General features: G+C 38.4%; 4 protein-coding genes, 2 long non-coding RNA genes and 3 pseudogenes across 21 annotated transcripts; 6 read left to right on the top strand and 3 right to left on the bottom strand.

Moving 5' to 3' along the window:
- Positions 1–80,317: 80,317 nt before the first annotated feature.
- Positions 80,318–194,678, bottom strand: SSPN (sarcospan). 4 transcript variants are annotated; one of them, XM_059185823.1, is made up of 4 exons: positions 194,539–194,678; positions 188,162–188,261; positions 90,648–90,734; positions 80,318–84,723 (listed from the first exon to the last, which is right to left on the bottom strand). In XM_059185823.1, exons 2-4 carry the CDS (start codon positions 188,174–188,176, stop codon positions 84,358–84,360), a joined length of 468 nt encoding a protein of 155 aa, XP_059041806.1. In that variant the 5' UTR covers positions 188,177–188,261; positions 194,539–194,678; the 3' UTR covers positions 80,318–84,357. The 4 variants fall into 4 exon arrangements, with proteins under 4 accessions (XP_059041806.1, XP_059041807.1, XP_059041808.1 ...); XM_059185824.1 differs by lacking the exon at positions 194,539–194,678 and adding an exon at positions 189,822–190,039; XM_059185825.1 differs by lacking the exon at positions 188,162–188,261 and having other exon boundaries at positions 194,539–194,624.
- On the top strand, positions 88,030–97,457 carry LOC131838935 (uncharacterized). Its single transcript, XR_009356749.1, has 3 exons — positions 88,030–88,314; positions 95,620–95,739; positions 96,717–97,457. It is a non-coding gene; the product is annotated as an uncharacterized LOC131838935 (long non-coding RNA).
- On the top strand, positions 97,578–99,275 carry LOC131838199 (chromobox protein homolog 8-like; annotated as a pseudogene).
- On the top strand, positions 190,255–196,557 carry BHLHE41 (basic helix-loop-helix family member e41). Its single transcript, XM_059185820.1, has 5 exons — positions 190,255–191,962; positions 192,104–192,167; positions 192,492–192,599; positions 192,925–193,036; positions 193,508–196,557. Exons 1-5 carry the CDS (start codon positions 191,574–191,576, stop codon positions 194,623–194,625), a joined length of 1,791 nt encoding a protein of 596 aa, XP_059041803.1. The 5' UTR covers positions 190,255–191,573; the 3' UTR covers positions 194,626–196,557.
- A 37,981-nt stretch (positions 196,558–234,538) lies between these two features.
- On the bottom strand, positions 234,539–376,950 carry RASSF8 (Ras association domain family member 8). 6 transcript variants are annotated; one of them, XM_059185815.1, is made up of 7 exons: positions 376,821–376,944; positions 326,670–326,767; positions 305,213–305,264; positions 260,648–260,854; positions 241,627–242,516; positions 239,245–239,389; positions 234,539–238,640 (listed from the first exon to the last, which is right to left on the bottom strand). In XM_059185815.1, the coding sequence occupies exons 4-7, from the start codon at positions 260,748–260,750 to the stop codon at positions 238,519–238,521; spliced, it is 1,260 nt and encodes a 419-aa protein (XP_059041798.1). In that variant the 5' UTR covers positions 260,751–260,854; positions 305,213–305,264; positions 326,670–326,767; positions 376,821–376,944; the 3' UTR covers positions 234,539–238,518. The 6 variants fall into 6 exon arrangements, with proteins under 6 accessions (XP_059041798.1, XP_059041797.1, XP_059041799.1 ...); XM_059185814.1 differs by lacking the exon at positions 305,213–305,264; XM_059185816.1 differs by lacking the exons at positions 305,213–305,264; positions 376,821–376,944 and adding an exon at positions 328,761–328,892.
- A 670-nt stretch (positions 376,951–377,620) lies between these two features.
- Positions 377,621–888,321, top strand: LMNTD1 (lamin tail domain containing 1). 8 transcript variants are annotated; one of them, XM_059185811.1, is made up of 11 exons: positions 699,503–699,600; positions 826,615–826,733; positions 835,701–835,930; positions 838,786–838,984; positions 859,448–859,634; positions 860,386–860,505; positions 862,499–862,713; positions 863,298–863,469; positions 863,640–863,711; positions 881,760–881,830; positions 886,422–888,321. In XM_059185811.1, exons 2-9 carry the CDS (start codon positions 826,645–826,647, stop codon positions 863,661–863,663), a joined length of 1,236 nt encoding a protein of 411 aa, XP_059041794.1. In that variant the 5' UTR covers positions 699,503–699,600; positions 826,615–826,644; the 3' UTR covers positions 863,664–863,711; positions 881,760–881,830; positions 886,422–888,321. The 8 variants fall into 8 exon arrangements, 7 of the variants coding, with proteins under 7 accessions (XP_059041794.1, XP_059041790.1, XP_059041793.1 ...); XM_059185807.1 differs by having other exon boundaries at positions 835,668–835,930; XM_059185810.1 differs by lacking the exon at positions 699,503–699,600 and adding an exon at positions 826,371–826,520.
- On the top strand, positions 571,124–571,191 carry LOC131839962 (U4 spliceosomal RNA; annotated as a pseudogene).
- On the top strand, positions 655,055–656,614 carry LOC131838196 (protein kinase C-binding protein NELL1-like; annotated as a pseudogene).
- On the bottom strand, positions 714,918–723,910 carry LOC131838932 (uncharacterized). Its single transcript, XR_009356748.1, has 3 exons — positions 723,817–723,910; positions 718,374–718,430; positions 714,918–715,858 (listed from the first exon to the last, which is right to left on the bottom strand). It is a non-coding gene; the product is annotated as an uncharacterized LOC131838932 (long non-coding RNA).
- Positions 888,322–1,006,588: the final 118,267 nt, after the last annotated feature.

Below are 1,006,588 nucleotides of genomic sequence, written 5' to 3'. Positions count from 1 at the left end.
CTGGAATCATCTATAAAATTATCAGGCCGCTACTTCTCATATCATCACCAGTAGACTTTTTTCCCCCTGCAGTCGAGTATTACTATATTTGCCTCAAATAATATGATTCCAATAGAATATGTCAAGACCAGATAAGCATAATTTATAAATTATGAATAAAATGGGATTGGTATAACTTTTTTGCGTGTGATACTTTAAGTGCCTTTTTCCTCACTTACCATGTTTCTACATAATCTGTCCATCGGTACGGAAGCCCTTATTATTGCTATTTTACATAGCGAGACATGAAGGACAAAAAAATTGGGTGGCTTGAACCTCATTGCACTAATCCAAACAGAACATTGTGCCCAGCATTTATTGGGAACTGGCTAAATCCCCAATTGTCCAACACTGGCAAATCTATATCCTGTCTGGTGCCCAGCATGGGCTCAGTGGGCACAGGCCTCTTGGTCATCTAGCACTTCCTGGTTCTTAACACGCAGTGCTTCAAGATGGTAGTTCCCCTCCAAAGACAATCAAGCTTGCAACAGCTGAAATCAAAATGAGTGGCATGAATCACATGCAAACCAGGAATAGAATTCTTTGCTCATGTGGGCATTTTCCAGTATGCCACAATTCCTTGAAGCAGTGTGGCAAGAATTGTTTTGTTTTGCTTGGAATCGGAGGAAAGGTTGAGGGAGGGAAATTGGACAATGAGTTCCTCTTCCAGTAAGAATAATTGGCGTGAAGGGCAGGAGTTTTCCTGTGGAGGGGAGCAGGATGGATGTCTGCAAGTCACCCTGCCTTTGACTGGTCAGCAGTGTGTTTTGCAAAATCTCAGGAAAGCCTTTAGCTTCATAGCAAGCCAGAAATCTGTGCACTTGAGCATGTCCCGTGTCTTTCTGCAATAGCAGAGCTGCTAATACCTTCCATGGAGTCGGGCACATACCAAACAGAGAAACACAGAAACCAGACTTGATGCAGGTAGAAGACCTATAAGAACAGATTAGTTGGGGCACCTGGGTGACTCAGTGGGTTAAAGCCTCTGCCTTTGGCTCAGGTCATGGTCCCAGGGTCCTGGGATCGAGCCCCACATCGGGCTCTCTGCTCAGTAGGGAACTGCTTCCTTCTCTCTCTCTCTGACTACCTGTGATCTCTATCTGTTAAATAAATTTTAAAAATCTTAAAAAAAAAAAAAAAGAACAGATTAGTCATTGAACTTATTTGAATCCATTTAACGGAAAATCCTGGTTTTTACACTTCAATGTGAATTTCCCCTAGGTTAGCCCATTCACTTTTAACACTGGTTCTTGGATTAAAAATCACCTCCTCGAAGAATTACCTCCCCACAGCAATGGAAATGTGGATACAGGTGCGGATTTCTTCTGAAATCCCCTGCGACACATCCCTTCAAAGTCCCCCTCACCCCTGCTCAGTCACATGTGTTGGCACAGGGAAAGTTTTCTGAGGCTGCTGCCTGTTCTAGTAACTGCTTTTAGTTTTGATGTTACAATTGTCTTCACTTTGGACAATTGTATCTGCTTGTCTGCCTGGCGTAACCTCTACCTTCTTTTTCGACATGGATAAAATGTTTCTTTGTGATCCTGGTCTGCTTGGCAGTAGAGTCAAATAATTTTGTGTGCACAATAGCTTAAAATTAGACTCTGCTCTGTTAAAAAAATAATATTAATGCATTTTATATCAATTAGGTTTTATCAGGAAGCCAAATCATGATGACTTAGATTTATTTTAGGAGTTTGACGTGATATAGTGGTGGTGAAGAGCTCTGTGGAAGGCTGGTGCTTCTGCGTCTGGCTGTGGGTCTGAAGTCACTAAGTCAGGGGGGCTGGCCGTCAGGAAGAAAAGCTGGGTGTGAAGCAGGAAAAAAACAAGGACAGACTGGGACCCATGGGGACACAGAAATTTGCATCTAGCTCTCACCACCGCCAAACTCCGTAGCCCATGTGACTGAAAAATGAAGCTGGCGTTCTTCACCTTGAGGCTGCAGCTGTGTGTGAACCAGGACTCGGAGAAGCTGAAGGAGATCTATGGGCACTGGGGAGTGTGAGCTGGCCGCTGCCCTGCACCCACAAGGTGTGCCAGGAGATCAGGCTGTGAGGCTCCTGGGTGTCTGTTGCCTACTCTATCTGAACTTGAGGGTTGTTGCTTCACTTGCATCTACCACATCTTGTGAAAGTATCTCCTGTGTTCAAAATTAACCGGTAATCCTATGAAGAAGGGGATTCTGGAAAATTATAGCTCCAGCTAAGCTTGATTGACGTAGTACCTAGCCACCCCACTGGAGTAGACCTTAATGCTTACCGAGAATGATGTTCCTTTTCTAGTGGACGCATACTAGACACGTTTCCCAGCACCTACCGCAGTTGAGTGGAAAAAGGCATGACTAGTTCTGACGAATGGATTGTGAGTGATTGACAAACTGAGACAGGAAAAAAGTCCCTCCACAATGTCCAGGTCTCCTCACCACCTTGATTATGGAAACCAAGATGGGACCAGTCTGAATCCCCAAGTCCCTTCTTTGAAGGGAACTACGCTGAAGAGCTTGATAGGTACAGAAGAATTGCTATGACAAGAAAAACTTTCATGTGCTAAGGCATTAAAATTAAAGAAGTTTTGGTTGTTGGTAAATGAGATTGGGGTATGTGTAATTGTTACCGGAGCATAACCCAGCCTTCCTGACTAGTACAGATATGCGTATTAGACACTAGAAAATTAACCCAAATACACTGTTTCTGGGATGTAGCCAAGAAAAATAGAAAGTAAAGAAAAACCTACATATGAAAAATATCCATCATATCATCATTTACAATTCAAAAATTGAATACAGTCCAAAGTCCAGTAATTTTGGTGTGTTTAAAATTTATACTTTACTCATAGAATGGAATGTGATGAAATCTATGAGAACTATGCAAACTGAGGCAACATTGGAAAACAGGTAGGATGAACTTTAAAAATAGCTAGAATTATATGTTCACCATTAACTGCATAAAAGCATGTTTCTCAAAAAGACATGAACAAAAACTATAATGATACTTGTTTTAAAATAGCTAGGATGATACATTATTTTCCTTTTTCTCTATTTTCTCTATTTTTAATATTTCTTCTATGGTTTAATAAAATTTTTTTAAAAGTAAGTAAAAGTGATACTAAGTCCAGCAAATATTTCCTGAGAACAAGTTTTCCCAAACTCATTTACATTTTTATATGATAATGGGAATTGTAGATGAAGTGAATACCATAGCCACAATTTATATTGATTTCAACAAGACATTTAAGAAAAGTTGCATGATATTCCTATAGACAAGATGCAAAAATTGGTCCTGGATCAGAGTGGAGCTCTACAAATCTGTATGCAAGTGAATACTTTTATTTAATGTGAGGTTAGAGTAAAATATCCTTGGCCTATTGTTAGATGTCAGTCCTTGGCCTTCTCTTTACCAACATTAATTTCAATGTCTGGAATAAAGAAATAGATGGCAAAATTACAAAAAGTGGAGATGACATAAAGTTGGGGAATAGACTGAGCATGACGGATGACAGTAACAATAATGTCAGAAAACTGGAACAATGAACAAGTCTATTCTGATGAGTTTTTACTGGCAATATATAAAATTTAGCTCCAAAAAGCTCGGTTGCATAAATATATGACAGGGCAAACAACCATTCATGTAAAAACCAAATAAACCATGAAACTTTGAATACAATCTAGCTCCATTTTGATATATTAATTTATTTTAACATCTTTATTTAGTGCTTACTATATTTAAGGACTACTTACTATATTTAACGACTACTACCAGGCAAGATATGATAAGGGTTTTATCTTAAAGAGTAAGCACTGGGGATAGAAAGAGAGGTTTGCAAGAAATATTCAAAAGGGAAAATCTATGGAATTTTGGTGCTCAGTTGGGTGAAGACTTAGAAAAAAATGAGGAATCCAGAATGACTTCTGGGCTTTGGGCTTGATGAATGGGAAAATAGTGTTGTTGTCCATTGAAATAGGGAATACGGGAGGAGTAGAATGTAGGGGGGAAGTATGAGATGAATTTATTATTGGTCATACTATGGTTTAGTTTTTTGAGACATCAGGAAGAAATATCTGCTAGATAGTTGAAGATAAAAGTTTAGACTCCATGAAAGAAATCAAGGTTAAAGAGAAAAGATTTAAAAGTCATCCAGACATACGTGGCAATAAAAAAAAAAAAAAAAGAAAATAAGAAAAAAAATGACATACATGGCAGTGAGAGAAAGGAATAAGGAATAAATGAATGCTCAAAGACAGTGTGGACATTAAGAAGAGAAGATTATAGACGAGCCCACAGAAAATTTAGCAAGTGAAGCTAAGGAAGAAAAAAAAAAAGGTGAGTAAGAAAAGTCAGAGAACCAGTGTGAGAACAAAAAGAAATGAGGTTTCAGAAGTCAAGAGAGGATTTTTCAAAAAGTATGAGACTTCCTATCAAATATGCTCATATCCTCTCAGATTCGCATATATCCCTCCTAACTTTCTATTCATAAACATATAAAAAGTCTAAGCATTACCACACCTAATAATATAATATAAAAACAAAAGAGTAAAATCAAACATAAACTAGGTAGCTTGATCCCCTTACTAAAGCTAAAGGAAGTTTAGTAAGTTTTTCTAAATGTATCTGGGCCACGTGCTAGGCATTCCAATCTCAGAATCAGTTTGTGGACAACTTAAGATAAGAAACTAGGAGAAAATTTTTATATAGTCTCACAATTTATCTCTAATTCCTTGACATGGACCACCCTCATCTGAGGAAGAGGTGGCCATCAACTTTTATCGGAGAACTATGGTCTGAGTCAGTCAGTTCTTCTATCAACCTTCTTTATCTCTCTTCTGTTCTCACCAAATCTTCTTATTCTACCTCTAAAGGTGAACTTCCTGTTTACGACACTGCAGGAAGTCGAATGGATGGCCAAGAAGCAAGGGAAAGCGGTATAAGGCTGGACAGGAAGGTTTCTAGCATTGGGATCTTCCACATAGAGTGAATTAAAAAAACAATGCACTGCGTCTGACTCTAGACTCAACGTAGAAGGAAAGCTTTTCTGCTTCTTCAAGGATTGCTTTTTGGGCAATGCAATTTGGGCTGCCAGCAGTGCCTGTCAGCCTGCTCGAGGAAGAGAAGTGGAATGGGAATGAAGAGAATGACCTTCTACCTAAAGAAATTCATATTCTCCTCCCAACAGCATTGTTGACAAAGGGCAGCTGGAAAGATAGCACAGAATCAGTTTGGGTAGCACAGATCCCCCAGGAACCAAGTCCCCACACTTTCAAGTCAACCTTTTAAGTCCACCTTCCCATTGTCCAGATACACCCGAATGCCGAACTGAAAAGGATGGACCAGAGGAGGCTTCTCTGCATCTGAACTTTTAAATTTAGTTCCATGAAGAATTACAGAGAAGTATAAAGTCAGGAGATTCTAAATGAGAGGCGTATTGCCATCATCTGTTCAAACTTGCTTTGTGATTATAGGCTTGAATGATCTGCATAACAATTAACCTGTGGGTTTTTTTTTTAATGGATTTGGTATTGTTCTATTGATTAGACATGTACATTGTGGTATGCCCCTTTTCTTGGTTTAAAATAAAACATCAGTATTGTGTGTGGATGCACATATAGATAAACACAGATAATAAGTGTGTTATACTATGAAGTGTTGAGTCTGCCTTTGTACCCTGCACAATCTTTTTAGTGTAAGGTCACCTTTAAAGACCCTGGTTGGCTCAGCGAATAAGCTATGTGGGCAGCAGCCCCAACAGCACGATGGCCGAGTCAGTGAGGGCCATGCCTACCCCTGAGTGGCCAGACTGCACTGTCTCTGTATTAGAAGCATCTGTTACTCAGTAATCACATCTTTAAATTAAAAATAATTGTGCTGTGTGTGGAGGATGGAGGAATGAAGTAGACAACAGATTTCAGAACATATTCTGTAAAAAAGCCCTGATTCTCGGAGAAAAACGACCATGGCATTCTAGCATTTTCCCATCTTTTTGGCTAAAGGTCAGTGATATAGATGCCTAAGTGAATGAATTCTTTGAATGCCAACTTTGTGCCCTATGTTATATTCTAGGTGGAGAGCAGCAGGCAGGGAACGAAGAAGTAAAAATAAAAAGACATGAGATGTCTTAAAAGAACTCAGCAGTTACTCAGAGATAATGATACAGAGACAATTGCAAAGCCAGGTGGTAAGTATGATAAGAGAGGTAGGTTGTGGAGGCCAGAAGAAGGATCATGGAGGAGAAACCAGAGCATTCCCCTCTGAACTAATACAAGTAGCAGCGAACATTTGAGTGTGCACTAAAAGTCACCAAAAGCTGCACATGTTTTAAATCATTAATCCTCATTCAACCCTATGAAATAAAGATTAGATTCACTTCTGGATTCAAAAGGAAACCAAAGCACAGGGGAGGTAAGCAATTTGCCGAAAGTTCCGCAGTGTATAAGATCTGGACCTAGGCAGTCTGCTTCTCAGATCCATACTCTTAACCCACACGCTACCACTTGCACTGAGGAAACAACTACAAGATCTAGGACAAGTAAAGTTCCAGGAGAGATGGGGAGGTAGTGCTGCCATTTAATAATTAAAGAAAGGTCGACGCAGGAGAAGGAGAGGAGGGAGGAACACTGGGGAGCTCTCAGAAGATGAAGATCCATGGCACTGGCTTGAGGGACAGGAGCAACTCCTCTTCATATGTTTATTGATGCATCAGACATCTTCCAGGGTTACACACGGGGCTACGGGACTAGGCCCTGGAGATACAAGAAATAAAACACCAACACTGTTCTTGCAGAGCTCATGCTTCAGGAGCAAGATAGTCCAGAATGTATTTGAGTACAATGCAGCTCATGCTATGGTCCAAGGGCAGGGGGTGCCATGGGAGCTCAAAAGAAGAAGAGGTCCAAAGTGCTATGTCCAAAGTGTTGAGATGACCCAGAGAATGTGACACCAGGACAATTAAATGGTAAGTTAGAAGCAGTCAAGAAAGTAATCAGGGAGAAGGGTCATTCTAAGTTCCAGGCAGAGTGAAGGCAAGCAGAGAAAGAGAAGAAAATGAATTGTGTTCATGGAATGGCCAAAGTCACAATAGCTGGTATGTCTTGGAAGAGTGGTAAGAGTCAGGCTATGAAATTGTTCCATGTTATTAATCTAAGGAAAAATGGGGGCAGGGGAGAGGGTAGCAGAAGCTTTTAGAGGAAGCAGAACATGATCATGTTTAGTTTTAGGAATATAACTAGAGGGAGAGTGAGGGATGGCTTGGAGAAGAAGAAGCTGGAGACAGGAAGGTCAGTTTGGTTAAGAGGTTCTTGCAAAGATCCACCTGGGGGAACAGAAGGGCTGTAGCAGGGCCGTGGTCATCTGACAAAGAAATATGGACAGACCCGAGAGACACACATGAGGTAGAGGTCCAGGATTTTAGAACAATAGATGGAGAATTGTTGAGGATTACCTTGAGGTTCCAATCTGAGAAAGAGGGTCAATGTCCATTAGCAGAGATAGAAAATTCCTAACGGGGTAGTTTGCGATCTGCTGAGTTTGAAGAATCGACAAGGCATCCAGATGAATATTATAGTAGAATCTATAATTGCTGAGGCAAAATAACATCATTGATATGATCTTCTAACACCTTGTTTTGGGTGTCAGGTAGCTTCACTGTAAAGACACTAGCAATGGATAGTAAATATTCAGCAACTGAATCTGTTTCCTGAACATTATAAAGGAAGTTGCAATCATCTCCACGTACTTTGATTTCAGTTAAAAAGAAACAAGATTTGTATGAAGTTTTACAGTGCTTTGACATATGTTATTCTTACTCAGCCCCAACAATCCTAAAGGTAGGCATTTAATATTGCTCCAAGATAAGATTTAAGATCCTTCCAATTTTACAGATGAGGAATCCAAGTCCAATGTCTTAATTACCACGCAGAGAGTAGCAGAGCTAGGACTGGACAACCTTCTTCTACCATTTCCTGTAGAAAATCATCTTCTTGAGATTGCAAAACCACCGAAGACAGAACTGGTCTCTTTAGTTCTTGTGATCTTGATATTTTATCACAACGCCCAGTGTGAATCACTGGATTTATTCATTTGTAGATGGGTTCTACACATCTACCTTCCAAAATTCTCTACTCTGTTAAATAACGTGACCGTGTCCCTGAGTCAATATTTTAATGGAAATGAAAAAATAAAGGTATTAGTTAGGCGGGTGTTACCTCATGTGGAAGAGCTTGGGAGAGTGGGTAGATTCCATTAGCTAAAATCACACATATGGGAGAGTTCACATTTTAGAGAGAATATATACAAAGAGATATTTCCATGCAAAACCTAATTAATTTCCACAACTGCTGGCAGGAAGTCCCTTTCCTGAACCCCACCTGAACAAGTGTCTTCTGAGCTTACTTCCCAAGGGTGTGTCTCCACACCTGCTTTCCTTGCCTTCTCTGCCTGCCTCTCTCTATTTTATTATGTGACATTTTCATTGAGCTATTGAAATTGGATGTGTCAGACACATTAAAAGCAATGGCAGTTGTGGCAAGTTATTTGATATATTTTAAAATAAACCAAGAGGGCCATGTAGATGTCAGGGGAATAAATTGCTCTGTTTAGCAACAAGTGATTTATTTAACCACTGTGGACAGGGTCCAGGGGATGCCAAGCTGCATACATTTTGGGAAAAGCTGAGCTATTTTCTCAGAAATCTCTCATGTGGGACCAAAATAAAAGCAGGAGAAGTTTATGAGAAAATTAATTAAAATCTTGATTTGGGAATGACCCTAAGGAATGGATTTTATTTCCCATGCACAACAAGATTGACCTCGTAACATTTCTGAAGGTGAGACACGTTCTGGAAGCCTCAGGTATGAGCACCGACCCAGACGCCCTGGGCTTCCCTCAGACTGCAGCGGCAGCATTTCTCCTTGGAGGGGGGTGGTTCCCACCAAAAGCCCGGTAAGCGGAAAGGCACAACATCTGGAATCTCACTCTTCCTTACTCTCACCACGTGACCTTGGTTGGTGACTAATGGCTACAAGGGAATCCATCTCCAGGAACTGATCGGAATCTCAAGTTTCAGAAGAGTCTCTGGCCTTTCTGTACCTCATTTTTTTCTCCTCCATGGATGAAGATGGTAACAGTACCAACCACATACCATTGATGTGAAGTTCATGAGTTACTACAAGGGCAAGAGGGCCCGCTGCCGTTATTCCTTCTCTTATCTATCTCACCATCGATCATTCCCTCTGACGGGTTCATTCCCCTCAGCGCACACACCAACTATCCTAGCTCCCTTGACCGAGAATCCTTGATCCTACATCCTCCGCCCAGTTTTGACCTTATTCATTTTCTCCCATGTACATCAAACTCCTGGAAAAACGTGTGCCTTTGCCCTTTGATCCACCCCAGCCGGACTTTTGTCTCTGTTATTCCAGCTCAACTGTTCATCAAAATCACCAATGACCTCCATTTTGTCTAATCTAAAGGTCAGTTCTGAAGGTCCTCTCGTGGGACACAACTTTTCAGCAGCTTTAGACCTATTCCCGACTCCTTCATTCTGAAACACAGCTCTTTCTTGGTTCTCTTTCTTGCATGGGCCACTCTTTCTTGGGCTCCTTTTGTAAGCACTTCTTCACTGGAGGGCCCTGAGGGTCAGCCTCTGGCTCTTCTCTCCTTTTTCCACACTACCGAGATGATTTCATCCAGTCTCACACCAACCGCAGCTACAAATCGAGATACACTCCCTAACCAACACCTCCGGCCCCAAATTGTCCCCTGGAATCCCCCAAACTGCAACTCATTTTTCATATTTCTACTTTGATGGAGAACAGGCCTCTCCTAACATCAGCAACCCTCATTATTGCTGGATTCCATATTTGCAGATTGGCCTCTTTGCAAACATTGATATGTGACCCTAAAATCAACATCCCTGCTGCTTTCACAGTCATTTGCAGACATGTGCAGAGCTCCGAAAAATGTGAGACACTCAACATGCACATTCCAGCTGAGGCTGAACATGACAACGCCCTCCTTTCTTGTTTCAACGCTCATAATAAAAATAAGCATCCTTTTGTGATCTATTTAATGCTACGTTCTTTGCATTTTTGCGCTTTTTGTTGGTGTTTTGACTGTTTAAAATGGTTCCAAAGCATTATCTCAAAGTGCTGTCTAGTGTTTCTCAGTGCAAGAAGGCTGTGAGGCGCCTTATGGAGAAAATATGTGTGTAGGTAAGCTTCCTGGAGGCATGAATTGTAATGCTGTTAGCCATGAGTTCAAGGGCAAGGAGAGAGCAATATATATTAAAGAAGGTGTCTTTAAAGCACACATAATGTAGAGGTTCCTGGGTGGCTCTGTCAGTTAAATGTCTCACTCGCGGTTTTGGCTCAGGTCATGATCTCATGGTTGTGAGACAGAACCCTGCATGGGGCTCCATGCCCAGTGTGGAGACTGCTTCAGATTTTCTCTCCCTCTCCTTCCCCCTTTTTCCCCCTCCTACCCACCCCTCTCCACACACTTACTATCTCTCTTTCTAAAAATAAAAAAAAAAAAATCCTTTAAAAAATAAAGTATACATAAAGCAGATCATGTATTGATCACTTGACAAAAACATTTGTCACCAGGGGCTCACAGGAAGCTAACCCTGGGACACCTATGTGGCTCAGTCCGTTAAGAACCTGCCTTCAGGGGCGCCTGGGTGGCTCAGGGAGTTAGGCCTCTGCCTTTGGCTCAGATCATGATCTCAGGGTCCTGGGATCGAGCCTCGCATTGTGCTCTCTGCTCAGCAGGGAGCCTGCTTCCTCCTCTCTCTCTGCCTGCCTTTCTGCCTACTTGTGATCTTTGTCTGTCAAATAAATAAATAAAATCTTTTTAAAAAATCTTAAAAAAAAGAAAAGAAAAGAAAAGCTAATCCTGTACTTCCCCAGGAACAATTCAGGATTGATTCATTCAGTGTTCATGGTGACATTATAGAATACATTATTGTGAATAATGAGGACTGATGGCATACCTAAAACTTGACTGTGAATTCCTCTCACCCAATTCTTTTCTCAGAAAATAGCTTCATTCTTCGAGTTGCTTAGGCCCATTCCCCTTGTTATCTTTTCCCCCACCTCCCACATGCCATGTATCAGCCAATCTGCTTGTATCTTTTTTTGAAATTGCTCTACTTCTTACACCTACGTTGTTTCAAACCAGGTCCAAACCATGATCACTTTGACAGTGACCGTAGTGACCTCATTGACTACCCTGATCCCATCCAGGCTCACTCCCACCCACAAACACACAGCTGAGTCCTGTCATGTCACTCACCTGAGAATCCTCCAATGGCTTCTCGACTTATTCACAGCAATAGTCAAAATCCTCACCATGGCCTTGAGCCGTACTGTTTTCTTCACTGACCCTCTAACACATCATGATGGGCCTCAGCTGAAGGCCTTGCACTTGCTCTCTTCTCTGCTTGAGGCATTTATCCTGCAAGAATTCACATGGCTCACTTCCCCACTGCCTCTGTGCCTCTCTTCATGAATCTCCCAGAGGAACTCCTTATAAAATTACATATCCCTTTTTCTCTATCTCCTTATCCTGCCTTATTTTTCTTTATATGAGTCATTACCTGCTATACTATAGATCTGCTTGTTCCCTCTCAATAGAATGTAAATTTTTTGAGGGTAAGGACATTGTCTGTTATATTCACTGCCATTTCCCCAGGGCCTGAAACAAAGTAGATGCTAAATAAAATATATCAGTAATCTGAGAGGTTTTTTTTTTATTTCTTTTACATGAAATGGAGATAAATATTACCCCAATTTCACACTGTGATGTGTCTGTAACAATGTTAAAATATACTTTAGACTGCCTTTCCTTCCTTCCTTCCTTCCTTCCTCCCATGCCTCTGGGCCATCTTCAACAAGTCTCAGGGAAGGCATATGCTTACTGTTGACCCACGCAAGGCAATAATACACACTCCATCCCAAAGCCAGATATCAGGAATGTTGAAATTATCTGCTGCCCCTGCCTCTTGGCTTTGGTAAGGGGGAGTAAGAATGACTGAATTGCTTTAGAAAATATCATCTTGAAAGCTGTATAGGTGATGAGCTCTGTCTCATAAATTACCTGTTTTCTTTCCAGTATGCATTATGGAGGAGACAACTTCCTTCTCAACAGAGGTGTGCCATTTGAAAATTTTTGTTGCCGTGCAGGGTGCATCACAGTGAGAACACTATCCAGCCAACCGTGGTAATGTGACTCAGGAAATTCACATACACTGAATGCTTGAAAAAGTTAACTGCATGATTCCCAGGTATTAGGACCTTTACCAAGGTTGTTTGCTTAACTTTGGGGTTTTCTTGTTTGTTTTTTGGTGTTTTTTTTTTTTTTTTTTTTTTTGAGAGAAAGCAAGAGCAGGGGTGGGGAAGATCAGAGAGAGAAGGAAAGAGAGAGTCATAAGCAGACTCCATGCCCAGCATGGAGCCCAACAGGGGGCTCAATTCATGACCCTGAGATCATAACCTGAGCCAAAATCAAGAGTTGGATGCTTAACTGACTGAGCCACCCACCCTGGCGCCCCATTTGTTTAGCTTTGAAAGAAATGTTTCCTTTGGAACAGACTTCCTGGTGAACAGGATAACTTGTTGCTTAATATATATTAAACAGATACAGAATAAACCATGGGCTTATTTAGGGGAATTAGCTGCTTCGGCAAACTCACTCTTCAGTCTTAACCAGCAAGCCAGAATTTGGGGGCAGTCAGGGCTGGAACCCACATGCACTGAGGATCTGAGAAACCACCCACAGAGGCATCATTCTTCCAGGCTCAGTCTCCTCAAACAAAAATCCCACTCTGTTCCCAGGCCAACGAGCCTCTAGGGTTGGAATTGCTCAAGCTGTGGTTCACAGCCCTGTCACTGTGTTCATCTGCTCCATAGGTACACATGTAGGTTGGCCCCCATACCATGGTCCAAGTGAACAGAGACATAGGGAATTGATATTTATGGCAAAATAAACACACAGTCATTATGAAAATTTTGGAGCATACAGCAAGAATCATGAATCAGAAAGGGACTCATAATTCTCGAACTCAGAGATGAAGTACTGTTAACAATTTAGTATATGTCCTTCTAGTCATTTCTCTGTATGTGTGGAGGTATGTGCAGTATTAAATAAGTCAGATCATTCTCACAATGTTGTTTGATAATTCTTTCTACTTGCGGGTTTACTGTGGGCATTTTACCAGGTCATTAATTTTTTTGCCACAGTGACCTCTTTTCAGTGGTTGTCTAGCATTCCAACAAATGAATGTACCATATTTTATTTAATAACACTTTACTGTTAAACACTTAGCTATTTCCCAGTTTTTCCCTGTTAAAGATAACAGTGAGATGCACATTGTTGAACATAAATACTGGTGTGTATCTGAGAATCAAGTCACTCAAGTGAAATCATCCAGTCACAAGGTATAAATGTTTTTCAGTCTTCAGAAATTTTTGCCAATTTTAATTCTATTCATGTAGGGTGAGTGGGTCTCTTTTCCACAGGTGGCTTTTAGAGAGGCTATTCTGGGAGTCTCTCTTAGGGTACCCTTGCCTCTGATAGAGTTGACCTGTGACCCCGGACGCTACCCCCCGAGGCAGCTGTGTGCAGAGGCTGTCTCTGCCCCTCAGGGCCTTCCGGGCCACGTTTACTCATTTCTCCAGCTGGGCCAGCTGAAGCACGTGGAGGTCAGGTGATGTGTACGGGGTCATGCAGCCAGGCGGTGACTCAGCCAAAACCGCTCTGGCTCCTAAACCTCGCTCAGATCACAAGGCTGAAAGCATTCACTTCCCTGAGGCCCATTATACCCAAATAATTAAAAGAGGCCCCATGCCCTTGAGTTTGTGGATATTAAGTTTTGGAAGGACTGGCTCAGCCCCATGACTTTGCTAATCGGTGACACTAAATGCTATATAATCCTGCCATCTTTTCACTTTGGGGGGATTAATCAGGTAATGATTGGTAGAGTTTCCCTTCACAACACAATTTGCAATGAAACTGTGTCATGGGTGTATCCACGTGTCCATCTGAGACTCTCAGACTCAGAGACGTGACTGCTGAACTGGATCAGAACACAAATCTTGATTCATTATGACTCATATGTAAGGTCCAAGCTATTTGGTAAGGTGCACCCTCACCATAAACAAACAAACAAAACCCAGGTGATACAGAAGAAGGTTTCTTGTTTACACCACCTATTATTCCACAAACTGAATTAAATTCAAGTGACCCAGTGTCAGCCAACCTAATAATTAAGTCTCTGCCGGTGGTTGGGCCAATATGGGGAATGACTATAGCGGGTCTGTTGGGTCTGTGCTTCTAGTGGATTACCATCCCTGGATTCCTCCATGGAAGAGTGCCTATAAATTCAGGGTCCTCCTTGGACACGGCTCTGTTCTGACCCTTAGCCATACGTAGTAGGAATTGAAGTTAAATCCCCCTTAGATGCCAGTCCCCCTTGTGCAAAGGGTAAGAGAAAGTGGTAGAGCACTGACCCATCCCCACAGGTGACTCCCGGCTCTTTTTCTAGGAGGGTAGATCAGTTACAACCTTTGCATTAACAGATGAACCTGCTGTATTATTATCTATATAATGTATTAAAGCAAAATAAACCCACTAAAGCTGTAGCATAACTGTCAAGATTATTTAGCTGGATGTATAAATACAAAAACACACACCCCAGCTGATCCCAAACTGGAAGACAGGGGGTTGTTTCTAAAACCATGGACTAGGAATTCCTTTCAGTACCTACTTGCATGAGGTTGAGTTTCAGGAAGGCTTTTGGTTTTTCCTTAAAGGATGGTGATGGCATTTGGCGAGGAGTCCCTGAGACAGCCAGCAAGTTGGGAGGGATGAAGGCAAAGGAGGGATAGCAGGGCATTTGGTTCCTGTAGGAGCCTTGAGACTACTTTCGAGCCCCGAAGGAAAGAGTGATTCCAACCACTTCCACTCAGCACTGTTCTGAGGTCAGCAGATTTGGAACCTTGGGAGTGTGCTCTGAGCATGGACCCTGAGGATGTATGACAAATCCTTCCAGCAATGGTATGAGTGAGGTACCTTCAAAGGGTGTTGAGAATGGAGGATACTAAAGAGAAGGAGGGGGAACGAGAAAAAGAGTAGGGCAAACAAAACCCACATGTGATTGTATCAACAGACTGACTCCAGCTCCTGCGCAAGATCTTTGGGGACTCACAGAAATCCTTGGGTCAGAGAGAATTTACACAATCCTGGAGGGCAGGTTAGGGCCAGAAACAGGAGCTTAATTGTTGTTGCTAATCTATCCATCACAAAAGTCCTCCTCTGTTTTAACACATCCATCCTTTACTGCTTGGTATTTAGGTAGTTTCCAGTTTTACATCATTAAAAATAACACTGTGATGAACATCCTTAAATATAAATATTTTTCATAATTTTTATTCATTAAAGCATTTATTCATAAAGCAGTTTTAGATTCATGGCAAAACTGAGAGGAAGCACAGAGAGTTTCCATCTACATCCCTATACCCACACATACATAGCCACCCCCATTATGAACATCCCCCACCAGAGTGGTACATTTGTTACAAGCAGTTGTTCAACAGTGACACATCATTATCACTCAAAGCCCATGGTTTACCTTAGGGTTCACTCTTGGTGTGGTACATTCTATGGATTTGGACACATTTTTTTTTAAGAGCACAAATCCACCATTGAAACAACATCCAGAGACGTTTCACTGCCTTAAAAAAAACTTCTGCACTCTGCATAGTCACCTCTTCTCCATCCCTACCCTTGGCAACCACTAGTATCTTTACCATTTCCATAGTTTTGCCTGTAGGAGTCAGGTTTCTACATAGGAACAGAAGCAGTATTATATATATATACAGATAATGATTTATTATGAGGAATTCACTCACATGATTATGGAGGCTTAGAAGTCCCACGACTTCCCATCTGCAAGCTGGAGACCCACGAAAGCTCATGGTGTAATTGGTCTGAGTCCAAAGGCCTGAGAACCAGGACAACTGATAGTGTACCTCCCAGTCCAAGGGCCAGGGAATATGAGATGAGGCATCCCGGTTCAATAGGCAGAAGCAAAAATGGGGGAATTCTTCCTTCCTGTAACTTTCATTCTATTCAGACCCTTGGATTGGATAATGCTTACGCACAATCTACTTTACTGAGTTTCCCACATCAAAGCATCTTCACAGATCCACCCAGAAATAATGTTTAATATGGGCGTCCTGTGGCCGGTCAAGTTGACACATAAAATCAATTATCACATGTTGTTTTCAAAATGTCACATACTTGGAATCATACAACAAGTAGATTTTCAGATTGGCTTCCTTCACTTAGCAATATGCATTTATTCCCACAATGACTTCTTCTTCTTTTTTTTTTTTTAAAGATTTTGTTTATTTATTTGACAGAGAGAGATCACAAGTAGGCAGAGAGGCAGGCAGAGAGAGAGAGAGGGAAGCAGGCTCCCCGCCAAGCAGAGAGCCCGATGCGGGGCTCGATCCCTGGACCCTGGGATCATGACCTGAGCCGAAAGCAGAGGCTTTAACCCACTGAGCCACCCAGGTGCCATCCACAATGTCTTTTTGAGGCTTGATGCCTCATTTCTTTTTAGTGCTAAATAATATTCTATTGTCTGGGTGTGGCATAGTCTATCCATTCACCTACTGAAGGACATCTTGGTTGCTTCCAAGTTTGGGCAACTATAAGTAAAATTGCTACAAACATCTACACGCAGGTTTTTGTGTGGATATAAACCTTCTTGTGTATGTACCAAGAAGTGCAATTTCTGGATTGTATATTAAGAATATGTTTAGTTTTTGGGTGCCTGTGTGGCTCAGTTGGTTAAGCATCTGCCTTCTGCTCAGGTCACGATCACAGAGTCCTGGGATCGAGTCCTGCATCAGGTTCCCTGCTCAGTGGGGAGTCTTCTTTTCCCTTCCCCTTCTCCTTCTCTCACTATCTCTGTCTCTCTCTCACTCACGCTCTCTCAAATCAAAGTCTTTAAAAAATAATATTTTTTCATTTTGTAAGAAATGGCCAAATTGTCTTCCAAAGTAGCTGTCTCATTTAACAGTCCCACCAGCAATGAATGAGAGTTCTTGGGGCTCTACACCCTTATCAATATTTGGTGGTGTCAATTTTTAGGATTTTGGTCATTCTAAGAGATGTGTAGTGGTGTCTCATTGTTTTAATTTATAATTCCCTTAAGGCATGAGTTGTGAAGGATATCTCCATATGCTTATTTGCCAACTGTATATCTTCTTCGATGAGGTGTCTGTTCACAACTTTGTCCCATTTTTTAATCTAGTTGTTTGTTTACTTATTGTTGCATTTTAACAGTTCTTAATACATTTTGAATAACAGCTTTTTGTCAAATAGGTACTTTGCAAACACTTTCTCCAAGTTTCTGGTCTATGTTTTCATTCTTTTTACAATGCTTTTTGCAGAGCATATTTTAAAACATTTTAATGAATTTGTTTATCATTTTTTTCTTTCTTTTGCTTTTGGTGTTATATCTAAGAAAAAAATCCAAATCCAAATTATATAGATTTTCTAGTATATTATATTCTAGGAGTTTTACAGTGTGTGCTTTACATTTAAGTCTGTGATCCATTTTGAGTTAGTTTTTTTGAGACTTCTAAGGATTTTCTCTAGATTCATTTTTGCATGTGAATGTCCAGTTGTTCCAGCACCGTTTGGTGAAAAGACCATCATTTCACCACTTCATTGTCTGCTCCTTTGTCAAAGATCAGTTGACTATATGCATGTGGATCTGTCCTCTAGGCTACTTATTCTGTCCCATTGATCCATTTGTCTGTTCTTTTACAATTACCACACAGTTTTGTTTTTTGTTTGTTTGTTTGTTTGTTTTTATTAATTTTTTATTTTTTATAAACATATATTTTTATCCCCAGGGGTACAGGTCTGTGAATCACCAGGTTTACACACTTCACAGCACTCACCAAAGCACATACCCTCCCCAATGTCCATAATTCCACCCCCTTCTCCCAAACCCCCTCCCCCCAGCAACCCTCAGTTTGTTTTGTGAGATTAAGAGTCGCTTATGGTTTGTCTCCCTCCCAATCCCATCTTGTTTCATTGATTCTTCTCCTACCCACTTAAGCCCCCATGTTGCATCACCACTTCCTCATATCAGGGAGATCATATGATAGTTGTCTTTCTCTGCTTGACTTATTTCGCTAAGCATGATACGCTCTAGTTCCATCCATGTTGTCGCAAATGGCAAGATTTCATTTCTTTTGATGGCTGCATAGTATTCCATTGTGTATATATACCACATCTTCTTGATCCATTCATCTGTTGATGGACATCTAAGTTCTTTCCATAGTTTGGCTATTGTGGACATTGCTGCTATAAACATTCAGGTGCACGTGCCCCTTTGGATCACTACGTTTGTATCTTTAGGGTAAATACCCAGTAGTGCAATTGCTGGGTCATAGGGCAGTTCTGTTTTCAACATTTTGAGGAACCTCCATGCTGTTTTTCAGAGTGGCTGCACCAGCTTGCATTCCCACCAACAGTGTAGGAGGGTTCCCCTTTCTCCGTATCCTCGTCAGCATCTGTCATTTCCTGACTTGTTGATTTTAGCCATTCTGACTGGTGTGAGGTGATATCTTATTGTGGTTTTGATTTTATTTCCCTGATGCCGAGTGATATGGAACACTTTTTCATGTGTCTGTTGGCCATCTGGATGTCTTCTTTGCAGAAATGTCTGTTCATGTCCTCTGCCCATTTCGTGATTGGATTATTTGTTCTTTGGGTGTTGAGTTTGCTAAGTTCTTTATAGATTCTGGACACTAGTCCTTTATCTGATATGTCGTTTGCAAATATCTTCTCCCATTCTGTCAGTTGTCTTTTGATTTTGTTAACTGTTTCCTTTGCTGTGCAAAAGCTTTTGATCTTGATGAAATCCCAATAGTTCATTTTTGCCCTAGCTTCCCTTGCCTTTGGCGTTGTTCCTAGGAAGATGTTGCTGTGGCTGAGGTCGAAGAGGTTGCTGCCTGTGTTCTCCTCAAGGATTTTGATGGATTCCTTTCGCACATTGAGGTCCTTCATCCATTTTGAGTCTATTTTCGTGTGTGGTGTAAGGAAATGGTCCAATTTCATTTTTCTGCATGTGGCTGTCCAATTTTCCCAGCACCATTTATTGAAGAGGCTGTCTTTTTTCCATTGGACATTCTTTCCTGCTTTGTCGAAGATTAGTTGACTGTAGAGTTGAGGGTCTATTTCTGGGCTCTCTATTCTGTTCCATTGATCTATGTGTCTGTTTTTGTGCCAGTACCATGCTGTCTTGATGATGACAGCTTTGTAATAGAGCTTGAAATCGGGAATTGTGATGCCACCAACTTTGGCTTTCTTTTTCAATATCCCTTTGGCTATTCAAGGTCTTTTCTGGTTCCATATAAATTTTAGAATTATTTGTTCCATTTGTTTGAAAAAGATGGATGGTACTTTGATAGGAATTGCATTAAATGTGTAGATTGCTTTAGGTAGCATAGACATTTTCACAATATTTATTCTTCCAATCCAGGAGCATGGAACATTTTTCCATTTCTCTGTGTCTTCCTCAATTTCTTTCATGAGTACTTTATAGTTTTCTGAGTATAGATTCTGTGCCTCTTTGGTTAGGTTTATTCCTAGGTATCTTATGGTTTTGGGTGCAATTGTAAATGGGATTGACTCCTTAATTTCTCTTTCTTCTGTCTTGTTGTTGGTGTAGAGAAATGCAACTAATTTCTGTGCATTGATTTTATATCCTGACACTTTACTGAATTCCTGTATAAGTTCTAGCAGTTTTGGAGTGGAGTCTTTTGGGTTTTCCACATATAGTATCATATCATCTGCGAAGAGTGATAATTTGACTTCTTCTTTGCCGATTTGGATGCCTTTGATTTCCTTTTGTTGTCTGATTGCTGAGGCTAGGACTTCTAGTACTATGTTGAATAGCAGTGGTGATAATGGACATCCCTGCCATGTTCCTGACCTTAGCGGAAAAGCTTTGAGTTTTTCTCCATTGAGAATGATATTTGCAGTGGGTTTTTCATAGATGGCTTTAATGATATTGAGGTATGTGCCCTCTCTTCCTACACTTTGAAGAGTTTTGATCAAGAAGGGATGCTGTACTTTGTCAAATGCTTTTTCAGCATCTATTGAGAGTATCATATGGTTCTTGTTCTTTCTTTTATTGATGTGTTGTATCACATTGACTGATTTGCAGATGTTGAACCAACCTTGCAGCCCTGGAATAAATCCCACTTGGTTGTGGTGAATAATCCTTTTAATGTACTATTGAATCCTATTGGCTAGTATTTTGTTGAGTATTTTCGCATCTGTGTTCATCAAGGATATTGGTCTATAGCTCTCTTTTTTGAAGGGATCCTTGTCTGGTTTTGGGATCAAGGTGATGCTGGTCCTATAAAATGAGTTTGGAAGTTTTCCTTCCATTTCTATTTTTTGGAACAGTTTCAGGAGAATAGGAATTAGTTCTTCTTTAAATGTTTGGTAGAATTTCCCCGGGAAGCCATCTGGCCCTGGGCTTTTGTTTGTTTGGAGATTTTTAATGACTGTTTCAATCTCCTTACTGGTTATGGGTCTGTTCAGGCTTTCTATTTCTTCCTGGTTCAGTTGTGGTAGTTTATATGTTTCTAGGAATGCATCCATTTCTTCCAGATTGTCAAATTTGTTGGTGTAGAGTTGCTCATAGTATGTTCTTATAATAGTTTGTATTTCTTTGGTGTTAGTTGTGATCTCTCCTCTTTCATTCATGATTTTATTTATTTGGGTCCTTTCTCTTTTCTTTTTGATAAGTCGGGCCAGGGGTTTATCAATTTTATTAATTCTTTCAAAGAACCAGCTCCTAGTTTCGTTGATTTGTTCTATTGTGTTTTTTTGTTTGTTTGTTTGTTTCTACTTCATTGATTTCTGCTCTGATCTTTATGATTTCTCTTCTCCTGCTGGGCTTAGGGTTTCTTTCTTGTTCCTTCTCCAGCTCCTTTAGGTGTAGGGTTAGGTTGTGTACCTGAGACCTTTCTTGTTTCTTGAGAAAGGCTTGTACCGCTATATATTTTCCTCTCAAGACTGCCTTTGTTGTGTCCCACAGATTTTGAACCGTTGTATTTTCATTATCATTTGTTTCCATAATTTTTTTCAATTATTCTTTAATTTCCCAGTTGACCCATTCATTATTTAGAAGGATGCTGTTTAGTCTCCATGTATTTGGGTTCTTTCCAAACTTCCTTTTGTGGTTGAGTTCTAGCTTTAGAGCATTGTGGTCTGAAAATATGCAGGGAATGATCCCAATCTTTTGATACCGGTTGAGTCCTGATTTAGGACCGAGGATGTGATCTATTCTGGAGAATGTTCCATGTGCACTAAAGAAGAATGTGTATTCTGTTGCTTTGGGATGAAAAGTTCTGAATATATCTGTGATGTCCATCTGGTCCAATGTGTCATTTAAGGCCTTTATTTCCTTGCTGATCTTTTGCTTGGATGATCTGTCCATTTCAGTGAGGGGAGTGTTAAAGTCCCCTACTATTATTGTATTATTGTTTATGTGTTTCTTTGATTTTGTTATTAATTGGTTTATATAGTTGGCTGCTCCCACGTTGGGGGCATAGATATTTAAAATTGTTAAATCTTCTTGTTGGACAGACCCTTTCAGTATGATATAGTGTCCTTCCTCATCTTTTATTATAGTCTTTGGCTTAAAATCTAATTGATCTGATATAAGGATTGCCACTCCTGCTTTCTTCTGATGTCCATTAGCATGGTAAATTCTTTTCCACCCCCTCACTTTAAATCTGGAGGTGTCTTCGGGCTTAAAATGAGTTTCTTGGAGGCAACATATAGATGGGTTTTGTTTTTTTATCCATTCTGATACCCTGTGTCTTTTGACAGGGGCATTTAGCCCATTAACATTCAGGGTAACTATTGAGAGATATGAATTTAGTGCCATTGTATTGCCTGTAAGGTGACTATTACTGTATATGGTCTCTGTTCCTTTCTGATCTACCACTTGTAGGCTCTCTCTTTGCTTAGAGGACCCCTTTAAATATTTCCTGTAGAGCTGGTTTGATGTTTGCAAATTCTTTCAGTTTTTGTTTGTCCTAGAAGCTTTTAATCTCTCCTTCTATTTTCAATGATAGCCTAGCTGGATATAGTATTCTTGGCTGCATGTTTTTCTCGTTTAGTGCTCTGAAAATATCATGCCAGCTTTTTCTGGCCTGCCAGGTCTCTGTGGATAAGTCAGCTGCCAATCTAATATTTTTACCATTGTATGTTACAGACTTCTTTTCCCTGGCTGCTTTCAGGATTTTCTCTTTGTCACTGAGACTTGTAAATTTTACTATTAGGTGACGGGGTGTGGGCCTATTCTTATTGATTTTGAGGGGCGTTCTCTGAACCTCCTGAATTTTGATGCTCGTTCACTTTGCCATATTGGAGTACCACACTGTTTTGATTAGTGTAGCTTTATAGTAAATCTTGAAGTTGACTAGTATCATTCCTCAAACTTTGCTCCTCAATATGGTGTTAGCTATCTTGATTCCTTTGCCTCTCCATATACACTTTAGAGTAAATTTGCCAATATCCACAGAATAACTTGCTGAGATTTTGATTCGTATTGCATTTAATCTATTGATCAAGCTGGGACCATTTTAACAATATTAAGTATTCTTACCCATGAACATAAAATCTCTCTTCATTTTTTGGTTCTTCTTTGATCTCTTTCATCAGAGTTTATAGTTTTGCTCATATAAGTTTGTACATATTTTGTTAAATCAATACCTATGTGTTTAATTTTAGGGGGTTGCTAATATAAATGGTATTGGCTTTTTTTCTTTAAGTTTTTACCTAAATTCCAGTTTGTTAACATATATTGTTAATATTAGTTACAGGTGTGGGATTTAGTGATTCATCATTCATCTACAACACCTAGTGCTCATCACAAGTGCCCTCCTTAATATCAATCACCCACCTAACACATTCCCCCATTCACCTCCCTTCCAGTAACCCTCAGTCTGTTTTAAGAGTCTGTTTCCTGGTTAACCTCTCTTTTTTTTCCCTCCTATGTTCATCTGTTTTGTTTCTTAAATTGCAAATATGAGTGGAATCATGTGGTATTTGTCTTTCTCTGACTGACTTATTTCACTTAACATACTACTCTCTAGCTACATCCACATCATTGTAAATGGCAAGATTTCATTCTTTTTAATGGCCGAGTAATATTCCACTGTAAACGAACAGCCATTTCTCCAAAGAAGACATAGAGATGGCAACAGACTTATGAAAAGATGCTCAACTTCACTCATCATCAGGGAAATACAAATCAAAAGTACAATGAGATATCACCTCACACTTGTCAGAATGACTAAAATTAGCAATACAGGAAATAACAGATAATGGTGAAGATGCAGAGAAAGGGAAAGCCTCTTACACTGTTGCTGGGAATGCAAATTGGTGCAGCCACTCTGGAAAACAGTATGAAGATTTCACAAAAAGTTAAAAATAGAAATGTGCTACAGTGCAGCAATTGTATTACTAGGTATTTACCAAAGGATACAAAAATACTGACTCAAAGGGATACATGTACTCCCATGTTTATAGCAGCATTAGCAACAATGGCCAAATTATGGAAAGAGCCCCAAAGTCCATCAGCTGATTAATGGATAAAGAAGATGTGGTATATATGCACCATGAAATTGTGTTTTTAATTTCAAACTCCATTTGTTTATTGCAAGTATATTGGAAAGCAATCAGCCTTTCTATGAGACTTTAAGCATTATATTTTTTAAGGAGATGCATTTATTCATTTGATAGACACAGCAAAAGAGGGAACACAAGCAGGAGGTAGGGGAGAGAGAGAAGCAGGCTTCGGGTGGAGCAGGGAACCCGATGCGGGTCTCGACCTGAGCTGAAGTCGCTAAGCAGATGCTTAGCGATTGAGCCACCCAGATGTCGCAATCAACCTTTCTTTATTAAGATTGTATCAAGCAAGCTACCTTGTTGTAATTGTTTCTTAGTTCTAAGAGGTTGCTTTTTCTTCCTTCCTTCCTTCCTTCCTTACTTTTTTGTTTGTTTCTTTCTTTCCTTTTTTTACTTCTCTCAATTCTTTTGGATTTTCTATGTAGACAATAATGTAATCTCTGAACAAAGACAGTTTTATTTCTTCTTTCCCAATATGCATATCTTATGCTTCCTTTTCTTCAATTATTGCATTAGCTAGGACTTCCAGGACAATGTTGAAAAGAAGTAGTGAGAGTGGACTTACTTGTCTCGTTTCTGATCTTAAGGGGAAGCTTCAAGTTTCTTACCATTAAGTAGGATGTTAGCTGTAGGTTTTTTGTAGATATATTTTATCAAGTTGAGGAAGTCCCCTCTATTCCAAGTTTACTAAGAGTTTTACTATGAATAGGTGTAGAATTTTGTCAAATGCTTTTTCTATTGATGTGATCATGTGAGTTTTCTTTTTCAGCCTGTTGTTAAAAAGGATCATATTAATTGATTTTCAAATGTTAAACCGGCTTTGTATGTCTGGATAAATCCCATTTTCTCATGTTGTATAATTCTTTTCTTTTAATACATTGTTGGATTTAATATGCTAATATTTTCCGAAAGATTTTGCATCTGTGTTTATGAAAGATACTGGTTTGTAGTTTTCTTTTCTTAATAATGTTTCCAGGGGCACCTGGGTGGCTCAGTGGGTTAAAGCCTCTGCCTTCAGCTCAGGTCATGATCCCAGGGTCCTGGGATTGAGCCCCGCATCGGGCTCTCTGCTCAGCAGGGAGCCTGCTTCCTCCTCTCTCTCTGCCTGCCTCTCCACCTACTTGTGATCTCTGTCTGTCAAATAAAATATTTGAAAAAAAAATAATGTTTCCATCTGCTTTCATAGTAGAGTAATGCTGACTACATAGAACAAATTAGGAAATATTCCCTCTGCTTTTATCTTCTTAAATTTTTTGGTAAATTTACCAGTGAATTTATCTGGACCTGGCACTTTCTGTCTTGAAATGTTTTTTTATTTCTTTGATAGAGATAGTCCTATTCAGATTTTCCATTTCTGTTTGTGTGCATTTTGGCAGGTTGTGCCTTTCAAGGAATTGATCCCTTTCATTTAGGTCATCATATTTTTGGCCATAAAGTTATTTATGTCATTCCTTTATTAGCCTTTTAATGTCCATAGGATCTGTGGTGATGTCCCTTTTTTGTTTGTGGTATTAGTAATTAGTGTACTCCCTCTTTTTTTCTTCATTAGCCTGTCTACAGGGGGTATTGGTTTTATTGATCTTTTCTAAGAACCAGCTTTTGGTTCTATTGTTTTCTTCTATTGATTTCCTTTTTTCAATTTAATTGAGTCTTGCAGATCAGTTGAAAGTGCACATTTGAAGAAGACAAATCACATAAGATTTTGAGTCTTAATTCCACACTCTCAGATTGCCAAGAGCAGGTCCAAGAAACATAGTGGTTGAGATCAGGGCTTGAGATTGGCATGATGAACACAGCAAAATGGCAAATGGATAGAGGTGCCTAGAAAGATGGGGGCAATGTTATAATAGCTGACCATGGAGCCTAAGTTGAATGAAGCATCAAGAGGAGTTAGAAGGGTTCTCATGTGCTGTTGTGGTCGGAAGAATGATAAGTAATAAAAGCTAGTATAAGGGTAGAAGAGGACTTTTAGTTCTTATGAGTGAATGTAAGAGACAATAGATGAGGAAGTTGCAGTAAAAAGATGAAAGGACCAATTTGAGATCTTCATTGGGAAATGTGCAAAGACAGCCAAGATATAGCTGTGTGGATGGGAACCTTGTATAGCCTAGAGACAAAGGCCAGTAAAGTCATATAAGGCAAATGGACACAAAATCAGTGAGTCATCATCGTTGTCATTAATAAGCTTTTAGCAAAAGCTGGAACGATCAGATTTGAATTTCAGCAGTTGCACAGAGCAGCGTGATAGATGCCATATCTGACCACTAGAAATTTATCATCTGAAACCCCTGGGAAGAAATGAAAACCAATTTCCCCTTTCCTAGAGAAAATACTTCACTTGCTTTTTCTAAATTGAGAGGAACCCGGAGAATGTTTTGGTGACAAGTATTGTCTAAAATTATTAAATATGTTGAAATCTACTTTGGTGAACTGATGGTCAGAATACATTTTTAAGAAACAGACATTGAATGGCTTCTTCTTTCACTTTCTACCACAGTGTCTGCTAGGCAAGGAAAATGACTCATTAATAAATTTAGCACCAGAGGCCTGACTCATTCAGAAACCTCTTAACAACCACCTCACCCAATCTTACTATACTTTAGCTAATGATATTCTCCAGCTTAGGGTGTCAGAATTATGCCTCATACATGGGTAATGGGTTTTATAGATTGTACTAGAAGTAGACCAGTAGTATTAATTCCCATTTTAGTGATGTAGGAGCTGAGCTAAGTGAATCACCTTAAGCTAGACATTGAATAGCGGGTAAAACCATACTTCTTTTTACCATAAAAGTCAGCAAAGTGTCCATAGCAAAACACTTAGTCCTAGAGCAGCCACTCCAGGTGATGATTTGAGGTCTAAACCCAGTAATCATGAAGAAATGGCTTCTATCAAATTTGAAATAGTGATAACATATCTACTAATGGGGCGCCTGGGTGGCTCAGTAGGTTAAAGCCTCTGCCTTCAGCTCAGGTCATGATCTCAGGGTCCTGGTTTTGAACCCCGCATCAGGCTCTCTGCTCAGCAGGGAGCCTGCTTCCTCCTCTCTCCCTCTGCCTGCCTGTCTGCCTACTTGAGATCTCTGTCTGCCAAATAAATAAAATCTTAAAAAAATATATCTACTACTGAGTAACTTCAGGGAGGGAATAATTTCTTATCCCACTTTATATTTTCTGTACCTATACAGAGATTGGTAGTAAGCATTCAAAGGTGTGTTTGTTAAATGAATGAATGAATAAATGAATAAATGCATGAAACATCTCAAATGTCAGTTTTTGTGATCACTGTCTTTCATGAGAGGAATATAATAAAATGCATGCTTTGTAGTTATGGCAAATGTTGTAGTTCTCAGCAGTGAAGTGTAATCAAATGCAAGTATCAAGGTTAAAAAGATCGATGGCATTACAGAATTTTTAGTATCCTTGGTCTTATTTCTCAATTAGGGTTTGATGATAATATCCATGAGGTTCTGTAGCCAGAGGTAGGGAAGAAGTACAAGGTAATTCTTTTCTGGACTTAGGGTCCCCAAAACTTTGTATTTTTGTGCTTATCATCAGAAGTTTGGAAACTTCAATTGCATCCACTATAGTGCTAGTAAGATAGAGAATGTAGGTGAATCTCAGAGAAGTCAAATGCAATCAATAAATAATTACCAACAGCTACATCTATAATAATACTGACACATTTGGGGGTTACAAAATGTAAGATATAAGTTTTCTTTCAAAGTGTTTGCAATATACTTTGGGAAAAAAGATATAAGAAGTATGAAAAGGTGGCAATAAAAAGCACAAATAGCAGTTCAAGATAAGAAACACTTGTCATAGGGCAACTTAATAACTATGCAGCATTTATCTCTCTTCTTCTTGATTCTTATCAGAAGCCCAACTTTATTCAAGTATCCATTCCTCCCAGTAGTTGGGGGGAGAAGATGACTCTCTCGAGACCAGGTGATAGTCCTAATTAGTAAGGACCATTAACATGTGACGTTCTCTGTATTACTGTTACTGGTTCAGAGGTAGGCATATGACCAATGCTGGCTCAAGCCAACTAAGAGAAACAGACAGCCACTGCTCAGGGAAAGGGTTCCCACTCTCTGCTGCTAGATGTAAACAAAGAAGAGTGTGGTCCTAGCTGCTTTCGAAAGCCCTCTTATGACCATGAAGAAACCAGATATGGGATGACAAAGTGGAGAAAACTTGGGTCTCCAATGATGTATTTAGTCCCTGAATCAACCTTGGAGCCTGTCCTAACTCAGAGCTTCCTGCTACATGAGATAATTAATTTCTTTATTGCTTAAGTTGGCTTGGTGGGGATTTGTTTCCAAAAGAATCTCAAGGAGACAATGACCAATTGCCAAATGTGTGGGCAGATAATAATGACTGTGAGAGTTCAGAATGGGGAGAGTTCACATCAGGCTAGAATGGTCAGGACAACATTCAGAGAAGCAGAGTCTTTAAAAATGAATAGAATTCATACAGAAGGAGAGGCTGGAGAAAGGCATTCCAGGCAAAAACCAGAAGATGAAAGGAATTTGAGGAACAATAAAGAAATAGAGAGAGCAAAATGAGGAAGGAAAGGTCAAATCATATTTTAGAAGACCTTGAAGAGCAAGTTCAAGTACCTGGGACTCTGTTATTTAGGCACTAAGGCTTCAATAAAGAGTTTTGAACAAGCAAATTATCTGTTCCTGCCTGAGCATTTGAAGTCAGTTCCATCCAGGACACATTATACTCCTGCTGGTCTATAACAACAAGTTTCAAACATTATTGGGTATTTTAAGCAAATAGCCCATACCACTGCCCTTTCCCCATGACCTACCTCCACTTTGATCTTTGATCTCATCTCTCTGGCTCCACACTCATGTCTCTGGGATCCTAACTTGGATCCTGTGTCTTTGGCTTCTTCAGATTAGTCTCTCATCGCGCTCACCCCACCAACTAGTCTTTGTTTCTTCTGTCATGAACTATGGGGTAACATGTCTGCAGTGGAACCCCACTATGTTCTTGTTGGGTGCTTTACTTCCTCATAGGTCAATCTCCATCCAAGGTACTCAGGAGACAAGAATAGAGGGAAAGATTCAGATAGAAATGACAGTGCAGAAGTGAGCCAAACGTGGTCATGTTCATGGTTTGGACCAAGTCTGTGTTAAGTCATGTAAGGAGTTAATAATGCAAAGAGTGCTTGGGAGTTGACAAGAGAAATACAAACCACCCATTCGAAAAACGAGTAAAAGACAACCACCATGAAAAAACCCTCAAATTCCTTAAAATTATGGGAATGCAAATTAAAGAAACAATGAAATATCACTTTACCAATACCTGTTACTCTGGCAAAAGTTACAAAGAGCTGAACTACCTATCGTTGGTGGGAATGTAAAGAAAAATGTACTTTTATACATTATTGTGGGGAAATATGAAGATTTACAGTCTTATTGGTGAGAGTTGAATGACAACATCTCTTAAAATTAGAAATACATCCAGCCTTCAATCCAGCAATCCACCCCTGTTTTACTCTCACAGACATAAAAACAGCGATACAAAAGACATAGGTACACGTATATATTGCAGTGCTATTTGTATGAGTGGGAAAGCCAGAAAAAAGAGAATACTCATCAAAAAAAGAGGGACTGGATAAATTATGGCATATTCTGTAGCCATTATAGTCGATTAGTGCTGTGCTACTTGACATAGAAAGATTTACATGGAAAATAATAAAGGCTCAGATCTATCTAGTGCTTATTGAATGCTAGGTGCAGTTTTGAGCGATTCATGTGTATTAACTTACTGATCCTCATAATAATCCTTTGAACTAGGTATTATTACAGAAAAGTTAAGTAACTTGTCCAACGATGTAGTTAATAAGTGGCAAAGCTGGGATTTGAACCCACAAGGGTGTAGAGCTGCTAAAATCAGTGGGTTGTGGAAGCTAAGAGAGGAAATCCATTTTTTTAAGAGAAAAATCATCAGACTTTACTTGTTAAATAAACCAGGTATGACATAATAGCACTTATGTATTATAAAACTAGATAGTTGTGTGTATAAAGAACTTGGTCTTTTAAAAATGAGAAGTCATGGAATCATAGAATCTTAGAGTTGGAAGAGAATATAAGTCATGTAACACAATCACCCATCTGAGGCTTGAGGTGCCTCCATAACTTTCCAGCAGTTAGAAAACATACCAGGAGGAGAAACTTAATATTTTTCATTAATTAATTAACTTTTCAGGTAGCCCCTACTTTATTTGGATCTCTGGCCTTTATCCATTAGTTCTTGTTCCATCATTCAGTTTTCATACAGAATGAGCCTATTCTGTCTTTTATGAAGGGCTTGTCAAATATTTTAAGAAAGGTATCATATTCCATCTAGCTATTCCTTTCTCTAAATGCCTAGTTTCTTCTATGAGCCTTCAACTTGATTTCAAGTTTCTGTTAAATCGGTCATTTCTTTACAAATATCTGGTTTGTTTATATCTCTTTTCAAGCATGGTGCTCACAATGGGACACAGTACTGTCTAGGTGGCTGGGACACAAGGTGGTCACTCAAGATTCTGACCCCACATTGTGGCAAACTAAGATAATGTTAGTTTCTGTAATGACCAAACCATGCCGTCTAAATGGGCTTACTGCCAGCCAGAACCACTGTCGTCTTCACCACAAAGTTTTCTTACATACATTTCACATCAAGAATTGTTTTTCAGATGCGAGTGACTGTAGAATGATCTTTAGAGAGATATTGACCTGGTTTGGATCTTGGCTCCGTCGTATCCTGTGACACTTCAGGAAAGTCAAATGCTTTGTCTAACCTCAGTTTCCTCAACTGTAAGGTAAGTATAAAAATTCAACTTACAGCGTTGTTTTAAGGATTAGAAATAAAGTGTATAAGTGCTAATCCATATAGGTACATAATACAAAAATAGTTTTGTTTTGTTTTGTTTTAACAAATTACTGTCATAGGTAGATTTAACTTGCCACACCAAAATTTGGTGATTGGGATAGGTTCTTTCTGTTAACCCTTCACTCCTGCTTCCTGTCAACTCTTTTCAGAAACATCTTCTGACTGATTAATCTTCATCCATTGGGTAAAGTCAGCAACTGTTTATCTTTCCCTCTGATTATCCTTTTCTCTGGTAGTCCTTGGGCTATTTTGCGGAGAAAGAAGGTACCTTCTTTCTTGAAGTCAGAACTTTTATCTATTGTTGATATTACTTGATTTTTTTTCACAATTCTACAACATTTACCAGTAGTGGGTTCAGTGATCTCATGAACCAGGAGAATTAGGAGAATTATGTTCATTTAAGGGAACCAGACCATTTTCCTTTAAAATTCCCATCAATTTCATTTTCACCAAGACATTCTTCCTTATTAAACTAGAAGCTCCCCCATCTCTTACCTCCATTAGTGATTGATAATTCTGTCAGCTAAGGAAAACAAGAATTTGTCAGATGCTCCAGTTTTAGCCAAATGAGACTCCCTGTAGATGCCCTCCTGGTTGGAGTAGGCTTCTCAGCTGTGTTACGATCTGGGTCAGGAAAGTATCCTGTTTGCCAGCTGGCCCCAAGTGTGTTCTCCTTAAATATGATATGCCTATCTTGTGTTCTCATCCTCAGATCTCTACATTTCTACACAGGGATACAGCTTCTTGACATGCAGCTAAACTGCATCCCCTCTTACAGGGCTAGATCTTTTTCAAGCTACTGAACCTAGAAATTTTTCATTATTCATTATCCTCCTTCATGTCCCTACTTGCCTGCTTAGTCAGCTTAAATTCCATCATTAGAAAAACTCACACGCATCTCAAATATCTTGCTCTTTTTTTCCCCTCCATCATGCTTACTGGGTTAAGTGCTGGTCCTGATTACATCCTATATTGGGCCTACCTCCTTCCATCTTAACATCACTGGAAAAAAATCACAGAACTATACTGAGTAGTCTCACTTTAAATTTATGACCACAAACTTCAAAGAGGCTCACAGCACTGCTCAGCACGACCCCTTCATTTCTCTGGTAGTTGGTTTGCCTCTCCTAGCTGTAGTTGTCATATGCCTCCTCACTCGCTGAATACTCAACAACTCCTTGTCTTTCCTGCTGACCTTCTTTGTGCTACTGCTCTTTCCGTTCCTTTGTGTTTGCTGTTGTTTCTACCTTGAATGTTCTCTTGCACCCTACCTTCTTAACTTCATGATTTGCTCCTTCATTTCATCTATATTTTGTTAGGATTTCTAGGCCTTTTCTAAATACCTTAGCTAGGAGGTCACCCTCCATCACCAACTCTCTTTTTCCCTTCATATTACTTATTTCTACCTGAGTTGTTATTATATACATATGTTATATATATATATAACATAATGTGTTATATTTGTATATGTACATGTACACATATACATATATGTATACTCACATATATGTATATATTTAATAATATATATGTTATATGTATAACATACGTGTGTGTGCATATGTTATATGTATACATACACATATATGGTAGGTATTTGCCTCTGGTAGATTTAACTCACTGTACCAATATTTGGGGACCAGAGTTATAGGGACAAGAAGTACATACATATGTGTGAATGTATACCCAAGCACGCACACTGATATATTACCTGATTGTAAGAATACAGTTATAACACATATAACATACAAAAAATAAGTTAACCAACAATTTATGTTAATCATTAGGCATCTGGTCAACAGTAAGTTATTAGTAGTGAGGTTTTAAGGAAGCCAAAAGTTGTATGTGTATTTTTGACTGAACAGGGTGTTGGTGTTCTTACCTCCGGAATTGTTCAAGGTCAACTGTATGTGTAAGTCTATATATACTACTCTTTATCCATATCTATTTTGTTCTTTTTTAAAATTTTCATTTTCCTGATTTCCATATGCATAGTCTTGGTTTTTTGCAGATGTTCCATCACATAACCATCCATAATATCTACCCTATAGAATTTGGATACCTGTCTCCTAAGCTCCCCATCCCGCTGTTCCAAACTGTACATGGTACTTTTCAATTTAGGTTGTGTAATGATTATCCTAAGTCTTCTCTCCACCTTTCTCCTGAGTTAAACCTACTCTGTTCTAGATAATATGTTTTGTTCTTTCTTGGTTTACTTCTTCTTAGTGCTGGAGCACATCTTCTGGGAACTAGGATTTCCAGACTCACAGAGTCCAGAGTTATAGGAACAAGAAGCCTAAATTTCCCAAATGGGTCACTGAGAGTGATGATAATAATTACCATTTCAGGCCGTGAAATGTGTAAGACTGATGATTTACAGACCTGTACCACTTGGGCAAATAATACATTATATGTTAATGAAAAAAATAAATTAAATAAAAAAATAAAAAATGAATTACCACTCCACATACATATACAATGGAATATTATGCATGAAATACATAATATGCAAAATGAAATCTTGCCATTTGCAACAACTTGCATGGAACTAGAGGGTATTATGCTAAATGAAATAAGTCGATCAGAGAAAGACAATTATCATATGATCTCACTGATAGATGGGATTTAAGAAACAAGGCAGAAGATCATAGGGGAAGAGAGGAAAAAATGAAACAAGAAAAAACCAGAGGGAGACAAATAGTAAGAGACTCCTAATCTTAGGAAACAAACTGAAAGTTGCTGGAGTAGAGGGGCTGGGGGGATGAGGTTACTTGGTGATGGACATTGGGGAGGGTATGTGTTGTAATGAGCACTGGGTAATATATAAGACTGGTGAATTACTGACTTGTACCCCTGAAACAAATAATACATTATATGTTAACAAATTGAATTTACATTTTAAAATAAATAAATACATACTAAATTAGAAAAAAAAAGAATTATCTCTCCTATTTTCCCCCTTGTTTCCTAGACCCATTTATTCCTCCATTGGAGGCACAACACCTTAAATGGTCATTGATATAGCAACTATTCTTAATAAGAATTCTCCATGATCATTAAGCTCTACTGCCCTAGTATATCTGTTACATATAATGAATTAACTTTCTTCCTAAGAGTCTAAAATGGTACCAGCTATGTACTATCCTTGGGAAAATTAAAAAAATAGTCACTTAACTTTTGGTGTGGTTTAAATCTCTCGTGGAATTCTGATTGAGAAAGACTAAGGTATGCCATATACCCTAGTGGATGACATCTATACAAGGTAGTTATGTCCACACACTGTATTTTCAAAATACCACTTTGTCACTCTATCAGGCTAGCAGCTTCTTGGTAACACAGTACATGATAAGACCATTAGATATTGTGGTCATATGCCCAACCCACATCTTTTTTTTTTTTTTTTTTTTTTTTTGCATTCATGTACATAAGAATCATTTAGAGAAGTTGTTAAAACACATATTTCTGGTCCTTACCTCAGTCTCATCTCTAATAAGTTCCCAGGTAATAATAGTACGGATCTAGGGACCATACTTTTGAGAGCTACTGTTATAAAGTGAATTCCTTGGTCCAATGTATTGTTATACAAGATCCCAAGTCAATGGATCCCTCTATAAGCATTTGGATGGCAGTGCAGGCTGAAGGCCTAGGAAAGACAAACTTCATAGCCAAAGTATGTATGTGCCATTTCTATTTCTAGGTGGAAGGGGCCCAATGTAATCAACTTGCCATCAAGTGGCAAGTCAGGGACTTAGCATTGGTTTCTCTTGATGGCATATTCGACATTAGACAGCGGAAGTATCTAGATCAGGCTTGGTGAGTGAGAGGAGTGAGAGCCCATGCTGTTGAGCCCATGAATAGCCTTCAACCATGTTACTGTTGTATTCCATTCATACTCTTATTGTGTCAGCACTAACGTGGCTAATGGCAGAGGTTGCTGGAGTCAACTAGCTAAGTGATTCTACTTAATATTTTAGTGCTTTGTGGCTGATGCCATTTGATATGTAGATAATATGTGATACAAAGATTTTTTACAGTTTGTGTTCAACTCCCATAAGTACATCCATATCTTAAATTTGTTGAGACTTGATTCTCTGTTATACAATGGCCTTCATTTTTCTCATGATAAAGGGTCAATTCATTAAGATACGACAATTGTAAATACTCATGCATCCAACATTGGAGCACCTAAATAAATAAAACAAATACTAATAGAACTGAAAGGATAAATAAACAGCAATACAATAAATAAACAGTGACTTTAATACCTCATTCTCAACAATGGATAGATCATCCAAACAGAGAATCAATAAGGAATCATTGGATTTGAACAACACTAAAGACCAAATATACTTAACGTATAGACAGAACATTCCATCTAATAGCAGCAGAACATACATTCTTCCCAAACACACATAGAATATTTTCTAGGATACATCATATGTTAGGCTACAAAACAAGTCTCAGTTGTCTCTTAAAATGTAATTTGGTATGTGTAAGTATAACTATCCCTGTTTTCTTTTGGTTATCTTTAGCTTGAAATATCTTTTTTCCATTCCTTCACTTTTAGTCCTTGTGTGCCCTTAAAACTAAATTGTAAGCAGCACATTATTGGCTCTTGTTTTTGTTTGCTTGTTTGTTTTTTGTTTTTAAGATTTATTTATTGGGACACCAGAGTGGGTCAGTCACGTAAGTATCTGCTTACAGTTCAGGTCATGATACCAAGGTCCTGGGATTGAGTCCCACATTGGGCTCCCTACTCAGCAGGGAGTCTGCTTCTCCTTCTGCCCCTTCCCCCACTTGTGCTCTCTCTGTCTCCCTCTCTCACTCTATCTCAAATAAACAAATAAAATCTTCAAAAAAATAAATAAAGATTTATTTATTTATTTCAGGGTAGGGAAAGGTAGAGGGAGAAGGAGAGAGAGACTTAAGCAGACTCTGTTGAATGTGAAGCTGGACATGGGGATCAATTCACAACCCTGAAATCACCACCTGAGATGAAACTGAGAGTCAGTCGCTTAACCTAGTGCACTACTCAGGCACCCCAGATCTTTTCTTTTTTAATCCATTCAATCATTACTTTTGATTATGGAATTTAACCCATTTGCATTTAAAGCAATTATTTATAGGTGAATTTTACTATTGCCATTTTATTGTTTTGACAGTTTTGTAGTTCTTTTGTTACTTTCTTCTCTTCTTGCTGTCTTCTTTTGGGATTTGATGATTTCTTGTGGTGGTATGTTTTGATTCCCTTATCATAATCTTTTCTCTGTGTGCTACAGCTTTTTCCTTTGGATTGCTATGAGATTTAGATAAAAATCTTTTAGTTACAACATCTTATTTTAAGCTAACAACTTAACTTTGATAGCATACAGAAAGTCCACACTTTAACTTCTCCCCCTTCCTCACATTTTAGGTTACTGGTGTTACAATTTATATCTTTTTTTATATTGTATATCCACTAACAAATAGTTATAGCTATAGTTATTTTTGATATGTTTGTTTTTTTAACTTTTAAACTAGATTGTGAGTTACACATCACCATCACAATATTAGAGAATCTGATATTGACTATATATTTACCTTTACTGGTGAATTGTACAAATTCATATGTTTTTGTATTGTTAATTAGCATCTTTTAAACTTGAAGAAGGCAGGTCTAGTGGTGATGAACTCTCTCAGCATTTGTGAATTTGGGGAAGTCTTTATCTTCCCTTCATTTTTTAAGGACAGGCTTGCTAGGTATAGTATTCTTGGTTGGGAGGATTTTTTTCTTTCAATATTTTGAATATACCACCCCACTCTCCTCTGGTCTGAAACTTTCCTTAAAAAATTTTTTTTATTTATATGACAGACAGGGAGAGAATAAGCAGGGTGGAAGGGCAGAGGGAAAGAGAGAGAGAGAGAAGCAGACTCCCCTCTGAGCAGGGAGCCCAACACAGGGCTCAATCTCAGGACTCAGATATCATGACCTGAGCTGAAGGCAGATGCTTAACCAACTAAGTCACCCAGGAATCCTTGACCTGAAAACTGTCTGCTGAGAAACCCACTGATATTCTTTTTTTTTTTTTTAAGATTTTGTTTATTTATTGACAGACAGAGATCACAAATAGGCAGAGAACCAGGCAGAGAGAGAGAGGAAGGGAAGCAGACTCCCTGCTGAGCAGTGAGCCCGATGCAGGGCTCAATCTCAGGACCCTGGGATCACGACCTGAGCAGAAGGCAGAGGCTTTAACCCACTGATCCACACAGGCGCCCCCTCCCCCCACTGATATTCTTATCGGGGCTCATTGGTTTCTTACTGCACTTAAAAAGAAATCAAAATTCCTTACCATTACTCTCAAAAAACTACCTGATCAAGCCCCCCAAACTACTTTTACTACCTCCCTTCTTCCCACTTTCTCCCCACTTACTATCTTCCAGATACTTTGGCTTATTTCCTTTCTGAGGGGTAGAGTTCTTCCTCAGGGCCCTTGCAGATGTGATGCCCTCTGCTTGGATAATTCTGTCCCCATTTCTCCACATTGTGGATCCCTCTTTCAGGACTTTATTCACATGATACATTTTCAGAGTGCCCACTCTCACTACTTCCCCATCCAAAGTTAATTGTTCACCTCACTACATCCCCATTGTCAGCCTCTCAACCTTATTACCTTTTGGTCATAGTAAATTTCACTATATGAAATATCCTTATTTATTTAATTGCTATCCTGTTTATATTTTGTCTCTCACCCTTTGTTAGTAAACTCCATCATTAAAAGTTTCTTGTCTCTCTCATTCAGTGTTTTATCTTCAGCACCTCAATAAAGTAGGCACTCAATTTATATTTGTTGAATAAGTAAATGACTCAGTAAGAAACTTTACCTGATTCTTGAGTCTTGTTCTACCTCCGTTTACTAGTATATATAAAAGCAAGCCCAATGATGTATTTATGGCCCAACTGTAGGCCTATCAAGTCATCCTTCACTCATCTTCTCCCAAACACATACATTAGCCAGTTTCAGTAACCCTTGGCAACCTAGAGAAGAGCATAGCCTACTTCTTGAACCCAGTCACTACAAACTACTTCAAATTCACAATCAGTTCCTGTATCTCTGCATCCTGGCGTCTTGCTCCATCCCACTCTGAAAACTTTAAGACATATCCACAGCTATGCTGTACTCTTGTTCTAAAGTTTCTTTGGGCCCCAGTGACAGAAAACCAGATACCTGCACCATCATCTCAGCTCCACTGTGAATTTCCTATGGTCTGTGCACTGAAATTGAAGACTACTCACCATTCCACTTGTGACTCACCATGCCCTTTCCCATTCTGATTTTTCTTTACCTGTTTCTACCTGCCATCTTCCATGGTAACTGTTTTCCCAGATTTACCTGACTATTTTTCTCCCTCTCCCACTATACTGACTTTAAAGCCTTCTGGTTCTGTCAGTCTAGCCTCTAGGCAGACACACTCTTTTTGTGCATATGAAATGTGAACCACCCATGGCCAAGAATCTAGTATTCCAGCATCGTAAGCCAACGGGCACCAAATCCAAATCCAGTTCATCACCACTATCTGGACAGACAGTCACTGATCTCTTAGCTCTTTCTCTTTCATCTCAAATCTATAGTCTCAGTAGAATTAAGTGATAAAAAGAGCACCTGTGCCCCCAAGTAATTCTGTTGTTGTTTGAGAGTTTGTATTCTCTAAAGACTCTTTCCTAACACCCTCTGATTTTCTCTGTTTTGAGACTCAGATGCTGCCTCTATTTTGTCTTTGCCATAGCCAGGTTTCCTGTGAACAGGTCTGGGCTTTGAGCATCTCCTTACAATCAATGCTGACGTATACCAATAATTTCTTTGTCCCCATACTTCCATATACCTCAAAGATCTTTCCATCAGATATTACAGAAGGATTCATGGTTTAAAATGTAGTTCTTTATGGAGCTGAAATCCCCAGAGTCGGGAGATCTGCATACCCCACATCTAGGAGAATGAGCATATGCGGGGGCTGGGGTGGGGGGTGGGGAGATGACACAGAAGAATGAATCCAGTTCCTAGGCAAGAATTATAATGCTCATGGCCTATCTGGGAACTTTAAAGATCGCCGAATGGAAACAGAGGGATCAATGTGTTCATCTCATGTTGTACTTTTTTGCTTTATATGGCATCCATAAACTTTGCAGAGTAATCTGCCTCTGAATCAAAACTTTTGTTGGACTATCTCCCACACTTTAGTTATAGATACAATATTAAACAATAGTAACTACTGGGAAATGTGAACATCAGCCTCTTTTTTGAATTGATCGGTTTATTTTGTATTAGTCTGTTTACTAATGTAACTATGAATGCAGTTAATGTTTCACACCACAAAGCTATTGCATAAAGAACTGGAAGAAACAAATGGTTCAAAACAGCCACCACCAAGAGACTAGAAACCACCAGGACCATGGGGTTTAGAATCAGATCTAGGTTCAAACGTCAATTCAATCAGCTGAGTCCATAACATTAAATCTCCTTGAATTTTCCTAAATTCATATATAAAAATAGAAGTGAAGACTTTCTGCTGAGTTGTTCTGAAAACTTTAAAGACATATCCACAGGAAAGGAGCAGCACAGCGCTTGATACCTGACCCTTCAATGTTTGCTTACTCTTCTTCCTATCAGATGATCATTCCAAACTCTGAGATTTTAGACCACATACAAATTTTAGACATTCAGAGCAATGTCCCTTTAAAAAGTAGAAGGAAATAGCTTTGTTCTGCCTCCGTCAAGGCCATTGGTTAAAACAACCCCCTTCTATACCTACTTGACAGTGTTTAGAAAGGAAAAATCTAAAGTTTTTTCTTCTAGGTGATATTTAATGTTGGAATACAGGGAGTTTCATGATATCTATTTTTCAGCCTGGTGGGAATTTCAATTCAGACTTCAAACCAGAAAAATCTTAATCCGATCAAAAACATATGTACATGGAGAGGGAGCAAGAGAAGTGGATGGATCAAAATTTGATGAGAGAAGAAAAAGGAGGTCTACGGAGAGATGGTGTTCATTTGTTTAGTGATGAAGGCCTAGACTTTCCCAGTCAATCTCTCCTCAATGTCTTTAATTTGCATTAGACAATTTTGTTTACATTCACATAGAGTAAAATGTAAAACTGTGACCTTCATGTCATATTACAGGCTCACTTTCAACAAAGCATTTTGCTATCTTTGTAAATTTAAAGGAATCTTTAAATGAAGCAAAACCTTGGGAAGAATAAAACCACGGCCATGGCCAATGCGCCTTGTTTCCCCTCCTGTTCCCATGGCAGACATCACACCATGGCACTCATTCCCACTGACCTTGGATGGCTTAGAATTTCAGCCAAGATTGTGGAGTCCAGGACAGCTAAAGGTAGGCAGGCAGCTCTGATCACAAGTCTTCTGTTCTGTCTAACCATACTGTGTCCCCTGTGGGCCACGAGCAGGGTTCCTTTCACAAGGATGAGGAGAAACATACTCTATCCAATGATGCCAATACTGATTGACTCCAAAGAACTCGTTCTTTTTTGCTACTCACTTGGTTTGGACTTTTGACCTCAACTCCTTGGCTATCACTGGCTTTGTTCCTGCGATCCCACACACCCTATGTGGCACACAGCTCTGCTTCCTCCCTGGCACATGCTCAGCTCCAGACCGCACTTCAGATGCTCCGTTGCTGATGCTCTTGCTCGCAATGAATGTTGGTCTCCAGGACTTCCCCAACAACCAACTGCTTTCTGCTAGTCCTCCTGGGCAGAGCCTGCTGTGGCCTTAGCGGGCAGCCACTCACGGTTGTCCTCACCTAGTCTGATTAACCTAGTTCTGGGAAGCTGCTCTGTGGGGTCCATTCTTGCCTTCCCTAGCCTTGTCCAGCCTTGGCACCGGAGGGGTCTTCACAACCCACATCTTTCCTCAAGGGACAGCCTGTACCTGAGTCAGCCCCGCAAAAAAGGCAGCCTCCTCTTCCTTTTCTGGATCTGTGGTTCGCTCATTATTCCTCAACCCTACCACAGCTGCCTTGGCAGCAACACACCCTAGGGCCTGCTGGGAAAATTCCACACTCTGATTTGGCACCTGCTCCTGGTAGCAGACAGGCCCAAACGGCTGGAAGAACACAGGCATGATGAATTAGATACTGAACCGATTGGAGCAACAGTGGCGTCCCTTTGCCTCAAAGTGGCCTGCAAAGCAGAGTTAAGAAAAGGACTTCTTTTCTTTCTTCTGTTAGCAATAAATCCCTGCACCCCAGGACAGCCTCCTCTTGGCAGGCTGACACCCAGATGATTTCTGATGGCCTACGTGCCGACTGCAAGGCAGGCTTCAGCACTGCCAATTCAGCCCCCACAGAGAATCCCTTCTCTGGGGATGAGAGGTGCTGTTCCAAACCCCGGCGTGCTGGAATGTGTCCACTCCTACCCCTTGCATGGAGCTCCAGTGAACAGTGGTCAGCTGGACCGGGGGAGCCGAGGCATGGCCTGTCTGTGCAGGAAATGTCAGTTGTTGCTCTGAAATCTGAAACATGAAGAGAGATGTGGCCATGGAAGAGCTGTAGTTCCAAAACTGATAAAAATATTCCCAAACCTTGCTCTATCATATGCTTGATGACACCGATCCTCAGGATGGCAAATGAGCGTCTATCTTAATTATAGCTTGGGAAAGGATGCATAGACAGTTCTTTGACTTCTGTCTTACTCGGTCTATCCATTCCAAATTGCTGCTTCCAAGAGGAGGAAAGAAGAAGAGACATAAATAACACTCCATGGACTGTCTCATTTGCTCTGGAAAATCTCCTAAAAGGTTAATATTGCTCCTCATGCTTCTGGGCATGTGTGGGTCACATGCTGGGAGCCGGGAAGTGCCTCCAGGCTCCTGCTGTGGTGATGTCCAACCAGGCAGATAGGAAAGGACACCAGGCAGCACAGACATAAGCTTTGGCAAAGCGGGGTTGACCTCAGGGTTATGTCTGTGACTAGCAATCACATGAGGAGAGAACTCCCAGTTTCCTTCCTTGGGAGAAGCATGGTCTAAGAGAGGGAAGGGCAGAGGGAACCCCTCAGACAATGGACAAACGGAAGGACTGTCGGCCTCGGTGATGCTGGAAGTATCGGGATTCCCAAGGAAAAGGGGGCACCTTGATTCCTAGTTGGCACATGACGATTTCCAGGGCCAAATATTCTGACCAAGGCATTTTGTGGCAAAGAGAAAGGAGATAAATAAATGGGTCAAACTCCACTGGAGACTGTCTCGTGGGAAAAAGCCAAATAGCTGAGTTACTCTGTTTCTCTGGAGTCTGAGAATCTTCACACTACAAGGCAGGGAGCCCGTGCCCCACACAACGGCATAGGCAATCAGGTGCCAGAAAACCTGGCCGAGGAGTGCTGCATTGCTGTGGGGAGAGAGTGGCTACATCCTGCCAGAAAGTATGGGGATCCTGTCGGTGAGGATATTGGTAGAAGAGACATAGAACTCAGCCCCACGAGACAGAGAGGTGGGATGCTTGTGACAGAGAGGTAGGAACGTAGCTGGAGCAGCCTGAAGGCAAACGTAGCTGCAGATGCAGCTGCCCTCAGCAGGCTAATGGAGGAACGAACCAAAGCCTCTGAGGGCAAATGAAGCAAGAAGGTATGTGCGGGGCTGGCACCAGGATGGCCTGGGCTTTGAGAACAGCTCCCCTCCCTGCCACTTCCCTGCCCCCTCCTAGCCTCATGCGGTTCTCATGCGCCAACCGAGGCTCTTGGATCTGTGTGAAATCTGCTCCCACTGGCGTTGGAGGTGGGCCGTGTGCCCGGATGCCCTATGAATCACCTGCAGCGGGAGGAGATCATCTCTCTCCCATCTGCTGTCCCTGCTCTCAGCCTCCAAATAGAGCCGGCAGCTGGGAATCAGGCAGAGGACCTCAGCCTTCTCCCCCTTTCCTGCCCTGCCCACCGGAAGTGAGTGAGCTTGGGCTGCTCACCTTCATGCTCTCTGGCTGTCCCTGGTGGGACCATCCTCGCTGTTAAAGACCCCAACAAGGCCAGTTGCTTGTGAGTGACACTGCAATGGGTCCATCGGAATCAAGAAGTGTGCCATCTGTCTGGGAACTCTGGGACAAGCACTTTATGCCTCGAGAAGCTTCATCTTTTCTTCCACTCTGCTGGGAATGCGGCAGGGGCCTGCTATCTGAAGGAGGCCTGTTATCTCTTCCTGTTTTAGTTGTTTGGGAGGGAGAGACCAAGAGGTAAATTCCTGTTGTGCTTTTGCGGCTCTTAATATTCTTCAACCTGAGCACATTTTTTTAAGAGAATGGTATAACCCGAAAGGTACCAGGGACCCCAGGTGGTCTTCTGGTTCGGTCTCTCGCCTCCAGGAAGCTCTGTAACATGAACTCATTCAAGACAGAAAAGAAATAATTTTTGCAGGAAAGGTTTGCCCTCCCCACTACCTCTAGCATCTGCCAGATGCCCTGAATATTTCTCAAATGAAAGTTACTTTATTAAAAAGACGCATGTATTCAAACTAGACAGAATTGATAGTGGAGACTAGGATTAATTTCTTAAAACAAAACAAAACACAACAAAAACATATTGATTGCTTAGTATATGCCACTCAACAATGAAACGGAGGCCTAGGGAGACTTATTGACCTCACTGTAGACATAGCTAGTAAGTAGGAGTATCGGAGTTGGAATCCATATCTTCTCAAGTCCCGACCCAGTGCTCCGGGTTTCAAGGAAATATATTTCTGACTTCGCAAAAAAAAAAAAAAAAAAAAAAAAACACAAAACTTCTCCAGTAAAATTCATAGGATCCCTATACCCTATATAATATAATCTAAAACTTAAAGCAACATTTTTCCACAGACAGGGTGAACATGGTCCTGATAATTTGGTCTTCTGACATGGTGCTTAGCAAAACCCTTTCTCTTGTCCATTCCCATCTTAATGACTACAAAGCCAACAAAGTGGGGCCCCACGCAAGGACACAGCCCAGAGAACGAGGCTTGTGGCCTCTCCTATGATGAGGTAGGCTTGCAATATGGCAAGCCTCTCCTATGATGAGGTAGGCTTGCCATATGGCCACCTGATCCACAGACAAATGTCCTTCAAATATCAGAGAGCACTTAGAGTTTCCACCGTTGCACCTTTTGAAGAGATGCGATCAAAAGCCAGTTGGCAGTTGTGTCCTTCTCAGCATGTCTCCTACCTCAGAACTGGCACTCTTGGGGAAGGTAAGCTGGGACTCAGCCATCCTTCACCCTTGACAGTCGTAGCTAATCTGGCATGGCACTCTTTCCCACTGACCTTCGGTGTGGCTCAGAATTCTCAACACAACACTGAAGACATCAGTTCAACAGAATGAATTAACGTGTAAACTGACATGCAGTCACCAACATGGTTTTTACCTGCTCCTTTTGACTCAGAAGGATGCTGGCATCTCCCACCATTTTCTTCAGTTTGCTCCTTATTTTCATTTAGCCGTGGCAAGGTCACATGTCATTGTACATGGAGATCCCTGGATAAAATACAGTTTCATAGGGGCGCCTGTGTGGCTCAGTGAGTTAAGCATCTGCCTCGGCTCAGGTCATGATCCCAGGATCAAGTCCCACATCAGGTTCCCGCTCCCTCTGCCCTGCCCCCTGCTCATGCTTACACACACACTCTCTCTCTCAAATAAATAAATAAAATCTTTTAAGAAAAATAGAGTTTCTTATTATGCTATGGCTGGCTTTGTTCCCCTCATTAGACGATGGGGAACGGACAAGGAAAGGTTCTGCACTTCAAACCAGCGTGCCTCAAAATTTTATGTCCACATGAGTGAATCCCTAGTGATCTGGTTAAAATGAAGATTCTGATTCATTAGGTCTGAAGCGGGTTCTTGAGTTATGTATGTCTAATGAGCTGAAGCTGTTGATTTGGGGCCCACATTTTGAGTTGTAAGGCTTTCAGACATGACAATAAACTTAGTCTGGTATTATCATTTAAATAGTCTCCTTATGTAATTTTGTAGTCTCTCTTACATAAAATATTTATTCCTTTGGAGTTCTGCCTCCTCCCCCTGTTTCTCCCAGGGATAGCATCTGAGTATATGGGGAAGAGATATGGCTTCAGTGACTTCATGGGGGAGAGGGAAATGGTATCTCTGAGCCTGCATGGAACCTTCTGGATCGTACTCCTAGCCTCTACTGTGGAGTGGCTGGTCCGGACTGCTCTCTGGACTGGTGGCCACCAAGGTTTAACTGGTCTCCTCTCTGGGCCTGACTGATTGTGCTCAGAAGCTAATCTGATAAACTGATCTTGCAAAGATATTATGCATGACATTGACTTCCTGAGTCTCCTGCATCAGAGAATCTGTGAGCATCTAGAGCATTGGAAGCAACTGAATTTTGGGAGCAGGGGGTTCAATGCCTCCCAAATTACAGGTGGCTACCTAGGGATAAGACCACACTAAAATGCACAATGTCTCCAAGCCTTAGTTTCTCTTTCTGTAAATCATACCCATAGCACAGGGATTTTGTCCTACACAGACAAAACTTTTTAGTGCCCTCCACAGCTACAGGGAAGCATAGTGAGTCTGCTTTTGGCTTCATGTCGATCTCAGTGAAACCTGAACTCTGTTGAAGTAGGAAGACAGAAGTTAACACGAAGTTGCCTGGGGATCCTAAATCTCATGTCTGGAGGGTTCCAGAGCCAGGTCAAAACGTAATGACAGGTATCTGTTTCACTAACTATAATTTTTTCATCTCTTCACCCATTTATCTCACCAGAAATACTTGTTAAGCATTTAAATGTGTCACCTGCAGAACGCTGGACTAGGTGGGAGTCAAACACAGAGAGTTCAAGGCCACAATTCAAAAACACAAATTTTCTGTTGCCTTAATTTGAAAAAGGAATATAGCATAATCTCGTTCCCACGTGAAACTTGCTTCGGAGTGGTCTTGACTTACGTTTTGTTGAAAGCCCCTTTAAGAAACACTGTGTTGTTGTTGTTGTTTTTAATATTTTATTTATTTATTTGACAGAGATCACAAGCAGGCAGAGAGGCAGGCAGAGAGAGGGGTAAGCAGGCTCCCCTCTGAGCAGAGAGCCCAATGCAGGGCTCCATCCCAGGACCCTGGGATCATGACCTGAGCCCAAGGCAGAGGCTTTAACCCTCTGAGCCACCCTGGTGCCCCTTTAAGAAACACTCTGAAGAGTCCCTGACATTTTCTCGGGATGCTGCAAACCAGAACCAAACGTGGCTTTTAGAATGTTCTACAGATTGCTGCTGAGAGCTCCCATTAACTTGCAAATCCACTTGACTATCAAAAGTGAAATGAGGATAGGAGCCAGAGTCTTGTAAATAGAAAGAGGTCATTATTGCACAGGATGGAACCAAGTTGCTCAAACCTTTCCACCAAACTAATGAATCCTCCCAGCCCCTTTCCACTTTGGAAAGAAAGAGCAGACAGACTGGGTGACTTGCCTGAGGCCACAATATGGGCTACTGCTGGGGTTTGTAAGGAGACACATCATCCCCTCTCAGGACCTTTCCTTCAGAGTCCTACCTCTATTTCGCCATGGGTTTTATTACGAAGACAAAAAGAAATGAACATTTGGTTACATTATTTTTCTAGCCCTGTGATATGTGGCATCTGCCCCTTCAGAATTCGCTCAGTAGACAAGGGCAGCTAAGGATGTCGTGACTCAGACAGAGAATAAGGCCTGGTCACCAGTCCTGAAATGGATGGGAAGCCTGCCGGCCCTTGAGTCTTTGGAGAGGGAATGCTAATGGGCCTTGCCATGGCCTTGCCTTAGTTTGAGCGAATCACGAATCACGTGAGACAGCTGAGCTCTCTCCATGGGGCAGGAAATTAACTCATGACGACATTAGTGTCCGCATGGGAAGAGTGAGTATGTGAGTGAGCAAGCGTGTCCGGACCACTACCTCTCCCAAAATGTTGATCTACTTTACAAAATGAAAATGAGTTGTCTTGCCTAGCACCCTCATAACTCACTAAGAAGGGGGAATAGTCTTAAGCCTCAAATTTCTTAGCTGCCTCTTGCTAACTCCCAGCCCTTCGGGCCAAAGGGCCCTGCATGGATCCTACTTTTCAGCCACTCAGCACCTGGCTGTATCTGGGCCTAGAACAAGTGGTCCCACAGAAGCCATGGTGCTTTTCGCCTCCCTGCACATCACTCAGGGTCTGGAACTCCCCTTTGTGAACACAGCCAGAGACATGGCCTCCACAAGCACTTAAGTGAACCATACTGAATGTTCCAACCCCTTAAATGCCCATGGGGCCCTGTGCATCAGGGCCAGGACTAAGTTAGCTGTGGTTTGCCTCTGCAGGTAGGTTGCTTCTCTTTCACCCAAGCCCTCAACTTTGCTTTCTTATCCTGCCCACCAGGGTCAGTTTCGGCAAGTGTAGAAAGGTGCCTGTTCCCATTATGGCAAGGCCAACAAAGACCAAGTGCAGGTCTATGTTGCAGACCAGGTCCTGGAATTCCTGTCCAAACAGTTCAATGTCCGTATTGAGGACCCAGACGGGGGTGTTTCCCCCAAGTTCATCCCTGACTGGTGGACAATGAGTGCTATGTATGGGCGTGGGTGGAGGACATTGGAGGTTGTGTACAAGTGGGCTGGGGGTTCCACACATACACCCATGAGTCCCCTCCTGATATGACTTAGTGCCTCTGCGAGTACTCAGGGCCAGGGGCCCATACAGGCCAGAGCACGAGAAATCCCCAAACAGTCCTTTCTGGAACACTTTTCTACTTTCCATCTGCTAGGGCAGCTCATCAATTCTCATGGGTTCAAATACCAGCTTCTTTATGCTAATGACATCTTAATTTATACTTTTCTCCACTGAGCTCTAGAATAGCTACTTGATATTCCTGCTGGGATCAATCAGGTATCTTAGACTTAACGTGGTTAAAACGGGTTTCTTTATTTCCGCCCGAGACATTGTGCTCCCATCTCCAGGCTTCCTCATCGTGGTAAATGGTGTCACTCTCCACTCAGCTGCTCAAGCTGAAGGACCTAGGAACACCATCCAGGAGATCCTGGAAGGATCTCCCCCTATCACTCCGCATCAAATCTACTAGCAAATTCAGTTGGTTCTCCCTTAAATCTCTTCCTTCTCTCTCCTTCCACTGTTGTCCTGTTGGCTAAGGCCACCATCATCTCTTGCTGGACAACTGAAGTAACTTCCTAACTGGTTTTTCTACTTCCACTCTTGCCTCCAACAGTCTGTTCTCCCTAGAGTGACAGAAGTGCTCTTCTGTCCATATAAATGAGATCTTTCCTGTTCACTATGTAAAAAGTGGAAATGGCTTTACTCAGCCTAACAGATACGGCCCTTGCCCGCCTTTCCAATCTTATCTCATGCCTCGCTCCTTCTCTTTCACCATCTAATCAGGCTGGTCCTTCAGTTCCTTCAGGCCCTAGGCTTTTCTACACCTTGCATGGCCAGCAACATCTCATCATAAGGTCTCAGCTTAAATGTCTCCTCCTCAGAGAGCCTTTCCGGAGTGGTCTAGCTAAAAATGGTCCTGATCTGCCCACCTCCACATTAAAGCCCCTAACTTCTCTTTGCATAGCACTTACTATACTTGAAATTAGTATTTTTAAGTATTTTTCAATCTATCCCACCAGAAAATAAGACCTTTAAAGGCAGGATGATGTCTGTCCCCTGTACCCAAGGCAGCGCAAGGCACACAGTGAGCACCGGGGAAACATTGACTGTATGTGTAATGAAGTCTGGAGCAAGATGGGTGGGTGTGGCAGACACATAAGTAAGAATAGCATTTATGTCCCTCAGGGACCCAGACCTAGTCATTTTTCCACACTCCAAAGAATCAACCGCCAATGTTTCAAGTTCCCTTTTCTCCTGATCACTCATGTTGGTTTCTAGATCCTCTGTACGCGCCCTCAGAGGGCCCCTTCTAATCTGTTTCTATAGAAAGAATTTAAGACCCTGGCTAAAGCCTAAGCTAAGAAGCTCCACTGGGCCTCAGCTTTTGAGAGAAACCAGTACCCTGAGAGTGACAGGTTAGGCCTCCGCTCACGGGGGCAGCCCCGTCCTCAGAGAGCCCCGTGGGGTTCCTTGGGCACAGAGATTACAGAGAGCCTCTCTGTTTGGGGTGGGTTTTCTCTGCTTTGTTTTCTTGTGTGCTCAGTGGCTTGTTCCTAACTGGCAGCCAATCACTGCACTGCCAGATGGTGCGAAAGATTTACCGGAATTTCATTTTCAAATAAACCACAAGCTTGGATGAGCTAATGTTGTTCCACATAAAAAAGCCACAAAACTGGACAAATTAGCGTTGTTTCAAGAAAAGAAACTTGTCCAAGCCATCAGCTCTGCCCTTCTCAAAGGGCTCTGATAGCTGCATGAAGGCACGGGGGGCTGGGGTCATTCTCGTGTGAGGCCACCACACCAAAGGATGGGTGGGAAGAGAGCACCCCTCCCCTTCCCGCTGACTCCACAGAATAACTTGGCAGTGAGTAGAGAATTGCATTCTCCCGTGGAACTGAATTGTCTCTGTCAAGTTCGTCTCAGTTACGCCAAGAGCTGGAGGATGGCAAGGGCCTCCTCCCGCCTGTTGGCAACGGCTGCCGTCTCTCCTCAAACACAGACGGCCTGTGAGCTTTCCTGGACAGCGGGTCATCTCATGGCTCCTGAGCAGGGGCATGAAGGCAGACGACATATACACTGCAACTGCGGGGGCTTTTCCAGCGAGGCCCACCCTCAGCAGTAACAGCAACAGAGCCTGGTCAACCCAGTACTTCCCCAGATTCTAACCCCAGCTGTACCACATACAGCTGTGGGATCATGGGCATGTTGCAAGCCTCTGAAGAACACTGTTTTCTCATCTTAGGTTAGAGAAAATGATATTAAGCCAACAGGGCCATCTTAAGTATGAAATTGAGACAAATGTCCTTGGCACTGGACCTGACCCATAGACTAAGTGCCCTCTAAATGTGGAGGCTCTATGGGGTGATGATGAGGAGGGTGATGTCAGTCGTGTGGCTGCTCTCCTCAGCTTCTACCTCTCAGAGCTGGTCTCTGAGGAGGAATGTCATCTGCTTCCTGTGGTCAGCCAAAGTCAACAAAATACCATGGAGTAAATCAAGCCAGAAAATCAATCAATATAACCGAGGCCAAAAGAGCCCTTCTTAAAGAATCTAAAGAATTGCTTTATCTTTTAGCATTTCTTTTCTCAACCAAACACCAGAGGAGGACCCTTGTGACCTTTGGGTTGAGTTATAATTCTAGAAACTCACCTCCCTGTGGAAAGTTTATGTCATAAATAAATGTAGAAATATTTTAAAGGGGTGTTTGTGATGGGGGGGTGGAATTTCATCTTACCATGTGGGATAAAGAAATCTGAAATGTGTTTGAGCAAAGATTCCATTTTATGGGCTAGAAAATATAATAACCAAAATAGCTACTGTTTATTGCACTTCACTATAAATTTTTAGTATTTCCCTATTTTTCAGATGAAAATGCTAAAGAAATTTTTACCAGTTGTATAAAGGTCATATCTGCTTGACCTTAAAAACTGCTCCTGCTATTCTATTTCACTAACATGTTTTGGGGTAGAAATCACTAGAGATGAAAATTATGCTAACATTAGATAATGATGATAATGGTAATGATACTGATAAAATCAGTAATGAAGGTTTAAAAAAAACATCAGAATGCTTTGTGAGCTTTCCCTCAGAGCTTGTACCCGCCCCTGGCGAGGTAGAGATTCTCAGAGCCTCCATTTTACAGATGAAGGAATCAAGGAGAGAAGCTAATTGTATGTCAAAGTCACGGAGCTGGTGGTAGGTAGCCAAACTGGGATTCAAAGCCAGGCAGTCTGACCTTGACCTCTAGATGCTGCTTCTCATAAGCAGAGCCCTCAGCCTCCTGAGGCTCTGTACACTGAAGAAAATGTTCCCTCCGCGGCTGGTCAAGCAAGCTGCTTTGACGTTCTTGCAGTACCCTTTACCGCAACATCAGGCAGAACCACCAGCTCTGTAAGAGACCCCTGCATTCTCACACAGACTTGTTTGGGTGGTGACTTGCTAAAGAGGGACAATGGTGGCTGTGACTTTTTGCCACACATGTTGAAAAGCATCACGGGGCGGGGTGGGGGGTGGGAAGGAAGTTACAAGAAATTATTTGCTGATGTGAAAAGTCTGTAAACTTTGACTGGATTTCTTAGGAGAGGGACAAATAATTCTCTCCTTGTGAAGAGGGACCAATCATTTCTGGTCCATTTTCACGCAGGGCTTAATTTTGTTTTCTTGGGACTTTGTTTAGCTCAGAATGTGATGAAAAATAGAATATTTTAATTTTTGTTTCTGGCTGAAACCGAACCTTTTAGCTTCTCAGTTGATATAACTATGTGCTGCCTCCCTAGCCGCCCCCCCCCACCACCTCCTGCCACTTCTCAGACTCTTTTCATTTCTGAGAATTAAAATGAGGTCTGGAGGAAGCTCTGGTCATTCTGAAGCTCCCGTCTTTACCCCGGCACTCCCAGATCCTGACTGGGGCCTGGAAAAAGGCTGCAACTGCCCAAGATAGGAAAATCCCTGTCAGGTCAGCCATGGGCCTCAGTAAACAGTGAATCTCCTCAGAGTTTGCCCAGCAAAGCTTCGAGTGCCCCTCAAGTCCTCTTCAGCAGCTCAACACGTGAGCGCTCTGGGGGCCTGTATTTCAGAGGTGCTTTCCCTTCCCAGGCCAGCCCCCACCCCCACGCCGGGCACTGACTCAGTGCTTATCACTCTTTACTAGAAGTTCCGGATGAAGCAATGCAGGGGAGAAATTCACTGTTTCTACTCCCTAAATCTGACCATGACTCATTATTCAGCAAACACCAAATGGTTCCACATCCTCCTGCCAGGGAGGCACAGAGCCCGTTACATAAGCAGCAGCCTACAGCTGCTCTTGGGTAATTGAAAGCGAAGCCTTTCTGACTGGAAATCGTGCTGGGAGTGACATGACTCTTTCTTCACCCCACGATACCAATCTTTACGAGGGGAGAAGCCTCTCCGAGAGAGGGCCCCCAAAGCCTGGGTGTGCTGCAGGGATTGTTTCTTGCACAGTAGGCCTGAGGTTTGGAGTAGCTTGTATTTTCTGCCTTGTTAAAACACGGCCCTTCTTCGGTGTTTCTGATCTTATCTCTTTTTTTTTTTTTTTTTTTTAAGATTTTTTTTAATTTATTTATTTGACAGAGAGAGATCACAAGCAGGCAGAGAGGCAGGCAGAGAGAGAGGAGGAAGCAGGCTCCCTGCTGAGCAGAGAGCCCGATGCGGGCCTCGATCCCAGGACCCTGAGATCATGACCTGAGCCGAAGGCAGCGACTTAACCCACTGAGCCACCCAGGCGCCCTGATCTTATCTCTTGACGAGCTGGAGCTGAGCTTCCGGAGGCTGACTCTCCCCTGGCACGCCAAGCAGCAGAGGAAACATGGCACGGGGCTTGGGTGCCCAGGGACCCACCCAAGAAGGACCACCCAGGAATCATCGTCTTAGGGAGAGGGAGGATTCGCAAAAGCTGTTTTGTGTAATAAGCTCAGCACTGTGATCACAGAAAATAGAGTTGAATTGCAGAGCCCAGAGGAAAGGAGACATTTGTTTATCTGGTTCCGGGAGAGAAGTGATTTTTAAAATTGCTCTTCGAAAGAAACAGAGGGGTTAGGCGAGATCATCTGTGGGCTCGGTAATCCTGTCTTCTTTCCTAGCCTGCCTTGCCAGGGAATTACTTTTGAGTAATGGTAGGAAGCAAAACAAATTCTGAAAATCCATTTCTGGGATCTGCTTCACACAGAGAAGGCCTGCTTATAAACACCACAGGAAGCACAAGCTGATGAGGAGAAGGCTATCTTTTTTAATGCCACCCTTGGGGGATTTGCGGTGTGTGTTTACCTGGATCCTTAGGCAAGAACACAGCCCTCCTTCATGGGGCCTTGCTGTCCATCTAGGCTAAGTTGGGAGGGGCTTGTAGAGGAGGATGGGGGTGGGGCAGAGCATATCGGCCACCAGCGTGGCAATGCTGTGGTCCTCATGAGGAACATTCTAGGCAATATCCCCGACATCACTGAGACATTAGATACTGAGGAGACTGCCCTAAGGAGCTTAGGAAGGCCAGTAAATTTGGGGCATTTGGGTAAGAAATGGAAATGGAATGATGTCATTGAGTTATCTAAATGTGATACACTGCCATGAATGGGGAATTTCCTTGACGTTCTCAGCCGTCTCAGTCAGAGACATGGTATTATAGGTTGAATTATGTCCCCCTCCAAAATTTGTGTGTTGCAGTCCTAGCCTCTAGTATCACAGAACGTGACTATGCTTGGTGAGAGAGTCTTTAAAGAGAAAATTAAGTTAAATCAAGGTCATAAATTGAGCCCTAATCCAATATGACTTGTCTCCTTGCAAGAACGAATCATTAGGACACAGACACAGGCAGAAGGAAGACCAAGTGAAACACAGGGAAATGACAGAGATCTGTAGGCCAAGGAGAGAGGCCTCAGAAGAAACCAACACCACTGACACCCTGATCTTGGACTTCCAGCCTACAGACCCGGGAGATAATACATTTCTGTTGTTTAAGCCATCCAGCCTGTGGCAGTTCGTTGTGGTAGCCTAGCAGACTGCCATGTAGTGACCCTGCAAACCCCCTAAAGGTGGAGACTTTGACTTTTCTGAGCAGCTCAAAGCCTGACCTTTCCTACATAGTTCTCAGAAGACAAGCTAGGACGTGCAGAGAAAGACGTCTCCCTTTCCCCATTATAGCCCTTGAGTGTGAATGGAGCTATGGAGACCAGCTTCCTGGGATCTTTGAGAAAAATACCAAGGCTCATAGCCCAGATGAGGAGAAGCAAAAGAGTCTTCCAAGGCCCTGCTAAGTAAATATAGTTACGTGGGCTTTCTAGGCCAAGACATTTTAACCGGCACTGTCTGAACAGACTGTGCTCAACCTACAGGGCATTTCCCCTGAGCTCCAGTTTACAACCCCATTTACCTGGAGCCTGGCCAAGCCTCTGGAAGCCCCTGCTCAGTTAAGAAACTGCCAAAGGAGGGGTTTATCCATATACCTCAAGTATATCAAGGGAAACTAATTTGAGGTTTTGACTGAGAAGATCGCAGTGGATCCTTGAGGAAGGAAACCTGCCTCAGACACAAGACTAGATAGTTGGCTGTTAGCTTTGGTAGAACTTGGTTTCATGTTCTGTGTCCTGTGTGAGGCAAGTATGGACACCGGCATCGACAGGGTAATACCCCTAAATAAATCAGGACCGCATTGCACCACCCCCACTCCCACTGTATTAATTGCTTCCATTTTATCTTTTCTAACCTTCCAGAGATCTGACATTTTAGCTGAACCATCTAGTTTTGCCTTCTTTCTTTCTTCCTTTCTTTTGTAAAAGTCTATTTTAATTAAATGTTCTTTGGTTCCTGGCAAAGCTAACCTCAACTGCTAACGTTCCTGGTGTGGGCAGGCAAGTTGGAGTTTGAGCTGTCCTTTAAAGTTGCACCAGTTCCTTGTCCCTTCTAGAACACCCACATGAAGAAGAGGACAATAGGGCACTGTGAGCCAGTGACTCAGGACAGGTCCTGGGAGCTACTTGTCCTCATGCTACTCGCAAGGCTGTCAGGCATGGGTGGGGTCTGACAGAAGCTTTGTCTCACCTGAGACAAAATCTAGAGTGGCCTCAAGAAGAAAACAGAGCAGGAAGAACATCTTAGCATGTTCTGCAGTTCAGAGATGAAGTGTATTTTAGAGAAAAAAATTAAACCCTAAACCCATAGGTAACCACTAAATCCTAACATACATGCCTCATAAACTTGGAACTTCCAGCACGGCCCTGAGAATGCCGCTCTCTCCCACGCGCTGACGGCAAGCCTGGCCCTCTGCCAGGGAGTTCAGTTGCAAAGCTGGAAACTCCCTGACTTAAAACAATGTCTGGGTGTTTTCTGCTTCATAGGACTTCTTAAGGAGAGTAAAATTTTAATAAATTTGTTGTTTAAATCGACTTCTGTTTTCTGTGCCTCTGTGTTTCACCTGCCTTCATTGTCATGCCTGCTGTGAACAGGCCAGCCGTAGACGGCAGGAGTATAAAGAACCTGCCGAACCAAATGAAAGGATGGTCACTGAGGAGCAGTGTGCAGGGGTACTGTTGAGGACAAGCCCCTCTCCAAAAAAATAGGATAGAGTCCCTGCTTGGCAGGAGTTCATAGGTCAAGGAGGTCTGGATAGAAGATTAATCATCCCACTAGCTACATATTTCTAGAACTCATCTCCTTTTATTCTTCACCTTCTTCTCTCCTTTCACACTCTCTCCCCTTCATCCATTCTTTTTTTTTTTTTTTTTAAGATTTTATTTATTTATTTGACAGAGAGAGATAACAAGCAGGCAGAGAGAGAGGAAGAAGCAGGCTCCCTGCTGAGCGGAGAGCCCCATGCGAGGCTCGATCCCAGGACCCTGAGATCATGACCCGAGCCGAAGGCAGTGGCTTAACCCACTGAGCGACCCAGGCGCCCTCCCTTCATCCATTCTTTACCCTCTTCCTCCTCCTTGACTGGCCGCAGGTAAGAGCCCGTCGCTAATCTTTTATTGCTTCCAAGGTCAAGGAAAAAGGAAGTGAGTCGGAGTTGTCTTTGAAGTAATCATCCCTACCCAACCCAATTACTCTTTTTCAAAGCTTTTGGGAGTGAAATCTGAACAAGGAAAAGAAGTGGACGGAGGAACACGTCATGAAATAGTATTTGCTGTCGGGGAAGCACGTCGTGAATGCACAAGCTGTAAATCACAGAATTTAGAGAGGAAAGAGGGATATGGGCACATGTGAATTGACTCTCTTACCTTTAAGATAAGGAACAGAAGACCCAGGAAGGTTGGAGACGTGTTTAAGGACAGAGGGTAAATATCAAAGGGTCTAAGACTTGTGTTTTTCTATTTCTAAGTCCGTTCTCTTTCCCTAGGCAGAGGAAATCTGGTGATTGGGGAGGCCATCTAAGGGCCTAATACCACCCCATCGTTGTCCTTTCCCTCACCTGCAAGCTCTTTCCTCCTCACCCATCCCATTCGGTGAAACTGCCCAGGGATGTCACTTTAAGCTGTTATCTGTCAATGCCTCCATGTGAATGAGTGACGAGAGGATGGTGGGATGAGGCATCAGATCAGGAGCCATGAACACTGACTTGCCTCCACTGCTTGGGTGGCCTTGAACAATGCATTTAGCAGGATGATCTAGACCAACGTTGTCCAATAGAATTAGAATGTGAGCCAGTTGTATAATTTTGAATTTTCTAGTGGTCGTATTATAAAGGTGAAGTGAAACCGGTGGGATTCATTTTAATGATATATTTCATTGAAACTAGACTAAGATATTATCATTTCAACCCGCCATCAATAAAAAACTGTATTAGTGAGATACTTTACATGCTTTTTTTTTTTTTTTTAATACCAAGTCTTTGGAATTTTGTGCGTATTTTGTCCTTACAGCCCACTTTAGTTGAGACTAGCTATTTCAAATGCTCCCTGACCACCTGCGACTAGCGGTGACCATATTGGACAGGGCAGATTTAGACCCATTTTGTGATCTACAAAATGAAAGGATAAGACTATCAAACTGACTTTGCTTGGACAGCTAGGAATTCTTCAGAGATATTTCAAGGAGAGTGTGTGTGTTATAGATTTGGGAGGGGTACATAGATTTGACCAGCTTTAGATCATCTACTTTCTACTTCATGCCAAATGCTTCCAGAGCTAACTGGAAGGATTTAAATATTGGACTTTGGTGTGAGATTTTGACAGGAGAAGAAGAGTCTCCCTGGCTAAATAAAGACATGGAAAACCCTTGCACAGCATAACCTGTGAGTTGCACCAAGAGCCCTGGCCCAGCTTCTGGAGATCTGGAACGAAGCGTAAGCAGTCGCCGGCCAAGAAAGAGAAGGGCAAGGTGACAAGCATGGGAGTGGCCCCCATGCCGCAGCTGGTTGCACAAGACATATGGCCCCATGGCTGCCGCCTGTAAATCAAGAACAGACTTGACTCCTTTCCACCTGGTTAAGTTAATGGTTAACAATCCCAGTTATCAGCTGGGACTTTGGTAGGGCTGCTCTGGAGCCCTAATCTTTCCCATCCACTAGTGTGTCTGGAATCTGGGCTGATTGATACACAGCGGTCACAGAAGGACAGGATTTTGGCAGAACACAGAACTCTGGCTCTCTGGCTCCCTAAGCACTTGGGGAGTGTGTGTGTGTGACCCCCACAATTCTTCCTGCTCTCATCATTTTCAACTGTAACATAGAAGAAGATACACACCAACAGCAAAACAGTTGCAAGATTCGAGTAGCTATATCAGCAAAGGATGCAGTGTTGGAGGGTATTGTTAAATCCAGCTTCCAGCCTGATACCCAGCATACCCATTCACTGTCCAGGCCCAAACCAGGATGAGAAGGAACTCATGGTGGCAGTGCTCTGAAACCCACTTGCTTAGGAAATTCTCACAGTTTTGTTAGGTTGACTTCAGTAGGCCCACGGAGTTCAGTCTCTATTTAGTGGCATTCAGGTCTTTGGGTTGAGAATGAACAGAAATCCTGAGAGAGAGCTCTGGATGTTTCTTCAGGTACAAGGGAAGATCCTGCATAAGTGTCTAGCAACATACATATCATAATGAATCTTTCGATGAGCCAGACGCTGTGCTGCACATTTACTGTGATACGTTACTTCATTTAATTTTACAACAACCTTCGTTCATGCCCCATATTTATAGAAAAATAAACTGTCCTAGTGAGGATCAGATACTTTCCCAGGATCACAAAGTTGAGGTGTGACAGAACTAGGATTCTAACTCAAGCTTAGGGTCTATGTACCTTACAGATAGCATTCTCTTGCCACCCTATGGGTGGTCCAATGCATTTTTTGAAAAAAGAAAATTCTATAGAAATTCATTGGCCTTAATAGTAGAAGAGAGAACAAGTGAGTATGTTCCTGTTCAGTAGTTATTAATTTAAAAGGGGATATTCATTAAACAACATATAATTAGATTTGATAGACACAGAGAAGGTCCCCATAATTGTAACACTTATTGGCCTAGAACAATTCCTTATCTCCTATAGGAAGCCCCTTTCCCCCCTTCTAAGAAAGAATGTCTCTCCTCACCCTACCTCCTTGACTCTTGCCAAAGGCCTGGACTTATGTCTTATTTCTATAGGGAAAAAATTGGACAAGTGGTTTGATGAATTATTTTTCTAATGTGAATCTAATGATATTAAGTCTTGCAAAACTTTTCAAAGGAATTACACGCATTTTTCATTTAACAATGTTCTTTTATTGAAAAAAATAAAATGAAGTGAAATTTAGATTTCCCAGGAAAAATAGAATATAAGCATCATGATCTGAGAAATCTCACTCTCCACCAATTGACAACTCAGACATCTTCTGATACAAATGCGTTATTATCCAAGAAAAGCAGCTGAAGAGCACTCGGGTTTCTAAGTATTTGCCCTTAAAAAAAAAAAAAAAGTTATTTATTTATTTTAGAAAGAGAGAGAGCATGAGAGGGAGGGGCGGAAGGAGAGAGAATCTCAAGCTGACTCCGCACTGAGTGTGGAGACCCACGCAGGCCTACGGCTTGATCTCATGACCCTGAGATCAGGACCTGAGCGGAAACCAAGAGTTGAGTGCTCAGAGGACTGCACCAGCCAGGTCCCTCAGTGTTTGCATTTTAATAGGGGCCTCCTGAAGACCAAACTTTTCTAAACCCAAATAAAGAAATTGTGATGATAGAAGGTCCTGTGGGTGGCTGTTATGGATCATAGTCCTCATTTCCCTCAAAATCCTCAAAACTCCTGTACTTTTTCTGAGCTTCTTTTTTGGCACATGACCTTTTCCCCACATCACTGCAAAAAACATAAGCAATCAGAAGAGAACATCCAGAAATGCCGACCACATCCGCCACATAACCGTGTGGATCCCCACAGATCCTGCCTTTTCTCCATTGCTAAGGATGAACTGTCTGTGCTTCTAAGTCCAAGCCCTGTATGTTATCATCCACTCTTAACAGCTCATTAACATCATTTCCTCTTTCCTATAGCACCATTGTTTTTTCCTTTTCTACTGGACTATTTCCCCCAGCATACAAATACGCTGTTATTTCTCCCATATTTAAAACAAAGCAAAATAAATAAAACAAGAGTCCCACTCTTGACCCCATACTCTTCCCTGACTGCTGCCACATTTCCCCATGACTCTTTATAGGAAATGGCATGGTATAGTTCTCTTTATTTACCAACTCTTATTCTCCTCCTCCAGCTTTCTCTTGAACCCATGGCATTCAAACTTTCATTTCTACCACATAAGGAAACAGCTCTTTTCAAAATAACCGATAAATTCTCAGTTCTCTCTTACTTGACCCATCTGCAGTATTTAACCCAGCTGCTTTCTCCCTTCTCCTTCCAATACTTCCTTTACTTGGCTGCCAGGATCCCAAGCTCTTTGGTCATTCTTCTGTCTTCTCTGATAGTCTGTCTTTGTGTCCTCATACATAAATGCTGGATGGCTCCCAGCCTGGTCCTTGGTCTTCTTCTCTTCTACATCTACACTCCCTTAGAGATCTCCTCCTATTTCATGGTTTTAAACTATCTTTACACAGATGTCCACTCTCCTTAACTCCAGACTTGTATAACCAACCACCTGCTTGACACCACACAGTTGTTTCAGTCCTGTCAACCTTAACCCATCAACTTGAACCTGCTCTTCACATGGTCTTCCCTATTTCTGTAAATGACAGCTCCATCCATCCAGCTTCTCAGAGCAAGAACCTTGAAGTCAGGAAGTGAGAACAAAAATAGTAGCTATCTCATAGGGTTATTGCAAAGAGTAAATGAGTCAATATTTGTCAAATTTTGGAACAGTCCCTGGCATTTTAATTAGTATTACATAAACTTTTGTTAAATGATCAAAATTAATATTTATCTTTGGCTCCTCTCATTCTCTCATACCTTGTATCTCATCATTGGCTAATCTTGTTGCCTCTTCCTTGCAAAATATGGTCACTTCACATCGCCTCCATTGCTAACCCTGATCTAAACCATCCTTACCTCTTGCCTGGATTATTAGAATAACATCCTAACTGGTCTACCAGCTTCTGTCTCTGTCCTACTATATGGTCACTTCACATCGCCTCCATTGCTAACCCTGATCTAAACCATCCTTACCTCTTGCCTGGATTATTAGAATAACATCCTAACTGGTCTACCAGCTTCTGTCTCTGTCCTACTATATGGTCACTTCACATCGCCTCCATTGCTAACCCTGATCTAAACCATCCTTACCTCTTGCCTGGATTATTAGAATAACATCCTAACTGGTCTACCAGCTTCTGTCTCTGTCCTACTATATGGTCACTTCACATCGCCTCCATTGCTAACCCTGATCTAAACCATCCTTACCTCTTGCCTGGATTATTAGAATAACATCCTAGCTGGTCTACCAGCTTCTGTCTCTGTCCTACTATATGGTCACTTCACATCGCCTCCATTGCTAACCCTGATCTAAACCATCCTTACCTCTTGCCTGGATTATTAGAATAACATCCTAGCTTGTCTACCAGCTTCTGTCTCTGTCCTACTATAATACATCTCAACATAGCAGCTAAAGTAAGCCCTTTACAGCAGAAGTCAGATTGTGTCACTTCTTTGCTCAACACCCTTCAGAGGCTTCAATTTCACTCAGAGTAAAATCAAAAGGCCTTAAGATGCCCTGCACGTCCCTTCATGCGCTGCAAGCCCAATCACGTCTACTTCTCCAAGCTTATCTCTACCACATAACCCCGTCCACGCTGTGCTACAACCAAACACTTGCCCTTCTTGCTCTTACATTAACATACAAGAAGGCCCCTGCTTATAATCTTTTGTATATTGGGTTTTCTCTCTGCCTTCATTGCTTTCTCCCAGGTTAGCTGAGTGATTCCCTCCTTCATTTCCTTCAGATGTGCTAAATGTCATCTTGTTAGAAAAGCTTTGGCTGTCCCTTCCACCTACAACGGTAACTGCCATTTCAGCATTTCCCTGTACCCCTTTCCTGCTTTTCAGGGCCCTGCAAAGTCCCTACATACTAAACGTCAGCAGCTATTTGTTCATTTGCTTTCTTCCTCAACTACAGCATGAGCGCCATGAGGGCAGGAACTGTACTTCCAGTAACTAGAATGTTTGGCACGGAGGAGACACTCAGTAAAAGTCGATTGAAGAATTAATGAGTGAAGCCCTAAATTAGCCCAAGAAACCGCATTTTGGAAAAATTCTGATACATGAGGTCCTTCATATTCAATTTTTGCTGAGGAAAAGAAAAAGATTACTTCTATGACTGTGAGTTAAAGTTGTCCAATTATAACTGGCAGAGAGCCTCGGCTTATGACTACTCGAGTGAGAAATGGCTTGTTTACGTGATGTGTCTCCCTCTTTGAAATCACCCTGACATCTGTCCTTGTAGGAACAAAGCTACAAGAGCCCAAAGTACCACCTAGTGGATGAAGGGCACAGCATGAGCAAAGACACAGACATGAAAAAGTGGGTCTAAAAGCTGCTTTGATGGAAACAGAGTAGATAAAAGAGAATAAATTGCAGCAAGAACATGCAGCAACTTGAATGCCAGGCTATAGATTATACAGTCCATGGAACATGTTTCACTTTCTAAAGCTCAATAGAATAAATTACTAAAAATTGATTGAGTGATCTTGAGGAGTTGTGTTCTAAAGAGAACATAATAAAGATACTCTTCTTCCCTATAGTAACTTCTATTGATAGAATTAAACACCTTAGACATTTTCAATTTTCTATGATATTTATATTGAGGTAAAGTTTATATACAGTAAAATTTACCTACTGTGGGGATGCCCAGCTGACTCAGTCAGAGGAGCGTGTGACTCTTGATCTCAGGGACATGAGTTTGAGCCCCCCATTGGGTGTAGAGATTACTTAAATAAGTAAATAAACTTTAAAACAAATTTATCTATTGTAAATTCACTAGCCCCCCAATTAAATTTTTTGTAATTTTTTTGTAGTAAATTTTGTAATTTGTTTGTAGTAAATTTAGAGACATAAGCAAACACCACATCCACAGATTGAAGAAGTTCTCTTTGTTCTTAGTTCGTTGAGAGTTTTTAATAACGAATGGATAATCGGTTTTGTCAAATGTTTTTTTCTGTATCTGTTGAGATGATCAAGGGATGTCCTTTATATTTTAGGCTTATCTCTGGGTCTTAAACCGACTTTGCATTCTTAGGATAAATCCTACTTTATCTTAATTTTATATATTGCTGGATTCAATTTGCTAAAATAGTATTAATGATCATTGCATTTGTGTTTATGAAGGTTATTATTGGTCTGAGTTCTTTTATGTCTTTGACTTTGGTACCAGGGTGATCATAGTAATAATCATAAAATGAACTGGGGGTATTCTCTCTTCTACTTTTTATAAGATTTTGTGAAGGACTGCTATTATTTCTGTACATTGTAGCCAAAATTCACCAGTAAATTCTCTGGGTCTAGGCTTATCTGTGTGGGAAGATTTTTAATTACTAATACCATTTCTTTATTTGTTATAGATCTATTCCAATTTTCTACTTCTTCCTGAGTCTATTTTTGTAATTTGTGACATTCTATGAATTTGTTTATCTCATCTAAGTTGTCTAAGTTACTGTCATACAGTTGTTCATAATATTCCCTTATAATCCTTCTTAGTTTCTGGAGGGTTAGTAGTCATACTTTCCATTTCATTCCTGATTCCTTTCCTGATTCTTCTCTCTTTTTATCCTGGTCAATCTACACAAAGATTGACTTTGAATTTTCTTAATCATTAAAAAAAATTTTTCTTAATCATTAACAAAAAATTGGTTCCACTGATAATCTCTATTTTCCTTGTGTTTTTTATTTCATAGACTTCTGCCCTAATAGTTATTATTTACATTTGTCTATTTATTTGGGGTTTGCTTGCTTTTCTTTTCCTAATTTCTTAGTGAAACTTAGGTTATTGACTTGAAGGCTTTCTTCTTTTCTAATACAGATATTTAAAACTAAATTTCCTTCAAAGCACTACTTTAGCTGCATCTCTTAGATTTTGCTATGTTATACTTTAGTTTCATTAAGTTAAAATATTTTCTGATTTTCATTGTGATTTCTCCTTTGAGCCGTGGATTATTTAGAATTGTATTTTTAAATTTCCCAATACTTGGGAAGTTTCCAGATTTCTTTCTGTTGTTGATTTCTAGTTCTGTTGTGACTGGAAAGTGTACTTTGTAAGATCCTTACATTCTTAATCCTCTCAAATGTATTGAGACTTGTTTTAGGACCCAACATATGGATGTTCCTGGTCTAACCACATGTGTTTGAAAGGATGTATATTCTGTGATTTTTGGGTAGAATATCTCCATATGTCAGTGAGGGTGAGTTGGTTGATAGTGTTGTCAAGTCTCCTATATTCTTGCTTATCTTTTGTCTCATATTTCTATCAGTTATTGAGAATGAGGTATTGAAAACTCCAACCATAATTGTTGAGTTTTTCAATTTTATTAGATTTTATTTCATGCAACTTGAGACTCTATTGTTAGATGCATTTACATTTATAAGTATTATATTTTCCTAATGAAGTCACATAAAAGTCTCACCATTTTCTGTGTTTAAGATTATGTTGTCCTGACTCTGAGCTGTTGCTTCAATTTCCTTACAAGTCAAATAGAGTTACTAATACCTATTAGATTGTTGTAACAATTAGTAAGTACAATAGAGAATCTCTAGCACATTGCTAGGCAGGTAGCAAGAACTCAATGAATATCAAGCCCCTATCCATTTTTCCTTCTCTTCGTGTTATGGGAATGAGTAGAGTTGGCTTTGAAAATAATTCTAAAAAGGGCAACTGCTAGTATTACTTTTGTTTCTGTAAATATGGTTATACTCAATAGGAAAGTGGAACAAAGGGCATTAGGCAAGCTGATCACTGGGAACATGGCTTTATTTTTCATCACTGCAAGATGCTGGAGAGTAAATAGTATACTACTTTATTAGTTTCTGTACAGTTTCTGTGCACTATATCTCTCGATAAATATGAAATCAATCCACCAAACTTTCTTGGGCAACTTAGAAGTTATCTCAGTCTTGCTAGAGGCACCTCTCTTTAGGTGGTAAAGCTAGAAGAACAACGTGGGGAAGCATCTACCATATGAATTAAGACAATCAAAAATTAAAATTAAATACCAGTTATCCTTACAGTAGAGGAAAGTCTTTCTGAAGGAGAACTCAATGGGGAAAGGAGAGTGAGGGCTTTTGGATGCTGGCAATGCATTTTTTTTTTTTAAATCTGTGTTTGTTATCTGAGCAACATTTTTCTGTTCATGATTAAACTGGACATTTACATTTTAGGTGTCTTTTATTATGTGTTTTATATTCCAGATTTTAAAAGTTAAAAATAAATAATTTTCTTCAAATGAGTTAAGTGCTACGGGGGTGACTAGCTGCAGTTCTTGACTAGTAATGATTATAGTTCCCATTTAGTAAAAGCCTACCACGTAATGGGTATCACGCAGGGAGTTTCCTACTCGTTATGTTGTTTAATCTGCCATGTACAGAATTATCAGCCATGTACTGTTACCCTCCGTCCAAAGATGAGGACATGGGGGATCTGAAAAGTTCATCCTTTGCCTAAACTCCCATAAAGAAGAAGTGCTATAGGTAGGATTAGATTTCAGGATTGTCTGATTTCAAAGCTGGCCCTCTGCCTTCTGGGAGCCCGCTAGCAGTTTGTGATTATCATACTGACAGAATTTCCCAGGAAAATGCACTTTATGTACTATTTTTGGTTTCTTTTTACTGACAAATTGAAAAAAAAGTGTTCCAGTATTGACCATAAAATCGCAGGTTGACTGCTATTTCACCACTTTAAGAAGTAGTCCAGATTGGAGCTAAGAAATACCCTTGAAGAGAAAAGAGATGTTAGCAAATTTTGACTTAATAAAATACCTCAGTTTGAGGTATTATCAACAAAATTTCTTTTCAAGAAGACAAAAAAAAAAAAACCCTAGAAAGTTATTGTCCAATACAAAGTAAACAAAATATGACAAATTTTTGAGAGACTGATGACATACATATATAAGAAGAAAAGTATCCATTTGACCTTGACACTAGGAACATTCTCCTTCGAATAGTCCGGAAGTTATGACACTGGACCTGCAGATAAGCCTATTCATACTAACACATAATTTGGCACTTCTGTGAAAAGCACTTAGTCCTATTTATGTAAATGTAATTTGTTGGCTTTTAATTTTTAGAACAAATATATTCAAATCACAAAAATATAGACATAGTAACAAAGATAGCAATACTTACTGAACACTGATGATGATGATGGCAATGATGATGATGATGATAATTGATGGGCTAGTCTATCTTGTAAGCCCTTTTCATGCATTGACTGACTTATTTCTCACAAAATCACTATAACATAGCATATACTTTCCTGCCTTGATAATACAGATAAGGAAACAGCTACAGAAAATTTACTTTGCTTACCCAAATTTAATATGCTCGTGTTGGGGCTCCTGGGTGGCTCAGTTGGTTAAGTGTCCTACTCTTGGTTTCAGCTCAGGTCATGATCTCAGGGTCCTGGGATGGAGCCCCGTACTGGGCTCTGCCCTTAGCAGGGAGTCTGCTTGAGATTATTCTCCTTCTGCCCCTACCCCCACTCAGTGCTCGCTCTTTTTCTGTCTCTCTAAAATAAATATATATTTTTTAAATATGCCTATGTTAGGTGAAACTAGGTTCAAATGTAGCCAATCTGATACAGATCCTCTTCTCATGCTACAACACTATTACTGTTGTAGAACAATATATAAACATTATTAACCTTGAAAATGTGAAAGTAAATGCACGGTTGATAGAAACTGGGATTTGGGAAACAGAGAGGTGGTACCAAGGAAATCATAAGGGTGACTATATCCTCATCTTGCTTGGTTAGTATATTAGTTTTCCACTGCTGAATTACCACAGAGTTAGTGACTGAAAACAATACCCATTCATTACCTCATACTTCTTGTAGGTCAGAAGTCTTGGCATGGATTAACTGGGTTTTCTGCTCAGAGTCTCAACAGGCTGATATCAAGGAGTCAGTCTGTGATCTTATTGTAGGCTGGGGTCCTCTGCCCCTCACAGCTATTTTTATTTCATATAAGATGTCAGTGAGTATTAATTCAGACTAACTTTTTGTGTTAGTTTCTACGGCTGCAGTAAAAAATTACCAGAAGTGGGGTAGCTTAAAACAACAGAGACATGATCTCTCACAATTTACAGATCTGGAAGTCTGAAATCTGTTTCACCACACCAAAACCAAGGTGTCAGTGGGGTTGCATCCCCCAGAGGCTCTAGGGAGGAACCTACTTCTGGCCTCTTGAAGCTCTATTGGCTGTTGGCATTTGTTGGCTTGTGGGCCCACCATACCATTCTCTGGCACACTGTTTTTTAGTCTTCTGTGTCAAGTTATCTCTCTTCCTTATGAGAATGTATATGATTACATTAGGTTCCACTCAGATAAGGCAGAATAATCTCCCCAGCTCAAAATTCTTAATTTGATCACATCTATAAAGTCTTTTCTTTTTTTTTAACCGTATAAAGTAACATTCATAGGGTCAAGGGACTATCTTTGGGGGTCAATATTCAATCTTCCATATTTTCGTTCGTGAGATGTTTAATCATTGAGCTAAGTTTCTACTGTCTATTCAAAAGAAGCAACTATCTCTGAGGTAAAAATAAGGTGTTCAAATCTAACTTTTTTAGGGCTCTGGAATCACTATGAAAGTAAAATATAGGATGGCAGAAACTATCCACATTTTCCAGTGCTAGGTAGTTTGCTTAATTATGGTAGCTTCTTTTACTATTTTATGTATACTCTCCCTACCTTATTTAGTATTTGACATCTGCCTTTTTACTCTTTTTAAAATATTTTGTCTTCCGTTATATCTTTAAGTTGATGGGAGATAAATATGATGAGCTGAAAAAAAAAAAAACGTATCTACAAAGTAACATGTTTTCATTTATTTTTTGTTAAGAGCTACTCTGCTGAAGTCCTTCAATTTTCTTCAGACATTAATTTTTTTTTAAAGGGACTTTTTTGACTTTTAAACATATTTTGTGGGTATGCAGTCTCTGTTTACTTGTAGTCTGAAGAATGCCTCTAATCACCAGGTGTTTAAAACTCTATCCTTCTACAAAAATAATATTATGTCATATTAGCCAAGTTAGACATAATCCCACAGAATTCATAATAAAAATCATGTCCCCTTTCTCTCATATTTGTCTTGCCTTTTCTTAAAATTTGTGAAAGAAAAGGAAGAGAGAAAGAGAGAAAAAGTAAGCCACATAGAAAAGGAATATTTGGAGGAGTTTCACAGGTCAACACCCCAAAACATCTATTTGCCCAAGCTCTGCCACTGACTGGGTCTTCCAAGGTGGTGCCAATGTCCCGGAGCAGAGAGAGACCACTGTGGTTAAGCAAGTGGCTAAAACTGAAGGTTCTCGTCTGGATCTCAGAGGGAGACCTGGTACTCTGTGCAAATATGGATGAATCCTGCCACTTGTGAATCACTGATTATTGGTTTCCTCAACCAAGTCTTGCCTCGTCTTAATAAATACGTAAGTTCTAGGGACTCAATGAGAAAGATACTGTTTTCTCTCTCCTGTTGTGTGTCTGTTCTAATCAATTCAAAATATCTTAAGAGTTGGTTGACTCTGACAGATTAATGTCCAGCATGACTTGCATGTGGAGGGTGTTGTTCCCTCTCAGGTGTTAGTTTTACAAAAGGGCTTCGAAAAAACACTTGCCTGATTTTCCAACCTATCCCTTCCTTTGCAGCGCTGAGAAACTGTTCATCCTTCTAAATATTAAATCTGAAGTGACATTCAATTATAAAAACATGATATATTTTCATATCCTTAACTTGGTTTCTACCCTAACCACGTGTCTTCCCTGTGTTTGTGTGTGTGTCTATGCATCTGCCCCAGAGGGGAAGGAGGAATGGGAAATGGGATAAACATAGGTCACATCACTGCTTGCACACACTCTGGTGGCTCCCAAGCTCCTCCTGTGGTCTACAAGCCCCTCTGTGATCTGACCCCAGCTTCCTCCTCTTTCAGATCGAATAGCAGCCTGTTCCTCCAACACTGTGATCAAGCTCTTCTCTTAGTTCTCCTGATGGCCTAACTTTACCCCTGGGCATTAATCCTTACTGTTGCTTCTACCTGGAATGCTTTTTCTACCCATTGCATGGCTCACCCTTTCTTTTTACTGAGGTCCCAGATCACATGGTATGTCCCCAAAGAGGACTTCCCTTCTCACCCAGTATTACCCCGACCCTTAACTCTCTCCCGTAAGAATATTCTCAGGAATACTCAGCACTCTCTAAAATGTTCAATTTATTTGCTTATATTTTCATTTTCTGTTTCTTCCACATGAATGTAAGCTTTATTGATCCCTATACACCTGGATCCTGGAATGAAGACTATTATGAAGTATGTATTGCATAAGCACATATTGGAGACTTGAGTCTTTTATATTTCCTTCCCTTCTTGCTTTGTTTTTTAATTTTGTGACCAAGAGGTACAGGAGTTCTGGAGAAGCTCAGAGCATTCCAAGTATGGATCCAGGTATAATAAAAGGTGCCTTCGGGCGGAAGATCAGGGAAGCACTTGGAGTGCTAGGATCTTGAACACTTGGGGATTTGGAGGTGAATCCTGCCCCTCCACCCACCACTTTCCCATCCAACCACACCAACCTCAGCTGGCCTAGCCTGGCCAAGAAACATCTTTCTGGTCACCTCTTCCCCCCAAAGACACTTGCAATATGGAGCACATACATCATTTAATCATCTGGGTGCTCTTGGCCACTTCCAATAGATGTACTTCGGAACAGCATGTGTAAGCAAGCTGGAAAGATAGCACAGGCTTCTACAGGCGGGCAATGCACACCCCTGCCCTGTTCCAGCCCTGGAAGGGGCTGCTTTGCTGAGTCACTCTGGTAAGGCCAGGCCGAGGAGACAGCTGCAGGGACAGCCTCCTTTCTGGAGCTGTTTTCCTGGCCTTAGAGGAGGAGAGCCAAAATGGAAACTTCTAGCTAAATAGAACTGAAAGGTGGGGAGCAAGGACAGTGGTGGTCCTGGCTTTCTGCCCTCGGTTAAATTACTTTTATTATTGCTCAATTCGAGTTAGGTTAAAAGCAGATAGATTGTCTTTTTCCTCTTTTTGCTCCTTCCAGTAGGTATCCAAAAGTCTAAAAATTGATATAATTTAAAGTTAATGAAAAGAAAGTTCAGCAGCTGCATCAGATTTCATGCCATTCTTTCCCTCTCTTCAGTCTGGCCTCCCCCAGCCCCTGCAGCCTTCTGTTGTGTGGCCAAGGGCACCGCACTGAGCAGAGCCCATTCTGAGGCATGGCAGGCTTCCCCGTGGCTCAGTCCACAGTAGCAACTCACTGCGCAGAAGGCAAGTGGGAGTCCTGTGCTTTGCTCAAGTTGAGTAGGTGAAGAATATTTCTAATTGTTCTGAAGGCACAACCTATGATGGTGCTCATTCCTGTTTTACATACTGTTTCCAAAGTGCACTGTTTTGGGTTGTAATTTGCATATTTGATTCCTTCCTCCTGTGCAGTGGGGACGGGTAAGTTCTGATGGCTTTGCAAGGAGCTTGCACAATTTACCGGATTCTCCAGTCATTGCAGGCATTGCATGTTGGTGTTAATGGTTGTACACAAGACATAGATTAAAAAATCAGAAGCGGTGGAAGGTTTTCCTGAAGCATGTAATTATGTGATACCTTCCGAGTGGTCCACTGCAACCCTACGAAAGGCAACAGGACTGACACAACACTGGAAAGATGGATGATCTGACGATGAAGAAAAATGGTTCATTATTTGCACACTGAACCTTTCATGCAGCGAGAAGGGCTGGCTCTGAAATCCTCATACTCCTTAGAGTATGTATGTTCTGGTATGTATCTCCCCAGAATCTGAGTCCAGCTTTGAAAGGGATATCACCAAAGGCAAAGGAACGTGACTGGGAAGGATTCCCCAATGCCAACTGGCAACTGAAGCATTTGGAAGAGAGTCTATAAGTGAATCCACATTTGAAGACATGGGGTTTTGTGGGACGTGCTTCCCTGCTGCAGATCTGGAGCTACAGTGAGGAGACTTGGTTCATACTAACCATAGAGATGCTGATTAGATCAACCCAAAACCTGACTCTAATCTAAAAGTCTTAAGTCTACTGGAGAGGTTTCTAAGAAAGCACATTCTGGAAACTGTTCTCTATTTTGAATGCATACATTAATGGTTAAAAAAAATTATACATAGATATAGGAAAAAGGATTTTCCAGTGTCAAGTCAGGCCATGACTGTGTTGATTTCCTAAGTACCTGGTCAAATATAATAAAACAATTCCCCTCCTCTTCCATCTTTGGCCCAGATTTTCAGATCAGCTGGGAAACAGGGTTGATAATAGGTAATGATAATGCTAAGCATAGATTATGCCCTTAGAATGTTCCGGCACTCTTTCCAGCACATTATAAATATGAAGTCATGTAACTGTCACAACAACCCTGTGGTAGGTTGCTTTTATTACTCTCATTTTATGAATTAAGGAAATTAGGGATAGAGGAATTAAGGAATTTGTCCAAGAGTCTAGAGCTAGTAAATGGTAGCAAAACCTAGACATGGACCCCAGGCAATCTGACCATTTCTGGGGTCTGTTTTTAACCAAGGTAAACAGGAAGCTCCCTTGGGGATTCCAGTCACCAATGTCATATAATCACCACCATATGCAGGCTCTCAAAGAAAGAGGCTGCTTTGGCCACCCCCTCAGTATTCCTACTAACATTTATAGCTACTCTTCTTCAAACTCTTGGGTTACCATGAGTCACCTTTTTCATTTCATTATTTCCATTCCTTCAGGGTCACTGAGGTTGAGATCGGATAAGTAAATTTTATTTTATTCTTTAAAAAAAATGCATAGGAGAAATGTCCCGGAATACACTGGCAACATGAATGTGGAGTTTTCACCCTGTCCCTGGCCGTGCCTAGCCTCCATAAGAATACCAAGCAGGGGTTTGCAACTTGTCAAAATAAGAGTGTGTAATTGCAGACCCCAATCAAACGGTGAAATATTTTAAAATAATTTGGCAAAGAATAAAGAAAAACATCGGGAAGGAAATTTGTGCCAGTTTTGAGTCAAATGTTTACATTAAAAAGGTAAGAGAGAGAGAGAGAGAGAGAGAGAGACATTGAGTCACATGACCTTGAGCAAGTCGCTTCCTCTCATCTGGGCTTCAGTTTGTTCTTCTATGAAATGAGTGAGTTGGACAACAAGGATTTTTTCCAGCTCTAATACAATGATTTTAAGATAAGACATAAATATTAAGGGAAAGGTTTGGGAGTAAACAAAGAGATTCATAAAACATTTTTTCCCCTTTTTATATTTTCCTTTTTTTGGTAAAACAGTAATACATAACTTTTGACTGTAAATAATCAGATTCAAAATTTACATCTTAAGAGCAGAAAAACATTTCTCCCTTTTGCCTTATGTCAAGGGCCATGACTGCCCTGGGAGAGAAAAGCACAAATATTTAGTGTGATTGGAAGTATAATCCGGGGGTGGAAGAGAAATATTATTCCTGAAAAACATTTAAAAATTGGATAATTTCATTTAAAAACCCATCTGAAGCCTAATTGCTCTTACAAAAGAGTATAGGAATCTTCAGTAAATCTTAGGCTCCCATACAACACTGGTGCCTATCTTAGAGTCACTCTGACCTTCCAACTCTTCTTCATCCAGAACCACTTTTGTGTCATAGGAGGAAAGAGTACAAAAAGCTACAGGCAGATGTCCAAAGGCTCTTATGCTAATGTCTCTTTGGTCCATTCCCACTGGTGGTGGTGTTTCTTCCTCAGCACGAAAGAAAAGCAGAGGAAGAGAATAAACTTGGAGCAAAAGGGGAGGTAGTTTGAAGTCAAGTGCAGTGTAGACCATGTCTCCTTTTTGATATCAGAGTTCTACTACTGTCAAAGCAATGGGTGTGGCTTGGAGTGTCTGCTTGTGGTCAGATGAGATCCTATTACATTTCTTCTTAAGGCAAGAAAGTCACCTCTCCTCCAACAGGATGGTTTGCTCATGTCTGTATTTCGTTTCTATTTTTAATTCACAGGCATGCTGTGAATCTGAATCTTGTCTATCTTAGCTCTTCAGAGTACCCAAGATGTCAATTTAAAGAACTCTGCATTTAGGTCTGGACTAAGGAAGCTTGCATTTTGGGCCCACTTCAGGGACCAGCCCCAGGGGCCTCTGGCACAGGCAATGTGCCACTGAAGACAGCTTTGGACAAGTCTTCTGCTGGTTTTATCTCTTGGATTCCAGTACTGACCTTGGCTATTTGAACATGGATCCATCAAATGCAAGGATCCCAATTTGCTCCAAACCATTCTATTTTCACATAAAGGTCCCTACCAGGATGTTCCTCAAATCCTGCCCCTATAGGGAGCCTGAGGTCCTGCTGCTGGGCAGGGTTCAACTAGGGGATGGTATGAAGAAATGACTCTGCCAGCTAGCTTTGAGGTCAGATCTATCTGTGCAAACACTTAATTCATAAGCCTGCCAGTGTCTCCAAAGCAGAAAGGTTGGGTTTGCCCTTCCCAGTATGCCTGGGCTACTACTAAATCTCTTTGTTACCTTTTTACTCCCTTAAAGTCTACATGAGGCATTTGGTATAGGCCTGTAGTCTCCTGTATCTGTGGGAGTAGGGAAGAAGCCCACAGGATAACTCTGGGCCCTAAAATTCTTATGCTGGCCCTTGCATGTCACTCCCCCCGGTCAGTGAGCCTCAGGGCTCCCAGATGCCAGGACTCTGAAGCTCCAGTTTACCCACTGAGTAGAGATCATGGCTGGGGAACAAATACAAGAGAATTATCTACATTATACTTCCCATGCTTACAAGAGGTAGGGGGATGACTGTTCTGTACATCGGCTGTTAAAGATAGAGACTACTAATTTGTGTGTTTCTTCAAAGTTCTTTGCTCTAGAAATTTGAGGTTACCAGTTTTCCTGGTTTCCTAATGAATTTCAATTTGTTGACAGTTCATACTCAACATCAAACACTTACATAGTATTACTCACAAGCACTCTTTCTGAACCTATTACAGATAATCATCCCTTCACTCATTCATTCACTCTTCACAAATACCCAATGATTATCTTTCAAAAAAACTGAGGCAGGGAGGTACAGAGAGAGTTGGTGGTTTGCTCCTGGCCAGGTATGCCCAAGAATCAAGTATGATTCCGAAACTCTACTCTTAATGGCCATAATATACGGACTCTCAAACATACATGGACACTGAATTCAAAGCGTTCTTAAAAAATCATTCTGAGATTTTCCAAGCCCAGTTAAAGAGGACCATGGTGTTGAATGTTATTTGTATGTACGTGCTTAAAATATGTAGTCTATATTGAAAGAATTTTTAACTTTAATTTTTTTTTTTACTATTTTATTTATTTATTTGACACACAGAGAGAGGGAAACAGCAAGCACAAGCAGAGGGAGAGGGCGGTAGGGGAGAAGCAGACTCCCTGCTGAGTGAGGAGCCTAATGTGGGACTTGATTCCAGGAGCCCGAGATGACCCAAGCCGAAGGCAGAGGCTTAACCAACACCCGCCCAGATGCCCCTTAGTTTGTATTTTTGTTGCTAACTTGAAGTGATAATTTATTGATACTTTAATTCTACTTTCTAGGGCTGGCCCCTTAACTTCTCTTTTTTTGATTCTGTCTCCAAAATTCCTAAGCCAGAAGTATTTTTAGACATAGAAGAGGCCGAGGGACATGTAAGAAAGGATGATAACACAATTAGAAGTCTGTTGGCTTGGTAAATTCCCAGGAATTCCAGTTGAAAGAACTGTTTTTCTTAGGGCTTTTAGGTAAGGTTTGAAAAAAAAAATTCTAAGAGATTTGTGTACCTTTTTATTAATAACTCTTAGATAAAGTTATTTAATATTCTATAGAGATAGGGATTCTACAAGTTCCATTGGTAATCGCTTCCATACTTTACACATTTGTGGTTAGGAATTTCTTCCTAATGTCTCTTCTAAATCCTTCCTACATAGCAAATTAGCATTTTAAAAAATTTATTATTATTATTTATTTATTACTTGGTTTTTTTTTTAAGAGAGACAGGGAGAGAGAGAATCTTAAGCAGGCTCCATACCCAGCAGGAAGCCCAACACATGCTTGATCTCACCACCTTGAGATCATGACCTGAACAGAAATCAAGAGTCAGACTTGCTTAACAAACTGAGCCCCCCATTCCCCCCAAGTTCCCCCAACACCACCACCACCACCACTCCTCCCCACCCCTGCCCCGCACCCTATCCTGTTAGCATTTAAAAGGAAAACAGAGCTCACTGCCTTCTGAACTATTCTTATATGAGTTCCCATCCATTTTTTAATGCATTCCAATAAAAGGGCAACTACCCAGTTTTTTCACTTGAGGTCCACTTGAACTCCACCTTGTCTCCTGGAAATAGGAAACCAAAGAGGATTTATTCTTATTCCTATTCTTTCTTATTCTTATTCTTATTCTCGTTCTTATTATTTCAAAGCTGCTGTTTCCAGCTTATGGGTCTTACAACTCTGCCGTGTCATGTAGGGAAGCAGCTTCTGCAAGCCGCTTGAGCTTCAGAGATCCTTGTGGAAATCGCTCTTGGAAACCCAGAAGGGAAGCTCCTTTGTACTCTCAGCTTTTTCCAGCTCAGTGAGCCCAACAGGACGAGACGTGAGCCACATGAGTCCCAGAACTCAGCAGGGCGACATTTCACCCATGCTCAGTCTGGCTGCTGCGGTCCAGAGATCCAGGCGTGGAACTTGGTGGATCGGTCCGTGACGCTGAAGTGTTGAGGGAAGTGGGACGGGCAGCTGTCGCCAGCTGTCACCTTTTCCCTCTGTGCTTCCTGGGTAAGCTTCCCAAGATGGTTGGAAATGGCTGCACTTCACCAAGTTCTGGGGCCCCTTTTTGAGAGCTTCGGGGAAGACTTGCAGGCCACGGAGCAGGGGAAGAAATGTGCTTCCAACTGGAGCTAATCACGTAGCTGGTCCCCGATGAGAAAATGTCTGCTGCTGCAGAAAGCAATCAGGAAGGGTCTTCGGGGACCCTTGAAAGACTATGAGATCCACCGGGAAGAGAGCGGGCTGGAGGAGGCTGGCCCCATCTCTGCAGCTCCTCTCCCCAGGGCTGCTCTGGCGGCCGAGCTAGATGAAAATGTCACCTAAGCAGACTGTTTTTTTTTTTTTTTTTTTTTTTCCAATCCTGGTATATACCACTGCCTTAGACAGTGAAAACTCCTTGGCAACACCAGGCAGACGGAGCTTCTTTTCATTTTTAATTGAATCCTAAGAGGTATGTTTTTTTTTTTTTTTTCCTAGAGGTGCCAGCTTAAAGTAATTACTAGAATTCCCAACTGGGCTAATCAGAGATTCATAGAAAATAAGGTGGAAGAGAAGACCCGTGGGTCTCTCTCATTCTGCTTGGAAGGCTCTCACAGTCCAGGGCAGTGGTCATCGTTCTTGGCACTGTGGACCCTTAACAAGAGCTTCGAGATAAATCCCTGCCCTGGGAGGGAAGAGAAACTGATTTCCCTCCCTGGGAATCTCTCCTCTGATGACCAGACACCTTCCATTTTCATCAGCTGTTTATCAAAATCAGATTAGGAAAAGAATCATCTGATCAGCACTGTGTATGCCTGTCTCAAGCCCAAGTTACAGATGACTCTCCCACGGGCTGCTCAAGCAGAGTACCGTGACCCACAGATAAACCAGGCTTTGCATTTCCGGCAACTTGTCCTGAACTTATGATTCTCCCCAAAAAGACAACCATCATTAAAGTCTCATTGTTATTATTGATCTGAGTCAGATAGGTGATTAGCCCCATGGGAGCTGTGGCTCTGTGGTAAGAGATTGTATATTTCTGATAAGTCAGAAGTCACTAACGGGTTATTTTGAGCTCTCCCAAGTGGAAGACAATGGAGCATTTAGTAGGTTGTGCAGTTACGTAAGACATCTCTTTCCAAACAAAGAGGGGGCAGGATACCCAGCCAAAGGCTTGAGCACAGGAGGCTGTGTGGTCTGGTAGTTCCAAGGAGAGACGTGGGGCCAGGCCTTCCTGGGTTCAGCTACCAGCCGAGACTCTGACTCAGGGGGAGCAGAGCCAAGTCTCTTGGCTTGAGGCGGATAGACTATAAAACCCAGGAGAGAGAAAACCGCAGGTCTGTGCTCAAGGACTCTGGGGGAAAAGCACATTTTGGAAATTAAAAAAAAAAAAAAAAAAAAAAAAGATTGCTCTGTTAAGTTACAATTTGGGAATTTTTCAATAAGAAATGAGCATTTTTCTTGCTTATGGCCTGACACGTCCTCTTCTGGGCAGCAGTGTGAAGCCAAACCAGTGTCTGAGGGTGTTCTGTGTGGGATGAATAGAGAACCCCGGGGGTCTGAGCAAAGTTAGTCAACCTTGGTGAGTTCTCACAAGTAATGCTCAGGGAGCCCGGCATTACCCTCAGGGGCAGAGAGGTTCTGCATGAATTCTTCTACCCCCTCTCCCCACTTTTTTTTTTTTTTTTTTTAAACACACTCATTCTGCCTTCCACATTAAAATGCCCTCTGAAATCACAGGAGGAAAACCCCTTCCCTTAGACGTCTGGATGCTTCCCTTCAGCCAGTCTGAGCTGAGATTTGCTCAGCTGTAACCAGCAGCCTGTTCAGCTGCAGACCCACACAGGTTCCCAAGCCACAGCCAGAGCTGGGGCTACTGGGAAATGTTCTCCGAGTCTCCCCAGCTCCGTGACGGTGACTCTTCTGGTCAGACAGAGTAGGTGGCTACCTACATGACTGAGTTTGAAGGACTACAGGGCAAGTTCCCCCACCTCCCCCCACACCCCCCACATGCCTCATTTTTCTGGACCTGAAAAGCTTTCTCATCTTTAGGAAAATCCTACTACGATGAAAAGAATATTTATGGGGCTCTCCCTCCTTAAGGTTTTAACCCCCAGCATTTGAGTTAACAATACTTGAGCTGATTGTAAAAGAAATGGGATAGGGGATGGGAGATGGGCAGATTCTGCTGTGGGACAAGGTAGGGAGGGGCAGCGGTCTCTTCGCTGGAAAGGTAGAGAGAGCCCAGGAGAGGAGAGACATATAAATCCCAGAAATGGAGGTGGCCTTCTTGGTCGCTTTATCCAGAACTGTCCAAAGCAATATTAAAATCTGGTGGTGGGTGGGTGTGAGGGTCACGCCGGCATGGTTGCTCTCACTTCAACCCAAACTAGGTCAAATGGAATCCAGGTTTTCACTTGTGGCTCCCTCATGCGGACCCCAAATATGTTGATGTCATTCCTCCCTGCATTTGCCTGACTGCGTGTTCCCAGCCATTGGTTAAATGGCCATGTTGGGCGTCCCAGGTCCCAAGCTTCTGTATATTAAAATACTGTCAGCTCTCTCTCTCTCTCTCTCTCTTTTTTTAAAGATTTTATTTATTTATTTGACAGAGAGATCACAAATAGGCAGAGAGACAGACAGAGAGTCTCTCTCTCTTTTCAACTGTAATCTAGAAAAAAATAATAAAAACTTAACAATTGACTCTTGCCCAAAAGGTATCTGAGGAGTCCTTGTTTATTTTGTGAGAGTACATGAATTCTATCCTGAGTGAAAGAGAACTAAAAATAATCCACTGAGGGGTGCCTGGGTGGCTCAGTCAGTGAAGCATCTGACTTGATTTTGGCTCAGGTCCTGATCTCAGGGTCATCGGATTAAGCCTGTGTCAGGCTCCACGCTCAGCACAGAGTCTGCTTGAGAGATTCTCTCCCTCTGCCTTTGCCTCTCTCTCCACTCTCCGTCTCTCTCTAACAGCAATCAATCAATCAATCACTCAATCTTAAAAAAAAAATCCACTGAGGCTAGTGACAACTTTAATCACAGAGTTTTCAGATTCTATTTCTTCTGTCTCAGATTCACTGGGGCCAGCACTCCACTTTCAGACCTTCTCTGGGGCGCCTGCCTAGAAAGATACAGAGAGACCCGCTGGGAGTGGATTGCATGAGACGACAGGCATCTTCTTTGCTCAGAAGTGCACCGGCCCCCGCTGGTCCTTCCGAGTCAGCCCCTTGCTCCCCATAGTCATAACTGCTCAGTCAAGGACAACACAGGGGGGCTGAACAGAAAGCCTAAGAAGCAGAGCACCCTGCCCAGAGAGAGGTGTCGGTCTCAGTCTCCAGGTTCAGAGACCCGGGAACTGCCCATGGACATCTCACTGTTCAGCTCCCTCACTGGGCATTAATCAAGGCACCTCCACAATTCCCAGAAGCGGCAGGTAGGGCCAGGCCACCTCTTGGAAGCTTCTGTCTCCTTCTCTAGCGGGGGTCTGCGTGCAAGAGGCGAGGCTAGCCCAGCACAGGGGCCACAGATGAAGCTCCAGGCCTCCGCATCCCCCCTGAGCCAGCCTAAGAGCCTTGTTAAATACCAAGACTTAATATCTCAGCTGAAATCTGTGCATTTTGGATTATGGCCTTAATATCTGCTTCTCCCCAAGAATAACAGATGACTCTATGTCCCACATCTCTTGGATGGTCATCTTTCTGATGACCTTCCCAAGCAAACAAAAACAAAAAAGGAGGGGTTGTACATCACAATCTAAATACACAATCTAAAATACAGACAGCTGATAATGTATGAAAGCCCAACAAAAAAGACTTCCTCTAAGAACACATGCTTTGGAAGGGATCAATAAACATATATAAATATATGTTGGAAAGAAATAAAGAATAAGTGGCTGTCTTCATGCGGGCATCCCTACACGTGAGTTTCATTTTTTACTTGCCTACGATCTGCATTTTAAAAAGTAAAATAGGGGTGCCTGGGTGGCTCCATGGGTTAAAGCCTCTGCCTTCGGCTCAGGTCATGATCTCAGGTCCAGGGATAGAGCCCTGCATCGGGATCTCTGCTCCGCAGGGAGCCTGCTTCCCCCTCTCTCTCTGCCTGCCTCTCTGCCTACTTGTGATTTTTCTCTGTCAAATAAATAAATAAAATAATTATAAAAAAATAAAAAGTAAAATAGCCAATACTGGTCCTGTACTTCAGAAAGACTAACTTATAGAGGATGAATCTGTCAAATGAAAAAAATAATTTATAACAATTTATTATAAATTACAAAGAGAGATAGACTCTATCAAGGGAGAAAGTAGATTTCTGACTGTATGATTTCAAAAACTTGCCACAAATTTATAAACATTCATATGAGTGTTCTCATATCCAACCTGGAGAATAAAGCTCTAGGTGGTATTTGCTGACTATGCTGAAAAATAGACCTTTTAATAATTCTTGAATGAGAATCAGTGACCCACAGGGTCAAGCATACCAAAGGTGGTTGGTAGTTGGTTTTTTAAAATAAATCAGGGGTTGTACATCACAATCTAAAATACAGACAGTTGATAATGTATGAAAGCCCAATAAAGTTTCATTGTAAAATGTTGGGGTTAAGCATGCTTCTATCAAACTAAATTCAAAGTGACATGAAAATCAAGAGAAATGTCTCAGTTTCTTCTTCTCCCTGAGAGAAGAACCGAGAAAAGATGGCCACATTTGGGAAACATCCAGCTGTGCAAACCAACAAATAGGGATCCAGCCAGCACATAATTCTGTGCACTATCACCAATAAGAGCTGACACTATCTTATTTTAAAGCAGAATTTCTGTTGGCAGCCCCTTTGATAATGTTCCTGGATTATAAAAAGGGAGTCACAGAAGGGGATAGCAAAGCAGAGCTATGTTTCTAGTTGGATGTGGGGACAGGAGAAGTGGCATAGGGCTATGCAGAACTTAGCTAAGGATGAAATCAACCAGATGTTTTTTAAGCTCTCTCTGAGCCAGTCACTTTGCTAAGTGCTATTTCATTTAACTTTCCCCGTGTTATGTTTTTCTCCACTCTGCAAATGGGGAAGCTAAACATGAAATGGTTTGTCAAAAATTATGCAGCCAGAAAACAGCCGTCAGATTTCCACCCCAGGACCTGCAGCCCTAACACTAAGGATGGGAAACCCAGCTCAGAGAGTGTATCCTGAGTCGTAATAACAGTCTCTTCCCATTCTACAAGCTTTTCTAACTCAAATAAACAGAAAGAACTACTGCATTGTATGGTATCATCAACTATTTAAATTGCCTCAGAGTTTGTAAGAAGCAGTCTTTACATTCAGATTTGAAATGGAATTAGGCTGTCCATTTTTCTGTATAATTAAATGTAGGATATGACTGAACATGTGGCACTCAAACTTGTATTCCATTCTCTAGGCCAAGCTTTACTTGACATTAACAGACATAAATTAAGAATCAGCATTCTGAGTATTTTCTGCAAGATGTTTTTCAGCTCTGGCTCTCTCCAGCCCCAGGGAGCATTTATAACCTTGACTTCCACGGTGGGTGCCATGTACCAAAACAGAGACAGCCATTGGAACAACGAAGTCAAAATGAATACTAGTTCTCATCCACCCCAACACCAAATTTTTGAAGCAAACACTCAACTGAGAGATTTTATGTATGCAAGTTCACATGTAACACCCTTCAAAACACATCCAAACAAGGTGCTTGCAGAGATTATGAAAATTTTATTAATAAAGAAAATCTGCATATGTGCAACCCCTTGAAAAACGACCACCTCAAACCTGTGGAAAGCACTATGTTTTCTAGTCACTGTTTCATCAATGCCAGAAAAATGCAATCACAAAAGCAGAAGGCAGACCAATATTCTTGAAGGGGATAATCATTCAAGATAATAAAATACTAGAAACCAGAAGAGAAGAATCAAGGTATCCATTTCACAGGCTGAAACACTGAGCCTTCAGCTGAACAAATGTTCCCATTGGGAGACAATATATTTGGCAGCAGCTCTTTTTAACGCTGCCCTGAAGACTCTGAATCCATTCAGAAACATGACAGAGTTCTTGGAGTCTGGTAAAAACCGATAGCCAGCACAACTGACGGAAGTTAATAGCGACCCAGCAATCGTTCACGGCAGTCACGAGAAAATGGAAAGGTGGGCTTTGTGACAGGATAGCACCGGTTTTTCAGGGCAACTTTGAAGTTTGCTCCTAATTCAATGACTGCCGCACCTTGTCCTCCAGAACCTTCCTTGGATACCCTCTACCCCACCGTTTACTAACAATCTATAAACATATTCCAGATACAACGCATGCAAGAAGGGAAGTACAAGAGTATTTAGAGATTCTAATGTCCCAGCTGTGAATAGAGAACACACATAGCACTGGTCCTTGCTCTTGGAACCCGCTGCCCTTGCAGCTGGAAACCCCTCCAAAGAGATCATATAGATGTTTAATTCAAAGAGGGGGGCACAAAGTCAGGCCTGTTACTTGACTACAGTTTCTAGGGCCCCGCATAGCTATATTTTTAGGCTTGGCTCCAAGGAGCTGCCTCCACAGATTTGGACAGAGCGAGGGAGGCACAGATGGCGGTCACGTGAAGGCACAGACCGATCGAGTGGGCTCGGTTACAAAGTCTGTACATTTAGGCTGCTGTATTCCTCCTATTTCAAGTACTGCCAAGTCCCGGCAGTTTCCCCTCTTTCCAAAGTCTTGATTCATTTAATTCTCCTGAAGGAGGTGGAAGAAGAGGAGGATTGCGCAAATCTTACTGTTTTATGGTTTAGAAGAGACAGTCACCATCTTGGCTCCTTGTCAGATTTCAAATGTAACATTTTGCTAAGTGTAAAGCTGTGTATCTGTTCCCTTTCTGTTGCCGTTATTATAACTTCAATATTTGCAAAACACAACCTCAAAATACTTTAAATCCAGCGCAAAGCAGTTTGTTATTCATGTAACACATTTCTTACACATATCAATACTCAGTTCACAGCAGGGGACTCCTTTCTTGTTTTATTTTTTTCCTGTTTTGTTTATTTGTTCCTTCTTTCAGTTATGATGATTTTTTCCCTCTTTTAGGGATTTAAGAATGATTTAACTACGTAATAGCAAAATTTAACTACATAATAGCAAAAATACATATATATATGTACTGGGGATTTTAATATATCCTGATTATTAGATTATTACATTATATATGTATGTATACACACATATATATAATGTAATAATCTAATAATCAGGATATTATCAAACTTATGTCAATCCTGCCTGGTATACACATATATATAATGTAATTATGTAATAATCAGGATATATATATCCTGATTATTATCAAACTTATGTCGATCCTGCCTGGTGGCATCATTTAGAAAAAGAAAGAACATAAGCTAAAGTTATTCTACTCTTTGAAATACCCTGTGAATCGTGTGTAAAGCACCGAGCACCTTGGTGAAGAACTTTAATTTTTCCAATATAAGACCTGTAGTGTTTGCTACAAAAAGTTGTTGAAAGAAGTCAGGGTGTGATTCCAGTGGTGCCCTATTCATAGTGATCAGCATTAAATCACAAGTTTATCACTCTACAGGACAGTTATAATATTTCAGATAAGCAGCCATTTTCTTCCTTATGTAGGAAACTGTCCAGATCAGAATGCATTCAGTTTTTGGTATTGTTTTTTTAACAGCACAGAGTATTTTTCAGGTCGTCATCAGGATGCTGTAGTTTTTGTGTGTGATCAAACCTCTGCCCCAGAGTCTTATCCACTAAGCCCTCCAATGTGAATTCTTGGCCTGAGCTCTTGTGTAGGAAGGCCATTTTTAAAGTGAGTCAATACATAAAAAAGGTTTTCACATCTGTTAATCAGGTGTTTTATCTGGAGAACGTAAAAGCTATTTACAATCCTCCAACTGACTTAACGTTTTTCTCTTTACTTGGATATTTATATTGTGCAGAAATTGACACTACTGTCGCAATCAATGGGATTGTTCGACTATCTTCTAAGGCAAACAAGAAAATGCTTTTCTTTTAGGTTTGAATTTCATGACTAGTGGAGTCTATCAGTAGGCAATGTGGAGAGGCAAATTCATCTCCATTATTATCTTGAATCTCTGATTTCACTACAGCATGCTAGTAGAGAAAGATCTTGATAACATTTATGCTGCATGAATTTGCATTCTGAGCTCTGTCCTTAAAACATGGATATTGTTCAGAACTTGATAATAAGAGAGAAAAGATTCCCACCATAGGGCACTTGTGCTTTTTTTTTTTTTTTTTTTTAAAGTCGTGGTAACTTAGAAACAGAACAAAATAAAAACTACCTTCCAAGTCAACGGGCAGATGCTTAAATCAGGACTTCAAAACAGGAGTTGAAGTCTCCGGGAGAACTGTGCTTACAAGTCAATAGTAGGATTACAAATCAGATACACTTTTATGAATGGAACGCATGGCCATTCCCAGTCTTCTTCAAAAGGACTTAGCTGCCAAGAGAGATACTCCACAACATATCACAAATGTGCTATTTGTACAAACATCGCCCATTACAAATGCTCTTGCTTTTGTTTAAATGAGTATTTTTAACCTGAGCTATTAATAAAAAAAAATTTCTCTTCTCCCTTGTCAAGCTTGGCTTTCATAAGAAAGAATCTTTAAGCCTCCTCTCTTATGAGAGTAATTTCTCTGATGGTGCTACTACGTAAGAACAGCCAGGGCTCATTAAGTAGGCTTTGGAGCTTAATTATAATTAACAATTAGGTAGAAATTAGTTTTAATGATTTGTTTTAGATGATAGAATAGAAGCATAATGTAATTATTTTTGAGCCTTCTACATCATTAAGAGACAACTACCACCAACTTTCAATTATTGAGAAGCAGACAATCATCCAAAGCGTTTAGCAAGGGATCCATTCATGGAGCCAAACTCAGGGAGCTGAGGAGAAAAGGGCCTCCGCCCCAGCCCAGGTGTTTATAATTATCGCGCCTTTGCGAAGTCTCTTCTTCCTCTTCTCTGCTCCTTCAAGCTGTTTCATGCCTTGAAGACATCTCCACCAGCGAAAATAGAGAGGCTCAACCTGGCTGTTCAGCTCTCCTCCCCCACCCCTGCCTTTCTCCGAGACTTAGGGCAGATCATGGAGGGAGGTGGGAGGTTCTGGAAAAGACGGCAAAATTTACGACGTGGGCCTGGAATGCCAACGCGCACTATAAACTGAGCTTGCAGGAAAGAAGATTAGACAAATGAGGAATAAAATGAGGACAGGTTTTCCCCACTCTCCGAAACTATCTAGATGAGCATCCATTTCTGCTAACTGAAAGAAAGCTGAAGATTTTTTTGCTTCTACAGAACAGCCTCTCCCTTTACACCATTTCGGTTTACAAAAGTTTTCATGGGGCTGCTCAGCTTTCAGGAAGCGGGGGACAGCCCTAGGAGGGCTAAACTCCACGCGGCAAAGATAGACATGCTGTTCTTTCCCCGTTCTGTGTTCTTTTAATGTCCCAAAGTTAGTCTGGATGTTAATTTCCCTGTAAGAGTTTTTTAAAATATTATAGAAACCTGAAGAGATGTGTTTATTTCCTAAAAAATACAAAAATATTCATTTAGAACAGTGACTATTAGTTACTGTCAAAAGTTTTTTTTTTTTTTCTGTTTTTTTTTTTTTTTTCCTCCTCTCTCTTTCTTTCTTCCTTCCCTTTCTCTTTTTTGACCTCAGCTCGGCAGTGGGCTGCTTCGTCTCCCACCCGTGAGCAAGAACGTTAGACCTTTTGCTGCTGACCTTCAGAAGCCCTGAGGGAGCACATTCTGACCCCCACGTAAAAAACCTGGTACCTGTGTTTCCACATCACAAAGCACGCCAGCAAGCACACAAGGCCACAGAGCAAGTTAAGAATCATCTGGATGAGCAAAAACAGTTTGAAAGTGCCTGTGATGCTGGTGCAGTCCGTCACATCCCTGTACACAAAGGTCCTGCTGAGGGGCTCCTCGGAGGGCACCTTGCAGTGGCAGGCGTCGAGAGCCGTTCCGCAGGAAAACCGGGCGAGCTGTGAGTAGTGGTGGGCAGCAAAGGCCACGGCCAGCACGCAGACTGTCAGGCCCACGGCACTCAGCAGAAAGTACAATAGCTGTGAGAAAGCAGAACAGAACCTTCCAGTTACCAAAGAACACGGGACAACTCGTGACAAAGCTAATGCATCAAAGCTGGGCTTTCTCTTCTCTCATCAGGAAGGTCCTGAGGGAGGGGCTGTTTTCGCCTCAGAAACGGAGTCCCCAAGGCAGAAGGGGAATTTGATTTGATTGTGAGCAGTCCTTAACCCCTGATCCTATGTTGATTTGCCCTACGGATGTTGGGTGCTTTTCATAGATTGAGCCAACAATGTTAGCTTGATTGTGGGATGTTTCTGGATGTAGCAGCCTGTTTAGATGACTCCCAAACCTGAGAGCTGTCCCTGAAAGGCAGGCTGTGACTGTTTCTGGACCTCAAAAACTGCTCACCTGAAGACTGCAAAAAGACTGGGAAGTAAAGAACACGTATGCAACGGATGCAACAGAAACACTGTGCTGGCCAGAAGTGGCTGTGATTGACCAAATGGCAATACGGGTTAATAAAAACAGCGGTGTTCAATATAGTGATTGCCAACCTGTGTCCAGGAATGTCAGGATCCCCAGTAAGAGGTTGCTGGAAAAAAAATTATGGTTCCAGAAGGTAGATGACTGAATGTCAGCTTCATCACCTATAACCATGGAGTTCCTGAGCATAAAAATAAACCCCAAATGGCCCTTTATAGCTGCCAAGAGATTCTGAACACCATTGGCCTATGTGACAGCCTTGTGATGGAAAAGTCTGGTTCAAGAGCTAAACTCTGCTGCTAAAGAACCATGGAATCCCTGAAGAGGACATTTAGCTTACACCTGAAATGCGTTGATCAAAAATTGAGAGTGCTTGTTGACACAGTCACCATATAAAGCATTTTATAAAAACAAGAAATATTCCTGGGATTGCACTGACCTACTGGAAAGGTTTCTCTTCATGGTCCCACCTGCTGAGGGTCTAGATAAGGAACAGATTCCCCAGCTGTTGGGACTGGTGCACTTGAGCCTGGTTCTTTGTGTGAGATTTGCATTCCATAGTTAAAAGCTGCTCATAGAGCAGTTCTGGTGAAGGCGAACTCCTCAGAGTAAGATTAATTCTACTCATGTCCAGGTTCAGATTAAAGTAGCTCTGAAAAGATTATGCACTCTCTCCACTTCCAGCGATCTGTCATTTAAAATAAAAACACATAACTCAGATTATAAAACATGGGCTCAAAAGTCCTCCGAGTGATTCTCCACATGCTGACAATTCCAAGTGCTTTCAAGTCTTAAACCCAGAATATTTAAAAATGTATTTTTTTTCTTTCTTGTGTGTGTGCATGTGTGCTGATGCCCTAATCATGAGTCTGGTTTGCCTGAAAGCTTGACTGAGGGCACGGGAGGGGAGTGGAACCCACTGGCTAAACCATCTTGCCTTCGCACGGCTGCACAACCAAGGAGAAGCCCAGCTTCTCTGGATTTTTCTCATCAAATACATCGTAAACACACACACTACCCTTCCTCTTCAATCACTTGAAGAATCGTCAGTTGGAACCCACTTGTTTCATCTGTGAAACAGTTTATTGCAACATCTTCTATCTCAGGGACACAACAAGGAGAACTTCTATGCAACATGTCTAGTCTCCCTTGGAGAAAGGGAAGCAGATAAATACTAATGGGAACCATTAAAATTTAAAAAGGAAAGATTGAATATGTGCTATTGAACTCATCCTCTCCCTAAATTTTCAGTGGCCATGCTTTCTGCAAACACGATAGTGCTCAGGCTAAAGAGTATGAGTTTATTTTTGTGGGACTATCGGGGCAGAATATATGAAATATTCTAGGTGGTTCTGAAATCTTTGGGTCTGACGGTTGACTTCCAACTCCTGAAACCAAGAGCCAGATTGAAGTGTGCCCACCGGAGCCGTGTTTCCAGTGCAGGCAGCATGGAACTGGAAACTATTTGCTTTGGGGATGTGGATACATTGGTGCCTTTACCAGCAGGGAAGGCCCAAATTAAAGGGATAATATCCCACTTGAGAGTCATCTGCTTAGTAGAATGGCCCCAACTGGAGTTTTTTCTGCACATTTTCTTGCCATCAATGGATGGAACTGAGGAGGTCTTGCAATAACCTTCCTACCTCCAACACACACATACATCCTCAGTAGATTTCTGTAACATTCAGTGGGATCATATCTTGAAGCAATGACAAGAGTCCCTCTTCTCAATCTGCAAATAATTTGGGTGGTTGCAAAAAGAGGATTTGCTTGTAATCACAGAAATCCATTTGCTGAAGTGAGAATTTTGCCTATTTTTAAAAGATCACCTTTTGGTTTAGATATTAAAAGATTTGCCTGAGACATTTACCAAGTGCGCAGCAGAGCGATGGCCGGGAGCACAAACAGGGGAGCCAGACCCACACTGGAATCCTGATTCTCCCCTTCTCAGCAAACTACTCAATCCCATGTGTACCTACATTACTTCACCTTTAAGCTTGGGATGATGATCACCTTTAAGCCTTGGTTATTATAGGCACCCAAAGAGCTGATATCTGTCAAGGGTTTAGAGCTGCGTCTAGTACAAACTAGCACTACTTAAGCATTTGTGAAATCCATAAACAAATTACTAGAGATGGAGAGAGCTGCCAGTTCTACAGACTCTTAGGATATCAACTCTATTGGCTTTGTCTTATTCTCTGTCATGTGGGAGTAACAGGCATACTTGGCTCACAGAAAGGATGTAAACACTCTCACATACACACACACACACACACACACACACGCACACGCATGGCTTGCTCAATCTTAATTGAGCATCTTTAAGATGCTAGAAGCCAGCGAGAGCACAAACAAAAACCAAGCCACTCAGCCCTTGGAAGGTGAATGCACTTCCATCGGGGTGTCTCTCACCTGCTGCGGCTCTGCTTCTCCCACCCTGTGAAAGCATCCGGCCCCGTCAACAGGCCGGAGCCACAGAATCAAATTTCTTATCCGTGTAAGACACGAATACATATTTGATCGCCCCCAAGCCTGGGGGCTATCTCTGCCTGAGCTACAGCTACCATTGGTTTGACTTCAGCTGACAGCAACAAGCTTCTGGGTGAGAATCTGTAATTTAAAATCGAGTGGCTTGTTTTACCTACACGGCACGAATAAACTACCCATGAAAGTGTGGGCGATGACCTTGGGAATGCGAGCCCATACATCCTGACAGAAGCGGGGCCGGGACGCATCTGTCTTGCCCGCGTCGGCCCGCGCGTCTGGCGCCCGAACCCGGGGGTGAGGGTGGGGGGTCCGCGGGGTGGGGGGGGGGGGTGCGGAGGCCCCGGGTGTGGGGGTGGGGGTGCGGAGGCCCCGGCGCTTATGTAACAGCGGCGCCCGGCGCGCCCCGCTCGCTCGCGGCCTCTGATGGGTACCCGGCCAGCCTCAGCGCTCCGAGACTCGGGGAGCAGGGCGGCGCGGCTTGGATTTAATGAACCTCCCCAGCGGCCGGAGCCGGGAAGCCGCAGCCGCGGGAGCGGCGGCAGCCCGGGGGCCTTCCGCGCGGGGGCACGCGGCGACCGCGCCTCAAAAGTTCTCGCGGGGAATGAGCCCGGGAGGGCCGCCAAGCACGAGACCCGCACCCGTTTCTGAAAGTCGGCCAGGTGAGCCCCGAGAAGACGGGGCCATGAGGAAAGGCAGGAGGCCCAAGCCCAGGCCCCGAGGGGCCCGCCAAGGCCGCCGGCAGGGCCCGGGGAGAGGGAAGGAGCGCGCCAGCGGCGTCGCCGGGAGGCCAGCGGTCGCCGGAGATGGAACAAGTCCCGAGGCTGTTGCCTCCGAGAGGGAGGGAGCGGTGTCTGCGTGCGCGCGTGCTCAGGCTGCACAGAGCCGCGGTGATCCCGCTGAGCGACCGCCCGGGGCCATCTGGGTCTCTAACAACAGCGGGGGGCGGGGGGGGGAGGGAAATCTGCAACAAAGCTCAGGCCAGGCCGTCAACAGGCAGGCACGAAAATGCGGTTATGCTAGTGAGAAGCATCTCACCAAGATGCATTTCGTAACCCCCCCCCGCCCCCCGCCCCTTGCAATGATGTGGAGGCACAAGGAAAGTCGGCTGTAACTTGTTGTGCCTTTGGAAACCCTGGAGATTGACTGAAGCTCCTTTTAGACCTGAAGATAATATAGCGGGCACCTTAGAGAGCTGGCAGCAAGCATCATTAAAGGTCACATTCAGGAGAAGGGAAAAGTGCCTCCGTATTTGTCAATGTCTGTCACAGGTGGGGGGAAAAAAGGTAGCTAATGAGATCTTCCTAGTGGGGAATTCTCAACCTGGCTGACATTGGCACTGACTTCTTTATTTTATTTTATTTTTGTCCTTGCTCCTTATTTTAAGTGCAGGTGTGGAGGTGGCTTCCGGGGTGTCCCTGAAGCTGATGCGGGTGCTTCTGCTGGGTCATCTGGAGGGGAAATGAGGGCATTTCACATAAGCTGATGAACCTAGCAAAGAACACTTTTTACCCTAGTGGAAGAGGTTCCTGTAATTTAACAGGGCACTTCTTCCTAGACTTTCTGGCTTTTTTTTTTTTTTTTTTTTATCATCACTAAACTTCACTGTGTTTAGTCAGACCTTTACAAAAAAAGTAAACATGGACTGATGTCTGCTCTATCTGGCCTTCTTTTAAGAAACACCCTCAGAAAAAGTAAAATTTCCAAATGTAGGCATATCCATGAAATTCTATCAGTTTTTAAAAAATAGAACCCCTTATTTTTTTTAATTGGAAAAGTTAGATCTAACTATTGGAGAACATTACAAAATTGGAGCAAAAGACTACAAACTGCAGTTGTCTTCCCACCACTCAAAGATAACTATTTTTTTCTCTGCACTAAGAGCTATTTTTTTTTTTTTATTCTGTAGGATGATACGTACATTTTGTGGAGCCAGCTTATTTTGGCTGTTTAAAATAATGTGAACATTTTCATTCCATTAATTACTCTTTTACAACACGATTTAAATACACATATATATAAGCATTTTGCTTTTTTATGTCAACCGCTTCAATTATACTGGAATACAAAATATCTTTTCTGCATCTTCTTAATTTCTAAATAAGAGCTGACTTACTCTTATGTGCTGTTTTCTTGCTTGAACAAAGAAGTATCCAGTTATGTGTTTTCTTACAAAAGAAAAGTAAACAGTGTGAATGGACACACACACAAGCACACACACATACATAAAAGCCCTCAACAAACTAACAGTACAGAAACCGTTTTGTTCTCTGCTACAAACAGTTGAAAGAAAATGTAGGAATTTGATTTCTACTAGCTCTGATTGCTGAGTTGGGTGTTTATCTCCCTAAACTCTAAAAGGGTGTGTCTCTGTTTCCCTCAGGAGCAGATTTTACTGTGTAGTGAAATGCTGTGTACTTGAATTGGTTCCAATCAAATGCACCATCTTTAATGGAAGAAAAAAAAGTACATGCATGGGAAAGACACACACTTGTTAAACCATGCAAATCCCATCCTCTCCCCCACCCTTTACCCTCAGATTCTTGGCACAGATCATTTGGATGCACCCAATGTACTTTTTCTGTCTCAGTGATCCCACCTACAAGAGGAAATACACTCAGACTGCCTCATTATTAAAATATTCTAAAAAACCCCCAAGATATGGAAGTGGGAACTCATAGAGACACCTTTTCCCTGGCCAAGTATTTTTGCTGAACTGATGAATTTTCAATATTCCTTGTAAGGGCACTGAAGGACAGATTTCATATGCTCTGGGCCAACCTAGTGCATGGAAATTAAGACTTAAAAAAAAAAAAAATCAGCATTACCTTTGGGGTCTGGAGGAATGCGCTCCTGAAACATTTTTTTGGCCTGTGTAAAAATGCAATTTCTAGAATAATCTGATATGCAACCCCTTAAAAAGCATTCTTTTATTTTGTACTTGTCGGGGTTTTTTCTATGTGATGATAAAAGAGAAAGAACAATGACAACTTACTTTCATAGCAAACTGGATCCATGTCCTTTCATCAACTTGATATGAGACACAAAGCATAAACAAACCAAGATAGGCCACTAAGCAGACCTGCAAGGGAGGACAGGGACGAAAGGGTGTTATCAGGACAGTCCTGCATCCTCATGACATCAATCTTAGTGTCTTTCCCCGGTAACAGCCTTGTTATCGAGGTGCTCATTTCATTTACTTATCTGTCTGTGTTCTTCCTTTCTCAGCTTGAGGAACAGCCTTTTTAAAATAGTAAAATCAATTTCTTTCAATTGACCTGGTATTTATTAAGGCCTTTTGATGCACCAGGTGCTGTCCGAGGTCCTTTAGAGTACACAATGATTCTCAGCAAGGGTAGAGTCCAATCGAGGCCGAGATAAGTGCAGGCACTATTCTAAGGCAGGGCTATATATGGAGAATGCCATTCAGAGAAGTACAAAATGGGGGGAAAATAACATTGAGTCGGGCAATTTAAAAAGACTTCACTAAAGAGGTGGATTTGAAATGGTCCTTGAAAGGGATGATGATAATCATGATAATGATCGCGGACCTTTACTGACTACTGACTTTGTGCTGGTGATCTTCGAAGGGCTTTGTATGGATTTCCTCGTGCAATCATCACAAAACCCGAGGAAGTAGGTACTTATGATCCTCATATTAGAAATGAGGAAACAGAAGCACAAAGCTAGTAAATAATGAAACCAGCGCTCATACGCGGTAGTTTGGGTGAACAGTCCAAGCCATCGCACAGAGCTAGGCTGGTGCCAATTGTGGGGGAAGAGTAGCCAATATATAACTGTAGTTGAAATAACAAAATATAGAGCAGAACGGTCAGTTAAAAATCGGGGGAGGGGGGGTGCGGCGCCTGGGTGGTTCAGTTGGTTAAGCAACTGCCTCTAGCTCCGGTCATGATCCTGGAGTCCTGGGATAGAGCCCCATATTGGGCTCTCAGCTCCAGGAGGAGTCTGCTTCTCCTTCTGACCTCCCCACCTCTCATGCTCTCTCTCACTGTCTCTCTCTCAAATAAATAAATAAAAACTTTTTAAAACATAGTTAAAAAAATCCAGGGATGTAGGATTAATTTAGGGAGTAATGGGACTTCCTTAAAATTCTTTGACCAGACAAATGACATAATTCGAGACACGTTTCAGAAAGATGAGCACTGGTATTGGGTGGGTTGGGGGTGAGAATGCCAGGATATCATTTTACTAATCAAAGCAAAATTAATCTTTCAGATGGGCCAGCGCTGAGATGATGCAGGCAAAGTCAGAGAAAGAGGCAGAAGGAAAGGTATAGTCCAGTAGAATCTGCACATCGTGGCTACAGCATGACTGACAGGAGGACAGTGGCCAGGGAGAGAAAGGAAGTGATCCCCCCATGTCGGAACACCCACAAAGGGAAGGAGAAGACTGGGAGAAGGAATGACAACTTTGAGAGAAAAAGATACTCAACTGTTTTGTCAAACCAGATTTTTCTCCTTTTTTTACTGCATTAGAGTTTTGTAAATGTGATTTAGAGTTTTCTAATCAAATGTATCTATTCACACTTAATTTTGGAAAGATCAAAATGTTGCTAAGTTCTACTTCAGGACAGAAACCAAAAGCAACAGAATTATATTTTCTGATAAGCACAAGTTTCCTAGAGACAGATGTTGGAAGTGTAGCTGAGTGTCACCTAGCAGGTCAGTAAATGACTGGTTTGGTGATCATTTCTACCTCTAGGGCTAGCTTTACACCCCAGGGGAGGAGAGCTGTTTATTTACCATGCCAGCATAGCATTTGAAGGTAATGCTTCTATCCTATTTGCCCCTGAACATAATCAATAAGTTGCTTGTGGCCTCATAGGTTCTCAAATTGAGAGCTGTTTGGGTTTCTACTGGGCTGTGAAGCCAAAAGCCAAGCCTCCTTTTAGTACAGGCTTTTCTATCATTAGGACAGCTGATAACTTAACAGTGACATTCCCAGGGGAGAGATGCAGCATGAAAATGCATGAGTATGGCCCAGGTTGGAGAGAGCTGGGTGGAAAACAGAGTAGGTAGGACCCAGGGAGGCAGTTTTTCAGGCAAAGCACTAGCAGGTGCAGAAGTAATGACCCTGAAGTTACGTGTGCAGCCCACAACATGGTGGACATTCCCAGTCAGGGATGGATTTCCTTCTCAAAACTTATTTTTAAAAATGATCTAATTGAGGTATACGTTTGATCAGGCCTGGAGGGGCTTATTATGTATTTTCACATTAAGAATTTATAGCACTGAAACAATAGAAAAAATACCTCCTTTTTTGTTTGTTTGTTTGCTTATTGGCAACAAACCAGATGGAGTTTTCTCAACTTGCTTCTCTGCAGAGTGTTAAGTCCCTAAGCATGTGCCCATACACTCCTGGTCGTCTGTCTGCAGGTGCCCGGGGTCCAGCTCTCTCCCATATAACTGTCTTTGGCCCCAGAGGCTGCTGTGAAGTTGGCACTTGGCAAGACTCTCCTCTTTGCCTTCATGAAAGACACATCCCAATCATCAGGCCTAACTGACCCACATCTTAAAATCTGATTCTGTTTGTCTTGCTTGAACGAAATTTTTCCCCTACAGTAGTATCCACTTCTTTGGAGCCTTAATTTAGGCCAGGTTCCAGCAAGAAGGTGCAAAGGAACATATAACCTCATTCTTGGGCATTTCTCTTAGTCGACCGATAAAACTCTTTTGAGGACATACACTAGCCAGACCCTGGGCACGGCTCTGGGAATTGACAGCGGAGAAGACATAGCCTCAGACTTCAGAGAGCTCTCTGCCAGTGCAGTGGGGAAAGAGACGACAATGAACTTAGACTACCACTAAGTACTAGGACCTCGTCTGCTGTAAGACCCAAGAAGGGTGATCAACCCAAAGGCACCTTGGGGACACTTCCTGAAGGGTGATGGGTTTTGAAGGCTAGGCAGTAACCAGTTGGGAGAGGGATGTGAGGAAGAGTAGAGGACATACTAGTAGGAACAAAAGCATGGAGAAAGGCAGAGTAAACATTCGAGGACTCCCATAGCCCCAGTGCAGAAGACGAGAGAAGAAACAGTGAAAAGATGTGTTTACAGAGATGGCCGGGAGGTGGGTCACAAACGACTTTTGTTTCCATCGAGGACGTTTGGTGCCGTGGAATGGTACGACCTGCCCTGTGTTTTAGAATGGTCCTTCTGGCTGTGAAGGCGGATTGGGAAGGGAAGAGCAGCCAAGAAGGCCTGAGGCATCCGTGGAGGAAAGTGACTGCCTGAGCTCAGCTAGCACAGCTAGCAGAGGGAGAGACTGTGGGTCTGCTGAAGCCACAGGAGGGAAACCAAATCCTTAGGCTCCGAGATGAAGGCTGTAGGGGTGGGAGGGGCCAGGAAGGTGCTTCACAGCAATGTGACTTGAGCTGCCAGGGCGATGGCGCTGACATTTAGGGAGACACAAGAGGAAGAGCAGAATGGGAGTGGAAAATGATGCTGTCCCCAGGGATTCAAGGCTCAGCCACATGGGCCTCAAGCTCAGGAAGGAGGTCTGAGTGGGAGTCGAGCACTGGTTAGTCATCAGTATACACGTGAAGTCAGAAGCCATCAGAAATGTGAGACCATCCAGAGAGAGTCTAGTGAAAACAGAAAAGAGCCAAAGAAGTGGCCCAGTTAATGAAAAACTTCTGATTCTTTTGAGCAGAAATCATCTCATACCGACTTCTTACACTTTTCATGGTATATCAAAACATGTCTAAGTATTATGAAACTGATAAGCCTTTTGGAGTTGGGGATTTTGCTTTTAGGCCCTGGTCTAGGGTCTTTGTTATAAAACCTGAATACAATCAACACACTTTCATTTCTTAGACTTCTGCCAGGGCTCAGGAGGCTCCGGGAGGGGAGACCTTGTTTTTCTCACCTATAGATTTACGTGGTAGAGCAATACTTCTTTATCAGACAGTTTATTGGTATTTAGCACCTTTGAGAAGACTAGTATTTATTGAAACTTAAAACTGAAGGCTTTATGGCCATGGGGAGGAATCCAGACTTCTCATGCCAGACGAAGGGTCTCGTTTCCTGAGCTGGCAGGCCACAGACACCCCAGGAAGACAGGGTGTTCTGACTTCCCAGGCAGGGAGGAGGAGCTCATGTTAATGAGCAGCGAGACCCACCAGGTCTCTCTGGACAACATTCCTGGATTCTGGGCCAGAGCTTCCATTAGATTCAGTGAGGTGAGGCCCATGGAAGAGGAAAAAAAGCAGTTATGTAAGGTTTTCAAGAAGGCTTTCGTTGGACCAGACGCTCAGGTCTGGGGTGGACAGGTGGTGTCACTGCACACATAGCCAAACAAGAACGGAGTGGCACTAGGGAAAGGACAGGTGGGCTTTAAGAGCCTGGGAAGATTTAGTTCATGTACAGACGGATAACACAAGCTTGGGATGGTTTGCTGTTGTTGTTGTTGTTGTTTTTTAATGGGAAAAAAGATGACTACTATCATCTTCAATCAATTTTTAGATGCATGCTTCTACAGTTTATTAGCATCAAAATAAAACCCAAGTCCTACATTCCACCTTCTGTCTAAAGACATTCTTTGTCTGCTCAGAGTGAAGGCTGCATTCTCTCTGGTGAGTTAGAGTTCGACAGGGATGAAATGTTCTCTGAGTGTTAGATCCATTTCTAGCTGTAGGAGTCTTGAGTCTTGTCACACATTGTCTTTGTTTCCATCAGTTGGCCCTGATGTGCCTGCCGTGGTGTTTTGAAGGGTCGGTATTATGCATCAAAGGTGAATGCCAGACCAAAGTCTGGGAGATTCTACCTGCGTATTACTTTTTTTTCCCTTTTCATTCTCGCATAGCTAGAAGATACCAGCCTAAAACACCTTGTGAGAATGTGAATCACTGATATTTACTTCACTCCATGTCCTACGGATTTATATTCTGGTCTTGTGACATTCACACAACCTACAATTTATTTGTTTTCTTCTTTTTGTTGTCGACAGAGCTGCTTGACAGGCCTACCTGGGGAATACGACCTTCCCCTGTCAAATGCCTTTCAAAGTCTCTCTCCTCCTTCCACCCCAGCCCTTTCATTTGTGTACCTGAAACGTGACTCTCTTTCTGTAAGTTAATCAACTTTCACCTTTATATTCAGTCAGTATAGTAACAAGACAAACTCTCTTCTCATGTTTGCACAGAGAATTGATCAATGAGAGACATAACAGAACTGTTAAGTATTTCTCTGGATGTTTCTTAAGAAAATTTCTGTGGATTTTCATCTGTTTAATAGGATTTAAGGTAGGGTGCCTGGGTGGCTCAGTGGGTTAAGCCACTGACTTCGGCTCAGGTCATGATCCCAGGGTCCTGGGATGGAGCCCCGCATTGGGCTCTCTGCTCAGCAGGGAGCCTGCTTCCTCCTCTCTCTCTGCCTGCCTCTCTGCCTGCTTGTGATCTCTCTCTGTCAAGTAAATAAATAAAATATTTTAAAAAAATAGGATTTAAGGTAGAATATTAGAAATATTTTCAACAAATGATAAAGACAGCACTCTGTTGACTGAACGCAGTCTCACTCTGGAAAATTGTTGATTAACACATAGTATATCAGAGATTTAAATAATATATTAAATAAATTTCATGAGTATCTATTAAGAAATGTTTATTGAATCAAGATTTCAGAAGGATGGGAGAGGCTATTTTGGCATAACTTCAGCATTTTTACCAGATTCTCATTGCCAAGGCCTTATGGTAAGACAAAGTCCAAGCCAGTGTGTCAGAAATGCTTGGTATTGGACATGGTAAAAACTGGCATCCCCAGACTTTCTGATCCAATTGGGCTGGGGTGGAGACCAAAAATTTGCATTTTTATCAAATTACTGGGCAACACTGCTAGTTCCAAAACAACACTTTGAGAACCACTAGCTTAAGCTAAAAACAGTCTTGTATATGCCAACCCCTGATATCGGGTTTATCTGAAAGACTGGGATCTGGAGTTAGACGCTGACAAGTGGAGTTTCCTACAAAACACTTGTTTATTATAAGTAATAATGAGACATAATAACAATAGTTTCCTCATAAAGAAATTTAGTCTTTCCTACTGCAGGAACCCTTAAAACTAGAGGAAAAAAAAATCCTTCACCGCTATCAACGTGAAGTCACTGAGCACGCAGTTGGAAAGAGATGTGCACAGCCCGCTGTCACAAGCCCCGGAGCACACCCCTGTACCTCGACCCCACTCTGCCTCCTTTGAGTCTCTTCTCTTACAGCAGCATCTGGTAACCAAGTGGGATTAGTCAGCAACTAAAGAGGAAAGCTCGGCGCATTACTACGTCTTAGTTCTTTGGAATCCCGGAAACCAGCCTGCGGCATCAAATATAAAGATGCAAGGGAGAGACCTGGAGAGAAAGCCCAATAGTCATCTCCCAGTTTGCAGAAATGGAGTCAGAACTGGTAGGATGTCATCTTTCAGGTCTTGCTCTTCACTGTCACCCTCATCTTGGCATTACTTCCCACTGCGTTTAGCTCAACAACCTTTACTGAGGTAGATACTGGGACTAGAAAGAAGAGCAAGATACCCTCTTTGCCCTTTGGAAATTCATAGTTTAATCCCTGCTTTGTTGAAGGACTGAGGCACAGGAAAATTAATTGCCGTGGGTAACACCGTTTGATCCGTCTGGGCTGAGAGGGAAAATGAACAGTCAATAGCAGCTCACACAAACCCCTCCTTACTGTTCACTCATCAAAACCCCTTATCCTTCCTAAACGTAAGGGGTAGTGAATCAGCTGTGGGTTTTTTCCCTCCCGTGTATGTTTTTTTTAGACAATAAAGTTTTTTGGTGTTAAATGGGACTTAAATTTGCTAGAGTCATGAGGTTATCATCATCATTATTATTATTAGTTATTATTTTAAATTACATTTTTGGGTAAAAGCAAGATAAAAGGACTCAAAAATACTCTTAATCAGATGAGGAAAGAAAGGTGAAAATAACTCTCAAAAGCATGAAACATCAATTAACAGTTCATTCAACAAGTGGTAACTGTTCTTTAGTTGTGTTAAAATCAAGTAGGAAACTATAATTAAGTGCTGCACAGGGGGGAACCTGTAGGCTACAGTTGATGCTTGACTCTATTATTTTTCTAACTAATGATCTTGGATAAACTTATTTACTCTTCTTAGCCTCAGTTTCCTTAACTATGAAATAAGGGCAATAATGCCTTCTTTTGGTGGTTTATTCAAAGAGCAAAGCTAATGTAAATAAGGTACCTACAATCATGCATAAGAAATACCTGGAGAATAATTGTAGTAATTATTAATCATTATTGCAAGTCACTTATATGTTTATTAGAGTAGGCCAAACTTCGAGCATACTGAGGGGCTCACAGATGTATTACCAAGTTAACCATGTTTAAAATTGATAACAAAGGGACGCCTGGGTGGCTTAGTCGGTTAAGTGGCTGCCTTCAGCCCAGGTCCATGATCCCAGCATCCTGGGATCAAGTCCCCACATCCGGCTCCTTGCTCGGCGGGGAGCCTGTTTCTGCCTCTGCCTCTGTCTGCCACTCTGCCTGCCTGTGCTCTCTCTCTCTGACAAATAAATAAAATCTGAAAAAAAATTGATAATATGTGTACTGTCTCGTGACAAACTACACACAGTCTACTTTGTATTAGAAGATAGAGGGGATATTTGCCATGATCTTTATATTTACATAAGAAAAACGAATTATCCCGAAGTGACTCAGCCCGAGGCATCCGGATCCCCTACCCTGGACGCGCCCCCCAGGACCTGGCCTCTACTTCTCGAGCTCATGAGGGCCTTCGGAACATGGGTCTGTCCCCACCAGGAAGCAGCAGCAGCCCTAGCAGCACCTGCCGAGTGGAGCACCCTCGGGACCGGGACCGGGACCGAGAGCGGGAGCGGGGACGAGAGAGGGAGCGCGAGCGCGAGTGGGGTGCCAGCCGCACGGAAGACAAACCCAGCTCACCGGGAGACAGCTCCAAGAAGCGAGGCCCCAAGCCCCGGAAGGAGCTCCTGGACCCCTCGCAGAGGCCCTTGGGAAAAGCCAGTGATGGCCTCGGAGATTACCTCAAGGGCAGGAAGCTGGACGAGGCCCCTTCTGGGGCAGGAAAGTTCCCAGCTGGCCACAGCGTGATCCAGCTGGCCCGGAGGCAGGACTCGGACCTGGCCCAGTGCGGTGTGGCCAACCCCAGCCCGGCAGAGGCCACGGGCAAGCTGGCTGTGGACACCTTTCCAGCCAGGGTCATAAAGCACAGGGCCACCTTCCTGGAGGCCAGAGACCAGGGCACCATGGACCCAGGTGGCCCCCGGGTCCGGCATGGCTCAGGCACCCCCGGCTCTGTGGGGGGCTTGTATGGGGACATGGGGGCCCGGGGGGAAAGCCCTCCCTCATCGCCAGGATCCCAGTGGCCAGAATCCTGGGGGACCCAGAGGAGGAGTCCTGGAGTCCCTCTCTGACCAACCTGGAGAAGGTGGTGGTCACCAACGTGACCTCAAACTTTTTGACCATCACCATTAAGGAAAGTAACACGGACCAAGGCTTTTTTAAAGAGAAAAGATGAATTGCTGGGTGGGTGATCCCAGGACAAGAGAGCAGGAGAGAGAGTGGGAGCGCAAACTTGGCATAACGCTTTTTGTTTCTGGGTGGGAGGTGCCTTCTGGCTGGTCCCGTCCCTAACTTCACACGCCCTGCCTTTTCCGTTCCTCCTCCCTCCCTTCAGTTTTGGTTGGAAAGATTATCTCTAGAGTTATATTTTCTATTAGATGTAAATATGTTATTTAAGAAAAAATATCTAAATATATATATTTCAACTCTTAAAAAAAAAAAAAGAAAGAAAGAAAAATGAATTATCAAGTCTAGGTGTTTAGACATTTTAAGGCCAATTTTCAGGACTTTTATGTGCCAGGCATTAAAATTAAGCATTCTAGGTAAATTATCCCATTGGATCTTCATGAAAACCTATCAAGTAGACACTATTATTAGCCCCATTTCATAGATAAGGCAACTCAGCTTCAGAAAGCTTTTATGCTCAAGGTCACAGAGCAAATACAGAGCTGAGAGTGGCACCAAGAGTCCAGAGTGTGGCTCTTAACCATCCCACAGCCTGGCCACCTCCAAGGAAGAATCTGGACTTCACTGTGAGTGAAATGGAAGCTGCAGAGATCTGGAGAACATTTCCGCCTCTGCTCCTCTCCTGTGCTGAAAGGCATCCAGCACCACTCCTGAGGCATGGTGTGCACAACAGTCTTTGAGTGGCAAATGACTGTCCAGGCTAGGGGAAGGCGATGTCATCTTTAAGACTCAGCCTCTTCATGTGCAACAGAGAGAAAATAAGACTTTATCATTTGTGTTTGGGATCATAAATAACGCACCTGCAATTGGAGTAGGTTTTATTTTTTTTTTCCCATCTCATAGGACCTCAAACTGCGCCAGTATAACTCTCTCTTCAATTTGAGCTAAAATGAATAATACATATAAATGTAGCCCTCTATCATTCTGTTCATTTAACAAGTATTCATTTGTACCTACTACTCACCAGGTACTCTTTGAGGGTCTGGAGATACCTCAGTAAAGAGAAGAGACAAAAAGTACTCCCCGATGCTTCAAAGTGGACAGGCAGACCACAGACGAATAAACTGAGAGACCCGGGTCTATGTCATTTGTTAAGAAGAGCCATGGAGAACATAGGATTTCACATCATTGCTTCTTTTTCCGACAAACATGAGCGAAATACAAACAATAAATCCTCAAGGCGATACGTTCCCCCCTCAAACACTGAACTGGTAATGCCCAGCAACCCCTTTAAAAAGATGGTGGACTCACAGTTGTTTCTTAGGAGAGCCTTGCTGTTTCTGTTATTTCAACAACACGGACGCACTATAAGTTATCTGAGACCTAACAGATTCCATAAAAGATAACACACACATGCCCCAGATAAGAGTCAACACAGGGTAACTAAATAAAGTTTTACAGCAAAATGGGCTGCATGCATACGACAGAGATGGAGGCAATATATCTTAGCTATGGAGCTGACAGATTGGGGTTCAAAACCCACCTCTGCCACATTCTAGCTTTTTGTCTTGGACAAGTTATCCTCTTCAAGCCTCAGTTCCATCATCTGTGAGAGGACCAACAATTCCTACTTCAAAAATGTCTGTAAGGACTATAGGAGACAGAATATATAAAGGATGTCACAGAGTACCCAGCACATATGTCAAATGAATAAATGAATCCACTCATTTAATGACTTGGGCTACTTTTGCTTTCATAGCAAGGGCTCACTTCTCAAAAATCTTCCCAGTATTGCTGACATAAATAGTTTGCAAACACCTAAGAGTTATACAATTCTTTCTTTGCTTCTTTTTGTTTCTGCTTCAAACTATTTATTCTCTACTACCCAGGAAATGCCAATCTTGGTAACTATGCAAGCTGTATGTTTCTCTGATGACACTATTATGGTTCTATAAGGATGAGTATTTAATTTCTGAAAAAAAAAAATGCTGTTCAGCTACAAATATTTTCTGTCCAGAGCAAATAGATCAAAGATTAATATTACTTTTTAAAAATATATAATTGTTTTAGCCAAACATAGTGCACAGGTATTAATGGGAAATTCCAAAAGCAACGGCATATAACTTTTTAAGAGTCAAAATCAACTGAAGAGCTTATGACAGAATTGAACAGCGAGATGCAAGACAAAACTGTAACTGTTTCTAAATGCTACAAATATTAATGCACAGGCATTAAAGCCCAGATCATTAATTACAAATTTGAAAAAAAAAAAAAGGAAACATTTTTCTTGGTTTCTATTAAACCCAAAGCAAAGTAGTAGCTTCTTTTCCACTATAAACAAAACTATAGCAACTAAACAACTTTTATGTCTAGCAACTTTTGCTAAAGAGAGTTTCATTTGTCTTATCACATTATCAGGAAGAGATTCAGAGCCTTTTCTTTTCTTTTTTTTTAAGATTTTATTTATTTATTTGACACAGAGAGACAGAGAGAGGGAACACAAGCAGTGGGAGTGGGAGAGGGAGAAGCAGACTTCCCACCAATCAGGGAGCTGAAGTGGGGCTCGATCCCAGGACCCTGGAATCATGTCCTGAGCCACAGGCAGATGCTTATTGCCTGAGCCACCCGGGCACCCTGATTCAGAGCCTTTTCATTTGCCTTAGGAATCTACAACCCCAGAGCTTTACTGTTTTACTCTTCTTACTTTTGTTTTTTCCTTAGAGTAAAAATTGCCAATGGACAGTATTAGTGCAGGAAAATTCTCTTCATTCAAGGACATTACTTGGCCTGGGAGGAGTTGGGTTTAGAGCACATTTCCTCATCTATACATTTTCCCAGCCTCCTATGGGGGCTGGGAGGACAATTTATAATATCTGCTTTGCAAAGACAAGACAAGAGATTATTTTTAAAAGAAGCTGGTTGAGATTGAGGTTAAAATCTCTCCATGAAAAGGCAATTCTGGATAATCAATTTTATCACAGAAAATGATTTCTTTTCAGAGTCTAAAGAGAAATGACACTTGCTTGGTCACACCTGAGTTTAGACCGTCTATCATATCCTCTCAGTCTTTTTCTCCCCTTCATTATCATGATTATCCTTTTGACTGAGGAGTTGATCCCTGACAGATCCATGTCTGAATTACTGTAAATGTATGGACTTTCCAAATGTGGTATGCAAAATAAATAATTTAATGTGATAATGAATTAAGTTGAAACACAAAGAAGGTCTATCACCTAGAACTTGGCTCAATCCAGATTTCTTTGGAAAATACATTGTAAAAACAAGATTTCTAAGAAGTGATAAGGCAATTCTAGGGACATTATTGCTCATGTAATCATCAACAATGAAATAGAGTCACCTGTTCTGTTGGGATTAAAACTCTGATTGGTTGGTAAAGAAGTAAGGAGTAATGAGGCACCTCGCTGGCTCAGTCGGTTGTGCCTGACACTTGACTTCTCCTCAGGTCATGATCTCAGCATTTTGGGGCCCTGGGGTCAAGCCCCGCCTGGAGCCCACCTCAGGGTCTGCATTCATTGGGGTGTCTGCTGGAGATTCTCTCTCTCCCTCTGCCCCATTCCCCTGTGTGCTCTCTCTCTCTCATAAATAAATAAAAATTTAAAGAAAGGGAGGGGGAAGGGTGGAGGAGGGAATATAAAGGAGCACTTACATACCAGGCTGAAAGCTTTTCCCATGGTAGGTTATGTCCTTTCTAATTCAAAGTGTTGGCTTTTATCATGATTTCAAACAATCTGATAACCAGAAGTATATATATATTTACATGTATTATATATCTTTGCATACCTTTGTATTACATACACTTTTAATTTTAATTTTCTCGGCCAATGTTACATTGTAATTTCATCACTGTGTGGTTCAGCCAGATCTGTTGTACCAGCACAGAAAGAGTGGGAAGGAAATGTGCTTGTCAAGTGACTGCCTTATTTCTCAGCACACATTGTGCTTTGCAGATGTTCACTTGTACCTCATTTTTGTTTTAAAAGATCATAGAAAACTACCCTGATGGAACTGTTGAAAAGGAGTTGGAATTTGTGACCAGCAGCTGGATGAAGGGAGCCTGAATCCCCCAAATCCTATGGATATAGTGTGCTTTTCTTGATGTCCCTGCCAAAGCAAGGCTGGAAAGCTAGGGAGACCTTTGAGAGATGTGCCAGCACGAAGTTGCTGCAATTCATAAGTTCCAAAAACCTTGCCTAAAGATTACTGCAAATAGCTCATTTGAAACCAATGAATCTCACAACTGAGCATTGTATCAACTCAGAAAACAGAAGAAAAATCCAACAACTATCCTAATACATGACTTATCATGGAGACATTCAAGTAGAATCCTTTTGGTTTCTACTTATTTTAATCCTCCTTATTTTCTGGTTTCTTATTATTATTCTGGTTTCTTATTCTTCTGGTTTCTACTTATTTTAATCCTCCTTATTTTAACATTATAACAGATCTGTGTGTCTATATTAAGATTCACATTTGATAGTAACTACTGGGAATTTTTGCCATTACATCCTCAAAAAAACCGAACGAACACAAGCAATAGAACTGTGAAGCCATAAAGTTGGTTGTGGATGAAAATTGAGCTTAGGACATGAATTGTGTCTTTTACCTAAAACATCATTTACTTTTTTATCCTCCTGGTATAGTACTCCCCCTTCAACTATTTTGAATCAGCATTATTCATTCTTCAAACCCTGCTCAAGAATCTCCTCTACCCAGAAAGTGTACCTTTTGTGCATCACCTGCTTTGCAAATATTAAGCTCATTTATTTCTGAAACAATGCCAAAAGCAAAAAATATTACTCCATCTTATAGAAAATTGTGACTCAGAGAGGTAAAGAAACCTGCAAGTTGATCCAAAGAAGATTTTTTAAAACATCGAGAGGTTTTAGTTCTGCATAATAGTAAGGACTAACTGTTATGAAACCCTTCTAGCTATAAAATACTTGAATATGCTCTGAGCTTCTATTGGCTAAGAGATGGAGCTAAGATCATGGCATAAAGCTAGGCCCCGCAAATGGCTACACCCTTATACAGCTGGAACCCACTAGCGCTGGAATTCATCAAGACAAGTGTTCTGTCTTAGTTGATGGGGGTGTGTGGAGGTGGTTTTGAGAAAGTAGTCCTAAAAACAAAAACAGAAACGAAACAAAACAAAAACAAAACCCCAAACCTTGATTTTTTTTTTCAACAAAAAAATTGTGAAGAGGAGAGAAAGAGGAAGGGGGGGGGGGCAAAGGAGGGAGGGAGAGAAAGAGTGGGAGACAGAGTGTGCTTTGATAGAAAGGAGAGAGAAAGGGTAAATCTTTGAGTAAAGGAAACATAAGAAATATATGAACTCAAGTATAGATCTTATTGGGATCTGATTCTGACAAACTGTGAAGAAACATCCATGAGTTAATCCAGGATATTTGAACACTGATTTGATCCTATTAAGAAATTGTTAACTTGTTAGGGATGATTAGTATTTTGATTAATTTTTAGTATGTGCACACACATATGCACACACTCTCCAAGAATTAAAGCTTGTGAATTTCAAATAATGGAACTAAAGAATAGAGCCTCTTAAAAAACAAATTCGAAATAATTGAAGCCATGAAAGAAGAAATAGAAAATATGAATAAAAAACAGGGTACTTTAAAAAGCAGTAGGGATATTTAAAAAAAAAAAAACAGTAAACATAGAAGTTCTAGAAAGAAAAAAACACTGGAATGAAATACTCTATGCAATAGAAAGGTTCAACTCAACTGAAATCGGGAACAATGAACTAGAAGATAGAACTGAGGAAATAATTCAAAATAATAGATATGACACAGTGGAGAGGGTGAGAAACAGGGAAGATGAAATAAGGAGGTCCATGCCTGTGACAGTAGCTTCAGAAGCAGAGAAACTGAAGAAAGAGATGGTATTTGAAAAACTAAATAAATAAAAAATAAATTTTTTCAAATATTTAAAATGTTCTGAAATTTTTTCAGAATTGGTAAAAACACAAAAATCTTTAGATTCAGGAGACATAACAAGTCCCCAGTAGGAAAAGTGAAAGCAAATCTACATTTGGACACCTTATAGCTAAACTGTAGAGCATCAGGTAAATGAAGAGAGAGTCTTTGCTCATGTATATAAAGTATAAATTAAATAAAAATACCAAAAGTACTTTTCTTAAGACCTCAAAAGCCAGTTCTAAAATATAGACAAAAGAGAACATGGCTAAGTCTTACGAAGGCAATTTGGAAAAAGAACAAGATGGGAGTGGGGAAGGGTGGAGGAGAGCTTCTATGCTGCCATCTTCATCACAAGGAGCATTTCGGTGCTGTTCATTGAAATACTATGGTATCAGCACAGTGAAGGATACATAAAATGATGAAACTAACGAGATTCACAGACGCAATCCTCAAATCCAATATGGAAAGCTGATAGATGATAAATGGAAGTAGCTGTTAAGTATAGAAAGGACCAATTATTCATTACATAGTACTAAAACAATAATTTGTATGAGAAAAATGAGACACTACTTCACCTCATACACAAAAAGTTAGAATACATAGATTAAAGGTAAAAATAAAAAAACAAACCTTCAGCATTTTGGGAACACAGTCTAGAAAACTATCTTTATGACTTGGTGTAGGAAGAGATTTCTTTAAAATCTATCAAAGCACCCACCATAAAAAAGATTGTTAAATATAAATATGTTAAAATTAAATCCTATTTGCAACAAAGGCTCCATGAGTAAGGATGAAAGGCATGGTACTAACTATTTGAGCAGTAGCTCAAATCACAAATCAAAGTAGCTTAAATAACAAAGATAAGAAATCCTATAAATCAATGAGTAAGAGACAAACAACTCATAGAAAATATTTGTAAATAAATGTTAGAAAACAAATAAAATGGCCAGTAAACATTAAAACATGTTCAATTCCTCTAGTGATCAGAAAAACATAAAACATGCTAAACAAGATGGGCAAAAATGTAAATTGCCTGACAGTAACTAATGCTGACAAGTTGTAGATTGGTGGAAATTCTAATTTGCTGCTGGTGGGAGTATAAATTCATACAACTGTGGCTTTGTGGTCCTGACTTGGCAATAGCTAGCAAGTTGAAGATGCCTATATCTTATGATCCAATAATTCCAATTTCTAGGAATGTGCCATAAAGTGCCTTTGAAATACGTGTATGGGGAGCCATGAGAAATAATGTCCTTTGCAACACTTTGTAATTGCAAAAGAAAAAAAAAAAATCAGTTTTGAAAATAACCTAAATTTTCATCTACAGGAGAATAAATAAATTGTTATGTATTTCTGTAAGGAAATACAGTATAACAAAAGTGAATGAATGGTATCCATGTACTATTATAAATGAATCCCAAAAACAATGTTGAGCAAAAATGATGTTATGCTGCCATTTATATAAAATTTGAAATATAAAACACAAGTAATTATTGTTTATGGTTATATACATATAAGAAAGCATAAAAACACTCAAAGGTGTGGTAAGTGCCAGATTCAGGAGAGTGAGTAACAGAAGGAGGGTGGGGTAGGTGAATAGGACTAAGAAAGAAACAAGTATTGTAATATTTTCTTTCTTAAAAAAATAAAACACTTCTGACAAAATATTAAAATGACAAACCTGGGTATAAGTAGGTGGTTGTCTTCTTATTCTCTACATCTTATTATATATTTGGAAGTTTTCATAATTTAAAAATAATCATAGAATTGCCTAGGGCTGCTTGTACTTATTCAAGCCCCCACAAAAATGACAATAAGGAGCAAAACCAAAGGTTTTTGGAAATGGCTACAGATTGATAGAACTAGGATTCTACCCACACTTGTTTCATCCCAAAGCTGATGCCTGTCCTGTGATTTCAGAACCCCCTCACCTTGCCTTTTCTGATCCTCCCTGAATGGGGTTAATCACGGACTCCATTGTGCTATCTTCTTCAGGGCAGGACCTTAGTACCTGTTTTTTTTTTTTTTTCTTTTTTTCTTTTTTTTAAGATTTTATTTATTTATTTGTCAGAGAGAGAGAGCAAGAGTGAGCACAGGCAGAGTGGCAGGCAGAGTCAGAGGGAGAAGCAGGCTCCCTGCGGAGCAAGGAGCCCGATGTGGGACTCAATTCCAGGATGCTGGGATCATGACCTGAGCCGAAGGCAGCTGCTTAACCAACTGAGCCACCCAGGTGTCCCAGTACCTGGTTTTTTAAACTGTACGGTAGTTGGCTGTCTGTGTGTCCTCTCCCAGACACTCAGCTCCTGGGGCCACTGTACCTAGCATATGGAAAGACCAATGGAGACAGGAAAAGATGTGGAAACTCTACGGGCATCTGGGTGGCTCAGTTGGTTAGGAATCCAACTCTTAGCTTCAGCTCAGGTCATGATCTTGGGGGTGGTGAGATGGAGGCCCTACGCCCACTCGATGCTCAGTGGGGAGTCTGCTTCAGATTCTCTCTCTCTCCCTCTCCCTCTGCCCCTCCCCACTGCCTCTATCAACGCAAATTTTTTAAAAGTCTTAAGTATTCTTTCTCATATAGGCTTCTGTTTCTGTTCTTAATCAAGCACCTCACTCACTCTCGTAGTGATTAATCAGAGACTAATTGCCAATGAATTCAATAAATACCTACATTTGCAAAATTATCCATTTTCAAAGAAGGTAAAAGAAACAAAAATTGTGTTCTAGCATTTCCCACAAGTCAACAGGAGGGATAGAATTGCTACATATTTGTGGGGAAAATAAACAACCTGTACTTCATTTGTTTCACTTTGGGATTTTTCAAGTCCTCAGAAGGGAAAGGAATCCTGTAAATGTGGATTTTTGCCTCGTCCTGTAGTATAGTTATTAGTTATAGGCTGGATCTTATTACTCAGGCATAATTAAGCAGGTTCTCAAATTAGGTCTCACTTTATAATAATTGCAGAGATAATTCTACATGAATAACCTGGATTCATGTATCTGAAATAGTGCAATAAGTAAACATTTGTGAAATAGTACAGCACATAGAAATTATACAGTAAATCAATATAAATTCAATTATATAACACAGGAACGAGAGTGTAAATGAGAGAACCATCCTGTTCAACCGTTGAAAAATATTATCAAGTGGCTTTTCTAATTGAGAGCACTTTTTAAAAGAAAAAAAATACCAGGCTATAATGTAACATTAAGTAATACATAGTAATATTACTTCTCCTTTGAAAAGTGTTTTGTCCTTTTCAAAATGAAGAGGTCAGTGTCCCCAAGCAGCCTGCAGCCTCTCTAACATTTCTCCTGTTCCCTTCCATGGCAACATGGGTTAGCGAGACACTGAGCTTTTTGTGATGTGTGTGAGGACAGGGAGAAGGGGAGCGAGGCCTCAGGGAGGTCTCGAGGTGGAAAAATTTGTGACGCACTAGAGTCAGTCACTGAATGCAAATAATTTATCGAGGCTTCTATAACACAATAGTTACGGTTCCCCTGGGTTCATTTTTAAACATTCTATTTGGTCTCAGAGCCCTTAACTCAGATCGAAACGCTTTAACAGGCATCCCAAACTACTTGTTCACGAGAAGATTATGAGGCGAAGCCAACCTGTGTGGGTTTGCTCCTTCTGCCTCAGAATCTGACGAGCTGACTGCATGCGAGAAACGCCTCACCCTCCTGAACATGTAACATGTGAACTGAAACGGCTGGGTTCTGCAGCTCCACGCGGTCCTGGAGGCATTACTTATCACTGATTATACTGTCTTCACCTCACAGGGACCTGGTTTGCTCGCTAGCCCTAGCGGCCTTGGACTCCCGCCTTTCCCTGAGGTAGAGGTGGCCGTCCTCCATTCTCCCTCAGGGAGCAGCGCACTCCGCCCTCGAGCAGAAAGGACGAGCCCTGAAATGCTATTATTTCCTTATCTCGGAAAAGGCCTCCTCACTTCCTAGCCTTCCCTGCACAGCTAAAGTGAGATAAGACTCAGCCTGAGCCTAATGGCCTGATACGTGAGCCACACCTGATCCTTTAGAAGGAAGCTTCGAGGTTACTTTGTTTCCCTAGTTGAAAAGCCAAAATTCTTCCCCTAGTCAGGGTATAGTTAACACAGTAGCAGGTCCCCCTCTTTCCTTGTCACCTATCATTGTCTTCCACACAAGAGAGGGCTTCTTTGGTAATAACCTATCTTAAAGGGTTTTTTAATGGCTCATTATAATGAATGCTGAATCAAACACTTCCAAAGCAACAGCTGAGTGGGATGCCAGGCAAACAACATCCTAGATGTTTCTTGTGGCCTCTCCCAGTCAGGGTGGAGCATTGCTCCTTTCTGCAAGGACAGAAGCAGGCTCCGACAGAACTTCAACAGCAGTACCTGAGTATGGGGTCTGTGAGCAAACCCTTTGCTTTCTGGTGTCCACTCACGGACTGGCCTTTTGCTGGCACCCAGGAAACACAGCGACACTGAAACACACTCCAGGATGTCAGGCAGGGGTCATCTCTGGAGTACCCACTTTAACTATGCTCAAAGATCAGCCCGGAGACACTGCGGGGTGTCCCCGGAACAAGGGCCATACCCTGCATGTGCTCCTCATTCCAGGCCTCGGACTGGATCGGTGGTTCTAGCCTCCTCTCCTCTTTCTCTCTGGGATAGTCTGGGCTGTGTGGCCCTTGATAAAGGAAAGCAGAGCCCCATTCGGATGTCTACTTGGACAAACAGGATCTTATAGGAAGGCGTGCTGAAGCGGGGAGATCCACCAAGGAGACGCAGGCTCCCAGGCTGTTACATCATGAGACCCAGGTGGGAACACCTCCAGAGTTTCATTCTCACCCATTCTGTAGAACGACAATGGGTCATCTGGTCACTTTCAGAACCATCGTCAAAAATGAGAACAACAGCCGCACAGTATAAAGACCTGAGAGGTGACTTCCCTTGAGTTCTAGAAACACCAAAGCCTGAGTTCACTGCCCATCAGAGGCCGGTGGCCACCGCACAGCTGACCACCCTCACCTCCTTGCCTCAGAAGCCAAGGTATCATTTAGCTAGATGCTGACAGCAAGTCACTCCCAGCACAGAAAAGAAAGGCAGAGATTTGCTGAACAGTGGTTCCTAAGCCTTAAAGAGCTAAGATAGCAAAGAAATGCCCAAACTAGCCGAAGAATTGTAGTCACTAGCTGAATCTACTACACTTGATTTTGACAGAAATCTGACAGAAGCAGCACTCTGTAAATGCAGTAAAAACCACCTCCTCCATGCATCTCGCTACTGGCTTGAGCACAGAGCCCTACCACCCAGCGGCACCATCGTGTATCAGTTCACTTGTTACAAACATTCAGACAGGGGCAGCCAGGGTGGCTCAGTGGGTGAAGCATCAGCCTTTGGCCCAGGTCATGATCTCAGGGTCCTGGGATCAAGTCCTATATCAGGCTCCCTGCTCAGTGGAGAGTCTGCTTCTTCCTCTCCCTCTGCCCTTCCCCCTCTACTCATGCTCTGTCTTTTGCTTTCTCACTCAAATAAATAAATAAATAATATCTTGAAAGAAAGAAAGAAAGAAAGGGAACATGCAGACTTCCGACTGTTCCAGGAACAATGGAAGCCATAGGGACTTCAGGAATAAACTGCGAAAGGAGATTAAGAGGTGGTTGTACCAACTTATATCCCTCACTGAAAGGGCTATGGACGGAGCTGCGTCCTCCCTGAATTCCTAGGTTTAAGCTCTAACCCCCAAGATGACTAAATTTGGAGACAGGGCTTCTCGGAAGTAATTATGGTTAAGTGAGGTCAGAAGAGTGAGGTCCTTATCTGACAGGACTGGTGGTCTTATAAGGGGGAAGAGAGACCCTACTCTGTCTCCAAGCAAGGCAAAGAAGGAAGCCCATGGCAGCACAGGGTAAGAGAGCAGCTGTCTGCAAGCCAGGAAGAGAGACCAGAACAGAACTTGCTAGAGCAGACTAAGACTCAAAGGAAAATGCATTTTCGTTATTGTCATACACGTAGGTGTACACAAAGGAATTTTAAAATTAACCAGGGGGATCCACTGAGCTACCTCACTGGGGCATCTGACAGATACTCTTGCCAAGTTTTCTCTCAGTACACTGAGATGTGAGGCGGCATCCGAAGAATCTCAGAGGATAAGCCTCTAAAATAGGCTTTTACACAGTTTAAGCTATAAACACTGTTACCAACATCCACTTTTCAAAAACAAAATTCACGTTCGCCTTGCGAACTCGTTGTCATAAACCTGCACCTGGATATTCATGGCAAGAAACAACCAGAGTTAAACTATGACATCATGAGGTCCCATCCAGCTCTAGACTGATGGGCCCTTTCTGATCAGCATTTCTCTAGTTTGCAGTGAAATGATAACTAATTAAAGTTTAATGACGAGATTCCATTCCTGCCCTACAGCAACACAGAAATACACACACTGGGCTCCTCACGGGGCCTCCTGTGGATCCTTTCACGTGGATGCTAACTCTTCGGGGGTGAGGAGAGGGTAGAGAACACCAGTAAAGGACCCAGGTTAAAGAATGCCCTTAATACAAATGTCACAGACAAGGCTAACGGCAAGAAAAGGACTAGAAAACAGCCATATCATCAGAACAAATTCGAAGTGGATATCATATTGGCAAACTATGAAACTCTTATGCTAAATTAGGAAATCTATACCATTGCTTCCTTTGTAGAAGGAAGACGTTGGCATTCAGCCTCGTCAATTTATTCTACTTAGACATATGCGAAATAAGTCAAATGACTTCTTTTTCCTTTTTTTTTTTTTTAACCTGTAGTCATTTTAGAAGAGGAAATATAACATCTCAGTAATGCTACATTAGTGTATTCTGGATATTTCTGGAACCCCAGAGCCCGAAATGAGGTGATAACACATTCTTTATTATTCCCTAGTAGTTCTTTAAAATGTTATCAATAAACTTAAATCTGTCTGTATTGCAAAACGCAACTATAGGTCATTCCTTAAATGATAGTTTAAAAAATGGGTTTTCTCAGGGTGCCTGGGTGGTTCAGTCGGTTAAGTGTCTGCCTTCAGCTCAGGTCATGATCCCAGGCTCCTGGGATCCAGCCCTGCATTGAGCCCCACAAGCAGGGAGGCTGCTCCTCCCTCTCCCATTGTCCACCACACACCCCTGCTTGCATGTACGTGTGTGCTCTCTCTCTGTCAAATAAATAAATAAAATCTTTTTTAAAAATGGGGTTTCGTAAGTTCAAACAGAAGCAAAGATAATGGGAAGTATGGAATAGATGGGATTCAACTCAAAGCTGATCAGGCACCCATCATGTGTCGGGGGATACACAAGAGTTCCTTGGACATACAGTGTACTTAAAGAGAATAAATAGCTTTCTGTTTCATTTGATTACCCCCAAATTCTATGCACTAGTATTTCTACCATAAAAAAATAAAACCAAATGATGATTGATATCTCAAAAGTTTCCAGAGATTAACTTTCTGCGTTGAATATATTCTCATGACAGAACTGAAAAATATTAGGACCCAGCATGTTTCCTCCTTATTTTAAAAAGAGAAAGAAGATCCAGGGATAATTTCCACATTAAACAAGCCCTTCCTTGGCCCTTAGCAAGTGTGGCTTAGTATCGGGCTAGCAGCAGAGGTGAAAATACATTTCTCCTAATGAGACTGTCCAATCTTAAGCTTTCTTATTCTTTATTCTAATATTCTTTCAGGAAACAAATCACCAAATTCTCAAATAATCCCCTTTATTTTCATACACTGATTATAATTAATCTCTTTTGCCAAATTAATTCAGTTATATTCCATTTTTACACTTACTCGGAGAAATTCATGTACCAAAAGATAATTTTCCTACCATTATTTATCTTATATACTCAGTGGGGACTGAGTTAGGCCATATAATTACCACTCCTCAGTTTCTAAAAACTTGTGACAGTTGCTATAATAAAAATTATTTCCCAGTAGTGCCAGAGATATAATATTAGGTTTTGGAAGCACATCAAAATCCCAATATGAAAAATAATGTGTTACTATGTAATGTATTCCTAAAAACATAATTTGAAGTTAACTTTTTCAAATATCAATACATCTATATGGAAAACTGACACCGCTTTGGCTTCTTGACTTTTTTATTCAAAGTCCAAATGCCAAACCTTCCTCACTTCGAGCTTCTCCTATAACCATGATCAAATCTTGTACCCAAATCATCATGTCTTACTTAGTTTTTCTAGTTATAAATAGTGGATGATAATATCTGTTCCTTACTTGCTACATGTCATATATCTCCTTGTGCATTTCAGGATATAGTCTGTTTTAAAATAAATAACCACCCAATTTTCCCTTCCATTAAGCCAAGGTTAAAAATAGATTTTAAAATCTGAATACACCTGCATTTTGAATTCCTTAGAGTAAGTTAACATACGAAAACTGTTATTGAAATTCTTGACAAGACTCTTAATCATTACAGATTCATACGATGAATTTTATGAATGACATTAAGGAAAGCAAATATTCTTCCTTTCCTTTGAAGCCCTTTCCTTAAACTTTCTAATGTGATTAATGTGGTGTACATCTCAGGGTTTTTATTCTCGTTGAGTGCGATATGGGAGCAATGGAGAAACTTATGAGGAAAGCTGAAAACCACAATAAGGCAAATTTCTGCTTTCCATGGGAATATTCCCTACCAGGGCCAAGAGACTAGCATGCATCCCCATCAGGGATGAGAAGCAAGAGTTTGCTCTGAAATTGACTTCAGAGTAGAGATGCCAAAGAAAATAAATCACTGTAGGTGAAATACTTTGAAAGGTAATGGGTTTTAAAAATATTTGTGCAGGTTAAATTTTTTAATTGGAAGTATTCATTACTGTCAGATGTGATGAGGGCACATGCCCATCAGGATCTCTAGAGATCTCCTTCTCCTGGTATAAGACTCATTATTTTTAGACCAATCCCTAGAACAGCAGACACCCCCAACAAATGTTAGTACATGAAGAAAAATAAGCCAAAGTTCAAACATGTTACACTTTACCTAAGCCAAGACTGTATTCTATAGAGCAAGAATTATGTAAAAGCCTCAATGTTCTTAGATTCCTTCAGTCCATACACGTTTTTCATCAGTAAGAATTATGATGAGCAAACTTATTTGCCTATTTGACCCAAGTACTCAAACCATGAATAGAATAAAATGCAAAACAGACTTTTATTTCCTAGGCTGCCCTGCCCTGAGCCAAGTTCATCCTCAAAGACTCTGTTTCACTTTGTATTGCCATTGTGGTGTGACCTACAACCCTCAAACCATTTATAAAGAATTCTGAGAGAAGAATGGCACTTTTACAGGTTACCAAGTCTCTACAGTGACTCCATTCCATTTTTTTTCTTTCCTTTACAGGAATCTTTTGTAACTGAAGTAAAAAGCCTTCAGTCATCTCTCTGATGGAGGATGAGGGAAATCACATCTATGGATAGACAGGAAATAACCTATTTGTTTTCCTAAAATTCCACTAGACATAAATCTCTGATCATAGATGATCAAGGACTTCTCCAGTTTGTAACCAGAAATTCACTGAATAGTCATCAAGTCACCCAGACATTGGTCAGTAAGTCACCTAAGTGGCTTTGTCCACCTACCCAGATTCTATGATGAGAACAGTGATTTCCAAATCCCAAAGTAATGGGATAATAACCTTTGTAAAGTGAAGGAAGTACTATATGTTAAGAGGCAACCAGTACAAAAAGAAAGAGAAGAGTGAAGCATTAAACATGTTGATGGACTGGGGGCACAGTCTGGGACCTCTGCTTATTCAAATTCAGCCTAAATGACTTAAGTGGATTTTGACTTTGTCTCAGCCCCTGGGACTGACCTGTACTGCTTTGATATAGCAGATCTAAACAGGGCAAATATTTCAGTATTCTCTAGAGAATATCCCAGACCACAGTCACTCCATATCCCTGAGGGAAATGACCCTGAGGAGGTCCCTTTCCTCCAAGTTCATTGTTGTAAGTCTCCAGAGAGGTCCAGAAAGTACTGGACTAATCGAATACCGTTAAGACTGCTAAGAGTAATTTGGCTATGAACAGAGAAAGTTGAGACGTTGAACTGGTATCACCTTCAGAGTTCAACTAGTCTAGGACATGTAAGTGAGTCTGAAATAACTATTCCACAAGATTAGAGATAAAATAGAGCTGCCTCTAATTTGAAGAGTGATTTCCACTCCCAGTGATTGCTACTCTGCTAATAAAAAGAGCTAATTCACTGAATGCTCTAAGCCAGCACTGCTCTAAGTATGAGAACATGTATTGATTTGTTTAATTTTCACGACACCCTAAGAGGTAGGACTTATTACCATTCTGATTTCATCAACGAAGAAATGGAAACTTAGGTTATAAGTAACCTGCCCAAAGTTATTCAGCAAATAATGTCTAGCCTGTGGCTCAGTACCAGGCTTCCGTATATTCTCGTCCAGCTGCCCTGTCTCTTACTTCCCTGAAAGTCTGGAAGAGTGCCTGTGACCAAACACAGAAGGCGAGATGCAGACGACAAGCACGGGGTCTGTGGCCCAGCTGGGAGGAGAGATTTCCTCGCCCAGCTTGAGATCCTTCTCACCAGTCTCCACTAACTGCTTTTTTTCTCCAGAAAGTCTCTGTTGAAAGAAAAACAGATTTACAGATAGCATGAGGGCCACACAGCACAGGCAAGCTTCAGATGGATCCTAGTTTATAAACTGGGTTTTCAAAACTGGAAAGAACAGACAGCTGGCTGTCTACAATGCTCTTTGCATCACACCCAGGGAGCTTCCAAGGCAATTAGGAGCACGTGATGCTCCCAACAGGCGCTTGTGAAATTTCAGAATCGCTCAGTTTGTGAAATTTCAGAGTGGCACGATCCGCTCTGTATGTGGATGTGGATCCACTCTGTATGTATGGGACTTAGACATCAAGATGCATTTTTCCTATCAAAAAAGTGCTTTTCTGGTCCCGGACTTTTTAAAGTTGACATAAGGAAAGGATAGAAGACACACCTGTAAGTGATATTCAAAACCACTGAACGAAGGACTCTTATTCCTTTGTTTCAACTTGCCTGGTCTTACAGAAAGACTCCCCCCACCGCCCCCTCCACCGTTGAGTATCTTGACAGTCATTTAGGTGACTAAAATACCCAGTATATCTTAGTGAAAAGCTATTTTTAAAATTACTTGATTTAGAAAACTCCAATCATGATAATTTCATGGGAATTCTTAGTACACAAATTAAAAGTTTTAAATTACTCCGCAAGAATTTGTGAGTTCAAATAATCTTAATGAGAAAATACCTGCATCGATGCATATTTATCAGGTGCTTTTAACATCTGTCCCTGATACAAAATTATTTTGAGGGTAGTTTTATGAGTTATACCTCCTGTGGTCAGTAACAGCAGTCATGACACAGTCATGACACAGGAGCCATAAGTAGCCATTCTAGTGTCCCCTCGGCTCTGCCACTTTTAATGTCAGGCCTTGAGAATGTCATTGAATTTCTCCTAGCCTGCTCCCTCTCCCCCCACCGTGCCAAGAGGGTCCCAGTTCCCACCTCCAAGCGTAGTTTCACGGATCAAATAAAATAAAAAATTGTGAACTAAATGCACATGAAAGAGACTGTAGTCAGCCTTAAGGCACTAAAACAGACTTAAAATTACAAACTGAATGGGGACGGCAGTGCGGCTCGGTGAGGCAGACGCAGGTGTAGTTTGCTGCAAGAAGGAATCCGTTTGGCTGATTGGTCAACTTGGTCAGTTCACGACCCTGGACGAGTCCGCTCTCAGTTTTCTCTTCTGAGAAATGAAACAATACTAACCAGCCCCTAAGGATGATGTGGGGATTAGAAATAATAAATGTAAGGCCTCTATCAGGACAGGCAACATGAGGTGTCCAGTAAATGGCACCCATTTCACATCAAAGAAGCCATTTAATGAAGCCAAGTACGCTGTGTGTTTCAACACTCACAACAGCTGACCAGTGTTCGCCTAGAACAGAACATCCATTAGCAGAGCCCCAAATACCCTCCTGCCATAGCCAGCCCCTGCCTTCATGCCACTTCAGACTCCAGCAGATTAAGGCTGTGCTTGCTGTAGTCACATTTCCTGCTTTAAAACATTATAAAACTTACTAATGAAATTTCAAATGTAAAAAAATCAAATTAACACCACCCAACGTGGCAACCCCAAACGCAGGCTTTTTCCTAACCTTGTACTCCGTGAACTTCCTTCACTGTTTGTTACTGATCTGGAGACAAGGGTGGGGTCCGGGGACCAGGGTAAGGACAAAGACAAAGTGAATCCGCTGCTGTTACCCAGAACGTTGAATTTGACCACAATAAGCCGCGTCTGGCTCGCCTCTCCAGCTCCAGAGCGCTAGAGGCAGGCCCGTGAGAGGCGCGGAGAGCTACAAGCTGGAGAGGGGCTGGAGTCCCCCCGCGCCCAGCCCTGCCCCCGGGCCGGCACCGTCACCAAGCAGAGCGCGAGTTAGAGGAGTGGAGCTGGGGAAGGGCGCATGCAGTTGGGTTAGTCTGGACTCGACCATGCGGCCGTGCGTTCCTGCTTGGCACACGCGCTTAGGCAAAACAGACTTGATGCTTACAATGATCCCAGCCCAAAATGGAGTGTCTCTGACTAGCAGGGAGGAGCTGATGCTCGCCATGAGAAAGCCCACCACGGTCACGGCGATGCCCAGGGCCAGCTGCAGCAGCGCGAGCAGCAGCGGGAACCGGCAGCCGCAGCACGTCCGGGCCTCCTCCTCCCCGCACTGCTTGGGGGCCCCTTTGCCCGTCTTCGGCCCCATGTCGTCGGGCCCGGCGGCGTCCGCGGCCGGCCCCCCCTGCCTGTGCTGGCCGCGGGGCTGCTTGTCCTTGCCCATGGCCGCTGCGTGGGTGGGTGGGTGGATGCGTGTGCCGCGCGCTGGGCCCCGGAGCGCGGCGCTGGGCGGGCTGAGCCTGCCCTGGTATTCGAATTACGGAGGCTGAACAAATATGGAAAACATTTGGAGCCGACTCGCCGGGCCTCCAAAGGCCACAGGGAGCCCGCAGCAGAGGGGGAGTCGAGGGGGGTCGCCAACTGCCAACGCGCCGGGACGCAGCGCCCGCTGGGCCCACCGCAGGGTTTGCTGACCCCAGCGGGAGTCAGCGCGGCGGCCTTGGCCTTCTAAATCCTGTGGGCCTTATGGACTTTAGACAGGCTACGTGTGTGTTTGTGTGTGTGTGTGTTTTCTTCACTCAAAGCCCCAGGGTTTTTTGTTTGTTTGTTTGTTTTGTTTTTGTTTTCTAAGAGGTGCAATGCAAGGTGATGAATGTTTAATCATTTGAGTTTAATTAACAGACAGTTTAGTCCAAAATAGGCATTGCTGGGTTCCAAGCTGCGAAGTCATTTCCAGAAGTTAAATTGTTCTTATTTTCCGACAAAGGAATAGGCTCTTCTTTATGAATTCTGCAATCCAGCTGACAAATAAAGGCACTTTTCCCATGGAGGTATCTGCTTTTGAAAGCACTGTTTATGAAGATGTTGGGCTAATACACTCTTCCCAGTGCACGTGTTTTTAAAAGTTCTTTCAGTTGTTTATCTGGACTTCCCAACCAGTCTTCAGTAATCTCCACATCAGTGCTGAGGGGCCTTGTAATAGCCCTTGGACATGGACAATTTAATGCAGTCCACATCAGAGAGATTTTTAAAGCACCTACCATGTGCTACAATGGGAGTTCAAGATAGATTCGGTCCCAGCCCAAAGTCACAGAACGAGTCAATAAAACCAATGATTCTTATTCCCACATATCTGTGCTCAGTAGCACTTAGGGCTCATTTCAGGAAACCACTAAGAAATGATCCCATCATTTTGGAGTATTTTATATCTACTTTGGTATGGTCACTGTAACATTCAGAAAGACATGTTTAAAAAATAAATGATGTTGTTGCCACGATGCTGGGATAAATAAAGCCTGCTCTTAGACTGCTCACTATCGCTAATTTAAAGAAAGTCTCATTCCCTGCTCTGTTTTCTTAGAATTATAAACTAATCATCATCAACTCTTTTTGCAAACTACCAGATATTAGAAAAGGCACCTTTAAAGTTATAAAATATAATATTAAGTTATAAACTTCAGTGTTTTCTTATATGTTCCTTCTGGATCAGTAAGAAAAATATAGTCCACGGAATAAACTCAGTAGCTCGAAAGCAGAATTCAAACCACACAGGCCAGGGATCCCCCTGGAAGCAGCAGCAGCAAGGCTCTCTCACAAGAGCAGCACAGGGGCTGAGGTAAGGTCATTGTCAGCTGTGGGGCAGCCATACCGCTAGGATTTCTAGTGAGAACAGACAAATAAAAGCGGCTGTTAACACCAAGGTACCTGCCCAACTTGGGCCTGACTGAGAACAACCCAAATGACCAAACTGTACATGGGTTTTCTACATAAACATGGAAAGCATCTTTAGGAAGCTGATTACACAGAAATAATTCTTTGTTGTTATGAATAATGTAGAGATCAATAACTGAGTATCTACTCTGTATCAAGTATATGCTAGGTGCTTCACACACTTGACTGTCACACCTTATAATTATAGTTTACGCTTTTAAAGATGAAAAATTAAGTGCCAGAATTATTAAGGAACCAGATTATTAGGCTACCCACCTAATTAAGATGGGGGTGAAGGGAACCAAATGTGAACTGTGGTGGATTACCTATTTTAATAATTACTTCCTATAGGCAAGTGGATTGTGTAAATTATTTGTGATTTTAAACAATTTAACAATCATAGGTGGTATTTTATCCATCAGAGAATTGGCTATTAGCCTTGCACCTAAGACTATCTGAGAACTTTACACGAATATCTTGATTCACCACCGTGATGTATATACAACAGTGGATGAAGAGCATTATTTCCATTACTCATTTTTAACTAGACACGGGCTTTATCTGCTGACCATACAATGAAACCAGTAGCAGTGGACAGGCGAATTGTAATCCTCTAGTCTGATTACAACCACCAACTTCAATTTTCAGTTTCCAGTGAAGGAAGCAGCAGTGATACAAGGAGCCTTACACATGCTCCAATTCCCAGCTGCTTGGTTGAATCTGTGCTTGAGTGGGCCTGGTCTGTAACCAGGAGGTGATGGTGATGAGAAGATGAGATGTCAACTGACATGGGGAAGTGGAAGCAAAGAAGAGGGTGAGAAAAGTTGTCAGGAGGTTAGTAATAAAGAACAATAGAGGCTAAAATGGAAGGGGAGGGTTGTTAAGATACAACAAGGAAAGCTTTTCCTTTATTTTTAAAAAGATTTTATTTATTTATTTGACAGAGATCACATATACGCAGAGAGGCAGGCAGAGAGAGAGGGGGAAGCAGGCTCCCTAGCAGAGAGCCCGATGCGGGCCTTGATCCCAGGACCCTGAGATCATGACCTGAGCCGAAGGCAGAGGCTTTAATCCACTGAGCCAACCAGGTGCCCCACTTTTCCTTTATTTAACATGTCCTTTCCACTGAGAAAAATCAGCATTTACAGCTCATCACATAGTTGAACAAAAATGAGCAGGGTTTTTTTAGTTGTTCATAAATTATAATGTCACTGTTTTATAGGTTAAGCAATAATCTCTTCAGATATTTACACTACCAGGATAAAAGGCAAAGTAGAAACCAAGTGTTTTCAGATATTCTTCTGGCTGCTCTCATAACTCAAAACTAACAAAGGGAAGAAAAAAAAAACAAAACTAACAAAGGCTATAAATTAGAATTTGAAGGAGAGTAGTTAATGTATTGAGATTATTTTGATCTTCTGAGGAAAATAACAAAATTAAGCTTAGTATCTACCTCTGCTGTGTCCCCAGTTCCACATTATTGGGAAGTATTTACACTTCAGAAGTTCAGAACTGGGAAGATGATAACTCTTTTTATAACCAGTGTCATTAACAAAAATGTCCTTAGGAGACCCCACTAGAAATAATCTTTGAACCAATGTTTTTCTGAACCCATGATCTTACGTTCGCCAAGAACAAAAAAGATTTCATAGAAAAATTATTACAGTTCCAAGGACTGTATCAAGTGTCTTTAATATGTAATTAAATATATCAAGGAGGTCAATTAGATTTGATTTAAAGAAGTATCACATACTCTACAGAGAACACTTGAAAACTCATTCGTGATACGCAGCAACACTGCCCATACGTAAAATGACTTTACAGGTATTGCTGATATTTGTGTCTGTGTGCAGGTGTGTATAAGAAATTTTTAAAACTCTCATTTTTTTTCTATTTTCCTTTTTTTCTATGTCATTAATTTTCCATGTGTCTTTGGTTCATTTTCTTGTTCATTTTCCAGAACTGACCCATTTGTGGGTTTTTTTCATGACAGTTTATATTTTTCAGGTTAAGTGTTATATGGGAAGTGTACTCTTTATGGTCAAGAGAGGGCTTATAGACGCGCCTAAGTGGCTCAGTGGGTAAAGCCTCTGCCTTTGGCTCAGGTCATGATCTCAGGGTCCTGGGATCCAGGCCCACATCGGGCTCTCTGCTCAGCAGGGAGCCTGCTTCCCCCTCTCTCTGCCTGCCTCTCTGCCTACTTGTGATCTCTCTCTCCCTCTGTGTCAAATAAATAAATAAAATCTTAAAACAAGAAAAAAAGAGAGAGGGCTTATAACTTTCTCATTCTACAGAGAATGTACAAAGATGTTAACTACCAGTCATTTCCTAATGCATTCATGTTATTTATAATGATATCAAATTTTTCCACATATAATTTTGTTCATGTAGTTTTGTCATGTAATTTTGATGTTTTCATTGTGTATGATGAAATAACTAAATTAATTTTAAATAAGAATACTGGGAGAAAAATGCATAAAAAAGCTGTGGTATATCCATACAACAGAATACTACCTGCCAATAAGAAGGAATGTATCATTCACTGTATGTTAATTATACTTCAATTAAATTTTTTTAAAAAGGATTAACTATTGATATAAGCAATCATCTGAATGAATCTCACTAACAGTGTGCTAAGAGAAAGAAAACAGACATTTATCAGTTATCTAGGTTATCTAGATAACTGTTATCTAGGTCCTACTCACATCTGTCACCATACAAAGTTATTGCAATAGTATTGACCATATTCCCTATGCCATACTTTTAATCTCTATGACTTATTTTATAACTGGAAGTTTATACCACCAATCCCCTGCACCTTTTTCACCTACTCCTCCACCCACCTCTCTTCTGGTAACCACTGTACTCAAGACTTTGTTTGTTTTGTTTTTTTTAGATTCTACATGTAAGTAAAATCATAGGGTTTTGTCTTTTCCTGACTTATAACACTTAACAGTATACCCTCTGTGTCTATCCTTGTTGTGCCAAATGGCAAGATTTTCACTCTTTTTGTTATGGTTGTTCCAAATGGCAAGCTTTCATTCTTTTTTCCACTATTATGGAGAATAAAACATACACACACACACACACATATATATGATTTTTTTTCATATATCACATCTTCTTTATCCATTCATGTATGCATGGACACTTGGGCTGCTTCCATATCTTGGCTGTTGAAAATAATGCTGCAATGAACAGGAGTTCATATATCTTTTTGAATTAGTGTTTTTGTTTTCTTGGGTAAGTATCCAATAGTGGAATTACTGGACTATATAGTATTTCTTTCTTTAATTTTTTGAGAAACTATACTGTTTTCTATTGTAGTTGCACCAATTTACATTCCCACCAAGAGCACACAAGGACTCCTTTCTCTCCACATCCTTGCCAACACTCATTTTTTGTCTTTTTGAGAACAGTCATCCTAACAGGTATAAGGTGATTCCTCATTATGGTTTTGGTATGCCTTTCCCTGATGATTAGTGATGTTGGGCATCTTTTACGGGTCTGTTGGCTATCTCTGTGTCTTCCTTGGGAAAATGTCTGTTCAGATCTTCTGCCCATTTTAAAATCAGGGTTGTTTTTTTTTTTTTTTCATATTGAGTTGTATAAGTTCTTTATATATTTTGGATAATAGAGAGTTGGATTTTTCAGTTATCTTACCAAACTCCCTTAATTTTCTCCTACCTTTCTGGCTCCTCTGTATTAATCATCTATTGCTACATAATAAATCACCCCAAAACTTAGTGGTTTGAAACAACAATAATTATCTGTTATTTCACAGTTGCTGTGGGTCTCATATTCCAGTGGGGCACAGCAGGGATGGTTTGTTTCTTCACATTATCTGGGGTCTCACTTGGAAGCCTTGAAGACTGGGGTCTGGAATCATCTCAAGTTTTGGCTGAAGCAGATGGCTCTGCTATCAAGGTGACTTACACCTCCAGCTAGCAAATTTAGTCCTCTCCATATGACCTCTCCACTCACTGGCTCTCCACTGGGCTGTTTCAGTATCCTGACAACATGGTGGACTGCTTCAACCAGAAAAAGAGAGTCCGAGATGGAGGGAATAAGGTAGAAGCTATCCTTTTCGTGACATGGCCTCAGAAGTCTGAGTAACTTAGTAACTCTTATTCACATTCTTTAGGAGAAAGTCACTAAGTCCAGCCTACACTCAAGGGAAGAAGAATTTAGATCCTTCTATTGAAAGGAAAAGTATCAAAGACATATTTTAAAAACCACGACCCTCTCCTTCTCAGCTTTCTTCATCGTACATTTCCTTCGCCAAACTCCTAGATGTTGGTGTTCTTTGTCTTCTGTCTTCTTACACTACACATTCCATGACTTCACTGCAGATCCCCAACTCTAAGAAGCCCAGACTTCTGTCCTCAGTTCTAGGTCCTACTCACATCTTCATTTGAATGTCCCAAATGTATCGCAAACTCACTCCCTCCTTGAACTCCACAGAGAATCAAGGAAGGGAAACATAAAATGTCCAGAGGCTTTAGTGGCAAGATGGCCACTGATGGCTTTTGCCAAAAGCAGCCCCGTATAGTCGTTTTAAGATTTCAGTGAGTTTAAGAGTGAATGGGAAGGGACAAAGGGGAAGAACGTGTGTAAAGAAATCCATGGGAAAGCTTCGTGGAGAAAGGAAGAGGGAAAGAAAAGCTGTAGTTAAAGGGATAATACAAAATTGAGGAAAATTTTGCCTCCTTTTTTTTTTTTTTTTTTGATAATTGATCAGATAAGTTCCTTGAGGCAGAAGAATTAGTCAGATGGAAATTCCCTGCATAGGCTGAGATAGGAGGAAAGAATGCAAGACAATAGAATGCAGTTAAGTTTCCAGGGTTGGAAAGAAGACAGCTGAGAGAATTCAGATCTTTAACCTTTTCTACAATATGTATATAATGAAGGTAGCATCAAATATTTTTCTTCTAAATGGTGTAGATTTTAGATATAGAGCCTTTTTACTCCCAGATCCTATCTCACAGCACATTTTATCACTATATCTAACTGTAGATACATTTTCATAAAACCACATCATTTTCTGAAAATTTTCTCTAAAAGAACAAAAACCTAATTGTCTGTGAATTACAAAAATAATTATGTCTGGAATTTGTATATATATTTTTATAGGTTACAAAGTTCTCTCACATATTATATATTTAAATCTAACCAAAACTCTATGAAGTCAGAGTTTCTTCAGAGTGGTTAAATGATTTGCTCAAGGCTTTGATTTTCCTTCTTACTCTAAGACCAGTGTCCTTTCAATATGTATTTTAGCTGAATGACTTGGATTTTGTTAGATTTACTGATACACAAAAAATTTGTACAAGTTTAATGTATATCTTGAGTTGAATTTTTTATTGCATACAGAAACTGCATTAGCACATTTATGTTAACATGTATGTTTGACATGTTAACATATATGTTTGACATGTTAGCATACATGTTAAGGGCTCTGCTCCCAATTCCAGTCTGTGGGTTTCTTCCTTGATACCACCAAGCAGTTCTCCAACACTGGGTATTCTACATTTCAATTCAGTTCTGACTCTATTGACCTGGAGACAGCCTTGACTCCATAGGTTAAGAGCTCAGTCCCTCTTAGACTAAGATGAGCCCAACTTTGTACCTGGGATTTTTCCAGAGTGATCCCTAGAGAAATCCCTAGAGAAAGATAATTCAGCCCACTCTCTTCTATTGCTTTAGAGCTCCTTCCACCTGAACTTTGACCCCACCCGCTGCTTCAGGGTAGTGACTGTCCGCAATGCTGTCTGACACCCCAACCGATTATAAAAGGTGCTGCTGTTTTATTTATAATCTTGTGCTATGCACCCCGTGAAGGTAACATCAAATTAAGACAGAAATTCACACTTGACTTCCCCAGTTGATTTCAAATTACTTCCCCGAAGTTACTAAATTGCCAGCACTTCAAAAACAATGTCTTGGTAATCCAATATTAAGCTAGCTTAGTTAAATTATAACAGAAAAAGTTTCCATTTCTCAAATGTTATACCCCCTAAAAGATTACACGTGATATGACGGATGACACTGTTTTTGATGGCCTACAATCCCTTTAGTGTTGAAGGATGACCCTTCACCCACCTCAACATGGTCTTGGGAGACTGCTGCCCACACCATGACCAGAGAAATTGCCCTTTGGCCTGGGTCTGGCCACTCACAGGATCCCTGGTCCTACCCTGGGTTTAAGGGTCGGGTACATGAAGGAGAAGCCAAGGCAGAATGAGTAAGAATCCTTCCATGAAGCATGAGGTAAGGATGCTGGAATAGGATGCAATCCTCTCTCTCTCTCTCTCTTTTTTTTTTTTTTTTTTTTTTTTTGAAATGAAGTCTGCCAATTGTAAGGTTTCTTTCCCATAACTTGGAGAGAGTCTTTCTACAGCAGGTGAGAATACGCTCAAGGAGCAGAGAGAAACAGAGGTGAGAGAGAGAGTCTGACAACATTATTTCAGCCTCAGAAAACAGCTCTGCCTGAAGCAAGCTCCTTGAGTTTTCAAGTCAGCACCATACCATCATTCTTGGCACACACAAGGTGCTCAATCAAAATTTGCTGAATGGTTAAATAAATGAACAAGTCAAAAGATATTCCTTTTAAGTGAGTTATTTCTATCCCCTGAAACTGGAAGCTACCATAACTAATGTGTCCCTAGGTGAATCTCAGCACTGCCCACAAGCACCCCCATCTCTGCAGCAACAGACCAGCAGTCGCAGAAGAAAAACAGAGAGAAATGACAAGTGTGGGGTGAGTTCATTTCCAGAAAGACAGGAATGTTAAAATAACACGTTTCTTTTTTCTGTCAAACTGTGTAGAAAAATACGAAGCCATTATAGGGTAGGAGAGACGTTTTAGAAGGTGTCTATTTACAACACTTTAGCAATACGGCACGTGGGGAAATGCCAATTGCTATTTTATAATCTACACCACCACTCACTCAGGTGTATTTGTATGAATAAAGCATCGTGCTCAATTAGTTAATTATACCTGAAACTTTTGTTGCTCTTTTATGAGCCTAAATCATAAAATTAAGTAGTTAACAGACACTTGCCCTGAGCCAAGAATGTAGGTCAGAATCACCCACCGAGTATTTAAGATGTGTTATTGTTTTTTTCCCTACATGCCTGATTTCATTATATTTGGGATGCAGTCTAGGCATTGAGTACATCTCGGATGTACCCTCCTGCTTAAGTCTCGCTCTACACACCTGCCCAGGACACACCCCAGCCAAGCTCAACACTCTGGCCATCTCCTAATGCAATTCCCTTCCCAAAGTCTAACTGTTTAACTATACTGTTTTCATTCTTCTTGGTGCCTCTTTCTCAGTCACGAGCTGCCTTTACAACATTCCTTCCTGCATTCATTCACTAAACATATACTGAGTGCTTAGTATTGCTATATAACCCAGGGGGCACAGATGGTTAAAAGGCGGGTTCCCACCCTCAAGGAGCTCACATTCAACTGGAGGGAGCCACCTCCCAGGAAAGCGTCATAAAGTGTGACATGACTGAGAACAGGATTGCGTGTAAAGTCCAGCAAGGCACAAAGGGCCAAGTGACTCTACTACCGTGTGTCACAATCTGAGGTACACAGATTAGGTAGTTGGGAAATGTGTGGCCCAGCAGAGTGATCATTCATGCCTTGGGGTTATTTATCTATGAAGTGACTCTGGAATGTATCAGGTCGGACCTGCTGGTTCATGAACTCCTGTCACTTAGCCAATAGCTCCTTCCTTATGCCTAGTTCTTAGAGACTTTCCTTCCCAGTTTCATTTTGTTGCTCCTCTGCTCCCAGGGTGGTAAGGGTATAAGATCAGGTCAAAGTATGGTGGCAGGGGGGTGACTCACTAAACACCCAACTCTATGGTTGGGCCCTGGGGGAAAAGCCCTCTCGGAGCTCCCCTGAATACTGAAGATCCAGTTTTAGCTAGAATTCATAAACCCCATGCCTCTCAATCACCTGCAGCTTTCTTCAACATCTATCTTTTAGTCATATTTTTTGTCCAAAAGCCATCTTCAATAAACATTTAACACATCATGTAAGTGGTCAGAAAGAGCATTTTTTTTCCTTTTTATTTTTGCATTTTTTTCAGTATCAGGTATGATTCTAAAACTCATGCATAATTTTAAGTTTGGTCCCTAAAAGCCTAAACAGTCCATATTTTAAATGAAAATAATTTTATCCTCTTACACATCCTCTTTAGAGAGTGTAGGGGAAGCAACACAAGGGAATGAAAGGGAGGAGATGTGAAACATTAATCCAAGAGAGTTACTTGGGTTTTAATAACAAAACGGCCCCTAGAAAACAACTCAATCAAAATGTTAAAAGCAATCGCTTGTGGGGCAGTGGGACATGGATGATATTTTCCCCTACTTCCTACTTTTCTATTGTCCTCTAATGGACACACTACATTATAATATAACCAACCAACCAAGAAAAACAAATTAAAAAACAAAACAAAACACAAAGCCCCCTTAGTTTTCAAAAGAAACTCACTTCTGTTGTTGCACAGTCTGCCTTTCATTTTTGCTCTCTTTCTCTTTATGAGAGAAGATATTTCCATTTTACTTATTAGTATTTATAAGTCTTTCCTCTGTGGATGCCCATCTAGGAGAAAAATGAACTACACCATTAAATGTTCTACCTATTGACCACTGATGGTCTTTGGTAAGATCTACAGTTTCTACTCACTTTCAAAGTCCCAGCCATCTAGTCACTATTCTACAACATCCAAAGGCAGAGTTCACAGCCCCTGGTCACAGGTCAGATGTTCGTTCTGTAAATACCAGGTTGACTCTGTGGAAAGACCTATCTCAAGCCCACCCTCTCTTTGAAGACTTTCCTCACTCTCCATGCCGTTGAACTATTTCTTTTTTGAACTTCTAGAGCATTGTATGTATGATGTAAGTTATTATTTATATGATCCTACAGTCTGTATTTGCTTTATAGGATAACCTTCACTTGTAAAGTATCATTGTTTACCTACTGTTTGCTAGAAACTGTGTTAGCTCTAATGAATAAACAGGATGGGGGCACCTGGGTGGCTCAGTCAGCTCAGCGTCTGCCTTCAGCTGGGGTCATGATCTCAGGGTCCTGGGATCGAGCCCCACATCAGGCTCTCTGCTCAGTGAGTTGCTTCCCCCTCTCCCTCTGCCCTTCTCTCCCCTCCTCCCTGCTAGTGTTCTCTCTCAAATAAATAAATAGAATCTTAAAAAAAAAAAAGCATGAATGGGATGGATTACAGAATAGAGTATAATAAATAACAGCAATTTGTAAATATGCACAGTGCTTTGCAAATCCAGAGAGTACCTTACTCTTTGCCCATCCAGATAATTTTTTGCAGGCTCTGGAGCTGCAATCTTCCCATGTTCCACCCTCTGCCTTGACCACCACCCCCAGGAAGCTGTTACGGGCTTGTTAGAATCCAGTGCTTCCACGGGCATAGTGGTTGCCGGCAGGACAAGCTTGCTTGCTCCTCCTTTCTTCCAGTTTTCATTCATAAGTGAATGAGACAAGCCAAGTTGGGAACTGTTTCTTTGGGAAGCTCATGGCCCCCTGGTACTCTTATTTGAGGACCAGTTCCTTTATTCCAGGTGCTTCCTTCCATGTGGTCATCTTGAATATAGTACAATTTGGGATGCTGACCAGAAGCTGTGACAAGGGCCAGGATGCTAGGCCCTGCTTCGAGATCCAGCTCAGAACCACACCGCAGACTACAATGCTGTCTGGATCCAAAGTCCAGCCAGCAGCTTAACCACATTCTCTACACAGTCATATCCCTTGGGAAACTCCTGAGGAAGGGAGGCTGTGGTTTGGAGTAGATCTAAGTATTCTGAGGACCCATTTCATAATACTATCGACAACCTCCCTAACTTCTAACATGGGCCATTGGGGGTAGAGATTGGATCTTAAAATTTTTTAATAGTTATCTAAACAACAATTAGATACATAGAGGATGCTCAATTAAAAAAAAAAATCACAACTTAGTAGGATGGAGAAATTCTCTCTGGACCAGATGTTCATATATTAATTGAATGTAGTTTTAATTATAAGATGCTGCTAAGATAATACTTTTAAAAGAAAGTTCTATGATAAAAGAGATAGCTATAATATACTACGATAAAGGTAATGATTTCTGAAAGCATAAGGGTTCGAATCAGCCAGTGGTTCTGATTCCTGACTGTGTATCAGAATCACCCTCAACATTCTTTTTAAATGTCTGCGACCTAGACTTTCTTTAGAGATTCTAATTCAGGACGTGGATTATGCATATAGCATTTGTACTTTCCAAAGACTCTATAGATGATCTTGATACATGGCTAGGATTATAAACCACTGTCTCAAATTTAAAAAAAGAAAACAAAGTCCAGATACCAATTAATGCATCTGAAACAGCTCTGGTCCCTCACCTTTGTCAAAAAAAAGTTAAGCTTTTACTTAATAAACCTATAGTTCCTACAACATTTGGAACTTTTCTTGGAAGTTTCATCAGAGATGATTTAAAAACTGTTACTTAATCACTGTGTAAATCTAGCCTGTTGTTTTTATTTTGTTAAAGACTGATCACCAACTTAGGACAGAAATTTAGAGTCAGAGGTCATCAACCCATCCCTCCACTTTTGTATTGAGTTTCCCACAGTGAATGCTCAATAAACCCCTCCTTCTTGAATGAATGAATCAATGAGTGAGTGAATGATTCCACTTCCTCATTTTAACAAATGAGCCTCAGATTAGTTGTGTCACTGCCTACGCTCTCACTAAGCATTGATGGACATGTTGGGACTTAGAATCAGGTTAGCTCACTCTTCATACTCAACTCCTTCCATCCTGCCACATGCTTTCCTTTCCTTCTAAATGGCTGTCAATTGAAGAGAATGCTATTAGCTGCCTTGCAGAGTATTAAAAATAATGTACCACACCAAGTTTAAGAACAATTCTCAGAAAATAATTAACAAAAATACTTGTTGCAACAGGAACTATGTGAGTGGAAAGCCTTCCAAAGCAACTGTTTTGAAAGGGACACACTTATTTCTACATAGAGGTTCTGGCTTCTTAAAACTCAGATTCTGATTCTGTATTTCTGAATTGCACAATGTTATGCTCTACTTATAGGTGTTCCAATGAGAAGAACAAATGTGTCAAGTTTAGTTTACTTTGTATTGTCTTTCAGGCCATTATCTCACTGGACAGTTTGGCTCTGATCATCCTACAAAGCAAAAAGCAAAAACAACAAACAAACAAAAAAACAAAACCCCAAACCAAAACAAACAAAGAAAAACTAAATCTTTAATTGGTGTCTCTCTAGCTACAATCATACATTTTTATGTAAGGCTGCTAGATTACCTCCTTAACAGCCTTTTGTAAACCATCCTGTAGAACCATGAGAAATTGTGGTTTTTAGAACACATTCTGACCACACATCCTTTTTTTTCCCTAAATTTTTTATTTATATTTTTTAATTTTTCAGTGTTCCAGAATTCATTGTTTATGCACCACACCCAGTGCTCCATGCAATACGTGCCCTCCATAATACCCACCACCAGACTCACCCAATCTCCCACCTCCCTCCCCTCCAAAACCCTCAGTTTGTTTCCTCAGAGTCCGCAGTCTCTCATGGTTTGTCTCCCCCTCCAATTTCCCCCAACTCACTTCTCTTCATCTCCCCATGTCCTCCATGTCACTCCTTATGCTCCACAAGTAAGTGAAACCATATGATAATTGACTCTCTCTGATTGACTTATTTCACTCAGCATAATCTCTTCCAGTCCTGTCCATGTTGATACAAAAGTTGGGTATTCCTCCTTTCTGATGGAGGCATAGTACTCCATAGTATATATATGGACCACATGTTTATCCATTTGTCCTTTGAAGGGCATCTTGGTTCTTTCCACAGTTTGGCGACCGTGGCCATTGCTGCTATGAACATTGGGATACAAATGGTCATTCTTTTCACTACATCTGTATCTTTGGGGTAAATACCCCATAGTGCAATTGCAGGGTCATAGGGTAGCTCTATTTTTAATTTCTTAAGGAGTCTCTGAACTGTTTTCCAAAGTGGCTGCACCAACTTGCATTCCCACCAACAGAGTAAGAGGGTTCCCCTTTCTCCACATCCTCTCCAACACATGTTGTTTACTGTCTTGTTGATTTTGTCCATTCTAACTGGTATAAGGTGGTATCTCCCAGACCCCCTTTTTAAGTCACCACTGAGAAAACAATTACAACAATAAGACAGAGGAAGGTGGCTACCATTGTCACCAATCTCCTTCCAACAGTCCGAATGTCAGAGTAGGACTTTGGTCCTAAATAATTTTGTTTTACAATGTAATTTTTGCTGCTATCTTGTCTTTCAATAGAAGATCGTACAGCATTCATCCAGGTAAACAAAGAAGTGGATAAAATGAAAGTTTCCCCAACTCTATTGACAACGGTTTCTTTGGGTAAAAGGGGAAAAAAAAAAAGAGTAATAAACGCTAAGAAGAGAAAAAGATTTTCACAGAGATCACAGTCTGTGGCTGATATGACCAAAGCGATAAATAGACCTCTTCAAACAAAAGTAAAACTTGTGTGAGATTCTGTGCAGTGTAAGAAAATCATTCTGCATTCTGTGAAGCCTGTTCCTTGTCCTGTCTCTTCCCTGGGAGCACAGCCAAACTGGTGAGCATTACTGTGGCACACCTAAATGGACTGGTAGATAGTAAGGGGTTGTTTCCCCTGGGAGATGCTTGATGCTTCCCTTCCTGAGCTATACATTCTGCTACATCACTCCCACATTTATTCTTACCCTCAGTATGCTCTATTCCTGCAAACAACACCTGATCCATGTTTTAGACTGGAGCGAACTCAACTGTTGTTGAGTCCCACACCGTGTTCAGGACGCCATATGATTACAAGATGCTGCCTGATTATTGAGAAGATGAAAAGATAAAATCCCGACATCCTCTCCATGCCTCTCCAAAGATCTCAAGCACCTTTCGAGTTTTTGTGTCTCTTAAAATAATGTTTCTTTCACCCCGGAATAGATCTGACTAAAAATGCTTAGTTATTAAACTGTGAACATTAAAGCTAAATACCAGCTTGGGGGAGGGGGGTATGCTGTGCACCCAGAAAGCCCAGGGGACAGTTAAGTGAGAAAAATCAAGTTTCTTAAGTTTAGTGGCTTAGTTTTGATGTTTTTGTAGGAGGAGATTATGTGTGTGTGATGTACAACGGTGGGGCTTTTGGGGCTGGTGTGGGAGGTGAAGCAAAAAATCCCTTCCCTTGCTGTCGCCTCTGACGAGGTTCTGCAGGCACCCTAGTGTCTCAAGGTGTCGGGACACTCTGTTCGTCATGTCAAGAAAAGAAATCTCGCTGCTCCGCACACAACCGCGCGAATGAATATTCAGCACCTCCAACTCAGATCCACGGCTAATGATCCCGATTCTGTATCTTCCAGGGCCAATTGTGTGGCCGCCCTCTTGCACACTGCCTTTCTTTTTTAGCAGTTTCATTATTTGTTCACACCTCCAGGAGAAGAACTGGAGAAAGAAGATGAAGCATAAATTCACCAACTTTTTTCAACTTACATCCTTGCCAAGTTCTCTGGTTCCAACAGGGCCGTGGGAGAGCCGGGAGCTCCTGGCAGGGGAAGGCTTCTGAGGCACCATCACAAACCTACCACCCAGCACACACCCTCACCCTGGGACAAACAGACTAACGGGCATCCTCTCCATACAAAAGGACAGCAAGCAGCCTAAGCAAATATTTTACTACGGAACTGCCAAAAAAAAAAAAAAAAAAAGCCAGCAAACAAGTAATAAAAGTCTGGCTAAATTCAGGATCCAACCCTGTGAAGGTTTCAGTCACCCAAGAGTAGAACATGAGCAGAGAGGGCAACACCCAATGTGTGTGTGTGTGTGTGTGTGTGTGTGTGTGTGAGTGTGGGTGTGGGTGTGTGAGGGTAGTGGAGAACCCACAGAGGGGCGCCCCTCTGCTGGGTCCATTGCCTTCTTCAACAGGCAGCCTTACACTGAGAAAGATGAAGTTTAGTTTGCTTGTTTTTGATGGCTTTCACAGAATTTGTGGGCACCGCGTTGTAGGGTCTCTTACAAGGCATTTGGCACTTCACATGCACCGTAGAGCCAGCATTTCTGACACTGGATGGGTGCAGTCGTGAGAAATTGAAAAACAAGCCCAGGCACAACTTCTGTTTCCTGGGGAGGGTTCGAGGAACACAGCAACACTGTGAAATGTGAAATGGAGGAGGTTTCTCTGGACATGGGACCCCCTCGTTTTTGAATCTTCCCGTCTTGATGGTACCGTGTCACTTGCCTCCACTCCCCACACCACAGCACCTTGCTCCTGTCCCCAGAAAAGCAGGAGAGGGCAACCCATTGGCATGAGCGAAATCCAGTCCACGTGGTCCAAGCTTAACTGCTTCCACCCCTTCCCACTGCCCTCAGTACAGAAAGTACAAACCTCTCAGCATGACTCCTGCCTGGCCCCTCCCTGCTTACCCTCTCCTCTCTGTCCAGTCTCCAGCCACACAAGGGTACTGTCCTTCCCCAAACACTGCTCCCTTCTGGCAGAAAGGCTTTGGAATGTTCTACTCTCCCTGACTGGAACACTTTCCCCCATGCTCCTGCTAGCTCCCAGGAAGCCTGCCTTGACTCTGTGGCCTTAATTAGCTCAGCCCTTCAAGTCCTTTCCTAGAGCTCCATGCAGCTCCTATCCGAGGTCTCTGTGTCAGCGCTGGCTCTTCATGGGATGCTGTGTGCCCGCCCTAGCCAGAAGTCTGTGTGTCTCTGAGCTCTTAACACAGACATATTTATTGTTGCCCAGCACAGAGCCTGGCCAACAGCAAAGGCCAACACTCAGAATGTCACAGTAGGACTTTGGTCCTAAATAATAACTTTGTTTTACAACGTAAGTTTTTGCTGCTGTCTCTCTTTTTTTTTTTTTTTTTTTTTTAAAGATCTGATTTATTTATTTGTCAGAGAGAGAGCACAAGCAGGGAGAGCAGCAGGGAGAGGGAGAAGCAGACTTCCGGCTAAGCAAGGAGCCCAACGTGGGGCTCGACCCCAGGACCCTGGGACCATCTTGCCTTCAAATGACCAAATGATTCAGCGAATTAATCTAGCCCAGATATCGATACTAATACATCTTTAGAGAATCTAATATCTATATCTAGTATCTTTAAACTCTTAAGAAGGCTTTTGGGCTTTTACCCTAAGCCGGCTGCTCCTACCAGGAGCCAGAGGCCACACATGGTGAGGAAGAGACCATGGAAGATTGCTCGGGGCACATCTAAGCTTCTGTGTTCAAGCAGCCGAGACATCTGCCTGCATCTGAGCCAGATGACTCTGTTCCACGTTTCTCTCCTCGCTCCCTAACCCCTTCCTTATTTCAGTCCCCAAAATTTCAACGGAGGAATTCAGAATCCATTTTTACTGGGTTCATTCATTTGCTTTCCTTCCCACTTCTCCATCTTAAGCTGAGTTTCACCCTGTATCTGGGCAATTACTCCACCAGCCAAGCAAAGGCAGCCCTTCTTCATTTGCCCCTTCTGTACTTCGGACTTGCATCCTGACAATGACTGTTAATATTTAGACAGCACTGAGCCTATATGAAGCATACATGTGCTTGCGCGCACACACACACACACACACGCGCACACACATTTAATCCTTACGTCAACATTAGGAAGGTACTATTATTTCTATTGTCTAGATGAGGATACTGAGGCACAGGGAAGTAACGTTACTTGCCCAAAGTTACCAGCTAGAGACAGGGTTTAAACCCAGGGGGTCTCGCTCCACGGTCCGTGCTCTTAACTACCACCCCTTCTTGTTTCTCATGCATTGGGGATGTCTATTACATCATTTCCTGCAGTTCTCAATCCCAGCGCCTACTGAGCGAGCATCAAAGCACATGACCTTGCATTTTCTGGCCTCAAAAGACTAGACAACTGCTAAATTGCTGACCTAGGAGATTTGATGCATAGGTCAGCCAGTGTACTGAGATTTGAGGCCTTTTTCAAATCATAATTTAGACCAATCAGATCTTCTCCTGAAAGTCTGGAAATGTAAAATGAGAGATGAGACCTGCCTTTGGCGTATGTCAGAGATGACCTGCCCTGATACACAGGATAGATACAGAACTGGATGGCACCGCACTGGGTCTTGTGCTAGATGAGTAAGTAGAAAGCTTGTTGAAGCAGAAGAGCACAGCAGACAGTCAGAAGATGAGAGAGAAAGCATGTGGCACTTAAGATTTGGAGAGATTCCTTCCAGTTCTTGATTTTTCTAGTTCCCAGTTTTCAGGATTTCTGTTCCTTACAACCCAAAGATGAACAATGAGAGCCCTCTGGTCCCTAAGGGCCTGATTCAGCTTTCCCAAGTGAGAAGAGGAGAAGAAAACAAGGAACCCCTTGATGAGAAGGGAACCTACAAGTGGTGCAGAGTGGGGTTAAGTTGTATGTGAAGTCCTATAGGAAATTTCTATCACCTTCACAGCCCCTTCCTCCAGGATGATCCCAACCGTCCACTGGGCACCATGACTGCTCAAGGCTGAGCACCTGTAAGGATTGAGGATGGAGACAAAGGGGTCCAACAGTACAGCATTTATCTGCTTTTCTAGAGCCAACCCCATAGGCTGCGGCTTCATAAACACAGGCTGGAAGAGCAAGCCATTAAAAGTAAAATTCTCAGAGATTTGTGAGAAACAGGTACAATGCTAACATGATAATGACATTAAAATAATGTTTTATGCTTCACAAAGCCCTTTTACTTAAATTGCCTCCCTGGTTCCTTACTACAACCCTATATCCATTCAGTCACTGAGCTTTGCTGGTTTTATATTCTGAACTTTTTTTTTTTTTTTTTAATTTTATCTTCCCCTGTTCTTGTATTCTGTTTTTTTAAGGATAAAATTCAACATGAATAGCTTTGCAAAATCACACTAAAAAACTTGGACTTTACTCTTAAGGTAACAAAAAGCTGCAGTCATGATTTGAGCAGGAATAAAGTGTAATTCGGCCTGGCTACTGTGTGGGTAACAGACTGATGGAGAGAAAGCATAGGGGCAGGGACATGAGGAGGATGGCTGCTATAAGAACCCAGCAGGGAGACGATGGTGGCTTGAGCAAGGCAGTAAAATTGGGGATGAGGACAGGAAGAAAATTCGCCCAAGTGTCCGACTTAACTAACTCAGGGGAAGTTGTTTCCATGACCGAGGAGAACGCGGCTACTTCCACAGAATATCTAGATCATTCAACTTCAACTGTTCGGGGGGAATATCTGCTTTTAATCTTCACAAGCACCGGGGAATACAAGAAGAGAATAAATAAAGATGTTTGGTAATGAAGGTACTGAATGAAGGTCCAGCGATGCTCAGCTTCCAACCTGCATGCAAAGGGGCATGACTAAATCCAGGATCCTGGCTTTAAATATACTGCTTGGACATCCATATCTAGAGTTTGTCTTCATTGCATGACTAGATTTAGTAGAACTCTGATACAAATATGAGAGGTATAGAACCATTATTCATAGTGTCCCTTTCATTTATTACTAAATGTGATTCATATTACCCAATATTCTATGAGCGATCTAATGATTATGCTTCTTCTGCCTATAAAAAGCTTTAAAGAGAGACTAAATAAATTAGTTCATTAACATATCTGAATGAAGAGAGAGAAACAAAAAAACTAAAAGAATTTCTACATCTGAAATATATTTTATAATTTAAGAAATTTAAAATATACTTTTACTCAGAATATGATTCACAAAAAAATGAAATAACAGCTTTTGTAATTTTTTAGTTTTAAGAAATAAGCTCTGTGAATTACATAGAACTGTTTTCCCATAATAACTAATGGTTCAAGTAAACTGCCTCTTTAAATGTATGTTTAAAAGTCTGAGGCATCACCTCAGCCTTTCTATGTAGTTCTCTAAGACAACGGAACTGGATATACTACTCATAAATATGATTGTCATTAGTCCTTAAAAAAAATAAAATTCCCACAGAGACCACAAAAAATAAAATTCTCTAGATGGTAAGAGAATGAAAAGATGTGCCACAGGCTGGGAGAAAATATCTACAAATCATGTACTGATAAAAGATCTGTGCCCAGAATTTATAAAGAATTCTCAAAGTCAAAAATAAGGATAAAAGTTAACCCAATAAAAAGTGGGTCAAAGATTTGAAGATGAAGGCATAGGGATGGCAAATAAGCACCTACAAATACAATAAATATAATATGTAAGTAAGTATAATATCATTAGTCATTAAGGAAATAAATCAACTAAATAAGGAATTGGAGTCAATTAACTAACTAAAATTAACCTTATTAATTTAAATGAGTTAATTAAAACAACAATGAGCTATACTACTACATACCCATTAGAATGGCTAAAATTAAAGAAATTGAGCCTTCCAAGTGATGGTGAGAATGTGGAGGAACTGGAACTCTCCCACACTACTTGTAGGCAGGCAAAACAGCAGAAGCACAAAATAGTATAAATTTCTTAAAAAGTTAAATATAAACCCGCCATATGACCTACCCCGAAAGAAATGAAAGCCTACATCCACACAAAGACATGCATGCAAATGCTCGCAGCAACTTTATTTGTAAGAGGAAATTACCACACAACAGAACTGCAAAATAGTTATTCTGTGAGAAAAAAGCCAGACAGAAAAAGCATGTATCATGCTTTGAAATCCTAGAAAATGCAAACTATTCTACTGTGGCAGAAAGCAGAACAGTAGTTTTCTGGAGATGGTGGGAGAGATGGGGAGAGGCAGAAGGAATGGGTTACCAAGGGACGGAAGAAAATTTTGAAGGGTGGTGGGAATGTTCGTTATCTTAATTGTGGTGATGATATCATGTGTATATACTTAAGTCAGAACTTATTAAATTGTACATTTTAAACATGTGAAATTTATTATATGTTGATCAGACCTCAACAAAGCTGTTAGAAAATGGAAAAAATAGGTACGTGGTCAGTATTTGTAGTTTAAGTGGAGCCTGAAGAACAATCAATATTTAACCAGGAGGTATTTAAAGATCAGATGTGTATAAGGCAGTGATGATGCCTGAAAGCATGAATTCGACCTTCAAATAATGTCTAACATTTTTCCTGGCTACTGCAAGGAAGTTCCCTGATTTATTTTTACTTCATCTCTAGTAGGTTGTTAACAAGGTGTATTTATTTTCTCGGTGACCAAAGAAACCCTGACCATTTCCTCCCTACGATGCTTTCCATGTCCTAGAATGTTCCACTAAAAGAAATCTGTGAACTTAATACAGAAATCACAGGTATCACATATTTCATTTAAGTGTTTGAGATGCTGCAAATGAATTTTTCCTTCTCTACCACTTTTACAAATCTTCAATTCTTCACTCATCCTTGAAGACACTATTTAAGTTTAATCATCACCGTACATGAGCCACAGTCAACAAAATCACACACACACAAAAAAAAAAAAATTAAGGAAAATAATCAGGGCAATATATCTTAACGTACTGGGATTACACTTTCGAATTTCTTGAGACCTAAAATCTGAAGATACGACAAGTCCATCAATTCTTAAAAGTTTATTGTTGTTTTGTTTAAGAGAAACACCATGTGCTTCTGACATAATGATTGAGCATATGTATTTCCCACCCTCCTTCCCAAGACCCTACTGAAATGGTCATAAGGAAATAAAAAGGGAAGAAAAAAAAAAAAAAAAAAAAAGCCTGTAAGTTTAAAGAACAATAAGGGAAGGGGATTATGTAAAAGATCAACAATCATCTGAACATGGGGAAGAGGAAGGAAGCACTCTTTTTTTTTTTTTTTTTTAAGATTTCACCTATTTATTTGACACAGAGAAAGAGAGACAGTGAGAGAGGGAATACAAGCAGAGGGAGTGGCAGAGGGAGAAGCAGGCTTCCCGCTGAGCAGGGAGCCCAATGCAGGGCTCAATCCCAGCTGGGATCATGTCCTGAGCCAAAGGCAGACGAGGCCTGACAACCAGCCACCCAGGCACCCCTGGAAGGAAGCATTCTGACTGGTGAAGCAGTCGTGATTGTCCCCCAGAAAGAGGATTCCAGAGTTGGCATTCCAAGCAGAGCGCTAGGAAGGGCGAAGAGAAAAGTTCAGAGGCGACCTGAAAACGGGGGACTTGACAAGAGCTCTCCTCACATGGTCCCCATCTCTCTGTGCTCTCCGCAGTGCAGACCAGCCTGACGACAGGCCCACCTGACATCTAGCCCCGAGCTCTAAAGAGATGAAACAGACGGAGATTCCTGTGTCGGGAGGTCATGCTCCAGAGGAACATCTCCCCAATTCTGGAAGCTGGACATCACCCAGAAGCCTGGCACTCATTATATCCTGTCCCACTGTCTAAATACGAACAGGCAATCAAGGATTGGAATGTATCAGTAAAATAAAAAATGCATTTGTCCTTGAGGCTGGAAGCCTTCTCCTTCCAGTGGCCCAAGGATCTCGCCTGGCTTTGAGTCTACAGAGAAAAACGTGCAGCGAACAGTATTTACAAACCCACAGCAGTGCAAGTGCTGTTCACTGATAGTTCGGTCCACACAAAGACAATATACAGGAAAAATAAGTTGATACAGGATAAAATTTATAGGGTACGTTGTCAGAAATAGGGAGGCAGAAGAGAAGGAGTAAAGATGGAGGAAAGGTGAACAAAGTCACATCCTCTTGTTTTATAGGGTAGGTCAAGAGACTGTTTAAAAAAGTAATAGAGTAATAACAAAGGAAAAAATGTAGTAGGGTAGCAAGTCAAGGCCTAATTATCTTATTTAATTATTTATTTATGTTACATCAGTCACCACACAATACATCATTAGTTGGTTTTTTTTTTTAGACTTTATTTATTTATTTGACAGACAGAGATCACAAGTAGGCAGAGAGGCAGGCAGAGAGAAAGAGAAGCAGGCTCCCTGCTGAGCAGAGAGCCCGATGCGGGCCTCGATCCCAGGACCCTGAGATCATGACCTGAGCCGAAGGCAGCGGCTTAACCCACTGAGCCACCCAGGTGCCCCACATCATTAGTTTTTGATGTTGTGTTGCATGATTCATTGTGTGCCTGTAACACCCACTGCTCATTATAACCCGCCCCCACCTTAATACCCATCACCCTGCTACCCCATCTCCCCAAACCCCCTCCCCTCTAAAACCCTCAGTTTGATTCCTGGAGTCCATAGTCTCTCATGGTTCATCTCCCCCTCTAATGTCCCTCCCTTCATTTTTCCCTTCCTTCTCCTAATGTCTTCTATGCTATTCCTTACGTACCACAAATAAGTGAAGCCTTATGCTAATTATCTTATCTATATTTAAAATGATATATGAGCATCTAGCTAGGGATAATATGAATAAGCTGTATCTCCATCTTTCACAGCACAGATCTTTCAGACACTCTCTAAAATTGCTAATCAAGAAATGGAGAAGTAAGCCTATTACTTCCAGTAGTGATGGTCACTACCGAGAAAAGTGAAAGCAGCAAGGAACAGGATAGATATTTACTTCTGGGGAGTGGAAAAGATGAATTAAAGGCCAGAAGACTTTTTTTTGCCATAAGAAATCCTTCTTGGAATTTTTGGATTTTTTACCATATCCTTGAACTATTTTCATACACATTTTAAAAATTCTAAGGTGAATGTATAGACTTCACAACAAAATAAATACCAAATATTATGAGTGACTCTCATGACTTGGGCAATTTTGTATATTTTATCTCATTTGAGCTACACCTAGGGAGTGGGTAGACAGGGCCATCCTTTTACTTCAGGGAGAAACCAAGACTAGGTGTGTTTTGATGGCTCCCCCGAACACACAGGCAGAGTGGTGGAGGTGAGACCAGAGCTGGGGTCTTCTGATGCCAACTCTAATATTCATTCCTCTGGGCTGGCAATTCTCAGTAGTCTGGCTTTAGCATTTCTTTATACTCCTACAAATTGGGAAGTCCAAAGACATTGTGTTTATATAGATCGTATCTATGGATGTTTACTGGATTCAAAGTTAAAACTGAGATCTTTAAAAATAATTATTTATTAATCCATTGAAAAACAAAACAAGGGACGCCTGGGTGGCTCAGTGGGTTAAGCCTCTGCCTTCAGCTCAGGTCATGATCTCAGGGTCCTGGGATCGAGCACCGCATCGGGCTCTCTGCTCAGTGGGGAGACTGCTTCCCCCCACCTCTCTCTACCTGCCTCTGCCTACATGTGATCTCTCTCTCTCTCTCTGTCAAATAAATAAATAAAATCTTAAAAAAAGAAAAACAAAACAAAAAACCCGTAAGATTACATAAATATTTTAAGAAATAAAACTACAGTTTCTGAAACAAAAAAGTAGTGAAAACATGGACATTATTTTAAATATTTGTAAATTTCTGGGTTGACAGTAGGCAGTGGGATTTTCGTAACTGTGCCTGCACTGTGTTGGGACAGCACCCACCAGTAGCCCCTGGGGAGGTTCCCCTGCCCATGTAAAAAGGGCAAAGAATATCTTAGTATAATTAAGAAAAGAGTTTTGACTTTGTAAGGTCTGTGAACGGGTTTCAGGGACCTCCAGTGGTCTCCAGACTATACTTTGGATTCCACTCCTTTAGGAAGCTTTCCTTGATCTCCCCAGAAAGAACTGTCACCTTCACTGTGTTGCCACAGCTCACTCACTGAATGTCAGGTTAATCCTAACTTTATTGTTTGCTTACCACTTGTTAATAAACCAATGCCCTCTACTAACCCGAAAACTTACCCTGTTCCAGCCTGTTCCAGTCCCCACCTAGCACCTTCCACAGTAGCATATACCTAGGAAATACTCGATAAATATGGAATAAATAAATAAAGGAAGTCCAGATTTGTGCCACAGCAACTAAGGAGCAACAGAACAGTCTACAGGGACCAGCTAGAGAAGCAGAACCATCAAACTAGAATACAGTGACATTGCTAAGAAAAGGAGCTTGTAAATTAAGCTAAATGCATCTGAATCTCATCTCTGCCACTCGCTCCCTGTAGGACATTTTTTAGCTGAAGGATTTTTGACAAGATACCTAATGTATCTACATCTCAGTTTCCTCATCTGTAAAATAAGGTTAAAAATAATACAGAGTTACCGCGATGACAAAATGTGATTTCTATAAATTGCATGCAATGCTGGACAAATGATGGGCACTTGTGTTTATTATTCTATCATCGAATGGGCAAAACTATCACTCTGTCAGTGTCCACCATTTGACTAACAGTGGGGCTAAAACACAGGGGAAAATACCTACCTCCAAAGAGGAACTTGTTCAATAAGCACTTATTTATTCAATGAATTCTGAAACATAAAATCGCAGATCCTGAATTAAAGCAGGTTTTCTCTCGCCTACTTGGAATTAGCAAATCACAGACCACAGGGAAAAATTAGAGTAATAACAATAGATGATTAAAGAACAGGAGGTGAATGAAGCCTACGCTTCAGGGATATTTGTGGAGACTTTTTTTTACAGTGCTTTGTTACTTTGAAAGAATTTCAAGAGTGGTAATCAATCCAATTGTTTGGATCCTAGTAAATACATGAAGACTCTTAAAATAGCACTATATTCTGAAATCGGCTTTAACGCCATTGGAGGAAGATGGTCTAATAATAGTTTAGGACAGTTCTTACTTCCATCAGTCAGAAATAAATGCCATACATTTCCAAGATAAGTTTCCCAGTTCAGTTTTATCCTGTATCCACTGAGTGACACCAAGAGTAATTTATTGCAGTCAATCCTCATTTAACTACTAATTTTAATGATGTCTATAAGTACTGAATATTCACTGACATTGTATACACCTAGTTGTACAAACGCAGCTTCCTTATTTTATAACTTTTCAGATTTCCTCCTAAGTCCCCACATTTGAGGGGAATTGGAGAACGTAGAGGTTGGCCAGTGGGTACATATTTTGTTTATTCTGCAGATGTTAATCCCGACCCACCACCTGTATTGTCTCCAGATAATCCATCTTCTGCTTGGATGACTTCAGGTAAGGGCTCAGGCATTCAGAAGTTGGCTCCCTCATCTGTTTCCCTCTGATAGCTTCTGAGTACAGGAAAGGAGGTTGAGGTTTCTGCATCCTCACAGAAGCTTAGAGAAAAAGCAGGGGGGTTGCTCTTTGGATTACTGACTGCTGAAGTGTGGCAGGTTCTCTCTGACCTTTGAAGATGGAAACTTAGTTCCCAGCCTTGGAGTGTCTGTGGTGCTAATCATTTGCCTCTCATTCTTCACAGACTTTCGCCTCGCTTCTCTTTCCCTAAACCTCTGCTGGCCTACAAAATCTTCTGCACGCTTGAGATGCCTCACAGAGCATCCCCTTTTAGATCACTTATGTGGGTAGGAGGAACCGGTTGCTCATTCTTGAGCCACATCGTGCTGCTACCTCACGCTGCTAGCTTCCTTGCTCCATCTTGGATATGCGACGAGCCAGAAGCTGGAACTCTTGGGGGGATCCACAGCCTCTTCCACGTTATCAGAAAAGTTAAGGCATTAGTGCAAATGGTCTTCAGCTTCCACACACGTAACTGGATGTTTCTAAAACCTTACTTACGGAACTTTCAACCTCACATAGGAGATAGCTTGAGAATTTCATATTTGACCTCCTCAAACTCCTGTCATTCTTTGCTTGAGCCAGAAGGGTCAGGCTTTAACCTTTCTATTTCCTCTACATTATATCCTCTTGTCTCCTCTATCAGCCATCCTTGTAGTTTAGCCGCCTTGAGGGGAAGGGTGATGCACCATGCACTATGGAAGAAAATCTAAGATTTAAATTTTCATGACTTAGTCTTGACAGTTAAAGAAATTTAGCAAACTCTTTCCAGGTAAAATTAATCATCACTGCTTTTTTGAAAATCCTATTTTGATGCCAGAGGCCAAATACTATAGTTACTAACCTTTGGTGTTTATTTTTCTTTGTTTTTATTTCCTTTTTCCTTAATTACTATTTCTTTAGTTGTGTGTGTGTTTAAGTAAGCTCTACACACAACATGGGGCTTGAACTCATGACCCCAAGATCAAGAGCAGCACGCTCTATGGACTGGGCCAATTAGGTGCCCCCTAAATTCTAACACTTCCCAGTCCTTCTATAACATTCCTAAATCCTGTCAAGGCAAATGGATGCTTCCAGAAGAAAAAAGAAAATGCATGAGAAAAATCTCAATATATTCAAAAATAACCCCCATTATGACTGATTATCATTACTCCAAATTCAGGCAATTTTAATAGACAACATTCATTTGCATATTAATTGAAAGCCTTCCAACTGCTTTTGAAAGGTTGAAACAAAGAATGAAATTGGTTAGTAGAAAGCAGAATCAATTCTTTAGGAGTTTCAAAACTAAAGACTTGTTTGCTGAATATAGGAATACTTGTTAAGAATCCCCCTAAAATTCCATAATTTCAATCAGCTAACTAGATAGTTGATGTTGGATGACCCACCGTTACCTTAAATTGTTTTTTTAAAACCTAGGCTCATAATCTTTCTTTAAAAAAAAAAAATCTGGCTTTCTTTATCTTTTAATCTTGATAATGATACTACATTTCTCCCAGCATCATAGTCATCTTCAAAAATTTCATTCGAAGCACATTTGCAACATGAACGGCAGGTGCTGTGTTAGCCCTCTGTAGCATGTCTGGGGCCCAAATTCTGCCCTCAGGGAAATTTCTGTATAGTGCCCCCTATCTAATCTGTCACTGAGTCACATAAATTCATATTTTGAAAATGTGCCCCTGCTACCCAGAACACAACACTGTCCTCAGTCATTTCTTGATCCCAATGTTGTTGTGCTCAAGAAATACTTATTAGATTTAATTCACTTTTCCAGTACCTACATAGAAGTCTCTGATCAGCCTAAGAACTGTCTCCAAAGGTAAGGAAAGAAGACAATCTCAAATGTTGACGTTATTTCATTCATGCAGAATGACCATCAGTTGTTGTCTGCTACTCCCACTGGGTCATCATCGCCATGACAGCCTCAGACCGACCACTGGGCTGGGTGGATCATTCTTTGGATCATTCTGGGTTTTTTTTTTGTTGTTGTTGTTTTGTTTTGTTTTGCTTTTTAAGATTTATTGTATTTATTTGAGACAGAGAGAACATGAGAGGGGAGGGTCAGAGGGAGAAGTGGGCTTCCCACTGAGCAGGGAGCCCAATGTGGGACTCGATCCTGGGACTCCAGGATCATGACCTGAGCTGAAGGCAGTTGCTTAACCAACTGAGCCACCCAGGCACCCTGCATTCTGGTATTTTTCAAACTCCTTTATCTTTCTATGGATGCCTTCTGCACATAATAATTTTTTTTTAAATATTTTATTTATTTATTTGACAGAGAGAGATCACAAGCAGACAGAGGCAGGCAGAGAGAGAGAGAGAGAAGCAGGCTCCTGCTGAGCAGAGAGCCCGATGTGGGCCTCGATCTCAGGACCCTGAGATCATGACCTGAGCCGAAGGCAGAGGCTTAACCCACTGAGCCACCCAGGCGCCCATAATTTTTTAATGCCCTTCAGTGTTTCGTGCTAGTCACATTTTTAATCTTACTAATATGTAGCCTTTGCTACTAATTTCATTCTTATATATCTTGAAATATTGAAAAAGCAATATTAAGAAATGATTATGCTGTATTACCCCTGACTAGGGGGAGGGAGGAAAAAACAGGGTATTCAGTATCCAGTCTTGGACTAATTCCAGTCCAGAAAGACTCTCACTTCAATCTCACTCTGGTGTGAGTTCATAGGTCACTGTGAAGGACACAGAAATACCAATTATATCTTTTTTTTTTTTTCCAATTATATCTCTTCAGGGAAAGAGCTGGGGTTAACTCAGATGGCACAACAGATCGTAAATATGTTTGTTTTATATTGATTGGATGGAGAGACCGTCTTTCATACCTCCTAGAAAGCAGGAAAGTTTTTAAAGGGAGGCCTGCTCTTTTCTTTTATAAAGAGAAATGTGGAAGAAGAGGAGATACAAGCAGGAATTGCTGGAGCAGAACAAGCCACAGTCCCTAGGGTCAGGGGTCCTCTGCACGCCCCAGCGGGCTGTGTCAGTCTTGTGGAGAGCTGTTTTTTAACCTCTCCTGCACTCTGAGGATTTCCCTTATCTTTTCTGAGAAGGTTTTTAATATGTAAGTAAAATAAACATCATACAGAAATAAACAGAAATGGAGATGAGAAAAATAATTGGCAAAGTTGATCACTTTTACCAACTCACTGTAAACACTTTTGAGGTGGTTTTTCCCCTCTCATGTGTATGATATATGCCTCAGTAATACTCTAAACCCTGGTGAGGTGGGGCCTGAGTGGCTCAGTCGGTTGGGCAACTCTTGGTTTTGGCTCCAGTCATGATCTCAGGGCCGTGAGATGGGGTCCCGCATCCTCAGCGGGGAGTCGGCTTCCCCTCTCCCTCTGCTCCTACCCCCAACCTGTCCCCCAACCCCTGATCGTACCCTCTAAAAAGAAATAGATAAATCTTTTAAAAAATGTATTCTAGCCTCCAATAAATGTTTATTAGCTAACTTAATTAATGAACTAATTAAAGGCTAGAATCATACAGGTTTGTGCTCTGATTTTTTTCCACTTTAACATAAGTATTTTAATTTTTGATATTGGTAGATAGTCATTGCCTTTATTTTTAATGGTTTTGAAAAGTTTCATTGAGTAGATATGCCACAATTTACTTAATAACACCTGAACAGTTGGGGAATATTTACACTTCTCACAATTTTCCTATTAGAGATAACACTGTGATGATAAGCTTATTCCACATTTTGTGGATCACTTTTTGGATAGATTCTCTAGATCAGGGTAGGCAAACTTTCCCTGCAAAGGGCCAGATGGCAAATATTTTTAACTCTGCAGGTCACATGGTCTTTGTCTCAGCCACTCAGCTTTGCTGGTATAGTACAAAAGCAGTTACAAAAAACATATAAACAAACGAACATGTCTATGTTCGAAGAAAACTTGATACATGTACAATCAAACTCACATTTATTTCATGTTTAATGGGTCATGTAATGGTATCTTTTTTTATTGTGTTCCAGTCATGTAACACATGTAAAATCATCCTTAGCTCACAAGTTATACAAAAATAGGCAGCAGCCTAGACATGGCCAGTTGGCCTAGAGTTGGCTTCAGATTCTAGGGATTCCTGGTCAAAGGATACACCGTCAAGGGCACGGGGGTGGCTCAGTCAATTATGCATCTGCCTTTGGCTCAAGTCATGATTCCAAAATCCTGGGATGGAGCCCCATGTCAGGTTCTCTGCTCCATGAGGAGCCTGCTTCTCCCTCTCCCTCTCCCTGCTGCTCTCCCTGCTTGTGCTCTCCCCACCTGCCCCCTCTGTCAAATAAATAAATAAAACTTAAAAAAAAAAAAAAAAAAAAGACACACCATCAGCCAGCCTTCTGCTGGTCATTTGGATGGTTACCTTCAACCCTATTTCTCGGTTGGTAAATTTCTGGGTTCAGCCATTTAAATAGTCAGTGTCTTCCTCCTGCATCACATCATTCTTGAGAGACTACACAGAAGAACTACTTTCTGTAGTTTATTATCCAGACAGTAACCATTTTCTTTTAAAATTGATTTAGGGTGACAAGACCGTATGAGAGGTCACCTGCCTCGAGTCGCCTGAAGCAAGAGAAGCTCTAGTTTAGAAGGGGTCAAGAAGGGGCACGCCAAGATTTCATCATCTCCTCTTAATCTGGCCATTCAAACCCATTTCATTCTAATTCTTCAGCTGAGCCTGAGAACACCTGGCCAGCAGCCACCTTCAAACACAAAGACAATTATTAAGTTAATCCCTCTGCATTTCTTTCTCTATCCTGGGTTGATAATGAGGAACAAGAACTATTTCCTTTTGTGGATTGTGAAACTGAAGAATAAAAGTGCCTTTTCTCTGATTGGACAGTAACTCAGAAAAAAAAGGAAACCATGTTCCCTGCCTCTAGGGCTAACTGTCATGATCATAAATTAATATTTATTAAGCATCTTCTGGTTGCATTCCACTGTGGGAGGCACAATGGCAATTAGTCCCATTCATTACTGTACATTTTTAAATTTTTTTCAATTTATTAAATTGTATCCTGGATGATTAGATTGCTTCAGGCCGTAAGTGCAAAATTGAAAATAGTCAATTAGGATACATACAACAAAGCAGCCAGTTAAAACACGGTGCATTAAAATATCAGCTTTACAGTTCCTGTTCTCCAAATCTAGAGGGGGCAGATTTACAAGATGTTCTGAAGGCCAGAGGGCTTACAAGAAGGGCAGTGAACTCTTTACAAAGAGGAAGCCCTTTCTCCAGCTCTCCATAGATGGAAATTGGGGCCCAAGATTTGTGGCAGTTTATCTCATCTGCCAGAGCTTTTCTAAATTGCTCCTTAATTTTAAGATATGGAGAAGGTACATCTCCTGTTTTTATTCCAACTGAAAGTTAAGAATCTTTCAAATAAAATTACTCATTTCAGAACTCCTCTTTATATTCTCTCCTATGCTCTAAATACTTTGTAGGGGATTTTTAATATAAACCAGGCAATACACTTGATCTTAGCCAAGGGGCCAAGAAGCGATTAAACCAGGCAATAAACTAAACACAAAGAAAACAGTCATTTTTCTTTATGAGAATGTCAAAAGAGTTAAGGCCAAAGTTACTCATGGCTAAGGGCGACTAATGGACACGGTGGTATTCCAAAGAAATCTGCTCAAGGAGGAGAGTTACAAGGGGGTTTGCTTGTCTTTTTTTTTCCCTTAAATATTTTATTTATTTATTTGTCAGAGAGAGAGCACAAGCAGGGGGAATGGCAGGCAGAGAGAGAAGCAGGTTCCCTGCTGAGCAGGGAGCCTGATGCAGGACTCCATCCCAGGACCCTGAGATCATGACCCGAGCCAAAGGTAGACGCTTAACCAACTGAACCACCCAGACGTCCCCTCTTTTTTTTTTTTTTTTAAAGATTTTATTTATTTGTCAGAGAGAGAGTACAATCATCTTTACAAATGAAAGAAGAAACCAAATGTGAGCTTAGTAAGTATGTGATTGGTCTAAATCACAAAGGACTGTTGTTAAAGACTGCAAAGGGGGGTGCCTGGGTGGCTCAGTCATTAAGTCTCTGCCTTAGGCTCAGGTCATGATCCTTTGTCCTGGGATGGAGCCCCGCATTGGGCTCTCTGCTCAGCGGGAAGCCTGCTTCTCCCTCTTTCACTTCCCCTGCTTCTGTTCTCCCTCTCTCTGTGCTTCTCTCTTTCAAATAAATAAATAAAATCTTTTAAAATTTTTTAAAAAATAAATAAATACTGCAGAGAAAAGGGGTCAATTCAAAATAGTTTGACTATTAAAAAATCTATAGGTTTTGGGGCACCTGGGTGGCTCAGTGGGTTAAGCCTCTGCCTTTGGCTCAGGTCATGATCTCAGGGTCCTGGGATCAAGCCCTGCATTGGGCTCTCTGCTCAGTGGGGAGCCTGCTTCCCCCACTCTCTCTCTGCCTACCTCTCTGCCTACTTGTGATCGCTCTCTGTCAAATAAATAAATAAAATCTTAAAAAAAAATCTATAGGTTTTTTAATAGTCAAAAGTTAGAAATTCAATAGGGACACTTAATAGGATGAAATTTAAATAGTGACAAATAACTCTGGAAAACACTGTGGAGTTCCCCAAAAAGTTGAAAATAGAGCTCCCCTATGGCCCAGCAATTGCACTGTTGGATATTTACCCCAAAGATATAAATGTAGTAACCTGAGCTGCATGTGCACCCCAATGTTTATAGCAGCAATGTCCATAATAGCTAAACTATGGAAAGAGCCCAGATGTCCATCGACAGATGAATGGTTGAAGAAGATGTGGTGTATATATACTATGGACTATTATGCAGCCATCAAAAAATAAAATCTTGCCATTTGCAACAACATGGATAGAATTAAAGGACACTATGCTAAGTGAAATAAGTCAATCAGAGAAAGACAATTATATGATCTCATTGATACGTGGAAATTAAGAAGTAAAAACAGAGGATCATAGGGGAAGAGAGGAAAAAATAAAACAAGATGAAACTAGGGAGGGAGACAAACCATAAGAGACTCTTAACCACAGGAAGGAAACTGAGGGTTGCTGGAGGGGAGGCTGATGGAGGGATGGGGTAACTGGGTGCTGGGCATTAAGGAGGGCATGTGATGTAATGAACACTGGGTATTAGAAAAGACTGGCGAATCACTAATGTCTACTTCTGAAACCAACAATACATTATATGTTAATTAAGTTAATTTTAATTTTAAATGTTTTAAATAAGTTAAATAGGGATGACTATAAAAGAACATACCTAGAGGAAAAAGACAAGTCAAGAATACAAATGCAACAAAGTAAAGAACTGATTAGGCCTCAGTACAACAGAAGGGAACCTGGGTTAACATTTGACAATGAACTGAATTAAATCAATAATGGAGCGTTACTGGACGATAGGTCAATATAAATTTAGGACATTTTGATGTTTGTTATCCTGTCATAGGTTCAGGTGTGTAAAAAATCATTCTGTGTTAAACCCAAAAAGCATGATTCTGAAAAAATGCCTTCGAACCACTTAGAGATGATTTAAAACTAAGACTCCAGCACTCATCTCTGCAAATATGATAGTACGTTCTTGAGAAGAATCTCAAGCATTGGTGTTTTAAACAAGCTCGTGTCATGATTCACATGCAGGCTGGTCTCAGGGCCACACTTGGAGGAACACTCTACTCCAGGGCGTGACTGATTCTTTTCAGGCACAAGGTCTGCTGTTCAGGTACCAACTCTTGGTAAGGGACGCCGCCAGGACTTCCAGCAGAAGGACCTGATCACTGGGCTTTGTACAGACCCGAGAATTCAGAGTAGCTCCATTCATGGGCAGGCCACCCATTCCTGTTTTTTATTTCTCCAAAAATAAAACCTTTTACTAAATAACTGCTCAAACAATATATGCTATGATTTGAATATTTCTCTGTCCTCTAAGCTTCTTGAAAACAGAGACTGGTTTTTATTCACCCTGGTAGCTGTATTTAAAGAAATATAAATCCCTGATGAGATACGCTCTTACAGTAAAGCATTATCACAAAGAATGGAAAAGCTTTTTCTCTTATTCTTGTACTTGGTATTCACCCAATTATACCTACTCTGAGGGCTTTCAAGCCATTGCAAATGACCCTAACACTTGGTTACAATCTGCCATAGGGAGGATATTAATTGCCTTCTTAAGATCAACACTGTGTGTCACTCTCCTCCCCACACTTGCTTTCTACTAAGACTTCTTTCAATGTCTCCACACCTTGATGCTATGACCATATTTACATTCTAAGTTCCAAAGGTCCCAAGCCACAGGCTTTCCTGTTCTCTTGGTTAGCAGTCTCTCTGTCTCTATCTCTCTCGGTCTCTCTCTCACTCACACACACATACACACACACACACACACCCAAGCAGATAGTATTTGATTCTGTCTAATCCTCTTCTTCTAATCCCTTTTTCCCCACTCTAGCTAAACATCCTCCTACTCATTTAACTTAGTTTGGCTGTTTTATTCCGATAACATTAACTCTGTCTTCCCAAGGTTTCAGATCCTTTTTGTAGGATCTTCATGGGATTTCTCCTTCTGTGGTTGAAACCAAGCAGAACTCTGTTAAACCAAGTTATACAGTGGTTGCCTCATAAGGCAATCCTTGTCCACCACTTCAAACTCGAGCTGTAGGGAACTGTTGCATTCAGTAGAATCTGTGTCACCTTTTTAAACCTATTTGCTAAATTAACATGCTTTTGGAAAAAAAAAAAAATCAAAAACTGTTCCTTAGGAAGATTAATGGTATTAAGGCTGTCTCATCTCTAGACTGAAATGCTGGGGACCAGCTTTACTTTCTTCAGCTCCATGGAGAGCTTTTGGGAAAGAGGTGTCTGGTTACTAGTTACTCCTGTCTGGAGAGAATAAATAAGAAACTCAGGGCTTAGGTTAAAGCAAGAGAGTCACAAGTTTTCCAGCAGAAGGAACTCAGCAGCAACAGTCCACTGGGGATGAGAAGAGCAAGCAGGCTGGAAACTCTGGATTTTCTATTTGCATAAAAGCAGAGCCTGGCTGAGAGGCTTTCCTGAAGCTGTGTTCAACCAGATCAATCATAAAAAGAAAGAACAACTATAGGGATGAATATGGACGCAATTTTCCTCAAGTTAGCAAAAAAAAAAAAAAAAAAAAAAAAAAGAGTCTTTGATGTCGGCCTACAAGATAATCAAAGGAGATAGCACCTTGAGGAGGTGCTTAAGGAACAGATGAAGTGAGGAACGAAAGGACTGGCCAGTGGTCTGTCACACAGAAGGATGACAGAAGTTTGTGTAAACCAATATACACTGAATCCATGCACTTGCTCACTCACTCATTCCACAGCATGTACTGCGCACCCACCACGAGCCAATGCTGTTCCAGAACTTGCTAGAACAAGTACTTGTAGTACTTGCAGTCTAGTTCTTGTAGTCTAGTTCTTACAAAAGAACAAAACAGAAACCCCCTCCCCGTGTAGCTGCCATGCTACTAGTGGAACACTCACAACAAATGACAACTAGAATAAATAAGTAAATCCTAAAGTAAGTTCAGAAGTGATAAGCGAAGAGAAAGACAGACTGTGGATGAAGAGAGACCAGGAGCGCAGGGGTCAGTGCTAAGATGCAGAATTAGAGTGGTCAGGACAGGACTCGCAGAGAAGAAAGATCCAAGCACAGACTTTCAGGGGAGAGGGACTGAGCCCAGAGGCTGTTACTTGGGGGGAGGGTGGTGTCTGTTCTAGGCCAAGAGAAAGCAAAGGCCCTAACGCACAAGACACTTGCTGGGTTCAAGGACAAGCATGGAGGCCATGTAATCAGAAGGGAGTGAGGCAAGGGAAACAGGAGAGGGGGCTGGAGGGCAGAGGGGTACAAATGGGTCATGAAGGGCTTGGTCAATACTTGGAATTTTACTGTGAGAAAACAGGAGCCATGGCAAGGTTTCAAGCAGAGGAGCGACGGGAGATGACTTCTTTCAGAATGCTCACTCGGGCTGCTGTGTTGGAAATAGGCTGAAGAAGGGAAGGGCAGGGGCAGACAGATCTCCATGAGGTGCTGCAGTAAGGCAAGAGAGGAGCGGGGCTCGGACCAGGGAGCCAGCAGTGGAGGGAGTGAGAGCGGACCAGGTGATAGCAGGTTCTAAATAAGGAGGGAAAACAGCTCAAGGGCTGCCACAAGTTGTGCCTATCAAGGAAACCTCGCACCTTCCTTTTTTCATCAAGGAAACAAAATAAACTGCTGTGTGTTTGTATTGTTTATACTGAATGGTGCTGCTTGCAGAATTTCTCAAAGTGACTGACAGCATCTGATGTAATGATGAGTTTGCTCTGGCAACTATTATAAAATAGCAGATAATTTCTCTTACAAACTAATACGCTGATGTTATGTGTGCGTTTCGACAGCAGTGATTACTAGAGTCAACAAACAAGTAAATTGACTTAAAGGATAAAGTTACAAGTCCTTTTACTTGGGTGTTGGCCTACACCTTACGTATAATATACCGTTTGTGTCTTCCAAAAATTAAAAATTTTTAAAAAAAAAGTGGAAGCTCATTTGAAGGAAGTTCATTTGAACGTGAAAGACCATTTGGGGGGCAAAGGCAAATGAAGAATAGAAGACACGTGTCCATTTATACACAAAATCATTTTTTCTATTTTCTTTAGCCTGATCAAATATTAAACATCATGGACTGTCCGTGACCAAGATATACTATACTGTTGGGTTCTCTCTTTCAAAATGGAATTCCACCTATCCTCTACCACCTGGGTCATCCACCACCATGTCTGCTCTAAGCCGGGGGTGGGGAGGACCTAGTTTCAGCTTCCCACCCCTTCTGCATGCCTGAAACTTCCGTAGCTTTCCTGGTAGTGCTGCAGGGAAGGGGTCCACTCAGATCACAGGATCACCTACACACATTCATCAGGGGACAGGTAGCAGGCCAATCCTCTTCAACACTCAGACCCTCTCCTAGGGGATCTCTTCTCTAACAAGCAATCCTAAGCAAGGGCAGTCCATTCGATGAATGGAACTGTCTTCCAGGCACCAAGCGGGGTTCTGAGCATACCACTTAGGGAGCATTTATGGCTGCTGGCAGGTTAGCAAAGGTGTTTCTCTCATTCAACTGACTGTCTCTTTGTAAAATTTGCCTCCATCTGGGATTCTGTCCGCCACACAGGAATACTCAAAGACTGTGTCTAGTCCTATGTCCACAGATCGGCCCCTTCTATTTGTAGACATGCTTATCCTCATGAAGGGGGACAGAATGGACCCTGCTTCTTGAAACTTGAACCATGCTGGAACAGCTCCTATAACCACCCAGAAAGATGGAACCAAAGGTGGCACAGCTGGGCCTTAGCCCTCACACTGCTCTACCTCCCTGACTAAAGGCTCACATCCATCTTGACCCCTGGGACACCATACCCCCCACCCCCAATCTTCCTCTGGTGGCCAATCTCTAGCCTGGTCATGTTGCCTAGACTTCTGTGCCGCCGATGCCCATTTCCTCATTTGAACTACCCATCGTTTAAGGTATTAGCAACACTCCTGCCTGAGTGACTCAGTGAAATCTTTGGACAGTGTTAGCTTTGGGACCTCTCTGCTGTCCTGTAATACCCCTGCTCCCAGCCAGGGCATGTCCCAGCAGGGTCAGACCTCTCAGCCCCACTGTCCTCTGTCAGTCTGTATGTCACACCACAAGGACGGGTTCTGCCCTCTAGATAGCTAGTACCACCTCCCTTCCCTATCCAGCATGACCTGGCCCAGGGCAGCGAGAGCAGTGCAGCCCTCAGCTGTGCCTTCCCTGACTCCAGAGCTGGTCACAGGGCTGCTCTGCCCATGAGGGACCTTAATTAAAGGCTGTAGGAGCGGTCCTGCCTGCTGGGATTCCTCACCTTTGTTTAGTTAGCTACCCTCTGTGCACCTCCCCTCGCCAGGATCCTAGCTGCCTGTCTGGTTACAAAGGGAACTGCCAGTGCCTTTCCGACTCAAGGAGCAGTTAGAGGGACTCCCTGCAGAGCCCGCAGGGCAGGCGGTGAGAAGCCTCTGCCACCCCCAGCCTCAAGCTGCTCTGAGCAAGCTGCTTCCGGGCTGTCAGATGTGGCCAGGAAGGTTATGCATCTGTTTACAGAACCCGGGCAGAGGGCTCACACAGGGTCAGGTCCCAGGAAGATAAGACCCAGAGCAGGAGGGAGATGTGCAAACACAGGAGAATTTAAAAAGGAGGAAGACAGAAAAAGGGAGGGAAGAGAACGAGAAGGAAAGAAAAGAAAGAAGGGAGGGAGGAAGGTGTGAAGAGGGGAGGAAAGAGGGGAATACGGCAAGATTGGGGAAGATTCTCGAGATCTTCTCCCACATCAAGCTCTAATTAATACCCTACTTGTGTCTTTTGTTATATTAAAACAAACATGTTTTCTGCCTTCTAAAACAAAACCTATTCTCCATTTCTTGTTGCTCTGGATTTGACATTTTGAGCAAAGAGAAAAGATAAACTCCCCCTTACCAATGACCTTATCACAGATCAGAAGGTAGATAATGAGATTCTTGTGCTTTTTCTTATAAAAATACTTTGAATTCTGAATAAAATGCATTAAAAGCAGAAATAAGCACATTGCCCATCTGTACACAGGAAACAGTGATTTCTTCATGAAGAGCCGAGATAGTGGGCAAGGCACTGATTTTTGTCCCTTGATTTGGGGTTGCCATACTGCTATTGAGCCATTTAATCTTATCAATAATTGGGGGAATATTTATCTTATCCAACTGTAAGGAAGCAGAGGTATAAAATGTAACCACAGAGTATCTAGAGACATTCAACAGTGAACTTCAAAGTCACATTGACCATGATTTCTAGTGTCTTCTATTTATCTTACTACAGAAATCTGGGGGTGGGAGGTGGTATTCTCCAGATTTCCTTAAAGGAAAAGAAAAATGAGGCATCTGAACAGCTCAAGCATGTCAGCATGGCCATAGTTGTGAATATATCCAATGTGAATTTTTGTGGGCCAAAATAAGTCGCTTCCGTTCAGAACCGGCCACAGTTCATTCACTCCACTCTGCTCAGACATGCGTAAGTGTGACACAAGGAATCCAGGGGCCTGGGGGTGAGGCTGGACCTCACCATAGTCATCTCATGCCCATGAATGACATTGAGCTGGTCATCAAAGAACTGTTTTCCAGAGGATCATTGTATCCTGGACAGCAGCAAACAAAAGGATTCTCTGTGAAATCCCAGGTCACTTTGTGGAGTCAGCAGCCACCTTTGTTAATGATCAGCCAACACAAGGTGAAGGCTTTGTAGAAAGCGGCACCTGGAAAACACTAGCACCATCCAACCTGCACGAGCAGGACTGAGCTGAGTGGCAGGCTCTTCCGGAAAGTAGGGTGGTCTTATTAAAAGCCAGAGAATTTTTCAAGGGAGCTCCCTGCAGAGCACAAAGTAGAGAGCCCTGCTCAAAAATATTTCTCCCGTTACCTGATACCCCAAGTTCACCAGTAGAAGTCTATCTCTTTATATGAAAATGACACAGTGGTAACTGCTCTACATTTAGAGGCCGGCACCAAGATTTTAAAAGTCAGGCACCACGGGCAAGTCCTCAGACTCGATGGGCCGTGGTTTCCTTATAAGCAAAGCAGTGATAATAAAACCTCCTCTACCAGCTTCAGCGGGTTGTTTTTCATACCCATCTATGTCTCTCTCTCTCTCTCCCGCATCGTAACCGTACTTCCTGCCAACCGCCGCTCGAGCATCTTCCTGGCTCCTCTGTATTTAGACCTTTTGAAAATTACTGTTTTCTATGAAACATCTGTTGCAGCCAGCAGTGGGCCAATTGTCTGGAATCTCTTTCTTGTCCCGGTTTGGGGTTTCTCCAAATCACATGCCTCAACATCTCTGAGCAGTTCGTGGGACAGCCGAGGGCAGCGTCTCTGTTGGTCTTTCTGAGCCGAGTGGCTGCTTTGTTTTTCACTCAGAGCCTTTCAGACTTCTGTGGCCCGAAGAAAAACAGGTGGTGTGAGCCTCAGCATTGCCCTGTGGTCCTCCCTTTCTCATTTCCTTTTTTTGGCTTTCTAGTCATGCTTTATTTGCATTTCTAGGCCACCATTCGAAGGAGATGCCATTTCTGCGCTCTCACACCCAGTCTCTGCACTTCCTTTCCCAAGGCAGCTGCTTGAATGGAAATACTGTGGGCTTTCTAGTGCTGCCCAGAGCGGTTCTAATCCTGGCTCTGGTATTTACCAACGAAGTGATTAACGGTGACTTGTCTGCATTTCTAGCCCCTCATCTGTGTAAACGGAAATCATGCCTATCTATTTTGAGGAGCTCTTGGGTGATAAGAGATGATCTGTATGCAGCTGAGTCTTCCACATGATCAATAAACATTAATTTTCTAACTCCTCTGTAAATGCTTTCTTCTTTTTATTTCTTGCTGTGTCTTACTTTCATTCTAAAATTCTTTAACATCCCTTCCTCAGCCCTTTGGGCACTGTTGCTCAATGGTTCAATACTTGAGCTTTTGTCTCCGAGAGCCCTAGGTGCAAAGATGCACACCTCAACCCCCCTTCCTCCCAGCCCCATCACCGCGAAGTCACCCACTTACTCTGTGAAATGGGGCTGACCACAGGGCTCCTCTCAAAGGTTGTGACTCCGTGGGATGGTGGACAGTATGGGTGGCACATAGTCACTAATGTTAGCTTCAATCTTTGTCCCCCTGAGTCACTATTAAATCTTGCTCTTTCCTTTGCATCCATCATGAATGATTTGCCTTCATGTTCTTCTAACCTCAAATTTCCTCTTTCAGATGAACTATTCGCCCTTCTGCCAAATTGCTCCCTTGCCTACGCACACATATTACAAAATGTGTAAGGGGCATCAGTCTGTTATTGTGCCAGAGGACACTTTCTTAAATGGAATTTTATTCCTTTTGAGGTCTTAAAGTTGTATGCTCTAGCCATGTAAGGACAAAGCCTGGCTCATTTTCACTGTTGAAGGCTTATCTCTCATTTTTTATCTCTGCCCACAACACAATATCCTCCCCTCTATTTCAGATACCTGCTTCCATTCCTTCCATCGATGGTCCTCTCTTTCATGCTCACGATTACTTCTTCTTTAGTTTTCACCCCTTTATCTAAAGGGTCACCTTTCCCTGATCAATCCAGACCAGTAACACTACCTCATGATTGACTCTAATACGTGATCTACCCAATATGAGAAGAAACAGATGTTACCCAGTGGCCTTGCTTTATACCATGAATACACTAGTCTTCAGTTTAAAATCAGCCAGCTGCCAAGTTCTTCTAATTCAATGGTCTTAGAACATGGTTTTGCCTTTTTTTTTTCCTTCTCTAAAAAGGAGATGTTTAGTGACGAAAAGAGATTCTCTGGTAGTCTGATAGAAATCCAGGTATAGCTCCCCCCAAAATTTCTCATCTATCCCAGGTTCCGCAAGTCTTTTCTCTGTTGTCATACTGTCATGCCCAATTTCCTGACTGCCTACCTAACACCACGGTGCCCCAGCTTCTGGGCCCAGCTCTACTTCTTGCTAATACAGTTCTGGCCCATGACCAGCAATGAATCTGTTCCCAGATCCAATCCTACTCTCCTGTAGACACACCTCTGCCCCTGAATCTGCTTGCTGATAATATGCAAACAAAGAGCCTCTACATGATTCAGGTCTATAGCTTCCAGTAATTTAACTCATAGTTGGTACCATGTTCTGAGCTAACATTACACACCCTGTCTCAATTAATCCTCCCAGGCATCATTTTTAATTTCTATTTTACAGCTGGAAACCCCAGAGAGCTTAAGTAGCTACCTCAAGGTCATTTAACTAGTCATTTAACTTGTGTCAGGACCCAAAGCCAAGGGTGTCAGATTTCAAAGCCTGACCTCTTCTTGTTCAGTGTCTCCTTAGGAAGAGTTGTGAAGAACGAAAGGGAGATTATTCAGAATTTCTAGCCTCTAGAACCCGTGGAACTCCACCAAGGCCCTGCTCTCTAAGATTTCAGACATCTAATTTGATATTTTTCTGAACATGAGAATCCTTCTTTCATCTGTAGGTATTACTCATTGCTAGGCCTATGTAAATACTCACTATGCAATGCTAAGACAGACAGGGAGTCTGTCCTCTGAGAGCCCACAGCAGAGAGAAAGAGTTGATTTTCCGTATAAACAGAGGGTGAGCTGCAGCAAATCTTCATGAACCCTTCACCTTTTGACATATCAGGGATTTAAATGAAAAATGAAACATGGGAATGGGCCTTTCTAAATCACCTTCTTGAACAACTGCTCAGGTTGGGTGAGCCAAGATAAGGTCTTGCCACAGATGATGTATCTAGATGCTCTTAATACAGCCACTAAAAGAGCGAAGGTGATAAGTCTTCCCAGGACTACTCTAAGTTCTTCCACTAAAGGTAATCGTTGAGGAGCAAAGATGTCCCAAGGCGTTGGACTCCCAAGCATCAGGCTGCTTCAGAAATCCCCAAGCTCATCGTTCTGTGTCTGGGCTCATTCTTCATGATGAATATAAACCACCAGTTCTCACAACTTAGACTTCACTGTGGAAGCTGAGTTTAGCCAGAGTATTCCTGACAATCAAGACCACTGGGCCATCAGCGACTTGGCATGTGGGAAGGACCAGTATTCAGTATGTTGCAGGAGGAAAGGAATTCTCCCACCCACATGAAAGACTGTTTTTCCAATCATGCCAATGATAAGCCTCTTGGATATTTTTTTCTGAAACTAAACCAAGGCTCAGAATGTTGTCACTAACAGTTCTTGTGTTTATGCACTTATAAACATGTTCATTCAAAAAATAAGTTCATTCAAACTTATTCTAGGTGATGGGAGATGGCAATGTGCAAGGCGTTCAAGTTCATGGCTCTCCCGTGCAGGAATCAGAAAACAGATACATACATAAATAAATGCACAAAGTACTTTCAGGCAGTGATGGGCACTTTAACTGCTTCGATAATAATATCAACAGTGGCAATAATATCAGCAGTAAACTTATGTAGTGTCTAATATAATCCAGGTAATGTTCAAAATAGTTTACTTACATTAACCCTTTTGATTTTTGCAACCATATGAGGACATTATTACAGCTGTTTCCACTTAACAAATGATGAAACCAAGGCATAACAAAGCTAAGTGATTTACCTGACTTTGTGAAATAAAGTAATGTGACAGAGTGGTGATGTGGGGAGCTACTTTCGATTAAAAAAAAAAAAAATTTTAAATGAAAGAAAAGCCAGGGAAGACTCTCCTAGAACATTGTACTAGTCAGAGTTCTCCAAAGAAACAGAACCAATAGGGAAAATGACAGATGATAAATGGATAGACAGATACATAGAGACAGACGGAAGATAGTGGGTAAAGAAAGGTTTACGGTAAGGTATTAGCTCATGCCGCTGTGAAGGCTGAGGAATTTCATGATCTGCCATCCGTGAGCCAGAGACCCCAAAAAGCCAGTGGTGTATCTCAAAGACCTGTGAGCCAGAGAGCTAGCCCAAGTCTGAAGGCCTGAGAACCAAAAGCCAAAAACAGGAGAATAATTGATGTCCCAGCTCCAGCAGTCAGGCAAAGATGCAATTCCTCTGGCTTTCTGTCCCATTCAGGTCCTGACAGGATTGGATGATGCCCACTCACATGGGGGAGGGCCATCTGCTTCATTCAGTCAACCAGTTCAAATGGGAATGTATTTTAGAAACACCATCATAGACACACCCAGAAATAATGTCTAACTACTTTATCTGGGCATCCCAAGGCCCAGTCAACTTGACACATAAAATTAACTATCACAAGTGCACTTCTTGTCAACCTGGCAGCATATACATCTCCTTAAATAGTACTTAATTTGCAAATAAAGAAAATATGGAACAGCGGAGTGGCTCGGTCGGTTAAGCATCTGCCTTCAGCTCAGGTCAGGATCCTAGTGTCCTGGGATCCAGGCCAGCATCCCAACCGCTTTCTGCTCAGCAGGGAGTCTGCTTCTCTCTTTCTCTCTGCTCCTCCCCCTCCACACAAGCACCCACGCTCTCTCTCCAAAACAAACAAACAAACAAACAAAAAACCCTTAAAAATAATAGTAAGTTATAATTCCACCAAACATGATATAACTATTCAGCCCCTAACTGAAAATGTTTTAATCTCTTTCCCAGAGGAGGAGGTAAAGTCCTTGAGTGATGTTATTCTTCTCCTTGATATCTTGTAAGCTTCAATACTACAATGTAAAACTACTACAATACTTAAATATTATCATATAATATCAATACACCTTTGTTACATGATAAGGGAATAAGAGGAAAGAAAAAAAGATATTTGACACACACACATAAGTATTCATAAGAAATTAAGGAGGAAATGCTCGTTATAATAACATCCTTCATTTCTGTGACTGGTCACATGGTTGTGGCTGGTAATATTCCATCCATGGCATTCCTCAAGGGAACTCAGCCTCCCCTTCATGCAAGGGTTTTGGCTCAAGTCTGGGAATTGATTAAGGGGCCATGACTCTGTTTTTATGGTTCGGGTAAGATTCTGGTTCACTTGACCTAGAACTTTTTTGCTTATAGAGATCAAGTAAGCATTCATCAGGTCTTCTCTCTCTTTGATTTCGAGGAATACTATGATCTACTCGTCACCTCTTAGGCCTGCATGAGTCAGACGACTGATTGCTGCTCTCATTCTCCTACTGTCCATTATAGTAACCGCTCACTTTGCCATCGCTGTTGAGTGCCGCCACCTGGCCCCCACCTCCATTCCCCACACAGGCATCCAATTACTCCCATCGTATTTAGGTTTCCCAGTTCAGTGGCTGCAGCTCCCACTGTGAGGTCTGACCTACAGGGAACAATTAAGAGCTCTCGAAGGATGTCAGAGCCCCCCTCACACATGTATTTCTCCCAGTCCTGGGGAAAAGCAGGTCTTCCGGACCTTCCCAATGTGAGGAAGGAGGTCTTAAATGACAAATCCACTCTAACATTCCCACCTCCCTAAGTCTTTCTGTCCCTTCCTCTACATCAAACCGAGGCAGGTCGGGCAGTTTCAATTCATTCACCGTGGGCCACCTTTTGAACTAACCACTGTTAGAGCCCTTTCTAAATCCCTGGGCTACAGCATGAAATGCAGGATCTCTGTTCGTGAGCCCACATCAATAAATCCAGCTTGATCCAACCTTAGTTTCCCTTTTCCACGATGCCACACTCTTAGTATCTATTCACACAGATGGTCCCGGATTTATGTCTGTATAAATTAGAAAACTCAAGATCTTTTGGACTTTTTTATAGGTCTCACTTTGAACCTCACCTTTACAACCCTGCTGGGCCTTGAGGTGGTATTAGGTCTAGAAACAAAGAGGACTGGTGAGGGTGTGTCCTGAGGAGAAGCAGCACGGTCTGGCATGACAACTGATTCAGGCATTACACAGTGAATCCCCTCAGCTGGAAGGGGAAAGGCCAGTATCACTGAAGGACGCTGTCTACTTGAGGAGAAGCCGCTATTTCTGCAGGGAGCAAGAAAGTTACTTCCAGTGGGGTGGGGAGACCACTTCCACGCATGGAGATCTCTTAAACTAGCAGAGAGGACGTGTCAGAATTTAGGGGCTCAATGTCTCCAACTTCATCAGGGTCATCTCACATGTGGAAACTTACAGGATCTGGTTATTTCCCAATCCATACCCTCATTTTTACAGTGGACACCTTGCAAAGGTGAGAGTTCAACATACATTGTGTGCAACTGTATGAGCCAGTCACCGGCAAAGATTCTGCACTGGATTTTCAGCAATCTCAGCCCTGCATCTACTGGAGAAAAAGGTCTCCTTCAGGGAGAAGCCTGAAGAAGAAGCCTTCAGCTCATTTATACAGTGCTTGAGCTGGGAATTCAAATCTCTGAGCTCATCCTCTTCTTTTACTACTTTGTTCAGAGACATTAGGAGCTGCCCACCAAGTCATTATATTCATTCGTTTTCCAAAAATGTTAAAAAGTAGCACATATGCAGTCATTCAACTGCTTACTTCTTACATGTGGTTGATTGGGAGTATCCAATGCAGGTATTTTGCATATCTCTATTATAAGTTCACTCCATGAACTATCAATGCTCTCTTTACTACCAGAAACAAAGTCATTAGTGTCATTCAATCCAAACAGATTAGAAAGCCAGTTCAACAGTCTTTGTCTCTTTGGTTCATTTAGACCCACAATGGACTAGATGATGCCTCCTTATATTGGGGAGGGCAATCTGCCTTACCCAGTCAACAATTCAAAAGCCAATCTCTTTGGAAACAATGCCCCCCGCAACACACACACACTCAAATAATATTTAACCAAACATCTGGGCATCCTATGGTCCAGTCAAGTTGACACATACAATAACCATCATAAGACGATTTTACTGAAACCTAACGGGAAGGAGCCAGCCCTGGAATGTTGTGAGGGAAGAGCATTCCTAGAAAATGGAATAAATGCCGATACCCTGAGATTGCTACAACATAGATATGTTTTAGGAAAAGCAAGCAAGCCAGTGTGGCTGGAATGTGGTGCTTGAGTGGGACAATGGGTAAGCTGAAGCTGGAAGGAGGCTATAAGCAGATGATACAGGGCCTTATTGGGCATGATCAAAGCTTGAGTTTTCTTCAGAGAACAATGGGAAAATGTTGAAGACTTTAAGATGAGAACTTTAATATGGGAAGAGTTTAAGATGGGATGCGAGGCACACTTTAAAAATATGAGGATGCCTGGGTGGCTCAGTCGGCTAAGTGTCTGCCTCTGGCAAGGGTCATGATCTCTAGGTCCTGTGATGGAGCCCCACATTGGGCTCCCTGCTCAGCAGGGAGTCTGCTTCTCCCTCTCCCACTGCCTCTCTCCCTGCTTATACTCTCACTCTCTTTCTCTCAAATGAATAAATAGAATCTTTAAAAAAAAAAAAAAATAGGACTCTGGCTTCTGTACGAGAACAGACCATAGAAACAGCAGTAGTGGAGGTGGAGGGAACAGTTAGGTGGACATTGCAGGAACACAGAAGAGAGGCAATGCAATGAGAAGTCAGAGGCTAGTAGACAGGTGAAGGTTTCAAGATCTGTTTTGGAGGCAGAGTCAACACAATTTGCTGTTGGACTGAATGGAGAGTGATAAGGGAATGAAGAGACCATTTATGATTACTACAGTTTTGGTCTGACATAGTGACTTACAAGAGTCGATCACTAAATTTTTAGGAAACTTGCAAGCCAGTTGTCAAACACAGCCATTATGAACAAATTATGTAAATTTCTAATTAAATAAGTTATATTTTTTAAAAAGGTAATCAGTACTCAAAACTCATCACTTCCTAGTTATTTTACTATACGTTTAACTATTATTTACAATCTGGAAGTTACTTATGGCTGTGTCTCCATTTGCTGGAAATACTCCATAGTGGGCAGCTGCCACACATCTTTCCTGCATCCAGTGACATCACTCTGGCACCATGGTCTAAGTATTCACACCATGGAGACTGCAAATGCTATCGTCAGGGCTTGATTTATTGTTTGGTTGACTGTCTAGACTTAGGAAAATGATGGCAGAAATGTTAATAATGCAGATTAGATTTAAATGTGTGTTGTGTCTGTAGATGCTGAATTATGAATAGCACAGAATACTGAGAAAATAGTCTCCCAGCATTCAAAAGTCTTATCTGGTGTAGCACTTCTTCCCCATCCCTCTTTATTTTAGTCTAGAAACTAAACTTTACCCAAAAGCAATGGTTCAAGGGCTACACTGGATGAGGGAAAAAAATAGTCTAGCTTTTCCTTTGTTTTATTTTCGTTTTTCACCAGGCAGGGACACGTAAGGAGAAAATGTTTAAAAAATATGTGCTTTCTGTATATATGAGTGTATTATGTTAGTTGGATTTGCAGCCATACTACAAGCGACTTGTAATAGAGGCCCTTGGACCAGAGGGACCCGTTAGGCATGCAGCAGGCTGGCTCCCGTCATGCACAGACAAGTCAGTGGCTCGGTGGGAGCTGAACTGCAAACCCTAAGAGGGCAAGAAGCCTTGTCTGCTTGTTCGCTGATGAGCCCTGAGCACTTTTAACACTGCCCGCCACACACTAAGCATGAATAAGCATGTGCTGAATAAATAAATGCTTTAAAATTGGATAGTGAAGCATTTACATGAAAAAGTGCCTCCAAACAGAAGCATGGAGACCCAGTGGAGGATTTTAAGAGGCAGTCATGCTGGGTAACAGCAAGAGAAAAACGGAGTGTATGTGGCTATTTTTTTAAGATTGAGAAGAGATTGAAAAGGGAAATAATATCAATACTCATCTAGATATTCCAGAATGAAATTTATTCCCTCACTTCTCCTCCCTGCTCTCTTCTAGCATCTCCAAACAGATTTAGTAATGTTTGATGCTTTTCCTTGGGTATTTTAACAAAGGCTGATCTCATACTGGCATTATAGCATGATTATTTTTCCAAGACACCTGTTCAAAAGACTAAGCGGGCACTTCAGAGTTCTCCGAAAGAAAGAACCGTCATGGAGATTTTAAAAATATGCACTAACTCCTTTATTTCTAAGTCCCTACCTGAAAACCCCACCAAGATATGCCCTTCTAGTGCCTAAAAAGCAGTGTAGAAGTTTTTGTGTGCCTTAAAAAAAATTCTGGAAATGACTGTTACAACACGTCATTTCTCAACCGTTGTTCACACTGGCCAATGAACAGCAATCTTGGGTTCTCTAGTGAGCAGAGCCAAACAGGTGACATCAGACTTCAAAATCCCAGGAGTGATTCTGGCCTGGCTCTGACCTTCCCAGAGGCAAAATTATCCTCGTGCAGAATACATCACAAATCCCAATGATAACTGTCTGTTCCTAGGTTTTTAAGAAGGGTATAAAAAAAACAAAGGCCTTATGTCTCCTTCCAAAACCCCTCACAGCATTGGGCTTTATGCTCATATATTACAAAGTATTCTCAACTCTGGGGTCTTAATGCATTTTTTAGTAGGTAGGTAGATTATAGTGATGCAGATGACCCTCCATATTAAAAATGCACAAGGATTTGCACAAAAAGGAAAAAAAATAGGACCTCACACTTGGCTTTTATTTTTGAAAGGACACTTGTAGGCAAGCTTTTCTGAAGCATATAAGTATATGGATAGGATATGGGATGCCTGGATGGCTCAGTTGGTTAAGCAGCTGCCTTCAGCTCAGGTCATGATCCCAGGGTTCTGGGTTTGAGTCCTGTATTGGGCTCCTTGCTCAGCTGGGAGCCTGCTTCTCCCTATGCCTCTGCTGCCACTCTGCATGCTTGTGCTCTCTCTCTCTCTCTCTGACAAGTAAATAAATAAAATCTTTTAAAAAGAAGTATATGGATAAGATAAAGAAACAACTTAGTCATTCCTGAGAAAATCCTTACCTTAAGTGAAAAAAATAATAAACAGGTTTTATTACCTTAGGGTGTAAAACTAACTGATGCATTAACCAACTCTAATCTATTAAATGGGAGGATGCCATTCTGGGGAGAGTCACACAGACATTACTGAAAGCGCTCCCTGAAATGTGCTGTGGAGCGCTGAAATGCTGAGCTGTGTGATGTTGCTGCGGCACTCGGAAGAAGCGTGATGTGTGAGTTGGGCAGGCAAAACCAAATGCCCCTGTGCTGCCCCAGAGTCAAAGCCAGTTTTGCTCTCTTCAAAGTGCTTTCTCTCTGATGGCTAATACAAGTCTGGCCTTGTGCCCTTCCTGACACAATCAAGAGACAGCTATAAACCATGGGTGCCTAAGGTTAAGACGGCGTTCAGTCAGCTGGAATGGTCTTCCAGCTTGAGATGATGCACCATATAACATAGTTATGTGCCCATGTTTCTTCCTGCACTTGAGAAGATGTGAGAAGTACTGACCTTGAGAATCTATGTATCCAAATATAGGAGGAAGGATTTAAATTCTAAGATCTCTTTTTAAAAACTTCAGTTGCAGTACGTATGGACTTGTGTGTGTGCGCACACATCTACGCATGACTGCAGCTACTATCTTTCTAATAGAAGGTACAGTCATTGACTAATGCGTTATCACACTATTTGGCTAAAAAGATCACAACAGGAGACGCCTGGGCGCCTCAGTCCATTAAACATCTGACTTTGGCTCAGGTCATGATCTTGGGGTCCTGGGATCCAGCACTGCCTTGGCCCTGCACGCAGCAGGGAGTCTGCTTCTCCCTCTCTCTCCCCCTCCATCTCTCTCTCTCCCCCTCTGCCCCTTTCCCTCCCCATGCTCATGCATGTGCATGGTCACTCTCAAATAAACAAATTAAGTCTTTAAAAAAAAAAGATTACAATATATGTCCCACATAGGATAATATTTCCAAAGTATTATTATTGTTATCATTGCTGTTGTTGACCCGTTGCAGATGATGGAAAGAGACAAATCGTCAAGAGTAATTTATGTGCCAGAGGATTACTTTTACTGACTTGTTTAATTCTCACGTGAAACTTACAAGCTGTATGTCATTATCAATGAAAAAGAGATGAGGAAAATGTGGCTACCAGTGGTGAAGAAACTTGCTCAAGGTTAGAGGGAGACAAAGGTGAGGCTGGGCTTCGAGTCTGGTGTCTGGCCTCTGTGCAGACTGTTTTTTATGCTAAAAGAAAATGAGTTAAATATTGAAGTCATTAGGGACAAAACTTGATCTTTCTTTGATGATTTAAAAAATAATGCCTATTGTCACAGTACAATCACCAATTTGTTTACTAATTAAAGGTAGATGGGTAAAAAATCCAAAGCACTGAGATTTCCAATCATGAGAATTACGAATGAGCAGAATTTTTTTTTAAATAATTTTATATTCACCTGAAAGAGAGTGAGAGCAAGAATGTGCACACAAGCAGGGGCAGCTGTAGAGGGCTCCCCACTGAGCAGGAAGCCTAATGCAGGACCTGATCCCAGGACCCTGGGGTCATTCCCTGAGTGGAAGGCAGATGCTTAACTGACCGAGCCACCCAGGCACCCTGAATGAGTAAATTTCTTTTTTAAAGATTATATTTATTTATTTGACAGAGGGAACATAGCAGGAGGAGTGGGAGAGGGAGAAGCAGGCTCCCCACCGAGCAGGAAGCCCAATGTGGGGCTCAATCTCAGGACCCTAGTATCCTGACCTGAGCCAAAGGCAGATGCTTAATGACTGAGCCATCCAGGTGCCCCTTGAATGAGTAAAGTTTTATTGGATGTTTATAAATGCAGATACACTAGCAAATGGACATAGGTCTTTTGAGGTGGGATTTATAAGCTGCATCACATCTATAGCCAATTTGAAAATAGTTTTTACACATCAAGAGAGTAGGCCTGTAATCCTCAATTTATATTAAGTACTTCTCTATGTAAGATAAATGTTCCAGAAGAAAAATCTACCATTACTTTAAAACCCAAGATGGTTTGAAGTTTTTCTTATTACAAACCTTAAATAGGAGTAATGCTTGATGAAGAACAGAGAATTTCTTTTTTTTTTTTTAAGATTTTATTTATTTATTTGACAGAGAGAGATCACAAGTAGGCAGAGAGGCAGGCAGAGAGAGGGAGAGAGAGAGAGAGAGGAAAGCAGGCTCTCCGCTGAGCAGAGAGCCCGATGCGGGACTCGATCCCAGGACCCTGAGACCATGACCCGAGCCGAAGGCAGTGGCTCAACCCACTGAGCCACCCAGGCACCCGAGAATTTCTGATTTAAATAAATATCTGGGCATTTGCATGGGACACCCAGCAGGTCTAAATGTGTAACAGTGAGATGAGATCAATGTAATTGCACCAAGATTAGCCAGTAACGATGGGGAAGACATAGCATTTTGTCCACTGTGATTCCTGTAAAATTCTCATTTATTTCAAGGCATTTCTGAGTAGAAATGCCACATAGCACAACTGAGAGAGTCTCATAATGACAAAGAAAGCTTTTTTCAAAAAGAAAAATTCACAATGTTACAAGCCTTTGAGTTCATGTTTTCACTTGATGTAGACATGGTTTTAGAAAACCATGCTTGAAACAAGGTAGAATTGAGTTAAATATTCTAGAATGCAAGATGCCAAAATGTAAAACCTTAAGCAGAGAAACTATAGGTTTCCCCACCCCTGAATTTTTCACATACGTCTAGTCTATAAAGTAGCATATCACATTGGTCAGTTTTTTATAAACACACAAGCCCACAGTATTCATGTTTACCTCGCAACATCAGTTCGGAAACATTCAACAGGATTATTCGTTGTCTAGATTTCATTCAGATCAATTTAGGATCTCCTCCCCATCAGTCCTCAGAATAAAAACACAAGCTAGGCAGCATCTCAACCTTACTCACTCCCCGGCAGCACAAACCCAGGCCATTCCACTGAATTATAATCTGAGGAAGAAGCCAGGGGACTCCAAACTAGCCTCGAGGTAAGGCTGAGGTACGTTAAACCACCACAGACAAACGCTGACTCTTAGGGTTTGAGTAGGGAAGAGAGTGGTCGGGGGATGGGAAAATAACCAAGGCCAGGTCACACGGATCCATAAGGGCACAGCGTTCATTCACAGGCTGGGAGCCACATATAAATCTGCCGGAGTCCCTCCCTTGACAGAAATCCACATAACAGAATTTCAAACCATTAAATACATATTCCACATATCTTATAATTCCTTGGCCATTTACATTTTGTGAAATGAAGAATTTGTTTCATTATATAAATATTCAGGTGAATTCTAAAGCTCCAAAAAGTTCTCTCAGATACAATGGAAAACTTAACCTGATGATGGAAAGGGACAAATCATGGAGAAGCAGGCACTCGCTGCCTTAAAAGCCTTCCACCATCAGGCTTGCTGAGAAAGATGCGGGGAGAAAAAGAAGTACTCCACCACTTACAGTTGTTTTGGTCATGAAGAAGTTTATGATGTTGCATTAAGTAGTATCTGAATCGTACCTCCAAGCCTTTTTATCATGTATAGATATTACTGCTTTTTTCATATCTACCTACATTATTTATTGCTTTATTACATATATTACAGGATGTCTTGGCTGAGCTAAGGCTCAGATATAGATAGTTCCAGAAAATGCAATTATATAAAACCCTTACCTCCACCTACCCAGTTGTATTTTCTAGTTTTTTAACATGTTGATGACTTTCTCGGAAAGAAAGTTGAATACTACCAACCTAAGATATTTGTTCAGATATATTAATCCTTGCTATCGCTCCCTTAATAGAAATTGGATAAACTTGCACTACACGTTGAAGTTTTATTCTTGTGGATTATTTAGACTCATAAACTTCAGGGTTTATGAGTAGAAATATGTATTTTATTTTTTCAAGGCAGGGAGGGACAGAGGGAGAAAGAGAGAGAATCTTCAGTAGGCTCTACATCCGGCATGTAGCCCAACGTGAGGCTCGATCTCAAGACCCTGAAATCATGACCTGAGCTGAAATCAAGAGTCAGACACTTAACTGATTGAGCCACCCAGGTGCCTCAGAAGGATGTATTTTTAAATACTACTTTTTAGGTTGAACCAATGGAGTCTTAAAAATTGGAAATTTATTGAGCTTATTGCCAGTAAAGAGAGGTCATGACTTCACATGCCTCACTTTTGACATTTACCATGTCTTCTGCTAAAACATCCCTTATATTGTGGACACATTGGGACCCTCATACATTTCTGGCAGGAATGCAAAATGGTACAGCCACTTTGGAAAGCGGTCTAGCAGTTCAATTACCATATGAATCAGCCATTCACCTCCTAGGCATATAATCAAAAGAACTGAAAACATGTGTCTATACAAACATCTACCCACGAATGCTCACAACAGCATTATTCATCATAATAGCCAAAGTGGAAATAGCTCAGATGTCCTTCAACTGATGAACAGATAAACAAAATGTGGTCTATCCATACAATGGAATATTATTCAGCCATAAAACCGAATGAAGTACAGATACATGCTACCACATTATGTTTCCATAATGAAAACATTATGCTCAGTAGAAGAAGGCAGACACAAAGGACAAAATATTGAATGATTCGATTTTTTTTTAAGATTTTATTTATTTACTTGACAGACAGAGATCACAAGTAGGCAGAGAGGCAGGCAGAGAGAGAGGAAGGGAAGCAGGCTCCCCACCGTGCAGAGAGCGCAATGTGGGGCTTGATCCCAGGACCCTGAGATCATGACCTGAGCCGAAGGCAGAGGCTTTAACCCACTGAGCCACCCAGGCGCCCCTGAATGATTCCATTTCTATGAGGTGTCCAGAACAGGCAAATCCCCGGGGACAGAGAGAGGATACGTGGTTGTCTAGGGCTGGGGAGAGGGGAGTAGAGGACAGTAAGGAATGACTGATAATAGTTACTTTTTTGAGTGATGAAAATGAGTTAAATCTGATTGTGGTGATGGTTGCACAACTCTGGGAATATACTAAAAGCTAATTACACACTGTAAACTAAGTGTACACTGATTATATAGTATGCAAATCACATCTAAATAAAACTGTTATTTGTTAAACTTACAAACAGAAAATCTGCCCTAACTCTGCATGGTTTTAAACATTAATAATTGTGTTTAGGGAGGGTGGGTGTCCTATTTAGTACAAAGTTAAGGTGACTCTGCCTTTTGAGGAATTGTGCAGATGATTAAATCAACTGATATCAAAGAATCACTCCTGGGTGATAGCAGCATAAATGTCTGAAAGGTCAAACTGAGACTGAGGAGCTCCAGAAACTCACGAAGTTAGAGCTAACACACTAAGAGCACAGGTAACTAGTGCAATCCTATATCTGCACACACAATGAAAAGGACACCGAAATCCATCCCACCCCAATGTCTCTACCAAGGTAGCACACGCACCCCGGAGAAGCAGTAGTTAGAAGGAGCTCACTCCAGCAAGAGCGAAAATTGCAGGCTCCTGGCAGAGGGGCACAGGGCGGCAGGTTAGTTTCATCCTTCTTGGAATGCGTACTCATCTCCACCAGTACCGAGTCCAGGACTGTGGTGGTGGCGCTGTCCTGCCTTTTGTGCATATTTTCATGAACATGCCCATGAAATATTGTGAGACACCAACAACTGAAATCCATATTCAAGGGATCCACAGGAGGGAGTGAAAGCCAAGACCAAGTCTTGGATACTTTTCTAGGCATCCTGAGAATTCCCAGAATTCTCAGTGCACAGAGAATTGTCACATTACAAAAATGTAGATGTGACAAGAATGTGACAGACTCCCTGCTATTTGCTACGTGACAGCTCCTAGCCACTACGGAGTCAATGCCAACGTCATGAGTGCGGTGGACACCACTGTTATTCACCTGCTCTCTGATACACAGATCACATCTCATCGTCAACCATAAGAGTAGAGCTGCTACTGAGACTCGTGGGTCAGAGCGGCTCACCAGCCCTTGTAGAACAGAGAAACTAATCAAGTCCCCAAAGGGGCCACTCAGAGTTCTTTCCCAGCCTTTCTTGAACTGGAATGGGAAGGATTAACCTTCTTGTCTCCTTGTTACAAATCTGAAGATATGCCTTAAAGCTTCAGCAGCCACCCCACCACCTCCACACTCCATAAACACCTGAGTTTTAGCCTTGAGCAAGAAATCAGTTGAGGAGAATAAAGCTAATTTGCAGAGAGCATTTGAGAGATGGAGAGAAGGAGAGATGGAAAGGAGATCTAATGACGGTCAAATCCGTCCTTCTGTCACCTAGCCCTCCCCTTGGTTGCATACACAAACCAATAATCCCCTTCACTGTTTCAGCTAATTTGAATTTGGTTTTTGTCACTTGCAACGGGGTGAGTCCTGAATAATACAGCAGTGTTATCTGGTTGGTGAAGTCTGAGATATTCTGATTACAAATGTAGATGTGACAAGAATGTGACAGACATGTCAATTCTAGTTTTCCTTAATAAACTGGAAAAAAAAAGACTATGTACAATTCCTTGAATATGGATTTCAGTTGTTGGTGTCTCACAATATTAGAAATATATTTTTCTCTAATAACACCATAAGATAGTCAATCATTTAAATTTGCTCTCTCATTCAATTAATGGAAATATTAGTTAAAAATATACCAATATGGTGCTATTGAAGTGATTATATACTAGTAAATTTATCATTATGTTTAATAATCTGAAAAAGTGAGCTGAAAAATGAGTAGCCTGTTATACTGCTTTAGCACAGAAGGGACCACATAATTTTTAATAGGAATTAAGACTATGAATAATATAATCACAGACCTTACAAATGGAAAGACTTAGTAAGTAATCAATTTCACCTGTCAGACAATGGCCCCCATTCTATGAAACCATTCTTTCAAGAAATATTTACTAAGCTCAGAATCTCCCTTAAAGGCCAGTGGTAAACAAAAACAAGCCCCTACCTTCTGGAGCTTGTATCTGTCCCCTTGCAGTAATTGCTACAAGTTGTATCCTGTTCACTGCCTATGCTTCTTTTGTATTTGCCATAGAATAATGGGAAAAGTGAACTCTGTTCCTGATAGGCTTACAGTCCAACAGAGATGCAATTTATCTGGTGTATGTTACAATTTTAACAGGCCAATGAGAACTAAGGCCATTCCCCACCTTGTTGTTAAACGATAAAGAATCAGGAGGAATCAGGTATTACTACTAGAACTGCAGTAAAGATATCTCTTAAAGCTCGCCTACTTTGGGCACTAAAACCTCTTTTAGGTCTTTTACTCCATTAAATTCATTTTGTTTTTGCCTTAAATCATAGTGGCCAATATCTGGTTTTTGTGCTATGGTATCCTACAGCAAAGCTCTGCATTTCTAAATCTCTTATTGAATGAATTGATCTTTGGTATTTGTTTAAATCAGCAAGTCTTTGTTTTAAGGCAAATCATAAAAATGCAACTTTTTGTTTCCCCATGAAAATATGTCTCAGGGTGCCTGGGTGGCTCAGTGGGTTAAGCCTCTGCCTTCAGCTCAGGTCATGATCTCAGGGTCGTGGGATCTAGCCCTGCATGGGTCTCTCTGCTCATCAGGGAGCCTGCTTCCCCTCTCTCTCTCTGCCTGCCTCTGCCTACTTGTGATCTCTGCTTGTCAAATAAATAAATAAATAATAAAATCTTAAAAAGAAAATATGTCTCATATTTATTTCTAACCATGCAAAATGCATCCCTGATTAGGAGCACTTAAGTTATTAAAGCCCTTTTCACAAGTTTCTGAAGTTCCTTCCTGCCCCGGACTTGCCTTGACACAGAGTTTTCTGTATGTTGTCACCTGAACGGCATGAGCTCTAGAGACAGTCTGCCCAGCTTTAAATTTTAGCCCTTTAGTGACTGTGTGATTTGGGGAAGGATATTCAGCTTCTCTGAAATTCCTATTCTCCATCTGTGAAATGGGAATAATAATAATGCCATGCCCACAGGCTACTGTAAAGATTACATGAAATCATATATAGAAAGAACTTGACAGACTGGAACATAGTAAGCACCCAATAAATAATTCTCTATTATGACTACATAGGAATTCACAACGATCAAATGTATCAAGATGATACACTGTTATCTTGAAGTATTCTGCTGTTTAGAATCACCTGTATTTATTCAAATGATTACTGTTTTCTTTAAAATATAAATAAGTAATTCTTACTTTCCAAATAGTATTTGCTGGATTCAGTGGTCATATTAATTCGTCATAAAAGTAATATAGGGGCACCTGGGTGGCTCAGTTGGTTAAGCAACTGCCTTCGGCTCAGGTCATGATCCTGGAGTCCCAGGATCAAGTCCCACATCAGGCCCTCTGCTCATCAGGGAGCTGGCTTCTCCCTCTTCCCCTTGCCCCTTTCATGCTCTCTCTCTCAAATAAATAAAAACTTAAAAAAAAAAAGTAATATATGCAGGATATTCTCCTGAGAGTTCCAAAGAATGAAAAGTACGTGAATCATAATCTCTGCAAAAAAAAAAAAAAAAAAAAAAGGTTCCATGTGGAAAGCACCCTTCATCTGCATCCATTGGAGAGGACTTCAAAGAGGTCAGATTTAAGATGGGCACTAAATTGTAGGTGCAGAGGAAGGCCAGAGGTATCTCTTTTTCTTCCTCCCGACTTCTTCCTGGTCCTATTCTTGGACTAAACTTCTTCTACCCAATGTATAAAAATTGAGGTTCCTTAGCATTCCACCCTCAACCTTCTAATCTCTATGTCATTGGAACTGTCCCAACCACTCAATCACATATGCCACTGACTCTCAATTCTAAATTTCTAGTCTTGGTCTTTCCTCTAAACTTCAGATCCAATTATCTAAGTGCTTCAGAGATAGCTCCTTTACCCACAGCACCTCAAACATGTCAGAGTGAAATCTGCCTCATATCCTCCTCCTGTACTGCCTAGTCTTACTGCTGGTAGCACCCTCTGCCCAGTCACTCGAGTCAGAACCCAGGCAGTCATCCCTAATCCTTCTTCTCCCTCACTCCACATGATAAATTGCTTACGACTCCCACAGAATCTCTAAAACAGTCCTCAGATCTCCCCCATCATTCTCCATCTTCACTGCCACTGCCCTTGGGTCTTTGATAACGGCCATGTCCTGCCAGTTGGTGTTCTGCTCCAGCATCCCTCCCCTTCAATCTGTTCTCAATAGTATTATCAGAATACATTTTCTACAATGCAAAACTGACACTGCTTATAATCCTTTAAGGCCCCCTAACTGCCATCTACACAAATTAAAAATCTCTTGGTAGGTCATGTCAAGTTTTCTGTGGTAACGCATTTTCTTGCCTTTCACTTCAGGCTCCCAAGGTAACTGAACCACCTGTAGTTCCCATAATGCCTTTCCTCTCACACCTTTGTGCCCTTGCCCCTCCGTCATGCTCTGCCTGACAGTCCACCTGCTCCTTTTCTACTGGCTTTTGCTTTCCCAGTTTCTCCTCAGGATTCTTCCCAGTTGTCATTCCTCTGGAAAGCCTACCAAAGTGCTTTTCTCATGGGGGCCCAAAACATCCCAGAGGAACTGCATTCATAGCCTCTATTACTGTTCTATCATCATTGCTTTTTCCATCGTCTCTCCCACTGGATGTGTGTATGCTGAAGCAAGGCGCCATGTTTTCACTCATTTTTTTAAGCAAATAGTCACTGAGTGCTTACTAAGTGAACATGACAGACTAGGTGTCTGATTTCATGAAGTTTATATTTTGATGGTTCATGTCTGGTAAGAAGGGGAGATACAGAGACAATAAGCAGGTAATTAAGACAATTTCAGATCCTAATAAAAGCCATACAGAAAATAAAACACAGATTAAAAAGTGACTAGGGGATGGTGCATTTTTGAAGAGGTTTTAGAAATCCCAATGATGAAGAGCCAACTATGTGAAGACCTTGGGAAGACAGTCACAGGCAAGGCATAGTGGGAACAAAAGCCCAAGGGAAGGACCCACCTTGCTATGCAGACAAAACAACTGTGTAGATGGCCAGAGAATGGTGAACAAGCAGGAGAATGACAGGCAACGAGATCCGAGAGACAGACAGAGACCAATCTTGGAGGGCTTTGCAGACTACTGCATTCATTTCCTATTGTGACTGTAACAAATTGTCACAAATTTGGAGGTTCCAACAACCAAATTTATTATCTTACAGTTCTGTAAGTCGGAAGTCTGACAGGGGTCTCACTGGGCTACAACATGGTGTTGGCAGGGCTGTGTTCCTTTCCAGAGGCTCTAGAGAAGAAGCTACCCCCTTGCCTTTCCCAGCGTCCACAGGCCACCCTCATTCCTTGGCTTTTGCCGCACTTCCTCAGTCTTCAAAGACAGCATTGTGGCATCTCTCCGATCTTTCTGTAGTCACAACCACCTCTAACTCTCTTCAACCTCCTCTTCCTCTTCTAAGAACTCTAGTGATTACATTGGGACCATGTGGACAACCTCCCTGTCTGAAGGGCCTTCGTCACATCCTCGAAGTTCCTTTTGCCATGTAAGGAAATATGCATTCACGGGTTCCAGGGATTAGGAATGGGGACATCTTTGGGGGCCCATTATTCCACCTACCATAGACAAGGCAAGACATTTGGACTTTATTCTAATTGTAGTAAGCAATCCCTGGAGAGATTTCAAACAAAAAAGTTTGTTTAAAACTGCGTTTCAAAAAAAGAGGTTTGTTTGAGCTGGGTTATATTTTTAAGAGTTTTTTGTATTGTGTGTGAGGTCTGTATGAGGAAAAGGAAAGACAATGAGAGCAAGTAGGAGTCTCTCTACAGTCCCAATGAGAGAGTGGATTTGACAAGAATGGTAGCACTTAAGGTGCTGAAAACTGTCCAGATTCAGGCAAGATTTTGGTACAGGAGAGACAGAAGTTGTTGATGGATTGGGTGCAGAAAATATGAAAGAAGGACCAAGGATGAGACTTAAATTTGGGTTCAGTTCAGTGGTGTACAGTGGTGTCGTTGACAGAGTATGGTGAAGAATCGAGGAAGAGTGGATAGATCTGGGGCAGAAGGGGGACATTAAGATGTGTCAGTTGGAATGGTCGTGTCAAGTTTAGAATAACCATAAGATATCCAAGAGAAGTCATCGAGTAGGCTGTTGGAATTAGGAGTCTGAAGCTTGCAGCAGAAAAGAGAGGTGGAAACATAAATTCAGGGGCCCTCAGCATAACAAGGAAAGCAAAGCCATGAACCTACATGAGATCATCCAGAGGGAAAATGCTGATACAGAAGAGGGCATGAGCACATCTTGGAAGGCACACATAGTGACAGGCCGGATTCATATTTATAGCCTAGCACTAAGTCCTGGCACAGAGTGGCCCCTCAATAAACTGTTGATGGCCACAGGACTGATCCTAGGACTAGCCATTATTAGACATTAAGTTCTATAAACTTATCACTAAGTAGATATTAAAAACAAAGGCGATGAATATACAAAACTCAGCACTTTCTAATTACTTTATTACATTTCATTATTATCTATGCCCTTGAGGTTGGTTATGTCCCCTGTAGCTTACCATGGACTTCTCGTGCTGCTGTATTGCCAGCCTATGGTTGGTCCTGGTCAGAGTAGTTATGCCATGAAAAGGAGCAAATGCTACAAATTAGAGCTTGATTTATGATTCTGTCAATTGTTAGATCAAGAAAGTCATGGAGAAAATGTTAATCACGTAGATTGGATTTAAAAGTGTGCCACGTCTATCTATATAGTTGTTATGCTGGGAATTACACAGAAAAATGAGGAAATCTTTTTCCGGTATGTGAAAAGTATTATCTGATTTAGTGAGGACACTTCCTCTCATATCATTGGTGAAGGAGTGGGGCTCTAACAATGGTCTTTGTTTCAATTTCACCTACCCCAACATTCCTGTCAGAATTATACCTGTGAATTCACTGCAACCGTAGGTTAGAAAGAGGTAAAAGAATCTGGCAAAAATCAGTAAATAAAAGCAATAAAATAAAAATCAACAAATAAAAACACTCAGAATCAATTGGCTATATGGAATTCACAGGAGTAATGTATATTTTATCATTATGTTTGAACAGGTGCTGGGCCTCACATCCTTTATATAGTAAAGTGTATAATAAACTACACATACATACGCACACATTTTTCCAAGAGGACCCGCTCAACATTTACCAGTACACTATGGCTTATTTCTGAACCTGATAGGCATAGGATATGATGCAGGATTAAAATTATTATATGACTATCTATTATAGGAACTCATTAAATACCCATAGCAAATTCATGATCAATATTTTAAAATGTGGATAAGTGATGTCATTTGGATTCCCGTAAAACTAAAATGGATCTCTCAAATATCATAAAACCCAGCGAAGTTGATGGCTATAGTTTTTCTTTATTTGCTTGAATTTATGCTTGATAATTGATTATTTTTTTCTTCGTACAAAGATGCTAAGCATCATAGACACCTTAGGAGAAGAACAAACTAAAAATCTGTCTTGACTTTCTTAAAAGAATTATCTGCTGATCAGCTAGTATTTGGACAAGATTAAAAAGCTAGGCTTTCACTGTGCAATATGACCACCACTAGCCATTTGTGTGTCTTTAAACTTAAACTAGTTAAGCTTAAATAAAATGAGAAATTTAGTGCCTTAATTAAACTAACCACATTTTAAGTGCTCAGTATCCATACATGGCTGGTGGTTACCATATTAGATGGCACCGATGATAGAACTTTTCCATCATCACAGAAAGTTCTGTTGGATAGCCCCAACAGAAAATGCCGTCTACATAGAAAATGATTGACAATTATTGACTGAGTGATCAAAATTCACCCTATTCTTCCAAAGTGAAAAGTTAAAGAAATCAAGAAGGAATTTTTCAGGAGAAAAGAAACCATCAAAAATTGCATACTTGGGTATATTTAGGTATGTGGTAGTATTCAAGGAGGGCACTAACATTTCTTGGGTATCTCCTACGTGTCAGACAAACAATTAGTCGCCCTCACAACAGATGTATAATTTCCTCACTAAACGGATGAGGAGGACCCTGAGGTTCGCAGAAGTTCAATACCCCGCCCTTCTCAATTCAGTCTGGCAAATAGTCGGTGGCAAAGCTTCACCTTGCGGTCAGGGTTTCAGATGTTCCTTCTGCACTATGAACCCTCTCTTCTCTAAATGAAATCATTGATGGTGAACGGAAAAGTTCCACTTGTCTCTGGATATTGGGGAAGCCACTGAGGAGAGGCAAGAAATGCCAGATGGGGGTCATCTGCTCTGTAGTCACGGCGCCTGCCTGGAATCCTGGCTCCGCCACTTCCTAGCTGTGTGGCACAGACAGATTACTTCCTCTTGTGCCTCCCTTCCCTCCTTTCATGAAGGGCATTATCATAGTACCTATCTTAAAGCATTTGGGGGCAAGAAAGGAGTGAATATTTGTAAAACACTAAAACAGAGCAGAGGGTGGCACAGAGTAACTGCAGCCAAAGTGCTTGCTGAGCGACTAGACGGCATAGGGAGGAACTAAGTCAATGTTATCTCCCACGGCCAGATACCAAAATTTGAGACTTAATTCATCCACATCATTCACTGAAAACCTGAATAAGGCTTCAACTTATGACAAAACATGGGCAGACAGCATTTCCTCCCACGTGCACAAATGTGGAACTGTAACTTCTCAGAAGGGCTGTCTGAAGAGTATGATTTAAAATCAGATAGTTGTGGCTGGTATTGCCTATTTCCAATTACCACATGAAACAAGACCGTATCTTGTTAATGGAAAATGACATTGACTGGTCTGCCCTCTCTATTTTATTATTATTCATCTATTAGTAAAGGATAATTGAAAGCAAAAGGTATACCTCTCAAACTTATAATATATTACTTAACCTCTCAATTATTTTCCAACTATATTCCATGATACCCACAACTTTGGCCAGACACCTCATATCAGGAAAACAATAGTTTCCACGGGTGGCAAGGCTCACCCACTATGCCTCAGGTGCCCCCCATGCATTGCCCCCAACCCGTACAACACCCAGTCAGAAGGAGACGCTACTATCTCTATGTTATATTTGCAAAAATCGACTCATTAATAACTTGCCAAAGGTCACATGGCTTTTGAGGGAAAAACAGTATTTGAACCCAGGTCTTCTTAATTTAAAGCCAGGGCCCACAGCACTCTGCCACTACAAGCAGGACCATGTAATATGAGAGGCGACAGAAATGTAAGATGTGTCTATTTCATGACTTTCAGTACATCTAAAGGAGAATTTCAAAAATATAATAAAAAACACAGGTTCCAGAAAAATTACTAGCACAGCTATCCAAAAATCACAACAGACTCAGAATTTCATCTGCAGGGTCACCCCTGGCAAGGCAGGACGCCTGAGCAGGTGTGAATCAGACCAAGGCCCGCTGATGGCTTGCTATCACCAGAGCTATGTTCCGGAAGTGCAGTCTGATTGTGCAACCCCATGATAGGGAAAATCAATGCTGCCTGTCTGGAGACATGGTTAGAAAAATGGAACCTCTGTTTTTGCAAGTATTAAGTGCCAAGAGTACATGCAAAGTTGATTTGCAGATGAGGATCGAAGTGGTCCTGCCCATATTTCTAGTCCATCCAGGGCACAACTGACCAACCCAAAGAGAATCCCAACCCCCACCAGCAGGCTCTCCTCACAACCTGGTGTCTGCCTCCCTGCTCTTGCTCCGTCTCTCTTTTGTCTCTCCTGACCTCTCACTCCTTTCTCCTCTGTGCCTACCAGCTTGGCATTCTGATGGATTGGCTTTGCTGGCTCTCAACCCTCCTACTTTGTTCCGCAGTCTGAGGCTTGACTCCTACATCCTGGCACAGGGCTTGTTTCTTTCTGCACTCCTGGTAACCAAGCTCTTTGGCACTGCCCCAGGACCCCCTCCTGTGATCCACTCAGCTCAGCAGACCTGTAAATACAGCTTGTCATGCTGAACTCTGTAGCCCCTCCCCTCTTCCGATCTCGGAGAGCCATGCCCCCGATGTCCCCTCAACGGTGCATGGTCTCTGGAGCACCTGTGGAATTCAGCTGGCCCAGCTCCAGCCCCTGCACTCTCTCTGCCCTGCTGATGCCCACTGTGAAAGGAAGTCCAATTCTGAGACTGAGAAACACCGGCGTCCCACGGCCATTAGGGAGCACACCGGCAGAGTTCGCCTACCACCTTCCCGGCACAGAACACGTCCACCCTGGCACAGTGAGCAACAGCGATGCCAGAGGTCTACCCCACTAGAGACCCTGCCAGGCTCCTGGGTTTTCTGCTGCAACAGGAGCACTTTCTGACCCTTTGTGTGCTCTACTTCTGAGTCTTCACATGCCCAGTGAGGCCAAGAAAGAACTTCACCACGCCCCAAACGGAGGGAGGGTGCTCAGGCCCACAAGAGCCACATTAATACAGGGAAGTCCTAGTGGGGGGAAGGGACACAGGTGCCAACACTAGATCCCCACCTGCAACCGGCATGAGGACTCCTCCAGGTCTCTGTGGCTGGGTTAGGACTTGTCAGCAAGCCTTTCCCTGGAACAAGCCTTCAGGCCTTAGATGATTTGGCGACGCACCTGCAGAAGTCACTCAAGAAACAGCTGAGCACCTGCTCTGTGCTTCACGCTGTGCTGGGCACTGGAGACACAGCAGCCCCAACCTGGGGCCTGTCCCCAGGGGGCTCACAGACTCATGGGGAATACAGTCACTGAAACATCTTATGAGTCTTTCCAACAATATAAATGTTAAGAACGAGAAGTAGAAGGTACAAAGGAGCTTACACAAGGAGACAAACCTGCTCTAGGAACTCAGAGGAAGCTTCCTGGAGAAAGTGATACTTCTGATGGCATGGGAAGGACTGGCAGGTGAAAGAGAGCCGAATGATTGGAGAAGTTGGGGGGAAAGCATTCCAGTCAGCTGGAAGAAGGGCATGAGGGAAGAGCCTGAAAGAGTGGAGCACGCTGAAGAAAGACAAAACTGAAAGGAGGCTGGTACTCTGGGTTACCGAAAGAGAGAAAGAGAAACAAGAGGTGAGACTGAAGAGGCAGGAGGGGGCTGTCTCTCAGGCTGCTGAGAAGTTTTTGTTTTTATTTAGCCTCCTGAGAATGGGAACCAAAGGGTTTTGGTCAAGAGCATGAGACGGACAGCAATATGGCTCTGGTCCTAACCCAAGAGCGAACATAGGTGTGGTGGAGGGAGAAGGCGGGTGTACACGGCGGGTGTGGAGTGTGAGATGCCTGCTGTCTACTCCTGGCTCTCATCCCAGGGGGGGAACTTAGAAAGGACACTTTCCCCTAGCCCCTGCCTGCAGGGTTCCCGCTTAGACTGTGCCCATAAGAGGCCCTCGTGCAAAATGTGGAAAGTGGAAAAGACCCACCATATTCCTGCGGTGGCCGCTGTGTGCCAATGTGAGGTTTACAGAAGCTTCCGGACAAGCTCCTGCAAGTCAGCCTCTCCAGCGAGGCAGGCAGCTGAGCTCCATGGCACCAAGCTTCCCCTGAAACTTCTGTCAACGTTTCTTGGAGGTCAACAGCAGGTTTTTGTGCACTCTTGATTATCCCAGCTTTTTTATCCAAAGGTTATGCCGGCTTCTAATCTCCCCTGTTAAGTCCCTCGTACCTTAGCTATGTAAGGCAGTTTCTGTTTCCCTTTCTAAACCCCAACTGGTAGGCAGTTAAGTTCTCACAGTATTTGGGTGTGAGATGGGGGGAGGGGGGCCTTGGTCTAGAGTGTAGGAACTGAGGATGGGGGATAAAGGATGGATTCAATGTATATTTAGGAAGTAGAATGTATAGGACATGGTTATTAACTAAATGGGGGGAGTGAGGGAGATGAAGGGATCAAAAATGTCCACGAAGCTTTTGTTTCTAAGGTCAGGCAGTCCTGCTAAGTTTGCCATCTGTTCCGTACAGCTGAAAGGGATGTGGACATCGGGCTGCCCCAAACAGCCAGCCCAGCCTGGCCCCTTTCCAGATTGAAGAGCCAAGGCCAAGAAGTGAACTAAGGAAGTGGACAGCATGATGGTGAAGAGGACGTGCCCTTTTATTCTGGAGGTTATGAGCCGCTGTAATGAGTTATCACCATCTTTAAACTGCTCTAGCCTACTCTGGAGCAGACGAAACCAGTTAAGCCAAGTTGTGTCCAAATTTCAATCTGGGGCAATGAGCAAGCAACTGGGGTCAGGGGTGAGGGCTGAGGGGCTGGGATGGAGCAGGAGCTTCCTACCAGAGCCTCCAGAGGCTGTGGAGTGCCAAGAAGGGAAACCAAATGTTAATCCACACTCAAAGTTTAGATTCATTTACCAAAGAGAGCAAGTTCAAAAGCTAAGCCACACAGAGAGAAGGTCACAGGATGGGTCATGCACGCTGACAGAATCACAGACAACAGCTCAAGGCCATGACGTGAAGGTGTACATCCTTGCAGATGGTGGTGCTGAAGAGCATTCCCACCAGGGAGGCACACCAAATCGGGGGAGGGTCAGGATGCAGGCACAGCTTATGGGGGCCGGGCAGACAGCATTTTCCCTGCCTGTCTCTCCATCCATGAAGTGTTTTGATTATAGAAAGAGGCTTACCCATGGGCTGAGGTCACTGACTATACTTTCTGGAATGATTTCTAAAGTGCATTACGAGAGAAGCATAGCTACACGTGTATCTCACGCACCACCACGGAGGTTTCTGAGTACTGCCTCTGGGACATGCAATGGCTTGAGAGTAACTACTCAGCTTTCCTAGGGATCTCACCTCTTTAACAAATTATGATCTATTAGATCGTAAGGTCACTGAAGACAAGATTCAATACGGAATCCCTAACGCCCATCCCAGTGCAGTCTCTAACAGCACCATAAACATTCCAGCAGACGAACCACAATCCTCATCCATGTGTCCGTCTGTACGGAGATCCACCCAAAATTCCAAGTCAGATGTCATGACGCCAATGCACAGGCTCAAGAATGCCTCATCCCACCATCTTCCTCATCTCTCAACCACCCTAACCGGCCTCCGGCAATGGCTCCCATGACCTGGAGGGGCTTCACCAAGGAAGGTAGAGGCTGGGGTGAGGGGATCCCCTCCAGGGTTGAGAGGCCATTAGAATCTTGAACTCTGAGGACAAGGCCCAGCAGCACACCTCAGGCCTCAGGTTCTCTGTTGCCTGACTTCACTATTGACTACACGGCAATGACAAGTTACCTAAAGTCTCTGAACTTGAGTTTTTCTATCTACAAAGTGGAGTTGATGGAGCCTAGATCCAGGAGTTGAGAGAACTAAATAAGGTTTGCAGGACAACTGCCTAGATACCAGTGCACACTAACGTGCCCCAGAGACACCTTCTCTTACAGGGTTCACTTCTCCATCCAGCCTCAGAGACTGGCCCCCACCTCCCATCCCGCGGCTCTCCCCTCCCTCTCCTCTCCTCCCTCATCGATTTAAGAACCCAAGTCACTCACAATCTTCTGACCTAAAGTCGTTGTGGCCTCTGCCGGTGTTGCTGGAAGTGGATGATGTAGATGAGGGGCAAAGTCTTAGCTACAGGCAGGTGAACCCTACCAGAGAGAGCTTTCTGCAGGAGGTTGCTTCCTTTAACCCAGATGCCAGGGGCGGAAGGCAGAGCGAAGCAGACGGAACAACCAGGGAACAGATGCCGCTACATAAAAAGGAAGACAATCATTTCCCAGAAAACATGCAGCTGCAGTTTGCATTCTGCAGGAAAAGCAAACCCTGGTAAATCCCCTCCTTACACAGATTTCTGTAATTATTAGCACTTAAGAATACAGATGTTAAAAAGCATGTGCTTAAGGGGCTAGTTAAGTTTGGGCAACTGCAGATGGAAAGACTGAACATTTTCTGAAATTGGTATTAAATACCCTCAAACAATAAAGGGACAACGCCAACACGTATGGCATAGAAGAGAAAAAAGGCCCACTGGCGAAAAAAAGAAGAGGACCTGAACAAGCCATTTCCTTTAGTCGGACCACCACAGAGATGGCTCACGCTGACCCAATACCCATTCTCTGCTCCCTGTGTACTAAAAGAACCCCTACATTATTGGAGACCCTCATCTAGAAAACTGTACTTCTAGCACTCCTGTAATAGGACAGAACGTCCACGGAAGCAGAAGTTATTGGGTAGAAATTACAAGGAATGCTCAAACGCAGATCTTAACTGATACATCGAGTCTAGATTTCCATCCGTTTCCTTGTCAAGGATGATTATAAGTTAATATCAGAACCATATTCCCTTTTTGGATAATTAGATACGAATTTAAGTTGCTTTAAGTTAACTGTCGAATACATATTACTGACAGTTCTAAGTGTAGATTAAATCCTCCCTAGCAAGGCTTTTTGTTGCCCTTATAAAGTACCAGACTCTGAGCAGACCAGACGGCTCTCTGCGCTGGGCAGACACCATCTGAAATCAGTATTCAAGGAACATCCCTGTAACAGGCAGGTGAGATAAATGGGCGTCTAGTACATCTTATTCATTCCCAGTTGGGTTTCACAATGCATAAGCATGTATCTCTTTGAAAACTTTCTGCAGATTTTCATCAGCTGTAACAAGGGTGAAGGGAAAGGTGTCCAAAGACTCCATTTTCGTGCCGCTTCTCTAGATTCCACCATCCGGCTAGTCCAGGAGAATCCAGAGAAATGCAGGGATCGCTTTTCGGAAATCCTTATGGGCTTGTCACGTGCTCCTCATTCTACCTTTCTGGGTTCAATTAGAATCTTAAGCACGTGGGCCCCCAGAGAGACCAGACAAATACTTGAGGAAAGGAGAACCAGGGAGATCCCCCTTGTAGTTGTCTCTCCTGGTTGGCTTTTGCATGTGATCCCTTTAGGAATTTAGGAATTTAGGGATTTAGGAATTTAGGAATTTAGGAATTTATTTTAAATTCAGGACAACCTGCACAAGTGTTTGTGATTAATCACATAATTACAAAACACAAGGTTTCAGCACTGATAAAATTCATTTCTTCTACTTCCTATTACCTGCTCCTTGGTGCTATGTAAAGACGAGTAAGTGTATAAACTTCTGGAGCAATGTTAACATAAATATAAAATGTGATTCATGAGTATGTTTATAACCACAGACACATTAATTGGTAGTCTCCAGAAAGACTTAAGTTCTTTTACAAATTAAACAGAGACACTTGTGCTGTTCTTGCTAATTTGCTGAGTATGGAACTGCAAAACCCAACCTTCTATTCTGGGATTTTAAATCTGGTAGCTTCACAAAATAGCATTATCAATATTTAAAAGCTATATTTGGCTCCTGGTGAGTAGCACTGGGGTTTCCCTCCCTTCTAAGATCCTTTTGTGAGGTGCCCTTCTTTCTGTGTTGTGCCTGACCACACTAACTTTTCTCCACTGAGAGCAGTGTGAGTGCCCAGAGAAAGAGTTCCAGGGGAAGCTTTTACTTACCCCTAATCTATCATCTCACTCGGCCCTACCCCCTACCTTCATTTTAGCATTAATCAAAAACTTTTTACTTCAGATTTTTATGAACTCTGCTTCATGGGATGCATTTCTCTTTTTGATGTAAAACGATATAGAGCGACTGTAAGTTTTCTGTCCACCACCCAAAACAGAGGTGATTAAGAAAGACATCTGCCCCACTAATGGGGTATTTTCACAGCAGTAGGGGCAGATCTGAGGTCTTTAAGGCTATTAAAGATGTCCGCTAAGTTTGAATCAGACTGGGAATCCCAAAACACCCCAGTCACCTCCCTGGAGACTGGTAGGGCTTGCAGAACCCTAGAGGCAGAAAACTTCTCTACAGAAACTTTAATCCTCTCAGGAGAGTTCAGTTTCTGCTGGAAATCCAAGACTTTGCGAGCAAACATGATAAGACCTTCCAAAGTCACAAGGTGAATATAATGAGCATAGAGCTCAGAATACTTACGTGGGGTGGGGGGAGGGGGTGGGAACTGGGATAAGTGTTCCCTTTCATTAGCGTTTCTATAGGTAGTGATTTCCCTACTTAAGCAAAGAAAAGCAATGGAAGCAGCTCCCCCCTCACCTATTAAAAGGAGAAAGATGGGTATCTTTAATTGAAAGCAAGCCATCACAAAATTCTCTAATTATAGGCTCAAAGGGGTTTCAAGCTCATGTTGTATCTCCGTAGCTTTCAGCAGGACAGCATTAAATCTTCCTCAAAAAATACGACTCAACCTATTTTTAAACATACCCAAAGAGGGCATTCTAGTCTTCTGTTCCTTTGTTAGGTGATTTTTTTCCCCTTTCTAACCTCACCACAGGTGAACTTTTGCTATTACTAACCTGCAGTCTTCGCATTAGAGTTCGGCTTGGTTTGCTCGGTGGGAATGTTGAACAGCTGGCCAACGTTAGCCTTTTCTACACTGTACTTCCATGTGTCCATCTGTATGAAATTATAACAATTAATTAGAAGATTTGGGTTTAAATCAATAAATTTGGAGCTAGATGCCAATGGAATCAATTACTCATTGACAAAAGACGGCTATCCTTCTTTCTCTCATATTTTTATTTCTCTGCCATCTATTCCGGTGCTAACATCTCTCCTTTCCAACCTCTCTTCCAACAATGCCCCCCCCTCCACACACACACACACACACACACACACACACACACACACACACTACAACAAATGACCACACTCACTGACACTGGTAAATTGCTTAAAACACAGCTACTTAACATTCAGACCTTGGCCCTATAACCCCCACCAAGGGGTAATAATCATTAAAAGCAGAGACTCTGGAGCCCACTGTCTGTGCTTAAATCCTGCTCTGGGAGCATAGGCACATTTTTTCCTATCTCCCTACTTATCTACTACATCATCTGTAAAATGGAGGCAATAATGGGATCTACTTTATAGGGTTGTGGAAAAGATTAATGAGTTATACACAAAAAGCCCCTAGAGTGGTTTTCAGGTTCTCTAATTGTAAATGCCATTATTAGTTATTAGCTATTATTACCTATTAGCTATTATTATACTCTTAGTTATTAGCTATTGTCATACCTTGCAGCAAAAGGACATTAGAAAGCATTAAACTATGCCTTATAGGAAGTGGAGAAGCAAGAAGAGTTATCCAGGTGAACAATGAAAGAAAAAAGACAAAAAGAAAAGAGATAAAAGAAAAAACGGTAGAGTAAGAACAAAAGCAGACCTTCCATGGGGAAAAGGTAGGAAGAGGAAAACATAAGGGAAAAGAAGAAAAGGAGAAATGAGTAAAAAGGTGGGCATGGAAAGGAAAGACAGAAGAAAAGGAGGACTGAGAACCACAAAGGAAACAAAAAAACTCGAAATGATTCCATCCTCAGTTTGGGCTGGGCATCTGAAAAAGAAAGGAGTGGAAGAGAAAACAAAAATATTGGGCATGGTGAGAAAGCTTGGGACAGGATGATGAGATCCAAGTAGTAACACAAAAAGGATTAATTTGCAGCAATAGGCCTCTCTGTCTCCCAATGACGGTAAGTGTACATCCAATAACACACCCATGATTCACTAGTCTTCTTTGCCTTTAGAGTCCGCGCCAGAATCAGGCCCCACGGCTGGCCCTAGTCTGTCTGCCTTGTGTCTTGTCTGCTCTACCGACAAGGCCAAGATGAAGTGATCCAGACCTTATTTTCACTAAATATTCTATCTAGCCCTTTCTTACTTCGAAATTCACAAACCTGTAAAGGGAGGTTTCACCTTAAAGGTATCCTCCTCCCCTCCCCCCTTTTTGGGTCAATTTAGAACAAGCGGACAGTACTGCAGGCATATGCCGCTAGGAGGGCATCAAATTGCCCTCCCCACTAAAGAGAATTAACCACCCTATGACTCGGAAACAAGAGAGAGGTTGAATCGAGGTTAAAATAAAACCAGTATTTAAAAATCACTTCTTCTAAGTATTATCCTTATTAAACTGCCTGTTTGGTGCAAACTCCGTCCCCATATTTGAGGAAGTCGAGAGACCTTCAAGGACCCTCTCCCAAGACGAAGTGGACGGACCGCGAGCGTCTCCTCTTGCCCGGGTGAGCTTGGGCCGCCGCCGCCGCCGCCGCGGCGGGAGTCACGAAGCCAGACGCGGCGCGTCTCCGCCCAGGACTCGGGAGACTGCAGCAGCGCGCGCCGCCACCGCGGCCGGGCGGCTCCTGGAGGCTAGGAGGAGACGCGACTCCCGCAGACACGTGACCTCCTCCCAGCCGCCGCTTCCCGCGACCCAGATCCGTCCCCGGAACCCGTGCTTTGCGGGGAGGGCCGGTGGGGGAGAGGGGCGGTACGGGGGGGTATGCGTAGTGACCGTCCCAGCCCCCGCTGCGCCCCTGTGCGCGTTCATTCTCCCCTTGGTTCTTGCGCCGCTGGCAATCATGAAGGTTTCGGGGATAACCCAGGAGAATGTGAACCTTACTCTTGCTGCAGGATGGAAAGAACTGCGATTTTTATATCTATCTACTTATATAAGAGGAATCAACATATATTCTCTCCTTTCCGCCCCCAGCAGAGCCGAGTAGCGGCAGCAGCGGGGCGGGAGCCCGGGGAGTCCCGCAGGACGAGCTTTCCCCCGGCCTCCAAGGCCCCTAATCGCCCGCTGCGCCGGGCGGCGTGGGCAGTGCGCATCTCCGGGCACCTCTTGTAACTCTCGCTAGCAGTGAGTCATGCTCCCGGGATGGCTCTGGGGAGAGGTAACCCGGCTCGTGCTGGCTTGTGCTTCCCCGCGCCGGGCGCCGCGGCCACAGGGCGAGCGAGCGCGCGCGCGCACGGGTTCCCCGCGCAGTGATGTGGCAGCAGCGGCAGGTCGGATCACGTTGCTGGCCCTGTGCTGGTACCCGTTGGAGACAGGATTAAGGAGGGAGGCTTTGGAGGTGCCAGCGGTAGTAAACGTGGGCTCTGCACACTCCGGCGTCGCTTATCACACGGCGGGAGGGGTACGTGGTGGGGGTGGGAGACCACGCAGCACCACCCGAGGCGATGAGGGGCGACGGAGTTTAGCCGGCGAATGATAATGCTGCATTGCTTTTCCGCGGTAGCCCCTCTTGTGCCCCCCCCACCTCCCTCCTCCCTCCCGCCGCGTTCCTCTGGGAGCACCAGAGGCCCCAAACGTCGTCATCTGCTTCTGTGATTAGTGGCACCGCAATTCCGGCTGCTGCGGGAAGTTTGGGTGGCCCAGGGACACCGTGTCGCCGAAAGACACTTGGATTGCGACGTTCTAACTCAGTGACTACATTTTCATTTATTTTAAATCTTTCAGGGAACGGATTTCAAGTTGCCCCATTAGGGGGCAACCTCCAACCAGGGCCAAGAGGTCCCCCCAGGCCACTGAGCGGTGAGCAAACAAGTCTCCAAATTTTCTTTTGGGACTGAAGTTTACCCACCGTGAATTTTCTTTCTTTTATCTGGTCCAAACCACCAGTGCAGTCGGTGGCGAAGCAAAAAGCCACGTTCACGTTCCTGCACCGTAATGACGGACGAACTGAGGGAGTAGCATTTCCGAGCGGAGGAAGCCCTGGCTGCCCCGCACCCCCCCGGCGCCTCCACCCCCTCCCCCAGCTGACTGCAACGCCTTTGGGAAGATGAATAGCTTGGCCGAAGTTGTTTTTCCTTTCCGGTGGCCCTGATCAGGTGTCCCCGCCCCCTCCTGCCTCTCGCCTTCCCTCGTAGCCTGCTCCCGACACCCACTCCTGGCCCGGCCCCTCCTCCCCCGCCCCCCTCCGGGCTGGACCGCGGATGGTACGTTCCGCACGTGAGCTGGGTGCTGGTCTGGCCGGCGACGCGCGTGCCCTGTGGCCAAACACTGCCCGGAGTGAGAGCAAACTACCAGCGCAGTGGGGACGGCGCGAGTGTGCGTGCCTGTGTGTGCGTGTGTGCCAGAGAGCGAGCGCGGTGGGAGGGGGGGGGAACCAACTGCTTCACACTTTCAACACTGCACTGAAGAAGGGAGAGAGAGAGACTGGAGACGCACAGATCCCCCCAAGATCTCCCAAAGCTATCGTCCCACAGATTATAGAACAGAACCCCAAAAATCGAAACAGAGGAAGCGGACAGCGGTTGAACATGGACGAAGGAATTCCTCATTTGCAAGAGAGACAGTTACTGGAACATAGAGATTTTATAGGGTAAGGTGCACGCACCCCCTTGCGTATATCTGTCTAGGCTTCAGTTTGATTTTTTTTTTTCTTCTCCAGAAAGTGGTATGGATCGGGCAAGGACAGTGCCCCTCCCCGAATGGGTGCCTGATGCTGATTTCTGTTTTGCAGACTGGACTATTCCTCTTTGTATATGTGTAAGCCCAAAAGAAGCATGAAGCGAGACGATAGCAAGGTAAGTGTAAGTTTCCGATGTTCCCCATAACCTGCCTGGATAGTTAATTAGGGCCATTGATTTCACAGCGAAGCTCTGCCCGCAAATATATTCCAGCCCTTGAGGTTCCCCAACTGTGAATTTTAAGTGGTTTGCTGGATACTCTCAGGGGGAGATTAAACATCACACCTGAATTCAAATTGCATTTCAGAACAGTCCAGAGCAAAGGGTTTCTTGGGCATAGTTGATCACATAATATGGGGGGGTGTTGGGGGGGGCTTATTGTCTTATCCAATAAATGTGTAGCTTATTGTTGTCTTTCTTCCATGATTGTCGTATATTAAGGATACCTACAAATTACCGCACAGATTAATAGAAAAGAAAAGAAGAGATCGAATTAATGAATGCATTGCTCAGCTGAAAGATTTACTGCCTGAACATCTGAAGTTGACAGTAAGATGCACATTTTCATTCTTTGCTGCTCTCCAAGGGTGTGTTAATAGCTTGGTACTACTCCCAGAGATATAAGAATAAATGTAAATATCATAAGCCTTACTACTTGCGCTGTAGTGTAGAGTTTCCCACAAACTCAAGAGTAGGTGCTCACTACTGAAGGCAAGAAGTCATGTATAACCCGTCTTCTGGAAAGCTCAAGAAGTATAGGAATAGTACTTCTTTCCGAGTCTTTGCTTAAGTTGCTGTGCTGAGCGGAGAACCAATCAAGCCAAATATGTGTTTTTAGTAACAAAGTGCCCCCTTCTCTTTTGCACCATTGCAGACTCTGGGGCATCTGGAGAAAGCGGTAGTCTTGGAATTAACTTTAAAACACTTAAAAGCTTTAACAGCCTTAACCGAACAGCAGCATCAGAAGATAATTGCTTTACAGAATGGTAAGTCAGTTCAGGGAGGCCAGCTCCCCCTGATGAACCCGGGCAGCCCACAGAGGGGCAGTGTTTAGGACTCTGCCCCCCCCCCACCTCCTTCCTCGGGCCCACGGGCTCACTCTCATTTGTTAAATTGCTTATACTTTCCCTTCGTTGGAAAGTGCCCATTTCCCGAAGCATCCTGGAGGCTTTCAGCAGAACTCAGAGGAATCAGATTTTTATTTAAAGTGGCGGTTGCGCTCTCCACTTTGGCTTTTCAGTTGGGAGTAGAGCGCCCCCCTGCTTCCCACCCCCGCCACCCCACAGCCCCCCCCCCGCCCCTCGGCAACCGGTGGATTATATCACCCGAATCCAGAGGAAAAACCGAGATCACTTTAGTCAATGTAGGGCCCACGTGATAAGCAGATGTTTTAACGTCGGTATTTTTCTTGTTGCCTCCATTCCTCTGCCCCACCCCCACCCCCTTCCTCGTCCTAGGGGAGCGATCTCTGAAATCGCCCATTCAGTCCGACTTGGATGCGTTCCACTCGGGATTTCAAACATGCGCCAAAGAAGTCTTGCAATACCTCTCCCGGTTTGAGAGCTGGACGCCTAGGGAGCAGCGGTGTGTCCAGCTGATCAACCACTTGCACGCCGTGGCCACCCAGTTCTTGCCCACCCCCCAGCTGTTGACTCAACAGGTTCCTCTGAGCAAAGGCGCCGGCGCGCCCTCGGTCGCCGCCCCCGCAGGGTCCGCGGCCGCCCCCTGCCTGGAGCGTGGGGGGCAGAAGCTTGAGCCCCTCGCCCACTGCGTGCCGGTCATCCAGCGGACTCAGCCCAGCGCCGAGCTCGCCGCCGAGAACGACACGGACACCGACAGCGGCTACGGCGGCGAGGCCGAGGCGAGGCCGGACCGCGAGAAGGGCAAGGGCTCCGGGGCGGGCCGCGTCACCATCAAGCAGGAGCCCCCCGGAGAGGACTCCCCGGCGCCCAAAAGGATGAAGCTGGATTCTCGCGGCGGCGGCGGCGGCGGCGGCCTGGGGGGCGGCGCGGCGGCAGCGGCGGCCGCTCTCCTGGGGCCCGACCCGGCCGCCGCCGCAGCACTGCTGAGACCCGACGCCGCCCTGCTCAGCTCGCTGGTGGCGTTCGGCGGAGGCGGGGGCGCGCCCTTCGCGCAGCCCGCCGCCGCCGCGGCCGCCGCGGCACCCTTCTGCCTGCCCTTCTACTTCCTCTCGCCTTCCGCGGCGGCCGCCTACGTGCAGCCCTTCCTGGACAAGAGTGGCCTGGAGAAGTACCTGTACCCGGCGGCGGCCGCCGCCCCGTTCCCACTGCTGTACCCCGGCATCCCCGCGCCCGCGGCCGCCGCCGCCGCAGCCGCCGCCGCCGCCGCCGCCGCCGCCTTCCCCTGCCTGTCCTCGGTGTTGTCGCCCCCTCCGGAGAAGGCCGGCGCCGCCGCCGCGACCCTCTTACCGCACGAGGTGGCGCCCCCTGGGGCGCTGCACCCCCCGCACCCGCACGGCCGCACCCACCTGTCCTTCGCCGGCGCCCGCGAGCCCGGGAACCCGGAGAGCTCCGCTCAGGAAGATCCCTCGCAGCCAGGAAAGGAAACCCACTGAATCCTCGCCCCCTTTCTTAGACAGGACGAGGGTTGTCGCGGAATAATAATATTAATAAGTAAAACACCCTTAACGTTTGTAAGGGAGGAAGTGTAATAGATGCACGACAGGCTTTTAAAACAACAACACAGGTGTTTTGTGTACATTCGGAGTTCCTGTTTTGCTCATCCCTCACCACCCCACCGTCCGCACACTAACGGCCCTTTCTTCCCTCACCAGCTATAAAAGAACCTCTGCAATATTGATACTTTCTTTAAAGAATTCGCCCAAATCAGTTTTGCCTTTCTTTAGGCCATGTTCCATTATCTTTTTAAAATGCAGAACCTATTTCCAGAGGGAGAAGGATCTGCTCCGTGGGGGGAGCTGACTGAACCAGGGTAGGGGAACTGTGGCCCAGGAGTTGACCTCCAAAAGCCAGTGGGTAGTTCCTATCTGCCCACACGCATAACTCTCCCACCTGCTTCAGGAGGCGTTCCACAGGCAGAATGAGGATCTTTTAGAATTGAATTTACTCTTCAGTATTTTATAATGTTCAGCTTTTTAAAAGGCATATATTTTTCAAAGAGGAAGAAGTGAGGATCCAGTCACTTACGTTGCAACCTCTTCTGAAGTGGTTTGAATGGTATCCCTTAGTAACTTGCTCTTGTTTAAAGAGACTCAGAGTTGGGCCGTAGTCAGAACTGAGTCAGGGAAGGAGATGGATGAGGAAGGCCAGAATCATTCCTGGTACATTTACTAGCACTTTATGGAGAAAGTAACCGTGAATTAATTGACGTGTCTTAATTTCATTATTTCATATATATACATATACATATATGTATATATATAGTGCATCTATTCCCACCTTGTCATTATTTAATTCACCATGTTTTAAGTTGTTATAATCTTGCTGTAAAGAAAAAAAAAAGGAATGTGCACTGAACTTAAAAACAAATCCAAAATGATTTCTCCTATTTTCTGTTAAATAACAAAAATGGAGGAAAGCATTAAACTGGTCAGTTTTGATTGGAAATGCTGTAAAGATGTGGAATGAAGCCTTGGGAGGCCTTCCTATCTCCAAGTCTATGTATTTTCTGGAGACCAAACCAGATACCAGATAATCACAAAGAAAGCTTTTTTAATAAGGCTTAAACCAAGACCTTGTCTAGATATTTTTAGTTTGTTGCCAAGGTAGCACTGTGAGAAATCTCACTTGAATGTTATGTAAGGGGTGAGACACAACAGTCTGACTATAAGTGAAGAAAATATCTGGGTCTTTTAGTCAGTTTGGTGCATTTGCTGCTGCTGTTGCTACTGTTTGCCTCAAACGCTGTGTTTAAACAACGTTAAACTCTTAGCCTACAAGGTGGCTCTTATGTACATAGTTGTTAATACATCCAATTAATGATGTCTGACATGCTATTTTTGTAGGGAGAAACTATGTGCTAATGATATTTTGAGTTAAAATATCTTTTGGGGAGGATTTGCTGAAAAGTTGCACTTTTGTTACAATGCTTATGCTTGGTACAAGCTTATGCTGTCTTAAATTATTAAAAAAAAATAAATACCGTCTGCAAGAAACCAGCTGGTTTAGAAAATTTTAGTATGTGAAGATAAACTAGAAATTATCTTTATATTCTAGTATTTTCAGCACTCCGTAAATTCTATTACCTAAATATTGCCACACTATTTTGTGATTTTAAAATTCTTACTAAGGAATAAAAACTTTAATATACGATACGGGATTGTCTAATAATTAAAAAGGTATAATGCTCCATTAGTTTTAAGGTATCTATAAATTTAGGGATGAAAGTTATTAACGTTCTCAGATATACAACTTTGTCATTGGCTTGATAGCCCACGTTTCCAGTTTCTTACAAGCCTTCAGGCTCTGGCTGTGTCTGCCTACTTGCTTCCAATGTATCTCAATGAAAAGTGCAAAAGAAAAACCTACCAATCCCTTGCGTGGTCTGTTTATGTTAGACCCAATTTGCTCATGATTTTGATTGATTAATTTTTGACTTCTCACCTTAATTCCAGATAGACTTTTGGATGCTCTGGCGTTTCTCCTTCACTGGGTCCAGAATAAATACACTGCCACTTTGGGGTGCTTAACTTTCTTCTTATATTTTTAGCTCCTTAACCTTTATAAAAGAATTCTCTTGAGGGATTTAATCATGGAATTCAAGGAAAAGAAATAAATTAGTTGTAGGCTTTTCTCAGATTCATGGCCAAATTCGTGATTTGATATGGGAAGGATTGTCAATTTTTCATTTAAATAACCTTCACAAACCCCTTGATTTTTGAAAGGTGTTGAAATAATAGTCAAAATTTATAAGATGTAGAAAAAGTGCTCCCTCTGCTGACTTCCGGCAACCAAACCACCAAGTCCTAGAATGTGGAGCCAAAGGAACCTCAGAGATGAATTTGTCAAGCCCCCTGCATTTTACAATATGAAGTCCAGAGCTATTCTATACCCTCCTAGGATCAGACAAATAGCTACCTGTAGCTAGCAAAAGAGGCCAAGATGTACCGCATCCCCGAGTTGGTAAACTACCTACCACCACAGCATCTTCAACGCATAAACTGAATTTGATTGGACAGCATTCATGAAACGTCATAAATAAACCACAAGAACAAAGGAAGTAAAAATTACCATTAGAAAACTATGTAGGATTTTGGAGCATTGTAATCTACTGAACTTAGAAAAATATTGTCTAACTCAGAATAATTGGAAAAAGTCATATTTTAAGTATTTTGAGCTACATCTTAATGTCCTACTGTAATAATATTAGTTTCATAACCAAAAAAGATTCAAATTTAATTGGAGAACAATAGATGTTTTAGCAATTGTATAATTTCGGTATGATAAAGTAAAAGTTAGGGTTGGACCAGATTTTATAGGCCAGTTATTTAGTCCAAATGCCCATGTACTTACATGGTAATAAGATAAAGTTAGATTTTCAGAACTGAAAAATAATACTGTCTACATGGCATCTGAAATGTGTTATTTTGGTAATTGATTATTTTATGAATTAAAACACTGGAGTAATGACTCCAGGAATGATTCACAAGGATGGTCCTATACCTGCAGTGGTGAACTTTAAGAAAAAATGTGTTGTAATATATGTGATTTTTCAACCTAAGACAAATACCAATCGTGGGTTAGTGCTGCTTGTATACATATAATATACCTATAGTATTATGCCATTTGATTTTAAAGCATACATATATTTCTCAGCAAACATTATTCTGAATTGATAAGTGGCTTTTTCCCCATAAAGAGCGAAGGCACTAGAAACTACATTTTAATAACTATTTCAAGTTTGACTGGGGTTTTAGTTCCTATCATTGTGAAAAGTTTTTTTTTTTTTTTTTTCCATTTAGTTCTCTGTTATTGGCCATGCAGGCCCTAAGTTTTGTTCAAAAGTAGGTAAAGGAAGCCTCAGCCTATTTCTGAATGTGTCACAGGTCAGTTCTGAACCTCTCCATGGAAGGTGATTGCCAATCTGAGATCCTTAGAAGACAAGGCTGGGCAAACATACTAAGGCCTTTAGACGAAAATGTACAGAGCCTTCATGAACCAATGAAGGCCATTATAATGCTAAAAGCTGGCTGTACTATGGTGATAATTGTCTTTTACTTCAGATGGCAATCTGGTGTTTTCCATTAAACAAAAATTCGTAACCTACTGGACCCTCACATCAATACCCATTGTTCTGTGTTGCTTTACATCAGCTCAAAATGGGTATACTGTGTAGGCTTAAATACAGTGTTAAGTTCTTGTTTTCATAGAATTTAATAGAAGATTTACACAGAAAATTATCACATATTTCCTGTGAGATTTATACTAAAAAACATGTTCAGCATGTACTTTAAAAATAGGCTACTAGAAGGGAGTTGGACATTTGTCTTATAATTGGGCTGCTCACACTAGTTCAGTGATTCCGTACTGGAAACTCCAAACAAATGTCAAACTGTACCTTTTTAAAAGTTGATATTTTAAAATTCTGAATCCAGTGATGTCCGAGTTATCTGGCCTCAGGGAACGATAAGTGACCCCATGAAACAATGATTCAGAAAACTGAAGCTTCTATGTTCAAGTGCCATATTGTTTATCTTTTCTTTTATTTCCTTACTTTTTTTTTTTAGCGGAAAGCTTACTCCAATGTTACATGTGTCCTCTAAAGTGTCTAAATATGTCTTAGAAAGAAGTACCCTTTCCGTAGTTATCCATTCTCAATAAATCAGGGTCACCATGATAAACATCACTTTTGCACAATGCATGTCATCTGGGAGTACTGGGATCTGTGCTAAATTCTTTTTGAGTTCTTATATCTGCTTTTTATAGGTTTTTCAGTCTCTTTACTCATGATCAGGCTGCCAACTGTCACTTCTTGATGCGTCAGAGTGCCTGCCTCCAACTTATCTAATTTGCTATCTCAGACTTACTGTGGCCTGGGAAACCAGTTAACCAAAACCACACCCATTTGAAATGTGTCTAAAATTAGAATAAATAGGCTCTACCAGAAGTATTTGAGGGGCACTTTTCTAAATTGTGTGAGCATGTACAATCAGTAACATGTTTCTCCCACAATCTTTTTTACCCCTTCGTTTCTTTTGTTTTGCACATTCTCAGTAATATTCCCTATCAGAACACTTATGCAAAAGCCCTCAGATATTTTATATATTTTTGATCATCAGTACATAAAAAAGCAGCTTGCTAATGGCATTCTTCCACAACTAACCACAAAATACGGACATTTACACAACTGAAACAAATTATTTTATTTTGTCAAAACTTCTTTCTCTCTGATTGATAGGAATAGGGGACCAAGGGGTATTAGTGAAAACTGATTCAGCACTTTGATTCACGGATGACGCTGGCCCTGCTTTATTTCCTCCACCTCTGAGTTTTGGGAATTTGGGGTGGCAGGTCCAGCAAAAGCATTCTGCAGAACTGGGATGGAGGTTTTGAGGCCCACATGCTGACTCTGAATTTAGACACACCCGTCAGAGAGCTTCTGGTCAGAGGTTTCAGACTCCCTACTGATGGCAACACACTCCTTTTCTCCCTGCGCCTCTAAAATCAATAAACAGTGAGTATGGGGATACAGGCATTTGTTTTGCTCCTACTATATGTGAGGTGCTGTGATAGTGCTGGAGAACCAAAGATTAATAATCTCGGGAGATCTCAAAGTCTAGTAGGAGAGACAGACCCATACCAAAATAGATCACAATGCAACCTACTGAGTGCTATAGAAAGGTGAACACAATACTAGGGGTGAGGGGGGACTACCTTCATCTGCGTGGGTCAGAGGCCTAGAGTTGTAGCTGGATTTCACAGAATGAACAGGTGAACGAGTCCATGGGGCCATCACCAAGGGAAAGGTTCTGATATACTTGGGTCCTGTGCTGAGCATCAGGAGTTTAATTGGCTCTATTTGACTAAGTTCCTAGCACTGATTTCCTAATTCCCCAGTCTCTTTAGAATTGACTGCTGTACTGACTCTCACCATCATTTCCACCTGAGAACCTGAACCATGAGCTGGGTCTGAGGGGGCCATGGTGTTTCCTACTGCAAAGGACAGCATTTATAGCATGATAATTTCTAATGCAGAAGGTGGGGAGAAGGGGCTAGTACCTCACAAGCAGCTTGGTCTCACCTCAACCATCTGTCTTACAGAAGAAATTAAGGGTGATTTCTTTCCCTTCAAGTAAAGGTATGATGACCCTGTTCTTCATTCAATACCTGAAGGGAAAATGAGAGAGATAAAGAGAGCGTGCACACATGCACAATTCTAGAGGGAAACAAAGAATCCTAACTTTAAAACCTCCAGGAGGAAGCTGAAGCAAGCAGATAGTCCAAGGTCACATAACTCAGTAAGCAGCAGAATCAGAATCAAATCAGGACCCAGATTTTTTTGGTTCTGAGTCCACTGCTCTTTGTGTTATTACCCTATAGCAATAGCAAGGAGGAGGGGGCAGTCTGAGCTTTGCTCATGACATGAGTTGAGCTGGTCCATGTGAGATCCTAAGAAGCAGAGTATGTGTTGGTGGAGAAAGGAAAGATGGCTAGCTAATTAATGCCTTTCTAAAACATGGCATAGAGCAAGCAATAATTGGAGATACAGAAGATCTTGGAGACACAATATTCAAGGTCCCCTACAAAGAACCCTACAATTCCGCTGTGTACTCCATTTGGAGACACCCAGAAATGTGCCCTCTTTTGTTTGCAAGTCTCCCCAAGATCTGGTGAGCTCTACTCCTCTGCCTCTACCCCTCCTACCTGTGTGCCTCTGGTTGAGCTCTAAATTTAGATTCTCCATGAAAGAAGAGATCAAAGCAAACTATGAATCTGGACAGAAGGAACATTTAGAAATTGAGGAAGTAGGAAAGAGGGTGATTTGCTAAAGTTTTTATATCGGATATTTTTAGGGTGTTGTAAACTTTTGCTACAGGTTCAATTTGAAGCCCTTTACATACTGGTATACACATTTGTACACCTAGAATATAAAATGTTTCACAACTTAAGTATTGAGTATCCACCAAATAGCCCTGTAATAAACTTTGCTTCCATTATGCAGCTCTGCAGGTTCGGATCATGTGTAGAAAATTAGTTTTCCCAGGGGAACTTGAACCTGGCTCCAATTCCTGTAGACCTCAGTGACTTAAGAATGGTCAGAAAAAATTCTGTAATACATTTTAAAGACGTGGTCTCTTCTCGGATACCTTAAGCAGGGCTGGGTTTTCGCGTATATATTATGTTGAACAAGGCTCATCCGCATAGCTATACTGTAGCTAGCTGGGGGATCCTTATGTGACCGAACAGGTGAAGAAACGTGATGGTATGCCCGCACTCCTGCAGAGCTCCGCAGACCCAAGTAGGCGCGATGGAGCATCTTATTTCTGAGCTCTGGGTTTGAAACGTACTCATTTAAAAACTGGTAGACCAATTCTAGCGCCTTGAATCGCCACGCGAGCGCTGCTGGGTGGAGAATTAAAGCGGGGTGTGTGGGGGGTGGATAATGTCATCAGCCTTGAGATCTTCAAGGAGTTCTAGGATTGGAAAGAGAGAAGCATTCTTAGGTTGCCTAGCGATAAATCTGCGGATGATATCATTCTCCCCGAGGCCGGCCTCCCCCTCCGGACCCCTCCCGTCCCGCTTTCCTCCCCGTCCCCCCTCCCACGCCGGGGTTCAAAGTACTGCCGCGCGGGGTGAAGGAGCCGGAGCCGGACGCGCGCTGTCACGTGCGCCCGCACATGCCCCGGCGCACGCTGCGCGGCACGTGAGAGGGGGCGGGGCGGGGGCGAGGAGGCGCCCGCTTGCGGCCTTCCGCGCGTGCGCACTAGCCCCCACGCCCGCGGGCGGGGGGGCCTCCAGACTCCGGCGGGCGGAGGGGCGGACTGGCGGCCGGCGGGCTGGGGTTGGGGTGGGGGGAACGGAGGGGCGGAATGGAGGGCCGAGGGCGGGGCCGCCGGGTGGGGTTGAGGACGCGCTCTCCCAACAGCTGCGACACCGTCTTCTCTCCTGAGTTTTAGCGGGCCGGGCCTAGGTAGTCATTCCTCCCAAATTAAAGCTGGCTCGGACTCCGGGCTCCTCGAACCATTCTGACACAGCAGTTTCCGAGCTGCCCTCCTGGGCGCGGGTTAGAGGAAGGTCGACAGCCGCCCGGGGAGGGCCTCGGGGCGGGGACTTCAAGCCCGGGCTGGCTGCGGCTGGGGAAGTGACGGGCCAGGCGCGGGGGCGGGGGTTGTGGGGAAGGAAGGTGGCTGACACACCCGGCCGCGCCGGGACTAGGGCCAGACCGCGTCCTGCCCTGGTCCCTGGGCCACGTCTCGCTGGAGAAACCCCGGGCGGTCGGTGGACTGGGAAGAGTGCTAGACCAAGGGTCTGGGCAAACCAGGCTAGTGGAGGCATTGCGTCTTTCATTGGTCTCCGCTTTGCAAATTAAATTCCCACTCATTAAGCACTAGGGGACTTAGTTAATCGTGATAGAATACTCTGGGACTTTCCGTGCAGGATATACGGAAAAAGAAGTGATTTTGTGGCACCAGTGGATTCTGCATGGTGCAGTAAGGTGAACAAGTTAATGTAGTCAGGGGCTGAAGGAGGGCTTTTTTTATGTTATATTCGAAAAGATTACTCACAAATCCCTTAGAAAAAATGATCAAATCCCACTTTAACTTTTCGAAGTGTTTACGTGGATTTTGTAAAACTTCTAGAAACACGCATGTTCATAAATGACCTAAAATGAGTAGTGTGGAGGAGTTTGGTCTTCATGATGCCCTTTAGATAACCCAGAATACCCAGAAGTGTAACAAAAGTAGAGAAACACCACTGCCTCCTGCAAATACGGTTTTGGTCTTGTGATGGAAAGTGATCTCCGGCGTTGCGAGTAATATTTGGACAGGTCAGGTGCCAGTATTTGCAGAGACATCATAGAGTGGTTGTGTACTGTCCAGTGTAAAGGGCACAGCAAGTACCACCCTGGAGACAGGCTGCTAGAAGCTAACAGACGTTCACAAAGCACAAGACGAATTCATTGTTTGTTGTTTGCCTTTTAATGATAGGTGTGCATAATGTCTGAGACAGCCTAGTTATTAATAATATCCTGAAAGTTGAAAAAGCAAAGATAGACTTCAAAGATGCGCTCAACAAATTTCTACTGAGCTCTTACTATGTGCCAGACATCGGGGATCCGGCAGCGATCCATACTGATAAATTCATCCCCCATTCTGGTGCTCACAACTTGTGATAAAACCTCCCAAGTTCCCAGGCACTTGCCAAGCAATTACTATTATGACAACTAGTGATCAGTATATCTCTGCACTGGATTATTTTCACTTGGCACTTAATGAAAAATGCCAGGTGAAAGGAATAAATCTCTAGTCCCATCAATGCACACACCCTCTCTCCTCTTCCCTTTTCTCCTTCCCTCACCCCCTGCATCCACACTTGTCTGGTCTTCCAAGAGAGCAAGCTTCATCGTTACCCAGAATACTTGCGCTTCCTCCTCCATCTGCCTGCAACACTCAGCCCTAGATTCTTGGAGGCTGATTCCAAATCCCCCAGTCCCCACCTTTTTAGAGGTGTCTGCTAAATGCTGCTTTTTCAGAAAGGCCCTCCCTGAGCATCCCAAAGGCCATATATAAAATACCAGTTCCCCCAGCATTCTTTATTTTTACTCTATTTTTTTTCACAGCATATATCACTGCTCACACAGTGTGTGTATACTGGTGTACATGTATACACACACACACACATAATTTGCTTACTGCTTGTCTGACTCATTAGGATGAACAGGGACTTTGTTCTGTTTGTCCAGTGCCAAGAATGGCACCTGGCTGTAAATAAGTAAATATTTATTTGTCTTTTATAAAAAAAATGTATCAATTCTCAATCAATATTTGCTGGATGAATGGATGAACATCTCTGGCAACACTTTAGCTTGGTCATCTCACCAAAGACCACAGCACAGGCCCTCTCAAAGTGTCCTTTTCCATATTACGAATCCATTTCCTCAACACTTACTCAGCAGCTGCTCTATTCCAGGCACTGCGTGACGAGGAGACGTCAGCAAGTGGTGAGGAGTCAGAGGCAGTTAGCATCCCATACTAGCAAATGGGAAAAGACTTAGAGTGGTTTGATTGAATTTTATTGTCACAATAAAATTATAAGACATGGTATCAAAGCTTTAATTGAGTTCCCCTAATAAGAGAGTTAACATCAATTTCCTCTTATTCTGAATGATTGCCACTTATTACGTTAAAAACATTGTTTACTTAAATATCTTCTTTGAAATTAAAAAATACTCAGATTATTTCTCCATCCCCTGAGTTAAAGAGAACAAGCCACACTAGCTCTGTAGAAGGAGCAAGTTTCAAAACAGGTATGTCAGCTTTCAGCTGGCCCCTAACCCTGTGTAGGACTGAGTGAGACCCTCTGAGTTCCTCCCGGGATGGAACACCCAACAAGTGTGCCCAGGGCTTGCAACTCGCAAATGCTCCAGCTCTTCACGGGCTCTGTCAGGTGTGGTAACCTTGTCCCCTGGTGAATGAGCTTCTTCCAGGCAAGAGCCAGCTTCATCTATTTACCAGTGTGTGCTCAGCACCCAGCACTATACCTGGCACACAGTAAGCACTCAATAAATGGCTGTCGAAATCCAAACTGTCCTCTCCATTCCCACAGCCGTTGTCCTAGTTTCAAGCTTTATCACCTCTCACCTGCATTATTGCAAGAATTGGCTCAGTGGCCTTGGCCCAGTCTTCCTTTCCCCAAACACCAGCCACACAGCCAGCACAATCATATATGAAAAGCATCTCCAGGGACTTCCTATGACAGGAAACAGACATGAAGGCTTACACGCTCCCTTTTCCCCTCCACTTCTATTCTATCTCATCTCCTATTTCCCCCATCCAGGAATGGGCATCCAATGCCCCAGCTGCCCTGAACTATCACAGGTCCCTGAATGTGCTCTGTACTCTCAAATGTTCATCTTTGAAGAGCCTTTATTTGGAAGCCTCCTACTCATGCTTCAAAACTCAGCTCCAATTAAATCTCTGCTTCCAAGACGATCTTAGTCAAAACTTAACCTCACCCACTCCTTTGCTTTGTGTTCTTTTAGTCCTTTCCTTAAATCTCCATTTGAGTGTTTAAAATCTTATTCCACAAACACGAATGTGCAAGAAGTGGTGTGTGTTCCTGTTTTCTGTCAGTAATTGTAACTTCTAGCCACCTCCCCCAAGGCTGATGGAAAATTGTCACTGTGAGCTCTCCTACTCCTACTGGCTTTAGGATTTCACAAGGACCTGGGATACCATGCTTATAGAGGAAGAACCCCTTTATTCTAAGATTGTCCTAGATAACTGTCAGTGTCCAAGCCTGCTACTCGGTATGCCTAGCTCTTCTGCTTCTTTCTGGGTAGGAGTTTTTGCCAAGGCTTGATGATCTAGAATTTCAGGGCATTGGGTCCCCATTCTCCTCTGTGTCTTTGCCATACCAAGGAAATGCAGACCTGGGAGCCCACAGGCCTTATTGCTTCTGCTTCTAATTCTTCCTCCTAACACACCTCCAACCCGAGAGAGGGGTCTAGGTACGGGCAGTTAACCTACCTGAGTTGTGATGGTTAAGTGGAAGACCACAGGGAATGGTAGGGACCAAGGAAACAGTGGGGATGGGGTTGTAACCCCTAACAAGAGGCAGACATTACTTGCCCCAACTAATTGTGGTAAGATGAAAATGCAGCCCAGGATCACCAGGCTGTCCAGTTTTTCCAGGAGAGGCTAAAATCTACATTTTAAGGTAAAAATCTACTTTCAAATGTTGCCAACCATTTCTAACAGCTTCAAAACATTATTCGTTCCAAATGAAGTACACCTGCAAATGTCTTAGCCCAGAGAAGGTCACTTCAAGACCTCTGCTTTAGAAGAGGCCTGGCGGGAGGTTTTCTTCATCCACTTAAGCCCAAACCTCCCCAACACAGATAGCCCTGAAGTCATTCTTGAAAACAGGTGGAGGGGAAGATACAACAAGAGCAGACACAGGTTAATGTCTCAGTAAATTACCTTGTCACACTGAGACTTTTCACATTGTATTGTGATTAATCGTGTCTGTCTCCCACACGTGGTGGCCCAAACCGGGCCACTCGGGCACCAGCTCCAGCCTCCGCTTAGCGCTCGGCCCTCGCTCGCTGCTGTGTGTCAGACTGTTTACTTGTTCTTAGCTCCTTCTCCAGTTTCTTTTATGACCCTCCCAGACCTTTCTCTCCCACTTACCTCAAGGTCTCTGCTTCCCTCCAGACCGGTGACTCGTTGCCAACCCCTGCTTCCTCAAGCGAATTGAACCCATTGCACGCAATACCCCCAAACCCTCAACTCCTCCTGCCCACCTCCTCCCACACCGTCATTTCCCTTCCTACCACAGCAAGAAGAAAGGTGGCCCTTCTGCTCAGAGCCGACCCTTTCCTGTGCATCATCCACGGTGCAGCAGAACTATCTAGGGACACGTGGGGGGCTGGGTCTGGTGAAGTGGCCAGCTCTTGATTTCAGCTCAGTTCTGGATCTCAGGGTCCTGGGATGGAGCCTCTGTCAGGCTCCACACTCAGGGAGGAGTCGGCTTCGGAATTCTTCCTTCCCCCCTTTTGCCCCCGCCCCCATCAAATAAATAAATCTTAAAAAACAAAACAAAAACACTATCTGTTAAAACTGCTCTATCCTTTCCATGCAGTGAGTCTAGATCTCTGTTAAGGAATTGTGTTACTACCTCATGAAGGTCTTCCTGGAGACCCACACACACCTAGGGACAGGGAAGATGCCCCATAAACATGTATTAAATAAATGCCTTTTTTTATCGGGGGGCTATACCACAGTTCCTAAAAAATTGTCTAGAGGCATAAGACAACTGCTGACACCTGATGCTTTGTAGGTTATTAATCTAGAGAAAGTAGTTTCCCCTGACTCTGAACGTGGGCTAAATTTGGAGGAGATAATCCAGGAGGGAATGTAGCTGGCAGGCTAGGGAGTTTCTCCTGGGTCAGGTTGGTGCCATCCAGCTGTGAGTTTGCTGTATTAATACCTCCTATCTGTCTTCTCTGATTACTGCTGGTGAGGCTGGCCTTTGGCACCTGCTAAGGGGAGCAAGGGGGAAGCCTCCATGACCAAGGTGTCACATTGCTCTCTGTCCCCTCAGGTTCCACCCAAACACACCACTACTTCATTAGCAGATTACCTCGGGGGAAAGACAATAAGCACCAAGCCTTCTTACTCCTTGTTATTTATGTTTCAAAACATTTTTCCTCTTTTTCCTCTTTCCCTTTCCCTTTCCTCCTTTTTTTTAATATTCTGATGTAACTTTAAATCTATATAAATCATCTAATTATATTTATCTTTAATCCTACTCTCATGTTTTAAACAAATATCTCATATCCTATTTTATAACTTCCTTGTTACCCTGCAGGCTTTCAACCTTTTCTTATTTTTGAATTTTTATCTATTTAAAATTATTTTATAACTGACTTCATTTTGATTTCAATTTTAACAAGTTACTTTAACCTTCTGGTTTCTTTCTGAATTTTATTTTCTTACTCTAATCTTCCTTCAACTAATTTTATAGCCCATGTTGTACTTATTAATTTTTATAGTCCTCCTGGTTTAAACTCTTGCCTAACTATGTCTTTAAGATTTTCTTATTTCTCAGTTTTCAGCTTTTAACTGCTTATAAATTTTCCAGAAGCCTTTAGCATCACATTTTAATCTTTAGTCTCTCTTCCCTTTCTTTTTTGGCAATGTAGCATTCTTACCCTTTCTCTTATTTATTATCTGTCAGCTGATCTAACTTAAATAATGACTTGTAAGAGACACACTGAAATTAGGAAAACTTCTCTGCCCCTCCCCACTTCCTGCCAACTTTTACTGTAAGGACATTTTTTTTTTTTCTTTTTGCATTCATGTTACTTTTTGACATAGCATTCTAGGCAATCTTTATTTTTATTTGTGTATTTTCAAATCTATGGTTTCTCATTGTTTTAATAAATTTCTTTTGGTTGCGAGGAACAAACTTGCAGTTACCTCAACTGAAGGGCATTCCAGTTACCTCAACTGAAGGGCATTTTATTGTAGGAATGAATGTGTGAACAGGGCAGCAGAAATCTCAGGCACTGTGTAGACTGGGCATCATGCCAGTCCTACATGGTGTCCCCAGGAAGAGCTGGAACCAATGCAGATTTGGGTCCCACAGTCACTAGAACAACAACAACAAAAATCTGAAAGCCAATGCAGTATCAGTGAGGGAATCTTCATTTTATACTTTGCTTCTACATGTAACCTAACTAAATCCGAATTTCTAAGATTAAAAAGAGAATCATATGGACACCCAGGAAGAAGAGTCAATTCACCCAAAAGGCAAAAAAAGGGTCAAGTTCAGGTAGCTTCAGATTCCTCCCTAGCAATATTCCCTATGGAAGACAGGAGTAAGGCTTATACTGGTATCACTTGGGATCGTCTCAGAAACCCAGGAGCTCTGTTGCCAGTTGCCGTTAGCTGTTCCATATCAGCTGAATCTGAATCTGCATGTGACCAAATTTGGAGGTGATTCCTATGCATATGAAATTCTGAGGGAACAAAAACGTGATGCAGGTTTTAAAAGCCCTCCCAAGGAGTCTCTAGTATAGAGACAAAAAGTTCTCAAATCTGAAAGAATGAGGCAGCGATTCTCAACCCAGGCTGCTTCTTTGACCCTTGCTTACAACTTCCCTTGGATTTTTTTTTCCTCCTAAGAGAGCCTGTTTGTGTAATTTCTCTGAGACTGGAGATATTGACTTGTCTGCACATTAGGGCCATTTGAGAATTTTTAAAAATACTGTTGCATGGGTCATACTCTCAAGAGAACTTGATTGAACTAGTCTGGATAATAACCCGATGTCACTGGATTTTCCAGAAGCTCTCAGGTCATTACAATAGGTGTCCAAGGTTGCGAATCCTTGACTTAAGGGAAAACAAACCCGTAAACCCTCCTGGAAAGAACTACTGAAAGACGGACCCCGACAACAAAGAAATGAGTCAAAATAAAGAGCTCAGGAATGAAGAAGCTGTGGTGAGAGGTAATTATTTAATTAATTTAAGAATCATTTAAACAATTAAATAACTTGGAATTTTGGGACGGCTCAGGTCATGATCCTGGAGTCCTGGACGGGTTCCATATCAGGATCCTTGCTCAGTGGGAAGTCTGCTTCTCCCTCTGCTCTTTACCCCACTTGCGCTATCTCTCTCACTCTTGCTCTCTCTCTCAAATAAATAAAATCTTTTTCTAAAGATTTTATTTGTTTATTTGACAAACAGAGATCACAAGTAGGCAGAGAGGCAGGCAGAGAGAGAGGAGGGGAAGCAGGCTCCCCACCTAGCAGAGAGCCCAAAGCGGGGCTCGATCCCAGGACCCTGGGATCATGACCTGAGCCGAAGGCAGAGGCTTTAACTCACTGAGCTACCCAGGCGCCCCTCAAATAAATAAAATATTAAAAATAAATAAATAACTTGAAATTTTAGTTAGAGAATATCATGATTGGTGCTTTAGGAGGCAAATCTGGTATTGCCTAGCCCCTAAATTTCTATTTGCACTTGGTACACTGTCTTACCAAATCATTATTTCCTAGGTTTCAACATTGGTTCTCAAGGTTTCACACAAGTGATTGTGGCTCCACATCCCTCCTTTTGCACACCTGGCTCTAAGCAAACTTTTCGCCAGGTAGGAGGCTTGATAGTGACAATGGTGACTTATGTCTGCTCTCTAACTGGGTCTCTAAAAGAAAGCCAGAGATCTGGAGAAGAAAGAGACTAGGGAAAGCCTAATGATGGGGGATTAGAATTAGAAGTAGCAGCCTAAACTCATGATTCTGTTATAGAAACTAAACAGCCCCTGCCTCTCTGGGACCTTGCCTTGCAGATTCCAGCGTCTCAGCTGTCCCAAACTCTGGTCTTTCCTCTTCAGCTCAGGGGTACTGCCCTTCTCCGCTTGGATTCCAGATGACTATGCTGCAATCAGGGAAAATTTCCCCAGGCAGGGAGCCAGGTTTCTCATGAGGCTCACCTCTAATGTTTCTCTGCCTTTGGGGATGGATTGCAGGCTTGCATTGCCTACTCGGCCTGGTGTTGCTTGTTCTCTAGTTTCTGTAGATACTTGCTTTACATATTGTGTCTAATGTTAGAACTACGTCAAGAGAGCTAGTACCAGATACTCCATCACAGACAAAAGCAGAAGTGCTGGGCCATGTACTCAATAATAGTATTTCATTAATGTTCAATCTCCCTAAAATTGATCATTAAGTCAATGGTGAAAGAATCCCTTGATTATGCGTTATGTAGGAGTTCCTTGTTTTTAGAATATGCATATTAAAATACACGGATAGAGGATTACGTTGTCAGAAGATAATAATTTGAATAACAATATATGTATCTGCAGAGGGAGCAAGACAAAGAAACTGATGAAGTGAATGGGGAAGATGGTATCAGTGATGAATCTAGATGAACTGTGTGTGGGGACTTCTCACGCTGCTGTTCTTTCTCAGAAGTTTGATATGTTTTCAGAATAGAGTGTAAACAAACCGCTCTTTGCATGATGACTGGACTTAGTGATTCACACCCTGAGTTAGCGCATGGAAAGAAAAAAAGAGTAATTTTGCAGAGAAGAAAGCTGGCAAACACCACCTTAATCAAGTGATTAAGGCTCATGTCATGTAGATATCATGTGCCCACTGATACATGATGAAAAGGTTTTCTCAATCAAAATTTATAACCTGATTTAAGAATTCATGGGTTTCCTTAAATATCTTTTTAAATTGGGTAAATATTGGCCTTTTCATTTTCTGTCTACCTAGCTTGAGTAGAATCCATCTGTAGAGATATTACAATGGGTATTCATTGATCAATTTCATGCAAATTTTATAGTCTAGAGATATTTATGATATTTGTATAAAATAGTGGCTTTTCTTTTTAAGTGTAGTTCTCTTTTAATCCAAATGCCAAGATTACTGAATTAATTAATTCATGCCATTTGAATGACATTTAGGATATCTTTATTTAAAACCATATTTATAAGATTATTGCATTTACATACATACATACATACTTTCTGTCATTAAGAAAGGAAGGGAGAAGGAATTTTTCATTAAAAAAATATATATTTGACTTCCCTGGAATCATTCCTTCCCAGGTAGAAGGCAATAATAGGACTGTGAGATTACTTAGGACTTTGGAGATTAACTATCTGGGTTCATCTTTTGGATTTAATAAGAGTATCTTCTTCATAAGGTATTGTGAATATCAACATGCATGTCTGTATTACATTTGGAGCAAACTGTGCTCACAAAGTAGAGGTCAATATGGAGCTATACAACAACAAACTTTGGAAAATATTGGCTATATCATTGTCCATTATTTTTAGATCTTGTTTGCTCAAATCAAAGAATCACTGGACTATTGCCCTTTGGGTAAAGTGTCTTCCCTACTCCAATCAGCTGTGACTATGAGAAAAGGTCACATACCCAGCATAGTTGCCCTTGTCATCAATTGCTGGGATCAGGGAAATTTTCATGAGAGGCCTTGGGCTGAGGAAGGATGGTCAGGGACACATATAATACCTTGAGGTGCACATTGCATTGGGTTTCAAGCAAACTCTGATCATAGGAGAGGGTGGATAATCCTGAATTGGGTTTTTAAATAATGTTATTTGTTCTTCTCCTGAGTAACTGGGCTAAATGGTCATGGTTTTGAATATGTTTAATGTTCCCCCGAAGATATTCATGCCCTAATCCCTGAATCCCATGAGTAGGTTCCCTTGCATTGCAAATGAAGCTTTGCAGATGTGATAGGGTGAGATGATCCTGGATAATCGAGGTAGGCCCTATCTAATCACATAAAATATCAAAAGTGGAGAATCTGTCCTGGTTCAGTGAGAGCGATGAGGAGAAAGAAGAAAAACAATAGCCTTGAAGTGGGAGAGGTGTTTAACCTGTCATTGCTGGCTTTGAGGATGGAGATAGAGGGCCATGCTGAGGACTGCAGGAACCCTCTAGAGGTGGAAAATGGCCTTCAGCTGAAAGCCAGCAAGGAAACAGACACTTCAGTCCTACAATTACAATGACTAAATTCTGTCAACAACCCAAATGAGTAGGAAATGGATCCTCCCCTAGAATAAGGGAATGCAGGCTACCAACACCTTGATTTTAGTGAACTTCCCTTCAATAGAACTGTAAGATAATAACTTTGTGTTGTTTTAAATCATTCTGTTTTTGGTAATTTGTAATGGCAGCAAAGTCAAAGGAATACAGCTGGTCTCACTGAGAAAGTAAAATTTCAGCAGAGACTTAAAGGGAGTGAGAGAGGGAGCCATGAGGAAATCTGGAGGAAGAGAATTCCGGGTAGAGAGAACAGCAAGTGCAAGGGTCCTGAATGAGAAGCACATGCGGCTTGTCCAAGGACCAGCAAGGAGGCCAGTGAGCCAAGTGGAGCGTGAGCAAGGAGGAGGGTCACAGGAGATAACACCAGATCAGGAGGGCTTGCCGTCTCTGCTGTTACTGACTGTACTTCCTATCCAAGTTTAGAGAAAAATAACCACCATGACCTTTTTCTGACCGAGAAGTTAGGCACCGGCCTCTCCAAACTGCCCAGTTCCACTTGTCTGCATAGTCATTTGGAGCACCCTCTTTGTTTGGTGGTTTCCTGTTGGTGAAGACCCACTCTTGTGTAGTTGACCTGGCTAGGAACCCCCAAGATGGCCCTATTTCAAGGAACTGGCTATGTTAGGGTTGATGAGTTGGCTTGCCATGGTTGTGGCCACTTTGCCAGTCAGTGCGGCTCTATCCCTCGATAACCAGTAAACTCTGATGCCTGCCACATGAGCCTAGGCTTCCTTTCCTTCGGAGCTGGCTGTGGGAAGAATGCCGATGCGCTGGTGTAAGTCGCAGGTAGCATCAGTCTGCAAGGCAGCTCAAATTTTTAATACTTAACTCCCCTCCTCACATTCATGGCTTCAGTCATTTTATCTTTCTGGCTGGTAGGGAATATATATTTTGGCAGAGGTAAAGGTGAGTCGCTCATCTTTACATCTGTCAAGCTCCAAAGCACTGTTATCAGGCACCCAAGGCCATGTTTCAGGAATCTTTTTCCTTCAGTTTTGACCTAGGTCTACAATAAATTGTATGTGATCTCTCTTAACATTAACAGTCTCTGTCCAAGGCACGTGGGGATGGTTTGGAGTGCACGACACCCCTCTCCTCTCACAGGGGCAGATTATGTGCTCTCCAGCTCACACAGACAGGCAAAGCAATAAAACCAGAATACGGCAAAAAAAAGCCTTCTAATTTATATTTTTGAATTTCCTCCCAAAGTTTCCATTTACCCTACTTCTGATATATTTACATTTCTTCTTTCTTTCTTTTTTTGTTTTAGCATGATCTCTGCCCCCCCGACATGGGACTCAAATTCATGACCCTGAGATCAAGGGTTGTGTACTCTACCAACTGAGTCAGCCTGGTACCCCGGACTTTTATTTCTTAATCTTGATCATGAAATTATATTGATTATATTGATACCCAGGGTAGATTTTCGGGTTTTATTTAGCTATTAATTTGGGTATTCCTAGTAGCTACACCATGTCTGGCATTCAGTAAATAATTTAAAAATTCATTCATTAATTCAGTCACCCTTCAAAACCCTTTCTGTTTCTACTATTGGAAATAGGTAAAATTTGGTAATGCTGACAGCTTATTATGTAGTTGAGGAAAAATATGCATTACCTTTTATTTCATGCATTGAAAATATGTTTGAGGAAGTTTTATCTCATGACAACAGTATCCTCTACTTTCTTTATAAATTGACAACAAATTAACTAGAGAAAGTTAAATTTTACAATTGAACCTAAAGGGTTTAACTGATTAAATATTTTGTCATATTTTGTATCTGAAAAAAAAAAAAAAACCCAAACCAGTTCTCTAGATGAACAGATCCAGTACCTCTGTAGTGGAGAAAATGTGGTAAAATGAGTGTGAGGTAAATGACCCCAGGAACTCTCTTCTCTCTTAGGTCACAAGGCCTCCTCTGAATAATTGCAGGAATCACAGAACTCACAGAACTTGCTCATGATGCCTGCCAGTGTTTGAGAGCCTACAGCCCAGTGACTCAAGACTGGATCAGGGGAGTAAACTTTGACAGAGATCTATGCGGGTTATTTTGTTTCTCACACAGAGCAATGTCCTATTGATTCTGCTACTGTCCCTTCACTAGACCTTCTGAAATCCATAATAAGTAACAGTTCATTAGATAAAAGTAATGGAGTAAGCCTGAAAATGGCATTTTCTCCCAAATTCAGAGATGTTGGTCCTCCCGAGGGATGGAAGTTTCTCATCTTGTGGTGTCCTTCTTGCTCTTGGCATCCTGGACCATTGGTATTTGCTTGTTAACCCTACGGGGGTTTTCCGTGGGCTCTAGACATGTTACTTTAAGAATATTACTTAAAGGGGCGCCTGGGTGGCTCAGTGGGTTAAGCCGCTGCCTTCGGCTCAGGTCATGATCTCAGGGTCCTGGGATCGAGTCTCGCATCGGACTCTCTGCTCAGCAGGGAGCCTGCTTCCCTGTCTCTCTCTCTGCCTGCCTCTCCATCTACTTGTGATTTCTCTCTGTCAAATAAATAAATAAAATCTTTAAAAAAAAAAAGAATATTACTTAAAGCTGAAAGTGCTCTCTCGAATTTTCATCTTCAACAGAGAAGACCTTTCCAGATTATACAAATCCTACATACCATCTAGAAAAAGGGAGTAGAGATCGAGTGTACAGTAATCAGGATGCAGGTTGATTATGAGCTAATCCCATTCATGTAAAAACATTGTCCGGGGAGACAGCAAAGACCAAAATAGGCTAAGGTCCTGATCTCAGAATCTTTTCCCTCCCCCCAGGGTGCTCAGCGTAGCTCACCCCATTCTTTCTGAGCACTCCTATTGTAAATTCTACTTAGATTTAAAAGACTGGGGGGCAAATCCTGCCTCCACTAATTGTATAAATTTGGGGAAATGCCTTGCACATCGTTTTGTCTGTTTACTTATCTTCATAATGGAGAGGATGGTGGTATAAGGTCCAGGAGGGTTTGGAGCTTTCTGAGTGTTCGGACACTAAGCAAACATTCATTGTAACTGGTTCCAAGGAGGCAGTCTGGCAGAGAGATCGGGGACATGGGATTTGGAGTGAGGCAGACTGGTGTGAGGCTCACTTATCAACTTTGTGACCTCAAGTGTTAGTTCTCGGAATCTAGGTTTCCCTTGCCTGTAAAGAGAATGGTTTTAATGAGAAAGGATAGTTTTAAGCATTAAATGACATAGTCTAAAACCTCCTTTGCATTTCTTTCTGGGCAAGTTCAGCGGTTGCGCAACATTGTGGAAATACTAGAAGGAAGGAAGACAAATGGGCCTTCCATTTGGTGTCATGGGCCGTGGGCCACAGCTGCATGAGGTCCTCTCTGGGACCGCAGAGCTGCACAAAGGTCCAGAGCCCGTTCCCATGCAGCTACACGGATGGCCCCTGGTGAGATGCAGTGGCCCTGCTTTTCCTGCTCCCCCACACAATGTGACCAATCACCTGTCTGATAGGTTGTAAAACTAGTTTTCCTGGTGTCTTTCTGCCCAATCATTTCTTACCTGAAGTCCCCCCATCCACCCCCGGAGTCAAAGGATCATGAGTTCTTGGGTTCACTGTGGTCAGAGTCAATAGCCACTATCGAGAAGCTGCTTCACTCATGAGCTAATTCAGAATTTCTTCAGGAACGTCAATCTGTTGCTGAGTAACAAACTCCAATACCTAAATCCACAAAAATCTTCCATTTTCCTAACTTGAATGACTGAATACAGCTTCTTCAGGAATGCCCTAGGGCTACAAGGCTGTCAAACCCTCTTAATTATGTTGTGATTTTTTGGCATCTCTCACATCTGGAGCCATGAAGTACCAAGCAAGTCATGTGACTGCCTAGTTGGGTCAAGACAGCCCTCCCTAAGTTGGGCAATTGTTCCCACCAGCAGCCTGCATGTTTCTGGTTTGGAAAAGAGATATGTTAACACTGTTCGCTATGTGCCTCTGACTATAAATACTGGGCCCCATTCTGAACACATAATACAAACTGATTCATTTAATATGATGCTACCATATAAGGAAATCCAGGCACTGAGAAGTCAGGCGACCTGCTCCTAGTCACATCGCCACCCTTCCCTAGCCTGTTTTGCCTTTGGCTATTCCATACTTGATTTTAGCAACCAGCCAAAGGAAAGGAAAACAAACCCACAGCAACATTTGTTTCTAATAAGTGCAGAGGACTATTTCTTTCTATTACTAAATTTACAGTAAAGAGTTTGATTCTAGCCATACAAAAGACCTTTAAAAAGTACACTAATTTCACAGTCATGTAATCCTGATTCTTTAAAAAAAATGTGTATTTGGGTGAAATATAATGAAAGTCTCTCACCATTTCATTTATCATATTTTAATTTTTTCTTAAAAGTTGCTTTATCTCTCATAATGTGATTTTTAAAAAAGATTTAGCATTTTTTTCTTTTGCATATCTATGCTGATTTGGCTTATTGGGACCGAACCTAACCTGTCTATAATGGATGGATACAAATTAAATGCTTCCAAAATATCTGGTTGAGAATTTCACCCAGTCAGTTGCTTTGTCACCTTTTGTAATATCCTTGTTAAATCCCTGTTCGTTGGTTTATTTCCAGAAAGATTTTCTTTAGGGTAGCAATGATTTTGGTTCTATTTAGACACTCTCTGTTTACTAATACCTCACTACTTGGTAATACGTAATGAATGAAATAATTAATAAGTACTTTTGACATTGCTGTATTTATATCCATATCATTTAAGAATATTCAACGCACAACTATCTACTTAAAACTTATTAGTCAGAAAAAAGTTGCTGATCGAAATAATCCTAGGAGACCTGAAGCCCGTTTTACGACACATACATATAATGCCTTAACTGCCATATGAAGGAGAAATGAGAGGAAAGCAACAGACACTGAAGTATAGGAACGCACAGTTATGGATATGTTGAGAAGCACGATGAAGTCGTCAGATGCCCACAATGATTATGAATATGCTGGAATTTAAGAGAGACGGGAAGCCCTTCAACTTGATTCTTCTTTTTATAGTTAACATTTTGAATAAAGACTAAAACGGTATATTTAAACGTACACTTAGAACCACCAGGAATCAAGAGCTATAAGCACAGACTCTTCTCGGTGTGTTCTGTTGGTGACTTGGCCCACCAGCTGCTGGTGGTGACACACTCCTCAGAGGCGATCACAAGTCTTGGTAAAGTTCTGAATGAAATAAAGCTTGACCTTCCCTGGACCTACCTGGTAGTTATATTCCTGGAACACTGAATTTTACGAAAACCAGGCTGCAATTAATCTGTGCTTATTATGTAAAAGAGACTTAGTTTCTAAGAAACAAAGTTTTTCACCTGTAAATTTAAGGCAGGGCATTAAAAGTTGTGAGAGACATTTGAGATTACTTTTCCAATTTGGGGGGATGCCCTATGCATTGTAGGAGTTAATGTCCCTGGCTCTCCACCATATTAAATGAAAGTAGTGCCTCTAATCACTGGGACCACCAGAAACACCCCTGTAAATGTCCAAATGCCTCTAGTGGATAGAACTGCCTCTTTTGAGAAGCACCATCCTAGAGGTTTGTAATAAGCTGGGATAAAAGTTACATTTTCTTAATCCTTTCCAGAGAGTCAAATTCATAACAGTGGTTTAACATATTGCTTCATAGAACTTTCTTTCTTTTTGTTTTAAAGATTTTATTTATTTATTTGACAGACAGAGATCACAAGTAGGCAGAGAGGCAGGCAGAGGGAGAGGAGATAGCAGGGTCCATACTGAGCAGAGAGCCTGATGCAGGGCTTGATCCCAAGACCCTGAGATCATGACCTGAGCTGAAGGCAGTGGCTTAACCCACTAAGCCACTCAGGCACCCTGTTTCATAGAACTTTTGCTCCACTTTTTACAAAATTTTTATTTGGGAAATCTTGTAGGAGCAACTGAATATAATATTGCAAGCTATGTTTGAGCCAACTCATCTGTAGGGCATTGCTAGTCTCACCTTCATGCTGACTCAATAGCTTTCCATATCTTGGTAAATGTGGTGATCTTTGCAAATTATCTCCTTTAAAATATGAACCTCTAGATTCTTGTTCTGTTCAGCACATTTTGATTCTTCGACAATTCCAGCCAAGTTGAGTGACTGAGTGTGGATTTTGTAAATGGTTTTCTAATCCTTTGACTTGGCAGTTTTCCTCTGAAATCTGCACACTTTTCATGATTTACAAAATTGGTATCAACTTGACAGCTGCTAAGCAGCCTCGGTGAAATGAATTGTTCCTTTCGATCAAATCCGAAGGAGATAAAGATGACCAACGGCTACTAGGTTGTTCAGGGAAACCAAGTTTAAAATGACCTTTCAGGGATGCCTGGGTGGCTCAGTTGGTTAAGCGTCTGCCTTTGGCTCAGGTCCTGATCCCTGGGTCCTGGGATGGAGCCCCACTCTCAGCTCAGTGGGGCATCTGCTTCTCCCTCTGACTCTTCTCCTGGCTTGTGCTCTCTCTCACAAATAAGTCAATAAAATATAAAACCTTTGAACAATAATATGATCTTTTAGACCATGGCTTTTTTTTTTAGACTATATTTTTAAAGATTTTATTTATTTATTTGAGAGAGAGAGAGAATGAGTGGGGGAAGGGGCAGAGAGAGAGAGAGGAAGAAGCAGACTCCCTGCTCAACAGAGATCCCAACATGAGCCTCTATGCCAGGACCCAGAGATCATGACCTGAGCTGAAGGATGCTCAGCCGACTGAGCCACCAAAGCGCTTCTGTATGGTGACTAACATAACATTAAAAAAAAAAAAAAAAAAAAGAAAGAAATGTGTCCTAGAGGGTGAGCAGAAAACTCATTCACTGCTACTTCATTTTTGACAAATAGCTCAAGTCCTTGGAGTAGGCAACCCATCGTCTTTCTGGAACAATGCAGCAGAGCAAATGAATATAAACAGCAGACTTCTTAGGTAGTCAGTATCTTTTCATTTCCTCAGGGTTTGTTAAATAAGGAATCTCTGTGATCCTAGGTTTTAGAGCCCCAGAGGGCTGATGGATGGTAGCTGCTGCCCCCTAGTGTACCGTTCCTTGTTACTGCAGACACTAGGTTGACTAACGCCTCAGAAATAAAGATGCTTTGTTTAAATGATGCAGATAACTGAGAGATTTTTAGTATATCATTCTCTTGGAATTAATAGTTTAACACTCTTTTTTATTTTAAAAGATTTTATTTATTTAACAGACAGAGATCACAAGGAGGCAGAGAGGCAGGCAGAGAGGAGGGGAAGCAGGCTCCCCGCGGAGCAGAGAGCCTGATGCGGGGCTGGATCCCAGGACCCTGACTGAGATCATGACCTGAGCTGAAGGCAGAGGCTTAACCCACTGAGCCCCCCAGGCGCCCCAACACTCTTTCCTTATAATTACCTGAAGAAATAGTCATTTAAATGATTTCCTGTCACTGCTTCAAGTTTTACTTTCTCATCATCATTTTCTGCTTTTCCTACCTCACAGCTTGGTACATAAGATGCTGTGCTCATGCTAAACCAAAATGTGGGATCCCTGGTTTAAAAATCAGGGAAAGGGTGCTACTAAAGGTACTAAAGTACTTTCTCGTTTCTTCAACTTCTCTCTTGACTTGTTATGGTGTTTTTTAAATTTACTATTGTCATTCTAAAGTAAAGAAAAATTTAAAATTTTAATTACTAGAATGGATTTTATCATTCATCTTTATATTCTGCAATGCAAATTGTAACTGCAACTATAAGAACAAATATAATTATATTAAGTGCAAGTATAACTTGTATAACTTGTACTGAAATTATACAATGTAAATTTTGTACCTGACATATGCCTGTGTATTTTGTTCTTCCCAGAGCAGTGGAAATACTGAACTTTAGCTGTTTTGATTTCACTTTCCGATTCATGCACATTCAACCAACCCACTCTGCCTTTGGCTTACTGATGAGTAAATAAGGACTGAAAGAAAGAGGGACTATGGGTTGTCCCATCTTTCCTTTTTCTTCTATGCCAAATATGCCCAGTAAGTGGTTGGCTGAGTAACATGAGGAAGAAAGGATATAGTAGGTTTTCTTGGCATTTGTGTTTCTTAGAACATCGTTGCCTTCTATCTGCAGGCGAAAAAGTTATGATAAAAGAAAAGGATGACCTCTCAAGGACAATCTGGTTTTTTTTGTTTGTTTGTTTGGACTTCCATCAGTTCTGCATGGGAAGGCATAATTTAGACTATGGAAGAATGTGGAGGGGACTTTCCTTAGTACACAGCCACTGGCTAACAGGTACTTGTGTAAGGGACAGCTAAGATGGGATCGAGCCAGGTGCCAGGGCAGTGGCCTCTGGAGCGCTGTGATTTGCACTCAGGTTTGCACTCAGAGCCATAGTTCCAAAGTGAGGATGAAAATTACTAATGGAGGAATCATGAGAGAATGCACACTACATCTGAGAGACAAGAAGGATATTTGCCCTAAAGCAATCAGAAAGAGGCTTCCCGACTCCTCAGCATAAACATGGGACAAGCAAAATTAAGTTCACTTTTAAAACTTCATAGTCTTGGGGTACCTGGGTGGCTCAGTGGGTTAAGCCTCTGCCTTTGGCTCAGGTCATGATCTCAGGGTCCTGGGGTCCCTCTGCTCAGTGGGGATCCTGCTTACCCCCGACTTCTCTGCCTGCCTCTCTGCCTACTTGTGATCTCTCTCTGTCAAATAAATAAATAAAATCTTTTAAAAAAAAAAAAAAACCCTCATAGTATTGAAAGATAGACAAGTGCTAGGGTTTTTCAGCTTAAGCTTTCAAAACGGGTAGCTAAATCTGCCTGGCAGAAGGACTGAATTTTGGTGGAAAATCTAGAAATGACTATATCAACAATTCAATCAAATGCATGTGTTGCGTGAGGACTGTGCTTAGAGCATGTATCCTGGGCAAACAGAAGAGGGCACCCAGAGAGAGAAGGCAGAGTTTCTGCCAACCTGAGCCCAACAGTAGCCATGAAACGATCAGAAAATGGCATAAGGTCCAATTTAAAAAAATTTTATTAGTCTAGTAATGAAATTATATTTTACTCCATTTAGACAAAATTCTCTCATAGACCTATCTCCTGTTTCTTGCCTTCTTACAGGGTATCTTGAATTTGATTTTTTTTTTCTTGGTGACCAACACAAATTGACATTAACTTATTAGAATTTTAAATTTTAAATTTTATTAGAATTTTAAAATTATTCCTTCTTCTCCCCTGTTTCTCCCCCTCCTTCGATAAATTTTCTTTTTCTTGTTTTCTTCTCTGGGTGTAGGGTTATCAGCTGAATTCCTTTGCTGAATGCTGTGTGTATCTGTTTCCACCAGACCTTCTACTCTCCATTTCTTCATTTGCTGCCTCTGGTCTGGTAGAGACTGGAATATCAGCTAATGAAATTTGTATCCACGGAAAGCTCTTTATTCCTTTGTGGAGATCCACATTTCCAACTCGTATCATTCTCTTTCTGCCCAAAAGACTTCCTTGAACATTTCTTACAGGGCAGGCCTTCTGGTGAAGAATACTTTCAACTCTGTTTATTTCCCCTTTGCTTTGAAAGATAATAATGATCTTCACAATCAGCCAGATGTGAGATTTATTTTTGAGTATAGATGCCCTGTGTTAAAGTGAGTTTTTATTCCGTTAATCTTGTAGGCTGATCAATTAGTCCACCACCATAGATAAATAGATTTGGCTAGACATGTATTTAGTTTTCCTACACTGCATGCTTTCCTACAATGGAAGTTTTCTTACAATGGAAGATTCTATGGATTTTACTTCATTTCTGCTAGTCTTTATGAAGAAGTACAGTCCCAAGTCTTCATTATTGAAATCACTGTATAATTGAACTTTAAATAGAAACCACAGACCTGTAAAAGTCAGAATGAATCTTAGAATCAAGCAGCCCAACCCCTGTCCCAAGTCCATAAACAAAATATTTTTATTTTATAGATAAGGAAGCTGAGGCAATTTGTAAGAATTAAGTTCATTTGCTACAAGTACACAACAGAAGCCATATTTCATGTGTGAAGATCATGTTCCTCTGCTGTAGATGATTTGTCCACATAAGTAGATTTTCCGTATGATATCCTGGAAGTCAGTTTCGGGACACAGCAGGAACAGTGAGGGGGTAGGCAGCAACATGTTAACTTCCAGGCGTGTAGGAATATTTTCTCTTAGTCTCAGTTTAGAAGGTCCAGGGTTTGTCTGTATATTTGTAGCACATAGGGGAATGCCTGACTCATGGTAGGCACTCAATAAACGTTTTTATTGGTGGGTGATAAAGATCATTAACTATTATCCCTGGTGAAAAGACTGACACTGGAAACTGAAGAATCTGCAGAGTGAAGAAACATCTAAATAAAAATAATTTGGTCTTAAAAAAATAATTTGAGGGACGCCTGGGTGGTTCAGTTGGTTAAGCAGCTGCCTTCGGCTCGGGTCATGATCCCAGCGTCCTGGGATCGAATCCCACATCGGGCTCCTTGCTCAGCAGGGAGCCTGCTTCTCCCTCTGCCTCTGCCTGCCATTCTGTCTGCCTGTGCTCGCTCTCTTCCCCCCCCCCTCTGATAAATAAATAAAATTAAAAAAATAATAATTTGAAAAAAAATTTGGAAAGGGAAGAGTAAAAGAAAACAATCTGTTTTTAAAATATAAAAACATTGGGGCGCCTGGGTAGCTCAGAGGGTTAAGCCTCTGCCTTTAGCTCAGGTCATGATCCCAGGGTCCTGGGATCGAGCCCCACATCAGGCTCTCTGCTAAGCAGGGAGCCTGCATCTCCCTCTCTCTCTGCCTACTGCTCTGCCTACTTGTGATCTCTGTCTGCAAATAAGTAAATAAAATCTTAAAATATATGTATATATATAAACATGGCCACAATGACCATGTCATTGTTTTTCTTGAAAAATATGTATGTAAAATCATCCGTGTCTGTTTAAAAGAATATAGCTAATGCAACAGAGCCATAAATATGGTCATTAAAAGGCATAAGAGATAAAGTAGGAAATAAAAGCGATAAGTATTAGCACAGAAGGGTGACCCAGGTATAAGCACAAGGTGACAAATTTTCAGAGCTGGAAGAAATCCTGGAAATCATCCTGCTCAGCCATTTAATTTTACAAAGGAGAACACTAAAACCCAGAGGAATGAATTGGCTTTTCAAGGCCACACAGTAAAATAATAGTAAATTAGGCCTAGAACCTCATTCTTTTCTACCTACAAACTCTGCTCTTCAGCTCAGCCTGCTCCAAATGTTATTATTACTGCATTATGAAGTATCACTCAAAATACAGACTAAAAAGTATAAGGTAAAGACCCAGAACAAAGGAAAACTCAAAAGGTAATTAGTTTTATATGCCACTTTTGAAGTAAATTAAAATCAGAACGTTAATGTCTGTATCAGAACTCAACCCTGCTTCCCCAGTTTGAAATTCCCCCAACCACCTGAGTTTCTCAATGTAGGTAGAATTTTTTTTTAAAGTGAAATTCAGTTGTATGAAAACACGCCTCCAACTTTAAACAGATGGGAATTTGTGGGGGTAATTACAGGTAATAGGCACAGCGTCCCCAAACCAAAAAACTCCGGCTTTGTAAGGACTTTAGAAGGCACTCCGGAGACAACAGAGCCAGAGCCAAGTCCTCCTGCAGAGGGCACCGGAGGACCAGGCAGGAAGAAGGCGCCGCGGTGGCGCAGTGCGTCACCCTGGAAGGGGAGCACCTTCTCTGTCAGGTTTTGAGAGAAAACCCAAGAACGCCTGGTGGTGAGGTTTCAGGCTGAGCGCCCCAGGCTGGCAAACTTTGATTCCACACACATCCTCTGCTCTGCAGGCTGGTTTGGGGAAAGTTTGTTACCTGTCTTTCATCAAACAACTGTCAACAGAGGCTGAGAATGTATTTTCTCTGAGTTGTGATAAACGGAACAAACAAGCAAAAGACTCATTAGAAAGTACTTTGAGCCATTCAGATTTTGAAGAATTTGCTTTGATGGCATTCTAAGGTGAAGAAAGGCAGTTAAGCTAATTTTCTCTGTAGCCAGAATGTGTTTCTTCTGCTTATCTTAAACTAGAAGTATTATCGCCTCATGGAGTTTGAGGAAGTAATTCAGGGAGAGGGAGCTGTGGGTCTGGAAGAGAGATGGGGTGGTAGGCAGATCCAGCAGATGGAGTGGACATGTTGCGGAGTGTAGCTCTGGGCAAGAGAGAGGAATGGAACAAAGGACACCTGGGCTCTGGAAATGGACCTACAGCTTGGCATGGTGGATGGAGGGCTGACCTCAGCTTATGTCACCCAGGTATCTGGGCCAGAGAGAAAACTGCTGCGTTAGGAATGAGAAGTGATCCCAAATCAAGTGTACTGAAGAAATACAATACCATGTTTTTCCAACTTGGACTCCGTGATGTAGATGAAGGTGAATGAGACGTGAGAGGTCATGGTTCTGGATATCTCATTAGGCTCCCCCAAGTGAGGGTGGGGGTGTATGCTGAGTCCTTCAGCAAGCGGGCAGATTTTCTTCAGGTGGGTGCTGAGTTCATGTTCATCAAGTGTCTCCTGAGCACTGGCAAGCCCTCTGAGAAAGGGCAAGTGATGGGGGAGCAGGTGGACGGCAACATACCCTCAGCTGTGTACCTGCTTCTCCCGAATCACTTCCTCCCGCACCTGTGCCTCTGCCCGGAGACCACAGTCCAGGAGAGGAATGAGGACGCCCTCCTGAGTGGAGGACAAGGTTGCCGAGGAGCTGGGGAGAAAAGATCGATGTTTGTGTTATCGCTCTTTTTAGTGATTTGACTTGGCCAATGAGATTCGGTCTTCTTATATGCAAGATGAAATCCATTCATTCACCTTTTCATTCATTTAATACTTATTGAATGCCTATCATGTGCCAGGACCTATAGCAGGTGCTGGAAATGGGGGAGGGGGGACAAAACGGACAGGGTCCCTGTCCTGTGGGGCTTACAGTATAGTAAAGGTGACATTAAATAATCAGACAAACCACTCTTTCTATCACTGCTGTGATAGAAAACAAAAGATGCTGGAGCACCTGAGTGGCTCGGTTGGTTAAGCATCTGACTCTGGCTTTTGGATCAGGTCAGAATCTTGGGGTCCTGGGATCGAGCCCATGTCAGGCTCTGAACTCAGCCTGGACTCTTCCTCTCGCTCTCTCTCCTTCTGGTCCTCCCCCTACCCGTACCCACTCTCTCATAAATAAATAAAATCTTTTTTTAAAAAGTAAGTAAAGGATGTTATTAGTATATAACAGGTGAGCCTAAGGAGTGGGGTGGGGGGAGGAAAGGGGAAATGTTAGGTCAAGTGTTTAGCTAAACCCAGTAGGGCAGATGTGAGGACGGTAACACAAGAGACTCTTCATGCAGAATCAATCTTTAAGAGCAACAGGCAACCTGACATACGAGGAGGACAGTCTGTGGTGAGGGTGTGGGAGCAGACTCTTTTCAGTCTAATTACTTAATAATTCTGTCTTCCCTGGCGGTCCATATGGTGGACAATGTTCAGTGACAAACTTCAAAAAGATTAAATTGACTTGACAAGTTTAGTTGCTGCTGTATTCGTGATTCATGTTCCTTTAGAAAACATGAATCACGAATACAGCAGCAACTAAACTTGTCAAGTCAAATTGGTGGGAATGCAAGCTGGTGCAGCCACTCTGGAAAACAGCATGGAGGTTCCTCAAAATGTTGAAAATAGAACTGCCCTATGACCCAGCAATTGCACTACTGGGTATTTACCCTAAAGATACAAATGTAGTGATCCAGAGGGGCACATGCACCCGAATGTTTATAGCAGCAATGTCCACAATAGCCAAACTATGGAAAGAACCTAGATGTCCATCAACAGATGAATGGATCAAGAAGATGTGGTATATATACACAATGGAATACTATGCAGCCATCAAAAGAAATGAAATCTTGCCATTTGCGACAACATGGATGGAACTAGAGCGTATCATGCTTAGCGAAATAAGTCAAGCAGAGAAAGACAACTATCATATGATCTCCCTGATATGAGGAAGTGGTGATGCAACATGGGGGCTGAAGTGGGTAGGAGAAGAATAAATGAAACAAGATGGGATTGGGAGGGAGACAAACCATAAGTGACTCTTAATCTCACAAAACAAACTGAGGGTTGCTGGGGGGAGGGGGGTTGGGAGAAGGGGGGGTGGGGTTATGGACATTGGGGAGGGTATGTGCTTTGGTGAGTGCTGTGAAGTGTGTAAACCTGGCGATTCACAGACCTGTACCCCTGGGGATAAAAATATATGTTTATAAAAAATAAAAAATTAATTAAAAATATTTTATTTTATTTATGGATTTGACAGAGAAAGAGAGAGAGAGAGCATAAGCAGGGGGAACAGCAAGCAGAGGCAGAGGGAGAAGCAGAGGGAGCCTGACGAGGGGCTCGATCCCAGAACCCTGGGATCATGACCTGAGCCGAAGGCAGCTGCTTAACCAACTGAACCATCCAGGTCCCCCTCATGTTATTAATTTTTGTGACTTTCAGGCTTTTCTACATTTATTCTTTGTTACATGTCATTGATTGTGGGGGTTAGAGCTGAAGAGAGTTAGAAATCATCTCTTCTAAGCTCTTCATTTTACAGTGAGGCCCAGAGAGAGTCACATGCCTTGACCAAGGTCATATGGCTATTATGAGACAGAGATGATGTTCAGTCCCAGGAAATCTCATCTCCAGCTGTTGGGTTACTCCCCTATTCAACCCTCGCTCCTCAGGTCCAAGCCCGCCTACTCGGTTGGCTGTACTATTATTGTTAAACCATAAAGATTGTTTGTGGGATGACTGACTCCCACCTCAAAATTCTCTTCACTTAGCTGAAATCACCCAAATACAAAAAGCAATTTGCCATCCTAAGAGCTAAGAAGAGCCCAGATGTGTGGATACTTAATGGCTGTTTCTCCTTTTGGAGCATGGAGTTCAGAGGAGCAGTTAATACTCTCTAGAAAATCTGGAGTTCCTAAAAACAAAAACAAAAACACTAAAAACTGGGGCATCTGGGTGGCTCAGTGGGTTAAAGCCTCTGTCCTCCGCTCAGGTCATGATCCCAGGGTCCCACATTGGGCTCTCTGCTCAGCAGGGAGCCTGCTTCCTCCTCTCTCTCTCTGCCTGCCTCTCTGCCTGCTTGTGCTGTCAAATAAATAAATAAATAAAAGTAAAAAAAAAAAAAACCCAAAAACACTGAAAACTAAAAGACATGGGTCACTTTCATTCTCTTATCGCCCCATTTCGTAACCTAAGTGGAACTCTGTTTAGAGGAGCGTTCCATCCACCTGCGTGTTGACAAGGGCCCTTCTGACATCTTCGGCTTCTAATTCCTCGTGGCCTCCTTCCCCCTCTGGGCTCCTGGCTGTTGGCCTCCCCCCTGCAGTCCTCTTGGAGGACTCCAGCCCTTCTCCGGTTGAATGTGCCTGTGAAAACTGCAGCATCTCGCCAATTCCAACTCCCTAAACCCAGAGTGGGGGCAGAGACTGTACACTTGTAACCGGCCCCTGGGGACACTGAGCCTGCTGCACGTCTGACTGTGCTGAGTACCAGATGTCAATCCTTCTGAGAACACTTGTCTCTTCGTCATGTAAAAATACATCCATATGTACTTAAGGGGGCTTTCTCCTGCACTGTAAACCATTGCCTGAGTGAAGACAGTTTCTCTCTGTTCATCTTCGGCTTTGTTTCCTACTCAAGCTTCAGACCTGCATATTCAAATACCTCTTGGGTGTCTCAGTGTGGATCCTACCGGCTTCTTGGCAGGACAAGGGCAACACTTTACTCACTGTCCTCTAAGTAGCCCCTTCCTGGCGGATCACTTGCAGAAAGATATCACGAAGAGGTAGAATTTCAGTTCAATGTCCACCAGCTCCCCAGTGCCCTAAATGCACCCCTAAAACATGCTGAATGTTTGTTGATTTGGCAAAATTGAGGCTATCACTTTGAGGCCATTGCAAATGGAAAAAAGCAAAAATCTGGCTTGGAAGCATTCTCTCACATTTGCTTGTATCATAAAAGGAACTGTCAAGGCAGCGAGCTGCTTATGGTTAGACAGGAACTGGTTCCTATAAAACAGATTTTCAAGAACTTACCTTCCATTTGGTGGCTTCCATTTGGTGGCTCCATTTAAAGTTCCATTAAGCACATCAAAGAGGGAAGCCATCCATGAGTGTTTGTTCAGAGAGGACCCCGTAAAGAGTTGATCTTCTGTTTTCTCTGAAGCTCATAAGTTTATTTGGTGTCAGAGTTCTTGGCAAGAGGGATGTGGTCAGATAGCAGTTCCAGGAGTTTACTTGAGTCTCCTACTGGAGCGTTTGTATACGGTTGTATTCAGTAAGAAAGGTTTTCATTTGGCTGATATTGTATATATTAGAATACTGGATATGTAACAAGGCACATATTTATATACATACATATACCTATATGTAGATAGATAGATAGATATACACTCATATATATGTACATACATCTGTGATGGTTGATTTTTATGTATCAGCCTGACTGGACCTTAAACCAGATGACAGGCTTTGGAATTTTTTCTGTGCCACTTTTTTTTTTTTTTTTTTTAAATTAGTATGGTAGAACATAGTGATTCATCAGTTGCGTATAACACTCAATGCTCATTCTATCATGTGCCTTCCTTAATACCCTTCACCCAATTACCCCACCTCTCCCATCCCCTCCCCTCCAGCAGCCCTCAATTTGTTTCTTTTTGTTTCTTTTTTTTTTAAGATTTTATTTATTTATTTGACAGAGAGAGATCACAAGTAGGCAGAGAGAGATGGGGGAGATGCAGGCTCCCTGCTGAGCAGAGAGCCCGATGTGGGGCTCGATCCCAGGACCCTGAGATCATGACCTGAGCTGAAGGCAGAGGCCCAACCCACTGAGCCACCCAGGTGCCCGCTCAGTTTGTTTCTTAGAGTTGAGAGTCTCTTCTTATCGTTTGCCCCTTTCTCTGTTTTCATTTTATTTTATTTTCCTTTCCTTTCCCCTATGTTCTTCTGCTTTGTTTTCTAAATTCCACATGAGTGAAATCATGTGGTATTTGTCTTTCTCTGACAGACCTAGTCATTCAGCCTAATACCCTCTAGATCCATCCACGTCGTTGCAAATTGCTGTGCCATTATTTCAGTAATCTCTCCATATCTGTTCTTGTATGGCAGAGTCTAGGAATTATCCATTTAGGTCGACCTAGGCTTTTCATGGGCTATGCTAGACATGTGTTCAGGGCCAAATGATGACATAAGGCGAAGAGTTGTCATTGCTACTTATTAAAGGAGAATTTGGAGGGGATGGAAGATGAGGACGGTGTTCATAGATGTTAACATTGATGCAGATCTATCACAGCTGCCTTGCAGGGTGTCCTCAGTACCCATCTCTTCCCACAGCAGCGCAATCACTGCAACATTGTCACAGAGAGCTTTCTAAAAATCAAGTCTAAGACTCCTTTGAATTCATTTGGCTTTCGACTACCTACCTGATGAAATTCAAAGTTCTTCACAGCATGGCCCCTCTCCTATCACTTGCTCCTCACCTTACCTTCTACTCAGTGCACATTCTACTTGTCTACAACTCCCCAAATGTCTATATTAGGAGTCTCTATACGATGTGCCTCCAAAACCTTTCCTAGGATTTGTCCCTGGACCTCAATTTACAGATCCTTTTCATAAACATAGATTATTATACTTATTGACATATGATAAAGAACCCCAAAATGGCTGGTTTTTGTTTAATATCTTGAACTGAAAAACATATTTTTAGGTTAGAAAGCTGCATTAAATTTGAGAGGGATGTCTAATAAAATAAATCATCTTTATATATAAAAGTATTCCTTTAATCGCTATTTCAGAAAAGAGAGTAGATCAATTGTAAAGTCTATTCATAGAAGGACGTTTTACCTATGAATTTAAATTTGGAAAGGATTAAGAGTAATTAAATTCAGATTTTAAACATTTTTTTTTTCCCATGCTGGGCATGGAGTGTAATGCGGGGCTTGAACTCATGACCCTGAGATCAAGACCTGAGCTGAGATCAAGAGCTGGACATTTAATCGACTGAGCCACCCAGGTGTCCCTAAATATTTTTAAATTATATATATATATTTAAAAGATTTTATTTATTTGACAGAGAGAGAGAGATAGAGACAGCACAAGTAGGGGAGTAGGAGAGGAAGAAGCAGGCTTCCCACTGAGCAGGGAGCCCCATGCCGGGCTCAATCCCAGGACCCTGGAATCATGACCTGAGCAGAAGGCGGATGCTTAATGACTGAGCCACCCAGGTGCCCCATTATTTTTTAATATCTTTAAAATATCTCTCCGTTCTCTTACTTAGACTTGAGAGGATTGATTAAATGAGTAATTGGGAGAAAGATTTACTGGCTTACAGCCAGTAAAAGGCTGACACATTCCAAATCTGTTGCTGGGAAACAGAAAGCTAGACACCACAGGCTTCTTGGGCAATCCTATCCGTTCCTTTCTCATGAAGCCCAACATGGGCTATGAGGTTCAGATATCTTGTCTTTATTTCTGCAGGTGCTGGGACTACCTTTAGGTCTTTACTCCAACACCCCCTTTAAGGGAGGCCTCAGGCAACTTATATAAAATTGCAATTTTTCTCCAACTTCTGATACTTCCTATTGCTCTCCCCTGTTTTATTATTTTTCTCTCTAGCTCTTACCCCAATCAAAAATACTACACATTTTACTTCTCTATTCCTCTATCTTTTGCTCTAGAATATAAGTTCCAAGTGAGCAGGGATAGGGTCTTTTTGGTTCACTGCTGAATGTTTAGTGTCTACCACACAGTAGGCATGCAATAAATACGATGAGTGAAAGCCTATTTACTCTTCAAGAGTTCACTCAGGAGCCTAAACCTCTTCAGTGGTTCTTTTTCCTGATTTTCCCACTCACCTCCCGTATGTTCCTGTAGAACTTTGTCCTCCACCAGAGTAACGTCGTTATTGCTCTGACATTAAGGCTCACGTCTTCCTTTTGGAATTTATTAACTTCCAAGTGTTCAGAGATGACAGAGATGACATTTATTAACTTCCAGTGTTCAGAGATGATACACACATACAGGTTAGGAAAGATTTCACTGACAGCAAAAGTGTGAAAAAGATAGGATTTTAGTGAACTCTTAATCAGTTCAATGATTTAATAGGGACCTGAGGTTCACAAAAACCAACCAGTAAAACAAATCACCCCGTTTGGTTTTAGACTGCATAAAGACAAGTCAAGTTCCTACATGTTGACCTGGTCAAATCACCAATGGAATTTTGTGAATAGTTCGGGCTGCCACATTCAAGAGTGTCTGCAACACATTCAAGAGAGAGGAGACTGGAAATTATACTATTTGAAAGAACTGGGCATTGGGAAAGAGAACCATAGGAGACGTAATAGATGCCTTCAATATCTGACCTGTCATATGGATGAGAAACTCTTCTTCTGTAGGGTCTTAAGGATAGTCGGAAATCTATTTTGGCCTAATAAAGGGGAGAAATTTTTAGCCTATTGGGGTGACCCAGGGTGTTATGTCCTTGAAGATTCTGATGCAGGCTGGGTTTAGTAGGGAAGTTATGGAAGTAGATCATAGCTTAGTGACAGCCACGACTGTCACTCTGGACTGAGTGGGAGGCTCCTGGTGAACGTTCTTTCTGCTCTTTCCAGCCTCCATTTCCATGCTGTTGGCACATGGCATTTTAGTTCACTGTGTTCTTTGTTTAAAGTGTCTATAATTTTTTTTTTTTTTTTTTTGAGAGAGAGAAAGAGTGTTTGTGCCTGTGTGCACGCATGGCGGGGAGGGGCAGAGGGAAAAGGAGAGACCGTTAAGCAGGTTCCACGCCCAGGGCAGAGCATCTGCTGTGGGCTCCACCTCACTACCATGAGATCATGACCTGAGCCGAAATCAAGTCAGACGCTTAACCAACTGAGCCACCCAGGTGTCCCTATTTTGCACTTCAGTATTCTGATCATTCATTTGATTTTCACAGTGCTAGCAGTTGCAGAAAATTTGTAAATACTGGCTTGGTGCAGAGATGACTTTGTATTGTCGACCCTCTCCACTGCCTTTCATTCTGGTTCTAACATCTTGGACACATCCTCATGGCAGATGAATTAAGTGGCCTATAGAGAACAAAAAGCCAAATACAATGCTGGGAAAACAGGATTCTGACATTCCAGATGAAGAGACTGATGGTTAAATCTGGCGCTGCAGAGAGCTTTTGCCCAAATCCACACCTTCCTTGCAGAAAAGACTGCAGGGACTCTATACAAGGGGGAGGCCCATGCGAAGGCCTACTCCCAAATATGTATTCTTTAGGTCTTTGTTCTCTCTTCCCTTCTTCCTCTCCCAATCTTTTGCCCTCAGCACACAGAACAGAGTATCTGTGACTACTCATCATTAAGAAGCAGCACCATCACTATCAGCCATTTGGGGCTGTGGATAGTTGTCAAACACCTGGAGATTCTTGGATTCTTTTATTCTGTCTCCACCATTTAAACAGGATATTCTTTTGCTACTGTTTACCTAGGATGTCTATACCCTGGTTTAGACTCTTCTGGCACAAGGTAGGTGCTCAATAAACATTCATTACTGAATAAATGCCAGCTACTTACTTTCTTAGTTCCAGTTACTATTATCTCTGGCCTAGATTCCTGCAGACCTCTTCGGTGGTCTTTCTTGTAGTCTTGACCCTTCTCCAGTCAGTTCACCACGAAGGCAGCAAGAAAGATCTTAAGATGCTAGTCTGATCATTTCATTTCCATGTGGAAATTTCATTTCATTTCATTTCATTTCATTTCCTTGTGGCATGGAAACTCCTCTGTAGCTCTATGGATAAACTCCTTACTTACCATAGTAACAAGAGCCCTCCACAATGCCTACCTTCTCTTTGAGCCTTCCTGACCTTTTCACTGTCTGGTCACAGGCCCACAGGCTTCACAACTTGCCATCTTTTAGTCTGTGCCAGTTATCCCTCCCCAGTTTCCATTCCCTTCTCCAGAGTTTGCCAACACTCTGGATTGGGGTGAAGCTCTTCTGGTGTGTTTCCATGGCCCTCTCTCCTGTTCCTATAAGGGTGATCATCAGACCGTAACCTTCCTGAGCTGCAATGCAAATCATGTTAATTTCAGCACAATGTCTGGCCAACAGTAAAGGCTCACTGAATGTCTACAGAAAGCAGTGAACGTTTCCTGCAAGTTTGTGCCTGTTTTATAGGACTCTGCTGGCCCTTCTTAAAGGCCTTAGGGAGGCCCTTCCTAAGACACAGCACAAATATGTGACGTGGGTGGCAGGTGAAGAGTCAAGTGAACAGAAGTTTATTTCTTGCTCTACCATTAAGAAAAAATGCTTTAGAGGAGGACAGGATAATTAAAATTTTAAAAGTCCCCCCTAACTTGGACAAAGAATAACTTATATTTTGCCTAATTTTGTTAATAATTTATCATTGTTTTTATGACATACTGTCATTCATATGTATGATTTCCTGATCAAGATCTAACTTGCACAAAATATGAAAATGATAATTTATGTACTTTCACATTACTTCCACATTAAAAACAGAAACTAGGCGTTGTAAAGCTTATGCCGTTTATCATGGAATATCGGTAAGTATTTCGTATCTGGAAGATCTATATTCAAGGGCTCTGTAAGCTACTTATTAGTTGTATGATTTGGAAGAAGTTCCCTAGATAGGTGAGTGTATCTCCCATTGTACCTGGCACTTAGTAGGACCTGAATCGTTCCCCCTCACTTGTGGTTTTAAAGAAACCTGAGAATATAGAGGTTCATGAGGACACAATGTTTCCTTCTGCTTTTGAAATAAAAGGGAGGCATTGATTTCTTGATTCCGTTTCACTTGGATAAAACAGCTTCTTTTTAAAAAAATATTTATTTGAGAAAGAAAGTGAGAGAGGTGTGCGGTGTGTGCGGTGGGGGGAAGGGGAAAGGAGTGGGAGAGCGAGAATCTAAAGCAAGCCCACACCCAGCACAGAGCCTGAGAGGCTGGGCTCCATCTCATGACCCTGAGATCATGACCTGAGTGGAAATCAAGTCGGACGCTTAACTGACCAAGCCAACCAGGTGCCCCCAAACAGCCACCTTTTTTCTTAGCAATAGATAATTCTTAAGTTATAATAATTACCATTACTTTTAAAGAAATGTAATTTTATGTCACTGATATGCAGACCTTTCCTCTTTGGCATCTTTTAAAGAAAAAAAAGGATTTTTAAAATATTAAACACATAAAACACAAACCAGTAACTACAAAGTCCCAATGAATCCTGAAAATTTATTACTTGGGAGAATATCAGAGATCAATCCTTTGTTTTACAGCTCATGATAATAATCAGAAAATATACATTTTGAAATGAAAGTTGAAAAAAGAATAATTACATATAATACATATTACAGATATTTTATTGGTACATAAGCAAAGCAGTACTAAAAGCATATTTATGTGTCCACAGTAGTGAATGTGGCAATTTTCTGTTTAAAGCTGCAGCAACTCAAATCCTCCTTGGGTCAATAAAGAAAGACAGATTGGAAATATATTTAGGGCTATCACCATGTCTGGCTGTAAACCTATTTTTTAATCTTTCCCTCCCCCCCATATATATATGTATATACTTTATTGCCTTTATATTTCTGCTGGTTTAATATAATTAGTATACTAAATAGTTATCTGCATTTATTTGGTTTCTAAAAATATATAAAATGCATTGGAATAGAGCTCCTGCAGCTTTCAAGCAGTCAAGTGTCTGGGCATCGAAAGCTTATTCTGGAAATGTAAAGCAGCAATACTGAATAAATAGTGATTGTTTTGTCTCCTCCACACAGCTGATGGCCTTCACCCAAAACTTAAAAATACTGTAGCAAATAGTATAAACATGCAAAAAAATGGACATAATATAAAAGTAACACTTATGAGCTAAATTTTAATACAATAGAGATTAATAAAGACAACTTTAGGTAGAAGAGGGATGGGAACACAGCATTGTTATCTACATATAAATTAAGGCCCAATTTTTCAAAGGCAATGCACACAGGGAAATGCCCATCTGCCCACATCCTTTGCACACCTGAAATCAAGAGTTTTTGTCTTTTCCATAAAATTTCCACAATCCGTTATTATAGTTCTAACTTGGAGAGATGTTCACAGAAATGGCTTTAAAGGTAGTTTCTTTACTCGAAAGACCATTTTTCTCTTATTCACAAAGAAAATGTCCTTTTAATGCAGATACAAAATTTATTTATGCTCTGGAAGCAAGTTCTTTATTTGTTTTTCTTAAACACTATGAATAATCACATTTCACACCATAAATTCTGTATTTTTGCTGTTTTAGCTCAATTTTGTGATTAATTTGAACTATGGGAATTGATGATTACTTCAGGAATGACTGAGGGACTTAAATGGGTAATTTCTATTAATACCAACCGAAGTCCCACATATAAATTCCCTGTGCATCAGGACAAAAATCATGCTAATAAATCAAAACACTCATTGAAAAAAAAAAAAAAGCTCATAGAAAAAAACAAACAAACTGAGGAAGCCCACTATGGATCATTCTCTGAGGATGCTAGACACAATGCTATTTCAAATCATTCCTTGGTAAGAAAAAAAAAATTCTCTTCTAATGTAGTTAATACTTAAAGGAAATTATAATGAAACAACTTGCAGAATAATAATAATAATAACAACAATTAAAAAACCCTTTAATCTAGTTTAGTATTTAGAACCTGAATATTCCCCCAGATGCAAAATTTTATATTTGGTATTTTTATATATCATTGCCCACTGTTCTTGCCCTGCCCCCCCAGCCCTGAAATGTATCCAAAAGATGTGGCATTTACTCTAACTCCTCTGTGTTCACAATAGGAATAGACTATATTATTTTTAAGATGTTCTAAGGGAAATGAGTTTTCTTTCTTCTATTTTAAAAAGACTTAGAAAATATTTCTTAGAGATGTTCTTTCAGAAGTAATGTGACTGATTAAAAAGTATAGCTGCTCAATATATTTATCAAATTCACATTTGTATATTCTTCGCCTCTAGGAAATAGTATTTCTATCTGTAATTAGGTCCATAAAGATTATTTGGCATTTGGAAATTCAGAGGAAGTTGTCACAACGCTGCCAGTCTTAAAGTTATTAGATTAATGTTGATAATAATTTACAACAATTAAGTTGGACATTGACTTTGTGTTTTTGATGGCATGCCAAGGCATCTTTGCAATTAAAAACTGCAATGTTTAATATATCTTCAGTTTAACATTTTGATTTAAATAGAATGTGATTGATTTATAAAAATGTTTTTCTTTGTGAATAAGATCTTAATTTCTCTGAATAACAATAACAAAATGACTCTTGGTATAGGATGGAACCCTTTAAAAATAAGGCATATATTGGGCATACATAAATCATGACCATCACAAAATCTATAAAGTATCTTATTTTTAATTCTAATTTTTAAATATATATAGATATGAAATAACTATTATAAATTGAGAACAAATCTGTATAAGTTGTAGTTATGTAGGTTATTCCTCAAGTTATTTGCAAAATAGTATCATGGCAAGGTCAATTTGATAACTCCAAGAACCCAAAGAAAATACTATCTTTAGTTGAGGTCTGCCATTTAGCTGGACTAGAAAAGGCAACTCTGCATTATTACCTTCAGTTTTCTAGAAGCTTCTATATATTTTCATAGCCATTCTTAAAATTTTTCATTGGAAACCTAAATGCAGCATTCTCAGCATTCACTTAAATAAGTCAAATGTGTTAAAACATCCAAAGTTGCCCTCATGCATAAGATATGACTTACATCTTTTTATTGTTACCATGGCATTAATATACTAATCCACTTTTACTTTGTTGCATGAAAGTAATACAGAGAATACAGTTTCCTCAGAATTAAAAACTACTTTAAATTTCAGGTTAAGGTCTTACTTATGTTGTACCAAATTTTGATCAGAGGGAAAGTAAAAATGGCAAAATGGTATCTGACCACATCCATCCAGATACTACTTGTGAATCTCAGTTAAGTCCCTATTCATGGGAGAGGTGTCGACTCATTTTTGGTTTTATAAATAAATAAGAAAATAGAGGTACAATTGGGAGACTCATATCCTGTAAAAGCCAAGCTCAGAAATGAAAAAAAAAAAAATTTAACTTTATTTCCTTTGTAAAAAATACCTAACTCCAATGTACTTTCTATCTAAGTGATTGGAGAAATGGCGACAATCTATAAAGTACAGAGGAAATTATGTGTAAGCGGGAACTTACCCATGGGTGCTTACATCAACAGACTATACATACCTAAGTGGGTTAGTTTAAAGATCTATCACTTAAAGTAACCTTTCTGAAGCAGATCAACTAGATATCTCTTACTTACGTATCATGGCGACTCTGAGGATCCATGAGATTAAAACGATTAAGGCAGGGCAGGAACAAAACACATAATTTATTAGGAAACCCCATGCCTGTTTGGACAGATGATCTACCAACTACACTTCTGTTTAAAGTGTCTGAAGTACCGCAAATCTTTTAAATCTACAATTTACTCTTTTGGGTATGTGGTCATTCATATGCTGGAAATACTGTAAAGAAAAGATCCAAGTCCAGATGAAAACTAAAACCTGAATTATTTTGTCTAATGAGGCAATGGCTAAGAGACGTACACAAGCTAAACACAAGTGGGTTCCTCTGGAGTTAGGGCAGACGCTGGAGCTCCCTATGGCACTCGCAGAGCTGTAGGCCAGCAGGTACGGATGGACACTGGTGGCGTGCACACAGTCATAGTCACACAATTCAGAATGTAACTCAGTCACAGGATAAGTAGTAACAAAAAATATGAAAACAACAACATTCACCCACTAATCGGTTATATGGAATAAATTAAACTAAGTCAGTCACATATTTCTCTTCGCTCTTAAGTCATGGTTTTATTTACGTATACGCACAGCAGAATACTTTCCTAACTCTCTCAAAATGCTACAAATAAAAATGAAGGCTTTGCATTACAGCTGCTGGACAAACACGTCAACACTGTCGATGTGTGTGAAAACACAGTTTCTTTGTTCTTTAGCATCAGTGCACAGGGTATGGCTCCGAGTGGTATGCAATTTAGGACAGAAAAAAGAGACGGTGGCTTGTGAAATAGATCCTCTGTTCATCATTGGCACAAATCAAAGAAGGAATTCTTACTGTCCTTGGTACCTTTATCGGGTCTCTCCCCTAAAGACAGATAATGTTATACGTAGATGCCCTCAGGATTGAAACCAGACGAGATAGGATTCTGCAGAATACGAAGATTACTGGGGAGCTGCCGAGATGGACCAGGTCGCTTCAGGGACCCGGACTGGAAGGGTGCTTCTACACAGAAAACAAAGAAAACCATTTGGTGTACTCAGCAACCTGAAGTAGACAGCAACACGAAAAACTAGAACTTTTCCTGCTCTCAAGAGCCAAAGAGCAAACTGTAGAACTTGCTCCCCATGAGGTCTGGGATAAGAGGAGAAGACTCTTCTTGACCCTCTCTGTTGACAAAAATAGTTTTCAGTGATTTCAACACCTTTTTAAAAAGGTGAGCATTCTCTTTCTCTTTCTTGGTTGTTCAGATGATACACATCTTTTAAATATCAGCACAGATTAATAATAAAGACTTCTAGGAGAGGAAGAAGGGGCATAAGGAACAGAAGCTAATAAAACTCAACAGACAATAGCTCATACATCTGGAAAAGGTTTCTTAAAGAAGCAGTTAAAACAATGACGTAAGATCTGGGGATTACATGCCCACCTATGTAAATCAACAACCTAGATATTATTGATTTTTCCCAGAAGCATGAAGCATGCCATTTTTTCTTTTAAGTGGCCTAGGCTTTGAACAGTAGGCTCACATTTTAACTGAATACAAGTAGTTCCTTCAAAGCTAACCAGTGGGAATAAAGTAAAGAGAGCAGAATTCTCAACACCTTACCCCTTTCTATGTCTGCGTGTGAGGCATCTACTTCAATGGGCTCCGCGGGCAAAACAGTAACTTTTGTCCCCGTCTGTTGGATAAACTGCTGGAGGTTGACTTGCCGTAGCTCTTTAGTCAACTGCTCCAGTTCTTGTTCTTTGTCCTAGATGGAAGTTAAAATTTGTCTTTTTATTTGAAGAGTCACTCTTGGCCCTCTAAAGACATCCCGGTGATAGTCCATCTGCTTTAGGGGCTGGATGTGTGATCGTGCTTTCCCAAGAACACCGTTAGCAAACCCAGTCAATGTTGCCACAGTGGGCTAAAAAGAGGTCATTTCTGCTTTGGGGCACAGGCCAAAAAATAAGCAAATAAAGGACACAGCGTCTTTAGTCTGTCCTCTTTAAGGTGATGCTTTCCTCTGTTAGGAATACACTATGCACCTGATGAAATAAATCTATCTGTAAACTTTAATCAGTAAAATACTAGTTTTCGTCCATCCCAGTGTTTACGGCAATCTTGCTTTAAGTGTTCACAATTAAATTTCCTTAATGAGTTCATAGATGGCTGCAAAAATTAATAGTCATTTGGTCCATGAGATTCAGAGAAGTTTTTGTTTTTGGTAAACTGTTTTAACTTTTCATGGGATTCATCACTGAGATACATATTAGAGCATGAGGAAAGCAAGAGTCCCACAAGATTTTCGGTGTGAGGTTCTTAAGTCCTTGGCAAGGACAGGTATGAGAACTGAAAATCCTTAAAGAAAGGAGATCAAATTTGGACAGCTAGAAAGCTCAAAAAGCACAGAGAGGCATCCTGTGATTTGAATGGATGTTCTTTTTCCCTTTACTGCACCAGAGGAAAAAGTGGCAAGGCCTCACCCAGGCTGAGTGTATCTGAAGACTGGTAGGGGTAGGAAGAGATACCAGAAGTGAGTGGTTGTTTCCTCCACTTACTTTGAGTGTAGGGGGCACTAGAGATATGTTAGTTTGATTATGAGATACTTCCCAACGAGAATTACTAGCAATGACTATCATAAATTACTGTTTCCTGTAAATAATATCAAAGGCAACACAACTTCCAACTGTATCCTTTTTAAGGGTCAGAATGGATCCAAATAGTATAATACTGAAAAATCAGAGGTTAATAACCTTCTACTTTTATGGAATGAGAAATTCTTGATTTTCAAAATTTTGGTGGTAATTTTACCTCTTGACTATTGTTAGTGGCATAGAATAGAAATCATGTAAGTTCTTGAAACCTCAGCTTTCTCTGCTTATAGAACTGTTCACATTCTAAAGTAGCTCTGCTCAAGCTTCCATGTACACTGGTACTATCTGGAAATACTTTCACAACAGAGATTCTGAATTTTTAACAAGCGTGCCCTGAACTACATGCTTTGAAGAGCAAGCCTCTAAGCAGCACTGGCCAATACAGCAACTACCAACGAGCACTTGAGATGTGGCCAAATGTAACCAAACCCCAAAATTTAAATTTAGTATTTAAAAATTTATTTAATATTAATATTTATTATGTTAAATATTATTTATATGTAGTATATTAAATATCCTCTTTGCAACTCCCCTAACATCACCATATTTTCAAGAATGGGTATCTGAGAAATACAAGTTGAGTGATGAGGATCTAATGGCAAAATATAAATGTTCTTGTATGTGAATCAGGAAGAGGGGAAAATCAGAGAGAAACTTTTGTGCCCCTCTCCTTAGGAAGGTAAGTAATATGGAGAAGAGAAGGGGTCTATTTACATCTTGGGAAAGATGGGGTGAACCACAATGGAGAAGTAATAGATAAGCAGTCAACTAGCCGCCCAATCCTTGGTAAACCAATCTGCAGTAATCTCTTTTGGCTTTGATTTCCTTATCTCTAGGATGAGAGAAGGTCAGATTCATTATCTCATCATTAGTGTCCATTCCAGCTCTGAGATTCTATTCTCTGTATCCCATTACCTAATGTTACAACTGCCAGAGTAAGAGACCTCTTTCTGTGGAGCAAGAATCAGTTGTGGCTTTAGTGCTCCTGTTTGTTGTGGTCTCACATCTTAGCTTTGTCATAAGTCACAGAAATTCTATGAAACTTATACATCAAAGTAGGTTTCTAACTTTTTAATTTATTTGACAGACAGGACCACAAGTAGGCTGAGAAGCAGGCAGAAAGAGAGGAGGAAGCAGGCTCCCCGCTGAGCAGAGAGCTCGATGGGAGGTTCAATCCCAGGACCCTGGGATCATGACCTAAGCCTAAGGCAGAGGCTTTAACCCACTGAGCCACCTAGGTGCCCCAGTTTCTAACTTTAAATGTAAGAGAAAATGGACAATATTCAAGAAAATGCCAAGAATATATTAATTCTTTTAAACAGATGAAACCTTTCTATAGAAATGTTCTTACCTGTAATCGTTTGGTGGCTTGTCCAAGAGATCTTTCTACAGCTTTAATGCCATTTTCTAACCTCAGACTCTGTTGGCCTTGAATGTCGATTTCTCCCTTGACCTTACCAATCTTTCCTTTAACCTCTTCTTCATTGACTTGTGCCTCCTGAACTTCCCGTTGGAATTTTTCTGCTTCAAGACCACTTTCCATAGTCTGGATCTGAGCCAAATAGTCCTTTAATTTGCTCTCACATTCTGTTATTTTCTGTCTTATTTCTTGAAGTTGATCCTTCAGCTGTTTTTCATTTTCCTGTTCAATCTGCAATTCATTTTCCCAAAATTCTTCCTCTTCAATTTCGACATCATTTCTTTTGATCTTTTGTTCCAGGCGGACAATTTCCTCTTCAAGGTTAGAATTATATTTTTGCTCCCAAAATTGTATTTCAATTTCATTTGATTCTAGCTCTTTCTCAATGGATTGAAGCTTCTCTGTCTGCAATCGGATCAGCTTCTTTAATTCATCTGCTGTTGTCTTGCAGTTGTTCAGCACCTTTTGCTTAAATTCAGTTTCTTTACCCTTTCCAAAAATGTCCATTAATCCTTTGGCACCTCCTGTAAATGTTAATGATTTCCTTTTAGGTTCTCTCCTTTTGATTGATTTGTCAATCTGAGGCCTCAGTTTAGCCAGTGGGGGCAAACTCTGCCTATATAAAGTTCTCTCCGGAATTCGAGCCACACTGTCTGAAGTGGGTCGCTCACTAAGAGATGGCCCCGTCCGACGTAAAATCAGCTGTACATCACTAGCATACTGCCCCCATTTGTTTAAGGATATGATAGGATTTTCATGAGGTGCTAAGTGTCTTTCAGTATCTCTCCATTTTTCTATAAGAGTGTACCTTCCTGTTCGACCTAGATAAAAAAGACAAGAATAAATTGTCAAAGTGGAATATGTGATAGCCAAAATGATGCAACAGAGGACACTATTTGATAACTGTGTCTTCTTGATTAGAAGCCAAGTCCAGTCCATGCTGCCTTTTAAACTTCTCTTGAAGACAAAAAAAAAAAACAACCCCTAAAAAACAAAAAACCCAAAACCAAACCAAAAGCAACAAAACAAAACAACAACCACCACCAACTTCTCTTGAAGATATGTTAACAGTATAAAACTATGGCATGTGAATTACATATATCCATCTGATTTGCTTAGAAATTGAACTTTATACTTTAAACCTCCATGAGACTCTTACATTCTTATCAAATGCCCGATTGCCTAGACCTTCTTGTTTGGGGCAAGACCTCCAGCTGAAACAAAGGACGACACCAGAATGCCCCACTGGAAGCCATGAGGGCCTGGTCCCAGGAGCTAGGTAGAACTTCAAAACTTAATTTCCACTTCGTGAATCCCTTTGGTTTCTCTGCATATTAAAACTCAGGGAGGTTGGAAGCCCCATTTTACTCCTGAAGGGAAGTATGGAGCCAATGGATAACTCAGCTCACAGGGGTCTGTACAGGTCTTTCCTCTGTCTTTGCATGAAGGCTTGGCCAACTCATAGCTCACACAGCTGGTATCTTTCTGAATACCTGTGGTAAATAAAAATCACCTCAGTGAAAATGATCCTTGAAAATAATTTTGTATAAAAATAGGGGCCCAAAGAGAAGTCTTCTACAGTTTTGGTAGTTGTTAACTTCAAAGATTCTTGTTTAAAAAAATAAAAAAATGCAAAACTAATAAAAAACAAAAATAATAAAATCATATTTAAGTAGAAGTTATACTAAACCTAACTGGTAATTACAGAAGATCAAGTTTCAGAAGACAGTATGGTATCATTAACTTGAACACACTTCTTAAATATTTCACATTTAAAGTGGGTGGGTCAGATGGATTACATTTTGTTAAAAGTATCTGCTGGACACCTAAAAGTAAATAATTGTTACTTGTCTATTATATCTCAATAAAAAAGTCTCCATTACTACTTATCATTATTACAAGGAAGAAAATACTGATGCTGTCATCTTGCAATTACAACACTGATATATACAGCTATTGATTTATCCTCTTTTTAAATTTCATGAGCTTCTGAACCAATAGTAGTTATTTTCTCAGTTATCAGGTCAATAAATGCAGGTCTAGATACATATATATGCGAATATCTGTGTATGTAATTCAGAAGTAGTACATTAAGAGTGATATGGCTCTACATGAATGCATATGTTCTCATTTACAGAAACTGAATCTTGGGTACAGCTGACAAGTTGCAGCTTGTGAAGCAAACAGATCGGAGTTTTAATCCAGGGTTTTAATTACCTATTGGATAAACAGCCCAAGTTCCCTTCTAAAGTGGAGATACCACCAGTATCTCACAGGCTCTGAGAGCAAGAGTCAGGCATCATAAGGTCTATCACCATTGCCTGGCCCATGGTAGGTATTCAATCAATACACAGTAGCCATTATTAATTTAAAGCACTGTTATTCAAGTAACAAGATGGCTGACCAGAAACCTCTCATAACTATAAGCTGACTTAAAAAAAAATCCTCAAGCAACTTTTAGCAACTCCCAACAATATAACACTGGAAAGAACAGCTCTGCAGTTGGAAGGCCTGTGTTCAAGTCTGGCTCTGCCAGCTAAGTAAATGACTTGCACAACTTATTAAATTTCCTTTGGCTTCCATTTTCTCATCTATAGGGTGAAAATAGTATTTTCTTACTGACAATGTTGTTGTGAGAGTCAAGTGAGATATAAAATATAAAATTATTTTCTAAAATTGAGCACTTCTATACAAATGTTAGTTGTTACTACTGTCAAAATATGTGGGCAGGGGCGCCTGGGTGGCTCAGTGGGTTAAAGCCTCTGCCTTCAGCTCAGGTCATGATCCCAGGTCCTGGGATCAGGCCCCACATCGGGCTCTCTGCTCAGCAGGGAGCCTGCTTCCTCCTCTCTCTCTGCCTGCTTCTCTGCCTACTTGTGATCTCTGTCTGTCAAATAAATACATAAAATCTTTAAAAAAAAATATGTGGGCAAACAAGGGGGAATGAAGAAGAAACCCTACATATAGTAGATTGACTTCTTGGAATAAAAAATATTTCTAGTTGATTTTTCAGGTTAAAAATTACTGTAACTACTCCAAGAAAAAACACATGACAAATCTGCAAGGTTAAAACTGTTCCATGTGTACACACTGCTTCAAAGAACACAGCACTTTGTGTTCTTGGCTTTGCTGCCTATCAACTACTTTTAGAATCTCTTCTCTGGAGCTCTGTGTCCTCATCGGTAATGTGAGGGGTTAGAATAGAACAACAGAGCCTTCTCTTAATTCTCTACGAGGCCAATGGAGCATCTTGAAAAAGAAAATGGAATCATTACATTAGATGAGTTATATTAACAATTTAAAAAACCCCAATTTAGCCATAATTAAATGTGAAGCTGATTTTTCCAATGCTTAATGGTACTGCTGCCCTAGGAAAGTATCTTAGTAGAAGATTATTTAGAATTGCTTCTACTGCCAGTTTTCCCTTTTTGTTAAATAACACATATTTAGTGCAATTAGGCAAAAAGAAAAAAAAAATCCTATCCAGCAATATAAAAAAGCTTTTATAAAACATAAATGAATTAATAGCTTTGATTTTATTATAAAAATTAGGTTTTAGATAGGTTATGTAAAAGCTAAATCCCATAATCATTATTCTTAATACTATGCTTGGCAAGGCCCTAAAGATCCTATTTCATTTGGAGAGATTCAAATTCCTCCGGCAAAACTCCTTTTCAATGCATTTTATTAAATGGATACATGTAGTTATACCTGGCACACTATCTTGATAGACCCCTAAGAATAACAAAAAGGAGTATCTATCCATACCCACCTATCTACATATCTGCAGCATTTGTACTTAAGGCTATTTGCACTACCTAGAAATGTATGCCATGTAAGTAATGGTACAAATATAAAATACTGACTGTACTTTTGAATAGTTGAAGCAATTGTGTGATCTCAAGGATCATTAACCTCATATAATAAGGAAAATCACATAAAGAGACTTTAACACATTAGTGGAATCTTACTGGATGACTGACAAAAGGAAATAGGGTAACAGATTACTCTGACTCAATTTAAAGAAGAATAGTATGTGTAACTGGAGTATTATGAAGTTTTTGAAAATATACACCAAAACTCAAATACGGGTCACCCAAAAACATTACGCCCTTATTTCAACCACTCTTTCAATAGGGCAAACTTTTTTAAAAAATAATTTTGGGAAATTTCTTAGAGCCATAGAACAAAATCATGATTTAAAAGTCACATCTTGTTATTTATTCAATAAATCTATACTGAACACCAAATATCTGTCAGAAATAATGTTAGGCCCTGGGGGTTCTATTAATCATCAACCCTCTTGATAAGATTTAGTTTTAACTTACATTTGTTTTTTTCTTCAGCTTCAAATACTTATTACCCAAAGATGAATACTGTACATTATTCAAAAGAATATGACAATATGACAGAGAGTTTGCATTAATCTCTTATGAATTTATGCTAACATATCCTCCTGTTTCTGGACATATTAGAAGTAGTAACAGGTCATTCTTAATCATGAAAAATCTATCTAAGCACACTGAGCTTTTCTGATAACAGATACTTTGCTCCTTGAGCTATATAAACATTTTGGATTCTTATATAGACTCCAGTAAACATAACTAATCCTTCTCACTTGATCTTAGCCAAAAGGCTGAGAAGCGATATAACTAATCCTTCTCATAAAGACTTAGAATTATTACAAGGAATTTTGATCACTGTAAAAGAAATTACATTGTATCATTTTATAGTCTGTTAAACGGTTTTGATGCTTACACATATATATGTATGTAAAAATAAAAAATATATTAAAAATAAAAATATATAATATATATGTAATCCTAATTGGTTTTATGAGATAGGCAGTATAGCTTTATGATCCTCAACTCACTAGTGAAGAAATCAAAGCTTAAAGAATTTAAAGCAATCTTCCAAACACATCCAACTATCCTGCAAATTTATCAATGAATTTTCTAGAAGTCCTGAATGTAGCAATTAAGATCACTTTTAACCACGGAATGTTCATTTCATGATGACAGTGTCAGAATGTAAATATCTCTGAGTATAACCTATCAGCCAGCTGTGTACAACTCTTAGCTAAATCATTTACAGTTTATTTTCCCAGTGTGTTGATGAGTCACAGAATTATAATGTAGTCACAGAATTACTGCATATTATTTTAGGAACTATGTAAGATTATATGATAAGTTTACTACTATTAAAAAATAATGAAAACATAAAATTTATTGATTTCATAATGATTATTATTTACTTTGCCTATATTTGCTAGGCACTATGCTACTTACTTTGCATAAATAATATTAACCAAAATAACAGCTAGCACTTATCACTATAGACCAGTAAGATTTGGAGGATATTTTGTTAATATAGAATAATCTAACCCATCCTGTCTGATGCATGCTATGAATTACATGTTTTCACATTAATTAATGTTTTATGTAGAAAATCCAAAAGGTATTTAAAATTATGAATGATTACATTATTGTTATAAATATCAAAACTGTAAAACATGATCTTGGCTATAAAAAAGCAGTATATCTTACTATTAAGTGTTTTTATTTCTTATTTCAATATAATTCAATCAATAACTATATTTCTTAACAGATGTCCACTGAGATTAGAGGGGGTATAACCAACAGAGTATAATAGTAGTTAAGAGCAGGGTTCTTGAGTCAGACTATTGGTTTGGATCCCAGTACCCTCCTTACTAGCTACAGGAGCTTGTGCAGGTTTATCTGATATCTGTGCCTTAGCCTGATCATCTCTAAAGTAGAGATAATAACAGTGCTTTCCTCATAAGACTGTTATGAGGATTAAATGGTGTGGACCATTTAATTTACAATCCAGTAAATACAAAATGATGCTTTGAAACTATCAAGAATTACGGAGAGTAAAATCTTTTTTTAAAAGCTCATCTAGAGGTATATACAAAGTGCTGCTCATAGTGATTACTCTTAGGAGATAGGGTCATTTTTTTCTGCTTTACTCAAAACAGTCTACAATGAATAGTATTATTTTGTAAACAGATACAGTATCAATACATTTGTAAATTTCTAAAATTGATAATTTATGCATAAATTAAGAGTTAAATGTGGCAATAAAAATATTATTTTCCTTATCTTCTAAAGGATCATATAATTCTAGAGATGGATGAAACATTAGGTGGTCACTCAGCTCAGTCTGTAATTTATAGGAAAAAAAACTTCAAAAAATTCATTTATTTATGCACAAATATGTAGTGAATGTCTGTTACTTAGGCATGGTTTTAAACTATGAGAATAGATAGTAACAAAACAGTAGTAAGCAATATACAACACACAAAAAGTAAATGTAGGTCTACTGTCCATTATGCAACAGTTTTAAGGCCAGATATGCTAAAAATTCAGAACTTTCTGGATTTTAGAAAGGCAACATAGTGCTATCCTATATGTCTGTAATCAAACATATTAAAAGGTATAAAGTAAAATGTATCAATGTTCACATCAAATGGAATAAATATAAATTAAAAACAGCCTCATATCAAAGCAGAGCAGTTTTTACTACCAAATGAGTTCAAGACATTCCAGTCACAGCTAACTTCAAATGAAGTATGATAAACTTCAGGCTTTCAGAAATGTTTAGATTTGAAAATGCATATATTATATGTAATGTCAGGAATGACAGGTGCTTTAGAGAACACTAGAGTATGGCAGATAAAGAGTATATGAGTGTATAAGCATGTGTGTGTGCATGTGTATATGTACATGTGGTCAGGGACATTTTTTGTGAGAAGATGAGATTTAAACAGAGATCCAAGGGAATGAATTATGAAAAGACCTGGGTGCAGAGTATTCTCAGCAGAGAAAAGAGATGAAAAGACTGAGGCAGAGATGTCTTTGGTGTGTATAAGAAGGGACAGTCAAAAGTAAGTGGTACGAGATAAGGTCAGACTGGTAAGGAGATGAAGTATGGATTCATGAGAGCCCTGAAGACCATTATACATATGGACTTTGGAATTTTCTAATATGAAACCACTGTGGATGGGAGGAGGTTTGAGCAGAGGAGTGATATGACTCATATTTTAAAAGTATTACTTTAAAGATAGATACATACAAGATAGATACATCTGCCTTTAAAGGCAGATACACACACACAATGGAATATTACTCAGCCATAAACAAGAATGAAATCTTGCTGTTTGCAATGACATGGATGGAACTAAAGAGAATTATGATGTGAAGTTTGCCAGAGAAAGACAAATGCCATATGATTTCACTCATGTGGAATTTAAGAAATAAAACAAATGAGCGTAGGGTGGAAAAAAGAGAGAGGCAAACCAAGAAACACACTCTTAACTACAGAGAACAAACTGCTGGTTACCGGAGGGGAGGGAGGTGGGGGATGGGGAATAGATGATAGGGTTTAAGGAGTGCACCTGAGTACCAGCTGTTGCATGTAAATGATGAATCACTGAGTTGTATATCTGAAACTAATATTATACTGTATGTTAACTAACTGAAATTTAAGTAAAAACTTTTTAAAAGTATTAACTTTGAAGGAAAACTGTAGAGAATAGGCTGGGGGGGACCAAGATGATGCAGGGAGATGAGCTGAAGGCCACTGCAAAAATCTACATGAGAACGGATGGTGGCTTACATCAACGTGTTAACAGGGGCTGTGATGAGAAACAAGATTTTGCATATATACTGAAGGTAGTACAGATAGGATTTGTTGATGGAATGGTTGTGAGATATTAGAACAAGAAAAGAAATGAAGATCACACAAAAGTTTTAATTAAAAGAAAAGAATTTTCATTTGCTGAGATAAGGAGAAGGAAGAAATTTGAGGGTAGGCAATAGTTGAGATACAGACACTGGAAGTCTGAGATAGCAATTAGTTATCTTCTAGAACTGTTTACAATATCGATTAACCACTAGCCACATGTAAATTTTACGTAAAAATTCATTTCCTCAGTCATACGAGCCACATTTTCAAGTACTCAGTAGCTGCATGCGGCTGGTGGTTACCCCACTGGACAGCACAGATGGAGACCACTACCATCCTTGCAGAAAGTTCTACTGGACAACACTGCTTTAGAAACTACGTTTTACTGATTACTTACTTTAGGCAAAGCAATGGTGTAAGATGGATAAGAAGCAGGACCCCTATGTCAGAGGGACTTCCAGAGAAAAGAAGTAAGTATTAAATAGTTAAACTAGAATTAAGTATAAAATGTGCTTGTTTGAAAACTGATTTTTAGGGCGCCTGGGTGTCTCAGTTGGTCAAGCGTCTGCCTTCAGCACAGGTCATGATCCCAGGGTCCTGGGATAGAAGCCCCATGTTGGGCTTTCTGCTCAGCAGGGAGTCTGCTACTCCCTCTGCCTGCCACTACCCCTGCTTGTGCTCTCTCTCTCTCTGTCAAATAAATAAAGTCTTTAAAAAAAAAATAGAAAACTTACTTTCTTAGGGCCACTCATATGAAACATGGCTTTTAAGGAACAGTCCACTTCACCTTGGACCCCAGCCCCAACCAATTGTTTCTATTAAATGCTAACTCTGATCCCAGGACAAGGAGATACGGGAACAAGATCACAAGAAGTGAGAACAGAGAAAAATTCTGAAACTTCGTACTTTAAATGGTACCAGGCAAAAAAGGAGTATGAATCAGAAAACCTTCCCCTCAGTCTCCTTGATTTCTTCCTCCTCTTTTCCTCTCTAATCTTTTGTTAGCCATACTCTACTTAAGTTCTAAGCTACTTGAGGGCAGAAATACATTCTTTTCATATTTGGGGAATATTGTAAAAGCAAATGCATTTTCTGGACTATAACTTGAAACAGATGAACAGTCAAAGGCTTTCTGTTTCACATACAGATTTGAGAAGCAGTTTGAACTGTGAAATAATGGCATTTCTGGGATAGTCTATGGGAGAAACAAGACAAAATACTAGAAAGTGGGAATGTGTCAAAAGCCCAGCATATATAGTGACCAAACACACAGTGCATGGCAGGGTGGTTTAGCTACTTCATGCCACTTAAAGGGTTTCAATTATGTTTTTATTTTGTTATTCTGTCTCATAATTTGCATGTGTTCTATTTCTACCACCTAAATATAACCTGTCAAGGTAGTCAAAGATGAGAGTAGAAAGGATTTCTTTCCATATTATTGGATTAGATACTAGATACTAGATATAGATACATTCAGCTGTTACCAAATTATGTTCTGTCTTTAGCTGTTTTCTAATTCGATTCCATTGATTAACAGCACTGAGTCAAAAAATGTTCACTGCCATATATATTTGCAGATTGTTAACTTATGTAAATATTTTTACATCTTGGTAGTTTCCTTAGAGAAATTTTAGCTTTCCAGGAAAATCCCTCACAATCCCTAATCAAGAGTATATCTTTGATGCTTTCACCCCATGCACCAAAAGTGTGGATTTAAACCCACAAAGGTATTCTACAAGTTGCTTCATTATAAATTTTTTAGAAACATCTGCAGCTTGGTCAGTCAGTCAATACTCTGCTAATAGGATAAACTTTTATTGTGTTCAGCCACAGAAATTCTGGGGTTGGATGTCACAGCATTAATTTTTCCTAACAGCCCCCTTATTATTTCTCACAGAGGAAATAAGGTCAACATGCTATAAAACTCTCATTTAATGTTTAAACTTTGAATACCAATAACTCACATTACAAGATAGAGAAATATATAAGTACACATCAGGAGCATATTACATTTGATGCTGAGAAAGTCTGACGGCACCAGAAAAGCAAGAGTCAACCATCCTCAGCTGGCTGCCAGCTGAGCCATCTCTCAGATGAATTCTGAATTCCATCAAGTATTTATGATACAGAAAAAGAGTTGTTTAGCCAAGTTTGGAGATATACCATAAAAGCTCTGTATTCAAGTTGTCAATTTTTCAAAAACAGGTCTGGACTGAGTTAACAGACAGCAAAAATTGAAGTAGATTCAGTTAAAACTTTTAGCTTGTTCACAAGCAAGTACAGAATACTATTTAGTCCAAATGGACAAACACACACCTTGTACATCTGGACACTTTCCCCTTGAAATTATGTGCAGAAAATGTGGAGGCCAGATGGACAGATGAAGCTAGGTGCACCCCTCAGCTTCCCTGTATAATACATTTATGTTCTTTTAAACCACTGCCCTTGGTTTGAGTCTCAAATATAACAAAGAAAGTTAGATTTGACAATTGCTAATTTTAGAGTTTTTACTAAGCAGAAAGAACCCAAAGATGAGTATTTTTTTTTAAGATTTTATTTATTTATTTGACCGAGAGAGATCACAAGTAGGCAGAGAGGCAGGCAGAGGGAGAGGGGGGAAGCAGGCTCCCCAATGAGCAGAGAGCCCAATGCGGCGCTCGATCCCAGGACCCTGAGATCCTAACCTGAGCCAAAAGCAGAGACTTAACCCACTGAGCCACCCAGGCACCCCCAAAGATGAATATTTTTATTTAAATAAATTATGTGGGGCTTTCCCCCCCTGATTTGTTGATTCTTCTCAGCAGTCACTGAAGTATATTTAAAAATCTCCCCTGAGAGTGTTAGTTTCTCTTTCTAGTTCCATTGGTTTTACTTTAATATATATGTATATTTAAAGATTTTATTTATTTATTTGACAGAGAGAGGGAGAGAGAGAATATGCACAGAGGTAGAAGCAGACTCCCTACTGAGCAGAGAGTCCATCCCAGGACCTTGAGATCATGACCAGAGCCAAAGGCAGACACTTAACTGACTGAGCCACCCAGGTGCCTGATTACATTTAAGGGAATTAACTTGTTGTATATAAGTTTACAATCTTTTATCTTCCTTTGAATTAAGCCTTATGTATGCTAATATAGTAGTCTCTTCTTTGTATTGCCCTCTGTCTTAAAGCTATTTTTAAAATAGTAATACGCCTAAATGACTTTATTTTGGTTAGTATTTAATTGGGTCTTGAGACAAAATACCTCTCAGTTCTTATGTTTTACCTTTTTTTTTCTTTAATTTTTTAATTTTTATTATGAAGTACGGCTGGTATACAATGTTTTATCAGTTTCAGTCAACACAGTGATTTGATTCTGTGTATTATTCCCTGCTCACCACAGTTAAGTATAGTTACCATCTGTCACTGTACAATGTACTTAAAATATTATTGACTATCTTGATTATCTACTTTTCATCACTGTGACTTATTTTACAACTGGAATTTTCTACCTCTTAATCCCCTTTACCTACTTGGCCAATCCCCACAACACCTTCTCTCTGACAACCACCAGTTTTTCTCTGTATTTGAAAGTCTGTTTTTGTGTTTTGCTTTGTTTTTCAGATTCTATGTATCAGTGAAATCATTTGGTATTTGTCTTTACTGTTTGACTTATTTCATTAATACCTTCTAGGTCTATCCATGTTGTTGCAAATGACAAGATCTTATTCTTTTTTGTGGCTGAGTAATATCTTGTTACACACACAGACACACACTCTGTTCTCCATTTATATACATCTGTATACACACACGTATATGTACACACACACACACACACACACACACACACACACTACTTTATCCACTCATGTACTGGTGGTCACTTAGGTTGCTCCTGTGTTCTGGCTATTATAAATAATCCTACAACAAACATAGGGTACATTCATCTTTTCAAATTAGTGGTTTCATTTCTTCGATAAATACCCAGAAGTGGAATTACTGAATCATGATATTTCTACTTTTAATTTTTTGAGGAAACTCCATGCTGTTTTCCACAGTGGCTGTACCAATTTACATTCCCACAAACAGTGCACAAGGAGTCCTCTTTTTTGCCACATCCGCGTTATTTCTTGTCTTTTTGATACTAACTATTCTGACTGGTGTAAAGTGATATCTCATTGTAGTTCTGACTTGCATTTCCCTGATGATTAGTGATGTTGAATGTCTTTTTATGTGTCTGTTGGCCATCTGTGTTACCTTCTTTGGAGAAATGTCTATTCAGGTTCTCTGCCCATTTTTAAGAAGATTTTCTTTTGGTGGTGAGTTGTATGTATTCTTAATATATTTTGTATATTAACCCCTTATCAAATGCATCAGTTGCAAATATCTTCTCCCATTCAGTAGGTTGTCTATTCATTTTGTTGATGGTTTCCTTTGCTGTGGAAAAGCTTATTTTGGTGTAATGTGTGTGTGTGTGTGTGTGTGTGTCCTTTATTTCTCTTGCCTGAGGAGAATACCCATAAATATGTTACTAAGGTCAATGTCCAGTGTTGTCTAAGAAAATGGCCCATTTTAATTTCCTTGCATATAGTTGTCCAGTTTTTTCAACACTATTGAAGATACTACCTTTCCTCATTGTATATTCTTGCCTCCCTATCATAGATTAATCGACTATGTAACTGTGGGTTTATTTCTGGGCTCTCTATCTTGTTGCGATGATCTCTAATAGTACCATACTGTTTTAATTATTATGAACTCTGTAATGTATCTTGAAATCTGGGATTGTAAAACCTCCAGCTTTATTGTTCTTTCTCAAGACTGCTTTAGCTATTCAAGATCTCTTGTGCTTCCATACAAATTTTAGACTTACTTGTTCTAGTTCTGAGAAAAGTACTATTTGTATTTTGATAGTGATTGTACTGAATCTATAAATTGCTTTGGACCATATGGACATTTTAACAATATCAACTCTTCCAATCCATGATTATGGTCCATCTTTACATTTATTTGTATTTCCTTCAATTTTTTTGATCAAAGTCTTAGAGTTTTAAGAGTATAGGTCTTTCACCTCCTTTAATTTATTCTTATTTTATTCTTTTTGGTGCTACTATAAATGGGATTATCTTAATTTCTCTTCCTGCTACTTCATTATTAATGTATAGAAAGATAGCAGTTTTCTATACATTAATTCTGCATTCTGCAACCATACTGAATTCACTTGTTAGTTCTAACGGATTTTTAGTGGAGTCTTTAGGGTTTTCTATATGTAGTTACGATATGATCTGCAAATAGTGAGTTCTACTTCTTCCTTATGAATGTGGATGCCTTTTGTTCCTTTTTCTTTTCTGATTGCTGTGGCTAGGACTTCTAGTACTATGTTGAATAGAAGTGGTGAGAGTAAACATGTCTTATGTCTAATATTAGAAGAAAAGCTTTCAATTTTTCACCACTGAGCATGATGTTAGCTATGGGTTTTTCATATATGGCCTATTTTTAAAAAGGATTTTATTTATTTATTTGATAGAGAGTGAGAGAGAGAATGACAGGGAAGAGGGTCAGAGGGAGAAGCAGACTCCCCATGGAGCCAGGAGCCCGATGCGGGACTCGATCCCAGGGTTCCGGGATCATGACCTGAGCCGAAGGCAGTCACCTAACCAACTGAGCCACCCAGGTGCCCCCATATATGGCCTTTATTATGTTGAGGTATGCTCCCTTTAAGCCCTCTACTGAGAGTTTTTTATCATAGACAGATGTATTTTGTCAAGTGTTTTTTCTGCATCTATTGACACACTTATATGATTTTTTTTATCCTCCCTCTTGTTAATACGAGGTATCACATTGATTCATTTGTGAATAATGAACCATCCTTACATTCCTGAAATAAATCCCACTTGGTGGTGTTGAATGACCCTCTTAATGTATTGCTGAATTCAGTTTGCTAATGCTCTGTTGAGGATTTTTACATCTATGTTCATCAGGGATACTGGCTTGTAGTTTTCTTTTCTTTGTAGTGTTTGTCTGGTTTTGCTACTAAGGTAATAAAGGCTGGCCTTGTTGAATGAATTTGAAAGCTTTTCTTCCTCTTCTTTTTTTCAGAATAGTTTGAGAAGAACAGGTATTAGCTCTTTAAATGTTTGGTAGAATTCACTGATGAAGACAACTGGTCCTGGACTTTCATTTGTTGGGAATTTTTTTTTTATTACCAGTTCAATTTTCTTCAGGTTTTCTATTTCAATTTTCTTCAGGTTTTCTATTTCTTTCTGATTCAATTTTGAAAGATTTTATGTTTCTAAAGATTTATCCCCATTTCTTCTAGGTTGTCCAATTTGTTGCCATCTAATTTTTCACTGTATTCTCATAATCTTTTGTATTTCTGTGGTGTCAGTTATTATTTCTCCTCTTTCATTTCAGACTTTTATTTATAAATACATACATACATACATACATACATAATTTTATTTACTTTCTCTCATTTTTTTTTTTTTCCAGAATCTGGCTAATGATTTGACTATTTGATCTTTTCAAAGAACCAGCTCTTATTCTCATTAATTTTTTTTTGGTCTCTATTTCACTTATTGCCACACTAATTTTTATTACTTCATTCCTTCTACTAACTTTGAGCTTTGTTTGTTTATTTGTTTTCCTAGGTCCTTTAGTTGTAAGTTAGATTGAGATTTTTCTTATTTCTTGAGGTAGGCCTATATTAGTATAAATATCCCTCTTAGAACTGCTTTTGCTGTGTCCCAAAGATAATGAACAGTTGTGTTTCCATTTTCATTTGTCTCCATGAATTTTTTTTTTTTAATTTCCTCTTCAATTCTTTACTGACCCACTGGTTGTGTAGTCCCCATGTGTTTGTGTTTGGGTTTTTCCAGTTTTTTTTTTTCCTTGTAATTAATTTCTAGTTTCATACTGTTATATTCAGAAAAGATGCTTAATATGATCTTGATCTTGTTAAATTTATTGAGATTTGTTTTGTGACCTAACGTGATCTATCCTAGAGAATATTTCATGCTCATTTGAAAAGAATGTGTATTCTACTGTTTTTGGGTGGTATATTCTGTATATATTTGTGAAGTCCATCTGGCTGAATGTATGGTTCAAAGCCAGTTTTCTTATTTTCTGTCTGGGTGGTCTATACATTGATATAAATGAGGTGTTAAAGTCCCCTATGGTTATTGTATTACTGCCAATTTCTCCCTTTAAATGTGTTAATACTTGCTTTTGGATTGAACCCTTTTAATCATTATATAATGACTTTATCTTTTTTTTAAATTATTATTTTTAAAATTAATTTGTTTTAGCATAACAGTATTCATTATTTTTTCACCACACCCAGTGCTCCATGCAATCCATGCCCTCTATAATACATACCACCTGGTACCCCAACCTCCCACCCCCCTGCCACTTCAAACCCCTCAGAATGTTTTTCAGAGTCCATAGTCTCTCATGATTCACCTCCCCTTCCAATTTCCCCCAACTCCCTTCTCCTCTCTAACTCCCCATGTCCTCCATGCTATTTGTTATGCTCCACAAATAAGTGAAACCATATGACAATTGACTCTCTCTGCATGACTTATTTCATTCAGCATAATCTCTTCGAGTCCCGTCCATGTTGCTACAAAAGTTGGGTATTCATCATTTCTGATGGAGGCATAGTACTCCATAGTGTATATGGACCACATCTTCCTTATCCATTCGTCCGTTGAAGGGCATCTTGGCTCTTTCCATAGTTTGGCGACCGTGGCCATTGCTGCTATAAACATTGGGGTACAGATGGCCCTTCTTTTCATGACATCTGTATCTTTGGGGTAAATACCCAGGAGTGCAATTGCAGGGTCATAGGGAAGTTCTATTTTTAATTTCTTGAGGAATCTCCACACTGTTCTCCAAAGAGGCTGCACCAACTTGCATTCCCACCAACAGCGTAAGAGAGTTCCCCTTTCTCCACATCCCCTCCAACACATGTTGTTTCCTATCTTGTTAACTTTGGTCATGTTCATCATCACTAGCCCTCAGGGAGATTCAAATTAAAGCCACATTGAGATATCATCACCTTACACCAGTTAGAATGGCCTTTGTCTTTTATTACAGTCATTGTTTTAATATCTATTTTGTCTGATGTAAGTATTGCCTCTAAACCTTTTCTTTTTCCACCTCCATTTCCATGGATTATCTTTTTCTATCCTTCACTTTCAGTCTATAAGTGTCTTCTGTCATGAATTTTTCTCTTATAGGCAAGATGGGTCTCGTTTGTTTATTCTTTTTAAATCCATTTTTTTGGGCACCTGGGTGGCTCAGTGGGTTAAGCCTCTGTCTTCGGCTCAGGTCATGATCTCAGGGTCCTGGGATCGAGTCTCGCACTGGGTTCTCTGCTTGGCAGGGAGCCTGCTTCTTCCTCTCTCTCTCTCCCTGCCTGCCTCTCTGCCTACTTGTGATCTCTCTCTGTCAAATAAATAAATAAAAACTTTAAAAAAAAAATTTTGTTGCTACAAAAGTTGGGTCATTTTGTCAGCCTATGTTTTTTGCTTAGAGCATTTAGTCCATTTATATTTAAAGTAAATATTATAAAGTGATGTAAATAAAATTAAAATATATTTAAAGTAATTATTAAAGTATATTTAAAGCAATTAAAAATAAATTATTAAATTTATATTTAAAAGTAATTATTAAAGTAATGATAAAGTAATTATAAATATATACTTATTGCCATTTTGCTAATTTTCTGGTTGTTTTTATAGTTCTTCTCTATTCCTTTCTTCTTCTGTTCTCTTCCTTTGTGGTTTGATTACTTTCCTTAGTGTTATGCTTGGATTTCTTTCTCTTTATTTTTTTGTGTATCTGCTATGGAATTTTTGATTTGTGGTTACTATGGGATTCATATTTAACACCCTACGTATTTAGCAGTCTATGTTAAGCTGATAATCCCTTAAGTCCAAACATATTCTAAAACACTAAATTTTTATTCCCCATCCATATTTTATGTATATGAAATCATATTTTACTTCTTGTGTATTCTTTGGCTAATTTTTATAGATATGATTGGCTTTTACTATTTTTGTGTTTAACCATCATATTGGCTTCATACATAGTTGATTACTACTTTTATCAGTGAATTTTTTCCTTTCATAATTTTCTCATTTCCAATTATGGTCTTTTCTTTCCATGTAAAGAATTCCCTTTAACATTTCTTATTAAGTCTGGTTTAGTGGTGATAAATTCCTTTGTTTGTCTGGGAAATTATCTCCCCTTCAATTCTGAATCATAACCTTGCTGGGTCGTAGGCTTTTTCCTTTTAGCTGTTTCAATGTATCGTGCCCCTATCTTCTGCCCTGAAAAGTTTCTGCTGAAAAGTCAGCTGATAGCCTTATGGGGTTTCCTTTATATGAGTTCACTTTTCTCTTGTGGCTTTTAATATTCTCTCTTAAGGTTTTGCTATTTTAATTATGTGTTTTTGTGTGGACCTCCTAGGGTTTATTTTGTTTGGGGCACTCTGATTCCTGGACCTGGATATCTGTTTCCACCCCCAGATTAAGGAAGTTTTCAGCTATTATTTTTTCAAATAAGTTTTCTGTCCCCTTCTCTCTTTTCTTTTTCTGGGGTTACTATAATGTGAATGTTATTCTGCTTAATGATATCACTGAGTTCCCTTAACCTATTCTTATTTGTTATTATCATTCTTTCTTTTTGCTGTTAAGGTTGGTTATCTTCCATTTTCCTGTCTTCCAAATTATTGGTCCATTCTTCTGCATCCTCTAATATGCTGCTGATTCCCTCTAGTGTATTTTTCCTTTCAATTAGTGTACTCTTTAATTCTAACTGCTTATTTTTTATAGTTTCTATCTTTTTGTTGAAGTTCTCATTGTGTTCATCCACTTTTTTTTCAAATCCAGTGAGTACCTTTATGATCATTACTTTGAATTCTTTATCGGGCTTGTAAAAGGGATAATTAACTAAATAAGTTGGTTGCAAAGAATATGAAATAAAATTAAATGCCTTTATTTTCCCTTCTTTAAATATTAAACTTAAGTCCAGAAATATAATTAGGCCAAAATGCAAGAAAATTTCATTGACTAGGAATTTTATCATTGTTTTAATATGTGTACTACACAGTATTTAAGAAAAATCAAAAGATGTCAGTATTAAAAAGAAAGTCTCTATCTTTGCACAGGGCACTGTCAATTTCTTAACTGCCAGAAATGCCTCCACAAAATGCTAAGGTGTCACGGTACAGGGTGACTTTTCTCTATCATGAACAAATGCAACATGTTTCCAGTATACACTAGCATAACATAAAGTAAACTTGACTAGTCACTCAAGACAAAGAAGCACTAAGCACCTAACATGGTGCTGAAAACAATTTCTTTTTAATACATGTTTGCTAAATGATGGACTTATGATGCAAATATAAGCTATAGCTCACAGTATTGGCTTTTGCAATGTTTATACCCTCATCATATTCCAAAAGGGTTAAGGCAACTAAAAAACATGAATAAAAATGATAAAGATAAACACACTGAGAAGAAAAGTTGCAACTTTTCTTCTTAGTAGGTGAACAAGATGGAGCTAGTAAGCATGTACTTGATAACTTCATCTGCACTGTAAGGTAAGATTTAAAAATGAACATATTATCTTTCTGTTGAAGCACCATGTTATTTACTGCATTTTTCTTTTCTAAAAGTAGTCAGAATAAACAGAAAATGGGATTTTTCCTAATCAGGGGTCTGGGAACTAGGAATCCATGTTTTAGCTCAAGAAAACATTTTAGGGGCGCCTGGGTGGCTTAGTGGGTTAAAGCCTCTGCCTTTGGCTCAAGTCATGATTCCAGGGTTGGGATCAAACCCTGCATCAGGCTCTCTGCCCAGTGGGGAGCCTGCTTCTCCCTCTCTCTCTCTGCCTGCCTCTGCCTACTTGTGATCTCTCTCTGTCAAATAAATAAATAAAAATCTTAAAAAAAAAAAAAAAAGAAAAAAAAGAAAACATTTTAGTTCCACAAATCATTGTTTAGGATAAACAACAGTAGAAAAGAAGGCAGTGCAGACTCTAGTCTGAAGGTCAGTAAAATCTGGGGGGAGACAGAGAATAAGTGTGTTTATAGATTTTATTTAAGCACGGGGGAATAGTAATAAGTAAAAGTGTACCTGCAAGCTGTATTATGGAACCAAATAAACAAAAAAATAGAAATCTATATTTAATACAAACAACCATAAACCACAAGAGGAAGTATAAACCACTTTATCGCAGATTCCCAGAAAGTCCACTTACCTATTGCTTGAGCTAAGGCTATTACAACCTCCTGGCAAGTTGTAACTTCGGTGACCCCACAAACAATCCTCTGAACTCCATCCACCCATACTTTAAGTTCCATGGTGTAGCAGCCAGTCACCTAAGGGCCCTGAGACTGGTCATCAAGGTGTCAGGTCATGTCGCTGGCTATGGAAATATGGGGAAGGCAGAGTCTTGTGTAGTCAGCTAAAAAGAAGAAAAAACATTTTTAATAAAACGAGTCTTTAAATTTCTTTTACTAAGTATTATGTGAAATAAATTCTAATATCTCATAATCCTACCACCATTAATGACCATGTACATACTTACTTTACTTTATAGAACTGTATTTGGTAGCATGAATACAACTATAGTCACCTATTCATGATAGTGACTCATATTATTATAATTTTCATAATTATAATTTTCATCATAAAGTAACTCTAAGAAATCAAAAAGTAACTCTAAGAAATCTTACTTACTTGACTAAGCCCTACTGCTCAACATATAAGCTATTCCTTTCTTTAAAAAAAAAAAAAAACTCATTAGGATCATTTGTAAGGTTAAAAAACAGTTTTTGTCATTTTTTGAAAAATAAACCAGTTGAACCAGTTTCCATAGCCTTGTGAGCATCTGTAAATGTATCTTCAGGACTCCACTGCATTCCTTGGTTTCATGTGTCCCTTGCCTCCCTCCCTTCCCCGAAGGACTGAGAGTGCGGTCTTCAACACTCAAACTCCAACACCAACCACAGCATAAGGCACAAGTGTGCAGAAAGCAGATGATGGAAATTAATTTCTTTATTGGCTGACAACTTCCCCATGAATGAACTGCTTGTCCTTTTCTCATTTATTTAACTGGGGTTTGACAGTATTCTTAAATTACAAGAGTTATTCTAATAATATAAACCTCAACTTTTTGTTACACTTGCTGTTTCCCCATTGTTTGATTTTTTTCTTTAAAGCTGCATTATATATATGTCTTTCACATTCTCACACAATCAAACCAAATGCCTTGATTTCTTGTATTGATTAGAATGTTATTATTAACTGGTTAAAAATCAATTGTACACAATTCTTTTTCCTGTAGGTTTTTAAAATCTCAGCTCTTCCTGTGTTAAAACTAATCAATCAATGATTTGTCTACTGTCTTATGATTCTATTTTCTTATTGGTTTTGAAAAGAATGCTAAAGTTTATGAGATGCAATAAACATTGATTTAATTAAAATGATTTAAATTTATTTAAAGGTTGATGATGGAACTGGTGTTTCAGGATCAATGACTTATTGAAAAGCTTATTTTAAAAACACTAAAAACATGTCTAGTAAAAGAGTATAATATAGTCCTTGTGCATTTTCTTAAAAGACCTAAGATAGTTCTAGGCCACCCGTCACCTGGGTATATAAGTCAGAACACACATGAGTGAAGGAGAATAAACCTATTGCTCTCTCTAGAGAAGGTACAAAAATACTTTTTTTCATGCTGAAAACAAGGGAAAGGATGGACCATTTCCCAGTGTGTTGATTTGGCTCCTTCTGCCTCCACACTGAAGTGCCAAGGTGGTTTCATAAACCCCCTGTATGCCCAGAAGAAGAGCCACTTGCCTCTGACACGCTAATTTCCACAACTGTGTTCCTCAGTTATGAAATCTCACAAGAGGCTAAAGTTTCTGGGGTGTGAGGGCGGGGGGGGGGGAGGGGATGCTCCAACTTTATTTGTAAGAAATCTTGCAAATAAAGTTAAACAAGTTTTCTTTCTACAGTTATAGTACTCTGAGCATTTAATAGGCACACTTGAAATTCCAAATGAGAGGTTTATATATGCTACTGTCCTCAATCCATTTAAAGACCATTTAAGGAAAGGAAACAGTCAGAATCTGACTCCTCAGATTCCTGCTGGAAATGCTCCTCTCTTAAAATAAGAGATTTTTCCTTCTCCACCAGGTGCTCTATTTACTAAAAATAGAATATGTATTATTCTTTTTGGAATAAAATTAAGATTAAAAAATGGTCACACATTAATATATTGTATTAAATTAATATGTTAAAATTAAATTATTTTATTAAATAAAAAACTTAGCTGAGTTTAAAAAAAACTAAGCTGAATTAAAATCTATTTAATACCTAGTCCATTGTTTTTCATTAAAAGATCTTAAACTTGGGAAACCTAGCAAGAAAGATCTCATTAAAGGCCTCCTCCCCCAAAAGAAACCTATCATTTAAAAGAAACTTATGAGGTCCATTTTTAAGTTCTATAAAGATTTTAGTACACCACCTCTTATTTTCTTATCTTGAATTATCATTGTTTTACCTCAAACTTTTAACCATTAAGTGAATACAAATGAACATAAAGCACATGCATATCTGTTAAATATTACAGAGTATAATAACGTTGTGGGAGAACATTGAGCATAAATAATATTGCTTAGTTGATATAAACTTGCAAGGTGTTTATCCTCTTTATCAGAGACTTCCTACCACGGCTCATCACAGAGAAGACCAGCATCTGCATTTTTCTTCTAACACCATTAATACTTTCAAACTGAAATCCTTAAGGAAAGTAAAAAAGATGCCTTAACAGATCAGATCAATGAACCACATGGTCCAAAATTTTATTTCTAGCAGAGCCCCTGTTTTCCAAATATGGCTTCTGTCAAGTTTGGGGCTGTACTAACAATCATCCCCCTAGCTTCCCTCAAAATCGTGGTGTTATTCATGAAAGTCATTTGAAGAATCTGTCTTCTCGGTGGAAGCCCCTACTACTCCCTTCTGTGCTGTGGTCCAGAGCCCAACTCCCACGATTTGCTCCCAGCCCCAGAACTAGACTAGAGGGAAAACGGAAGTCCTACACTGTAGGTGCGTATGGTGGACTGCTCATCATTGGGACTAAGGACTCAAGAAGCTAAGGGGCTTTGACATCTCAGTTGGAATTTGGAATAAATTTTTCCATGGAAACAATAATGTAGGTAGAAGTAAGGTTCTATTGCAAGGGTATTATTATAGTTGTTGTTTTTACCATAAGGTTTCTATATTCAAATCATTATTATTTTAACTATTATAATGAAAAATTAGGTTTATTCAGTAACATGTTACTGGGAACAAGTGTTCTTTAGTTAAAAACTATTTATTATCTTGAAAGCATATTGGAATTAAGCATCTACATTTGTGGAGACACACTCCCCCAAGAACAGTGCTTTAATGAAACAATTTTAGTCAATCCTCATTATTCATGGGTTCCTTATTTGTGAATTCACACACTCACTAAAATTTATTTGTAACTCCAAAATCAATATTTATGGCACTTTCAGAGTCATTCAAAGACATGTATACAGCTGTGAAAAATCTGAGTGGTCTGACCTACACATTCCCAGCTGAGGTCATAAAGAAGCATTATTCTGCCTTCTTGTTTCAGCTCTCATACTGTTGACAAGTTACCTCTTCCCAGTGTATTTCGTGCCATGTTTTGGCATTCTTGTAGTTTTTGTTGGTGATTTCACTGTTGAAAATGGCTCCCAAGCATAGTGCTGACATAAGTATAAGAAGGCTGTGATGTGACTTATGGAGAAAAGTATGTGTTGTTAGGTATGAATTATAGAGCTACTGGCTGTGAGTTTAATGTTAATGAATCAACGACATGTGTCAAATAAGGTATTTTTTTACAGAAAAACACAGAAAACAAAGTGATGTATTGATCAGCCGATGAAACTGTTGTGACCAAGGGCTCTCACAAAAAACAAGAATTGACTGAAAGCTTTAAAATGATCTAACTTCCTTGTGATGCTACCATCAGGCTACTGCTAAGCAAACTGCATTACCCCCTGGACCCTAGACACAAACATACAGGTGGTTTAGTGCCAATTTTAACATTTCTTTCATGTCCAGTTTTGCTCAATATCTATGGTTATTGCATATTAAAGCATTCTTTATAGAAAGAGCCTACAGATAAAATGTGTTATAATAAAATCTTCACAATCAAACTAGCTATTTTAAATAAAACATTGATGCTAGCCACTAGTTCTTCTGGCACCGTACAGAGATTATGCACAATGAACACTGTATATTATGAAGAGTACTTACTAGAACTAATAATCAGATACCCCAATTCTCTTTTGTACAGAAAGCTAGTTAAAAAATAAAATCTATGAGGCCAGCATCACCTTGATCCCAAAACCAGACAAGGATCCCACCAAAAAAGAGAGCTATAGACCGATATCCTTGATGAACACAGATGCGAAAATACTCAACAAAATACTAGCCAATAGGATTCAACAGTACATTAAAAAGATTATTCACCACGACCAAGTGGGATTTATTCCAGGGCTGCAAGGTTGGTTCAACATCCGCAAATCAGTCAATGTGATACAACACATCAATAAAAGAAAGAACAAGAACCATATGATACTCTCAATAGATGCTGAAAAAGCATTTGACAAAGTACAACATCCCTTCCTGATCAAAACTCTTCAAAGTGTAGGGATAGAGGGCACATACCTCAATATCATCAAAGCCATCTATGAAAAACCCACCGCAAATATCATTCTCAATGGAGAAAAACTGAAAGCTTTTCCGCTAAGGTCAGGAACACGGCAGGGATGTCCATTATCACCACTGCTATTCAACATCGTACTAGAGGTCCTAGCCTCAGCAATCAGACAACAAAAGGAAATTAAAGGCATCCAAATCGGCAAAGAAGAAGTCAAATTATCACTCTTCGCAGATGATATGATACTATATGTGGAAAACCCAAAAGACTCCACTCCAAAACTGCTAGAACTTATACAGGAATTCAGTAAAGTGTCAGGATATAAAATCAATGCACAGAAATCAGTTGCATTTCTCTACACCAACAGCAAGACAGAAGAAAGAGATATTAAGGAGTCAATCCCATTTACAATTGCATCCAAAACCATAAGATACCTAGGAATAAACCTAACCAAAGAGACACAGAATCTATACTCAGAAAACTATAAAGTACTCATGAAAGAAATTGAGGAAGACACAAAGAAATGGAAAAATGTTCCATGCTCCTGGATTGGAAGAATAAATATTGTGAAAATGTCTATGCTACCTAAAGCAATCTACACATTTAATGCAATTCCTATCAAAGTACCATCCATCTTTTTCAAAGAAATGGAACAAATAATGCTAAAATTTATATGGAACCAGAAAAGACCTCGAATAGCCAAAGGGATATTGAAAAAGAAAGCCAACGTTGGTGGCATCACAATTCCGGACTTCAAGCTCTATTACAAAGCTGTCATCATCAAGACAGCATGGTACTGGCACAAAAACAGACACATAGATCAATGGAACAGAATAGAGAGCCCAGAAATAGACCCTCAAATCTATGGTCAACTAATCTTCGACAAAGCAGGAAAGAATGTCCAATGGAAAAAAGACAGCCTTTTCAATAAATGGTGCTGGGAAAATTGGACAGCCACATGCAGAAAAATGAAATTGGACCATTTCCTTACACCACACACAAAAATAGACTCAAAATGGATGAAGGATCTCAATGTACGAAAGGAATCCATCAAAATCCTTGAGGAGAACACGGGCAGCAACCTCTTCGACCTCTGCCGCAGCAACATCTTCCTAGGAACAACGCAAAAGGCAAGGGAAGCAAGGGAAAAAATGAACTACTGGGATTTCATCAAGATCAAAAGCTTTTGCACAGCAAAGGAAACAGTTAACAAAATCAAAAGACAACTGACAGAATGGGAGAAGATATTTGCAAACGACATATCAGATAAAGGATTAGTGTCCAGAATCTATAAAGAACTTAGCAAACTCAACACCCAAAGAACAAATAATCCAATCAAGAAATGGGCAGAAGACATGAACAGACATTTCTGCAAAGAAGGTATCCAGATGGCGAACAGACACATGAAAAAGTGCTCCATATCACTCGGCATCAGGGAAATACAAATCAAAACCACAATGAGATATCACCTCACACCAGTCAGAATGGCTAAAATCAACAAGTCAGGAAATGACAGATGCTGGCGAGGATGCGGAGAAAGGGGAACCCTCCTACACTGTTGGTGGGAATGCAAGCTGGTGCAGCCACTCTGGAAAACAGCATGGAGGTTCCTCAAAATGTTGAAAATAGAACTGCCCTATGACCCAGCAATTGCACTATTGGGTATTTACCCTAAAGATACAAATGTAGTGATCCAAAGGGGCACATGCACCCGAATGTTTATAGCAGCAATGTCCACAATAGCCAAACTATGGAAAGAACCTAGATGTCCATCAACAGATGAATGGATCAAGAAGATGTGGTATATATACACAATGGAATACTATGCAGCCATCAAAAGAAATGAAATCTTGCCATTTGCAACAACATGGATGGAACTAGAGCGTATCATGCTTAGCGAAATAAGTCAAGCAGAGAAAGACAACTATCATATGATCTCCCTGATATGAGGAAGTGGTGATACAACATGGAGGCTTAAGTGGGTAGAAGAAGAATAAATGAAACAAGATGGGATTGGGAGGGAGACAAACCATAAGTGACTCTTAATCTCACGAAACAAACTGAGGGTTGCCGGGGGGAGGGGGTTTGGGAGAAGGGGGTGGGATTATGGACATTGGGGAGGGTATGTGATTTGGTGAGTGCTGTGAAGTGTGTAAACCTGGTGATTCACAGACCTGTACCCCTGGGGATAAAAATATATGTTTATAAAAAAATATATATATATATACAGTGGAAAAACAAAAAAACAAAAAAACAAAAAAAAAAAAAAGAAGTGAAGGGGTAGGAAGCCTAGACAAGAAGCTTAGAGGAAGAACTACTCAATTTAAAGCAAAAAACAAGAACCAGAGGTACCTGGTTTTCTCAGTCAAGAGGGTGTGGGACTCTTGATCTTGGGGCCATGAGTTTGAGCCCCACACGAGGTGTGGAGATTACTAAAAAATATAAATTAATTAAATAAAACCTTAAAAACAAAACAGGGGCTCCTGGCTGGCTCAGTTGGTGGAGCATGCGACTCTTGATCTCAGGATTGAGTCCCACGTTGGGTGTAGAGATTCCTTAAAAACAATAACATCTTAAAAAAAAAAAAAAGACTAAATAAAACAAACAAAACAAAAACTGAAAAAAAAAATAAAATAAAATAAAATCTAGGGGTGCCCAGGTGGCTCAGTCAGTTGGGTGACAGACTCTTGGTTTTGCTCAGGTCATGATCTCGGGAGGTCATGGGATAGAGCCCTGTGCTGGGCTCGGTGCTCAGCGGGAAGTCTGCTTCTTTTTTCCCTTCACCCCTCCCCCTACCTGCATATATGCACTCTCTTTCTCCAATAAATTAATCTTTAAAGAAAAAAAACTAGAGGGAGTTTAGATTACCTCATTCTAAAACTAATTTTATGTGAGAAATGAAGTTATAGAGAACAACTATTATGAAGTAAAAAAGTATTAACTTTTTAATAATCAAATGGTGACTGAGGTAAGGAAAAAAATGGTACCTCTTGCCTGTGGGAGATGGAAAAGTAACCAAACATAAAAACAAATAACAACAACAGGAAAAAAACAACCTGGAGAACATGACAAGATGAAGCACAATGAGAGAGAAGGAGAGGGAGGGTGAAAACACATTAAGAAAGGAAAAAAGTGGGTAAGAAAACAGATTTCGTCTAGACAAATAACAGTTTCTGGAAAACTGCCTCAGATGCCAGTCATGGGTTGCTTGCTCCTCAACTGCAGTATTCAGCTGATGCATGTTTACAACACTCTGGTTCTGTATTTTGGAAACCCAGTTAAATGTTTGGTTGCTTGTAGCAAACCCATTATTTTGCTATAATACAGTCCTGTAAACTCTGTCACAGAAAGTAGGTTGTCATAAAAGGCACACAATGTTCAAAAGTGGACACTAAGGCAGAGGACTTCAGCGATATCAATCAAAGCCTCCCAAAATGAGATATTAAGAACAATAGTCCTGTGACATGCACCAAGGAAATAAGGCTCCCCAGTCTAACAATTCTGGGAAACATTTTTCAAAACACGTTGGCTCTGGGAGACCATGTGCAGCAGATACCTCACAGCAGAGAAACTGGTTAAACTCTGTTAAACTAGGACTCAGTGACATAGCACAGAGGATGAGATAGTGGCAAAGAGCCACAATGCGTACAACTACAGGATACAAATGACCAAATTCTGAAGACATGCTATATATAAAACAAGATTTCAGCTAGCCCTTTAATGTATTTTGCGACACCCACGAGTGGTGATAGAGACACTGTGTGAAGCTCACTTGTGGGAACAGTAGAGTACAAATGAGAACGTTTAATAGCTTTTCTCTTTTTCTTATATCAAGTCTTAATTGCCACAATTAAGCTATGCCTTCTAAAGATGGGTTTTGTATTTTTCTTATTAGTCATAGAATTTTTTGATAGTATGTTTTTAAAAGTTCACAATGCTAAGCAATATTTGCACATTAATTATTAAATCCAGTAAACCCATGCTCTTTCCTTTACTATTCATCATCCTCAGGTCACAGCATTTAAACATATGCAGTGAAACATTTCCCAAATTTAACATGTTCAAGTGACGATTCTGCAATTATGGCAATGAAAGGCATGAATACTTACTCTCTGCTAAGCATGGAGTATTGTATCTCACTTATTCCTCACGATACAATTCAGTGGGTTAGGTATCATTAGCCTTATTTTAAAGAGAAAAGTGACTCTCAGTTTAAATAACTCTCACAAGGTCAGAAACCTAGGAATTTAGGGGCATATATTCTAAATTGGGATGAGTAAAGAAATTAAAGCATGAATAAGGCACACTTCTCTAAAAGGAGTCAATGTACCCAAATAAATGTTTTTAAAATGCTCTAAGTTACACTAAGAAATCTCACCTACCATCACTTGAAAATTTACTTTTATTAATAACCAATGATCAGACAACATGTATAAATTTTCCATTCTAGAAGAAAGAAAAGAGTAAACCAACTAAATCATGTTGAGAAACTACAGTTTTAATTCAGAGAACCTATAATAAATAACTGCACATGTCAGCAAAATGAGTGTCTCATGATCAGGTTCATTTTCAGTACTAACAAACTATTCCTCCAGTTTTTGAAAATTACATCCAGATTTATTTTTACAGAGTCTAAAATAAATATGTCTGCATATTTATGATAATTTTTAACTCTTGACTTAAATACAAACCAAAGCTTCTAAGAGATTTCTGGCATTTTATTTAAGTTTATACCATTAAAAACTACTTTTTGGAAAGAGCCATTTTTTCAAGGTAACACTGAGTAGTGGAAACAGAATGTACCAAGGTTCAAATCCTGAGTCTATTACTTACTGTATGACTTAAGTCAAGACACAGAACTTTTCAAGAGGCATTTGTGAGAAATGAAATATCTTTTAAAAATGTATTTAGTGCAGGGCTTAGCACAATATATGAATTCAACAAAAGTTAATTCTGTGAATGGAAATAAAAATTGTAACCTTCAAAATTAGAAACTTCTTTATCATATGAAAAATCAACACAAAAACAAAATTTCAGGAATACTATTTTAATAAGAGCATCTTAAAATAAAGTCATTTTAGTTTATTACAGCATGTACCTTAAGAGCAGCCAACATTCTAGAAGTTTTTAAATCAAGACTAGAAATGATAATTGGGATTAGCATCCATATTAAGAAATTTCAAATGCATCTGGTATAAATATGACACAAATCAAGCTAAAGTTACTGGTATAAAAATACTGATCCTGCTATTAAGACCTAGCTTTCTATCCTTAAAAATGTAAAACTTTACAATGAATATAGGTAGTAATTTTAGTTTTTTATTTAGCACCAAATTTGGTGCTATAAGAGCCATTGCCCTCAGCTGAGTTTCTTATTCTAAGCCCCCCTCCAGATAGCTTATTGACAATATTTTTCTAAATCATAAGGTTAAACCCGTAACTATGACTTTGAAATGGAAACTTCTCCCATACACAGAGGTGTTAACCAAATGCTCATAAATGAGTATCAAAAATCTTTTGGGAGTACAGTACTTCACCAGACTGATTTCTGAACTAATAATTTAGGTAAAATTTGATCTATTAATTAAAGCTCCCAGTAGGAATACAGCATTTCTATGTAAGTATAATTTTAAGAGGAAGCAAAATCTGTACAACTGCCCATTTTAGAGAACAAAGCGATGTGTTTCCAGTAACCAAGGATAGTGTCAAAAGCAAACTCTGCTTCTAAATAATTCCTTCTACCAGTCTAATATACAACACTATCAATAAGTAATTTCTTGCTCAGAATGGTTACCATTCGTACATTCTAATATCCCATGGACACAAGGCCATGTTTATTAGACTGAATTCTTCTTTGACTTCTTGTTGACAGAACATTACTAAATCAAGTATTCTGCTTGGGAATTTAACTTGGAACATCATACCCTGAAAAGGATCACAGGAGAAGAAGATACAGAGAGGACAGGGAGCCATGAAACAATGGCTTTCCATTGTCTCCATAAAAGTGATGGAAATGAATGAAGGCCAACACACAGAAACATACAATTTGATATAGGTCAAGTCCTCTGATGGCCCCTATGGCCATCATTGTAAGCCAATTCCTTGTGGTCACAGTTTCTCTAGTGGTAGTAGCCCCGAGTCAACTTTAACTTCCACACAAGTACCCATTAGATCCCAGCACATGCCTCTTTTATTCCTTCCTTTCTACCATTCCATCCTTACCATATTCTTCTTCCCAAGGTAAAAGCCAATCAACAGTATGGAGGTTCCTATAAAAGTTGAAAATAGAGCTACCCTATGACCCAGCAATCACACTACTAGGTATTTACCCTAAAGATACAAATGTAGTGATCCAAGGGGTACATGCACCTGAATGTTTATAGCAGCCATGTCCACAATAGTTAAACTATGGAAAGAACCTAGATGTCTATGAACAGATGAATGGATAAAGAAGATGTGGTGTATATATACAATGAAATACTATGCAGCCATCAAAAACCCCTGAAATCTTGCCATTTTCAATGACACGGATGGAACTAGAGGGTATTATGCTAAGTGAAATAAGTCAATCAGAGAAAGACAATTATCATATGATCTCTCTGATATGAGGAGTTTGAGAGGCAGGCAGACAAACCATAACAGACTCTTTATCTCAGGAAACAAATTGAGGGTTGCTGGGGGGTGGGGTGGGAAGGGAAAAGGTGGTGGGTTATGAACACTGGGGAGGGTGTGTTGTGAACTGTATAAGACTGATGATTCACAGACCTGTACCTGTGAAGCAAATAATACATAATATGTTAATAATAAAAAGCCAACCAACAACACACCAAAATATACTTGGCTCTACCTGGCAAAAGTTGTAGCAAGGAAGTTGTGGATTCCTCGTACTGGAGAAACTGGAGGGACAGGCACAAGATGGCATTTTCGCTCTAGGTAAAGGTCAATCATTTCATAGAATTCACCAAAACCAAATGGATAAGATATCTTGCCTTTCAGAGCTAGCAACTCATTGGCTATCAACTTGTATAATCATTTTACTTAACATAGAAGACTGAGGCCTGGTCAAATTGCATCATTTGATCAAGATCACATGGATACAAGTTAGCCAATATTTGGAATAATACCAGATAATTCTGAAAACAGATATTAAATATATTTACAAATATTGAAATAAATTAAGTGTCCAATATAGAAGCTGTTGAAGGACTTGTTCCTATAAAGAATTCTAGCTAAAATAGACCATAAAATGGGGGTTACCACTGATATAAGAGGAGTATGAAAAAACCATGTGTTGCTGTTCTTGCTAATTTTGTTACATGTTTATGGAAGACAGAACAGTGGGGGACCTTACAAACTTAGTTTTATTGGCACAAAATCTCTTAAGAAATATAAAAATAATATACCAGTGGGTTCCATTTCTTGTAGTATTATAAAAAAGGAAAATAAAAAGCCATCTGCTTTGCACTTATATCTTCTGTTAGGGTCCCAGTCTACTTTGTGGCCAGTTAGAGGCAGTTGGAGGCATGTGTATGGTGCCAAGATCTGAGAGAGCTTAACTCCTATTAGAGCTCTAAGGCCTGGCATGAGGGATCCCATTCTCAAAGTCTTTTTTTTTCCCCCATTCTCAAAGTCTTAATGCAAAAAAACCCTGAACTATGGCCTTAAGCAAATTTGTGGCTTTCACTATAGTGCTATTTCAAGGTTCTCATCCATAATCATTAGAAAACTGGCAGGGAGCAATGTTATAATGTACTTTAAAATATTACTGAACACTTGGTTACATTTTAAATGATAGACGTAAGTGCAAACACATGTGATATTTCTCCTTGAGCAGATGCACTTTAGTATTTTCATTGTAAACCAACCCTTCAAACAAAAACACACTTTGTTATTTGTGAAACAATAAGAATAAATAGCTAATATAGACTGAGCTCTTACTTTGCAATAGATGAAATGTTAACTATTATATTTAATCCATTCAATACCCATCTATATCTCTATGTGACATGAATTATTTTGATACAAATGAGGAAATGGGGGTATAGAGAAATTAGTAACTCGCCCAGAATCACTCAGCCAGCAAGTGGTAGATCTAACTCTGATAATGCTCATAATTACTGAAAAGTTACTTATATTTATGAAATAGAGTTATTAGTAAAGTTTGCCAGGACTCTGTAATCACCATTCCTGGCTCAGGACAGAAAGTAATCAAGTAGATGTGACCATAGGACACAGAAATTCTAGTACTACTAAGCTGAATGATATATTCAGTCTAATTATTGCCACAGAGCTGAGAAGCAAGGAGCTGGTGTTCAATAATCACATCAAACTTAGGAAGGAAAACATGACTCCAGATTCCTGCTGGAAATGCTCCTCCTGCCTCTCCCTTGTGTAGGTGGAGCAGGAATAGAGCTAGGGTCTAAATCCAAGTGTTATCAGACCCCCAAAGCACAAGTTCTTTATTAAAACAAAGGATCTGCAGGGCATAATCGTTTTCTTCTTCACATCTGAATAGATGTGGGCATTTCATGAGTGAGTGTTATCCTTCTGAGTGACAGCAAATTATGTTGTGACCTTATGATCATCATTCAGGTATAATGAACCTATTTTCTGAATTTAGTATTTATGACCTCCTGTGATGAAACCCACTGTTTTACTTAATATGGGATAAAAATAAATTTATTTTTTATTCATGAAATCAAGATCACTACAGACTTATTCATATTTTTATAAATACTGAGCCCATCAAGTATGACAAAGAAACTCATTTTTATATTTGTAATGAAATAAGTGTAAACTTTTCAACAATTTTAACTTATGGTTATAATGGTAACTTTAAATAGCCAAACTTTCTATGTCAAAACACATTTTTTTGAAGGTATAGGAAATTAGTATTTCTAAGCTAAATTAGTATATAAACACTTGAAAGCCAAAATAAAAGAATTTGGGGAATAAATGTTACTGAAATTAATATATGCAGTTTAAAAAAAGAAAATTTGAGTGCCTGACTCCTGGGTCAAAGTAGTTGCCAGACTATTAAACTTGTACTAACTTCAATGTGAAGATTTAAATAACACAGTATATAAAGTGGAACGGTTCAAATATTTCCCCAAATTTCATTACTATACTTACTCAGCTGGTAAAGTACTAAATGCTTTCAGGGCATGGGAACCAGAAATTATATTTGGCAAAACTAAACATGTATGATCCCTAAGTATCTTTGTTAAAGTAGAATTACTTCAATTCAAAGAAGATTTAAAAAGTATGAACAACTGTGAAAAGGCATTTTCCTATAATCCTTGAGTTAAGAAGAACTTTGCTAATTCTATTTATTTCCTTAAGAAAAATCTAATTTAATTAAATAATTAAATTCTTAGATAATCTGCAAAAATAGGAACATCTTTTGGTGATATTTTCAAGTGACAGATATTTTCCACTGCAGAAAAATTTTATTTTTTTTTTTTAAAGATTTTATTTATTTATTTGACAGAGAGATCACAAGTAGGCAGAGAGGCAGGCAGAGAGAGAGGGAAGCCGACTCCCTGCTGGGCAGAGAGCCCAGGGGCTCGATCCCAGGACCCTGAGATCATGACCTGAGCCGAAGGCAGAGGCTTTAACCCACTGAGCCACCCAGGCGCCCCACTGCAGCAAAACTTTAATAGAGAGGTTAATTATTCAGTGTAATGTAACATATAATGCTATTGTTCCAAATTGCCACAGTTTATTCCTCATAATATCTTCAGATGCCATTCTCTTTAAAGGATACAATGTGCTGCTCTGCATTTAGGTGGGGGGCGAGTTTTGGACTTCAAATAATCTAGGAAGTGTTGTACTGTTTTGCGGTCATTCAGCATTATTGGAGAAGATAGCTGCTAAGTTTGAGATGTGTGCTGTGACATTTCGGGGCAAAAGGCATGGTACTTATTGTAAATATTAACAGTGATGCTGACTGAAGTGGTATTCTACTTACAATATTCTATTTAGAGTACTGGGCTTAGGCCGAGTCCCTGCCCTTTACTGAAACCAGCAGAGCCAGGGGAAGATGGCTGTGACCTGTCAGTCAGGAGACCGACTGAGTGAGGAAAGCTCTAACCTAGAGCACATGAATGTGTATAACCTAGAGAGATGAAAATATAAATGGCACAACTGTAAGGCATAGCAACTCAAGCAACTAACTTAAAAATCCTAATATACTTGCCAAATTAAATTGTTTGCTTCAGGGGAAAAAAGAAACCCTTAGTTTTTGTTATGTTTAAATACATTTACTTACATTTCATTAGTATGTCTGACTTCCACAATGTGTTTACATCTCATCAAGCTTTACATTTTCAGAGTAAAAAGCAAAGCTCAACTACTGCTAATCTAGCAGTTATCTTGGCAAAGCTGCCTATAGAACTATCTGCTTGTAGAACTATCATTGAATGAAATGGGTAAAAAAAAATAGGCCAAGGATTATTCCAGTGGTCCCCCAAACCTACCCCTGCCTCAACGAGTTGAAAAGTGGGAGCAAAGCAGCAGCAAGACAATAAATGTGTCACTGTTTAGATAGAACGGGGCTTTCTAGGGAACGGGAATCAAACAGTGTACACACTTTGCAGTTAAGAAAACTGGATTTTTCGAGAAACATTTAATTGAAATTGAACATTTCTGAAATTTTAAGTCTGATAAATTTTCACAAAGCAAATACATCTGTCTAATCACTTTTTAAGACCAGAAAGAACCCCTCTCTTCATCCTGACCCCTTCCTAAAAGGAAGCCATTACTCTGCCCTCCATCATCAGACTAGTTTCACCTGCTCTGCATTTGGTATGAACGGACGACATCACATGAAGTGGTGGCTGCTTTCTTCACATACTGTATGTTTGCTGAGCTTCGCCCATGCTGCTGTGCATAGCTCATTCTTGCTCACTGCAGTAGAGATTTCCATTGCATAAAGAAACCACAATTTGGGTCACCTGGGTGGCCACCAGTGTGGTTAAGCCTCTGCCTTCAGCTTAGGTCATGGTCTCAGGGTCCTGGGATCGAGTCTCGAATCCGGCTCCCTGCTCAGCAGGGAGCCTGCTTTCCCCCCTCTCTGCCTACTTGTGATCTCTCTCTCTGTCAAATAAATAAACAAAATATTTTTTAAAAAAACACCAAAACATAATTTATTTATTTGTCTAGGGTTGACAGACATGGGGGCTCTTCTCAGTTTTGTACACTCGTAGCTTGCAGCGGAACTACTGCACTCTGTGACTACCTGCCAGTGATTCTTCTGCCTTCCTATCTTACCTCTTCCCTTGCATATCCATTTTGTACATTATAGCTGAGAAATCTATCTTTCTTTCTTTCTTTTTAAGATTTTTATTTATTTATTTGACAGAGAAATAGAGCACAAGCAGGGAGAACAGCAGGGGGAGAGGGAGAAGCAGGCTCCCCACGGAACAAGGAGCCTGATCTGGGGCTCAATCCTGGAACCCTGGGATCATGACCAGAGCCTAATGAAGGCAGATGCTTAAGCCACTGAGCCACCCAGGCACCCCAGAAATCTTTTTAAATACACATTTGATTTCCCACTCCTGCTCAGAATCTTCCAAAGGCTCTCTACTGCCTTCAAATAAAAAAACATCTGACAAATCTATAATATTTAAGGTCCTCAAGAGTCACTGATACTCCTTCTTGATCCTCCTGCAACTCTCCCAGCTGCCCTCCCATTATGCTAGGACGTTGTGGTTCACTGAATATCTCATTCTCTCAAGCATCTTTGCACTGTATATGCTATTCTTCCTCCTTAGACAATACTTCTCTGACTTTAGACTCCCTCTAAGCATCTTTCCCCAATCTCTCGGCTCCTCTTCTGATCTGAAGGAGGCCATGCTCTGTGCCTCCAAAAGCATTCTGTTTTTGTTTCATCACAAGACCTCTCACAGAGCTTATCTGCTTACTCTTCTGATTCCTGTTCTACCTCTTGAACCCTTCAGCACCGTGGCTGATACCTGGTGGGTGCACCATATATGTTTGCTGAATAACACAGGTGCTAACTGAACAGGACAGAAACTGACAGTTTACATTTACCGGTGGAAAAAGAGCACAGTACTAATGAGAAAATGTCAGTGTGAATCCAAAGGTGACAAAATCGACATTGAGGTATTTTAAGCCCAGTAAAGCCCTGATTGAAACTCTTAGAATAAATGACACATCTTACCATTAACAATACTACTGTATTATACTGCACTGCGAAAGTCTGTGCTTTTTTTTGTTTTGTTTTTAAGATTTATTTATTTGATCACAGAGAGAGCGAGCATAAGGAGCAGGGGGAGCAGCAGGCAGAGGGAGAAGCAGGCTCCCCATGGAGCAGGGAGCCCCATGTGGAACTCCATCCCAGGGCCCTGAGATCATGACCTGAGTCAAAGGCAGATGCTTGACTGACTGAGCCCCCAGGCATCTCTGCACTGTAGAATTCTTAAATATTATATATCCCAAGGTAATGTCTACAAAAGGAATACTATTGTTTTAATCTACAATTTGTAGCTTCCATGTAATCTTAAAAAAAATTTAGCTGAAATAACTTTTATAGATATTCATTTTTAAATGCTCAGTGCAAGTAATCATACTTATTAAAGAGTAGATAGTAAAATAACTGTGAAAATAATGGTTAATGTTTAGAAATGGAAAAAAAATCAGTGCAGTATAAAATTCTGCTGATACTGCTCTTTAACACCATATCACTTTAAGCAAAGCTCTTCCCTCCCTAAAAACAAATTAATCAAAATAGGCCAAATGTCACCAGTTTAAAAAAAAAAAGACATGCTCCACCCTACACACTCAGAGAGTTTTAATAAAAAGAATGTACGGAATTTAATGAAATCATAACAAAGGAATTGATAGAATAAACAGCACAGACTTCTCAAGCCATTTTCAGATTCTTGTTTATAAATTACCTATCTAAATAACTTATCTAAGATTATGAAGACAAACAGACCCACAGAGAGACCTGTGGCTAATATTCTTTTCCATTTCAAAGCTTGGGAATACACAGAGTGAACACAAATATGCCCTTTTCCAAACTCTTCCTTCAAATATGTTGTTTTCTCTGTAAACACGTTCTGAAATTGCTATGTTTAGCTCACTTAGGTGGGGAAAAGATAAACTGACCTTTTTGATTTGTAAGTATATTATTTCAGAAAAAAGTTAAATAAACATGTACCTCATTTTATTTTTAAAACTAAATCCTAAGAGTTCCAAAACATTTACAATAACTAGCAATTTGTATTCTCAATGATTCTGTCATAAACAAGAAGTTATTAAGTCTTAGATATTTTGAATTTGTAAGAACAGTATTTCTGTAGAGCTATTGAACAAAATTAGAAATCTGCACCTAGAGCTGAGAAGACAGATCCAACACATCATAGGATCAGAGAGGTGACTTAAAGCTATAGAACTCATTCCAGTTTACACTGTGTCCTTAAATAGTATCTCCTTAGCAAAAAAAAAAAAAAAAAAAAAAAAAAAAAAAAAAAAAAAAAAAAAAAATTTTTTTTTTAAGATTTTATTTATTTAAGATACAGAGAGAGAAGAGAGAGAGAGAGAGAGTGAGTCTGGTTGTAGGGAAGGGGCAGAGGGAGAGGGAGAAGCACACTCCCTACTGAGCAGGGAGCCCACACAAGGCTCAATCCAGGACCCTGAGATCATGACCAGGGAAGAAGGAAGGCACTTAACTGACTGAGCCATCCAAGCACCCTTCCTCAGCATTATTGTACAAATTTGTATCAGGCTGTCCTGTGCTTCCATTGTAAGACTGATCAAGACATGCAATTTAGTATTTTAATATACTAAATATGTGTATGTGTATGTGTATGTGTATTTATACACACATGTGTGTGTGTGTGTGTGTGTGTGCATGCCCAAAGACACAGACACATAATGCTTCTCTCTCTCTCTCCTTCCTTTAACTATAATTTAAACTAGAAATCAAAGTTCCTTTCCTTTATAATTGCTAATCTGGTGAATAAAGAGCATGCTCTTTTATATTAGTAATACCTTCAAGTTATATAACTATGCAATGTCAAAGCCAGGAGATCAATGCATTTCTGATTGTCTAAATTTCCACAAATCCGTACAGATATTCATCTAACTAAGCTTCCAAAGAAGTAAAAAAGTATAGACCTCCGAGGAACAAACTAAACAATGAAATACTCTAAAAGCTGTATATATCAAAACTAATGTAAGGAATCTCAAAAAACTCACGGCTTATGTTTTAATGTGATGGACAGCAACATATTTAGGGGAAAAGATAGATTTTAAATAAATTATTAAATTTTAGACTGTGAAAAAAATCACAGAGAATAAAACCTGTATATAAAAATATTAATATATTAAATTCATCTTCATTCTATATAAAAGTAGTCAGTGCTCAGAAAACAATAGAGAGTCTCAGTCCAAATAAAGAGTCAGCAGCTACCTTACTAATAAAATGGGAATCAAGAATTCAAGGCCTAACAAATTTACTCTTTAAAAGCCAGTAGATTTAATATCCAAAAGCTGAAAAGGTTGGGAGGAGGAGGATGGAAGGGAGTGAAGAGGAGCATACAGGAGGTTTCAGCACAGTCGCAGGAGATAAAAGTTTTTACAGTCAAGAGGTATCGATCTATAATCAGTTCACTGAAACACTAGTAGAAGCATAACTTTAACTTTGCGGAAGTTTTTCCACTGCTCGAAATTTACCTAGAAGTGACAGAATGACCAAGAGAATGAAGTTGTTAATTTTTAAAATTCAAATCCAGGCAACCAATTATTTGTACTTAGCTACTGAAGCAGAAATCCTATGTTAAGGAAATAAACGATGTCCTAATTTCCTTTTTTAAAAATCAAGAACACTAATATAATTAAAGTTATGAGTCAATAACAACTACAAAAGCCAAAAATCAAAACAAAATCAAAACAAAAAATCAACTGTTCAAATGAATCTAATACTCAAATTTGTGGAGATCCTATCCAATTCAAGAAAATGAAACAATGATTTTATTTTAAATACATAATGTATCGATGAGGGTTGGATAATTTATAAAGTTAGCTAAGCAGTTATCACTATCATTTTGTGATAGTGATATCCCACTCCCACTTCCAAAAACAAAAAACAAAACAAAACACCAAACAGTTGAGGCTATCAGGTTCAAGAGGGTTCAAAAGTTAAGGTAAAAGAGTTAGGTAAAGACTAATCTTTAGTCCTCTAACATCCAGCCTCAATAGGAGTCTAGATTGAAATTGAAATTAAGACTACCCACTCAGACCCCTATCAGCCTCCCAGATTTATCACAAGGGATCTATAAGGAGCAGATAAACCAAGAGGACACTTTCTACCGGCCTAACAAAAAACAAGGAATGGAGTTCGCCTTATCTACTTCAGAAAACTAATTCTTCTGGGGATTCTTTTGCAGATGTAGTGAAAGTCACCTTAAGAATTCGCCTTCTGAGCCTGCCCCTGAGCAGTATGTTAAATTTCAAGAGAGGAGGCATTTCATAGAAACTCACAGCTTTGGGTCAGTTCCCTGCCCAATCATGAGGAACACCCATGATATTCCTTCCAGTTGTGATTCTAAGCTTTCACATTGTGAGTGCCATTAGAGTAGTTAAAAAAAAAAAAGAGAGAGATAACTCAAAAACAAACGAAGAATATAAACATTTTCTAGGAAAATAAGAAAAAGTCCTATGATTATGTAGGAAGAATAAACATCTGTGACTGTTCCACAAAGCTCTAAGTAGAAAGAACTGACACAGACCTGAGTGACAGGAAGGATTTGTCTTTGAAAACAAAGGAGTAATTTATCAGGCCAATAAATTCATTGTGAAAACACTAAAGTCAAATTAAATAAAACCAACAAGAGACAAAGCAATGTTCTAGTTTTGTGCATTGGGAGCTGAGGCTTCACTAAGCACTAATTATATCTGGTTGGAAATGAGGCAAATTAAATATGTTCCCTTTTTAAATGGTGGGGTTTTTTTAAAACAAGAATTTTAAAGAATAAAGTACTTTGAATTATTTTCCCAATTTAATCTTGGGAGTTAAAGAGTAGGCTATACAAGAAAAAACAATTTTTTTTTTAAAGATTTTATTTATTTATTTGACAGACAGAGATCACAAGTAGGCAGAGAGGCAGGCAGAGAGAGAGGGGGAAGCAGGCTCCCTGCTGAGCAGAGAGCCCGATGCAGGGTGGACCCTGGGACCATGACCTGAGCCGAAGGCAGAGGCTTTAACCTACTGAGCCACCCAGGTGTCCCAAGAAAATTTTTTCTAATGTACTCTGGGTAACAATGATGAAGGTGTACATGGTAAAAGCTAAATAGTTAATTCTTTATTTTGGGGCTTTCTAACATGCCTCAGAAGCTGGGATTCTAAGCACAAAGTATAAAACGAGTAAGTATATAGGATCTGGGGTGCCCAAAAATGATTGAGAAGGTAAAATGCTTTCAGGAAACTACCAAAACCACATATTTCAGCTTATTTGTCTTTGTGGGCTTTACTGATATATCTATATATCTATATCTATATCTATATCTATATCTATATATTTATTTATTTTAACTTCCAGTCAGTTCTATTTCCAAAGCAGCTGACAATGTACTCCTTTGAGACTTTCATCTTGAAACAAACCTTCACTCTAAGAAAAAGGTATAAAACAGCAGAGAAAACATCATGAAGAGAACAAACTATCACGGTGGCACTAGTTCACCCAAAGCATACATTCCCTGTACAACCTGTGTGCCAAATCCAGAGGTTTACAGACAATTCACAACTTGATAAAATTGAAGGAGGAGGCATGTACAAGGTAGAACTAAGACAATACACTAAAAAGGAGATGAGATCTTAAGCATACACATGTCACTGGCACTCAAGCTCAATCCCAGAACTGAATTTAAATTGTATTTGCTTACCTGTCTCTCTTTTAAGAAAACAAAATAAAAAACAAAACAAAACAAACAACAAAACAAAAGCCTTTAAATTGTTTCACACTCATTATTTTCCTTTAGACTCTGATTCTTGGGAAACAAACATGTTGTGGTGACCTTTAGGGATAGCTCTTGATTTCAGAACACTGCCACTCCTCTGAAGCTCTTTCCCCTGTAACCCATTCATACGTGTGTGTGTGTATAAAAATGGTGCAGCCCCCCCATATAGAGAGGCCCATTGAAGTAGTCATGGCCGTCCATCAGCTATGAAAAGGCTGTCCATGCTATGAAATACATTTGCTTTTTATAGCAGTCACCTAAATTTACTGTGTTAATCTTATTTCAAGTGCCAATCTTAATAAACTAAAAGTGTTAAGTGTCTAAGAAAACTTTCAGTCCTAAAAGTCTAATAAAGACAAATAAGAAAATTACTAATAAAATACAATTTGGTCATAAAACTTTTAAAAACTGGATGAAAATTTTGACAAAAGACAGAATAAAATGGGATACCAGTAGTAAAAATATTAATCTCTACCTTATTTCTAAAAATGCCGCCAAAAAGTACAAAACACAAAACCTATATAAAATAACATGAAATTTTAAATTTATTTGTAAAGAGTTTGCTTTTGTAAGAGCATACCAAAGAGAGTAAGAAATGGGCATTGGCAGTGATCCACTGAGGCGAGGAAGAGTATTTTACCACTGATATTGTTGAATTTGAGAGGATGAAATGGCTTCCTGTCTTTGTTTCCTTCCAATTTCTCTTTAAGGCCTAGTAAAAGGAGGTAATTTAACAAACTGTGAGGAGAATAGTGCTAGGCTACGTTGAATTCTGTTTCTCACAACTGGTCTGTTTGGTTTGCTGTACTTCAAAGCTATGTTTGTAACTCCCTGAAATATAGATGCTGTATCACCAGGCTCAACTGTTTCTCCCCTTTTTGTTTTAGTATAAATTTTCCATCTACTTTCTCATTACTTCTTTAGTAGCACTTGCACACATTTGAAAAGATATAGACGCATAGCCCTTGAAGGGATCTATAGATCATCTAGGTCAGGGATTCTTCATTCATTTTACAGTCTGAATACCAGAGGGACAGGACACACATCTTTTGTGAACACAGTGGTCAACTGGGATAGAGCAATGGTTGGGGTAGGGGGTGAGAGAAAATCCATCAACATCCCTGAGTCCACAGGGGTAGGGTGAAATACCGTCATGCCCTATCTAGGATTTTTATCATTCTTAACTACTTCTGAAATTAAAATTCTTTTTTAAAAGTGGAAATGATCAAGCAAATAAGCTTCTTAGAAAAAAAAACTCATTTTTTTTTCCTGGCAGGCTAAGTAACTCTTAGTCCTTGTCCTCCAGCATTTACTGTCCATATTTCAAGTTAGAGAACACTGTAAAACTTCCTGCTTCCTGCTTCTTACTAAAAATGCCAGGCTGAAGAGGGAGAAAATCAAACAAGGGTGGGATAAGTTCCAAATTATTTATTATATCTTTTCCACATCATCTATTAAAATCTGTGGTACTAATTCTTCATTATTTTAAAGCTCATCTAACAACAAAAAGTACCATATTGCAGATTCACAAGTTATAGTGTTCTTCCAATTGGTTTGCTGCAGATTGCTTTTACCTTTCTGGACATTTTCTTTTTATTGCAATACTTTGGTTTTAATTTCTATGTGCATTAGTTGCTATGAACCGTATCCTATTTTTGAGATTTATGAAGATTACTCCAGTATTTCCCTATAAACTTCAATGGAAATTTTCCCAATTGTCCAATACCATTGTTACAAATTAACTCCTAGAGGTAAGGGTAATAAAGGTAAGGCTGTACCAAGGCACTGACCCTTCTTCTGTGGGCGTTACTATTTAGCTAGTTTTACTCCTGGGTAATTAAGTTGTATGGTCTAATGACAGATAGTCCCTATCCTCACAGCTGGCAAGAATAATTATAACTTGGACTAGAACTTACTCATACACTTAAAACTTGTTTTTGAAGAAATCCACAACCATCCACAACCTCGTTCCTCTAACCACAGGGGCTCAGACGCAGTCTAAACTGCAGCTATTGTGACAACCTCTTCATCTTAGCTTCTTCCCTCAGCTCAAATCCATCCCAAAGCAACTTAGTTCATTTCCCCAATCATTTATCCACTCACTAGTAGTATATATCTGGGCTTCTCCTGCTTAAATCCGTGAATGCTCCTAATTGACTTTAGGGTAAAATTCCTATCATTGCCCACCTCACTCCAGCCCCTCCTCAATTACACTTCCCCTTGTAAGGTAGCCACGTCTCTCTGCCCCCATGGGGTTCTGGTTTCTCAACGTGCCCCTCCTTCCTGCCCACTTGTGCTGGCCTGCCCCCAGTTATCAACTGGCCTCTGCTTGGTGGTGGGAAAGGCCCACCAGCAGATGCCAAGAGGTTCTTCTATGCCAGACACATACACTAACTCAACCCACTGAGAAAATGTTATCATCATCCCCATGTTACAAATGAGGATGTAGATGCTTTGAAAGGTTAATTAACCAGACACAATACAGCTAATACAACATGGAGCAGAGATTTGAACTCACTCTGACTCCAGTCCTTGCTCTTAATCTTTACCAGAGGGTGGGAAAACCCACAGGGGCCAGGCAGGTTTGCATATTAAATAAAAAGAAACAGTTTTTATATCTACAAAGAAATGCACTTAAAAAAAAATACCTGGCCCTTTAAGTACATTTCTTTCCATGAAGATTATTTTCTTTAGTTTCATCTTATGTCTGTCATTAAAAAAAAAAAAAAAATCAATGGATAGCCTTCCATGTTCTTAATTTCCCAAGAAACCTTGAATAATTATATTAATGTCATTTTTACAGACAAATCATTTTACTCTTGAAAAATTTAATGTGCTTTAGGATGAAAGAGTGAGACAGTACCAAGCATGAAGGAGGCATATAGTGGAAAATTTAAAAAGATATGGAAAAGTTCAGTATTTATGTCATTTTCTATTGTGAAAGCAAAAAAAAAAATGCTATGAACAATTTGGTATTTCTGTTCTGAAAGATTGTAAAGTTTTATTTAGAACTTCAATATTTACATGAGAAGATATCAAATTCTTTTGATCAAAGGAGCTCCAACAAATTCTATAATGGCTCGAGAGCTAAGCCACACAATTTTGGTAAGAATTTGATCTCCAAAAGATCTAAGTCTTATCATAGAGAATCTGGAATCAGGCTGAACTCTTCAGCAACATTTACTCTGTCCCTACTTTTTTTAAAAGTATATGTGCTGCTGAAAAGAGCACAACACTGTCCTTACTTTTTGCCTTAGAGGAAAAGTCACATTTCAGGGATGGCTGAAGTATCTGATACATGTATTTAGTTCCTAACCCATGTGTGCTTTAAAATAAGTCATACATATAAATTGTTCTCTGTAGTATATCTGTGGGTAAGAAGCTCCTTTCACTGATTATGTAAGAGTTTAGGTAGTAAAAGATCCCAGATGTTTACTCTAACAGCTTTTGTAGACCCATGGGATTAAGGTTAGACACATAATCACTGGTTTTGGAACAGGGCCAAAGTGTGTACATATGCTGTTTAATTATGTTGGCACCCCAGGCATTTCAAACATCAACAGAATTTCTCAGTTGATATTCTCATTACTAACCTTATTTTAAATAACTATAGAAGGGTAAAGAAAACTAGGCATTTTACATGTTAATGAAATCTAATGCCTTTGACTTTTAATAGATCTGGAGGCTTTATGAATTAAAAATATCTTAGGTTATAAAGAACAGGTAAGTAAGGTACAAAAATTGCCGGAAAAAATTTTCTTCAAAATTCTTTGCTTCACACTAGGTAGCAATTTCCAAATCCTTTTTCGTTATTGTTCTCCCTTCTAAAAATTCATGTGTCCCAAGAGAACGTTTGACTAAGCCATGAAAGTTTCCCATGAGACCCAGAACTTGACTTTGGGATGTACTTCTCTGTACGAAACAGTGTTAGAAGTTTGTTTTGAATACACATTCCAAAGTTCCTTACCTAGATGATGTGGAGAAACCTGCTGTGAATCTAACAGCATACACAGAACTGCTTTTTATATTAATTACTTGAATTATCCTACTTCCTTTTAGGAAAAACAAAGCAACAACATACATAGTTCCATAAATTTCCCAAGACAGTTAAAAGTTTTACATGTGAAAATAAATGAATAAATCATCGCAAAAATGGATGAGCTGGGCCAGTAAACACTACAGGCTATTAGGAAGGATCTTTTCAAGTGAAGCACGCTCAATGGAAAAATTCCTAAAGCCAGAAGTTTTCCAGACATAAAATTTCCAAACTTCTCAAGACCATATGCTAGTTACTAGCTCTGCTGGGATACAGGAAGTTTCCTTCTTATCCTGCAGAGGCTGCTGGTATCATGCACATAAATTTCAATTAAACACACAGAAACATACATTTCACTAAACAAGTATGTGATGATGGGAAACAAGGTATTTTGGTAAATTTATTTGGAACCCATTTATAAATAAAACATATAGGTCATATCAAACCACTGAAGCATCTTTTCAGACTTCTTGAATTTCTCTGAATAAGAAATATTTTCAATAATGACAGGAATAGCTGTGGTTTTACATGTATAGTTGATACTGAAATCTCTATTAAACCCTTTCTCTCAAGCTCTCCCACCCCCATTCTGATCACTTAGACTCCACTAAAAAGCCACCTTCAGAAGCAGACACTCATTTTTCTAGTCCTCTATTCAAAAATATCTCAATCAACTATTTGCCATTTTTACTGCCAAAGTTCAAAACCCTATTACAGAGAATACTTGTATTTTACATGATGATTTCCATGGTATCAATATTGTACAAAAACATCTTTGTGATTTTTCAGTAATTAGTACATTATTTCTATAACAAACAACAGGATATTTATATTGCCTTATTACTATAGGACACTGAAATATTATGTTCCTAAAGGAAATAATATACTAAAATAATATAATTTATGAAATTAAGACATCTTAGATTATCAAAAGAATAGTGGGTAATCTAAGAAATGTAACAATTAAGCACAGTCTGGCCTTTGTTAGTATTGTTTTCTTTGTGCCATAGTTTGGATATATTCTGTGATACACAATTAACCGTGAAAACTTAGTCTTCTCTGTACAGTGTGTGTGAAAAAGTGCTCTTTGAGTCCGCATTTTCAGGTGTTCATCTGGGGCTGCTTATTAGTTAAATTTAATCAGGGAAAACACAGAAGTTCAAAGACACCTACTTGGTTTGCAAAATAAGTTAAGTATTATTTATTAGAATAATACACTTTTCTACTACATGTAGAGTAACACAGGAATTTTTGTTTCATACCAAACACCTCAGCAATAATGCCTATGGCATTAGGAACAGTTCTGCAGAACATCAGGCGCTATAAAAATAATTCTGTGTATGACAGACAAAAACTCAATACTGGATTACAAAAGAAGATAATCCACCTTATCTAGATAAGTGTTTTTAAAAAGTCATTCTACTGAACCTCATAGAAAGTTCTTTGAAAACAAGTACAATTCTGTGCAATAGATCCATTTCTGCTTCATTTACTCTCCTATTCAGGATTCTAAAACATAAAACATGAGAATGTGGGGTTTTAAACTGCTACAGAAAGAATTTTTTCTTTTCTCAATAAAGCATTCCTTAGATCATGGGGCAAAATTCCTAAGAATTATTTTATTATTAAGCTTAACACATTTATCAAGTACAATGTTAGACAAAAAAATATGGATTAAAATAAATTGAAAAAATTTAGACATTCTATAGTGTAAACTGAGCCAAGATACTTTATCTCTTTGCTTCATTTTTATTTTAAAATTTATTTTTACCATTTTTATAGTATGCCTTGTTGTAAGTTGTTCTAAATCCTTTTTAAACAAAGTGGGACGCAAATTAAAACCAGTGAAGATTATTAACAATTTAGTGACAGACTAAACAAGGTAAGGACAAGTATCTCTGAGGAAGCAACCCAATTAAATATTGGTTAGAGGGTTGATTCGAAGATAAATCGTAGCACAGAGTATAAAACAGCAAAGTTTGAGACTGACAACTTCTTTAACCAGCAGATAACACTATTTTTCTAATTAGAATTATCACTAATAACAATATCAATTTAAACTAATAAAACTGTTTTAAGTTTTAGGGGCGCCTGGGTGGCTCAGTGGGTTAAGCCTCTGCCTTAGGCTCAGGTCATGATCCCAGGGGCCTGGGATCGAGTCCCGCACTGGGCTCTCTGCTCAGCAGGGAGCCTGCTTCTCCTCATCTCTCTCTCTGTCTGTCTCTCTGCCTATTTGTCATCTCTCTCTCTGTCAAATAAATAAATAAAATCTTTAAAAAAAAAAAAAAAAAAAAAAAAACTGTTTTAAGTTTTAATGAGTACCAAGGAAACAGTCTTGTTAAGAAAATATAATTAAATTAATATATTAATTAATGTTAATTAAGTTATAACTATGTTATATCTTAGGCTATGTATCTATAATTATTGTTAATATAACAATTACATAAGTATATAATTTTAATACAAATATAGTTATATTAATAATTACAATTAACATACTTTACTAAGAAAATATTTTAGATCTCAAATTAAGGCCAATTATGAATCCAGAAGGCACAGCCCATGCGTAACAAAAGATGCAGGATTTAAACATGGTGGCAAAATATACTTATTTACTTGGAATGAGTACATGGAACATTACAAAAAGTGACAGAACATGAACATATGCACGCAATTTGAGCAGAGATGAAATAAAGCTTTAGGTCTCTTGAATTTGGGGCTTTTTGTTTTAGCCACCAGAGGTCACTCTTCCCCAGAGAGATGAAAAACAGGGTTTGTGAAGCATTTTACACTTCTTGTATATTTGTAATAAGGACATTAAAAAACACCAAAACCCACACAAGGACTGTATTTACAATATTATTTCCCCACCCAGACCCTATCTGAGCATGAACACCCCCATCACCTTTACCCTTAGTGCTGAATACAGGTAATGGAGGAATAGGAAAACGAAACAGTTGAAGAGGCTAAAATGATCTGTGTAACAGTTAACTCGAGCAGTGAGGGAGGAGTGAAGGGGATGCGGTTTCCTGGGAGAGATTTGTGAACAGGTATCATGTTAGTAAGAGATAATGGAGAAAACTGGATGAAATTTCAGATTCAAGAATTTTTATAAATATAATCATCTCTGGACATTTTTCAGCTAAAGACTGTAATAAAGATTTATACTGCTTTTTAAATTAGTTTTAAGTTTGGTCTACCAAATGTGGCTTCAAGGAAAAAGTAAATTAGCTAGGACTCCTTCAGGGTTCAACATATATACTTACAATCAAATTAGAGAGACCCTTAATTCATCACAGTGTCTTGCATAAAATATGTGGTCAGTAAAACACTATTCCCCAGTCACCCCACCTCTCATATAATACAAAAAGGAGCAGACAACCAAAAGTTTCAATCTCTTTCATCGCAATTCCGTTAGGAAAGGTAGGGCCCAAGTGTCTTCATTTACTGCCAGTCTACCACTGTAAGCCACAGGTAGAAGCAAAATTCAAGGGTTAGGGGAGGCTTTTATAATGTATGTGGATTACAGCAGCCAGTTCAGCACAGACCCTTATTTACCAAGGGATTTAGAACCTTCTAAAACAGTCTTTCTGGGACGCCTGGGTGGCTCAGTTGGTTAAGCAGCTGCCTTCGGCTCAGGTCATGATCCCAGCGTCCTGGGATCGAGTCCCACATCGGGCTCCTTGCTCCGCAGGGAGCCTGCTTCTCCCTCTGCCTCTGCCTTCCACTCTGTCTGTCTGTGCTCGCTCTCACTCTCTCTCTCTCTCTGACAAATAAATAAATAAAATCTTTAAAAAAAAAATAAAATAAAATAAAACAGTCTTTCTTATTCCCTGTAGCATCAAAGAAAATCCCAAAGAACAGGGTAGTAAAACTCCTTAGTAGTCTGCAAAATACTTGTTTAAAAAAAACATGGTTTTGTATTTCAACATATTAGCAAATAAGGCTACTGTACATCATTGTATCTTTTGCATATATAACTGGATACATCGAAATGTAGTCAGTATAGTCTTTTCTAACTACAAAGCTAAAATATGTTAATTATAGAATATTCAGTAAATGGGCAAAGGCTCTAGGAAAATAAAATCACCTATAATCCCACAGAATATGGGGGAAGAGAATAAAGTTCTGAGTGAAGCTTATTTTTAAGCTCTTAAAAAATTTACACATGGTTTCAAATTCTTACAATTAATTTCCATTCACCTCACAAACTCCACTGTCATATATCCTCCCTTTACCTGAAATACTTCCAAGTTCACAAAGATCTCACCCTTGGAGGGCCATATCTTTATACTATATACTCAGTTTACTCTTTCTTTCTAACTTCTTTGATGTCTCTATAGCATTGGCACTGCTGGCCATTCCCTTGCAAACACTCTCCTGTCCTGATTTACATCCTATTCTCCATTGTTTCTCCTATTCATCTGGTTACTCTCTAAAAGTCATCACTATGGGCTATTCTTTCTCATGTTAACATTAACTACGAATTTTCTGGCTCTGTCCTCTATGTCACTTCTTTATACCTTTTCCCTAAGTGACCAGAGTCATTCTTATGGTATCAATTACTAGCTATGTGTTAATAGGCAATAACACAAAATAGAGGCTTAATAAATGCTTAATTTTATTAATGACTTAATGACTTTCAAATCTAATCTTCAAGAGGTTCTTAGCTCGGCACACCTGGGTGGCTTAGTAGGTTAAGGATCTGCCTTCCGTTCAGGTCATGATCCCAGGGTCCTAGGAGGTCTGCACTGGGCTCACTGTTCAGCGGGGAGGAGCCTGCTTCTCCCTCTGCCTGTTGCTCCCCCTGCTAGTGCTCTCTTTCTTTCTCTCTGACAAATAAATACATAAAATCTTCAAAAAAAAAAAGAATAAAAATTAAAAAAAAAAAAAAGAATAAGTTCTTAGCCCAAGGCCAGAAACACCCAGCAGAAGTCTCTCATCTACTACAGCTAGAATAGTAATTGGCTGGTTAATAACAGTAAAAGTGGGTTAAGCACTGAATCATACAAACACATTTAATGTTAATCAAATAAATGTCCAATCGTTTGCCAATATTTTTAGAGTCAAGAGCACTAAGGAAGACATAATAATTATACATGTGCTCAAAATCATAGCATCTAAACATATGAAGCAATCACTGACAGAAATGAAGGTAGAAATAGCAATACAATAATAACAGGGAAATGCAACACCCTACTTTCAACCACGGATAGATTATTTAGAGTAGATCAATAAAGAAACAGAACTTGAACAACACTATAAACCAAAAGGACCTAAAAGACATATTCAGAACATTCTATGCAACAGCAGCAGAAAGTATATTCTTCTCAAGCACACATGAAACATTGTCCACGATAGATCACATGTTAAATCACATAAAATTTAGCAAATTTAAGATGGAAATCATAGTAAGTATCTTCTCTAACTACAATGGAATGACACTAGATATTCATAGCAGAAGAAAAACTGGAAAATACACAAATTTATGGAAACTAAATAGATTACTCTTGAACAACCAGTGGGTCAAAAAGCAAAAAAGAAATGAGAAAATATATTGAGACAAATGAAAACACAATATATCAAAATTTATGGATACAGCAAAAGCAGTATGAAGAGGGTACAGCAATGAACACCTACATTAAAAAATGATCTCAAATAAACAGCTTAACTTTACGTGTCAAGGAAGGAAATAATAAACATTAAAGCATAAATAAAAGAAATAGAGAACAGAAATTTAAAAATATTTTTAAAGATTAACAAAATTGACAAATTTTGTTGGACTAAGCAAAAAAGAGATTAGTCAAGTAAACAGATATTTAATATGTAACAGATACTAAAGAGGACACATTACAACTGATACCAATGAAATACAAAGGATGAAAGACAACTATAAATAATTACAGACTAACAAACTGTATAATTTAGAAGAAATAGATAAATTCCTAGAAACATAGAACCTAACAGGACTGAATTATGAAGAAACAGAAAATCCAAACAGACCAATCATGAGTAAAGAGATTAAATCAGATATCAAAAATCTCCCAACAAGAAAACCCAAGGACCAGATGGTTTGATTGGTGTAATTCTACCAAGTACTTAAAAAAGAAGAATTAGTGCCAATTCTTCTCAAATCTTTTCAAAAAACTGAAGAGGGAATATATCTAAACTCATTTTATGAGGACAGCATTACCATGATACCAAAATGAGACAAAATCAGTACAAGAAAAGAAAATTATGTCCAATAACCCTTAATGAACACAGACGCAAATATCCTCAACAACATGCTAGCAAATCAAATTCAAAAGCACATTAAAAGGATCATACACCATGACCAAGTGAGATTTATCCCTGGGATGCAATATGGTTCATAATACAAGAATCAATTAATATGACATCCTACAGATCAATAGAGTGAAGGATAAAAATCATGTGATCATCTCAAAAGATGTAAAAAAGCATTTGACAAAATCCAACACTATATAAAAATTCTCACCATAGGGATGTAAGGAAATTACCTCAACTTATAAAGGCCATAAATGAAAAGCCACATCATCCTCAACTGTAAAAAGTTGAAAGCTTATCCTCTAAAATCAGGAACAAGGCAAGGACTCTTACTCTTGCCACTTCTATTCAACATAGTCTTAAAACGGTCTAGCTAAGCTAGACCAATTGGCAAGAAAAAGAAAAAAAAAGGCATCCAAATTGGAAAGGGAGAAGTAAAATTATGTTTGCAGATGATACAATCTTATGTGTGGAAAACCCTAAAGAATCCATACATATTCACATAAGAATTGTTAGAACTAACAAATGAATTCATAAAATTTCAGGACACAAAACTAACATATAAAAATCAGTGTGTCTTTATAGACTAACAAACTATCTGAAAAAGAAATTAAGAAAATAATCCCACTTGCAATAAGCATCAAAAATAATAAAATACTTAGGAATAAACCAAACAAGGGGGTGAAAGGCTTGTACACTGAAAACAACAAAGCACTGATGAAAGAAATTAAAGCTTATACAAACAAATGGAAAGATATCCCATATTCATGTACTGGTAGGCTTAGAATTGTTAAAATGTCCACAACTATCAAAAGTGATCTACAAATTCAATGCATTCCCTATCAACGTCCCAATGACAGTTTTTACAGAAACAGAGAAAACAATCCTAAAATTCACACGGAACCACAATAGCATACCACAATAGCAAAAACAAAAACAAAAAACTTAAGTACAAAGCTGAAGTCATTACACTTGGTGATTTCAAAATACACTGCAATAGGTCTACAAGAAAATAAATGAAATTGGATCCTTGTCTTATACCATACACAATAATCAACTCAAAATGAATTAAATATATAAATATAAGAACTAAAACTGTCACAACTCCTAGAAGATAACCCAAGGAAGAAGTCTGACATCGGGCATGGAGATAATTTCTTGGATATGACATCAAAATTGCAGGCAACAAAAGCAAAATTAGACACACAGCAAGTACATCAAACTAAAAATATACTGCACAATAAAAGAAAACATCAACAGGGTAAAAGGCAACCTACAGAATGGGAGCAAATATCAGCAAACCATATATATGATAAGGGTTTAGTATCCAAAATATATGAGATCTTAGAACTCAGGAGAAAAAAAAGCCAGAAAAAGAAAGAAACAAAAACAACCCAATTTAAAAATGGGCAAAAGAGGGGTGCCTGGGTGGCTCAGTTGGTTAAGTGTTCGACTCTCAATTTTGGCTCAGGTCATAATCCCAGAGTCTTGAGATTAAGCCCCATGTCCAGCTCTGCACTCAGGATGGAATCCACTTGAGATTCTCTCCCTCTGCTCTTTTCCCTGCTTGTGCACATGCTCTCTCTCTCTCAAAAAAGACCCCAATAGGTATTTTTCTAAAGGTAACATAAAAGTGGCCAACAGGTATATAACCAATGCCCCACATCACTAGTCATCATGGAAACACATATCAAAACTATAATGAGCTATCACCTCACACCTGTAAGGATGGCCATTACATAAAACAAACAACAGAAAATAAGTGTTGGTGAGATGTGGAGAAATTGGAACCCTTGTGCACTGCTGGTGGGTATACTATTGTAAATAAAAACAGCATAGAGTTTCCTCCAAAAATTAAAAATAGGGGCGCCTGGGTGACTCAGTGGGTTAAGCCTCTGCCTTTGGCTCAGGTCATGATCTCAGGGTCCTGGGATCGAGCCCCGCATGGGGCTCTCTGTTCAGCGGGGAGCCTGCTTCCTCCTCCCTCTCTGCCTGCCTCTCTGCCTACTTGTGATCTCTGTCAAATAAAAATCTTTAAAAAAATTAAAAACAGAATGACTGTATGATCCAGCAATTCCATTTTAGGTATTTATCCCGAATAACCAAAATCAGGATCCCAAAGAGATATCTGTACTTCCATGCCCATTGCAGCATTATTCACACTTAGCCAAGACTTGGAAATAACTTAAATGTCAGGAATGGATGAATGCTTAAAGAAAATGGAGTATATACATGCAACTGACCATTGTTGTACCATAAAAAAGAAAGAAAAGTCCTGTCATACTACAACATGGGTGAATTCTGAGGACATTATGTTAAGTAAAATCACCAGGGAATGCTAGTGTCCTGTTAGCAAAACTTTGTCTCTTTTTCTTGTCAGCCCAGATCTTTGGCTCAACTAATTGCTGGCTGATTGCTCTACTGTTTTAAACAGTGCGTTGGGGCATAAGTTCTTTCACAGTCTGGTCCAGTTAAACCTGGGATTTGGTAGGTTTTCAGCTAGTCTCTGAGGTTGTTCTGACTTCTTCCTTCTTAGCTCTTTCCCTGGTTCTGAGAACTAGCTGACTGTTGGGTTAGCTTTTACTCTTAATGAAGAGGATCTATCAGCCTGCTCTTAATTTGCTTATTCTCAAGATCTCCATTGTTTTTGAGAGCATCCTTAGACTTGATTTTCCAGAATTCCATTTCAAGTAAAATTAGTTCCTCTGGGGAGAGCTTTGGTATCCTCTGTTCTTATGGACTACCTCTTCCCGAGCCAGAATCTTAGAGCCACTGCTACACGGGCTGAGTGGGGGTAGCAGCATCTGGTCTTCTTGGCTTGCCTCTCTCACTGTGAAACTATTGCTTTTTAAGGAAGGTAGAGTGAGGACAACTGGGGCCTTAGTATTCTAAGTCTGCTACATCTGGAGTAGAGTCTCCATTCTATCAGTATGGGGTGGGTGGAGGATGGGAGCCTTTGACATCTCGGCTGCACTCACCAGGAATGTAGCCTCTATAACTTAAAGTTGGCGAGGATGAGACATGCTGGTAGCCTGCCCTCCTCATAAGACACAGTGTCCTTTGGGGCACCAGGGTGGCTCAGTTGGTTAAGCATTTGACTCTTGATGGCTCAAATCATGATCTCAGGGTCATGAGATGGATCCCCCCTTTGGGCTCTGCACTGGGCATGGAGCCTGCTTAAGATTCTCTCTCCCTCTGCCCCTCCCCTACCTTGTATGCTCACTCTATTAAAAAAATTAAAAAATGAAGATACAGTATCCTTTCACCGAGAGATGAAAGACAGAGCACCCATCTTCTTAGCCTCACCTGTTAAGAGTGGAGCTATTCTAACATTGAGCTGTGGGGAATAGTGAAGGGTAGGGGCTGGCCATGACTTAATTGCCAAATGGCTGTTCTTATCAAGTACTAGAAGATTTTCCTGGATAAATGTTTCTTCAGTTGGTGTATACCTATAGGATGATATCCAGTGACTTTAATTTTTTAAAAATAATTTCCACCAGTTATGCTTATTTTGGTGTAGAGATCACAAAGATTCTCACACTGCCATTTTGGAAGTGGAGCCTCTCTTCATATCTATATTTTAAGTGCAGGAAGAATAAAATGAGTTTTGAAGTAATCAGATGAACAGTTTCCTTAGATTTTGAAAATTTTATTCCAATATATGTTTTTAAAAAGGACAAAAAATTGGGGCGCCTGGGTGGCTCAGTGGATTAGGCCGCTGCCTTCGGCTCAGGTCATGATCTCGGTGTCCTGGGATCGAGCCCCGCATCGGGCTCTTTGCTCAGCGGGAGCCTGCTTCCTCCTCTCTCTCTGCCTGACTCTCCACCTACTTGTGATCTTTCTCTCTGTCAAATAAATTAATAAAATCTTTAAAAAAAAAAAAAAAAAAAAAAAAAAAAAAAAAAAAAAAAAAGGACAAAAAATTAAGTAATATACATTGCATGCCTGGAATATGCTAGGCATCATTTTGAGTGGTTAAAAAATATTAACACATTTAGTCCTCTATAAGGTGCATAGCTATTTTATTTTCCTCACTTTATTGATGTGAACAGAGGCCCCCAAAGCTTCAGTAATTTGCCCAAGGTCATAGAGTTAAGAAGTAGAAAAGCAGGGATTAAAGAAAAGTAAATTCGCTCAGCAGATGGTATTTTTTAATTTCACTTTTCTTTTTCTATAAACAGATAATACATACTAAAATTTAGTTCACAACATAAATAAATTTATTTTGTTTTAAAGATTTATTTATCTGAGAGAAAAAGAGAAAGAGAGAACATAAGTGGGAGGGGCAGAGGGAGAGGAAGAGAGAATCTCAAGCAGACTCTGTACTGAGCACTGAGCCCATTCAGGGCTTGATCTCATGACTACAAGATCATGACCTGAGCTGAAACCAAGAGTAGGACACTTAACTGACTTTGCCATTCAGGTGCCCCATAATGTAAATAAATGATAAATCCTGTTTTTACTTAGTATTATATCATAGTCACATTTTTGCCTTACATATTCTTTGAAATTATTTCTAATGGCTCCATAATTTTGCTCTACCTTGCCAAATTTCCTTCACTTTCTCAGTAGCATATGATAGTAGTATCTGTCTTATGAAGTCACCATCACTAAATACAATATTTTCTTTTAAAATATAGTTGTTAATCTCTGTAAAGTTGATTCATCTTATATTTACAATTTATTTTTGCAATTGTTTCATTTCTAGGTGTCTTACTCGGTTTGGGCTGTCACAACACAATAGATGACTGGATGATTTAGAAAACATTTATTTTTCATAGTTATGGAGTCTGGGACGTCCAAGATCAAGCAGCCAGCAGATCTGGTATCCAATGAAGACCCACTTCCTGGTTTGGAGACAGCCACCTGGTCTCTCCTTAGGAGGACAATAATCCTATTGCATGGGCTCTACCCTCATGACTTCATCCAAACCTAATTATCTTCCAAAGGTCCTACCTCCAAATACCATCACTTTGGATTTTGTAATTAATTTAAGATAATGAATTTTAGGGAGAAACAAAGATTCAATCAGTCCATGTACTAAGTAAGTGAATTAGTTTCCCAGACCTGCTATAACCACAAACTGCTTGATGTAAAACAACAAAATTAGTTCTCTCATAATTCTGGGGCCAGAAATCCAAAAGTCAGTTTTGATTATGGGCCAAAATCAAAGAATCAATAGGGCCATGCATTCATCAATGGCTCTAATTACAAAGTTCCTTCTTTGCTCCTTCAAGCTTCCGGTGGCTCCAGGCATTCCTTGGTTTGTGACCACATCACTCCCATCTCTGCCTCCATGGTCCCATTTCCTCATCATCTTCTCTCTCAAAAAAAACCCAACCAAACAAAAAACCTCCCTCTGCCTTTCTCTTATAAGGATAGGTATAATTGCATTAAGGCCTTCCCAGATAATCCAGTTTAAGGATTTAAAATCTTTATTTATTTTGCTATATAAGGTAATATTCACTCTATGTAAGGTTACAAATGAGATTCTTATGTTCATTATCTTCCTGTTACATCTTAGACAAATGCTATAAAGCTGCAAATTTTAAGTTTCAGCCCTGAGGTACTTCCAGAGACACAACTCAAAAAAAAAAAAAAAATAAAAAAAAAAAAAAAATATAAAAAAAAAAAAAAAAAAAAAAAAAAAAAAAAAAAAAACATTATCAAGTAAGGGATATCAAGAAAATTAAATTCCCTCTTATAAGAGAATTATCTAAAACATCAAAGTAACTCATTGCCCCTCTGCAAAATGACAAATCTCTTCCTACATTCAGGAATATTTTTATAATTTCAATTATCCTTTAAACTCAACTTAGTCACACACACACACACAGACACACACACACTCTTTCTTCTACATAAGCCTTTGTATGCATGAAGAATATTTATATTATTTAGTCTGCTCTAGGAGTTAAAAGTTCGGATTTTGCTGCACCAAAGCTATTACTAAGAGTTATGAGTACAAAGTAATGAAACTACATTTTTCTTTAATATGTAATTTCATACTTTACATGTAGATAGGTGCTGTGCCCATTAGGGTAGGCAATTTGGGAAATATATACTTACTCATAATTTGCAACTTCTCAAACTACATTTATAATTCTTCTTTTAGAAATTTCTTCTCTATCAATTTATTATACACCAAAAGACTTATTTTTAATGGTCATACTTTTTTTTAAAAGTATCAGTTTAGTATTCTTAAACTCACTCATAATTATTAGTCACCAAACTTGAGATAGTTATCTTTTATTTTTAAAAAGCAAGCTTACCCCATGTGGCATTTTTTAATATTATTAAGATTCTTTTAAAAGAATAAAGGTGGTACACTGTAATCTGTAACCAATTTTGCCAAGCAGATTTGTTGGTCAAGCTGGAGACACTCACCAATGGACAGTTATGACCACCACAATCCAGCTCTCTAGTCCCCTTTGTACAGTCCATCCCCATGCCACCTAGGCCCAAAAGACTATCTATAAATGTTTAGTTGATTCAAGGACAGCATACTACTTCACACTATGGCCAAACCAAACCAGGAGAAATCAATAGTCTCCCTTTCCATGATGCAAGAGAGCTTCAGGTTCACCAGAATTGAGTTCAACTCTTGAGAGAAGGCTTATTGAGAAAATTTGGAGATACCCACTGAAGCCACACATGAACTAGTTATTCTAAATAACTGACTACAAAGGGACTAACATGAGTCATCAGGTCTGGGGCTAGATCAAAATTTCCAAATGCAGTGAAAGTCTCTTCTGATAGGTAGATCAGTATCCTTGATTTAACCCAGTATCTAATCAACATCCCTTTCCCCTGGAAGTGGGATGGGGTACAACCAGGGAAACACAGGTTTGCCACCAGATACTTTCTACTAGTTCTCCCATGGGACCTACATAATTTCTGGTCAGTAATTTCAAGTTTTAATAATTTTAAGTATTTAGTTTGCATACATCTAAGATACTAAAACCATGTTGTCCATTTGGCTACTAATGCTGGGATTCATACCTGGTTTTATAAACTTGTTCGTTTTTTTCTCTTTAAGTTTTGTTTTTAGTAATCTCTACACTTAATCTCTACACCTAATGTGGAGCTTGAACTCATAACCCCGAGACCTAGAGTCTCATGCTCCTCCAACAGAGATAGCCAGGAGCCCCCTTTTCTTGTTTTTAATCTAGACTTTTTTAGCTCATGAATTTTGTCATTAAGAAATATTAAAGCAGAATGTCATAAAATTTCAATTTAGTTAGGTAACATCAAGAATTTTAAAATTAAAAAATGTATCTTCTAAGCAAATAATAAGCTTCTAGAGCTATTTTCAAATAGAATTTAAAGCAAGAATAAGTTCTTCGTAGGTGGCTGCCAATGGCTTATTAACATTTAAATGGATGTTTACAGTCTAAAGAATATAGGTAAGAAGCAGGATGAAATGAAGCAACTTTTTAAAAAAATACTAAAACTTAGCTTTTATAGTAACACAGATTCTTAAGGATTCATCAAGAGAATAGATATATATGAACTGCAAAGTATTAATACATTTCATTAGAAGTTAAATAAACTGATATGCCTAACAATTCATTCAGTAGACACTTCAGTAGAAATGCAATCAGGCTATCTCACAGACTATCACAGTCCATGGGAAAGGAAAAATGTTTTTTGTCATGAATGATCTTGCAGAGTTGTGGTGGTTATTAACTATTCTCTTCCACTCCAAATTCACCCTTTTGCTCTGAAAATGGATCTAGGTCTTTCAATAGGTTTTCTTTGACAAATGCAGCATATGAAGGTTTGTCAAAAGAGGGCACTGGAGAGACAGACACACAGGAGAGGGCAAGAGGAAGCAGTTTTGTTCCCTCCTGGTTCCCCCAGTGCCCAGCTCCTGTAAGTGTAGAGAGGTCAGCTGACCCTGCAGCTGCCCCAGCAGTGGCTTGGGTGACTGTGTAGTAGGAGTACCTCCGGTAAGAGGCATCTGCAGCAAGTTCCCAGGGGGTGGATTTGGGGTAAGTTCCAACAAAAATGCACCACACTGACTTTTCTGCAGTGACCCACAGCCAGGTCCTCTGCAATAAACTCTGGAAGTCTCAAGGGGTCATTTCTTGGGGTACTCTATCTCAGTCATCATATTACACCTGCTATTCCTGTATTCTACTGTCATACTTACAGTCCTTTATATTAAGCTTTCCCTGTTCCAGTGATCATGTGGTTCCTCTCTCCTGACTGGACCTAGATTTATGCAGCAACAGAAAGCACCGTTTTCCAATTTTTTCTTTACATACCTCAGAATAAATATGCTTATTAACAATTATCAATACTGATATAATAAGAAGACAAAATAATCAGAAAAAAGCTTTTCTGTTAAAAATATTTTACTTACCTAATCCTATAGGGATTTTCATTCCCTAAGAAAAACCAGAGAACAATAAGAAAGAATGTTTCCTCACTATTATTCATCTACAGGGGGAAAATTCCAGTTGAAAGTACTAAAAATGTGAAGCCAAAGCTTTCATGAAAAAAGGAAACTTGTCTGGTTTGTGCATAGCAGAGAAAAGAAGATCAAATCAATTTTACAAATCACTAGAAATGAAAAGAAAAAGGAAAGGTCTCAACGAATGAATGAACTTCAATTCATTATCTATCCTGTCTTGTTAATGTAAGTAAAAAATACAAATGAACATTCCTGTAATACGACAAAACAAATCAGATAGCATGAAGAAAAAGGGGAAGAAGAAAATACTATCACAAATTTTAAATGGACATAGACAACTGCCAGGAAACAACTTTATAAGCAACTTAAATTCTGAAAAAAAAAATAATTTCTATATTTTATCTTTATAACTTCCTAAAAACAACTTTCTCATTCAGCATAAGAACTGTACAGAACTTAAAAGTTATAAATCTCTTTTTCATATACCCTTATATAGAGATAATAACAACATCAATAAAAAGATCCCTCCTATAATGAACTATCAGAAAGAGAATTAAGAAAACAATCTACAATTGAGTCAAGAAGAATACCTAGGAATAAATTTAACCAAGCAGATGAAATATCTGTATATTGAAAATTATAAAGCACTGATGAAAGAAATTGAAGATACAAATTAGAAGAATATTGTTAAAATGTCCATACCACCCAAAGTGATCTGCTGATTCAATGTAATCCCTATCAAAATATCAATGGCATTTTTCACAGAAATAGAACAATCCTAAAATTTGTATGAAACCAAAAAGACCCTGAAGAGCCAAAGCAATGTTGAGAAAGAACAAAGCTGGATATACCATGCTCCCTGATTTCAAACTGTATTACAGAGCTATGGTAATCAGAATAGTATAGGACTGGCATAAAAACAGATGAATAGATCAATGGAACAGAATGGAGAGCCCAGAAATAAACCCATGCATATATGGTCAATTCATTAATGACAAAGGAGCCAAGACTGTACAATGGGAAAAGACAGTCTCTTCAATAAATGCTGTTGGGAAAACTGGACAGCCACATGCAAAAGGATATCTTACATTATACATAAAAAATACCTCAAAATGGATTAAAAACTTGAATGGATGACTTGAAACATAAAACTCCTAGAAGAAAACATAGGCTATAAGATCTCTGACATTGGTCTTAGAGATGATTTTTTGGATCTGGCTCTGAAAACAAAGGCAAAAACAGCAAAAATAAACAAGTGGACTAGCTCAAACTAAAATGTTTCTGCAAAGCAAACTGTCAATAAAATGAAAAGGCAACCTACTGAATAGGAAATAATACCTGTAAATCATTTATCTGTTAAGCAGTTAATATCTAAAATAGATAAAGAACTCCTATAATTCAATGGTAAAACCACAAACAATCTGATTAAAAAATGGGCAGAGAATCTGAGAAGATATTTTTCCAAAGAGGACATACAGATGGCCAGCGGGTACACGAAAAAAGATGCTCAACAACAGGGAAATACAAATCAAAACCACAATGAGATATCTATCACCTCATACACGTTAGAATGGCTATTGTCCAAAGACAAGAAATAACAAGTATTAGCAAAGATGTAGAGAAAAGGGAACCCCTGTGCACCGAAGGTAGGAATGTAAATTCATGCAGCCACTACGGGAAATGGTGTAAGTGTTCCTCAAAAAATTAAAATGGCATTACCATATGATTCAGTCATACCGTTTCTGGGTATTTATCTAAGGAAAACAAAAATACTGACTAAAAAAGATAAATGCACCTCCATGTTCACTGCAGTATTATTTATAAATAGCCAAGACATGGAAACAACCTAACTGCTCTCCCTCAATGGACAAATGGATTAAAAAAATGTGACACACATACACACATATATAATGTGATACATATATATATAATATATATATATATATAACAGAATACTGTTCAGTCATAAGAAAGAATAAAATCTTGCTATTTGTGACAAAATGGATGGACCCTGAGGGCACTAAACTAAGAGAAATAACTAGAGAAAGATAAATACCATAGGACTTCACTCATACATGGAATTTAAAACAATAGCAACAAGAAAAAAACCAAGCTCACAGATACACAGAAAAGATGGGTAGCTGCCAGAGGCAGGAGGTAGGGTGTAGGTAGGTGAAAATGGCTAAAGGAGTCAAAAGGTACAAACTTCCAGTTATAAAATGTTATGGGGATGTAATATACAGCATAGTGCCTAGAGTTACTAATATTGGATTACATATTTGAAAGTGGCCAAGACAGGGATGCCTGGGTAGCTCAGTGGGCTTAAGCCTCTGCCTTAGGCTCAGGTCATGGTCTAAGGGTCCTGGGATAGAGCCCCGAATCGGTCTCTCTGCTCGGCAGGGAGCCTGTCTCCCCCAATTCCTCTCTGCCTGCCTCTCTGCCTCCTTGTGATCTCTGTCAAATAAATAAATAAAATCTTAAAAAAAAAAAAAGTGGCCAAAATAGCAGATCTTAAGAGTTTCTCATTGCAAGAAAAAAAAAATGTTTAACTATGTTATGGGAACAGATATTAATCAGACTTATTGTAGTAATCATTCCATAATACACGCAAATACAGAAACATATAAATATTAATACATAAATGTAATAAAATATTAATACATAAAAACCCCCATCCTTCTTCCCAGATCTAGAAAACTGAGTTTTCTAGAACAAACAGCAATAATATAACAGATTAAGGTAACATTACAACAAAAATCCAGGCCATGGGAGCTATGGTCTAAGATTGTCGGGAGATCTTAAAATCTTAGGTTTGGGAGAAGCTAATTCTTAATCTAAAGAAGCAGTATAAATGAAACAACAAAAAGGCACTAGTTAGATTTTAGAAACTGGGAGAGTCATTAGATAATCCAAAAACAAAACCTCCAATCAACCAATCGAGCAAACAAACAAACAAAAAAACCTCTTAAGCAACCCTAAATAACTTCCAGATTTTAAGTTTAAAACAAATGAACAAGAGTGAATTCCCCAAATGTTTCAAGGAAAAATAGGCCCTTCCTGCCTTTAAACAAACTCTTTAGTTGAAGGTTCTGACTCTCCAGTTTTGGAGAATATGACTGCTTGACAGGCAAAATACAGGATGAAAATAAAGATAATAGTAATTTGGTAACAAATTATAAACTTCAACTGGCCACCAGCACTTCAAAGTAACCATTAATCAGAGTTAAAGGGTCTGTGGTCACAGTGTTATAGAGAAGTACTGTCTTCTGTTTATATAGTATGAATAACTAGGACCTTATCAATAAAGAAAAACCAGAAATGGTATTATTGAGAACAAGTAGAGTTACTAAAGAAAAACTATTGAGTTATTTCCCTTAATTTTATTTATTTTTTGAAAAAAAAAAAAAAAGCACATTCAAGTCAGCATTTCTTAAAACAAAATAGTACATTGTCTTATTTTCAGTATTACATACTTTTCTTCTCCTAACAACATCGCTAATGAAAAATAAGGAAAATTTTCATTTCTTTACAAATGGAGATAAGTTAACAAAGTATAATGTTACTTAACTTTAAAGATACACACAGAAGATAAAGGATTTTCCATGGCCTCACATATTAATTTAGACTAAATTATACCTCAGTCTCTTTGCTGGTGAGGTAGACTACCTATGGAAATATATTTTGATATCAGTTATTTTCTATTTTTCAGTTTTGTGTCAGATTTCAGAGGATATTAATGAAGAGCACATTTTCTAGAAATCTGAATGCTAAAGCAGCAGACAGGAATGATCATTTATTATAGTATTACTAGTCTCTGGTTTAAACATGTCATCCCTAAATCCTATGCTAAGATGCTCTTCAATAATACTGTGGTGAGGAGTCTCTTATACCAAGGGGTCAAGAGACACAGTGGAATGTCTGCCTGACTGTATGTGACATTTAAAAAAGAATACTATATTCAGTTCAAGTAGTAGTAAGGTCTGAAGGGAAAAAGGACCATAAGTAAATAAGTAAGCAAGTTAAGTAAATAAAGCTGTATTCCTAACAAGTTTTTATTTCTACAACTACAGCTATAACACAGTTTTAAATTCAATTGTTAGAGGATTAGTATTTTGATCTATGATTAAAATCTAATGAATTTTAAATTCATTTTCTGCCAATTATATAAAAAAATCTAATTTCATTGTAACAAACTCTGAGCACTATCAAAATTTGTTTTTTATTTCAAATATCCATTCAGGAAATTTTCAAAAAACAAATATTATAAATCAGTAAAATCAACTTGCCTTAAAATTTTCTGTCATGGAGAGGACTTTTATATGCTATTTAAAATGGAATTTATCCTGAATTCAATTACCTGTCCACACCAATGAAGACTTCCATAGACAAATATTGCATGTTTGTTCTTCCTATAAAACAAAGCGATAATTTACCTTATTATTTATTTATTTAGGTTTTTATTTTTGTTTGTTTGTTTGTTTGTTTTTAATTTTTTATTTTTTATAAACATATATTTTTATCCCCAGGGGTACAGGTCTGTGAATCACCAGGTTTACACACTTCACAGCACTCACCAAAGCACATACCCTCCCCAATGTCCATAATCCCACCCCCTTCTCCCAAACCCCCTCCCCCGAGTAACCCTCAGTTTGTTTTGTGAGATTAAGAGTCACTTATGGTTTGTCTCCCTCCCAATCCCATCTGGTTTCATTGATTCTTCTCCTACCCACTTAAGCCCCCATGTTGCATCACCACTTCCTCATATCAGGGAGATCATATGATAGTTGTCTTTCTCCGCTTGACTTATTTCGCTAAGCATGATACGCTCTAGTTCCATCCATGTTGTCGCAAATGGCAAGATTTCATTTTTTTTGATGGCTGCATAGTATTCCATTGTGTATATATACCACATCTTCTTGATCCATTCATCTGTTGATGGACATCAACAGATGTCCATAGTTTGGCTATTGTGGACATTGCTGCTATAAACATTCGGGTGCACGTGCCCCTTTGGATCACTACGTTTGTATCTTTAGGGTAAATACCCAATAGTGCAATTGCTGGTTCATAGGGCAGTTCTATTTTCAACATTTTCAGGAACCTCCATGCTGTTTTCCAGAGTGGCTGCACCAGCTTGCATTCCCACCAACAGTGTAGGAGGGTTCCCCTTTCTCTGCATCCTCGCCAGCATCTGTCATTTCCTGACTTGTTGATTTTAGCCATTCTGACTGGTGTGAGGTGATCAAAACTCTTCAAAGTGTAGGGATAGAGGGCACATACCTCAATATCATCAAAGCCATCTATGAAAAACCCACCGCAAATATCATTCTCAATGGAGAAAAACTGAAAGCTTTTCCGCTAAGGTCAGGAACACGGCAGGGATGTCCATTATCACCACTGCTATTCAACATAGTACTAGAGGTCCTAGCCTCAGCAATCAGACAACAAAAGGAAATTAAAGGCATCCAAATCGGCAAAGAAGAAGTCAAATTATCACTCTTTGCAGATGATGTGATACTATATGTGGAAAACCCAAAAGACTCCACCCAAAACTGCTGGAACTTATACAGGAATTCAGTAAAGTGTCAGGATATAAAATCAATGCACAGAAATCAGTTGCATTTCTCTACACCAACAGCAAGACAGAAGAAAGAGAAATTAAGGAGTCAATCCCATTTACAATTGTATCCAAAACCATAAGATACCTAGGAATAAACCTAACCAAAGAGACACAGAATCTATACTCAGAAAACTATAAAGTACTCATGAAAGAAATTGAGGAAGACACAAAGAAATGGAAAAATGTTCCATGCTCCTGGATTGGAAGAATAAATATTGTGAAAATATCTATGCTACCTAAAGCAATCTATACATTTAATGCAATTCCTATCAAAGTACCATCCATCTTTTTCAAAGAAATGGAACAAATAATGCTAAAATTTATATGGAACCAGAAAAGACCTCGAATAGCCAAAGGGATATTGAAAAAGAAAGCCAACGTTGGTGGCATCACAATTCCGGACTTCAAGCTCTATTACAAAGCTGTCATCATCAAGACAGCATGGTACTGGCACAAAAACAGACACATAGATCAATGGAACAGAATAGAGAGCCCAGAAATAGATCCTCAACTCTATGGTCAACTAATCTTCGACAAAGCAGGAAAGAATGTCCAATGGAAAAAAGACAGCCTCTTCAATAAATGGTGCTGGGAAAATTGGACAGCCACATGCAGAAAAATGAAATTGGACCATTTCCTTACACCACACACAAAAATAGACTCAAAATGGATGAGGGACCTCAATGTGAGAAAGGAATCCATCAAAATCCTTGAGGAGAACACAGGCAGCAACCTCTTCGACCTCTGCCGCAGCAACATCTTCCTAGGAACTTCGCCAAAGGCAAGGGAAGCAAGGGCAAAAGTGAACTATTGGGATTTCATCAAGATCAAAAGCTTTTGCACAGCAAAGGAAACAGTTAACAAAATCAAAAGACAACTGACAGAATGGGAGAAGATATTTGCAAACGACATATCAGATAAAGGACTAGTGTCCAGAATCTATAAAGAACTTAGGAAACTCAACACCCAAAGAACAAATAATCCAATCAAGAAATGGGCAGAGGACATGAACAGACATTTCTGCAAAGAAGACATCCAGATGGCCAACAGACACATGAAAAAGTGCTCCATATCACTCGGCATCAGGGAAATACAAATCAAAACCACAATTTACTTTATTATTCCCAAAAGCAAACTGGCCCAATTTCAACAAACCACTGAAATTTCAGAGGAAGTTAATAGAGACATATTTAGAGTATATTTTACCTTGCCTGTTAAAAGTCTGATTGTTTGACTACAGATGCCAAGAATGTAATATAAGAAAGGATTATCAGCTCAGCCGGAACACATACCATGAGCAATTAATTATGCCTGCTATGGGCACAGGTATACACACATGACGTATTTCATCATCCTTCATGTGGAAGTTGCTGGTTAAGAACACGTTTTAGTGGTCAGCCCTGAATTCACATCCTGACCCCACCACTTCTTGTCTCTACAACTTTAAACAAATTACTAATTTCCTTGGCTCTAAAGTGGGAATGATCATCCTTAAATTTGTCAAAGCTATATAACAATGAACATGAAGACTTAAATACAATCTGGCATGCGGTAATTGCTTAATAAAAAATAGCTACTACTATTACTACAGGAGTTCGGGTCTTTCAGAACTCATTAGTGGCTCATCACTGAACGTGATCTTGAGATAGGCAGTTCTCTGCCAAAGGCCTGCTTCTGCAGTGAGGGAGCTTTCCCTTAGCGAGTCACTGGACATAACGGCACTGGCCTCTGTGGCTGTATCTGTGGCACTGGCAGCTCAGGCCGGGCACATGAACACAACTCTGTGAGGCTACATAGGTCCACACTCTCATATTCTCCAAACCAATGCTACAGGTCTGAGGTTTTTCCCTGCAATATAGAAATGTGTCATTTACTCAGAATGAGGCTTAGAAAAATAATGGTTACAAAAATAGAACCATTTTATTCTTCCTGAGATCACTCACCTACCTACCAAGTGCAGGATAAGAACTGGTAATTATACTCTTCTAAGAATTTCAGAGTCAATCTAGGCCTACTCAACACTAGCCACACTGAAAGAAAAAAGACTTCTATCAACATAAAATCTACTTTCATGATAAAGTATACATGTAATGAAAAAAATTCTTTGAAAATTTAAAGTTAGTTAGAAAATGCTTAGGTTATATTACCAGGAAAAATGAACAATATATCTAAAGAGAAAGTAGGGCCTTTTATTATAAAAAGTAAACTTTTCAATAGTTAAATATGGTATCAAATCTTATGCTATTTGAAATTCTAATTCTGTGATTATGATTTCTAATGAATAGTCTTGGCTACTATTTCAGGTCCTATTATATTTTACTGAGCCTGAGGGATTCTGATGAGAAAGCAATAAAATGAGAAGGACATGGGATTTAAGTAGTCAGCAGACCTGGGTTCACTGTGTATTTCAATTGTATAACCTTGAACTCCCTTAAACTCATGCCGGCTCATTTTTTTCAGCTGTAGAATACTGATAAGAATATTTTTCTCATTAGCCTGCTGTGAGCATCACCCTAAATTCACCTATTTAAAATGAGTAGGTGTTCACCAGTATGAACAGCAAAGTGCTGTCCCATCAGGTGGTTATCAGTAGAGAAGCCACATTTTCCCACGTGTTTATACAACTGGATTACTGGAAGTAGGAGAGAAGCTGGGAGGGAAGTCCTATGGGCACTGCATATGAAGAGAACTCTGTCACCTTTATGACTATGCGCCTATTAGCAACAAAGAAACCTGTGGATAACATGTTGCTGCCTACATGGAAATCTCATCATTGTTTTATTTTGGGAGGTACACTTTCCTTTATTTTGATTCTGTTAATTTAGGTGGAGGGACAGAGCATGAAAATGGAACAAATCCACCACTCCAAACACATGGAAAGAAACATCATGGACAAAGAATACCCCCCAATACTAATCAGAGTCCCCACAAATTTGTAAAAACTCAACTCACTTACATGATTAGCAAAAATGTGAATAATATATAAACACAGTGTCAAGAGTGTGTCAAGAGTGATATAATGATATGAGGCCAGATAGGAGGAAGATGACTTCTATTCCTCCATCTTCAGAAACACAGGAAGCTAAAAAAGGCTTATCTAAAATTCACACAACCAACACTCAGTATTCATTGCTAGTTACAGTGCTATTTGGGGGAAAAAAGCAGAGATTTGGTTTTCTCACTTTTTAAATATTAAATGCCTGACAGCTTTTGTTAAAGTCATTTGTAATATTTATTAAGTACCTCTCATATGCCAGGAACTGTTTTAAGTGCCTTGAGTATATCAATTTATTTGGTCCTCAAAATAATCTTAAAAGGTAGGTACTATTATTTACCCTACTTTTTATAAGAAGAAACCATGGCACAGCCAAGTTACAAAACTTGCCCAAGATCACATAACTTCTTAGGAGTAAGGCCAGCATCTGAATCTAGGCCATCTGCAACCAGACCTCAAATCATGAACTAATAAACTCTACCATCTAATAAAAGAAGTAATTAAGCAAAATGTACATTATACTCAATGGTTTCAAAAAAGCATTTACTACTAAAGGTCTACTATTTGCCACACATATAATAACAAAAGATGTAAAGATACTAGATTTAAAATGAAGTTCATGGGTGAGTCTCCATTTCTCAGTTAATTATGTCCTCACTTTTACTTGACTCCACTATTTGTGGTACTACAGGTAAAGAGGAAGCAAGGACCTAGAAAAGTAACTACTACTAACAAAAATAATACTGTTTATGAAAAAGAAGAAAGCTCCTCTCGGAAATACTTGACTAATTTTTTGGAAAATAAGTTCTGGGAAATTCTCAAAGTACAGAATAAAGTCAAATATCTACTATTTTCAGTAAGGACTTCCTTCCATGAGCATATGACTGTGGACTCTGAGATGTGGAAAAACAAACTAAAGCAGCATCAGCTCTCATCCCAAAAGAAACTGCAATAAAAACTTGTCGTCTGATAGTACTATTCCCAGATTGATTCATATGTGGCTGCAATATATAAAGGTTTAACTTTTGCAGTGAAATACCTCCAGATCTAAAAAAAAAAAAAATAGGATCATTAGTCAGTTACCTTTTATTTCATTCATGATTAGTCATGCACTTCTTTGCCATTCCATGAGCCACTTTAAAATGAAGAAAACTTTTGTTACTTTTAAGTTCAGTGGGCTTTTCCTTAGTCCTATAATCAACAAATTCCCAATTATAAGAGAATCACTGACCATATCTCTAACCACGTCCACCCTTTCTCTTCCAAGTGTGTCTGCTGCCTGCCCCTCTAGACACTTCCTCCTGATGGAAGCTCCGCACAGCCATCTATGTCTCTCTCTGCCCACTATTCCTTCAGCTGACTCTCATTTTGCACACAAGCACATCTGCACCACCTCTACATATTTGGTGCTAAATGTTCCTCATTTGAGAATCTGTCAACTCAGATAGTATAATCAAGATGGCCTGTGATTCTCTATTATACTTTTATCACTAGGGCTTCCTCAGAGCCTATAAGCACAAGACCACCTGACAATATTCTCCAGGACACAAAGTCTTGAGAATCCTCTAGGTTCTACAGATATTGCTGTAAGGTTTCCTTCAGTTTCTGAGGTACAAAGGTGGATAATTCTTCAGATGACCTCACAAAATCTTTCTCAGATCTGCACTGGGCAGAACAAGAAACTCAATTCTTAGGGCCAAAAAGGTAAGTGAACACCTCCTATCACCCTTGGATTCCACAGATGGAAAGACAAAATGGTACCAAGGCCCTTAAAACTCTTAAAAAAATGACAAATGTACTAAGCTAGAGAGGGACAGTTTCTATTTTAGTCTACGTAAACAAAACTGATTGATCCTAACCAGTCTCCCTTCTAGCCCCCGGTTGCCTCTCTCCAGTCTCTTAGGTATCCAAAATTTCATGTTCCTAGCCAAAAGGCCCCAACCAATCATTCCCTACTCTGCCTCATCACTAGCAATAGAATTTTTCAGCCCAGAAGCATTTCTTTTCTTCTTTACCAAGTCTTCCTCATGTTTGTTTGTCACCAAAGTCGACCAGATATGGAAGAAGAAGAGGAGTATCAGACTGACTAAAGCACATTAATCACCAATTGGTAATATGAGAAGAGATAATTAGGGAGAGAGTTTTCTATTGTTCCTTAAATCACAGTGCCCATTCTCAGGACCAGGGGAATTGGGGGGTGTGTAGCAAGCAAGGTGCCTAGGGTACAAAAGGATGCAAGGAGGCATCATTCTCAAGTGTCAACATCGTATCTGCATGACTCTAAAAGTGAGTGCCTCCTTATATTTTTTGCCCTTGTAGGTGCTTCACTTTCCTTATTCTAAAGGCCCTGTGACAGTCTGCCTACAAGTCAAAATGGTTAAGATGGTTCCAAGTGGACAAGAAGGACACACTTTAGCTGTTCTCAGACAGTTGCCTACGAAGAAGGAATTGGTTCTGCCTTCCCTTCTAATTTCCCACTAATTTCTAATTTAGTATCTGGCTAGAACCTAAACCCTTGGCTAGTGCCTGATCAACTTTCCTAAACAAAAGAGGAAGAAACACTGGCAAGTGAGACAGCCTTCTGCTCCCAGGGTCTCAAAGTCTATTACGTATCAGTTTGGCCATTCCAGGGCTGTGGCATACCAGATGCTTGGAAAACCAGTAGTGCAGTCACAGGCCCACCAAGGCTAACCAGGATGCCAGTCTCCTTATATCAGCTCCAGCATCATCACAATCTACTTTGATTTTTATAGTGGATTAGATAATAAATAAGTAGCTATACCTCCCATCATAAAACAAAAACAACTTCCTTCTGAACCACTCCCCCCACCAGCTATCTTCCATATCTTACTCCCTTTTCATATTCTCACCTTCCATTCTCCACTGAGTTCTTTCCTGTTAGGCTCGCACCCCCATTGCTCCATCCAAATCAAGCTTATCCATCATGTTTAGCTCATTGTTAAATCTAAGAGTCAACTTATCATTCTCTTTCTTCATTTGGCTTCCAGAATACCTGTACTCTCTTCTTGCTTCTCCTCTAATCCCACTGATGTTCTTTCTTAATCTCTTCTCTAGAAGCTTTATTTGAGAATCTCAAATCTCAATCATAGGTCCTTTACTCTCGTTCATTTATATTCACTCCTTTGGTGATTTCATTCAACTTGATCATTTCTTGAAATGCCACATACTTGACAATTCCCATGTATTTCGAGCTCAGACCCCTCCCTGAACTTCAGCCTCACATTCAGATGCCCAGTCAACATTGCCACTCTGATGTCCAGTAGACATCTCAAACTCAACGTGTCTGAAAAGAACTCTTACACTTACCCTCCACCCCTTATCTGTGGCACCCACACTCTTTCATCTCAGTTCAAAGCAACTAGAATACATCCTTTCAGTTGCTTAGGCCCAAATGCCTACAGTTATCCTTGACTTCTTTCTCTCATAACCCATATCTAATCTGTCAGGAAATCCTGTTAGCTCTGTCTCTACCTACCCTACTGTAACTGCCAACCCGAATAACTGCACCAGCCTCCTAAGCAGTCTTCCTGCTTCTGCCTGGGGCTTCCTCCATCCTCAAACAGGCTATTCTCAACAAGGACACCAGAAAGAAACAAAAGAAAAATATTTTATAACAGAGAGACAGGAACTTAAATATGTAAATGATAAGACATAATGAAGCAGCTAGACCCTTGTGCCTTTCTAGGCACACCTCGTCATATTGTGTTTATTAGCTTTATTGCACTTGCAGATCCCATGATTTTTTTTATTTTTTTACAAACTCAAAGTTTGTGGCAACCCAGCAACAAACAAGTCTCTTCATACCTTTTTTTTTTTTTTTTTTTTTAACAGCATCTGCTCACTTTGTGTCTCATATTTTGGTAATTTTCACAACATTTTAAACTTTTTCATTATTATTAGTTACAGTGATTTGTGATCAGTGATTATTTCTGAGGTATGCCTATACCATAAATGCAACAGTCGCAAGTACAGATATGTAAACGCAGGTCTGTTGATGGGAAATTCAAATACTACAAGAGAGACTGCTGTTTGTGACATGGTTATTAGGTTGGGAACAATTCTTTTCAAATTCTGAATTAAACATGATTTTCTCTTAATTTCTGTAATAGTTGCAATCCTGGAAAATTCATTAGATGTTAAGACAATGCAAAAATGCTTTGTGTATACATGTAAAAAGTTATGCTTAGCTGTGGCTTTTCCATAGGAAAACAGAGTGGGCCATTTTAATAGCACTGTGTGGAACTGTCCTGTGTACCACAGGATGCCCGGCATCTCTGTGACCCATTCACTAAAGGCCAGTAGCATTCTTCCAATCACTGTGATAACCAATAACACCCTCACAAACTTCCCAAACACCCCTGAGGGTGGAACTACCCCTGCTTAGAAATACTATTCTAGAAACAGTCTCTGATCCAACAGACTCTCTTGACTCTGTAGTTTAATCAAAACACGCATGAACAACATATTGAAAAGGACAAAGCCCCATCCATCTTGAATATGGAAATTATATTTATTCAGGAACATTCTGGTATATCCACTGGTCCTCAGCCCAGATAATCTCCTTGTCCTAACATGCTGGTGAGCTTGGCTTTCTTGTGAGATGGGGATGGGATTATGATAACCAGCAACTATGCATTACACATAATTTGAAACTGAGGGCTTCCATTTTGCAGTAGAAAAACAGATGGGGAAGTATAAGTATACAGGGAAGAACATGGACTGATTAAGAATCAAAAAGATACTGGTTTTAAGAGATGTACCCTCCTATTTGATAGATTTTTATCTACTGGCTAGGCACTGGGACCACAAATAGGTGTAGAAGAGTTTCTGTCCTAGAGAAGATGTCCAAAGGGAACAAATCAGTCTCCAGCTGGGACTTGGTTTCTTCTAGCTCAAATGTGAATGTTCAAAGTGCTTTCCAAGTAAAAAATATTTTATGTATATGTTATAGTGTAGCACAGGGAAAATACAAAATGAAGCAGGCAAGATAGTACTAGAACTAAGGTAGTCACCCATATGACATTTTATTTTTCACATGATATAAATATTACTATATGAAATTACTATTTTGGTTTTTTGTTTTGGTTTTTTGACAGCGAGAGACACAGCAAGAGAGGGAACACAAGCAGGGGGAGTAGAGGAGGTGCACTGAGCAGGGAGCCTGATGAGGGACTTGATCCCACGACCATGAGATCATGACTGAGCAACCCAGGCGCCCCTGAAATCACTATTTTGTTAACGGTAAAAATCATTATTTATATTTCTACTTCTTGATATATATAAAGATGGAGTGTATACATTCAAACAATTCTTGGGAGCAAAATGGAAGAGCAATGGCAGTTAATATCAGCATGATTTTTCTGAAAGTGTTATTTGTTGTACAAAAAAAAGCAATTTTTAATCATTTCATCCCTTATACAATTCACATTTTGACAAGGCAAAATTTGCAAAGAATCTGCACAGTAAAATTGTCTGGTGGCTATAGAGCAGCTCACAGGAGAAAATGTTAACAAAATGAATGGAAAACAGCATGGAGGTTCCTCAAAATGTTGAAAATAGAACTGCCCTATGAACCAGCAATTGCACTACTGGGTATTTACCCTAAAGATACAAATGTAGTGATCCAAAGGGGCACATGCACCCGAATGTTTATAGCAGCAATGTCCACAATAGCCAAACTATGGAAAGAACCTAGATGTCCATCAACAGATGAATGGATCAAGAAGATGTGGTATATATACACAATGGAATACTATGCAGCCATCAAAAGAAATGAAATCTTGCCATTTGCGACAACATGGATGGAACTAGAGCGTATCATGCTTAGCGAAATAAGTCAGGCAGAGAAAGACAACTATCATATGATCTCCCTGATATGAGGAAGTGGTGATGCAACATGGGGGCTTAAGTGGGTAGGAGAAGAATCAATGAAACCAGATGGGATTGGGAGGGAGACAAACCATAAGTGACTCTTAATCTCACAAAACAAACTGAGGGTTACTCGGGGGAGGGGGTTTGGGAGAAGGGGGTGGGATTATGGACATTGGGGAGGGTATGTGCTTTGGTGAGTGCTGTGAAGTGTGTAAACCTGGTGATTCACAGACCTGTACCCCTGGGGATAAAAATATATGTTTATAAAAAATACAAAAATTAAAAAAAAATAAAAGAAATGCACTAAAAGCATAAAACAGTAAGAACTGACCTAAAAGAGGAATTGAATTATTTACCAATATCTCAATATTATGCTAGAGTTTTTTTTTTTAAAAAGGCCACTTGCAATAAATAAACAATGCTTGCCAAAAAAAAAGAATGGAATGTTAAATTAACTGGTTGGAAACAATATAGCTTTTAATGTTATCTATTTATATTTAATTTTTTAAGTGGGAACATTTTATAGCAGCAATATCCTTTTGAAGAATGAGGGTATGTTAAATATTTAATTTCTTGAGATTATGGAGAAACTATCAAGAACAAAGAAAGTAAGTAATCTTTCTCCTTACAGAGATTTCTGAAGTTTAGGTTGCTCCAAATCTTTAACATGTCTATTCTTCTCCAAATAGAACTTTATCTACTTATTATTTTGATCCTTTCAATACAAAGTCCAGAGCCCCAGAAAAGGTTGTTTGAACCAATGAGAGTAAGAATCTCATTTTTTAAATTAGTCCTCTCCTTCTCATCCACATTCATAGTCACACTTAGCTGTACTTGTTAAGCCTCAAAACATCACGCTTCTTATGTGCCTTTCTAGGCTTTGCATATGCTATTTCTTAGGCTGTTTTCAAAGGCTTTCTCCCTACCTCCTAAAGACCTACTCACCTTTAAACACTTAACTTAAATGGTATCCACAAACAGACTTCCTTAACCTTTGCACAAATTTCTTGTTATACTCTCATCACACCTTCTTCATTCCATAATTACATAATTTATGACATGACTAAAATCATCTACTACCTGTAAGCCTGAAGACTGGGCAATCCAGGACTGAATACAGATTTGCTAATGAAGAGAACTATGGAAGATAACAGGGAAAATGCTGTGGTCATTTTGCAAAAGACCCAAACCTTGAGATCTATTACTTCCTCCAGTTTTGTGTTATTAAAATTTATTTATAAATTCTAAGAAAATAAAATTTGGTATATGTATTCCAACTGTTGTATTAATGTTCAAGGTTTCAGATATATTTTTTCCCAAGAAACAAATACATCTCCATGTTGATGTGCAAAACAAGTGCCTTTAATTCATATGAAGTCTACTGAATGCATAAACATTCATATTTGAAATATTTAAGGAAAAAAATCCTACTTACACTATGAATCATCCAAAATATAGAAAAAACACAAAGGGAAAAAAAAAAAGTGCCACAGAGAATTTACAGGGAAAGCAGGTGTGGTTTCTGAACACTACAATTCATGCCTTTCAATGTTAAGAAGTGCATAACTATTTGATTTTTTCCTTCCCTACCCTCCAAATTTCCCTGCGTCTCAAATTTCTCATCTCAGAGAGATCATATGATAGTTGTCTTTCTCTGATTGACTTATTTCACTCAGCATAATACCCTCTAGTCCCATCCATGTCGTTGCAAATGGCAAGATTTCATTTCTTTTGATGGCTGCATAGTATTCCATTATATACATATACCACATCTTCGTAATCCATCCATCTGTTGATGGACATCTAAGTTGTTTCCATAGTCAGGGGGGAGACAAACCTAAGAGATGCTTAATTTCACAAAACAAACTGAGGGTTGCTGGGGCGGGGCGGGTAGGGAGAGGATGGTTGGGTTATGGACATTGGGGAGGGTATATGCTATGATAAGTGCTGTAAAATGTGTAAGACTAACGATTCACAGACCTGTACGCCTGGGGCTAATAATACAGTATAAGTTAATAAAATAATTTTTAAAATGTGCTTAACTGAAGAAATACAGACCCAGCTCTCAGTGTAAACTGAGGAACCACAGGTGCAGTTGGTTGTGACTACCACCTCCCATGGCCAGTCAAATGAACTATAAAGATACATTAAGGAGGTGTGAGAAGTACGTACGTAAAATAGCTATAATCAAAACTTACTCATCAGTACAGCTAAGGTAATTTGCAGAGATGGAGAGGGGAATCAGCAGGTGTCTAATTTCAACATATATACTCTGTTTTATAAGATAACAATTTAATTTAATCTTTACAGCCACCCTGTGAGCTAGTTATTGTTAACCTCAATTTAATAAGTAAGGAACTAAAGCTCAGAAAGATGAATGTGACCTCACTTGTCCTATATCCTCACTGTCTTACTCAACAACAATGACCTGTGTTCTCTGAGCACGAGCTACAAATCAGGCACTATGGGTAAACCCTGAGGGACCACCTATTCTTGTGTGCCTAGAACATCAATGGTTTACATTTTCACCCCAGCATAATTATCTATAGTGCCATGTTTCACTTTCTAAAGTGCCTGGTTTGAACAGTTACATAGTTTCTGTAAGTACCTTAGAGTGAAAGTCTGCTTTTATAAAAATATATCTAGCCTAGGTCTGAAACAAGATTGAAGCATTTGGGGAAAACATCATTCCATTAATAAAAATGGTGATAATTATCATACACTGAATTTTGTACTTGCTAAGACCTTCACATATACAATTGACTCCCACAGGTTTGAACTGTGTGGATCCACCTTTTATGCATATTTTTTCAATAAATACAGTACAGTACTGTAAATGTATTCTCTCTTCCTCATGACTGTAACATTTTCTTTTTTCTAGCTTATGTACTATATGAATATAGTATCTAATACATATAACGTCCAAAATACTTGTTAATTTTTTATGTTATTAATAAGGCTTCCATCAACAGTAGGTCTTTAGTAAAGTTTTTGGGGTGTCAGAAGTTGTAAGTGGATTTTCAGCTGCATGGGGGTGGGCATCCTAAACCACAGTACAGTAAGGGTTAACTGTATAATTTAATCTTACCTAACATCTGAGTAAGAAAACTGGAGTTTAGAGACTAAGCAGTCAAGGCCACACAATAAATAACAGGATAGGCTGACCTGTACCCAGACTGATGAGTCGAGATGACACGTGGCAGTTTTTGACAGCTTCTTGAGACATCCTGGAAGTGAGGGATAAGGATGAAGCCAGAATCCAGGAAGATTTATCAAGGTTGCCCTTCTTGCAGTGTGAGTCTCTTTCCTCTAAGTCTCAGAAGTTGGGTAGCTTCTCCTAAGTGGTGTTAGTGTATGTGTATGTGTGTGTTGTGTTATGTTGTGCTCTCACAGAAACTATTAAAAGAGAAAGGCTTAACCCTGGGCAAAATGAAGACTATCCATCGAGGCAAGTCAAAGACCAATGTGGGGAAGCTTGCTGGAGACACAAAGACTCTAGACTTAGTAAGATCATGGGGAGACTTTCCTAAGCTTTGAAAGTGGAGGTTTAAGACAAGTTTCCTTAAATTCCTAAGGAACCAAGTATACTCTGGTTGAAATGTAGAGAAAGGAAGAGTGAAAGAGGGAAAGAGAGAGAGCACAAGTTCAAGAGTTTATCACCTGGCAATAACTATGTTTCCCATCTGGTGTGTGAACCTTCTTAACGTGGAGACTTTATATTCCTTAAGGGCAGAAAATATGAACGCCATCCTATTTTTACTTCTATAACTTCCATGAGGTCCACTCTAAATAAAATAAATTGCCTTTTTATAATTAGAAGGAATGTTATGGCATCATTACTATCTTAATATTATCTAAGTAGTATGTAAGAACAAAAATTGATTTTGTATTTTGGCCCTGTTTAATATTTATGTTCTCCCTAGGTAGGTAAAGGCACCCTTTCAATTTACAGGGACAGAAACTAGGTCACAGAAAATGAAAGTCATTGGTGCAATCAGGAGTAGACTCAATGATAGTCTCATGTATATTAAGTAATTACATACTATCCTTATTTTTATATATAAACTCAGCCAAATGGAAGAATGAAAACCAACAATAAATATTCATTGAACCTCCACCAATTCAACACTCTAAGTCATATCTACTGTTAAGATTATTCTGGTAATTAAAGGAGTCAGCCTGTAAAGAATCACACATACATACACTACACACAAACTATTAATGTAAGTTTAAAAAGGCATAAACACATGTCATAAGTACACATTTTCTGCAAAGATACCAAAGAAACTATTAACAGTGGTTACCTTTAAGTAGAGCAAATACAAAAAGGAAGAAGGTAATCCTGTTTTTTTTATTTATACCTTTATATAAATTTTAAACTTAACTGTATTATTTTTTTAAATGAGCAATTATTTTAAAAATACAAGGACTAATGCTTTGCTCAAAACCTCTTTTCTAGAATTTCAGAAAATAGAAGGTATCAGACATGGCTTTTTTAGAATCAAGCACTGTCTTAGGAGAAAATTAAACAAACAAACCAGAAAACTATCTTGACAATGTAAAATCAAATTTTATTTAAACTTAAAAGTGGTTCATCTGTCATTAACTGTGAAGTTTAAAGAGCAGGCTTCCTGTGGTGGGAAGCACCTCAGGGATATGAGCCCTGTGATGAGACAGGTTCAAGGCTGTGCCAGGACCTTTTCAGGGTCTTACATGCCAGAGAGACCAAACTTCTTCCTTAGTCACAAAGGAGTGGTGGTACCTGCAAATCTATAATTACTAGACAAAACAAGTCCACTGTTAAAAGCTGTGTTCAGGAAGAATAGCACAAAAAAAGTTAACAAAGTTAACACTTAAGACTTCAGAGGCACAGAATCCCACACTGGGTACATTTCCTAAAAATTATTTCCTAAAAATTATTAAGTTTCTTGACCAGGTATAATTGCTGTAAACAGAACAGGAGAGTCAATGGGAAAGGGGAGAGAAAGGTAAATAATAAAAACGGTTGCAGAATTAAAGTAAGTGCACTAATTCTCCCACTTAATCCATAAAGACTTTAGTAAATTTGCTTCAATGTCATTGACAATCAATATTTGAACATTTAAACTGCTGTGGCACTTGATACATAGGCATGGGGGAAAGGGCTCAAATTTAAACATAGGAACATATTGTTCTTTATCATTTTCAGGGATTTTGTTGGGACCCACACTCCCAGGAGGCATAATTACCAGATGCATAGGTATATACCAAAGTCAAATATGAATGGTAGCTGGGGAGTGCAGTCTGTTCAGCCCTAATCAGAGACTCTGATGATCCCCCCGTTAATTAATTCTGTATATAATCCATCTTAATAAATAGGTTTTTACAATAATTTTTTTCAAGAGATAATGAAATCTTAGGCATTTGTCCAACCTTAGAGTTTTTAGAAAACTGAATCTATTTTCAAATTTCTGATTATAAATATATTTTTAGAGAATCTTTAATAATAATTTGATAATAGTGAGTTATTATTTTCTTATAGTTCTATCACTTGCAGATAATCATCAATAACACTTTGTATATTGTCTTGTTTATTTTCTTTGCAAGCACATTTAAAAATACAAGGTTATAGGGGCGCCTGGGTGGCTCAGTGGGTTAAAGCCTCTGTCTTCAGGCTCAGGTCATGATCCCAGGGTCCACCCTGCATCCAGCTCTCTGCTCAGCAGGGAGCCTGCTTCCCCCTCTCTCTCTGCCTGCCTCTCTGCCTACTTGTGATCTCTGTCAAATAAATAAATAAATAAAATCTTTAAAAAAAGAATACAAGGTTATAATTTATATTGTGTCCTGACATTGTTACTTTTTAGGTTACTCTCATTTTCCATTTCATTAAATAGTAAAAAAAATTATCTATAAATAAACAGATATATAGATAGATAGGTAGGTAGGGAGGTAGACAGATTCCATTACCGGCTGCCCTGTAGTTGCATTATATGAGCATTCTGATCTATCTTCTCCCACAGCCAACATAGGAATTACTTTAGTCTACGTCATCTTTAATATAATATGATACCACTCATATATGTCTCATGTACATGTTTTTGAATCTTTAATGATTTGACATACCAAATATGATATTCCTTTGTTAAGTACTAAGACTGAACAAGTCTTTAGGTCTGTATGAAGTTTAATAGTTTCCTGCCCAAGGGTCATTCACATTTCTTACAGACTTTAATCTTCAGCATAAATTTTTATTGCTACTATTAAAGGTATTTTTTTCCCTATTTTTGAACTGATTACTACTGATATACAAATCATGATATTTACATCACAGTGAATTTTATTTTATTAGTTTGGGTATCTTGGACATTTTTTATTATCTACAAATATTTTTGTATTTTCCAATGTTCTATCTTTCTGTTCTTAAAGCATTGGCTAGATATTTCAGAGTTACTTAAGTAGTGATGACAGCAGGTATGCTGCTAATTCTAATAGGAGATAAAACTCTAGTGTTTCACCATTATTAGTATTTTGGCTATTTGACAGCTTGATTCCTAATTTGTTTAAAAAATTGCAGATACTTCCCATAAAATATTTATTGTATCTCTAAACCGTGAGATAATAGGTGATTACATTTTTCTTCACAGTTCCCCAGTAAATGTACTATCTAGGTTTTCTACATTTACCTTGTACTTTTTAAAATTCAAAAAATTTTTTAAATTATCCATTTAAGATTCTCAAATACATGTGGAAAAGTTTTGACAAGAATTTTACCATTTTTATCTACAGATAGCTATAGTTATATCCAGTAACTGCTAATTTTGTATATTATTTTTCTTAGACTAGTCACAAACCCTTCCAATTTACTTTTCAAGTTTCCTAAAAATGAAAGGACACACACACCTTTATCTTCTGATTTCTCCTAATGTTCCTTGCTGAAGGAGAATATTTTGAACTCCAAATTCCCTTGATTAGTAATTAGTATCCTGCAAAAAGCAAGAGTGAAGCAAACCCTAAAATAACTTTGTCTTTAGAAACAACATTCTATTGTCCTCTGTGAAAGAGAGCATATCTAAAAAATTCCTGGATACAAATTCCTCAAAATACACTTATTCTGCTAATAAAAATGATACCTCACCCTTTTTAAATATATTCATGCTTAAGTACAAAGTGTTATAAAATAAATACATTAACAATCTGATATTGGGAAAATCCTAACATTCCCAGATCAGAGTTCCAGAAAAACCAGATTCCAATATTTTTAATATTAAAACTTACAAGCTAACAAATATATGTGGCAATGTCTTCAAATCATTATCAAATTCTATTTTTTTTCATATTTTAATAAGTAATCTTTATAGTGAACCTATCTTGTCATCTGAAATAGTTTGAGATACATTATCAGAAAATGCCAAGTTCAAATATAAACAGCTAACTTTTCATTTTTATTCTGCCAGGGAAATTGCAAAGTGCCAAAAAAATGCAAGCTGCTACTCATCTTCTAAAAACAGAAATGAGGGCGCCTGGGTGGCTCAGTGGGTTAAGCCGCTGCCTTCGGCTCAGGTCATGATCTCAGGGTCCTGGGATCGAGTCCCGCATCGGGCTCTCTGCTCGGCAGGGAGCCTGCTTCCCTCTCTCTCTGCCTGCCTCTCCATCTACTTGTGATTTCTCTCTGTCAAATAAATAAATAAATAAATCTTTATTAAAAAAAAAAAAAAATTATAAAAACAGAAATGAAATAATTAGATCACAATTGATGGCTCCTTTCTCAGAGGAGGAAAAAAAGATGAATGCCACTGGAATGTTTATTGTCACTGAAATTCTTCAGGCCTGGATTCCAAGTATGAGTTTGATGCAGGTTACTATGACAACTTAAATTACAGAAAATGTCCCCCCTTCTTCTATGAAGTTTTTCTGCCAAAAGATCATTTTGAGCCTCCTAAAATCTGTGTGCATGAATTACCTGTAACAACAATAAAAATCTCTTTACAAGGTTTATTCAGAAATACCCCATCTAAACCATTAAAACCAAGCATAAGCATATAAAAAATAAATTCCACTAAATCTACATGGGGCAGAAAACCTAACCTGAAAACTCAAATACACACACACACGCACACACACACACAGCTTAAAATATAAAACGTTGAGAGTATTTTGAAACTACTCCCCACTACCAGAAGCACAATATACTACCATCATAAGCTTCATTACAGAAACTAAGGGAAATTACTTACAAGGCAGTTTTGAAAGAAGATTATAGGGCTAAGTCCTGTTTATCATTCTTTTCCCTCTATTAATGCCTTCTACAGAAAGGTACCAGAAAAGGGGGATGGGAGAAAAATGCAGTCCTATTTCAAACAGAGAGAGAAGCAAATAAAATAAATAATCTGCAAAATCTTATATTGTTTTATGTAATCTGTTTTTTTAATGTAAAATAGGAGGTTTAAACTTTGTTCTCACACAGCCTCAAATTTACAAACCAAGAAAAAGATGCCTTGTGATAAATAATATGTGACTTATTCACTATCATTCCTTAAAAGAATAATGGTTTAGGAAAAACTGCATCATTGTAGAGAAAATGTGATTTAGTAGAAATATTCTGATTGTAGTACATTAAAAATTTAAAGCTGCTACATTAAAAAAAGAAGTTAGGGTGGTTTTACAGTGTAGCAATAGCGAGAATTCAAAGCTGGTTTTGTTGGTATCAAAGTCAACACAACTGAAATTAGAGGCTTCATTCAAAAAGGTTTAGGGAACTCACACATCCTCTTTCAATGAGTAAACTGGATCACTTTGGTAGTCAGCAAGAGCAAACCAGTTTTATGTACAGCTCTACCACATTCAGGAACCATTCATTTATTTAAAACAGACAAAACTCCATTTAAAAAAAGAAAGCAAGGCAGTATGCTAAGGGAGTCTCTATGCACTTGAAGAATCAAAGGCTGTTAATTTTTAGCATACGAAAACATTTGGGAAGAAAGAGCCAAAATATTAACTCTTTAGCAGCAAACTTGAAGCAACTCCTACATCTCCAACCTGTATGAGGGGTAACTAACAATGTTATAAAAGAAACAAAATAACTGAAACATTCAAACCCAAGTATACACAATCTCTAAATATTAAATCTGAATCACAGTTTCTCTTGGTGTAACCTTTACATAAACCCTCCCAAATAGAAAATAATTAATGTAAAGAAAAGAAAGATTTACAGAATAGCTTTATCAGTGATAAAAGCTAAATCTAAAATTTAGGCGATGACACAATTATGGAGAGACTGTAGTAAGTGGGACTACATAATACATTTTGTTCCTTATACTTTTCTTCTTTAGACTATATAACAAATAGCAGGGCTTAACTAGCATTATTCAGCTCTTACATGGATATAACAAAACCGCTCTATTAGAATCAGACTATCTTTTCTTCAACACTTGGGGTCTTCTAGTAATGGATTTTGCTAATGCCACAAGCAATTCAACAGAGTCTACAGGAAGAAAACAACCAGTAAGGATAAGGACTTGGGGTTTTATGAATATATTTCCCTCCATATAGTTTAGCAATTACTACATGGCTCTAAGGTTATACTCTTTATTTCAGAGGGGAGTTAATTAATGTTAAGACCTTCAAAAATCATCACTGAAGCAAAAAATGCAAGCACATAACTTTTTTGCAAATGAGGGACTAAGGAATTTACGAGACGGCATGCTGGTTGGTGCCCTTAAAGAGCTTATTCACCTGTAAAATGTGAACAGTTTATTCACAAGTGATTCACATACTACAAACAAGATCAAATTATTTTCCCTTCTGAGACCAATGAGTCACTTTAATGTTCAAGAGAGGATACACATCAAGCATACAAAAAGCAAGTGAAAATGAATTTAGTTGTATATTCCCATCTCAAGAGACTTTGTGACCCCCTTTACTTAATGAAGCCAATTACACTACTTGCAGGACCGAAGCTCAAACTATAAGCTATTTCAGACTTATAAAGACCTTCTAACCTTCACTGTTAGAAATATTTTTCTGCTTTAAAAGAGGCTGCTATCCATCAACTGATCTATCCAAAGAAGATGTGGAGTGTGTGTGTATATCTGAATATAAGAGAATATTATTCAGCCATAAAAAAAAAATGAAATCTTGCTATTTGCAACAGTGTAGATGGAGCTAGTGAGTATAATGCTAAGTGAGTAAGTCAGAGAAAGATAAATACCATCTGATTTCACTTGTATGTGGAATTTAAGAAACAAAACAAGCAAAAGGAAAAATACAAGAGAGAGAGAGGGACAAAGCAAGAAACAGACTCTTAACTACAGAGAACAAACTTATGGTTACCAAAGGGGAGAGGGGCGGAGATGGGTTGAGTGGGTGATAGGGATTAAGGAGTACCTTGTTTTGAAGAGCACAGGGTAATGTATGGGAGTGATGAATTACTATACTGTACCCCAGAAACTAATATAAGACTGTATGCTAACAAGCTGAAATTAAAATAAAAACTTGGGGCGCCTGGGTGGCTCAGTGGGTTAAAGCCGCTGCCTTCGGCTCAGGTCATGATCCCAAGGTCCTGGGTTCGAGCCCCGCATCGGGTTCTCTGCTCAGCGGGGAGTCTGCTTCCTCCTCTCTCTCTGCCTGCCTCTCTGCCTGCTTGTGATCTCTCTCTGTCAAATAAAATAAATAAATAAATAAATAAATAATAAATAAAAACTTAATCAATCAATCAATTAATAAAAAAAGAGGCTGCCAATTTATTTTATTTTATTTTTTTTTTAGGTTTTTAGTTTTTTAATTTTTTTTTTAAAAGATTTTACTTATTTATTTGACAGACAGATCAGAAGAAGTAGGCAGAGAGGCAGGAGAAGGGAGGAAGCAGGCTCCCTGCAGGGAGCCTGATGCGGGGCTCGATCCCAGGACCCTGAGATCATGACCTGAGCCGAAGGCAGAGGCTTTAACCCACTGAGCCACCCAGGTGCCCCGAGGCTGCCAATTTAAAGCATGAGTAGAATAATGCTCAGGAAACCTAAGAGTGGTGACATACTAATCTGCAAAACTTTGCTTCAGACTTCAAACTTGAAATCTAAAGAGCATGTTTCATAATGCTATTAGTGTCAACCCAAATCTGAATCTAGGGCTTATATTATACTGGCAAAAGACATTATTGCTAATTAAACTTTATACTTATCTAAATATAGGGCTTACAAATGATGATTCTTGAGAGTTCACCAGTGAACATAACCTCCGAAAGTCTCCCCAAATTTTGAACAGTTGTTTTTAAATCGTCACTTTAAACAATACTCTCCTAGGATATACGCAAGGAGTACAACTTTGTAGACTCACCTTACGGCGCTGGAGTCCCCAAGTGGGAGGAGTGCTGAGGTAGTCTTGAGGAAGAGGAGAGCACCAGACAGGTATTCTAGGATGAGGTACACAGGCACCTGAAAAGGTACACAGTGTTCTTACAGTCCTGGCTGATTTTTATCTTAAAAATGCTAAACCACCCATTTTAACTCATAAACATCAAAGATCAAATAAATAAGCTTTAGCTTCAAAAGTTTTCCCAAGAAGAATTTTTCATCCCCTCTCTGACCTTTACTCCTCTGGACTACAATACTTGTGGGGTGAGTTTGTTTTCTGTTTTGTTTCAATCAGCATTTTTCCCGCCACTGAAAAGAGAATCTCAGTTGTATCTGAAAAAGGTCATTTGACGGGCCCATGGTGCTCTAGGAAAGACTGTGTGCTGCCTTTTTCTCCTGACCAAAGCTTCCGGTAATACCACAATAATTTCTTGAAAGCAGTTTAGCAATTAGACATTTGGAAAACTGCCTAAAGCTGGGGCCGAAAAGTGACGTTGAAGGAGACATCTCAGGTTTTCAGTCTTCAAAAATAAAAACAAAAAAATGCCACATTTTTCTTTGGTGAGTATAAATTATTACCACTAGCTAACCCAAGAAAGAGAGTAACTTGGCATCAGTTCTCTTGACCATTCTATTGCCTAATGCTGTGAGAATGTGAAACTCTGCCATTAGTTATAAAGAAAGCCTAAGAAAGACATCTTGGCCACAAGGCGGGAATTGACGCAATTCAGATGTCTGCCACATTCAGACTATGCCCTTAACAGATGTTTCTGCATTTATTTATAGAAAGGTTTACTTTAGTAACAAGACCATCTTCTATCAACTATTTTTTTGCACACTCAGACACTAAACTACTTTTATGAATAGAAAGTTACAGAAAGTTAAAGAAAGTTACAATCCTTAAAATCTTAGTTATGAAATAATAAAAAGTATCAAATTAGAAATAATGTAGAGAGAAAGAACCCAAATGTGATGCAAGCTATCAGAAAATATCTAAATTTCAAACACAGCTGAGGATGGGGTAAGTTACTCCAAAATTTCCTTTCGTAGCTGGGCTCTCTCTGCACGGCTACTAGAATCCTGAATGGAGACACTGTCACTCAGTCTGATTATTAGACTAACATTTCATGTAACTTAATAGGTATATAAAACTACTATCCATTTCTAGATTATTTTTTACATAGTGTTATGGCTGCAGTGCAAAGGTGCATTAGCGCATGCTTCCAAGTTTTAAAAGAAAAAGAGGACAGCACTCACATTAACATTCTTTCTCATGAAAACAAGTAAGCTTTAAGTGAACTAGGTACCACAGCATTCCTATTTCATCATTTTATGTCAGATGGGTTAGAGCCTTCTGGCTTCAACTAGACCTACCTATCTCCTAAAGAAACTAAAGAAAGACACATATTTGAGGCTTATGTGTTTTGGTAAAAGAGCCTGTCCATGGAGCATGTCATCCAAAAAGCAATGAAGAGGGGCGCCTGGGTGGCTCAGTGGGTTAAAGCCTCTGCCTTCAGCTCGGGTCATAATCCCAAGGTCCTGGGATTGAGCCCCCCATCAGGCCCTCTGCTCAGCAGGGAGCCTGTTTTTTCCTCTCTCTCTGCCTGCTTCTCTGCTTACTTGTGATCTCTCTGTCAAATAAACAAAATCTTAAAAAAAAAAATAAAAAAAGCAATAAAGAGTCAGCCCCGCTCAGGGAGAGTATTGGAAGGTGAATTAAAAACCACGTGAGAAAGGCTATATATATAAACAAAGCACCCTAATTTCTACCCTTGGGGCCGAGAAGCCACCTGGAATCCAGCTCTCTCTGGCAAATGGATTCTTAATTATCTAAATCAAAAATCCCATTTTTAATCTGTCTTTTCTTCTTTAAAGCCTCATCTTTCTTTTCAGTTTTGTTTAAAAAAAAAAATCTTTTGAACATGGGAAGTGGGCAGTTGAGAAGGAGTGTCTAAAATTGACATAATCATTATCTTCTTATCCATAAAATAAGGTTATTAATACTAAAGCCAGACATTTAAAGGCCAAGATTACTGTGCTTATTTTCCCATGCATAATTTAAAATGATACTTACATATAAGCTAACATTAAAATCTCTCCTTTTTAGATTTTTATAATTACAAAATTCTGGATAAGTCAAGGTTCTCTGGAATAGGATGGTAAGTGTTCTAGTCTTGTCAGGGTCCTGGAAACATGCTTCGGATGCCTGTGGGAAATGCCAGAACAGACAAGAAGCAAAGGTCTCAGGCTCTTGTATACTTGTACTCACCTCTCTAGCCTCCTGTGAGGCTTCAGTCCTCTCCCTACTGATTACTATAACCACCCTAACTATTCAACCCACTGCCCAAAGCACTTAAAAAAACAATATACACACAAAAAAAGAGCAAATCCTATCATTCTATGGTTTTTAAAAGAAAAAAAAAAGTCCAAACTTCTTTTGTTTTGCCTGTAACTGTAGTGACAATATTTTCCTAACCACAAATATGGATATAAGATCTAGCAGTTGTGAGGGTGGTCATGAAGACAGTAAGAAATTTGTGATTTAAACTGAGATCATCTCAGAAAATTTACAAGGTCCTGGGGCTCTACCTGAGACTCTTCCCCATCCTTGCATACCACTGTCTAAACTTCTTTCTCGTCATTCCCTTGAAGCTATCACATGACATGCCCCAGCCTCAACCCCACTGCTCAGCTCCTCAGCCTCTAGCGCTACTTCATGCTGGCATCTCATGCTCAGGTTCCACCAACTTTCTGTACTGACCAAACTCCAACTTACCCTTCAAGAGATGACTCAAATGTCTCACATTCCCTGGAAACCTTCCCTCATCCAAACTGATTCATTCCAGGAAATCTCAAGTGGCTGGCTAAAAGTACTCTTGGGTACTGTTTCCTAAATCCCCACAACCCTAGGAGGAAGGTAGGCTATAAAAAGGGAATAATCAGAATAAAGACTAGAAAGGTAAAATAAATGGTCATATAGCTAATAAATAAAGGAGCCAGAAATTGAACTGAGGCAAACTGACTTCAGAGCTCATGTTCTTCAACAACTGACCTCATCATCTTCAGTATGTACCCCTGTTGTAATACTTGGTATAATTACAATGAAATATTTGCCCTTCCTTGAGGACAGAGACACTTTGCACTGCTATCTATATGCAACTGAAATTGACCAAGAACCAATGTATGTTAACACGTGCAATTTGGGATAAAAGATGTAAAAATGAAAAATCTCTATACTCCAATAATTGTATTACTTTTGATAAAATTAAAATTTAGGTTATCTGAACATTCACTGGACACTTGCACATATTAGATTACACATTCTAGTTTGGTAGCGAGCCTTCAAGATAGCCCCCAAAGATCCTTAACTCCTGATCTTTGTACCCTAGTATATTCTCCTCCCACTATGAGCAGTTAACTTGTACAGCCAGCAGGATTATCAGGGAAATGATGTGTGACTTCCACCCTAAGTCATAAATGAAAATGCAGCTTCTATCCTGCTCTCTGATCATTTGCTCACATTACAGATGGTCAATTGGCCCTATGGAGAGGTCCACATGGTAAGAAACAGGCCTCCTAGGGCGCCTGGGTGGCTCAGTGGGTTAAGCCACTGCCTTCGGCTCAGGTCATGATCCCAGGGTCCTGGGATCGAGTCCCGCATCGGGCTCTCTGCTCAGCGGGGAGCCTGCTTCCTCCTCTCACTCTCTGACTGCCTCTCTGCCTACTTGTGATCTCTCTCTGTCAAATAAATAAATAAATTCTAAAAAAAAAAAAAAATGTTTAAAAAAGAAAAACTTTAAAAAAAAAAAAAAAAAAAGAAACAGGCCTCCTGCCAACAACCAGTTCAAATTTGCCAGGCATGTGAGCAAACTACCTTGGAAGTGGATCTTTCAGTCCTAGTCAAACCTTCACAGAGACTACTTATAACATGGGATGACATGTGGACTTTAATTTTTTTTAAAAGATTTTATTTATTTATTTGTCAGAGACAGAGGGAGAGAGAGTGAGCGAGCACAGGCAGACAGAGTGGCAGGCAGAGGCAGAGCGAGAAGCAGGCTCCCCGCTGAGCAAGGAGCCCCATGTGGGACTTGATCCCAGGACGCTGGGATCATGATCTGAGCCAAAGGCAGCTGCTTAACCAACTGAGCCACCCAGGCATTCCTGGACTTCAATTTTATGTAAGATTCTGAGCAATAGCCACCCATCTAGGACATTCCTGGATTCCCGATCCAAAGACATTAAGTGAGATAAAACAAAACAAAACATGTATTGTTTTAAGTCCCTAGGTTCAGGGTAATTTGTTATGCAGTAATAGATAACTAATATATATCTATTGCCACATACACAGCCTTTATTTATATTAGTTTATAAGAATGCAAATAGAAGCTATTGATAGAAATGAACACAGTATCAGGATACTGCAATTCCTATACACAGAACCAAATCAAAACAGATTAAGAACTAAAGAGCAAAATAAATTCCAGTTTTCAAGAGATATTGCCCTTTTCCTTTCCTTTTTTTTCTTTTTTCCCCAAATAAACGAAATAAAGCATGCAAGCCCTTCATTTGCTTATAGGTATCTCTTCATGACTGCTGATTAATTCTTTGGTATATTCCCTTTCTCTAAACTAGGCCTATAAGCTGGATAATCAATGGACAACAGTGGCATTTTTATTACCATAGAAATCAGAAAAGAGCTTATTGCTCTAGTTATTCAAGTCTTATAGGTCATATAAGAAAAATTCTAAAGGTTTGGAGGAATTACTCTTTCCTCTGTGACTTCTAGATGCCTGAAAAGTTAAAAGAGCACATTTCTTTTTTATCAGAAAGAGAAAATCCCTCTAAATATTCAACTATAAATAAATATTCAACTATAAATAGAATGCAACAGCAGATTTTCATAAGGGATATCTCTTTGTATACACAAAATAAATTAAGACCATAAATATTATGCAAATTTGAAATTCTCCTGATTTTTAGTTTTTCTAATAAAAGGTAGGAACATTCAAAGTTGGTTTTCTTTGGTTTTTTTTTTTTTTTTGGCACCAAAACTCACAGCCATCCTACATCTGTGAATATGATTCAGTTGTACTAAATATACAATGCTAGTAAAAAAGGTATCTTAGGTTTTACATATTCCACATAAAATGTTAAAACAATAAAATGTTTACAGAAATAATAAAGGTAGAAATAAATCCATTATGATGCTATTAGCCGTTATTAGTTTGAAAAGCTGAGGGCAATGATAATAACAAAAAATAATTATTTATATAATAACCATTTACCAAATCCTTAATATATTTAAAATATAGTAGGAATTATAAATGTGAATAAGATATGGATTTCTTTCCAGTAATTCTGCAATATTTATGTGACATAACTAATGTGTAGTTATAGTAATACCAAGTGAATATTTTGGAAGCACCAAAAAGATCTGAAAAAAAAGCTACAGTAGAGTTCATATTCTGGTGGATATTCAGGAGGCCTTTGTGAAATAAGCTATTATACCTCCATATAACCGCAAATTTTTTGAGCCTTTTCATGTTAATATGTTGAAATTCCCATTATACAGATGACAAACCTGAGGCTTATAAAGATTAGGTGACCTGATCTGAACCAAGTTCTTGCCTTTTAAAGAAGTTATATTAGATACCTGGAAAGTAAGTGCCAGGCAACACCCTACGCATCATTAGAAGCTATCCACTACTCTGTGAAGGTAAATCCTGACAGTCCCCATTTTGCAGATGAAGACACTAAGATCTCAGAAAGATTCAGTACCTTTCCAGGATCACATGGTTAGTAAAAGGTACAGCCCTGATTTGAACTCAGGAGTAACTGATTCAAAAGATCTTGCTTTTTTCTACCAGACTTCCATCCCAGGTTAGTTCACATAACCCATGCTGCCTCTCTTAAGTGTTCACATTCTTGACTGCACCTCCCCCTTCTGGCCTAATCACTTGATCTATAGCAATTGACAGCAATTCTGCTGCCAGAACTGAAATGCATCCTTATTAGTCTGATTTGTTATTAAATGCCACACAGGCAATCAGAAGAGTAACAAAGGAGAAGGATAAGACAAAGGATATGATCAATTATTTTTTAAGTAGCCAAACAGTCATCTTTATTTAGACAAGTTTGAAAAACGCATTCCATAAGCTTTGCTAGACAAGTTATCCAAGGGTTCCTTGGATAGGGTCTTCTTCCCCTAGCTAACACTTAACCCACACATCAGAGTTGTTTTCAGGGCAACTGCAGAGTTTGGTAAGCATTCATTAAATAATTTAGGTATTTTTATAGAAGTTCTATCACTCCAATTTGAGCTGCCCCCAAAAACCATGATTAAATGCATATAGGTTAAAGAACAAACATAACCGTGTTAATAGACACTATGTTTCCCTGTAGAACACAGCTCAGACAAATATGACACTGGGACATATTAAACGGTTACATTAAGCAAGCACTTAGAAAGAAACAGCATGATTGTGGCGTGGTCCAGTGATTAGGCCAGCACACATGGCCCAGCGTTTAAGAGAAAACATAAAACTGATGAAAATGTTAAAAGGGAAAAAGACTTGAAGAACAGAAGAGGAAGTGAGCTCCTTCCACAAAGCTGTCTTTACTGTTGCTTAGAAAGTACAAGGCTCTTTTGGAGGCATAGTGATTTTTTTCAGAAGAATTTAGGTGGGGCAGGTATACCCATTAAAGAGCTGCTTTCTAAGACCAGCAAAAATTCAAATACAGTTAACTGGTCTTTGATTTAAATAAACTAAAGGTTAATGACACCGGTGAAGCTGTGGCCAGTCCTTCAGCAGAAAGTTCCTCTAAACATACTGAAAGGAATAGAGATTTCCAGAATGTTTTGTGTTATTTGTTAGATCCACTCCCCCACAGCTCCATGGAAGCCTGTCTCATTTCTTCTTTATACTCCCAGCACCTCGCACAGAATCTGGCACACTCACTGAATGAGGAGGGGCTTGATAAAGCAGGAATTTGACATACTATTTCCTGAGGGGGCATGCAGACAGCCAGCTGATACAAATTTCTCTTTTCCTTCTATACCTACAAGGATGGATTTGTTGAGAGGTAGGAGGACTATTTTTTAAATGAAAGAAAAAAAAATTAATTAAAAAGCAAACTTGTGGCTTTGTTTTTTGTATTAACACAAATGAAATACCAAATATTGATTTTAGTCACCACTCCCACCACTCCTGAAAATTTTTTTGAATACCATAGATCTCTCTAGTTAACCTCTCATCTTATCAGATTTGATCATCCAGCTTTTTTTTTTTTTTTTTTTTTCCTTAAGATTTTACTTGTTTATTTGACAGAGGGAGAGAGAGATCACAAGTGGGCAGAGTCAGGGGGAGTTGGCGGGGGGCGGGGGGCGAACAGGCTCCCTGCTAAGCAGAGAGCCAGATGCAGGGCTGGATCGCAAGACCCTGAGATCATGACCTGAACTGAAGGCGGAGGCTTAGCCCGCTGAGCCACATAGACGTGCCAATCATCCAGCTTTATTTCTGTCAATTTACCATCTGCTCAATACTGCTACCAGACAACAAGAAAAATCCCAAGATTGCTTTTAAAGACCTCACAGTTCTGATCAAAAGGTTATCCACAGAGATGTTTTAAACTTTCTCCTGTTTTTCTTCTGTTGGTCCTAGAACTCATTTTTAAAAACCCTACCATAAAGAAGGGTATTTTCAAATGTGATGGATTCATTTTAAAATTAACACTAATTAATTTGAAGTGACAATGATTTTCATTCTTCTTTTAAAATAGTTGATAGAAAATTTTTAGCATATTTTAAAAAACAAAGACAAAACACAGAGAGTGTAAAGAATACCCTGCTATTGAAATTGACAATTACTGGGGCACCTGGGTGACTCAGTGGGTTAAAGCCTCTGCCTTTGGCTCAGGTCATTATCCCGGGGTCCTGGGATCAAGCCCCACATCGGGCTCGTTCTCAGCAGGGAGCCTGCTTCCTCCTCTCTCTGCCTGCCTCTCTGCCTATGTGTGATCTCTGTCAAATAAATAAATAAATAAAATCTAAAAAAAAAAAAAAAAAGAAAAAGAAAAAGAAATTGACAATTACTATGTAACATTTCAGCATGCTCAAGTATGTTTTAAACAACTATCAAATTTCATAAATTGAACTATTTCATAATGTATGTTAATTTTGAATAAATGTTTTCACTTCAGTTCCAAGAAGAGCATAAGCAATAAGGCTGCCTTAAGTTGAAGAAAAGAGTATCTTTATGTTTAAACGCTACTTAAGCCAGGCACTCATTAATTATTTACCTATTTCTGAGACCTTATCATTTCCTGCCTTAGTGCCTTAAGGAAGGGAAGTCCTTGGATCATTTCTGGAGTTGTAGTCTCCACAGGTTTGGTATCTTCTTTTCCCTTGCTGAGACATTATAATACTGACTGTAGTGCTCAATTTGGCTCCAAGTTAATCAAAACTAAGTTACAAGGCAAGACTGCATGACATAGTTGCCGTAAGGTATCAGATTTCGGTCAGCTCATACCACATTCCCGTCCATACTAGTCACGGTCTAGCAATGACTCTAAAAATCAAGAGTCTGCTCCAGACCTAAGACACAGGAAAAACAGCAGGAACATATAAGAGCCAGTGTGTAAGGATAAATAAAGGAGAAAACAGGATAAAAAAGGGAAAATGACTAAGCAAACAGAAGTGCCAGAAGAGGAGGGGGGAGAAATAAATAAATAGGAACTTGGTCAGGGTTGTGAAAAGCCAATAACTAAGGGAAATGATAGGTCAGATGTGAGGGAAACACACGGAGGAAGTGAATGGAAGTCTAATGCCTGCATGATTCAGAGACAAACTGGGTTAAGAGGAGCAGTCAGCAGATGTGCTAACAGAAGAGGCAAGCAATGCTGACATGATCTAGAAGCTAGCAACAGCCTACACATCACAGGCTCCCAAAGGCACTTAGAACCCATAGTCTCAATAGTCCAGCCAACCCACTAAAATGTGAGGTCATCCACACTGAAGTCAAGGCTCCAAGGAGAAAAGTGACCTTGCGCTCCACATGTTCTGGAGGTAGTGCAGCAAACACCCTAAGCTGAGCTCTGCTATGATGTGCATTTGGGACACTCATAACCTCCCTGGAGCCTCAATTCCTTATCTGCACAGCAAAGCTCATGGGAATAAGTGTACCTGCTATATCCTGTAATAAATGCCTCATAATCAACATCTCTATGCTCCGGAAGATGAAGAATCCTAGAAGATAATGAACTGATGAATGTAAATCCTCAAGACCACTGCACGTCTGTGCGGGGCAGAACCCAACTTAGGATGCTGGGGAAACCAGAGTGGACATAACCATCTCATCTCTTTAAGATTGAGGGCAAGTGAGGTGCCCGGCTGGCTCAGTGGATTAAACCTCTGCCTTTGGTTCAGGTCATGATCCCAGGGTCCTGGAATTGCGCCCCGCTTCGGGCTCTCTGCTCAGCAGGGAGCCTGCTTCCCCCTCTCTCTCTGCCTGCCTCTCTGCCTATTTATGATCTCTCTCTCTCTCTGTCAAATAAATAAATAAATCTTAAAAAAAAAAACAAAAAAGAAACTACCCTTTGGGGTGCCTGGGTGGCTCAGTGGGTCAAAGTCTTTGTCTTCGGATCAGGTTATGATCCCAAGTCCTGGGATCAAGCCTCGCATTGGGATCTCAGCTTAGCAGGGAGCCTGCCTCCCTCCTCTCTCTGCCTGCCTCTCTGCCTACGTGTGATCTCTGTCTGTCAAATAAATAAATAAAATCTTAAAAAAAAAAAAAAAGTCTGAGGGCAGGCTCTGCTACAGGGTCAAAGAGACCAGGAGAATTGCTTGCTATACCTACATTCAGGGAAAAAAATTCTCTAAACACTTCATTTTATACCACCTTCTACGTGCCAAGCCACTGTTTTAAATACTTCATGCATATTAATTCATTACTGCTCATAACAATCCCACGAAATAAGAATTTCCTCCTTTCCTGATAAGGCAAATAGCTTACAATCCAGCTCACCCTGCTAGCAAATGGCAGATTCTGTATATGAATCTGGCCCTGTTTACTGGAGCCTAGGCTCTTACACACTCCATAACACTGTCTCTGGCCAGGACTCTGCACCTTGTTCTCCTGACAGGATGGCCTTCTCTCCTTCAAATACTGATTTCAGCCACCTTTCTCTGAGTTTCACATCTATAAGATGGAGATAAGACCACTTCTTTCCCAATGGGATAGAATATTCTTATATCATGATGCCTAATAAAACCATAAAAAAGATGCTCTATATCATATATCAGTAGGGAAATGCAAATTAAAATGAGATACCACCACACACCTATTAGAATACCCCAAATCTGTAACACTGAGTATATCAAATGGAACAGGAACTCTCATTCACTGCAAGTGAAAATGCAAAATGATACAGTCACTTCAGAAGACAGTATGGTGTGCAATAAACATAACGCCTTCCATAGGATCCAGTGATTGTACACACTGATATTTATCCAAAGGAGCTGAGAACTTATGTTCATAGAAACTTGCACATGGATGTCTACAGCAACTTTATTTATAACTCCCCAAACTTGGAACCAAATAAGAAGCCCTTCTGTAGGTGAATATATGAACTGCGGTACATCCAGACAATGGAGTATTATTCAGAGCTAAAAATGAGCTATCAACCATGAAAAGACATGGAGGAAAGATGAATGTACATGACTAAATGAAAGAGAAGCCAATCTGAAGAGGCTACATACTGTATGATTCCAACCATATGACATTCATTCAAGAAAAGGCAAAACTATGGAGACAGTAAGTGGTTGCCATGGGTTGAAAGAGAGGAAGGCATGAATAGGCAGAACATGGAGAATCTATACTCTAATGGTGGGTACATATCATTGTACATTTACCCAAACACATAGAATGTACAACACCAAAAGTTAATGATAGTGTAAATATGGACTGGGTGATAATGATATTTCAATGTAGGTTCATTAATTGTAACAAATGTACCACTCTGGTGGAAAATGCTAATAATGGGGAAGGCTATGCACGTGTGGGGTATATGGAAAATCTCAATAACTTCCTCTTCGTTTTGTGGCAAACCTAAGACTGCTCTAAAGAGATGAAGTCTTAAAAAAAAAATGCCCAACAATAGCTGGCACATTGCAGATCCTCAGTAATTGCTAATTTATACCTTTACCTCAAGTGATCATTACCTAGATAAAGGCTACCATCTGTCCAGCCTTTCATGTCTATGTCTGACTAAGGCCCTGGTCAGACAAAATGGCTCCCTGCACAGCCAAAGACAGAGCAATGCTAGGACTGAATCTGCCTTTCCTCCAAAAGGCACCAAACAAAATTACCCGGATGTATCTCCCTTCGATGGATATGACCAAATTTAAAGATGTCTTCATGAGCTATGAAAAGCATAGGGCTTGTTTGAACCCGGCAATGAAAAGAGCCCATTCCTGAGCTGTTATCTGGTATAATACGAGAGGTAACACGAGGCCTAGCATTATAATGCTATAACTTATAAGTTACAGCATTTGATGAAAAAAAAAAAAAAAAACATTTAGCAAACTACACAACAACTGTAGCAATTCTTTAGGACTCATTTCTGCATGGTGCAACATTAGTGCAGCCCTAAGACTTAACAGAGCGGAGTTCACTTCCCACATATACTAGCCAATAGGCCTGGGAAACCAAAACTGCCCCATGCTCAAAATCCACATGCTCTGCATCTGAAAAACTAAAGGCTCAAGATCAGGGTCATATCATCACCCTGGACATTTTCCTCTGGGCATATTCCAATTTGTTAATGTCCATGAAATTTGGCACCCAAAACTAAAAATGACTTTCTAAAGATGGTCTGATCAGCTTTAAAGATTTATTACCTGTGTTGATTCTGCCCTGGCTTTTTTTTTTTTTTTAATATTAAATTATTTCCATTAAATGCTGAAGAGATATAAAGGATAAAGAATTACAAAAGAATTCTAGTTGTGCCACAGCTAGTTTTATGGAAAAAAAATTACTAGTATCTCTGAAGCTCCTTTTGACTCTTCCTAACCCACTCCCCCTCATGCCCCACTTAGAAGTTAAAACTCCCCTAAATTCTGTGCTTACTCTTGCCTTTAGAAAAGTAATCATTTATACTGAAATGATATACTATTTGGTTTGCCCAAATTTCTGAACTTGATATAAATGGAATCATACCACATATAATCTTTTTCTATTCAATATTGTATTGCTGCTTGGATGGGTGATCTATTCATTTTCAAAGCTGCAGAAAGAGTTCCCATGCACAGGTATGGGCTCAGGCTGGCTGTCTCCAGGCAGCACGCACTTTGATGGAATGGTGCCTATGATGTATTTACTGGTGGTTCATCATGTTCAGTCATCATCTTAGTGCTACAGTAAGCCACTGTATGAAGCACACCATGGTTATGTTTTCTACAACTGATGTTTTTTTTCCAGGGTTTATGGGGTGGGCCACATAAAGTACTCTCAACACTGGTGGATATATGCTGGGTTGTAGGGTATGTGTATTTTCAACTGTATTAAATGAAATCAGTTTTCTTCAAAATTGTGCTCATGACCTACTATGGTTTATAAAATTTCCTGGGTTGGATTCAACTTTTGTTTTTAAATGAAAAAGAGCAAATCAGAAAGGAAAAATTATAGAGAATATTACACTTAGGAGGATACAATCAATTTCCTAAAAGTCTGGCTTAAATTATATACAGCTATCATATGTATACACACATCAATAAATGAGTTTTTTACTGTAGGTCAGTCAGAAAGCTCAGTGTCTTCCAGTTCAAGAATTCTTTCTTTGGCTAGGTCTAATTTACCATTTAGCCTGCATACTGATTTTTTTTTAAGATTTTATTTATTTATTTGTCAGAGAGATAGACAGTACAGGCAGGCAGAGTGACAAGCAAAGAAAGAGGGAGAAGCAGGCTCCCCGCAGAGCAAGGAGCCTGATATGGGACTCGATCCCAGGATGCTGGGGTCATGACTGAGCCGAAGGCAGTCACTTAACTGACTAGGCCACCCAGGCATCCCCGTGCTGATTTTTAAAATCCAATTATACATTTATTTTCTCAAAGCTTTGTTTTTTTCAGACCTCCTTTGTCATTTTTATATTCGCTTGCTATTCACTCACATTTTTTTTTTAAAGATTTTATTTATTTATTTGACAGACAGAGATCACAAGTAGGCAGAGAGGCAGGCAGAGAGAGAGGAGGAAACAGGCTCCCCGCTGAGCAGAGAGCCCCATGTGGGGCTCGATCCCAGGACCATGGGATCATGACCTGAGCTGAAGGCAGAGGCTTTAACCCACTGAGCCACCCAGGTGCCCCTATTCACTCACATTTTTAACATTCCCATTTCTTCAAAACAAAGTTACTTTACATTCTCTGTCTGATAACTGTATTTGAGATCACTCCATGTCTAATTCTGTTATCTAGTCATGATGTTCTGTTTACTTGTCTGTTTTATAATTTTGACCATAAGTTAAAATTTCTGGCAACTATATTTTTCAAACTCTTTTGAGGCCTGGGTTTCTGAAGAAAGATTTCCCCAGAAGGAATCTGCACTTGGTTCTGCCTTGAGCTACTATGCAAAAACCACTTTACAACTATATATTGTCTTTTTGAACCACCTAGGTAAGTAAATTAGGACTGCAAACCTCCATGAATGCTAGTTATTGGGTATAGAATATTAGATAGTTTTCCTTACAGTTTCTGGGGATTGGGAGGAGATCCAGGAAAAAATTAGTTCTAGTTCAATACTACACTATGGAAGTAACCTTTAGGGGATCCCAGACTGAAGTGGAAACATCTATTAAACTATTTTTTCCCCTAACACGGGCTCTGGGCTTTGGAGAGAGCAACAAGAGACGAAGTAAATCAAAGCTGGTACTTACTGGATTCAACAAGTGCTCTCATATTGTCCATCTCACTCATCTCACTAAGGTCTTGCTTTCATTTTACGGCCCATGTTTCCCTCTCATCATTTTTAAAGGCACATATATAATTTATCTAGCGTTTTTATTTCAGTTTGTGGTAGAAGAGTACTTTAATGTATCTAGTCTCACACCCACCAGAAATGAAAGGTCGCATTAACCTTTTAAGAGGCCATTACTTCCTGTTCTTTTCATATGAGCTATGTTGAGATGTTTCCTCATTCCTGTACTTGTGTAACTGCTATTATTTTCAATCTAAATGTGGAAATTCATATTCTGACCCATTAAATTTAGTCTTTTTATGGTTCACCCATTGTTTGAAGCCATAAAAATCATTCTGAATTTTCAGTCTGTCATTTTTAGATTTAACCTGTATCTTCAAACTTTTTCATTCACAAACTTGATTAACGTGCCGTCTATATTTTTATTCCAAGTTGAAAAATATGTGGAACATGATATCCCTCATATATATTAATTACTAAAATATGATTTCTGAAAAAAAAAAAAACTGATGCATCAGGAAAGTAGCACCCAGTATGTTCAATTTCAATAAATTTCAAGTATGTTCAATAAAAAATATTTGCCTGGAAATGTGCTTTTATAAAATCAAGGTTTTATTACCTTTACCTAAGTGTCATTTAAGAATGATTATGGATAATTTTTAGTATAGACCCTTGAAATGGGGATTGCTATGCCCCCCTCACATACCACAAATTAAATTTGATACAGATATAAGAGTAGGTTAAAGTTAACAAAAAGGATGGCTTCAAAAATGATGATACAGAAATAATCAGTCATGGTTTAAATGTTGCTGACAAGTAAAACCATGACAGCAAAAGCAAAGATCCTTCAGGGAGGGCTGAGAGTGTCACGTAAGGTGAAGACCGGTTTAGCCTTTGCTTTGGCGATTAATTTTACAAGAAGTAACAAGGTCATTCAGCATACCTGGTCTATTCCACCTCTATAAGAAAGGGATCAGCAACTAAAAAACATATTAACATTATATAAGGTAACCATATAATTTATTATCGTGGACAAAAGGTCCTTTTGTTATGCCAGAACAACAGGACTGATCTAGTAAACTGGGACATATGTCACCCTAGCAATGTAACTCTTCTTTCTTTTAATAAAGCAACTGCCTCAGTATCTCCTTAAACTGCTCATAAAAAGTGCACATCCACTGCCAATTTTCTACTGGGCAAGATTTAAATTTATGGGATAATATACTAACAAGATCCTTCAAAGCCTCCCTCCCAAATGCTATGTTTAATATACTGATTGTTAAAACAGTCAGTTTGATATTCTTAATTCTTAAAATGAAAGTTTTAAAGGAATTTAAGTTATCTAAAAAATTCACTGAACTGTAATATCTTGTTCCATGAATTTTTTTAAAAATTAGCTTAAATTTAAATTCCTGAAATGAGATTATCTCAACAATCTGACATCTACATCCCCTATGATGAAAAAGTTAAAATTAGAGCATTTCTAACTACTGTCCTTGCCTCAGCTAGGCCTGCTCAGGTAGCCAAAATCTTTCTCACAGGCCCAAGAACTTAGTGCTACCCCTACCCAACTCTCATCAACTAGCAAGAAGACATAATACAATTTACAGCACAAATCCACCTTCCACTATATGTCCTATTGCGCCAACATGGTGTTTTGATATCTTGAACAGGCTGGAAATCACCCCCAAATATCTAAATATAAGGCTTCTCTGAAAAAACCTGATAAGCCAAACCCTGGTCCATCCACATTTCCTAAAGACAGTAATCAGGTAGATCTGAGTGGGGACCACCCCATTTAGGTGGGGTACATACACACACATACACACACATACACACACACACACACACACACACACACTAGCTTGTCACAGTTGCAACCACATCCTTTCTACCAAACCTACCTCACCTCTTAATGCCAACTGCCTGACTACTGTAATGAGTTTGCAAACCCTGCCATAAAGCATGTAAAGAAAGAGATAACCCACATACACAGAAGGCTAACATACTCAAGACAAGCGCATTATATACCCAAGCCTCAGGGGTTGTAGAACAAGAATGTGCAATACCCCAGTGGGTCGGTCTGCTGACTGATTCATCTGTCTAATTTTTTTTTTTTTTTTTTTTTTGCTCACTTCCATGCCATTATCTCATCTTTGCTTTTTCTCCTTCCATTGGCCTCATTCTTCTTAGATGAGGTCTTCCCACTACATGCTCAGTTAAATTTCTGCAAACGTATTTTCTCATTGGTAAAATGAGCAAATTTACCTTGCAGAATTGGAAGATTAAACAAGTATGTGGGTAAAGGACGGAGCACAGCCCTGTACCTATAATATTCACTCAGTTCATGAATCTTTTCTTTTTTTTTTTCTGTAGTATTTATTTTTATTAACATATAATGTATTATTTGCCCCAGGGGTACAGGTCCATGAATAATCAGGCTTACACATTTCACAGCACTCACCACAGCACATATCCTCCCTTATATCCATAACCCAATCATCCTCTCCCTACCCCCTGACCCTCCCAGCAACTCTCAGTTTGTTTTGTGAGATTGAGTCTCTTATGGTTTGTCTTCTTCCTGATCCCATCTTGTTTCATTTTTTCCTTCCCTACCCCCAAAACCCCCTGTCCTGCCTCTCAAATTCTTCATATCAGAGATCATACAATAACAGTCTCTCTGATTGACTTATTTCGCTCAGCATAATATCCTCTAGTTCCACCCACATCATTGCAAATGACAAGATTTCATTTCTTTTGATGGCTGCATAGCATTCCATTGTATATATATACTACTTCTTCTTTATCCATTCATCTTATTGATGCACATCTAGGTTCTTTCCATAGTTTGGCTATTTTGGACATTGCTGCTATAAACATCTGGTGCACGTGCCCCTTCGGATCCCTACATTTCCAACTTTAGGGTAAATACCCAGTACTGCGATTGCTGAGTCAAAGGGTAGCTCTATTTTCAACTTTTTGAGGAAAATCTATGCTGTTTTCCAGAGCAGCTGTACCAGCGTCCATTCCCACCAACAGTGAAAAAGGGTTCCCCTTTCTCCGCATCCTCGCCAACATTGGCCTTCTCCTGACTGGTTAATTTTGGCCATTCTGACTGGTGTGAGGTGGTATCTCATTGTGGTTTTGATTTGTATTTCCCTGATGGTGAGTGATGTTGAGCACTTCATCTGTCTGTTGGCCATCCGGATGTCTTCTTTGCAGAAATGTCTGTTCATGTCTTCTGCTCATTTCTTTTTTTTCCTTTAAAAAAATTGTATTTATTTATTTGACAGAGAGAGAGAGAGAGCGAGCAAGAGAGAGAGAACATGAGCAGGAGGAGTGGAAGAGAGAGAAGCAGGTTTCCTGCTGAGCAGAGAGCCCAACATGGGGCTCAATCCCAGGAACCTGGGATCATGACCTGAGTTGAAGGCAGACACTTAACTGACTGAGCCACCCAGGTGCCCCCATTTCTTGATTGGATAATTTGTTCTGTGGGTGTTGAGTTTGCTAACTTCTTTATAGATTTTGGATACTAGGCCTTTATCTGATATGGCATTTGCAAATATCTTCTCCCATTCTGTCAGTTGTCTTTTGGTTTTGTTGACTGTTTCCTTTGCTGTGCAAAAGCTTTTGATCTTGATGAAGTCCTAACAGTTCATTTTTGCCTTTGCTTCCCTTGCCTTTGGCAGTGTTTCTAGGAAAAAGTTCTAAGGCTGAGGTCAAGGGGGTTGCTGCCTATATGCGCCTTAAGGATTTTGATGGGTTCCTTTCTCACATTGTGGTCTTTCAACCATTTTGAGTCTATTTGTGTGTGGTGTAAGGAAATGGTCCAGTTTCATTCTACTGCATGTGGCTGTCCCAATTTTCCCAACACCATTTGTTGAAGAGACTGTTTTTTCTTGTTTGTTTGTTTTTTTCCCCCATTGGACATTCTTTCCTGCTTTGTCAAAGACTAGTTGACCATAGAGTTGAGGGTCTATTTCTGGGCCCTCTATTCTGATCCATTGATCTATGTGTCTGTTTTTGTGCCAATACCACACTGTCCTGATGATTACAGCTTTGTAATAGAGCTTGAAGTCTGGAATTTGATGCCACCAACTTTGGCTTTCTTTCTCAACATTCCTCTCTTTGGGGTCTTTTCTGGTACCATATGAATTTTACAATTATTTTTTCCATTTCTTTGAAAGAAATTGATTATTTTGATAGGGATTGCATTAAACATGTAGATTGCTTTAGCTACCATAGACATTTTCACAATATTTGTTCTTCCAATCCATGAGCATAGAACGTTTTTCCATTTCTTTATATCTTCCTCAATTTCATTCATGAGTACTTTATAGTTTTCTGAGTATAGATTTTTTGCATCTTTGTTTAGGTTTATTCCTAGGAATCTTATGGCTTTGGGAGCAACTGTAAATGGGATTGACTCCTGAATTTCTCTTTCTTCTTTCTTGCTGTTGGTGTACAGAAATGCAACTGATTTCTGTGCATTGTTTTAATATCCTGACACTTTACTGAATTCCTGTATGAGTTCTAGCAGTTTTGGAGTGGAGTCCTTTGGATTTTCCACATAAAGTATCATATCATATGCAATGAGTGAGAGTTTGACTTCTACTTTGCCAATTCAGATGCATTTTATTTCTTTTTGTTGACTGATTGCTGAGGCTAGGACTTCTAGTACTACGTTGAATAGCAGTGGTGATAGTGGATATCCCTGCTGTGTTCCTGACCTTAGGGACAGTTTTTCCCCACTGAGAATGATTTTCGCTGTGGGTTTTTCATAGATTGGCTTTGATGATACTGAGGTATGTACCCTCTATCCCTACATTTTGAAGAGTTTTGATCAAGAAAGGATGCTGTACTTTGTCAAATGCTTTTTCAGCATCTATTGAGAGTAACATGTGGTTTTTGTTCTTTTACTAATGTATTGTATGACACTGATGGATTTGCAGATGTTGAACCAAACTTGTAGCCCAGGAATAAATCCCACCTGGTTGTGGTGAATAATCCTTTTACTGTACTATGGGATCCTATTGGCTAGCATTTCGGTGAGAATTTTTGCATCCATGTTCATCAAGGATATTGGTCTGTAATTCTCCTTTTAGATGGGGTCTTTGTCTGGTATGGGGATCAAGGTACTGCTGGCCTCATAAAATGAGTTTGGAAGTTTTCCTTCCATTTCTATTTTTTGGAACAGTTTCAGGAGAACAAGTATTAATTCTTCTTTAAATGTTTGGAAGAACTCCCCTGAGAAGCCGTCTGGCCCTGGGCTCTTGTTTGTTGGGAGATTTTTAATGAGTGCTTCAATCTCCTTCCTGGTTATGGGTCTCTTCAGGTTTTCTACGTTGTTCTGGCTCAGTTTTGGTAGTTTATATGTCTCTAGGAACGGATCCATTTCTTCCAGGTTGTAAAATTTGCCAGCATATAGTTGCTCATAATATGTTCTTATAATTGTTTGTATTTCTTTGATGTTGGTTGTGATCTCTCCTCTTTCATTCATGATTTTATTTATTTGGGTCCTTTCTCTTTTCATTTTGATAAGTCTGGCCAGGGGTTTATCAATCTTATTAATTCTTTCAATGAAGCAGCTCCTAGTTTCGCTGATTAGTTCTACTGTTCTACGGTTTCTATTTCACTGATTTCTTGACTGTTTCCTTTGTTCTTCAAAAACTTTTGATTTTGATGAAATGCTCTGATCTTTATGACTTCTCTTCTGCTGGGTTTAGGCTTTCTTTGCTGTTCTTTCTCCAGCTACTTTAGGTGTAGGGCTAGGTTGTGTACTTGAGACCTTTCTTATTTCTTGAGAAAGGCTTGTATCACTATACACTTTCTTCTTAGGACCACCTTTGCCATGTCCCCAAAATTTTGAACAGAGGGTGTTTTCATTTTCATGTTTCCAAGAACTTTTTCAATTCTTCTTTAATTTCCTGGTTGACCCATTCATTCTTTAGTAGGATGCTCTTTAGCCTCCATGTATTTGAGTTCTTTACAACTTTCCTCTTGTGACTGGGTTCTAGGTTCAGAGCATTGTGGTCTGAAAATAAGCAGAGAATGATCTCAATCTTTTGGTTCCAGTTGAGACCTGATTTGTGACCCAGGATATGATCTATTCTATGTTCTATGTGCACTAAAGAAGAATGTGTATTCTATTGCTTTGGGATAGAATATTCTGAATATATCTGTGATGTCCATCTGGTCCACTGTGTTCATTTAAAGCTTTTATTTACTTGTTGATCTTTGCTTGGATGATTTGTCCATTTCAGTGAGGGGGGTGTTAAAGTCCCCTACTATTACTGTATTATTATCGATGTGTTTCTTTGATTGTGTTATTAATTGATTTATATAGTTGGCTGCTCCCATATTAAGGTCATAGATATTTAAAACTGTTAGATCTTCTTGTTGGACAGATGCTCTGAGTATGATAAGTGTCCTTCCTCATGTTTTATTATAGTCTTTAGCATAAAGTCTATCTTATCTGATATACGGATTGCCACCTCACCTTTCTTTGGATGTCCATTAGCATAGTAAATTGTTTTCCCCTCCCTCACTTTAAATCTAGAGGTGACTTTGCATCTAAAATGAGTTTTTTAGACAGAAGATCGATGGATCTTGTTTTTTAATCCATTCTGATACTCTGTGTTTTTTGATTGGGGCACTTAGCCCATTTACATTCAGCGTAACTCTTGACAGATATGAATTTAGTGCCATTGTATTGCTTGTAAGGTAACTGTTACTGTATGTTGTCTCTGTTCCTTTCTGGTCTACTACTTTTAGGCTCTTTCTTTGCTTAGAGGACCCCTTTTAATATTTCCTGTAGGGCTGTTTTGGTATTTGCAAATTCTTTTAATTTTTGTTTGTCCTGGAAGATTTTTATCTCTCCTTCTATTTTCAATGACAGCCTAGCTCGATATAGTATTCTTGGGTGCATGTTTTTCCTCATTTAGTGCTCTGAATATATTATGCCAGTTCTTTCTGGCCTGCCAGGTCTCTGTAAGTCTGCTGCCAATCTAATATTTCTACCACTATATATTATGGACTTCTTGTCCTGAGCTGCTTTGAGGATTTTCTCTTTGTCACTAAGACTTGCAAGTTTTACCATTAGAAGACGGGGTGTGGACCTATTTTTATTGATTTTGAGGGGGGTTCTCTTTGCCATATTAGGGAAATTCTCTACTATAATTGGCTTCAATAGACCTTCCACCACTCTCTCTCTACCTTCTCTGGGATCCCAATTATTGTAATATTGTTTTGTCTTCTGGTAGAACTTCTCTCTTGAATTCTCCGCTCATAGTCCAGTAGTTGTCTCTCTTTTGCTCAGCTTCTTTATTCTCTCACTTGGTCTTCCATATCACTAATTTTCTCTTCTGCACCATTTATTCCAGCAGTAATAGCCTCCATTTTTTATTGCACCTCATTCATTGCTTTTTTGATTTCAACTTGGTTAGACTTTAGTTCTTTTATTTCTCCAGAAAGGGATTTTATTTCTCCAGAAAGGGTTTCTCTAATAACTTTCATGCCGTTTTTGAGCCCAGCTAGCACCTTTATAATCATTGTTCTGAACTCTAGTTCTGACATATTGCCAATGTCCATATTGATTAGGTCCCCTAGCCATCAGTACTGCCTCTTGTTCTTTTTCTTATGGTGAGTTTTTCCGTTTTGTCATTTTATCCAGGTAAGAATATATGAATGAGAGAATAAAATACTACAAGGGTGGCAAAGACCCCAGAAAAATATATGCTAACAAAATCAGAAGAGACCCAAAACTGGGGGAGAGGAAAGGAAGGGAGAATATATATATATATATATCTTATTGGTGAATAGAACAGACACCCACTTGATTTGGAGTGTATTCTGGTCTCTTAGAAGAAATTACTTCCCAAAATTTTAAAGAAAGGAAAAACTCATATATATACACACAAAAATAAGGGTAAACATAATGAAGGGATGGAATATGAGTATAGAGATGAAAATTTTAAAAAGATTCTAAAAAAGGAATTGGTAAGTTGGTTGTAAATAGAAAAAAAAATAAACAAAAGAGGAGAGAATGTGATCAGAGTAGAGAGCAGAACAAAGCAAGTGCTTTATTTAGGGTATATTTTGATCTATTAGAAGTAATTGTATCTCAAAATTTTAAAGAAAGAAACCTATATGTATACCCAAAATAAGGTTAAATACAATGAAGGGATAAAATATGACTGTAACAATGAAAATTTAAAAAGATTTTTTAAAAAAAGGTATTGTTAAGATAAAATAGTTAAAAAATGTTAAAAGAGGAAAGAGGAAAAGTTAAAAAAATACAACAAGAAAAAATAAAATTAAAAAAATTTCACTTTGTAAGACTAAAGGATCATGGGGAAAAAAAGCCATGAATTCTATGTGTTGCTTTCCCCTAGCTCTGGAGTTCACAGTTTTCATTGATTGGTGAACTCGGTCTTGGCTGGATGTTGCTGCTGATCTTCTGGGGGAAGGGACTGTTGTAGTGATTCCTAAATGTCTTTGCCCAAGGTGGAATTACACCACCCTTGCCAGGGGCCAGGCTAAGCAATCTGCTTGGTTTGCTCTCGGGAGCATTTGTTCCCTGAATGCTTTCCGTACTGCTCTGGAGAATGGGAGTGAAAATAGTGGCCTCCCAATCTCCGGCCCCATAGGAGCTGAGAACTCGGGGCCCCACGCCTAATTGCACCCTCAGAGTAAAGCAATCAATGTCTCCCATCTCCCTGGTCTCCCGCTGCACTCTCAGCTCACCCAGCCTGTGACCATGCATTTCTGTCTCTGGCACACAGCCCCGTTTGTAGTTTCCAAACCCAGAAGATTCCTGCAGCACGCTCCTGCGCCACTCCTCCTGGAGGAGGAAAAAGGGGGTCTCTCCGAATCTGCCACTTGTGGGGTTCCTACTTGGAAGGGCAGTGACCTGACTGTGCCTTGGATCACAGCTTAAGGTAATCCCGAGCTGAGAGCCCTCTCCTCATCTCAAACTCCTTCTCTGCAGCTGGGTTCCCTGCTCCAATATCTGGGAGCTCTTCCACACTCAGACGCCCCCAGTCTTTCTGCGACCCCACGGGTCCCAAGACCACACTGTCCCCACGAGGGCTCCACCTCCTGTTTAGTCTCTGAAGTGACATCCCTAACTGGAGCAAACTTCTAGAAATTCTGATTTTGTGCTCCGCAGTTCTACTGCTTGCTGGGAGCTGGCCCCACTCCCTGCAGTCTATCTTCCCATTGCTTGAGTTTTACTTCTCTGCATGCCCTACCTTCCAGAAAGTGGTTGATTTTCTGTTCCTAGAATCGCTGTTCTTCTTCTCTTCAATCTCCTGTTGAGTTTGTAGGTGTTCCGAATGGTTTGATCACTATTTAGCTGAACTTCTGGGACCTAATGCTCTTTCAGTCTGCTACTCCTCCGCCATCTTGCCTCAGTTCATGATTCTTAACTATTATTTTGGGCAACAAACCCCAAAACAAAACCAGTAGTGAGCCAATGCAATAAAACAACTTGTTTAATGGAATTGGAGTTTAAAAAAAATTAAAATTTGCTTGCTTTTAAAAAATGGTAACAAATCTATACTTAAATAAGCAATAATAAATTCAGTGACATCATGTAATCACTTAATGGAAAGAGGGCACCTAAGTAAAGTTACTCAGAAATATTCTGTAAGATTTCCAGAACTCCTTCTTTGCTGATTTCCATGTCCTCATTTAGGCAACATTTTCAATTCTTCCAAGGTGCTTTTAATGAAAGTGCAGAAATGATTATGTAAGAAAGGTCTTTCCCACCCCAGACAGAAAGCACAGCAGTTACTACATTTATTTTTTTTTCCATTGAACAGTGTCTTTAAATCAAAGATGTTGTGTATATTTTTGTTATGTATATGTGTGTGCTTTTTTAAATTCTTAAAATAGAATATGTGAGGGAACTCTTTTCTTTCTCTAAAGAGAATGCTCCATATAATTATATTATGAGTATATTACAGCATAATGACCCACCCAGCCAAAACAAATAACAACAAAACATTGACATTTGAGAGTTAAATGTCGTTAGGACTAGTCCTCTGCAGACTTTTAAAGATAGGGCATATTTGCTTAAATCAGTTTTTAGCCAGAGGGGAAGAGTACTTAGAAAATTTGATGAAAACAAAGAAGTGGACCTAAGGATGAAATCCAGCGTCTTGCACTTAAATTTTTTAAACCACCACTCTAAATTCTATCATTGTGAACCTAAGTTTAAGAGTCACCTTCTCCAAGAGACCCTTTCTGATTCCTCCCCTCTCCTTCTTCCAACAATTAAAGACTGGCCACATCATCTTGTGTCCCGACTGTACCTACTACACACTTCTGCCACAGAAATGAAAACACTGCATGGGTTGCTAATCCAGCTTCACTACTACTCCTGTAAAAGTTCCTCATGGGAGCGGGGTGCCTGGGTGGCTCAGCCATTAAGCATCTGTCTTTGGCTCTGGTCATGATTCCAGAGTCCTGGGATCGAGCCCCATACTGGGCTCCTTGCTCAGTGGGAAGCCTGTTTCTCCTTCTCATGCTCCCCTTGCTTCTGCTCCCTCTCTTGCTGTGTCTCTCTCTGTAAAATAAATAAATAAAATCTTAAAAAATAAATTTTTAAAAAAGTTCCTCAAGGATAGGAACTATCTCTGTGTCTCTATCACCCAATACAGGACAAAAAACACAAAAGGACCCAAACTCTCCTCTATGGCAAAGCTTCAGCATAGGATGGAATTTATTTAAAATAAATAGTGGTGGGGCCACCTTAGGGTTAGAATTATAGCTCTGGCCCACTCTCCCTACCCATGGAAGTTTGGGTAAATTATTCTGTGCCTCAGTTTTTACACAGGTAAAATGGGGAATAAAAAAGTAAAGACTCCATGAGGTGCTTGTGAGATTTACATGAGTTAATACTAGTAAAGTGCTTAGCACTTTATAAGCATTCGGACATTATAAATAAAATTACTATGATTATTTAAAAATCAGCCTATATTTCCTCACATTCTTTAATTCAATGCTTACTTCACTTTTCTTGAGATCATCCAGGATCTCCTCCTTATTGCCAGAAGTCAAGTCTTTATCCTACTTGATTTCCCTCTTCAGCTTCAATACTGCTGGCTATCTCTGTTTTTGAGACTTTTTCCTTTTGCTTTTAGGGAGGACAATGCTCTCACTTCTCTCTGGTTTCTCTTCCTGCCTAGGCCAGCTGTTGTAGCTTCTCACTCTTTGACTTTTACTCTACACTCTTACTCTGCTAGACAAGCTTGTCTATTAATTGGTCTTCAACTACTACCACATGTGGGAAAGCAGAGGGTAAAATAAATTTATTTATTTATTTATTTATTTATTTATTTTAAGATTTTATTGATTTTATTTATTCATTTGACAGACAGAGATCACAAATAGGCAGAGAGGCAGGCAGAGAGGCAGGCAGAGAGAGAGGGAAGCAGGCTCCCTGCTGAGCAGAGAGCCCGATGCGGGGCTCGATCCCAGGACCCTGGGATCATGACCTGAGCTGAAGGCAGAAGCTTTAACCCACTGAGCCACCCAGGAGCCCCCAGAGGGTAAAATTTAATATGCTTTTATCTTTGGGGGATAGTTATAAACCACAGAGAGGTTAAATTTAAATTAAAATTAGGGAAAAAAATACATGTATGCCTCTTCCTCACATTTATTCCATAGGTAATATATCTCCAACCTATCCAAAAAACTACATATATTAAGTTTAACTATCAAACTTCATCTACCACATGCTTGAGTGTGTAAATATTTACACACAGCAGTCACCAGACTATATCTTATTTATGTATGTATGGGTGGGTGTCAAAACCTTAGTCTTACCTCAGTATTAGAAATCTTTACATTTTTAGCTCTCAATTCTTCTCAGAAAACTATACTCAAGGGGCACCTGGGTGGCTCAGTCAGTTGAGCATCTGACTCTTGGTCTCAACTCAGTTCATGATCTCAGGGTCATGAGACACGAACTGGCCTGGGGCTCTGCAGTTTGTGCAGTCAGCTTGAGATTGTCTTCCTCTCCCTCTGTCCCTACCCCTGCTAGCGCTCTCTCTTTCTCTCTCTAAAATAAACAAACAGATCTTAACAACGAACAAACAAAACTACACCTGAGAGTCACTGAGCTACATAAAGATCACACACACACACACACAGTCACTAATCAGATACAATGCACACATGCCCTATTCATGCTGCATTAATATGGGCAAAAATAACATCACCACAAACTTACTTCCCACATTTTCTCAAGACTTCTACAGTCAAGTTAATATGCCTGCTAATAGGCACACTTCCTTATTTTATTGAAGACAAAATATAAATTATAGTGTAACCTGCCTAGATATTAAAACAGGCTAAGTGTGTTTCAATATCTGCAATTTATTTTTGAGCCATTTCAGCATAAAGCCTGTGATCTCTGACACAGTTTAGATTAAGCAATAACAGTAACGTTGATAGTAGTGGGAATGCACTATCCAGGGTGGAGCTGGTGGTCTCCAATCAGGAAGCCCATACATCAGGGTGGTTACAAGAGACAAATGTTTTGGGGACTTTGCTCATTACCTACTGGATGGATTTTCTTTGGTGTAATCACCAGCTTGTTAATTATAATTAGCCTGATGAATATCAGGCTAAAGGATTCAAATCTGTGTGGCTTGTTACAATGTTTTAGAGATACTTCCACCCTTAAGTAAACAAACTGTAAGAATCTGTTGATGCCTGGAACCCCTCATGACTAGTAAAAGACCAAGAATCTCTCCTCTGTTATGCTGTTGTCTATGTTCCTTAAAGGTGTATTAGAACACCTAAAAATACAAAGATAAGAGCCTTCACCAAGCTTACAAGCTAGGCTGTTTCAACAATTCAATGTTATTTGCCAATAGATGTTTATTTAAACATTATCTGTATGTGTAGTTTAATCAAAATGTGCTTTCATTATAAACTGGTAGTGAGGCCAAGTAATCCTCACCTGCTTCAAGCTTCTTGGTGGATACCTCTATCAATCTAATCCCCCAAATACGACACCTAAAAGGTTTGGCAGGACCAAACTGACTGTGGAAGAATGGTGTAAATATTTGTTACATTAGACAATGTAGTCTACGACCTCACTTTGAATGGACAATGTGAATGATGCTTAGCATTCCTTTCTTACAGATTTGCTGTAGCAATTACATGATTTAAAAGAGGTGAATATGATCTGAAAACTATAAGGCACCATAATCATGTGCAATATTATTGCCACCTTTTGACTATACTTTGAACTTAAAGAATGTTGGTTTTGTTGTCCTTCCTCTTTCCTGAATATTAGTTTTATCTACGTGCCTGTGCTATAAGGCCCTTACTCCATTGCTCTGGAATTCCTCCCCACCAAATACATGTACACACACACAGGTTTTTGTCTGAAATCTAAAACATTTTGGACTGGAAATAAGATAAGCAATATTTATTATTTATTAACAATATTATTAATATAATCATAGGTAGTACATATATAATATAGCATTAAGTAAGAAATAATGAAGACGTAAGTGAGAGAACACAGAGTTTTTGTGACTGCCACTGTACATGCTCTTATTAGACAGGTGAGGTTGGCCAGTCTGGCTTTGGATACATAAGAGTATTATATTTAGGCCAGTGCCAGTTATTTAGGAGCTTAAAAATAACTTGATTTGACCTCAGAATTGAACAAAGTGTTCCAGATCAGCTCTATCAGAAGCTCAGCAGCCTCTGCATATTCAACTAGAATCAACTGTATTTTTTTTTTTTAATAGAATGTAAGAGTTCCATGTTCATTTCTGAGATAGGTCTGAAATTTACTGTCATTCCTACAATGCCATTGAATTACATTCACTCAGTGCTGATAAGCAAGTCCTTATTTTTGTCCGATTTGGGAAAAGACTCCACACTTCCTCGGAAGACCAAAAGACTAGGCTGAGGAGTTTAAGCCTGATCCTACCGACAACAGGGATCCTAGCAGGAGTGTCTCAAGACCTAGTCCCACCATCCGACTATTAACTAAGTGACCTTCCATAGCTATTCTTCTGAATATGGTATGACCTCCCAGTGTCACCACCTACTGGAATTCTATAGGTTTAGTATTTGATGTCATTGGTCCTTAACTATAAAAACTACAATCTTTGCCAATACTATATCTTTGCCTTACCACCTAGATAACCTCAACTGTGACTTTTAAAAGGCCAACAACTCTGTTGCTCTTGGCAAAAATCAAAGAGAACTGTAAAGCAAGATCCCTAATTCCTTTTGTTTTACAAATATTTTAAGTTGTGTACTTAACTTCTTAAGTCATACTGCTTAAAAATGATTCACAAACAGTATACACTTAACTGTTATCTTGCTGAATATCTGAAGAATGGAAAACAATTTTCCTGCTAAGTATATGAAATTAAGAATAAAAACTCCAATGATTCAACTAATCAGAATGAGAGGTACCTGGGTGGTTCATTAAGTGTCTGCCTTCAGCTAAGGTCATGATCTCCTGGGTCCTGAGATGGAGCCTACCCAGTCCGTGGGCTGTAAGGCTCCCTGCTCAGCAAAATGTCTATTTCTCCCTCTCCCTTTGCTTCCCACTCCCAACTCCATTCAGGCTGTCTCTTGCGTGCGTGTTTTCTCTCTCCCTCACATCTAAAGGTATAGATGTACCTATAATCTCAGCCATTTCAAAATATCCCACCCAACAAGGATGAATCCATGCAAACATCTCTCGGATGCCATAACAAAACAGCTGGCATACATTCACTGGTAGTCAGAATCACTAAAAGTGATTAGTGAAAGGCTATGGCATAATGACTTCATGGAAGGAATCCTGGACCGAACAGGGTCATAAAGTCAGTTTCTAATTTCATCTTGAACTCTCACTACTGAATGATCTTGGGCTATTCATTTAGGTTTTTTGAGCTGATTTCTCTAGCTATAAGCTGTCTGATCAGATTATTTCCAAGAACAAAAATCAAATTATATAGTGGGCACAAAAATAGTTCAGAAAAACTGAATGGTGTACTGCAAAAATCTAAAATAAGGAGAACCAACACCAAAGGATTGGGCTGCTATGAAAACATCCTAAAATTCTAGGCTAAAATCACAATTTCCTTGCTAATCTATACAAAACCAAAAGAATCCCTGTCACATGATATCAAGACTAGGTATATTACACTAGGTTTGTTCTGAACTTAGCAAATGGGAGGGAGAACTAGAGACAGTAGCAGACTGAGTTTGAGAGGAAGACCAGTAGAAGACTTGCTCTTGAAAGCTTACTGCCTTGGAATAAAGTTCAAATTCCGTAGTGTAGCATGTAAGACCCCAACACCTGGTCCCAGTCATATATTCAGCCTCATTTCTCTCTACTCCCAGCAATATACTCCAGATTCAGGGACTCTACACACTGTATTACCTCCCAACCATGGTTCTCCAGCTGGAGTGGCCTCTTTCTTTTTCCCCAATCACCTTGTCCTACCTTTACACCACTGTCCACCAGTCATATTTCTTTTGGTCTTTCAGTCCTTGATTAGATCACACAGTCTTCTAAACAGACTTCTCTGCTCCTCATAGCTCTAAGTAACAAGTTCATCCTCTTTCCTTTTGCTATCACCTTTATATCCATAATAGGGCTTTTGAAAGTTCAAATTTTCCTTTGCTAACTAGACTATAAGCTTCTTGAAAGACAGGGCCATTTCTAATCCTCAAAATACCATCCACAACAAATATAATTCCTTCTATATAACATGTGCTTCATCAATGTTTGTGAAGTGAATATAAACAAGGTGATCTGAATACATTATATTAGAAGACACTGAGCAGTAGTACTCTATCTAAGTCCCAGTTAATTCTAAAGCAATCTCAAAATTTCCTCCTAGTGTAAAATCTAAATAAATAGAAATCTTAACTCAGGACAGAAATAGAAAACTGTGTTTCTCATAAACAGTCATGCTATAAACAGAAACCTAAACAAACTTTAGGACAATGTGATATCCTACCCCAGACCCTGGGGCGGGGTGGGGCAGGGTGGTGGTGGCAATTTCCTAATGGTTTCCCAAAGGGTGTCTACCATTTGATCTGTATGGAGTATCCTCCCAGATAATGCCTTTCATCCTTAAGTCTTAGTTCAAGAGTGAATTTTCCTCTTAAACCTTCGCTGATTTCATCAAGCAGTCTTAGAAACATCTTTCCAGAAACACTTCCAATCCCACCCCAAGAATCCACATCTCCATCTTATCCATGATTACATTCCAAAAATGATTTCTTTAAATACCTGGCCCAGATACAAACTATCTGGAAGATAAGACTGGTTTTCTTTGTTTTTGCAAATCCAGCCTGTAGGCGACTTAATGGATACTGCATGAATGGATCAAAGATGAGTAAAGGCACTGCCCAATATACCAACATCATTTATCTGCAAATAGCTAACTTCCCAGTACTGGGTTCAGAACCTAGTGCTTAGACAAACTCAGAGTACATTCCCAGAAATTTTCACTGCACCTGAGTATTACTCTCACAGAAACAATACCATCCATGAATACAGTTCCAGGCTGACATATCAAGCACTCTTCTATCTGAAGGATCTAAAATAGTTAAAATTGCTAGGAATTTTAGGAGTCCCAGAGCTAGAAAATATAATATTAGTAAAATTTCTCTGTTTTGTAGAGCTTTGTGGGCTAGATTAAAATCTTAATCTCCCTTTTAGTGTAAATACCCTTGGAAAAAGATAGAAACAAAAGGAGTACTAATAAATTATTGAGAGTGAGGAAAAATATTTTCCCTTTTTTTCCTTTTACATATGGAATGAAGACTGGGAAGAACCTTAAAGGGCAAAGGACAAATGGAGCAGAGGGTGAAAAAGGCTAACCTATGCCTATTATAACCCAGCAGTAATAATCAACCAGAACAGAGAAGACATATTTTTAGAAGTTTTTCCATTTTGAATGTACAACAGGATGAACAGTGCTAAAGGTGGAAACTTGGCCCAATGTTAGTTCAGGAGGCCAGGAAATTGTTCTAGAACAGAAAGGGTGAACACAGCCAGACTGAGCCCAGAGGCTCCTATAATTCCAGAGGTAAGGAGGAAAGTTGGATTCCAAGGGTTACTAAGGGGCTCCCCAGAGCTCCAAAGAGACCATGAAGGAGCCATTTGCCACAAGAGATTTTTAAGGTAGACAAAGCTGCTCCACTTTAGATAAAGATGCCCCACTGAACATCCAGCAGCAAGGGCATAACTGGTTACAAAGCTTCAAAGAACCAACTTACACTCCTTGAACTGCACTGGGGGACTGCAAGCTTAAAGTCTTCTTCGTCACTTTGAACCTATGAACAAATGAGCTTAAGAAGAGCCTCTCAAAAGCTCATCTGTTTGAAAGAGAGAGCTTCTGAACTTACAATGCAAAGAAAGAGAAACAGGCATGCATATGGTATATAAAGAAAGTAAGACAGCCTTCTAAGGGAGTGAGCACCTCCTTCGGAAAGAAAGGATAGCTAGGCTGGGTTTTAAAGCTATCAAATATGGGTAAGAGAGAGGTCGAACCATTTTTTCATGGGATCAAATAGCATATTTAGATGTTGCAGCATCAATGCATAAAACAGCTTACTACTTTAATCCTGCTATAGGCTAGCATGGAAGGACAGGTGAGGGAGGAGAGCTGGAGGGCAGCCAAGCAGGGAGGCCGGACAGCCAGCTGGCCAGTCCAGGACAAGGGACTAGAACCAGATTTCACAGGTCTGGTATGCTATAACAAGAATCTGAATTCAACCCTGCAGGCATTGACAGAGCTTAGTTGTTAAGCAAGTTAGTGACACAGTGAGATTTCTGTGTCCAAGCACTCATCTGCTGACATGTGGATACTGGCTTTCAGGTGGAAAGACCTAAATGAGAGATGCTCAATTAGAGTAGTGAATGAAGGAGAAATGGGAAAAATTTCCTCAGCTGTCCAGGAGGTAAAATCAGGAGAACTAGATGAATTAATCAAGGTGAGGTGGCACAGGAAAGGCAAGATTAAGAACAAAGTGGATGATGGTGCCACAAACCCAGGTGGGAAATACAGGAAGAAGTTAGGAGACATGTTGATCTCAAGGGATTGCTGCATGGTTCAGCAGAGAAGGGTCTAGAAGTCATAGCACAGAACACTATAGGAACGATTTGTAAGTCCATCACTACATAGGCCAGAATAAAAACAATAAAAGTGGGTGAGACCATTCAGACAAGAGTTCTTACATTCTTGAGATATGAACCCTTTTAAGAACCTGATGAAAATTCTCACCTCCCCCCCAACCAAAATGTACACTAACATTTTGGAAAAAACACCAGGCAGTTTACAGGTCCCTTGCTACCAACGGAGGACCATAGGTCATGAAATGCTAGGCCTGGGGACTAGGGGAAGAAGACGGGAAGAAGGTCTAAAGCAGCATTTCTCAACAATGATGCTACCAGCAAATTGCACAGGACATGTCTCCACCATGCAGAATGTGAGCATCCAGGCCCAGCCCTGCCCACTGACACAAGAAATACCCACAGCCTAGGCTCTGTGGACAGCCGAAAAAGGCCCCCACATATTTCCAAATACTACCACCCTGTTTGAGAACTCCTGGTCAAAAGGGAGAGAAGGAAACAGCAAAGAAGACTGAGCAAGAAAGATCAGAGATGGGAAGAAAAGTGGATCTACCCCTCAGCCAATAAGTCATTCTCATTTCCAAAATATACCCATGATGTGACCCTTTTCCTACCTCTACCACTAGAGCACCTCAACTAAGCCACACCTTGAGTGAAGTCCTGTAATCATCTCCTAACTGGTCTCCCCACTTCTTTTCTTCTTTCTTTCTTTCTATTAAGTCACCATGGCATATTACACCAGGCATATTACATTGCCTGGTGTATGTGCCTTGTACGCACAAGTTTGTACCTCTTGACCCCCTTCACCCATTTCAACACCCCCACTCGCCACCTTTGGCAACTACCAATCTGTTCTCTGTACCTATGAGTTGGGTGTTTTGTATACGGGATCATACAGTATTTGCCTTTGTATGTTTATTTCACTTGTTCAAGATCTGCCCGTGTTGTCACAAATGGCAAGGTTTCCTCTCTTCTGGCTGAATCATATTCCATTGCATGTATATGCTACATTTTCTTTATTCATTCATCGACTGATGGACACTCAGGTTGTTTCCAGGTCTTGGTTTTCCACTTCTGTTCTTAATTCCTCTTGAAAAGTCCCTTCCCCATGGCAACAAAGCGATCTTCTTCATTTCACTAATTGTATTTCATAAGTATTTTTATAATACTATTTGCCACGCTATTTTTTACAAATATTAATTCATTTCATCCTTATAACAACATTGTGAGATGGATATCATTCCTATTCCCACTTTACCACCAAGGCACAGAGATGTTAGGAACTACTACAAGGTGACAGAGCCAGTAACTGTAGGGCTAGGATTTTAATTTAGGCCACCGGCTCCACAGTTCATGCTCTTGCCTACCACTCTATGCTACCCTCCAACTCATTCATTCCTCTGTTCAAGATCCTCAACTGTCTTCTCACTCAAGAGTAAAAACCAAGTTCCTTATCATAGCCCGTAAGTGCCTGGTGTATGGGCCCCCCACCTCCTCTACCTTGTCTCCTGCTCCTATCCCCTCCTCCCCCTATTCCCAGCCTCACTGGTCCGGCAGCTATGATATGTGTATTTACCTGTATGCACTCTCTCCTCTGAGTGTTCTTCCTCCAGCTAGCTGCAGAGTTTATTTCCTTCACTTTATTAAATTCTCTACTCCAATGTGTTCTCATTAGTAAGGTCTTGCTGCCCATCTAATATCAAACAACACCTCTACTCCCATCCCCATCATTTTCAATTTCTCCAACTTGTTACATTTTCCCCCCTCTGATTCATGTATCATCCTATAAAGCATGTAAAATTACTCATTCACTTTTTAACTTCCTCCAATAGAATGTACTTTCTAGGAGGGCAGTTTTCTGTGTTTCGTTCTCTGTTAGAGCTCACTGCATGGAAGGTCACGCAGTTCATTTCTGAATGAATGAATGAACAACAACAAGAAAGAGTGTTCACAAGGAAGCCAAGAAGTCTGAAGACAGAGGGAGATGGCTCAACAGTGAAAACATACTACAAACAGCTTTTGTTCTATTAGAGGTAACAAGTTTTCATTGATTTTGGCAATTAAGAAATTGGTGCCTTTGGCAAGAAATGTTTCCAAGAAATGGTGCCTGCCTGGGGAGTGAGTTGGTAGGTAATGCAGTAGAAGTATTAAACACAGACAATTCCTGTAAGAAGTCAGCTAAGAAAGGAGACAGCTAGAAGGAGTAGAAATGTCAAGAGAGACCTGAGCATATCCTTTCCAGGTTGAGAGTGAGGAAAGAAGGGAAGAGGAGACTGAAATTCAATAGAGAGAAAGGAGTACTAATGGTGAACGTCCTAGCAGATAGAAACTCCAGACTGTGAGGAATGAGGACCATCATCCATGTTAACTAGCAAAGGCTCTTCTCCCACACTTAGATGATCTACAGTGACCACATTCTCTTCAGAGACCATCAGCCTAGACAGACTGCAGAGCATGTGTCCTCTCCAAAGAGCACTGGGGCCTCTTCAGACTCCTAGTTCAGACAGAAGGAGCTTACTGGAGTCGGTAAGGGGAAAGGCACTAACCCCTCACTGAGACATTTCACATGCATTCACTTCCATATATGGACATCTACAAACATCACTTTTATTCCAAAACAGCCCTTAATGATTAATTAGTAACCCCATTTAAAGGAAACGTGAGAAGGGGTAAGCTTTATAACTATGCCAAGGCTACCCAGGTCCAGCCAGGCTTTACTGAACTGGGCACTCTTTCCAATATATACCACATGTCATCACTCACTATTAGGAGAAGAGACAGATCATCAAAACTAGAAAAATTAAAATGGAAGATGTGATCTAGTATGGGACACTTTCAAAGAGAGAAAACATAAATAATTTCACTAACAGTAAAGATAATTAAAATTTAAAGGGGTAAGTTATGCATGTACGCCAACCACCAGACGTTACTACTATGATACATAGCAAATTACAAAAAGCAAAAGGGAGAAGGAGAAATGCTTGAGTAGAAAAGGTTTACATAAAGGCTACAGTAAGGAAACTAGAAATTTGATTAAACATAACAAAAACATTCATTATCACGTATATGATTTAGCTGCTTTTCCTTTAGTTTGTGTTATCCAGCTGTGAATGTCAACTGATAAAATATAAAGAGATACAACAGACAACCCATTTTCCACAATGATGCAAAGGCAATTCAGTAGTTAAAGAATAGTCTTTTTAAAAATTAGATTTCCATATGCAGAAAATGAACTTCAGTTCAAAACTTACTCAATACAAAATATTAAATCAATAAGCCAAACACCTTAACAGACACCTTGCCAAAGATGTAGGGCAAATAAGCATATGAAAAGATGCCCCACATCATATGTCATCAGGGAAATATAAGTTAAAACAACAAGATATCACTACATACCTTTTAGATCAGTCAAAACACAAAACACTGACAACACCAAATGTCAAGGAAAAGGAACTCTCATTCATTGCTGGTGGGAATGAAAAATGGTACTCTTTGGAAAAGTCCTTTGGAAGACAATGTGGCGACTTCTTATAAAACTAAATATACTCTTACCATATGACCCTGCACCTAGCTCTTTTGTATTTATCCAAAGGAGTTGAATACTTATGTCCACACTAAAACCTGCGCATGGATGATTATTGCAGCTTTATTCATAATTGCCAAAACTTGGAAACAGACATGTCCTTCAGTATGTGAATGGACAAACTGTGGTATATCCAAACAGCGGCATATTATTCAGACCTAAAATGAGCTATCAAGCTATGAAAAGACATGGAGGAAACATAAATGCATATTAGTAAGTAAAGAGCTAATCTGAAAAGGCTATATACCATATGATTCCAACTCTATGACATTTGGAAAAGGAAACACTACAGAGATAGTAAAATCATTAATGGTTGCCTGGCGTTAGCTGGGGAGGAGAGATGAACAGGCAGAGCACAGAGGATTTTTTAGGGCAGTGCAAATACTCTATGATGCCATGATGGATATGTGTCATTATACATTTCCCCAGACATATAGTACTTAGAACACCAAGAGTGAGCCCTAAGGTAAACCATGGACTTTGGGTGATAATGATGTGTCAAAGTAGGTTCAACTGCAACAAATGTACCATTCTGGTGGGGAATGTTGATAACGGAGGAGGGGATACACATACAGAGGAGGGGAGTCAGGAAGCATAGGGGAAATCTCTGTACCTTCCGCTCAGTTTTGCTTCGAACCTAAAATTGCTCTAAAAAATAAAATCTATTTTAAAAACACAACTTAAAGTAGATCATAGACTCCAACATAAAAGCTAACACTATAAAATTTCTAGAAGAAAACCAGAAAATTTCTAGAAGGAAATTTCTTTGACCTTAGCTTAGGCAAAGGTTTTCTTAAAAAGGACACCAAAACCATAATGTATAAGAGAAGAAAATCATAAGCTGGAATTCATCAAAATCAAAAAACTCCTACTTCAAAGTCATTGTGAAAATGAAAGGACAAGCCACAGACAGGAAAAAAATCTTTACAAAGCATATATCTGAAAAATGACTTGTCCAAAATATATAAAGAACTCTCAAAATTCAATAATAAGAAAACCATTAACCTAATAAAAATGTGAGCAAAAGACTGGAACAGAACACCAAAGAAGATATGAAGATAGCAAAAAATACATCAAAAGATGCTCAACACCATTGGTCATTAAGGAAATGCAAATTAAAATCAAAATGAAATACTGTTAATGACTACAATTAAAAAGTCTAATAAAAAATGGAAAAAAAAGACTAATAATACTAAGTGTTGGTAAGAATGTGAAGGAATTAGCATGCTTATAAACTGCTGGTAGGAGAGTAAAATGAAATAATCACTTTGGAAGCAGCTTGGCAGTTTCTGAAAAAGCTACACATACATCTACCAGGATCCTGCCATTCTACTCCTAGGTTCTTACCCAAGACTAATGGAGGCACATGTCCACACAAGGATGATATACAAATGTTCACAGCAGCTTTTAAGAGACAAAAATTAGAAACAACCCAAATGTCCATCAACAGGTACATACATACATAAATCGTTATATATCCATACAGTGGAACGCTATTCAGCAATGAGAAGAAATGAACTATTGCTGGATTTATCAACATGAATGCATCTCCAAATAATTATTCTGAGTGAAAGAAGCCAGACTAAAAAAAGACTATATACTACATGATTCCATTCATTTAAATTCTAGAAAATGCAAACTACCCTGCAGAAAGCAAAGCTTCTGAGGGGAGAGGATAATGGACAGGCAAGGGATTGCAAATGGGAACGGAGAAACTTGGTGGGGGGGATATTCACTATCTTGTCTGTGGTGATGATTTCATATTTATATATGTAGGTTGGAAGCTTATCCAACTGTACACTTAAATATGTACAGTTCATTGCATGTCAGTAGCTGTTTACCTCAGTTCTTTTCAGTAGAGATAAAAAAAAAAAAAGGAAATAGCAAAGGAGGAAATCATTATATACAAAAAGAAAGAAAAATACTGCGCAAGTAAACTATTTAAGGTTTCCTGACATCTAATGGCATCAAGTATTAGAATGTGCTTCAGAGGGGCGCCTGGGTGGCTCAGTCGATTAAGCAACAGCCTTCAGCTCAGGTCATGCTCCCAGATCGAGTCCCCTTTCAGGCTCCCAGCTCCGCGAGGAGTCTGCTTCTCTCTCTGACCTTCTACCCTCTCATGCTCTCTCTTACTTGCTCTCTCTCTCTCAAATAAATAAAATCTTAAAAAAAAAAAAAAAAAAAAAAGAACTTGCTTCAGAAATGACCAAATTTTGCATCAAACACTGCGAATTATTCCCAACCTATCTTTCTTTCTTTCTTTTTTTTTTTTTTTTTTTTTTTTTTTTTTTTTTTTTTTTTTAGGGGTTGAGGGAAATCTTGATTAAATTTTGGGTCCATGTGTGACATGGGCAATTTTTTTTTTTTTTATTTATTTTTTTTTTTATTTTTTATTTTTTATAAACATATATTTTTTATATACATATATTTTTATCCCCAGGTCTGTGAATCACCAGGTTTACACACTTCACAGCACTCACCAAATCACATACCCTCCCCAATGTCCATAATCCCACCCCCTTCTCCCCAACCCCCTCCCCCCGGCAACCCTCAGTTTGTTTTGTGAGATTAAGAGTCACTTATGGTTTGTCTCCCTCCCAATCCCATCTTGTTTCATTTATTCTTCTACCCACTTAAGCCTCCATGTTGCATCACCACTTCCTCATATCAGGGAGATCATATGATAGTTGTCTTTCTCTGCTTGACTTATTTCGCTAAGCATGATACGCTCTAGTTCCATCCATGTTGTTGCAAATGGCAAGATTTCATTTCTTTTGATGGCTGCATAGTATTCCATTGTGTATATATACCACATCTTCTTGATCCATTCATCTGTTGATGGACATCTAGGTTCTTTCCATAGTTTGGCTATTGTGGACATTGCTGCTATAAACATTCGGGTGCATGTGTCCCTTTGGATCACTACATTTGTATCTTTAGGGTAAATACCCAATAGTGCAATTGCTGGGTCATAGGGCAGTTCTATTTTCAACATTTTGAGGAACCTCCATGCTGTTTTCCAGAGTGGCTGCACCAGCTTGCATTCCCACCAACAGTGTAGGAGGGTTCCCCTTTCTCCGCATCCTCGCCAGCATCTGTCATTTCCTGACTTGTTGATTTTAGCCATTCTGACTGGTGTGAGGTGATATCTCATTGTGGTTTTGATTTGTATTTCCCTGATGCCAAGTGATATGGAGCACTTTTTCATGTGTCTGTTGGCCATCTGGATGTCTTCTTTGCAGAAATGTCTGTTCATGTCTTCTGCCCATTTCTTGATTGGATTATTTGTTCTTTGGGTGTTGAGTTTGCTAAGTTCTTTATAGATTCTGGACACTAGTCCTTTATCTGATATGTCGTTTGCAAATATCTTCTCCCATTCTGTCAGTTGTCTTTTGATTTTGTTAACTGTTTCCTTTGCTGTGCAAAAGCTTTTGATCTTGATGAAATCCCAGTAGTTCATTTTTTCCCTTGCTTCCCTTGCCTTTTGCGTTGTTCCTAGGAAGATGTTGCTGCGGCAGAGGTCGAAGAGGTTGCTGCCCGTGTTCTCCTCAAGGATTTTGATGGATTCCTTTCGTACATTGAGGTCCTTCATCCATTTTGAGTCTATTTTTGTGTGTGGTGTAAGGAAATGGTCCAATTTCATTTTTCTGCATGTGGCTGTCCAATTTTCCCAGCACCATTTATTGAAAAGGCTGTCTTTTTTCCATTGGACATTCTTTCCTGCTTTGTCGAAGATTAGTTGACCATAGAGTTGAGGGTCTATTTCTGGGCTCTCTATTCTGTTCCATTGATCTATGTGTCTGTTTTTGTGCCAGTACCATGCTGTCTTGAGGATGACAGCTTTGTAATAGAGCTTGAAGTCCGGAATTGTGATGCCACCAACGTTGGCTTTCTTTTTCAATATCCCTTTGGCTATTCGAGGTCTTTTCTGGTTCCATATAAATTTTAGAATTATTTGTTCCATTTCTTTGAAAAAGATGGATGGTACTTTGATAGGAATTGCATTAAATGTGTAGATTGCTTTAGGTAGCATAGACATTTTCACAATATTTATTCTTCCAATCCAGGAGCATGGAACATTTTTCCATTTCTTTGTGTCTTCCTCAATTTCTTTCATGAGTACTTTATAGTTTTCTGAGTATAGATTCTGTGTCTCTTTGGTTAGGTTTATTCCTAGGTATCTTATGGTTTTGGATGCAATTGTAAATGGGATTGACTCCTTAATATCTCTTTCTTCTGTCTTGCTGTTGGTGTAGAGAAATGCAACTGATTTCTGTGCATTGATTTTATATCCTGACACTTTACTGAATTCCTGTATAAGTTCTAGCAGTTTTGGAGTGGAGTCTTTTGGGTTTTCCACATATAGTATCATATCATCTGCGAAGAGTGATAATTTGACTTCTTCTTTGCCGATTTGGATGCCTTTAATTTCCTTTTGTTGTCTGATTGCTGAGGCTAGGACCTCTAGTACGATGTTGAATAGCAGTGGTGATAATGGACATCCCTGCCGTGTTCCTGACTTTAGCGGAAAAGCTTTCAGTTTTTCTCCATTGAGAATGATATTTGCGGTGGGTTTTTCATAGATGGCTTTGATGATATTGAGGTATGTGCCCTCTATCCCTACACTTTGAAGAGTTTTGATCAGGAAGGGATGTTGTACTTTGTCAAATGCTTTTTCAGCATCTATTGAGAGTATCATATGGTTCTTGTTCTTACTTTTATTGATGTGTTGTATCACATTGACTGATTTGCGGATGTTGAACCAACCTTGCAGCCCTGGAATAAATCCCACTTGGTCGTGGTGAATAATCTTTTTAATGTACTGTTGAATCCGATTGGCTAGTATTTTGTTGAGTATTTTCGCATCTGTGTTCATCAAGGATATCGGTCTATAGCTCTCTTTTTTGGTGGGATCCTTGTCTGGTTTTGGGATCAAGGTGATGCTGGCCTCATAAAATGAGTTTGGAAGTTTTCCTTCCATTTCTATTTTTTGGAACAGTTTCAGGAGAATAGGAATTAGTTCTTCTTTAAATGTTTGGTAGAATTCCCCCGGGAAGCCGTCTGGCCCTGGGCTTTTGTTTGTTTGGAGATTTTTAATGACTGTTTCAATCTCCTTACTGGTTATGGGTCTGTTCAGGCTTTCTATTTCTTCATGGTTCAGTTGTGGTAGTTTATATGTTTCTAGGAATGCATCCATTTCTTCCAGATTGTCAAATTTATTGCCGTAGAGTTGCTCATAGTATGTTCTTATAATAGTTTGTATTTCCTTGGTGTTAGTTGTGATCTCTCCTCTTTCATTCATGATTTTATTTATTTGGGTCCTTTCTCTTTTCTTTTTGATAAGTCGGGCCAGGGGTTTATCAATTTTATTAATTCTTTCAAAGAACCAGCTCCTAGTTTCGTTGATTTGTTCTATTGTTTTTTTGGTTTCTATTTCATTGATTTCTGCTCTGATCTTTATGATTTCTCTTCTCCTGCTGGGCTTAGGGTTTCTTTCTTGTTCCTTCTCCAGCTCCTTTAGGTGTAGGGTTAGGTTGTGTACCTGAGACCTTTCTTGTTTCTTGAGAAAGGCTTGTACCGCTATATATTTTCCTCTCAGGACTGCCTTTGTTGTGTCCCACAGATTTTGAACCGTTGTATTTTCATTATCATTTGTTTCCATGATTTTTTTCAATTCTTCTTTAATTTCCCGGTTGACCCATTCATTCTTTAGAAGGATACTCTTTAGTCTCCATGTATTTGGGTTCTTTCCAAACTTCCTTTTGTGGTTGAGTTCTAGCTTTAGAGCATTGTGGTCTGAAAATATGCAGGGAATGATCCCAATCTTTTGATACCGGTTGAGTCCTGATTTAGGACCGAGGATGTGATCTATTCTGGAGAATGTACCATGTGCACTAGAGAAGAATGTGTATTCTGTTGCTTTGGGATGAAATATTCTGAATATATCTGTGATGTCCATCTGGTCCAGTGTGTCATTTAAGGCCTTTATTTCCTTGCTGATCTTTTGCTTGGATGACCTGTCCATTTCAGTGAGGGGAATATTAAAGTCCCCTACTATTATTGTATTGTTGTTTATGTGTTTCTTTGATTTTGTTATTAATTGGTTTATATAGTTGGCTGCTCCCACGTTGGGGGCATAGATATTTAAAATTGTTAAATCTTCTTGTTGGACAGACCCTTTGAGTATGATATAGTGTCCTTCCTCATCTCTTATTACAGTCTTTGGCTTAAAATCTAATTGATCTGATATAAGGATTGCCACTCCTGCTTTCTTCTGATGTCCATTAGCATGGTAAATTCTTTTCCACCCCCTCACTTTAAATCTGGAGGTGTCTTCGGGCTTAAAATGTGTTTCTTGGAGGCAACATATAGATGGGTTTTGTTTTTTTATCCATTCTGATACCCTGTGTCTTTTGACAGGGGCATTTAGCCCATTCACATTCAGGGTAACTATTGAGAGATATGAATTTAGTGCCATTGTATTGCCTGTAAGGTGACTGTTACTGTATATGGTCTCTGTTCCTTTCTGATCTACCACTTGTAGGCTCTCTCTTTGCTTAGAGGACCCCTTTCAATATTTCCTGTAGAGCTGGTTTGGTATTTGCAAATTCTTTCAGTTGTTGTTTGTCCTGGAAGCTTTTAATCTCTCCTTCTATTTTCAATGATAGCCTAGCTGGATATAGTATTCTTGGCTGCATGTTTTTCTCGTTTAGTGCTCTGAAAATATCATGCCAGCTCTTTCTGGCCTGCCAGGTCTCTGTGGATAAGTCAGCTGCCAATCTAATATTTTTACCATTGTATGTTACAGACTTCTTTTCCCGGGCTGCTTTCAGGATTTTCTCTTTGTCATTGAGACTTGTAAATTTTACTATTATGTGACGGGGTGTGGGCCTATTCTTATTTATTTTGAGGGGCATTCTCTGAACCTCCTGAATTTTGATGCTTGTTCCCTTTGCCATATTGGGGAAATTCTCCCCAATAATTCTCTCCAGTATACCTTCTGCTCCCCTCTCACTTTCTTCTTCTTCTGGAATCCCAATTATTCTAATGTTGTTTCGTCTTATGGTGTCACTTATTTCTCGAATTCTCCCCTCGTGGTCCAGTAGCTGTTTGTCCCTCTTTTGATCAGCTTCTTTATTCTCTGTCATTTGGTCTTCTATATCACTAATTCTTTCTTCTGCCTCATTTATCCTAGCAGTGAGAGCCTCCATTTTTGATTGCACCTCATTAATAGCTTTTTTGATTTCAACTTGGTTAGATTTTAGTTCTTTTATTTCTCCAGAAAGGGCTTTTATATCTCTCGAGAGGGTTTCTCTAATATCTTCCATGCCTTTTTCGAGCCCGGCTAGAACCTTGAGAATTGTCATTCTGAACTCTAGATCTGACATATTACTGATGTCTGTATTGATTAGGTCCCTAGCCTTCGGTACTGCCTCTTGTTCTTTTTTTTGTGGTGAATTTTTACGTCTTGTCATTTTGTCCAGATAAGAGTAAATGAAGGGGCAAGTAAAATACTAAAAGGGTGGCAACAACCCCAGGAAAATATGCTTTAGCCAAATTAGAAGAGATCCAAAATCGTGAGTGGGGAGAAAGGGGATAAAAAGAGGTTCAAAAAGGAAGAAAGAAAAAAGAAAAAAAAAAAAAAAAAAAAAAAAAAAAAAGAAAAGAATTTTTTTTTAAAAAAGAAAACACCTAAGAAAAATGTAAAAAAAAATATATATATATTAGATAAACTAGTAAAAGATCGTTAAAAAAGAAAAAGGTAACAGTTAAAAAAAAAAAATTTTACCCGAAGGCGAGAAAAAAAAAAAAAATGAAAAAGAAAAAATTAAATTAACTGCAAGACTAAAAAAAATCACAGGAAAAAAGCCATGAGTTCCGTGCTTGGCTTTCTCCTCCTCTGGAATTCTGCTGCTCTCCTTGGTATTGAAACCGCACTCCTTGGTAGGTGAGCTTGGTCTCGGCTGGATTTCTTGTTGATCTTCTGGGGGAGGGGCCTGTTGTAGTGATTTTCAAGTGTCTTTGCCCCAGGCGGAATTACACCGCCCTTACCCGGGGCCGGGGTGAGTAATCCGCTCGGGTTTGCTTTCAGGAGCTTTTGTTCCCTGAGCGCTTTCCGTAGAGTTCCAGAGGACGGGAATACAAATGGCGGCCTCCTGGTCTCCGGCCCGGAGGAGCCGAGAGCCCAGGGCCCCACTCCTCAGTGCGCCCTCAGAGAACAGCGCCCAGTTACTCCCGTCTGCCTGACCTCCGGCCGCGCTCCGAGCTCACCGAGCCTGCGACCGGTTCAAGGTAACACGGAGCTGCGAGCTTACTGTCGGCTCTGTCTCTGTAGCCGGCTTTCCCGTTCCAATACCCGCAAGCTCTGCGACACTCAGACACCCCCGATCCTTCTGTGACCCTGCGGGACCTGAGGCCACGCTGACCCCGCGTGGGCTTCGCTCCGGTTTAGCCTCTGGAGCGATGTCCCTCCGCGGAACAGACTTTTAAAAGTCCTGATTTTGTGCGCGGTTGCTCCGCCGCTTGCCGGGAGCCGGCCCCTCCCCCCGGGGTCTATCTTCCCGTCGCTTTGGATTCACTTCTCCGCCGGTCCTACCTTTCAGAAAGTGGTTGTTTTTCTGTTTCCAGAATTGCTGTTCTTCTTCTCTTCGATCTGCCGATGGATTTTCAGGTGTTTGCAATCTTTAGATAAGCTATCTAGCTGATCTCCGGCTAGCTGAAGCAGTCTCAGCTTGCTACTTCTCCACCATCTTGACTCCTCCCCCACCAACCTATCTTTCAATAGTACTTCTATAAGGGTTTCAGAGATCACAAATCTATTCAAGTATCTTAAGCAAAAATTACAGTGATATTTTGCTTTTCTGCCCATTACCTATCTAGTAAGAAATCTATAATTTTTTCAACATATGTGCTTCTTTCTGAAGAATAACTTAATTTTAAGTGATTTTCCAATAAAATTACTATAATTAAAGACAAACATGATTTAGCTAGGGGCCAATGACAGTTAACAAGTGACAAAATATATCACCCACATAAATAAAACCTGATAGAAAATCATCACAATTCTCCTGTTACAACCTGTACTTATATCTGATATCTTATCAAAACAAAGAGTTAAAACACATGCTACTGAGTCAGAAAATATTTTTCTTGATGCATAAAACTTGGACAGCATTGGAGTTAATTATAATGAGCTTTGGGATATATTTGAATGTGGCAAAAAAAAAATTGCTAAAAATAAGACTTCTAAATTCTATAGCAAGGCTGTGAAATAAATAGGTAATAGATATTATTGGTGCTATAAAGCCCCAGGCAACTTGTTCAAGGTCACGGAAAGTAACCAAGTAAGCATGTATACATGAGAGAAAAAATAACAGGTTTTAAACAATAACTTTTTTCTCCTCCACAGTGGTAGCTACTCAGGGTACCAATGTCCTGGGGCAAAGAGACCTACCTCAAAGACAAATCAAAGGTCATGCCCTTCCCTGGCCCCACTGCCAATATTTTTATACAAGTAAAATCAGGTCTAAACAAATAAAAAGCTAAGGTAATGGGATGGGCTAGGGAGGGCTTCTCTGTCTTGGCATACCTTCCCAACTAGAAAATAAAGGATGAGTAAACAGGGGAACAACAAGAACCATTTCCTTAAGTAAAGCAAACACATGAAAAGCTGAAGGTTCCTTTTTATGATTTTCATCAGGTGAACTACTCATTCTTCTCTTGTCAAAGCACTTAGCCCAGTGCTTGGCACATAATAAGGACTTAAAAATGCTTTTTTAATCTTCCCTGCTCTCCAAACCCAAGGGCATCCAGCTTTTCGCTGACAAAAACTCAAGAGTACAGACCACTTATGAGGCATAACGTTCAGGAGAAACCCAGAGGTTAAGTGCAAACAAATAAATCATGAAAGAATTAGAACTGGCTCCTAAATTCTCTGTATACCTTATTACATACAAAATACAAAACTAGAAAGGAACTGGAATTATACTCTAAGGGTAAAAGGGAAAATTCTAAAAGGAAACTCAAGCCCTAAGAAACAAGTCAAAAGAAAACGTGGGTGATTATGTAAGAATTAGAGACTAGAAATAAGAAGAACATAAACAGTTCAGGGCTATAGTGCATCAAATTAATAATTTGTAAAGACTAACCACATGACAAAACACTCAAACAAGGTTTAAGCCTTCCTTGGCCTTGGAAAGTCATGAGACTTTTTTGGCTAAAAGAAGGAATGCTTCAGTTAAAGAAGGAAAAAGAATTTCCAGGCCTCTAGGTGGCTCCAATTTTTAAACAACCACTCTGCTACCTTAACTAAGTGTTCAAATGATACCTAGTTATTTATGCAAGTCACATCAACAACTGGACAGTACTAAACATCCTTAGAAATATAATGCTCATTTCTCTACTAGTTTTCTCTACCTTCCTTTGAAGTGTGGCACTGAGTGATCAACAGCTGATGACTAATGTATTATCATATGACACATGTAAAATAATATGACATAGTAAGAATTTCTTCTTTCAGTAATCCTGTGCTGATGAAAAAACACCCATAATTACTTTAATGATGTACTCAGAAAAAGGATTATCTACAAAAGAAAATCACAAGGGTAACACTAGTTAAAAGGTGTCTCAATTTATTATCTGAATGTTCCACAGAGCCCAAATACATTAATTTTACCTGGTATCTGCAAAGGCTATTTCATATTATACATAACACCAGCAAGGAGGAAAAATAGGAGAGTGTCATTCTGGCTTTTGTTAGGAAAAGCAGATTGAACAATGGCAATCAAGATATAAAGACAAAACTATCGTTATTATCTTATTCATTATACGAATAGCCATTTATTGAGCACCTACTAAATGCACTAGGCACTGAGTATAGACTAGCAAATACACCAGGCATTATTTCTGCCCTAGAGGGCAAGAGAGAAACATTAAGTAGTTGAATAATATATAGTTATAACTTATGGCAAACATTAAAAAGGAAAGGTGATTGCTCTATGAGGGCGAAGATAAAGGGATTCTAAGTTACACAATGATAGGGGTGATAAGACATTTGTAAAGATGATACATGAATTTATACCCAAGGATAACAAATTAGTCAAGGAGATGGTCCTAAAATAGAGACCAATAGCATGAGCAAGAGCCCTGCTGGAGAACTGGACAATGTGGTGGGCAAAGGATGAAGATGGGGGGCAGGGCGGTGCACTGGTCAAATCATGCAGGACCTTACAGATATGTTGAAAATTTCATATTTTATCTGGAGAAATAAATGTCTTTCCTAAGAGCTTTGAAAACTTTAAACATTAAGTGACTTGTTTTCTTTTTAGGTTGCTGGAGGGAAAAGGAACTGGAAGGGGTACATTATATGTGCAGAAGGCAATGGGGAAAGATAACGATGGCTTCAAGCAGAATGGAAGCATAGTGGAGACTGAAAATCACACAGATTTGAAAGAGATTTTTCCATAAGAGTAGAAAAGGATTTTTTGACAAACTGGTGGGGGGGGGCAGTGAAAGAGCAGAAGAGAGAATGAAGGATAAACTCCAGCCTTCTGGCCTGAGCCACCTGTTAGATGGATGAGATGGAAAACAGAGGAGGAACTGTTCGAAAGGTTGGGTAATCAAGAGCTCAGTTTTGAAGAAGTGTGAGACAATGCCATTTATTGGCTATGGTACCAGACATTATATTAGATATTCTACTTGTCACAGCATTCCTTTTAGTAGCAGTATCCCCATTTTACAGAAAGCAAACTGTAGATCATGATGTTGAGGTAGCATGTTGAACTCATCCAGTTCAAAGTGACAAAGTCACATTTCCCACCCAAGTCTGGTTGGCTGGTTGTGAGGTAAGCTTTCTTTCCACTATACCCAGTTCATGGGAACTACTTCTACACTTTGCATCTTGAAATCTATTTAGGGTTGGAGCAAGCTAGCGCCCAAGAAGAGTAAATAGGTGATACATTATTTTTTAAATCCAAATTCTCAGATTTATAATGTATAATGTTTTCCTATACCACTCCCAATCCCAATCCACTTCTATCTGCCCAGTTTTACAATGTTTTGAACACTAGCAAGATATCCCTGATCTCAATGATTTACAGTAAAGGAGCAAAGCCACCATGTCCAGAATGAACCATAATGAAAAAGTAGCAATACCCAGCAGCAAACAACATTTCTACTCTCAAGCCATACATATATCAACATAAGATAGATCAACTGAGCAATAAATTCTGAACAACTACTTCTCAAAAACAGCTAAGGCGTTCAAGTCAAGAATTAATGTAAGCCAGTATGGAAGGCTACAAAAGCTAAGAACTGATATTCCCCTTAAAAAATCAAAATCTTGGGGCGCCTGGGTGGCTCAGTCGTTAAGCTTCTGCCTTCGGCTCAAGTCATGATCCCAGAGTCCTGGGATCGAGTCCTGCCTCGGGCTCCCTGCTCAGCGGGAAGCCTGCTTCTCCCTCTCTTACTCCCCTTGCTTGTGTTCCCTCTCTCACTGTCTCTCTCTCTCTCTCTGTTAAATAAAATCTTTTTTTTTTTTAAATCAAAATTTTAAAAGAACAAAATGTTAGGCAAAAAAGAAATTATACCACCATTGTGTAGAATTTAATATCTGCAATTCCCAAATATCTCCACCAAATGCCAAATTCAGCAAACACGCATGCTAAAAACAACCTAAACATCCTTTTCTTTTTAAAAGCTTTTCCCTGTAGCACAATGACACTTTAGCAAACTGAAATGCCTTTCCTATCTGCAGAGTCTCATGATTTTCTCACTCTCTGGGCTGATATCCCTCTCAGCTACTGAAGCCCAGAAATTAGGCTTGATTAATGAACCTAGAAAGAACTCAATGTATTACTAACAATTGTGTCTATTACTGAAAGTACCAGCTTGAGGCTCTTAAAAGGGAGGAAAATGAGGAAAGCGGAGATTTTTGAAAGGTTTCATCACCTACATTACAAATTATATTTTGGTGGGTCTGATCCTTCAATATAATCATCAGATTACATTCAGGCTTCTTAAAGTGGGATATAGGGAGCTTTCATGGTTTGGGGAGAGTTTGTCATGGAGATAAAATTTTAAAAGTAGCATTAGTATGCCCACTGAAACATAAACACACACACACACACACCACCCTCCAAAATGATAGTACTACTGTGTCCTTCCTTCTGATTCTTGTGCCCACCTGGCACCTCTCCCTGCAGAGGTCTAGCTGGTATTCCCTACTGCCTCACCCAGTCAAAGGACAGGTTGCTTAAAATCCATTAAGAAAGCTTCCCATTTTCTATTCCTTCATAACAGGATGGCCAACTCCTGGCAACCCAAAGATGAAAGACTTTTTTTTTAAAAGGGGGCGGGGGATCTACCTGAGGCCTTCTACCAGAATGAGGGAGGTTAATCCAATAGGCAAAAAAGCAGGGCTCTATACATATTTAAAGGTCCTTTCTGGCGACACAACAGATTTAATGAGGAATTGCTGAGCCACATCATACTGGAAAATCCGTATATGTTCCTCCTCGCTGTTACCAGGGTGGAAGATTTTTTTGTTGTTGCTTTAATGCAAGGCTTTGATGTACTGACACAGCTAGCCTGATGGGTTTAAGTCAGCTAGGAAATGTGCCCTGCATCTATTTCCCTTCTAAATCCCTGAAGATCAGGGGCAATACTGACCCGTAATTACATTCAACGCTTGCACTGCTCAAGATGCCATCTGATGCTGAAAAAGTAGTGGTTTAGCAACACCAGGCGGCTCTACGATGCTAAAATAACAACGCAACACTCGATTACGAACCCAGGTACTCGGCTTGTAGGCTCCAGTGCCGCACAAGGACCCACATTCAAAGCTCACGTCGCTTCAGGTTGAAGCTTATTAAGCTTTCCGCGATGTACCCTCGCAAAGTTTCTAGTCTGCAAAACGGAATTACTTTCAAAGTCCCCTGTTTTGGAATCCCCTCCCCAGACGGGTTGGCGGCAAGGGGAAACAGGGACCGAGGATGATAGTTAAGCGTTCACCCAATTTTAAAACCTAAAAACCAATCGTGTTTTCAGAGGAGAAAGTAAGCGTTCACCAAACCACCACCCGGGCAGCGAGCATCCGATTTCCATTGGAGAGAAAAATGCTAAAGAAGCCATACATACGTTTCCCTGGCCAACAAAAGTGGCCTCTAAACTCCCCTGCCAAGGACACGGGGAGGAAACCGAGAAGCAGGGCACAAGCCTGCACTTCTCAATCCGAAGCGCGTGTGTGCGGCGGGGAGAACGCGCAAAGGCGAACACAACAGGGAGAAAGGTGAACCGGAGGAACAGGGAGCCCGCGGCCGCAGGGCAGACCCGGCGAAGAAACCCAAGGTGTAGACAGAGGGGCGAGGGGGCGGGGAAGGGGGAGCCCGCAGGCTCCAGGAGGAGGAGGGAGGGGTCGCAGGCGCTGCCCAGAAATCGCGGCGGCCGAGTAAAGTTAATACTTACTCAGTTTCGCAACTGCGCCGCCCCCGCAGGCCGCCCGGCGGGGCCGGCCGGGGCGCTGGGGACGGGCCGGCGTCCGGAGCTCCGCGGCCGCCCAGCGCCTGTCCTGGCCGCACCGCCCGGCGCGCCTGCCTCCGCCGCACTCGGCGGGCCCCGCGCCCCGCACTGGCGGGAGGCCCTGGCTCCCGGCGCGCCCTCTCCGCGCACCTCCCGGCCGGCGCTAGGTGAGTGTGGCCGCCCCCCGGTGGGGCTGCCGCGGGGTGCTAGCGCGCGGGCAGGAGCCGCGCCGCCCGCAGGAGCCGCCCCCAGCGCCGCCGCCGCTTGCCGCGGGCGGTCCAGCGAGGCTCAGCGAGGAGTGCGGCGGCGGGCGCTGCGCCGGACGGCGGAGTTCGCGGCCGGCTCGCTCCCGCGGCCGGTGCCTCTGGGCTGGGGGCCGGACTGGGGGGCCGGGCCGGGCTCGGGCGGCCGGGCGGCTCCGCCCCTTCGCCGGGCCGCGGGCAGAGCGCGCGAGAGGAGCGGCGCGGGGGCGCCCCCCTCGGCCGGGCGCTCGGGTTACAGCCGCGGCTCCCCGGCTTCCCCGCCCGCGCCTCGCCGGTTCGCCGGCGCCCTGAGAGACATTGTAACGGAACTGGGACGCCAGCGCTGCATTGTGGGAGCTTTTAAAGCGGCGGGGAACGGGCCGGGCCGCTCGGGCCCACGGGGTCGGGCTCCCCCCGGAGCCCCTAGCACGGCCCCGCCGCCGCGCGTTCCGGCACACGCCCCAGACCGCCGAGGCCTGTGGACCGGAAAGCCCGAAACGGGGAGGTGACCGGTGCCTCCCGACTGACTCTCCCCGGAGCCCAGTCTTCCATAGCCCGGGGTGAGACTTGTAAAACTGCCCTCTCCGGTCATCCCGGAAAGTAGGCGGCTTTTTTCTGCAGACGCTTAAGAAAGGAAAAGAAGGAAAGAAAAATAAGCCCTTCCATCCCCCAAGAACTGGGTTTGAATTGCTTTTCATCTGGCGTGGCAGTGATTCAGCGACCCCCTTCTCAGCAGCAGGCAGTGACAGAGACAGGAGAGGAAACACACAGCGAATGAATCAGACGTGAGTAACCAAGTTTAGAAAGAAATGGGCTCAGATTCAGAAAATTGTCCTCCCCTCCCCCCCATTAAATACAGCGAGCGGTCGAGGAAGAAAACCAGGGCTTTTATCCGAAAATGCAGATATGTATGTTGTTCTCCCTATTCCACCTTTTTTTTTTTTAAATGGAACGCAATGACTCTAGCCACTGGACAAAATTGGTTTTTTGGTCCGGGCTTGTGCTCACACACAGCAACAGCTATTAATTTGGGGGGGGATGGAGTGAAGATAATGGATGAGATACAAAAAAAAAAAAAAAAAAAAAAGCAAAAACAAAAACGAAAAAACACACACAAAAAACCCCGTTATAAAATACCCCTTTTAATTCTCCAGACAGTTTTTGTTGTTGTTGTTGTTGTTTTTTAAAATCAAAACAGGGATAGTAAATTTGAAGCACAACTTGTTACAGCTCAGCTTACTGAGGGCCTGATTTGTTTTGACTTGAGTTTGTGTTTGTGGGCCCTTTGTTTCTTCGTCTTGTTTTTTGACCTTTAGTTATTGCACAGCTCATTAGTTCCTTTAAGTTCGAGGTGAACTGAGGAGAGAGAGTGGAATAGTAGGACTCAAAGGTGGCTGATTAAGGTTTGGAGGATTTGGGGACGAGAAGAGTTCTCTATGATTCAAATACAAAACCTGAGGGGAATTTTATTTAAGGTGATTCTGTAGGGTATGGATCCCTCTTCTCAGAGGACTTTTCCAGCCTTAATGTTAACATTGCCTAAGCGCTCATTCCCTTGTCAACCTTTCACTCCACTGAACAACATCAGTCACCCACCTAATTGCCAAATCTAATGGAAAAATTTAATCCCCATTTTGTCATGCCCTTTGTGGCATTTGCCAATTTTGACCTCCCCTTCCTTCTTAGAACTTTCCTCCCTTTTTTTGTTGTTGTTGCTGTTGTTGTTGATAGTCATCCCCCTTCTGTGGAGGTCTTGAAATAGGGACCCTCAAACAGGTCTTGAGTGATGGCTGGCAGGAGTGTGGCTATTGTTAAACTAGGATTCGGGATCTTATGGAAGAACATATCCTTTAACTTTCTGAGGAAACAGTGGGAAGAGGAAGAACCTCAATCTACTAGATTCAGTTCGTCACCACTAGGGAGGTTCTTGACCTCAGTTTTATCGTGTGTCCAGAGGTGAACAGTGGACTGACATATGGCAACCAGTTTTCATGACTAGAATTTAAATCAGGATGAAATTTACTATGATAGTATACCCATGACCTCTGTTTAGGATAAGCACTTACTAGGATCCAGGTACCTGGTAAGGTATCCCCACCTCCAAACCAGAATGTGTCTTCCTGATGGCTGCCAAAGTCAGTGAATTTACCTCTGTCCAGTCCTGAATAAACCCAGAAAAATCTCTTCTCTGCCTCAACCCCCCGTGGTTAATGCATTCTTTCTCCAGTGTATAGTGCAATTTGTTTTCAACTTTCTTAGCTGTAATCACATCTCTGTTAAGCCTTCCTGAGATCACACCAAATGTCCTTGACAGGATTTGTAAACAACCCTTATTTCTGGTTTCTAATTATATTCTCAGAAGTAGCCTAACTAGAATTAGTGAGTATTCATGTATTTCAAGCCCTGTGACATAATCGGATTTGATATTCAGGAAAACTGTTTGAGAAGATAGATTGAGAAGAGGAGAATCCCAAGAGAGTCTTAATATAGAGAGCTGTGGGAATGAGGGGGTAGAGGAATAGGAGGTATATTACTATCAGTATTACTTTCCCACTGCTAACTGTAAAAAGTTAACACAGCCTTGGTAGCTAGAACTAAGAATGTGTGATTTTACAGTTCTGGAAGTCAGAAATTCTAAAATCAAAGTGTGGGCTGTGTCCCATCTGGAGCCTCTGGGGGAGAATCCACCTCTGCTTTTTCTATCTTCTATGCTACATGCTTTCCTTGGCTTGTGGCCTCTTCCTCCATCTTTAAGGCCGATAGCATATCATCTTCAGATCTCTCTTCTTGTGATCTCCGCTTCATGGTTAGGGCCTATCTTTTTCTCCAACGTAGGCAAAGAAAATTGAAATTGATGTAGGTGCATTTCTAGCTGTATATGTATATGTTACAAACTGAACTGAGTTGGATTACTTCTGGGAAGAGATGACAGTGTCTTAATTACTAGTCAAATCGTCATAGGGACAACTTATTTGACTGCAAGATTACTGAAGTGGTGTGCTGTTAGTTCCACTAAACCTATACCCATCTGGTGACTCATAGAACTGAAATCCAAGGTGTTAATACACTAAGAAGACCAGGTTCACATGTGCAGTTTCTGGGGATCAGCCTCTTTTTCTGGAAATCCCCAGCAACTCTTTTTTATGGTGTCCAGTGGAGTCATATTGCCAAGTTTGAGAAATACATGTCTAGACCAAAATTTCCCAAACTGGTCCACCAGGGAACGTCCTGTAAGAAGGGATGCTGGGAAGACAGTTTCTTCATGCTTGGAGAAGGTCCATGGAACACAGTTGTAACTACAGTTCAGGCCAGCCAAGAAGCTTATCAATGGGATAGATTTATCAAGAGCAAAGTGTTGGGAAATTCTTTCATGAGGAAGTCTAAGGGAGAAACAAACATTTTCTCACAAGAAATAGGTATGTGTATTGGCAGGGATAAATTACAGACTTATGACTATAACATACCTAACCCTCTATCTTTCCTTCTTTTTCTCTACTTCCTTCACTACTCTATGCTCACCCAGACTACTTACAACTTCATTACCTCTCAAACAGTGTCTCAGGACCACTTCTCATTCTCTTACCCCGTAACCTTGAAATTGCCTGTTACTTTTAGAGCCATCCCCATCCTCCTCTAACCTTACCTCCACCTGCTTCATAAAGCCAGGGACTATGTTATGTTTATCACTGTAAGTATCACTGCTTGATAGAAGACCTGGCTCAGACTGAGAGCTCAATTAATATTAGTTGAAATAATAATTAAGTGAATGAATGACAATATAAATGGAACAAACTAATGCCACTTACTCACCTGTCATACTTGTCTTTGATCTAGTCTTTAATAAACATTAAAAAAAAAACCAATAAACTATGGTATTGTGCTAGGTTCTGGGATTACAAAAATTAATATGACATAATTTCAGCCTTCTATGGCTTCATAATTCATCTGAGGAAACATATGCTAAAAAAGAAAATGAGGCAGATAATGCTAGTTGCCTGTCCTATTTCCTTTCTTCCCTTCTCTCTTAGTAATAGAAATCTGATTTCGTGCCTAGCGAAAAATTTCATTTCATAACCTTCCTTGCATATGGGGGTTACTAAGTATAGGCCACAGTATGTAGTTGAGAGGTGTTGTATAGGATTCCTTATTTGTGTATCTGGTGGTAGGGTGTTAGCAGGGCTGACCCAAGCCGTATTATTGCCTGGAATATAGCTGTGATAGATGGAGTCACAGCTGCAATCTTGTGACATCAAGACTACCAGATGGGGGACGCCTGGGTGGCTCAGTGGGTTAAGCTGCTGCCTTCGGCTCAGGTCATGATCTCAGGGTCCTGGGATCGAGTCTCCCATGGGGCTGTCTGCTCAGCAGGGAGCCTGCTTCCTCCTCTCTCTCTCTGCCTGCCTCTCTGCCTACTTGTGATCTCTCTCTGTCAAATAAATAAATAAAATCTTTAAAAAAAAAAAAAAAGACTACCAGATGGGTAGTACAGATGGGGTCATTTATTCAGCCTTCATTTAGTTACTGTTACTGATAAATTTGAAAGGAAAAGGAAAAAAGTCATGTCTTCAGTAGATGTATGTGGAAAGCAAATAAATAAGGTATTCTTTTTCATTCCTAATGAATATCTTGTATGCATACTGAAACAAGATAAAGATCTATAAATATTGTGATTTATTTGACAAATATAAAAGGACTTTTTAGAAACAGAGCACAGTTCTCAGATCTTCAGGAATTTTTAATGTCATGATGGTTTCTTCTTAAAAAAAAAAAAATTGGTTACCAAGTCATAAACTACTCCTTAAAAGACCCTCCAACAGTTTGATGGGGTAAGAGGGTGATATATTTTGTTAACCAAAGTACAGTATGGAATGAAAATACAGCATAAACTGTAAATGGGAACTGCAACAGGCTCTCAAAAGGAATACCCGCAAATATATTCAGAAACAGAATTTAAAGATGATTGGGTCCTGTTTAGGTAGAAACAGGACCTCTTTTTTGAGAGGATAATCCCATGAAAATGATAAAGTCTTTATTTTTTTTATTACAGACTGGAAGAATGGATTTAATCAGCTCAGATTAATTATAGGGGGCTCTCTATAAGAGGCTATACTAGGATCAGTATATTGGGGGAAAACAGAGAATGTGGTACCTCTTGTTACAAAGTTGCATTTTTGTAAATACAGGAAGTAAAATTTGGTCCGTCTGGCATTCTTCCAACCTGAATGCTATTTACCAATCTCCCTATATTTCTGCAATACTATAATTGAGGCTTATAGGGATGACCCTGAAATGACTTCTAAATCATAGCAGAAAGATTAAATTATCTTTTGCTTTCCCTTCATACATTTAACTATATGTTTATTAATTGCAAGCTGGAAATTTGATCTGTTTTATAACGCTGCTGGATTAATGAGAACATGCTTATCAGGGACATAGTCATTCACAATCACAGAATTTATAGTTCACGGGAGGAAAAAAACCCCCAGAAAGTGATTAAAAATGTAAGATTTATATGATCATAGGAAGAATAATTATTACAAAATAATTTAGAATCAAACAGCCACATTTTAAAAATTGCAACAAATGTATTGGTTAATGGTACATAATGATACATAGCTAATTTTTAAAGTAAGTATATTAACTCATGTTCTGTGGTAAGAAGAGTATGAATAAGTCTTCATTTTGGATTTTTAAAAATGTAGTTTGTTAGTGTCTGCAAGAGAGCAGGGTTAGATATAGGCCTAGGAGTCTTATAAATCAAAGTGGGTTATGTGTCTAAATTTGGTTTAGGGTCCTGTTAAGTTGCTCCTTGTTTCATTTTTGGTAGATGTATTACTCTAGTGACTGTAAAGGACCTCTAATGAACATGTGGAATGAATAGAAGTCTGAGGTAAGTTTCCCTCAGACTTAAAGTGGAGCCTGATTCAGGGATTCTGGTGCAGGTGACTTATTGGGAGCATGCCTCAGGAGAAGGTGAAGGGAGGTAGCATTTAGAGGGAATAAAGCTAAGTAATGACAGCATCTCAGCAGGAGAGCAGCTTCAGCCTGATTCTGTGGGCAATTCTAAAGCAGAAATTGCACTGCCCAATTGGTCCCTTGGGTCAAGGAGGCTGGCCTTTTGCATTTCCATTGTCAGTCACTCATTGGGTGAGGGTTGGTGGTAACCCTCAAGGCAAGACACCTTCTGTTCCCCCAAAGGCAAAGGTAATCTCTGAGAGGAGGACAGCTGCAGTTTTCAACCAACTGTCATGGCAGATAGAGATGCAGGCACCAGTCCAAGAAGGGGATCTGGAGAGGGTACCCACAACATCCACTGCACATCATATATAGGTTAGAGACCCAGCAAGACCCTTAGTAACAACTGAAGCATACTACTAACAGCACTACAGAGGCCAAACCTTGTATGTATGACCTGTTTCTAAAGGAAAAACTTTCAGAGTACAAGTAGGGATGGAAGGAACATATCTCCTTTTCTCTCCTCTCACCTACCCTTTGTGCCAGGCAGTGGTAGCTGGTGATGGCTTCAGGGACTGAAGCAAGGTGCCCAGCAGGGAAGGAACTAAGGATGTTAAGAAAATTTAGGATCGATCCCGAGAGCCTGGAATGGCACTAGGGTCCTCTTGGGTTAAGGCTTATACCTGAGGCCAACTTGCTTGTCTTGCCCTTTCTTTTCTTCAGCTCATCCTAGAAACATACTTGCCTGCTTATCGTTCCTCTGTCAGTCCCGTTGCTGCTCGCCAGGATTTCTGTCTCCCTGGGCCTTCTCCAGAGCCCTACTTGTCTTTCTTCAAACAACTTTTCTACCATTCTTTATATAAAAACATTCAACTTTAGCTTTTCTGACCTTTTTTAATAGTTTGACAGCTTAATATGATGATGGGTGTGGGAAGAGGGAATAGAGCAAAAAAAAAAAAAAAAAATCCTTCCCATGCTCTTCCCTTTCCTAGATTTAGCCCAATAAGCCAAGCACAACATGGGTACTATGGGTGGGTCTTCGGGAAAAATAGGCCATGTAGCTGAATCACTTGCATTTTGGGGGAGCACCCAGAGGCTCTTCTGGGAGGTTCTCAGTGAAGGCTCTGGGATGCAGTGCAGGAGTAAAGAAGGTGGACAGCTCCAGAGGAGACATAGGAGTGGGCATGTGCTACAGGAGCAGGGACAAGGCAGTGTGTACTGTTCCTCTAGCAAACTCAAGGACTTTCCTTCTCTTCCCTCTTCTGGCCGTTCATCCCCAGACCTTCCGAGGAAGATACCATTTAAGACAACTGAAGAAATGTTGACAACTGTGAATAGGTGGTTTGGGGCAGGAGTGGCAAGATACTGGTTACTACAGGCTCTGAAGGAAGAGAGGAAATATATATATATATATATATATATATATTTTTCCCCTCATCTGGAAAGGAAGAGATGTTCGCTATACCCTAAAGCTGGAGTAGAAATAAATGATTTCAGAAACTTCTGATATTGGAATTGAAAATACTACCACTTTGACTTGAATCAAAACAATATTCCCTAATATTGTACTCAAATAAGCAATGGATTAGGGGTGGCTTCTGACAGTATAGTCCACATGAGTGCTGTGTGGTATAGTGGAAGTGGTATAGGGTATAGGCTCAGACACTGATAGTATCCTCATCTCATGTCTGACAATGCCTTTCCTTCCCTGTGGAGATCCCAGTCTTCCTGACCTGTATGGGAGGTAAGTCAACCTACTTATAAAAAAATTTTAGAACTCTAAGGCCCTTTTCTCAGAGATTTGGAAAGATGCTAAGACAGATATTGGTTCAAGTCCTGATTCTGCTTTTTACTACCTGTGTGACCATGGGCACATTATTCAAGATCTCAGACTTTAGTTTTCTTATTTCAAAACAAATAAGAGGTGAGAGAGGAGAGGGTAATAGTAGTAGCACAAGAAGAGTTATTATTTAGAATAGCATGTTGTTATTATCTGCAGGCTGTTAGGTGAGAAGATACTTAGGGCAAATCCAATAATTATAATTTTCCGTTTCAATATACCCTGTGCCAGGCATTGTTCTAAGTGCTTCTCATACATTAACTTTTTTAATATAAGAAGTTTATCAGGTAGACACTATTATTTGACCCGTTTTACAGATTAGGAAGTCAAAGCAGAGAGGGAGATTAAGTATATTCCCCAAGATTTCGTTATTAGATAGTAGCAGAGCTGGGATTCAAACCCAGTAAGTGGGGCTCCAAAAATCTGTGGTCTCCACCCATACGGTATATAGTTACAGAGTAGGGCAAGAACCAAAAATAGCTGAGAGAGTGAAGTGTAGAATTGGTACAAGTTCAAAGTGAAAAGATCACAAAGTGAGGTCTGGGTTAAGCAAGTTCCTCTCATCTGTGCTGAGGATGATGGTTGGGGAGGTGAGGAGTGGGCAGGCCCAACAGTATCAAAGACTCCTCATCATAGATGGTTCATCTAGCAAAAGAAGTTCATCTCTTTTTTAGAAGGATTAATAAGCTTCCAGGTCAATAAATAAATTGGGAAAGTAACACACAGATGACCATGACTAAAGTAACTATGTGCATTTTAAAGGACATTCCTGGTCGTGTGTATCTTTTACTGGGTAAAGGACCATCCTAGGAAATGACCCAGTGAGTGCTCATTGTTGCTGCTTAAATCAGCTTTGTGACCCTAGAAAGTCCTTTTGCTTTCCAGGATCTCTATAAAATGGAAGTATGATCTGCCAGTGATTTTTTGGAACCCCATGATTGACTGATAGATCTGGCTGCCTAGTGGGAGTACCCTTTCCCTCTTCTGTTCCCTGTGCATCCCCCATGTGTATTTCTTACAAGAGGGCTGCATTTCCAGGTGGGATTGCGTTCTTATACCAAGGGCTTACAAAATTACCTCCAATGTCACATGTAGATCTAGCATTCTGAATATATGAATCATAAATAACTGATGCCATTGAAAGAGAGGGGATATGGCAGAATAGGCTTGCTTCTGTTTCTAATAATGACCCAAATAGCAGTTCAAAATCCAACTAAAAAAATCCAGAAAAAAATTTTAGGTAAGGCTTTAAAATAGTTTTGTACCAGGAATGTAATAGCAAGTGAATATAATTCTATTTTATATTTTTTATGTTATTCTGTGACTTCACTCAGCATTCAATTTATATATTAATTTGTGAGTATTGGTTTTCAAAAAAGTCAGTATTCTATGAGGTCTATGAACTAATAGAGCTTTATAACAAATAAATGAACAGAGAGTGGATACTCTAAGAAGAAATAGCCTCATGTTACTTGTTGCCTTGAAAACTGGGAAGTCTGTGTACTAATAGGGGTCATGACAGCGTGTCAAACTGAAGAAAAACTGCACAATACTCTAGTGATTCTTGACGGAAGTAGATAATCAATTCAGATTTGGGTAGTTTCAGAGAGTAAATCAGGAAAAGGAAATCTTTTTCTTCTCCTCAGGGCAGAGATATTTTTTGTGTGCTTTAATTTTAGTACTTTATATTCCCTAAGGAAGTATTGGTTATAACAAAAACTATGTACTAGAATACAAGTGTCAGAAATTAATCAAAGGTGGAGTAGCATGTCAGTCTCCATTCTCATGTATAAAAGAATAATCATGATTGTACTGTGGGGGTCTTTGTAGGTAAGGGCTCCTAGTCCTGCCTGGTCATTTTATACAAGAGCAAATGAGAGGTTATTAGAAAAAAATAAAGGAAAAAAAGCAAGACAAAATGAAGTATGGGAGTTAAAATTCCAGACCTTGGCAATCAACACCCATATCAGGATGCTGTGTAGAAAAAGGAAACCAAGGGTGACCTTGGTTTAAGGACCTTAGGGACTAATGACGATGATATTGTCATTAAAGGCAGATGATTTTAATTACTGTCTTTCTAGTAGGCTGAAGTTGGGAAAGGATGAAGTGGTAATTTGGAGGAAGAAGTATTTTCACATAATTATTTTCCAATGAGTGCTCAAGGACATCCTTAGGTTATATTTTAAAGATAGTGCAGAATTCACATGAATGATTAAAATTCAAATTTCTAAGATTGAGAGAAAGTAGTTCTTAACCTCCAGATGGGTGAATATTAGAAAGAAAAGTTTTTTTCCTATACTCGTTTGCTTGGTTTTTGGTCCATTCTGCTGATTAAACATCCTCACTCAGAACTTGCTACTGCCCATGAAAATACTGGAAAACCAGACCTCTGAAATAGCTTTTCTTTTTAAAAATAAGTCTTTTACTTAAAATCTGAGCCCAGACTTGACATTATTATTGTGAATGAGAATTCTGTGTGCCAAGGCAGGGACTGAGCAGGAGAAGGCTTTTCTTGATGTTGACTGTGAATGCCTGTTTTTTTTTTGCTTTGTAAAGTTGGCTTTGGATAGCCAGGTTGTATAGGGAAATCTTAAGAGTCACGTGGCAGCTTTAAAACTCTTTAGAGCTGGACACAGAACTTCACAGTTTCACCCCATACAAGCAGCCTCCAGCAGGAGGAAGCCCAGCAGCTGTGAGGCGTCTGTTCAGAGCAGTATTGCGTAGGCTTGAAGCAGTATGCTCTGTCTTTAAGTAATTCAAGACTGCCACTAAAGTTCCCTGTCATGGCACAACTGAAGCTGAAAAAACCTGAATTATAGTCTGTCGAGCTGGAAGGGATTTTAGGGCTCATCTCATCCAATCCCTTCAATTTCCAGTTGAGGAACCAAATCCAGAGATGTCTAGGGACCTGTTCAAGATAATGCAACTAATTAGGCTCAAAGTTAAGACTCCAGACAGAATACAAACAAACATTTGTATTGAAACCTCACATCATTTCTATCCCTTGTTTCATCAACTTTTATCTCTCTGTAAAGTAGTTAACACAGCAACAAGCTAGAATAAGAAATTTGTAAGCAAAATTGTGCCAACATGTTTAGGATTATATTAGTATTCTCTGAAACCCCCCAAAACATTTGATTAAATAGTTTGCAGCCAATTTGAGAATTTGTTTTTCTTCAAAGGGTGCTTTCATTTTCAGAAGTTAAAGAAATCTTTGTACCGTGTTCAGGCTTTAAAGGCTGGGCTCTTGATGCCCATGGCGATGGTTCATTGTTGCTGGTGCCACTGTGAGACCAAATAGTGCTTCAAAAGTAATTCAAGGCTTGGGCTTTTTAAAGGAGCCCAAAGTCATGTCTTTCTGATTATAGTACGTGCAGTTGTCAAGTGAGAGAAACCAGTTTCTCTTGGTGAGTTCTGCAATCAATGGGCTATGAGCAGTCACACTCACAGAGAACAGTCCTCCATTGCATTTGAGATACAGGACTGACCCCCCAGATCAAGCTGCCTGAAATTGCCTTTTTACTTAACATCAAGCATCTTCAGAGGTCATGTTAGAAGCAGTAGGGGAACTATTAAGTTGTACTGGAATAGAAGAGCTAGAAAAAACAAATGTGTACCCGAAAGGTGGAAAGAGGCTTACACTGGCTGTATTTGTAGGGACCCTGTTCAGATGTGTCTTTTCTGCCATGAAGATTCTTCTAACTTGCATTTTGATAGGTTTTCATTTTCTTAATTTTAAATCATGAACTTTCCTTGTGCTGATTAAAGAAAAATAAAACAGAAGTCAGTTACTTCCTAAATTCCTCTCAGCCTATTAACATTCTTTCTTCACGCATTGTTGCTTGTTCGCTGCCTCTCAACTCTTCTCTGCAGTAAGTAAATTCCTAGTGGTACAAAGAAAACTCAATCCCCAGTTGTTCTCATTCTTCCCCCGAGAGATCCTGCATATGTCTGTCTTATTCCTTTTCCCAACCTCAACTTTGTCTTTTCCTCTGCTTATCTTTCTTGATATATCCTTGTAGATGTAGAGATGAGCACGAGACTTTTCCTCCCTTCCCTGACTTCCCTGAGAATTTTCCCCTCTCTCCCTACACTTGTGTTTAGTACTTTCTCTCTTCCATTTTGTTCCAGAAATCTAGCTGTAAAGCATGGCTGATAAGCACATTCATTTTGTTTGCAATAAACCTTGAAGGAGGAAAAATCAACCTAAAGAGCCACTGCCAGAATACTATTGTGAAAGTTCACTTTGGCTTTACATGAAAGGATTCATTTCCCATTTCCCATTCTCTACCACATCCTTTTATACTTAAACTTAATTTCCTTATTAAAAATATTTAAAAAATTATTTCTAGCTAATAGTTCCATTTTGAATGCTGCAGGACAGTATTGTCTTCTACTACTTTTCATTGCACATAGACCACAGGAGGTAAATGAGCCCTTTTGAAATAATTTTGGAACCTGGCCATTTATAAAACATTGTTTCTATGAGAAAATGAATTCCCAGCTTTTAGAACATGACTTATTTTAGCTTGGGTATTTCCTCTGTGTGTTTGATAACAAAAAATCTTTTTGATGTGTTAACATAAAATCAAAGAGACTTGCCTTGGTTTTTTACCTTGTTGAATATTCTCATAATAGAAAAAAATAACGTGTTATATTCTTTTGTATTTGTATAACATTCTGGGAACCTTGCAGTGTACATTACTTGTGTTTTATAATTTTTAACAATCAGTATATGGAGACTGCAGTTGCCTGCTGCTTCTGTTCTTCCTTCGTCTGGGTACATGGAGAGACCATATTTCCCAATCTCCCTTGCAACACCTGTGGCTATGGAACTGAATACTTGAGGATGGAATAGGAGTACAAGATACGTAAGGAACTTCTACCTTATCTGCTTAAGAGGATATCCCTGGCTGGAGACTCCCTTGCTTTCCTATTTAGCCAGCTGGGATGGCGACAACCAGAACCCTACAAGCCAACAGTTGATGGCAGAGCTGCTGCCAGCCTGGGCCTCCAGCAGTTGACTGGAGCAGAGTTGCCCACCAAGCCAGAATGCTTATCTTGTGCTGTTAACTGGGAGACAAATAAACTTCATTGTTCTTGGAACTACTGAATTTGGGGGTTTTCTTTCTTACAGCAGCTTTAGCCTACTCTATAATACTACTACAGAAAGTATTTTACAAGATGTTTTTTGTAAAGTATTTTCCCTCAGTATAGACAATAATCAAATTATATAAGCAAGAAGTAATTTTCTTCAGAAAACAAAGCTCTAGATATTTTCAGTTGTTTTCCTTTGATTCTGATAGTGAGTTTCTCTATACATTAAATTAACAAGGCTAATTTAATCTTCCAATCAGAAATAAAATCTGTTTACCAAAGGCAGATATATTTTCCAGAGAATATTCATTTGAAAGGGGTAATGCATTCTGGGCTTCATTATATCTACTAAAGGAAGATAAGTAAAAGAGTACCCATTTCAGAAGCACATTTCTTTGATATAGTATCCTGTGGTAATCCTGTGGTAATTTTTCATAGTATCCTGTGATAACTTGGGCCAATTTCAGCTTATGATCAAACGTACTCCTAAGAAACAAGGTTCTTCAGGGGTCACTCTATAATATCATAATGAAAAAAAGGAATAAAGCAAGGTTAACATCATCAAATTTCCAAAAAAAAAAAAAAAAAAGAAGAAGAAAGAATCGGACTGAGGGTAGAATCACACATGCCTGTTCATGGTTTATTTTTTTATACCCATAATTGGTATTATACCTAATGGTGCTTCTTTGCTAAATATTTTTGTTTGTATATTTGTTGATTTGCCCTGTTTTCCTCCCAAAGCAAAAATCACATTTATAATTTAGGTTTGCTTTTTGTAAAGTTCTTCCATCAGCATAGATATTAACAAGATAATAGAAAATATAAAAGTGCCAAACTGGCCTATGGCTAAAAAAACAAGTATGTGGCCTCTAAGTGATGTTAAAGGTGAATTCATTTCTTTCAATCCTAAAATTGAAGAGGTAGATTCTTCTTACAGAAGAATCTACAATCTCATGAAACTTGTAAAAACTTAGTAAATATTATAATATTCTTAGTAGATATCAGAATCCCAAGTGAGTTCTGGGAAAATACATGGAAGAGGATAAAATAGGCATTAGCCATAGGAACATCATCTTTTCTCTGTTCCTAATAATAGCAAATGCATCTTGGGGTTTTTTGTTTTGTTTTGTTTTGTTTTTTAATACAATACTGAGCTTTAACTCTTTCTGCTGGTACCAAAATAATGTTAGTTGTTATCTAGATCTTCACTTACGAAGTTTTCTACTTCAACTTACACTGACATTGGTGGAATATTGCTTAGTAAACATTTTTGTCCCTCTTCTAACCAGTTCCTGCCTGACTCAGCTGGGTAGAAGCACCATAATGAGCCATCAGAATGACCAAAAAAAAAAAAAAAAAGAAAAAGAAAAAGAAAGAACATGCTTATGGAGGAGGAGCAGGGTGTAATATAGTATGGATTAGAGATCTGAAAAGAACCTTGAGAAGTTTTCTATTTCTTTCTGTATTGAAAGATATAAGCCACACATTATAGGCGATTGACTGCTATGTGACAATTTATGTAGAGGTGTGGTCCAAAATGTCTGGAGAATTGAGTTCTGATGGTGGTTTTAGTACTACTTAACTCAATGACAATCCAAGCTGGGCCTCAACTTCCTTTTCTGAAATAAGAATGCTGTATCCATGCTTGTTCTCCTGAAGGGAGTCTGTACCTAAAGGATATTACATGGCATTCAACTCTTTATTTTCAAATAAAAGTAAAGACGAGCTTAAAGAGAAAACACCATCGTAATGGGAAGGAGTAGTAAATGACTGAGGATTATGTGCCTAGGAATATGTGACTAGATGGGAATACATCTAAAACAGAGGTCACCGGGGCGCCTGGGTGGCTCAGTGGGTTAAGGCCTCTGCCTTCAGCTCAGGTCATGATCCCAGGGTCCTGGGATCGAGCCCCACATCAGGCTCTCTGCTGGGCAGGGAGCCTGCTTCCCTTCCTCTCTCTGCCTACTTGTGATCTCTCTCCTCTCTCTCTGTCAAATAAATAAAATCTTTAAAAAAAAAAAAAAAAAAGAGTTTGGTGAAACTACAGCCAGAGGGCCAAATCCAGCCTACTGCCTGTCTTTTTAAGAGTGGAGAATGACTTTTCCATTTTTAATTTTTTTAAAACCAAAGACTAACATTTTTTAAAACATCAAATTATATGAAATTCAAATATCAGTGTCCATAAACAGTTTTATTGAAACAGAGTCATATTCATTTATGTGTTGTGGATGCTTTCATATTACAACAGCAGAGTTTAGTAGTCATAACAGAGACCAAATGGCCTGCAGAGACTGACATATTTACTATCTAACCTTATTGGAAATAGTTTTCAATCCTATGTCTAAAAGATCCAAGGTAGAAATGTCCAGTGGCAGTTGGAATTTAGATTTTGGGAACGATCCAGAAGAAGCAATAGTTTAAAATGTGGAAGTTGATGAAGTCAAGGAAGAGATTAAAGAGGCCTAGAGAAAGCACCTGGTGGAAGATCACTTTTGACCATTTGGGAGAGGAAGGAATCAGAATCCTTGACAGAAGCAAGGAAGGCACAGTTAGTGCATGGTATGCCTCCTGGAAGCCAAGCAATGGAGTGAGTTCAATATGAGCTGGTAAGAATAGATATGTCCGAAAGAATAAGTAAACTGAGAAGATCTTGGAGTACTGAAAATAAGAACATCTGGCCGTTGTGAGTACTGTGGGGATCTCAGAAGAAATCTGAAGATGGAACTCTAGGAATGTCTGCTACCTAGGAAGGCCCTTGTTCCTTATGAAGGTTTCTTGTTCCATGGGTACATCTCAGGGCCCTCCAAGGAAGGTGATCAGAGAACAGACAAGTGATGTCTAAGCTGTTGCCAATGGGACTAGATCACAAAGAAAATCCCTAGCCACAGAATCTTAACTTGAACCTGGGGTTGAAACAGAGTAGTCCTTTGGAATGGAGCTGAACAATGACTTAACTCATTGACTTTGGATCCGTGGGCTCTTTCCCTCCCTCCTAGGGAAACCGAGATTGAATGAATAATAGCTGTGAAATACTCCCTTGAGAAAAGCCTCCTACACACTAATAAATACTAAATGCTTTTCATTACAGTTTAAGTGAATGACTTGCTTCCCCCAGAATGTCTCATAATGAATGGCAGGAGAATGACATTTCCTCAAAATGTTACACATTAGTACTAATTTATTATAAAAATCATGCATGTCCACAGATTTTGTTGAGTGAAAACTAATTGCATTAGCATTTGGGACTGCTGGGAGGGAAATTAATAATTACCTGAACCAATCAATTACTTGAAGGACCTAAGCATTAGGTTAAATTTGCGAAAGGATAATTTCAAAGTATATTTAACAAATAATGATATTTGGGGTTATTTGAAATGAAAAACACCTTTTTTGTCAGCTCCCATTTTACCTCTTCCCTTTCCCCCTGGTCCCTACCCTTCCCCCATCTCTGCTGCCCCTAAATATTCTTTCAGAGATTCAGCAAAAATAGGAAGGAAAAGACTCACATATTCCAAAAAGCAGATAATTTCCTGGTCTTCATGAAGTAAGAATACTAGCTCTCCCACAGAGAAACAAATTGGATGGCAATTTTAGGATAATTGAATTGCTTCATGCTTTTCACATTGTTGGGAAACCAGTAATGTGAAAACCAATTTTTTTTTCAGTGCTACCTGTAGTTTCCTGTGATACAAGATTTTTCTGTTTACCTATTAAAGACAAAACACAGAGCAAAGATTTACAGATTTGTGAGTGGGTTTATGTTATACAATGGCTGTGAAAATGAACACCTGGTAAACTAAATTAAAACATACTGAGTTGCCTGGCTTTTCAAAAAATCAGATATAATAATTAGGAATGAACAAAAAATATGTGTAAGAGACTTGTAGGTACTTCTTTTAAATCATTTAAGGACAATCATTAACTTCTGTTTCCCTTTTTGGATGGTGATGGGGGCTTTCAGGTATGAAACAATTGATAATGATAATCAAACAAAATGGTTAGTTGGTAATTGCAAAGGAGATTAAAGCAAAAAAGAGAAGTAACCAGACAGAGACAAGCCATGGAACTGAGCAGAAATGGAGTAATATCTGGTTCTTAAACTTGAATGTGCCTCAGAATCATCTGGAGAGCTTGTTAAATAAAGCACAACTTGCTGGGCCCCACCCCCAGAGTTTCTGATTCAGTTAAGTTTGAGATGGGGCCTGGGAGTTTCCATGTCCAAGAAAATTCCAGAAGATGTTGATGGGGCTGGTCCTGGGATTTTAAGAACAAAATTCAGGTTGATTTAGGGTGACAGAAAGGTTTAATAAGAAATTGTTGAAGACTGAGGAGAGATAGAAGATAATTTATGGGAGAAAGTTAAAGGGAAGATAGAATCTTAAAAATGAGGGATGATTAACTCAAAATAATAGCAAGGGAAGGCAAACTTTAATTGAATGCAAAGCTTTGCACTAGGCACTTTACATTCACAGTCCTGCCAGGTTAATAAAATAATGATAACATCCAAAGAGGAACCAGAAGATACTAAAAGAACTTGACAAATATGAATGGATAATGACAAGTATAGCTAAATAATTTTCTAGGTCAACATAGTTAAAAAGTAGTTCTGAGTTGTAAGCCACTTATAAGATAGACAAGGAATAGGACAGATGGAGATCAGAATACCATACTTCTTACTGATTAAGGCTAGAAGGGATAATGTGGCTTAGCAGCACAGCAACTGTGGGTTTCCTAACAATGCAGCTCAGAAATAGGCAGACTTATCCATCAGTCCAGGCCAGATGGACACATCTCCTCTGTGGGGCCTCCCCTTATAAAACTTCCAGCATGGAAGAGAAGACATAAGTATGTGCAAGGAAGGAGAGACTGGCTACGGTTGAGCTCTGCAAACCCTACTAACTCTTCTGAAATCTACCAGTCAAATAATTTGCTCCTCATCCCCTGAGTCAGAGTGGTAAAGGGGTGAAGAGGCCAGGAGTGTTGTATCAGCTGAGGTCTCTCTAAATAAAAGAAAACATCAGAATCCAGACAGAGCCTCCTCCTTAAGGGTGAGAGAACCTAGGTTAAAAGCAGACTGTTGGGCGCCTGGGTGGCTCAGTGGGTTAAGCCGCTGCCTTTGGCTCAGGTCATGATCTCAGGGTCCTGGGATTGAGTCCCGCATTGAGCTTTCTGTTCAGCAGGGAGCCTGCTTCCCTCTCTCTCTCTGCCTGCCTCTCTGTCTACTGTGATCTCTATTTGTCAAATAAACAAATAAAATCTTTTAAAAAAAAAAAAAAGTAGACTGTTTAACTCTACAGCCTGCTTCCTGCCAATGATTCCATTGCTTCTAGAAAGAAAAACACAACAAAGACTGGGTATAGGGAATGTTATTCTTTCCTAAGAATCCCAACAAGATGTAAGATGATGGAACCACATACGTATTTCTGTAACATGGGAACTTGAATCGCTGGTGCTCAACAACTGGTCATTGCCTGCAAAACTAAAAAATTGGAGTTGGGCCTGGCTAGTGGCTGGGTCTCAAGGAGAAGCTGGTTGACCTTGATTTTTTACATGGCTTCCCAGTCTGCTCCTCTTTGATGATTGACCTTTTTGTAGCCAGAGGGCATAATTGCTAGTTTATCTTTTCTATATATCTATGTCTGTTAGTTTGTCCCTTGGGTAAATGGCTCAAATGGACATTCAGAAAGGAAATAAGAAACTAAAAAGCAGGATCATTCTACTCAAACAGACTGTGTAGTCAGGCTGATATTTCCAGTAGTCCAGTCTTCTATGAGTCCCCACTTATTGCATCATCCAAGGCTTGCACTCCATTTCCCACAGAGGTGGAGAGCCTCACTAGTCCTGCCCCTGCCCTGTCTCAACAATGTTCTATCGCACTCCGAGCTCTGTCGTTGGTACACACTTCATCTACCGGGTGTCCCTCATGGAGGGCCCTCCATTTGGGCTCAGTAGAGCACCTCCTTGGCACAGTGAAATTTCTTTAACTCTGACTTTGTTGAAATGCCATTGGAGGCACATTTTAATTAAAGCTGATACTTTATATCCATTAACAACTGCTGCTTCTGTGTATTTAAATTGAGTGCCTTCTATTCAGTTCTGAGGCCTCAAGGATTTTATGCCAACAGGTGAAGTTTTATGTGTGCCTTGAGTTTTTGTTGTTGCTGTTTAAGGGAAAATGTTTGAATTCTGACATTCCTTGCTGAGAATACAGAGGAAGAACCAGCAGATGCCCAGGAACTCAACAAATATGAGTGGATGAAGATGAATATTCAAAGACCAGCAGGAAAACAGTATCTGAGCTGACTGAAGTATAGATCAGAAAATTTAAGCTGAACTCAAACCTATAGTTGGTCAAAATTTTTAGCTGGAAACAGAAGAGAAATACTTAATATATCTTCTCGAAGTTCTAAATACACATATAAAAGTCTTGCCACTTGGAAAAATTTTGTAACTTTTTAAGTATTAATTACCATAAATGTATCATGCTAATTATTTTCTTAATATTAGTAAAATGACTTCAGAATTTTTATTGTCTTAAGTATTTACTGTGCTTAATGAGTGTTCAGTCTATATAAATGCTCATTTAAGTTCAGAAATTTAAATTCAGAGATAGGAAGAATGTGAAGAGATGACGCTTCTAATTTATATTCTGGCATAAACCAGTGGTATAATCTTTGGGCAAGCTGGTTTTCTTATATGTGAGATACCAGTTGTAGAGCATTTGGAGATATATCATAAAGGTAAAATGAGATCATGTATACAAAGCTCTGAGAAAAGTCTAAGGTGTTACATGACTTTTAAGTAATATTATCAACATTTTTTATGGTCAAATAGCATAAACTAAAAATGTTTAGCTTAGGGACAGTGAGGCAGAAGTGGCAAATCAAAAGTGTCCTTTGTTATTTGAAGGGTTGCTCTGTTGATCTGGAGGACAGACTTTAAAAGATGGTAGGAATTACAGTCCAGGAGTTTTCAGTGTTATATTAAAAAGCACCATCTCCAACAGTGGAGCAAATGGACTTGTGAGAGAGTGACCCAACTGTCCGTCATGGTGTACCAGCCCAGTTCCTATACGGGTGATCAGAGGTGACTTTTATGACATTAGTTGCTCTAATTTATTACTGTACTAAGAAGAGATTTTTAAAAATCTCTCCAACTTTCAGAGCCTTTGTGTCTATGTTCCTGCAACAAACTAATCAATGAACTTTCATTCCATTGACTATGTTTACATGGCATGACATAATCAATTGGAAAAAACATATTCACTTAAATGTAACTTAGCAGAATGTGTTCTTCCTAGAGCACAGGAAGGCTGGATGCTTGGTGAACTTACCTTAGCCCTTCTAGGGTGTTCTGAGCCTTCTGAGCAATACGTTAGTGTCATATGCCATTGACAGTCATTTGATAGTAGCAATAGAAATCCAATTGAAGATAACCTATACTATATTATAGTATGTATCATTCATTTCTTCACATGAGAAATATTCTTTAAATTTTAAATCAAAGAGATCCTTTTCAGAGAAACTAGGATATTTCTTTATTCCAGTAACAAAGCTTCATGTGCGCTCATTGTCCTGGCTGCCAGGATGCTCAATGCGGGTTTGAAACTACCACAGCAACTCTGACAGTGCTCAGAGTTGGCATGTTTAATTTACATCATTTCCTTTTCCAACTTGGTCTGAACTTTCTTTTATCTCTTATAATGTTTTGAGCTGTGTCAGAATTAAAAGATTTGGTGAGTGCTGTGAAGTGTGTAAACCTGGTGATTCACAGACCTGGGGATAAAAATATATGTTTATAAAAAATATATGTTTATAAAAAATAAAAAATTAAAAAAAAAAAGAATTAAAAGGTAATCATATTTTTTAAATAGTCACTGTAGATACCTTCAGCTGATTTCAACAAAAGGCTTTCATGCTGTTCTGTCTACAGGCAATCTTACTATTTTCCACACACACACGCATTTTTTATACACCTATGTCTATTAGTCTTTCCTTAGGCAAATGGCTCAAATCAACATTTGGATAACCTCAGAAAGGAAAAAAGAAACGAAAGAGTAGGATTGGTCTATTCAAACTTTCACCTCATGCCCCCATGGCCACACACAAACATGCACACACACACACACACACACACACACACACAATGTCGTATCTCCTCTTCAATACATGCAGCAAACGTACTGTAAAGAACACAGTAAATTATTTGCAACTCTGAAAGCCTTGATAATCAAATAAGTCTGAAGATTATGTTTTTGTGGCAGATGATGTCATGTTTACCAAAAGATCAGAATGACTTGTTGCTTGGTCCTCTAAGTGTTAGGGAACCTGTGAAATAAATTTCTTCAGTCTTTATGAAGGGTTTCCGTGAAGGCCAAAAAGTTTTGGACAGTGAAGGATTTGGGATTCTTTTGATCCTAAAGGTGAATGTTAATTTGAAGTTCAAAGATTTCTAGTCTCTGCCAGTTTTTCTTCCCAGCTTATTTATTCAAATTTTATTCCCGCACTCCTACCTGCAATCCTTATGATAGCACTTAACCCTTTCATTAAGAAGCTTTTGTCCTTTTAAGCTCCTTTGGAGTCAACTACTAGATTTTTGGTTTTCAATTCTATGAATATTTTTTTGCTTTTTTAGAAAACCCTGGAAAGCAGGCAACTTCCTCTTCACAGCCAAACTTGCCACAGATCTAACATGGAAAATCTTTATATTCCATTTTGAATAGTCTGTGTGTCCTCAGTTGTAAGCAACTCAAATCTTTTGAAAAGAGGCTATCTTAAAACAATTAGACAGAAAAATCAATTAATAAGTTCACTGAGCCTCTTATTTTCAATTGTATAGCAATTGGCATATAATTGGCTTTAAAATTTGGGGGCTTGAAATCACAGTAGCTTGATGATAACCAGTATTATTTACCTAGTTTCAAAGTACCTCCATATATTACTTGTGAAGAGGAAGATTTCTTTAGTTTAGAAGAGTAATTTAATAGCTTTGCAATTGAAAAAAATTATCACAATAAACTGAATTTTACCCACTGGTTTTATTGTCCATTGATAATTTTTTTACCTCCATCATATTTTTCCATATGTGTTAATTTGCATTCTACTATAAGGAAGTATGTATATATATATGTTTTTATTTAGTTGGAATGGATATGGACTCATGGATTCTTATTCAATAGGTTATAATCCATTGCTATCATCATTTTATCCTAGATTTGGCTACTGGGAGCCCCAGTGATTCTTTGGTGTCATTTTGATATAGCCCATCATTTTTATAGCAATCCTTTACTTTCTTGTAAAATAAGCTGTTCCGGGCTCATCCTGTACTTTTTCTGCCCTAGCCCTCAATTTAGCCATTTCTCTAAGCAATCCTATTTCCTTTTAATGGAGAAGGTATGTTTATTGATACTGGTATATCATTGTTTCCTGGTCCTGTCAGAGAAGAAAAAAATAAGGCTCAATAGACAAGTTCACATATTAGAATATAATAGCTCCAATTCCAGTCCAGCACCACAAGCTACAATATATTTCAGCACTGCCCAGTAGATACAAATATGAGCCACATATAACCACAAACTTTCTAGTTGCTGTGTTATAAAAGTAAAAAGAAACAGCTAAAGTTGATTTTAATAAATGTACTATTTAAACCAATATATCAACAAATTTTACCATATCGACATATAATCAACATAAAAAGTTATTAATAAGGTATTTTACATTTTTTGTACTAACTTCCTAATCTAGGGTGCATTTAATGTTGACAGCACATCCTTAATTTGGGCTAGCCTTTTTTTTTTTTTTTATAATTTTTTTATTTTATATAAACATATATTTTTATCCCCAGGGGTACAGGTCTGTGAATCACCAGGTTTACACACTTCACAGCACTCACCAAATCACATGCCCTCCCCAATGTCCATAATCCCAACCCCTTCTCCCAAACCCCCTCCCCTCGGCAACCCTCAGTTTGTTTTGTGAGATTAAGAGTCACTTATGGTTTCTCTCCCTCCCAATCCCATCTTGTTTCATTTATTCTTCTTCTACCCACTTAAGCCTCCATGTTGCATCACCACTTCCTCATATCAGGGAGATCATATGATAGTTGTCTTTCTCTGCTTGACTTATTTCGCTAAGCATGATACGCTCTAGTTCCATCCATGTTGTTGCAAATGGCAAGATTTCATTTCTTTTGATGGCTGCATAGTATTCCATTGTGTATATATACCACATCTTCTTGATCCATTCATCTGTTGATGGGCATCTAGGATCTTTCCATAGTTTGGCTATTGTGGACATTGCTGCTATAAACATTCGGGTGCATGTGCCCCTTTGGATCACTACGTTTGTATCTTTAGGGTAAATACCCAATAGTGCAATTGCTGGGTCATAAGGCAGTTCTATTTTCAACATTTTGAGGAACCTCCATGCTGTTTTCCAGAGTGGCTGCACCAGCTTGCATTCCCACCAACAGTGTAGGAGGGTTCCCCTTTCTCCGCATCCTCGCCAGCATCTGTCATTTCCTGACTTGTTGATTTTAGCCATTCTGACTGGTGTGAGGTGATATCGCATTGTGGTTTTGATTTGTATTTCCCTGATGCCGAGTGATATGGAGCACTTTTTCATGTGTCTGTTGGCCATCTGGATGTCTTCTTTGCAGAAATGTCTGTTCATGTCCTCTGCCCATTTCTTGATTGGATTATTTGTTCTTTGGGTGTTGAGTTTGCTAAGTTCTTTATAGATTCTGGACACTAGTCCTTTATCTGATATGTCGTTTGCAAATATCTTCTCCCATTCTGTCAGTTGTCTTTTGATTTTGTTAACTGTTTCCTTTGCTGTGCAAAAGCTTTTGATCTTGATGAAATCCCAGTAGTTCATTTTTTCCCTTGCTTCCCTTGCCTTTTGCGTTGTTCCTAGGAAGATGTTGCTGCGGCAGAGGTCGAAGAGGTTGCTGCCCGTGTTCTCCTCAAGGATTTTGATGGATTCCTTTCGTACATTGAGGTCCTTCATCCATTTTGAGTCTATTTTTGTGTGTGGTGTAAGGAAATGGTCCAATTTCATTTTTCTGCATGTGGCTGTCCAATTTTCCCAGCACCATTTATTGAAAAGGCTGTCTTTTTTCCATTGGACATTCTTTCCTGCTTTGTCGAAGATTAGTTGACCATAGATTTGAGGGTCTATTTCTGGGCTCTCTATTCTGTTCCATTGATCTATGTGTCTGTTTTTGTGCCAGTACCATGCTGTCTTGATGATGACAGCTTTGTAATAGAGCCTGAAGTCCGGAATTGTGATGCCACCAACGTTGGCTTTCTTTTTCAATATCCCTTTGGCTATTCGAGGTCTTTTCTGGTTCCATATAAATTTTAGCATTATTTGTTCCATTTCTTTGAAAAAGATGGATGGTACTTTGATAGGAATTGCATTAAATGTGTAAATTGCTTTAGGTAGCATAGACATTTTCACAATATTTATTCTTCCAATCCAGGAGCATGGAACATTTTTCCATTTCTTTGTGTCTTCCTCAATTTCTTTCATGAGTACTTTATAGTTTTCTGAGTATAGATTCTGTGTCTCTTTGGTTAGGTTTATTCCTAGGTATCTTATGGTTTTGGATGCAATTGTAAATGGGATTGACTCCTTAATATCTCTTTCTTCTGTCTTGCTGTTGGTGTAGAGAAATGCAACTAATTTCTGTGCATTGATTTTATATCCTGACACTTTACTGAATTCCTGTATAAGTTCTAGCAGTTTTGGAGTGGAGTCTTTTGGGTTTTCCACATATAGTATCATATCATCTGCGAAGAGTGATAATTTGACTTCTTCTTTGCCGATTTGGATGCCTTTAATTTCCTTTTGTTGTCTGATTGCTGAGGCTAGGACCTCTAGTACGATGTTGAATAGCAGTGGTGATAATGGACATCCCTGCCGTGTTCCTGACCTTAGCGGAAAAGCTTTCAGTTTTTCTCCATTGAGAATGATATTTGCGGTGGGTTTTTCATAGATGGCTTTGATGATATTGAGGTATGTGCCCTCTATCCCTACACTTTGAAGAGTTTTGATCAGGAAGGGATGTTGTACTTTGTCAAATGCTTTTTCAGCATCTATTGAGAGTATCATATGGTTCTTGTTCTTTCTTTTATTGATGTGTTGTATCACATTGACTGATTTGCGGATGTTGAACCAACCTTGCAGCCTTGGAATAAATCCCACTTGGTCGTGGTGAATAATCCTTTTAATGTACTGTTGAATCCTATTGGCTAGTATTTTGTTGAGTATTTTCGCATCTGTGTTCATCAAGGATATCGGTCTATAGCTCTCTTTTTTGGTGGGATCCTTGTCTGGTTTTGGGATCAAGGTGATGCTGGCCTCATAAAATGAGTTTGGAAGTTTTCCTTCCATTTCTATTTTTTGGAACAGTTTCAGGAGAATAGGAATTAGTTCTTCTTTAAATGTTTGGTAGAATTCCCCCGGGAAGCCGTCTGGCCCTGGGCTTTTGTTTGTTTGGAGATTTTTAATGACTGTTTCAATCTCCTTACTGGTTATGGGTCTGTTCAGGCTTTCTATTTCTTCCTGGCTCAGTTGTGGTAGTTTATATGTTTCTAGGAATGCATCCATTTCTTCCAGATTGTCAAATTTATTGCCGTAGAGTTGCTCATAGTATGTTCTTATAATAGTTTGTATTTCTTTGGTGTTAGTTGTGATCTCTCCTCTTTCATTCATGATTTTATTTATTTAGGTCCTTTCTCTTTTCTTTTTGATAAGTCGGGCCAGGGGTTTATCAATTTTATTAATTCTTTCAAAGAACCAGCTCCTAGTTTCGTTGATTTGTTCTATTGTTTTTTTGGTTTCTATTTCATTGATTTCTGCTCTGATCTTTATGATTTCTCTTCTCCTGCTGGGCTTAGGGTTTCTTTCTTGTTCTTTCTCCAGCTCCTTTAGGTGTAGGGTTAGGTTGTGTACCTGAGACCTTTCTTGTTTCTTGAGAAAGGCTTGTACCGCTATATATTTTCCTCTCAGGACTGCCTTTGTTGTGTCCCACAGATTTTGAACCGTTGTATTTTCATTATCATTTGTTTCCATGATTTTTTTCAATTCTTCTTTAATTTCCCGTTTGACCCATTCATTCTTTAGAAGGATACTGTTTAGTCTCCATGTATTTGGGTTCTTTCCAAACTTCCTTTTGTGGTTGAGTTCTAGCTTTAGAGCATTGTGGTCTGAAAATATGCAGGGAATGATCCCAATCTTTTGATACCGGTTGAGTCCTGATATAGGACCGAGGATGTGATCTATTCTGGAGAATGTTCCATGTGCACTAGAGAAGAATGTGTATTCTGTTGCTTTGGGATGAAATGTTCTGAATATATCTGTGATGTCCATCTGGTCCAGTGTGTCGTTTAAGGCCTTTATTTCCTTGCTGATCTTTTGCTTGGATGACCTGTCCATTTCAGTGAGGGGAGTGTTAAAGTCCCCTACTATTATTGTATTATTGTTGATGTGTTTCTTTGATTTTGTTATTAATTGGTTTATATAGTTGGCTGCTCCCACATTGGGGGCATAGATATTTAAAATTGTTAAATCTTCTTGTTGGACAAACCCTTTGAGTATGATATAGTGTCCTTCCTCATCTCTTATTATAGTCTTTGGCTTAAAATCTAATTGATCTGATATAAGGATTGCCACTCCTGCTTTCTTCTGATGTCCATTAGCATGGTAAATTCTTTTCCACCCCCTCACTTTAAATCTGGAGGTGTCTTCGGGCTTAAAATGTGTTTCTTGGAGGCAACATATAGATGGGCTTTGTTTTTTTATCCATTCTGATACCCTGTGTCTTTTGACAGGGGAATTTAGCCCATTCACATTCAGGGTAATTATTGAGAGATATGAATTTAGTGCCATTGTATTGCCTGTAAGGTGACTGTTACTGTATATGGTCTCTGTTCCTTTCTGATCTACCACTTGTAGGCTCTCTCTTTGCTTAGAGGACCCCTTTCAATATTTCCTGTAGAGCTGGTTTGGTATTTGCACATTCTTTCAGTTGTTGTTTGTCCTGGAAGCTTTTAATCTCTCCTTCTATTTTCAATGATAGCCTAGCTCGATATAGTATTCTTGGCTGCATGTTTTTCTCGTTTAGTGCTCTGAAAATATCATGCCAGCACTTTCTGGCCTGCCAGGTCTCTGTGGATAAGTCAGCTGCCAATCTAATATTTTTACCATTGTATGTTACAGACTTCTTTTCCCGGGCTGCTTTCAGGATTTTCTCTTTGTCATTGAGACTTGTAAATTTTACTATTAGGTGACAGGGTGTGGGCCTATTCTTATTGATTTTGAGGGGCGTTCTCTGAACCTCCTGAATTTTGATGCTCGTTCCCTTTGCCATATTGGGGAAATTCTCCCCAATAATTCTCTCCAGTATACCTTCTGCTCCCCTCTCACTTTCTTCTTCTTCTGGAATCCCAATTATTCTAATGTTGTTTCGTCTTATGGTGTCACTTATCTCTCGAATTCTCCCCTCGTGGTCCAGTAGCTGTTTGTCCCTCTTTTGCTCACCTTCTTTATTCTCTGTCATTTGGTCTTCTATATCACTAATTCTTTCTTCTGCCTCATTTATCCTAGCAGTTAGAGCCTCCATTTTTGATTGCACCTCATTAATAGCTTTTTTGATTTCACCTTGGTTAGATTTTAGTTCTTTTATTTCTCCAGAAAGGGCTTTTATATCTCTTGAGAGGGTTTCTCTAATATCTTCCATGCCTTTTTCGAGCCCGGCTAGAACCTTGAGAATTGTCATTCTGAACTCTAGATCTGACATATTACCGATGTCTGTATTGATTAGGTCCCTAGCCTTCGGTACTGCCTCTTGTTCTTTTTTTTGTGTTGAATTTTTATGTCTTGTCATTTTGTCCAGATAAGAGTAAATGAAGGGGCAAGTAAAATACTAAAAGGGTGGCAACAACCCCAGGAAAATATGCTTTAACCAAATTAGAAGAGATCCAAAATCGTGAGTGGGGAGAAAGGGGATAAAAAGAGGTTCAAAAAGGAAGAAAGAAAAAAAAAAAAAACAAAAAGAAAAGAAAAAAAAAAAAAAGAAAAGAAAAGAATTTTTAAAAAAAGAAAACACCTAAGAAAAATGTAAAAAAGAAAAAATATATATATTAGATAAACTAGTAAAAAATCGTTAAAAAAGAAAAAGGTAGCAGTTAAAAAAAAAAAAATTTTACCCGAAGGCGAGAAAAAAAAAAAATGAAAAAGAAAAAATCAAATTAACTGCAAGACTAAAAAAAATCCCAGGAAAAAAGCCATGAGTTCCGTGTTTGGCTTTCTCCTCCTCTGGAATTCTGCTGCTCTCCTTGGTATTGAAACCGCACTCCTTGGTAGGTGAACTTGGTCTCGGCTGGATTTCTTGTTGATCTTCTGGGGGAGGGGCATGGTGTAGTGATTCTCAAGTGTCTTTGCCCCAGGCGGAATTACACCGCCCTTACCCGGGGCCGGGGTGAGTAATCCGCTCGGGTTTGCTTTCAGGAGCTTTTGTTACCTGAGCGCTTTCCGTAGAGTTCCAGAGGACGGGAATACAAATGGCGGCCTCCTGGTCTCCGGCCCGGAGGAGCCGAGAGCCCAGGGCCCCACTCCTCAGTGCGCCCTCAGAGAACAGCGCCCAGTTACTCCCGTCTGCCTGACCTCCGGCCGCGCTCCGAGCTCACCGAGCCTGCGACCGGTTCAAGGTAACACGGAGCTGCGAGCTTACTGTCGGCTCTGTCTCTGTAGCCGGCTTTCCCGTTCCAATACCCGCAAGCTCTGCGACACTCAGACACCCCCGATCCTTCTGTGACCCTGCGGGACCTGAGGCCACGCTGACCCCGCGTGGGTTTCGCCCTGGTTTAGCCTCTGGAGCTATGTCTCTCAGCGGAACAGACTTTTAAAAGTCCTGATTTTGTGCACGGTTGCTCCGCTGCTTGCCGGGAGCCGGCCCCTCCCCCCGGGGTCTATCTTCCCGTCGTTTTGGATTCACTTCTCCGCCGGTCCTACCTTTCAGAAAGTGGTTGTTTTTCTGTTTCCAGAATTGCTGTTCTTCTTCTCTTCGATCTGCCGATGGATTTTCAGGTGTTTGCAATCTTTAGATAAGCTATCTAGCTGATCTCCGGCTAGCTGAAGCAGTCTCAGCTTGCTACTTCTCCGCCATCTTGACTCCTCCCCTATAACAGCTATTTCATAAGCAAATTCTTGGGCACTCAATCACTACAGGGCGGGGGCGCCGACTCCTCGGGTCCGGGAGAAGGGGACCGGGCGCACGCATTTCTGGGAGCGGTGGCCTCTCTGGGCTAGCCATTTTTAAGTGTTCAAAAGCCACATGTAACTAATACCTACCATATTGGATAGCACAGTTATAGTTTTCTTTCTTTCTGTATTACCCAGTCCTTAACAGTGAGAAACCTGGCTCCTGTTATTTTCAAAACCCTAGAATTTTGCTGAAGCCTAGAACATAGGAAGTAGCCTCAGAATGACTAACTTATACTGCTGGGGGGAAAAAACAAACCAAAAAAACCCAAACTTACTATTAAAGTTTATGCTGGTTTTCAGTTTTTAAATAAAAAATATGGAATGAAAGCCACAAATCTTGAGGGTGCAATTCAATGAATTTTGGTTTGTTGCTTATTCTTTTTAAAAAAGTTTTTATTTTAATTCCAGGTAGTTAACATATAGTCTTATAATAGCTTCAGCTGTACGATATAGTGATTCAACAATTCCATACATCACCTGTCTCATCAAGACAGAAGCCCTCCTTAATTCCCATCACCTAATTCCCCTACAGACTTCCCTTCCTTTAGCCATTAGTTCGTTCTCTGTAATTAAGAGTCTGTTTCTTGGTTTGTCTCTCTCTTTCTCTCTCTCTCTTTTTTTTTTTTTTCTCTATGCTCATTTGTTTTGTTTTTTAAATTCCACATGTGAGTGAAACATATGGTATTTGTCTGTCTTTGACTGACTTATTCCTCTAGGTCCATCCACATCCTTAGACATGGAAAGATTTCATTCTTTTTTATGGCTGAGTAATATTCTATTATATATATAATATGTATTATATATATATATTATAAAGTGTATATATATACACTTTATCCATTCATCAGTTGAGGGACATGTAATCTGCTTCCATATCTTGACTATTGTAAATACTGTTGCCATAAATATCAGGGTGTATCTGGTTTTTGTATCCTTTGGGTAAATACCCAATAGTGCAATTGCTGGATCTTAGAGTAGTTCTATTTTTAACTTTGAGGAACCTCCATACTGTTTTTCCACAGTGACTGTACCAGTTTGCATTCTTACCAATTTAGTGCATGAGGGTTGCTTTTTCTCCACATCCTCACCAACACCTGCTGTTTCTTTATACTATAGATTTTAGCCATGTTGACAAGTGTGAGATGATATGGCATTATAGTTTTGGCTTGCATTTCCCTAATGGTAAATGATCATGATTCTTTTGGCCAGTTTTATTTGTTTGTTGGCCATCTGGATGTGTTTTTGGAGAACTGTTTGTTGATGTCTTCTGCCCATCTTTTTAATTGGATTATTATTTTGGGGGTATTGAGTTTTATAAGTTCTATATATTTTGGATACTAACCTTTATTGGATATGTCATTTGCAGGTATTGTCTCCTATTCCATAAGTTGTCTTTTAGTTCTACCAATTGTTTTATTTGCTATGCAAGAACTTTTTATTTTGATTTAGTCCCAATAGTTTATTTTTGCTTTTGTTTTTCTTGCCTTGGGACCTATCTAGAAAAAAGTTGCTATGGCGCATATCAGAGAAGTTACTGCCTGTGCTCTTTTGTAGGATTTTGATGGTTTCAGTTCTCATATTTAGGTATTTAATCCATTTTGAGCTTATTTTTTTGTATGGCATAAGAAATGTCCAGTTTCTTCTGCATATTGCTATCCAGTTTTGTGAACACCATTTGTTGAAGACACTGTCTTTTTCCTGTTGAATATTCTTTCTTGCTTTTTCAAAGATTAATTGACCACATAGTTTTGGGTTTTTTTTTTTCTGGATTTTCTATTCTGTTCTATTTATCTGTGTGTTTATTTTCATACCAGTACCATACTAATTTGATGACTGCATCTTTGTAATATAACTTGACATCCAGAATTGTGATGCTTCCAGCTCTGCTTTTCTTTTTCAGGGTTGCTCTGGCTATTCAGTCTTTTGTGGTTCCATATAAATTTTTGGATTATTTGTTCTTGTTCTGTGAAAAATACTATTGGTATTTTGATAGGGATTGCATTAAATGTGTAGATTGCTTTGGATTGTATAGACATTTTAATAATACTGTTTTTCCAGTTCATGAGCATAGAATGTTTTTCCATTTCTTTGTGTTGTCTTCAATTTCTTTCCTCAGTATTTTACAGTTTTCAAAATATAGTTCTTTCACTTGTTTGGTTTAAGTTTATTCCTAGGTATCTGATAATTTTTGGTATAGTTGTAAAGAGATCATTTTCTTAATTTGTCTTTCTGCTGCTTCATTATTAGTGTATAGAAAAGCGACAGATTTCTGCACATTGATTTTGTATCCTTTCTCTGTCTCCTCATTGAATTCATTTATCAATTCTAGGGCGTTTTTGTTTGTTTGTTTTTTGGTGGAGTTCTTTCAGGTTTTCTATATAGAATATCATGTCATCTGCAAATAGTGAAACTTTTACTTCTTCCCCGCTGATTGGGATGCCTTTTGCTTTGTTGTTGTTTGTTGTTGTTGTTGTTGTTTCATTGCTGTGGCTAGGACTTCCAGTACTGTGTTGAATAAAAGCAATGAGAGTGGAAATCCTTGTCTTGTTCCTGACCTTAGGGGGAAAGTTCTGATTTTTGCCCCTTATGGATGATGTTAGCTGTGAATTTTTCATATATAGCCTTTACTATGTTGAGGCATATTCCCTCTAAACCTACTTTGTTGAAGTTTTTTTTTTTTTTTTTTTTTTAACATGAATGGATGTTGTAATTTATCAAATGCTTTTTCTGTGTCTATTGAAATGATCATATGGTTCTTATCTTTTTTCTTATTGATGTGATGTATCATGTTGATTGATTTGCAAATATTGAACCACCCTTTCAAATCAGGAATAAATCATACTTATTATAGTGAATTATTTTTAAATGTATTATTGGATTTGGTCTACTAGTATATTGTTGAGGATTTTTGCATCTGTGTTCATCAGAAAAATTGGCTGCAATTCTCTCTTTTGTGGTATCTTTATCTGGTTTCGGTATCAGGGTTATCCTGGCCTCTAGAATGAGTTTGGATATTTTCCTTTCTTTTCTATATTTTGAAATAGTTTGAGAAGAATAAGTATTAACTTTTCTTTAAATGTTTTGTAGAATTTGCCTGTGAAGCCATCTGGTCCTGAGCTTTTGTTTGTTGGGACTTTTTTGATTGCCAATTCAATTTCTTTGCTGGTAATCAGACTTTTCAAAATTTCTATTTCTTCCTCTTTCTGCCTTGGTAGGTTATATGTTTCTAGGAATTTATCCATTTCTTCTAGGTTGTTCAATCTTTTGGCATAAAGTTTTTCATAATGTTCTCATAATTGTATTTCTGTGGTGTTGTTTATTATTCCTTCTTTTAGATTTTGTTTATATGGTAAATCTGGCTAGAGGTTTATCAAATTTAGTGCTCCTTTCAGAGAACCAGTTCCAGATTTCATTGATCTGTTCTATTGTTTTTTAGTTTCTACATCATTTATTTCTGCTCTAACCTTTATTATTTTCTTCCTTCTACTGACTTTAGGCTTCATTTTTTCTTTTTCTAGTTCCTTTAAATGTAAGGTTAGGTTGTTTATTTGAGATACTTCTTGCTCCTTGAGGTAGGACTGTATTGCTGTAAACTTTCCTTGTAGAACTGCTTTTTCTGCATCCCAAATGTTTTGGACCATTGTGTTTTCATTTTCATTTGTTTCCATGTATTTTTTTAATTTCTTGTTTTATTTCCTGGTTAAGCCATTCATTGTCTAGTAGCATGCTATTTAACCTCCACGTATTTCTGGTCTTTCTGGATTCTTTCCTCTGGTTGACTTCTAATTTCAAACATTTTTGGTCAGAAAAGATGCATGGTATGCCTTCGGTCTTCTGAATTTGTTGAGGCTTGTTTTGTGGCCTAAAAGGTAATCTATTTTGGAGAATGTCCCATGTGCACTTGCAAAACAATGTGTATTCTGCGGCTTTAGGATGGAATGTTCTGAATATATGTATTAAATCCATCAGATCCAGTGTGTCATTCAAACCTGCTATTACTTGTTGATTTTCTATTTAGATGATGTTTCTGTGGATGTACCTGGAGTGTTAAAGTCCCCTACTATTTTTGTATTATTATCACTTAGTTCCTTTATGTTAGTTATTAACTGTCTTGTGTATTTAAGTGTTCCCATGTTGGGTGCATAAATATTTACAATTATTACATCTTCTTGTTGGATTTTCACTTTTATGATTATATAGTGTCCTTCTTTGTCTTGTTATAGTCTTTGTTTTAAAACTTATTTAGCCCAATATTAAGTATTATGACTCTGGCTTTCTTTTGACATCCATTTGTATGATGTTTCTCTATCCCCTTACTTCAATCTTCAGGTGTCTTTTGGTCTATAATGAGTCTTCTGTGGGAAGTCTATAGATAGGTGTTTTGGGTTTTTTTTAATCCATTCTGTCACACTATGTCTTTTTATTGGAGGATTTAATACATTTACATTCAAAGTAATTATTGATAGCTATGTATTTATTGCCATTTTGTTACCTATTTTGTGATTGTCTCTGAAGATTTTCTCTGACATTTTCTTTCTTTCACGGTTTGCTGTTTTTCTTTAGTATATTTGGATTCCTTTCTCTTTATTTTTTACATATTTATTAGTGGTTTTGATTTGTGATTACCTTTAGATTTGTATATAACATCTTCTACATATGGCACTCTATTTAAAATTGATGTTCACTTAAGTTCAAGCCCATTCTTTATTCTTCTCCCCACCTATTAGGTATATGGGTTCATATTTTACATCCTATGATTTTGTGAGTTCCTTGACTGATATTTTGCAAAAGCACTCGTTTTTTTTTTTTTTTTAAGATTTTATTTATTCATTTGACAGATAGAGATCACAAGTAGGCAGAGAGGCAGGCAGAGAGAGAGAGGAGGAAGCAGGCTCCCTGCTGAGCAGAGAGCCTGATGGAGGGCTCGATCCCAGGATCCCGGGATCATGACCTGAGCCGAAGGCAGAGGCTTTAACCCACTGAGCCACCCAGGTGCCCCCAAAAGCACTCGTTTTTACTGCTTTTGTGTTTACTACCTCATACTGTCACTTTTGGTCTTTCCTTTCCACTCAGAGTCCCCTTCAATATTTCTTGCTGGTCTTGTTTAATGATCATAACTCCTTTAGGTTTTGTTTGTCTGGAAAACTCTGTATCTCTTCTATTCTGAATGATCGTCTTTTTAATTTTTTTAAAGATTTTATTTATTTATTTATTTGACACAGAGAGAGAGATCACAAGTAAGCAGAGAGGCAGGCAGAGGGAGAGGGGGAAGCAGGCTCCCTGCTGAGCAGAGAGCCTGATGTGGGACTTGATCCCAGGACCCTGAGACCATGACCTGAGCCCAAGGCAGAGGCTTAACCCACTGAATCACCCAGGTGTCCCCTGAATGATAGTCTTGCTGGATAGAGTACTCTTGGTTGCAGATTTTTCCCATTCAGCACTTTGAATCTATCATGCCACTCTGTTCTGGCCTGACAAGTTTCTGCCAAAAAATATCTCCTGACAACCTTATGGGGTTTCCCTTGCTTATCTGTAACTGTCTTCCTCTACCTTGCTGCTTTTAAAAGTTTTTCTTTATGACTATATTTTGCCATTTTAATTGTAATATGCCTTGGTGTGGGTCTGCTTTTATTGATTTTATTGGGGATTCTCTGTGCCTACTGGATCTGGATATCTGTTTCTGTTCCCAGATCAGGGAAGTTTTCAGCTATTACTTCTTCAAGTAAATTTTCTGCTCCCCCTTCTCTCTCCTTCTTCTGAGACTCCTATAATATTAATGTTATTACATTTGATGGAGTCACTAAGTTCCTTAAGTGTGTATTCTCATTTTGCATAATTCTTTTTTCTTTCTTTTATTCATCTTTATTACTTTCCATTACTCAGTCTTCTAGGTCATTAAATCATTCCTCTTCTTCTTCCAGCCAACTTTTCATTGCATCAGATGTGCTTCTAATCTCATGTAATGTACTCTTCATCTCTGATTGGTTCTTTTTTATCATTGTAGTAAGGGTCTCACTGATGTCTTCCACTCTTTTCTCAAGTCCAGTGAGTATCCTTATAATCATTGCTTTAAATACTCCATCAGGTATGTTACTGTTTTGCTTAGATCTCTGGCTGTGGCCTTGTCCTTTTTTTCATTTGGGACAAATTGCTCTGTCTTCTCATTTTGTCTAAGTCTCTGTGCTTGTTTCTCTATGTTAGGAAAGTCAACTACATCTTCTGTTCTCAAGGGTAAGGGCCATATGAAATAGAGGTCCTGTAGTGTTCCCTATTTTGCAGGGCTTAGCACTTCAGGGAGTGTTTTCAATGTGTGCTTCATATGCTCTGCTATTTCATCTTGGCCACTTTATCCTTCAACCTGGTCATCTGCAAGGACGCTCTTTGCCTGTTGTGGGCAGTGTTTAGTTTGACCTGAATGTGGCACATTTAACTAGGTGTGCTCTGGTCTGCTTGTGAAGTGAGATCTGTTGTTGCTGCTGCTGGAACTGTGGCCCTACAAAATTCCTGGGTCATGAGATGCAGTGTTGAAAGGGGTCATCTTTAGTGGGTAGGCACTCACTATGATTGGACTGAAGCAAGTGCGACTGGGAAGGGCAGTTTTTTTTTTTTTTTTTTAAGATTTTTTCTTTATTTATCTGACAGAGATCACAAGTAGGCAGAGAGGCAGGCAGAGAGAGAGGAGGAAGCAGGCTCCCTGCAGCGCAGAGAGCCCGATGTGGAGCTCGATTCCAGGACCCTGGGATCATGACCTGAGCGGAAGGCAGAGGCTTAACCCACTGAGCCACCCAGGTGCCCTGGGAAGGGCAGTTTTGCTGGAGTTGGGGGAGAGAGTAGTGTAAGCAAGTTGAGTAGCGAGTGTCAGTGCTGAGCTGGTTGCCACAGGTGGCCCTGTGCTTATGCTAGTGGCAGGAGAGGGAAATGGCGCCTTCTAATTCCTTTGTTCCCAGAGCAGTCTCTCAGTGATTGTTGCCTCTCTGAGACATGCTCTGAAGAGAGTAAAATAAGCTTCCCACTGTGCCTTAGGTGCTATTCAGATTGCTGTTTCCACACTGTATGGCTGTACATCTGTGGGCTGCTTGCTCTGCCTTCTCTCCAGGAATAGTGCAATACCCTCAGGGCTCTATCTCAGCCAAGCCTGCTGACCCTTAAAACTCTAGGGTTTAAGCCCCACTTGCTCCTTGCAAGAAGTTGTAAAATTAGGCCCCTCTTGCTTTCCCAGCCAATTGCTATGTGGACCTGTCTTCCCCACACACTCCACCATGTGCCAGCCCATCCCTTGCCCCTCTCTGTGATCTTGGCTTCTTCCCCCACCCCAGGGACCACGATCTGTCTCTCTTCCAAACCACATGTCTGCAATTGCCACTTTCCTCAGTGTGACTTCTCAATCTTCAGTTGTGAAGCCTGTTCTGCCAGTCTCCTGGTTAACTTCTGAAGCACTTAGGATGATTTGACTGCCATCAGTAGCATTTGTGGGATGAGGTGAGCACAGGGTCCTCTCATTCTTTCGCCACCCCTCATTGAAAGGGAAACTGCAATTTAATGAGTTTTAATCAGTGAATATACCTATGTAAGCCACATCTCTATTCTTTTCTTTTCTTTTTTTTTTTTTTTAAGATTTTTATTTATTTATTTGACAGAGAGATAGCAAGAGAGGGAATACAAGCAGGGGGAGTGAGAAAGGGAGAAGCAGGCTTCCTGCTGAACAGGAAGCCCAGTGCGGGGCTCAATCCCAGGATCCTGGGATCATGACTTGAGGTGAATCACACAAGCACCCCTACATCTCTGTTATTTTCAGCACTCCAGAAATTTCCCCTGTACTCCTTCCTAGTTAGTCACTTAACCCTTCAAGAGGCAAAAACTTATCCAATCTTTTTCACCATAGAGATTTTTTTCTAGAATTTCATGTAAATGTAATCACGGTATTGTCTTTTGTGTATTATTTTTTGTGTGTGTCTGAATTTCTCTCAGTATAGTGTCTGAGATTCATTTATGTTGTTGCCTGTATCAATAGTTTGTTTTTATCACTGAATAGTATTGCATTGTGTAATTATAAACAATTTGTTTATCCGTTTCACTGTTAATAGGCATTTGAGTTATTTCCAGTTTGAGCTAATATGAATAAAGTTGCTAATTTTCTGTTGGACATAGGTTTTCATTTGTCTTATGTAAGTACCTAGGAGTGGAATTACTAGGTCATAGGTGAGATAATTTTCTTTTCTATGTTTAAATAATGTTGACATTTAATGTTATTAACTATTCTATGCTGAATTCATTGACATACTTTTATCTACAGTTTGGCTTTAAGAGCTGAGTAATGACATTTATAATATCTTGACAATTTTTCATGGTGGGTCAAAGAGCATGCCAGGATAATATTTTCTTCTTTTTAGGGCCATTAACATTGCACTCTTTCCACCTTTTGCACTCCCCATCTCCCCTTCTTCCTTCTTGGATTGGCTGTCTCCTACTCATCCATCAGGCCTCACCTTAGACTCTTTTCCTCCTAGAAGTCTACCCTGACCTTCCCAGTCTAGGTGAGATGACCCTCTAAGAACTCCTTCATTTTCTTCTGTCATGATTTGTGTCATCCAGCTTTGTGAACATTGGTTTATATGTCCCTCTTCACTTTTCTATTGTGAGCTCTTAGAGAACAAAAATTATTTACTATTTTTCTTTGCATATCTGTTCTCTAAGCATGTTTGACTTAATAGTTCCTCAGCAAATGTTGGTCGATTGAATAATTAAAAGTGATGTAATTTACTCAAGGTCCATAGTGAGTTAAAGGTAGAACAAAAATTTGAAGTTTTGCTTTTTATTTTTATTTTTTTAATTTTTAAAAGATTTTTATTTTTATTTATTTGAGAGAGAGAGGGGGATCACAAGTAGGCAGAGAGGCAGGCAGAGAGAGGGGGGAAGCAGGCTTCCTGCCGAGCAGAGAGCCCGATGTGGGGCTCAATCCCAGGACCCCAAGACCATGACCTGAGCTGAAGGCAGAGGCCCAACCCACTGGGCCACACAGGTGTCCCGAATTTTGCTTTTTAAATTAATTTTTTTCCTCCTAATTTTTTGGGTTAAGAATTTTTTAAAGCTGAAATAAAATAAAATATTTTCCAGAATTATTTTAGATAAAGAGAGACACTAGTAAATCCCTAGATATCAGATGTTAAGTATTCCAGAGACAAATAGTTGGGACCAGTGGTGATATCATTTTCTATGCAAGTGGACAGCAGAACCTGTGAGTTCAGAACCTCAATAGAGCTTGTGGAGTGAAGGCAGGTAAAAGGTGAGAGTAGGACCCATGGGGATGAGGATCACTGGGGACATTGAGCCCCTTCCCAAGGGCTGCTCTTCCTAATGAGAACAGAGCACTGGCATCAATTACAGTAATAGATAACACGATTTTACTCACAATCTACATTTAGGTCACTTTGCCAGATTCTTCAGTATCCATGGTATCAAGTTGACCAACTAATTTCATACCTAGATAATACTTAGGGAGAAGTAGCTGCAAAATGTACAGTCGTGTTTATAGACAGACATGTGTAGGCAATAATACTATTGTCAGTCACTGTCAAACAAAACAAACTTTCTTATTGTTTTCTTCCCCAGCCATTGTTCTAAGGGATATTTCAGCTATATTATAAAAGCTGGGATGGTACTATGTTCATTATTCTTTAATTCCTGTTGAGATTGAAATGGAATTCTAGCTGTTAAGAATTGCAGAGTGGGACCAAACAAAACAAAACGACAACAAAGACCCAAAAATGTTAAGTCTGATGTTGAAGCTTCTGATCAATTCAAACTCCATCATCTGACTTTTATTTATCATATTTTTCTAGACGGCAGAAAGGTTGACTAAAGCACATTAGTGAGGTTGTTAATAATAGTAAATCCAGTTTTCCTGGGTTCAACCAGGATGTATTTATTTTTACTTAGAACAGCAGTAGTACCAGTGAAGCAAATTTTTTTTTTTATATTCAATCTCTCTGCTATGTTTATAATAAATAATCACAAGTCTTGATTATTGGACTGGTTTTTAATCTTTTCTCAGAGTTAAAACCTTCCCCTCTAGCCTTCCATTTGTTTTCTTTTTCCCTGCTGCTTGCCTGTCTTTTTTTGGATTCAGCCAAGTTCCCTAAGTCATGTTGATTATAGATTGGAATCTGATTGCATGTGTAGGATATATTTATGATTATAAAACATTTTAAAAATCTGATACCCAAAGACTTTTAGCAAAATTTAGTCAATCCTCTTTCAATTAGTGATTCCAGAAAGTGTCACAGAATTAATCCAAAAAAGCAAATTGCATGCTTTAAGTTTTTACAAGACAAATATTTTTCATTTCCCAAAGTGACAAGTAACTTAAAACAGTAGGAAAATTGATTGGTCACCTTTAGCAGCATCACAAATTAGTTTGCTGATTAAAAAAAAATCAATTACCGTAAAAATATTGATGATAATACTTGGCATCTTTGTACTACTTTCCACCAAATTTTGCAGGCATGAACTATGCTACTTCAAACCCTATAAATTCGGTTAGTACTATATCTATATTAATAAATACACAGTATTAAAAATAAATATTACTTTCAAAAATGAGTAAGGATCCTGTTCTTTCCAAGTAGAGAGATAAAATTGAGCTAGGAAGCTACATTTTTTGTTTGTACATGTAATATAACCTGATTTATTAGTCAGAGCTGTTCTATTTTTCTCTTCTTCCAGACTATCTTGGAAGGGGAATTATGAGTTAGGAAGCAAAGAGGGGGCCAACCTAAGGTAAGCTCCAGCTTTGCCTGTAATCAGATTAAGTAACATCCTCATGTTTTAATTGCCTCTTTAAGCATCTCCCTTGATTGTTGGTAAATTGCTCCATGCCATCAAGAGAATATATTTTATAGGGTCTGGCTTCCATGAATATCAGTCATGACTTTCTTCAAATTAAGAGAGGTGTTTATGAATTGGTTTTTTGGCACATCATTATGTGAGATATCTGTCTAAAGACTTTATATGAAAGGGATATAGACATTAGATCCTATATATTTCAGTTGTTTTTCTTCATGTACTCTTCATTTGAGATTTTTTTCTAGTATATTCTTTTTTCAATAAAGAAGTAATTACACTTATATTTTTAACATTAATGACATGAATTTAAGTTTTGAAATGTTGGGAAATAGATTGGTCTATATTGTAACCAATATTAGAGGAATTTCCAGTGACAGATATAATGATAGTCATTGATGAAGAATAGGGGTTACACCTCTATTGAACCTGAAAATATTCTCTGTTGTGACTCATATCAAATAGAATATTTAATTCACATAATCATTTGATATCTGTACTGAGAAGCCAAAGGAAATAAATGGGAAGATAATTTGGAAAGAATTGTGGGGTCATTTCAAAGAAGGGTCTTACTAACAATTGAGAGTCCTTTATACCTTGATCTTACCAGTCCTGTTAATTCTCAAGTTTGAGTAAAACCCCATTATACATATCCAGTGTCCTATTCCTTGGTTACTATTTCTGGAGTTCACTCTCTCTGTAATGCTAATCTAAATTCTGTCAAACTTTTAATGTACTTTGGTAGATTTTTAATTGATCTGTAGTTGTTTTCCTATCAGTAAATCTGATAGTAAAACTCTCTATCACATCAGGTAGAAGATAGAGTCAGACATATCCAGATGAGTCCCATGAGTACCACCAAAGGGCAAAAGCATTGTATATGAAGCTGGAGGGCACATTTCAGGGATCAGTCCTAGTGGGGACCCAAATCATAGCCCAGACAGTGAGATCAAAGTCACAACTTCAAACACAGTACCAGATAGAGAGTGGAAATTGAACAATAAATCAGTAAAAAATTGTCTGGAAAATCCCCACATATTTGGAATTTAAACAACACATTCTAAATAATTTATGGGTGAAAGAAGAAATCACAAGAAAAATTGGAATATATTTTGAACTGAGTGAAAATGAACATACAGCACAAAAACTTGTTGGATGAAACCGAAGCAATGCTTATAGACAAATTTATAACATTATAGCTTATATTAGATGAGAAGAAAGGTCTCAAGTCAGTGATTTTAAAAAACCTGAAAAAGAAGAGCAAATTTAGCTCAAGATAAGCAGAAGGAAGGAAATAATGAAGATAAGACCAGAAATGACTGAAAGAGTAAACAGAAAAACAACAGAGAAAAATCAGTGAAATTAAAACGGTTTCTTTTGAAAGATTAAAAATACTGATAAGACTTTATCCAGATTGAGCAAGGAAAAAGAAAGGGAGAAAACACTGATAACCAATATTACAAATGAAAAAGGGAACCTAATTACAGATCCAACAGATTAGATTATGTGTTTTACACATTCAATGAGCCTATCCTTAATTTGGTTTCCATTAGCACTGGCATATAAAGGATAATAAAGGTATATTATGAGGAATTTATATGAAATTGACAAACTCCTAAAGAGACCCAAACCACCAAAGCTCACTGAAGAAGAAATAGAATACATAAATAGCCCAATATCTATAAAAGTAATTAAATTTGTATTCATTTAGCTGGGTCCAAACTAGATTCAAAGCTATTGTGCAATAAGATGCTCAAGGCTGTTGAACAAAAACTCTCCTACTGTTCTACCTATTCATTTTAAAATGTCTCTTTGAACTCATCCAACCAGTTTTCTGTCCCTCTGGACTTTGAGGAAAAGTATTCCCAGTCACTGATTCTCAAATATACTTGGTTTTATTCATGCAAGCAAGATGATAGGAATAAAGTGAATCATAGAAAACTTCACAAAGGAAATAAAATTTGATTTGGTTACTAAAGGATAAGGAGAAAAGGTTTTACAGCAGTGGTAGTGCTATACTAGAACATTCTTGATAGATGTCCATAATGGCTTCCATCCAGCGGAAGGGCTTCAAAAATGGAAACTATAGCCTAGAGTGCTGCATTCCTATATCTGGAGAGCTGTTGGAAACCAAGATTAATAGAGATTCAGTAAATACCCAGAAAGATAATTTACTGTGGAAAGGTTTGTTTTCTTGTAAGGATAATTTGGTCAGATCAAGATTTTGAGGAAGATTCTTAAAAAGTTATCAGGGGAATGAACAACAAATTCTAACATAGATAAATGACTAGCTTGGGACCTCAAATAAAAGAAGAATAAGTAAGTATTTTCTAAATAATATAGAAGTGCAAGTAGTGGGATTACCTGGGATCAGTACCAGAATTGGACTTATTTAAAATTTTTATAGATGAGTGAAAACTTCAAATTTATGAATGATACATTTTTTTCTAGATGGAAGGATGCCAGGTACACGGAAAATCTGAGGCAGTGTCTCAGAGGCAGAGAGTTAAAGGACAGGAAAGTGTCAAATGAGCTTCTTTCTGACAAACTTAAGTTATTACACATTTATGTAAAAATAATTCAAGTTGTGTTCATAAAATGATGAGTTTCAGTAACACTTCCAAGAAAGAATTCAGAAGTCAGTGTAGACTATTCCTATTCTCCTGTTTCTAAAAAGAATATTAAATACCTAGAAAAAGAAGATAAAATATATTTTTGCGTGCGCTTGTGAATTTATTTTAACATCATTTGCAAGGTTCCTCAAGTTCCCACAAGTGTCACCAGGTACCATAAATTGCCTAGAAATGACACAGTATTACATTATTCCTAAGATTCCATTAAATTAGGGAAATAAGGAGTCATCATTTTAAGAAATCCAACAAAGAGTATCTTTGAGTAGATGGCAGTGATGAAACACAAGTTGTAATTTGTAATTACATCTATGAGTATAGTCACATATTTACGTCTTGATTTTAGTCAGCATGAAATAATTATGTGTTCCAGATTGGAGTGCATTCAAAGTTCTGTTTAAAAAGTTCATGCAGATTTCCCACTTTGCTCTAAGAAAAATCTGCTCCTAATATTATGTTCCCCTCTGGCATGCCATAAATGGACACCCTAGAGATCAGAATAGCTAATAAGTAGAACAACTTAAGAATAGCTTCTCACAAATCAAACTGGAACAAATGTGAGATCCACATAGCAGCAACCAAGTATATGCTTCCCCAAATCATACATCACACATTTAAGCTTTGAGTATATCCTATTAACAAATTCAGGTTTGATCCTCTCTGTGGGCTTTACTAGTAAGTTTAAGAAATGAAAATGGCTTTACAAGATCAAGAAAACTAAGTAGAATATTAATCAAAGAACATTTAACCCACACTTTCCTCATAGAATAGGAGAGCCATAATTTTTCTTTGGCTTAGGTCTCATACACCTGGAGGCAGCATTTAGGTAAGCATAAGAAGATTTTCTAGATTTTCTTTCATCTTTTTTCAGCAGCTTGTAGATTTATGATTTTACATTAAAAAATTCAGACTTGAAAATTGCTTTCATGGCTACTTCTTCAGATAGATCCATGCTTATGTCAGGCAGTAAAAATAGTGAATATTCATGTGACAGGGTGGGACACAAGGAGATTGAATTCATGATGACAATTACAGGTGATAAAATTCTTGTTTTCCCAATGAATCTTGGAATACTATATCAAAAACTAATGATGTATTGTACGGTAACTAACATAACACAATAAAAAAATGGAAATAAGGAACTCTTAGAAGCACACCACATATTTTATGCATATGTTCACATATCATACATATATATGTGTGTGTATATATATATTCATTATTCACTATTTAATGATATTTCTGGTATTTCCAATGGCTGGAATTCCAAAATAAAGACAGAAAATTTATTTTAGCATATTAAATTTAAATGTCTTTGCCATTTTTCAAAATAAGTCTGTATCATAAAATTAAAAAACAAAACAAAACACAATTCTTGTTTTCCTGCTCAGAATTCTAGGGGGTTCACTATTCAGTTGCCCCACCCCTTACTTCAAATTCCTTCACCTTCATATACTAAGAGGTATGTGTACTTCTTAGAAGTTCTTGAGGAAGGAACTTGGTCTCAGAGTAGTTTGGGTCCCATAGGAAATAAGCTGAATTTATTAAGTATAAGAGCACAAACATTCTATAGGTTTCACTAAAATGCCTTCTAGTTCAGTGGATTAACTCAGGTAATCTCTAAAGAATCTCAGATATGGTCTTTCGTGCACACCCATAAAAAATCTCTGACAGTGACTGGGCTTGTTCTGAGTGGGAGAAATAATAAATAGATCTGTGTGAAGTAAGTGATTCATGTTTCTGACTTCACTTCTTTTATTACATACTCAATGATCTATGATGACATAGCTCAGCAGAGAGTATTAAACTTAAGTGCTATTGGAGATGAGCATCGTTGGGTAAGGAAATGTGCCCAGGACTCGGAGTGACCACTGCATGTGAGTCCTGGCTTTGGCATGTGCCCTGGAAAAGTTCTCTGAACCAATCTAAGTCCCCTCATTTGCAGATAGGAGTAATATCCACAATAACAACATTTCTACTCCTCTGTTGGTTTTCCATCATGAAGACGGAAAATGCTATTTGAAAATACTTTGTAATCTGTAAAGCACTCTCTAATGTTCATTATTGATATTGTCCCTTGTATTTGATAACAACACTCATGCTGCTGCTATTTCCCAGGCCAGTGTTCTGCTTGCCTTGGGATGGATTATGAATTGAAGTGGACAATGACTGGCATTTTATCATACCCTTCTGCTTTCTATGCACATGTTGTCTAGAAGTACACAGTGTAAAAATGCTTGGCAAGGATCCAATCATTTTTTCAAGAGCTGGGGCCAAGTTTCTCTTTCACATCCTGCAGCACTAATGTAAGCTCAGATTCCCCTCTACATATATATTCTACATATATGTAGAGAATATCTCTATGTATCTCTCTATAGATATGTAGAATATCTCTACATATATCTCTACAGTCCTGCCTTCAATCTATTTTAATCCTTTTGTGAATATGTTATATTAACAAAAAAGAGTTGATATCTTCCAGATCATCATAGCTGCAAGTACCAAATATGCAAAATAACTTTGTCTCCATAATACATCTTTTTTTTCCTTTTTAAAGATTTATTTTGATATAGTGTTCCATGAGTCATTGTTTGCATATAAAACCCAGTGTCATGGAACACTACATCAAAAACTAATGATGTACTGTAGATGACCATTATAACACAATAATAAAGAAAAAAAAAGATGGTGCAGATAATTAAATTGACTTGTCCATTTAAAAAATAACCTACAAAACAAGAAAAAAATTATTTATTTGAGGGAAAGAAAAAGAGAGAAAATGTGAATGGGGAGAAGGGGCAGAAGGAGAGGGAGAGAAATCCTCAAGCAAACTCCCCATTGAGTGCAAAGCCTGACTCTGGGCTTGATCCCAGGACCCTGAGATCATGACCTGAGCTAAAATCAAGAGTTGGACACTCAACTGACTGAGCCACCCAGGCACCCCTCCATAGTATATAGTATATCTTTATATATGAGCCAGTGCTATTCAGGCCAAGACCTAGGCCCTGTCCTCTATGTGTTCCTTTATTTGCCAGAGAAGCTTTCTCAAAGTAAGGGATCAGAGCCCAAGGGAAAAGTGCAGATCAGTGGAGAACACAATGGAGAGCTCAATGTTCCTGTCCTTTCTAGCTCCTCTTTGTAGGGCCATTACATCTCTGATTATCTCTATGTGGTATCCTTGCACAGACAGAGTTTTAGAGAGGCAACTTGACAGAAACTCATACTCTATGTAAACACATGGCATTTACATATATGTAGATATATATAAATGAATGAATTGTGGATTAGTATTTATTTAATCATTAAGTACATTACCTTTGCCCTTGAGGAATTTACTGTCTTAAAGAGTGGAGATAAAAATATGCAATGGAGGAATGCCTGGCTGGCTCAGTGAGAAGAGCGTATAACTCTTGATCCTGGAGTCAGGAGTTTGAGCCCCATGTTAGGTATAGAAATGACATTAATAAATAAAACTTTAAAAATATGCAATGGATGCAAATGCTTTGATAATCTGGATGTTCCTAAATACAGATACACACATGGATTATCCAAATGTTTCATGTTTTATGTTTTACTGAGTGTATACCATGTGCCAGGACTAATTTAAGCTCCTCACACATGTTGATGCAGTTAATCTTCCCAACACTTTCATTAAGTAGGTACCTTTTATATATACAGAAATGACAGGTACTACAATATATTCAACTTATAAAGGAGGACAGATGCTAAATTACACAGAGGTTAAGGACTTTGTCTAAGGTCATATAACCATCAAGGGGCAAAGAGGTGACATTCCACCTGAGCAATTGACTTGAGAACCCAGGTGTTTAATTCCTCTACCAGGCTGCCTCTATGATAAATGTAGTCTCCAATAGGCCTTTAGAGAGTAGATACTCCCAGCATGCCCCCTCCCTGAAAGCTTTACAGATGATTAGTAGACCGTCATGAATTTTGCCAGCAGCATAGTTCTACCAGATTCTGCCATTATTGTTGAAGGCCACTATTGTAGACTGAGTTTCACTGACACCAGCTTTGAGACAGAGATTTTCCTGTAGCAAGTTAATTGGGGAGAGCTCTCAGGAGCACCTATTAGGGATTGAGGGAAATAGAGAAGAGCCAGCATCCACTCAGAGGAGACAGAAGACGACTTGCCTCATGATGCAGCTTCAACAGAGGTCTCAGCCGACCCCTTGCAAAGTTCAGAGTTGGAACGGCCCTTATTCAGTTGCGGCAAGCATCCAGGGTGTTTGTATCCCCATATCAACTAGTCACTGGATATGGGCTGCCATAGGAGAACAACACAGCTCTCTCTGAGAGCAATTCCTGGGTAAAGAGTCAGCTGTGAGAGCTGTCAGCAGGCAGTTCTTCCAGCAGCAGAGAGGATGAGAGGATAGCCTGCTGGGGAATCTGGGCAGCTCACCATGTACCCATTCTGAGTCATGGTGAAATGACAGGCACTGAAGATAGTATTGTAAGAAAGGAGGTCCCTGCTTTGTCTCTCTACCTTGGAAAGGCAGATGTTTTTATGGAAAATGATATTACACACACACACACACACACACACACACACACCCCACATACACAGAGGAGTGGGAAGCAGGAAAAAGGAAAGAAGTTTTACACACTCCCTCCCTTTCTCCCTATCCCACTCCTTTCCATGGCTGAATTACCAATATTCTTGCAGAAATTTGCAGGGGTGGCTCATCCAGATAGATCAGATTGGTCAGCCTCTCAGGGAGGATACGGCGGATGGGCAATCTTTCCCTTTCCCTCTCCCTTCAAGAAAATTGCCCATTCTCTGGGAAATTAAAGTAATACATTTCTCTGAATGGAAGCTGGCTCTTGATATAAAACCTATAGCTCAGGTGAGGTTTATATTGTTCCTAGATATGTGACGGTGAAATGATCAAGTAATTAAAACATATTTCTTTTTGTTTTTTTAAAGATTTTTTATTTTATTTATTTGACAGAGAGACATCACAAGTAGGCAGAGAGGCAGGCAGAGAGAGAGAGAGAGAGGAGGAAGCAGGCTCCCTGCCCAGCAGAGAGCCCTATGCGGGACTCGATCCCAGGACCCCGAGACCACGACCCAAGCCGAAGGCAGCGGCCTAACCCACTGAGCCACCCAGGTGCCCTTAAAACATATTTCTATAGGCCTCCTCGTTCTCAACAATGTAGAATCATTGCCCCCCTTTCTCCACCCTCTTCTCTTCTCCCCCTTATCCCCTCAACCCCACTGTGCATGTGTGCACACTTGTGTGTGTTTTGGGAAAAACATGGATATTTGTTATGTTTATAGCAATATTTGCCAAGCCTTCTATGTGCTAGCTACTCTATATATGTTATTGCTAAATATGCCAATAATCCCACATTGTAGGTTTTATTCATACTGTCTGACAGAATGGGAAATTGTTGCTCAAAGAGTTTATGTGAATTGCTCATGGTTCACAGCCAGTAAGTGATAGAGCAAGTATCTGAAGCTTTCTGTCTAGATCCCCGATCCACACTGCCTCTCTGTGAAAAGGGGCTTGAAGTATCCTGCATCTCATCTGGGGTGTCTTGGGAGGGATGTTTCCCTGAAAGGCAGGAAAATGAATTTAGGTATGGATAAATAAAGCTCTGCTCTACCCCTACCCACACTGCTCCTACAATCCACTTTATGTATCTTGTGTGTGATGGCAGGAGCTAATTGCTTATACACCCAATAACACAAAGTCTTTATTTAACTAGAAAACATTAATAACTGGTTTTTGCCTTGTTAGAAACAACCTCTAATCTTCCTGGTAAAAAGAGGAGAATTTTCTCTCACAGCTGGTATGGGCTTCCATTGCAGCAGAATAAACTTTTCATTTGTTTTAAGATCTGAATAGAAATATGCAGTGTACAATTACATAATGCGATAGTTTAAAGTCAAAAAGGTTTGCCTTTTAAGTATCATTTATAGGATTTTTCCTTTATACTTAACATTGAAGCTAATAAACTTATTTGTGGACTTAAGAACCTTCAAGCTGGTTTTTTTTTTTTAAGATTTTATTTATTTATTTAAGAGAGAATGAGTGAGAGAGAGCGTGAGAGAGGAGAAGGTCAGAGGGAGAAGTGGACTTCCCAAGGAGCTGGGAGCCCGATACAGGACGAGATCCTGGAAATCCGGGATCATGACCGGAGCTGACGGCAGTCGCTCAGTCAACTGAGCCACCCAGGCGCCCCATGCTGGCTTTTAATAGGGGCCATTTGAAGAGACCACCATTGTGTAAATGATAGTTCTCATGATGAAAATGTTTGGCTTTAGTGCCTTCCAGTTAAAGAAGGATCCTGATGTTTGCCATCCACTCCCAGGTCTGGAGCAGAAACAAAGTAAGTGTGAGGGTATCAGTCCTCATCTTGGAGCAGAAATGGATAAAGATCTGTTCTCTTCCAGCTCCCAAAGGCCTTTTCCCCCACTGGCTGTTTAAGTTTGGTCTCTGACATGCCCAGAAGACAGCTTGTGACATTTTTTTCTTAAACAGTACCATGCTTTAGAAAATGAAGTCAGGTTGTCAAAATAAAAACAGGTTAAGAGTGTTTGTGCAGTTTAAGGCTTTTAGTCAAGGCATTGAGTTACTGAAAGATTAGCTTTATGCTGAAATACTAAATGGCTATAGAAGAAATTTGAGAAACACCATTTAATATTATTAAAGACTCAAAGAAACAGGAACTGAGTCATGAGAAAAGAAAGTACTGAAGAAAAGGGTCAGTTAACTGGAGGCTTACAGGCAAGTTAGGATCCGTACTGGGGAGAAAAGGGAGAAATAGAAATGTATTGGCTCTTACTACAGTCAGTGATTCTCTTTCTCACATCAGTGGTACACAGATGGTTAAATATTGCCTAAGGGTAACTTCAGTGACTAAATAGCCAGTGTAGCTTTCTGAACTGGGATCACAGGAACAGGAGTGTATTTTGGTTTTGACATTGTTTGATAAAAGATTACAACAAAACCTTTACTGACTACATTAGCCAATATAGCACAACAGGACAAAAACAGTAAGGCACACTCACTGAGCAGAAGGAAGCCACAGGCAGCTCCCACTATGTCAGGGAGGACCTGATAAAATACCCTGTGAAAAGTGATTTCATTCTGCACAAACATTGTAGGCTTTGGCTAACAATTTAAGACATGAACAAAGGCTATGAAATATTAATCCCACATAATTTGTTATTCTTATAACCTTATGAGGAAAGGTCAGTATTCTATAGTCATAAAACTCCTCTGCCACTGACAGTGCTTAACCAACAATTGTTCAACCAACAATCTCCAAGCATGCTATAAATGTGCTATTTTTCGAAGGAGGGAGAAAGCTCAGAAGAGAGAGAGAAGCTGATTGCCTTACCTACAGGCTCACAACAAAATCAGTCCAGTGAGCCACTGGTCCTTAGTACTTCCTGAGCTTGTGTTTTTATTTTCTTTTCTAATCCACTACTCATGATTTTTCTCATAGCATGAGGAGAAATGCTTTAACCCTACCCCCTCCTTTATTTTTTCTTTCAAGTTCAACTCAAGCCTCATCACCTTTCTCAATCACTACAACACAAAGATTACCTGCGTATTATACTGAGTTCTTGGATGTTTGTGATCTTGGATGTCATTTGGGCATCTCAGGATCAAATCCATTATATTTCATAAACTCTAGAGTATTGTTATAGGCTCTATGTTTCAGTTCATTCTAATGACATCTGTCCAGCCATCAATTCAGAAATCTGGAATGATCTTCTACTGTTCCTTTCCTTCCACCTCCCCATCAGTATATTCTATGAATTCATATTCTATGAATTCTATTATTTTCTTTCAAATCTGTTTTTCCTTTTCATTCCCATCCTTGCTGTGTCCCTCATCATAAATGACAGTGATCTCATAACTGGTCTTCCTAATTCCTCAGTTGCTTCCTCCAAACCACCCTCTTCTCTCTTACCAGCATATAAAACAGTTTTTCATATCACTTGGTATACTTAAAACTCTTCAGTAAGCTCCTCCATTACTTCATAGAAAAAGCTTAACTCTCGAATGAAGAAAACAAAGCCCTTTGTGATTTCAACTGTCCTAACCTTTCTAGCATTATCTTTTGCTTCCACCAGTCTCCTGCATTCAGTCACAACAAGCATTCACTTCAATGAATGTGACTGTCTTTTACACTCCTTCATGCTGTTCCAGAGATGTTCAGTTTTCTGGCAATCATTTGTTGATCTTCTGCTAATTCACTTATTCCCTTAACTCTAAGCAAAGTCAGGGCCTTTCTCCTCTTCCTGGGATTCTTTGATCATACTGCTGTTCCACTCATCACATTTTCCTCTGGTTGTTTGTATTTCTATTTTGGGTGTTCATTATGAGACCCTTGAAGGTAGGGACCAGATCTCAGCATTTCTGTCTCCCTAGCATCTGACATATATTAGCTGTCTATGGATTTTTTTTTTTTTTTAAGAGTAATGGCCCCCTGATACTGGCTCCCCATTTTGTGTTCATTTCCTTTCAGTCTTATTGGAATGAATTCTCTCTACCCTTTTACTTCCCATTTACCTTGCCAACTCAGGGTAATAGGATTCCTACCTTCGTCACTTCCAAGAGGCACTCTTGGCAAGGTCAGCAATGACTTGCACATTGCCAAACTCCAATAACACTTTCCAGCACTGGAATTATCTGATTTATCCCATGCCTTTGACACTAAGGACTACTCTTTTATTGTAAAGCTCTTGTAAGGCACTCTCTCTCTTTCCCTCTCTGACATTGGAATGTTCTTCTGTTTTTAGCTCTTTGTCCTCCTTTATAAACTCTTTTCTTCTTGTCCTTCCCTAAGGTTTAATACCCAGGCTATTGCTCGTATTTTCAACACTCAATGTAGCAAACTTCCATAATGGCACTTCAACTCTATGGTTTTAACTATGACTCACATTCTAATCAGTCTCCAAACTACATCCAGTCTTCACCTTTCATCTGCATTCAGATTCAAATAGCCAATTGCCCAATGGACATTTATGTTCCATTATCCCTTTAAATACAGTGTAAACCTGAATTAAATATCTACCCTCTGGCCTTTTCCTTATCACAGTCTGCCCTACCCTCTCCCCATCAAAGTTTCCTGTTGAATTTCTTGCATCAGTTGGCCACGTCGCCAAAGACCCAGTCAGCTGCCAGCCATCCTAGTATCTTCTCTAATCCTTGTTCCTCTACAAATAAGTTATCTACCCTCAGCATGGCACTGCACCCTAAATCCTCCACCAAGTAGAGAGAACTTTTCAAGCACAAATTCTACTTTCTTCTTCCTTATTTTAAATCCTTGAGTGGCTTTCCATCCTCCAGCCTTAAGGGGACATTCTTTGGAATGGCATACAGGCTCCCTGTGACCTAGCCCTATCTCCATCTCTAGTTCACCTCCCACCACTCCCTGCTTTGCACTTTTATGCTCCAGTAACCTTGTGCTACTTGTGGTTCTGCCTCACTTCTTTGTTTTGTCAGTGGTAGCTCTCTGCCTAGACTGCGATTTATCCCTCATTCACCTTGGTAATCCTGATCATCACCCAATCTGCTCTCCATACCACATCCTTCAAGATGTTTTCTCCAACTCTCCAGACCTGGTGGTTAGGGGCTCCCGCTCTGGAGTCATTCTGTTGGGGTCCACACACAGCTCTAAATCATATTAGTTGAGTGGCCTTGGAAAAATTACTAAACCCCACCATTCACAAGTCATCCCACCTGAAAAATGGGGATCAAAATACAATTTCATTTACAAGGTTGTTAGAGATTTAAGTGAGATTCACAGAACTGGAATGTAGTAAAAGCTCAATAAATATTTTATAACATGACTGTTCTTCTGCATTATGCCTTATCCATTTCTGTATCACCAGAGCTAAGCAGTGCTTTGCATAGTGTAGGTACTCAATGCATCATTGTTGGATTGAACCAAATTGAAAGAATGAATGAATGAGCTAGAGAATATTTGTGCATGATGGCATACCAAGAATGTAGAAATGAACCAAACAGAAGAGTCCCAGTTAGGTGATTTATCCTGTTAAGTGCCAACCACTGTTGTAGAAGGAGGTTGGTATATTTAGTATGTGAGACCCTGTGGAGCACTGCTCAGATCTGCTCTTCAGGATGGGAGCACTGACTCCTCCAGCTGCTGGGAGTTTATGGCAGACTTTTCACAGCCGGGTATCCCTTTTCTGATGACTGTGCTAGGCTGGAAAGAACCATGTTTCCTAATGTGCTGCCCCTGCCTGCATCTAATGACTTTGGAGACTGTTGTCTGACCTTGCTCCAACTTGGGACAGTTTTGCAGAGTCCTTCTAGCTGCAGAAGTCACCACAGGATGGGTGAGGCCCTGGTGGGGCTCCAGGGCAGACCAGTTGCTTCCTCTACTCAATCTGACTTCCTTCACATCTGTATAGATGTCGACCCCCCCACCCCCACCCCAGAATACATCCTCTAATGTCCTGTGTGCAAACTTCAATTTTAGAATATTTCCTGGTAATCCTACCTGTAGCATTTCTCAAAAGGGTGAGAGTCAAGTGAATTACGTTTTAGATACAGTTTATATGAGATATATATGAAATGACCAGGAGTGAGGCCGGCACTAAAACAGAAGACATCATGATGATTATTTTTGAGGGGTGACAGGATTTAGAAGGGTGTACCAAGATAGAAGCCTCTGCTTACAGCAACTTTAATTCCTGGCTCACCCTCTACCTCAAATATTGTGAATTATGGGTCCATATACATATATTTTCTGTCACTTATGTCCTGCTGGGAAATGCAAACATAGAAAGTGAAAGAAATTCCTGAGGCTCCTGCCTATAGGGTTTTGGGGAAATTGGTAAACCCTATACTGTGATGATGTATCCCCTAGCAGGCAGTGGCTGCATTTTTATTAATAAAAAATGGGCAGCAACATTAGAAACAATGTATTGCCTGCCCATAATACATTAGGATTTCACTTTAAAATAATTTTTTCTAGAGAAAAAAATCCACAAAATAATTAAAGCTAGTAAGTTTTTTAGTTATTACACTTGTCACAAGGGTTTAGCCCAGGATAAATTAATTCTTACTATGGATGGCCAGGATAGGTTTGTTTTTGTTTTTGTCTCTTTAAACTCCAGGGTATATCATAGTTTCTATTTATGAATTTTGAAGAAAAGATACATACATTTTATTGCATAAAGTACATGCACATAAAAAATAAACAATACAGAATTACACACATTAAAAAGTGGAAGTCTCCCACCATTTCTCTCCCCACAATGTCAATTCTCAGAAATAGTCACCATGAAGAATTTGGTATATATCTAGGGGAATACATCTCACCTATATTTATATTTATAATAAATCTGTGGAAATATTAATAATTTTAAAAAACTTGGCTAGTGAATTGGTTAAATTTCTTAAACTAATATAGACAGACATGAAACCCTTTGTTCTCTCACTCATGCTTCTGTTCAGTCGAATCTCCTGCATATATAACACAGACACCTCAGTTATTGCTAGAATATTGATGGTTATCTTTTTCTTTCTTTCCCAACACAACTTCCTGTGAAAACACCAGAGGGATTGTGTATTTTTTCTTGAAGTTCAACTTCTTTTGAAAATGGTGATATATCATCATATTACAACCTTGGCAGAAGACTTATTTTCCCCTTTGTATGTTTTAAATCCCCATGTTCATGTCACACCTAGATTTGCTGCTTTCATTAGTTTATATCACTTTCAATTTAATGACAACAGAGAATTAGAAAGTTTCTGTTTCTTAAGACATTGCTAGTATTTCTCTTTCGATTTTTTGTACCTGTCTCAACTTGTACTCTCTCAGGTCCCAATACCAACTATATTTCCCAAGTAAATGACAGCAAAAGACCCCAGTCATTACTGTAGACATGATTAAGAAAGAAATTTCTAGGCTAATAAACCATAAAATAGACTACCATTGCAAATGATAGCCATTCCCTTGGAGAATTCAACAACATTGAAAGTTTGAACATAAAAGACTAGAAGTCATCCAATCTCATTTTATTGAAGATAAATTTTTTAAAAGATTTATTTATTTATTTATTTATTTGGAGAGAGAGAGAGAGACCTCAAGCAGACTCCCCACTGATCAGGAACACCCTCCACCCCTAGGGCTCTATCCTAGGGCCCCGAGATAATGACCTGAGCCAAAATCAAGAGTTGGTTGCTCAACAAACTGAGCCATGCAGACACCTCTAAAGATGGATTTTTAACAGCTCAGCAGAATAATCTAATACGCAAACATAAAATATGTCAGAACGATGAGTGGCTAATTTTCCAATGCATTTAGAGGCAAGAATCTAGGCAGATAAATCTGGATAAATAGTTTTGATGATTTGATAACAAGACCTGGATGGAGTCCTTTGCATTAAGAAAGCAAATGTTATTGCTGCTTTTGAACATTTCTAGCAAACTGGACAGAAAAGAGCCAATCTTATATCATACCAGTTGTGAAGACATTTTTTTCAAAGGATGAGCAATAGCTAGAAATTTTTATTTAAGAGTTATTAGTTTCAATTTTTCAGGTCTGAATCAAGACATATGGTTCTTAATTTTAGACAGCTACTATTTTTCTTATATTAAACAAAGAGCTAATTTATATTTATATTTTCTTGTCATAAGAAATAGAAATAATCACCAGATTATTTTATCTGGGGCATGGGCTATAAATAGAATATTTTTTCTAGTCTCTATAGGTCATTTACAAGTCTTGAAGTCCTTGTTGGAATTAGCATCATCATTAGCCCTCTCCTCCCTGCCCCCTCTTAGAATGAGTGGGACCCCACTTTTTCAGCACTCTCAGGAGTGCTGAAATGCATGTACTTCTTAACTGCACTGGAGTAAATGCTTTGTCATGCAAACCAACAACTCAAAGATGCAACCATGATAGGGAAGCAAAACTGTGAATAACATCAACATGCTGAAAAGCTAATGTACAATATGCTAGAACTCTTTTAAAAGGAAAAATTAAAAAAACAAAAACAAAAACAAACTGTGATGAGTCAGAAAGTTAGTGTCTCTAAGATGGTAGAATTGATAAACACCCATAAAAACAACTTTTCTTATCATACGTCATATAGACCCAGAGCTTTAACTTGAAAGTGGTCATCGTTCTTAGAACAAAGAAGATGGTAGTCAGGGAAATAGGTTGTGATCTGCACTATAGGCTATAGATTTTATAATTACCACCATGCTTGTGTAAACGGATACCATCTGAATATTTAAAAATCTATTAGAATAAGCATTCTTGAGTCAGTCAAGCACAGACTTACATACAATAGATGTTTTGAACAAGTGGCTAGTCTACCTTGCCTGTTATTTACTTATATAACTAATGCAATAGACCATGCCCAGTTAAATGGAGAAGCTTCCCTGATGTAACTATCAGCACAGCTGCTGCCCAGGACAACCCACAACAAAACTGGCTGTAGCTGCCCCAGGAATCCCAACCTAAAAGAATGGTGATTCTACACTGATATTCTGCCAAAACTTCCTGGCAGCTATGAGGTTAAAATCTCAGAACATCTAGGAAGAAAAAAGTAAGTACTTTTAAAACATTGCTGGAGAGGAGCTAATAAATTCTTAGGATTAACACCAAAGTCTGATGCAAATGAATTTAATCCCCTTGATATTCCAGGAGAAATTAAAGCTAATGAATTAAATATGCAAGTCTCCTTTTGTTGCAATTCTCTTTTGCAAATATTGCAATAATCTTGCATTGTCAACATTATTGGAAAGCTACTTTCTAGCTATTTTGAACATATTTCCCTACTGGGCATCTGTATGCTTAGAATTTTAAGTGCATTGATTAGCTTTCAAAATCCTGAGTTTTTTCATTCATAAAAGTTTTATTTTAGGAAATAGACAAAACCATTTTACATATATGTATGTGCCACTACCAATATCTTTTGAAATAGATAATAAACTTATTTTTGCCATAAGCTTATTTAAAGTTTTTTCCTGCTGTCTTAAAAAAGATATGCTAACCATAGGATTTTTATAAGAAAGCTAAAGAGATTAGGCTTTTTTAGACTTTCTATCTAATATCAAAGTAATAATAAAGATAACAAATATGTTCTCATAGTAAATATATCTGTTATTTTTCTTTTCTTAATTTATTTGACAGAGAGAGAGAGATCACAAGTAGGCAGAGAGGCAGGCAGAGAGAGGGAGAAGCAGGCTCTCTGCTAAGCAGAGAGCCCGATGTGGGCACTTGATTCCAGGACCCTGAGATCATGACCTGAGCCGAAGACAGAGGCTTAACCCACGGAGCCACCCAAGCGCCTTATGTGTTATTTTTCATAGCCAAATCCTGGAATCACTCCCACTTACATGAAGTCCAAATATATATTTCTCAAGTTACTAATTCATTAACATATTGGTGGATTATATATTAGGCGGTTTGATGCTTTTCACTTTCCACTGTTAGTAAGCAAAGGATTCAGAAAAAGACAAGCTAGTTTTTTTTAAAGGGTTGTCCTGATGCAATATGAATTTATACTTAGTCTAGGACTCTGCCTTTGGATTAGGGAGGGGGCATATTTTTTATTTTGTAATATAGCTTGAGGTGAAGGTAGACCATGTCCCTTTTCTAATTAAATTTCTTTTTCTTTTTCTTTTTCTTTTTTTTTAAAAAGCTTTTATTTACTTATCTGACAGAAAGAGAGATCACAAGTAGGCAGAGAACCAGGCAGAGGGGAAGAGGGAAGCAGACTCCCCACTGAGCAGAGATGTGGGGCTCAATTCCAGAACCTGGGATCACGATCTGAGCGGAAGGCAGAGGCTTAACCCACTGAGCCACTTGGTGCCCCTCAGATTAAATTTCTTAATCTAGGTTCAGAGGGACCATAGATTGCATTATCTGGAAAGGTCAATGGGAAGCTGTGAGAAAAGAGTTTTCCCTAAGTGTGTGTAAATACTACACCCAATAAAATATTCAAGGATATTTTAACCAGGTTTCATTAGACATAGAACCCCTTGGTTGGGTATATGGCATAGCGCTCAGTCTACCGACTGCATTGTGGACATTGTGGATGGGTTCATTTGAGTTTGCAAGGATTATCTGGAGCCTCAACATACCAATGCTAGCTTCTAGATAACAAACTGCATTGCCTGTAATTATTTTATGTGCATCAGTAAGACCATATAAAGGAACTTCTAAAAACTGGGTGTGCTAATAATGGTCTCTTCTCCTCCCACCCTTCTTTTTCTTTTCTGTTCTTCCTCATTTTCAAAAGCATAAATCCTTCCCGAGGATAATCAAGGGAATGGTAAGCAGTCTCCACCATTGATTAACTTCTTAAGTGCTACTAACAGTGGATTTGAGGATGTTTAAAAGGCCTGATGGCAGAGCTCTCTGTGTGCTTTCTAAAGATGGACTTCTTACCACACATTTTATAGGAGATGGTCCTGAAAAATCTGATGATGACATTCACACTACCTCCTCCATCAATGTGACACATTGTCCCACCCAGTTAACTAAAGATTAGAAAATATTCCCTCTAGAGCTGATAATTCAGTGCCCTAATCAGGGGTTTTCCCCAGGAGTCAGAGTACTCAGGCAGTGCTAAATCTCTTCCCATGGCCCATATTCTCTGGCACTATTCAGTACAATCCTTAAGTGTTTAGTGTTAAAGAATTAGGCTGCTTTCCTTTCAGTTACTTATATCAGGAATCACATGACTAATCCAATATGGTTTGGAGAATAAAACTAGATTTGGAGAAATATCAAACCTCTGTAGAACATTTTACTAAATTCTTACCTCCTCTGGAAGGACTTAACTCTTAATAAGTCATATTCTAAAAGGGAAAATAGCATTTAAAAAGGAGCAGGAAAGCAATTTCCCCAGTTTAAGAATACAAATGAAAAGGATTAGTTTTTTCTCCAAGTGAGAATTAAGGGCATTAGAGTTAATAAAATCGATTCAGTTTATTTCAGTTCTTATCAGTTCAGCAAGTATTTACTGAGCATCCGTAGATGCCAGAGTCAAATGAGGTGCTGAGGAGACCAAGATGGAGAAGATACTGTCTCTTTATTCATGTAACTCAGGTCCTGATTGTGAGAACGTGCACAAATGCATGCTTTAAAAAAACATGGCAAGGACTATGATTGAGCTGTTCTCTGGTGCTCTGGGAACCCACAAGAAGGGATCTGAATTTAGCATATGGATGGATGGGTTCATGCTCTTGGATGGGGATAAGGTCTGAACTGTGTTTATGGTATGAAAAGAATGTTGCAGTCTAAGAAAGTCTGAAGTAGGAAAGGGGAAAAGAAGTGTGTTTGGGGACATTAGAAGGCAGTTCTAATTAGATTAGAAGGCAGAAGAGACGAAGTGAAAAAGATAGGAAAATACAGAATTGGAAGTGCTAATTGGGGAGCTACAATCAGATTGGACCATGAGTAACTATTATGAGGGGAATGGTAGAAAATTGGGCTAGAGGAATAGGTCCACTGAGGTCACTGAATGTTACGGCACTCGGACTTCAGTGTAGGAAAGGCTGAGTAGCAGACTGTGAAGGGTCTGAGATCTTAATCACTTTGCAAGCTAACTAGTTAACTAGTTTGGCTGCTAGAGTTTCATAAATGGTTGAACATAATACTCCTTGGTCAGAGACAAAGGATTCTGTTATTCATGGCACAACAGGCAACACGAGGTTCAGATTCCTATGGACTTTTCTTCTGTGGGGGCAATAGGAAGGTGGGCCTAGGTGGATGTTGTACATAGAGTGGGTTTCCATCACAGCCAAGAAACCCCGAGCTCAGAATTCCCCAATATTTTATAAGGGAGATGCATGCAAACCTGCTCAATATTTGCTGTGAAGGGAGATGTTATCTTTGTTGTATGGCAAACAAATGTGCTCTCTCCTGAAGGGAGACACTGTATTTTCTAAGGCTGTTTGCTATATAAATATTCTTGAAAAGACAATCTGAAGTAAAAGCTGCCGATGCTTCTCCTCACAAACAAGATGCACAGAAATGTTGAAGATCTGTGAAGAACTTTCTACAACAATATAACAATCAGATGTGCTTTTAGGTATTTCACTCTACTGGTAGGTGAGGAATGGCGTTGGGAGGTTGTTGCACTAGTACAGGTAAGAGAGAGTCTAAGTCTGAGAGGTGGTAGGAATGAATTTGAGAAATAAATAGGAGGAAAAATAGGCATTCTTGCCTTCTGAGAGAGAAGGGATCATCTAAAATTAGGGCCCATCAAACACAGGGCCAGATAGCAAAAATTTAGGTTCTGTGGCCCTATGGCCTCTAATGCGTTCAACTCTGCCGTTACAGTAGAAGAGCGGTCATCGACAATACAGAAGTGAATGGAGGTTGCTCTGCTCCAGGAAGACTGTAGCTATGGAAACAGATCCATGGGCTATAATTTTCCAACACCAGGTCTAGAATAAACCCTAGGTTTATGTCTTTTATGACTACATAGATGGAAATGGTAAAAATTTCTCTCAATTATTTAGCCAGTTTTGTTGGTATGTGTTAGAGAGTGAGGAGCTGAGTTTTTAAAGTTTTGAATTTAGGAAACTAGGCAGACGGATATATGCATTTGAGGTTTCAGACAAGATCAGTGTTAGATTTAATGATTTAGAAGTTTTAAGCATATAGATGGAAGTTGAAACTGTGGAAATGAGTATCATCATTCAATGAGAACTAAAGAGTAAGTACAGAGTTGGGCCAAAGACAAAACCCTGGGAAGCACCAATCTCTAAGGGTCAGGCTTACATTAGGAGGTACTCTGAAATTTCTTCAGATGTAATGTCTTATTTGTGTATACGTGTGTGTGTGTGTGTGTGTGTGTGTGTGTAAACAAGGGATTAGAGAATGTATTTCAGTGATAAAACAATCCTCCCTAAGACTGTCAACTCCAAAACCTCCCATGCTGTAGAAGTCATTTATTACTTCATCAGAATAATAAAGAGCTTCAAAGAAATTTAAGAGGCACACTCTGTTCATTCAATTTGTGATTTTGAGAGTAAAGTTAACTGAGAAGGACCTTGGTTAGTCATACTGAAATCCAAACTACTTCCATTAGAATCCAGTTTTTCATTTCATCTGGGAAAGACATAGAGGTGGTTTGTTCCACTCTTCTCTTCTGAATGGAAGTATGACTGCAGTTATTAGTTCTTCATTTATTTGGTCAGTCACTTGACAAATAATGAGCATCTACAATGTGCATAGCGATGTGCTGTGGAAGATAGAAAGCTGAACAAGAGGGCGCCTGGGTGGCTCATTCAGTTGAGTGTCTGCTTTCAGCTTAGGTCATGATCCTGGGGTCTTGGGATTGAGTCCCACAGGAAGTCTGCTTCTACCTCTGTGCCTCTCCCCAGTTGTTCTGTCAATCTCTCGCTTTCTCTCTCTCTGTCTTTCTTTCAAATAAATAAATAAATCAAATCTTACAAAAAGGAGAAAGAAAGGAAGGAAGGAAGGAAGGAAGGAAGGAAGGAAGGAAGAAAGAAAGGAAGAAAGAACAAGATACAACCTGCCTAGATTTAAACCCAATAATGGTAACATCAAGCAGAATGTGATCATTGGCTCAAGAAATGGTCACTAAAACCATAGTACAGTTATTGGTGTGTTTTCTCTGCTATTCTTTGTAATTATGCTTAGAAACTTCCAGAAATAACATGAACCCATACTTTAAAGTCATAAGTGATGTATGGGGAAACTGCAAATAAGGAAGGGAAAAATGTAAATAAAACCACATGCTTCCATATTCTTTGTCAGAGGAATTCAGAGGGATGAAATTCTGTCAGTGCTATTGCCATCTATTTGAGCTGTAAGCTTTATTTGGTAGCTTGTTAAATATACTCAGATTATAAGGGTAGAAAATGCCTACTTTAAAAAAAAAATAAAAAATCATGCAATGAGACAATGATTATGTTTACACACACAAATGAGTTTGACTAGTTCAAACAACTATTTTTTAATCTATATGACAACAATTTAAAATCTTTAAATATATTTTTAAAGTTAAAAAGTCTTTTGAAGGGGTGCCTGGGTGGCTCAGTGGGTTAAGCTGCTGCCTTCGGCTCAGGTCGTGATCTCAGGGTCCTGGGATCGAGTCCCACATCCGGCTCTCTGATCAGCAGGGAACCTGCTTCCCTCTTTCTCTCTCTGCCTGCCTCTCTACCTACTTGTGATCTATCTCTTTCAAATAAATAAATAAAATCTTAAAAAAAAAAGTCTTTTGAAGTGATTTAGGGTTATGTAAAGTGAAAACAAACAAAAAGCAAACATTTTTATTGCTTGCTTTGGCTCCAAAATGGAAAAATCTAATATTTAGAGGATGGGGTAAGTTATATTGGCACAGGGGTTTCCTATTCATTATCAGTGCAAAACAAAACAATAATCAATTTCAAGTCACAAACATATTTCTACATTTGAATGCTGAACAAATTAATGTATTTTCTTGAGTTACTACTTTTGGGGTCTGATACAATGTCTCATTTATAGAACCAAATGAAAATTTGTTTGCTATGAGTACATTCTTTGGTGGTTTATTGTTAACTCTGTGGAAAGCCCTGTAATTTTTAATCTTCAATCTTTATTTTAATTCAAGTAATTAAAGAAGCCCCTTGATTATTAAAAGCTATTACATGCTCAGTCAGAGGGTCTATTAATTCATCCTTTCTAACATTCATTATGGAAATAGGTAGTGTTAAATCACAGCTGAGTGCAGCACTTGCATCTGTAAATAATGGTGGTTGTGAAAAATGCCTGTTTGTGTTCATCACAGTAAATTTCCTTGACCCATTCATTGGATAACAGATCTGACAAGGCCTTTGGTGAGCGAGTTCTCTCAAGAATCAAAAGATGGACATCCCTGCCGTGTTCCTGATCTTAGCGGAAAAGCTTTCAGTTTTTCTCCATTGAGAATGATATTTGCAGTGGGTTTTTCATAGATGGCTTTGATGATATTGAGGTATGTGCCCTCTATCCCTACACTTTGAAGAGTTTTGATCAGGAAGGGATGTTGTACTTTGTCAAATGCTTTTTCAGCATCTATTGAGAGTATCATATGGTTCTTGTTCTTTCTTTTATTGATGTGTTGTATCACATTGACTGATTTGCGGATGTTGAACCAACCTTGCAGCCTTGGAATAAATCCCACTTGGTCGTGGTGAATAATCCTTTTAATGTACTGTTGAATCCTATTGGCTAGTATTTTGTTGAGTATTTTCACATCTGTGTTCATCAAGGATATCGGTCTATAGCTCTCTTTTTTGGTGGGATCCTTGTCTGGTTTTGGGATCAAGGTGATGCTGGCCTCATAAAATGAGTTTGGAAGTTTTCCTTCCATTTCTATTTTTTGGAACAGTTTCAGGAGAATAGGAATTAGTTCTTCTTTAAATGTTTGGTAGAATTCCCCCGGGAAGCCGTCTGGCCCTGGGCTTTTGTTTGTTTGGAGATTTTTAATGACTGTTTCAATCTCCTTACTGGTTATGGGTCTGTTCAGGCTTTCTATTTCTTCCTGGCTCAGTTGTGGTAGTTTATATGTTTCTAGGAATGCATCCATTTCTTCCAGATTGTCAAATTTATTGCCGTAGAGTTGCTCATAGTATGTTCTTATAATAGTTTGTATTTCTTTGGTGTTAGTTGTGATCTCTCCTCTTTCATTCATGATTTTATTTATTTAGGTCCTTTCTCTTTTCTTTTTGATAAGTCGGGCCAGGGGTTTATCAATTTTATTAATTCTTTCAAAGAACCAGCTCCTAGTTTCGTTGATTTGTTCTATTGTTTTTTTGGTTTCTATTTCATTGATTTCTGCTCTGATCTTTATGATTTCTCTTCTCCTGCTGGGCTTAGGGTTTCTTTCTTGTTCTTTCTCCAGCTCCTTTAGGTGTAGGGTTAGGTTGTGTACCTGAGACCTTTCTTGTTTCTTGAGAAAGGCTTGTACCGCTATATATTTTCCTCTCAGGACTGCCTTTGTTGTGTCCCACAGATTTTGAACCGTTGTATTTTCATTATCATTTGTTTCCATGATTTTTTTCAATTCTTCTTTAATTTCCCGGTTGACCCATTCATTCTTTAGAAGGATACTGTTTAGTCTCCATGTATTTGGGTTCTTTCCAAACTTCCTTTTGTGGTTGAGTTCTAGCTTTAGAGCATTGTGGTCTGAAAATATGCAGGGAATGATCCCAATCTTTTGATACTGGTTGAGTCCTGATTTAGGACCAAGGATGTGATCTATTCTGGAGAATGTTCCATGTGCACTAGAGAAGAATGTGTATTCTGTTGCTTTGGGATGAAATGTTCTGAATATATCTGTGATGTCCATCTGGTCCAGTGTGTCGTTTAAGGCCTTTATTTCCTTGCTGATCTTTTGCTTGGATGACCTGTCCATTTCAGTGAGGGGAGTGTTAAAGTCCCCTACTATTATTGTATTATTGTTGATGTGTTTCTTTGATTTTGTTATTAATTGGTTTATATAGTTGGCTGCTCCCACATTGGGGGCATAGATATTTAAAATTGTTAAATCTTCTTGTTGGACAGACCCTTTGAGTATGATATAGTGTCCTTCCTCATCTCTTATTATAGTCTTTGGCTTAAAATCTAATTGATCTGATATAAGGATTGCCACTCCTGCTTTCTTCTGATGTCCATTAGCATGGTAAATTCTTTTCCATCCCCTCACTTTAAATCTGGAGGTGTCTTCGGGCTTAAAATGTGTTTCTTGGAGGCAACATATAGATGGGCTTTGTTTTTTTATCCATTCTGATACCCTGTGTCTTTTGACAGGGGCATTTAGCCCATTCACATTCAGGGTAACTATTGAGAGATATGAATTTAGTGCCATTGTATTGCCTGTAAGGTGACTGTTACTGTATATGGTCTCTGTTCCTTTCTGATCTACCACTTGTAGGCTCTCTCTTTGCTTAGAGGACCCCTTTCAATATTTCCTGTAGAGCTGGTTTGGTATTTGCAAATTCTTTCAGTTGTTGTTTGTCCTGGAAGCTTTTAATCTCTCCTTCTATTTTCAATGATAGCCTAGCTGGATATAGTATTCTTGGCTGCATGTTTTTCTCGTTTAGTGCTCTGAAAATATCATGCCAGCTCTTTCTGGCCTGCCAGGTCTCTGTGGATAAGTCAGCTGCCAATCTAATATTTTTACCATTGTATGTTACAGACTTCTTTTCCCGGGCTGCTTTCAGGATTTTCTCTTTGTCATTGAGACTTGTAAATTTTACTATTATGTGACGGGGTGTGGGCCTATTCTTATTGATTTTGAGGGGCATTCTCTGAACCTCCTGAATTTTGATGCTCGTTCCCTTTGCCATATTGGGGAAATTCTCCCCAATAATTCTCTCCAGTATACCTTCTGCTCCCCTCTCACTTTCTTCTTCTTCTGGAATCCCAATTATTCTAATGTTGTTTCGTCTTATGGTGTCACTTATCTCTCGAATTCTCCCCTCGTGCACCACTGCTTTTCAACATCGTACTAGAGGTCCTAGCCTCAGCAATCAGACAACAAAAGGAAATTAAAGGCATCCAAATCGGCAAAGAAGAAGTCAAATTATCACTCTTCGCAGATGATATGATACTATATGTGGAAAACCCAAAAGACTCCACTCCAAAACTGCTAGAACTTATACAGGAATTCAGTAAAGTGTCAGGATATAAAATCAATGCACAGAAATCAGTTGCATTTCTCTACACCAACAGCAAGACAGAAGAAAGAGATATTAAGGAGTCAATCCCATTTACAATTGCATCCAAAACCATAAGATACCTAGGAATAAACCTAACCAAAGAGACACAGAATCTATACTCAGAAAACTATAAAGTACTCAGGAAAGAAATTGAGGAAGACACCAAGAAATGGAAAAATGTTCCATGCTCCTGGATTGGAAGAATAAATATTGTGAAAATGTCTATGCTACCTAAAGCAATCTACACATTTAATGCAATTCCTATCAAAGTACCATCCATCTTTTTCAAAGAAATGGAACAAATAATGCTAAAATTTATATGGAACCAGAAAAGACCTCGAATAGCCAAAGGGATATTGAAAAAGAAAGCCAACGTTGGTGGCATCACAATTCCGGACTTCAGGCTCTATTACAAAGCTGTCATCCTCAAGACAGCATGGTACTGGCACAAAAACAGACACATAGATCAATGGAACAGAATAGAGAGCCCAGAAATAGACCCTCAAATCTATGGTCAACTAATCTTCGACAAAGCAGGAAAGAATGTCCAATGGAAAAAAGACAGCCTTTTCAATAAATGGTGCTGGGAAAATTGGACAGCCACATGCAGAAAAATGAAATTGGACCATTTCCTTACACCACACACAAAAATAGACTCAAAATGGATGAAGGACCTCAATGTACAAAAGGAATCCATCAAAATCCTTGAGGAGAACACGGGCAGCAACCTCTTCGACCTCTGCCGCAGCAACATCTTCCTAGGAACAACGCCAAAGGCAAGGGAAGCAAGGGCAAAAATGAACTACTGGGATTTCATCAAGATCAAAAGCTTTTGCACAGCAAAGGAAACAGTTAACAAAATCAAAAGACAACTGACAGAATGGGAGAAGATATTTGCAAACGACATATCAGATAAAGGACTAGTGTCCAGAATCTATAAAGAACTTAGCAAACTCAACACCCAAAGAACAAATAATCCAATCAAGAAATGGGCAGAGGACATGAACAGACATTTCTGCAAAGAAGACATCCAGATGGCCAACAGACACATGAAAAAGTGCTCCATATCACTCGGCATCAGGGAAATACAAATCAAAACCACAATGAGATATCACCTCACACCAGTCAGAATGGCTAAAATCAACAAGTCAGGAAATGACAGATGCTGGCGAGGATGCGGAGAAAGGGGAACCCTCCTCCACTGTTGGTGGGAATGCAAGCTGGTGCAGCCACTCTGGAAAACAGCATGGAGGTTCCTCAAAATGTTGAAAATAGAACTGCCCTATGACCCCGCAATTGCACTATTGGGTATTTACCCTAAAGATACAAATGTAGTGATCCAAAGGGGCACATGCACCCGAATGTTTATAGCAGCAATGTCCACAATAGCCAAACTATGGAAAGAACCTAGATGCCCATCAACAGATGAATGGATCAAGAAGATGTGGTATATATACACAATGGAATACTATGCAGCCATCAAAAGAAATGAAATCTTGCCATTTGCAACAACATGGATGGAACTAGAGCGTATCATGCTTAGCGAAATAAGTCAAGCAGAGAAAGACAACTATCATATGATCTCCCTGATATGAGGAAGTGGTGATACAACATGGAGGCTTAAGTGGGTAGAAGAAGAATAAATGAAACAAGATGGGATTGGGAGGGAGACAAACCATAAGTGACTCTTAATCTCACAAAACAAACTGAGGGTTGCCGGGGGGAGGGGGTTTGGGAGAAGGGGGTGGGATTATGGACATTGGGGAGGGTATGTGATTTGGTGAGTGCTGTGAAGTGTGTAAACCTGGTGATTCACAGACCTGTAACCCTGGGGATAAAAATATATGTTTATAAAAAAAAAAAAAAAAAAAAAGAATCAAAAGATGTTGGCTTGATGGACCACTCACCCTCTATTATTTTTGAAAGCCTTTTTGGAAATTGTAGGCAAACTTCATAGTGAAATAACCTGGTCCCTCATGATCAGAATCTCATATTTCTTGTCTACTCACATCTAATCCTTAAAGAAGAGGGTGAATCTGTCTTACCTTGCATGGATCAGAATAAAAGAGGGTTGTAAATGAATAAAGATATATTTGGAAGATTCTCCCATCAGTTTTGGTGCAACCCTTAATGAACAGTATTACCTAAACTTAGTCCTCACATGTATTCAATTCTAATGTTGCCTCATGTGCTTTGTGTGAAGTAATTTCTGCCTTCCTTCAGATCTTCTGTAGGAAGTGTTTGAATAATTGCAAGTGCATCTTCAGTATAACTCTTAAGTTCATGGCTGAAGTTAATTTTGCCTTCAGTAGGCTGTAAGTTTCTCTGGGTGGGAGCTGCTTCTGCTGTTTCCTTTACAGCTCTCCTGATAGCAAGGCAGGTGTCCATGACTGGGACTCAGTGGGCATTACTACTTGTTTGCCATCAAAACCTCAAGGTTTATTAATAAGAAGCCAAGAGCTGAGAAATAAGATTAGCTGGAAGCATGGGTTGGAGCCAAATCATTGTGGCCTTATCTGCCAGACAGATTTGGACTTTATGATTTTTGATAGCAGAAAGTGTGATCGTAGTTGTGCTAAAGAAAGCGCAAGGACTTGGAAGGTGGAGAGAGGGTAGTGGAAGTTAGGGAGACGCACCAGGCAGTACACAACTGCTTAAATTTAGGCAGGAAAAATCAAAAGCCATAAGTACAGATGACAAACATCACAGTGAAGGAAAGCACTAATCAATGAAGTCTGAAGGGAGAGGTTTGATTCAGAGTGCAGAGAAAATAATTGAGCAAAAAGAGAAAGACAGAACATTCTAATTTGCTAGAAACATTAATGGAATTTCAGTTACTGAAGTATTTTTTGACAAAAAGGGCATGTCTTTCTCACCACCCTGAATAGTTGATTTTTCTCTCCTTCCCTCCTCCCCTCCTCCCCTCCTCCCTCCTCCCCTCTTCCCTCCTCCCCTCCTCCCTCCTCCCCTCTTCCCTCCTCCCCTCTTCCCTCCTCCCCTTTTCCCTCCTCCCCTCCTCCCTCCTCCCTCCTCCCTCCCTCCGTCCCTCCCTTCCCTCCTTCTTCCCTTTTCCCTTTCCTCTTTCTCCTCTTCGTCAGTCCTTTAACAAAGGCTGCCAACAAATCCTAAATTTTACTCCCTCTGGTTTCATTTATTTCACATTCTTCCCCTCCTTGGTGTCTTAGTTTGATTTTGCTGATTCGAAATTGCCTTCTTGTGGACTATTCCTTCTACAAAATATGTTACTGGACCTTCAAGTGAGTGACACAGAGTCGTTGAATTGCTAAGAATTTCTTCCTTAGCAATTTTTTCTGAGATAAACATGTACTATGATTTCCCTGCACTCCCTCCTCAAGGGTGAGGAAATGCTCTCAGATTCTTCTCTCTAATATTATGCCTCCTAAATAATGCTTAAGTCTCTATGAATGTTACCTGAAAAGGTATTGCTAGAGAGAAGTATGTGTTGCCTGTGTCCATTAGCATAGCCTGCCTACTGTTGTCAGATCCTTCCATGCTGTGTGTGTGTGTGTGTGTGTGTGTGTGTGTGTGTGTGTGTGTGAATATGGTTTGATGAAAGTGGGGTCCAGGGAGCCCAGTGGTGGGAGGCAAGGGAGGTGTCACATACCAAAAGTGTTAGCACATTGGGCCAAAGGACAGATTCTGTTGGTGCTAGAGTCTAAATTGAGTTACCAAGCAAAAGAGAGAAAGAGTTCGATAAGAACAAAAAAAAAATAAAGGCGGAAGATGGTGTCAGAAAAGCAGAGCTTGAGAAGTTCTGGAATTGTAATGCAGATATTGAAGTCAGTCTTCAGGAGGGACTAGTGTGACTCAGCAAGGAGGCTAAGTTTACTTAAGAGATTGAAATGGGTGGAATTACGTTTTCAGTCCCATATCACCAAAGTTTTGAGCCTTAGGAAAAGCATCTCTCCAAAATACCTCATTTTTTATTTGCAAAAAAGGGAAAGACAGTACTCCTTGTTTATATTCAGTATAACTCATCAACTTACTTAAATCTTTAATCAACCTAATTCCAGAAAGGAGAGAAGTGATTGAAATGTGTGATTTTCAAAGACAACATGTTCTTGGCAAATTGAAGATATATAGCTTTGTGGTTTAAAGTTCAGTCTCTGGAATCAACGAAACCTTGGCTTGAATCTTTGTTATTTATAAGCTATGCAAACTTGGGCAAGGTCCTTAAACTCTTCAAACCTCTATTTCATTATCTGTAAAAAGGGGATAAGAATAATACTTATCTTTTAGGATTTGGAGTATAATTAATGAAATAGTAAATCATGTGGAATGTGAGACACAGAGTAAATGCTCAATAATGTTACTGTTACCATTATGATTATTTTTGATCTAATTTTTTCTTTTCTCAGATTACTTTGATATCTAATTACCTCAACTATATCTTTAGTATAAAGAATGAAGTTGGTTGAAAGATCATCTATACATCCAAATAATTTCTTTTCTTTCAATCTAACACTGGGTGTAAATTGTAAAAATGAAAACAGTTGGAATTAAACACAATAGAGCAAATATTTCTGGATTATTTCCAGACTCCTTGTCACAGAGATGGAAATGCTATTCTTTAATGTCTCTATTGAGTCCTATCTCTAAAATTTTAATATACTGGAGTCAGCTGTCTAATAAGTTAACAATGCTTTTTGTTATTCACTAGGTATAAATGAATTTTTAACAGGTTCTGTGTGAGAAATGAGAAAGAAATGCAATATTGAGTTTTGGTCATGGGGCTCTTATTGCCAAGTTAAGGAGATAGAAGATAAATACACAGAAAAATAGAAGAAAATGTGCAAAAGAATAATTTAATAGAAAAACAAGTGAAAATAAGAAAATCTGAAAATAAGCGCAGTATAATTTACATGTAGTTGAACATGTGTGGATAAATTATTTTGCTTTCAGCTTTTTTCCCTAATACTATCACATAATAATTTACCTACATCATTAAAAATTTTTGTTCTTAGTTTCTAATGACTTTTTAACAACTTTTTTGTGACACACGATACAGCTTGGCCATTGGAAGTAGATAATTCAGTGGTTTTTAGTATATTCACAACTGAAAAACCATCATCACAATTAATTTTAGAACATTTTCATCACCCCAGATAGAAACTTCATACCTATGAACAAGCAGTCCTTTCGTTCTGTCTCTACCCAACCCTTCCTCAGGTTTCCAGCCCTGGGCAAACATTAATTGACTTTCTGTCTATGGATTTACCTCTTCTGGATGTTTAATATAATGGAATCATAAAATACTTGGTCTTTTATGACTGGCTTCTTTTTTTTTAATTTTTTAAAGATTGTATTATTTATTTATTTGTTTGTTTGTTTATCTGAGATTGAGAATAAGTGGGGCGAAGGGCAGAGGAAGAAGCAGATTCCCTGCAGAGCAGGGAGCCAGATATAGAACTCAGTCCCAGGACTGAACATGACCTGAGCCAAAGGCAGATACTTAACCCACTGAGCCATAGAGGTGCCACATGACTGGTTTCTCTTACTTGCATGTTTTCAAAGCTTATTTATGTGTGGAATGTATCCATACATCATTTCTTTTAATTGTTAAATAATACTCTATTGTAGGGAAATAACCGCACTTTATTTCTCCATAGATCAGTTGATGGGTATTTGGATTATTTGCATTTATGGGTATATGAGTAGTGCTGCTATGAACATTTGTGTACAAGTTTTTGTGGAGATAAATGTTTACATTTCTCTTGGGTATATACCTTGGAGTGAAATTTCTGGATCATATGGTAATTCTATGTTTAACATTTTGAGGAACTGCCAAACTCTTTTCCTAATTGACTGCACACCATTTTACATAAACCCCAACAATGTAAGAAGGTTCCAATTTCTCTATCCTTGCCAATATTTGTTATTTTTTATTCTTTTAAAAAATTAAAATCATTCTAGTAAGCTGGTTTTGATTTGCATTTCCCTAAATACTAGTGGTATTGAACTTTTTTTTTTTCCTGAGAGTGAAAGGTGGATGGAGGGACAGAGGGAGAGAGAATCTTAAATGGACTTCACACCAAGTGTGGAGCCTGACTTCACAACCCTGAGATCATGACCTGAGCTGAAACCAAGAGTTGCCACTTAACTGACTGAGCCACCCAGGCATCGTGAACATTTTAAAAAATGTCTAGTTTTTTAAGTTGTTTTGTTCCTGAATTTATGGGGAAGTGTTATCTTACACTTTTAAGTAAGATGTTGGTTGTGGGTTTTTCTTAGATTCGTTTGATTAAGTTCCCTTCTATTCCTGCTGTGTTTCTTTTCATCAAAAAAGGGTGTAGAGTTTTGTCAGATGTTTTTATGCACATGTTGAAATAATAACATGGTTTTTTATTCTTTTAATATGTTTATCTTTTGCTAGGTTTGGCTTACTAATATTTTGCTGAGGATTTTGTTTCTATATTTGTGAGAGATACTGGTTTCCAGTTTTCTTGTAATACCTTGGTCTAGTTCTGCTAATGGGGTACTATTGGCCTCATAGAATGAGTTCTGCCTATTCTTTTACTTGCAGGCATTTTACATTTTTTTGTTTTCCAAATCAGTGTCATCATTTAAGCTTCAATAGTCAACCACAATTTAGAAAAATCAGGGAAAAATGTCTATTATATTTACTCATAGTTTTACTCTTTTGTTGCTCTTCCTTTCTTCTTGATGTCCCAAGAGTCCTTCCTTTGTTATTTATTTTCTGATTCAGGAACTTCCTTTAGTCATTTTTTTAGAGTAAGTCTGTTGGTAATAAATTCTTTTTGTTTTGCTACCTCTTATAATATCTTGATTTCTTCATTCCTGAAGGATATTTTTGCCAGATATAAAATTCTAGATCAACAGTCCTTTAATTTCAGTACTTGAAAAATGTTATGCCACTTCTACAGGCCCTTGTGGTTTGGGATGAAAAATTCCTTGTCATTTGGATGTTTTTCCTCTATAGGTAAGATGCCATTTGTCTCTCGCTGCTGTTAAGAATTTTTCTTTGCCTTTGGCTTTCAGAAGTTTGACTATGACATATCTTACTGTGGAATTCTTTGAGTTTCTATTTGGAGTTTGCTCAGTTTCTTGAAAAATGTCTGTGTTTTACCAAATTGGGGAAATTTTCAGCAGTTGTCTAAAAAATGCTTTTTCTGCCCCCTTCTTTTTCTTCTCCTTCTGGGACTTTAATGACATGGGTGCTAAGTCCTTTGTTATAGTCCCACATTGCCTTGAGGCTCTGTTCATTTTCTTTTCAGTCCATTTTTTCTCTGTTGTTCAAATTGGCTTATTTCTTTTGTTCTGTCTTCAAGTTTACTGTTTATTTTCTCTGTATTCTCCATTCTTCTGTTGAGCTTATCTATTGAATTTTTCTTTTCTTTTTCTTTAATATTTTTTATTTTTCAATTCTGAAATTTCCATTTGGTTCTAATTTATAGCATCAATTTTTTCTATTTTTTATTTATTTCATGCATGTTCAAATTGTTGAAGTATTTTTATGATGAATGCCATAAAATCCTTGTCAGATAAATCCAACATCTGTGTTATCTCAATGTTGGCATCTGTTGCTTTTTTCTCATTCAAGTTGAGATTTTCCTGCTTTTTGGTATGACAAGTGACTTATGATTTTATCTTAGATGTTTAGAGTATTTTGTTTTGAGACTCTGGATGTTCTTTAAATCTTCTGGTTCAGAAGACTTTATTTGACACGATTGCTGAGAGGAAGTAGGTGAGAAACCACTTCCTTACTGTCAGGTAGTAGTGGAAATCTAGATTCTTCCCTTGGCCTCTGTTGACATGCAGGAGGGCTGGAGGAGAGTCCTATAACTGAGATAGGTGGGCAAAGGAGTCAGCCTCCCCACTAGGCTACCAGTGATGTCACCCTGGCCTGAGGGAATGCAGGCCTCAATACTGTTCCCTACTTGGTCTCCACCAACACTACTGTGGGGAGGGGTGCCTTATTACCACTAAGTAGGAGTAACAGCCCACATGGCATCAACAGGTACCATTCTAATTGGAAGGTGAAGGGACACCTTTTTACCATCAGGTGGGGATTAAAGTCCAAGCTCCCCTGTGATCTTTATGGACACTGTAAGGGAGAAGGGCTTATAACTCTTAGGCAAAGATGAAAGTACTGGTTCTACTAGGAAAAAAGATGTTCCTAGTTACAGATCAGTAAGATCCATAATCCCCACTCAACCTTTGCTGATGGCATTGGAAGTGGAGGTACACATTTTTCTACCACCATTGGGGTGGTGTCAGTAGAGGCTAGGTGGACTGCCACCCCACATAGTGGTATTGTTGGAGGCCAGGTAGAAAGAAGTAAAGAACCACCCCTCTCCCTCAGGAGAGGTGGTGGTTTGGTAGGGGTGGTTATTGTCCAAATGTTTTCTCTTTCACTACACCGTTCTTTTCCTTTTCCTTTTGTTAGAGAGAAGTGGCTCTTCCTTCGGACTTCTTTGTTTGCTTGCACCTGTTGGCACTTATAAATTACTATTTCTCCAGGAAAAAAAAGAAAGAAAAAAAATAAAATAAACCCAGGGAACTCACTGTCATGTCTTTTTTCAGGTCCTGAGCCATAAAGTCTTCTTATGTTTATTTTAGATATAATGTCTAGAGTTTTAGCTGTACTTCTTTTGTGCCAATCTTTGAGCCATAATTCGTAACTAGTGAATGTATAAACTGATTCTGACTTTTGGTATTACATATAATTCTTCAGTGAACATCTTTATAACTAAAACCATAGCATAAATAATTAGGAAGGAAACACTGACCTAAAGAATGTGTACATTTTTAAGGTTTTTGACATGTTTTGCTAAATGGCTTTTCAGGAAGAACGTACCCACATATACTTTCACCGGCAGTATGTAAAAATACTCATTTCAAAAGGTACCCTAGCCAATTGGACTTTATATTTTTTCCCAATTTTTTAAGTGCATGTTGGTATGAGAACCAAATTTTTACCATGGGTTTGAAAGATATGAAGGATTACCATCATTTATTGTAAAATAATTCACCCAAGGAAAGACATAACATAATAACATCACTTTTTTAATGCTTAGAAGTGTCAGGCACTCTGCTGAACATTTAACATTTTATTTTCATAATAGTTTATGAGTTGAGTATTATTATCTCCATTTTTATGGGACTTGGAGAACTGAGGTAATTTGTCTAGGTCACATAATTAATAAGTGGTAGAATTGAGATGTAATCAGTTTTCCAGTTTTCTTTAGCTCCAAATCCCTTGCATGGATTCACAATGGGCCGCAATATTGATCTGATTTGCTTAAATGATTAATGGGCTCCTATTGTAATAAATGAAGAGCAGAATTAGAACATTTCCTCTATCAATATCAGCAGATGGCATATAGTAAAAAACCATTCTATCTAGTAATCCCAATTTTAATATACAGCTATTAATAATTGGTATTGGAGAAAACCACCAAACATGTCATATTTTTACCTTATTGCAGACTTTTAAAAAATTTAAAAATAAGGGCACCTGGGTGGCTCAGTCAGTTAAGCATCTGATTCTTGGTTTCAGCTCAGGTCATCACATCATGGGCCCTGAGATCAAGCTCTATGACCAAGGCTCTGTGCTCAGGGGGGACTCTGCTTCTTTCCTTTTCCTTTTCCCCCTGCTTGTGCTATCTCTGTCTCTTGGATAAACAAACAAACAAACAAATACATAAATAAATCATTAAAAATCTTTCAAATTAGTATCTAGTTTTAAAATTGGTGAATGACTTTTTTTTATAACTGCGTTCTAGAAATAATGATCAAATCTGGCAGAAAATGAACTGAGTTCTATCATACTGGGGTTTGGGTGGGATTGGCTGTGACTGGCTAATGCTTTATTAGTCTAGGGATTGATAAAAGATCTTGTGCTTTTTAAAATTTTTCACTGAAGGCTTTTAAAGATGGACATGATTACCATTAGAGCTCCTGCTATGATGACAGTGCTTTGAAATATTCAGAGGAATGAGACAGCAAGAAATTGCCTTTCCAATTTTATACAACAGTTTTATACAACAGTTACAGTTTCTCATTTTATACAACACTTACAACTTGAATCTGAGTCAAGGGAATTATCACAATTGCATAGGGTCAAATAGCAGGAAAACCAAGTTTTGTTCCTCACACCTAGACTGTCATGAGTGAACACCTGTGCAGAGTCTTAAGAATATGAAGAATATTATAAATTAGTGCAGGGGATCTTTATGTAAAGTGGACAGGTATGTGGAATTTCTATAAAAGAAATATTAGCTAATAATTTGGAAGTCTGGTTTGAGAATGTGTTGGTACATATACAAAGACAAATTGAACAAGCCTGAAAGTTTAAGGTCAGCTAATTTACCAGTTTATTAAGTTGATCCTAAATAGGGAGAGATCAGTTGTTTCCAGTTGCTGTTCTATGGTATTATTTAAATAGCCCAGATTTTGCCTTTTTGTTACCTGTTAAAAGGTGTGGAAATGATGAAGACTTGTTACGTATAATCAGGTTATAATGAAAATGATGAAATCCAATTTTAATGCCTGTTGTTAGTTATAATGGGATTTTGATAAAACACAAAGACTATTATATCTAAAGGATGAATATCATATTATTAATCAGAATTCTTGCTGCTGTTAATTTCTATTTTTATATTTAATTTTTGTTAATTAACGAACAGTGTATTTATTCAGAGAAAAGATAATACCTCACTAAATCACTTTTTCATACAAACAATAGAGAAAGAATATTTGACAATCAACTGTGGCAAATAGCACATATTCATTTGAGAGAATGTTTCAGGGAATTCTTTTGCCCACAGAATACTGAATCAAGTGTTTGCATATGTGTACATAATGTACATATTTATATATAAATATAATGTACTTATATATGAATTGTTTGTTCTCTGTCCTTCTGGAAATCATTAAACCTTTTCTCCAGTGTGGAAGACTATTATCTCCATTTCTTCATAAAATTATTTAAAAAAATTATATGAGTAACATTTCAGGTATCAGTTGCATGCTAGTATGACAGACACTGCAATCCATGTTGACTTTGGGATTAAGGTTAACTCAACCTTGATGAAATTTGTTGGAGATGAAGTTAGGAGATGTAGTCAAAGTATGAAAAATGCAAAAGAATCAGATTAAGTTTTGCTTCCTCAAAGAGATGAGATTTTATGTGTAAGAGCTAGAGTGATTTTCAATACATATTTGTTGTTGCACTCAAAATTGTAAATAAAATATTTATTATTGAAAAATAATGAATTAATGTAAAGTTTGGAGAAATTATATATACAATTAAAAGAATTTATAGCATATTTAGTTGGCAGATCATATCTGTCTATAGTTCATAATACTTATGTATGGTTAGGATACAAATATATTTTAACTTTGGAAAATAAGAAAATTTGACAGTAGACTTCAAGTTACATGTATTTTAACTACATTTGGGGAATAAAAATATTGGTGGGTATAGCTGTGCAATTAGCACATTTGCTTTTTATGCTATTGGGAAAATAGGGGAAATACTTGGAGAAAGTATTTACAACTTATATATTAGAATATGAACAGATTTATAAAAGAATATGAACAGATTTATAAGAGAAAAAACAATCTCATTGAAAATGGGGAAAAGATAGAATATGGAAAACAATTTAACCTTAATTGTAATCAATGAAACATAAATTCTAATAAGAATGAGATAGGCTATTTTATCCATTGAAATGGCCAAAAAAATGTATACTATCCAGAGGTGGTTGATAAGGTATGGGAACATAGGTACTGTTGATGGAAGTAGAAAATGGCATAGCTTTTTATTTTTATTTATTTATTTTTAAAATATTTTTATTTATTTATTTGACAGACAGAGATCACACATAGGCAGAGAGGCAGGCAGAGAGAGAGGAAGGGGGGCAGGCTCCCCGCTGAGCAGAGAGTCTGACTTGATCCCAGGACCCGGAGATCATCACCTGAGCCGAAGGCAGAGGCTTAACCCACTGAACCACCCAGGTGCCCTCGTATAGCTTTTTAGAAAATAATTTGACAGTATATAAAAATTGTAAATATATATATCATTCAACATCACAAGGGCTTACAGAATTTATCCAAATATACATACACATGCACAAAGATATATGTATATGGATGTTCACTGCAGCCGTATTCATAAAACCAAAGAAGGTGATATCTAAATGTTCATTTATAGGGTAATGATGACAAAAATTATGGTTTATATGCTACTATGAATTCATTAATGAGGTAGCTTTATATTAGGGGACCGCATAATATACTGTTAAAACTAGGCTACTTTTTATAGTTAAAGAGAACACTTTAAATAATAACCCAAGAAAATAGGGTAAGTCTAGATATATAACTGCTGAGCTCAGTATGTACTGATGTGGAAGAAAGTTTAAAACACACTGCTATGTAAAGAAAGCACTTTCCAAAAAGTTACATATGTATATGTATGTATGTGTGTGTGAATATATATATTATAGTAATATATATCTATATTTTATCTATCTATCTATTCTTCCAAAACTAAAGCCCTGGGTGTGTATATTTGTGTAAATACATAGAAAAAACATAGAAAAATATGTATCAAACTACTAATATTTGTTACTTCTATGGAGGAGGATAGAACTGGGAGAAGGATGAAAGTAAACTTACTCTTTTAAATTCTATACTAATTTTTTTTTACAAAGAGCAATCATTTACAGATCTACAAAATCAAATAATAAAAACCTTCCAAAAATTAAGACTATTAAAAAATGTCTTTGGATGCCTCACCCAATAATTTAGTTTTGTTAATTATGATGATTGTTTCAGCTGATATGGTCACCTTCGAGTGAGGACCCTAAAATGTCTAATCACAAAGCTGAAGGCAATAGAGTTACTCTCAACAAAAAGTTTTCTCAATGGTAATGAACAATGAGCATTTTGTTCTTACCAGATAGAATAGAAAGCTGCAGTTATGAATAAGCACCGCTTTTATACTATGCTAAAGAATTTAACACAGCTTTAGAGTCATTGTCAAAGAGTGGTTATAAATTAATTATTATGAACCAAGTTCTAATTATGGTGTCTTATGTAAAATTCTGTGTTCATGGAAACAGTTCAGATTATATCTGACTTTGCTAATGGTTTCCTGATGGAAAAGACAATAACTCATTGCAGGGTTCTTTCCATGGTACTGATTTTGCTGGTCAGTCCATTAGGTCTTTGGAATAAACACTATGATTGACAGTTATGTTGAATCAACAGTTTATTCTACAATTTATTTGTTTCTACAATGCTCCTGGCATTGTTCTAGGCACTAGAGATGAAGAAAAACATTAAACATCCCTGCCCTCATGGAACTTACTTTCTAGTTGTGGAATAGTAGCAGATAGACATTACACAAGATAAGTAAAATATGAAGTCTATTAGATTGTGTTGAGTATTATGGAAAAATAAAAATAGCGAAAGAATGCTGAGTGAGAGAGATATTTTATTTTTAAATAAAGTGATAAGGTAAGTAAAAGACCCCAAGGAGGTGAGGGTGCAAGCCAGAAAGATAAGTGGGAAACAAGAGGAGCAAGTGCTCAATGCCCCAACCACATCTGCAGTCTTTGAGGAACAGCAAGAAGTTCAACATGGCTACCTCATAATGAGGGAGGGGGAAGAGTTGTACACTTGAACTGAAGTCAGAGAGTCATGCTTCTGCTCTTGTAGAGTCTTGTGGATTAGTAAAAATCAGCAAAAAGTCAGTAAAGGACTGACTTTTATTGACAGCAAGATGGAAAGACATTGAAGGGTTCTGAGTAGGAGTGAAATGGTTTAACTTACATTTTAACGGGATCATTCTTCAAGCTCTTTCTTCTACCAAATGCTTTCATCCATTTAAGAAGCTGGATTACTAGGATTCTGGCTGATTATTAAATTCTTTTATAGCATGTACTTCCAGGTGAGAATTGGTAAAAAGTCTGTTATAAATGTACTTATATTTAGATATTAATCTCAAATACCTGCAAATGAAAATAACATAGACAATTTTTATCCAGTCCATGGAACAAGAAAGTCAATAGGTTTCAATCACATATACTTAAGTTCTAAGAAGAAATACCAAACAAATACCAAACAAATACCAAACAAAATACCATGTTGTATAGAAATTGAGAGAGAGAGAGAAAATCTCTTAGATTCATTTCCTTTTTTCCCCATCTCTACTGCCCCAGCCTTGTTTTAGAACATCATTTCTTTCCTGGAGTATTGTGGTAATCTCCTCCCAACTGGTTAGAGTGCTTTCAGCTAAACTTCCCTTCCATCAATACCATAGTTCAGATGTCATTTCTTTTCTAAAATACTACAATAGCTTCCCCTAAACTGTTTTTCTGCCTGCATTCTTGTTCTGCCTTCAGTATATTTTCAATTGTGTTATCAGAGGACCTTTTCTATCATGGATATGATATTCTAACTAAATGTTTCAATGGCTATGTAGAAGGTTTAGGTTAAAGTCAAACTCCTAGGATGGCATGGAGACTTAGTGATCTTATCTAGTCCTGCCTACTTCTGTCACTTCTGTTTAGTCTGCTGACCTCATCTTACAATACCTATGTTCATCTTTAAAAGAACTACTTAAGTCTTGAATGTGCTGTGGTTCCCCTTGATTCCAGGCTATTTTGCAGATGCTACCTCTTTGCTTCACTTCTACTTGTTATTCAAGATTCAGTCCATGTGCTACCTCTTTGTGGGAAGTCAGAATTATCTGCCTTTTCTACTTGCAATCACAGTACATTTTGCAATTATTATGACCGTTGATTTACTCTATAGGTTTATAAACTGTTTGAGAGTGGAGTCTGAGCATTATTTGCCTTTGTGTCTCTAATAACATATAGCATGTGATAAATAATTGATCTCTGAAGGAGATAAGGACAGTACGATGAAGGACAAAGTAAGGAGAGAAGATTGGTGTGTAATATAAACATGATCTCTGTCTTGGATCTTAGAGAAATGGAATAGAGATGCCAGTAATTGACTGATATTGGTGAGGCAAAAGAAACTGGGTCAGCATTCTCCCTTGCCTGGAGTTTATTAGTTACTAAAAAAAATTTTTTTTAGTAATTTTTTAGTATTTTGAAGTAGAACTTGAATGTTATAGTTCCTTTTAATAACATTGTCACTACTGTTTTTATTTTTTTATTTTTTAAAATTTTTTTATTTTTAAAGATTTTTATTTATTTATTGGACAGAGAGATCACAAGTAGGCAGAGAGGCAGGCAGAGAGAGAGGAGAAAGCAGGCTCCCCGCTGAGCAGAGAGCCCGATGTGGGGCTCGATCCCAGGACCCTGGGATCATGACCTGAGCCGAAGGCAGAGGCCCAACCCACTGAGCCACCCAGGCGCCCCTGTTTTTATTTTTTATCTATTTATTTTTAAAAAATTATTTTTAATTAGCATATGATATATGATTTGCCCCAGGGGCACCATTCTGTGAATCATCAGGCTTACACATTTCATAGCACTTACCATAAAACATAACTTCCCCAATGTCCATAACCCAACCACTCTCTCCCTACCCCTTCACTGGCCAGCAACCCTCAGTTTGTTTTGTAAGATTAATAGTCTCTTATGGATTTTCTCCCTCCCAATCCCATATTGTTTCATTTTTTCCTTCCCTAACCCATGACCCCCACCCTGCCTCTCAAATTCCTCATATCAGAGAGATATGATAATTGTCTCTCTCTGACTGACTTATTTCACTCAGCATAATACCCTCTAGGTCCATCCACATCATTGCAAATGGCAAGATTTCATTTCTTTTGATGGCTGCAGAGTATCCTATTGTGTGTGTGTGTGTGTGTGTGTGTGTGTGTGTGTGTGTGTGTTTGTACACCACCTCTTCTTTATCCATTCATCTGTTGATAGACATATAGGTTCTTTCCATAGTTTGGCTATTGTGAACATGGCTGCTATAAACATTCAGGTGTACATGCCCCTTCAGATCACTACATTTGTATCTTCAGGGTAAATACCTCGTACTGCTATTGCTGTGTCATAGGGTAGCTTTATTTTCAACTTTTTGAGGAACATCCATGCTATTTTCTAGAGTGGCTGCACCAGCTTGCATTCCCACTAACAGTGTAGGAGGGTCCCCCTTTCTCTGCATCCTCGCCAACATCTGTCATTTCCTGACTGGTTAATTTTAGCCATTCTGACTGGTGTGAGGTGGCATCTCACTGTGGTTTTGATATGTATTTCCCTGATACTGAGTTATGTTGAACATTCTTTATGTGTCTGTTAGCCATCTGGATGTCTTCTTTGCAGAACTGTCTGTTCATGTCCTCTGCCCATTTCTTGATTGGATTCTTTGTTCTTTGGGAGTTGAGTTTGATAAGTTCTTTATAGATTTTGGATACTAGCCCTTTATCTGATATGTCATTTGCAAATATCTTCTCCCATTCTGTCAGTTGTCTTTTGGTTTTGTTGACTGTTTCCTTTGCTATGCAAAAGCTTTTGATCTTGATGAAATCCCAATAATTCATTTTTGCCCTTGCTTCCCTTACCTTTGGCTATTTGTCTAGGAAGAAGTTGCTGTGGCTGAGGTTGAACAGGTTGCTGCCTATGTGCTCCTCAAGGATTTTGATGGATTCCTGTTTCACATTGCGGTCTTTCATCCATTTTTAGCCTATTTTTGTGTGTGATATAAGGAAATGGTCCAGTTTCATTCTTCTGCATGTGGCTGTCCAATTTTCCCAACACCATTTGTTGAAGAAACTGTCATTTTTCCTTTGGACATTCTTTCCTACTTTGTCAAAGATTAGTTGACCATAAAGTTGAGTGTCTGTTTCTGGGCTCTCTATTCTGTCGTGAGCTATGTGTCTGCTTTTGTGCCAGTACCATACCGTCCTGATGATTACAACTTTGTAATAGAGCTTGAAGTCTGGAATTGTGATGCCACCAACTTTGGCTTTCTTTTTCAACATTCCTCTGGCTATTTGGGGTCTTTTCCAGTTCCATATAAATTTTAGGATTATTTGTTCCATTTCTTTGAATAAAGTCAATGGTATTTTGATAGGGATTGCATTAAATATGTAGATTGCTTTAGGTAGCATAGACATTTTTATAATATTTTTTCTTCCAATCCATGAGCATGGAATGTTTTTCCATTTCTTTGTGTCTTCCTCAATTTCTTTCATGAGTACTTTATAGTTCTCTGAGTACAGATTCTTTGCCCCTTTGGTTAGGTTTATTCCTAGGTATCTTTTGGTTTTGGTTGCAATTGTAAATGGGATCAACTCCATAATTTCTCTTTCTTCTGTCTTGTTGTTGGTGTATAGAAATGCAACTGATTTCTGTGCATTGATTTTATATCCTGACACTCTACTGAATTCCTGTATGAGTCCTAGGAGTTTTGGAGGGGAGTCTTTTGGGTTTTCCACATAAAGTATCATATCATCTTCAAAGAGTGAGAGTTTGACATCTTTGCTGATTTGGATGCCTTTAATTCCTTTTTGTTGTCTGACTGCCAAGGCTAGGACTTCTAGTACTATATTGAATAGCAGTGGTGATAGTGCACATCCCTGCTGTGTTCTTGACCTTAGGGGAAAAGCTCTCATTTTTTTCCCCATTGAGAATGATATTTGCTGTGGGTTTTTCATAGATGGCTTTGATGATGTTGAGGTATATTCCCTCTATCCCTACACTTTGAAGAGTTTTGATCAAGAAAGGTTGCTGTGCTTTTACAAATGCTTTTTAGCATCTATTGAGAGTATCATATGGTTCTTGTTCTTTCTTTTATTAATGTACTGCATCACATTGATTGATTTGGGAATGTTGAAACAACCTTGCAACCCAGGAATAAATCTCACTTGGTCGTGGTGAATAATCCTTTTAATGTACTGTTGGATCCTTTTGGCTAGTATTTTGGTGAGAATTTTCACATCTGTGTTCATCAAGGATATTAGTCTGTAATTCTCCTTTTAGATGGGGTCTTTGTCTGGTTTTGGGACCAAGGTACTGCTGGCCTCATAAAATGAGTTTGGAAGTTTTCCTTCCATTTTTATTTTTTGGAACAGTTTGAGGATAGGCATTAATTTTTCTTTAAATGTTTGGAAGAATTCCCCTGGGAACCTGTCTGGCCCTGGGCTTTTGTTTGTTGGTTATGGGTCTCTTCAGGTCTTCTATGTCATTCTGGTTCAGTTTTGGTAATTTATATGTCTCTAGGAATGCATTCATTTCTTCCAGATTGTCGAACTCACTCGCATATAGTTTCTCATAATATGTTCTTATAATTGTTTGTATTTCTTTGGTGTTGTTTGTTGGTTGTGATCTTTCTTCTTTCATTCATGGTTTTTTGTTTGTTTGTTTGTTTGGGTCCTTTCTCTTTTCTTTTTGTTAAGTCTGGCCAGGGGTTTTTCAATCTTGTTAATTCTTTCAAAGAACCAGCTGACAGTTTTGTTGATTTGTTCTACTCTTCTTTTGGTTTCTATTTCATTGATTTCTGCTCTGATATTTATGATTTCTCTTCTCCTGCTGGGTTTAGGCTTTCTTTGCTATTCTTTCTCCAGTTCCTTTATGTGTAGGCTTAGGTTTTGTACTTGAGACCTTTTTAGTTTCTTGAGAAAGGCTTATATTGCTATATTCTGTCCTCTCAGGACTGCCTTTGCTGTGTCCCCAAGATTTTGAAGAGTTGTGTTTTCATTTTCATGTGTTTCCAAGAATTTTTTCAATTCTTCTTTAATTTCTTGGTTGATTCATTCATTCTCTTTAGGGTGCTCTTTAGCTTCCATGTATTTCAGTTCTTTCCAGCTTTCCTCTTGTGATTGAGTTCTAGCTTCATAGCATTGTGGTCTGAAAATATGCAGGAATAATCCCAATCTTTTGGTACCAGTTTAGACCTAATTTGTGACCCAGGCTGTGATCTATTCTGGAGAATGTTCCATGTACACTAGAGAAGAATGTATATTCCGTTGCTTTGAGATGGAATGTTCTGAATATATCTGTGATGTCCATCTCATCCAGTATGTCATTTAAAGTCTTTATTTCCTTGTTGATCTTTTGCTTGGATGATTTGTCAATTTCAGTGAGGGGTTGTTAAATCCCCTTCTATTATTGTATTATTGTCGATGTGTTTCTTTGATTGTGTCATTAATTGGTTTATGTAGTTGGCTGCTCCCATATTAGGGTCATAAATATTTAAAATTATTAGATCTTCTTGTTGGACAGACACTTTGAGTATGATACAGTGTCCTTCCTCATGTCTTATTATAGTCTTTAGTGTAAAATCTATCTTACCGGCTATATGGAGTGCCACCCCACCTTTCTTTGGATGTCCATTAGCATAGTGAATTGTTTTCCCCTCCCTCACTTTAAATCTAGAGGTGTCTTTGTATCTAAAATGAGTTTTTTGTAGACAGCAAATCGATGGGTCTTGTTTTTTTTAATCCATTCTTATACTCTGTGTCTTTTGATTGGAGCACTTAGCCATTTACATTCAAGGTAACTCTTGACAGATATGAATTTAGTGCCATTGTATTGCTTGTAAGGTAACTGTTACTGTACATTGTCTCTATTCCTTTCTGGTCTACTACTTTTAGGCTCTCTCTTTGCTTAGAGGACCCCTTTCAATATTTCCTGTAGGGCTGGTTTGGTGTTTGCAAATTCTTTTAATTTCTGCTTGTCCTGGAAGCTTTTTATCTCTCCTTCTATTTTCAGTGATAGCCTAGCTGGATATAATATTCTTGGCTGCATGTTTTTCTCATTTAGTGCTTTGGATATATCATGCCAGTTCTTTCTGGCCTGCCAGGTCTCTGTGGATAAGTCTGCTGCCAATCTAATATTTCTAGCATTGTATGTTACAGAGTTCATGTCCCAAGCTGCTTTCAGGATTTTCTCTTTGTCACTAAGATGTGTATGTTTTACTATTAGAAGACAGAGTGTGGACCTATTCTTATTGATTTTGAGGGGGTTTCTCTGTGCCTCCTGGATTTTGATGCTTGTTCCCTTTGCCATATTAGGGAACTTCTCTACTATAATTTGCTCCAATATACCTTCTGCCCCCTCTTATTTTTTTCTTTGAGATCCCATTTATTCTAATATTGTTTCATTTTATGGTATCACTTATTTCTTGAATTCTTCCCTCATGGTCCAGTAGTCTCTCTTTTGTTCAGCTTCTTTATTCCCCAACATTTGGTCTTCTGTATCACTAATTCTCTGTTATTCCTCATTTATCCTAGCAGTAAGAGCCTCCATTTTTTATTGTACCTTATTAATAGCTTTTTTTATTTTGACTCGGTTAGATTTAAGTTCTTTTATTTCTCGAGAAAGGGATTCTCAAATATCTTCCATGCTTTTTTTGAGCCCAGCTAGCACCTTAATAGTCATCATTCTGAACTCTAGTTCTGACATTTCACCAGTGTTTTTATTGATTAGGTCCCTAGCCATCATTACTGGCTCCTGTTTTTTTTTTTTTTTTTTTTTTTTTTTTGTGGTGAGTTTTTCTGCCTGTCATTTTATCCAGAAAAAAATATATGAATGAGAGAATAAAATGCTAAAAGTGTGGCAGAGACCCCAGAAAAATATACACAAACCAAATTAGAAGAGACCCGAAACTGGGAGGTAGGGGGTGGGGTGGAGGGGTTTGATGGGAAAAAATTAAAAAAAAAAAAATATATATATATATATATATATTAGACTGGTGAATAGAACAGAGCCACCCACTTGATTTTGGGTGTATTCTGGTCTCTTAGAAGGAACTACCTTCCAAAATTTTAAAGAAAGAAAAACTTATATATGTACAAAAATAATGATAAAAATGATAAAGGGATGGAATATGACTGTAAAGATGAAAATTAAAAATTGATTCCAAAAGAGGCATTGATAAGATAAATTGGTTAGAAGAAAACAAAAAGGGGAGAGAATGTGATCAGGCTGGAGACTAGAACAAAGCCATGTGCTATATTTAGGGTATATTTTGATCTATTAGAAGAAATTGTATCCCAAAATTTTAAAGAAAAAAAACTATATGTATACAAAACATAAGGTTAAGTAAAATTAAGGGATAAAATATTACTATAACAATGATAATTTAAAAATACTTTTTAAAACAGGTATTGTTAAGATAAAATTGTTAAATAATATTAAAAGTGGAAAGAGGAAAAGTTAAAAAAATACAATCAGAAAAAAAATAAAATTAAAAAATTTAACTTTTCTTGTCTAAAGGATCATGGGAAAAAAGTCATGAATTTTATGTTTTGCTTTCCCCTATCTCTGGAGTTCCGTAGTTCTTCTTGATTGGTGAACTTGGTCTTGGCTGGATGTTCTTGCTGATCTTCTGGGGGAGGGTCCTGTTGCAGTGATTTTCAAATGTCTTTGCCTGATGGGGAATTGCACTGCCCTTGTCATGGGCCAGGCTAGACAATCTGCTTGGGTTTGCTCTGGAGAGCTTTTGTTCCTGAATGCATTCCGTAGAGCTCTGGAGGACGAGAATGAAAATGGTGGTCTCTCAATCCAACCTGTCAGAGCCAAGAGCTAGGGGCCCGCTCTTCAGTGCGCCCTCAGAGAAAAGCAGTCAATTCCTCCAATCCCCCTGTTCTCGGCCACACTCTGTGCTCACCTGGCTTGTGACTGAGCATTTCTATCTCTGGCACATGGCCCCATTTGGAGTCTCCAAACCCAGCAGATTCCTGCAGTGTGCTCCCCCACTACTCCTCCCAGAGGAGGAAAGGGGGGGGGGATGTCTCTCCAGATCTGCAACTTGTGGAGTCGCTGCTGGAAGAGCAGTGGCCTGACTATGCCTTGGATAATGGTTTAAGGTAACCCCGGGCTGAGAGCCCAGTCTTCGGCTCTCTCTGTAGCCAGCTTCCCTGCTTTGACACCTGGGAACTCTGCTACACTCAGACATTCCTGGTGTTTCTGTGGGTCCTGAGACCACACTGTCCTCATGAGAGCTCCATCCCCACTTAGCCTCTGGAGCAATGTCCCTCAGGGGAGCAGACTTTTAAAAGGTCTGATTTTGTACTGTGCAGCTCCACTGCTTGTCAGGACCCAGCCCCTCCCACCATGGTCTATCTTCCCATCACTTCGGATTCACTTCTTTCACACTTACCTTCCAGAAAGTAGTCTATTTTCTGTTCCTAGAATTGCTGCTCTTCTTCTCTTCGATCTCCTGTTGAGTTTGTAGGTGTTTGGAATGATTTGATAACTATCTAGCTGAACTCCTGGGACCTAATGATATTTCAGTCTGCTACTTCTCTGCCATCTTGCTTCCTCCATCACTAGTGTTTTAAATAAAGATTTCTAAAACACAGACACAAATCTGTTAAATCTACATTTTTATGTTTTTCCCCCTTTTAATTCTAAAGTATATAAGGCATTGTAGTAGCCTATTCATAGGTTAGACTAAAGGAAGAATTGATAATCTAATAGCTATTGCTACTACAATGAAGATCTTTTAGTCTCCCTAATATTCCATTGTAGGCTTGCAAAGGATACATGGGAAATTACTTAGTTAAATTTGTGATAGTTATGGAAAAGGGCATAGATTAAAAAATGCATTTATTTAATTTAACAAATATTTTACCAACTGCATGGACCAGGAGCTAATAATCTAGGTACTGGATACAATTTTAAATTAAAGTTGCAGCCCTAATCTAATTTGAATTAGAATGTCTTCAGTTTCCATTCTATAATGGAGCAGGTGGTAGAAATGATGTTAGACTAAAAAGATTAAACAGATTTGGTTTGCCCTTGAAAATGGCAGGGAAGTGAAAGAAATCTGAAAGCTTAGCTTTCTACCACATCCCTGGAAATATTCCTGTAGTCTGACCTGCAGGAAAGTTTAGCCCAGGTTCTCCCCTGTGGGTGTGCTTCCCTCATGAAATAGAGACCTATTTACTTTCAACACAACATTTTGCAATTATGCTTTGCCTAAGTTCCTTCTCTCATGGATAGTTTTTATGTCTCTGTGTTGGAATTTTCAGAAAGGCTTACCTTTTTTTTTTCACCTTTATGAATTATGCCACTTTATAGTTACAACAAAAATTTGAAAAAATAGTGAAACCACTCCCAGGTAATACAGTGGCATATTGAGGACATATTAAACTTCCTTCATTTATGTTGAATTCATTGAGAAACTTAAACCCCGAAATAGCCAATAACTTTTGCAAAAAAATTACAGGGTTAATTGAATTATCTGTTAATAGCAAAAAGGATTTTTTTTAAAATTTTTTATTTTTTATAAACATATATTTTTATCCCCAGGGGTACAGGTCTGTGAATCACCAGGTTTACACACTTCACAGCACTCACCAAAGCACATACCCTCCCCAATGTCCATAATACCACCCCCTTCTCCCAAACCCCCTCCCCCGAGTAACCCTCAGTTTGTTTTGTGAGATTAAGAGTCACTTATGGTTTGTCTCCCTCCCAATCCCATCTTGTTTCATTTATTCTTCTTTTACCCACTTAAGCCCCCATGTTGCATCACCACTTCCTCATATCAAGGAGATCATATGATAGTTGTCTTTCTCTTCTTGACTTATTTCGCTAAGCATGATACGCTCTAGTTCCATCCATGTTGTCGCAAATGGCAAGATTTCATTTCTTTTGATGGCTGCATAGTATTCCATTGTGTATATATACCACATCTTCTTGATCCATTCATCTGTTGATGGACATCTAGGTTCTTTCCATAGTTTGGCTATTGTGGACATTGCTGCTATAAACATTCGGGTGCACGTGCCCCTTTGGATCACTACGTTTGTATCTTTAGGGTAAATGCCCAATAGTGCAATTGCTGGGTCATAGGGCAGTTCTATTTTCAACATTTTGAGGAACCTCCATGCTGTTTTCCAGAGTGGCTGCACCAGCTTGCATTCCCACCACCAGTGTAGGAGGGTTCCCCTTTCTCCGCATCCTCGCCAGCATCTGTCATTTCCTGACTTGTTGATTTTAGCCATTCTGACTGGTGTGAGGTGATATCTCATTGTGGTTTTGATTTGTATTTCCCTGATGCCGAGTGATATGGAGCACTTTTTCATGTGTCTGTTGGCCATCTGGATACCTTCTTTGCAGAAATGTCTGTTCATGTCCTCTGCCCATTTCTTGATTGGATTATTTGTTCTTTGGGTGTTGAGTTTGCTAAGTTCTTTATAGATTCTGGACACTAGTCCTTTATCTGATATATCGTTTGCAAATATCTTCTCCCATTCTGTCAGTTGTCTTTTGATTTTGTTAACTGTTTCCTTTGCTGTGCAAAAGCTTTTGATCTTGATGAAATCCCAATAGTTCACTTTTGCCCTTGCTTCCCTTGCCTTTGGCGTTGTTCCTAGGAAGATGTTGCTGCAGCTGAGGTCGAAGAGGTTGCTGCCTGTGTTCTCCTCAAGGATTTTGATGGATTCCTTTCTCACATTGAGGTCCTTCATCCATTTTGAGTCTATTTTTGTGTGTGGTGTAAGGAAATGGTCCAATTTCATTTTTCTGCATGTGGCTGTCCAATTTTCCCAGCACCATTTATTGAAGAGGCTGTCTTTTTTCCATTGGACATTCTTTCCTGCTTTGTTGAAGATTAGTTGACTGTAGAGTTGAGGGTCTTTTTCTGGGCTCTCTATTCTGTTCCATTGATCTATGTGTCTGTTTTTGTGCCAGTACCATGCTGCCTTGATGATGACAGCTTTGTAATAGAGCTTGAAGTCCGGAATTGTGATGCCACCAACGTTGGCTTTCTTTTTCAATATCCCTTTGGCTATTTGAGGTCTTTTCTGGTTCCATATAAATTTTAGAATTATTTATTCCATTTCTTTGTAAAAGATGGATGGTACTTTGATAGGAATTGCGTTAAATGTGTAGATTGCTTTAGGTAGCATAGACATTTTCACAATATTTATTCTTCCAATCCAGGAGCATGGAACATTTTTCCATTTCTTTGTGTCTTCCTCAATTTCTTTCATGAGTACTTTATAGTTTTCTGAGTATAGATTCTGTGCCTCTTTGGTTAGGTTTATTCCTAGGTATCTTATGATTTTGGGTACAATTGTAAATGGGATTGACTCCTTAATTTCTCTTTCTTCTATCTTACTGTTGGTGTAGAGAAATGCAACTGATTTCTGTGTATTGATTTTATATCCTGACACTTTACTGAATTCCTGTATAAGTTCTAGCAGTTTTAGGGTGGAGTCTTTTGGGTTTTCCACATATAGTATCATATCATCTGAAAAGAGTGATAATTTGACTTCTTCTTTGCCAATTTGGATGCCTTTAATTTCCTTTTGTTGTCTGATTGCTGAGGCTAGGACCTCTAGTACTATGTTGAATAGCAGTGGTGATAATGGACATCCCTGCCGTGTTCCTGACCTTAGCGGAAAAGCTTTCAGTTTTTCTCCCTTGAGAATGATATTTGCGGTGGGTTTTTCATAGATGGCTTTGATGATATTGAGGTATGTGCCCTCTACCCCTACACTTTGAAGAGTTTTGATCAGGAAGGGATGCTGTACTTTGTCAAATGCTTTTTCAGCATCTATTGAGAGTATCATATGGTTCTTGTTCTTTCTTTTATTGATGTGTTGTATCACATTGACTGATTTGCGGATGTTGAACCAACCTTGCAGCCCTGGAATAAATCCCACTTGGTCGTGGTGAATAATCCTTTTAATGTACTGTTGAATCCTATTGGCTAGTATTTTGTTGAGTATTTTCACATCTGTTTTCATCAAGGATATTGGTTTATAGCTCTCTTTTTTGATGGCATCCTTGTCTGGTTTGGGGATCATGGTGATGCTGGCCTCATAAAATGAGTTTGGAAGTTTTCCTTCCATTTCTATTTTTAGGAACAGTTTCAGGAGAATAGGAATTAATTCTTCTTTAAATGTTTGGTAGAATTCCCCCGGGAAGCCGTCTGGCCCTGGGCTTTTGTTTGTTTGGAGATTTTTAATGACTGTTTCAATCTCCTTACTGGTTATGGGTCTGTTCAGGCTTTCTATTTCTTCCTGGTTCAGTTGTGGTAGTTTATATGTTTCTAGGAATGCATCCATTTCTTCCAGATTGTCAAATTTTTTGGCATAGAGTTGCTCATAGTATGTTCTTATAATAGTTTGTATTTCTTTGGTGTTAGTTGTGATCTCTCCTCTTTCATTCATGATTTTATTTTTTTGGGTCCTTTCTCTTTTCTTTTTGATAAGTCCGGCCAGGGGTTTATCAATTTTATTAATTCTTTCAAAGAATCAGCTCCTAGTTTCGTTGATTTGCTCTATCTATTGTCTTTTTGGTTTCTATTTCATTGATTTCTGCTCTGATCTTTATGATTTCTCTTCTCCTGCTTGACTTAGGGTTTCTTTCTTGTTCTTTCTCCAGCTCCTTTAGGTGTAGGGTTAGGTTGTGTACCTGAGACCTTTCTTGTTTCTTGAGAAAGGCTTGTACCGCTATGTATTTTTCTCTCAGGACTGCCTTTGTTGTGTCCCACAGATTTTGAACTGTTGTATTTTCATTATCATTTGTTTCCATGATTTTTTTCAATTCTTCTTTAATTTCCCGTTTGACCCATCCATTCTTTAGAAGGATGCTGTTTAGTCTCCATGTATTTGGGTTCTTTTCAAACTTCCTTTTGTGGTTGAGTTCTAGCTTTAGAGCATTGTGGTCTGAAAATATGCAGGGAATGATCCCAATCTTTTGATACCAGTTGAGTCCTGATTTAGGGCCGAGGATGTGATCTATTCTGGAGAATGTTCCATGTGCACTAGAGAAGAATGTGTATTCTGTTGCTTTGGGATGAAATGTTCTGAATATATCTGTGATGTCCATCTGGTCCAGTGTGTCGTTTAAGGCCTTTATTTCCTTGCTGATCTTTTGCTTGGATGATCTGTCCATTTCAGTGAGGAGAGTGTTAAAGTCCCCTACTATTATTGTATTATTGTTGATGTGTTTCTTTGATTTTGTTATTAATTGGTTTATATAGTTGGCTGCTCCCACGTTGGGGGCATAGATATTTAAAATTGTTAAATCTTCTTGTTGGACAGACCCTTTCAGTATGATATAGTGTCCTTCCTTATCTCTTATTATAGTCTTTGGCTTAAAATCTAATTGATCTGATATAAGGATTGCCACTCCTGCTTTCTTCTGATGTCCATTAGCATGGTAAATTCCTTTCCACCCCCTCACTTTAAATCTGGAGGTGTCTTTGGTCTTAAAATGCGTTTCTTGGAGGCAACATATAGATGGGTTTTGTTTTTTTATCCATTCTGATACCCTGTGTCTTTTGACAGGGGCATTTAGCCCATTAACATTCAGGGTAACTATTGAGAGATATGAATTTAGTGCCATTGTAAGCAATAAGGAATTTTTTGACACATTTGGCCCATTCCTCCTTTGGCATTCATAAATATCTAGAAGCATCCAGTTGCTAGGTCATCACCATAGCAGTAACTGGAAGTTACAGACTAAGTGTTAAATTAATAAATGGCTAATGTCAATTCAGTTGGAGGGATCTGAAGTGACTTATTGATTTTAGTCTTTGTCTAATTTTCAGGAAGGATCTGGTGTGATATTACAAAAAAAAAAGTTGAAAAGAATGATTCAGGATCATAAATAGCAAAGTGTGCTAGAGCTGATGTTCTTGGCCCTAAGGACAACATTATATTGTATTATGACATATTTTTTTCTACTACTATTTTCTCTGACTCTTTCTATCATTTATTTTATTTTAAAAATTTTAATTTCAGTGTAGTTAATATAAAGTATTATATTAGTTTCAGGGGTATAATATAGTGATTCAACAATACCATATATCACCCAGTGTTTATCATGACAAGTGTACTCCTTAATCCCCATCAACTATTTCACTCATCCTTCCACCCATCTCCCCTCTTGTAACTCTCAGTTCATTCTCTATCTTAAGAGGATGTTTCTTGGTTTGTTTGTTTCTTTCTCTCTCTCTTTTTTTCCCCTTTGCTCATTCATTTTGTTTCTTAAATTCCACATATGAGTGAAATCATATGGTATTTGTCTTTCTCTGACTCTCTAATTTTGCTTAGCATTATACTCTCCAGCTCAGTCCATGTCTTTACAAATGGCAAGATTTCATTTGTTTTTTTGGCTGAATTACATATATATTTTTCTTTCTTTCTTTTTTAACCATTCATCTATCAGTGGACACTTGGGCTGCTTCTGTATCTTGGCTACTATAAATAATTCCACTATAAACATAGGAGTGCCTGTATCTCTTTGAATTAGTGTTTTTGTATTCTTTGTATTCTTTGGTATTGGTAAATACCCAGTAGTGAGTTACTGAATTATAGTGTAGTTTTATTTTTAACGTTTTGAGAAATTTTCCACAGAGGCTGCACCAGTTTACATTCCCATCAACATTGCATGAGTGTTCTTTTTTTCTCCACATCACACCAACACTTGTTTCTTATGTTTTTTTATTTTAGCCATCTGACAGGTATGAGGTGATATCTCATCATAGTTTTGATTTGTATTTCTCTGATGATGAGTGATGTTGAACATCTTTTCTTATGTCTGTAGGCTATCTGTATGTCTATGGAGAAATGTCTGTTCATGTCTTCTGCCCATTTTTAAACTGAATTATTTGTGGGTTTTTTTTTGTTTGTTTGTGTGTGTGTGTGTGTTGAGTTTTATAAGTTCTTTATATATTTTGGCTACTAACCCTTTAGCAGCTATGTCATTTGTATGTATCTTCTCCCATTCCATAGGTTTTCTTTTAGTTTTGTTGTTTGTTTCTTTCACTGTGCAGAAGACTTTTATTTTGATATTGTCTTAATGATTTATTTTTGCTTTTATTTCCCTTACCTCAGGAGACATATCTAGAAAAATGTTGCTATTGCTGATGTCAAAGACATTGCTGCCTGTGTTCTCTTCTAGAATTTTTATGGTTTCAGGTCTCACACTTAGGTATTTAACACATTTTGGGTTTATTTTTGTGTATGGTGCAAGAAAGTGGTCCATTTAAATTTTTCGCATGTACCTGTCCAGTTTTCCCAAAATGATTTTTTTTAAGATTTTATTTATTTATTTGACAGACAGAGAGTACAAGTAGGTAGAGAGGCAGGCAGAGATGCAGGCAGAGAGAGAGGAAGGGAAGCAGTCTTCCTGCTGAGCAGAGAGCCTGATGTGGGACTTGATCCCAGAAACCTGAGATCATAACCTGAGCCGAAGGCAACAGCTTAATCCACTGACCCACCCAGGCGTCCCCCAAAATGATTTGTTGAAGGGACAGTTTTTTCTTTTCTGCTTTCTTACAGATTGATTGACCATATAATTATGAGTTTAATTCTGGATTTTCTATTCTGTTCTATTGATATATGAGTCTGTTATTGTGTCAGTACCATACTGTTTTGATTACTACAGCTTTGCAGTATAACTTGACATGTGGAATTGTGATGCCTCTAGCTTTGCTTTTCTTTTTCAAGATTGCCTTGGTTATTTTTGGTATTTTGTGGTTCCGTATAAAATGGGAAATTTTGGAAAAATGCTTTTGGTATTTTGATAAGGATTGCATTAAATGTATGGATTGCTTTGGGTAGTATAGACATTTTAACAATATTTATTCTTCCAATCCATGAGCATGGGATTTCTTTCTTTATTTATTTTTTTATGTCATCTTCAATTTCTTTCATCTATTTTTTTTATATGCATCAGTGTTTTATGGTTTTCAGAATATGGGTATGTCTCCTCCATTCCCAGGTATTTTACTCTTTTGGGTGCAATTGTAAATGGGATCATTTTCTTAATTTCTCTCTCTGCTTCTTCATTATTAGTGTATAGAAATGCAACAGATTTCTCCACATTGATTTTTATATTCTGTGACTTCACTGAATTCATGTATCAGTTCTAACAGTTTTTTGGTGGAGACTTTCAGGTTTTCTATACAAAGTATCATATCATCTGCAAATAGTGAAGCTTTACTTATTCCTTGCTGATTTCGATTCCTTTTAATGCTTTTTGTTGTCTGAATACTGTGGCTAGGACTTTTGGTGCTATGTTGAATAAAAGTGGTGGGAGTGGACATTCTTATTTTGTTCCTGACCTTAGGGGGGAGAGCTCTGTTTTTCCCGTTGAGTATGATGTTCACTGTGGGTTTCTTATACATAGCCCTTTTTATGTTGAAGCATGTTCCCTCTAAACCTTCTTTGATGAGGGCTTTTGTCATAAATGGATATTGTACTTTGTCAAAAGCTTTTCTGCATCTATTGGATTTTATTTTATCTTTTCTCTTATACATAAGATGTATCACACTGACTTGCAAATCATATTGTGGTGAATGGTTTTTTAACGTATTGTTAGATTCAGTTTGCTAGTACTTTGTTGAGGATTTTTGCATCTATGTTCATCCGAAATACTGGCTTATAGGACTCTTTTTTTGTGGTGTCTATCTGGTTTTGTTATCGGGTGATACTGGCCTAACGGAATGAATTTGGAACTTTTCCTTCCCCTATTTTATTGAGTAGTTTGGGAAGAATAGGTATTAACTCTTCTTTAAATGTCTGGTAGAGTTTTCTTGTGAAGCCATCTGGTCCTGGACTTTTGTTTGTAGGGAATTTTTTGATTACTGATTCAATCTCCTTGCTGGTAATCAGTCTGTTCAAATTTTCTATTTCCTCCTGCTTCAGTATTGGTAAGTTACGTTTCTAGGAATTTATCCACTTCTTCCAGGTTGTTCAACTTGCTGGCATACGTTTTTCATAATATCTTTTATAATTGTATTTCTGAGATGTTGGTTGTTTTATCTCCCCTTTCATTTGTTATTTTATCCGAGTGTACTCTTTCTTTTTGATGAGTGTTAGTAGAAGTTTATCAATTTTGTTGACCTTTTCAGAGAAGCAGCTCCTGGTTTCATTGACTTGTTCTGTTTTTATTAGTTTCTCTATCATTTATTTCTGCTCTAATCTTTATTATTTCCTTCCTTTTACTGGTTTTGGATTTTGTTGGTTGTTCTTTTTCTAGCTCATTTACAATTAAGGTTAAGTTGTTTATATGAGATTTTCCTTGCTTATTGAGGCAGGCCTCTATTGTTATATATACACTTCCCTTGTAGAACTGCTTTTGCTGTATTCCAAAGATTTTGGACTGTTGTGTTTTCATTTTCATTTGTTTCCATATACTTAAAATTTTTTTTTTAAAAGATTTTATTTATTTATTTGTCAGAGAGAGAGAGAGAGAGAAAGAGAAAGAGATAGCATAAGCAGGGGGAGGGGCAGAGGGAGAAGGAGAAGCAGCCTCCCCACTGAGCAAGGAGCCCAATGTGGGACTCAATCCCAGGCCCCTGGGTTTATGACCTGGGCCAAAGGCAGATGCTTAACCAACTGAGCCATCCAGGCATCCCTGTTTCTATATACCTTTTGATTTCATCTTTGATTTCTTGGTTGATCCATTTGTTGTTTATTAACATGTTATTTAAGCTCTATGTATTTCCGGATTTTTTCTTGTCTTGACTTCTAATTTTGTAGAGATTTGGTCAGAAAAGATGCATGGTATGACTTTGGTCTTCTTGAATTCTTGGAGGCTTGTTTTGTGACCTGATATGTGATCTGTTCTGGACAATGTTCTATGTGCACTTGAAAAGAATATGTATTCTGCTGTTTTAGGATGCAAAGTTCTGAAAATATCTGTTAAATCTATCCTGTCCATTGTGTCATTCAAAGCCACTCTTTCCCTGTTGCTATTTTGTTTGGATGATTTAACCATTGACATACATGGAGTGTTAAAGTCCCCTCCTATTATTGTATTATCATCGATTAGTTCCTTTATGTTTCTTATTAACAGTCTTATGTATTTAGATGCTCCCATGTTGGGTGCATAAATATTTATAATTATTATATCTTCTTGTTGGATTGTCCCCTTTATGATTATATAATGTCCTTCTCTGTCTCTTGCTACAGTCTTTGTTTTAAAGCTTATTTTGCTCAGTATTAAGTATTGCTATTCTGGCTTTCTTTTGACATCCATTTGTATGGTGTTTCTCTATCCCCTCACTTTCAATCTTCAGTTGTCTTTTGGTCTAAAATGATTCTCTTATAGGCAACATATAGATGAGTCTTGTCTTTTCATCCATTCTGTAACCGTATGTCTTTTGACTGGAACATTTAGTCCATTTACATTCAAAGTAATTTTTTTTTAATTTTAAATTTCTATTTAACGTATTATTAGCCCCAGGGGTACAGGTCTGTTAATCGCCAGGTTTCAAAGTAATTATTGATAGCTATGTGTTTATTGTCATTTTTTACTTGTTTTGTGATTGTTGCTATAGTTTTTCTCTGATCCTTTCTTACCTTTCTCTCTTTCATGGTTTGTGGTTTTTCTTTAGTGATATACTTGGATTTCTTCTCTTTATTTTTTGCATATTTATAAGTGGTTTTTGATTTGTGGTTACCATTAGGCTTGTATATAATATCTTCTCCATATAGTAGTCTATATTAAGTTGATGGTTACTTGAGTTTGAGCCCCATGTTTTGGATACATACATAAATACTTATTTCAATGCTTTTGTATTATATACTTTTTATACTGTCACTTTTGGTCTTTCCTTTCTACGCAAAGTGTCTCCTTTACTATTTCTTGAAGGGTTCATTTATTGGTCACGAACACTTTTAGTTTTTGATTGTCTGAGGAATCCTTTATCTCTGATTCTGTTCTGAATGACAGCCTTGCTGTGTAGAATATTCTTAGCTGAAGAGTTTTCCCTTTCAACAGTTTGAATATATCATGCCACTCCTTCTGGCCTGCAATGTTTCTGCTGAAAAACCTGCTGATAGCCTTATGAGGTTTCCCTTGGGAATCTATCTTCTTTTTTCTTGATGCTTTTCTTTCTTTTTTTTTTTTCTTTATCACCATTTTTTTGCCATTTTGATTACTATGTGTCTTGGTGTGGAACTCCTTTGGTTGATTTTGTTGGGGCAATCTCTGTGTCTCCTGGATCTGTATATCAATTTCCTTCCTCAGGTAGGGAAATTCCAAGCTTTTATTTCTTCAAATAAATTATCTTCCCCCCTTTCTCTCTCTTCTCCTTCTGGGATCCTTACAATGAGAATATTATTATGCTTGATGGCATCACTGTGTTTCCTAAGTGTGTTCTTATTTTGCACAATTCTGTGTTTTTTTTTTCATTTTCTCAGCTTAATTACTTTCCATACTGTGTCTTCTAGTTCATTATTTTATTCCTCTGATTTTCCCAGCCTGCTATTTATTCCATCAAGTGTATTCTTAACTTCATTTATTGTATTCTTCATCTCTGATTGGTTCTTTTTTTATCTCTGTCTTAAAGATCTTCCATTCTTTTCTCAAGTCCAGTGCCTATCTTTATGATCATTATTTTAAATTTTCCAACAGACATGCTATTTATATCTGTTTTGCTTAGGTCTCTTGCTCTGGTTTTGTCCTGTTCTTTATTTTGTGACATATTCTTTTATGACATTCTGCCAAAATCTCTGTGTCTGTTTTCTCTGTTTTAGGAATGTCAGTTTTATCTCTTTCTCTTGAAAGTAGTGGGCAGGAGGTGCACTTTTAACTAAATGGCACTGGTCCTCCTCCACTGGGACAGGCAGCTGCTGTGGAGATGAGGCAGGCAAGGGGCTGTTCCACAGAGCTTGCTGGCAGGTGTACAGTTTTAGCATAGTGTTGTGCATGCTTTGAGGAAGGCAAGAAACAGAGGGTAAGGTTTGCATAGGTATTCTGTGGGAGGGAGGGGATCCACAACACTGGGGCTGAGGCAAGTCTGGCTGGGGGTGGGGACTGGGTGTGGTGTAAGCAAGTTATGTTGTGAGTGCTAACTCTGCACTGGTTCCTGCAAGTGGCTGTGTGTTTCAAATGAGGGGTGCCTGGGTGGCTCAGTGGGTTAAGCCTCTGCTTTCTGCTCCAGTCATGATCCCGGTGGGATCGAGCCCTGCATTGGGCTCTCTGCTTGGTGGGGAGCCTCCTTCCCCCTCTCTCTCTGCCAGGCTCTCTGCCTACTTGTGATATCTCTCTCTCTGTCAAATAAATGGATGGAATATATATATATATATATATATATATATATATATATATACACACACACACACACACACACAAATAAAATGAGGGGCAAGGGAGGGAAATGGTACCTGCCAGTTCCTTTGTTTCCAGAGAAGCCGCTCAGTGAACTCTGAGATTAGGAACTAATTATTTTCTCCTATAAGCCTCTGGTCTTTCAAACTGCTTCTTCTAAGCTCTATCTCTGAGGGCTCTTTGCTGTGCAGTCTCTTTAAGGACAGGGACTCAGCTTCCTATTGCTGTTGGGCCCTCACAGAGCAGAACCTGCTAATTTTGAGAGTTTCAGGCTTTAAGCATTGGTTGTAAGCACTCACAAAATTCAGACCATTTGATTTTCAAAGACGAATGCTTGTGGAATTTTGCTTCCCTTTGCATGCTCCCCAATGTGATAGTCTGTTTCTCATGATAGTCTGTTTCTCTCCCTTCTTTGTGTCCATAGCTTCCATCCTTCAGTGTTCAGACCCACAACGTTTAGTTTCTATGGAGTCCTTACCCTTTCTACCGTCTTCTATGTGGTCTCTTCCCTATATTTAGTTGTGGATTTTTTTTGGCCCATCTTTGGTCCTCTTCTGTGTTGTTTGCTCTGATGAGAGTGTTATCTATTTGTATCTGTGGGATGAGGTGAGTTTAGGGCCCTCCTACTCCATCATCTTCCCTGGAAGTTATGTGGTTTTTCTATTACTATTCTATTTCTATTACTAATGTTTTCTATTACTATATATTTTTCCTTTATTAGCCTGCTAAGACATAAATGGATTAAAAATTGTTCCAAATTTTATCTATTATTTGAAAGAGTATTTAAGAGAAGATGCCCTGCTTGTTTACTTCTAATTAACTTCTCAATCCATATCAAACTTTGCTTTAACAATTTCCCATGCTTAAGTTTCATTCATCTTCACTTTGGGGCTCAGACTGATAGTTCTCATAGCTTAGGAGGGCTCCCCTGCTTGAATAGCTTATAGCTACCTCAAAATCTATATGTATACAGTTGAGTTCATTCTCATCAGTCTAACACCCAAACCTGTTCCCATTTCATGCTCCCTCATTCCAGACTTCACCATCTATCAGTCTACCCCTTATCAAACTTAGTCATTCTGGAATCCTACCTTTCTCTGATTCCTCATATCCTAATGGTCAGAAAACCTTATAAACTCTAACTCTAGACTATCTCCCTATTCTTTATTCACCTGTTCATTACTACTGATGTTTCTTTAGTTTAGGTTTTACATGTGTATTCATACCTCTGTGCTTTTACACAAAATCCTCTGCCTGCCTGTATGCACGTTTTTGCCTTACCTGCCTGACATATTCCTACTTACTTCTAGAATTCCAGATTTTCTCTTTTCTAAAGCCTTCCTACTTGCTTCTACTACTTGGCTACCTACCAGATTTAGTTACTTTGTCCTCACTGATCCTATCTTTTGTAACATGCTCTTATGTAATACTAACCAGTTTAAATTATAGACATTATTGCTATACAATAATAAGTTACTATAAAATTTAATAATTTTTAATAACTCCAGCCCTTGGCACTAAATAAATATTTGTTAGATAAAGTAATGGATTAATTAACAAATCTGGCAAATTAACAAATTGTTCATTTTTGAACAGAAAAAAGACACTAACAAAAGATTAGGAAAGTATCTTTAGGGACTCTGAAATTTTAAGCAGGAAACTGGTGGACTATAGGTCATGTTTCCATGGTTTCTTTTTCATTGGAGTAGAACATTTGGGAGATAGGGGAATCTCTGGGAAGGGAACTACTAACAATTCAGTTAGTGTTAGTGAAATGGCTTAGATACCTGGACCATGACTTAATATCCTGGAATGATAGGCTCTTGGGTGACTTGAGTATTCCAAATGGGGAAGAACAAATGTGTTTTTCCAGAGGTCAGCTGACTTGTTCAAGAGGGCTCTACACTGAAAATGTAAAGAAAGCAAAGCAAACTCCAAGATAAAGTCATGATGCTGATTTCACTGGAGAAAAACAGGACATGAAATGAAAAATAAGACTGAAGGAACTTCTCAGTGACTCATGTGAGAAAATAATTAGAAGACACTGGAAGTATTGCTTAAAATTCAAAACACCACAACAAATGTAAAACACGGCTTGTAAATAAAATGAATGGACATTGCAACATGTATGTAGACATATAAGCTGCAGGGAAATGCCTAGACTTGTTAGAAGTATTTTCATGAAATAGCTTATCTCGTGCACCAAATAAATAAGTAATAACTAAAAATCTAATAAGAGGAAAGATTTAACAATACTGTATATCAAGAAGATACACCTCTAAGGAAATCCACCAAATATATACCTTAGAAATGAATAAATGAGAAAGAAATGTGTTGAACTGAACTGACCTTAGAGAGGAAACAGATGATGTCTTCTTGATATATTTTACAAAACTGGCACAGAATCAAGATATAGTAGTAATGGGGACATAATCTGGCCATCTGCTGGAAGCCTTAGTCAGCAAAACACAGAGCATTTGACAAGTTCTTGATCTGCTTGATGAATATTCTGTCTCCCATGAGGGAGAAGGAAAATTTCAAAACATCCTAGAAATGACAAAATTAGTATGCTAACATTTTGTATTTTTATAAAAGGAAAAAAAAGAATGTATATGATTATGTGTTTGATGTGTTTTTATATTCATTTAAAAAAATTATTCAAGGACACAGAAAGAACTGGTAACATTGGTTGCCTCTGGGAAAAAAGGGCTGGCAGCTAGGGAGCAGGGTTAGCAAAGATACTTTTCACTGATTTACCTTAAAAATTCTGGAGTATAGAATTATATTGCTGTTCCAAAAGATAAATTGAAATAAAGGTAAAAGACCAAGAAGGAGGAGGAGGAGGAGTGTTAGGATTAGGAGAGGAAGGGGAGGAGGAGGAAGACAGAATGCGGAGGAGGAAGAGGAAGAAGAAGAGGAGGGAGAAGAAGAAATCTGTCCAAAACAACATTCCTGCTGGATAATGGGGAAGGATCCTTTTAAGATATACAACATTTTGCATAAGCCTTTATTAAAGTATTTATATTGTATTGCAATAATATAATATGGAGTAGATCTCTTAAGCACCCTTGCCAGATTAACCAGAGCATTCCCTGCTGTCTGAGGGATGTCTCTGAGATGTAGTGATAGATATCCAAGGTGCACTAACTGCTCCCAGCTGAAAGGTCTCCATTTCTTGTTTGCATCTCTTTGCTTCCCTCCCCTGGGGTGCACTTAGCAAGAGTCTCAAACCTGATTATGTTAATTATACTTCATATTTTAAAACAAGTAATTTAATTAAACAAACTGATGAAATATTGCGTGTAGAATGAAAGATGGGTTTTGTTTTTTTTGTTTTTTTGTTTTTTTGGAAAAGATTTTTTTTTTACCCTTTGGAAAGACTATAAAAATGAAATGCTAAAACAAGTGCTATCAGAATAAGTATGAGCAAGACTGGGAAAAAAATCACAAAAATCTCAATGGTTTGGTACAGATACTTCTATAGTGTTGTAACATTCTTACTCTGTTTAAGCAAATTGAACTAGAAATTATAGATGATGTGTTGTGGCTCTGCAAGAAAGGGCATGCAAAATTTCAATAAGCAATGGAAGAAAAGACCTTGACCCTATAACTAAAATTTCGTGAGTTAGTAAATATTTAAAGGTTTAAAGTGAAAATTATACACTTTAGTTATTTATGTTATGATTCTCCACTTTAATAGTATTTTTTATTTGTTTGTTTAACCAACTGGCCTTATCTTGTGTTAAGCATGTGTAAACTTCCATAGAAGATGGGCCATATCTTGTTCATCTTTGTAACACCTGTGCAACATATGGATCTTAGAACATAGCAGATGGTCAGTAAATATTTGTTGAATAACTAGTATATAAACAGAGCTGGAAGTAGCATATATATTTGCCAAGTCCCGATAATGTGGAGCCTCTAGGGTAGATTAAAAATGGTGCTGGCCAGACTGAATTCAAGTGCTAGGTGAAAAGAAAAGAATATCCAGATTAATATAAGGAGATGGAAAATCTTATCTTTGGTCAGTATAAGAACTAGAATATGAAGAAAATTTAGAATCAAAGCCAACAGAAAATGACAAAGAAAAGGAGGAAAATAATCAATGTATTGGGAGTTCCAAGCAAGAGTAAGTTCATTTGAAATGTTACAGCATACCTCTTTCAACATTTCTCTCCTGCGCTTTAAGACAAAATAGTCAGAGTGAGATTTCAACAGAAGAAATTCTGGAAACTTAAGCTAGACCTAATTCTATAGGATTTTGTTGGTAAGAGGGAAGTGAAAGATTTCTTGGGATTAAATAAGTAAGTCATTTTAGAGTTGGTGATAACCAGGGAGAGGGAATTTCCAAAGTGTGTTATATGGAATACGAGATCGTGACTATTACATTCTCTGTACTACATACAGTACATTTCCATGTTTACTTATTTGTCCTTTATTTTGTCTCTCCTTCTGAAGAGCAATCTCCATGACAGAACTGGATCTTCTGGCATGTCTTGCACATATTAGGTGCCTCTGAAATATTTGTTAAATGAAGGTCTGGTGAACAATGTGGAGAGGCAGGAACCTGACAGCTCTGAAAACAGCAGGGGAAGTGTTCTCAGACAGAATTACAGATTAAAAAATCACTGTAAAACAGGAGGAGGCATCGAGTACCTAAACCACCACCACCAAATACGGTGTTTTTATTTGTAAACTGAAAATGAAATGAGCTCTATTTAACTCACTACAAGGCACTGTGGTAGAGAAGGAAGAGTCAAGTCTGGATGCCTGGGAGAGTAGTGGTGACATTATTAGGAACAGAAGACCTCTCTCTATGGAAGGTGAAAAATGGTTATTACTTTTATAGAAATTTGTGTCTAATTTGGTTTATAGGAAAAAAAGTTCACTAGCTGGTGAACAGTTTCAATAATATTAAAATAGGATTTATGAGACCATTTTATAGTAACTGTAGGAGTTACTAAATCATTGCTCTCCAAATCACTCAAAAGACAGAATCATTATGCAATCATCTACCTATTCTTAATCAAAGAGATCGTGTTCATATTATAATCTTTCTTAAAAATGACTAGATTGTGAAACTAAGGAACAAAAGAAAGAGAAAGGGGTATTTGGTGCCTTTGCATACATAATTCCGCAAAGAGCAATGGCTCTCAATTTGCTAGGATCACTCTGAGAATTTTAAGGAACAAAGTGATGACAATCCACACCCCAGGCCAATTAACTTGAATCTCTGGGAGTGGGGCCCTAGCATCAGAAGGTTTTAAATGCTTCCCAGGTGAGTCTAATGGATGGGACAGCTGAGGACAATGAAACCAAGGCATATTTTGGAGGGGAGAGAGGAGACTAGTCTCTTGTGAGAGTCAGACTAAACTGTAGTGAGAAGCTGGAACTGAAATTCACACCCGTGGTTTCAAATCAGAATGCTCTAAATATGACATTGTATGTGGAATTCTAACAAAATATTATACTTTTTTTTCCATTAAGGACTCAATGTACTAATCTGGAAATTGGTTAAAGGAAGTAAACCCTTTAGAAAGAATAAGAATTGGCCATTAGAGACAGAATGTCATTATGCATTAGAAATGATTATTGTATACCCAGGCAACATTTTTTTCAATCTTTCTGAAGTAAAGATTGTGAGCTGCTGAAATAGTTTGTCAGGTGAGGTTGTGAAAATTATTTCCCTACAGATTTTGAAATTAAAGTCGTGTTACATTTTTTTTTAATATAATTTTTTATTTTTTATAAACATTTTTTTTGTGATGTTTAAATGGAGTTCTGTCTACGGGAAGGGAAACAGACTAGAGGACATAGAGAAATTATTTTCAAACCAGAGGGTTTATTTATTTTACTTTTAATCTATGATTAACCTTTGCTGAAGGACTCTTGAAGTCAGTTTGATAGTGTCTTGCACTGCAACCACACGTTCCATTTTTAGAAGGATGGCCAACTGGCTACGGGGCCGCCCAGTGTGGGTGTGGACAGATGCCCATTCCCTGCCTGCTGTGACAGTGTGGCTGACTTCATTAAAGGGACACTCTGTTTTCTTATTCAGCTCTTCTCCCTTGTCAGTCAGCTTTCACAACACCATCACCAGTCTCTGGGCCACTATTTTACCCCTACTTTAGAGTGGATACTTTATTTTGTGCCAGGAACTCATAATACTCCTACACTATAGATAGTATTAGTATGTTCACTTTCTGGATAAGGAAAGAGGGTGATGGAAATGCAAGACAGTTTTCCCCAGTCACTCAGCTCATGAGTGGTAAAGGTACTTGGACCTTAGGTCAATTTAATTAAGAAGTCCAGGCTCTTAAGCACTATATTTGCTCCTTCATCCTTTTACTGTGGATGAATACCTAGGTAATACTTTGGGCTACTGCCCACTAGAGTCAGATCCTGTTTACCGGATCTCTAAAACAGAACACTTCCGTGTTTTCTTACTCCTTACTACATGGATCACTTCTCATGACCACGGATAATACACCCAGGATATGTGGCATCTAGGGAAATTTCACCAAAGGGAAAAATGGGATAAGTGTGAAAATCAAGCATGGCCTGGTGCCCATATCCTTTGGCTTTGCTCTAAGGGCCTTTCCAATGGTGCATTGGTCTCTCTCAGCAATAATCTCTGCTTATTGCTTGGAAAGGAAGGTAGGGTCACCTTCTGATTCTCATTAGGCTTTCCTTCATGGAATGGAGCTGAACACTTGTGTAAAGATTTTTCCCATATTATAAAAGACTGATGAATCACAGAACTTTACCCCTGAAACAAATAATAAAAAAAAATTAAAAAACAAAAGATTTTTTTCCATAACAAAGCCCTGAGAGCCTTATCCATAATCAGATCAGGTCTTCCTACAATTTTTATAACCAAATATTAAATATATATATATATATACACATACATATATATTTAAAGGCATAAATATATATATATACATATGTATATATACATACATATATATTTAAAGGCAAGCAATGGCTATTACTTCTGTAAAAGTGTTACAGTTCCATGAAAAGGAAGCAGTTGGCTTTTATCCAGCATTACAAATATTTCAAATTAGAGTCATTGATATATTGAATGTCTTTACATAATATGTCTGAAGAAGCAAAAGGTCACCTACTCAGAACCTGGTTAAACTGCCAGGAGAAATAAATGTCATGTTTCTTGAAAGAAAGAAAGAGAGAGAGAGAGAGAGAGGAAGGAAGGAAGGAAGGAAGGAAGGAAGGAAGGAAGAAAAGGAAAAGAAACAAAGAAAGGAAGGAAGGAAGGGAGGGAGGAAGGGAGGAAGGAAAAAGTGCTCCTTGTTCTTTAGGCTGACTAACCTGGTAAATTGGTTCCCTAATTGCCTAAAGGTAGCCAGTGGTGCTTGATTCCTATGTAAGACTGTTTGGAGGAGCAAGATATGTGGCTCTGTGAGTCACATTACGCTCCAGTCTACTCAATTTGCACCTGAAATGATACTTCACTTCAAACACAGTAGACCTTGTTTGAGAAGGCTTACTTAAGTGAAGAATTCTCCAAAGAGTTTATTACCTGATAGGAAATATATTTTGGACCAATGAAGATGATTAATTTTATACAATTAAAATGCTGGGGGAAGTACAAGTAAGACTTTTGGAGTCAAAGTGCTGAATTTATTTTTATTATTGATAATTTTAAATATTTATTAAAGAAAACTACTTGAAAGTTTCAATTGCCTAAAATTTATTTTTTTAGAAGTGATAAGCATGTTAGAATCTAGTTGCTAACTCTTGTGTGTCTATCTTGGATCTTATATCAGGGTCTTATTTGATAAAATAAGATTTTACTCTGAGTAGATAGATGCTGTAAGTGGATTTAATAAAGCAAGTGTACTAAACAATGTTATGTATTTTGAACAATTGTTATCTAATTGTTTTGTATTCATTATCATATTAAATTATAAATTAGATAATACATAGGAAAGTTGAAAATATAAAAAAACTAATTGAAAAATACTGATAAAAGACATTTCCATATGAGACTGGAATATATTTTATACTTATTTTTAAAAAATGTTTCATCACTGCATGTAAGATACTAGATTCTGGAAAATATCAAGTCAATGTCATAAACATTTTGCACTCAACTACATTAACAACAGCTGCACAAATAGATTGGATGGTAGAGTATACTGTTTAGGGACTCCGGTTGATGGAATGCTGTTGCAAGTTGGCACGGTGGGTAGTCCTATGTTCCTTCTCATTAAACGTGGTGCACCTAATTTTGTGGGGGAATAATTCCTCCATATGAGTCCACACAGGTCCAATCTGAGTGACTTTAGTGAATAAAACAGTTGATGTCAGGGGTGGTGTGTGAAATCCAGGTCTGGCCAATGAGCATACATATCCTCTTGGCCACTGGAATTAGTTCAAATTTGGCTACATGAGGCATGTCAGGCCAAACAGAGTTCGTCCTAGGGCTTTAGAGCTATCAGGAAAAATGTGCACTTTTGTAGCAATTTCATTGCCTGAATTCATTGGATGTAAAGACAAATGAAGCTAATGGCAGTCATTTTTATGCTATCCATAAAAAATATGCCTGGAAATAAACCCAAACCAAAGTAGACATGGAGACATCCAAATGCCTGACAACATTTGACCACTTGGATTATGCTTGCTCCACCCAAAGCTCATAAGCCCTTGAATCTCCCAGATACATGAACCATCATTTTTGTTTTTGCTTACAGTAACGTGATAATATGCTTCCATGCCTTGCAAATAGGTATCTTTCCAAGACATCTAATTCAAATCGTGCTAATAATAAGTAGTTACTCTGTAATAGTGGCTGAGAAATGTAATTAGGTAGAAATTTTATTTATTTTTTATTTGTTTAAGGGTTTTATTTATTTGTTCATGGGAGACAGAGAGAGAGAGGCAGAGGGAGAAGCAGGCTCTCACTGAGCAGGGAGCCAGATGTGGGACTCGATCCCAGGATCTCAAGATCATGATCTGAGCTGAAGGCAGACATTCAACCATCTGAGCCTCCCAGGCACCGTAGGCAGAAATTTTAAAAGAAAAAAATTATGCCCATCAAATAACATGAAGCAAGAATATATTTTTTTCATTTTATATGTATTTATTTAATTATTTTTTAAATTAGTTTTTTATTTTTTATAAACATATATTTTTATCCCCAGGGGTACAGGTCTGTGAATCGCCAGGTTTACACACTTCACAGCACTCACCAAAGCACATACCCTCCCCAATGTCCATAATCCCACCCCCTTCTCCTAAACTCCCTCCCCCCAGCAACCCTCAGTTTGTTTTGTGAGATTAAGAGTCACTTATGGTTTGTCTCCCTCCCAATCCCATCTTGTTTCATTTATTCTTCTCCTACCCACTTAAGCCCCCATGTTGCATCACCACTTCCTCATATCAGGGAGATCATATGATAGTTGTCTTTCTCTGCTTGACTTATTTCGCTAAGCATGATACGCTCTAGTTCCATCCATGTTGTCGCAAATGGCAAGATTTCATTTCTTTTGATGGCTGCATAGTATTCCATTGTGTATATATACCACATCTTCTTGATCCATTCATCTGTTGATGGACATCTAGGTTCTTAGACCATTTCAAAATTCAGATAGAATTGTAGAATTTTGGAATGATAGAGATTTTTTTCTTTTAACTTTCTAATTTTACATTTGTTTATAAATAGGTTAATGGAGGTCTGGAAAGAAACATCTAAAATATTCAATAGAGATTATTGACAAATGCTTCCATGTAATTAAAGTAATGGAAACAAACAGTGGACTGCTGAAGGAATTTGAGAGATTTAAATTTCTCAAGGCTAACTAACTGTATTAGGAACCAAATTAATATTTTTCATGCAACTCAATCCAGCCAAAAAAAGAACCACATGACTGAAATAGGATGGTCTACTAATTTAAAAATAGTTAATCTCTTTTCCTCAAAAGTTAGTTCACTCTTTGTTCAAGTAGGAAATGTAGATAAAATTTATAAACAGGTATGAATCCAAAAACATGAACCAGTTTATCCCATATTAAAATATTAATTTAGCTTATTTACTCTCTAAAGGAATAAATAAGCACCTGTCCTATTGAAATGGAACTTTGGTTCAAATTATAAATTGACATCACCTTAAGTTTAATTTCTAAGCAAGTATCAGTATTTTCATGTTACCAAAGTTAATCAAGTCATTAGGAAAAATGGTCAAATCCATTGTTTGGCATAAGGAAGCCCAAACAGCTGGCTGAATTAGATAAAGGTTTCACTCTTCCATAAACTGACTTGTGACATGCTGGTATCACAGCAGATTTGGGAACCCTGTGTTTGCTTTTAAAATTACACTTGGGAAAAATAAAAACCAGGTAATCTGTATTTTGAAATATGTTTTGTTTATTTCAGCCATTTGCTAATTTATAATTGTGAATATGGATGGGGGAATTATGGGTAGAATATTTTATGGATGGGTTTGGAAGGTTTTAAAACAGAGAAGGAAGCTATTAGACCTGTCTTTGAAAAACAACAAAACACAATGAAAACATTTCACACCATATGGAGGTAATATAAAAATAGCAAGAAGATTGCGTCAGTTTATTATTAGTATAAAACAGGGCACACTTAGCTTCTTGGGGGAGGTGATATTTGAACAGAGACCTAAGTAAAGCAAGAACAAAGACCATTTGACTTACCTTACTCACTGGTATCCCTGGGTCCTAGACTGGTGCCTGGCACAGAAAAGGGGCTCAATAAATATTTGTGAAATGAACAAATGAAGGGATAATTAAACGCATGGAAGAGAATGGAAAAAAAAAACAGGGCACACTTTCTACTCTTTACCTTTTGTATGCATAATGAAATAAAAAGTATGCATAATGAAATAAAGCTAAGCCAATTGTTAGTTTTAATTACTAAAGGTGACTATGTTACAACAAAATATGCTCTCCTGAAAAACTAAGGTTATCAAATCACATTTAAAGAACCATGTAAATAGCAGTGGTGATAATGGACATCCCTGCCGTGTTCCTGACCTTAGCGGAAAAGCTTTCAGTTTTTCTCCATTGAGAATGATATTTGCGGTGGGTTTTTCATAGATGGCTTTGATGATATTGAGGTATGTGCCCTCTATCCCTACACTTTGAAGAGTTTTGATCAGGAAGGGATGTTGTACTTTGTCAAATGCTTTTTCAGCATCTATTGAGAGTATCATATGGTTCTTGTTCTTTCTTTTATTGATGTGTTGTATCACATTGACTGATTTGCGGATGTTGAACCAACCTTGCAGCCCTGGAATAAATCCCACTTGGTCGTGGTGAATAATCTTTTTAATGTACTGTTGAATCCTATTGGCTAGTATTTTGTTGAGTATTTTCGCATCTGTGTTCATCAAGGGTATCGGTCTATAGCTCTCTTTTTTGGTGAGATCCTTGTCTGGTTTTGGGATCAAGGTGATGCTGGCCTCATAAAATGAGTTTGGAAGTTTTCCTTCCATTTCTATTTTTTGGAACAGTTTCAGGAGAATAGGAATTAGTTCTTCTTTAAATGTTTGGTAGAATTCCCCCGGGAAGCCGTCTGGCCCTGGGCTTTTGTTTGTTTGGAGATTTTTAATGACTGTTTCAATCTCCTTACTGGTTATGGGTCTGTTCAGGCTTTCTATTTCTTCCTGGTTCAGTTGTGGTAGTTTATATGTTTCTAGGAATGCATCCATTTCTTCCAGATTGTCAAATTTATTGCCGTAGAATTGCTCATAGTATGTTCTTATAATAGTTTGTATTTCTTTGGTGTTAGTTGTGATCTCTCCTCTTTCATTCATGATTTTATTTATTTGGGTCCTTTCTCTTTTCTTTTTGATAAGTCGGGCCAGGGGTTTATCAATTTTATTAATTCTTTCAAAGAACCAGCTCCTAGTTTCGTTGATTTGTTCTATTGTTTTTTTGGTTTCTATTTCATTGATTTCTGCTCTGATCTTTATGATTTCTCTTCTCCTGCTGGGCTTAGGGTTTCTTTCTTGTTCTTTCTCCAGCTCCTTTAGGTGTAGGGTTAGGTTGTGTACCTGAGACCTTTCTTGTTTCTTGAGAAAGGCTTGTACCGCTATATATTTTCCTCTCAGGACTGCCTTTGTTGTGTCCCACAGATTTTGAACCGTTGTATTTTCATTATCATTTGTTTCCATGATTTTTTTCAATTCTTCTTTAATTTCCCGGTTGACCCATTCATTCTTTAGAAGGATACTGTTTAGTCTCCATGTATTTGGGTTCTAGCCTCAGCAATCAGACAACAAAAGGAAATTAAAGGCATCCAAATCGGCAAAGAAGAAGTCAAATTATCACTCTTCGCAGATGATATGATACTATATGTGGAAAACCCAAAAGACTCCACTCCAAAACTGCTAGAACTTATACAGGAATTCAGTAAAGTGTCAGGATATAAAATCAATGCACAGAAATCAGTTGCATTTCTCTACACCAACAGCAAGACAGAAGAAAGAGATATTAAGGAGTCAATCCCATTTACAATTGCATCCAAAACCATAAGATACCTAGGAATAAACCTAACCAAAGAGACACAGAATCTATACTCAGAAAACTATAAAGTACTCATGAAAGAAATTGAGGAAGACACAAAGAAATGGAAAAATGTTCCATGCTCCTGGATTGGAAGAATAAATATTGTGAAAATGTCTATGCTACCTAAAGCAATCTACACATTTAATGCAATTCCTATCAAAGTACCATCCATCTTTTTCAAAGAAATGGAACAAATAATGCTAAAATTTATATGGAACCAGAAAAGACCTCGAATAGCCAAAGGGATATTGAAAAAGAAAGCCAACGTTGGTGGCATCACAATTCCGGACTTCAAGCTCTATTACAAAGCTGTCATCATCAAGACAGCATGGTACTGGCACAAAAACAGACACATAGATCAATGGAACAGAATAGAGAGCCCAGAAATAGACCCTCAAATCTATGGTCAACTAATCTTCGACAAAGCAGGAAAGAATGTCCAATGGAAAAAAGACAGCCTTTTCAATAAATGGTGCTGGGAAAATTGGACAGCCACATGCAGAAAAATGAAATTGGACCATTTCCTTACACCACACACAAAAATAGACTCAAAATGGATGAAGGACCTCAATGTACGAAAGGAATCCATCAAAATCCTTGAGGAGAACACGGGCAGCAACCTCTTCGACCTCTGCCGCAGCAACATCTTCCTAGGAACAACGCAAAAGGCAAGGGAAGCAAGGGAAAAAATGAACTACTGGGATTTCATCAAGATCAAAAGCTTTTGCACAGCAAAGGAAACAGTTAACAAAATCAAAAGACAACTGACAGAATGGGAGAAGATATTTGCAAACGACATATCAGATAAAGGACTAGTGTCCAGAATCTATAAAGAACTTAGCAAACTCAACACCCAAAGAACAAATAATCCAATCAAGAAATGGGCAGAGGACATGAACAGACATTTCTGCAAAGAAGACATCCAGATGGCCAACAGACACATGAAAAAGTGCTCCATATCACTCGGCATCAGGGAAATACAGATCAAAACCACAATGAGATATCACCTCACACCAGTCAGAATGGCTAAAATCAACAAGTCAGGAAATGACAGATGCTGGCGAGGATGCGGAGAAAGGGGAACCCTCCTACACTGTTGGTGGGAATGCAAGCTGGTGCAGCCACTCTGGAAAACAGCATGGAGGTTCCTCAAAATGTTGAAAATAGAACTGCCCTATGACCCAGCAATTGCACTATTGGGTATTTACCCTAAAGATACAAATGTAGTGATCCAAAGGGGCACATGCACCCGAATGTTTATAGCAGCAATGTCCACAATAGCCAAACTATGGAAAGAACCTAGATGTCCATCAACAGATGAATGGATCAAGAAGATGTGGTATATATACACAATGGAATACTATGCAGCCATCAAAAGAAATGAAATCTTGCCATTTGCAACAACATGGATGGAACTAGAGCGTATCATGCTTAGCGAAATAAGTCAAGCAGAGAAAGACAACTATCATATGATCTCCCTGATATGAGGAAGTGGTGATGCAACATGGAGGCTTAAGTGGGTAGAAGAAGAATAAATGAAACAAGATGGGATTGGGAGGGAGACAAACCATAAGTGACTCTTAATCTCACAAAACAAACTGAGGGTTGCCGGGGGCAGGGGGTTTGGGAGAAGGGGTTGGGATTATGGACATTGGGGAGGGCATGTGATTTGGTGAGTGCTGTGAAGTGTGTAAACCTGGTGATTCACAGACCTGTACCCCTGGGGATAAAAATATATGTTTATAAAAAATAAAAAAAATAAAATAAAATAAAATTTATTAATGCTCTCTTAGTCCAAAAAAAAAAAGAACCATGTAAAGCTCAAAACTTGGAAAAACAAAACAACAAAGGGAATGAATTTTGATCAGAAAGAAAGATAAATAGCCTGAATGAAAAAGAAGGAAGTTACTCATATTCATGTAGAGATTCCACGGTCAGCAGAGTATCTATTGATACATAGACGAGTGACTTCAGCTAATGTAATTATTTGGCAAATGACCCCTTTCTGTGCTGTTAAAGAGTCATTAAAGTTTTGCTCAGTCGATTACATGGTAATTATACAGAAACTGACCCTGGAAGAGCTTTTACTAATAAGCATTGAGAACATTAAAAAATACAGTTAGAAACAAGTATGATCATTCATACATTCAGTGTTGATAGTATTTCCTCTGTCAGAGGATTGGAGAATTAATAAAATAAATGAAAATTCTGAAAAATTATGTGGAAGTGAACAGGAAAGCCTGCTCAAATATTAACGTGCTGTTGCACTGTAAGGGGCCCCAGGCTAAGGAAAGTCTTTTACTGCTGTGTGGTAGCCATTTGTCCCTTGGATACATTCCTCATTAAACAATTTGTTTCAATCTTTCCTTAAAAAAAAAAAATCAAATAAACATATAAGTAAAAAGGGTTAAAATGAAAATATTCCTTTACTCATGTATGGTTCTTCTCAAGGATTTTTCAAGGCCCTCATCAAGGCCAGGACTCTGGTACAGTGAGTGAGGCATCTAGTATGTAAAATTAAAGAGGCTTTGAGAGTGAGCACCTTACATTTTGTGCTCTAAGCACCTCACTTACTTCCCCCTAGTCCTGGTCCTGAAACATATGCAAATGTATGTATGTAGTTTATACAAATTTACATATATTTTAAAATCAAAATGGAATCATCCTCTACATGTGTAACTTGCTTAATTCACTGAACAATATATGGCAAGCATTTTTCCTTATTATGTATGGATATATGTCATTCTTTCAAATATCTCCATGGTATGTTACATTATGAATGGACTATAATTTATTAAATCCCACTCTGGTGATGGGTACTTACACGACTTCCAGTTTTTGAATACTGCTAATAATACTGCAATTTTATACACACATCTTTGTGTACTTGTGTATTTCAGTAGATTATTACCAGTAGTGAGCCAAGGAATTGAATTATAATTTTATTTCATTTCAAATATAAATTTTTCAGTTGATTATCTTTGATTTTCATTGCTTATGGCCACTGGCTAGGGCCTCCTTAAAAATACTGAATAATACCTGTAAATAAGCAGATTTTCTTGTTCTGAGCTTCAATCAGAATACTTTTGAGTGTTTCATCATATGTTTGACATTTGTTGTTGGTTTCTGATAGACTGTCTATCAAGGACTGTTGTTCGTGGGCTGACCCAAAAGCCTTTCTGTGGCCTCTCATTATGGATGCTGGAGAGTCTGTTACTTCTCTTAGAGAAGTCTGCTAGTGTTTTGAGAGAGAGATAACTTGAATCCTTTTAGGGGATAGGTGTCAGTTTATATGTGAGTACAGAACTTGTTGGCAATTCTTTTTTCCCTACATCTAATCTTGATGTGTGCAGTGGTGGCAGCCCTTCTAATCATAAGCAGCCAGCATGAGAATGAAGAGCTGACAGCTAAGCATGGTCAGAACACAAAGCTGGAATGAGCCAGAGTCTTGTGTGATATTTTTGGCTCACTGACCCAGTTCTGAGACTCTGCTTCTGAAATTATTCTAAAATAAACACAAAATGTTTTTGTAGCTTAAACCACCATTCATGGAGTTTTCTGTTATTTTCCACCAGAAACATTCTTAACTGATACCTTAAATTAAGAATTTTTTTTTCTATTTCTGGTTTTATGAGTATTATTAAAACCAGAAGTGAGGGGTGCCTGGGTGGTTCAGTTCTTAAGCATCTGCTTTCGGCTCATGATCCCAGGGTTCTGGGATCGAGCCTGCTTCTGGCTCCCTACAGAAAGCCTGCTTCTTCCTCTACCACTCCCCCTGTTTATGATCCCTCTCTCACTGTCTCTCTCTCTCTGTCAAATAAAAAAATAAAATCTTTAAACAACAACAACAACAACAACAAAAACAAACCCAGAAGTGAATGTCATAATTAGTCACATAATTTTTTCAAAAATAGCTTTCAAATAACAGCAGATACTTAAATAGTGCCTAATATATGGGAGGGACTTTTTCTGAATTTTTATATTTATTAAGTAATTTAATTTCTATAACAACTCTATGGGGGTAGATACTATTATTATCCATATTTAAACATGAGGAAATTGAGACACAGAGTGGTTAGATAAATTACCTATGGTTGCACATTTAATAAGTGACAGAGTTGGGATTTGAACCTATACAAATTGGCTCCAGAATCCTGGAATCTATTTGACCTCTAGTATTGAAAAATGATGCATGGGCCACAATACATCTTTCTCAGTTCTATCGTTATTATTAGTCTTTATTGTAATAGTGGCCAGCAGCCATTTAACTAAATCAATGTTAAATGAATATGAATTAAGTATTTTAATGTGTCCCATAATTCACGGTAAAAAGAGCACCAATAAAATTCAATTGATTAAGCATCAAAGCAAATCCTAGCTTTTCTTATTCAGTTTATTTTCTTAAATTAAGTTCGACTTCACAAATTCATTTGTTGGATTTCTTTTTTCTTTCTGGGATTCAAAAGAACAATATGCTTTTCTTATTCTTCCTGAAGCTAGAATTATAATAGATGAATTAAGGAATTTTTTGGCCATTTCTTTGACATGTTCTGACTTTAGACACATTTTCTTCTTTTTCCTACGCTCCTTCCTTGATCAAGAACAGTGTTGCTTTTATTCTCTGTCATCCAGAAAAGTAGCATAGAAACAAATAAACAAACAAATTGAGCAAGAATTTAATGCTCACTCCTACTCCTGGGTTTTTATGCTTCGTCTCATTTGTTCTATCTAGACTGAGTGTGACTCAACATATAGGGACAATGTCTTAAAATCCTGTTGCCGTGAATAGTAAATGGTAATAACAGAGCCTCCTTACAGCAGCAGTTATGTAAGTAAATGTGAACCTGGATTATCTATGATATAGAGTACAATGAGAATTACTTTTCAGCTTTCTGGAAGTTTTTAATAGAAAAGTATTGGTAGTTGATAATATTTTAAGGCACTTTTTCTATTTTTTTTAATCTTTTGTATTCTTTATATATTCACTGACATCTGGCAATGCCTTTGGAAATACATAAAATTCAAAATCACTAAGTAGGATTTGTGCAAGAGACAATACTAGTGGCATGATTACAGTCAACCACCACCGTAGGCTTATTCATTTTAGGCTTATTTACCATGACTTAGGGAGGATAGGGTTTTTTTGTGTGTATACAAGGATAATAATATTTAGTTCATAGATTTATCATCATTATTGCCATCTTTATTATTTCTATCGAGGTGATAAATTATCAGTCATAATTATCACTATTACAGGAGATTTTTGTTTATTTACCATTTAATATAATTCATTTTCTAATGATTCTTTTAAAAAATCATTGCGAGATGTGTAATTAAATGTCAAAGAATCTATATAATTAATATATACTCTGGAATAAAATGATAATCTCAACTACAAATAAATTCATGAATTAACAAACATATTTTTGCTTCTCTTTGGCAAATATATACACAAGAGATTATATAGGTATTATCTATTATGTAAATGTGGGGTTTATTTTAGTGATGCCAGACAGAAAGTGAGAAAAATAAAGATGATATAGGCAGAGGATTTATAACATTCACAGGGACAGGAGCAGGGGTATTCATAATGTTCACAGCCACAGAAGAAAATGGAAATAGTAAGATGGGCCATAAAAAATGAAAATAGTAGAATAGAGTGAGAAGAAATCGAATAAAGGCAATGAGATTTAGAGATTTGAAAGGGAGGCTGGGAACTATAGCTTTTATGTAGAATGCACTGGAACAAAATAAAGAATAAAATAAAAATAAGGAGGTTGAAAAAGGAGACATTCTAGAGAATTCATATAGGAAATTTAGATTTGTTTGGCATAGAGGTGTCTTCTTTCAATTTCATGCTTATAGAATCACAGATGGGAAATTTAAGAAGAAAAAGGCAGGGCTTTTAGTAGGGGTTTTAAGGGTGTTATGTTATTGTTATTATTCCTGAAAGAGTACCAACTTTCCATGCTCTTTAGTTTTTCTTTTGTTTCATAATGGAATTTAGGCAAATTTCCTGTGTAACACCCTCATACACATATCAAATTTTTGGAAAAAATAATATTTTCTTCTTCTCTATGTCATAGTTTCATGGTGGAACAAGCATGGTTTCTCTGTGTGTTTGTCCTGCACAGATTCTTATGTGAAGTCTAAAATTAACTCTAGAGTTAAAATTTGAAGCAGTGTTCAAATCCTGGTTCTGCTGCTAGCAGTATCATAGGTTCTGTAAGCTTTTGTTTCCTCATCTACAAAATTGGGAAAACAGTTGCAAAAATTGTAAGATAGGAGATAAGCGTTGTGAATGGAACATAGCAAATATTCAGCAGTTGATATTATTTCTTTAATACAAACCATCTAATAGCCATTAACTCAGTCATTATCCACCTGATGAGTATTGTACTGATGGGAAAGATCACTCTGCCTAACCAAATGTTATTGTTTTGTGTTGTTTTCTGGCCATGAAGGGGTATCTGTCTGGTTTACTGGTTTAGAAAGGAAGTACGTTCATTCATATTTGTGATAATATTAAAATTGCTATGAATCAAGAAAAACTATATATTAAATGGCACCTATTGTTTGGAACTGCATAGAACTGACCAGTTTGACCTTGTGACTCCCACAGAATGAGATTTGAAGCATTATGTCATTGTGAGGTTGCAGAATTCAGGGAGATAGAGCAGGCAAAGGCAGAAAATATTCCTCTGGGACCCTTCTGGGCGTGACTGACTCCTATTCTAATATTTTAAAATAGGGGGAGCACAGTGAAGAAATGGGCAATTTACAATGCTGTGTGCACATTGGCCGGCGCTGACAGCTTAATGGAGTCATCATCCCTTCCTCATTCTTGAGATCATCAATTAGGTAAAGCAAATGCAGACTGACATGACTTCTGTGGTTTCTACCACTTGATGTGAAAGACATTTGTTAAGATAGTTGTTCGGGGAAAGAAAGAGCAAGACATAATTTCTAAAGGTTAGGACCGTCTTTCTCTCTAACATGGATTGTGAATCACAGTCTTTTACAATTAAAATAGCTTTTTACTCAATGAAAAAATGAAACTTTCTTAAAAAATTGATTTATTAAATTGCTTAGATTTACTTTTGTTTTTAAAGTTACAACAATTCATTATATTTAATTATAAGGGAACTTCAAACTCATGCTTTTAATCTATCTAATCTCCTCTTGACTACAGATCCAATGTGTACAACCTTCATGTGTGGTCTCTTGTAGTTCAGAATCAACATATATTAATTCCACTGTATTCTTTTGAACATTTCATGGCATGGACATCAAAATAGAATATATATTTGTCACACCAAATTTTCTCTTTTCATCTTAGATATATTAAATAAAAACAACCAAAGAAAGGCAGTAATCAAATCACTAATGCCTACTGTTTATTTTTTTAGCAGAAATATTTACAATAAAATAAGAATCAGAACATAGATTTACCACCTAGAAATACATACTGACTGGTGCGAGGTGGTATCTCATTGTGTTGTTGTTGTTGTTGTTGTTTTTTAAGATTTTATTTATTTATTTGACAGGCAGAGATCACAAGTAGGCAGGCGGGCAGAGAGAGAGAGGAAGGGAAGCAGGCTCCCTGCTGAACAGAGAACCCAATGCGGGGCTCAATCCCAGGACCCTGGGATCATGACCTGAGCCGAAGGCAGAGGCCTTAACCTACTGAGCCACCCAGGCTTCCCTGTCATTGTGGTTTTGATTTGTATTTCCCTGATGCTGAGTGATGTTGAGCAAATGTCTGTTGGCCATTTGGATGTCTTCTTTGGATAAATGTCTGTTCATGTCTTCTTCCCATTTCTTAACAGATTATTTGTTTTTTGGGTGTTGAGTTTGATAAGTTCTTTATAGGTTTTAGATACTAGCCCTTTACCTGATAAGGCATTTGCAAATACCTTCTCCCATTCTGTCAGTTGTCTCTTAATTTTGTCCACTAGTTCCTTTGCTGTGCAAAAGCTTTTTTATCTTGATGAAGTCCCAATACTTCCTTTTTGCCTTTATTTCCCTTGCCTTTGAGATATGTCTAGCAAGAATTTGCTACACCTGAGATCATGGAGGTTACTGCCTGTGTTTTCCTCTAGGATTTTGATGGATTTCTCTTTATTGTTCCATTGCTGAGGCTAGGACTTCTCGTATTATGTTGAATAGCCATGGTTTTAGTAGACATCCCTGCTGTGTTCCTAACTTTAGGGGAAAGCTCTCAGTTTTTCCCCACTGAGAATGATATTCACTGGGTTTTTCATAGATGGCTTTTATGGCATTGAGGTATGTACCTTCTATCCCTATACTTCGAAGAGTTTTGATCAAGAAAAGATGCTGTACTTTAACAGATGCTGCATCTATTATAGATGCAGAGAACTGCATCTATTGATAGTATCATATGGTTCTTGTCCTTTCTTTTATTAATGTATTGTATCACTTTGATTGATTTGTGCATATTGAAGTGCCCTTGCAGCCCTGGAATAAATCCTACTTGATCATGGTGAATAATCCTTTTAATGTATTGTTGGATCCTATTGGCTAGTATTTTGTGAGATTTTTGCATAATGCATAAATGTTCATCAGGGACATTGGTCTGTAATTATCCTTTTTGGTGGGGTCTTTGATTTTTGGGATCAAGGTAACTCTGGCCTCATTGAAAGAATTTAGAAGTTCTTCTTCCATTTTTTAAAACAGCTTCAGAAGAATAGGTATTAATTCTTTTTTAAATGTTTGAAAGAATTCCCCAGGGAAGCCACCTGGCACTGGACTATTGTTTGTTGGAAGATTTTTGATTACTGATTCAATTTCCTTGCTGATTATAGGTCCGTTCAGGTTTTCTCTTTCTTTCAGGTTAATTTTTGATAGTTTATATGTCTCTAGGAATGCATCCATTATTTCCAGATTGCCTAATTTGTTGGCATATAGTTGCTTATAGTATGTTCTTATAATTGTTTGTATTTCTTTTATGTTCATTATGATCTCTCCTCTTTCATTCATGATTTTATTAATTTGGGTCCTTTTTCTTTTCTTTTTGATATGTCTGGCAAGAGGCTTACTGATCTTTTTAATTTTTCCAAAGAACCAGATTTTAGTTTCGTTGATCTGTTCTATTTTTCTTTTGGTTTCTATTTTATTTATTTCTGCTCTAATCTTTATTAATTCTCTTCATCTGACAGTTTCAGGCTTTATTTGCTTTTTTTCTTCAGGTCTTTTAAGTGTAAAGTTAGGTTGTGTATTCGAGACCTTTCTTGTTTCTTGAGGAAGGCTTGTATTGCTATGTATTTCTCTCTTATGGCTGCCTTTGCTGCATCCCAAAGATTTTGAACAGTTGTGTTTTCATTTTCATTTGTTTCCACTTTTTTTTTCTTTAATTTTTAAATTTCCTGGTTGACCCATTCATTCAGGTCTTTAACCTCCAGATGTTTGAATTCTTTCCAAATTTTCTCTTGTGAGTGAGTTCAAATTTCTAAGTGTTGTGGTCTGAGGATATGCACGGGATCATCCCAATCTTTGGTACTAGTTGAGACCTGACTTGCAATACAGTATGTGATCTATTCTGTACAGTTTTCCATGTTCACTCAAGAAGAATGTGTATTCTGTTGCTTTAGGATGGAATGCTCTGAATATATCTGTGAAGTCCATCTGTTCCAGTGTGTCATTCAAAGCCCTTGTTCCCTGGTTAATCCTCTGCTTAGATGATCTGTTCATTTCAGTGAGTGGGTGTTAAAGCCCCTTACTATTATTGTATTATTATCGATGTGTTTCTTTAATTTAGCTATGAATTTGTTTATATGATTGGCTGCTCCCATGTTAAGGGCATACATATTTAAAATTGTTAGATCTTCTTTATGGAAAGACCTTTTTTTTTTTTTTTTTTTTTTTAAAGATTTTTATTTATTTATTTGTTAGAGAGAGAGAGCACGAGCACAGGCAGACAGAGTGGTAGGCAGAGGGAGAAGCAGGCTCCCCACCGAGCAAGGAGCCTGATGTGGGACTCGATCCCAGGATGCTGGGATCATGACCTGAGCTGAAGGCAGCTGCTTAACCAACTGAGCCACCCAGGCGCCCCTGGAAAGACCTTTTAATGATGATACAATGTCCTATTTCATCTCTTATTACAGTCTTTGGTTTAAAATCTAAGTTGTCTAATGTAAGAATTGCCATCCCAGATTTCTTTTGATGACCATTAGCATGGTAAATTGTTTTTCCACCCCCTCACATTCAATCTCGAAGTGTCTTTGAGTATAAAATGAGTCTCTTGGTGTCAGCATATCAATTTGTCTTGTTTTTTAATCCAGTCTCATACTCTGTGTTTTTTGATTGGGGCATTTAGCCCATTTACATTCAGAGTAACTGTTGAAAGAGATGGATTTAGTACCATTGTATTATCTGTAAAGTCACTGTTTCTGTATATTGTCTCTGTGTCCTTTTGTCTATGTTACGTTTGGGCTGTCTTTCCTTAAAGGATGCCTTTTAATATTTCTTGCAGGGTTGGTTTAGTGATCACAAATTCTTTTAGTTTCTCTTTGTCCTGGAATCTTTTTACTTTTCCTTGTATTTTGAATAACATCCTGGGTGGATAAAGTATTCTTGGCTGCATATTTTTCTCCTTTAGCACCCTGACTATATCACGCTGCCCTTTCTGGCCTGCCAGGTCTCTGTGGGTAGATCTGCTGCTAGTCTAATATTTCCACCTTTGCAGGTTACACACTTTTTGTCCTGACCTGCTTTTATGATTTACTTTTTGTCCCTGACATCTGCAGTATTCATTATATGTCAGGGTGTCGATCAATTTTTATTGATTTTGGAGGGGATTCTCTCTGACTCCTGGACTTGAATTCCTGTTTCCTCCCCCCAATTAAGTTAAGGAAGTTCTCGGTTATAATTTGCTCCAATATACCTTTTGCCCCTTTTTTCTAGGATCTAGGATCCCAACTATTCTAATGTTTTGATTTATGGTGTTAGTTATCTCTTGAATTCTCCCCTTGTGATCCAGTAGTTGTTTATCCCTCTTTTTCCCAGCTTCTTCATTCTTCATCATTTTGTCTTCTGTATTGTTGATTCTCTCTTTTGCCTCATTTATCCTAGCAGTTAGAGCCTTCATTTTTTTATTGCATCTCATTAGTAGCCTTTTTTATTTTGACTTGGTTAGATTTTAGTTTTTTTATTTCTCCAAAAAGGGATTCTCTAGTGTCTTCTATGCTTTTCTCAAGTCCAACTAGTATCTTTGTAATCATCATTCTGAGCTCTAGTTATGACATCTTACTTATGTCCATACTGATTAGGTCCCTGGCAGTCAGTACTGCCTCTTATTCTCCTTTTTGAGTTGAGTTTTTCCATCTTTTCATTCTTGCAGAAAATGGTCACTTTTCTATTTGTAAAGCTGCAGCTATTCTTTTCCTAGCTCTCCAGTTGAGTTCACAGCTGTTCAGAATGATTTGATAGCAGTCTAGCTGACCTCCAGGGACCAGACAAAACTAAGGTCTCCTACTTCTATTCCACCTTGGACTTCCACCAGCTTTTCAGTTTCTTACTAGAGAAAATAACTAAGCAAGAACAGTTCTGGAATAAGAGTCTGTCCCAGATGAAAAACACTTTAGAATTTTTTTTTCATTATTGTCTATGAATTAAATGTCATAGCCTTGCCCTTTGGAGAGAGTCACATACTATAACCCATACTGGAGATGAGATTTGTGTATTTAAATTCAGCTTTGGCTGATAAAATCTAGTGTTTTTATTTTCTCTGGATAAGTACTCAGAAGTGGTATTGATTATATGGTAGTTCTCTTCTTAATTTTTTTGAGGAAATTTTGTACTGTTTTCCATAGTGGTGGCACCAATTTACATTCTAACCAGCAGTGAAGAAAGGATCTCTTTTCTCCACTTTATTCCCAACACTTGTTATTTCTTTTATTTTTGATAATAGCCATTCATTCTGAAGTGATATCTCATTATGATTTTGATTGGCATTTCCCTGATTATTAGTGATATGAACATCTTTTCATGTACCTATTGGCCACCTGTGGATGTCTTTGGAAAAATGTCTTTTCAGATTATTTGCCCATTTAAAAAATCAGACTTTTTGTTGTTGTTGTTGTTATTGAGTTCTCTATGCATTTTGAATATTAGCTCCTTACCTCATATATGATTTGCAAATATCTTCTTGCATTCAGAATTTTGCCTTTCTATTTTATTGATGGTTTCCCTCACTATACAGAAAGAAGCTTTTTAGTTTGATGTAGTCCCTTTGTTTTTTGTTTTGTTTGCCTTTGTTATCTTTGCCTAAGAAGCCAGATTTTAAAAATATATATATTCCTAAGATTAATGTCAAAGAGTTTACTTGAAAATATTTTTTCCTTTTATGGTTTCAGGTTTTACATTTAGGTTTTTTTTTTATTTTTTTTTATATAAACATATATTTTTATCCCCAGGGGTACAGGTCTGTGAATCACCAGGTTTACACACTTCACAGCACTCACCAAAGCACATACCCTCCCCAATGTCCATAATCCCACCCTCTTCTCCCAAACCCCCTCCCCCCAGCAACCCTCAGTTTGTTTTGTGAGATTAAGAGTCACTTATGGTTTGTCTCCCTCCCAATCCCATCTTGGGTCTTTAATACATTTTTAGTTTATTTTGTGTATGGTGTAAAATAGGAGTCCTCTTTCAATTTTTTGCTTGTGGCTGTCCAGTATTCCCAACACCATTTATTGAAAAGACTGCCCTTCCCCCCTTGTATATTTTTGCCTCCTTTGTCATAGATTCATTGACTATTTATGTGTGGTTTTTTCCCTGAATTTTCTTTTCCATTCCATTGATCTATGCATTGGTTTTAATGTCAATACCATATTGTTTTGATTATTATAGCTTTTTAGTGTAGTTGTAAATCTGGGAGCACTACACCTCCAGTTTTATTCTTCTTCCTCAGATTGCTTTGGCTATTTGGGGTCTTTTTTGTTCCATACAAATTTTAGAATTATATGTTTTAGTACTGTGAAAAAATGCCATGGGAATTTTGATAGAGATTGCATTAAATTTGTTGATTACTTTGGTAATATGAACATCTTAACAATATTAATTCTTCAATTTATTAGCACAAAATATACTTGCATGCATTTGTATCTTTAATTTCTTTTATTATTGTCTTATAGTTTTCAGTGTACAGGTGTTTCACCTCCTTGGTTAAATTTCTTCCTAATTATTGTATTCCTTTTGATGCCATTCAAAATGGAATAGTTTTTAAAGTTTCTCTTCCTGATAAATTTCTATTATTAGTATGTAGCAACACAACCAATTTTAATTTACTAATTTTGTGTCCTGCAACTTCACGGAATTTATTTATTAGTTCTAATTGTTATTTGTGGAATCCTTAGGGTTTTGTATATACGGAATGATGTCATCTGCAAATAGTGACAGTTTTACTTCTTTCTTTCCTATTTGGATGATTTTTGTTTCTTTTTCTTAACTAATTGCCCTGGGAACAGCTTCCAATATGATGTTGAATAAAAGTGGTGAAAGTGGGCATCCTTGTCTTGTTTCTGATTTTAGACAAAAAGCTTTCAGCTTCCCACTGTTAAGAATGATGTTTGCTGTGGGTTTGTCATATATCACCTTTATTATGTTGAGGTAGATTCCCTCTAGCCTCACTTCATTGGAAGTTTTTATCATAAGTGAGTGTTGAATTTTGTCAGATGCTTTTTCTGCATCTATTAAGATAATGATGTGATTTTTATCCTTCATGTTGTTATTGTGATGTGTTGTGATTGATTTGCAGATGTTGAATCATGCTTGCATTGTGGAATAAGTCCCTCTTGATCATGATGTGTGATCCTTTTAATGCATTGTTGAATTCAGTTTGCTAATATTTTGTTGAGGATTTTTGTTTACATCTACATTCATCAGAGATATTAGCCTGTAATTTTCTTTTTTTGTTGTGTCCTTGTCTGGTTTTGGTATCAGGGTAATGCTGGCCTTGTAAGGTGAATTTGGAAGCTTTCCCTCCTTTCCAATTTTTAGGAAGAGATTGAGAAGGATAGGTATTAAATTTTCTTTAGAAGTTTGCTGGAATTACCCAGTGAAGCTGTCTGGTCCTGGACTTTTGTTTTTTGGGAGGTTTCTTTTATTATTGATTCAATTGCCTTACTAGTAATCAGTCCATCCAGACTGTTTCTTCATTTTTATTTCTTCTTTTTTAAATTTAATTTTATTTTTCAGTGTCCCAAGATTTATTGTTTATGAACCATATCCAGTGCTCCATGCAATATATGCCCTCCTTAATACCCACCATCAAGCTCACCCAACCCTCGAACCCCCTCCCTCCAAAACCCTTAGTTTGTTTCCCAGAATCCACAGTCTCTCATGGGTTATATATTTCTAGGAATTTATTCATTTTTTCTATGTTGTACAGTTGTTGGCATATAATTATTCATGGTAAGCCTCTTATGATCTTTTGTATTTCTGTAGTATCTTTGTAACTTCTCTTTTATTTCTAATTTTACTTATTTGAGACTTCTCTCTTTTTGTCTTGGGAAATCCAGCTGAACATTTGTCCATCTTGCTCATCCTTTCAAAAGAAGCAGCTCTTAGATTTATTGATCTTTTCTGTTGTTTTTTAATTCTCTATTTCATTTATTTCTACTCTAATCTTTATTACGTCCTTTCTTCTACTACCCTTGGACTTTACCTGTTCTTTTTTATCTAATTAGATTGTTTATTTGAGCTTTTTCTTGTTTCTTGATGTAGGGCTGTATTGGTCCCAACTTCCCTCATAGAACTATTTTTGATGTATCCATAGATTCTGGGTTATTGTATTTCCATTTTCTTTTATCTCGAAGTATTTGTTAAATTTCCCCTTTGATTTCTTCATTGACCCATTGGTTGTTGAGTACCACATTGTTTAATCTTCACATACTTGTGAATCTTTCAGTTTTCTTATTGTACTTGATTTCTAGTTTTATACCATGTGATCAAAAAAGATATTTGAAAAGATTTCAATCTTCTTAAGTTTATTGAGATATGTTTTGTGGTCTAAAATGTCATCTATCCTGGAGAAAGCTCTTCATGTGCAGTTGCAAAGAATATGTATTTTGCTGCTTTTGGATGGAATGATCTGCATTTTTTATTAAGTCCATATGATCTAATGTTTTTAAGGCTGATATTTCCTTATTAATTATTGTCTGGATTATTTATCCCTCAATATAAGTGGGGTATTATAATCCCCTACTATCATTGTATTGCTGTTAATTTTTCCCTTTAGATCTATTAATATTTGGTTTAAGTATTTAGGTGCTCCTAGGTTTGGTATGTAAATATTTACAAATGTTGTGTTCTTTTATTGGATTTGCACCTTTGTCATTAAGTAATGCCTTCCTTTGTCTTTTATTACAGTCTTTGTTTTAAAGTATTTTGTCTGATATAAGTATGGCTTTCTTTTTATTTCCAGTTGCATGGAAACTTTTTCCATCCCTTCATTTTCATTGTATATGTGTCTTTAGATCTGATGTGAGTCAGATCCAATGGGTTTTTATAATGGGTTTTTGTTTTGTCTTGTTTTTGTTTTTGTTATCCATTCAAGAACTCCTTATCTTTGATTAGAGAATTTAGTCCATTTATATTTTAAGTAATTATTGAATAGGTATGTACTTGTTGCCATTTTGTTCATTGTTTTCTAGAGATTTTGTAGTTCCTCTCTGTCCCTTTCTTCTTTTCTTTCTTGCTTTCTTTGTGGTTTTATGATTTTTAGTGTTATTTCAGATTCCTATCTCATTATCTTTTGTGTATCTACTGTAGGTTTTTGCTTTGTGATTATTGTGAGTTTCATATAGAACAGTCCATTTTAAGTTGGTGGTAACTTAAGCATTCTTACATAAAGTCTACTTTTTTACTGCCTATCCCTGCATATTTTATGTTTTCAATGTCATATTTTACATTTTTTATTTTGTATATCCCTTAGCTGATTATTGTAGTTACAATTGATTTTATTATTTTGTTTTTTAACCTTCATACTAGCATTATAAGTGATCATTACTTTCTATATTTTCTTGTTATTAGTGCTGTTTCTTTTTAGCTTAAAGAAGATCCTTTAACATTTCTCATATGGCTAGTTTAGTGTTGATGAACTCCCTTACCTCTTGCTTTCCTGGAAAATCTTTAATCTTTCTTTCAGTTTTGAATGCTAGCCTTGCCAGGTATAGTATTCTTGGTTGGAAGTTCTTTCTTTTCAGCACTTTAAATATATGATGCCACTCTCTTCTGGCCTGCAGTGTTTCTGCTAAAAATTCAGCAGGTAGTCTTATTTATTTATTTATTCAAAAGATTTTATTTATTATTTGAGAGAGACAGAGCACACGAGCAGTGGGGAGAGGCAGAGGGAGGGGGAGAAGTAGGCTCCCTGGTGATCCAGTCAGGAGCCGGATGTGGGGCTCCATCCCAGGACCTGGAGATCATGACCTGAGCAGAAGGCAGACACTGAAACATCTGAATCACCCAGGCGCCCCTCAGTGGGTAGTCTTATGGGGGTTTTCTCATATGTAACAGGCTGTTCTTCTCTTGTTCCTTTTAAGATTCTTTATCTTTAACTTTAGACATTTTAATTACAATGTGTCTTGGTATGGATTTCTTTGGGTGTATCTTTTTTAGAATTCTCTGAGCTTCCTGGACCTGTAGGTCTGTTTCCTTCCCCAGCTAAGGGAAATTTTCAGCTTTTATATTGTCAAGTATGTTTTCTTCCCCTTTCTTTCTCTTTTTAACTCCTGAGACCCCAGTGATGCAAATGTCATTCTGCTTAATATTGTTTCATAGGCCTTTTAAATTATCTTCACTTTTTGAATTCCTTTTTGTTGTTGCTGTTGCTCTATTTGGGTAAGTTCCACAGTGCTGTCTTCTAGGTCATTGATCCCTTTTTCTCCATCACCTAATCTGCTTGCTGTTGAACACCTCTCTAGTGAATTTTTTTTTTTAGTTCAGCTATTGCATTCTTCAGCTCTGTGACTTCTGTTTGGTACTTTCTCATTTTTCTATCTCTTGTTGAAGTTCTTATGATATTTATTCTTTCTTCTCTTGAATTTGGTCAGCATTTTTTGACCATTACTTTAGAGTCTTTATAAAGTAGACTATTTATCCCTATTTCATTAAAGTCTTTTTCCAATGTTTATTGCTCTTTCATTTGGAACATATTTCTGAGTTTTTCATTTTGCTTGACTCTCTATGTTTGTTTCTATATATTAGGTGAAACAGCTACCTCTCCTCCTGGAAGGAGTGTCCTTGTGTAGTAGATGAACCTTATCTTTTAACCTTCCCCTGGCTCTTGGTTGTCCGCCAAACCTTTGTGATTATCTCAGTAGCCTAATTTGTTCTTTATAGGTATTAGTTATTGAAGGTGTGCCAACAGTGTTCCAAAGGGAGTTATTTCAGTCAGTACCTAGATGCAGGCTGATTAGAAGCCAGATCCTCAGGAAACAATATTTATTTATTTATTTAAGGTTTTATTTATTTATTTGGTCACAAGTAGGCAGAGATCACAAGTAGGCAGATAGAGAGAGAGAGAGGAGGGAACAGGCTCCCTGCTGAGTAGAGAGACTGATGTGGGGCTCAGGGCTCAATCCCAGGACGCTGGGATCATGACCTGAGCTAAAGGCAGAGGCTTTATCCCACTGAACCACACAGGTGCACCAGGAAACAACTTTTAAAGTGTGCAAATATATATAGTCTTGTGGGAACAGAATCATAGATCCTGCTGAACCTAAACAGGATCTGGAGGTGTTCCTTGAAAAACATTTGCAAGAACTGGGGCTTCAGAAAAGTGTTTAAGCATCTTTCTGGGAGCTCTGGTGAGGTCAAGGGAGAGTGCACAGATGGTATGTCCTTACCTATATTCCCTAAGAACAGCTCTGTAGCCTTAAATGTGTGACAAATTTGAATCCTGTCCCTCAGGTTGAAACTCCAGGACATTTAAGTGGGACTTTTTCATGTGCAGCCTGGGGGTGTTGTTTCAGTGTGCTGTCTACTGCCAAGAATTGTCTTTCTGATTGTTACAGACCCTGGGGTCCAGAAGTACAAGTCCCTTTGACCACCAGAGCCAGATAACCAAGAGGCCTTCTCTGTGTGGATTGTACTCCCCACCAGCTTCAGTGATGCTGTAGTTGCCTGTGGCTTTATTCAGTCCAGGAGAGAGCGTTGGGTGCAGTCTGCCTACAGCTTTAGTGATGCCAGAGAAGAGCTCTAGGAGTACAGCATGCTGATGTCTTTAGTGAGGACTGGGATGTGCTCCTTGGGGGCAAGGCAAGTCTGTGGCTTTATTAAGTTATGTCCATGAGTGCCTGCCTGTGTTGCGTTAGCAAGGCAGAGAGGGAGTGCAAAAAATGTCACTCTCCAGTGCCTTTGCCCCCAATGAAAATCCCAACTAATTAATGCACCTTTGGCAGATGCTTTTAAAAATAGCGGCTGACTCACCCTCACAAATAATCCAGTCCCCTCTCAAACTTCTGCCTTTGTCCTGATTCTTGGAATGAGTGAGTTTACACAGGAGCCCCTCAAAAGGAGTATCTCAGATTCCCACAACTCCTTGGATGTGAGCCCCATTGATTTTGAAATCCAGACATTTTTCATGCCTCCTCTCTGGTGCAGGTTCCAAGGGTTAGGGTGCCCAGTGTCGGGTATAAACCCTTCACTTTTCAGGGAGAGGTTCTGGTCTATGAGATCTCTCCCCGGTTTGTGCTGGCATGTGCAGGTTTTGGTAAGACTTTTTCCTCTCTTATACCTCCTCCTCCCTAACCCTCTCCAGTCCTTTTATCCCTGTTGTAGAGGAACTGTTCAGCTAGTTTTCTTGTTATCAAGTGGGAATTAATCCATATGTCTTTGTAGATTTGGTGTGTTCATAGGACTAAGTAAGTTCAGGGTCTTTTTATGTTATCATCTTTTTATGTTATCATCCTTTTATGATATCATCTTGGACCACATTTTCTATTTCTAACATATCTTAAGGAATCGGAAGAATTTCTTACCTTAACCAATTTGAATAAATGTGATTTGCTGGGTTTTTTGGTTGGGATTTTCTCAATGGCCTCAAGGACAATCTGACCTTTTCATTTATTCTCTTATAATAAAATGTACAGGGCATTTCACAAGTTGAGCAACAGGCTGCCCACTCAGAGGCATCACCCCACACCATAGGAAGAGAACCTAAATCAAGGATTCCAGAGATTCCAAACAACCAATAATATGAAGAAGAAGCCAGTGTGGCAGAGGTGATCTGGATCCAAGAAGAAATGGAAAATGCCTATAATAAAAAAGTAAGTCTCTAATTATAACATGTGCTCTTGTTTGTCTTTTTTGCAGAATTTAAATGCTATTATAATTCATTCAACTGCTTTCTTCCTCCAAGACCGAATCATTGCTAGTGTTTACTAAAGAAAAGTGTGTTGTATCTTGGTCTTTAGAAAGACTTTTAAGTTTTTCTTATCTCAGTGAAAAAGGTTATTATCACAGTGGAAGGGCTCAATTGCTCAAATTATATTTTGGAAATTTAATTATTTCTTGGAGTCTTACTCTTCCACTACTAGCTATTTGATCTCGGTCACTTTTTAAATTTCCATCTACCACAGTTTCCTAATCTGTAAAACTGTAAAAAATAATAGTATCCATAAGCATTTAATAATTGTTAGATACTGGCAGAATTATTGTTAAATGAATGCCTTGCAGTAGCCTTCCTATAGTCTTACCTCATGACTCTCAAGTATAAAATGTCTGGCAGATGAAGTACAGTGACATCAATAGTGGTCATTATCATTAGGCCTGTAATTGAACCAGGTGTTGAGAAAAATGAAAGCATGGTCCTAACCTTAGACATCTTAAAATTTATTTATGCGCATAAAAATATGTAGTAGCAAAGTTGTATTCTATTGTAAAAACTTATTAAGCTATATAATTTGTGTACTCTTTATGCATATATTAATCAATAAAAAGGACAAGAAATAGATAATTGCTATGACAATCCCCTAATGTGGGATAATAAAAAAAGACATTTATAGCCTAGTTGGAATTAGAAATTGGAATTAATTAATTTTTGGAACTACCACACTGATAATAAAGTAGAAATCATCATAAATCACCACTAATTTGATTACCTTTTTAGAACTAGAGTTAGTTCCCAAGCCAGATGAAAATATTTGCCTATTTACAGGACAACTAAAAGAATTGACTTGCTCTATGTCTACACTATTTGAACATGGCCTGCTAGAAAGTTGCAAGGAAGTAAGTCTAACAGAAGAGTTTGCTTAATTAATCTGGGACTTGCCAAAAAAGCAAGAAAGAATTTTTCTTCTATTTCTAGCAGAGGAGTCCTGGGACAGAATATCTACCCCTGCTTATCATAAGGCCATCCCTGAACCACTTATTGAGCCTCTGGGGATGAAGCTCTCACTGTCTAGCTTATAATATCATGGAGCATGGGAATATTGTGATTGACAGTCCCCAAAACAGCATGTTTTGGGAGATACTGTTCATTAAAGGAAAGAAGATAGGCAAGCAACTCACATTTGTTTGCAAAGCATGTCTAAACAAGTTTAGACATTCTCCTGCTTTATCAAATTTTCTAAGTGGACAGAAGGGGACCAATTTAAAGATAACTGCTGCAATCTGGGTAGGACCAATGAGGACAATGGCTATGGAGAAGAGAAGTGATAAGCAGAAAGCTGATGGATGTAGTATGTATAGAAATGATTGACTCCCTGGGTGCAGAGGGAGGAATCCAGGGTAGATCCCAGAAATTCAGTTAGGGTGACTCAGCTGAAGGTGGGGGCATACCTCTTAAAAAAGGAGACAGGAAGAGAAGTTGAGGCAGAAAGGAAATCCCAAGTTCAGCTTGGGACATGCTGAACATGGGACATGAATTGGAAAAACATTAAGTAAAACCATTCTGTAAAGATTAAAAAGATAGATTCTTTCAACAAATCTGAGATTTACATAATTCAAAACATCTACAGAAGGAAAAGAAAGAAGAAAAAGAAGAGTTCAGTGACTGAGTTTGTTCTGGCAAACCAGCTCATTGTGCACTGTGCTTTACTTGGGTCCTTAAAGCAGCCGTGGCCTTTCTTCCACTGCATTTTGTTACTACTGAGAATACCTCTTCAAAGAATATAATTTTTCTCATTTCAAAATAATTCATACCTTTTAGAGACCACTTGAAAAGACAAAATAAAACAATACATCATGTACAATAATAAATATTTTGACACAGTCTATCCTTTGTATAATGTTTCTGGTTATAAATAACATGACATTATAAAAAATAGTCTAACAATACAGAAGAAGAGTAAAGATCTCTTAAGTCTCACTACCTTGAACTAGCCCCTGTTTGTGTTTTGTTTATGTTTTCACGTATCTCAGACACATACACACCCACAAATGCACATTTACTTAGCTGGGGTCATATTACATTTGCTCTTTTTATCGTGGGACATCCATGTATTTTTAAAAACATATTATTTACTTATATTTCTTTTTTGTTTCCTTCCTTCTCTTTATTCTCTCTCCAAAAGATCTCATATTAATGATGTATATATGTATATTTTATATTTAGTAAATTACATGTTATGTAAATATGTATACAGATGTTTTATGTGGGTATGTTTAATGGATATATACAAAACTGTAGAGGAATTGGTAATTGTTTTAAAATTGTTTTTAAAAACTAGGGTCATATTATATACACTTTCCTGGCTTTCCTCCCTTTTCCCCCATTTGTGAAAATCCTACCAAATCTCTGGTTTTAGGTATCACATTAGATTGTCTCATCTGCTTGAGAGTAACTTTCCTAAGAGTAGGGCCAGTGTCATATTTGTTTTCTATAAAACAGACAGGAACATAAGAGTGAATATACTGATATTAACAATAGCTTGAAGGTAGGCTGTTGAGAATGAAAATATTTGGGCTGAATAATGCATCAAAGCTTAGTTATGCAAATCATGAAGTGACAACTCAACACCCCATGAAGTTGATAGTACGTCTTCCCGTTTCACATGAAGAAAACTAGGTGCAAGGACTTAAAACAACTTTTCCAAGAACACAAAGCCTGCACATTGTAAATTCTCTATCTACCAGCCTCACAGATGCCAACTGAATATGTCATCCCTCATGTTTTGTGCAATAAATCGAAGCCATAATAAAATCAGTATGCCCCACGTAGATAAGAGAGTAATTGAGTCTTGAGGACTCACACAGTGTTCTTTGCCTGGAGCTTTTCATGGTCCTCCCATGGTCCGTTTTCCTCTTTAGAGGTCTTTTCAGTGAGTAGCGGACATGAATTTTCACATTCCATTGAGAAGAATGAGACACAATATGGTTTTTTTAATCAAATGACAGGCAAGAAGCCAGTAAAGGAAAAAGACAATCTAGTTTTATTGATCCTCAGGCTCTGCCTCCCAACAAAACCTGAATTCTGGAAAACCCCAATTTCTGCCTCCCAACAAAATTCTGCCTCCCAACAAAACCTGAATTCTGGAAAACCCCATTCAGCCTAAGTTTTGTTATAAAAGTAAATCTCAGCACTTGGTTAATTTATGGCTTTAAGGAGAAGAAAAGCAGGAAATGGGGTGCTTCATATGGGACATAGCTGGTAATGTGGTCAGTTTGGGTCTCTTCATGTGGGACATAGCTGGTAAAGCGGTCAGTTTGGGTCTCTCCTGAGCTAGGTGTGCTGTGCAGATGGCCTGCATCAAAATCTCCCAGAGAGTTTGTTGAAAGGCAAAGCCTAGATCCACCCACTGAAGCAGAATCTGGAGGCTGGAGCCTGGAATTTGGGTGATGGACTATGGGATACACTTTTGATAAACATGTCAGATAACTTTTATATAGACATGCGCTTGAGAACAATTGCTGTGTTCTCCAAAGGACTCTTTTGGGCATCTTGCTTGGTGGGAAATGCAGCCACATACTGTAGGCTCTTGGGGAAGTTGCTTATATTTCCTGATTCTTGGTTTCCACACCTATAAAATGGGGATAATAGCACTTGTTAACACATGAGTATGTTTAATGGATATAATTAATTATATCCATAATTAAAAGTAAAATATATAAAGACTCATAATTAAAAGTAAAATATATAAAGATTCTGGTACCCAATGATTAACTATAAATGCTTTCAAGACCAAATTAATCATAATTAGAGAGAAAGCTTGTGAGCTTTAGAAAATATGAATCTGATTAACTTGGTTCACTTTCAGTTTGGAAAAAGTCTTGAAAAAAGGAGGTTAGGAATTCAGTGATACACAGTGACTAAATTCAAATGAGTGTCAAGATTCTTAAGACTCTGTCTGAAGCACTGTCACTCCCTCATGGCATTCTTTAGGAGTAGACAGATGGGTAACAGGTAACGTCATGAGAAAGGAGACCCAGCGAAGGCATGCAACAGAGAAGGACATTTGTGAGTCCATTCAGAGGAGGTGGTGCTGCGTAGATAATGGTGGTGAAACTATGTTGACTCAGGGGCCAAATGATGAAGCAGTGATGCCAAGACAAACTGGAAAATAGCAGTACAGATACAGACCTTAGGGAAAAGATTAGGATGTGCCAAGTTAGGAAAAAAATGAAAAACAGAACAAAAAAACCTCCCAGAATCTTTGTGAATTATAACTTTGTAAATGCGTATGATGGAAAAAGTTCATACCTTTTCTCAAAAAGGGAAGCAGTTAAAAAATGAAATCTAGAACCAATTCTAGTGAGCACTGTAAGTAATTTTATCAAGGGAACCTAGACATGACTAGAAATAAGTCATAACCTCCCATAGCCTTAGAGATCTCAACAATGGGAAGAATACTAATTGTCTCTTATGGATTGTTCCAGGGGGAGCAACTTCCCATTCCCATTTTAGAATAAACAATAAAATGCTGATTTTGGTATTATTTAGTCTTAGTCCATTCTGAATTAAGAATATTAACAAAATATCATTTGCGTTAATAGGTTTCCTATATTGTACCTCTTGTTTTATGTTCTATTATGTATTGATTTTTATACAAAATCAAATTCATCAAAGAGAAGGAAGAAAATGTTAGTCACCATTTATTGGGTTCTTAGCTAAGGCTAAGATTATTATTATTATTTTTTTATGTTGAGTTGTATAAGTTTTTTATGTATCTTCAATAGTAACCCCTTATTGGATATATGATTTGCAAACATTTTCTTATTCAGTAGGTTGCCTTTTCATTTTGTTAAAGGCTTTCTTCGCTGTGCAGAAGCCTTTTAATTTGATGTCATCTCAAATGTTTATTTTTGCTTTTGTTGCCTTTGGTAAGTACTGTTCTGATGCTCATTTTACTTATGAGGAAACTGAGAAACAGGCTCAAAATCATTGACCTTGTCAGGGTCAAAGGAGGGACTGAACCCATACTATACTCTGTGCACTAATTACCATTTATTGAGAGAAGAGGGGCCTCTCATGTTAGATGAAAAGAATTTAGAAGTTCTTTATTTCATCAGCAACTGGAGAAACCCTGATGGTGTTAGATTCTGTTATAAGTCCATTTCTGTATTTGCCCCGCTTTCTATTCCTGGAATCATCCCCTCAGGGACCCAAAGGGTGACATTACAGCAATGAAATGAGCCATCTGTCACTGAATATTTTGGCTGCAAAGCTTTATTTTGGATCCAGTAGGCAGGAAAAAGACCTGACAGGGATTCTGCAGGGTGAAGTCCAGGGCAAAGGTCTAGTAATGACATTGCTGCTGAGTGAAAACCCTTCTCTCCCACCCACGAGGGCTTGCACATGGCTGCTACCCACCCAGTTTGATTGTGATCATCTGGGAAATATTATCAGGAACTGATTCCCTTATTTGTTATACTGCTTCATTTTTGTTATCTGGAATCAGGGACTACTTGCCTAATGACACAGAGGGAAAAGAAATAGAACATTTTAAATGATGTTAAAAAACAATTTTTAACCTGGGGCCAAGAATACTTAGAATATTTATATTTTTAGAAATTAATAAAATTATACTTACATTTAGATTCCCAAAATTTATTTTCAAAGCAAAGTTCTCTGCTTTGGATGAAATTTACTCATTAAAAAAAAATAGGAATTTCACAAGGCTTGCATTTTAGCTTAGGAAACCATGATAGGTCCAACACGTGTTAAATTGAATGCAGTGACTAAGGAAAAATACTTTATTTTACTTTCATGAATATATCAATTATTAATAAAAATCAAGATAAAAAAATGCATGTTTAATAGCCAGCAAAAAGATTTCTGACATTGCCTCTGAGTTTGCAGGGACCAGGGAATGTACTTAACCAGGAAACTGTATGGGAACAACTTTTGTTCCAGTTAAATAGGAAAAGGCATTTCAAAATTCTTAACTTCTATTAACCTCTCAGCTTCCAAAAGTGTGGTTGACAGTTTACCATTTATAAACCTGGGCTCATCGTAACCTTTTAGGTTACGGCATGTGGCATTTGGGTGATACATAGGTGTTAAATTGGGGATGGCTACCCAGAACATCTTAACCTCATGAACATTATCATCCCTGGGCAAATTCATCACAAAGCATTTTAACATTTGCTCATATCTTGCCGACCTGCAAGCATGCCTAATCCAAGAGTGAATATTGACCTAAATGTAAAGGAGACACAAGCCATTCTAAACAAGCAATTGAGTAAAATAAGTAATAGGTGACCTATTTTTATCATGTGTAAATGGAAGAACAAAGTGCATAAAAACAGGATGACAAACAAAAGGAATTCAAGAGTTACAAGTTTAGCCAGGAAGAACCAGTTATTCTTTGAGGATAGAGCAGGTTTCCTTGAGAGGTGATATGATGCTGGGAGAAGCAATCACAGGGGCCCTTTGGCTTGGCAGAGAGAGATGGCTCCTGACAAGTTGCTTACAGAATGGCCAGAAGCAGTACAGACCAGCTTAGGCAAGAGCTACAGCAGTTAGCTCCAGTGGAACCTGATGGGTGATAGAAGGCAATAAACAGGAATCAAGGGCTGTGCTAAGGGCTCAGGAACTGAGGGGAGCAGGTCAGGGGATGGAGGGCAGTATGACTCAAGGCTAATTTGAAGACATCAGCTGTGAATGAAGGAGAGGGTATCAAGGGATTGCTGAATTAAAGGTACATAGTCAGCAGGACAGCTATGGTTTCTTATTTTTTGTAAGGCAAGTTCAGATAGTTTAGTGTCTTCTAAAATTTTGTATTAAGGAAAATTGGTTGCTTAAAGTAATGTTGTAACTTTCTTCAAAGGACATTGACTCTTTACCATTTCAGTCTAACTTTTAAACTTTGAAACTTCCATGTCCCAAAATTTAAACATGATTCTCAATGTTATTTCTACCAGCTTCACCTATACTTACAATGTCTTGACCTTTTGAGGATAGGACAAGGCTGACAATATTTTTATTAGTTCTACTTGCTAGGTGTGGTAGGCAGAATTCTCAAATGGCCTCCCAAGAATCCATAGAACCTCTGAAAGTTGTGTATTATACGGCAGAGTTAACCTTTTAAAAGAGAGATTATCTAATCTAATCTAATCTAATCTAATCACATGGACACAAAAGCAGTAAGCTTTCTCCTGCTAGTGGCAGAAGAGAAAGATGAAGAGATTCAAGACGCAAGAAGGATTTCATGCGCTATGGTTGGCTCCAGGAACCTGAGACACTGAGAGGAGTACTGGACTGACAGCCATCAAGGAGATGGAGCCCCTGTCCCAGGGTAACAAGGAGTTGTGTTTTGCCAATTGTTTGAATGCACTTGGAAGTAGTTTCCTCTCCAGAGCATCTGCATGAGAGCTCAGCCCAGCTGATACTCTGACGTTGGCCTTGTAGGATCCAGCCAAGTCCACCAGACTTTTTGACCTATGGAACTATGAAATAATAAATGGGCACTGTTTTAAGTTGCTAGTTTGTGGCAGTTTGTCACACAGCAATAGATAAATGTTAGCTGTTACGTCTAGGCAAATGAGACTCCTGCCTGAGTAATGGAATAAACCTCATCTAGGCATTCATTCTAAATGTCCATGATCCTGTGGCTTCATCTTACATCACATTGGTTCATTAGCATACATTCTACTTTGTGGGGCACAGGAGTATGAGGAGGTCTCTGTGTGTTCCTCTCTGACAGCCTGGAATAAATGATGTTACACTTAATTGTGTATCAGCTGATGCAGGATTTAGCTCTAGGAATGCAGAAGTCATGTTCACCAGATGTCCTGTGCAGGGAAATCACCCCTGATGAGTTGAGATTTGCCTGTCACTCACTCCCTAAAATTCTTCTCATTTATGAAACAAAAGGCTTAGAATTGGGGTGTTGCAGAAGGAAAAAGAAAAAACCTTTCACTCTAACATCAGGCAGATTTTCAAAAGATTCCTAGGGAATGCAGCATTAGCTATTAATGCACTTGGACACTTGTGTTTGGGAGAACATGTGCTGCTTACATATTCATGAGGGATCTTTCAATTTGCATACATCCTAGTGTTAAGGAGAGTCAAAACAAACTAAATGTAGAAGGTTGTCCCATCTTCCCTTTAGAACTGAGACCGTGAAGGACCCCTGATCAAACCTTTCAAAAACTTGATATAGAGCAGAAAAAAATTTCTAGGGACCTGCCTTATATTTTATTTTGTTTCTTTTCTAGTCATATGTGTAAAAAGAGGCAAAAGCCCAAGCAAGATCTTTTTCTTGGGGCCTGATCAACTAATAGGTTGATGTTGCCCTTACCTCTGCTTCTCAGGGTCCAACAACCCCCATTTACTGGGTGAGCCCAACTGAAGCAATCATCAGTCCCGTCCCTGCACTTTTCTTATTAGAAAATAAGAATTTTCACATCTCTAAAATGGGGGAAAATAATTCTTACCTCATAGGGTTGCCATGAAAATTTTTGTACCTGTCAGGCAGCTCAGTGGTCCTAATTAGCCCCAGAATAGTACCTGGTATATGGGACATTTCTTCTTCTAATTACAAGACACAGACCAAAACCTCTCATTAACTAAGGTACCCCAATAACATAAAAAATATACAACAAACTAAGTGAAGGTTAAGACCTAGGAGCAGAATGTCTATTGACAGCTAAGCTCCTCTTATCATTTTCCCAAGGACATGTGCATGTATCCTAGCTCATCTCTGCCAGAAACAGCCTTCTCTGTGTACTACCAATCAGAATATTCTTGAATTATTCCACATCCTTTCCCAACCCTGAGGGAAAGAACATCCCACATTCCCTTGGGTTATGGTTACTTTCATGCTTATCTAAAAGATGTATGCTTTTCCCCAGGTGATAGAGTCTTTTTGATTTCACTGACTGTGCAATATTATCCAAATCCCACCACCTCAAAGCAGAAGTCCACTGGCAAAGTTTTAGCAGCATCATTCTAAGTTGCACCCAAGTTAAATGTGTAGAACTATCATTTTTATAAAAATCAAAATGTATATGTTAATGCAAGGTCAAACTATGGCAAATTGCAAGGCAACTGCCCAAGACTCCTGTGGTTTGGGACCAAAGAAAACAGATGCCTGTGTAGCAACTGAGATGGTATCTATAGGAGGCAAAGCAACAGCTGAGAAGTTGGTGAAAGGGAAAAAACCACAAGTGTCTTGAACACACAACTAACCTATAATTTCTAACAGTATCACCAAGGAAAAGGGATAAAATTGCCCCTTCCCTAAGACACAATCTGCAAGGAGTCCCTAAGACTTCTTTTTTGTTTTCTAGAAAACAAAATAGGTTTAGATTCTCTTCATTAAAAGAGTTTATTTCTTGCCATTCTTTTATACAGTATATGCCAAAAAAAAAAAAAAAAAAAAGGCAAGGCAATATCTGTAGTTGGTTAAACAGAGAGTGGCCACTGAGTCCCCCCCCCCACCTTAAGATTTGCTTGATTGAATGTCTTAGAGTACACATGAATGTTGATGCGTAGGAGAATGGGGGAGTGGCAGAGGGAGGTGGAGAGACTCTCAGGAGGACTCTGAGCTGAGCAGGAGCTGGTGGGTGCTTGATTCACAACCCTGAGGTCTTGACCTGAGCAGAAACCAGCAGGCTAAGCCACCCAAGCTCCCCCAAATTGTTTTATCATAAAATACACATCCACAAACTTTCTCTTTTCTTGATCAAGAAGGTTTTTATCTGCTTCCACACTTCCAAACTGGCTAAATGAAATTGTCTAGTTGCCAAAACAAGTTACCCTTAAATTGAGAATTTTATTAGAACAGTCACCATAGATGGCTGCCACACCAGTTTGAAGGGCCACAAATGCATCATTTGTAATGCTGGGAGGAACTTTGTGGAAGAATATAAATTTTACTCCCACATGATTTCGATTTTATGGGATACTGTAACTTCTGGAATGCCTAATAAAGTGGGAAAAGAGAGTTTTTTTAGTGGATGGTTTTAGAAGAAATGATTCAATGTGTTCTGCCAATATGAACTCTTAAAAGTGCAGGTGCCTCATAAATGCCCAGGCTTAGCCTATATCAAAAACGCATTTACTACTTTGATACTATGAATAACACAGACATTTACTATCTGGTATGACTCGATAGTAGAATTTACATCAGGCACACTTAGCTCACAGGATCTAAAAAAAGCCAACTTTTTTGGTACACTTGAAAAAATAAAGCAATGAGATATACTCTTGGCTGGGGATTAGTGACTCTTCATAGGAATCAGAGGTTTATCCTTTTCTCTGCTCACCACTCTGCTTAAATGAAATGGCAAAAGTCAACATTCACATGTGTGTATTTGAGTATATGTGCTGCTGATGTGAGCACATGTATATATTTGAATACACTCACACACCTAATTTTTTTCAAAGATCATAATGCTTTAAAAATACTGTCTTCTAGATTCCTTTCAGAAACTCCCCCCCCCCCACACCCCCATACATCTGTCGAGGGTGGATGCTCCAGGGGCCCGGAGATCCGTCAACCGTAGAGCTTTGCAAAATGGCGCCTGGCGATTTGCCAGAAGGTGTGTCTAGAGTGACTGATGGTAAAAAGGAAGTACTACCTATTGGCTGTTGAACTATTGCTATGCTGTGGGTACTTGATAACAAGCGTAAGATTGGTGGATGCATATCGCTGTCTATGCTGATTGGCTTAGCTCCCCTATATAAGCGATGGCCATATGAAATAAAGCGCCGCTTTTTTGAAACCCAACCGGACAGAGGGTCGTTATTATCACTGCTGGATGGCGATATACATCAATGATGGCACTTTCTCTGTTAAATAGCACCTATAATGAACACTTGCAGTGAGTAAATCCTTCAAAGGAATTTTTTTCCCTCTCTTTTCTTTTGGATGTTCTGGAAGGGTATTTATTTGCCCCCATCCAGTTTACCTGTGGAGAGACGGGACTTCCAAGGGCTGTGAAAATAATCTCAGCTCGAAATGCCAAACTTCTTTGCTCCTGTGCCTGGGAAAGGAATTTTCCTAAAAACTGTGTGCCCTTTCAGTCAGTTTTGACTTGACATCTAAATTTACTTTAATTGTAATTTCAAATAAATTCAGGTTTTTGTTACTCAGAAGTAGAAAATATTGAATGTCTTATAAAATGAAATGACTGTAATTGGATAAATATTTCATGATATGATTTGATTAAATGCGTTTTTATTATGTTACTGGATAAAGCACCCTGAATAGGAAAGAAGGCATGAGAAATTTATAGCTGTGGGATTTTCAAAGTATCTTAAGTTTTTAGGTAGTCCTGTAAAGCACTCCAGTTACAACAAAAAGAATCAGCGTTATTGATCTATATTTCCTCAATTGTTCTAAATTCAGAAAAATTTAAAAACCGGTCAAAATATTTTCATTTTTAATGCAAACTTCATCTTAACATATATTTATATATATTTATATTCATTTATAATATTTATATATTATAAAATATATAAAAGATTAATATTCTGAAATATTTTAATAAAATAAAATATGTATTTTATACATATCTGTAAAACAGGAGAAGACAGCAGGTTCTGTGTATCTAAGAAGCCTTGATTAATCATGGAAAGAGTCTTCTTCCAAACCAGTCTTTTCCTGTATGCCTTTGTTTGGGGCCTCGGAAACTTTTACACATAGTAATGCCCAGTAGTGAGATTTGGTATTTGTGTGTGTGTGTGAAGGTATACCTTTTTTTCTATAAAATGGGAGAAGGACCATGGAGAAGTAGCCTCATTCTCAGGCAAATTAGTTTTTGGAAAGAGCATATATGAAAGTTGAAGATTTGAAAATTTAATCCCCTAAAACTATTTTTATATGTAAACCCCCGAGCAAAGCTCAATGTAAAGACTACCTACTTGGACAATATCTTTTTTGATCTCCTACAATTGAGTAGAATTTTACAAGGCATTCCTTGAAGTGAATCTTGATCTATTGCCAGTCCTTGGTCTACCTATTGCAGTAACACTGACTAATTAATAGAACAGGTGAATAATGACAACATCATGATTCAGTGCTATGATGGTAAATGCTTAACAGTTGGCTCTTGGGGAAGGAAGGAAGCCTAATTTATAGTGTTTGGCCATTTCTGTGGTATAAATACCCTCACTATGACCTATTTCAAACTATTATATGAAGTAATTGGGCTTGCAAAATTCCTGAAATTAACAATCAGCTTTCAGGCTCTCATGAGCTGGTCTGAGCCAGGCCTCAGCACATCAGTGTGTCATGATTTATTAATTATGCTGTTCAGATCAGAGTCAGCTGGAGAAGCAGTGGGTTTGAAGTCTCCCAGGAGTTTTCAGTATGTACACTTACATCCTTATAAAAAACTGATACCTCTCTTCAGGTTTCCACCTGACACCTCCCTTGCCATCTCTACCATTGTTTGGCCGTGTACCTAGAATGATAACTGACGTGTCCTTACTTGTTGATACACCTTACTGTGATTTTCTTCCATGTGTGTGCAAGCCATGTTATGTTCCTGGGACCCAAATCATGAACAAATGTCTGTTTTCTTTTCTTTTCTTTTCTTTTTTTAGATATTTTATTTATTCATTTGACAGACAGAGATCACCGTTAGGCAGAGAGGCAGGCAGAGAGAGAGAAGGAAGGGAAGCAGGCTCCCCGCTGAGCAGAGAGCCCGAAGCGGGGTTCGATCCCAGGAACCTGGGATCATGACCTGAGCTGAAGGCAGAGGCTTTAACCTACTGAGCCACCCAGGCGCCCCACAAATGTCTGTTTTCTAATATGCTTTACAAAACATTATTGTTAAACTGGCCTGTCTTGTTCATTATCTTTACAGTCTTGGCTTTATTTTGGGGTATTTATAAGATACTCTTTGAACCTGAAGATATCATTGTACTTAATGGGTTGTGTCCCCTTGATTTAATCCTTGGAAGCAGACCTTGAGATAAAGATTTGCTGCAATCTAGAGTTGCAGGGAACACTAATAAGGGAGCAGGAAGGGAATACAAGGAAGGGAAGGCAGCTCATAAAATGTGCATTATTAAGCCAGCCACAATGAGTGAGTAGAGCATACTCTTGCAGCAAACACATGCCTCGGAATCACCCTGCCAAAGAGAGAGGGAGCTGGGGCATTTATACCTGAGTCCTTAAGAGATGTTGGCTGAGGGCTGCCTCTGAGATTGCTCATCCTAGCTCTTCCATTTTGTTACTTATGTAGGTCCTTTGGCCCTCAGCTTTGAGATTTACATCTCAGGCTAAAGATATAATATCAGCAGCCGGTAGAGGAGTACGGGTTTAAGGGTGGGCACTGACCAATGTCTTCTGTGTGTTAAAACTTTCACGAAACATGGGAGTGCTTCACTGGTATTACTATTTTGTCTAAAAAGCCAGTTTCTTATACAGCATGTGCAGGGTACCTAAAGAAACCAAATGCAAACCAATCACATTTTGTTTTGGCCAGGGTTTCTTACATTAGGTAGGCGTTAGAATCTCATAGGAAAACGGCTCCAAACACAAAAACCAGAGACCCCCCCCCTTTTTTTTTTTAAATATTTTATTTACTTGAGAGAGAGATAGAGAGCGGGAGCATGAGCAGGGAGGAGGGAGGAGGGCCGAAGGGACAAGTAGATTTCCTGGTGAGTGGGAGACGGACTCAGAGCTGGATCCCAGGACCCTGAGATCATGACCAGGGCAGAAGTCAGTTGCTTAACTGACAGCCACTCAGGTGCCCTGACCCCACTTATTCTTAACTATATCAAAACTTGAGCATCATTTCTTTAGAAGGTAATTCCCAAATACTGGTACACCCGAGGGATAGAGGGAAGTTTATTATGAGACAATTACCTAGGGTTATTGTATTAAAAGTAGATCCAGAGAGGCTCCCCAGTCCTTCTTCTGCAAACATGTGGCTTCAGATATATTTGTCTGTTTAAAGCATCCAAGTGATAATAGCCCACGGTCTCGTTTGAGCAAAACAGTAAGTAGAGCTCCTTGTTGCAATGGTCAGAGGGCTGAAACTACAGGAACTGGAATCAGGGATGATTTCTAAGCAAGAAACTGTAACTATGTTTTAAATATTTATGTTAGAATACCTAAGGTCATGGTGGGGTGGGGTGTGCCTTTACCCCATCTGGCAAAATTGGGATTAACAGGGAATTGCTTAATGGTCATGAAAACCCACTAGGTCAGCATTTGTGTAACCTTACCTATCTGAATGAGTGTGGATGGAGGGGCAGGCACGTCCTAGACCAGGACTGCTTGCTGCCTGCAATCTAGACCAGAACAGCAACCAAACCTAATGTCCCTTCCCAAGGTGGAAGTCTGGGTATAAATGGAGAGAAGGAAAATTAGTAGCTGTGGAAAAAGAATGAATAAATGGGTATGTAATGGAAGGAAATCCAATATTACATTAACACCTCAGAAAAGGCTCAGAGCAAGAAATGATATGTCTCTTGCTAAGGTGAAGACGTAGATTGCTGACACTGCTAGTGTTTTTTGGAACCTGACAAGATGGGATGGAAGCCTAAACACCTGAGTGGCCTCAGCTTAGGAGACATTCTCGCATGATATGATAACAATGTCCTGGATAGTTACTAATGACTGAATGAGATTCTAGTAATATACCAATATCTTTTGACTTTTATGATTATTTTGCTATTAGGGATTTATGTTTGAAGACCAGGGTTGGGGCAGTGATACTGTGATTTATAATAAATATGCACTTGCTCTAACTTCCATTTTTGGCAGGGAACTACTAAAACCCTTAAACTTTCCTTAGCAATAAGAGCGATAAAGGTGTCTCTATCAAGACACGTTTCAGCCACACCTGAGTTTATGTTATGCGTTTTTTGGATAACACCTGAAGATGAGAGCTGGTTGCCAGGAGAACCTCCTTCCACAAGAGAAGAGGGGCTAGAGATTGAGTTCAGTCACCAATGGTCAATGATTTAATTAGTCATGCCGATGTAATGAAACCTTTATAAAAACCCAAAAGAATGGGGTTTGGGGCTTCCGGGTAGGTGAACATATGAAGGTTCGAGCAGAGTGGCACACTCAGAACATGGAAGCTGTATGCCCCTTCCTATACCTTGTCCTATAAATCTCTTCCATCTGGTTATACCTGAGTTATATCCCTTTGTAATGAACTGTCAAGTATAAGCAAATGTTTCTGAGTTCTGTGAGCTGCTCTAGCAAATTAACCAAACCCAAGGAGGGAGTCTTGGGAATCTCCAATTTATAGCTGGTTGGTCAGAAACACAAATGACAACTTGGATTTGAGGTAGGTGTGTGTGTGTGTGTGTGTGTGTGTGTGTGTGTGTGTGTGTATGTGTGTGTTGGAGGGGTGGGGGGGTGCGTTTTTGTGGGACTGAGCCTTTAATCTATGGAATCTGATGCTATCTCCAGACAGATGGTATCAGAATTGAGTTAAATTGTAGGACATTCAGCCAATGTTAGAGAATTGCTTGGTGTGGAAAACACACACACACACACACAGATTGGAATTGTGTCAGAATTTTAGAAGCATATCTATGAATGTTCACCAACTTCGCTTAAGCATTTTAGAAGAAATTTCTTCCAGGGCGCCTGGGTGGCTCAGTGGGTTAAGCCACTGCCTTTGGCTCAGGTCATGATCTCAGGGTCCTGGGATCAAGTCCCGCATCAGGCTCTCTGCTCAGCAGGGAGCCTGCTTCCCTATCTCTCTCTCTCTCTGGCTGCCTCTCCCTCTACTTGTGATTTCTCTCTGTCAAATAAATAAATAATTTTAAAAAGCTTTAAAAAAAAAAAAGAAATTTCTTCCTTTTGTCTGTGACAGTTGATTTATACTTTGCCTCCTACTCACTTTCATCTTCTAATACATGCCACCCTAGAGTCTATGCCATAAATAATGAGTATTTTTTCAACTTTCTATTATACAGACTATTTTCTTTTTTAAAAAATTTATTTTTTATTTATTTTCGGCATAGCAGTATTCATTATTTTTTCACCACACCCAGTGCTCCATGCAATCCGTGCCCTCTATAATACCCACGACCTGGTACTCCAACCTCCCACCCACCCGCCAATTCAAACCCCTTAGATTGTTTTTTAGAGTCCATAGTCTCTCATGGTTCACCTCCCCTTCCAATTTCCCCCATCTCCCTTCTCCTCTCTAACTCCCCATGTCCTTCATGCTATTTGATATGCTCGACAAATAAGTGAAATATATATGGACTATTTTCTTAAAAATTAAATTATAAATTTTCTAATTACAGCAGCTCCTCTAGGAAGCCTTCCCTGACTTCATATCCCTTTGGCCTCCCATAATCCAGTAGAGGCTTTCCTCATGGCATTTGCCTCTTGCATGGAAATGATGTGTTTGTTATGTGTTGGTAGTTCCTGCAAGACTTCAGACTCCACAGCTATGAACCTGGTTTTGTTCATCTTTGTTTTCCCATCCTTGAACACAGTGTCTGGTCGATAGTGGGTCTTAATAAATACCTACTAAACAAAACCACATTGCTCTTTAGGAACATATGAAAGGAACTCAGGAAGATAAACATTGCTTGTGAAACAAAAACATTCATGAGTCCTTTTGAAAAGGGAATATTCAATCTTATAAGCTATAAAAACTGATAGACTTTCATAAACTTGCATTTGTACTTAATGCTTAAAGCGATTGATTTGGTTTGTATTCTTGAAGCAAAAATATTCCAAAGCTATCCATGACCAATCACTAATGTGTATTTGTCTGTTCCTTCGTTCTCTCTCCTTCTTTTTCCCTTATTTCTGTTAAATCACATAACAAATATGGACCTTTTTAAAGGAAATCATAGACAGCAATATTATCTATAATGATTAAAGATTATCTGAAAGACAATGTAACAATGAATTTCTTATGTCAAAATAAAGAATTTTTAGTAAGGATTACATCACTTATTAAAATACCCTAAAGGTAAGAGAAAATAAGAGGCTGAATAAAAGACAACTCATTAAAAATTTCATACTAACAACTTGTATACTGTGCAGAAAGTAAGATGTTAGTCAGGTGACCTAAGAAATTCCCTTTGTAGAATATGACCATGAAAGGAAAGGTTTTCAAGAATGATTTATGGATGAATTTTTTCCCCTATATTGTCACACCCTGTGTAGCCAAAGCTACAGAAGAATTTATTGGGAGATGTTATAAAATTTCTTTCCTTTAGGACCCTTAAGAGGGGGTTTGAAACCTCTCTCACTGATGGATTCTAAAAGTGGCCTTAGACCAGAGGACTCTTTAACTCTTCTTTTGGCCTTCAGAATAGTCCCCTGTGATAGTGGCTGGATATTTTGAGCTGGGTTAGAATAAATTTAAGAATAAATTTATCTTCATAAGGAGAGAAAAATGCTGCAATTTGGTGATAATGATACATTTATTTTGGGCTTCAAATTGATAATGGAACTGAATCATATAGAAATTATAGTATGCAAATGAAGTAGTTGAGATGCTAGTTTCCTTTTGTGATATTAAAACTAATGCTATCAGAGGATGCTGCATGTTAAGTCAGGAGAAAATATTCTCAAGTGAATGTTGGATTTCATGTTAGGACATCAAAAATCATCATTTGGTATCATGTAATTTTGATTGGGAACTTCTTGTGACAAAACAGGGTTTTCTCCCTCCCCGCAACCTATCTACCTACCTACCTTCTTTCCTTCCTCCCTTCCTTCCTTTTTTCCTTCATTCCTTCTTTTTAGAAGTTATCTTGCTAGTTCTTAATTTGGTAATATTTTTATGCTACTCCTGATAGGAGGTCATAAAAATAATGGAATTTCTGAGTCAGTAATATAATGTGGAAAGTAATATAATGTGGTTATCTCACTTTGTGTTTATGAATGAGGAGAAGCAAAAATAAGGAGGAGGAGGAGGAGGAGGAGATGAAGAAGGAGATAACAGTAGAAAAACATGAGCTTTTTAAAAATGGAGAATGATTAAAGTGCTTTTAGAAATGGCCAGATTTTAGAAATGGTACCTGGGTGGCTCAGTGGGTTAAGCCTCTGCCTTTGGTTCAGGTCATGATCTCAGGGTCCTGGGATTGAGCCCCGCATTGGGCTCTCTGCTCCATGGAGAGTCTGCTTCCCGCACCCCCCCTGCTGCCTCTCTGCCTACTTGTGATCTCTGTTTGTCAAGTAAATAAATAAAATCTTTTTAAAAAAAAAGAAGAAGAAGAAGAAGAAATGGCCAGATTTATAACCTGAAAGACTGAAGGCCCCGTTTGTTCACAGAAGAGGCACAGAGGAGTTATCTCTGCTGTAGTGACTCATGCTGCTGAGCTGGAAGGTTCTCCCACAGATGAGAGGGTAATTTAGTTTCTAGGACAGTTCAGTCTTCTTGTTCGGTTTACTCACAAAGGTGCTAATTAGGGGAAATTGTTATGGTGTTATTTTTTCACTTTAACATCTGTTCCCCATGAGCTGGACACAGAGAATTAAGTCGTTTTGTAGAAGCTGCCAGGCAAGTTGGATGGCAGTGATTCTGAGTCATTGTCATAAGAAGTTAGAGTGTAAACCAGAGGCCTGGGTATAATAGGATCAGAACCCCAAAAATCCATGGATGTCCTACATCCAGCTAAATAAACTGCCCATGCTAAGATTAGAAACCACAGTAGCTAGCCACTGCTATAAAAAACAATAGCTTTTGCACATAAGCGTTAGGGATGAGTAAAAATATATACAGTTTTACTTTTTTCTTAAAAATATGTTAATATTTGTACCTGGCATTGTTTTAACTATTGACATGTATTAACTCATTTAATCCTAATACCAACATCAGTTATAAGGTAGAAATTACCTTCATTTTACAGAGGTCAAGTAAGTACTTAATGGCAAGGAAACCAAGGCATGAAGTGGCTAAATAATAAATGATTTGTGAGTCTAAGATTCTAACTCAAACTAAAAACTAAAAATAAAATATCAATGTTGCTATCTATATGCAGAAGCAGTCAGAACATATATAGTAGAAACTTAGTACTCTTATTTATTTTTAAATTTTTAGAAAAGATTAATTTGTTGAAAAGAGAGTGCAAGATGGGGAGAGGCATAGGGAGAAAGAGACAAACAGACTCTCCACAGAGTGGAGAGCACAATGCGGGACTGGATCCCAGGTCCCTGAGATCATGACCTGAGCTGAAATCAAGAGTTGGATGTTTAACTGACTGAGCCACCCAGGCACCCCCACAGTACTCTTTTAATGAGGAGTTTACCTGAAACTAATTCAACTACCTCATTTAACTTTTGCATACCAAGAAAACATTTAAAACTTAGAATTTAAAATGTCTAGAATCCAATACTGTGATATTTTGGTACTTACTAGAGTCTCACCTACTCTAGTTGTGTTCCCAACTCCTCATCTGGCATTTTATAGGAGTTCAAGTGTGAACTCTGATTTGAAAGTCCAAACCAGGATCTAGGGAGAAACTACAATAAAAGATTAAAATGAACTCTTGCTTCCATGGTTCATTGCCTGTGGGGAGCTACTGAATACCTAAGAGAAGCTGTAAAATAATAACTACCCAGATGATCTCCTTTCCACTACTTTATATAAAGCCCATAAAGAGTTATTGTTGTTTTCTTTACCCATATTATAAAATACAGGTCATATAAAGGGACAGTGAACCTTAATTACTTGCTCATTAGCTTTGGAAAAAAGATATATAGAAAATCATTTGTGGTACAGAAAAAATGAAGATTAAAAAAATATGGGCCCCCTTTACTTATTCAACAAACTTGTAAATCTATAGAAATTGAAGATTTTAAGTACGTGATAAAAATCTCCTATAATTTATTTTCAGTTATGACTACAGGAAACTGCTTTGCTGTTTTGCTATTTGTTCATTTGCTTAGGAAAGTAAAATTTTATCATTCTGTGCTTTTTATTTGTGTCCATTTTTGGTATAAGGAAATCATTCTTTATTGGTACAATGTTATCAATGAACTAGAATCAAAAATCTCCTCATTAAACCACCAGATTACTCTTAGAAATCCTAAGCAGGCAATTTTTCAATTTATGAAAAATATGTTTCCTTTGTACTAACTGGAAGATATTTTAGATACTATTAACTTCCTGTAATACTACCATCACATTACATGATGGTTCATTCCTACCATTGCTATAGTCGATTACCTTAGGGAAGGTTAATTTTCAAGTCACAATTGTATACAATAAATACTGAATACTTTTAGCAGTTATATCAAAATTATCTTTCCAAATCTTCTTTTCAATGTAACATTTAAAAAATTATAACTTTTGGGAGGAGTCAAGATGGCGGAGAAGTAGCAGGCTGAGACTACTTCAGCTAGCAGGAGATCAGCTAGATAGCTTATCTAAAGATTGCAAACACCTGCAAATCCATCGGCAGATCGAAGAGAAGAAGAACAGCAATTCTAGGAACAGAAAAACAACCACTTTCTGAAAGGTAGGACTGGTGGAGAAGTGAATCCAAAGCGACGGGAAGATAGACCCCGGGGGGAGGGGCCAGTTCCCGGCAAGCAGCGGAGAAACGGAACACAAAATCAGGACTTTTAAAAGTCTGTTCCGCTGAGGGTCACCGCTCCAGAGGCTAAACCGGGGCGAAGCCCACACGGGGTCAGCGTGGCCTCAGGTCCCACAGGGTAACAGAAGGATGGGGGGTGTCTGAGTGTCGCAGAGCTTGCGGGTATTGGAACGGGAAAGCTGGCTACAGAGACAGAGCCCACAGTAAGATCACAGCTCGGGGTTACCTTGAACCGGTCGCAGGCTCGGTGAGCTTGGAACGCGGCCGGAGGTCAGGCAGACGGGAGTAACTGGGCACTGTTCTCTGAGGGCGCACTGAGGAGTGGGGCCCCAGGCTCTCGGCTACTCTGGACCGGAGACCAGGAGGCCGCCATTTGTATTCCTGTCCTCCAGAACTCTACGGAAAGCGCTCAGGGAACAAAAGCTCCTGAAAGCAAACCCGAGCGGATTACTCAGCCCAACCCCTGGTAAGGGCGGTGCAATTCCGCCTGGGGCAAAACACTTGAGAATCATTACACCAGGCCTCTCCCCCAGAAGATCAACAAGAAATCCAGCCAAGACCAAATTCACCTACCAAGGAGTGCGGTTTCAATACCAAGGAGAGCAGCAGAATTCCAGAAGAGGAGAAAGCAAAGCACAGAACTCATGGCTTATTCCCTGTGATTTTTTTTACTCTTGCAGTTAATTTAATTTTTTTCTTTTTCATTTTTTTTCTCTTCTTCTGCTAAATTTTTTTTAACTTTTACCCTTTTCTTTTTTTAACATTTTTAACTAGTTTATCTGATATATATATATATTCTTTTTTATATTTTTCTTTATTCATTTTCATTTTTAAATTCTTTACTTTTTTTTCTTTCTTTCTTTTTGAACCTCTTTTTATCCCCTTTCGCCCCCCTCACGATTTGGGATCTCTTCTGATTTGGTTAAAGCATATTTTCCTGGGGTTGTTGCCACCCTTTTAGTATTTTACTTGCTCCTTCATATACTCTTATCTGGACAAAATGACAAGGCGGAAAATTTCACCACAAAACAAAAAACAAGAAGCAGTACTGAAGGCTAGGGACCTAATCAATACAGACATTGGTAATATGTCAGATCTAGAGTTCAGAATGACAATTCTCAAGGTTCTAGCCGGGCTCAAAAAAGGCATGGAAGATATTAGAGAAACCCTCTCGGGAGATATAAAAGCCCTTTCTGGAGAAATAATAGAACTAAAATCTAACCAAGTTGAAATCAAAAAAGCTATTAATGAGGTGCAATCAAAAATGGAGGCTCTCACTGCTAGGATAAATGAGACAGAAGAAAGAATTAGTGATATAGAAGACCAAATGACAGAGAATAAAGAAGCTGAGCAAAAGAGGGACAAACAGCTACTGGACCACGAGGGGAGAATTCGAGAGATAAGTGACACCATAAGACGAAACAACATTAGAATAATTGGGATTCCAGAAGAAGAAAAAGAGAGAGGGGAGCAGAAGGTATACTGGAAAGAATTATTGGGGAGAATTTCTCCAATATGGCAAAGGGAACGAGCATCAAAATTCAGGAGGTTCAGAGAATGACCCTCAAAATCAATAAGAATAGGCCCACACCTCGTCACCTAATAGTAAAATTTACAAGTCTCAGTGACAAAGAGAAAATCCTGAAAGCAGCCCAGGAAAAGAAGTCTGTAACATACAATGGTAAAAATATTAGATTGGCAGCTGACTTATCCACAGAGACCTGGCAGGCCAGAGAGAGCTGGCATGATATTTTCAGAGCACTAAACGAGAAAAACATGCAGCCAAGAATACTATATTCAGCTAGGCTATCATTGAAAATAGAAGGAGAGATTAAAACCGTCCAGGACAAACAAAAACTGAAAGAATTTGCAAACACCAAACCAGCTCTACAGGAAATATTGAAAGCAGACCTCTAAGCAAAGAGAGAGCCTACAAGTGGTAGATCAGTAAGGAACAGAGACAATATACAGTAATAGTCACCTTACAGGCAATACAATGGCACTAAATTCATCTCTCTCAATAGTTATTCTAAATGTTAATGGGCTAAATGCCCCAATCAAAAAACACAGGGTATCAGAATGGAAATAAAACCAAAACCCATATATATGTTGCCTCCAAGAAACTTATTTTAAGCCCAAAGACACCTGCATATTTAAAGTGAAGGGGTGGAAAAGAATTTACCATGCTAATGGACATCAGAAGAAAGCAGGAGTAGCTTTCTTATATCAGATCAATTAGATTTTAAACCAAGGACTATAATAAGAGATGAAGAAGGACACTATATCATACTCAAAGGGTCTGTCCAACAAGAAGGTCTAACAATTTTAAATATCTATGCCCCCAACGTGGGAGCAGCCAACTATATAAACCAATTAATAACAAAATCAAAGAAACACATCAATAATAATAGAATAATAGTAGAGGACTTTAACACTCTCCTCACTGAAATGGACAGATCATCCAAGCAAAAGGTCAACAAGGAAATAAAGGCCTTAAACGACACACTGGACCAGATGGACATCACAGATATATTCAGAACATTTCATCCCAAAGCAACAGAATACACATTCTCCTCTAGTGCACATGGAACATTCTCCAGAGTAGATCACATCCTCGGTCCTAAATCAGGACTCAACTGGTATCAAAAGATTGGGATCATTCCCTGCATATTTTCAGACCACAATGCTCTGAAGCTAGAACTCAACCACAAGAGGAAGTTTGGAAAGAACCCAAATACATGGAGACTAAACAGCGTCCTTCGAAAGAATGAATGGGTCAAACAGGAAATTAAAGAAGAATTGAAAAAAATCATGGAAACAAATGATAATGAAAATACAACAGTTCAAAATCTGTGGGACACAACAAAAGCAGTCCTGAGAGGAAAATATATAGCAGTACAAGCCTTTCTCAAGAAACAAAAAAGGTCTCAGGTACACAACCTAACCCTACACCTAAAGGAGCTGGAGAAAGAGCAAGAAAGAAACCTTAAGCCAAGCAGGAGAAGAGAAATCATAAAGATCAGAGCAGAAATCAATGAAACAGAAACCAAAAAAACAATAGAGCAAATCAATGAAACTAGGAGCTGGTTCTTTAAAAGAATTAATAAAAGTGATAAACCCCTGGCCAGACTTATCAAAAAGAAAAGAGAAAGGACCCAAATAAATAAAATCATGAATGAAAGAGGAGAGATCAGAACTAACACCAAAGAAATACAAACTATTATAAGAACATACTATGAGCAACTCTACGCCAACAAATTTGACAATCTGGAAGAAATGGATGCATTCCTAGAAACATATAAACTACCACAACTGAACCATGAAGAAATAGAAAGTCTGAACAGACCCATAACCAGTAAGGAGATTGAAACAGTCATTAAAAATCTCCAAACAAACAAAAGCCCAGGGCCAGACGGCTTCCCGGGGGAATTCTACCAAACATTTAAAGAAGAACTAATTTCTATTCTCCTGAAACTGTTCCAGAAAATAGCCATGGAAGGAAAACCTCCAAACTCATTTTATGAGGCCAGCATCACCTTGATACCAAAACCAGACAAGGATCCCATCAAAAAAGAGAGCTATAGACCAATATCCTTGATGAACACAGATGCGAAAATTCTCACCAAAATACTAGCCAATAGGATACAACAGTACATTAAAAGGATTATTCACCACGACCAAGTGGGATTTATTCCAGGGCTGCAAGGTTGGTTCAAATCCGCAAATCAGTCAATGTGATACAACACATCAATAAAAGAAAGAACAAGAACCATATGATACTCTCAATAGATGCTGAAAAAGCATTTGACAAAGTACAGCATCCCTTTCTGATCAAAACTCTTCAAAGCGTAGGGATAGAGGGCACATATACCTCACTATTATCAAAGCCATCTATTAAAAACCCACCGCAAATATTCTCAGTGGAGAAAAACTGAAAGTTTTTCCGCTAAGGCCAGGAACACGGCAGGGATGTCCATTATCACCACTGCTATTCAACATAGTACTAGAGGTCCTAGCCTCAGCAATCAGAAAACAAAAGGAAATTAAAGGCATCCAAATCGGCAAAGAAGAAGTCAAATTATCACTCTTTGCAGATGATATGATACTATATGTAGAAAACCCAAAAGACTCCACTCCAAAACTGCTAGAACGTGTACAGGAATGGAATTCAGTAAAGTGTCAGGATATAAAATCAATGCACAGAAATCAGTTGCATTTCTCTACACCAACAACAAGACAGAAGAAAGAGAAATTAAGGAGTCAATCCCATTTACAATTGTAATGCAAACCATAAGTTACCTAGGAATAAACCTAACCAAAGAGGCACAGAATCTATACTCAGAAAACTATAAGGTACTCATGAAAGAAATTGAGGAAGACACAAAGAAATGTTCCATGCTCATGGATTGGAAGAATAAATATTGTGAAAATGTCTATGCTACCTAAAGCAAATCTACACATTTAATGCAATTCCTATCAAAGTACCATCCACTTTTTCAAAGAAATGGAACAAATAATTCTAAAATGTATATGGAACCAGAAAAGACCTCGAATAGCCAAAGGGATATTGAAAAAGAAAGCCAAATTTGCTGGCATCACAATTCCGGAATTCAAGCTCTATTACAAAGCTGTCATCATCAAGACAGCATGGTACTGGCACAAAAACAGACACATAGATCAATGGAACAGAATAGAGAGCCCAGAAATAGACCCTCAACTCTATGGTCAACTAATCTTCGACAAAGCAGGAAAGAATGTCCAATGGAAAAAAGACAGCCTCTTCAATATATGGTGTTGGGAAAATTGGACAGCCACATACAGAAAAATGAAATTGGACCATTTCCTTACACCACACACGAAAATAGACTCAAAATGGTTGAAGGACCTCAATGTGAGAAAGGAATCCATCAAAATCCTTGAGGAGAACACAGGCAGCAACCTCTTCGACCTCAGCCGCAGCAACATCTTCCTAGGAACATCGCCAAAGACAAGGGAAGCAAGGGCAAAAATGAACTATTGGGATTTCATCAAGATCAAAAGCTTTTGCACAGCAAAGGAAACAGTTAACAAAATCAAAAGACAACTGACAGAATGGGAGAAGATATTTGCAAACGACATATCAGATAAAGGACTAGTGTCCAGAATCTATAAAGAACTTAGCAAACTCAACACCCAAAGAACAAATAATCCAATCAAGAAATGGGCAGAGAACATGAACAGACATTTCTGCAAAGAAGACATCCAGATGGCCAGCAGACACTTGAAAAAGTGCTCCATATCACTCTGCATCAGGGAAATACAAATCCAAACCACAATGACATATCATCTCACACCAGTCAGAATGGCTAAAATCAACAAGTCAGGAAATGACAGACGCTGGCAAGGATGCGGAGAAAGGCGAACCCTCCTACACTGGTGGTGGGAATGCAAGCTGGTGCAGCCACTCTGGAAAACAGCATGGAGGTTCCTCAAAATGTTGAAAATAGAACTGCCCTATGACCCAGCAATTGCACTACTGGGTATTTACCCTAAAGATACAAACGTAGTGATCCAAAGGGGCACGTGCACCCGAATGTTTATAGCAGCAATGTCCACAATAGCCAAACTATGGAAAGAACCTAGATGTCCATCAACAGATGAATGGATCAAGAAGATGTGGTATATATACACAATGGAATACTATGCAGCCATCAAAAGAAATGAAATCTTGCCATTTGCGACAACATGGATGGAACTAGAGCGTATCATGCTTAGCGAAATAAGTCAAGCGGAGAAAGACAACTATCATATGATCTCCCTGATATGAGGAAGTGGTGATGCAACATGGGGGCTTAAGTGGGTAGGAGAAGAATCAATGGAACAAGATGGGATTGGGAAGGAGACAAACCATAAGTGACTTTTAATCTCACAAAACAAACTGAGGGTTGCTATGGAGAGGGGGTTTGGGAGAAGAGGGGTGGGATTATGGACTTTGGGGAGGGTATGTGTTTTGGTGAGTGCTGTGACGTGTGTAAACCTGGTGATTCACAGACCTGTACCCCTGGGGTTAAAAATATATGTTTATAAAAAATAAAAAATTAAAAAAATTATAACTTTTGTATTTATTTTTTCTCTTACTTATCCCACTATACACACTCAAGACTTGTCATCAGTACTTCTGTTCTGGAAGGCTTGGAGAGGCTATTTGTTTAAGGTCATTGTGTTAATATATGATGATAGGAGATGGTTTCTATTCTTATTAAAAAAAATTTAACCCTTGTCTTAGTAGACCCTAATTTTGTATAAGTATCTACTTTTCTCTAACCAGTCACAGCCCTAGCCTGAGCCAAAAGGGATGAGCCATAACCGATTTAGCTATGGACATGTGATCCAATTCTGGCCATGGAGGTAAGTGTTGTAATTCCCATTTCACAGAGCAATCAGATGGGCTAAACTGGACCCCAGGTGCCTTACCACAAGGCCAACCATTGTCTTTCTTCTACACATGGGAACACTCATGGAGAGCATGCTTATTTTATAGAGCTTTTGAATATTTATTTGCCCTCTGCATTGTCCTCTATTATTGAATAACAAGTAATCCCAAGACTTTGCTACTTGTGACAACAAATATTCATTGTCCCACCCAATTTCTGAGGGTCAGGAAACCAGGAGTGGCTTAACTGGTGTGAGGTTGCAGTCAAAGATGGCTCAGTAGGATATTTTGAAGCAGCATCCAGAAACAGATAGAGAAAATAAAAATATATATAAGGATTTGGGTTAAAAATGTTTTTCTCAGTGTTTATATTATATCAGAAATTTCCCAATCATAATCTGTCATACCTTAAGGGAAAAGAGAACAGTTATTATAGATATCTATATTTGATATTTATCACACTATATTGCAATTATTTATATAGTGTGTAGTAAATTTTATCATTATATGATAATAATGATTCTCCTTTTAGACAAGGAGTCCTCAATACTGGCCACACATTACAATAACTTGGGAGCTTTAAAAAACATACTAATACATGGACCTCACTTCCATGTAATTGAATCTGAAAACTGATTCAATTGGAAGGTATGACTTCCAATAATTAGTAGTTTTTAAAAGCTTCCTGGGAGATTCTAATATATAAGTAGGATTGAGAATGACTGTTATCTTAATTAATTTTTACCCGTGTGTTTGTTTTATATATACTTCTGGGAATCTAAGGAAAAGTATGGATCCCTCTCCCTAGATAAATGTGGTCCATACATTCATGAAGATATTTTGTGTAATTTCAAGGGATTGCACATTCCTGATTTAGACTGTGAGCTCTTCAGTGATATTAACTCTAAATTTACATTTTTGTAGATATATGTGTTTTTTGGTATGAATCTCTTTCTGCTTTACTTACCTCCACTTCAAGAAGTGAGAGTTTGAGTCCTGACATAAAGACAGACATATAGACCAACAGAATAAAACTCACAGTTTAGAAATAAACTCAAACAGCTATGGCCAATTGATTTTTTAAATTTCTTTTTAAAAATCTTTTTGAAAAAACAGTTCTATATAAGCATTACAAAATAGGAACCTGTTCCATTACACTGTACTATTGTGTCTTTAATGTAGCTTCTTCTTATAAGAAGTGTTCTTAAACTATTTGGTATAAACATTACAAAATGTATATGTGTAACACACACTGAAATCTCACCGTGCTGAACTTGTATTTAATGTAGCTCATTACTGTTTTATTTTTAATTTATTTTGGATTTTTACTGAAGTAATTAGCATCCTGTGTTATTTTAGTTGTATGTATATGATACAAAGACTCAACAATTCCTACATTCTCAGAGCTTATCAAGATAAGTGTACTCTTAATCCTTTTTATTTCTTTCACCCATCCCCCCCCCACCTTCCCTCTGGCAACCACCAGATTATTCTCTGTATTTGAGTCTTTTTATTTGTATCTTCTTTTCCTTTGTTCATTTATTTTTTAAATTCCACATGAGTGCAATCATATGCTGTTTGTCTTTCTTGACTGACTCATTTTATAGCATTATACTCTCTAAAACTATCCTTGTTGCAAATGGCAATATATCATTCTTTTTTTATGGCTGAGTAATACTTCATTATATATATAATTACATATATATCATATAATCATGTAATACATAATATAGTGTGTGTGTGTGTATCACCTATTCTTTTATCCAGTCACCTATTGATGGAAACTTGGGTTACTTCAATACCTTGGTTACTGTAAATAATGCCGCAATAAACATAGGGGTGCATGTATCTTTTTAAATTAGTGCTTTCATTTTCTTTGGGTAATACTCAGTAGAAGATTACTGGATCATATGGTGATTCTACTTTTAATTTTTTAAGGAACCTTCATACTGTTTCTCACAGTGGCTGTATCAGTTTGCATTCCCCCCAGTTTGCATTCCCATGAGGGTTTCTTTTTCTTCACATTCTTGCCAACACTTGTTATTTCTTGTGTTTTTGATTTTAGCCATTCTGACAGGTATAAGGTGATATCTCACTGTGGTTTTGATTAGCATTTCCATGATGATGAATGATGTTGAGCATTTTTTCATGTGTCTGTTGGCCAACTGTATATCTTCTTTGGAAAAATGTCTATTCAGGTCCTCTGCCCATTTTTAAATTTTGTTGTTGTTGTTGTTGTTGAGTTGTATATATTTTTTATATGTTTTGGGATATTAACCCCTTATCAGATACATCATTTGCAAATATCTTCTCCCATTTAGTAGGTTGTCTTTTGTTTTGTTGATGGTTTCCTTCACTGCGCAAGAGCTTTTTATCTTGGTGTAGTCTCAATGGTTTATTTTTGCTTTGGATTCCCTTGCCTGAGGAGACACATCTAGAAAAATGTTTCCACAGCCAATGTCACAGAAATTACTGCCAAACATAGGCCAATTGACAATTAAATCAAGGGTGCCAAGAGAATTAAGTAGGAAAAAAATGTCTCTTAACAAATGGTACTAGAGCAACCGGGTATCCACATGCAAAATGATGAAATTGTACCCCTACATCATACCATATATGAAAATTAATGTAAAATGAAATGACCTAATATATGAGTTACAACTATAAAACTCTTAGAAGCAAATGTAGGCCTAAATCTTTGTGACCTTGGATTTGGCAATGTGTTCTTAGACATGACACCAAAAGGAGAAAAGGAAAAAATAGAGAAATTGTGCTTCATCAAATTTAAAACTTTTGTTATGAAGAAAATGATGAGACAACCTACACAATGGGAGAGAATATTTACAAATATTTACAAATTATACATCTGATAAGGATGTATAATATATACAAATTATTAGAACGCAACAACAAAAAGACAAACGACCCAAGAAAAACATATACAAAGTATTTGATAGACTTTTCTCCAAAGAAGATAGACAGATAGTCAATAAACACCTGAAAAGATGTTCAGCATCATTAGGCATTAGAGAATGAAACTTAAAACCACAGAGATGGCACTTCACACTCAGTAGGATTGTTATAATTAAACATACACACTCACACATGTGCACACAAATAAAATGGGGAATAAGAAGTGTGAGTGTTGACAAGGATATGGAGAAACTGGAACTTTTGTGCAGCCCCTGTGGAAAACAGTTGGGTGATTTCCCAAAACGTTAAACATAGAATTGCCATATGATTCTGCAATTCCATTCCTGGGTATTTATCCAAAAGATTTGAGAACAGGTACTCAAATACTTGTATCTGGATGTTCATGGAAACACTATTTATCATAGCTAAAAGGTGGAAACAACTCAAATATCTGACCACTGACAATTAATAAACAAATATGGTATATACTTACAGTGGAATACTATTTAACCACAAAAAGAATACAGTGTTGACATATGCTGCAGTATTGATGAACCTCAAAAACATGCTAAGTCAAGCAAGCCAGACAGAAAAGTTCATATATTGTATGATTTTATTTATGTGGAATGTCAGAAATAGGTAAATCTATAAATACATTTTGAATGTATTAAATGCCACCAAATATGCAATCTAAAATGGTTAATTTTAAGTTATGTGAATTTCACCTCAATTTTAAAAAAATAACTGAGGCAGTCCCAAGCAAACTGGGACAAGTTGGTCATCCTATTCCTTGTAATGTGAGAAAATTTGTATGAAAAATAAATGGCTGAGTTATTTCTTGAAACTATCTAAAACATTTATTGGAACACACTAAGAGCTCAATGAATATTAGCTACTATTTAAAAAAAAAGAGTGGGGATTTGAGGCAGTTTATGAAAATACTGACTTTGTATCCTCAGCCCCTTGTAGTTTCTGACACATGGTACACATTTTCTTAATGTTTATTAAATCGGTCCACCTGGGAATTCTCTAGAAACATTCAAGAATGAGTTATATATCTCACACTTTGGATCTCTGAAGGTTGGCTCATGGATGCCTCAGAGGAGAATGAAATTTAGGCAATAGCTGTAATTGCATACACTATTTCATACAAACATTGAAAAATCAATATAATAAAACAACTGATATGGTATAAAGACTCATATTTAGCTTTCTATGAGTAATTTTATACAATTAGTAATTAGTCCTCTAGTCAAGAATTTGAAAGACCTCAATGTGAGGCAGGAATCTATCAAAATCTTGGAGGAGAACATAGGCAGTAACCTCTTTGACATTGGCCACAGCAACTTCTTTCAAGATATGTCTCCAAAGGCAAAGGAAACAAAAGCAAAAATGAACTTTTGGGACTTCATCAAAATCAAAAGCTTCTGCACAGCAAAGGAAACAGTCAACAAAACAAAGAGGCAACCCACAGAGTGGAAGAAGATATTTGCAAATGACACTACAGACAAAGGGCTGATATCCAAGATCTATAAAGAAGAACTCCTCAAACTCAACACACACAAAACAGATAATCACATCAAAAAATGGGCAGAAGACATGAACAGACACTTCTTCAAAAAAGACATACAAATGTCTAACAAACATATGAAAAAATATTAATCATCATTAGCAATTAGGGAGATTAAAATCAAAACCACATTGAGATACCACCTTACACCAGTTAGAATGGCCAAAATTAATAAGACAGTGAACAACAAGTGTTGGAGAGGATGTGGAGAAAGTGGAACCCTCTTACACTGTTGGTGGGAATGCAAGTTAGTGCAGCCACTTTGGAAAACAGTGGGGAGATTCCTTAAGAAATTAAAAATAGAGCTACCCTATGACCCTGAAATTGCACTACAGGGTATTTACCCCAAAGCTACTGATGTAGTGAAAAGAAGAGCCATGTGTACCCCAATGTTCATGGCAGCAATGGCCATAGTCACCAAACTGTGGAAAGAACCAAGATGTCCTTCAATGGATGAATGGAAAAAGAAGATATGGTCCATATATACAATGGAGTATTATGCCTCCATCAGAAAGGAATGATACCCAACTTTTGTAGCAACATGGATGGGTCTGGAAGAGATTATGCTGAGTGAATTAAGTCAAGCAGAGAGAGTCAATTATCATATCGTTTCACTTATTTGTGGAGCATATGTAATAACACGGAGGACATTGGGAGAAGGAGAGGAAAAGTGAGTTGGGAAGGGGAAACAAACCATGAGAGTCTGTGAACTCTGAGAAACAAACTGAGGGTTTTGGAGGGGAGGGAGGTGGGGGGGTTGGGTGAGCCTGGTGGTGGGTATTATGGAGGGCATGTATTGCATGGAGCACTGGGTGTGGTTCATAAACAATGAATTCTGAAACGCTGAAAAGAAATAAAATTAAAAAAAAGAATTTGAAATAGGTAAATCCCATGTATAACTTCTGGAGGTCTCCTCAACTTGAATAGCACAGAAGTCCAAGGAAAACAGGGAGAATATCCTCTCTAAATATAATGGACTCTACTTCAAATATTGCATTAGTACCTTTCCAGATTGTGAGTTTATCAAATTATTTGTTTCAAAGCTCACAGACTTAAACTAGGACAGGATACATGAAAAGGAGCAATGCCATTAGAGAAAGCATTTATGGGGGCGGAGACTGTACTAGTATTTTTAGACCTCTTATTTTTAGCTCTATGGTATCCAACAATGTATTTCTGGATACTAAATTAATGACCCTTCCACATATTACCAGTACTTTCCTCTAAGAAGCTCAAAATGTGCTGTACCCTGAGACACATAGTTCTCACATGGTTACTTGTTATACCAGGTTGAGAGGAATTACAGTATTTAGTTTTGTAATCTCATTTTATAAAGCAGACATTTCGTGGCTCAAACAGGATCAATGATGAAGTTATTTGTAAGTGAATTTCTGCTTATGGCCACTTCTGACAGAAAAAATATATAGAATCAATCCATAAAAAAAGCATTAAATAGAATTCTTGACTTTAGTCAACCAGTCCTTCCCCCAAAATCTGTTTTCCATTGTCTGTTCTTACTCTTGTCAGAGCATTCCACCCCCGGCCACCCAGATGCTCAAGACTGCAACCTGGAAGTCACTGCTGAGTCTTCCTTTCCTTGCATCGCCATACCCACTCCGTCAGCAAGCCACATCTCTTCACTCTTTCCATTTCCTTGGTCCTGTTTGGTCCTGATGGCCACGTCTCTTACCAGGACTTCTGCAACAACTCTTCCACTTTGGCTTTGACTCCTCCAGTCCATTCTCTGTAAGACAACCAGAACAATCTTTGCAGAAAGGGAATTGGTCACTGTGGGTGTTTGTTCATAATTTCTTACTGCCCTCACACTCTTTCTACCTCAGGAGCAGTTGTGTTGGTGTTTTTCCCCAGGAAATGCTTCCCCATCTCTCTATGTCCAACTCCTTATTTGGCCTTGAATATGCTGTCTAAAGCTGGTCTCCATCATCAATACACACAACGGCCATTGCTACCTTCTAGCCCTTGTTTCTTTCATAAAATTTCCAATTTTGTACTTATTATTGCCTATTTATTTGTTCACATTCCTATCTTTAGAATGACAGTTCCATGGTAGTGGAGCTGCATCTTATTGACAGTAGTGTCTTTAGTGGGTCAGTGAGCTTTATGGGTCCTTCCCACTTTCTCTTCCTCTTCTCCTACAACCCCACCCCTTGAACATCTGAATATTTGGTAAGTGCAGATAAAATAATCGATAGAGGTTAAACACTGTTTTATTTACTGCAAAGAGGATTTTCTTATGTCTTGTTAACTTTTCTTTTCCCCTGAATCTATGTGTATATGGGAAAGGCGAAGAAGGTAGGAAAGAGTTGTATGGAAGAGTTCACATAGTTTCTCTCCCAATCTGTGAGATGTGGAAATGAAAGCCTCTCAATAACCTCAGAAGAGTGGCTTCCATTTTGTATTAAGTGTGCCAGGTTGGACTTGAGATTTAAATTTATATCAGTTTATTATTTATTTTCTCTCTCATGATATTTTGTCCTCCTTTTTATTCTTTCACTTTCAGCAAATGTAGTCCATCTCTTCACTCTGAAATGTCCCTGCTGTAATTCAGCTAGTTTTTTGGATACCGTTAGTCCATGAAAAGCCGTATCTTTTAATTAATTTCCAAAAGAAACCATGTATCTGGAAAACTTCTGGACATAGCAAAGTTGGTTTAATTCTGGGGATGAATTCCCAGAAATGACAGGATCATTTCCATATGGGTTCTTTGGGGGACAGCTTTTGGAGTTGCTTTTCAGACAATTAACATGGAAAATCTCTTTGCTCATCAGTTCTCCAGGTTGCAGTAATACTTACAATGTTTATGAAGGTCAAAGGATGACCTTCAACAATTAATATTGCTTTATGATCTTACTTTCTGGTTCTAAAGTCATTTCTCTGAAAACATTTTATGGCCTGCTTACCCCATCACCACCTTTGTGTACATATTACTTCTGTACTCTTTGATTTATTGTCATTCATTATGGGTCAAAACTTCACCATAAAAAAATAGTAGAAAGAGCAGTTACAACACAGTAAACAATACATGTTTTGGAACCTAGTTAACTTAGGAAAATCAGGTAGAGTACTCTTTGGCAGAGGGTCTTTGTAATGTGATGGTGGTGCACTAATGCCCGTTAGCCAGAAGTATATGTGCCATATGGTATGTTGGCTAGATTCCATTGACTGAGAATGTACCACCTAGAGCATGGGTGGAGTGGGCTAGGAAATATATGTATGCAAACACACATACATATATTTGTGATATACACATATTTATACTTTTTAAAGGAGAGAATATCAGAGAATTACAGACATTTAGTGCAGCTTCACCATGTGCAAGTTTATCAGATTGGGTCTTTATGTATTACCCTAGATATGAATTTCCAGAAAATGCTTAAGTGAGTGCTTCCAACAAATTATAATAGGCTTAGATAATACATTTAGTGTTTAATTTCTTTCTGCAATTGAGAAGTTGGGATCTGTCATCCAATTGATTCCATTGAGCACTGTTGCCTCTCAGAATGCAGTGAAACTTAGTTATTTGTACAATGAAACAATTGTTTACAATTTTAATTTACTTTGCCATGTTGTTTCTCACAAATCATCTATGCCATCTTCTCAGTGCCATGTGGTTACATTTAATTAAATCCTAAAGAAGCAGAACCAACAAAGTGTATTATCATTATTCTTCATGGTACATTGTTGGCTAAGTCCTTTATAATAAATGTGTAACATAAATTATGCATTGTGAATATTGATGGAACTATCTCATAAAGAAACTGAGATTTTAAAAAATCTGAACAAATAATACTTCATGAGAAAAATTATCTAGCTTATAAAAGAGAAATGTATCAGATAATGTATTGTAATTATTAAGTGAATGAACTTGTTGAAACACGGATTGGCTATAAAATGTCATAAAATGTACCAGATTAAACTACTTTTTTTTGAAGTCTTGCCAGATTTTTAAAAATGGGTTTATACATTGCTTTTAACGAAGAACTCCTATAGGCAGAAAAGAAATTAGGACTTGAAAATGTCTATCATGCTTCATTCTCTGGTGGAATTTTCAGACCGTGATTGGGTTTGTTTCATAATCAGCTTTAGTGCTCAATGGCTTCTTTTATTATAAAACAGAATTCTTGCCTAATACAGCCCTACTCCCCCCTTCTTTTTCCTTGCCAGTTTCTGGAGTTACAAATGCATTTAAACAATGATTAAGTCATGCTGCAACAGGCATGAGAAATAAATGAACAACCACAACAAGAAATTGCTAAGCTTGGGTCTGAAATCCTAGCTTTAGAGGAAAAAAAACGAGATCAATAATGCTCAAAAGTGTGACTCGATGGAAAATTAGAAATAACTCCACTGGTTTTCATACCTGCTGTTTTATCCTTGCTCTTCACAGAACACATGAATGGTATTATGGAAAGAATTATAAAACTATTACTTACTCCTTTTTACTATGTAATACTTAGAAAGTGTCCAGAAGCGACTGTCAATCTTTATTACTGGGATAGTAATAATTAATAGTAATAATAATCAGAAAGATAACTGAAAGTTAAGGAATGCCATAAAACAACTATATGACTTAAAATTTGTTTTACAATCAACCCTACAAAGAGGCAGATAAACTCAAGGTGTCATTGAATCTTCAGATCCCATTGTAAATATGTCGCTATTTTTTATTTACTTCAGGACAAGAAACTTCTTAATCTTCCTCTACATATTATATTAATTTCCCCAGACTAACTCAGTGTACTTTTCTCAGCAAAGAAAACCAAGTTTTTGACTTTGGTAACTTACCCAAATGAGATACTTTTTCTTACAATCATGAACTGGCTAAAATTCACCAACAATATGAAAGTGATGTAATTATCACCAAGCATTGCTATAAACTCCTTTAATCAAATATTATTAGATAAGAAGAACAATTCTTTTTATCTAAGGATGATTGCCACTGAACTGAACACTTAAAATTGTTAAAATGGTCAATTTTGTGTTATATATAGAGTTTTTTTTTTAAGCCCCCAAAAAAGAACTAGAAAAAGTATAATTATGCAATGTTCACTTGGACACCCACCACTAAAGTTAAGAAGAAAACACTACATTTAATTTTGCTGTCAACTCACTTTTCTCTGCATAGCGTATCCCTATCCTGGCCTGAATTTTGCATTATCATTCCTGAGCTATATCACTTAGTCTCACATGTCAAAGAGTTTTGTAAGTAGAATTTTACTTCATGTATATTTCTGCAACAGCTTTTAGTTTAATCTTTAATTCCTAAGATCCATTCATATTATTCCCTGTAGCTGTACATGTATTTATTTTCACTGTTATGTAATATTCTATCACACAGCTACACCATCATCTATGTATCTACTTATTGTTGATCTGTTGATTGATATTTGCATTGCTTCTCTTTTTACCCCCCCCCCCTTTTTTTAAGTTATAAGACCAGTGTTGCTATGATCCTTTCTTTCTCTCTGTATATGTGGACAAAATTGTCCCTATGTCATATATCAATGAGTAAAACAACTTTCTAGATAATGTCAATGTGCCTTACAAAGTTGTCACATTTATCCTCCCACTAGAACTGTGTAAGTGCTCGAGTTTCTTCATATTCTCACCTGACTTGTAATATTTTCTCAGTCTCGTATATGTTACATGGCAGTTCACAGAGATTTTTTTACCTCTCTGATTTCTAATAAGACAGTATATCTTTTTTTTTTTTTTTTTTGTATTGGCCATTTGTATTTACCCTTCTGTGAAGAGCCTGTTGAATCCTGTTGTTCATTTTCTATTGGATTCTTTTTTTTTTTTCTGATTAGTTTACAGAAGTTCTTTCTGTGAGTTATGTGCATTACAAGTCTCTTCTCCCAATTTGTGACTTCTCTTTTCACCCTCTTTTTGGTGTCTGATGAACTGTTCTTTTACTTTCTATTATGGATAAAGTCATGAGGGAAGGGAAAAAAAATACTTAGTTTTCTCAATCGAGTCTATTTCTTGTCTCCTAAGTTATTCAGGGTCTGTCATCCAGCAAGTTTGAGTTCATTTTTCTATCAATTGAAGGTAGCGACTACATCTGAGCTTTCAGCTGCATCTCAGTTTTCATTAAATGATTTTGTGGTAGTGTTTTAGCTCTACCTGAAGCAAATGATGGCTTCATCTATTTCCCTATCCCACTGTACAACATGTATTCAGTAGCCACACAATCTGACAAACATAGGGATGCTGTCTTTATTTTCTAAGTCAAGACTCTCACATTAGGAGCACCACTTTGTAGTCAGACCCAGTTTCAAACTTCCTCCCTTCCCTTTCAGATGTATGAGGTTAGATAAGCTCTCCAGGCTTCAACTTCCTTATCTCTATTTTGGGACTAACAAGAACTACCTCATAGGCTTTTTGAATATATTTAATTACATTATCTATGTAGAGTACTCATCATTTAATACATGCTCAATAAATGGTAAATATTAGTGATATTATGATTACAAAATAAATCACTATACTAAGAATCACTGCATAGAGATACTTCAATTTTATTAAAGCAAAGGAATAGAAATTTAAACTCCAGGGAAGGTAAAACTTACTCTAATCAGTTCTTAGGAAGAGTAGGACAAATGAGTTGGTACTGTAGCATTAGGGCCATAACTGTAAGGTAAGACAAGTCTATGAAATGTTCTAGCCTTCTCCCCCTGCCTCCAAATCTCCATTATACTTCTAGCTTAATCTAGCTGTGGCACAAAGGAATAGTGTAATTAGGAATTTGGTGACACAGAGAACATTTTATTCCCTTAATGCGAACAGGATCTTCTTAGAGGCTAGCCTGGAATACTTTTTCATCTCTCTATCCATGTTGAGCTCACGAGCAGCACAGAGATCTTGTGATGTAGCTAGCCCTCAATCATGGATGAAAAACACATTATTGCTGCCCTTAAAGAGTTTGTAATCCAGTTGAAAAGATAGCATAACCCTTTTAAAACAACTGGAAACTAATGAAAAACAGGTAATTGTCAAATTGTGGCTTTTATTTTAATAGCTACATCTTGGAAAAAGTTAATTGATATAGTTAAATCATTATTATTGAAATTGGTTATTTGTTTTGAGATTTATCATTTATTTTTAAAAAGGCATATGTGATTTTAATTCAATATTTTGTTTCCAGTCTAAATGTCATCAGTGATGACCCAGACTGATACTGTGTCAGCTTCAAGTTAATCTGCTACATTTTCTTTGACTCTTTTCATTATTTAAAAGAGGTTCACTTGATTGACAGGAAAGGTGCATCAATTTGCGGCAGTTTAAGTGAATTAATCTAATCAAGGTTACCAACAAACAGGTAGTCATTTTCATAGACAGAGTGGAAATATTTAAACTTGTAGTTTTATACTTTCCTTCCCACTGCTTTTCCAGCTCAAGTGAAGATCTATTTTTGTCTGGGTAGTTTAAGTAAAGCATCATGTTAGTGACAGGAATGGTTCCTACAGGGAACATGAACCTTAGCTTCTCAGTGACACCCTGTGCCTGTCTTTCTCCTCCAGGATGCTTTCCTGCTTATCAGGGGAACAAAGAGAGTGAACATAGGTCCCACTGTGCTGCTGTGCCTTCGAAAATACCTGTGAGATAGAAATCAGGGTTTCCATTTCTGAAGCAAGTGCAGCAACTCTTTAGCCCAGAGGATGGGTACAGATAAATTTGCAAGTTTCGGGAGTTATTTTACATTAAGATACCCAGTAAACGAAACAGCAATCACTGAAAACAAAACGAAAACAAAACAAAACAAAACAAAACAAAAGCATCTCTTACTCCTTTGTAAAATTTAGGATATATCTCTACTTATACAACATGTTCCAAAATAAACCTATTACTTGCCTCAGGTGGCAAATATAGATATAAACACCCACCTAGCAAAATCTTCCTCTCTGAATTTATAAACTGCCTTGTTTCCAAGAATATGGTTTAGTGATGGTATCAACTGTCATACTTATGCCATCATTCACACAACAATTGAAATGATACGCTGTGTACTCAGCTAACTTAGGACAGCATGCTTATTGTCTAGCCAGGAAATGAGGCTTCTGATATCCTCTTTGGCTGTTAAAGATAAAACATTTAAATATGTTTGATAGCTCCTTGCTGAGTAAACATCTTCATGGACAGTACCCGTCTGACAATCTTTCCTGAGTTCACTAGATAATGTACACTGCCTCTGACCACAGCTGTAAAGTAAATGGGTACAGCAAGCTGCCTTCATTTCCTAAAGAAGGTGTCTGCTTTTAGAAACAAAAAGTTCTAGTGAAAATAGACACTCTAAAAAGAGATAAACCAGAGTATTGATTCCCACTCTTGTGTTGTTTTCAGTGAAGCAAATAATTCTGAAAGTAATTAGGGCATACCACGTCTTTAAGGTTTTCATATATGAAGTATTTCTCTCATGTGCTCTCAAGTGCTCCCTTCTAAAATAAAATTACTTAGTGAAGAATTAAAAACTTATTGAAATTGAATGTGAATGTGAATTTGTTTTATACTGAGAAAGGGAGGAAACACTCATACTGATAACGTCCATCATTAAAAAAAAAAAATAAGAGAAGGATTTGTTATAATTTTCCGAAAGGATCTACCTTTAGAATCACCATTGGAGTTTGTGAAGAATGGCCCAGTTTTTTTTTTTCTTACCAAGATATGATTGACATAAAACATCAGAGTTTTAGGTATATGGAATGACACAATTCTGATAAAGCCAGTTGATTAGGTTACTGGTCTTGTTTTTATTCTTTCGACTCAGGAGATGATGTCACCTTCACTGTTACTTCTCTGGCTATTTGACCCATATCCATCAGTTTTCCAGATAAAGAAACATTTCCAGAGATTATGGCTTTTGCTTATGGATGGGTATAAGTTGGTTATTAGCATCAGAATGTTGGAGAGTTGTCATCTTAGAAGCTAAGAGATTCAAGATGGCAAATGGCTGCTGGTTGAGTTTTGATGTTTTCTATGATGCTGAGCTAGAGACACAGCCATTAACCCTCCCTACTCAATTACTGGATTCTAGCTTCTTCCTCACTACTGAGAGTGTGTTGGGGGAGGGGGTGCGGCGGGGAACAATAGCAACTTTGGCATCTGGAAGTTTGTTCGAAGTGCAAAACCTCCGCTCCCATTCTAGGTCTACTGAATCAAAATCTGCACAGAATCTGCACAAGATCTCTAGCTGACTTATAGCCACATGAAAGTTTGAGAGGCACTTCTTTACTATATCAAACAGTCATTCTATTTGGTCTTTTCCAGCACCCACCCTTTGCCCTATTACTTCAAGCACTTCTAAATATTCTTCACTATTGAATTTAATTATGTAGTAGATAGGACTTAATGTTAGATTCTGACTTTTCAAGGTAGAATATGGATTAAGGAAAGACAATATAAAAACTGGATTATTCATAAATTATGTCTTTTACATTCTGAGATTGTTACCTTAAAAGTATATTCCTAATGGATTGGTCTAGTCAAAACTATTAGATAAATACAATACTTATTACATTATAATGATTACAGTAATAATGTCCATAAATGGAACAGTTGAATGAGACATTCTTTTTACCTCTGAATTTCTGTATTTTGTGTTTTTATTGGTGTCATAATTGCCATCACATTGGGAAAGAATCAGTTTGATTTAAATCTCAAGAAAATAGGTGAACAGATGTCAAAGTCTTAGGTAAACGTCCAGAGGATAATGTTTTTTTTTTTCTTTTTTTAAAGATTTTATTTATTTATTTGACAGAGAGAGATCACAGGTAGGTAGAGAGGCTGGCAGAGAGAGAGAGAGAGAGAAGGAAGCAGGCTCCCTGCCGAGCAGAGAGCCCAATGTGGGACTCCATCCCAGGACCCTGAGATCATGACCTGAGCCGAAGGCAGTGGCTTAACCCACTGAGCCACCCAGGCGCCCCAGAGGATAATGTTTTAAGCTTTGAAAAATTTTAATGAAAAATTTCCTTATTTCCCTTTGTTGAAGCCAGATAGTTGGATTCGTTATGTGTCACACACAAATCTGTGACACAAAAGGCTTGGGTTTCTTTGGGGGAATGTCATGGTTCTATTGGCTCAGACCATGTTCAGAATCCTGGGATAATCTCATTCAACAACCCTAAGATAGCACAATTGATGGTGATATCATCTCAAATCTCTGCAAGCACATTATATTTAGAAGTGCTTAATGTTTTATGGAAAGAAAACAAAAAATTACTCAATAATAAGCAAATAGGAAAATTACAGGTACTCTAACATACCACAATGAAAATTGTTTACTGTGTGCTGATCACTATTAATTACTTGACCTACACTGTCTTCAATAATGGGTGGGAGCAATTACTTGTACTTTAAAGAAATTAAGGCTCAGAGAAATATTAAAACTTTCCCAGGATTATATAAGTAATATGTGATAGAGCTCACATTCAAACTAATGAGTAATTGTCATTTCAGGCATTAGGAAAAGACAGCCACATATAGGCCACTCCTGTAATATTCCTCAGCCTTGAACACTGAACTCTTTTGTCATGTTGGCTAATAATAACAGGTTACTGAAGTTCTAGGTCATGGTGAGCCCAGGTCTCCAAAGGCCCTGCTAGTACTCTCCAAAAAGCGTTAGTGTTCAATTGGCCATTTGTTTTTATAGGTACAGTAACTTTTATCAGTGCTTCTATTATATTCTATTCCCTTAAGGTATTTTCTCTGTTATTGATCTCTCTTTTTTATATTTCTCCTCTCATTCAGTCCCCTCCTCCCCTTGTTATAGGCATACTCAAGCCTCCCATCAAACAACCAACCATCACCAAAAAAATTTTTTCCCTGATTCTGATTCTCTTTCATAGTATTGCTTCATTGTTCTATATCCCTTTGCCCTCACCTACCTTTTAAAAGAATGGCTAAGTCACTTACTGTCTGTAAATCATTATTTTTCACTCACTGTTGAACCCATTATCAGCCAGGTTTCTCTTCCATCACTCACTGAATCTAATTTAAGAGTTCTTAACAAGTTCCATTATGCTGAGGTCCAGTAACCTTCTTAATGGAGGAAAACAGAAATGGAAAGAGAATACAAACTATATGTATGGAATACCTACTGTGAGCCATCTTTACACAGTGGATTTTATGTATATTTTTTCATCTAGCCTTCATAGTAACCCTGTGGTATTTTAAATTATCAATATTATTATTTAAAACTTAGAAAACTCTTCCAGAACATTTAACTAAAAAAAGTCAAAATCTGATTCAAACCCATGTCTGTCTGACTCAAAATCTCATGCTCTTTCATTATGCAAAGAAAGAAAGAAATGGAAGGAGGAAGAAGAGAGACAGTGAGGAAAAGTGGAAAGAAGCAGAGGAAGGGACTAGAAGGAAGTAGAGGAGGAAAGCTGAAACCAGAGAAGCTTCTCTACAACAAGCAAGAGGTTCAAGCTGACCATTACCTTAATTTTAGTGCTACCTATATTTTAACTTTAATGTACAGGAATACCCATATAACATAGGACTGAAAGCAGGTCATAGAAATGGGAGGAAAAAACATTAGTAACAAATGTAGTATACCTGATTGAAAGACCTCTCATCCTTTGTTAAATAATGTGATCTTCTGAAAGGAAGGCTACCTGTGGAGTATCAACTTGCTAATACTGCCACCTTGCTCATCTTTCTGAAGTTTTTGTTAAAGCCCAAGAAACTAGGGTATGGAGCTGATAGCAAATGAATTTCCTGATCTCTGTGTGCTATTTAAATTCTCTCAGAATTATTCAAATTTCTCTGGCCTAGAAATCAGGACAGAACCTTAGGACAGATGGCTTGGTAATGAGTTTTTCACCTCTTTCAGCTGCCAAGCAATTTTGAAATTGCACTAGGCCAGGCCCCTGTCAGTTCAGTTCAGCACTTCAACTTGAAGACTAGTCTGACACCAGGAAGTTGTCACCAGCAACAGCTAATGCTTAGCAAGTGTGGCATGCCAAGTGTCATGAAAATGGAAAGAAAAAGTGTTCTGTTCTGATTGCAACTTCCTAACAAGTTTTGGGATTCAACTGAATGTCTGTGTTGAACGAGAAGTTCAACTTCTATGAACTTCTATCTCTAGTCCAGACACTCTTCTTTATTTTGGACTCACATATTTGATTATCTATTAGACATTTTTACTTAGATATCATGCAGGCACCTCAAAGCATGTACACATGCTCACAACTGAATTCTTCGTATTCTCTAAGAAAACGTCTTGCTCCTTTGCTTCCTATCTTCATGAACACTATCATCCAGCCAGCCAGGGACTCAGATCTAGACTCCTTGACTAATCCTCCCCGCCCCCCGTACCACATCCAGTCACTGCTGATCGTCTTTCTTAAATGCTTCCTGAATCTTTTCACTTCTCTCCTACCCCATTGCCATCAAGAACTTTAGGCCACCATCGGTTTTAACTCATACTGGGCATAGCTCTCTCACTGAAGTTCATCACCTTTTTTTCCCTGCCTGATCCATCTTCCCCAAGGAGCGAGTTTGGTACCCTGCTGAAAATCATTCCATGCTTTCCACTGATTGGAAAATGACGTTTGATGATCTCAGAATAACTTAGAAGGCTGTCACTTATCTTTGCAGCATCATTTCTTATCATTAGTCATTTAGTCAGCAAATACTTATTTAGTGCCTATTGTGTGCAGACCTTCTTTAGGCTCTAGAGATGTAGAATGAGAATAACAGTCCCTGTCCTTGAGAAGTTTACATACTATTGGGAACAGAAAGACAATAAACATGGAAACAAACAAATGAATAATTTTAGGTACTGAAAAATACCCAGAAGGGAGATGTTTGTGTAATGTACCTTCTTTATGCTTTTCCTGATCCCACCTAAACTTCAATGCTTCTTGACATGTACTCCTTATAAGCACTTCTATCATTAATATAGCACCCTTTATTTGATTTCTTGTTTGTCTGTGTTTATGATGGATCATTAGAGATTTAGTAAGGGCAAACTTACTTTCTAGATATTACTACCATATTCCAGTGTCTAGTTATTGCATGGCATATGTCAGATATTTAATAAATATTTGTGGAATAAATGAATGCTACTTCTTTAGTATGAATTAATTTGATAAGGTCTTATCAATTATTACCAACTTATTAGGTAAAAATAAATAGTATATAGTGAAATAAAAAATTAGGAGAAAATTTAAAAATACAGGCCTTCTAAAGTTTATAACTGTCCAGATATTGGTAGACTAAGATGAACTATATTGAACTTTCAAACATATAAATTAATTAAATTTATTTACTCTAAATCACTAAATTGCTACAGGTAATGAAATTCTATATATTAGCGATTTTTAGTTTTTCTTCTAATTTACTGAGAAAACCAAATTGAGAAAGAACTGTGGAAAACTGGAAAATGGAAAAACATTTTCTAGTTAAAACACTGCAAGGAGAAAACATAGCTTCTACGTCATTTTTAAGTGAAGAAACAGGAAAGTAGATGATAGACATAATCATTTTAGGCACTGGTGTGCAAATACCTTCTGTTTGTTCAATACATTTACCTTTTCAAGGTTTATACTTGCTAATCTTCTATATCAAATTTTAAGTCCTTGCAAGAAGTAACAGAATGGTGTTATGCCCTTCTAAAGGGAAATTGGTGACCATACTATCTTCCATCTTTAGGCTCTGTAGAGAACATTTTGTCTACTTGTGCTTACCATAAAGCAAATCACAACAAATAATATCAGTTTGAGTAAAAGTTTGGATTGGCTTTTATAACCTTTTGAAAAAAATAATAGCTTGTCCCACCCTTAAAACAAAGTATTTGGTTACAGTTTTCACTCTTACTCTGCTGTAGATGAAAGAAACTTCTGGGAGACTTTGAGTTCCAAGTTCTTTAATATTTTCTTCTTAAATTCTTTCTTACAACATTCTGTGCTTTCACTGTGGTGGTTTAGGGTGTGTATCAGAGTTTCTGTTAGAAATATTTGCTCTCAAAAAAATTTGGCACAAAAAATCTATAAGAATCGCTGTCTTATCAATTTCTCTTAAGGGTGAATAGTGCTTTTTTACTCACCATCCTTTCTTACCAAGCTCATTGCTTACAAATATTCCAGTGTACATGCTGACAGTTTGAAATCAGTTGCTGGGTTTCCAAATGGAAATGGTTGCAGACAGAATGCAGCACAGTGTTGTAAAAAAAAAAAAAAAAAAAAAAAAGGCATGGATTCTGGAATAAAAAAACCATTAAGCCAGGATATTCTCTCAGTGAAATGATACACCCCCTCCTGTTGACCCATATTTTCATCTCCTTTCAATTCCTTTTCTAGAATTTACTCCTTTTCCCTTAGTTACAAGCCAACCAAGGACTTGGTATTGGTTTCTTTGCTATTACTGGTTTAGCTAGCTTATTGTCTTTGTAAAAACTCTTACTTGTATACAAACTCAAGTATATTAACTCAACCACAAATAGAAAACCATCCACATACTTCTCAACTTCTCAAAAAAAAGGGTGTACCCCACCCTTTTATGGGTTTCAATATTATGTAGCCCAGGTCCCATTTCAGAGCTTAAAACATGAGTGAAAGATGGACTAATAAGAAGGACCTAGCTTGGAAGAATATTTGACTAATGAATTCTGTGAATCTATGAGGCAGTCAAGATTCGCAAAGGCTCTGAAGTCTCAATTGTTTTAAAAGAGAAAAGAAAAAGTACACAGATCACAACTACCAGAAGCAACACGGAAAAATCCATACAGCATGTCACTGGCAAAACTACTTAGAGAGACAGTTTCCCAAACATGGAAAATATAAAACAAAACCTTCTTTATTTATGATAAGTATTTGAATTTCTAATTCTCTGGACCTTACAGTTTTTTTTTTGTTTGTTTGTTTGTTTGTTTGTTTCAAATGAAAACCAAATTCAGTTCCCCTAAGCGTGAGAAAGAACCACATCCTATTGCGTAAAGTTATAGAATAGCAAATTTTTAAAGCCTTGTAATTTGTTCCTGGGGTAACATTATATTGTCCTCTTCTAGGTTACGTAAGTCTGCCTTGGCCTTTCAAACACAGAAAACATTTTACCCTTGACACAATTTGGAATTTGGAACTGCCTGTGAAAACATGAATGACTTCATTTTTCCATTTGAAAAGTCCCTAAACACAAATTGATAAATTCTCAAAGAACTTCAGTGCAAAGTTTCCAGGCTAGTATTTCAACTGTCAAGACCTATATTCAAAGTGTTTGAATTGCCAGAAAAAACACAGCTGTTAGTCTATATCTCAGGCAATCTTTACACCATCTTTAAGGTAGGAAAGGTTACAAAATGGACCGAAGGTTACATGCAAGTCTTAGAAGAAAAACACACTGTACTGGAAGGACACTTACCCAAAGTAAAAAACCCACATAAGTCCCAAATATTTAACACTAACTCAGGATATCAGAAGTTCTAAGTTCTTATTTATTTTAAAAGGATCCTTCCCTCCCCCAAACAATTAAAAAGTTACAGGCATCTACCAGCCAAAAGTTTTCTTCTAACCTTCAGTTCTTACTCATGATAAGTGCTCCTGTATCTTGTTTTAGCTATTATTTAAAGAATTATAATGGCCTAGAAACTGGCCCCCTAGTGTGATTTCATGGAGTCATGGACAGAGAGAGTCTCATGAAGTCAGAGCAGCTATGACAGTCTCTGACATTTTCATAAACTAAATTGAATTCTTGGCACATTCTGAGTTTGGATAACATGAGTTTCCAACCCTGCTCCCCCTTGGTTGTATCAATTCTGCTTTAATTTTTGCCCTAATGATGTGATAGAAAAAAATTAGGAATTAGTCAAAATTTAAGAATGATCTGAAATATGACAAACCGCAAGTAATAAAAGACATTTGCTACCAAAAAATGTGAAAAGCATCTTTGGATTTTCTCAGTGTCTTTTATTATTAAGGCATAAATTGTATGTCTATATCCATCCAGGAGTTAGTCCAGACTTTGACAGTCTGGCTACTGCAGATATAATATTTGGACTATGTATAATTTCCTATGTACATACTCTAATTTCCATCTTTTCCCACCACTGTTGTAATTCCCTAATTTGTTAGGATATTCTCACGAGAAACCCTGTCCTAGATATTCCAGAATTTTTAAACAAAGCCAATTGTTTACTCAGACTCCAATTCAGTGAACATTTATTGAGTGTACCTACTTTATGTCAGCTTTTTGCATATGTTTTGATTAATCGTAACAAAAATTCCTATTTTTCAGAAAAAAAGAGTCCAGAGAGTTTCAGTAACATGTCCAAGGACACATGACTAATAAGTGGCATGCCAAGATGTCAATTCGTTTTTTCTGAAGCTATCTTTAGGTACCATTAATCACTTGGAGATACCTTAAGCTGATATAGTGCATGCATATCACAATGGATACCAGGTGTCTACTGAACCCATGGGACTAAGTAATAAAATCGGCCTTGCTTTGCACTTCCTGACATGGAAATCTATGGGTGCTGATGATACAAAAATTTGATCAATAATATATCAAAGTGATCTTTCCATTTCAGAAAACATATACAACTTTCAATAAATACTAGCAACATCAAATATCAAAGGTCTTTTATTCCATAGGTCTCAAGAGAATTATAACTGGCACCTAAACATAAACATCCCCTAATTTAGAAGTTAATGATCTTCTTCCAGGCTTCTCATTACCAGCTACTTTATTAAATGTAATGAACGACTTCTCTTAGGATGATTTTTTTTTTTCCAGGACACAGGTAATATTAAAAATCTCTCTCTCTGGGAATTGTAGCTGTAATTTTAATTGGATTCATGCTACTATGATCCCAATCTCAGGGTTTCCTAATGAAAGTCATAGAACTGTTTGAGTAAGAAAAAGCAAAGAGATCAGCTAGTCCTATAGTCTTAAAGTGACAATTCCCAGGCTGCAGCTGGCCCTAACTATATGTTGTTTTTTCCTCCACAGTGATGACACATGTTGATTTCTTATAATTCTTTGAATTGGTTGCCAAAATTTTCAAGAAAATTATTTTCAAATAAAAATTTCTATGTTGGCTTTCTCTTGAAAATTTGGAATATTAGGTAATACTGAACCTGCATTCCTACATAATGAGCAGCAGGTGCTGCTTATAGATGGGTCTGGGCTTTCCAGTGTGACACCATTCTGGCATTCCTTGATGGATTGGTAATGATCTGTTGACATTGTGTTTGCAGTTTTATTTTCTTGTAGTAAATTTAGGAAGAGAGAAAAATATTTGACTTTGTCAGAAATGAGAAAACAAGGGACACCTGGGTGGCAGAGTCAGTTAAGCAGCCAACTCTTGATTTCAGCTCAGGTCAGGTCATGATCTCAGGGTTGTGAGATCGAGAGAGCCTGCTTAAGATTCTCTCTCTCCCTCTGCTTCTGTCCCTCCTCCCCATCTCTCTCTCTCTAAATAAGAAAGAGAGAAAGAAAGAAATGGGAAACCAAAATATGAGAAGGCTTGTATTTTTAAAAAAATAAAACAAGTTTCTTTGTGGAAGTGAAGAATGTGCCTTTTTAATGTGTAAGTGAAATGTTTCAACTTCACATTCATTTATTGCAGTTACTTGGCTCTGTAAGTATTTGAGAACTATGACATGGTCTTATTTTGGTGTTCTGAACACAGGGATAGAGAGCTTAAATAGCTTCCTCAGGGTTTATATTTTTAGGCCATAACTAGAGTGAGAGTTTCCTCATCTATTAGTACAGTGTTTGGCATGCATAGGATAATAAATGCTTAAATAAGTTGGTGAGCTAAAACCTAAAACAAAGTTTAATATTATGAAATGTTTTCAGAAAAAACAGGACATGGAATTAAAGAAACTCATATAAATTATAAATGGGTACGAATACTGGAGGTGCAAAGAGAAAAGAGGAAGATGGCGACAGTGTAGGACGGCCTGAGGCTCATCTCATCCCACAACACAGCTAGATAACTACCAAATCATCCTAAATACTTCAGAGATCAACCTGAAGACTGACAGAACTAACTATACAACTAAAGAGAGGGAGGAAGCCACACTGAAGAAGGTAGTGAGTGCAGAGATGTGGTTTATAGGAAAAATGGATCACAGATACTGCAGACAGGAGGGAGCTGTGGTTCTAGAGATGGGGTGGGGAAAGAGAGAGAGAGAAATGCACAAGAAGAACATTTCCCCAAAGCCATTGGCTTGGAAAATGAGAGAGGCTGAATTTCAAGAGTTCTTAAAACGAGTAGGGCTCAAAGCCTAAGTTTTAAAGGTCACCTTAGCTGGGATAGAGCATGGAGGGCACTACCTGCTCCTGGAGAGAAAGCAGGAAAATAATCTAAGAGCAGACAGTATGGAAACAGCAATCTGAAGAGTACCTGGGGCACACAGTGGGGGAGATTATTCACTCTTTTCAGAGGGTGTCCCTGAATGGCATCGTTCACATAGGTACCTCTCTGGGATCAAAGGAGCTAGCTATTACCATTTTCCTTCCAAATCCCTCAGCATAAACACAGAGCCTATTGAGGGAAGAAGCTTAACACTGACACTGATTGCCTCACTTGCTTACACAAAGTCCCACCCTCCCTGTGCCTTGGTGGGACTGGGTCTTCTCAGTCAGGCTTGCCTCAGTTCCCTCCCCTAGGTAAATCCCTCCCCTAGAAGAAGAGCATAAACCCCTGCCCATACCACATCTGACCAGAGGGTTCTGTAGGATATCACTTCTGGTAGAATTGGGGTCAGGTCTCATACACCTAGTTAAAATGTGCCACATACAGGCCAGGAACCAAACACTGCCAATTGGAGACAAGAAGAGCCTCTGCAGACCACTAGCCTAATGGATAGAGCAGCCAGAACACAATAGCAAAGTGCATGTAGCATACACCAGAAATATTCCCTGAAGTGCCAGGCCCTGGGCACTACATGATCTCTTTTTCATTCAGGAGCAGGAGACATAACCAGCTTTTCTAACACATAGAAGAAAGCTGAGACTTAGATAAAATGCCAAGGCAGAGGAATTTATTCCAAATGAAAGAAAAAGATAATGCCATGACCAGAGATATAAGTGAAATAGATATAAGTAACATGCCTGATAGAGAATTTAAAGCAACAAGCATAAGGATAATCACTGGGCTTGAGAAAAGAATGAAAGACATCAGTGAGACCCTTAATACAGAGAAAAAAGAATTAAAAAAGGAATCAGTCAGAGATGAAGAATACAATAAATGAGATTGGAAACAGGCTTGATGCAATGACCAGCAGGCTGGAAGAAACAAAGGAACAAATTAATGACCTAGAAGACAAAATGACAGAAAATAATGAAGCTGAACAAAAGAGAGAATGAAAAATTATGCAACATGAGAATAGACGTAGGGAATTCAGTGACTCCTTCAAATGTAGTAACGTTCATATTATAGGAGTTCCTGAAGAAGTAGAGAGGGAAAAGGGGACAGAAAATTTATTTTAAGAAATAATAGTATGACTATACTATATACTATACATAGTGTGTGTGTGTGTGTGTGTGTGTGTGTGTGTGTGTATATATATACACATACACATAAAATACTATAAGAAAACTTCCCTAATTTGGGGAAGGAAACAGACATCCAAATCCTGGAGGCACAGAGACTCCTATCAAAATCAACAGAAGCAGGCCAACACCAAGACATATTGTAATTAAATTTGTAAAATATAGTGATAAAAAAGAGTCTTAAATGCAGAAAGACAAAAGAAGTCTTTAACTTACAAGGGAAAACTCAAAAGGTTAACTGGGGATTTCTCAACAGAAACTTTTCAAGATAGAAGGGAGTGGCATGATAGATTCAAAGTGTTGAATGGGAAAAATCTGCAGCCAAGAATACTCTATCCAGGAAGGCTGTCATTCAGAATAGAAAGAGAGATAATGAGTTTCCCAGACAAACAAAAACTAAAGGAGTTCATGTCTACTAAACCAGCCTTTCAAGAAATATTAGAGGAGACACACTGAGGGTAAAGGAGAAAACAAAACTGAAAAAGACAAGACAAGATCAGAGAAAATCTCTAGGAAAAATGACAAAAGAAGTAATAGAATGGCAATAGGCCCTTCCGTCAGTAGTTACTTTGAATGTAAGTGAACTAACTACTCCTTCAATCAAAAGACATAGGATTATCAAAATGGGTCAAAACTTACTTGTGGAGCATAAGGAATAACATGGAGGACATTGGGAGATGGAGAGGAGAAATGAGTTGGGGGAAATTGGAGGGGGAGACAAACCACAAAAGACTGTGAACTCTGAGAAACAAACTTAGGGTTTCGGAGGGGAGGGGGATGGGGGGGTTGAGTGAGCCTGGTGGTGGGTATTATGGAGGGCACATATTTCATGGAGCCCTGGGTGTGGTGCATAAACAATGAATGCTGGAACATTGAAAATAAATAAAATAAAATAAAATGGAAAAACCCCCCAAAACAAAAAACACCAGGATCCATCAGTGTACTGCTTACAAGAGACTACTCATTTTAGATCTAAAGATTGAAAGTGAGAGTGAGAAATACTAATCATGCAAATGGATGTCAAAAGAGAGCTGGAATAGCAATATTTATATTGAACAATCAGAGGTTAAAACAAAGACTGTAAAAAGAGACAAAGAAGGACATTATACAATAATAAAGGGGACAATCCAATAAGGTAGAATTGTAAATATTTATGCACCCAACTTGGAAGCACCCAAATACATTAAAACAATAACAAACATAAAGGAACTAATGGATAATAACACGGTAATAGAGGGGACTTTAACACCCCACTTTCATCAACAGACAGATCATCTAAATAGAAAATAAACAAGGAAACATTGGCTTTGAATGACACACTGGACCAGATGGACATAAGAGATATATTCAGAACATTCCATCCTAAAAGAACAGAATACACTTCTTTTCAAGTGCACATGGAACATTCTCCAGAAAAGATCACAAATTAGGCCACAAAACAAGCCTCAACAAATTCAAGAGGATCCAAGTCATACGAGGCATCTTTTCTGACAAAAATGCTAGGAAACTAGAAGTCAACCACAAGACAAAAATCTGGAAAGATCACAAATACATGGAGTAAATAACATGCTACTAAACAATGAATGCATCAGCCAGGAAATCAAAGAGGAAATTAAAAAGAAATACATGGAAACAAATGAAAATGAAAACACAATGATCAAAAACATGTGGGATGCAGCAAAAGCAGATATAAGAACAAAGTACATAGCAATACAAGCTTACCTTGAGAAGCAAGAACCTAGCCTCAAACAACCTAGCCTTACACTTACAGAGCTAGAATAGGGACAACAAATGAAGCTTAAAAGTCAGCAGAAGGAAGGAAATAATAAACATTAGAGCAGAAATAAATGATACAGAAACTAAAAAAAATTAAATCAGGAGTTGGTTTTTTTGAAAAAATGAATTAAATTGATAACCTCCTAGCCAGACTTACCAAAAACAAAAGAGAAAGGGCCCAAATAAATAAAATCACAAATGAAAGAGGATAAATCACAGCCAACACTACAGAAATAAAATTATAAGAGAATATTATTAAAACATATATGCCAACATATTAGACAACCTAGAGGAAATTGGTAAATTCCTAGAAAGATATAAACTACCAAAACTGAAACAGGAAGAAATATAAAACTTGGACAGACTGATAACCCACAAAGAAATTTAATCTGTAATAAAAAAAAACCCTGAATAAACAAAAATCCAGGACCAGGTAGCTTCGCAGGTGAATTCTACCAAATATTTAAAGACGAGTTAATACTTATTCTTCTCAAACTATTCTAAAATGTAGACAAGAAAGAAAACTTCCAATGCTGGCTATGAGCCAGCATTACCTTGATACCAAAACCAGAAAAATAATCCATTTAAAATGAGAACTAACAGATCAGTATCTCTGATGAACATAGATGCAAAAATCCTCAATAAAATATAACAAACCAGATCTAACAGTACATTAAAAAAAAATTGTTCACCATGATCAAGTGGGATTTATTCCTGGGTGGCAAGAGAGGTTTAATATTCACAAATCAATTAATGTCATATACCACATTCATAAAAGAAAAGTTAAGAATCATGATCATTTCAGTAAATGCAGAAAAAGCATTTGACAAAGTACAACATACATTCATGATAAAGGTGGCTCATCCATTCTGCCTTACATCCCTTTCCCACTATTTGTTTAAATTTGATCCAATTACTTTACTTCTCTAAGCCTCTCTTTCTTCATATGTATTATGGGAATAACCATAATAGTAATACTTACTGTCTTAGGTTAGTTTCCAGGGAAATAGACTCAGAGAGGGGTTTGCAGGCAGGAATTTTATTGCAGATACCCTGGTATTCACAGCTATGGGAGAGTAAAAGAAACAGGATTGGACAGAGAGAAGAGTTGAACTATGATGCAGTCCCATCTGCAGCTGCATCTTGAGGAATCTGCTGATCCCTCAAAGAGCTCAACAGCTAAAATAGCCCTTTAGAGTGGCCCATTCTGAGGCAACTCTAAACTTTTGCATCAGCCCATCAAGGAAAGAAGCATGATCTTGAATGACATTACTCTTGTCAGTGAGAGTGATTCCTGGAGAGTAATGCAGTCCCCAACACCACTGGGAGCCAGAAGGGGTGTCTCTGTTTTGTAGAGAGAATTTTGACAGAATAAACCAGGTACTCACTACACTTGCCTTTTGTAGTTCCATGAGGATTAAATGAGTCTATCCATACACAGCATTTTATACACTGTCTGGCACACGGTTTACTATAAATATTGTTCATTAAGCACTTACAGGGTATTTGCTATTTGAAGATCCTAAAAAAGACACTGAAGACACTTAGAAAAAGACAAAAGTAAATAATGAATAGACCCTGCCCTAAAGAGATGACAGTTGAATGGAGAAGAGAACTGGAGGCTACAGACAGTCTAATCCTCCTGGTCATTCCATAGCCACTTTACCTTAACCTTCTGTTACCAAAAGGATACCGAATACTCTCTCTAGTATATTTCTGCCTTTAAGTATCTTATAGCCTCATTGAAAAGTTAAGGTTTATATGCATGCATGAACTTGATAACAATGTGACTTATGATTAAGTGTCAAAATATGTGGCAGGAACGAATTGGTGAGGCAGATCAAGCTTGGGAGAGATGGGCAAATGTCGGGGTGGTTTCTGGAATAGTCAGGAGAGCTTTGTGGAGGACTGGATTTAACTTGGATATTGTCACATGCCTAGATATTGGATGGATGGAGGGAATGGCAGAACTCCAGACTGAAGAGGAGAAAGAGTAAAGGGTCTGGCTAGGCCTGTGGGTGGTGAGGGAGTCAACTGCACAACTATGGAGATTTTACAAGGAGACATGCTACTAAATGGACCTCTGCTAATCAGTGGAATCAGATTGCTTTTGTGACATTAGATCTTCTGTGCCTGATCCCACCAATGCTGCAGGATTTTTAAGTAGCTTGGATGAAACTCTGTAACAGGAAGATGTGGTGATATTGAAGAAAATGAACTATAGAGGGAAATCAACATCTATGGGCAGCCTCCCAGGTAATCTCCATGCCCTCTATTATTTTTATTGACTAACTTAGTGATATTGAAACTGAGACTGGCAGTTGGGGTTGGACCCCTAGATTATCAGATGCTTAATGAGGCAATTTTAGCAGAAAGATAATTTGCATAGAGGAAAAAGCATAGGCTTTGGATCCAGACTTATAAGGTAAGAGTTCAAACCATGCTTCCACAACTTAGATGATATATACCCTTGGACAAACTTTATAATCTTCCTCTACCTTCATGTTTCTATCTGCAAAATGAAGTCAATAATTCCCACCTTACGGTGTTGTAAGGACAAAGTAACATACAAAATCTGTTGAAATTGCCTCCTAGATTTATAATAGGTGTTCAATAAATGCTATTATTGTTGTTGCCACTATCATTATTGTGACCATGTAGGAGCCTCTCCCCACCCTCTCCTCACTGAACTTATATTTTTGAATTTGTCTCTGATTGGCTGGAAATTCTCAATTAAAATACAGTGCTTAAATTCTACTCAAGTTCTAATTGTAGAGCTTTACCATCCTTTCTTTTGAAAGTGTTGGAAGGAATAAGACAGAAGGTAACTGGTACCTACTGTTGGTAGCTGGATGTGCCTTGATGAGAGGTTACTCGTAAGAGACACACCATTTAAATTTCAGGTGCATATTAATTATTCCATCTTGACAGCATTTATTTCTTCGGGTCTTAAAGTACTTTCTAGAGCAGACTATTAAACTGGCAACATCAGTAATGGGAAGTCACACCAGATATCTTTGTTCAGACTGGCTCCTCTTTTTCTCTTCACTGTCACATTGCTTTGGAAAGGAATAGAGCTTAGTGATGAGGAGAAGACCTGCACATCAGAAGCTAGAACTATCAAACTTAGATAAAGTTAGAACTATGAAAATTAGGTAAAGTTAAATAAAATTTAAAATTCACTTTCTCTGATGCAAATGACCACATTTCAAATGCTCAATAGCTACATGTGGTTAGTGGCTGCTTTATTAGACAGCACAGATAATAGAACATTTTGATCAGAAAGTTCTTTTGGACAGTGCTGCTCTAGAGCCAAATTGACTGGACTTAAATGACATCTTTGATACTGTTTGCATGGCTCTAAGCAAATGATTTAATGTTTCTGTATCTTAATTTTATCATCTATAAAATGAGGCTATGTGTCAACTTACTAGTATCATTTATCATTTATGAGAATTAGATGAATTAGTATATGTAATATATTTAGAGCAACCCCAGGCATATAGTATTTTTTCAACAGTTGTAAACAATTACTACTAACTAAAAAAATCTGATGAAATGACACCTGTTTCAGAAAGAAAACATAGAACTTACAGATGAAGGGGGTGGGTGGCTCAGAGTAGTCACACATTACCTCTGCTCCCAATCAATGTTCATAATCGCCATGGAACCACCATAATATATTGTAATTTTCTATGTCTGTGTCTGTTTTCTTTAACAGACTCCATGGGCCAAGAACTGGTGTCTTATTCCTCTTTATAGGCCTAGTACCTATGACAATGCCTTGAGCACAGATGACACTCAATAAATACTTTTATTTTCAACAGAGTTGAATTAAGTGCTTAAGTGATTAACTGACAAGTTACTTATTTATTAATATTCTAGTAGTAATAGTAGGATTAGGATTTTGCTAATTTCACCATATTTTAACCATATGGAGACAATGAATTTTAGTTAGGTTTAATGACAAATGGGGAAGAGTATTTAAAATTAAGGATGGATAAAATATCCAAAATAGATGATCACTTCACGTGTTGGAGAAAAAGAGAAAGAATAGAGAAAAGGGAAATGAAAGAAAAAAGAGAAGAAATGGAGTTGAGAAGCCCTGTGGAAGAAAGCTCAAAAACAGATTTTTTCTTACTTCAACATTTTACCACAGGCAGACCCTGAAACCCTAGATGTAATCATGTTGGCTGGAATGCCAGGGCTAGAGTAAACAGAAATCTGAGTGTGTCAACAAATTACTTAATTAAGCAGAGTAGGTGGCAGTGTGAAAGCAAAATCATAATGTGCGATAGGATAATGTGATTGAAAGTTTCAGCTGTGATGGAACGGAAAGAGTAAAACACAAGAGAAAAAATTACAGTGCGAGGGACCAGACTATGGACTCTGTTAGCCAATGGGGGGAAGAAAAACAAGAACAGGAAATAAGATTAAAAAATGGAATTGTATTATTCAAGAAAACACTTCCTGAGTATAAACATAAATTTAAAAGCAACTGATTTAAGCCATCATTTTAGATGAGCCAAGGTCAGAAGGGGGACTGCAAATGGCATTAAAAAGGGTCTCAGGATTTGTGCCATAAGCATAAAAGTGGCAGTTAACAATTAAAAGCAGAAGTGAAATGACTAAGAAATATAAAAGCTAGAAATGAACAGATGGCCAGGCATCCAGCTTGCTAGGATGCTAAAACTGGATATATTTTATATTTCATTCCAAGTTAACAAATATTAGGACATTAAAATGCATGAAACATGGTGTGTATTCCATCCTGCCATGTTTTTATTACTAAGTTAGAAAGAATTAGACTGCACAATGTATGCAAATACATCAGTATAAGCTAATGCTGAGTCAGGGCAGATCAGGAAGGTCAGCTGGATTTCTAGTTTCCAAAGAGAAGCCTGGTCAATTGCATACTAAGCATCCTTTGTGGGGTTATTCCTAAAGTGGCCACTCACTTCCAAAAAGACTGTAAAGACTAGAGTGCTAGATGACACTTTCTTTAAAGGCAGCAGTAGACAAGCCTCCCAGCCTGCTTTGTTTTTAGTACTAGCATGAGGTTTAGAAAGTGTGTAGAATATTTACTCTCTGTATGGAAGGTGTTTCCATTGGATTTTAGTATGTCAATTAGGAGCAATCATTGGTAAGAGGTAGCTGCACTAGAACCAGGAGACCATTGATAATACCAGACTATCATTATGAGACGTTTTTCACGGCTTTACCATTGACGTTGGAGCTTTCTGCATAGGTTGACTGAGGCCAGATGGAGAGAACAAGGTTTTCATCAGTTCACAAGCTTATTCGTTACGGAATATGAGTATGCTTAGACTAAGTGACCTCTCTTCAACTTCTTTGTTTAATCACAGTCCACATCTAGGGTTCTGTAACCAGATTATGACTTTGATTCTTCTCTGTCTTCACAATACATAGTGATGAGTTCCTGAAAAAAGAAGAGAAATTTCTTTTTCCCCACTTCTCATTCTTGCTTGAACCATAATGCAGCCAGTATATTCATTCAGTCAATCAGTCACTTAGTCTATATCTTTTAAGTGCATACTCTCTGCTCAGTATTGAGAAAGGAATTTGGGATAAAATAGTCTTTGCAACTTATGCTTAAAAACAGACCAACTTTCTCACACCCTGTGTTTATTAACTCTCATTCCTTTTGACATAACCTAAATGCAGTGTAGAAAACATCCAAACCTAACATTTATGGGGACTGCAGCTGCACATATAAAGAAATCCTTAAGACATTGTGTGACGTTCCCCTACTTCGAACTCCCATCTGCTCAAAGTTACCCTAGAACTACTGTACACAGAAAAGGAATGTCTGTGAATGGTGTCAAGTTCACTATCAGACTGTGAAGTTATTGGGATAATATTCAGTTTCCTCTATGCATCACTTAACATCTGGAAGGAAAACCACTTTTTGACTTAAAAGAAGGAAATAAAAATGTGTGCTGTCATATACATAATTACATACTTATTATATAAACATATCTGAAGATATAGATGTACATATAATATATATTATATTAATACATTTTATTACATATGCATAAATATGTACATGTATTTGCATATAAAAATTATACAAATTATTGTATATACTATATATTATTGTATTATGCACCCATAATAAATAGAAATGTCCTCCACATTTCCAAAGTTTCTGAGTTGACAATTAACTTTCTTTTGATGGTAGCAAATGTAAGTCACCTTCATTTATAAATATAAATTATATATCAAAAGCAATTAAAAACCCATTATATGAAATTTACTATAAAGAATGAGTGCATTTTAAAACTGATAAAGTATGTATATCATTGACAGCTATACTCAGCTGTGATTACATGATTTTTTAAAAGTTAATAATTATTTCAGTATTCACCTAAAATATTCTGATTGAATGAGGAGATAAATCTGCTACTAGAAGATGAAAGGAATATGTATATGTAAAATCACTGAAGAGCGTGCTTGAGAGAATTACACAAATGCTTGAGGAAAATTTATGTAAATATCATTTTTTAGAAACTTAAATGCAAAAAGTTCCAAAAGTGGGATGCTATTATGTCATAAATATGTATCATTCTAAAAGTAATGCTGAAGGCATTTCTCTTTGGGATAAGCACTATTTAATGAAAATAGAAAAACATTCCTAAAGTATCTTGATTGCTGAGTGTTCACATCAGTTACAACTGTTTCAGTAAAAAATAAACATAGATATTTTAGTAGAGGTGGTAACTGAAGGATGCTTTTTCTTGAAAATATATGGCTTAAGGATTGGGTGTTTCAAAGATAGAAATAGTTTTAAGGGCTTCAAAATAACACCTACAAAGTTGAAAAATAAAGTATATTTTCTAGGAGATTTTATAAATATGGTTCTTTTCACCAACTTTGCATTACTCCCTTTCTTATGATTGTGGCCCCTGGCATTAGTTAGAACATGGGGAAATGAGACCATGGACAGGAGCGTGGATGAAAAAGACACTGGGCTTCTATACCTATGAATGCTAGGAACCTGAGATAAATTTTGTAAAAATAAATAGCTAATATTGAGTGCTTACTATGTGCTAAATATTGTGAAAGATGGTTTTCATTTATTTTTAAAATTTATTCCTTCCAAAACCCTGTGAGAAGTTAGTTATCACCATGTTGCAGGTGAAGAAAAAAATTTGTAGTGATTTAAGTTAACTTGTCCAAGGTTGAGCAACTAGAAAATGGCAGACAGGACTGAACTGGAGCTTAGGAAGGTACGCATTTAACCACTGCTCTGCATGGCCAACCATATTAAACCCAATGATTAATTTTCTCTCCAGAGGTCGGAGAACCGTAATATAACCTGACCAAGGTTATTCGCAGATTAAGTGTCAGAGCAGGATTTAAACTCAATTTGACTCCAAAGCCACCTTCCACTCTGTTTTGCTGCCTTTCATTTGAGATGTTGTCAAATACTTGCACCACATACTGGCACCTGTGGTTTATTGAACTGGTGGCCTCAGATCAAGGACCCTTATAGGGCCCTAATGCATTAGTAGGAAGCTAGAGGAGGATCCCTGCCTAAAAATCTATCCAAACCGTCCAGGTGCAAGTCACAATCTGTTAACATTGTGTCATGGTGACTCCTCATGGGTCCTACACCCTATACATTATAGAACTAAACACAGTATTTCAAAATGAGTTAAATGTGTGAATAGCCGTAAATCGTGGGTGGTAAGTGAGGGTCAAAAAGTAAAACTAGACGTACTACTACTAAGAAGAAGACTATCGTATACATATTGGAGTATCTAAGAATTAAATGAACATTAAGAAATATATTTGAGGGGTGCCTGGGTGGCTCAGTGGGTTAAAGCCTCTGCCTTCGGCTCAGATCATGATCCCGGGATCCTGGGATCGAGCCCCACATGGGGCTCTCTGCTCAGCGGGGAGCCTGCTTCCCCCCCGCCCCCGCCTGTCTCTCTGCCTACTTGTGATCTCTGTCAAATAAATAAATAAAATCTTAAAAAAAAGGAAATATATCTGAGTGCATATAATCTATTATGCAACTAAAATACTGACTATTGCTTAGAACCAGATTTTTTAAATTAATGTAGCCTTATATGGATTAGTAATAATTATATTATTCATTATCGTGGATAGTAACCAAAACAAACATTATTTCTTGGAAGAATATAATGTGAATAATGTTATGTAATATATTACTGAAAAGGAATTTTTTGGCCTCAATGTCAATTATATAGATCTGTGGAAGAATTTCTTCAAAATAACTCGTAAGGATCTAGATACTTAAAATGTATGTACATGTTTCATGATTGTTTGAACGTGGGTATCCTGACAATGGAAGTAAAATCTTTGGAATTATACAAAAACACTCTCCCAAACAGATCATTTTTAGTGAGTATAGAGGCCTTTTGAACTTGGACAAAACAGGTGTTTCATGCAGAGAAGACTGCTGAGACCAAATACTAGAATTATTAAGTAGCCATTAGAGAAATTCTAGATAGAAAGAGTGTGATGGAAGGACAGAATTTGATGAAACAAATGACCTCTCAGTGTTGCTAAGGTATTCTTCTGGTGGATTTCCCCTCTTAATTCAATAGTCAGCAAATAAAGCAATAAATTTGAACATGCCCAATCACTAGGAAATCATTTCTCCTGCTAAAAGGAGTTGTAATAGGAAGCAGAACTCAGATGGTTGAGTTGATAGTGTTCCTCTCCCAGGGGGCCTATTCTTCAGTGGTGAGCTTCCCCAACAGCTCTGTGGTTGATAAACTGCTTTCCCCTGGAGTCCTGCCCCAGCCAGCTGACATTAAGTGACTGAACACTGAGCAGACCTGTCCTCCTGTATCAACCAGGCTCACTCTCCTTTCTCAGACAGCAAGGGACCCCAGAGAAGTAAATGCAGACCTAGTATGATACAGGGACTTCTGACATGCACTTCTTTTTTCCCTCCCTCTGTTGATTCCTTTAGGCCTGGAGAACTGAAAAATGTTTGTGAATAGATCTGACCTCTTTCATGCCAGGGGGTATGTGGCAAAGTAAATAAAACAAATAAATATGTAATATGTAATATTTGTGAATAGATCTGACCTATTTCATGCCCGGGGATATATGGCAAAGTAAATAAATAAATATGTAAATAAAGCCTGTCTAAAGGTTACTTTAAACCCAACATTTCTATGCACCAACTTACCACTCTCTGTAAGTTAGTGCACTGGTAAAGTGACCACCAAGTGAGCCCTCCTTAAGGATACAGTTATAGCTGGAGTCTGGGTCCTAAAAGTGTTTGTTTTGTTTTCCTTCTTACAGTAAATTCCTTGCTCTTGCATGAAAATCTGATTTGGTTAACTCGGCAGAGTTGGTTTTTTCTTTCCCCAGAATTGCCTGTTTGAGAAATACCATGATCCTGAAACATTAAGAGATATGTCCATTAAGTGATTTCAGCTAACCCTGTGACAGTCTCTGAAGAATACAAAAGGAAGCTGAACTTCAAGTGAAATTCTTGAAGGATTAATTCACTGTTAAAGCTATTACCCTAATCATTACCCAGAGAATGGCAGGTGCATAATGGGAATGCTGGGTTTTAAAGTACCCTTAGTAGGCTTTATTTATATATTTATTTTTGCCTCATAATGTTGCCAGCATTTTATTGCAAATGTTTTTGTCAGAAAAAAGAGAGTCCTAAAACAATCTAAATAACATCCACTCCTCACTGAAGAGAGAACAGTTTTTCTTATGGTGCAATGTCCCCTGGCAGGAAAGAGTTCATTCAGGTTATCAGACAAATCTTCTTTTCATTGCCTTGCTCAAGGTACAATCATGTGACTGCTTAGCTCTTTAAGTGTGCTGTTGACACAAATGAGATCTCTAACCCAAACCCTAAAAAGAAACAGTGTGATGCAATGTGTTTTCAAGGAAAACAAAAACAACAACAAAGCACCAAACAACCCTGTTTCCAGTGAGACTGATTCTTTGATCTCCTGAGAGAGGCTATCAGATCAACCAGTGGAGCTGATTTAGTCTGGAAAAGCTGAGCTTTGCGCAGTGGCAGTATCATAGCCAATGAGGTCTATCCGAGGCGCGATATTGCTAATTGGAAGAACTGGAAGATCCACCCTGGAGACCGGCAACTTGAACTAGAACCTGAGAAGGTTGGTGTCTGGTCCTGAATTTGCCAGTGATATGTTGTGTCACCTTGGGCAGTGGTACTGTAGCCCTCCGTCCAGGTTTCAGTTTTCTTGTTTATTAGGTAGGGAGGGAGAGAGCTTAATTAGATCTCTGGTAGTTGCTAGCCTGAGTGATCTTCAGTTGCACTTGAAATATCGTGACTATCAAAGTCAGATAAACTGCTTAATATTAACTGGAAATAGGGCATCTGGGTGGCTCAGTTGGTGAAGCCACTACCTTCAGCTCAGGTCATGATCCCGGAGTCCTGGGATCGAGTCCCACATCAGGCTCCATGGGGAGTCTGCTTCTCCCTCTGACCTTCTCCCCTCTCATGCTCTTCCTCTCTGTCTCTCTCTCAAATAAATAAATAAAATCCTTTAAAAAAGTTAAAAAAAAAATTAACTGGAAATACGTTTCACATTCTCATGTAATTATATTTGGGATTGTACAGTATATGTACGCATATGCTTTTTTCCCTCTGCTTTTTTCTAAATAATCATGAATTAAAGAGAGTATCAATACATTTTTAGTTCTTAGAAGGAAAATATAGTTATAGGATAGTTAGGCAAGTTCTGTATTTAAGACACAAAATCACTTTTACTAAATCCCAGCTAAAAATTCTAAGTAGAATATTATATTTCCAGGGAATTATAGAAAAGATCTCATCTGAAATTGTGAGTCCATTTCTTAAAAGAAGATTTTTCTTTTTCTTTTTTTAAAGTTTGTATGTATTTATTTATTTATTTATTTATTTGTCAGAGAGAGAGAGAGAGAGAGCGAGCACAAGCAGGCAGAGTGGCAGGCAGAGACAGAGAGAGAAGCAGGCTCCCTGCTGAGCAAGGAGTTGGTTCTGGGAATTGATTCCAGGACCCTGGGATCATGACCTGAGCCAAAGGTAGCAGCCCAACCAACTGAGCTATCCAGATGTCCCAACAATGATTTTTCTTATTTTTACTTTCTAATCAAGTAATTGGAATAAACTAACTCATTAATTCACTTCAGTGTTCCTTAGTGCCTAAGTGCAGATCATTCTCCTAGGAAGTGTGGGGATTAGTGAAATAAGTAAGACACATTTTTGCTCTCTGGGAATTTATGATCCACAAGTATAGGATTATATTTATATGCTTACAGGATTTAGACATTTGAAGAAATAATTATATCAGTTATTTACATTTTACATTTTTTTCTTTCTTCATCTAGCTTATCTCAAAGAGAAGAGAAACATATCATTTTGTAAGACTATATACTTACAGAGAAATGCTTTATCATTAGGGAGAAAGCTTTTGTGGTGCAAAGAGGAGTCTGAAGTCATCTTTTTTCTGGTGATACTAGGGTTGATACAGTGCAAACTATGCCTGTTTTGAAACACAACCTGCCCTTATCCTTAGGTATTAGGGTGTGCCTGACCTTCATGTCAACACTGCTTTTAAAGGCTGCTGTTTGGCATCACAAAGCAGCTTAAAAGAGCACTTGTATAGGTGTGGGGAGTATTGCTATCTATCTCTCCACTAACTATAATGAGAGTCTTCTTTCCATCCATACAAAAGCTGGAGGCATGAAAAATGTCAAAGGGCAGAGGGCTTGGGATGCTGCAATCCTGGACAGGAGTTATTTTACTGTACCCTTGGACTGTGGATAAAGAACCTTGATCAAGGATTTCTCTGTCCCCATATTTCAGAATTGGGCAACGATGGCCTGGAAGCTTCAGTCAGTGAAACTTGCTACAACTACACAGTGAACAAGTGAAATATATGGGGACCAAACCTGTTGTAGTGAAAGGCTTGCTTCACTGTTCATTGGTGGCAAGAATTAACTTCATGGAGTAACTTAGAGAGGAAAAGAGAAATGTAGAAAGTGAGGAATTTCCTAACAGTTAAGAGTTATATGAAGGTAGAATCACCCAACCAGTGTTCACCGGCAGACAAATCAGAAATGTGTTACCATATGTTGAAGATGAGGAAAATCAAGTAGCCACTCGGGATTTGAATTGCCCTGTTTCTGTGAGTCTACTCTTTAATTTTTTAAAAGGTCTCCACTAAGGAGACTTTGCAGTAGATAAATGTAGTACAGATTCTCCTAAATTCTGTGCCATACAATGTGAGTTCTTGGAGATTCTGTTATGCCAGTAATAAAGGAGTTCTGTGACAAAACAGCTTTGGAAAATGCTAGACACTAGATACTAGAATCCTCCATAGGAGATTTATAATGCATATTACCAGTGTATTTGACAAAGTCGGTAGTTAAAAAAAAGTGTTTAGACTTTAAGTCAGTATTTCTCCAACATATTTATTCTAGACATTATAACTTATTGTCCCATAAAATTGGTGTTCCACAATTCATAGGTTGAAAAATGATCTGTAGGAAGAAGGAACATGACTTTTTAGTCATGTCAACTTGGATGGTAAGACTGACTTACCATCAATTAACTACCACCAATTAACTGCTTGAGCTGAAAGAAGGTTCTTGCTGTGTCAAGCTTCAATGTCCTCATCTGAAAAATTGGGGAAATACCCATTCAGGGTCTTATGAGTATCAAAATAATTATTGTTAAATTCTTAATAGTGCCTGGTCAAGAGCAAGTGCTCAATAAATTGTGACTATGCCTACTAGATCTAATATCAGGATTTTTTTTTTCCACTTGGACACCTATTTCTCTTGCAGTTTAAAATGCATTTCCTTTCATTGCTGTTTGATGAAGATAGGAATAGTGTCATTAATCATTAAAATAACCCTGAATGCATGATTTGATGAAACAGCTGTGGTTTCATCACCCAATCTTTGCCCATGGGACAAAAGGCCTCAGCTGTAGCTATCCCCTACTCCTAATTTCAGGGAGCAGCTCAACTTTAATCACTCTTCCCATATAGACCCGGAACTGAGGGGCACAATATTACAATGGCATCCTGAGCAGGGTACTTGAAGGTTGAAGAACACCCACTCAAATGGTATTTCCTTCCTTCTTGGAACTTCCATGGGATTTTGTTTGAACCTGTTATGAAACTAATATTTTAGGATTGTGGTGGGTAGCGCACCTAATACATCCTCCACCCTACCCATGAAATTTATTGTCTGTATCTTGTATTCTAAGTATTAGTTGTCCTAAATGCAAAAATGGTCTGGCCAATAAATCCATTATCTGTGTCATCAGGTAAGCCTCATAACTTAAACTATGTCTCCATATTAGTCCATAAGAGCAAAATTTTAATTAAGAGAGCATTATTTCAATAATGCTTTTCTTTGCAGAACATGACTTCTTTCTGAAATGAGAGACTTAAAAGGAAAAATCTGTTACTATTATAATGAGGTCAAGAGAATGTCTCAGAGTAGATATGTGATGTACTGAGGGACTTTCAGTGGTCAGTGGTTGAGATATAAATTGAAATACATATTTTGTTTATGATTACTCAGTGCTCTTGTGACAGCACTACTGTCTGTGTCTATCTTTCTCTCTTTGCCATGGGCATTTTCTCTTGGGAAAGCATGGTGATTAAGGGCATAGACAGACCTCGTTCAAGTGGCACTGGGTGAGTTGCCTTACCTGATCTTCAGATTCTTCATCTGTAATAGGGGATAATGATTCTAGGGGATATTTTTAAAAGTAAGTATGAAAATAAATGCACATATATCTATAGTACTTGACACAAGGAAGTGCTCAATAAAAGTTAGCTGTCGTTGTCTTTTAAAGTTTATTTCTTAAAATAACCAAATGATTAGCATTATATGACTTTTTGTATGTGTCATCATGTTGGTACTGTGAAATGATTAATTAATACAAAGACTTCATTCCCACTGGACTTTACAGTCTGCTCTAAATATAATACAGACATGAGTCATTTCATCTAAATATAAGGAAGGGAAAAATATTCTTTTTTTTTTTTTTAAAGATTTTATTTATTTGTCAGAGAGAGAGAGAGTACACACAAGCAGGCAGAGTGGCAGGCAGAGGCAGTGAGAGAAGCAGGCTCCCTGCTGAGCAAGGAGCGGAGCCCAATGCGGTACCCCATTCCAGGACCCTGGGATCATGACCTGAGCCGAAGGCAGCGGCTTAACCAACTGAGCCACCCAGGCATCCCTGGAGGAAAAAAATATTCTTAATGGGCTCGTTGAATCTTCATAATATGAAGAAATCCAGAAGTCCTATATTCTAGAACATTTTTCATCAGAGGGAAATATAGACTATAATTAGAGATTTCTAGAAAGGGCTATTTAATAAACTTCATTTAAATATTATACTAAGCTTTGAAATATTTTACTCATCAGATTATATTAGTGATTCCAAAATATTATTATCCTTGGACCCCTTCTGGAAGTTCTTCTATATGGAGATCAACAAATATTTTTGAATAAAGGGATTCATGACTAAGTAAACTTTGATGATTTCTAAATGTCAATATATATGGACATTTCTCCAGAAAAAAAATTTAAATCAATAGCTTGGAGAAGGAAAAGTTGAAACAATCCAAATATAAGGTGATAAGAGATCAGCTAATAATAAAGAAAAATGGGAATGCCAGTTTATTGGAAGGAACGTAGAAGGATGAGTTTTCCTACCACCCTAGGTGCTAAACAGTGTTTTGGATTTTCATAGCTCTGAGTTTTCCACTTTGTTTGAGGGAGAATCATTTCTTATATCAACTAAAGCTTCTCATAATTTCTAAGTTTAAAAAATGAAGACAAATAATCCATAATTGTTCTAATTTTTATCTAAACCATAATATGACTCGAACTGTGAATACACCTTTGGTTTTACTGAGTACACTTGTAAATTACATTGTTTAGACCTCTGATAGAGACATTGGAAAGAACTGTGGCCTCTGAGGTTACAAATAATTAGTGGTTGAGCGTTCCTTTGACTAATACTGCCCAACTTACTTTCACCCTATACACTGAATAAAAAACTTTCACCCTATACACTGAATTCTTCCTGGGACTCATCCACCCAGTACAGGGAAATTATTTCACTCCTTGCCCATTCAAAATAAGGAAAGTGGTTTCCTCATGTTAATGAACTCCCATATCTTACAAACTAGTATTAGGACTCCTTAGCTAAAAATCATAGGTTGATTCTGACTTGCATAATAAACCAGTGATGTCACGTAAGTGATTTCTGGTACAAATAACATACATAAAGAGAAAAACCCATCTGTTTTGTGTCTTTCTCAAAGCTCTCAGAATTTCCTCAATACTTTTAGGACAAATCTAGCATATCTAGCTTTACTACAAAGAATACCCAGATTATTTATTTATTTTTTAAAGTATAAAATTTCACTGTTTCAAAATCCTTTGCTTTTCTAACTATAAGTGTACAAGAAAACTAAAAATGTCATTAAGTGCTTTAGTAAAATCCGGTGCTGGAGATTGGATGGGAAACAACTGAAACTCCCATATACTGCTGATGGGAGTGTAATTTGAGATAACTACTTCAGAAAACCATTTATCAGTATCCAATAAGGTTGAATAAATGCAGACCCTGGGTATACAAAAGATTTAAAAAATACATAGGTATGTTTATCAAAAAAGTGTATATATTTTTTAATATATGTAAAAACTTTATACCAGCACTATCATGCCTAATAGCCAGAAACTGGAAGCTATCCAAGTGTTTTTCAACATTAGAACGGGTAAGAAAATTGAAATACAGCAATTAGACCACACAAACTACAGCTACACACAACAATATGGATGAAGCTTAGAAGCATAATGCTAGGCAAAAGCAATATTTACTATATGATACCATTTATAAAAAATTTAGAAATAAAGCCAGGATAGTGATTGCTTTGGGTGCTAGTGACAAAAAGAGGACACAAAGGGCACTTCTGGGATGCTGGAAATGCTCTGTTTCTTACACTCATTGGGCTATATACTCGCAATTTGTGTACTTCTCTGAACATGTGTTATACTCTCCTATAAGGTTTTTTAATGCTCTAGGGTCAAAGTTATGATATTGAACAGATGGCATCCAAATAATACTATATAAATTCATATGAAAATTGGTTGTAAATTTTTCCAGAGAAATCTTAAAAGGTTCATCACATTTTTAACTCAAGATTCATGAGCTTCTTTCCCTCTTACACGGAACATCATCCTGGACATTTGGAAGGCCTGCCTATTTCTTTCAATGCACTGTACGTTAATCCCTTCTATGTGTTTGAAATGTAGCTCCCTGAGATCAAGGACTGTTAGTTTTTTTAACTTTTGTTTACAAGAAATACACAAAATTCATGGGAAGCATTTGCTTAGTCTTTGCAGAGGTAGGAGATAACAATGATGCTTGCATGACTCCTAACTCAGCTTTACTATAATTAGATTAAATAAGATGGTGTATGTAAAAACTGCATTGTAAACTTAGTGCAATTCAGACATTTCATGTGATGTATTTCACTATTTGAAAACATCTCTCATTAAAATATGCAACATTAAGAAATTGATAAAAAAAAAAGCAGTCAAAACTGAAATCTCCTTAAAATGAAAGTATCTACTAGAAAATAGATGTCTAGATGGTGTTGGCCCATTCACATACATGTATTGAAAGTGTTTCTTCTACCTCAGCCACAGCAACTTCTTCTGAGAAACATCACCAAAGGCAAGAGAAGCAAGAGCAAAAAGTGAACTATCAAGACTTCATCAAGAAATAAAGCTTTTGCACAGCAAAGGAAACAGTCAACAAAACCAAAAGACAAGGGACAGAAGGGGAGAAGATATTTGCAAATGACAGATCAGATAAAGAGCTAGTATTCAAAATCTATAAAGAACTTATCAAACTCGGTACTGAGTCAAGATGGCGGAGAAGTAGCAAGCTGAGACTGCTTCAGCTAGCCGGAGATCAGCTAGATAGCTTATCTAAAGATTGCAAACACCTGAAAATCCATCGGCAGATCGAAGAGAAGAAGAACAGCAATTCTGGAAACAGAAAAACAACCACTTTCTGAAAGGTGTTTTCTTTTTTTAAAAAATTCTTTTCTTTTCTTTTCTTTTTTTTTTTTCTTTTCTTTTTGTTTTTTTTTTTTTTTTCTTTCTTCCTTTTTGAACCTCTTTTTATCCCCTTTCTCCCCACTCACGATTTTGGATCTCTTCTAATTTGGTTAAAGCATATTTTCCTGGGGTTGTTGCCACCCTTTTAGCATTTTACTTGCCCCTTCATTTACTCTTATCTGGACAAAATGACAAGACATAAAAATTCAACACAAAAAAAAGAACAAGAGGCAGTACCGAAGGCTAGGGACCTAATCAATACAGACATCGGTAATATGTCAGATCTAGAGTTCAGAATGACAATTCTCAAGGTTCTAGCCGGGCTCGAAAAAGGCATGGAAGATATTAGAGAAACCCTCTCGAGAGATATAAAAGCCCTTTCTGGAGAAATAAAAGAACTAAAATCTAACCAAGGTGAAATCAAAAAAGCTATTAATGAGGTGCAATCAAAAATGGAGGCTCTAACTGCTAGGATAAATGAGGCAGAAGAAAGAATTAGTGATATAGAAGACCAAATGACAGAGAATAAAGAAGCTGAGCAAAAGAGGGACAAACAGCTACTGGACCACGAGGGGAGAATTCGAGAGATAAGTGACACCATAAGACGAAACAACATTAGAATAATTGGGATTCCAGAAGAAGAAGAAAGTGAGAGGGGAGCAGAAGGTATACTGGAGAGAATTATTGGGGAGAATTTCCCCAATATGGCAAAGGGAACGAGCATCAAAATTCAGGAGGTTCAGAGAACGCCCCTCAAAATCAATAAGAATAGGCCCACACCCCGTCACCTAATAGTAAAATTTACAAGTCTCAGTGACAAAGAGAAAATCCTGAAAGCAGCCCGGGAAAAGAAGTCTGTAACATACAATGGTAAAAATATTAGATTGGCAGCTGACTTATCCACAGAGACCTGGCAGGCCAGAAAGAGCTGGCATGATATTTTCAGAGCACTAAACGAGAAAAACATGCAGCCAAGAATACTATATCCAGCTAGGCTATCATTGAAAATAGAAGGAGAGATTAAAAGCTTCCAGGACAAACAACAACTGAAAGAATTTGCAAATACCAAACCAGCTCTACAGGAAATATTGAAAGGGGTCCTCTAAGCAAAGAGAGAGCCTACAAGTGGTAGATCAGAAAGGAACAGAGACCATATACAGTAACAGTCACCTTACAGGCAATACAATGGCACTAAATTCATATCTCTCAATACTTACCCTGAATGTGAATGGGCTAAATGCCCCTGTCAAAAGACACAGGGTATCAGAATGGATTAAAAAACAAAACCCATCTATATGTTGCCTCCAAGAAACACATTTTAAGCCCGAAGACACCTCCAGATTTAAAGTGAGGGGGTGGAAAAGAATTTACCATGCTAATGGACATCAGAAGAAAGCAGGAGTGGCAATCCTTATATCAGATCAATTAGATTTTAAGCCAAAGACTATAATAAGAGATGAGGAAGGACACTATATCATACTCAAAGGGTCTGTCCAAAAAGAAGATTTAACAATTTTAAATATCTATGCCCCCAATGTGGGAGCAGCCAACTATATAAACCAATTAATAACAAAATCAAAGAAACACATCAACAATAATACAATAATAGTAGGGGACTTTAACACTCCCCTCACTGAAATGGACAGATCATCCAAGCAAAAGATCAGCAAGGAAATAAAGGCCTTAAACGACACACTGGACCAGATGGACATCACAGATATATTCAGAGCATTTCATCCCAAAGCAACAGAATACACATTCTTCTCTAGTGCACATGGAACATTCTCCAGAATAGATCACATCCTCGGTCCTAAATCAGGACTCAACCGGTATCAAAAGATTGGGATCATTCCCTGCATATTTTCAGACCACAATGCTCTAAAGCTAGAACTCAACCACAAAAGGAAGTTTGGAAAGAACCCAAATACATGGAGACTAAACAGTATCCTTCTAAAGAATGAATGGGTCAAACGGGAAATTAAAGAAGAATTGAAAAAAATCATGGAAACAAATGATAATGAAAATACAACGGTTCAAAATCTGTGGGACACAACAAAGGCAGTCCTGAGAGGAAAATATATAGCGGTACAAGCCTTTCTCAAGAAACAAGAAAGGTCTCAGGTACACAACCTAACCCTACACCTAAAGGAGCTGGAGAAAGAACAAGAAAGAAACCCTAAGCCCAGCAGGAGAAGAGAAATCATAAAGATCAGAGCAGAAATCAATGAAATAGAAACCAAAAAAACAATAGAACAAATCAACGAAACTAGGAGCTGGTTCTTTGAAAGAATTAATAAAATTGATAAACCCCTGGCCCGACTTATCAAAAAGAAAAGAGAAAGGACCCAAATAAATAAAATCATGAATGAAAGAGGAGAGATCACAACTAACACCAAAGAAATACAAACTATTATAAGAACATACTATGAGCAACTCTATGGCAATAAATTTGACAATCTAGAAGAAATGGATGCATTCCTAGAAACATATAAACTACCACAACTGAACCAGGAAGAAATAGAAAGCCTGAACAGACCCATAACCAGTAAGGAGATTGAAACAGTCATTAAAAATCTCCAAACAAACAAAAGCCCAGGGCCAGACGGCTTCCCGGGGGAATTCTACCAAACATTTAAAGAAGAACTAATTCCTATTCTCCTGAAACTGTTCCAAAAAATAGAAATGGAAGGAAAACTTCCAAACTCATTTTATGAAGCCAGCATCACCTTGATCCCAAAACCAGACAAGGATCCCACCAAAAAAGAGAGCTATAGACCGATATCCTTGATGAACACAGATGCGAAAATACTCAACAAAATACTAGCCAATAGGATTCAACAGTACATTAAAAAGATTATTCACCACGACCAAGTGGGATTTATTCCAGGGCTGCAAGGTTGGTTCAACATCCGCAAATCAGTCAATGTGATACAACACATCAATAAAAGAAAGAACAAGAACCATATGATACTCTCAATAGATGCTGAAAAAGCATTTGACAAAGTACAACATCCCTTCCTGATCAAAACTCTTCAAAGTGTAGGGATAGAGGGCACATAGCTCAATATCATCAAAGCCATCTATGAAAAACCCACCGCAAATATCATTCTCAATGGAGAAAAACTGAAAGCTTTTCCGCTAAGGTCAGGAACACGGCAGGGATGTCCATTATCACCACTGCTATTCAACATCGTACTAGAGGTTCTAGCCTCAGCAATCAGACAACAAAAGGAAATTAAAGGCATCCAAATCGGCAAAGAAGAAGTCAAATTATCACTCTTCGCAGATGATATGATACTATATGTGGAAAACCCAAAAGACTCCACTCCAAAACTGCTAGAACTTATACAGGAATTCAGTAAAGTGTAAGGATATAAAATCAATGCACAGAAATCAGTTGCATTTCTCTACACCAACAGCAAGACAGAAGAAAGAGAAATTAAGGAGTCAATCCCATTTACAATTGCATCCAAAACCATAAGATACCTAGGAATAAACCTAACCAAAGAGGCACAGAATCTATACTCAGAAAACTATAAAGTACTCATGAAAGAAATTGAGGAAGACACAAAGAAATGGAAAAATGTTCCATGCTCCTGGATTGGAAGAATAAATATTGTGAAAATGTCTGTGCTACCTAAAGCAATCTACACATTTAATGCAATTCCTATCAAAGTACCATCCATCTTTTTCAAAGAAATGGAACAAATAATGCTAAAATTTATATGGAACCAGAAAAGACCTCGAATAGCCAAAGGGATATTGAAAAAGAAAGCCAACGTTGGTGGCATCACAATTCCGGACTTCAAGCTCTATTACAAAGCTGTCATCATCAAGACAGCATGGTACTGGCACAAAAACAGACACATAGATCAATCGAACAGAATAGAGAGCCCAGAAATAGACCCTCAAATCTATGGTCAACTAATCTTCGATAAAGCAGGAAAGAATGTCCAATGAAAAAAAGACAGCCTTTTCAATAAATGGTGCTGGGAAAATTGGACAGCCACATGCAGAAAAATGAAATTGGACCATTTCCTTACACCACACACAAAAATAGACTCAAAATGGATGAAGGACCTCAATGTACGAAAGGAATCCATCAAAATCCTTGAGGAGAACACGGGCAGCAACCTCTTCGACCTCTGCCGCAGCAACATCTTCCTAGGAACAACGCAAAAGGCAAGGGAAGCAAGGGAAAAAATGAACTACTGGGATTTCATCAAGATCAAAAGCTTTTGCACAGCAAAGGAAACAGTTAACAAAATCAAAAGACAACTGACAGAATGGGAGAAGATATTTGCAAACGACATATCAGATAAAGGACTAGTGTCCAGAATCTATAAAGAACTTAGCAAACTCAACACCCAAAGAACAAATAATCCAATCAATAAATGGGCAGAGGACATGAACAGACATTTCTGCAAAGAAGACATCCAGATGGCGAACAGACACATGAAAAAGTGCTCCATATCACTCGGCATCAGGGAAATACAAATCAAAACCACAATGAGATATCACCTCACACCAGTCAGAATGGCTAAAATCAACAAGTCAGGAAATGACAGATGCTGGCGAGGATGCGGAGAAAGGGGAACCCTCCTACACTGTTGGTGGGAATGCAAGCTGGTGCAGCCACTCTGGAAAACAGCATGGAGGTTCCTCAAAATGTTGAAAATAGAACTGCCCTATGACCCAGCAATTGCACTATTGGGTATTTACCCTAAAGATACAAATGTAGTGATCCAAAGGGACACATGCACCCGAATGTTTATAGCAGCAATGTCCACAATAGCCAAACTATGGAAAGAACCTAGATGTCCATCAACAGATGAATGGATCAAGAAGATGTGGTATATATACACAATGGAATACTATGCAGCCATCAAAAGAAATGAAATCTTGCCATTTGCAACAACATGGATGGAACTAGAGCGTATCATGCTTAGCGAAATAAGTCAAGCAGAGAAAGACAACTATCATATGATCTCCCTGATATGAGGAAGTGGTGATGCAACATGGAGGCTTAAGTGGGTAGAAGAAGAATAAATGAAACAAGATGGGATTGGGAGGGAGACAAACCATAAGTGACTCTTAATCTCACAAAACAAACTGAGGGTTGCCGGGGGGAGTGGGTTTGGGAGAAGGGGTTGGGATTATTGACATTGGGGAGGGCATGTGATTTGGTGAGTGCTGTGAAGTGTGTAAACCTGATGATTCACAGACCTGTACCCCTGGGGATAAAAATATATGTTTATAAAAAATAAAAAAATAAAATAAATAAATAAATAAATAATTAAAAAAAAAAAAAGAACTTATCAAACTCAACACCCAAGGAACAAATAATCCAATCAAGAATTGGCAGGAAAGAAAGAAAGAAAGAAAGACAGAAAAGTAAGAATGGAAAGGAAGGAAGGAAAGAAAGAAATGGGCAGAAGACATGAACAGACGTTTCGGCAAAGAAGACATCCATAAGGCCAACAGAACATGAAGAAGTGCTCCACATCACTTGGTATTGGGGAAATACAAATCAAAACCACAGTGAGATACTACCTCACACCAGTCAGAATGGCTAAAATTAACCAGTCAGGAAATGAGAAATGATGGGAAGGATGTGAAGAAAGGGGAACCCTCCTACACTTTTGCTGGGAATGCAAGCTGGTACAGCCACTCTGGAAAACTTTTTTCCTCAAAAAGTTGAAAATAAAGCTACCCTATGACCCAGCAATTGCACTACTGGGTATTTACCCTAAAGATACAATTGCAGTGATCCAAAGGGGCAAGTACACCTGAATGTTTATAGCAGCAATGTCCACAATAGCCAAACTATGGAAAGAAACTAGATGTCCATCAACGGATGAATGGATAAAGAAGAGATGGTATATATACACAATGGAATACTATGCAGCCATCAAGAGAAATGAAATCTTGCCATTTACAATGACGTGGATGGAACTAGAGGGTATTATGCTGAGTGAAATAAGTCAATCAGAGAAAGACAATTATCATATGATCTCTCTGATATGAAGAATTTTAGAGGCAGGGAGGGGGGAGTCGTGGGGGTGTAGGGGAGAAACAAGATGGGATCAGGAGGGAGACAAACCATAAGAGACTCTTAATCTCACAAAACAAATTGAGGGTTGCTGGGGGGTAGGGAGTGGGCATAGGGTATCTGGGTTATGAATATTGGGGAGGGTATGTGCTATGGTGAGTTCTGTGAAATGTGTAAGCCTGATGATTCACAGACCTGTACCCCTGGCACAAATAATACATTATATATTAATAAAAAACAAATAAATAATATTAGAAAAAGAAAGTGCTTCAACATTTTAAGTGACCATAAAAAGAAGGAAACAAAAAATTTTTAAAGATTTTTTTTTAAAGATTTTTTTATCTATTTGACAGAGAGAGATCACAAGTAGGCATAGGGGCAGGCAGAGAGAGAGGAGGAAGCAGGCTCCCCGCTGAGCAGAGTGCCCGACGCGGGACTCGATCCCAGGACCCTGAGATCACAACCTGAGCCAAAGGCAGCAGCTTAACCCACTGAGCCACCCAGGTGCCCTAAAGATTTTTTAAGTTTATTTATTTGACATAGAGAGAGAGATCACAAGTAGGCAGAGAAGCAGGCAGAGAGAGGGGCGGAAGCAGGCTCCCCGCTGAGCAGAGAGCCTGATGTGGGGTTTGATCCCAGGACCATGACCATGACCTGAGCCAAAGGCAGAGGCTTAACCCACTGAGCCTCCCGGTGCCCCACGAAATTTCTTAAGGAGAAACCACTTACCTTTTCTTATTTTTTGTACTATTGACCTAAACTATTTTAGATCAAGATTTCTCTATTTCTCTGATTATTATTCTATACACAATTAACAATTTCAGCATGATATGAAAAGAGAATACCCACTATGGTGAGGTTCCTTGAGTACCAGACATGGTTCTGTCAGGAGCTGGAAGTCCTTTGAAAGGAATTTAGAATGTTAGAAAATCAGATGTGAAAAATATTTTAGTCCCAACCTCCCATTTTGAAAATGAAGATGCTAAGACTGAGATCATAAAGTGCTTATTAGTAGTGGATCCAGAACTGGCACCCAACTTTCTAGAAACTGCTATGCCATTGTTATAATGCTTTCCCCTAAAAGAGCAGTTTTCTTAGTTTCATAACTTAAAAATAGTATAAATCAAGTCAATCTTAAGACTTACATCTGGCTTTATTTCTAAAAAGTACTAGAACTTTTAATTTTTATAGTTCATTTTCATTTGATCTTTAACAGTTGATAAACAAATATCTAAGCTTTTTATACTTTACATTAAAGCACAGTTTTCTCTTTTTTGGAATTTGAGTACTATACAGTCACATACTCTATATACAAACATAAATATAATTTTAGTTGAGAAAAACCTCTTTTCATTTCTTTTGTAGTTAGGATATACCTTATTTTTGGACTGTGATTCACTGTAGCATTGACCATTAGTACAGAGTTATGAATCATGGGGGGACAAATAGTACAAGAAAGATACATGTTTTCTTCCAGATCTCATATTCCTTATTCATATGAGTCTCATTTTAATCAAAAGTGGAAAAGCAAGTCACTATTTTATTGCTTAGCATGGGCAATGAAACTTTACTTCTCTGAAGCTGTAAGAAGTTTCGTTGCTTACCAAATTGAGAAAATAAAAGTATAATTTTTCTTTTTGGCAGCAGAGAGGAAGTAATAGGAGGAAAAGTTCAAAATTAAGGTTTTAATCTAAACTCTTGATATAGAGTCATAAGTTTATGACTACTATAGTTATAAATTTGTGGTGACTAAATGACTTGAAGGCTCAGACAAGTGAAAGTAACAATGGGGATTTGGGTTTGAGATGGCACTCCGCCCCTTTGATTTTAGGTGAGTCACTTGGTCGCTCCTTCACAGGTTTCATGTGACAATTTGACTAGATGACATTTGTGAAAGTGTCTTGGAAACAGGATATAAGTATACAATTATAAAATGGCATTATTGTTATTAACTCATTATATGTTCCTCCTAAAAGGTTGGGACCATTTTACAAGGCTGGAAAGTCCTTTCCTATTTTACACTTTCCTCTCTTCCAAATTTTCTTTAAGATTTTTTTGCAAGAATGTCATCCTGGGTAGGCCAACCTTAATACTTAGCAGGAAGAAAGAGTGGGTCCTTAGTACATTATAGAAAAAAATAACTAGTTGAAATGAGAAAATTATTGCAGTTTTAAGAGATCTCATCAAAAATGCCTTGGGTCAGAAGAAAATTCAATCTCTGAGTCACAGGTCCACTCACAGATATCACATTGTAATGCTGTTATCAAATACTGTCCTTTCCATTACTGGTGGTTTCTTGAATTGGAGCATGTAGAGAAATGTACCTTAAAGAATGTATTTTTCTATTGTTTGCTCTGTTTGAGAATGGGTGTAGGGTTGCCTGGGTGGCTCTGTCCATTAAGCCTCTGTCTTCAGCTTAGATCATGATCCCAGTGTCTTGGGATCAAGCCCCACATCAGGCTCCCTGCTCAGCAGAGAGCCTGCTTCTCTCTCTTCCTCTGTTGCTCCCCCTGCTTTGTGCTTGCTCTCCCTCCACCCATGTCAAATAAATAAATAAAATCTTTTAAAAAATAAGAATGGGGTTGGGGCGCCTGGGTGGCTCAGTGGGTTAAGCCTCTGCCTTCGGCTCAGGTCATGATCCCAGGGTCCTGGGACCAAGCCCCGCATCAGGCTCTCTGCTCAGCGGGAAGCCGGCTTCCTCCTCTCTCTCTCTGCCTGCCTCTCTGCCTACTGCCTACTTGTGATCTCTCTCTCTGTCAAATAAATAAATAAAATCTTTAAAAAAATAAAAATAAAAAAATAAAAGAATAAAAAATAAGAATGGGTGTACACTAGTTTAGAAAGAATATTTCTATTTTTTAATGCAACATATAATAGCATACTTTGTACGTACAGGACTAGATATATGAGTAATTGTCAATGATCCTAACATACCTAGAGACAAGAATAATTCAAAGAAGCTATGTTAATGTCAATGGATTCAGCTACTGATAAAGGACTAAGATGTCATATTTGCAAGTCATCCATTCATTTATTTATTAACTAATATTAAGAGCCTTGCAAAGGTATTGTATAAGGTGTTAAGACTTTGTTTAGGTGATGAAGTGCATATTATTTATTCCACATTCTTTCTTATCCTTCCTACCACATTTTCTCCATCTTATACTTGAGATTTTTATTTCTCTAATTTAGGTTGTAAACTCTGGGCAGAACTCATGTTCTATTGTATAAAAAGAAGCAAATGAAGGAAAAGAGGACCTATTGGAAAAAGTCTTAGTAGAAAAGAGGAAGGAAGGAAAGGAGGGAGTGGAGAGGGGAGAGGAAAAGAGAGGAGCGTAGAGGAGAGGAAAAAGGAGAGGAAAAGAGAAGGAAGGAAGGAGAAAAAAGGGAAGGAAAAGAAAAGGGAAGGAAGGAAGGCCCCCTCTCTTTCTCTCTTTTTTTTTTTTTTTTCTTTTTTTGAAGAGTCTGGCTAAGTCTTTATCAGTTTGTTCAGTTTTTCAAAGAACCAGCTCCTGGCTTCATTGATCTGTTCCATTGTTTTTTTTAGTTTCTATTTCATTTATTTCTACTCTAAAGTTTATTATTTCCTTGTTTCTGTTGGCTTTGGGTTTTGTTTGTTCTCCTTTTTTGTAGCATCTTTCAGTGTAACATTAAGTTGTTTATTTGAACATTTTCCTGCTTCTTGAGATAGGGCTGTGTTGTTATAAACTCCCCTCATAGAATAGCTTTTGCTGTATCTCAAAGAATTTGGACCATTGTGTTCTTAAATTCATTTGACTCCATGTATTTTTTTATTTCTTCTTTGATTTCTTGTTTGAACCATTCATTGTTTAGGAGCATGTTGTTTAGCCCCCATGGATTTCTGTTTTTTCCAGATTTTTTCTTGCATTTGATTTCTAGTTTCACACTATTGTGCCTGGAGACGATGCATATGACTTCGGTGTTTTTGAATTTCTTGAGACTTGTTTCATGGCTGAATATGTAATATATTCTGGAGAATGTTCCATGTCACTATAAGAGAATGTGTATTCTATTGTTTTAGGGTGGAATTTTTTGAATATATCTGTTAGATCCATTTGGTCTAATGTGTCATTCAGAATGCAAAAATACTTAGAATTGTTATATCTTCCTGTTGGATTGTTCTCTTTATCATTAGGTAGTATCCTTTGTTTTTTTTTTTTTTTTTTTTTGTTTTGTTTTGTTTACAGTCTTTGTTTTAAAACCCATTTTTTTTTTTGATATAAATATTGTTACCCAAAGTTTCTTTTTGTTTTCCACTTACATGATAAATATTTCTCCATCCCTTCACTTTCAATCTGTGTATGTCCCGAAGGCCAGGGCACCTATACCTGCAGGCAGCATATAGATGGATCTTGCATCTTATTCATTCAATCACCTTATGTCTTTTGATTGAAACATTTAGTCCATTTATATTCAAAGTAACTATTGATAGGAATGTACTTATTGCTATTTGTTACTTGTTTTATTGTTGTTTTTTGTTTTTTAGTTTTTCTTTTTTACTTATTCTCTTCTTCTCTTCCCTCATGGTTTGAAGGCTTTCTATAGTGATATGCTTGAATTCCTTTCTCTTCCTTTTTTTTTGGGGGGGGGTATTGATTATAGGTTTTTGATTTATAGTTACCATTAGGTTCATATATGACATCTTATGTATAATTTAGTCTTTATGAAGTTGGTGGTCACTTAAGCTTCAAACCATTCTGAAAGCTCTGAATTTTTAGTCCTTTCTGTCATGTTTTATATATATGATTTCAAATAGTTTCAGCTGGTATTTCTTCAAATAAATTTTCTGTGCCTTTTCTCTCTCTCTTCTCCTATGATCCCCATGATGCAAATGCTATTACACTTGATGATGTTGCGGAGTTCCCTTGAGCTACTCTCTTTTTATTACTCTTTTTTCCTTTTTCTGTTCAGCTTCATTGCTTTCCATCCCTCTGTCTTCCAGGTTCCTGATCCATTCTTTTGACCCTTCTAATTTGCTACTGATTTTCTCTGGTGTATTTTTAATTTTATTGAGTTATTTCTGATAGTTTTTAAAAATTTTTTCTTTTTGTTGAAAGTCTCACTGATTCTTTACCCTCTTCTCAAGTCTAGTGAGTATCTTTATGGTCATCACTTCGATTTTTTTTTTTTTTTAATCAAGCATACTGCTTATTTCTGTTTCATTTAGCTCTTTTGTTGTGTTTTTGTTTCCTGTCCTTTCATTTGGGACATATTCCTCTGTCTTCTCATTTTTCTAACTCTCTGTGCTTGTTTCTATATCTTAAGAAAGTCAATTATGTTTTTTGATCTTGAAAGAAATAGTATCTCCTCTTATGAAGAAGAGGTCCTGTAGTGCCCGTGTAGTGCAATGTCTCCTGTTCCCTAGAACCAGGTACTTTAGGGGTGTCCCTATGTGGGTTGTATGCAGCGTACTGTTGTGTCTGAGCCAAATTTGCCTTCAGCCCAGTCAGCTTCAGTGGCTCATTTTTCCTGTTGTGAGCACACTGGGCAGAGTTTTGTCCCTGTGCTGTCAGTGGTCCAGTCTGGGGCAACTGTGGGCTTGTTGTTGGATGGTGTCAGCAGTCATACCAGATGCCTGCCCTCACTTCATCTCCTGCGACTGCAGTTACATGGGGTATATGTGATTATTTTCACCCCTTCCCAGGACAGGAGTCACTTTGGAGTGGTGCTTGTCCCTGTGGGACCACCTGCAGGGTGTGTCAGAGCAGGAGCCACTTTAGAGGGACGACCCCGGAGTTTGACATATAGAATGGGGCAACTCTGCAAGAGAATATAGGGGCAGGATGCTCTGTGTTAGCAAGCTAGTGGAGAGGGTTTGCATTGGTTCTCTCAGGTGAGGGGCTATCTAGGCTGGTTTGATAGTGGGGGAGAAATGGTTCCCTCTGATTCTTTTGTTCTTGGAGAAATCTCTAAAGATCCCTGCCCTTCTAGTGCATGTTCCGAGATAGTAAATAAATATTCTTCTTGTATACCCCAGGTACTTTTCAGACTGGTACTTCTATGCTATCTCTCAGTGGGTCTGTTTGTTTAAGAGTGGGGACTCAGTTTCCTATTGCTGTCTGACTCTCCTAGAGCTAAGCCTATTTTTAAAGTACCTGGAGTTAAGCCCCACTGTTTGTACAAACTCAAGAAGTTAAACCCCACTGGTTTCAAAAGCCATATGTTATGGACACCTATCTTCCCAGTGAAGGTCCCTTGTTTCAGAATGCCTGTTATGGTGTCTGCTTCTGTCCCTTCTCTGTGCTTGTGGTCTTCTTCTCATTTGTGGTTAGTGTCCCATGAGTTTGGTTCCCAACTGCATTTCTGCCCCTCCTATACTTTTCAATACAGCCTCCTCTCTATGCTTAACTGTGGAAAGTTTGTTCTGCCAGTTTTCAGGTTATTCTCTGAGTTACCTGCCCTTATGTGGCTGTTATCTAGATCTGTCCCTGGGAGAAATGAGTTTAGAATCCTCCTATCCATCATCTTCTTAGAAATCCTCTGGCAAATAATTTTTGAAGTCTTTTAAAAATCTGCTCAAATATTTGAATTTACATGAGGATCATATTGTTTAATCATAAATTGTAATACTTATTGAGATGAGAGTTCGAAGTTCTTACTATAGCAACTCTATCTACTTTTTAAAATTTAAATTAAATTAGATTAAAATATAGTATATTGTTAGTTTCAGAGGTAGAATTTAGTGTTTCATCAGTTGCATATAACACCTAGTGCTCATACCCTCAAGTACCCACCTTAATACCTATCACCATTACCCCATCCCCCCACCCACTTCCCCTCCAGCAATCCTCAGCAACTATATCTACTGTTAAATCATCGCTATGTGTTATGCCAGCATTTTCTAAATTAATATTCTTAAGGAATGTCAATCCTACAAAATGGCTTTAGAAGAAAATTTCTATCATCAAATTAGTTAGGAAAATACTGAATCATAGTCTTCTATTGGAAATTCACAATACATATTTATGTATTAAAATCTCCCAGAAGTCTTGACCAAAATAAATCAGTTAGTGTTAATCCCAGACTTTTTCAATGATTAAACCATGGAATCCCCTTTTTAAGTAAAACCTATTAAAATCCATGGGGTGTTAATCCTGAGGGACATACTTAGAGAAGTACTACATAATGTAATTATGAAATGCTTTATTTCAAATAAATTGGATCTATTTTTTTTACAGCTGTATTGAAGTAAAATTTATATATGCTAAGATCTAAATATTTGTGTCCTTCCATGTGTTGAAATTCTGACCACCCAAAATGGCACTTGGAGGTCCCAAAGGAGGTGCTTAAGTCATGACTATGGAACCCTCATGGATAAAATTACTGCCTTATAAAAGAGGCTCCAAGAAATCCCTAGCCCCTTCTACCATGTGAGGGCACAGGGTGAAGGCACCAGCCGTGAACCAGGAAGAGGGCCTTCACCAGAATATGACCATGCTATTGCTTTGATCTTGGATTTCACAGCTTCCAGATCTATGAGAAACAAATTTTATTGTTTATGCACCAGCCAGTCTGTGGTGTTTTATTTTTTATTTTTTTAAAAGATTTTATTTGTTTATTTGATAGACAGAGATCACAAGTAGACAGAGAGGCAGGCAGAGAGAGAGAGAGAGGGAAGCAGGCTCCCTGCTGAGCAGAGAGCCTGATGTGGGGCTCAGTCTTAGGACCCTGGGATCATGACCTGAGCCAAAGGCAGTGGCTTAACCCACTGAGCCACCCAGGTGCCCTGTGGTGTTTTATTATAGCAACCTGAATGGACTAACACAATATACAATAAATCATGCAAGTTTAAAATATAAGGCCTTATTATTTATATACCTGTGAAACCATCCTCCCAGTCAAGGTAATGAACATGTCCATGAATTAAAAGATTTCCTTATATCCCTTCATAATCCTGCTCTTTTGTTCTTGCCCAGTTTCACCCCCAAGTAACCTCTGATTTGGTTTCTGGCACTATAGATTTATTTACATTTTATAGAGTTTATGTAAAGAGAGTTATATATTATGTATGAGCAGAATGTTTGTGTCCCCCTTAATTCATATTTTCAAGCCCAAATGTGATGGCATTTTTGTGTGGGGAGGTGCTTTGGGAGATAATTAGGTCATGAGGACTCCTGAGGGAATTAGTGCCTTTATAGAAGAGAGACAAGACAAGAACTTGCTACCGCTCCGCCCTGCTCTCCACAATGTGGGGTTAAAACAAGAAAACTATCCGCAAGTCAGGTAGTTGGCTCTCACCAGACACTGGATTTGCCAGCACCATAATTTGAACTTTTTAGTCTCTGATAACTGTGAGAAATAAATTTTTGCTGTTTAAGCCAGCTAGTCTATGGTAACTTGCTATAGCTGTTCAAACTGAGTAACACACAATAGGTACTCTATTTTTTTCTGGCCTCTTTTACCCAATGTAAATATTTTGAGATTATTCATGTCATTGCAGGTGTAGCTCATTCTTTCCTGTTGCTGAATATATTCAATTTTATGGAAATATTGCTATTTGTTAATCTGTTAACCTGTTAATGATTATTTGGATTATTTCTAGTGTTTGGCTCTCACAGTAAAGCTGCTATGCACATTTGTGTGCAAACTTTTGCATAGACTTATACTTTTCTTTCTCTTAAATAAATCCATAGAAATGGAATAGCTGAATTACACATTAACATACACTTATCTTTTGGACTGTTTGTCAAAGTCATTGAACCATGTTGTAGTCCCACAAGCGGGATCTAAGACTTCTAGTTTTTTGTCAATACTTGACATGCTCAGGCTTCTTAATTTTAGCCATTTTAATAGGTCTGTAATGGTGTCTTATTTTTAAAAATTTACATTCCTTAATGGCTAATGACATTGAGCATTTTTTTCATGTGCCTATTTGCCACTTACAGATCTTTGATGAATATCTAGGCAAATATTTTTCCCGTTTTTAAAACATTGGGTTGCTTGTTTCCTTACTATTGAAATATATAATATATGAAATAATGAAATTATTATATATATTATATATTATATGAAATAATAAAATTAATATATATTATATATGAAATACATAATATATGAAATATATTTATATTGAAATATAAAGAATTTCTTATATATTTGGGGTAAAAGTTCCTTATCAGATATGTGATCTGAAAATATGTCCACCCAGTCTGCAACTTATCTTTTCATTCTCTTAACAGTGTCTTTCAAAGAGTAACAGTTCTTAATTTTGATAAAATCTCTCTTTTTTTTTTTATTTAAAGATTTTATTTATTGGACCGAGAGAGAAAGATGACCAGTAGGCAGAGAGTCAGGTGGGAGCGGGGAGAAGGGGAAGCACGCTCCCCGCTGAGCAGAGAGCCTGACGCGGGACTCGATTCCAGGTATCTGGGATCATGACCTGAGCTGAAGGCAGTGGTTTAATCCACTGAGCCACCCAGGTGCCCCTGATGAAGTCTCATTTATCAACTTTCTTTCTTTTATGGACTGTGCTTTTGGTTTTTTGTATATTGTGTGAAGAATGAGCCAAAGTTTCTCTTTTGTATGTGAATATTCAATTATTCCAACATCATTTGCTTAAAAGTCTTCCCTTTATTCTTCCAATCCAGGAGCATGGAACATTTTTCCATTTCTTTGTGTCTTCCTCAATTTCTTTCATGAGTACTTTATAGTTTTCTGAGTATAGATTCTGTGCCTCTTTGGTTAGGTTTATTCCTAGGTATCTTATGGTTTTGGGTGCAATTGTAAATGGGATTGACTCCTTAATTTCTCTTTCTTCTGTCTTGCTGTTGGTGTAGAGAAATGCAACTGATTTCTGTGCATTGATTTTATATCCTGACACTTTACTGAATTCCTGTATAAGTTCTAGCAGTTTTGGAGTGGAGTCTTTTGGGTTTTCCACATATAGTATCATATCATCTGCGAAGAGTGATAATTTGACTTCTTCTTTGCCGATTTGGATGCCTTTAATTTCCTTTTGTTGTCTGATTGCTGAGGCTAGGACCTCTAGTACTATGTTGAATAGCAGTGGTGATAATGGACATCCCTGCCGTGTTCCTGACCTTAGCGGAAAAGCTTTCAGTTTTTCTCCCTTGAGAATGATATTTGCGGTGGGTTTTTCATAGATGGCTTTGATGATATTGAGGTATGTTCCCTCTATCCCTACACTTTGAAGAGTTTTGATCAAGAAGGGATGCTGTACTTTGTCAAATGCTTTTTCAGCATCTATTGAGAGTATCATATGGTTCTTGTTCTTTCTTTTATTGATGTGTTGTATCACATTGACTGATTTGCGGATGTTGAACCAACCTTGCAGCCCTGGAATAAATCCCACTTGGTCGTGGTGAATAATCTTTTTAATGTACTGTTGTATCCTATTGGCTAGTATTTTGTTGAGTATTTTTGCATCTGTGTTCATCAAGGATATTGGTCTATAGCTCTATTTTTTTTTTTTGATGGTCTATGCTACCTAAAGTAATCTACACATTTAATGCAATTCCTATCAAAGTACCATCCATCTTTTTCAAAGAAATGGAACAAATAATTCTAAAATTTATATGGAACCAAAAAGACCTCGAATAGCCAAAGGGATATTGAAAAAGAAAGCCAACGTTGGTGGCATCACAATTCCGGACTTCAAGCTCTATTACAAAGCTGTCATCATCAAGGCAGCATGGTACTGGCACAAAAACAGACACATAGATCAATGGAACAGAATAGAGAGCCCAGAAAAAGACCCTCAACTCTATGGTCAACTAATCTTCGACAAAGCAGGAAAGAATGTCCAATGGAAAAAAGACAGCCTCTTCAATAAATGGTGCTGGGAAAATTGGACAGCCACATGCAGAAAAATGAAATTGGACCATTTCCTTACACCACACACGAAAATAGACTCAAAATGGATGAAGGACCTCAATGTGCGAAAGGAATCCATCAAAATCCTTGAGGAGAACACAGGCAGCAACCTCTTCGACCTCAGCTGCAGCAACATCTTCCTAGGAACAACGCAAAAGGCAAGGGAAGCAAGGGCAAAAATGAACTATTGGGATTTCATCAAGATCAAAAGCTTTTGCACAGCAAAGGAAACAGTTAACAAAATCAAAAGACAACTGACAGAATGGGAGAAGATATTTGCAAACGACATATCAGATAAAGGACTAGTGTCCAGAATCTATAAAGAACTTAGCAAACTCAACACCCAAAGAACAAATAATCCAATCAAGAAATGGGCAGAGGACATGAACAGACATTTCTGCAAAGAAGACATCCAGATGGCCAACAGACACATGAAAAAGTGCTCCACATCACTCTGCATCAGGGAAATACAAATCAAAACCACAATGCGATATCACCTCACACCAGTCAGAATGGCTAAAATCAACAAGTCAGGAAATGACAGATGCTGGCGAGGATGCAGAGAATGGGGAACCCTCCTACACTGTTGGTGGGAATGCAAGCTGGTGCAGCCACTCTGGAAAACAGCATGGAGGTTCCTCAAAATGTTGAAAATAGAACTGCCCTATGACCCAGCAATTGCACTATTGGGCATTTACCCTAAAGATACAAACGTAGTGATCCAAAGGGGCACGTGCACCCGAATGTTTATAGCAGCAATGTCCACAATAGCCAAATTATGGAAAGAACCTAGATGTCCATCAACAGATGAATGGATCAAGAAGATGTGGTATATATACACAATGGAATACTATGCAGCCATCAAAAGAAATGAAATCTTGCCATTTGCGACAACATGGATGGAACTAGAGCATATCATGTTTAGCGAAATAAGTCAAGCAGAGAAAGACAACTATCATATGATCTCCCTGATATGAGGAAGTGGTGAAGCAACATGGGGGCTTAAGTGGGTAGGAGAAGAATAAATGAAACGAGATGGGATTGGGAGGGAGACAAACCATAAGTGACTCTCAATCTCACAAAACAAACTGAGGGTTGCTGGGGGGAGGGGGTTTGGGAGAAGGGGGTGGTATTATGGACATTGGGGAGGGTATGTGCTTTGGTGAGTGCTGTGAAGTGTGTAAACCTGGTGATTCACAGACCTGTACCCCTGGGGATGAAAATATATGTTTATAAAAAATAAAAAATTAAAATGGTAAAAAAAAAGTCTTCCCTTTATCCACTAAATTGCCTTTACACACTTGTCAAAAATCAATTAACCAGCTACCTAAGTAACTCACAAAAAAATTATTAGAGCTGATAAATATCAGACTGTAGTAGATTTATTTATTTCTCCTTGCAGAAATAACCATTTTTGCTTCACATATTTCAGAAGTCTGATATAAGGTGACTAAATGTTTCGTATTATGATGTCTTATTGATGAACTGACCCCTTTATCAAGAAATGCCTCTCTTTATTGGTGGTAATATTGTTTGCTCTGATGTTAATGTAGCCAACACAACTTTCTTTTGATTCATATTATATCATTTTCCTTTACATTTAACTTATTTGTAACTCTCATACCAAGCTATATAGCTGGGTCTATTTTATCTAATAAGATCTACCTTTAATTGGTGTGTTCAGACCCTTTACATTCCATGTGATTATTTTAATCTGTCATCTTGCTATTTATTTTCTATTTGTCTCATGTGTTCTTTATTACATTTTCCCTCTTTCATATAGTTTTGAGTTGAGTATTTTTGTATGATTCCATTTCATCTGCTTTGTTGGCATATTAACTATGACTGACTTTTTACATTAGTTTGGTTGTTCCTTTAATGTTTATGGCATACATCTTTATCAGTCTAACTTTAAGCATTAACTTCAAGAACATTATAAGATTCTTAAACTTCTCCTCTCTCAATGTTTGTGCTATTGTTGTCATACATTTTACTTCTAGATATGTTATAAACTCTATAACACATTATTAATATTTTTGCTTCAATATGTTAATTAACTTTTAAAGAGATTTAAATAATAATAAAAAAGTTCTTTATATTTCCCAAGGTAGTTACCAAGTCTGAAGTTCTTTATTCTTTTTTGCAGGTCCAAGTTTTTACCAGATATTATTTTGTTCTGATTAAATGATTTCATTTAATGTATTTATAGTTATATTGGCAGATTGTTATTATTTTCTCCTTTTATATATAGAAAGCATTTATTTCATCTTTGTTTCTGAAAGATATTTTCTTTGGGTGAAAAATTCTAGGTTGACAACTTTTTTTCCTCTCAGTACTTTAAAGATGTGGCTCCAGTACTTCCTAGTACTTCCATGGTTTCAATGGGAAATCTGCTGTTGCTTTCATTTTTGTTCGCCTGTATGTACCATACCATAAAATTCCCCTTCCCCCTCTGTGGCTTTTAAGATTTTAAAATTTTTAAGATTTTTCTCTTTAATTTATCTTTAAGGAATTTTATTATTATTATTATTATTGGTATAGCTTTCTTCTTGTTATTATGCTGGAAGTTTGTTGAGTTACTTAAATCTATACATTTATAGTTTGTATCAAATTTGGAAATATTTTAACCATTGTTTCCCAAATATTTTCCACCATTCCATTAAGGACTCTAATAATATATATATTTGGATATTTGAAATAGTTTTCATTGTGTTTCATTTTGGAGAGTCTCTATGCCTTTGAGTTCACCAAGCTTTGCTTATAAAATGTCTAATCTGCTCTTAATCTCACCCAGTATGTTTTTTTATATTAACAGAGATTTCATCTCTGAGATTTCAGTTTTTGTCTTTTTTATATGTTCCAGATCTTTATTTAATATGTTCAATTTTTCTGCTTGCTTTTTGGACATATGAAAGATAATATAATTACTGATTTAATGCCCTTTTCTACTAGTTCTATCACCTTTGTCTCAGTAGTGTGCTGGTTGTGGGTAGCTCATTGCTAGTGTGAGTTTCTCTAGGGACTCTATTTTCAGCTTTTTGATGAATCTCATTCTGTTTTCATATTTTTGCTCTATCTTGCTATTCCCACCAACAGTGTAGGAAGGTTCCCCTTTCTCCACATCCTTCCCAGCATCTCTCCTTTCCTGACTGGTTAATTTTAGCCATTCTGTCTGGTGTGAGGTGGTATCTCATTGTGGTTTTGATTTGTATTTCCCTGATACCAAGTGATGTGGAGCACTTTTTCATGTTCTGTTGGCCATCTGATGTCTCCTTTACAGAAATGTCTGTTCATTTCTTGATTGGATCATTTGTTCTTTGAGTGTTGAGTTTGATAAGTTCTTTATAGATTCTGGACACTAGCCTTTTATCTGATATGTCATTTGCAAATATCTTCTCCCCTTCTGTCCCTTGTCTATGGATTGACAATTTCCTTTGCTGTGCAAAAGCTTTTGATCTTGATCAAGTCCCAATAGTTCATTTTTGCCCTTGCTAACCTTGCTTTTGGCATGTTTCTAGGAAGAAGGTGCTGTAGCTGAGGTCAAAGAGGATGCTGCCTGTGTCCTTCTCAAGGATTTTGATGAATTCCTTTCTCACATTGAGGTCTTTCATCCATTTGGAGTCTATTTTTGTGTGCGGTGTAAGGAAATGGTCCAGTTTTATTTTTCTGCACGTGGCTGTCCAATTTCCCAACACCATTTGTTGAAGAGACTGTCATTTTTCCATTGGACTTTCTTTCCTGCTTTGTTGAAGTTTAGTTGACCATAAAGTTGAGTGTCTATTTCTGGGCTCTCTATTCTGTTCCATTGATCTATGTGTCTGTTTTTGTGCCAGTACCATACTGTCTTGATGATGGCAGCTTTATAATAGAGCTTGAAGTCCGGAATTGTGATGCCACCAACTTTGGCTTTCTTTTTCAACATTCCTCTGGCTATTCGGGGTCTTTTCTTGTTCCATATAAAGTTTAGGATTATTTGTTCCATTTCTTTGAATAAAGTTGATGGTATTTTGATAAATATTGCATTAAATGTGTAGATTGCTTTAGGTAGCATAGACATTTTCACAATATTTGGTCTTCCAATCCATGAGTATGGAATGTTTTTCCTTTGCTTTGTGTCTTCCTCAATTTCTTTCATGAGTACATTATAGTTTTCTGAGTACATATTCTTTGCCTCCTTGGTTAGGTTTATTCCTAGGTATCTTATGGTTTTGGGTGCAACTGTAATGGGATTGACTCCTTCATTTCTCTTTCTTCTGTATTGTTGTTGGTGTAGAGAAATGCAACTGATTTCTGTGCACTTATTTTATATCCTGACCATTTACTGAAATCCTATATGAGTTCTAGCAGTTTTGGAGTGGAGTCTTTTGGGTTTTCCACATAAAGTATCATATCATCTGCAAAGAGTGAGAGTTTGACTACTTCTTTGCCAATTCAGATGCCTTTTATTTCTTTTTGTTGACTGATTGCTGAGGCTAGGATTTCTAGTACTATGTTAAATAGCAGTGGTGATAGTGGACATCCCTGCCGTGTTCTGATCTTAGCAGAAAAGCTCTCAGTTTTGCCCGATTGAGAATGATATTTGCTGTGGGTTTTTCATAGATGGCTTTGATAATATTGAGGTATGTACCCTCTATCCCTACATTTTGTAGAGTTTTGGTCAAGATAGGGTGCTGTACTTTGTCAAATGATTTTTCAGCATCTATTGAGAGTATAATATGGTTCTTGTTCTTTCTTTTATTAATATATTGTATCACATTGATTGATTTGGAAATGTTGAAACAACCTTGCAACCCAGGAATAAATCTCACTTGGTCATGGTGAATAATCCTTTTAATGTACTGTTGGATACCATTGGCTAATATTTTTGTGAGAATTTTCACAGCAAGGATATCCTTGATTTGTTCATCAAGGATATTAGTCTGTAATTCTCTTTTTTGATGGGGTCTTTGTCTAGTTTTGGGATCAAGGTAATGGTGGCCTCATAAAATTAGTTTGGAAGTTTTCCTTCCATTTCTATTTTTTGGAACAGATTTTTTTTTCCTGGAGAATATGTATTAATTCTTCTTTAAATGTTTGGAAGAATTCTGGGAAGCTGTCCCTCCCTGGGCTCTTGTTTGTTGGGAGATTTTTGATGACTGCTTCAATATCCTTCCTGGTTATGGGTCTGTTCATGTCTTCTATTTCTTCCTGGTTCTTTTGTGGCAGTCTATATGTCTCTAGGAATGTACCCATTTTTTCCAGATTGTCAAATTTGCTGACATATAGTTGCCCATAATATGTTCATGTAATCGTTTGTATTTCTTTGGTGTTGGTTGTGATTTTTCCTCTTTCATTCATGATTTTATTTATTTGGGTCTTTCTCTTTTCTTTTTGACAAGTCTGGCCAGGGGTTAATCAATCTTATTTATTCTCTCAAAGAAACAGCTCCTTGTTTCATTGATTTGTTCTACTAGTGGTTTTTTTGTTTTGTTTTGTTTTTTTTGGTTTCTATTTCATTGATTTCTGCTCTGATCTTTATGATTTCTCTTCTCCTGCTAGGCTTGGGCTTTATTTGCTGTTCATTCTCCAGCTTTTTTACGTGTAGGGTTAGGTTGTGTAACTGATACCTTTCTTGTTTCTTGAGAAAGGCTTGTATCACTATATATTTTCCCCTCAGGACTGCCTTTGCTGTGTCCAACAGATTTTGAACAGTTGTGTTTTCATTATCATGTGTTTCCATGATTTTTTTTTTTTTTGATTTCCTGGTTGACCCATTCATTCTTTAGTAGGATGCTCCTTAGCCTACATGTATTTGGGTTCTTTCCAACTTTCCTCTTGTGATTGAGTTCTAGCTTCAGAGCATTGTGGTCTGAAAATATGCAGGGAATTATCCCAGTCTTTTGGTACTGACTGAGGCCTGATTGGTGACCCAGGATGTGATCTATTCTGGAGGATGTTCTGTGTGCACTATAGAAGAATGTGTATTCTGTTGCTTTGGGATGGAATATTCTGAATGTATCTGTGATGCCCTTCTGGTTCACTGTGTCATTTAAGCCTTTATTTCCTTGTTGATCTTTTGCATGGATAATCTGTCCATATCAGTGATGGCGGGTGTTAAAGTCCCCTACTTTGATCATATTATTGTTGATGTGTTTCTTTGATTGTGTTATTAATTGGTTATATAGTTGGCTCTTCCCATGTTAGGGGCATAGATATTTAAAATTGTTAGATCTTCTTGTTGGACAGACCCTTTGAGTATGATATAGTGTCCTTCCTTATCTCTTTTTGTAGTCTCTGGTGTAAAATCTAATTTATCTGATATAAGGATTGCTAGCCCAGATTTCCTTTGATGTCCATTAGCATGGTAAATTGATTTCCACTCCCTCACTTTCAATATGGACGTGTCTTTGGGTCTAAAATGCGTTTCTTATAGACAGCATATGGATGGGTTTTGTTTTTTTAATCCATTCTGATACACTGTGTCTTTTGATTGGGGCATTTAACTCATTAACATTCAGGGTAACTATTGAGAGATATGAATTTAGTGCCATTGTATTGCCTGTAAGGTGACTGTTACTGTATATTGTCTCTATTCCTTTCTGGTCTACTACTTTTAGGCTCTCTCTTTGCTTAGAAGACCCCTTTCAATATTTCGTATAGGGCTGGTTTGGTGTTTGCAAATTCTTTTAATTTCTGTTTGTCCTGGAAGCTTTTTATCTCTCCTTCTATTTTCAATGACAGCCTAACTGAATATAGTATTCTTGGCTGCATATTTTTCTCATTTAGTGTTCTGAATATATCATGCCAGTTCTTTCTGGCCTGCCAGATCTCTGTGGATATGTCTGCTGCCAATTTAATATTTATACCATTGTATATTACAGACTTCTTGTCCGGAGCTGCTTTCAGGATTTTCTCTTTGTCACTAAGTCTTGTAAGTTTTTCTATTAGATAATGGGGTGAGGACCTATTCTTATTGATTTTGAGGGGGTTTCTCTGTGCCTCCTGGATTTTGATGCTTGTTCCCTTTGCCATATTAGGGAAATTCTCTACAGTAATTTGTTCCAATATGCTTTCTGCCCCCTCTCTTTCTTCTTTTTATGGAGTCCCAATTATTCTAATATTGTTTTGTTTTATTTGGCATCATTATTTCTCCCCTCATAGTCCAATAGCTGTTTTTCTCTTTTTTGCTCAACTTCTTTATTCTCCATCATTTGGTCTTCTATATCACTAATTCTCTCTTCTGCCTCATTTATCCTAGCAGTAAGAGCCTCCATTTTTTATTGCACCTCAGTAATAGCTTTTTTTAATTTCAGCTTGGTTAGATTTTAGTTCTTTTATTTCTACAGAAAGGGATTTTATTTCTCCAGACAGGGTTTCTCTAATATCTTCCATGCCTTTTTTTGAGCCCATCTAGCACCTTGAGAATTGTCATCCTAAACTCTACATCTGACATATTACCAATGTCTATATTGATTAGGTCCCTAGCCATCAGTACTGCCACTTATTCTTTTTTTTTTTTTGTTTTGTTTTTGTGGCAAATTTTTCTGCCTTGTCATTTTATCCAGATAAGAATATATGAATAAGAGAATTAAATACTAAAAGGGTGGCAAAGACCCCAGAAAAAATGTACGCTAACCAAATCTAAAGAGATCCCAAATCAGGGGAAGAATAAAAGGGGTAAAAAGAAGTTTTAAAAAAAATTTTTTTAAATTAGAAAATATACATATATTAGACTGGTGAATAGAATAGAGCCTCCCACTTGATTTTGGGCATATTTTGGGCTCTCAGAGGAAACTACGTCCCAAAATATTAAAGAAAGAAAAACTCATATATACAAATAAGGGTTAACATGATGAAGGGATGGAATATGACTGTAAAGATGAAAATTTTTTAAAAATTCTAAGAATGGTATTGATAAGATATGTTGGTTGGGAAAAGAAAGTGGAGAGAATTTGTTCAGACTGGAGACTAGAACAAAGTCCTGTGCTAGATTTAGGGTATCTTTTGATACCCTAAAGAAGAAGTTGTATCCCAAAATTTTTTAGAAGAAAAAACCCTATATGTATACAAAAAATGAAGTTAGATATAATAAAGGATAAAATATGACTATAATAATGAAGGTTTAAAAATATTTTTTAGAAAGTTATTATTAAGATAAACTACTTAAAAAACATGGAAAGAGGAAAATTGTAAAAAATTAGAATAGGAAAAAAATTAAAAGAATTTAATTAACTTTGCAAGACCATGAATTCCGTGCTTTGCTTTCCCCTTGTCTGGAAATCTGCTGTTCTTGATCAGTGAGCTTGGTCTTGGCTGGATGTTCTTGCTGATCTTCTGAGGGAGGGGCCTGTTGTAATGGTTCTCAAATGCCTTTGCCTGAAGCGGAATTGCCTTGCCCTTGCCAGGGGCCAGGCTAAGAAATCTGCTCCAGTTCGCTCTCGGGAGCTTTTGTTCCCAGATCACTTTCCATAGAGCTCTGGAAGATGGGAATGAAAATGGTGGTCTCCTAATCTCCAGCCCAGAGGAGCCAAGTGCTTGGGGCCCCACTCCTCAGTGCACCTTTGGAGAAAAGTGCTTAATCACTCCTATCTCCCTGGTCTCTAGCCGTGCTCCCAGCTCACCTGGCCTGTGACCGAGCATTTATGTCTCTGGCGCACAGCCCTGTTTGGAGTCTCCAAACCCAGCAGATTCCTGCTGCTCTGCTCTTCCAGTGGCTCTCCCCTGATCTGCCACTTTTGGGGTCCCTGCTCAAAGAGCAGTAGGCTGATTGTGCCACTAATCATAGTTTAAGATAATCCTGAGTTGAGAGCTCACTTCTTGGCTGCTTCTCTCTAGCCTGCTTCTCTGCTCTAATACCTGCAAGCTCTGCTACACGCAGACACCTCCAATCCTTCTGTCACCCCGTGGGACCTAAGACCACACTGTCCTGACAAGGGCTTCACCTCCACTTAGCCCCTGGAGCGATGTCCCTCAGTGGAACAGACTTTTAAAAGTTCAAGTTTTGTGCTCCTTTGGTCCACCGCTTGCTGGGAGCCGCCCCGTGACCTATCTTCCCATGGTTTCGGATTCTCTTCCCCACACATCCTTTCAAAAAGTGGTCAATTTCCTGTTTCTAGAATTGCTGCTCTTCTCTTCAATCTCCCGTTGGGTTTTTAGGTGTTCAGAATGGTTTGATATCTATCTAACTGAACTCCTACAAACTGATGTCATCTCAGTCTGATACTCCTCCACCATCTTGACTCTTTCTGATCAGTTTTGATTGATTTTTCCCCTCATGCATTTTATTTTCCTCATCAGCATGCCCTATAATTTTTGGTTGTATGATAGACATTGTGTTATTTGTCTTATTGGGTGCTGGATATTTGTGTGTTTCTATGGTTATTATTGAGTTTTGCTGTGGGACATGGTTAAGTTACTTGGAAATTATCCTTTTGGACCATTCCTTTACATTTTGTTAAGATGGAGCAGAGCAATGTGTAATCTAAGGTTAATTATTTTTTCTACTGTTAAGATAAAATTGTTATTAGTATTCTAATTCATTCCCCATGAATTATAAAGTTTTCCATCTTGGCTTGGGATTAGGCACTATTCCTGTCCCTTTGTGAGTTTCAGACACTGTTCCTCTATTGATTTTTACTGGATTTTTATCCAATATGGATAGTTTCTTCATACCCATGTTTAATCAGTACTCAACTGAATATTTGATAGGGACTTTCTGTAGTTCTTCAGAATCCTGTCTGTGCAGCTCTCTCCTCTCCTGAATTATGTCCTGGGAATTGTAGCCACCTTGACTTCACCAGATTCCTAGTTCTCTCACCTTATTTCAGGGATATTGCCAGACTCTGCCTGTGTTTCCCTTATCTGTGCTGTGGCCAGGAAATATTCTTCAGAGTAGTAAGATGCAGTAATTATAGGGCTCACTTTGCTTATTTTCTTTTTCTTGAGGTCATTGTCCCTTGTCATATAAGGTCCTGCTTTTCATATATTTTGTCCATTTTCAAGGTTGTTTTAGATAGGAGGTTAAATCCATATCCTTCTCCTCTATCTTGGTTGGACATAGAAGTCAGAGTTAACTATTTTTAGAAATATTATGACAAGTAGATCTTTAGTGGAATGTGGAAACTAACACTTATTGAGGGTTTACTCTTTTGGGCTCTATGTTTAATTCACTTATCTCAACCACAATGTGAGATAAAGCCCATAAACTAAATTTATAGATATAACAGAGCCTAGAACAGTTTATATAAAAATACACAGGTAATAAATAGTACAGCTGAGATTTAAATCTCAATCTGTTAGCAGAGTCCAATTTTGTTTTCTTTTCTAAGATAATAGACTTCTGCTAATAAATTCACTTCCTTAAATATGTATTTCACAGCCTACCACAAAACAGTGTTCTGCTGGATCCTGTAAGAGGAGAGTTGGCTCATAGGAACATGTATAATTTGTGGTCTTCCTAATTAACCTAATTAACCAATATCTTACATTGGTTCCTCAGAATGGATGAATAAAAGACCATCATGTATCTCAATGTGAATAAGTAATAATAGGTCAAAACCTATTTCCTACTGATGCCAGTTTAGTACATCATCTGCACATTCAAAATCTTGTGTATATCATTTTTATGTAATGCTTGAAATTGAGAGTCATGGGTGCCTGGGTGGCTCAGTTTGTTAAGCATCTGCCTTTGGCTCAGGTCATGATTCTGGGATTGAGCCCTGCATTGGGCTCCCTGGTCAGTGGAGAGCCTGCTTCTTCTTCTCCCTCTACCCCTTCCCTTTGCTCATGCTCTCCCTTTCTCTCTCTCTCTCTCTCTCTCTCTCATATTAGGAAATAAAATCTTTAAAGAAAAAAGTCAGAGTCACATATTGGTATGTTAGAGAATTTTTGCTCTATAGCCAATGTGCATATTTTTTTTTTGTTGTTAAGAGAATTCAAAAAGTGGCATGACAAATATTTTAGCCACAGTTTATGGGTAAAAGATATCAAGATTATGATTGTTCTAAAATAATTTATGGATCCAGTGTTTCTGGATTTATGATTAGCTGGAATGTGTTCTATAAATGAATCTTTGAAACTTGCCTCTCACAGGGCAGACACAAAGTTTTGACCATCTGGAATGACCCATGAGTAAGACTGAGCCACTGAGTAATCATGAAATATATCTGTGTTATCTGTTGTACCTTAACCTTTTTCGTCAATAGAAACCAATTTTTATCAACATGCTGTGAAACATTATCAATGTCCCTGCAATCTCTCACACACCTTTCCACAAATGAGGTGTGCCTGAAGCCATATCTTCTCACTATTGGAAAGGGTGTCCTTATATTTATTTTATTTTTTTAATTAACATATAATATATTATTAGCCCCAGAGGTACAGTTCTGTGAATCTTCAGGCTTACACACTTCACAGCATGAGTCCTTACATTTAAATGTTGTCTTCATCTGCTTATCATGTGAAAGTGAGAGACATTGAGATGGGCTATTGATATCACGTGCCTATCAAATAAATTCTAGTAAATTCTTTCTAGATAAAGTCTTTCTTGAATATTTAAGTAACTGAAAGAAGATATCTTATGTGCCAATCAATTTATACCAACTTTTATACATTCTCTTATAGCTAAATGTATCTAAAAAACATGCCACTTGAGGGGAAAAGCTATTGAATATATATTGAATATAGAATTGGGGCTAAATATAATGTGGAAACATCAACATTAAAGAGGATAATTGAGAATTAATCTATTAAAGGCTAACTGTCACTCAACAGCATTCCGATGTTTTTTTTGTTTTTTAGATTTTATATATTGATTTGACAGATGGAAGAGAGAGGCAGAGAGGCAGGCAGAAAGAGATGAGGAAGCAGGTTCCCTGCTGAGCAGAGAGCCCGATGCGGGACTCGATCCCAGGACCCTGGGATCATGACCTGAGGTGAAGGCAGAGGCTTTAACCCACTGAGCCATCCAGGCGCCCCACATTCTGATGTTTTAATGCAACTTTTCACATAATTCAAACAACACATTTGCATCACATTTATAAAATCCATGGCATGAGTAAGCTCTGTAAAAGGACAGAAGCAGAAGGCAGAGTGTACAATGAGATCAAATGTTTCTTTCTTTAAAATTACAAACCCTTAGAACCACAAGGTCTTCTATACACAAAATGCTAGATAAATATTTTCTAGATTTGGATCAAATAAAGATTGATCATACCCATGAATGCATTGTTTTTGGAAAAGTTATATACAATGTGGCTGCTTGATTCTCCAGATTGGCAGCTCCTGTGATGACTCCAACTATTACTATTGTTAATACGCTCATGTCCTAGGTATTGTACTTCTGACCCTTAGAGTGAAGTTGTGTCAAAAATTAGCACATAATTAAATGCCTGGTCAATGGCAGTCAATATGCATTGTCCAATATCTGAATTATTCACATGAGTAAATATAAGACTTAAAACTTCTTTAGTGCTCCATTAGGACAGATTTAAACAGTTCAAATTGAAGTAGAAACTTCAAATTTCTTTTCAATTATATGCAATGTCATAAAAACTCCCTTACATGTAAGAAATGGGAAATAGTCTCTTATTACTATTTACCTTTTAGGAAAACGAACAGCAAGCAGAAAAGGAAATGTACTCAGTAGTTGATATCGAAACCAATACTATGTGATTACATGTATGGAGCAAGGTTTTAAACCAGTTACCAAGTCTAATTCAAGAATGTGTGACAATGAACATGGTGATTCCTAGATATTCCCAGAAGGGAGATTCTGGACATCCTATACTCAAACAAGTAGGAGTTGGAGACATTGGGATTATGAAGTTAAAATCATTAATTGATTATGTTAGATTCTTGTTCCATATCTGCATGGTCACTCCTTCAGACCTCTTTGTTTAAATGCCCCTTAGTAGAGACATCTTTATTGATCACACTTTTATCTCTCTCATTCTCTCCCATCTGTTATCTTTATTCTCTTTCCTATTGCTCTGTTTTAATTTTCTTGTTAGCACTTATACCACCTAACATAATGCATATTTACACCACTGGTGGTGGTAGGTGTTAAAGAATTATTTCTCTGTAGGTTGTGGGACCCATAAGCATAAGCACCGCTGGCCATCTGAGCTAAGTGATGCAGGGCAGCAGCCATAAACATCAGGGCAGCAGAGGGGCAGTGCAGGTGGTTAAGTGTCTGACTCTTGGTTTCATCTCAGGTCATGCAGGGTTGAGACTGACAGGTGGCGCCCCACGTGAACTGGGCTCCATGGTCAGTGCAGAGTCTACTTGAGATTCTTTCCCTCTCCCTTTGCCCCTTGCACTGCTCACACTTCTCTTTTTCTCTCTAAAATAAATACATTAATTAATAAAATCTTAAAAGAAAAATCAGGCCACCAGAGAAGGATATAATCTCCTCTCTGGAAGACACAAGTGAACTGGAGCAAGGCAGAAAGAGAGTGCAAAGATGCATCATGGCTCGGCTGGTAGGCCCTTATAAATGTGCCCAAACAGAAGCCTGCCCTTTAAGCCAAAGCGTTTGGACATGCAGACAGGCCTCTTTCTCAGAAAGACGGGGGGCGTGTTTCAGTCTGCTACCTGTGCAGGACCCTGGGAGTGATATTCTGACAAGAAGTGAATCTCTGATTGTTATAGTCCCATGGGACCCTGGAATGCAAGATTCTTGACCTGCAGGATCAGCCAATCAAAGGGTGTTCCATGAATTGCCCCCGCAAAAACTGGATCCCCAGACATGTGTGGAAGGTCCACTTGGAGAGATACTGACACTCTGGTGTGCAGCAGAAGGAGAAGGCAAAACTGGTTACCACTGGCTGGAAAGGGGCAGAGAAGGAGTGCAAAGATGGTTCCCGTGGAAAAAAGGAAAGAAAGAAAAAGTAGAATAGGAAAAACAAAGAGAAAGAAATAAAGGAACTAGAACATGAGAGTTAGGAATCTGTGAACTAGAAAAATCATCAGCACTTCTGAAGCTACCAGAATATAAAACAGTTCTTGGTAAATTATTACTTTGGTTATTTATATTAGAGAAAAGAAAATGAAAAGATTTTTATCAGATAACCACTCTGGTGGTTCTCTTACGTATTCCAAGTTAATTTAAATCCTCCTCCTACCCAGTTGTACTAGGATTTATCATCAGGAACATGACAGTGTTTTCACCACTAAATCACTGAATTTAGGAGTGAGAAGACTTGGATTGAGATTCTTGTATGCCTAGACTATAGGTATTTAATTCTTCTGAGTTTTCTCATCTTAAAAAGGAAGTTAACAATACCTCCCCTAGAGAGCTATTAAGAGTTTTAAATGAAGTAATTGAGGGGGGGGGAGCATTTTGCAGCATTCCGTGGAGCAAAAAGAGCCCAGACTTTGGAAGCAGGGAGACACTGTTTCAAATTCTCACCCACCTCTACTCATCCAGAGAACCCTGGGACCATAATTTATACATTGTGGAGCTGTTTCTTCACCTGTGGAAGGGAGTAAACTACCTTAAAAATAGGGTAAAAAGAATGTTTAAAACTTCCCATTATATATTTGGCTCCAGAAAGTTTCACTCTTTGAAACAATAAAATAATCACCTGTAGACATTATAATGGTCCAAGGAAACTCAACTTTTTTTTTAACTTTTAAAAATTAAATATTTAGTAAGAAAAGAATATTGCACGTGTGTGTAAAATATTAAGAATAACAATAAAATTGACATATGGATACTGGCCATAGACTTAAGAGATATAAATTTCTTTACAAATATCTTTGAGGTCTCCTGTGGGCTGCTGCTCAATCCCATCTCATCCCCTTCCCCCTAAAGTAGCAATAGTCCTAATTTTCGAGTTCATCTTTTTATTATACATGCAAGTATTCTCAGACATATCTTAGTTAAAATTTTTTTATGTTAATTTTTTAAAAGATTTTATTTGACAGAGAGATCACCAGTAGGCAGAGAAGCAGGCAGAGAGAGAGGGGGAAGCAGGTTCTCCGCTGAGTAAAGAGCCTGATTCGGGGCTCAATCCCAGGATCCTGAGATCATGACCTGAGCTGAAGGCAGAGGCTTAACCTATGTTAATAAATTGGTAGCTGTTAATACAATTACGGAAAAGAGGCACATTGTATAGAAGCCATTGCTAGTTCAGTGGAAATTCTGTAAGATGTGCATGTGCTATTTGATATGTTTTCTTTTGCTTTACTGCTTTTACGGCTAGCAGTACCGTAAGTGTGTGCCCGTTAGACAGTAATCTTACTTTTGGTAGTGTCATTCTAAGGCCATTAATTATTAAAGAGACAGAGCAAGTACATTCTAGATACCATCCTAAAAAACATTTCCCATATAATGAATGTTATGTGTAATTAAGTATTGCTGCTTGGTTTTCTTTTTTTTTTTTTCCTCCATTTGGGTGGGCACTGTGTTTTAAATAAAACCATTTTTGAATTGAAGCTCTATTAAAATGGAAATTTGGAGTGTTTTCCTTTTTCTGGCACTCACAATCAGGACTTAGTTTGAGGTCAAACCTGGATTCATAATTGGCAATTTTTTAAGGAGCAAGTAAGAAATGGAAGGCAGGTGAAGATATAAAACCCTAGAATGCTTAAATGTGCTGTAAAACTATTGTAGATGTCACTGGATTTTACCAAGTAATATCCTTTCTTCTTTTTTCTGTCTACTGTGGCTTTTCAGTTAAAATTTTGTTTATAAAAGGAATTTGTTAATTACAGCTCTAAAAAAAAGTTAATAAATTTTTATCATATGATTACTTTTCTGACTTTTTGACTCAAGATTGTGTTTGTAAGAGTCATTCATGTTGTTTAGCTATAGATGAGTCATTTTCAATATGTTATTTCATCATATAAATACACCACAATTTATTCATCCATTCTTCCATTAATGAATATTTGTTTTTTCCCATTGTTTTGATAGTATAAACAGTGCTGCTAAGTATATTCTTGCATATTCTTGTGATTTTTCTTTTGGATATGCTTATAGGAATGGAATTGCTTGTTTATAGTTTATATATCTTTACCTTTACTAAAAATGTCAAATTGCCTTTAAAGAAGATTATACCATTTTAGACTCCCGAAAATAGTACATAAAGAGCCTAATACAAAGCCTTATGTTCTGGGCACCAGAGCGGTTCAGTTGGTTGAGCTTCTGACTGTTGGTTTTGGTTCAGATCATGATCTCAGTGTTGTGAGACCAAGTCCAGTGTTAGTCTCCATGCTTAGTGTTAGTCTCCCACCCCTTCTGTTCCTCCCCTTGCTCATGTGAAGTCTCTCTTTCTCTCTAAAATAAATAAAGTCTTAAAAAAAAATACAAAAATCCCAATACTCAGCGAGAGCTCCAAAGATATTTATTGTGTTGAATTAGGGAGTAATATGTTTAAGTGTTAATAATCTAAGTTACTTACCATAATATGGGTTACTTTATCAGATTTTATACTGAGATTGATTTGATAGGGATGGGCAAAAAATAACAAGGGTATCTGGTGCCTTGCAGAATGGGAGATAAGGGTTACTGAGTTGGTATAGAAGCACAAAAAGCCAAAGAATAGAGATAAGTCTCTTGATTGATGATTTTTCATAAGACCAGCCTTTATTTCCTACCTTTCTTGACACATCTAACCTGACTCAGCTTTTGGCCCAAATATTCAAACAACTAAAAAAATTTTATGTACATTTGTTTACTACAAATATTTTTGTGCATTTATTCTAATTAGAGAGAGAGAAAGAGAATACCTAATTATCTTGCTCTTAATAACAACACTTCATGTGTTTGGGAACCATGTGTAAAGAAACTCTCTTTTCTTAGCTAATCAAGAGCAGTTGCTTTCCCCATCTGATGTATTATTCAATAATTGAACATGTTTATCATTTTCCTTTGGGATTGCTTCCAAACCTCCCTCTTCTTTGCAATGTGAGGCTCCAGACTGTCTCCATTATTCTAATGTGAACCTCACTCAACTCCGAATATAAGACTTAGAAGGATAACCCAATTTTGTTTTTATATTCATTTCATTACAATGTGAGCAGAATATAAAGTTTGTGATTTATCGTTAGATAATTTTATTAAGCATCTGTAGGTGTGGTTTTGCCATACTGGGCAATAAATAACAAATTAAATGGCTAAAAGCCCTCCTCCCTAAGAAACAAAAGTAAATCAGACAATGTGATGTAAAAGACCTATTAAAAGGTGAGAAATTTTAAATGGTATATGAAATAGGTTACAGAATAGCAAACCTCAAAATTAAAAAAAATATTAAGTATAATATGTAATTGGGTTTTTCTCTTTTACCTTTAACAAGCAACTTCCCCACTTAATAATATAGGGATAGTTAATATTAATAGGAATGAATAAGATTTGGAATACAGTTTCAAGACATTGGAAAATAAGGAAATTAGAGGACTATTTACTAGATGCATTTATCATAATCTTTTCTGTTTCTTTCCTAACTTATTTCACAAAGAAGACATTTCAAAAATGTGTAAGGCTTGAAATGAAATTATTATTATTGTAAATTATAGGAACAATTTCTTAAAAAATACATTAACATATTTTTCTAGCTTTATTGAGATATAATTGACATATAACATTGTATAAATAATGTTAACATACTTTAGGTTGTTATTCCTCCCTTTTAGAGGTATTAAGAGTATAGGAAGTAAAACAAAAAAATGTTTTCTTTATTCTTTAAATAGATATTTTGTTTATATTGTCACAAGGAAGAAGAAATGCTTTATCCACGGTTTCCAACATTTGTATCTCACTTAAATAAGACTTAAAATCCAAGAAAGAGAAGTTATATTATAAATAACGGCTCTGTTGGATGACTTCCTTCCAGTTTTTGAAGATCAAGATGCAGAGAGATGCTTTGTCCCCAGCAAGGATACTATACACACAAAAGGAAAATGAGGCTTATGCCCTTCACTAAATTGAAGCATAAAGATTCTGGACAGTTAATTTTGGATAAATAAAACCTATTTGTGGAAATAATGACCAACATAAAGACCATAATAAGGGCTAAGAAAATAATCCCTCTTTATTTTTCTTTCTTTTGAAAACTGGCAGCATAAGTGGCCCGTGGACTTCCATTACTGGAGGAGGCACATTTAATTCTGACGTTCATTTGTAAAGCATTTAACTTAAAAGGCAAAGGAAAATTATTCCTAGATAATTGTTTCTCAGAGCAGATTTATTGTGAATAGAACATTTGTGTTTATGTGTGTGTGTTTGGGAGTGTTGTTTTCCTGGGCACACACAGAAGACAGATTGTTGACAGTAAATGTTTAGTCAAGGGTGAGAATACTTTTGTTTTAGTTACAGATCCTTTCTACAAGCCAGATGATATTTTCTCCTTTTAATCAGTACTACAGAAGCTCTTGTGCATTATAGGAGTGCTGCTAAATATGATGGAACAGCCGCATCTTTTAATTTTAGTCCCAGTAGGAGAATAAGCTATTCTTCTTTTACTAGGCAACAGACGGGGACTTTTTATGTTACCTAAGGCTCAGCTGTGCAAAGCCTTTGAGAGATGGTGCTATCATGTTGGACTTTCTTGAATCATTTACCAGAGGCAAATGGCTATCTCTGTTTTCTGTAAAGCATTGTTTTTGAATTGGAAGGCTCTTTGGAAATGAGCCTGTACAGGCGACATGTACACTTTCAGGACATTGTTCGACTAGTCATACATTACAGGTGCAATAGGACAAAAGTAATTAGCATATCAGGAAGATTCTGGTTTAGCCTGCTCAGTTTCCTATCTTTCCCTGAATATAGAGAAAATTTTCACAAATCCCAGGCAACTCTTTGGCCTTTTATATGCAAAATTGATCCAGTGAGGATGGGATAGAAAGGCCAGAAGCAAAGCAGGTGGATTTTGTTACAGAAAAGAAGAAAGAGCACAGAAGAGAACTAGTGTCCAGGGGTCTGTATCAAGGCACATCTTTTGCTAGGGAGCTCTGTGAAGAAATTATGAACTTTGTAAAGAAAGAAATCTGCATGATAGAATGATATAGGAGCATAAACAATTCTTTTGGGAAAGGAAAGTGAGAAGTTTCCAGGGCTTTGGGGCATAATAAAATAGGAAAAGAGAGGATTTTAGTAAGTTTTGTTGTTTATGTAATATATCCTCTTTAAAGATGTTGAAATATATATGTATATATTTGGATGTCCTTTCTGGATTACGTATCTCTGAATTAAACAGCCCTCTGGGACTGAGCCAAGTGACCATGGCTTCCTTGGGATTATATCTGTATGATAGTTATGAAATTTTGTAATGGGCATTTTCTTTGGGTGCTTACTATCTCAAAACAAATTTTGGAGCCTTGGAAAATTTCCAATGATGAGACGTTTCTGTGGGAATATGAATATCTTTGAACTGACAGACGTGTTTATCTATAAGGCCACTTTAGACACCCATCAAATAATCTCTGTGTCCCTCTAAGCAGTGTATCTGCTGACAATGCTATATCATAAAATAAGATTTGTGGTACATTAAAGATATAAGATGGTGAGTGATGATGATGGAGCACAACATCTTAAGATCCTGAAGGTGAACTGGGAAAAAATTAACATCAAGTTTCAAGAGATGTATTTGCTAATGAGAATCTAAAGAAAACTTGGCAGGGTGTGTAGAAGCAAGTAAATAAACAAGTGAGCTATCAAGTTGCTTGAGTCCTAATTTTTTTCAAAATATTTCAGTTGGGTAGAACTGTAATTGATCCCTTGCCAAATGTTCTTTTGAATCTCTGAAGTTTCTCTGAGACTTTAACTTTATAGCAATAATAAAAGCTTTTCAAAGGAAAATCTAAGCATCCATCAAAAATGCCTTCCATTTCTAAACATACATCTCTGATTCTATATATCAGTTTTCTTTACAATTTTTTCTTCTGTCCACTTGCTATGGGAATCACAGGGTACTACTGATGAGTCTACCTCCACCCCCAAAGAAAGACAATGGGTTGTAATAAGTCCATTGGTTTAAGTTTTTATCAAGCATGTGCAAGCATGTTGGGGACACAGCTACACAAATCCTACAGCCCTGACTACACACCAAGGTCATGGGAACTCTGGGAAGGTTGAGAGAAACCTTCAGAGCATAGTCTTTTGAATTTCCCTAGGTCACATTTGCTCACCTCCTTGCTATTTTGTCCATTTTTATATCACCTACTTCCACCTATTTTTGTGTATAAATAGAGTGTGTTGTCAATCACAGTAAGATGCCTTACATGGAGAATCATACTTTCAATTTCAGATGAGGTCTACATTATCTTCTTGCTGTAATAAAGAATTTTGAAAAGAGAATCCTTTTCTCCTATGTTCTTTCCCTTTGCCATATTGGGGAAATTCTCCCCAATAATTCTCTCCAGTATACCTTCTGCTCCCCTCTCACTTTCTTCTTCTTCTGGAATCCCAATTATTCTAATGTTGTTTCGTCTTATGGTGTCACTTATCTCTCGAATTCTCCAAGAGCACATTTACACCAATACTTTATAGATACTTTAGTGTTTGAAGTAATCCCCGGAGGTAAGCGTATATACTGGTTCAGATAACGAATTCAAGTTGCTCTAATAAACAGACCCCCATCTCTCACTGGTTTCACACAGTAAGGCTTGCTCCAGTAAGTAGGAGTAAGCGAATAGTGCTATCTAGCAGGAGGTATTTCACAAGGTCGTTCAGATACTTGGACACATTCTAGTCTGTGGCTCTGCTGTCCCCTGGGGGAACTGAGTCCTCTGCTAAATCTTCTGTATTTATCCAGCAGTCAGGAAAGAGAGAGCATAGAGTATAACTAAGAAGATTGATATGGGCTAGATCTGAAGATGGCATCTATCACTCCTCCCTTTTCCTAACAGCCAGTATCATCTGCCTACACCAGACAATGAGAGAGGTTGGGAACTGCAGTCCAGCTCTTTAGCCAGAAGAAATAGATTTGTTGAAACACTAGGCAGTCTCTAGTGTAGTGTTATTATTATCACTTTATTGATGGGGAAATAGACAGAAAGAGGTTAAGTAATATACCAAACTCACCTAGATAGTAAGTGGTAAGCCAGAATCTAAATCCAGGAATCTGACTCCAGAACACCCTTTTAAACTATGGTACATACAGGGCTGCCTGCCTCCTAGATAATTAATGCAAAGTACTTCCCATTACTTCAAATGACTAAAATGAGGCAGAGGAAGATAACATGCCTCCTCCTAGTTCATAAATTACAACAGACACAGGATTAATATTTGCTTACTCTGTGGAATCACAGTCCCATTTGGAGTGAATGCATGACTCTGATTTCAGTGGCTTTCTTTCTGAACATCTTTGGCACATGTTCCAATCTCAGTGAATATTCTGGAGATGAGCCAACTCAAACTCTACCACTTGAGACCCTTGTTTCCAACAGCATGCCACAAAGGAAGCCAGTGACTAAATTAGGAATCATGAGGTCAAACAGGCAGTATGGCATGGGGTTAAGAGGCAGAATCTGGAAGCAGAGCTCCCAATCAATAAAATCCAACCCTGGCTCTGTGATGTACTAATTGTGTGACTTAAGTTACTTAATCTCTCTGTGCTATAGCTCACTCATTTGTAAAATGTTGAGAATGACCATATCTACCTCATAGGTTATTATGGGTATATTGTTGTTACTGTTATTTACATGCATCTGATCAAGCTAAAGATATGACACATATCTTTGCTGACACATAAAGAAAACTGTCATCCTAGTAAATGTCAACTTCATCTTTTCAGTAACTCATGCAATTGGACCCCAGCCTCCTTCATCCCCAGACTTTAATCCATTGGTAAGTTCTATGAGCTCTACCTCAGAAGTATTTATTATACTTATTCTGTCTGTCTTACCTACCCCATCCTTATTCAAACCTCTATCATCTCTTGCTTAGATCATTGCAAAACCCTTCTAAAATGTTCCCTATTTCTCTTTGTACCGTACAATCCAATCTCCACACAGAAGTCAGAGACATCTTTTAAAAATATAAATCAAGCAGTGTAATTTCCTTGATTAAACCCACTAATGACTTTGTAACTCATTTAAATAAAATCTCAAGTCCTTCCCTTGGTCTTTGTCTTAGAAAGGGATAGATAATTTCTTAATAACTCCCAAATTGTCCAAAACAGTTTTAGTTTATACTGTTGTTCTAAGGTTATTATTAATAACAGTTCTGGGGCACATGGGTGGCTCAGTCAGTTGAGTATCTGACACTTGATTTTGTTTTAGGTCATGATCTCAGGGTTGTGAGATTGCTGCCTCCCCCCTCCTCCTTGGTTCCAAGTTGGGCTCCTTGTTTAGTGGAGAGTCTGCTCGAGATTCCTTCTCTCTCTCCTTCTGCTTCTCCCCACTTCCATCTCTCTTTCTAAAATAAATAAATAAATCTTAAACAAACAAACAAAAAAACCTCCTTTGGTTCTCAGATGTGTCCTGACCTATTTGATAAATTATATGATTACCCTGCTCATGGGATCTGGAGCATCCTTACTCTAAGTAAATAATATAAATACTACATAGTAATAAAATTTTGGGGGGGTATAGGGAGTTTACCTCCTAAATTAATTAACATTCATAAGCCTTAAATAAAAAGCCTGAGGCAATTTGATTATAATACTGAAGTTTGGGGGCGCCTGGGTGGCTCAGTGGGTTAAGCCACTGCCTTCAGCTCGGGTCATGATCTCAGGGTCCTGGGATCGAGTCCCGCGTTGGGCTCTCTGCTCAGCAGGGGGCCTGCTTCCCTTCCTCTCTATCTGCCTGCTTCTCTGCCTACTTGTGATCTCTGTCTGTCAAATAAATAAATAAAATTAAAAAAAATACTGAAGTTTGAAAATAGTTTGACTGGTTTTAGCTGTGTTTTAAAAGAAGCAGTAAGGGGTGGCTGGGTGGCTCAGTGGGTTAAAGCCTCTGCCTTCAGCTCAGGTCATGGTCTCAGGGTCCTGGGATCAGGCACCGTATCAGGCTCTCTGGTCAGCGGGGAGCGTGCTTACCCATTTATCTCTCTGCCTGCCTCTCTGCATACTTGTGATCTCTGTCTGTCAAATAAATAAATGAAATCTTTTAAGAAAATAAATAAAAGAAGCAGTGAGTTACTTGTATGTAGGCAAGTCCTCCCTTGAGTGCTGCCTTCTCTGAGTCAACAGGCCACTATCTAGGCCACACTTCTGCTATTACAAGTGGACCCACTGGTAAACTATGGATCCTCTGTCTATCAGACAAGGAAAGGTCCAGTGTCTTGGAGAATCTGCAACCTTCAAAACAATTCCTTTCTGCTTGTACCTAACCTGGAGTACTGAGAAACGTTATCCTTTGATTTCCCTTTTCTTGCCTACAGAATATCCCTTTTCTTCTCCACTGAGGATTGGGAAAACAAAGTGGCATTTAACCTCCCTTGTCTAGTACTTACCCATGCCTTGTGAGGCCGTGTGCTCTATGTAAGATCCATTCACTGAGAGAAACAAGAACCTATTTCTAGTCCTTATCAGACTTTTGTGATCTGGCCTCTGCCTACCTCTTGGACTTCATTACCTTTTCCTTTTTCTCTTGGTTAGCTACACTGCCTGCCTTTTCTTCTGGAATATTTCAAGCATGATCTTGCCTTACAGCTTTTGCACTGCAGTTCCTTCTGCCTGGAATGCTGTTCCCCTGATCTGTTTGGCTCAGCTTAAATGGCACATCTGTGAGAGGCCTCCCCCAATGACCCAATGCAAAGTAACTTTCCCAATCACTTTCTCATAATCCTGTTTTATTTCCTTTACAATACTTATCAGTATCTAAAATTACTTTGCTGGTTAAATTGCTAATCTTTTCTTTCAAACTTAATAATAACAATTGATTAAATCATTTGGTACTGGTGATTGAACTCGATTTCCAGCCCCTCCCCCCTCTCCAGAAGTCAGGAAGGTGGGACTGAAAATTCCAACCTTTTAATCACATGATTGGCTCCTCTGGCAACAATCCTTAGGTACTCTTTGAAGTCACTTTTTTTTTTTTTTTAAAGATTTTATTTATTTATTTGACAGAGAGAGATCACAAGTAGGCAGAGAGGTAGGCAGAGAGAGAGGAGGAAGCAGGCTCCCTGCTGAGCAGAGAGCCCAATGCGGGACTCGATCCCAGGACCCTGAGATCATGACCTGAGCCGAAGGCAGCGGCTTAACCCACTGAGCCACCCAGGCGCTCCATGAAGTCACTTATTGATATAACCTTACTGCTCTCATCATTCAAGAAACTCCAGTGTAATCTGGACTAAAGAATGAAGCCTCCATGAAATCCCAAGAAGATAGGGTTCAGAGATCTTCTGGGTTGATGAAGAGTGGCACGCTCAGGGAGGGCATGCAAACTCTATACCTCTTCCAACATCATTGCCCCATACCTCTCTTCCATCTGACTTTTACTAAATTATATCCTTTTATAATAAACCAGTAATCTAGTAAGTAAAATGTTGCCCTAAATTCTGTGAGCCACTCTAGCACATTAATTGAATTAATTGAATTTGATAAAGGGGGTGGGTCATTGGGACCCCTAATCTACAGTTGATTAGAAGCCCAGATGACAATCTGGATTTACAGTTGACATCTGAAGTGTGGGGCAGGGTGAAGGTCAGTCTTATAGGAGTGAGCTACTAACCTGTGGAATGTGATGCTATCTCCACTTGATAGTGTCAGCTGAATTGTAGACATGCAGATGGTGTCCAAGAATTGCTTGTTAGAGGGAAACCTCCCTCTAACACATACCAGAATGGTGATCAGAACACTTTTAAACTCACACAGGATTTAGCTGTTAATGTTTGTTGAACTTGAGTGAATAAGTATTGTTATAAAACCATGACTCTGTTTTATTTTTTATAAACAGAGAAGAAAAACTCTCACTAACCTACCTAAAAGAAATTCTTACTCTAGTCTCTAGCTTCAAGAAGAACTGGAGGCAGGGGCCCTAGCAATCTGGATGAAGGGAAAATATTAAGCTGCCCCATGGCAGAACTTGCATGGAATCTTGAGAAAATTTTAAGGGTGGCTTTCCATGGGGTTTCTGAGTTAGTCATAAAATAAGCAAACTCGTACTAGGTTATTAACTCTAAAAGGAGCAAAATGCAGACATAGCAGCAATGCATCGAGTGAGCTAATAAATGCACAGAATGAATCTCCCCCACCATTAGGGATGTAGAGAAAACTAATCTGTTTTAGACTGAATCTATACTACCTGCAGCCAAGTACTAGAGAACCTCCTATCCATATAGTCTACATCTTTGCTACATCTCCTTTGGGCTTCCAAAGGAGATGTAATTTCCACAGCACTCTATACAAACCTGGATCTTTCCACTCATCATATTATTTAGAATTTCACTATTCATACCAAAGCCCTTTGGTAGTTACCATGTCTCATTCATCTTTTATATGCCATTAGCATGGTTCATAACTTAACACTTGTTAGTGTTATCTCAGTCAGTCTAGTTTGCCTTAATTTAATTCTCTGTGAGCAACAGAGAGTCACACAAATGATCTGCAAGTTGTCTTTCAGCCCCGTATGTTGTGTTGGTCAAGTGAGGGCTGTTAAATTGCTCTTGTTTTTGGATTCAGGCTGTGCTACAAAAAGATGAGTCTGTTTGTGTGCACTATAGTCTGGGTGTGTTCCAATAAGTTTTTAACTAGATGAATATGCCCTTTCAATGTCATGTTCCTGTTTGTCCTGCTATCTCTTCCCTGCACTGCTGGTTATTTATGTATTTAATATGCAAATAAAGATGCCTCAGCTCATACATCAGAGGCCTTTTCTCAGTATCCAAGGGGCTTATTAGAAGCAGATCTGTGCATCTTGACTTGACTGAGTCCTTCTGAGGCCATTCATCTAGGCTGGCTGTATTTATAAACTGGGGCCTCTCTTTTTTCTCTCTTTAGTTTCTTTGTATTACTGATGTTTGTACAACTATCACTCAGTTCTCTTTTTCTGGGCATCATTTTTCTCAACATCTGTTATGCAGCCAGTCATAAACACACATACACACAATCATACAAAACACATATGCCTAGACATAACAACAACACTTACCTTACGCCCCAGGGAATTTAGACCTATATATTTAGTTGCTGAATGTAAAAACTATGATTTATATAATTTGTATTCTAAAATTAACTGTGAATGTGTTGAAACCAAGTTCTATGATTGTCTCAATCATCAGCTTCTTTACCACTGAAAATAGTTAACAGAAACTGAACCACTGTGTTTTTTGTAGCATTAATCCTAATATCCATTAACCCTGTTTTAGTAAAAGGTATTTAGTTCCATAAGGATTTTGTGTTGGTCAGATCTTTGTTCCTTTTCCTCTATAATTCATTCATTCAACAAATATATATTGAATACATTATGTGATGGGAAAGAAAACAAAAGCCTCAATTTTGAATATTGAATCCATTTGTTAAATATGTCGTTTGACATATGCAGTTGTCTAAGTGTATTTGAATGCATTCTGTGCCTTCTGGGACTGTCTTTAGTTTTCTACTGCTTCTTTTAATGTCAGACACAAACGGCATCCTTTGCACAGAACAGAGCGTATAGAGAAGCAGCTTAATGATGTTTCTTTCTGAAAAAATTAGAGAATGTTTTGTTTTCTGACATGAGGAAGGTAAATAATAAGGAGTTTTTGAATAAAAATGAATGGATGAATTTAATTTAAATAAAATTAAAATTTGCAAGTGATACCAAATGACTGCCCACGTTACCTTTGTTACCAATCCTTCTATACCTTTGCCATCAATAGGCTCATTTTTTTTTGCCTTCTATGTGCAGAGAACCTTCTGTCTCATTTCTCTCTGGGTGCCCTTATACCATTGACCTTTGTGGCTTTCCAGGAACAATGTTCTGAAGGTTCTAGGAATAGAGAAAGTCCATGATCATGAGTTAAATTTGTGCTGATTCTCATAACACCTACAATGAAAAGGAAGTGGAAGAAAATGGGAAATCTAAGAAGAAAGGAAAGCATACATTTACTTCAACAAATATTTAATGAATATTTTACATGTATCCCTGTTTTCAATACTGAAGATAAAGAAGTATATAAGATGAAAAATATTCTTCTTCTAATGGTTGAAGAGAATAAACAAACTACTATAGAAATAGAAAAATGTCATAGTATTTTGGGGGAATTAAAATAGAATGATGGATAGAATGTGACTGCTGATCACTTCAGTTCATGAGATCAGAAAAATTCTCTTTGAGGAAGTGATTATAATATTCATGCTTTTTATTTTCTGTGTTGTATGATGTTTTGACATCTTGGGACCTTGCAAATCCTGGAGAGACTGCCCCTCCTCGGGTGAACTAATTCCAGAGACAGCAGATCTTCTTGATATGCAAACCAACAAAACCTGAGTCCATAGCCTCATCATTTCCTTTTATTAGTCTTCTGCAGTCTAGGACACTATCTGCTTGCCCTAAATCACTCAAGACCAGGTGATTTCTTCCTAGCCCGTTCTTTCTGTGACAATGACAACAAAGATTGGACACATTACTGACCTTGGTGCTTCCCTGGGTGCCATGCCTCGTGTTTTTAAGGACCCATGAATATAAAAATCCTCTTTCTTCATGGTAGTTATTTCCATGTCTATGTGTTTTGCCACTCCTGATTTTTAAAAATATTCTTTAATGAAGAGCAGCCATCATAATTTGCACAGATCACTAAGAAAGTAGAATTCCCCAGGAAGAGGTTCACAATGGTCTGGGCATTAGGGACAATCAGGTAAAGTAATTTGGGCAGAGAGGCTTTAGATAGAGATCCAAACTACGTGTGAACAAGAAGGAAGAAGGCAGATTGATATTTGCAGTATAATGAGCTCTTTCATGTTCATCTTTAAAGAGCTTAGAGAACTTTGGGTAACTGACTAAAGTCATTGCAGAAATACAAACCACAGTATTTGAAAAACAGAAGGAGCAAACTTGAGGGCAGATTTTATATTCGTCTTAAAAAAGAAAAAAGATGACCTGATTTAAATTTCAGGTACATTTTAACATAGCAATGTTTAAGCTGAGATCTGAATGACAAGAAGGGCCAGCTGCAGACTTTCCTTGAAATACTAAAGGAAGTTCTTTAGGTTGAAAGCAAGTGACCTCCCAGATAGTAATTAAATAACACATGAAAATATGATTTCACTTATATGTGGAATATAAGAAACAGGGCAGAAGACCATAGAGAAAGGGAGGGAAAAGAAAATGTGAAGTTGTCAGAGAAGGAGAAAAACCATGAGAGACTCTTAACTCTAGGAAATAAAACTGAGCATTGCTGGAGGGGTGGTAAGTGGGGGATGGGATAACTAAGTGATGGGCATTAAAGAGGGCACATAATGTGATGAGCACTGGATTTTATATGAAACTGATAAATTATTGAACAGTACATTTGGAGCTAACTTAGATATAACTTGGCTAAGTGTATTTAAATTTAAAAAATACACATGAGAAAAAGCACTAATAAAAATAGTTGTATAATTTATAAATGACAGTATAGACCTATAAATGCATATTTCTTCTTTCTTTTCTTAACTGATTTAAAAAGCAGTTATATAACAGAATATGTATATAATGTATTTGGGGGCTGATAACATATAAAAATGTAATATAATTGCCAATAATAGTATGAAAGAGATGGATATGTGTATCAGGCTTAGAAAGTGACTCCATATGGTAACTCAAGTTTACAGGAAAAAATGAAAAAAGTGAAAGAGATAAAAAAGGTTAAGATAATGAAAGCTGTGACTATATACTTGCTATTCTTTTTTTTCCTCTCAGCTTCCTCAAAAGACACAAAATTACATAAGGTGATAATTATAATAATATAGTTATGGGTTTCTGACATTTATAGTTATAATACTTATAGTAACAATACCACAAAAAGGGGATAAAGGGAATAGGACTAAATAGAAGTAATATTTCTATAACTCACTGGAATTAAGTTAGTATAAAATTGGAACTGTTTTTAATAAGGTAAGGTAAGCCCTAAAGCAACCACTAAGGAAATAACTAAAAAAATACTATAGTGAAAAAAATCTTTGGAGAAATTAAGATGCTACACTAGAAAATATTCACTAAACACAAAGAAAGCAGTGCAGGAGAAATAAAGTAACAGCAACAACATAAGACACGAAATAAACAGAAGCAAAAAGTTAAACAGCAGATATAAAACCAACTATGTTAGTAACTGCATTAAAAGAAAATGGACTAAATAGTATATCAAAAGTCCTATCAGAGATTGTCCTATTGGATAAAAAAGCAAATAAAATTTAACTATATTCTGCCCATAAGAGACACATTTTAGAGTCAAAAGTTCAACAGATTGAAGGTAAAAGGATGGAAAAAAGATATGTTGTGCAAATAGCAATCATAAGAAATCTGGAGTGTCAGACAAAATAAACCTCAAAACAAACATGTTTTAGAGATAAAAGAGAAACGTTTGTATAATGATAAAAGTCAGTGTATCAGGAATATATAACAATTATAAAAATATATGCACTTAACAGAACACTAAAATATATGAGGCAAAAACTGAAATAGACAATTTGGCAATAGTTGGAAATTTCGGTCGCGCACTCTCAATAATGGGTTGAGTAACTAGGTAGAAGATCAACAAGGAAAGGGAAGACACGAGCAAAACTGTAAACCAATAATACCTAGCAAACATCAGCAGAACACTTCCCACACAGGAGAAAATACATTGTTCTCAAGTGTACATGGAACATTTTATAGGATAGACCATATACTAGACCTTAATAAATAAACCTTAATAAATTTTAAAGGGCAAAAATTATAAAAGAATATGAAATATGTTTCTAACCACAATGGAATAAACTTAGAAATCAATAACAGGGAAAAAATTTGCAAAACCCTCAAATATGTGGATATTTAACAACATATTCCTAAGTAACTAATGATTAAAAGAAGAAATTCCAAAGTAAATTTTAAAATACTTCAGGATGAATGTAAGTGAAGACTGACCAAAACTAGTCAGATGCAGCTAAAATGATGTTTAGAGGAAAATTCACAGCTGTAAATGCTTATATCAAAAAAAGTGAAATTTCAAATAAGTAACCTAACCTTTCACCTAATACGCTAGGAAAAGAAGTTCAAACTAAACCTAAAGCAAGCAGAAGAAAGGACATAATGAAGAATAGAGAGGAAATCAATGAAATAAAGAATGGAAAAACAATAGAGAAATCTAAAAAAAACATAAAGCTGATATTTTAAAAGGTTAATAAAATTAAAAAAACCTTTAGCTAATTGACCAAGAAAAAAAATAGAGAAGAATAAAATTACTAGAATCAGAAATGGAAAAGGGGACATTACTCATTACTACCAAGCTTAAAGATATAAAATGGATTCTACAAGAAGACTATGAACAATTGTGTGCCAATGAATTAGAAAACTTAGATGAAATGGTAAATTTCTAGAAAGACCTGAGCTTACTCTGTTTACTACGTTTGGATATATTTGGATGCTAGGGCCAATGAGATCTCCTGATAGATATAAGAGAGTCAGGATGGCTTTTCCATCAATTGATAGGGGGGAAGACTAGGTGGAATTGTTTTGAGAGTGGGCAGGGTATTTTTTATTTGCCCCTCTAGAGCCACTGTCTATCCGTCTTCATTCTGTTCTATGCCGAAGGAAACCAGCCTCTATAGAATACAGCAGCTTATTTCTTGCTATCTTTCGAGCTTTGTTTAGGCAATGAGGAATACTGATGAGAGATTTAAGGGACCCACCAAGGGTCACAGCTCCTGTCAATTGACTTTTTTCACACCTCTTTCTGTTTCCTCTTTCTCCCATAGTAACAACTACTTTTCCCCTTTACTCCTTTGCCCTTCAGAATTGGGGAGACAATATCTCCTTTACTGGCATGGGGTATTGCACTCGATTTTTTTGTTTTCCTACACCCTATAAATAGCTGCTTTCTGAAACTGCCCACAAATTGCCTTAATTAAGTGTGCCATCTTTTTCTTGCCAGAACTATGACTGATAAGGGAAGATGGTAAGAAATTTGGTTTTGGACATACTAATTCTGAGATATCAAAGGGGAAGGGGAGTAGGCAGTTGAATATTTGAGCCTGGAATTTAGGAGAGTGGTGTAGCCTAGAGATAACTAGGGAGTCATTAGCAGAAAGAAGACATTTAGAGCTAAGAGACTTGATGAGATCATTGAGGGAGTGAGGAAAGATTGAGAATAGAAGAGGACTGAGACCTGGGCCTTGAATATGAGAACAGGGTCATCTGGGTGGCTCAGTGGGTTAAGCCACTGCCTTCAGCTCAGGTCATGATCTCAGGGTCCTGGGATCGAGTCCCGCATCGGGCTTTCTGCTCGGCAGGGAGCCTGCTTCCCTCTCTCTCTCTGCCTGCCTCTCTGTCTACTGTGATCTCTCTCTGTCAAATAAATAAATAAAATCTCAAAAAAAAAAAAATAATAAAGAGGCTAAATACATGAGGGAGAACCAGCAAAGGAGACTGTGGGGAAGCAGCAAGAGAGGTAAGAAAACCCACAGTGTGTTTTGGAAGCGAACTGAGGAATGCATGTCAAGGAGAGGAAGTGATCCACTGTGTTGAATGCTGCTGGAGGCCAGGCACAAACAGGATTAAGATTTGGCCACTGAATTTAGCAATGTGGAGGTCATCATTGACCTAGGCAAGAACATATTCAGTGGGGAAGGATTGAGTGTATTTTTAAGAGAGTGAGAATAGATGGAGAGAACAAGTATGGACGTATCTTAAATTTTGCTATAAACATAATAATATATGGTCAGTGGCTAGGGATGGAAGAGAAATTTTGCTTTTTTGTTTATTTATTTTGTTTTATTCAGATGGGAAAATAACAGCTTATTTGTATATGCTGATAGGAATGATTCAGTAGAAAGGAAAAAAAAATCATAATGCAGGCAAAATGGGAGAATTGCTGGAGGATGCCTTTGAATAGGACAGGTGGGGGTCTAAGAACAAGGAGAGGGATTATTTGAGATAGGAACAGAGAGTATAGGGATAGCCTGAAACTGAAACACAGAGCACACAGTTCATCTGTAGTAACAGATGGGAAGGCAAAGTGTGCAGACTGAGAATTTCTCTACTGATTCTGTTTCTCTACTGGTTGTATGTTTTACTTTAGTAAAGTAGGAAGCCAAGTATTCAGCTGAGAGTGAGGATAGGAGGGAAGGGTTGGAAGTTTAAGAAGTTGTAGCTGGTTGCCTTCAAATGGAAATGTTAGTGACCTAGGGAAATGTAATATGAATGCTAGCAGCATCAAGTGATCCCTTAAGGTCCACTGTCGTGATTTTAAAGTGTGATCAATTTCAGCTGAAGGAATACAGTTACAGAGTGATCAGGGATTTGGATTTAATATATTATTAAGGAATTAAATTAAGCAAATGGGGTTTCATTAAGCAAACTTTGTGGCCTCGTGTAAAATGGGGATAATATTTACCACAAGAATTGCTTTATGCATTAAATGAAATAATACAAATAAATACTTAACAGTGTCTGGTACATAGTATGTGTACAATAAACTCCTGCTTGAATTATGGCTATTATAATGACTAATAGATCTAGGAAAATTTCTAAAGTGGAAATATTTGTTTTAATTGAACCTGTGATTACCAAATACTTCTGTTGGCTAATTGTGGTTCAGTTCAACTGTCTTAGCACATATCTTCTTAGCAGATGGGGATGTAGAGACTGCATCTATGTTGATATTGCAACATTTCACTTCTACTTGGCATAAGACTTCAAAAAATAACATGGGGTATCATTTGTATATCTCTACGATGCTTCAATTCCCATTGTAGAGCAAGAGTTGGAAAGCCTAACTTCTTCAGTTTGTTAGAAACTTCTGACATTTGATCTTTTTTCTATATTCTTAGCAATGGCCTAAGGCAAATAGGAATTGAGTTGCTTAATGAGTATAACTTTGAAGTCATTCTTTAGTTTCTAATATTACTAATCTTTAAGTAGGAATTCCAAACAAGCATAGACAACTTGTATGACTTGCTTGACCTTCCAAACATCATTTCTTTTATACTGGACATTTACTATGCTTAATTAAGCATACATTACATTACTTTGGCTACTTGTACTGTTACTACATTTACTTTAAAGACTTTGGTTTGAAGAAACTTAAATTGAATAATGCTATTCAGTGTAATAATACACAGAATTATAATACACAGAGTAATACACAATACATTCTTGAAGAGAATTGACAATATCATTTGTTAAGATTTTCAATTTTTTCATTTGTTTCAAGAGAATTTGAACTTGATTACTCAAGAATTTTTATTATGGCTGCTTTAAAGCCTTGTCCCATTATTTCAACACATGACTCATGTTAAGGTTGATGTCAGTCCATTGCTTTTCTCATTCAAGTTGTGATTTTCTTGGTTCTTGGTGTGACAGGTGATTTTTTTTTTTTTTTAATGCTCTGGACATGCTGTCTATTATGTTAAGTGACTCTGAATCCTATTTAAATCTTTTATTTTAGCAGGTTTAGGTTTAGCATGTGAATAGATCTTGATTCAGTTGTGTGTTGTGATTCTGAAGGCAATTTAATTTTTAGGGCCTTATTTTTATCTGTGTGGTTTACCTGATGCTGATGGAGTTCTCGGGCATTCTTCTTTTCAGTGACCCAAGCTGCCCTGGTGTCTCTGGACTGAGGAGGCTAGTTTTGAGTACATGGGGACAAAGAATCTTTCAAGTCAGACTGCTTGCTATAAAGATGAATCGCTCTTGCCTTTCTCATCCCTCCCACTCTTAGCCACTCTTACTTCATGCAGTAAATGCAGTTTTAGAATGTAAACCATTCTCCCTTTCCTACGCACAGAACATGTCATTATTGTGAAGAAGCCTGGCAGCACGATTAAATACATAAATATATAGAAAGCATATAATGTTTTTATTTAAAAGTTTTTCAATCTAATAGAAAAGTTGAATGAATGAAGAACAATGAACACTCATGTATCTTCTGGATTCATCTACAGCAGAGTTGCTAGACAAAATACAGGATTCCCAATTAAATTTGTGTTTCAGATAAATGATGAATAATTTTTAAGTATGAGCATGCATGCAATATTTGGGACATGCTTACACTAAAAAATTATTTGTTGTATATCTGAAATTCAGATTTAACTGGGCATTCTGTGTCTTTATTTGGTAAATCTGCCATCCCTAACTTTATGTGAACATCTGGCTTCACTTGTTTCAATCCTTTCTCTAGATACACTTTTCCTTTGCCAAACCATCTGGGAAACATTTGAAAAATAAAATCCCAAATAGGTTTTGCATGTGTATAAGCAGACTAGTCTACCTTTTTAAAATAGTGCTTGTTTTTTTTATAGCACTAATTCTCTACTCTGTCTGGCTCTAGGTTCTAGGCTAGTTCTAAGTCCACATCCACATTAATTACAAAAACACTTCAACTCTCACATTAAAAAAACAACTTACTGTTCCCAATGAAACAATAACCAAGTGGCCTCTGAACACCATCCTTCTAGAATTAATACTAAAACTATTAGAAGCTAAAGGAAAGCACTGTATGGAAACTCTTGTGTGATGAAGCAACAGCTACTGGTTGGTTCTTATAAATTGTCTACATTTTCTGTTTCTCTAATTTGAGAAAATTTCCCCAAATTCTCCTTTCTTTATACATATCCATATTTCTAGGTACCTTAATGTAATGATTAAAAGCACAGTCGAGGAATCAGACAGTCATGGATCAAAATCCAGTCTACTGTAGTCATGGTTAGTTCAAAGAAATTGCCTAACTTCTTTGTAACTTATTTTTCTCCTCTGTAAAATGAAGTAAAGAATGTACCTCCTGCACTTGTTGTAAGCCTTAGGTGAGCCCTGTGCTTGGCACATAGTAAATGTTCAGTTATCTTGGAGCTCTTCACCATAATTTATCAGACTTTCTCAGAGGTCAATTTTATATTACATATTCCTTATCTTTCCCTAGAAGTAGTTCCCAGACTATTTTGAATATTTCTAAACCATAGCTACTGCTCACAACCTTCTTATTACAATAAACCAGGTGGCACATACAAAACCAAAATAGAGGTTAAAAGGGATGAAGTCTCAGTTGTATTCTTAAACCCACCAATCTTAAACCCTGACCCTTTGGTGTTTATGTGTGTTTGTGTGCATGTGTGTGTACTTGTGTGTACAGGTGCTAAAGATGAAAAATCCATATATATATATATGTGTGTGTGTGTGTGTGTGTGTGTGTGTATAAATATACCTTATATATTTTATAAATATGGGAAATGACCTTTTTTTCATACTTCATATTAGTCAGATGCTTATCAGATCAATGTGCCCAGTTTGAGGCCTCAGACTTTTAAAAGAATGTGGAAAAACTGGAACAGATACAGAGAAGAGAATCACAAATATGCAAATGATATATGAAAAAAGTCAAAAGAATTGAAACTGTTGAGCTTTAAGAAGATCAAGGATAACCTGGTTTGCTTTTAAGAAGGAGAGGAGCTTTACATGAAGACTCTGATCAGCTAGTGCTTGTGTCCACAGAAGACCAAACAAGAGGGAAAAAATACATTAAAACAGTATATATTTTAAAATTTTTATAAAGGAGGTGCCTGGCTGGCCCAGTTGATTAAGCATCTGCCTTTGGCTCAGGTCATGATCCTGGGGTCCTGGGGTCCCACATTGAGCTCTCTGCTCAGTGGGGAGTCTGCTTCTCCCTCTCCATCTGCCTGCTTCTCTCTTTCCCTGCTGCTCCCCTGCTTGTGCACACACTCGCTCCTACTCTCTCTCTGTCAAACAAATAAAATCTTTAAAAAAATAAAAAATAAATTTTGTATAAAGAAGACCTTCTAGCAAGCTTAGCAGTAAAATAACAGACTGGACTACTGAGTTAGTTATGAGTTCTATAATAGAGCAGTTTTGCCTTAAAGCTTTATAGATAATCACCAGACCCAGCATTTTCAATTTGATTTTTACCTGAACCAGGGGGCTGCACCAGATGAATACTGAAAGTTCTTTATTGCTTGCAATATAACGAGAAAATAGCAAGGGGCTGCATATACGTATAAGATACGTTGTATAATTAAAAATCTATTAAAAAATCAACTATTGAAGAGATGGATCAGCCACAATGTGCATGCAAGTGTTTTTGCATGCTCTGGCTGTTACAAAAAGCACAACATGAGACCCATCAATCAGCTTCTGACAGACAATTCCAGGTCAGCCAGACTAACGGGATTTTTAGTGCTGATTGCATTAGATTTGCATTTGCTATTACAAAAGAGAAAAACCAACAATTTCTTAGAACATAAATCAGTGTGCATGCCTTGACCCATAACTGGTGAAACAAACAAAATAAAAAAGGTTGCCATTAAATTAATAATTCTCAGTATGGATGGGAATGTTTCCCTTATTAAATTCAGAGTGGCTTCGTTCTAGGAACAATTTTGTTGTAGTGGTTCTCACTTATTATAGATTACTGACTTTCAGTGCTCAGCTGCCAAAATACTTTGGCTCCTTCTCAAGCCCCAAGAACTGCATAAATTTTTCCTCTCCTCGTGCTCCAGAACCATTAACAATATCTCCGGGTGTCCTTCCTTCTCACTTTATCTACTTCTTTTGTCTGAAGTCTCTTAAGAATCTCTGTATACTATTTTACACTGTAATATATTAATGATGCTTCAGGGCCATTAATTGATTCTCATAATCCTCCCAAAATTGTATGCCTTTATTTCTTTACTTGATTGATATATTTTCTTAATCTGTGACAATCTCAAGTAAGCATCTTTTGCAAGTCTGTGATTCTCCTCTCACTTAGGAATTGGCACAGACTTTGACAAATAAAATGCATTTTTCAGTCAGTGTTTGTTGTCTCTGATCATACCTAAAGGTCTTGGTTGACTGCATGTAATAAAGAAAACAATGACAAAAATAATGAAACAAAGCAAAACAAAAACTTTGAGAGGAAAATCAGCCAGAACTTTATGTATAACCCCCAGGAAAAGATCTGAAAGTGAGAAGTCCTGGGATGACAAGGCAGGTCTAGAGTCACACAGGTTTTGGACTCCTGTCCAGCTACTGTGCCATCCTCAGGATGTGGCTCTGTGGTCCAGGTGGCACCTAACTCCAGCTATTACATCCACATTCCAGGAGGCAGCTCCAACACACCCCCTTCAAGAAAATTTCCCGGACGTCTCACATACTTCTAGTTGATTCTCTTCGTCTGGAACATAGGTGGGTAGCCACTACCAGCAGCAAAGGAGATTGGGGAGTGTAGTGTTTTACTCCTGGTGACAATGTGCCCGGCTAAAAGCTAAGATTCTGTTACCATGGAGAAAGGAATCAATGGATGATGGATTGGTCAATGACATACTGTGTTGAAAAGAAGAGGTTCAACCCAGATATAGTGATTTGAAATGTCCATGAACTGAAAATGGATAAAGACTTCATAACCATGAGTGACACTACCTAAGGCAAACTCTCAGGAAATCATTAATCCAAAGTTTAGTCTTTCCTTTTCTATCACTTTACAACTAACTTTGAAAATTTTTTAATATAATGGAGCACAATGTTTCTTCAGCATCTCAGTCTGTACTTCCTGTAAGGACAATCTCACAGAAATCACTACTTTGTATTAAAATTAACTGGGCTTGTTTTTAGAAATAACCTCCCTCCCTCCACACACCCCATGATGCAAATTTAATAGTAAATACAATGAAAAGTAATATCTTATACTATCACCATAGCATAGTAAAAAGTCTGGCATATAGTAGAGTCACAATAATTTTTTGTTAAATGAATGAAATATGGGAAGAAGTTTTTAAAAAATGTCAGCGTGATAGGGCCTTTCCCTTTGGCAACTATGCACCAGGTGCAATGCCTCATTACCTCATTACCTGTGCCATGCCATGCATTAAGTCATTCATTCATTCATTAAGTGCTTCAACAAGAACATCTTCATGAAAACCTAGGAAGAAAGTGATATTATGTCTCAAGGCTAAAAAATTTCATTTCACAGGTGAAAAGACTGAAGCACGGGATACATAAGTAATATACCCGTAGCCACACAGTTAGTTCATAGTAAAGTTCGTAATTGAACCCAAGAAGTCAGATCCCTAGAGTTTCAACTATTCCACATATTGTTGTATTGCTTACAAAGTAGCACAGGACCATTGCCTTTCTAAGAATTTTTCAGAATAAAACATGGCAGAACTTTCAAGGATTCTGTGATACTGCCCGTACTGTGAAAATCTACACAGATGTGTGCATGCGCATAATCTCCATATATGAAAAAAAAAATCTCTGCCTTCATTCAGACATGATATGCAATTATTAGGAGTTTCTCTGAACGTGTTGGTGGTCACATCACACTTCCATTTCATCTTTCATTTGTTAACTGTTGTCTTTACTTTTCTGCTTAGTAGAAATGTGAAACTGTGTAAAGTGTGTTTTAGTTATCCTTAGTTGCTGCAGTGCATTCATTCATTCTTTTGAATCATTTTATTCTATTTACCTAGGAGAGATAAGATATCTTCATGATTCAAGATGGTGATGTCAGTCTATTTGGTTGGGAAAGGCCAAGCCATTGTCAGTTCAGAGATAGGACAGATGACAGACTTATTGTAGAAAATAAGACTGGGGGTGAGGGATGCCTGGGTGTCTCAGTTGGTTAAGCGGCTGCCTTAGGCTCAGGTCAGAATCCCAGGGTACTGGGATGGAGCCCCATGTCTCTGCTGAGCAGAGAACCTGCTTCTCCATCTCCCTCTGCCTGCCGCTTCCCCTGCTTTTATGTGCAGAGAGAGTTCTCTTTCTGTCAAATAAATAAATAAAATCTTTAAAAAAAAATAAGATTGGAAGGATTTGGGATTGATTTCAGTCTAAAGAAAGATATTCTATTGTTTTGACTGTATAGGAAAAAAATCAAATTTTAATCACTATATAGTGACAGATGTTTGGCAAATTATAGAATATACCTTAGACCTACTGAGAGTCAAATTAATAGAATGTTACCTTAGAGGAAACCAATCTGTGTTGTTGTTTTTTTCTTAATCCATATTTTTTTTCCTAATTCAATTATTGTATTTCCTTCATGCGAAATCAAAACCTACTAGTCAAGGGTCCATTATATAAATATTTCATGACAGTTGATGTGTGAAATAGTCTTCTTTCAAAATAACTGATGGAGGGTAGGGAAGATTTAATGCTTATGGAATTCATTAAGATTTCATACTGTTCTGAAAAAGGATTTTCATTGTCCTTTATTTCCATGAGTCATAGTTTTCCAGAAAGAACTGAAAGAAAACAGAGAAAATATATTGAGATAGCTTTTTCAAATGTTTATTATAGAAATTGTCAAACATACAAAAAGTAGGGATCGGGTGCCAGGGTGGCTCAGTCGTTCAGTGTCTGCCTTTGGCTCAGGTCATAATCCCAGGGTCCTGGGATCAAGCTCCTCATCAGGCTCCCTACTCAGCAGGAAGCCCACTTCTCCCTCTCCCACTCCTCCTGCTTGTGTTCCCTCTCTTGCTGTCTTTCTCTCTGTCAAATAAATAAATAAAACCTTTTTTAAAAAATTAAAAATAAATAAAAAATAAAAAGTAGGGGAAATACTATTATGAGCTGATGTGCACCTATCCCCCAGCTTCACTAGCTATCAGCAAAGGGACAGTCTGGTTCATCTCCTTGTCTACCCCTGTTCCCTTCCCTTCTACATACTAGATCGTTTTGGAGTAAATCTCAGACTTCATCCCAGTTATTTATAAATACTACACTATGAACTTGAGCAATATAAGGATTCTTTGGGTTTTTTAAAAACATATTTCCAAATAATATCACTTCTGAAAAAGGTAATAGTGGTATTGAGAATATCACATGTTACTTCTGTTCTATCTCCCTTTTTTGCTCTCCTTTTTAACAGTTGCTATGCTTTAATGAGGATCCAAGGAGTTTTATATATTGCATTTTATTGTTATTTCTTCAGTGTTCTTTACTTTTTTTAAAAGAATTTTTGTTTATTTATTTGGCAGAGAGATAGAGCCAGAGAGCCAAGTGGGGTGAGGGGCACCAGAGGGAATGGGTGAATGAAGCAGACTCCCCACTGAGCAGGGAGTCCGATGAGGGGCTCGATCCCAAGACCCTGAGATCATGACCTGATCCAAACACAGACAGTTAATGGACTGAGCCACCCAAGCGCCCATCCAGTGTCCTTTTAATATATAGATTCATTTTTTGGTTTGTTTGTTTAACTCGTATATTTATTGAGAAAACTTACAGAGTATCTCATATTGTGAATTTTGCTAATTTGTGTTCTTTGGTATCATTTATTGTGTTCCTCAGTCCTTTTATTTCTATAAATTGATCAGAATCACATTTAATTTTTTTCTTTTTTTTAGGAATACCTCAAAGATAGGGTTGTCTACTTCCTATTGCATCATATCAGGAAGGACATGTGCTTAGTTGTCTCTCTTTTTGTGACTGACTGATTTTTTTTAAGTAATGTCAGCCAAATCTTTGCATCTCATCAGATTTTTACCTAGCAATTTGAGCAAATATTTATGATCCCCACCTAAATCAACTATTTCATTAGGGTTACAAAATTGAGATAATCCAATTTTATAATTACTTAATTTATTAGATGAAATTTTTTCTATAAAGGACAACTTTTCTGCATCAACTATTTATTTTCTTACCTTGAAGTATAGGAAAGGCATATAAATGCTTGATTCTTTCCTTTATAATTCAGAATAATGAGCTAATTCCTTAACACCTGGTGAAGTACACCAATGGACTTTTTTAAAAGTATTATTGCAAAAGTATTATAGAAGTATTATTTTATGGTTTTAACACATCTTTACTAAGTCTCCTGCTATTATTTTTTTCCTTTCTATGCTCAAATTGTCTTATCATTGGGTGGTGAGAGCATCTTCAACTTAGTTTTTGAGTTCTTTTCAGGACATATTAGAGTAAAGAAATGCTCCATGTTCATCTTGTATATTTCCTACCCTAGATCTGGAATCTGCCATTTCTCCAAGGTTCCTTTTAATAGACAATGGTATTTAGAATCTCCAATCTAGTTGCTGAGTGGACCATTATTTCTAAATCTTTTCAGTAGTCAAAGCTATGAAAATAGTTGAGAAGTCTATACTAATATTTCCAAATCAAATCTTGGTTTTAGGATTTTTACTTATTTGATTCATATTTGTTTTATTCCACTTTCACCAAAAATGGAATGATATAATTGGTTCTTAATGGAATGATTATTTATTTGTTTTATAATAATTTCAAAAGGACAATATGTTAATATTATTATTATTGAGTAGAATTTTGATATTTAGAAGACTTTCTTTTGCATTTATTTTGTTCTTAGACTATATCTTATCAAGGATATACAGAAAAGTTATCATTTTAAAGTCACTTTGAAATAACTCTTTTCTGGATGTTTAACCCAGGAAACTAAAAAAAAAAAAAAAAAAAGAAAGAAAAGAAAGAAATGGTTATTATTTTCTTTTAGCTTTCTAATTTTAGGGTGCAATATTTAAGTTTTGTTATTTCAGTACTACGCAGAACATTTGTTTTTTTCCAAAGTAAAACCTACAAAATATTTTGAAAAGATCTTACTTTCTTCTCTAACTCTTTACCCAATTCCCATTCTCATCTAAAGTTAACCATTGTTATTAGCTTTTGGTTTATCTTGACATTAAAAAAAAAAGGTATATATGTGTGCATGTGTGTGTATATTTATTGTCCCTGTATTTCTTAGCTATAAAATGACATAGAATACACACACCATACACATTGCTTTTCTCATTTAACGATATATCTTTGTAATCACAGCTGCATGGTACTCATTTCATTGCTGTTACTCTAGACTTACTCAAATAGTCCACAATTAATGGACATTTGGGTTCTTCCTAGTCTTTTGCTATTATAGAAATGCTGCAATAAACAGTCTTCTTAACTAATTGCAATTTATTTGACTAGTATTTTGATAAGGGTTTAGATTATTTCAAATCTAAATACCAAATTCATACCAAAGTATGATAGCCATCCTTCTATACACAACTTTGGTCATCTTACTAGATTGTAAGCTCCTTGGAAGTTTTCTCATTTCATTTCATTGATTTAATGTTAATCCCAAAATATACATAACAGAAAGCTGCTCAATTTGAGGGCATTCTGGACTTACTGATTAAACTATACAGGTTTTGAAAAATACATTAAGAAAACACATACATCTTTTTGGAAAACATACACATCAGTGTATCAGTTATCTTCAAGATTAACAAAATAAAGATGCTTTTCTACCAAATAGATTTTTATCTGTATTGTTTATAGTGAAGTTTCTCTAAACAGAAATTATTCCCAAATAAATGCAAAATGAACTTAAAGGGAAGGGAGTAAGAAGAAGTGTAGTTATATTTTTTTGAGCAGCTGCTATGCTCAAATTAGTCAAACAACAAAAATTAATTGTGGATCACTAATATAGGTTCTGAGAATAGTGTTAAATTAAACACATAGGATCTTGTCTTAAGGAGCTGATTTCCTACTGGAAAGACATAAATTGCAAGGCACAGATAATAAAGACATAGAGAAATACATAATGTATTTTAGGAAACTGATAATGGTTGCAGGAAAGTCCTTGGGAAGCGGAGTGGGATAGGATTCAGAGCACAAGTAATGGGTGCAGCCTGAGATAGCATTGTGGGTTGGTGGGTTTGTGGTTGGGAAAGATAAAGTAGTCCCTTTTTGACTGCATGTTTTCCCAGGGAAGAATGTAGGGAGAGTGGGTGATGAGAGGGTACTAGAAGGTATAAAGTAAAAATAGGAAAGTGAAATTACGAGGTTAATACTGTGTTTGGTAACAAAAGCTGTTATTCCAGTTCACTTTGCTAAAGGAAATTTGACTGCTTATGATCTGGCCAACGGGATTGAAAGCATTTTTTTTCCTACCTTCATTAAACTGATTAGAATAAGAACTAGCACTGGGCTGATAGGCAGTCCATAGATTGTTATGTCTGGCCTGTGGCATTTCACCTTTGATGTGGGCACACAGCGGGTTTTAAGCAATCACTTTCCTTTCTTAGGAATTTGGAATTCAGAAACTAATGAGAATGGGGGAATTAGCAGTCAATGCAGAAGCTAAAAGAGCACAGTGAGGGATGCTATTACTGAGTTGAAGCCTGACAAACTGAAGTTAGAAGAAAGCAAACATTCTACTTAAGATGAACAAATAGTTCAGAAAGAATAGAAAGGATATGCAGAGAGAGGAAAAGAAGGCAGAGGAGTGGAACAGGACCTATATAGTTGCTTCATTTCATGAAAACATCCCTGGCCCAATTCCAATCACGTTTCCTTAGAGGGAATCCACTTTGACTTGAACTGGGTTTAGCTGGTATAGTAGACAGTTGCCATCAAGGTGTACCCAACACCTATTTTTTCTCTTTTAGCTAAAATCCTGATTTTTCTCTAGGAAAACTGCTCTTTCTCACTGAGGTCTGTGAAATTTGGATGTAATTGACCCATCGACTCATTCCATCTATGGGCCCATGACCCATGTTTGGTCAATTATCACTCCTTTAATCACAATAAATTGGTTCATAGAAGGCCCTAGGACATAATAAAAACCAATGAAATTCAATTTGGGAGGCATTTGTTGCAACTTTGAAAAGCGACCTTTGGCTCTGGTTGTTAAGAAGATAGGATAGGGACTAATTTGCCACCATGTGAAGAGTTCTAAAAACTGAAGAAAAGAATCAGAGATGAGAAAAGGAAAAACAAGACTAAATTAAAATGATGTCATATGAACCCCTGGATCTATCCATATCTGAAGCTGAAAAATGCAACTGCACAAGCATGGAAAGGATAGATCTAATATCCTAATCCTAAACCACGTATGCTTTTCGTTAGAAAAATACAAGCGACAATGATAGAGATCCAGTTTCAGAATACAAACAAGAAAATTGGCATGAAATCTGTTGGGACTTTACATTTGAACCTCTTCTTCCCATGAATTTTCTAGCATTTCAGACTTTTTTGTTTTAATTTTTTATTTTTTATAAACATGTATTTTATCCCTAGGGGTACAGGTCTGTGAATCAGCACTCGCCAAAGCACATACCCTCCCCAATGGCATTTCAGACTTTTTATATCCTGTTATCTCCTCCAAAATACTTCTGATAATTCATTGCTTGTTTTCCTCTTGGCTGGGAGGAGATATGGGAGACCAAGGTTGTTCCTTGGTTTCTAAAGCTTACCTTTCCTATTAAGAAGCACTGCTTTTTTTTTTTTTTTTTTAAAGATTTTATTTATTTATTTGACACACACACAGAGAGAGAGAGAGAGAGAGAGAGAGAGAGAGAGAGAAAGGGGACAAAAGCATGGGGAGTGGGAGAGGAAGTAGCACACTTCCCTCTGAGCAGAGAACCGGATTCGGGGCTCAATCCTAGGATCCTGGGATCATGACCCAAGCTGAAGGCAGCTGCTCAACGACTGAGCCACCCAGTGGTTTTTTTGTTTGTTTGTTTGTTTTGTTTTTGTTTTTGTTTTTTTTTTTTAAACTCTGCTTTCTTACCTGAAAGTCAGGAGATCTGAGTTCTAGGTCTAATTATGCCTCTGATCAGCCCTGTGTCCTTGAGTAGCTCATCATTTTCCTCCACTTTCTGCAACTTTCTTATTTGCAAAAGAGAAGGCACCAGACCTGAACTCTAAGGGAGGAAGAGGGGAAAAATCTGGTACTTGTTCTCCCATCTCCTCTACCCCCTGCCTTAGCCTAACCCACGAATCACTGAGCCCATATGCAGCTTTAGATAATTCTCGTGAGAAGGAAATCCTATTTGCTTTATCTGCTGGGAGGTTTCTTGAAGCCCTGAATTCTGTGATACTTTCAAAGAAGAATTTGATGAAATTTAGTATTTTATTATCTTTACCTTTACCTCCTACAAATTAACTTCTTTTCATAGACAGATAACTGTCAACAATCAGGAAAGAAATTTAATCTTAGAATTTTAAAGTTTTGTTTAAAGGCTTAATATCCAAGTAGGGGTTGTATAAATGAACTCTGACAGAGTCTACCATTAAGTATACTAAAATAAAGAAATTATGCCATTACAGTGAATAGTTTGCCAAAAAATTCTTTTCTTAAGAGGCTGAAGGCTTGGACCATGGGCTAGAGTGATCGCATCAGCCTTTCAGAGTCATCTAGACTTAAGATGTGCACTCGTTTATGGTTGCTCTTAATATCAAATCAGTGACATTTGGCTTCATTTGTTCCTTTGTGAATATTCCCATTGCTATCCGGCTTGTCCAGCCCTTTATTATTTTGTGCCTAGAGCATTGAAATACGGTTACAATTTGTCTTTCAGACTAATTATTTTTTCACTTGCTTCATCATGGACACATGCTCATATTGGCCTTGCTAAGGCAATAGATTGCTGTAGCATCTCCCTGCTTAAAACATATTCTGTGTCTCAGCTCCACAAACCATGGTTTGGTCCATATTATGTTTTCCTCAACTTGAGCTTACTGCTTAGCTAATAAATTATGCAGTCAACTAGTATTTTTAGGAGGTAGCAAGATCTATGCTATGGCTGAATTTACATTGCTCCTCTTATCCCAGAGTTAATATTCTATTGGGGTAGCCAGACAAGTAGGTAAGAGATAAAATACATTAGTGTGAACTCTAACATAGGGGAGAACATGGAGAATTATGGGACCAAAAGCAGTGGCAAGTCATCCAGTCCTGGAGCTCCAACAAGGCTTGCTTGAGAAGATGGCATTTCGCTTGAGTCCTATAAAACAGGTAGACTACTCTGCTCATTGGCCTTGCATATGAGAAACATCCTTCAAAGCCCAGCTCAAACCTCAGACTACCAAATGTTTCCTTGCCACCTGGTTAGTACAACTGAACTCATCTCCCCACTCTGAGCTTTTATACCATTCACTCATTTATTCAAGCAGCAAACACTTATTGTGTCCTATTATGTACCATGAGCTGTCTAGGCCCTGAGATAGAGCAGTGAACAGTTAAGTCCTTGCCCTTAGGAACCAACGTTGAAATGAAGTGAAGCAGACAATATCAAGCAAAGAAATAAATGTATATCAGATGTGGTAGCTTCTGTGAAGAAAAATAAAACAGGGTAAGAAACAGATAATCAGAGATTTTATTTTAGATAGTATGAAGTCCTCCCTGCTAAAGTGACATTTGAGCAGAGAGATGCATAAAGTGTGGAGCACTGAGGGGAGACATTTGCAGGCTGAGGGAACATCAAGTGCAAAGGCCATGCAACCTGGGGTGGGTTTGGAGTTGTAAGAACAGCACTGACTTTGTTCACTTGACTTCTCAGTGGATATTGCCTTCATTCATTACTGCCCTTTCACATGAGTCTGAGCTATTTCTCTCAAATATGTCTTCAGTTTATGGAGGCTAAGCCCTATAACTTCAACTTCTTTATAATGTTGCTGCTCTTCCTACTCCCAAATCCTCTCCATCAGTCCAGGGTCTTCATGAGGCTATCAAGAAGTGCTAATTGGTTTTGGGTGCAATTGTAAATGGGATTGACTCCTTAATTTCCCTTTCTTCTGTCTTGCTGTTGGTATAGAGAAATGCAACTGATTTCTGTGCATTGATTTTATATCCTGACACTTTACTGAATTCCTGTATAAGTTCTAGCAGTTTTGGAGTGGAGTCTTTTGGGTTTTCCACATATAGTATCATATCATCTGCGAAGAGTGATAGTTTGACTTCTTCTTTGCCGATTTGGATGCCTTTAATTTCCTTTTGTTGTCTGATTGCTGAGGCTAGGACCTCTAGTACTATGTTGAATAGCAGTGGTGATAATGGACATCCCTGCCATGTTCCTGACCTTAGCGGAAAAGCTTTCAGTTTTTCTCCATTGAGAATGATATTTGTGGTGGGTTTTTCATAGATGGCTTTGATGATATTGAAGTACGTGCCCTCTATCCCTACACTTTGAAGAGTTTTGATCAGGAAGGGATGCTGTACTTTGTCAAATGCTTTTTCAGCATCTATTGAGAGTATCATATGGTTCTTGTTCTTACTTTTATTGATGTGTTGTATCACATTGACTGATTTGCGGATGTTGAACCAACCTTGCAGCCCTGGAATAAATCCCACTTGGTCGTGGTGAATAATCTTTTTAATGTACTGTTGAATCCTATTGGCTAGTAGGAATAAACCTAACCAAAGAGACACAGAATCTATACTCAGAAAACTATAAAGTACTCATGAAAGAAATTGAGGAAGACACAAAGAAATGGAAAAATGTTCCATGCTCCTGGATTGGAAGAATAAATATTGTGAAAATGTCTATGCTACCTAAAGCAATATACACATTTAATGCAATTCCTATCAAAGTACCATCCATCTTTTTCAAAGAAATGGAACAAAAAATTCTAAAATTTATATGGAACCAGAAAAGACCTCGAATAGCTAAAGGGATATTGAAAAAGAAAGCCAACGTTGGTGGCATCACAATCCCGGACTTCAAGCTCTATTACAAAGCTGTCATCATCAAGACAGCATGGTACTGGCACAAAAACAGACCCATAGATCAATGGAACAGAATAGAGAGCCCAGAAATAGACTCTCAACTCTATGGTCAACTAATCTTCGACAAAGCAGGAAAGAATGTCCAATGGAAAAAAGACAGCCTCTTCAATAAATGGTGCTGGGAAAATTGGACAGCCACATGCAGAAAAATGAAATTGGACCATTTCCTTACACCACACACGAAAATAGACTCAAAATGGATGAAGGACCTCAATGTGCGAAAGGAATCCATCAAAATCCTTGAGAAGAACACAGGCAGCAACCTCTTCGACCTCAGCCGCAGCAACATCTTCCTAGGAACAACGCCAAAGGCAAGGGAAGCAAGGGCAAAAATGAACTATTGGGATTTCATCAAGATCAAAAGCTTTTGCACAGCAAAGGAAACAGTTCACAAAATCAAAAGACAACTGACAGAATGGGAGAAGATATTTGCAAACGACATATCAGATAAAGGACTAGTGTCCAGAATCTATAAAGAACTTAGCAAACTCAACACCCAAAGAACAAATAATCCAATCACGAAATGGGCAGAGGACATGAACAGACATTTCTGCAAAGAAGACATCCAGATGGCCAACAGACACATGAAAAAGTGCTCCATATCACTCGGCATCAGGGAAATACAAATCAAAACCACAATGCGATATCACCTCACACCAGTCAGAATGGCTAAAATCAACAAGTCAGGAAATGACAGATGCTGGCGAGGATGCAGAGAATGGGGAACCCTCCTACACTGTTGGTGGGAATGCAAGCTGGTGCAACCTCTCTGGAAAACAGCATGGAGGTTCCTCAAAATGTTGAAAATAGAACTGCCCTATGACCCAGCAATTGCACTACTGGGTATTTACCCTAAAGATACAAATGTAGTGATCCAAAGGGGCACGTGTACTTGAATGTTTATAGCAGCAATGTCCACAATAGCCAAACTATGGAAAGAACCTAGATGTCCATCAACAGATGAATGGATCAAGAAGATGTGGTATATATACACAATGGAATACTATGCAGCCATCAAAAGAAATGAAATCTTGCCATTTGCGACAACATGGATGGAACCAGAGCGTATCATGCTTAGCGAAATAAGTCAGGCGGAGAAAGACAACTATCATATGATCTCCCTGATATGAGGAAGTGGTGTTGCAACATGGGGGCTTAAGTGGGTACGAGAAGAATAAATGAAAGAAGATGGGATTGGGAGGGAGACAAACCATAAGTGACTCTTAATCTCACAAAACAAACTGAGGGTTGCTGGGGGGAGGGGGTTTGTGAGAAGGGGGTGGTATTATGGACATTGGGGAGGGTATGTGCTTTGGTGAGTGCTGTGAAGTGTGTAAACCTGGTGATTCACAGACCTGTACCCCTGGGGATAAAAATATATATCTTTATAAAAAATAAAAAATTATAAAAAAAAATGAAGTGCTAATTGACTAAAAATGAGCTGGGATTTATTCGTGTTCTTGATGTATTATATATGTTATAAGGCAAATGTACTTTCCTTACCTGGCTGATACGGGAACACTCCATAACCACTAAAAGTAAAGGGTGGGGAGTGAGGAGGCAGATGCAGAAACAGAAAATATCCTCAGAGTACCAATTTCAGGAGCCTGTGAGTCTGCTTCAAGGGCAAGAACTAGAATAATTGTGGCAAGAAACACTTTTGTTTCTGCAGGTTTAAATGTAGTAGGGATGGACTGGGGACCAGAATTAGGTGGACAACTCCAAAAAATCGATTTAGTGAATTGATTAAGTATTGATCAGTGACCCAGCTCAGGTCTGAAACAGCCTCAGAACTACCTTTTGAATAAGTGATATATATAGCAAAAGAGTTGTCCACTGATTTAACAGGTAATCTCACCGTGGAAGTGTGAAGTCTTTGGGAATAAGAAGTTAAGAAAGTTTGAAAATTTACTTAAATATTTGTCTTTTTAAAAATCAATGATCCAGGGGTACCTGGTTGGCTCAGTGGGTTAAAGACTCTGCCTTCGGCTCAGGTCATGATCCCAGGGTCCTGGGATCAAGCCCCACATCGGACTTTCTGCTCAGCAGAGAGCCTGCTTCCGCCTCTCTCTCTCTCTGCCTGCCTCTCTGCCTACTTATGATCTCTGTCTGTCAAAAAAATAAAAATAAAATCTTAAAAAAAAAAAATCTTTGCTCCAGGGGCACCTGGGTGGCTCAGTGAGTTAAAGCCTCTACCTTCAGCTCAGGTCATGGTCTCAGGGTCCTGGGGTCGGGCCTCACATCGGGCTCTCTGCTCAGCAGGGAGCCTGCTTCCCCTTCTCTCTCTGCCTGCCTCTATGCCTACTTGTGATCTCTGTCTGTCAAATAAATAAATAAAATCTTAAAAAAAAAAAAAAACTAATTCAGAAAGTTATATGAATTCTTATGTTTATCAAAATAAATAAAATTTCTTTAAAAATCAATGCTCCAAACATCACTAAGGCAAACAAGATTAATTAAGGAACAGATGGTCTTGAAAATTCTGGATTCACTCTTACTGGAGTCTCAGGAGGTACCTTATCCAGATTTCATTACATATTTTAGGATACAGTTAGCATGTAAATTCTTTAGGTGCTGAGTTTGAATAGATCTCATGTTGTAGAGTAACAGTGCAGTCTCTGGACCACTGAGGATCCTGTGACATCAAAACTATTTTCATAATGATAGTAAGATGTTATTTTCTATTTACTATGTGCTGGTGGTAGGGAAATATGCTGGTGTTTTTGCAGGAATCAAGTCAATAGCATCAGACATTGTGTTCTTTGTTGGCATGTACTCACTGTTAAAAAAAAAAAATGATGTCTTACTTAAGAATGTCCTTGACATTTGTATTTCCCTGATGCTGAGTGATATGGAGCACTTTTTCATGTGTCTGTTGGCCATCTGGATGTCTTCTTTGCAGAAATGTCTGTTCATGTCCTCTGCCCATTTCGTGATTGGATTATTTGTTCTTTGGGTGTTGAGTTTGCTAAGTTCTTTATAGATTCTGGACACTAGTCCTTTATCTGATATGTCCTTTGCAAATATCTTCTCCCTTTCTGTCAGTTGTCTTTTGATTTTGTTAACTGTTTCCTTTGCTGTGCAAAAGCTTTTGATCTTGATGAAATCCCAATAGTTCATTTTTGCCCTTGCTTCCCTTGCCTTTGGCGATGTTCCTAGGAAGATGTTGCTGTGGCTGAGGTCGAAGAGGTTGCTGCCTGTGTTCTTCTCAAGGATTTTGATGGATTCCTTTCGCACATTGAGGTCCTTCATCCATTTTGAGTCTATTTTCGTGTGTGGTGTAAGGAAATGGTCCAATTTCATTTTTCTGCATGTGGCTGTCCAATTTTCCCAGCACCATTTATTGAAGAGGCTGTCTTTTTTCCATTGGACATTCTTTCCTGCTTTGTCGAAGATTAGTTGACCATAGAGTTGAGAGTCTATTTCTGGGCTCTCTATTCTGTTCCATTGATCTATGTGTCTGTTTTTGTGCCAGTACCATGCTGTCTTGATGATGACAGCTTTGTAATAGAGCTTGAAGTCCGGAATTCAAATCAAAACCACAATGAGATATCACCTCACACCAGTCAGAATGGCTAAAATCAACAAGTTAGGAAATGACAGATGCTGGCGAGGATGCGGAGAATGGGGAACCCTCCTACACTGTTGGTGGGAATGCAAGCTGGTGCAGCCACTCTGGAAAACAGCATGAAGGTTCCTCAAAATGTTGAAAATAGAACTGCCCTATGACCCAGCAATTGCACTACTGGGTATTTACCCTAAAGATACAAACGTAGTGTTCCAAAGGGGCACGTGCACCCGAATGTTTATAGCAGCAATGTCCACAATAGCCAAACTATGGAAAGAAACTAGATGTCCATCAACAGATGAATGGATCAAGAAGATGTGGTATATATACACAATGGAATACTATGCAGCCATCAAAAGAAATGAAATCTTGCCATTTGAGACAACATGGATGGAACTAGAGCGTATCATGCTTAGTGAAATAAGTCAGGCGGAGAAAGACAACTATCATATGATCTCCCTGATATGAGGCAGTGGTGATGCAATGTGGGGGCTTAAGTGGGTAGAAGAAGAATAAATGAAACAAGATGGGATTGGGAGGGAGACAAACCATAAGTGACTCTTAATCTCACAAAACAAACTGAGGGTTGCTGGAGGGATGGGGGTTGGGAGAAGGGGGTGGGATTATGGACATTGGGGAGGGTATGTGCTTTGGTGAGTGCTGTGAAGTGTGTAAACCTGGTGATTCACAGACCTGTACCCCTGGGGATAAAAATATATGATTATAAAAAAAAAATAAAAAATTAAAAAAAAAATCTTAAAAAAAAAAAAAAGAATGTCCTTGACATTCTTAAGCAGTGAAAATTTGTGATATTTCAGCCCTTGACTACCTGTCTTTTAGATATTCTATATACATTAAGTACTCCTTCTGCATACCAAAGTACAATAGTTGTCTACAGGAAAAACCATTGTTTGAGTTGCAGGCTGAGTAACACTTTTTCATAAAAGTATGTCTACAAACCATCATTTTATCAAAAATGAAATGAACGAAGTGGGGAGTGCGGCACCTGGGTGGCTCCATCCCTTCTGTCTGCCTTCCAGTCAAGACATGATCTCAGGGTCCTGCGATGGAGCTCAGCTTCAGACTCTTTGCTCAGCAGGGAGTCTCCTTCTCCCTCTCCCTTTGCCCCTCCCCCTACCTCACTTGCTCTCTCTCAAATAAATAAATAAAATGTTTACAAAAAATGAATAAAGTGGGTATGCCACTTTAAACGTGATTGTTATTAAGTGCTAATATAACATTAAGCTTTCAAATGAAAATTCAAATTTTGGAGAAGTTTGTATCTACCACTGTAAGCTTGAAGCTTTCCCCAGCTTAAAAGGGAATTTTAGGATGAGATTTACATTTATTACGTGAATATTAACAAATGTGATGTTTTGATATTGCTTAATGAAATGTGTCAACATTTGGAAGATGTGCATCACTCAGTGAACCTGTAATTTTCATGATCAATCCATGTTGTTACAAAGCATGCATGTGTAAACAATCCATTCAAAATATAACATACATCAGTGAATGTTAATCTAACACAGTGCAAAAAGTTCATTGATAGGTTTCTGATTCCACATTGTAATAACCATTAATAACTTGTCAGGTTTTGGTGTCATGTCAAAAAATAAAATCCACAATTATCTGAAAGGCCACTAAAACACTCTTTCTTTTTTTAACTATACACCTGTGTGAGGTCGTATTTTCTTTATATACTTCAACCAAAGCAACACATGGCGAAAATAGAATGCAGAAGCAGATATGTGGATCCAACTATCTTTAGTTAATCCAAATACCAGAGATATTTGTAAAAATGTGTAAAAATGACTCCCTTCTTGCTAGATTTTTCTGTCTTAGAAAATATAATTATTTTTCATTAAAAATAGGTTATTTATATAAACTAGTAATAAGGTTGTCCCTGTTATTTTTAAGTTATTAAGTACTTAAATATTTTGAGTCTTAATTTCTCATATGATAAATATCAAAAGACATAAATCGGTATAGACATCTCTCTTTAGGCTGTCAACTCTATTTAGAGTCCTTAATAATTTATACAGCGTGAAATATCCTGAGCCCCAAATGTGGAAGAACTGCTACTTCAAGGGTTAATGATTATTGTATAATAAAATAATGAGTATCAGCGACATTTTCTCATTTTCTCTTGTTGGCATGAATGCCTACCTAGATAAGAGGACTCTGTGCACGCATGCATAAACAGATAAATGCTTTCTCCTCGCCTCAGACCTTGGGGCCAGGGAATTGAGTTAATTACAAATCTCAGTCTGTGATTAATGGTCCCTCTAAAGCTCTGCTCCTCTTTTATTTAAACTCTTCTAATGTGTTTGCTATGTATCCATTTTTGGTTTTGTGTATGTACTCATAAGACACATATTATGGCTTTATATTACATATATTTTTAGATTTACATAAATGGTAATGTGATATATATAGTTACTTATATCTATATATATAGCTTTCTTTTTTTTAATCTTAGTATTACATTTTAAAGATCTAGCCTTGCTATCATATGGTAATAAGAAAAGCCAGACATACAAATCATCTGACTTATGTATATTTTTCTCGTAATATACAGCTAGAGATTTTATGCTGGCATTTGAAATTTTTACCAAACAAACATAAAAAAAAAAATCACCTCTAAGCTATAAAATTCATACAACCAAATACAAAATGACTTTACCATTTGCTCTCAAAGTCCATGCCATTGAACAGCTTTTGTTGATGGTCTCTGTGGGTCTTCTGCCTGTTCACACCATCAGGGCTCCTTATAAACATGAGATGGACTGCAGAACTTCATTTTGTCTCCCCAACTGTGTGCTCTTAGGCAAATTACTTAACCTCTCTTTCAGTGTTACCTGTAAAGTGGGGTTAATAATAGCACCTGCTTTATGATGTTATGTATGAGTTAAATGAATTAATATTTGTGAAGTGTTGAGAAGGGTACCCGGAACACAGGAAGTATTATGTAAGTTTGGTGAAGTGAAATGAAATGAATGAAAACAATATGCCATCTGAGAGCATCTAACTTGTTCCTATGAATCTTAATTTGCTTTCCCCACTTGAGCATTTCTCCCCTTTATCTTTTTGAAGAAAGTGACTTGGTAATAAAACATCTCCGAGTGATTATAGATAGAGGTAGGAGGATCTTACTCTGTTATTTTTTTTTATAAAGATTTTTATTTATTCATTTGACAGAGAGAAATCACAAGTAGATGGAGAGGCAGGCAGAGAGAGAGAGGGAAGCAGGCTCCCCGCTGAGCAGAGAGCCCGATGCGGGACTCGATCCCAGGACCCTGAGATCATGACCTGAGCCGAAGGCAGTGGCTTAACCCACTGAGCCACCCAGGCGCCCTTACTCTGTTATTTTATAGGCAGTCATTTTTCATGCCATCTAAAGAAATTTTGAAAACCCCAAGAATGACATCATCCTTTAAAACTTTATATAAAAGTTCTAAGTAATGATTAGATTCTCAGAATAAGAATCAGGAGAAGAGATTCATTGGTCAAAAAGATTCATGTGTGTTTAGAATAAGAAAATAAAAGGACTGAATATTTCACACCAAATACAGTAAGTTGCCAAGCTCTTTAGGGACCACAAAGATATCCCCTTTCACCCCTTCAAGATTTCTATGACTGCATCATTCCTGGCCATAGAAAACAAAATTCCCAGCTCCAGGAGCTGTGAAGTCAGAGTAACTACAACAGCCTTTAGGTGCTTTCTATGACCAAGTAATTCCTGGCAAGAGGCATTACATTTTTCATTGCTTTTATCCTTATCATTGACGATGATGTCATTTTGGAAGCACTAACTGAATATCAGAAAAAGATAAGCATTTTTCATGGGATCTGATGAAATCTTTCAAGTGAAAGGCCAGTGATGAGATGAATTTCTTAATTTGAAAAGCAGGCTAAATTTAATTGTTTCAGACTGTTTTCCATTATAGGCCATTGCTAACTTCTTTCCAAGAGTGCTTGCAATCACTTACTTTTCAGATCGGGTGCCCTGGAATAAAGCCAGATTAACTCTGAGCTGTGAATTTTACAAACGCTCTTGTTTAACCTATAATCGATTTAAATAGAGCCATTCTACAAAATGCAAACATGGTAATTGGTGCAATTTTATTTTTTGCCTGAAACAGCATACAAGAATATGCTGGCTTTGACTTTCTGGATCTTAGAACAGCCAGAAGTCTGGCAGAATAATCACTGACGTTCAAATTAGAGCCCCAGATGGAAACACAAACAGGGGCCACCACTGTGCCTTTTTCATGCTTCGAAGCTCAGTTCTGGACAGAAATGTGTTTCTAGTTAAAATGTAATCATTTCCAATTCCTTCTGATCACTGGATCATATTGGAAAGAAACAGCCTGAGGACTACAATTGCTTTTAATTACCACTGAAAGTTGATTGAAATTTTCATTTCCTTTCCATACATTTTTATTTTTATAGAACAAACAAGAATAAAATAAAGATATGGCCTCTTTATACTTTAAGTGTATTTTGAGAAAAATCTTTGTTTAACATTACCCTCTTTGAATTAGAATTTCTTTGTCAGGATTGGATTTTCCCAACTATCCTTTACCATGGATTGCCGATAGAGCCAAGTCAGTTTATTATTCTTCAATGGTCAGGTTTAAAATTCAAATTGTTTTTTTTTTGTTGTTTTTTGCTTTTGTTTTTTGTTTTAATTCAGTAAGACTGAAGAGAGTTAATATGCTTCTCTGATCAAAGAATTTAAAACTGTAAGATACTTTGGTGAAGGTTTTCTTCCAGCCCCACCATGCTTCTACCTCCCCACACAATTTTAAAAATGAATGTATACCAAGATTATTGAAAGAGACAAGGTAAAAAACAAATGAATCAAAAAGCCAAAAAATACCCTCTCTCACAATAAAGCTTTATGGAATACTCAATATTTGAAATTTTATATTAGTTTTGATCTTCATATATTATTGAAATGCTATAAATAACTATACTTCTTTTTACCTGGGACCTAAAACATGTATCATAAAACCTACCTAAAATTTTTGGGTGATTAGTGGCACCCAAATTCTGCTTAAAATAGGAGTGAATGGCAAATAGAAAGATGTTGCATGGCCTCACATGGTTTGTTCTGTACTGTTTCAATTCTGAACAACCTGCATGGTGAAGTAAATGTACTTTTTTAATGCCTTTGTGATTATTTCAAGGTTTGTATCACAGATTAAAGAAAACTGTCTTAGGAAATTGTTTCTACTGTAGAAATACCTGATCTCTAAAATGAATCCCATATTTGGGTTTCCCATGGAGACACTGGAAATGGAGGAATTTATGTGTATATCCAGTAAGATTTCATAAAGCAGTATGTTTAATCAATTTACAAAATGTTATTAAAAGTCTAAGCTGTGGAGTCCAAGATACCTAGGTGGTTCAGATCCATCTTACTAATTCTGTGACCTTGGGCAAATAACTCAACCACTCTGTACTTAAATTTTCTTGCCTGATAAATGGCTAATTATAAGCCCTCCCTCAAGAGTTCTGGAGAGAATTAAATCTGATAAAATGAAGCGTTTGGCACAATACCAGAAACATAGTTCTGGATAACAATTACAGTCGTTATGCTTAAGTATATGGCAGTACACAAAAAAAGAATACACTACTGGCCTTGCCTTCAGAAATATTATTTTCTCAGTGAGGTTTTGATATACATACATGAAAAGTTGTATCTATTGCAAATCAGATTATGAGTCAATGAATCAAATAAAAGCTTTAGTACTTGAGAGAGGAAGAAATTGTTCTGGAATGCAGTTGTCCGATAAGGTTTAATGGGAAAGAGAGGATTTGAGCTGGACTGCAAATAAAATGTAAAATTCAGATATTGAGAAAGAAGGTGTAGTTTATTTCAAATATGAACAATGGAGGGAAAATAGTCACTTGCATGGAATTTTGTGGGATAGCTCTAGACCGGTAAATATGTGCATTTGGCTAGAGCGGAAGGTCATTCTTGTCAGAGAGTGTTGAGAAGATGTGGAAAGAAGATTATGGATGTCTTTAAAGGCCCTGGAGTTTTTTGAGATTGAGATGTTAACAGTTGAGGAAGATTTATTTGGTTTCTTCTTGTTAGATGAGCTCAGGAAGAGTCAGAGGGAGGAAGGACCGTGGATCAAGAGAAAATTTATGTGAGGAACAGGATGGAGTTTCATGAGATTGGAAAGAGAAGATAATGAGAACACGAATTTAGACAATGTAGTTTACAACCATCACCTAGTTTAATCCTCTCAACGGTCCTAAGAATATAGCTAGACAGTGAAAATGATACAAGTTGAAGTCTAGTTTTCTGATTCTAGAACTCAGACACTTAACCATTGTGCCATTGTGCCTGCTCCATATGAGAAATTTGGTGCCTAGAAGCTCATGCATTATTTCCCTTGCAAGATACAGTTTCTTTTTAGATCAAACCCTACCTTGATCAATATTGTAGAAATAAAGAAAATCAACCAAATGAAAAAAAGCAAAGCTGGGAAACCTTCAGAGTGGACAAAAGGAAAATGTTCAGGTGTGTCCTGATTGGAGGTTGTTGGCATGCAGAAGCTACAGACTGGCTAACTAGAAGCAGGGCATCTTACTTGATTGATTAGGGTCTGTACTTGACTTTCTCTGCCTGATCCTAAATTGGAAATGGGGACAAGAATCAGGGAAGCTGTCAGTTATTGATCAAGTCCTGATTATTTTGGGCTGATTGTTACAAAAGTTCTTTTTTAGCTTCCTGAATTGTCACTAGAGATAGCAATCTGGCTTCCTTTAAGTCTGACTTAAAGTTGGCTGGCTTTCTGGGTTGTTTACTGTACATAGAGAGGTTGGTTTCCTGGGCAGCTTGCTATAGGCTGTGAGTCCAAGTTCTATTTTACATACGGTCTATCCATTTTCCATTTGTATATTCAGTTTCTCAGTACCTTTTCAGAGCTTAGTTGCCTTTGAACTCCCTAAGTACTTTCTGATTCTGGTGGAAAAAAAAGCATATTCAAGATATAAATGCTAGAAATTTAATTGAAATTTTATTTGGGAGTACAAAATTAAAATTGAGTATCTGAGGCTTATAGACATACAATATTTTATCGCAGAGCCAATAATATACCTAATTTTTTTTATATTTATTTATTTGAGAGGCCGAGAGAGACAATGAAAGAGAGAGAGCATGAGAGAAGAGAAGTCAGTGGGAGAAGCAGACTTCTGCTGAGCAGGAAGCCCAATGTGGGACTCGATTCTGGGACTCCAGGATCATGACCTGAGCCAAAGGTAGTCGCTTAACCAACTGAGCCACCCAGGCGCCCCTAATATGCCTAATCTACCTGTGCCTGGTTTTATATTTTGACTCAGCTTCATGCCCACCCTCTTTCTAAATTCTCCCTTCCATTGCAGGGGAGGATCCTGGGAACTACATTTGTCAGAATCCCTAGCCAGCACGTTTTAGGTAGGATTCTCCAATGAGAGGTTTTTCTTTGAAATATAAAATGGAAAAAAATTCTGTTATTCCTCAGTGACAGTCATGGGCAGACAGGTAGCGATTGGGAGATGGTTACTGTAAAGTTTTACCAGTGACTTACAGACATCCTCCTTTCTGAGAAACACTCACTTGGGTGAAACAGCTAAGGTCAATGGAGGTGGCCTTCCCAATATCCTTGCACTTCTAGATTTCCTGAAAGTTTGCAGGGGCTTCTTTGACATTTGTTCTCCTAGTCCCTCAGATGGTTTGGTAAGTCTTTAATTCCCAAGGTTGAACCCCATTTTGTTCAAAATACCTACAGTGATTTTTGTTCTTCTGACTGACCCTGAGGAATGATGAGGCGTTCTACCAAAACTAGGGATGTACATATTCTCTGAGAATGTTCTGGATGAAACTGGAACCTATTGTCAAATAGTGAAGACAAAAGAGAGGCACAGCCTGAAGATAGAAACAGACAGTTTAACATGCTACTCTGCTGACTTTGAAGGTATTGGAAATGGGCAAGAACCGAGGAAACTTGGAGAAGGCAAGATATACAAAGAGAGATCCATGCAGTCCCTCATGTGAGTAAGAAATTAATTCAGCTGTTCTGGAATAAGCGTTGTTCTTCTTGGCCACTGTATAGCAGAAAGCATTGACTTTAGGATTGGTACTGTCTATTTAAGAACTGGAACACAGCTATTTTGAACTGGAGAGCAATGGCCTGAGGGAGGAGATCCAATAACACTATGTACATAATGGGAATCCCAGGACTGAAGCTCTTCCATACGGGATGGTAGATGGACAGTTGGAACAAGGTCACATTGGTCAGCAAAACCAAAAGCATGCCTTATTCAAAGGACTCGTCCAAGATGGGAATATCATCTTTATGCCAAATGAATACATAACATAATGTCTGAACTGGAATCACACTCGTACAACATGCAATGATTTTTTAAGCTTGGTACAAGGAGTCACAGACTTTCAGGAACTTTTGGCCAAGATGCGTACAAAACTAAATTATGCAGTGATGAGACTTAGTCAGTTAGAAGACTGTCTTAGCAAGATCTGCCAGGTGAGTCAACTTTTCTGCAGAGACCAAGTCTCTTGGGTTGATGGTAATCACTGCAAGAACTGAACATGCTGAATGGTGCTGTGGAGAGCCAAAGGACATCCTATCCCTCTCTCAGTTGCTCCCAAGACTCCCTCCCCATGTACATTGCCAGCCAGTGCTGTAAAGTCTGCTGACCAAAATGCGTCTATACAGGAAAAGTCCTTGTAGAAGAGCCAGTGGATCTTAACTTAGAGCTGCTAGGAATTCTGAGGTGGAGTTTTAATAAAAGTTACAGAAGCATGTGCTCCTTTGAACTGCTCAGAAAAGGGTCACATGCAGTAGAGGTTATAACTTTTGTGTAGACAGAGCGAAATGTGGTGAAAACTTACAATGTAAAAACTAGAATACAAAAGCCACTTGTGAGTGCAAGAAAAGTAACATCTGTGCCCAGAGAGACTCTGCCTGCCATGAGAATATTGAGGAGTATGCAGCTCAAATGCATTACTGCCATGCCAATACTCTATGTGTCATCTTGCCTGAATTACACCGCTGTGACTGTGTTCCAGGATACATATTTGTAGATGACTTCTCCTGTACAAAATGGGGTGAATGTGGCCACAGGCAGCACACCTGTGTTGGGAATGCCATCTGCACCAATACTGTCCAGAGACACAGCTGCATCTACAAACTGGGCTAAGTGGGGAACAAGACCATTTGTGGAGTATTCTGCCAAGAGCATAACAGATATGGAATATCATGGCTCCTAAAAAATGCATTTTTCCTCTGGATTCAAAGGAAGCCACTGCAAGAAAGATATTGATGAATGTACAGGAGGAATCGCTGAGTGCCACAATCATCCTTGCTGTGTTAACCTGCCAGGCTTGTACCGCTGTGAGTGCAGAAGCAGTTTTTAGGATGATGGAGTCCTGTATTAACACTGATGAATGTGCCTTAAAAACCCATACCTGTTGGAGTGATTCCCCTGGCCTCCATCAATCTGGCAAGTGAATTTGATTGCCTCTGTGTATCTGGGCTCTCCTGCTCTGGTGATTGTCCCAATGGAGAAGTGCAGTGCAATAGGCAGGTGTTCTCTCTGTTCCTGTGAGAACCAAAAGATAATCAGCCAACAGATAGCTTGTCATTGCTGGAATCCAAATGCTGACCTTTTCTGTTGCCCAAAGTGTGACACCAGGGTCACAAGTCAATATTTAGATCTAAATGGACACAAGCTCTATCAAAGTGGAGACAACTGGACTCACAGCTGCCAGCAGTGCCAGTGTCTGGAAGGAGAGGTAGATTACTGACCACTTGCTCCAATTTCAGCTGTGAATACATAGCCATCTTGGGAAGGCATTGCTCTCCTCACTGTGTCAGTGACCCAGCTGATAACATTACCTGTGACATCAGGAAAACTTGCTTGGACAGCTGTGGCATTTAAAGACGTAGCAGCTCAGTGGGAACATGGCTGGATATCCTTGTACAACCTGCAAATGTAAGGATGGAATTTTGGAGTGTTTTCTGTGGATTTGGAGTGTTTTCATAATTGAAGTGTTTAAAATGGATTCATCATCACAAGAGGAAAAATGGACAAAATGACCATCTAATATAATGAACAGGAGTTGGTGTTTTTTATTACAGACAGTTATCAAAGTCTGCACTGAGGAAGAGGTTTTGGGAATGCATTCTGGACCTATCACTTTGTTCATTAATGCTAACATAGTCTAGATGACCTAAAGTGCAGTGCATTCAAGAATTTGGTTGCTAGAAGTTTCCCATGTTGTAAATCATTTTTCCCTAATCAGACCATTTGCAAATACATTTAAATGACCTCATGGTAAATTTTATTTTTGGTTTATTTTGTGTACAAACATAATAGAGACTCAAGATCCTTTTATTTATTTTTTCTGGACTTTTGGATCAAATTCTACAAATAAAACTGCCTATTGTGATTTTTGTCACCCCAAACAAATAAGATAAAAAACAAAAAAAAATTGTGAGAAAAAGAGTAACTATTATAGGTCAACACATATTAGACTTAACTTCTTCTTCTTTTTTGTTATTGTTGTTTTAAGAGGTTGTGGTTTTTTTTGTTTGTTTGTTTTTTTTTTTTTTTTAGGATTTTACTTATTTACTTGACAGAGAGGTCACACGTAGGGAAAGAAGCATGCAGAGGGATAGGGGAAGCAGGCTCCTTACTGAACATAGAACCTGATGTGGGACTCCATCCCAGGACCCTGAGAACATAAACTAAGCCAAAGGCAGAGGCTTAATCCACTGAGCAACCTGGGCACTCCATTGTTGTTGTTTTAAGGTTTATTTATTTGAGAGATAGAGAGAGCAGTGGTGAGGGGCAGAGGGAGACAGAAAGAGATAATCCGAGAATCTCAAGCCGACTTCCCACCAAGCAGGTTCCTGACATGGGGCTTGATCCCATAGCCCTGAGATCATGATCTGAACCAGTCAAGAAACAGACACTTGACCTACCCACCCACCCCCAGACTTAATGTCTTTTTTTTTTTTTTAGATTTTTAAAAATTAATTATTTTTATTAACATATAATCTATTATGTGCCCCAGGGGTACAGGTCTATGAATCATCAGGCTTACACATTTCACAACACTCATCATATCACAAACCCTCCCCAATGTCCATAACCCAACCACCATCTCCATACCCCCCCCCAGCAACCCTCAGTTTGTTTTGGGAGATTAAGAGTCTCTTATGGTTTGTTTGCCTCCCGATCCCATCTTGTTTCATTTTTTCTTTCCTTACTCACCAAAACCCCCACTATGCCTCTCAAATTCCTTACATTAGGGAGATCATATGATAATTTTCTTTCTCTGATTGACTTATTTCGTTCAGCATAGTACCCTCTAGCTCTATCCACTTCATTGTAAATAACAAGATTTCATTTCTTTTGATGGCTGCATAGTACTCCATTGTATATATATACCACATCTTGGTTATCCACTCATCTGTTGATGGACATCTAGGTTCTTTCCATAGTTTGGCTATTGTGGACATTGCTGCTATAAACATTTGGACGCATGTGCCCCTTTGGATCACTACATTTGTATCTTTAGGGTAAATACCAGGTACTGCGATTGCTGGGTCATAGGGTAGCTCTATTTTCAACTTTTTGAGGAACCTCCATGCTGTTTTCCAGAGTGGCTGCACCAGCTTGCATTCCCACCAACAGTGTAGGACGGTTCCCCTTTCTCCGCATCCTCGCCAGCATCTGTCATTTCCTGACTTGTTGATTTTAGCCATTCTGACTGGTGTGAGGTGATATCTCATTGTGGTTTTGATTTGTATTTCCCTGATACCAAGTGATGTGGAGCACTTTTTCATGTTCTGTTGGCCATCTGGATGTCTTTGTTGCAGTAATGTCTGTTCATGTCCTCTGCGCATTTCTTGATTGGATTCTTTGTTCTTTGGGTGTTGAGTGTGATAAGTTTTTTTTTTAGATTTTGGATACTAGCCCTTTATTGGATATGTCGTTTGCAAATATCTTCTCCCATTCCGTCAGCTGTCTTTTGGTTTTGTTAACTGTTTCCTTTGCTGTGCAAAAGCTTTTGATCTTGATGAAGTCCCGATAGTTCATTTTTGCCCTTGCTAACCTTGCCTTTGGCGATGTTTCTAGGAAAAAGTTGCTGGGGCTGAGGTCGAAGAGGTTGCTGCCTGTGTTCTCCTCAAGGATTTTGATGGATTCTTTGCTCACACTGAAGTCTCTCATTCATTTTGAGTCTATTTTTGTGTGCGGTATAAGGATATGGTCCAGTTTTATTTTTCTGCATGTGGCTGTGCAATTTTCCCAACAGCATTTGTTGAAGAGACTATCGTTTTTCCATTGGACTTTCTTTCCTGCTTTGTCGAAGATTAGTTGACCATAGAGTTGAGTGTCTATTTCTGGGCTCTCTATTCTGTTCCATTGATCTATATGTCTGTTTTTGTGCCAGTACCATACTGTCTTGATGATGGCAGCTTTGTAATAGAGCTTGAAGTCTGGAAGTGATGCCACCAACTTTGGCTTTCTTTTTCAACACTCCTCTGGCTATTCTGGTCTTTTCTGGTTCCATATAAATTTTAGGAAAATTTGTCCCATTTCTTTGAAAAAAAAAAAAAAAGATGGGATTTTGATAGGAATTGAATTAAATGTGTAGATTGCATTATATAGCATAGACATTTTCATAATATTTGTTCTTCCAATCCAGGAGCATGGAACATTTTTCCATTTCTTTGTGTCTTCCTCAATTTCTTTCATGAGTACTTCACAGTTTCCTGAATAGGTTCTTTGCCTCCTTTGTTAGGTTTATTCCTAGGTATCTTATGGTTTTGAGTGCAACTGTAATGGGATTGACTCCTATATTTCTCTTTGTTCTGTCTTGTTGGTATATAGAAATGCAACTGATTTCTGTGCATTTATTTTATATTCTGACCATTTATTGAATTCCTATATGAGTTCTAGCAGTTTTGGAGTGGAGTCTTTTGAGTTTTCCACATAAAGTATCATATCACTGGCAATGAGTGAGAGTTTGACTTCTTCTTTGCCAATTCAGATGCATTTTATTTCTTTTTTTTTTTTTTTTTTGACTAATACTAGGACTTCTAGTACTATGTTGAATAGCAGTGGTGATAGTGGACATCCCTGCCATGTTCCTGATCTTAGCAGAAAAGGTCTCAATTTATCCCCTTTGAGAATGATATTTGCCATGGGTTTTTCATAGAAGGCTTTGATAATACCGAGGTATGTACCCTCTATCCCTACATTTTGAAGAGTTTTGATCAAGATGGGGTGCTGTACTTTGTCAAATGCTTTTTCAGCATCTATTGAGAGTATCATACAGCTCTTATTCTTTTATTAATGTATTGTATCACATTGATTGATTTGCAGATGTTGAACCAACCTTGCAGCCTGGAATAAATCCCAGTTGCTCGTTGTGAATAATCCTTTTAATATATTGTTGGATTCTGTTGGCTAGTATTTTGGTGAGAATTTTCGCATCTGTGTTCATCAAGAATATTGGTCTGTAATTCTCCTTTTTGATGGGGTCTTTGTCTGGTTTGGGGGTCAAGGTACTGCTGACCTCATAAAATGAGTTTGGAAGTTTTCCTTCCATTTCTAATTTCTAATTCCTTCCAGCTCTAAATTTTGGAGAATAGGTATTAATTTTTCTTTAAATGTTTTGACGAATTCTGCTGGGAAGCCATCTGGGCCTGGGCTCTTGTTTATTCAGAGATTTTTAATTGCTTCAATCTCCTTACTGATTATGGGTCTGTTCAGGTTTTCTATTTCTTCCTGGTTCAGTTTATATGTCTCTAGGAATGCATTAATTTCTTCCAGATTGTCAAATTTGCTGGCATATAGTTGATAATATGTTCATATAATTGTTTGTATTCCTTTGGTGTTGGTTGTGATCTCTCCTCTATCATTCATGATTTTATTTATTTGGGTACTTTCTCTTTTCATTTTGATAAGACTGGCCAGGGGGTTTTCAATTATTAATTCTTTCAAAGAATTAAATTTCAAAGAATTAACAAGTTTTGTTGATTTATTCTACAGTGGTTTTTTTGGTTGTTCTTTTTGTTTGTTTGTTTGTTTCTATTTCATTGATTTCTGCTCTGATCTTTATGATTTCTCTTCTGCTGAGTTTAGGCTTTCTTTGCTGTTCTTTCTCCAGCTCCTTTACATGTAGGGTTAGGTTGTGTACTTGATACCTTTCTTGTTTCTTGAGAAAGGCTTGTATTGCTATATATTTTCCTCTCAGGACCACCTTTGCTGTGTCCTACAGATTTTGAACAGTTGTGTTTTCATTATCATGTGTTTCCATGAATTTTTTCAATTATTCTTTAATTTCCTGGTTGACCCATTCATTCTTTAGTAGGATGCTCTTTAGCCTCCAGGTATTTGAGTTCTTTCCAACTTTCCTCTTGTGATTGAGTTCTAGCTTCAGAGCATTGTGGTCTGAAAAAATGCAGGGAATGATCCCAATCTTTTGGTACTGGTTGAGACCTGATTTGTGACCCAAAATGTAATCTATTCTGGAGAATATTCCATGTGCACTAGAGAAGAATGTGCATTCTGTTGCTTTGGGATGGAATGTTCTGAATATATCTGTGATGTCCATCTGGCCCAGTGTGTCATTTAAGGCCTTTATTTCCTTGTTGATCTTTTGCTTAGATGATCTATCCATTTCAGTAAAGGGGGTGTTAAAGTCCCCTACTATTATTGTATTATTGTCATTGTGTTTCTTTGGTTGTGTTATTAATTGGTTTATGTATTTGGCTGCTCCCATGTTAGGGGCATAGATATTTAAAATTGTTAGATCTTCTTGTTGGACAGACCTTTGGGTATGATATAGTGTCCTTCCTCATCTCTTATTATAATCTTAGGCTTAAAATCTAATTTGTCTGATTATAATGATTGCCACCCCAGCATTCTTTTGATGTCTATTAGCATGGTAAATTTTTTTCCACCGCCTCACTTTAAATCTGGAGGTGTCTTTGGGTCTAAAATGAGTTTCTTGTAGACAGCATATCGATGGGTCTGGTTTTTTTAACCCATTCTGATACCCTCTGTCTTTTCATTGGGGCATTTAGCCCGTTTACATTCAGGGTAACTCTTGAAAGATATGAATTTAATGCCATTGTATTGTCTGTAACGTGACTGTTACTGTATATTGTCTTTGTTCCTTTCTGGTGTACTACATTTAGACACTCTCTTTTCTTGGAGGACCCCTTTCAATATTTTTTATAGGGCTGGTTTAGTTTTTGCAAATTCTTTCAGTTTTTGTTTGTCCTGGAAGTTTTTATCTCTCCTATTTTCAATGACAGCCTAGCTGGATATAGTATTCTTGGCTGCATTTTTCTTTTATTGTTTAGTGCTCTGAATATATCATGCCAGTTCTTTCTGGCTTGCCAGGTCTCTGTGGATAAGTCTGCTGCCAGTCTAATATTTCTACCATTGTATGTTACAGACTTCTTGTTCCAAGCTACTTTCAGGATTTTCTCTTTATCACTAGCACTTGTAAGTTTTTTTTTTTTTTTATTAGATGTTGGGGTGTGGACCTATTTTTATTGATTTTGAGGGGGTTTCTCTTTGCCTCCTGGATTTTGATGCTTGTTCCCTTTGCTGTATTAGGGAAATTCTCTATTATAATTTGCTCCAATATGCCTTCTTCCCCATCTCTCTCTCTTCTTCTTATAGAATCCCAATTATTCTAATATAATTTCATCTTATGATATCACTTATCTCTTGAATTCTCCCCTCGTGGTCCAGCAGTCATTTGTCTTTCTTTTGCTCAACTTCTTTATTCCCCATCATTTAATCTTCTCTATCACTAATTCTCTCTTCTGCCTCATTTATCCTAACAGTAAGATCCTCCATTTTTACAAAAATATTTTATTTATTTGACAGATTACAAGTAGACAAAGAGAGAGGGAAACAGTCTCCCTGCGGAGCAAAGAGGCCAAGTTGGGGTTCAATCCCAGGACCCTGAGACCATGACCTGAGCCGAAGGCAGAGGCTTAACCCACTGAGCCACCCAGGCTCCCCAAGCCTCCATTTTTTACTGCACCTCATTAATAGCTTTTTTTTTTTTTTTTTTAATTTCAGCTTGGTTAGATTTTAGTTCTTTCATTTCTCCAGACAGTGTTCTCTAATATCCTCCATGCTTTTTTGAACCCCACTAGCACCTTGAGAATCATCATTCTGAAGTCTAGATCTGACATATTACCAATGTCTGTATGGATTAGGTCCCTAGACATCAGTACTGCTTCTTTTTCTTTTTGTGCGTGTGTGGTGAGGTTTTCTGCCTTGTCATTTTATCCAGGTAAGAATATATGAACAAGAGAATAAAATACTAAAAGGGTGGCAAAGGCCCCAGAAAAAATGTATGCTAACAAATTCAGAAAAGACCCCAAACTGGGGGAAGAAGAAAGGGGGGAAAAAGAAATTTTGAAAAAAAAAATGCATTTGCTCCCCCAAATTTCTGAGAATATCATTCCAGTTCTTTCTGGCCTTCCAGGTCTCTGTGGATAAGTCTGCTGCCAGTCTAATATTATATATGTGTATATATATACACACACACACACACACACACACACACTGGTGAATAGAACACAGCCACCCATTTTATTTTGGGTGTATTTTGGGCTCTTAGAAGAAACAACGTCCCAAAATTTTAAAGAAAGAAAAACTTACATATGTATACACAAAAACGAGGGTAAACATGATGAAGGGATAGAATATGACTATAATGATGAAAATTTTTAAAAAATTCTAAAAAAGGAATTGATAAGAAAAGTTGGCTAGTAAAAGAAAGAGGAAGGAAAAAACAGGGAGATAATGTGCTCAGGCTGAAGACTAGAACAAATCCCTGTGCTAGATTTAGGTTATATTTTGATCTGTTAGAAGAAATTGTATCCCAACATTTTTTTAGGAAAAAAAACACCATATATATATATATACACAAAAAATAACGTTAAATACAATGACGGATGCAATATGACTATAATAATGAAGGTTTAAGGTGTTTTTTAGGTTTTTTGTTTGCTTGTTTGTTTTGTTTTTTTAGAGAGGTATTGTTAGGATAAACTAGTTAAAAAATGTTAAAAGAGGAAAGAGGGAAAGTTAAAAAATTAGAATAAAAAAATAAAAAAATTTAACTTCGCAAGACTAAAGGATCATGGGGAGAAAGCCATGAATTCCATGCATTTCTTTCCCCTAGCTGTGGAGTTTTGCTGTTCTCCTTGCTCAGTGAGCTTGGTCTTGGCTGGATGTTCTTCCTGATCTCCTGGGGGCGGGTCCAGCTGTAGTGAGTCTCAAATGTCTTTGCCTGAGGCAGAATTGTACTACCCTTGCCAGGGGCCAGGCTAAGAAATCTGCTCAAGTTTGCTCTCCAGAGTTTATGTTCCCTGAACGCTTTCCGTAGAACTCTGGAAGATGGGAATGAAAATGGTGGCCTCCCAATCTCCAGCCCAGAGGAGCAAAGAGCTTGGGGCCCCATTCCTCAGTGCACCCTCAGAGAAAAGGGGTCAGTTACTCTCATCTCCCTGGTCTCCAGCTGCACTTCGGGTTAACCTGGCCTGTGACTGAGTGTTTCTGTCTCTGGCGCATGGCCCCATTTGAAGCATCCAAACCCAGCAGATTCTTGCCTCCAAAGGAGGAAGGTGAGTCTCCCTGGATCTGCCACTTGCAGGGTCCCTGCTCAAAGAGCAGTGGTCTGACTGTGCCGCAGATCTAGGTTTAAGGTAATACCAAGTTGAGAGCTAACTCCTCAGCTCTGTCTCTGCAGCTGGCTACCCTGTTCTGATACCTGAGAGCTCTGCCACACTTAGTGACCCCCAATCTTTCAGTGACCTCGCAGGTCCTGAGACTACACTGTCCCTGCGAGGGCTCCACCACAGCTTAGCCTCTGGAGTGATGTCCCTTAGTGGAGCAGACTTCTAAAAAAGTTTTGATTTTGTGCTCCACTGCTCCACCACTTGCCAGGAGCCCCCCCACCCCCACCCCACCATGGTCCACCTTCTTATTGCCTCAGATTCACTTCTACGTACATCCTATCTTTCAGAAAGTGGTTGATTTTCTGTTCCTAGAATTGCTGCTCTTCTCTTCAATCTCCTATTGAGTTTGTAGGTGTTCAGAATGGTTTGATAACTAGCTGAACTCCTGCTACCTGATGTCATTTCAGTCCACTACTCCCCCACTTTCTTGTCTCTCCCCAGACTAAACTTCTTAATATAAGTATAATTTCTTATTTTTCTTTATGTTCCTAGTGTTTGGCACAAAACTTTGCAAAAATCAGTCATTTAATGATATCTGTTAAATCAAATTGAATTAATTATACAAATGAAATAGACCAAGCCAGAAAATCAGTTGATCAAAAATGAAAGTAATTATAAAAAAGAAAATAAAATCATAAGTGACAGTGAAAATATATATTCTACTAAGTCCCTTCTACAAAGAGGAAATTTGAGATGAAAGTCTTAATTAGGAGCAGTCTTCAAATCATCCTATGTTTTATTTCTGGTTCTGTTTTACTTTTTAATGCCTTTTTTCACATTCTTTCATTTCTGTTGCTGTTAACTCTTTCCAAATTCATTTTCTGTCATCTCTGTTAACAGATCATCTTCTGTCATGATCTGATAATGATCTACTGGTTTGGATATGTTGGGTTAAGTTAAATCTATCAGTAAAAATAATTTGGTAGATTTCTTTTTACTTTTAAAAATGCGACTAATAGAAAATCTAGATGACCTGTGTGGCTTGCAATCCATTTCTATTGTACAGCCCTGCTCTAGACTATAATCAGTGATCTTTTTAAAATGAAAATGTGTTCATGTCATTATCATGTTTTAAACCTTGCACATAGGATAAAAGCCAAGATTTTAATGTTGCCTTCAAGCACATTTCTAATCTGGCCCTTGCCTACCTCTTCAGCCCCACACATCCTCCTCAACCCTGATAGCTTCATACTTCTTGCAGTTACATTCTTCTCTTCTTAGCTGCATTCCTTTCCTATGTTATTTCCTACCTTAAATTCTTTTCTCACTCTTCATGTGTCCAGTTCCTACTCATCCTTTAGGTCTCAGATGAAATGTTACTCTGTTACTACATGAGGGAAGCATTACTTGGCAGCTTGTAATCTTAGCATGAGTTATCATAACAAGATGAGACAGGTGGCTGGGTGGCTTAAAGAACAGAAATTTGTTTTCCCACATTTCTGTAGTCTGGAAGTCTGAGATCAGAGTGCTAGTATGGTTAGGTTTTATTGAAGGCTCTCTTTCAGGCCAGAAGTGGCCACCCTCTTCATGTGTCCTCACATGGCAAAAAAACAAAAAACAAAAAACAAAAGAGAGACAGAAACTCTGTTATCTCTTTATATAAGGGCACTATCCTATCATGAAGGCTTCATCTAATCTTTATTATCTTGCAAAGACCCATCTCCAAATACTACCACAGTAGGGGCTAAGGACTCAATATATGAATTTTGTGGGGCAGATGCAATCCAGTCCAATAGCATTCCTCAACCTTTATTAGATCCCCTATTATTTTATCTTATAGCAATCTGTCTTGTCCTATGTAATACTTATCACAATTTGTAATTATATATTTATTACTTTGACAGGGATAGCATTGCAGAGTTCTTATTCAGTAAATGGTTATGTCAACATTTTTCTTGGGCTTATGTACTTTAAGAGATATAAGGAAACTGAGATGTCATCTAGATGGATGTCTTTGTTTTAGATATGAGGAAACTGATACATTTCTGCCTTTATTTAAAAGGGGGTTGTCTTTTCTTTATGTCTTATAGAGTTAGTTATCTTTAGACTGAGCAGCTCTATTATAGTATACTGTATCATACTATGATAAAGTATGATAGATGAGATGAGGAGGTCCTGCACACTTATATCAGGAATGCAGTCTTCTCTTGTATCTTGGGACTATTTAACATGGACTCACCCTGTGCTGTGTGTGAGGGAGAGTGGGAGAGGATAAGCCTTTAGATTCCAAAGAAGCCTGATCTATCTTTTCTATTTCCAAGTAATGCAAGTTTTTTTTTTCAAATAATTCAAATTATATGAAAAGAGTGAGGTTGGTTGTAGTCAATATCTCTCAGCTTTGTCTATCTAATGAAGTCTTCATTTAGCCTTCATTTTTGAAAGAGTTTTCCCTGAGTATAGAATTCTAGGTTGATAGTACTCAAAAGATATTTCCAATTGTTTTTTGTCTTTCTTGTCTTTGCTCCTCAGTATGTAATGTGCCTACTTTTCTCTGGCTACTTTTAAGATTCTGTCTTTATTGCTGGTTGTCAAATACTTTATTACAATTTGACTTTCATGGTTTTCTTTATATTTATTCTGCTTTGGGTTTGTTGAGCTTCTTGGATCTTTGGGTTAATAATTTTTATCAAATTAAAAAAATGTTTAGCCATTTGTTCTTCAAATATTTTTTTCTGCCCTATCTTCTCCCCTCTGAGACTAATTCCATACACATTAGACTACTTTATTCTGTCCCACAAGTAATTTTTTTCAATCTTTTTTCTGTCTCAATGCAATTTTTTGTCTCCATGCAATATTTCAATCTTTTTTTTTGTCTCAATGCTTAATTTTGCATAGTTCCTTAGCTGTATATCTTGAAGTCAATTTATTATTTTTTTTTCTTTAGCAGTGTCTCTCCAGTGTGCTTTTACATCTCAGATTATGCACTTTTTTTTAATCTCTAAAAGTTGTATACAGGCTCTTCTTATATCTTTGGCTTTTCTCTTTATGATGATTACATATTATCTACCATTTTAAACATATGAGTCTTAGTTACAATAGCCATTTTAATACCCTTGTCTGTTGGTTTCATCTCTTCCACTTTTGTGTCTGTGTCTCTTGGTTAGGGGTCATATTTTGTGCTTCTTTACATTATCTAGTATATTTTTAATTGAGGTATAATTGACATATAATGTTATTATTTCCAGTTTACAACATAAGAATTTGATATCTATATACATTACAAAATTATCACCACAATAGGTCTACTTAATGTCTGTCACATTACATAGTTACAAAACTTTTTTCTTATGATGACAATTTTTGAAGGCTACTCTCTGAGCACCTTTTGAATATGCAATACATTATTATTAGCTATAGATACTATGTTGTACACTACTCTCCATTACTTATTTATTTTGTATTTGGATGTTCTTATCTTTTGACCCCCTCATTTCTCCCACTCATCCTCTACCTTCAGTAGCCACTACTTTGTTCTCTGAGTCGATGAACTTTTTTGTTCCCAAAATTTCACATATATGTGCAATCATAGAGTATTTGTCTTTCTCTATTTGACTTATTTTATTTAGCATAATACCCTCAAGATCCATCTACGCTGTCATAAAAGACAAGATTTCATTGTTTTTATGGCTGAATAGTATCCCATTTATATCACATTTTCTTTTTTCATTCATCCATCATTGAACACCTAGGTTGTTTCCATATCTTGGTTATTGTAAATGTTGCAGTGAACATGGGTATGCATATATCTTTCTGAGGTTGTATTTTAGTTTTCTTTAAATAAATACCAAAAAGTGGAATTGTTGGATCATATAGTAGTTCTACCTTTAATATTTTGAGGAACCTTTCTACTGTTTTCCATAATGGTTGCACCAGTTTACATTCCCATCAGCAGTGTACAAGGGTTCCCTTTTCTCTATATTCTTACCAACATTAGTTATTTCTTATCTTTTTGATAATAGCTATCCTAATAGGTGTGAGGTGATCTCATTGTGGTTTTGATTTTCATTTCCTTGATGATTAATGATGTTGAGCATTCTTCCATATACCTGTTCACCATCTGTATATCTTCTTTGGGAAAAAAAATGTCTATTTAGATCTTCTGCCTATTTTTTAAGTGGATTGTTTCTTTTTTGGGTGCTGAGTTGTATGATTCTTTATCATACCTGGTCTTTGTAATTTGATGCTAAACATTGCTAATTTTGCATTACTGGTACTGGGTTTTCTTTTTGTCCTTTAAATAGCATTTGACTTTCTTCTGCATGCCATTAACTTACTTAGAATAAATAGTTAGAGACTCTCTTTTAAGCTTTGCCAGAGTGAAAGCAGAGCAACTTTTGTGTAGGATTATTTTAGTCATTCCACTAAGGCCTTCTGGGGATTCTTCCTAAGGCCCTGTGTATTACAAGATCTTTTTACTCTGGCAAGTAAAAAAACAAACTATTCCCAGCAGAACTATTCCCACACATTGTTTTGCCTGTTCTTTTCCTGGTAGCTCTTTCCCTCCCCAGCCTTGGGTAGTTTCTTCATTTACATGAACTGATTAGTATAGAGCTGAAAGATTCAAAGAGAGCCCTCTGCAAATTTCTAGAACTCTCTCTCAATATATGCAGTTCTTTTCTCTGGTGCTCTGCTCCATAAAATCTAATCATCTTGGTCAACTTAAATTCCAATCTCTGTGCTTTCAACACAGTGAGAGTACCATACTGCATTTGGTTTCTTTTTGTTTTATGTCTGGAAAATCTCTCTGGGCAGTAAGACAGTGTGGTCCTAGAGCTCATCCTGTTGTGTACCTTTCCTTGGGGATTATATTTCTGTGGTGTCTGTTGTCCAATGCCTGAAAACTGTTTTTTCCCCCACATATTTTATATTTGTTTAAAGTGAAGGGTAAGTGAGTTCCTTGTTACTCCATTTTAGCCAGGACCTAAAGTCCCCATTTGTTTGTCTTCTGTAAGAAAGCACTATGTCTTTTGCACCTCATAGACTCAAAGAATTTTAGAACTCAGTGGACTCCTAGAAGACATCTAATCTAAGTCTTTATAGATTTCTGGTAAATGATACTCAGACATGAAGAAAACACACAACAATATGACTTTATGCTGTATAGGAAGCCATTTTATTCCAGCTGTTAAAATAACAGCAATTATACCACAATTGATGAAATGGAATTATTGATGATGACATTAGGAGTAGAGTAATAGCATTCTGGGCATTGTCACCAGGTAAGTCATCTTTGGGAGGTGCCTGTGTAATCACCCTTACTGAGTCCAAAGATAAAGAAAAAAAATCCCAATTTAATTCTGTTGGCTACTAGTTTCCATTGCTATCGAATGCTTGGACTGTAGGACTCCTTTTCTTTTCCAGCAACAATTTCAGTAATTGGTTGACTCCAGGTTCTAACTGCCTTCTTGATACTTTTTCCCTCTGCAGAGACACTGGTGATATTTTACTGATCCGTATCTACCTGCTATCTACTTAAAAGCAACTTCAGTTTCGTTTAAGATGTACCTGAATCTAAAATCTCTTTACTGTCCATCCTCATTGTTCATTACCTGCCTCTTTACAGATGATACTCTCCTTAATATCAACTTTATAAGGATTTCCACCCAATCCACTAAAGTGGAAATATGAAACTTGAGGCTCCTGTCAAGTGCTAATATGGAAAGGGAGCTTACACTTTAGGAAACACTTGTTCTTTCTTTTACTACCATAGAACATACCATAGTGCAAAATGGACCTCAATTGAAATCTCATTTCTTAGTTATGATTAGAGCCATGGTTAAAGATTTTAGTAATAGTGTGATATTGTGATATGATAAGCAATATAAGTATATCTGGTCTTCCCCATTTTTTTGGCCAGAGTCCCATTTTAATTTTTTAAGTGGTAACAGCTACAAAGGCTAAAGAAGTGTCTCTTGTTATTCATAACAAGTCCCAATCCTGGCAGGGAGCCACTAAAATCCTCAGAATCTCCTAAGTGATGAGTCATAAAGAAAGGTGTCTTGATATTCATAATAAACACATTTCAGCCACATCTGAGTTTATGTTACAGACCTGATATTTGGAAAACTCCTAGATAACCCCAGGATGAGGGGGTGCTGGCTGCTAAAGGAAACAACCATGTGATTAGAGGTTTAGAAGTTTTGATCCCACTTTCTGACCTCAGGGGATTTAGAAGGGCTAGAAGTTGAGTTAATGACCAATGGCTAAGTATTTAATTATTTGATTAATTAAATAATTATTTAATCAATCATTTAACTAAATTATTAATTAAATTATTTAATTAATCATACCTACATAAGAAGCCTCTATTAAAATCTTTTATTTTATTTTATTTATTTATTTTTGTTCATTTCTTTTCAGTGTAACAGAATTCACTGTTTATGCACCACACCCAGTGCTCCATGCCATATGTGCCCTCCATAATAGCCACCACCTGGCTCCCCCAACCTCCCACCCCCTGTCCCTTCAAAACCCTCAGATTGTTTTTCAGAGAGTCTATAGTCTCTCATGGTTCATCTCCCCTTCCAATTTCCCTCAACTCCCTTCTCCTCTCCATCACCCTATGTCCTCCATGTTATTTCTTATGCTCCACAAATAAGTGAAACCATATGATAATTGACTCTCTCTGCTTGACTTATTTCACTCAGCATAGTCTCTTCCAGTCCCATCCATGTTGCTACAAAAGTTGGGTATTCATCCTTTCTGATGGAGGCATAATACTTCATAGTGTATATAGACCACATCTTCCTTATCCATTCATCCGTTGAAGGGCATCTTGGTTCTTTCCAGTTTGGCGACCATGGCCATTGCTGCTATAAACATTGGGGTACAGATGGCCCTTTCTTTTTTCACTACATCTGTATCTTTGGGGTAAATACTCAGTAGTGCAATTGCAGGGTCATAGGGAAGCTCTATTTTTAATTTCTTAAGGAATCTCCACACTTTCTCCAAAGTGGCTGCACCAACTTGCATTCCCACCAACAGTGAAAGAGGATTACCCTTTCTCTACATCCTCTCCAACACATGTTGTTTCCTGTCTTGCTAATTTTGGCCATCCAAACTGGTGTGAGGTGGTGTCCCAATGTGGTTTTAATTTGAATCTCCCTGATGGCTAGTGATGATGAACATTTTTTCATGTGTCTGATAGCCATTTGTATGTCTTCATTGGAGAAGTGTCTGTTCATGTCTTCTGCCCATTTTTTGACATGACTCTCTGTTTTGTGTGTGTTGAGTTTGAGAAGCTCTTTATAGATCCTGGATATCAGCCTTTTGTTTGTACTGTCATTTGCAAATAACTTCTCCCATTCCGTGGGTTGCCTCTTTGTTTTTTGACTGTTTCTTTTGCTGTGCAGAAGCTCTTGATCTTGATGAAGTCCCAAAAGTTCATTTTCACTTTTGTTTCCTTTGCCTTTGGAGACATATCTTGAAAGAAGTTGCTGTGGCTGATATCAAAAAGGTTACTGCCTATGGCTAAATATTTAGTTATTTGATTAATTAAATAATTATTTAATCAATCATTTAACTAAATTATTAATTAAATTATTTAATTAATCATACCTACATTAGAAGCCTCTATTAAAATCATAATCAAAGGGATTAGGAAAGTTTCTTGGTTGGTGAGCATATGGAGAAGCTGGGAGGGTAACACGCCCACAGAGGGATGGAAACTCCACATCCCTTCCCTTAAACCTCATCCTATGCATCTCTTCCACCTGACTATTGTTGAGTTGAATCCCCTTTATAGTAAACTGTTAATTTCATAAGTAAATTGTTTTCCTGAGTTTTCTGAGCCACTCTAGAAAATTATTAAACTTGGGAAAAGGGTCATGGTATCTCCAATTTAGAGCCAATTAGTCACAAGCACAGGTGACAACCTGGACTTGTGATTGTCATCTGAAGTTGAAGGGTGAGGGTATTCTTGTAGTACTAAGAAGCCCTTAACTTGTAGGGTGTGATGTAAATTCAGCAGTAAGTTAAATTATGGATACCTAGTTGGTATCCAGAAAACTGGAGAATAGTTGGGTGTGGAAAACCCACAAACATCTGGTGTCAGAAGTGAAGTATTAGGAGCAGTAAAGGTAGAGGAGAAATGCAGAATGTTTTCCTCTTTCAAGCAATATCTATTTTCTATTACTAAAAATATATGTGCACAGAATAGTTTAAGATAATCACACAACATTCTAGTAGGTTTTATAATTACATCCACAATTTCTGACCTCTCCTTCCCTATATGCATGTCTTTTAGAGGTAGTTATTATTAGGGTATCAATTTTTTTAAAAAAGAAAGAAGGAAAGTTAAAACTACCAGGGAAATAATGCCTCATCTTCATGACTTTTCCTATTTTTTGACATTTCACCCTTTTTAAAATGGTATTTCTTTGAGTTACTTATACAACTAAAATGTTTTGGAGAAAATTAAACTATACCTTAACTTATTGTTGTATTTTATAACAGTATCTTTTTTTCACATAAAATCATCAGACGTAATTTATATCTACCAGCAATATCTGATTCATGTGTTTTATTGAAAATGAGACACCTAGGGTGCCTGGGTGGCTCAGTCAGTTAAAGTGTGTAACACTTGATTTTGGCTCAGGTCATGATCTCAGGGTGGTGAGATGGAGCCCTGCTTGGGTTCTGCTCAGTGGGGAGTCCGTTGGAGATTCTCTTTCTCCCTCTCCCTTTGCCCCTCTCCCTCCTTGTTCTCTCTCTTTCTCTCTCTCTCTCTTCAAAATATTTAAAATCCTTAAAACTAAATAAATAAAAGAAAAGAAAATGAGACTCCCTTGAGGACTATGTACTACTAATCTTGCTTTGTACCAGTGACTCAACTCTTATCAAACAACTTCTTCTAAACAAAATGATTGTAGAAGAATCAGTTGTCTCTGATTGTCTATACCACATAAAATCAAATTTATAAGGATTATGCTATGACACAGGGTACCCTCCAAGATGCTTGAAAAATGACCATTGTGTATAACATATATGTATGATGAATACTTAAGAACTGCCATATATTATGAACAAATACTTTCCTGTCAGCTTATGTGTACATATATGTTAAAAATCAGGACTTCAAGTTTTGTAGAAATAACCATGGAATTTGAAAGAGATGTATGGAGTTAAAGTTAGAGCTGCATGAGAGATTGCCCCTTTGTCACAACCTGGAACACCACCAGGACTTGAAGTATGGAGAGTAAAAGTCCTTTCACTCAAAACTGGCTAAAACAAGGAAGTGGCTACTATTGAAGCATTTAAGAAAACTTAGTTATTTGTTCATATCCTCTTCAAGTTGAGTTTTATGCATAAGCACCCCATCTTTTCAAAAGGAAATTTCAGGCCAACTATTCAAGTATATCATTTCTTTACCAGGGTTTTTTTGTTGCTGTTTTTTGGTTTGGGTTTTTTTTTTTTTTTTTTTTTGCCTTCAATATAGTTGTGGTTTCTGTTTTCTCGTGTTCCATCTTAAATAAATTGTCAGCAAGATCCAGTCTCCATTACTTCACACCTGAGCACTATGATAACTCTTTCTCTCTACTCTATTTCATCACAAAACCCTGTAATAGCTACTGAAGCCTTTTTCACCTTTCATCATTCTATCAGCAGTCTTTTGATGGCCTAATGGTCCAACTATGCTGCACTGATAGAGATCCCAAGCTGTTCATTCTGCATAGAAGCTGCATGAAAATACTCCAAGGTAAACCTGGCGATTCACAGACCTTTACCCCTGGGGATAAAAATATATGTTTATAAAAAATAAAAAATTAATAAAAAAAAAAACTCCAAGGAGCCCCAAGTTTAAATATGCCAGAACAAAGCTTTGTATTACATCTTTGTATTATGCCCTTTTTATATATACAAATATACAACCAAATAACTTGGTACAACCACTGTATAAAGTAGTTACATATCTGCCTTCAAATTAAAAAAATTGAAATGTTCTGATTATTTTAAGGTCAGAAAGTTATAATACTTTTTAATCTAGGTTTTTCCATATGTAGATGCCACAATAGGATTAAATAATACAGATTTAATTAAGGAATTGCCTGTGAGAGAAAAACAGATGGGAGTCAGAGAAGGCAGATTTTTTTGACCATGGTGTAAGAACAGTGAACAAAAAAAAGGGAAGGAAAGTCAGATGGAATGATCCTAGATCACCATGCAACCTAAGGAAGTTTCAGCAAGACTCTCAGAGATTTCTCAAGGCAAAAGCGGCTGTCACCAGGGTTCTGAATCTCCCAGGAATGGACCTATTTTGATAGCGCTTCCGTGTTCAACCCTTATCTGGGAGCAGCCCATGGGAAGCATGGCCTTAGAGCAAACAGGGGATGGATGCAGCTGAGCCCTGATCAGGTTCTCTGTGGTTACATTCTCATTCCCCACCACAATTACTTTCTTAAAATATCAAATATAGTTCATAATTCAGGAATTTATTTTATAGAAAACATCCAAATACACCTAATTATAATTTCTGTCACTATAGGACTTGTATATTATTATGTCAAATATTTAAGACTGGACACAATATGAAGTAAAATAACTAGGTCTCAAAACAATATACTTCATAAATGAGAAGCAAAGGAATCTTGCTGCTAACATTCCAGAGTCGAGCTGATTTCATCTACATCTTGAATCTGACTGTGTTTAGCATCTTAGGCAAAAACAGAAACAAATTAGGCAATTCTTTATTATTATTATTATTATTTTAATAACAAAAGAAAGCCAATAAACTTAATACCATCTTTCTTCCTGGAACTAAACTCAAACGGGAATTTATTACTTGCTTCCCTGTATAAATGCTTACTCCCATAATGGGTCATATCTCCAATGGTGGATTTACTAAAGGATCAAAAAGCAGTTCAAGGAGATGATGTTGTATTGACCTCCCCTGACAGCAGAGGACTTAACATTAAGTCAAGGAATTTCTTCTTGGCTTAAGTAATATGACTCAAAAACCATGCCTTCAAGTATTCTAAAATAATACTGGGAAAAAACTCAAAGAATTCAAAAGAGAAAATAAGAGGCCTGCTCATTAGACTAGGCTAGACTTTCCCAATCGTCTGTTACTATACAAAGGTCTTTGGTCAATCTTTGAGATATAAATTTATAGCAGAATTTATAATCAGTGTTTTTTAAAGTGTGCTGTATAATATAATTCATAGCCCAAGAGAAGATATAAGAGGATAAGCAAAATTTTAATAATATCACTTTAACATGTGTTTTTTTTTTTTTTTTAAAGATTTTATTTATTTATTTGCCAGAGAGAGAGAGAGAGAGAGAAAGAGAGCAAGGGCAAGCACAGGCAGGCCGAGTGGCAGCAGAGGCAGAGGGAGAAGCAGGCTCCCCACCGAGCAAGGAGCCCAAGTGTGACTCGATCCCAGGATGCTGGGGTCATGACCTGAGCTGAAGGCAGCTGCTTAACCAACTGAGCCACCCAGGCGTCCCAACATGTTTTAATAAATATATAACCAGCCCATTGAAACCATGAGTTCACAGATAAAATTTAGTCAATAAAACAATTTAAGATGAGTATTAAGTAATAGTATATTGGTAAGAAAACATGGAAAACATCAAATGGTGAGGGTGATGTAGTAGGCTAGATAATGCCCCCAAAGATGTCTACACACTAATCCCAGAATCTGTCAATGTTCACGTACATGGTGAAAGTTCACATTTTGCAAATATGACTGAACTAAGGATACTGAGATGAGATTATCCTGGATTATCTGGGAGGGCCCAATGATATAATTGTAAGTGTTCTTAAGAAGGAGTCAGGAGGGTCAAACACAGGACTGGGACATGTTACAAAGAAGCAAGAGGCTGGAGTGATGTAAGGAAGGGGCCTTGGGCCAAAGAACACAGGTGGCCTCCAGAAGCTGAAAAATACAAGGAGCAAATTCTCTGAAGCTCCAAGAAGGAACTACTACTGCCAACAACCTGATTTTAAACCCATTTAGAAGACTTATTTTAGATTTCTGGCCTCCAGAACTGTAAAAGAGTAAATTCCTCTTGTTTTAAACCAATGATAATTTATAACAACAGAAATAGGAAATGAATACAGATGTTTATCAAATGACTGACATTTGTGAAACATTGTTTTGGCAAGTGTCTGAAGGCAGGTATTTTACGTCACTGATTAAGGAAATAGTCATAAGCTACAGATGCCAGGCTTGTAACTTGTGTATTCATCATTCAACAAATATTTCTGCAAGTTACTCATTACCCTGGTATATAATTCATCTGGATGTGGACACTTGAAATCAGTTTTGTAATTTAATGATAATAATTAGTTAATAACATTTATTAATCATTAAGCAGGTAAGACATTGTTCTAAGCACTTTTTATATATTATCTAGCCTTATGGGATAGTTTCTGTTATAATCCATATTTTTATAGGTTGATTTTGCTGAGGAATGGAGAGGTAAAATAACTTACCCAAAATCACACAGTTGTGGAGCCAGCTTTGAACCTACAGGTCTATTTTTGTTTAGAGCCTGGGCTTTCACCATATTTAAGGAGTTCTAGATGTTCTCTTTCCATTTCCTAGCCTAAATTTGACTTCAGTTCCCCCTCTTATAGTGTTGTTATGCTCTTCATTAAGTGATCATTCTTCTGGTTGTAGAAGCCAAAGTAAAATAAAAATAGTTCTGCCTTCCCTCTGCCATTTGATCATATTAAAACCACATTCCTATTCAATATTTATTAATAATTTTCTCAATAGAAAGCTATTTCAAATATAAAATCATACAAAGTAAAATACCTTTAACATTAAACAAAGCTCATGGAGAAGTAATAAAAATTTAACACTCAATTAAAATGTCATCAATTTTCTTTACAGGAATTTAGATTAATCTGTGTCTTTGCCCTTTGAAAGAGCAATATGGACTTACTCCATTACTGTGGAACCTTGGAAAAGACATTTAGGCCCTTTGGGCACCAAGACCCACTTCTGAAAAATTGGAGTTGGGCTGAAAAATTGGAGTTCCCCAAGCCTTCTTTGAATTTTTGAATTCAATAACTGCAATATATTTGTTTCTTTGGGGAAAAAATTACTTAAACAGAACACTGTCTGTTAATATGACACAGGACTCTGATTCACCGATGTTTCTAAGAGCCATGTGTCTTTTATGCTAGACTTATTGCCTATCTTATAGACTACTTATGAAATGTGTTCCCTTTCAGTGGCTGGGACCATGTCATTATGTTTTCTTTAATGGTCTACTTGCTTCTGTGCACTTTCTACCTCTTGGTGAAAATCAGTACCCATTTAGTTTAAACTTAATCTTCTATTACAGTTTTCCAAATACTGCCTGCTTCAGCCACCCCAGTTAATATATAACATCACTTAGTTAACAGGCTCAGAAATGTCCAAAGTTAAGAATGTTGCAGGAAGAATATCAGCATTAGGTATATGGTCAGACCAGATGACCTCTTAGGGTCTCAGTGTTTTAGGAAATGTAATGTAATTTTAACACTGAAGATCCTAGATACTAGGAGTCCCTCAGTCCTGGGAAAAGCAAGATGGTTAGTTGCCCTTTTTAAGGTCCCTTAAATCCTAAGACTCTACATCAGTGCTGTCCAATAGAATTTTCTGCAATAATAGAAATGTTCTGTATCTAACATTATCCAATTCAATAGCCTCATGTGGCTATTGAGTACCGGAAATGTGAACAATGCAATTGAGGAACTGAATTTTAATTAAGTAGCCACATGTAACAAGTAGCTACTGTGTGGGACAGCACAGTTCTAGGTGATGCCATGAAAATTATCATTAGTGAGGTGTTTCTTACACAGCCCTCAAGGAAACACGCTGGAAAGCAGTATGATTGCACACTTGTATGACATCAGCCCACTAGCTTTATGTCCTGTATCCACTGTTAATACCAACAAGGCTGTATAATAAGGTTACTCAGGAATATTGATAAGACTTGCCTTTATTACTCTTGAGATAAAAAAATAGATTCCATGATGTCTCTTTGAGAAACAAGTGATTTAAGTTATGTTTTAGTCTGAGTTTCAGTAGGCCAGTAGTCATATCCAAATGAAAGTACTCTAGTATAATCAGTACTCTGGTTTTGCTACTGAGAAAGGAGCAGCTGTGGATTTTAGGTGTATGGAGAGTGAGCCCTTTCTGGTGGTTTAGTGAGGCTAGGGACATTATACCAATTTAAGTTCCATCTTGGAATGAGGGCTGATTTAAAATTTTCCTAAGAGAAACCCAGGGAGCTGAAGTTTGCTTTATTATATTAAAGTGAGCAGTCAGCAGACAGAAAAACACAACAGTACATCCTAAAGAAAAAAGATTTTTCTTGAATTGCAGAATGTTGACACCATACATCTGTCTGACATCAAAGCTGTTGGTTATAAATCTTGCAGATAACTGATCATCCCAAATCCACAAAGGCAAAAGTTGAAAGAGAAGTTGGAACATCAGAAGAGGCAAAGAAACTCCACAGCCCCTGAAGGAGTTGAAGGCAGTTACAGTGTGACATATATCTTAGGTTTCTGCAGGATTTGGCTGTCCATTTAAATGCTAATGAGCAACCCTGGCATATCCCAGGGATTAAAGTGCTGAAGCAGGCGGCAGCACTGGAAATCTCAGACTGTTCTTGAATATTCAGTATCCATGTGCTAAAGAGTCCAGGTACACTTTTAAATGTCAGAGGACAAACCACAGCTCTCACTATGCTCTGGTATGAATTTCTTGGCAACGTGCCACTTTTTAAAGAAAGTACGAGTGCAGTTTTACGTTTCCAAGTGATTTTTATTCAGTTGACCTGATGTAAAACAAGAGGTCATTACCTGCAGTTTATACACAGGGTATTAATTGAAAGGCAAATTCAAAAGTTCTTCCTGGTTAAAATTTTTTTAAAACTCTTTAACTTTCAATCATCTTCAGCTATAAGAACTGAAAACAGATATTTGAGGCAAATTTCAGGGTGTTTTTTTTTTTTTCTCTCATTTTCTTACTCTGTATTTAGTTCTGTGGCACATCAAACCATACTAATATAATATCACTGAGCCAGCAATAAGCAGGCACTTTGAGAGATAGTAATAACACGTTATTGAATTTCGTGCCTTGAGAAAAGGAAGAAGCTATCCAAAGGCTGAGATTGAGCTCCAGAAGATCAATTATAAAGGGAAATTTACATGCTCTATGGATAACTGCTATAACCTCTAGAGAGCACGGGTTCTTGGTATTCTTCAGCTGTTATATACAGATTTTCTTTCACATGTCAGGTGTTGGGCTAGATGCTGAGGGTGTAATAAGAATAGTAAACATTCACACACGGATTGTCCTGTGATTAGCACTATGTGAGTGCTTTACATATATGGTAATTCACTTAAACTTGTGAGGATGTAATCTAGCCTGTGGGTTGTAAACACCCTTATGAGGTAAATATTTATGGCTGGGGAAGCTGCAGTGGGGATTATGAAAGCTAGCGAAGTTAATACAGGTTGTGATAATGAAAATGGGAATCAAATCCTTATAGTCTGATCGTGAAATCTACACTCTTAAAACCACTATACCTACTGCCTTAGTCCTTAATGTTACATTCCAATGACATTTTGGCCAATCTTCTGTTTGAAATTTCTTTAGGTATTTGGCTTTTTAAAAAGTAGAATATTGGCTCTCACTCAATGATAAATGCCTTGTGGTTTCCCTCGTGTGGTGATTTGCCCATGTGTGATGTTCTATAAATGTTTGTGCTGCAGTCAGTATAGTTAGAAGGAAGGTTTTGGAACTAAAGAGAACCTAGATACAATCCCAGCCCAACCACTCCCTCAATACATAACTCAGTTTCTTCATCTGTAAAATGGAAATAATTGAGTTATTGTGAGGATCAAAGGAGATAATGCTATAGAAGTTTTTAGCACAGCACCTGGCACATAACAAGCTTGCAATGAAAGCTCAGTTTTTGGTTAAAATAAATTACTTGTTTTAAATAATTGTTAGACATTACTTTGTCTTTAAATTAGAAATGAACTTAAAAATATGGGACCATGAAAGACCTGAGAGAATCTAGGCCAAAACCTAGAGCTGAGGAAAGCAAGGTCTAGTCGACATAGGAAAGAACATTAGGGGTTGAAGCCGACAGCCAAGAAAGAATTCTTGAGACATCTTTGCTGCAAAAAGGTGGTTTTATTTAAGCACAGGGACAGGACCCACCCATGGGCAGAAAGAGCTGCAGTGGGGTTATGAAGAGTATGGCATTATACACTTTCAAGTTGGGAGGGGGTTAGGGTAGCACAAGTCTATGAGGAATCTTGGAATCAAGGTTTCCAGGACCTTGAGGGCACTAGCTATTGTTGGGGAAAGGTCATTTATTACTGTCTAATAAAACCTTAGTCATGAGACCCTTCAGATGTATATCAGTGGTCCGTATGCTTGGGGGATGATTGCCAACACATATCTTGGGGGGTTTAGAGATAAAGGAAGTTTCCAAAGGAATTTTTATATGTTAAAGTAGACATCAGGATCCTGGTGGGGCAAGGATTGCCTTTGGCCCTTAGCAAAGTATTGACATTGAGACAGTTGAGTCCCTAGAGGAATGTCACTCTGCCTGTTTCAAGGACTTTTCAGTGGGCTGTATGTAGTAAGGAAACTTAATACTTTTTCTTCTGCCTTTGTTTCCCACATTATAGTCAGACTAGAACATTGACCATTTAATGTCCACTCAGGTATGTTTATATAGGGATCCTTCCTCCATCCCCTCCGTTCTTCTATTACTTTCTTAACTCACTCAATACACTTTTTATTAAAGTGCCTCCCTAGGTATCAGGCTCTGTGATAAGGATAAAGCAAATACCAAGTTTCTACTTCTCACCCACCTTCTTCTCTGGCAGTGGTTCTTAGAATGCGGATCCTGGACTATGAGCAGCAGCAGTATCACTTGGTGTGATGGTTAACTTCCTGGGATACCTTTGCTAGGCCCTGGGGTACCTAGACCTTTTGTCAGTCATTATTCTGGCTGTTCTGTGAGGGCATTTCTGGATGAGATTAACATTTGAATTGGTAGCTTGAGTAAAGCAGATTGCCTTCCCTGATGTGGGTGAGCATCATCTAATCAATGGAAGCCCTGGATAGAACAAAACGGCTGGATAAGGGAGAATTCTGACCTGTGTGCATGAGCTGGAAAATACCTCCTTTCTTGCCTTTGGACTGGCATTAAAAAAAAATTGCTTCTTCTTGGGTCTCCAGCCTGCTGCCCTTTAGACTAGACGTTACACCATCAACTTTCCTTTTCTAAGGCCTTCAGATTTAAACTGAAACTCACACTATTAGCTTTCTTGGGTTTCTAGCTGGCTGACTGCAGCTGTTGGAACTTTTTGGCCTCCATGATCACATGAACCAATTTCTTTCTTTCTTAAAGATTTTATTTATTTATTTATTTATTTATTTACAGAGAGAGACAGTGAGAAAGAGAACACAAGCTAGGGGAAAAGGAAAGGGAGAAGCAGGCTTCCTGCTGAGCAGGGAGCCCAATTCTGGGCTGGATCCCAGGACCCGGGGATCCTGACCTGAGCTGAGGGCAGACACTTAAGGACTAAGCCATGCAACCACCCCTGAACCAATTTCTGTAAATCAATCAATCAATCAATCAGTCAGTCCTGTGGTTCTGTTTCTCTGGAGAATGCTGACTACTAATACATTCGGGAATTCCACTGTGTCTGTATCCTGAGAGTGGGGGCCCATCAATTTGTATTTTGCCAAGCCCTCCAGGTGATTAGTACATGCACTAAAGCTTAAGGACACACCTTAGATTGACCACACCAGTGAAGAGGGCAGTATTTTAATATGGGTGGAGTTAAACTCCTGAGTCATCACTTATATTCAGATCTCACAAATGCATGTCACTTCCCTGAATTAGCCCATTTTGATAGAATACCTTTCCTTCAATAACAAGTAGGAGGCCCTGGTTGTCAAATTTCTTAACAACCTTAGTGCATATAAATATAAGTGTAAATATGCTAGGTTTTTGTTGGTGTTGCTCAATATAAATATATTCTAAAGACAAAATGAAACAGGCAAGAAAGCTCCCTCAAACCCTCAGAGATTCTAATAGTTTTACTTTTGGTGTGGATGGACCTTATCATGCCAGCAAGCTGCAGGAACAACAAAACATTTTTACACTAGGCAGTGTTCAGCAGAGCCTGCTCGATTTGCATGGTGCTCCCTCCCTAGGCACTGTGATCTTTATTATTTCTTCCCCATGTTTATACATGCGGCTCTGCTTTCAGACTCTTCAAGGGCAATCAGAGGAGCTACAGGAATTCACATTTTGCTGTTCCATTACCAAAACACACTGTCCTCAGGGCTGTTCTAAGTTCCTGTGAACTATGGGTGGTGCATGTTTGCCATTTTCATAGTAAGAGTCAGTCTGTAATGAAAGTCACAGACTTTTGTTTTCCCGAAGGAACATCATCTGGAAAGAGTTTCATTTCTTGCCCAACAGAAGGAATGCTTGGACAGATGACAGACCGTTCATGTCAAACACATTGTACCGTACATGGTCCATGTGTGGTGTCCATAGAGGTAAGACAGACCCTTAGCCAGATAGCATGTTCTGGAATTCTTTGCCAGCAGAGCAGCAGTCAGTTTTTTAGTAAATGTACACAAGTGAATTATGATGTGTTATGGGCTATTAATCAAATAATCGGAACTTATATTTGTCATCACCCACAAATACTCACTGAGAACTTCTATGTACAAGCCAATGTCCAATGGCATTTTACACAGATATAAACACAGAAACCCTAACTCATCATCATTACCACCAAGTGTATATTAAGTGTCTACTGTATACAAGCCGGTGTTTTTGGCCATTATGCACAGACACCTATAAACTAAAAGGCCATTTGCTGAGCATCTTTACATATTGAGGATCTTTATTAAGGCATTTTATGTATATTTTAGTCATATCCTCTTGACATCAATATGAAGCAGGTATTATTGTCACCTTTATAGATGAGAAAGTGATATATGGAGATGTTAAATAGTTTGCTCAAAATCACTTATTTTTGTGAAATGGAAAAAAACATCTCAAATCTGTATCTTTCTGAATCTGAACATTGTTTTCTCTGTGCTTCCAGAAGTTTTTATCTAAATGTTAAATCAGAACACATATATAAAATAAACAAACAAATGCCCTCTACAACAATGCAAATCTACAAATACAAAGTGACAAATGAAGGATTTAAAGAGTAAATGTCAAAAAGCTGTTCTACCAAGGTCCAGACAGCCAATCAGAAACCACACCAGGTATCTTAACAAAGAGATTGACAAAATGGGTATTAGAGAATGGACAAGGCAAAAGGGAACCCAGAGATAATTACAGGAAGCTCCCACTCCTACATTGTGGAAACAAAAACAAGAGGTTGGAAGTATCAGAACTTAAAAACTCAGAGGTGGGGTCCTGCCTAGTTGAGCCAGACCTCTGAGGAGGGGCACTAACTGGCTGGCAGTTCTGAAAGGGGTTGTTAAAGCTGATCTTGGGAAGGTGGGGGGAAATAATCTGAAAATTATAATCACTCACTACTAGACTAACTGCTGCAGATAAAATAAAACAAACAAACAATGCTGGGGAGACCCCGAAAGGAATAGGAAGCAGCCAGATATCTGGAAGAAACCGTTAGAACAAGTAACCCTGTTTTCCTTCAGCCTTGCAGTCTGCCTCTTACTCTCTCATTGGCAGAGTCTGGCATGGACCCAGCCAGCAAAGGAAAAATGTTGTTCCTGAAACCCTCATTGCCTCTGACTATGCTCATCCAGGGGAGCGTGGGAGGGGGCAGGCACAGACCACATGATGGCTCACCCATGCATTGATTAGTTCATGAAATCGAGGAGAGGCTCCACGTATGCACAGTTCAGTTTTATTTATACCCTCTCCTCCATTTGCTGAAACTCCACTCATGCTCTTGGCTCTTTTTATTCTCATGGATTAAAGAAGGTAACGTTTGGGGACACCTAGTTGGCACAGTGGGTTAAAGCCTCTGCCTTCGGCTCAGGTCATGATCTCAGGGCCCTGGGATTGAGCCCCCGCATCAGGCTCTCTGCTCAGCGGGGAACCTGCTTCCCCCTCCACCCCACCCCCACCCGCCTTTCTGCTTAGTTGTGATCTCTGTCTGTCAAATAAATAAATAAATAAATAGAATCTTAAAAAAAAAAAAGAAGAAGAAGAAGAAGAAGAAGGTAACGTTTGCCAGGTTGTCAGCCGGGTAGGTGGATGTTTCTCAGGTTTTCCACCACAACTCAGTGACTGGTACATGAGTCTACTGACTTAACTCCTTTTAATTCAGTTCATTGCTCCTGATACATTGCCCTCTCTAATAGCATAGATTGTATTCCCACTTAATATGTCTCTCTGATTTTCTTTTCCTATTACCAATGGAAACATGCCTCTATTTGTATTTTCTTTTTCTATGCTATTACCTTCTGATCAGAGCTGTTTATTATTTTTATCCCAAGTTGTAGATGAAATTCTTGGGGTCTCGGGTTTCAGAGGAAAGGATAGTTAGAACAAAGAGAATCCTCAAGTAAAATAAATCATTGGTTCTCTAGACTTTGGTCCACAGCTGGTTTATGATGAAGTTTTTTCTAGTGAAAAATAAAGACTATATCAAGAACTAAGAGAGACAACAAAGCATGATGGTTCCCGGTGAGGGCTGTGGAGCCACATAATCTTTGGGAAATTACTTAACCTTTCTGTACCTCAGTTTTCTCATCTATGTAGTGGTTGTAATAAAAATAGCTGTCCCATGGGGAATGATGAGGATTCAGTTAATTATTACATGTAAGCACATAAAGCAGCAAGCACTCAATAAATGCTGATAATATTACTTTTAGACAACTTAACTATACTAATGGTTCTTTCTTGGGCAGAACTGCCTAATATAAAGAGATGACATTATTCTTACTTGTTTACATCTGAAAATGCTCTTTCTTACATTAAATGGAGTTAACAGTAGATGCAACAAATTCTTTAATTCCTAGAACACTGTTATAAAGCACTCCTAAGATATATAAAGAAATGAACAAATATCAAACAATAACTTGTTCAGGATTTTTGAGTTTATAAAATATTAATTTACCCTTTTAGCATGGATACAGTGGCCACCTTCCATAGGCCAAACTCTGAGACCGTCCTAGAAATAGCATGATGAGCAAGATAAACAGTTCTTATTTTTAGAGTGATAGCAGTTTAATAGACTTTTTCCACTTTACTTGTTTACTTTGTTCCTGATAACCACATTGGGGAAGGACATTGTCATCATCATCATCACCATCATCATCATCATCATCATCCTTATTTTCAAGAATAAGCTGAAGCCTCATTAGAGGAAGACATCCCATTCTTTGTGTTATAGAGCAGACACAATTTGGGTTCTTTTCACTATAACATAATGATAGACTATGTAGGTCTACTCCTTCTCTCCCAGGAAATGTATCCCTGTTCTCATGATGGGAGCCTATGGGAATATGTGCTTAATAAGCGTGAATGAAGGTCAGCTTTTCTGGAACATATCTGGTCTGTGAAATAAGACTGAGTATAGATTTGAAATTTTTTCCAAGAAAGAACAGTTTTCTCGGGAATTTAACAATTGGGGCTCTAACCCTCTCATCTCTTATTTGTTGAATATGAAGGATCTGAACTGTATCTTTAATTCCTCTGGCCTCTTCTTTCCACCTTCTTTATGAATGTTTGCCTCACAGTCCCCCAAGAGGAGACCTTACTAGGCTAATATGCCTTGTGGATCTTAAAGAAGAGCAAAGCATACACTGGTTCTCTTCTCTCTATATCCATTTACTTTTTCTCAATGTTATTATCTTTAAACAATGCCGGTAAGGGGTCATTTGATAACAATTTAAGATGACAAAAATGTTAAGTCTCAAAGAAAAGGAATTCTGAAATGATAGACAATGATGTTGTACCTGCACTCTTTGCTGAAATCATAGCACATTGGCTTTCTGTTCTTAGTTTTAGCTTTAATTCATTAATTTCTCATGAAACTGTAGTCATTAGAGTGAGATATTTATGTTACACCCACACAAGCTTTTAAGGTAGAATGGTAGGTGCTTTTCATACATAAACTTATAAATCCTTACAGCAATTCCACCAGGTAGATACCTGGTATACAAAGGAAGAAACAAAAATTGCTTTTAAAACTCCTTCCTTTCTTACATGCTTTCTTTAAAAAAAAAAAGCAACATAGAAATGTATTTAAATAAAATATTTTCAGATAAGTAAGTCACCCAACTAAAATACATTGGAACTATGATTTGAACCCAGAGCTCTCTGGCACCAAAGTCTGTGCTTTTCCTCTTATACTAGCACTTCCCAAACTTTATACACCCAGACATGATGTCCACAAGGTATTAATAATGTTGGTCCTCTGAAGACATCCATTATCAAGTATACTTGGGAAATAGTGAACACCCTTGAGTCCTTTGGATATTGACAGTGTGTAGTATGTAGCAAATTAAGACTTTGAGAAGTCCTGCAGAACAGAGAAAAAAAAAAGAACGCTTTATTTGGCTCAGACTAGCATTTGAGTTTCTGTTCCTCTGCCTGTTTAAACACTTAAAACACAGCTGTAGGATAGAGATAATGGGACTTCACAATGCATCAGTCAAAACAATGAAAAAACAGGGAAAAGTGCTAGACTTGGATAAAAGACTCCCCATTGGTCCAGGGCCACTGTCTGGGTCAAGATGCTCTGCTAAAATCTAGAGGGCAGTGTTAATGATGATCTTTGGAACAAAGGTGTCACATAAGAAATGGAAAAGTCCCTTAGAAGGAAGAGTGGTCTAAGTTAGAAAGGACCCATTTAGCTGGAAGCACTGTGTAGTTACAGTATGATGAATGGGCAGGAAGAGGCTGCAATTAAAAAGAGAATCATCACTTTATAATTGTATATGTAGCTATTGTTGGGTCCTTCTCAATCTACATACAGATCAAGGCCAACAAGAGACACTGACTAATTTTCCTAGGGTGAAAAAACATCTCAGTTTGTAGGATTTTCAGTCTAAAATTGGGAGAGTCATGGGTAAACCTGGCTAGTGGGCCACCGTACATTTACTAAAAAATTATTATTTGCAAAGGTTGTTACTGATATTCTGGCACCTTGTCCATGTGATCTGAACACATTTTAAAATTTTATTCACTTTGTCAAGGGAGTTCATTACACAGATAATTAATGACATAGTTTTGATGTAGATTGAAGAATCCTTGTGTATTTGATGCTAATGGTATAATTTGGGATCTGTCAGGGATACACCAAGCAAATCGGAGCAGAGGGCAGTGTAATTAATCTGATATTGGCCCCTTTAGTAATGTAGGCCTGGCGCAAGGAGACCTATGCCAATTCCAGGACTGACAGGATGGATCCACCTGGGAGGCAGAAAGCACCAAGTTTCAGGGTTATAAAGGCCTCTAGTAAGTGGTCAGCCATAGAAATCCACGATTCATAGAGATTGACAGGCTACGTCCAGTTGGCGTTTATAAGAAGAACAGGGACATAGCCTCTGAATTAGGAATCAAGGCAAAGCTTCAAGTGGTAGAACCAGCAAGAACAAAGAAGGGCCAGTTCTCAAAGACAAGGCAAGTACAAGACACCACGGGAACATCAGAGAGAAGTGAGAGGCAATGTGTTGGCCAGCATGCAGAGCTTCACACCCTCATGTATAACAAGCAGTAAGGTGTTTGGTAGCATTGTACAAGCCAACAAACTCCCTCCAGGACATTTCATATTAAATAAACTTTTCATGACTGTGAAGAGATCAAGGGCCCCAGGCTTCTAAATACTTCCTGTCCCAGAAGAGCAAGACTGAACGTGTAGATGGGAAGATCATCAGAACAAGCCAGCAAAGACAAAGAGGAAATGGGGCCTACTAATTGCTGGTTTCAGCAACTGTTCATTCAGTTCCCGAGGGCTTGGGAGTTCTGGGAATCGATACATAGAGAGACCAGCTTTGAAGTCACAGTCATCTTCTACCCACTCACTATCATGAGAAATGCTCAGGGAAGACCCATAAATACTGTGTTTGCATGCCTTATCCTCTTTAGTATCCCACCTGAGCTCTTCCGGAGAACAAATGCTTGCTGTGGGTGGCACTCTTCAGGGGGCAGGACATGGAGAATGTGGGACTGGAGCATAGAATTCCACATCATCTTATGTAAGGGCAAATGTTAAGTGTTTGGTTTATTCCTAAAGTAGGAGGAGATGGAGGGACTTGGCAAAGCTGTCATCCTCATTTTTTATCATGTAGGGCCTCTTTTACAAAAAAAGAGAGCAATCTGTTTCTTTTACAGTTAAAAAATGGAAGAGTTGCTTTCTGAAATTTCAGTGTTAGAGTTCATGGTCCTGCATCTCTTCTGAACCTACATAAAAATGTCTGATTTACAGTTAGCTGTTGTTGAATGATGATGCTGAAAATCGTGCCACCACACTCTGAAGCCTTGCAAAATGAAAGCCCTTGTAAAGTTCCTTTTAAAATGCTTTTTTTTTTTTTTTTTTAACAAGGACATCTTATAGAATGTTTCTAATGACTGGAGGGGAAATAAAAAGATTAATCACTTTATAAGCACCAATTAATGTGACTCTTTATGCTATTAGTGTCTTACTGGACAATCAATTTTTAAAAAGAAATAAAAGTTTCTAGGATTTACATTGCCATGTTTCAGCTAATGTCTGTTTATTATTCCCTGGCTTAACTACTTGCTGATTTATATCCTTAAAACAAAGTCCCTACAAATATTTCCTTCATTTGAAAATCCAGTTTTAGATTTAATACTCTACAGTTAGTTCCTCTAAAAGGGAAGATCTGGGAACAAAAAAGTAATATAATTTTCTGAGAAGAACTCTCAGATTAAATTCTTAGTGTAATTCCTTTAGGTAGCAACTTCCTCCAAATCTCCTTCTTGCACCCCCTAAGCTTACCTTGCTATTCAAGCATTTCCCAGTAAGGTCACTTTTTGCTACTCCTTTCAATATGGATAATCCTAGGGTTTTGTCATCTTTTTTTTGCCTCCTCACATATTTTCTCTGGGCCATCACCTCATTACTTCAACTGACATTTCTAAACTTATGACACTATATTTATAGCTCTACCCCCCAAACTCTCTAAAGCTCTCAACTGCCTTATTGATACCTTTCTTGGGAAATTTCATAGCATCTCAAGCTCAACATGTCTAAAACTGATCTGCCCATCACCTTTTTCTCTTTTATTCTCTATTTCAGGAAACGCCATGACTGCTATCACTTGGCCAAGCCTGAAATTTGTGAATTGTCTTAGACTTTACTCTCCCTAGAAAGTGACTCTCCACAGCCAATATTGCTCACAGTCCATAGTGAAGGTCCTGACAAATTTCCTCCTGCCAAGTGCAGCTCCTGATCCTCCATCTCACTCTGGGTGATGCCATTAAATTTTCTTATAGCACTAAAGCTGAATGAAGGTCTAGAATGAGGTGAGACCTGAACCCTCTGAGTCATGCTATCTTAGGAGCCAAAGCATGCCCCCAACTCTCTGTCTTTTTCTCTTTTATCCATTTGTGATTCATGAGGCTGAATGGAAGACAGCTACCAAACTGCACTCAGAATTATTTCTGTCTTCTAACTCCAAGTGTGTTTCTTAATCAAGAGTGTTGAGTTCTCTAAAAGATGCTTCAAGATATCACTTTGTACACTTCCAGAATGTCTAAACCCCATTTAGATCAGGTTGGGATAGCAATCATCTATTTAGACAAATGACATGTGAAGCTTGAGGCTCTAGACAATTCCTGAATGTCTTTGTTTACCAGGTTGGGGACTATAATTTGAGGAGCTAGTTGAAAACCAGGGTTCACTTGTGAAATCACAGCAGTTCAAATCGATGCTTTCATAACATCTTGAAAAGTGCTTTGGTATTTACATAAAGAAGTTGAAAGAGGCTCTCTTCCATGATCCCTGTAAATAAGGTTCTTTGCTAAATAAACATGCTATTTGAGATATGGTTCTTTTGTGCCCTCTACCCACTAGAGAAGAGGACTATGAGCACCTAATTTTGTGTGATGTGGTCGTGAGGCCACAAGCAATAACTTGTGCCCATAGCCCTGCTGAACAAGGGCCGGGTCACCTGCCAAGTCAGGAAATGAGAGAACAGCAATTGTACATATTATCTGGTGATCTCACTTGGAGTCATTGCTGAGTTTCAACCAATTTCCAAGGGATTTTTTTTTTTTTTCAGTGACCATCCTAAATGTTATCTTACTATCATGAAACAAAAGGTTTGAAAATTTTTGTGGAATTTTTGTATGGAAGTTAATTTAAGCTTCACAGAATTTGTGCCTTACTTAAGAAAGAGGGTCTGCCCTTTTGTGCTAATATGTATTGTCTTCAATGCCCAGCCATTTCGCAGCTATATAGAGAAATATTTGACTTATCATATTCTCTAATTTAATTACTAAAAAACTAAGGCTACAATGATTGAAATGTGTCCTTTCTCTGATAATTCCACTTGAATCATAATCCTTTCAAAGAGAGGTCATCCTTTTTCTCCTCCCTGCTCCTTGTGTCAAGTTTAGTAAATAATCTCAGCATCTTTTACCTACATTCCACTATTTACTTTTTTTTTTTCTTTTTCAACCTGAGAAAAATGTGATAGTGTTGATGATTTAGAAAGACCAGGTCATATCTGGGCAGAGGATGGATGGGAAAGAGACTGGATAAGGGAAGTAGACTGGGACCAGAATAAGCTGGGGTCCTGGCTAAGAAGCCCCGAGGCACCATGTCAGTAGGACCAGATGTGAGAAGAGCCAGAATAAATTGGCTCTGGCACAAGTTTGGCTTATAGAGATGGATGGGAGTAGAGAGGGAAGAGGGAGCTGCTAAGGGTGAGATGCTATGGTGCATCCAGGGAAGGTGCCCAGAGACCATTGTCCTAGAGTGTCTAGTGCTCTGAAAGGTGTGAGTTTTTATTACCTTAAATAGATCTGAGCTTCTTCACAAGCTTCTAAGCACTGGAAAAGCTAAATAAGATGTAAATGTCACCTTTTTTCGTTCTGGTTTAAATTATTCAATCCCTTTGGGTCAATGCTCAGTCTATTTTATATTTTATTTTATAATTTTGCTTTTCTCTGAAGTCCATAGCATCTGATTATATAACACCCTTCTTCTCTGCCTCTGTTGGTCACTTTTCATCTCCATGTTTTTGAGGACCAGAGAAAAGGCCTATATGGCCAAGCAATAGAGAGCAACAGGAAGGACTATGCCAGGTGAGTCTGGACATGTGTCACGGGGGCTGCATCATAAAGACCTGGTGTGCTGTGTTGAGAATTTTGGTCCTTATCCTAAAAGCAGTCAGATGCCTTTTAAGGGTCTTAAAAGAGTGAAACAACACTTGATGTGTTTTTGTGGTGTTTTTGGTTTTGTTTTTATAAAAGACAAAGTGCAAAGAATGGAATTCAGTGAGACAGGAAGAGATATAGAGGAGTATTTAAGAGGCCAAGGCAATAGTCAGGACCATATCATGGTCTGGACAAGCATGGTGACAGTAAAGGTAGGAGAACTGGACAGAACTTAGGAATTATTTAGATAGGGTTCGTGATGGAGAAAGAGGGATCTAGGATGATTCCAAAGTTCCCACAATTAGCAACAGAGGTGCCTGAGACAGAGAACACAAGAAGAGAGTATGTTCCATAGGAGTGAGAGTGAGGGCTAATTTAGATTTCCTCACCTACTGACTCTGACACCTGCCTGGGGAATTCTAACTGCTGTGGTTATACGGACAGGTAACTGTTGCCATGGGAGATAACTCTGTAATTAGCTACACTATACATACATATTATGCAACTTCAGCTGGGTCTCCAGGCTCTTTGCAACTATTCTTACCAATTTCAAAGTAAATCCGTTTCTATTCCTCATATTGACTTTAAAAAAACATTTGCATTCTTTCTATACCTGTACTCCTATCTTTTCTCCTCGGTTTTAGCAAACTACCTTGCCTCTTAATTTACTTTAAAAATACAGAGGCCAAGGGTGCCTGGGTGGCTCAGTTGGTTAAGCATCTGCCTTTGGGTCAGGTTTTGATCCTGGGATCCTGGGACCAAGGTCCAAGTCTGGATCTCTGCTTAGCCGGGAGTCTGTTTCTCCCTTTTCCTCTGCCCCCCCCCCCCATTCATTTTCTCTCTCTCTCTCTCTCTCTCTCTCTCTCTCAAATGAATAAAAGCTATTTAAACATTTTTTAAAAATATAAGGCCAAATGATGTGATTTTCCTCAAATTCTCTCACCTCCACTTCAAAATGTCTCTGAATCTTTTTTTTTTTTTTTTTTAAGATTTTATTTATTTATTTATTTATTTGACAGATAGAGATCACAAGTAGGCAGAGAAGGTTGGGGGTGGAAACAGGCTCCCCACTGAGCAGAGAGCCTGTGGTGCTCAATCCCAGGACTCTGAGATCATGACCTGAGCTGAAGGCAGAGGCTTAACCCACTGAGCCACCCAGGGGCCCCAAAATGTCTCTGAATCTTAAGTTGTTCTCTTTTCTTTCTTCTCTCAGTGGGAGAAGCATCCCTGTTCCCTTTCCGAGTTAACTTCCCCATGTGTATTCCTGATACCACCCCATTCCACCTTTTCTGAAACATTGTTTTTTAAAGATTTTGTTTATTTATTTGAAAGAGAGAGAGAGAAGGAGCGGGGGAGGGGCAGAGGGAGAAGCAGACTCTCCCCACTGTACAGGAAGTCTGATGCAAGGCTCTGTCTGAGAACCCCAGGATCATGACCTGAGCGAAGGCATATACTTAACTGGTTGAGCCACCTTGGCACCCCTAGAACATTGTTTCACAGACTATCCCCAATTTCATGTTAAAGAAAATAACTTTTTTTTTTCCAAGCCCATTATTTATATTCTCAATGCAGAAAATTTGGAAGAACAGAATGGAACTAAGATGAATATAAAAATCACCTACAATCTCATAGAGTGAACTATTTTTTTTATTTCTAATTTTTTAAAATTTCTCTTTGTACTAATCCCCTTCCCTTTTTTTTTTTTTTTAAGATTTTTTGTTTGTTTGTTTGTTTTTTGGACAGAGATCACAAGTAGGCAGAGAGGCAGACAGAGAGAGAGAGAAGATGAAGCAGGCTCCCCACGGAGCAGAGAGCCCAAAGTGTGGCTTGATCCCAGGGCCCTGGGATCATGACCTGAGCTGAAGGCAGAGGCTTTAACCCACTGAGCCACCCAGGTGCCTCTAATTCCCTTCCCTTAATCTGGAAACATGTTCAAGTCTTCTCTTGAGCCCTAACCCTAACTATTTAAAAAAAAAAAAAATCCTCTCAATCTTGCTTCCCTTTCAAAAACTTCTGTGAAATCTTTCATAGCCATCTACTCTTCAGTGCTATTGGAAGAGTTTTAGGATGCCTCTTGAGTGAAAAATTTGCCTCGGATTGGGGGACTGAGCCAAGAAAATGTGCAAGACATAGATGGAAGTCATGAGATTATCTAAACCTATACCTATATATGTTGGACATGCCCCTATTGATTCACTGTCCCAGCTGGTTCCTGTTGTATCTTGGATTTTGCCTCATATCTGGTTGTATATTTCCCCGACCACCCTGCCATATCCTCAGTCCCTTTGTCCAGACCTATCCATTTCATGGCTTCATTTATCATTCCATATGGATGACTTTGAGTTGGTATCAATAACCAAGACCTCTCACTGATAGTCAGAATAATATTTTCAACTGCCTTCTAGTCACCTCAATTTGAATATCACACCAGGAAATTCAATACATCCAAAACTAACACTATTCTATTATCTGCCAAACTTATTTCACCTCTTGTGTTTCCTATTTCAGTTAGTGGTATTATTATTTTATTCAGCCAAATTAGACAGTGAGTCATTTTTGACTCTTTACTTTCCTGAATTCAACATCAAATTCTATTGACTTAATATCACATTAACTATTTGCTTTTGTCAGGCACATTGCTAAGTATATTAAGTGCACTCTCCCAATCTTTCACTATATTCTGCATTATTCTTATACATGAGAAAACAGAAACTTGGATGTTTAGAGCTCAGTGATAAAGTCACTATTTGAACTCAAGCCTCTTTATTTCCAAAGGTAGTGAGTGTCTTGATGACTTTTCGATTTGTTCTTCTTTCTTTTTCTACTGCTATAGCCCCACCTCAGATCATCACAGAAGTTCTGCTAGCCAATTCCCAATTAGTCAAATCACATCATTAATAATGCTCTTCAGTCCTCTTACACACTTGTCACTGGAAACTAGTAGGAGATTGCCTGAAAGGTTGAACATTCCTCGTCCCATCAATTTAATGGCATGTTTGCCAAGAAAGAGTTGTATTTTGTTCTCAAGCTAGTAAATGCAGTTGTACTTTTTATTATGTTATAATATTTAATTAAATACTGTGTAAACTAATGAGATATGAGTGTGAAAGAGAGCTCTTCCTATGATAACTGAGTTGAATGCTTTGGAAAGACAAGATGAGAGTGAGTGGCTGAAAATATTATAATCCACATAAGTTTGGAGAAGGTGAACCAAAAATGATTGGGGAAAACTCTCATAAAAATCAAATAACATGGAGGACATGGCGAGATGAAGAGGAGAAGGGAGTTGAGGAAAATTGGAAGGGGAGGTGAACCATGAGAGACTATGGACTCTGAAAAACAACCTGAGGGGTTTGAAGTGGCAGGGGGGTGGGAGGTTGGGGTACCAAGTGGTGGGTATTAGAGAGGGCACGGATTGCATGGGACACTGGGTGTGGTGCAAAAATAATGAATACTGTTATACTGAAAATAAATAAAAAGTAAATAAATTAAAAAAAGAAAAAGAGAATAGCATCATTGTAAAGCAAAAAAATAAAAATCTCTTGAAGATTCTGCACTCTGTTTGCCTTTTGCTGCAATTTAAGGAAACATATATGTCCTATGCCATGTCCTCCATGTTATTTGTTATGCTCCACAGATAAGTGAAACCATATGATACTTGACTCTCTCTGCTTGACTTATTTCACTCAGCATAATCTCTTCCAGTCCCATCCATGTTGCTACAAAAGTTGGGTATTCATCCTTTCTGATGGAGGCATAGTACTCCATAGTGTATATGGACCACATCTTCCTTATCCATTCGTCCATCAAGAGATTTTTAGGTGTGGTTCATGCAAGAAAAATAATACAAAACTCCAATTAGCAGACCTGTACTCAAAGAAGGCACCTTAGGACACTATTATATAATTGCTGGATGAAGATACTCATATGCATCTTAAGTTAAAACATTATATCCAAGGTAAATATCTTTTTGTTGTTGTTGTTCTCTGATTTGATAAGTTTTGCAAATGACTGACCACATTGGGTCCCTGATTTCACTGAATGAGACACCTTCCGTGTTATATCCTATTGTCTTCCAAACAGTAATAGTACCTTTATTCTGACCCCTGCCCCAGTATTCAGGCTGATTTCTGCATTCATTCAACACATACATTTTAAGAACTTACTAGCTGTCAGAATTCCCTTCTTAAAACTCAGATCTAAGCTTCTCTCCTCTGCCCACAATCACTCAGTGATTTTCCGTTGCCTGCAGAATGAAGCTAAAAGTACTTACCAGAATGTTGAAGACCTGCTACAATCTGACTTCCACCCACCTTTTTAGCTTCCACTTCCTAACACAGCACTCCATATTCTCTAAGTGTCAGTCACCCACATTTTGGCTGTTGCCCAAACACATGACACCATTCAACATTCTTTCAGAGAGAGCCTGAACTCTATATTTTTTATCTCTCTTAATTTTACTCATTATTGAAAATAGTAATTTATAGTGGGAAATATATTGTTCCTAGAAATTCTGCAATACAGAAAATGCTAAATGTGTCTGAATAAATTTTACTGAATGAATTTTAAGTTGTAAAGAGTACTGTACAATACATAGCCTGTGGATGGAGTCATTAACTTGTCTTTAATAATCAAAAGTTTAAATGTGTCTATTCTTGATAATTTAGTAAAATTTAAAAATCTACATAAAAATGATAACTTGACTGTCCTTATCCAGTTGTCTAAACAGGAAGAATACCTAGTTCCAGGATGACAAATATCAGTGGATTATTATGTCACTCTTGTCCTTAGTTGTCTGTTTCTCTCATTCACATTTTTTCCCTGGAAGTCTTATATCTGTGGGAGGTCTTAGCTGCTACTATAGCAAGAACTCCTGAAATGCTCATCTCAGCCAGAGAACCTGTCAATTCCACGCCTCTTTGTAATTGGTTTTGTGTATTTTCACTCAGTAAAAAACTATCCGTCATATCAGAGTTTAAAATGGAATTTTCCAGGGGCGCCTGGGTGGCTCAGTGGGTTAAGCCACTGCCTTCGGCTCAGGTCATGATCTCAGGGTCCTGGGATCGAGCCCTGCATCGGGCTCTCTGCTCAACAGGGAGCCTGCTTCCTCCTCTCTCTCTGTCTGCCTCTCTGCCTGCTTGTGATCTCTCTGTCAAATAAATTAAAAAAAAAAAAAATCTTAAAAAAATAAATAAATAAATAAATAAATAAAATGGAATTTTCCCAGCAAACCCCCTTTCCTCTGACTTCTGAGACCACCACCTCAAGGTTTTGGAGTTATCCACAGATCTTGGGGATCTGTTTTATTCTGTGATCTTCCTTAGGCCACTACTAGTTGCCAATTATTTCTTTCCATAAAGATTGAATTTGTAAGGGTATTGAAAACTATAGGAGTACTTGTGCTTTTACAGGCAAACTTCTTGAAATATTTTTCCATACTCACTATATTCACACTGTTATCTCCTGTTTACTTTTCAACCCAGTGTAATATGGCTTTTGTCCCCAAAATTTTACTGAAGCTATTCTTATCAAAGAACGAATTACTGCCTTGGTGCTAAATTTAATTGACATTGTCTCAGTTGTCAACCTAACTTTTTATAGACTGATATTTAGACCACCCTTTCTACTGGAAATGAATTCTCCCCTCTGCTTCTGTGATACCTTTCTATCATTCGAACTGCTTTGTTGTACTATTCTTTTTAGGCTTCTTTCTTCTCCCCTTTAAAAAAAAAAAAATGTGTCCATTCTTCAGAGTCCCGAATCTTCTTGTCTCCTCCCTCTACACACTCCTCTAAGCAATCTCATCAGTTTCCCTGGCTTTAATTACCACCTCTTCCTTTGGCCACCAGTTTTGTGTATCCAGCTCTGTAATTCACCTGAGCTCTCATGATGTGCATATATAACTATGTCCAGGTGTGTCCTCTTCAATATTGCATAAGCACGTTGACTTTAACCTGCCCAAAGCTGATTTTACCGAAGGGCAAGAATACTCTACTTATTCGCTTTTCTTAGTGAATGATACCTTTCAGTATCTATTTGCTCAAACCATCAACCTTAAAATATTTATCAATCTTAATTTCTTTTTTATTCTATATTCTCTAATCAATATCAAGTCAACTCTACTTTTGTAATATTTCATAAATCCATCCACTTTCTCTATCCTTTCTGCACTGCATGGTTCAACTCATGATGATATCTCTCACAGATATCTGCAACTGTCTTCTAAATGAACTCCTTTCCTGCACACTGGCCCATCTCCAGTCAGTTTTCCAGGCTGCAGCAAGCTTCCTCTTTCTAAACACACACATTTAGCCACATCCCTTGCCAACTTTCCTATCAATGTCCCCATGCTACCCTCAGTATTAATTCTAATCTCTTTCACATGGCTTGAGGGTTCTTTGTGGTCAACCCCATTTTCCCCTCAGCCCCATCTTTGTCACTCTTTCACACTCTGTGGTGCTTCTTTAAATTCCCAAACTGTATCAATTCTCTACCTGTTGACCTTGGCCTTGCCATGAATCTCCTCCTCTCTGATCAGGATATTCTTTCTGCTTATGACTTCTGCACCCTCTCTCTGCAGTTTATTCATTCAACATACTATTAAACACACACTGTGCACCAGGAATTGCTTTGGTTCTAAGACCACAGTAGGAAGCAAAAAGATATGTTGTGGTGAACTCCTGAGGCTCAGAGTCTACTGGATAGACACAGACAAGCCAATTTAGGCTATTGCAGGCCTTCATGATGAGGGGCGGACACTGGGAGTCCAAGGACCCAGATGAAGACATCTTACTCAGGCTGGAATCAGAAGGCTTCCTAGGGCAGTCTTATTTGGAGGATTAGACCTAGGAGAAGTAGAAAGGTAAGAAGCCAGGGAGTTTAAGAAAGATCTCAAAATGTAAAGTTCTTACCTTTTCTTCCTTCTCTTTTTCCTTCACACTCTTCTTAACTCTTGTCTTCCACATCCAACTCCCTCTATTCTTAAAACTCTTTGGCTGGTTCCTATGTACTCCTGGAAGTTCACTATTATTTTCCATCATTGGTGGTATCCGTTTTCACAGAAGCACTTCCAGGCCTTCAGCAAACCCACCAGCTTTTTTTCTTCAAGTCTCTCCTCAAGGTGAAAGCCTCATTCCATACAGCAGCCATGTCATCCATCTCTTGGACAAAAGCTATCAGCTAACTTGTAGCTAAGTAGGGTCAGGCCCAGATATTCTTCTTCTTGTCCTTCTGCTGTAATCTTTCCGATTGTCCTCTTTTCTGTTCATACTTTCCAGTAGTCCACAATGTCAAATTGTCTGTGAGAAATAGAAAACCCATAATTATCTTCTAAAATAATACAGCACAGATCTAGTTTAAGAAGCCTTTCCTCATAGCTTGGAGTTTCCTGTCAGGCCTTATTCTCACCAGTATAGGGCGGTGGTAAGTTTTCTCCTGAGCTTTATTCTAGGCCATGACAAGACCTTTCACATACAGCAAAAGTGAACGATCAGCTAATATCACCCCACAGATCTCTCAACTTCTTAAAGGGGTGTATCATCCTAAAAACCATTAGTTCATTTAGGGCTTATTATTTTACATAGTCCTCCCATTCAGGCAGTGGTCTCCATTTTAAAAGGCTTTAATAAGAAGAGAAATATTCTAGGATTAATTTTTTTTTAATTTTTTATTTTTTATAAACATATATTTTTATCCCCAGGGGTACAGGTCTGTGAATCACCAGGTTTACACAGTTCACAGCACTCACCAAAGCACATACCCTCCCCAATGTCCATAATCCCACCACCCTCTCCCAACCTCCCTCCCCCCAGCAACCCTCAGTTTGTTTTGTGAGATTAAGAGTCACTTATGGTTTGTCTCCCTCCCAATTCCATCTTGTTTCATTGATTCTTCTTCTACCACCTCCCATCCTCTGCTGGGGCAGAAAGGAGGGCAGCCTTACCTATTCTTGGTTGATGGCTGCAGGGAACTCTGCCTTGCATCAACACTGTCATTATTTCTTCACTGACTACAGACTGAAGATTTGGCAACAATGCTGGTGGCTATATATAGAAGGAAGCTAATTACTTCATTTCATTCTTTTGTTGGAATATTTTCCTACCCACTTGCAAATAATCTTCCCTTTCCTTTAACAGCTCTCCTCTGAAGAGACCAACAATAGCACATTCATCAGAAGCCAAGTTGGAGCCCAGGAATAGACAACGGAAGCCAGGGCCCAGGGCCCACATTAGAGGTCAGTGTCCACCAGCTCCTAAGTAATTGGCCTTACAGTGTCTCCAAAAGGAGCTCTTAGAAGAAACAGATGGAAACTTCTCCTGAATTCCTTATATGTTTGAAATAGGTAGGTAGATGACAGATAGATAGGTGAGAGATGATGATAGATGATAGATAGACAGATAGGTGATTGTTTCACCCATAAATGCTGTCATATTTCTATAACAATGGCTTCAATTCAGGGCTTTTAAGAGTCAGTGTTAGCCATTCTTTTGGGGACTCTATGAGCAATCATTTTCTTGGTCTGAACAAAAAAAGACTCAGAAAACAAGGTTCCCTTTTTCAAATTTTGTTGTGAGAAAAAAAAAAAAAAAAGACAGCACCTGAGCACCTTAGTCAGGGGCACCTTTGTGATGACATTGGAGACAGGGCGCTATGTGCATCTTATGAGCTGTAACATTTATAGCACTTTAATCAATTCTGGTTTCACAGAGAAATTAACCAGTCAATAAGGACAAATCATGGAAAGGGCAGTTTTTATTTTTTTTTTAAAAAGATTTTATTTATTTATTTGACAGAGAGAGAGAGATCACAAGTAGGCAGAGAGTCAGGCAGAGAGAGAAGGGGAAGCAGGCTCTCTGCTCAGCAGGGATGCTGAGGCAGATACGGGGCTCGATCCCAGGACCCTGAGATCATGACCCAAGCTGAAGGCAGTGGCTTAATCCACTAAGCCACCCAGGTGCCCCGGAAAGGGCAGTTTATAAACTAAAACACAGATACTTTTACATACCATCTGGCAACTCTTGATAATACAAAAATGGGTGAAGACTTCAACAAAGGCCCCTCCATTCTGACAGAGATTCTGTGCTTATTGTTCTTTAACATTTCCAGTATCCATTTGGAAATTTAAGAACAGAGTTACTGTATATGACACCTGATCAGAGGAGTAAGTTGGGGTGAATAGCACCAACTATGCATAGAATTTTTAAATGAAGCCATTAAAAAGTGATATATATCATATGATCTCCCTGATATGAGGAAGTGGTGATGCAACATGGGGGCTTAAGTGGGTACGAGAAGAATAAATGAAAGAAGATGGGATTGGGAGGAAGACAAACCATAAGTGACTCTTAATCTCACAAAACAAACTGAGGGTTGTTGGGGGGAGGGGGTTTGGGAGAAGGGGGTGGTATTATGGACATTGGGGAGGGTATGTGTTTTGGTGAGTGCTGTGAAGTGTGTAAACCTGGTGATTCACAGACCTGTACCCCTGGGGATAAAAATATATGTTTATAAAAAATAAAAAATTATATTAAAAAAAGTGATATATATGTATATAACTACATGAAAAAGCAGGTTATAGAATAGAATATATCACCCCACTTTTGCAAAAGAAATAAATGTAAATATACAGAAATGCAAACACGTGCCACCTGTCATTCTATCTTCTTTCTATATATCTACCTACCTAGTATGTAACTATCTAACTATTCAGGGAAATAATTAAAAGAATAAACTCTACAATGTTGACTACAGTTATTTTCAGCTCATAAGTTATTTTGTTTTGTTTTGTTTATGGAGGGACTTGGCTTTTTCCTTCTTCTGATAAAAGTGTACTGACTTCACTCTGTGTGTGTGTGTGTGAGAGAGAGAGAGAGAGGGAGAGAGAGAGACATAGTTATTTTTTAAATTTTTTTTAAGATTTTATTTATATATTTGACAGGTAGAGATCACAAGGAGGGAGAGAGGCAGACAGAGAGAGAGAGGAGGAAGCAGGCTCCCTGCTGAGCAGAGAGCCTGATGTGGGGCTCGATCCCAGGACCCTGAGATCACGATCTGGGCCCAAGGCAGAGGTTCAATCCACTGAGCCACCCAGACACCCCTGAGACATAGTTTTTTTTTTTTTTTTTTTTTTTTTTTTTTAATAAGAAAAAAATTAAAACCCTAAATAGTGGGTTGAGACTTAAGCAATAACAACTAATAATTGTTATTTTAAAGATGACAAATATTTGTGAACTGGAAACCTGAAATAGTGTTTAAAACCATCGGGGCAGTTAAAAAGAAAGTCTTAAACAGGCTGAGGACAAAGTATTGTTCACTGTTTGATTTGGCCAGTTTTTCAGCTGCAGTAACTATGACTTTACGACAACATTTTCACATACCAGAAATAGATATTAAAGTGAATGATCACTTTAGAAATGTCGTTATAGAGTAATCCCACCTCTGATATTGATCGTATTTAACAGTCCCATTCAGAAGAGTAATATTGTAGTCCCTTTACTGTCAGTGATTTATTACTACAATGTTCAAAGAGATACAGTGTATGAAGGAATTATGCAATTGGGACTCTACATTAGTTTTATTGCGAAAATGAAGAAAAAGAAACATGTTTAGGTATGGTTTCTATTCCCTGACTTTTTCCTTTGGAAGAATTACATTCTGTTAATTCTTGAGACAAGAGGCTGAGGCTAATATTTAGCAACGTATATTAGACTATCTATCAGGCATTGTACTGGTACATTTAACATTTACACCAATTCTCTAAGGTATGTATTTGCCTTTAAGACACTGAGGCTCAGAGAAATTTCCCAATTTCTCTGTGATCACATAGCTAGTAAGGTGGTGGTACCAGAATTCATATTCGAGTCTTTCTGACCCCAAACACTTTGCTTTTTCCTGTTAGACCAGGGTTATAATGTTCCATGGTGGTGGATTGTATTATTTTTCAAAATTACTCAATCTCCCCTTTTTTTATAAGATTATACATCCTGCCCCATTGCCTATGGGCAAGGCTGTGTGACATGATTTGGTCACTGGCATGTGAACAGATGTGATGAACACTACATCCTTTAAGAGCCATCATGATATTTTGTCATTTTTTCCCCTCTGACATGTGAATGTCCCAAATAGGGAAGCTCCTTCAATATGGGTCCCAGAATGTTGAAATCATGTGGAGCAAAGCTGAGCAGAGTCTCTCAGCAGCTGCCAACACAAAGCTACCAAAATGTGGACAAGTATGCCTTCATTTTTTATTGCTACATTATAAATTAACACAAGCATAGCAGCTTAAAACTACAAATTTATTTATCTCACAGTTTCTGTAGGTCAGATATATGGGCGTGACCCTATTGGATAATCAGCTCAGGGTCCCGCACTGGGCTGGTATCAGAGTGTGAGCTGCTGTTCTCATTTGGGATTTGGAGCTCTCTTCTGAGCTCACTGGTCGCTGGCAGAATTTCTTTTCCTGTGGTTGTAGGACCCATTTTCTTGTTGGCTGTCGGCTACTGGTCACTGTCAGTTCTTAGTGGCTGTTCTTAGATCTTTTCAGTGTGGCTCTTCCATATTCCAACCAACGTTCACAGTGAATCTCCCTCCTGGCAAATCTCTGAAAAGCAGCTGGAGATAACTGTCTGCTTTTAAAGGGCACAGCTTCACTCAGATAATCTCCTTATCTTAAAGTCAACTGATTAATAAACTTAATTACATCTGCAAAATCCCTTTGCCACATAACATAACATAATCACGTGAATAACACCAAGGTAACACCATCCAGGCCTTCTTAGAATTCTGCAGACTACAAAGAGATAATTGTATTGTATTGTAAGCCATAGAGATTTGGGGAGATTGATTTTTTTTGTTTTGTTTTGTTTTGTTTTTTACTGCAGCAAACTTACTAATGCAACTAGTTACCTGAACTTGCATGTCTGTGCATATAGAAAAGGGTAGAAATCATAAGGGGCAGGCAGGTGAACAAATTTTTACAAAGTGAACACCCCGGTACAACCAGCATCCAGATTAAACAAACAAAAACAAGTAGACAAAAATCAGAAAATTATTAACAACACAGAAACCCCTTTCCAGTCATTTCCCATATCCTAAATAACCACTATCCTATCTTCTAACACCATAGGTTTTTTTTACCTGCTTTTGAAATCTTATGAGTGGAATCTGGCTTCTTCCTAATACTAGGTCTAGGAGTTTTATTCCTTCTGTTGTTTGCAATTTTAGTTTCCTCCCTGTATAATATTCCATTACATAGATATTCCACAGTTTGTTTTTCCATCCTGCAGTTGTTGATAGACATTCGGTTCATCTCCAGTTTTTAGCTATGGCAACTAATGCTCCTCAAACCGTTTTATACAAAGCTTCTCTCCTTACCTCTCCCTTTCTCTCTTTCTTCTTTCCTCCCTCTTCTCCTCCCACCCGGCTTCTCTCTCTCTCTATCAATCTCTCCTTTGGACGCCTTCATATTTTAGATACAAACTTCCCTCTCCCTCCCGTTCGGTTAATGTTAATTTTCAAAATTCATTTTTAAGAAACCCTCTCTGAAAGATAATTGGAAAGCCACAATGAGTGGATTTAGACCAAGTGAGTAAGGAGCTAAAGGAGGGGAAAAGAAAAAAAAAAAATCCACAAGATATGATTTCCTACCCTGGGTTTATCTCAGGGCAGAAGTTGCTTAGGTGAGACCAAGATAATTTCAGCCATCACTCTGAGGAGAGCTATACAGTGTAGTAGGAAACAGCATAGACCTGAGGCACCATTTAAAGATCTGAATCTGGTTCCTTTTTCTAGTTAGGTAACTTGGCAATTCACTACTTCTCTGAGTTTCATTTCTGTCACCTGTCATGGGGACAATGAGACTTTTCCCTTGGGATGTTTCAGCTCTTTCCCATACTTCTACCACTTATACAAAGAACAAAAGCACATTTTGCCCCAGCCCCACTCTACCATCTGTTCCTTGTCCTTCTCTGCCCTGTTTTTGCCCCCCAGAAGACAGGCCTCTATTGACTGCATCCGTCACCTGGCTCTGTTACTATTTTGCTTCCAACTAGGTTCAGCCAATGGGAGTCACTGGCAAGAGATTGGAAGGAGGGAAGAGAAAGAGGCTGGGTTATTGCCTTGCACACACACTGCTCCTTCCCTGCCTTACTGCTTTTCTACAGTAGCTGCTTTCCTCTCAACCACAGCTCTAGCTACCATCTGGCTCCAGTGACAACTCTGTCCTTGCAGTTTAAACCTGTAGCTGATCGTGACTTCCCACTCAGTAATGCTCCACCAGCTTTGGTTTCTTAACCCAGTGCATGCCCCTGTGAATGGTTCCTTTACTATACTCTTTTCAGGCTTAAGTCCTTTGAGTGGATCAACCTTTCTTAATCTGTCCCTGATAGTAGAGAAGGGAGCCCAGTCAGATTGCTGAGCATATGGGAGTATAGGAAACAGTTATTAGAAGCTGCAGGCCAAAGAAAATAAGGAACTTAAAGAACTGGGGAGATGGGATAGAGCAATGAAGGGTCATAGTGTCCCATGAGCCATTTCCATGGTCTCTGCTAAGTACTTTCCACATGTGGCATTTAAACTTCACAGCACCCCATGAGTTAATATGACAACTACCCAATTTTAGAGGTGAGGAAACTATGACTTAGGGTAGTTAAGTAATTTCTTTCTTGAGATCATTCTTTAGTAACTGGCAGAACTAAGATTCGAATCCAAGACTTTGGCCTCCCAAACCCATGCTCTTACTTACATAATTTCAAGACTTAGTATTGTGGCATGGTTGGTTATCTTGAAGAGATAGATATGGGATAGATGTTTTGGAGCTATTAAGAAAAGGCATCTAAGTGTTGATGAGTCCAGAATTAAAAGGTTGCAATGAAGGCACTGGCATTTCTTCTCTGTGTTATGTCCTTCTTTCCCAGCTTTGGCAACTGACCCCAAAATAAATCCAACCTCTTTTGCTTGTCCTTGATGGTTCTCCACAATCATACAGCTTCTCCCATCCTGGAGTTCTCTCACCAGTTACACACTCACCTTGCTTTAATCAAATGGACTATTCTTCATGGTTCTCTTCTTTCTTCATGAAGTTGCCTTCCCTCCTTTTTTCTCCTTCGAAATCCTCTTGAGTCTTTTTGGCCCACCTAAAAGCTACTTCCTCCAGATCAATGACATTATCACACCAACCACAAGTCACCACCTCTCCCTCCTCTGAACATTAGCAGCTTTGTTTATACTGCTTTCTCTGTACCCATCATATGCTGCTTGGAATTTTAGCTGAATGTTTTAATCCCTTGTCTTTCCTAATTGACATTGAGAACTTAGAGGATGGGGAATGCTAAGATGAGTAAAACAGACCACCTACCCCTAAAGAGATAAGAACACAAAGAACTCTAAATACTAGTGCTTTTGTGTATTTTGGCATTTTACTTTAGACAAATGGTAAGTGCTTGGGACATGTAACAGAGTGTATGTTCATATAAAATTGAGGAGATAGCTTTTTGGAAAAAAATGATGTTTGGTATGTACCTGGAAGTCTGAGTGGGCTATCAGCTGTCATAATTTGAGGAGGGCATTTTATTAAGAGGAAGCAGCATGAGATGGCTTTAAGAATATTGTTTCCGTTGTGCACCCCAGTATCCATGATGATTAATGAAACTAATAATAGCAGCAATTGTTTATCGAATGCTTGAGTCATCCCAGACATTTTGTTAAACACTGTTTGTATGTTATCTCATTTAATTAAGACCTTCTCCATTTTATAGACAAGAAAATCAAGGCTTAAACAGATTTTTCCAAAGTGACCTAGTTAATCAGTGTCAGAGCTGACTTCTAATGAGGAAATATGGGGCCACATCGCCTTTTTACTTACAACTTGACATAATGCATAATTCTTTATGCATTTACCACTAACATTCCAGAGAAAATCCAAAACCTTAAAGAGCCAGATGGAACCAACATACTCCTCACATAATATTTATAAATTGATCAGTTTTAAGAAATCTAGTTATTTACAATGTATCTCTGAGAGCTCTTTTTAAAGATAGCATTTCAAAATAATATTCCATTTATCTTCTGTTGGGGTATTAAAATTGTGGCTCTTTAATCTGAGGTATAAAACAAATTCCAAGATCTCTTTGAGTGATGATACAGTTCTTCTTTTGAAATATTTTCTAAAAATAAAATATTGTCCCATAGTAATTATGTTGGTTCCCATTCAAACTATTTAAATTCAAAACATTTAGTGAGTTTTAAAAAAATGGCCTCTGATATTTTTATCATGATAAAAAATGTGACAATGCCTCTCAATCTACAATGAAATTAAATTCCAAGATATGAAACTGCCATGCATTTATAACATATGGGTGAAATTTGCCCCAAACAATGAGCTTCCATTTTCCAGATGCTCAGATGCTCAAGTAATGACATAAACACTGTGGGGTTTCCTGGGTGCAAGTTATAGACTAGTACAGACTGAAAAGGAACTGTCAGTATATTTTTATTTTTTCTTAAATCATACAATGTTTTTTCCCTTGGTTGCTATAAAATGTATCTGTGCCCTGTGAAGGAAGAGTAATGAATTTTCATATTAACAAAATATGACTTGTGCATCAGGATATTGACAATTATGTGGCTTACATTCTTGACCTCCAGGATGAATTAAAGAGGAAAGTCACCATATTACACTATGTTATCATATGCAAAAGAACATTGAGGTAAGGTCAGTTGGAGGACAGATTGCTAGCAAAGTCTTTCAAAAAGTGATAGATAGAGGGTCTTCTGTAGGTAGTTATTTTCTACTGATAGGCAAAAGGATGGTGGGTATTTTTCAGTTACAGGATTACCCACTAGAGCACTTTTTCTCAGGCCTCTCAGGGAATGCCTTGTCTTGGTAGAGTTAAACAGCTCTGGAGAACTACAGGGAAATATTAGCTTTAGTAGAAACCCCAATGTGCTAAAGATCTTGGAGGAAAAAAAAAAATCACATCTGAAAGACATAAAGTTTGGAATCGTCTGGGCTTTGGCTCAATTCAGAACTAACAGTAGCCAGAAACAAAATGGCAATGGAAAATGAAGTCTTCGCAATTTTATCAAATTGCTTTTTATGCTTGCATCTACATATGGACTTTAGGCAATTAACATTTTTCAAATTACATATTCTTGTAGAGGGCCAAACACATCTCCCAGAATGACCTCAATAGGTTACAGTTACACTTGACAGAAATTAGACCATAAAAGGGTAAAAGTTTGATCTGTTTCAACTACATTTACTCCATAGACAATACCCCTAACACCACAAACATCAGTACCTTGGCAAATATTGCATATATCACTGAACAATACTCAGGGTGACCAAACATCCTTGTTTGTCTGGGACTGAGGAGTTTCCCCAGGACCAGGGAATTTTACTGCTACTGAAACTACTAACCTGGAGCAGTCCCAGGCAAAACTGGGTAATAGGCTACCCTATAATGAGATCAAATGTTTCAGTTTTATATGCTAAATTCATATGAGATTTGTGCTAAGAGAAAACAGCTCTTTTATTTTTAAGCCACAAACTTCTATTTGATTTTTTAAATTCAGATTTGTTGGAAAACTTAAAATTATTGTTTCTTTTAGAAATAAAATAATGCAATAAAGGGGTGTCTGGGTGCCTCAGTCAGTGAAGTGTCAGACTCATGACTTAGGCTTAGGTCATGATCTCAGGTTTATGAGAGCATGCCATGCATTGGGCTGCACACTGGGTATGGAGTCTGCATGAGATTCTCTTCCTCTCCCTCACCCTCTCCCTCCCCACTCCCTCTCTTAAAAAAAAAAGAAAAAAAGCAATAAAATATTACCTTGTTCCATAAACAGAAGATGTTTTTTCATAGAGCATAAGGAGTGATTTCATTACTTTAAAGGGTGTCAAATGAAAGTAAAACAAATAAACCAATAAAAAGAGCAATGATTCTTGAAAACTAATACTGTGAAGGAGAAGCAATGGTGTGATAGAAGTCAGAGCTGGTACACTGATGATGCTAATGGTGGTTCTGATTGGGGCTCTGACCTGGGATGTGCCGAGAAGAGCTCAGAGAAGCCGTAAGGCAGCCTGGTATTTGGGAATACTATATATATATATATATATATATATATATATATATGCACACACACACACTAGCTACATATGTGGATCACTGAAAGGAAATGATGGGATGTGGTTGAACCTTACTGTGCCATTTGCTTGTACTGGGACCTCCTTGACAGAAGGACAGGCTGCAGTTTAAGTGGGAAGAATAGGGAGATAGAACTCTAGAAATGTGCACAAAAGACCTAAATGTGCACAAAGACCTAAATATCATCCACTTTTTGTACTTAAGAGCAGGGCATCAGGCAAATTCTGTTTATTAAATTAGAAGTTCATAATAGCTGAGTGGTTTTTAAAATACATTTTAGAAGGAACATTGCAAATCTTTTTGATTCATTCTAATTTAAAATGTAAGGTGTCCTGGTTTCATTTCTTCCTTTTGTATTGTACTAACTGTATATAAGTGGAAAATGATAAACTTGTGTCAAATGAAAGAAGCTGAATACAAAGCAAAATGGCAATTGTTGATTTTGGTTTTTTTAGAGCATACTTTATATAAACCAAGAAAACAGAGGTAAATTAAATTTACGAAGTCTTATTAGTTTAAGTTATTTCCCAGTTGGAAAATAAATTTCTATTTTATTTTTTATTATTTTCCATTTCTCTAAAATAAAAGTGTATTATTTTTAGAGTAGAAATAGTTATCAATAAACATTCTTTTTAAAGGAAACTAAAACACTGATTACTTTTATATCTATATGGGAAATTAATAAATAAATAAGCATTTCTTGACTATTGGGTGCAAATAAAGAAAGTATAGTCCACAGCCTCAAAAAATATAAAATATATCAGGAAAGACAGACCAGACCTGAAAAAAAATGAAAACTGCAATAAACCAGTGGCCAAACTGATCCAAAAGAAAAAAGAGAGGACCCAAATTAATAAAATTATGAATGAAAAGGGAGAGATCACAACTAACACAAGGAAATAGAAACAATCATCAGAAATTATTATTTTTTTAAAGATTTTATTTATTTGACAGAGATCACAAGTAGGCAGAGAGGCAGGCAGAGAGACAGGAAGAGAGTGAGGGGGAGAAGCAGCCCCCTGCTGAGCAGAGAGCCCAACACGGGGCTCTATTCCAGGACCCTGAGATCATGACCTGAGCCGAAGGCAGAGGCTTAATCCACTGAGCCACCCAGGCGCCCCAATCATCAGAAATTATTATCAACAGTTATATGCCAATAAGTTAAGCAACATAGATGAAATGGATCCATTCCTGGAAACCTATAAACTTCCAAAATGGAATCAGGAAAAAATTGACAACTGAATAGACCAATATCTAGTAACGAGACTGAAGCAGTGATCAAAAACCTCCCAAAAAACAAGAGCCCAGGACCTGTTAGATTCCCTGGAGAATTCTACCAAACATTCAAAGAAGAAATAATACCTATTCTCCTGAATCTGTTTCAAAAAAAAAAAAAGAAAAGAAAAGAAACAGAAGGAAAACTTCAGACTATTTTTATGAAGCCAGCATTACCCTGATCCCCAAACCAGGCAAAGACCCCACCAAAACGGAGAATTTCAGACCAGTATTCCTAATGAATATGGATGCCAAGATTCTCAACAAGAACCTAGCTAATAGGATCCAACAGTACATTAGAAAGATTATCCACCATGACCAGGTGGGATTTATCCATGGGATGCAAGGGTGGTTCAGCATTCGCAAATCAATCAAAGTGATAGAACAAATCAATAAAAGAAGAGAGAAGAACCACATGGTCCTCTCAATTGATGCAGAAAAAGCATTTGACAATATGCAACATCCGTTCCTGATTAAAACACTTCAAAGTATAGGGATAGAGGGAACTTTCCTCAACTTCATAAAATCTATCTATAAAAACCCACAGAGAATATCATTCTCAATGAGGGAAAGCTGGCAACCTTCCCTTTGAGATCAGAACGCAAGTATGTCCACTCTTGCCACTGTTGTTCAGTATAGTACTAGAAGTGCTAGCAACAGCAATCAGACAACAAAAAGAAATAAAATGTATTCAAATTGGCAAAGAAGAAGTCAAACTCTCTCTCTTCACAGATCAATCACATGATACTTTATATGGGAAACCCAAAAGACTTCACCCCCGAACTACTAGAACTCATACAGCAATTCAGTAATATGGCAGGATACAAAATCAATGTACCGAAATCAGTTGCTTTCTTATACACTAACTGAAAATACAGAAAGGGAAATTAAAGAATCAATTCCATTTACTGTAGCACCAAGAACCATAAGATACCTGGGAATAAACCTAACCAAAGAGGTAAAGGACCTGTTCTCGAGAAAATACAGAACACTCATGAAAAAAATTGAAGAAAACACAAAAAGGTGGAAAAGCATCCCATGCTCATGGATTGGAAGAATAAACGTTGTTAAAATGTCTATACAGCCTAGAGCAATCTATATTTTCATTGCCATCCCGATCAAAGTTCCACCACCATTTTTCAAAAAGCTGGAACAAGCAATCCTAAAATTTGTATAGAACCAGAAGAGACCCCAAATTGTTAAGAAAATATTGAAAAAGAAAAACAAAACTGGGGGCATCACGTTGCCTGATTTCAAGCTTTACTACAAAGCTGTGATCATCAAGACAGCACGATACTGGCACAGAAACAGACACACAGACCAGTGGAACAGAGTAGAGAGCCCAGATATGGACCTGCAACTCTATGATCAACCAATAAAGCAGGAAAAAATATACAGTGCAAAAATGACAGTCTCTTCAATAAATGGTGCTGGGAAAATTGGACAACTGTGTACTGAAGAATGAAACTCGACCATTCTCTTACACCATACACAAAGATGAACTCAAAATGGATAAAAGACCTCAAAGTAGGCAGGAATCCATCAAAATCCTAGAGGAGAACATAGGCAGTAACCTCTTCGACATCAGTCATGGCAACGTCTTTCAAGACATGTCTCCAAAGACAAAGGAAACAAAAGCGAAAATGAACTTCTGGGACTTCACCAAGATCAAAAGTTTCTACACAGCAAAGGAAACAGTCAACAAAACAAAGAGGCAACCCACGGAATGGGAGAAGATATTTGCAAATGACACTACAGACAAAGGTCTGATATCCAAGATCTATAAAGAAGAACTCCTCAAACTGAACACACACAAAACAGATAATCACATCAAAAAATGGGCAGAAGACATGAACAGACAATTTTCTAAAGAAGACATACAAATGGCTAACAGGCACACGAAAAAATATTCATCATCATTAGCTATCAGAGAGATTTAAATCAAAACCACATTGAGATACCACATTACACCAGTTGGAATGGCCAAAATTAACAAGACAGTGAACAACAAGTGTTGGAGAGGATGTGAAAAAAGGGGAACCCTCTTACACTGTTGGTGGGAATGCAATTTGGCACAGCAAACTTGGAAAACAGTGTGGAGATTATTTAAGAAATTTTAAAAAATAAGCCTATCCTATGACCCTGAAATTGCACTATTGGGTATTTACCCCAAAGATCTAGATGTAGTGAAAAGAAGGGCCATCTATACCCCAATGTTCATAGCAACAACAATGGCCACAGTCGCCAAACTGTGGAAAGAGCCAAGATGCCCTTCAACAGATGAATGGATAAAGAAGATATGGTCCATATATACAATGGAGTATTATGCCTCCATCAGAAAGGATGAATACCCAACTTTTGTATCAGCATGGACGGGATTGGAGGAGATTAAGCTGAGTGAAGTAAGTCAAGCAGAGAGAGTCAATTATCATATGGTTTCACTTACTTTTGGATCAAAAGGAATAACACAGAAGACATTGGGAGAAGGAGAGAAGTGAGTTGGGGGAAATCAGAGAGGGAGACAAACCATGAGAGACTGAATTCTGAGGAAAAAACAGGGCTTTAGAAGTGAGCAGGGTGGGGTTTGGGTGAGCCTGGTGGTGGGTATTAAGGAGGGCACATATTGCATGGAGCATTGGGTGTGGTGCATAAACAATGAATCTTGGAACACTGAAAAAAATTAATTAAATTTTAAAAATAAAGTCATAATATTAGGTTGTAATATAAACTCCATTGTTATTCAAATTTATTCATTAAAAATTTTATTAAATTTATTGAGTTCTTTCAAACATAATTTTTTTTGCTATATACTACTTACACATGTATTGAAAAAAAATCTTTGATTATTAGAATCTGCCTGCATTTTAAAGTACAAAATATATTCCAGAAAATGTCTCCTCCCTCCTGAAGTTTTATTCAAAGTGTCCCAAAACACCGTTTAATAATGGTGCTTATTAAATAATTAAATAATCCAATTTGCCCTAAACACTTATGAATGCTCACACCATCTTTAATCACTTCCATTCTTTCCATTTGTTACTCATCTCACCAATAGGCATCCGTGTTGAATCTCTTATGGGGTCGGTAGAAAACCAAGCCAAATGGAGAAAAGAAAAGAACCACATCTGCAGAGAGTTACAAATCATTTTTGGATTCTAATCGGATTTCTTTGATTACAATTCTCATTATTTGAGTCAGTTATTTTCATCTTGAGCTGAGACAGATCACCCATAATGTGATACTTTACTCATCTGTTAAATGGAAATAAAGTGAACCACTTCCTTTACAGGAACTATAGAATGAAGGTGATGCATCTTCTTCTTGCTAACAAGAAGTACCCTCTCTTAAACAAGTCTTTGTCGGAAAATCAGACATCAAGGAAAATATAATGATTGGCCACTAAGATTTTTAAGGATAAGACAGTCTCCTTTATTCTTTTATGCATGCAAATAAATACAAATATAAAAAACAAGAGACTGTTCCCTCAATAGATCAACTGAAAATGGTTTTTTGCCTTCCCTAAAAAAATCAAGCTGGTTATTGTTACTACAGCAACAGACTGTCAGTATAAAGACTGGAGTTTTTCTGGCCTGCTTGACTACTGAACATAAGGAAATAAAACACTTTATTATTATTATTATTATTATTATTATTATTTTAAAATTTAAAAAATCAATGTCTTTATGTTTTTGTATGGTTGAGAAAAGAAATGTAGTAAGAAGAACTCCATTGCAAAAGGAAGTTTGGCAGGGGAACACTAAGAACATAAGCTAGGCCATGAGGCACAGAGTGTGCTATCTGTGACCTGCTAGTGGCTGGGGCGTGACCTCTTGGTTGGCCTGACTGGATTCTGAGTCCCTTCACTTGGCCTTGTTGTCCTCACTCTGGGGGGAAACACTAGGTTGGTGATAATGTGTGAATGAAAATTCATTCCCTCACCAATCAGCCAACACTTACTGAATTCATGCTATATACCAGGTACTTTTCCAGCTCCTGATACAGGGTTTGAACAAATGGACAAAATTACTGCCATCGTAGACTCACATTTTTCTGGAGGAGACAGGCCAAAACCAAATCAGTAAACCCACACATAGTGTCAGATAATGATAGCTGCCTTGAAAAAAATTTAAAGCATATTAAGACAGTAATGGGAAAATTTTTGAAAGAAGAGGAAAGCAATGAAAAAGTAAAAGAAAATCCAAACATTTTAATGTGCCTGTAACTAGGCCTGACATACATAGATTGTATGTGAATGTAGTACATCAGTCATATTTTTAAAAACAAAAATAGACTGAATAGTATCCTCTATTTACCAAGTATTAGGATCATTGCTGGGAAAAGTGAGCAACAACTTAGTGCAACAGACTAAAATATCACAAGCCCTTCACATGGCTAATGGAGGCCCCCAGTTTTTTAGAACTTCAATTCTTCCAGCATCTCTATAGAGTAAATTTCCTAGTTTTCCAAATATGCGTAACTGCAAAACAAAACAAAACAAAAAAACCCATCTTTGGGATATTTTAATGTAGTTTCTTACAGAGAAAAGAAAGCTTAAATATTTTACTCTCTGGCTTGCAGTTTCACATAGAGAATTCTTTTATAGAATTTATGATTTGGGGAGGTAGTAATGGAAGAAAACATAAATAGGTTTGGAAAGAATTTGAACAGATTTGTGAATGGCAGAGCCATTCCTACCAACTAAGAAAAGCTTCAAGGTTTGGAATGTACATTCTACTAAGGAGTCTATAAAATGAGGTCCAGCCATGGGACAAAGAGAATCGGGAAAAGGCCCTACAGTTAGGAAAGACAACCAAGCCCTCTTTCCCTGCCGACTTGCACTGGCAGTAAATGACTGAGCTCCAAGAACACTGAACCACCCAGTATGGCAATTCCTGTATTGTTATCAGATTGTATTTTTTTCTTTATTGTCTTATGAAAAGCCTGGCACTGATCTGGACAACATGTAAGCATTATATTTTTATGTTGCCATAAAGCAACTGCAGTGATTGAGGTAAATGCACTTATTGCTCTTCTGATTGTCAGCATTTGGAATGGATTATAATTGAACCATTTGCTTTCTTTCCCTGGGATGAAGATTATATTCTGCAAATGATTCTAAGGTGCTTCATAAATACTGTATGCATCAACATAGAAATGTGTGTTTCAGGGCGCCTGGGTGGTGGCTCAGTTGGTTAAGCCTCTGACTATAGCTCAGGTCAGGATCTCAGGGTGGTGGGATCAAGCCCCACTTTGGGCTCCAAGCTCAGCGGGGAGTGGGTTTGGGATTCTCTCTCTCCCTTGCCCTCTGCCCCACCTTCACTTGTGTCTGTGTGCACGTGCTTTCTCTTGCTCCTTCTCTCTCTCAAAAAAAATAAACAAATCTTTAAAAAAGGAAATGTGTGTTTTTACAATAGTCAGGATTGAGTAAAACAGGGTGTTCACACAGAACTCTTGGGAAATCTAACTTTTAGAACCTCACAGTTACATTTCTGTTACAAACTGCTCTCTTCCTCCTCTAAAGATTTTGTGTGTATTTGTTTGGGGCTTTGGGGGAGGGGATGTTTTCCTTTAAATCCTTGTTAATCTTCAGACTACCAGGGTCATATCTTCTTGGGTTAATCTTGCTCTCCCACATTGACTGAATTGTGTCAAGCTCCCTTGAGAACTCCATCAAGGTGAACAGTTGACAAAGAGAAACCGATAGCAGTTTTAATGAAACTTTAGCAAAAAGCTATTTATACATGAGCTTGTCGGGCTTGGGCCATGGGCTCAGCTCTCTCTTTTCCAGTCTCAATCCTCCACATACTCCCATTAATACTCTCCACACTAGGGCATTTTTCATCCTTTCCAATTCAGAGAATTGGCAAGGGGAGCCTCATTAGCACGAGTTCTGAGTGGTGAAACATTGTGTTTCAACCCATTTCTTCTGACGGCACGACCTGACGAGGCAGGCAGCAGTGGTCCTTTGGAAGATCCTGTCAGTCAGTTAATTAGTGGCAGAGCTCATGTGTGCACACAGGATATTAGGATATGGTCCTCACTGAAGGGTGACTTCTATTCACATTTTAAATCCTGAAAAATGGAAGCCAAAATGTTAATAAGCTAATAAGACTTTAATTTTTTTCAGATTTGGACACTGATTTTATGAAATTGCAAAATTAGCACATTCTCCCTTCCCTTTTTACACTAATTAATTTATTTTGAAATGCATAGACTGTGAAGATTGTGCAAATCACACCATCTCAGTAATGTCTGTGCTTGCTACAGGTTTACAGCATTGATCTGCGTCTTTCAACTTCTCTTTCTTTTCCTCAATTTTCAGCCCAGCTGGGATATGGGATATGGGCTCATTTGCCTTTCATATTTATTTGTTCATGTTCCGCAATCCAGACCAAGTCTCAGCTATTTCTTTTAGTTGCCATTTAGTCCTTAGAAGAACAAGGTTCTACTTTCACTTTTGAAATACTTGTCTGCCTTCAATGCTTTATCAATGTATATTATTTTGGTCAGGTCATCTTGACATCGTATGTCCTTCCTATGTTCTTACATCCTTGCCCTTGATTCTATTTGATTTGATGTAAGTGGCAGATTCACTGTGGCCTTCCATTTGAACCAAAAGATTGCTTTTATTCACATGCATGTGTGTGTGTGTAAGTTTGTGGTGAAGACTAGGGTGAAGAGGAGAGCAATTAAGGTCTTCTTGGGCCTGTGGTACCAGTAGCTTCTCTTAATCCAAGGAAGGATCTGAAATACACCATTAACACCTTTGCTCTTACACCCTTGAAGGACTCTCAAATCAAATCTCCTAGAGATTTCCCAGAAAACAGACAAGTTCCCTAGAAATTGCTATACAGACCAGCTTGGATTTCCTCTCCAAATCCAGGCAGTCTTGGGGCTATGAGGCAAATAAAAGCAGAGATTTCTGAAAATAGAAATTTGCTTTGGTAAAGACCCAAAACTCTCCAGACTAATGTATTTTCTCTTTTGATCAGGCTGGTAAAAATGGTTAATCTTGGAGCATGTTCCATGTGGGGAAGAGAAATATAATGGGCAAAGAGAGGAATTATATAGATGTTCACATGTTATTGACTGAAAAGGTTTGGGGGTAAGCAGGTCAAGATCTCTCTTTTCATTGAGAGCACACTGAAAGTAAATGATCTGTACACGGTAGGCACTCAGAAAACATTTAATTTAAAAATATCTAATATTTATTGCTTATCAAAAAACTTTGGGTAGGAATTAAAAAATAAATAAGCTAAAATATTTTGAAGTAGCTTCCAGAGCTCTATAAGCAACAATCAGGTAGAGAGACGGACTAACCAGCCAGTGCTTAGCAAGCTGCGAGAAAGAGCAGGAATGAGGCACACGGGATGATCCTGCTTAGCGTACTCTTCTGGGGCCTCTTCCTGGCCAGTGCACTGGCATCTCCACTGTTCCACCCTAAACTTGGTTATGTGACCCCAGGCTTTCAAGGGTCACCACAAAAGTGATCTCAGTCAGCCCCAGATGCCATGGTCACTGGTTTGGCACAAGCTCTCCCACATCTGTCCAGGCCCCTCAGCTGAGGAAACTCTCACACTCCCAGGTCCCAGTAACTCTGTGGGTGTCCCAGTCCTGGTCGAGCTCTGCCTGCAGGCTGTTGTCCTTGCTGACTTATACCTAACAGGAAGCGTGAAATTAGGCAGAAGCTATTTGCTTTCCATCTGCTGCACATTCCTCAGTACCCCCTCCTTTGTACTCATGGAAGCATTTCCCCTTAAGGTTCACTCTGGCCTAGTACCAATGCCAGTCAAATCAGGACAGAGAGAAGCTGAGAAGCTTTTGCCCTCTCCTACTCCTCCCACCTCAACCTAAGCAGATAAGGCCTGGAATTAGTCTTGCAGACATAGACAAGAGATTCAGAAGTCTGGGAATGATCCTTGTCCTACCTGTGCCATACTGATCCCTTCTGTACCACTATGTTTTACACTTGGACTTTTGTTGAACGTATCAGTGCCCTGAAGTCCTTCCTTATACTTCAGCTCAGTGGGTTAGCTGGGCCTTGCCACCCTGCCTCACTTTGGCTCAGCCCTGTTGCATCACTTGGCCCCATAATGCTACTTTTCACCTGACTTTATGGACCCCTACTTCCAGGAATCCAGATTCTCATTACTTTGGTGCTCCTTTGGGTTCCTGTCTAGGCTGAGCTAGAACTTGATATGGCCACACTACTTTTGACTACATATTTGAGCCTTTGGCTAGTTTCTGGGAAACCAGAGTCATAGCTGTGTCAGTTTTCACAACCAAAGTACTCATTTCCTATTGTTGTATACTGACATTTGCCACTGAGTTCCCAGTACTCATTCATGTATCTGTGTGCCACATAGAAGCACACGCCCTTCTTTTCTGCTTGTTAGTGCTGTTGCCCGACACACAGTCCAGACCTCAAGCTGCCTCTAGCTGGCTGTAGTCCATGCCAGGCCTTGTGTCCTTGGCTGGGGCCCTGGTCCTGCATCTCCTAGCTAACCGTCTCTAGTAGCTAGTTATGTCTTGCCAGGACAGAAGATCCTTTCAGGCCATTATTGTTCTGAGTGATTATTTCACTTACCCGTCAGCATCCTGGTATACTCCATCATCTTCACATGATTGGATGACTCTGTCCAAGCTGCATCAAGAATATCAGTGCTTAATAAATATCTGTTGTCACTGACTTGATTCAGTTTGCCCAATTGTAGAGTTCCTTATTGTAAGTTGCACACCCTCAGAGAAACTCAATGAAAATGAACTGAACTAAGGCAAACAAATTGGGTGAGAGTTGATGGCTTTAAGATGGAATTATTTATAAAAAATATCAACAAAGTGTTTGAAGGTTTCTAGTGCATCTCTTAAGTGCTGACAGAGAAATGGAGGCAGAGAAAAACAGTGTCAAGCTGATTCCTAATTGAAAATTATGCAGACATAAAGATGAAGTATACTTAAATCAACAGGATTTGATATTTGAAATTCCAATCAATCACAGCTAGTCAGTAAAAGCTAGATCAAGGAGAAGCTACATTAAAGACTAATCTGTGTATCACAGATGAAAGTTTCTATCTTCTTCTTAAAACTTCAGCTCCATATCCTCTCTTACTGTTGGGATAAAAGTAAGCCACTATCAATCCTATCCTTCATTTCTTTTTCTACCCTCACAGTGCATCTACATTAACTCCTCAGCCTTTTCCTTTGGAAGGCAGAACAGTGAAATGGGAAATGAACATGAGTTTGGGTCCTAAAAGACTATATTTGTAACTTATTAACAGTGTGACATATAAAAAGATATATTACCTGTGTAGGCATAAAATAAATAAATAAATTATACAAAGGCATCTGTACAAAATGAGAATTACCATCTATCTCCAGGTGTGTGCAATGACCAAATGATAAAATTTCTGTAAAATACCTCACAGAGTATCCAGCTCCACAGATAGCCATTTTGTATGCCTTCTTTCTCTCCTTTTCATATTTTCTTTCTAAGGAAGAGGAACCCATCTCCAAGGCTGTCATGCCTCCTGTGCTGACCTATTGTCTCAGCTCTCCTGCAACTGGTTTCCTCACACATCTGCCCATTCTTTAGCATGTGAAGTATCTCCCCTTCCCAGGTACCTTCTACTAAGCCTTTGATAGGCACATATATACCCTATTCTGGAGAGTAGCTTTTACCTATTGTTTTCTTAGTTTCTAATGATCTCCTTCTTTTCAAATTCAATACTAAAATGATTGGTTTCACCATCAATTTTGTTACCACATGTCATATTAATTCTTTAATGCTTGCAGAAACTATTAAGTCCATCTAGAAGGAAATTTCCAGCATCTCGAATGCTGTCCTTCTAGCCTGATGGGATTACTAGTAACTTTGAAGTATTGTCTATGCTTATCAGATGATTTTGTTTTCACATGTATGAAAAGTTTAGTATATTAGAACTAGTACATTGAAAAAGATGCCTTATAGAAAAAAGAAGACACTGAGAATACAGGTCATAGAATTTAAAAATTACGTCAATTTGTATTTTCATAAACATTAAAAAACTGTATTTTTGGAGCAAGGTATGATCTCTGAATTGTCCAATATAACATCCTATAGGAAGGGAACTTTAGATACAAATGATACAAAGATAGATAGATAGATGGATAGATAGATGATAGATAGATAGATAGATAGATAGGTAATAGATAGATGATAGAGTATTGAATTGTGTTAGTGTCCCTTTAAGAAAAATTTATTATTTTGGTCTGTTTTGCATAGACTGAAACCCTTCCAGAAACATCATACATTACGCATTTAGTAAACTACAGCAGTTTTACCTAATTGCTCCTTTAGGGGCTAATGACCCCTTTTGCTGCTTTATTTAAAACACCTGATGCAATCAGCATGGCAAAAGGTGTTCTCAGTCTCATACACTGCTTTGTAAATTTACATTTAGTTCAAAATCGAATGCAATTTCAAGGTCTCTTAAAAAAAAATTCTAACCTTGGGGCACCTGGGTGGCTCAGTGGGTTAAGCTGCTGCCTTCGGCTCAGGTCATGATCCCAGGGTTCTGGGATCGAGTCCCGCATCGGGCTCTCTGCTCAGCAGGGAGCCTGCTTCCTCCTCTCTCTCTCTCTCTGCCTGTCTCTCTGCCTACTTGTGATCTCTCTCTGTCAAATGAATAATAAAAAATCTTTAAAAAAAAAAATTCTAACCAATCTAGTATACTGTAGGCATTGCTTTAAGTTATACATTTGCTGAAATTTGTGAAGGTGACTTTGGCAAATGGATTTTTGTCTTTAAATAGCTTCAGTTTGCTGTATATGCAAAATGATTTGAACATAATCAACCATGGAAATTCACTGAATATGTCCTTTGCTCTCATAATATTGAAAATCACAGCATAACCTGAAGGACTTCATTTACTTAAGAAATCGGTGTATAATTTATAAAGGCACCATGTAGAAAACTTATCAAGAGTCCATGCCCAGTATACTTCTCTGTTATAATTATTATTTGTACAGGTCGATTTGTGGATTGGATTTTATTTATTTTTGAATACATACTTAATTTCTTGGTCATTTAAAAATGTGTAAGCTTCAAATTTTCTTTAAAAATAACTTTCTGTAGGAAAATGAATAATAGTTTAGAACTACTTCTCTGTTCATAGAATCTGAAACCATAGAGTTGGAAGGGACCAAAAAAGAGAGGCCCTGAAGAGATCAAGTGGCTTTCCAAAGTCCATTTCTGCCTACAAATTGGTGACTAAACTAGAATAAGCACCTAGTTTATGAGAGATTTGGTTCCATGGGAAAAACGAGGGCACACACACACTTATGAAAGGATTTTTTAAGAAGATTTATTTACTTGTTTGAAAGAGAGAGAGAAAACAAGTGGAGGGAAGGGGCAAAAAGGAGGGGAAGATAAAATCTTAAACTGACTCCCTGCTGAGCACAGGGCTTGATCTCAGGACCCTGAGATCATGACTGGAGCTGAAATCAAGAGCTGGGTGCTTACCTGACTGAGCCATGTAGGCACCCCACTTATGAAAAGATTTTTAAAGAATTAAAAACTTATTTCATCCAGTTCATGGCAATATAATACAGAAGAAACAGATTTAACTTTGGAAAATCATTACTCTACTTAGGTACTTTTCTATATAGAGAGAGTATCATTTTGTATTTATTCATATTTTAATGAAAATGAGTAAAGCAACAATTCATTTGGAGTTTCACAAATTAAGGATTTCATTAGTTCCACTGATAGAAAAGAGATTTCTTTCTTTTTGTTTTTTTTTAAGATTTTATTTATTTATTTGATAGAGAGATCACAAGTAGGCAGAAAGGCAGGCGGGGTGGGGGGGGGAAGCAGGCTCCCTGCTGAGCAGAGAGCCCGATGCGGGGCTTGATCCCAGGACCCTGGGATCATGACCTGAGCTGGAGGCAGAGGCTTTAACCCACTGAGCTACCCAGGTGCCCCAGAAAAGAGATTTCTTAGGCAAGTGTGTAGTATGAACATTATAACGGGAGGGGCTCCTGGGGAGCTCAGTTGGTTAAGCTTCTGACTGGATTTTGGCTCAGGTCTTGATCTCAGGGTTGTGAGATCAAGCTCTGAGTTAAGCAGGGAGTCTGCTTAAGACTCAAATAAGTAAATAAATCTTTAAAAGAAAAAAGAAAATTATAATGGGAAAGTTTACATACATGCTTTAATCATTTGCAAGTGTTGCCCATTTATATATATAAATGTAGCCATTGCTAAAGTGGATTATTAATTTCACTAATATGCAACTCTTATCTATTCTTTATGAGATTATCTTCTATACTGGTTTAACCTAGGTTTGGTGATTGTTTATAACTGAAAATATGAAAGTGGTAGAATTGAATATAGAGTATGTTTAGATTCTAAGGTTCCACTCACAATGGTCTGTACTATAGGATGCAGTGTCTGTAGTATATAAACTCTGAAGATTTGCTTTGGGTGCTATTTCTCTGAAAATTGATAGGCTACATATTTACAGCCTATTTTTTCTTCCTATAATAATCAAAGAAATATAAAAAAAAAAAACAGGGACTTATATTGGTGGCAAACATATATTGGTGGCAAATATATATTGGTGGCAAACACTGCTATTCTCAACCCAGCCACTCTTTCAAAGGGTTTTGAAAAAAAAAAATCACAAGTAAAAACAGATCCAGGGGCCAGTCCATAAGTAGGAGAGCAGAACTATCCAAAAGGGAGATTAGATGCTACACACCAAAATGAATCTAAGACAGAATAATCAAACAACAGATTAGGGGCAGGGGAGAGGCCAGAGCAACTCAGGGATAGGGGTCATGAGAGATAAGAAGTAACAGAGGGAGGTAGAAACTAGGATGGCTTCATAACCCATTTAGAAACATGACACTGTGTCACATAATGTCTACTAAAAGCACCTGGCTTGCTCTGGCAGGGCTAGGGACACTATCATGCCCACGACCATGTCTCCTAGATTCTGGTTTGCCATTTATTAAAATTGTTAATGAACATCTGCAATGTGTGCAAGGTATTGAGACCACATGAGGAATAAGATGAAGTCATTGCACTTAAAAAGTTCAATCTAGTGGAGTGCAGAAACTCATATATATTGAAGACCCACCGTGCGCTGGACATGGCAGAAGGTATTTTATATACAATGTCAGCTATGGGTTGAATTGTGATGTCCAAAAAGATATATTGAAGTTCTAACCCTCAGTACCTCAGAATGTGATCTTACTTGGGAAAAGGGTTGTTGCAGATATAATTAGTTAAGATGAGCTCATACTGGAAGACAATGAATGGGCCCTTAATCCAATGTCACTGGTGTCCTATTAAGAAGAGAAGAGACCCATGAAGAATATAATGTGAAGACAGAAACAGAGATCCGAGGGGCCGTATCTATAAGCTAAAAGCACCAGGGATTGCTGGCTGTCACCAGAACCTAAAAGACACATGGAACAGATTCTCCCTAGTATCCTCAGAAGGAATCAGCCTTGCTGATACCTTAATTGGGGACTTCTAGCCCTAGACTGTACTGGGAACTATTGTTTGGAGTCACCCAGTTTGTAGTGCTTCAGAAACTAATAAACTATCTAATTTAGTTCTTATAAGAATTTAAATTGTAAATAGTATTAGCCCCACTTAAAATGGGACTAAGTTGTATTTACAACTTACCTTATTCCCAAAGATATAACTATGGGATTGGATAGAACTGAATTCACATTTTCGCATGCCAACAACTAACTAGAAAAATTTGGGAAAACTATTTAAACTTTCTTAAGCTTACATTTGCTCTAATGTAAAGTGGAGGTCATCCTATTGGGGTGCATACTCCCTGATTTACACTAGCTGCTAGGACTCTAATAACCAAATTTGTAGCCCAAGTATACAAGATCCCAGGCATACGTCTTGTGTTTAAAAATCTTTTGGTATCGTGTAAACTTTTGTTAAGGCGCTATAAATTTAGGGAATTGTAAATTAAATTAAACCTAAACATAATTTTAGATAAGGCTAATGCCAGTAGAATACCAACCATAAATTATATGACGGGATTAAAAACATTCCATCAAAGTCCAAATGAGTGGCCTCCAAAGCAAGGTTTTACACTCCATGAGATGACATGATCTATTGGGATGAAGGAAGAAAATGTTAGTGTTTGTATTTAGCTTTTATCACACACACAAAAAAAAGAAATAAGCTTTCCTAATATTTACTAAATGTTGACAATCATACCCTCACTTGATCCATATGAGGGCAGCCAAAAGTGAGACAACCAGAGTAAGAGTGGGAGTTCATGGTTGACTACAGTGCAGTGGTTCTTCAGTGAAGCCCTGTTGTAAACTGTTGCACCTGGTGTGTGCCCACTTAACTGAATTTAAAAATCACCTTAGCATTAAATAAGCTTACCCTCAACAAAATGGACACTTGGCTTGAAAAGAGGCCTGCAAACAAATGGTGGATAGAAGGTAATATGCAAACACAGGTGAAGAGGAAAATTGCAGAATGGACTCTTTTACTCCTAGAAAAAAGCTCTTTTTCACCTACATTGTTAAACTACAACAATGGTGATTTAATTGGATATGACAAGAAGTTAGCCCCTAAAATTCAAAATCATTAACAAGATTATTTGAAATGTGAATTTATACCAATCATCATTAATGAACTCTAAGTATATATTGTGCTTTGAAATATTAGCTGAAAGTAAGATATATTAATTATTTTGTAAATACAGATGCTCACATTGGTATTGTTGCTCAAAAATATTTACTATAGTAGCATACGCTTATAAAAGGTTTGAGGATAAATTGCCTAAACAATAAATGTATGCTAATCATTACCCTCTTCCTAAATCTCTCTTTAAGCTTCCTTACAGAGTTATTTCTGTAATTACTAAACCACCACAGGGAGAGTCATCAAAGTGTTTTAAAGGATGGATCTAATGTGACAGGTACAGAAACATAATTTATTAGCAGCCTTGATAATTCTCTCAGTGTCTCCACTGGCATTGTCCAGTAGAACTTCATACAATGACAGAAATGTCTCTCTCTGTGCTGTCCAATATGGTAGCTCCTAGCTACATGTAGCTATCAAGCACTTGAAATGTGGTTGATATGACTAAGAAATTAAAGTTTTCATTTTTAAAATTTTAATCATTTTTGAAATTTTAATTATTTAAAAATTTTAATTATTTTAAAAATTTAAAATAAAATTTTAATTATTTTAATTATAATTAGTTAATTTAAATAGCCACACATGACTAATGCCTATAGTATTGAGTAGCGCAGCTCTAGAATATGAGGTCTGTGAGAGAGGTTGCTCAGTTCCTTCTAACAGTCCTTGGTTCGTAGCACAGTGCCTGGTACATATTTATCAAGTGAAATAGGGAGTCAGTAAATACAGCATGTATTACAGGAAGATAAAGAATAAACCCCAGGGCACACACACATATCATTATAATGACAACTGTACTCATTAACCTAGTATGGGGTGTGGAAACAATTTACTTAGGAAAATAACAATCAAAGGTCCTTTGCTTGCAGACTAATTCACAGAAGGTAGAATTCTAAAAAACAAAACAAAACGAAAACCAAATTTTCTGTATGATTAAACTGATGTACTAAGCAAATAAGATCCCATGAAACGCATAAAGTTTGTTAGAGCTCTGCCAGGGTATGAAATCACTAATCTCATGGGCTGACTTTTAAGTTGACTGCCCCTCATGTAGGAGCACATTCCCCTGTCATGCTTGTGTTCCTGGTTCCCCCACTAGGTCAATAGCAGGAATGTCAGGCCAGCCATCCTGTCCTTTCACTAATGTGTAACTAAGGAAACCTGGCTGCCTCAGCTGTAACTATGACTTTGTGTGCCAGATTTCCAGGTCTGAGTATAACAGGCTAAAACTGTGGGAAACTACATTCAACAGACAACAAGAGCAGGCAGCGTTGGCATTTCCAAAGTCCAGACCATCACTGTAAATGGGGAATCAATTCTGGATTTTTCCAATTGGGTAATTAACTAGCTTATCTCTTTTCCTTGCTACACTATAAACACCTGACAGTTTGGAAAGTGGTTATATTTGTCACCACCGCTGATAAGAAAGAAGACTATTTTTTACAAATATGGAGATGGCATTTCTAAAATAATAAAAATTACATGAATTGAAATGTTATTTTTTCATTTTTTATTTATTTTTTATAAACATATAAAACATATAATATATTTTTATCCCAAGGGTTCAGGTCTGTGAATCGCCAGGTTTACACATTTCACAGCACTCACCATAGCACATACCCTCCCCAATGTCCATAACCCCACCCCCCTTCTCCCAACCCCCCCCCCAGCAGCCCTCAGTTTGTTTTGTGAGATTAAGAGTCACTTGTGGTTTGTCTCCCTCCCAATCCCATCTTGTTTCATTTATTCTTCTCCTACCCCCTTAACCCCCCATGTTGCATCTCCACTTCCTCATATTACAAAGATCATATGATAGTTGTTTTTCTCCTATTGACTTATTTTGCTAAGCATGATACCCTCTAGTTCCATCCACATCATCACAAATGCCAAGATTTCATTTCTTTTGATGGCTACATAGTATTCCATTATGTATATATACCACATCTTCTTTATCCATTCATCTGTTGATGGACATTTAGGTTCTTTCCATAGTTTGGCTATTGTAGACATTGCTGCTATAAACGTATGGGTGCACGTGCCCCTTCAGATCACTACGTTTGTATCTTTAGGGTAAATTCCCAGTAGTGCAATTGCTGGGTCATAGGGTAGCTCTATTTTCAACATTTTGAGGAACCTCCATGCCATTTTCCAAAGTGGTTGCACCAGCTTGCATTCCCACCAACAGTGTAGGACGGTTCCCCTTTCTCCGCATCCTTGCCAGCATCTGTCATTTCCTGACTTGTTGATTTTAGCCATTCTGACTGGTGTGAGGTTTTTGATTTGTATTTCCCTGATGCCGAGTGATGTGGAGCACTTTTTCACTTTGCAGATAATATGATACTGTATCTGTTGGCCATCTGGATGTCTTCTTTGCAGAAATGTCTGTTCATGTCCTCTGCCCATTTCTTGATTGGATTATTTGTTCTTTGGGTGTTGAGTTTGCTAAGTTCTTTATAGATATTGGACACTAGCCCTTTATCTGATATGTCATTTGCAAATATCTTCTCCTATTCTGTCAGTTGTCTTTTGATTTTGTTGACTCTTTCCTTTGTTGTGCAAAAGCTTTTGATCTTGATGAAATCCCAATAGTTCATTTTTGCCCTTGCTTCCCTTGCCTTTGGCGATGTTCCTAGGAAGATGTTGCTGCGGCTGAGGTCGAAGAAGTTGCTGCCTGAGTTCTCCTCAAGGATGTTGATGGATTCCTTTCTCACATTGAGGTCTTTCATCCATTTTGAGCCTATTTTTGTGTGTGGTGTAAGGAAATGGTCCAATTTCATTTTTCTGCATGTGGCTGTCCAATTTTCCCAGCACCATTTATTGAAGAGGCTGTCTTTTTCCATTGGACATTCTTTCCTGCTTTGTCGAAGATTAGTTGACCATAGAGTTGAGGGTCTATTTCTGGGCTCTCTATTCTGTTCCATTGATCTATGTGTCTGTTTTTGTGCCAGTACCATACTGTCTTGATGATGACAGCTTTGTAATAGAGCTTGAAGTCCAGAATTGTGATGCCACCAACTTTGGCTTTATTTTTCAACATTCCTTTGGCTATTTGAGGTCTTTTCTGGTTCCATATAAATTTTAGGATTATTTGTTCCATTTCTTTGAAAAAAAATGGATGGTATTTTGATAGGAATTGCATTAAATGTATAGATTGCTTTAGGTAGCATAGACATTTTCACAATATTTATTCTTCCAATCCAGGAGCATGGAACATTTTTCCATTTCTTTGTGTCTTCCTCAATTTCTTTCATGAGTACTTACAGTTTTCTGAGTATAGATTCTTTGCTTCTTTGGTTAGGTTTATTCCTAGGTACCTTATAGTTTTGGGTGCAATTATAAATGGGATTGACTCCTTCATTTCTCTTTCTTCTGTATTGTTGTTGGTGTAGAGAAATGCAACCGATTTCTGTGCATTGATTTTATATCCTGACACTTTACTGAATTCCTGTACAAGTTCTAGCAGTTTTGGAGTGGAGTCTTTTGGGTTTTCCACATACAGTATTATATCATCTGCAAAGAGTGATAGTTTGACAATTTCTTTGCTGATTTGGATGCCTTTAATTTCCTTTTGTTGTCTGATTGCTGAGGCTAGGACTTCTAGTATTATGTGGAATAGCAGTGGTGATAATGGACATCCCTGCCATGTTCCTGACCTTAGCGGAAAAGCTTTCAGTTTTTCTCCATTGAGAATGATATTTACGGTGGGTTTTTCATAGATGGCTTTGATAATAGTGAGGTATGTGCCCTCTATCCCTGCACTTTGAAGAGTTTTGATCAGGAAGGGATGCTGTACTTTGTCAAATGCTTTTTCAGCTTCTATTGAGAGTATCATATGGTTCTTGTTCTTTCTTTTATTAATGTGTTGTATCACATTGATTGATTTGCGGATGTTGAACCAACCTTGCAGCCCTGGAATAAATCCTACTTGGTCGTGGTGAATAATCCTTTTAATGTACTGTTGAATCCAATTGGCTAGTATTTTGGTGAGAACTTTCGTATCTGTGTTCATCAAAGATATTGGTCTGTAGTTCTCTTTTTTGATGGGATCCTTGTCTGGTTTTGGGATCAAGGTAATGCTGGCCTCATAAAATGAGATTGGAAGTTTTCCTTCCATTTCTATTTTTTGGAACAGTTTCAGGAGATTAGGAATTAGTTCTTTAAATGTTTGGTAGAATTCCCCTGGGAAGCCATCTGGCCCTGTGCTTTTGTTTGTTTGGAAATTTTTGATGACTGTTTCAATCTCCTTACTGGTTACGGGTCTGTTCAGGTTTTCTATTTCTTCCTGGTTCAGTTGTGGTAGTTTATATGTCTCTAGGAATGCATCCATTTCTTCCAGATTGTCAAATTGTTGGCGTAGAGTTGCTCATAGTGTGTTCTTATAATTGTTTGTATTTCTTTGGTGTTAGTTGTGATCTCTCCTGTTTCATTCATGATTTTATTTATTTGGGTCCTTTCTCTTTTCTTTTTGATAAATCTGGCCAGGGGTTGTCAATCTTATTAATTCTTTCAAAGAACCAGCTCCTAGTTTCGTTGATTTGTTCTACAGTTTTTTTGGTTTCTATTTCATTGACTTCTGCTCTGATCTTTATGATTTCTCTTCTCCTGCTGGGCTTAGGGTTTCTTTCTTGTTCTTTCTCCAGCTCCTTTAAGTGTAGGGTTAGGATGTGTACCTGAGACCTTTCTTGTTTCTTGAGAAAGGCTTGTACTGCTATATTTTCCTCTCAGGACTGCCTTTGTTGTATCCCACAGATTTTGAACAGTTGTGTTTTCAGTATCATTTGTTTCCATGAATTTATTCAATTCTTCTTTAATTTCCTGGTTGACCCATTCATTCTTTAGAAGGATGCTGTTTAGTCTCCATGTATTTGGGTTCTTACCAACTTTCCTCTTGTGATTGAGTTCTAGCTTCAGAGCTTTGTGGTCTGAAAATATACAGGGAATGATCCCAGTCTTTTTTTTTTTTTAACTATAAAAAAGTTTTTAAATTTATGTTTTATTTATTTTCAGCATAACAGTATTCATTATTTTTTTTCACCACACCCAATGCTCCATGCAATTCATGCCCTCTATAATTCCCACCACCTCGTACCCCAACCTCCCCCCCACCCGCCAATTCAAACCCCTCAGACTGTTTTTTAGAGTCCATAGTCTCTCGTGGTTCACCTCCCCTCCCAGTTTCCCCCAACTCCCTTCTCCTCTCTAACTCCCCATGTCATCCATGCCATTTGTTATGCTCCACAAATAAGTGAAACCATATGATAATTGATTCTCTCTGCTTGACTGATTTCACTCAGCATAATCTCTTTCAGTCCCATCCATGTTGCTACAAAAGTTGGGTATTCATCCTTTCTGATGGAGGCATAATACTCCATAGTGTATATGGAACACATCTTCCTTATCCATTTGTCCGTTGAAGGGCATCTTGGTTCTTTCCACAGTTTGGCAACTGTGGCCATTGCTGCTATAAACATTAGGGTACAGATGGCCCTTCTTTTCACTACATCTGTATCTTTGGGGTAAATACCCAGTAGTGCGGCAGGGTCATAGGGAAGTTCTATTTTTAATTTCTTGAGGAATCTCCACAATGTTCTCCAAAGAGGCTGCACCAACTTGCATTCCCACCAACAGTGTAAGAGGGTTCCCCTTTCTCCACGTCCCCTCCAACACATGTTGTTTCCTGTCTTGTTAATTTTGGCAATTCTAACTGGTGTAAGGTGGTATCTCAATGTGGTTTTAATTTGAATCTCCCTGAGGGCTAGTGATGATGAACATTTTTTCATGTGTCTGATAGCCATTTGTATGTCTTCATTGGAGAAGTCTCTGTTCATATCTTCTGCCCATTTTTTGATATGCTTGTCTGTTTTGTGTGTGTTGAGTTTGAGGAGTTCATTCTAGATCCTGGATATCAACCTTTTGTCTGTACAGTCATTTGCAAATATCTTCTCCCATTCCGTGGGTTGCCTCTTTGTTTTTTTGACTGTTTCCCTTGCTGTGCAGAAGCTTTTGATTTTGATGAAGTCCCAAGAGTTTATTTTTGCTTTTGTTTCCTTTGCCTTTGGAGACATATCTTGAAAGAAGTTGCTGTGGCTGATATCGAAGAGATTACTCCCTATGTTCTCCTCTAGGATTCTGATGGATTCCTGTCTCATGTTGAGGTCTTTTATCCATTTTGAGTTTATCTTTGTATATGGTGTAAGAGAATGGTCGAGTTTCATTCTTCTACATATAGCTGCCCAGTTTTCCCAGGACCATTTATTGAAGAGACTTTTATCCACTGTATATTTTTTTCTGCTTTGTCGAAGATTATTTGCCCATAGAGTTGAGGGTCCATATCTTGGCTCTCTACTCTGTTCCACTGGTCTATATGTCTGTTTTTATACCAGTACCTTGCTGTCTTGGTGATCACAGCTTTGTAATAAAGCTTGAAATCAGGTCATGTGATGCCCCCAGTTTTATTTTTGTATTTCAACATTTCCTTAGTGATTCGGGGTCTCTTCTGATTCCATACAAATTTTTTGGATTATTTGCTCCTAGCAAACAGGATCCAACAGCACATTAAAAAGATTATCCACCATGACCAGGTGGGATTCATCCCTGGGCTACAAGGATGGTTCAACATTCGCAAATCAATCAATGTGATAAAACAAATTAATATGAGAAGAGAGAAGAACCACATGGTTCTCTCAATCGATGCAGAAAAAACATTTGACAAAATCCAGCATTCGTTCCTGATTAAAACGCTTCGAAGTATAGGGATAGAGGGAACATTCCTGAACTTCATAAAATCTATCTATGAAAGACCCACAGCAAATATCATCCTCAGTGGGAAAAAGCTTGCAGCCTTCCTGTTGAGATCAGGAACACAACGAGGATGCTCACTCTCACCATTCTTGTTCAACATAGTATTAGAAGTCCTAGCAACAGCAATCAGATAACAAAGAGAAATAAAAGGTATCCAAATTGGCAATGAAGAAGTCAAACTCTCTGTCTTCGCAGATGACATGATTCTTTATATGGAAAAACCAAAAGACTCCACCCCCAAACTACTAGAACTCATACAGCAATTCAGCAACGTGGCAGGATACAAAGTCAATGTACAGAAATCAGTGGCTTTCTTATACAGTAACAATGAAAATATGGAAAGGGAAATTAGAGAATCGATTCCATTTACCATAGCACCAAGAACCATAAGATACCTGGGAATAAACCTAACCAAAGAGGTAAAGGATCTGTACTTGAGGAACTACAGAACACTCATGAAAGAAATTGAAGAAGACACGAAAAGATGGAAGACCATTCCATGCTCTTGGATCGAAAGAAGAAACATTGTTAAAATGTCTATACTGCCTAGAGCAATCTATACTTTTAATGCCATTCCAATCAAAATTCCACTGGTATTTTTCAAAGATCCCAATCTTTTGATACTGGTTGAGACCTGATTTAGAACCGAGGATGTGATCTATTCTGGAGAATGTTCCATGTGCACTAGAGAAGAATGTGTATTCTGTTGCTTCGGATGAAATGTTCTGAATATAGCTGTGATGTCCATCTGGTCCTGTGTGTCATTTAAGGCCTTTATTTCCTTGTTGATCTTTTGCTTGGATGATCTGTCCATTTCAGCGAGGGGAGTGTTAAAGTCCCCTACTATTATTGTATTATTGTTGATGTGTTTCTTTGATTTTGTTATTAATTGGTTTATGTATTTGTCTGCTCCCATGTTAGGGGCATAGATATTTAAAATTGTTAGATCTTCTTCTTGGACAGATCCTTTGAGTATGACATAGTATCCTTCCTCATTTATTATTATACTCTTAGGCTTAAAATCTAATTGATCTGATATAAGGATTGCTACTCCTGCTTTCTTCTGATGTCCATTAGCGTGGTAAATTCTTTTCCACCCCCTCACTTTAAATCTGGAGGTATCTTCAGGTTTAAAATGAATTTCTTGTAGGCAACATATAGATGGGTTTTGTTTTTTTATCCATTCTGATACCCTGAGTCTTTTGATTGGGGCATTTAGCCCATTAACATTCAAGGTAACTATTGAGAGATATGAATTTAGTGCCATTGTATTGCCTGTAACGTGACTGTTACTGTATATTGTCTCTATTCCTTTCTGATCTACTACTTTTAGGGTCTCTCTTTGCTTAGAGGACCCCTTTCAATATTTCCTGTAGAGCTGGTTTGGTGTTTGTAAATTCTTTCAGTTTTTGTTTGTCCTGGAAGCTTTTTATGTGTCCTTCTATTTTCAATGATAGTCTAGCTGGATATAGTATTCTTGGCTACTTGTTTTTCTCATTTAGTGCTCTGAATATATCATGCCATCTCTTTCTGGTCTGCCAGGTCTCTGTGGATAAGTGTGCTGCCAATCTAATATTTTTACCATTGCATGTTACAGACTTCTTTTTCCGGGCTGCTTTCAGGATTTTCTCTTTGTCACTAAGACTTGTAAATTTTACGATTAGGTTACGGGGTGTGGACCTATTCTTATTGATTTTGAGGGGGGATCTCTGCACCTCCTGGATTTTGATGCTTGTTCCCTTTGTCATATTGGAGAAATTCTCTCCAATAATTCTCTCCAATATACCTTCTGCTCCCCTCTCTTTCTTCTTCTTCTGGAAACCCAATTATTCTAATGTTGTTTCGTCTTATGGTGCCACTTATCTCTCAAATTCTGCCCTCGTGGTCTAGTAGCTGTTTGTCCCTCTTTTGTTCAGCTTCTTTATTCTCTGTCATTTGGTCTTCTATATCGCTAATTCTTTCTTCTGCCTCATTTATCCTAGCAGTCAGAGCCTCCATTTTTTATTTCATCTCATTATTAGCTTTTTTTTATTTCAACTTGGATAGATTTTAGTTCTTTTATTTTTCCAGAAAGGGCTTTTATATCTCCTGAGAGGGTTTCTCTAATATCTTCCATGCCTTTTTCGAGCCTGGCTAGTACCTTGAGAATCATCATTCTGAACTCTAGATCTGACATATTACCCATGTCTGTATTGATTAGTTCCCTAGCCTTTGGTACTGCCTCTTGTTATTTTTTTTTTTTTGTGGTGAATTTATCCATCTTGTCATTTTGTCCAGATAAGAGTATATGAAGGAGCAAGTAAAATATTAAAAGGGTGGCAAAGATCCCAGGAAAATATGCTTTAACCAAATCAGAAGAGATCCCAAATTGTGAGGGAGGAGAAAGGCGATAAGAAGAGGTTCAGAAAGGAAAAAAAAAAAAAAAAAGAAACAATTAAAAAAAGAAAACGAATAAAGAAAAAATATATAAATAAATAAATAAATTAACTATTAGATAAACTAATTAAAGAACATTAAAAAAAGAAAAAGGTAAAAGTTAAAAAAAATTTAGCAGAACAAGAGAGAAAAGAAATTGAAAAAGAAAATAAATTAAAATAACTGCAAGACTAAAGAATCATGGGGAGAAAGCCGTGAGTTGCGTGCTTTGCTTTCCCCTCCTCTGGAATTCCGATGCTCTCTTTGGTATTGAAACTGCACTCCTTGGTAAGTGAACTTGGTTTTGGCTGGATTTCTTGTTGATCTTCTGGGGGAGGGGCCTGTTGGAGTGATTCTCCTGTGTCTTTGCCCCAGGAGGAGTTGCACCACACTTACCAGGGGCCGGGCTGAGTAATTCGCTCGGGTTCACTTTCGGAAACTTTTGTTCCCTGAGCGCTTTCCATAGAGTTCCGGAGGACGGGAATGAAAATGGCGGCCTCCTGGTCTCCGACCTGGAGGAGCTAAGAGCTTGGGGCCCCACTCCGCAGTGCGCCCTTAGAGAACAGCGCCCATTTACTCCCATCTCCCTGGCCTCCAGCTGCGCTCTGAGCTCACCCAGCCTGCACCCGGTTCAAGGTAACCCCTAGCTGTGAGCTCACTGCTCGGCTCTGTCTCTGTAGCTGGCTTCCCCGTTCTAATACCTGCAAGCTCTGCGACACTCAGACACCCCCATCTCTCTGTGACCCTGTGGGACCTGAGGACATGCTGACCCCGCATGGGCTTCACCCTGGTTTAGCCTCTGGAGCGATGTCCCTCAGCAGAACAGACTTTTAAAAGTCCTGATTTTGTGCTCTGTTGCTCCGCCGCTTGCTGGGAGCCGGCCCCTCCCCCCACAGTCTATCTTCCCGTCTCTTTGGATTCACTTATCTGCCAGTCCTACCTTTCAGAAAGTGGTTGATTTTCTGTTTCTAGAATTGCTGTTCTTCTTCTCTTCAATCTCCCATTGGATTTGTAGGTGTTTGCAATCTTCAGATAAGCTATCTAGCTGATCTCTTGCTACCTGAATTAGTCTCAGCCTGCTACTTCTCCGCCATCTTGACCCCTGTGGCCTTGAAATGTTATTTTTAAGCAAAACATAATACAGTCTATGGTGAAGTGAAAAATAATGTTGAAGAGGTATACATAGTGTGATCTAAGGATTGTAGAAATAAACATGCATGTGTAAAGACAGAAAAGACATTAAGGTGTTAACAGATATCTCAAAGAAGGGGATTTCTACTTCTGGTGATTTCTAATGTTTCTTATGCTTTGCCCATGTTTTCTAAATTTCTCAAATATATATGCATTATTTTATTGTGAAAATTACTCTTTGGTTTTTGTAAAACTACATTCTCTGTTTTGAATAACCAAATAATCCTATGGCAATAATGATAGTAATGTAATAACACAGTGGGCCAAAAGGGGGGAAAAAAAGACATAAAAGATAAAAACATCCTCAAATTTATCCTAAAGACTACTTTTACAGATTTTCAAAATTACTTTACAGTTGCTATGAAATTCCATTTTTACCAGACTCAGAATCAATAGAGAGAAGTAATAGAAAGTCAACTGGAAAGTGTACCAATTTCAAGACTTTAAATGAAACAAATTTATATAAAATAATAATAAGTTCTTTCTTGATATGTAATAGTGGAAATTCAGGAGATGATAAAAGTAATTAATTGATTTATTCATTCACTCATCTGGTGAATGTGAAGAACTATGAAATGTGTGGGGGATAAAAAAATGAATGAGACAGACCCAGCCCCTCTGTCATAGATTTAACTACACATATTCTTTTGTATTTGTAGCTACTTCCAAAATAGTTTGTGTAGAACTGTAGAAATTCTATAAGTAAAATATTTATTATTTTTATGGAAAGCCAAATAATGTTATGTATAAAGTCATCAAAACCCTGTTCCACTATCTTAAAAAAGCTCACTGTAAAGATTTCAGAAGTTGACAGAAGAAAATCCAAATTGGTCTTGTTCCAGAATACTAACAAAGCAATTTTAAGAGTAGGCCCTCTTTTTCCTGTTTCTTCGTAGTTGATGGGGTTTAGATAAGATAAATCAACAACCACCTCTCCTATGTAAAAGATATCATGCTATGGGAAAATTTTCTTATTATTTCAGTTATAAAGTTTAAATTTTAAAACACAGATACTTAGTCTGAAAGCAAAATTTCTATGGAAAAGTGGATTTGCACTTAAACTTTTTGAGCCCCAGTAGATCCTCACCTACTTTATAGGGATTTTCTAAGGCCACCAGGACACTGTATTTGAAAATATTTGCAACTTCTTACTATTAGAATTTTGTTTTGGGCCACATGTTCAATTAGTGGTGATTTCTCTCTGAAATATGGTTGACACATACTTCTTTGCTGCATGTTTTCAGTCTACTTTCTCCTTCTTTAATACAGCCAGGGAGTATTGAAAAAACAGGGACTTGGGGTTAACACACATGGTTGGCAGATTTCACCAGTCCCAACCCAGCTGTGCTCTAAGGGCTTTGAGGAAAATCACAAGTTTAAAAAGAGGATTGAGGAGGGGTGCCTGGGTGGCTCAGTGGGTTAAGCCACTGCCTTCGGCTCAGGTCATGATCTCAGGGTCCTGTGATCGAGTCCCGCAATGGGCTCTCTGCTCAGTAGGGAGTCTGCTTCCTCCTCTCTCTCTCTCTCTGCCTGCCTCTCTGCCTACTTGTGATCTCTCTCTGTCAAATAAATAAATAAAATCTTAAAAAAAAAAAAAGAGGATTGAGAAGCTGAGTTGGGTACTGGCAATGCATCAACAACAGGAAAGGGGATGGTCATTTGAAAGGGAGATTAGAGGGGAGCGTGGGTGGCTCGATTGGTTAAGCATCTGCCTTCGGTTCAGATCAAGAGATCAGGGTCCTCAGATTAAGCCCTGCATCAGGCTCCCTGCCCAGCGCAGAGTCTGCTTCTCCCTTTGCCTCTCCCTCACCCCTGCTCATACTCTCTCTCTCTTTCTCTCCCTCAAATAAATGAATAAAATCTTAAAAAAAAAAAAAAAGCGCTGTGAAGTGTGTAAACCTGGCGATTCACAGACCTATACCCCTGGGGATAAAAATATATGATTATAAAAAATTAAAAAAAAAAAAAACAGGGGAGATTAGATGCTGTAACCTAAGATGAATCTGGGAAGATAGAATAATCAAATGACAAAGAAGGGGCAGATAAAATCACAGAGCAGGTGGAGTGGGCTGTGGGAGACGAGAGGGAACTGAAAGGGATGGTTTCAGACCCATGTGGAAACATGGCAGTACAATTGCCACATAATGTCTACAAATTTCTGGCCTACTTTTGCTGTCACTCCACACTATCAAGCACACTTCTATGTCTCCTAGTTTAATATTCTTCATTTATTCAAAGCTGTTAATCCAGGTATTGTGATCTGATTTCTGACCTCTAAAATGTCAGTAGTCAAAATTAGACCTTCATTTCTATCATCAAAATTATTAAATATAATGCAATAATCAACCCAGGTTTCACCCTCACCCACAAAGGCCCTATACAGAGAATGCCTTCTTTGCCCTTCTGATTGACACATGTCTTCCACACCTATACCCAGAGCATAGGCTTCCAAAATAGATCCACAGCTGCGGTGCAGCAGTAGGAACATGGCTTCTTATTTTCACAGTAGTTAATATTTAGTAAGAACCCATTATTTCCAGGCATTTTATATATTATTATCCTTCTTAATGTGTATAACAACCTCTATGAAGGAGGTAGTCATATATCGGCTCAAAAGGATAAACCAGGATTCTGAGTGGCTAAGAAATATGCCCCAAGATATAGAGCCCCTACATGTCACAGTGAGAGGGCTTCAATCAGGGCGCTCAAGCCCAAGATCTTTTCTTTGTGCCGCGATGTCGCCCTATTCAAATCGGATGTTAGGTGAACATTTTTACCATGTCATTGCTAAAGTAGCACATTACCAACTCCCTAATCACCTGGCTGTACCATAACCACACGTAATTGTACTCTTTATTATCAAGCTGGGCTCAGCAGGTACTTTGATCTCTTTGAAAAAGCTGTAGTAAAATGCAAAGTCATAATGTATGAGCAATCTAACTCTTAAAAGTGGGAACTTGGTCTGATGGCTGCTACCGCCTATCCCTTCAGCTTTCTTACTCTAGAACTTCCATTGTGATTTTATTTAAACCTTCATTGATACTGCTACTTTTTCACAATCTTCATTACACTCCAAACTTGCTTCTCTTTTACCAAGCTTACAATTCACGACCCATTATTAAATTAATAAGGTTGAAAACACATTTAATTCTCTGGCCCCATTTTTTCTTGTACTTGCCTGGCTAGATCCCAACGCTTCATGAGCCTACTAGCCATCTTCTCTATGCCTGTACCCACTGGAGATTTTATCATAATCATTTGCTGGTTGCACTTTAAATTTGTGATCCCAAGCCTCAAATATACCCTCAGTAGTGCCAAAGGGCTTTACTACCCTTCCTTAATAAGGCTTCCTCTGGAGTCTTTGAAATAACTATTTCATATTTCCACTCCCTCCAGAGCTCCTGTACTCTCTACCTCCCCCATTCTTAGCTAATGACTTGAGCTCATACCTTGAAAAAAATCTAACCCATTATACAGGAAGCCTTTTATTTTACTAAGTCTGTTCATGTCTCAATCTCTGTGCCCCTATTCTCTCTGCCTTCCCTCTTTTTGAAATAGAATAAATGTATCTGCTCCTCTCAGAAGTCAGTTCTTCCACTCATATTCAGATCTCACTCACTCTTACCTTTCCAAGAATTTTGTTCTCATAGTTAACCCTCACCTCTGTTCTATACTACCAGTGTCTTTCTCTGCATTGGATCATTCCAGGCAACATGCAAACAAGTTCTATAATCTCCCAAATTATAATAACAAAAACCTGCCCTTGACTCTCATGATTTCCTGTGCTGTATTTTCTCTGGTTTCCCACAGCAACTTCCTCAAAATACTTCCTTAGCTTTCATTCACTCTGGATCTTTGCTTAACTATGCACTGAGTCGGCTCTTGACAGGGCCGTCAGGGATCTCATTATTACTAGCTCCCCTGCATACTCCTTCTGTTTTCATTTTACTCCCAGCAACACCTGACCCAGTTGTCCAATCCCTTCCTATTCTCCTTTGGTTTTTAAAACAAACACTCTCCTGCAACTAACTATGGTCAATTCATTAGTTGCTTCTCCATCTCTATTTGATCTCTAAATATTGGGATATAGCAGAGCGTAATACTGGCCTGTCTTCTAAATCTATATATATTCTTTCCAGGTGATCTCATCCAGTCCATGATCTTAAATACCAATCATATACAGAAGACTTCACCTGTCATCTGTCACCTTCCCTGAGTTTCAGACTTGTATAATCAACTGATTCCCTGTCACCTACACTTGGGTGACAAAGAGATTTTTCTGTGGTGCTTCCCATCAGAAGCCTATCCAACAGCCATTCCTCCCTTTGATCTTGCTAAGAGAAACTTTAATTTTGTGTAGTTAACAGAGGTGATTGGACACCAGCTGACACTTAATTAGTCATGGCCTAACCATGGTATTGCAATTCCTATTGTTAGTCATTAGTTTAAAAATAAAAATGTACATGTGACACAATTTTGGCTAATGATTTAAAAGAAAAATCTGCTGCAGAGCCTCCAAGGACATTTTCCTTGTTATTGAAAAAGACCATGTAAATTGGATACTGTGTCTTTCCTCTTTATCCCATGTCTGTCCCTGTTGTCTGTAAGGCCCTCTACAATCAGGATATTGCTTATGTTTTTTATTTCATACCATTCTTTCCTTTGCTTACTCACCATGTTGACCTCCTCTTTATTTTTCCTTTTTATTTTTACATCAAGGTTTCATGTTCCTTTGCCTTCTCTCTTCCCTCTTCCTGAAATGCTTTTCCTCCAGTTCTCTGCATGGCTTGTTCCTTCTTGTCATTCAGGACTCAATTCAAATGTGATCTGTTTTAGAAAGGCTTCCATTGCTCATTCCATTTTGACTTACTTACAGTTTAACTTTTATCACAATATAAAATTGCCACTTTATATGTTTATTTTCTGTCTTGTTCACTATAAGACCCTTGAAAAGCTTATTCTTGAGGGAATATTAACTTCTTTCAGGACTATGATGTTGTATGGTATTTCCAATGCCTAAAACATGCTTAACACTTGTATTTGCTGAGTCACTGATACACAACATTCTAATTGGCTATAATTAAGCTCATATTGGTGATGTGGCATCAGAATGAAACTAATCCACTAAGCATCAGCTAGGGTAGCTCTGACTCAAAATAAAACCTCATAAGAAAGTTTCTTAATGCTTTTATAAAATGAGGAGGGGAAAGGAGATCAAAAGATATGTTTGTTATTTATATAGTTTTTGAAAGGAGAAGAAAGTTGTATTTGAAAAATAGAGCTAATGTGTATTCTCTGTTGCCTCTACTACTGGAGGAGATGGCCAAAGAGAAATGAGATGTTTTAGTACATTCAGGTTGTGATAACAGAATGTCACAGACCAGGAAGGCTCAAACAACGAACATCTTTATCAGTTCTGGAGGTCAGAAAGTCCAAGATCAGGGTGCCAGCATGATCCAGTTCCTGGTGAGGACTGACTTCTAACTGTATCCTCACATGATGGAGAAAGAGAGCCTGGTTTCTTCATCCTCTTCTGAGGACACCAACTTCATCATGGAAGCACCAACTCCATGACCTAATCTAATTATAATAACCTCCCAAAGGCCTCACCTCCAGATACCATCAGAGTGGGGATGGGAGCTTCAATATAAGAATTTGGAGAGGATACAAACATTCAGGTATAAAATGGGGGTATTGGGAATAACAATCCTCCTTATCTCAAGATCCCAAATGAAACAAACCTTACCCTACATTCTTTAACAATTATTATTTGTTAATGGCATCTAAATCATAAAATTAAATTATGGAAATACTTTTAAAAGTTTTGGATGAAGGGGCACCTGGGTGGCTCAGTGCATTAAGCATCTGCCTTCAGCTCATGTCATGATCCCAGGGTCCTGGAATCAAGCCCCACATTGTTTTTCCTGCATTGGACTCCCTGCTAGCTTTCTTCTCCCTCTCCCTTTGCCCTTTCCCCATCTCTCTCCACCCCACTCATGCTTGCTCTCTCTCTGTCTCTCTCAAATAAATAAATAAGACCTTTAAAAATTGTTTTAAAAAGATTTTAGATGAACCATGGTAGTTGGATTAATGATGCTGTGCAGTGAGTAAAAGCTCTTGGGTTGCAGAGTTAAGTTTTAGTTTCTGATTGCAAATTCACAATTCTTTTAGTATAAATAAGTCTGAGCTACTTTTTAAAAAAATTAAAAGTCCTACTGTAGTTTATATATAATAGTACAAATAATAATGGTAAATTACTTAAGGAAAAGATTAGAATGGGAAAACAAAGAAATCTTAGTGGGCCAAGTTTTCAGTTACTAGTTTAATTTTTAAATTACATGTCTCTTTAATTATTTTCTGTGCAGCTCTAGAATTCTATAAAGTTTCTTTTGTCATTTATCACAAAGTCTAATGTGACATAGCAAATACACATTTTAATTTTTTTTTTTTATTACTTTAGAGAGAGAGCACAAGCATAGGCAGGGGGAGGCGCAGAGGTAGAAGGAGAGAATCTTCAGCAAGCTCCACACTCAGCATGGAACCTGATGCAGGGCTCAATCTCATGACCCTGAGATCATGACCTGAATGGAAATCAAGAGTTGAATGCTTAACCAACTGAGCCACCCAGGGGTCCTGCAAATACACATTTTAAATGTTGACCATTGTAGACAAATAACAGTATCAAGAGTTCTTATATTACTTGCTGAATGAAGGTAAATTAAAATAAACTTAATAAAGGTAATTGCCATTTATTAAACCTTATGTTGCTTTCTGATTACACATTATTAATAATCTTCCTAAGCAGGCAAGGTATTACTGTTATTCCCCATTAACTGATGAGGGAACTAAGACTTATATAATTCATCTCAGGTTTGCATTGGTAGTAAGTTCCAGAAACAATATTTGAACCTATGTTTTTCTGATAACAGTTACTTTCCATTGCACCTAGCTTACTATGTCAGCCAACAATTTTGTTTTTGCAGTTTGGTTTTGCAGCCAAATTATTAGTTTATAATAACCAACTTGTAAGGAAAGAATATTGGAACATAAATGTTACCTAGTCTTGGTAAAATTCAAATTTTGAGACCTTAATATACTTTTATAAAAATAATTATATACAATCTCAACATAATAGAGACCATATATGAAAAACTCATAGCTAACATCATACTCAATGGGGAAAAACTGAGAGCTCTTCCCGTATAAGCAGGAACAAGACAAGGATGTCCACACTCACCACATTTACTCAACATAGTACTGGAAGTCCTAGCCACAACAATCAGACAACAAAAAGAAATAAAAGGCATCTAAATTGGTAAGGAAGTAGTAAAACTTTCACTACTGTAGGTGACATGATACTACACATTGAAAATATTAAAGACTCCACCAAAAACTACTAGAACCGATAAATGAATTCAGTAAAGTTGCAGGATACAAAACTGATGTACAGAAATCTATTGCATTTTTAATGTGCTAATTAAGTAGCAGAAAGAAAAATTAAGAAAACACTCTTATTTACAGTTGTACCAAAAAGAATAAAATAACAGAATAAATTTAACCAAGGTGGTGAAAGACCTCTATTATGAAAACTATAAAAAACTGATAAAAGAAAATGAAAATAACGCAAAGAAATGGAAAGACATTTCATGTTCATGGATTGGAAGAACAAATATTATTAAAATGTCTATACTACCCAAAGCAATCTTTAATTTTAGTGCAATTGCTATCAAAATACCAACAACAGCACCATTTTTCAGCAAAACTAGAACAAAAATTCTAAAATTTCTGCAGAACTACAAAAGACACCAAATAGCCAAAGCAATCTTGAAAAAGAAAAACAAAACTGAATTTATCATAATACCAGATTTCAAATTATATTACAAAGCTGTAGCAATCAAAACCGTATAGTACTGGCACAAAGATAGACACATAGATCAATGGAACAGAATAAGAAGCTCATAAATAAACCCACAATGATATGGCCAATTAATCTTTAGCAAAGGAGGCAAGAATATACAATGGGAAAAAATAGAGTGTCTTCAACAAATGGTGTTGGGAAAACTGGACAGCAAAATGCAAGAGTGAACCTGGACCATTTTCTTACACTACACACAAACAAAATACATTCAAAATGGTATAAGGACTTAAATGTGAGAGCTGAAACCATAAAAATTCTAGAAGGAAGCACAGGCAGTAATTTCTCTGATAATGACTGTAGCAACATCCTTCTAGATATGTCTCATGAGGCAAGTGAAACAAAAGCAAAAATAAACTGTTGGAGCGACATCAGATAAAAAGCTTCTTCACAGTGAAGGAAACAATCAACAAAAGTAAAGACAAGCTTTTGTTGTCATTTACAGAGATGTAAATGACATCTCTGAAAAAGAATTAGTGTTCAAAATATATAAAGAACTTACACAACTCAATACCAAAAATCAAATAATCAATTAAAAAATGGGCTGAAGATACGAACAGACATTTCTTCAAAGAAGACATACAGCTGGCCAGCAGACACATGAAAAGATGCTCAACATCACTCATCATCAGGGAAATGTAAATCAAAACCACAATTAGATATCACCTCACACCTAAAATTAAAAACATCAAAAACAACAGTTGTTGATGTGGTTGTACAGAAAAAGAACCCTCATGCACTGTTGGTGGGAATGCAAACTGGTGCTGTGACTATGGAAGACACTTTGAACGGTCCTTAAAAGTTAAAAATAGAGTTACCCTACAATCCAATAATTGCACTACTGAGTATTTAACCCCAAAATTTAAAAACCACTAATTCAAAGGGATACATGAACCCTTATGTATACAAACATCCTATCAACATATCAGTAGATAAAGAAGAAAAGAAGAGGTAGTATATCTATAATAGAATAGAATATTATTTAGCCACAAAAAAGCATGCAATCTTGGCCAGTTGCAACAACATGGATGGAATAGAGAATGTGATGTTAGGCAAAATAAGTCAGTCAGTGAAAGACAAATACCATGATTTCACTCATGTGGAATTTCAGAAACAAACAAACAAACAAAAAAAAAAAATGAACACAGAGAGAGAGGGAGAAACCAATAAATAAGACCCTTAACTACAGAGGAAAAACTGAAAAACTCACCAGAGTGGAGGTGAGTGAAAAAATTGGTAAATAAATAAATAAAAGCAGAACACTTTTACCTTTCCAACTTTACCATACCTATTCTATGGTCATCCATCCATCCACTCAAAATGTATTTGTTGAGCACAGACTATATGCCAAGAATAGTAGTAAATGCAGAAACTAATCTTTTTTTGAAACTAAATTTTATCTAAGCATTGCTAATATTAGGCACTTCCTGGAATCCCTTAAATGTTTTTAGTATGAGTAAATGAACAGAAAACTAAAATAAACTTCAAAGTAAAGATGCCCTCCTTCAGTGAGCTGATATTTTGTTACTATTGTGGTATCTTGGATAACAAAATTCTGGTTTTAGGTTCTGGGAATTAGGATTAAGACATCTTTGGGGCCATTATTCAGCTTACTATAGATACCTTTTATAGATAACTTGTTGAGTTGCAAGGGTTGCTTATATATTTCAGACAAGTTATCAGATTTGCATATATTTTCTTTCATTCAGTTGGTTCTTTTTCACTTTTTTTTTTTTTTTTTTTTTGAGAGAGAGAGAGACAGATAGACAGACAGAATATGTGATGGGGGGTTAAGGGAGAGGCAAAAGGAGAGGGAGAGAAGAGAATCTTAAGCAGGCCCCATGCCCAGTACAGAGCCCGATTTTTGTGTGTGGTGTGAAGAAGGGTCCAGCTTCATTTTTTTCCTCCATGGGAATATCTAGTTCCACAAGGATAAGTTGTTGAAAACAAAATTATTTCCCCCTTTCAATTGCCTTGACATCCTTGTGAAAATCAATTGACCATAAACGTAAGGAATTACTTTTGGACTCTCAGATGTGTTCTCTTTATTTGTATGTCCATCCTGTTGCCACAATATCAACACTATCTTTATTACTCTAACTTTGTAATAAATCCAGAATCATGAGATTTCCAACTTTGTTCTTTTTCAAGATTGTTTTGGCTATTTTGGATTTCTTACATTTCCATGTGAATTTTAGAATCACTTTCTCAATTTCTGACAGGCAACTTGAATTTTCATAATATTGCATTGAATCTGTAGATCAATTTGGGGAATACTGCCATCTTAACAGTATTAAGTCTTCCAATCCATGAACATAGAATGTCTTCCATTCTTTAGATCTTTAATTTCATTCAATAATGTTTTATAGTTTTCGAATGTAAGTTTTGCATTTCTTAAATTTATTCTTAAATATTTTATTATGCCATTATAAATGGAATTATTTTCTTAATTTTGATTTTGGTTTGTTCATTACTAATAAAATGACAATTATTAATTACTAATGGATAGAAATACATATATACATATATCAGTCTTGTACTCTGACACTTTCCTGAACTAATTTATTAGTTCTCATAGGTTTTTAGTGAATTCCTTATATTTTCTATAAACAGGCTCATTTCTCTACAAATAGAAATAGTTTCACATCTTCCTTTCTAATCTGAATGACTTCTATTTTATTTTCTTGCTTAATTTCTCTGACTATGGTATCTAAAGGAAGAAAGAACTCATCTTTTTGACCACACCCGTTTGGAGTAGAACTTCCATTACATTGACCTAGAGGATGGGGAGCAAGTTGTGCTCAAATGCCAGAGATTCACTGTTCTTAATGAGAATTAGCAGATTTTCTTAAATAAATATTTCTTCATTTTCTGTTTGCCCTTAGAAAAATTAGCAGAGGCTCTAAATGGTAATTGCTTTTATAATTTTCACTAGGCCTGGTTTCACAGGGAAGAGGGTCCACAGAGCTACTCATGCCACCACTGAGAAGTGCTTCTCCCTAAAGTGGTGGGTTGTTTTTGTTTTAAAGATTTTACTTATTTATTTATTTGACAGAAAGAGAGATCGTAAGTAGGCAGAGCAGCAGGCAGAGAGAGAGGGGGAAGCAGGCTCTCTGCTGAGCAGAAAGCCAAATGCAAGGCTCAATCCCAGGACCCTGAGATCATGAACTGAGTGTAAGGCAGGGGCTTAACCCACTGAGCCACCCAGGTGCCCCTAAAATGGTGTTTTTATTTCCTATAGCTGGTGTGGCTAATTATTGCAAACATAGTGGCTTAAAACAATGCAAATTTATTTTCCTGCAGTTCTGGAGCCCAGATGTGTGTAATCAGTTTCACTGGGCTAAAGTCAAGGTGTTGGCAGGACTAGTTCTTTCTGAATGCTCAAGGGGAAAATCCATTTCTTGCCTCTTTCTTGATTCTAAAGGCTGCAGACATTTCTCAGTTCGGGACCCTATAACTCAAATCTTTGATGCCATTGTCGCAGACTCTGCTTTCTGACACTGACTTTTCCTGTGTTGCTTTTATCAGAACCTTGGTGATTACATCAGGTTTACCTGGATAATATCCTTATTTCAAGATTTTTGACTTGATCACATCTGCAGTTTGTGTCTTGCCATGTAAGGTGATATTCCCAGGTTCCCAGGGATTAGTATGTAAGCATATGTGGGGGTGGTTAATTGTGCAATTTTAGGGTTTCAGAGGAGCTGTAGACTTTGTAGATGAAGAAACTGTAGTTTGGATTAGTTACAATCACTGAAGGTCATATAGCTAGTGTGTCACCGAGCTAGAACCAGGTCTCCAAACTCCTTTTTCAGGACATTAAGTTTGAATGATTAAACACAAATAGAATGCATATTTTTGTGGAGTCTAATCCATAGATATACAATTTAAAATGGTGAATTGTGAATGCATAAAATTGGCTTTTATCAAAACTAGCAATCTGAATTCAATTTAAAAGTAATATATGCAATTCAATCTTTGTATTCAAATTTCACCTTTTATAACGTTCTTTGCCTTTCAAAGAACAGGATTGGCTGCAAGCAAGATGCATTCCCCAAGTTAATTTAATTCATGTTCATGAATATATGCAGTAAAATGTAGTTATTACCATATGCACTATAGGATAGACATAGGCACATTTAGATAATTTATGACAGAAATCATCCACAATTTCAGAAGGAATCTGGAAAATTTAATTGAATGAGCTGTGTGTGATGTGGGAGGGTCTCTTTCCAAAAAGCATTTTCACTAATTTAAGTTTATAAACTGTGATTGTCTTCAATCTTCTCTCTGGGGTTGTTTTTATCCCCAGGTCCTGAAGGACATTCAGGGCATGTTAACATTTCTCCTGTGACATAAAATGACCCATGGAAAGAACTGATTAATGATTGCACAGTACTCTGGAGGAAAAAGTCATCATGAGTGTGGAAACTGTTCCTTTTAACAACAATGTCTGTACTTAGAGTTGTGCAAAGCCATTTCACAAAAAGAGACAAAGCGAGAAAAAAGGCTAGAAGGAAAGCAAGAAAAAAAGAAAGAGAGAGAGAAAGAAAGAAAAAAAAAGGAAAGAACAAGCCTCTCTCTCTGCATGGATGCCTTTTACAGGCACATCATCACCACTCAATGAGAAATGCAACAATTAACTATTGTCAGTTATAAGCAGTAGTTACAGGGAAAGAATCTCGACCTTGAAAGGGATAGATTACACTGCCAAATAGATTTGATCTGACCCTCTTATTAGCATCTAAAATTCCCTTTGTAGTATAAGCCCAGGGAAAGGAAAAAAGGTAGCATGAGGATGTTTTCCGGGCATGGAATTGGGTTCTGTGGAATAGATACCTTTTTATTGTAGAATATTCTTTACTAGACTTACTGATTTGCTGCTATTCTATAAATGCAATGCAAGAGTACATCAAACATTTCCTCAAATGACTGACTTTAAAGGCCTGTTTTAAAAGAATCATAAAACAAATCTCTTTAATCAAGAAAAGCCATTGTCTGCTTGTATTCTGAAGTGATGTTCAAGCTCTCTGAGAATGTTTTTGAGATTTTCAGGTTGGGTGGGAGCAATTTTTTATGATTATTCTGTTGAAAATTCCATCAGCTGCCTGAAACTCTCCAGTGTGTAAATAAACATGGAGAACTAGTGGCATAGAACACAACACATGCTAAAAAATTATAGAAAAAGTTTTCTAATCTCCACTATACTTTAACTTTAAATAATACGTACATTTCTTTTCAGTGGGAAAGGACAAAACTCTTCTGTTTCAGTTAGTTCTCTTAGAAAATTCAGCCAGGAGAATCACTAGGTATACTAATCAAATTGTACTTCTCTTCACAAAACATGAATTTCATAGCAATCCTACTTTTATGGAAATTGTTATACTTGTCATTTACATAAGGGAAGAAATATCATTGATTTGGCAGCATTTTAAAATAATGTCCTATTTACTTAATTGAAAAAATCTTTGTTGAAGTATAAAATAGACACAAATATATAAATATTATGAATGTTAACAAACTTAACACATCTGTGTAGCCAGCCCCCAAATCTAAGACCGCATCCTCCAAATCCCCTTTATTTAATTGTTTAAAAAAGGATTTGATATTGCTTGTTTAGACGTTTGAAAAGGTAGCTGAACAGTCATTTTTCTGGCACACTTTTTTCTTAGGCAATTTAGAAGGACCCAAGAATATTTGACATCACTTTCAGACAGATGAAAAAGTACACTAAAAGGGCAGAAGAGTTGAGTATAGCTCTACATTCTTTTCCATTCAGTAAAGGAGGGTCATTTATATAAAAACCATAAGGAAAATAAGCAGTTCGTGAAGAGAACTGAATTATTTTTAAATTCACAGACTCAAAGATGATGATTTTATAGGGAACAGGTTTTGTTCACAGCCCAGGCTGCTGGAGGCCACCACTAGAGGGAGGCAGAGGCACCACCCCGGGGCTGTCTCTGGGGTGGGCCCTGGGCCTGCCTTGGTGGTGGTGAGGCCAAGGCCCAGGCAGGGCTCTCTCAACTACCACCGCGAAAAAGACTTTCTGAACAAAGAAAGTCCACTTCCTAAACGAAAACAGGAAGGTAAGGAGTAAGTATAGGGGTCTGAAAAGAGCAGGCTTAAGAAATTAAGCAAGCCTTGAATGAACCTGTGCTGGGGAGTCCACCTGGAGGAGGCAGAGAAGGTTCGAGTACCCCCTCAGAGCAGACCACACTACCGGGGAATAGGGTCCATTCACAGGAATTGTTCAGTGAGTTCCCTGACATTATAGATACAGAAACAGAGCCCAAGGGGTGCTCCTGTTGCAGGGATATAAATGGTGATGCTTGGAGTAGCCATCTCCCAGCCTCCTGAGCTCATTTGATTCTTTGTTATTACTCAGGTCAGATCATTTTACTACTTGTATTACTGAGTTGTATTGGAAAGATGTTATGGTTCAGAAGCCCGAAAACACAAACTGAAAACTTAGGGCTAAGCCATCGGTTAAGGGAGTTTTGCGGGAGTACTGTGAAATCAGAGTCATGTTATTCCTCAAGCGGAGCCCATCATGCTAACTTTCCGCCCAGCTGGCTAGGAAAAAATGAGGAGTAAGTGCAAATGGAAAGCCCATTAACACTCTGCTCTGGTGTATTAGTGCGTGTGCATATATATGTGTGCCCAACATTCTTGGATCTGTTGCAGCTATTATACTGTTATGATGGACTTTGTTAGTCTACAGAACTCAGTTTTTTACATATAGCAGCTAAAAATAATAGAAAGTTTTAATTGGAAGGGCACTGTGTGGACACTGGGATGCTTGCCATTTTATTTGCCTTTAGACAGAGGATAGAGGAACTTATTTTATTGCAGCATTTGTGATCTCTATGTGTTTTGAAACCCAGATTAAATAGTTAAATGTAATCAGCTCTAAGCTAAAGACCTAAATAATGCAAATAATGGTGGCTCAATCCACCTTTACCTTGGACAACAGTTAACATTGTTTAAACTTGTAAAACTCAGTGGATGGGGTTGGGCCGCTCTGTTAAGGCCACAGTATCAGGCTCTCTAGCTATGGCCAGCTAGCTCTTTTTTTTCCACTTTCAACAAGTCACAGTCATTGTTTTAATCCTTTTATTAACTCTTTGGCTTTGGTTTATGCCACAGGTATGGGCTGAGTATCTCTTTTGTTTTCAAAGGACTACTTCTGAAAATAAGGGAAGCTAATGATAACTGCCAGAGTTCGGTAACTTTGTGGACAGTGCTCAGTTTAAGACTCATGGCAAACTTCCGGGGTACTTTTAAGCCTAAGAGGTATGATTCTATCAGTTTACCGCTTCTGAAAAGAAAGATCATTAACTCAGGAACAACTCACAGTGCATCTTTATTCACGACATGATGGCTGTGTCCTTTTCATATGTGAAAAGTATTTTCAGTGCATGCTGAATATAAGAGCAGCCCCCGTGAGTTCTAGTGGACCCAATGCTGGTACAAATCAAGTCGGAACTGAAGCTAGGTTAGGCTCTGAGGTACACAAGTCCAGGGAAGACAGGTACATACCTGAGGTGCACTTACACAGCCACATCCCAGGAAACACTGAAGGTCAGATGCAGGGAAGCTGAATTCTGTCATCAGGTGCAAGTCTGCAAAGGGCCAGGGGCAGCCGGTAGAGCAGACCCTGGCAGCACCCTGGAATGGAAACAGGAAGGAGAAAGGAGGCACATGATGTGAGAGACTTGAGGCATTTGCTGTAAACAGAAAGGGTTATCTGCAGGTGTGTTGTTTTTATCTGTTAAGCATGCATACGGCCATGGATGGGTCAGACAGGCCAGAGCACGGGATCAGAGCTGATAGCCAGTGTTATTGCAGAATGAAATATTTCATTTTAATGGACTTTCCAAATACTTGAAACAACTCTTTCTAAAATGCCATAATTCATACATTCATAATCGCCAGGGAAACCTTTTCAATGGATTATAGATTCCTTGAATAGGAAGTAATCAGAGAGGGAGACAAATCACGAGAGACTTTTAACTCTAGGAAACAAACTGAGGGCTGCTGGAGGGGAGGAGGGTGATTGGGTTTGGGTAACCGGGTGATGGGCATTAAGGAGGGCATCTGATGTAATGAGCCCTGGGTCTTATATGCAACTGATGGATTATTGATCTCTACATGTGAAACTAATGATCTACTAAATGTTGGCTAATTGAATTTTAATTTTAAAATTCTTAAATAAACAACAACAGAAAAAGGATTATATATTCCTTCAGCTCCTAAATCAAAATTTATAAGTTCAGCGTAAGCCTTACTACATGACCATCTTGACTGTGCTTTAAAATAGTGAAGACTTCAGGTTTATTAAGTTCAGACAGACTTCTTGTCCATTCAGGAAATATAAAGTCTCCCCAGAGTAACACATTTTTTTAAAGTTGTGCTTATTTATTTATTTATTTTTTGTATTTTTTTTTCCTCTAGCCATGTGATGGTATTTCTTATTACATCTAACCCTTCCTAGTATATCTACCTTTATTAAACCTTCCCTTTTCCTCTACTGCTAACTTATTTCTGATTTATCTGTTTGGGGCTACAAAAACAGATGTTCAGGTTTGTTAAAATTATGTGTACAACAAGATGGTACTGAGAAAATGTTATGAATTAAGCATATGAGCTTTAATACCTGAATGTCCAGCTTCAGACAGCTATTTAAACAACTCAGGATCCTTTTTGTGGCTTTATGTTATGTTTTATTTTACTTGGTTTGTTTTTGTAGTTGAGACTGTCAGGGGTCATCTCTGACTATGTTAGGTATTCACATAATCTGAAATAGTATCTGTCACCATACATTTGCTGTCATGTCTTTCCTAGAACTGTGACTGGCACAGATTAAGGGCTTAACACACATTTATTGTAAGAATAATATATTGAGGGGCGCCTGGGTGGCTCAGTGGGTTAAGCCTCTGCCTTCGGCTCAGGTCATGATCTCAGGGTCCTGGGATCGAGCCCTGCATCAGGCTCTCTGCTCAGCAGGGAGCCTGCTTTGTCCTCTCTCTCTCTGCCTGCCTCTCTGCCTGCTAATGATCTCTCTCTGTCAAGTAAATAAAATCTTTAAAAAAAAAAAAAAAAAAAAAGAATATACTGATGAGTGAAGGTAGGACATAGAGTTTCTGTCCTGCAAAATTCAGCTACCTGCCCAGTTGACCAGAAGGCACATGTAAGTATTAATTTAGAATGATGTGAGTAAAAGCCAGTTATGCTGGTATCCTTTTGCAGGGGTCACAAACCCAAGGTCAAGGGCAGCAGTGGCCAGCACAACTGTTTGTTTTATATCAGTGCTTATGGCTCATGCATGAACTCCCTAGTTCACTGCTTTGTTGTTTCACACTTAGCCAAGTCACACAGTTAAGCTAACTGTTTTGTATACCCTGAGGGTGTTTGGATTTTCAGGTCCCTGAGTTGCTGTTTTATTTAATTTTTATTGAATATTCTCACCATACAAGGCAGTACTAGATGATGACAAACATATTCAAAACTCAAACTCTTGATTCCCCTCCAGTCCCAAGCCTCCCTTCCTTCAACCTTCCCCAACTCAGTAAATGTGCCCCTATGGAAGGGTCCCTTCCATAGGGGCACATACTGAAAACCATAGGGCTGTTCCTCTTTTTTTCATATCCCTCATTCTCTCTGTCAGCAAGTGATGCTACCTTTGGAAGACATTTAGAATTTAAGTATTTCTCATTACTCTTATTCCTACTGCTTTGGTCCAAGCTATGATCACTTCTAGTCCAGATTACTGGAATAGACCATGACTGGTCTATCTGCTTCCACACATGTGTTCTTACACTTCTCCCCACAGGGAGATCCCTTTACTTTGGATGTAAATCACAGTGGTTCTCTGTTCAAAACTGAGACAGTTTTCTGTCTCACTCAGTGTAAAAGCTGAGATTCCTCTCCATAGCCTGTGGGCCCAGTAGCTCCCCTTCCCCCACTTCTCCAAACATCTGTCTTACTGCCTTCCTCTTTGTTCACTATGGACCATACACACTGGCCTCCTACTGTGCTTGGAACATCCCCATGCTCCTATCTTATGGCCTTTGCACCTTCTTTTCCTTCTATTTGGACCATCTCTCATTCGATAAACAAATGATTCATTTCCTTTTCTCCTTTGGGTGGGTGCCCAAATGTCCCCATTTTGAATAAGCCTTCTACAACTACCCTAGCTAAAATAGCATCCCCACATCATCTTCTAGCCCCTTTACCCTGATTTATTTTCTTCACAACTCCTTACCTGATATTAAATATTTATTAGTTTGCTTCCTCCCTCAAGAATGCAATCTTTTCTTGAGGGGAGGGACTTTATTCATTTTGTATCCCAAATATGTAGAAAAGGCCAGTTTTATTGGCCCAATCAACATTTCCTTAATGAACAAATACATGAATAAGTGAAAACAAAAAGTAGCAAAGAGATTTATTTATGCAGGAAATCATTACTGTGTGTTAACATGCCACACACTGTCCTGGGCTCCTGGAATGCTTCAGTGAACAAACCAGAAGACAGGTTCTCTTGTGGAGTCAGTCACTAGCAATGAACAGAGATGAAGAGAGCAGACAAGGAGGCAGCCCAGGACAGGGGTTCACAGCCCAGACTCTGAGGTCAACTCACCTGGTTTTGAGTCTCCTCCTTACCTGGCTCTCTGAAGCCTTTGATGCTTCAGTCTCTCTCCTTCTGTAAAGTTGGGGTGAACTAACTCTTGCTTAGAGTTGGTAAGAATTACGAGACACAGTGCACATAAAACGTGACATGTGGCAAGAGTTCAATAAATATTGACCTTTGTTAGAGCAAATGAAGATATGGAAGCCAAACAGTAATGGCTTTGAGATGAATACAATCCACAGAAGGTTTTATGAGAGGACCAAGGTGACCTGGTGCTTGAAGCTGCAGCACTGTGTTTAGTACCTTTATGTTCAACACAAGGAAAACAAGCCAGTTCAAAGAAAAGGAGCATAGAAGCAAGTCAAACTGAATGACTTGCTCTGTGTGAATCTGCTTTGTACCTGGAACATGGACAAATGGAAGAGTCATGTGACAGAAGCAGCAGCTTTTGTGTTGCTGTGGCAGAAAAGCCAGGAAATATACTCCTATCTTGTTGAAGGAAAGGAACATTTGTATTGAAAGGGTCTATTTCTACTGCTTTTCCTTTCCTTCAGAGAAACAACCAAGAAGAGAGATGCATAAAATTTATTTTACTAACTGTAAAAATTAGATTCAAGAGCATAGAATTAAATGGAATTGTGCTCAGAGGATGTTGAAGTTCCTGATAATGTAACAAAAGTCCAATTTGGGTTTTTTGTTTGCTTGTTTGCTTTGTTTTTGTCTTGCAAGAGAGTCCTTTAAAAGCAGTGTATGGAAAATCACCATAGGTGTTTCTTGTTCCTCTAAAATATAATCATGTATGGGAGCATAGAGTTTCCTCTGGGAGAGCAGCTCTGTCATAACTGGACGTGAATTATGGCAATAGCCAAGGTTTTTTCCTTTCTCTCAGTATAGTACACCTGAATTTCAAGCAGAACTAAAGGAGAATCTCAGTCATAAAATACACAGGGTCATCTATGTGTATATGTCACATCACTTGAATATTTATAAATCTGAAGTTTTTGGAGATACAGAGTTCAGAGGATTCTCTGAGTGGGGTCAGACACTCCTACTCTAATGAGTTCTTTGATTATAGCCAGAATTTACGTGTAAGACAAAAATCTTATAACAGATGTTTCAAGAAAGAAAGAAAGAATGAATGAATGAATTAGCAAATCTATCTATTGTCAGCCTTGATGAGAATTCTCTTGCATTAGTTATGCCCAGGATACCTTGATCATCTGTTTAGCCAAAAGTGTAGAGCATGACCACAGAGGGAAAAGGCAGATGTGCTAGGGAGGGGCTCCAGGTGGCTCTGTGCGTTGCTTCACCCGCTAAGGGTTGGGAACTCACTTTGGAAAAATGGCAGAATTAGCACCTGCAGTCTTAAATCATTCTTTCCTGGATCTCAGCCTGACTATCACCAGCCAAACTGCTCTGAAGAACCATCTGGAGATGTGACTATTCTTCTAAACAACTTTGTAAGGCAAAGACGGACCCAAAGGGTGCTGGAGGACAGGTGATGGTGGCTGATCTCTGCTAAGCATTTTATGAACTGATTACAAAAGGCAAACTTCAAACTTTCAGTTTGTTTATTATATATTTTGCTTGCACTGAAAGAAGTGAAAAGGGGAGGGATGCCTGGGTGGTTCAGTTGGTTAAGCCGCTGCCTTTGGCTCAGGTCATGATCCTAGGGTCCTGGGATTGAGTCTCACATTGGGCTCCTTGCTCAGCAGAGAGCCTGCTTCTCTCTCTACTTCTGCCTGCTTGTGTGCTCTCTCTCTCTCTGACAAATAAATAAATAAAATCTTAAAAAAAAAAAAAGAAGAAGAAGTGAAAAGGGTTGCAATGCGTTTTAGCTTGTTCATTATATATTTTGTCATTTAGAATTTTTACATTTTAAGTCAAATTTAAAATCCTTTTTATATTTTTCATTTTGGTTTTATTTGGAGCACAAAGTTGAAAAACCTGTTAACAATATATAAAAGATTGACAAGTTCATACCACCAACCCAGCAGTTCTACTTCTGTGGCTATATTCTAGAAAAACTGATATGTAAGTGCACAGCCAAACACACACAAAGGTGTTTTTTGTAGTATTGTTTTTAATAGCAAAAATTTGGGAACAGTCCAAATTTCACTGAATAGGCAAATAGATAAATAAATTGAAGTAAGGTATAAAATGTTCTTACAATGGTATCAATCAAACCTGTTTCCCCTTCTGAGGCAAGTCATTTCACACTAATGAAGATGGGTGATGAACTTCACTCATTATTTAATGAATGGCTTTTAAGGGTTAAGTACTATGCTAAGTGCTATGGGTATAGTAGGATAAACACCTGCCTTCATGAAGATTATAGCCCTGCCATTTTTGTAACTTACTAACCAAAGTATGATCTTGAAATTAATTTGGGGTTATCATTTGATTATTTTAGCAGGTGGTTTGGTATCAGTCCATTATTAAATTACACTGATAAATATTCAAATTGATGTCAGATGAAAAGAAAGGCAAACTTTCTTGCCTTGTATCAAAAGAAAAGAGCAGGGTGCCTGGGTGGCTCAGTGGGTTAAGCCGCTGCCTTCAGCTCAGGTCATTATCTCAGGGTCCTGGGATCGAGTCTCACATCGGGCTCTCTGCTCGGCAGGGAGTCTGCTTCCTCCTCTCTCTCTCTCTGCCTGCTTCTCTGCCTACTTGTGATCTCTCTCTGTCAAATAAATAAATAAAATTTAAAAAAAAAGAAAGAAATATAAATATTAAAAAAAAAAGAGCAAATCCTTGATTTTTGATTCAACCCTGGCTTCTCTGATTTCTAATGTCTCCTTCCCTTCTAGGCCTAGGTGCTATACAGCCAGCCCTCCTGAAGTTCTCACCATAAGGAGAAAGGAAAATTGATTAAAAAAAAATCATTCCCACTAAGATCTTTGTAAGGACCTATTAACATATTGCTCCAACCCCAACAGTGTTTCCATGTTAAGGGAGAAAAGTCTTGAACCCAAGACAGTGGTATTGCAAGTATCAGATTCTTATATCTACTCCTCAAACTCTTCTCTTTCATTTTTGCCTCCGACTTTCAGCTCTAGCTGCCCCTTAGAATTACTGGGAGAATTAGTCAAAAAGGCACAGATGTCTGAGCCCCAGTCAAGACCAATTAAGTCAGAATCCTCAAGGGTAGAGCCTGGAACTAAGAATTTTCTGAAAGCTCCCCATGCAAGCTTAATTGGGAGCCTTGGTTGAGATTAATCAACATATCCATCTCAAGTAAAATCCTACAGTCACCTGACACATAAACACTACAGAAGGACAAATACAAAGTTGTGAAGGCAGTTTTAAAATCATGATGGTGGGGTAACTGGGTGGCTCAGTCAGCTGGGTGTCCGCCTTCAGCTCAGGTCATGATCCCGGGTCCTGAGCTACGTCCTGGGCTGGAGCCCCATGTTGGGTTCCCTGCTCAGCAGGGAGTCGACTACTTCCTCTTCCTCTGCCCCCCCCATGCTCTCTCTCTCTCAAGTTAATTAATTAATTAGTAACATCATGATGATATTCATCTGAAAAAGTTGGGGAAATTATTGAGAGAGAGCAGGCTCTGGAGACTAGGTAAGCTTGTGTCATTGCTGTACACACTAGCTGTGTGAGTGTGGGACTTCAATCTCTGGGCAGGAACGACATCTACTTCTTGTAAAACCATTACAAATATTAAATACTTAGAAAAGTGTCTCACCATTACTATTATATCCTTCCAAAGTTGCTTCAAATTTTGTTTGCTCTCTAAAATTTTCCTTGAATCCCTGAGGAAGAGTAAATTGTTCTGTCCTCTGGCCTCACACACCTTCCAATGAGACCTGTTTATCACTTGGCACTGCAATTGATGTAATTTTTTTGTCTGTCTCCCTTTATGACAGTTTTCTGGCAAGATGATGAGGCATTTCACACTAAGGAAGATTATTTTTATCACTAAGGAAATAAACATCAATCCTTATTTTGCTGAATTTTTATCACCTTGCCCTATTTTAACTCTCTGAGAAAGTAGAAGCCCCCAAATGGGAACTCCTTAAAGCACCCAATACCAAGTCTACCCACCACCTTCATCAGTGCCAATATACCCTGCTTTCCCATCACCATGGGTGAATGATCCACTCACCTATTAAAGGCCACCCCTTTTACCAGTCCTTGAGATATCATCCATTCTTGTCTACTGAGACACCTGTCTTCTGAACTTGACCAACATCAGTAGTGTCTGGTATTGGTGATGCCTCTGGACTGGACAGGGACACTGAAGTTCTATAAAATTCACCTATTATCCAGGTTCTACTCACTAAAAATAGAGAAAAACCCTACACCCAATAGGGGTTCAACTTCAATATTAACACTAATGTTAATATTAATTTGGGACCATTATTCAGCCATTAACATTAATGTTAATATTAATAGCAGCTAAGAAAAAGCGAGACTTAGCCAGAGTTTGTGAGTCTTACAGCTGTGCAAATTTCTAGTCAAGTTAAACTTCCCTGAGCTTCAATTTCTTTTTTGTAAAATACATTATTGTAAGAATTAAATGATAGTTTAGCACAATTCTGACACATCGTAAGTACCCAGTAAATATCGGCTATTATTATTGATTCATCTGTTTTTCCTCGAGTATTTCTTCCTTAGAGAGCCCTTCCCTAACCACATTGTCTTAAATAGTATCAGTCATATCAATCTCTGTTCTCTTATCTTGAGGTCTTTATTTTCTTTATAGACCTTATCACTAATGTATGTGTGTGTGTGTGTGTATGTGTGAGTGAGGGTTGGGGGGAGAGAGATCTGTCTTTGCTATTGTAAGTAAACATAAAGACGGGGACTTTGTTGGTTCACTGTTAGATCAGGAATAAGTGCCTGGCACATGATAGGTACTTAATAAATATTTTAAAATAAGAAAATGAATGATTATATTCCATATGCTCATAATTTAGGCAGAAGCATGCTAAAATTACCTGAAATAAAAGACAACTTATTTTTCAAGTTAGTAAACCATTCCAGTTTTTACCACCTCACACTGGTAAGAAATACCTTCTTATGGCAACTAAATTACTAACATTGAGAAATAATTTATGGCAAATCTTATTTTTTTCCATTCACTCTCTAGTTTATGGATTGGAGAACTACTGATCACTATCTTCCCAGTGACCATTTTTGAGTTAATGAGCATTAATAAATCCCTCCTCAGCCTCCTCATTCCTGGCCTGAGAAATTTCAGTCTTTACTTTCTAATAATTAAAATACATCGTTCTATGTGGTTCTCGTCTGAATCGCATCCAAAATCTTCACATCCCTCTTTGGTTTGGAATTCAAAATTGGAATAGGTATTTTATTACTGACCACTATAAAGTATAATTGCTGAATTACCTCACAAGTTCTGCTAGGGTTCTCCTATCTAAATATCCAGGAATCACGCTTTTGTGTTTTACTGAGTTACATCACTGACTCATGGTCAACATCTTATTCACAATGACCACTCTTTCTGCCCAATTTGTATATACCCAGGCCATCTTCATCTGGCAAACAAGGAGTTTATCTTGCTACCTAAGTTTTCCCCTTTTAACTTAGCTTCATTCTGTCTTTGGGCACTGTTTTTGGCTGAATTGTGTCCCCCCAAAATTTATATGTTGGGAGTCCTAACCCCTGCTAACTCAGAATGTGCTGTATTTGGCGATAGGGTATTTAAGGAGGTAATTAGGCAAAATGAAGTTGTTAGGGTCATAGCCTCATGGAAGGTAAACTAAACTTTAGTCTTGGTTCTAGTCCCTACTTCACTACTCTGAGGGATATTTGGAAAAGCACCCATAAGCAGATAGGTGTGCACAAGGTGTGTTATCCAGACACCCAACAATTGAGGGTTTGGGATGAATTGACTTTATCAAGGGAATGCATCTGTATAGAAAAGATAATACCAAGGACTGAGCTGCAGAAAACATTAGGGTTGGTGAAAGAGGCAGAGAAGCCAGAAATGGAGCCAGAATGGCAGCTGATGAGGCAGAAGGAGAACCAGGAAAATGCTTATGAAATTTAATAATCAAAAGCCCTCTCATCCTTCTCCAACCCATCTGTCCGCATCCCTACTGGCACTGGCCTTAGAGACTTACTTCAGTAAACCCAATCGACACCTTTCAGAGACCCTGTCTTTTTGTTTTAACCCTCTGGAAGCACTTGACATTGACAATCATTCCTTCTTTTTTGAAATTTTATCTTCCTTTGCCACAGCGCTCTTTTCTGGTCTTCCTCTTGTCCCTTTGACTGCTTTCCCACTGCTGTTCAGTTTCCCTCTCCTTTAGTCAGTCTTCAAATGCCAGCTTTATTTAACAATCTGCCTTCACCGCACTTATCACTTAACCCATCTCTCACACCAGCCATTCTGTAGTTCTCCATCCCCATTATAGGTGATACACTGTGCTCTAAACTTCAAATACTTTGTCTCTTCCCAATATTTAATTTCCTATGACCCATTCTCAACAAGATTCTGTCATTTTTTTAAATACACCAGTTTCATTTATGCAATTATCCACTCATTTATTCTCTCAATAACTATGTACAAGGTGTTAGGTACCAGGCAATGTTCAAAGCACTGAATTACAAAATTAATGACCAAATGACACTCATTTACATTTTACCAGAAGCCTTCAGTTTCTAAGTCTAAAAGAGTAAGTAAGGATAATAATACTTCTGTTACAGTTTACATAATGCACATGAATAGATAGATGATAGATATGTATAGAAGATAGATGATAGATAAAATACCTTGAGATGCTCATAGCAATTGCATGAAATAGATTGGGAAGATACCACTTTAACTTCAGGAAAGTCAAGTTTATTGATTCTGACAAAATTATCTTTTTTTTAATAAAATGTGTTTCTATTATATTTTAATAATAAAAAGTAAAAATGATAAATATATCCAGAAAACATACTGCATTTCAGTTGTATTAATTGGTGTAAGAAAAAAAATCGCCAAAAAAAAACCCTAGGGCCTTATCTCTTAGCTTTTGGAGTATTTACTGAAGTATGTGATTAGCGCAGGAATGGCTTATAGCAAATGCTAAGTGAAAAAGGCTAGAATTATAAATAAAACCATTTATTTTTGTCTTTTTAAAAAAGATTTTATGTATTTATTTGAGGCAGAGAGAAAATGAGAAAAGAGAGCATGAGTGGGGGAGGACAGAAGGAGAGGGAGAGGCAGGCTCCCTGCTGAGCAAGGACCAGAATGTGGACTTGATCCCAGGACCCTAGGATCAGGACCTTAGCCGAAGACAGAAGTTTAACTGACTGAGTCACTCAGGCACCCCTAAATAAAATCTTTTAAATAAATTTATTCCTCATCTCATAAAAAATGGAAAAGTCCCTCTTCTCAGGGTATTAATTTTCTGTTGTTGCTATAACAAAATACCATAAGCTTAGTGGCTTCAAACAACACAAATTTAGTATCTTTCAAAAATAGATCTTGGAAGACCTAAAATCAATGTACTGGTAGGCTATATTGTAGAAGCCTGAGGGGTGAGGTTTTTTCTTGCCTGTTCCACACTTTAGAGGCCACTAGCCTCCTTGAGTCATAGACCCATTTCTCCATTTTCAAGGACAGCAGAGCAGCATCTTCAATCTCTCATCTCTGCTTCCACCATCACATCCCTTCCTCAATTCTGACTCTTTTATCACACATCTCCTCCCTCTTATCAAGGCCCTTGTGATGAGGATAACCTAACAACCTGTTGAATTTCCTTATGCTAGTTTTGTTTTGAATTTTCAAAAAAGATTAGAAATTATTCATAATTAAAATAGTTTTTCTCCAATTACTTAAAAAATTACTAGAATTTCATTTATCAAGTGATCAAATTTATCAATAATAACATTTCATTATAAGTTTTATAGAAGGATTTAGATGTACCAGAGTACATCTACTAGATAAAGTTGATGGGTAGCAATTGAATCTTGTATTTTCTTCCAATGAACTTTTTAGTATTATTTTAAAAAAACATTTTGAGTATAGTTAGCACACAACATTACATCAGTTTCAGGTGTACAGCCTGTGATTCGATAAGTCTATCATTATGCTATATGGTCATCACATGTATAGCTTCCATCTGTCACTATACAATGCTATCACAGTGCCATTGACTATATTCCCTATGCTGTACCTTTCATCCCCATGACTTACTCATTCCATAACTGGAAGCCTGTATCTCCCACATCTCTTCATCCATTTTGCCCATCTCTCCACTCTCTCCCCTCTTGGAACCATTTGTTTGTTTTCGATATTTATACGTCTGACTCTGCTTTTTGTTTGTTTATTCCTTTGTTTTCTTAGATTTCACATGTGAGTGAAATCATATGGTATTTGTCCTTCTCAGTCAGATTTATTTCACTTAACATAATACCCTATAGGTCCATTTATGTCTGACAAAAATGTCCTGCTAAAAATCAGTAGATCAAAACTTGAGCCTTTAGGCCTTTTGGCTCCTAAACTCATATTGATTCCTTTCCACTCCAGACACTATGCCAGAACTAGGTGTAAGGAAGTCTAGAGGGAGAATGGAGCTTTCATGGTGTATTGGTTTCCTATTGCTGCTGCAACAAACTACCATAAACTTTGTGGCTTAAAATAATGTACATTTATTCTCTTAAAGACCTGGGAGTCAGAAGTCCAAAATGAATCTCAATGGACTAATCTCAAGGTGCCTTCAGGAATGCGTTCTTCCAGAGGCTGCAGGGGGAGAATATGTTCCCTGCCTTATCCCAGCTTCTGGAGGCTTTCCTCATTGTTAGGTTCATAGCCCCTCTTCTCATTACCATTTCTACCACTGCTTCTGTTATTACATTGCCATCTCCCTCTAGCTCCTTTTAAGGAGCTTGTGATTATATCATTGGGCCCACCTAAATAATCTAGAATAATCGCCCCATCTTAAGATCCTTAACTGAATCACCTCTCCCAAGTCTCTATTCCCACATAAATCAAACTCACAGGTTTATCCCTCACAAGGATGAAGACCTAGATATCTTTGGGAGCCATTATTTGGCCTACCATGCATGATATCTCTTAAGTTGTACATTTAGGTAACAACATCTTTTATTTTTTTTACATTTTTAATTAATTATTTTTTATTAACATATAATGTATTATTTGCCCTAGGGGTACAGGTTTGTGAATCATCAGGCATACACACTTCATAGCACTCACCATAGCACATACCCCCCACAATGTCCATAACCCAACCACCCTCTCCATACCCCCTCCCCCTAGCAACTCAGTTTGTTTTGTGAGATTAAGAGTCTGTTATGGTTTGTATCCCTCTCCAGTCCCCTCCTGTTTCATTTTTTTCTTTCCCTACCCGGCAAATCCTCACTCTGCCTCTTAAATTCCTCATATCAGGGAAATCATATGATAATTGTCTTTCTCTGATTGACTTATTTCACTCAGCATAATACCCTCTAGTTCTATCCATGTCATTGCAAATGGCAAGATTTCATTTCTTTTGATGGCTGCATAGTATTCCATTATATATATATAGTATTCCATTATATTCCATATATATATATATATATATATATATATATATATATACATATATATATCACACCTTCTTTATCCATTCATCTGTTGATGGACATCTAGTTTCTTTCCATAGTTTGGCTGTTGTGGACATTGCTGCTATGAACATTCAGGTGCACATACCCCTTCAGATCACTACATTTGTATCTTTAGGGTAAATACCCAGTACTGTGATTGCTGGGTGGTAGGGTAGCTCTATTATCAACTTCTGAGGAACCTCCATGCTGTTTTCTAGAGTGGCTGCACCAGCTTGCATTCCCACCAAGAGAGTGGCAGCACCCATTTGCATAACCACCAACAGCACTAGCAACAGCAACAGCTTGCATTCTGCATCCTCGTCGTTTCCTGGCTGGTTAATTTTAGCCATTCTGACTGGTGTGAGGTGGTATCTCACTGTAGTTTTGATTTGTATTTCCCTGATGCTGAGCGATGTTAAGCATTTTTTCATGTGTCTTTTGGCCATCTGGATGTCTTCTTTGCAGTAATGTCTGTTCATGTACTCTGCCCATTTCTTTATTGGATTCTTTGTTCTTTGGGTGTTGAGTTTGATAAGTTCTTTTTAGATTTTGGATATTAGCCCTTCATTGGATATGTCATTTGCAAATATCTTCTCCTATTCTGTCAGCTGTCTTTTGGTTTTGTTGACTGTTTCCTTTGCTGTGCAAAAGCTTTTGATCTTGATGAAGTCCCAATAGTTCATTTTTGTCCTTGCTTCCCTTGCCTTTGGCGATGTTTCTAGGAAGAAGTTGCTGCAGCTGAGGTCAAAGAAGTTTCTGCCTGTGTTTTCCTCAAGGATTTTGATGGATTCCTGTCTCACAGTGAGGTCTTTCATCCATTTGGAGTCTATTTTTGTGTGTGGTGTAAGGAAATGTTCTAGTTTCATTCTTCTGCATGTGGCTGTCCAATTTTCCCAACACCATTTGTTGAAGAGACTGTCTTTTTACATTGGACATTCTTTCCTGCTTTGTTGAAGATTAGATGACCATAGAGTTGAGGGTCTATTTCTGGGCTCTCTATTCTGTTCCATTGATCTATAATCTGTTTTTGTGCCAGTACCATACCATCCTGATAATTACAGCTTTGTAATAGAGCTTGAAGTCTGGAATTGTGATGCCACCAACTTTGGCTTTCTTTTTCAACATTCCTCTGGCTATTTGGGTCTTTTATTATTCCAAATAAATTTTAGGATTATTTATTTCATTTCTTTGAATAAAGTTGATGGTATTTGATAGGGATTGCATTAAATGTGTAGATTGCTTTAGGTAGCATAGACATTTTCATAATATTTGTTCTTCCAATCCATGAGTATGGCATGTTTTTCCATTTCTTTGTGTCTTCCTCAATTTCTTTCATGAGTACATTACAGTTTTCTGAGTACAGACTCTTTGCCTCTTTAGTTAGGTTTATTCCTAGGTTTTTGGGTACAATTCTAAAGGATCAACACCTTAATTTCTCTTTCTTCTGTCTTGTTGTTGGTGTATAGAAATGCAACTGATTTCTGTGCATTGGTTTTATATCCTGACCATTTACTGAATTCCTGTACAAGTTCTAGCAGTTTTGGAGTGGAGTCTTTTGGGTTTTCCACATAAAGTATCATATCATCTGTAAAGAGTGAGAGTTTTCAGATTCTGATGCCTTTAATTTCTTTTTGTTATCTGATTTCTGAAGCTAGGACTTCTAGTATTGTGTTGAATAGCAGTGGTGATAGTGGACATCCCTGCTGTGTTCCTGATCTTAGCAGAAAAGTTCTCAGTTTTTCCCCATTGAGAATGATATTTGCTGTGGGTTTTTCATAGATGGCTTTGATAACAAAGAGGAATGTACACTCTATCCCTATGCTTTGAAGAGGTTTTTTTTAAATTTATTTTTTATTTTCAGCATAACAGTATTCATTATTTTTGCACCACACCCAGTGCTCCATGCAATCCGTGCCCTCTATAATACCCACCACCTGGTACCCCGACTTCCTACCCCCCCACCCCTTCAAAACTCTCAGATTATTTTCAGAGTCCATAGTCTCTCATGGTTCACCTCCCCTTCCAATTTCCGCCAACTCCCTTCACCTCTCTATCTCCCCATGTCCTCCATACTATTTGTTATGCTCCACAAATAAGTGAAATCATATGATAATTGACTCTTTCTGCTTGACTTATTTCACTCAGCATAATCTCTTCCAGTCCTGTCCATGTCGCTACAAAAGTTGGGTATTCGTCCTCTCTGATGGAGGCATAATACTCCATAGTGTATATGGACCACATCTTCCTTATCCATTCGTCTGTTGAAGGGCATCTTGGTTCTTTCCACAGTTTGGTGACTGTGGCCATTGCTCCCATAAAAATAAAATGGGGGGCATTACATTACCTGATTTCAAGCTTTATTACAAAGCTATGATCACAAGACAGCATGGTACTGACATAAAAACAGACACATAGATCAGTGGAAGAGAGAGTAGAGAGCCCAGATATGGACCCTCAACTCTATGGTCAAATAATCTTCGACAAAATAGGAAAAAAGAGAGTCTCTTCAGTAAATGGTGCTGGGAAAACTGGGCAGCTATATGTAGAAGAATGAAACTCGACCATTCTCTTACACCATACACAAAGATAAACAAAAAATAAATAAAAGACCTCAATATGAGACAGGAATCCATCAGAATCCTAGAGGAGAACATAGGGAGTAATCTCTTCGATATCAGCCACAGCAACTTCTTTCAAGATATGTCTCCAAAGGCAAAGGAAACAAAAGCGAAGATGAACTTTAGGGACTTCATCAAAATCAAAAGCTTCTGCACAGCAAAGGAAACAGTCAAGAAAACAAAGAGGGCAACCCACGGAATGGGAGAAGATATTTGCAAATGACTGTACAGACAAAAGGTTGATATCCAGGATCTAGAATGAACTCCTCAAACTCAACACACACAAAACAGACAACATTTCAAAAAATGGGCAGAAAAAAAAATGGGCAGAAGATATGGACAGACAATTCTCCAATGAAGACATACAAATGGCTATCAGACACATGAAAAAATGTTCATCATCACTAGCGATCAGGGAGATTCAAATTAAAACTACATTGAGATATCACCTTACCTTACACCAGTTAGAATGGCCAAAATTAGCAAGACAGGAAACAACACGTGTTGGAGGGGATGTGGAGAAAGGGGGACCCTCTTCCACTGTTGGTGGGAATGCAAGTTGGTGCAGCCTCATTGGAGAACACTGTGGAGATTCCTCAAGAAATTAAAAATAGAACTTCCCTATGACTCTGTCGCACTACTGGGTATTTACCCCAAAGATACAGATGTAGTGAAAAGAAGGGCCATCTGTATGCTTTGAAGAGTTTTGACAAGAAAAGATGCTGTAGTTCTCCAAATGCTTTTTTGGAATTTTTAAGAATATAATGTGATTCTTGTTCTTTCTTTTATTAATGTATTGTATCACATTGATTGATTTGCAGATGTTGAACCAATCTTGCAGCCCAGGAATAATAAATCCCACTTGGTCATGGGGAATAATCCTTATAATGTACTGTTGGATCCTATTGGCTAGTATTTTGGTAAGAATTTTAGCATCTGTGTTCATCAAGAATATTGGTCTGTAATTCTCTTTTTTGATGGAGTCTTTGTCTGGTTTTGGGATCAAGGTAATGCTAGCCTCCTAAAATGAGTTTCACAGTTTTCCTTCCATTTCTATTTTTTTTGGAACAGTTTTTTCAAGAGAATAGGTATTAATTCTTCTTTAAATGTTTGGAAGAATTCTGCTGGGAAGCTGTCTGGGCCTGGGCTCTTGTTTGTTGGGAAATATTTGATGACTGCTTCAATCTCCTTACTGGTTATGGGTCTCTTCAGGTTTTCTATTTCATCCTTGTTCAGTTGTGCTAGTTTATATGTCTCTAGGAATGCATCCATTTCTTCCAGATTGTCAACTTTGCATATAGTTTCTCATAATATGTTCTTATAATTGTTTGTATTTCTTTGGTGTTGGTTGTGAGCTCTCTTCTATCATTCATGAGTTTATTTATTTGGGTCCTTTCTTTCTCTCTCTTTTTGATAAGTCTGGTCAGGGGTTTATCAATCTTATGGATTCTTTCAAAGAATTAATAAGCTTTGTTGGCCTTTTCTACTGTTCTTTTGGTTTCTATTTCATTGATTTCTGCTCTGATCTTTAGGATTTCACTTCTCCTGCTGGGTGTAGGCTTTCTTTGCTGTTCTTTCTCCAGCTCCTTTACGCATAGGGTTAGGTTGTGTACTTGATACCTTTCTTGTTTCTTGAGAAAGTCTTGTATTGCTATATATTTTCCTCTCAGGACTGCCTTTGCTGTGTCCAACAGATTTTGAACCGTTGTGTTTTCATTATCATGTGTTTCCATGATTTTTTCAGTTCTTCTTTAATTTCCTGGTTGACCCATTCATTCTTTAGTAGGATGTTCTTTAGCCTCCATGTATTTGAGTTCTTTTCAACTTTCCTCTTGTGATTGAGTTCTAGCTTCAGAGCATTGTGGTCTGAAAATATGCAGGGAATGAACTCAGTCTTTTGGTACTGGTTGAGACCTGATTTGTGACCCAGGATGTGATCTATTCTGGAGAATGTTCCATGTGCTCTAGAAAAGAAGATATATTCTGTTGCTTTGGGATGGAATGTTCTGAATATATCTGTGATGTCCTTCTGGTCCAGTGTGTCATTTAAGGCCTTTATTTCCTTGTTGATCTTTTGCTTGGATGATCTATCCATTTCAGTAAAGGGGGTGTTAAAGTCCCTTACTATTATTGTATTATTGTCGTTGAGTTTCTTTGATTGTGTTATTAATTGGTTTATGTATTTGGCTGTTCCCATGTTAGGGGCATAGATATTTAAAATTGTTAGATTTTCTTGTTGGACAGACCTTTGAGTATGGTATAGTGTCCTTCCTCATCTCTTATTATAGTCTTAGGCTTAAAATCTAATTTGTCTGATATAACGGTTGCTACCCCAGCTTTCTTTTGATGTCCATTATAATGGTAAATTTTTTTCCACCGCCTCACTTTAAATCTGGAGGTGTCTTTGGGTCTAAAATGAGTTTCTTGTAGACAGCATATGGATCTGTTTTGTTTTTTTATCTATTCTGATATCCTGTGTCTTTTGGTTGGGGCATTTAGCCCATTTACATTCAAGGCAACTATTGAGAGATATTAATTTAGTGCCATTGTATTGCCTGTAACGTGACTGTTACTGTATATTGTCTCTGTTCCTTTCTGGTCTACTACTTTTAGGCTCTCTCTTTGCTTAGAGGACCCCTTTCAATATTTCCTATAGGGTTGGTTTGGTGTTTGCAAATTCTTTTAATTTCTGTTTGTCCTGGAAGCTTTTTATCTCTCCTATTTTCAATGATAGCCTAGCTGGGTATAGTATGCTTGGCTACATGTTTTTCTCATTCAGTGCTTTGAATATATCATGCCAGTCCTTTCTGGCCTGCCAGGTCTCTGTGGATAAGTCTGCTGCCAATCTGATATTTTTACCATTGTATGTTACAGACTTCTTGTCCAGAGCTGCTTTCAGGATTTTCTCTTTGTCACTAAAACTAGTAAGTTTTACTATTAGATGAAGGAGTGTGGACCTATTTTTACTGATTTTGAGGGGGTTTCCCTGTGCCTCCTGGATTTTGATGCTTGTTCCCTTTGTCATATTAGGGAAATTCTCTAAAATAATTTGCTCCAATAGACATTTTGTCCCTCTCTCTCTTTCTTCTTATTCTGGGATCCCAATTACTCTAATATTGTTTCATCTTATGATATCACTTATCTCTTTAATTCTCCCCTCATGGTCCTGTATTTGTTTGTCTCTCTCTTTCTCAGCATCTTTATTCCCCATCATTTGGTCTTCTATATCACTAATTCTGTCTTCTGCCTCATTTATCCTAGCAGTAAGAGGCTCAGTTCTTGACTGTATTTCCTTAATACCTTTTGATTTCAGCTTGGTTAGATTTTAGTTCTTATAGTTCTCCAGAAAGGGATTTTATTTCTCTGGATGGAGTTTCTGTAATATCCTCCATACCTTTTTTGAGCCCAGCTAGCACCTTGAGAATTGTCATTCTAAACTCTAGATCTGACGTATCACCAACGTCTGTATTGATTAAGTCCCTAGCCATCAGTACTGCCTCTCGTTCTTTTTTTTTTTTTTTTTGTGGTGAGGTTTTCTGCCTGTAATTATATCCAAATAAGAATATATGAAGGAGAGAATAAAATACTAAAAAGGTGGAAAATACCCCAGCTAAATCTATGCTAACCAAATCAGAAGAGACCCCAAAGTGGGGGGAGAAGAAGAGGAGATAATAGAAACCATATATATGTGTGTGTGTGTGTGTGTGTGTGTGTGTGTATGTGTGTGTGTATTAGACTGGTGAATAGAACAGAGCCACCCACTTGATTTTGGGTGTATTTTGGGCTCTTAGAAGAAACTACCTCCCAAAATTTTAAAGAAAGAAAAACATATATATACAAAAATAAGGGTAAACATGATGAAGGGATGGAACATGACTATAAAGATGAAATTTTTAAAAAATTCTAAAAAAGGAATTGATAAGATAAGTTGGTTGGAAAAAGAAAGAAGAAAAAATAAAGGAGAGGGAGAGAATGTACTGAGGCTGGATACTAGAACAAAACCCTGTGCTAGATTTAGGGTATATTTTGATCTATTAGAAGAAATTGTATCCCAAAATTTTTTAGGAAAAAAAAAAACCTATAGTATATAAAAAATAAGGTTAAAAACAATGAAGGATAAAATATGACTATAATAATGAAGGTCCAAAAAGTGCCTTTTTAAAAAATAGAGGTATTGTTAAGATAACCCTGTTAAAAAATGTTAAGAGAAAGAAGAGGAAAAGTTAAGAAAAAATAGAATAAGAAAAAAATAAAATAAAATAATTTAATTCACTTTGCAAGATTAAAGAATCATGGAGAGAAAGCCATGAATTCCATGCTTTGCTTTCCCCTCTTCTGGAATTCTGCTGTTCTTGATCAGTGAGCTTGGTCTTGGCTGGATGTTCTTCCTGATCTTCTGGGGGAGGGGCCTGCCATAGTGATTCTCAAATATCTTTGCCTGAAGTAGAATTACACTGCCCTTGCCAGGCCAAGGCTAAGAAATCTGCTCAAGTTCACTCTTGAGAGATTTTGTTCCCTGAACACTGTCTATAGAGCTCTTGAGGATGGGAATGAAAATGGTGGCCTCCCATCTCCAACCCAGAGGAGCCGAGAGCTCAAGACCCCATTCGTTAGTGTGCCTCAGAGAAAAGCAGTCAATCACTCCCATCTCCCTGGTCTCAGGCTGCACTCCCAGCTCACCCGGCCTGTGACTGAGCGTTTCTGTCTCTGGCACATGGCCCCATTTGGTGTCTCTAAACCCAGCAGATTCCTGCCTCCAGAGGAGGAAGATGAATCTCCCTGGATCTGCCACTTGGGGGATCCGAGTGTGCCACAGATCACAGTTTAAGGTAATCCCGAGCTGAGAGCTCACTCCTCGTCTCTGTCTCTGTAGTCGGCTTCCCCACTCTCATACCTGGGAGTTCTGCCACACTCAGATACCCCGATCTTTCAGTGATCACATGGGTCCTGAGACCACACTGTCCATGCAAGGTCTACACCCCTGCTTGGCCTCTGGAATGATATCCCTCAGTGGAGCAGACTTCTGAAAGTTCTGATTTTGTGCTCCACTGCTCCGCCACTTGCCAGGAGCTGGCCCCTCCCCCCGTGGCCTATCTTCACATTGCTTCAGATTCACTTCACACATCTTACCTTTCAGAAGGTGGTCGATTTTCTGTTCCTAGAATTGCTGCTCTTCTCTTTGATCGCCTGTTGAGTTTGTAGGTGTTCGAATGGTTTGATAACTATATAGCTAAACTCCTGCGACCTGATGTCATTTCAGTCCACTACTCCTCTGCCATCTTCAGGAGTTACATCTTTTTAATAAAAACTTACTCCAGGCTCAGTCTCCCTTTTCCACTTCCCTGCATCCAGATAGGTTAATCAGTGCTTCATGCATTCAGCCAACAAATGTAAAACTCCTATGTGTGTTAGGCACCATGCGATTTACTAGGCATATAATAAGCAGATGGTGATAGTGGAGGAATGTATAAGATATGATTAGAGCTTATTTTGCCGGAGACTCAGCAAAAGTTTTCCCAGAAATGGAATTACTTGAACTAAGCATTAAATGGCAGTAGGAGTTTGCCAGGCAACTTGAAAGAGTTACAGGCAAAGGGACAGAAACTGCCCAAGGCCCAGAAGTGTGAAACCCACAGTGTATTCCAAGAACTACAAGTATTTTTTCAGTAGTGTTGACAAAGTGTGTGTGTGTGTATTAGGAATCACAGATATCTCACATGGAGATGGTTAAATATAGGGAATGACATTCTTTTTTTCAGGCAGTTTATTCATTTATTTTAATAAGAAGCATTTTAATTTCTCTGAAAAATACTAATTTTGCTATGTCTCTATCAGATGCCACAGTACTTTTCTTATTTCAGTCATTAGGAGTAGGAAAGAAAAGCTCTATTTCATTGAATACACAAAAACATTTGAATAGTTGTGTTAAAGGCTAACATGGTAAAACAAGCTTAACAAGCATTCTCTATCTCTGAACTGAGATTTTGCTGTTTCAAGGGAAAATATCTTTGACTGACAGACATTTACTCTTCAATTTTACCATACATAATAAAATGAAAAAGGCCAAAATGGTAAGCAAAGGAAATCCAAATTTATAAAGAAAATTTAAATAAGATATTTGGTTGGCATAAAATGCCACATATATGCCATAAAATGTCCTATTCTAATTTTTTAATGCAAAGCTTTTGCTTTTTCAGGATCTAGGATCAGGCTTCAACACTGAAAATATTTGCATTTTACTTAATTTACCTGAGGGTGTAAAATAATTTTATGGTCAATATGTAGTTGACTGGGCTCATCAAACCACTTGCCTGGAAAAATAGTCAAGGAAGTATTTTGAAATTCTCATGGCTCTGTGTATGTGAGAGAGAGAGAGAGTATGGAGAGAGAGAAACAGAGAGATGAAAGGAAAGGCAGTCTTTATTTCTCAATAATATTTGGGGATTTTTTCATTAAATTTTTGTCCTTTGAGGTAACATACTATAATGTGTTTTTAAACAGAATAGTTGAATGCTAAAGCTAAACCATTATTTTTGAGTAAAATTAATGGATTTTACTTAACTATCTTAACTCATCTACATAGATAGTCAAGGATTCCAAAATGCAGTTATTTCCTTCCTCTCAGCCCCTCCCTTATCACTACAACTTTTCACTGCCTTTTCTCAGGTCTCCCCATCCTAAACAAAACACTTCCTACCACCATCGAAACACTCAAATAGCTTCTTTCGATTGTGTTAATCTTCTCCTTGACTTGATTGACAGTGTTTTTTAACTTGTTTGTCATTGTGGTCTCCCCTTCCTCACCACCTACTCCTATCTGAACATCTTGTGTAATCTGTCCCTAATATAGCACTAAAATGGCCCATTAATAATTTGTATTCTTAAAAAAAATAATAATAATAACAATTTTTATTCTTAATCAACATATGTGATAGTCTTGCCTAAGTTTTTATTCTTCTGAACTTCCCTGGCATCATTTGATGATAAAATTTTACCCTGCACTTGACATCCTTGCCCTGCATTATACTGGTTCTTTTCACTCTTCTTTGCTCTTTTTCTGACTCTTGCAAGCTTCTAAAAAGTGTTTCTCAAGGTTCTCTCTCTCTTTAAAACATTTTGAAGACCTAATCCACTCATACAGTTTCAAATGTTAAAGGAAGATGGCTTCCCAATTCTCCTTCCATCTTAGCCTCTGCTCCAGTCTCAAACTTCTTATGTCCAAAACCAAATACATCTTCCACCGAAGCCAGTTGTGCCTCGAGACTTCCTCTGACTAATGAGACCACCATTTTCCCAGGACAAATTAAAAGACTCAAAAATTTCTCTCTTCTCCCATTCTCCTAAATAATGAGCTACCAAGTCCCTTGGGGTCTACTTCCCTATACCCCATTCACCATCTCATTTTCACTATCACCTCTTTAATTCAGCCTCACACTGCCTTTTCCCTGCATCATTGTCCTGGTTTCCTAATAATCTCCCCCCTTTATTCTCTTCTTTCTTTAATCAAAATGTAGCCACTGACAGCTATGTCTGTGTGCAAAAGCCCTCAATGGCCTTGCATTGCCTACTAAACAAAATCTGAACGATGTAATCTTAAACTGCATCAGTCGCACTATGGTATATAAAATAAGAATAAAAGGGGTAATAGACTGCTCCATTGTGCATTAATGTGATTAGAATTTTGTCCTGTGGAGGTGTTTCACCTAAAGGGAGATAGGTATAAGAAACAATTCAATCAGAGTACAGTGACCAGGATGGGGAAAGACCTATGATCATGTCATATAACAACTGGTTAAAGAAGTGGAGATATTTTGGCCATAAAAATCACAATTCTATTTATTTATTTATTCATTCATTTGTTCTTTTTTTTTTTTAAGATTTTATCTATTTGAGAGAGAGAGTAAGCAAGAGAGAGATACCACAAGTTGGGGGAGGGACAGAGGGAGCAGCAGACTCTTCACTGAGCAGGGAGCCCAACTCAGGGCTCTATCCCAGGACCCCAGGATCACTATCTGAGCTGAAGGCAGATGCTTAACCAACTGAGCCACCCAGGTGTCTCGAGAATCACAATTTTTTTAAAAAAAGGAGGTGACCTCAATATTTTAATAACTGCCATTTGGAAAAGGATTTCTTTTGTTTGATGTAGCCATAAAGGGTAGAATTTGAACAATTAAGTGGAAGCTATAAGAAAAATGATTTAGCTTGATATAAAGCAAAAATAGAACTAAACAAAGTTGGGATAGGAACTCTCAAGAGATAAAAGAGTCTCTGTAACAGAGGTTGTTACTTAAATTGGATGCATTTTTGACAATGTTATAGCACTGATTCCACAATATAATTCTGCCAGTCATATAGTTTTTGTGTAGCACTTTCTTAGCCTGGAATTTAAGACCAACCCACTTTTCCAGGTTTTCCTCTTAATTTTTATGCATGTCCCTGCCATTCCCAATTCCCATTGACTTAGAGTTCTGTTCAAAATTTTATCCATTTTTCGATGGAAAATCGTATGTTGCCTTTTCTAGGAAAATCTCTCTCCTCCCATCTTACATGGATACACGAGTTGTTCTTCTTTTGCAAACTTCAGTACTTCATTTATCCATTTAAGGCACTTAATCATCATACTCCTGTTATTTGTGTCTATTTCTCCTTTTGCCTAAAAAGATGTCAACTTCATAAGGCAGTAATTACCTTTATATTGATATATTCTCTCTATAGGACCTAATATAATTGAATTCCTTTCTTTATTCAGCCAATGTATATTTCTTTTACTTTAGAATTAAAAGACTAGATTAAACCATTTATAAGGAGACTTTTAACCAAAAAAAATTGTGAATCTGGTTCTAGAACTTATTTAATAAAGTATGAAAATCTCCTTTTCCCCTCATACTGTGAGTACAAAGAGTCATATATACTGCTATCAAACTGGTTTTGTTAAGAAAGTTTTTGAAATCTGACTTTGAAATGTGGGTAATTATTTTTCGAGAACTTTTGCAACATGCTTATTAAAAGAGGCAACACATGCTTCTGATGGAATTTTGAACATTAAAAGAATTGTCCATCTGGTTTTATTTTTATGAAATTAAGTGACACTAAATCAGAGCTCCACAAAGTTAAAATCTGTATAATGAAGAACATGAGAAAAGTAAACAGTTAACTCTGGCAAGGCTTATGAAAGGGAACATCTCATTATATACCAGAAGTTTTTACCACTCATTTATATCTACCTTTTCTTCCTGCTCTTTTTAGCAATACAGAACATTTCCATTGGTGCTGATTTCTGTTTGACAAATTGCTGTCAAGAGTCCAGATGTTTTTCAGTGTGACTTTACAGAAACTTGTGTTATTCAAATTTCAGGAGTGCTGTTAGACTAGGTTAGATAAATCAAGAGAAAAAGAAAACAACAATTTATATTGAAAACTAAGCCTAAATTCTTTATTTGTTTCAACTGCTTTTGTTTCTCTTTCATCTGTGTTCAGTTCTCAAGTGATTTAAATTAAGGGACTAAAAGCCAAATTATGAGGTGAAAGTATGACTTTGGCCTCTAGGAAAAATACAAATATATAAGAATCTAGTAAGACAGTTTCACTAGTCAGAGTATCTTTTACTTTTAGTAAGGGACACTTCTTGGGAAACATCTTCTGACTCTTTTAACTCTCAGGCAGTAAAAGCCCCTTGGAATAAACCTGAGAGAAAGCTCTTCATGTGGGTCTGAAGCAAATGTAACACTACCAAGAAAAGAAAGACCTGTGACTCCCTGACCCACAGCCCCTCAGAAATTAACAAAACTCGATGATTTCCCTCTAAGCATCTTGTGCTTTCTGCTACATTGCCCTTCTATCCTCTGACTTCCTCTTCCCTCTCACCCTAACAGGAGGAAGTCAGAATGAGGTGGTCTAAAAACAGTCAACAAGGTGGTTGTAGGTATTTTCTCTTTCAGTTGGATGCATGCCCTAAAAAAGAAAAATTTAGGATTAACAAGTTGCACACGAGTAATGTTGTCCATTTACAAGTCTGATTTCATCCTATTCTGATAGATTTATGAAGAGGCTAATTAAAATTTAATTTGGCTAATCTCCCAGTTTCTGGTATTATTAAATAATTAGAATAAATTTCTAGATGTAAAAGGAGCATGATTAGAAACAATCAAACTTATTGACATCATCACCTGAAACATGCTTTTTAACATTCTAGCATAGGCATTAAGATGTTGACCAACCGGGGCACCTGGGTGGCTCAGTGGTTTAAATCCGCTGCCTTCAGCTCAGGTCATGATCTCAGGGTCCTGGGATAGAGCCCCGCATCAGGGCTCTCTGCTCAGCAGGGAGCCTGCCTCCTCCTCTCTCTCTGCCTGCCTCTCTGCCTACTTGTGATTTCTGTCTGTCAAATAAATAAATTAAAAAAAAAAAAAAACCTTTAAAAAAAAAAAAAAGATGTTGACCAACCATTCAGAAAAGAATTAACTTGGTTTTCAGCAAAAGTGGAGCATGAGGATTGATGATTAAGTATTGATTTTCTTTTCTTATAAACTTGTATCTGGTGTTCCAAAGGCATTAGATTTGTTTTGCAGGATAATTGAATCTTCTCTGGGGTTTTAATCCCCACAAATGTACCAGCTCTTTAGAAACATGAATAGGATAAGTGGTGGCTGCTTTAGGCTGAGCCTTGGTGTATGATACTTCTGCCACCGCAGGGACTCACAGAATAAGCCAATGTAGGGTATTGTACAGTGAATAATTACTTTAACCCACCTATGGTCCCTTCAGTCTAATTTGTGGGCTAGAAACATTTTTATAATTACTCCATATGGAGTATTCCTGCTATAAAATTTTAAACCTCATAATCCCTTCTTGCAAACATGGTATATACCTGAAACATCAAAACAATAATCAGATCCTATTTTTAATATAAAAATCTATAAAATGAAATATGTAACATATTAAAAACTATATATAGGAATATGTAATTTTAAAAATATGTAAAATGGACAAAATTATATCTGCCAACCAGGTAGAGAGAAAGAACAAGCAGAACATTAACAATGCTTTGAAGTCCCCTATGTATCCATTTCCAGTGCCAGACCCTAATAGGAACCTTCAACCATTATTCCAAGTTTTGTGTGGAAGGAACTGATGTTCCTTGCTTGACTTTGTAATTTTACTACTTATGTATGCATCTCTAACAAGTATGTCTATATGTGTACTATATAACTTTGTAAGTTTTCAATTTTATATAAAAGATATCATACTTTTTTCCTCATAACTTGTTTTTCTTGCTATGTTTTTGAGAGTCATTCATGTAGTTGTGTGTAGCTCTAATCTATTTTTCACTGTTTTCAGATGGTTTAAATGCTTATAGTATATGTGGAAATGTAGTTTCTCCTAATGATCAACATTTGTGTTGTTTCCAAAATTTTGCTGTTGTAACTGGTGTTTCTGCAATTATCCTTATACATGTATCTTGAGCAGTTATTGCTGGGTTATAGAGTAAAAATGTGTTAGCTCCACTAAATAAGGCCCCAGTTGTTTTTTTAATTTGGGTTCCAACAGCAGAGTTCCAAAGGAGCAGAAACTCCTCTGGGTTCCAAACCAGAGGAGTTTCTATTCTTCCATAGCTTCACCAAGATACTGTCATACTTTCCAATCACATTTGATGGGTCTTAAATGGAATCTCATTGTATTTTTAATTTTTATTGCCCTAATTACTAGTGTTGAGCATATTTTTTATGCTTAATGACCACTCAGTTCTGATTTTTTGCACATTTTCCTACTGGAATGTTTCACTTTTACCTATTGATATACCCACTTTCCTCCCATTTTAATTCTGAAATATAATAGTGTACAAACAAAGCTACATGAAACATCTATATACAATTAATAAGTAATTTTGAGGTACAACTTAATAGGTGATTCCAAGAAAATATTCATGTAAGTACAACCTACATTAAGAAATAAACATTTCCAGGACCCCAGAAGCTCCACCTGTCCTTCTCTAATTCAATGACATCTTTTGCTCCAAAGGAAACCATCATCTTGATTTTTCTGGCAATCATTTCCTTGCTTCTCTTGATAGTTTTATCATCTAGGTATCTATTCATAAACAATATAGTTTAATATGGTCTTTTTTTGAATTTTGAACTATATACTATATATATTCTTTTAGGTTTTGCTTCTTTCTTTATTTTTTGTGGGATGGTTGCTTCTTTAGATCAACATTATTTGTGAGACTTAGCCTGATCTCATATCCTATCTTGAAGGGTACAGTGTTTGTAGTCCATCTTACTGTAGTCCTATAGCTTTGTCTATAACTCAAATTAATAATGGATTATCAGTTGGAATTTCAATAAACCTAAAAAAATAAGATTCATCTAAATCCATTTATGTCTTCTATTTTACCTCATTTTAAAAATCTCTCTGGGTGGCTCAGTGGGTTAAAGCCTCTGCCTTCGGCTCAGGTCGTGATCCCAGGGTCCTGGGATCGAGTCCCGCATCGGGCTCTCTGCTCGGCAGGGAGCCTGCTTCCTCCTCTCTCTGCCTGCCTCTCTGCCTCCTTGTGATTTCTGTCTGTCAAATAAATAAATAAATCTTTAAAAAAAAAATAAAAAAATAAAAATCTCTCTACTCTTAATTCCAAGTGAGTCAGGAGATTTCATTAAATTGCTAATTAGTTGCTTTGGTAGCAGATTTCTTTTCTTTTTTTTTTTTTTTTGCTACCTTATCCTTGAATGTTTTATGTTTGTTATAATCATGAGTTAAGCTTAATATACCCACATTTTACATCTACTCCCTCCAAGGCAGTATTTTTTTCTCTTTAGTAGCCTAAATATATACCTTAGAAGAACTTCTGGTCTTCTGGCTTCATGGAAATATAATATTAAATAATGAGATAAATTATAAATGTTCAAATTTTCTGCCAAAGCCATGTTGCTTACTAAATACTAATTATTAGGATCCAAGCACATTCATGTACTAATTACAAAAAAAAAAAAACTTTATTACTTTTTACCTACTTTTCTGTTCTTTCATTCTCTTTCCTAAAGACTTTAGAGTTCAACTGAAATTAGTTCAGTTCAACACTTATTGAGGACCTGGCAATATCCCCTCTTCTAACCATAAAAAAAAGGAAGAAATAAAGGAAGAAAAAGTACTGATTTCTTCTTCAATGCATTTATAGCCCAGGCGAGAAAATATACATACAGAAAAATAATTACCATGTAGCATAAAAGCACTAATAGAAGCAAGAACAAGGTGAAAGTCACGTAGAGGAGAGAACGATTAACTCTCTTAGAGTTCAGTGGGTTGGGCGAAGACATCAAAGAATAAGAAAGCATCAAAACTGTTTTTTAAAGGATGAATAGAACATTTCCAGCCAGGGGAAACAGGATGGGCAAAAGCCTGAAGGTTACAGTGAATTCAGTGAACTGCAAATGATTCAGTATTGCTGGAGTTTAAAGCACAAAGGGGAAGCATGAAGAGAGATGAAGCTCCAGAGAAAGTCCATGTCTTATCAAGGTTGTAATGGAGTTTGAACTTTATTCTATAAACAATAGGAAGACATTTCAGTGTGGGGACATGATCAAATCTATGTTTCAGAAGTATTACCTTCAAGATATGGTAAAATTTAAGTGCCCAGCTGTGTAGTATTAAGATTGGCTTGATTTACAGTAATACAAAATAACACCATTTAAAAAATCTAGTCCAGAGATCCAGTTTAGGGCTGATATGACATCAGAAGGCCCATGGTGTCAAAGGCTCAATCCTTTCCTATATTATTGCTCTCACCTGTAGCTGTCATATATGCCTCTAATTATGTCTAAGATGACAATATCCACATTCCAGGCAACAAAGTTGAGTAGGGACACAGTAAAAGAGGGCAAAGTATGCCCACAAACTGCCTTTTAAAGAAGATCTCAGGAAATAACATATGACTCTTCTACCTACTTTCCATTTGCCACCTCCTGGTCACATTGTAACGCCCAGCTTCAAAGTAAGCAGGAAGTGTAGCAGGAAAAAAAAAAATGAAAATGGAGGACAAATAGCAGTTTTTCCTACTGAAAAATAAGACATTGAAATCAAGGGAAGCCAATAAATGTATTGAGAAATAATAGGTACTGCATTAAGTCATCATTCATGAGCATAGAGTGGGCAAGATCTAAATCTGTTTGAGAAGCTAACTGGTTTAACAGTTGGTGATCTAGTGGTTAGGGGATAACTCTTGGTTTCTGGCTTGAATGACTGAGTAGATAGAGGTATCACTATGGGGAATTTTCACCATCATAAAAAAGGTGGAAGGAAAAAAATGAAAGTAAAACAAGAAAAATATCAAAGTAGTATTCTTGCCTTTGATAATACACTTTCCCCAGAGATCCTCTCTTATGTTTGGATTTTACTTAAAAGCAGAAGGGGAGATATAAGTATCCAAATAACATAGGATGTTGGGTCTTTTTCTTCTATTCAAGACAGTGAGATAAGAAAACTTCCAGACCTGTTACCAGCCAAATAAGTGACAGATGGCAAGTGAGTTTATCCTCTGGACTCTAGTTACCTCATAGGTAGAACTGGAAAATTGCATTATATAAGGCAAAGGTACTATCAGCTCTAGAATTACTTGATTCGCTAATCAGACCAATCCCCCATACAAATCAACAGCACAATATGAACAGTCTTGCATCACTCCCAGCTATGCATTCCTTGCCAATGGAAAAAAGTAAGTGAAGCAATATCTTAAAGTTCAAGTAAACACAATTTCCTGTCTAATTACTTCACATCTCTTCTCACTTGGCACTTAGAAACCCAGTTTAATGTGGTCTGGTGGTATTAAACTTTGGCAAATTTACAATCTCTTATTAAAGTGGAGGGGATTTTGCCAATTGCATTTCAAGATTACTTAAAAAGTTGTACTCGGGGGGGAAAAGGATTGCCTTTCCTATTATGTATGTAAGTCTACATGTGATAGCTGAAAATATCTCCCTTGAGTTAAGAAGTATTTTTCCTTTTGGTTGGGTGAGTACACATTGTTCCACCTACTACAAAGGATTAAAATGACCTGTTTCATCACAGAGCAAAGTAATGGTGGCAGCATGTGATTTTTGGCAGAAAGAACACTTTGTAATTGCTAATTTCCTATACCCAAATTCAGCTGAAGATTGCAGCCTGAGTCCATAGTACTTTGCAAGACTTAACAAGCAGGACCCAAGTACACTGCCAGGTTTTGTAAAATGCCAATGAATCTAAACTAGCAGGGAGTTTGCTGAGGATGAGTCTTTTGAAAGGAATCTTCAAATCTAAGACCCCAAATGCCTTATGGAGACATGAAAGTATCCATGGGACACAATTGGTGGACTTTGGTGTTTGCTTTGGCTCACATCTCTCATCTCCATTGCGTTATGTGCCAACTAGCAGCTGTCCTCAAGGTCACTCTTCTTAAAAAATCAGCAACTTATGAGAACCTATAATACTTTCAGCAGGTATAATCCATTTTACTTGGAAAGTGTTTCAACTAGTGTTTCTTTTGATACGAAAGAGTTTGGAAATCTGATATAAATGTAACACTTTAGAATTCATATCTGGCACCAAATTTGCATCTCTCACCCTAAGAAAAATATTCCTTACTGAGTAAGTATTAGATCCCCGTCTATTATGAAAATCTACATTTTCTAGGTGACCCAAAGAAAACAAATGCAAATAAGACTGTGCTGATATAATCAACTTTGAAGCCACAGTTTGAAGTTCCTCAAGTTCCCAAATAATTTCCAACCTTGTCAGTCATATTTTTTAATTAATCGTTCTTTGCATTTGACAAACAGACCTTAAAAAGCAGGAGCCACTGTGCTGTAAGGCAAAGAGAATAGGTTCAGTGGTTACACTGAGCAATGCTCAAGGCCAAGCTTGTCCCTTCTTAGCAAGGTAAACTAGTTAGTTATCTCTCACAATTTCTGATTATTTCAGTCTCGCTTTAAGGAGGAAAATCATGACTATGTTTCATAGATAGATAGATAATTTATCCATCACTGTTTTGATGGATGGGTAGATAGACAATTATTTTCTATCATAATTATCATCCATCCATCCATCCATCCATCCATATGCCAGCAGTTTAAATACTGTAGTTGCTCAGGCCTAAATCCCTGGGACCATCTTATCTCTTCTTTCACACTCTACTTCTAACCTACCAGCAATTTCTGCCAGTATTTCTTCTGGAATATATCCAGAGTCTGACTGTATCTCATCACCTCTACTGCTACCCATAATTGTGCCCAGCACCATCAACTCTCCCTTGATGATGGCAACAGTCTTCTCCTCTCCAGTCTTTCTGATTCTTGCTCTCCTCCAGGTTATTTTCAATACAGAAGCCAAAGTGGCCTTCTTAAAACAGAAGTCAGACCCTGTCACTCCTCAGTTCAAGGCCCTTGGATGGCTTTCCTTCTCTCTCTCTCTCTTTCTGTCCTTCCCATGATGATAAGAACCTGAGGATCTGGCTTCTCCACCAGCTCTCATTCATCTCACATCACACTGTAACCCTTCGCATGCCTTTGCTTCCTCTGCCCCAGCCTCACCAGCCTCTTGCCAGACATACCTTGCCTCCAGTCTCTACATTATTGCCCCATATCTCAGCAAAGGCTGGTATACCAACCCAGGTTTGAATTAAGATGGACAAAATATTAGAGTTCAGTCACTGGGAATCAAAAAGAAATAGTAAATCCAAAGCATGTTTAAGAATGTGATATTAGGGACGCCTGGGTGGCTCAGTTGGTTAAGCAGCTGCCTTCAGCTCCGGTCATGATCCCAGCCTCCTGGGATCGAGTCCCACATCGGGCTCCTTGCTTGGTGGGGAGCCTGCTTCTCCCTCTGCCTCTGCCTGCCACTCTGTCTGCCTGTGCTCACTCTCGCTCCTCTCTCTCTGACAAATAAATAAAAATAAAATCTTAAAAAAAAAAAAAAGAATGAGATATTATAGGGACACCTGGTTGACTCAGTAGGTTAAGCATCCCACTCTTGATTTTGGCTCAGGTCATGATCTCAGGATCATGAATGCATGTTCCACAGCGGCTGCACCAATTTGCATTCCCACCAACAGTGCACAAGTGTTCCTTTTTCTTCACATCCCTGCCAAAATCTTTTGTTTCTCATCTTCTTGATCTAAGCCATTCTAACAGGTATGAAGTGATATCTCGTGGTGGTTTTGATATGCACTTCCCTGATGATGAGTAATGTTGAGCATCTTTTCATGTGTCTGTTAGCTAGACTTCATGTTTTCTGCCCATTTTTTATTGGATTGTTTAGGAGTTTTGCTGTTGAATTGTATACATTCTTTATATACTTTGGGTAGTAATTAGTAATCCTTTATCAGATATATCATTTCCAAACACTTCTCCATTCAGTAGATTATCTTTTGGTTTTGTCGATTGTTTTCTATATTTTGTATCATGTCATTTAAAATTATAACAGTTTTACTTCTTCCTTACAATTTGGATACTTTTTATTTCTTTTTATTGTCTGATTGCTGTGACTAGGACTTAGCAGTACTATGTTGAATTAAAGTGGTGAGACTGGACATCCTTGTCTTGTTCTTGCTCTTGAGAGAAAAATTATCATATTTTCAGCATTGATCTTATAGTATAGATCCATAGTATGATCTTAGCTATGGGTTTTTCTTATGTGGCCTTTATTATGTTGAGGTATGTTACCTCTAAACCTACTTCATTGAGGGTTTGTATCATGAATAGATGTTGTACTTTGTCAAATGCTTTTTCTGCATCTATTGAAATGGTCATATGGTTTTTATCCTTTCCCTTGTTGATGTGATGTATTATGTTGTTTTATTTGTGACTATTGAACATGTGCATCACAGGAATAAATCTCACTTGATTGTGGTGAATGATTTTTTTTCTTATATTTCTTATATTGTTGGATTCAGTTTGCTATTTTTGAGGATTTTTGCATCTGTGTTTTTCAGAGATACTAGCTTGTGATTCTCTCTCTTTGTAGTGTCTTTATCTGGTTTTGGAATCAGAGTTATTGGTCATAAATGAATTTAGAGGTTTTCTTTCCTCTTCTATTTTTTGGAATACTTTGAGAATAGGTATTAACTTTTCTTTAAATGTCTGATAGAATATGCCTGTGAAGCTATCTAGTCCTAGATTTTTGTTGGGAGTTTTTTGATTACTGATTCAATTACATTGTAATCAGTCTGCATACTAGTCTGTTCAAATTTTCTATTTCTTCCTGATTCACTCTTGGGAGGCTATATGTTTTTAAATATTTAATCCATTTCTTCTAGGTTGTCCAATTTGTTAACATATACTTAATTTTTCATAATCTCTTATAAACCTTTGTATTTCTGTAGTGTCCATTAGTATTTCCCCTCTTTCGTTTTCCATTTTGTTATTTGAGTTGCTTGCTTGCTTTTCTTTCTTTCTTTCTTTCTTTCTTTCTTTCTTTCTTTCTTTCTTTTTTTTTTTTTGATGAGGCTGGCCAAAAGTTCATAAATTTTGTTCATCTTTTCAAAGAACCAGCTCCTGGTTTTATTGATCTGTTCTTTGGGATTTTTTTTTTTTTTAAGTCTCTATTTCATTTATTTCTACTCTTATCTTTATTATTTTTATCCTTCTACTGGCTTTGGCCTTTATTTATTCTTCTTTTTATAGTTTCTTTAGGAGTAAGATTAGGTTGTTTATTTGACATTTTTCTTTGTTCCTGAGGCAGGCCTGAGTTGGTACAAACTTCCCTCTTAGAACAGCTTTTACTGCATCCCAAAGATTTTGAAACACTGTGTTTTTGTTTTGTTTTGTTTTGGTTTGTTTTGGTTTGGTTTTTTTTTTTTATGATGCACTTTTATTTTTTATTTTTTGTAAACATATATTTTTATCCCCAGGGGTACAGGTCTGTGAATCACCAGGTTTACACACTTCACAGCACTCACCAAAGCACATACCCTCCCCAATGTCCATAATCCCACCCCCTTCTCCCAAACCTCCTCCCCCCAGCAACCCTCAGTTTGTTTTGTGAGATTAAGAGTCACTTATGGTTTGATTTTCATTTTTGTTTATGTACTTTTCGATTTCCTCTTTGATTTCTCATTGCTTAGTAGCAATGGATTAGTCAGTCATCTGCAATGGCTCTCTTTGATTGTTTTAGCAGTATTTGGTCCCTATTTTGTTGATGGGTCAGTGTGGGGCCATCTTGGGCTTGAGCTGAGTCAGACCAGGAGTTATCCAGAAATGCAGTAGCATAAAACTGCAGGGTGCTTTCCCTGTCTTTCTCCTGATGTGCTTTTGTTGGTGGGGAGGGCCTGCAGTCAGACCAGATGTCTGCCTGCCACCCCACCCCACCCCCACTGCTAGGGCTGCAGTCAGAACCTGTGTATGTGATTATCTTCCCCTCTCCCCCCAGGGCACAAATCACTTTGTAGTGTCCTAGTCCCTGTTGGTTCAGTTTTCACACTGCAAGGCTTGGTATGGATGGGCTCTGGTCAAGGGCATATTAGAGAGGGCAGGTCTGCAGATGAACACAGGGTCAGAGTGCACAAAGTTAGCAAGGTCTGAGCTGGTCCACTATGGGATGGGAGCTGCAGTCACAGAGGACTGAGGCAGGCCAAGTTGAAGTGGGGGGGGGGGGGAATTCACAGAAGCATTAGGGGCAGGATGCCTGTTAGTAAGGTTGGCATTGGTCTGCTGTGGGAGAAGACCTGGAACCAAGGCCTGGCTATAGGACATATGTCCACAGGAGAATGTGGAGACAGGGCAAGCTGTTAGTAAGATAGTTAGTGAGGACTGGCATCCTGCTGGCTCCCACAGATGTCCAAGTGTCTAACCCTTTGAAGAAGGGTTGGACCCAGTTGGAGAAGGGAAATAATGCCAGCCAACTCCTTTGTCCCTGGAGAAGTCTCCTAAAAGTCTTTGTCCCTCAAGCACATGATCTGAGATTAGTAAACAAATATCCCTGTTATCTACCGCAGGTGTTTTTCAAACTGAAAAGCTGAAACATTTCTAACTTCTCAATAGTTTATCCAGAGAACAGGGCTTCTAACTTTGAAACATGATGCAAGTTATTTAAATTAGTATTTCCACAATGCTTTTGAAGAGGGCTTATTTAAAATAAAGATACCTAAGTCTCATTCTAGACTTTCTGAAATAGAGCTGTAGTTCTGGGACCCAGAACTCTGCACTTGAACACACTCTCCTAGTTGACTCACATATGTTAAAATTTGAAAATTACTGCAAAGAAACTATACACAGTATGAAAATGAGCACCTAATGAGAGAGAGAGAGAGCATAAGAGAAGAGTGAGGGGCAGAGAGAGAAGCAGATGCCTTACTGTGTGGGAAGCCTTTTGGGGGGCTCAATCCCGGGACTCTTGGACCATGATCTTAGCTGCAGGCAGATGCTTAACTAACTGAGACACACAGGCACCCCTAGGTTTAACTTTCGGAGCAACTGCCAGACTGTTTACCAAAGTGCCTAACCCATTTTACATTACCCCCACAATGTTTGAAGATTCTGATTTCTCCCCATTCTCACCAACACTTGTTACCATATCTTTTTTATAATAGCCATTCTATTGTGTATGAAATGGTATTGATTTGCATTTCCCTAATAACCAGCAAAGACATGTGATTTTTGGCCACCTGTATATATTCTTGGGAGAAATGCCTATTCATATCATTTGCCCATTTTAAAATTGAGTTATTTGTCCTTCTTATTATTGAGTTGTAAGAGTTTTTCAATATATTCTGTGTAGTCCTTTATCAGATATATGCTATGCAAATATTAGCTACCATTCTATGGATTGTCTTTTCATTTTCTTTTTTTTTTTTTAAGAATTTATTTATTTATTTGACAGAGAGAGAGCACAAGTAGGCAGAGAGGCAGGCAGAGAGAGAGAGACTGGAGGAAGCAGGCTTCCTGCCAAGCAGAGAGCCCAATGTGGGACTCCCTCCCAGGACCCCGAGATCATGACCTGAGCCAAAGGCAGTGGCTTAACCCACTGAGCCACGCAGATGCCATCTTTTCATTTTCTTGACAATGTCCTTTAATGCACAAAAGTTTTTGAATTTGGTGAATTCCAATTTGTCTATTTTTTCTCTTGTTGCTCATGCTTTTTAGTGTTATATAATCTGTTTCCAAATCCAAGGCCATGTAAGTCTACTACTATATTTTCTTCTAAGAGTCTTACATTTTAGTTCTGAAATATAGATTTTTTGATCCAATTTGAGCTAATTTCTGGGTATGGAATGAGGGAGGGAGTCCAACGTCATTCCACTGCATTTGAATGTCCAGTTGTCTCGGGGCCATATACTAAAAAGATTATCCTTTCCCCATTGAATGGTTTTAGAACCCTGTTCTATAGCACCAAAAATCAATTGACTATAGATGTGAGGGTATATTTTAGAATTCTTAGTTCTAGTCCATTTATTTATATGTTCATCCCTATGCCAGTACCATAGTGCCTTGACTGCTGTTCCTTTATAGTTAAGTTTTAAAAATGAGGAAGTGTGAGTCTCCAGCTCTCTTCACATTTTTAAAGATGATTTTAGCTATTCTGAGCCCCTTGAGCTCCAATATGAATTTTAGGATCAGCTTAAAATTTCTACAAAGAAGCCACATGAGATTCTAGTATTATTGCACTGAATTTATAGAGCAGTTAGGGGAGTATGGCCATCTTACCAATGTTAAGTCTTCTAATCTGTAAACATAAGATGTCTTTCCATTTATTAAGATCTTTAAATTTTAACAATATTTTATAGTTTTCACAGTGTGTTTTGCAGTGTCACATGTATTCCTAAGTATTTTGCTCTCCAATGTAAATGGAATTTTTAAATTATATTTTTGGCTTGCTCATACAAGTGTATAGAAAGACAATTGATTTTTGCATATTGGCCTTATATCCTGCAATCTTGCTGAACTTGTTTTTTCTTAGAGCTTTTTAGTGGATTTACCAGTTTGGTGTCCAACAATTTAACTCAATATTGATACCACCTACCTGGAGATAGCATCAGTTCTTACCAGTTTAAGAGCTCAGTTCAACAAGACTACCCACCTCCTCCAAATACCAATCCAATAGCCTGTGTTTCTGACCAATAGGCTATAGATTGGAGGTCCTAACATTTTCCTCCTTGGGTAATTAATGTGTTAGAACAGCTCATATAACTCAGTGCAACATTTTATTTACAAGATTACTAGTTTATTATAAAAAGAAATAATTCAGTAATAGCCAGATGGAAGAGATGCATAGAACAAGGTATGGGGGAAGGGCACAGACCTTCTGTGCTTTCTCTCTCTATGTATTCCACTCTCCCCAAATTGTTACATGCTCACTAACCTGGGAGATCTCTGAACCCTGTCCTTCAGGTTTTTATGGAGGCTTCATTACATAGGCATAACTGATTAAATCACTGGGCAATGGTGATTGAACTCAATCTTCTTCCCCCCTTGAGGTCTGGTGGGGGGAACTGCAAATTCTAACCTGCTAATCACATTGTTGGCTACCATGACAATCAGCCCCCATCCTTAGGTTACCTAAGGGAATTCTAAATGTCACTTCATTAATTTCTTGATCTCTCTCATCATTTAAGAAATTCAAAGGTTTTACAGACCTGTGTGCCAAAACCAGGGACAAAGACCAAGTATACATTTCTGATTATAAATCATAATATCATAGCTATCTGTTCTCTGGCACTCCATTTCTTCATCTGTAAATTGGAGAAATCATAATTCATACTTCATGTGACTGTTGTGAAGTTCAAATAAATTAATACATGGAAAGTTCCCCCAAACAGTGCCTGGCAGAGGAACAAATTCTAGCAAGCTAACACAAGCAAGAAGTCATCTTGGGGAACATATATTAAAAAGAAGGATATTGCTTCTTCTATTCCCAGTTAGAGAAACTCAGGAGTATTTCTCAAAGCATTGTCTTGCACTCTCTGCATCAGAATCAGTAGGATTCTTGGTTTAAAAAAACAGATTCCTGAGACCTTCCCAGGAAAGGGGCGCCTGGGTGGCTCAGTGGGTTAAGCCGCTGCCTTCAGCTCAGGTCATGATCTCAGGGTCCTGGGATCGAGTCCCATATCGGGCTCTGGGTTCAGCAGGGAGCCTGCTTCCTCCTCTCTCTCTTTCTGCCTGCCTCTCTGCCTACTTGTGATCTCTCTCTCTGTTGAATAAATAAATAAATAAATAAAATCTTAAAAAAAAAAAAAAAAAAAAAAAAAAGGAATCCCAGGAAAGTCTGATCTTTAACAGATGCCTAGGTAATTCTTTGATACTTTAAGGTTTGACAACCACACCGAGAGAGTGCATCTCTATTTCTTAAATTATCCCAGGTAACTTCAAAATGCCTTTCTTTTCCATCCTTTTCCTGTAATACCACAGGGACAATTCAAGAATAACCAAACTGATTAACCACAGTTTCTTATAAAGTCATTTGTTAATTTATTCAACATCCTAAGAACTCCCATCAATCTATTCTACCTAGTTGGAACTCATTTATAATTGGATCATTTAAAGAATAATTACCAGAGAATCTCAGAAACCTTTTACCTTCTATAAGGATGTGATTAATGGAATTCTCTGTGCATGTAGCAAATTTTAGCCTTTTAAAATCATAATAGAGAGAGAGGCTCTCCTGTTGGACTACTTTGGTTTGTCTATCTCTTGAAGGAGCATCCCTGTCTATAACTTAATCATGATTCAGGATCCTTCCATAGTTTCTAAGACTTATTTTTAAGTCTCTAAGTAGTGCTACATTTATATACAGAATCTATTTCAGGTCTGAATTTGGAGAAACTCCGAAGTCTATATGTATCTGTAGATTCCTAAGAGGTAAATCAAAGAAGCTTAGTTCAGAGGACACAGAAGGCATAACCTGAGACCTTTGTAGTAACAATATCCACTACTTTGGCCGGCCAAAACTTCTATTTATAGAATTCAGGTTGGGACAGGGAGCATGAACAAGAACTGTTTCAGAATTACACAGTTTTGTTGTTCTTGTTATTCATACTTATTTCCTTCTGAAGCTGACAATGAGATTATTCCTTTTTTAAAAAAGATTTTATTTATTTATTTGACACACAGAGAGAGAAACAGAATACAAGCAAAGGGAGTGGAAGAGGGAGTAGCAGGCCTCCCACTGAGCAGGGAGCCCAATGTGGGGCTTCATCCCAGGATCCTGGGATCATGACCTAAGCTGAAGTCAGGCACTTAACGACTGAGCCAGCCAGGTGCCCCAGTGAGATTATTCTTAAAGCATCTTCTAAGCAAGTGTTTCATGTGATTCTTTATAGGTTTCTGATCAAAGTTATTATTTGGGAAGAGATTTCTGTAAAATGAGCTATGTCTTTGTATGCAGTTACTGATGAACAAGTGTGAAAATTACAGCTAATCTAATTTGTTAAATTATAGAATAAGTTTAGAAGTAAAGTTTGCACATCAACTTAATCATCCCTGGTGACACCAGAATATGAACAGAACTATTTGGATCTGCAAAAAATGTGAAGCAGACAGAACTTGAAAGTAAAGGGAGGAAATCACACTGAGCTCCTCCCTGAATTCTTCTTTTGGCCACTCTAGGATCCTTATTAGATCCTAAAAATACACATGAAGTTACCATACAATCCTCTTGTTCCTCAGTAAGAAAACATTTCATACTTGTTAGGGAGGGGCTATGACACCAGGTTTTTTTTTCCCTTGTTTGGAAGAGGTGGAATAGAAGTAGAATAGGGAAAGAAGTCAGGGAAATAAAAGTAAATACATTTTCTAGCCTAGAGTTAATCTGTTGTAATATCGGTTATTTCTATCTGACAATTTTCCATGTTAGAGTTATATGCCTAGGACAATAGAATTTCATCAAAAGTAATATATTTAAAACGGTTTTTTGTTTTCTTGGCTTTATTACTGTGACTTAGAGATATTCAACTTTTTTTTTGTCTCAGAATTACCTTTTTTAATCCTAATAGATTCAGAGGATTACCAGTTTTGACCGTTGACCTACCAACTATATACCTTGTTGCTCCTCGTATTTCATCAGCAAAAGTTGCGCCATTGAAAATGGATTCAAATATTTTAAAACAAGGTGCTTTAGGGATAAAATACCAGAAGTTCCTATTTTGACAAATAAAGAGCTGTCTTGGGCCTTTAATTTATCCCTAGTACATAACACCGGCCATATGATCATTTTTCAGCAGTCACAGTCAGAACTGGCTTATAGTAACAGGCATGTTGTCCATGTGATGGACTATATACAGCCTCTATGGGATGCTGCCAGGGAATGTGCACCTCATATGTCTTTTCTTACTCTCTTTCTGACTCGAGAGGTTACCATTCAAAATGAAAAGTTTATGTAGTTAATGTAAATTAGTTCCAAGTACATCAAAGCTTACTGTTCCCATAATCATATGCCATATACTTAAATATATGATCTCTCTTAGTTCTTATAACAATTCTATAAAGGAGGTATCTATTTTCTGTTTTTGAAGAAGAAACAGATCTCAGATAGCTTACCAAAATCACATAGTTTTTATGGGATTTCTCTCAATTCAGTTTGAGGTTTGTCTGATTCTAAAGTCCTGGCTTTTCCAGCCCAGTTTCAAGAAGGAAAAGTCATAAGATTACCCAAACCACCTGTTATATCTGGCTCCTGAACTCATCAAATCCAGAGTGTAACTTTGCATCAAAGAGATTCATGATCATTTTGGTATAAATCAGGGAAACTTCATAATTATTAAGATAAAAGTAATTATTCAGATAAAAGCAATGCTGTTTTTCAAGAATTACCGTAAAGACTAATCATCTCATTTTGGTTATTTCACCAGACTTACAAGGCAGACCTATATCCAGGCATTACATCAGTCCCTGGAGATATGAGGATCATAAAATACACAGTCGCTATCCTTCATTTCACATCATCATGATAGAGATAGATATAAAATAAGACCTATAATCTGGAGAACCTTTCTAAATGTTTGATACAATACTGAACAGGCATCAACCAATCAGAACATGACAGGCTTCATATAGCTGGTGTGGCTGACATGCATTGCTTGTTGCCTATCACCTTTGCATTTAATAATGTAGTTAATACTCAAATAGAGATAGGTGGGAATACAGAGGGAGAGGGGTAGAAGGAAGAAATGAAGATGATTGTGAACAGCCTGAATACAGAGCTGACATATGATTTGAACCTTGAAGGAGAAGTGGGAGTTTTCCACTGGACTAAACAGGACTGGGTATTTTAGAGGAAACAATTATATTAAACAAAGGCTATATCTAGTATGGTCACATTTATAGAATCAGAGTGGAATAATGGTTTTTAGGAGTTAGGAATGGGGAGTTACTAATCAACAAACATAAAGTTTCAGTTAAGCAAGATGAATAATTCTAGAGATCTGTTGTACATCATTGTCCATGCAGTTAAAAATAGATTCCATGTTAAGTGTTCCTACAGCAATAATATTAAATTAAAATAAGTAAGCAAAAAACCCAAGGCTGGGAAGCATTGAGAAATGTCTAGCAGCTGTGGTTAGATTATAGGGTTCATGCAGAGTAATAGCTAGAGATGATGGTAGATAATCATTTGGGGCCAGATCATGAAGGTAAGCTAAGAAGTTTTTACTCTTCTTACTTTCTTACCTGGGCATCAGATGACATAAAGAATTCCATCATTGCTTGAGATAATTTTGGTTGTATTGTAGAGAATATACTAGTGGAGGAAGACCATTTAGAAGCTATTTCAATAATTGAGAAGAAAGGGGCGCCTGGGTAGCTCAGTGGGTTAGGCCTCTGCCTTTGTCTTGGGTCATGATCCCAGATTCCTTAGGATCGAGCCCTGATCAGACTCTCTGCTCAGCGGGGAGCCTTCTTCCCCTCCCCCCCACCCTGCCTCCCTCTCAACCTACTTGTGATCTCTGTCAAATAAATAAATAAAATCTTTAAAAATTTTTAAAAAAATAATTGAGAAGAGATATGATGTGAGTCTATATGGGTACTGTTGTAAAGAGAAGGAGATTGATGTAAGAGACATTTTGACTATATATAATGGTTGATTGAATGTATTGAGGTGGGAAAGAAAAAATCATGAATGAGTCCAAAGCATTTGGCTTGAACAACTTCTTTCGTTTTACCTGAGATAGTACAGGCAGATGGAGATAACATCTCCAGTATGTTTGGAAGTGAACAATGATCTTGGTTTCATACAAAATACATCATGTAGAACACCCAGATGGAGAAGTCAAACAGACTATTGGAAATGTAGGTGACTAACAGTACTTATCCTATCCTACACACACACACACACACACACACACACTTACTTGACAGCTCACAGCCTAAGATGAAAATACTTTGAAACTAAAATGTGTAACTCCTCCTCCTTTAGGGGAAAAATTTGTTTTTAATTATATATATAGATAGTTTATATCTATAAATTGGTTTGAGCCAGTTTATAGATTATATATCATAATTTATAAATATCAAAAGGTATTCTAAAGCTAAGTTTGGCTTATTTTTATATTTTACTGTGCTGCTAAGTCTAAGGTTAGATCTTGATTATCTTGTAGGTAAGTTTGATTTGCAAATATTCCTGAGACATTTCATTTATTATTTTGTTGTAGTGACTTCCAAGATTGCATGCTCTTGCAGTTTATGTGCACAAATTTCACATAAAACTTCAGCACTGACTTTGCAAATGGCAACTGGGGGAATTGCTCAGTATTGCACATAGTCTGAATGGGCTCTAGTCTACAATAATGGTAAGATATCTTCATATCAGTGAGCAATATGGTATTAAACAGTTCCCTCACTTACATTTTTTTGCATTAAACCAATTCACATATGCATGTAATATATTGTGTAATTAGTATCTCAAGTCAGACTGGAAGAAATATTCTATTTCTACTATTTACCTGCCCTTACCAGGTTCCATGGGGGAAAAAACTGCGAAGATGGTTAGTTTGCTTTTGGCACATTCTCACCCACTGGTGTCACTGCTTTATAAACCTCCAGGCATCTAAATCTTCAAACTAACTCTGCTTGCTCAATGGCTACCACAGTAATACTTCACTCAAACCTGCCCTCTACATGTGCCTGGACCACCTTTCTTCTTCCTCCTGTCTGGGTTCATTTAACTCCCATTTAAGCAACACCACATTCTAGGGATTTAGCTTTGTTCACAGTAGTATTGAGAATGGTCAGCCAATATTCCCAAGATGTGTCCAAGGGGTGTGGCTGTGGGTGTGTGTGTACGTGCATGCACACATCACACATGCCCTATAATGTAAAATGTCAGCTTCCATGAATGACCTGCTTCTTATTATGCTCTGTGAAACTGAGCATGTGGACAAGTAGGCAGGTGAACAAAGCAAGAAGCCTCTCCTCCGTGTGAAGTTGAGACACTGGCAGACTGAAGGAATGAGAACATTAGAGCTAGAGAAAACAGTTCTCACCATATCCTCCTTAACCTCAGCTTTCTCGCTAAGACAGGTCAGTGAAACCAGGACAGACCCTGAAATGTCCTACACTCTCAGAATCTGTTTTCTGAATGCAGAGGTTACTTCTTAACTGGTCTCTGGAAGAGAGGCAATTGGCCTTGGTCAAAATGTCAAAGAAAGAGGGGTTTGTTTTTACTTTCTATTTCCTTCATTGAGTTATTTTCAGACATTCTCCACACTTAATGGAAAAAACATATTGCATTAATTCTAAAATGATGATTTTTCACAATTTAACACCTCTGAAACTGGGACACATTGTAGGATCAATGACATCTTATGGCATTGGTGTTGCCTGGATTGGGTTTCTTATAATAGCATTTATTTCCAACAGTTACCTAGGATAATTATTAATATGGCATGACTTTAAACTAAACTTTATACCTCAGGTTCTTACATCATACTAGTGGTGTGAATTCTGATCTCAAATTTATGTACTGGCTGTGGTTCAGAAGCTCAGAGGAGATTTTTCTTTTCTTTTTCCTCCCAGTACTAAGGTTAAGAACTGCAAGTTGTGTCTTAGGAATCCCAAAGAGCCCAGCTTTATGCCAGAGTATCTTATTAGATTCCCTGTCTTGGACCTTTTTTTCTTGGTAGTTGATAAAATAATGGTGTATCTTATAACCAAAAGAATGTAAGAAATTTGGTATTAGAATTGAAAAGATTCACCAGGGAAAAAATTCTTCCCAGTTTATTACTTCTGAACAGCAGCACTGCCTTCTTCAGGTCTTTGCTTGTCTTTGAGAGTCTGCCAACACCTCTCAACAAGACCAAGGTAATCACCCTCCAGATGAATGATTCACTATGCAATTTGTAGGTATAATGGGATTCGTTAATTTGTAATTTCATCAAGATGTAATTTGTGAGTAAAGATTGTGATAAAGCTATAATTACCACTGTGGTGATTTTGTTCATTGGTTTTGCAAATACTTATTAAGATATCTATTTTGTGCCTTGGGGAAGGAACAAATATTCCCAAGAAGTCGTCCCTGACCTCAGGGATCTTAGAATCTCTTATGATTAGATAAGGCATGTGCAAAATAGCTGTAATGTATATGGAAAGTAATGATGCTGGGGGAAAGAATGAAAAATATGCCCCATGGATATCATTTCTACTTTGAGAATAATACAAAAAGTACTTTACAGAAGATATGGGTAATGATATTAACAGTATAAATAAAAATTACCATTTAAAATCATTTACTCATGTTATTTTATTTAATCTTTTATGAAATAGGTATTAATTCCATTTTATAGCTGAGACAACTAGTTTCAAAGAATGAATCCATTTTTAGAGGCAGAAGGAGTGTTGGGAAGGGTATTACTTAATGGGAACAGTCAGAAAAAAGGCGTGAATGTGAGAAAGCAAGGGACACATATAAAAATACTAGATTGCTTAATTTAGTTGGGGCATTGGACAGGTAAATGAAAATAATAGAAGAAATAAAATAGAATATTTTGTTTTAATTATATAATGGAGGAATTGATGGGAATTGTCATGGAGATAGAATAAGATAACCTGGAAGATGGTTAAGGAGCAAGATTTGTCAAAGACGAAGTGATTTGGGGGTTGAATGTCTGGGAGAAAGATACTAAGAGAAGAAACAGAAAACACAAGAGAATATGGTACATTGAGATTCTGGTTTAACAAGCTTAATTATAAATGTCCTAACACTGTCTGTGCAAGTAGAGGAAAGGCTTGGGGAAGGGACTAAACAAAGTATATACATAATCAATGATAGTAGGGTTTATGAAGTCTTGAACATCAAGGATATTCTCCCTGGATGAATAATTTTAGATCAGGATGCATCAAACTCAAATCCAATTCAGGAAGGTACCATGTGGTACCAAAGGTGATCCTCATAGCATGGACCATAGTGACCCATGAAGTAAGTGAAGGCTGTCATCAGGGACAACCTTTCAAGGCCAAACCTTCCAATTTCAAGAGAGAAACTGTCAGCAAAATTGAGCCACAAGGAAAAGGATTTATTTAGACCAAAAGAGTTTATTTAAACCAGTTCCATCCCACTGCTAATTGCCAATTTCCTGGGTACAAGTTGAATTTTGAAAAGGATACTTCCCATTTCACCCCTTGGTGAACTGGCAGAAAAATTGGACATCACAGACCTAGGCAGAAGGGCTAGCTAAAATGTTCCCTAGGTAGGGCTTTGTGCTTTTACAGTAAAAGAATAAAATATTAGGCTATCACCCAGTTTAGGGCTCTGTTCATTTTAAGGCACAGAGAAGTCAAAAATTACATTATCTAGACCCTGTGTGTTCACAGGGAGGATAGCTGATACTTCTTGCCAGCCTGAATTCTCATTAGTTCTAGGACTGGGATGAGCTCTATTTCCATCAGAGAAGTTCCTAATAATTAGGGGCAGCTGCACAGGGTTCGAAAAATCTGAGACTTGCAGTAGACAGTTGGAATTGCTGAATATGAGCCTATAAACTAGGGATTTTAGAGTCATAAAGATGTAATGGCTGCAGGTATGGAAAAGAGAGTGAAATGGCTGAAGGAAATAGGAAAGGGGAAAAAACAAACAGAGGAAGGGTCAAAGACTGACAAGAAGATCCTCTGAACTTGAAGAAAAAGAAGAGGAAGGGAAGTTGAGCAAGAATTTAGAGGGAAGGAAGAGAATGGTATCTTACAGAAACAAAGAAAGACATTTCAAACGGAAGAGTGGTTAATCATGTTAAATGTTCCAGAGAGGAGACAGAGGATTGAAGCCATTTGATGAATCTACTAGAACATCATCATGATCCCTAACAGCAAGTATGATTTATTCATGAAGGAACAAATCATATCACGGTGGATTTTTTTTAAAGATTTTATTTATTTATCAGAGAGAGAGGGGGAGAGAGCGAGCACAGGCAGACAGAATGGCAGGCAGAGGCAGAGGGAGAAGCAGGCTCCCTGCTGAGCAAGGAGCCCCATGTGGGACTCGATCCCAGGACGCTGGGATCATGACCTGAGCCGAAAGCAGCTGCTTAACCAACTGAGCCACCCAGGCGTCCCACGGTGGATTTTTTTTTTTCAAAGATTTTATTTATTTATTAGAGAGAGAGGGTGAGAGAGCACATGATTGGGGGAGAGAGGCCGAATGAAAGGGAGAGGCAGTCTTCCCCACTGAGCAGGGTGCCTGATGGCAGGGCTCGATCCCAAGACTCTGGGATCATGACCTGAGCCTAAGGCAGACATTTAACTGACTGAGTCACCCAGGTTCCCCTATCACAGTGGATTTAAAGAGAGTGAGCAGGAAGAAATGAAAGCAGTGTAGCCTTTTCTGTACCCAAAGATCTTTGGTTGAGGAAGGAAGGAAAGAAGAAAAGAAAAGGCGAGTAGAGGGGGTAGGGGGTAGGTAGGTAGGTAGGTAAGTAGAAGGGTGGGGGGGAGGAAAGAAGAGGAGAGGGCAAGAAGGAAGGAAAGAAAGACTATGCTACCACAGTAGCTCCAAGTTGAGAAGTTGTGTTTGATTTTTTGTTTTTTCGTTTGTTAATTTTCAAATATTTAAATTTTTTTTCTTTGGAAATAAGTCTACCACCTCTAATTTGTTATTGTTGCACTGTTTCCATTTTACAAGATTTAGATTCATAGGGTCCTGTTTTGAGTCCCTGCTGCTGTATCCTAGCTACCTTTTCCATTAAACACAAGCTATAGAATTTTGATGGTCATTTTTTTTTTATTTTTTTTTAAAGATTTTATTTATTTATTTGACAGAGAGAGATCACAAGTAGGCAGAGAGGCAGGCAGAGAGAGAGAGAGGAGGAAGCAGGCTCCTGCTGAGCAGAGAGCCCGATGCGGGACTCGATCCCAGGACCCCGAGATCATGACCTGAGCCGAAGGCAGCGGCTTAACCCACTGAGCCACCCAGGCGCCCCTTGATGGTCATTTAATCGTACATTTTCCACAAACAGATGAACAATTTCTCTTTGTTTACTTTGTGATCCTTCTTCCCAGATGAAGATCTATTTAGGTTACTTATCATCGGTCAATGCAGAACACCTCTTCTGTAGGGAATTCTCCACCAAAACATCCTCAGAGGCACTAATCTATGTGAATAAGGTTTTTACAAAACAAATGATTGAGAGTAGAATAGTAACACTGCCTTATACTTGTATACATGTATAGTTCTTCAAACATTTACAAAGACCTTTCACAAGCATTTTCTCTTTTAATTTGAGTAACACACTCTGTAAAAACAGGAAAAGAGTAAAGTAGCTGTAAAAGCTGTAAAAGAAGAAGATAATTAAGGAAAAGAAATATTGCCAATATCAAGATAAATTTGAATCTCATCTTAAAGTTGTCATTTAACCCGTAGGCTATAAGATTAGCTCATTTGTCTATGCCCAGTACTAAAAGGAGTTGTTTTTATTATTATTATCATTATTATTGACTGAAGACACCAATATAGTAAACAGTGAATCCAAAAGACACACAAATATTTTGTTTAAACAATATGAGGATAAGTTTTTAGTAATGGCTGTCCAGATAATTTTTTACTATCTCTCCTGCTAAAAACATCTAGAAGAGCTAGATGTAGTAGTAGAACCAAAGATACCAGAAAGCTATCAAAGCATTCAAATATCCAGATTCCCAAGATCCAGGAAAAAAGACCCAAAGGATAAACCATCTTTAATGTCAGATTTGTCCTAAAATTTGTCAGATTATTTTAGGAAGAATTGGTTGGCAGGATGGACAGAGGTTTTACAGATTTGAAGAGTTAGAGGACAAAATTTGGAGTACAAGTTTTGACAAAGAAAGAAGCCCTGGTAACATCTCTCTCTAGATTTTGGATTAGAACCCTAAAAATCATACCCTAGCAGTAAGGATAACCCAGAAATGAATTGGCCTTCACAGAAACTGAAACCCAACTTTAAATTGTTTTTATCCCTGGTTGAATTAATTAAGTTAATATGAATTTCCTAGTGTCACTAGCCACCTAATATAAATACTCTGGAGGCATATAATGTCACTTTAGACCTAAGTTACATCTCATAATTTTTTCATAAACTCGTACTCAATCAAGAATATTCCTAAATATGAGGAAACAATACAGATGCCTAAACATTCACAGAAATAACACAAAGAAGTAATTTATACAGTGACATAGCCAAGAAACCCCAAATAATCCAACTAAAAATGGGCAAAGAACCCGATTTTCCAAAAAAAGACATAAAAATAACCAACAGGTATGTGAAAAGTTGCTCCACATCACTAATCATCAGACAAATGCGATCAAAACCACAGAGAGGTATCCCTTCACATCTGTTAGGATGGCTTTTATGAAAAAGACAAGATAAGAAGTGTTGATGAAGGTATGAAGAAAAGGGAAGTCTCACACCCTGTTGGAGGGAGTGTAAAATATAAGCAAAACCTGCAATCAAAATGATAAATTTTGATATTACTCTGTAATTTTGACAATATCTAGGAAAAATCAGTAAGGATATAAATGGTTTGAATAACAAATATTATAATTAAACTGAGACCTATAAAGGACTACACCTAAAATCAGAGTGTACACTCCTTTCAAAAATACATGAAAATTTTACAAAAATGGAACATATGCTGGCCATGAGGTAAAATCAATAAATTTGGGACTTAAAATATCCAGAACTTGTTTTCTGACCACAGAGAAATTTGGCTAAAAAATCAATAACAACAACAACAACAAAAAAAAAACTAGAAAATTGTCATATGTTTGGAAATTAAGCAATAGGTATTTTTTAAAAAAACTTAAATTTTACATTTTATTATTTTAAATTTTTAAAATACATTGAAATAAATGATAAAACACTACATAATAGGGGCACCTGAGTGGCTCAGTCATTTAAGCATCTGCCTTCAGCTTAGGTCGTGATCCTGGAGTCCTGGAATCAAGTCCCGCATCAGGCTCTCTGCTCAACAGGGTGCCTCCTTCTCCTGGCCCTCTGCCTGCTGCTCCCCCCTGCTTGTGTACACTCTCTCTCCCTCTCTTTGTCAAATAAATTAAATAAATAAATAAATGAAATCTTTTAAAAATATACTACATAATAAATTTATGAAATAAAGCTTTAAGCCATGCTTAGTGGGAAATATATAGCCTCAACTGCCTATATTAGAAAATAAAAATAGGCTGCAAAGCAATTAAAGCATCCATCTCAAGTATTCACACAAAGAACAGCAATAAGCTGAACCTAAAGAAAGTTAAAGAAAAATATAATAAAGAGAATATATAAATAATCATATAATAAAGATAAAAAATTGATTGATGGTTCATTTTTTTAAATTTTTTTTATTTCTTTTCAGCGTAACAGTATTCATTGTTTTTTCACCACACCCGGTGCTCCATGCAATACGTGCCCTCTCTAATACCCACCACCTGGTTCCCTAACCTCCCACCCTCCCCCGCCCCTTCAAAACCCTCAGATTGTTTTTCAGAGTCCATAGTCTCTCATGATTTACCTCCCTTTCCAATTTCCCTCAACTCCCTTCTCCTCTCCATCTCCCCTTGTCCTCCATGCTATTTGTTATGCTCCACAAATAAGTGAAACCATATGATAATTGACTCTCCCTGCTTGACTTATTTCACTCAGCATAATCTCTTCCAGTCCCATCCATGTTGCTACAAAAGTTGGGTATTCGTCCTTTCTGATGGAGGCATAATACCCCATAGTGTATATGGACCATATCTTCCTTATCCATTCGTCTGTTGAAGGGCATCTTGGTTCTTTCCACAGTTTGGCGACTGTGTCCATTCCTGCTATAAACATTGGGGTACAGTTGGCCCTTCTTTTCACTACATCTGTATCTTTGGGGTAAATACCCAGGAGTGCAATTGCAGGGTCATAGGAATTTCTATTTTTAATTTCTTGAGGAATCTCCACGCTGTTTTCCAAAGTGGCTGCACCAACTTGCATTCCCACAAACAGTGTAAGAGGGTTCCCCTTTCTCCACATCCTCTCCAACACATGTTGTTTCCTGGTCTTGCTAATTTTGGCCATTTATTCTTTTGACAGACAGAGATCATAAGTAGGCAGAGAAACATGCAGAGAGAGAGAGGAGGAAGCAGGCTCCCTGCTGAGCAGAGAGCCGGATGCGGGGCTCGATTCCAGGACCCTGGGATCATTACCTGAGCTGAAAGCAGAAGCTTTAACCCCCTGAGCCACCCAAGCGCCCCTTGATGGTTCTTTAAATGGATTGAGAAAATTAACTTGGGAGAAAAGCAAAAAAAATGGGTACTTGGATAGCTCAGTTGGTTAAGCGTCTACCTCCGGCTCAGGTCATGAACTCAGGGTCCTGGGATAGAGCTCCAGCAGGGCTTCTGCTGGAATCTGCTTCTCCCCTCTCGCTCTCCCTCTGCCCCCCCACTCATTTTTTCTCTCTCTCTCTCTCATAAATAAATAACATCTTAAAAAAAAAAAAAGGAATATATGCCTTCCTTCCTATTTTCTGTCTTTTGAAGTCCTAACTATCTTTAGAGGTCCACCTTATCTCACCCCTTCTGTGAAGTCTTGCTTAAGCAGAACAACAAAAATAATTCATTGCTGAATTCTAAACAGTGGTGCTCAATATTTTTCAGGGAATGGTATGGTGTAATGGTGAAGAAAAGTAATCCTGAATTGAGAGACACTTAAACTCTGGCCCTGGTTCCACTACTTTGTAGCTGTGTCACTCTAAGCAACTACCTAACTGCTATAGGCATCAATTTGCTAATCTGTGAAAGGCAGATAATAATGCATCCTTAAAAGGGTAAAATGAAATAATGCACATAGACTATCTAACACAAATAGGAAAACATGATAAATAATAGCTGATAAGAGCAATAGGAATAACATTCACTATTGATTATGGCTGACTCTGAATTGTAAGAAGATTTATTTAAAAAGCTAAGGGAGAAACAAATGTGAACAAAGGGCAAAGACTAATAGAACAAAACTAGCTAGATGATGTTTTGAACATTTCATAAAAATGTCCAGCTTGTCTTTCTTCTATTGCAGACTGATCTACATGTAGCCAAAGATCTTTTAGAGAGTTCTGTTTCCTGACACTGCATGAATTTTCTCATTCTGTCTCAGATGTCTGGTTTCTCACCTCAGCTGACATACAGGGTCTCAAACAAATGACACGGTAAAATTTCAGACACACCTCAGGGGCTTATTTTCTGTTGCTAGTGAAGGTTAAAACTGTCTTCTTGCAAAAGTTATAACTCAAACCACAGGGTCCTTAATATTCTTAGAAAGATTTCTTCTGTTCTCTCATTTGCACATGAGAAAGGAAACTGCCAACCACCTTAAATTTAATTTCCCCGCTTAAGTTTGCTTATACTTCTAATTGTCAGAATAATGAAAGGAGCTTCGTGTATGTAAATAGTATCCTAGGATTTTTCAAGAATAACTAATTCACTTTGGTTAAATGTATCTCTCATTGCCACCCATCATCATCACCAATAATGAGTAATGGTAGCAGTAGATACCACTGATCAAATTTGTTATGTATGCAGTAACCAGAGAGGAAGGGGAATCCTTCTCCCCCCAACCCCTGCCTTGCCTGGTGTGCTTCCACTTGGGCTCCATTTAGACTTAATATTTTTACCTGAAGCTATTGGTAGGGCTCATGTTCAGACTTCTAATAACTCTCTTGCATACTCTTGTATTCCAGTGCTTTTCCCATGGTGTTTCTATGGGGTATTAGTATTCCATAAGCTATAGAGAAAAAAGCATTTATTTGATTATAATATTGAATAATGATTGCCTTTACCCGGCTTGCAGAGAAAAAGAGTTAATAGATAGCATTTTTTCAATTCAAATTGTTCTCCAATAATTTTTGACATGTCTTTGTCTCCAAACATCACTTTTCTGCTAAAGGTTGCCAGTAGATGACTGAATAAAATGAAGTTGCAAATTCAAATTGATGGAAAAACTCAAAACCAATAATTTGTTCTTGGTTCAACAGTTTGTTGGGTGTTTTATTTTATTGTAAGACATATAAACTGGTGGTTGTGAGTTTATATGCTATACAAATAATATAAGATGGATTTATTTTGCTAATAAAATATTTAGAAATAATGTATATATTAAATAAAATATATGTATTTATATTTTTAAAATAAAAATAATATATTTAAATATAAATAAATTTTTAAAAATATTTTTCAAAGAACATGGTGTTCGACAAATAAGATTGTAATCTGGATCTCTGCCTTAATAAGTCTGAGATGCATTGTCTTAGAATAATAAGTATTATATTCCTCTAAAGAACTTGGGTAGAAAAAAAAATTCATGGGTAGAGGCTAAGCCTAAAATATATGTACCCTATGTGTGAAGTAACTATGCAGTTATTTATGAACCATAACTAAAACTGTTACGAATGTCTGAAGATTAAAACCATTGTTTGGTATTCAGTATCACATATGCAGATCTAAGATCTTAGTGTTGCTTCCCAGTAGAATTTTCTGATTGGAACGATCCATGAAGGTATTTGGACAAACTATCTGCAACTTGAACTTCCCCAAAATTATTCTTTACCTTTTCTGGGAACACCTCCAAGAGGACTTAATGTGACCCTGACTTCAAGGTAAAATAATAAGATATGTTTGAAGCTGCATTACTTATATGTGGATCTTGTGGAGGAAATGAACCAACCTAGTACATTTTTAGATTATGAAGATGCTTTACAATTGGAATCTATAGTATATTTATATAGGTGAAATTGTGAAACTGTATCCCTATATATACAAACTCTTTGAATCTTAGCTAGTGAAACATGTCATGTTTTAAATTGTAATTCTTAGCTGCATATTATTCAATATGGGAATTCCCACCCATGGCCTGAGAAAGGATGAAAATTCTCTATATATACACAGTCTGCATGCACATAAGATGTTTTATTTATAGTACCAATTTAATAAAATCCCCTACTGTGCAAATGTTCTCCATATGTGGAGACAGAGGACTAGAGTACATAAAGGCAATTCTTTGTGATTTTCAACTTTTAAAAAAACTTTGTGAATGTAATGTTTTCCTGTTTTTTTTAATTACTGAATTTTGCCACTTTATTTTGCCACTTTTATTTTTTTCTTAATCAAGGTGAAAGCTCAGAAAATAAAACTCAGTTTTCATCATCCTATTTTACCCTATTTCTATCTCAAGGGGAGTACGTCAATTTCTCATGCAAAATTGTGGTGTTTTCCCAACAGAAGGTAAGACCAAAGAGAGAATAGACACAGGGTCTGGAAGCCAAAGTCGAGAGTCATTTGAGACCAAAGCAGAGAGAAAAATCAGGGCAAACTTGTTCAGGAGTAGATAAAAGGTCAGGCAGTTACCATAGAAGGAGTTATGATGATTTTGGACAGGAACTGCAGTAGAAAAACAGAGAGTACAGTGAAGGTGTCTTTGTAATAAATGTGAGACCATATTCTGGCTCTCCCATTTATTGGCGGTATAACCTTGGAAGAGGTATTCATCTTTCTGAACTTCCACTTCCTTATTTGAGAACATGGGGAAATTCCTATCTTCCAGAGTTGTGGTGAAAGAACCTTTGTAAAGAGTATTATACCTCAGGGGAGAGAAGCAAGATGGGAGCAGAGTAGGGGGCCTCGTTTCATCTGGCCTCTTGAATTTAGCTGGATATCTAGCAAACCATTCTGAAGGCACATAAATTCAGCCTGAGGGATAAGAAAATATATCTGGAACTCTGCAAGTAGAAGAGTGACTGCTTTTTGCAAGGTAGATGGTGCAGAGACGTGAATCTGTGGGGAAATACCGAAAGATAAATGGAGAAGGGAGAAAGCCTTCATAAGCCAGCTACTAGAAAGTGATATAACCCTGGAGTGCAAAATTGGAACCCTTAGAAATATGCTCCAGTAAGAAACATTTCATTTCTGAAAAGGGGATGAAAAAAAGCAGAATTCTAGGTGGGTCATTGTGGTCTCAGGGTCCAAGGAGACACAGAATGAATGGTGGAGGAGGAAGGTACCTGATCCAGCAGAATGCCCAAATAGTGGATTGGGAAAAGTGGTTAGGTCAGCAAACCCAAGAGGGGATTCTCAGCTCTGGTTGCCATAATTCCTGAGCCTGGCCAGTTGGGTGACTACTCTCTGCCAGAGCACCCTGAAAAGGACTGGAATGCATGGATTGTTCACCATTCCCCAGGAGGGGTAAAAATGGCAAAAATCCATGACCAGGTAACAGTTCTCAGGGTGGCAGTGGCCCCAGAAAGAACAATAGAGTGACACCCAGCTGTGGCCCAGGAGCAGTGGAGCAGGGTATACCCACAACCATTCTCAGTCCCAAGGCATACAAAGGGCAGTGATGCATGCAGTTTCCATGGACTCCCCCTGGGAGGATTGCAGTGGGCACATACTGCAAGAGTCTGTGGAATTTGGCATGCACAAGGGTGAACAGTTTGTCCCATAAGGTTTATTGAAGAGGGAAAACCTCGATCTTTTGGCTCTTTGTCAGAGATCAGGGCATAGCCATTTTTATTCTGATCCTCTAAAGAGGCACAGAAAGCCTTAAGGGAACAAAAGCCACACAGAGGACCAGCTTACACTGAACCCATCCCTGTGGCAAGGGGCAGTGCAACTTTGCCCAGGCAAAGACACCTTGAGAAACAGCACAGCAGGCCCCTCCCCAGAAGACAATCTGGAAGAACAAGTGCAAACCAGGTTACAAACAGGTTACTAGGTTACAAGGCCATAAAACTCCAGCACCAGCAGGAAAATAGTATATTGAGATTGAGGGTTTTCTCATGATTTTGTTATCTTTCAGTCTAAAAGTTTTCCATTTCTCTTTTTTAATCTATTTCCCATTTTAATTAATTTCTTATTTTACCAACCTATGTTTTTAAGTAGCTTTTTAACTTTTATTTTTTATATCTACATTTAATAGATACATGCTTCATTTTAGTCCTTTTTTACTCTATTCAATTTTATTTTTGTATATGCATAAGTTTTGCTTTCTTTGTGACTTTGGAAGGTAGTGTCTTCTAACACAGAGACCAGAATTCACTTAGGAACAAGTGGATTACCCTGCTCCCCAACTTTGTTTCTCTCTCTCTCTCTCTCTCTCTCTCTTTTTTTTTTTTTTTTGTTTGTTCTGTTTTGCTTTTTGTTTGCTTTTCTGTTTTGGTTTCGAACCACTTCAGATTTGTTTAGGGGGTATTATGCTTAGGTCAGGGTTGTTATTTTGGGCTCTGCTCACTTGCTTATCTATTCTTCTCTGGGCAAAATGACTAGAAGGAGGAATTTACCACAAAAGAAACCAGAGGTGGTTTTCTCTGTCATGAGCTAATTGATATGGCTGTAAGTAAGATGTCTGAGATGGAATTCAGGATAGGAATTATAAAGTTAATATCTGGACTTGAAGAAAGCATAAAAGACAGTAAAGGATCTCTAAGTACAGAAACAAGATCTAATCAGGACAAACTTTAAAAAATCATAACTGAGATGCAATCTAAATTGGATGCTCTAATACCTAGGGTGAAAAAAGGAAGAAGAGAGAGTAAATGACCTAGAAGACAGGCTGATGGAAAGAAGGAAGTAGAGGAAAAGAGAGAAAGACAACTCAGAACCCATAAAGAAAGGCTTCAAGAATTTAATGATGCTTTGGGATGCCTGGGTGGCTCAGTTGGTTAAGCAGCTGCCTTCAGCTCAGGTCATGATCCCAGCATCCTGGGATCGAGTCCCACATCGGGCTCCTTGCTTGGCAGGGAGCCTGCTTCTCTCTCTGCCTCTGCCTGCCATTCTGTCTGCCTGTGCGCTCTCTCTCTCTCTCTCTGACAAATAAATAAAATCTTAAAAAAAAAAAAAAGAATTTAATGATGCTTTGAAATTAACAAATGCCAAAATTATTGGAGTGCCTGAGGGGGAGAAGAAGAGAGGGCAGAAAGTATATTTGAGCAAATCATAGCTGAGAGCTTCTCTCCTCTAGAGAAGGAAATAAGCATTCATGTACAAGAGGCAGAGAACATCGGACCCAAAATCAATAAAAATAGATCAATACATCAACATATAGTAGTGAAACTTGAACATTTTAGAGGAAAAGAGGCTATCCTGAGAGCAGCTCAAGATAGGAGATTCCTTATGCACAGAGGGAGGAACATGAGATTTAATATCAGAACTATACATAAAAGCCTGGAAGGCCAAAAATGGTTGGCATGATATATTCAGGATATTAATGGGAAGAACATGCAGCCAAGAATTCTTTATCCAGCAAGGCTCTCATTAAGAATGCAAGGAGAGGGGCGCCTGGGTGGCTCAGTCATTAAGTGTCTGCCTTCAGCTCAGGTCACACTTCCAGGGTCCAGGGATCAAGCCCCACGTTGGACTCCCTACTCAGTGGGAAGTCTGCTTCTCCTTCTCCCTCTCTCTGCCTGCCACTCTCCCTGCTTGTGTGATTTCTATCTCTGTCAGATAAATAAATAAAATCTTTTTAAAAATATAAAAAAAATACAAGGAGAGATAAAGAGCTTCCAGGACAGACAGAAACTGAAAGAATATATGAATATAAAGCCAGCCCTACAAGAAATATTAAGGGGGATCCTGTAAGCAAAGAGAGAACCCCAAAATAACATATACCAAAAAGAAACATAGACAATCTACAGAAACAAAGACTTTACAGGCGATACAATGGCACTAAATTCATATCTCTGATAGTTACACTGAATGTAAATGGGTTAAATGCACCAATCAAAAGACAGGGTATCAGATTGGATTTTAAAAAAAGAAATCAATATGCTGTCTGCAAGAGACTCATTTAAGATGCAAAGACACCTCCAGATTTAATGTGATGGGGTAGAAAATCATTTATCATACTAATGGACATCAAGAGAAAGCTGGGGTGGCAATCCTTATATCAGTAAAATTAGATTTTAAGCCAAATACTAATAAGAGATGAGGAAGGACATTATATCATACTTAAAGTTATAAAGGTATGCTGGTTCTATCCAGCAAGAAGATCTAACAATTGTAAATATTTATGCCCCTAACCTGGGAGCAGCCAATTATATAAACCAATAAATACCAAAATTAAAGAAACACATTGATAATAATACAATAATAGTAGACGACTTTAACGCCCTACTCACAGCAATGGACAGATCATCTAAGCAGAAGATCAACAAAGAAACAAGGGGTTTGAATGACACACTGGACCAGATGGACTTCACAAATATGTTCAGAGTTCTCCATCCTAAAGCAACAGAATACACATTTTTCTCAAGGGCACATGGAACTTTCTCCAGAATAAATCATATCGTAGGTCACAAATCAGGTCTCAGTCTATACCAAAAGATTGAGATTATTCCCTGCATACATTCAGACCACAATGCTTTGAAACTTGAACTCAATCACAAGAGAAAATTTGGAAGGAACTCCAACACTTGGAGATTAAAGAACATCCTACTAAAGAATGAATGGGTCAACCAGGAAATTAAGAATTAAGAATTTTTAAAAATTCGTGAAAACTAAAGAGGTTCAAAACCTCTTTACAGCAAAGGCTGTTCTAAGATGGAAGTACATTGGTATACAAGACTCTCTCAAAAAATTAGAAAAATCCCCAATACAGAAGCTAATCTTACACCTAAAACCTACAGAAAGAACAGCAAATAAAGCCTAAACCAAGCATGAGGAGAGAAATAACAAAGATGAGCACAGAAATCAACGAAATAGAAACTAGAAGAACAGTAGACTCGATCGACAAAACTAGAAGCTAGTTCTCTCAAAAAATTAATAAGATCAATAAACCTCTGGCCAAACTTATCTAAAAGAGAAGAGAAAGGACTCAGATTAATAAAATCATGAATGAAAGGGGAGAAGTCACAATTAACACTGAATAAATACAAATAATTATAAGTACATATTATGAACAAATATATGCCAACAAATTAGACAATTTGGAAGAAATGGATGTGTTCCTGGAAACTACCAAAACTGAAACAGGAGGAAATAGAAAATCTGAACAGATGCATAACCAGCAAGGAAATTGAAGCAGTAATCAAAAACCTCCCTCAAAAAATGAGTCCAAAGACAGGTAGCTTCCCATGGGAAATCCACCAAATATTGAAAGAAAAATCTACATATTCTACTGAAACTCTTTCAAAAAATAGAAATGGAAGGAAAACTTCCAAACTTGTTCTATGAATCCAGCATTACCTTGATTACCAAACCAAAGACTCCATCAAAAAGGAGAATTACAAACCAGTATCCCTGATGAATATGGATGCAAAAATTCTCACCAAGCTACTATCCAATAGGACCCAACAGTACATTAAAAGAATTATTCACCACAACCAAGTGGGATTTATTCCTGGGCTGCAAGCATGGTTCAACATCTGCAAATCAGTCAATGTGATAGATTACATTAATAAAAGAAAAGACAAGAACTATATGATCCTTTCAACTGATGCAGAAAAAGTATTTGACAAAATACCGCATCCTTTATTGATTGAAGCTCTTCACAGTGTAGGGATAGAGGGGACATACTTCAGTAGGATAAAAGCCATCTATGAAAATTCCACAGCAAATATCATTCTTAACGGGGAAAAGCTGAGAGCTTTTCTCTTAAGGTCAGGAGCACAACAGGGATGTGCACTCTCACCATTATTGTTCAATATAGTACTAGAAGTCCTAGCCTCAGCAATCAGAGAACAAAAAGAAATAAAAGGCATCCAAATCGGCAAAGAAGTCAAACTCCCTCTCTCAACAGATTACATGATAGTTTATGTGGAAAACCCCAAACCTCACTTCAAAATTGCTTGAATCATATAACAATTCAGTAACATGGCAGGATACAAAATCAATGCACAGAAATCACTTTTCTATACACTCTTTCTTTGTGACCAAAGAAAGAGAAATCAAGAAATCAATCCCATTTACAATTGTACCAAAAGCCATAAAATACCTAAAAATAAACCTAACCAAAGAGGTAAAGGATCTGTACTCTAGAAACTACAGAATGTTCATGAAAGAAATTGAGGAAGACACAAAGAGATGGAAAAACATTCCATGCTCATGGACTGGAAGAATAAACATTGCTAAAATGTCTATCTTTCCCAGATAAATCTACACTTTCAAAGCAATCCCTATCAAAATACCATCAACATTTTTCACAGAGCTGAAACAAACAATCCTAAAATTTGTATGGAACCAGAAAAGACCCAAATAGCCAGGGGAATGTTGAGAAAGAAAACCAAAGTTGGGGGCATCACAATGCTTGACTTCAAGCTATGTTACAAAGCTGTGATCATCAAGACAGCACGGTACTGGCACAAAAACAGATACGTAGAACAATGGAACACAATAGAGAGCCCAGAAATCAACACTTAACTCTATGGTTAACTAAACTGTGACAAAGAAGGAAAGAATATCCAATGGAAAAAAGACAGTCTCAGGGCACCTGGGTGGCTCAGTCATTGAACGTCTGTCTTCAGCTCAGGTCATGATCCCAGAGTCCTGGGATTGAGCTCTACATCGGGCTCCCTGTTCAGTGAGAAGCCTACTTCTCTCTCTTAGTCTTGCCTTGCTTGAATTCCCTCCCTCTGTCAAGTAAATGAATAAAATCTTTTAAAAATTTTAAAAAGAAAAGCAAAGAAAAGAAAAAAAGACAGTCTCTTCAATAATGGGTGCTGGGAAAATTGAACAGCCACAGACAGAGGAATGACAATGGACCATCCTCTTACACTATACACAAGATAAACTCAAAATGGATGAAAGACCTCAATGTGGGGTAGGAATCCATCAAAATCCTAGAGGATACATAGGCAGTAACCCCTTTGACCTCTGCCACAGCAACTTCTTTCATGACACGTTACCAAAAGCAAGGGAAACAAAAGCAAAAATGAACTTTTGGTACTTCATCAAGATAAAAAGCTTCTGCACAGCAAAAGAAATAGTCAACAAAACAAAGAGGCAATCCACAGAATGGGAGGAGATATTTGCAAATGACATTGCAAATAAAGGGCTGGTATCCAATATCTATAAAGAACTTGTCAAACTCAACACCCAAAAAACAAATAATGCAGTCAAAAAAATGGAAAGAAGATATGAACAGATGCTTGTCCAAAGAAGATAATAGCCAACAGACACATGAGGAAATGTTCCGTGTCACTTTTCATCAGGGAAAATTCAAATCAAAACCACAATGAGATACCACCTCACACCAGTTAGAATGGCTAAAATTAACAAGGCAGGAAACAACAAATGTTGGCGAGGATATGGAGAAAGGGGATTGGTGGCAGTGCAAACCGGTACAGCCACTCTTGAAAACAGTCTGGAGTTTTCCCAAGAAATTAAAAATAGAGCTACCCTATGGCCCAGCAATTGCACTACTTAGTATTTACCCCAAACATACAGATGTAGTGAAAAGAAGAGGCACCTGTGCCCCAACGTTCATAGCAGCAATGTCCAAATAGCCAAACTGTGGAAGAAGCTGAGATGTCCTTCCCTGGATGAATGAATAAAGAATATGTGTTTCATATATACAATGAAATTACACTCAACCATTAGAAGGGATGAATACCTACCATTTATATCAGCCTGGATGGAATTGGAGATTATACTAAGTGAAATAAATCAATTGGAGAAGGACAATTATGTGATTTCACTCACATGTGGAACATAAGAAATAGTGAAGAGGATCATAGGGGAAGGGAGGGAAAGCTGAATGGGAAGAAATCAGAGAGAGACTCTTTACTTTGGGAAACAAACTGAGGGTTGTGGAAGGGGAGATGGGTGGGGTATGGGGTAACTTGGTGAAGGGCATTAAGGAAGGAATGTGATATGATGAGCACTGGGTGTTATATGTAATTAATGAATCATTGAACGCTACATCAAAAACTAATGATGTACTATATGTTGGCTAATTGAATTTAAATTTAAAAAAAGACTATTGTACCTCATGAACAGCAGGTGATTGTTTTGTCTTTCAGCTCTTGCTTGACCCTATCCTTCCAAACTAGAGACAGCCGTGATGATGATACTATTGATGTTTAAAGTCTACTGATGCCAAAATGAAATTTCTCTCTGGCTTTTTTACTATGGAAAAAATCCAATGATTTAAAGAAGAAATAGACATAATGTACAAAAAACCTCCAAGTACCCATTACCCAGCTTCAACAGTTCCAAATCATGACCTGTCTTTTTCATCTACGTCTCCATCCATTCCCTATACTTTGTATTATTTTGAAGCAAATCCACACATCATCTAATTTCATCTAAAAATGCTTCTGTATGTATGTCTAAACAATAAGGATTCTCCTTAAAGAATACAATCATAATATCAAACACACCTTAAACATTTAATAATTATTCCCTAGTATTATTAAATATCAGGTTGATTTTGTTGTTGTTGCTGCTGATCTTACCTATTGTCATGTAAGTTATATAAACCACATGAATACACTAAATGGTATTACCATTGATAATGTGATTTTTCTAAACTGACAAACAACTCTCAGAAAAGTCCTGTACAAACCAACATACAGCCTTCCCTCAGTGTGAACAACAAGTAGTTACTTCCTGGAAATTTTGGTATTTATTTAAAGTGTGCAAAATATTTTATATTTATATGTAATATGGAATTGGACATTACACTCAAATAACTATAAGCTATTTTTCAATGTATGAATGTCTGGAAATTTATGTAGTATGTGGGAAAATTATTTGCCACATTTCAGATAGCGTAGCATTTCTGGCTCCTGTCTGCTAAATGCAGGAACACCCCCACCAAATCGTCATGACTACTGTGACTTTCCCTTCACATTTACCAAATGCCTTCAGTGGTTCAATCCGTCCCCTACTGAGAACCACTGACTTAGTTTGAGTAGCTGAAAAAAGGGAAATCAATTTTAGTTGCGTATATGCTATAATTTTAGGAAAAGAAACAAGGAAAAATCCTACATGGGAGATGACTGTTAGAACATTCACAAATTTAAAACTTTTCAAAGTTTTTCTCAGTTGATGGAATTTTGTTTTTCCATACTATGTTGGAAAATGTGAATAAGCTGATAAAACAAATGAGGTCATAATGACTTCATGGATATATGTAATTCAAGTACAGAAAATTCCAACAGCTAGGATACCATCCAGATAGGTAAGGAAACTGGAATAGTGGCAAGAAATAATAAATCCATTTTTACTTATTTTCTAAGCATAATTATAAATTTTTAAATCTCTGTGCTATGTTTACACAATTGGCCCACAATCCTAAAAGGATTTTGCTTCCTTTTTAAAATAGGGAGAATATAGCCTTCCTCTAGCTTACTTCTTTCATTATGTAGTATACTTCTTGACCTTTTTTTACTCATTTTTAAAATTGAAGTATAATTAATATGCAGTGTTATATTGGTTTACACTTAGTGTATAATATAGTGATTCAACAATTCTATACATTACTCAGTGCTCTCTTAATTAAGTGTACTCTTAATCCCCTTCACCTGTTTTACCCATTACCTAACCCACCTGTCCTCTGACAACCACCAGTTTGTTCTCCATATTTAAGAATCTGGGTTTTTTTATTTGTCTGTTTGTTTCTCTTTTCTTTCTTTGTTTCGTTTCTTAAATTCCACATATGAGTGAAATCATATTGTATAGGCCTTTTTCTGACTTACTTCACTTAGCTCTACATCTTCTAGATCCATTCATGTTGTTCTTACCAATGGTAAGACTTCATTATTTTTTATGGCTAAGTAACAGTCCATTATATGGATGTATCTATTCCATTATTATATATTACATAATTCATTATATATTATATACATTCCATTATTTAGTATATGTATTCCATTATATATGTGTGTATACAAACACACACACACATGCACACACACATGCATGCACTACCTCTTCTTTATCCACTTATATTTTATATGTTGATGGAACTTGGGTTGCTTCCATATCTTAGCTATTGTAAGTAATGCTACAGTGAAGACAGGGTGCATATATCTTTTCAAATTATTGCTTTTGTTTTGGGGGGGTGGGTAAAAAGCCAGAGGTGGAATTACTGAATGATATGGTAATTCCATTTTTAATTTTTTGAGGAACCTCCATCTTGTTTTCCAAGGTTGCTTGTATTCCCACTAACAATGCACAGAGTTCCTTTTTCTATACATCCTTGTGAACACTTGTTGTTTCTTGTGTTTTTGATTTTAGCTGTTCTGACAAGTTTAAGGTGGTATTTTATTATGGTTTTGATCTGAATTTCTCTGATGATTGGTGATTTTGAGCATCTTTTCATGTGTCTGTAAGTCATCCATATATCTTCTTGGGAGAAATATCTTCATGTCTTCTGACCATTTTTAACTGGATTATTTGTGGGTTTTTGGTATTGACTTATATAAGATGGTTTGTGTCATGAATGGATGTTGTACTTTGTCCAATGCTTTTTCTGCACCTATTGAGATGATCATATGGTTTTTATCCTTTCTTTTTTTAATGTGATGTATCACGTTGATTTGTGAATATTGAAAAACACTTGAATTCCTGAAATAAATTCCACTTGTTCATAGTGAATAATTTTTTCAATGTATTGTTAGATTCAGTTTGCTAAATATGTTGAGGATCATTACATCTATCTTCATCACAGATACTGGCCTGTAGTTTTTTCTCTTCTGTAGTGTTTAATCTGGTTTTGTTACCATGGAAATGCTGGCCTCAGAATGAATTTGAATGGTTTCCTTCCTCTTTTATTTTTTTGGAATAGTTTTAAAAGAATAGTAATTAACTTTCCTTTAAATGTTTGGTAAAATACACCTGTGAAGCCATCTGGGCATGCACTTTTGTTTGTTGGGACATTTTTGGTTCCTGATTTAATTTCATTACTAGTAATTAGTCTGTTCAGATTTGCTGTTTCTTCCTGATTCAATTTTGGGAACTGTATGTTTCTAGGAATTTATCCATTTCTTCTAAGTAGTCCAAATTGCTGGCATATTATTTTTCATAATATTCTTTAATAATCCTTTATAATTTCTGTGATGTCCATTTTATTTCTCTTCTTTCATTTCTGATTTTGAATCCTCCCTTTTTCCTTTTTTGATGAATCAGCTAAAGATTTTTCTATTTTATTGATCTTTTTAAAGAACCTATTCCTGGTTTTATTAATCTGTTCTTTTGCTTTCTTTTTTTTTTGATTAATTAATTTATTTTTTTAATATACATATAATGTATTTCTATCCCCAGGGGTACAGGTCTGTGAATCGCCAGGTTTATACATTTCACAGCACTCATCATAGCACATACCCTCCCCAATGTCCAGATCCCCATCACCCTCTCCCATTCCCCCTCCCCCCAGGAACCCTCAGTCTGTTTTTGAAGATTGAGTCTTTGATGGTTTGTCTCCCTCCCAATCCCACCTTCATTCGCTTTTTCTTTTCCTACCCCCAACCCCACACATTAAATCTCAACTTCCTCATATCAGGGAGATCATAAGATAGTTGTCTTTCTCTGATTGACTTATTTCGCTAAGCATAATACCCTCTAGTTCCATCCATGTCGTCGCAAATGGCAAGATTTCATTTCTTTTGATGGCTCCATAGTATTCCATTGTGTATATATACCACTTCTTCTTTATCCATTCATCTGTTGGTGGACATCTAGGGTCTTTCCATAGTTTGCCTATTGTGGACATTGCTACTATAAACATTTGGGTGCACATGCCCCTTCGGACCACCACATTTGTATGTTTAGGATACATACCCAATAGTGCAATTGCTGGGTCATAGGGTAGCTCTATTTTCAGTTTTTTGAGGACCCTCCATACTGTTTTCCAGAGTGGTTGCACCAGTTTGCATTCCCACCAACAGTGTAGGAGGGTTCCCCTCTCTCCACATCCTTGCCAGCATCTGTCATTTCTTGACTTGTTAATTTTAGCCATTCTGACTGGTGTGAGGTGGTGTGGTTTTGATTTGTATTTCCCTGATGCCGAGTGACGTGGAGCATTTTTTCATGTGTCTGTTGGCCATCTGGATGTCTTCTTTGCAGTAATGTCTGTTCATGTCCTCTGCCCATTTGTTGATTGGATTCTTTGTTCTTTGGGTGTTGAGTTTGCTAAGTTCTTTATAGATTTTGGATACTAGCCCTTTATCTGATATGTCATTTGCAAATATCTTCTCCCATTCTGTCAGTTGTCTTTTGGTTTCGTTAACTGTTTCCTTTTCTGTGCAAAAGCTTTTGATCTTGATGAAATCCCAATAGTTCATTTTGCCCTTGCTTCCATTGTCTTTGGCGATGTTCCTAGGAAGAAGTTTTTGCGGTTGAGGTCGAAGAGGTTGCTGCCTGTGTTCTCCTCAAGGATTTTGATGGATTCCTTTCTCACATTGAGGTCCTTCATCCATTTTGAGTCTATTTTTGTGTGTGGTGTAAGGAAATAGTCCACTTTTATTTTTCTGCATGTGGCTGTCCAATTTTCCCAGCACCATTTGTTGAAGAGGCTGTCTTTTTTCCATTGGACATTCCTTCCTGCTTTGTTGAAGATTAGTTGACCATAGAGTTGAGGGTCTATTTCTGGGCTCTCTATTCTGTTCCATTGATCTATGTGTCTGTTTTTGTGCCAGTCCCATGCTGTCTTGATGATGACAGCTTTGTAATAGAGCTTGAAGTCTGGAATTGTGATGCCACCAACATTGGCTTTCTTTTTCAATATCCCTTTGGCTATTCAAGGTCTTTTCTGGTTCCATATAAATTTTAGGATGGTTTGTTCTATTTCTTTGAAAAAAACTGATGGGATTTTGATAGGGATTGCACTAAATGTGTAGATGGTTTTAGGTAGAATAGACATTTTCACAATATTTGTTCTTCCAATCCATGAGAATGGAACATTTTAACATTTCTTTGTGTCTTCCTCAATTTCTTTCACAAGTACTTTATAGTTTTCTGAGTATAGATTCTTTGCCTCTTTGGTTAGGTTTATTCCTAGGTATCTTATGGTTTTGGGTGCAGTTGTAAATGGGACTGACTCCTTAATTTTTCTTTCTTCTGTCTTGTTGTTAGTGTAAAGAAATGCAACTGATTTCTGTGCATTGACTTTATATCCTGACACTTTACTGAATTCCTGTACAAGTTCTAGCAGTTTTGGAGTGGAGTCTTTTGGGTTTTCCACATATAGTATCATATCATCTGCAAAGAGTGATAGTTTGCCTTCTTCTTTGATGATTTGGATACCTTTAATTTCTTTTTGTTGTCTGATTGCTGAGGCTAGGACTTCTAGTACTATGTTGAACCGCAGTGGTGATAACAGACATCCTTGCTGTGTTCCTGACCTTAGCAGAAAAGCTTTCAGTTTTTCTCCATTGAGAATGATATTTGCAGTGGGTTTTTCATAGATGGCTTTGATAATATTGAGGTATGTGCCCTCTATCCTTACACTTTGAAGAGTTTTAATCAGGAAGATGCTGCGCTTTGTCAAATGCTTTTTCAGCTTCTATTGAGAGTATCATATTGTTCTTGTTCTTTCTTTTATTAATGTATTGTATCATATTGATTGATTTGTGGATGTTGAACCAACCTTGCAGCCCTGGAATAAATCCCACTTAGTCATGGTGAATAATCCTATTACTGTAATGTTGGATCCTATTGGCGAGAATTTTTGCATCTGTGTTCCTCAAGGGTATTGGTCTGTAATTCTCTTTTTTGATGGGATCCTTGTCTGGTTTGGGGATCAAGGTAATGCTGGCCTCATAAAATGAGTTTGGAAGTTTTCCTTCCATTTCTATTTTTTGGAACAGTTTCAGGAGAATAGGAATTCATTCTTCTTTAAATGTTGGGTAGAATTCCCCTCGGAAGCTGTCTGGCCCTGGACTTTTATTTGTTTGGAGATTTTTGATGACTGTTTCAATCTCTTTACTGGTTATGGGTCTGTTCAGGTTTTCTATTTCTTCCTGATTCAGTTGTGGTAGTTTATATTTCTCTAGAAATGTATCCATTTCTTCCAGATTGTCAAATTTGTTGATGTAGGGTTGCTCATAGTATGTTCTTATAATTGTGTGTATTTCTTTGGTGTTAGTTGTGATCTCTCCTCTTTCATTCATGATTTTATTTATCCGGGTCCTTTCTCTCTCTCTCTCTCTCTTTTTTTTTTTTTTTTTTTTTTTTTATAAGTCTGGCCAGGGGTTTGTCAATCTTATTAACTCTTTCAAAGAACCAGCTCCTAGTTTCGTTTATTTGTTTTGTTGTTTTTTTGGTTTCTATTTCATTGATTTCTGCTCTGATATTTATGATTTCTCTTCTCCTGCTGGGTTTAGGCTTTCTTTGTTCTTTCTCCAGCTCCTTTAGGTGGAGGGTTAGGTTGTGTATTTGAGACCTTTCTTGTTTCTTGAGAAAGGCTTGTATCGCTATATATTTTCCTCTCAGGACTGCCTTTGTTGTGTCCCACAGATTATGAACCGTTGTGTTTTCATTATCATTTGTTTCAATGAATTTTTTCAATTCTTCTTTAATTTCCTGGTTGACCCATTCATTCTTTAGAAGGATGCTGTTTAGTCTCCATGTATTTGGGTTCTTTTCAAATTTCCTCTTGTGATTGAGTTCTAGCTTCAGAGCATTGTGGTCTAAAAATATGCAGGGGATGATCTCAATCTTTTGTTACCACTTGAGACCTGATTTATGACCCAGGATGTGGTCTATTCTGGAGAATGTTCCATGTGCTACTAGAGACGAATGTATATTCTGTTGCTTTGGGATGGAATGTTTTGAATATATCTGTGATGTCCTTCTGGTCCAGTGTGTCATTTAAGGCCTTTATTTCCTTGTTGATCTTTTGCTTAGATCATCTGTCCATTTCAGTGAGGGGAGTGGTTAAGTCCCCTACTATTATTGTATTATTGTCGATGTATTTCTTTGATTTTGTTATTAATTGGTTCATATAGTGGTCTGCTCTCATGTTAGGGGCATAGATATTTAAAATTGTTAGGTCTTCTTGTTGGACAGACCCTTTGAGTATGATATAGTGTCCTTCTTCATCTCTTTTTATAGTCTTTGGCTTAAAATCTAATTGATCTAAGGATTGTCACCCCAGCTTTCTTCTGATGTCCATTAGCATGGTAAATTTTTTTCCACCCCCTCACTTTAAATCTGGAGGTGTCATTGGGTCTAAAATGAGTTTCTTGTAGGCAGCATATTGATGGGTCTTGTTTTTTTTATCTATTCTGATACCCTGTGTCTTTTGATTGGGGCAGTTAGCCCATTAACATTCAGGGTAACTATTGAGAGATATGAATTTAGTGCCATTGTATTGCTTGTAAGGTGACTGTTACTATATATTGTCTCTGTTTCTTTCTGATCTACTACTTCTAGGGTCTCTCTTTGCTTAAAGGACCCCTTTCAATATTTCCTGTAGAGCTGGTTTGGTGCTTGCAAATTCTTTCAGTTTTTGTTTGTCCTGAAAGCTTTTTATCTCCCCTTCTATTTTCAATGATAGCCTAGCTGGATATAGTATTCTTGGCTGCATGTTTTTCTCATTTAGTGCTCTGAATATATCATGCCAGTTCTTTCTGGCCTGCCAGGTCTCTGTGGATAGGTCCATTGCCAATCTAATGCTTTTACCCTTGTATGTTATGGATTTCTTTTCCCAGGCTGCTTTCAGGATTTTCTCTTTGTTGCTAAGACTTGTAAATTTTACTATCAGGTGACGAGGTGTAAACCTATTTTTATTGATTTTGAGGGGCGTTCTTAGCATCTCCTTGATTTTGATGTTTGTTCCCTTTGCCGTATTAGGGAAATTCTCTACAATAACGCTCTCCAATATACCTTCTGCTCCCCTCTCTTTTTCTTCTTCTTCTGGGATCCCAATTATTCTAATATTGTTTCATCTTATGATATCACTTATCTCTTGAATTCTCCCCTCATGATACAGTAGTTGTTTGTCTCTCTCTTACTCAGCATCTTTATTCGCCATCATTTGGTCTTCTATATCACTAATTCTGTCTTCTGCCTCATTTATCCTAGCAGTGAGAGCTTCCATTTTTGATTGCACCTCATTAATAGCTTTTTTTATTTCAACTTGGTTAGATTTTAGTTCTTTTATTTCTCCAGAAAGGGCTTTATCTCTCCAGAGAGGGTTTCTCTAATATCTTCTATGCCTTTTTTGAGCCCAGCTGAACCTTGAGAATCATCATTCTGAACTCTAGATCTGTCATATTACCAGTGTCGTATTGATTAGGTCCCCAGCCTTCAGTAGTGCCTCTTGTTCTTTTTTTGTAGTGAGTTTTTCTGCCTTGTCATTTTGTCCGGATAAGATTTGCTTTCTCATCCTCTGCAATTCCGCTGTTCTCCTTGAGGGTAAAATTGGTCTTGGCTGGGTTTCTTGTTGATCTTCTGGGGGAGGGGCCTGTTGTATTGATTCTCAAGTTTCTTTGCCCCAGGAGGAGTTGCACCGCCCTTACCAGGGGCCAGGCTAAGTAATCTGCTCAGGTTTGCTTTCGGGAGCTTTTGTTCCCTAAGTGCTTTCCGTAAAGTTCCGGAGGATGAGAATGAAGATGGCGGCCTCCTGGTCTCTGGCCCAGAGGAGCCGAGAGCTCGGGGTCCTGCTCCTCAGTGCGCCCTCAGAGAAAAGCGCCCAACCGCCCCTGTCTCCCTGGCCTCTGGTCGCACTTGGAGGAAAGTGCTCAATTGCTCGCAATTGGAGAAAAGCGCCCGGTCGCTTCCGTCTCCATGGCCTCCGACCACACTCCAAGCTCACCCAGCCTGCGACCGGTTCAAGGTAACCCGGAGCTGAGAGTTCATTCCTAGGCTTTGTTACTGTAGCCAGCTTCCCCACTCTAATACCTGCAAGCTCTGCGACACTCATACACCCCTGGTCCTTCCCTGACCTCACGGGACCTGGGGTTATGCTGACCTCGCATGGGCTTCCCCCCATTTTAGCCTCTGGAGCGATTTCCCTCGATGGAGTGAACTTTAAAAAATCCTGATTTTGTGCTCCATTGCTCCGCTGCTTGCTGGGAGCTGGCCCATCCCCTTGCAGTCTATCTTCCCGTCACTTTGGATTCATTTCTCTGCAGGTCCTACCTTTCAGAAAGTGATTGATTTTCTGTTTCTAGAATTGTTGCTCTTCTTTTCTTCGATTTCCCGTTGGATTTGTAGGTGTTCGCAATGGTTAGATAAGCTATCTAGCTGATCTCCTGCTACCTGGTATCGTCTCGGCCTGCTACTTCTCTGCCACCTTGACTTCTCTTCCTTTGTTCTTTTGCTTTCTTGGTCTCTATTTCACTTATTTTTACTCTAATCTTTATTAGTTTCTTCCTTCTGTTGACTTCGGGTTTGGTTGTCCTTTTTTATCTCTTTTAGGTGTAAGGTTGGTTGTTTATTTGATATTTTTCTTGTTTTCTGAGGTAGGCCTGTATTGCTGAATTGTCCCTCTTAGAATAGCTTTTACTGCATCCCAAATATTTCATTTTCATTTGTCTCCATATATTTTTTAATTTCATCTTTGATTTCTTGGTTGACCCATCCATTGTCTGGGACCCCATGTTCTTTACCCTCCATGTATTTATGTTCTTCCAGATATGTGAGTGTGTGTGTGTGTGTGTGTGTGTGTTCGATTTCTAGTTTCATATCATTATGATCAGAAATGATGCATGATACAATATCAATATTTTTTAATTTTTTAAGATTTGTTTTGTGGCCCAACATGCAGTCTATTCTAGAGAATTTCTATGTGCACTTGAAAAAAAAATCTGTGTATTACGCTGTGCTTGGATGAAATGTTCTGAATATATCTGTTAGAACCATTTGGTCCCATGTGTCATTTAAAGCCACTCTTTCCTTGTTGATTTTTCCATCTAGATGATCTAGCCATTGATGTAAGTGGGGTGATAAAGTCCTTTACTATTATTGTATTTCTAAAGATTACTCCCTTTATGTCTGTTAATAGGTGCTTTATGTAGCTGGATGCTTCCATGTTGGGTGCATAAATATTTACAATTGTTATATTTTCTTTTTGGATTATTCCTTTTATCATTAGGTAGTATTTTTCTTTGTCTCTTGTTACAGTGTTTGTTTTAAAGTCTATTTTGTCAATATCCCCAAGTTTCTTTTCACTTGTTTGTTTTTGTTTATTTTTGGTTTTGTTTTCATTTATATTTGGATGATAATTTTTTTTAAGATTTTATTTATTTATTTGGCAGACAGAGATCACAAGAAGGCAGAGAGATACAGGCAGAGAGAGAGAGAGAGGAGGAAGCAGGCTCCCCTCTGAGCAGACAGCCCGATGCAGGGCTCGATGCCAGGACTCTGGGATCATGACCTGAGGTGAAGGCAGAGGCTTTAACCCACTGAGCCACCTAGGCTCCCCTGATAATTGTTTTTTCATCCCCGCACTTTCAATTTGCATGCATCTTTAGGTTAGAAGTGAGTCACATATAGGCAGCATAGAGATGGGGCTTGTTTTTTTATCTATTCTGTCATCCTATGTCTTGATGTGAGCATTTAGTCCATTTACATTCAATGTAATTACTGATAGGTATGTAGTTTTTGCAATTTTGTTGCTTGTTTTATGGTAGTTTTTGTAGTTCTTCTCTCTTCCTTTATTTCTTGTTCTCTTCCCTTTTGGTTTGATTGCTTTCTTTAGTGATATACTTGGATTTGTTTCTTTTCTTCCTTGCATATCTTTTACAGTTTTCTATTTGTGATTATTATTAGGCTGGCATATAATATCCTATACATATAGCAGTCTCTATTAGGATGATCGTTGCATAAGTTTGAACCCATTCTAAAAGCACTACATTTTTACTCTCTCCTCCCACATTTTGTATATATGATGTCATACTTTACAGCTTTTATTTTGGTTAGTCCTTGACTGATTTTTATAGATATGACTGTACTGTTACTATAGTTTAACTATACTGGTTTTATAAGTAACTAATCTACTATTTGTATTATTGTTCACATGTACCTGTGAAATTTTTTCCTTTTATAATTTTATTATTCTTTCCACTCAAAGAATTCCCTTTAACATTTCTTACATGGCTGATTTAGTGGTGATGAACTCCTTCCAGTTTTGTTTGTCTGAGAAACTTTTATCTCTCCTCCTATTCTGAATGATAGCATTGCTGGATAGAGTGTTTTTGGTTTCAGGCTTTTTCCTTTTAGCACTTTGAATATATCATGCCAAATCTCTGGCTTACAAAAATTCTGCTGAAAAAAATCAGCAGATAGCTTTATTGGGTTTCCCTTGTATGCAACTATGTTCTCTTTTTATTGTTGCCTTTAAGAGTCTCTCTTTGCCATTACTTTTTGCCATTGTGAATATTGTGTGTCTCAGTTTTGGACATCCCTGGGTTTTCTGTGCCTCTAGATCTGGATTTCTATTTCCTTCCCCAGATTAGGGAGGTTTTCAGCTCTCATTTCTTCAAATTAATTTTATGCCCCCCCCTTTCTCTATTTTCTATTTCGGGGATCCCTATTATGTGAATTTTACTATTTTTGATGAAGTCACTGAGTTTCCTTGATGTATTCTTATTTTTTATTGTACTTTTTTCTTTTTGTTTTTCAGTGGCTTTGCTTTCTATTATTCTGTCTTCCAGCTGACTGATTCATTTTTCTGCCTTTTCTGCTCTACTATTGATTCCCTCCAGTGTACTTTTAATTTTAGCAGTTGAATTCTACATCATTGATTGGTTCTTTTTTTTTTTTCTCTTTGTTTAAGATCTCATTGAGATCCTCCAGTCTTTTCTCACATCCAATTAGTATCTTTATGACTAGTACTTTGAATTCTTTAAGAAGCATCTTGCTCGTCTCCAAATCATTTTGTTGTGATTTTGTCCTGATCTTTCCTTTGGGATATATTCCTCTGTCTCACTTTGTCTAATTCTCTGTGTTTGTTTCTATGTATTAAGAAAGCCAACTACATCTCCTGCTCTTAAAAGTAGTAAACCTATGAAGAAGAGTTCCTGTTGTGCCCCATAGTGCAATGTTCCTTGTACACCAGAACCTGGCACTTGAGAGATGTCTCCTATGTTTGTTGCATGCACACTTCCATTGTGGTTGAGCCACATTTGCCTTCAGTCCAATCAGTTGCAAAGCCATCTTTCTTGTGAGCAGGATTCAGCATCTGTACTATTATAGGTCCAGTCTGGGGTGACTTTAGGCTTGTAGTTGTGTCAGACCAGATGCATGCCATCATCCTGTTTGCTAGAACTATGAATACTATGAATTGTGGCCACACCTACCTGCAGACCTGCAGGACACTGTCCCTGCATTGTCTCCTGAGTGGCTTTTCTTTTCTTTTCCTTTCTTTTTTTGTTTTTTTTTTTTGAGAATGAGACTTGCTATCAGGCCAGATATCTGTCCTGAGTCTGTCTTTTTGGGTTGCAGTGACAACTCCCAGAGCCCTCTCTTTGTGCTGCCCCCTGTGAGGTTTTTGTTGGTGGGCTGAGCCAGCAGTCACATCACATTTCCTCCCCAGCCCATTTCTGGGGCTTCAGTGGAACTGGTGTGTGTGTGATTATCTTCCCTTCTCACCAGAGCAAGAGTCACTTTGGAGTGGTGTTAGCCACTGTCAGGGCTGCTTGCAGAATAAAATGCATCAGGTGTAGCTTTGGAAGGATTGAGGCAGGTTGAATGGGACGGTGTGCAGGAGCATGTGGAGGCAGAGCACACAGGTGTTAGAAAAAGTGCCCATCTGCTTGCAGAATAAAACCTGGGCTAAGTAGCAAGTGTTCATGTTTATTCCCACATACGTCTGGGTATCTAGGCTGGGTATAAATGGGGGAAGGGTGCCCACCAGCTCTTTTGTTCTTAGAGAAATTTCTTAAAGATGTCTACCCCTCTAGCACACATTTTGAGATTAATAAATAAATATCCAGGTGATTTTCAAACTGCTACTTATATGCTCTATCTTGGCAGTGTTATGTGTGTGCTGTCTCTTTAAGGGTAGAGACTATTTTCTCTCACCCTCTAGCCCTCCTGGAGCTGATCCCACTAATTTTTAAAAGTTCCTAGTGTTAAGCCCCAATGACTGTAAAAACTCACAAAGTTGGGGCACCTGGGTGGTTCACTGGGTTAAAGCTTCTGCCTTCGACTCAGGTCATGATCCCAGGGTCCTCTCTGCTCTCTGCTCAGCAAGGAGGGCCATTCCCTTCCTCTCTCTTTTTGCCTGCCTCTCTGCTTATTTGTGATCTCTGTCTGTCAAATAAATAAATAAAATCTGTGGGGGAAAAAAAAAAAAACCTCACAATGTTAAGCTCTCTCATTTTCAAAACCAAATGTTATGGGGACTCATCTTCCCAGTGTAGGTCCTGCATGTCTAGGATGCCTGGTGTGGGACATGTTCCTCTCCCTTTCCTCTGTTTGTGGTGTCCCTCCAGTCTTTGTGGTTAGACTCTCAAGTTAGGTTTTTTCCCAGCTGGAGCTCCATCCTTTCACCATTTTCTCATGTGGCCTCCTTTCTACAGTTAACTGTAGTGAGTCTATTATGCCAGTCTTCAGATCATTTTCTGGGTTAGTTATATTGATGTGGTTGTTATCTAAGAGTATCTGTGTGACAAGGTGAGTTTAGGATCCTCCCATTCCACTATTTCACAGGGTCCCCAAGAAATCGTTTTCTCTTATTAAAACAGTTACTTTGCTCATTGTCCTTTTTATTAAATAATGCTCATCATTCCATGATGGAAGCCATTTTCTAATCCTTATTGGAAGATATCTTATCATTATTCCTTGAAGCAAGAACTATTTATTCTTGGTACAGAATAGATGTTCATTTAAATATTTATTGAATGAATTTACTCATCCAGTAATCATATTGCTAATATATCTTAAAACTGTGTACAGTGTTAATTTTATTCTTATACCATCATTACCATAAAATATTGTGAATCTTTTATTCAAGGTTAGAATCTGAACCAACTGATTTCTTCTAAATCATACTGCTGGCATAACTAGAAGAATGTAAATCTCCTGGCTTTGATTTCACTACTTCTACCAATAGCTTTCTTTCTGCCTGAAAAGTACACAAGTTTTCTGTTACTGCTACTTGGCTATTTCCATGTGTTCAAAGAGCATTTGTCAGAACAAAACAAAAATCAAAAAAACAATTAAAAACAGTGACTAAAGCTCCAAATATTTACATACTAGCTTTGAGCCTCATAAATCCAAAATAGATTATTGAATATTTTGGTGGCAAAATTTGTCTGACTCTCCTAAAAACAAGTTACCATATTCAATGTCTGCAAACTACAAACCAGGTGCAGTGTCAACATAATTGCTCAGAGACTGGAACTTTGTAACCATGGAGACATTACCTCACAGTGTTCTAACAGGCAGTGTTGGCCAGATGTGAAGGTTATAGTCATAAAGGTATCTGTGCTGGGTTGCCACCTTGTTTCTTGAGCTGCTTCCAGTGAAGGCCACACACCTTCACCTTGATTTGAATAATATGATTAACCAGTACTAGTATTGGCTCTGTCAGTGCTTACATACTTACTTTAGAAACCTGGTTCTGGCACCAGCTTGGGAAAGAAATTATTAGATCTGGCAGATGGCTTGAGGTAGTTAGATTAACAGCTGAGGTCACTTGAAAAAAAAAAATCTACCTTGAACTTCAACTATATTTATTACTAGTATCGTGACTTGTTTCCCCAGGAAAGAAAAGAGAATTTTCTCCTAGCCAAGATGAAAGGCATGCAAGCCAGTCAGAAAACTTTGGTGGCCCTGCAGAATGAACTTCATGAGCAGGAAGATAAAATGAAGAATCAAACACAGTAAGAATGGCACAAATGAGAGGAGGATCTGAGATTTAGAGGATAATGATAGAGTACTTGACCTCTTGTTTCAAAACATCTTATTTTAAGTAGCTGTAACTAGAATTGATTCTAGTTGATTCCATTGATTTAGAATATCTTCTAAAATTAATTAACTATAATGTACAACTATTTTTTTAACCCCAGTTTTATGAAGTTGAGTCCTTGAATAATGCAAAAATTCACCTGGACAGATCTCTGTCATATAAGACATGGTTGAGATTTCAGAACTTAACATGTTAAGGCAATTGACAGACAATTTCTTTAAAACTCTTTTACTAACCTTTGAGACAAAGAATTGCTAGAGAATTGTGTTTTTTGGAAATGCCTGTGAAGACTTTGAATAAAAACTACAACTCCCTTGCTACCCCCAAAAAGAAAAACAAAAACAATAACAATAACCAAAAAAAACAAAAACAAAAACAAAAAAAAACTACAAGTCCCTATTTTTACTACTAGTATGAATCATTCTATCAATAAAAACATGAGCATGGGTTTTCCAATTTTTTTTAAATGACCTCTAGTATTGAATATACCCAATTTAAAGCTAGTTATTTTGTACCTACATGTCCTGCATTTACTGATAAGTTCATTTTTAAAATATTTGTTCTTAGAGGTCATCTGAGAAATGATTGTTGTCAGAATTACCAATGTAGCATCTCCCAAAATAACACTGAAATGTGGGAATTGAACTTCTATAACTACCTCTGGAGTAGTACTTAATCAATTACAGAGGAAACAAAATGTAAGAAGACTTACAAAATTCCGTATGATAGAGGGCAAGCTAACTAAGCACTAGGACAAATCTCTCATCTTCCAAAAGAACTGTTAAAGGATAGTGAGTGCAGAGTTTAGACAATGGGGTACATCACATATGTCTCTTGTTAAATGTCTCACCTCTTTCAGAGGTGTGTGCAACCATTAGAAATTTCTTTTTCAGGGGTGCCTGTATGGCTCAGTAGGTTAAGCCTCTGCCTTCAGCTCAGGTCATGATCTTAGGATCCTGTGATTGAACCCCACATCAGGCTCTCTGCTCAGCAGGAAGCTTGCTTCTCCCTCTCTCTCTCTGCCTGCCTCTTTGCCTACTTGTGATATCTCTCCCTGTGTCAAATAAATAAATAAAATCTTTAAAAAATCTTATTCAGCCACAAATATAAGAACACTTTGTGGCCCTAAGCCAGATTTCTTTAATCACAACATTTGCAAAGGCTTATTAGGAATCTTCTGTGGAATTAAATTATTTGGAAATGGTATTATTTTACTGGAGGAAGAAAAAAACTTTGGAGCTTTTAAAATGAACATGCTGAAAAGATATAGCCAGTTTATAATGAAACCCAGATGTAAGGAACTTTGAAAAGAAAAGTACATTTTCTGCTTATGTTAGTGTCAGGCAGAAATCATGTCATATGATTCTGTCTCAGGTTGGACAGAGATGAAATATTGTAACTTGACAATCTACTTCTTAGTCTCCTTTCCACAAACTACCACATCCTACTCCAGAGTATATTTTCATGGGTTAGAGGTTTTCTGACAAAGATGAGTGCTTAGGTGTCAGCAGAATAGCTAATGCTCAAGCTTTATATATACTGGCCTCGTAGTAGAATTTTCAAGCCAGTGCCATTTATTTATATTTAAAAAAAAAAAGCCTGAGATGTCTGTGCCCTCTGAGAGGTACATTTAGAGAAGTCTAGTTTTGAGTACAAAGCTCTCCAGATAATAATACTTCTGATGAAGGAATTTACAAATTGTAGAACAAAATGATTATGAATACCTCCTAGTAAACAAAGAGATTAAGACTGACAACACTTTGGCAGATTTGGGTACTTCATGCTCTTGTTCCCTTATAGAAATATTTGGAAAACAAAAACAAACAACAAACCAGAGGACTTGCTAAAATATCTTTATAATAACTCTGTAAAATAAAGAACCAAAATAGAAATAAGCCATGGAGGCAAAATTCTTAGCTCTTGACTTACAGAGGATAAATAAGTGGCCCACAATAACGGGGTGCATGAACTGGCCATTTATCCAGTTTTTCAAAAAGCTAGAGGATTTTGGACCCCAGGACTTTGTTTACAATTCAATTGTTAAATACACATATACATACACATACACACAGATTGCTTTAAGGGAACTAAGTCTCAATGTGACTCATAAAATGGAGTTGTCATAAATCTTTTCATGAGCCAAGCCATGGGAATATTACGTTACTTGTAAAATTATTGTGTTGTAGTTTAGAGGCTTTGTTTAAATACACACTAGTTAACAGATGTTTTTATGTTTTTGAAAAACAAAGAAATAAAAACCTGTGTTTGTAGTCAGATTTAATTATAAAAATAATACCTAGAAATTAAGTCTGTTTTCTTCCTTTTCTATATTCCCCTCAACATACATATACACACATACACACACACGTACACACATGCACAGACATATATACATGTATACTGTATTTAATTAATTTTCAGAATATATTTGAAAGTAGACATTAACTGGAATTTTTATAAGTATAGGAAAATCAGTTAGCAGGAATTAAAGGAAAATGTTTACTAAACAATAATATATTAAGCAGGAATTATAACCATTTTTTTAGTTAATGGAAAGGGAAATATATAGTAAGTAATAAAAGTGGTATATAAATGGTTTCTAGAGTCTCAATTTTGAGTAAAAAAAAATGTTAGAAACACTGGAATGGAGTGGAGGAGGCAAGATAGTGGAGGAATAAGGGACCCTATTTCAGCTGGTCCCCTGAATTTAGCTATCTATCTACCAAACCATTCTGAACACCCAAGAAATCAGCCTGAGAGGTAAGAATATCTATCTGGATCTCTACAACGAGAAAATCTCTGCAGGTTGCAAGGTGTGAAGGATGGAGTCATGAATCTGCAGGCAGATATCAGAGGATAAACAGAAGGGGGAAGGAGCTGTCATAAGCTGGTGCCTCGAAAGTGATATAACACTGGAGCACAAGAGGATCCTACAATGGGAACCAGGCACAAATTTGCAGAGAGAAGGCCCCACACAGGACCCAGGAACTGCAGGTGCACACACATGAACCTAGACACTCACAGTTTTAGAAGCCCAAAAGGCAGAGACATGCCCCAACCCTGGGGTTGACTTCTGGGAGATATGCTGTGGACACACACCACTGCAGGAGTCTGCCTTTTTTAGTAGCACCTACAGAAACAGAGACTGTATCTTGAAGGGTTCAGTGAAGAGCAGACTATGACTTGTCTCCTCTTGGACAGAGTTTTGGGTGTGACTATTTTTGCTCTGGCTCTCAGGAGAGATGCAGAAAACCACTAGAGAACAAAAGCTAAAAAAAAATGGTTTCCATTGAGGCCAACCCCTAGACAGGGACAGGGCATCTCTCCCCAAGTAGGGTTGCCTGAGTAATAGCATGGCAGGCCCTTCCCCCAGAAGACAGAGTGGAAGAACAAGAGGAAGACAACACTAGGGTCTGCATAAAATGGGTGCATCTTGCTTACATCATGGTTAATACTTTGGACTCTGTGTATTCTCTCAACCACCCCTCCACAGAGTTAGTAGGAGGAGGAACCTCCAACAAAGAAAAAAGAGACTGTGGTCTCTGCCACAGACCTAATGGTTATGAATAAAACCAAGATGTCAGAGATAGACTTCAGAATAGCAATTAGGAAGTCAATATCTAGGCTTAAGAGAAATATTAGTGACAATATAGAATCTCTAAGGGCAGAAATGAGATCTAATCGGGCCAAACTTAAAAATACTATGAACGAGATGCAGTCTAAATTGTATATCCTGACAGCCAGCGTAATGAGGCAGAAGAATGAATTAGTGAGCTAGAAGATAAGATAATATAAAGGAAGGAAGCTGAGGAGGCCTAGAATAAACAGCTAGAAGCATAGGAGAACAGACTTAAAAGAGATCAGTGATGTCATGAAGCATTGCAATATCAGAATTAATGGGATCCCTGAGGGGATGGAGAGAGAGAAAGTACTAGAAGGCATATTTAAACAACTTGTAGCTAAAAACATCCCAAATCTGGGGAAGTAAACAAGCATTTGTGTCCAAGAGGTAGAGAGGACCCTTCCCGAGATCAATAAGAACAGAAAAACATCCCAGCATATAGGAGGTAAAACCTGCAAATCTTAGACCCAGTGAAGCTATTCTGAGAGCAGCTAGGGGGAAGAGATTTCTTACATATGGAGGGAGGAATATCACAGGGTTGCAAATTAGATAAAATGCATCACCCATCCAGATGCTGTCTACAAGAGACTCATTTTGAATATAAAGACACTTACGGTTGAAAGTCAAGGGATTCAGAACATCAGAAAAATTATATTTTAAGCTAAAGACTGTAGTAAAAGATGTAGAGGGACAGTATATCACACTTAAAGGGTCTGTCCCACAAGATCTAACAATTATAAATATCTATCCCCCCAACATGGGAACAGCCGAATACATAAGCCAACTATTAACCAAAATAAAGAATTATATTGATAATAATACTTTAATAGTAGGATGTCTTAACACTCCACTCTCAGCAATGGACAGATTTATCTAAGCAGAAGATCAACAAAGAAACGAGCTCTGAATGACACATTGGACCAGATGGACCTCATAGATACATATAGAACATTCCACCCTAAACAACAGAATACTCATTCTTCCCAAATGCACATGGAACTTTCTCTGGAATAGACAATATATTGTGTCACAAATCAGGTCTCAACCAATACCAAAAGACTGAAATTATTCCCCGTGTATTTTCAGACCATAGTGTTTTGAAACTGGCACTCAATCATAAGAAAAAAATTGGAAGGAATTCAAACACATGGAAGTTAAAGACCATCCTGCTGAAGAATGTTTGGTTCAACCAGGAAATTAAAAAAGAACTTAAACAATTCATGGAAACCAATTAGAATGAAAACACATTGATCAATATCTATCGGTTACTGGAAAGGCAGTCCTAAGGGAGAAATAGCCATCCAAGCCTCACTCAAAAAAGTAGAAAAATCCAGAATGCACAAGCTAACCTTACACCTAAAGGACTTGGAGAAAGAATAGCGAATAAAACCTAAACCAAGCAGGAGAAGAGAAGTAATAAAGATTAGAGCAGAGAGCAATGAAATACAAATCAGAAAAACAGTAGAGCAGACCAATGAAACTATAAGCTGCTTCTTTGAAAGAATTAATAAGATAAAATTCTGGAAAGACTTACTAAGAAGAGAGAGGACCCAAATTAATAAAATCATGAATGAAAGGGGAGAGTTCATGACTAACACCAAGGAAATAGAAACAATTATTGGAAATTACCAGCAACTATATGCCAACAAATTAAGCAACCTGGAAGAAATACATTCCTTTCTGGAAACTTATAAATTACCAAGACTGAAACAGAAAGAAATAGACAATCTGAATAGGCCAATAAAGAGTGATGAAACTGAAGCAGTTAAAACAAACAAACAAACAAAAAACCTCCTAAAAACAAGAGTCCAGGGCCAGAGGCTTCCCAGGGGAATCTTATCAAACATTTAAGGATGAAATAATACCTATTTTTCTGAGGCTGTTTCAAAAGATAGAAACAGAAGGGAAACTTCCAAACTCATTCTATGAGGCCAGCATTACCCTGATTTCAAAACCAGGCAAAGACACCATAAGAAGGAGAATTACAGACAGATATCCCTGATGATGAAATGGGTACAAAATAATAAGATCTTAGCCGATAGAATCCAACAATACATTAAAAGGATTATCCATCACGACCAGGTGGGATTTGTTCCTGGGGGACAAGGGTGGTTCAACATTCGTAAATCAATCAACATGCTAGAGCACATTAAAAAAAAAAAAAAAAAGACAAGAACCATATGATCCTCTCAAATTGATGCAGAAAAATCATTTGACAAAATACTGCATCTTTTATTGATTAAAACTCTTTAGAGTATAGGGATAGAGGGAATATACCTCAATTTCATAAAAACCATCTATGAAAAGCCCACAGCAAATATCATTCTCAATGGGGAAAAGCTGACAGCTTTTCCCTTAAGGTCAGAAACATGACAGAAATCCCCACTCTCACCACTATTGTTCAATATAGTACTAGAAGTCCTAGCATCAACCGTCAGAGAACAAAAGGAAATAAAGGAATCCAAATTGGCAAAGAAGAAGTCAAACTCTCTCCCTCATAGATGACATGACACTTTATGTGGAAAACCCAAAAGACTCCAAAATTACTGGAACTCATACAGCAATTCAGTAATGTAGCAGGATACAAAATCAATGCACAGAAATCAGTTGCTTTCCTATACACTAACAATGTAACTGTGGAAAGAAAAATTAAGGAGTCGATTTCATTTACAATAGGACCAAAAACCATAAGATATCCTGGAATAAACCTAACCAAAGAGGTAAAGAATCTGTACTCTAGAACTTTTTATGAAAGAAATTGAGGAAGACACAGATGGAGAAACATTCCATGCTCATGGACTGGAAGAATAAACATTGCTAAAATGTCTATCCTTTTCAGAGAAATCTACACTTTCAAAGCAATCCCTATCAAAATACCATCAACATTTTTCACAGAGCTGAAGAAACAATCCTAAAATTTGTACAGAACCAGAAAAGACCCCAAATAGCCAGGGGAGTGTTATAAAAGAAAACCAAAGTTGGGGTCATCACAATGCTTGACTTCAAGCTATTTTACGAAGCTGTGATCGTCAAGACAGCATGGGACTGGCACAAAAATGAACACGGAACAATGGGACAGAATAGAAAGCCCAGAAATCAACACTTGACTCTATGGTCAACTAATCTTTGACGAAGAAGGAAAGAATATCTAATGGAAAAAAGATAGTCTCAGGGCACCTGGGTGGCTCAGTCATTGAACGTCTGCTTTCAGCTCAGGTCATGATCCCAGAGTCCTGGGATTGAGCCCTACATCGGGCTCCCTGTTCAGTGGGAAGCCTGCTTCTCCTTCTTAGTATTTCCTTGCTTGCATTCCCTCTCTCTGTCAAGTAAATGAATTAAATCTTTTAAAAAGAAAAAAAAAATCTCTTCAATAATAGGTGCTGGGAAAATTGAACTGCCACAGACAGAGGAATGACAATGGACCATCCACTTACACCATACACAAAGATAAACTCAAAGTGGATGAGAGACCTGAGGGTGATACAGGAATCCATCAAAATCCTAGAGGAGAACATAGGCAGTAACTTCTTTGACCTCTGCCATAGCAACTTCTTTCACGTTACCAAAAGCAAGGGAAACAAAAGCAAAAATGAACTTTTGGTACTTCATCAAGATAAAAAGCTTCTGCACAGCAAAAGAAATAGTCAACAAAACAAAGAGGCAACCCATGGAGTGAGAGGAGACATTCACAAATGACATTACAGATAAAGGGCTGGTATCCAAGATCTATAAAGAACTTGTCAAACTCAAACCCAAAAAACAAATAATCCGGTTAAAAATTGGACAGAAGACATCCAAAGAACAAATAATCCAATCAAGAAATGCACAGAGGACATGAACAGACATTTCTGCAAAGAAGACATCCAGATGGCCAATAGACACATGAAAACGTGCTCCACATCACTCAGCATCAGGGAAATACAAGTCAAAACCACAATGAGATACCACTTCACACCAATCAGAATGGCTAAAATTAACAAGTCAGGAAATGACAGATGCTGGCGAGGATGTGGAGAGAGGGGAACCCTCCTACACTGTTGGTGGGAATGCAAGCTGGTGCAACCACTCTGGAAAACAGTGTGGAGGGTCCTCAAAAAACTGAAAATAGAGCTACCCTATGACCCAGCAATTGCACTACTGGGTATATATCCTAAAGATACAAACGTGGTGGTCCAAAGGGGCACGTGCACCCAAATGTTTATAGCAGCAATGTCCACAATAGCCAAACTATGGAAGAAGCCAAGATGTTCTTCACTGGATGAATGAATAAAGAAGATATGGTTCATATATACAATGAAATTACACTCAACCATTGGAAGGGATGAATACCTACCATTTGCATTGATATGGATGGAACCAGAGGAGATTATGCTAAGTGACATAAGTCAATTATCACATCATTTCACTCATATGTGGAACTTAAGGAATAACATGGAGGACATTAGGGGAAGGAAGGGAAAACTGAAGGGGGGGGAAATCAGAGGGGGAATGAACCATGAGAGACTATGGACCCCAGGAAACAATCTGAGGGTTTCAGAGGGGAGGGGTTTGGGGGGAAGAGTTTAGGGTGATGGGTATTAAGGAGGGTACGTGTTATAATGAGCACTGGGTGTTATACACAAATAATGAATCATTGAATACTACATCAAAAACTAATGATTTACTGTATGGTGACTAACATAACATTAAACAGAAACCTGAATGAAATGGTTGGTAGCATTTTGTGATTTTTTTGGTAAAATTTTTGGTTGGTAGCATTTTGGTGATTTTTCTTTTCTTCTTTCTACTTTTAGCCTTTTTCAAAATCATCTACAGCAACAGTTGATGGATATTTATTTTTTATTTTTATTTTTTAAATAAATATTTTATTACTTTCCTTGAGAGAGAGCACAAGAGAGAACAGAGGGAAAGGGAGCACAGAAGGAGAGTCAGACTACCCCTGAGTAGGCTTCAGTGTGGGACTCAATCCCAGGACCCCAAGATCATGACCTGAGCTGAAGGCAGATACTAAATCAGCTGAGAAGCGCAGGCACCCTGATTGACTGATTTTTAGTTAAAAGAGTAGATAAAAGCATTTCTTAACATTCATGCATCTTATTTAGATTGTTAAAACTACAACTATAAGATGTCCTTATGCTTATGTAGATACATAAGTCCTTTGAAAAGAAGAACTCTGGTTAATAATCATAGTTCATGATTCTTATGTTCATGTCTATTCATTTTTAGTTTCTCACTTATTGTACTAATTTTTGTACACAGAAGAAAAGATACCCAAGACAGTCTCCTAATGACACAGCGATCTTTAGCACATTTTTTTCCGACAGCCAATTCAGATCCAGCATTGTCATTTCCATGGTCATTATCCTACGAAATGCCTCTTGATTACACTCTGTCTAGCCCTCACTTTAGTGGACTAACTGTATCAACAACTGGGCAGAAGACTCCTAAAACTACAGGAGTGGGACTTTCCAGATCAGAAAACAGCTTGGGTAAGCAAAACATGTACTGATTTTTTTTTTTTTTAAGATTTCACTCATTTATTTGACAGACAGAGATCACAAGCAGGCAGAGAGGCAGGCAGAGAAAGAGAGAGAGAGGAGGAAGCAGGCTCCCTGCCGGGCAGAGAGCCCAATGCGGGACTCGATTCCAGGACCCTGGGATCATGACCTGAGCCGAAGGCAGAGGCTTTAACTTGCTGATTCACCCAGGGGCCCCATACCAATTTTTTTAAGATTATTTTTAAATCATGTAGTTTAATAGATTTTTATATGCCTAGAAGTCAGAATGAATTCTAATAACACAGATTTCTTAATGTCATATGCAGAGTAATTTGATTATGCTCAATATTGATCCTAACACTTAGTCATATTCAGGGAATATAAATGTATGTGGCCAAATGTATCATCCCCATGATTAAAATATCTTTAATTGTCACAATCATTTATGGGTTGATGGTTTAGATGCTCTAGAATTGCTAGATAAAAATTCTAATGTATAGCATTAACTCCCCTTCTTCTGAACACTGCCAGAAAGATTTAAGCAATGTCTTATGTATTTGTGCCACTAGGAGACTTATAGCTTAAGTAAGGATAAAACAGACATATAACAAAGAAACGAAATAAATGGTAAGAAAAATGGTGGAAAGATAGAACATTAATAAATTTGGAGGAGAAGAAAATGAAAACAGTACTACAATAGGAAAAATTCAGGTTCTACAGTTGCCAACAGTGTAAGCAATGCACTCAGCAATATCCACAGTGTGTTCCTCATGTTGTTAGGGAACTTCAAGGGAATGTTATCATATTTTACTGAAAACATCATGGTCTTGGAAACAGAGGACTTGTCTAAAGGATATTTCTACACTGTGAGATAATAGGTTAGGTGTTCCTGAGTCCAATTACACCTACAAGTGCAAAGTAGGGATTAAAATATCAACTTCACAGGGCTGGTCTAATGATTAAATAAGATATGTATGAAAATCACCTAGCATATAGGAAGTACTAAATAAAAATTAGTCATGAATATGAATATATCTGTAAGCACCTCCTCCTCATTGAATACGCTAGATTTGGGGTCTGTATCGTAATTACCAGTTAACAAGTTTCAAAACTGGTTGCATAAACACACCCATGACTACTTGATGCCTCTATTTTCCCCTATTATTCCGTAGATATTTAAGCCTGGCTGTTGGTTATCTATATTTCATTTTGTTTCTGATATTTTGCTAAACTTGTGACACAGTGTTATGTAGGATTTTGATCTACTGCCATTATTCCCTATGCTTCATTGTTTGTACGCCTATACACTTTTTAAAGAAGCCTCCTAAGATTACAGTGACCTTTAGCAATGACTAAAATCCATACCAACTTACATCTAGGGACAGAATATTTTTCCTTCTTTATCCCTGTACCATCATGATATATATTCTATATTTGGATTAAACTGTGCAAGATATTAGGGAAAAAACAACTTATAGTGGTTTCCCCTTGCAAGATGAGAGTTGAGCTGGGATATGCAGTCTTCTTCAGTTACTGTAGGTTCAGGTTCTGTAGATAAATGCCTGGATCCACTGAAACTTGTTACCTTTGATTCCTTTCCATTTGTTCCTCTAGATGAAATAACAACTGGAACTAAAATTAATTTCTTCTTCCTTTTTACAATATAAAGGTTTTCATCCCTCAAGATAGGCCATCAAAAAGAATACTATATAATCTCCTTCCCCAAAGGAATTTAAGGATTAAGTAAATACTCAAATGACTGGGAATGAACTAACTTAATTCCAAATATTTCTTCTAAACAAAATATTTTGAGGGATCCTCTTTAGCAACTATGTGCTTATGCATTGCTATCTTTCACCTTTCTTTGGTTTTGTTAAAGATACAAGAATATGAAGCAAACTCTAGATTGTCTCAGTCTTTTGATGATTTTGGACACAGTGAACTACACTATTGTAGTGAACTACAATAATTGCTGTCACTTACTAAACACCTATTAAAAACTAAACACTGTACTAGGCAGTTATCTACATTTTCTTCAATCCTCACATTACCTTACACAAGGTTGTATTATTTTATGTTCAGGAAAATGGAGAATTAGAAAGTTTAAATCAGTTGGCTTACTAAGCAGCAGAGCTGGGATAAAATCCAAGACATATTGTTCTAACCACATCATCAGGGTCTCTCTCTATAGCGTTACTCACTCTTTGCAGACACATCATTAGATTTATCTAGCCTGCTGCTTTCCATGCAAAATTATAAAAACTATTTTGTATTTAAACCTTAGTAGTGAAAATTTTAAAAGAACAAATTTCCAAGAGACTGATTAAGCATTACTCTCTCTTTCTAATAAACTATTTTAGTTGATTAGAGGAAATTCAAGTCCTTACCTAGCAAAATTACTAACTATTTGTAGGAAGGGTTCATTTGCAGTTTTAATTTATGGGTAGTAATTTGGGAGGATGGCTAATATGAAATAAAGTTGTATTTATACATAACATGTCCTAATTTGAGACGCTCAAATATTTACCTCCTTGAGAACTTATGATGCTTCTAGTACAATGGAATAATAAATTAAATAAAAGTCATTATGCTAATGATGTTATTGATAATTTAAGATAACTAACATAATCTCTAGGAATTGTGTGTCACTAAAAATAATCACTAGTTATTTCATAGACTTTGGTGTATAGCTTTTAATTATCCTCATTGAGTTTGAAAGTGACAGTAAAATGCATAAAGAAAATAATTTTGTAGAAGCGAAGAACAAAGATACTGGCTTTGTGTTCTTTTTTAATGTTCTTTTATTTACTTCTCTTTGTTTCTTTCCTCTTTGGTTTCTTTGAAAGGAATCAACAGCTCCATAATGACAAAGAGACAGGCTCTGCCATACCTTGCTCCTGAGATACCAGTAACTGGGGAAGGAGAAGATTACTTCCTATCTTTGTTTGGTGATTCAAAGAAACTTCTTTCACACTCATCCCCTGCAGAGAAAACCTGGAAACACTTTTCTATGATTCTTGAAGAAGTAGGCCAATCTAGATCCAGGTACATATTCTATTTGAACTATTTAACATCTTTTATTGGAATAGGAACTACTTTACTTCAGTAGGAAATGAAGTTTTAATCTGATATTACATTCCTGATTTCGTCTAAAACCTTAAGCAGTTTATTGAAATATAACTCTTTTATGTTCTGAGCAATGATAAGAAATCAATGTAATTTATTAGGGAACCAAACAAGGAATGCTGGTTTTTCAAAGATGCCAGAGGAAACAGCACTACATAATCCCTACAATAAAGTCAACCCTATTTTTTGTTATTGGCAAATCACTCATATGGATTTAGTGTCTTTTTTTCTCTTCTACTAGGTGCTTAAGTTCAAAATAGAAGGAAAAATTAATCCATTTTTATGGTGGTTGGTATCTATGGCAAAAAGAATTGGTCAAGAAGAAAGTTGATATGAGAGCTAAAATAAAAGAGCTGACTCGTTTATACATTTACTTAATCCTGCTTTTCTTGTTGCTTTAACAACAGATTGAATTGTGAATTATTAGAAATAAACACATGTCGACAGAGAGCGTGAGAGGGCTAAAAGGACTTACTAGCCAGTTTAAAGGTCAGACATAAAGGAATCTGCTTTCCGCTTAGGTCAGATTTCCTAAAATCAACCACTGTTACCATTCAACTATAGTGAATAATTAAGTGTTCTCTCAACCATCTAAAAGCACTATAAGAAATTATTCACTCAACATCTAACCATTGTGTTAAGAATGATCTATTTGGAGCAAAAATTCAAAAAAAAAAAAAAAAAGACTTGGGAATATGGTTTTAAGAACTTTCACTCAGACCAGGAAGACCTGCAGGTAAAAGGATTGAGAGAGACAAATTAAGTATCAAGGCATTTAGAGAATTTTCTCCCAGTCGAGGATGATCTGGGAAGATTTTGTGAAGGAGTTGTTAAGTAGAATTATCTAAGAAAGATAAGTAAATTTTGGATATGCACTAGTTCTCAATTGTACCTACAAAGTTGAATCAGCTGAGAGGTTTTTAATGTCCTGACCCTAGCCTAGACTCTTTGAGTCAGAATTTCTAGTGGTAGAATTGAACATTGTATTTTTTTTTTTAATCCCATGGTAATTCTAATGCACAGTCAAGGCTGAGAACCGCCAGCATAGAGAAAAGGAGCAGCATAAACAAAGTGAAGGAGGCAGAAAAAGCTAGGATCAGGTTGATACAAGGCACTTTATAGCATTCCCCCCTGGACAGTTCATAAATTGGTATAACAGAGTTTTAGGGGCCAAGATTGGGCAGTGATCACAGGGAGCCTTGAACACCAGGATGAGGAATTTGATTTTTATAATAGGTAATGGGAAGCAACGGGAAAGTTTCAAACAAAGGAGTAACAGGATCATGACTCAGAATGTTGAACTGTGGCAATGAATATTATGAATGAATATTGGATTTTTCTCAAATGCTTTTTATGCATCTACTAAAAAGATCATATGGTTCTTAATGTTAAAGCAACCGTACACACTTAAAATAAACCTCCTTTGATCATAATATTTATTCTTTTAATATTGATATATTACTGAATTTTATTGGTTAAAATTTTGTTTCAAATATTTACATCTGTGTTTGTGAAAAGTATTGATCTATAAGTTTTCTTCTCCTGTAATGTATTTGCTTTGACATAAGGTAAAGCTTGCCTCATAGACTGAGTTGGGATATATACCCTCCTTTTTCATTTTCTAGCTAAGTTTATATAGAAGTAAATTTTTTCTTAAATATTTTATAGAATTCATCAGTGAAGCATTCTGGGCCTGGAGTTTCTTTGGGGGAAGGTTTTTAATCTACAAATTTTATTTCTTGAAAATAGATATCATGATATTCTTGTTATCTATTTCTTCTTGGTTAATTTGTGTCTTTCACACAATTTGTCCATTTCAACTACTTTGTCAGATTCATTGTCATAAAGTTGTTCATAATATTCCTTTATTATTCTTTTAGTATCTGTAGTTATGTCACATTTCTAATTGCTGATACTGGTCAGGTATGTCTTCTATCCATTTCCTTATCAATCTTGCCAGAGAGTCATCAGTTTATTGAGCCTCTCAAACAACCAGTGTTTGGTTTCATTGATTTTCTGTGGTTTTTGTTTTTCTTTTCTATTTTATTGATTTCCATTCTGATATGTGTTTACTTTCTTCTGCCTCCTTTAGGTTTCCTTTCCTTTTCTTTCTCTAGTCTCTCAAGGTGAGATCATTGGCTTTATACCCTTTTCTCTTCTAATATAAGCATTTAGTAAATTTCCCCTAAGTACAGCTTTAGTCGCATCCCACAAATTTGATATGTTGGATTTTCATTCATTTCAAAATACTTTCTAATTTCCACTTACTTTCTTCTTTGATCTTTGTGTAATAAGAAGTTCCCAAATGTTGACAAATTTGCAAGTTACAGTGATTTTCCAGATATGTTTTTATTATCAATTTTTAATTAAATTCTATAATGGTCAAAAAATATACTTTGCACTACTTGAGTCCTTTTAAAGGTATTAAGACTTGTTTTACAGTCAGGATATTTTCCAACCTAGTAAGTGTTCTGAGTGAACTTACAAAGAATTTATATTCTGATGGTGTTGAGTAGAGTATTTTATAAATGTCATTCAGGTCAAATTTGGTTGCTAGCCTTAAGTTACAGTCTTTTTGCTGCTTTTATGTCTACTTGTTCTATCAATTTTTGAGAAAGGGGTGTTAAAATCAACTATAATTGTGGATTTACTGATTTTGCCTTGCAGTTCTATCAGTTTTTTTTCTTTTATATATTTTGAAGTTCAGTTACTAGATTTACAAACATTTGAAATTGTTATATCCTCTTAATGAACTGATCTTTATATCATTATGAAATGAACTTCTTTATTGGCATTATTATTTATTTATTATTTATATATTATATGGCATTATTCTTAGTTCAGAAATCTACTGATATTAATATAACCATCTCAGCTTTCCTTTTCTTATTGTTAGCATGGTAAATCTTTTTCCATTCTTTTACTTTTAATCTATTTGTGTCTTTATATTTAGAATGCATGTTCTGTAAGTAGCATGTAGTTGAGACTTGTTCTTCCGTCAAGTCTAATAATCTCTGTCTTTTGAGCATTTAAACTGTTTACATTTAAAGTAATTGTTAATATTTGTTTTCTATTTGCCCCAACTATTGTCTTTCTCCTCATTTTCTGTATGCTTTTGAATTGAGTATTATCAATGATTCTATTTTATTTCCATTGTTGGTTGATTAGCTATAACTCTGTTATTTTAGTGGTTCCTTTAAGGTCTATAGGATATCGGGGCACCTGGGTGGCTCAGTGGGTTAAGCCTCTACCTTCGGCTCGGGTCATGAACCCAGGGTGCTGGGATCGAGCCCCGCATCAGGCTCTCTGCTCCTCAGGGAGTCTGCTGCTTCCTCTCTTCCTCTGCCTGCCTCTCTAACTACTTGTGATCTCTGTCTGTCAAATAAATAAAATCTTAAAAAAAAAAAAAAAGGTTTGTAGGATATCTTCAGCCTATCACAGACTACCTTCAAATGATATTATACCACTTCACAAATAGTATGACTTTTCAATAGTATTCATTTCTTTCACCCCATACATTGTGTTTTTGCTATCACATATTTTATTTCTACATGTGTCATAAATCCCAAACTCCATATTTTGTTTAATAATTATTAGAAAAAATTTAAAATATAAGAAAAATATGTTATATATTTACCCTCATATGTTTTCACTGCTTTCCAGCATTTCTTTTTTGTAAATCATGTTTCCATCCCTTATAATTTTGCTACTACCTGAAAAAGAACTTCCTTTCTATAATAAGGATCTGCTTGTGATGAATTCTTTCTTCAGTTTTTAAACAGCTTTATTGATATATCATTGACATAAAAATAGTGTGTATATATATACATATATACATGATGTATATAATTTATAAGTTATTTTATTTGTCTTTTTAGTTTTTTGTTAAGATGTAATTGACATATAATATCATGTAAGTTTAAGGTGTACAACATGATGAATTGATACTTATATATTGTGAAAGGATTGCCATTAAGTTAGTTAACATATCCATTACCTCACATAATTATCTTTATGGTGTGTGTGGTGAGAACATTAAGATCTATCTTCTCAGCAATTTTCAAGTATCATTAACTATAGTCACTGTGTTGTACATTAGATCTCTAGAACTTACTCATTTTGCTTAACTGCAAGTTTGTACCCTTTGAACCACATAATCCCATTTCTGCCTCCCCCAGTCCCGAGCAACAAGCACCATCAAGATCATACAATATTTCTTTCTGTATCATGCTTATTTTGTTTAGCATAATGTCCTCCAGTTCTATCCATGTTGTCATATATCTATATTGAAGTCAGGATTTCCTTCTTTTTAAAAACTGAATATTTCAGTGTGTGTGTGTGTGTGTCTGTGTGTCTGTGTGTCTGTGTGTGTGTGTCTGTGTGTGTGTGACATTTTCTATACCCATTCATCTATTGAAGACATTTAGGCGGTTTCCATATTTTGACTATTGTAATAATGCTGCAATGAACATGAGAGTGCAGTATCTCTTCCTGATCCTCATTTCATTTAATTTGGATATATATCCAGAAGTGGGACTGCTGGATCATATGATAGTTATATTTTTAATTTTTTTAGGAACTTCTATATGTTTTCCATAATGGCCTTATTAATTTATATTCTCACCAACAGTACAAGTGTTCCTTTTTCTCCACATCCTCCCCAGCACTTATATTTTTTTCCTTTTTTTTTTAAGATTTTATTTATTAATTTAATAGAGAGCACACGAGCAGGGGGGAGAGGGACCAGAAGCAGCAGCCTCCATACTGAGCTGGGAGCCCAACATAGGGCTCTATCCCAGGACACTGAGACCGTGACCTGAGCTGAAGCAGAAGCTCAACAGACTGAGCCACCCAGGCACCCCATCTTTTCTTTTTGATAATAACCATCCTAACAAGTATGAAGTGATATTGTGATTTTGATTTCATTTCTCTGGCAATTTGTGTTGTTGAACACCTTTTCATATACCTGTTAAACATTTGAATTTCTTTTTAAAAGTTTCTATTGTGGTCCTTTGCTATTTTTTAATCAAGTTATTTGCTTTTTTGCTGAAGAACTGTATGAATTCCTTATATATTTTGGCTATTAACCCTTATCAGATATATGGATTACAAATATTTTTCTCATTCTATGGGTTGCCTTTTCATTTTGTTAACTATTTCCTTTTCTGTGCAGAAGTTTTTTAGTTTAATGTAATCCCCCTTATTTATATATACTTTTGTTGCCTGTGCTTTTGGTGCTGTACCTAAGAAATTACTATGAATACCAATAGCAAGATTTCCCCCCTCTTTTTTTCTCCTATGACTTTATGTTTTCAATTCTTATCCCATTTTGAGTAATTTTTGTATGTGCTGTGACATAGGGGTCCAATTTCATTCTTTTACATGTGGCTATCAGTCTTCCATCATTCACTGAAGAAACTATCCTTTCCCCATTGTGTAATTTTGGCACTCTTGTTGAAGATCAGTTGACCGTAATTTTTATGCATGGGTTTGTTTGGGGCTTTCTATTCTGTTCCATTGGTTTATATGTCTATTTTTATGCCAGTACCTTACTGTCTTAATTATTTTAGCTTTATAATATAATTTGAGGTAAATAAGTGGGATACCTCTAGCTTTTTTCTTCCTGCTCAAGATTGCTTTGTCTATTTGGGGTCTTTTGCGGTTCTATATGAATTTTGAGTTGTTTTTCCAACTTCTGTAACACACACAGGTCTTTGGTATTTTGGTAGGCATTGCATTGAATCTACAGATCACTTTGGGTAGTATGAGCATTTTAACAATTTAGTTCCTCCAGACCATGAACATGCAATGTCTTTCCATTTATTTTGGCTTTTAAATTTCCTTCATCAATATTTTGTAGTGTATAAGTTTTCAATATTATAGTCAATATATAGTACAATTTCAGTGTACAAGTCTATTACCTCTTTGCTTAAGTTAATATGTGAGTATTTTATTCTTTTTATTGCTAATATAAGTGAGATTATTTTCTTCTTAATATCTGTTTTAGTTAGTTTATTATTAGTGTGCAGAAATTCCACTGATTTTTGCATGTTGATTCTGCAGGTACAACTTTACCTAATTCATTTTTTCTAAGAGCTTTTTGTAGTGTCTTTAGGATTTTCTACATATATGATCATGTCATCTGCAAATAGCTGTAATTTAGGTCTCTTCTCATTTGATCATCTTTAATTTTTTTTCTTAACCTGATTGCTCTGACTAGGACTTCAAGGACTATGTTGAATAGCAATGGTGAGAATGAACATCCTTGCCTTGTTCTGGATCCTAGAAAAGCTTTTACCCATTGATTTTGTCTTTTACCCAATGGTGATTTAAGAATGTGTTGTTCAATTTCCATGTATTCATGAGTTTTCTTTTTTTCTGTTATTGATTTCTAGATTCATTCCACTGTCATTTGAGAAGATAGCTGGGATGACTTTAATCTTAAATTGTTGACTTATTTTGTGGCCTAACATGTGATCTATCCTGGAGAATGTTCTGTGTGTGCTCAAGAAGAATGTGTATTCTGCCACTGTAGGGTGGCTGTATAATAGACATATCCATTTTATCTATTGAGTTATTCAAGTTAGCTGTTTCCTTATTGATTTTCTACCCTCAATATTCTGTCTGTTATGAAAATGTGGTTACAAAATTTCTTATTATTGTAATGTTGTCATTGTTTCCCTTTACTATGTCAATATTTGTTTTATATATTTTGGTCCTCTGATGTTGGGTAGATAAATATTTACAATTTTTACATCTTCCTGTTGAACTGACCCTTTTATCAAAGACCTTTATATAAAGGTCTTAAGAATGACAATTTTTTACTTAACGTCTTTTTATCTAATATAAGTATAGCTACTTCTATTTTATTTAGCATTTGCATGAAGTATATTTTTTTCTATCCATTTTCTCTCAACTTATGTGTGTCCTTATATCTAAAATGAGCCTCTTATAAACAGTACATTGCTGGATATTGTTTTCTGTTCTAATCTATTCATCCATTCTATGCCTTTTGATTGGAGAATTTAACCCATTTATATTTACAACCCATTTACATTTAAAATTACTATCAATAGATTAAAAACTTGGTATTGCCATTTTGTTCATTGTTTTGTTTTCACAGTCCCTTTGTTCCTTTCTTCCTCTCTGTCTTGTTATTTGATAAATTTCTGTAATGGAATTTATAGGGATTTTCTGGTTATCATAATGCTTGTATAGATCTTCTCACAGCTTTAACTATCTATTTTGATTTCATAATTACTTAAGTTCAATTCAATATAAAAATTCTACACTTTTATCTCACATACACTTTATGTTCTTGAAACCAGAATTGGCTTTTTTAAATAATGTGAATCCTTTGCAAATTTTCATATTTATAGTTATTCTAAATACTTTTGTTTTAACTTTTATGTTTGATTATTGGTAATTTGTGCACAACCACAAGTGTCATATTATTTTGTATATATATATAGAGAGAGAAATAGATATATAGATATACACATTTGCCACTGAGATTTATACTTCCACATATGCTCCTGTTGCGTTTACTGTGGGTGTTTTTTTTTTTTAAGATTTTATTTATTCATTTAAGAGAGAGAGAATGACAGAGAGAGCACAAGCAGGGAGAGAGGCAGAGGGGGATGGAGAAGCAGACTCCCCACTGAGCTGGGAGGCCAACATGAGGCTCAATCCCAGGACTTGGAGATCATGACCTGAACCAAAGGCATACTCTTAAGCATCTGAGCCACCCAGGTGTCCTGTTTAGTTTTTTAATTCCATTTGAAGAACTACTTTAAGCATTTATTGTAAAGCAGTTTTAATGGTTGAAAAACTCCATGTTTGTTTCTTTGAGAAATGCTTTATCTCTCTTTCACTTTTAAAGGATAGCTTTTCAAGATACAGTATATCTTGTTGGCAATTCTTTCTTTCAGTACTTTGAATATACTATCCCGTTTCCCCTGGTGTACACAGTTTCTGTTGATAAATTCACCTACAAGTATCATAGTGGTTTCCTTCTATGTGATTAATCTTTTTTCTCTTGCTGTTTTTGGAAGATTTGATTATGATGTCCCTGGTGTAACTTTCTTCAGGAATTCTATACTTGGACTTTGTTGAGCTTCCATGATTTGCAGATATATAGACTTAAAATTTTTAAATTATAGAAAATTTTAGGTAATTGTTTCTTAAAATATTTTGTCCCTATCTTTTACTTTAGAGAGTCCAATTACACATGTTCCAGGCCATTTGAAGTTATCCCACAATTCACTAATATTCTATTCCTTTTTAGTCTTTTTTTTCTTCTATATGTCTCATTTTGGATAATATCTATTGCTATGTCTTCAAATTCACTAATATTTTTATTTCCAGGACTAATCTTATTAATTCCATCTATTGTATTTTTACTTCAGCTATGTCACAATCATGTTCAATCTTTCATCTAGATTTTATATATACTATACCAATTATAGTTACAAAGACTTTGCTTTTTCTGCTATTTTTGACATCTTTTTCCATTTTGGATCAATTTTGATCAATTTTTATTTTTACTTATCCTTATTATGAGTTGTATTCAACTTATTTACATATATGGTAATTTTTTATTAAATGCCAGAAGTTGTCGTTTTTAGGTTATTTGAGTGCTGGAATAACTTTGTATTTCTAAAAATATTCTTGAGGTCTGTTCTGGGATGAAATTAAATTACTGAGAAATAGTTTGAGCCTTTGGGGACTTGTTTTTAAAATTCGTTTAATGGTATTCCAAGGTGGCAGAGGGAGTAGGACATCTTAGTTTTGTCTGGTCCCAGGAACTCAGCTAGATAGCTATCAAATCATACTGAACACCTGCAAATTCAACTAGAGATCTAAGAAAACAGTAGCTGCAACTCTACAAATAGAAAAGCAACAATTTTCTGCAAGACAGAATAGCAAGATGGAAAAACTCACCTCAAAAAAGAGAACAAGAGGCAGTACTGTCTGCCAGGGACCTGATGAGTATGGATATAAGATATCAGAACTAGAGTTCAGAATAATAATTATTAAGATACTAACTGAGCTTGAAGAAAGCACAGAGGATTATTTGACCATAGAGTTGAAGGTGCATATCTGGGCTCTCTATTCTGTTCCATTGATGTATGTGACTGTTTTTGTGCCAGTACCATGCTGTCTTTATACTCACAGCTTTGTAATATAGCTTGAAATCAGGCATTGTGCTGCCTCAAGCTCTGTTTTCCTTTTTTAACATTTCCTTGGTGATTGAGGGTCTTTTCGAGTTCCATAAAAATTTTAGGATCATTTGTTTCAGCACTTTGAAAAATGCCATTGGTATTTTGATCGGGATGGCATTGAAAGTATAGATTGCTCTGGGAAGCATAGACATTTTCATAATGTCTAGTCTTCTGATCCATGAACCTGGAATGTTTTTCCATATTTTTGTGTATTCTTCAATTTTTTTCATAAGTGTTCTGTAGTTCTCAGAGGATAGATCCTTTACCTCTTTGGTTATGTTTATTTCAAGGTATCAACAAAGTAGGGGAAAAATATCCAATAGAGAAAGGACAGTGTATTCAATAAATGGTGCTGGGAAAATTGAATAGTTACCTACAGAAGAATGGAACTAGAACATTCTCTTACACCATACACAAAGATAAACTGAGAATGGATGAAAGACCTTAATGTGAGACAGGAATCAATCAAAATCCTAGAGGAGAACATAGGCAGTAACTTATTCAACAGTGGCTACAGCAACTTCTTTCAAGATGTGTTTCCAAAGACAAGGGAAATAAAAGCAAAAATAAACTTTTAGTACTTCATCAAGATAGAAAACTTCTGCACAGCAAAGGAAACAGTCAACAAAACAAAGAAGCAACAAATGGAATGGGAGAATATTACAAATGACACTACAGATAAAGGGCTGGTATTCAAGATCTATAAAGCACTTGTCAAACTCAACACCCAGAAAAACAAATAATCCAATCAAAAAATGGGCAGAAGACATGAACAGACATGTCTCCAAAGGAAACCTACAAATGGCTAACATACACATGAAAAATGTTAACCATCTTTAGCCATCAGGGAAATTCAAATTAAAACCACATTGAAATACCACCTTACACATTTTATTAGAATGGCAAAAATTGACAAGGCAAGAAACAACAAATGTTGGAGAGGTTGTGGGAAAAGGGGAGCCTTCTTACACTGTTGATGGGAATGCAAACTGGTACAGTCACTTTGGAAACAGTGTGGAGAGTCCTCAAAAAGTTAAAAATAGAGCTACCCATGGATCAAGAAGATGTGGTATATATACACAATGGAATACTATGCAGCCATCAAAAGAAATGAAATCTTGCCATTTGCAAAAACATGGATGGAACTAGAGCGTATCATGCTTCGCGAAATAAGTCAAGCAGAGAAAGACAACTATCATATGATCTCCCTGATATGAAGAAGTGGTGATGCAACATGGGGGCTTAAGTGGGTAGGAGAAGAATCAATGAAACAAGATGGGATTGGGAGGGAGACAAACCATAAGTGACTCTTAATCTCACAAAACAAACTGAGGGTTGCTGGGGGAAGGGGTTTGGGAGAAGGGGGTGGGATTACGGACATTCGGGAGGGTATGTGCTTTGGTGAGTGCTGTGAAGTGTGTAAACCTGGTGATTCACAGACCTGTACCCCTAGGGATAAAAATATATGTTTATAAAAAATAAAAAATTAATGAAAAAAAAATAGAGCTACCCTTTCACCCAACAATTACATCACTGAGTATTTACCCCAGAGATACAAATGTAGTGAAAAGAAAGCCACCTGCACCTCAGTGTTCATAACAGCAATGTCCACAATAGCCAGATTGTAGAAGGAACTGAGATGCCCTTCAACAAATGAATGATAAAGAAAATGTGGTCCATATATATATAATGGAATATTACTGAGCCATCAGAAAGGATGAATACCCACTATTTGCATCAACATGGATGGACCTGGAGGAGATTATGCTAAGTGAAATAAGTCAAGCAGAGAAAGATAATTATCATATAGTTTCATTTATTTGTGGAACACAAGGAATAGCATGAAGGACAATAGGGGAAGGAAGGGCAAAATGAAGTGGGGGGAACATGGAGGGAGATGAACCATGAGAGACTATGGACTCTGAGAAACAAAATGAGGGGTTTAGAGGGGAGGGTGATGGAAAGGCGGGTCACCCCTGTAATGGGTATTAAGGATGGCACATATTGCATGAAGCACTGAGTGTTATACACATACAATGAATCATGGAACACTACATCAAATACTAATGGTGTACTGAATGGTGACTAACATAACATTATAAAATAAATAAATAAATCTATAAATAAATGCATAAAAAATAAATAAAAGCCTAGAGAACACTAGAGAATTCCTTTCTTAAGAAATAAGAGAATTAAAGTCAAAACAAGTCTCAATCAAAGAGGCTCTAACTGAAAGGTTAATGAGGCAGAAGAGAAAATTAGTGATATATAAGACAAATCATGGAGAATAAAGAAGCTGAGAAAAGAAATATAAACAACTATTGGATCATGAAGGGAGAATTCAAGAGATAGGTGAGAAAGCATAACAATATTAGAATAATTGGGTCGCAGAAGAAGAAGAAGTGTGCCAGAAGATTACAGCAGAGAAATTCCCTAATCTAGGTAAGAAACTAGGAATTCAAGTCCAGGAGACACAGAGAGCCCCCAAAATCAACAAAAGTAGGTCAACAACTTGAAATACAATAGTGAAACTTGAAAATCTTAGAGACAGAAAATACTAAAAGCAGCTCAGTACAAGAGGTCCATAATCTACAAAAGTAGAAATTTTAGACTGGGAACAGACCTATCCACAAAGACCTGGCAGGCAAGAAAGGACTGACATGATATATCGAGGGTGCTAAATGAGAACAATATACAGGCAAGAATACTTTTATTTAGCAAGGTTGTCATTCAAAATAGAAGGAAAGATAAAACTAAAAACAGGAAAAACAAACTAAAATAATTTGTGATCACTAACCAGCCCTGCAAGTAATATTAAATTTAAGCAAAGAGAGAGACCAAAAGTAATATAGAACAGAAAGAAACAGACACAATATACAGAAATAGTGACATTACAGATAATACAATGGCACTAAATTTGTATCTTTCAATAGTTACACTGAATGTAAATGGGCTAAATGCACCAATCAAAAGACACAGGGTAACAGATTGGATTTTTAAAAAGCAGAACCTATCAATATGCTGTATGCAAGAGACTCATTTTAGACCCAAAGATACCTCCAAATTGAATGTGAGGGAGTGGAAAGGCATTTATCATGCTAATGGACATCAAAAGAAAGCTGGGGTAGCAATCCTTATATCAGTCAAATTAGATATTAAACCAAATACTAACACTATATCATACTTAAAGGGTCTATCCAGCAAGATCTAACAATTATAAATATTTATGCCCCTAACTTGAGATCAGCCAATCACATAAGCCAATTAATAACAAAATTAAAGAAACACATTGATAATAATACAATTATTATTGTAGGCGACTTTAACACCCTACTCAGCAATGGACAGATCATCTAAGCAGAAGATCAACAAGGAAACAAGGGCTTTGAATGACACACTGGACTAGACGGACTTTACAAATATGTTCAAAGCACTCAATCTTAAAGCAACAGAATACACATTCTTTTCAAGGGCACATGGAACTTTCTCCAGAACAGATCATATCCTGGGTCATAAATCAGGTCTCAATCTATATGAAAGGTTGAGATTATTCCCTGCATATTTTCAGACCACAATGCTTTGAAACTTGAACTCAATCATTGGAGGAAATTTGGAAAGAAATCAAACATATGGAGGCTAAAAATAATCCTACTAAAGAATGAATGGGTCATCCAGGAATTTAAGAAGAATTTTAAAAATTTTTGGAAATAAATGAAAATGAAAACACAACTGTTCAAAATCTGTGGGACACAGCAAAATTTGTTCATCTTCCCCAAGGACTCTAATTCAAACTAAGTCCCATTTATTATTCCCTCAGATGTTTTAAAACATGATGATAATGATATACTAACTTACCTCTTCATTACATTAAGGAAGTATTATCAAACTTTCAGTCGAGGGCTTTTCTCTTGTAATATCAGTGAACAGAATCAATTCCCTGAGTCTTCCTAAGTTTGTCTTTTAAAACTTTGGAAGGTCCTTAAATCCTCACCCCTTTACCAGACCCCCAACAGCTATGATCACAGATGCCAATCTGTATGGAGAATGTTAGCAGGGTGTATACTAGAAGAACCGATACTCTACAGGTAATTTTAGTAAATTTTAAAGTTGTAGAAACCTAAAGGCAGATAAGTAGCTCGAATCTACCAAGAAATACCCAAGAACTAGTTAATCAGGTCTCAGATGATGGAAAGTCATTGTTTTAAAAAAAAAAGTTACATAGCCATATATCTCTTCAATCTTTCTACAATTCAGTCCCATGCAAAAACTCCTGACAGAATGGTTGGTACATCACTCTACACTCTCATCAAATAATGACTTATAAGCAGAGGTCTCAAGTCACTTTCCTACTAAAGAAAAATGGGAAGGCTTATGAAAGAGAAAAAGATAACTACTAAAGTCTGTGTGATAACAGTTTAATAGCCCTGCTTCTGTGAATGTCTATGTATCATGTGAAGTATTTTCTATATCTTTTGGATTTATATCAAAAGGAAGGCAAAGGAAGTGACTAGCTCTGATATGGATGATGTTATTTTTTATTTCATATGACCTAATTTACTCTTCTTATGTATATAAAATAAAAATTTAAGATCAATAAATAAACAGTTCACTTTAATGAAAGATTTTTTTAAGTAACTATACATATTCCATTACATGTATAATAACAAAGAAATAACTGAACTATTCTAGGATCTTATCTGTTGAAAAGCAAAATTCAAAATAGTGCTCATTTCTTATGTAAAAAAAGCAAGTTTGAGAAACAAAAAGACATCTTTTTAAGAAATTAAAACATACCACAGAGAATTCAATAACAGTAGGATAAGGATGACATAGAGGAATTCTAGAGATTTCAAAGAATAAAATGTTATATCCACAATTTATTAAGAACCATATGGTAATGCAAAAGAAAAGACTGTTGGGTCCATTATCAAAGGAATGAGACTGAGACAAAGTTATGCAAAGCTTTATTCTATGTCAAGCATTAGAAGTTAGACTGACCAGCCAGGGAAACGAGGCTGAGACAAAGTAAAAGTTATGTAAGGCTTTATCCTATGCCAAGCATTAGAAGTCAGACTGACCAGCCAGGGCCGCCTCCGAAGAGAGTGATGCCCCTTGGTCTTACAGGCTAGTTTTTATAGAGCACAATCACAGACATCTACATATGTGGCTTTGGCTGATTGGATGTCTCCTAGATGTGTGTTTTAGTAACAGTTACCTGGAACCGATACTAGTAACTGTTGAGGCATTTATTAAACAACAAAATGGCATTGTTTTAGGTATGTGTTTTAGTAATAGTTACCTGGAACTGGCCTTTTTTCGGTGTGTTTTAGTAACAGTTACCTTGTTTTAGGTGTGGTGTTTTAGTAACAGTTACCTGGAACCGAGAATAGTAACTGCTGAGGCTTCTATTAAACAACAAATGTCTACCTAGGCAACATGGAGTCACTATGGCTAAGTAGGCCCAGGCAGGCCCTAGGGGGTTAACACGTTTTAACGTGGAATCAACACCAACAAGACTATGCATGTAAACTAACCAAAAGTGAAACTCTCCAAAATAGGCATTCTTATACAATGCAATCAAAGTATGAAGTGATAACACTATTTTGAAAGCAGTTTAGTAGTGTGCATTGAGATTTCATGGATGTTTACATCTTCTATTCTCACTGTTCCTCTTCTAGAAGAGGAAACCCAGAGTGATGGCTGACATTTGGAGTCATTTTTCTCCTCAAAACAGTTGTTAATTTGAAATCAGCACGAAGCTGAGAAGTTAATAATATATTGGCAGTTTCATAGGACCAAGTGATAAAAATTGGGATTCAGGGCCTATCCTGAAAGAGAATCACTGATAACCCAGGTTTTCAGTTGGAATTTCAAATTTCAATTTCAAATTTCAAAATTTCAAATTTCAAATTTCAAATTTGTATTCAAAAATTCCAAATTTGTATTCAAAATAGACCATCCTAACTGGAGCTGAAGTAAAGCATCAAGACACTTCATAACCTGGTTTGATTAAAGTAATTTACCTCCAACTTAGATAGCTGTCAGAGCTAAAGTAAATCCTGTATGTATGGGTTGAGAAAATGCTATACAGAGACTTAATTTATCTCTGCAGTTGTTTTTTTAATTCATAATACTAGGCACTAAATTTTTTTTAAAAAGGCATACAACTAATAAAAGTTAACCAAAAACTAAGGTTAAAATGGATGCTAAAAACATGCCTTGGTGGTGCAGATATTATGCTTATCTGACAGGGATTTTAAAATAACAATGGTTAAATATTCAAGGAATAAAATGACAAGATACAACAGGAAACTAAATATTTTATTGGTTTATTCTTATTAAATTATCAAAGGGAAATTCTAGAACTAAAAAATCCAATAAGAGAAATTACTATTTCAGAAGTAGATGGGCTTAACAATATATTTGATGTATCAGAAGAGAGAATTATTGCACTAAAACATTCTTAGAGGAAAATACCCAGGCTGAATTGCAGAGATAGTAGAAGAACAGAAACAAACATAAGGACTAATAGAGAAAGATTTTTAAAAAATCTATCTACTTGTAATTGAAGTTACTTAAGGAGAGGAGACATCGATTAAGGTAGAACTATACTGGTAGAAATATAGCAGAGAAGTTTCCCAAACTAATGAAAGACATCAAGACACAGATGGAAGAAGCACTACCAATTCCCAGAAAGATAAAGGACAGAAAAATAAAAACCCAAACCTCTGGGTACATATTGGAAAAACTTCTAAAACAGAAGATATAGGAGGAGTGCCTGGGTGGCCTCAGTCAGTTAAGCTTCAGTCAGTTAAGATTCTTAATTTTGGCTCTATGCTGGGCATGGAATCTGGTTAAGATTCTCTCTCATCCTCTCCCTCTGTCACTCCTCTCCAATCCCACTTTAAACAAAGAAAAAACTGAAGACATAAGGAAAATCTTAGCCATAAAAAAGGAAATTTACCTTTAAAGGAACAATAGAAGTTTGGGAGTGGTTTTTCATTGGAAAAATAGAAGACAGAAGACTCTGGCAGCATTTCTGGCACACAATTTAAAAATTTATAGAAGTGAAAAAAAAATTTATAGACGTGGATATAAGTTTTCTATTTCTTGCCATAACAAATTGTTACCATTATAACAACTTAAAATAACATGAATAATATTCTTGTATTACTGCATAGTTCTTCTAAAAATATGTGTATATATTTAAATGATATTTTATTTAAATACTATGAACTCAATCATAAAAATTTAAAACAACTTTATAGAAGTGGAAAAAAATTTTTAATAGACAATTCACAGAAGAAACCTGGGTGACCAATAAACAGCTTATTCAGTTGCACTATAATCAGCGGGAAATAAGTTAAAATAACAGTGAGATACCTTTTGTACCCATTATATTGAAAATACTAAGAAGTCTGAAAATTTCAAGTGTTGGTAGGAATGTGGGGGAAAAGAAGAGGGACTACTAACACTTGCATAGACAGTGGGTAAAGCATGCAATGGTATGAATTGTCACAAGTCTTGTAATAAAACCTTTGTGGTTGAAGTTTAAGCAAAGCTAGGAAGTAGGAAAAAAGAGATTAACAAGGTTATTTACAATAACCAAGATATTGGTTACTAGAGTTGGGAGGGGTTGGGGCAGATGACATAGGTTAAGAGAATTAAGAGGTACAAACTGAGTTATAAACTAAGTCATGCTGATGTACAGCATAGGTAATATAGTCAATAATATTATGATAACTTTGTATTGTGGCCAATGATGACTTATCACAGGGATGATTTAATAATGTATAAAAATATCAAATCACTATGATGCACACCTGCAAGTAATAGGATATCACGTGTGAATTATACTTCAATAAAAAGTTACTGTATAGCATGTTTGATTGCCAAGAGAGTAGATTTTATACTTTTTTATCACAAGAAAAAAATTATAACTATGTCTGGTGATAAATGTTAACTAGACTTATTGTGGCAATCATTTCTCAGTGTATACAAATATCGAATCATTATGTTGTAAACATGAAACTAATATAATGTGTCAACTTTACCTTAGGAAAAAAATAAGTAACCATTCAATTTACCACTCAGTTTTCCAACTGGGAGGACATTTATCATCTTGGTCTAAGGCAGAAGTAGATGGTAGTGGACTGAGGAGTAAGAGGTGAGAAATTAATGACATGGTCTTTCCAAAGCTTGGTTGTAACAACACTATGAAGTGGAAGGTGGAGGAGGCTTGTAGTTTTATTTTTTGTTTTTTGTTTTGTTTTGTTTTGTTGTTTTTGTTTTTTGTTTTTTGTTTTGCTTTTTTAAGGCGGTAGCAGTTTGAGGATACATGCCCATTGGCATAATGGGGCAGTGTGGAAGGAGAGGTGGTGTTAAAGGAAAATAACGAATAGATTGAGTTGTTGAAGTAGCAGGAGGAAGAGCGAACAAAGTGTTTCACTTGAGATGGGAAAAGGGCCCCTCTTCCACTGAAACAAGATGGGCTGAAAAGAGAAGAAGTCAAGCGGGTATGGGTGAAACTGCTTCTATGTGGAAAATAGGAACACACTTCTCTCGGATATTCCTGTTTTCTCAGTGACATTATTTGCTGAGAGTAAGGATGGAGATGTGAGGGCAGGGATTTGTACATTGTTCGAGGAATAACAGATTAGTTCTGCTTATGAAGCACACAACTTTCTAACACACACACACACACACACACACACACACACACACACACCTTGCTGCCAATTACTAAGGGAATCATTAAGGGCTGAGGTGTGGCTGGACACCAATTTATTCAGTGGCAGCAATCTATACATGTGTATATGCATGTGCATGTGTGTGCATGTGTTTTCTAGCAGTGCCCAACTACCAGACTATCTAGACTGTAAACAATTTGAATGGTTGCATCAAACCTCTTTGGGAATTTACTAATTGAATGAGACAGAGGAACAGTGCTAACATTTACTGAGTAATCTTGGACATGACAATCTTTCTAAACCTCAGTTTTCTTATCTGTAAAATGGAACTAAAAATAGTATCTGTCTCACTGGGTTTTTGTGAGAATTAAACGAAATATTAGTGGGTTGTTTTTTTTTTTTACTGTGACTTTCAGTAAGAAATATGTAGCCTTATGAGAATTGAATGAATATCTACAAGTTCACAATGCCTTTCCCAAAATATCTGGGGACTTGATGTGTTTCAAAATTCAGAACTTGGGGGATTTCAGGAAAGTAATATGATGACTACAACACATATTAAGTAACACCCCATCGGGGCTTAGAAAAGTATCCAAAATCAAACATCAGTTTGTCCACAGCCAAACATATGAATAATTCACACAAACCATAATTAAAGACTATAAATAGACTACCCTCAGTTTCAGGTCAGATTTTGCCACCAAAGGAATTTAGGTTAAATTTGTCTCAAATGCGTTTTTTTCCAAGTTTTTATTTAAATGCCAGCTAATTAACATACAGTGTAATATTAGTTTTAGCTGTAAAATTTAGTAATTCATCTCTTTTATACCACACCTGGTGCTCATCAAACACCAAATGCATTTTTTTAAGTTTTGGCATTTTTCAGAACTTTATGGATTTTGGAATTTGGGGTATGAATGTGCAGATAGAGATATAATCTTTAAAAGGTACCCAGCACATAATAAATATGGTTATTATTATTAGAATTTCATTTTTAAAATGACAGCTATTACCTACTGAAGGGATTTAATGATGTATTATTAGGCTCTGACCCACACTCTGAGAAATGCTAACATATAAATGTTTATTAGCCTAGTCCTTGGTACATACTAGACTCTCAACATGTTAGAGGGAAAAATTACCATCTTATATTTGCATAATATTTTAAGTTTAAAAGTTTAATTCTTTTAAGCACATAGTTACTATTCATCTTCACAGTAACTTTATCAAAAATTATCTAAATGGTTTACCTTTCTCTTTACTTAATAGTTTCATGAATAGAAGGAAATTTAAATAATGATAATCACATCTTCCTATGGTATTTATACCTTGACACCTACAGCACTTTTTAACTTTAATTATTTTATGTGAAAGAGATAATTTTGTTGCACAGATAAACAGAACTACCATATCAAACCAGATGTCTTAGGTTATAAAATACACCATTTCTATATAGAATGTGTCCTGTAGAATATACAGCTATGTAAAAGTTATACTTTCAAAGCACATTATTCAGTTCTTAAAATGAGCTAAAGACACATTTCTCTAAAGTTACCTTATAATCTTTGTGCTTTTTTTTAAAATTTCTTTTCAGTGTACCAGAATTCATTGCTAATGCACCACACCCAGTGCTCCGTGTAATACGTGCCCTCCATAATACCCGCCACCAGGCTCACCCAACTTCCCACCTCCTGCCCCTTCAAAACCCTCAGACTGTTTTTCAGGGTCCATAGTCTCTCATGGTTCATCTCCCCCTCCAATTTCCCTCAACTCCCTTCTCCTCTCCATCTCCCCATGTCCTCTGTGTTTTTTCTTATGCTCCACAAATAAGTGAAACCATATGATAATTGACTCTCTCTGCTTGACTTATTTCACTCAGCATAATCTCTTCCAGTCCCATCCGTGTTGCTACAAAAGTTGGGTATTCGTCCTTTCTGATGGAGGCATAATACTCCATAGTGTATATGGACCACATCTTCCTTATCCATTCGTCCACTGAAGGGCATCTTGGTTTTTTCCACAGTTTGGCGACCATGGCCATTGCTGCTATAAACAGTGGGGTATAGATGGCCCTTCTTTTCACTACATCTGTATCTTTGGGGTAAATACCCAGGAGTGCAATTGCAGGGTCATAGGGAAGCTCTATTTTTAATTTATTGAGGAATCTCCACACTGTTCTCCAAAGTGGCTGCACCAAATTGCATTCCCACCAACAGTGTAAGAGGGTTCCCCTTTCTCCACATCCTTTCCAACAGACGTTGTTTCCTGTCTTGTTAATTTGGGCCATTCTAACTGGTGTAAGGTGGTATCTCAATGTGATTTTGACTTGAATCTCCCTGATGGCTAGTGATGATGAACATTTTTTCCTGTGCCTGATAGCCATTTGTATGTCTTCATTGGGGAAGTGTCTGTTCATTTCTTCTGCCCATTTTTTGACATGATTATCTGTTTTGTGCTTTATTTTTTAGTGCTCTTGGAGACATTAAAATAGCTGAAGTAAATGTCAAGGGTTTATTTGTGAAACTCATTAACTCTTCCCTTGACAAAGAACTGGAGATTGGAGGTCATATTCTCCAGCAAAATGTGAATGGACAAACAGTCTCTTTTTACCGCTTCCTTCCAAATATCACAATGCAAGCCAATTGCACAGTAACAGTGAGTATAAAATATAAATGTTATGAACTAGAATTTTATAGGAAAAAAATCTTTCACCCAGCCAGACTGGCTTAGCACCAGTTTCTTCATCACTCAGTCTCTAGGTAAAATGTGATTTCTTGTTGTTGTTAGTTACTTGTCCCACTTTGTCCATCCCTGAATGTAAATTAATACCAACTAAATTTCTATGGCTTTTCTCAATCAGTTGTATAATACCTTTTGGGATTTTTAAAGATTTATTTATTTATTTGAGAGGGAGACAGAGCAGTGGGTGGGAGAAGGGACAGAGAGAGAGAGAGTCTTAAGCAGACTCCACGCTAAGTGCAGAGCTCACTTTCACAACTCTGAGATCATGACCTGAGTGAAACCAAGAGTCGGTGAGGTAACTGAAGTAACCAACTGTGCCACCCAGGTGCTCTGAATACTTTTTGTTTTTATTATTCAACTATTAAAACAAAGTACCTAGTTTCCTAAAAGTAAACAAACATAATCTTTAAAAGGAAAGCAAAGAGATTATTTGCTTAGAGAACAGGTAATTTGCTGATGCTGGAAGGCTTCCTCTTTTTTTTGTACTTTCCTGTATGCCATGTACAGTAACTGATGGGAGTTATACAGCTTGATATTATATATTGTACATTCATATTTTAAAACCTCATCTTTGCAGAATGATACATTGCAATGACCCTCTGACATATGCAAAACTCCATGGAACTCAAAGGGCATTCGTCACTAACAAACCACTTTTTTACAGGTGTGGGCAGCTGTATCTGAAGCAAAGCATCAGCCACCATCAGATTTTCTTTGGAGAGAAGGAAACAAGTTTAGAACAAGCCCAAACTGTACAACAATTTTGTGCAAACCTAATGGTGAAGTAAGTGTCCTATTCTTAACAATGGGTTTTAAAGAAGAATGGATAGCTGTCCTTATGTTCCCCTTCTCCTCTTAGCTGACTCAAGTATTTTCCATCCTTAATAGCTTAGATAAAACCGTCACTAACTACAATAACATGTCAGGCAAATCAACAGCATCCTGTTCCCAGGGCCCAAGTGCGAAAGAGCTACTTATAATTTGGCAAAAATAGTTTTCATGGCCAATATTTATAAGAAGTTACTTTAAATTCCAGAGTCAAGGATAGATTTTATTTATATTTAGGTTGAAGAGTGGAATAAGAAAAGAGTGTACTACATAGACATCTTTTCTATTCCTTTATTCACTTTTCAATTATTTGTTGAGATTATTCTCTATTCCAATGGCTGTAATATATGCTGATAATATAATGTAGAATAGGACATGATATTTGCTCTTAAGAGACTATTATGGAAAGGATCTATAGTCTAATTTGTAACAACTATACATTATTCACTATAAAATTAAGTGTATTAGTAATTATTTTGGGTAACTCATTCCCAGTATTTGACAATTTTATAGTTTCATTCTATCTTTTCCTTAGCATATTATTAGCATAAATATATGCCCAAAGACACACTATAAAGTTGAAAGATATCTTTTTTTACAACAAAAAGTTATTCCTTTTCCAAAACCATTCCTTTGATTTTTCTTAAATACTTGCCCTTTATTTTCTTACCTCCAGTCTTACTTACTATGTCCTGTAACTACTAATCCAGATAATATGTTGATTGGAATCTATCTTTCTGATTGTCTTGCTTGCTACATTATAGCTCATGCTTAGTTTGACTTTTCCTTTAGAGTAGACTTGCTAAGAGCCATTTAATGTCTTTCTATAAGAACAGTAGTTGTCATTCGAACACTCATTAGATGTAATTTTGAGGGCTTTACTCATCTTTAGATATTTTAGTGGGCTCAAAATGAATTTTAGAATACTTCTAATGATTTCCACTGTTGAGAAAAATAAGGTGATATAATCTAAATTATTTACTCAGGCTCATAAATAATCATTGGCTGAACTCTAAGATTAAGGCATTCTTATTTAAGACTTCACATTTATCCATGCATTTATTCACGTTTGGGGTTTCTACTTTGTATACACACTGTTCCCAGGCACTGTATGTTGAACCAGACAGATAAGATCCCTAAGCTCCTGGAATGCCCATTTGAGTAAGCTGCCATTCCCTGGAACAGGATTAGTCTTTGTACTTATACTACACTTATTACTCTGGTTTGAACTACTTTGCACATATAGGATCGGATTATTTTTGCAGGGTGATGTAAACATAAATAATTTTATTTGCTAGTAAAAGAGTGAAGCTGACCAATTAATTCATATGGGGAAAATTTACATATGTTTAGTATCTGCCAAGCATTATGCTAGGTGCTGTAGGGAAAAGATCACAACTATTGCATGGTTTCTCTCCTCAGGAAACTCAGAGTCTAGTTAGTCTCCTTAATAGTTCCACCTAGAATTCTAGCTCAAAAAAATGTGGTTTCCTCTCCATGTCTCTAGTTCTACTGCCCATTTCCTCATTTCAAATAAGACCTATATATACAAATACACATATATGTAATATCTTAAATATTTAAATTTTAATGATAACATTACAACTACTTTTTGCATAGTTCTTCATAGTTATGAATTTTAGTAGTTTAGCCAAATCTCACAACACCCTCATACAGCAATTCTCTCCTATCACCCTCCCCCTTTCACATATGAGGACACAGTCCAAGACAGTAAGTGACTAATCTGCCTGAGGTTATGCCTCTTATAATTTTTGAAACTGGAAACTAAGTCCAGGATGTCTTATACCTCATTGTGTTCCTAATTCACACACAGTAGGTAAGTGACATTAAACTGTTTGACTTTGAAATGTTATTGCAATAAGCCTATGACATTTAAAAAATCTACCTAACTGCACTGGTATTTGATACTAATGAATCATTTTTGTTAGGCTGTTGCCTGGTACACTCCTATTCACTGGAAGCAAGCGTGGGAGAAATTAGAGACTGACATTGAATTTGACAGACGCTCAGTAGTAAGTCCAACATCTCGAAGACACATGTTTAATTGGCCAGCAGCTATGACTACAACTAAAGAAAAACATGATAAATGTAATAAAGATAATTCAAAATGTCAGATGGAGCAAGTTAAAGTTTTTCTTAAAAGGTAAAATTAACTTGGCTTTTTTTATTTAATTGAGTCCTTCCCACAATTAGTAACTGAAGAAGTAGGAATGACTAGGGGACAAATAGATATATGATGAATAAGTAATTCAAATTTTAAAATCCTACTTCAAATAGGACCATATTTTTTGTGTTCTATAAAAAACAGAGCAAGCAGGTTTATTGTAATGGGACAGTAGAGGCTGGTGACTTCCATTAGGCAATATCAACACCCCTCTGGCCATTTCACTTTTTAGTGGCACTGCTGTTGGAGGCAGGGCTATGGAGAGGTGAAGAGAGAAAATTATCACCTTGTCTTTAGCAGTACTTAGGTGGAGGAAGAGGTACATCATCTAGAAATTTCATCTTGGATCAAGAGCTGGCTTGCAGCATAAAGTGCAGAATTTATGTCACACTTATCTAGGCAAATACTTCAGATGTTGACAAAAGAGTTGCTCAAAGGTCAAGAAAAGCCATGTTCTCTGGTCTTAAAACATGCCTTCAATTTATTGAACCTTCATTGCTAATTCCACTATCTAAGATACATTTTGGGTTTACTTTTGGCTTAATTTTTTTTTTTCTTAACAGAGAAATTGAAAACCCACCAAGCCCCTTTCCCAATAGCAGCCCTTGGTGCCACAGTCCCAGTGCCCCTGCACACCCCTACAGTCCTCTGATTGAAACTTGCAGTACGTGCGTGGCTGGAAGCAGCTTAGACAGACAGCCAAGGCCTCCGTCATCCAGGCCTGATCCAGCCCAGGTAAGTCAAAGGGATACTCAATCCAGTGCAGAGTAGGTATTTGGTGGGGGGCGGCAGTGTGGTGAGAGAGGACAAGAGAGTAGGAGGGAGTGAGGGAGGGAGATCTGGTGAAAGGGGTTAAGTGGTTAAATCCTCTAAGAACTAAAAGCTATTCATATCTTCAAATATAGATGGCTTCTAAAGCAAGTATCTGAAACCCTTCACTTACATTTGTCTTAGCATAGTGTCTTCTACTGTTCTTGGTAAGTATCTGGAATGAATCAATGAATCAAAAGAATAGTGGGGCAAGCAAGAGTACATAGGATCCTTGAAGTTTGGTCAAAAGTACATCAAAAACTAATTGTGTACTATACAATGGCTAACTGAACATAATTTTTAAAAAGTACATTTGTTTTTTATTAGGCAGGAAAAAACTGTCCCTACAAAGTCATGCTGTCCTTAAAGATAAATCCGTCTTTTTCAAACACATTCTAATTTAATCCCAAATTCTTACTCTTTTTCAGCAAGAAATTTCTTATTTAAGTCATCTAAGGTTCTCAGAGTTGTGTTATTAAGCCAGGATCTGTGAATGGATTTCAGGAAGTCTCTAAACTGCTGTTTTAGGTACATAAATGTGTACAAAGTGTGTACCTATATGCTGCTTCCTGGGAAAAGAGTTCACGAGGTTCATCAGGTGCCCCCCATATGTTTACAAGATACTAATTAAAACAGTGTGAGATTCTAAGCTGTGGAGAAAGTCTGTTTCATACAGGTGCTATATCCTGTTCAAGCTATAATGATTTGCAAACTTTTATTTAGTAGAGGGATGCTTTTTAAAATGACATCTTGGACAGACCCAATATATAGAACAGATATAAGCAAGCCTGTCCAAGTTGAAGGAAGGGTAGCAATTCTCACTCCTCACTACACCCTCTTCCATCCCATCTTTCCTTGCTTCCTCCCTCCCTCCTTCCCTGTGATCTTTGAGGCACCTCTCTCGAATCATAAAATTCTATACCACAGTATGAAAGCCACTGTGGAAGTAGATCAACACATAACTGGAGGTAGCACTCCCCAAATAGTAACTTTTAGAAGTGAAATGTTGAAAATGAGGTAAAGTCCTGAATATATTCTATTTCATAAAATTAAATACCCTATATCTTTGTGCTTTAGTTTCTTCATCTGTCAAGTAAGAGATTTGGCCTGAAATTTAAAGACTTCTTTCAGCAATAATTTATATGTATAATCTAATGTATAATACACACAGATACACACCTTTAGTACATTACAACTTAGATTTGAGACTCACAAGAAGTATGTGAATTGTTTTTCTTCATTTAATGATAGTTTTCGCTATTTTACCCATTCTAAACAACTTGTTTCCCAAAGAAATTTGACTTCAAATTTTCTTTTTCTCAATTTTTTATTCAACTACAATTAACATAAAGTGTTATATTAGTTTCAGATGTATAAAATAATTATTTAAGTATCTGTGCATTACTCAGTGCCCAACATGATAAATGTACTCATAATCCCCTTCATCTTTTTCGTCCATCCCTCCCCCAACAACCTCCCCCCTGGCAACCAATAGTTGGTTCTCGAAATTTAAGAGTCTGTTTATGAACAGATATCACCCTAACAAAGACATACAGATAGGCAGCAGGAAAAGATGCTCAACTTCACTCATCATCAGGGAAATGCATATCAAAACCACAAAGAGATATCACTGCATACCTGTCAGAATGTCTAAAATCAAAATTCAAGAAACAAGTGTTGGCAAGGATGTGAAGAAAAGGAACAAAACAAATGAAAAAAGGGGACAAGGGCAAGCTGAGAAACAGACTCTTAACTATAGACAACTAACAGATGGTTACCAGAGGGAAGTGGGACGGGGGGATGGGTGAAATTGGTAAAGGAGATTAAGACGACATTTATCTTGATAAACACAGAGTCATATATTGCACTACTGAATCACTATATTGTATTTCTGAAACTAATACCACACTGTATGTTAACTATACTGGTATTATAATGATTTTTTAAAGCTTCTTTTTGTCTCTTTTATTCTTTGTTCACGTTTTATTTCTGAAATTGTACCTATGAATAAAATCATATGATATTTATCTTTCTCTGACAGACTTATTTCACTTAGCATTATATCCTCTAGATACATCCATGTTGTTGCAAATGGTCAGATGTCATCCATTTTTAAGGTTGAATAATATTCCATTATACACACACACACACACACACACACACACACACACACACCCCACTTCTTTATTTAATCATCTATGGATGGACACTTAGGTTGCTTCCATATCTTGGTTACTGTAAAAAATGCAGTAAACATAGGGTTGAATATCTTTTTTAATTAGTTTTTTTCATTTTATTTGGGCAAATATCCAGTAGTGAAATTACTGGATCATATGGTAATTCTAATTTTGAGGAACTTCCATACTGTTTTCCAAAGCAGCTGCACCAATTTGCATTCCCACCAACAGTGCACAAGTGTTCTTTTTTCTCCACATCTTCACCAACACTTGTTATTTTTTTGTCTTTTTCATTTTAACCGTTCTGAGAGATGTGAGGTGATATTTCATTGTGGATTTGATTTTGCATTTCCCTGATAATGAGTGATGTTGAGCATCTTTCATGTGTCAAATGGCCATCTGTATGTCTTCTTTGGAAAAATATCTATTCCGGTCCTCTGTCCAAATCTCAATGGAATATTTGTTTCTTTGGTTCAGTTGTATCAGTTCTTTTGTTGTTATTGTTGCTGTTGTTTGTATTTAAATTCCAGTTAGTTAACATACAGTGTAATATTAGTGTAGAATTTAGTGATTCATCACTTATTTATAACACCCAGTGCTCATCACAGCAAGTGCCCTCCTTAGTACCCAACACCCATTTAACTCATTCCCCTGACACCTCCCTTCCAATAATCATCAGTTTGTTCTCCATAGTTTAGAATCCATTTTCCAGTTTGCCTCACTTTTTTCCCTTATGCTCCTCTGCTTTGTTTCTTAAATTCCACATATGAATGAAATCACTTATTTCACTTAGAATTACACTCTCTAGCTCCATCCACATCTTTGCAAATGGTCAGATTTTATTATTTTTATGGCTGAGTAATATTCGATTGCATATATATACCACAACTTCTTTATCCATTCATCAGTCAGTGGGCATTTGAGCTCTTTCCATTATTTGGCTCTTGTTGATAATGCTGCTATAAACATCAGGGTGCATGTATCCCTTCAAATCAGTATTTTTGTATCCCTTGGTAAATACTCAGTAGTGCAATTGTGGAATGTAGTGTAGTTCATTTTTAGCTTTGTGAGGAGACTCCATAGTGTTTTCCAGAGTAGCTGCACAAGTTTGCATTCTCATCAACAGTGTAAGAGGATTCCCCTTCCTCCGCATCCTTGCTAACATGTGTTGTTTTCTATGTGGTTAATTTTAGTCACTTTGGTGGGTGTGAGGTGATGTCTCATTGTAGTTTTGATTTATATCCCCCTGATGCTGAGTGATGTTGAGCATCGTTTCATGTGTCTGCTAGCTATCTGTATGTCTTCTTTGGAAAAATATCTATTCATGTTTTCTGCCCATTTTTTTAAACTGGATTGTTATTTTTTGGGGTGTTGAGTTTTATAAGTTCTTATAGATTTTGGATACCATTTATCATGTAAGTAAGGTGTTAAAGTCCTCTACTATGATTGTATCACTATCAGTTGCTTCCTTTATGTGTATTATTAGGTGCTCTGTATATTTGACTGTTCTCATGTTGGTGTAAGTATTTACAATTGTTATATCTTCTTGTCAGATTATTCCCTTTACAATTACATAGTGTCTTCCTTTGTCTGTTGTTATGGTCTTTGTTTTAAAGGCTATTTTTTCTGATATGTATTGCTCCCCCAGCTGTCTTTTCACCTCCATTTGCGTAATAAATGCTTTTTCAATCTTTTCACTTTCAATCTGCATGTGTCTTTAAGGTCCGAAATGAGTCTCTTGTAGGCAGCATATAAATAGATCTTGCTTTTTACCCATACCGTGTGTATCCATATCCATGTGTGATCTATATAGTCTTTTGACTAGAGCATTTAGTCCATTTACATTCAGAGTAATTAGTGATAGGTATGTGTACTTATTGCCATTTTGTTACTTGTTTTATGGTGGTTTTGTAATTATCTCTTCCTTTCTTCTCTTTCTCTCTTCTCTCATATCTTTGTTCTTTTTTTTTAGTGATATGCTTGGACTCTTTTCTCCTTATTTTTTCCATATTTTTGAGTGGGTTTGATTTGTGGCTACTATTAGGTTTATATATACCATGTTATACATATAGTAGTTTATATTAAATTGATGGTGGCTCAATTCTCAACACATTCTTTGCTCCTTCCACTAACGTATTTTAGGTATATAGTGTTATATTTTGCCATCCTTTTATTTTGTTAATCCTGTATCTGATCTTTATAGATATACTTAATTTTACTGCTTTTGAGCTTTCTTTTGAGTTGCTCCCTGAGAAGGTTTTCCTGGTAGTCAGGGCCTGTAGTTAGACCTGATATTTAACCCCAGCCCACTGTGGGGATTCATTTGGAGTGGTTTCTCTCCTTATCTTTCTCTCTCCAATAAGAGTCACACTGCAGTGGTCCTGGTCCCTGCTGGCGCTGTTTGTACCATTTTGGATGGGCTCTAGCCAAGGGCATATTGAAGGAAGGAAGTCCACAGGTAAACATGGAGATGAACTGATGTGCCGGCAAGGGTCATGCTGGTCTGCTGTGGGCCCTTGCAGCCACCCAGGAAAAATGCCAAAGCTCATCAGGTTGAAGGGGATAGATCCGAAGAAGTTCACAGGAGACTGACATGCAATGTTCACAAGGTTGTCTCTGCTATGGTAGGAGAATGTTGGCCACTTTGGAGAACTCCTGCAGAAGATGGGTGCATGGGCAGGTCCACCGAAGAGTGCAGGAGTGGGGTATGCTTTTAGCAAGTTAGGTGGAGAATGTTGGCCCTGCACTCATTCCCACAGGCATCCATATATCTAGGCTGGGGTACAGGGGAAGGAAATGCCCCCCCCCCAGCTCTTTTGTTCTCGCAGTAATCTCCCAAAGATCCCTGCCCCTCCAGCACGTGCTCTGAGATTGGCAAATAAATCTCCTTGTATTATTCCAGGAATTTTTCAAACTGTTGCTTCTATGCTGTAACTTAGCAAGGCTGCTTGTTATGCTGTCACTATAAGGGCAGGAACTCCACCCTCCCAGCTATCCTAGAGCTGAGCCACTGATTTCTTAAGTTCCAGGTATTAAGCCCCACTGATTATTAGGCCCCTGTTGTTTTCAAAGCCAATTGTTATAGGGATTCATCTTCTCTGTGTGTGTTCCCTGTGCCTGAGGTGCCTGGTATGGGGTCTGGTCCTCTCCCCCCCTCTCACAGTGGTGGCATCCCTCCCTTCCTGAGAAAGTCCTGTGAGTCTCTTTGGCTCTCAACCATGTCTCTGTCCTTCCTACCCTTTATGATGTGGCCTCTTCTCTACATTTAGCTGTGGGGAGTTTGTTCTTCCAGTCTTCAGGCTGTCTTCTTGTAATTTGCAGTGATGTAGGTGTTATCTAGTTCTATCTATGGGACGAGGTAAGCTTAGGAGCCTCCTACTCTGCCATCTTCCTCAAAAGGCCTTTACCATTTTCTTATGTTATTAGATTGACTAAGTTCTCTGGTATATTATGGAATAGTTCCAGTGAGCATGACCATCTTTGACTTGTTGGTACATGAGAATGCTTCTAAAACAATAATAGCAAGATGTTTGCCAAAGTTACCACTTATCGCTTGATCTGCTGAGAATTAATCCCATTGTAATTAGCAGAAACTTGGGGGAGTGTTCTGAACTTCTAAAATATATGGAAATTTTATCTAATATGATAGAAATCACAAAATGCACAAAGGTTGCAGTTAACTTAGTGCCTACACATTATGAAAGGATTTAATAAGATATGAAGTTGATTCTTCCACACTGAATGTTCACAACAAACTAAAACACACACACTCACACACTTATAAAAAGATACTGTAATTACGGAGTTATGAAAGAGGGTTTCATCATAGCCCCCTGCCAAAAAAAAAAGCCAAAAATTGTGGATAGATTCTCCTGAAGAGTCCTTTCAGCTATGCTACCAAGTGAGAGAGGGCATCCATTGGCCCTACCTTCCATGAACAACCAAATCTCTTGCCATAATTGCTTTCATCTTCTCTGTTAGAAGCACACTTACCCCATAACTTCAGACATCACCACAACTTTTAACAAAAGATTGTCAATGTATGGTCTCCTATCTTAAGAGAAATCTGATTACAGATATTAAAACATTTTCATCTCATTGTAAGTCCCATTATTATTCCCACTTCACAGAATAAGAACGTTAGTAACAAGTTAGAAAATTTTCCTTCTTTGAAATTTTTTTAATGCTATAAAATACAGAAAGTTGCAAAAGACACTCCTCTGTCTACTCTCCCAACTGAAAGGGTTAATGAAAAAAAAAAAAAAAAGAAAGAAAGAAAGAAAAAAGGAAAAAAAGAAGCAGAATCCCCCTAGAGTTCCTTCTATGGTCCTTGTCTCCTCCCTCTCCCCGAAGCATGAACTTGGGTGTTGATGGTGGTGGTGGCATTTTGTATTGTTTTGTTGTTCAGCTCAAATCTAACCTGAAATTCTGAAATTTTTCCACTCTGAACTGTTGAAGCTCAGAAAATTTATCCATAACTTTTAATATAGCTTCCAAACCTAGAATGTATCATTCCTTTTAATATGAATACATATTCAAGATAAGCTATCAACAAATTTAAACTATTTCTTGTCCTTAACAGAAGAATTGAAGGAACGCTGAACAAAAGAAAGAGGGAGAGAACATAGACAACTACGCAAAACATTTTCTACCATAAACAATTTATTCAAAAATGACAGAGTGCCTATAATATATCACAGTGTTAAATATGAGAGACACAAAAACAAATAAGGCATCCTCTTTCTAGGGAGAAAGACAACTAGCAAAGCAACAAAAGTAGTAGGATAATGACTTCCAAATATCTTTGACCATAAACCACAGTAAGAAATATGGTCTATATGATTATTCAATATACATATACACATGTACATATGAAACTGAAACAAAAATTTCAAGAGGCAATACTTATTTTTGAACTGTCTGTATTTCCTACTCTTTCTATTTCATTTTAAGTACCTGTCATGACCCTTTAACTTTATTTCATAACCAATAAATGGGACAGGATCTGCTCTTTGAAAAACATTGTTTTAGAAACATTTATAAGGTGACATGAGAGCAATTGAAAAGGCAACTCAGAGGAGATGTATTTGAACTATGATATTGAAGGATGAATAGAAGTTATTCAGGTTGAAAAGAAAGTGGACAAAGCATTCTGAATAAAAGAAACAGCATATTTTAAAAGCATATGGAGATAAAAATAAACTCTGTGTGTCTAGAGAACAGTGAGAAATTGTATCCAACTAAAATATATGTTGAGATGTTAGTCTGGAAAGTTTGGTGGGTACTAAATTTTAAAGGTCTTTGCACATGATTATGTGAAAGAGTTAGACTATATCAGGTAGCTAGGAGGAGACACTGATGGTTTATAAGCAGGTATCTCATATAGGTAAATCTATTTTTGAAGAAGAACTTTGAAAACAATATGGGAAAATGAAATGGAGTGGGAAAGATTCTAAAATCTGTATCTTTAGCCCAACCCTCTATTCTGAATTCCTGAATCGTGAGGCCAATTGCCTATAATTTCTTAGATGACCCCATGAGTAACTCATTCCTGATATTTACAAAATTGATCTTATCATCGTCACTCCCTCAAACTCCATCATTCCACATTTGCTCTATAGCTCAGCAAATGCCATTCAAAAACCCTAGGACCTGAGAATCTCTCTACTCCTTTCCTTTTCTCAACTCCCACCTATAATTAATCACAAAATCTTGTTTATTTATCTTGAACAACCTTTTCATTTCCTTGCTTAAATGTTTTCACTTTTTCTCCCATTATCCTCATGATGAAGCTCAAACCCGTGAAATTTTTTGTGTAGCTTGTAGCCTGGCCCAACCTATCTCATTACACATTCCTCTTGTATTCTATACCTCAACCATCTTGAAGTTCTTTTAATTCCTCCAGCATACCATAACTACCTCTTGGCCTTCACGTGTTCTGTCACCCATTTCTTCACATGGATAAATCTTAATCATTCTTAACATTTCCTCTTATACGTCACTACCTCCAAAGAGTCCATCTTCTGGCCTTCACCAAATGAGCTTTTTGTTCCCGATATGTATTCTCTTAACATTCTATACTTCCCCTATCATATAAAGCACTTACTGCACTCTATTAAAAATGTTCTCTATTCCCGGACTATATGCTCTGAAGGGATAGAAATAGATATTACACTGCTCACCTTTTTGTCTCCTGCACTAAACTCAGTGCATGACCCATAATAGTTGTGGGGGTTTTTTTTAAAAGATTTTATTTATTTATTTGACAGACAGAGATCACAAGTAGGCAGAGAGGCAGGCAGAGAGGAAGAAGCAGGCTCCCTGCTGAGCAGAGAGCCAGATGCGGGGCTCAATCCCAGAACCTGAGATCATGACTTGAGCCAAAGGCAGAGGCTTAACCCACTGAGCCACCCAGGCATCCCCCATAATAGTTGTTTAATAATGTTTGCTGAAGGTCAGATGGAAAAGGAGATACTGAAAGTTTTTAAGCAAGCATCTCATAGAGTTAGATACATATTTTAGAGAAAATTTTAGAAGCAATGCTGAAAATTTTGTGGAGTATCAAGTATTTCAAAATTTAGGAAGGGAAGGGAAGGCAAAGGAAAGTAAAAACAAAGCAGGTTATAAAAAGAGATTGGGAACAAGTAGTTCTAATAAAGCTATGATTTGTGTTCCACTAGGAAAAGAAGAGAAAGATTTGGGCATAAGTAATATGTAAAGAAATAATGACCAAAATTGTCAAAAAACTGATGAAAGACACCAAGTCACAAAATCAAGAAAAGCAAATCCCAAGCAATACAAAGCCAAAGGGAACACCACCAAAGTGTATGATAGTAAAACTTCGTAAAACCAAATAACAGAAGTCAGAAGCTGATGGAATGATATCTTCAAGGCGCTAGATGCTTAAAGAACCACAACCTAGAATTCTATGCCTATCAAAAATACACTTCAGAAAATGAAGGTAAAATAAAGGCATTTCCAGGCAAACAGAACTAAGAGAATTCACCAACAGCAAACCCGCAGTAAGGAAATACTGATAGAAGTACTCCAAGAAGAAAAAAAGCAATCCTAGAAGGCATAGATAGAGAGTTAGGAAGAAATGAAGAAAAATGGAAAGAGTCAAACAACATAAATGAATATTCACTATACAAACAATGCCAGTATGTTCCTGTAGAGACTAAAATTTATATAGAATTTAAGTACATGACAACTGTGTTAGTTTCCCAGGACTACTGTAACAAAGTACCACAAATTTGGTGGCTTAAAACAACAGAAATGTATTCTCTCACAATTCTAGAGACCAGAAGTCTGAAGTCAAGGTGTTGGTAAAGGCTATACTGTCTGAAAGCTCTAGAGGATTATCCTTCCTTCCCTCTTAGCTGACAAATCTTGGTGTTCGTTGGCTTCTAGATACATCAGTCCAAACCCACCTCCATTTTTTTAATGGCCTTTTCTCCTACATATCTGTGTCTGTATTTCCCCTTTCATATAAAGACACTAATCATTAAAAGGATACAAATCTAGTATGACCTCATTTTACTTCACTACATTTGCAAGGACCCTATTTCTAAATAAGGTCACATGCACAGGTTCCAGGGTTTAGGACTTCAACATGTCTTTCTGGGGGACACAATTTAACTCATAACAATAGCAATAACACATAAGTTGGGAGGGGAGTAATAGGAGTTAAAATGCTCAAATTACATGTTGTGCCAAATAACTCATAAAAGTTACAGTTTATATTAGTCTTTTGTAAATCAAGGATGCATGTTTTGTAATCTAAGGTAGGCACTAAAAGGATAGTTTAAGAATGTCATGTTTATGATTATGATCTGATATACATCATAGTTTCATTATCATTCATCATATACTCTAATTTCCAATGTGATATTTTCTTTGACACATGGCTTACTTGGGGGTAATATATCACAAAGTGGGTTTATTTCAAGAATGCAAGGTTGGTTTGAGCTTTGAAAATTAATCAAGTAAATTTATCATTTTAACTGAAAAAAAGAGAAAAATTATACAACCATCTCAAAAATATAGAAAAAGCATTTGATAAAATTCAGTACCCACCTATGAAGGAGAACCTAGGAATTAGGACTAGGAAGAATTTTCTTAATCTGACAAGTGTCATGTACAAAACTCCTAAAGCAAATTTGAAGTTAAGGAAGTTTCCTCCTTGAGATCCAGACAAAGACAAGAATTTTCTTTATGACAACTTCTATTCAACATTACACTAGAAATCGGAGTGCAATAAGGCAAAAAAAAAAAAAAAAAAGATACACAAATATCCTATTACCTTATATCCAGGAATTACATATGCCTAACAAATATATACATATGTATAACAAAAAAAGACAAATACAATAATGATCATAACAACTGCATTTGTAATAGCCAAAAGCTATAAAGCAATCCAATTATTCATTGACAATATAATGGATAAATAATGATACATTGATACAATCCCATAAGCAATGAAAGTGGATGAACTACCTGCCACATGAATTAACATCAATGTATCTCATAAACATAATATTGGGCAAAAAACATCTGACAAAAAAGGAATATATGTTGTATGATTCTATTTATATAAAATTCAAAAACATACAAAATTAAACCATTGTGTTAGAGATCACAGTAGTTATCTCTCAGAGGAAAAGGGAAGTAGTAAATGGAAGTTGCACAGAACTACATCTCGAATACTAATAGTACTCCACTTCTTAATCTGAATAGTGTTTATATGTATCACTCTTTTCTCATTATTTTCATCACATCGTGCAATTATGACTTATGAACTTTTCTGAATGTATATTATATTTAAATAAGAATATGTTATACTTAGATAAAATTCTTCTTTTTAAAAATGTGATGACATCAAAAAAGGAAAATTAGAAAGGACAGTAAACACAGTTATAACAATAAGCACTGACCGCTAGTACCTTGACAAGGGAGGAGAAAAAAAATCTTAAAAAATAGATTAATGAACTCAAAATGAGTATTAATAATACAAAAATTATTTAGTATAGAAGGAAAAATAGTCTTACCTGAAATAAGTTTAAGCCTATCATTATATTGGTATGTATAGGGAATTAATTTTAATATAATTTATCATAGCTTAGTTATTTCTAGGAATATCTTTGGCAAAGATGGTTAATTACTGCCACTAGACCATGTTCCTTCAGATACAAGATGTACAGGTCCAGGGAAAGGTAGACTATGGCCACCAAGAGAAAAGCCTTTTTAAAATTTTTTTTTAATTTTTTATAAACATATGATGTATTATTAGCCCCAGAGGTACAGGTCTGTGAATCACCAGGTTTACACACTTCCCAGCACTCATGTTAGCACATACCCTCCCCACTGTCCATAACCCCACCACCCTCTCCCTAACCTCCTCCCCCCAGCCACCCTCAGTTTGTTTTGTGACATTAAGAGTCCCTTATGGTTTGTCTCCCTCCTGAGCCCATCTTGTTTCATTGATTCTTTTCCTACCCCGTAACACCCCATGTTGCATCTCCACTTCCTCAAATCAGTGAGATCATATGATAGTTGTCTTTCTCCGATTGACTTATTTCGCTAAGCATAATACCCTCTAGTTCCATCCACATCATCGCAAATGGCAAGATTTCATGTCTTTTGATGGCTGCATAGTATTTCATTGTGTATATATACCACATCTTTATCCATTCATCTGTTGATGGACATCTAGGTTCTTTCCATAGTTTGGCTATTGTGAACATTACAGCTATAAACATTCAGGTGCATGTGCTCCTTCAGATCACTATGTTTGTATCTTTAGGGTAAATACCCAGTAGTGCAATTGCTGGGTCATAGAGTAGTTCTATTTTCAACTTTTTGCGGAACGTCCTTGCTGTTTTCCAGAGTGGCTGCACCAGCTTGCATTCCCACCAACAGTGTAGGAGGGTTCCCCTTTCTCCACATCCTCGCCAGCATCTGTCATTTCTTGACTTGTTAATTTTAGCCATTCTGACTGGTATGAGGTGGTATCTCATTGTGGTTTTGACTTGTATTTCCCTGATGCTGAGTGATGTGGAGCACTTTTTCATGTGTCTGTTGGCCATCTGGATGTCTTTGCGGAAATGTCTATTCATGTCCTCTGCCCATTTCCTGATTGGATTATTTGCTCTTTGGGTGTTGAGTTTGCTAAGCTCTTTGTAGATTTTGGACACTAGCCCTTTATCTGATATGTCGTTTGCAAATATCTTCTCCCATTCTGTCAGTTGTCTTTTGGTTTTGTTCACTGTTTTCTTTGCTGTGCAAAAGCTTTTGATCTTGATGAAGTCCCAATAGTTCATTTTTGCTCTTGCTTCCCTTGCCTTTGGCGACGTTCCTAGGAAGAAGCTGCGGCTGAGGTCAAAGAGGTTGCTGCCTGTGTTCTCCTCAAGGATTTTAATGGATTCCTTCGTCCTTTGTCCATTTTGAGTCTATTTCTGTGTGTGGTGTAAGGAAATGGTCCACTTTCATTTTTCTGCATGTGGCTCTCCAATTTTCCCACCACCATTTGTTGAAGAGGCTGTCTTTTTTCCATTGGACATTCTTTCCTGCTTTGTTGAAGATTATTTAACCACAGAGTTGAGGGTCTATTTCTGGGATTTCTATTCTGTTCCATTGATCGATGTGTCTGTTTTGTGCCAGTTGCATGCTGTCTTGATGATGACAGCTTTGCCTTTTTAAGCCAGCCTCTACCTCAACTAGAAAGCACCCATGTATAGATATTCTGTAGAGCAGAATGTGAACAGAAATTATGTATACAACATCTGGATTGTGCCCTTGGAGTTGTACTTCCCTGTGTCTCCTCTGTGCCATAATAACTGGTTGCAGCTGCTATCTTTCAAACCAAAGGTAAAACTGTGTGTTGGATGTCAGGATGGAAAAGCCACATTAAATGTCCTTTATCAGCACATCTATAAACTAAATGAAGGATAAATAATTTTGTTTAAGCTATTGTTAAGTTGTTTCTAAACCAGATGGCCCACACCATATCACTACCGTTTAGTTTCATTTAAACTATTGGTTGAAACACACAAAAGTCACAGCTAGAAAAGACAATTAAGTACATTAAATATAGAATGAATATTAGATATTAGAAATCATTTTTATTTCCTTGGGTTGCTAATTGTGTTGTTTGTGTTGTGGTTATATTGGCCATTCTTAGAGTCATACAGAAATCTTACTTTTCAATGGTTTGGCGATATAAGCATAAATAAATAATGCAAATGTGGCAAAATATTAACTTGAATCTAGGTGATAGATATATGGATTTGGTTGTATTTTGCTTTCATGTTTTCTTTATATTTCAAATTTTTGACAATAAAAATTTGAAGAAAATCAATAAGAAAGACATCTGATAGAATGTGGTATGCCCTTGGAGCTATTAGCGCACAGAGGCAAGACCTGAGTGCTGCACAAAGGAGGTGTTCTTAGGAAGGATAACCTTTGACAAAGCAGACGTGTTTGCATTGTGTTGCCACTGTTCCTCCTAGATCTAGAGAGAATTTGTTTTCTTCCTGCTGAGGTTGGTTTACAGATTGTGGACAACTTTCTCAGTCTTCTGTAATTCAAGTTAAATGGCAGGAAATAAAGTGAAGGTAGTATCCAACCGACATTTTTTAAGCTGACAGTGTGTGTGTGCTGTTTAATGTAATTTATTTGCATTCTGTCCGATACACTTCACCTATCATCTGTGGTCCATATTGCACCCTTTAGTGGGATTCATTTTAATTGTACACTCTACAGCTGCTACTGTCTTCCATACAAATGTTATAATAATGATGATAATAATTATTATAATAACAATAATAATAATGTTCCCTTGTTTCTGAAGGCTACAGAGACACACAATAAAAGTTTATCTATTATAAACAAATGGAACCAGATCTTAGATAATACGCAAGAATTAAACTTTTAAAACCTTACTACTGTAAGCTCTATACATCTTAAGATCACATTTATGGAATTTAACTTTAGTTGGACTGTGGCCAAGTACTCATTACAGTCCAATAGGCCTGGCTTATCTGGCTGGGATCAAGGTATTTTTTTCCATAGAATATGTTTCCAATCCATAACAGTGACAAAAGGAAAAAAATATAAGTTTGAGGGGTACCTGGGTGGCTCATTGGGTTAAAACCTCTGCCTTTGGCTCAGGTCGTGATCCCAGGGTCCTGCGATCAACCCCCACATCGGGCTCTCTGCTTGGCAGAGAGCTGGCTTCCCCCTCTCTCTCTCTGCCTGCCTCTCTGCCTACTTGTGATCTCTGTCTGTCAAATAAATAAATAAATAAATAAATCTTTTAAAATATATATATATATATATAAGTTTGAAATAAATTGTCATTAAGTATCCTCCATGTAAGTACTTTGTTCTCTTTATTGATGTTTATACCTGTGTTGCAGTATTTACATTTATCAGATTATAAACTTGGAAAGTTGAATGTCACATCTCTCTGATTTTTACCTTACTTATATGTACATATGTATGTATGTGTGTGTGTGTGTATGACAGATGACAGTACTAATCAATAATATAATTAGAAATTTTATGAACCACACATGAAAAAATGTTCATCTTCACTAACCATCAGGGAGATTCAAATTAAAACCACATCAAGATATCACCTTACACCAGTTAGAATGGCCAAAATTAGCAAGACAAGAAAAAACATGTGTTGGAGAGGATGTGGAGAAAGGGGAACCCTCTTACACTGTTTGTGGGAATGCAAGTTGGTGCAGCCACTTTGGAGAACAGTGTGGAGATTCCTCAAGAAATTAAAAATAGAGCTTCCCTATGACCCTGCAATTGCACTCCTGGGTATTTACCCCAAGGATACAGATGTCGTGAAAAGAAGGGCCATCTGTACCCCAATGTTTATAGCAGCAATGGCCACGGTCGCCAAACTGTGGAAAGAACCAAGATGCCCTTCAACGGACGAATGGATAAGGAAGATGTGGTCCATATACACTATGGAGTATTATGCCTCCATCAGAAAGGACAAATACCCAACTTTTGTAGCAACATGGACGGGACTGGAAGAGATTATGCTGAGTGAAATAAGTCAAGCAGAGAGAGTCAATTATCATATGGTTTCACTTATTTGTGGAGCATAACAAATAGCATGGAGGACAAGGGGAGATGGAGAGGAGAAGGGAGTTGAGGGTAATTGGAAGGGGAGGTGAACCATGAGAGACTATGGACTCTGAAAAACAATCTGAGGGTTTTGAAAGGGCAGGGGGTGGGAGGTTGGGGGAATCAGGTGGTGAGTATTAGAGAGGGCACGTATTGCATGGAGCACTGGGTGTGGTGCAAAAACAATGAATACTGTTACACTGAAAAGAAAAAAAATTTAAACAAAAAGAAATTGTATGAACCAATATTTAGGGGAGAATCTGACTATCCTTTAGAATCTTTTAGAATAGAAAAGGGCAATTATTTGAACCTCTTGTAATCAGACTGAGTAGAAAATAGTTGAAGGAACACTGAAAACTGTCAAGAGTTTCTGTCCATTTTTTCTTATCAAAATAATAGCACCAAAATATCAGGAACTTTTTTATAAAGGAAAATTACATTATGTATTCTAGGATAATGATATTTCTCTACTGTTGCTTGCTTTCAGAAAATTTAAATTGTAACATCACCATATTCCTACAAGACTTTTTTCTATAAAATAGATAATTAAAACCATTTATATATCTGTTCTTATAGGTGAAATGAAAGTTTTTTAATGATCATACAAAGAATTCCAAGATATTAGCCCTAATAACAGAATAATTGAGTAATTTCATGACTAGATCTCTTGTTTCAAAACAATCCAACATTACAAAACAGAAGTATTTTAATTTGCATTTACTTAAGAACAATTATAATGTCATTTGTGGAAATATATGTCATTAGTAAACCATTTCTTCACACAAGTAAGCAATATTATTTCAGGAAGTCAGAGTATTCTAAGATTAAAGTTACCAGGGCTGAATGCATCAGGTTTAAATCACCATTGATGGGGCACCTGGGTGGCTCAGTGTGTTAAGCCACTGCTCAGGTCATGATCTCAGGGTCCTGGGATCGAGTCCCGCATTGGGCTCTCTGCTCAGCAGGGAGCCTGTTTCCCTCTCTCTCTCTCTCTCTCTCTCTCTCTCTGCTTGCCTCTCTGTCTACTTGTGATCTCTCTCTGTCAAATAAATAAATAAAATCTTAAAAAAAAAAAAAGAAAGAAAAGAAAAGAAATTGCCATCACCCAACAAAATGGAAACAAACACCACTGCTATTGACAATTCTGTCATTAAATTTCAAGAAATTATGGGTGGGAACTTTCTTATTATCATATAAGTGTTTTTAGCTCTAAAATACAGTATTTGGGGGGCACCTGACTGGCTCAGTCTGTTAAGCACCTGACTCTTGGTTTTGGCAAGGGTCATGATCTTGGGTGGAGACCCCCGTGGGGCTCTATACTCAGCAGGGAATCTGCTTGAGATTCTCTCTCTCTCTCCCTCTACCCTCTCTCTCTCAGATAAATAAATAAATATATATATATTTTTAAATGAAACACAGTACTTTGCTTCCTGAAGAACAAGCTTCCAGGGTGCAAGGCAAAGGCCTCCGTCCTCAGGCTACTGAGTTTGGAAGGGCATTCAGAAAACAGTTGCAAGGTTTGCTTCATGACAACACATTGTACCAGAAGATGAGAAGTGATGAGCTGGATTCTTATTATATCTGAGCCACTGTCTCTAGTATGGAAAATATCTTAGAAGCCTATTTATACTCCAGGTCCATAACTTACTATTCAGAAAGTTTACACTGTGATGAGCCAAATATCACGCTGACTCATTGGATTCAGAAACCTATTAGTGACAAAGAGAATCAGTGTGTTTAAACCAGAAACACCCTGCAATTTCGTTCATCTTTCTTTCAGATCACATCTTCACATCCAGCCTCTGGATATTATTTCTTTGTAATCAAATACTGGGACTGTAACTTGATAATTCTTCTGCGCTTTCAGAGAAACAGAAAGGGTTAGGTATGACTGAGTTGCTTTTCCTGTAGTTGTTTTTTCCAGAGGAGCTTGGTATTGTCTACATCTAGAATATTATTGTGCCTTCTTATCTTTTATTTTAAAAGAGAGAAAACCCCATCTCATTTCTGGGCTAGAAGTCACTTGTATTTCACATTATTTGACTGAGCACTATTTCAATTTGATACTCTAGTTTTCTGTGTAGAAGTTATATTTAAATAAAGTGACTTTCAATCCCTGCCTAAGCATGCAGGAGTGAGGGAGGCCACCATATCTGTCACCTCATTCATCACCAGGGTGAAGGTGACTAAACTGGCAGGCTAAGCATCTGCTTCTAGAAGTCCACACACCATCTCACGCATCTTTCGTGATGCCTCCCTTCACTAACTGCTTCATCCTTATGGCAGCTGTAAGTGTAGAAAATAGAGAAGTTAAGGGATTTTAAAGACTGGTAAAATTACCCTGCAGCCTCGGTTTTTAAATATGTATATTTCAGATAGTTATTTCTTTTCTCAAAGTTTTGGTTAATTATGTCTTGAAATATAAGGTTTCTTTTAGAAATTATGCACTGAAAAGTTGAACTTAATAGACAAATATTACTTATCAAGTGGTTTTTTTCTAAATTAATTTTTTTATTTTTTATAAACATATATTTTTATCCCCAGGGGTACAGGTCTGTGAATCACCAGGTTTACACACTTCACAGCACTCACGAAAGCACATACCCTCCCCAATGTCCATAATCCCACCCCCTTCTCCCAAACCCCCTCCCCCCAGCAACCCTCGGTTTGTTTTTTGAGATTAAGAGTCACTTATGGTTTGTCTCAAGTGGTTTTTAAACCCTTTGTTTAAAGCTACCATTAAATAAATGTCCTTAAACCTTAGACATCTCCTTCAAATGAAAGAAAGTTATTTTGTTCAGAACCTATCTCAGGATTTGTTTTATTGTGAAAAACTCAATGCTTGGAATATTGGATTCTCAATCTCTCTTCTTTGGGGGGACTTCACAGGGACCAAGAAAAATATGACATCTGAGTTACAAAAGCAAGTAGACAATCACCTCAACTCAACTTTTTTAAAGGTAAGCAACAGTATTGCAAATTTGCCTTCTCTGCTGAAAAATAAGTAGACTAAAATAATTTCCACATACATCTTTCAGAGTCATCAGTACATAGATTGTTCTCATATGTTCTTTAGTCATTAATTTTCTGTTAAATATTTATGTTGCTTTTGGATCCATCATTTGCTTCCCTTGTTGTATGATAAACTGTCCAAGAATGGGAAAGAAAGAAATACCACATCTTTACTTTTTGCCCTATATCCTCATGCTATCCTTTTGGTGGATAAGTAAGAGCAATTAGACTCCAGAGTCTAACTGATTCAAATGCCCAAAAACAATTCTGCAACTATACCAATACATTTTAGTTTTTATGAGCAACACATTATTAACAGTTTAACAGAATTTATTCCAGTTAAAGAGACTGCAGATGCTCTGTCATTGTGTATCTCTTACATAGCAATGAAAGGGAGAATTAGGAAATCTGACCTCTGTTACTCAGTTGATAAATGACCCGCATCATTTAACCAGTCACTTCCTACATTACTTCATCTGCTTCATGGTATTAACATCTAAGTAACTGAGGAAGATCTCAATGGCTTTCCGTTTCATTAGTGGTTCTGTTCACACTATTCCCTGAAGAGCTGATGACACAGTGATTTTTTTGGTCAAGGATTCCTTTTGTTTATTATCCTTCTCTAGTTTACATCCTTTGTTGCCCTAGTCCGTAACTGATCTATTTACATGTTTTCTTACTCTTTTTCCTGAGTAGGCTTTAGGTTTATTCCTTGGTTTAAGAATAAAGCTATAGCCACCTGATCCCTAACTTGTTAATGTGCTAGACTCCACTGGCACAAATGACTTAATTTTACCACTCCAGACACACTGTTGGCCTTTCATGGTGCCCCTTACCTCTGTGTACCAACCTTGAAGTTTTCTTAGATTTCCCGTTTGTCCCAATTTCTTTTGGTTTGTCCCTCCCTAGATTTTCCCTAATCCTCATCTTCTACTTTTCTGAATGTCACCTACTGTTAAAGTCCACTCTCTATATTTGTCATATCATTACCCTTGAGCTTCCAACTTTGTAAAAATGTGATGGCCACAGACTCCCTGTTCTTCTGAGAAGCTTTCTTAAACATTTCCTATAGGACATTGGGAATGTAAAGAGATTTTATTCAACCACATCATTTTACAGCAAAAGAAACTGAAGTCTGTAGAGACAAGTTAACCAAAATTTACCTCATAATCAACCACAGAGCCAAAATGAAATCTAAGGTGTTTCAACTGTAAAGAACTGGAGAATCCAGCTGTAGTCCCACCGATGTAATCGCTGCTCTCAGAGGTCTACCTTCACTGGGACGCATTTCCTCCCGGTAGGATAACCATGAGCAAGCCGAGTGTAGTCGAACTGCAAAGAAGGGCATCTGCAAACGACCCCAGACACTGGCAGCCAGCACTTCTGCAATTCAATTACCTTTCATTTCTGTAACCGGGAAAGGGGACATGTTATTATATATAAAAACAGGGAATTTTTTGTTGTTGGGTTTGGTTGGGAAAAAAATGCTTTGAATCCTCTCATTGGATATTGAATAACATAATTTTGGCAAAGCTTTTTAGCTTTAGCTTTTGTTTGTCTTCTTTGATTATAATTTTGCTTAACTTCCATGGTCACAAATTTGTTCATTGATTCCTCTCTGTGGGAGATTCTTTGGTAGGTTTGATTTTTTTTTTTTTAACCCACCCTGTTTCCCTGTTTTGAAAAGTTCCAGATGCCTTAAGATGCCTTACTTCTATCTTCTCAGAGCCTCCACCCCCATCTCGTGGTATATTTAGGGTTGACCATCAATGTGGCCTCAGAATATTTCTGAAGACTTTATTGGGAACAAAATTTTATCTGTCAGGGGCACCTGGGTGGCTCAGTGGGTTAAAGCCTCTGCCTTCGGCTCAGGTCATAATCCCAGGGTCCTGGGATCGAGCCCTACATCGAGCCCTACATCGGGCTCTCTGCTCAGCAGGGAGCCTGCTTCCTCTTCTCTCGTCTCTCTATGCCTGTCTCTCTGCCTACTTGTGATCTCTGTCTGTCAAATAAATAAATAAAATCTTTTAAAAATTTAAAAAATTAAAAATAAATTTTATCTGTCAGTGAATAACTTTTATATGGTAGTCAGCTCTGAGTCTAGCATGTCTACTCATGGAAAATTGTTCAGAAACTAAGTCATCTTTTAGTTCTCTTTTATATTCATGACCTTTCCTTGGTGATTTATAATGCTATACACTCATATAGCATTTCATGGTTTTCACATTATCTTGTTTAAGCCTATGAAGTAGGTAAGGCTGATATTATCTCCCTTGTATAATTGAAAACACTTTAGCTCAGAGAGAGTCAGTGATTTGCCTAAAGTCACTTAGATAGTAAGTGACAGAGCTAAGACTAGAATCCTCGCAAGCCAGCATTAAGATTGTCTTTGTCTTGGCGTGCCTGGGTGGCTCAGTTGGTAAAGTGTCTGACTCATGATTTCAGCTCAGGTCATGATCTCAGGGTTGGGAGGTTGAGCCCCATGTCAGACTCTGTGCCCCTAGCACAGAGACTGCTTAGGATTCTGTCTCTCTCTCTTCTTCTGTCCCTCACCCCCCCCTCCCTATGTTATCTTTATCTTATTACCTACCTACTCGTCTCAAAGGAAAAATAACACATATTAAGAAGTAGGAATAGAAAAGAGACATTTTTATTCACAAAAAAAAGGAGTTGGCTATCAGAATCTCGACTGCTCCATATAACAAAAAGATGCAGGTCTTATTTCCAAAACTGCTAATTTAACAGAGTGCTAATTATTGGTACAAACAGCAAAGTAAAGTCATTCTCAGGGCTCTTTGACTGCTAATCACATCTCTGTGCTACAACTGATTAAAACCACGCAGTTTTACTTGGAGTCACAGTTCTCAAATGTTCTTGCTCAGTACTTTGCAAGGATTGTGTGGGAGTTTTACTGTATGACTAACGGGCAGTGTAGGTGGGTGATGCCACAGAAGCCACCAAAAGAAAAAAAAAAAAAAAAAAACAAATTTCTGTGAGTTAGAGTTAAAGAACTCTGGAAAGGCCAGGCAATTTTCCTGTGTCTGCCACATGCCCTAGGAACTCTCAGACTTACTAAGAGACATGGAAGAATCTAGGATAGAGAATAGAGAGGGAAGAAAGAGGAGGGGCAGAAGTAGAATTTGTTACCTATCACCAGCACTGTCCTCAAGAGTATCTGATTGCTTAGGACCTGGGAAGAAAGCACCAAAACTCCAAACATAAGATACTAAATTCATAATTGGTCAAAGTGCTTATACCTAAGAGGCATTCTTATCAGAGTACTGGTGATAAAGTCCTTTCATATACTAAGCTGTGTTCACACATCACTTAGGGTTCTGAATGGCCCAAACTGGACAACCCAAACATGAGGTGTCCTTCTAGTCCTCCAAGGATCCTTTTTTGCAACACTGACAAGAACCTTCCGTAACAATTTCTCCTCTTGGGGCCACTTTTTGTGAGCAATGAGTCAGTACTTAACAGCCCAGAAAGAGGGACTAATATTTAATACTCTTTGATATGAAACACTCCTGAAGAAGCTTGAAAAGTCTAATGGTTAAATTTTCTGGTGTCAAATTTTTTTATCTATATTTTGCTATATATTCCTGCCATTTATTTATTAATATATTTCTCCTCTCAGCCCTCAAAGTGCTATGTTTCCAAAATTCATCAGTTGAAATTTTATGAATATTGTTTCCCCCAACATCCTTCCTTCAAAGTTTTTCAGCCACAGTGTTCACTCTCTCCCCAGCCTAACCTCACAGTGTCACAATTAGGTTGTAAGGGAGGAGAAAAAAAAAAAAAAAAACCTGCAATCTAGACTCTCTGCCATGTGAGATTAAAGGTGTTCCAGAGTTTAAAGAAAACTAGATGCCTGTGCAAAGGTCTCCAGTTCCATTTCTGTAAAGGAAGCGTAGAACATAAACATCTCAGACTGTTAAGGTCTCCTGCTAAAATCCCTGAGAAAGACTCAAGCAGTTGCACACAAAGAGAAAGGAAACATTCCTCTTTTTATTATGTTTTTATGTGTATTACCTGGTACATTTTAAATCCAGGGAAGATCTTAGACATTTAATGGAAAAGATAGTTAGGTACTGTTCAAGCACAATCATGAACATTTCAAACTGGGCCATTAGACTAGTTGCTTCAGAACAATTTTGATCTTCATAGAAGTGAACGATATCCATGACCAGCTAATGAAATAGCTATTTTGCTTAACAATCAAAGAGCCCTCTACATCCTAAATCATCATTAAAACTGTAACCTAAACAAGCACACGTGTTGCAGAGTTGATTTAGAAAAGAGAAAAAAATGAATAGTCCTTTCATTCGGCAAAGGCTGAGGTATCACAGAATAATTTCCTCCCTGTTATTGTCCTTCACCCATGTTCATGATCTGCTATTTTCCCACTATACTCTTAATTTAAGATTAAGATAAATGAAAAATTCTAAATATCTCAATTTTATATTCTACAATGATTTCAGCATATTAACAGTCTGTGTTATATTTCACCATGCATTGCCCTTTTATTTTTTTGTTCAGGACAATAACATCCAAATCTAGAGAATACAAGGATGCCCAACATGTCACAGCCAGCCTTCTGCAAAGCACAGGAAGCCAGCTGCAAGCAAGAAAATGCTTTCTTTTTGAAAAGATAATTCCTCCAGACTTTGCAGTAACCATTTCTTAAAGAAGGAAATAAGAGTTTGTGGTCAAGTTAAACCATTTTTTTTCTAGGCTGTTAAGAAGAGAAACACAGGTCAAAAGGAAAACCACCCCAGTCTTCACTTTATACACATGATGTTCCCCCACCAATAATTTCTGTTCTAACCTGCCCAGCTGTTAAGTCTACTATTCCACCATTTCAGCAGAAGAATTTTCCAAGAGCATGTTTCAGGAATTCTGAACCTGTGGTCTGTCTGATTCTTTACACTTGCAAGCTGCTCTATCTCATTAAAACATAGATTAATTGAGCTTTCTAATAACTGGAAGTAGTAGTTGAAGTTTCCATGTTGTAACTAGTTGGGAGTTCTTAAAATTGCCTACACTTACCTCAAATTCATCAAAAATAGTGTCTTTTAGCTGCAGTATTATGTACAAAATCCCATGGATGCAAAATGCCAAGAATGTTTCAACTAAATTATCTGGTAGAGCACTTGTTTTTCAACCATTCTTATTCATTATTCTTTAACAATCTTATTCTATACCCATCACAAGAATAGAATTTGAAAAATAATGAAATTTGCTCATTTGTAATGTTGACTCTGCATAGTCAGAAGGCATGATTGCTTCAGTCTCTGAGAAATGCATCCAATCTATATCATGTAAACCTACTTAATTTAACTTACATTGATTTATGTGTATTTATATAGCATATGAAGAAAGATGGGACACATACAGTCCTGTAATGTGAAGAGCGAGAAAAGTAAGGAATTTTCCCAGTATCTGTTTTAAAAAAATAGAGAAAAGCAAAATAACCCCAAAACCTATCCAATGGTGACACTGAATTTTGTTTTATTACATCCAAACACCAAAATCTAAAAATGCTTCATTTTTTAAAAGTCATATACCAAGGGACTCAAACATATACTGGGATACCAATGTTCATAGCAGCATTATTACCAATAGTCAAAAGGTGGAAACAATGCAAGTGTCCATCAACAGATGAATGAATTATTTAAATGTGGCATATATAATATAACAATATTATTCATTCATTAAAAGATGAAATTCTAATATATGCTACAACATGGGTAAACCTTAAAAATGTTAATGCTAAGTTAAATAAGCCAGACAAAAAGGACAAATATTCTATGATTCCATTCATCTGAGGTACACAGAATACACAAATTTATATAAGTGGCAAATATAATATAATTTACAAGGGACTGGAGGAAGGAGGGAATGGGGAGTTATTATTTAATGGGTATAGAATCTATATTTGGGATGATGAAAAAGTTCTAGAAATAGTGATGATGATTGCACAATACTGTAAATGTACTCAATGCTATTGAATTGTCCACTTAAAAATAGTTAAAATGATTTTAAAATGCCTTTAATGAAGTATTTTATTATTATTTCCAAGGCAAAAAGTAAACATCATATGCCTGTGTAAAGTATCTGAAAAGACATAATACAAAAGGGGTTCACATTAACCCCTGCGTAGTGATGCAACATAAATATTTTCTTGTTACCAGGCCACACTAATCACAATAGTTTCTCATTCTTTGGACATTAGGAATAGACTTGAACATTTTTGGAAAATTGTCAATAATACCTTATACTACTTTGAACCATTAAATATGATCTTTGAATCAATCATATGTTGGCTAAATGTGTAGGCTGTGCTGTCTTTTTCATGGTTACCATGGAAACTCTGTAGTCATGGCATTATGAGGAGACTACAAGGGCACCAGAGAGTATACAATAAAAGTTAACTTAATTCATGGTTTACAGTTTCTTCCAGCTGTCTCCCTTTGAGATTATCATGTTTACATTGGGAGTATAAACATACAACCAAAAGGTCTCTGATAACTATAGCCAATAAGCTATCTCACCCATATTAGACTTCCAACCTCTTTTCCTCAAAGACTTGGATAGAAACACATGAAGGAAGTGGCATGTAAGCTTCAGGTGTTTTCAATTATTTCCCTCATATGAACAAAGATTTTCTAATGCAAAACATGTTTCAGCTCAAATAGTTTTCCTTAAAGATTGTGTAGTTTCAGAAGAATTTCATCTATATATATACTCCTAATCCATTGACACTTCATCAATGTAATATCTCCTCTGAGCTCTTCTTTAAGATCATTTCCTCTATGGGTGGTCAAAAATACAGTACTATAAAAGTATAACCTTTTGCCCCTGCAAGAAAGAGAAATAAATGCTCAGTGCTGGGATTTGTAGTAGATTCTTTGTCAGTTAAGTCACCACAGAGTGTTCTAGCACAATGCCCCAACTATTTTCCTATTTAAGAACTGTCAGTTTCTCTCTAGAATGGTATCGATGGGGGAAGATAAACCCACCTTTGCTGGTATAAATCATTAACTGCCAAAATGCTCAGGCAAGCCTATTCAGGGATTGCAAGGAAAGAATGTGAGTTTGGAGCATTTTGTTTTCCTAAGTTTCTATGAGTGAAAGTGACAACATTGATCATGTAGGCTTCAGCAGCCTTACATAGCAGTGAGCTTTATCTAGGTCCAGAAATTTGCCACTTCATTATTGCCTTCTGCAAGTTAGCAGCACCACCCTGTTTGTAATTACTTTATAGGAATTATGAGGATTACTTCATAAAGCATTTGAATAATGAACATTGCTAAACAATATTCACCATTTAGGGAAACAGATTCATCTACGGATGGATAAACTAGAAGAATTACAATGAAAAAGAAATCCAAAACCCTACCTACTGCTAAATATCCTCCAAGATAGGCAAACGTAATTTTAAGCCCTACCCCAGCACATTCTCCCCATCCCCTCCTCTTGCTGTCTCTCTCTCTTCCCCTTTCTGCCTCTCTCTCTCTCTCTCTCTCTCTCTCTCACACACACACACACACAAACACACACATACATTTTATGATTTTGGCAGGAAATAATGAAAGAAATTGTGAAAAGATAAACACTGTTCTGATGATGAAGTGTTTTTGGTTAATTGCCAATGAGCTTTGAAGAGTAATCCAGATTTTCAGATCAGTATCAAGGCTAGAGTTCTTTTGGGAGGTAAACTCCTGCCACTCTTGGCAGTTTATCTCAAGTCCAAGTAGAGCAGTCATTAGAATCTAACCATCTGAGCAAGTTTTAAATGTTTAGCAACAATATAACTTTGCACTTAGATAATAAAAATGGTTACCACTCATTTATATTTGCAAAAATACTTGTTTGAAATATATCTATATAGACATATTCAAGACATAGACATGCTATTTGGAATACATTACAAGACAAACTAGATATGAGTAGAAATTTGGTTTCATTTTTAGAGTTTCACTTTCCTAATATTTTACTTTTCTTATGCTAAGGACCATTTCAGTACACTGAATGCCATGGAACTACCAGCCCATAGTTCATATTTTAACACAGGATGAGAAAATATAAAACTGCTGAAAATGGCATCATTCTGCCATGTCCTATTAGTCAAAAAGTTATAGAGCCTATATTTCAGGGGAAGGGACATAGACATCACTTTTCTATAGGAGGCCTAAGAATTTTGTGGCCCTTTTTTAAAAACCAGCACTATTTGTAAATCACCAGGAAAACATGTACTTCTTTTTAATTTGATCTTGTCTTTTTAATCTCAAGTGGTAATGTCTGCCCCAATCTTGGAAAATAAAGTATTTCTCCTGAACCATTTGAATCCTGATATTTCAAAGAAGCACAACAGAACAGGCAAGAAACTGTGACATCCTCATCTTTACTTAGGGTATATTGTCAGTTTAATTAAAAAAGGAAAATCTGTTTGAAATATTGCCCTGAAACAATAATGGGCTGTAGAGATTGTAAATTACCTCTTAATTTTTGGCACCACCTTTCTAGGTCCCCTCCATGTTTCTCTCTTTAAATGACTAAAATCTATGTTGATTAACTGGAGATATATCATGAAGGGCTGGTAGTTGTCTGGCTAGTTTGCATTTTCCAAGATTATTTTTCCTTGTCATGCATTCTTTTCTTTATTTTTTTAAGATTTTATTTATTTGACAGAGAGAGATCACAATTAGGTAGAGAGGCAGGCAGAGAGAGAGGAGGAAGAAGTATCCCTGTGGATCAGAGAGCCGAATGTGGGACTCGATCCCAGGACCCTAGGATCATGACCTGAGCTGAAGGCAGTGGCTTAACCCACTGAGCCACCCAGATGCCCCCTTGTCATGCATTCTTAATCACCAAATATTTTTTGAGCATCCTTTATATGCTAAGCACTGGAATTTAAAAATACATGATTCATGGTTTTATGGTGTTCATATACCAATGAGAAACATGCTTATAACAACAAATCAAAGACATACTACAGTAAAGCTAAACACAACATCCTGTGAGTTCTTAGAGAATGAAGAATTCCAGATAGGTGCCATGGAGCTGATTTTAAGAGAAGAATGAAGATGCTTCAGGCAAATGGAGAAACAAAGTTAATCAGCACATGCAGGAAGTAAACGGAACGCACCAGGTAATTTTGAGAAATGACCATTTATACTGGCGTGTGTAGAATATGGAAAGAAAGGAAAAATAAGATGAGACTAGGAAGGTAGATGGAGACAATCCTGAGCTTTGTGTTCTGGGGCCAAGTGTTTGAACATTATAGAAAGGAAATAGTAATTCCGGATTTGCTTTTGGAATCTGTCAGTATATGAGAAAGTGAGAGATGGAGAGAGAATTTGCTCCACTATCGTATGGTGGCCTCTTTTTTTCTGAGAAAACTTTTCCAGACATACTTTTTATAAGACTTGCTTTAGGGGCGCCTGGGTGGCTCAGTGGAGTAAGCCTCTGCCTCTGGCTCAGATCATGATCCCAGAGTCCTGGGATCAAGCCCCGCATCAGGCTCTTTGCTCAGGGGGAGGCTGTTTCCCCCTCTCTCTGTCTCTGCCTGCCTCTCGGCTTACTTGTGATCTCTGTCAAATAAATAAGATCTTAAAAAAACAAAAAAAAAAAAAAAAAAACTTACTTTGAAATAAAAAAATTCTCAATGAGAAAAAAAAAAATGAAGCAGAACATTTCTAGCTACACACATATAGTTACAAAACCTAAAAGTCATTGAGCAAGTGCAGTGTTTGATTTCATCTAGCTTTGGCTTCAGAGTAAGTCTGTCTTTACTGTCAGGATAAGCTGCTTTAAATTCTCCTTACTTCCATCATCTACTGTTAGAACAAAGCATACAAATAAATACTTAAAGAAGGCAGCCATGATTTGTGTGATGGATTCCCCATCGCTCAGGAATTTAATGTTAAGCCAATATCAATCTGTACAATTAACTCATGTTACCAAGTTAATAATGGTATGTTGTCAAATCTTCTTCATGAAAACATGCTACTGGGAAATCGTCATCTTTAAGAAACTGTCTCGGGAATTAAGGAAGGTATTCTATTAAGGGGAAAGATTGGAGCTATGAACCTAAATTGAAAAGTTGGCTTGAATTATTTTAAAACTATGTTACAGAATTTTCAGGTAAAAACTTCATGGAGGATGGGGAAACAATTCTAATTTAAAAAGACTTTTGAAAAATGTGTTAATAACAAAAAAAGACACATGGACTAAAGGAACAGAATAGAGAACCCAGAAATGGATCCTCAACTCTATCGTCATCTTCAACAAAGCAGGAAAAATACCCATTGGAAAAAAGACAGTCTCTTCAACAAATGGTGTTGGGAAAATTGGACAGCCACATGCAGAAAAATGAAACTGTACCACTTCCTTATACCATACACAAAAATAGACTCCAAATGGATGAAGGACCTAAATATGAGACAGGAATCCATCAAAATCCTAGAGGAGAACACAGGCAGCAACCTCTTTGACCTCACCTCAGCCACAGCAACTTCCTGCCAGACCCATCTCCAAAGGCAAGGGAAACAAAGGCAAAAATGAACTACTAGGACTTCATCAAAATAAAAAGCTTTTGCACAGCAAAGGAAACAGTGGACAAAACCAAAAGATAACTGACAGAATGGGAGAAGATGTTTGCAAATGTCTTATCAGATAAAGGGCTAGTATCCAAAATCTATAAAGAACTTATCAAATTCAACACCCAAAGAACAAATAACCCAATCAAGAAATGGGATGAAGACATGAACAGACATTTCTCCAAAGAAGACATCCAAATAGCCAACAGATACAGGAAAAATGCTCCATATCACTTGGCATCAGGGAAACACAAATCAAAACCACAATGAGATACCACCTCATACCAATCAGAATGGCTAAAATTAACAAAGGAAACAACAGATTTTGGTGAGGATACAGAGAAAGGATATACTTTTGAGAGGAACACAAGTTGGTGCAGCCACTCTGGAAAACAGTAAGGAGGTTCCTCAAAAAGTTGAAAATAGAACTGCCCTATGACCCAGCAATTGCACTACTGGGTATTTACCCCAAAGATACAAATGCAGTCATCCAAAGGGGCACCCCAATGCTTATAGCAGCAATGTTCACAATAGCCAAACTACGGAAAGAGCCCATATATCCATCAAAAGATGGAATGGATAAAGAAGATATGGTATACATATACAATGGAATATTATACAGCCATCAGAAAATGAATCTTGGGGTTCCTGGGTGGCTCAGTGGGTTAAGCCTCTGCCTTTGGCAAAGGTCATGGTCTCAGAGTCCTGAGATCGAGCCCCACATCAGGCTCTCTCCTCAGTAGGGAGCCTGCTTCCTGCACCGCTCCGCACCCCCGCCGCCTGCCTCTGCTTATTTGTGATCTCACTCTCTCTTTTAAAAGAAGAAATCTTTTCATCTGCAACAACATGGATGGAACTAGAGGGTATTATGCTAAGCAAAAATAAGTCAATCAGAGAAAGAGAGTTATCATAAGATCTCACTCATATGTGGAATTTAAGAAACAAAACAGAATCATAGGGGAAGGAAGGGGAAAATAAAACAAAATCAGAGTGACAAACCACAAGAGATTTTTAACCATAGGAAACAAACTGAGGTGCTGGAGTCGGGGAGGAGGTAACTGGATGATGGACATTAAGGAGGACACATGATGTAATGAGCACTGGGTTTTATATAAGATTAATGAATCACTGAGCTCTACCTCTGAAACTTATAATACACTATGTTAATTAATTGAATTTTAAAAATAGATACTAACCTTTTATCAAAAAAATAAAAAATAAAGCAAAATGGTGTTAATAAGAATGAACTATATTTTTTTAAACCTGTACTATTAGTCTTGCCAAAGTGAAAATTAGCTCATATATTATGGTTCAAGGTCCAACAATGGCACTTACTCCCTATAGTTTGAAATCTGAAGTGAAATCTAAAGTGTGTTAAATCTTCTGGTTGATTTCTGGTCACATTTTGTTTCTCCCTTCTGTATTTATTTGCATATTACTGTCTCAATTAGCATTTTATTTTTATGTAAATTGCCAATTCCTTAAATGTTCCCAAGGACTCCTCTTGCCCCCATCATGGGAAACCCCCATCTCTTGGGAGTTTGGTTGCTAATTGTTTAGGGATTTTGTTGCCCCTGGTCGCTAATTACCTCCTGTGGAATTCTCTGTTCTAGTCTTACCTTCTCCACATCCTTTCCCTCAAGCTGAACATTAGTGGATACTACCAGAATCAGGCTGAATACCACCAGAATCCTCCACATCCCAAAGTACTTCCTACATAAGGCTGCATGTGTCCAGCACACATTGTATTGGGGCAGTAGAAAGGATTGATAACACTTAGTCTACAGCACAGCAAAGAAGTTAGAACTGAACATTTATTGTGTATGCTCTGAAGTTTTGGGGGCATTCCCATACCAAATTCTGCACCCAGGGACACCTGGTTGGCTCAGTCAGTGGAGCATCTGACTCTTGATCTAAGAGTTGTGAGTGTAGACATTATTTTTTTAAGATTTTATTTGTCAGAGATAGAGAGAGCATGCACAAGCATGGGGAGGAGAAGGCCGAGGGAAAAGAAGGCTCTCCACTGAGCAAGGAGCTGGATGTGGGGCTTGATCCCAGGACCCTGGGATCATGACCAGAGCCGAAGGCAGACGCTTAACCAACTGAGCCACCCAAGCATGTAGACATTTTTTTTAAAGATTCTGCACCCAGTTACAATGTGTGAGGTTTTTCCCCACACCAAGCAATTCTCCAAGGGTATCCTACAATTTAACTCAGTTCTAATACTATCTACCTTGAGATAGCATCAGGTCCCACAGGCTAAGAGTTCCACCTGACTGCCCACCAGCCACCACCACTTTAGATGCCTCCTCACAAATTCAAGTTGTCACCTGTTCTTCTGACCCACTGGTATAGATCAGAGGTTCCAACGACCCCCTCCCTGAGTTAGATTAATTCACTAAAGCAGCTTGCAGAACTCAGAAAAGCATTTGACTTACTAGATTACCAGTTTATTACAAAAAGATATAACTTGGGAAAAACCAGATGAAAGAGATGTATAGGGTAAAGTATGGGGTGGCGAGGGGGGGGGGGCAGAGCTTCTATGCCCTCTCCTACAGCATACTACTCTCCTTATATCTTCACATGTTCATCAACCAGGAAGCTCTTCAAATCCCATCCTTTTGGGTACTTGTGGGGGCTTCATTTCAGAGAGGAATGATTGGCCAATGGTAATTAATTCAGCACCTGCTCTCCTCCCTCAGCAGTCGGTGGGGGGGAGGGGGGGTGGAACTAAATCTTCTAATCACAAGGTTGGCTCCCCTGGCAACCAGCCCCCATCCTTAGATGTTTTCCAAAAGTCACTTATTAACATAACAAAAGCTCTCATCACAGGAAATTACATGGGTTGGGGAGCTCTGTGCCAGGTATGAAGATGAAAATCAAATATATATTTCTTATTATAAAGCACAATATCATACCACCTCTGGGAGCTTCTCAAGGATATTGCTCCCACAAAAGCCTGTTGCTTCACCAAGCTTCCTTCTTAGCTCCATTTCCTTAGCTTCCTAGTCCAGTTCTAATTCTTCAACCACCCCACCTCACCTCCTCCATGATTGACTTTCCTATTACTTCTCTTATGGAAAATTAAATCTTTCTAGCTTTTTTGTTGTGGTTGCTAAATAAGTCAATCTTCTTTCAAAAACAAACCCCGATTTCAAATGTATTAAGTAATGTCATAAGCACTCTGTATTATACCCATTGGCCCATCATCTCTAATCAGCATTTGATTTTATCAGTATAAAATACTGAACTATTATTGAGACATGTTTGCTGGCAGTTTCACTTGGCAATTATTTTTGTAGAAAGAAGAAGAAAAACCAGTTATTGAACACCTACCTTGTGCAAGCCATTGAACTAGATAGCTCTCATTTTATCTTTGGTCAACACTGGCGCCCAACACCAGCGGTCAACTAGAGCTCATCTGCAGTTGCTTTATTTACATCTGGCCACATACTCTTTGGCTTATGTCTGTCAACTGTCTACTTCTGTTTCACTTTCCATAAAGGCATGCAACTTTGCCTTCGGGTATTCTGGAGTGGTGCTAGTCAAAGATTAGTCTGTAAATAGTTGCACTGAATCACCTGGAAATTTATTAGAAACTCATTACCTTAGGGGCACCTGGGTGGCTCAGTGGGTTAAGCCTCTGCCTTTGGCTCAGGTCATGATTTCAGGGTCCTAGGATTGAGCCCCACATGGAGCTCTCTCCTCAGCAGGGAGCCTGCTTCCCCCGCCACCGCCTTCCTCTGCCTACTTGTGATCTCTGTCTGTCAAATAAATCAATAAAATCTTTAAAGAAAAAAAAAAAGAAACTCATCACCTTAGAATCAACTCTAGATGTACTTCCTATCCCTAGGTGGTTAGTATGCACATCAGTGTTAAAGAAGCACTAATTAGAGAACCAAGTATTTACTAGGATCACAGAAGCTTTACAAATACTTCCTGATTAAGTTCTGTATTCAACCAGGACTGCTAACTCAGCATAAGAAGATGTTGATGACCCTGTATCTCCAGAACAAAAAGCAAAATTGTTTAACAGTGCAAAAATAAAGAGAAAAGAAAGGCTTTGATTCTGAACGTAAGCTAGTCACAAAAATTTTTAAATTAATTTTCATCCTTCAAACTCCCTTCCATATCCCCTATTAAAGAAGGTTTCCTTTTGGCCACACCTTAACTGTAAATACTTCATTTTTAACTTTTGTTGAACTTACCCATTCCATTTAGATAATAGATTGCTACTTTTGTTCCTTAAGGTTTGTAATTGCCATGTGTTTCAGTAATGATATCTTTGAAGGAAGTATTATGGTTTAAATTTCACTTATGTTAGGAAAATTTTACAAATATGAGTAAATCCTCTTTGAAAGTGCCAAATGGCATTTTTGCTAGTTCTTTTACAGCCAGCAAAAAACCACTATAGATGTCTGTCCTTACCTATAGTGCTTCTTTTCTAGTTGTAGTTTTGTTTGCTAGCAAAGGGGGAGACATAGGGTGTAGAAATATGAAATAGGGTTAAATAAGAATAAGTTACATATTATAGGTTTTTAGGGGCCTATAAACTTTTAGGGACACCTGGGTCGCTCAGTAAGTTAAGTGCCCAGCTCTTGATCTCAGGGCTGTGAGTTCAAGCCCAACGTTTGTCTCCACTAAAAAGGAAGGGAGGGAAGGAGGGAGGAGGGAAGAGAAAGAGAGAGAGAGAAAGAAAAGAGAAGAAAAGAAAAGAAAAGAAAAAAAACTTTTAAATGCTCAACAAGTAGGGGGAGCTGAATTGGGTGGGGGAGCAGGAAGCTCAAAAGGATATTTGTTGAACTGTTTTTTTTTTTTTTTAACTCAAATAGTTTCCAAAAAAACTAAACTTCCTGGTTTAACTTTAGATTTTATCAAGCAACATTTTTACAATCTCTCTTTGCTATAAAAATAGATCTAATACATAATTTCAAATTTTACTAATAAATTTATGGCCATGTCGTAAAGATATTGAAAGCTATATAAATAAGTACATTTGGGGGCACCTGGGTGGCTCAGTGGGTTAAGCCGCTGCCTTCGACTCAGGTCATGATCTCAGGGTCCTGGTATCGAGTCCCGCATCGGGCTCTCTGCTCAGCAGGAAGCCTGCTTCCCTCTCTCTCTCTCTGCCTGCCTCTCTGCCTACTTGTGATCGCTATCTGTCAAATAAATAAATAAAATCTTTAAAAAAAAAAAAAAGAAAGAAGTACATTTGAAATTGGCACATACAACCTTTATATTGTTTTCTTCTTCCTTTTGTTTTTCAATAATATAATTGGATTTTCCTATGTAATTTTATCATAAGCAGGGTAGATGTTGTCTCATAGTCTTTATAACTACTTAAAATGACCAGTGGGTCAAGTCTCATAATATATTTATCTATCCATCTCAGGGAATTCAAATCATTTCTCAAATATTTCTCGTTGTAAGCAATGCTTCAAGGAACACATTCATGAGTATTATTATTTCTACATGTTGCCTTATTTACTTGGGGTCCAAAAATGCTAATAGACATATTTATTTTAAAAATAAAAATAACTTAGAGAAAAGAATTTAACTTTAATTGAAAACTGTAGTTGAATAAAATATGAATATTTTCTAAATGTAATTCCCCCCATCTTAACTCCAAAAAATTCTTGTATTTCTTTAAAAAAAAAAAAAAAAAAAAAGTTCCACAAGAAAAACTCAAAAGTAACTATCCAGGTAACTTAAATATATTTGCTTTTCTCTGTCAGTTACCTGGCAAATTTGAGATTAATCCCCTTTCTGGTTGAACTTTGCTTTGCATGAATAGACACAATCCTTAAGGTTAATCAGTATAGTTAAAGCTCTTAGTCTTCCAACCTATTTAGTTCTCCAGATTATTTATTTCAGCAAAGAAATATTTTAACAAAGGGGTTAAAGGGTCAGAATGCTAATTCATAAATTTTGTGGGGTTACTACCCTAGAAACTTCAGCTTCAACTATTAACTATTCATTTTTAAAGGACTATACTGATATTTCTTATACCTATTTTATTCTCTGCTACTTGTCTTAGATTTTTAAGTGTGGTGTCAAAATCCAAGGGGAATAAAAAAAATCTTAGATAAATGATGAGCAAACCCTCTAAGGTTAAGAGAGAAATGTTAGTGGATTATGTGACAATAGTTTTTACAAAGATATTGTCACTGCTTTGAAAACCTTAAAGAGGCTTTACCAAATGAAATGGTTTGTGTAAGTGAACACACATTCTGAAATGCGCTGTGGCCTGGCAACCTTCTCTTCTGTGAACACAGAATTTCTGGGCCTCAGAACAGCGTTCAGAATGCCGTTGACAAATGATAATTAATGTAATTGTGAACAGCTGTTTCCTGGGCCTGTGCCTTTTCAAGCGAGGGGGCTGAGCATAATAAACACCATCACCCGGCTAGGCTGGGGAGGGGGGGGTAAGGAGTTGAGAGACATGAGAGGTGAGTCTTCTGAGAACATTGAAAATGTGAGAAATTTCACTTCCTGTTTTTTCATTTTAGAAGGAAAGACTTGTCTTTTATCTCTTACATTTTATTACTGATTCTCGCTGGGAATATTAGCAAAGAATCCATCCAGAATTTAACTGTTTGTTTGTTTGTTTTTTCAATAAGGAAAAGAGACACTCCTAAATCATTCTCAAAAAGTATAATGAGTCAACAGATAAGTATTTTTTTTTTTTTAGTCAACAGATAAGTATTAATAATGTCTTACTGTGACAGATTTGTGTTAAGTTCTGGGCTTTAATTTTTTTTTTTCTCATGAAAGTAGATTGTCTTAGAACTTCCAAGATTAATGATCTCTGACAACTGTAAGAGAAATTATATAAAATTATATAAAAATATGTAATTACTAGGAAATGTAAAATTAAAGATAATGGCAGCTGTTGAGGCTAGTGTAGTTCTGAATTCATATGAAATGTTAAGTTATTAGGTCTCAACATATCTTCTGTTAATTCTTATCAAACTCAGCCAATTAATCACTACACCTCGTAACTAACTATCAAACACATACTGCTGACAACAGCCATTTTCTAGCCTGAAGTTTAAAGTATGCAGAATTTTTTTTTATTGTTTGTTTTTGTCTCCCTTTTGTTTTCATAAATATTCTGAACTGTTTTGCAAATTGTTTCACTTTTATCTAATCATCCACAATTGGCTATTTTCCCTTACCTCAAGAAAAATACTGCTGAAGAGACTTGAGTTTCAGAAAAAAAAAAAAAAGAAGTATTGCTTGACTTATAACCTTTAAAAGAAAACCCAGATGAATTTATTTTCAACTTTTTTTGTATCTTGAGATATATATATGTATGTATGTGTGTGTGTATATATATTTTTTTTCTGACATTTGAACAACACAGGTTTAAACTGTACAGATTCACTTATAACAGATTTTTTTCAATAAATACAGACCAGTACTGTAAATGTATTTTCTCTTCCTTATTATTTCCTTAATAACATTACCTTTTCTGTAGCTTACTTTATTGTGAGAATACACTATATAGTACATATAACATAAAATGTGTGTTAATCAACTTATCGGTAAGGCTTTCAGTCAATAGTAGGCTATTAGTAAAGTTTTGGGGGAGTCAAAATATATTCAGATTTTCAACTACATCGGGGCTCAGCGCCCCTGACCCGTGTATTGTTCGAGGGTTTGTGTGTGTGTGTGTGTGTGTGTGTCTGCATGCACATGTGCATATCAGAAGAGACAACATATTAATATATGTTGGTGGCTTAAGTATGTATCTGCTGACCTTATTGAGTAAGCTGTTTCTTAAGTTTTGATTTACAAGAAGTCTTGAGAAATCTAACTGTTCAAAATTTCTTTTTCTTTCCTTTCTTTTTTGGATTTTTTGTTTATTTGAGAGAGAGAGAGCAGAGTAAGCAAGAATACAAGTGGGGGACAGAGGGAGAGGGAGAAGCAGGCTCCCCCTGAGGGAGCCCGATGCAGGTCTCAATGCCAGGACCCTGGGATCATGACCTGAGCCCACGGCAGCCACTTAACCAACGGAACCACCCAGGCACTCCTACCTGTTAAAGAATTTCTTCCTCCTCTCCTCCTCCTTGTTCCCTGTAACATAGACCAGCTTTCAGCTGAATCACTAGCAGCCTATTGAACCACGCAGGAGGTGACCACTGGAATGGAAGTCACGTGCTTAGGATAATGGATAAGGAAAATAAAAGCTTGGATCACCAATCCTGTCTTAAAGACATCCCCAGACTAAGAGAAAAATAAACTCTATCAAGCTTAAGTCACTGTCATTTTGTCTTCTTTCATACTGTTTTGCTTCAATGTGGAGCTGAACATGATCCTAACTGATACACAGAGACAGCATGGACGTCGTGGAGTACACAGGAGAACAACAGTGAGCTGGCTCACCCACCAAACCCTCACCAAGACCAATTAGAATTAGAGCACATTCGTGGGGAAACAGCAGTTTTAAGTGAACCTTTTTTTTTTAGTACAATATTTTTTTAATTTATTTTTTATTTTCAGCATAACAGTATTCATTATTTTTGCACCACACCCAGTGCTCCATGCAATCCGTGCCCTCTCTAATACCCACCACCTGGTTCCCCCAACCTGCCACCGCCCCCCGCCACTTCAAAGCCCTCAGATTGTTTTTCAGAGTCCATAGTCTCTCATGGTTCACCTCCCCTTCTCCTTCTCCCCCAACTCCCTTCTCCTCTCTAATTCCCCATGTCCTCCATGCTATTTGTTATGCTCCTCAAATAAGTGAAACCATATGATAATTGACTCTCTCTGCTTGACTTATTTCACTCAGCATAATCGCTTCCCTTTAACATAAGATTACAAAATATTATGGATTGGCATAAGGATTTCTTACCAGGGGGACACCTGGGTGGTTTAGTTGGTTAAGTGGCTGCCTTGGGCTCAGGTCATGATTCCCAGAGTCCTGGATTCAAACCCTGCATCAGGCTCCCTGCTCAGCAGGTAGCCAACTTCTCCCTCTCCCTCTGCCTCTCCTCTTGTTCATGTTCTCTATGTCAAATAAACAAATAAAATCTTTGAAGGAAAAAAAAAAAAAAGAAAGAAAGAAAGGATTTTTTTACCAGGGAAAGAACACCCAGATTATGGTCTACAATGAAAAGCAGAAAACTCCATTATAAATTTCCCTTCTTAGGTTACCTGGGTTAACTTAGTTGGTTAAGTATCTGGCTCTTGATTTTGGCTCAGGTCATGATCTCAGGGTTGTGAGCTTGAGCCCCAAGTCAGGCTCTGCACTCAGTGTAAAGTCTGTTTGAGATTCTCTCTCTCCCTCTTCCTTTCCCTGTGCCTCTCCCCCTGCTCATGCTTACTAGCTCATTCTCTCTCTTTCTCTCTCTCCCTCTCCCCTGAAACCTAAAATAAATAAATAAATAAATAAATAAAGTCTTTTTTAAAAATAAAAAATTTAAATTCTTTTCAACCAAAGGAGCCTTACCCATAAATGTAACTTTCTTGATACTTAATATTGTAACCACGTGTTTGCAATTTTCTTCCACTATTGAAAAGTAAAAGAGGAGGTAGTGGTGTGTATCATTGATAATGTATGCTTACAATATTTTACTTGTATGTAAAAATTAAATGATAGTGGAGTATAACTTTTAGTACTAAGAAAATATTTTGCCATATGTTAAACACTTTCTTCCTAAATAAAAACAGTTGAATTCCTTTTATAGTAATGTCAAAGGTAATTTTAAAAACACACAAACAAGTTCATAGTAGCATTGCTTGTAATAGCCAAGAATTGTAGAGAACCTTACATAGTCTGGCAACAAAATAGAAAATCTATGGTACTTGTGGTATGTCTAGGGGATGGGACACTACATAGTAATGGAAATGAACAGCTACACACAAATACGTAGATGAACTCACAAACACAGTAAAAGAAGCCAGACACAAAAGAGTATATGGGGTGCCTGGGTGGCTCAGTGAGTTAAGCCGCTGCCTTCGGCTCAGGTCATAATCTCAGGGTCCTGGGATCGAGCCCCCCATCGGGCTCTCTGCTCAGCAGGGAGTCTGCTTCCTCCTCTCTCTCTCTGCCTGCCTCTCTGCCTACTTGTGATCTCTCTCTGTCAAATAAATAAATAAAATCTTAAAAAAAAAAAAAGAGTATATGGCATATGAGTCCATGTATGTAAAGTTCAGAAGTAGGCAAAACTAATTCCCCATGGTAGCAGTTAGGATGGTGAGTTCCTTCGTGGGAGCCAGTGACCAGGAGGAGGCAAAATGGGCCTTCTGGGGAACTAATAATTCATCTTGTACTCACACCTGGTAAAAATTCACCTGACTATAAATTTATGATTTTGTACCTTTGCATATATAAGATATACTGAAATAAGAAATTTACTTGGAGAAAAGCAACTCGAAATCAACACCACCTAATTCTGATTTTTTTGCCATCCTTACTTCCTGAATCTAACTAAGCAGTTAAAACATTCACCATCCTACAGTGTGGCCAGCACCAGGATTTTGAGGAACACAATGATCACCTCTTCTCCATCCTTCATTTTTCCTGGATAGTCTCATTTTTGAATGGGTCCCTCTGAGTTCCTTTTGTATATTTGTATCTTCTCTGACTTCTCCAGTATTGCCTTTCGGGGAGGGGGGGCAGGGAGGGCAGCGGGTCTCAAATTCTAGATTTCTCTCTATCTGGTGTCTTTTTTTTATCCATTTTTTAAAATTTGCTCCCACTGGCCAAGACTCCATTCTAATCAGCAGCAGCCCTAAACAAGTAGGCCCAGTAAGTGGTGACAGGTCCTGACTTTTGCGGTACATATGCTAGTTGTGACTGATCAGTGGTTCATGTATTATCCTAGTGTGGGTTATTACACTTGGAGCTTTCGCTTTATTTTTTTCTTCCTTCCCCTACTAGAGCTTTCACTTCAGCTCATCTGAAGGGGTTAAAAAAATTAATGTGCTATAGGCTTGGCTTTTAAAATTCGTTATTATTTATTATTAATTATTATTATTATAAATGTTTTCTGTAGCCTTGCCATGCTTTTTATAATTGACAACAGAGCTCTAAAAGCCACCAGAGCCAGACCCAGAGGACCCTCTAGCGAGAAGGACATAATGCGGTTCACGGCAGCGTCTCTTGGGAGCGTCAGGAGGCTTACAGACCCGGCCCTCGTGCCAGGAGAGCCTGATCAGCAGTGTCACAACTACACCACCCCTTCTTCAGGGAATGAAGAGAAGACTTTGGCCTCTTTCCAGAGGTCCTCTTATCTTCACATAAATTCCTCTATTGATAAATAACAAAGCAAAGATGTGGTTGATAATGGTCACTACTGTGGCATAGAGAGTGATCTGCCAACCTTTCTTAATGTCGTAATTCTTTATGCAGTACATTGGGGTAAGAGGGGCTGGTCTTGCTGGATGAAGGGCAGGAGAGACACCTTACTACTTGAGGTTCTCCCCTCCCACCAACAGCTTCTAAAAGGGCTCTGTGGATCACACAGTCACACGGCCCTGAATCTTTATCCTAATAAAATGGTATAGTTCCCAGGCCACTGGAAGAGCAACTTCCCAAATCCAGTCCTCCAGTGGAAGCTGGGCAAGTTGCATAACAATCACTTGTAGAGCTGATCAACATGCACATTGCCAGGCCTCATTAAATTTAGTGGTAAGTCTTAAATACGCAAGACATCTGTATATTTCACAAGGTTGCCAGGTAACTCTGATGCACAGATGAGTTTGGGCACCATGGGCATGGTCAAGACAAAAACCTACACCCATACCCACGTTTCTGAAAGTGAAAACCAGGGACCATCTGCATGGGTCCCCTGCGTGTCTGGGATGTGCGTATTAGGACAGGAACGATTACACTGAGAAAAGGCACATGAGGGTTACTTTAGTTGAATTGAACAGGAAGGCTTCAGGACTTCACTGTATTGAAAGTCGGGTGCTACTGGATCTGGAAACATTTCCATGTGAATTAAAGTCCCTATCCATAGTTTCTTTAATAGAGTTTCTGATCTTCGGCCAGGGCCAATTTCCCTTCTGGGAAGCCCACCAAAGTCTTTGCTTTATTTGCTTATTTCATGTCTTCTCTCCTCTTCCCCCCCACCCACCTACCACACCCCACCCCACCCTCCCCCCCCCCCCCCCCCCCAGAATCCTTTATCTAGGCTTGTGGTTAGAAAAATCAGTTAGGACTGATTCACATTCTTTCAATTCTCTCATTCTTGGATCTCTGTCAAAAAATAAAGTTCTTTTTTTTTTTTCTCTCTCTCTCTGATATACTGAGACCTCCCTTCCTCAGGACATGAAGTTGGAAAACTCTAGCTTAAGATAGAAGGGCCTCAGGGTTTAAGTAAAGGCAGAGGGAATACACACGCACTTCTGATAACTTTCTATTTCTTGATCTAGTGTTAGGCACACAGGTGTGTTCAGTTTAAAATGACACATTGATTTGTGCAACAGTACACTTGTGATTCATGCATTTTTCTACATGCATATTATAATTCAATAAGATTTACAATAAAAATTTGCTGATATCTCAAAATATTATTGTGGCCATAGGCAGACTGGTCAATCGATCAGTAGAGGCAAACAAAGATAGAGATATAGGTACGTTCTGAGTAAAAACTATTAATGGAAACTTTCAGTATTTTAAGTGCAAGTTATTTTTAATTTCTTTGATTTGAATTCTTCAATTTATCCATATCCTTAAAATTTTCAAAAGCTTTGGGGTGCCTGGGTGGCTCAGTGGTTTAAGCCTCTGCCTTCAGCTCAGGTCATGATCTCAGGGTCCTGAGATCGAGCCCTGCATCGGGCTCTCTGCTCAGCGGGGAGCCTGCTTCCCCCTGCCTCTCTGCCTACTTGTGATCTCTCTCTGTCTATCAAATAAATAAATAAAAATCTTTAAAAAAAATTTTTTTTTAATTTTCAAAAGCTTTAAAATTTAAAAAGAAATTTTCAAAGTCTCTATTCTAAATGAGAACACTAAGCAACAGCAAAAGCAATTTCCCATTCACACTACTTGAGGATGACCTTTTGAGGAGGCTGCTCCAGTAGTGAATTCTGAGCCTATCCTCTTTCACCTAACTTTATTATCGTGGAGTTCATTGGCGCAGGAGAATGTCTGCAACACTTGCAGGAGCCAATAGAAAACTTCAAAGAACTTACAAGAAACAGAACGCTTTTCAGAGAGCCTTGCAAAGTCAGAACTCTGTAAGTAATTATATAAGAAGCCACTTAATGTCTGCTTGAATGATGGGAAGTTCAATTGTCATAGGGCAGCCGCTGAATAGAAAATAAAGTGTTTTTAAAGTTGAAAGAGACAATACTCCTGTCTGCCTTCTCCCAAGGGTCAGCGTTCTACAACATCCCTGCCAAAGAATCACATAAGGTCCTCCTGACTGGCATTTCCAAAGGTGGCTTAAAAGAAACTGGAAGCCGGCAGAATTACTTCCAGTGCCCAGATTCTCTCTCAGATCCCCTCTGCTCGCCACCGCAGTCCTTACTCCCACCCCATGTCACCCCCAAACACACCATTCAGCTTCTTATTTTTTTTCCCTTTCTTGCTCTCAGGAGGATGACATTAAATTCAATCTTTTCATCAAGTACACGTAAAACAGCAACTCCCTGGGATTGGCCGGTAATTAGTGTTACCTGAAGACAGTTTAACGTGTTCCCTATGTTCTTCCCAGGGAAAGAGAGTTTTCAGAACAGGTAATAAGATGGGTATTTCTGGCCAGAAAGCATCTCTGCCTCACCTCAGTGTTGTGCTGAGTCATGTTACCCCGCAATGCCATACCATTCCTCTCTTGTTTTGGGTTTTGTTTTTTTTTTTTTTTCAGATTGCATGAATGCCAGTTATCTGGGTTTTAAGGAGAGCATTCCTCTGCCACAGCGTCTGCTACTAGGTGCAGGGAAGTGGTTCCTTGTGGCAGTGGCTTCTACCCTCTGTAAACAAGGGTGTTTGCAAAGGGTTAGCATACCCCCTCTCTCCCAGACCAGGCTGCTGTCCCCTGCTCTAAGCCCAGTGCCTAGCATGTGAATGTTAGGTATCAGTGAGCTCACCCCCCAACCACTTTCATATGGCCCTTCAACACAGTCCTGCCTCCTGCTTGGAACAGTGGGTGTTTAGCTTCTATGTACCTCCATTCCTCATCTGTCAAATAGGGAGAGCAACAGTGCCTACCAAATGGCATTATTAGGAAGATGAAATAAGTTCACACCAGAAAAGTGCTTGAGCACAGTGCCCCGTGAACAATACTCAGTCTGCGGGAGCTGTGGAGTCACCCAAAGCATTCTCCTCAGACTTCTCCACATGAGGGAGGTCAGAACTCCGGGGTGACCTCTTATTTGTATTTTGCATTAGGTCCTACTTCAAGTAGTCCCCTACTGGAATATTCCTCATCCTGGGGTCCCAGCTATCAATCATTAGTGCTGGAAGCGTGCCAGGTACACCGACATCCCTTGGCTCCTTTAATCCCCACGACGACCCTCTGAGGTAAGTGCTGCTGCTGTTCTCGGTTTACAGATGACAAAGTGAGGTACACAGAGGTTCACTGACCTCCCAAGGTCATCCAGCTACTAGCTGGCAGGACTGGGATTAGAATATAAGCAGTCTAGCCCCACAGTCCACGGCAGCTGCATTCCTGTACTGTACACCACACTGCCTACCGTCAGCCTCAGGCCAGAAGGTGCAAACGTGCCTCGCGGTCCGAGACAGGGACTGGCTGAAACAGGCCTGCCTCCTGCACTGCTCCCAGCTTGCGCTCGGATGCCCGCCTGGGGATAGAATGTTTGATGTTCTGAGTGCTTTGAAAATTTCAAGTATTTTTCACATCCGTAGTCTGTAAACACTTTCGTTGGACAGTCACAGATAAAAATAGCATGATTTTTAGCAGCTAATACTTTGAACAGTTATAGGGGAAGGAAACTAATTTTGCTTCTATCCTTCTACATTCTGTGGCTGAGACAACCCCCCTGTAATAAAAGAAAAACAGGAGGCGGGGGGGGGGGGGGGGGAAAACATTTTAGGTTCACATATGCAAGAGCTCCACAAAGATGAGCTTTAGAAAGGTGGCCAGACAATTGAGGGTTGCTTACACAGCCTCCTGAGCCAAGGAAAGGGACAGAGGGCCAGGGCTTCAAAGAGAAGAATAGAAAATGTTTGGTAAACAAAGTCTGCCCTGCCATGCAGATAAATCTCTCCAGTGAAAAAGTTCTGTCTGATAGTAGCTCTCTTCCTGGTACAGGCCCCTTTCTAATGTAAATTTCCCGTCTAGTCTGTTTTCAGTTTCCCCTGTGTCTGCAGTTTCTCAAAATAACCCTATGTCGAAGAGGCATATTTTGGGGCAGCATATTCTGCTACTTTTCACACTTAATGTAGGCTAGGAACTAAGCTAAGTGCTTTATATTGATCCTTTCACTTAATTTTCACAAAAACTCTAGGAGATAGGTATTGTGACTCCTCTCACTCTATAGATGGGACTCGGAGAAGTTAAGTAACTTGCCCAGTGTCACACAACCAGCACCTTATAGGGCTGTGATGGGGAATAAATGAGATAAGTCTGTAAGTAAGTGCTTCTGCATGATTTGTGCTGTCCCCAGACTGTTCAATGACTATAGAAGGTAGGATTCTTTATCTCACTGTCTTAGGAGAGACCATTCTGATTCAGTCAATGTAGAAAGACATCTTCACCACTAAAACGACCATACAAATTACCAGCTAGCAGAAAGATTTTTAAATCCGCTGCCTATGGAAAATGTTCTGATTCATCAAATCTCCTTTCAACTCAGGTTAACTTCTGGCTCCCTAACTGATTTAACTTAATGGGTTTAACACTAGGAATTTTGTAGGGGAATAAACTATAGTCAGAACTACAGCATACATTTCTTCTTCTTTCATCTAATTATATTATTATTACATAAAAGTTTGGTGGGAACTATGTTTTATAACCTGAAATATGTCCGTCCCAGCAGAACAAACACTGTAGTAATACTTTCTCCTTTTCTATCCTCGTTCTAACTTCAAGTCTTGTCCATTCTTCCCAGCCACCACCTCTCCAAAGCCAACCAGACCATTACTCCTGGTTCCATTTTGGGATGTAACAGTTCCCAGTTTCCAACATTCTCAGGGGCAGTCTTGACCAAAGAAGTTATTAAGCAAGCAAATCTTCCTCTTCCTATTACGGACCTCTCCTACCACGATTTAACTATGTTATCAGGTTAGAAGACTTGTTCCCCATCTTGGGTGAGGATGAAGGGAAGACAAGAGTGCTGAGGAAGAACACCCTAGTCTGCCACCCTCTGTGTCATCCTCTGCCAGGCTGCGGGAGAACCCGCACTGCTCAGAGCCCGAGCAGGAAAAGGGTTTGGCTCCTTTCCCCACCTCCCCTGTTCTCTTATGCGAACTAGTGTCACAAGTTCCCAGAGCCTTCCAAGGGTTAGCAAGCATACTTTTGAATGCCTTCCTTCTCCCTGCCCTTTCCTTCTCCTCTCAGACCCTGATCTTTCTGCTCATTGGAGTGGATCCTGAGGCACTGCCTCCACACATCCCCACTAGCTTAGAAAGGTAAGGACAGGAGGCGTAAGTGGGTGACATGGATGGTGGTGTAGTCACTGCCTAGTCACACCACTGTCGAGGGGGCGATTCCCATCCTAGGGTTCTGAAGATGGCCAAACAGCTGACGGCTAACATGGGACAGATGAGATCAAAAGCAGCTTCTTAGTCACACACACCCTCACAGCCTGGAGAAGGGGGGCACAGCGCCCCCTGCAGGGCCATATGGAGGTTGCCCTCGGATGCCTGTGAACAGACAGGGGCTGTAGGAGTCAGGCTTTGTAGAGTCAAGAGGATGAGGTACCCTCTGGTTCAAATATGATTGCCTTGTTTGGATAATTCCACAGGCTGGCAAGAAACTAAAACCCATTAGTGAGGGATAAGCAGAAACTGTGTCTGGCCCCCTTGATAAGAAAGGTGGTTTGGCAAGGGAGCCTTATCCGTGAAAGTAGAGTGGGGATTCAGCCATTCAAGCCCTTCCCAATTTTACCAGCTGTCAGGGCAACACATATTACTTTTAGGCCTTATATCACAGAAGGTGAGTACAAAGGGAGTCTGCGAAAAATAGCTTTCAGCATACACAGGTAGATGAAGAGCAAGTTAAAAACTTGAGAGACAGTCTATCATGCAAGCCTGATGTTGTTCAAAGCCAGAAATAGAGTGTGATGTTCAGGAGCCCTTCATGAGGCAGAGCTCTGCTCTTAAGTCTCCAGATACTCAAATATTAGCTCGTTTCATTTTTTTCCTTCTTTCATAAGAAACATGTTTGCTTTTTATTAAACCTAGGTAACTATTTGAGAGAAAATATATTGTTAGGATTATGTAAGATTCAGAGAGGGAAAGCACACAAAGTCTTATATCAATGCAAGGTCACCCTTTCAATACACTAAGAATAACACGGGGCCCCCACCTTCACACAGAACTTACTGTGTACTTTACTCACACCACCTCTTGGTGAATTCTCCTGCCTGCCCAGTAAGCAACGTGTTATCCTCAGAAGGGAAAAAGCCATAAAGTCAGAGAGCTACTAAATCCCAGAGCAGGGATTTTACCTGAAGCCTGCATAGATCCCGATACAATTGTTCAACACTTCACTAAGAAGTGTCTAATCTGGTGAATGAACAATAATACTGTGTCTTTAACTTTATAGTAAATTTGAGGAGACCAGTTATTCGATGACTTAGTCATTCAGAAGCTAATGTTTGACTCTCTACTGTGTGCCAGCCATTGTTCCAAGAGGAGTGAAGCCTCTTTCCTTCATGATTCAAAGAACCGTGTGGAAAGATGGAGATCTACTTCTGACCATGAAAGAATAACAGGCCAGGTCTATGACCTTAAAAACTAAACAGAAATGAACAAAATATACGAAACAGCGGTTTTTAGATAATAGACAACAAGCAGTAGAGAGATGTGACCCTGCAGAAAAGAAAAACAAACAAGCAAGTCCCATGATAGCCCTAACTCACCGCCTAGTTTCCAGGCCTCAGCACCCAAACAAAGCCCAGCAGTCTCCCTGGGTTGAGGAGACCGAGTGGAGAATTTGGGGAAGCCAAAGCAGCTACAAGAGAGGAGATAGCTGAATGGAGAGGAGGGAGCCTCACAAAGAGAAATTTCTAGAAATTTCTTGAGGATTCCTCTGGCATCTCAAACTAAATACTGTTCAGTGCGTGCATGTGAAGAAACCACCACAGCCAAGAAAGGACCACCTCAAGAAACAGGACAATTCCTGGGGCTCACACAGGACTTGGGAGTGCTTTGTGTTTCCACAAGGCAGAATGAAATTGTAATGTGCACTGCCTTTGCTGTGGGCCTATAGACTGCTCTGGTCCCAGCAAACAAGGCTCAAAAGACAGCCTCCAAAGGATCAAATTATGTTCAAGTATTTTTTTAAGACTATGTTCAAGTATTTTAATTGCAGAAAAAGCCACAAGAATATCTAAAGGAATATTATCCAATAAGCAAAGAGGTAAAATTCATATCTGGCATCCAATAAAAAATCACTAAGTTTGCCAAAAGGCAGGCAGATACAATCCCTGATGAGAAGAACAAAATAATCATGCAAGGGAAACAGTCCCAGAAATGACACAGATGATAGAATTAATAGATAAGGACATTAAAATAATGATAATAAATGTATTCCATATGTTCAAGAAGGTAGAGAAAAGACTGAGCTTGTTAAGACATGGATGATATGAAAAAGATTCAAATTTGACTGCAAGGCATGAAATGTAGAACGGATGGTTGTTGGGGTGTCCCAAGCCCACCCACAGGTTGGATTGCTCACTAGCATGGCTCAGAGGGCTCATTACCACAGTGGGAGAGTAATCACAGCTAGAGCCTATTACAACACAACCATACTTAGCAGCCCTGCAAGGGAAGAAGACAGATAAGGTGGAAGCTGCAGGAATTCAGGCACAGACGTCCGAAGCTCTCCCTCTGGGGCTGGAGTGGGTAAGGAGTAGAGGAATAGTCACACAGAACATGCTCCTTCCTCCCAACAAAATTCTATGTTTCTTCCCAGGGAAGCCTGCTTGAAGACTCAAAAGTCCGGGGCTTGACACACTCTACAACTGCCAAAATTCCAGACTCCCAGCGGGAAGGCTGGTGTTCACTATAGATATATCATTTGTACAATTAATCTAGGTTGAGGCAAACTGGTACAGCAGGGTCCCCAGTGGTCAAAATAGCCTTATCAATGTGGGAAACATTCCAAAGCCAAGTTCCAAGATGGCAGCCAAGGGCTAGCCCCCCAGATAGGTCCTTCTAAAAGGTATGCACAGTTGCCTACGCAGGGACACCTGGGTGGCTCAGTCAGTTAAGGGTCTACCTTTGGCTCAGGTCATGATCCTGGAGTCTTACATCAGGCTCCCTGCTCAGCCTGGAGCCTGCTTCTCCCTCTCCCTCTGCCATGCCCCCCCACCTGTGTGCATGTGCCCTCTCTCAAATAAATAATAAATCTTTAAAAAAAAAATGTTGCCTGCACAAATGAGATGGACATCAGAGTAGGCACTGCTGAAGAAACAATTATTGTATCATAGAGGTTATCCAAAATAAAAGCGAGTGAATATGACAGCCCCTGAGTTTCTCCCTTGGGTGATTTGGAACATGGTGGCACTATGAAGGTAGGAGAGAGCGATGGGCTTTCTATAATACCTCTTAAAATATAGTTCATGGACCAGCAAGCACTAAACTAACCCATTATACAATTGTGTGTAGTCGCCAAGCACTAGTCAGATCTTTAGTTGAGTGTTAATTTCTGAGATCTCCGTAACAGAAAGCTTGGTCAGAATATTTCCATATAACCAAAGAAAACAAAATGAAGCTTTTAAACATCTTAGTAAATGGCCTCCCTCAGAAGTAAAGGAAAAATGAATATGAAAGGATACAGTATATGAATTAGTATGAAAGAATGAGGGAGGAAACATTCGCCTTCAGCATATAAAGCATCTTCTATACAATTACCTGATTTAATTTCCATTACAATTTAAAAAGTAAGAATTGTCTTTCCAGATGAGAAAATTGAGGTTAGGGGAGGTTGAGTAAGTGCTACACAAGAAAACAGTTAATTCCATGGAGCCAAAAATACAAGACCTTATCTCTGTCTCCAAACTCCAAACATCATTCTCTGTTTTTATTTCAACTGAGGACAAACAGAATGAAAGAGGCAATTTTTTTTTTAACAAATATGAAAGTAGCAGTTTTGAAATGCATATGGAGTCGTTGGCACTATGCCAGTGGACAGGAAGGGGGTAGACCAAAAGTGTGATTTCCAAGACCTGTAACAGCCCTAACCTCTGCCCTCTGAATTCCCTCCTGCAGAAACAATAAATAGGTTAACTCTATTCCACCTACTGAGGTTTTTTTTTTTGGTCTTATCTCTAGAGCTTTATCCCTGTATCCCTAATTCTAGCATAATGAAAACCAAAAGGCAAAGATGGGAAATATGCAATCGTTCCCCACTTTCACGTAAGGGAGACAATGTTCGTACATCATGGTGCTTTTCCCTTCTAAACCCAGATATACCCTCCAAATCCATCTCAATACATCTTTCCAGGCAGCCATTCCCAGGGATTGCAAGTACAGCTCAGAATGAAACTTCCTTGCCATCTTTATTCTTGGATCCTCTATAACAGCATAGGGGTTAGAGCTCAGATTCTAGAATTTGGCTGCCCAGGCTCAAATCTTGGCTCCACCCCGTACTACCTCTGCGTGAATATAAATAATTACCAAACCACTCGCTGTTTCCATCTTATCTATAACTGGAGGACAGTAAGGGTATCTACTCAGAAGGTTCTGTGAGAATTAAGTACGTGAAAATGAATGTAATATTTAGGCTAGAACCTGGTACATTGTAAGGCCCTCATGTCCTACATGTTATTGTTGTTACTGCTTGATTATTAAAACCAGAGAGATGAAGCTTTGTTAATTTCTCTGGGCAACACAGAGAGAGAGCAAGTGAGGCTGACAGCTTTGAGCAAGAAGAGGAATAAAAGAAAATGGAAGAGAATAAATCCCTTCTACAATTTTTAGTCTCAGTCCCACTTATAAGGATGATTAAAGAATAATAGAGGTATGAACTAGACCATCCCTCAAAGCCTTTTCTATCCCTCTAAATTCTATAATATGTTTGACAAGGAAAAGGGAAACTTCTACAAGAAACCTTATCTAAAATATCCAACAGATGTCCAACAGCAAAGTATTTGGTTAGGTATAAACTCTGGCCTATATACACAGGGAAATACTGAATATCTCCATAAAAATGCATGTTTCAGAATACTTGATAACTAAAGAAATATTTATAATATATTAAGTTAAATGATAACATTCTAAATCAAATATAAAATATGTTCAGGTTTTATAAAATGTATACAAATATTAATACAGTATATTTGAAAAAATATTCTACATGTACACATGATACATATAACTATATTATGTATACCAATGTATAATATATAAATAAAACTATATGTGAAATATGTACACACGCTATCAAACATATAACAAAATGTTCACACCACTGCATTCATATGATAGAATTATCACCAATTCTTAATTTTCATAAGGAACTACATCACATTTCCAGATAAGCATATATTATTTTTATTTAGATTTTTTTTTAAAGTACACATTTACAAGTTGGTCAAAATGCAAAACATTTGCTGGTATTTTTTTACTTGGCCATAACTAATTCAAGAGATATATCCTATTAGTGAAGACAGACAAAAAATAAAAAATAAAAGAATCGAGGTGTTTAAACAAATGTCATTCACATAATTCTGCTCCACAAAGATCCCAATTCTTTTCTATATAATCTAGAGAAAATGTGTTTTTCCTGAATAATTATGTCTAGCCTCGAATTTTCTTGTATCAGACCAAAGAGAGGTTTTTTTTTTAATCCTGTAGGTTTTTTTCAAAGCCTACAGGTCAAGCACTCAAACATCAAACAGTGCTTCCCAACTTTTGGTCTAAAACACTATTTATAACATCAGGTGACAGCATTTCTAAACCTGGATATCCCACCATACCTTGGCCCCGGTCCCCTAGAAAACAAAGCATGATGGCAAGTTTATATGGTACCACTCTTGTTCACAGAACACCCCCAGCAGGAGTGAGGGCAGAGGGTGAGGGAGATGGTGAAGAAGAGAAAACAAACACAAGGTGGTGGCTGTGGCTTCACAAGAGGACCTATCCATTGCTTGACCACATGGACATCTCAAAGAAGGCCATTTGGAACCACTGAGCCTCAGAAGAATTGGTGGGCGGTGGGGGGTGGGGGGGGAGATGAGAAAAGGCTTAAGTTCTGGCTTAAGTTCTTCTATTTCCTGTTCAAGTGCACTGCTCTCCATACTCTTGGGTTGTGCTTCCCAGCCCTGTGGTGCAGCTGCTGGGGAAGCCGAATCTCCTGTCCCACAGCACAGACTTCCTCTGAACCTGGAAATGGCAGCAAGAGCCAGAACCTTTGCCAGATATTTGATCAGACAGGGATGCATGAGGAGCCCTCCCAGGAAGGCTGGGATAGCAGGTCGTGGCAAGTGGCCAAGGCCTGGCGAGCAAGTGGGGCAAAGTGAGTTGGGGAGATGGATCAGTGATTATGGGATGCCCCACTAGGTCTGGTTCACCAGCCTCAGGTCACAGTTTCTTCATTTCTTACAGCCCTTAACAGTGGACCTACCACTTCTAGTGTGAGGGTTTCATGAAAACTGCTTTGAATTAAGTCAACTTTGCCTACCAGGTGTGACTTGGCACATCCCCTCTGAAATTACCTACTAAAAGCTTTATTGATCTTCAATCATTTTTTTTCCTCTAAATTCCCCCTTAAAATATTAAAAAGTGACATGTCACCACTGAAATAATGCTCCAGTGAACTAATACAAAAAGAGAGGGAAATTAATATGCTCACCTTCCTGCTTTAGTCCTTCTGTGTCATAACATTTACAGCCTGGCCTGTAAGTATCTTTTATGAAAGGAAGAGCGCCAGGCTGTGTGAGTGTTCCATTAGTTTCTCCTAATTTCAAGGAATCACACTCTGTAGTTACTCTACAGTTTGGTTTCCTTACTTTACTATACAGTGTATCAGAGATTCCCTCAAGGCAAATAGGAATAGCTCTGACTCAATCAAATACCGTCTTCAACTTAATCCTGAGACATTTTCTTTTGGTGACTGCCATTCTTCTTTTCTTTTAATAAAATTATATTCTTTCCCATTAAAATTATCTTTAGATTCTCTTCCTAGGATAAAATACAGGCAATATAGCACAGTGCCTAAGCACGCAGCCTCTGCTGTCAGGATGCTTGACTGTAAATCCTAACTCCACACTTAGTAACTGTGTGACTTAGGACAAGTTACTTAACCTCTCTGTGCTTCAGCATCCTTATCTATAATAGGGATTATAGTACTTACTTTCTAGATGGTGTTAGAAGATTAAATGAAATAATACAACAAAAGCACTTAAGACAGGGCCCAACACAGAAGAAACAGTAACTGTTACCACTGGAACAACATTGTTAGCATCTCATAGTGCCTACATAAACAGAAACACACCCACTTAACAAAGAAACAAAAGTGAGTTGAACTCTACCTTGTGCTCCAAGAGCTAAGTACAAAATAGCAACAAAGACAAAATCTCTGCTCCAGAAGAATGGTAAAGAAGATAATTAGGGACAGATAGATTACCATATCACGTGACAGATGGTCTAATAACAGTAGAAACCAACAGCTGTGGGGCTCAGCGATGGCAGTGAGTAATTGTGCCTCAGGAAAACTTCAGGTCTGAGGTAGATCTTAAAAAATGAATAATGGGGGTGGGGGCTGCCTGGGTGGTTCAGTGAGTTAAGCGTCTGCCTTCAGCTCAGGTTATAATCCCAGGATCCTGGGATCAAACCCTGTTTGGCCTTCCTGCTCAGCGGGGAGTCTGCTTCTCCCTCTCCTCCCACTTGTGCTTGTTTTTGCTATCTCTGTCTCTCTCAAATAAACAAATAAAATCTTTTTTTTTAAATGAGTAATAAGAATTTGCAAGTCAGAGCTGTAGCATTAGAGTGGGTGTTCAAGTCAAGGGAGCAATATGTGCAAAAACGAAAATAAGACTCTAAGCAGCTGACAAACATGTTCCATGGGGAGATAGTAAGATATCACAGTTTTCCTCCCATTTTCCAAAATGTCATATCTCAGTGGTTCAAGCCAGAGCATTTGGTCATCTGCCAAGCACTTTGCAAAATGTTTTGGTTCTTGTGACTCATCACCGTCATAGACTAATCAACTACTATGACTCATTTCAGCCCTCTTGGAATTTTATCTCTGCAAAGCATATCTGTCAGCATGAAACATGCCTTTCAAGTCAAAGACTAAATACTCTTGTTAAGGATTGCACCGGACAGTTGCTAAGGATCATTGTCACACTTACTAGATTTTGCGCTGCAGCATTGATTTCTGCACTGTGAAGGAAATCATCAGGGAGCAAGAGACTGATTTTAAGCCCAAGCAAAAGGTATGGATGTCCAAATGAGGCAAGGCATTTCATGTTGCTACTCTTTGATGGGGACCCAACAAGGTACATTAAAGCAAATACTGCAGTGGCACAAGTTAAAAGCCAAGAGACTCATGAATAATTATTAACACTGACAGTTCTTTTCTGTCTCCATGATTTCACAGAGTCGGAAGGGATGGAGAATTTAAGGAAAGCTTGTTCCTCTCAACTATCCCTTTTGTTTGATCATTTAAAATCGGACTTTGCTCAGTTTTTAGAATGTATGGGACATATCACCATTAAGTAGTTCTCTTATAAGAAAATGCCAAAGATGGGGCGCCTGGGTGGCTCAGTGGGTTAAAGCTTCTGCCTTCGGCTCAGGTCATGATCCCCGGGTCCTGGGATCAGGCCCCGCATCTGGCTGTCTGCTCAGCAGGGAGCCTGCTTCCTCCTCTCTCTCTCCCTGCCTCTCTGCCTACTTGTGATCTGTCTGTCAAATAAATAAATTAAAAAAAAAAAAATCTTTAAAGAAAATGCCAGAGTGAGAAGATATTTTTTTAAATATTTGTGTCTTAGCTTCCCTAAAATTCAAAGTTCAGAAAGCATTCAAAACAAAAGGAGTTTATATCATTGTTTTAATGATAGTGTAAAAGTTGGAAACAATCTAATAGGGAACATAGTAATACAATGTGGGATAATCAGTTATCAGGAAATACTGTGAAGCAACTGAAGCAATTGAACTAGATCTATGTATTGTTGAGGAAAATATGCAAAATGGAGAATATGTACATATGATACTGTTTTTTAAATGTGTAAAATATATCTACATATTTATATTTAAAACATCAATTAGAAGCATATAAACAAGTCCAATATAGTGGTTGCTCTGAGAAAGGAAAAAGGGAATGGGAAATGATCTCAGCAGTGTCGGGTGGGGGGAAGTGATAAAGATTAAAGTAGACTTTAGGTTCAAAAAAGACAAAGGAAAATATTGGTAGTTACATTTCTGTAGTTTTTTTCATCTTTAAATAAAAATGTAATTTTTTTCTCCTGTTATACAACTTAATTTGTATCTTCCCCTTGTCTTTGTTATCAGAGACATACACTGGTCCTACCATTTGAACTTCGGACAAGACACTCTGATTACAACATTTTTTAAGTTTTTATTTTAATTCTAGTTAGTAAACATACAGTGTAATACTAGTTCCAGGTGTACAATATAGTGATTCAACACTTCCATGCAACACCCAGCGCTCGTCACAGCAAGTACCCTCCTTACTCCCCATCGCCTGTTTCACCCACCCCCCCACCTCCCCTCTGGTAACCATCAGTTTATTGCCTGTAGTTAAGAGTCTGTTTCTTGGTTTGCCCCTCTCTGTTCTCCCCTATGTTTTTTGTTTCTTAAATTCCACATGTGTGTGAAATTATATGGTATTTTTCTTTCTGACTTATTTTGCTTAGCATAACACTCTCTAACTCCATCCATGTCCAATCTTGCAAATGGCAAGATTTCATTCTTTGTTACGGCTGAATAATATTCCTGTGTGTGTGTGTGTGTGTGTGTGTGTGTGTGTGTAGATATATACCACATCTTCTTTATCCATTCATCAGTCGATGGGCACTTGGGTTGTTTCCATACATTGGCGCTCACTGATAATACTGTTCTAGATACCAAGGTGCATGTATCCCTTTGAATTAATGTTTTTGTATTCTTTGTGTAAAAACCTAGTAGTGCTATCACTGGATCATAGGGTTACAACTTTTTTAATTAGAGTTCACTCAGTAAAACAGAATCTATTCTATGTATTTCACGCAAAAAGAATTAATACATAGAATCAGATGTTTTCAAAATGACTGAAAAAGCTAGGAGCAAAAATTACAGGGAATGAGGGACCACTAGCTTTTATTATTTAGCTAGAGTTTCAGTCCAGAGAATCAGGAAGCCCGTGCTGCTGCCCAGTGGTCCAGAAATGTCAAGAAACCACTGCTGAAAGTCAGAGCTGCCTGCAGCCGAGGAGAGTAACTGGTGGGGAAGTGAATTAACTCTAAAAACCCATGTCTGCTGAAGTTCACACACCTGCCATCAGTGCCTGAAAACCTTCCTTTACCTTCTAAATCTCACATGAATCCATCTTGCTATCATTACTTAAATTGAGTCCAAAACTCTGCTGGAAATGGAGCCTGGGAGATGAAAAATCAGTCTCTCAGCTCCAGGTACCGGGTCTGGCGTAGAAAGGGATGGAAACAAGATGAAGTGCTAAGACAGAATCTGGAACGCTTTCATTTTATAAAGGCCAGACACGCAGTTCTTTTACTTCACTCATCATTTTTTCTTAGCCAGATTCGAAAAACAGCTAAATAAGTGCTTCACTGCCCCATTCATCACATGGGACTGAATCAGCAAGGAGCTGCCCAGGGACCCCCAGGGACAGAAACTGTCTTCTTAACTAAGGAGCATGGGCCACCTCATCCCTCGAGAAGGCAAAGCTGGTTCTTAGCAAAGCTTCCCTGACTTAGTAAATAAGCATCTTCTCTATCTTTCTAAGTTGCCAAATAAAATGTTATGGTATCTTTTGACCTAATGCTGAAGGGCACAAAAAAATTGCAGAGTGGTATCAGGTTCTGGTAGAAAAGACACTAAATCCATAGTCCAGAGGCCTATGGCGTGTCTCCAGCCTTATCACTCACAAGCTAAGTGACACATCAGAAAAAGTACTTTGTCTTCCTAGAAAGGAGGTATATCGTTACTGAGTGCTACCTAGCACTCAAACCCCGCTCTAAGCGATACTGTTACAGCAACGCAGTAACTCTAAATGTTCCTCTTAAAAACCATCATTCTCACCTTAAATAACTAATGCAGGTTCTAGCATCAGATTTTTCTTGCCAGGAATGAGGAAATACTAGCTCCCCCTTGGCACTTACAAACTGAATATATCAGAAGTGCCTTCCTCCACTCAGAACCTTCCAAACTATACTGAGATGGATATGTAAACTAAGTTTCCCATTTTCTGAAACTTCAGATCCTAACTGCTTTCAGTCTTATTGTTCAAGCCATAGTAGGAAACAGCTTTGGTTTTGTTTGTTTGTTTTGTTTTTTTAAGTTTATTTTTAAGTAATCTCTACACCCAACATAGGGTTCAAACTCATGATCCTGAGATCAAGAGTCATATGTTCTTTGGGCTGAGACAGCCAGGTGCCCCATAGGAAACAGGTTTTAAATATCAATAGTCCTTCTGTGAAGACATCTTGAGCTCTTTAACTTGTAAAGGTTTTTACGAATTCTTCATTTCCTGTGTAATATTTCCATCTGTTTTAAAAAAATTCCAATCTTTGTTACCTTTATTTGAATCTCTACCCATTTCTGCCACCAAATGCTATAGACATTTGTCCTAGAATCCATGTTTTATTGTACTGATTTATTTAGGTATTACTGGCCCCAGCCCCTTCCCAGAGCAAACACCCTATTTCATTCATCTAATTACTACCAGTGCCTGCACCAGTGTCCACCACATAAGAAGAGCTCAATGAACGTTTATTGACGACTGAATAAATGAATAGACTATGATTCTTAGGCTGCAGTGGGTGCTTTCTTTTCAATGAATACTGTTACCACCTTTCAGTTCAGTTCTGCTATGGGCCTGGGACAGTTCTCCCTCTCAGAGCTAGACACAGATTCCAAACAACTGTGACTTCTCAGAAGAAATCAAGAGATACGATTTTGTCAATCTGTCCATTTTGTTTTACTTTTTTGTTTTGTTTTGTGTTGTCACTTTTAAAAAAGGGGGTGGAGGGAAAATACAACCGAGAGAAAAAATCATAAAGCATATATGATCAATTTGAGAACTTTTAAAATGGACACCCCTGTAATCATTACCCAAGTCAAGAAGAAAACATTACCTGCAAGCCAAAACTCTTCAAGTGCTTCTCCCCAAGGGCTTCTCCCCAAGCCCAACCCCCCTCTTCTTCTAAAAATAGCTACCAGCCACCCACTGGGTGGCTCAGTGGGTTAAAGCCTCTGCCTCCAGCTCAGGTCATGATCCCAGGGTCCTGGGATTGAGCCCCGCACCCATCCGGCTCTCTGCTGAGCAGAAAGCCTGCTTCCCTTCCTTTCTCTCTGCCTACCTCTCTGCTTAATTGTGATCTCTGTCAGATAAATAAATAAAATCTATAAAAAAAAAAAAAAATAGCTACCAGCCTGACTATGATAATCATGTCTGTTTTTCTCTGTAGTGTTCCCCCCAAGCATTAATTTCGGAATACTATAAGCTACTGTTCCTGTTTTTTGAACTTTGCATAAATGAAATCACAGAGTATGTTTTCTTTTGGGTCTTTCTCCTTTCAAATAATAAATTACATTATTTTCACTTGGAATCATGATTTTTAGCACAAGAAATATAATTATAAAATAAAGGAAGCTAGGTAAAAACCATATTGTGCTAAATTCAAATTGAAAACATCAGTATAGGGGCGCCTGGGTGACTCAGTGGGTTAAGCCTCTGCCTTTGGCTCAGGTCATGATCTCAGGGTCCTGGGATCGAGTCCCCAATGGGGCTCTCTGCTCAGCAGGAAGCCTGCTTCCCCCTCCCTCTCTGCCTACTTGTGATCTCTCTGTCAGATAAATAAATAAAATCTTAAAAAAAAAAAGAAAAGAAAACATCAGTATAAACCCATGATGTATTTTTTTTCTTTTGAGAGTATACATCTCCTAGTTATGCCCATTGAAAAGACCTAAAAATAATGATCAATCTAAGCAATGTATCATCCTAGAGCCAAGATCTCTAAGTACTATTTCCTACTAAAAGGAGCCAGGAATCATTGAAAAATGACATATTCCAGATCTAAGGCAGGAAATTTTATATGCAAGATGAGCTTTGAATCAAATCAAAGAAACTATCAAGAACAGATTCAAGACAAAAAGACACAGCCAATTGATGAGTCTCCAATGGATCAATAAAGAGGAAATTTGAGTATCAAAATTAATTTTCATAATTAATAACAATTGATGTAAACATATAAAATTATGTAAAAATCATGAATTCATAATAATACTAAAAAAATTTAACCTAATTGGTCATCTTGAAGGATTGCTAGAGGGTCAATTTATTATGTTGAAAACCAAATAAAGAGAAAGAATCGGGAATGCCTGCATAAACTATATTTCATGGAAACCAATGGTTGAATAAAGTTCAACCATTAAATGCATAAAAAGCATAAATGCAAAAAAGTGACTCAATTATAATATCACTATTTTCTAAGCCCTGATGGAAAATGAACATAAGCAATACTCATCAATGATCCCTAAAATGATTATGTAAAATGCTGATGGTGAACTTTATAATAGATAACTATTGACAGTCTTAGCATCACAAAAAAAGATATGTATTATATGCTGACATACTCAACAATGCTTATGAAATATTAGCCTCTTCCTCCCATCAAATCTGCTCAAGCTTCTGGATCTAAATAAAAGGGAACTACAAATAATAAGAATATCAAATTATAGGAAATACAGAGGAAGTAAGATATTAAATACTAGCAAAATCAGAATATTAAAAATTCTGTAGAACAAATAAACCCTTTTTTCCCCCAAAAAATAAGTGGCAACATAAAAATGAGAGCAGAGAGGTACCTGGGTGACTCAGTGGGTTAACGTCTGCCTTCTGCTCAGGTCATGATCCCAGGAGCCTGGAATTAAGTCCTGGACTGGGCTTCTTGCTCAGTGGGAAGCTGCTTCTCCCTCTGCCTCTCCCCCCTCTCAAATAAATAAATAAAATCTTTAGAAAAAAAAATGAAAGCAGAAAACCTATCGATCAAATGAAACTGAAGAGCTGTAGCAGCCAAATTCAATGGATGAGACTTGTTTATATTGTGACTCAGACAAAGAATCAATAAAATAAAACATTTATTGGATAATAGAAGAAAATGTGAACTCTGACTAAATATTTGATGATATTTAGGAATTATTAATTTTAGGGGGATGGGAATGGTTTACGGGTGTTTTATTATTATAGTTTTTGTGCTATTTTGGATTTTAGAAATTCTTAGATGGGTAGAAGAATGAAGTGCTGACTTAAATAACTTCAGAAACGAGCAGAGTCTGTGAGACTAGAAACAAAAGAAACTGCACAGGAGAACTATATTTTAATTGATGAAGTTATTTCCCATGGAGTCTGGGTTAACAATTTGGAAACCCCTATATGTATATATGTATATGAATATAGATGGCTATATGTATATTCTGGAATTAAATAATTGTGTAAATGGATGACAGGTGATGGGAGCCAGGATTCTCACTGTTGGGGGAGAGGTTGTGAAGGGGAAAGGAAGAAAATGATCTTTGTGGTAATTAATTTAAGTTTGAGACATCAGTATGACAATGGTAATTAAATTTAATGTTCTGGATAGAATCCTAGAACAGGAAATAGGCATAAGGCAAACCCTAGGGAAATCTGAATAAACATTTTAGTTAATAAAAATGTATTAGTATTAATTCAGTACTTGTGACAAATATACCATACTAATGTCAAATATTACTAGTAAAGGAAACTGGGAATCAAGTATATGGAAATTACCTGCACTATCTTTGCAAATTTTGTGCAAACCTAAAATGCTTCCAAAATGAAAGATTTATTAAGAAAAAAACAAGGTGGGGGGGAAAACATCCTTAGAGAGTCATCCCAAAATAAGATATCCAGGATTTGCCTTAAAGTAATCTGACTGGGGGAGGAAGAGAGAGGGGGTGAAAGGAAGTAGGAAGAGGTATAGATAAAACTGGCCAAGAGTTGATAATTGATTAAACTGAGATTAGGAGTATGTGAAGGATCACTATATTTTTCTGAGGTAAACGTATTTTTTGCATTCCCTATAAGACGAACCAGTATTCAGCATTTATTCACATAATACTGGGACATAAATGAAGATTTATGATTTTTTTGGTGAAGAGTAGTCACGTGTTTCTCAGTAAACATGTGGTATTCAGGGTCAGGAGCATACCCTCCTGCCCTGGGGCATTTGAGTCTAACACACTGAACTTCTCCACTTAGCAGATCACGGTCATGATGCTTTCAAACCATGCAGAGGGCTCCTGTCTCAAAAAAGATGGACATTCATTTAATCTGGAATTTGATGGATATTCCAGAAAGTCCAGTAGACACCAATTTGATTTTTAGTTCATAAGAAATTTTATATCATGAGTCTTAACCAAATTAACACACTCTAAACCATTTCCTGCAACAAATATATTTTATAAGTTTTACTTCAACTTTTACTGGTAAATCCACAGGAAAATATTATAAGGCAAGATAGTGATATTCCATAAATCTACCCTATGGAAAAAAATACTTCCATTTTTATGATCTCTGTCTAGACAGCTATAAGTTTCTCAGCTGCTGAACCTCCTTATCATTTTGATATAAAATACTTCTAAAGTAGCATTCTTATATGCGGCAAAATGACTCATTACTAGTGTGGATAGAGAAACTTGCTTCATAATTCAGGTAAGAATATATTCTAAACAAAACAATTTTTTTTTAATTCTAATTCTGTTTATTCCCTCATATTTACCATTTTTTAAGAATCATGACTTAAAAGAAATTTATTCCAGTTATTCAGTTAAATGTGTGTTTCCTCTATAGGGAATAATAAAATTAATAAAATTTAACACTGTAGCCTTCTGTTAAATGCTTTGGTGAAGTCTTATAAAATAATGCATAAATGACCTTTTAGGATGACATAACCAGCAGAATCTGAAGGCAGACTAATATAATGCTATTTTGCACAAAATGTACTTCACATGATTCTAGTTTAGTGGAGTGTTAATAGGTAGTATTTGCTGAGGTGGGGGAAAGTGCTGAGGTCAAATAAGTTTGGAAAACATTGTATTAAGCAAGTTCTTTACTATAGGACTTTTAATATGCTGGTGAAGATCATTAATCTTAGGAGAGGGAGATAGCCTACAGCATTTCTTAGATTGGTTTGACCACAGAACATTTTTTGTTTTTCTGAGTCACCTTACAGTAGTGCAATAATAATGGGAAGAGAAGAATGGCAAGCGGGGGAAGGGAGGTGGGCACATGTTCTGTTGGCATGGAAAGTTCAACCTGCATTGAAATTCTGATGCTGTTACACATAAATTGGATAATGTTACACATAAAGTGGCAAGTGGTCTTGCCACTTGTTAATCTTTAAAATAAAGATGAAAATATCTAATATGCCTGGTTTTCATAGGGATTAAGATTACTTTAGATGAGTTTTGTTTTAGGTTGTAACATAAAGGTCTGTAGCAGACCATAATTTTCAGTCTAACAAGTAGGGAAATTTAAAAACTAAACAGACAAGTAAATGGATGCAAAGAAGTCGAAAGGACTTAAATTCCAGATTGGGAAGGATCACTTCCTCTCTGGTAGCATTGGCTAAGCTTAGGCTAGGTAGGTGATTGAGTTTCGCCATGAGAAGAGGAACTCTTTTTCTGAGGGAAAAGTGAATCTAAACAGAGTCTAAAATACCCACATGAGCATGAGTGATATCCTAGAGTCTAGAGGAGCCCCCCACCAAAAATATATAAGCAGTACGCCCCACCAATCAGTCTTTACCTAAGTAGTTGATGAATGATGGGCAGTTTGTGAAGCTGCAACCCTAGGTTGAAAAGGTAAAGGGAGGAATCTCCATAGTCCCAATGTGATTAAATAAATTAAAATAATAAATTAAAGGAGATAGGGAAATAATAAATTAAAGGAGATAGGGAACAGGCTGTATTGAACACAGAACAGATCTCACTCTCAATACATTTGAAACCAGATGGGAACTACAGCAAACTAAAACTATAACTCATTCCCACCCCAACTCAATTCCTGACAAAAGTGAAGTGGCTAGTCCCTCAGCCTTGCTGACTGATACAGAAACAAGTGTGCCCTACCTCAAGAGAAATAACTCTCTGTCAGTATCTAAGATCTCTTTATACAATGTCCAGTAGAAAATTTTAAAAATTAAAAATAAAAAAGGACATGCAGAGGAGCAGGAAAATGTGATTTGCAATCAAGAAAATAGTAGAAGCAAATCTGTGGATGTTTCAGAGGTTGAAATTAACTGACATATCAAAATAATATTATATAAATATACTAAATAAAATAGAGGAAAGGATGGACAAAATGGATAAAAACATGAAGAATTTAAGCAGAGAAATGGAATCTCTACAAAGTATCAAACGAACCTGTTAGAACTATATAGTATAGGAAATTATAATTTTATGGAATGAATCAGTGAATCCCAAGACATCTCAAAATAAATTCTTCAAACTGAAGCATGGGTAGGAAAAGGAATGTTTAAAAAAAAAAAAAATACTGCCAAATAGTCTAACAAATGTGTGATTACAGTCCTGGAAGAAGAGGAGAGAAAGAATGGGGAAAATAAATATTTGAAGAGAGAGTTTCTCAAAGCTGATGAAAGACCACCACAGATACAAAAAGCTCAATGAATCCCAAATAGGATAAAAACAAAGAAAAACTCCCAAGAACAGTATAGGTAACTGCTTCTATCTAAAGATAGAAGAAAGTTTTTAAAGTAGCCAGAGAAAAATGACACATCTTCAAAGGAGCAATTAATTATATGAATGGTGAAAGCCAAAAACAATGGAGTGACATCTTTTAAGTGCTGGAAAAAAGTAAAAGAAAACTGCCAACTTAGAATTCTTTACCCAGTAAAAATATCTTACAGAAGTGAATGTGAAATAAAGACATTTTCAAACAAACCTAAAGTGAGGAAATTTTTCACCAGCATATCTACAATATTAAAAAAAAAAAAAATGCTAAAAGAAGCTCTTCAGCATGAAAGGAAATTATCCCAAATGGAAATATGAAATTGTTTTAAGAAAGAGCAAAGAGCTCCAGATATGGATAAGTGTAAAAGACTAATTCTTTTAAAACTTTTTAGGCTAGTGACTAAAGTAACAAAATAATAAAAACAACAACATGTGGTGAAGTTTTAATATAGGTAGACATAAAACATAAAGTGAAGAGAGCAAAAAAAAAAAAAAAAAAAAAGACCATTTTAAATAAGGGAAAAGTTAGAGATTTTTTTTACATTGTTCATTAAATGGTAAAACAGTCCTCAAAGATGATAGTAAATTAAGGATTCATATTATAATCTCTAGAACAATGATTTCCAAAATATAGTCTCCAGACCAGTTATATCCACATCACCTAGAAACTTGTTAGAAGTGCAGTCTTTCTTATCACAGATCTACATTTCAGAAATTCTTGCTGTTGAGCCCAGCAATCAGTGTTTTAAAAAGGATTCCAGATATTTCTAATGCAAACTGAAGCTTGAGCACCTCTATGCTAGACTTGGAAAGAGAGCTGAGAGAGAAATCTTCCCAATGGTAAATCTGTAAGCAGTATAATTGGTCATTCACTTGGGTGGAAGGAGAAGTGACCCAAGGTGAGAATATATATAAATTCCTAGGCAGTGACCAGTAACTTGGTTATCTGGTTAGAAAACTGGAAGGAAAAAACTGGAAGATCAGAGACAACGAGGCCTGTGAAGAGACATATAAAAATGACAGGATGAAGGGTGAGGCTTGTTGTGTATTGCATTTGGATACTGACTAGAAAGTATCTACCATGGAAAAAAAGCCCTTAATACAAGGAAACAAATGACTAGCCACTCAACCTTATAGCCAGTCTTGTCATTAGTCACCCAGAGAAGGTCTGATGGACACATGAACAGAGTGGACGTGGTTGGAGAAACAGAAGCTATGTATGAGCCTGAGAGCATAGACCCTGCTTTCCAATGCCAGATAGCTTCTGCTGACTTTGAATATCTAACTTGTCAGCAACAGAGACCAACACAGAACTCCCAAAATGGCATCATTCCTTGGAGAAATCAACCAGCCACTTAGTAGCAAGCTGGCTACAGGGATCCTCTCCATCTTGAAAAGGCCAGCCATTCACCTTCACAGGGATAGATACATAATTTCAGATATATGTTTGCCTTGCCTGCCTACAGAGCCTCCATAAGCACCACATTCAAGAGTTTGTGGAGCGCCTCAACCTTGGGCCTGAAAATCCACACAAGGCATCCAAACTGGGATACCTACTACACCATGAAGGCAATGTAGAAGGGAGCCTGTAATTGTGGGAACCACAGATCATTTCACATATTGTATCATCCAGAGGTAGTAGGCTTCATAGAATCCTGGAATGGCCTGCTCTTAGGTAACAAAAGATCTTTTCTCATGTTTATTCATTCAAATAGTTTATTTTGCCTTGAGAATGTGAGAAGCAGAGAGTACTGATATGCAGAGAAAACAGAATGAAGTAATGATCAAGAGAGGAGCAATCACAGAAGACTCAGTGTGTCCCAACAAATCTCTAGTTTCCAGACTTCATGTTAGCCACAACCCATAAGCCATCTCTGTTTCCTGACAATAAATTCCCCCACACCCTGTCTGCTTTTTCTGCCCAAGCATGACTGATTTCATTAACATTATTTGCAAGTAAAGGATATTATCTAACACAATAAATTCCAAAAAGGCAAACTTTTCTCTTACATAAAAAGTATCCAATAAATAATATAGCTATCCCCAAATGGAAAGAACGTCTCTTATCATTTTTAGATTGCGGACAGCCCATCAGTATATAAGAGATTTCATCTATTATAACAAATGGGCCCTTTCCCACTCCAAGCTCCTCTGACAAACATCAGGAAAATGTGATTTGGAAAATAGAATTGTTTCATGATTTAGGAAATAAAAAATAATGAGTCCCCAAGTGCTCAATAACATTCCAAAAGAGGATTACAAGAATGTATAATATTATGGGGGGCGAGGGGGGGGGCGGCAGGAGGCCCATTCTAGATTTAGAATTTTTGTAATGATTTATCTTTTATTAAATTAACGCACCCCACAAAAGTCTAGAAGTTAAGTATCTGGGGTATGAACAAAATAGCAAGTAAAGTAGCCTTTGAATGTACATTATTTCTTAGTGGCCAAAATGAAGATTGAAAAAGGTCTCAATAAATTTAGGCAGGATTCTCTGTTTTGCTTTCCCTTGATAGCACTGCCAACAATGCCCTCTAGTGGTAAATTAAGTAGCCACTGAAGGATGGGAAAAAACGAAACATAATTAAGCAGGCCTGTTAAACTCATTGCTAAGATTTTCATGAAAATATGAACTTTTACACTTCCAGTTGGTAACTGAATGTTATATTTGGCAAAAAAATGAAGCCTTACGAAGTATCACAGCGTATACCTTAAAGCCCAAGTGTTTCAGAGCCAATTTTCCCCTGTGGTTTCCTGAACATATGCCAAGCAGCACAGGAAAATAGCCATCTGTAATGTCTTACGGGGGCACTTCTGGGTCACAGCTTCTACTGAGTACCTTAAAAGAAAGTAAAACGTATTTTTATTGAGGATGAAATCAATCTCCCAAATACTTCTGCTTTTAAACCCAATTACCTTCAAGAATCATAGCTTCAGACAACAACAATGACTTGTTACTACTTTCAAGATTGTATCTGAATTTTGAACTCATGAACCAGACAAAGCTCCTTTGCTTAAAAAATCAAACTACAGCTCTCAACCGCTGGGGCAAGCCAGTCAAAATAACAGTTCCAGGAATGAAATTTCTCCAACCTGGCTCGGCAAAGAGCTTCCCAAAGGAACTTCCACCGAAGGAAAAGAAGAAGACAAAGTATACCGCTCACTCCTCTCTAATTCAAACCAGCCAATTGTTGGCTCTAGTCTCTGGCTCAAGACTTCTTTTTCTATGCATATTGTTATGCTTTCTCTCCCCTCCAAGCCTCTTTCCCTCCGACTTTCTACCCATCCTACATTCCCTTCAGCAACTGATTCTGCGTGCGATTTTGAGAGACACTTAGGCCCTTTCGTGATAACTATATTTGCATGAGAATATTTGCTCCGAGTGACTTTGACTAAGGCATTAACCTACTACTCTGTTCTGGGATTTCATCTATTTAAATAGAAACACATCCACAGATAGCTATGCTGTGAGTAGACAAGGGCCATTAATATTAATATTATTTCCCTTAGAAAGACTGAGATGACCACATTCTGCGAATACTAAACATTTCCTGTTTTTGCATTGCCAACACGTAATCCAAACAGGAAGTAACATGTCTTTGAGGAACTCATCCCTCATCAACCTTAGACAAAATGTCATGAGGCAATCTGAAAATAGCATTTTCTCCATTATCATTTCTGGTGTACCAGAAATACTTTTGCTTTTGGAGCCAGATAATAGCTTAGGTGTAAATCCCACCTTTGCCACTGACTTGGTTGTGTTGTTCAGCAAGTCATTTTTAGGCAAACCAGTTAAGAAGTTTTGTGGGGACTCACAGAATAATTAGCTGACAATTTTACCTACACTTAGCACTATGCCAAATGAAAAAACAATGTTTAAATCCCAAGAGGGGAGCATATAGCACTTGTGTTTCTCAAAGTATGCCCTCTAGAATAATCTCTAACTTATTTGACCACGTATTCTTTTTATCACAGAGCATTTCAGAAAACCAGGATATATTAAAACAAAACAAAGCAAACAAACAAAAAAAAACCTCTTTAGGATATGGTAGGCTAGGGTATTGTCTGGAATTTTTTCAAATTCAAATTGCATTCTTTAAATTTCCTCAGTTGTGCTAGCTGCATTTCAAATGCTCAGTAGCCACATGTGGCAATGGCTACCATATTGAACAGTGCAGAACTGATCATTGCATTATTGCAAAGAGTTCTACTGGACAACACTAATCTAGAGTTTTCCTTATAATCTCATAATCATTATCAAACTCCAGCCTTTAAAAATCCTCACAAAAAATAGTTACTTCACAATAGAGAAAACTGTTAAGCAACATCTTAACCAAGTGACCAAAGATAACAATCCTCTAATGTTACAAAATAGACATCATGTACCTCCTGTCATGTTCATTAAAAACAAACAAACAAAAAAAAAAACAAAAAGACTCGTGTATGGCATTTCTGCCCATAAGAGCTAACTTTAATCTAAACAATAGGAAAATCAAACACACAAATTTAAGGATATCACACAAAATAACTGCTCTATACTCTTTCAAACATCAAGGTCATAAATGACAAAGAAAGGCAAAAGAAGTGTACCAGATTAAAAGAGAATAAAGAGACAAGACAACTAAATTCAATACATGATCCTTAAATAAATCCTTGATTAGGGAAAAGAATGACTATAAAGGAAATTATTGGGGCAACTGATGAAATTTGAATATTGACTATGGGTTAGATAATAGTATTATAAGAATGCTAAGTTTCTTTATTTTGATTATAGCATCATCTTGAGAGAAAGTCCATCTTAAGAAATACTACATTAAAATATTTAAAAGCAAAGAAATACTCTCTACTTTCCAAAGAAGATGGAGAAAGCATACCTCACACTGTCTCTCCTACTGAATGCAACTTAAAACCCTTGGAGACCATGTATAGAGCAGCTACCTGAGGACTTTGAAAAGGAAACTGTAGCAAGTTTATTGGGGAAGACAAATAGGTCTCTGAGAACCGCTAAACTGGGAGTCAGTTTCCCTTTTCTTTAAATTTACTTTATCCCAGTCTGGACTCAAGGGCAACCTGAGATCCAGAAACATGTAACAGGTGCCTACAGAAAGTGTTCTGAGAGAAGCCTTCTCTTTCTGTCTGAGGAGCAAGAAATGGCCTATTATGGGTCAGAAAAATTGGGGGAAATCCTTTGAGTTGGTTTGTTTGTTTTGGTTTTTTTCCCCTCTCTCTTGTCCCGGGTTTGGCACAGAAGTAACAAGAGCTGAGCAAATAACCTAAAACTCAGAAGAAAAGGAACCCTTCTCCCTGGCCGGATGAACTCTAGATCCAAAAGTCTGAGAGAAATCCCTGGTGCTCTTTTCTCTCTGACCTTCTTGCTACTTGTTCCCAGTACCAGACACAGTTGCAGAAAGTGCACAACCAGGGAAACTCAAGTTGCAGCTGGCAGTCAAAAGACCAGAAAGGGGGTGCCTAGGAGCAGGAAAGATTCTCATGAAGAGAAGGAAGTTCAAGAACGTGATCATAAAACTATATATGAACTCCTGTATCCATCTCTGAGCTGCACATGCACGGATCCAACCCTAATCAGCTTTCAGAAGGCACTGAGAACTGATCTGCAGGGTGGACTGCCACCTGAGTCTCACGCTGCCCTCTGAGTGTGATCAGGCGTGGGACAGACCTAAGCAGCAGAGCAAACGCTTTTAACGTGGAACTGACTTTGGAATCACAGCAATAGAAGGCAGAATAGAGAACTGCAACCAGACCTAAACTGCTTGATTGCCTACTAAAACAAATGAATAAACAAACATTCTCCATAGGATTTAAACAAGACCTAGTGTCTATAGCATAATATTCAAAATGTCCTGGATCAAATCCCAAACCATTCAACATGTAAAGAATCAGAAAAATCTTGACATTTCTCAAGAGAAAAGATAGTAATCAATAGCCATAAATACAGATGTTGAAATTAGACTCTTAAAAAGCTGTTAAAATCATTTATAATTAACAAATGCAGCTTATATTATCCTCTTACTGTTTACCATAGTTCTCCTTCAAATCACTACTCAAAGCACTAACATTCAATGATCTTTTATTAATTGATAAACATATTCTTGCTACTTTTACTTAAAATCTTTTACTACTTACTGTGGCACCTGGGTGTCTCAGTTGCTTAAACAGCCAACTCTTGATTTCAGCTCAGGTCATGATCTCAGGGTTGTAAGCCCATGCTGGGCTGCGTGCTCAGCGTGAAGTCTGCTTGTCCCTCTCCGTGACCCTCCCCCCAGCTCACATGTGTGCACTCTCTCTCTCCCTCAAATAAATTTTTTAAAAAAATTATCACTTACTAGTTATGTATCTTTTCATGTCTCCTCACCTTTCTTTTCTATGTATGTTATCCAAATACACGTTCTTATTTCATTTTGTCTAAACAATTGAAATAGCCTTAGCTCTTTTCTTATCTCATCTTTCCACACTTCTATTCATCCTACACACAGTGGCTTCCTGAAACACAGATTAGATCATATTTATTGATTCCCTATGAACCGGAGTTTATGCTAACCATGGGAGACAGATGTTATAGGAGTTCAGTATCTACCTTCATAAATTCAGGTCCAAAGGAAAAGACCAACATGTAAACATATGATTATAATACACTGAAAAACTCCTACCACAGTTTTCTTATCTATAAAATAGAAACAATAATTGTACATACTTCCTAGAGTATGGAGAAGATTAAATGAATTGTAGGTATAGCATGTAGTCTAGCACGTGGTAATCATACAATAAACACTAGTTATTAATATAATTAACGGCCAAGTGCCAAGTACAGTGTTATAAGGTATGATTATTCTAATTTTCAAGAGTAGTGAATTCAAGTGAATTGAATCAATTTTTCAAGCCACCCAATGAGTCAAGGAATCTTGAACAAAGCCAAAACTCTGAAGTCTATTTACCCAGATCTCTCACAAGGGATTATGATTTTCCAAATAAAATAAACTATGTCCTCTCAATTTTATCATCCATCTCCAACATGCTTTTGAAGAGGTTTCCAAGATGAATTTCAGGGGAAGATGATTCCCATTTTCTTCTCAATCATATAGTTTACACAGAGGAGCACAATGACATAATCTCCACATTCTATTTTACTATACTATGCCTTATAATTCCTGCCAGTGCTCACATCTCAGACACTTTTTTCTCTTCCAATAGTCATACATATTTATTGGCATAAAATGAAATCTCTTCTTCAACAAAATGAATTATGAATATTATATATAAAAAATAATAGCTATAATGAAAGGGCAGACAGGAAAATAAGGCCCAAAACTCCTAACACCCTGAGGATTTGAAAAATAAAATGACATTATACTTTTCTGAATCCCAAGCATAATCTCTGAAGTGTCCCAAAGAAAGCCTGGAGGATATGGATAAGAATCAAAAACTATCATCCATTTCCAAACATGCCCAGAAAAATATGTTCTCTCCAAGCTGCCAAGACAAATGCGAAACAGAGGTTTTATTTATTTATTTTTTTTAATCTCACATTATGGCTTTTCAGATGTGTCCCAGAATAATTTTAAAAATAGGCTGCCCTTATAAGCCAGAATGTATAAGATTCTTGCCATGCAGGAGGGGTTGAAAACAGCAAAATGCAAAGACCTGGGTCCTGAAATGAGCACCGCACATAACCAGCTGCAGACTTCTGCACAAGGTCCTGAATCCTTTTGGACTTTGGTTTGCAAAGCTATTAAAGATACCATTGTGAGAGGTTCAGTTCACCAAAAGTCAGCCAGATAGACACTAAATACTGAGGGAAGGTTCTAGATTTAAAAAAATACTTCTATTACTTAAATTTAAATTGAAATACCATACCTGAGGGATATTTACCCTCTTCATGGCTTTTAGACCTACTGTTTGAGGACACATTTGATTGGTTGTGAGAAACAAAAACCCACTCAATGGGGAAAAGGAGATAAATCTTCTTTACAGAAGAATTTCCAAATAGTATCTGTAGATATTCTCTCATCCGGGAGGTAGAACTTAAATCCTTTCAACCTTGAAGGTGGATATGTGGTTAATTTCATATGTCACCTTGACTGAGTCACAGAGTACCCAGATATTTGGCCAAAGATTATTCTCAGAGTTTGTATGAAGGTGTTTTGGGATGCGATTAACATTTAAATCAGTAGACTGAGTGGAGCAGATTGCTCTCTCTAAGGTAGGTGTGCCTCATCCAAACAACTGAAAGCTTGAATAGAACAAAGCTGACCTTCCTTTGAGTAAGCAAAAAGACAGTCAACATCGTTAATCATTAGGAAAATGAAAATCAAAATCACAATGAGATTTCATTTCACATGCACTCAGATGGCTATAATAAAAATTGTAAATAACAAGAGTTGGAGAGGATGTAGATGAATTAAAATCCTTATATATCATTAGTGGGACTGTAAAATAGTGCAGACACTGCAAAAAATAGTTTGGTGGTTCGCCAAAAAGCTAAATATAGAATTATTATATAGCCCAGCAATTCCACCCTTAAGTATGTACCCAGAAGACTTAAAACATATATTCAAACAAAAACTTGTACATGAATGTTCATAGAAACATTATTTGTAATATTCGAAAAGAGGATACAATCAAAATGCCACTAACTGGTGAATGGCAAACAAAATGATGTACAGCTAATGAGTGGCGGCAGTGGCTAGAGGAAAAGTGGCATGGAAAATGGCTGCTGATCGGTATGGGGACTCGACTCATGGAGTCCTGAAATATTCTGGAATTAGATTATGCAGATGGTTGCATAATTTTGTGAATATACTAAAAGCTACCAATTCGTATACTTCAAAAGAGTAAATTTTATGGCATGGGAATATATTTCAATTTTCAAAAATCATAGGACAGAAGGAAGGTTCATAATGATGTTCTAAGAGCAACCTTGCAAGAAAGAAAGAAAGACAACTAAAACCATAGTAAAAGGAAATAAATGAGGAAAAATTAAACGAATGAAATAGAATAAACAGTAGGTAAAGGCAAATAAATATAGACCATAAATTGGGAAAGATGGTTTTTTGACAAGAAAAATGAAACTTACAAATCTCCTACTAGGTTGATTGAGATAGAAATAGACAACACAGACATATGACAGACAACACAGAAATTAGCTGTATCAGAGGGATGTGGGAGGCGGGGGGCGCGGTGCTCAGTCAGTTTAAGCATTTGCCTTCAGTTAGGGGCATGATCCCAGGATTCTGGGATTAGGACCCAAATCAGGCTCCTTGCTCAGTGGGTAGCCTGCTTCTTCCTCTGCCTGTCTCTCCTACTGTTGGTGCTCTCTCTGACGGAATAAATAAATAAAACCTTAAAAATAAATACATAAATAAGAGAAAGTAACTGTATCAGAAATAAAACAGGAAACTCACTACATATCCTATAGACCTTAAAAAAGTAATAAAGGAAAAATTATACAAAACTTTTGGCAACAAATAACTTATATAAAATGGGCAAATTCCTTGAAAAACTCCTATTACCAAAACTGATTCAAAAAGAAACAAAAACTGTGAGTAGACATAACTCTATTAAATATTTACAACAGTATTAAAAATATGAAATACTTGGGAATCAATAGAAAAAAGATTGGCACTGATTAGAAACTGACACTGATAAGAAAACCATAAAATATTTCTTGAAAATTTAAATAAGACCTACTTAAATTGAAAGACATATCATGTTCATGAATTGGAAGACACAATATTGTTGATGTGTCAAATCTCTCCAAATTGATTTGCAAATGTAATGCAATGCCAGTCAAAATCTTAGCTGATGTATATGGAAATGCAAAAGAACCTAGGCTAAGACAACTTTGAAAACAACAAAGTTGGAGTGTTCATGCTGCATGAATCTAAGACATACTATAAAGCTAGAATAATCAAGACACTGTGGTGTTGGCATAAGGAAGACACATAGACTACTGGGGCACCTGGGTAGCTCAGTCAGTTAAGCATCCGACTCTTGGTTTCAGCTCAGGTCATGATCTCAGGGACTTGGGATTGAGCCACATGTCAAGCCTTGTATTGGGCTCCATAGTTAGTATGCGGTCTGCTTAAGATTTCTACCTCTTGCCTTCCCTACCCAGCACCCTTCACTCTCTTAAAAAAAAAAATATGTAGATAGATAGATAGATAGATAGATAGATAAATAAAAAAAAAAAAAACAGAAAGAAAGTCTAGAAATTGACCTCTACATATATAGTTAATTTTTAAGTTAGTTTCCAAAGTAATTGTGCGTGGAAAGGCTAATCCCTAACAAATGACAATGAAACAGTTAGATATCCACATGGGACAAATATAAACCCCAACTCTTACTTTATACCATATGTTAAAATGAACTCAAAATGAATCATAGACCCACAGATAAAAACAAAGATTACATGAGTATAAGAAGAAAAGTAGGAGAATATCATTTGACTTTGGTTTAAACAGATGTTTCTTAAGTATGACACAAAAAAGCATGAAAAAAATTTTAAAATTGGTAAGTTGGACTTCATCAAAATTAGAAGCCTTGTTATTTAAAATATACTAAGAAATTAAATAGGCAAACCACAAACCCGGAGAAGTGTTTGTAAAACATATATCTCACAGAAAACATACTCAGGATGTGTAAAGAACTACTATAACTCAATAATAAGACAATCCAAGTCAAAACACTGGCAATATCACTACTTACCTATTAAACCAACTAAAAAAAAATTTTTTTCTTCAAGATTTTATTTATTTATTTGAGAGAGAATGAGTGAGAGAGAGCATGAGAGAGGAGAAAGTCAGAGGAGCTGGGAGCCCGATGCAGGACTCGATCCTAGAAGTCCGGGATCATGACCTGAGTCAAAGGCAGTCACTCAACCAACTGAGCCAGCCAGGCACCCCTAAAAAATTTTTTTTAAAGGTAACAATATCAAATGCTGGCAAAGATGCAGAGAAACTGCATTTCTTATACATTACTATTAGGACTGTAAAATGGTAGAGCCATTCTGGAGAAGTTTGGTAGTTTCTTATGAAATTAGACATGTACTTACCATGCAACTGAGCAATTGCACCCTAGGGCATTTATACAAAAGAAAACCTATGTTTACATAAAAACTTGCACATGAATGTTCATAGCAGCTTTATAAGAAGCTAAACACTGGAACAACCCAAGTGTCTTTTCAATGAGTGAATGTTAAAACAGTGGTACATCCATCATTCTAAGTGATACTCCAGAGCAGTAAACTAGAACCGCCATTGATAGGCACGACTTGAGGGAATCTGAGGTGAATTTTTTTTTGGAAGATTTTTATTTATTTATTTGACAGACAGAGATCACAAGTAGGCAGAGGCAGGCAGAGAGACAGAGGAAGGGAAGCAGGCTCCCCGCTGAGCAGAAAGCCCAATATGGGGCTTGATCCCAGGACCCTGGGATCATGACCTGAGCTGAAGACAGAGGCTTTAACCCACTGAGCCACCCAGGCGCCCCTCGGAGGTGAATTATGCTGAGTGAAAAAGCCCCTCTCAAAAGGTTGCATGCTGTAGGATTCTACTTATGTAATATTCTCAGAATGATAACAGTAGGAAGCTAGAGAATAGACTCGTTGCTGGACGACAGGGACAAAAAATGGAATGGTGGATAAAGACAAAGTGCATGAGGGAGTTCTTTCATAGTGACAGAACAGTTCTGTACCTTGATTGAGGTGGTGATTACAGGAATCCCTGCATGGGGTAAGAGCACATGGAACTTCACACTCATGCCTACACACACATCCACACACACCTTTAAAAAAAGCAGGTTTTATGAAAAGCCAAACTGAATAAAGTCTGTTAACAGTAATACCAATGTGAACGTCCAGGTTTGGGTCTGTCCTGCAGCTTCATAAGACGTCGCCACTACAAGGCTGGGTGAGGGGTACATAGGACTCACACTACTTTTGCGACTTCCTGAAAGTCTACAATTATTTCAAAATAAAAAAGGTGTTTTTTAACAAGAAAAGGATCTGCACACCTCTCCAAAGAATACATATAAATAGCAAATAAGCACCTCACAAAATGCTCAACATCATCGTTAGTTATCCAGAAAATGCAAATTTAGGAAAATGCAAATTTAACCACAATAAGAGATAACCACCACAAAGGCACTGGGGTAGCTAAAATTAGAAAGAATAACAATACCAAGTATTGACAAGAATGTGGAAGTAACTTGATCTCTCACACACTGGGGAAGTATAACACCAGTTACACATAATTTGGAGTTATACTTTTACTCTTTATACTTACTCTTCTTAAACGTTATATATACAGTTTGTCAATTTCTTACAAAGAGAGGAAAACAAAGGTAACCCAGCAATCTAACTCATAGGCATTTACTCAAGAAAAATTAAAACAGCAGCAACCTCCTTGACCTCAGTTTCAGTAACTTTTTACTAAGCACGTCTCTGTAGGCAAGGGAGGCAAGGGAAACAAAAGCAAAAATAAACTGTTGGGACCTCATCAAGATAAGGAGCCTCTCCACGGTGAAGGAAACAATCCATGAAACTAAAAGGCAACCAATGGAATAGGAGAAGATATTTGCAAATGACATATCGGATTAAAAAACAAAAAATGATGGAGTGGCTGTTAATCTTTTCCTTGAGGATCTGACCTGGTCCTTATAGATAGTAGTCCCAGAGAGACAGGGATTACCTCTTTCCTGAGAGTTTGAGCAGAAGTCCTGGAGACAAGGACTTGATTAGTCCCACTTGAGTCATGTGCCCATCCCTGAACCAAACAGTGAGGCCAGAAGAACAGGGAACTCTGATTAGTTTTATTTTAAATGGATTATGTGCCCATTCCTGTGATGAGGGATGAGGGTGAGTCAACTCTACTCAAATCGCATGGAAAGAGATCCCCACAAACAGAGAAGTTCTGTTACAGGAAGCGGTGGGAAAGGCATAGTGTGTTAGATGAACAAAAATTCTAACTATACGAGTTCACTTCCAGTCTCCTCATAGCAGTCAGCCATTTTACTTTAAGTAATCTCTACATCCAACATAGGGCTCAACCTCATGACCCTGAGAGAAAGAATCGGATGCTCTACCAACTGAACCAGCCAGATGCCCCTATTTTATTTTTTTTTTAAGTTAAATCTAAATCTCTGGCTTCAGATCTTTCTACAGCTTTCTATTACACTAAGAACAAAATTTTAAATCTTCCACAAGGCTGAAATGCCTTTATGCTCTAAGTCTACCTCACTAGAGTAAATTTTATGTCACTCTCTCTTCAATCTTTTTTTCCAAAAACCCTAGCTGTTGTTGTTGTTGTTGTTGTTCTTTGGGTTTGGTTTGTTTGTTAACGCATCATGCTTCCTCACAATTCAGGTCCTTTCCACTGGCCTTTGATTCCCCTGGACACAACCATAGTATCTCCATCAAAGAACATCTAGTCATTTTTAGAGCTCAGCTCAGATGTTCCTTCCTTAATGAAGTTTTCCTGACTCCCCAGATCAGGACAAATTTCCCCAGTTAAACTCACTCATGGCACCTGCGCATCTCCTTTATAGCATGTGTCTCAACTGTAATTGCACAGTCATTAAGATAATTATTGCCTACTCTCTAATCTCTTCTGTTAGAATATAAACTCGATCAGAGCTGACACTTACCAAATCATTCGCCACTATAGTCCTAGCACCTAACCCGGTGTCTAGAAGAAAGAAAACACTCCGTTTTCTCCTCAGTAAATGAATAAATTTTGTGAGGAACCAGAGGAAGCTAATAAATTTGGTTTTAGACAGACTGAATCTGAAATCATGACAAGGCAAGAAGTTAGAAAATTTATAATAGATAATTAGAAGTAAAAAAATTCCATGGTGAATAAGAGCCCAATATTCCATGGGAATAATGTCTTTCCAAAAAAAGAACAAATATCAAAATATCAGAAATGTATGTTGCTTCCCCAAGTGAATATTTATTGTGAATGGATGAATCTGGGAATACAAAAGTGCTGGTCCAGTCTAGAAGTATTTACTGTCTACATGACTAGAACTTCGCTTACAAGTTCATCCGAAACTAGAGTGCCAACCACAGCAGAAAAGGAAGGAAAAATATTGCATACAGAAATCTGAGGTAAGTTTAGTTTTATTTACACAAGCCATTCACCTTAGAGACTGAAGTCAGATTTAGAGATTCAAACAACCCCTGTAGTAATGAGTACATTTTCTACCATCTTTTCCCTTGGTAAACAGCTTTTAGAGACACACTAACAGCACAGAATATCTTTCTGAGAAGAGCCCAATGTTCTGTGTCTTTTTAAACATCCTCTTCTCCAGACCCACTCTCTGCTAAACACAAAGGTTTTACTTGTTGAGGTTATTCTGAGCCTGAAGAGCACTTCTCAAGAGGGTAGTCTAAAGGGTGTTTCTGTATTTTCCTTCCTGAGGTGTGTGCAAAGAGAAGGAAAAAAAAAAAAAACCTGCCATAGCTATACTCCCATTCAAAACAGTCCAAGAATCTTTTTTCTTAATATTTAACAGTGAGTAGCTAGAGTCCTAGAACAGGGCTTTAATAATGAAAAATGGGACTGATGTTTTCAAAAAACCAATTTTGGTTATAAAATACAGATATTTGGCTAATTTTTTTAAATATTAAATGTCTAAACCTAAAGGAAAAAATGATGGTGAGGAGAAAAAAAGCACAAGAGAAAGGAAACAGCTGTGCTTTAATTTTACTCCAAAGTTCAACGAAACCCTTACTAAATTTATAGTTTATGTTGTCAGCAGTCAATGAAAAAAACTTAAGGAAAGAGAAGCAGATGAGAAACTCTTAGAAGAGAGGGCTTGTACTGAGAGGGAAGGAAGGGAAAGATGTGAGGATTTCTTTGAAGCTGAGTTTGGACTACAACGTCTTTTTGTAGCTTATCCTCCAAGAATTTTCTCCATACGCAAGCCACATGTGTTGCCTACTACATATCCAAAGAGTGGCAAGGGAATAAAGATTTAACATGAGCTGAGAAATAGGTGAGTTTCTCAGCCACTTCTCCACTCACATGTTGAACTCTCCTCTTCTCCTTTCTGCTGAACCGAGACAGTGGGGAGCTCACAAGTGCCTAGAGGTTGGGCAACCACCTTAAGTACATTGTATCATGTATGGCCTAAACGTTCAGCAATGGAGGTAAGGCAGGAAGTACCATGCTAATCAAGCTAGCCTAGGACTAGAGGTTCTGTCCATCTCGTTTTTAAATGTACCTAGTGGTCCTTCATTTTTCCAAACCCTCCCTTTTTCTGCTTATTAATGCTTAAAATCCCAGACTTAAAAAGTAAATCGTATGAAGGAAAAGGCACATTTGGTTACATCATTAACAATGTGTATATCATTGACACTAGAGTCTGTTCAGAAAACAAGTTTTGACATGTCTGTAAGGATAGGGAAGGAAGCAGTGAGGAAGGAAGACTTGTGAAGGGCCAAGAAAAAGGGCATAGAAGATCGGGCTAGGAGAAGGAGTCCAAGAGCTGGGCACTACCAAGGTGTGGCTATTCTCTAAGATGTCAATGTGATGGATAAGCAATAATGTCCCATTCACACATAATTAAAATATCCAGGTGGTAAACTAATTGCTATATAAAGAAGAGGCTTCCTATGGAACCTGTAATTACAGACTTGACAAACAAAAAGATGAAATTTCTTCTGGTTTCACCCATTACAATAATGCTGACAGGGTTACATACATACGGCTATGGCTGAATTATGTGCCCCTGAACTTCATATGTTGAAGCCCTAACCCCCATTGTGATAGTTTTTGGAAATGGAACCTTTGGGAGGCAATTAGGGTTAGATGAGGTCGTGAGGGTAAGGTCTGAATCTGCTAGGATTATTATTCTTTAAGGAGAGATACCAGGGAGCTTGCTGCCTCTCTTTCTACCACATGAGGACACAGCACAAAAACAGCCCGTCTGAAAGTCAGGAAGAGGACCCTCTCCAGGAACCAAACTGGCTGGCACCTTGACATTGGATTTCCCAGTCTCCAGGACTGGGAAAATTAGATTTCTGTGGCTTACATCTCCCATTCTATGGTATTTTGTTATGGCAGCCCAAGCTGACTAAGATTTTGGTACCAAGAGTGGGATGCTACTGTCACACCTAAAAATGAAGAAGCAGCTTTGGAACTGCATAACAGGTAGAGGCTGGAAGAGTTTTGAAGCACATGCTAAAGCTAGAGACATTGAAGGCAATTCTGGTGGCAGCTCAGAAAGACAAGAGGAGAGCGAGAGAGAAAGCTTCCATATTCTTAGAGAATACATAAATACTGGTCAACAGAATGTTGATATACATTAAAGGCCATTCTGGTAAGGTCTTAGATGGAATGAGGAACAGCTTCCTTATTGAGGAGCTACAGGAAAAGAGACCTTTGTTACAATGGGGCAAAAAATTTGCCTGAATTGTGTTTTATGTTTTGTAGGACAAAGAATTTATAAGCCATGAAACTGGCTATTTAGCCAACGAGGTTTCTAAACAGTGTTGAAGGAGCAACTTGGTTCTCCTGACTGCTTATAGTAAAATGCAAAAAGAAGGAGATGAATTGAAGAAGGAATCTAGGGCTTTAGAAAGTTCAGTCTATCCATATTGCAAAAAAAGAGAGCAGTTGTTCTGAACAGAATCTAAGGGTATGGCTGAACAACCATTAGATAAAAAGATCATGGGTGTGACTCATGGATTTAATCAGCCATCTCAGCAGAAACCAGGAATCGAAATGGGATTTTTACTGGCAAAAACATTGGCAGCAGAATGCGAACAGAAAAAAACAAAACAGAATGAGGGAAGGTTGTCAGACTTCCTAGATCCTATAGAACCAGACCATAGAGCTATTCCACTAAGAATGTGCACTGGTCTTCAAGAAAAGGGAAGAACGGCCCCAAAGGCAATTCAAAGATCATCAGGGTTACTTATTCTATTCCCAAAGACTGAGGCCACCACTTTGGTCAGGAGGCCACATGGCCTCTGCCAGAAGTCTTAGGAGTGTGACTATCCTGCAGAGCCATGGGCTTGGAGCCTTGAAAGCCAGCCTTGCCCAGTAGAGCTTTAGGGATGGGACCACCATGTCCGTGGGTCCAAAATGAAGGACCCTGCCCCTGTGGGTCTGGACTTTCCAGCCTCTAGAACTGTGAAAATTAGAATTCTATTGTTTAAGTACCCAGCCTATGATATTTTTGTTATGTCAGCATGATAAGACTAATATACATATTAATATGTATTATATAATATACTATGATTCATAAATTACCTCCATCCTACAGAAATAATAAGAATGTGTGTAAGAATATTCATTGCAGCAGTTTATAATAGAAACAACAAAAAAGGAACAACATTGTATTAGTTTCCTAGAGCTGCTATAACAAGGAACCACACGCTTACCTTAAAGAACAAAAATGTATTATCTCACAGTTCTGGAAGCTAGAAGTCTGATATCAAGGTATGATCAGGACCCTGCTTTCCTCTGAAACATGTAAGAGAATCCTTTGACTCTCCCTAACTTCTGGTGGCCTGCTGGCCATCACTAGCATTGCTTGGTTTGTTCATACAGTATTCTAACCCTCCCTCTTCACATGGTGTTCTCCCTGTGTTTCATATCATCTTCCCTCTGTACATGTGTCTCTGTGTCCAAATTTCCTCTTTTTTATAATGACACTAGTGATGTTGGGTTAGGACCTATCCCAGTAACCTCATTTTCACTTGATTACCTCTGTAAAGACTCTATAACCAAATAGGGTCACATTCTAAGGTACTGGTAGTTGGGATTTCCATGTATCTTCTGGTTGGGAAAGGACACCATTCGACCCATAACAACCGAAAAAAAAAAAATCCATCGATAGTGGAAATGGAATTCTATATCCCTATAATGGACCACCCTATAATCATAAAAAAGAGAGGGAGCTATAATAACATAGGAATATACACCATCCGGAGGAGATTACTAAGTGGAAAAGGTGAGTATTTCAGACCAATAGGTATAACATAGCCTAAAAAAGCCATGGAATCCTACCTGAAATCTGGATTTTGTTCTAACACACCCTTCGGAAAATAATTTACCAAAATGTTAAATGGTGGTTAAGTTTGGAGAAAGGGTGAAATTGGAGTGCAAAGGAGGTGCTTTCACTTTTTAAAGTTTTGTGTGTGTGTGTGTGTGTTTTGTTGTTGTTGTTGTTTTTTAAAGATTTTATTTATTTATTTGACAGATCACAAGTAGGCACAGAGGCAGGCAGAGAGAGACAGGAGGAAGCAGGCTCCCCGCTGAGCAGAGAGCCCGATGCGGGGCTTGATCCTAGGAAGCTGGGATCATGAGCTGAGCCAAAGGCAGAGGCTTTAACCCACTGGGCCACCCAGGTGCCCCTGTGCTTTCACTTTTTAAAATTATATGTTGTGGTTTTTTTTTTAAGATTTTATTTATTTATTTGACAGAGATCACAAATAGGCAGTGAGAGAGAGAGAGGAGGAGGCAGGGTCCCTGCTGAGCAGAGATCCCAATGCTGGGCTCAGATCCCAGGACCCAGGGTTCATGACCAGAGCCGAAGGCAGAGGCTTTAACCCATTGAGCCACCCAGACACCCTATATGTTATATTTTGATATAATTGTAGAGTCACTTGCATTTTCAACAAATAATACAGAGATGTCATATACTCTACCCAGGTTTCCCCTTCCATAACATTTCAAAGAAATACTGTACAATGTCACAACCACAATATTGATAGAGTGGAAGTACAGATTATTTCCATTACCACAAGGATCCCTCAAGTTGTCCTTTTATAGCAACATCTTTTCTTTCTCTTTTTTAAAGATTGTATTAATTTATTTGACAGACAGAGAGCACAAGTAGGCAGAGAGGCAGGCAGAGAGAGAGGGAGAAGCAGACTCCCTGCTGAGCAGAGAGCCCGATGCGGGGCTCGATCCCAGAACCCTGAGATCATGACCTGAGCTGAAGGCAGAGGTTTAACCCACTGAGCCACCCAGAAATCCCACCACATGTATTTCTCTCCCACCCCCTTAGCCTCCTTAATCCCTGGCAAGCACTAATCTTTACTCCATTTCTATAATTTTGTCACTTCAAAAATTTTGTATAAATGGAATCCAACAGTAAGTAACCTTGGGATATAGCTTCATTTCACTCACCTAATTCTCTAGATTTTCATCCAAGCTAATGCATGTATTACTAGTTCATTGCTTTTCGTTTCTGAGTAATATTCTATGGTATGAAGATACCACAGTTTGTTTAAACTTTCACCTGTGGAAAGATATCTTTAAGTATTTTCCAGTTTTAGACTGTTACAAATAAAGCTCCTATAAACTTCTGTCTAAACATAACTTCTTGTTCTGGGATAAATATCCACAACTACAATTTGTGGGTCATACGGTCATTGCATGTTTAGTTTTTTAAAACACTGCCACATTGTTTTCCAGGGTAAATATAAATATATCACTTTATATTTCTACCAATAATGTATGAGTAATCCAGTTACTTGGCATTTTCTCAAGTATTTGGAATTTTCTATTTTTTTATTTCAACCATTCTTATAGGTGTGTAATAATATGTCATTGTGGATTTAATTTGCATTTTCATAATGGCAAAAGATGTTGACCATTTTTAAATGTGCTTATTTATCATCTGTATGTCCTCTTCAGGGATATCTCTCTTCACGTCTTGTTAGAGTGTTTGTTCTTTTACTCACCTTCTTAGTAAGGTCTTTTTCAGGGGCACCTGGGTGGCTCAGTCAGTTAAACATCCAGCTCTTGATTTTAGCTTGGGTCATGATCCCAGGGTCTTGAGATCAAGGCCCACGTTGGGCATGGAGCCTGCTTGAGATTTTCTCTCTCACACTCTGCTCCTCCCCCACCCCAGCTCACTCATGTGTGTGTGCTCTCTGCCTCAAAAAAATTTTTTTTACAAAACAAGGTCTTTGGCAGAGTAAATGTTTTTCATTTTAATGAGGTCCCTTTTATCAATTTTTCTTTTTATAAATTTTACTTCAGGTTTCAAGCCTAAGAACTCTTTGCCTAACCAAAGAGTTAAGAGCTAAGGGCTCTTTGATCACAAAGATCTTTTATTTTCTCCTGAAAAGCTTTATAGTTTTACATTTGACATTTACTTTGTGGTCCATTTTGAATTAATCTGTGTATAAGGTGTGAGACAATCAAGGCTCTCTCTCTCTCTCTTTTTTTTTTTTTTTTGCCTATGGATGTCCAATTGTCCAGTAGCATTTATTGAGAAGGCTATCTTTCCGTAATCCAATTGCTTTTCCACATTTTTTAAAAATCAGTAAGGCACTTTCTAGTTTTCTTTTTCTGTTCCTTTGATCTATGTATCTATCCCTCCACAGAGTCTGATTTCCCCCACTTTATTCTTCTTTTTCAAAATTGTTTTAGCTATTATTATTTCTTTGCTTTTCTATATAAATTTTAGAACAATTTGTATAAACCTTTAAGAATTCATTAGGAATTTTTACATGAATTGTTATATTTATTGGTTTTTTTTTTTTTTTTTTAGTTTTAGCTCTTTTAGTAAGTTATTTTTTTTAAAGATTTTATTTATTTATTTGAGAGAGAGACAGAGAGAATAAGAGAGAGAAAGCATGAGAGGAGAGAGGTCAGAGGGAGACGCAGACTCTCTGCCAAGCAGGGAGCCCGATGTGGGACTCAATCCGGACTCCAAGGATCATGACCTGAGCCAAAGGCAGTTGGTTAACCAACTGAGCTACCGGGAGCCCCTATATGAAACATATAAAATCTATGTATTAATTTAGGGAGAATTGATATCTTCACTATGTTAGATCTTCCAATCCATGATCACAGTATGTTTCTCCATTTGGATCTTTCATTTCGTTCATCAGCATTGTGTAGGATGTAAGATAAACATTAAAAAATCAATTGTATTTTTATATGCTAACAATGTTTTTATGTTTCTCTTATCTCTTGTGACCTTGCTAAACTCACTTATTAGTTACAGGAGTTGTTTTGAAGATTCCTTGGGATTTTATATGTAGATAGTCATGTCATCTACAAATAGGGACAGTTTTATTTCTTCTTGTCTAAACTGTATGCCTTTTATTTCCCTTTTTTGTCTTTTGCACTGGTTAGAACTTCTAGCAGTATCTTGGATAAGAATGGCAACACTAGACATCTTGACTTTTTTACCCATCTTACAGAGGAAAGCATTCACTCTTCCACTATTAAGTATAATGTTAGCTGTAGGCTTTGTTTAGATGTTTGTAATAAAATAGAAGACCTTCCTCTCTATACCCATTTTTCTCTGTGTGTGTGTGTGTTTGTATCATGAATGGGTTTTGAATTTTGCAAAATCACTTTTCTGTGTTGATTGATATAATGATGTGATTTTCTTTTTTACCATGTTAAAATTATGGATTGTATTGCTTGACTTTTCAATATTGAACCAGCCTTGCTTCCCTGAAATAAACCCACTTGGTCATGGTATGTAATTGCTTTTCTATATTGCTGAATTCTATTAGCTAATATTTTAAGGATTTTGCTTTTATATTCATAAGGGACATTGGTCTGTACCTTTCATTTTTGCATCTGTCACTTTGCCTGGGTTTGGTGTTAAGGTTAATATTAGTTTCATAAAATGAATTGGGAGGTATTCTCTCCTCTTTTTTTTTTTTTTTTTTTTTGGAAGAAATGCATTACTTGTGTTAATTTTTCCTTTTTGAAAATTTGATAGAATTCCCCAATGAAACTATCCAAGCCTGGATATATCTTTGTTGGGAGTTTTTCAATTAAAAGAACAATTTACTTAAATTTTTAAGGTTATTCACATTATTTCATTTTGGGTGGGTTGTGGCAGATCGTGTATTTTAAGAATTCCAACTCCCTAAATGATCTCCAATAGCATCACAGGCTGTGGTCTTATTATTGTTGTGTGATGGTGAAAGTCCTGACTCTGTAATAGGTCTTCTGAACACTAACCCAGTGGAAAGGGGTCGGGGAGACCTTTATTTCCAGGAAGGAGCTGAAGTCCAGTTGCCATTGAAACTGCAAGGGGTAGAGAGAGAAGTTACCTTACTACAAAAAAAGCAAAGATGAAAGTCACAGCTTGGTGAGTCTAGAAAGCTAGATTCCCCAACTAAGCCTTTGTTGGCATAAGCAAAGTAGTATTTAGTTACAGGAGAGTGGTTATTTTCTAAATCTTGCTAGGCTATCTATCCCTTTCCTGATCCTTTGGCTGGATAAAACAGGCTTTTGTCAAAGTTGTTTTGTTTTTTGTGTTGATATTCACTGTTCCTGGGTTGCCAGTTTTTTCAATTCCAAGTCTAAGATACATGAAACAAAAAGAAAACCCAGAATACTTACCACTATGTTGTTCCTTGGGGTCTAAGGCCCCTAGTGAGTCTGCCTTCTTATCTCTATCTTTCACATCCTTATGTTTGTTTTATGTATTATATCCAAGGATTTCAATCATACACAGTGGGAGAAAGAGGGAAAAGGATGTCTATGCCATCTTCCTAAATATAGAAGCTGCCTTTTTACTTTTTACCTTATATAATAATTATTCTTTTGTATACCAACAAGTGATTTTTCAAGGTGTCAAACTACACAAAGAGGAAAGGACAATCTCTTTAGTAAATGGTGTTGGGAAAACTGGATATTTGCATGCAAAAGAATAAAGTTGGACCATTACCTTACATCATATACAAAAATGAACTCAAAACGGATTAAAGACCTAAACATAAGATCTAAGACAATAAAATTCTTAGAAAAAAAGATAAGAGAAAGTCTTCAGCACATTGGACATGACAATTATTTCTTCAGATACGATTCTAAAAGCATCGGCAACAAGTGCAAAAAATAGATAAATGGGACTACAGCAAACTTAAAAATTTTTTTACATGAAGCCATGATAATTGCTCACCCTCATCCCCAGCCTTCCTGAGGCCTGAGATGCTGGGGGGCAGGGGATTGCATTCTGGTATCTGGCTATTCTGCCCCCCCCACCCCCCACGCCCTACCCCCCACCCCCGACAGGAACATTTCAAGGAGTGCAAGAGCTACGGGAGTGGCCCTCCCCTCCCTGCCTTAAGCACTTCTGGGGGTGGATAGCAGGAGGAGGAGGAAGATAGGGAGGCAATTAAGTAGGTTTCCAAAGACAAAGGAGGGCCCGTTGAACCAACTTGCCCTATGGAATTGAGGAGTCCTGGGTAGTAGTGGGTTAATTCCCTGGTGGCCCCAGGCACAGGACAAAGCAGGAAGCTTGGTATTGGAGGGGTGCCCTCTGTTCCTTACCCATTCTGGAAAATGTTAGACAGTCATCTGTCAATAAAAATATAATTTAGATAAGGTGCCATTTTCCACCTTCACTCAAATTTAATATGTATTCAGAATGTATTCACAATGATTTAATTGACAAATTCTTATCTTAAATAGCTCAAAAATTGCTGTCATCATTATACTTATTCATTTTATCATTACTTATTTGCAGTTAATGATCTCTGGTTGGTTCCAAAAATCATGACACAACATTTTCAAAGGGTACTTCTCTATCATTCTTGCCTAAACCACAGCACAATTTTTAAAAAGCACTTAAATAATCTGATTGAACATTTAATTAAGTATTTGCTTTCTTAAATGAGTTTTGGAGATGTGCAATGGTTTTAAATTAGTATCTCAGACTGAGCTATCACTTGCTTTTAAAGACTGTATAAATTTTAGCACATTGCAGGCCCTTGAAAACCAGTGAAACAATTTGTTCCATCATTAAATAAATGTGAATTTAAGATTCTCTTGTCACAAACTGTGTGATTATATTTATAATAAGTTCTTCTGAATAGCCAATAGTTTCTGAAAATGAGCAAACACAGGTATAGATCTGTACCCTTGGCCAAGTCCCTTAAACTATAAAAGATGCCAATTTCTCTCTCTCTCTCTCTCTCTCTTTTTTTTTTTTTTTAAGAATTTATTTATTTCTCTGAGAGAGAATGAGAGAGAGAGAGAGAAAAAAATAGAGACCATGAGAGGGGAGAGGGTCAGAGGGAGAAGCAGACTCCCACCAAGCATGGAGCCTAATGTGGGACCCGATCCTGGGACTCCAAGGTCATGACCTGAGCCAAAGACAGTTGCTCAACCAACTGAGTCACTCAGGTTCCCCCGGTTTCTCTTTAAAATAGGAAGAATAGGCGCTCCTGGCTAGCTCAGTAAGTACAGCATGTGACTCTTGATCTCAGGATTGTGAGTTCAAGCCCCACATCGGTTGTAAAGCTTACTTTAAAAAATACGTAAATAAATAAAATAGGAATAATAATTTCATATTACTCTGTCTCACATTCTGTGTGTCTCAGAGTGAAAGTACATATAATATTGTGGGCAGAAAGTTTCCTTTTCTTCCCTACTTCTGTTTTAAGTTATCACTGAACAATCAAGAATCAGAGACTGATTTCCTTAAGGATATTTACCTAGAAAGGTAAAAATAGTAACTAACATTTCTTGGAGCCAGGAAACACACTTTAACCAAGTGATCAAGGGAAAGCTCACCAGTTAAAGACATATTGATATTATGCGTCCCTTGAAATGATACACAAGAGAAAAATATAAGGCCACTTTTGGGGTATTCATGTTAAAAATGCACAATCTCAATCTAATCTTGAGAAAATATCAAATAAACCCAAAATAGGAGACGTTCTTCAAAGTAACTGACCGGTACTTATCAGCATGTCAAGATCATTAAAGACAAGGAAAGAAAGAATTGTCATTGAAGAAAACTAAGGAGACAACAAAATTTGGTATGGAATCCTGGAATTTAAAAAAGGACATTAGGGGAAGAAGTGGTTCAGTTTGAATAAGTTTAGCTAATAGTATTATAGTAATGGTAGTTTCCTAGTTTTGATGATTATACATGGTTATATGAATTAGTAACATTAGGGGAAGCCAGGTGAAGGGGTTCTCAGAACTCCTTATCTTTTATTTGCAACTCTTTTAAAGTTTAAAATGATTCCCAATAAAAAGTTTAAAAAGAAATATCAGAAAACAAATTCTTAACTTTTTTAAAAAAGATTTTATTTATTTATTTGACAGAGAGAGTGTATACACAAGCAGGGAGAGCAGCAGAAAGAGGGAGAAGCAGGCTCCCCACCTAGCAAGGAGCCCGATGTGAGACTTGATCCCAGCATCCTGGGATCATGAACTCAGCCAAAAGCAGCTGCTTAAGTGACTGAGGCATCCAGGCACACTTAGCAATTTTTTTTTTTTAATAGTAAAGGAGGGAATGAGATCCCAACTGCTATCAATCAAATTGTGTTCTCCCCAAATTCGCATCTTGAAGCCATAAGCCCCAATGTGAGGTTACTTAGAGATGGGACCTTTGAGGAGTAATTAGGGAGTAATTAGAGTTTGATGAGGTTAGGAGGGTAAGGTTCTAATCCCATTTGATTAGTCCTGATAAGAAGAGGATGAGTGGGGCACCTGGGTGGCTCAGTGGGTTAAGCCGCTGCCTTCGGCTCAGGTCATGATCTCAGGGTCCTGGGATCGAGCCCCGCATCGGGCTCTCTGCTCAGCAGGGAGTCTGCTTCTCCCTCTCTCTCTATCTGCCTCTCTGCCTATTTGTGATCTCTCTCTGTCAAATAAATAAATAAAATCTTAAAAAAAAAAAAAGAAGAAGAAGAGGATGAGCACTCTCTCGGATTCTCCTTCTCTCTCTTTCCTCACTGTCCCCATCCGAAGCACATACAGAAGAAGAGGTCATGTGAGCATCACCAAGAAGGCAGCCCTCTAAAGCCAGGAGAAGGGATTTCCCCAGAGCCGACCGAATGCACCCTGATCTGGCACTTCAAGCCTCCAGATCTGTGAGAAAATAAATCCCTGTTGTTTGCGCCGCGGAATATGATATGCTGCTATGGCAGGCCAAGCTGACTAACGGTGACTTTTTATACCAAAGTGTCTCTCACAATAGTTCAGCTCAAAAATCATGTTCTACAGATCTCAGTTATTTTCTAAGGTTTTTGCCATTTAGTAGATGCAGCTTTGTTCCTACTAAATAATGGAAACGTAATGGGCTCTAACTTATCACTCCTAGGCCTATTCTTTTTTTTTTTTTAATATTTTATTTATTTATTTGACAGAGAGAGATCACAAGTAGGCAGAGAGGCAGGCAGAGAGAGAGGGGGGAAGCAGGCTCCCTGCTGAGCAGAGAGCACGATGCGGGGCTCGATCCCAGGACCCTGAGATCATGACCTGAGCCAAAGGCAGAGGCTTAATCCACTGAGCCACCCAGGCGCCCCTCCTAGGCCTATTCTTCATAAATAAATGGCCTTTTCTCTCACTTTTCTTCCCAGATCTATTCTCCGTCCTGCTCTTTGCTCCAGAATAAGAATCTCTGTGATAGGAAACCCTCACCCCTACCTCAGTCGCTTGCCCTTCCGCTTTTAGTTGGCAGTGTTGATTCTTCCTGCTTATGTGTCATCTCACCCCTTCTGGCCCTGGCTGGTCCTTCACCAGCCGTACCTCTTATTAGATGTCCTGTCCAAGATCACTGCTCTCATCAGCTCTGATAACACCCTTTCCTCTCCCACCCCTCAGATTTATGAAGGTAATGTCTTTCTGCTGTTACTAATCCCTGATGCCTGAACATCTCCTGTGGAGTCCCTTATTCCTTTAAGCCATTCACACCTCTGTAAATAATCATTTTAATAAACACTACTTTTAAAAAAATTCTGTGGTTATGCAAGATGAGTGAGTTCTGAAGACCTAATGTATAGCATGGTGTCTATAGTTAATGATACTCTATTACTTAGTTGAAATTTGCTAAGAAAACTGATCTTAAATGTTCTCACCACAGACACACACATCATGACTTTGTGAGGTGATGGATACGTTATTGGCTTGATTGTGGCAGTCATTTCCCAATATGTACATATATGAAACCATCACACTATATGCCCTAAAAGGGTACAATTTTTGTCAGTTATACCTCAATAAAGCTAGGGGGAAGACAATCCAAGCTGAGTATGCTGCCGCTTTTCTGCCAGAATTCGGATACACATAAGTTACTCAAAATCACTCAGGATTTTTAATATGCTCTTTCTTTTTTCTTTTTCCTGTCTTTTTTTTTTTTTTTTTTTTTTTTTTTTGCCCCCTAAAGAGTCTCAGTTACTCTTAACACTTCTGGATTCAAGTCACATAAAACAATATCATGACTCGCACTTACTACCCTATAAAAAACATCATTTATTATGATCACTATATAGTTATTTTCAGATGATCTTTTATGGAAATTTGAAACTTCTACCCTACATTTTCCCTTTTAGGGAAAAGCCCTTTCAGAGAAATATCCAGTTCTAATGACAATCTCAGCTTTAAAATACAGCAAAAATTAAAATGTCTATTGAATAACCTAAACAGAGGCAATAAAGCCTAACGGTTCCCAGTATAGACGGCTTACTCTCTCTGTGCCTCAGTTTCTTCTTCTGCAAGTAGATAACAATAGCACCTACCTCACTGAGGTGTCACAAGGATCAAATGAGATTTTCTAACGTGAGCTCTTAGCATAATGTCTTACACATAGTGTATGCTCATTTTTGTTATTATTTTTTATTAAATAGGCATGCTTTTACCTATTTGTTGATAAGGTATAACCCAAGAGGAGGCAATATTCAGCCTAAAGTATTATCAAATTACTTATCTAAAGATTTCACAGATCAGCAGTAGTTGTCTTCCCTGACTTCTTTCTTTTCTTTTCTTTTCTTTTTTTTTTTTGATATTTTATTTGTTTATTTATTTGACAGAGAGAGAGATAGAGAGAGAGACAGCTAGACAAGGAACACAAGTAGGGGGGAGTGGGAGAGGGAGAAGAGCTAGGCAGGGAGCCTGAAGCTGGGCTTGATCCCAGGACCCCAGGATCATGGCCTAAGCTGAAGGGCTGAAGGCAGCCACTTAATGACTGAGCCACCCCGGTACGCTCCCTGATTTATTTCACTTAACATAATGCTCTCGGGTTTCATTCATATTGTCACAAATGGCAACCTTCTTTTTATGGCTGAATACTCCACTGTATATATATATACACCATATTTTCTTTATCCATTCATTCACTGTTGGACACTTAAGTCGTTTTCATGTTTTGGCTATTATGAATAATGCTGCAATTAACATGAGGGTACAGATAAGTCTTTTTTTTTTAGATTTTATTAGAGAGAGTGAGCGAGAGAAAGAGAGAGGAAGAGAGAGTGAGCGAGAGAGAGAGAGAGAGAGAGAGGAAGAGAAAGAAGGAGCAGGATGAAGGGCAGAAGCAGGCTCCCCACTGAGCAGGGAGCCCCACCCAGGGGGCTTGATCCCTGGACTCCAGGATCATGACCTGAGCTGAACGCACTTTGCTGACTGAAGCACCCAGCTGCACCCAGGGTACAGATAACTCTAAAAGATAGTGACTGCATTTCATCCAGATATATACCCAGTAGTAGAATTGCTAGATCATATGGTAGTTCTATTTTAACACAGACTTCTTATAAGATTAAGTTCTGAGGATCTGTCATATAGCACAGTGACTACGGTGAACAATAGTGTATTGTGTACTTGAAAATTGCTAGAACAGTAGATTTTTCAAGTTCTCAGCACATTCGTACACATGACAACTATGTGAGGTGAAGGATTTGTTAACTCACCTCAGTGTGGTAATCATTGCACAACACAGACACACACACACATCAAAGTATCACATTGTACATCTTATTTATGTACAATTTTTATTTGTCAATTATGTCTCAATAAAGCTGGAAAAACAAAACAAAACAAGATCTGCTAGAGCTCACTGGCACAATACAAAAGTGGATAATTACTTGGAAAATAGGAAACAGAGAAAACAGTTTTTTCTCCTCAGAACCCCTTTGTGCACTTCCTTAACATAGGTAAACATCCACCAGAGCCTGGATATGATATGAAAGGTCTTTAGAGCTCCTTGTTTCACAAAGAGAAGGGAGAAACTACTCAGTTGTTTGGAGAAAATCCAACCACAATCTCTGTTTGGGTAGAGGAATGGAGATAGCAGAACAATCTTTAAAAATGTATCGATGGATTTTCTTTTCTGAAATTATCCTAGCTAAGGAATGAAAGGGAAGTTGTTCAAGATATCCATTTTAATTTTTGATGGCCTGATTTTCAGATATTTATGATAAAGAAACATACTTTATTTTCACCTTCATATTATTATAAAAGGGCTATGTACTTGTAATAAATTTTAAGATCCTGAAGTGCATGAAGTAAAAACATGATAGTTGCCCTCTCAACACATACTTTTAAATTCAGAAGACTCTCCTCTACTTCCAACTTTGACCCTTAGTATATTGAAGCAAGAATGAAAAAATCAAGAGGAATTAGAATATGCATTACTTTAAACGTAAATTAATTTAAAAGGCTAAGTTAAAAACTGTTCAAAATAATTCAGTTTCTATGAAAATTTAATTTTTATTCATTCAACAAATACGTGTTTTCATCACAGTCTTGGCTGAGTGGAATCTGGCTACTCCTGGGACCGTGTCTGCCTGATTATTCTCTCACCTTTGCCTTTGACCTGAATTTATATAAATTGCCCTTTCAAGTCATTTCCCTTCTTTTGTTCCTGAAAAACTCCAGCTTTTATGAAGTTATCCCATGCAATGTAACGAGTGCCTACCCCTCCCCTCCTGTCTTCTCTGCTCCTGTCACCATTCCCAATGACTGCAACACCAAGGTGCTGTCCCATTCAGCATCAAGCCTGCTCAGAAACCTGGCCTCCTCTCCAGGAATCCTTTCATCCTCCACCTAACCCTCTCACTTCTCAAGTTGTAACTTCTCCTCAGTGTTACCAGTCATTACACCACCTCCCAAAAAGTTATCCCTCCCAAAGCCTTTACTTAGACTCCATTTCAAAAATTCTTTTTTTTTTTTAAGATTTTATTTATATATTTGACAGAGATCACAAGTAGGCAGAGAGGCAGGCAGAGAGAGAGAGAGAGATGGGGAAGCAAGCTCTCCGCTATGCAGAGAGCCCGATGCGGGGCTCGATCCCAGAACCCTGGGATCATGACCTGAGCCGAAGGCAGAGGCTTTAACCCACTGAGCCACCCAGGCGCCCCTCCATTTCAAAAATTCTTTAGCCTCACTGAAAACTTTGATCCCTTGACCCTACAAGTTTTCACTGCACAGTACCCTCCACGTGACTTTACTTCTCTCCACTTATTGTATATTTCTCTCCAATAAAATGTAAGCTCCCTGAGGACAAAAACCCACTTTTTCACTTTTATCTCTAGTGTCCAGGACAGAACCATGCCTGGTACAAAGAAAGTACTCAGTAAATATTTAATACATACATGAACGCCTCCTGTGGGCCAGGCATTTGGCAAGGATAAGGAATTAAAAACAGCCTCTCCCTTTAAGAAGTTTAAACAAATGTATTTTATGCATGTATTAGCACATTCATCACAAATTTCAACTATTTTTACTTAAACCAACTACCTATTCCTACCTGATTTTGAAAATAATTTTACATTTCATTATTCCAGTGTTCTTAGAACACACTGGGAAGTCTCATACGAGCAAGAAAATCTTTTAGCGTTTCAAACATATCTTTTAGGTGTAAGAAGTAATAGCATATAAGGCTTTTAAAACCCTAAAAATAATTAGCTCTTTTAAAAATCTACCAGATACAAATAATCTATCAATGCAAAAAACACTAGAAAGTGATGATGTTGGCAATATATAAAAAATGGGACCGTATCCAGGTGCCAGGCATTTCACACTATTCTCACCTCTGACCCCAGTGAGAGTCCAAATGGCACCATTGTCCAAAACAGAACATTCCCCTACTCAAGACACATTTTTGCCATCTCCTGGAAAACTGTTGTAACAACTATATAAATCCATGATGATTACAATATGAATGGCTCTCGTGAATGTTGCACAGTTCTACAGTTGAAACAGTATCTGTTCATTACTTCCAAAACTTACCAGATCCGTAGAACCTTTCTTTTTTATTTATGCCACTCATACATATCATATGGAACTAACAATCTCTGATACATAATTTGGGAAGTACTGCTCTATCATACTCTAAGAAGTGGTTAGTATTGGCCCTTTGACTTTTATTTATTTTTACTTTATTTTTTTAAAGATTTTATTGATTTATCTGACAGAGAGATCACAAGCAGGCAGAGAGGCAGGCAGAGAGGGGCAGTGGGGTTGGGGGGAGCAGGCTCCCTGATGAGCAGAGAGCCCGATGTGGGACTTGATCCCAGGACCCTGAGACCATGATGACCTGAGCCGAAGGCAGAGGCTCAACCCACTGAGCCACCCAGGCTCCCATGACTTTTATTTTTAAGTTTATATATTCGCAGTATTTTCTGAGGGTTTGACCTGGAGTAGATCTTCTTCAGTTTGAAGGCCAGCTCTGAACCTAACTTTCAGCAACTTATGTAACTTCCCTGACGATCAGTTACCTCATCTGTAAAACACAAATAGCAACAGTGCTAACCTTTTACCATAAGGATTACAAGAAACCTGGGTATGGTCCTTGGTAGACACTAAAATCTCATTAAATGGTAATCCTACTAATAGTACTCTTCAGGCCATCTGACATACAGAGCAAAATGACTTAAAGGAAGTTGTGTTTGAACAAGAAAGCATAATTTTGAAAGAGTAACTGTAAAAGTCAACTGGATTTTCTGGTAAATTCTTTTTTATGAAAACAAAAGTAATTTTGACTTTAAGGAGACAACATACACAAAACTCAAGTCACGTGTCAATATGGAAAGACAACCCAAGTTTAATAAGCATGTATTTCATACTGTCATCAATAGTTAATGCACATACTCCCATACTCATGTCATGTGATCATATAATCTCCCTGTCAGTGAGCAAGGGCACCGGCAGTACAGTTTTGCTACCATTGCTCAGTCCATGGATCAGAGAAGCCAGCAATGTACTCCACTGCAGATTAACTCATTAACCACGCCAGAATCTCAGGGATGTGCTGACCTAACTGCAGAGAAGCTGGGCCAGTTCATAAATCTTTTGTCCTGTACCCAATCTGCACTTAAGCCTTGACATTTTTACCAACAACGTGTGCATGATAGAGATGTGATGTGAACTTCTATAGATAGGACACTTTGTAATTATCACTAAATAAATGGGGAAGAAGGCAAACATATTGCCAGGAATATTCCTATGGCACCCACATCCATTTTCTACCTTTAGAACTGGCTTGAGGTGTGGTGACCACAGGGCCATCCGTGTGAAAAAAAAATATGGTTCCTGCACCATTAGCTGGGAAAAGGGAGCCCAACTCACAGAGCAGCTGGAGCACTTGGCTCTCCTGCAAACGTTCTGGATTGTTTGCCCCAGGCTTACACAAGCAGAGTCTCTCTCCAGCACTGGAGAGTACTTGAGCTTTTTCTAAATACATTTTTCAGCATAATAATAAACTCTATTTCCATTTCTGCCTCTGCAACTGAGAGAGAATTGAGAACCACAGAATAATCCGTGATCATTATCTCTATGTTTCCATAAAGGGTGGTAAAGTGCTTATTGTGAAGAACACAGCTGAAATGCCCATATTAGCATCTACAGCGGGAGACAGACACCTCCCTTGTCTCTTCATTTGTGGTTTACCAGTTATCCTCTTACCTCCTACTGACTCAAAGCTGTACCAGCAGCTAACCCCTGATTGTAGTTCTTTCCTCAAGATGAGCAGCTCTAAAAAATGAGAGCCAATGGAAGTAGCAGCTGAGGTGTGCAGTTTTCAACTTACACAGTTACTTGGAGGCTTTTTAAAAATCTTTTTTCATTTGAGCATATTAACAAGGAAACCAATAAATAAATTAGCAAAAAAATATATGCCGTTTAAAAAACTTGAGGAAAAATACTGTATAAATGCAATATATATACAGATGTTACAATAAAATGACAGTCTTTATATTGAAAAAATGATGACCAAGAAGGCAGAGATTGTAAATGCATCCATATCTGACCTGGGAAATTAGCAACACTAATTAAGACGGAGGGAAACAAGTTGAGAAAGGCTGGTGTAAGATAATTGAAAGTAGACTGTATCCAGATCAACTTTGATGATTCATACTAAAATTATTGGAAAAAGTATTTCAATGATTAAGGCACATCTTTTTCTGACACTAGTACCTGTTAATGGAGAGAATAATAATTGTAAAGCAATCCATCTTTTGTTCCAATACGGATTTTAAAGCATAGACTGACTCCTAGATCATGGGCACACCCCAAGCGTTTTTTTTCAGGGGCGCTGCCCATAAACCATTTGGCAGCAGGGGGCGCTCTTCTGTTAGAATCCGAAATTCTTTTTTAAAAGCTTTTAAGGGTGACATTCGCCAGAATCCGAGGAACTGTGCTTAGGTTTTTTGTTTTTTGTTTTTTGTTTTTTTTTTAAATAAGAGTGTGTTTGGGCTCTGAGTTTCATTTAGGGGAGAAGGATGTCAAAGTGGAACGTTTATGAAATATCATTTAATGAGATCTTTAATGTTAGCCCATGCTTAGTCTCTTCTGAATAAATGTATTTGTGTAATTAATTCATTCCGCTAATACTGAGGACCAAATAGGTGTAAGACACCAACATATACTTCCAGCAGTCATCCCCGGATATTGCTACAGGAAGGTTTGGAACTTTTGAATGTGTTGTATGCACTTTAAGGGCAGAACATTTTTAAAACAAAATGAAGGAATTAAGTCACCATATTTAGTTCACTGAAATGTAAAGAATTCACTGTATGATAGATTCTACCTAAGATGTTTGGAAGGAACAGAGGAAAGTCTCTGTTCTCAGTTCACATCCTGAAGAGAGAAATGATTTTTGTAACATCCGATTATTAATATATGACAATATCTGCATATTTCTCGCATGATCTCTGGCTTTTTCTGGACAGAATTTCCTCCACAACATCGGATGGCTCCCTGGGTTTCCAATTATGGTCTCTTCCTCCTCCCCCTCTGACCTTCCTCACCACCAGCTCTCTCCCCAGAACGAACCAGCTCCTTGCAGGGTCAAGTTGCTGCTGCATCGTCAATTACTACAAGAGATTCTCTTCTGCGAGAACTGCCATGGGGAAAGTTTCCGCATCGCCGCTTTTTATTAGCTAATTGGCGCATTTTTAAAAAACTTAAAGATTTAAACTAGGAGGAATCCTACATCTTGCATTTTCTGAACCCTCCTTGTTTCGTTTTCAGGGTCTTACTAGTGATCAAGCAAAGGCCATTTTTGAACACCCGAAGTCGCAAGTCATTGGACAGGACTCCAAATGCGTGTCCAGCACTCACGTGGTGCCTCTGCGAGCCACCCTGAGCCTTTGCTCGGGTTAAAACCCTTAACTTGGTGCCTTTTCTTTCTCTAGAAAGAAAAAAAAAAAAAAAAACAGCCTAAAAAGGACGGTTTTCGGTTTCCCAAAACTGATCCTTCTGAGAAGCAACTGGCAACCCGCACCGCAGCTGCATGACTCAAGACAAAAAGTACCCCAGTTCTAGGGACTCTGGACGCCACCGCAGCTCTGCACCGGTAGCCCAGCCGCGCGGCCGCCGCTCCGCTGGCCCCGCCCACCCGCGCGGCCCCTCGCCGCCGGCTGAGGAGGAGGGGCGCGCTAGGCAGAGGTCGCCGCCCGGTTGAGCAATCCGGCTATGCAAATAAGTAAGATTACGACAGCCAATGGGAAGCCGAGGCTGCCCTGACGCGCGCGCCCTGAGCACGTAGTATTTATAGATCGTATTTAAAGAGCCCTTGGGAGTCTCCCCCGGCTCGGCTGGGCGGCGTTGGCGGTGGAGGCTGTTAAGGTGCCTTTAGCCGGGCGCGCGTGAGGTGGCCGAGCGGTCGCTGCTGGTCTCTTTTCCCAGTGGGGGTGTGGACGTGAGAGAGCGTCCGAGCACGTTCTGCGGTGGTTTTTACCCACTTCCCAGCCTCGGTTTCTGGAGAGGGGGGAGGAAATGCAGTTTCGGCAAACAAAGCAAGGGATGTGGAATCTCACAAAGGCTGGGGGACGAGAAGGGGGCAGAACGTCTGAACCGACCCCGCCCCGGCCCCACATTTGAGCCTCCAGCGGGTGCCGTTTCCTGGACCTGGGCTCTGCGACGTAGAGGCGGCCTTCCTGGGGGGAGGGGAGAACAATACGGCCTGAAAAGCCAGAAGTCCTGGAATTTGGAGGCGGGGTCATTGGACCAGTTCAAGTGTATTCGTGGAAAATAAATTGCAAGATAGTGGCCGTGATTATCTTGGCTTTCGGTCGATTGATCTAGAGACTTGCGGGCCAGCAAACTGCACACTGCAATGCAAAAGCAGGAAACTGGCATTACGTCAGAGAAGGGAAGAGACCCACACTGCAGCCCTTGCATCGGCAGGGCTGCCTTCCTTTCTTCCCCTCCCCAGTTTCCCCCCTTTATTTCTTGGAAAGGTTTCGAGGGCCACGGGCTGGGGCGCTGGGTGCCCCGCTGTGTGGCGCTGAGGGGCTTCACGCAAATGCAGGGAGGCGGAGGTGGGGGGCGTTTGGGGACTCTGCCTGGGTGCCCTGAGCTGCTACACGTCGCCTTCCCCGGCAAGCTCCTGAGAAGCCACAGCTAATTCCTTTCAAAGACGGCCCGGCGCTCAGATGGATTTCCTAAATTCCAGGAGGGGGTGGGGGGCCCCGCACGGAGTGCTCAGCTGCTCTCCTCCGTTCAGCACGAGCTCGCGTGCACCCCAGGAAAGCAGGTGGCGTATGGCGAGAAGTCTCCGCAAGGTAGAAATGGATGAACTCTCCACACCTTATCAGAGATCTTATTTCTCAGGACCTGGTCGCGAGAAACCTGTTGTCTGCCCGGGGGCCCATCTTCTGGGGCCCTGCCACGGCTCTAGAAATCTCTTGAGGGACACGAAGCAAGAGCGTATTGCGAATGAGTACATTTTTGCCTCTTGGAAAGTTGAGTCTGACACTAGCCTCCCCTGCACGGCTGCTCCTTCCCTCCCCAGTTCAGGGTCCTAACAAGGTAACCTTAGCAACCAGTTCCAGGCTCCTGCCCCACTCCACCCCTGGGCAAAGCTTAACACACAAAAAGGTGGTGACAATAGCTAATGATTATTGACTGTTCTGTTCTCTGCAGCTTGCTGAGTACTTGGTCAGACTTTTATCTCGCAAGAGTTGGATGAGGTGAGTATTATTACCCCCGTTTTACAGATAAGAAAACTGATTCCAAGAGTCCGGCGTCCACTAGCTCTGGGGATGGGAACGCTGGTCAGTCTAACTCCAAAGCCCACAGTTAACCTCTCTGTGCCAACTGTATGGGGGAAGGGAGACGACTGTGGTCTGGGAAGCTTCCAGGCTCACCTCGCCTCACACCAAGAAGGCAAGGGCCTTTATTCATCCCCGATATCCTGTGAACCACAGTAAACCTAGTCCTGGTCGTGGGGCACCTGGCTGGTTTAGCTCGGATGTGACTCTTAATCTCAGGGTCAGGAGTTCTAGCCCCACGTTGGAAGTAAAGATCACTGAACAATAACAATAACAACAGCAACAGCAACAAAACAACCCAGACCTAGTCTTGGTTACACGGGGTGGGTGTCAAGTGGCAGGTTTAGCAAATTTAGTCCTTTTACGTAAAAGACTGTTGGAAAAACCCAAGTTACTTAAGCTAATTTTTCTCATTGCACTGTTTGCAACAGTATCTTATAAGCTGTTTAATGATTAACTTTATATAACGTCTCATTCTTAACTCAGGCCACTGGATAATGTGAAATCCTGTTCTCCCCATTAAGCATATAGGGAACCTAAAGAACTGAGTGAGATTGCCATGCAAATTAGGATGGAGGCCATGTTCAGAATGAGCAGATAGCCTAATTCAAGATCAGATGAGTCCCGTCTGTTTCCTCCATTGGTTGCCTTCTCCCTCTTCATTAGTATTTTGGTGACAGAGCAGGGAAAGGAAATTGTGCTTTTGGAAGATTGTGATTAGTGTCTGGGAAGGAAAATCCAAATGAGGAAAGGTTTAGAGGGATGAGGTTGTACCTGTTCATACAATCACAACTGTGTACACAGGTGTACCTGGAAGATACTGCAGATTCAGCTCCAGATCACTGCCATAAAGCAAATGTCATAATAAAGCAGGTCGGATGAATTTTTTTGGTTTCCCAGTGTACATACGAGTTATGTTTGCACTAAACTCTAGTCTATTAAGTGTGCAATAGCATTATGTCTAAACAATAAAGTTTTTACATTTAACACCTTAATTTTGAAATACTTTACTGCTGGGGCGCCTGCCTGGCTCAGTCAGCAGAGGAGCACACAACTCTTGATCTCAGGGTTGTGAGTTCGAGCCCCACACTGGGTGTAAAGATTACTCAATAAAATAAATACTTTATTGTTGAAAATGCTTACTATCATCTGAGCTTTCAGCAAGTCGTAATCAGTTGATCACAGATAACCATAACAAATATAATCATTAAAAAGTTTGAAATATTACAAGAACTAATGAAAATGTGAAACTTAGGCATGAAGTGAGTGTACGCTGTTAGAAAAACGGTGCCAAGGGAATTGCTTGATGCAGGGTTGCCATAAACCTCCAATTTGTAAAAAATGCAGTATCTGGCAAGTGCAATAAAGCAAAGTGTAATAAAACAAGGTATGCCTGTAATAGAAATGAATGACTTGAAAGCCAAACAGCTTATGGAGGTTGAAACTCAATTCTGCTGCATCCCAGCTGGAAGACCTTAGATATGTGCAATGCGAGACCCTGTTTCCTCATCTGTGAAATGGAAGGTAACCTGCTACACATCCGCAGCTGGACAGCTTTGCTCCTCACAGTCTCCTCTGCTGCCTCATCTTCTTACTTTGGTTCTTTAAATCCTGCTATTAAAAGATCAAAATTCCTGTCTCAGCATAATCTTGTCTCACTCGACACACTCCCCCTAGATTTTACCCAGGCCACGGGCTACATTTTGGAGTCCTCCTCTCTTGCCCGTGTCTTTTTTCTGAGCTCTAGGTCTGTGTATCTAACTATATACAAGTCCCCAGTTGGACACCTCAAACTTAAATGTTCCAAACTGAGCTGGCCATGCTCTATCTCCCAGCCACTTATGATAAAAGGTCTGCCGTGCCTTTGTATATCACAACCCAGGTGTTAAAGTTAAAACCTAGCTAATTCCTCTTCCCCTTAACCAGTACATGCCATTAATGGCCAACTCCTGCCGTGGGTCAAACTGTTAGCTGCCTTCTGTCTACCAGCGCTGAAAACCTCCTTCACTGTGCAGCCATCTATCCTTCATCAGTCCCCTTCAGTGGCTTCCACTGCCCTCAGAATGAGCAGGGCATGGGTTACAAAAGCCCCTTGGGACTAGGTCCAGACCTAGGTCTTGAGCTGTTCCTCTTGCTTGCACTCCACCATTCAGCCATTCTTAATTTTTTTTTAATTCTCATGACACCAAATTCTTCTGCTGTTTTTCTGAGCTTTAGCATAAGCTACTCCTAGGATGCTGCCATCCCATGCCATCCCCTCCCCTTCTCTTCCTCTAACAGCTCCTACTACTCTCTCAGTTCTCACTGTATGCTCCTTCCTCTACAACTCTCTGACCTCCACTCACCTGCACTGTAGGTGTTCCTGAGCTTGCCCAGGGAGCTGCTTTCCCATCACAGCATCTATACACTGTATGCTTAATGCCTTTAAACTTGGCTGAATCTGTGTTCTTATTCATGTGGAAGGAGGATACATCTGAATCATTCACAGTGCTTTGTCAGCTGGCACCCCAAAATCCCATCCACCCCTCCCACTCCCTGTCTGCCATGAGTGTGTTCTGAGCTGAAAAGCACACACCGTGAGCCCACGGCATTGATGATGTTATGCTGTGGCCCCCAAGTCAGGATGGAAGAAAGGTTGAGAATGGCTACATTCGATTGGCAGTGCCACAGGGAAAGGGGTGGTCTCTGTCTTGTCCATCTTTATCCCCTTCATGTCTGGCACAGTGTGAGGCACAGAGCAGAAAAATGCTCTGGAAGGAAGTACTTACGATTGATTGGGGATGTGAGAATTAGATAAAATATGTATATTGAGCCACCAGGATGTAATAGACATTGGGTAGATCTGGATTGTCTTTCCTTCCACTTGCTAAAATGAAGCTTAGGGCCCCTGGTTCATTTGATAGAGCATGTTACTCTTGATCTCAGGGTCATGTGTTCAAACCCCAAGCTGAGTGTGGAGCCTACTGAAAAAAAAAAAATAATAATAATAATAATAAGTAAATGAAGCTTAGGACACATTTATTGATGACCATGTGGTAAATGATAAGACACAAAGATGAATGAAAAGGAAAAGGAATTTATCTTTATTGATCCTGCCAACATCTTTCCCAAATGCTTTACGGTCATGATCTCTTCTAACAGCACAAATATTCTGGCAAGAGGCTCCTATCAGAAAGGTGACATAGACACATCTGAAGCCTCACAGAAAGCAATAATGGTAATGTCCATATTGTCAAATGGGAACACAGATGGGGAGGCTATTAAACTGCTGGCCTCTTAGAGGTAAGGGGCAGGTGAGGGAGACATAGAGAAATACTGACCTTAATGCTTAGGCCTTGAAAAATAAAGTAAGATAAACAGACCCACAAGAAGGGGAAGGGCACATCAAGTAGAGGGAACAGCAGTGATGAAGGATTGCGCTAGGAATGTATCTACCAGGGGAAAGGTAAAAGGTGGTGTGATAGAAAGTGTGACAGCAGTGGGTAGAAAACAGGCTTAAAACTGAAGCTGGGCTGTTCCTGGAGGACTTGATGTGCTGTGATAAGGAATAGGGATTTTATTGTATAGGTAGTGGGGAGTCAGCTTCCCAGAACATGCTTTACCTAGAAGGAAAGTAACATGGTTAGATTTGTGTCTTTTAGAAAGTTAGCTGCATGGAGACCAGCCTGGAGACAAGGAGGTGAGTTCATGATCATGAAAGCCTACAGCAGTGGTTTTCAAACTGTGGGTTGCCACCCGTAAGTGGATCTTGAAATAATTAGTGGGTCACAACCTATATTTAGAAAAAATAGATTTGAATAGAAAAGTATCAGAATCTCATGTAATAAAGGTCAATGCTTCCTAAATTTTTTTTTAATTTACTTGTGCATAACTTTCTAGGCAATTTGAATTTTTAATAAATTCACTTCTACAATAGATTTAAATAACCTTCAGAATGAACAAAGTGGATTTACTTAAAATTTAGCATGTTTAAGTGCCTATGTTTCAACATAGGCACCATTACTTTGGGTAGAAAGCATAACAGTTCGAGGGCATTTAATATACAGAATTTATGACCTGGAAAATAAAAGAATTAAGGGGGGGTGGGAAATGAGTGGTAAATTAATTAGGTTTAAATCTTGATTAAGTTTACTCTTGGTTACAAATGATATCTTAGAAGTGGTTTTATTAAAAATGTGAACTACAGAATGCCTATCCTGGGTCAGAATGCAAAATGCATTTCTTACCATGGAGTCAGGCATTAAGAAAGCTTAAAAACCTTGACTTGGAAGATTAAGGCAGTGGCTCTAGGGTGAGAGAGAAGGATCAAGATATCAGAGTAATTTCTGAGATACAGTTAAGACCAGTTCACCAACTGGATGTAGGAGTAAAGGAGAAGGAAATTAAGGATGATTCACAGGTTCCTAATTTGGGCCGCTGAGGCTGTAGTTCAGTTCAGTTCAACCAATATCCCTTGATAGGAAGTACAGAAACAGACGAATGAGGAAGGCATGGTTGAGGCCCTTGAGGAACTCCATGTGGGTAAAAAAGACGTGTAAGCAGGGCACGTTAATAAAATGTGGTCACTACATTCATAAAAGTATTCACAAGATGCTACTCAAGCTCAGAGGAAGTCCAGGCTGGATCATCACAGAAATTTCCTGGAGGAGACATCTTTGAACTGAATTTTGAAGGAAGCATTAGTCAGCCAGCTAAGAAGGAAACAATCTAAAACCAGGGAGGTAGAACAGAATGTTTCTGTATAAGGAGTTGTGTGTACATAGGTGTGAATGCGTGTGTGAGCCCATATTATAAGCAACTTGGTGTTACTAGAACACTGGGAAGTCAGAGATGCAGTTGGCAGGGGTAAAGAGATAGGTTATAAAAAGCTTTGATGAGCACCTGGGTGGCTCAGTGGATTGGGCCTCTGCCCTCGGCTTGCGTCATGAGCCCAAGGTCCTGGAATCGAGCCCCACATTGGGCTCTCTGCTCAGCAGGGAGCCTGCTTCTCCCTCTCTCTGCCTGCCTCCTGCCGGCTTGTGATCTGTCTCTCTCTCTGTCAAATAAATAAAATCTTTTTAAAAAAGAAAAAAAAAGCTTTGTCTGTCATGCCAAGGAGCTCAGAGCTCTTGTATGAGATAAAGAGCCACTGAAGGGATTTTTAAGAAGGTTAGTAACAAGGTCACAATAAGGAGATTGTGTTTTAGGCAGCCGGCTTTGGCATCATGTGGAAAAGGTCTTTATAGGGAACTGGATTAAAGATCAAGAGACTAGAAATGGGAACATTAAATTAGTCCAGGTGAGAGATGATGGCCTGAATTAGGGCAGTGAGAAAGGGATGAAGAGAAACAGATACAAATCGGCAAGGTACGGTCCCTAATTAGATATAGAGGACTCCAGTGGTCAGCATCTTCTTAGGAAAGCAGAATCCATGTCAGTGAGTTTCATGGAAGAAATTTAACATGGGGAACTATTTTTGAAGGTGTTAGAAAAATGAAAGGGTTAGTAAGTAGTAAACCATTGGAAAGCCTGCAATTAGAAAGAGCAGGACTACTGCTCCTAAGACTGGAGCAACCATAGAGGCAGGTCAGGTTATGTCACTAGAGCCCAGGAGCTGTGTTTGCCTAGAGGGAGCTGCACCATTAAAGAGATACAGTCAGAGGGAAGAAATGCCCTCCCCTGGCCGTGTTCTCTCCACTGGCCAAGCCCGACTAGGAGCTGGCTGCCAAGGGAGCCCGAGAAAGGTTGCTTGCCTTCTGTGGGAAGAGCAGGAAGGTAACACAATAGATCTGAGCATAAACTGCAAATGAGCAAAGCATGAAGGTAAAGGAGAAAGAGTAGATTGATTCCTCCTGGTTATCTTGCCAGATTGAGGTGGGGTGGTAGAGTCAGAATCCAAGATTAGGAAACCAGGAAGATGGTAGGGGTGAGGAGGATGAGGGAGCAGACAGAGAAGGACTCAAATAATATAACCTAAAAACTCCCTCACTGGAGCGCCTGGGTAGCTCAGTCTGTTAAGATAAAGCATCTGACTCTTGATTTTGGCTTAGATCATGATCTCAGGGTTGTGAGCTCAAACCCTGCATTGAGTTTCCTGCTTAGCAGGGAGTCTGCTTGGGATTCTCTCTCTCCATCCCCCTGCCCCCAAATAATAAATAGATAAATCTTAAAAAAAAAAAAAAAAAAAAAAAAGAACAGTTCTAGGGTGCCTGGGTGGCTCAGTGGGTTAAAGCCTCTGCCTTCGGCTCAGGTCATGATCCCAGGGTCCTGGGATCAAGCCCCTCATCGGGCTCTTTGCTCAGTGGGGAGCCTGCTTCCCTTCCTCTCTGCCTGCCTCTCTGCCTACTTGTGATCTCTGTGTCAAGTAAATAAATAAAATATTTTTAAAAAATAAATAAAAATAAACAAAATAAAAGAACAGCTCTAATAAGTGTTCAGGACAGCTTTTAACTGTATCTTTTAACATAGGGGAAAAAATCTCTGTGCTCTGAAATGCACAAAATTTCTGCCCCCCCCCCCCACCCCCTGCCAGTACTTGAACCTTTCCCTAGGTCTCATTCATAATGTTGGTGTGAACTAACATTAGGAAAACAGGAGAAAGTTATTGAATCCTTACCAAATACCACTCACTATATGGTTTACATAGAGTTTGCACACAACAAATTACATACCCTACCTCATTTAATCCTTACAATAGTTTTATGAGGTTGAAATTCTTCTTCTTTTTTTACAGATAAGGAAACTGATGCAGAGGGGGGTCTGGTCCATCGTCTCCCTTCCTACCTAGGCCTCTCAACCAATAAGTGTGAGCTGGGACTGGGATTTTGGGCTGACTCCAAACCCATGCCCTTCACCTCTGTACTATAAAACCTCACAAACTCTAAACTGTTTAAGTCCAAATAAATAAAATTGTGATAGTGTCATTGTGTCCATGTATATCCAGTTGCTTATGAACATTTGATGGATTTTCTCATATCTTGTTCACTATAGATTTTAACAATTATCATGCTTTTGTTTCCCAAGCTGCAAACAGGAGTGTAATAGTCAGGACTCTTTGTAGAAGTGACAAAATTTTAAGTACAGATAGGCCAGGATAAAAAGGAGTTTATGGCTCCCTTCCCATAAAAAGGCCAGGGGTTGGTTTGTTTTCACCATTGCTGGATAGGCTCAAACATCACTACAGGAGTGTTTCTCCTCTTGATCTCTCTGCTCCAGCTCTGCTTAGGACTCATTCTCTTGCAGGCTGTCTCCTGGCAGCAAGGAAGGCAGTTTTCCACCATCCTAGGTTTACATGGACTTGCTAGCTGGTCCAGAAGAAGAGGTGGCCGCTCTTCTCCAAAACCCATGCTAATCTCCAAGGCTCGGTTTAGACCCATAGCCACCTTAGACTAACCCCCATGCGCAGGGAAGGGGTTCCTCTGATTATCAGGCCTGTGGTGGGTAAGGCAGAGCTGTGAAATTGGCTGTCCTATCAAGGTCCCATGGAGCTGGGGAGAGAGTACTTGTCCAGAGCGAGGCCTATAGAGCAGCAAATAAGCCACAGGTTTTTCAACGACAGGGAACATATGAAACTCTCATTTTGCCTGCTTATCCAAACAGAATCCTGGAACTATTTCAAAATCACTGGATAATTGTGCATTCTGTTCTTCTTTTGAACTAAAGAGACATTTCCTCACACCTTTTTTTTCTTTTTCTTTTTGCGTTTTACTTGGAATTCTAAGCTTCTTTAAGAGGCAGAGTTAAAGCATCAAGGTTATATCCGTCTGCAAAAAACATCCGGAAGCTCTCTGGCAACGCCATTTTCTACTCCTCACTCTCTCCCTTCCAGATTCCTCCCACATCTTCCCACAAGTATTCCGAATCATGACTCTCTAGAGAACCGCAGGTCTATCCCTTGATATATATGGCCCCCAGGGTGGTCCAAGATCTATGGCATTGTTCTGGCAATCATTCATGCTTTCTTTTGGAGGGCAGAGGGGAGAGGACTTGCAGGGTGGCAACCGAGGACCCTCATTTTATTATCAAAATATTTCAAAAACGTTTCAAAATAAGTGATTAGTGGCATTTGATAACAGCCTGCTGCTGTTTGGCCATCTTTAATCCTAGCCTGCTTTCTATTAGAAACCAGCCTAATGACCAAGGTCATTCTTTAAAACACTGAGTTTATGACAAGGCAGGTTCCTCACAGAAAGTACACAGGGACGCGAGAGCCAATAGTTTGTTTTTCCCTGTTGGCGTGGAGCCTAGGTTTAAGAATAAGTGTTACTACTGGAGATTCAAATCTGTCAGTACATGTTAAGTATGTCCTCTACAATTATTCATAAAACTTGCTGGAGCTTGCTTATGCCAGCAAGCTTGATGCCTATGTGAAAATATCTGCAACTGGTACAGCATGCTGGCCTCCCCATTAATGGTATTCCCCATCAGAAATAATAGTGGGAGTATTTCTTCTCATCACGGAATATTTAGATATTAATCCGGCAATCCTCAGACACCACCGAAGTTCTATCATTTTTCTGGCATTTTTACATTGTGGGATTTAGCTGATCTGGCTAGCTATTTTGGAATCAAAAGGTAGAACCAGTTCTCAATTATATGACTGTTGTAGCAAACCTTAGGTTCCTATTTCTTTAATTCTATGCCATTACTATCTGGATGGTTAGGACTTTTAGCTGTATGTTGTCTATATTTTATTTTTATAGCCAAGAACGCTAAGTTACCCATTAAAACCATTTAGCCTTCTTAAGGCTAATAAAACCAGTTCCCTTCCTTACCATTTTTATGCCCTATTTTCTAGCTTCTTAATCAGTCTTTGTACTATGCTCTGTTCCCTTTCTAGTTTCTGCACATTCTTAAAAAAAAAAAAAAAAAAGAAAGAAAGAAAAAAAAAGATGCCTTGGACTAGATGTAAGTTTCTAATATGGGTTTGACTAAATATATATATTTATATTATATATACATATATATATATATAAATTTCTTCATGGTTTTTGTGTGTCATATTTCAGTTAGTATACTGTAGGATCATATCAGCACTTTTCAAGTCGCAGTTCTATATTGCTGACACATTCACAATGATATAATGTTATAACGTGAAAACCTAAGTGGTACTGTAAGACTTCCTTGTAATTATTTGAAGTTAAAGCATCATGAAAATTGTTATGGTGACTCTACCATTCAAGCGAAATATCCTTCAAAGCAGATGATCATCTACTTAGTCTAGTCTATATTAAGTTTTTTTTTCATTCTAAAATTTCAAAATTTTCTTTAATAAGTTGTCTAACACCAATTAAGTAAATGGTTTCATAGTAAGATTTTATACATATCCTGTGTATAATTTTAGACCTCCAAGCAAAACTTTTCATGAAGGGTCTCCCCTTTTAATCCAGTACCATCAAATACTTGGGGTCTCCTTTTTTGGGGAGCACATTGACTTCTCACAGGCTTTCCTTGAGACTTTTCATAACTAAATAAAATGAGTAGATTTTCACAAAATTAGCATATTTTTGAAAAATTTCCATTCAAAAACATGACTCACTTATTTCCCTCCCTACCACTTCTAATTAATCATGTCTAAAATCAGTTTGAAAGAGTGTTATCAAAAGGAAGTTTTCATAAGTTAACAGGTTCTGGTCAATACTTTCTTATTTCCGGCAATGTTCATTGTGTATGCAACACGGAGCCTTCTCTTTGGGGTTCATTAGATTACAGATAGACAAAGAATCTCCATCTAAACCTACAATGTAAATTCATTCCTTTTAGCGAGGCTCGGGAGTCATTTTGGTCATTGTATTGATTGACAGTATAGTGCTATCATCCATTTAATTTTTGTCCACAGATGACTACAATCCATTTCATTTCTCTATTGGACAGGGTTCATTTGCAGAGAATAAAATCTCCTCAAGCTTATTGAAGCAGGAAAGGATTTATTAGGGAGTATTAAATGACTTAGATCTTTGAAATGGCTGAAGAAACAGCCTTCAAGGTTTAGCTTTTAAAACAATTCACAAAACCACTCCACAGAACTGACCACCAAGGAAGCCATTGCCTCTGCTCTAACCCCGGAAGTTGCAGGCTCCAGAGCTGCACCATTAACCCCACGATCAGAAACCGAGCGCTACACTGCGGGCTTCAGAAGCACTTCACACTCATTTCTATCCAAACCAGCAAACCTGTGCCCCACACCCATGAAGCTAGAGACCAGAGAGCGGGGTGCTAGAGGAAAGGTCTGACAGTAAAGCCCAACACCCGCACACCTGTGCCTGCCAGCAGAGGCCAAGGTAGTAGCGTTTGTCCTCCCAGAAGTGCATCTCTTTGGTTGATCTTAAGTTGGCTCTGGGACCCAGCGGCAAGGAAGCCCGGGAACCTGTGCAGAATAGGGAGTCACATTAGAAGAGTGATGGAAAATAAGTCCAACACTAACCAGAAAAGCCATCACACCCAGAGTCGAGTGGTGTCTTCAGTTCATTGGAATGGAACGAAGTTCTTCCTCCAAGCTTTGAGTAATAAGTGGAAATGCTTTTTTTAAAAAATAAAATGACCATGACTTTCAAGGGTTAATTATAAATCAGTTTTGTTATCGATGTAGGGAGAAGCTGTTCTCAATAACTCGTAATATAAATATATCTCCAAAAAGATTTTGAGGTCAGACTAAGTATTACAAGAGCATACAACTCTCTGTGGTGACTTGGTGGCTCAATTTTGTCCTTGTGCAACAACATATGAGCACATGCTGCGTGCGTTCCATTGAGGGCAGGACAGTAGAGATGGCAAATGAAGACACATACTGCATTTTCCCTTTCACCAAATGAGTCACATAATAGAACAAAATAGAAATAAACATGAAAAGATACATTTTTCCAATTAAAAGAAAACTAGGTTCAAATCTCTCTGATTTTATTTTATGTGTGCCAATGCCATATATATATACATATATGGAGAAAATTATAATGTGGATATGTCTATTACCTCAGCAAGCAGTAAAGAAGTGTCTACATCAAGGGTACTAAGTCAAATGAATTCATTTTTAAAAAGAGAGAACGGAGAGAGAGGTGAGAGAATGGCTGGCATTTAGGAGGCCTTCAATGAACTATAGCTTATTAAGTAGTTATAATAATGAGAGCAATAGACGAATAGATGACTGCAGTAAATTACTAATTAATAAATAATTAATAATCGGGTGCTGGTGAAAGTAAGTACCCTGTAACACCACTGATCATCTACATTATAGGAACTAATTTCACCTTAAAGAGTTTCTATTCAGACTGGCTTTAACAGCTTTTCCTCATCGAATTTTCTGCAATGAAGGTAAAAATTTGGGGGAAGTCATAAAACCTCCAGTAACGATACACTGAACCTTTGTTGGATATCATAGTGTATTCTCAGCATTATTTAGTCAACTCTAACAACATACTCTGGTCAAAATATGTAGTTAAATTTACTTTTTCTAATATATTTATTTATGTCAGATTTTGAATTATACTTTACTTATCTTAAAATTCATCCCTTTTAATTACAGTTCACTGGATTTGACAAATGCACAAAGTCATGTAACCACAATCAAAATACAGAACATTTCCATCAGCCCAGAAAGTTCCCTAGTGCACGTTTGGACTCATCACCCCTTCTCCCTTATCTCCTGGGAAGCGCTGATCTGTTTTCTGTCCTTACATTTTGCTTTTCTAGAACATGATATAAATGGAATCATGCAATAACAGTCTTTTCTTTCCGGCTTTTTTTTTTTTTTATCATAAGTATTATATTTTGTTTTAAGTATATTTTCATTATACATGCTATATCTTTTAAATAAAATATACAGTTTGGCCTAGGATACTGGATAAACTTTTAATTAATTTGTAAATGTATAGATACAGATATAGATACAGTACCTTTAATTATCTTTGGCCTTTTACTTAAGAACTAAAACTTTCCCCCTCAAAAAACTTTTATATTATAGGCAGTCAACTAAATTTAATTGATAAGATTATTTAGTGGGTGTTGCAGTGCCAGGAGTAAAAAACCAAAATAAACAAACAAACAAAGATAGACTTGCATACTTTAGAGTCCTCAACTGTTCCATATATATAAGGTAACCCATAGGAAAACAATTTCTTTGTAACCCATTGAAAGAATTAAAATGCAAAATACCTGGCATGCTTTGTTGTGGTTATAGTAACGTCTATGAAAAGCGTGCCTTTTTCACTTGTAGGAGTTTCAGTTTTGCACCGTGCATTTGCCTTGATAGTAACTGCAAACAACTGTAGCTATTACCTCTTCAGTTCTGAAAGCAAGTTCAAAGTCTATCCAATTCGTTGTCAGAGCACAAGATGAAGCGTGTCTCCAAGATTAAATAAAGCCTCTTAAACGTGATTCTTGTTAGGTTTTTTTTTTTTTAGTGTACCATTGGAGCATCTTATAATTTGATTTCAGCTTTAGTTATGCCCATCGAACAGCTCAGCAGTAGGAGGAAAACAACACTTGAGCTGGACGCTTCTTTTGGTGACATTTTGCATATTGCTAATACTTTAACTGAATACTTTCAGTCATCAATGACAATTTTTAAGAACAGTCTTATTGTGATATGATTTGCATTTCTAGTATGAAATTCAGTGGTTTTTTTAGTAAGTTTACAGAGCTGTAGGACCATCATCATAATTTAATTTTAGAACATTTTCATCACTCAAAAAAAGAACACTTGAACCCAATAGCTGTCACGCCTTAGCTCTAGCCCTAGGCAACCACTAATCTACTTTCTGAATGACAATGATTTTTAACTAGTTATGGTTTTTTGGGTTTTTTTTAACCCTGCAGCTAAAAAGGAACACTATTTTCATATTTACTCATGTTAAATTCTGTAATTTTAGACATGAACTTAAATACAATTCATTGTCACTTTTGTTACAATGCCTAGATCAATTTGAATTTTTCTAAAAAATAATTCTTTTTTTTAGAAAAATAGCTTTTTCTCATTCTCCCTTCTCTGCAATATTTAAAGCTCTTTCTTTGAATCTTTTGAACATGTAGCTAAAGGACAGTTGGAGTTCAGGAAGGCAAATATTAGCATGTGTGGTTCCAAAAACCCCTTCCTTTAGCAATTAACAAGGAGTTTATATAACTAAAAATATTTCAGTGGCGTGGACTTTCTCAACAAGTTACTTAGTGAAAGTAAACAAGAAAAAAAGAATTCCAAAATATATGAACAGCAGGAGTTTTGTTAAGTGTTTTTTTTTTGTTTTCTTTTCTTTTTGTTTCTGTTTTTTAAGGTGCAGGTCTATTTAGCATTTAAAGGAAAACCTATTGGGTGGGATGGGGGGGATATTGCCCAACTGCTACTTTGTATTCTTTCACTAGCGACCTCAGCTGTTGCCTGAATTTTTATTACTGGTTTTCTAGTCTTTACTAGTTTTCTAGTTTTTACTAATTTTCTTTGCAACAAAGATCTCATTGGCTGAAGACAGATGTTCAATTATTAGTGCCTTAGAGATATGCCTTTCTCAGAATAGTGGCTTCAACAGGAAGAAGGAACCAGAAAACATCCCATTTGTGGTAATGTGGTCTAATTTGACATCTCAAAATTGACTTAGAATTTCAGAAAAAAATGTTGCTGTTAAGTGTACTGAGATATATTTGTTAAATTAATTTTTATTTTTTTATATATTAGTTATTTATTGCTCTGTAACAAATAACTCTCCAAAATTTAGCAGCTTAAAACAAAAAGTATTTCTTATTTTCCACAGTATTCATCCACAGGCCGGAATCAGGGAAAGGCTGGGCAGGGTGGTTCAGGCTCAGTGTTCTTGAGACATTTTCTCAGGTGTCTACTGAGACTGACCTCATGTAAAGGCTTCACTGGGGCTAAAAAGGTGGCCCCCTCGCACGGCTGGCACATTGGTGTGGCTATTGGCAGGAGGCATTAGTTTCTTTCCACATATGCCTCTCCACAGAGCTGTTTGAATATCCATGACACGGCCTCTGACTTCTCCCGGAGTGAATAATATGAGTGCACAAGGCACAGCTGCGGAGTCACCTAGCCTCGGAAACCATTACCTCTGTCTTACTTTATTGGTCACACAAAGCAGCCTTGATTCATTGTGGGAGAAGATTATGCAAGGGCATGAACACCACAGAGGTGAGAATCCCCGAGGCCCTTCTCGGAGGTTGGCTGCCACAGCTCAGGGTAGAAAGCCGTGCAGATAATTTTTAAACACTACCAAACTCCAAAACCATTAACTCCTTCTCAAATATAAATATAAATATTTACATGTAATATTACAGACAGAGAACAGCAGAGGCCTGATGAAAATACATACTGATTTTAGATTCCAAGGCAGTTAATCATCTATTTGAGAATGTGCTCAATGCCCATAACCAGGCGAGGTGCTTATCTTAGGGGAGGTAGCTGTAGCGATAGAGAAGTCTCAGGATTTTATCAGAAGGATGTCTTTGGGAGTCTCCTGGGTGGCTAGAGGGTTAAGCATCTGACTTCCGCTCCAGTTATGGTCTTGGGATCCTGGGATTGAGTCCTGAGTCTGGTTCCATGGTCTCCAGGGAGTCTGCTTGTCCTTCTCCCTCTGCCTCTCCCTTGCCCTGCTTGTGCTCTTTCTGTCTCTCAAATAAATACACAGAATCTTTAAAAATTTAAAAAATAAAAAAAGCAGAATATTTTTGTAGTATGTTTTCAGAATGATGTTCTCTTACCAAAAGTTAGGCAGAATTATGCCCGCACCTCTGAGTTCTTTTGGGAAATTCTGCTTTTCTGTTTCTCCTGAAAGAAAGTAGAATGCCACCAATTAGGAACAGGGAAATTTTGTCCTTTCATATTAACACAAGATACAATATGGCATGTCTCATTTTCACAGAGAAATCTGTTTCTTGCTGTGCTTTGTTTTAAATATTGGGATGCATCTCACATAAGTAGATACACTGGAATTTTCCTGTTTTCTAATTTTACTCACAAGGGACAAAAGTCTGGAAGGTCTGCACCAAACTGTTAAAGGAAAACATGTGATCAGTAATGGTTATCTGCTTTACACGTTTCTTTTCTGGAAACAGTAACCTTCTCTATCTGATAAGGCACTCCTCTTGCACTTGTCTGCAGTTCCAAATGGAAGCTACCACCATCTTTTCATTTCTCTCTCTCTCTCTCTGCCTGCAGGACTTTGCCACTTGTGCTCCCCGAGAGCCTCTGGCCACTCTGCTTTTCTAACTAACTCTTTTAACAGGAGGAGAAAGGCCTCTCCCCTCTCTGGTCACAAAATGATTCTTGAGCTGCTGGTGGCCAATTCCATTCCAAGCAGAAAATAATCTGCCTGAGAGAATGAAGTTAACATTCAGAGAAAAGCAGGAATGAGACAGAGTTGGTCATGAGCTCCTGGTGTCAAGTCCAGAGGGCTAGCTCATATAACTTGCCTGCCAAAGCTCTGTTATATGAGCAAATAAATACCCCTATTTGTGTAAGACAGATCAAATTGGGTTTCTGAACTTACATCCACAAGCCCTGACCAGAACCTCTGGAGATGGGGTTGGGAGATTGTTGCGCTTTCAACTTTACACATTAATTGTACTAATCCGATTTTTGGGGGGTGGAGGTGGGGAAGGTAGTGCTGCAAATGATAGAAACTCTATTTGAGCTAGCATAAACAAAGAAGGAGTTTATTGGATCATGTTCCCAAATGTAGGAAGGCCATGTGTGCTGCTGGCCTGAAGAATATCTAAAGTCAAGGATTTTAGTGCCATAAACAATTTCTGCTGGGTTTTTTTGTTTGTTTGTTTGTTTGTTTGTTTTCTGGACCTCAGCTATATTCCTCTTGAACTGCAGGCCTGTTTTTTTCACCCTGGGGGCAAGGCCATCACTGGCAGATGCTAGGCTCACATCTTCCCAGAAAGTTCTTCCTCCCTCATCTTGAATTAGCAAGAATCTCAGGAAAGAATTTTGATTGGCCAGGCTTGGGTCACATGCCCGTTCCTGCACCAATTACTGGGGTCCATAATGAAGGTAACTGTCATTGCCCAAATTGGTTCACATATCCTCTTTATCCTATAGCCAGGGATGGGCAGGCATGTAAGAACATGGCCCTTCCTGTCTAGAAGCAATGTCTAGAGTGGGGAAAAAAATGAATTGTTCTTCAAAAGGGAGAGAAACTGGCTTGACAGGGTCACTGGAAGTCATTACCATAAATAGGGTGGTAAATACTAAATTTTTGTGTCTATCACAATTCTATATTGTTTAATATATTTTATAACACATAGGTTAACACTTGGAAAAGATATTAACAATATTTATATTATATCCTTATTTGATTTTAATATTAAATGCTTTCTACCTAAAGTAATATCAAATTTATAAGAAACCTCAGAAATCATCTGGTTTGATTACTTCCAGTGCAAAGTACTTTTTTTTTTTTAATTTAAATTCAAGTTTGTTAACATATACTGTAGTTTTGGTTTCAGGAGTAAAATTTACTGATTAATCACTTACATTATACACCCAGTACTCATCCCGACAAGTGCCCTCCTTAATGCCCATCACCCACTTGACCCATTCTCCCACCCACCTCCCTCCCAGCAACCCTCAGTTTGTTCTGTATAGTTAAGAGTCTCTTATGGTTTGCCTCCTCTCTGTTTTTATCTTAGTTTATTTTTCCTTTCCTTCCCTTATGTTCATCTGTTTTGTTTCTTAAAATTCCACATATGAGTGAAAGTGTATGGTATTTGTCTTTCTCTGACATTGTTTGCTTATCATACTACACTGTAGGTCCATCCTGTTGTTGCAAATGGCAAGATTTCATTCTTTTTGATTGAGGAGTAATAGTTCATTGTGTATATATACCATATCTTCCTTATCCACTCATCAGTTGGTGGATGTTGGGCTCTTTTCATAATTTGGCTATTGTTGATAGTGCTGTTATGAACATTGCACCCCTTCAAATCAGCATTGCAAAATACTCTCTTAAGTTGTCCTGGACATCTTCCTATCTGCAGTGATGTGAAGAACAAGTGAAAATACATTTCTCTTGGAAAACAAAAAATTAGAACATAACAGTTAAAGTACAAGTTGACTAAACTAGAAGCTGTTAATTGATCCACAGTCATTGATTACCTTGGAAAAACAACTATCTATTGGCTTGCCTTTTCTTATTCAAAAATGAGAGTAATAATACTAATGCTATTAATGTTTTAAATACACCACAGGGGATGGGGAAGGCTCCAATATCTTAGAACCACAATCTACAAGTAGCAATTTTAATCATTTTCTTTGTACTGTTTTGAAAATAATATCCATTCTATTGAGGTATAAAATTAGCCTGAAATGATGAACAGTAACTTAAATTCAATTGGTACATTATTTTGTATTTACAGAACACCAGTTTGTTCCAGATACCTTATAGGGTACAAAATGTGGTTAGTCTGTGTTCTCCTAGACTTTTGAGTCCTTCAGTAAAAATTCCAATTGCTGTTCAGGGACACTACAGTCTTTTGTCAGTGAAGAGCTTTTTCCTGAAGAAACTAAAATTTTCAGTGTGTAAGTGGTATTCATAATTGAGAATACTTGAAAGGATGTGGATTGGCTATATCTGTCATAAGTGTTTAGAAAAATATGACATTAAGTATAAAGGCACTAAGAAGGTAAAAACCAATATGAAAATAAATATAAAAAAGAGCAATTCATTATGTTTGTCCTGCTTGAATATTCAGGCAAAATAATGATTAATAATAACAGCAATTAATAATAATTCCCAATTTCTGTAGCTAGGTATGAAAAGCTGATTCATCCCCGAAATTTCAAAGGAACTTTTGTACATCTAAGCCAAGCTGCTTTGAAACTGGCCTGGGTCCAAGGTAAGGTGGATACTAGTTGGCTAAGGATTTGCCCAAATGTGCTCTTGTCACATGGTACAGTGAGAAGGATGTAAATTTCAATCCTGTTCCACCTATTGACAGTGTGAATTTTGACCTTTCTTACCTAACCTTCCTAGACTTCAGTTTCCACATTTGTGTGTAAACATATACATGTATATTTAAGTGTATTAAATAAATTTAAATATATTAAATACACATACATACATATATACACATATATATACATATAAATATATGTGCATATATATTCTATAACAGCAGCAATTAACTAATTGGCAAACTTGTGTGGGTTACATGAGATGACTCTGAGGTAGAGCTTCTGGCATGTGGTAGGCCTTCAATAGATATTAGCTGAATAGTACTTATATTATTCTGTTGTGAGATAGCCTTACATCCCTGCAGGATAATATGGTTAAAAGAGCAAACTATAGGATTGGGAAGACAGAGAGATCAGGAAAATGAATGGTTGGCTGAGCACTTGCTAAAGTAAAGGTTTCAGGCAGTCCTAATAGATCTTCCTTCCCATGGGTGGGGAAAGAGGGAGTTCATACTCTCTTGGGTATCTCTCTCTCTCTCTTTTTAAAATGTATTTCTTTGACAGAGAGAGAGAGAGAGCACACCAGCAGAATCAGAGGGAGCAGCAGAGGGAGAAGTAGGCTCCCCGCTGATCAGGGAGCCTGACGTGGGGCTCAATCCCAGGAACCTGGGATCATGACCTGAGCCGAAGGCAGACACTTAACCGACTGAGCCACCCAGGTGCCCCTCTCTTGGGTCTCTTTGCCTTGCTCATTCTATGCTACCTGATGGTCTTCTGAATATGTCCCAAGTCCTTTGAAGTACAACCTATAAACCAGGGCTTAACCTGAATGGAGCCTGTCCTGGACTCCCCTGCCCCTCACCCAGACCCTTCAGGCTTCCTTCCTGCTTTGTCCCATCCCGCCAGCTGTGAGAAGGAGATATTACATAGCATGTTGATGATGTAATGCTTTAGTTGCTTCAGGTTTTTATTTTGAAATAACATTAAAACCAATAGGATGTGGAACTAAGTCTATAAAATTAATTATGGTTAATTAGCAGAATGATACATGTCCCAATGATTACAGATTGAAGGTTTAAAGAGAGAACTGTCATTTAGGGAGAGATGGTGGGGATGCAGCTCCTTTAATCTAGCAGTACCTGGGCATGGTCATTGTTTTACCGAGAATTGGTCTCCAGCTTTGAAGAGTCAGCTCGGTGACCAAGGAACAAGGAGTCTAATATTGCTAACTAAACTGACAAGAGATTGCCATGTTAACAGAATGACAAATTCTTCATTTAAATGAGAAATGTAGCTGACAAATGGAACAGAATCTCCAGTTCATTTGCTCAGTGCCTTCTCTCCTTTGGAGCAACCAAATGCAGAAGGGAGCTTATTGAGGAAAAGAAAGGGAATGGAGGAGCAAGCCAGTCTTGAGGGGGATTGCATCCAGGTCCAGGTGAGGCTCATGAAGCACACTTGTCCCTCAACAAGGGCATGAAGTCTTTCCTAACGAAGGTGCCGCATTATTGCTTGTTGGACTCCCCTTTCCAAGGCTCCTTCTGTTCTTGTAAATGAAGTCTTTTTTCATTCATTTTGTCTATATGGTTGTTAATATTTTGTCTTCCTCTATCATAATCACATCCATTCATAGCTCCCTCAAATAATATTTTAAACGCTTGAGTAGGGTTTGTTTTGTACATTTCCCCCAACAAACTCCATTCTCAATTGCCAGCACTCTCTTGAGTTACTCTTACATATCACTACTATCACCTGTCCTTTATATTAGGAAAATAGTTTCCTAATTTCTAAGTTCTAGTCTAATAGTTTCTAGTTTCCAAGTTCTTAGAGAAACACCTTACTTTCCTCTATCAACGTTAGTAATAAGCTATGTTATGACTTTATTTCATCTTCAAGGCTCTGGAAGATGTAATTAGCTGATTTACGTCTATAAATTTTAGTGGAATCAAGTTTTGCCTTATAGATTCTGAGAGCTAAGTTAAATTGTACTGCACTTGGACAGATTAGCCATTCAGCAGCAGAATTGCTCGTTTAGGTGGCTGGAATCATTGATGTAAACAAACTTGCAGACAGTCTTTTGAGAACGCATCTGAATGACTTGGTACAAGATTATTTTCCATTTGTGACTGTATGTACGGGGAAGGTCTTGAAAATTCTACTTGTCAGTAATAATCACCATCACAAAAAATTAAGTGGCTGTCTTCAAACGGTAGTCTACTCAAGATAAAAAGGATTCTGGGGGGAGTTCCTGGACACTCATCTGAAATTACCCCTTTACCAAAACAGATAGTTAAAAAAAAAAAAAAAAAAAAAAAGAGCTCTATCAAAATGGGGAGTTTTTAAACATTACTGTAACATAAAAAAAGGAACAAACTTGCTTACACAAACTGTATAATTGTTGGAAATCAATGTGTACTGTACACTTGAGTAATCCAAAGTCCTCACATACCAATTATTACATAACAATGTAACAAAAATGCATTCCCCTCTACTTGCTTATTATTACCCATGCTCTAAACTCCCTTTTTCCTTATTTCATTTGAATACCTAATTTTGGCCACCTACTTAACATTCTTTCCTCCATATCTTAATTTGTAAATTAGAGATCTAGTAAAGCCTCACCGATCTCTCTCATGGTTCAGCTCAAGGTTTGTTAACCTTTCCCCAGTATCATTTAGTCTCTCTCTACCTCACTACAAGATACCAGTTGTTTGAGGTTCTAGGCACGTCTATCAGAGAATCTTTAAGGCACACGGGATACCACACGAACATCTCACTGTTTGACAAGTGAGAAATTGAATGCCAATAATAAGTGGTCATAATTAGTGACAACATAGTAGTTCCTGTGACAGAAGCATGGTAACGCATCCAACAATTCAAACTGTGTCCTAGTTTGGATGGAAGCTTCCTTAAAATACAGTCTACATAAATCAGTTATATCAAATAATGAACTGAATGCCTCTTTGAAGCATTTTTTTTCCTTTTTTAACTTTAAATTACTATTATTATTAAATGTAGATTTAAATTATTAAATGATTCTTTTTAATTTCAAATGTCTTCCTTTGAAATTATTAAAATTTACCAAAATTTTCATACAAATAAGTCCCATATACAACTTAGACAAATTCACCAATTTTTAAAACTTGCTACAGACACCATCGCTCTTTATTATTTTTTTAACCATTTAAGAGCACACAACATGCCCCTTTATCCCTTTCCTCTTCGGTGTATATTACCAAAGCAGAGGGATACTCCTTCTATAGTCACAATACAGTAATTAGATGGAAGAAATTCAACATTACTAGAATACTTAAATATGTAATCCGTGTTTGAATTTTGTCAATTTATTCAATAATGTATCACATTTTCTCTCTTTGATATGGGATTTTATATGGGATCATGTGTTAGACTTCATTGCCATTTCTTCTTCATTCTCCTTTAATCTGAACCAGGTTCTCAGCCTTCTTTTGTCTCTCACAGCATTGACATTTTTGTTTTATAGCTTTTGCTTTATGAGATATTCCTCTGCTTGGGCTTGTTTGATGTTTCTTCATGATTAGATTCAGGTTGTGTATCATTACATAACTGATGTGACGCCCTTCTCTAGGTATCCACGGTAGACCCATGGTGCCACCTCCTCTCAGGGGCGATCTAATTTTGGTTATCTAGTCGGGGTGCAGACTTTTTCTCTCCTGCATAGTTACAGGGTTTCCTCCTTGTGACTAATATGCAATCTATGGGGTCACGTCTACTTTTTAGACCAGTGTTTGCACTCAATGTCAGGACCCTCATAGAATTAAAAAAAAATTTTTTTTTCTAAATGTGTAATGATTCCTGCCATGTTTATGCCAAAAAAAATCCATGTGTAACAATGATATATATAACAGAGAGCCAGTAGGATGTAGTGATTGAGACTCTAGATTCCAGAGTGTGATGGCTCAAGTCTGAATCCCAATTCCACAGCCTCCCTACTGGACGACTCTGGTAAGCTGCCTTATCTCCCAGTGCTTTAATTTTAGCATCTGTAAAATTTAGAAGATAAAAATACTCCCCTAGCTCATGGTGGTGTGGCATTTAGTTGCTAATATGTGTCTAGCACATAGCAATTACACAATAAATATTGGCTTTTCTATGTAATACATCTTTCTACTTTATATAAAATATATACCTTTTCAAAGCAATCTTTAAAAAAATACAGGATAGTAACTACAATCCAAATAATGAGGTAACACTTATAGATGCAGCTATATTCTTCTTCTGCTACCAGATCCAAAACATAAACTTAGCCAGATACAATTTTTTTTAAAATCCCTCCTGCAAGTGCTTTGACTGTCTTGTTCATTTCTTGAACAAATTCACAACCAGCTCCTCCCATGTGCCAGGCACAGATGTATGACCGGGTGTACAGTGACAGCTCTTGCAGAACTCATGTTCTAGTAGACAGTGTACAATACACACAAGTAGTATACAAATTAAGGTAACTGCAGGTAGTATCAAGCGTTCTGAGGAAAACAAAAGAGGGCAATGCAATTTGGGCTGGGCTGACAGCAGAGAAGCCTTTTGGTGACATATTTCATGTCTCTTCGTTGCTTATCTAACAAAAATTTTTATAGGCTTCTGACTTGAACTGAAACAAAATGGAACAAATTTTTCCTAGTACATTAAGCTTTCAATGAATAAGATAGGATCACAGTTAAATAATCTTTTTCAGCCTTGCAGAACATGTATCAGTTAAGCTGATCTTGAATAAGTGTCTTCTTAATTGAAAATATGCCCTTTGTCTTCATCTCCTATTAATTAAGCTGCTGATGCTGTTGATTATCTAGTTCTACTTAGAATCTAGTTGCATAAACATCTCTTTCCTTCCCTTAATGAATTTTCTATCCTAGCTTTTATAGATGCAAGCTACCCTTTCTTTCTTTTTTTTTTTTTTTGAAAGATTTTATTTATTTATTTGTCAGAGAAAGCTTAAGCAGGGGGAGTGGCAGGTAGAGGGAGAAGCAGGCTCCCTGCTGAGCAAGGAGCCCAATGTGGGACTAGATCCCAGGACCCTGGCATCATGACCTGAGCTGAAGGCAGACACTTAAACAACTGAGCCACCCAGGTGCCCCCAAGCTATCCTTTCAAATATGCTTCATGGTGTCTAAAAGTAAACAAAACATTGAAATGTACCTCACAGCATGCATCATCATTTCTTAATTTCTCCACAGTCTCTCATTTGCCTCCTCCAGTGCTACATTGGCCTCAGAGATTGTAATATTTTCAGATTATTTTTCGTGGCTTGCAAGATCTTTCTTAGGGTTCCTTATGTGAACACCCCCCCCCCCCCGCCCCGGACATGAGGTATTCTGGGCTTGAAAGTCAGACAGAATTTCATTTGAAACCGGAGGTACCACTTATTGGCTGTGTGGATTTGGGAGGGTTGCTTACCTTCTCTGAACCTCATCTCTAAAAGGTAGGATAATTTGAAGTTGGGATGAAACTAGATTATGGATGTGAAAGTCTAATACAGTATTTTACCTGGATTTCAAGTTGTCCTCTCGCTTTGCTCATACCTCTGGTAACCCATATAGAACTGAGTCTCTTGAAGGAGTCCCTGAAGCTGGCCCTACTCTTCTCAGAATAGTTTCTTATCCTGAGAGGACAGCAAATACCTGGATGATGAGGCAAGTTCTCAAACTCCCTAAACAGGCTGGTCCAGGATTTCTTAACCTGGGAACCAGAGACCCATAATGCACAGGACCCCTGGGGTATGCCTGGTAAAGCTCAAAGGTGTAAAGGCACGGAAAAAAAAGCAAGCTCAGCCCATTCTGACCCGTGGGATCTGTGTCCTAGTTGGCATAGCAGACATTCTTCCCCTTCCTAGCTCTTCTCTATAAGGCATTCTGTCCCTACTTCTTGATGAAGCATTTATACGATATTGCTATTTAATTGTTAATAAGTTAAAATTTAATGGTTTCATTATAATCCTTACTTCACAGGATTGATGCGTTTATCGGTTGCATGTCTTTTTTTCTTTTTTCCTTTTCATTATTGTAATTGTGCATTAAGAGCCTGGCTCAATTAATTCAGTCTGCTTGGAGGTTGGGGAAAGAGAATGAGAACCAACGGAGAATTCTTTTTTTTTTTTTTAATTTTATTTATTTATTTGAGAGAGACAGTGAGAGAGAGCATGAGAGGGGAGAAGGTCAGAGGGAGAAGCAGACTCTCTGTGGGGCTGGGAGCCCAGTGTGGGACTCTATCATGGACTCTGGGATCATGACCGGAACCGAAGGCAATCCCTTAACCAACTGAGCCACCCAGGCACCCACCGACAGAGAATTCTTAATGCCCAGCTGCATATTTTTTAGAGACTAAAATTCAGCAAGAAATCATGGGATATGTTGGAAGTTTTGCAAAGTATTTATGGTAGCCTAAGGCGGCAGCTGGAATCATTTTCTTTTTGTTAAAACTAGATGTTTGGTTCTGATTACAAAAATAATACAATCTCAGAACTGGAAAAGTTGGAAAACAAGCAAAGTGATTATATAGTATTCCAGAACAGTAGCTCAGACAGTATTTGGCAAGAATGTGATCTGCTTCAGAATCTCCTGATGGCTTGTTAACTCTGCCCCTTCATGGACCCTCCAGAAGGACTAAATCAGTATCCCTGAGGCCAGGGATAAATGAACTTCACTAAATGAACTTCACATGTGACTCATCAGGTAGACGAAAGTCCTGAAACTAGGATTGTAACCTTATATTTAATTTCCTGCCCTTTAAGTACTAATTCCTCCCCCAAGTATATAAGAGCAGGTATGATTCTGAAAATGTCTATTTTGTAAAATGATCTGCAGGGCGCCTGGGGGGGCTCAGTCAGTGGAGCTGTTGACTCGTGATTTGGCTTAAATCATGATCTCGGGGTCCTGGGATCCAACCCCAGGTCAGGTTCTGTTTGGGCATCTGCTTGAGATTCTATCTCTCTCCCTCTTCCCCTGCCCCTCCCCTCTAAAACAAATAAATAAACCTTCAAAAATAAATAAATAAAAATAAAATGATCTGCAAGCTTCCATAAAAACAATTTACAAGTTTCTGGTGAATTAATGTGTTGCTAGATTGAAAAAAAAAATAAAAACTTTCTATAATGGGGAGAGTACAAAGTGTAAGAAAAAACAATGATCAACTAGGAAATGAGGTGTCAATTTATACAAATTTGCCAACAAACCCCGCCTTTACTTACATGCAGTAGTGGTCAGGAATACCTAAGGTGTGCTGAATGAGAATGCATGCAGTAGCTCTGGTTTGGGTCTGAGTTCCCATGGGCAGGTGTGAGACTAGTACTGGGTGCTCTCCTTCTGTTTGGGCGCAGAGGCAGAGAGAGTACCCCACCCCAGCCTGAGTCATCCGCATTTTAGCAATCCCCCCAACCCCCTGTTTGTTTTTGGTTCTGTGGCCTTGAAAGAGGTCTGGCAACCGGGGATGAAGATTCTACGAGTGCCCAGTGGGCAGGCTTATACCTGGGCATGGCTTTGTCTCTGTGGATTTAGGACACTGTGTACAACAAGTCCGCTGTTTTGAACATCAGGACTCACCACAGACATGGCTGACTAATTCTGTCAACCATTCTTTTTCCAAGCAGAGCTGGATAAAGGAAAGTACTTAGAAAAGGAGCTTTGGGGTCAGATAGACCTGACTTCAAGTTCTGACCCCAACATTCCAAACTACATGCCCTTAGGTCTCCATTTTCTCCTATGCAAAACAAGCCCAGTTTCTAGCAGATTAAGAGTTTAATGTCATAGTGTAGATTCAGAGCATGACACGTAGTGGTCTTAATAAATGATGCTATCATTATTATCTTTCCACCTAAACTTGGAATCCCTACTCAAATACACACCTGAGAAGGGTCAAAGCTTGGAACGATCGCACCTAACACCGAGGGGTAGCTTTCTTTAGTGGGGGAGGGGAGCCAGTCTGAAGGTGCTAGCCTCCTGATCTGGATTGGGTGGCTGTACTCAGGTTGGGGATCTGTACCAGCTAACTGATGACTTCCCAGCACTGCCCAGATATTAGTAGAGGAGTTGGAAGGAGCGCAAATCTGAGGCTCTAGGGCAAGCCCTAGGCAACTGTGCCAAACAGAAAATGTTGCTTTCTTTTTTACACTATATACATGGTTATTTTTATGTAAAAATGATGGTTTTTCCATCCCCAAATCTTCACGTTAAATTGGTACTCTAGGAAGCTGCGCTATGTTTATCCTAAAGCCTCAAATGCTACTAGGTGAGTACATACACAGCAGTTAGAGAAGCAGCCGTCTCAGGTCTAGAGAACAAAGCCCATATTCCTTCTTCAGGCCTTCAGAATCCACACGCTATTTACTTCTCCACCCTCTGAGCCTTCCACATGCCTCCCCACTCGTCAAACATGGGCGGTCCTCCAGTGCCTCTTGCCTTTATTCCTGTGGTTCCACCCTGCCCGAAATGAAGGGCCCTCCTCCACCTCTCCTCTTTCCTGCTTCCTCAGCACACTGACTCCCGCTCCCAGCTCCAGGGAAAAGATGCTTGTGGAAAACCTTCCCCTGCATCCCCAGACAGGTAACATGGCTCCCCACAGTGTGCCTAGCCTTGTATTGTTGCCACTTTCCCTAAAGAAATGGACTTAGTTTTATTCATCTTTTTATCTTCTAGTGTAGGGGATACTTACTAAATATTCAATAAATAATTAAGGCCTTCATTGATTAACTGAAGGAAAGACAACTGGAAAAGATGCTGTTTTGAAAGACTCTTCTCTTCCTCATGCCCAGGATTGTCCTTTGTGAAAACAGGATAGAATGAGCCCAACATTTTAAAGGCACACATTCTGAATGGTATTAGCTCACATGCATTAATAAGGACCCTAGAAACCGGGTACAAACTCTGGCTTTGCATTAATGATATGACTTTATTATTCTTCCCTTTCATATTATGCATTTTTTAGGGAAAGACAACTTTTAAGTTAAAAGTTTGTGATTTTGCAAATGGATCAAGTGTTTGTAAAGTGAGATAAGAGATGATTCGCTGAAACTGGTTTTTTGTTTTCGTATTTTTAGTTTGTCAGAGCAGGCTAACCTCAGTCCTCTGGTGATGTTTCTCAGAAGTTTTCCTCTTTAAATAGGTAGGTAGTAATATTAAAAAGCACACACACACACACACACACAGACACACACATGAACACACAGCTGTTGAAAAGGTAAAGAAGCAAAGCCATTATAAGAATCCACTGCTCTGGGAATCTTGCTATATTTGGCTTTAAACAGACAATAAGCCCTGAAAATTGTTGGATGCAGCAGTTCCGTTCCTTTAATTGCAGATACTAGAAATAACAACAACCAAGAAAAAACAGGGAAGAAAATCTCCTCTCAGACTAGTTTGCTCATAAAATGTGTAACTGCTCTGGGAATTGGCCTGACCTTCTACCTACTATTATCTTAGCAATTCTATATACAGTGCCAGGGCATGAAATATCTTAAAGAGATACATAACAAGAATTGAAAGTTTATTTTTAACTTTCATCCCAATTCTTATTTATTAGGGCCCATTTGAGAATCCAGCTCAAGAATTATTTGTTGAAATTCCTTTAGGTGTCGGGTCTGTGAATACTTAATACCTGATCTCTAGTAACTAACAATCTAATCAGAGAGAGATGAAAGAGATTCATACAATACAGCTCATTTGTTAAGTCTGAGGACTTAGGGCCTTCTCTAACTGACCTAATTAGTACATGCTTTATATTTATTAACAAAACTCTAGGTATATGTTCTTCTCAACAAATCTCAAATTCACTTGAAAATATGTATCTGTATAAGCCCTCATACACTGGGGTCTACAGAGGCAACAAGAAGGATGGGAATTTGAAATTGAATGTGATATATTTTTAACTGAGAACTGTATAAGATTAATTTTTACTCACCATATAAGCTTTAAAAGAGATGTTTTTTATTTTAGGCAAAACCTGTAATAATTCTTTCCCACTAAAATGGAATATATACTTCTAATTTTTTTTAAAAAGGACAAATTTTAAACCATGAATAATTTCCTCAATATCTTGCCCCCGATTCAACCTCATTGAATTACTTAACATTTTCCAAAAAAATAGAAATTGTCAGCCTTTTTTAGGGATGTTTTCTGAAGTTACCTGTTAGTTGATAAGGAAGGAATTTTGAATAGAATTGTTTATCCCTATGTATGGGTCATTTCTAGGTGGTTCAGGATATTGTTGAATTTTAATTATGGGTGGTTTTTTTTGTCTTGGTGAGCATCAAATGATAAACCTTCATGAACAAATATCACAGAGACCTCTGTGGTTGAAAGTTGATTAAAGAGAATTCACAATGTCCAGAAAGAGAGGTGCAAGGCTGGGACGTGAACACAGTCCAGTTCCTCACCCCTATAGCCCAGAACATGTAAGCACGTGGTAAGTGTTGAGGGAGGCTAGTAATCTACTTAGAAACTCAAGAGGAAAAAAAAAAAAAAACAACCAACACTGTGAAGTGGCTTAAGAAGTTATCACACACAAGAACTACCTCCACGGGGAGATTTTGCTTCCAGGAACTACTGAATGTAAATACTCCAGGAAGAAAATCAAAATACTTTTATGAGGTCTGATTTCCCTGCAGGAAAATAGCATTGGTGTTATTTAGCCAAGACATTTATACTCTTGCACCTTTACAGAAAGATCTGCAGAGAGACAATTTGCTCATTGAAACTGTGATTCAAGCTTGACTTGCAAAATGGCTCTAATACCTATTCTCATAGTGACTGACCACACTTGGGTTAGAATCAGGCATTCGTATTCACACTTCTAGTTGTAGAAAGGAAAAGGAGAACTTTAAGACACTAATGAGGTTGTCTATTTCAAAGCTATATTTGAAATCATCTGCTACTCATGAGGTGGAATTATGACATTAGAAGCTAGACCTCCGGTAAATGAAATTACCAGTGAGTTATGAAAGATTTGGGGGAAAATCCTGATATTATTGTCTTCCCATCATGTGTTGAACTTACTCTTAATGTAAAATTTCTCCTTCTCCACTTTACTCTTTCCATTAATCTTTTTGACAGCACAAGTGCTATCTTATTCACCAATGGATTTCCAGTGGTACTGCACTACCCAGTACATATTAAGTCTCTAAAAAAATAGTTGTTAAAGCAATATATGGACATCCATTAAATTAATCTATTGACCAATGGATACACAGTACTATGTCATAGGTATGATGAAGCAGCCATGTTAGAAAGTTCTCTTTCTTCTAGAAGCCTAGATTTTTAGTACCGGTCTTTAAAATTAAGATAAATAGCAAATAATATTGTTGATACAATTTAAGCTATAGAGAATGGTCTCAATGATGAAAAGCATTACAGTCGTTCCTTATACATTGCAAAGGGGGAAAGATGGTGCATTTAATCTTTTCATATGATTCCAAGATAATCTTGGAATATTCCCGCACATTCATTTTTTATAATCATAGGTGCCATTGGGTAGTTTCCTCGAGTATATCTTTACACTCTGGCCCAGCGGATTTTTAAAAAAATGTATATCTTCAAGTCTTCAAGGCTATTCCTGGAAAAAAAATAAAGAAATAAGCACCTATGGATTTTCCAGTGTGCTCCCAGATGCTGTACTCGATGCTTTATTTCTTTATTTCATCAATCCTGTGACGTAGTTATTATGTTCCTATTTTAAGAGTAAGGAAATTGGTATTGTTATTTGTAACCTCTCAAGGAATGGGAAAAATCTAGTTGAATGATATGTAGGGCACAACTGTGCTCAATTTTGAAATATATTAGTACTGGAAGGTATCTGGAACATGCAAAAAAGATCAAAACACTGCTCCCCAAAGAATAACCACCTATCCTGTCATCCACTGTGATAAAAATGCATGCAGTATAGTTCAATGTATCCCACAGGGTCTTTTAAATTAATTGGGTTGGAACTAGGAAATTTTACTCACTTGTGAGTAAGGTTCCTTCATCTTTGAGAACAAGTTTCCTATTTGGTTCACAGACAAATGCTGGAGTATCACTCCTCACTCCAACTCAATCCTTAGCATTCTTATCCCAAATTTATAAACCATATATATATATTCCAAATTTATACCTCCAACATGGACCTCTCTTGAGCCTAGACACAAGGATAAACTGACTGCTTGATGTTTCCCAACATGCCCCATGTTGGTTTTCTTCATATTTTTTCCTCAAATCCTTTCCTGCAGTCTCCTTCTCTATCAACACCAAATCAATGGACAAAGCCATTCATAACTGGCACTCCATTACCTCTTTGAAGCGCTGCCTCCTTTGCTCACTCTGTTACAATCACAGGTCTTTCCTTGTCATTCTTTAAGCACATCTGCCAAGCTCCTACCTCAGGAGCTTTGCACTTGCAGTTCTCTATCTGGGATCCTTTTCCCCTAGATGACCCCATGGCTCCCCATCCCTCAGGTTCCTCACCATCCTCAAGTCAGTACATGAATGTCATCTGAATGAGACCTTCCCATCTAACACTGCAATTTCTCCCCTGTCTCCCAACATCGCCAGCACTCTACCTCTCCCTTCTTGCTTCACTTTTCTGTTTTGTACTTAGCACTAACTATGCACTTATTTTTTATTAAATGTAATTCATCGAATCCAAGATGCCTTTGATAATAAGATGCAATATTATTTTTTGTATCTGTAAGAAAGAAAACAGCTGCCAATTACAAATGTAAGATGGTGTTGAATAAGCCACATTACAATTTCAGAAATGTTGAAACGTGAGAAACTGTGCATCTGAGGTTTCATGAAATAAGGTTTTTTCTTTATTGTATCTCTCTCTCACTAGAATGCAAACTCCATATGGATGTGGATTTTTTTTTTAAGATTTTAATCATTTATTTGAGAGAGTGAGAGAAAGAGCACAATCAGAGGGGAGAGGCTGAAGCAGGCTCCCCACAGAGCAGGGAGCCCCAACCTAGGGGACTCAAACCTAGGACCCTAAGATCATGACCTTAGCTAAAGGCAGATGCTTAACCAACTGAGACACCCAGGAGCCCCTGGATGTGGATTTTTATCTGTTTGGTTCACTGCTGTATCATTTGGCACATGGTAGATAATAGATATTTATTGAATAAATATTGAAGAACTAATGAATAAATGAATAATTAGAAGCTTATATGAGCCAAGTATGACTTTTCTAATTGACTAGAAGATTGAAATCTAAAAAGAAATTTGGTCTGAATTTCCCGGTTTTCCTGAACCTGTAGCGACAATGAGAGCCCAGTATTGCCAGGATTACTAGTATTCTTGAGTTGAATTTATGCAGACCATCCAATCTCACTGGAAGATTTTCCTGGAAAACTCTCTGGCCCCAAATGCTTCCTGCTAGTTCCGTATTACTCAGGTTCTCAGCTCAAGTGTTACGTCCTCAGAGATGAGCACCAAGACTGCCCAATCCAGAAGAAGGAACGCATGCCCCCCCCATTCCCACCCACACCCCCTATCTTGCCCAACCTCACCCAGTCACTCTGTCTCATCACCATTTTGTGTTTTCTTCATAGCACATGTCACCATATGAAATTACAGTTGTCTCCCCTAAATCCCACTAAAACAGAATCCTATGAGAAAGGGACATCACATTATCTTGCTCCTCTCTGATGTCATCATGCCCAGAACAGTATCTGGAGCACAGGAGCTGCTTAGTAATTATTTACTGAATGAATGAATATACGTGGAGTATTTAGGACCCCCCTCCACCAAATCTGCTTTACCCACCCAGACCTAACAAAGTACCAGAGAGTTTTATTATTGAAGTAATTTCTCTCAGTGAAGTTTTAAATACTCAGGAGAATCTGATTGTAAAGTATATGTGCTATTTGGCAAAGATCACTTTAGCTAAGGGGTACCTATTAGCAACCTAATAAGTACTGCCTTGTCAGATGAACAGATTTTTATTTCATCCAAAACAAAGCCCTGAGGGCCAGAGACAGTTTGGTTAGAGAAAACAAGTGTGGTTCAGAGCAGGGATTGCGACAGTGAGGATTCTGAGGAGCTAGTTTCCTGCGGCCTGAATGGGAGGTGGGGAAGTTGGAATAACTAGACGACTGAATTTGACATCTTTAAAATTTTGTCTAGGACCTGACTCTGCCCAGGGCTACTTACCCTCCCTTCCTTTCCTTCTGCTTCTACTCTGTGAGGTTTCCTCAGCACCTTTTACTAGTCATCTCTGCTCATCCAAGAATAGTGTTAGTTCAATTCATTCCTAAGTATTTCATTTTTTTAAGGTATTGTAAATGTGGGGCACCTGCCTGGCTCAGTTGGTTGAGTGTCTGCTTTCGGCTCAGGTCAAGATCTCAGGGTCCTGGGATCCTGGGATCCTGGGATCAAGCCCCACGTTGGGTTTCCTGCTCAGTGAAGAGTCTGCTTCTCCCTGTCCCTCTCCCCCTGCTTGTGTGCTGTCTCTCGCCCACTCTCTCTCTCAAATGAATAAATAAAACCTTTTAAAAAGTTTTTTTTTTAAGATATTGTAAATGAGATCAATTGTTTTATTTATTTTTCAGAAAATTCACTGCTAGTGTATAGAAATGCTATTGAGTTTTGTATGTTAAATTTGTATCCTGCAACTTTAAGGAATTTGTTGATTAGATCTTTTGGTTGAGTTTTCAGAATTTTTGTCAATACTTAGCACATGAAATATGTTAGACACTACAGTAAGCCATTTACAGATACAGACTTATACTTAAAGGTTTAAAATATATGACAGAAAGTTCATGGGATATGATAATTTGACATATTTACAATCATATTAGTTGTCATTATTTTATTTAAATTTTTTAAGTAAACTCTGCACCCGAGGGGCTTGAACTCAAAATCCCAAGATTAAGAATCCCATGCTCTATTGACTGAGCCAGCCAGACACCCCACATTATTTGACATTAAAGCATCATAAAAATCAATTGTTTGGGCACATAAGAAAAGTGAACAAATTAACTTATCATAAAGTTTGGTTAATTAAAATAGAGTCATATGGATAGCCTTTTTTTTTTTTTACCAGTAAAGAAAGGAAACAAATTATTTTCCAATATCAGAAAACTATTTAAAATGAGAGAGTTTTAGGTAAAAAATATGTTACTATCTTTATGAAAGAAGTCCAACAGTTCATATTTGCTATGCTTTCTGAAATAGCAATAAGAACTCTTTAAAAAGTGTAACCAGCAATTAATATCCAGGTAGATGCAAATTTAATTTAACATTCTTTTAAATAACTTGTAAATTAAGTGGAGAATCCATCCTGAGATCATTTTTTTGGTATCAGATATTTTAAGGAGGAAACAACGCCTTTGAAAGCATAGGTCATGGCTTAATGTTACTGAAAAACAGTAATACTGATCATTATAGGTAGAATTTAGTGTAATAGAGCATTATCATTTCATAAATCTGTACAAAACATAAACTAAATTTTCCGTTATAAGCAAATAATCACACTGTTAAAAACAAAAAAAGAAAAAAATGGTTTCTATTTATTTTCATTCTTTTTCCAGAAAAAAAGAGACTACATTATTTGTACAATGCTATCTTGAGATCTAAAGCTTTTTTTTCATGTCAACCTATAATCTTCTTTCTGTAGTTAAAACAAATTTTGTTTCATACTATCTCTAATGGAAAGAAAATGTGTTTAGCATGTAATTCATAGACGATCTCTTCCTGTATTGAAAGACTCTCAAATTCTGTACTTAATAGACTACCTGATGAATAAATAAAAAAAAATCTCAGCTTCATTTGCTTTCATGTGGGGAGAGGAAGGGAGAAGTATATTGGAAGGACTCCAACCAGTATTTACAAAGCAAATTTAAACCCACTTTGTTTAGACATTTTGGTTTTCTCCAGTTTACATATTTCAGATCTTTAAACTTTATCCTGTGGGGCTTATTTCACAAACCCTTAATTAGTTTTGTGGTTCTTTCATAAAGTCATCTCAATTCTTTTTTTTTTTCCTACCTAATAATATGAAAACTTTACAACCAGTAGATTTCTCTAGAATCTCTGAATTCTAAACATGCATTTATATCCCCTAGAATCATTATGCCAATCAGCTTGCAAGTCAGAATGTGTGCCCTAGACCAAGATTGCTCAAAATTTGGTAGAATAAGAAGAATAAAACAAGAGAGTGAAAAGAAAGATTAAAAATGTGTTGTGGGAATAATGCTATGCATATTGTGGAGATAACTTAATTAGGGACAGAGAATTCAAAACTTCAAACACAGACAACCCAAGAGTTACCAAATAACTAGACTTGTGTATTTGTATTAATCCTGTTTTAAAGGTCAGATTTTTTTTTTTATCTTTGAAGGATTTTGTGTGTAGTAAAGATGATTCAGAACTTTTTTTTTTAAGATTTTATTTATTCATTTGACAGACAGAGATCACAAGTAGGCAGAGAGAGAGGGGGAAGCAGGCTCCCCGCTGAGCAGAGAGCTTTAAAGGGGGGGGGGCCTTGATCCCAGGATCCTGATACCATGGCCTGAGCCGAAGGCAGAGGCTCAACCCACTGAGCCACCCAGGTGCCCCGAGAACTTTTAAATTAAAGTTCTAACTTCTAACTTCTAGACAGTAGTTTTTTATTAAAGTGTTAAATTAAGCTTAAAAATAATATTCTACACCCCAAAATACTTCCAATCATATTTAAAGACCATCAGTTAATGTTTGATCTCACAGTTAAATGGTTGCTTTTGAACATTTTGAAGTCTATTTACAAATTTAAAATATTCATTTTCTTTTTTTTTTTTTTTTTTTTAAAGATTTTATTTATTTATTTGACAGAGAGAGATCACAGTAGGAGAGAGGAAGGGAAGAGATCACAGAGAGAGGAAGGGAAGCAGGCCCCCTGCTGAGCAGAGAGCCCGATGTGGGACTCGATCCCAGGACCCTGAGATCATGACCTGAGCCGAAGGCAGCGGCATAACCCACTGAGCCACCCAGGCGCCCACATTTTCTTTTTTCATGCAATAATTGTCTGATTTAGCAAACAAAATCTTCCTGGTATCAAATAAGCCATAAATCTAACAAAATAAAATCACAAGTGCAATGAACTTTAACTTAACTTTAACTTAAGTTATCCTAATAGGTATATCAACTTAATAAGATTTTAGCTTAAATTGCAAGCCTAAATCCATTACGTATTACATGTTCTAAACTGTAACTAAAAAAACTGATCTGTTGACTCTACTAGCCAAATTCCAAACATTGAAAGTACCAAAAATAAGAAGTATGCACAGATTTCCTAACACAAAATATATTAATACCAAGAAAAAATTTCTAAATCTTTGAATTGAAAGATGCTTAGCCACTAATGAAGTCATTAAGTCATCCTTTAAAGTTTGGGGATTACCTCCCCATGTAACTTTTACATTGTATTTTCAGCTTGCTGAAGCTTCATAAGGACCAGCGGTACAGACTACAACAAAACTGGGTCCTTGTTTATGACACTGATGGAGCATACCAGCATCCTGAATCCCATTTTTAACCTCAAACAGAAGTAACCATTTAAAACAAAAAGTGGACATTTAGCAAAGGACCTTGGATTTGAGTCATTTTATGACCTAATGTTCAAGATAGATTAGAATTTGTGACACCCACTCTTGAAAATGCCTCATTGGGGGCACCTGGCTGACTCTGTAGGTAGAGCATATGACACTTGATCTTGGGATTGTGAGTTTGAGCTCCATGTTGGGTGCAGAGACTACTTAAAAATAAAAATCTTAAAAAAAAGAAAGAAAATGCCTCATTGACCGGATTTTTGTATTTCTTTGGACTTTGAGATATTTAAATGTCTTTTTAGTCAAATGCTTGCATTCTTTTTATATATTTTTACAGTTTTAGAGCCATCCAACCTCTACAGATAACAAAATAGTAATCTGTTAAGTTCTATCTATGTCTAACACATTTGTCTGGTTATTTTATCCTAAGTTCTAAGATCGCCAAATGACACCTTACAAATCCCCTTCTAAAACTGTGTCCCAAAGAAATATTTATAGATGTGCAAAAGAATTTAACCACAGGGATTTCATCACCGAATTATTTTTAGTAGAAAATGACCTAAATGTCAAACAAAGTCTTTTTGTTATTTAAAAAATTCCATAAAGGCAGAAACCAAAGTTTGCCTATTTCTTGTGTCTGTTTTCATCGAGAATCTACCTTATGGCATTGCCCGTAGAAGATGAACAAACAACTGGATAGCCCCCTTGAACTTCCCTCTCTAGTGGTTTTAGCATTAGGATCACAGCTTGGGAGGACTTTATATTCCAGATCATCTCCATGGGCCTTTATTTAAAATGAACAATTGACGTGTTCCAGGTCTTATGTCAAGTGCTGTGCAAACTCACAGACTTAACCCTCTCTTTATAATAATAGAACATGGCCCAGAAGCTAGATCTGCCATTCCTCTGGAAGATGCAATTAAGAAAAGAAAAGAACCTTCTTGATACCCTTTGTCACGTTTGTCTTTTAATGAGAGCAGAGGCTGTGGAAGGAGAGTGGCCCCAAACAACCTAAGAAATGCATCTGCTTTGTTGTCAATCATATCAAAATGCTTACCTTTCACAGAGCTGGTATGATAAACAGGGATTCCTTTTGTAATAAAGTAAAATAGACTTAAAAAAAAGATTTTATGTATTTATTTGACACACACACAGAGAGATCACAAGTAGGCAGAGAGACAGGCAGAGAGAGAGGAGGAAGCAAGCTCCCTGCTGAGCAGAGAGCCCAATGCCGGGCTCAATCCCAGGACCCTGAGATCATGACCTGAGCCGAAGGCAGAGGCTTAACCCACTGAGCCAACCAAGTGCCCCAAAATAGGCTTTTTTAAAAAAAAGATTTTATTTATTCATTTGAGAGAGAGGGGCCACAATCGGGGGAGCAGCAGAAGGAGAGGGAGAAGCAGACTCCCCGCTGAGCAGGGTCCCTGATGCCAGATTCCATCACACAATCCTGGGATCATGACCTGAGCCAAAGGCAGTCACTTAACCAACTGAGCCACCCAGGTGCCCATAAAATTATGCTTAAATTATTCTATAATCTGCTCTAAACCTTTTTCACCAATTGTCTGAACACTCTTGTTGCTCACTGGTGGGAGCACTGACACTATGGTAGTCTACACCACAGTCTCCAGAGGCCGAGGCTCTTGTAGACACTGTGCTGATACTTGTCATCTTTGAAAATTTCTACCTACACCACATTCAGGTAAACCTGGCAATTCCAAGTGCAAAAGGGGGGGTCTAGAAAATATCCCAAAGCATCAAGACAAGCCAGTCTGGTTCCTGGGAGCTTTGCTGCCCTCCTTGAAATGGAAACACTCATGAGTTTTCAAATTCAAGATCTCTCCTAAGTCTTCAAGTAAACGGGAAGTTCTGCTTTGCAAGATGAGGCAGACCAATAAGCAGGTAACACTGTGCGGACTATAAAAGGAGTCTGGACAATGTGACTGTCAAAGTTGGATGAAAGGGTAAGACTTACTGAAAAAACCAAAAGGTCAGCAGGCCTGAGGAAGGAAGAGTGACAAAGGAAGGAATCACAGGAGTTTACTACTGCCCACCCTGGGTGGAGTTGCTGGCAGTCATTACATCCTTGGCGGTAGTCCTGGAAGGCTTGCTGGAAGAGGTGGGGTTTTAGCAGCCACTTATCTCAAACACAGTTATCATAGAAATCCATGTGATAACAAATTTTGCCTCCCACCCCCCAAACTGTGAGATCCAGTAAGAAACTGAGGAAACAAATTTATTTCTGGGGTCTCACTGGGAACCTTAAAATATTTGAATTAATAGTGCATTGGATTATTTTAGGATATGGTTGATAGTCTCCTCTATACCAGTCTCCATTTCTTTTTTATTTTTTTTTTTAAGATTTTATTTATTTACTTGACAGACAGAGATCACATGTAGGCAGAGAGGCAGGCAGAGAGAGGAAAAGAAGCAGGCTCCCAGTGGAGCAGAGAGCCCAATGCGGGGCTCGATCCCAGGACCCTGGGATCATGACCAGAGCCAAAGGCAGAGGCTTTAACCCACTGAGCCACCCAGGCACCCTCCCCCAGTCTCCATTTCAATCCCACCTCCACCCCAAGAGCTCCCCATCTCCCTCCACACTTTGATTTTCTTACTCCGGTGCCCCTACCTCAATTACTGTTTTGAAATTTAAGAACAGCGGTAGAAAATCATTGTGATACATGATACAGATATGGACATTTACAGAATGTGCAACAAGGTGTACTTAAAGGCAAACATCACCCATGATCTAATCCTGGCTCTGCTGGGCGGTCTGAGCCTATTTTGTCATAGTTAAAGTGAGAATAATAATGCACACTTGTCAACATTGCTGTCAGGGTGAAATGAGATCATGTCTGTGAAAGCACCAAGCCAATGCTCGACTTAACATGTGATTAGAAGATAAACTGGTATATTTTTCAAAATATGAAGATATGGCCAATAACAGATTTCTCTGTTATTTCTCATTTCTGGTCAAAGAACATTTCAGTCATAACAACCATATCCAGTTTAAACACAGAGTTAAGAACAATGTACTATCCACTTGACCATGAAAATGCAGAGATTTTGGATTTATGATCCTTCCATGTGGCTTGAGCATGTAGTCCTAAGTGAGATCAAAGAAAGGCTTCTTTTTCAAAATTTTTTAATTTTTTAAAAGATTTTATTTATTTATTTGACAGAGAGAGCACAAGCAGGGGGAGAGGTTGAGGCAGGGGGAGAGGCTGAGGGAGAGGGAGAAGCAGGCTCCCTGCAGAGCAGGGGAAGCCCCATATGGGACTCCATCCCAGGACTCTGGGACCATGACCCGAGCTGAAGGCAGAGGCTTAACCAACTGAGCCACCCAGACGCCCTGAAAGTCTTCTTTCTAAACCTAGTTTCTTCCCTCCCACCTCATCCATCATCTGCAGTCTGCTCACACACAGGTCTCACCTCTGCGAGGACCAGGCCTTTCTCAGCTGCTGTGGGCTACCTCAGCCTTCTGAGTACTCCTTTAATGCTTTCTAGCTGTGGCACTCCAACAGACGTTTGTCCATAAAGACATTTTCATCATGTAGTCCCCAGTTTTTGAGCACTTTGCATTTGTCTAATTTTTATAACAACCCTGCAAAACAATCCCAATTTTACAAATGATGGCCAAAAGAGATTAGGGAACCGATGCCAGAGCTCAGATCTAAAGTGTGCAGTTTTTAAGGACAGCAATCTGTCTTCCAAATGCATTTATTATTCACTCATTTGGGTGTTTTAATTTGCAGGTTAATTAATTTGTGTCCCCACCCATAAACTATTCATGACAAGCCCGCTGAACAAAGGGCTTAGTTTGCAATGCTGCTGCCTCTGTTTCAGCCATCCGTGTAAGTTACAGACACCTGTTAGAGCTAATGCCCTCCAGTTCTTAGGTGCTGTCTTTACGTATTTTCAGGACAAAGCTAGGGGTGCTAAATACGCTCTCCACACCCTTATTAAGCTACTTGAATTGGCGAAAAAAAAAAGGAGACCCTAATGAGAACCCCAAATCATTGCTAGCCCTCAAAATTTGAACCCAAGGACCTAAGTCCAGGTATGTTAATATTGACTCAAGAAGTCCCGCTTGGTGTCACCAATTTTCCAAATGAAGGATTTGGGTTATTTGTTTTTCGTGACGAGGTGACCCAAGGCAGGGTTAACTCAAGTCCTTACTTCTCAAATGTTTTTTAAAAAATAAATTTGGAAGTTGATATTTAGTTATAGCCAAACACACTCAAAAGGTGGCAATGTTTTTTGTCACCCAGTTTTTTAAAAATAGCTTACCTACGTGTTAGTTGTTTAGACATTCGGATATTACTAAATATATTCTCTTACTAAAATGCTAACTGCCAAGATTCAGCCCACAGGCTTATTTTTATAGGCAAGTTACATATCCCTGAAAATTTATCGTAGAAATACACAATAACGCCTACATCCCCAAGGGCCAAAATCCACAAGCAGCTTCTACAGACCTATGTGCCACAGGAGGCAACAGTTTTTCCCAACCGAAAAGAACTCATAAAAAATCTCAAAGGAAATGAAAACATCTTTTTAAAAACATGAAACATCAAACCATCTAGTCTCCTAAGAAGGGAAAACACAGGCTAAAAATACATCCTGTGTTCTTTCCAATCCTGTTTGTTATACTCATAATTAAAAATGTCCTCTATATTTTATTTCTGCATATATCATAAATATTTATTTATATTTATTCAACAGCACCAGGGCTGAAGGTTCCTGATAATATCACGCCTTTGACATTGGTACTCATGTGATTCAGTCCCTATGGACTTTGTTATTATCAACAAAAATTACTCCTGTGAATTTTACCTGGGGCTTAGAGAAATTGCATCAGCAGCCAACTATCAAACATTTAGCAAGTGTTTACAACAAGCAAGACACTGTGGTAGGCACTGTGGTCAAATTCAGAATAAAAGATGAAATTCTCTTCTTTGAAATGAGCGTTGAGTTGAACTGGGTATTATTACTATGTGTTTAATGCAGTAGAAACAGCTGATTTCTATAGACTTTTGAAGACTAAGCTGTGATAAAAACAAACAAACAAACAAACAAACAAAAAACAAACTTCAGAAAGTCTGAGCTAAAAACAATTGGTTGGTCAATATTTTGAGATCAGTCTTTGTAGTATGGGGCCTGTATTGATTCAGTACCCTGTGTATTGTTTAGAGTGGTTTTTGCCAAAATGCATTCTGGTTTAAACTGAGTGAAACAAAGTTAATGAGAAATCTCACAGCCTGTAATATGATAATGAGTTTCCCAAACCTATTCAACCATGGAAAGGGTTTTTTCCTACAGCACATTTACTAGCCTCTAATAGCACCTCCGTTTCTGTCCTTGTTTTCTCAGGAGTCTGGAAATTCAAGGAAATTTTTAAAAATTTTGTGCTTTCTTTTTGTTATCCAAGTATCTCTGGATCACTGGGACAACTACCTTCTATCTGAGTGATGTCATGTGTTTTCAGGGTCCTCATTTACATTTCTGTTTATGATTGGGTTCATAGCAAGCCAAATGACATCATGCTGTGTTGCACAAGCAAAGATTTCCCAGTAATTTGAATAGAGGAAAGTGGCAGGAAAATTGAATCACTACCTTGAGCATAGTGTACAGGCTTGTTGAACTTAAGAGAAACTCTGCTCTGGTTGACAATTCATTATTCTAGAGTGGGAGTGTGATGTGTGTATGTCTGTATGCATTCCAACTTAGGACAATTAACATTAGCATAGTTAGAATTATAAAACCTTTACAAAATTGTCCTAATGATTGTGTTTTGCAGGACATTATTAAAATTATTAGCAGAACAAAATAATAAAGGAAGGTTAAAAATTAAAAAGAAAAGCTAACTGCAGGTCTAATGGGAATACATTCGAGCATTAATCATGTGGGAAAGCAAAGGAATCATGCAGACAAGTAGAGTAAAATCCACTAAAAGTCCTTCCATTACTTAACCTGACAGGTTAGTTTCAACAAAATAACATCAAATATCATATTAATTTTGTAGGTTTACATGGTATTGGTTTAACTTGGCATTGATTTGTAAATTTGCTTTGGTTTGATTGTCATATGAGAGCCATAATAATTAGGAGTTTTACCCTTGTCTTTCATTTTTTAAAATTGAAGTAAAAAAGAATAGGGTTCAAATTTATCATTTAAATCCATCTGAGTCTGTCTTCTCACCTGGGCAATTTTCTCATTAACATCACCTTTCTCCCAGAGCCATTGATTAAAGGTACCTCAATCAATGCATGACACATAATAAGAGTTTGATAAATAGTAGTTGATTTTTCATCAGGAACAATATCAAAATTTGTCACTATTCTGGTTTTTTTATAGTTCCAGTTTGAAATTATATTTTTTACTAGACTAGCTAACACAGTCAAATTGGGCAACAAAGGTAATGAACCAAATAACAAGAGTGACTTAGATATTATATACTATTCTGTTTATAAGATAATAACAACATACATTTATACAACAATAATATATACATTTACATCACCAAATATATACAAGCAGCCAAGTGTTAAAATCAGTATTTGGTGAAGCTGAAGCCTCATATCATCATTAGGATACAAAAATAAATTTGGGGTATTACTTTTTAAAACCTTTTTATTATTACAATTTTATTATTATCATTATTATTTTAAGTAAACTGTATGCCCAATGTGGGGCTCGAACTCATGACCCTGAGATCAAGACTTGCATGCTTAGGGATCCTGACTGGCTCAGTCAGTGGAGCATGCAAGGCTTGATCTTAGGGTCACGAGTTCAAGCCCCACTTTGGGTATAGAACTTACTTGAAAATAAAGCCTTTCAAAAAATAAAAAAAAGTTGCATGCTTACAGTTTTATTATTAAAAATTAGATCAGTTTTCAAAGTTTGATATTGCAGTCAGGAACAATAATTTCTTAGCATAGTCATCTGTTAGATTATTCTAGATCCTACATTTGTGTCATTGGAAATATGCCCCATTTTGGGTGACATAACTCACTTTTTTGTGTGCAAAGCAGAAGATGTTTTTCAGTAACATGTTTTCTAGAAGAAAATTTGTACCTACGACTCACAGTGTATTTAAGTCTGAAAATCCTCTATCTTTACATAGTTAGCAAACTATAATGATCATTTAAACAAGTTTTTTGTGTAAATTTTTTTAATTCATGGACTCAAAACCAGAAGAAAGTGTCTTACTAAAACATTCCTATAAAGTCTATTGTTTTGAAATTTGAGTGCTGAGTACAGGGTATGTTTTGAGTAACTTATCTTTCTCTAAGATTATCTTCTTTCCTTCATACATTTTATCTTCAGCACGAATGTTATTGTACATTCTTTTAGAACTTTTTATCCTTGTGGAATTTATAGATGGTAACATTGAATTTTTAATCATCCTCATAAGGTATAAAGAAATCCCAAATAGAGACCTTCTTGGAAAATGGCCTAAATGGAACCGATTAGCTAAAAATTAAATACTATTCTAAAAGATGATTGTTGTTTAATGTTATGAATCTCAGTTCACAAAAAGACTATCAAGATTAGCATTACAGTATGATGTCAACAATATCTATCTCTATTTTTCTGTCTTACAACTTTTATGTTTCTGAACATTTATTTGTAAAACATTTGTTACCTTTCCTAAAGTTATCTAGTTAATGTCTCTTCTAAAGCAGTCCATTATCCTTTACCTGCAGTTTAAAAAGCCAAAAGCTCTGAAGGGCACCTGGGTGGCACAGTCCGTTAGGCGACTGACTCCCAGTTCCAGCTCAGGTTGTGATCTCGGGGGCTCCACACACGGTTCCCTGTTGGGGAAGGGGCTCAGCGGGGAGTCTGCTTAAGACTCTCTCTCCCCCATGAGTGCACACATTCTCTCTCTCTCTCTCTCTTAAAAAAATAAACCTTTAAAAAAATCCAAAAGCTCTGAAAAATGAAAATATTTTACAGCCAGCTTTACAGCTTGGCCCCAAAATCTGTCTGATCTGATGTGAAACTCAGTAGAAATATTAATACAATTTACTGTGCAGTAATATGTTTCTTTCTTTTGTTTCCCAGTCCCCCACTCCCAAGAAGAGTCAATAAATTTGGTGCATGTAATATATTACCTTCCTGAAATCTGAATATTTCTGAACTCTATAAGATATATGGGACAAAGGACTATAGACCTATATTTATAGTAACTCAATCTTTCTTTCTTTTTTTTTTTTTTAAAGATTTTTTATTTTATTTATTTATTTGTAAGAGAGAGTGAGAGCGAGCACAGGCAGACAGAGTGGAAGGCAGAGTCAGAGAGAGAAGCAGGCTCCCTGCGGAGCAAGGAACCCGATGTGGGACTCGATCCCAGGACGCTGGGATCATGACCTGAGCTGAAGGCAGCTGCTTAACCAACTAAGCCACCCAGGCGTCCCATTTATTTCAAAGCTCTTAGTAGT

Source organism: Mustela lutreola, chromosome 8, assembly GCF_030435805.1.
Source record: "Mustela lutreola isolate mMusLut2 chromosome 8, mMusLut2.pri, whole genome shotgun sequence".
Lineage (NCBI taxonomy): Eukaryota > Metazoa > Chordata > Mammalia > Carnivora > Mustelidae > Mustela > Mustela lutreola.
This window is presented reverse-complemented; position numbering and strand designations above follow the sequence as displayed.

Bases quoted from the DNA above. Each gene is read 5' to 3' on its own strand.
- SSPN (XM_059185821.1), bottom strand. From the start codon at position 117,974: ATGGGCAAGGACAAGCAGCCCCGCGGCCAGCACAGGCAGGGGGGGCCG. The intron at 90,735-117,698 runs GTAAGCATCAAG...CCTCCCTTGCAG, and splicing joins CATTTTGGGCTGGGATCATT to GTCTGCTTAGTGGCCTATCT. The intron at 84,724-90,647 runs GTAAGTTGTCAT...GCTTTCTCACAG, and splicing joins GGATCCAGTTTGCTATGAAA to CTATTGTACTTTCTGCTGAG.
- BHLHE41 (XM_059185820.1), top strand. From the start codon at position 191,574: ATGGTACGTTCCGCACGTGAGCTGGGTGCTGGTCTGGCCGGCGACGCG. The intron at 191,963-192,103 runs GTAAGGTGCACG...TCTGTTTTGCAG, and splicing joins GAACATAGAGATTTTATAGG to ACTGGACTATTCCTCTTTGT. The intron at 192,168-192,491 runs GTAAGTGTAAGT...TCGTATATTAAG, and splicing joins TGAAGCGAGACGATAGCAAG to GATACCTACAAATTACCGCA.
- RASSF8 (XM_059185817.1), bottom strand. From the start codon at position 260,750: ATGGAACTTAAAGTATGGGTGGATGGAGTTCAGAGGATTGTTTGTGGG. The intron at 239,390-241,626 runs GTAAGAACATTT...ACTTCCATCTAG, and splicing joins AAGCCACCAAACGATTACAG to GACAAAGAACAAGAACTGGA. The intron at 238,641-239,244 runs GTAAGGTGTTGA...TTTTCTGTGTAG, and splicing joins ACACGCAGACATAGAAAGGG to AAGCACCCTTCCAGTCCGGG.
- LMNTD1 (XM_059185807.1), top strand. From the start codon at position 826,645: ATGAAAGGCATGCAAGCCAGTCAGAAAACTTTGGTGGCCCTGCAGAAT. The intron at 838,985-859,447 runs GTACATATTCTA...TTTATTTTTTAG, and splicing joins GTAGGCCAATCTAGATCCAG to TGCTCTTGGAGACATTAAAA. The intron at 863,470-863,639 runs GTAAGTCAAAGG...CTTCAAATATAG, and splicing joins CCAGGCCTGATCCAGCCCAG to ATGGCTTCTAAAGCAAGTAT.